The sequence below is a fragment of the Ambystoma mexicanum genome, chromosome 10 (genome assembly GCF_040938575.1).
Source record: "Ambystoma mexicanum isolate Mex_15411 chromosome 10, UKY_AmexF1_1, whole genome shotgun sequence".
Classification (NCBI taxonomy): domain Eukaryota; kingdom Metazoa; phylum Chordata; class Amphibia; order Caudata; family Ambystomatidae; genus Ambystoma; species Ambystoma mexicanum.
Genome location: NC_090932.1, coordinates 1464253954 through 1465378295, shown reverse-complemented (window position 1 = coordinate 1465378295; position 1124342 = coordinate 1464253954). Strand labels below are relative to the sequence as shown.

Genomic DNA, 1124342 nt, shown 5'->3' with positions numbered 1-1124342 from the left:
GTGCCGGCGGCGGCTTGCTTTCCAAAGCCACCGCCGACGGCAGCACCAAATTCATTTTACTAACGTTGCAATTTATGTGCCGCCGGCGGCTTGCAGTGTTAAGCTGCCGCCGGCACATAAATTGCAACGTTAGTAAAATGAATTCGGTGCCGACGGCAGCACCATTCATTTTACTAACGGGGGTATGGTGAACTGTCACAGGGGAGGTGGTGGGGCAGAGACAGCTTTATGGGAGAGCAAAATGGGCTCCTGGCCCACACCTTGGGGAGGCACATGCGGGGCAGATGAAAATATTTCTTTGCCCATTTCTTTTAAAAGCATAAAAGGCACGTCTGCAAATGTTATAGTACTGCTGCTGAGGCTTGACATCTTCTGCCTGGCTATTATTGACAAGTACATTCCATTCAGACCAATTTATCAAGTAATGCTTCCTGTGCTCATTCCAGGTTAAGGGATCATATTGTGGTTGGCCAACTCTGCCTGTTCTGTAAATTTATTTTTAAATGTTGGTGAGTTTGTGAATGGTGTATCCGGTATACAAAACAGGATATGTATTAGCTCATGAACGTCAACATACACAAATATGAGCACCTTGCTATAGGACAAGAACTGGAAAACAGTTTGGTCAAGTGCAGAAATGACATGCTGTGCTCAAGTCCAAGCTTCACCTCTTAACTTAAGTGTGTGATCCTGGGCATCTCATTTAACCTGTCACAATTGCAAGTCCAAAAATATTTCTACATTGTCAATCCCTAAGAGTGATGTAGTTCAAGGAGTACAATCATGGTTTGATTGGCTATTGTGTTGCTTCACGTATAATAATAGTGACCATTGATATACTGGACACGATAAAGTAATGCGTTGCATAGCTCAGTAACAGCAACACCACTTGAAAACCATGACGCTCTTCTAATCTTTGTCCAAGTCCCAAAGTGTGCACCTGCCTGGCAGCTTGTAACCTGTATTCACTATCAATTCTAAGGTCTCTGCGCCTTTCTCGTTGCTTCTGATTTGTCTCCTGTATCCATGCTTGAGGACCTGCACATTCTTTGAGGCTGCTAATCCGAGTTCTGCATATATGCTGGGTTATAGGTATGATATATGATATGATATGATGTGACATTTATAACGCGCTTGTACACAAGTGTTTCTAGGCGTGACAAGACGAGGAGGGGGGGACAAAAAAATGATCTTACTAGGCCTTGTGTCATTCAGATTGCGCAAGTGCAGGGAAGAGGAGAAGTGCCATGGGTCCGGTCCTCTGGTTTCCGGTCACCTAAGCAACAACCTGCCTTCGAGTAAGAATCTTCACCTCACATGCCATTGAAACAGCAGCACCGGTACGTCTATCAAGCCACTGTTCTGCTCAATATGGTAAGAAACTACATTTTAAGTCTTATGATCAGAGTGAAGGAAGAGCAACTGTTGGGCATTATCTCAAAATCTGTATAATAGTACTAATTGTTGGAATGTGTACCATTGTGGAGAGGTGCGGGGTGTGGAGGACAATGAACATGTAGGAACAGAAACCTAGGCATATAAAGAGTGTTGGTGAGTGTGGGAGGAATGCAAAATGCAGCCAGGATTTTTTCCCCCATAAAATATGGGGACAGGACTGATGAGGCTTTGGGTACTGAAGTTTGTATCACTCAGTAATGCACTGTATGCCTTGAACACATTTTGAACGAATCTTTTGGCAGCCAAAATAACACAAGAAGAAGAATCATTAAAAACTGAGGATTCCATACATGTTTGCTGTTGAAATATTCTCCCTCTCCCCTTTTATCCTGGCTTTCCCCTATCCCTGTCCCCCCAGAATGTGATTTCGCTCTGTAGTCCTGTTGAAATAACAGGGCAGATCCACATCAAGAGGGGATTGGGGTTCATACACTTCACGTGGCAACATGGACCTTGACACTGCTACTTATGATGATCCATTCTTGTATGAAATGTCACAATACACTGATATGATAACCATTGTTTTCTTAGTGCACTGAGGGATAATGCTTTATGAGGCCATGTCATGGTGGGGGCGTGGTCAAATGACATCACTTCCTGTGGGGGTGTGGTCTAATGACATCACTTCCCGTGAGGTGTGGTCTAATGACATCACTTCCTGTGGGGGTGTGGCCAGATGACATCACTTCCTGTGGTGTCACTCTTGGGGGTGTGGCACTGTGATGTCACTTCCGCTACCCCTGGCATTTTGGTGAAATGACGTCCCTGGCACAGGGTCCTTATTCGCCTTTGGAAAGAGAAACAATTTGGTCCCTTCCATCCTTGGGGTAATCGTACCCTGTGTTCTGAAAGTGTTGAACAGTGCAGTTAATTTGGGGATCAATATTGTCCTGTACATTTTTAGAAGATTGCGGAATAGTCATCTGGGCCTGGGGCCTTACCCAGGGTAGTGATTGTATTGCTTGGGCCACTTCCTCTGTGGTAATCTCGGTGTCTAGACCCTCTTTTTCCAAAGGTGTGATTTTCATCAGGCAAATTGTTTATAAGTACATGGAATACTCCTAGTCAGGGGAATGAGTCCGAGGTATATAGTGTCGAGTAAAATGACGCAAACTGTCCCAGAATCGCCTCTGACGTGGTCACCTTCCTACGTTGTTGGTTCTTAATCTTGAGAATGGTGCAGGACACTATTTTATGCTGTAATTGTCTAGCTAGGAGATGATCTGTTTTATTTATTTTAACATGGTACCGTTGCTTTAGGATCAATAGTGCTTTTTGAGCTTTTTTGATATGAAAGAGTTCTAGTTGGCCCTGCACGCTTCTATATTATTTCCACACTGCGTGTCACAACGCGACCCTGGACACTGTGGAAAAGATGGAGGCTTACTTAGGCACCTTGCGTTCCTTACCGTTCTAGTCTTTTAGGTCCTTTTCCTTTAAAAGGTAGCCATGCCCACAACGCTGTGCGTTGCAACTCGCATTGTCAGCCTTTTGCTAACTTCGCCTGCAGTGCCGTTCCTTGAGCTTGGTCCTTTGATACTTTTCTACCTAGTACTCAGCCCGCTTCGGCTTTCCCTGTTTCTCGGCTCTTTCCTTTTGTACGGGGTACCGTACTGTAAAGCTATCCTTCGCGCCCCTTTGCTATTTCTCTCCGGCTTGCTCTCTCTCTCTCTCCCTGGCGCTTGATTCCTTACTCTTGTTCTACCGCTTTCGCTCCCGCTTGCTCGCTCTCTCGCTTTCGCTAGATTCTTTACTCTAGTTCACCCGCTTTTGCTCCCGCTCGCTCCCCCTTACTATTCCTCTCTCTCTCCCCTCCTTGCTCGCTCCCGCTTCTGTTCGCCCTCTCATTCTCCACTCTCTCTCGCTCTCCTGTACCAGCTCTCTCTCTCCCTCTCTCACTCTTACCTGCATTATAGCCTTACTTTCCCTTCTGACTGCTCGTGTGCAGCTTCCGCTTTTGCCTTCCTTGGATCGCAGTGGACACTCTTCCAATCCTTTTCGACATCAGCCTACCTTGTCCGGTAATACCTGGATTCAAGTACTGTTACTGTATACCATTCACCGGCCTCCTCCACTTCCGACACACTCCCTGCCAGCAAGGACTCGCCATCTAACAGGGTTTTTTCTGCCGTAACTGGCTTTTTCCCTGACGTTACGGACTGGCTCCCCTGGGTCCACCTGACGGCTTGTTCCTACCACTGTCAGGGTGGCCTCAAGCGGAGCTCGTCCCTATCTCTACGAGCGCAAGAAGGACAAAAAGGGAAGGAAGAGCACCAAGACGGATGAAGACCCGCAGGAGATCAAGAAGGAGGGGAGAAGAAGACCAAAGACATCTACCCAGGAGGATTCCTCTAAGGAGTCAGGTGAGGAGCTTTCGGGGGTGGTAGTTTCCGATTCTGACACTGCGGTACTTGTATCCGATACCATCTAGTGCATAGCTTTTTGTAATTACTCTTCTAAATCCCTTTCCGCCCGCTACAATTGCTTATCCCTACCAGCCTTGACCACTATTATATGCCCCCTAAGAACTGCCTTGAACACTTCCCAAACCGACCCTATTGCAACCTTTGCGGTTTCATTGACCCCATAATAATTTCTGATTGTGTCCCCTAACCCCCCACCCCCCTTGCACCTCAACACATGGTCATCGAGGAGATCCCCTGGGAATGCCCACCTCCATAGTTCACCTTTGTGGGAGCCCAATGGCAGAGACTGGGCTAAGCGTGCGTGATCCGACAGGTGAATGGTGCCCAACTCGAGTTCCTCTTCTCCACTAATGTTGCTGAGGCCCAGATGTGGTCTATTCTGGATAAGGACCTATGAACTAGGGAACTGTATGTATAACCTTTCGCCTCGCCCTGGGTCAGTCTCCAGGTGTCTTGTACCGTCAGCCGTGCCATCCTACCTTTTAGAGCCATTGATGGCACTACTTGGCCTTGGAATATCCCCTTGCTATGATAGAGTTACGGATCCCATTCCATATTTAAGTCTCCAATCAATATGATCTAACTGATCTAAGGAAGCCATACTGGCCCCCTTTAGGGGCAAAGACCAAGGCCGCCGTGATCGTTTGCACCTGAATTCAGAATGTAACAGATCTCTCTCCCCCATCCGATCTTGAGGTCACTATATGCATGTTTGGATTTTGTCGAAACGCTAACAGAACCCCGCAAGTCCTCCCTCCACATTAGCCTGATATATATTCGCCTCCTCAATCTCAATTTATATTTGTCTGCCTTTCATATATGTGTTTCTTTAAGTGCAACGACATCAGGTTGTTCCCTACATAAGAACTGTTCTATCTTTCTTCTTTTTTGTTGGAGAGTTTAGCCCCCGCACATTATACGTCAGGAAATTGAATTGACACCATTCCCGGACTCGCTATATTAAACCGCTTATAAAACTTTAGTAAATTGGCAAATCCCCTCTGCCCACAGGCCTTTAGTAGGGCCAACGCTGCCACACCCTTTCCCCGTACACCCCCATCCAATCTTCCCCACTGGTTTGAACAACACCCTCTCCCAGCCGTCCCTAAAACCCTGACTAAACATTTTCTGGGGCGGATCAAGTTCCTAAAGAGCCCAGGGATTGCCTACCCCTAGTGTTGACCCACTTAAAACACCCAGAATGAATTTATGGGGAGGTCCTAATCCCCTCTTGTGGATTCCTGCTGGTGACCCGTCTCCGCAGAAGCTCACAGTCATGTACCCACACGTCCCTTGATGATCAGTTCGGAATTACGACTGCCCACCTCTAGAGTTTCAGAGTCGACTTCTTGGAGAAAAAACAGACAAAAGCATGTTGGAAAGAAAAAGAAAAGACTGCTATGTCGGGCCACGGGAGGGTAAATATAGGTGGGAAACCGGGATGACCATTCTTAGATGAAGTAGATCCTCGGGTGGTGTCCGCTCCATTAGATGGGGGCATTGCTTCCCCTCCCCATCTCTGCCCCCCCCAAACTCCCCGGGTTCTAGCCTCGATCCAGCCTTCCCGGAAGGTGTTCCCTCTTTCCCTGTTTCTCCCCACTTTCAACCACTCCCATGCCTTCTTCGTGGGGGTTTAGGGGGTTCCACTCCAGATCCTCTGGTAAGTTGAGACTCTTTGTCTAGTTGTAGGATGCCGCCCTTCCTCAAAGGTTGAGATGCAATGTTTCTGCCCTTCCCAAGCAAAGACCAGGCTGAAGGGGAAAGTCCATATGTGTTTGACTTGTTTCTGAGACAACTGGACAACCAGTTCCATTGTCCTCCTTTTGATGAGTCTCGATTGCGCGAAGTCTTGAAACAAGTGGACCACTTCACATTTCACTTTCACTGGTCCTCCTTTGCATGTCGCCTCCAGAACCCTTTCCTTTTGGCAGTATTTTGTAAGAGCCGGACGCCCCTGAGCTGAGCACCCGGTTCCCCTCTTTTCTGACCCACACAGTGAATACGGTCAGAGGGGATCTCAGAGTCTTGCTCCACACTTAATAGGGATCCGGACATGTGTTACACCGTATCTTTAAGATCTTTGTCCTCGATGTTTTCAGCGAGATTCTTAATCCTAATATTTGATTTCCTCTACCTATTCTGCACGTCCTCGCATTGCAGTCCCAGATTCTGGACCACGCACCAGTGTTTCATCGCTCTTCCTGATGTCTTCTGTGAGTTCCTGGAGAGCATTCGCCGTGATATCCATCCATCTTTCTAGGGAGGCAATATCGCTTTAGATTTCCTGAAGGGTAATTTTCAAGTCCTCCTTGATATTAGCATATTGTGCCTGAAAAGATTTAGTCGGTGTATCCTGGAACTCACAGAAACATTGCATTAGATCTTCTTTACTCATCGCCATAGCAGCGTGGTCCAGTGTGGAAGAGACAGACTCCCGATGTGCAGGAGAACCCGGTCTATTATCCGTTCGTGTGTCCAGACCCCAGCACTTCTGTATGGTGCTTCCTTGTGCGTTTCTAGGTGATTTTGCCACTGGGATCTCATCTTTAATCTTTGGCTTGGGTATTGGACCCAGGAGTGAGGCTATGCGACGTACCCTTAGGTGTATTGCAGAAGACCTCTCTTGGACATATAGTCACCTTATGGGGTGGACTCCTGTAGTAGACCCTTTGTCGTGCTGAACGCTGCACCAAACAATTGCTGACCAAGGAACCCTCCTCAAGTATGAGGCAGATTGTATTGCCCCTCATATTTGCTGGCACCAAAGGGGAGAAAGTCCTCCTAAAGGAAGATGCCACACAGCCAGCCACACAGTGTTTGGCCCGTTATGTTGGCTTGGGCCTCTGCCACAGTGAGCCATGGGCCGCCTCATTCTCTGCCAGCTTACAAGCTGTGATCCCGACACGATCAGAAAAACCCTTGGGTGGGTGCAGGTTCACTGGCGTCCTCCCTTTTTGGCTCCACAGGAGGCCCCTGGGCCAGGTACAGTGTTACTTCTAAATACGGGGAGCACTACAGAGACTCCACTCACCGCCACCAGCCAGCCAGGGTCCCTCACCGCTTCCCGTCCCTGCGCGAGGCCACTACTACCAGCAGAGCGGCTTGGCCTATCACGATCTGGAGCATGGGGGATCTTCCAGTGCTGCACCTACTACACCCAGGACTCCTCTAATGCTGTTTTAATGCCCTTCGGCACACCCATCTTCCTGCCAGCAGTGGTTAGCCTCTCCAGGGGTTCCATGTGCATGTGTTAGTCCTTTCTGTGACTGGGTGTGAGGAGCTCACGCACCTCAACCTGACTTGTTGCAGTGGGCATCGTGGAATCCAGTGCCCTACTTTCTTGCATGCTGAGCAGTTGTGTCTCTGGCAGGACACTTTTTTCATTTGCTTTGTGGTCTCTTTCTCCACATCAGTGGTACTTGAAATATCTGTTGACAACTCTACGTGGTTCTTTGACTGAATGCGTTCTGCTATTCTCATTGATTTTACCTTTTGTTTTTTTTCTGCCCATGGTGTCAACCTCCATTGCATTGCTGCATCTTCATTTTCTTTTCTGCGTGCAAAAGCTTTTTCAACCGTTCGTGCATTACTGAGCTCTTCTTGCAACATGTAGTTATTACCCCTAGCATCTTCTCTCATAAATTCAGATTGAGGCATCTAACTACAAACAATACACGTATCAGGGTAGTGGTAGATTGGCCTAAAAGAAGTAGCGGTCTGTGCAAGTTTGCCCAATCATAAAATCATTCATTGGTTCAAGGCTTGTTCAGTTTTCATAGAATGTGAGTCTTTACATCATGACTGTGTTGCTAGCTAGCTCCAATCTTTTATCAATCCTTCTCATGGCTTCAGTGAACACATTTTGGTTGTCAGTGTCTCCTTGGGCTAAGACCTGGGGCAGGCTCCGGAACATTCTGTGACCTTCTACTCCAAGGTTATTGAGTCATATGTTGTCTGCTCGTTCTGCTGAAAATGCTGCATCATCTATGGCATCAATGTATGTCGTGAACATCTTTTTCCAATGTCTCCATATTGTGTGGTTTGCCTAGAAAGTACTGGAAAGGTGGCAGAGCTGTCACAGGCTCTTAAGGTAATTAAAGCATTTGAAGTGCAGTGTCTAGGCGATTAGCACTTGCCATGTCAGGGATGTCTGTTTTTCTGTTTTTCTTGAGACAAAGGCAAGGCGCAACCCTGATCCCATCTCTTGTCGCTAGTGTGCTTTCCTTGACAAGAAATACTCTTTTATATAGATGTTGTGAGCTAAGTGTTGGGAGAGCAATCTCCAAAGCAGTGCTATGCCGCCCTTTTCTGTCCCTAGATCGGCACAAAGTCCCTTTCCTCTCACGCCACTCCAATGCGCAAGCACATTAAAGGAAAGAACCTCCGGTCATGGGGAACTGCAAAGGAAAAATAGGATGGGACATGACATATAATGCCTTACTTTTTTCTTCAGCTTATGTGATAGCTGGAAATGTTTGTTTGGCATGAGAAGGCGCGTGTGTGCGGCAATATATGTTTCTGAGCTTGTGAATTTGCTTAGATTCACATGCTTTGCATAGGCTCCATTGTGGTGCATTACATATGGTTGTATTTTTAAATTCGAAAAAGGGGCCTCGACATAGGTGTTCCTGTCACATTATCCCCATTTTAAGTGTTCAGGTACCCATGATCCTTCACATGTCGACGTCCTTGGTTTGTCTTTTTACAGGCATTGGGTTAGATGCATATGTACACAGTTTAATTCCATCAAGCCTTTTTTTCTTTTGATTTTCACTGAAAAACTAGACATTCAACAACTTCGGCATCGAGCAAGGCAGCCGGGCCGAAGTGATTCGACAACACCACACCGAAAGGCACACAGGTAGATTTGGGGATACGTTCTTACATGTAGGCTTTATAGAATGCTTCTTTTTTCCCTTAGCTATTCGTACACTAGCTCACGTGTACTCCTTGGCTCTGTAAGGAACTCATGGTAGCAAAAGTAAAGACAGACGCAAGTGATCACGGTTCAAGTGTGCCTATTGAAGTTTATAATGGGTGAGATAAATGCTTAATCTAAACCTAAATCTAAGATGACAGCAAGCTACAACCATCAAATAATAAGCAGGCAGTCCCCAAATGGCGTCTTTCCAAATAAAAAGGGTCTATACTAAAAAATAAATTAAAAATAAATTTCCAAACCTTACTTCTAAATTACAAAAATAGTGTGGGATATTGTCAGGATGGTATGACTGGGTCGACCTTCACCACGTTTGAAGCGCAGGACAAGGCAGGACTCTCGAGCACAGAACACTCCTTGGCCTCGTCAGCATGAGGTTCGCAGTTCTGAAAGATCAAAATCAAGGCTTACTACCACATAATAGAAATACACCAGTCACAAGGTCAAAGTTACAATTGCATTTATTAACAAGTAGCTACTCTGTTCTCAACACCCCACAATGTGTGCAAGCAGACACAGTGAGACAAGAGAGAGCGTACATTTCACAAGTAAATACATTTATATGGTTTCTTCACAGCCCCGGACACATCGTCCAACTCCCTCTATGTAATGTAAAGGCTAGGGTTCATGACCTTCTTACGTGACTGATTTATACTAAAATATCATTATTGCATACTTTGCTGTTTTACATCAGTCAATGTACGGTCTGGGAGTGGGGTAAACTCTTATGCAGAGCTGGCATATCATGTTTTCTTAGTACAAAGTGCAAGGTAACATTCGTTGTTTTACTTGCTTTATGTTATCTACTGTTGTTCCTTGGGTCTAAGGTCAGTTCGTTCTAAAGCAACGAAAATTTGGTTTTCTGCGGAGGAGCACGTACAGCTGCTCATTATCCCTTTTTATTGTTTGCATGGGGAAGGCACTGTTGGGACAGGATGGTACCTACATTACTGATTAGCAGAGCTCTTGCTTAGCTTCAAGGCCCTTCAGTGTAGTCAGTGTAGTATAAACAATCCACTTTAGCAGCTTCAACATTCCTTTCCTGTCTATGTCAGCACCATAAAGCAGTTTAAAGTTCACACAGCACCCTCTTGCCGTGTTAAAGCCGAAAACACATGATCTGAGCATGGAACAGAAAGCAGAAAATGATTAAGATGGTGGACGAAACAAAATGGCAACGTAGTCCAGCTTATTTCAGGTTCATTCATGGTGATATTATAGTGTGATGCGAATGTGCTTAGGCCAACATTTACTATTGGGTGGCATTATGGCAAATATGTTTTCACAGTTCAGTTGAATGATATCAAAATCTTCAGAGGCTAAGTCTCCTTCTTGCCAAAAGTCTCTTGCCTAAGAAGGCGTACTGATTCAAAGTAGCAAACAAACAAAACTTCTCACAGTGATCTTGTACCTTGAGCGATTGTTCTTCGCCCCTAGGATCTCCCTCCGTCGGGCTTGAATCCTGCTCGTCAAAATGGGCCACCCTCCGTCGGGTTCACTTCGGCCTTCTTTAACACAGTTCATGTCATTTTAACACAGTTCATGTTTTACTCATTTTCATCAGAAAGCAGGGTTTTCCTTCTAGCTTTCTTTCGGCATCCCTCTGTCGGATTCACACTTGCCTTTTTCCACAGTTCACAATCTTACCGGAAAGCGGGGTTCCCTTCTGCTAGCTGTCCTCTGGCAATGGGTCAGAGACTTTCGATTGTACAAGGGATTTGACGTAACCCTTGTAGGACCACGCTGGCGCCTCACACCAACCTTTCCTAGGGCCTTCTGGTACTTGCAGTTTCAAAAACAGGTCCCAGTCAGAGTCTTTCGAATGAGCACCCACGTGGTGCCAGACCCCTCTGCACCTGGACCTTACTTAACTGTGAACTTTCTTTAAAGTTCACAAACACACAAGTTCTTTGTTCATCAGTTCCTTGCCTTCATACTATGTTGGCGATTGCAACCTTGGGCTCAGCACAGTTGGATTCGCTATCAGCTCTTTCTGACTCACCGGCTGTGCGGAAACCGCTGGCTTGTCTTGCCTCTGGAGTCAAGGACGGTATCACAGTAGCCAGTGTGCCTAGCTGCCTGGATTAACAATGCGGGAGGCCCCCGTGCACCATTGACATCTGCTACTCCATACGCCAGCTGTATATCCCAGTCTTATGTTTTCTCATTTGGAGGCTTTGCGGGTCTGGGTTGAAAAGGACAAGGGCATTTCCCTCTTTGTCGTCCTTTAAGGTTTCTTTGCTTTGCGTCTCCGTTTAAACTGCCGTCCTGGATTAGCTGCTTCCTTGTGCGGTTGTCCTTGGGTGAAGTGTGCTTTCGTGCTCCACCATTTATCCCTGTGGGGAAGGTAAAGGGCCATCAGGTGTGCGTGGTTGTCAATTGCCTGACTCTGCCTGACCCGCATGTTGGGACATGTCAGGTAGACGGCTCTGGTGTTAGTCCGTTGTCTGTTACAGTGTAAGAAAGTGTTCATGTGGGAAAAGGGGGCGGTGGGTAGAGATTCCAAATATCCAAAAGGTGTTACAGGGAAGAGGATACTGTGTCTCAACCCTTCCACTCCCCCGCCCAGGTGATACTCCCCCCCTTTGGTCCACCCCAGGAACTGGATCCAATAGCAATGGCCGTGTCCTGGCCACCTGGATGACAGATCTCCGGGGACTAGCTGGTTAGACACCTTAAGGTTTCTCAGAGCTCCCGGGGGAATACTCCATTTAAAAGTTGCTCTTGTTGTAATACCCAGTTCCCTTGGAAGGAAACTCACTGTGTATGCAGTAGCTGCCTTCCAAGGGACCACAATGATGTTCAGGGCAGTGTGTGTCAGCAATTCAAACCAACAATTGTCAAAGAACACCACACAAAGTGACCCCATATGCAATCCAGGCCAAAAGATGTCAGAATGTGGCTAGTGCTACTGCGGAAGGCCTCAATGTCGAGGAGACTAGTGTCAACTTCAAGAGTAATCCCAACAATCTAGAGGAATCCACTAGTATTTCTTCACAGCTGGCCTTTTACTCTGAAGGGCACAAGCCAGGCCGTGCTGTGGAGACAACCCCTGGCGTCCACAATGCTGCTCCTCAAAAGATAAAGCCAAAAAAAAAAGAATTATAAATTCCCAATCGAGGCCGAACTTTTGCTGTCTGGTCTGAAAATCTCAGAGCATGGCAGGCAGAACATATCGACCTAAGCCAAAGAGTAAAAACGAAAGGAACATGGTTTGAGGGTGCAGAAGTAAGACTCTGACACAGAGGGATCATGGTGGTTGTTACAGACTCTTATTCAAGTGGTGCAAAAATTAAAAGAAAACCCTATCTTGCCCCAATTCTAAGAAGGGTTTCCCTGTGTCAACCAAAAATACTAATGTCTCAGTCAGGATGTCAAATAAGAGCCCACCGTCCTGTGTGAATCCTACCTCTTTCCCTCACACTTTACGCTAAACTAAATCAAAAGGATATCTTCCTGGTCCACATGAATGACTACCTTCCCCTGGACAAAGGCTTTTCTTAGTTTGAAAGTTCTCAAAGTTCAGTTTCAACTGTTGGGGGATTGTCTCTCTTCCCCAGCTTTTCCCAGGCTTCTTCTCTGTCTCTGTGGGTCCCAGACCCAGATCGACAGACCTGGTTCCCTTCTGCTCCCAGGTACGAAGAAGAGTGGTTTGGATGTTCCTTCAAACTGTGGTGGGTCTCTAACCCAAGTTGACAGACCTGGTTCCCTTTTCTGTTCGGTCGCTTGGTCTCAAACACCGACTTGGTTTATTCGCCTGCTAAGTTCTCGGTTCATATGTGTTACTCACACTTCTCTTCACTGTCAATTAATCTCTTATGCAGACATGGTTTACTCTCCTGCCAAGTACTGCATTCACAGGAGTTATTCTCACAGTTCTTTTCACCTTCTCTTCTGATATTTGACAACCCTGGATCGCCTGCCCTCCAAGTACTGTCACGAAGAAGATTAGGTATTCTGGTTACGTGATATGCCCTTCTCCTGTAAGGGTCCCGGACCCCATTCTCGTGTTTTAGGATCTTGATAAAGTTTCACTTAATGTCCCATAGGTCTGAGAGGTCATTGTCTTCTTCGAAGCATGGTGTTTCTTTGAAGCATAAGCCAGGCGAGGAGTCTCGCAGAGAAGAGGCAAGATCTTCATCTAGGCCCTCGTCAGCGATCCACGGACAAGGGTCCCTGATGGCGAAACAGTCGTCTACCGCCACGTCCATGGCAAAGTAGTCATCAATGCCTACTCCATCGATGGCTGCCCTGTGATCGGTGAGAACGCCCACGACAGTCCCGTCGACGGATATTGCAGCTACCACGTCTTTGTCCACAACCTAGTCGATGGCAAGATAGTCAGTGAGAATTGTCCTTACTACTCAGGTGATGTCTACCTCTCCGTCCACGACTATGCAGTCAGTGAAGACCCCAATTTCGTTGTTTCCTCCAAGGGAACATGAAATGAGAAGGGAGGATCAGGTCGGGAGATCTACAGTTTGGAGGAGGAGGAAGTGCAGGGAGGATGCCATCTCCAGGGTTCAGCCCTTGAGGGAGTGTTATAGCGCTCTAAGGCCAACAGATGATGCTGTTCTGTCCACACCTGCTGTCATGATCTCTGCTTCCAAAAGATCAGGACTTGCCCGACTCCCTTGGAAGCAGACTCATAACCCCGGTTCCGAGTGCCAGCCAGTCCCAATTGGGACCTTTTGGACCCTGTCCTGGCGCCAGTGGCACCAGGCTCAAAAAGATGCCCAGTCCCAGCGCTGGAAGCGCCGGGCTCATAATGCTTGGGTGGACTTACCTGCAGCAGACCATGCTGCTTACTTACCTGCCAGTTGAACCCCTGATCCTCTTCTGTTTGGGACTACTTTTCCTGTTGGGTGGGGCAGGAGCCACTCCCTAGGTTCAGAACACTGGAACTCTTCTGGAAAGCAGGAACTCTTTTCTTACCTAGGCGTGGCTGTGGAAGGAGACACCTAAGCACTACAGGAGGCTATTTAAACCACACCCGATGGATGAATCTTGCTTTGCGTTATTCTGCATTCTCTGCAGCAGAACGCTCATTGTGTCTTCTGCTTCTGATCCTGGGCCTAAGGGAACAAAGGCTTACCATCCTGGAATCCAGTCTTCAGCAGCACCTGTAAAGACAAAGAAAGAACAGGTTAGCACTACGGTCTTCAGTGGCAGCGCATCTCTTACCTGGTCCATCGGCTGTCACCAACGCCTCGCGCTGCATTCCGGCATCTGAAAGACAAAGGCTTACCTACTCTTCGCATGCTCCGGAGGTCTTCACACTGCATTCCGGCATCTGAAAGACAAAAGCTTTCCAGCTCTTCGCACGCTCCGGAGGCCTTCGGCGCTGCATCCCGCATCTGAAAGACAAAAGAAAGTGCGTTTAAAGACATTGGGCAACTTTATTACTCACGTGCCATTACTCCTTCCCAAGCCGAATCCAGTGGGTATTCCAGCACCCTTCAGCTTCTCTAAAGCTCCGAACTTGTACCTGCAAGATAAAAGGGACAGTTAGTGCGCATCGTGAAGCAGGCTACAAGCGCTTACTTACGTGCTTCCAGGCGCTTCTATTCCTCACGCGGGTTCGATCCTCAACTCTCATCAGCCCGCCATCCGCCATCGCCGGAACCCTGCAAAACAAGAGATAGCATTACAAAAGACTTTTAAGACATTTGAAGTGCCCAGAACTTACCGTTCGTGCAGTTAACGACGGACAGCAGCCCTCTGAGGTCAAGAGGCCTGCACCCTTATCCAGTGAAGAAACTGGTTACGGCACCCTGCCCCGAGGCAGATGGAGAGCTCGGCGTTCACTTACCTAAGGTGAGGGCGTTAACCTTTGGGGTTCTACAGGAGAAGAGAAAGGGAAGAGGAGAGAGGCACCCAATAACCCCAGTTCATTAATCCCATATTTTCTATCTGCAGACATCTTACTCTTCGAGTCAGACATACAGTGCACAGAGGTCCAGCCCAAAGAGCCAACCGTGTGTTACACATCACCTTTGAAGGTACGGCATTCACCCAGTCAAGACCGGCGCCTCTGCGGGAATCAGGTGAGCGTTACACCTGCACCCACTGGTTCCAGAGATTTGTCCCAGGACATCCTTGCTACTCTGCAAACACTTGTGTTAGAGATACAGCAACGCTTGCCTCCAAAGGCAAGTGGAACCCACCCCAGCGCTCACCCACCAGGCAACGCCACCCCTGGTGGAGGACCCGCACCTAATGGATACAGCGGCAGAGGATACATGTTCTACGAACATGGATGAGTTTGACGACTTCAGAGCAGCCAATGACCAACTGCTGGATACAGATGACACCCCCATGTCGTCGCCTCCAGATGAAGTGGGTTCCTTTCACTGCATGTTGTCGAGGGCATCAACCTTGTTCAATTTGGTACCCGATGAAAAGAAAAAGGAGGGATTCTTGTATGAGAGACGAGCCTCATCCATAAGGACAGTAACCTCAATTCCACTCCTGGACGACGTGTGGGAAGAAGGCTGCTGGTCCAATCATAAGCTCATCATTTTCTCTATTATAATATCTGGAAAGATCAGTGAGATGGAGGGTATCAGCTCACTAGACTCTTATACAGCCCAACTGGAAATATCTTAAATTGTGCATTTGACACATTAGCACCCCTTAAAATGTACCAAGGAAACAAAAGATAGACTCCATGGTAAACCAATGGTTCTCTTCTGACGTTTTAGCAACCAGACAGCTCAAACGAGCAGCTGAATGATGTGGGGAGCATCTGCCAGCCTCTAACTCCTTGGCCCTCTATAAAGAGGCAGCCAAGTATTATAAAGCTACTATCATTGCAGCAAAAAAAGAAAAACTTGAACGCATCCTGGGAGCTAAATCCAGCACTAGAGAACGGTTTCATATTCTCTGAGAACTGAAGGGTAAAACGCAAGAACCGCAGCTAGTTGTAAATAATGTTTGGTGTCAGGAAATCCACAACAGCTTTATACAAAAGGTTAAACAGCATCAAGGGACTATTCTGGTAAACCCCCCCTGGAGGCCGCTGTAGTAGCCAGGACGGCTAGAAGCAAGGTGGAGAGCGGTGATGAGGCTTTTTCATTCAGGCAGGTGACAACTGAGGAAATATCAACAGTTGTTGAAAATCTTAAGCCTACCTCATATAGGGGCAAATTATTCCTGCGTCCTTGTTTAAAAAATACTTTACCTAGCTGCCCCCGTCATGACATTTATAAACCGCTACCTTCAAAAAGGGTTACTTCCAGAGTGTATCAAAGAAGCCTGGATCTCCCCTTACTGAAAAAAGAAGGGATTGATCCACAGGAACCTCTGAACTATCACCCTATTACTAACGTTCCCTTTCTCCTCAAGATTATTAATAAAGTCGATTGCACATAGTATGATAGATGTGTGGAGGAGAAGGGCCTGCTATCTGGCAGACAATCGGGATTTAGGAAACGCCACGGCACAGAAACAGTGCTGGTAGGTGTCAAATCCATGTTAACTAGAATTGTTGACCAGGAGAAAGTGGCAATGCTGTTGTTGTTAGACATGTCCGCCGCATTCATCTTGTTAATCATGAAAGGCTGGCGGACAGGCTAATTGAGGTAGGCAAATTTTCTAACTCAGCTTCAAACTGGTTTAGACCTTTCTTGGGGTCCCAGGAGAGCGAAGGTCGTCCACAGGGATGTTAAGTCAGAGGAGGTGGCTCTTAGTTGTGGTGTTTCTCAGGGCTCCAGCGTGTCCCCACTGCTCTACAATATCTATTCCAAACTCTGTTTTGATGTATTGTACGGTCTGGGTGTCTAATTTGCAAATTATGCGGATGACACCCAGATCGTCCTGGAACTAACGGGCTCTTACGAGGCACACTCCATGCTAGTCACCAGAGTCTTTGATGCTATAAAGACCTGGATGCAAGATAACTTCAAAAAGACAGGGTTCCTGATTGTGGGCAGTACGGCCAAACTTAAGACCATCGGATCTCAATATGAAACCTTTTTAGTTGGAGGAGCCACTATTCAGGTCTCCAGTTCAGTCAAGACACTTGGCGTGGTCTTTGACAGCAACTTTTGAAAAGCAGGTTGCTAGTTTACGCACTAGCTGCACTTACAATACACATTTGTTGCGACAGATCCGTCCTTACATTTCAGAAGGCAACAGAGCCCTAATAGCGACAGCAACTATTAATTTGAAGATCGACTACTGCAACGGCCTACTAGTTGGCACTACAGCAGCCAACATAAAAAAAGCTTCAGACAATCGAAAATGGCGCTGTGCGAGCAGTGTGTGGCCTAGGACGCAGACACCATGGGCCTCACTATGACCCTGCCGATCCGGATAGAATGGTGGCGGTAAAACCGCTGCCACCGTTGTTTCCGGACCAGCTGATTCAGAGTCCTGCAGGCGGGAGGTGTCACTCCCGCCCGGTCTGACCTGGTGGGTTTAACACCACCCGCCTGCAGGCAGACATGGAAACATCGGCTCGGTCATAGATGGAACCAGTGTTTCCATGGTCCCCTTGGAGTCCTATTGGACTCCATGGGAATGGGGATTTACAGAATTCCACCTCCAGAATTACCGGGTCATCAGGGATGTTATGCCTCGGTGATTCCGACAATCACGGAGGCGGAATGGTAATACGGGTCTGGGCGGCAGCCTGCCGGTTTTTCCGGCACGGCTACTGCCTGACTCGTAATGAGGCCCCATGTATCCTATGTCCAGAGGAAGCTACATAGGCTACCCGTTCATGACAAGTCCAGTTTAAAGCATCCTATTTAGTCTATAAGTGCCTTGCAGGCACTGCTCGAAGGTCCTTCCAGTCACGCATCAAGAGACTGCCATTTAGATGTACTTTGCGTTCTAATGATAGGGATCTTCTTTCTCAACCCTGTTTTAAACTAAAGACATATTCAAAATCCTGCTACCTGACCCTTTCTGTAACTTGACACACCTACTGTATAACTGTATTGTATAACCATGTAACTGTTTGTTATAACTATGTATATCAAATTGTATAACCAACAACTAAGTTTCTCGAACTGAACCATATTCTTAAGCTCAATCGCCCAGATGCCTGAGGGTTAGGCGCGCTATATAAATATTATAAATAAATATGGAGATCTGAGCTTTGACGCCTGGGGACGAAGAGTTTGGAACAGCCTCCCCCTTCTCATCAGACAACTGCCATCGTCTGCTCAATTTAGGAAAGCAATTAAAACCTTGCTGTTCGACGGAGGCAGCATTTAGGTTTTTGCCGCACTGATCCCACACTGATCTTTAATCTGACCCTGACTGGACCGTTATTTTTTCTGTAATCATCTGTTTGCTGCTATTGTCTGTATAGTCTGTTGAGCATTCTGAGGCCTGCGGGCAAGCTGGCGCTTTATAAAAATATAATAGAATAGAAGGCCTAGCCTTTATGAAGGCCCCAAATTCAGCCCCACCCAGACGGGATAGGCTGGAAAAGAAGTACAGACTTCTGGACTTGGCACCCAAGTGCCTCGGATCCCAGCCATCTACAGACTCTGTAGTCTCGGACGCAGCAAGTAAGCGGTTTGCGAACCTGTGCTGTAAGTCCCTGGTTCCCGGATCCGGAGGGGAAGAAGTTGGATGCCATGGGCAAGCCCATTATCTATACGGCTGCCTCCACAATTAAGGCTGCAAATGCCCTGGCGATACTAGCTCTCTGCGATAGGGAACTATGGTATTAACGGGGCCGAATCCTAGATTTCCTTCCTGAGGACAAGAAGACAGAGGCCCTAGCCCTATTTCAAGAAGAAGTGGCTTCCAATCACAGCATTACGGTGGCCCTAGATGTGGCAGAATCTGGCTTCCGCCAGTTGGGTAATGGAGTGACACTAAGGAAGCAAGCAAATCAGGACTGATGTACAGTCAAAGGTTGTGGATATGCCCTTTGACGGGGACACAGACAGCTAGGTCCCTAGGGACCCTGCAGCAACTCGAACATCATCCTTTCGGTCACCCAGAGGGAAATTCAGATCCTCTAGAGGCTACGCAGCCCTCCCAATTCTCTTCACAAGAGTCATACAGAGGCCGGTCGCAGGCTTTTGGCGCAGGAGGGCAAAGCAAAGGCGCAAATGCCCAAGCAAGCCTGACCAGGCGCACGGCCCGTACCCCCACTTTTGTACCCCAGTGGGGAGCCGCTTAACACCATTTGTGAGGGAGTGGGAGAACATCACCACCACCAAGTGGGTGCTGGACAAAGTACGCCAAGGACGCACCCTGGAGTTCGAACACAATTGTCTGCACATTCCTCCAGTGGCAAGAAAGGCGCTGCACATGGACCAGCTGCTATGGGAGGTAGAAGCAAAGTTAAAGAAGGGGCGATAGAACTCGTCCCCCCGCACTGCTGAGGCTCGGGTCTACTCCAGATACTTTCTGTTTCGAAAGAAGTCAGGAGGATGGCCTCCAATCCTAGACCTGTGACTCCTCAACAAGTCAAAAACAAAGAGGTGATGGCTGGAAGGTTTAGACTGAATCTTGACCACTGGCATTGCTCGGGGCAACCCTCCAGACCATCGTTCTTCGCCTGCCAAGCCATTACAGAAGGGGAAAGACCAAATGCAAATCAGGCTTGGCCCCACCCCAAAAGGGGAAGTCCAGCCCGAACTGCTAGGTCACATCCCTTCTGCACGAGACCACAAGCATCCCCAAACATGTTTCACCCTTGTTGGGGATCATCAATGAGGAGTAGCTTGGGTCTCTAGGCCCAGCAGGCACGGGACCCACGTCTGGGCATACCCGTCCCACTCGGGGTGACAAAGCAAAAACAAAGAGGTGATGGCTGGAAGGTTTAGACTGAATCTTGACCACTGGCATTGCTCGGGGCAACCCTCCAGACCATCGTTCTTCGCCTGCCAAGCCATTACAGAAGGGGAAAGACCATATGCAAATCAGGCTTGGCCCCACCCCAAAAGGGGAAGTCCAGCCCGAACTGCTAGGTCACATCCCTTCTGCACGAGACCACAAGCATCCCCAAACATGTTTCACCCTTGTTGGGGATCATCAGTGAGGAGTAGCTTGGGTCTCTAGGCCCAGCAGGCACGGGACCCACATCTGGGCATACCCGTCCCACTCGGGGTGACAAAGCAAAAACAAAGAGGTGATGGCTGGAAGGTTTAGACTGAATCTTGACCACTGGCATTGCTCGGGGCAACCCTCCAGACCATCGTTCTTCGCCTGCCAAGCCATTACAGAAGGGGAAAGACCATATGCAAATCAGGCTTGGCCCCACCCCAAAAGGGGAAGTCCAGCCCGAACTGCTAGGTCACATCCCTTCTGCACGAGACCACAAGCATCCCCAAACATGTTTCACCCTTGTTGGGGATCATCAGTGAGGAGTAGCTTGGGTCTCTAGGCCCAGCAGGCACGGGACCCACGTCTGGGCATACCCGTCCCACTCGGGGTGACAAAGCAAAAACAAAGAGGTGATGGCTGGAAGGTTTAGACTGAATCTTGACCACTGGCATTGCTCGGGGCCACCCTCCAGACCATCGTTCTTCGCCTGCCAAGCCATTACAGAAGGGGAAAGACCATATGCAAATCAGGCTTGGCCCCACCCCAAAAGGGGAAGTCCAGCCCGAACTGCTAGGTCACATCCCTTCTGCACGAGACCACAAGCATCCCCAAACATGTTTCACCCTTGTTGGGGATCATCAGTGAGGAGTAGCTTGGGTCTCTAGGCCCAGCAGGCACGGGACCCATGTCTGTGCATACCCGTCCCACTCGGGGTGACAAAGCAAAAACAAAGAGGTGATGGCTGGAAGGTTTAGACTGAATCTTGACCACTGGCATTGCTCGGGGCAACCCTCCAGACCATCGTTCTTCGCCTGCCAAGCCATTACAGAAGGGGAAAGACCATATGCAAATCAGGCTTGGCCCCACCCCAAAAGGGGAAGTCCAGCCCGAACTGCTAGGTCACATCCCTTCTGCATGAGACCACAAGCATCCCCAAACATGTTTCACCCTTGTTGGGGATCATCAGTGAGGAGTAGCTTGGGTCTCTAGGCCCAGAAGGCACGGGACCCACGTCTGGGCATACCCGTCCCACTCGGGGTGACAAAGCAAAAACAAAGAGGTGATGGCTGGAAGGTTTAGACTGAATCTTGACCACTGGCATTGCTCGGGGCAACCCTCCAGACCATCGTTCTTCGCCTGCCAAGCCATTACAGAAGGGGAAAGACCATATGCAAATCAGGCTTGGCCCCACCCCAAAAGGGGAAGTCCAGCCCGAACTGCTAGGTCACATCCCTTCTGCACGAGACCACAAGCATCCCCAAACATGTTTCACCCTTGTTGGGGATCATCAGTGAGGAGTAGCTTGGGTCTCTAGGCCCAGCAGGCACGGGACCCACGTCTGGGCATACCCGTCCCACTCGGGGTGACAAAGCAAAAACAAAGAGGTGATGGCTGGAAGGTTTAGACTGAATCTTGACCACTGGCATTGCTCGGGGCAACCCTCCAGACCATCGTTCTTCGCCTGCCAACCCATTACAGAAGGGGAAAGACCATATGCAAATCAGGCTTGGCCCCACCCCAAAAGGGGAAGTCCAGCCCGAACTGCTAGGTCACATCCCTTCTGCACGAGACCACAAGCATCCCCAAACATGTTTCACCCTTGTTGGGGATCATCAGTGAGGAGTAGCTTGGGTCTCTAGGCCCAGCAGGCACGGGACCCACGTCTGGGCATACCCGTCCCACTCGTACCTGAAGTCTCTGAAGTTCAAGATGGTCACGTTACACAGGTGCTCGACCAGCTGGAGGAAAGGGATTTCATGGCAACACCAGACCTAGAGGATGCCTATTTTCACGTCCCCATACATCAAAACACAGGAAGTTCCTGCGCTTTGTGGTCCTAGGACGTCATTACCAATTCAAGGCACTTCCCTTTGGAATAAAGTCAGCACTGGGAGAGTTCACAAAGTGTCTGGCACCAGTGGCAGCCCACCTGCGCCTCCAAAACACTCATGTCTACCCATAACCTAGATGACTGGCTCGTCCGGTCCCCTACTCAACAGCTAGCACTACAACACACCGAGGAGACAATTCACCTTCTAACGGCACTCAGATTGTTCATCATTTATCCGAAATCCTGCATGGTGCCATCTCAGAACGCGCTGTTTCTGGGTGTCTGTCTCAACATGATGGAATTACTGGCGATCCCCTCGGAGAGTGGCAACCATTTTAGGTAAGGTCTTTTGGTTGAAGGCGATAAGGGTCATGGAAGTCCGCAGCATCAAGTCGCTTTTAGGAATGATGTCCTGTATTTCCCTGATTCCGTTCTGCAGGCTACAGATGAGATTGTTGCAGGAGTTCTTGAACGCCAGGTGGCTCCAGGTCACTGGCAAGTGGACGGACAAGATTGTCCTTAACAAGGAGTTCAGGAAAGCCATTTGTTGGTGGAGCATACGAAAGCACCTCACACAAGGTGCTCTATTTCAAACACCTCTGTTTCAGGCAACGGTTACCACGGATGCCTCTCTGGACGGATGGGGGGCCCATACCACACAGTCTCATGCTGGAGGCCTCTGGCTTCTAGAGGAGAAGGCCTGCACATCAACATCCTGGCTCTACGGGCCATGTTCTGGGCCCTGTAGTCGTTCTTACCAGTGGTGGGTAGTGAGGATTTCCACAGACAATACAACCACAGTGTTCTATATCTGGAAGCACGGCGAAACCCGCTCTCCTGCACTCTCCATGGAGGCACAAGCCCTGTGGCAATGGACCATTCTTCAGAGTATGTTTCTCATACCATTACACCTAGCTGTCATCAAAAACACCTTTGCGGACTCTTAGCAGGGAGCTGCAATCCTGCCACGAATGGGAACTGCAGCAAATGCAGACATTGCATGTTTTCAGCATTTGGGGCCGGCCCCATATCAACTTGTTTGCAACAGCAGCAAACTCATAACTCCAGAGGTTTGCCAGCAGATTTCACCAACCAGGGAGCATGGGAGACGCTTGCGACTGCCTCTTCCTTTACGCATCCCCCCCCCCCCAATACTGCTTTTACGTGTGATCAACACACTGAAACACTGTTGCAGCAAGATGATCCTCATCGACCCGGCATGGCCATCAAGGTACATCTGGCTGCCATTTCCCATTACACACGGTCGCCTGGATGGTCGTTGTTATGGTCGCAGAGGCTGTTCAAGGCATTCATAAAGAGCCTCCTCAGGCCTTTTCTGCTGGACAAGGCTCCTGTCCCTGTGTGAAAGCTCAATGTAGAGCTTACTAAGCTCATGGGACCTCCATTCAAACCTCTACATCAAGCTTATTTGAAGTTTCTTTCATGGAAGACCACTTTCTTAGTGGCCATCACCTCGGTCAGGCGGATCGGAGAGATACAGGTTCTTTCCTGCAACGCCCATATTTATCCTTCCATGCTACGATGGTGGTGCTGAGAACGCATCCATCCTTCACGCCAAAGGTTCCCCCTGAATTCCAACTTAACGAGCCTTCGGTACTTCCAGTCTTCTTCCTGGATCCTTTTTCTCCTGCTGAAAGGTCGCTGCATGCACTGGACGTTGCTCGTGCCCTGAAGTTCTATGTGGCATGCACAAAGGATTTCAGGAAGATATCGCCGCTCTTTGTGAATTTTGGTCCTATGAATCAAGGGAAGGCCCCATCTAAGGCTTCCATATACAGGTGGCTCTCCGGCTGCATCATGTCATGATGTCATGTCATGTCATCGTCTGGTCAACAGACCCCTTCCAGGTCAGTCCAGGGCCCGTTCCACCAGAGCCATCGCTGCAACAACAGCATTCCTCTATGGTGTTCCCCTGCTGGACATTTGCAGGGCTTCTATGTGGAGGTCTACACAGACCTTCCTGAAATTCTACTGTGTCAACAGAGATTCCAGGGAGGAGTGCCGGGTTCGCCAAGCACTGCTACGCAACCTGTTTGTCTGAGGTGAGTGCATTGCAGGGGTAAGTGAGTATACCTCTGTTGAGCCTTGCCACCGCCCTTTGTTGTGTATATGTACTGCTGTGTAATCGTGTTCATGTGGAGAACAACAGTTACATGTAAGTAACTTGTTCCTTCTCCAGCATGGGGTCTGGCATGGATTCACATGCGAACCCTCCCTCCTTCCCTGCTGTGGCTCTTCTGGGTTCGTACTGGCACCTCATGTGCTATGAACCTTGGCCGCCAGGCAGGGTACTTGGGGGATGATCGTCATTGATTTGTGCAGTATGACCCATTCTACAGTGATTGGTTAATACAAGAAAGGCCGTTTTTTTAGGCTTAAAGCAAGGATGCTTTCTTCTTTTTACTGAGCATTCCCAGTCTCATGACTGGGAATATTCATGAGCATGTGAATCCATGCCAGGCCCATGCTGGAGAACAACAGTTACAGGTAAGTAACTTGTTCCTTCTTCCTCGTCTCAGTCCTTTCTATTTATTGTGTTTTATAGAGTTACATGGGACAGGAGAGAAGTGATGGAGAGAGTGGGGGTGAAGGAGAGGTGTAGGTGTTACGCGGATACTGCGTTCTCCCATAATAGTCGTCACTGGTCTCACATGGGGTTTCCCCTCCCATGAGATCCACCTGCTTGGTACCACCCCGAGGGGGACTTTCGGGTAGCGGCCTCACCTCACTGGCCTCATGGGAAGGGCTCTCCCTATGGAAGCAGTGACGACATCCTGGGATTCGTCACTGTGCACAACAAATATCAAACACAACACAGAGATCCCATAAGGGCAACTTCCCAAGCTCAGGGCAAACAATGCAAAAAAGGGGGGAAATGGTTTCTTTCGTGGAGCACTATAAACGGAAGGCCAGGAGAAGCAGACACGAGTATTCAGAAAAAGGTTAACAGCCTACAAAGTCAAAAACACAATTTGATCAAAGTTCTGGGGACCTTGATTATATAGATCAGGAAGACAACTTCTCTGGGGAGGAGGTTATTTTAGATGACAGAAGATATTGATTTGGAGGAGTATCCATTACCCTGTCAAGATGAAGAGCTACCCAAACATCATCTCCTACTGAAGGTCAATTTTTATATACAGATCTTCTCAAGTGTGGCAAGCTGTTTTGGTTAGTAACTCAGAGTAAGACAAAAACACAAATGTTAGTGAGGTTATACTTTTAGTGTTTCCCTCACATTATATTTATCAAAATGGAGGTTACCTCCTCCTTTGTGAATCAGGTCCTTTTATCAAAAAGCATATGAACCTACGCAAGTGACCCAATATGCATCAGGGATCAGCTGGCTCCAGATTCCCTATTTGTCACAACTGCAATAAGGTGTGGTTCTCTCTCCCTTATATACATACCAATGAATGCCCTTCTGAAAAGGAGAGTAAAAGATGTACGTTCTTGGAAGGAAAATGCCCATCACAGCGGCATACGAAGTATGTCTCTGCCAATGCCACAGACTTGATGTCGAGGTAACTGAGCACAATGGGAAGAAATAGATGAGTTAATAAAAGAGGTACCAGAACTTAGCTAACATAGTCATTTAAAACTTGCAAGACGCACTGGAAACCGCTGGGCATCGAGTGGCAGCAGACATAGTAGTAAAGAGACAGACATGGCTTATAATCTGGAGTTTTAAACCTGAAACACATGCAAACCTGTTGGACAAGCCAGTAGAGGAATCTGGCTTGTTATTGCAAGCGGTTGACTATAGCGGTTGTATGAATTGGTTTTCCTTTGAATTTGATTGAATGTGTTTTTTAGCCAAAAATGATCAATGAAGACTGCATGAAGTATTTCATGGAGATTCTGCAAGGCTGCATTTGCATATTTAAGAAAACATGTGTTGTTTGATTGTGAAACCCCATGGCTTTTCAAATAAATAATTGATGGGTGTGCCCTCATGTACATTGGACACTGCTTGGCCCATAATGCCAGTAGTGATACTAGAAAAAATACCATGTCAACACTGGCTCTCCAACATATACCATTATTCTTACCCAAGAACATATTCCTGTTGGATTTGCTCTTATAGCCAGGAAACCATGCCAAGCCAAAGTAAGAAAACAAGCATGTCTTTGCTGGTTGCTCAAATGGCTCACCCACTATGTGTAAGAACACTATATAACACCAGTATAAAAAGCCGTGCCACAGTAAGAAAACATGTCTTTGGTAGCTGCAAAACAGCACCCCGATGTAAGAACACTGACACCATGCCGGCATTGCCTTTTACGCTGGTATAAAATGCCATGCATTAGTAATAAAACATGGCTTTGGTGGCTACACAAATGCACCCCCCTATGTAAGAACGGTTCCATGTAATAATGTCTCCTCAAAAATATTGCCATGCAATAAAATCGCTGAAAAATTGCAGTTTTTTGTGGGGACATTATTACATGGAACAACCCCGCTGCCCCTATCCTTATGTATATGGTCACCTATATAATGTTGCCACAAACTTTTCCCGGCGACATTATATACGGCGACCATATATATAGGGATATTATTACCTGATACCGTAAAAACACTCTGCATGTTGGCTTTGTCCTGAATGCCAGTAGAAAATGCCATGCCATAGCAACAAAACATGTATTTTCTGGCTACCATATGTCCCCCAAATGTAAAAACGTTCATGTTGGCTTTCCCCTTTATGCCAATATAAGATGCCATGCCATAGCAAGAAAGCATGTCTTTGCTGGCTACTAAATATCCTCTGGGTTCATCATGTTAGCTTTGCATTGCAATTTAAAACGCCACGCCATATTAAGAAATGTCTTTGCTGCAACGGAAAATTGGAGGGAATACACAGGTGGATGGCATCCACCCACTTTTTTTCTGAGGGAGGACGTCGTCCCCCCTGTGTGTTTTCAAGTAACTGTTAGGCACAAGACCACACACACACACTTCTCAGGTTGAAGTTGTAAAGTCTTTTATATAGTGTTAGGGTGTGGTAGGAGGAGATCAACACACAGGTGGTATAATTGTTCTCCAGCATGTGGTCTGGCATGGATTCACATGCTCATGAATATTCCCCGTTGTCAGGCTGGGAATCCTCGGTAAAGAAAAAATCATTTTCAGTTTTGTTTCTGAACTGTCTTTCTCCTAATAACCAATCACTGGTCTCTACCTAAACCCCTCCTCTGGCAGCCATCTTCAGATTTGTACCGCACGTTCAAGTGATGGGAGTCCTCGTGCTATAGCTCTCGAGCTTTTACTGCGTTTTGCGATTTTTCAAAGAGTTTCATCAAATTTTTTCGGTCAATCGAGCCTCTAGCTCCACCGTTTCTACTTCCGATCAACGGGGACCCGTTTCAGAATTTTCTACGCCCCTCAAGGGCGAAGTTCTCGTCCAGTTCCGCTTCTCGGAGGATTCCAGAAGATCTTTGAGGCCTACCCCACGTGGACATGGCCCAGGACAAAGGGAGCATGATGCCCGGATCCAAGCTGTTCAGGAGCTGCCCTGGATGCGGATTGCAGAATGTCTTCAAGGAGGACGAGCATTCCAGATGCCTCTACTGCCTTCACGAAGACAAAACGCACGTGGAGACGGACTGTGCGTTTTGCCAGAACATGTCGGAGCAGACCATGAAGGATCGGCGTATCCGCCGCACCAACTGGCTGGAGGGTAAGAGCCCAGCAGCAGGTGAGAAGAAGAGGTCCGAGCGGTCTTCTAAGACCTTTGAGGGCGCTCCGGCGACGGGGGCCCAACAAAAGGCAAAGCACAGCGAGTCTGCGGGCACCGGAAGTGGCGAACGGTTGGGCTCCTCGCTGCCAGGCAGGCCACACTTTCACCGACGCCATCAACTACGCGCCAACGCTCTGGCTCGGGGAAAAGAAAGTCAGAGAACCCGGGTAAACTTAGGGATAAGTCCCAGTCGAACCCGACGGAGACAGCCGAGGGGGAGCGAGTCGGCGACCCTCCCCCCAAGGTGAAGGCCTCATGCGCGTCTAAGGTTGTGAAGGCCTCGATTCACCCGGCTAAGGCCTCTATCGAGGGAGTCGTGGCGGCCCTCACGAAGCCTGCGGAGGCTACACCAGTGGAGACTACCTCGGGGTCCAGAGTTTCCCTGCTACCGCGGAGGGAATCCTCTTTTCAACCCATCGAGAAGACCCCTGTGAGAACCCTGGTGGTAAAAGAGGCGGGGGGCCGGTGGCCATCACGAACACAGATACAGCCTCTGAAGAGGAGCTGGCTGAAGTCATGAAGATCCTGGACAAGAGGTTCGAGGAAGTCCGGTCCCACTGGAGGGATCCCGACGAGGCAGACGAAGAAAGTACTGTAGGTGCCGACAAGGCTCCCGTGGAGGCGGAGGATTCCACTCCCCAGCCGTCACGCCTGTCGCAACCGGTACCTGGACCACAGGACAACTCGGGAGCAATCCTGATGGCAATTCAGGCCTTGTGTACGGAGATAAGGACAAGGTTGCCCTTACCCCCAACGGACGACCCAGCGGAGCCTGGACCGGCGGGAAGCCCTCCAAGCAAGCGGAGGAGAACTCATCCCCCACCGCCCTTCCAGCCGGCGCGGCCCTCACAGCCTTCTTCTCCTTCCCCGATCCGGAGGGATGACACGGGGACAGAGACGGCCACGCCGGAGACGGATGACGACTGTGGTGACAACGGGATGGGCCTCCCATCACCACCTCCTCGGGCCTCTCCGCCCGACGAAATTGGCTCCTTCCACGCCATGATCGCCAGGGCATCCGAGCTCTGCCCCGTAGAACAGAAGAAGGAAGGTTTCCTATATCAACGGTGTGAGGCCAAGAGGAAGACAGTCCTCTCAGTCCAGTTACTTGATGACATCTGGGACGAGGGGCTGGAGCTCCTGAAGAACCTGTCCATGACCCCTGCCAAGAGAGACCGCTACGAGAAGTAGTACCGGGTCCCCGATTCCGCCCCCATGTGCCTGGCCAAGAAGAAAGCGGCGGGGGCAACGGCTTCAACTTCGACCTCACCGCCGGATGGCGAAGTGAAGAAATTGGACGCCATGGGACAACGGGTCATCTCGTCGGCGACGACGATTAAAGCATCCAACGCCCTCGCGATTGTGGCCCGCTACGACAGGGAGCTGTGGTTTAAGATCGCTCCTCTGCTGGACTTCCTCCCGGACGACAAGAGGGCTGAGGCCCTGGAGATCCTGCAGGAAGGCAAGGTGGCGTCGGACCACGCTATAACGGTGGCCACTGACATTGCTGACACCGGCTTCCGCCAGATGGGCAACAGTGTTTGCCTTCGCTGGCGTGGTTGGCTCAAGGCAACCGATTTCCACCAGGACGTGCAGACCAGAGTCTTGGACATGCCTTTCGACGGAAACAACCTGTTTGGCAAGACAGTGGACGAGTCACTGCAGGCCATCAAGGCCGACACAGAGACAGCACGGGCGTTGGGAGTTTTACAGCAGCGACGGCCGCCCTTTCGGAACTCCGGAGGCAAGCAAGGTGCCTCCAAAGGATTCGGCGGTGGCTCTTCGACGGACCGCCAGGCGGCCCGCTCCTCGTCGCATGATGCCTACAGAAGATGCGGCAAATAAGGAGGATCTCGTCGTCGTCGTCAAGGAGGCCAAGGCGTCAAGGCCACTGCCAAGCAGGACTGAACTGGCCATGGCATCGGGCCCCCACCTGAGCACCCCGGTAGGAGGCCGGCTGGCGAAGTTCGTCAGCGTGTGGGAGTCCATCTCCACCGACCATTGGGTGTTGGATGCTCTGGCCCGCGGGCACACTCTCGAGTTTCTAAAGAAGTGCCCCCGTATTCCTCCCGTGGCCAGGAAGGAAAACCACGTCCCTCAACTGCTGCTGGAAGTAAGGGCGATGCTGAAGAAAGGGGCCATCGAGCTCGTCCCAAGGAGGCTCCAGGGCTCCGTTTACTCTTGGTACTTCCTCGTAAGAAAGAAGACCGGCGGCTGGCGGCCCATCCTGGACCTTCGGCATTTAAACAAGTACATCAAGTCCCAGAAGTTCTGGATGGTCACTCTGCAGCACGTGCTGGGACAGCTGGAGGAGGGTGACTTCCTATCGTCGCTGGACTTGGAGGATGCCTACTTCCACATCCCCATTCTAAAAGGATATTGAAAGTTTCTCAGATTCGTAGTCCAAGGACGGCACTACCAGTTCAAGGCCCTTCCCTTCGGATTGAAGTCAGCGCCCAGGGTATTCACCAAGTGCCTAGCACCAGTGGTGGCGTGGCTGCGCCTGCAGGGGATCCACGTCTACCCCTACCTGGACTATTGGCTCATCCGGGCAAGGACAAGAGAACTCGCCGTCGAGCACACAGCAAAGACCGTCCAGCTGCTCACGGATCTGGGATTCTCCATCAATTTCGCGAAATCCCACCTGGTCCCGTCGCAAGTCGCACTGTTCCTGGGAGCCAGGCTCCACACAGTGGCACGGTTGGCCTCGCCGTCGGAGGAAAGGACGAAGGCCATCCTGGGCAAGGTGCAGCGGCTGTCAACCATGGACGTGGCCAGGGTGAGGTCCATCAAGTCTCTTCTCGGCATGATGTCCTTGTGCATCTACCTCGTACCCCTGTGCAGGCTGCAGATGCGTCCACTGCAAGAGTTCCTCGACGCCTGTTGGATGCAAGCAGTGGGCAGCTTCGAAGACAGGATCTCGCTCAACGAGACCTTCCGCCAAGCAATCCGGTGGTGGGGCACCCGCGTGCATCTCGCGGCGGGTATGGACTTCCAGACCCCGGCACACCAGGAAACTGTGACGACGGATGCCTTCCTGGAGGGATGGGGAGAGCATACCGGAGATCTCCACGCAAGAGGCCTTTGACTCCCGGAGGAGAGGTCACTACACATCAACGACCTGGAGCTCTGAGCCGTGTTCTTGGCCCTCAGGTCGTTCCTCCCGTCCCTCAAGGGCAAGGTGGTGAGGATCTTCACTGACAACGCCACCACGATGTTCTACATCCGGAAGCAAGGAGGCACCAGATCCCCAGCCCTATCCAAGGAGGCCCAGGATCTGTGGCACTGGGCCGTCGCTCAAGGGATGTTTCTGGTACCCTTCCACCTGGCAGGAATAAAGAACACCATCGCCGACTCACTCAGCAGGGAGCTGCGCTCGTGCCACGAGTGGGAGCTGCGACAGGATCAAGTGGACCTGCTATTCCAACGATGGGGGAATCCCCAGATCGATTTATTCGCGACGGCGACGAACGCCAAGTGCCGGAGGTTTGCCAGCAGGTGTCCCCAGCCGGGGAGCATGGGCGATGCCTTCCCATTCCCGTGGGACGGCCTGTTCCTCTATGCGTTCCCACCGTTGCCATTGCTGCTGCGACTCATCAACCAACTCAGACAGTCCCGGTGCAGGATGATCCTCGTCACACCGGCGTGGCCGGGACAGATCTGGTTCCCGGATCTTCTGGACATGTCAGCGTGCCCCCCAGTCAAACTGCCGATAGACGTGGACCTCCTCTCCAGAGAAGGAGGTGCCATCCTCCACCATGACCCGTGGTCGCTGAACTTGCAAGCCTGGCTCCTGAGGCACTAGAGTTTGGAGGGTACGATATCCCGGCGGACTGCAAGGAAGTGCTTGCAAAGGCCATGGCGTCTTCAACTCTCAAGTGCTACGGACATAAATGGAAGAGGTTTTCTGTCTGGTGCAGAGCACAGAAGATTAACCCTCTGCGGATTACGGCCCCTCAAGTGCTGCCGTACTTGCTATCGTTGGCTATGGTGGGACTGGCCCATGCCTCCATCAAGATCCATCTGGCGGCTATCTCCCGCTACACCAGAACTCTGGGACGCTCATCCCTGTGGTCCCATCGGCTGGTGAAGGAGTTCATGAAGGGACTGTTCCGATCTTTTCCGCCCCCGGCGTGGGAGCTCAACGGGGTGCTGACCAAGCTCATGGGCCCGCCATTCGAGCCTCTGCATTCGGCACCGTTGAAGTTCCTGTCGTGGAAAACAGCGTTTCTTCTGGCCATCACCTCCGCACAACGAGTGGGAGAGATCCAGGCCCTTTCCTGAAAGCCTCCATACCTGACTTTCCACGAGTCAAGGGTGGTGCTGAGGACGCACCCCTCCTTCATGCCCAAGGTGCCGTCGGACTTCCATCTCAACGAGCCCTTGGTGTTACCTGTTTTCTTCCCGTCGCCTTTGTCGCCGGCCGAGAGGACTTTGCACTCGCTGGATGTAGCTAGAGCGCTGAAGTTCTACGTGGACCGCACAAAGAGTTTTTGGAAGACAACACAGCTGTTTGTGAACTTTGGACCTGTAAACCAGGGGAAGGCCCTCTCGAAGGCTTTCATTTCCAGATGGCTCTCCGGCTGCATCATGCACTGTCATCGGTTGGCAAACCGACCGTTGCCCGGCCTTCCGAGAGCCCATTCGACCAGAGCGATCGCTGCTACCACGGCGTTCCTATCTGGTGTGCCCCTGCTGGACATCTGCAGGGCTGCTACGTGGAGGTCGACACACACCTTCACGAGATTCTACTGCGTCGACCGGGATTCCAGGGAGGAGTCCAAAGTCGGCCAGGCAGTGCTGCGCACCCTGTTCGCCTGAAGGTGGGCCTGGTGAGGAGGTAAGAGATGCTTAATGTTGAGTTGATGAAATGCTTAATGTTGAGCCTTGCCACCTCCCGTGGTTGTGCATGTGTGTACTGCTATGTAGTCTTATATTCATGAGCATGTGAATCCATGCCAGACCCCATGCTGGAGAAGGAACAAGTTACTTACCTGTAACTGTTGTTCTCCAGCATGGGTCTGGCATGGATTCACATACGAACCCTCCCTCCTACCCCTCTGCGGCTCTTCACTGGGTCCTACTGCCACTTTACGTGCTACCAAATCCAAAGATGGCTACCAGAGGAGGGGCTTAGGTAGAGGGCAGTATGACCCAGAGACCAGTGATTGGTTATTAGGAGAAAGACAGTTCAGAAACGAAACTGAAACTGATTTTTTCTTTATCAAGGATTCCCAGCCTGACAACGGGGAATATTCATGAGCATGTGAATCCATGCCAGACCCATGCTGGAGAACAACAGTTACAGGTAAGTAACTTGTCCCTTCACATTTGTATTCAACAAATAAGGGTTGGAGAAATACCTTCCTGACCCTAATACTAAGAGGGGTTTCCCTGCCTTGGAATAATAGTGTAAGGAGTCTGTCAGGATGGTCCAAAAGAAGCAAATCCAGTGTTTTGTCAAATTTCCTATTTCCATCCCTCACACAAAGAACGTAAACTAATGTGCAAAATGGATCTTCTTTAGTATCAGAGTTCTATTCCAACGCGCAAAATAAGTTCCAAATTGGTGCGACAAACTCCAAAGGAAGGACAACCTTGCTCCCAGATTGTCATGCGCTCTGGATGTTCAATGAGGGTCTTTCCCTCTTTCCTTCTCCTTGGTTTCACAGCCAACCTGGTAAACTATCCTGCCCGGTACTGTGACTATGAAGAGTGATTTAGCACCCTCTTCATGTGGGTGAGTCCTAGGGTTTGCCTTCTCTATACTTCCCAACTGTGCGTTTTTGATTGCTCGACTACTACTACTTTTCTGGTCACAGCCAAATTGGTATACTCTCCTGTCAGGTGCTGTGCTTAAAAAGATTGCTTTGGCTCTCTCTTCTACTACTACTACTGCTTCATTGGTCACAGCTAACCTGTTATATTCTCCTGGAAGTATGTGAGGTTATTTCTTGTGCAGTGTAAGGGAGGCTGGGGTGCAGGGGAATTATACTGTATATCTTCAAAGGTGTCATTCCTCTTCCCAGAGGGGGCTTCCCTCCCCATGAGATCCACCTGCTGAGCACCACCTCCAGGAGACTATCGGGTCTCACCTCCCTAGCCTCATGGGAAGGGTCTCTCTCCCCCCCCCCATAGAAACAGTGATGACATCCTGGGATTCGTCACTATAGATATTCGGCTATACAGGACATTTGTTAATCATTGTTAGACATAAAAGGTGCTCACCTTTTATACTTAGCCAGCACTGTTTTCAGAAAATCTAATCTGTTCTCTTGGTAAATCCTTATTTGTCATGTGACTTTCTTCAGTTGGGAAAGAAAAACTGAAAGAAATGTGCATATTCCACTTTAGGATATGTTCACATTTGGAATGTCGCTTCCCTTTGCGTACGTCACAGGCCCCCACTTTATTTTTCGGACTTGAGCTCTGCTTTGCTGGCTGCTTGCACCAATGTCCCCCCACACCCCAGGCTTGTATGCACGCACAAGCAGTCACACACCAATACAGCTCCTCACATGCACGCATACATACATCTCCCTATTCACATCATTCATTAAGTTGCACATTCAGCAATCATCTGCATTAAATCGCTCACACATTGATTAGCATCTTTACTAATTCATTTGCACATTCAAAAGCATTCATTCCCTTTCACATCCACCAGGCCCACCTCACTCGACCCACATACACCTTCACGCACATGCATACAGCACTCGCAAACACACAATCAATCACATGCACCCATACACACTTTATTATTTTTTTAAATAAATAAAATGATGGCCTGTTTGTCGAATCGGCTCGCGCGTACTCCTCAGCTGCACCAGAAGTCCTGCTCAGCACACCCAATCCCCCAGCCTTGCTGGGCTCATTTGCCATGTGCAACTATATTACTTCATCCCAGGAAGAAACCTTGTTTCGTCTCATCACGGCTGACCCAGGAGTGCTGCCTCGGTAGAGAACTATGATAACTGGGTTTAAATCTAAAGCTGATTATACCTGCATCTGAAAATTCCACCTTCAATAACTAAATAAGATGAAAACAGAAATCACTGTAGGAGCAGCGTTTGCACTCGTCAGGGGAATATCCCAAACGCAAATAATCAAATCTTCCATTTGTTAAGAAAAACAAAGTTCAATATTCTAAATATAGAATAGTTCTAATGATGTGTATATCAACATTAGTATGAAATGATATTCTTTCAGTACGTTTGAATATAAATCCAAAACTTATTTTGAATTCCAAAACGAATTATTGTAAATTCCCAAAGCAACTCTTTCGTTTACAGAATGTAAAAATCCAGTTATAAACCTGATCAATCAACAGAACAGAAAAAACGTTTCTGAAATTCAATCATTTTTCACATCTTGGTGATCGTTAAGCTTCTAAACAAAAAATCTCTCACCTTAAAATAGTTATCCTCTTTTTAAGGAACAGAGATTGGTGTCTTGCTGTCATTGGACGTGTTTCAGGGGGAAACCATTCATTAGGAATGGAGACGCCACTTTTCTGAAAGGTCTACAAAAAATAGATGGCTGTCATTTTCAAAGAGCTTAATAAATTAATATCAAATATATGGTAAAATATAAGATCTAACCTTCAATCCAGCTAAAATCCATGGGCAGAATTGCATCCCTTCTCTCAGAGCGGTAGATATGTTTTCAATCTTATTAACGTTGACCATCTACATGATTGTACAAAATAATCCTCCTCCTGGACACGTTGAAACACAATTTCCTATAGATTGCATAGAGTACAGTATCCCCGACATGAGAAGTACCATGAAGCAAGGCTAATATGAGGACTATAATACATTTAGGTGACGGGCCTAGAGGATGTAATAGCTAGTTGGTTAAAGTTAGGGTTAGAATAAGTCTAAAAGTTAGGATTTGCGTTAGGGTTGGGATAAATGATCCCATATACAATGGACCATCAGCCTAGGCCCAGGGCAGGACATATTAAACAAAAGGAACACTAAATAATGCAGGGTGTTACCAAAAAAAATATGGTTGCCTGCAAACTGATTCAGAAGTACATTAATATGAGAAACTGTATAAAGTTTTCATTTAAAGAGTCAGTCCTTTGTACTTCACAATGGAGCCTCTTACTAATGGGTCCTATTGCACAACCGTGTTGGTAGGGGCATGCAGGAAGGGGTGGATTGGGATTGAAAGCCTGAGATCCAAATATTCGAGAGAGAAAAGACTGGAGATAATTTTTCCGAAATAACCTTCAGTCTTTTCTCCCCTGAACATTTCTGACTTTGCCACCGCCCCACGCCCCCACCCACACATCCCACCACACACCACCCCCTTACTTACCTAATGGCCGCTGATTCGCATTGTCCCTCCGACACCTGTTCCCTGCAGGGTCCTTTCCTTTTTTTGGCGTGTGGCTTTTTGGAATGGCTGTGGGGGGACACCCCTGCTTATAATATAGTGAGCAAGGGTGTTAGGGAGAATTCTCAGAAATGTGCTAATTCCCTTCACCTTAGAGACCCCCAGCAACTTTGCTGGATTTTGAGGACTTGATTTTTTTACCTGGAAAGAGTGTGAGCCTTTTTTCCTACTCTTTCATGTATTTTAATGTGTGTTTTACATTTGTGTTCTCTGATTATGGAGTTTTAGATAACTCCATATCCATCATCTTTTCATGTGTGTTACACAGCACCCTCAGTGCACTGACACATGGATGTCTTTTAGACTTCCCAAAGGTTTAAATACCTTATCTGGGATAAACTACTGTTTCCCAGAGAATGGAAAGTGAAATTGACTTTACTAGTCTCTTCCAAATTCATAGACCCAGCAGACACCATTTTACAATGGAGTGCTGGAGGGATTACATAGTATCCCCAGTGTCTAAATACTCATGTAGCAGTCAAATGCTACCTTTTCCTATTGAAAAGGCTGGTGGCAGTGGTTTTACAATGAACCTCCATGATTTTTCCCGACCGCGAACACCAGTAGCTAAAAATCACGGGAGACATGTTTTTCAAGATGGCACCTTAAGCCCCTTTGTTTAAACGGGTCACGGTCTTCTTTTTTTCGCCATTTCTTCTTGGAAAGGTCCTTCTAGTGTTTGTCTCTGTGCGCCAAACCAGGTTTGGTCCCTTTGTTTGTGTGCCTTTGGCGGGCTTCAGGACTGAAGTCCGCCTCTGGCGTCTGAGTGTCTGGGGTGGGCAGGAAGTGAGGGAGGTGCCTGAAACTCCCTGTGCTTAGTCTCCTAGGAGACCCAAATGCACTCTGGCGTGATTGGCTGACTTACTGTCCGCCAAGGAGACCTACCCTGCTGGGTGAGTGACAGCTAGACTGGAAAACTGTTTAAAAGGCGAGTCTCGTGGACTGGAAGGCAGAGTCGACCACTGGAACGAGAACCGAAGACGAGCTGGAAGAGGACAGCTGCTGCAACTACTGGACTGTTGGTTTGCCCAGTGAAGCCCTGCTGCAGGTCCAAATTACCAAACTCCATTCGACAGACAAGCTCCTTTAAGGACGGCTTCTTCCTTTTGAGTTGATGGGACCACTCAACTCCTAATACACCTGGATACCATTCTCAAGGCTGGTTAGGTTTAACCAGGGAGAGGGACACCAGTTTGTGCTCTTGAATCTACAGCTACTGAAACTGAAATGACTCTATTTTGTTTGCTTTCTTCAACGATCCCGTGCCTTGCAGGGGTCCCCCGACGCCCTCCCTCTTGTCCCCACGACTGAGGCCCAGGAACAGCGAGACCTGCAGGAACTGCCAGGAACCACGACTTCAGCAACATTTGTTTTCTTCATACAAAGGTACTGTGCCAACCCGAATGAGAGAACGCCACTCTCTGATTCTTTTTCGCCTAAACTACTTCTGAGAACTTTTGCAAAGACTTTACCGTTTGATACCCGAACTGCTCTTTCCTATCCAGCACACTAGCCCATTGATTTTGGCCTTGCCTATTGACTTGAATTGAACTATTCTGGTGAACTGAAACTATTTGCACTGCCTAGAAAGTATATATAATATATTCTACTTACTTTTGTCCTTTTTGCTCACTGCTAAGTAACTCAACTGCCATTTGGCTCCTTTTTCAGGGGAGCTCAAACTGTCTCAAAAACGTTTTGTATTGAAGCGTATTGGTCTATAATATTAAGTTGTCTTCTTCTAGTGAAATGTTTTATAAATGATTGTGTAAATAAATTAATAAGTGTTTTACCAAGAAACCTTGAATATAAGTGTCGACTTGAACCACTGTTATGTTATGTTACTTTGCATTTATATAGCGCCTTATGTGATTGAAAGTCCTCTGTGTAACTACTTGTACTGCTCACATTCACTCTTGATGAGCCTGGTTGCTCAGCTCGCTACCAACAAACTGTATGGTACAGACTTATACCAAAGGTTGGTCCTGCTTACACCTGTAGTCCTAATTGTGTGTGGTGGTCCCAGAGGGTACTGCATGCAATCCTGCCTAACAAAGGGTGCGGAGGGCACCCCTGCAGCCCTTTTTTGGGGGCTTTATGGGATGGAGGTGGGGATCACCCTGCAACTACCATTCGCCCTATAGCCCCCAGCACCGAATGCGTGATTTGGTCAGACTTTTCGGCTGCTCGGAATTTTCGAACGGCCGAAATTAGGCCATATCACGTATTCAGGCTTTTTAGCTTGGTCAATTTGGACGTTTCCGGAAGGGGCCACAGGCAGCTGCCTATTGGCGAAATATACACTTATCAAAATAGATAAGCAGGCCATTCATGGCCCCTCGGTACAAGCGCTGGTTGACACAGCCCTATGGTAGGGGCCTTCAGTTTCTGCCTGGTTAAAGAACTTTCTCGACCATTAGGGCGTGCACTGGTACAGTTAATCCATGGATCTTGGGAGGAGCCCCCTGTATGGTGGAAAGACTTTGCTGATGGATGTATCCAAGAAAAGAATACCCTTGGTGATCCACTATGGAAAACAAGGGAGTATTGACCTTGTTCATTCCAATCTTCCTCCTGCTGGACTCCTTCAAATGATCTGGAAGAAAATGTCCCTCCATTGAAAAGTTCTTGAGAGCCCTCTTTGTAGGTTCATCAGCAGTGGCCTAAGCGTCCCATCAGTGGTTGGGCCTCAGCAGGGCAGTTCCTAGCCAATGTGGTGCCCAGGGCGAAAGCACTAGAATGCGCCCTTAAACCCCTCTGCAATTTCAATAAATCATTGCTATACAAATGAAGCTGGTTTCATTACATTGTAATTCAAGTACTTTACAGAAGAATTCTAATGTGAAAACATAGCTGTTGCTGTCCAAGTAAATCGTTCTTCTGTCACCTGCTCTTAGGGAAGGCCTTACCTGAATGCAGTTTAAAACTGTTCATACTGGCACACTTTAGTGTACCAAGTCTGCCCGGGTCTGATGTCCCACTGACCCTGTGTTGCTGGCATTATGTTTGTATCACCTCACTTGTATTTCGCAAGTGGCAATACTAGACTAACCATATGAATTGTTTTCTGATAGAAGGTTATCATTCCAAGATGGACTGCCTGGTGCACTCATTTTGTACGTGGGAAAGGGGACAAATAGCACCAATTAGTGTTACTGTCTGCTTTTATCATTTTAGGATTATAACAGTGATCTCTATATTTGATAAATAAGTCAGTGATAAAAAGGTTGTATGTGTGAATCTCTAAATACATAACAGACACATGGCTTGGTGTTCACATCACTGGTCACAACACACACCCTAAGTTGAAATGTTTGTAACCATGAAACATACAAAATCATTCAGACAGCTTACTTTTTGGATGAGAGTATAAAATGGCTGCAACATCAGCCACTCAAATAGGGTACAGGGATGCTTTTGCTTCTCGTTTCTGGAGGATTTTAGATGAGGAGGTGCTGGGTCTCAGTGTGAGAATGCCCAGCCCCCAATACAGAAACTTCTTTAGGGAATTATATCTATAGACAGTCAAGGATACCCTACAAGAGACACCCAATAAACAATGCACAGAAAGCCTGACTAATGTAAAGGCCCACTCCCCGTCTTACACATGCATATTCATAAAATATAATACACACCCCAGTGAGGAATGAGAATAGGAGGACAGGTTGCAAGATTGAGTAGGTTTATGTAAAATTGTCATCCCGAGAATTCTGCTGCTGCGAGAGCACTCTGGCAAACATTACGATTACAGAACGTTATAAAGAAAAACATCGTCATAGATGACGCAACTAACATAGAGTACTACACTAATGCGGGATTGGCTGGACAGCATGGATACATATATGAAGAAAGGCGCTACTTCTCCTGGATTGGTTCCCCAGATGGCGGGAGGGTGAGCGTCACGGCGTCCAGCTGCATGTGTCCAGGGAGAGTGAGGTTGAGGTCGTGGCGAGATAGAGTTGACACTAACTATGCCGTGCGCGGTGCTGCAGAGGGGAGTGAAGCCTTTTACTATCAAAGTGAGGCCTAGTCCAAAGATGGAGTCGAGGGCACACAAAATGGACGCGGAGTGTGTCCCACAATAGCCGCACCTATGCTAATGTTAGTATAAGTGCAATGGAGGCGTCCCCCAATATTGTGTGAGCAAGTGGTCCACAATGTGCAAAATGCGTGAGGGGGCCCAAACGACCCCTCAATCCCACACACTAATAAAGAGCTAATGAAGCATTTTAAACAAAACCGGCTTTCAATGCATTGTAAAGGTTCGACAGTAGCTCAGCTACTACATTGCAAGGCTCATGCGTTTATATCTGCAAAAAGAGCAGACCCATGCCTATCTAACAGAGCTGGCATTAGCATCTCTTATTAGTACTGGCATGCAGCTAGTGAAAATCATGGCGTGGCAGTTTAGAAAGGGCGTTTGGTTTAGTGGATGTACAACTTGAGGCAACTTCTTTGATTGCTTTGTGTTTGAGTGTGCGCACATTATGGCAAATCCATCAGCGCCACATACACAAAATGTTCCAGTGGGCTATTGTATGGGCATGGGACACATACAAAAAGACACATGTACTGTTATATAGAGGAGCACCACATAGACACCATTAACCAACAGGCGGGTGACTTGTGCAGCGCACAAATCATTGCTGCACATATCACAGCATTGATTTGCCATGGACTACTGTGATTATGGTGACACATAATGAACCCTGCTTTCCCGATCAAGGTGCCAAGTCACATCGAAGTGCATCTGGTGTTCGGCCTGGCACGAAAATGAAAAGACCCTTGATGTTGAGTGGATGCATTTAGTCTGTGCAAAGCAGCCACTAGAATAACCAAAAAGTAATATACAAAAAAGAGGTTTTGGTGTGTCAAATAAAGACATGAAAATAAAGAACATAGTTAAAAACTTTTTCTGTGTAGGATGTTAATTCTCTTGGTAGAATGTGTAGGTTTGGTCAGCTGATGCTTTGTGCTGATCTTCAGAATAAAATGCCCCATGAAAATGTGCCCCATGCTTAACACTGAAATGTTAAGCACATACTGTGTAAAAACAAATGTCTTCTAAATGAGCCTTCACTTATAAATTACCCCCACTTTAAAGGCTCTGCCAACGCAAAGGGCAAGGGGCACAGGGCGTGTGTTTGCAGTGCATCTGGGAGGCTGCACAATAGGCATTCCTAGGCATCTAACTAAGGAATGCTTAACTGTTTCTCTGGGGGGGTCAGAGGCTGCAATCTGGGTAGGCCCCTTCCTGTGAAATCCTCCCATCCCCATTTAGATTCAGCCGATAATATATGGTGCCGGATGGCTCCTACATCGTTCAGTTTAATGCGTCATGCTTGTGCGAGTTGCCTGTCAGATAACGATCACATCATTGGTTAGATTCATGTTTTGCCTGCAGCAGATGTCCGAGCAGTACATCTTAAAGGCCCTGAAATTAGATTAAGGCCCCTACAGTTGCGATGGCTACATTTGAGGCCGGCTAGCCTTAGAACTTCCTCATTGTTCTTGCTAATTCTTCTGAGGCAATGGACATCCACCAAGGCCATTTACCTACTGAAATAGTGAGGATCCAATTGACAACTCAAGATATAAGAAACGGTTCAACACCTTTATTTTCCTAGTGGGATGGTTTGGAGATTTGCTATAGGAGCTACAGGGAAGAAACTGAAAACCCTTTGAGGGTGGGGGCAGGGGAGGGGTTGGATTGAGGGCTCTATGGTAATAGTGTCAGAATAGAGGAGAAACAAAACCTTGCGCAAGGCTCCATTTCAAAAAGACCAGTTTCCTAGTCCCAGTTGACAGTTGCTCCAGAAGAGGGGGGCTGTGCCATGGTCACAGCACATTCCTACTGGGACACCCCTTGCCTTCTGCTGCTCTCTCTGTTAACACACAAGCTCTCTGGAAGATCCTTCTAACTCCCTCACTGATGGACGCCTTCTGCTTTCCTTTATATTGTTTTACTAGCCAAGTACTCCAATAACGTCAGTGATTGGTTGGGCCCTTTCCTCCTTCACTCTGCTCTGTGGGCCCATCACGTCTCCTCGTTTCCCCTCTCTTTTCTTCTCTACTGAGGCAATGCATCTTTCCTATTGGTCTGTGCTCTACCAAGCGTTGCATGATGGAATCTCTGCAGGCTAATATAAAACTGACGCCATCTTTGAATCAGGCAAGACTGTTATGGTGGCCAGGTACCCTCACAGTATTGCTCATTGTGGTGGCAATAATTATGTTTCTTCTCTAATATCTCCCACACTCTGCTCACAGGAAATCATTTTGTTTTCACAGGTTCACAAGCAGCCACTTTTCCTTGGTCTCTCCAATCTGCACTCCATTCCCTATCTTCTCTGACTTTGGAACACACAACAAAGAAGGCTCCCTCTCTCCACCTTCCCTATCTTCTCTGACTTTGGAACACAACAAAGAAGGCTCCCACTCTCCACAGAGGCTTGTCATCCAGATGCAAGGAGGGCAGCATGTTGCCAGATGGGTTTCGTCCAAAATGACAGAAAGAAATACCAAATGTGTGATATGGCCAAATTTCAGCCACTCGAAAAATCTGACGGCCGAAAAGTTCGACCAAATCACGCATTCAGTGCTGGGGGCTGCAGGGGTTTCTCCGCACCCTTGCTCACTATATTTTGAGTGGGGATTACAGGGGTGTCCCCCGCAGTCACCCCCCCCCCAAAAAAGGGCTGCAGTGGACACCCCCGAGCTGACCTGAGGGAAAAAAAGGGAAGAACCCTGCGGCGCCGCTTCCCGATCACGTCAGTGAAAGGGAACCAGCGTTGCAGCGACCAGCAAGCCTGAGGCAAGGTAAGTAGGGGGCTAGGGGTGTGGCAGGGGTATGTTGGGGGTGTGGGTGGGGGTGTGGGCAGGGGTTTGGCCAAGTCACAAATGTTCAGAGGAGAAAAGGCCAAAGGTTATTTCGAAAAAATGATCTTCTGTCTTTTCTCCCTCGAACATTTGTCACTCGGTCGTTCAACTCCAAACCGCCCAATGTATTGTAGTTCTAATAAATCTCTCTTTATGGCAATGTTTTATTTCGTTTGCTTCCTTGCCGCTCTTTAGAAAGCTCCGTCACTGTTTTACTCTGGGAGGAGAGATACATGGAGATATCAGAACAGAATTCCTTCTACCACTGAAAAGAAAGATCATTTTTGAAATGCAGGAAATTTGATGCCCGGGCCCCATCATACCAACGGTTTACACAGATCCCAAGACACTAATGCTGTGCACTTTGTACAGCAAAGAACACAGGTCTGCTACTTTCCTTCGCACACATCCTTGCGGACCTGCTCTGCTGGCATTCAGAATTCCGACACAAATGAGAGACTTCTTTGCAGAGCCAGTTAGCAGCAACCGCATCAGTACACAATACAAATCCAAGATGGCAGGCCCACTGAAATAACCACGACTAAAGGAAAGTTGCTCTGGATCCTTAGCAAACTAATATCAGCTGACATTTTTGTACTTTTATCACATGCGAAACCAGCCACCATGCACCAGCACAGTGTTTACCCATGGAGAACTCAAGCAAATAGGTTCTACATGGGACTTCCCGCTTCAGTACACAAGGGGGAAAGTTGGACATTGTTGGAGCTCGGAGATGGGAAGAGTAAGGTGAAGGTCAGTGCATGATGGAGCAGCGAGAAGGTGTAGAGATAGTGGTGCAGGGGTTAAACAGGAGCATTAAAAGGAGGGGAATTCTATCAAGAAGAAGCAGTGAAGATAAGAACTAAGCAGGGGCCACGGAGGAAATCAAGAAGGCAGAAAAGAGTGAGGAAGAGGAGGATGGACGCAATTTGAGGTTTGAGGAGCATGAGTGTTGAGGATGGAGGAGGGTATCTAGTGTTTCCATCGAAACCTTTTCCTTCGAAACATATCCATCGAAAATATATGCATCAAATGCATATATGTGTAGGGTAAAGGGTTACGTTTTGTTGGGGTGGTTTTAAAGGTAAAAAACGGAGTGTTGGAGGGTGACCCCCCCTCCCTCAAAAACAAAAAATACAAAAAAATGCATTTGATTCAAATATTTTCGATGGATAGGTTTCAATGCAAAAAACATTTGTTGGAAAGTGTTTGTTGGGAAGACCATAAACCATGGAGGAGAGAGCGAGAGTGTTAAGACCTATGAAGAAGGAGTTGAGGGCCATTTGCAAAGGAGGATGGGAAAGGGAGATAATGGAAGCCTGCAGAGAAGTAGAAACATTTAAATTCAAAGGGGGGGAGAGACAAGACTAAGAGATATCAAAAAGGAGCAGTTGACAGCATAGGAAAACATGGAAGAGGAGCGAAAGAGAGAAGCATGAGGGGAAGAGGAGCTGAAGGCCACAAAGGAGGTAGGGAGACATGACACGGAGGTGGTGCCCAGTTGGATGGTCAGGAGGATATGGGTCTGATCTGGACTTGAGCTCTTGGAAAGGCACCTTGGTTGGTGAAAGAGAAGTACCATTAGGGGTCCAGACGCCCTACAAAGTGCTTAAGCATGATGACCCTAGGGCCCAATACAATCTTGAAAGATCTCAGAGCAAAACCCTTTAAAGCTGCAACAAACGTACACACATGCTGTAGAAAGTCCTGCCCATGCATGCACTGGAAAGTCCCCAGCTCCAGTTTCACATCCTCCAGTTTGCCTCCAGTCCTTTTCCCATCAACCCAGAGAAAACCTGATGGCTATGTAATTTGGAGGAAACAGGACCATGGACTAGGAGTACAGAACTCACTATGGTAACTGTTTCATACCCCTATGTTCAGTACCATTTGCTCCATATTGATGGGAGATTGAACAGGATGTATATACCAGCTTGTCCATAATGGTCCTCAGCCTGGAACTCACATCCATACAATAGTGTGAGCAAAGAGCCTTTGATGTCCAAATGACGGCTTTACTGATTACATCAATTGGCACATGCCTTTGAATGGCTACACATGCTGCCTTGGTTATCACTGCATGATTAGTTTGAAAGCCGTCTGGATCTAATGCGAAAATGAAGAATGTGTGCAAAGCAACACACCAGAGCTCACCCTAAATTCAGTTTTCAAATGGAGTGAAGTCTTTTCCGATATCTCTTTACCACTGGACTGTTGTCTCAGAAAGACACATCTTTTTAATTTAGATGAGCTCTAAGCACAGCTACATAAGTGTTACGAGTATCAACCCGAAGATGTAGCCATGTCAGATAATAAAGACAAGACAGTTTAGGGTGGTTTACGGGGTGGGGTTAAGACACATACAAAGACTCCAGTGGGAATATCAAAGTCACTATGGTATTGGTTCCTGACTAATTGAATGCTAGACATTGTTCTAGGTATGACCCAAAGGACCCTTGGTTAACTGCTTGGGTACTATCCTGCCAAGCTCATTGACTGAGGGCAAGGGCACAGTAGGATTCCTCCCTGTTGACGGAGTAGAACTAGCCGATATGTGGAAGAATCTGATGATGAGAATAGAGGTTCATCAAATCCAAAGACCAGAACCTGGCTGACCAATGGGAAGCTATGATGATCCAATAGCAGCTCCTGTTTCTGAGAAATCTCTTTATCACCTTGCGTATTACAGGAATTGAAAAGAAGGCATAAGCACCTAGATTGTCACAGGTGAGGGCTAGTGACTCCCCCCGTGATTGAGTACTTTGACCCATCCATGAGGTATACTACAGACATTTCATGATGAGATGCGTGGAAAACCAGTCTAGGTGAGGAAAACTCAACTCTTGGAAGATGCGCATCACCTTCCAGATGATGTTTCTATTCTGGTTTGAGACGTGTCAAGTGGCTGAGTAAACCAGCCTCTTTATTGCGCTCCCTCACCATGTGAGAAAAAGTGAGAAATATGTTCTGCTGAATGGCCCAAAACTGAATCCGCAAGACTACAAATGTCAGCAACACCATTGATATTTTTATCAAGAGTCCTGGCATACGCAACAATCCTCCACGTGCTATGTTTTATTTATTTATTTATTGAAAAACTACAGTTTGAATTCAAGAAACAAACTTTTGTTTCGAAGGAAAAAACAAGTCATCAAAGCAAAGAAACAGCCAAAAAGAAAAATGAAAAGAAGAGAACAAATCGTTCTCCACAAGCCCTCCAAAGCAACAGCCAGCCAATATAAATATTTAAACATCTGCTTTCAGAATCAGATCAAAGAAATTCACAGTTGCACATACAAGTTTTATATTGCATCCGGAAGTAATCCTGGCCCACCACCCCTCCATATCATCATCTAGAGGTGCAAGATTTCCGAGATGCAATGATCGCTGAGTAACAATCTGAGTACATTCAATTAGCAGATGTTTGTCTGTTTGAATCGCCTGTCTACAGAAATGGCAGAGATTATCTTTTGGGGATTTGTCCTTTCGTTGCCAAAGGATTTATTTGGTTTTTAGAGTATTAGCTCGAAACCTTAGAAATTGGTCTCGATGATGACGAGATGGACAGTGCAGTAAATACCATGCTGGTTCGTTTAGTTTCCTATGATCACCACCCATCAGTTTTGTTGATTTCAGCTTTAGTCTTAATTCATTGTTGACAATCCAGGCCCAGTTGTCAAATTTCTTTTTTGCATGCTGTGGGCGAGTTAGAAGCTCATAATTGCTTATGTTTGCTGCCGATAGAAAGGCCAATAGTTTGCAAAACCATGTGCTGAGAAGGTCTTGATTGTTTGGAATCTGGTTATTGGCAACGATTTTGTATGCCGGAGCTAGTGATATTAGGGCCATTTTACACATTGTTGCAATTGACTTCCAAACCACTCTCATGTGCAATGGGTTAGTAGCTAGTTCATGTCGCAATGTAGTTATCGGCGTTGCTTGTAGCAGCCTTAGAACTTTCCGCCGAAAGCGACCTTCTAAGGCATGCCAAGTTTGCTCGCTTATGTTCCAACCAGCCTCAGCCCCAAAGATTATTATTGGGACCACTTTTTGTTGGTAAAATTTGAGGACGGGTACCAATGAGAATTTTCCAAAATTCCTGTTGATTTTTATACCTTGCAGAGCTAGCTTCATCATTTTAGAAGTTAATTCTACAACCCATTGCTGTTCACAGATGGAATTGTTGAATTGGGTTCCCAAGTATCTTATCGAGTCAACAGATGCTATGTTGATTCCAGCAATTTTTCCACCTAAATGCTTTGTCTTTTTTGCTTCTGATGCTTCCAATAGACATAATCTTTGTTTTTGAGATGTTTATTGACAATTCATTTAGATCCATATACGTTTGCAAGCCCGATAGGAGACGCTGGAGCCCAATCTGGGTTCTATCCATCAGAACCAAGTCGTCCGCGTAGACTATGCATTTAATCGGAGTTTGATTTATCTTGGGTGAAAAGCATGGAACTTTATTGAGATAGATAGGTAGATCAGCCAGAAATAATTTAAATAGCTCCGCAGCTAAAGGGCATCCTTGTTTGACACCTTTATGCGTCAAAATGGCTTTAGATAGCACACCGCTGTTATTTAGCCGGACTTTAATTGATGTGTGTTTGTGAAGAGCGATGATTGGCTCTAAAATAGATGCCGGACAGCGCCATTTTAATAATTTTGCCCATAATAAACTGCGATTCATACCATCGAACGCCTGTTTCATGTCGATGAATGCAAAATGTATCTTTCCATTCTTCTTAAGGTTTCCAATTTTAGGATTGTCAAGATAAGCAGATTTACATCCACTCCAACACCCTTTGTGAATCCAGTTTGCCATATATCGTTGATCTGTGACATTTCAGCCCATTTTGCAAGTTTAATGCGCAAGTTTGAGCCAAAGAGTTTTCCAATCGTGTCCAGCACGGCAATTGGGCGATAGTTATTCGGATCGTCCCAACTGCCCCGCTTGTGAATTGGCACCACGATCACAGTCATCCAAGATTCAGGCAATTTTTTGGCCAGACTGATTTTCGTGAATAGCTTTCCGATGAAATCAGCCCACTCATATGGATGTTTTTTTAGATCAATATTTGAAATCCGGTCTGGTCCGGCATCACGTGAGATCTTTAGGGCGTTGATTGCATGAACAATTTCATCATACTCCATCTGCACATCCCACTGGTTGTCAGCAGTGCTGCTTGATAACAAGACTTCAAATTCAGGTTTTTTGAAGACCAAGGAAAAATGCGTGTCCCATACGTCGCCTGAAATGGTGTTTATTAAGTTTGGAGTACATTTAGAAAGATCCATATTCATATATCGCTGTATTTCATTTTCTTTATTTGTAGATCGACTAACCTTGGGCTCAAGGTTACTCGAGATCCATATGTAGTCGAGAATGCTATGTGTTGAATCTCGATTCCAAGTTGGCTTGGCAGGAACATCACCTTTTGTTGTTCCATTCAGCATGGATAGATCGCGCACATCCATGGCAGTCTGCCATCTTTGCCCTCTTTCCTCGACAACTTCGATCAGCAACAACTGGTAATTTTTCGAGGATTGGTCAAACTGGAACCACGTACAATTCATATCCCCACAGCAGATAACTGACAAATTGTTGTAAAGTAACATTGCGTCGTCAATTAGCTGTGAGATTGTAGATATGAGCACATCTGTACCGATCTTTATTGGGTTCCAGTAAATGTTTATAATCAATAAATGCTTCTTCGTTGTGAGATTTTTTTCCATTGTATGCATGATGGTACCTTGCACATATGGATTTGGATTTATTGATAAAGGAGTTGACCAAGATTCAGTTATCCTCACCATTGTTATAAGGCCTGAGCTTGGACGACCTTTGGCATTTTTAACTGCAGCATTTAGTAAGATGCTGAATCCATCACAGATGGGCGGTGTGCAAAGCCATGTTTCTTGCAAACATATAATAAAAACGTTTTCCAAGGATATTCCAAAATCATTGAATAGGTGTTTGTATCCACGTGTATTTCAAGAAATAAGTAAGGTTGGGTTTCCACTTTTGGTTAGTCATGGCTAGTGCTGATTCCTAGACTGATTTTGATTGGATTTTTTAAATGAAGCATTTTTTGCAACAATTGACCCGGGCTTGAAATCATGGTGACACTCATTGACTGCCTTAATGCAGCCGAGTCAACAGGTTTCATTATTGGCTTGTTTCCTTCTTTTGATCTTTCTTTCCGAATGGATTCATCTTGATCTGGTTTGGGCAAGATTTCAAAGCCAAAGAACAGCAGCTCGTCACTGGCCTTTAAAAGTGTGCTGCGTACGCTTGCTGAGTTGATGTGAAGTAGTACCTGATCTGAGGTTTTTTCAGTGGCATACTCAACAATTCATATGTCATCAGAAACGATTGTGCATAGCGAGGGCACACATTTGAATAGTTTCATGATGTTTGCTCGATTAAGGTTTACTTCAGCATCATCACTTTGGATATTTTGCAGGCGTAGTTTGCGGCAGCCAAGTGGGTCTTTGATGGATTTATTCTCATGAACTCTACTTTTAAAATGAACACGTTGAGTTCTTTGATTTGGATGTAAATTTCGGATTCCACTGCGGTTCAACTACATGAGCCTGAGAAGACTTTGCAGAGCTCGCAGTGCTCGTTTGCTGACACTGCACCACTGATTTCATTACTTTTACAGGCCAAATGTTTGGATTCTCTGCAGGAGTCTGACTTGGTGCCACGAGTTTACGAGTTAAACTGCTTTCAACGTCTTGATCATCCTGAATCGAGTATGTGGACAGATCACATTTCTGTTGAAATAGATGCAGTTGTAATGGAACTTGTCTCGGAATCAGAAATAATGTTTCTTCGTTTCATGGTTGGTTTGTGATTCTCTTGAATAGGATGAATACAGGTAGCCTTATTTAGGGCAGATTCAGGCTTGGTCTTGTTGCGGCCGTCGTTAGGTTTAAATAGGCTCAATCTTGGTGGTGTGGATAGGTTCCTTATAAACGTTTTAGTCTTGGAGGAACCTTCAGGTTTAGAATGCTTTGATGATTTTGTTGTTTTTCCACTTGCTTTTTTTCCGCATGCTTTGGTTGCATCTATAGTTGGAGTAATTGAAGTTGTTTTTGCTGGGCCAGTAAAGATGCCGAAAGAGGAAAAATGACTTCCAGGTAGAGCAGCTTGTAAGTGAATTTCATCCTGGTGAGGCTCAATACTGACAACTTTTGTTCTTTTGTCATTCAGTTGGCTTCCTTGAACACCGGTGCAATTAGCCTTTTCAATAATAGATAAGACGTCCAAACAAATGTGCTGAGGCTTTTTTCCTTCTAGCATAATTGAGTTGTTGGTATTATGTTGACAGTCCACTACGTCACTTAGTGTCTCACGGACAGTAGCTGTTGCAGCTGGAATATGTTTTGTTGTACTTCCAGCAGATTGTATATTGGAAGTTTTCATGCCAGGATGCCTGGTGGATGCACCATCATCATCGCGCGTTGCATGGCATTGACATTTTTGCATTGATTTCAAAGTTTCAATCAGGCTATCGACTAGTTTCTCCTGTTGGCAACTATTTTGGAGAGACAGGTCGTATTGTCTTCATTGCCACGCTGCTGTTCGTTCAGCCTCTGCCTGGATTTTGTCTTTTAGATACATGTTAGACTTTTCAGTTTCTTCCATTTTCTGGATTAAATTCGATAGAAGTGCACCTTGGTCCTGAATCCGTTCGCTTAAAGCTTCACAGAGTTTAACGAAGGGAATCATCGCCAAGGAAGATGCCGCTAGAACGTTGTTGTGAATTTGCATCGCCGCGGCCGATGATATACTGGCTTTTGCTGGTGTTTGCCCGATGTGCTCTGCACCACTTGTCGAAAGGCACAATGAGTCTTTGGTTTGGACATTGGTTTCAGTTGTCAAATCGATTTTTCGTGCCGAATCAAGACCTTTAGTACTTTTGCTTTTCCTTGTTGGGGCCATCAGGGTGCTCGTAGTTGGCTTGGCGGGCTCGAGCATTGAGGCCGGCATGACCCCCTTCGAGGGTTTCCTTATTGCCATATTCATGTTTTTAACATTTCCTATTTCCAGGCATGGCGACGTAAATGAACCCTGTAGTATCGGCACTGTGTTTTGCAGCATGGAGTTTTGATGATTGTCCTGCACCGAGGGTGTGGGCAGTCCATGGATAAGATCACAGACTTGAGAATTACCATCCACACGCAAGGTAAAGTCGGCTAAAGGCGGCGATGTAGTGCTTGCAACTGGCAGCATGCAGCCCTGGAAGTTTTTTTCCTGTGGAATGTCGACAGGCTTGCAGCACGTAGTTAATTCATTTGTTTCATTTGTGGGCAGTAAAGATAAGGTAGAGATTTGATTTGCGGCTTTGTCAAGACGCTTTTCGTTGGGCATTGGATGATAACGTATCACCTTTCCTCCAGTAGGTGCCAACCCCGCATTGGTTGCATGAAATTGGAACCAATGCAGATTTTTCATTATAGCATTTGCAGAATCACGGGACAGGTCTTGTAAGCTTCCCGCCCGTCCAATTGTCGCCTCACTCGCCTCTAAGTTGCTGTTGTTAACAGTCTGGCTGCCTAAATGATTTGCGTTTTCTAGGGCGACAGTATGACAAACATTTTGATCACCAGCTGGGAGTTGGTCTGGTTCAGAAGGCTCATGCTCAATATGCTGAATGCTATTTAAGCGTTCCTTGCTTTCTTGGTTTGTTGGATTTTCCAGATTTGCTTTTCCACAGTCGTTGGAGACAGATACAACATGTGAAGCCGCCATCAGGTCGGCATCTGTAATCTCGAATGGAGAGTAGAACATCTCCGGAAATACAAGGCTGAAGATTTTCTCACGTGACTTACATAACGAATGTGAAATGAGTTCTAAATTATTTAGTGTTAACAAGACAATTTGTGAAGGTGCGGTCACAGGTGCGGTCTCAGGTCACAACTCCGGCTGGACCGCATCAGGAACAGTAAGTTCTTTGCTACAATTTATACGAGGTGGGGAAGTATTGTTATTAGTATTGCAACTAATGTATGGTCCCCCCAGACATTTTTAGTAAGCATGAGGGGGAACAAACAGGCATTTTGAGGGGTACTTCTTCTCGTTATTGCCATTTCTGCTTTCAACATTTATTAACCAAAATAGTTTATCTAGTGCTTATAAAGATGCTTCACAGCACTGGTGTTAGTATGCATTATTACCAAGCTGGAAGATAAACTGATTTGGCCCTGGGCTTGAACATGTTATCCATAGTGTGAGAACAAAATCATCCCCAAACCCCCAGCAGCAACAACCGAACACAGAGCTAGCTGTCCTGTAGGTGAAAAAGAGCTGTGCAGATATGGCTGACAAGTAATGACTACATGAGGAAGCTTTGCCTTTCTCCAGCATGGGGTCTGGCATGGATTCACATGCTCATGAATATTCCCCGTCGTCAGGCTGGGAATCCTCGGTAAAGAAAAAATCAGTTTCAGTTTCGTTTCTGAACTGTCTTTCTCTTAATAACCAATCACTGGTCTCTGGGTCATACTGCCCCCAGCCAATGACTGTCCTCTACCTAAGCCCCTCCTCTGGCAGCCATCTTCAGATTATTACCGCACGTTCAAGTGTTGGGAGTCCTCATGCTATAGCTCTCGAGCTTTTACTGCATTTTGTGATTTTTCAAAGAGTTTAATATCATTTTTTCGGTCAATCGAGCCTCAAGCTCCACCGTTTCTACTTCAGATCAACGGGGACCCGTTTCAGATTTTTCTACGCCCCTCAAGGGCGAAGTTCACGTCGAGTTTCGCTTCTTGGAGGATTCCGGAAGATCTTTGAGGCCTGCCCCGCGTGGACATGGCCCAGGATAAAGGAAACATGACGCCCGGATCCAAGCCGTTCAGGAGCTGCCCTGGATGCGGATTGCAGAATGTCTTCAAGGAGGATGAGCATTCCAGATGCCTCTACTGCCTTCACGAAGACAAAACACACGTGAAGAAGGACTGTGCATTTTGCAAGAACATGTCGGAACGGACTATGAAGGATCGATGTATCCGCCTCATCAACTGGCTTGAAGGGAAGATCCCAGCGGTAGGTGAGAAGAAGTCTGAGCGGTCTTCTAAGACCTTTGAGGGCGCTCCGGTGACGGGGGCCCAACAAAAGGCAAAGCACCGTGAGTCTGCGGGCACCGGGAGCGCCGATCGGTCGGGCTCCTCGGCTGCCAGGCAGGGCAGACTTTCACCAATGCCATCAACCATGAGCCAACGCTGTGGCTCGGGGAAGAGGAAATCGGAGAACCCGGGTAAGCTTCGGGAGAAGCCACGGTCGATCCCGACAGCGACAGCTGAGGGGGAGGGAGGCGGTGACCCTCCCCCCCCAAGGTGAAGCCCTTAAGCGTGCCCAAAGTCATGAAGGCCCTGATTCACCCGGCTTAGGCCTCTATTGAGGGAGTCATGGTGGCCCTGGCGTAGCCTGTGGAGGCTGCCCCAGTGGAGGCGACCTCGGGGCCTAGAGTTTCCCTGCCACCGCAGAGGGAATCCTCTTTTCAACCCATTAATAAGACCCCCGTGAAAACCCTGGTGGAAAAAGAGGGGGGGCCCCAGTGGCCATCACAGACACAGATACAGCCTCTGAAGAGGAGCTGGCTGGAGTCGCGAAGATCCTGAACAAGAAGTTCGAGGAGGTCTGGTCCCACAGGAAGGATCCCGACGAGGCGGACGAAGAAAGCGACAGTGGTGCCAATGAGGAACCCGTGGAGGCAGAGGATTCCACTCCCCAGCCGTCGCGCCCTTTGCAGCCGATACCTGGGCCACAGGACAACTCGGGAGCAATCTTGATGGCGATCCGGGCCTTGTGTACGGAGATAAGGACAAGATTGCCCTTACCCCCAATGGACGATCCAGCGCAGCCTGGACCGTTGGGAAGCCCTCCAAGCAAGCGGAGGAGAATTCATCGCCCCCGCCCTTCCAGCCTTCACGGCCTTCACAGCCTTCATCTCCTTCTCCTGATCTGAGGGATGACATGGGAACGGAGACAGCCACGACAGGACGGATGACGGTGGTGACGACGGGATGGGTCTTCCATCACCACCTCCTCAGGCCTCCCCGCCCGACGAAATTGGCTCGTTCCACACCATGATCGCCAGGGCGTCCGAGCTCTACCAGCTCTGCCCTGAGGAACAGAAGAAGGAAGGTTTCCTCTATCAACGGCGTGAGGCCAAGAGGAAGACGGTCCTCTCGGTTCCTTTACTTGACGACATCTGGGAGGAGGGCCTGTCGCTCCTGAAGAACCCATCCACGACTATTGCCAAGAGAGACTGGTATGAGAAGAAGTACCGGGTCCCGGATTCCACCCCCATGTGCTTTAGGGCACAGCCGACCCCGGATTCAGTCGTCTCCGCGGCGGCCAAGAAGAAAGCGGCGGGGGTGACGGCTTCAACTTTGACCTTATTGCCGGACGTCGAGGGGAAGAAACTGGACGCCATGGGACGGCGGGTCATCTCGTCGGCAGCAACGACTATTAAAGCGGCCCACACCCTTGAAATTGTGGCCAGCTACGACAGGGAGCTGTGGTTTAAAATCGCTCCCCTGCTGGACTTCCTCCCGGACGACAAGAGGGCTGAGGCCCTGGAGATCCTACAGGAAGGCGAGGTGGCGTCAGACCACACCATAACGGTGGCCACGGCAATTGCTGACACTGGTTTTTGCCAGATGGGCAACGGTTTTTGCCTTCGCCGGCGTGGTTGGCTCAAGGCAACCGATTTCCGCCAAGACGTGCAGACCAGAGTTCTGGACATTCCTTTCGACGGGAACAACCTGTTTGGCAAGACAGTGGACGAGTCACTGCAGGCCATCAAGGCCGACACAGGGATGACTCAGGCCTTGGGGGTTTTGCAACAACGACGGCCGCCCTTTCGGAACCCCGGAGGCAAGCAAGATGCCTCCAAAGGATTTGGCGGCAGCTCCTCGACATACCGCCAGGCAGCCCGCTCCTCGTCGCAGGAGGCCTACAGAGGCTGGCGAAGTTCGTCAGCGTGTGGGTGTCCATCTCCACCGACTGATGGGCACACTCTTGAGTTTCTAAGGAAGTGCCCCCGCATTCCACCCGTGGCCAGGAAGGAAAAACCACGTCCCTCAACTGCTCCTGGAAGTAAGGGCGATGCTGAAGAAAGGAGCCAGTGGCGGTATGGTTGCGCCTGCAGGGGATCCACGTCTACCCCTACCTGGACGATTGGCTCTTCCGAGCAAAGACAAGAGAACTCGCCGGCGTGCACACAGCGAACACCATCCAACTGCTCACAGATCTGGGATTCTCGATCAACTTCGCAAATTCCCATTTGGTGCTGTCGCAAGTCGCCCTGTTCCTGAGAGCCATGCTCGACACAGTGGCGCGATTGGCTTCTCCGTCGGAAGAAAGGATGAAGGCCATCCTGGGCAAGGTACAATGGCTGTCGACCATGGACGTGGCCAAGGTGAGGTCCATCAAGACCCTGCTCGGCATGATGTCCTCGTGCATCTACCTCGTGTGCCTGTGCAGGTTGCAGATGCGTCCACTGCAAGAGTTCCTCGAGGACCGTTGGTTGCAGGCGGCGGGAAGCATTGAAGACAGGATCTCGCTCAACAAGACCTTCCGCCAAGCAATCCGGTTGTGGGGCACCCGCGTGCATCTGGCGGCGGGTATGGACTTCCAGACCCCGGCACATCAGGAGACGGTGATGACGGACACCTCCCTGGAGGGATGGGCAGCGCACACCGGAGATCTCCATGCAAGAGGTCTTTGGCTCCCGGATGAGAGGTCACTACACATCAATGTCCTGGACCCCGAGCCGTGTTCTGGGCCCTCAGGTCGTTCCTCCCGTCCCTCAAGGGCAAGGTGGTAAGGAGCTTCACTGACAACACCACCACAATGTTCTACATCCGGAAGCAGGGAGGCACCAGATCCCCAGCCCTATCCAAGGAAGCCCAGGATCTGTGGCACTGGGCCGTCGCCCAAGGGATGTTTCTGGTACCCTTCCAACTGGCAGGAATAAAGAACACCATTGCAGACTCGCTCAGCAGGGAGCTGCGCTCGTGCCACTAGTGGGAACTGCATCAGGATCAAGTGGATCTACCTTTCCAACAATGGGGCAATCCCCAGATCGACCTATTCGCAACGGTGACGAACACCAAGTGCCGAAAATTCGCCAGCAGGTTTCCCAAGCTGGGGAGCATGGGTGATGCCTTCTCATTCCCCTGGGACGGCCCGTTCCTGTATGCATTCCCACCGTTCCCATTACTGCTGCGACTCATCAATCAACTCAGACGGTCCTGGTGCAGGATGATCCTCGTCGCACCAGCGTGGCTGAGGCAGATCTGGTTCCCGGACCTTCTGGACATGTCAGCATCCCCCCCATCAAACTGCCAACGGACGCGGACCTTCTCGCCAGAGAAGGAGGCACCATCCTTCACCACGACCCGGGGTCGCTGAACTTGCAGGCCTGGCTCCTGCAGCACTAGAGTTTGGAAGGTACGATATGCCGGCGGACTGCAAGGAGGTGCTTGCAAAGGCCAGGGCGTCCTCGACTCTCAAGTGCTATGGACACAAATGGAAGAGGTTCTCTGTCTGGTGCCGTGCACAGAAGATTAACCCTCTGCGGATTACGGCCCCTCAAGTGCTGCCGTACCTACTGTCGCTGGCCAAGGTGGGGCTAGCTCATGCCGCCATCAAGATCCACCTAGTGGCGATTTCCCGCTACACCAGAACTCCGGGGCGATCATCTCTGTGGTCCCATCGCCTGCTGAAGGAGTTCATGAAAGGACTGTTCCGGTCATTCCCGCCGGTGAAGGCTCCGGCCCCGGCGTGGGAGCTCAACGTGGTGCTGAGGAGGCTCATGGGGCCGCCATTCGAACCTCTGCATTCGGCACCGTTGAAGTTCCTATCATGGAAGACAGTGTTTTTTATGGCCATCACCTCCGCACGACGAGTGGGAGAGATCCAGGCCCTTTCCTGTAAACCTCCATACCTGACATTTCACGAGACAAGGGTATGATATGATATATTTTATTTGGATCGCATTCGTACACAAGTGTTTCAGAGCGCGAATAAGCAAGGGAGGGGAACAGGGGAGAACACAACACAACGACGATCTTACTAGGCCCAGTGACATTGAGAACGCGCAAGTAGATGGGAAAGGGAAAAAGTGCATGGAAGGGGAGAGTGGAAAGTGCAGAGCAGAGGAGAGCAGAATAAATAATGATAAATAGAACATTGAGGCAATAAACAGTGGTAGTGCAGCCAGCAAGTGGCAAGTGCTGTGTTTAAGGCAGCAGACTGGGTAGTCTGATAAGTTCAGAAAAAGAAGAAAACATGGGGGCGGGGCTGTATGAGTACAGATACAGTCCCCAGTGCAAGGGGTGACCAGGCGGCAGTGCAGGAGGGTGGCAGAGTGAGCAGGTACCTGGGCCCAGGGGACAGAGGGTGGCCAGGTGCACAGTGCCAAGAGAGAGCAGATCAGCAGGGGAGAGGGGGAGCGAAGGCAGAAGCAAAGAGGAAGGTCTTGAGGTGCTTCCGGAACCGGAGATGGTTCTCCTCAGGTTTTAGAGTGGCAGGGAGGCTGTTCCAGAGGAAGGCCCCAGCCGAAGATAGAGATCTACCCCCAGCACGTTTCTTTGAAAAACAATTGACCCGGATGGAGTTCGAGGTAGAGGAGCCAAGAGCTCGAGAGGGGAGGTATTTGCGGAGGGATAGCTGAAGGTATTTCGGACCCAGGCCCCAGAAAGCCTTGTGGACGATGCAGAGGGTTTTGAATTTAATCCTTGCATCCACTGGGAGCCAATAGAGTGATTTCAGAGCTGGAGAGATACGATCCCAGTGCTTGAGGCCAAGGACAAGTCTCGCAGTCCTGTTCTGGATAAGTTGTAGAGGGCAGAGAGTAGAGGCCGGCAGATTTAGAAAGAGGCTGTTACAATAGTCCAATTTAGAGAGAACCAGGGCTTGGCAGACAGTGAGCTTCTGTGGGAAGGAGAGGAAAGGCAGAGTACCTCTGAGGAGGTGCAGTAGGAAGTTTGACTTTTTAGAGACCTCAGAGGTATGGGCGGATAAGGAAAGTGTGGAGTCGAGGATGACCCCGAAGTTCTTAGCCTCACAGGTAGGGGTAGGAGGAGGGCCAAGGGAGGTTGGCCAGAGAGTGAGGGAAAAGGATGGAGATGGTGTGCCGATGAGGAGGATCTCAGTCTTGCCTGCATTCAGACAAAGGTCATTTGCGGCACACCAATCTTGAATGGCAGTTAGGCAGTCAGAGATGAGAGAGGGTGAGGAGGTGGCCGTGGGCAGTCGGAAAATGAGTTGCGTCATCAGTGTAGCACTGGAAATTTGAGCAGAAAAAGGAAATGCAGTGGTCGAGAGTTGTCAGGTATTGGTTGAAGAGCCACGGTGTGAGGTTAGACCCCTGGGGAACCCCACAGGTAGAGAGGAAGATAGATGATAGGAAGGACCCCAGTTGGACCTGGGAGGGCCGATCAGAGAGGAAAGAGGTCACCCAGGCCAGAGCCTGATCAGTGATACCCAGGTTATCACCGAGACGGTCGAGCAGGATGGTGTGGTTCACTGTGTTGAAGGCAGAAGAGAGATCAAGAAGGATGAGGACAGAGGGAATGTTAGAGTCCAGGTTGGAGAGCAGATCTTCACGAATGTAGTTTCCGTGCTTCTGGCCGCTCTGAAGCCAGGCTGGTGGTCATGAAGGCAGCCAACAGAATCTGAGTGAAGGTTAAGCTGAGAGAGATGGCCAACTTTTCCAGGAGTTTGCCCAGAAAGGGGGTAATGGAAATTGGGCGGTAATTAGTTGGACAGGAAGAATCAGCTGTGGGTTTGTTGCGAAGAGGATGCACAAGGGAGTGCTTCAGAGGGGAGGGGAAGGATCCTGAGGCAAAGGAGTAGTTGCAAAAAGCAGCAAGGGCTGGGGCGAGGGTGTCAATGTGGTCCTTGATGGTTTTAGAGGAGCAGGGACGAACCTGTTTTGACGAGGCTTTCATAGATCGGACTTATCTAGCGACCTCGTCAGGGGAGAAAATAGGAAAGGAAGAGAAGGACGGTGCTCAAGGGGGGGTCTGCAAGCACAGACTGAGAGGGAATGGGAGGGGCAGGGGAGGAGAGGGTGGACAGGATGTCCTGGGTTTTTTAGACAAAGTGTGAGGCAAGGGCATTGCAGAGAGCCTGGGAGGCAAGAGGAGGGGTGGAGACTGCTGCAGGGTTGGCAAGCTCCTTGCAGATTTTAAAGCGTTAGGGCGAGTTGTTAGATGCCGCAGAGACACAGGCTTGAATATGGGCTCTCTTATTAGTGCGGACAGAGAGTCGGTATTGCCTTTGTAGCAGGCGACAGGCCAGTTTGTCAGCGGATGAGCAAGAAGCCCTCCATGTCCTCTCAGCCGCCCTACACTTACTTTTAAGTGTAGTTAGGTCAGAGTCATACCAGGAATTACACTTGGCTTTTGACTTCAAGCGGATCCTCATGACAGACGCACCCCTCCTTCATGCCCAAGGTGCCGTCGGACTTCCATCTCAACAAGCCCTTGGTGTTACCTGTTTTCTTCCCGTCGCCTTCTTCGCCAGCCGAGAGGACTTTGCACTCGCTGGATGTGGCTAGAGCGCTGAAGTTCTCTGTGGAACGCACGAAGACCCTTCGGAAGACATCACAGCTATTTGTGAACTTTGGACCTGTGAACCAAGGGAAAGCCCTCTCGAAGGCTTCCATTTCCAGATGGCTCTCCAGCTGCATCATGCACTGTCACCAGTTGGCAAACTGACCGTTGGCCGGCCGTCTGAGAGCCCATTCAACCAGAGCGATCGCTGCTACCACAGCATTCTTGTCTGGTGTGCCCCTGCTGGACATCTGCAGGGCTGCTACGTGGAGGTCGACGCACACCTTCACGAGATTCTACTGTGTCGACTGGGATTCCAGGGAGGAGTCCAGAGTCGGCCAGGCAGTGCTGCGCAAACTGTTCGCCTGAAGGTGGGCCTGATGAGGAGGTAAGAGATGCTTAATGTTGAGCCTTGCCACCTCCCGTGGTCGTGCATGTGGGTACTGCTATGTATTCTTGTATTCATGAGCATGTGAATCCTTGCCAGACCCCATGCTGGAGAAGGAATAAGTTACTTACCTGTAACTGTTGTTCTCCAGCATGGGTCTGGCATAGATTCACATGCAAACCCTTCCTCCTACCCCTCTGCGGCTCTTCTCTTGGTCCTACTGCCACTTTACGTGCTACCAAATCTGAAGATGGCTGCCAGAGGAGGGGCTTAGGTAGAGGGCAGTCATTGGATGGGGGCAGTATGACCCAGAGACCAGTGATTGGTTATTAGGAGAAAGACAGTTCAGAAACAAAACTGAAATTGATTTTTTCTTTACCGAGGATTCCCAGCTTGACGACGGGGAATATTCATGAGCATGTGAATCCATGCCAGACCCATGCTGGAGAACAACAGTTACAGGTAAGTAACTTGTTCCTTGGATCTTAGAAGAGGATGCAACCCTCCAACACTTTGCACTTATCAAAATTGCAATGTGGGCAGACTGGGAGACCACTAGCAGCATAGGACACCTTCACATTTAAAAAAACGAAAAGAAAATCCTTTGCATCCTCCAATTGCAACACCTCTGCATTCAGAAGTACTGCCACAAAAGACTTCAATACCCACCGTCAACATTGCTATGTCATCAGGCAATTAATTAATGTTCTCTTTCCTACTTTGCTCTGAAGCACCATACAAAGGTGGTGTGCACAGGCCATGGATACAAAATATAACTGATATAGTTTGTTTTCTATGCTGCTTATTAGCATGCTTTAAAACACTGGTGTTGGTACAATCGTGTACTAAACCCAGAAGGAGAACTGAGTTGTTACTGGGCTTGACTATTTCATCCACAGTGTGAGCAGAGACACTCCCTGGCATCCCAGCAGCATGCACACGACACAGCAAGCAAGTTGTGCCACATGTGAACAAGAGCTGTGTAGACTGCAAGCCTGAGCGGGAAGGGGTGATTATGAGGCTCTGTGTTTGGGCCTTCCAACTCTTGCAATTGACCTGGACCCCACACATTGGGGGGCCCTCTATGACTTGGCCAAATACATTAAGTGGTCATTTTGTTTTTGACCACTGGCTTCTTTTCCTTGCTCTGTCGTTCAGGGGACAATTAAACTGTTTGGTGATACTCTGCAGCTATTAACCCCCTCTCTCCATTGATTTATCTAGAACAGATTTTTGCCACAGAGTGAAGTCCTAAGGTGGGGCTGGTGGTATGCACATATTCTCTAAAGAGGCTTCAGTGTTCACAAACAAATGGCTGTCACTTTAAACGTGTGTTTGCTGTCCAAAGGCAGACCTCTCCAGAAGGTATCAAATAATCACAAACACCTTTTCCCCTTCTTTCAGCTCTTTGGGGTGGAAGATCCAGTATAGTTGGAGATTGGTTATTTTGGGATTGTATGCGTGTGATTGTGCAGAGTTTTGCGCGTGTTTGCTTAGTTAGCTGGCTCCATGTTCCTTGACACTTGTGTAGAGTACTATGCGATTTGAACATAAAAACATCTTTCCCACCCCTAGGTCAATGATGAAGATCACTGTATTTATTTAGGATTTGCAAATGTACAAAAGGTTCCACCAGAGTGAACTTAAATCTCACAAAAATATGCAGATCCTTTGGCACAGTTTCAAAAATACTATTACATTTCAAAAATTGGTAAAAATGAATCAATTTGTTAAGAATTCTATACACATTGATTAGTAAAAGTGTTATCCGACATCTAGCACTTTGACTTGGCCATACACTGTGGCACTCAGTAGAGAGCTATATTAATTTACATCCATCGCCTCCCTCCCACCTTCTGTGATGCTCAAATAGCATGGCAGCACTGTGCAACACAGCCTGAGCTCCTCTCCCCACCCTCAACCCACCAGTTCCAGCCGCAAGCTTACCTTGGGAGCTGAAGTCTGGTGACGATGGGCAGGTGGGGGCAGGCAAGGCCTGTCAAGGCAATGAGTAGATGGGGAAAGCGGGGCAGATAGGGAAAGCATGGCAGGGGTCAAGGCAGGCCACGGGTGCAAGGCGAGACTTGTGAGGGTCTTCCGTTCCATCAACAGTAAGTCAACAAGAGCCTGTTTACTCAATCCGAGCAGTGGTTTTAGCATTGCTGGTCCTCTACTAAGCACACATACTACGTGAATCATTATACATCCGCCATGTAGAGCATACGCTGTGGCAATAGAGGACATTTTTAAAACGCAAGCATACACAGGCATACACATATGCAATTTAATGTGCCTTCTACCCGGGTCCTGATGTTTCCTCCCAGCGCTCCAACTCCCACGAAACACGAACTGGAACCAAGAAGCAAAGATCACTTCCTGGTTCGTGCACATGCGCACAAGAGCCGGAGCGTTGATGACAAAGTGCCCAGCTCTGTTTGTATGTGCGATTCCCCAACCAGCATCCGCAATGGGACATCCAAGGTTGAGGAAGCAAAACGCCATAGCTTTGCATGGCTCATTGGATACGCGAGGCTGAGGAACAGAACAGTCAACGGGAAACCATGTTTCCCTTTGACAGTTCAAGCTAGCCGAGGAGCACTCCCTCAGCCGCATAAAGCAGCCGAGTGAGTGCTCAGTGTTTACATTGGGCTGGCTCCTCCATTATGGGCGAGGGTGCTTGTGGGTTCATTGGAACCTTGCCCATTATGGAAAAGCTGCCACTGGTACACCGTCAATGAATGTATGAAGAGGGTCAGTGTGGCTGGAGATGAAATACTGTTGACTTTGTCATGTACACAAACTGCACTGTTGGTAATGCAGTCATTTTGAACCCATTAAGGGACACATAGACATGCCCAACCGTAGAAGGCTACCAGGGCAGCTCAGCAGGCTTAGTGACTGTTCCTCAGATATTTTACATTTAAAACTGACTGCAAACCTTATAACTTTGCAATTCCTTATAAACAAGTGCCATAAGATCTGTTCGGCCAGGGGATTTATATTTAGGGAGAGGGTGGGGGAATTTCTGCCCCCATTGTGAAAATCAAAAGTTGCCACCCATGAATCCACAAACTGCCCTGGTGGTAATGCAGTCATGTTTACCACATTATGGGACACATAGACATGCCAAACCGTAGAAGCTACCAGGGTAGCTCAGCAGGCTTAGTGACTGTTGATCAGATGTTTTACATTTCAAACTGGCTGCAAACGTATGACTTTTTGCAATTCCTTATAAGCAAGGGCTATAAAATGTGTTCGGCTAGGGGATGGGTTGGGCTGGTAGCTTGCTTATATTCAGGGCGAGGGTGGGGGAATTTCTGCCCCATTGTGAAAATCAAAAGTTGGCATCCATGAACCCACAGTTTAATTTCATAATAACTGCTGTCACCAATATCCTGTGAAAAAACAAAAAGGAAGGGACACCAAAACCACATGGCATTTGTGTGGCAGTCCAAAAAAAAACACATTTTAAAGAAAACTAGTGAATGCAAGTTTAAGAAGCATGTTTCAGTTTGGAAATTTCTTGTTTTATTCTAGAAGAGTGTAAGTGGCACATTTGGAAAACATTAGTATCCCCACCATTTAGGTAGACTGCTTTTAACAGTGATGGCCCCGCCCAAGTGATGTTCATGGCCCATTAATTCCTGTGGTGTCCCTTTCAGGCCAGAAGGAAGAACACATGCTGAGCAAATATTGCCTGCAAACGCACAAATGACGGCTGGGCGAAGGAGCACCTTTAAGGCTCCTGGAAAGAGTTCATTGCCACAAGGAGAGGGGGGGCATTAATTAGGGGGCACAAAGCAGCCAATGGAGGGGCAATTACCACCCCATCTATGGATGCCAGCAATGCACTTGGCTGGAAAGGCTTTCCTAATGAAGCCCACTTCAAGCAACGGAAAACAAAGTGGGCCACACTCTATTATGAATGTCCTACCCACAGGGGGCCACAAAGCACAACATTGCAGGCGGCATACGCCCCGCGGGCCTTATGTTGTGCACCTCATACCTAGTACATTGCCACCTATCCCTGCCTACTACTAAACTTAAATGCATTCCTCATCATCCTGCTATTCTTTCCTTGTGCTGTCTCCAATCATGCCACATCCCCCACCTTTCCTATCTCCATCATAAAACTCACAACTCTCACTACATCATCTCCATACCACCCCCCTTCTAACAACGGCAGCCAACCACCCGCTCCACTTCTATAACCTAAGCACTACGGCTCTTCTACTCTGAAATTAAACTCCTCTACTCCTCCCTGCAACATCAACTGAGCATTGCATTCTGGAACACTCTGTTTGCAAAAAGACTTCCTTCATCTCTGACTACTTTCGCTCTAGCTCTCCTCCCATTGATTGCCTTGCAATCAGTAAAACCTGGATCTCTCCCTCTGGCATTTCTACCTTGACAGCCCCTCACGACTCCAAACCTTCCTACCTCCTTTGAATTTACACTCTCAACTATTGCTCTTCCTCACTCTTCTCACTTTGTTTCTATCTATCGTCCCACTGGACCATTCTTCGAAGAAATTGGGCAGCTCATTCATTCTTTCTCCCTGTCACATCACCTCATCCTCTTAGGTGACTTTAACCTTCCTTTTCCTAACACACTGCAAAACTCAGACATTCAATCTTTTCTCAATGAACACTCAATCCACTCTATTCATAACCTACCTACTCACTCTTCGGGCAACTTTCTTGACCTCCTGTTCATCACCAAATCTCTCTCAACAACTAACACTACTGTCACACCATCTCTTTCAGGCCACTCCCTTGTACCTACCACTGTTATCTTTCCTCCCTCCCTCCCCATCTACCACTCCCATTTCTGAGAGATTGAAACCCTCTTCTTTTCCTCCTCGTATATAACGTTCAACTCTCACTCTCCTCCTTCTCTCCAGATCATTCCTCCACTGACACTTCTTTCTCCATCTTCCAATCCCTACCTTCATGACTCCTCTTCTCCCTTCCCACAGCTAACTTTCACCCCTAAATTCCAGCATCCTCAACCACGGATCTCCCCATTCATTCATGGTCTCCAACCAAACATGGGATCACTCCTGAGCAGATGGTGGCCCTCCCACTGTCATGAGGACCTGCAACTATACCTCTCTGACCTGGACTCTCTCAAGTCTTCTCTTGATAGTGCTAAAAGGGATTTTTATTTTTTTATTGTTTAAGGGGTCAAACAGCAGAACAATTTCAGCTTTTTAACACAACACATAAAAATTCAGCCCATGCTCAAAAAAAGGAAATCTTTCAGTATCACAATGACATCATAACCATAGCATCATCATAACCATCCCACTGACCTGTACCTTTGCCCCACACATTATCTCCCCCTCCCACACCTTGTTGTTCCAAGCCTCCTGGCGCTTTCAAGAGCAGTGCTATCTTCCTCCACATAACTGTGAAGGATATAATGCAAGGCTTCTCATTCCCGTTCAGCAAACTTACCTATAAACCTCCCTCTCCCAGACCATCGCAATTTAGCCGATCTCGCAGCACTCATAACTGACATAGCTTTGCACTCTGTCAGTAAGTGCTTCACCATTTCCAGCTCCCGTTTTCCACAAAGACGGCAGGTTATTTCACTACGTGGGATGTTGGTCCATGACCCAGTGATTTCAAGTGTGTTAAGTGCGTTTGTTTTTAGTTTTAGATAATCCCAGAACAGCTGGTTTCCCACAAATTGCTGGATATAGACTGGTGCCCCCGGGCTATTCGCAATATATTCAGCAAAGTGAAGGCTGTTACTCCTAGTTCAGAGTTTGCTTTTATGAAGCTCTTGGTGAAAGGAGACGACCTTAGATTTCATTCCCTGCTGTACTCGTGCCGTGCACGTAACCAGCCCTAACTCCAGATAAACCACCTCAACCGGGTTACGGGCTGGAAGGTGAAACAATTTCTTGAGAAAGGTTCCTTCTAGCCTGGCCAGGTCATTTATGTTTTTATTTGCCCAACACTCGCCCCATTCACGAGGATCAGAAGGAGTTTTGCAGAGTACAGTTGCGCTATTATGCCCAGCGAGTAGCCTCCACCCTTAAATTCTAGGTTTTTTAAGCATCCTGTGACGTGGGCATGCTTCAATTTCAAGGCTTCTATATGGCTGTGACCGGATAATTGTTGGTCAAAGAGAATGCTGAGGTATTTAAAAGGGATTTCTATCTTTGTCTCACTGACACGCGCGCCAACCATCCTTGCTGACTCCAAGGCACCCTAAACTCACTCCTTACTCCTGAACCCACAACTATTAACTTTGCTCTTACAGCTACTGCCATTGTTGAATACTTTGCTTCCAAAATCAAGGAATCTCTCCTCACCCTCCTTAATCCCTCCTACTTTCTTCACTCCACCTATGGTACTATCTTTCACTGCCTCAATCTCACACTTCAGTCACATCAATACTGAGGAAGTCTTTGCATTGCTGATGAAGGGTCACCCCTGCTGTGCCCCATCAGGTTCTCTTGCACCTCAGCTAGTCAAACCTATTCCCCCCTCTAGTGGATTCTCGCCTCGCTAATCTCTTCAACCTGTCCTTCAATTCTACCTGCTTTCCCTCCACTTTCAAAATGGCTATGGTCATTCCTCATGGAAAAGCAAGGTACTGATCCAAACCTGCTAACCAATATTCAAACTGTCACTCCTTCTTCACTACTGTAAGGTGTTGAAAAGAGTTATACTCAATCACCTTACTAACTTGACACGCATAACCTTTGTGACCCCGATCAAGCTGGTTTCCGCTCCTGCCACTCCATTGAAACTTCTCTCATCAATGTATCCAACTTTTTTGCCTCAGCTAAACATTCCAACCTATCTATCCTAATCTTCATTGACTTCTCTGCTACCTTTTGATCACTCTGATCTCCTAAATACTCTATCTCCTCTTGAGGTTCATGTTCAAGTACTTGCTTGGATTGAGTCCTATCTGGCACCTCATCAATTCTCTTTCCTGGAACAAAAACACCTCTCAACTCACTCTTCTCACTGTTAGTGTTCTGCAAGGCTCTGCCCTGGGCCCTTTCCTATTTACACTGTACACTTCTCTCTGTGCACTGATCTCCTCCTTTGGGTTCTCATAACTACTCATTGCAGACAACACCCAATCTCTTTCTGCTTTCCTGAACTCTCCACTGACCTATCTACCAAATTCTCTGACTGTCTCTCTGCTATTAAATACTGGATGGTCTCACACTCTTATGTTGAACTCCTCCAAAACAAAGGTGCTTTTCTTTCCTGCCAAATCCTTGCTTTCTTCTCCTCTCCTGCCTATCCAGTTCCCAGCTGACACTCTTCCCTTCTCCTCTTCAGCTAGAAACATTAGGGGTCACCTACAACCCTTCACACTCATTCTCTACCTTCATCTCTAAAACTGCAATTGCGGCTCGCTTCAACCTCCTAAATATCACTAAGATCTGGAACCTCCTTTCCTTCAGAATCGCCAAACATTTCCTAACCATTCTTTTCTTCTCTAAACTGGACTACTGTACCAGTATCCTTTTTGGTCTTCCAAACTATGTATTCTGTCCCCTTGGCAAGATCATTATCTTTGCTACCAGGACTGTCTTTGTCCCTCGCTTCACCTTCACTTCTTCCTATTGCCAGCTGGCTGCTGGTGAACTATGCAATACAGAGCCAAATTAAAATGTCTCCCGCTAGTGCATAAATCCATCCAAGGTAAGGCACGACTGGATCTTTCCTCTTCTATCGACCACTTAAAACCCTGTAGCAGCTTTTGCTCTGCCTCCTCCACCACCCTTGTGGCACCTCACCCACCCTGTACTTCCTCTTGCTTCCGCTCTTTCACTCTTCTTACTCTGCTTACTTGGAACTCCCTCCCCTCTGCCATTCGAAACACAGTACCTATTAATGTATTCAAAAGCAAATTGAAAGCCCACCTCCTCGCTGCCGAGCTATCCTCTTGACTCGGCTCTCCACTCTTACTACTTATTCCTTCCCTCACTGCCAACCAGACTCTTCACTCTCCTTTTCCCACCACATTAACACTTAATAGTTTGAGATCCCAGCTGATTCTTCTTAGCTGGCTAGACTGACTACTTACTTGTCCTAAGTTTGTCCACTGTATTGTTCTCAGTATCTGTCAAATATAAACCTTCTCAAACCGTCATAATGCCGCTCGAACTCTCCCCACTGTAAGAGGCTCACTGACTCTTTTATCTGCTCTTTTATCTGCTATATTACCTTTTTACACGCTCCTTGTTACACTCACCTGGATTCCGCAGGGGCGTCGAATGAAGCTGGACTGCTGCGGTGTCCACCAGTGTGACTCATAGCGAAGTGATGATCGACTGCACTTGCCCACTCAATTTCGTCTGCCTGGCCCGCATGAATATTTTCCTAAAAGCAGTAAAGGGGATTAGCCACCCGTGGTAGAGAGGTTACACTAACACTATTTTCCCTGAAAACTTACAGTATTCCTCTTCATAAAGTCTCACCTTATTGTTTGGAAGGATGAACTCTCCATCCTGCGTGGAGTGCAGGGGCGCATAGAAGTTCAGAAGGTATTTGGCAGAGTTCCAGACAACAATGACTCTGAGGTAAGTAGTTTGTAAACCGAATGTATAGTTCTTTTAGAGTTCAAATGTCTGTTAATTCACTCTTGCTCCTTTCATACCTTTTCCCTTGCAGCGTGATCCAAGGAGTGAGTTTGCCTCGATGGATGAAGGTAGCGCTTAGGTAAGAGTCAGTTTGTACCAAGCACTGTCTAGCTAGTAATATTGTTCCAAATGTAATTAACCAATGGTTCTCTATCTTCTTTGCAGGTGCGGCGCCTTGCCGAAAATGTCTCACGTAGGATGGTGACCAGCGCTGCCTCGAGCGGTAAAATTCCGAGTAAGTATCTTGCGGTAAGTAAAAGAATGTCTTTTGCGGAACCCCGCTCACCTTTTGTTTGTTCTTGTCTTTTCAGATGCTGATGTTTTGGGCAGAGATTCAACGGATGCTGCGCCGGGTCATGAAGATGCTCCGAATACAGGTGAGTATGGTGCAGCGCTACAGTTGGCAATGCGATGCGGTTTATTTTAATGTATTTTTCCTTTATCCACAGGTGCGGCTGCTCCAGGAAAAAATGATGACCGAATGGAAATCTCCTTGTTCTAACCTTCTCTTCTTCTTTCCTTTTCTCTAGGATAGGCTCCGGACACAAGACTGGTGTGGCTGTAGACTGGATGCTGGACTGCAGACACATTGAGGGTTACGCTGCTAAGATGCAGAATAACGCGAAGCGTGCGCTGCTCTTCGGGCGTGGTTTAAATAGCATCAAAAAAGTAGTTCCCAGGTAAGAAGTTCCAGTACCACACCCAAGCAGAAAAATATTTCCTAAAGGAAAGTAGTCCCTTCATGGCCTCATGATGGCCTGTACATGAGTTCTTTGGAGGATGACCTGCATAGTTTAAAGTTGGCAATATGAGCCTGGCGCCTACGGCGCCAGGACTGAACCCATATAGCCCCTAGGCGGGGTTTAGGGAATTCCTGTGTCTTCTTGGGTGCCTGGTCCCTGGACAGATGGACCTGTTCCGGATGTCTGGGGGCAGGCATCGTGACACTCCTTTGTGACCAAAAGAGCTTGTTTCCCTGTATGTATGCAAATACAAATAATGTTAAAAGACTTGTGAAAGGGTGTGTAGGTTATAGATTAGTAATTTAAATGCAGTTTGACTCCCTGCATGCTTTAAAATATGTTAATCAAAGAACGTACTGCATGGGGCCTTCCAGGTCCGATTTCGTTTCCCTCTAAAAGTAGATATCCTATGTCTACAGATCAACCTCTCCTTTCTATGGTCTGGGACCAGAAGGCTGCAATGGCTGCTTAAATGGAGATTCCCCAGCAGCTCCCAGCTTCAGTACAGACCATCAATCTAGCCACGTGGATATCATTTTAGAAGTGACAGTTGGATGCATGCACACATCTGTCTGTGATTCCCTGGACTGAAAGTGGTCACAATCAATGGCATTTGATAATGACTCCACTGTCCAGATTAAAATGGTAGGACACCCAACAGAAAGCACATTAAAAACCTATGCTGTGTTAATATACTTCACAGTCTTGCAGATCCTACAAAATGTTTCACCAGCATCATCTTTAATAGAATAAATATTGAATATATCCAGGGTCCTGCAATAACAATTCCCACTTTTGTGACTATGCCAACACATTTAGCAAAAACGTATCTTGTGCATATAATATAGCAATCAACCCTTTGTCCAGGGCTGGTAACGGCCCGCCAGCTTGAGCCTAATTGCCAGAGTGAAGCAAAGTCCTCAGAGAGGGCTCAGGGTCTTTAACTGCCCTGTATGCCCCCACACAAGGGGGTTATAGCTATTTGCACCCTGGGAGGATTCCCAGGTTGCAAATGGTGACAACATTTTTTTGGGATGTGAAAAGGGTCCTGTCAAAAAGAAAAAACAAGATGGACCCTGTTATAGTTAATAGAAAAGTCCCTTTTATGTTTCCATAGAGCGGCCCAGTGTGGAAAGGGAAAGAGCGCATAAGTCTATGCCCCAGGCCAGCAGATAAGTCAGCAGAGGGGATGGGTTTGAAGTTGAGGGTGTGTGGGGGAGGGAGGGACCAGAGGCAGGGATCCTGAAAGACATGAAATGGTGGCACCATGGAAGGAGTGCGGGTGGTTGGTGGAACACTGGTGGCCACTGGCAGTTTCTGCCCACTTTTCAACCGCCTGACTGGCTGGGCGCCCTACCCCAGGATCAAACACTAATATAATAAGGAATATCACAAAGCAAAACACAACCTGTTGACTGGCGTAAAGACTAGTGTAAATCCTGATGGCACACGAATTTCTAACCGGTGAGCAAACTGCAAAATTGCAGGTTAAGAAAAAGAGAGGCAAGAAAGTGGGAATCATTTAGGCAACCGATTTTAAGGACCCAATTGATAAAATACAAGCCTGCTGATTTACCTGGGGACCATGATGCGGAAACGTGCATTACTAAAGATGCTTGGGTTGAGCACTTTAGCAAGTTATATGCAGTTAGTTCATCTAATGAAGTTGATCTGAAGGAGAGATTTCAGATTATTGTCCATCTTTATTAATAACAGAGGCTCAGGAGAAAGATACATCGAGGACACACAAAAAAGGTCAAAGCACCAGGAGTGAATACACTCCCAATTGATCTCTTCAAAGAAGAGCCACTGGCATGGGTACGATTTTTGACAGTCTTTTTTTAACATGTTGAACACGGGCAGATATGGTATGTTCCTGCATGTTGTAGGCAGGCAGAATGAGTGTCTATGTGTAAGAAGGGGGATCTGCTTCTGCCGTGTAACTATAGACCAATATCACTGTTCAATAGTATATCATAAGTCTATGGTAAAGTCCTATTACATGGGTCAGCAACCTTTGTCTCTCCAGATGTTTGGATTACAACTACCATCAGCCCTGGCAAGCACAGTCAATGAGAAAGGATCATGGGATTCATAGCCTCAAATATCTCGAGAACTGCAGGCTGCTGACCCCTGCCCTATTAGATCACTTACAAGAATTGGCTTGTAGGGAAAAATAACCTCAAATGGCCAAGCTGGTTTTAGAAAGGGTACAGGGACAATAAATCAGGTTTGTAGTCAGTCATAAATAAGTGTGCAATCTTGATGAAAGAGGCACTCTATGTTTAGCTTATAGATTTCAGAATCGCATTTGACAATGTTGAACGCTCCCTGCTGTGGACTATTTTATCTCAGATGGGCTGTCCACTGGATATTTTCTTGGCTATTAGGAGGCTTCATAAGAAGAACCTTGCTTTTGCGTGATGCTGGAAAGGGGGTGAAATGAATAACTCACTCCTTATTAGATCAACCATTCATCAGAGATGTGTTTTGGCCCCCTTATGTGTTGTTTTATACATTAATGACATTGCTTTTAGGATACTAATCTCGATACAGACTCAAGGTAATCAAAGAAAGATGAGCATATTCTTATATGCCGATAACGCGGATATGATCTCTAGATCGCCAATCAGGCTTACAAAGCCACTGCAGCTCATTTCAAACTTCTAGGAGGAGTTGAAACTAAAAATAAACCTGCCACCCTGGGGTATCCTGGCGCTTATGAGGAAAAACCAACTGGACAAAGGACATGCAAAAATGGAAGCTACCCAGGGAAGAGAAAGGTCTTCAGAAGTTTTCAGAACTGACTATGGTCTTCCATTCCTGTCAATGCAGGAGGGAGAGTATTCCAAAGCAGTGGGGTGGCAACTGAAAATGCTCTCCCGCCAACGGACTCTTCTCGAAACGGGGTACAACTAAGCAGCCAACATTCACAAAGCAAAGATTTCTGATAGGGAGATAAGAAATTATTTTCGCTTGAACGAAACAATCACCCTGTTTGTGGAGGGCTCGATGGGTCAGGCATAAGGTCTTAAATGTAATCCTCATATCTACAGGGAGCCAATGAAGCTAGGCCAAAGTAGGTGATATGTGGGCGTATTTTGGTAGACTGACAACCAAAACGAGCTGCAGCATTCTAAAGTGTTTGCAGTCTCTTGATAAAATATTTGGGCTGAGCCAGAAGGGCAGCATTACAATAGTCGAGAGTGCCCGATATTGCAAAGGTGACAACATAGCCACAAAGTGACTCTGGAAGAAAAGGTATACATTTTTTTTTAGATTTCTTAGTTCAAAGAAGCAAGCCTTGCACGTAGCATTGACACACGGCTCAGTGACAAAGATGCTGCAATTTTGATTCCAAGATGTTTCACTGATTCCACTGGTGTAGGCACAACCTAATTTAAGCCAATTGGCATTCATCCAATCCCCTATGGCTGCCGAACACGTTTTCAGGCATCCAGCTGTCTCTTGAGAATGTTGGTCTACTCTAAGGATAAGTTGGGTGTGGTCCGCGTATGAGTAAAAACAGCCGCCATAGCAATGGATCGGCCTAGCAAGGAGGCAAACATAAGTATTGAAAAGCAGCAGGGGAGGGAGGGACTCCAACGTGAAGTTGGCTTCGAGCTAAAAGGTGGTAAAGAAAGTGACTGGGAACAGTCTAGCTAAAAAGATGCAAACAAAGAGCTGTGCCTGAGATACTGGGTTAGTCGTTGACACAATACAGAGTGGTCAATAGTGTCAATCATGGCCGAGAGGTATAATAATATCAAGAGGCCCACTCTACCCTGGTCCCTAACCATAGTGAGGTCATTGATTAAGATGACTGATTCACTCCCCATCAGGGGGTCGGAATCCAGCTTGATAAGGATCTTAAACTGAGTCATAACTATAGCCTCAAGGACCTTCATTAGGAATATAAAAAGTGATATTGGGCAAAAATGTGCCGGCAGTGGGGGGACCAAGGTTAGGCTTCTCAAGAAAGGGAATGACTGACGCATGCCTGAGAGCGGTAGGAACAACCCCTTGGGTTAAAGAGTCGTTTTATGGCAGGAGTCATAGCTGGAAGAAGATCAGAGCTGATAGCCTTAAGCACATGCAAAGGGATCAGGTCCAAAGGGGAACAAGATTGAGCCTTGATACCAAAGAGCAGAACGTGTATGTGTTTTTAGTGGCGCAACCATATCTGCTACATCGGAAAGTACGTCCTGGAACGCTGTGAGGGGGATCAGCGGTCATAGATGATTGAGAGGGAGAGTTAAGATGTTGACGGACGTGAGAAGATAATGTAGACCAGTCAACTTGTTTCCAATCACGACGAGAATACGTTTCTGAGCTTGATGTTTTAGAAGGTTTCAAACCACTTAGGGTGAAAAACCTAAATGGTCTGACCAAAGCAGCGGGAGAACGGAGTGAGCCTTAACAGTGCCATTAGCAGCAAAATCAGATCTAACCTATGGCCCTTCATATGCGTGGGGCTCTTAGACAACTGGGCACATGGTGGTCACCTAAGAAGGACACCAGATTGGAGGCCTGGGGTCAGAGGGAACATCCACCCAGACATTAAAATCACCCAGGATTACTAAAAAAGTGTACTTCAATATGAGGTCTGCAGCAAAGCCACCAAACAGTTCCACAAAAAAAGGATCGCCTCCAGGGGGGCGCTATACAATCAAAAAATAAGAAGTGGAATCAGTGACAAGGACAAGCGGACAAAAAGATGTTCCATTTTATTACTCTGTGGAAGAGAAACCGTAGAACATGCCAGTGCTGCTTATATATACAGGCTACACCGCCACCATGATGAGGAGCCATGCGGTCAGCGTGTAGACCAGCATAAGAGGGTGGGATAGCTTGAATCACGTCAGGGATGGAAGAATCAGTAATCCAAGTTTCAGAAACGGCCATAAAATCGGACTCCTGTGTAACTAATGCAACAAACACGTCGTACTGATGTCTGACTAAAGACCGAGCATTACAAAGAAGACCAAAAAGTGGTAAATCAACACACGGATATATAGTTTATATATTTTTACTTTTTTGGGGTATGACATGATTTGTCATATTATAATTTATTGTATAAAGGTTTATATAAAACCATATATACACATTTTAAAAAAAAAACATTCTTTTGGGCATACTGTTAAAACAGGTTGAGTGCTTTGGTCATTTGGAGGGGAGGGGTCAACTTGGCAATGGGGCTTTGATGACAGTTCCTGATGAGTACCAACTTTAAGCTACTCCTGCAGCCCCTCATGGCAGTGACAGTTGGGGCGCCCAGACAAAATGGTAGTTGAGTGTAAGTTGTAAAGCAATTTTCTAGGCTTCCACTAGTACCCCAACTAGTCCATTGTATTTTGGATTAGGCTTTGTTATCAATTTGGATGCTAATCTACTGGCTATGATTGCATAAATCAGCGTAGGCAAAATCTTACAAAGAGACCATGAGGAATATTGGTAATTCCCAAGCATGGTAATGGTACAAACCTCTTGGAGTTTTAATTGCATAACCAAAAATTGTAATGGCTAGAACGTTTTTAATTGATCTCAACCACTGGCATAGCTCGGGGCAACGTCTCAGACCACTTTTTTCTAACCCGTCTGCACTGTTGCAGTAAGGGAGCAGCCATATGCAATCGGTAATGGAGCTGCCACCAATGGGAGTAGGCCAGGTCCTCTGTGCACGAAAACACAAGCAACCCCAGAAATGTTTTGGCCTTGTTGGGCATCAGTGAGGTGAAGCATAGTTTCCCATGGAGTAGCGAGTAAGGGTCCAATATCTTGGAGCTCCCACTTATCGAGGAAAACTATAACCAAAAATGTGACATGGGAAGGTTTTGAATTCATTTTAACCACTTGCATAGCTCTTGGCAACCTTCCACACCACTGTTATTTAGTGGTGTGGAAGGTTGCCCAGGGCAGTGCCAGTGGTATGGATCAATTCAAAACCTTCCACCCATCACTTTTTCGGTTATGGTACATCTGCCTATGTGTGGGAGGGCATGGCTAGACATGGGCCCCTTGCTTGCTGCTCCATACTGAACTGAGCGGCATCTCAAACAAGGCCGAAACATGTCTGGGTTGGATGTGTTTCCGTGCAGAGAGGACATGGCCATAGCGATTCCGACTGGATTGCTCCCATGGATGGCTGTATCAGATTGATTTACAAATGCCTTGTCCTCTTTCTCAATGGCGCAGACTGGTTAAAAAACAATGGTGTGAAAGATTGCCTATATCAGTGCCAAAGGTTTAGATTAATTCAAAACATTCCACCAATTACCTTGTGTCGGAATATTTTATGATTATGGATTAAATAGGAGGTGTTGTTAAATCAGTGTCAGAACTCTGGCACTTTTAAATAAAGATTGCCCTATGTCAGATCAGATAGGATTTATTGGTTACCTGATCTATAAGGACTCCATATTTGAAGTGTATTCACTCTACAGAAATGAGAGCTTTATTTCTTAAATTTTGGTTAGCATCTTCCCAATATTCAAATTAATTCCTATGTGGGCTGCAGGTCATGCAAATATCTGCCCAATTTGTCCTACCCAAGTTGAAACGATTTTACATTTTTAGTTTTGGCCTAATGTACTAGGACATTAGAAGGAAATTGTTGGCCCCGACCCTTACACGTTTAGCATCAGGACGGTTAGGAAAGCTCCCGCTTGGAACACATAGCAATATTTTAACTCCACTGCAGCTGCGTTAAACCTATTCGCCCAACTTATGACATATAGATTGAACCTTAAGCATTGGCTCAGAATCGATGGAAGATCTATGCCAATTTAAGTTTAAGCTGAGAGCTCATGAAGTTACCTGCCCTGAAGAAGGCCGTGTTAAGTTTGGAGGGGAGATGTATTGCATGGTGTAAACGTCTATAACAAAGCGTATAAAGAGATGTATTATTTTTTTCCACAACATGCATACACCAATATGTTACAAGAAATAAACTACAATAGTCAATATGCTGGGGTAGATATGTAAGGCTTCCATTTACCGTTTGAGCATGTGGGTCACGTCAAGAAGATAGAAGACTAATTGGGAGAGTAACAGATGGTGGGCCTAACATGGTGCCATTGGTTGCGTCCCCATCCAGGATCACACATCAAAAAGACATCTGCAAAGACAATTACCAGAATGATCACTGTAAACATTGGGGTCAAAGCCCATGTGATCAGCTGGGTACATAAAAATACATTTCTTACCCGGTATTCCTCAATAGACATGGGCGCTGGGTTGATTTTGGAAAGTAAAGAGCAAATCTGCATTTGAAATAAAACATAGGTATAATCATACCGTTCGTCAGGCTCCTATGTCGGAAGAAGCTTCTATTGGAGCAAGAGTGAGCGGTTGGGACTCCTGCCCTCTTGTTATGATTCAAGTGCCCTTTTGGGGCTATGGACTACAACTTCCGAATACCGTTGCTTTGGAGATGTCACATAGGCGCTTTACTGGTGCATGTGGCGTACTTACGTACATAAAACACTAAAAAGTGGATGACTTTGTTGTGTCACTGTTGCCCGGGTAACAACGTCCAGTAACGAGCCATTGCGAAGTCACGTCTCCACGTAGGTACAGGTCTAGGAAGTGACCGGTACTAATGGAAGGCTGCAGGGGAATTAGGACGAAATAGTAATACAGTCCACTCCCAAGTAATCTGAATGATGTGGATGTATGTAATTTCTTTGTTCTGAATGAGTCTCCAGTATTTATATATCGATAATAATCGGTGAGAGTTGAGACATACTTAGTTTGAAGATATGGCCATGATCTGACATTGATTTTATATGCGTGTGTATGTACCAAGCACGGTATGCTTGAACTTAGTATAGGCATACTATAGATGCAAACTGACACTGACTCCACTTGGAGTTAGAGCTATGAACTGAGAATGAGTGCACCATTTCTTGTAGGGAGCCCTACAAGCAACAGTGATGAACCAGCCACGTACCTCACGAGTGGGAAGTCACCCATAAAAATATTCTTGACGAGTAAGTAAGTGTCATTTAATTAAGGACTATGTAGTAATTGTATGCACGTTCCCATTTTGTAGATTTATTCACGCACGAGTCGTGCTTTTATGCTTGTGTCTCCCTCTACAGAAAAATAGAGAAATCGACTATCAAGACAGGACGACCTAGGATAGATGAGTGCACATTGCTGTTCCATGATAACTGGGAGTACAAATTAATTGGTAACCCCTAATGCTGGAGTTGTATCGAGCGTACAGTACATCTTGCAGTGGTATTGCATACACAGTACAAATGGTAATATACTCTTAGAGATAATTATTCATATTTTCATGGCCCTCAAACCAGAGACTGTAGTTTGGATGGGTATCTATGGTCCTGATGAAGGCATCATAAAATGCTGTAATAGCGCCGAAACCGGTCGACCATATTTAGTGGGATGGCATAAGGGTAAATATGCCACCCTGATTGACCATATTAAGCTAATTTTCATATCCGAGCCTTTACATTTAGGGCCTTTAGTTCTCTCTAGGGCACAAATGTACAAAGTCAATAAAGATTATCACATTGATGGCTGTTTCCATTTGTAATCTTGTTGACGTCTCTTCATTAATTTGTATGTAGCACTATTGGTTTTTATTAAGTCTTTGTTGTGTTCTTTGTAAAAAGAAAAACTCTAGATGAGGGTGCCTGCACATTTTGGTGTTTTCAACCAAGTATCATCTAGCTAGGATCTCACCTAGCACATTATAGGCAGATAGGGAATCGCAAGTGGTTTTCCCTCTTCTTCGTTTTTCTGTCCACTTTTAGATAGGCGGCTCACCACCACGTTAGGATGAGGGGAACCCCTGTGAGGGACAGTTAGTTGTATCTCTGTCTCCTGAAAAGTGGGCACCAAGGAGAATGTAAAGTCTGCATACACATTAATTAATACATACTAAGGTTTCCTGCTCATCCCCATCTTGATATCCTTGTTACATTTTCTGCGCAGGTCCTTCCAAGTAATTGTTCCTGGCCCCTTTGCGTGCAAGTGATCTTCTTTAAATGTACAGTTCCTTCAGATATGCAAGAACTGCGTGGAAGGTAGGTTGTCCCTAAGGGACTTGGGATGTTGATCTGTGTATTATCTTATACTGCAGCTCCTGATGCTGAACACTCTTGTGTTGCTCTCCCCCATTCTTCCTCTATACATGTTCTACCTGTGTCTCTTTCTCATGTATCTCTGGTTCCTTCCTGAGCTTCGTCCTCTGTATTCAACAGTATTTTGTTAATGGCTGACATCAGGGCTCGATTTGTGTTATGGGAGCCAATGAGAGATTCCCACGTGGTTAGTGTTCTCATGGCTCCCTCTTAAATGGCTTGCTTTGTTGCCCAGTGTCTTATTTGTTGATACGCATATAAGTCTGAATTTTGGAACCCAAGGCCTTGGCAACATTTTTCAAAATATTTGATATTTTGTTCCTCAAATAGATCTCCAAGTTTCACTGCTACTTCTCTATCCACCTTCTAAATATGTTATGTGCCATTCCCGGGGGGACAGGGCGGAGGCTGGGTTCCTAAAGACCATGGATGGGTCGAAGTGGCACTCTTTATTGATTGTGCCCCAAATGTTGAATTTGCATTTTGTGATTTTTCTTTTCCCCTAGTGATCCGGTTCTATCTTCTCTTCTTGTGCATGGCTGCTTCCAAATGTACCCCCCCCCCCCATTGCTTGTTCCATTTGCACCGGGAGCTTCTCCCTATGTGTCTTGCCCCATTCTGCCAGCATCCTCAGCTGCAGTGCTTGAAAATATTTCAAAATATGTGGATAGCCTAGTCCCACTCTCCCGCTCCCCTCCAATCTGCTTGGAGGCATTTAGTGAGTGGCTCTATTTATCCAAGGTCTCTTACCCTTCCTCACAAACTGCATGAGGTCTGCCTGGAGGCCGTTTGCACTAGTCTTGGGTACTAGTACAAACTGGTTTTATTTGATGAATAACGAAGCTGTCCATCCTGAATTTTGTAAACCACAGTATTTTGTTAGTAAATGGCATATAAAGTTGCATCAGCATTTCATGTTCCAACATGGTCAATTCCATTAACTGCTGCTATTGTATACATATTATAAATTGTTATATTTTCATATATAATGCTTTTATGGAAAAATGCTGAAAGAAAGCTTGAAGTAACTTAGTTTGATTTAGACAGACAACACTCCCTCATCCAACATACAATTTTATTACACAGCCTTTTTAACCTGGTCAATTTTCCCATCCTGCCAAAAACAATACCTCCAATGTAACATGGTTATCCACTAAGAGGGCTGTAATATTGGAATGCATTACATTCTAACAGGATCCCTATTTGCTCTTGGACATACGAGGCTGTTGGGAAGCTGTCCCGATGAGATCGAGCAGAGTAGAAATTGACTGACACCCACACAGAACATTATATGGGGTGTGTGAATTAAGTTATTTAGCATTATTGTTCTGCATTGGTGAGGACATTACAATATGCTGTATAGCTTTGCTTGCGGCATGGGGACAAGCTGAAAGTTGTTTGTGTTTCTTCTCCAGCACTATTGAATTGGTAGATAGAGACGTAGTAAAAACGTGATCCAAGAAAAGGACAGAGAATGTTTTTACGCTGAACTATGACATGGGAGTCAGCGGGTTGATTCAATACGTGACTAAGTAAGTTGATTGTTTACTGGATACCATAAAACTATGTTGCTGTGTGGATAAACATGATGAAGACGATGAGAGTACAGTGTTAATGTTGAGAACACTCTCTCAGTATGTATTTCAGGCTCCTGTGAGTGTGACAACAGAAGTCAGAAGAATTAGTTCCGCCGTTGACACTACCCCCAACACATAAGGTTGGAGGTGAGTGTCGACTAGTACCATCATCTTTGATGGATACACACAAGATTGCTGTGTCGTTAGAAAGTTAGAAGCTAGAGAGTAATGGATTATTAGTGTTTGTTTGATTTTAGAGACGTGTTCCAGAGGACACCACTCACCTTGTGCTATTAGGTTATACCATCAGTTGGGCTGACCTTGATCCTGAGGAAGGTCGGAGAACATCTGGCCTAGTGGGCCACAATACGACCGAAACATATGTAGATATTGTGGAAAAGCTAGTTGTGCTATTCTATGAAAAACACATTATACAGTGTCTTAGGTGGAACAATACTGTATATTGAGGGGATTGTTTTTTTTACAGACGTGATTACCAGTTTTTTCACAGTTTCTTTGTGTATGAAGTAACTATTGAGAGTGTTTAAATGAGAAGGAGTATGGATAGTGAGATAGAAGAGAAAGATGTCTGATAATTGTTGTGTATGATCTATCATGAACAAACAGTATTAAAATGTTTTTTTGAAATGATCACAATATTTTGATACAAATATATAAAACTTTTGTTACATACGTGATCTCTCTAGCTTCATTTGCCCAGGTCCATTGTTGTTTGTTTGTGCATGTATAACTTACCTGGAGGAACTACAGTGTTTACAGGTACCCTTGAATTGAACCTGTGACCACTTACCTCCTCATCTGTTGAGGGGCAAAATAATGACATGCATCCAATGGCAAGTCCAGCATAGTATACTGCATATTTGAAGAACATTTTGAAGCACTCATTGAGGTTTACATTTTCATGTCGGATCCCATGGACATATTCCGTGCAGCTGTGACTATGTGGTGGAGCGACAAGTCCATTATATCACATGCCTTTTGTTTTGCTTTAGTCAAACCAGCGTGAACAAGCTCCTTTTTTCAAATCTCATATGTCTCTCCAAAGCCTTTGTTTGCAGATGCCCAACAGTGCAACTGTGCTAACCTAGGGTCTTAGGCAGAGTTTTAGTACATCCTGTATCCAGATGATCCAGTATGTTGTCCTCTTTGTTTAACACAGGATACAACGATGAAAATGATGGTGCCTGTGGTTGTGATGCAAGATATATTTTCTCTGGGCGAACCGAGTGATGACTGTGACGTTGGCTCACACCCCTGTCATGGAAGGGAAAGCAAGGACCCTCCTCTACCTGGGGCAAAAGGCTCCGAGTTAACCTTGCCCCAGATATGCGAAGTTGGGGGTCCACCATCCCCGAAACATTCCCCCCCCCCTGTATCGCACATATCAACAATGGTACCACTCTTTTTCTCTCAATGCCTCACAATACAATTTCTGGCCAGAGTTCTCGTTCATTTATTTCAGATCTGCAACTCTCAGAATCCCCCTTGAAATAGCCACAAAAACCTGAACCAGAATCCACCAATGGGGAAAGAGAAACACAACAGCCCTAACGACCCAGGAGCCTTCGCCCAAGTGACCAGCAGCACAGGAAACCGGAGAAGTCACTACAACAACAGAAAAAAACGAACTTTTAAACTCACAGCATGTCCGGAAATACCCTAGAGACAGTCGTGAAAACTGTTCTGGAAAAGGGGGAGGGGATTAGATTTTTTTTAAAGCCTCCCGACTGGCTCCTGGGGGAAAGACGGCGACCTGTTGATGCAAGGTGTCGGGTGAGTGCTGGCGCCAATTGGTAGGGGAGAAAGGCTTTGAAGCACCAGTCTCGAAGTGTAAAAAGCATAGAGCAGGGGAGGCAGAGTGTGGGTTATTTGGGTAAGGTCACAGGAGGAGCTGAAGGTGGGCGAGTGACCGGGCGTAGGAGCAGAGTGTTATGGAGTTGGTGGGAAACCTTAGCTAAAGTAAGGTATTTGTGAGAGTGTGATACCAGTTGTATTAGTGTAGTGTGCGGGAATGGGGGGGGGTTATAGAAGGTATGTGAGAGAGATAGAGCTACTGTGGGAGATAGAAGTAGGGGAGTGGGCTAGTAGTAGTTAGTGTGAGGCTAGTAGAGAGGGGTGACAAAAATGGAGTGCGAGGAGAAGGTTACAGGAAAGGAGTGAGTGTAGTGGAAGGGTGAGCAGGGCACCATATCCATGAATTTATTGGGGAAAAGGAGGTGGTAGTAGTAGTGCAAAGGAGAAGGTAATAGAGAGAAGAAAAGTAGGAGTAGTAAGATCTAACAGACGGCACACTACTCATCCCACTAGTGGTATCCATTGCTAGTGTAGGGTCAGGTAGAAAGTCCCTCAGGGAGTTCGAAAGCCATAGTACATGCAAACATCTGAAACCAGCTACTAGACAGTAGGGTCTACTGATCCGGGGTTATGGATGCCTGGGCTAGGGCGGGAATCATACAGGAGGTGAGAGGGATCTAAGTGATTTCACTGCATTGCGAAATTTCGAATTCGAAAAAGCAGAATTCAAAATCCATGCTGTGGTGAAATCGTGTATGATTTCAGGCGCATTTGCCTACGCCACCCCCCTCTACTTACCTTTTGGTGGCACACACCGTTGTGTGCTGCTGACTCCCCAGCAACTCTGGTTCCCTTCACTTACGTGGTTGGCGACCAGCGCTGAATGGTCCTTTTTTAAAAATATTTTTTTACAGCTTTATGTACACAAAGTGGGGGACACCCCTGCAACCATTGTAGTGAACAAGGGTGCGGGGGACAACCCCGCAACCCCTGCTGCCCTTGTTTACTACAATGGTACCGTATGGTGGATTTGATCAGAATTTTCGTACAGCCAAAATGCAATGAAATCTACCATACGTTGTTTTTTTTCTCGAGAATTTGGGGTAGTGAGAGAGAGGGATTCCTCCAGAACCGGAGCCTCAAGCAAAGGAACTCCCAAAAACCTCATATCTCACTCTATATGGTATGAAAAGTGCATGTGAATAGTGGACCAACTTCCTCCTGCTCTACCTTTGCTGAAGCTATTACCCACTTCCTGTCTTCCAGTTGAGTCTGAGTCACTGGTGGAGCCACTGGCACCGTAAGACCTCCCTGAAGAGCTGACCACAGTGGAAGGAGCACTGGGAGAGGCGTCAGTGGTAGCAGTGGCACACTGCATGCTGCGCCTGCTAGAGAGACAAAAGGGGCTAATGAGGTTGCCTGGGTAAGGTCCTGGAAGTAGGTTCTCACTACTGGGGGCCATCATTCAGCGTTTGTACTTAACAAAAAGTGATCTTCTCCCGATTGTTGTGAGGGCAGAGATCCCACCCTATTCCAGAGCTGATGTGCGAGCAAAGCTGTGGCCTTTCCGCAGACTGCCACCCACCTGCATAAAACAGTGGAGTTTGTGAGGTCAGAAAAAGTGGAAGCCCATCCAGCCCATAGTAGAGGTACCTATTCCACATGAGAATCAACTATATTGTTGGGTGGCATCTCGGACACAGGATCTAGAATGACTAACCCTGGATCAGTCCTGGATCTAAAGGTTCTTGTTGCAGTCTTAAACTTCAACTGAGCACGTGATCTGAACGGATTCTGCTGGCTCGCATGCCTCAGTGGCTTCAGCACAGCCCCCCCATCTTTCGTAAAAGATGGCTGTGCAGCCCTCATTCCTTGGAGAGCTTCACATTTTTGTGTGGTTTTACCAAAGACTTTAAAGGTTCTGCAGAACCCTCGGGATTAATGTTGGTGGCCAGCAGAGTCTCCACAAAGGCTCAGTCATTAGGCCCTCTCGCGAAGGTTCACCTGGTGTCATCTTAGGTTCTGGTCGTAGCGCATTGTTAAAATCCCTCGGGGAAACCCTTGGTAAAATGCTTCCAATTGCTTTTATAGCAGGCGAGTGTAGAAGAGGCGCAGGTTCGTGCTCGGTTGTCAATGCAGTCTTGCAGGAGTGGAATGGAGCTAAATTCTAAGAGCACAGGAGCAAGGCCATCAAGTTGAGAGAGACTGGTTCATAATGTAGAATGTTCCCCTTGTCCCTGGACAGCAGATCGTGCCGAGGATGGAGTCTCATTGAGGTTGCGGAGGAGAGGGTGGGTCAGAGTACCATAACTGTTTGGGCCAAGCAGGGGCCACTAAGACCATTCTGCACTGATGCTGTCCATAGACATTTGCACACAGCGGCAGCTTGTATAAGTAACCTTGGAGCCTTTGGGCAATTTTACTTTTAATGTGGCTTCTCTCCATTGGCGTCGCCAGGAATCACATTTTGGAGGGGCACAGGGCGGGGCAAAGATAAAAGTACGGGGGCACAGTCAAAAGTAGGGGGGAGAACATGGTCACTGCTCGTCTTAGGTGGGGGGGCACAAGGGGGGGCACAGGGTTTCACAGGGAGGCCCCAGCCCCCCCCCCAATTCCCACCTAGCGACGCCACTGCTTCTCTCCATGCGTGTTGTGTTTGAATCCATGTTGTTTTCCCCTCCTTTGTCAACCCCTCCCCATCCACTCCTACTTTCTCTCCCCGTATGTCGTCCTGTGTTCCTATTGGCCCCGCTCCCCTGCCCACATGACAGGAACTACACTCTTTAGTGGAGGGCTACAGCAAAGGGCAGCTCCCTGAAATAGCTCCCATTCCCTGTTTGCCCCTTTTGGCCAAAGGAGCCCCAGCCAGATCAATGAATGCCGAGTAAATGAGGTATGCCGTAAATCTCCATCTCTCATTTGCCTTTCGTTACACCTGCATCCTACCTCATGCTTTCTCCCTGATCGACTCCCTCTTTGCCCTGAATACCGCAGCTATACTCTCATTCTTGTAGTTTTGCTACGTTACTGATTAGACACAAAACCCCACCTGCAATAGCTTTGAATCTAGGTGTGGTTTCATTACTGCAAAAGTTTAGAAACTAGGTGCATTTGTATTATTGTGATACTTTTGAACCTAGCTATATTTTAATCACTACAATAGATTGGAATGTAGGTGAATTTTAATCACTGCAAAGGTTTTGAATCTAGATGGTTTTTCATTACTGCAACAGTGTAGAAAATAGGTGCTTTTTTATTATTACGATACTCTTGGATCTAGGTGCACTTTAATCACTGCAATAGTTTTGAATATATTTGCATTTTAATCATTGCAATATGTGAGCGGTCAGAAATGAGAGCTGGACACACGGTTGTCATATTTTTGTCAGAGATATTTATTAAATGAAAATGAGTTGGGGAAATTCCTCTGTGATCCTATGCTAAAGAGGAGTTTCCCTACCCATAAACCAAAACGAAGAAGTAACTGAAAAGCCTGCCTTGTGGCCAAAACATCATATCCTGACCCTCAAGCTACAAACAAACACAATAAAAAAAAATGTATGTAAATATCCTCAACTTGATACTGGCAAAAAGTGTTCACAACTGAAGAAAGAATAGTTCCAACAAACATGTTTCCAAGGTGGAAGCTTCTTGGATCCAGATGGTGGACCCCTTCCACTGGATTCTTATGTAGGATGGCAGTAGTCTATTTTACCAACAGTTCCTTTGTTTCTTGCCTTGATTCAAAGTACCTGTTTAGGCAACACATTCTCTAGCAGTCTTTCTTCATCACCAATCTCTCCTTGGTTTAGAAAACACTGTGCCTCATTACGAGTCTGGCGGTAGCCATGCCGGTAAAACCGGCAGGCTGCCGCCGGACTCGTGGGGATTTACTGGCTCCGGACTTGCCAGAATCACTGGGGTATTACAGCCCCGGCGGTCCGGTAATTCCAGAGCGGCATTCCGTTATTCCCCATTCCCGTGGAGTCCCATAGGACTCTATGGGAATGGGGGCAATGGAAACACTGGCACCATGCGGTAATGGTGCTGGTGTTTCCACGTCCATGTGCGGCCGGTGGCGTTATGTCCGCAAGGTCAGACCTGGTGGGTGTAACACCACACGGCTATATAACTCGGAGTTAGCCGGCCCGGAAAACGGTGCTGGTGCGGTTTTACCGGCACCGTTAAATATGGACCGGCTAACTCATAATGAGGCACACTGTCTTTCTTTATCATTCCTGGAAGCTTTGCAAATTGCCTGGTATACTCCCATTCCAGGTTTCTTTATGCAATGCCAACTGCCTGGTGTACTCTCTTGCCAGTTCTTCACTTGTGGTTCTCACTTGCCTAGTATACCTGCCCTTCCAGGACTTATTATGTGTTTCAATTGCCTAGTGTTTTGCTTTGCCAGGACTTCTCATGTGTTTCACAGTTTCTCTTTATCACCGATACTGCTCTTGGCTTGGTATATAGGTTTGCGGTAAGGTTTGTTCAAGATTTGTCCCACACCTACACTTCATATACCCATAGCTCATTGGGGATTGTACTTTGCCTTTTCTGCATTCAAACCATCTTCTTGCTGTATTAACAATGGTATTACGCTCAAATTATTGTTGGCGCGATTGTTGGTACGCCCCACTGGCTTCGGGTAGACTCACCAGCTTTCTCCAGCATCTCTGATCCAGTTTGTGCTTCTTGCGGCATGCTGCTTTCACCCACTTTTTACACTGGAGTGTGCAGATGTTCTTCCGGCTTCTTTCGCGCCTGCTCCCCTTCAGGTCCCGGAATGGAGAACGCTGCATTCTCGACATGCCGAGCACCCATGACCTCTCTCACAGCTCCCAGCATCTCCACAGCACTACGGTCTCCGGCACAGCATCTCTCCCTCTGACGTGGCGGCCTTCCTTGCTCTGCTACACTGGTACATGATCTCTGCGTTCATGAGCATTGGGACAGGAGCCTACATCTTCTTCTGCACTGTCTCTGTGTTCCCAGCTCAAACTGAGAGTTAGTATTTCTGCTCTATGGTTCTTGCTGTTTTTAAACTTCCCGGTTCCAATTGGGTTGACCCAAACACTAGAGTGCATAGCTGGGTTCTTTGGTTGGGAAATCTGTAGTGTTGGCTTCTTCCACGTCCCAGTACTGTTGGTTGATTCTGGGGAAGGAGAAAAGGGGTTTTCATTGTTACTTATGCATCGGAGTCTGTTTAATTTTATAATGTGTTATAGTACTGTGGAAATGTTGGGGAGCTAGGACTTTCAGAAAGACATTCAACCCTTACATTACCACAGACTATAGAGGAGAGAGATGTTGGTACTGGGTTGTTTTTATTTCCTGGGGGGAGAGGGGGGTCTGGATTGTAGGGATTTAATGAGGAACACTTTAGATCTTTATTAAAGGTAATATGGGGTGGTTCCTTTTTACACTACCATAGACAGTGGATTCTTGGGGAGTTGGGTCTTGGTTATTAACCTGGGATTGGTAAGGGGAATACCAGGTTTTATCTGGCAAGTCACCCTAACCTTCATGAGGGTCACCCCCCCCAAACCCGTGATCCTCCCTCAAGTAGCCACCCCTGGGGTTCGGATCAGGAAGTGTCTGCCTCATCCCCCCCTCGTGAGGGGAGGCCTCCCCCCAGTTTTGATTCTAGGTGCATTTTAATCACTGCAAAGGTTTTGAATCTAGGTGCGTTTTCATTACTGCAAAAGTTTAGAAACTGTACATTTTCATTATTGCGACTTTTGAATCTTGGTGCATTTTAATCACTGCAATAGTTTTAACTCTAGGTGCATTTTAATCGCTGCAAACGTTTAGAATCTAGGTGCTTTTTCATTACTGCAAAAGTTTAAAAACTAGGTGCACTTTTACTATTGCAATACTTTGAATCTAGGTGCATTTTAATCACTGAAATAGTTTTGGATCTAGGTGCATTTTAATCACTGAAAAAGTTTAGAATCAAGGTGCTTTTTCATTACCGCAAAAGTTTAGAAACTAGGTGCATTTTTATTATTGTAATACGTTTATTATGTGCATTTTAATCACTGCAGTAGTTTTGAATCTAGGTGCATTTTCATTACTGCAAAAGTTTAGAAACTAGTTGCGTTTATATTACTGTGATACTTTTGAATCTAGGTGCATTTCAATCACTGCAATAGCTATAAATATAGGTGCATTTCAATCTCTGCAAAAGCATTCTTATTACTGCTATAGTTTATTATTTATTTTATTTAGTGTTACAGTTCATTAAAAATCTTTCAATTACATTTCATTACATTACAATTTGCATTTTTCAATTTTACAATTTCATACAAATACTTCATTAATAAAACATGAATAAAACCAGAAATACCTAAAACATTTAATTAAAACGTTGTTAAAAAGAGAGAAAAAAAGATAAAGAAGAAAAAAGAAAAAGAATGAATGAAACATTGTCGATGGTACAAATCCAGTCACTTTCCCACAACTCATGCTTCGCCTTAACCGGGGAGTCTAATAATAACTTTACTCACATCATTTAAATGCATATGGCCAATACATTCATCATACCATCTGTTCATTGGGGGGTGTACTCTGCTTTCCGTGACATTTTTTAGGAGCCACCAAATCGTGCCCATTTTGGCACAGAGCAGCCCAAGCTCGTATCTTATAGCCGGCACAGGCATTCCCGGGTTATGGATCTAAAAAAAACCTTCAAAAATTTTCCAACTACCAAATAACAATGTTTCCTCCCCATGAGTGATCACTGGGACTACCTTTTTACAATAGAATTCCCTAACTGGGACACAGAAGAGTAGCCATATTTCTTGTTCACCTGGGCTTCCTGGGCCACCAGCACCTGCAGCCGTTGCTTTTTGTGCCTGGACAATTCTTCCACATTGTTATTCCTGAACAAATTAAAATCTAAATACATAAAATGTTCAACTTGTTCAATGGGATTATTGTTCAGCATCCATCTAAACGTTGTTTGAGACGGCTGTTTAGGCGATCTAAAAACGAGTACTTTCGTTTTTACAACGTTTATCAGTAGGATGTTCTTCTTTGTGTAAGACTCTAAGGCTACCAATTAGGTTTGCCACCCTATTAGGGTGCAATCCATTAAAGACAAGTTATCTGCATACAGTAAATAATTAACATGTCTTGTCCACCTTTGGCCTCGCCTATATCCGAAATAAAATGTTTAAAAAGGAGTGGGGCCAATATGCAGCCAAGTTTTAACCCCCTATCTGTTTTTACTGCTGCAGACAGGTATCCTTGCCTGTCTAGTCTTACACATAAGGATGTATTAGAATGCCAACCAACCAGGATGGCCAATAAGACTGGTGGACAGCCCCAAGCACATAACTTAGCCCATGACTGGTTTCTGGGAACGTTATCAAAGGCCATGGATAGATCGATAAAGGCAAAGTAGAGTGGGTTCAATCGTTCCAATGCCTGCTTTTTTAGGAGACCAAAAATGAACCCATTGGCCTCCGTTCCTACACCTTTGCAGAAGCCAGTTTCATTAACATCTAACCTCTTACTTTTCTTAGCCCAGTTACCCATCTCCCTTAACACAATGCCTGCAAATTTCTTTGAGGGGATGTCCAATAAAAGGTATTGGGCTATAGTTTCCAGGCACAGTACGTAATCCCTTCTAAATTGGAACTATTATTGAGGTTAACCAAGAGGGTGGGAATTGTCGTTCTCTAACCACTTTGTGAAAGATTTTGTCAAGGAACTGCGCCCAAATAAGACTATTCCCTTTTGGTACAATATTGGCGATGGCAGCATATTCTTCTGAGTCTGCTGTTCTTTTCATGTCATCCCAGATGTAGACAACAGAGGATTTGGTTCAATGGAGGGGTCTGAATCCAGATTGGGCAGTATCAAGGAGGCCGTGGGATTCTGTGAAGAGGCAGAGTTGGGCGTATGCCATGAGATCTAGGAGTTTGGCAATAATGCGGTTGTTGGAGATTGGGTGGTAGTTTGATGGGAGCAGGGGGTCTGTGGCAGGATCTCGAGTTTTTACTGTTCATAAATGGTACACTAGATCATCGATGTGCCACTCTGAAGACCAGCTGACCTCGCCAATCTTTTCCAACACAGAGGACACCTAATTCTGTGTACTTCAACTTAAAGTGGTCTAACCACCACTCTTCTGTAATCAGATTGATTTGTAGGCTAGACTGCACACTTACATTAGATTTCACAATATTCCAAAAAGCCTTAGTGTTTTACCCAGCCTATATTACGAGTATGTTTTGGGCGTCTGCCAAGAGTAAAATGTGCTTATGATGAACTAACCAGTTTTATATGCTTTCTTGGCACAACGTCTCAACAACCCATCTTCGGGTTTAAGGGATCTTACAGCCCTATGCAGCTCCCTTTTCTTTTGCACTGTTTCCTTATAAACATTGCTGTGTATAACTCTTGACTTAAAACCCCTGGGTAATTTTTCATAAATGTCATCTAACATTAATTGGTAATCACCATGGTGTGGTTTACCTCCTATTGCACACTCGACAAGAATATTAAATTAAATGAGCATATATTAAGCTCATTCCATACAACCCTGTTTGCACCGTAGTTTACCTCCAAAGGAACCCAATATCCCTTTTGACCGAGTTTCTTACTTTCAACTCACTCTTAAGGGGAAGTGGTCACTAACAGTTGTAGTTTCAACAATCATCTCTTGAGCTTCCATAAATAGACTGAGTCTAAGATACTTTTTTGCCACACCCTGGCCGCACATAATGTGCACACTCATCCCCCTGTATGTTGCCGTTCAGAGTAAGCACAAACCCCAGGTCTCCATAAGTGATGACCATTTCTTCCCACTGTTCAGTGCAGCTTTGTCAACAGGCATAGTTTTTGTATCTGTCCACCCTGTTCTGCATCTACAGTTTAAGTCACCACAAACCAGTGGTTGAAGTGGGCGGGAGCGGTCGGGAGCGGTGCTCCTCTACTTCTTTCATTAAGTTTTACCGTTCCTATACTTTTATTTTAATAAGAAACCCTTCCGGAACGGTTTCTTTTTAAAATAAAAGTGAAGGAAGAAGTTGAAACTTGCACTTTCAGTGCACTGCACAGGACGTTTCCTTAAAGAGCAGGCACATGTGTTTTTTTTTTTATTTTGCATGGGAGGGGGCGCAGCGATGGGGTCTGTGGGGAGCGGTGCAGGCCAGTAGGAAACATAGTTCCACTACTTCTTTTCGTACACTTCGACCTCTGCCACAAACTAGTTATTTATTTATTTATGTATTACCTTTATAAAGCACACAAAGTGTCCCTGGGGCATCGTGGTGAGGGTACAGCGATGTTTACTTAGTTACATGAGAAACAACAGGAACGCCTGTCTGTGGTTCGTGGTAACCTGATACAAGACAAATGATGGTTACATTGACATTGACAAAGTGGACAAGTTACAAGCTCAGTGGTTCCAAGGTAGACAGAGGGACCAGAGGTATCTAAAGACCTTTGTGGGATGGCTGTACGTGTGGGCAGCATGTGATAGAGTGAGCTAACTGAAGAGCTTAGTATTGGGTGTTTTGTAGAATGCTAGCTGAGAGGTCTTATTCGTAAGGGTTGTGGGGAGAGCATTCCAGTGTTTGGGAGCTAGGAATATGAAGCTGGTGCCTGCAGCCTTGGCTCTTTTGAATGACCCTAACCACGAGCTTGCCAGCTAAACAGGATATCCTACATTGATTCTAAAAAAGCATCTTGGGTGATCTTCAATGTGTTCCAATATAAATTTAACAATGAAACATTGTTATCCGTGAATAAAGTTGGGTTCCAATGGAGTTCTATGGCTTGAACAAACAAATTAGGTTGTGAAAGTACCAATGATTTACTCCAAGTTACGCTGGAAACCCCTAGCAATAGCCCTGCTGAAGGTCGTCCTGACTCACCCCTATAAGCCGGCAGCAAGTGCACAGTATAGCCGTCCACCAGTGGCGCAGTGCTAAGCCATGTTTCTTGAAGGTTCCATGTGTTACTATCCCTGCAAAAATATCGGCATACAAGAATGGCACTTTTTTTTGCTGCAATATTAACCCCTGGAACCTGCTGTGGACACCACCCCCCTCAACCCCCATATTTTTTTTAAAGGGAGCGGGCGACACCCCCTTGACCCGCACTCCCATTTAAACCTAATATTAACCCCATCAATAATATTGAAAATGCCGTTTCCTGACTATATATATGGCCATATTATTGGTAGGGATAATGTTAGGTGATACTTTATCAAAGGCAGAACAAGTCCACCTTTAACAACCTTACTCTATGATTCTGGAATAAGTGTGCAAAACCCCTACTATTCCATGAAAGCAAACACACTTCTCTCTCTTCGCTTGAACTAGTGCCCACCATATGGTTATGTGGAGCAGCGCAACACTTAGTCCTAGTGGACAGGCCTCGAATTCAAAGTGGCCGCCAACCAATTCCAATTGTTCTCTTCCCCCGCCCAGGGCTGGACTGCCCCACCGGGACATCCCCCGGTAGGCCTCTGGCCCATAGGGCCTCTTTGGAGCGCACACACATTGCCAGCGCAGGTCAGCAGGGCAGGCTGCAGCAGCCAGCCGGGCCGGGATCAATTTGGACTGGAAGATAAGCAAACAGACACTTGATTAAACAAAGAGATACGAAGGAACTTTTCATTTGAACTGTGTGTGTCACTCACTGATCGTAGCTATAAAAGGACTGGACCACCAGCTGTCACCATATGAACGCTGCTGTTCAAGCATTCGGCCTCTCTGGCTATACACAGCATGTGTGTATGTTACACAGCGCTGTTAACCCCTTAGTGCCCTTGTCGACCCTCTTTTAATCAATTGACCCGCCCAACATCTCTGAATGGCATGCTGTTTTATTCACACGGTGAGACCAGCCTCTAATAGCCTTCTGTGTATACACCCAACGAGGTGCCGCCACCATGAATGAAATAAATTCTGCAAAATGGGCCTTGGGAAAGGAACCCTCACAGACCTTACTCTCCGCATTTCATCATTCATCCAATCATCCCAAGCAAGCATACATGACATCTCACATACAACCTCTCGCTGGCCAGCAACACCACCAGCTGTCAACCTTTGGGCATGGAACCCTGACAGACCTCACAAACGCACCAGATATTCTGCATTCCACATTCCAAGGCGCATGCAAACATCCAAGAAAGTATGCATGACATGTCACCACACATCTTCTCTGCAACGAAAACAGTACACCCCAACACAGGAACATGGCATATCACAACAGGCTGTGTAGTGAGCAATGTGACCATGGCTTACTAGGCATCATGAAAGTTTTTCACCAAGTCTGCTGTGTCAGTCAATCAGCAAGCTCAGATTGCTGGCTTTTTCGACTTATAGAAACCCTGATTTTTGCCCGCAACCATGCATGCCCCCATTTCCCACCCACTCCTCTGTTTAAAAGAAAAGAAACGTGCCTACTGCCACTTTCCTCTTGGTCCTGCCTAGGCCGGCACCTCTTTAAGATGAAACTAGAAAGAGGACCTTATGCATTTTGAAGGAGCTCTCTTCACTTATTTCAATGGTGCCTTTGGTTCCCTTTTTTGAAGAACCCTTTCTGCCCCGTTTGTCTGCTCGGAGCACAAATAACCTTTGGAGAAATGGGGCACCCCGTCGCTATTAGCAACCCAAACGTTTGAGCAAGGGGCGGACTGTATACCAAAAGAGGCCCTGGATATCATTTTCAAAGTGGTCCTATATTACACCTTTTCAGCGAGCCCAATCCTTTTCCTAATGAAATAAAATAGGTAAAAACACAAAAACAGCTCAGGGTGCAGAGGCCTACCAGGAAATCTCTAGAGATCCCTATAGGCCAGTCCACCACTGGCCAGGGTGCAGAGGCCTACCAGGAAATCTCTAGGGATCCCTATAGGCCAGTCCACCCTGCCCCTGGTGCAGAGGCCTATCAGGACATTGCCAGAGTTCTGTATTCCGTATAGGCCAGTCCACCCATGCGCAGGGTGCAGAGGCCTGAAGTGGCTCTACGTTGACATGTATGTATGCCACCAAAACCGAGTACGAAATTAATTATTCAAAGAAGCCCCTTTTCTTTAGTCTTTGTGCCATTAGAGATACATGAGGACAGTAACTGCCTCCCTCGAGCTAGATGGGTGGTGTTTCTGATATTTCTAGTTTTTTGCAATCATTTAACTGAATAGTGGTCTTTGGAGTCCAAGGATCACAGTCATCAGATATTACTTAAATCAACCGCAATGAAAGTCAGCCCTTTACAGGATTCTATGGGTATTTAAAGCGGAGCTACGTCATGCCCCCATCCTCACATAATGGCAGTTTACTCATACATGATGCAATCCCCAATCCAAAATGTGCCTTCTATGACATTCCTAGTGTATGCAGCTCGATTCCAGCTGCTGGAAAATCGAGTGCGATAGGTACTGGTTTCTCTTCTGAGTTACGACGTGAAATCGTATATTTTTGGACAATGGGCACCCCCTTCACATGATTGTTCGCCAGGCAATTTCTCAAGGTCTTGCTCTGAAGAAACCAACTTTCCTGGGGCGAAGGCATGAGCAATATATTTTTACCTGGGGCTTTTATTTGGCATTTATCCTTTCTTAAGCCTTTGACTTAAGAGTTGTTACCTCAAGGGTTGAACGTACATTTAACCAGAGTCTTGCCAAAATAAACAATTACTGACAATGCCAACAGGTTGGGCTTTTGTATAGGCATGGGAAAGGCATTTACCTGGGCATCTAAAAGCAGTGCCTGTCAAAAGCTTAATACTTATATACACAAGCTGAAACTGTTGGCTTTACCAATGCTTGTTTTTAACAGGACTTCAGTGGAGGATAGTGCTTATAAATCGAGTGGCTAAAGGCAGACCTTGGTAAGACACCAGTATTACACTAGTAGTGAGTTTACATGTCTAATTAAGTAATTAACTCTCAGAACTGCTTTGAAAAAACACTGGCAGGGACTTCAAATGCAAAGTTTGATGGTAAGGCTTGTTTAAAGCAAGCTCGAGGAGTTCCTGTGAGGAGATGTTTTGGGCTGGGAGAGGCAGAAACTGGGTTGGACAGGCCATGCAGATCAGCATGGCCACGGGCAGTCAATGGGTGGGCACATAACCAAACAACACCTACAGGCTGTGAGTTCCTCCCCTTATACCATGTCTCTATATCTGTACTCCTATGCAATAGTTTCAGCTTATAGGTGGTGCAAGTACACAGGGTGTTTCCCTTCTGGTCCAAAAGCTGAATGTGCTGACTTTGTGTGGGATACGAATGTTACCATGTGTGATCATGATCTGTGTCTGTATCGGAGAGCAAGGGCTGCCGTGTGTAGAACCTGATATGACCATTTTCACAGTGTGAATACAACAAAACATTTGTAGCACAAGTATGTATTATTTATATATGGAGCAGGGTAGGAAAAGCTCCTTCAGGGCTATGGGGAAACTCCCTAAAACATTAAGGGGCGGAGGCCCTATAGTAACAGTATCAGGATGGAGAAATCTGGTGCAAGAGTCTAATCTAAGTGGACCTAATGTCATAGTCAAGTATCCATTGCCTATTGTAAGCAATAAGGGAGCCTCATTTTCAAAGTCCCAATAAATGTACAGATGGGGCATTTATGCTTGATGCGCAAACAGGTCCCCTCTGTGCACTTTAGTCATTTGCAATACAAAGTGCAAAACAAAGTTGTAAATGTGTGAGTAATCGACTGTGCACCTTTTTTTTTTTTGCACATCACAGTGCAAATAAGCACTGCCTGTTGTTTACGCATGGCAGGCAGCATCTAAAATGGATTCAAAAGGAATCTGCCTGCTTTTTGCTGGTTTAAAAACCATTCAGATTGTATGGGAATCTACATCCTTTACACCAGCATGAATATGTCATGCCGGCGTACATGCTGTGGCATATGGATGGCAGAGAGAATGGGGAGACGGAATCCGATATTAGGTTCCATGACCCCTTTCTGCCATATGCATGAAAGAAAATCAGGCATGACATCAAATGGATGTGTACAATTTTACACGTACATTGTACGCATGCACTGTATGCTACAAACTGCTCAACATGAGTCCAAAGTTGCCTGGCCCTTAATGTTTTCTTCAGTGCACTCACTATCTCAGGGGTTTAAAGCACCCAGGAGTGGAGTGGCTAATAGTGAACTCTGGAGATTTCCTGGTAGGCCTGTGCACCCTGGGCCCCTTTTGTGTGGTATTTACACATTTTCCCATAAGAAAATGTCTGGGCTAGCTAAAAATGTCCAATAAAGGGCCTCTTTGAAAATTATTTCCAGGGCCTCTTTTCGTTCCCAGTCCACCCCTGCCCCCGCCCCATGTAACCTGTAGCATCCACTGTTACTTGTCTTTTCGTGTTTTCACCCTTAAAACACTGAATTCAAAATAACAGTGCCATGCCACCTGACTTTTCTTGTTGTGCTACTTTTGACTCAGGTTTGTATATGTCAAAGCCCCAGGACCTAATTTCATCAGCTTCTGCCATGAGCCGATTGCCAACCATGTTAGATTTAAAATGCACTGTTACTTTATCCAGATTATAGTCATTAGTTTAGTTTATTTATTTCTATAGCGCGCCCCACCCAAGGTTATCTGGGCACTTAAACTTAGGTACATGTTATGTTACAATCACAGTTACAGAGCGAAGTCTTGTATGCGATAAAAAATAAATTCGGCAGGTTACAGAGCACCTAGTAGCTGTGAGCATCATATTACAAGGAATAAACGTCAGTTAGGCAATCCTATTTACAAAGACCAGAACCTTTTTACATTACAAGAATATTATATACAGGGTACAAGCGGTTACCAACAAATATAGCACTTGGGTAAATTGAGCAACAGAATATTTACATGTGCAAACTCCATGCCTCGCGAATGGTTAGGTCCCTAAACAGAGTGACGGGGGACGAGGGGGGGGTTCATGTTGGTTAGACTATTGAGCAAGGAGCCAATCCTTGGTCTTGGCTCTGAAGGGCCAAAATGAGGTCTCTGCTCTGAGATCTGGGGGGAGGGAATTCCAGCATTTGGCAGCTAACACTGGGAAGCTGGAGCCACCTGCTGATTTGAGGTTATAGTTAGGGATCGAAAGTTGGTTAAGGTAATTGGATCTGGTGGGTCTGTTGGGCTGATGTCTCGAGAATTTAACTGACAGGTATTTGGGTGCCGTGTTCGCCAGAAACTTGTGGGTAATGACAAGTGACCTAAGTGTGATTCTGTACCGGATGGGAAGCCAGCAGGTTTCTTTTCTGAAGGAGATAAAATGACTGGAGCGAGGGATGTCTAAGGCTGATCTTAGGGCATTGTTCTGAAGAACTTGCAGTTTGTTTAGGTTCCGAGTGGATGATCCCAGGAATAGGGTGTTACAATAGTCCAGCTTCGAAAGGATCAAAGCTCTGGCTAGAATGATGCGACTATTGGTCGAAAGGAAGGGCTTTCAATCATCAATAAGTTTGTTAGTGTATGCCATAGAGTAGGCTAGGGAGTTGACTTATTTTTTGAGCGCTAAAGTGGAGTCTAAATAGATCCCGAGTGTTTTGACTTCGTTGGAGACTTTGATGGTGTTCCCATCGATGTTGAAAGCCGCGTAACATTTGTCTAGTTTGTTTAACCGAGCTTGGGAAACGATGATCAGTAGTTCAGTTTTATCATCGTTTAACCAAAAACTGAGTGGCCATCCAAGCTTGGATTTCTAGGTAGATGTCATTAATCAGTTTGGTGTCTGTGGTGTAGCATCCAGTGAGAGTGATGAGAATCTGAGTATCTTCAGCATAATTGGTGTAAGTGACACCCAGATTGTCGTGACGGTCAAAAAGAAGTTTTGTAAAAATATTATAGAGTGTGGGCGAGACGCAAGAGCCTTGAGGAACTCCACAGTAAATGGAGACTGGGAGCGCAGACACAGAGGGTACAAAGACCCTAGTTGTTCTGTTGGAGAGGAAGGATTGGATACAATTAGCTCCGCTAGGGACAAAAGCGGCTTCTGAAGTGAGGTGTTGAGTCAAGATTTTGTGGTCGACCAGGTCGAAGGCTGCTGATAGATCTAGGAGAAGGAGGATGGCCAACTTGCCTTTATCTTTAAGTTCGTCCATCTGTATCTTTAGATCTAACAGCACTGTCTTAGTACTTTGTTTAGGTCTGAACCCTGACTGACAGAGGCCTAGTAGATTGTTGTCCTTGAGATGTTTCTGAATTTGAATATATGCTGCACGGTCCAACATTTTCAGAAGGAACGGGACCGTTGTGATGGGCCTATAGTTCGTGGGAATATTTGGCTCTAAATTTGGCTTTTTCAGAAGTGGCATGAGCCAGGCTTCTTTGAGGTTATCAGGGACTAGGCAGTTTTTGAAGAAAGAGTTTATCAGGGTCGTGATGAAGGGGGCTAATTCTCTAGTTCCATCCTTAATGACAGCCGCTGGGCAGATGTCCCCCTGACAGTTGGAGGATTTTATCCCAAGGAGAATATTTTCCTCTTCTTTGATGGTGACTGTGGAAAATTGAAAGGGTTCGCAATGTGGTACTTGATGGATCGTAGGTTCATTTATGTTGGAGTTAGGAGATAATTGTTTTTTTTTTGTTTCTATTTTTGTTTGAAGAAGTGCAATTTTATCTGAAAGGGCCTTCTGAATATTGGCACACCATGCCGCGTCTTTCGTGCATGCTTCAGTGAAGGGAGCTGGGGACTCTAGTTCCCTGAGAATTGTAAACAGTTCCTTGGTACTTGATTTGGCGTTTAGAATTCTTTCATTATAGGTTTCTTTTTACGTTCTGATGATAGCCGATTTGTAAAGGCCGGCAGCAGTGGTGAACTTATCCTTGTTAAAGGAAGAGGGTGTTTTCCTCCAGGCAGTTTCAGCTAATCTTTTCTTATTGCAGAGTAGTTTAAGGTCAGCGGTAAACAATTTATCTAGGTGGAGGCTGGGTTTCGCTTTTCGTAGTTCTAGGGGGACAATATGGTTAATAGCTTTCTCCATCATGGTGTTATAGCGGTCAACTTGAAAAGCAGGGTCTTTTGTCTGAGTTCAGTGAAATGTTGGCTAGCGGCTGTAACAAGGGTAGTAGGAGGTCTGATGTTAGGTTGCGCTTGTTTCTGGCTAGGGTGGGGGGTGCAGAAATTGCGTTAGTCATAGGGAGCGCTTTTTCCTGAATGGAGAAGGTGATGCAGTGGTGGTCGGACCATGCACAAGGTTCATTATTCAATATCGTAATAGAGCAATTGTGGTCAGCCAAGCAATACAAAGTTCTACCTTTGTTATGGGTAAGTTCATGGATGCGTAACTTAAAGCCTAGTTGAGATATGGTGTTCTCGAGAGCAGAGGCGTTAATGTCTTTAGGATCGTGGAGGCCTAGATCCAGGTCCCCTAGTAGGATGATCTGGGATGCAGCTTTAGTATTTTGAGTAGGAAGGTCATTCCAAAATTCTATGCATTCTATATCTTGTAATGACAAATTTACCAGAGTAGAAACTCTTCTTAGAATGCCCATGACCAAAGCTCTATTTAGAATGACTGTCTCGATTTAAAGTCAGCTTTTGTAAAATTATAAAGGCCCCAGAGATTCCATCATTTACCTCAATCTCCTCTCTCCCAACACTCCATGTTCTCTACATACAACCTTGCTCTTTTCTTCTAGGGTCATGAATACATCCACCAGAGGGTTCAATACACCAGCCACTTGACTAGATTGATTTACCTGATCGTTCCGTCGAATGACAATAGGGTCCCTATGGATCCCCTGCTCATTTCCCCCAGACACACCTGTGCTCAGACCGACTTTCTCTCCAGCCTTCCCCCTCCTACTACTCTCATCCATAATACACTCACTCTCTTCATTTTCAATTAACCTCTCTTCTACATCTAAAAGGTGCTGAACCTCCTCAAATTCCTTTTCAATATCCATCAGTTCCCCTCCCCCTTTGCATCTGGTTCCTCCATTTTTTTTTGTTGCTCCACCCAATACCCTCCCTCTGTTGACCTCGCACAGGTGAGTTTGGAGGCAGAGGAGTGGACAGGTTGCTCAAAAAGTTCCTAGATCCTTTCGAAGAACTTTTCCTAAGTGCCTTTCTATTTTTTTTGTTTTTTAACAAAACAGTTTACGGCCATGAAACCCCCTGTTTTCTTATCTTTATTTTGATGGAAATCCACTACCCTACCTGTCTCATCCACAACCTGTTCCACCACACTGGCCTCAACCTCGACTATTATTTTGTTATCACTCAGCTCTTGATTTTCATTCAAGAGGTCCTCGGTGACAAGAATGATGCTAGGGGACAGAGGAGACGGGCACATTTTCCTCCTGGAACACCTTTTCCGCCAGCAGCCTATCTGTGTGCGATGCCCCAACCGCAGAACTTAGTACTTCCACCTCTGCAGTTTCTGCACCTTCCAACACTCCAACTCCGGGGACGTGAATATTTGCATTGCCCAACAACCTCTGGCTAATACCCTCATTTTGCCGACAAATAAAGCCTTCAATAAAGTTTAGTTTTGTTTCCATGGTTGTTAAGGCTCGTCCTTTATATTTTAATTCCACCCTAACATTATTATGGGTATTCGATCGAATCAACAAAGCAAGCACTAAAGATCTTGAAATGTTATTCAAATTCAACATAAGAGCATCGAAGTCCCTATCTTCCAATGAAGACTCGCAACCAACCCTCTTGTTGTTAGAAGGATGGAGGCTGTCAGTCTCCGTTGCCCTGTCACACACCATAACCGTGTCCTCTGCCCAATTCACCACTTGCACTCCCACATGAAAGACCTTTTCCGCAAGCTTTGGCCCAGCAGCCGAGTGCCATTGCCTTTTGCCCCAATCATCACCGTCCCTACACATCGTACGGCGATTCACCAAGGGGATCTTGTTAAGAAACACATACTCTTTGTGACCTTGATCGGTAACTGGGGAAAATGGAAAGCGGACCAATTTCACCAGTGGCTCAAGTAGGTAAACCTGCCCCCTCCTGGCTTTCCATAACCACCCGTTCCGAGGCCCTACCATTCAATACTTAATTTACCAGAAAAAGTGGGGAGACCCTTTCAGACAGGGTGTTTCTGACAACACTGTCCCTTCCTTCCTCCTTTCCACTGATGCCACACATTTAGATAATTGTAGTGTCGAACAAGTGCCCGTCCCCTTCTTCCCACTACCCATAGCCCCCGGTCCCTTTGCCTCGCAACCCCTGAGGTCACTTTGTCGCTAGGCTCCCGTAGCACCAACAGTTCAATATCCGTTATTTCCCTCAATAAGTCCTTACTTGCAGAAAGGAGGGCATGAAACAAATTGATATGGTCACCAAATTCATTGTGTGCTCCTTGTTGCACCTCCACATTCAAACCCTCTGAGCAAGGCCCACAAGTCCGTCTCTGGGTACTTCTCTCCAAACTCTGTGTATACCCCAAGTCTTCATCTACTCCCATTGGCACTGGTGTCAATAACATAGGCTGCTTAAACTTTCAAGGAATTGGTGTGGACACTTGTGTAGCAATCCGCGTCCCATCTTCACCCTTGTTACACACTGAAAAAGATGTGTGTTTTTTCTGCATATTCTCCACAAAGAGCCTTTGAGGCCTGCAATGATCCTCCCCCGCCCTTATGCATATGGACTTGTGCTACAGTTAACACAGAGCCTTGTGCAGCATTACATGCGTTTTTCATAGTTAGAGGACAATGTATGTCAGTTTCCCAGTTTATTTCCAAGCTATCACAAGCGACACATGCCTACACTTTCCCCAACATGCTGGATTATTTAGATCCTCATGCACATTGGTAAAGTTGCTTGTGCAACAGCTGACTTTAGCGCATTCTTACATGGAATGTCTTGGCCGTTCAATGCAGTGCAGTGTTTTTGGAGTCAGCTTAATCATACGATAAAGTTCACTACAATGGGGAAATTTCAATAACCACTTACACGCATTGAGCCGCACACTGTCCAGACCGGAGGAACATGTTATATCCCGACGGGAGTCAGGTGCAGCAATAAAACAATGAAGCTGAGTAAATAAAACAAATACAATGATACGCGGGAGCCGGTCAAGTGGCTTCTTATCTCTTTAATCATCGGCGCGAAACTGGCGCCTGAGGCTGTGACCCCGCCTCTTCCTGCATACAGTGGGGCGCAGCCCACAACAAAAGAACAACAATAGAAATGGGACTTGGCTCCCGTTCAAACAGGGTTACTAACATGGATAACGGACACAACATCTCCCCCTTACTTAAGAGAGAACTTTAGTTAATTTCTTCTACCCACCTGGTTGGTCTGTGTACAGTCCGTTTCGAGGGGCTTCGCCTCGGTGTCACTGTTCTGGCCATCTGGGTGTCGCTGTTATCGGCATCCCGATGTTCCACTCTGTGTTCAGATTCTGGATCAGAGGTCTCATATGTGACTGTGGTGGTTGTGTTGTCAAGCCCCGAGTCTCCTTCGAAGACTTTGAAGAATGATGAGTTTCTCGTGACAGTTCTATGAGGGTTTGCCGCCGTTATCATGGACCTGTTGGTGTGGGTCACTGTCAGGGGTTCATGTCTGAATGCAGGGGTGCCCTTGGTGTTTTGGTCCTGTCGTAACAATACCATGTCACCTACTTGAATCTGGCATGGTTTGGCTTGTCTCCTCTGGTCGAAATAGGTTTTAATTTTCTCCTTGCTCACCTTGTCCCTGGCTCGTGCATCTTCGACGATGGTGGTGGGAGGACGGACATGAGGATTATGCAGAAGTCTTGTCCGTATGATTCGGCCAAACATTAGGGTGGACAGACATTCACCGGTGGCGCTGTGTGGAGTGTTACGATATTCTCTTAGTAGCGTGCAAATTGCTTGCATAAATTATCCATTGGTGATGGAACAGACTTGTAGAGTCCTCTTGAGATTGCTCATAAATTTCTCAGCCATTCCATTGGCTTGTGGATGTAAGGGTGTTCTCTTTCTGTGTTGGAATCCCAGATATTCTGCGAACATTGCAAAATCATGGCCACTGAAGGGTGGCCCATTGTCCGATTTTACGGTCGTGGGGATTCCATAGTCTGCAAATGTCTTATCCAGGGCAGGGATGATGGCCTGGGCGCTGGTTGAGTGTACAAGGTGTACTTCTGGGAAACGTGACATTTCGTCCACAATGACTAGCACATATTTTCCGTTTACTAGGGGTCCAAACATGTCGACGGCCACCTCATCCCATACCTGTAGAGGCATGTCAGATGGCCTTAATGGTGCGGGGAATGTTCTCGGAGCCACCGCTTGACATGCAATGCACTTGCTCAAAAGGCTTTCCACCTTCTCATCCATTTTTGGAAACCAAACTTTTGTCCGGAGCTGTCTTTTCGCGGATACCACTCCACGGTGCTATGTCTAGAACTTGGTTTTGCGATCTGGATGGTATCACCAATCTGTTTTCTTTGAGAATTAGTCCCTCCGGGGACTGGGACTGGGTATGGTGTACGAGTTTGAATGTGCGCAATTGTGATTCCTTCTGGGCGGATAGACCCACCTTGTCCCGATCTTTTACATGCCATCGGCCTGATTGTATGCACTCCTTTACAAATTGCAGGAGTTTGTCTTTGCTCGTGGCTTCCACTTGTTGGGCTGTGGAAATGTGTTTCGGGAGTGCGTTGTTGACGAGATAGTTGACGTATTGATTTGCTTTGACGGATTGTCGTTCCTCTTGAGCGGGCAGAGGGTATCTGGACAGGAAATCCGCTGGATTGTTGTCTTTGCCTGGTCTATGAACGATTGTAAATGAATATTCCTGTAGTTGTAATCCCCATCGGGCTATGCGAGGTGGCATTTTAGCCGTGGGTTTGCCGTAGATCGTGGTGAGTGCCTGGTGGTCCGTGACAACGGTGAAGGGGCGTCCATACAGAAAGAGATGGTAATGCTCACACGACTGCCAGGCTTTCTTTTTCAGGTCGAGAATAGGCACACTCAGCGGGTGACAGACTTCGGCTTGCGTAAGCCACTATGCGTTTTGGTGAAGTTGGTGAAGCTCCGGGTCTGGACTGGGCCAGGATGGCTCCAAGGCCGACCGGGCTAGCGTCCACGGTAAGTTCAGTGTTGTACGCGGGATCATAGTAAGCCATGCACGAGGCTGATGCGATGCAACGCTTGATCTCTTGAAATGCTTCTTCGCACTCTGGTGTCCACTGGTAGTCTCGATCTTTTCCTGTGAGGAGCCTTAATGGTGTGCTCACCGATGTGAAATCTTGGATGTACCGGGTACAGTAACTGGCCATCCCTGGGAACGAGCGTATGGCTGATGGCGATGTGGGAGTAGGGGCGTCCACCAGTGCTTGCACCTTTTCGGGATCTGGGCGCACGCCTTGATTCGAAAATATGTGTCCAAAGAATTTCAGTGTTTTGCTGATTTCGCATTTTTCAGGATTTAGAGTGAGGTGGGCGTTTTCTAGTGCCATGCAGACTCTTCTCAAAGTGTCATCGTGACTTTCTTGTGATGCACCGAAATAGAGAATATCGTCGCTATAATTTAGACATTGGGGAATATGCTTGTTTATTTGATGAATCTCGTTCTGGAAGATTTCAGCGGCCGAAGATACTCCAAAGCTTAATCTTTTATACCTGAATAGTCCTAAGTGTGTTGAGAAAGTTGTGATATATCTTGATGAGGGATGGAGTTCAAGTTGGTGGTAACCTTTGTTGAGATCACGGTTGCCCCATGTAATAGATGCATCATATCAGCCATGCGTGGGGCTAGGTGTCGTTCCCTTTCAATGGCCACATTTGGGGCACGCATGTCCACACAGATGCATATGTTTGATTTGCTGTCTCTTTTGGGTACCGGTACTATCGGCGAGACCCACGGTGTTGGACCGGATGCTGGCTCTATAATGTCCTGTTGTAACAATGACTGTATTTCATCCTCAACCTGTAGCTGAATGTTGAGTGGAATGCCCCTATAGTGTTGAGCAATCGGTGGTACATGCGGGTTGATGTGTAGCTTGATTTGTCTGTCTTTTAGACGTCCTAGGCCTTTGAAGAGAGACGGGAACATCTTTTGAATCATGTCTTTTGCGCTGGAGGTGTAGGCGGACATAATTTGGTACATGATGCTGATTAGCCCCATTTGTATGGCTGTTCGGAAGCTTAGTATGCTTCCACCTGGGACTTCCCCTTTGATCACGTAGATTTGTACCTTTTGACTTTGATCTTTGTATTGGCACTTTGCTGTGAACATGCCTTTGCAATCTAGCGGTTTGTTGGAGCCATACGGATATATCAATGTGTCAGCTTTCCGTAGCTCTTTCTTCACTTCAAGTGCTTTGTATACTAGTTCGCTTATGACATTGACAGGGGCCCCCGTATCAATTAAGAATTCTAAATTTTGTCCATTGAGTTGCAGCAGCAGTGTTGGGCTATACTCAGCAGTAAAGTGTTTTTCCTATGGCATGTACGTATGAACGTTTCCTCTCTCCACTGGAAGATGACGACCTGGCTGTTCCTCTTTCTTGCGGCGATTCATCCAGGTACCTAATTCTTTGCCTTGGCTGGCGGTGCTGAGAGTGGTGTCTACTTTTGCGATGACTGGATATGTTTCTTCTTTCTTCTTGCCACCGAGTGGATGGCACGTGCTCCCTTGACGAGCTGGGTGAGCGCCGCCTGCTGGGTGCAGGCGACTGACTTGCGTGTTTGCGCGGGCTTTCTCGCCTTGACCTTCGGCCATCTTGTTTCCAGGACTCTCTGTTGGGCTCAACACTCTGATAGAATTGTATGTTTTTGCATACCGACTGAAAATGGTTCTCACCCCCACATTTGTCGCATTGGTGTCCTATTGCAGGACATGGTCCTGTGTGAGGAAACCGAAAACCGCATCTGTAGCATTTTTTTTGTTCTGAGGAGTCGGCAGGAGTGCGAATGGGATATACTTGCGCTGCATTGGCCGTTTGCGTGATCGTGATGTTTCCTAGCGACTCAGTTTGCAGTGTTAATGCAGCGTCAGCTCTTGCTATTTGCAGAATTTCTTCTAGTGTCCTACTTTTCTGCAGTAGTTTTTTGCGAAATTCGGGGGATCCACACCCGGCAATGGCTTGTGATTTGAGGGCTTTGTCTGTGAAATATCTGTCAAAGTCACAATATTTGGCTCTTTTTCTCAATCTCATGACAAAATTATCCATGCTTTCGTTTTTATCTTGTATGGTCGTATGAAATACATGTCTCTCGTAATCACCATTTCTTAATGGTGCAAAGTATGTATTCAATGAGTCAATGATGCCTTGGAATGAGTCAGTGCTAGAATCAGGCATTTCAAATACTATGTCACGGACCGTGGGGCCCAATGAATGCAGCAAAATGCCTCTTAGGCGGCGTTCCTCCCTCACTCCGGAGGCGTCAATGTAGATATGCAATTCTTTTAACCATCTGGCCCATCTGGGGGCTAAGCTGTTCATGTCAGACATGTCAAAGTGTGGCATTGCTTGTAATTGAAGGGACTCAGAGTTTCCTTCCTCTTTGTTGCTGGCAGGCCTGGGGGTGGAACTGGCCTGGGGGCTTTGGATGCCACTATCTGAGGCACCTTCCGACATGGTTGCAGCCACGTGTGATTATCTGTGTCTTGGCACTCTCTGCGACAGGCTTCTCTCTGTAGATCAGCGCGGTCTGTGATGCCTGTGGGAAGTTGAAATGTTGTGGAGACCACATGGTTTTACAGGCAGCGTTCGCGTGGCAATGAGTGTTTTCTCCGTGACAGTGAAATCCTTGAAGTTCAGTGTGCGCGCAGGCGTGTGGACGTGATTTTCCTTACAACACGTCAATGCAGCCACCTGAGCGCGAAATGTCAATGGATTAATGAGGCGACAGTGGAGCAGCAGTGTGGCTGCGGATGCGGCCTTCGCACCTCGCTGTAGCACGGTCGAGCGGGTTAGGCTGAGCGTGACAACTCAGTTGAAGATCCTCGTTGCCATTGTTATATCCCGACGGGAGTCGGGTGCAGCAATAAAACAATGAAGCTGAGTAAATGAAACAAATACAATGATACGCGGGAGCCGGTCAAGTGGCTTCTTATCTCATAATCATTGGCGCGAAAAAACTGGCGCCTGAGGCGGTGACCCCGCCTCTTCCTGCATACCGTGGGGCGCAGCCCACAACAAAAGAACAACAATAGAAATGGGACTTGGCTCCCGTTCAAACAGGGTTACTAACATGGATAACGGACACAACAGAACAGAAAATGTAACCCCCTTTCTCTGGCCACCGCACACGCCGAACACACCAAACGCACTGCGCGGCACACCGCACACCCACCATGAGCGAAGTAGGTTATGAGAAGCAAGACTCCGCCTTCATAGAAGAGGCAAAAGAAAGACTGAGATTCCAGTAATAGAACAGGACTTCTGCTCCAACACCAAACACACTGCGCGGCATACCTATACTGCTATAGTTTTGATTCCAGGCTTTTCTTTAATACTACTAGTGATTTGACTCAAGTACTTTCTTTTTCCACTGTAATTTGTGCTGAATCTATATCCCTCGCATTATGCCTGCGCATATAGTTTGAACCTCCTACATCACACTTATAACACTCTCTCCATTCCCTGCTACTATCCAAACTCAGCAGCATCGTCACCACTGCTGCACCTTAACTTTAAACTCCTCGCCTTCCTCAACTCTCCCACCCAGTTGAAACCTACAACACAGACCTCTCTCCCTTCATGCCTAGCCACAGCTCCAATGCTTTCTGGTGCTCCAGAAACCCTTCCACCTCCCCCTCTCTGCTCCAACTTCACAACCATGCCCTGCCCAGACCCCTCTACCTTGCCATCCCCTCATACTCCTTCGCAGCAACCCTGTCCCCAACCCAGCCTTCCTGGCCCTAAGGCAAGCGCAGCCCTTGCAAAAACTCTCCACTCATCAACCCTGGCCACCCTCACACCACCCAAATCCCAAATACCACACTCACATCCTTGCATTCCTCCCCAAACACATCCTGCCTCACTCGCCTATACCCCATCAACCCCTCCCATTCCCAAACCCATTGACACACTCATCCCCTCCCCTGCAAAACTCTCCTAGGTCTGTCCCCCACCCCCTCTGAACTTGCAAGTCTCCCCCTACCTTCTCATGCACTTTCCCTCCCAGTCCCAATTCCCCCTCCATCTTCCTCTAGCACCACCTTCAACTCTTACCCCTGCCATCACCTCTTCCCCTGCTATCACCTCTTCCTACCACTGACCTCCCCCCCTTCCAGTGCACACCGGACCCTCCACTGTACTCCCTCTTCTATTCCTCCTTACAATCTTGCCTTCCCTCCACACTCCCTCCTCCACGCCTAGTCACACCTCCCGCCATCCCCCACGCTGCCGCTCACCACACCCTCTCTCATGCATAATCAACGCCAGATCTGTCACCAAAAACAAACACATCATTATCTCCTCAGAAAACCCTGACATCCTCTTCATTACTGAAAGTTGGCTCTCTGATGACATTCTCCCCAATGCACACAAAGCCTTCTCCTCTGGATACAACCTGGTCGTAAACAATAGATCCAGTAAAGCAGGGGGGGGTTAGCCATCCACCACAAACTATAACTCACAGTCATACAAACTGATAATCAACCATGCAACCCGGACTGCGATCTCTGTTAGTTAAATTCCAACTCTTTCCCCACCTACGCCCACAGCTTCCTTCTCCTTTACAGACCCTGCGGCTATAACAGAAGCTTTGCAGACTCCCTTTGTAACTCCCTAGCAGCCATCCTCATCGCTCACCCTTCACTTACCCTGCTAGGAGCCCTCAACATCTAGTTTGCCATCCCCAACAATCCCATGACCCGGCCACTCATCGACAACATAGAAGCTCTGAATTTGTATCAGGACCCACCCACATAGCAAGGCACACCCTGGACACAGTTTTCAGTTCACTGATTCAATCTCCCTTCCTTTCACCCGCCCCCCCTAGTATGGACAGACCATTCCGCCATCTTCTTCTCTCTTATGACCCCTCAGCTCTCTATCCCAATCCCTTCTCCCTGCATGTCCCTTTGGAACAAGGTCCATTGTTTCTCCACACCTGGCCAACTCTCCAAAGTGGTTCACCCCCTCCCTCAAATACCTCAACCACTGTCTGGAATGTAAATTGCAGGCTGACCCTTCCCCCCCACAACAAGGCCAACCTTACCCCGCAGATCAGAGACTACATGGGTGAAGTAAGGAAAGTGAAAAGCTCTTTCTATGGTTCCCAAATCTCCAACTGCCTCAATCCCAGCAGGAAACTACACAAAATCATTGCTGAATTCAAGCCCCCCCCCACCCTCATTCCCAACCACTATGTGATGCCCTGTTGGATAACTTTTATAACATTACAATTGAAAGGACCCTCACCATCAGCACCAGATAAGCAACTATACCCCTCACCGTCTCCCTTCCCCACCCCACCTGTCTCCGCCTCCCTCTCCAAGTCTTCCACTCATTTTCCTCCATCTTCCATCCAGAGTTCCTGAAACTACTCTCCAACAGTCGCCCCTCGGGATCCCCTGGAGACCCATGCCCTCCCTCCTAAAAAGATAATCTCCTCCACCTGGCAGGCAACATCAATAATTAACCATTCACTAACACGCGTTTTCCCAGCAGCATTCAAAACCTCCCACGTCGAACCTCTACTTAAAAAACCCTCCCTCGACCCTCTCCTCCCATCAAACTACCACCCAATTTCCAACAATCACTTCATCGTCAAACTCCTAGATCTCACAGCATATGCCCAACTCTGCCTCTTCCCAGAATCCCACGGCCTCCTTGATCCAGCCCAATCTGGATTCAGACCCCTAAATGGATCTGAATCATCTGTTGTCTCCATCTGGGATGACATGAAAAGAACAGCTGACTCAGAAGAATGTGCTGCCCTCATACTCCTTGACCTCTCAGCAGCAATTGACCACACCACTCTCACAGACAGACTCCACTCTTTAGGCATCATGAACGCTGCCCTAAAATGGATCTCCTCCTTCCTCTTGCCCTGTCTCTCACAGGGTCCCACAGGGTGCCTGCGTCTATCCCCTCCTCTTTAACCCCTCCCTAAGCCCCCTCCCAATACTCATCCACCCCCACAACCTTACACTCTAAAACTATGACAGCGACCATCAGATAATTTTCAAGATCTCAAATTCCTCAGCCTCTTCCCCTCCCAGACCTTGTCTCCTGCCTCACGGACTGGATGGCAGCCAATCACCTCTTCCTCGATCCTGGCAAAACCGAAATCACCCACCCCCTGACCATCCTCCCTTTCCCCCTTCCTGCAGCATCCACCTCAGTAAAGAACCTGGGAAGCACCCTTAGCTCGGACCTTACACTCTCTCGCCACAAGGCTGTCTCCAAATCATGCTACTTTCACCTCCGCATTCTCAGGTGAATCTTCCCCCATCTCTTCTACTCCCACAGAATCTCTGCAATCCTGGCCATCACACACTCTCGCCTTGCTTACGCTAACTCCCTCTACTTAGGTACTTCTTCCTTTCATCTAAGAAAGCTCCAGTGGATCCAAAACTCTGCAGCAAGGTTTCTCCTGGCACTCTCACCAAGAGCACACATATCCCCGGCATTCAGGGTACTCCACTGACTCCCAATTAGCCATCAAACCACTTTCAAAACCATGTGTATCACCCACTGTGCCCTCCACAAGAAAGGCTCTGAATTCCTCCAAAACAAACTCTCTCGCTACATACCCAACAGAAACCTGAGATCTGGCTCTGCATGCCTTCTGGTGGTCCCCCATTTCAATTTCACCAGATTAGGAGGAACCTCCTTCTGTGTCCAAGCTCCCACAATCTGAAACCCTCGATCTCTACCTCCTCGAGGACCATCTCGCCTTCAGAAAGGCCCTCAAAACCTGGTCCCCCCCACAACCTGATTTTCCCCCTCCAAATTCTACGCCTTTTCTTAGATGCCCAGACCAGGACACCTTGCACTTCCGCCCTGGTCTCGACCTGATTTGAGACTTGAGTGCTCTAGCTTTTGGTGGCTTGCACAAGACAGCCTCCCTGAGCAGACAGCTTGGTGCATAGTGTAAAGGGGAGCTCGCTATGGAAGCAGTTTCCCTGGTTTTCACCCATTAATGTCTGACGATACAACCGACAATAACAATCAGGCGAGGTGGTATGGGCTGGGAGCACAGCCATCACTGTGATCTGGTAAAATCCTACCTCACCTAATTCACTACCACCTGTTCTGAACCCAGGGTTGATTTGCACAGCGCCCTCTAGTTTACCATGGTACTGCCAATACACTGCACCTGGAGAAATTGCTAGGGTGACCGAATTGTTGAACTTGGGGAAACTGTGAGGTTGGGTAATGGTCGCACTTAGCGTTAGTGTTGCATTGAATCTAGGCATTTTCACACATCCAGGGTTTTGAGTCTAGGAGCATCTAGCACACTCTGAACTTAAATCTAGGTGTGTTATCACACAGTGAATATTCTTGAATCGAGGGGCCTTCAGCACATAGCGATAGTTTTGAAACCAGGGACTTCAGCGTGCATAGTGTAAAGGGCAGCTCGCTATGGAAGCAGTTTTCCCTGGTTTTCACCCATTAATGCCTGACGATACAACCTACAATGACAATCAGGCGAGGTGGTATGGGCTGGGAGCACAGCCATCACTGTGATCTGGTAAAATCCTACCTCTCCTAATTCACTACCACCTGCTCTCAACCCAGGTTTGATTTGCACAGCGCTCTCTAGTTTACCATGGTACTGCCAATACACTGCACCTGGAGAAATTGCTAGGGTGGCCGAATTGTTGAACTTGGGGAAACTGTGAGGTTGGGTAATGGTTGCACTTAGCGTTAGTGTTGCATTGAATCTAGACATTTTCACACACCCAGGGTTTTGAGTCTAGGAGCATCTAGCACACTCTGAACTTAATTCTAGGTGTGTTATCACACAGCGAATATTCTTGAATCGAGGGGCCTTCAGCACATAGCGATAGTTTTGAAACCAGGGACTTCAGCGCACAGCGATGGTCTGAATCTAGAGACCTCTAGCACAAGACAAGTGTTCTGAACCTAGGAGCTGCTAGCTCACAGGGAGTGATCTGAATCTAGGGGGCTTAAGCACACACAACGAATTGCTTGATTCCAGGTGCTTCGCCCCCCCACAGCAAGTTTGAATCCACGAGGCCCCAGCATGCAGCGAATGTTTCGAATAGAGGTGCATTTGCACATTACAACCGTTTGAACTGGGGTGCATTTATCACAATGAATGCTTGAATGTAGGCCTTTTTCAAACAGAGAATGTCCTGTGCACTTACCTCACATTTTGTATTTTGAATCCTCACAGTGAATGTTTTGCATATAGTTGCATTTATCACACAGCGAATGTTTAGAATCCAAGGCTTTAGCACACACCAATTTGTTTAATCTGGGGGATTAACTCTTAGTGAGAGTCTCTGATCCAAGCGCTTTTAGCATACAGCAAATGTTACGATTCTGTTGTTAAACTCCGGGTGAACTTCGACTCAGTAATTATCCACTTTCTAAATACATCTAATACTCAATGAATGGACTTACACCCAGCAATTGTTTGAATCCTGGTGCATCTAATACCCAGCGAATTTCAATCCAGGTGGTCATACACACAGTAAATTGCACAGCTAGAACCTTCTGTAGTCATTAAGAGAATGAAGAATGCAGCCTCTGTCTGAATCCCAGTCGAATATAGACTCTAGCTTCGATAAGGATTCCAGGGGAACTAAAAACTTAGCCACTGCTTTGATTCTAAGAGAATGGAGCCAGCTAAGGAATCTAGAATTATTTCTGCTTTGTAACCCAGCTTTAATCCAAGCGCCTGTAGTATTTAGCCACTGATTAAACCTAAGTGACTTGGAGTGTAGCCAATGTGCCTAATCCAGGTAACTGTTAGAATTAGCCAGGGCATGAACTTTGTCGCACTACATGCATATGGAAATGTAGCCAAAGGCACAACCAACGTCCTGCACGCATCTGCCATCATACACCACTCGAAGAGTCTTTGCACAACACCAGTGCCATAAGAATGCAGCTTCTGTTTATGAAAGAAATATGATAGCTGCACACATGACTATCCCACTCTGACCACCCATCCACATGCTTGTTCGACATGGGTGGCTAGCAGGTACTTGGCCACCCCTCTATCTTCGTATTGGCCAATATGCACACACGCATATTAGAACCGCCTCGCACTTCCCATACCTGGACTCTGGTCACCAAGGGCGTTCAACCTAAAGCGTGTTGTGACCATAGTAATGGTGAAAGGCGCTATACAAATGACACACTACTACTACTACTACTACTCCTCCTCCTCCTGTTGCCAGCGGAATCGGGGGGAAAAGCATAGAGGAACTTACTTCCCCTCACCATGGTAACGTGAAGGGATCGCCCATATTCTCCAGATGTGGGAACCTGCTGAAGAAAAATCTGCACCTATAGGTGGCAAAAATGTCTATTTCTGGCATACCCCAACATCAGTAAATCTGGCAGAGTTGGACATCTTACATCTCCCATTTGTGACAGCAGTGGAGTTCCCCGCAGAGGGAATCTGCCATGGTGTTCTGAATCTCTGGAAGGTGAAGCGGAATGAGGAACATTTGGCGTTACAGTGCCCTGTGCTACAGGACTTGTGCTTTTGCCGGCAGGGAGGGAGATGTCTTTCCTCTCTGCTTGTGCATATAGAATGTTGTGGTGGTGGCGTCTGTAAAGATTCGCACCACCTGACCGGTGAACTGTCAGTGGAACGATTTGAGTGCCCAAAAGAACACATGCAGCACTAAGAGATTGATATACTGAGCTTTCTCCTCCTGTGAATAGAGGACCCTGGCATGCAGGTCCCTGCATCCAACGTGCATCGAGGAACTCTTGCAGGTGTTGCATGCAAAGCCTGCAGTGTTGTAGCAGTGGTATGCAAGAGGACATCATGTCTAGCAGGGATTTGTATTTGCAGACATAGACCGCTGCACCTTGGTGAGGGGGGCACAAACACTCTCTTCGATGCGGTCGCTGTGCAAGAGAGCATGTTGAGGCAGGCTCCGAGGTAAAGAGATTGAGCTGGAATGAGTCAAAACTTTGGATAGTTGATAGAGAAACCGAAGGATTGCAAGCACTGAATCGCTTGTACCGTGTTGTACTCCACCAGCCAGTTGTTCAGGTACGGGTAGACATGAGTGCCCGCTCGGCGTAAATGTGGCACCAATGGGGCTAGGCACCTGGTGAATTCTTGCAGAGCTGACCGTAGGCCGAAGGGTAGGGTTTGAACTGATAATGGCAGCCTGCCACACCAACACGTAGGTGGTGTTTTTGGTCTAGTCAATAGGGATGTGAAAGTAGGCGTCCTACAAGTCTAGAGACGCCAGGAAATCCCCTTGCTGTAGTTGTGCTGGAACCTGCTGCATCATAACCAACCTAAACGTCTGTGCCTTTAGAAACATGTTCAGTATATGAAAATCTACAATGGGTCGCCAACCCCCTGATTTCTTTACCAGGAAGTATCTGGAGTAGACGCCATCTCCACGTTGTGCAACTGGTACCCTTTCTATGGCTCCCTTTGACCGTAACGACTGGACCTCCTATTGAAGCAGACAATTGAATTTTTCTGCCTTTTTCACCAGAGGAATGGTGGGTGGTTGTTTGATGAACTCCAGTGCAGGTTTAGAAATTGTGATTTGTTGACCATGAGCAAAAATCAGCTCCTGGGTATCAGTAATCACCTGTTAGGCAGGACCTACCTTTGGGGAACCAGGAGCTAGTACATAGACAAAATGGTACAGTTTGCATCATGCACACAAGCTATCTTTTGCTGCATGCTATTATATATGATCCAATTTGATTTAAATGACCTTTGGACACACCCATTACTCATTTTTAATGCACAGTGCCATACCTACACAGTCAATATCACATAGCTATGTTGTTATGGTGCCACTTACCTGCAGAGTCAAAAGTAGCTCCTGGTAGCTGTTGGTTGTAAGCTCACCAGGCTCACCTTGGCTATAACCAGGAGCTGATTAGCTCCCAGCTCTTGGCAATTTCGAACTCTGGCAGCATATGTCCCTGCTGGATGAATGATAGCACCCATTTGTCAGTGCTGATGTTCTCCCACTCCTGGACAGAATGTGAATGTCTTCATCCAATTGGGGTGCAAAAGTGGGAGGGCATGGCCAGGGTTGGGTCAGGGCAGTTTAACCAATTGGCCTCTGACCTCCGAGGAGCCGCACTGGCGTTGGTTACTCCTTTATGCTTAGGACTTGTTCCTGTAGGGGACAGCGCTGGGATACAAAGGGGTCTTGTAGGCGGGCGACTGAGAGAAGGGTTGGTAGTCTTGTGCCTTTCTTGCAAAGCGAGAATTCCATGAACGTAAAGGACTGGCACCTTTTTTGTAATGTGCACAGGGAGTGGGCCGTATCCATGTCAATGTTGATGGACTGTAGCGTCTCGTCAACCTTCTTGCTGAAAAGATCAATGCCGTTCAAAGGCATGTCGATCACCTTAGCTTGGACCTCTGGAAGGAAGAAGGTAGCTTTAAGCCAACCTTATCTACGGAGAACAGCACCATTACCCAGCTGCCAAAAACCAGTGCCTGCAATGTCTACAGAAACATGTATTGCGTGGTCAGAACCTGCTTCTCCTTTGCATATGAGCATAAATGCCTCCTGCTTCTTATTCTCTAGGAGGGACTTGAGGATGGGACCCATCTTAAACCACTGTTACCGGTCATATCTCGATAGGATAGCCATGGCATTAGCTGCTTCGATGGTCGTGGCAACTGTTGTAATAGCCCTCTTACCAAAGGCATCTAGGTGTTTACCTTCCTTATCAGGTGGAACTGAGCAGGATGACAATGGATTGGTGGAACAATTGGGTGCTGCAGCTGGTACCACAGAGTCTAGAGTTGGTTGTGTTCTTAGGCAACTGGGTGCTAAGTCTGGGACTCTGTACTTTTTATCGAATCTCCCCTTTTTGGGAGATGTAGACAAGGGCTTTTTCATAGTTATAACACCTTCCTCCCAGATGTCCTCCAGCAGGTATGGCTAAGACCGATTCTTCTATGTTGCTATCCTCTCTGGTATAGTAAACTATCTTTTATTTCCTTTGCTCTTCCGGTACCAAGTCAAACAGTTTTGTGGCCCTAGCCATCAAGGTATGAAACAAACCAATTTCATCCTGGCGGAATCCCTGGTCGGGACCTCCTCAGGTTCACTGCATCAAATTTGTCTGATGGGTTTGTCGTGTGGACAGAAACCTGGTAATCCAGGGCTTCCTCTCTAGGGTCAGTGAACTGCATAGGCCTTTGAAGACGATGATCACTCGTTGGGTGAGGGGGAACTGCTTTTTCACTTATGCCTGGTTGGGGCTCTTGAGGTGGATGTGGTGTCGAAGGGTCTGGCAACTAGTGGTGGAGTTCCATCACCAGAGCCTTCAATGTGGCTAAAATGAAGGGTAGTTGTCTTAGTAGTTGTCAACGGGGTTGTAGCTAATGACTTCAACAATGTCCTTGACATCTGCATTGACAGAGACGTAGCCGGCTCCTTATTTTTGGATGACGAGGACGACCTGACCTGTGTGGAAGACATGGAAGGTTTTGAGGATCTTTCCATCGTCTTCGATGTGTTAGTCTGAAAACAAATCTACCTTTGGCCTAGCCCCACATGGGCGGCCACTTGTTAGTTTTCAAAACTACCCCAGGGGGGTATGGACCACTATAGTCCCCCTGCTAATGTATCTCAGGGCGATTGTGCACTGTGTTACTCCTACGTAACTATGCTATGGACACACAAACATACCCTCTAATCCTAAGAATAGACACAAGATACAACATGCACGATAAACCAAATCGAACAGTAAGAAATGACACGAGAAATAAGATAACCATGGACACAAATGAAAACACACAAGTTAGTCTCAATTATAACAATGGAATACATGTATTCATGCACAGCAAGGCATGATAAGCACTTCTAGCAAAACATACTGGCTTCTATGCAAGAAATCTAATATCAATTATCCAGCCCTGCTGGATCTATAATGCGTGTAGCAAAATAAATATGGCAAGTGTCAGCATTCAGCATTCCTCTCCAATCCACACCACACTTTCTCTCTAAGACAATCCCTGTCTGATTTCCCCTTCTATCAAACCAAAAGCCCTGTGTGAGTGTCTGTCCTAATTCCCCATTGGCATGTGCCTTATTCAGATCAATCAGCAATACTCCCATGTGCATGTGCAAGCTTCCCAATCTCGAATGTGTCCCATCTCTCTCCTCTCCAGCTCCCTTGCAGCCAGCCACTCGAACTGCCTCATGCCTCTGCCAGGGCCCATCTGATCTCCTGCCAGCTGCTCCAACATCTCCATCTGCCCTCAATCTCTCCCAAGCTGGTCTGTGCATGCCAATCTCATCCCAAGCTGCATCTGAAACGCTTCTCAAAGTACATCTCCAAAAGCTTCCCAAACGCCACTCTCTCTCATACCCTCTACTGCTCATTTCAGGCTCCCAGTTATAGTGTCAATTCCTGTCACTCTTTCTCCATGGTTACATGTCTGTAAGCTAAGACTCACTCTCTTTCTGTCAAACAGGCATTTCTCTAGCCAAGCGCCTGAAAGTCTGTGTATGCATTTCTTGTTCTGTTCTATTCCGGTGTGTTTCTGTCATCGTGACATTGTACATCATATCTTGTCTGTTATGGCCTTCTCCTGTCTGTGTTACTGTATTACAAAACACCAGCCTCCCATCTCCCTCATTTACTGTAAGCTCTTAGCTAGCTAAAAATCCCTTTTTCTCTCTGTGCATGTCTCTGTGCAAAGCACTCACTCCCTGTGTGTCCCCCACCTTTCCTGTCTGTGAGCAACCCAGGGCCTGCTGATAAAGCCTCCTTCTCCATTCTCTACTCAGGCAAGTGTCACTGTCTTATCACTGCCTGCCAAGAAACTGTTTACTCTTCACAGAACCGTGGCGCTGCTCTTCTGTGCGTCTCTTCAGAATGGCTTACGAGCCAGAGGCCTCATGCATTCTAGCGTTTACTCCTCTTCTCGCAAACCAAAGCATTATACCATGGCTCAATGCATACTCCTAAGTGCACACTCGTGTGTCTCTACAATGCATACATAATACATAATAACATATGTCTAAACATGTCTCTACAAGGCACTTAATATAACAGGCCTCATTCTCTAGCAAACTAAATGGCTGAATAATATATGGATAGTGGATAACTAATGTATAACTAATCAGAATGAAATGATGGATAAATGAATCCCTAAATGAGTAATGAATTTCTAATGATAACATATCAGGCCTCTTCATGTAATATCTGGTTTTACAGATGGAGCATTCGTCGTTCAGAAGAAAAACCCTTAGAAGGTGTTAAATGTCCCGGTGGTTTGCTGGATTGTACTGACCTGCCAGAGTGAGGTATGACCTCGTATTGAAGCCAGGTCAGAGGCCTCCACAGCGTTGTGTCATCCCGCCACGCCACCAGCTGTCGGTGTCGGTCTCTCAACACTTTATTTGGAAATTACTGGCAGATTTCACATTCTTGTATTACATGATGTGGATGGAGGCACTAGTCGTGGCGATCTCCAACAAATACGTTCTTACGGCCACATCTGGTGCAGGCCTTGAACAGACCCTTCTTTCTGGCTTCAGTCATGGATGTAAGCCCCAACATCAAAGAGTAGTAATGACGGGAATCTGTTGGCGTGAAAAGAACAGCTGAAAGGACCTGATCGACGAGTCTGGGTTTGAGGGTGCTTGATCCGTCATCAAAGATTGAATTATTTGTATTTTCATTCGTAGAAAAAAAATAGTTGTAGAGATTTTCTGTGGACTCCCAACACGAAACGTGCAGTAAAAAATCTGAAGATGGCCTCCAGGGGTGGAGCTAAGGGAGACCTTCCTATTGGCTGTCGGCAGTATGACCCAAAATGACTATCGAAAAGCACTAAAGTGTTTTCAGTTTAAGTTTAAACTGCTCAATGTTACTGAGGATTCCCAGCCCAATGACAGGGAATATTCTCAGCATGTGAATCTATGAAAGATCCAATGTTGGAGAACAACAAAAAAAAAAACTACTACTTGTGTTTCAGAAAAATTACACTGCTAAGTGAAGCTGTAGGCTTTTGAATGACAGTACTGAGTTCTTCAATGTTTTGAGGCATTTCGCTGTGCAAAAAAACTTCCCTGTCGGACTGATATGGAGGAAAGGGAACGGGATGTAGAAGTATGGGGAGTGGGTCGAAACGATCATTGGCTAGCTTAAGTGCACTTTGACGATTTTAAACATACAAGTGAAGCATTCTCACTTAATGCACAAAGTTCCCATCAGGGTAAACCCATCCTTCCCCAAATAAACCTCAAATGGGCTGAAAACTGCCTTAAACCGAGCTGGCCCATCCAAGGTTATCAGATGGAGAGGTTCTCCTCTTCATCTATTCCCCTTGTGCCAACACTAAGCCAAGGATTGCCTCAAACTATCAGATTCCCTGAGGGAGGCATCCCCCTAGTGTCATAGTATGGCTGCCACTGTTAATGGCAACCATAGGACATCACTAATGGTTCAGAGGAGAAAGAGAGGAAAATGCTATTCCAACACACAACAGAGATATGACTGGGGAGAGAGGAGGGTTTAGCTGGTAGAGAGACTGTAAATACACAGGAAACCTTTTTCCCACCATAACTAAACCCAGACTTACTGACCATAAAGAGGCATTGAGTAGGATGTGAGAGCCAGGTTTTCCATAAGGAATACTGCCCCTATATCTGTCTGAAAATAGGTCCAATGTGTAAGAGTAAGAAGGATGCAAGTTAGACTTCTCCTGGTTGATGCGGAACATGTGGCACTGAAATACCCTGCACACGTCTTAAATGAAGAATTAACCAACCGATTTATGAGTTATTCATTTCTGAATAGTTCCATCCAGGAGGGCCATAACCTTTGTCAACCCAACTGAAGTCAATTTGAACATAAAAAGACCTTATTCAGAAATGGAAATTAAAGTTGTGACGCGCAAACAAGAGGAATGTTTGTGAACACTGAAATGCCTACAGATGCATGTAGGTATTCTGTATGCTAAACAGTCTTCACATCACTCTAAATTGTGTCTGATTGTGGACGAGTTAACTGTTGAGTTTCACCTAATGACACTGCTCAGAGTTGTTCTAAATCTGTTCTACTGTGTTATGTGACAGAGATTCTTCATCTCTATAATCTTTCCTTTGAAACCTGTACTGTCCCATAGCTTGGAAAGAGGCAGTTAGCCACACTTTGTCTAAAAAACCCAATTTGGATCCTTGTGATTTGAACATCTTTAGACCTATTTCATAGATTCCCTTCCTAGCTAAACTTGAAAGAACGGCTAGTGGTAGCACCAAGTTCAACCTATGGTACTGAATGCCCAAATTCTTGATCCATCTCAAATAGGTGTTAGATCCCACTTCAGCATGGTGAATATTGCCCACAACAATGCATGACTAACTGAAAGAACTTGAACAAGGCGGCTTGGAACATTGATCCTTCTGGACCTGTCTGGAATTTGATATTTATTGGACATTTGTTTGGCAACTATACGCAGGTGTTTCCAGGCACCACAAGACAAGGTGGGGTTGGGGGGGTACATGGGAAATCATAAAAAAGCAACAAGGAGCGGTTATATTGGCCTTGTGGCAATCCTACCGTGCAAGTGCATGACAAGGTGATAAGTGCAAGGGGGTTGGGGGTAGAGGGAGAAGGGCAGGAGTGAGGTACCTCCACGGGTGGGGGCAGGCAAGTGCTGGTTGGGCCAAGGCGGCAAGTGCCAGGGGAAAGAGGGAGTGAGGGGAGGATGAGTGCAGTGGACAGGGAGGACTAAGCCTGGGAAGGGAGCCCTCGGGCAAGTGCTGGCAAAGGATGCTGGTGGGCACTGATAGAGGGGTGGTCTGGCCTCTGTATGACTGAAGGGACCAGGCCCCAGTCGCAGCAGCAGATGGAGAGTTTAGCACTGGAGGGGGAGAGGGAAGGAAGAGGAGCAAAGGAAGGCCTTGAGAAGTTTCCGGAACTTTAGAAGATCTGGCTCAAGTGTGAGGGAGGAGTCAGGATGTTCCAGAGGGAGGTGCCAGCCGAGGAAAGGGATCTACCTGCCACTCTCTACTTGTAGAAACGTTTGATTTGAAGAGAGTTGGAGCCAGAAGACCGAAGGACTCTGGCCAGGAGGTATTTCTGGAGAGAAAGCTGGATGTAGAGAGGTACCAGGTCTCAGAGAGCCTTGTGGATGATGCAAAGGATCTTGAATTTGATCCTTGCAGTCACTGGGAGCTAGTGGAACGATTTTAGGGCTGGAGATATGCAGTCCCTGGGCTTGGGGCCAAGGATAAGTCTTGCAGACCTATTCTGGATTAGTTGGCAGGGCGAAGGGAGGAAAGAGGCAGGTTGAAGAAAAGGTTATTGCAGTAGTGAAGCCAAGAGAGAACCAGTGCTCTGGAGAGCCTCTGGGGGAAGGTGAACAAAGGTAGAATGCCCCTGAGGAGATGAGGCGGAACATTGGACTTATTGGCAAGGTCTGTGATGTGTGGAGTTAATGAGAGAGAAGAGTCAAAGATGATCCCAAGGTTTTTTGCCTCACAAGTGGGTGAGGGGAGGGGAGGGGACCCGACCCAAGGAGTCTGGCCAAAGTGTGGGGGGGGGAAAGGAGCAGGCATCCCAATCAGAAGGATCTCTGTCTTACTGAAATAAGGCAGATATCATTGGCAGAGCATTATGCCTGAATAGCAGTCAGGCATGAGGGAGGAAGAGGAGGTGGTAGGGGAAGGCAGCCTGAAAGAGAGTCGTCTGCGTAGCACTGAAAATGAGGATATGAAAGTGGCGATCAGGTGGGCCAGATAGATGTTGAAAAGCCATGGTGATAGGATAGAGCCCTGAGGAACACCACAGGTAGAGAGAGGTGGAGGAGAGAAAATGACCCATTTGCACTTGGGAGGCTCTGTTTGAGAGGAAGGAGGTCAGCCATGCCAGTGCCCTGTCTGTGATGCCTAGGGCATCATCGAGACGGTTTATTAGGATGGAGTGGTTTACTGTGTCAAAAGCAGAAGAAAGATTGAGAAGGATCAGAACAGAGGGAGTGTTAGAGTCCAAGTTAGAGAGTTGGTATTCACAGGTGTTCAGGAGAGCAGTTTCCATGCCTCTGGCTGCCCAGAAACCGGACTGGTGGTCATGGAGTCAGCCAGCCATTTCAGTGTGGATGGTTAGTTGGGGGATGACTAGCTTCTTCATGAGTTTGCCGAAAAAAGGGGTGATAGAGATAGGGCGATAGTTAACAGGGCAAGAAGGGTCAGCGGGCGGCTTTTTTAGGAGGGTGCACAAGAGAGTGCTTAAGGGGTTTAGGGAAGGAGCCTGTGGCAAATGAGTGGTTGCAGAGGTCAGCCAAGGCAGGGGCGAGAGTTGCAATGTTGTCCTTGATGGTTCTGGAGGGGACTTTCATAGAGCGGACAGCTCTAGAAAACTCATCTGGTGCAGTGAGAGCGAGGGAGGAGCGTATGGGGGTGAGAGGTGGGCCAAAAGAGGCGCAAGAAGGTGGGGGGAGTAGATGACAGAGAATACAAGATGTCAAGAGTTTTGAAGGAAATGTGGGTGGTCAGTGCAGAGCATAGGGCCTGGGAGGGAGGAGAAGAGGAGACTGCAGTAGGATTGGCAAGTTCCTTGCAGATTTTAAAGAGTTCAGCCGTGTTATTGGTGGCTCCAGAGATGCAGGCTTGGGCATGAGCCATCTTCTTGAAGCAGATGGAGAGATGGTATTGACTTTGGAGTAGGCGGCAGGCCAAATTGTCTGGGGCTGAGCTAGGTATCTGCCACTTCCGTTCTGTCGCTTTTCACTTTTGTTTCGAAGCAGCTAAGTCGCAGTCATACCAAGAGTTGCATTTGGAGGAAGGCATCATGCAGATCCTCAACTCAGGGGCAAGGATGTCCAGGGTGTTAGAGATAGAGAGATGGAGGTTAGCTAGAACAGAGTCAGAAGGAGAGTCCAATGAAGGGGGCAGAGGAGGGATGAAGGAGGATGCAAAAGCAGTGACTGCCACACGCTTCATCGGTCGAATAGCGGAGAAGGAGAATTGCAGTGTGGGGGGAGGAGTCTGGGGACAGAGAGGTCAAGGACGGAAGAAAGGAGAGAGTGGTCAGACTAGGAGAGCCATTGTGGACCATCATACCCTACTTATCCACATCGAATAACAGGGTATCAGAAGCTCAAGCCTTGGAATGGATTTGTTCCTTTCTAGACCATCGCAAACAAATGGTTAACATGGGAAACCTTACCTCTGTAAAAAAAAAAAAAAGCTCTCTCATGGGGTGTCCCACGCGGATCTGCTCTCTCCCGCCTGCTTTTTAATCTTCATTTAAATCATTTGATTAATATCATACGACACCATGATTTATTTTTCTTAAAATTTGCTGCTGATACTCAGTTGTTCATCAAATTGTCCAGGGATAGAAATACACCCTTCTCGACTTTTAAGAATAGGAGCTATCAAAAACTTGATGGACATGGATAATCCTAAAATCTATCTTTTTCGAAAATTGAAACTCTTGCTTTCAATGCGATCACCTACCCTTGGGATAGAATTGTGTGGCTAAATTCCTTTGTTAAGTGTATGATTCCATCTCCTCAGCTTAAAATCCTAGGTTCTAAGGCTAAATCTGTCATTAGGTCCTGGTCCTACTTTTTTCAATTCAGAACACTCTGGAAGAAAATGTATTATCTTCCTATGAAATATAAGTGACCACCCTTAATGCATTTGTATCCCCACGCTTGGATTTTGCAAACAGACTATTGAAGGCAAGCGTCCCCAGATAGCACGATCCTCCCCGCAATGAGAGACAATAATGGACTCTCCCAGGATGGGAATAAGGCCAGGACAAAGTGCGGGTGAGCTTAAATGGGAGTTTATCAATCAAAATAGGGCATGCAAAGAACTCTGCAAACTCCGAGAGCGCTCTGTCCGACAATAGCAAAGACAGGCGTATATATTTACAAAAAGCGTCATAAGAACCTACATACTATAGGGGGCACAAGTTTGTGGGGATTGGATGGCGACGACTAGCTATAGGTGCTGCTGCGATGTGGATTGCCGCGGCTGGAGGACGTCACTGGTTACCCTCGTGGGTTGGGCTGGGCCTGGCAGGTCAGCTGGGCTCATCCGGACGGTGTTGTCGTGCCAACTGTGACTAGTGTCAGAGATGAATGTCTTTCCTGACTTTTCGCCCTAGGGCCACGCACACCGCAGTCATTCAACATTGCAATATCATCTTCCCTGGTAAATCTTCCAATAGGTTATTCTACAGGTTAATGCAACACAGGAGGAATGCACCTGGAGTGGGGTCTGTTGGCGATTCGTCAATACATGGTTACCACCATCCTGTTGACCGGGTATCAGAGGTCGTGGGGTTGGGTCTCGGGGCATGGGACAGGCGGTCTGCGTGATCATGTCTTGTTAGAAGTCATTATGGATGTGTTCTTGTAATGTTGCCATAATATTGGGTGTCCTAACTTTACAGGGGCCATTAACCTAAGGTGAGCCGGCGGGTCGTGGAGTCTAAGAAAAGCCGCCTTTGGATCTGTGTTTTAAGGCCGGGGTTTACTGCAGGGTTGTAAATAATTCAGGTGGCAGGCCGTGGCCTTGGGTGCTGCGGGGAAATGCGAATGCTTGAAGCGGCTCCAGCCGAATTGGGGGAGGTGGAGCAGCGCGGCACAGGCCTCTGCTTTTTCGTCTGGCAGGCTTCACTGGGAGGAAGGGGGAATGGCCTTGCATGTGCTCACAAAGGTATTTTCCTCGTGTGTTGCAGACTTTAGGAGGAAGAGACATAAACATTCATATAATATACAGTACTCATTAAGTCTTTTCAAAGCTCACGTTTTTGACATTGCTAGTGCCATCCATATGGCCAATTCGAGCACATTACTTGTACCCTACGTTTTTAACAACTACAACATTTTGTTATATGTTTATACATGCGCGGTAAGTGAGGTAGTAGTAAGGTTGGTGGAGCACGCAGGAACAACCCGCCAATGAGACTGACGGCAGTGGCACATAGTGGGCTTGGACACACATATGGTGCATTTTCGTGCACCCCTTACATGAGCCCTCAATATGGTTGCATGTGTCTTCCTTTACACTTTAGCAGCATTAGTTCAGTATTGACGCGGGACCGTGGGGTGCAGTCTTCTCGATAACACACATAACACGAAAAAAAACCCGGTACGCTTGTACCATTTGCGTCTAGCTACAGGGATGTGGGTGCTTCATCCCTAATGTCATATGAGCACCCATTCTGTCATTTTCATATATTTTACTGGTTTTTTAGTCAGAGGGGTCGTGGAGAGAACGCTTTCATCACAGGTGGTTTGCTCATTAGTTAGTATTCGGGGATTTTGTTTTTGTCAGGGGACCATTGTACAGTTCTTTTCCACCCAGGCCCTGCTGGCCGGGTCATGCTGGAAACAGCGATACACTGCGGAAGGTGAAATGTTACAGTGTTGGTATCTAACACTAGCTCATGTCCGTTTGCTCGTGGGAACGGGCTCCTAGCGGATCTGCCAGGGAGCTGTGGCCACAGGGATAAGTGACACTCTCCAAGGGTGGGGGCCGTGCTGCGGTGCCCAGGGCTCAAGCCATTTTTATTAGACAAAATGGTTTCCAGGGCCTAGCTAAATTGAGCAGGTTTGGTCAATGTCTTCAGCCAGTGCCCCACCCACCACCTGGGCCCTGGTGGCAGGAAGGACACCTGATGAGCCATGAACCTCACCGGGGGAGGAGAGGCATGGGAGGGGGGTCTCCTGGACCAGTCCTCCCATACATTTCCCCCCTTTCGTTACTTAAGTAACGAATACTTCAAATCCTCCAACCTCCTGCACTCTTCCTCGTCAGCTATAGCGTCATCCCATGCAGGGGTGCCTTTTATGGGCATCCATGCCCTGCATACCCCTCGCAGGCTTTCACCTCTCCTAGCATATTCATCTGGGGTACAGGTCAGGTATATACAACCGCTATCCCCTTCTAGGTCCACCCACACTTCCTCATACCATTGGAGTACCCGGGGCTCTTTAATTGTAGTGTGCCATAGCTTATCTACTATATCCTTGTCGTGGTACATGGGCACCATCTGGAATCTTGACGTGTAATCTGTACCCGTTTGTACCTGTGCTTCCTGCATAGTTTGTATTGTACCGCGGGCGTTGCCCATTGTCACCATCATCATTGCACCATTCGGTACTGCGTTGGCACAACATCGAAGACCCACCTGGCATAGGCAGAAAATGAAAAGGAGGAACACTACAGCCGGCATCAAAAACTTGACAGTCATTCCCAGCCATGATGGGACCCAGGAGAAGATATTGTCGAACCATGTACTTTCTTCTGCTCCACCTTCCATTCTCATTCTTTCTCCTAGGCCATGTACTGCTTCGATCACATGGGACAGGGAGCCGTTATCTGCGTCTTCAGAAGGTACGAAAGTGCAGCAGGCACTTCCAATTTTTCGGCAAACACCTCCGTCCATTGCTGTCAACAGGTCCAAGACATACCTGTTCTGCATGGTCATTAGCCGCAGTGCTCGTAGTTCTACTTTTATTACGTTAAACCCTTCTTCAGTATCATTTGCCAATTGGATCAGTTCCCAACGTGTGATTTGGAGCCACTTTGCGTTTGCTCGCGCCTGGATGCTTGGGATGAGTGAGGCAAGGAACGTTTCTGCAGAGCTGAATAATCGATATCTATCCGGGATCTGTGCCAGCAGTTCTGATGATGCTTTTGATATGTAGTTCGATGACCGTCTGTTTCGGGACAGCGCCCCTTCCTTGTTTCCGGAGGACAGGACATATACTTGTGATTCTGCAGTTGGTGGGGCCCCACTCTGTTGAGATTTTCCTCGCGTCTCCTTGCCCCCATCAATGTGGCTTTCCGGTATTACCATTAGCGCGGAGTGCAGGGTGGCCAATGAACAGCTGCCACCCCAGGATTGTGGGAGGTGCAGGTATGCTTGGTTGCCACATACCCAATAGGTATCCATTAGGGCCGCTGTCCCTTTTCTCATATCTGGGATGGTGAGGGTCTTGTTACAGTTCTTGTTTGCCCCCATGGTGGTTCTCCCGTCCCCCTTGAAACACAGTTCATAGTTTATTTCTTTCTGCAGCTTGAAGGGTTTTTCGATGGCTGTTACCCAAGTCAATTTTGAGATGTGTTCCTTCAATATGGGTGTGCATGTCTTTTCTATCCATTGCAGTTTCTCTGGTGCCACACTTCACAGTGCTTCAGCCTTGCACATTATTTCTTCGTCCTTCCACCTGTTGTCCGAAAAAAGTGTCCCTTGTATTATAAAGAATGCCTCTTCCAAACATACCACTCTTACTGCCTTTGGGTAACATGTCTTTTCATTCTGCAGCATCCTAAAAGTTACCTCATGTGCCTGGAAGGTGTTCTTAATTCTGCACAACGTGAGATGAAGGAGACACTGGGCATCGACAATAGGCAACTCTTTTGGTAACAATACTTTGGGTGTACCTGAAGCATGGGGAATGAGGGAGCAGCCATAACAGCTCTCATTTGTTGTTTGCTTAGCCGTTGCACTCATGTCCGCATACCATTTATTTGTCTGGTGGGGGTGTCGTGGGTCTTCCATTTTGTCTAATCCAATATTCATCATATTTCCTCCTCCCCGCCTCCCTTCTCCGTCTGTTATTCCTTTTTCTAAGGTATTTCCCGGCCTCATGGGCGATGGACAGTGTGGGCCCCCCTTTCTCCCTCTCCCCCCCTTTACCCAATTATCATATAATATTTCATATCTCGCTGTCATTTCTTCATTCCCCTTCTTTATGCTATCTGGCAGTGTGTTTTTGGTTACGGGAGTGGGCCTGCTGGTGGGGGTGTTATATAACCAGGATATAGCAGAGGGGTTACGATCATTTAGACTGCGGGCATTGTAATTAGATACCTTTGGCGGGGAAATTGTGCTGTTTTGCATTTTTCCCTGCAGACCTTCATTATGCGAGATAGCAACATTGAATGGTGTCGTGTAATATCCCCATGCTAGTTTAGTTCCATCCCATACCAAATAATCACCTTCTTTAGTATTTACAATTGCTGTTTCATTTGTCACATTAGTTCCGTTAATCCCTCCCCCCTCGTTCATCTCGATAGAGATGAACGCTATGAACCAATACGTAACCAGGCCAAACATCATTGTAAAAAATAATGTAATGCATATCGACAATCCACACTCATACGAATATCTACATCTCTCAGCTAATAATTCTCTATATCTAATAAATCTATCCGTTGCAGGCTGCCCGTTAGTTGCCATGGTATTTCCTGTTTGAGATATAAAAGTGCATTAAGTGCATGCATGTAAACATTTTGTTGGCACTACCAGTGCCAAGATATCATGGAAGGGGGATAGGATTGGGCAGGGGAGGGGGGTTGGGATGTACAGAGAAGGGAGCATACGACATACGTAATCTTCACATTATTATTATTTTACACATAAACCCATTATTATTATTATTATTATTTTTTTTTGGAATCCTTCATTATTATAGATAACCTGTAATGTAATGTTTCTTCGTTAACAATTTTCTCTGGCATGTATACTTCATCCACACACATTTTTGTATTCACTCATCATTTTCATTAGCACTGTTTTCTGTTGTCTGTGCCTCCTCGTCCACCTCTTCCTGCACACTATTATATGCTTTTCGTACATCTGTCAAATGTATCCAGTACTTGAGGCCCTTCACTTTTACAGCCGTAGGGGTGCAAAATACCACTTCATATGGCCCGTGGAACCGTGGTGCATTCCACCGGCGCACAAAGCTCCGGACATAAATGAACTCTCCCGGCATCAGTTGTACCGGTGTTTCAGGTTCCGTAAGGGACTCCGTTGTGTTCCCTTCTTCCCTTGTGAATGGTGGTGAGAGCTGCTTTGATATTGCGCGCGCTGCCCTAGTTAGCTTTTTCAGGTATTCTGTGAACTCATCTCCCAATATCTGTCATGATCTCTGCTTCTAAAAGGTCAGGGTTTTCCCAACTCCCTTGGAAGCAGATCCATAACCCAGGTTCCGAGTGCCAACCAGTCCCAATTGGGACCTTTTGGACCCAGTCCTGGCGCCAGTGGCACCAGGCTCATAAATATGCCCAGTCCCAGCGCTGGAAGCGCCGGGCTCATAATGCTTGGGTGGACTTACCTGCAGCAGACCATGCTGCTTACTTGCCTGCCAGTTGAGCCTCTGATCCTCTTCTGTTTGGAACTACTTTTCCTGTTGGGTGGGGCAGGAGCCACTCCCTAGATTCAGAACACTGGAACTCTTCTGGAAAGCAGGAACTCTTTTCTTACCTAGGCGTGGCTGTGGAAGGAGACACCTAAGCACTACAGGAGGCTATTTAAACCACACCCGATGGATGAATCTTGCTTTGCGTTATTCTGCTTCCTCTGCAGCAGAACGCTCATCGTGTCTTCTGCATCTGATCCTGGGCCTAAGGAAAAAGGCTTACCATCCTGAATCCAGTCTTCAGCAACACCTATAAAGACAAGAAAGAACAGGTTAGCATTACGGTCTTCAGTGACAGCTCTTCACTTACCTGGTCCATCGGCTGTCACCAACGCCTCGCGCTGCATTCCGGCATCTGAAAGACAAAGGCTTACCTACTCTTCGTGCGCTCCGGAGGTCTTCACACTGCATTCCGGCATCTGAAAGACAAAAGCTTACCAACTCTTCGCACGCTCCGGAGGCCTTCGGCGCTGCATCCCGCATCTGAAAGACAAAACAAGGTGCGTTTAAAGACATTGGGGAACTTTAATACTCACGTGCCATTACTCCTTTCCACATCTAACCCAGTGGGTATTCCGGCACCCTGCAGCCGCTCCGAACTTGTACCTGCAAAATAAAAAGACAGTTAGAGCGCATCGTGAAGCAGGCAAAAAGCGCTTACTTACGTGCTTCCAGGCACTTCTATTCATCCCACGGGCTCCATCTTCAACTCACTTCAGCCCGTCATCCGCCATCGCCGGAACCCTTCAAAACAAGAGACATCATTACTAAAGACTTTAAAGACATTAGAATTACTCGAAACTTACCGTTCGTGCAGTAAACGACGGACAGCAGTCCTCTGAAGTCAAGAGGCCTGCTCCCCTTATCCAGTGAAGAAACTGGTTACAGCACCCTGCCCCGAGGCAGATGGAGAGCACAGCGTTCACTTACCTAAGGTGAGAGCGTTAACCTTTGGGGTTCTACAGGAGAAGAGAAAGGGAAGAAGAGAGAGACATTCAATAACCCAGTTCCTTAATCCCATATTTTCTATGTGCAGACATCTTACCCTTCGAGTCAGACATACAGTGCACAGAGGTCCAGCCCAAAGAGCCAGCCGTGTGTTACACATCACCTTTGAAGATACGGTATACGCCCAGTCAAGACCGGCGCCTCTACGGGAATCAGGTGAGCGTTACAATATCGCAGCGCTTCTGTGCGCGTCTGAGTGTTGGCGCAGTGGGGAGTGTGCTGTGTGCATTCGTCTCTGCGTCACGATTTCGTGCGGCGACAATGGTGGTCCTTGCTTGGCTGATACCTCAGCTCAAACAGCGCAAGGGGCAAACAGTAAATCCAGTTTTTCTTTAATGAGAAACACAATTTGGACAATCTCCCTTTTAGCAGTCCGTTCATCTTTTAATGTCATCACTTCTTTGAAGAGCTCATTCACGAAGTGAGTGCCGTTGTCTGAGCGAATTACGTCGCAAATTCCCCAGCGCGGGAATACTTCCCTTACTAGGAACTTTGCAGCGCTTTTAGCATCAGGTCGTGCACATGGGCCTGCTTCCACCCACCTCGAGAATGGGCATACAACCACAATCATGTAGCGTGCCCCATTACACCTTTCTCCCATATCTGCGTAGTCAATATGCAACTCCCTGAAGGGTCCTACTGGTTTTGGAATTGTTCCCCTGAGTGCACGTAACGTCATTCCAGAATTGTATATCTGGCACGTTGTGCACTCCATTGTCAATCTTGATATGTGCTCCTGGAGGCAGGGCACGAACCAGTCCTCTTGTATTTCTGCTGCAATGTGTTGTTTGGTGTTGTGTGCTGAAAAGTGTAATTTTTGAAACGCTATTTCTAATAGCTTAACCGGCATCACCACTTTTCCTGAGTTATTTTGTCGCCATAGTAAGTCTGTTGCTGATTGGCTGCACCCTCGTTTTACCCACATCATCTTTTCATCGCCACTTGCTCCTTCCTGTAGCTCTAGTATTTGTGATATGGGCATCGCATTGTATCCTTCTGGGAGCTCTTCGTTTGTCTTGTGCTGCAGCATGTACTCACCTGTTTCATGTCTTTCAAAGTATGAAGCTTCCTTGGCAGCAGCGTCCGCTGCCGCGTTCCCCAGAGACACAACGTCTGTGTTGGACGTATGTGCTTGGCACTTCACTATTGCTACCACTGTTGGATCTCGTAGGGCCTCAATTAACTCCTTCAGCAATTCTGCATGTTGCACTGGAGTCCCATCTGCTCTTCGAAACCCCCTCCGCCCCCATCTTGCCAGACCCCCATGCACTGTTGTCGTCATGTAAGCTGAATCTGTGTATATTGTTACTGCACACCCTTTAGCTGCATGTAGTGCTTCTATTAATGCAATGAGTTCCGCTGCCTGTGCTGAGAAATGGGATGGAAGGCGATACTGCACTAGTGTCTCATACTCACCTTCTTCTAACCTCACCACCGCCATCCCCACATGTTTCTCTCCCGTGTCCATGTCAATTGATGCTGACCCATCCACAAAGTACACCTCCCCCTCGCTCAGGGCATTCTCGCACACCACCGTGTCCTCCCCTGTTTCCCCTGTGTAAGTTGCACAGTTGTGTTCCTGCAGGTCCTCCAGTGTGCATGCTTCTGTAATGAATGTTGCTGGATTCACTGTCCTGCATCGTACCACATTGATATTGGCACTCGACAATATTATCTCATAGGCAGTTGCTCGCTGTGTGGTCAGTGTACTTTTTGATCTCTCAAGTATTGCAAATAATGAGTGTTCCACAAACAATGTGACAGGGCATCCCATTACTATTGTGGCACTTTTCTCAATGGCGAACGCGGCGGCGGCAAGAGATTGCTCGCACGCGAAGTGTCCTTGCATCACCGCATCCAAGGTGCCACTATAGTAAGCCAATGGTTTGTGTCCTAGAGAAGTCTTTTGTGTCAGTACAGCGGTCATGAGTGTTCCCTTACAATGTGAAAATAGGAAAAACTTGCGTTCATAATCAGGGTTGGCGAGTACTGGAGCACTCGAAATCAATTCTTTTAGTGACTTGAATGAGTCACTCATCTCTTCTGACCATTCTATTTTCCTGTTCTCGTGTTGTGCCTCCTTGAGTGCTTGCAGTAATGGTCTCGTGTAGACTGCATAATCTAATATCCATGCTCTGCAATAATTGCACATTCCCAAGAATTTCTGCATCTCCTTCACTGTTGTGGGTTCTCTTACTGATCTTATTGCTTCTACCCTGTCAGGGATTATTCTCTTTCCGTCTTTCGATATCAGCTGCCCTAAGTATAAGACCTCTTCCTGACAGTATTGTAGCTTTTCCTTGTCCACTTTGTACCCCTTGTTTGCCAGCAGTGACAGGAGTGTTACCGAGTCTTTCCTGCATGTTTCTGCATTCTGTGCGCAGACGAGCAGATCGTCTACATACTGAATGATGGTGCTTTCAACTGATAAATTACCGAGGTCTTCGTGTAGAATGCGGTTGAAGATGCTTGGGCTCTCACAGTACCCATGTGGTAGTCTGCAATGTTCGTATCTCTTTCCCCCTAATGTGAATGCTGTCAGGTATCTGCTCTCTTCTGCCAAGGGGATGGAAAAGAATGTGTTTTTCAAATCGACCACTGTGAAATGTGATGCCGTTTTTGGGATACTGCATAATATTGAAGCAGGGTTCGGGACCAAAGGGAACTCTTTCTGTATGACGTCATTTAAGGGGCGTAAATCCTGGATCATCCTCCAAGCCCCTCCCTTTGCTTTTTTGATCGGGTAGATGCAGGTGTTGCATGGTGAGTTTGAGGGCACTATTACTCCCTAAGCTAATAATGCGTTTATTGTCTCTTTTATTCCTTCCTCTGCCTCACGGGACAATGGATATTGCTTTACTCGGGGCAGGATTACCCCTTGTTTGAGTTTTATAACCACTGGCATTACTCCATGCAACAACCCCACATCATGGGGGCCCGTGGTCCACAAATTGTTTGGCACCAGTCGCATGTCATCATCAAAAAATGACGGTGGTGTTCCCACTACTGCCATCAACTGAACGGGAATTTGCCTAGCCTCAATCAAAATGTCACAGGGCATTGCTATTTCCATTATTATTTCACCATCATTATCTGAATCAGAGAAAAGATCCTCATCAGATAAGTCTCGTAGGGCAATATTGGCGTTGATGCATAGTACAGTGCGCCATTCACATCCATCTAGGTCCATCCCAATTACTGCAATCCTTTTTGCTGATACCTGTACAGCATGCAAGTCTAATGATACCACTGACCCTAGTGCTAGGTCTGGGCGCACTATTGTGCGGAAGATGAATTCGGCGGGTATTCTCCAGTCCAGCTTTTTTAGCTCAGGAACTGCTTGGGCCAGTGTTTTCAAACCTTCAATGAACATTCTTTCGTCCACTGGTAGGCCACGTATTTCCGGGGCAGTTGTTTGAGCCTGTACTACCAACATCACACGTAATGGGCATATTCCTGGTGTTGAACACACTATTCCCCTTTCTGTGAATGATATTGTCATGTTAAGCTTGCTAAGAAGGTCCCTCCCTAGCAAGTTTATTGGCGATTGTTCGTAATACAGTAAGGGTGTTTTTACAGTTTTACCCCCTACTGTCACCTCCAACTCTTCTGTGTAAGGAACTTCAATTACAGCCCCAGAGAACCCCTGCGTCTCTAACTTCCGGTTAGATAACGGAAACCGGCCCTCCCTAATACATGATTTCTCCGCTCCCGAATCCACCATGAATATGAACTGCTTGTCTCCTATCTGCGCCCCTACCAATGGTTCCTCTGCTGCATCGTAGGTGGTAGATAAGACAGGACACGCAAGTGTTCTCTGTGGGCTGACCTATGCGGGGTGTCTCATAGCCCGTCCCTGGTTGAACACACTCCCTGAAACTACTGATACACCGCTATAGGGGGCTGGTGCTGGGGCTCCATTTGCTGTTGTCGCGAAAGGGTTGCCTGGGGTGTAGTGCATAGTGTCATTGTTTTACAGGTGATTCTGTGTTCTGTATTGGTGTCCCTGCCGTTGTTCAGGGTACCCCTGCCCTGGGTCCCTTTGTTGTTGTCCCATTGGGAGACCATATGGGCTCCCCGGATGAGGATGGCCATAGTGTTCTACCTCTGGAAACCCGTTGTTTAAACTACTCCTGAACTCTCTGGAAAAGTGTCCCCACCTTCCGCAGTTCCAACAACTTCCTTGCGCACCCCTGGGACCCTGCCATCCACTTCCTCCCATTCCCCCGTACCCTTGACCGCCCCCCCCCTTCGGCCCCTGTACCCACCTCGTCCCTCTCGAGGGGCCCAATCTTGCCACTGCGGACCTCCACTGTGCTCCTGTTCGTTCCACTGCCGTGATCCTACTCCTGCCCAATTCGTTGCCATCCTCCCCTGTATTGCTACCAGCCCCTCCTCCTCTTCATCTCCCTCCCTACTGTGTGGGAGCGCGGCTACTGCTGCGGCGACCTTCACCAGCTTTGTTTGTACTAGTTTCGCTTCGTCTGCCAATCTTCTCTGTGCCACCTCCTTTTCCCTTTCTTTGATTCGTTTGCAGTGGTGAACTATTATGCTCTGAATTTCGGGCCAACCTTTTGCTTCAATACCTGTATTTTGTCAAGTGCTTTTTGCACCTCTTTTGGGAGCCCCCTCTTTATTATAAAATAGAATAATGATGTTGACTGATACCAGGGTGTGCCCGTTTCGGTTCTCCACATCTCTTGGACTCGAAAAATGTAATCCATAGCATCTTCCCCGTCATTCATTGTACATTGCATTACCGACTGTAAATCTGGGGTATCTGGGAACGTTTCCCGCAAGGCATCCCACACCCTGGCACGTACTGTATTGAAAGAGGCACCATCATGGTGATCGCAGTCTAACGTTACTCCCGGGAAGCCAGCTTTTACCCATACTCTGTCAGCTTGATCCCCGACTGCTGATACTAGCAAACTCTTTACATCGCCTATTGCTAGAGGTACCCCGGCTGTGTGTTTCTCAAAGGCATATATCCACTTGCTTGCCCCTCCTGATAACGGGGGCAATAATTTTAACAAATTGGCCTTGTCCATCTGAGCCCAGGGTATGTAATTCGGCCTCCCTCCTCCTCTATGTATCAATGGGAGATGTAGCTTCCCCTTTGTCGTTGTATCTGCACTCATCTTTACTCCTGATTTTCCTAATGGCGCCATTTTTCCCAATATGTTCCTTAGTCGCCCTGTCCACTCCTCGTCCATCGTTCTCATTGAGCATGCGCCATCCAACTCCTCGCTTCCCCCTCCCATTGCCACACTTAGCCTTTCACCTACTTCTAAGTCATCCCCTATATCACACAATAGCTCCTCTCTGCCTCCTGTGGTCCTTACCTCATCACCAGTACACCCCTCTCTTCCCTCTAGTTCAATTATCCGTGTTGGTTGTTCTTCTATCCTAAACAGTATCTCTCCTTTTTTCCATCCTTCTCCAAATGTCCTATTCTCACTCTGCGCTCCTGATGCAGGCTCTGATCTAGCGGTGCTGATTGCAGTCCGCTCACATATACTTTTAATTCTCGAGAGCTCATCTTTGGCTATAGAGAGTCTGGATTCTAGATCCCCTGTCAATTTCTCTATATCCACCCTTGGTGTACTTACCTGCTCTCGTTCCCTATGACTCTCATATGGTGGTGGTGCAGTTGGCCCTTGAGTGGTAGTGGTTGTCGTTGGGGGTACATAAATTGGGTCGCTATATCCTTCTGCGGGCACTGGCTTATTTAGCATTGGGTACAACCTAGTTACCTCAATCGGTGGCTTCTCTTCTGAAAGTACCTTATCATCTTTTGGTATCAGCAATGGGTTGTCAGTAGTAGATGGTAGGTCAGTATCTGATTCCCTTTTCTTAGGAGGGGGTATTTCTTCAAACAGTCTCCATAGGTCTAATATTTCCCTCCTATTGTGTAATTGCTTCCCCTTATATTTCAAACGAATGCATGTGGCTACCATATCTAAGACGCTTTTGTCAAATGATCCCCCTTCTGGCCATATCTGAGGTAACCCTTCTCCCTTTAACTCTGTGATCCACTGGTCATGATACTTCTTAATCCGTTCTGCGTACCCAGGTAGGCTCTTACAAATATGTGATAAGGGTGTTTCTGCCCCCATACTTCGTACTTACTGGATGCTAGTGTACCTCTCTATGTATGTCTGTCTCTTACTATGGACGTGTCACCATATGAACTCTCGTACTTATGTCTTATTGAGCATGGGCGTGTTTTCCCGCCACCTGTGCAGTATGAGGATGGCTGCACACAGCCTCTACTCTATACTCTTTAGGGGGCACGTACAAGAGCAAACCATCAATAACTGTGACAATTGAACCCAGCAGAGCAAGGAAATAAACACTCACTTTACCACATTACACTCTTCTTTCCGACATTTCTCCTAGTCACACTTACCGGGACCATACCACAATTATGTATTTCTGACCACCTTTACACACTTATTATATCACATATGACCTGACATATACGATGCATACACATTCACAAGCAGCACTCTATTCACAGCCCAGTTTGTCCTCCCTTTCCTCCCTTGCCAACTGTCCCTGACCGTCTTAATCTGATATATATATATATATTTGTCTTCTAGTTTTGATGTAAAATCATTTTTCTACTTACATTATATCTTTGTTTGTACTAACCCGCTTTTATTTACCCGTAAACCCAGAGAGAAAAATAGAAATAGTAGCAGTCACTAATGTGTTTTCCGTGTCTTCCTTTACCAGACACCTTTATCTCATATTCCACTTCTTCATATATTCCCAGTACTAGTCAAGATAGCACTATGCGGCGCCGCCTTCCACCCCCTTGCGGAGCTAGGTTGCCGTCTCTTTATCTCTGTTCGCCTCTTAATCCTAATGGCCATATGCAAAGAAAAAGCAAAGAAAGTTTAGGATGGTCCTTAGTAGACCCAAAGTGCCCCCCTTTCAACCAGCCTCGTTCCCCGTCCTATATTTCCTCCCCTGCTCCCTTTAAGGTCCCTCGCACTCAATACTCACGTGCCCGTCTTGAACCGAGAGTCTCCGAAACTGGGTCCGTCCAGGCAGTATTGCCGTTTGCTCAACGGTCAGCCCGGCGAGCGGTACTCAAAGGGGATTTTTCAACCGGGATCCCGTACCCTCTCTCTGGTGAGTGCGCACTTCTGAGCGTACTGGTCGCCGTTGGCCGGCAGCCTCCCGGAGCCGGCGCACCGTGCGTATCCCTTTTCGACTGGAGATTTTCGTGCCAAAGGGGACGGTAGGGATATATATATTAGGAGAGAAGTTAATATCACGCTTTCGGGGTCACCACTGAAGGCAAGCGTCCCCAGATAGCACGATCCTCCCCGCAATGAGAGACAATAATGGACTCTCCCAGGATGGGAATAAGGCCAGGACAAAGTGTGGGTGAGCTTAAATGGGAGTTTATCAATCAAAATAGGGCATGCAAAGAACTCTGCAAACTCCGAGAGCGCTCTGTCCGACAATAGCAAAGACAGGCGTACATATTTACAAAAAGCGTCATAAGAACCTACATACTATAGGGGGCACAAGTTCGTGGATATTGGGTGGCGACGACTAGCTATATGTGCTGCTGCGATGTGGTTTTCCGCGGCTGGAGGACGTCACTGGTTACCCTCGTGGGTTGGGTTGGGTTGGGCTGGGCCTGGCAGGTCAGCTGGGCTTATCCGGACGGTGTTGTCGTGCCAACTGTGACTAGTGTCAGAGATGAATGTCTTTCCTGACTTTTTGCCCTAGGGCCACGCACACTGCAGTCATTCAACATTGCAATATCATCTTCCCTGGTAAATCTTCCAATAGGTTATTCTACAGGTTAATGCAACACAGGAGGAATGCACCTGGAGTGGGGTCTGTTGGCGATTCGTCAATACATGGTTACCACCATCCTGTTGACCGGGTATCAGAGGTTGTGGGGTTGGGTCTCGGGGCATGGGACAGGCGGTCTGCGTGATCATGTCTTGTTAGAAGTCATTATGGATGTGTTCTTGTAATGTTGCCATAATATTGGGTGTCCTAACTTTACAGGGGCCATTAACCTAAGGTGAGCCGGCGGGTCGTGGAGTCTAAGAAAAGGCGCCTTTGGATCTGTGTTTTAAGGCCGGGGTTTACTGCAGGGTTGTAAATAATTCAGGTGGCAGGCCGTGGCCTTGGGTGCTGCGGGGAAATGCGAATGCTTGAAGCGGCTCCAGCCGAATTGGGGGAGGTGGAGCAGCGCGGCACAGACCTCTGCTTTTTCGTCTGGCAGGCTTCACTGGGAGGAAGGGGGAATGGCCTTGCATGTGCTCACAAAGGTATTTTCCTCGTGTGTTGCAGACTTTAGGAGGAAGAGACATAAACATTCATATAATATACAGTACTCATTAAGTCTTTTCAAAGCTCACGTTTTTGACATTGCTAGTGCCATCCATATGGCCAATTCGAGCACATTACTTGTACCCTACGTTTTTAACAACTACAACATTTTGTTATATGTTTATACATGCACGGTAAGTGAGGTAGTAGTAAGGTTGGTGGAGCACGCAGGAACAACCCGCCAATGAGACTGACGGCAGTGGCACATAGTGGGCTTGGACACACATATGGTGCATTTTCGTGCACCCCTTACATGAGCCCTCAATATGGTTGCATTTGTCTTCCTTTACACTTTAGCAGCATTAGTTCAGTTTTGACGCGGGACCGTGGGGTGCAGTCTTCTCGATAACACACATAACACGAAGAAAAAACCGGTACGCTTGTACCATTTGCGCCTAGCTACAGGGATGTGGGTGCTTCATCCCTAATGTCATATGAGCACCCATTCTGTCATTTTCATATATTTTACAGGTTTTTTAGTCAGAGGGGTTGTAGAGAGAACGCTTTCATCACAGGTGGTTTGCTCATTGGTTAGTATTCGGGGATTTTGTTTTTGTCAGGGGACCATTGTACAGTTCTTTTCCACCCAGGCCCTGCTGGCCGGGTCATGCTGGAAACAGCGATACACTGCGGAAGGTGAAATGTTACAGTGTTGGTATCTAACACTAGCTCATGTCCGTCTGCTCGTGGGAACGGGCTCTTAGCGGATCTGCCAGGGAGCTGTGGCCACAGGGATAAGTGACACTCTCCAAGGGTGGGGGCCGTGCTGCGGTGCCCAGGGCTCAAGCCATTTTTATTAGACGAAATGCTTTCCAGGGCCTAGCTAAATTGAGCAGGTTTGGTCAATGTCTTCAGCCAGTGCCCCACCCACCACCTGGGCCCTGGTGGCAGGAAGGACACCCGATGAGCCATGAACCTCACCGGGGGAGAAGAGGCATGGGAGGGGGGTCTCCTGGACCAGTCCTCCCATACACTATCTAAAAATGAGAGTGTCCAGAACTGAGCCACCAGGACGTTTAGGGTTAAAAAATGTGATCATATCTCTGCCTGTGTGCGGACCCCACACTGGCTGCCCGGCATGCAGAGAATTATTTTTTAATAGCATGTTCCTGGTTCATAAAGCTAATCATGTAAGCCCTTCATCAGTAATATTATGTGGTATTCTTTCCTGCAGGTCTCTCTGACTACAAGTCTTTGGTTGTGCTACCGCCAAAGTAAAAAATCCAGACGCGTTGGACAAACCTTTGTACCAAAGTTCTACCAGCTCTGGGACAATCTTCCTTCTAACCTCAGGAAATTCGACAACCTGCTATCTTTCAGGAAACTACTAAAATAGTTTCTTTTTTCTGTACAGCTGAAAATTAGCTTTTTAGATATTCTTCAGTCATATCTCATTCTAGCAGCACCTATTCCTCTCCAGCACCATGATGCATCACTGTGAAAGTGTGCGTCATACAAACCCCCCACACATTAAATAAACAAAATAACAATGCGATGAAGTACTACAAGAGAAAAGGTAAAAATACTCACAGTAGTGACTACTGTGCTTATAGGCCACAGATCGCTTTCCTTCATACTTATGGGGTGTTCCCTTGGGAATGGGGTGGCACCAGAGATTGTTACAGAACAGCAAAGAATTTAATTTAAAAAAAATAATGTGGGGTGCAAGCACACATCGTGCAGGGCTTTACTTGCACGTGCTTCCTGCCCCATCCGCCAGACCTTTTATTGGAGTGTGGTCCTTTACTCTCATTAACGAAGACAGTGGAAGGGGCTGCTACATCCCATCCCCTTTCCTCCATACTTGGAGATTTCGAAGTATTCTATAAACATGCAGTTGGCAGGGTGGAAGAGGGGTGGGGGGCAGGACATTGGGAGAGTTTTCCCTGAATAGCGGTTTAAGCAAACAAGTTCAGGAGGATGCACGCTCCAAAACGATTGTTGGCCCAAGAACATAAATCCAGGGTGAAATACTTAGCAAAGGCATGTGGAGCAGTCCAAGTGGCCACCTTGCAGATGTCCTCCATGTGAATAAGCCTTTGATAGACGACAGAAGCTGCCTTGTCCCGCTCAAGATGGGCATGCATTCCCTTTGGTAGAGGGAGTTTGCTAACCTTCTAAGCTTCTTACATCTAGATAAAGAAGCGTCCACTCCACCTCTTACTGAGGGCCAGAGAATAATGTAAGGAGAGAGATCTCTTGAATGATGTGAAACTCTAATAGTATCTTGTGGGCAGAGGATGTGTACGCTGAAGCACCACCTTATCCTTGTGGAAGACCATCAAGGGCTCTGAGACGCACATTGCTTGCAATTTACTGAATCGGTGCACTGAAGTAACCGATTTCAGGAAAGCTGCCTCCTATACTACTACCTTAATGTCCACAGTGGCTATTGGTTCAAAACGTTTATGAGCCACCACCAACAGTACTATGTTGAGATCCTATACAGTTTGCCGAGTTCTCACTGGAGGGCACAGTTTAAGTGGACCATTGAAATGTCTTGACACCTACTGTTATATAGGTAGAAATAGCAAATAGGTAAGTCCTGCAACCTCGAATATTGATTCCAATCAAGGCCACATGGGCAATGAAGGGTAGGACACCATAGAAAGAGGATGTATGTGGATCGGCAGTCTTTGAAATGCACCAATAGAAGAACCAGTTCCATTTACTTGTGGATTCTGACCTACTGGAATTTTTGCCAGGCTGCTTTGATTAAAACTAAATTCTCTTGTTTGATCCCTAGGCCCCCAAAGACTATGAATTCAGGTTCCAGCATGTCAAGCATGGAGACTAAGGGGAAGGGTGAAGGACCTACCCCCTCAACTGAGAACATTTTTCAGATGTAGGAAGTGAGCAACATGGTACCTGAAAGAGGTGAAGTAAGTCTGAAAATGAAGGCCTATTTGACCATTGAGAAGTAATGAGAATCAACTAATAGTTTAAAATTCTGCAAAGTTTATGAATCACTTTTAGTGGAAAAACATCTCCCAGTGTGTCCTGGCTTTCCCCCTTGCGCAGCAAATAGGGGACACTTATCGTTGGCTCTTGTGATAAACAGATCCAATTCTGGGAAACACATGATTAAGCAAAACAAAATCAGTGACAGGATGTCCTCTGCCAGCTCCCATTCACGTGAAGCCTGTGATCTCTGCTAAGCTTGTCCCACCAGATGAGCTGCTATTGGAACATTGCTTTCATTCCAAGTCTGTATCACAAGATGACAGGAATGGGGATCGTGTGCTCCCCTTCTTGTTCACTGGTGTGAGGATCAACACCCAGCTGTGATAAATGATGGAGAGGCGCTCCTTCACCACTATAGCCTTGAACTCTACAACGTTTGGGCTGATTGGTCCTATCCGAAGGATTGTGCACCCAAAGGACACAGAGGGTTGTCCCCCACCCCAACAGGGAGGAATCCTCTATCACGTATGAAGGTTCTGGAGTGCAAAAAGAGACTCCTCTTGATATATTGGCAGTGTCCACCCACCATAGGAAATCTTGTTTTACTGTGTGGGACTCTGGGATCATTGATGTTTGCGGATAGGTTTCCTGGAACCCTTATGCAGCCAAGAACAGCTGAGTCTCCCTCATGGGCAACCTGGCTAATGGCATTACTGCACATGAGGCCATAAAACCTAGCGACCCATAGAAGAGTATCACCTGGAAACCAGAGGTGTTGTCCACCACTGAGCAAGCATGAAGCAGATACTGAACTCTCTGGTGCATGGAAAACAGCTTTCCTGCGTTAGTATCCCGAATAAAACCTATGTGTAAGCACAAGATAAGATTTTGTTTAATTCACGGACAGGCCAAGTTGTAGACACTAAGTGCCCAATTCCGAGCTCAGGGGAAAAGTAGTATGGAAAGCCTATATTCTCCCCTCCAGTTTCCAGCACCAATCTTCTGAGGTGGGTGAAAAGGATGGGTGGGGAGTTATTGTGCTGTCCAGCTGTAAAAGCTGCTAAAATCTATTGCTGTGGTGGCAGAGTGTGCATCAATATAGCTGCAAGCATTTTTTAAACGTCTGCAACCCTCCTGACCTTCAGTAAACCAGAAAAGAGATGCTGCCTTACCGAACTGCCTAACTTATATAAATGGAGGCCATTTAGGGATGTGCATGGCTCTCATCCCTTTGTGTCGTCGAGGCAGATGAAAACACAAGAATTATTTTTTGGCAGGTGAGAACCCATTTAAGTGAATGGGCGTATAGGGAGATTGGTGGGTGAGTCAGCTGATTGCAAGGCGAGTGACACCCACCAAAAGCATGCGAGTTGAGAGCTATGGATGTGCAAGTAGGCAGCCTGAAGGACCAATGCCCACATCCATTCCCCCTGAGGACTCCCCCTGAGGACGTCTCACCAGAATCTGAGCTGTGGTCACAATCCTGAACCTCTCTAAGGGCTGAAAACGGATACAGTCTGAGATATAGAATTGTTCTCAGCACACCCATGTTTTTCTTTGGAATTGCAAAAAAGCAATAGTAGAAACCCAACATAATCTCCATTCGTGGAATCCTCGCTTTAGCTCTCATAGCAAGAAGTTGACCCCTTTGTCTTGTAAATTCGATAAACGGTTTGGGGGGCAGGGGGATCAAGGAGGATTGAAGGGATGCCTGTAGCAAGCACGAACATCCAGGATTTAAGTAATTGGGAAATTCTGCCCGCTACTGGGGAGAAGAAGCATTCGGTCAGGAGGTTAACAATTTTTAGGCTTTTAGGTGGAGGAATTGGGGGTGTTGAAGAAAACCCTTTGCTCTGCCCCTATCCTTGGTAGGGCCCCAGAGGATTCCCCCTTACTGTCCCCTGACTGACTCTGATTTGAAGACCCTGAAACTCTGTGCTTGCTTGCTTCAGTTCCCTTTTCAGAGAACAATATTATCATGCCTCTTTCAATTCCAGTTCACCTCTACTCTGGACCAGATTCCTTCTCCTCTTGCTGTTGTAACTAAGCTAATCTTCTTTACCCCTCCCTCTCTTCCTCCCCACCAGTTTCACTTGTCTTCTGGAATGTCCGTTCCGCCAGTAACAAATCCCATTTTATTCTCACTCTTTTTCGCTTCAACTTAAAATGTCTTTGTCTGCTTGAGACTTGGATCTCCTCATGCAACACCATCATCCCCTGCTTCCTTTCTCTTCCCCATCACTAACATTTTATCACATCACTTGCCTTTGTGGCAAAAGCTGCAGAGTAGGTATCCTGTTTCACTCTTCCTGGTACGTGCATCTTCTCCCTTTAATCTTCCTGTCTTTGCATCTTTCAAATACCATTTCTTTACTTCCTCTCAAACTGTTCCTTTCTTCTATTATTCGGCATCGCTCTCCTGGACTTCTCCTAACCTTCCTCTACAACCTTGATTCTCTCCTCTTTTCTTCTTCCTCTCTTTTCCCCATTCAACCTCCCCAGTGACTTCAATCTCCATCTTGCTACAATCCACTTCTCTCTCTCTCTTTCTTTTCCATTATCAACTCATCTCACTCATCTTCCTACGCCACCCCACGCCTCAGGATCCCCTCTCCATCCAATGTTCTCTTAATTGCCCTCAGACATTCCTATAACGTCCTGTCTCAGCTATTCACCTCGTTCTTCTTTCTTGTCTTCGCTTTCTTCTCCTTCCTCAGTCTCTTTTCTTCAATTGGATCTTCGTTCTTTTGACTAATTTTCCTTTCTTCCTTCTGCTCTTCCCTAGCACCCATCAATTTTTACTCCATGTTTGTCAAAGCTACCCCCTCACATTCCTTCTTCTCTACTGTTGAGCAACTAAATACCGTTCGACCCTTGTTTCCTTCAAAGAATCCTCCTCAACCCTGGCTTCTGATTGTCTTATATCTATTTTTTTTTTATGTGAACAAATAAGCATCACTGGAAGAAATCACATACATCCAACAACCTTACGCTATCTGCACTCCATTCATCGATGACTTGCTACTAAAAAACAGTATTTCTGCTTCCTCACTGTCTCTCTCACTACCCACGTCGCTTAATTCAGTTGCTTAACAGTATTCATTCGCTTTGTCCACCTGACCCCTCCCTTACATCACCTCTTTCACTGACTTTGTCAATGTCCACTACTAAATTCTCTGCCCTACACTTTTCTGTTCCTTCCACAAATTTTCCTAACTTAGTCCCATCCCCAGCTCACCCTCCCACCTCTTTTTCTCTTATTAACAACTTTGACACTTCTCAGTTCCTATGCCATACCCATCCTACTGCCTCCCCTCTTGACCCTAGCACTTCTTCTTTCATTTCTTTGGTTTACCCATATCATCTTGTCAATGTAATTCCTGTACTGAAAACCTGCTCTGGACTCATCTCCCGCCTCCAACTTCCAACTCCATCTCTTTACTTCCTTCCCTATCTAAACTTGTCAAAAGGATTGCCTACTCTCAAGTATCCTCTTTTCAACACATTCACGCACCTGCTCTCATTCCATGCCACTAAGCTGGTCTTCTATTTAATCTTTTCTGGTCTTTACTATTGCTCTGCCCTATTACTTGGCCTCCCTTCTCTCTGTCTTCAATTCTGCTATGTGTCTTCTCTTTCATATCCCCTCAGTCTATTTCTCCTTCTCTTTGCTTCCCTTGGATCTCCATCTTCTCTTTCACTTTCCTGGACTTGTTTTCAACTGTCTACAATGACTTGTTACATCTTATTGTTCTACTCAAATCTTTGTATTCCTATACCTGCTCTCAATCCCATTACTGTCCCTCTGTCCCTAACCCTCCTTGTGCCGCCTCTCAATTCCACTCTTTGGCTTTGCTGGCTCACAAACACTGGAACTATTTACCCAAACCCATTTAAAAGATCATCTCTTGTCTTTCCTTCCTAATTAAAAAAAAAAGTCTGCCTTTGTTCATGGTTTGCAACCTATTCCACTATATTTGGTACCATTGTTTCCTTAGCCTGTAAAGAGCTTTGGCAAAAGAACTCTATACAAATAAATAAAATAAATGCAAATATGAGAGGGACTTCGCTGTGATGGTGTTCGCCGTCTCCTTCAAAAGGTCCCTGTTTGGTCATAGGATAGAACAAACTGAAGACTCCAATCCTTATCCTGTACTTCTGGGATTAGTTATGTGCCTTAAGAGGAGCCTTTCTCCTAATATATAATCCAATGTATATTCCTCTGCCTGTTGCATCAATGTTTTTAGCCGCTGCCTCTAACATAGCATGTGCCAGCATTGTAGACTCGGGGAGAACCACCAAGAATGGCTCCTTCCTGTCCCCCAAAAGTCCATTGACAAACGTCCCCATTTACTTTTTTTGTGAAAATAGTATTTTATTAAAGCAAAGGAATAGGTTTGCGGTTACATCATCTTTGTTAAGGAAACATCAAAATAACCATCAAGATACAGGTAAAAACAATTCAAAAGAGTTGGGGCTTGCAATGAGGACTCACTTTATTTCTACTTGATAGTCAAACCATACACTCTGCAGAAAAGTCCCTGTGTTTGTTCTCAACTCGCCTAACCCATCTTTACTTATTCCCCCCCTTTTTCCAATAACCTCCATTGATGGGACGAGAGAATTCAGCACGAAGTGGGCACGTGTCCGGCGTTTGGATCACAGCGTTTGAGTCTTCTGCGATATGTGCGGCTAATACGGCTGCCTCCGGTCTAGCTGATGTGTGCCGGAATGTGTGCATTGGTGGGCGGGGTACTGAGGATGTTACATGTTTCTTTCATATAACTCCTGGAAGGGAAGCCACATTGCGTCTATATGCAAAGGCATTTTCAGGAGGGCCACCGTGAGGCTATTTATTTTGCTTTGCGTAACCATTTCTTTTTGGTTGGCAGTGAGCTTTCCTTCCATTGTATGGTGAGGCACGCACAAGCTGCCAAAAGTAGGTTCCTGGGCATATACGCCAACAATGTGTGCTGGTCGTCTATTATCTTGATGCCAAATAGGACCAAGGGCAGGGTCGCTTCCCTTTGAATGCCTTCTATGTCATGGATCCAGCCCAGGATTTCTTTCCAATAAGTTTGGACTTTGGGACATTCCCACCATTGGTGCCAGTGGGTCCCCACAGCAGAGCAGCCCCGCCAGCAATAAGGACTTATCCCTAAATACACCTTGGCTAGTCTCTGGGGTGTGAGATGCCACTGCATGAGCAATTTGGAATTGTGCATTTTGTATTGAACTGCGATTTTGATCTATAGACTGCTGCCCATCCTTCTAAATTGTTTACCCATCCCAGGTCTTTCTTCCATCGAGCCTGTGTGTGTGGTGCTGTTAAATGACCCCTTGTTAGCACAGCACTGTATAGTTTTGCTATCAGTCCTCTAGATCCCTAATGAGTGTTTAGAACATTTTCAAACAGAGTTAGTTGTTGCAGGGGTTGTTTCTTCCATCGTGGGTGCGTTAATGCACTTTTAAATTTGATGTAGAATACCAGGTGAATTGACAGGCACCGCTGTGCTGATTTCAGCTCAGCTTTGGTCAGGAAGACCCCGTATTTTCACAATTGCCCTACCCTTACCAGCCCTTGCTCATTTTGCTGTTGAAACTGTATGGGGCCAACTATGACGTCCCTAACAGGGGGCGCCCAAATGCAATTTAAGGGGGATGGCCATGTGGGACCATAAAACTGTAAGGATTGGGTGATCACATACTCTTTTCAGTAGTTTTTGAGGGTCCCACAACCATTCCCCTAACGTTACCGGCGAGAGGTGTCAATTTTCCAAGTTAACCCATTGCTTCTCCCCAGATTCCCTCAGGTGGTCTAATAACACCCACAGCTGTGTTGCCCTATAATACTCATAAATACATGGGAATCCCATGCCCCCTTTATCTTTTGGGAGGATCATCGTTTTGTAGGCAATATAGGGCTTTTTCCCCTCCCATAGAAAGGCCAGAAGGTATGAGTCTGGGAGTGCTACTAGCAGTGATTGAAACAGGAAAAGAAACCTTGGGAGAACTTTCATTTTTATCGTAGTCAACCGTCCAGCCCAGGAAAGTTTCAATTTTGCCAATTTTTGGATGTTTTTGTAACTGTGGCCCATAATGGGGTGAAATTGGCTTGGTATCGATCTCTTAACTGTTTCGTGATAGTCAGCCCCAAATATCGGATGCCCTTATGTTTGTGCCTTATGCCCAGCTATTTAATGGGCTATCAGAGGGAGGTGCCTCGTCTTGCAGAGGTAGACCATCTGTTTTATTTAGGTTGATGCGAAAGCCTGAGTGGGACCCATATTCAGTGATTGATTGATATTTTATTTTATTTCTATCGCACTCGTACACAAGTGTTTCAGAGCGCGGCAAGGGAGGGGAAAAGGGGAGAACAAAACAGCGATCTTACTAGGCCCAGTGACAATGAGAACGCGCAAGATTGTTGTGCCTGACCCACCCAACCCGGTACATCCTGGCTCTCCGTACTACAAAGATGTCGTCTGCGAATAAAGCCAATTTCTATTCCTTTCCAAACTTAGTGAGTTGCTAATTGCAGCATTCCCTCTGAACTTTTGGCCCAGTGGTTCCATGACCAATGCAAATATTAGGGCCGACAGTGGACTAAGGGTGAGACGCTATACGGTTGACCAAAACCTTTGCTTTTGTGTTTTGGTACAAGGCATGTGCGCCTCTTACCCAGCACGCACCCAGGCTTGCCTTTTGTAACACTGCCACCATAAATGGCCTCTCAACCCCGTAAAATGCCTTTTCAGCGTCGATCGAGACCAGGGTGGGATCTTTGTCTTGAGTGGTTAGCGACACTATTTGGTCTAATCTTTTATGAATATTGTCTGACCCTTGCCGCGCTTTCACGTAGCCTACTTGGTCGCTATGTATGATTCTAGGAAGCGCTGTGCTTAACCTATCAGCCAAAACATTTGCATAGATCTTTGCATCGACATTTATCAGGGAGATCAGCCTGTAGGAGCCGCACTCTTGCTTGTCCCTCACTTCTTTTGGCAAGACAATTATGCACGCCTCTGTAAAGGATTCGGGGGCTGACCCAGTTTCCATGATGTCATTAAAGTGTTGGGTCAGAAAGGGCGATATGGCTCGACTATAGGACTTGTAAAAAACTGTGGTAAATATATCCTGCCCTGGTGCTGAGCCCGGCTTTGATTTTCAGGTAGCAGCACTCACTTTCTCATGTTTTATGGGAGGACCTTGCTGATAAGCGTCTTTGCTGCGCAGAGTCTCAAGTGGCACATCCCTGAAGTACTCTTTTACATTCTCACTGTCAGCTTCATTGTCTGAAGTGTATAACTGCTCATAGAACTGTGCAATCTGAGCTGTGATCTCAGCGGGTACATTTAACAAATCCCCTCTCTAAGTTCTGAATTTTGTGTACGGCCCTCTCAGCTCTTTGCCCTCTTAATATGGCCACTAGTAGTAGTTTTTCAAAAAAACAACGGTTTCGTATATTGGAGCGAAGTCAGAGCTTTCCCCTTCCATAGTTCTTTTAGCTCTTGTCTTAGTTCTCCTATGTCTGTTAATGGTCCCGCCTGGTCTCCCTCCCCTTTGGTTAGGTCTTCCTCTTTGTTTCTGATTTCTTCCCTAAGGGCTAATTCTCATTGCACTCACATCCTTTTCTTGAAGGTTCCCTGCGCTATCAGTAACCCCCTGATTGTAGCTTTCGCTGCTTCCCATACCGTTGTTTTAGGGTGGTCGCCTGTATCATTTTGTGTGAAGAAATCTCTGATCTGTATATTGAGTGTGTTTCTGAAGACTTGATCTTAATATAGGGTGTCATTACAAATCCACCTTCGATCTGTTGCCGTGCCTGGCCCTAGATCTAATTCTGCTGTTCCCATATCATGGTCTGACCATCCCACTAAATCAATGCCCATTTTTACTATGTTATGCTCTAGTGCCGCTTCTATGAAGATATAATCTATTGGGTTAAACGTGCATTGCGGGGGGGGTAGAGGGGAATAAAACATGCATGCCCTAGTGTGTGAGTTCTCCAGGTGTCTATTAAAAAGTGTTCCTGTAGGAGGGCTTGAAAAAACATTTTCCCTGGTGGTGGTGTCGCTCCCTCTCTATATGAAATACAATCCACCTTGGGATCCAGCACTATGTTAGAGTCCCCACCACAGATTAACGCCCACGTTTTCCACCCATCCAAAAAAGCAGAGAGATCTCTGCTGAAGGGGATCTGTTGACTTTTGGTGCATAAACTGAGCACAGTTTTACCGCCTTTGACCTAATGACACAGTTGATCGCTAGGTATCTCCCATCAGCATTCCTATGGACTTGTATGATTTGCAGGCCCAGCGATGCCCGATATAGCACACCCACTCCCCCTTTCTTTTTTGGTCCCGATGCCCACACTGCTCCCCCCAGTTTCCTTCCCTTGATGTTTAACCCCTCTCCCTTATGGAATTTTGTCTTTTGTATGAACATGACGTCCAAGCCTGATAGGTTGAATGCCCTGGCTAGCATGGATCGTTTCCGGGGTGAATTCAGGCCTTTCACATCTAAGGACCCAAACCGAAGGAAATCAGTCACCATTATTTTGACCATCACATATTCCAATGCTTTCCCACCTCCCGGACTCTGATAACTGCATTACAACCTCTTAGGCCGCTACCTGTTGCCAGTTTTCCGTCTATTATTTTGTGTCGTCTGTCAGAAGAACCCTTGTTGTATGCAGGTGCATGCAATGCTGGAGTGCGCCTCGCCTTATCCCTCTCGCCCATTTTTAAATGTTCCCCCGGTTCCCATCCCTCTCCCCCACCCTCCCTAAACTGAGAAAGGAGAAACTGTAAGGTTCCTCCTGTAGAAGGAGACACCTTAAAAAAAAAATATAGGACCACACGATGGGAGACTTCTTGGAACCCGAACCCACAACAGGATTAACTACTGAATAACAAACCGTTTGCTGGCGCTTACTACTTACTATCCACTATCGAGTGCTCAGAATGCAAGATGTGGGCTTTCTGCCCTCTGAAGATGGAGTGCCCTGGCCCAGGGCACTCAAACATATCTCAAAATACTGGGCCGCTGTGTGTTTCTCGATGCTCATCAGAGGCTAGGTCACCTGCTTGCCGTGTCCGACAGTCCATTCTTCCTTGATCAAGGTGTACTTAGCCGCTTGAACTGTCTGGTGCCTTTGACGTTCCTTCTTCTAGACCAGGGGCCCTCTGGTTTCCTGGAAGACTTAGAGGAGGACGGGAGTTCCTCAATCTCTGTGCCATTTGCTCCAGAGATCAGGCCCTGCAGCACGCTGTTGGCCTCCTTGGAGGAGACTATTCAATATTCCTCATTGCCACGTTCGACAGACAGCACAAAGGGGAAGCCCCATCTGTAGTGGATTCTCTGTTACTGCAGCCACGTGGTCAATGGGCGACAGTCTTTCCTTTTGTCTAATTTGGCCGCTGAAAAGTCTTGAAAGATTCTAACGCGAGAGCCCTCAAAATCAATGTGATCGCTTTCTTTTGCACGATCTCCATTTTATGTCTATACTGATGGCACTTTGCCAAGACTGATCTTGTGCCATTAGGGGGTCCACCTGCCCGATGCACTATCAAACTCCAGATCCGCTGTTAGGGGTGTGTTGCACAGGGAGCCCACCAGAGATTTCACCTGTCTCTCTAAACTCAGTGGTGTTTCGTTTGGCATGTCCTTCAAGCCCTTTATGCGAATATTGGACCTCCTCTGAGGGTTTTTCAGATCGTCCACTTTAGCTGCTCGGTCCAGGTTTCTTTGCTTCAGATCTTGGAAGGGTCCTACCCTCATCTCAAGCAAGTCGGTTGATTGCTGATAATTTTCCAATGCCTCCACCTTGTCCTCCATTTTGATCTGCAGGGCTGTCAATGTTGTCGCCACACTGCTCTTTATCGATCTTATTTCCTCTAGGAGCAGGCGAATGTCTGCCTTTGTGGCTGCACCTTATCTACCCCCAGTATACTTGGCAGGGACTCCATTTCTGGGTTTGTGCGACAGAACCCCTGCAGCTGAAGTGCAACCGCTGGGGCCAGATTGGTTGGCATCCAGGCCCAGTGCTTGTTGGATCTGAATCTGCTCCAATGTCTGGATCTATGTGCCCAGGTGTTTTATGCAGTAGGTGGGGGTAGCAGTGCGGTTGTGCTGTGATCAGGCCTTTAGTGTAGTCCCTGGGTCCGTCACATTGGGTGTCTGGAAAGTTTTGGCGGGATCCCTCTTCACTGAGCTCCCTGCTTGTCTCCTTCCCCCCCAACCGCGGCCTGTAGGGAGTTCTTGGCGCCCTGTTGGTACGGCCAAGCGGGTTGTTACATGGGCCCCGGATGCCCCACTGTGTGTTTGCTTTACTGGCCTTGCGTGACTTCTTGCGCGCATGTGGCGTTTGCCCACGAACTAAAGGAGCGTTGTAGCACACTGACCTGTGGTGGGGCGTTCGCCTTATTGCATGGGTGGGTTGCAGCATGTATCTCTGCTCCGGATGTACGCCAAAGAAGGCCAATTCCCACTGTAAGATTGTGACTGTTGACTTATTTCCTGTCATTGCGGGGGGGGGGTCGTGAGCGGTTTTGCAGGGAAGCAGAAGCTGTTAAACTGCCTTGAAAGTTCTGGCAGTCCCTCAACGTGCAGCACACCTCGCACTGAGCAGGGCCGTCTGCTCTTTCTGCACTTCGCTTATGCTGCTCTGTCCTGGCGGCATTCGCCGGTTTCTCCTTGCCGGTTTCACTTGGGGCTTGGCTGAAACGGGTGGACGGCCGCTCCTTCCTTGTTTTCCTGCACTTTACAGTTGAGTTAAGCTGGGTTAACGCTTGGGCGCCCCCATTCCCGTGTGGATTCCAAGGACGACAGCCATGTTGTCTGCACCCCCTGGCAGTGTCCCAATTTCTTTTAAAGTTTTGGATTACATCCAGCCATAACGGGATCAGCATTGTCTTGCCTCAGAGGAAGCAAACTGCTCAGGTAAACATTTTTTTACCCCAACTGCCCAATGCCTTCTCTTTCCACTCTGAAAGGGTAAGAGGAGACTGAATCGAGGGATGCCTTCGTTGTGGGGGTGCCACCAATACTACAGCTGAGTACAGTAGAGGCTCACAGTACAAACACAGCTTTTGTTCAGGCACCAGGTTCCCATATTCTGTGTGTCTGAGGACATCAGCATAGTAGGAATACCCAATTTGTCCTGCCTAGAAGACACCCCTAATTCCACCAGAGAAGCCAATGGTACCTTGGGTTCCAAGAAATCTGTTAGCAACAGCATCCTTTCATTGAAAAGATCTGGAAGAGGATTGATGATAGTCATCTCAATCCCCTTGGGCATCAGTAAATACCAAACTGTATCCTCATTATAGGAGTGCAACTCACGGCAGGTGGAGAAGCACCTGCCTGTGGTCCCAATAAGGCAACTGTACATGGTGAACCTACCAGAAGAGGAGGGGAGGGGAGAGAGAGGCGGTGATGGTAGCAGAACCATTGGCGGCGCCTCCGGAGATTGAGTTGGCGCCTCCCAAATGTTTCCACTGAAGAAATCACTCAGTTGTGAAGATGCCATGAAAGTTCGACTTCTGGCTACTAATGCAGCCCCCTCCCAAGGCGGGTTGGCCTAGGGACTAGACTACCCTAACAACTGCTATAGAAGGTGGGCTATAGGAAGTCTGAAAAAAGGTTGGGAGGTAAGGGTCTCAAAAGGCGGGGGTGGAGGGACTACCGCCCCTCCAGTAGAGATGCCAGTACTGTCAAAGTCTTTGTGACAAGCCAATGGTGAGGGCTGCTCTCCCAGTGTTTGGAGGCAGACAGGGGAGTTTCCTATCAGAGATCTTGCTCTCTTGAGTCAAAAACACCCCCAACCTGCGAGTCTTGAGAGTTAAGTGCCTTGCCAAAGGCTTGTCTATCTGTTCTCCTGCATAGTACTACTCTTGGTTACCCTCACCAGTTATGATCTTGGCTGAGGCGTTGCCTCCTATCATGTTCAGAAGAATTGAGCACAGTCTTTTTCCGATGAGGACAATGACCTAGCATGTTACTTCGTGGGTTGGCAAGGTTTCTCCTCCATCGTGACCAAAAGTCACTTATGCCCTCCAATCCTTTGCGAGGATGGTATGCACAGGAAAGGAAAGGCTTTGAATAAACCTCTGAATCCTTTGAAGACCCAGGTGCTCCAGGGAAAACCTAATCGCTACGGGTAAAGTTCCATAGGGGACTGCTCCGAGTGATGGAAAATACCTCTCCAGTCAGGCATCAGATATATACCCAAAGGGCACCTCAGAAAGAGTCCAGATGTTCAAAGAAATCAGAAAATCTCCCCCTCCCCCCGAACGTGCAGCACACAGAAAATGTGTCACCTAGATGGGGGAAAATAAAAGTTTAGACCGCTTGGATTTTTTAAAATTGTTTTTTATTATTTGTATACAAAACATTTGAACAACTGCACAGTGTACCATATGGTCAGGAAATGGCACCGCATAACCCTTCTTTCTACTTATGAATACACATTTCCTTCAAACAAAATCTTCCCGCTCCCTTCCCCACACGTTGACTAATCGCAAGGAGTATATCTATCGCTTTGTATTGTTCCCAGGTTTTCACTCTAGCATCTCGCTTTGCTATCCGGGCAGCTATGTGTCATACCTGGGGGGCGTTTGGGGGGGAGGTGGCTGTCCTCTCCAACATTATGTCATTCTCCCCTCCCTGATCCTCTGTGGACCCTGCATTGTAATGGCTAGACATGACTGCGGCTTCACGCCTATCTAAATAACTTGTCAGAGGGACTCAGATATCATTTGGCCTACTCCTTGCAGGTAGTGTCGCGGCATATTGGGACTCATATAATGCGCAGTTGGACAGGATGCTTAGCCAGTGTCTGCATGTTGGCGGTGGGCAATCAGTGATCGGGCAACCACTGATGCCATGGCCAAAAGTCTATTAGTGGATCTACTCTTGCCCTTGAAAATCGCCAATAACCAGTTCAGGGCGGCATCTCGAAAACGACCGCTCCACCAGATCTGTCATTAAAAATAAATAATGGATTTTGCATTCATTCAACAAGGAAGGAAATAGTACATAAAAGAAAAAAAATACAGTAAAAAAAAAAAAAATCCACTGCAAGAACAAGTAGCAGTGTGCTACATTAAAGGAAGGGGGGGTTGGTTAACTCCTCTTAGACATCATACAATCTCAAAGATTAATTATTTCTCAGTGTTCTTGCACCCATCACACCTGCAGATTCATGATGCATGCGTCTGATGCCCACCCTCATGCCTTTTGTTCCTGTTAGCACACAGTTAAACCGTGCTCTGGGCCCAACCTATAAACCGAATTAACCAAAACAGCGTAAGCTATATCGCCCCACCATCCCTCCCCCCCCCCCCCCCCCAACAACCTTCTTGTACCCTCCAGCCCCATTGTAGCTCCTCATTCTTCTATACTCAATGCACTACTCCTCTCTACTGCAGTAGCTTCACAGTGGCATGCCAGGCGCAAGTATCATTTGGACTAATGCACCCCATGCTGTGACATCATTGCTAGCCTCTCTTTGTCCCGTGTGCCACACCACTGTTTCGGCCTCCACCCATCTCCTCAGGTCTCCCCTCCCCGCCTCAATGCGGGGACTATCCTGAGCTTGGCTAGAATGCAAATGAGGTCCTTCATCTTTGTTATATGTGGCTCCGCACACCACCTGGGGAACAGCCCCAGCAAGCACGCCTCTGGTGGTCAGTCTTGCATTTTTATACCTCCTGCCAGAAGCCCCGGACTATCTGGCATGCCCAGAACATATGATGAAATGGCAAGTGGGGTGATGTATGCTCTGTGTATAACTTGCAACTGTATCCTTGAATCTAGCATTTTTGGACACTGTTCGTGTGTATAGCATCACTCTGGCCCATTCCCCATCCGTGAAGGCACGGTCCATATCGTCCTCCCACATATCCTGCACGTTGAGTACTGATGTGCTGAGTGAGCCCAGTATTATGTCATAGAGCCTGGAGACCACATGGCCCCCCTCCAGCGTAACGTCCCCCGTAGTTCCCGTCTTCATGTCCGGCCCTCTGGTCAAAGCCTTTTTAGTCACTCTATGGTATGTCAGGAACTTTCCCTGCGGTATATCATGGCTCTGAGTGAGCGTAGGGAAGCATACCAATACCCTGTCCCAGCACAGGTCCCCGAAGGCAATTACCCCATTTGGTTCCCAGTAGTGTCTAATGTTGCAGACCACCTCCCGATCCGCCCCTGCTCATTGCACACACGGGTATGTTGTCAGAGTACGAGTCTTGTCTTGCCCACCATCTTCCATAGTCTTTTCCACAATTTTTGTCCCAGTGCCACCAGAGTGGACGTCCCCGCCGTGCAGGTTTCACCTACCCAGAGCACCTCCTGCAGATAAAAGAAATGGGATGACATTGTTCTGCAACAGGCCGGTGTCAAAGGAGGCTTCATCCGCTAGCAAGTTCATTATGGTCTGCAGCTCACCAGCAAGGTAATAAGCTTTGAAGTGTGGCAGCCTAATTCCCCCCCTCCTTGTAGTCCCTGCTCCGTGCACTCAGCGAGATGCGGCACCTCACCCCCCCCCCCCCCCAGATAAATCCTCTGACCACCGAATCAAGTTTACGAAAGCACAGCCTTGGGATTTCATAGGGTATTTTAATCAAATGATACACCATGCGCAGCAGCAGCACCACCATTTTAAGTATTGCCTATAATTGAAAATCGGCGCTTTTGCCAAAACTCTATTTCCCCACCCCACGGAGCACCGTTAGTGTTTTCGCCTCATGCTCCTTCGCAGGATCATGGTAGATATCTACTCCCAGGTACTGGAAGGTGTCCAGATTCGGTAGATGCCGCTGTTCCAGTGCTGCCAGGCCAGCGAGCAGGAACAACGGCGACTTTTCTTTGCTTATACCAGATAGCCCAGCAAAGCCGTCCAGTACTTCCAGTGTGTGAGGCAAGTTGTACTCTGGATTCTGGATGTAGAGCAGCAGTTTAGGCACCTTGCATACCAAGACATCCTTGTTTTTCTGTGGGGGAAGAGTGAAAAATGACCTCCCACCTTTTTATGGGGCACCGGAACAAATGGAAAGTGCGTCATAAAAAGGTATAGGTCACAATCACGATCCAATTACAGCAATCAAAGAGTTCATACACCCTGCAGAAAAATGCCTTCCGTAGACCTCTCACGCCTTAAACCCTGTACCTAGACCCCCGACCGGTAGGTCCCAAAAGAAAAAAAAGAATGATTCTGTGCCATTTTGCTGAAACAGAAAAAGCTTCTACCCTGTCCATGCAGACAAACAGACTGACAGTTGAGGCGGGAAGCATGCATAAGGGAGGTCCCAAGCATGCTGTGTATGCCTTCACATATGCACCCACATTTTCCTTTTCTACCTCTACATGCTGCTCTGCATAGAGCTCTGGTCCCCATCCCTTGCCAGGGGCGATATCCCATAGGTATGGGGGAAGAGGATGGGACCTAGGAGTAAGAGTGCATGTCCGCATAAAAAACTTATGCCACTGGACCAGCACTCTAACACCTTTACCCCCAGGCATAGCCCACGCAAACCACCCCCCCACCCCAAAAGGAAAATGATGCTATGCCAGAAAAAAAAATGACACAGTGCTTCACTAAAAAGCTGCCATACCGGGAGCACGCCGCACGGAGAAAAGGACTGGCGGTAGAGGCAGGTATCATGGACAAGAGAGCTCTCGGTCGTGCCATGTATACCAATGCACATGCGTCCAGAATTCTTCTTTATTGAATTACTTGCTGCTCTACAAAAAACTCCAGTCTCCTTCGTTATGAACAACCCATAAGTATGGACGAAAGGAGTTTTGTAGGTGTAGCTGCTCGAGGCAAATCCTCTGAAGAGGACAGTCTTGACATAGCGGCAAGCCCCCTAAAAATCAATTGTCAACCTAGACACTGATAAAAAGATGTAGAAAAATCCTTACCCTCTGAAAGAGGAAACAGCTCAATGTCCCCCATCTGAATCCACCCACCGGCATCCTGCTGTAGACCTGCGTCTTCATAGTATTTTTCTTGGATCATGTGGTGGTTCTAAAGTCGTTTTTCACTATTGTGAACCCTATGCTGTATCCAGTCATGACACTCAATTGGATAATTAGACAGAGAAGGATGTTGGCCAGAGTAGACCACAGTGGAGCACATACACATTGACTCAACATGGCGTTGCGAAGAGCAGCCTGGCATTTTCTTGATAATGTCCCAGCCTCTGGAGCCCTGGGACAGAACTCAAAAGATCCAGCATGTCCTCCTCTTTAATGACATTGGCAAGTGGATGATGCGTCTTCAGAATGGACGGTAATCGGAGTAGCAACAACATATTTTGGACCACGAAATGGCAAGGAATGCTTCCTGTGTTTGAATATTCTGCAGCAAACAGGTCAATTGCTCCTGAAACCGTCTGCGACATAAAAAGGCATCTTTACTTTAAAAAATAAAAACAACGTATTCTACTGGTTTAGCCTTCCAATGCCTATGCAGGTGGTCTATCGCCTAAGACTGTAGAAGAATAACAAAGGATGTAAACCTTATTCCTAACGAAGGATGCATTTTAAATAAATTTCACCCATTGCACCATCGCAAACAGCATGTTGGAACACTCTGATGACTCTCCTGTGTAGCTCCAAAAAGATGATCAAAGTCATATAGTAAAGACTGCTTTTAATGCTTTCGCCATATGGCTGTCAACAGTACCTTGTCTAGATGCTTTTTCGGAAGCAACTTGAGTAGTTTGATTTTGAAGAATTTTTAAAGCGCTCCAGACGGAGTAAACCATATTCGGGCGCAGATGACAAATAAAATTTAGCATTGAACAGCCGGAGGGACGAATTAACGTTGCAGTTCTAACAATCACTTTCCTCCTTTAATTAAATAGGAACGTTTTCAATTTCTTCCTAAATAAATCAAGGGATTCACACATTCTAATTTCCAAAGGGAGTTTATTCCAAACTCTGGGGCCAGATGCTCCGAAGCTTCTATCTCCTCTTGATACAAACTTTGTTTGTGGACTACAGATGAGACATTTATCCTCTGATCGTAGATTCTTTTTGGGGTGATATGGTATAATCTTATAAGCCAAGTACCGGGCGCAAGCCCCTTCAAACATTTGAAAACCAAACATGCTATCTTGAATTTGACTCTGTCCTCCACCCCCAGCCAATGTATGGATCTCAGCATTGATGAAACGTGATCCCGTTTCCTAAGGTTCCCAATTACTGTGATTGCTGCATTCTGTGCTCTCTGCAGTCTGTCCATTTGTTTTTTTGGGATGCCTGCTAACAAGCTATTACAATAATCCAAGTCGGGGTTGGTCATTGCCCCCACCACAGCCGCCCTATCTTCTATTGGAATGTAGGGTAATATACTCCGTAGTGAGCGCAGTGTGAAGTAAATTGTTTTTCCTTCGCTCCCACCTGACTCTCACTCCCTAGATTATCCTGCCACCAACAGCCTAGATTCTTTACTTTTTTGGCGTACTGCAATTGTTCACCTAGAATCAGTGGTGGCAGATTTTGTCTTTCCTGTGACTTTTTACTTTTTGGATCAAACAGTATGATTTCTGTTTTTGCCGCATTTAACTGTAACTGATTGACAGTCATCCACTCCTTAAGTTCTTCCATACATAGATTTATACGTTCGAAGGCATCCTGACTATCCTGGAGTTCTATACATATCTCTGTGTGTCATCAGCGTATGAATGAAACAGCAGGCCATACTTTTTGAATATTCTAAAAACTGGACGAAAGTACAGGTTGGAGATGAGAGGGGATAAGGAGGAGCCCTGAGGCACCCCACATTCCAGCTCCACCGTCTGGGAAGTAAATCCATCTAGTATAACTCTTTGTGGTCTGTCTTGGAGAAATGATTCAAACCATCTCACCACTTCCTTAGATGCTTTTCCCACTTCCCCTATACGTTGAGCCATTGTCTGGTGGTTCACGGTATCAAAAGCCGCGTAGGTCGAGCATTAACAAAACTGTTGATCCCCCCCCTCGTCCACTGCTTTGAGTAGGTCATCATGTACAGCTAACAGAGCTGACTGTGCCATGTTTAGGGCGAAATCCTGACTAAAGATTATCTAACAGTTCCTCCTTAGCTACATATGCTTGGAACTGGGAACAAACCACTTTTTCCAAGATTTTAGTTGGCCACATCAAATTTGCCACTGGCCGATAATTCTTCATTATTTCCGGATCTAAATTGGCATTCTTTAGCAGGGGTTTTATTAACGCATTTTTTAGGGCTTTAGGCACCTGAGAGTCTTGTGAAGACTTATTCACAAAGGTTTTTATAAATGGTGTGAGCTCTTTTGCTAGCCGTTTAACGGCGTATGCTGGTATCCACCATTTGAAACTGAAAGGCTGTCTCTCCCTGTATTGTGTTCTCCTGTTCTTTTTCCTCCTCCATCTCTTTCTCACGTCTTGGGGGCCTTCCTTGTTCTATGTTTTCTAAAACCATAATTATCTTTTCTTTAAAAAAAAGTATTGAATTTATCTGCTTGTTCCTGTGATGCGGTTGTATTCACATATAAACAAGATGGTTTACTAAATCTTGTGACCGCTTCAAAAATAGCCTTCAATTGATTACCAGCTTGTTTAATTTCTTTATGTAAGAAATCACGTTTAGCTAAAAATAACGTGGTTTTGTATATTTTCAAAGTTGCCTTTACTCTATCAGCATCATCATCAGACTTTGAATATCTCCAGGTTTCATTAGCTTTGCAAAGTTGTTTACGCAACAATGCAAGTTCTGGACCAAACCAGGACTTAGATTTCTTAGTTTTTTTCTGTTTCAGGGGTGCATATTTGTTGCAAATTTCCTCCAATATCTCCATACCTTTGTCAAAAAATTCCTCACAAGTCAATGTAGAATCCATTCCCTTCAATTTGTTCTGCACTTCTCCCCCTGGAATTCTATCCAGATCGGCAACAGCACGTTTCCGCATTGGTGGCATTTCTCTCCCTCTCCCTTTTTGTGGCTCCTTACTCACCTCAGTCAACTAATTTGAATAATGTGAAGGGTTGCATTTGCATCTTCTAGGGCCGTGATCTGTAACTTGCATCTCTTCAAATGTTTTGGACTACAAATCACATGATCCCTCACTTTGGACTATACTGCCTAGGGCTGTTGGGATACTTGGTCCAATACATCTGGAGAGCCAACGGTTGCAGAGCCCTGTTCTAAGGCAAACATATGCTTCATAAAATGAGTCTTTCTGATATGACAGGCAAGCAACACTCATTGGTGCTAATGGCTTCACTGAAGAGGATATGAGAAGTTCTTTAAAAAATGTTAATGTTTTAAAACCTTGCCCATAATAACAAAAGAAATTCATATTTAATTTTTAAAGGTTCCTATGTAAAATGAGCAGCAAATCTACTATAAAGTTCTGATCCTGGACATCTTGGAGGCATCCATTTTGTAAAAAGAAACAGTGTCATTCTGTTTCTTTAATTCAATGCTGCTCTTGTTACCGCCTTAGAGCAGAGAATTGAAACACACGTTCATAGGAAATGAAACTAACCTTTTTAAAAAAATGTTTTGGGTGAAAAGCGTTTGTTTTCTGTATTAGGATGGCATTTGTAGGACTGCCTGCCCTATGAACAAGGCACACGTCCGGTTTATTTAACAGTGTGTGTTTGCCTTGCTCTTTCAAAAGGACTCGTGTTGGTCCAGTGGTGAAGTGTTAGTTCATTCAGTCATGCAATTTGAGTTCTGGTGCATCGCATTTTGTTTTTAAAACAATACTCGACAAGCCGCATGGCTGAAGCGGCTAACCCTTTACTTCTGGACCACATTAGTCACTTTCAAAGGGTTATCTAATGGTTTAGCTGTGAAAAGGCATACACAGCACTGTGAATGCCATTACACAGCTCACGAACTGGACCACACAAGTCACTTTCAAAGGGACCCATGTGGTTTAGTTCCTTTCACAGGGCAGTTTGCCGTATTGTGCAGCAATACAGCAAACAAAACATGTGTTTTCCAGGGACTTGTTATGACGTTTTTTTTTAACACATAACATCAACTGAGTGCACATAAAGAATCAACCCTTTCCTTTACCCGTCTCTCTCCAGCCCAACAAACCTCCGACCACACTTCATCCATGAAAAGTACAAGGCGTGTGCAGGTTAGTCCTTCCAATATCCACCCACCTAGCCCATATCCCTCTACATATTAAGAGGCCACTGCCTCATCCTCACAAGGGTTTCTCAACCGAGGGGTACAGTAACCCATTCAACAGTGTTGCCCATTCTGACCTATTCGTCGTTGCACTTCGATGCACATCCTTTCAATCCGAATTAGTGCCGCGAGCTCTGTCGTCGTCCACTTAGCCCGGTCCCTTGCCCAATCTGTTAACCTAGGGCCCTTAGGGCTATACCACTCCATGGCTATCTGCCGTTTCGCTAGCAGAAGGGCCAAGTTAACCGTTTTGTTAAATTGTGTCATCGATTTTTTTCTGGGGAACTGCCCCAGGAGACATATCAAAGTGGAGTCCGCTATCAGGAAGCCCCCATTTCCCATGAGCTTGTCTATCAGCCCTCTCCTTAATGCATGAAGCTCTGAGAATAGCCAAATCATCTGTATAAACTTGGCCTCATCCACCCCATATTGAGGACATTGAGCTGATCTCGCCGGATTCATCCTGTGAATGCGGTTCAGTGTCAAATAAGTTCTATGTATGACATTACATTTCAGAAGTCTGAAAGGAACATTCTGAGACACACCTTGTTCCTCAAAAGTAATCCCCTGGTCCCTTTCCGATTCAGCTTTTACCTTCAGCTCCTTTCCATCTTGGACCCTATGTTCGAGTAGGATAGCATACATTGTGAATATTGGTCTACCCCCATCGCCCAGCACGTACAGCCTTTCCAGTAAAGGGCACGTCAGGGGTTCCTCCGGCAGCATCCCCTCCCCCTTTCTGGCTCTGTCGGTGATTCCAGCCGGAAAATAGGAAATGTCCTTTCATCAACCCCATTGTCTCACATAAATCCAGAAATGGCCTGAGGCGCCCATCCTCAAACATGTCTCGCAGACCACCAAGCCCATTGTATCCCATACATCCAATCTCACCCTTCCAATAGCACCCAGAAGCTCTGTGTCCATACATAATGGGAAATGTGGAGAATAAGGTCTCATGCAGCCCATCCAGTGGTTCACCCTTTTCCATACCCTTGAACCCAATTGTACGAGCTACAGTCCCCCCCCCCCTCAGAAAGCCACAGCATCTCCTTAACATTATAGGGGGTCACCGATCCAGAAAACAATCTCCATTCTGCGGTTTCCTGACCCAACAACCACTGTGCCACAAATTCCAATTCTGCTGCCAAATAATAAGCTTCTAGATTCGGTACCTGGAGACACCCCCCTACCGCAAGCTAGAGGGTCCCTACAAAGTCTTCAAGGCAACCCTTTTTCATCCCGTCACCCACAATGCACCTCTCATCATTCCATCCACTCTGTGGAAAGTGCTTTTCGGTATTTCATACCGTACATTAGTAAAATAGTATAACTGTCTGGGAAGTACTACCATCTTCACCAATGCCAGTTTGCTCTGAAATTGCATCCACTTCTCTATCCCTGCAATGGCGCGTAGAGTATAATCTGAATGTGTCTCACTAAAATCGTTATGTATTTTAATACCCAGATACGTGAATGTTTCATGTGCCCATCTCAGCGATAAAGCAGGTAGGTCTGTGGGAGGGAGAAATGCCATAGAACCCAACAAGAATATACATGATTTAATCGTGTTAATCTTTATCCAATGTTGTCCAACACTTCAAGCAATAGGGGTACATTCGTCCATGGGTTTTATACATACATAAGCATGTCGTCCGCATACATAGACACGACATCTGTTGCGACATCAAAATACTCGCCTCAGCCATGTCCCAGTGCAAACAAGATTGGGGACCGGGGGTGTACCTCTCATTCCCTTACCTACTCGCCAACTATCTGAGACCACTTTACCTGTCCGCACTCTTGCCGCGACTGAAGAATAGAGCAGCTCAATCCATCTTAAAACGGTGGGGCCAAATTGGAACTTTGGTAACACCAACCACATCCATTCCCAGCGCACAGTTGAAAGCCTTTAGTGCACTGAGGATTTTCACATATGTATTCAACATCGATTAACATCGACAATGGGCGATATGAACGCATTTCCCTAGTATCCTTTCCCTGTTTGTGGACCGGCACCACCAGCACCTCCCGCATCAACGTGGGTAAGGTGCCAGTCTCAAAGGCGTACTGGAAGACCCCCAATCCTTTACCCACAAGCATCGCTCGCCTTGAATGGAAGGCCATCCAAGACCAGAGTGTATGACACTCAATTTCCATCACAATGATGGGTCCATCCAGCTCCTCGACCTGTGTCCTACTGAGGCTTGGCATATCAATCGGGCTAAGCATGTCTTCGACCTCCTGCCCCCAGCTCGTGAGCTCTCTGTGTACAAGGCCCCATACAAATCTGCAAAAGCCTCATCTATCTCCAGTTGCATGTACACTTCAACCCTCATCCAAGGTTCCTAACAACATAATCGTGGTCGCTCACGTTGAATAAGCCTCACCAACAGTCTACCAGACCAGACTCTATGCTGATTTTCCACATAGGTACGAAAATCATGTTTCCCCAATGCTTCCCATTCGTCCGTTCACTGCACTTGAGTGCACCCAGCACCTTCTATTGCCCGTCGAGACTCCCACCCCTCCTTCAATAAACTGTATGCCTTCCTCTATTTTCTCAAAATACTTTCCTGGATCTCATCCCACAGATGGCGGATAGGCAATACCCTGTGTATTACCACCTCTAACGCCTCCCACTCCTCTCCCACATTACCGGCTGTTTTGTGGCTAATTTCAAAATAATTATCTATCTCCACCTCCGACATGTCTTCAACGCCCGTCCCGCAGACCTGCCCTAAATCTCCACATTGATACGGTAGTCCTAGTGCTCTATATTCTTAATAACATCAGTACCAGTGAGGGGTTCAACATCGTTCTCCCCAAACAAGAGACACACTAGTAAATCCCCATTATTCACAAAGAAGTGGTCAATCCGAGCGTACACCCCATGAGAGCAGGCATAAAATGAGTAACACTATTCCATCCAGTGCGTCACCCTCCAGATATCCACCACACCAAAGGCCTGCATACTGTCTTAGGTCTACCCAGGCAGGTGCTCAATCAAGGGCTGTACAATCCCTATCTAACATTAAGTCCAATATGCAGTTAGAATCGCTCCCCCATAGCCATACTGCCTTTCTGTATTCACTGCATCTACACAACAATCGAGAAAAAAAAGGTCTGTGGCTTTTGTATTGGGGACATAGGAGCTGATGAGACACACATCCCTTCCCTCAATGGAACCTTGTACAACCACATATCTTCCCTCTGTGTCGCAGAGCACCCACTGTTCACAAAGAGACAATACTCACAATTTAAATCAACACCCACTAGCATATGCAGAGTATGTTGATCCAAACCACTGTCCACAGCACTTTCTGATTAATGCGCAGTTTATTTGGTTGGAGATGTGTTTCCTGAGGGAACGCTATGTCTACCTTTGATCTCCTAAGGTAGTCTTGGACCATACATCCTTTAATGAAGGCATTCAATCCTCGTACATTCCATTACATCACCTAAGCCTTCCCTCCATTACAAATTCTCTGACCCCCAAACCCCTCAGTGACACAATAGTATCCAGGATGTACCAGACCCCACAACCTAAGTAAGGACAACCCCCACATTCCTCACATTCTCTAAAACATAGATGCATACAAGTGGTCATCAACACCCTTCCCACATCCCATCCCTCCACCCGACGTATCCCTCAACCAACCCCCCACACAACCGTAACTAAACAACCAAACTCCCAACTGCAAAAAACCATTAGAGAAGGCCCGGGTCAGACAGTGCCCAGAAGTGTGCCAAATACAGCACAGAAGGTCCTGTTAACCAGGACGCCTTTCCATTTGGTGGGTGTGCTCCACACAGTGGGCGTGGTGTATACCACCAACCAAGAACCTCCACTGAGCCAACTGCAGGTCCTCCACTATGTGCACTATTCAAATCCAATTGCCTCTGCTTTCCCAATATTGTCCTTGCTGGTGACTGGACGCCATATATTCAAGATCATCAGTGCTCCCTTAAAGAACACAGGGTATAATCCTCATTCCACATGGGTCTCCCTCCATAGCATCCACCTCAGACAGGGCATTAAGAACATCATCCAGACCACTAGGGCTGCTGCAGTGTGTCCGGTCAGGCGTTGCCAGGTCCCCCAGCTCCCTCTTCACCTTTCCATCTTTGTATTTCTTACTCCTTTTTCGTTTCGAACCATCTGAGCTTCTTCACTAGTCTCTGGGGATCTTTCGATCGCCTCTGCACCATGACCTTGAGGGTCCAGCCCCTGTTGTTGCAGCCATCCCAACATTGAAGAACAGGGACTGTCCCTTATGAAGTACCTTAGGGTTGGCAGGGAATAGGAGCATGTAACGGATCTTCATTTTCTGCAGGGCATATTTAGCCTCCTCGAATGCCCTACGATTCGCCTGAACCTGCCGTGTGTAGTCAGGGATGACCGCCAAAGATCTATTAGCTCCACAGATCTTGCCACCCTCACAAGTGTGCCTAAGTATCAGCTCCCTGTCCTTAAAATAAAATTCAGGGTCCTGGCGATAATAAAGTGAGGGGTAGCTCCTGGAGGAGGCTTTCTGCTTAGAGCACAATGGGCCCGTTCCACTATGAAGGCATGACACCGTTTGTGAGGTTCCCCCGACTGCAGAAAGAATTTCCACATACTCCATAACATTCTCCCCTTCTTCACATTCTAGCAGCCCTACAATGCAGACATTATTCCTCTTAGCCCTGCCCTCTGCGTCCTCAACCCTGCTTTCCAGAAGTCTTGTATGATGTTGTATTTCCAGTCTCTGCAGCGTTGCCATATTCTTCATTACTCCTGTCATGATCACTTAGCTTGTCAGACAGGGTACGCAGGTCCTGGTGCAGGAGTGAGATGACCATCCTCACCTCTCCCACATTTATTTCTTTATATGTTTATAGCGCACCAAAGCCCACAACCATCAGGGCACTTACAAAAACACAAGGACCAATGAAAGACAGGACAAAAACATTAAATAACACATTGTATTGTATTTGTTATTTATATAGCACTATTTCCCCATTTGTATGGCCTCAATGCGCTTTGTGATTGGAGCGCCCTCGGTGACCGCAGTTAATGTGGTGGAAGGTTCTAAGAGTTTAGATTAAGAGATGCGTTTGTACATTTTCACTGGTTTAGGAGTTAGGTGGCTGACTAGGCTCCACTAAGCCGCCCAAAGGTCAGGCACATGGGTGGGCACTGTTGGGGTTTTGGATAGAGTGCTATTGCTGAAGATTCGATGCCTGCCCAGTTATACCGAATTTCTTTCATTGATAGATGCTGTATGCTAGTGTCAGAGATGTTGAGGTACGTCAGGGGTTTCAGTGTGGACGGCTATGTGCCTTCCTAGACCGGAATGGCATAGCCATAGCTGCATTCTATGGTGCATGGATGTATGGCCGTTCCTGTGGCCTGTCTCAACTTACATGGTGCAAGTTATACATACCGTATGCTTTAATGTAGTTCAGCTGCAGTATTCTTTCTTTGTCCAATGTGGACGGCATGGTCTCATTGTTCGTGGTCTCTGTGGAGCGAAAGTCTGAGCAGTGAGGGCGAGTGAATTTATTGCAGTGTGCCTCAGCAAATGCTGCTGGCTTCCCTGCAGTATTTATTGTGTCAAAGTGTCGTGTATGGGGGCAGCGATAGTCTGTCAAGGTGATCCGCTGCAAATGCTGCCGGCATCTGTGTTGTAATTAGTGTATAGGAATGTTGGGTTCAGCAATGTAGTTTAGAGAGGTGTAGCGGTTCAAGAGGATGTTGGGAAAAGCCTGGTTTTTGGGGCCTTTCTGAATTTCAGGCGATTTTCAGTATTGTGAATGTGTAGGGGTAGGGAGTTTCAGATAATCAGCACTTGGACAGAAAACGAGAATCCACCCAGCCTGGAGGAGTTGTGAAGTGGGACCAGATATGCTGTGCGCGATCTGAGACTCCTTGAGGGCTGGTAGCACAGGATTTTGTCTTGAAGGAATTATGGACTGGTTTTCTGGATGGCACAGTGGGTGATGCACAGGGCTTTAAAAGGTAGTGCGTCGGCCAACCGGGAGCCAATAGAGGACTTTTAGTGTAGGGCTGATGTGTTCTCTGGGAGGGAAGGAGGTTGATGAGTAGATGCGCAGCTGCAGTTTGGATTCTTTGGAGTTTCCTTTGTTGAACCGATGGATCGCCTAGTCTAGGTGGGACAGGATGATGAATTTGTTGTTTCCGAAACACCAGATAAAGTGCTTCCAAGCATAGGTCTGGGGGCAGTCGGTTGCAAGCATGCACTGCAAGGACAGGAAAGGATTGCCCTGAGCCTAAAGCGCTTTTGCATCTTGGGACACTTAGATGAACAAGTTACTTCTTACCTTGTAACGTTCTTTCGACGGGATGTTCCTCCGACATATTCCTCATCTTAGATATATCCTTCCAGCTCTGCTGGCCTCGGAAAATTTTTTCTCCAGAGGGCGCTGCGCGTCGACGTCCCTCGAGTCGATGTCCTTCGACAGCCGCCGTATCGACGCTCAACGTCATCCTGCCTATAAAGGCCGCGCGCAGCGTCCGTTGCTCAGTTCCGTTTTGTAGCCCACAGTATTACTGTCTGGACTAGACTAATCACCCTGAAGGAGCGTAAGCTGCAACAACAAGGGAAGTAGAACTGCGGGGATGGATGGGAGGGTCGATGAGGAATACGTCGGAGGAACATCCCGTCGAAAGAACGTTACAAGGTAAGAAGTAACTTGTTCTTCGAAGGGATTGTGTCCTCCGACGTATTCCTCATCTTAGATAGGCTCCCATAGCAGTATTCTATATTCGGAGGAGGGAGTACTGACTTCACGCTGTCTTCTATTGATGAATAGAATGCAGTACAGCCCTTCCAAACCTAGTCTCTTGACTAGAGGAGGAATCCAGATTGTAAAAACGTGTAAAGGTATGGACAGACGACCATGTAGCGGCCGCACATATATCTTTAATCGGCACGCCTCTTTTGAGGGCCGATGAAGCTGCAATACCTCTGGTCGAATGAGCCCTAAGGTTTTGAGGGGGCTCTTTCCCTGCCAGTTTATAACATTCAAGAATGGCTAGAATGATCCATCTGGAAATGGTCTGCTTAGTTATTGGTAACCCCAGCTTGTGACCTGCGTAACCTACAAACAGCTGGTCTGCCTGTCTTATCCTGGCTAGTCTACTAATGTAAAAACTTAAAACCCTCCTAGGGTCTAGTCTGTGTAACCTCTCTTCCTCTTTCCCCGGGTGAGGAGGAGGATAGAAAGATGGTAGGGTAATCTTGTGAGAGATATGGAATTCAGAAACTACCTTTGGGAGGAAATTAGGCTTCACTTGCAGGACAACTTTGTCTTTGTGAAAGATTGTATGAGGGGGTTTACAAGAAAGAGCTTGTAATTCGCGCACCCTTCTAGCAGATGTAAGTGCTATTAATAAAACAGTCTTAAGGGTAAGGAATCTTAACGAACAAGAATGGAGAGGTTCGAAAGGTGTACCCATCAGGAAAGTTAGTACTAAGTTTAAATCCCATAGGGGAACTTGGAATGGTCTTGGGGGATAAACATTGGTTAACCCCTTTAGAAACTGTATTACCAAGGGTAATTTGAAATAGGATGGTTCCTCCGCAGTACGCTTAAAGATAGATAGCGCTGCAAGATAGCCCTTAATGGTGCCAACTTGAAGGCCTGAATTTGCCAAATATAGTAGGAAGGACAAAACCATTGGTGTACCACATAAAAATGGGTCGATATTCTGTTCTCTACACCAGCTGCAAAATCTGTTCCAACGGCAGCGGTATAAAGACTTTGTTGCTGGCCTCTTTGCCGAAAGCAACACCTCCATAACGTCATCAGGGAGGTCCCAATCCTTGTACCTCAGCCGTTCAGAAGCCAAGCGTGAAGGTTGAGGGTTTTTATGTCTGGATGGAGAACCTGACCTCCCTTCTGTGAGAGTAGGTTCTCTCTGAGCGGAAGTCGAATTGGAGGGCAGATGGACAAGTCTAGAAGGTCCGGGTACCACGTTCTCCTGGCCCAATCCGGGGCAATTAGGATCATGGTTCGCCGGAATCTTCTCAACCTCCTGATCATTTGAGGAATGACAGGGACCGGTGGGAACGCGTACAGAAGCGGAAACTCCCAGTCCACTATGAACGCGTCTCCCAGAGCTCCTCTCGGAGGAAATTCCCTTGAGCAGAACAGGTCGCATTTCCTGTTTAGGTTGGTGGCGAACAGATCTACCTGAGGGGTTCCCCAAAGGGCGAAGATCTCTTGAAGGACTTCCTGAGCTAGCTCCCACTCGTGGGAGACTGTGTTCTGCCTGCTCAGAGCGTCCACTGTCAAGTTCTTCTCTCCGGCTAGGTGAACTGCCGATAGAGAGATTCCTTCTTGGATTGCCCAAAACCAGAGCTGCATCGCCTCTCTGCACAGGGGTAGTGATCCTACGCCTCCTCTTTTGTTGAGGTAGTGCATGGCCACCGTGTTGTCCGTCATTATCAGGACGTTCTTCCCTTGTACAGCTGGCAGAAAAGCCTTCAACGCAAGTCTGATGGCTCTCAGCTCTAACAGGTTGATGTGTAGTCTGGACTCCGATGGAGACCAACGACCGCTGATGGTCAAGTCGTTGGCGTGGGCTCCCCACCCCGTGAGTGAGGCATCCGTGACTACTGTTATCTCCGGCCAGGGTTGCCAAAACTGTTCTCCTTTCAGAATGTTCTCCTGACAGGCCCACCACTGAAGGTCTCGAGCCACCCTGCCGGGAACCTGAAGAAGATCTGTCATTCTCCCTGAGAATTGTGACCACTGAGTCCTCAGTGCCCACTGGAGGGATCTCATTCTCAGGCGAGCCTCTGGCACAAGGAAAATGCAGGATGCCATGAGGCCTAGCAACCTCAAAAAGTCGAAAGCTGGGAGACGTTGGGCATGTTGGAACTTGGTAACCATCTGTAGAATATCTTGAGCCCTCACCTCTGGTGGCGAGGCTTTTCCCAGGGAAGTATCCAGGATCGCTCCTATGAACTGGAGTCTCTGCGATGGTATCATTTGAGACTTCTTTAAATTGAGGGAGAAGCCCAGTTTGTGAAGGGAGTAGCACACGTGATTTAGCTGGATCTGAGCTTGCTCCGGAGAAACAGCCCTGATCAGCCAATCGTCCAGCTAGGGGTAGACGTGAATCCCTTCCCTCCTTAGACTTGCAGCCACTACCGACATTAACTTGGTGAAGACCCTCGGGGCGGAGGTCAGCCCAAATGGCAGTACTCGAAATTGATAGTGAGAGATGCCAATTGCGAACCTCAGGTATTTCCTGTGTTTGAGATGGATAGGCACATGGAAATAAGCGTCCTGAAGGTCCAGAGATACCAACCAGTCCTGAAACTGAAGGGCCTGGAGGATCTGAGAAAGAGTGACCATCTTGAATTTGTCTTTCCTGAGGAATTTGTTCAATTCTCGCAAGTCCAAGATGGGTCTCAGTCCTCCGTCTTTCTTCGGAATGAGAAAGTAAGGGGAATACCAGCCCTTGTTCCTCTCCGCTACAGGTACCGGTTCTATGGCACCTTTCTCTAGCAGGTCCAAAATTTCCTGCAAGAGAAGCGGATCTGGAGCTTTCTGAGAGCTGATCCCCGGTGGATGACTCTGAGGTATACGTAGGAAAGGCAGGCAGTAACCTTGGGCGACTGTTTCCAATGCCCAAGCATCTGCCGTGATAGCCTGCCATACCGTCAGATGTTGAGTCAACCTGCCTCCTACAGGTGTCCTGTGAGGGGAGTCCTCAGAGTGGTTTTGGGGCGGCTGATGCAGATGCCGATGGTAAAGAGGCACCTGCTGTTGCTGCGGCTTTAGAATATCTACCCCGTCCACCTCGGGTAGTTCTTCTTTGACCCCTTTGAGCCGGTCGTCCTCTACCTCTTCCGAATGCGGAGTAGAAGCGAAAGGACTTGCCCCTCGCAGAGGTTCCCGTGGGACGAAAAAGAGTCTGACGGATTGCAGCTCTTAGGGATTTCGCTGCTGCTTTTGAAGTTTGCAGTTTCTCTAAACTGTCATCCGCCTTTTTCCCGAACAAAGAAGAGCCATCAAATGGCATGTTCAAGAGCCTAGCTTGCACATCTGGGGCAAAACCCGACTTTCTCAACCAAGCGAACCTCCTGGTTGATGTACTTGCCGCCATTGCTCTGCTGATACTGTCAGCCGAATCAATGCCCGTCTGGAGGGATTCGCACATAGCGTCTTTACCGTCCTGTATAATATTCAGGAACGCATCCCTTTCTTCTCCCTCCGGGATGCAGTCAGCCGCTGTAGAAGCACACTCCCAAAGTGTATGGCTGAACCTAGCAAGGGTGCAAGCAGCATTAACAGACTTTAACGCCATGCTACATGCTGAAAAGACTTTCTTTGCCATAGCATCATATTTTTTATCGTCCCTGTCCTGTGGGACTGTAGGATAAGCCGTCTTGACATCGGTAGAGGATGCTGCTTGTACCACCAGACTTTCTGGGGATGGATGTTTAGACAAGAACTTTGGGTCTGTGGAAGATACCCTGTACTTTGCAGACAGTTTTTTATTTACTGCTGGTATTACATCTGGGGTTTCCCAGTTTGTCATGATCTTTCTCTGAAGAGCTTTATGAAAGGGCACCACTGGATCCTCTTGTGGGCCTTTGTCAAGAATATCCGTGAGGTCATCTTGCTGGAAAGATTGTGAAGGTGTAGACCACCCCATGAACTCTGTAATCCTGGCCATTAAGGCTCTGTAGGGGGTTTCAGCATGCTCCCCCGGGTCTGGCTTAGCAAAATCCACCTCAGGGGAAGTGTCTAACCCACTTGCCTCATGTAAAGAATCATGAAGATCCTTTAATCTGCGCTCTTCAGACGAAAATTCCTCTCTAACTGGGGTTACAGGTCCCTGTAACTCAAATGTGTCTTGTTCAGACAAATCACCCTCTTCTAAAACTGAGGATATAGTTCTCAATTGTTCTGAACTCATAAAGCGAGTAAATCCCATTTCCAAGGCAGAGGGTGCCGAACTTGTCATTATTGGCCTCGAGAACGTCGATGTCGTCGACGCCGACGTCGAAGGCTTCGAGCGTGGCGTCGAAAACAGAGGTGGAGGCCTCGAGGACCTCGACAGAATTGGAATTCTACTCGACAATATCGACGCCATCGACGTCGAGGGCCTGGGGATCGTCACTGGATGTGTGGTCACCGTGACTTTTCTCGGCGTCAACGCCGGTGTCGAGGCCGGCGTCGAGTCGACAGACCCGTGTGTCGAAGGTCCCTTCGACAACGGCGTCGAAGACATCGACCTCGACGTCGACGGAACCTTCGTCGACGGCGTCGACGGAACCTTCGAGGAAGGTTTGGAGGTCATAGTCCTACTCGAGGGTTCGAGACGCACTCGAGAGGTTTCTTTCGCCGGGTACTGCGACTCGCGGCGTTTTTGACCGTCGGGTCTTTCGACCAGAGCATCGCTCTCGGCAGTCTTCGAGGGGGTCGAGGCCGCTTTCTCGAAGACGCTCATCATATTTTTCCTGAATTCCTCCCATTCAGCCCGGGAACTATGTTTCGTGGGGCAAGGGATTCTTTTTGGCGAAACAGAGGAAGAGGAAGACGGAGAAGGGGATCTTCGACGTCTCCTCTTCGAGTGCTTCGATCTCGAGGAGTGATGAGACCCACTCCGAGACCTGGAGCGTGAATGGTGACGAGGAGACGAATGTCTCGACTTCGTCGACGAAGAAGAAGCTTTAAAAGTCTTACCTTTCTCCAGCTTCCCCCTACGCTCCTTCAGGGCCTTAGCTGTCATGGACATACAGTCCTCGCACTCCGAACAATGGTGTTCGGCTCCCAAGCACCACAGACAATTTCTGTGAGGATCGGTCAACGACATCTTTTTCCCACAATCTCGACATTTTTTGAAGCCGGATCGAGGAGTTGTCGGTTCCGACGAGGAAGCCATCGAGTACGGATCGAATAACTCGAGGTAAATAGGTATTATCTGACTAAGAACTGAGCAACGGTATTCCGAGGCACTGAGTGGCGAGGAAAAACGGAACTGAGCAACGGACGCTGCGCGCGGCCTTTATAGGCAGGATGACGTCGAGCGTCGATACGGCGGCTGTCGAAGGACATCGACTCGAGGGACGTCGACGCGCAGCGCCCTCTGGAGAAAATTTTTTCCGAGGCCAGCAGAGCTGGAAGGATATATCTAAGATGAGGAATACGTCGGAGGACACAATCCCTTCGAAATCCAGTTACTCGAGCAGAGTGATCTTGAGGGGGCGTAAAGGATTGCTTGTTCCTTAAGATAGATAGGTGCGCCGCTAGTGATACATTTGTGGATCAGAGAAAGAGCCTTAAAACGTATTCTTGCTGATACATTCAGCCAATGAAGATTCCTTCTAGCATGGGAGATATGATCCATCCTTGGGATGTCACAGATTCAGATAGCTTCATTTAGAAAAATTTGGAGTCCGTTTATGGAGTTTTTGCTAGCCCCAAACAAAAGGGCATTACAATAATCCAAGCGTGGCAAGACGATGGCTCTGACCAGAGTATGATGATTTTTAAAGGACAAGGGTGGTTTGGCCCGTCTCAACACCTTGAGATGGTACCCTGTGCCACTGACCACTCTGTCAACATATGTGTCGGAGCCAAGAGAGGCTTCGGCATACACCCCCGAAGTCTTAACATAATCCACGATGTCTATGCAGTTTCCTTCAATGTACCTGTGGGTGTACTCCGGACCCAACTTGGCTATGGCTTTCATAGATCCAAAGATCATCAGATCCATCTTGGCACTGTTCAAACACATCCAGTTACTGGCCATTCAGCTTTTTATCAAGCCATAGGTGTAAACTAGTCTGATTGAATCAGCATTGTAGTCCCCACTCAACTCCATCAGGATCAGGAGTTGAGTATTGTCCGCATAGTTTGTGAGATGGAGACGCTGAGTAAATAAAATATTGAGAGGGGCTTTAAACAAGCCCCCAGCATACCCGTAGGTTCCTGTCACTCAAGAAGGAGCTGATCCAGTTTCTGGCCCCTACCGAGTACTCACTGATAGACAGAGTGTGTAGTCAGCGCCTGTGGTCGAGCAGGTCGAAGGCGGTCGACAGATCTAAAAGAATCAGCAGCCCAGACCTGCTCTCTTCCAACACCCAAAGCATGCACGTCTGGATGTTTAATAAGGAAGTTTCAGTTCTGTGGTTTGCTTGGAAGGCAGATTGTTTGGGATGGAAGATACCAGAATATTCAATATGTTGCTGAAGCTGGGAGGTTGCTACCTTGTCTCTCATTTTCAATAGAAAAAGAGTGTTTGTGATGGGTCGCAGATTATTGGGATCATTTCGGTTCAGACCGGGCTTTTTAGCCAAGGGTGTAAAATTACCTGCTTGATGGTATCGGGGACGAACCATATCTAAAAAAGGTGTTAAGAAAAGGAGCTTAGAAAGGATCGACGAGTCCAGAATGATGGAAGATACCTTTGGCAGGCATGATTCTCACCAGGGTAAGAGGTAGACTGCATGGAGTTAAGGAAACCGCCTATCTCTACCTTGGTTACTGAAATGTCTTTATTCCCTGGTAGCTGGGTTTCCTGTCAGATGTCAGTAATCAGGGAATTGGATTTTCTGTTACATGCGGTTGTGATTTTATTGGCAAAAGCATGTTGCACCCTGCATTGGATGGAATAGAGAGGACCTGAGAAGGGAAATTAGTTTCTAGAGACTTCTCTATATCTCAAATAGTTTCTTGGTGTCATTACCTGCCGACACAATTTCCTTATTCTAAAAGTTATTTTTGGCCTGGTCAGTGAGTTTCATTATAGGTTTTTTTGTAAGGTTTTCCAGATTTTAGATCAAACAGGGCTGGAGTAAACAAAGACGGTTTACATTATTTCTGACTGTCTTCGATTTTAAAGGAGCCACTCTGTCTATGAGGTGATTAAATTGAGTGTTATATGTGGTCACTAGTGTCTTAGGAGGGTCCCCATCTGATGTATTGTCCACAATAGGTTTCAGACACAATTCCAGCTCCTCTGGAGTAATCCTTTTCAGGTTCCTGCTAACAATTGTTTTGGGTAAATTGTGAACTTTAAGAGGTTTGCTAGGAAGCGAAATAAGGCATTCCATGAAAAGGTGGTCACACCAGGTACAAGCCTTGGTATTTACAATCTTTAGACGACAGTTCTAGAGGCATCCCAGTCTGTTTCCACCAGAGTGGGTCGGCTCGATGTTATGGATAGTAAAATCCAGGGTTTTCACAAGTCTTTCCAGGTCTGAGGCTTCCTTATCTACAGGATTCTTCAGCCAATGATTGAAATCTCCAAGTAGAATGGTAGAACAATTGGTTTTATCGCGAGGGGTGTAAGAGAAGTGTCAAGTCTTTATTGAAATCGGGCACATTCGCAAGAGGACGATAAATCATAATGAAATGTATGCAGCAATTGTCATTAGGGAGGAGTTTTAAGTGTATAATCTCACAGCCAGCACATTCAATGGCTGATTTGAAGAAGCACATGTTGGTCTTTACTAGAAAAGCTGCCCCTCCTACATTCCCATGAACATAGTCCTTCCCACAGAAGCTAAAGCCTGGAGGAGTGGCCAAGCTTATTTTAGGATCGCATGAGTCCTTAAGCCACATTTCGGAAATTCACATCACACCCAGGTCTTCATCCTGAATGTAGTCGTGTACAGTGTACGTCTATAGCGTGACTACATAATGAGCGGGTGTTTAGAAGTGACAGCTTCAGAACAGGGGAGTTTAGGGCCGTCCACTCATTCTTGGGTAAATCGATATTAATGGAGTTGCTGGCAGTGGTGTTGAAGACACGTGACTGACCTACTGAAATCAGCGAGTTCAGTGTATCTGTCGCTAAACGCTCTAGGGACTGGTCCACAGAGATAAATGAGTTTTTAATTTGTATTTCTTTGAGGAGACAGTAAGGAAGCCTCGTGGTATTCTGGTCGATCGGACAGTTAGCAGCAGTCACGGGGACAGGCGTGAGAAAGTTAAGTACATCATCCTCAACCCACCTCGAAGCAATAATGGTTTTCGGCAGGGCTTGGAGTTCCGGAGTGTCAGCGCAGTGTAACTGACAAGTATTCTTTTAGAATTCTCTCGTGCCCCAATTTCTTGGCTGCGAGGAGGAGTTCAAGTTCCGAGTGGCGGCCCATGTTTAATGGAGGTCGGAACACGCAAAAAGATAAAAGTGGGAAAATAAAGGAACTTACCAAGGTATAAGTGTCTGCGAGATGGCGCATAGCAGCAAGCGGCACGTCCATCGAAGATCGGGCTTGACTCAGGTGTGCCAGCGCTGGTTATGCCAAGAAACGTCATCATAATGAGGTTTTCAGGCACACAGTTCTAGTAGTACAATCAGGCAAAAGGTGTTGATTAACTTTCAGAAACTTTCCACAAAATGAGTTGTTCTCAAGCGATGTATTGAGTGTCGCAATTGCCTCCAATATCGCCCCGTCTTGGCCCACCTGTTTACTCGCGTCCCTGTCAGTCAGCTCCAGATGCCAGGATAGCGTGGGTGAGCCGAGTGTCTTGTGGGTCTTCTGCATGAATTTATCCATCTTCACCTGTCTATTCTGCAAGCTTGCCTTCACACTAGGCATGGCTAGATCCTCCAACGAATGAGGCCTGCTCTCCTGGGCCCCCCACACCGTACTCTCCAGGCTGCTGTCAGCTCAAACAATCGTGCCATTAGAGTTCTGCAGCTCACCATGCAAGACTCACCCAGTGTGTACCGCACTGTATCCCCCAAACCCACTATAGGACCCTCTATTCACGTGGCTGTTGCAACAGGATTCCAGGTATCAGTGTTCCATATGGCAGTTCCATGCACCACCCCTTCTGTGCCCAGGCACCCCCGCAGCTCTTCTCCTTTTCACCTTCGTTCCATGCCAGTTACAATGCTGCCTGCGACACCCTTAGGGGCCTTGTAGTCTGGGATGACCGCCAATTATCTATTACCACCACAGGTCTTGCCACTCATGAGTCTGCCCAAGTATCAGCTCCTTGTCCTTAAAATTCAGGATCCTAGCAATAACGCGAGGGGGAGCCCCTGGAGGAGGCTTTCTGCTTAGAGCACAATGAGCCCATTCCACTACGAAGCCATGCAGCAGTTTACCAGGTCCCACCGACTGCAGAAAGATTTTTCACATACTCAGTAACATTCTCCCCTTCTTTGCGTTCCAGCAGCCCTACAATGCAGACAGTATTTCTCCTTGTCCTCCTGTCCTTCATGTCCTCAACCCTGCTTTCCAGGAGTCTGGTATGATCTTGTAGTTCTCTGACCTGTCTCTGTGACTTCCACAATACTACTGCCTTGTCAGACAGGGTACTCAGGTCATGGTGCAGGAATGGGATGTCCATCCTCACCTCCGCCAGACTCACCCAGTGTGTAACACACTACCCCCCCCCCCCCACCTCCCGATAGGACCCTGCATTCACATGGCTGTCGCCTCAGGACTCCAGGTATCAGTGTTCCACATGATAGGCCCATCAACCTCCCCTTCTGTGCCCAGTTGCCCCGCAGCTCTTCTCCGCCTCACCTTCTTTCCATGCCGATTTCAATGCTGCATGCGACATCCTTGGGGCTCACCTACGTTACAGACCTCAGGCCCAACTTTGCAGCTATCTTGTATTTTGCTCTGTCGTCTGGCTTCAGGAGAGGGAGGCTGCTGCTTCCAGCTGGCGGCTCATCCTGCTGCAATTGTCAGAGCGGCTCTTAACCTCGATCAACGGGGCACCAGAGGTTCGCACAGCTTCTTATCTGGAAATCATGAAAAATGTCAGTCACCAGTGCCAGATCGGAGGTTAGGATCCATGGAGAAGCGGAGAGCCAATCTGACTCACATCCCTTTTGTTCGGCTGCCAAGCCACACCCGTCCTTTGGTGAAGTATTAGACCCTTCAGCCACACATCTTGGCTTCACCACTGAGTCCCTTTGAAAGACAAGGCAAATACACCCTGTTAAATAAACAGGATGTGTTGCCTCATTCACAGGAATAGGTAGTCCTACAAATGCAAGCCTAACACAGCAAACAAATGCTTTTCAGCAAATAATTTTGCTGAAAAGTGTTTGTTTGCTGTAATAGGATGGCATTCATAGGACGGCTTCTCCTATGGATTCTATGTCATTTCATCACAGCTATTTTTTAGAAAATGTGTCGCCGAAAAAACCCATCGAAAAGTGTGTATTTTTATTTTTGGGGGTTTCCTGTGTTCCCAGCACGTCCGCTCCCGATGGCCGCCATGGAAAGGGAAAACGGACTCCGTTTTCCCTTTGCATGGCGGCCATTTTCTTAGTCGTTTATTTTTTTTATTTTTTTTCCTGTCCCGAAACGCCGCAGCGTTTCGGGACAGAAAAAAATGCTTTTAGTGCCCCGGTCACGCACATAATGCGGCCCGGGGTACTAAAAGCTATATGACCCTCGCGGCGGGGGCATTACCGACTCAGGTAATGCCCCGGGGCCTTCGTTAAGGCCCTCGCTTCGCTCAGGCCTATAACCTATGGGCCTCGGGGCATTACCTGAGTCGGTAATGCCCCCGCCGCTCGGGTCATATTGCTTATTTAGTATTCGTAACCCTCCTAAAGCCTTTAAATGACCTCCTATATTTTATAGCTGTTGATAAAAGGACATTGTACCATCCAGTGTACATGCGTTTGAACTCTTTGCTATAAGGCAGTAAGAATCACAAGCTCCCAGTAGGGGGGCTTGTGCTCGATTACTGTGGCAAGAGCATCAAATTAAAGAAAAAGATTACACTATTACTGTATACAAAATGGATGCCTCCAAGTTGCTTAAAATCAGGACTTTAATGCAGATTTGCTGCTTTTGGCGACGATTTTCTATATTCTGGCCTGATGAACAGATGTATAGAAGGCCAACCTATATTGTGACTGGGACAACTCTGGGAGCTGTAGCCAAACCAGCTCAAGGTAGCAGTGACAAGAGGTGTAGGCTAAGTCACAAGAGGTGGTGAGCTTGTAAAGTTTCCACAATGACTACACACAATGGGAGTCACAAATTACACTAAGTATGTATGGGATACATTACTCACCGTAATCGTATTTCTGATGCTTGTATCTGCTTAGATTCACATGCTGTGCATAGGCCGACATCTAGTGGAAGCTGCGGAGTATTACAGTTTGTTTTTCGAAAGTCGAAAATGGGCGTCGACACAGGCGTGCCAGTAATACTATCCCTAGTGTGACGTCCACTGTACCCAAGATCCCTCACGCGTGTAGGATCCTCAGATTGTATTTTTTCTGACATGAGGAAGCATGAGGAGTAGCGTGAGTACAGATAATCCAAGCAGATAGACAGAAAGGTAAGACTACAAGCAATCATGCGCCTTCTCTCGGAGGGGAGGAAGGGTGGGTCGCATGTGAATCTAAGCAGATACAAGCATCAGAAATACGATTACGGTGAGTAATGTATCCCTTCTGAGGCTTGTGGAATCTGCCTAGATCACATGCTGTGCATAGATTAGCGAGCAGTACCAGAAGAAGGAGGTGGGATGTGAGAAGGGTCATGAGCAAACAGGTGTCTTAGAACCGCTTGTCCCACTTGTGTATCTGTCTTGGAATGAGTGTCAATGCAGTAATGCTGAGTAAAAGTGTGAATAGAGCTCCAAGTAGCCGCTTTGCAAATGGTGTCGAGGGGAACATTTGCAATGAAAGCCAGAGTGGCACCAATGCCTCTAGTAGAGTGGGCCCTTGGCGTAAAAGGCAGAGTCTTTTCAGAAAGAGAGTAACACAGCTGTATACAGTTGATAATCCACTTCGAGATAGCGCCCTTAGAGACGCGATCCCCCTCTCTGCCTGTAGCTACGGAGACAAACAGTTGATCTGTTTTCCTTAGCGGTCTGGTTTTATTTACATAGTATAGGACCGCCCTACGCACATCTAGGGTGTGTAGTTTCACCTCAGCCGAGCTTTGCGGGTTCTGGAAGAAAGTCGGAAGCTCGATGGACTGGTTTACATGGAACTTGGATATGAATTTAGGAGAGAACCTAGGGTGTGTGCGTAAAACCAGTTTGTCCTTGTGGATAGTAAAGAAAGGATCCTGCACTGACAGAGCCTGAATTTCACTGACCCTTCTTATGGAGGTAATGGCTACTAAGAAGGCCGTTTTATAAGTCAGGTGTTTGAGACTACTTTTATGCATGGGTTCGAATGGGGGTCCCATGAGCTTAGCTAGCACCACGTTGAGGTCCCATCCTGGCGGTGGGTTCGAAATAGGAGGGTGAAGTCTCTTTACTCCTTCCATGAAGGCTTTAACCACTGGTACTCTCCACCACGAGACCTTGTTATGGGATGTGGTGTAAGCCGAGAGGGCTGCCAGGTGTACTTTCAGCGAGTTAAAAACCAACCCTGCATCCAGCAGGTGGAGCATGTATGTCACAACGTTGGAAGGAGTGCAATCAACCGGGTTGATTTGTTTATTCTGGCACCAGATAACGAATCTTTTCCACTTATCAAAGTAACAGTGCCTTGTATTTGGTTTCCTGGACTCCTTTAGAATGTCCATACACCTCTGTGGTAATTTGAGATGTCCAAACTCTATGACTTCAGGAGCCATGCTGCTAGGTTCATAGAGTTGGGTTCCTGATGCACTGTTTGACCCTGTTGCTGGGACAGTAGGTTGTACCAGGCTGGGAGTCTGATGGGTTCGCACACCGCCATCCTGCGTAGGTGTGGAAACCATGGTTGTCTCGCCCACATGGGAGCAACTAGGATGAGCGTCATCGATTCCTTGTTCATCTTGTACACCACCTTCCTGATGAGAGGAGTTGGTGGAAAAGCGTATGCAAACATCCCCGACCAGTTCATCCACAGGGCATTCCCTTGGGAGTCCGGCTGGGGGAACCTGGATGCAAATCCTGGGCATTGTTTGTTTTCGCTTGTGGCGAATAGGTCTATAGTGGGGAAACCCCACTGAGAGAAGAGATCTTCTACTACGTCTCTGTGAAGGACCCATTCGTGTTCTTCTGGGAGGGAGTCTCTGCTTAGAGCATCCGCTAGGGAATTGAGCTCCCCTGGAACATGTTGCGATGACAGGAAGATGTTCCGTCTGAGTGCCCATATCCATATTTTCTGGGCAAGCTTGGACAGATTTGGCGAACGAGTCCCCCCTTGCTTGTTCAGATAGAACATGGCTGTCGTGCTGTCCGTCCTGATCTGCACCGACAAGTTCAGTAGATGGGGCTCGAACGCCCTTAGCGCTCGGAATACTGCCAGAAGCTCTAGCATATTGATGTGGTTCTTGGCTACTGAGTGAGACCAGAGACCCTGAGCTGTGTGGTGGAGATGGTGAGCTCCCCACCCAGTCAGGCATGCATCTGTAGTCACCACGGCTTGTACTTCGGGATCGTAGAAGGGTTTCCCCTTTGCGAGATTCTCTCTTGTCCACCAGTGTAGGCTTTGTACGAGTGTTGGCGAAACGACCACTAGATCGTCCCAATGACCACTTGCCTGAGACCACTGTTTCGCCAACCATTCCTGCATGGGACGCATGCGCAGACGCGCGTGGGGGACCAGGTAAATGCATGACGCCATCATGCCCAGTAACCGCATAGCTTTGCGTACTGTTATCTGTTGACCTGACTGATAATGCGGAATTTGCAGAAGTATATTCCGAATTCTCTCTTCCGAAGGGAAGGTCAATCCTTTCTGAGTATCTAGGATAGCTCCTAGAAACTGTTTTGAGGTGCTTGGCACCAGACTTGACTTTTTCTCGTTGATGGAGAAGCCTAATTCGTGGAGGAGGTCGATAGTCCTCTGAATGTTTGACCTGCAAATTCCTGGGGTTTCCCCCGTTATGAGCCAGTCGTCCAGATAAGGGTACACCGGGATTGCTTCCCTGCGTAGGTGTGCAGCCGCCACCGCCAGTACCTTGGTGAATACCCTTGGTGCTGAAGCTATCCCGAAGGGCAGTACCTTGAATTGGTAGTGGCGACTGTCCACCTTGAAGCGCAAGTACTTTCTGTGCGCTGGGAGCATGGAAATATGAAAATAAGCATCTTTCATATCCAAGGTTGCCATGTAATCCCCCTTTTTTAGGAGGGGGATTACCTCTTGTAGCGTGGTCATACGGAATTTTTGGGGCTTGACATACTTGTTGGCAGGCCGTAAGTCCAATACTGGGCGCATTGTCAAATCTTTCTTTGGCACAAGGAAGTAAGTTGAATAGATACCCTTGTTTACCTGGTGTCCTGGGACGAGTTCTATCGCGTCCTTTTCTAGCAGAATGGCGATCTCCTCGAGAAGGATCTTTTGATGCTCTAGGGAGTGCACTCTTTGTCGTGGAGGATGATTCCGGGGACGCTGCAGTAGTTCTATACAATATCCTGCGGATACTGTTGACAGCACCCATCTGTCTGAGGTGATCCCTTCCCAAGCCTGGGTGAAGGTGGAAATGCGTCCCCCTACTGGGGTTGCGTGGCAAGGGACCCTGAACTGAGCGTCACTGTTTTGGTGGAGGCGTGCCACCTCCCTTGTTGGGGCTGCCTCTGCCTCTTCCACGACCTCTCTTGTTACCCCTGCCGTAACTTTGGGTAGACTGCTGGTTGTTATTCCATTGTGTACCCTGTCCCTGGGCATAGTTGCCTCTTTGTGAATTTTGGCCGCGTGGGCGACGAAAATTATTGTTCCCCCTCTGGTTAGGGGGTTTGTTGGTAAGCTGGCCAAGGGATTTGAGAGTCTCATATTCATCTTTGGCATTTTTAAGTGCGTCTTCGACCGCTTTCCCAAACAATAGGTCGGGTTCCACTGGCTTGTCTATTAAAGAAGCCTGGGTTTCTGTCTTGAATCCCGACTGCCGTAACCACGCATGTCTCTTGATAACAGTACCTTCTGCTATCAATCTCCCTGCGTTGTCAGCGGCGTCGAAAGTTGCTTTTAAAATGCAACCAGACACGGCTCTCCCCTCTGCTGAGATCCGAGCCAGCTGGCCCTTTAACGGTTCTGGAGCAGAGGCAATGAGCGCCGCGACTTCTTCCCATTGATGGCAATTGTAACTAGCCAACAGGGTGGTGGAATTCGCAATCCTTGCTTGGTAGGCGGACGTTGAGGCTACCTTTCTGCCAAACCCGTAAAGTTTTTTGCTCTCCTTATCGGGAGGGGCTTCTGATGAAGATAAGGGCGTGCCAGCCCTTTTTCTAGTGTTGGTTACCACTAGGGAATCTGGTTTAAGATGTCCCCTTATATACAGAGGGTCAGACTGGGCTGCCCGGAAAATCTTTTCAATTCTGGGGTTGACAGCTCTGGTGAGGTTAGGATTCACCAGGGAAGGATCTATTCTTCGTTGGATGGATTTGAGGATAGGGATGGTCTGAGCGACCGGTCTTCTCTCTCCTACAAACTCCTCCGCGAAGTCCCTTTCCTCCTGTACACCGTGGGTGTCGATGTGGAAGTGTTCCGCTGCTCGAGCGAGAACCTCATTGAGGAGGGGCTGGTTATCAACTGGAGAGTCAGTAACTGGGGCTTCGCTTTGTACTGGGGAATCTACTCTGTAAATTTCCTGCTCATCTTCTCCCTCCTCCAGGTCCTCATCCTCTGCATAGTAATCTGTCCCGGTTTGTTCTTCCATAATTTCAAACTCCTGGTCCTCTTCAGGGAAAACTTGTCCCTGGTAACTGGGGAGTGGAGTAGAATATGGAGTGGAGTAAGGCTGAACCTCGAAGGGTTCAGGTCTTTCGACCCGGGGCTTTTTACTTAGCGGGATAGGATCGGAGGAGCCTGAGGGTGTGGCCCCTTGAGGGTTATATGAAAGAAAGTGTTCTGGGTTCTTATCATAAAAATCAGCCAAGGAAGACATCCTAGACATAACCCTGTCTATGTCTTCACTGGACCATTCCCTGGAACAGGGTATTACTTTAGCAGGTGATGATTTATGGGACTTTTCAAGGGTAGACTTGTGTTTACTTGTCTGCCTAGGGTGAGAGGATGGCTTTACAGGGGTGGAAGGCTGTGCTTTCCGCTGTTTCCCCCCCTCCCCGTGCGTGGAAAAGTGTTTTCCCTGTCCCTTGGAGGCCCCAGAGACTTTCGACGCCTGGCGCCGAGGGTCTGGAGAGGTATCTGTGTGCTTCGGGCGTGGGGCCTCACTGGTGTTAACCGCGGTCTCGGCGCGGCCTGGGGGTGGAAGTCGTCTTCGTCTCCCGACGATCGAACTTCCGTTAATGTGTGTAGCGAGGCACTCTTGGCAAGAGTGGATGATTGCCTTGCGTCGTGAGGTGATCTCGATCGAGAGCGCCCAGAGGACACCGAGTCGGACCGTTCTTTTTGTGCCTCTTTCCGGGAAGTCGACTTCGTCGAGGTCCGGTTGGTCTTAGTGTGTTTAGTGTGTGTTAGGTGTGTAGCGCTTGCGTCGCCGGGGGTCTTCCCCATAGCCGCCCTGCCGGACGACCTTCCGAGGTCGGGGACCTGCGCTCGCCGGCTGTCTTTCGACGCCATAATGCCCTCGCCGTCCGAAAGTACGGCGTCGCTGCCATCGCTGAAGGCGCCCTCCGCTGACATGGCCTCCTGCCTGGCGTGGTGGGCCCAACGCTTTGTCGAACGGTCCTTAAGTGTCTTAGGTTTAAACCTACTACACGCTCTGCAGTTCGCTTCGGGGTGATCCCTCGGCAAGCAGAGATTGCACGTGGCGTGCCTGTCGACCCAAGGGTATTTGCGATTGCACTTGGGGCAGAATTGAAAAGGGGTACCCTCCATACGCACCTTAAGGCAGCGGGCTGCTAAGTGTAGGAATATATAAAATGTAACTATATATCAAGAGTGAAGAGTATGTACCACCCCCCACTCTCCCTACTTGTAAGGGCCGAGACCAGCGGCCTACTAGGCCCGGGCCGAGGCCAGCGGCCTTCCGAGGCCCAGATCCGTCGTGCAGCAGTCGACGGTCGATGACTTCTCCAGCCGTCGTCGAGGTTGAGGGTCGACGTTGGGGTGGGGAAGGGAATGAATAAGAATTATAATTATAATAACAGCAAAAGTATGGCAGTAGAAGTATCACACTAATAATAGAATACATATATACAGTCACTAGAGTAGGGCATAATACAAATAAAACCCCTGCAAAAGAAAGTACAGATGAGTGTATGCACTACATGTCCACAGAGAATAAACCCTAACTTCTAAAGTCCTTCCTTAAGTTTTCTGGGGCCTTTTGCCCAAAAGTTCAGACATTTTTTAACACTGGTAAACATGAAGACAGGGTCTCTGGGGTCCAGTGAACAATTCCAAGGGTTAAAGGACGAGTTATTCTGACCAAAGTGTGCCAAACCTTTGGAAGGCTTGCGCGAGCAAGCACTGGCAAAGCCAAAGTATTGTAAAAGTTTTAGAAAAGTTAGCAACACTTTTAAAGAGAGTTTAGGGGCAGGTAAGAACCACTGTAACTCTGCCCCCTCCCACCCTCCCCCCGTACTCCAATTCTCCACAGGATTTGGCAGGTCACTGGAAGAAGGTCTGAGGTCGCTTTCCCCGCCGGCAGCCTCAGTCCTCGATTCGTTGGGGTTGCAGGTTTGAGCAGCTCTCCGGTCGGTGTCTTTAGCTGGTGCAATGACTCTCGGATGAAGAATGCAGAAAATCACAATGCGGGAGCTCTCTCAGAACTGAACTCAGCTACGCAGTTTCAGATGGTGGTCACCGCAGCATAGCGACACAAAGGTTAGACTTTCCCTCCTATCTAGGGTTCTTTTTTATTTATTTACTTATTGATCGCTTGTTAGGCGCTTATACAGCAAGTACATTCTGTTTCAACGCATCCACAGAGCAACAGCGAGGGGACATGGGAATGAGACACATTAAAATACATAAAAATAGAAAATACAGTGTAGGGGAAAAGAAGAACAAATCTATGATGCCTTGTGAGTATTCAGAATGTGCAAGTGCAGAAGGGAGGGGGCAGTGGGGTTAGGTGCTGGGGTGTCCGTGCTTATGGGTGAGCAACAGATTAAGTGCAAGGTATGGTAAGTGCGAGTCTCCAGGATGGAGGCTGTGCCAAGGCAAGTGCTGAGGATAGACAGAAGCTGGGGGCGATTAGGTGTGGAGCTCAGGGACCCGAAGATGCATAAGGGCCCTGGACACCAATCAAGCAACTGTGAGATTAGCAGAGGAGGAGGAGGAGGAGGTAAAAAAGGATAAGTCTTGAGGAGCTTCCGAAATTTAAGTAAGTCCTGCTCATGACGCAGAGGGAGGGGGAGACTGTTCCATAGTAGGGAGACAGCTGAGGAAAGCGACCAACGTCCTGCCCTCCGTTTAGCTAAACACTTTACACACAAAGAGTTTGTACCAGAAGAGGAATGCAGAGGTTTAGAGGGAGAATATTTAGTAAGAGAGAGTTGCCGATAGGGTGGTCCTCGGCGCCAGACAGCATTGTGGATGATACAGAAGCATTTGAATTTTATCTGTGAAGCAACCAGGAGCCAGTATAGACTTTTTAGGGCAGGAGAGATGCGGCGCTTGGGCTTTCGACCAAGGTTAAGTCTTGCTGCCCTATTCAGGATTAGCTGGAGGGGTCGCAGAGTGGAAGAAGGTAGATTCAGGAGCAGGGTAACATTGAGCTTCTTTGAGGTGAGAAAAGGTAGAATTCATTTGAGAAGGAAGTGCTGGAAATGGGACTTTTTGGCTATGTCCTAAGTGTGAGGGCGGAAGGAGAGGGAGGAGTTGAAGATGACTCCAAAGTGTCTTGCTTCAGAAGACAGAACAGGGGAAGAGCCCATGGAGGAAGGCAGGAGCATGGGTCCCAATGGGAACGATCTGAGTTTTGGTGGCAATGAGGCAGAGATCATTGGAAGTACACCAGGCCTGGATGGTAGATAGGCAGTCAGGGGTGATGAAAGGTGCAAGAGGGTCAACAGGAAGTTTGAAAAAGAGTTGTGTGGAAGTTGGGGGAGGAGAAGAGCCTTCTGAGTAAGGTAGATGTTAAAAAGCCAAGGGGAGACGATAGAACCCTGGGGGACACCACAGGTGGAGAAGGAAGTAGGAGAGGAGAAGGTGCCCAGGATGACTTGGGCAGAGCAGTCAGTTAGGAAGGAGGTCAGCAAGACCAGTTCCCGATCCGCGATACCAAGGGTATTGTGGAGTCTTTGTATGAGGATGGAGTGGTTGAGCATGTTAAAGGCAGAGGAGAGATCAATTAGGATGATTACAGCTGGTGAGTTGGAATCAAGGGATGCAAGCAATTCTTCAAGGGTGTTCAGAAGAGCAGTTTCCGTGCCTCTGGATGCTCGAATCCAGATTGATGGTCATGGAGGCCACCAACAAGTTCAGTGGGAGTTGGGGGTAAGGCCAACTTTTCCAGCAGTTTCCCCAGGAAGGGGGTGATGCTAGGACTCAGAAATTCCACTGATGTAAGTCTTGTAGGACAAGCCGAGGATCCCCCAAATTCCAGGCCTCAACGCGGAATGGTGACGTTGGCAGCACGGTAGCCCCAACTCAGAGCTGGTCAGTCACAGGGCAGTCCCGGGCACTTCCGAAGGCTCTTCTTCGCAGGGTACTAAGCAGACGTCAGGAATGGATGTTCCCTCCACTGCACAAGTCGCAGCTCCCTCGCAGGACTTCTGAAGATCAATAGCAAGACGGGGCTCTTCCAGGACAGCAGCAGAAGTTGGTCACCATGCCTCCTTCAGACAGGTCTCCGGTCTCCGCACGGGTCTCAGAGCTTGACAGGAGTCTTGACGCCTTCAGGTTACCCCAGGATCTCTCTAGAGTGGGTGCAGGGGGTCCTCTTCTTATCCCAAAAGCCAGATAAGAGCCGAACCGCCAATAGCAGAATTAACCCCACACACACCCTACAGTGGTCCAATCGGTACCACTGGTGGGAACACTCAGACACACAAACCAGTTTGTGGATTGGGACCAGACAGTCCCAGCCCACATCCTGCCAGCAAACACACATATCCCTCCAGTAGCCCCACCAAAAGCCTCTGCTTTCCTGGGCACTGGAGGTCCATATACCGATTTTCCTGGCCAAAGGACAAGCGAAAAACCTCCTGGCATGGCCATGTTTGGTCACTAACCACAGTTAGTAGCCAAACATGGTAAACGCGGTAAGGCTAAAACGAAAAGCACCAAATATTGATAATAAATCACTACTGCCGCCAGCTTGTCCATTAAGCACACCTAGAGTAACCGGAAAAATCCATCGAGTGTTAGTCTAGGGAAAAAAAAAGTGTACCCCATTGTAAAATGCATTGTACAATGAGTGATAAAATAGCAACTAAGTAACTAGACTAAGAGAAACAATATTTACCTGTACTGACATCCTGGAGGACATGTATGTTTCCCAATAACAGACGAGCAAAAGACATCATAGTGTAAAACGTACAGGTCAGGATCAAAAATAAAAGCTAAAAGTTTGGGGGTCCATTAAAAAGAAATCTTTCCTAACACTCTCCCCACCCCTCCACTCCCTCCAGACTAGGGACAGGGGGATCTAATCCACCCCTGGATGGTCACTCTGTTCCAGTCGGTTATCCCAGTTGGACAGCCCATCAGAATTGCTAAATTTGGGATCTGCCCTGGGCCCAATAGTGAAGTTCAAGGCCTGCATACTCTTGAACCACCTGAGATACTTTGGATTCGATTCCTCAATATCCGCCAACCACTTCAAAGGCTTAGGGTGAGCATACACAGTGAAGTGAGTCCCATGGAGGTAGGACCTCAACTTCCTACCTAAGACACCATATGATGGAAAAACATTTTCTCCACAGGGGCCACCTGAGCACTCCACAACTTAACTTGTAGTTGATGTGACAGAGGTTGTTTCTTACCTTTGTCATCAAGCTATGAACGTTTTCCAACTATTCCAGTGTCATAGGCATCTGTCTGCACTAGGAAAGGTCTCTTCCAATCAGGTGCCCTTAAATCAGGGGCCTGACCTAAGGATTCTTTCAGGCCAGTGAAGGCCTTCTCACACTGAAGGGTCTATAAGAATTCTTGATGACCCCTTGCAGCAGTGAGGGCAGTCAGAGGGGTAGCTATATTACTATAGCCTGCCACCTCACCCCTGTGCTTTCCAGTGAGGCCCAGGAAAGTCCTCACTTGGGCTTGGGTAGTGGTGGTGTTGGTTGCCCAGTTCTGTACACAAAGTACTTCACTGACGAGAGGTTGCTTCTTGTCCCCACATACACCAACTTTATGCTCAAGGAAGGCCAATGGCACCTGTTCAGTTTGACACTTGGTTGTTTCCCTGAACAAGTTGGCCTGATGAAGGACCCGACACCCAGTCTCTCGAGTTATTCCCAGTTCCTTCCAAGTGGAGGTTGAATATGCCATGTCATCCAGACATGTTCTAAATGTGAAAATGGATCTCAGCAAAACAAGGGCTAATCTCATTTGACAGGTGTCAGTTGCAGCCACCAATCCTTAAATTCCTACATTAAAGTAAGGATCTAAAAAGGCCGAAACTGCCATCTCCTCCTAAGCATAGACAGCAAAGGGATATATTTCCTTACCCTGCAGAGAGATTAAAAAGACAACTGTACTTTTCAGTACAGAGCTGATCCACCAAGTTGTTACATCTTAGTGGAGAGTGTGTATCTGTATTGTGGACAGAATACAGAGCTCTAGTGTCCATATAGAATCCCAAAACTGGCTTTACCTGTATGCTCCTCAGAACTGCATTCTAGACAACTAGAGTGCTCAAACACTCCTTGTTCCAACACACGGTGGATCTCACACCAACTGTCGGAACTTCTTGTTTGGTCTGAACCACCACAACACCCAAACGTGGTGGGTTCACCAACTTCCAAAATAATGTTTGGTTTACACCAATCTGTTATAGAGGGGTTCGGTGACAACACGGGGGAGATTGTCTCAGCAAACTCTCCAGCTCACCTTGCTGATGTGGGGTCAGGTGAGGGGACACTAGGTCATCCTCACTGAAGCCATTAGAAGGGCTGCTTTGGCATAAGGCAGGGAGACACACAGATGTATCTGGCTCCTCTCTGTAGCCATACGCAGAGCTCCAATTCTATCTATCACGATAGGATACTCCATACTATCCATAGAAAACTTTATGGCATCCTGGACAGGTCCACCAAAACCTTTTGAATAGTTTCTCTTGCCAAGCTGTGAAATATGGCAAGGCCCAAACCACTCAGGTATTCAGGGATTTACTAAATACGTTTGACAGGAGAGGGTCCCACCTCACAGAGCTGAAATCAAACTTAGGAGAGATATGACAGCTCTCTCTCTCAGACCATTTTCCTGTGGGTGATAGCTAAGTGACACTCGACTCTCCCTCCACTGGGTCTGGCCACTAATGAGTACAGCAGAGGAGCTATCTCTGACACTGTCATTCAGTGGGGCATCCATGACTGACTTGGCAGTCATTCTCTGTGGGTAAGCATTAAGGCATAAGGTGGTGTGATCAGCCACCACCAATTGCAACTTACTGAATGAGGTCTCCAGATTAAAAGGGCTAAACAAAGAAGCCTGGTCTCTGGCACAAATGAATCCACTGTCAAAAGTGAACTCGAGTATCTGAATACATTTCTCACTTCTGCCAACTTGGTGACAGAGGGGGAGACTCCTGCAGTGGGCTTCTTCTGGGACCCCCATCATGGGCCAGCAAGAAAGACAGTTTGGTGGTATCCTGATACTAGGATGAACCCCTAGGAGAATGTCACACCCCAACTGTGGGAGGAAGGCCTCATCCTCTGAGCAATCCCCAACATCAAGGTTTTCTCTGGTGGGCTTACTTTCTAGTAACCCTCCTTCGTGTTGTATCCTTTGCTTCACTAGAAGGGAACCCTCCCACTGGAAGCAGGCCTTTCCCCACCGGCCTAGGTAAGATAGTTTCCTTCTTTGCTGGCACATACTAATCTCTCCCCTAGGGATCTCCTCTACCAGCATGCTAGGTAGCTCAGGAGCCCTATAGGATCCAAGATCTTCTGGGAGTCCTTCTTCCAAAACAGGAGTGGGGGCTCTACCAACTACCTCAACAGATGTTGTAGGTAGAACAGGGGGAACATTCTATTTTCCTCTGCCTCTTCTTCTGACTCCTCTGGCCATGGGTTTCCCCTTAGTCCTAGGCTTTCTCTTACACGTGGCTAATGCAGCCTGATTCTGAGACCAAGTGCTGGAAGGATCAGGTGAGTGCCTATCAGGACCGAAGTCTTGAAGACTAATCTCACCCAGAACCCTTCTATGAACAGCTCTCCTAACATTGATAGATGTTCTGACCAGTTCACTACTCACAGCTCTACTGACAGATGCTACTGGAACATTGAGAGAGGGCCTATCAGTCAACTGAGTATCCCCCACAGGACTTATGGCAAGGCCCGGTGGGTTTACAATTGAGGCAGCTACTTTAGTAAGACTGGGCCCAGTGATTCTAACAGTAGAGGTACTTACACCTACTACCGGAACACCAGCCGCAGAGAACACATGACTAAGGGGCGGGTCTGGGATGGGAGCAGAAGCTCCAGCACTACTATAGTCCAAAGAAACTAGTCTATATTCATACTCTTCACCTGTGGTGAAGTAATCTAAAGGAGCTCACTGCTCAGTTGCTGCAGTCTTTGGCAGTCTGGAGCAAGAAGCAAGCAGCGGCGACTTTGCAGTGGGCGAGAACTTTACATTCAATCTTTCAAAGTTTGGGGGGGTTCTGACCATTGAATTACAACAGTAAAAGTCAGGCTTATTAACCCACAATCTCCTTCTGGATTTGGCACCACAGATGACGCTTCAGCGCCTCCTCCTCCCCCCACCCCCAACCCACCAAACTGGTCTTTCTGTTCCGTTGTCCAAACTACGGAGTTGGAAAATCCTAATCACTGAAAAAGGTTGATTGGCTCTTAAAGGTCATGAGGAGTGAGAGGGGTGGAGCAGCGAAACCATGGTTAGCACACAAATGATAGTGAACAACAACACAGTGATCTGGACATGGAAGCTGCCACTGTGGCTCGTGATGGGACTCTGCTGGGGAAGGAATCAATAAATGGAAGTGTGCTAAACAATTGTGGGTTCAATAAAGAGTCACCCCCCTCTACTCGGAAGTAGTGGGAAACATCCCCACCCAACAGATAACATTGGAAAATCTTTCCCATGCTGTGCAAGAAAATGCACAAAATACCACAAACGGTGCTTTTGACAAAATGCATGTCACTTTTGCTAAACATCTCATGTCAGTTACGGCCACAGAGGCAAAGTGAGCATGTAAACACACCCCTGGAGGCCACAGAAGCTAATTGCGAGAACATAAATGTCCCCCCAGAGGGCGCTAATAATGTGGGTAAGGACCGGCAAGGATTGGTGAGCCTAGCGACTCTGAACAGTAATAACATTAGTATGTTGGATCACTCCTTTGAATAATTGTGCAATAGCATGGATGGTATCATAGAGCGCAGCCAGCGCACAGGCTAGGAAAAAGACCAAGGGTCTACCACAGAAGCAGTGACTGAAGGCCTTGCCCTGACTTATGGACTGAGCTCCCTCCACAGTTTAGTTCTTGACCAAACTCAGACTGCGAGGTCTTGCCCAATTTTGAAACATCTACCAAGTGATAATTACTTCACGCCAAAAAACATTTCTCTAAGCGGGATTCAAACATGCCGCAGATGGAATCACTGGGACCAGCTTCAATTTCAGCTCTTCACCTTGTTCTAGAATCCTTGCTAAGACTCTATAACAACATCAACATTACATGCACTGGATGCTATTAAGGAGGTGGTTCATGAGAACACCCAGAAGTTTTTTAGCGCTGTCTCAGTACGGGCAGAGGGGAGGGGCCAAACTGAGGACGAATTTAAAGAGATGACAACACATATGGCACAAAAGCGTGGAGGAACTAAGAAGTCCACCAAAAACAAGAAGCAATCGACAATAACTACTTTTCTCAAAACCTCTATCAACAACACCACTGAGGTTGTGCCCCTTCCAACAACCACAAAGAACCTCTAACTGCGAATGAGGACGAGCAGAGCAGCACTCAGGTGCTACAGCCGAATGTTGGGACAATTGTGCTGGCCAAACTGGATTGGAATGACAGACCCAAAATTCATCAGCGTGAAACACCCAAAACGAACATTTAAAAGAAATTACATCACAAACGATTTGTGACACCTTCCAAGGGACAATAATGGGCTGGTCAATAAAACCGGAAATATGTGGACAACGGCACATGAACAGGAACCAAATGATAAAGGGGTCCAAGCAATAACTGCACTGCATGCGCTGCCTTCGGATGATATTCAAAGGGTAGCCTTCCCAAAAAAAAAGGTGCTGAGAGCTCAGTGTGTTACTTTGCTACCAATCTGATAGCGCAAACTGTGTGGAACAACCAGAAAACCCTGAAATCTTTGGGGTATGACTTGGTGGAGCTACAAAACCCAAGAAATGACTGAGTTGTTTCTGCTTCCACCACTAAGTATTTGTATTTATTAAATGTTTATATAGTGCTTTAAGCCAAAGCGCTTTACAAGAGGACCAAAAGAATACAATAAGCATTTTAGAACAACATGTGAATCAAGTAACAGAGGATTACATGCAACAGTTTACAGCAGTTTACTTGAATGCAGAGGTGTAACATGAGTGATGTAAGACTGTAGTGGGAGAGGCAACAAGGAGGAGTTAGGATGGGTGGTAGGATCAAAAGAGAGGTAGTAGAATATGTCAGGGTGAGGATTGGAGGAAATGTGATTTTAGAGAAGATCGTAAAGAGGAGTAGGGGGAGATAGAGTGGATAAGGAGAGGGAGATGGTTCCAATGGTAAGGAGCAAGAAGTTGGAAGGAACGGAAGCGGGATGGGGCGCAGGGTGATGGAAGAGGAGCGAGTAGGAAAAGATCGTCAGAGCGGAGGGGGCGAGAAGGGGTGTAGAAAGTGAGGAGATAGGAAAGGTAGGGTGGAGCAAGACCATAGAGGGATTTGAAAACGAGACAGAGGCCAAGTGTCACACCTATGAACAAGAACACCTCAGGCAACAAAGAAGACCATGGGATCACTGGTGGTGGTACGGAGCACTGGTCCTGGTTGGAGGCAGCAATCGAGATGTTTAAGAAATCCAAATCCAACCAGACCAGTCTTTCGGGAAAATGTGTTGAGTGTGGCTTCATGGAATGAGTGTGGCTTCCAGAGGCTAATTAGATCTAACGCTGAGAGTTTAAAATCAGTAGGTGTGATCTTGTTTCAAGAAACCATGTCCCTAGAGGCTTTTGTATTGGAGGGGTACCACACTTACTGCAGGAATGCGACAAGCGGCATTAAAGGTTGGCCGAAAGGAGGGCTTGCTATTGCAGTAGATTTAAATTACAACTGTACCCATTTCGAGGTTGAGTAAAGTCTCCGAACTTGATGGGCATTCATGTATACCTACCATGTCAAAAAGAAAATGTACTTCTTGTAAATGTATACTGGAATCACGCTACTAAAACATTAGCGCATTTATACACTGAGCTGAACACATTGTTTCTGTCATGGCTGGGGGAACCCCACAACCAACTTGTTCTGGGAGGAGACTTAAATGCAGCATGCATGGACATGCAAGACTTGAGAGGGCGATCTTATTGTGACATGGCTGGTTCAAGTAGTGAGCTTTCTGGTCTCTGTTGGGATCAGTTCCTCACTAGTTGGGATATGCAGGTTTGCACTCCAGAGGAGGCGCAGGTTACAAATAGGTTCTTTATGTGGTCCAGGGGCCTGAATAGATCTTGGATTGACCACTTATTTGTCTCCTCTTGTTTGGCCAAACTGTGTGAACCCCTGGTTAAAAGTGATCCATTTGGCAGTGATCATACACTGGTAATTCTTAACATGCACCTCCAGATGATCATGCAACCAGATTACTACTGTTTTCATTATAGCGAACAGGGGTGGCCTAGCGGTGAAGTGGAATGCAAAGGCATGTAGCACCTTCATGAGGGAGTGGGGACAAACAATGTTGCAGATGGGCCACTTGGGGGCGTCCTAAAAGTAGAAAGTTACAACTTGACTTTGCAGTTATGCATAAAAAACCTCAGTAATAGGAGTAAAATACATGGGGGGGATGGTAAAGCCCATCAGCACACTTTTTATCCAAGGGTGAGAGAGGCAACGCTGGTCAAGAGGAAGGCATTGAAGGCTCTGCTGCTCAACATCAAAGGGACGGCTGGATACAACATGGCAAGAAACTGGATTTTGACTACCTTTAAAGGCACCTTGAAGACAATTAGAAGGGAATCCCAAATTAGAACAAACCAAGAGCTCATGAGACTGTCATTGATGGAGATTCCTCTAACTTTTCGTCACTTCTGGTCGGTAAAACCAAGGGGCTGGAGCAGGGTAGGATATGTCACATCATTGTATCTATGGATCAGCTACTTAGAGGAAAAATATCCTTTACCCAAAAATGAAGTTACATCATACTTAAACACCAAACTAAGAGGGGACCCTACTAGATAGGACATTGCTTGCGCCATTGGGAAAGCTAAGGCCTCGAGGGCGCCAGGTCCTGATAACATTCCCCCAATATTGATCAAAAGCAATAGGAGTGTTTGGCTTCGACCGTTGAAGGAATTATTCAACAACGTTTATCTCACAGGTAGGGTTCCAGAGACATGGAGACAGTCTCTCATTATCCCCAATTACAAACAAGGCTGACACACAAATGTACAGGCCAATTGCTCTTTTGAATTCATCAAGTAAAATCTTTGCGACTTTGTTGCTGAAGGAATTCAGAGCACAAACGGCTGCACTGCACTTGTTGTCTCCCTACCAAGTAGGTTTTCGCTCAGTTATGGGGTCGTTGCTAAATGCTTTCACCATGTCCCACCTACTGGCAGCTACAAAAAGAGGGTGGCTAGGAACTGTCTATATGGCCTCTATAGACATGACAAACACGTTCAACACTAAGTAGAGGTAGGCTGTGGACCAAACTCCTTGCATGGAACATCTCTGTGCATCCGGTCCAGCTCCTGGCACTTCTCCACACAAACACGACATTGAGGGTAAGGCTGAATGGGGAGGGTGTCCCGACAGACCATTTCCACCTTTGTGGGTTTGCGACAAGTGTGTGTGGTTTCGCCAACCTTTTTTAACCTTTATGTGGTTGACATGCACAAAATCTGGGAGGCAGGCACACCTAACCCTGTAAAACTGGGTACGGTAACGCTCGATTGGATTGCCTTTTCAGACAACATAGTACTATTCGACCTTACGCCCATGGGTCTCCAAAACGCAGCCTATTCTTTAATTATGCGTTCGGGAACCATCTTAAAATCAATGGACAGAAGTCCAAAGTAATGGTCTTCATGACAAAAAAAGAGCCCAAAAACCTTTAATTGGAGAGTTGGGGAAAACCCCTTGATGAGAGTTGAAACGTTGAGATATTTGGGTTATGAGGTTTCCAATAAAAGCTCTGAAGAGGGTTGGAAACTCTCCCTAAAAAATAAATTTGCCCCGCTGCTAATTAAAACAAAGGGAATTTATTTGCAGCTGTGTCGCTTTTCCCCCGAGACCCCCACCTTTCATTCTACTTGCTCAAGGTGGAGCCAACCTTGCTATAGGGCCTGGACATTTCACGGATTGATCTGTACCCCTCCATGCAGCTTTTGTTCTGGAAAAGAACCCTTGGGTAGGAAAACTAATTTCCAAATGCCATCATAAGACATGAGTTTGTCCTGATTTCCCTAGCAGTGAGAGCCCTGTGGAGGAACATGGCTGTGTTTGCCAAGCTTCTGAAGCCGCAGCCAGACTCATTGTTTCAAGAGTTGGGGGACAAATCAAACACGGGATTCAGGCTTTACCATTACCAGGTTTAAACAGCAGATGTTGAACATTCTGCAACTTATTGGCTCCTCTACGGAAGAAGTCACAATTAATACATCTCTAACCAAAAGAAAGCTCTTTAGGTATGATTGGGCTGAAACTACGGACAAATTGGGCTTATATACACTCTATGGTGAATACGCAAAATTGAACACCAAAAGGGAAGAAATCTCTATGTACATCTCGATGTTTCCATGCCCAGAATTACAATATGTATATGCGTTTCCGCCTTAACCAGCTACCAACGCTGGAACGTATAAGTAAATGGGATCATACACGGGGAGACTGTAGTTGTAGATTTTGTGGGAATTGCAGAGAAGATGAAAGCTTAAAACATCTGGTGATGGTTTGTTCAGAACCTGAACTGTGTATTGCTGCACAGTAAGCCCAAATGCACTCCTAATAGAACCTAAGTTCCAATGTTTATTCGTTGTCACATAAGTAAGCTTTGGCCCCTATGGGCTTGTATTTGCACAGGCAAATTCCTAAATTTTGTTTCTAAATTAAAGTGATTATTTCATACAATTTTCAGCAAAACATTAAATGAACAATATGTGTTTCGATAGATCCAGTATACAAATCAATCTTTGACTTATTTAGAGAATCAGTTAATTTTAATTCTCCAACCTTGAACAACATCAAACTTCCAAAAAGATTAATATATTCCACAGGTATAGTATCACATATCTATTTACAACACACAAACAACGTAAAGTGAACATGTCAGTGAATACACAATTATTTTGGTGTTTACATGACTTATTGGAGACATCCGTCTCATGGAGTCGTCAACTCCCTCCGGGAAAGCCCTTTGTGTGTTTTACAAATGACCAACGCGTTTCGGATCATAGATCCATCTTCAGGGTAGGGGCTTCACTGTCCCTATACAAGGTGAGCTATTTAGTAGGACATTTCCTTAATTCTGTTCCTGTGGGAAATTCAAATAGACATTTGTTTTAGTCATAGCTTTTAGTGTAAAAAAGCTGAATGGCGGAGAAAAACGCAAAAAAGAGGCAAATGCCACTAGCCTCTCCCAAGGGACTGGTGAGCTCCAAATTTTGACCTATCAAGGATAAAGTAGAAAAGGTAAGAACCTTCTAATCCATGTACAAGCTACTCGGTAGCGCAATTAAAGTGAGACCCATAAACTCACCCAGTCTTCTGATCGTGATCTCTGGAGACTGGGAAGCGGCAAAGCATGGTCGACCAAACCCTAGAAAGAGTAAGTATACTAAATATATTGTTTGAAGTAATCCCCAGGGTGATACCCCTAAGTTAGTCAATTCACCCATTCCTACATAATGGGCTAATCACTGACCACGAGGCAAGGGACTGTTGTCCAGTCCATGCCCTGGTCGTCAGCGAGAGATCAATGGAGTTGCATCAAAACGATACTGTGAGTTTGTCTCCCCGTAGTGTGTAGCGCACATTCAGTGACTCCATATAACCCGTTGAGTAACTCACTCCTAGTCACAATCGGGACGCTTACCTGATAACAGAGCTTCTCATATCGCACCGACCACTGCAATGAGCGCGGCGGGACTGAGGTTGGCATTCTATGTTGTTCTGGCAACCCCGCGCATGCACACAGGGCGGCGGCCATCTTGGTATGGGCGCTCAACTGAAGCACCGTTGTCATAGAGATCAAAAATGGCTATCCCATGTAAACAAGCATAACGCTTGTATTGTATGCATCACGTTTGGCAACTGTAGGGCTGCAAGATCCCTGTGACGGTATGAGTTTCAAAGGTATCGTGTGTGAGTGCACAATGGAGAAATAGGTTGTGGGCGATGCGCATGGGGGAACAACCGCGGTTCAACAGAATCCGCGGGGTGCCCCATGGCGCACCAATCTTTGGCATTAGTCAATATAGGGCTTAAAGTTTTGATTCTTTGGATGAGGACAACACAGCAAAGGAACCGCACACATTTCTTGAGCCCAGTCCCAAAAGCACCTTTAATCCTCCGATACAGAACCATATTCTATCTACTTTCGAGAAGACGGTCTTGCAGGGCTTTAAAAGGATACAATTTAAAACTGACACTCAAGGCAATTTCTCCACAAGAGAGCGGCAGACACTGAAAAATCTCTTAGATAATCAGGATGTCATTTTTAAACCAGCAGACAAGGGAGGAGTCCTCGTACTAATGAATAAACAGGATTATCTTGAGGAAATCGAGCGACAACTGAGAGATGAAGAAACATACCTCAAAGTTCCAATGAATCCCACAGAAACAGTACAAGCCCTTATCAAAGGAGTTCTCGATGAGGCTGAAGAGAATGATGTAATCTCAGAAAAAACACGACGCTTCCTCGAGAATAAATATCCTATCATGCCGGCAATGTATATATTACCCAAAATACATAAGAGGTTGATAAAACCTCCGGGACACCCCATTATAGCAGCGACAGACAGTATCCTCGAACCCCTTGCTCAATATCTGGACAAAATCCTTCAACCTCTGATCCAGGAAACGTCAACATATGTCAAAGACACGATGCACTTTCTGCAAAAACTTAACAACGTGCAATTTGTGCGAGAAAGAGACCTACTGTTCACCATGGACATCACGTCATTATACACAAACATAGCCCACGAAGCCAGATTCGAAGCAATCGAATGGCTCATATTTAGATCAGACAAGTGCCAAGGAGACGAGACTTTTTGTCCTCACCCTCTTGAAATTGGTACTTAGAAACAATTTCTTTAAATTCCAGGACCAGTTTTTCATTCAAACATCAGGCACCAGCATGGGTGCGGCTATGGCACCATGCTACGCAAATGCGTTCATGTACTACCTAGAGTATGAACACGTCCTAACGTCAGCAAGATGGATGAGACACCTATCACTATACGTCAGGTACATTGATGATGTCTTTGGGATATGGACAGGCCCCCATGACGAATTGGAAAACTTCTTTGAGATGATGAACGAGATGAACCCCCGGATTAAATTTACAACGGAGACAAGCAGGACAACTATTCACTTTTTAGATGTGGAGGTATATGCAGCTGAGACTAGACTTGAAACCAGGATCTATACTAAACAGACCGACAGAAACAGCTTACTACTGGCCACGAGCTTTCACCCAAAACGAACTGTCGACAGTGTACCACTTAGCCAATTCCTACGCTATAGAAGGAACATTTCAGAGAACACCGAGTATGAACGTCAATCCTCCACATTGGAAACCAAATTTACAGCAAGAGGCTATGACCCCACATTCATTACCAATGTTGCGGGAAAAGTCAGAAATATAAACCGAGAAACTGTTGGTACCCAAACCAGTGAAATCTGGAGAACCATTAGTGTATGTCACCACATACTCGATGCAGAGCATGAGAATCAAGAGAGCCATAAAAAAGAATTGGCCCATGTTGCAAATGGATCCACAGCTACAACATCTGTTTACGGACCTCCCGACGTTCGCATACAGAAACAGTAAATCACTACGAAAGAGCCTGGTGAAAGCCGAGATTCAATCTCCTGGTACTTTGATTCAATTCAAGGGCACAATCCTGTGCCACAACTGCCAGCACTGCAGCAACATTATCAAAGTCAACTACGTTACACACCCCCACTCTGGGAAACCCATAATGTTAAGACACTCTTGCACCTGTGATGCCCAGAACGTAATATATGCACTAAAATGTCCATGTGGACTCTACTATGTAGGAATGACGACTATGAAGGCAAAAACAAGATGGACTGAACACAAGTCCAACATTCGCGCCAAGAGTCAGAAATCACCAGTTGCAGTCCACTTTGTAGAAACAAGCCATACTGTTGCGCAGCTAAAATGTGTAATCCTAGAGCAAGTAACATCAGGTAGCAGAGGGGGTGATGTGCAACGTAAATTGTCACAACGGGAAATCCTATGGATTGAACTTTTGGACTCATTGAGCCCCCGAGGCATGAACCCAGAGTTTGATCTAATGTGTTTTGTGTGAAATTTCACCGTATGACCATGGTGCTGTGTATTTTGCAAATTGTATTAATGCCGCTTTGTGCATTGTTTTCAATTGTGACTTACTTAATCACGGTTCACTTGATTTTATGCCCAAATATTTGGCTAGATTGTTTGCTTGACTCTTCTCTGTACCTGAATTTAGTTTCACTGCTCAGCTGAAATTGTCTTTAGGCCCTGTGGCACAAATAATGTGGACAATGGACATGTAGGTTGAAGGTATATGTATGCTGTATTGCTGTAGTGCTACTGCGAAATATCTAATTTTTTGCACTGTGGGATCTAAAATGCCAGACTACCAGTTCTCATAGTGGCGGCTAACGCACAACCCCCCCAGAAGCCCTATATTGACTAATGCCAAAGATTGGTGCGCCATGGGGTCACCCCGCGGATTCTGTTGAACCGCAGTTGTGCCCCCATGCGCATCACCCACAACCTATTTCTCAATTGTGCAATCACACACAATACCTTTGAACTCATACCGTCATGGGGATCTTGCAGCCCTACAGTTGCCAAACGTGATGCATACAATACAAGCGTTATGCTTGTTTACATGGGATAGCCATTTTTGATCTCTATGACAACGGTGCTTCAGTTGAGTGCCCACACCAAGATGGCCACCGCCCGGCCGCCCTGTGCGCATGCGCGGTGTTGCTGGGACAACATAGAATGCCAACCTCAGTCGCGCCGCTCTCATTGCAGCGGTCAGTGCGATATGAGAAGCTGTGTTATCAGGTAAGCATCCCGATTGTGACTAGGAGTGAGTTACACAACGGGTTATATGGAGTCGCTGAATGTGCCCTACGCACTACGGGGAGACAAACTCACAGTATCGTTTTGATGCAACTCCATTGATCTCTCGCCGACGACCAGGGCATGAACTGGACAACAGTCCCTTGCCTCGTGGTCAGTGATTAGTCAATACACCCATTCCTACATAATGTGCTAACTTAGGGGTATCCCCCTGGGGATTACTTCAAACAATATATTTAGTATACCTACTCTTTCTAGGGTTTGGTCGACTGTGCTTTGCCACTTCCCAGTCTCCAGAGATCACGATCAGAAGACTGGGTGAGTTTATGGGTCTCACTTTAATTACGCTACTGAGTAGCTTGTACATAGATTAGAAGGTTCTTACCTTTTCTACTTTCTCCTTTATCCTTGATAGGTCAAAATTTGGACCTCACCAGTCCCTTGGGAGAGGTTAGTGGCATTTGCCTCTTTTTTGCCTTTTTCTCCACCATTCAGCTTTTTTACACTAAAAGCTATGACTAAAACAAATGTCCATTTCAATTTCCCACAGGAACAGAATTAAGGAAATGTTCTACTAAATAGCTCACCTTGTATAGGAACAGTGAAGCCCCTACCCTGAAGATGGATCTATGATCCGAAACGCATTGGTCATTTGTAAAACACACAAAGGGCTTCCCTGGAGGGAGTTGACCACTCCATGAGACAGATGTCTCCAATACGTCATGTAAACACCGAAATAATTGTGTATTCGCAGACATGTTCACTTTACGTTGTTTGTGTGTTGTAAATAGATATGTGATACTATACCTGTGGAATATATTAATCTTTTTGGAAGTTTGATGTTGTTCAAGGTTGGAGAATTAAAATGAACTGATTTTCTAAATAAGTCAAAGATTGGTTTGTATACTGGATCTATCGAAACACATTGTTCATTTAATGTTTTGCTGAAAATTGTATGAAATAATCACTTTAATTTAGAAACAAAATTTAGGAATTTGCCTGTGCGAATAAAAGCCCATAGGGGCCAAAGCTTACTTGTGTGACAACAAATGAACATTGGAACTTAGGTTCTATTAGGAGTGCATTTGGGCTTACTGTGCAGCAATACACAGTTCAGGTTTTGTTCAATTTTTTGTGTGGCCTTGTGACGTCAGCCCGTCTGCACCTGACACACTAAATACATATTAATTGAACTTTGTAAAACAGATATCCTGTAGTTAGATTAGTCCGAAATAATACAAACTACCTTAGTAATAAAGAGCTGTGCACCCCTACACCCCAAAGACGGTTTGTTCAGCCCTGGGTGAGGATAGAACTCGCTCATTGGGCACTGCCGTGTTGACAGAACTCCAGTGGATATGATTAATGTGGGGCACACAGCAAAGCTTCATTATATCTCTTTTTGCAAATCGTTTTGAAGAAAACGGAAAGCTTCAACAATTGTCTGCTTTGATGCTTGACACGTTTTTTACATACGTTTCCTTCATTCTATATTTTTATGCATGAACTTAATTTAAGTATAATGTATATGTGAAAAGTTTTTACTTTTGTATTAACTATACCACAATAAAATAAAAAGGGAAGGACACCCCTGCAATCTCTTCTTCCTCATTCTGAGAGAAGGCCAGACTTGCAGAGTAGACCCCCCCAAGGTTTTACCCTTATAACTGGGGGACCCCTTTTTGTGGTCACTGGCTCCATAAGTGTAACACGTCCCACTGGATCTGGACACATAGGGAGGTTTAGAGAAACCACTCATGCCTGGGAGGATTAGTCCCACTACCCTGACCGGACTTTGGTGACTTCCCCTTATTAAACTTTTTGTGGACCTTCTTGGATATAAGTTTATCACAGTGAGGGTACAGATAAACCCAAGGGTCCCCTCCCCCCAAGTAGATCTCAAGAATCCCTTATCCAGGTGGCCAGGACACGGCCATCGCTATTGGATCCAGTTCCTGGGGTGGTCCAGTGGGGGAGGATCACCTGGGTAGGGGAACCCGGGGTTATGCTCAGGGGAATACCCCAGGTGAGACACAGTGAAGATGATGAGGCGGACGCAGTCCATGAAACTTTTATAGGCTATTTCCACTCATCATTCCTTTCACCAAACGAATCTCCCTTACCTAAAGGTAAACCCAGCAATCCCTCTACATGTACCAAATCTATTAGGGCAAGGATAAGACAAACACCAGAAAGAACACCTCGGGAGTAGAAGCGGGGAAACGAAGATGCATTCCTTCACCACAACATACCTGTCCCCTATATCCTGACAAGGATTTGTACAATTTTCCTTCTATACCAAACTACAACTCCCATAATCCCTGTTTCCATTATAGAAATCAACCTGTGTTCAATTATTTTGCAATCCCACCTTCTAACAGATTTTGTACCCTGAACCAGGAAACTACCTTTCCCAAAATCCACACCACTTAACCCCAACCCCGGTGGCACTGGAAAACTACATCTACCAGGATCGGTGTCTAGTCAAATGGTCGACAGAAATCCAAATTATTGTAAAAGTTTTAGAAATGTTAGCATAACTTTTAATGGGAGTTTAGGGGCAGGTAAGAACCACTGTGACTCATCCCCCATACTCTATTCTTCACAGGACTTGGCAGGTCAATGGAAGAGGGTCCAAGGTCACTTTTTCCACCATCAGCCTCAGTACTTGATTCGCAGGGGTTGCAGGTGCGAGCAGCTCTCCGGTCGGTGTCTTTAGCTGGTGCAAGTACTCTCGGATGAAGAATACAGAAAAACACGATGCAGGACCCCTTTCAGGACTGGACTCGACTCCGGTAAGCTGTTTCGGACGGTGGTCACCGCAGCACGGCGACACAAAGGGACTCACTTGTTGTGGTCAGACATTCCCTCCTATTTCAGGTCCCCTTGACGCAAGGACTCTGAAATTCCGCTGAGGTAAGTCTTGTAGGACAAGCTGCGGATCCCCCACGTTCCAAGCCTCAATGTGGAACGGTGATGTCGGCAGCACGGTAGCCCAAACTCAGAGCTGGCCAGCCACAGGGCAGTCCCGGGCACTTCCGAAGGCTCTTCTTCGCAGGGTACCGAGTAGGCTTCAGGAATGGATGTTCCCTCCACTGCACGGGTCGCAGCTCCCTCGCAGGACTGCTGAATATCAATAGCAAGACAGAGCTCTTCCAGGACAGCAGCAGAAGTCGGTCACCAGGCCTTCTACAGATGGGTCTCCGGTCTCCTCATTGGTCTCACGGCTGGGTCTCACAGCTGGACAGGAGTATTGGCTCCTTCTGGTTACCCCAGGATCTCTCTAGAGTGGGTGCAGGGGTCCTCTTCTTAACCCAAAAGCCAGATAAGAGCCAAAACCCCCACTAGCCAATAGCAGAACTAGCCCCACACATACACCCCAGCAGTAGTCCAATCAAGACCATTGGCGGGAACACTCATGCATAACACCACAACACTCAACCAGTTTGTGGATTGTGACCAGACAGTCCTAGACCACATCCTGCCAGCAAACAAACATAGCCCTCCAGTAGCCTGCCAAAAGACTCTGCTTACCTGGGCATTGGGGATTTTCCTGGCTTGACAGGCCAAAAAAAGGCTAAAAAAACAAGATGGCCAAATGACAAGCGAAAAACCTGGTTGGTCATTAGCCACAGTTAGTAGCCAAACGCAGTAAACGCTGTAAGGCTAACAAGAAAAGCACCAACAAATGGTAAAAAGTCACTGTTGCCACCAGTGTGTCCATTTAGCACACCTAGATTAACCGAAAATCCTTTGAGTGTTAGTCTAGGGCAAAAACAAACGTTTACCCTATTGTACTGCATTGTACAATGATAAAACGTTACCACAAGTAATAACAAGTTACTAAAAGTAGCAACTAAGTAACTAGACTAAGGGAAACAATGTTTCCCAGTACTGGCAGCCTGAAGGACAGGTCAGTTTCCCCATAACAGATGAGCAAAGACAGTGTAGTGAAGCTTAAAGCTTCACTGCAAAAAGTAAAGGTCAGGATCAAAAATAAAAGCAAAACGTTTGGGGTCCATTAAAATGGAAGGAAAGGTGCAGTAAAGACAAATATGTCCTAACACTGCTCATTTTACATAGGATTATTTTTTTGTTTAAATGTGAATAATTTTTTATTATGGGCAATATTTTAAAACAACATTTTTGAGAGAATGTCTCCTTTAAGATCCTTGAACTTCTTTAGGCAACATATACTGACAATTCCACCCAATCATAGCCAATTACTTCTTAATAGCATCCTAGTGCAGGTATATGCTCTTATCGTTTTGATCATTAGCATAAGGCTCCTCAAAGAGAACAAAGAAATGAGGTGGTAGATGGGAGGATGGCATTGAAGAAGTGAAGACGCCTATCTTTTCTGTTTTGGCTTTGCATTATTTTGGCTGGTCTGACCCAACATCAGTGCTTATAACAATGCAATCTGGATAGCGGACCATGGCCCTCATCTGCAAAACGCACCCTCTGATATCCAGATGAGTACGCTTGGAGGGGGAGAGAGAAACTAAGATGATCACATATCTATATATGTTTTAACTTAGTTGTTTCTCTTGGTCTGGATCAGCAGTAAAATTGCAATGTCATGTTCCAGAGAAAGCCACTAACACCATCCTGAGTATCATAAACCTCCATACCTTTGGGGAAGAGAAGAACTACTAACCTTGAATGTAGATGGGAGGGGTGTCACAAACGTTCACTTGTGCCTCACAGCCAATCAGGAAACGAAGAAAAACTTCAAAGTGCGTTGCAGATTCATGGCCAGCACCCAAGCTAAGGGAATAAATCAAGTAAACTGTTTCCAAGACAGACAAAAACCAGAAAGTAGTCGGAATGAGATAATGTCTCTTTGGGTTTCTGGAGATTTGCTGGAGATTCTCACTGAAGATAGGACTGCTGATATGAAGAACAGGGTAATACATATTAATGGAGAGTGGTAGTACAATAAATATAATTCATGACAGGTGGGCAAGCAGGCAGCAATTTTCAGTACAAAAAACAAAAATGAAAAACATTTGTCAGCAGTTACATTGCAGGCAATACACTGACGGAGGGCAATAATTAGGCAATATGACCTGACCGGTAATGGTCCCCCCTCCGAGGGTCATATTGCCATTAGTACCCCGGCACATTGTACCGGATGACTAACTGCAATTTTTCCCCGAGTCGAGAAACACTGCTGCAACCTTTTCTCGACACATGAAAAAAAAACAAACTAAAATGGCCTCCGGGGATCGGGAGAAGGGACTTACAAGTAGTCCCTTCTCCCTTTCCTTAGCGGCCAGTCGCAGAAGGTACCATAGAGCCGTGGCGGTGAGGAAGACTTGTCGGCTGGGTAATGCCCTGGCAAGGGCCAATGAGCTTGCTTGTAACAAAGCTCACTGATCCTTTCCAGGCACTAATGGCCAGAATAAATCCTTTGTCTCAACATTACAATGTTTCATCTTTGTTTCTCCTGGTTTTAAACAGAACATTTTACCTTCATTGAGTGAAATGTTCCCATAGCAAAAATGACCCTTCTTTGGTCCATGACCAGGTAAGTAACGTCCCTTTGCCCTGAAACGCCCTCACTTCACTCTGGCCTTTCACTTTGGCTGAGGAGAGTTACCACCTGTAATACCCTAGGACTGCAGCATTCTTGCTAATAAGGTGCTATCATCACAAATATTTTAAACTAATACTGTGGAAGAAGGTATTTCAGTTACACACCCAGTTTAGTACTTTGTATGTTTGTCAAACCACAAGAGACCTTCATGCAGAAGGTGGAGGCCCAGAGCTGGATATCACAATACAACCTGATGCTGCCTGGAGCTATGTGCATCTTATATTTATAAGCAGTTCCACTTTACCTTAAGAGATATCTGAATAGGTTACAATTTGTTGTGCTTTATACAATGTAACTATGTCAAATGCCTACATATTGATACATCTGTTCATGTTTTACTATTTAGATAATTGAAGGTCTTCATTTTATTTTTCTACGCCAGTGCTATTTAGACCAATATTCCCTTGAAGACTTGGCAGTCTTTCTAGGACTTGTAAATATATCAATAACCAAGACCAATATTTTCTATAAATACAGGAGCAGGTAAATGATGGTCACATCAGAGGCACTCTCATTTGCAAAGATTTAAACGAGTCTACAGTCATGTTTTATGGGACAAGTGGTAGGGACACAACCAACGACTCAATGACAAGGAGTAGGATCTTTCCATTGACAACAGGTACCCTTTTACATTTAACATTTTGTCTCACAAACCCCACTAACAGTCACACTATTTCGAACATTCCTTATATCCCAAAAAATAGCACTTATTTGCACATGAGGTAAAAAGATCTGGATTTGTTTTACTATATTAAAAAAAAAAACTAGCCAGCTTGTTTTTTCCTATAGCAGACACTATTTAATGCAGTTACAATTCTGCAGCTTCACGAGTTCATCACAAAATTGTAATATTTTAATTCATAAAACTTTCAAGAAACCTTAGAAACACAATCAGGAGGTTTAGCCAAACTACAATCCATTTAGGGCTTGGACAAAAACATGTTGCCTGAATTCATTTTATCACAGCTGTGTTTTTGAAACGGGGGGAAATATTTGACACAAAGTATTAGGCTACAAAAAGCATTTTTCTACAATATGTATGAGTGCATAAAAAGTTCTCAAACTAAGGATCGGTGGAATTTGACTCCAAAAGGCACACCTGTAAATTATGTTGCTGTAGGGGGTTCATATAATCAGCATATGAGCGAGAATACATTTGCAGTGGTGCAAGTTATATTTATGATCCTTGAGAAATGAATGGGAGTGAAGTGCTGCAAATCGGGTGTATATCACATTAAACTGAGGCTTCCATCTTCAGCTCTTTGGCGGCATGATTTTATGTTGTTCTAATAGGTTTTGAAGTCTATGAATCTCTTCTTCCTGTAAAAATAAAAAATTATTAAGTTTAAAATGTTCTTCCACCAACCAAAAGACAAATACATTTAATCTTCGAAAAATGCAGTGCCACAAAGAGACAGTAAATTTGTCATCTGTGCAAAAATGCATTTCTAACAAGTGTATCCCTTTTTACATTGTGCAGTTATAGAGAAGAGAAAGGTACTTGTCTGTAACAACACTTTCCCCATACATGAACATTCAAGAGTCCATATGCTGTGAGCATTCTCTCTGGCTTCAGAGGAGATCTCAACAGACTTTAAAAACATGAGAAGCATCAACAGTCTTTATGAAGTCAGACCAACCCGACATGTCCCTACTCCTTTTTAGAGGATGAAGTGAGAGATTGCTTGTTGGGATACAATATGGGAAGATGTGCTTACATATTGTATCCATGAAAACCAGAATCACTGGAAAAACATTGTTACAATCTTCCTTTTTCAAAAAATGTTCTTCCATAGATTCTGAGTAGTAGGCGTCCAATATGTCTAATCTCTTTCCAGTTAGGACTCAGAATTAGCACTTCTAAATGGTTATCAACAGTGAACAACTATTGCTCAGGTTTAACAGGGTTGCTTGCCCCACCAGAGCATCTAACCGGACCTTATCTTTATAATAATGCTTGCCAAAAATAGGCACTTGCATTCAGATAGAATCCTTGCAAAGCTCTACCAGAGGATAAGCCATATCTCATCTAAGCAAATCTCTATTAGGGTTGGAGTATTGGAACTTGATGCATAGCACACCATGCTGGTAAATGGCTTTTATTTTGGAGGCAAATAAAATAAACTAGCAACTAGCTGTCAGAAGAGTCTGTATTACTTCATCCCATCAATATAGTATGTACAGTATTGTATAGCTCTTGAACACATCACTCCATCAAATGAGCTGTTGGCCTTCAGAACAAAAGTAGTAGAGTTGTGGTATGGATTCAATGGTAAACTGAAACTTTATATGAAAGATAAATGGGCCATAAAACGATTACGCTCTTCTGAATAACTGTTAAACCTGAATCAAACCATTCTGCCTGACAACTGCGCATGAGCTCACAATGCGTCCTGCATTAGCTATGCAAAAACAATATTCAGCTCCCAAGAAGGAACAGCCTTTGTAGACCTTCAAGAATAGTTTTGGTCAATGGAACTGAAGACAGTGACCTGCCCCAGGTTGCAACAAATACATTAAGTGCCAGCAATGTTTCATATTAAAAGCACCGGACACTAATGTTAGGAGGCACTGTCCGAAACTGAACAACCCTATCTGGACCACTATATCAGCTACCCCTCTTTCACTGAATACTAGAACAAGCCCTTATTGACAATGCTCAAGAATCATTTAAAAGCTGTCTTTTTCTGTATATTACGCTTATCAAAATAAAAATAGAACATAAAAACTAAATGCTGATCACATTCTAACATCTCCCCCGAGTCAAGGAGCTAAGTGCAGGGACATCAAATTGTTCTATAGCTCTTCAGTATGACTCTGCAGTAGGACATTCTTGTGATGTGATGTTTGAAATATGGCTTCATCAATCTGTAAATCCATAAGCAAATGTTAATCAATTTCCAGAACCATATCTGTCTGGGGCAGACATATTGGATATCAATCAACTTGGCCTTGGCAGTCCTGATTGTTAATTTGTAGTTGTCATTTTGTGTTTGTTAGGGAGAGGGAGTACTCCTAACAAATACTGTACAATTGTCAGCAAAGCAGCACGTTTTGTGAGGTTCCGTCAAGGAGGGGCAGAGTTTTAGAGGAATTGAGAACGTGCTTTTCCCATGCAATATTTTATAGGGCAACATTAACTCTCACCTATAGCACAAACTGCCAGGAACAGGCACCTGGCCCGGAAGTGTGAATTTTCTTCTTTAGCACAAATCCCTCCAGTGATCGTTTTAACTCAGGCCAAAAGAGCCAAAACCTGTTGGTGACATCTGGGTTTGGCTAATATATAACCGCTGATCTGGTCAGAGTCCTTGGCTATAGTAAGGGGAAACCAGATTGGCTAGTCCAAAGACAGTCAATCGGATTGGATGGGTGGTAAACATTTTCTGGAGGGGCGATCTTCTGGCCCTCAGATTTTCGCTACGTGTTGTAAGGGTGCAGAAGTAAGGCTCGGACACAATGGTGGCATGTTTTTGGGTAAAGACTTTTATTAAATAAAACTAAGAGGGGTTACCCTACCTCAAAGGAAACTAGTGAAATTGTCAGGAAGTCCGAAACTAAAAAGCCTGTCACTGTCGTATCCCAAAAAACAAAATCTGTCCCCAACACTAGTAACCTAAAACAACTGTGCAAGGATTCACTCTTCTCAAAGTAAATAAGGTTCTTGGTGTTTTCAATCAACAGAAAAGTTCCCAGTCTCTCGGGTAGTAAAGTGATGCAAAATATTGTTACAAAATACAGATTTACAATGCTAGGGTTAGGCTCCTCCTCTCTAGACTTTTTCTGGTCTTCCGTTCATTCCTTTTTGCCTCTTGGGCCCCTTTTCTTTTAGATAAAATTTCACGGTGCAACTCGCAACGTAATGCATCTCGAGTTTTGTATGGATTTTTATCCTACCCACTTGCTAACAAGCGTAGTATTTCTTTTGTCAGTGCCAGGGTTCTTCACCCTCTTGCTTTCAACCTCTCATATGGGTGCGATTCCCAGACACGCAATTGTGCATTGTATCTGCTTGTTTCACTCTACTGCCAAACATTTAACTTTTACAGCTTTTCCTTACTTGTATTCAGGGTCCCAGACCATCTTACTCTCGATCTCTCGTTTGGGTGCGGGTCCTGCACACGCTTGGGTCACTCGCCTGCCACGTGTTCAAGTCTCTCAGGGTCCCAGATCCTCTGTTTATTGTTCTCTTATTTGGGTGCAGGTCCCAGACTTGCACTTCTTCATTGTTCACGCTTGGTTCATTCTCCTGCCAAGTGTACAAGTCTCTCAGGGTCCCAGACCCTCTTGTTCCAGCTTAATATAACTTCCCCAAAACTTTTACACCTCTTGGACACCCCACATACCAGTTTCCTTCCTTCTGACAGGTGTTTCCGGGCAGCTGTGTCCTTCTGCGAGGTTACACCAGCGTTTGGAGTCCCAGCAGGGTCTGCGGCATCTCTGGAGTCTCACGGCGTCTCCTGGCAGCGTGTTCTTCTCCTGCACTTTGACGGCACTTGGGACACCTGGAGGATTCTCTTCCCATGCTCTTGATCCAGTCGCTCTTACTGCTTGTGAATGCTGTTTTCCTGCACTGCTCCCACTGTTTCTACTGCATGGACCGCTCTCTATTGTTGGCTCCCCAGCTGACCTGTTGTCGAACTCCTGTATAGAATAGTTGTACTGCATTGAGTCAATCACCTGTGGTAAGAAGCTAGATCACACACTGCTTCTCCAGGGTGATCCTCAGCCTTGCAGTGATCATATTCTACACAGTGCCAGTTTCCACATTATGTGTGAAACACTTTGTATCTTTTAGTTTCTCAGTCTTGTGAGGTTTGTTGGTTTGACTGATTTGGCAACAAAATACATTAACCCCATCTAGAGAGGGAGGAGGATGATTTAGGGTTGAGTGTACTAAGGGGGGAGGAAGGGGTCATACAGCATTCTCTGATAATGGTCATCCCCAAACCCATAGAGGGATTCCTTCCCCATGTGATCATCCCTTGGTATACCAAGACTATAGTACTGGGTATGCACCTCCCTGGTCCCATGAGAAAGGTCTGACCCCATGTGTTCACCATCCCCTTTGAGAATGTGCCAAAAGGGGGCCCATCATAGCCCTTTGGGGATGCACCCACCCTAAAGAGGGTGAGAGCAAGTGGGCACCAGATGGGTTAAATATGGCCGGCAAAATAAAATTAAAAAAAGACTATAAACCACACTTTAAGTTTTAGGGCCCACAGACTACTGGTAGCCCCCCAGACAAGGCCTGCAGGCCACAAGCTGGATCGAATCTGGATTTGAGGCCGTGCAACAGGCTCACCATTGGTAGGCCATACCTAACAGCTACTATGGTCATGATGGTGTAGATCATTAAAAAACAAATTCAGTGTAGAACACATAGTTAAGGGACTATTTGTTTTTAAATGCAAAGCAACAAAACTGTACATGTATGTCAGTTATGGATCCTAAAACAGCTTAACTTGGTAAACATCATCATAAAACAATACCTCAGCCACTGTCATTCTCTGCTCAAAGAATGGGGGAGCTGCCACTTGGTTTCAGTTTTCTGCTAAATGTGGCTTGCCTTACAGATATCATACATAGTTCGGAAAAGGGAACAACCAATATGCAGGATGTTATTAGTCCAAAGACCCTTTGAAAAGCAGGGCTGGAACCCGTTGCGTCCTGACAAACAGAGAAAATTAAAATAATATGCACTTGTTCCAAGGGATGGACACTTCCTCTCTCCGTGTTCCACAGTAAGAATGTACTGAAGCGGTTGTGTGGTATCAAGGAAGAATACGAGTGAATTACCCGCGGCTGAAAGTGCAGCGGGCAAATCGTTCGCATGAGAAAGGTGTGAACTACCAAAAGTTTCTCACACACACACACACACACAACACACCCACAACACCCCCACAACACCCCCACACCACACCCCCACACCACACCCCCACCCACAACAAACAAACCCCACTTACCTTCATCTTCACGCTGGTTCCCTGCAGCACCAGTTCCCTTTCACTTCCGTGATCGGGAACCGGCGTTGCAGGGTCCTTTTCTTTTCTTTTTTTTTTTTAAACGGTAGGCTGCGGGGTTGTCACCTGCAAACCCTGCTCATTATACCATGAAGTACAGTGAGCGGGGCGATACGGCGGACACCCCAGCAGCCCCCTGTTTTTTTTTCAATGCTACCACCAAAGGTTCGAACTTTTGGTGTTCGAACCTTTGGTGGTAGCATTTTTAGAACTTTTGGTCAATGCGACCATTTTTTTTAGGTAATTTCGACCTAAACCTCAAGGAATACCTCCAGACATTGATTAACTTGGGGAAACCAGCAAATGCTGCCTCACAGTGCTGCGGAAGCAGATTCCCATTTTAAGCCCAGAAGAGCCAGTAATCCAGAGAAGGGTATAGATGCATTCCACTCTTGCGAAAATAGGCTGCAACCATAATCCTTAACTTCCGTTGTGGAACTCAGGACAAAGGGCATCCCTTTGAACTGGAAGAACCGATTGTAGCGCCAATATAGGTGTAGATGAGAAATCTTACATACCCGTTATCGCATTTCTGATGCTTGTATCTGCTTTGAGTCACATGCTTTGCTAGTGGTTGGTGTAGAGAATTACAGGATAGAGTTTTCGAATTTGAAAAGGGACATCGACTGGGTGTGACTATAATACTTTCCCTGCTGTGATGTGTGCTGTACCCATAACCCCTCACACATTCCGATCCTCAGATTGTTATCCCCCCTCGACGTGAGGTTTCGAGGGTACATTGTGAAGTGAGAATATGAAGAATTGTATAGTTTGTCTATGGTACCTCTACTCCCAATGCGGGGAGGCTGGGCGGGCGCATGTGAATCTAAGAAGATACAAGTATCAGAAAGAAGATTACAGGTATGTAATATTTGTCTTCCCAGGCTTGAGGATCGACTTAGAATCACATGCTTTGTATATAATAGCAAGTAGTACCAGGAGAAATTGGTGGTGGGTTGATAAAAGGAACCGAGACAAACAAATGTTTTAACACCGCTTGTCCCACCAGTGAGTCATCCCTGGCCTGCATATCAACACAAAAACGTTGTGAGAGTGTGTTCTGAACTCCATGTGGCCACTTTGCAAATAGCTTCTAGTGGGACATTAGCAATGAATGCCAACGTGGCCGCTGTGCCACAAGTAGGGTGAGCTCTAGGTATAAATGGTAGCATCTTGTTTGCTAATGTGCAACAGTGTTGGATGCACTTTACAGTCCATTTAGAAATAGCAGCCTTTGAGACAGGGTCCCTGCTCTGTGGGCCACACACAGGTGCCCAAAAACATACACTAGGGGCACAGGGTTGTACCCCCCACCCATGGGTGCCATAAGGGTATCCCATAGGTCTGTTCACCAAAACTGGACAAGATGGAGGAGAGACTTCAGGAGGTGGAACACAACCAGTCCTCCCTTGAAACCATGAAAATGCAAATGGACGTCAGTCTAGGTGAAATAGAACGGCGAGAAGCAAAGATGGTCCTAAAGATGGATGACTTTGAAAACTGAGAAAGGAGGAACAACCTCCGCTTCTTCGGAATCCCAGAGAAAGAGGGGGAGACGGAGGGAAGACAAGAGTGTAATTCATCAGATTCTACAACATCTTTTTGAGGACGACTCGATCGACGCCACAAAGATCGAAAGGCTCAATAGAGCTGGAGGACCTATCATCTCTCAATCTCGCAAAGAGACATCTATGCCAGCCCCTAACCATATGGCTTGAGGATAAAAGGAGTAAGGTATAGATGGGGATTCCCCTTTTCAATCACCTTTGAGCTAAACGACAGAAACACAAACTCATAACAGAACCTCAGATTAAAGACACCATTCAGGAGCTACTCGGTTAAGAAGTTTGCGCCCCAGGAAACGGGAAGGGAGGTGACGCAGGATGGAAGGTGAAAGGACCCAAGAGAAGAAGGATTTGAGGTTCGAGGAAATTCATCAAACTCAATACATCCTCATCAAACGCTGCATGAAGTGTCATTTGGGGGCTCAGTAAGTTAAGGCGGATTTAGCAGAGTTAAAACATTTTTCAAATGTTAGAGTTATGCAATAAAGAGTAAAGTTAGGGGAAATGGGCGGCACTCATCAATGTGGTGTTCAGAGCAGGGGTCTGGATAAAGGACCTAGCTAGTGGCTCAGACTCACCTAATGACGTTAACTGGGAGCCCCAAAGGGAGGTAGGTATGGGGAGGGAAAAGGAGGGGAGAGGTGGGGCACGATGGGGAGTGGGAGGGCTTCATGGGAAAACTCAACAAAAAAGCCCAAAAAACGACTGCTACCTCTTTTGAACACACGAAAATTGAGGGACATCGGCAGCACGATTACGAGAACAATGGGCTTATAGGTGGGTGATTGAGGTGGAGGGAGCGGATGGTAAAAACACAAGCACAGCAGAGGGAATTCTGGAAGCGTTCGCTTAATTCTATGAAGCTCTATATAGTAGTGAAGGCACAGCACCCGCAGGAGCCATTGACCGTTACCTAATGGAATCCCACCTCCCCTCCTTGTCCAAAGCAGAGGCAGAGGCCTTGGAAACCCTGATCACAGGAGAGGAAATGCAGAAAGCTATTGGGCACCTTAAGCTGGGGAAAGCTTTGGGTGACGATGGCTTCACCACAGGTTTCTATAAAACATTTTCAACGTTTCTGGCCCCCCTTTCTAACAACACACTTTAATGACATCATGGAGACAGGGGTGCGGGGGGCACCCAACTCCTTTGCCCAGGCTCTTCTCACAGTGATTTGTAATGGGACACCAAGGGGCGGACACCATGAGGAAAACTCTCCACTTAATAAATGAAGCCCGAGGAATGCAGGGGGACCCCACCCTTCTCTCTATAGACGCCGGAAAAGCATTCGACAGGGTGGCATGGGATTTCCTAGATGGGGTCCTGTCAAAGATAGGACTGGGGCCGAGAATCCAACGGGGCATTAGAGCGATCTATTCCTCTATAAAAGCCCTCGGTAGCAGTTAATGGGGGCCTGTCTAGATGGTTTAACTTGGGGAGATGGACCAGGCAGGTCTGTACACTGTCTGCGTTACTCTTTGTTATCTCATTAGAACCACTCACCCAAAGGCTAAGACGGGATCAGAGGGTGGAGGGAATTGCGGTAGGAGAAAAGATATATAAACTGGGGCTCTACGATGACGACTTATTACTTCATGTAATAAACCCACTAACATCTATCCCAGCAGCGATTGTAGTAATAGAAACATATGGTCAGCTCGCAGGGCTCAAGATTAACACTAGAAAGTCGGTCCTCTTCCCAATAAAGAAAAATAGAGATGTAGAAGCCGAGCGTTTCGCTCCCCTGGGCATGAAAATCAGCTTCAATATACTACGATACCTGGGCATCAATGTCACTAGAGACCTTGGTGGACTATAGGAGGCTAACCCCACCCTGATGACGTCATAGAAAAGTTGCCTTGAACGGTGGAACCGGCTCACAATTTCATGGATGGACGACTCAACGCTATTAAAATGGTGATACTACCCAAGATCTTATATCTCTTCCAAATGTTCCCCATACAAATACCTGATGACTACTTCAGGCGAACCAAGGGTTCCCCGACACGCTTCCTGTGAGAGGGCAAAAAACCAAGGGTCTCCAATAGGCTACTGCACCTACACAAAGACAATGTAGGGGAAGGGATGCCGGATGTATACACATACTATAAAGCCTTGGGCTACTAGAAGACTTACAATGGGTGGGTCTCGATAACCACCATCTCTGTCCTGCAACAGTAAGGGAATGGTTATGGGTCCCCAGACTGAAACTACTTAAGAGGATACGAGTTCACCCCATACTGGGAATCCTGTGGAATATTTGGTGACAGGGAATAGGGATGAAGGGTGTCACAACCTGGCCCTCCCTGCTGGGTCACCTGGGGGTTCCAGGAATCTTAGACGCCATCCCGGATCCAATGAGGTACCAAGCTTGGTACGAGGCCAGTCTAGAAGGGGCAGGACGGCTCTGGAAAGCGGGATCCTTTCTTACCATACAGGAACTCAAAGAAGCGCTGTGGCTACTTCCAGTATTCTTATAATTACACCTAAAGGGGGTCATGACCAGAGAAATCTGGAAAGACAAATTACAAAGAGAGCTCACACCCTTTGAGAGAGTACTGGACACCGGTACCGAGACGAGAGGTTTAATAGGCACACTATATAGATCCCTAAAAGGAACAGAAAGATCCCCATCCGATAAATTAAGGGAGAAATGGGAAGGTGCCCTAGGGAGGGACCTATCCCTGGACACATGGCTTCAGATGTATAGAAGAACCTCACAAACTTTGATCGCCTGCCAATACAAACTTCACGGTAAAAAAACTCCTCCATAGATGGCAATATGACCCGGTTTGACTAGCAAAGATGTATCAAGGAGCGAGTCCCTTTTGTTGGCATGATTGTGGGATGAAAGCCGATTACTGGCACATGTGGTGGGGGTGCACTGGGGCCCAGCCACACTGGGACAAGGTCCTAAATTAGATCAAAGATCTAGATGAAGTGAGGAGGGAGAAAGTACCAATGTGAATATTGTTTGGACTAGAGGAGCAGGAAGACAAACTCACCAAAAAACTGAGAATGGCACATAGCCTACTCCTGGCCGCCAGGGCATGCCTACCATGTTCTGGAAAAGAGCACTATTCCAGAGGAAAGCTGAATGGATCGATGTAGCTCGAAACGTATATCGGATGGACCGTCTAACTGCAGTCATCCACAGTGACCAGAGCTCCATTGAAACAGAATGGGCTGACTTTTGTGCACAATATGACCAGTGAAACAAGGCATGCAAAATCAGTTAATCACGATGCAACCTCAGTGAGCTGTAAATCACCTACAATTATACATATGCCGAAGAACAAGTGTCCGTCCGTGTACATAGTAAAGGTTCCCCACACAATGTCAATAATAACTTTGGCAAATGTATGAGCCTGAGGAGAAACAGGGAGGGAGGAAGGGAAGGAGAGGGTGGAAAGGGAAAAGGATAGAAGCAAAGATGCACTTGCATAACTGGTTCATTTAATTTCTCATTAGGTTGTTGTTGACCTATACGGTAGACCACTTGTTGCATGTGTATAATGTGATTCTAGAAACTCAATCAAAACCAAATAAAAAAATGACTGCCATTAAAGGCTTTGAAGTACTACAAATCTTTGACGACCAAAACTATTGACAGTTTGAAGAAGGGAAGAAAATATTTTAGATGTAATCTTGCTTCTCTCACCTCCAATAAACATGTATGTAGCTTTGATTTCTGAAGAGACCAGTGTCCCCCTTCATAAGAATATCCCTAAGGGGGCTTCCCAGCCTCTCTACTCTGTTCCGAGTCCGTGTCTTTGGATACTGGTTTTTTCAAACCACATTCTCATTCTTTGTTCTCCATTGTAATGACTTTATATTTACCATGTACAGAATTCTCAGTTTCTCATGCTTACCACACTCCCACCCTTTGGTGTGAGTGGTTGCCAGAGCATTCTGCAGTCAAACATAATGAATTCCAAAAGGCCCATCAGACTTCTCATTGATAAAATGCTCAGACTGAGATGTTGACCCATTTTTTTCTTCCAAGGCCAAATACCTATCCTGCAATGGAATATACAGGCTGTGTCAAGCTCTGCCCCTATAAGACGCGACAAGCCCAAATGATGCAGTAGGTAAACTGTGTTACTATAAATCTCTACTTTTGTTCCCTTCGGTTTGCTATGATCGGTGTGTGATGATGAGCTGTGAGTGCTGCTAGGCACTTAATACTTCCCTAACGAATGAGGGCTCAAAAGCAAAAACTGGGAACTGACCATGTCTTCTGTTACTATCCCTACTAATTAGCCGTGCACGCTAATATGATTTGGAAATCAATTGAGGCCATAAAAATCCCCCCCTTGTGAATTTTTTTTAAGGTGGCCAGCTTAAAACTGAATGTCTTCAATAAACTGTTTAGCTTTCTTATATGTAAAATTTGGCTTCAAAATTGGCAGTAATAGGACCAACCTCCTGGAGTGCTTTGAGCCCTGGGTATCTCCTCTACTGCATTTCGGTCCATAAGAAACTGAACATCGCATATCAACAGTCCATGATGCAATATCAATAACTGATGCCTTCAGTTTAATAGTGTGGAAACCCATTACCCTCAAGTAATATTTGTTGACAGAGAGCAGAAGATTTAAAGTCCCCGGCTCCCCTACACAACCTCTTACCACTTTCCCCACTTCTTCCTCAACCACTGGAGTGTTGCACACCAGAGAGAAGACGTTTGAAGCAAGTATTTTTTGCTTGCACAAGGCTGCTAGAATATGGGCTCTCTAAACAGGAGCATGTGAAAATTCTCCTAATATCGAACCTGGCTCTACGCCCACTGCAGAACCATGGATGCAAGCCCTTTGTATGCAGCATGAGTGCCCTGAAGACAGTGCTAAATATCCACAGGATGTTGATTGGAGGTGAAAAAAAAGCATAAAAGAACTTCCCAGCAGTCCCTTCATGCCAAGCAAATTCAGCCGAAAGAAGAGCAATGATATAGTGAAATATGCTTTCAAGGCAGGTTCATGATGTTTGGTGGAAACAACAAATGTATGTAAATAGTACACTTGCCTCTAGCCTTTTATCAGTTGCAGTGAGATAAACATCTCACCAAGTATTATCATGTCCCCAAAGAGCTCCCAGAAGAGGCACCACAATGGATCCATGAAGAGCAATAAGGAGTAGGAGGTTTCCTATGTAACGGAGGGATGGTGACTTTATAGAAAAATTTAAAAAGCTGAAAATACTTTCAAAAGACACTCCATAGGAGTCTGGGGTGACATACCTTAAACAAATCATACACTTTTCTGTTGGGTGCCAGACTGTCTCCATTTGCTCTTTAACCCCCACATTGAGCTTACTATTATGAAGGCTGAATCATATATATTGCTGTACACGGAAACAGGAGCCAAAGCAAACATTTACATCAGGTGCTTACACCCCCAAATAAACATTACAAAAAAAACTTTTTTAGAGAAAATAAAAAGCTCTGCATGAAACAAGCAAACGACTATTGAAAAACCTGAGCTCTGGCTTAAAAAAAGGCTATCAAACATGGTGAAAGTAAAAGCATGTGGCTCGGAGATCCTCTCAGCTGAGGACATGAATGCACTGCATCTTGGGAGGGCCAGACTCACTAGAGCTCTCTGGCTGCTCTAGAAGGAGCAGGACCTTGTTAAGGATTCCGAGTGAACGTGAACCTGTGTGTTTGAATGCTCAGAAGTAGGCGAAGGACCAAGCCATGGAGTAGACGGAACCAAGGCATACCAATTGTGCAAAGGCAAGAGTAATTCAATTGGGAAAGGAAGACAAGCTGCGGATGGTGTACTGTGCACTTGACCCTACGTAAATTAAAAAACAATCTTAAAATCATATTGCTAATCTGTCAAGGAAAAGAAGATAGATGTTATCCCAATGTTTTAGTCAATATTTTATAGATAAAGAAACGCACATGCAACTGAAAAAATGCATACTAACACTTCTTAGTTTAAGTTTGCAGATGCGATTTTCTGAAAGTTGTTTGCTCAGTGCATCAACCCTTACATGTTGCACCCCTAATGAGTGAATTGCTATTAAGTATGTACTTTTCCCTTTGACACATTCCCAGCACAACTCCACTTTGAAAAGTGGACAAGACCACACACACACACACACACACACACACACACACACACACACACACACACACACACACACACACACACACACACACACACACACACACACACACACACACACACACACACACACACACACACACACACACACACACACACACACACACACACACACACACACACACACACACACACACACACACACACACACACACACACACACACACACACACACACACACACACACACACACACACACACACACACACACACACACACACACACACACACACACACACACACACACACACACACACACACACACCCCCCCCCCCCCCCCCCCCCCCCCCCACCCACCAGTAGACATCCGTGATGGCTCAAGAGTTGCCATGAGAGGGTTGTGTCCTTACCTGCTCAGCAGTCTGCTGTTTCAGCTGAGTAACCTGTTCTACGAGTTGTTTCTTCTCTACCTTTAACTTGTTTATTTTTTCTTCATGGCGGGACTGAATCGATATTATTATTCCTGAAAAAAGTGTCAAATGTACAAGATTAGTTACATTCTTATGTTTGTTAAAATAACGGCGGGGCAGATGAGCAGTGCTGTGCAGCTCCATGAGTGGGGGTGGCTGCATACACCTCTATAGTTTGAGAGCATGAAAAAAGAAATGTCGAACATTCATGTATGCCTGCGCTCTTACTACACATTTACAACCCAAGTTTTAATGTGTGTGAGTGTTTTTTTATTTTTACACATGCGTTAAATACATAGGGGTTCATGTGGCCCAATAACAGGGAGTTGTTAGATGTAGATTTGCACGTTGTCAACTTTTGGTCATTTGCACAGCAGAGTGCAAATGTGCAGGGAAAAAAGCCTTTAACCCTACACATTTGCACTCCGCTATGCAAGTGAGTAAATGCTGCCTACTATGCTTGCATGGCAGGCAGAGTTTACAATTACAATTGAACGATGCCTGCCACGCAAGCATGGTAGGCAGTGTGCACAATGGATCCCTATGGAGTCCGCCTGCTTTATGCATAAAGTTGGCGGGCTCCAGAGGGACCCCCAGCATTTGTGACGGCAATGTATTCTGGTGCAAATGATGGGGCATTTGTATTGCGTGAAGGAAGGAGTTTCAACTCTTGAGGGTTTTAATGTGAAAACTCAACACCTGTAACTAAGAACATTCTTATGTAGTGCACACACACCCGGAGGCCTCGTAACATTTATATGCTAAGTATTTATTATTCCATGTATGATTTGCATGTGCAAGCGATTCAGTAAATCAACAAAATACAACAGACAGTAAGGTTAGACAAGCAGAAATATGGACAACCCATTCTTTAAAAACAAAATAAAACAGTAAACATATTACAAATATATAGTCCAGAAGTGTGGCATGCACAAAATGCAACAGCCAAGATTTTAAGTGGCAGTAAGGGTAGTTTAATCTCCATTCCATGGAGTTCCATAGGACTCCATGGGGTGACTGCCATATTACCGGCACTGTAATACCGGCTGTTTTTTGCCGGTGAGGTGCCTGACTTATCTTCAGCTCTTGGCTGGCAGTAAATCAGGCCACTTGTCGGTCCGAAAACGTGCCGGTAAATGTTATTACCGGCATGTTAATTCCAGACCTGCAAACATGTCATGACCCCCTGTGTATCCGTCACTGAAGTCCTTTTAAAACGAGCACTGGCAAAGCCAACAGTTTTGGCTTGTGTGATGTTGAAGTATTAGGCATTTGACAGACTGCTAGACGGCCAGGTATTTGCATCATTTTGCACCTGCAACCATTGATGGCCAGTTAATATCACTACGGCAGTGCCTGTACCATGCCTATACAAAAGCCCAAATTGTTGGCAGTGCCAATGCTTGTTTAATACAGCAATGTAGCAGCCTCTTATTCCTTCCCAATACCTAGAAATGAAGTGTTCTAATCCCGAAATGTGAAAATGCTAATTCTGCATTTGCACACATATTGTATCCCATTCTTCCTCAATCTTCCTCAATCAGACCTACATCCAGTAGAATATTGAATTCCCATTGACTAAATAGTTGCTGATGTGAAAGCAGTGCCCGGCCATCATATTCCCCTTCTCCCTTCCCCCCTTCCCTTCCCCCTTCTCCCCCTCTACCTGCAGGACTGACTTCTCCCCTGTCTCCCCTTCTGACGTTTCCATCCTCCTCTCCAAAGCCCACCCCTCGTCTGCTCCAACTGACCCTTTCCCCTCCCTCCTTATACCTAAGATCTACCCTCTTCTTATTCCCTACTTAACTTCCTTCTTCAACACCTGCCTTTCCTCAGCTATCTTCCCCCCTGCTTTCAAACATGCCACTATCATTCCTATTCTAAAGAATCCGTCTGCTGATCCCCTACTCACCTCCAACTTCCGTCCTATCTCACTTCTCCCATTCCTCTCTAAGCTTCTCGAGCGCCTTGCCTACTCGCAGCTCTCAACCTTTGTCACCAATCTCTCTCTCCTTCCTCCCTCTCAATCTGGCTTGCGTCCTAAACACTCTCCTGAAACTACCCTCACTTACATCCTTAACTCCCTCCTCTCCGCTCCGCTCAACACTCTAAGCAATCCTCTGTCCTTATTTTTCTAGACCTCTCTGCTGACTTTCACACTGTCGATCACCCCCTTCTTCTCAACACTCTTTCTTCCTTTGGATTCAAAGGCTATGTTCTTAACTGGCTTTCCTCTTACCTTTCCTCCCGCTCTTTTACTGTTTCCTGGGGAGGCCGCTCCTCTCCTACCCAGCCTCCGGTATAAGGAGTACCCCAAGGTTCGGTGCTTGGCCCTTTCCTTTACTCTCTCTACACCTCCCTCCTTGCCCCTGTTATCTCCTCATTTGGCATTTCTCACCATTTCTATGCCGACGATACTCAGCTCTTCCTTTCCTTCTCTTCCTTCTCTACTGACCTCCACCTTAAACTCTCTTCCTGCAATTAAAAACTGGATGTCTTCTCGCTTCCTTTCCCTTAACACTGATAAAACTGAAGTAGTTTTCTTCCCCTCCAACTCTCTCCCCCCCGCCTCCTTTCATTCATTCATTTTCCTCTTTCTAATCTCCCCATCTCTGACCACGCTCGCAATTTAGGCATACACTTTGACTCCTCCCTCACCTTTTCCCATCATATCTCCCTCACCTCTCGTACCTGTCGCTTCCACCTCTTTAATATTCGCAAAGTCCGCCCCTCTCTCACTTGCCATGCTACTAAACATTTAATCTCCTCCCTTATCTTCTCTCGTCTCTTCTACTGCTCCTCCTTACTCTTTGGACTTCATCTAGCCCCCCCTTAAATCCATCTACCACTCTGCCGTCCGTACCCTCTGTCTCCTCTCCTCCCGTGACTCCATCTCTGCTTCCCTTTCCGCCCTTGGCTGGCTTCCTTTTCACTCCCAACTTAAATTTCATTTTCTCTGCCTAGTCTTTAAATCTCTCCACGGTCTTGCTCCCCCTTATCTCTTCTCCCTCCTCTCTTTCTACACTCCCTACCGCTTCCTTGTCACTGTTCCTCCATTCCTTGTGCCACATCACGTTTCCGCTCCTTCCAACTCCTAGCCCCCCTGCACTGGAACTCCTTACCTCTCTCACTCTGCTCTATTACTACCTTTTCCTCATTCCGCACATCTGTTAAATCTCTCCTTCTCCATTCCCCGCCATGAAACTCCTCCCCCCTTCTTGCCCCCCTCCCCCTTTGTCTCATCACCTTGATCATCTCCCTCCCCTACCCCATGCCCCCATGTTCACCCTTTACCCCATCCGTTTCCCTCCTCCTCCTCCTCCTCCTCCTCTTCCCCACCCCTCCCACTCAGTTCTACTGCACTACTCTCCTCTTCCCTTCAGTTTAATTGCTCTACTTACTGTTTTGTTGGTCTGATTCACAATTGTAAATTGCTTCTACTGTTACTGTTATAATGTTAATTGTAATGTATCCTGTTGTTAAAATGTGCAGCGCTTTGGAGTAAAGCGCTATATAAACTAAATAATTACAAATATTGAGCGACTGACAACACACTATATATTATTTGTACCTATTTTTGTATCATGCACAAAAGTCTAATCAAGTGATTATGTTAAGTTTCAAGCAAATAGGAAGGTGCAAACTCAAAGGATATACTTTGGTGTGGTGTGCTGAAATTCAGATAGGTACAACAATGAGGCCTTTGGGGTTCAGGATTCTTTCAGCTCCCCATCTACAAGACCTATACAGCCTAGAAAGGATCCCTAAAGTACTTACAGAGTGCTCAACTCGAGTCACTGCCTCTCTCTAAACAGAATATCTCTACTGACTCTTCGTGATGCCACTATCCGTAGGCAATGGTGGTGTGCCGGCCATCTAGGAAAGGGGACACTAGGAGAGACTCACCCCAACTTCTACTTCTTGTTCAAGACTTGAGCACCATACTGATTTTGTTCAACATTTAAAGGGTTAAAAATTAGTATCTAGGGTGAGTCCCCAAACTTTATTCTGACCCAACTCAGTACAATCCTTAAAAAAGCAACCAGCTTTTTGCAAATTTCCAAAGTGAGCCTTAAGTATTACTTAAAATAAAAAATCCCTCATGGGTGCTAGTCTTATTTGTTGGGCGGCACAATCGCCTAGCACTGCTGAAACCAGTCGACTTCTGAAGGGGACTAAACCCAATATCTCTTACCCCAACAAATGTGACTAGCACCCATCATGGCTTTTTTGTGTTGAATAAGTATCATTCTGATACGCAAGGCTCACCTTGGAAATTTGCAAAAAGGTGGTTTCTTTTTTTAAGGATTGTACCCAGTTGGGTCCGAATAAAGTTTGGGGACTTACCTTAGATACCAATTTTGAACCCAGCATATGTTGAACAAAATCAATATGGTGCTGCAGGGATCGCTGCCTCACCTTGGAAAGATATATGTGGCTGCATTTTTTGTTCACTGGAGAGAAGGAGCAGAGCATTATCTTCGAGCTCCATTGGTCTCCCTTGGAAGTCTAGTGGCTCGGCTTGCTAAATTGTATCCTGTGGACAGTTAAAAAACAGCACTCGGCGTGTCAGCGCAAGCGTCTGAAGTGCTTTGCAAGCGTGTTGCAAACTGCAGTCCGCAGGGAGTGAGGAGGAGGTGAAAAGCTTTGCCCAGATTTATGGCGAGCACTGGGAAGCAAACAAGTGTTGCTAGTATTTAAATCAGATCTGCTGAAACTATGTTGCAATTAGCCGAAAGCTCATTTCTGCCTCTCATCCTCTCTACCAGAATACTGACTCGTAGCAAGCTTGAAACAAAATATAATCTACAATCTAATCCTAAAGCAGCAAAGTTAAACTGCACACAGCTTGATAAACCTGATACAGCAAACCCCCAAAACAGCCGATACAAGAAAAAAGCAGCACAGTGGAGAAACCTCACTGTGGAAAAATCACAGACTACTATGTGGCCGAGGCACCTGTGTAGGTACCTATAACAATAGCGGATGAGGATTCTATTGATATTATAGCACATCACTCGGCCACTATTGATAATATTTACACGCTATTAGCACTTTCCTATTCTCTGCTAAATTACAGCAATTGCATTGAGTACACAGTGGTGCCATAATCGACCCTTGAACCCAGTGGTGGACAAAATAGATGAAAAGTGCAGAGTAAGGTGCCCGAGACAGTTAATGCTCACCTTTCGGCCTCTCCTGCTCTTTTTGCAGAGACGTCTGCTTTAAACTGCACCATGGCGGATGCCTGTTTGGGCTCTTCCCATGAAAATGTGTATCTGGGTACATTGCAGTATGCAATAAAGATATTGCTAAAGCTGGGTGGCAGAATTTACGAGGAAGGTGTAGCCCACAGGTCTCTGCTAAAAGGTTTGGAAGCAATGCGGACCAAGCACTCCTTGGGACAAGCAGCCAATGCTAATCCAGTGTCAGAAAGGCAAAGTGGCATGACAAACTAAATGGGCTTCTTAGAAACTGTAATGAACGGTATTGAAGCTGCCGCTGAATTAATTGTGAACGATGGGCAAGAGAAAGTAGCAGATATCCTGCTGACAAGGAAAAAACATAAGCAAAAAAGGATAGCAATCTTAAAAGCAAAATCTGACCGCAGGGAAACAAATCCTCAACCAGCATGTTGTGAAAACTGTGTTTCGCATGAACCTGTGGTAAATGAGGCCACTAAATCCAAAAGAGAGAGGAAAAAAGCTAAGAGGAAATTTAAAAGAACAGAAGAAAGTTTTGAAACCTTGACTAGTTGGTTTATACCTGCTTCACCGGTAGGAAGAAAGGATGCTGCTGTAGGAGTGGACCATCTGAATACTAGCAAAGGCAATTCAACAGGTGTGACCTCTGAGGATACAGGTTCAGTTGTCATGGAACATTTTTCGACTGATGCTAATGAAGAAACCTGAGGGGAGCTTGGTCTAGCTCCCCCAACAGCATCAAGGCAAAATAGGGCACTGATAAAATACAAGACAGAAACTGAAAATGTTTTATAATGAGCATCCTTTTCACTTCAGAGGAGAGAAAATGGCTTAAAAGAAGTGGAATATTGCAAGTTCTACATATTATTCCCCAGGTTGGGGTGTTAATATCGAGCGATTTTGACTATGTGGACCAGGATGGCTGTGGAGAATTGGCCTCCGCTGTGGTCCACTGTTATTCTAGTGCAACTTTAGACCTTATCTTATTGTATCACCATTGCCTCCCTCGTATCGGATGTGATACTGAAGAGATAAAATCTCAGAGTGGGCCAAATGAGCAATATCTAGGCCCGGAAAAGACAAGCCAGGTCTCTGCCTCACCAGCGGTCACGAGTAAAAGTGTTATTGCAAAAAGTGGGGGCAACTTGATACAGTTGATGAAGAGTAAGGCACTCTGCCCTAACGAAGAGCTGGACTGGGGATGGCTTACTAAAATTTTACCTTGGAATACTAAGATGAGGCTGTGATTGTTAACTTTGCTGACATGGGACACCTGTGGCTTTCGCCACTTCATAAATGAGAAAGGGTTCATCATTTACCGCATGAAAATGACATTTTGTTCCTGCAAGACCATTGGCTAACTCATCCCGTCCTGATCGATGGATGCACAATCCATGGCCTCTAAGGGCACAATGGGGGAGGCATAAGGGTGGTATGGTAATTGGAGTTATCAATGAGCTTGTGGTGAGCATAAAAGAAATCAGTGTAAACATACTAACAGTTGAGATAAAAGTCCCTACTGTTGATGGTCTGCATTCACTGTTAAACGTTTTAATGTCTACGATGCCCCGGGTGGAGGAACCACATGTAGCATACAAGAGCTGCTCTTTCAGATCACAGCAAATTAGTACCAATTAAATGGGGGGAGGTCAATTATCAAATTGGCTGTGATTCCAATGCACACTGCGTAGATAAACAGAGTATAGGGAACGCTACGTGTGTATTGGCACAGAGCACTATGATGCAGAGCCACTCAAATAGAGCTGGTCTGAGGTGGATGCGGCTGTTGAAAAGCTGTGGTTTTATTATGCTCAATGGGCAGGTGATGGGAGATGTCCCCGGTAGCTACACCTGGAAGGTAGCAGACAAGAAAGCTCTCTTGATTACTTTTTTTTAATAAATCCCTCAGATATAGTGTTGTGTCTTTGGTAACACGACACACTGCGTACAGTGACCACTCTCTGGAAAATTTGACTGTTAACTTGGACAGAGTGGCTCTATCTCCATTGCATAGGTGAGACAGAAATCGGGTCCGCTGGTCGGAAAAAGATCTGGAGGCCATGAGGGAGATAGTTATGGAAAAGTGGGAGGATATAGTGTACTGTAGGCCTCCCAGCTGACATTATCAGATGACTTTCCCACTGTGCTTTTAAAATTGCAGTAGCAAAACATACACATGTCTTCTATCTCTCCCTCTCTACTTGTGGTGTTACCCAGGGGTCTAACCTCTCACCCTGGCTGTTCAACCAATACCTGGCGCCTCTTGCCCACTGCATCGCTACTTTCTGCCCCAATTTCCACGGTTATGCGTATGACGCCCAGCTCTCTTTCAAGCTCCCCTCTGCCACCTCTGCTCCTTCTCTCATAACAGACTGTCTGGCCTCAATTCAGGAATGGTGTGCCACCAATGATCTCTGCCTTAATGTCAGTAAGACTGAGATCCTCCAAATTGGAACACCTGCTCCCTCCTTTCCTCTCACTCTCTGGCCACCCACTCTGGGTCCTCTTCCTGCTCCTATCTGTGAGGCTAAGAACCTTGGTGTCATCTTTGACTCCACCTTCTCTTTCTTCACATTTCTGACATCTCTAAGAAGTCAACTATCAGCTGCACCTCCTCAGAGTTATTCTTCCTTTTCTCACTTTTCGCCAGAAGCTCACTGTCTCCAGAGCTCTGGTCCTCTCTAGGCTGGACTACTGCAACAGCCTCTTTCTAAATTTGCCTTCCTATATTCTTTGACCTTTACAATTTATCCAGAACAGGACTGCGAGACTTGTCCTTGGCCTCAAGCCTAGGGATTGTATCTCTCCAGCACTGAAATCGCTGCACTGGCTCCCCGTGGCTGCAAGGATCAAATGAAAGACCCTCTGCATCGTCCACAAGACTTTCTGGGGACTGGGACCGCTCTACGTCGAATTTCTCTTTCTAAACACCTTCCTTTGCAAGCTCTCTGCTCATCCACCTCCAACTCTCTGAGGGTCAGACGCTTCTCCAAGCAGAGAGTTGAGGGCAGTTCTCTCTCCTCTGATGGGGCCTCCCTCTGGAACAGCCTCCCTGCCTCTCTCAAACCTAAGCAGAACCACCTCTGTTTACGGAAGCAACTCAAGAACTTCCTCTTCTCTTCCGCTTTCTCTCTTCCTTTCCCCTGCTGATGTATCGGACTGCTATGTGCGCTGGTCTCCTGGATACCCCCTGAGCTCGGGCCCATGCTCCCGCAGGTCCAGTTTCCCTCAGACTGCCTCCGGGCTCCCCCTGCTCTTAAAGCTCTATTCCTGCAACCCTGCAGTTCCTTCTCTCTGCACTTATGAGCCACCTGCTGGCTGCACTTATTGATTTACCTGTACTTCTCCCTTCCCCTCCGACCCCTACCCTCTCCCCCACACTTGCGTGATCTGAATGACACAAGACCTAGTAAGATCGTTGTTTTGTACTCCCTTTGTTTTCCCCTCCTTGTCTTGTCGCACCTAGAAACACTTGTGTACAGGAGTGTTATAAATGCCATATCAAATCGCAATTCGAGCTGAAATAAAACATAATGGGGTCTACAATCTCACTATCCGTGAGGCAAAAAACAGGCTCAGGCACAGTATAAGAGTGATAAGAATTACCCCAGGGATCAGATGTCAGTTGTGTTGGCTACTATTCGTGGGGAGAAAAATAGCTATCGCAATTGGCTAAAAAGATTGCACCTCTCTATAAAAAAACGCTCAGTGGTAGCATATGTTGCATATCATCAAAAAAGGCATCTCAAGGCGGCTATGGAGAACGTATACTGAAATGAAAAGACCTAAACGCCTTGTTGTTGTAAAGCCCATATTGGAAAAAACATGGATACAACATGCAAGGCGTACATATGGGATTAGAAGCACCAAGGTCACTAACACTCGACTAAGCCGCCACATGAGCTTTGGGATCAGTTTTGATGGTGATGAGATACTTGATCCGATTGGAAGACTCAATAAGTCTCGAGCCCCTGGGCCCGACGGCTCCGCTAGCGTAGTAATCTTGTATGAGCCGTTTGCCTGTGTTTGTAGGGCAGGAGTCATTCCTGAGACTTGGAGACAGGCGATCTGGATACCCATCCACAAAAATAAAGATTGTAACAAACTAGTGAACTACTGTTTATTCTCAATGCTAGATGTGCCTGGAAAAATCTTCGCCTCCCTGATCCTGCGATTTAAAAAGGTGGGTAAATATGAAACAGATCTTATGCCCCCTCCAGATAGGATTTAGAGCAAGTTACTCCACTAACTATAATATACTCCTGCTGAGTTCTTCGATCACGGAGACTAGCACGAAAGGAACCCCCCCCCCTCTCTATTTGGTTCATGCTGACTTTTCTTTTTATATTCAGCTTTATAAAATATTTCAAGCATTATAGATTACAATAGGGCCAAAAAGAAAACATGAGAACAACATTAAAAGAATCACTTGGGAATGGCTCCCAAACTCCCCCCCCCGTGCTTGTACCCCCCCTCCTAACTCCCGCGATACAGATTAACACCATCCTCTAACCCGGGTCAAACCAGAAATATTAAGGTCTGTCTCATTGACATCACTTTAGGTCCTGTTTTTCTTTCGCCTCTCCATATCGTAGATGGTCTCCCCTCTCAATTCACCATGAAGTACAGCCCTGAATCCCCTTCTCCTCCTCCTCCTCCTCCTCCGTCCCCATTCAGGCCCTCAGTCCCCAACCTCACGTCTCCGTAGGCATGTACCTGGTTCGAAATTTAGCCCACTCCAAATCAAGGTTTGCTTCTTTCTCATGTATTACTGCTCTGATCCTTTCCATCACATATGTTCCTCCCCACATTTACCCATTCCTTCCAGCATGGGAGCCGTGGTCTTTTCCAATGCATCGCCAAACATTCCCTTCCCGCTAACAGGGAATGAGGCAAGTGTGAGAGACTGATGTAGTCCCCCTCAATACTTTCCAGGCCAAACAGTACCAGTAAGGACGACTTTGCTCTGGAGACCCTGTCCTGTCATTTAATACACCCAAGCACCTCATCCCAGTAGACTTGAACACTCTCACATCCCCACCACATGTGCCAGTAATCAGCCCGCTCCCTGCATTCATGCCAGCAGAGGGGGCTCACCTCCGGGAACATCGCACTGGGTCATGCTGCCATCTGTGAAGCAATTTGACTAAGTACGCTTTCGATTAAGTGGACAGAGATCACATGGACCACAGAGACTACCCTTGAGATGCTACAACAGCTTCACAAGGAAACAAGTGTGCAAGTGAGATTGAGTAGCATGGGCGCCAGCACTAAAGAAGTTCCCAATACAAGACCCAGACGATGTTAGTCAGTGCCTCTCAGGGCTTGTCTAGGAGAACAGATCTAAATCTGACTGGCCTGGAGAGAGTCTCTGTATATAAATACCTTGGTCTATGGACGAGATCTGATGGTAAATATGTAGAGATCATTGATGACCAGGTAAATACCGCTGTGGCCCATACTGCCACTATCAAGGCTTTTGCTGGCAACACTGCGGCCTACAGTTTGGAGGGTATAATACAGATCTAAAAGCAGAGTATAGTATACAGCTATTGTATACGAGTTGGAAGCTACCCTTATGCTTGATATTGGGCAGCTAAACAGAGTAGAGGGGAACATTTGCAGGGGAGTACTTGGTCTACCGCAGTGTGTCCCAATGGCGGCACTAAGAGTGGAGTTGGCTCTTATGTCATTGGCTGGTCTTCTCCATATGTGCAGGGGCCTATATTACATCAAAGCTCGGAAGTTGCCCGAGTCGCCTTTATTGACTATTGTGTGTCCCCATATGAAAAAATGGAAAATAAGCCCTGCAAGAGTTTGCACGATTAAAGGAATTTACTTTAGGGATGAAGCATGTAAGCTTGAAGTGCTGTACCCGTACGCTTATGGCTGAAGCATGTAAGCTTCGTAGTGTTGAGGTGGCATGCATTCAGCAAATTCTGTGGGAAATTAAGTTCCTGTAATTATCATGAAAGATTCGCCACAATGTGACAGACAATGTCATTAGGGACACTATTGAAGAGACATGGACCTTTTCCTGTCACCCGCATGACTTCAAAAGTGCCACTAATGTCAGCTAGAATGCTGATAGTGTGGAAAGTTTAGGGACAATGAACTGTGGAAGTTATCATGAGCTGCTGAACTGTAGTAACAATGAACGCAGAACTACAGCACACACAGATATGGCAGGAGAAAGTATTGCAGACCGCATTTATTTTTTAAAAACATTTTATACTTTTTACCTTGTCTACACCACGGAAACTACCCACGTGCCAAATCTTTTGGAAGTATGCTGAACATTTCGAACACACACACATTTTCACTTTTATATAAACAGAGATGTACTTGAAGGAATTCTCACATGATGTTGGTGAAATAAGATCAAATTCCTTCTAGGCCATCAGTCTATTGGCTGGAAATAGCCACAGGAATATGGCACTCTTTAAGATGTGACAAAATATTAATAGGCAGCTTGAGAGGGCACGGTTTAAACTATAATGGAAAACGTTCTTACTTTTCTTTTTAGGATTATGTTCTGAATGAAATGTAATTTTATGATGGATTTTTATAATTGTATTGTGTTATTATAATGGTATTGTCATTTGTTTGTTAAAGACACCTGAAAAGTTATTTTGAACTACAGCAGATTAAAAAGACATTACAAAATATAAATAAGTCAGAGTGAGTCTCTCCTGGTAGATAGGTGGCATATCACCATTGCCTAGGGATAGTGGCATCAGTCGAGACTTTCTGTTTAGGGAGAGGTAGTGAATCAAGTACAACATTGCAAGTACTTTAGTGATCCTTGCTAGGCTGTATAGGTATTTAAATACAGATAGAGCCTTTTATGTTAATACATTTCAGGTCAGTGGATCCTGGTAACTACAATCTTTATTCTTTTTTTTTTAAACTTTTATTTATTCAGCTTGGTAACACAGGTACAGGTGAGTTACAATCAGAGCACGTACAAACAAAGCAAAATATAGACAGTACAGATAATTAGAGCGAATGAAAAGATCAGTCAATACACATGGGGGACACACACAGGGTGGTCACAGGGCTGAAGTGTAGGCAATTCAGGAGATTGTAGGGGAGTGGCAAGGGGAGAGGGCTGGGGACGCAGGGTCTGAGTCCGTGTCAGCAGGGGGCATGAATGAGTGACATTTTGACCAGATATCTCTAGGTCTGGAGTGAGCCGGCTGTTGTATGGCCCAGGATTCCTCAGTGTCCGAAGCCCACGTGACCGCCCTGAGCCACTGTGCATGAGTAGGTGTAGTAGGGCGGAGCCAGCAGATTAGGATAGAGCGCACTGCAAGCAGCATACAGAGGCCAGCCAGTTTCCTAGAGTTGCGGTGTAGTTCTGGGAAGGGGTGAAAGAGACACCTCATTGGAGAAGGGGTAATAGGGTGGTCGAGGATAGTTGAAATTGTGTTGCATACTGTGTGTCACAATTGAGTGAGTCGAGGGCAGGACCAGATCATATGAATATAGCCAGCGTCATCACATCCGCACCTGGGGCATCTCGGGGAGAGCTCATTGGAGATGCGGTGGAGTCTGATCGGGGTGTAATGGTACCTGTGGAGTCATTTGAATTGGATCATTTTAAAGCAGGAATTAAAGCAGACCCCATGGGTGCGTGCGCACATTTGGGCCCATCGTTCGTCGGTCATTTCCAGTCCGAGGTCAATCTCCCAACTGTTTTTTAATTTGGAAAATAGGGGGGGTGATCTGGTCTGCACCAATGTGTAGAGTCTGGAGATTTTGCCCCTCATAGGAGAGGGTGAGGACAGTTTCGTGATTGCGGGCTCATCTGGTGGTAACGTAGGGAAGGTCGGGTATTTGTGCTTAAGGATTTTCCGGAGGGCCGAGTATTGGAGCCAAACAGAAGGTTTCTGCCTCAGAGACGGCGGAAGGTCCGGCCATTCTATAAAAATGCCCTGTTCGAAAATGTCCCAGAGCAATTCGTAGCCAGCTTCTGCCCACCGGCGAACGACGGAGGGAGGAACTTGTGGGACCTCTGGTAGGAAATTCCAGAGTGGTAAGTTACCATGAAAGGGATGGGTGACACCCAGCAATTACCACGTTTTTGATAAAGCCAGTGATGTACAGGTCGCTGGGTCAAGTGAGTTTAGCATCTTTGGCATGGGCGCGATCACCAGGGAACGGATGTCGCGGTCGCTCACTGATAACTTTTCGAGCCTGACGTGGGGCGGAGGATCTGAGGTGTTAAACCAGTATGCGGTATGTTGAAGTTGAGCCACCAGCCAGAACACGAGGAAATCAGGAGCTCCGAAGCCACCAGCCTCCATCAGGGTAGTTAGGGTTTTAAGTTTTAGTCGGGCCGCGCCCGAATGCCAGAGGAAAGCGTTGAGGGTGCGTGTCAAGCCCTGAAAGAACTCACTACCCGCCCACTGTGGGTTATTGGCGAATCTGTATAGGAGCTGGGGTAGTACTACCATCTTCAATATTCCTATTCTGCCAGCCAGTAAGAGGGGGAGTTTGCTCCAACCCTGTGTCCTTACTGTAAGATTTGTGAGGTATTTTTGGTAATTCTCATCGAAGATCTGTTCAGTTTGGCGTGAGACTACAATACCTAAGTAGGTGAAAGCAGATGGGGCCCACGTGAATCCCAGGGTGTCTGAAGGGGGGAGTGTGCTGGCTGTGAGCGGGAACATGGTAGATTTAGAACAATTCACTTTGAGACCAGAGATACGACCAAAAAAGACGACATCTTCCAGAATCGGGGCCAGATTAGTTTCAGGGGAACGGATGAAAAGAAGGGCATCATCCGCATTTAAGGAAACTATGTCCGAGGAACCTGAAGTACGTAGACCCCTATGCGTGTGACATTGGCGTAGCATGTCCGCAAATGGCTCAATTGCCAGAGCAACGATTAGAGGGGAAAAGGGGCAGCCCTGTCTCGTGCCCCTGGCTATTTGAAAAAGGGGGGGGGGGGGGAGTACCGGTCTTCAGTGCGAACTCTGGCCTCCTCTTTAACTCCCCCCTTCTTCTGGATTAGAAATCTGGACCCAGACTTACCTTTAAATCTACTCTTCTTACCCAGAATCCTACCTGATAAGACTACAGACAACATTCCCAAAGGCGTGATCCTTCAGCTGTCGTTACAGGAATCCACGCTCTCCAGCAGTACATCACAGGGTTTTTTCCCTTCGGGGTTTCCCCTGGAGATCCCACTTCAACCTAGCCTTTTGGCTGTGTTTAAGAGGGGTTTTCAGGTAATTCCCTCTAGCTTCTGTCCCGAGAGGGCTTATTGAAGAGAAGGTAGGTGTCATTCACAATTGCCAAAAGATAATCTGCTTTCAAGTGCTTTTTTTTTATAAGGTTATTACACAGGGTTGGAGTAGAGTAACCTGATCCAGGAGAGAAAGGTGGGGCCGAATTTAAATTTATCAAGCACATGCCAAAGATACTTCCACGAGACGGAGTCAAAAGCCTTTTGCATATCAAGTGTCGTGGCTACCGCATGGACATCTGGGCTCACCCTGCTTATGATGTTGAAGAGGCGCCTCAGATTCAAGGAGGTTGAGCGCCTCGGGATAAATCCCGCTTGATCAGGGTGAACAATGTGTGGCATATAGGGCGCTAGGCGTAAGGCGAGTAGTTTGGCAAAGATCTTGACATCACAATTGATAAGTGAGAGTGGGCGGTAGGAGCCACATTGAGTAGGGGGTTTGCCCGGTTTTAGCAAGACTATAATTATTGCTTCTCGGAGCGAGAGGGGGAGGGGGAGCTGACCTATTTCCACTGACTCTTCCCAAAGGGCCATCAAGCGAGGAAGTAGGAGCGATTTAAAGTGCTTGTAAAATTCGACTGGCATTCCATCTGATCCAGGGGATTTTCCTGAAGAGAGCGAGTCTATAGCTTCCGATAGCTCCTCAGGGGTGAATGGATTCTCAAGGGAGCCAATGGTTTCGGGGGAAAGGAATGAGAGGGGAAGACTATCCAAATAGGCATCCATTACAGATGTTGTGGCGCTGTCTGTTTGAGCATATAGAGATTCATAAAAGGGGAAGAACTCGGAATTAATATCTTGGGGTGAAGTGGCCAGGGTACCACCAGGCCTCTCTATCCCGGGGATGGGTGGGGCTCCAAACTCTCGGCAGAGAAGTCTAGCCAGGAGGCGGCTTGGGCGCTCGCCCTCGCCATATTTCCTCGCAAGGCCTGCGTTATCTAAAAACCTTAGTTCACGATTCGCCAGAGTGGAAGGTGTCCAGTTCTGTACCGATTATCGCGAGGGTTTCAGGGGTTTGGTGAAGCGTGTATTGGGCCTCAAGAGCAGACAGTGTTGCCTCGCTCTCTGCAATTCCCCTTCGGATGGTTTTGAGGATGCCGTTTTCCTTGGAAAGGGCAACACCCCTAATATAGGCCTTGAAGGACTCCCAAAGGGTGGCCTGCAAGGATACCATGTTAATGTTGATCTTGAAGAACTCCTCGATTGCCGACTCCAGCTCAGAGCTGAAAACCGGGTCGAGGAGGGACTGCAGCTTCATTCTCCAGTATCTGGTCCGACCGTGGTCGGGGCCCCAACCTAGGGTAATAGTGACCAGCGAATGGTCAGAGAGGGTTCTGGGTAGGATTGTTAGGGAAGAATATATTCCTTATAAGTACATCAGACACTAGCCATCTATCGATTCGGGAATAGGAGTCATGAACCGAGGAGTAGAAGGAGTAAGAGCGTGAATCGGGATAGAGAAGTCTCCATGCGTCAACAAGGGCCAGGCGGGGGAGAGATGAAAGCGTGGTATAAACAGCCTTAGTGAGTTGACGGGGTCTAGAGCCAGATCTGTCAAGGTCTACATCGAATATAGTGTTGAAGTCCCCTCCCCATAGGATTGGTAAGAGTGGGAAGCTATCGAGGAGGGCAGTGAGGTCTGTATAGAATTCGAGATCGTCAATGTTGGGACCGTAAATGTTTAGCAGGACTACCTCTTTGTTCTGCAGAATACCATAGACTAGCACATATCTGCCCTGGGGGTCAATCGATGTAGTTATGGGGTTAAACTTAAGGCTTCTGTGAATCAGGGTCATGACCCCCGGCTCTGAGTAGAGTAGGTAGTATAATACCTCTGAGGACCCCATGCCCTAGCAAACCTTTCACAGTACTCGGTGCGGGCATGTGTTTCCTGCAGGAACGGGATTTTAACCCCTTGACGTTCGGCCTGGAGCTGTAGTAGCCACATTTTCTTATGGTTTCCCAGACCCCGAACATTCCAGCTCATGAATGTCAGGGTGTCCTCACCCAACAGCCCAGGGGCATTCATCAGGGATTGCAGGTGAATGGCGTAGTGCCCCCCATGATCTGTATATAGCACAGATGGATCTGCAGTACCATTGGCTCCACAGCACCCTGCACTCTACCTCCTCCGTTGATACCAAGCCTTTTTTAACATAGAACCCAATTCCCCCCACCCCCTCTCACATCCCTCCCCCAAACAGAGGAATGATAACCCCATAACTAAACAACCAAATCCAAACCAATGGCATCAGCGCCTGGGGGGCCTGTGAACCAGCCTGGCAGTAACGCTCCAAATTGGGAGGCAATATTAGGATAAACTTGGTGCCCAGGACTGTTGTCAAGTGGCACCCGGGGAGAGTCCCCCGGGCTAGCCCAGGCACTGTCGCGCGATCAAGAAACAGATCGCTCAAGACTGGGTTCATAGTTTCTTAGACAGTCAGATCTTGACAGTATGTGAGTTCAGCTACACATATGGAGGAGGTGTTATAATAGTAGACGTAGAGAACGGTCTCCACCTACATCCTCACAGCCGGAAGTCTATACTGCAGTAGATCAGTGTCTCACCACATGGACAACATAATCAAGGAGCTAAACATTAACTATATTTGTTACGGATGCAGCGTTGCCGTGATAAGACAAGAACCCAATCATGAGCAACCAGTTAGGAACATAGTGAGAACATCATACATTGCAAAGAGGCTTCAGCCAGGGAAGCGTTCATCGAGGAATCTGGAGGTCTCCTCTGGGATTGTAAAGAAATACACCCGGTTAGAGTGTTCGATCCTCAGTTTAGCAGGGTATAACATGGCATATTTGACCTGTAGATCTCGAAGCCTCCTCTTCACCGCCATGAAGGTTTTGCGTTCTCGCTGGACCGCCACCGAGAGGTCCGGGTAGAGGTGGACCCTTGCTGCGCCCAAAAGAAGTTCACCCTTGACTCTTGCCGCCCTGAGGAGGGTGTCACGATCACGGAAATTTAGAACACGAGCTATGATGTGGCGTGGCGGTGCACCCGGTCTAGGTTTTGCCGTGAGGGCTCGATGTGCACGCTCGATTGCAAACTGAGGAGCGAGCTTTGGAGAGTCCAGTAGTTGCAATAGCATGTGTTCGATGTAGTCCTCCATAGGCTCCTGTATGCCGTCCTCGGGTACTCCGATAATGCAGAGGTTGTTGCGCCTCGAGCGGGATTCAAGGTCCTCATTTTTCTTCTCAACCTCGGTGACCCGGCCAGAGAGAGCCGAGACCTCAGCCCTGAGGGAGCTCAAGCTATCCTCGGCAGTGCTCACTCGTGTCTCAACCTCGGTGACCCGGCCGTCACACTTTTCTATATGGGCCTTAATGGAGGATATAGTGCCGTTCATCTCGTCCAGCTTGCTATGAAGTGTGGTGAAACCCTCCCAGATGTACTCAATTATCTTTTGGGACTTGGCCGGGTCTTTATGCCAACGTGTTGGGTGATTCCTGGTCAGGTGCCTCCCCCGCAGGGCCCGCCGAGGACTTTGTAAACATGTTGATTGAAGATTGCTTTTTTCCGGCTCCCTTGGTCATGATGCCAGTAGGACAGTAGGATCAGTGACCCAGGGGGGCAATGGGGGTATTGGGAGAGGTAGATGATGCAGGAGAGACCGACAGGCGTTCAGTGTGTTCTGGGCGATGAGGGGTCCTCGCAGATAGGATAGAATGCCGCGTTGCAACCGGGTGCGGGGGCTATGCTTGCCATCGCCCGCAGGGCAGAGACTCCGGAGGGTTGCAGGGTGGTCGGCGGAAGATACCACCGGGCTGGATCACGCTGGGGTCCCTGGGCAAGAGCTGAAAGTAGAGGAGCAACACAATGCAGCAGTAGATGAGGGAGCCGTAGCCGGGGGCTCCTGGGGTAAAAACAGATTGGAGAGTGCGCTCCCCTGATCAGGTGGCCAGGTGGACAGGGACCCTGCGTATTGAGTATGGGCCGCCAAGGGCCGGTAGGGGCGTCCGGGGCCCGGTAATGCCGAAGAGGGCAGTGCGGAGGATCACAATTTGTCAGAGCGCACAGTTAATGTTGGCAGGACAGTAGGCCTTCGACACAGGGGAGATCCATTGCGGCACAGGAGCTCAGGTGGTCATGGTGGGCAACTGGGCCAGAGGTGCAGCAGCTCCCATGAGGATCCCAGACTGATGTACAAGTTGCAGGGGGCAGCGACTGATGGGGTCCACACCGAGGGCGAAAGTTGGGCGTTGTGTGCCAGTGTTGAGGATCGGAGGGGCCCAGTACCTGCCGTGGGTCTCCAGCAGTCAGAGTGATCCACCGAGCGCGGGACTCCACCTGACGCCACGGGTGCCGAAGATCTGAGGGGCAGAATCCGTTCACACCCCAAGGGAGGAGGCGATGCGGGGTGGCACTAGAGCCTCCACCAGGAGGGGGGCAGGATGCCCCGCAGGTCTATGTGACTCACCAATGTCCAGTGTAAGTAGGTGTTCCGCGAGTCGGCCTCCCGCCGATGTGCCTCCAGAGAAGTAGAAAGCAGCACGCCACCCGAGGAGGGGCAGCGGAGCAGCCGCTCTAGATGCAGAAGCGGTCCCCGGGTCCAAACAAGGGGCTGGTGCTCCGGGCCGTCACAGGAGCATGGAAGGCGGGGAGAGCGGTCGCATCGGAGCACAGAACGCCCCTCCCCCACGGCAGGCCTCAAAAAGCCGTAGCGCGGCCGTCACACCCTCCGGAACTGGGAGGCGGGGAGGAGCGGCACCGTATCTCAGCTGTCAGGCTGTCCTGGAGGGCGCCGTTCGGGGAGCACACTCCCAAGACTTGGGTGCAGTGGGTCCAGCAACAGATTCTCGGTTGAGTTGGGCACCTCTGTGATATTTTATATAAGGAGGGTGCCTTGCGACACGGAGCACGCGATCAGGCGGCCATCTTGTTCGAGCGCAACAGCGCCCCCCCCGTAACTACAATCTTGAGTTCATTCCCCATCTTGCTCCAGAATGTGTTAAAAAAGCTTGAAATCTGTTTGATCAATCGTCACATAAGAGAACTATCATTGACAAAACCAACAGTTTGGCCTTTTGTTTAGTATAAATGTCCTCTGTGGGTGCCAGTCAGACAAAGATAGAGACACACAAAAATACATACACGTATGTACGCAGACTAATCAAGGTATACAATCTGCAAGATCTTGTGTTTTTCAACAACTTGTTAGCCAAAGCAAAGATGTGGCAAGCCTTGGTCAAGTATTTATGCGCGGTGTGTGATATAAAATGGCTCTGAGCGATTGCATGATGATTTCTTTGCAAAAACCTTGTAACATGTATTTTTTATTTGTAACATGCACAGGTCAAACTGAACTACTTCTAGGTGCCGGGAAGATTTGGACAAGAAAACCAAGCACCTAATGGGGTGGAAAGTAAGAAGGAAAAAAGAACAAGATGAGAGCAGAGCAAGAGAGGAGGTTGAAGTTTAAAGTGGCAATGAAAGAAGGAAGGCAAACAGATAGGTTAGAAGTGGAAGGTTTTGATGCAGCCTTGACATGCATATTGGAGTCATTGGCTGAAAAGGCAGGGAGTTATAAAGGTGAGGGCCGAAAACCGAGAAGTGTATGTCGCCTTTTGTCCTGCTTCCTGATGAGGGCACTTTGGGGTGGTTGTGGGTTCCGATCAGGCGAGAACTCAAGATGGTTGGTAAATGCAGATTTTGTTTTGCAAGTACTGGGTGACGAGCTTTGAATGCTCAAAGGTGAGGACTAGCCTCTTGAACTTCATCCTGACCACCACTGGGTAACAGCAAAGTCTTTGGTATGTTGAGACTGAACGATGCTTCATTATGCCGATGATCAAGATTATATTGCCATAGTCAGTGATCACCAAACAAACTTAAATGCCTGTGACCAACTGTTTTTCTTTAATGGCTGCTTTTAAAGTCAGATTAGATTCCCTTCAAAAATAAACAATGAGGAGTAATGGACATGCATAAAACCATATCCACATTAGATTCAAGACCTAAAGTTGAAAGATTATTTTTGAGTGGGAGGGGTTCGGGAGATGCACATTCCTGAATGAAAAACATATAATGTTAACGTTGTGCTGATGTATGTACACAATATGCACATAGTGTGGGGGCTCGCATTGGGTCTGTGGGCAAGATATGGAAGAGTTATTACATTGGGTGTTTTTTTCAATCAACTATGCAGGGATATTGGAGAACGACAGTATAACCAGCAGCAATACACTAGTTTGAACTGTTGTACTACATCTTGGTTCAGAATTCAGATATGCAGCAACAACCAATTATAAGTAGTGCTTACAGGAATCTACAAGGATCTCTGTGTCGGCTAAGTAGGTCACAAAGAACATAATATCATCCAACGTAGGCAACAGAGTGTTAACCTTCCAGCCAAAAGCCCAAAAGAAAAAGGTGAACCCACTTGCTAGACCTACTACAATTTGCTAGCCCCGCTCAAGTAAGGCACCAAAGATTCTCATATCAACTAACATAAGTCAGTCAATCTCATCCATCTTCAAGTTGCCAAGCAGATATGGATCTTGGAGGATCGAGATTCCCTTTTTTCCCCCCTCCCTCTTCCTAATTCGTGTTCCCAGCATTCACTTTTACATGTCCAACACTTGGTTATGGCACTTCTGCCAGGCAGCTTGCCAACACCAAAGTAACCACCTTGATTACATGAAAGTATATTAAAATATTAAACTAACTGGTGAAGAGGCCTCCACCATTTAAGGGACATGCTTGAGCAAAACTGCAGTCCATCACACAATCATGTGCTGACTTATTTTAATACCCCAAAATTACTTTACTATGTACTGCCCTAAAATAATTGCTAGGTGTCATGGGGGTGTTTCACTCCCTTACTTTCCTATCAACATTCCTTTCATCCACTACCAATGGTTTCACACTCACCTACTAACGCAAGTATACTCCCTCCACCTCAACCTTTGCATGTGTCATTTCTATCCTACGGCTGCTTCTTAAACCCCCTTCCCTTTCCTCTCCATTTCCTTTCCACCACAGATCATGTTGTGGTCCACCCGAAATGGAGCATAATGCACCAATATAAAGAGAAGCTTCAATGCTGTAAGCCCACCACAGGATGATGGTGGCAGTATAAAAATGTTTAAACTAGTTTTTGTAACCTTTTTTGATGGATTCTTTAACCGCTTGTACACATAACAAGCAGGTTCCCACGTGGAATTTTTTAGTGTCGTTAAGCTTGTCATGTACCAAGTTCAAGGATGGTAGGGAGGGGTGGATAATGCATCCTTTCTGCTGAGCAAGGAGATTGGGCCCCTGAGGCAATTGCATAAACCTGCATTATAGGTGCTGGAGGAGATCTGAAAACCCCATTTGTGGAAGCAAGGTTGGAACTATCAGAATCAGAGTGGCATTCATCGAAGGCCTAAACATCCATAAAGCAGCAGATTGAGGCTGAGGGTTAGATGGGGCACATTTTGGTGACAATGAGACACACACATCAATGGAAGGCCCAAATCAAACTACCAGAGCACAAGAGCACACTCTGAGCAAGGCCGAATGCACATGGAAACAGCTATCCCAGGAGGGGGCGTGGCTTGGAAGCCATGTGAAAAGACGCGTCTGTACGGGGGCTCCCGCAGATCCGTACATTATCTGACTGAAAACCGTGCAAGGACCGATGTGATTCGGATGAGAAGGTGCTGACTGCGTACATGAAGTTCGGCTGCACGCGTGGACACATTTTTATCCGGGTCCGCACTGCGGAAGTGTGATTAGAGGACGGGTGAAGAATTGGAGGTGAAACCTCGACGGATGAGAAAATGGCCGCCGCCGCCTGACGAGGGGACAAAGGAGTGGGGGATCGGGACCCCAGTAGCGGTTTCCACAACGCACGTGCGCCCTTGGGGCGTTACGAAGGGTGCAGCGCAACCCGGCCCACCCTGGGACAGTGGTGGACAACAACAGTCGCGAAGATGGTCGGGTGAGCCGGAGAACAAAGGATCCCCAAGACGGAATTGGGGTGAGTGGGCACAGTGCCTCCCTGCCTTGGACCTGAGCGTGGCCCATCTGACGGGAGACATGTCGAACAAGCTCCTGAGAGCAAAGAACAAACAGCCCACGCTCGACGAAAAGGGCCAAGACGCCGCCTGGCCCAGACGGAGCCAGGAGCAAGGAGAAGGCTCAGGCCAAGGAGATGGCCGCCGGGGGTGCGAACCAAGAGGTCCTGGCTGCGATCGCGGACCTGAAAGCGACGTGGGAGACCAAGCTCCAGCTCGCAGTGGCTGAACTGAAAACCGCGATGGAACTACAGGTTGGGGCGGTGCAGGAGGACGTGAACCTCCTAAGGCACGACGTGCGAGCCCTGGCAGAGCGCACAGAGACCTTGGAGAAGGAGATGGGCCCTACCGCGGCGGACTGCGCCGCGCACAAGCGTGAGCTCCATGCCTTGGTGCAACGTGTGGGTAACTTGGAGAGTAGGGCTGAGGAGGCGGAAGGACGCGCCCGGAGAAACAACGTCCGCATTGTGGGCCTGCCGGAGGGGGCTGAGGGCCAAAGTCCCACAGAGTTTATCGAAAACTTGTTGCTGCAGGAGATCACGGGGGGCACCCTGTCGCAGGGGTTTGCGGTGGAGAGAGCGCACAGGGCCTTGACTAGGAGGCCACCGCCGGGAAATCCGCCCAGGCCTGTGATCGCCAAGATCCTCAATTACCGGGACCGGGAAAGGATCCTTGAATACTTTCGCAAGGGGGGCACTATACGACGAGGAGAGGCGACCATAACTGCTTACCCTGCAGGTACAGCGCAGTCGCATGAACTTTGGAGCAGTTAAGAGGCGATTGCTGGAGGCAGGGTATAAATACATGTTACTCTACCCGGCCAAACTGAAGGTTCTCTTTAAGGGCAGGATGCTGTTTTTTGTCACTCCGGAGGATGCCATGGAGTGGCTGGACGCGCAAAACTGCCCTCAGGAGCCAGATGTTCGGACGGCTGTTGGAACGGGACGAGATAAGTGACGCTGCGGGCCCGGTTGGGCTATGAACATTGGGACTGGAATATAGTCTGTGACTTGTGTGAGAACGGGTACGAGTTAGGTGTTGGTAACGTGGTCCGCGTGCACGGATACGAATGCGAGGGAGTGGAGCCTCTAGGGGCCGTTCTTTGTACCCCAGTTTGAGTTTAGGTTAGTCGCTGCTAGTGGGGTAACACCCCGTCGGGTTCTCTGCTTGGGTTTCCAGAGAGAACCGAACACGGGGATGCCTGAGATTCATGGATGGAGCTGGGCAGTTGGTTGGGTTAGGGGTGTGAGGTGTGTTAGTTTTTATATGAGCCTGGGGGTGGAACTGGGAATGGGTGTCTGCGAGGTGGGGGGGAGGCGAGAATCCCTGGAAGGGAGGTGGGAGCTACTGATAGACCATGGGGGACCTTAGGATGCTAAGTGGAACGTTAGAGGGCTTAACAGCTACCTAAAGCGAAACAAGGTCATGTTGTACCTAAAGAGGCAAAAGATAGATGTGGCCTTGTTACAGGAGACGCATCTGACACGGGAAAAATTGGAACTAGTGGGAAGGAAGTGGAAGGGGACAGTAGTGGGATCTACATATTCTGCCTATGCTAGAGGTGTGGTGGTTTGGGTGGCACCACATGTCCCGTTTAAGCTGCTTGGGGAGGTTGTGGAGTCTGATGGGAGGCTGGTCATGGTAAGGGGGCTTGTGGAGAACAAAGTAGTGTGTATAATAAACACTTATGCTCCCAACCAGGACACAGCGACATACTTTAGGACGCTGTGGACGAGACTTAGCGATGGGATGGGGGGGTACGGTGATTTGGGGCGGGGACTTCAATTGTGTTCTGAACCCCAGGGAGGATAGGTCGGACGACAAGATAGCCAAGCCCAGCCCGGCGGCTAGAGTATTGCAGACGTTGCTGGCGGACTTTGGCCTGGTAGATGTTTGGAGGGCGAGTCACCCTGGCGTGAGGCAATACTCGCATTATTCGGCCCCGCATCAACTGCACACGAGGCTGGATTACTTCTTCGTCACCCCGGACGTTGTCGCGGAGTGCAACCAGATAGACTACAGGGCGAGAGTCCTCTCGGACCACTCGCCCCTGGTCTTGAGATGGCAGCTTTACCCCCCACGAGCGCGCATTCCAACATGGCGCCTTAGCGATGAAGTGCTCAAGGATCCAGTCTTCCGAGAGGGCATGAGGGAGGAGATAACTGCTTACTTTGAGGTGAATACGGGGAGTGTTAAGTCGGCGGGTACTTTATGGGAGGCCTTCAAGGTAGTGATGCGGGGGGGTCGCCATTGCGAAGTCCAAGGGGTTGATGGGGGGAGTCCTGGCCGATCTGCATATGGCCGAGATTGAGTTGGAAGGGGGTGGAATCGATACAGAGGCGGTCTCTACCCTGCAGCAGAGGTGTGCGGAACATTGGGACAGGCTCTGTAATCTAAACTACAGAAAGTATATTGAGAGACTACATGCGGGGGGGGACAAAACGGGCAGGCTTCTAGCTTGGCTTTATAAGAGCGAGACCCCGAGGTCCCCGATCCGATCGGTGATCACTGAAAAGGGTGAAGAGGTGGATACCCAAGAAGGTGTAAATGGAGCATTCGCGGAATATTATCAGGCATTATACGAGGATCGTGAGGGGGGAGCCGGGAGGAGATAGATGAAGTACTCGAAGACATAGGTCTGCCCAGGATAAGTGATGAAGAGCGAGAGGAGTTGGATGCTCCGATCACTCTGGAAGAGTTGAAAGAGATTGTGAGGCAGTTACCCACTTGCAAGGCCCCGGGGTGGATGGGTTCCCCAGTGAATTTTATAAAGCGTATGGAGAGGAGGTGCTCCCGCCCATGCTGGAGATGCTTAATGAAGCGTTCGAGGTGGGGCGGCTGCCTGAATCGCTCAGGGAGGCGATTATAATACCGCTCCCCAAACCCAATACGCCGGGACACGGTTGCGGCTCCTATCGGCCCATGTCGATGCTGAACCAAGACAGTAAGATCCTAACAGCTGTCCTGGCGGCCAGAATGCGGAGGGTGATTGGCAAGTTGATTCATCCTGACCAAACGGGCTATGTCCCGAACAGGAACATCACTCACAATCATAGACGCCTTCACAGGGTGGTTGAGGGGGGATGTAGTGACGAGAGCGAAATGGCGATAGTGGCGTTGGACGCGGTTAAAGCGTTCGACTCTGTTCGATGGCCGTGGTTGCTGGCGGCTTTGGGACGGTTTGGACTGGGACCAGGCTACATTAGGTGGGCCGAGATGTTATATAGTGCACCTCTGGCCAGGGTCCGCACGGGCGCAGTGGTGTCAGACAGATGGCAGTTGGGCAGAGGCACTAGGCAGGGGTGTCCTTGGTCCCCAATGTTGTATATATTGGCCCTCGAACCCTTAGCAATTTACCTTCGGCAGCAGTATGACCCGGTGGGTATTGAGGTGGGAGGGGAGTGTCACCTTATATCCCTGTATGCAGACGATATACTGCTATACCTGAAATACCCGGAAGAGAATTTGCAGTATGTCTTGGAGGTAATGGAGAGGTACGCCTGGCTGTCCGGCATAGCAGTAAACCCCCAGAAATCCATACTATTTCCGCTGGGCGGTTATGTGGGGACACCCGTGGAGAGGTTGCCGGTGCTGCAGATCCCGTGGGCAACGCGCTCCTTCCGGTACTTGGGTATTGACGTGTATCATACGACCGAGGAGGAACATAAGCATAATACCGAATTAGCTGTGGGGAAGATTGAGAAGTGCATGAGTTTCTGGGAAAGATTGCCTTTAGCGATGATGGGCCGGGGAGCTATGCTCAAGATTGTGGTGCTGCCCAGGCTTTTGCACTACTTTAATAACATCCCTTATATGATACCCAAGAAGTTTTTTGTGAGGTTACATAGTGTATGTAGGGATTTCCTATGGCACGGAACACGCAATGGAGTTGCACTGTGGAAACTGCAGAATTTTTACGAGAAAGGTGGCGTGAAGCTGCCGAACTTCGAGGCCTATTATGTGGCTGCGCAATTGCAATATGTTGCCAGGTGGCTCTCGGATGACGAGACCCCTGAACACAGGCTGCTGGGGAAGGACTGTTCCCCTTTTTATTTGCGGGAGGTGATCTGGGTGGCCAATGCCTGTATGAGGGAACGTCCTAAGATGCTGGCCTTGGGTAGGAACATGTGGCGACGAGCCTGCCGGATGATGGGCGACCCCTCACCGTGTGTGCCGCAGTTACCACTGGTCGCACTGGCGAAGGGAGACGGGCAGCTAAGAGCAATCCTTCGGACGTACTGGGAATCAGTGGGGTTGGTCACCATGGGAGACATCTGGCAGGACGGGGCCCTAAGGGAATTTCAGGAACTAGAGGCGGTGTCGGGACTGCACAGGGGTCAATACGTAACATATCTTAGGGTGGTGCGGGAGATCCGGAGTATGTGGCCTGAAGCTACCTTGGCCGATGAACCGGATGCTACGTTGGAGATAATATACGACACATCGGAGGGTGGGCATGAGGTCTCCAGGTTGTATGAGATGTTAATGAAGAAGGTTGGGAAGGATTTGGGGTACTTGCGACTGGAATGGGAAGCAGAGATGGGGGCCCCGATGGCGGATGGGTTGTGGGAGCGCGCCTTGGGGTACCACAAAATGGTGTCGAGGAACGCCAGGTTTAAGCAGATACAGCTCTATATTACGCACAGGGCATATATGACCCCCCTGAGAATATCCAGATTTCGGGATGCTGGGCGCCAGGCGTGCCCCAAGTGCAACGAAGAGAATGCGGACATGATACGTGCCCAGTGATCGCAAGCTATTGGGGTGAAGTGGCGCAGAGGCTGGCGGGAAAGGGTATTACACTCGAAGTGGATTCAGCCTGGGCCTGTCTGCTGGGGGGGTATCCCAGAGCGCGTAAGCTCCGACATGTTGAGAAACTTAAAGATCTGGTTTATGTGCTTGCCAAACGTAGGATTGCCATGGGATGGAAGGGATGTCATAAGCCACTAGTTGAGGTCTGGTGGCAAGATCTCCAAAAATGGGCAGATGCTGAGACAGCGGAGTGGCGGGATGCCAGTATGGCAGGGGAGGAGGAAGAAATGGGCTCCCTCACGGCATGGAAGTTATTGATAGCCGAGCTGTTTGGGACAGGGTCGGCCCAGGCTGGATCCGAGGGCGATGAGGCCCCACCGTTCGGAGCGGATACCGATGGCGGACACCACACAGGCTCATAGGGGGGAGGGTTGGGGATTGCATTTTTGTTGTTGTTTGGTGTGTTTTATTTATGTTCTATTGTATTGTTGTTTGGTTTACTTAAAATAAAAATATTTTAAAAAAAATAAAATAAAATAAAGTATTATGTAAAAAAAAACAAAAAAAAAAACAGCTATCCCAGGACGTCAGTTCATACGGAGGAAACAGGCAACGAGACCTGAAAGGACGTCACAGAGGGAGTTGCCCCTGCCCTTTTCAACCCAGACCTGTGAAACCTCCGATTCATGAAACAAAAGACCGGGAATCACAGCTGGCGAATGGTGTGATGGATGTCAGCGGTGCATGGCATCCTCCTGCACTGATAGCCGGGCGGGGAGACGTGGTTGCCATCGTGGTACCATTCTGGACTCCAGCGGCAAATGAACCGACAACAAGCTCAGCACAGCCAGTGAGTCGGAAGAACCAGCCTGTGTTAGGCTCAAGGTTGTAGTGCCAACATTAAGAAGATAAATAGACAAGAGGTCGTTTGTGAACAAACCTGGTTCCAGAGATAGAGTGCTCCAGCACCACGTGGGCACTCAGTCGAATGTCTCTGGCGGGTACCCCTCTCCTGAACAAAGAGACTGTGTTGAGCATTGTGAGTAAAGAAGAACAAGTTACTTACCAACTGGTAACTTTCTTTCGATTGGATGTTCCTCCAAAAAAGAATATTACAGTACATAATATTATCCCCCTGATCCTTCCTACCTTAAATGCACTGCCAGACAACCTCGACCCTAGTGCATTGGTCAATGAATTCAACAACATCATGTGCACCACTATGGACAAAGTCGCCCCTCTCAAAATGCGAACAAGCAAACCCAAGGCACACTTAAACAAGTGGTTCACGCCAGAACTTAAGGCCTTGCGCCTAAACAAAAGAAAATGCGAATCCGACTGGAATCTATGTCCAACCAAAGAGAATAAAGCTAATTTAACTAATATCTCTCGGCATTATAAAAATGAAATATGTCTAGCGAAACGCAATTCTTACAATGCTCGCATTGCCAATGCCAACTCAAGTATGAAGGAACTCTTCTCCATCTTGAAAGAACTTGAGTCCCATATTGCTACACCAGATACCTGCATTAAAGATCAGACCTGGTGCACAGATATCCTAACAGTCTTAGCAAATAAAATCACCACACTGCAAAACAAAATCCAACTAAAAAAGATTCCCTAAACCTCACAAACAAGCTGCCACTCAACAACACCATCAACGACCCAACCAACAAATTCTCCTTCACTAAAACTACCATCTTAGAGGTAGAGAAAATCATCCTCTCCCTCAAACCGTCGAACTGCAAAGGTGACATCTGCCCAGCACAACTAATAAAAGACGCTGCCAGAGACCTTTCACCGTTCATTTCAAAATTGATCAACTCCTCCTTCGCCACAGGTAATATCCCGGCGAACCTAAAACAATCATGGGTGCTCCCACTTCTCAAGAAGCAGACCCTTGACCCCCTCATCCCCACCAATTATCGGCCTATCACTACCGTACCTTTCCTTCTGAAGATACTAGACAAGGTCGCCTATACACAAATTCAAAGACACCTTGAATCTAATAATCTACTGGGAGCCAGACAATCTGGTTTCCGCCCACTCCATGGTACTGAAACTGCACTCATTGATCTAAAGACCCAAATAGACGAACTGAGAGACCAAGGTAAGACGGCACTCCTCCTCTTACTTGATCTCTCAGCTGCTTTCGATCTGGTGGATCATAGGGTCCTCTGCAAACACTTGGACAGTGCTGCACACTTCTCTACGCATGCCACCAAATGGATTGAATCCTTTCTGAGTGAGAGAACAATGAGAGTCTTCTCCCCCTAGGCAGCAGCCGACCCTCTTCCAATCACGTGCGGTGTCCCTCAAGGTTCCTGTGTTTCACCAACCCAGTACAACATATTCACTAAACCCCTTTTCGATGATATGGACCTTCTAGGTATCACCTACACTAACTATGCAGATGATACACAGATTCTCCTCCCGCTTTCTGGGGATCACAGCAAGGACATGGAGTTGGTGAATAGGGTGTACCTCATCATTCAGGCATGGATGGCATCACATGGCCTCTGCCTGAATGATAAGACTGAGCTGATCATTCTGGGCACGGAGGCCAATATCAACAAACTAGGCAAGGACTACTCCACGTTTAACATAGATGGCAATTGCATTAAGGTCTTGAGTGTAGTAAAAACTCTAGGTTTCTATCTCGACTCCACCATGTCTCTTGCCAAACAAGTTAATTCCTTAGCTTCCACGACAGCCTATACCTGCAAATTAATAAGAGCAGGTAAACCTTTCTTATCCAATAACAGTTGCATGATCTTAGCGAGAGCCTTAATACTATCACAACTCGATTATTGCAATGCCCTTTACAGTGGCGCCAACAAAACTATCACCAAAAGGCTACAAATCCTCCAAAATAACACCCTTAGAGCCGCCTTAGGCATAAACAAAAGGGAACATATCTCCTCCACTAGACAACAATACAAATGGCTCTCCACCGACAATAAAATTCACCTAAAAATGCTCTCCCTGACGCACAAAGCCGTCAATAACCCTGCCCCCATTTATCTGATGGACAAAATAAAAAGAAAAACCTCTAGCAGACCTACAAGAACGCCCAACTCCAACTGTCTGGAAATTCCAAGATTTAAACTTGCCCAAATTGGCGCCACAAGCTTCCCTGTGCTAGCCGCTAAATGGTGGAATGCCCTGCCACACAACCTTAGATCAGACCAACCTTTCCCCCACTTTAGAACGAACCTCATCAAACACCTCACTGACAACAACATGTAAGGTTTGAAATACTGTATTTGTGTTATGTTACTCATCTGTATGTATATACCTTCAAAGATTCATCACTATTGTAAATTTTAATTATGTAACATTGTAATTTGCTGTAACATTGTAATTTCTATGCAACTTTGAAAGCTTCGTATATTCTGCTCACTGCGCCCGGTTACCCTTGGGTCTGGCGCGCAATACAAATAAATAAACAAACAAACAAACGTATTCCTCATCTTAGATGTATTCCATCCAGCTTTGCTGCTCTTCGGAATTTTATTTAGCAGAGGGCGCCATGCGTCAATGTCATCGAGTCGATGGTCCCTCGAAGGGTGACGTCATTGGGTGTATAAGGAGCACGCGCGGCGCCCGTTGGCCTCAGTTCTGTTTTTCCTCTCTTTTTTATCTGTGATCTTGTACTGTGTAGATTGTGCCGGCAGACAGGTATCAGCCTTGCGAGATTTGAGATGGCAATAACCCTGAAAAAATCTACAGAGGGGTAGGCTGGGAGGGCAATGAGGAATACGTTGGAGGAACATCCAATCGAAAGAAGGTTACCAGTTGGTAAGTAACTTGTTGTTCGAGTGGATTGTGTCCTCCAACGTATTCCTCATCTTAGATAGACTCCCAAAGCAGTATTTTGCATACTTTCTCTGGAGGAGGGGTCAGATTTTCTCCCCACCAATGCCCTTAGATGGCGGAATAAAGCACTGCTTTTCCAAAAGTCAGCTCCCTAGACTAGGAAGCATCCAGGCTATATAATTTTGAGAAGGTGTGAAGTGAAGACCAAGTTGCTGCTTCGCAAATGGACCTTATTGGGACACCTCTTTGAAGGGCCGTGGAAGAGGCGATGCCTCTGGTGGAATGAGCCCTTAACCCTTCTGGTGGGTCTTTTTGTGCTAGTCTGTAGCATTCTGAAATGCAAAGCACGATCCAGCGTGAAATTGTCTCTTTTGTTACCAATTGACCCAGTTTCCTTCCTTTGTAGCCTATAAACAACTGGTTGTCTACCCTAAGCCTAGAAAATCTAGTGAATGTAAAAGCTTAAAGCTCTTTTTGGATCCAGTCTGTGTAATCTTTCTTCTAACTTATAATGATGAGGTGGAGGATAGAATGAGGGTAAAACAATTTTCTGACTTAAATGAAAATCAGATATTACCTTTGGTAAAAATGATGGTTTAACCCTCAATACAACTCTGTCCTTATGGAACACAGTGTTCGCTCACTCTTCTTGCTGATGTTAGAGCCACTAAAAAGGCCGTTTTCCATGTTAGTAATTTTAATGGACACGTGTGCATAGGATCCAAAGGGGCACACATTAAGAATTTTAGGACTAAATTTAGATCCCAAATCGGTACTTGAAATGGGTGAGGAGGAAACACATTAGTGAGACCTTTTAAGAATTGTGTTATCAAAGGAATTTTGAAGTAGGAGCATTCTTCCGATGAGCGCTTGAAAATGGAAAGCTCTGCAAGGTAACCTTTTATTGTTCCGATATTCAGACCTCTATGTGCTAGGGTCAGAAGGAAAGATAGTACTTCCTGAATAGAACATAGAAAAGGATCGACATTCTTTTCTGTGCACCAGTTGCAAAACTTTTTCCAACGGCAACGGTATAGAGACTTTGTTGCTGGCCTTCTTGCCGAAAGCAACACCTCCATAACATCATCTGGAAGGTTCCAATCCCTGTATCTCAGCCTTTCAGATACCAAGCATGAAGGCTGAGTGTTCTGACCTCTGGGTGGAGAACCTGACCTTCCATTTGAGAGAGAAGGTTCTCTCTCTGAGGAAGACGTACTGGAGGACAGATGGACATATCTTGAAGGTCCGGATACCACGTTCTCCTGGCCCAATCCGGAGCAATTAGGATCATGCGGTTCCCGAAGCGTCTCAGCCTCCTGATGACCTGAGGAATGACAGGAATCGGAGGGAACGTGTACAATAGTGGGAAATTCCAATCCACCACGAACGCGTCCCCCAGGGCTCCTCTCGGGGGAAATTCACTTGAGCAATACCTTTCGCATTTTCGGTTGGTACTGGTTGCAAATAGGTCTACCTGAGAGGTTCCCCAAAGGGCAAAGATCTCTTGAATGACTTCCTGAGCCAGTTTCCATTCGTGCTCAGAGCATCTGCCGTCATATTCTCTTCCCCGGCTAGATGAATTGCTGTTAAAGAGATTCCCTCCTGAATCACCCAATACCAGAGCTGCATTGCCTCTCTGCACAGGGGTAGTGACCCCACACCTCTTTTGTTTAGGTAGTGCATGGCCACTGTGTTGTCCGTCATTATCAGGACATTCTTTCCCCTGACAGATGGCAGGAAGGCCTTCAGCGCTAGTCTGATTGCCCTCAGCTCTAAAAGGTTGATATGTAGTTTGGACTCCGATGGAGACCAACGACCGTTGATTGTCAAATCGTTGGCATGTGCTCCCCACCCCAGGAGTGAGGCGTCTGTCACTACTGTGATCTCCGGCCATGGTTGCCAAAAAGGTTCTCCTTTTAGGATGTTCTCCGTACAGGTCCACCATAGAAGGTCTTGTCTGACCTTGTTCGGAATCTGAAGAAGATCCGTCATTTGACACGAGAACTGGGACCACTGAGTCTTTAGGGCCCATTGAAGGGATCTCATCCTCAAGCGTGCCTCTGGCACCAGAAAGATGCAGGATGCCATAAGGCCGAGCAACCTTAAAAAGTCGTAAACTTGGAGATTTTGGGCATTTTGGAATTTGAAAACCATCTGAAGAATGTCTTGAGCCCTCATCTTGGGAGGCAAGTTCTTTCCCAAGGATGTGTCTAGTAGAGCTCCTATGTACTGAAGCTGTTGGGTGTCATTTGAGACTTCTTTAAATTGAGGGAGAAGCCCAGTTTGTGGAGGAAGTGGCAGGGGACTTTCAGATGATCCAGTGCTTGCTCGGCAGAGCGCGCTCTGATCAACCAATCGTCCAGGTAGGGGTAGACATGAATCCCCCCTCTCCTGAGATGCGCTGCCACCACTACCATTAACTTGGTGAAGACCCTCGGGCGGAGGTCAACCCGAATGGCAGGACTCGAAACTGATAGTGTGAGTCGCCAACTATGAACCTCAGGTATTTTCTGTGTTTGAGATGAATCGGCACATGAAAATAAGCATCCTGGCGGTCCAGTCCTGGAGTTGAAGGGCCTGAAGGATCTGAGAAAGGGTAGCCATCTTGAATTTGTCTTTCCTGAGGAACTTGTTCAAGTTTCTGAAGTCCAAGATGGGTCTCAGTCCTCCGTCCTTTTTGGGGATAAAAAAAATACAGGGAGTACCAACCCTTGTTCCTCTCCGCTGCAGGTACTGGTTCTATAGCACCTTTCTCCAGCAGGGTTAGAACTTCCTGCTCTAGGAGCGGGTTTGAAAACTTCAACGGGTGTCTCCCTGGTGGATTGCTTTGAGGTTGCTTTAGAAAAGGAAGGCAGTATCCTTGGGCTATTATTTCTAGAGCCCAAACATCTGAAGTAATGGCTCGCCATTCTTGCAGATGCTGCGACAGCCTGCCTCCTACAGGTGTTTTGTGGTGCAAGTCCTCAAAGTGGTTTTGTGGCAGATGTTGCAGCTGCTAATGGCAAAGAGGCTGCAGCTGGAGCTGACTTAGCACGTTTTCCTTGTCCACCACGAGTGGCCTTTCTTTGGCCCCTTTGACTGGCCATTCCTCTCGTCTTTCCATATGAGGTGTAATAACGATAGGATCGTCCCCTCCATGATTGCCCTTGCGCACGAAAAGGCTGAGTTTGCCTAATAGCAGCTCCTAAAGATTTGGCTGCTGCTTTTGAGGTCTGCAACCTCTCAAGGCTCTCGTCAGCCTTGTTGCCAAAAAGGGGAGACCCGTCAAAAGGCATGTTCAGAAGAAGGTTCTGAACGTCTGGTGCAAAACCCGACTTCCATAACCACGCAAACCTGTGCATTACCGTGCTAGTGCCCATGGACCTGCTTACACTATCCGCAGTGTCCAATCCACATTGAAGGGATTCCTGCATGGCCTCCTTTCCATCTCTAACGATGGCTAGGAAACCTTCCCTTTCTTCCCCTTCTGGTATGTGCTCCGCCGCCATTGCGATGCACTCCCACAGTGTGTACGAAAATTTCGCCAAGGCACATGTGGAGTTGGCAGATTTTAATGCCATGCTCCCGGCTGAAAATACCTTCTGTGCCCAACCATCCACACGCTTATCGTCCCTGTCTGGAGGGATAGACGGGTACGCATGTTTGTTGGAAGCTGTGGCTGCCTGTATGACCAGACTCTCAGGAGTTGGATGTTTTGACAGATAGCCGGGGTCGCTACTGGCTGGGCGGTATTTTGATGCAAGGGACTTATTTACCGGAGGAATATAATCCAGAGTTTCCCAATTCTTGGCCACCCTGTTTTGTAAGGCTACATGAAAAGGTAGTACTGGGTCTTCAGTGGGACCATGGTCCAATATGTCTGTTAAATCGTCTTGGACGAAATGGGCTGGTGGTCTAGCCCATCCCAAGTAATCTACCACCTTGGTCATTAACTGACGGTAAGATGGACTGGCATGCTCTCCTGGATCTGGTCTACCAAAGTCATTCTCAGGAGAAGTGTCAATGCCACTTGCATTATGTAAAGACGCCACCAAATCCCTCATTCTGCTTTCCTCTGAGATCAAGCATTCTGGGACATTTGGGGTGCCATATTCCAGTCCAAAAGGTACATTTTCCTCCTCGGATCTCTCCTGTTCCTCAAAAATTTAGGTTAAGGATTTGAAAAACTCCTTTCTAGGGAGAGGCTTGAAAACCTTCTCTGGGAGAGGAGGAGGAAGAGGTGTAGTACCAGGTTCTGAAGAAAATACATGTTTTGTAACTTTCTCCACTTTTTCTGGCTGCTCTGGCTTGGTTGGAGCCTTTGGCGCCGAAGGTTTCGGCGTCGATAAAGGCGTCGACGACATAGTGGTCGTCGACAGGGTCTGCTTCGAGGGCGTCGAGGCAGTCTTCGATGATTTTCCCTTCGAGGTGTGACAGATCTCAGACGGTGTCGGTGACCTCGAGCGGTCGACTCAACTCGAGCGTTTATCGCTCGGCGTCCTGGAAGGTTCCCTATCCTTCCTTTTACAATCACCCGGGCTCGAGGGCGCGCGAGTATCGGAGTGATGACGCTCTCGGCCGGCTTCCGAAGAAGGCGCAGACCGAGGCTTCGCCTTCTCAAACACCTCCATCATTTTGACCCTGAATGCTTCCCACTCTTCAGAAGACTAATGTTTCGTGGGGCATTTCATTTTTTTCGGAGACTCGTCTGACGACGAGGTGGAGGGAGACCTATGGCATCGTTTCTTCGACTTTTTTGATGAAGATGACGAGCGATGAGAACCGCTTCGGGATCTAGATCGATGCCTTCGCGTCGAGAAGATTTTTCCTCATGGGGTCTCTACTCAACGCTAGAGGCTTTTCGATCCTTCTGACCTACCTGTAGCTTTCCTCTCCTTTCTCGCAAGGCCTTCCCCGTCATCGCCTGACACTTCGAACAGGCATCCATGTCGTGGCCTTCTCCGAGGCACCACAAACACTCGCAGTGCGGGTCCGTGATCAACATTTTTGAGCCGCACGACTTGCATTTCTTAAAACCCGATCTCGGGGTCGTGGTTGGCGTCGATGACGAGGACATAATTCTTGTTATATTATATTTCTTCATAGAACTCGAGGCACGCTGAATGTCCGAAGCAACGTAACTGCGGAAAAACAGAACTGGGGCCAACGGGTGCCGCGCGTGCTATTTATACACCCGATGACGTCACCCTCGACGGAGGCCTTCAAGGGACCATCGACTCGACATTGACGCACGGCGCCCTCTGCCGAAAAAATTTCTGAAGAGCAGCAAAGCTGGATGGAATACATCTAAGATGAGGAATACGTTGGAGGACACAATCCACTCGAAACTACAAGTACCAAGAGGCCATAGGGAAGGTCGTTATAAGGGGTTCATACAAGGGTCAAGCCAAATCCATTGTACATTCCGAGGTCCTTGACCCAGCGAGACGAGATCGCCCTTCAGAAGTCTCAGTTTAAGATTAGCAAGTGCTTTGGAAGGTCTGAGCCCAGATGAGGAGGACTTCAATAAACCGAGGGGGTTGTTTAAAAAGACATTGAGAATTTTAAATATTACAAATAAGTAGATTGTGATTGAAAGGCGATATTAAACCCAACTGAGGGATGTCAAGAGTAAAATTGTGAAGAGCCTAAGTGAGCAACATTGTAATGACAAGTATGGACTCGACAGACGCAGGTCCACAGTGAGTGGTTGGTCTGAACCCGACTGAGGGAGGCTGACGACTGAGAAGGATCGGAGCCCAGCTGAGGGGGATCCAAGAGTGAAAGGGTAATCACCCGACGTAAAGGTTAACAGAAGGAACCTTTGGTTTTGGCATACCAGGCCCCGATATTGAGGAAAAATAACTTTAAAATCGTGCTGGAGAAGCCCAGGAGTGTGATGTGCTCGAGAGTCCCGCCTTGTCCCGTGTTAAAAAACGTGAGTAAGAGACCCCGGCCATAATATCCTGACTTATTTTGTGAACACTTCTTTCTTTCTTATGAACATTATCACACACTATTTTGTAACATAGTGGTAAGGATTGGCAATAGGTTTCTTAGTATAGGTCCTGGATGTCCAGTAGTTACCTGAAGCTCAACCCCCTCCAAGACTGAATTCCTACTGCTGACCAACAACACTGAACACCATGACATCCAGACCTGGCTCTCCGCTATGAACCACGAGGAATGCATACCCCAGATGGCCCCCTGTGCCATGTCCCTTGGGTTGAACATCGACAGACACCACACGTTCAAACAGCACATAGCAAGGAAGACACAAATGGCCTGGTACCAACTTTCTCTCCTGCCGAAACTCAAGCCCTTCATTCCAGAAAACAACTTCAGATCGGCTGCCCAAGCCTTGGTTCTCTCCCACCTTGATGGTGGCAATGCCCTTTTGGGGCCTTTTCGGCGACTACCATGGCACTCCTCAAATGTGTCCTGCATGCTGCAGCAATACTCATTAAAGGACTCTGCATATTCGACCACATCACCCCGACCCTCATCGAACTGCACTGGTGCCCACTGCAAACCCATGTCATCTTCAAATCCTGCTGCATAATCTACCAGGCTGTCATACTGAAGTACCCAACCTAACCTACTGAGAAACCAAGGCCTGCAATCCACCAGAAGTAAGGAAATGTGTAGACTTGAATTACGACGGTGCAGGAAGGAAAGAATCAGAAGAAGGACCTTCTCTCTCTATGCTCCAAAACTCTGCAACCCCCTCCCAGTTAAGAGCAGACTTGCCCATCACTTCTACAGTTCAGAAAATAGCTCACAACCTTCCTCTTCAGGAGATGGCTCCTCAACATCTAGTTCCACACACCCTGCTCTCCCCACGCTACCGGAGACTCAGTGATCTGCTCCCCGCGGTCTCCGTCCGGTTGCTCATAGATCCTTTGCTGCCAGTTGACCAAACTCACCTGTTAGCTTCAACCTCCATCTTTCTCTGCTTTTCTCACCGTGTTCTTCACCCTAGGATTGTAAAGCGCTCCATTGCTTCGAGTAGCTAGGTCCGCCCTCAATAAATACCCTAATAATAATAACATTCTAACAATAGCCATAAGGGTACTCTAAGGAAAGACATGCAAAATGGACCTTCAATCTTAGTTAAATGGGAGTCTAGGCACAAAGACCAGCATTTAATTTGGGCGGATAAACATTTGTTGATACATTGTAATCATTGGCATCAATGAGTACTCTCCATATTTGCGGTCTATCCCCATCAATATAGCCCTCAAGCAATCTGCTTTCTTCCATCTAATTAGGAAAATAGTTCTATACAGGCAGCTCTTCTTAACCTGGTCCCCCGTGATGTTCTGTCATGCCCACTCTTCTCGCATACAGGAGTTGCCGGTTTTGCTCGATTCTTCTACCCTGCTCCCTTCCCCTCCAACTCTCTTCCCCCTTCCCCCTACGTCCTACCTCTGCAGGAGTCGGTCCTAATACATTCTTGTTTCACCATCAACGCCTTTTGCCATTGCTTGGATTTGACTTTTATAGACTTCATTGACTCACGGTGCATCACCCTCTCTCAACTCTCATGCTGGACTTCCCCTGCATCTTGTACTCATGGTGGCCCTGAATCAAGCAGTTCACATTTTCATCTTGAATGCTGGCTTGTATTTGCTGTTCACTCACAACATTATGTGTTACTACTGACTTCTGCAATTGTATTCGCTCTCCCCTCTTGCTTCTCCACTTTTTCACTGCTCACTCTCTGTTCTCTCCTCCGCTCCCTTTCTCCCTTTTCCTATCTCCTACCCTTACTTTCTTCTATGCACTTCTCTATCAGAATTGTTCTTGACCTAGTATGATAGCAACCTTGCTTGTCTCCTCCCCTCCCCTACTTGTTTTACCCCCCCCAGCACTATCTGAAATGTCATCAGGCCTAGTATGTTAGTCGCTTGTTTTGTTCCTCCCCTCCCTTTCTGCACCCCTCTCCCTCACCTTTTGTTAATCTCCGGCTCTACCAGAAATGTCGTCAGGCCTAGTACATTAGTCACCTGTCTGTTTCCATTTCCTTCCCACTCTCCCCCTCCCTACCTTCCTTATCTATGTCTTAGCTCTTGCACCATCTGAAATGTCGCCAGGCCGAGTACGATAGTTAATTTCACATTCTTATTGTTCATGGCCTGTAAGAATGTCATTGTATTTTCTCTTGTTCCCTCCCTTGCCTTGAAGCGCTTTGAAACACATTGTGTATAGGTGCTATATAAAACTATCATATCATATCAGAACTTCAAACCCCAAGTATTTAAGCTCATACACAATTTGCAATGTTTCACCATCTACAAATCATTTAAATTTTCTTTTAATTTTTTTCTGGAGAAAGTCCTTTTTTTACATTTTTCTTCATCGATTATTAAATGGTTTTTGTTATTGAAAGTGACCAGAGAACAGAAGGATCTTTGGAGGCCCACTTCAGTGTCATCCGAAAGTACAATGTCATCTGCTTTGGACCACATTTTAGGAGGCACTGCTCTACTGCGTTTGGCAAGTCTTGCTATTCTGCCATATAGAGGTTAAATTAAAATTGTGTTTATACACACTCTTGCTTCACACCTTTGTCCGACATGATTTTATTGGAAAATATCACATTGTTCTCTAATCTGACATGCACAGAGGTGTCATGGTCTAAGTTGTAGATGCACCTTAGATGGAGCTTAGCCAAATTGGGGGAAGGTCCCATTTATTCAGGTTGCACCATAAGCAGTTTTGACACAGTATTGAATGTTCGTGAGAAATCAGTGAAACCATAAATAGCGGTGGTTGATTTTTTCTAAGACCCGAGATAGCGAATACATTCAAAAGAAACAGATTAAGTCCCCGTTCCAAGGGCTGTAACGGGGGTTAACAAATTCTTGACCTTCAAGAAAAAACTAAAAACTTTACTATTCACTTAATAATCTAGACCTACAACTAGATACCGCTCCACCAGTCCCGTTCTACATATCTGTCCTCGTCTTTATGTTCACGCCCTGATGCCTGCGGGCTCCGGCGCTCTAAAAATAAAATAAAATAAATAATAAATAAATCTGTAGCTTAATTTTCATCACCTGCAAGCATTTACCTCCACCTCTGAGGTGCTCCACAAACGTCTGAACCACCTCAACCTGGGAAAACACATGAGCCTTCCCGAAATTCATGTCAGGCTCGCAGGATAGAACATAGACGCCTTTGCCAACATCCTCAAAAGTTCCCTCTTGACCAACTGCAATTGCTGCCGACTTGCATCTGTTGGTCAGGGAATTAATCAGGGAAGCTGAACACCAAAAGGTCCCTAAAGATGACCTCTCTCTTCTTGGCTATCGCCTCTAGCATCACTTCGCTATGCTCTAGGAATCCAATTTCTGCTATTAACACACCCTCCAATGATTGTTTACCTTCCGCCTCTCTGATAAACAGACGAAAAACATACCTGCTCAGATTCAATGTGGGGTTTTCAAAAGAGGAATGCTAGATCCGTACTGAGGGTGCTAACAACTGAGTAACGGTGGGGGGCCCAAACAAAAGACCAAGAGGGTAAAACCCTTCGGGTAGGAAATCCCTGCGGATGCAATATGTGCCAGTCTTGCGACAGGACAAACGAAGCAGAAGCATAAGGAGCTGGATGGAAGCAATACTGGACTTGGTTAATCCCAGATGGAAGTAAAGAGGAAGGCAGGTAAAGAAGTGAGAAGGTAAACAATGGGCTGAAGAGGATTAGGAATACGAGGAAGAACTTGGGAGTATTACATAGAAGGAACATCCGCTACAAAGGAAATTGCACCTCAGCATTACAGCGCACGGGTCGCGGTTCTCCTGGATTTAAGATGGCATACCGTAATGTGCTAAAAGCGGAATGGCCTGCTGATGGTCCAAGTGGTGGTGGCCATTTTGGAAGGAGCCTCAAAGTCTGATGGAAGCAGCCCTCTTGGAAAGTTCACGCGCCTGATGCATGAGGCCCCGTTCAGCTACAAAGGAGGGTTCACTGTTCCGCCAACACCACCAGTGTGACCAAAATCATCCTGTCGTGACAGTTCCTGGACTTTTACGCCCCTTGCACTTGTCAGATGACTAGTTCAGATACGTGCCATCCACGTGCCTTCCACAATGAGCATCTCTGTGATAGGGCTGCCTGATATGATGGCAGTATACACGATAAAAATGCTTTCATTACAAGCTACAAAGAAACTTTGGATTGCAAAAAAGATGCCTATTTTTTAAATGAATAACACTTTTTTTACTAGCCAAAAAATATGCCAGTTAGCATTGAGAACTGCGTTTTTATCCCCTAAAACATCCTTAATTACCAACTTCTCAAACGAGGCAGTAAATTATCCTTAGATCAAATTCTCATCTGGAGCTTAGACTGAAACATGTTCTTTGGGACGTCTCCTTCAGGAATGGCAAGTCCAGACTCCTTAAAGGCATGGTCTAGTAAAAATGTTTATTGTCCCAACGGGTCGGCCATGTTTTTTTAAGCCTAAGTGGCTCGATTGTAGAAAACTTTCCTATGGACCTTACCGGAGTTTTCGTCCATTAAACGCACGCGAAAACAAGCACCAGGGAGCCGCCATTTTCTGATAATCCTATCTTTTCCCGATCGCCCTGGCGGACCTGCTTTTGCGGCACTAAATCAATTCCCCCGCCCCTGAGTCTGTCATCAGCAGACTCGTACCGCCCATTTCCCAATGCCAAAGCACGTCTCGTGTCAACATTCGCTGCGCTTCAGCTAATGACGTGTCGCCATGGAAATGGCAGGACGCCTCTCTCCTCAATAAGTATAAACAGACCGTTTCACAACACACAGCAGCCGATTTTCGATTCCATTCCTCTCTCTGTGCTACTTTGAGTATTCTGTGACTCGTTTCAGTGCTCTGGTCAGCTACCTTCGCCACTTGTAGCCAGTGTGAACAGATATCAGTACCACCGCTATAAATTATTTTAGTTTGTTTAACACACAATGGCTACAATAATGCCCTACATGTACGAGCCCGAGTATACCGAGGAGGAACTACTGGAAAGGGAAGCACGCGAAAACGATGGGGATTCGGACGGCAGTTGGCAGGACGAATCAACAGATGAAGAGCCTGGGCCTAGTCGAATGGACGGCGTCTCCACCTGGTGCACATGCAATCGGTGTGAGCTAATGCCAACTGAGGACGAGAACTGCTGCTGCCGAGAAAACTCGGGATGCCTGGCCTACATTTCGGAAGGCGAGCCACGACCGCAATGCATCACCGAGCTGCCAGACTTCAGGGCAGCCTGCCTCACACGGGCCGTGTTGAGAATAATGATGGTGCTTATGCACGAACTTCGCGCAACTGTTCGTCCTCGTAATCCGAGTAACGAGTAAGTATACTCTGCTTGTCATGCCACTCCTATTTCATGTTCTTCTACTATATCCAAAATTACATCTACATATCATTGTAACGCATGTAAGTCATTCAATAGTGTGCATTGTCTAGATAGCATTTGTCCGTGTAAAATGCCATTAGTTACAAGAATTGTCATCGACAACAAACGTTTATTAAACCTATCTGGGTCATTTAAAAACAGTTTGTTTAATTCCTTTTCACAGGTGGTACAGGCTGGTGGCCTATCGTTCCTTTACATGGTGGCTTCACGGGAGGCTTGGACACCGCGTTCGAAGAGTGATACCCGCCTGTGCCGTTCGTGCCATTAGAGAAACGTTCCCGAGTGACAGCGGTCAGTACAGGGGATTTTCTCTCGCTGTGCTGCAACCTGACCTGTATAATCTTTAAAGTCTTCTATTTTTGTGTCATGAAAATAAGATACAAAATAAAAACCACATATATTTTAACAACGTTTGTCTCGATTTTTTAAATGAATCAAGTGTGTCTCCATTCAAGGATGGACGTCAGACACCTGTGCAGGGTGGTCACTATCTATCTAAGCTAACATAACATATTCTCGATAATGCATGCACTAAATAACACTTGTTCAAAGTCTTTCAGTAGGTTATGTCTCTATAAAAGTCACACATATATCTATACTAACAATTACCATTGCATTATACAGGCCCTAGGGTCTTGGCCACTCTAATACACAGGTTGAAGTGTGGGTCTGTGCTCACAAGAATCTCCGGTATGTGGCATTTGTTATTGATAAGCAACGATATACTATCATTGATATAAAGGCGATATACTGTATATTGATATAAAGGCGGTTCGCGCCGGTGGATGCGCGCTGGCATGGGGGGCTGTCCGGGGCGCGAAAGGCCAAGGTGCCAAACTGCATGTACACTTCAAAAGGTGTCCCACGCCAAGGGGCCATCGGTCACATGGCCTCCTCAGACCCCGTGTCTCCAGGCAGGCCTCCCCTGAGGCAGGCCGCCCCCCTGCAATCCACATAAGTGTGTCTCCATTCAGCAGTCTTCCTGTGCCTTATCTGCACGCCCCAGGGCCATCCATCCCACCCCCCTCTATCAAAGGCGGTTCACACCCGGGGATGAGCGCTGGCAATGGGGGCTGTCCGGGGCGCGAAAGGCCAAGGTGCCAAACTGCATGTACACTTCAAAAGGTGTCCCACGCCAAGGGGCCATCGGTCACATGGCCTCCTCAGACCCCGTGTCTCCAGGCAGGCCTCCCCTGAGGCAGGCCGCCCCCCTAATACCACGACATACATACGGCATTCATTCACAAACACACCCCAGTTTCTAATACTTTAAAAACCACTCGATATGTCTCATGAGAACATCTTTGTGCTTTGCAAGTCAACTCTTGAACGTGCTACCTGGGAACCACTGAGATCTATGCTAATCTGCTTGTCGGCGTGCTATCCGTGAACTCTGTGACCGACCGCTTCGAGCATACCAATCAGTGCGCTACCTGTGGCCATCCACCTATTCTCCCGCAACATACTGCTCTGCTTGCTGAACCCAACTGTTTGTTGGTCAAGGTAAGGCCATGTATCCTGGTTATATTTCGCAGATTTTTAAATTTATATCTGTTTTCCAGTAGAGTACAAAATAGTGCTATCTTCATTGGCCTCATTGGTATTGACTTGCTATGCTATCAATAGATCTATTTATTTTCATCTGTGACTATTGTGATTGAATTGCATCCTTCGGGGGTCCAGTCAATAATGTTAGCATGTTTCCTTCTCGTGCAAGACAGAACATCCAAGGGACGAGTCACATGTTCAGATTTCAGTCACATCAATTATACATTTCTGCAACTTATGCAAATACTAAGCAGCACATAATGAACTAGTTCCTGCGACCAAAACAAACCTTACATTGATCATTGTATGATTCATTTACTTTTGTATCAAATCTTGAAGATTGTATAATAATGTCGATATTTACTTTTCAGATTCTTCAACAATGCCTGCCTGTTCGATTAGCGGTTGCCCTTCGAAGACCCATGCGAAATCTGAAGGAACTACAATGCATGTATTCCCGAAAACTGTTGATCGAATAAGAGAATGGGTCAGACATTGCGGATATCCACTGGATGAGCTGGAAAGTAGAGTCCAACAAGTCTTAGAGGACAAGAGGGGTGATCGATACCGCATCTGCAGCTGGCACTTTTCCTTGGACATGTACACAACTTCTTGGGTAACAAAGAAGAATAAACTGCGAACGACACGGAAATTGCGTGAAAACGCTATTCCCACTCTATTGGTCCACATTCCGCCACCGGTGAGTCAAGTGTCCGGATTTAGCTTTAGGCCTTGCGGTAGTGTGTAGCAAATGGATTAATAGATATTGTAGGTGTTCGATCCCTTGTAATAATTTCGATATTGATATGAGTGTATACTTTTTTGAATAATGGCATTTATCAAAATATTCTTTTTCCATTTCATAACCCACAAACGCAATGTTTATATATATGGGGAGAGGGAACTGTGCTGTATTGAGCATTTTTCAAGTATTCTGTCGGCTTACATGGCTATTTTTAATATTGGCATTTCATTATCAATCATTAATTGACCTTTACAACTTCTTGACTATCCCTTGAATCTGAAGCAAGAACATTCTACATCCTTGACGTGGTCGCAGTTATCAACCACTTCTAGCGCGTATCAGGTAATCTTACTAGGCTAATCCGCTACAGACTTGTTTTATGCATGTCAAGTAATAGTTTTATTCTATTGTGTAATTATTTTACAGAATGTTTGGTTACTGCTTTCAAATTAATATACACCTTAGTTATCGTCCACTGGTGTTTGTTTTCAGTTATAATTAGTGTTATCCATACTAATGCAAGTACTGTCTTTCAGGGAGATGCTGAAGCGTCCGCCACATCTAAAACGTTTCTAGATGTTCCTCAACAGCAGGAGGTATGGATACTGACAGCTCCATCGAGCGTCATCATCATAGCTGGAATTCTTGTCGTTTGATTGTTCTACACAATGTTTCATTCGTGGTTAGCCGTTGATATATACCTGTGCTGTCGACCCCAGGTGTATTTTATGTTTACCAATTGTAATCCTCACTAATGCAAGTACTATGTTTCAGGCAGTTGATGGAGCGTCAACCCCTGCACTTGATGCAGAGCCTGACATTCAAGTATACAAATCGGCGCAACAGCTTTCGGAAGTGCACACTACATTTGCAACATCCATAGATATTCTTCAGCAGCACGAGGTATGGATAATGACAGCTCCATCATGCGTGATCGTATAATGTGATTCCATTTGCTATACTTTCTTCCCTATTAACGCAAGTGCTGTGTTTCAGGGAGACGACGGAGCTTCCACAACAATCAAAACATCTCATTTAGATGATGCAGATGTAAAGGAATCGTTGAAATAAGTTGATGAAATGTGATCATATTTGGATTTTCCTTGATTCTTTTGGACAATGCATCTTTCGCGGTTATCTCCTTATATGTACCTGTGCGTTCGACCACAAGTGTGTGTTATGTTTCCAATATTGAAAACCATACTAATGCAAGTACTGTGTTTCAGGGAGATGCGGATGCCTCCTCTCCAATACAACCATTCATGGCAGTCCATGCAGAGCCAGAGGTATGGATACTGACAGTTCCATCGAAATAAATCATCACTGGTCGAACACTTGTCCTTTGATTGTTGCACACAATGTTTAAATCGTATTTGGCTATTAAGATGTACCTGTGTGTTCGTCCTCACGTGTGTTTTATGCTAACAATATTTTGATACATAGTAATGAAAGTACTATGTTTCAGGGAGACGATGGAGCCTCATTCCGTGCTGTCTATGTGGATACAGAAAATATAGTCCTTGCAGCGCAAGAGGAAGGGAGGACATGCGGAAACGAATCAGAGCTACAGCGTGCAGATGTTGAAGGTCGAGTCAAAAAAGTTGCAAAGAAAAAAAACAAAAAAAGGTTAGTTACAAACAGTTAATAACTTAAAACATTTTTTTGTGGTGGGGACTATTTTATGTTTTTTTCCAGTCAATTCTACTACACTCCATCTTGTGTTTAAACTGAACATCCCTTTACCAATCTCTCCTCCAGTTACCCGTGGGCGTCAGAACTATACACACACAGACAGTGAAGCGAATGAGAGATGTGGCTTGCCAGACCATGTACACTATGGAACTATTAATTGAGGCGAGGCGTGTTCAGGCTCGAGATGTTCATGTCCAATGGCCAGAACATGAATTAACTGTGTTTGGAGACTACAGCAAAGTTGCATTGGACCATAGCTACAGTGCGACCGGACCACCACAAGAAGATGTTATTGAATGTATTGAAGATAGCTCTGAAGTAGTTGCAGATCAATTTACACAATCTACACCCGCCAAAAATTTGCCACCAAAAAACATGTCGACATTGTTGTGTTCTCCCATCAATGTTGAAGTAGCAGATGTTGAAATGAGAGAGAATGAACCAGCCGCAGCATCCATAGACGCATCAGAACTTGATAGCAGCGATATTACTTTCCAATGTGTTGAAATCTCCACAACGTCACAGGCCGAAACAACGTTGACGCAGGATGACAGTCTAATGAAAGAGAGCAAATACATTGTATTCGACAGTTGTTTGATGGAAATTATAAGTATGCTGAAATGTGTGCGTTCCATTAGAGGGAATGTATGTGGGAAGCCATTGATTAATGTGACTCGTCAAATAAAAGGCAGTAACGTCAAAATAAATGCCGCCTGTAGATTAAATCATAGGTTCTCATGGTCTGCACAACCAATGCTGGGGAAAATGCCAGCAGGCAATCTACTGTGTGCAGCTGCATCACTTTTTAGTGGCTCCAGTTTTAGAAAGTTAGAGGCTTTCTTTCAGTTTGTGGGACTCCATTTCATTTCTAAAGGGCTGTACTACACATACCAACGTGATTATCTGTTTCCGGCCATTAGTGATGCTTGGAAAATTGAACAATTGTCTCTAGCAAGTACATTCGAAGGCAAACGATTCAGGCTAGCCGGCGATGGACAGTGCGATAGCCCTGGATTTTCTGCCAAGTACTGCACCTACCACTTTCAGGACATGGATAGTAAGAAAATTGTGAGTTCGGAGGTCGTGCAGGTAACAGAATGTACATCCTCAGTGGCCATGGAGGAACTAGGATTTATAAAATCAGTGGAACATCTACAATCGAGGGGGATGCACATCGACCTCATAGCCACGGATAGACACGTTTCAATTGCCAAGACAATGAGAGAGCAGTTCCCACATATTAAACATCAATTTGACGTATGGCATCTTGCTAAATCTATCAATAAGAAAATCTCGGCTGCAGGAAAAAAAAAAGGTTTTGAAAGTATTTTGCAGTGGTCACATTCTATCACCAACCATCTTTGGTGGAGCTCAAAAACTTGTGAGGGGTCAGTGGAAATACTATTTGAAAAATGGCGGTCACTGATGCACCACTGTACCAACGTTCACCGCTGGTCAGAAAACCTACATTTCCACCAATGTGAACATGACCCTTTGTCCCCAGAGGAGGCACGGAAGAAGAAGTGGTTGATTCCATCTTCACCGACACACAAAGCCATTGAGAAGATTGTTTTCGACAAAACTATCAAGAGATTTGAAAGGACTGACAGAATTCTGTCACACAGGAGATTTGGAGGTGTTCCACAATATGTGCCTAAAGTACAGGCCAAAGCGCTTGCATTTTAGCTTTCGGGGCATGAAACATCGCACTCTACTAGCGGTCTTGGCCCATAACAGCAATGTCGGACGTGAACAATCTAGGACTAGGGGTAAAGTAAGGATGCCTCGCTACACTAAGGTGTTTTCAAAACGAAGTAAGCAATGGGTGATCAAACCAGTCTATGATGAAATGCAGTTCAACTTTGTGAAAGGCCTTATTGTTGCTGTGTTAGAGAAGCACAGATATGGAATTTTGGACGTTTCTGTACAGAGCAGTGATCCATTGCCACCAAAAATTGCGACTGTGCCATGCCCACCCGATGCACAGATGATTGCGAAGTACAAATCCCGGTTTAAATAATTGCAAAATTGTCTTTTTGTAAATAAATGTTATTGTACAGTGTACCTGTAAACCTAACCCCTAACTTCACCATCATGGGTGGCGAACAAGCTGGGTGTCATCTTTGAATTCTCTCTATTCACCTCACATATGTGTATGTATATATTTTTCTCATGTCTCATCTCATGTAAATGTAAATGCTGCGCACTGTTAACGGAGGGGAGGCTTGCGTATTGCAAATAATAAAACAAACAATAAATCTCACTTTTAACTCAACTCCTGTGGTGCTTTATACTTTCCCTGACCTTCCGCCAATAATTAAATGTCTCAATTTGGGCTGCAAAGCTCGCAGACAACGGCGACAAAATTGGGGCACTTAGAACGCGCCATCCAAGCGGGCCGTGGCATTTGCGAGAGAAGCCAGTTCCCATTTGCACATTGAGGCGCTCTACATAGACGGATTCTAAACTTCAAGTTCTCATAGATGCCTATACTACGTGATGTTGCAAATAAAGAATGCGAAGGACAGCGGCCAGATGAGGCCCACAAGTCGCACTGGAAGTATAAGGGTCTATTGTTTTTTGACCTTGAGACAGGGACCATGCCGAAAGAACTACATTTGAAGGGAGTGCGCAATAACGTAAGAGACGATAAGGCAGAAAATTCAGAAACTAGAGTTTCAGTTTAGTTCAGTATACGAAAAATCGGTCAAGAGCCCGGTCCGTTTTACAGACTGCATTACGAAGAGACACAATGGAAATTTCAAATATAATGTGAGTAAATCTTTACACGCTTTTATACCGGGATGAAGATTTAATGAATGGATGCATGAATAAATGAATGAAGAGCTAGGAAAAGCAAGTAAAACGCGTTCGTAGTGGGCACATGGGCATGCAGGTCCACTGGTCTCACCGATCTCGGTCCTTGGCCCAGCCACTTTTTCCTGCACTGCCTACCTGCACTACGGGACTCTCTCTGTATCCTTCAGCCCCTTCTCCCGGCATTTACCTTGCACTTGCCACCAGCTGGCACTATTATTTAATTTGTATTCAACTAACCATGTACAGCCCTTCCCCATGCGCGATCAGAAAGACACCTGACCTAGTAGGAACGTTGTCTGTCTGCCCTTGTTCCCCACCTGCCTCGTCATGCCTAGAAACACGAGTATAGGCGCGTTACAAATGCCATATCATATATCATACCATTCCTCACGCATGTAGACTAACTGTTGTTTATCATTGTCGGTTTGCCTCGATTTATCTCGTTACTTTTCGCATTGATTTTATAGACAAACATACTCCATTGAACTATCCTTGCAAGCAAATAGTTTCTGATCGGCCGTAATAAATAAAATGAGTAATATTAATGAAGTTCGGCTAGCGAGACTAATTATCATTTTTTTGTTTTCATAACAGGTATTTGATCCCTTTCTGCCACTGCCATCTGTTTGAGACACCGGCGGATGGATTCTTCAGCAGACACCTGCAGCTTCGTGTCAACAACTGGAGCACGATCACCATATTATGGGACGATCGCCAAGGGCCCACATGCCCTTACGCTGTACTAGTGGCTAGAAGCAACATAACAACCTTTAGGCTGGACTAGTGCCTATTTGATGGAACAGCCTTGCGGTTCACCGTGCTTCCAAAGTGATTCTTTTTACGAAAATGAACACCCTGTGTACCATAAAGGAACACCGCGTGACTCAAGATGAAACGGGACAGTTATTTATTGCGGATACAGATAAAAGAAAATAAATGGCTTCCGGAGTTCATATGGCAATTGCTAAATATTCTCTAAACATTTAATGTCAAATAAATGTACTTTACCAAATGTACCGTGTTGCTGTTTCATTGTAAAGTACAGTTTCATATTCCGAATTGTGGCGTGCTGTGTTGTGAGTTGATCTGTGTTGGTTTCTGGGTTCTGTGTGGAGTCGCGTAGAAGACGACTGGGCGCGTTTGCCTACGCAGCACAGTAACGTCACGGGGAGAGGTGGGGAATATGTATGTTTTGATAATGTCAGGCTCAGGGGCGGGGGAATTGATTTAGTGCCGCAAAAGCAGGTCCGCCAGGGCGATCGGGGAAAAGATAGGATTATCAGAAAATGGCGGCTCCCTGGTGCTTGTTTTCGCGTGCGTTTAATGGACGAAAACTCGGGTAAGGTCCATAGGAAAGTTTTCTACAATCGAGCCACTTAGGCTTAAAAAAACATGGCCGACCCGTTGGGACAATAACATTTTTTACTAGACCATGCCTTTAAATTTGAAGAATGAGTTCTGCTCTTAAACCGCTCAGACTGCCAATTGATAAAGGGGAGTCTGAGCACTAACACATTTCCGGTAATCTGAGAGAGCCACCTCAATTCCCACTACTCTGGTTTCATGTCCAACTTTTTTCAGCATTGCCTGGATTTCCTTTTCTGATGTTACCAGTGAAGAGATTGCAGTCTCCTACATGTCCACAAGCCCTAATACCTTGGCATCAATATTGTGAAAGTACTTCTCCAACTCCTTAACAGCCTCCATCAATAAAGTTTCACTCCTTGCTATATTGGAACCTATACATGTCTTCATGCTATTCTTCCCCAACTGCAGAGACATTTGTTACAGCAGAGGTATGTGGAACGAAGTTGTTTTCCTTCCTGGGTCTCACCTTACTCTCCGTCATGTTCTATTCTGCCAGATTGGTTGGAAGGTCAGGAGAGCGAGCCCCTCAGTGGCACCCATGAGTGTGGCCTGGATGCTTAAAATGTCCTGCAGCAAGAAAAGTACTCTTCTGCCGAGACTCCTGATAATCTCCAGTTTAGAAACTCCATCCTTCTCCCCAGACAAATCTGCTAGGCGGGTGATTGTGCAGGAGCTGTGTCAGATTATTAATAGATCTTTTGTATCTGGCATAGTTCTGCCCGGTTACCAGACATTTGGTCGACCAATTTTTTTCGACCAGACAAATGGTCGAACCAATTTGGTCGAAAACCAAATGGTCGAATTTTTTTTAAAAACGAAAACCCCAAAAATAAATATATAAATAAAAAAAATTCGACCATTTGGTTTTCGACCAAATTGCGTCGACCAAATGTCATTCGACCAGTTTTCAGTCGACCAAATGACTGGACACCGTTCTGCCCTCTCTTAAGAGGTCAGCAGTGATCCCTCTTTTGAAGAAACCTACGCTCGACCCGCCTGCTGCTCGGACAATCAGCCTATTTCATTACTCCCTTTTGTAGGCAAATTAATGGAATCTCTAGCGACGGAGCAATTGCAGACCCACACTGAATGCAGTGGTTAGACGCCTCCCAGGTGGGTTTTAGACCTGGCTGTAGCACAGAGTCAGTGGTTGTGGCCGCAGTGGACAATTTGGGATGGGCAGTCGACCATTGATTTCTCTGCAACCTTTGATACGGTCGATCATGCCATTCTTCTATCCCGGCTTAGCGGTTACGGGGTGCTAGACAGAGCATTGGAATGGCTCGCCTCCTTTCTTCCTTTCTATCAGATAGATCCCATTCAGTGGTGTGAACACCTTTTCAATCAACTTTGACACTAGTGTTTTGTGGTGTCCGTCAGGGTTCTCCCCAGAGTCCCCTCTTGCTCAATATCTAAATGAGATCATTAGCACAGCTCATAGATCTGCAGGTCTGAGGTTTTACATTTATGTGGATGAGGAGGCTGACCTCTTGGATGGCAGTGTGAAAACATGTCTGAACAGGTCAGCGCTTGATGTTCCCTAAAACCCTAAACCCTAAAACAGCTCTTTGACTTCTTTGCTTTTTTTCTGCAAAATCCAGATAGTCAACGCCTTCATCTCAAGCAGAATGCCTTTTTGCAATGCACTTTCTCCTGGCCTGCAGAAAGTGGTGTTAGGCAGACTTCAAAGAATCGAGAATGCTGCAGCAAGGATGCTTCTGAAATCAGGACGGAGAGAGCATATCACCCCGGTGCTGCAAGCATTACCATAGCTTCTGAGGGATAAGTGGATCAGATTAAATTTAAGGAACCCTGTATTGTGCATCAAGCTCTGCAATGTCGAATGCCTGACTTTATCAGTGCTAAATTCTGCCACATGTTCCAGGGAGATGTGTGTACCGACACCTATTCGCGCTAAGCCCAAAAATTATTGGTGAAGTTCAAATATAGTACACAATTGTATTTACAAATCTATTGATAACACAGTTCATGATGTTCTTCATCCATAAATGTATTCTTTATAAATTCAATACTAGTTCAACAGCCAACGCATGTTTGGACTAGATAGTCTTTCTCAAACCTAGGCTTTCCATTCAACACGACCGTATAATTGTGGGATAGTAAAACTCCTCCTAAAATAGTTGTGTAGCTTCTGGTCAATTGCCCCAATAATGCCGAGTTTCTGGACCAAAATATATCTGGCTCTGCTGCCCGTGTGCTGCCCGTGTGGTATCCTGTGTGGATTCACCTAAGCAGTCTGCATGCTTTTCGCAAATATACGATTGCATTGAATGCAAAGCATAGCCTTGAGAATGTCGATCTAGTCGAAACATGTGTTGGCTGTTCAACTAGGATTGGATTTATAGAGAATAAATGTATGCATGAAGAACATCATTAACTGTGTTATCAATAGATTTGGAAATACAATCATGTACTATAATTGAAACTCACCAATAATTTTTGGGCTTAGCGCGAAGAGCTTGCGATACACACACATCTTACTCGTTCTATGGTTTAGGGTTTACCAGAGGCCACTAGCCACGCAAATGCCCCTTCAATCTCAAAAGTAAGGTCCCAGCGCAATTGGACACCATTTAAACCTGCTCATCATCTTATACACTTTGTTCCAGGGAGCTGTCTGTGCTCTGCCTCGGCTAATACATTGACGCTGCCCAAGTTTAGACCGGTGAATTGGGGGGTGTGGGGGTCTTTTTCAGTTCAAACTGCACAGTTATGAAACTCTCTCCCCGGGATCCTGTGGGGAAATGAAAATCATTTGGACTTTAGACGCAACTTGAAGACCCTTCTGTTTCCTCCTTGAATCGTGACTTTCCCGATGGCCTGGGATGCGGGTGGGGGTGTGAGGGGGCTCTGTCCCTTCTGTAAATTGCCCTGGCGTGGGTCACCTGTACCCACTGTTTCAGCGCCTTGATACCTCTTTGCGAGGTAAATGTCTGCGCTTAACAAGTGCTGTACTATACCATACCATAACAGAACTCCAGCTGGCAGTCAGAGAACTTTGTTTTCCCCTGGTGTTGGTATACCCTGGACCTCTAGCATTACCAAGTGCCTCCGAGACCTAAACCCACTTTTCCTGGGCCAACATAGAGGCCTTGACCATCACATATCTCTCCTGAGTGGTTACAGTGTGAAACTGTGGCGCCATCTTGCCTTCCTCATGAAGCTGCATCTAAAGCTGCAAGACCTAGCCCCTCACCATGTAGATGTTCTCCTCCGTGCAAGCTGAGCAGGGCTATGGATGTGCTTTAACTACACGTGCCCTTTCCATGCAACATTTCACTAAACCCGTGTTCCCCAGAATTGTAGTGTGTGAAAAAGCAGCTCACACCACAGTTGAAAATAAAAGCAGACTTCAAGAAGCCCGGATAAATATTCAAAATATGATGCTCCACCTCTAGGAGCATCCAATGATTAAATGTGTAGCATACAGTGGTCTTACATAATGCACCTCTGCCATTTGTGGGAGTCTTTGGCATGTTGTTCTGCAAAAAGGGGGTGGAATAAAGGTAAGATGGCAAAGAGAAGAGGCAAGTGCGAAGGTTGTTGAATTGATGAGTGCAGACCAGAAGTAAACATGTTCTGAGTGCCTGTATGGTTCTCTGTGGATTGTAGTGATGAGACCTCAACATGTGCCATATTTGGAGAGAAAATACAATATCTATTCGATGACAGGGCTGGGTCACCAGGAAAGCAGTTGGTCTAGGAAGGTGTGTGTGCATTACAACTAAGGAGTAGTAAAACGCAATAAGCCCAGAGAGGTTCTGCCAAGGTTCTAGGGAAGTTTTACATTTGCTTTTGTACGAGATAATTAAAGCTTTCTGTATTTCATTATTTTGGTCACGTTTCAACCCAAACTAAATACTATAGGGACTACTTGTCGAATGCCCTTTTACACAGAGTGCTTTTTCTCAGCTGCATTTGCAAAGCATAACCTCAACATCGCAGTGCCTTTTAAAACATTTTTTTAAATCAAACCCTCGTTCGTGTATTTTGTGACGAGAAAATGCTTTATAAACCACATTCTCTTGGTTTAAGAAAAGTCGACACTGTGAACGTTTGTAGACTGTTGGCCGGAGTGAAATTTAACCATACATGTGTGAGGTTGTCTTATAAACTGAGGTTCTATATGTGGAGGGTGTAGTATTTGGGGGAATGTCGCATATCTCATTTGATACAAGTGCATGTGATAAACTTAAAGACTACATCCCAGAATGGACTCTGCCATCCTACCCCTGAAACACATGTAATATAGCAAGCTATATTGTTATTGGCTCAAACGAGGAACGAGAAAATATGTGCGTATGGAGGAGAAAAAGAGTAGCAGCATCTGAGAAAAATAATGGCCCTGCCCACAAGGTCTGGTACAAAATGTGGGCAAAGCTTTTGCTTGTCAACACGACCCATTCTGCTCCTGGACATGATTAGCGCATCCAACTAATTAGGGTTATGTTTAGGTTGCAAGGTAATTTAAAAACATATTTTAGAAAAATAAGATTGGTATATAAATGCAGGGGTAATTTTGATTTAACTTTTTAGAGGGAATAAAAATATTTCCCAGCAAATAAATTCAATTAAATGGCAAATTCTTAATGTAATTTGCAAAGGAATGCAAATTCAATGAAAGGAGCTGGGTTGAAATCAGTTTCCCTTTAAAGAAAAGTGCACATGAAAAGGCTAGATCGGACCTTGGCCTCCATTGTTCATTTGAATACAGGATTTTCAACTTTTCTTCCATAACACACCACTTTAAAATCCAACCTCTTTTAAACTTTGTTCCCTTCTACATACTTCATGGATAATAAAGCTCCCATACTCTTAGTCAGTCCCTTCCAACTCATCTTGCAGCACGCACATGGCCCCCCACACCCAGCACAGTTTTATTCCTGTTAGCATTACCCACAACACATTAATCTTGGCAGAGCCTCTCAGGGCTTATTGCGTTTTACTACTCCTTAGTTCTAATGCATACACACCTCCCTAGACCAGACTTGGATACATAATAAGGAAACTTTTCAACCTACTCTGGCTAGGGGAGTCAACCAGATACATCACACATTGTGAAGAAGTAGAATTCACCAAGATATTTGCTCCGGAGGAAAGGCACAGCCCGAAACGCATAAAGCTCATTATTTTAATATGTTTTGATTAAAAATGTATGTATATACAGTACCCGATGTCTTGTTTCTGTAATACAAAATGTTGATGAAGTAGAAGCTTTGGAATCAACTGATGTCTAACATCATTCATATGTACTCCTAAGAATGTGTTCTCAAATAGATTTTCCATTGATTGACTAGTTCAGCTAAAAAAGGTGTGCAGGGAACAGGAGTGTCCACTACATTAGGACACTTAAAATACAAGTATTACAGTAGCATCTTTCAGTGTCAGAGCTATGTTTTTCTCCCCCGCACCCAAAGATCCATTACAAATATTTGTTGGAGTTACATTGATATCGCTTAAATTTGGCATTTTTCTACCCTATTAATTAGTAGCAAGTTACAGCCCCAAGAAAGGAAATGCCATTGTGAATGGAATGCTTGGCCATCCCCTATCCTTGCTCCGTCCTACTGTGTCGTCCCTCTGTGTCGTCCCTCTGCCCGCCCCCTTCCCTGATTGGGCACTAGGGCCAATTTCACCCTTGCACTCAGGGCAGCCGCACAGCCTGTTTCAGTCCCCTGTGGCTAAGAGCCCCAAGGCGAAGGCCAGGACCAATTGAAGCAGCTTGATGATGTCTGACGGTATGTGCTGTGGAAGCATGAAGCCTGCAGCCGTCAACCTGCTGCAACTGACCAGGTAGGTGCGGTCTGTGGGGCAGCATTCATGGCACCCCTTAAACTGACCCACCTCATTCCTACATTTTTTACTGCACAGCACGTATGCATCTCAGCAAATCATATTGTTAGCCTTCCCTCACTTCTCCCCTGGAAAGTCACTTTCTTTCCTTTGCTGTTGTGTTTAAAAACGAGGGCCTTCCCCTCTTTTTGATTGCATTGTGGTAACTGTGGTACTGTTAACCTGTGCCATTAGGCTCTCTCTCACTCTCTACGGCCTCTCCCAGCTGGGAGTACCTTTGTACTGTTGTGTGTACCTGTCTGCCCCTTGTGTGTTCCCGGGGGTGTGACACCCCCCTGCGCATACTGTGCTGTGTGCAGCGCAGGGCTGTGCACCTTTCACTTTTTCGCCCCTTCCTCTCCCTACTTCCCCCTCAGATCCTCTATGGTGCACTACGTCTCCCCCATCTTCTCTAATTGCTACTCTATCTCCTATGGAAATGGCCCACATAGATCCTCTCCTATCCTATCCCTCTCAGTCAGAAAGGAAGACGTTCAAGAGGGGCATCCTGGTCTCCAACCCAGGACTCCCTATCACAGATAACTACATCAGTGCTTCCTCCAGACACTCACCACCTCCTCTTTGTTGTTCCCTCGCCAGACATATGGACCCAGATCTCGGTCCCCTCTCCTTTCTCCTCCTCTCCCATTAATGGTGGCACTTGGTGGGAGGTTCTCCTGGCCTCCTTCCACTCCTCCAAGACCATCATTAATGTCTATCTGGATGGTAAAGTCTTGATGCAGGGCCCTCAGCCCAATCTCCACCTTTTTGATAGGTGTCTCTCATGTCTTATCAACTGCCTTCCTTCTCCTGCTACTCCCAATAGCACCTTTCCGGCTCCTCCGCCACCTCTTCCTTCCGCCGCCTTTCTGGCACCTCCCGCCTCCACTCTGGCTACTAGGCCACCTCCCGCTACACCTCCACCCAGTGTGGGGCCCCTTTACCACTTCCTCAGGGCGTATCTCAAGCCTGTACCTCACCAAGTAAGTCTTTTAAATTGGGCAACCTGCTCCACGTCTCTAACCTAAGCTCTCGTTCTGCTGTCAAACACTCCTGACATCTGCAACTTCCTTTAAGATCTTGACCTGGATGTCCTCGCCCTCATCAAGACATGGTTCACGTTCAACAACATTACACACACACACACTTCTCCTATTGAGCATTTCATAGACTCACGGAACAACCATTTATAGCACTGTACACACACCACCCCAGCACTACACACACACACACCACCCCAGCACTACACACACACACACACACACACACACACACACCACACACACACAACCGTGCTCATACTAGCCCTTAGCACTTCCTTAAGCACACACACCCAGCCCCTAGCACTGCACTATACACAGACACGAACACCCCTCATGCACTCCAGGCACTGCACACATGCACCACCAGGTCTTTAAATCGGCCTGTGCTAACAAAGGCATAGCCCCCGCAGTCTTCAAAAACTGCCCCTGGGCCAGGGCGATGCCCCATGATCAAGCACCCTAGGAATGGATCGAGTGATTAACATGCTGTTAACGAAATATTGTAGGGAAGCGGTCTGCCGCTAAAGTGGCACAGCCAACAACTGACTCCCAGAGGAGGAGTCTGTACAAATGAGTTAACAACTCATTGTTTACAAACAATTTTTCTATTAGGGTATTATCATAAATGAGATAAGCAAGCAGGCTAGTGAGCAATATAGGCGCAGAAGGATCGCAAGCTTGAATTACTGTCACAGAAGTGTCCTATATAAAATGTGTGTTCATTCTTAGGTTTCCAAAATGCTCTTATATTTAATGCAAAGCAATAAGTAGCTTACATTGCTTCTATTTTTCCTCCTCCCCTTTCCCATGTAAAACTTCAGGGCCGGCTGAAGATGTGCAAGGGTACAGTGGTAACCTATTCCAAAATGAAGTCTGGTGGCTCTCTTACTCTCCATTCTTAGGCAGTTTTGTGGTGCGCAGATTATAATAGAGATGTTTCATAATGTAAAACCAATGGGCGTTTTCCCTGGGTTCATCTTGGAGGGTGCATAAAATGAGCCCCTCCTTGAACTTCATTATTCCGTAAGCATATTCCCTGCCCCAAACCAAAGAGCTGAACGCTGGGTAAAACATGTAAGTAATAAGTTCACACTTTTTACAGTGCTTTGTTTATGGCCAACACTAGCAAACTTAAAGGTGTACAATCTTTAGTTTGAGAAGACTGATGCCTTCCCAGGGATATGTGCATACCATCAAACCTTCCTTGCAGAACTATTTTGCTGCAAAATCCTAAAGTGAAGGCAGCAAATGAGCAAGAAAGAAAAGCTATTATGCATGCTGGCCATGAGTTATTTATTTACACAATTAAAGCAATGTACCCATTGATTGAATTACTCATGTGCTTAGTGAGAAACTGATTTATTTACAGACAGCAAACTATTTAGAAAGTGAACTAGAGGGAAGAACAAGTTATTTACCCCAGGTAACCTCCTTACGACTGGATGTTCCTCCCACGTATTCCTCATCTATGATAATTCCAATATCCAGCTTCAGCTGCTATGGAATACATTTTCGTCATTAATGTGGTCTAGCCCATAGTAGACTCTAAAGCAGCGTAAACTGCAATAACATGGACATTCTACTGCAGGGAAGGATAGGGAGGGGCGATGAGGAATACATGGGAAGAACATCCAGTTGATAAAACATTACCAGGAGTAGCTAACTTGTTGTTCGAATGGATTGTGTCCTCCCTCGCATTCCTCATCTATGATAGACTGCCAAAGCGGTATTCGTTTTGGCTGACGGAGTACGAATTTTGTTATAGACTGCCAAAGCGGTATTCGTTTTGGCTGACGGAGTACGAATTTTGTTATCAAGAATTTTATGAAACAAATGGCTTTCCAAAAGCTTCCATCCGGATTTAAGGTGGAATCAAGACAGTAATGCTTTGTAAAAGTGTGAATGGTAGACCAAGGGGCAGCCTTACAAATATTTTTTTATAGGAACACCTCTTTCCAGAGCGGAATAAGTAGCCATGGCCCTAGTGGAATGGGCTCTCAAGCCTTCTGGGGGATTTTTCCCGGCCAGTCTATAGCATCCTTAGTTACAGCCTGTCCCAGTCTATGACCAGTGTATCCTATAAACAGTTGGTCATCTAGACATCCCTGAAATGTAGAAATTCAAAGCCCTTCTTGGGTCAAGTCCGTGTAAACTTTCCTCTTCCTCTCCAGGATGATGTGGAGGGTAAAAACTAGGCAATACTATCTTTTTGTCCCAAATTAAAATCTGATATATTCTTAGGTAGGAATGAAGGTTGGACCTGAAGGACAACCTTGTCCTTATAAAAGACTGTAAAAGGTGGTTTAGAAGATAGTGCCTGCAACTCACTCACCCTACAGGCTGATGTTAACGCTACTAACGAGATGGTTTTGAATGTTAGTAGTCTTAAGGGACATGAATGGAGTGGTTCAAATGGTGCACATATGAGCAATTTCAAAACAAGAATAAGGTCCCAAACAGGAGCCTGAATAGGAGATGAGGGAACACATTAGTGAGTATCTTTTGAGGAGTCCCTTTAGAAATTGTATCACCAAAAGGTATTTTAAAATATGGTGTTTCGTCAGATGAGTGCTTGAAGATGGAAAGCGCCGCTAGATTGGCCAAATGCAGCAGAAAAGGTAACACCTTCAGTATTTTGCATAGAAAAGGATCCACATTCTATTCCCTTGCACCAGCTGCCGAATCTGTTCCGACGGCAGCGGTACAAAGACTTCATTGCTGGCCTTCTGGCCGAAAGCAAAATCTCCATTACGTCATCCGGAAAGTCCCAATCCTTGTGCTTCAGCCTCTGAGACACCATGCGTGAAGGCTGAGTGTCTTGACCTCTGGATGGAGAACCCTACCCTTCTCTCATGAGAGAAGGTCCACTCATTGTGGAAGACATATTGGAGGGCATATGGACATGTCCAGAAGGTCCGGGTATCACGTCCTCCTGGCCCAATCCGGGGCAATTAAGATAATGGATTTCCTGAACTTTCTCAACCTCCGGATTACGTGAGAAATGTTGGGGACTAGAGGAAAAGCATACAGGAGTGGAAACTCCCAATCCACCATGAACGCGTCTCCTAGAACTCCTCTTGGGGGACATTCCCTGGAGCAGAACAGCGCGTACTTCCGGTTAACACTGGTCGAGAACAGATCCACTTGAGGGGCTCCCCAAAGGGTGAAGATCTCTTGAAGGACTTCCTGAGCTAGTTCCCACTTGTGGGAGAGTGTGCTTTGCCTGCTCAGAGCGCCAGTCGCTGTGTTCTACGCTAGGTGAACTGCTGATAGATTCCTTCTTGTATTGCCCAGAACCAGAGCTGCATTGCCTCTCTGCACAGTGGAAGTGACCCTACACCACCTCTCTTATTGAAGTAATACATGGCCACTATGTTGTCTGTCATTATCACGACATTCTTTCCCCGTACAGAGGGCAGAAAAGCATTCAGCGCAAATTTGATTGCTCTCAGCTCCAAAAGATTGATGTGTAGTTTGGGCTCTGATGGAGACCTATGACTGCTGAGATTGTTGGCATGGGCTCCCCACCCAGAGTGAGGCGTCCGTCACTACTGTTATCTCCGGCCACGGTTGACAAAAAGGTTCTACCTTCATAATGTTGTCCTTGCAGGCCCACCACAGGAGATCCTGTGCGACACTGTTTGGCACCTGAAGTAGGTCTGACATGTCACCTGAGAATTTAGACCACTGTGTCCTGAGAGCCCATTGGAGGGATCTCATTCTCAGGCGAGACTCTGGCACCAGGAAAATGCAGGATGCCATGAAGCCGAGCAACCTCAAAGAAATCGAAGGCCAGGAGACGCTGGGCACTATGACATTTGGTTACCATCTGCAGAATGTGTTGAGCCCTCACCTTGGTGTCGCATGGTCTTTCCCAAGGATGTATCCAGTACAGCCCCAATGAACTGCAGCTTTTGAGATGGTAACATGTGGGACTTCTTGTAATTGAGGGAGAATCCCAGTCTGTGGAGAGCGTGGGGGGTCACGCTGAGATGATCCAGGAGTTGCTGGTGAGACCCTGCCATGATCAGCAAATCGTCCAGGAAGTGGTAGATGTGAATCCCACCCCACACCCCCTCTCCTGGGACTCGCTGCCACCACCAACATCCGTTTGGTGAATACCCTCGTGCGGAGGTCAGCCTGAATGGCTGAACTCGAAACTGATCATGAAAAACGCCAACGGTGAACCTCAGGTACTTTCTGTGCTTGAGATGGATTGGCACATGAAAATAAGCATCCTGAAGGTCCAATGACACCATCCAATTCTGGAGCTGGAGGGCCTGAAGGATCTGAGAAAGTGTGACCATCTTGAACTTGTCCTTACTGAGGAACTTGTTCAAGTGCCTCAAGTCCAAGATGGGTCTCAGTCCTCTGTCCTTCTTGGGGATTAGGCAACATGGAGAGTACCATCCTTTGTTCCTCTTTGCTACAGGTACCGGCTCTATAGCACCTTTCTCTAGCAGGTTCAAAATTTCCTGCAAAAGGAACGGATCTGGAACCTTTAACAAATGACTTCCCGGTGGATGATTATGAGGTCTCTGAATGAAGGGGAGGCAGTAACCCTGTGCTATGGTTTCTAATGCCCAAGCATCTGCAGTAATACTCTGCCATTCTTTCAGATGCTGAACTAGTCTGCCTTCCACCAGGGTGTCGTGAGTCAAGATCTCAGAGCGGTTTTGAGGCAACTGACGCAGCGGCTGATGGCAAAGATACTGCTGCTTGTGTGGGCTTTGCACCTCTCCCTCGTCCACCACGAAGGAATCTTCTTTGGCCTCTATGACCAGCCATTCCTCTAGCGCTTCCCAGTGAGGAGTAGTAGTGAAAGAATCTACCCCTCCAAGAAGGTCCACTGGGGTGAAAGGGCAGAGGATGCTTAATATCAGCACCTAGAGACTTGGCTGCCGCCTTTGAGGTTTGCAGCTTCTCAAGGCTTTCGTCAGCCTTGCTACCAAAGAACAAATTACTTTCTTACCTGGTAACGTTCTTTCGATGAGATGTTCCTCCGACATCTTCCACATCTTTGACATTGATTACCGCAGCACAGCTGTGGTAATCAATGTCGAAGAAGTGGAATACGTCGGAGGACACAATCCCCTCGAAAAGATGAGACCTGTCAAAAGGCATATTAAGGAGTCTAGACTGCACATCCGGTGCAAATCCAGACTTCATTAACCACGCAAACCTGCGTCTTACGGTGCTTGCTGCCGTGGCTCTGCTGATACTGTCAGCACAATTCAAATCCGACTGTATAGATTCACACATGGCCTCTTTGCCATCTTTTACAATGGCTAAGAAGCAGTCTCTTTCTTCTTCTCCGGGAATATGTTCAGCCACCATGGATGCACAGTCCCATAGGGTGAAGGTACATTTTGCAAGGGCACATGTAGAGTTGGCTGACCTGGGAGCCATGCTCCCGGCAGAAAAGACTTTCCTAGACCAGGCGTCTATGTGCTTTTCATCCCGATCTGTTGGGATGGTCGGATAGGCAGCTTGCTTGGAGGTAGCGGTTGCTGCTTGCACCACCAGGCTTTTTGGGGTAGGATGTTTAGACAAGTAGCTGGGGTCACTACTTGATGGCCTATATTTTTTGGTCAAATTTGTATTGACTGCCGGACTCGATTTAGGTGCCTCCCAGTTTGCATTTACTCTCTTTTGTAGTGCGACATGAAAAGGTAGGATTGGACACCTTTGTCTAGGATATCTGTGAGATCATCCTGCTCGAAAAGGAAGGGCAAGCCTGCTCCATCCCATAAAATCAGTGACCCTGGTCATTAAATGCCTGCAAGATGCATCTACGTGTTCATCTGGTTCTGGCTTGCCAAAATCCAACTCTGGTGAGGTTTCCACCCCAATGGCTGTTTGTAAATTCTCATGCAGGTCCTGCAACCTAGATTGCTCCATTATAAAACAATCAGGAACATTAGGAGTGCCATATTGGGACATCAAGTCGACTGCATTAACGCACCACACCCTCTGCCGTAAAAAATTCAAAAGCAGCTGAAGCTGGATATTGGAGATATCATGGAGGAGGAATACATGGGAGGACACAATCCATTCAAATGTATTTACGGTATGTAGCCAAGACCACCTGAGACAATGCTGAGCGACCACAAATAAATATTTACATGGCCTCATGATTTAGTGTTTAGGGCAGACAGCCTTTGTCTAAGCCACTAGCACCACATTTAAGCCGATCCCCAGCACACTTTGGTCATTCCCCCTTTCCAGAGCCCCCCCCTGATTTTTTATCCTACTAAATGCACTGTGCACTAGCCAGCATTATAACAGATGCACACGCCCCCCCCCCCCCCCAGCAATGCATTCTGCCGCATACACAAACACTGCCCCCAGCACACACTTACATCCCTTGCCTTATTCTGGTGTTGCACTATTAACTGTGCATACTGGAATCTGGGATTACTGTGCTTGCTGATGGGCATAAGAGTATTTGGCTTTACTGTACTGGAATGTAGCTTTACTGTGCTAACTGGGCATAATGGAATCAAGCATTTCTCTGCTAAATGGGCATAACCGTATCTGTCATTACTGTAGTAAGTGAGCATAATGGAGCATGTCCTTGCCGTCCAACCGGGGCTAATAGAATACTGCACCGCTATGTTGACTGAACATACCTGGGTCTGGCAATTCTTTGCAAACTGGACATAATGGAATCTTGCACCAATTTGCCAACTGGGCTTATTGGACCTACTGTACTAATTTGGCATGCATAGTGCGACCTGATACTATGCTAACTGTGCATATCTTTGACAGCGATAGTAACTGGGGTTCAGAAGGCACTATCTAGCAAGGGTGTGAATAGCTTGGATTTTTATGGCATTATCTGTTTGTTACAGTACATGATAAGAATAACTTGGAAATTAAGTGATACTTCACACCAATCTATAACAAATGATGTTATTTCCAGTGTGCGTAATGGCAAAAGCTGGCAAGTGGGGGGCGGAGTACCAGGGGCTATCTTGCCAATGCAATGAAATGAGCATCAATTAGCAAAACAATGCTTGCTGAGAAGGATACCAATAATGTGAATAGAATGCTTTTCGTTTGGTTAATAAGGATGAAAGGAGTCCTTCTGTTTTTGAAGGCATTTGAAACATATTCAACACAAATGTAAAGCTGCAAAGAAATAATTAACTTACCATTTATAATTCTGGCCACTCGCCAAAGCCTGAGCAGAATCAATAATCCCACAGCATTAAACACATCTTCTCGGGAAATATAGACCACATCAAGAACGAACGATACCACAATAACAACTGCATCCATGACCTCAAATTTGTGGTGAAAGAATTCCGCTCGGAAGGCATAGACTTTAAAGAAGAGTTCAATCAAAAAAAACGACAAGATGCTCATGCTTAAGTAGTGGAAAACCTGAAAAACAAAGAAGTTGTAATTAGATCCGTTTCTGGGATAAATTGATGTGCATTTTTTCCTCAGTTGATTGGCTGCATCAGTCTTTACAATGATCTAACCACACATTCGGTTAAAAACCTACAAAGCCTAGGAGAAACATACATATATTCAGTAAACAATAAAATGCTCGAAATTGCACATCCATATCACTAAACCTATCAGTGCTTCACAAGTATAACTAATGTGTTAATGGACTGGCAAATTATTCCCTTTTGCTAGCGTCTACTTTTCAACTAATGTATCCATAAATGGTGTGCTGTACATACACAAATTCAGATAATTTGACATGGGCATGTGCCATTGACACCCAAACCTCAGTAGTGTGAATTTATCAAAACTAAGGGGATTAACTCTCCTTAAATTACTAGGTCACAAGAAAAAAAGAGAAACACTACCTTGACCTTTCCCACAAGCCCAGGGCAAAATGAAGGGCATACCCTTGGATATGATTTTCACAGAAGGAGCCCAATAGTCAGGATAGTGAAGGAATTACATACATGGAGACTCTTCTGTTAATAATTGTAATCTCAAAGTATCACACGATGCAGGTTATGAACGTGTAAAATTGATCCACTAGGTATGTACAGGCAACAATGGTTCCGGATTAATTGCTACTTTTATGGCCAAATTAATTACCAATGCTGGTGGCATCATAGTCCCATGCCTACTGTTGCCTTGCTGTGGACAATGGCCTGGTGCAGATCATCAATTATGAGTGTACCAGGAATGTATGTGCATGCAGGATCAGAGCAGGAATCAGGGACTTGTTCACATGCAGAAGCAGAGTGAATGACAAAGTCTGCAGCAGCATCCCCACCAGTAGATGCAACCGATGCAAGGAGCTACACACAGCATCTAGAAACTATAGGCAGGTATGTTTACTGGAGTAACATGTTTGGGGATGTCCGGAGAGAAACCAGTACAGCAAGAGAAACAACACCCTCTGCACCCAGCTGATGAAGTGTTTGAGAAGCTCAAGGATCAGAAAAGGTTTAAAGAAAGTCCAGCATTGTACTGAGCAATATTGAAAACATGTAAAGGACAAAAACAGACTATGGAAATAGAATAATCCAACTCAATCAACACAGCATAAAGAGGCAAAAAGAAGTCTGTAGTGAGTTCTAGCTGGGAAAATGTTTCAACAAAATACACCCTATATCAACTACCAGCGAGGAGACCCAAGTAAAGATAGAAGACACAGAAGAAAGGATACACAGATGCAAAACTGAGGAAACAAAAAATACACTTGGGAAACGTGACAGTGATTTAGCCGGAAATGTTCCTAGAAGGGGACTACTGAGGAGGATAATCATATAAGTTAGATCGGCTAACTGAAGACGCCATCTGGAAGCATGTTGCGAGTTAAAATAAAGTTTTAACATAACAGAAGAGAACCACTGTGCCCCATTATAATGAAGCTGCAACCACAGAAGATGAACACTCACAAGTGTATTGGATAGCAAAGACACTATCAGGGCAGATACCAACGGACATGGAACAGTTGGGTGATAGAGTCGAAGTTGCGCGAGAAGAGACAGCGAGTTGATGGAGGAGAGAAGACAAGAGAGGAAAGGGAAAGGAAGGAGGGAACTTGAACGATAATGAATGAATCAAGCAGGGTGTGTGTAAGGCGATGGTTGCCTAGAGCAGCAACAAATGGTTAGGGCAGGGAAAGGTAGGAAGTCCCTGATGGAGGTGAGTGAGATAAGGCCAAAGGCCTTTAGATCAACCTCTCAGTCTATTTAGCAACTAAGCGCAAGTTAGGAAGTGCTTTGAGACCAGAGAGAGGGGCAGCCATAGGGCCCCTTGTTATTTCAATAAAAACCTTTTAACCGCCTCAGAGATTTTGAGTGATTTTTGTGCCATCTTTAACACAAGGGACTTGCTTGCAAGCCCTGTCCCGTCAACAGTGGCCATATTTAATTGGGCCACTGATGACGGGACAGGGCTTGGAAGGAAGGGAACTTCTTCCCTTTAAAAAAAATGTAATAAATGCTCCTGGGCACAACACTGCGGTGCTAGTAGAGTTCATACATAGTGGGCCTTTAATGGGCATTACCAAACAAGAATGTGAATATTCATGCTAAATTGGGGCTCTTTTTTCCTTGCGCATTCATACACAGGGTCCCTTTGTGCTGCATCTATGACATTTGTTGTTAATGGCGGTGCACTCTTTGGTATTACCAGTGTGTCCATATAGTTAAAATGGTGACATAATATGATTTATATTTCGTTTATTTTACTTTGCTTGAAGCACCTTGAGTGCATTTGTTCCTCATTTCTGTTTGTCCCAAACAGCATCCAATATATTAGCGCTAGTCAGTATGCCCTCTTATATAGCTAAATTTGTTGAAAATGTTACACATTTACTCAATAGTTTAACAGTTCTAACCAGACTCTTGTGGTTTCAGGGCCTTTGCTAGCGAGGTCTGTCTTGGAATTCTGTGTTAGATGATTTCGTCATTGGTTAATCATGCAGATATTCCTCTTGTACTCCCGTAAATGTACAATCCCAAACACTAACATGTCATTATGAAAAGTGTCGCCCTTCATTTGTCCTCTCAAGGAGGATGTTGGATTTGTGGCCAAATCGTGGCTGCGATTTTTGCAGAGCTTTGCCATACTTTTGTCACATTCCCATTGTCAAACACTGCACACTAAAACACCTGCATCTGGGAGAGGCTTGAATAGACTCGGACACTCAGTACTTAGGAAGTGTTATCAATGTTCTGATCATCATTACAATTTTCACCACCAGCTGCTCCTTAACATATAGATGTGATCTAGCATTGCTCTGACAACGCTGGTTTACTCACAAATGGCAAAAATGCAGGATGGTAAGAAGAGTTCTGCATGATTAACTAAAACAATGTCAGAGGTTTATCCCTTCAATGCCAAGAATGCAGGGATCAAAACTGCTGGGAGCCAATTAGCTTTTGCAGGCAACCTGAGGAAGTAACCAGGATAGCTTGCCACAAACCGCTACACGCTGCTACTTTGGGATCCCCGGAAAAACTGGTGTCATAGGAAAAAACCTACAGGGCACCTGCATGCTATCAACTGTTAGGAAATGTGTATAAAGGAGCAGACATTTAAAAGATAAACTGTCACATATAATGAAAAGAGTTCTAGTTTGCTTCTTATGTAGAAAACAAATTTGCGGTATGCTATGGACTAGCCACTCATTCCCCAGAGGTAGCCCCTGCTTACTGGGCGATTTCAGATACAAAGTAGCTGATTTTAGCTTCAGATCATAAAACTTAATTTCGATCCGTTTCAATCCGTGTTTATGGAAGACTAACATGTGACAATCCATGTTCTTTTCCAGCACTTATTGTTGACATTGGCGGATGGTATCAGATGATGTCTGGGGCTTGCAAACAGTATTGGGTTTCAAACTGGAGTTTGTGGTCCATCCTTCTCAGGTGAGGGTCCCTTCTCCTGTCCCTGCAGGAGAGGATAGGGAAGTGGTGGTGTGCTTGTGGTAAAGACTGCAGCGGTAGAGACATTTGAGCACTAAAGATAGTTCTTGAGAAATCAGTTTCTTATCCACAGCAAAAGGAAAACTAGGCTATTTAAGAAATCTGAACACAAGGCCAAAGTATCAGGACTTCAAGAGGAAGGGAATCCACCTCCTCAGATATTTTGCAAGAGTGGCATTAGGTGGCATGTCTCAATTTAACGTGCATTTTTGCAGTTTCTATAGGGATTTCAATATTGTGCTTGGGGGTTCACATGTCTGCTCTCCAGTCTTTCCTTTAACCCCCATATAAGTGCTCTGGCTTAACTTTACTATTTCTTTTTATTTGTGTTGGTTTTACAAAACATTTTCAAAATGACATAAAAGTTACAACATAAAAATTACAAACTATAAACATTAAACAATTATACTATACTGTAGCACCAGCAATATAGCGATTTCTGTAATGATTTTGCTATAATCACATTTCTAAAAAAACATTCATAACGTGATGTTTCTGGTTGCTAGTTGTGCTGTCTTTCGGTTCTTTACTCAAAAAGTCGTATTTTTATGAGTCAATGTTCAGAATCGGGGTTAAAGTTCTAATGAATAAATCTACATTGTTTTAACAGTTCAACTATGGAAACTGTCAGAAGGGTTTCGTGACTGGAAATAATTCTATTCCAGAAATCTTCAGAAACCAACCCTTCTTCGCTCCTTACATATTTTCTGAATAGAAACAATCTCAACCTCCAGGTTCCTTCACAGGATTTGATTTGAGGGAGTCTCACATATTTTACACAGTTTGTGTGAATCTTCCTCTTGCCTTCGCTGTACAAGCACTTCCCAGAGAGGTAGTAGGTTCAATTGTATCCTTAAGAAATGATTTCTTACCTCACTGTCCGGATATTTTATCAAGTATTTCGCTAGAGACCCCAGCTTTTTATCCACAGATTGGAAGGCGTTAGGCAGGATCGCATTTCTAACCTTTGCGATTGTTTCAATCCAATCTCCTATCTCACCAACAGTTTTAGCTTGCTGGGTGTTATTAATCGATGTCTCGAGGTTTAGATCGTGTTTTAACTAGAAGTTCTTGACTTTTATTTCCAGGTAGCTTAGGTGCTCTGATCTCGAGCATTCCAGAAGAGCTTTAACATCCCCATACAGAGTTGCATTCTGCTGTAACTATCTGCCGATAGAGAGATGTTAACTTCCAGCTAGCTAAGGAGTCTAGGGAATTCAAGCCTAGTTCGAACCTCAAGTTCCAAAATGGTGTACTCATCGGCAGACACAAAACTTTTTTCCAGACAAGTGATTCCAACTTATCCCAGTTTGTATTCCAAAGTAGAGGCTTAGCCTCTAAACCATAAAGGATGGTTGGTATCACCTTCACTCTAAAGAACCCGATTACGGTGAGAATTGAAAACCTATAATATTTGGTGTATATCTTCTTCATCTGTGGAATAAGTTGTAAAGGCTTCCTCTCCACGTCTGCCTTCACCTTGTAAATTGCTGTGGAAGCATATATTCTATATCTTGGATAGACCAGGTCTTCTACCTGTGGAATTGTGTCAGTTTCCAGGACCCAGTTGGAATATTGTACCATTTTCTGTACATGTTTGAAGACTACGATTTTAGATTTCAATGAATTAATAAACAGTCCATTTTCTCTGACATATTCTCCCAGCCCCGTTAACAGCCGCTTCAAAGCTATTGCAGTCCTGTCCAACAGGACTACATCGTCTGCGTAGGCCAGCCAGTGGATCTTCCTTCCATTGATCATAGGGCTGACCAACGCAGACGATTCCAGGGAGTCACTCGTGTCCGCTAGAAACAAGTTGAAAAAAAGGGGTGCACCCAGACACCCCTGCCGGGCTCCTCACTGCACTCTGATTGGGTCTGAGAGGTGCCCTTGTTCGTCCAAGCGCACTCTCAATGAGGTGTCCCCGTGGAACTCAATCAGCATTGCCAAGAGCGACTCTGGTATTCCCCCATCTCTTCAGTTTTCTCCACAGATGTGCTCTGTCGACCTGGTCGAAAGCTTTCGACAAATCTACCCAGAAGCCATATAGTGGGGGTTCACTCACCAGATTTAGAATAAGGCCATTCAGTGTAGTAGAAATACCATGTCTTAAGCCTTTCTGATGACAGGATAGGATCTGTGCAGTATCTACCCAGTTTGTGAGTTCCCTCAATAACAATTTCATAAAAATGTTGCCGTCTAGACCAAGGAGGGCGATGGGGCGATAACTCGCTGGATCTAGTCTATCGCCCCCCCCCCCTTTGAAGAATGTTGTTTATTGCGGTCTTCCATGAGGGAGGGAATGGATGCTGCCTGAGTATTTCTTTAAAAAGATGGTACCTGATACGTCAGTCCACTCGGGCATGCCGCTCTAGAAACGGAGGACTTGGCTATGATGTCCATAATGTCCTCTTCCTTGAACGATAAATGCCAGGGCGCATTTGACTGGATGCTATCGGCCACTGGTCCAGGGTTCTTAAATATTTTGGATAAATGATCCACCAATTTGGGTTTGGGGACTAAATTACAGAGAGTACTGCTGCAGTTGGTCTCCAAACCAACCGCAGCATTAGTTCCCCGTCTTGTTGTATCCGAATCATTCTTTTGTTTTTAGACTAATTTTTATAGGCTTGACGTGCTTTTTAAGGACTAGCACGTAACGTTGTCTCTGCAAATTGTATCTGGAAAATCAACATCCAATCATCCCGGTACTATACATTTTACCAAAGATCCATAAGAGGCTAGATAAACCTCCTGGGAGACCAATCATAGCTGCCACCAATAGTATCCTGGAACCTCTAGCGAGATACCTTAATCGAGTTCTGCAACCACTGATACAGACCACAGAAACCTACATACGTGATACCATGCACTTTCTGAATAGATTGAAAAACATCAAGTTCATGGAAGGGAGGGACATTCTATTCACGATGGATGTCGCATCCCTCTACACAAACCTTGTGCATGAAGCAGGCCTCGAAGCAGTAGAGTGGCTTTTACTACGGTCACAGAGCTGTCTAGGTGACAGACTATTCATCCTTACTCTCCTGAAACTTGTTCCAATGAATAACTTCTTCAAATTTGGAGATCAATTTTACCTTCAGCTACCAGGTACAAGCATAGGAGCAGCAATGGCACCCACTTATGCCAATGCATTTATGTATTACCTCGAATATGAGAATGTCCTTAGCACACCGAGATGGGCGCAACACCTTTTACTGTATGTCCGATATATTGATGACATCTTCGGGATCTTGTCTGGTCCAGGTGAGGAGCTTACCGACTTCCTCAATATGATGAACCATATGCATCCCCGTATTAAATTCACAACCTGCACAAGCAAAACAAGTGTACATTTTCTTGACGTCGAGATCTACAATAAGAACAATTCCCTGGAAACCAAAGTCTATATCAAGACCACCGACCGCAACAGCCTCCTGATGGCCACAAGTTTCCATCACAAACGCACCATCCAAAGTTTGCCATTAAGCCAAGTCCTTCGTTATAGAAGAAATATCTCACAGAATGAAGAATACAGGCAACAATCAGAAACCCTGAAGTTGAAGTTCAAGAAACAGGGATAAAGCCCCACTCTTATCTCAGACATTGCATCAAGAGTCGACACTATCGAGAGAGACACTCTCCTTACCCCCCAAACCATCCAAACAAGGAGAAGCACTGGTGTATGTTACGCCACACTCCACACAAAGTCAAAAGATCAAAGGGATCATCAGAAAAAACTGGCCAATGCTGCAGATGGACCCGACACTACAAGCTTTATTCAGGGAGCCACCAACATTTGCATATCGCAACAATAAGTCTCTGCGGAACAGCCTGATTAAGGCAGAAGTACACGCATCAAAACCCAATAGGAGGGCATTTAAAGGCACACAACCTTGCTTTAACTGCCAACATTGTGGCAACATAATCACGGACAATACCATCATGCATCCTCATTCTGGGAAACCCATCACACTGAGACACTCATCAACATGTGACTCTAAAAATGTGATTTATGCACTGAAACGTCCCTGCGGTTTTTACTATGTCGGTATGACCACAAGGGAGGCAAAAACTCGATGGACAGAACATAAGTCCAACATAAGGACCAGAAACTCGAAATCACCAGTGACCATGCACTTTATGGAAGCCTGCCACACCATTGCACAACTGAAATGTGTAATCTTAGAACAAGTTACACTAGGCAGCAGGGGTGGAGATCTGATTAGGAAGCTTCTACAAAGAAGTACTCTGGATAGACCTACTCGACTGTATATACCCCAGAGGAATGAACTGCGAATCTGATCTCATGTGTTTTGTCTGATATGCCTCTTCTCTTTACAGTAAGCTCTGGGGAGGGTTTCATACTCCATATGCTTTGGGGACAAACAGCAATGCAGATACACCCCATTGACTAAGCATCAATAGACCCCCTAGACCTACAGAACCAATGGACACCGTAGACTTTTATTCCGTGTTGGTCTACAACTGCTTGATGTACTTTATGGAACTATCTTGATGTTATGTTATTTTGCACTTATATAGCGCCTTATATACCATTGGTATGGTCTGAAGGCGCTGGTAGGTTGAACGCCCTTGGGAACCGCAGTTCAGATCAGTAGAGAGAGTAGGGAGAGTCAAAAGGTGCGTGTGAGCACCGGATATGTGTGCAGCTCGTGCGGTACTTGTGTAATAGCTGCTTCTTATCGGTAGGTGTGGTGGTTGAGAGATCAGGAGAATGTGTTCGTTCTGGCAGGATTTATCCGGAACGGATGTGGCTGCGTTAGGCCTGAGGAAAACGCCTGGCTGGGGGTGTGAGACCAGCAGTGTTTACATAGAATGATGTGTAGTAAGCGGCGGATGTTCGTATGAGAACAGTTATACCGAATGGTGTCATAGTATCTCTGTGTTCTAGTTGAGTGGTGATGTAAAGGAGAGAGTAAGCGTGGTGGTGTGATATGATGGGTTATATGCTTTTTCAATGTGCAAACTTCTAAATGCAACTTTCCCAGAGAGGCTACTGGGCGAAACTTCTAGGTACAATTTTCCACACAGAAGCAATTGGGTACACTTCTGAATTCAATTTATCAGAGAGGCTATTTGGCACACTTCTAAATGTAACTCTCACAGAGGCTATTGGGTATACTTCTAAATGCAATGTTCACAGAGCATCTACTGGGCACACTTCTAAATTCAAGTTTTCAGAGAGGCTATTGGTCAAACTTCTAAATGCCACTTTCCAGAATGTCTATTGGATACACTTCTATAATCAACTTTCACAGATGCTATTGGTAGCACTTCTAAATACAAATTTCAAAGCGTGGCTATTGGGCATACTTTCTAAATGCAGCTTTCACAGAGGATATTGGGCCCATATCTAAATTCAATTTTCCAGCGAGGCTATTGGGAACATTTCTAAATTCAGTTTACCAGAGGGGCTATTGGGCACACTTCTAAATATAACTCTCACAGAGGTTATTGGGTAATTGGGTACACTTCTAAATTTCACAGAGGGGGTATTGGGCGCCCTTCTAAGTGCAACTTTCACAGAGTGGTTATTGTGGACACTACTAAATTCACAGCGAGCTTATTGGGCGCACTTCAAAATTCAACTTTCGAGATTGTCTATTGGGCACATTTCTAAATGCAACTTTCCAGAGTGTCTATTGGGCACACTTCTAAATGCAACTTTCACAGAGGATCTGGGGCACACTTCTAAATTCTATTTACCAGAGAGGCTATTGGGCACATTTCTAAAATTCAAGGAGAGGCTATAGGGCACACTTTCGAAATGCAACTTTCACATGCTAACATTCACAATTCCATCTAGATGCGGCGCAGGCCAATATTCACAATTCCATCTAGGAGTGGACATGCTAACATTCACAATTCCATCTAAGAGCGGACATGCTAACATTCACAATTCCATCTAAGAGTGGACATGCTAATATTTCACATTTCTGTCTAGGTGTGGACATGCTAACAATTCCATCTAAGAGTGGGCATGCTAACTTTCTCAATTCCATCTAAGAGTGGGCATGCTAACTTTCTCAATTCCATCTAAGAGTGGACATGCTAACATTCACAATTCCATCTAAGAGTGGACATGCTAACATTCTCAATTCCGTCTAGGTGCGGACATGCTAACATTCACAATTCCATCTAAGAGTGGACATGCTAACATTCTCACTTCCGTCTAGGTGCGGACATGCTAACATTCACAATTCCATCTAAGAGTGGACATGCTAACATTCTCAATTCCGTCTAGGTGCGGACATGCTAACATTCACAATTCCATCTAAGAGTGGACATGCTAACATTCTCACTTCCGTCTAGGTGCGGACATGCTAACATTCACAATTCCATCTAAGAGTGGACATGCTAATATTTCACATTTCTGTCTAGGTGCGGACATGCTAGTATTATGGCAGTCTATGTTATTTGGGGGTAAGATAGAGTGGCATGGGCTTTCTGGAGTGGAGTGATTGCTCTACTCCCCACCCATCCCACACTCACGGTTTTGGTGGTGTCTGTTAGCTGCTGGCTTCCTTGGCGTCCCCTGCGGACACCTGCAGACACATCTTGGAGCCGCCAATAATGGAGTCGTCCTTTGCCTCGGGTCCTTAGCCGATGGGTTGCTGGGCAGATGGCTGCCCTGGACGGAGCAGTGATGAAGGGAGGGATGGGCGGGTTGGGGGCGGGAGCTGGACTAGGGAGGGGTGGTGGGGCGGGCTGGGAGGCGGGCGGGCGAAAGGATTCCCGAAGGGAGAGGCAGGGAACCACGGGTCAACGCGGGGACGGGGGGGGGGGAGAAATACAAAAAGAAAACACGCGGAATGGGGTCGCGGATGGGGGCGCACTCACCTGCTCCTCAGATGGAAAGAGGAGTAGGTGCAGTGGCACGGGTCGCTAGACCCAGCAAGGCCAAACTTGGTGACCAATCAGGGGTGGGGGGCGGGCGAAGGATTCCCGAAGGGAGAGGCAGGGAACCACGGGTCAACGCGGGGCCGGGGGGGAGAAATACAAAAGAAAACACGCGGAATGGGGTCGCGGATGGGGGCGCACTCACCTGCTCCTCAGATGGAAAGAGGAGTAGGTGCAGTGGCACGGGTCGCTAGACCCAGCAAGGCCAAACTTGGTGACCAATCAGGGGTGGGGGGCGGGCTGGGAGGCGGGCGGGCGAAGGATTCCCGAAGGGAGAGGCAGGGAACCACGGGTCAACGCGGGGCCGGGGGGGAGAAATACAAAAGAAAACACGCGGAATGGGGTCGCGGATGGGGGCGCACTCACCTGCTCCTCAGATGGAAAGAGGAGTAGGTGCAGTGGCACGGGTCGCTAGACCCAGCAAGGCCAAACTTGGTGACCAATCAGGGGTGGGGGGCGGGCTGGGAGGCGGGCGGGCGAAGGATTCCCGAAGGGAGAGGCAGGGAACCACGGGTCAACGCGGGGCCGGGGGGGGAGAAATACAAAAAGAAAACACGCGGAATGGGGTCGCGGATGGGGGCGCACTCACCTGCTCCTCAGATGGAAAGAGGAGTAGGTGCAGTGGCACGGGTCGCTAGACCAAGCAAGGCCAAACTTGGTGACCAATCAGGGGTGGGGGGCGGGCTGGGAGGCGGGCGGGCGAAGGATTCCCGAAGGGAGAGACAGGGAACCACGGGTCAACGCGGGGCCGGGGGGGGAGAAATACAAAAAGAAAACACGCGGAATGGGGTCGCGGATGGGGGCGCACTCACCTGCTCCTCAGATGGAAAGAGGAGTAGGTGCAGTGGCACGGGTCGCTAGACCCAGCAAGGCCAAACTTGGTGACCAATCAGGGGTGGGGGGCGGGCGGGCGAAGGATTCCCGAAGGGAGAGGCAGGGAACCACGGGTCAACGCGGAGCCGGGGGGGGAGAAATACAAAAAGAAAACACGCGGAATGGGGTCGCGGATGGGGGCGCACTCACCTGCTCCTCAGATGGAAAGAGGAGTAGGTGCAGTGGCACGGGTCGCTAGACCCAGCAAGGCCAAACTTGGTGACCAATCAGGGGTGGGGGGCGGGCTGGGAGGCGGGCGGGCGAAGGATTCCCGAAGGGAGAGGCAGGGAACCACGGGTCAACGCGGGGCCGGGGGGGGGGAGAAATACAAAAAGAAAACATGCGGAATGGGGTCGCGGATGGGGGCGCACTCACCTGCTCCTCAGATGGAAAGAGGAGTAGGTGCAGTGGCACGGGTCGCTAGACCCAGCAAGGCCAAACTTGGTGACCAATCAGGGGTGGGGGGCGGGCGAAGGATTCCCGAAGGGAGAGGCAGGGAACCACGGGTCAACGCGGGGCTGGGGGGGGGAGAAATACAAAAAGAAAACACGCGGAATGGGGTCGCGGATGGGGGCGCACTCACCTGCTCCTCAGATGATCTGACTTATGTATTTATATTAAATTGAAACTTTAGTATAGCCCATAACTGCTTGATGCTCCTTTTGATGTTTCTAATTAGACAATATCTAGTGACTAGACCAATGCACAGATGTTTCTGTCTGGATCATGTATGTCTCAACACTATCCATTCCACATCATTTCCACACTTGATGCACCTTCAATATTATTGTCTCTATACCACCTGCCGTGGATTCAAAAGCTTCATTTGTACTGTGTTTCAGCATCACTGACAGTGTTAAGTTCTATATTTCAACATGTCTTGGAAAAAGTGTTAAGTCTTTGATCTTTAATATGTCTAGTGGGTTGTGGAGGACACTGCTCTGCTTTAACAAATAACACTTGAGGATCTGACTGGGGGTGTCTGTTAATTCTTGATGTCACGCAAAAAAGCAAGGTTTTGTACGGTGTTAGGTTTTATACGCAACCGTGAACACTCGGTCTTCAAAAATAATGCTCTCTAAATGTAAAGTAATTTAACATCTCATGCCTTTTTCCGCCCCAGTGTGTCATGTTAGCATTGACATATAGACCACTCTATAGACGAATGTATGACCATGCGGAAATTAGGGACAGAGCCCATTTTGTCATGGCCCGATGATGCGCTGCTCAGGGGCACAACAAACATATCTCTGAACTAGACACGGTTAGGGGCGACCAACCGACATTGTTCGGTTGCGAGCCCCACCCCCTGCCACCAGTTACGGAATCTATACTCATACGTACCACATGTAGGTGCGGTCCCGCAGGACATCTGATTAATAATGTACACACCAGGATCTGCAATGCCGGAATGGCAGCGTGGGACGTTGTCATAGCAACGGTCCCACACTAAGATGGATGCTTTGCGACAAACCGCGCATGTGCGGGCGTCACTCGGCAACCCAAAGATATCCAATCTCAGCTGCCAACGCGAGTCAGTTTCACAACTGCGGACGAGCGGTGTGAGCAGCCAGCAGGTAAGCGATGTCCCGTGAATGAGAATAGGATTTTGGACATTGGTGCCCTCTAGATCAGGCACACATTGGTAACATGGGGCTCCCTTAGTACGGTGGGGCCCCAACTGCATAGTAGCGGTAAACGTTAAGAATTAGCTAAGGCTCTGGAGTAATTACACATCTACGATCCCACACAGGGCACTGTGTATGCGGTTGAACCCCATAGAGCAATTTAGCAACTACGCCATGCTAAACCCTCTCTAACACGACCTACTTTACTTTTAGGCGATTGTCGGAACGATTACGATCACTCCTTCTCTCGCCCTACTGCCGCATGCTGTGTACAGTCACTCCATAAAGACCCGATAGCTAGCCACCTTTTGCAACTCATACCAGCGATTTTGGAATGGTATACACGTACTGGCCAAGACCCCAGGTCAGAAATATTTTAAGATAAACACTTAGCAGTATATTAAGATAAACAGTTACAAGTGAGATACTAAGAGACCCTTTAACCATTGTTCTCAGGTTTTAAAGATTGACAGCACCGAAACCAGAATTGAATCTTGCAAGGAATAATAGGTACCTAGCCCTCAAGATGGATTCTATCCGAAACGCGTCGGCAACCACACAACACCTTGAGAGCCTATTAGGATCAGATTTTAGATTTTGATTGTTGATTGGAATATGGATTACATCTCTGTGTGACATTAACACAATTGTGTACCTCACCACTGCGTTTTAAGTGGATTGTGTATACATTTTGAACTGAGAAGTCGTTTTGTCAATGGTGTATTATAATTGACGTTCCTCTTTCATTTATAATTATTTTTGAACACTAAAAAATGAATACGAAATGCAACTAGTGTGGTGTCCATTTTGTCATTAGACACTTTTACACCCGTACAGTTCACTGGAAACAACTGTTTGAAATTCATTGTCTATTGAACAGGTTTGTTGAATGTGATTACTCTGTTTATGTAACTCGAACACTGGACTTGTGGGTATTTATTCCCAGAATACTGACGTGATAATTAATATGGGATTTTTATCCCTATTGGAATGCGATAGTGGATCTCCCGTTAGTAATTAACAGGTTCTGTTTTCCGTGCTTTTTTAACTTCCAACCTGTATTGACAGAGAATGGGTTGCAATGTCTTTAGGCTTCTGATTTTAAGTTTAAGAGCCCTTTTCCTTTCCCGAGTCAAAACAATGTACATGACTATGCTGTTCGGCTGTCCCGGGTTCACTTGGAGGGAGGACTGACCATATCGATTTAACAAATTTAGCCGGAAGGCAGTAGTCTAACAGGGTGGAATCTGATATATCTTTTAATCCATTTAGTTTTTTTCCTTCCTGCCTATATTTGACCAGACATATTTTACCTGTATCATTGCCTATTATTTTTTGTGGGTGAAGTTCTGTAGCTGACACTGACTAATCGGGAAAAAGTAATTCTTAACAAGAATGATCGCTTCCATCATCCTGTTTATAACCAAGGAGTAGCGCCGGGAGAAAAGAACGGGAGAGACAAAGATGTAATATAATATAGATGAGGACTAACCACGATGCCATGTGGCATTGACATCTAGCTCTCCCCCGGTTGATATGTTTACCATTTCAAGCCCCCAGGAGTCCAGGAAATCAAGCCAGGTTCGTCCCTTGTTAGATAGCCTTTTCGGGGGTAGTTTATCCTTCCCCCTAATTGTGTAAATACATTCAGTGTTAAAATCTCCTGCGAGAATTATGTTGGCTCCACCATAGTTTATCTTGATTTTCTCTAGTAATGATACCAATATTGGCAAAAAGGCCTGGAGTTACGAACAGGCAGGGTTCCAATAGATGTAGATAGTAATTAGAACAGGGTGTTGCATGACATTTTAAATGGACTTTGCATGCCTGGATTCCTATTGCCTTTTAAAAAATAGGTACTATAGCTTTAATTGTAAGATTTTTAAAAGCCATCAACAAGCCCCCTGATGGTCTGCCCATCGCTTTTTGTGATGCATATAGGCAGTGGGATATATATCCCTCAATTTCCACAGGATTAACCACCCATGTTTCCTAAAGCAAAATAATATTTTGCACAAACAAATTCTCTCTCATAGTTCTAGATTTAAAGATGCTAGAGCCCCACATGTTCCAGCTTACTACTCTAATGGCCTCATGACAAAAGGGACTGAACTCCCACCCCCAGAACTTGGGATAGTAGTTCTGGAAGTAGTGTCAAGACAGTTTCCTGAGCAGATTCTCCATTAGCTAACTTCCTGGCGTCTAGGCCAGTTCTCTCCGGGCCCAATCTTCCACGTGAGCAGGGTGCTTTCGACACCCCCCAATTTTGATACTTGTTTTGCTTGCTCTCTGCTGGAATCTCAGCAAAGACTTTCAGTCCATATTTCTCGAAGTCTCTTGATGCATTCACGGTGGTCATCTTTGCTTTCCTCCATGTAAGACAAACTTCTGCCAGGAAGTAGTTACCAGACTGTGAGAATGTCACGACCTCTATATCTTTTGAGGCTAAAAGATAAAGACTTGACACTTTTTTTTTTAACTGTGTCAAGATCACGCCTCGACTGTAAGCCAATAATTGCAGCCGTACTTTCGGAATCGCAAAATCCAAAATGTCTTCCTCAGCATTCACTTCGGGACTCAGGTCCCGCCACAGGCAAGGTCGCCAATACTGTTTTTCTCAAGTACTTCGTTTAATTCCATTGTTTTCCCAACTCCATTCCATATTTTCAGGCTATCGGGGGGTTTCCCATGAATTAAGTCAGGCACCGCCGATGTCCTAATGGAGGCTGGCTCTTCATGTAGTGGCAGGGGTGTTTAAGGTAGTTTTAAGAATATGGGTGCCAATTTTAGGTCCTTTTTCACAGTAGCACATCGAAGTCTATCCTCAGGGATGTTCATCTTTTGTGCAGACAGATTTTCCTGTAAAAATATTGGAGCCCATGCAATGCTCCCTGTTGCCGTTCCTTTTTGGATCTTTGCTTTTGCACCACCTTGTTGTACCATATCAGACACTTTTGAAGATACCTAGATCATTTAGCGATTGCACCAAAAAGGTCTGTCTGGAGGCCCACACTTACGTTTATAATCTCCAAGGCTTCTTCTGATGGTTCTTTCTGTTTTTTTAGATTTTTTTATTTTTATTTTCTTATTTGGATGGATTCAGCAGTTGTTCAGGACCGAACCAGACTCAAGTCTGCGACTGTCCCTTCTCCTCTGGTTTCTTGCACCTTCTCTAACGTGTCGTTACTTCTGGGGAGTGAAATGTTCTAAATAGATTTATCCCCGAGTTCAATACTCTCAGATATTTCTGATTGTTTTTTGTTTTTTTTGGTTTCTCTAGTTGTAGAGGAAGTGTTTTTTCTCTTTTTTCCCTTCTTTCTCTTTTTTTGTTTTTCTTCTTCCTCTATAAATTTTGGTGACTAGCGAGAGTCCATTCCTTTTTTGTCTCTGTGGTTTTTGCCAACTCCCTAGTTTGAATCAAGGAGGGTTCATTATTTGTCTTCACTGTACCTTCCATAACATTAGCCAGGCGCCTGAACTCTTCTAGTGTGGATTCAGGGTCTAAAGCAGTGCCCCCTCACTACAGCCACAGTTTCCTGGGGGTTGCGTAACTATGCACTGCACTGCTCACCACCGGACGTACCTCTCGTCCCCGAAACAGGTTTCGAGAAATGCAATGCTTTTGCCACCATGCAAGTTTTCTGAGTCGGTACACTTGATGCCCCCGGCAGCTACGGCTTCGGGCGCTTCTAAACTCAGGGCAACACTAGGGTAGCACTAAGCCACACAGGATAACACAAGGATGTCCTTACCCATGGGCCACCTCCGGCCCCTCTCCTGGTCAAGCAGTGACAGAACCCACACCGTCCTCAGCGTTTCGTGTCGCCAGCTACACCTGGGCTGTTGAATCTCTCTTTCAGACCTGAGAGGTTTGAGGAAAGGACCTCAGAATGCAGGGTTACAGAGTCAAGTCGCGCCTCTCGCACAACCAGGAACTACTGAATGAGGCCGCCTCAGAGCTCTGGCTTAACTATCGAGTAACCTTTGACCAAGTATTAATATTGGCCTCTGTGTCTTGCCATACAATGCACATTTCCTGAACTGTAAAGTAAGCGAGAGGATGTTATGATTACATTAAAGCCACAGAAAAGAGTATTATCCTACCCTTCTGGATTGTGGCAGGAAAGCGTATAGCCAATACGATGGTTGTGTCTTATGTACATTTTTGGTCCCCTAAATATTTATTTTATCTTCATTTCCTGAAGTGAGTAGCAAGGATAGTACTTGCTTCTGCAGCATCAGCAGCAGAGGTTTCAGTTGCAACACCTGGATGCTGGTGGACTTTATTGAACTACATTTTATTTGTGTAGTGCACCTTTGTCGAGAGTTCAGATCATTTGCGTCAGGGTTCGTCAATTGTTTTCACAATGAGCTCTTTCTTCTGGAATGTTATATTGTTTGTTTTGCGGTTGGGTCGTGATTCAATGGTGTTAGGGGACTTGAACAAGCAGGAGCTGTAGAGAGGATGGGACATCATGGACATGGAGTGATGGAGCTTGGACTCATTAAGAAGTGATTTTTCAAGAACTACAATTTTCCTCCCCAATGGTTCTGGGAAACGTAGCTGTTTGAATGTTGAAATTGTTTTTTTTGCTACTTTGATTGAAGTAAAGAAAGAAAGCAAAATACATGCCTGAGATTCGAATAGAATCAGAACGCACATTAATCTACTCAATTAAGAAACCACATTACATCACAAAGCAGAACAGAAAAAATAAGGATTCTAGATATCAAAAGTAGATAGTTGGGGAATTAATAAATAGACAACCATCTCCTAGAATAGCCAGTTAGCAAATTGTACAATCACTCTGCGCCAGTCACTGTAAGGTTTGCTGCATAGATGCAGAAATATTTATTCTTTCAAAGGTCAGCCTTTCAAAGAATAAATATTCTAGATTGGCGCAGAGTGATTGTACAATTTGCTAATTAGTTTGCTCTGTGGTGTATTGGGCAAAATACCCACACCTTACAATTACCTGCTGCCATCTAGCCAATATTCAATGCGTATGCAAGCGCTAGGGTTCCTTTGTCTTCTTGCTACTGAATTGTCTTTGAATCCTAGAATAACTAGTTCACAAAGCAGGGGGAAGTCAATAATTATGAAGAACCCAACTGAAAATGGACATCTCTAAACAAAATCCTGCTTTGAAGGTATGGCCAGGATCAGAGCAGATACTTCGGAAACATGACTCAAATAAGCAATGTGGGCTAGGATGGATTCGAAATGTAAACATTACTCAATGAAGTGGCTAAAGAAAATCAAGACTTTTGAACATTGCATTTTAGTTGCCTGCAGCCCAGTACTTCTCAATGTGTACCTGAACACTGTATTTTTGGTTGCCATGACCAAGAGGCTGTATTCATCATGGCAAGGCTCTATGGAACACTTCTGGTTGCTGTGAGCCCATAAATAGAATCAGCTATAGCTGTTTCAGTCACTGTGCATCCTAGGCCAACACCCATCACCATTCATCACAGCTCCAATCAATCACTCTACTCCCCTTTCCTCACCATGCCCTGAGTTGGCGTACCTCTTTCCTATTTGCCCTTTCCATGCCTCACTTCCAGGGTCTCTCCATTCCTCTATGCTATCTGCCACCTGTAATTCAAGTCTAGCTCCCCATCACTTCTCATCCCCATTTTCTCTTCAAACGTCCCCTATGCCACTAACACCCTCACCACATTCCCATGTCAGACTAATGTTTTCTTTGTGCCTTATTGCTAACCCCTCCTACTACTTCACCACCTCCTCCACCAAGTCCACTCTGGGCCGATGGAATGCCCAATTACTCTGCAACAAGACTTGTTTCCTTACTGCCCATTTCAACGCTCATCACCCCCAATCCCTCTGTATTTGCCATTATTGAGGCCAGGATCTTCCCTTAAGACACAGGAACCTCAGTTGCTAACCATACTATGTCACCTGTTCCCATCTACCATGCCCTATTAAGAAAGGCGGTGAAGTTGGCCTTCCTAACTGCAAAAACACCCCATCAGATCTTCATACCCCCCCTTAGACTTTATGTTCTCCTTGTTAAAATATATCTGTCAAACTCCTCGACTCCGCCCTTCCTCCTCCTCCATTGGGTACCTGGCACCCCAACCACTTTTTTTTAATTCTAAATGCGTGAAACCATCCCAGATGATATCACCTCAGCCTTATTGGGTCACCTTGGGACCAAGTTTGATTTGCATATGGTATTTCCCCTTTCTGTAATGGGTTGGTAGGCGAAGAACAATGGTCTGGATGATCGGCCAGTGCAGTTGCCAGAGGCTTAAGATTCATTTGAAAACTTCTAGCCATCATTGCTTTGTTTTGTCACCCTGAGTGGGATGGGTATGCCCAGACGTGGGTTCCGAGCCTGCTAGGTCTAGAGACCCAAGCTGCTACTCACAGAGAAAGAGAATTATTTTATTCGGATATAGAATCCATTGACAAACAATCAAAAACAACATTAAGAATTCCCAACCACACCTATTCACAACAACAGAAAAAAATACAACCTAAAATACAATTAAAAGCATTAAAATATCGGGTAGATAGCTTATTTCACCAGCGACCTATTTTTGTAAACAGCACCTAAATCTTCCTTGATCAAATGATCTGTATCAGTTAGAACTGTCTCGTCTTCACTGTGCATTAAAAGAAATATACTGTTCCCGCGTGTCCATAATTGGTTCTTGTTAAGGTTAGGCCTTAGCCACTGTTTTCTTAATTCAATCAAGAATGTACAGTCCGTTAAGAAATGCAGGTAATAATCTACACGAGCAGGCCTTTTCTAAACCCAAATATAGTGCCCTTATTCTAAGTAGAGGCACATTTAAGCTGGCCATTAAGCTATAGGTGGTGTGCAGCTGTGTGTTCAGTGTTACTGAGGCCGGAGGCAGAGCACTGGAGTGCTTTCTTGCTATTCTGTCCGAGAGGAGATGTGTCCATTACAGCATCGAGAGACGGCACAAGTCCTTAAATCCATGCTGCCCACGTAGAGTGCATGTAGTGTGCAGCTGTGTGTTTGGTGCTCTGTGTTCTACGTTCCAAGTATAGTTCTACAGCTTGGCTCTTGAAACTACTGCTGAGTAAGTGTATTTGGACCTCTTAATTGTGTAGGTGGAACCTACATCTACCCTCTACTTCTGTGCAGGTGTGTTTGGTGTTTCAGTGACTGAAGTTCAGAGCTGGGAGCTCTGAGCCTGAAATCTGCCGGTGAGTGGGACCACTAACAAGTGTGGAAAAGGGGCGTCTCCCGGTTATACACCTGCAGGGTTCAAAATTGAGGGAGAGCTCTGAGCTATTTAGATCCTGCTTCTAGCCTAGGAGAGCCTGGTTAGCTTGAACGCAACAGCTACCAGGAGCTGCTTTTGGCTCCACAGGCGATTTATGCCCCGCAAACATCCATTCGTGATATTAACTTTTGGTCTCTGAGAATGCTATTATAGAAGAATTAGGACACATTTAAACACAATGAATCAAACATTATCTGCAAAAAGTTAACAGGTTCATCTAACGTGGAAGTAGAGTCATGGTGAGCTGGCTACTCACTCCTCGTTCCCCAGCTACAGCTCCTGCCTCTTTGGTGATGCCTGACTCCCAGAAGCTGGTTTTAGCTCCTGCTCATCGAATCTCAATTTCGTACCTTGGACCAGCCATAAACCATTTATTTTATTTATTTATTGGGTATTTATAATGCGCCTACATAACAAAATGGTATTTCAAGGCGCATCAAGGGAGAGGCGGTACAGGGAAGAAAAAACAAAACGTTCCTACTAGGTCTTGAGACATTCAGATCGTGCAACTGCAGTAACAAGAATGCAGGGTATGGGGGAGGGAAAAGTAAGTAGGGGAGTAACAGGGAAGAAGACAACAATAACATTCCTACTAGGTCATGAGACAATTCAGAGCGTGCAAGTGCAGTAACAGGAAGGAGGGGATAGGGGGAGGAGGGGACATGGAGAATGGGGATGAACAGGGAAAAAACAGCCAGTAACGTTCCTACTAGGTCTTGAGACAATTCAGACCATGCAAGTGCAGTAACAGAATGAGGGGGAGGGGGAGCAGGGGTACAATAAGTGCAAGTGAACAGGTTCAACACAGCACAAGGCTGGAATGAAGACGCAGCATTGAAAAGGGTGCACAATTTGGGAATGCCTCACGCTATGGGGCAGAGGGCTACATCAAGTATGCAAGTACAGTAGGTAAAATGCAAACAATGAAAAGCCTCACCCTATGGTGCAGGGAGCTACATCACGTATGCAGGTAAGGTGCAACATTGGACTGCCTCACCACATATGCGGGGTGCTACATCAAATAATGCAGGAACAGTTAATCAAATGCAAAATTGGACTTCCTCACGACAAGGGGTGGGGGCTACATCAAATTATGCAGGAACAAATAGGTAAAATGCAGAATTTGACTGCCTTGCCTCATGGTGAGGGAATCTACATCAATATGCAGGTAATAAATGGGTAACGGATAGGTGGCAACAGGTAGGTAAGGCTGAATAGGTCAAATGCAACATGAGGATTAGTACACAATTTGGGAAAGCCTCACCACATGGCAATGGGGGCTAGATCAAATAGGCAGGTAAAAAGGGTAGTACAGTGCAGGGCTGAGAGTGCCAAACCGGTGGAACAGGTACAGAAAGCAGCAGGTAAAGAGAGTTAAGCAGCAGTGTCATTGTGAGTGCACAGAAAGGAAAAGGCCTTGCCACGTGGTGTGTGGGGCTGGTATGCAGGTGAAATAGGTGAAAGAGTGCAGATTAAGTGGCTTCACAGACCTGCACAGCATTAATTTGTGATGCAGGGAGGCTGCATTGGTAACTCAGGCCTGTGCGCAAAGTTAGAAGAAAGAACATGGTGTAATGTGTCCACCGGAATGCAAGCAGCGCAGGACTGCCGGGTAGGGATCTGAAGCAACTTTCATGATGTTGTAGGCAAAGACAGTGTACAATGCGTTACCCAGAAAGGTGTGAAGCAGGAATATGTGTGGCAAGGGGGGCATCAGCCTAGGTCACGAGGGCCATAGCACCGGCAGGTGTTGGTTTAGTCACCAAGACAGGTATGGAGAACAAAGAGGGTGCAACGGCAGTCTTACCCTGAGTAGCAGATCTTGTGAGGCAGAGCAGGGCGGCAATGATGCAAATGAATATGGTTAGGACCGCTCAATCCAGACCAGGAGATAGGCAGGCAGATGAGGGATCCAAAGAACGGCAGCAAGGCCCGGACAGGGCCAGACAGGAATGAAGAGGAAGGCCTTGAACGAGGCCGGCCTGGCCTGCCAGCTCCGAGGAGGAAGTGAAGGAAAAGATAGTGCTGGCCAATCGGAGGGCCCCAGAGGTGGGTCCATGGAGAGACTGCAGGCCTCAGTGATGGTCTGCATGAATCCGAAGGCCATGTTTCAGGGCAAAAAGATATTTTAAATGGTAAGCCCAAGAGGACTTAACTGAGGCAACAGGAAACATGAGGACACTTCTGGGGTAATCCAATGCCACATAGATGGTGGAAGCTAGCAGGGACAGACAGGAATCCATGCAATGCAGATTATAAGGTTTGGAATGACAACCCTCCAACAGTTACACTTTTGAGGTGGGAACATTAAAACAAACACTTATGTCTGGCTTCAAAAGCTGATCGGAGCAGATTTCAGTACAGAGAGCCTGCTTTAGTTAAACTATCAGTTGAATGCTGAGAGAAAAAGCCTTGTGTGTGGGGTAAGAGAGACATAAAGGAAGCATTGTAGACCTCATGGGGTCTGTGTATTGCACAAGGCACTTGGCAGCCTGCGGGTTAACCGGCATTATGTTGGGGGTACTTCCACCATACGGGACCCATGTCTGACGCTTCTCTACTGAAAATTGTTTGGTCAACGAAAGTATTCCTCACAAAGCTGCCACTGCCACAATCATACACCCTAAGAAGTCCTGTAACCTCTTGTACTGGTCATGGAATATAAATAAATATGGGGGAAATCACAAAGAAGTAGACTTGTAAAGAAAAAGGCCCCACCACCACAGGAAGTGGGCCTGCCTGTACAGACAAAAATGATTAGCTATTATGCCACCAGGGCTGCTCCGTCGACTTTAGCAGGGGAAGGGTCTACTGAGCCGGCCAGCCTGACCGCAAGATCACCAACTATATCTGTGGGCTTTGACAACAATCACTCGCTGCTGTGCCTATGCCTGAATTTGCAATGAGATGTAGTGGTACGATACATGCACCCATATTAACGCTGTACTAACCTCTCAGCATCACCTGACTTGACTGGGTTAATACCTGGTTCATCAGAGAGGCAGGCAGAGAACCTCGATTGCATGAGCCCGTCATCGGCTTCACTATACTGAACTTATGAGGAACCTACATTTAATCACACCTTGAACACAATAGCAGTCACTATTGATGCAGTTTTCCACAATGGAGTAAGAACAAAAATATGAAAAAACTTTGGCACGGTTAGTGGACATTACACTTAGAAATAGCAACTGCCTACCGACTGGGAAAATGGACTCTTGACACAGGTTATGAGAACTTATCCTCACAGATCTCAGAGTAAAGTGATATGGAAAATGATCAGCCCCCTGGGCAGGTTATTAAACCAAATGTGAATATGATAGTATGTATATTCCTCTCAACTTAAAAATATTCTTTTTGGGGGTAGCTTGCCTCCTTTACAATGGCAGAGAGAAGAACAAGTTACTTTCTTACCTCGTAACGTTCTTTCGATGGGGTGGTCCGACGACGTATTCCATATCTATGACATGTAATCACCACAGCTGTGCTGCTTCGGAAACTTTTTTCGGCGTCTGCGTCCTGCGTCGATGACGTCGATGCGCCGTCGTCAAGGACCTCCTCCGACGTCCGACGTCATCCGATGTGATAAGTAGGACGCACAACGCCCGTAGCCTCAGTTGTAGTTTTTTCCCCCAGAACGTGTGACATTAGTCAACTGCCAGTCAGACACAAAGCCTTGCGGAACGTAAGCTGCAATCGCAAAAGAAATTCTGCAGCGGGGAAGGCAGGGCGGGAGCGATATGGAATACGTTGTCGGACCATCCCATCGAAAGAACGTTACCAGGTAAGAAAGTAACGTTCTTCGAGGGGATTGGGTCCTCCGACGTATTCCATATCTATGACAGACTCCCAAAGCAGTACCAGAGCAAGGAGGAGGGAAAGAATTTAGAATCAAAATTTAGAATAGCCAATCAAATAGCAGAGCAAAGGACCGCCTTGCCAAAGGCCAGATCCTGTACTCGGATGGAATCGAGGGAATAGTGACGTACAAATGTATGTACTGAAGCCCAGGTGGCTGCATCACAGATGTTGCGAATAGGAACACCCCTCTGCAGGGCAGTAGATGCAGCCACACCCCTGGTAGAATGGGCCCGCAAGCCAGCCGGTGGGTCCTTACCCGCCAAGCGGTAACACTCAGATGGCTAAAATAATCCAGCGAGACAAAGTCTGTTTCGTCACAGCTTGCCCCAAACGCTTTCCAGCGAAACCAATAAAGAGTTGATCGTCCACTCTGACCCGGGACATGCGTGAAACATAAAAGCTTAAAGCTCTCCTAGGATCAAACCTATGGAGCCTCTCCTCTTCCTTACTAGGATGCGGAGAGGATAGAATGCCGGAAGAACAACCGTCTGGGCCAAATGAAATTCCGTCACTACCTTCGGAAGAAAAGAAGGACGAACTCTAAGGACAACCCTGTCCTTGTGAAATACAGTGAAGGGTGGCTTAACTGAAAGTGCCTGTAACTCTCCCACTCTGCGAGCGGAAGTAACCGCAACTAAAAACACAGTTTTCAGAGTTAAGAGCCTCAAAGGGCAAGAATGTAAAGGCTCAAACGGAGCACACATAAGAAACTTAAGAACAAGGTTTAAATCCCAACCGGGCACCAGGAAAGATGACGGAGGGAACACATTAGTGAGCCCTTTCAGAAACTGTGAAATTAAAGGGATTTTAAAGTAAGAACACTCTTCAGACGAGCGCTTAAAGATGGACAGCGCCGCCAGGTAACCTTTAATGGTACCCACTTGCAAGCCCCTGTGGGCCAAAGAAAGTAAAAAGGACAGAACCATGGGGATGTCACATGCAAAATGATCCACATTCTGAACTCTGCACCAGTCGCAGAACTTACGCCAACGGTACAGAGACTTTGTTGCTGGCCTTCGGGCTGAAAGCAACACCTCCATCACGTCTTCAGGGAGGTCCCAATCCTTATACCTCAACCTTTCAGAAGCCAAGCGTGAAGGTTGAGGGATCTGACCTCTGGATGGAGAACCTGACCCCCCTCCCGTGAGAGCAGATCGTCTCGGTAGGGAAGACGACGTGGAGGGCAGATGGACAAGTCAAGAAGGTCCGGGTCCCACGTCCTCCGAGCCCACGCCGGAGCAATGAGGATCATCCGGGAACCGAACTTCCGTAACCTCCGCAGCACTTGCGGGATGACGGGGACTGGAGGAAAAGCGTACAGCAGCGGGAATGACCACTCCACCACAAACGCGTCTCCTAAGGCTCCTTTTGGAGGAAATTCCCGCAAGCAAAACCTTTCGCACTTCCGGTTGACACTGGAGGCGAAGAGATCCACTTGAGGGGTCCCCCAAAGGGCGAAGATCTCCAGGAGAATCTCCTGAGCCAACTCCCACTCGTGAGAGATCACGCTCTGCCTGCTCAGAGCGTCCGCCGTCACGTTTTCGTCTCCGGCCAGATGAACTGCCGAGATCGAAACTTCCTGCTGGATGGCCCAGAACTCGAGCTGCATCGCCTCCCTGCACAGTGGAAGTGACCCTGCCCCCCCCCCCCCTTTTTGTTGAGATAGTGCATGGCCACTGTGTTGTCCGTCAGGATCAGGACACTCTTTCCTCGCACAGTCGGCAGAAAAGCCTTCAGGGCTAGCCTGACGGCCCTCAGCTCCAACAGATTGATATGGAGTCTGGACTCCGACGGAGACCAACGACCGCTGACTGTCAGCCCGTTGGCATGAGCTCCCCATCCCGTGAGGGATGCATCCGTCACGATCGTCACCTCCGGCCAGGGAAGCCAAAATGGAGCCCCCTTCATCAAGTTGCCTTCGACGGCCCACCACAGAAGGTCCCGGGCGACCGAGGGCGGCACCTGAACCGGGTCTGACATTCTGCCGGAGGACTGCGACCATTGCGTCTTGAGTGCCCACTGCAAAGATCTTATCCGCAGGCGAGCCTCTGGCACCAGAAGAATGCAGGATGCCATGAGGCCGAGCAACCTCAAGAACTCGAACACTGGGAGCGTCTGGGCATGCTGAAACTTGTGCACCATCTGCTGAATGTGAAGAGCCCTCACCTGGGGAGGAAAACACTGCCCCAGGGAAGTGTCGAGCACTGCTCCGATGTACTGGAGCCGCTGTGTTGGCGTCAAATGGGACTTCTTTAAATTGAGGGAGAAGCCCAGCCTGTGAAGGGAGTGGCAGGTGACGGACAGATGATCCAGGACTTGCTCGGGAGAGCTCCCCCTGATCATCCAATCGTCCAGGTAGGGGTAGACGTGAATGCCCCCTAGCCTGAGATGCGCTGCCACCACCACCATGAGCTTGGTGAAAACCCTCGGGGCGGAGGTCAATCCGAACGGCAGGACCCAAAACTGCGAGTCGCCAACCGCGAACCTCAGGCACTTCTTGTGTCTGGATGGATCGGCACATGGAAGTAAGCATCCTTGAGGGCGAGTGACACCAACCAGTCCTGAAGCTGAAGGGCCTGGAGGACTTGAGAGAGAGTAACCATCTTGAACTTGTCCTTCCTGAGGAGTTTGTTCAAACCGCGCAAGTCCATGATGGGTCTCAATCCCCCGTCTTTCTTCGAAATCAAAAAATAAGGGGAATACCAGCCCTTGTTCCTCTCCGCTACAGGCACCAGTTCTATGGCGCCTTTCTCCAGCAGGGCTTGAATTTCCTGCACAAGGAGCGGATCCGGACTCTGCAAAGAGAGGTTCCCCGGTGGATTGTCGCGAGGTCTGTTCCGAAAGGGAAGACAGTAGCCGTGGGTTATGATTTCCAGAACCCACACATCTGAAGTAATGGCTTGCCACTCTACAAGATGCTGCGCCAGCCTTCCCCCAACCGGCGAACCATGGGACATGGCCTCATGACTGAGTGGGAGCGGCTGCGGCGTTACCTGAGGGCAAAGAGGCAACTGCCCGAGCGGCCTTGGCACCACGGGTACCCTGTCGTCCACCTCTGGTACCCCTGCGTTGGCCTCTTTGACTGCCAGCTCCTCTCGCTTTACTGAAAGACGAGTAATATCGAAAGGAACCACCCCTCCACTGCTGTCCCCTAGGACGAAAAGGCGGAGGTTGGCGAACTGCAGCGCCCAACGACTTCGCTGCAGCTTTTGAGGTCTGCAACCTCTCAAGGCTCTCGTCAGCCTTGCTGCCAAAAAGGTGTTCACCGTCAAAGGGCATGTTAAGGAGCCGGGACTCCACATCAGGAGCAAACCCCGACTTCCGCAACCACGCAAACCTGCGTATCATGGTGCTCGCCGCCATGGACCTACTGACGCATTCAGCTAAGTCCAAACCCGACTGAACGGACTCACACATGGCATCCTTACCATCCTGGACCATAGCAAGGAAACCATCCCGTTCGTCCCCTTCGGGAATATGTTCAGCCGCTAACGCAACACAGTTCCACAGAGAGTGTGTGAAACGAGACAAGGCACAAATGGAGTTGGCCGCCTGAAGCGCCATACCACCAGAAGAAAACACTTTCTTCGCCCAGCCATCAAAACGTTTGTCGTCCCTATCAGGAGGGATGGTAGGGTACGACGCCTGCTTTGCCGGGGCCATGGCCGCCTGCACCACCAAACTCTCCGGAGTGGGGTGCCTGGTCAAGTAGCAGGGGTCGCTACTGGCTGGACGGTATTTTCGCGACTAGGATCTGCCCACCGCCGGGAGACTCTCCGGAGCAGTCCAAGCCGCCGCCACCCTTCTCTGTAAAGCCATATGGAACGGCAGTACCGGGTCAGTTGGGGGACCAACATCAAAGATGTCCGTCAGATCATCCTGCACAAACTCCCCTGGGGGAGCAGACCATCCCAAGTACTCAGAAACCCTAGCCATAAGGCGCCGGTACGAGGAATCGGCATGAGAGCCAGGCTCAGGCCTACAAAACTCCACCTCCGGAGAGGTGTCCAGTCCATTGGCATCATGCAGTGACTGCCTCAAATCGTCAAACTGACTATGGCCCGAGACAATTTCATCTGGAACCTGACTAGGAACCAGGCCATCAGAATCCTCATCCGCCTCTGAAATATATTCCAGGTGGCGAAAAGAAGGCACCCAATAGTGCTTGCTCTTAACCAGAGCCTTCCTAGGGGGTTCCCTCGTGCCACGGGGTACCTCCGACACGAAAGGCGTCGAGCGAATCGGTGCCGGCGTCGAGAGAACAGGCATCGGCGCCGAGAGGATCGGCGTCGACGAAATCGTCAGATGCAGCGCCGCCAGCATCGGCGGCGTCGACACAGCCCTCGAAGCCGGAGCCCCGAGCGTGTCCCTCGACGACCTGAGCGTCGACGGCTTCGACGACGTCCTTGGAGCCGGAGCCTCGAGAAAGCCTGTCGACGCCCTCGACGCCTCAGACGTCGAGGTCTTCCTCGAAGACCTCACAGGTGCACACGGTCTCGAACGCGTCGAGGAACAGGACCTGGAACGGGTACGTCGAGAACGAGTCTCCTTGTCCGAACGGGACCTCTCCCGTGACTCGTGCCGACCACTCTTGCGAGCGGTGTCTCTCGACCTCTCACGACCGACCCCACTCGGGGGCGCGGACGGCTTAGTACCCTGCGACTCAAGAATCGCCTGCATTTTCTTCCCGAAGGAAGCCCATTCCTCCGGCGTCGCACGGCTGGTGGGGTAAGCGACGTGCCGGGCAGAGTCCTCCGAAGAGGACCTGGAAGACGACCGGTGTCGGCGCTTCCGAGAATGCCTCGAAGAGGCTGAGGAGTGGTGAGACCGACTCCTAGAAGGAGACCCACGAGACTTCCGACGATGACGCGGAGAGTCACCCCTCGAATCATCCGTCGAAAGCCCCGCAGACTTCGACTTCCGGGGCTTGGACACCCGACCTACCGACAACTTCTTCTTACGTTCGCGTAAGGCTTTGGACGTTTGGAACTGGCAGTCGATACAGTCATCCGTGTCGTGGGCCTCCCCGAGGCACCAGAGGCAGGCGTTGTGCGAGTCCGTCACCGACATCTTGGACCCACACTCCCCGCACTTCTTGAAACCTGGACGCGGGGTCGAAGACGAAGCAGAAGACATCTTCACACAAAGGATTTTCACAAAACGAACAGGTTCGAAGAACCGAGAAGAACAGAACTCCAAAGAGTCGAGGCGTTAACCGAGATTCACGAAGCAAGACGTTCGCGGAAAAAACGGAACTGAGGCTACGGGCGTCGTGCGTCCTACTTATCACATCGGATGACGTCGGAGGAGGTCCTCGACGACGGCGCATCGACGTCATCGACGCAGAAAAAAGTTTCCGAAGCAGCACAGCTGTGGTGATTACATGTCATAGATATGGAATACGTCGGAGGACCCAATCCCCTCGAAACTAAAACACGACAGCTGCAGTAAAAAAAGAGACCACGTATGAAAAGAAATAAGAAAAGATCTCGCACAGAGGCTTCCCTCTAACAACTGGTAAATTCGAAAGACAAGAGGTGGGAGGAGCACCAGCAGACGAAGAAGAATGGCAGCAATGGGGAAAGGCCTATAAATAAGGCTGTCAAAGAGGACACAGCACAGTTACTGCAAACAAGATCCTCAATGGGGTCTTTGGAAAAATGGCAGTATATCCCCAAGTCTAATCCACAAGTGGCCTGTTTGAGTGAAGCGGTACTTGGGCCCATACAAACTTGTGACAAACGAGAGATTGGGTGTGAGTAGTATGGATTCCCGGAGTACTAACACCATGCCCACTAAAAGCAACGATAACAGCAGGATTGGCTCTGTTGCACTTCAACAACAAACAAGCTTGAGGCAAAGAAGGAAGATAGGCAGCCATCCTTAGCTACCTAGTTGGCACCAACTGCAGCCCAATATCCAAAGGACACAGGAAAGCTGCAGATTGCATCACCCTAACACCGATTCGCTGGCCGCAGACACGCTCCTGTTTTTCAGAATTGCATTGTGAAAGTGTTTAAAACTGCGCTGTGAAACCTAGGCCTTTTTCCCCTCTATTCAGAACTTTCAAACTTAGGTGTGATAGTGTTTAAAATTGCACTGTGAAAGTGTTTTAAATCTGAGCGTCTGTCGTCTTGTTCAACTTTCTCGCCTCTCTGTCTCGTCTGCTTGCACCCTGCCCTGTGTCATCCCCCAGTGTTCCTCCCTTCCCTCTCCCTACCTACTCTGTGGTGCTCTCTGTCTCTCCTATTTTCTCTAACTGCTTCTCTATCAACTATCCTGCTCTCCTCACTGAAACTGGTAGGAAGAAGTTTAAAAAGGACATCTTGGTCTCCAACCCAGGCCTCCCTATCGCTGACACCTATACTAGTGCCTCCTCCCGGCAAACTTTCACAGAAATCCTTCTTTGACGTTCCCTCACCAGACCTATGGACCCTACATATGGTCTCTGTGCTCTCTCCCTTCTCCTCCTGTCCCATTAATGGTGGCACCCAGTGGGATGCCCTCTTGTCATCCTTCCACTCCTCTAAGGTCATCATTAATGTCTATGTGAATGGTACCATCATGGTCCAAGGCCAACCTTCTCTTCCGATAGACGCTTCCCGCGCCTCATCAATTTCCTTTCTTCTCCTGCTGTCCCAACTCCCCCCTCCACGACTCCCCCGTCTCCCACTGCTGCCTCCTCCTTGGCTACCTTGCCCTCTCCTCCTTCCCTTTCTGACCCCCCTAGCCCCCTGGGCTTCTTTTACACCTCTGCAAGGTGTACTTCTGATTTGTACCCCTCCCCGGAAGTATTTCAAGGATGGCAACCTTCTCCATATTGCCACTCTTAACTCTTGCTCAGCTGTCAAACACTCCTCTGACATCTGCCACCTCCTGGAGGATCTTGGCCTCGATGTCCTCGGTCTCACCGAGACATGGTTGACAGCCAGCTCTGTCACGAGCTTTGACACTCTCCTCCCTGATGGCTACAAGATCCTCTCTGCACCCAGGTCCAACAGTTCCGGGGGGGGTGTAGCCCTGATCTTCCCCGAGTGGATGCCTGCCTCTGTCATTCCTATACAGGCCTACTCCTCTTTCGAATGCCTCCTCTGTAGGCTCTCTCTCCTAGCCATTTACTTACTGTGGCTACCATCCATCGGCCACCTGGTCAGATCTCCACCTTCCTCTCTGCGTTGGTGGACCTCTCCTCTTCACTCCTGGTCTCGACCACTCAACTGCTCCTTCTTGGAGACTTCAGCATCCATCTGGATGCCTCCTGTCCTTCCTCTGGACTCTTTTGCGACCTTTGCGACTCACTCTCTATTCTCCCTTCTGGCCCAACACACTCTGCAGGGCACACCCTGGATGTTCTGATCTCCTCAGACCTCCCCCTTTCTGTCCCTCTCACCACTCCTCTCTCCTAGAGTGATCACTTTTTCCTTTCCTCCCAGCTCACCCTCTCTAACCCTCAGGCCAAGCCAACTCCATCACTGCCACCCACCTTCTCGGTCATCCGACCCATGAAGCGCGTGTCAGTTGAGGCTTTCGCCGCAGCTTTCTCACCCCCCCCACCCCCTTTGGCTGACTTTCACCCTGACACAGCCCTTCCCATGCTCCACTCTGCTATATCTGATGATCTTGATTTTCTTGCCCCCCGTCATGAGGATCCGCCCGAAGCCCAAAGCCAAGTGCAACACCTGGTATGACTCAGACCTCGTCACCCTTAAACGCAAGTGCAGAGTGGTTGAGAAGAAATGGCGTGCTTCATGTACATCCTCTGACAAACTGGCTTGCCGCCTGCTCCAAAGGCAATACCGGCTCTCTGTCAGCACCAAGAAGAGAGCCCACATCCAAGCCTGCGTCTCTGCAGCATCTAACAACTCAGTCAAACTTTTTAAAATCTGCAAGGAGCTGGCCAATCCTTCTGCAGTCTCTACCTCTCCTGTCCCCTCCCAGGCCCTCTGTACAGCCCTGGCTTCTCACTTCATCTCTAAAACTCAGTACATCCTGTCCCTTCTCTCTTCCTCTCCCCCTCCTCCCTCTACTCCCTGCTCTTCCTCTGACCCCTCTGTGACCAACTCTCCTCCCTCCTTCTCAGCCTTTCCCCTGTTCTCCTCAGACGAGGTTTCTAGACAAGTCCGATCTATGAAAGTCTCGTCAAAACAGGTTCACCCCGTTCCTCCAAAACCATCAAGGACCACATCGGCTCCCTGGCTCCTGCCCTGGCTAACCTCTGAAACTACTCCTTCACCACTGGAGTCTTCCCTTCCCCCCTGAAGCACTCCCTTGTGCACCCTCTTCTCAAGAAATCCTCTGCTGACCCGTCCTGCCCGGCTAACTTTCGCCCATCTCCATCACTCCTTTCCTGGGCAAACTCCTGGAAAAGCTGGCTATCTCCCAGCTCAATCTTCACACTGAATTTGTTGGTTGTCTCCATGATCATCAGTCTGGCTTCAGAGCTGCCAGATACATGGAAACTGCTCTCCTGAACATCCGTGAAGACCTGCTCTCTAACCTTGATTTCAACACCTCCTGTGTCCTCATCTTACTTGATCTCTCCTCTGCCTTTGACGCAGTCAACCATGCCATCCTGCTCAACCGTCTCCGTGAAAACCTGGGGGATCACCGGTCAGGCCCTGGCGTGGCTGACTTCTTTCCTTTCTGACTGACCCTCCCAGGTTCAACTTGAGTCTTTCCTCTCCTCTATCTCCACCTGTGGTGTTCTCCAGGGATCTAACCTCTCTCCCTGGCTGTTCAACCAATATCTGGCACTTCTTGACCACTGCATTGTCACTCTCTGCTCAAACTTCCAGTGCTATGCGGATGATACTCAGCTCATTTTCAGGCTACCCTCAGCCACCTCTTCTCCCCCTCTAATATCTGACTGATATCCAGGAGGGGTGTGCCACCAATGATCTCTGCCTTAATGCCAGTAAGACTGCGATTCTCCTCATCGGCAAACCTGCTCCCTCTTTTCGTGTCACTCTTTGGCTGGCCTCTCTGGGCCCTCCTCTTGCTCCCACCTGTGAGGCTAAGAACCCCTGGGTCATCTTCGACTCCACACTCTCCTTCTGTCCTCACATCTCTGACGTCACAATACCAGCTGCACCACCTCGGAGGTATTCTTTCTTTCCTCTCCTTCCCCCAGAAGATCACTGTCTCCAGAGCGCTGGTTCTCTCTAGGCTGGACTATTGCAACAGCCTCTTTCTGATCGTATCTCTCCAGGACTGAAATCTCTGCACTGGCTCCCAGTGGCTGCAAGGATTACATTCAAAACCCTCTGCATTGTCCACAAGGCCTTCTGGGGCCTGGGGCCTCAATACCTTCAACTCTCTCTTCCTAAATATCTTCCTTCTCGAGCTCTTCGCTCATCCGCCTCCAACTCCCTCAGGGTGAGTCGCTTCTCAAAGCAACAAGTTGGTGGTAGATCTCTTTCTTCGGCTGGAGCCTCCCTCTGGAACAGCCTCCCTGCCACTTGAGGAGAATAATCTCTGGTTCGGGAAGCACCTCCAAACCTTTCTCTTTGCCTCTGCTTTTTCTCCTCGTCTCCCCTGCTGACCTCCTGGCTGAAAACTGAAACTGCACTGGTTACCTGGTCACCCTCTGGCCCAGGTCCCTCCCCTGCCACTCGCACATACCTGCACTGCCTTCCTGGCAACCCCCCCATTACAAATGCCATATCATGTCACTTAAAGATCATGGACTCCCAGCCCTTGGAAAGAAGCGCCTTTGTAAATTGTCTCAAGACTATTGGAAATATTTAATAACATTCCCGAATTAAGGATTTTAACCTCAAACGATATTGAATGTCTGGAATTGCCTGCATATTACAGCAAAACAAATTGGGCACTGGCAACTTTTGTTTCCTCGTTCTTTGTGGAACATATATGTATGTTTTCTATGGCCTTGTACAAAGTGGGTTTTGATGTATTCATTTCCCAACCAAAATCTAAAAAGGTCAAAACCTTTGTCCCCTTACATTCGATGGAAGGGGAACAGGAGGATGAGAGGCATTGGGGAGTGCTAATGTTAGAAGGGGGCTGCCATCCCTGTGGCTGCAGCCAAGCTCAGAACATAGCGCAACAGGCAGTGAGTATGAGTGGAAACTGGCTTTCGCCCATGGTATCTTCACCTTTACCAGTGAGCTCCAGCCATGAGTCGCTTTTTACTGTCCTCTCGTGGAATACTCAGGGCCACCACTCGTTATTGCAGCCTCCAAGGGGCAGAGACGTGTTACAGAAAGCAGACCTATTCCTTCTACAAGAAACTTGGCTAACATCTCCATTTGACATAGATGGGTTTTCATTGGTGTTTTGTTTGGCTTCAACGCGCCTTCAGGGGGCACCCGAAGGGTGGCCTATGAATTGGGGGGAAATCGGCCTGGTCTCTAAGACCATACTCTGGAACCAAAACTTTCTATGTGCGACGCTCACACATTTCGCTCCTGTTCAACCTCTATGTTGCAGTATTTAGATCTGGTGTTGAAGGATGCCCATAATTTCCCACCAACGTTTGGAGGGGAGAGTATAGTATGGCTCTCCTATGCGGATTACACTGTTGTCCTTGATTGGACAGCAGTGGGTCTTTAGCCCTCTTTAGACGCATTACATTTTTATGCCAAACAAAATGGTCTCAGGATTAATCTGAGGAAAACAAAAATAACGCCAATTGGGCAAAGGGCATACGGAGGATTATTGTATTCTTGGGCCATGGGCGGGACACAATTGGAGCAGATGAAAGAATATAAATATTTAGGACTGCCTAGAAAGGTCTCATGTTCGCTGGTACACTACTCTGAGGCTTTTCCACCAAAGGCACCAAATGTACAGCGGAAATGGTTGGCCGTTAAAGGTTTAATTGATAGATGTTGGGGGTCACTCCACTGAGGCCAAGCTTGCGGCCTACACGGTCTCCATTATACAAGAAATACTGTACACACTGGAAGTACTCCCTGAGAAAGCAGTGCAGTGGCTGCACAAAATAGAAGCTAAAATATTGTGCTCCCTGTTGGGCCTTTTGGGGGTCAGTCCTGGTGGAAGTAATAGGACTAGAATTATGCCTGAAGTCCCGAATGTGCCTTTGGTGAATGGGTAAATGCAATTTCTCGTTAAAAATCAATTTGTTGTGCGATGCGAAAAGATCTCCATTGGGCCCCACTATTGAGCATGCAAAGCTGAAATCTAGTAGAATAATGCCCAAGGCATTGTTGCTCACAGTTAAGGCTCATTTTGATGCGAGTGATTTGACCCTACCGTCTGAACAGGAGTTTGCACTGTTCCCTAAAAAGCTAAGAGTAAAAACTGTTGAGTGGGATTGTGCCCAGTCTATCTCTAGACTACCAAAAATGAGAAGATACAATCTATACACTCATCATGGCTAGTTTACAGAAAGCCCTCGTAGTTATTTGACGAAATTGCACAGTCCGGCTTAAATTCGTTTTATCATGTATCTGCGCATAGCCATTTTGCCGGTACGAGAATATGTGGGTGCATGGAGGGGCACACCACTGGAGGAGAAGACCCTATGCCAGCTGTGTAAATGCCACAGAAAGGGACTCATTATAAGTCAGGCGGTAAGGGGTTAACAGTGCCGGGGGGTAAAGGTGCCGGCGCCGTCAACCCTGTACCGCCTGATTACGAGGTCCCCTCGCGGAACCTGCTCTGCACGTCTGGTTTTACTCGTAAACGGCCCGTTGTTTGCTCCCTCTCCCATTCCCATTCAGCCCTATGGGGGCTGAAATGGGAATGGGGAAGGTCTGGGCCTGGGTTCCTGAAGGGAGGAATTACCAGGCCCTCCCTACTCGGAATGGCCTGGTAATTCCCCATTCTGGGGACCTGGACCCGATTTTGGCGACAGCCATGCCGCCAATGATGGCATGGCTACCGCCAAAGTCATAATGACGGCCTAAACTCCAAGACATATACTTTTGGTTTGTCCCACAATTAAATTTGAATATGTGAAAGGATATGAAAAATATGTGAGAACTATATGACTGACAAGTTGTGGGTGTCCATTTTTGGACGCAGAATCTTTGGTAACGACTGCTGCATCACATATAGGGCTCAGGGCAAAGAAAATACTTGATTTGTCTCCTGTCTGGTTTAGAGTAGATATTAGCAAAGTGGTTAAGATGAAAGTAGTTTGTTGACTTTTTGATTTCATTAATATATTGTATTTTAAACTTGTAAACCTCAATTTTATTTGTTTCCCTTGATTATGTGATATGTTCCAAATGTGTTTTATGATTATTTAATGTAGTGCATGGGTGCACAACATACGGCCTGCGAGCCAGTTGCGGCCCGCCATGCTGTTTTGTCCGGCCCGCGAGGCACAAACACTTTCCTAATGGAGGGCGGCCCGCAAGCAGCATTGGCCGCCCTCCATTAGGAAAGTCTTTGTTGTCTTCCGGGCCGGACAAAACACTGGCCGTCATTGGCTCAGCACACACGCACCACGTCGCTCCTACGAGCCACGTAGTGAGTGTGTGCTGCACCAATGGAGGGCCAGCACTACGGCTGGCGTGGCCAGTAAGGCTTGATGCCGAAAGGCATTTCAGCCTTGCTGGCCACGCCAGCCGTAGTACCACTCACCTCGCCAGCGTTCCAGCTTACCTGCCTTCCAGCACGTCCGGTAAGTGGTCTGTGTTTGTGTGTCAGGTCTGTTCTGCTGTATGTTTGTGTTGTGTATGTTGAGATGGGAGGGTTGGGGGGGGGTGTCGGATGTGTATGAATGTTTGTTTTGAGTGTTTGTGTTGTGTATGTTGAGATGAGGGGGTGGGGGGGTGTCGGATGTGTATGAATGTTTGTTTTTGAGTGTTTGTGTTGTGTATGTTGAGGTGGGGGGTTTGGGTCTGTATGGGTGCATGCTTGAGTGTGTGGGTGCTGAGTTGGGGGTGGGGGGTTTGGGTCTGTATGGGTGTATGCTTGAGAGTGTGTGTGCTGAGTTGGGGGGTGGGGGGTTTGGGTCTGTATGGGTGCATGCTTGAGAGTGTGTGTGCTGAGTTGGGGGGTTCGGGTCTGTATGGGTGCATGCTTGAGAGTGTGTGTGCTGAGTTGGGGGGTGGGGGGTTTGGGTCTGTATGGGTGCATGCTTGAGTGTGTGTTTGGGGCATAGTGTTTTGTTGGGGGTGGGATCCATGGGGCATAGTGTTTGGTTGGTTGTGAGGTACATGGGCATAGTGTTTGGTTGGGGGTGAGGGAAATGGGGCATAGTGTTTGGTTGGGGGTGAGGGGGCCATGGGGCACAGTGTTTGGTTGGGGTCGGGGGGGGGGCATGGGGCATAGATTTTGGTTGGGGGTGAGGGGGCCATGGGGCATAGTGTTTGGTTGGGGGTGGGGGACATGGGCATGGGGCATAGTGTTTGGTTGGGGGTGAGGGACATGGGGCATAGTGTTTGGTTGGGGGTCAGGGGGGCCATGGGGCATAGTGTTTGGTTGGGGGTGAGGGGCCCATGGGGCATAGTGTTTGGTTGGGGGTGAGGGGGCCATGGGGTATAGTGTTTGGTTGGGGGTGGGAGCCATGGGGCATAGTGTTTGGTTGGGGGTGAGGGGGCCATGGGGCATAGTGTTTGGTTGGGGGTGGGAGCCATGGGGCATAGTGTTTGGTTGGGGGTGAGGGGGCCATGGGGCATAGTGTTTGGTTGGGTGTGGGAGCCATGGGGCATAGTGTTGCACTCCAAGAGTGAACCCAATAATAAAGTTAAAACAGGCACAGTTAGGAGATGTACATCCTTTGCTTTTTTGAGGAAACCTGACTCAACGAAGGCCATACTCTTCTTGGGCAACCCAAACAACGAACTATAGCAGTCCAACATAACGTTATGTCCAATCATAGGTGAATAAAATATATATAATTTAATTAAACAGACAATATACAATAACTAAATCGAAATAAATTATAACAATGGAAAATGTGTAGTACAAAATGTAAGTTTGAAATGCAATAAAAATCGTTACCCCTCAAAAACATTCTTTTTCCATGTGTTTAATACAAATTGGGGGTTGAAAAAGCCTCCTGCCACGCCTACATTGACTTTTCGGCCCACTATAGCCCTCATGTAAGGTACTTTCGGCCCTCTGTCAAAATTAGTTGTGCACCCCTGATGTAGTGTGAAAGACTTGTATTACTAGCCACAAGCACTTCAGAGAAGAATATATATATATATATATATATATATATATATATATATATATATATATATATATATATATATATATATATATATATATATATATATATATATATATATATATATATAGCAGTCTTAATCTTAGTTATAACAGAAACAGGACCAGCACGTTTGGGTATTGGGGTAATTTATGCTTCTCACCTTGAGAGCATCAAATTCCAGTTCTGCAGCTCTCTCTTTAAGGAGAGACCTGAGCTGGCTACGAGTTAAATCACCCATCGTTGTTACATCCCCTAACTTCCATTCTTTCAGTAGGCGGATTTCGTTATACCAACACTTAGGAACTTTACCAACATTAGACATAGAATCTTTCAATGCTATCGTAACATTGGGTTAAAAGGGGTTGATTGGATATTCAAGAACAATTGTATAAAAACGTTGATGAGCTTGCAGGGATAAACTAACGAGCCCCAATTCATATCTTAAAGCATCCCCGGAGCTCTTGAAGGAAAATCCATAATCCTCAAGGAGCTGCCCCCAAGATCTCTGCTCCATTGAGGACTGCTGCATTAATTTTTGACCATTAAATCTGCAGCCATTTATCCAAATGTTTCCCACTGAAATGAAAACACAAACGGAGAAGCCCCCTTAATCTCACAGCCGCCCGCTTAGCCACTGCATTTATGTGACATCACCAACCTCTGCGTTTAGAGAACGCCAAGCCCAGGTATTTATACTCATCCACCACCTCAATGGGTAAAATGTTCAAAACACTGTAAAGAGAGGAACCTTTTATCTATGTTTAAACCTGAGAACCTAAGTACATGGCCCTGTGAAGACTCTAAATGTCCTTTAATGCAAGTGTGCTGCCCCTAGAATAAGAGCTAGCCGTATCTGCGCTACCTGGTTACTGAAAACCAGTAATTCGGGTAACAGTCTAAAAAGTATGGTTTAGAACTGGTCATAAACTATTTTATTCTTGACTTTACCATCATGTGCAAAGGGAATCTTTAAAACGATCTACTTTATACGGGCATGGGAAAGGACTGCTATACATATTTTCCTATTCCCCTATGTCTGTGCTTTGTTGTTCTTGGTATTCTTTTTCAGATTCACTGAATGGGTTTGCAAAAGAAAACAATTGGGACAAGACCTAAACTTGAAATTATTCTGCACCAGTCATTTGCCTAGGTGTGTGTTTTTTTGCCTTACACAGCCACTAATATCAACCAGTTTCAGCGGGATACAAATAATTAATATCACCTTTGTCAGGACGCTAGGTTCAGTCTGTAATCGTGAACTTCCTTACGTTTCTATTCAGTTGCCACAACAATAGTTCGACAGCATGGTATCGTCGTGCTGTGGAGGATGCACGCTCTCTGAGAAATACAATGATACTCTATTAGAAAAAAAATAACTGTGATGGCACAAAGATTTGATGCATTTAAAGTCGCATCATGACAGAGTAAAAGGAGAGGGTAGCTTCTATTGCCAGTATATTTTTCAAACTCACCAGAGTGTTTCTTTCTGGGACATCATCTGTAACATTGTATTTGTCGTGCATAGGGGCATCCCCATTCTATTTGACTATTTCTGGGTCCCCTTCTCCCATGTCCAGTGTAGGAAGTGACTGCACACAGTTACATGGTGATGAAGTAGACTCTCCAAGTAAGGCGCATGCTTGTAGCCACACCGTGGCATGGCTTTCTATTTGTGCATGGACCTAAACTGGTGCAGCATGCTGGTAAGGCATCGTTGAGCGAAAAACTTAGATCTGGTATAGTCTTACCATACGAGCGAATTATGTGTAGCTCTACGCGTTGTGGCTCTTCAGTAATTGTCTGAGCCGTTCTGCTGGCGCTCATATGAACCATGGCTACTAGCGATCATGTGATCCTGCGAGTGCCAAGAAATCTCAGATGCTTGGTGGGAGCCATCTTTAACTGGTGTTATGTTTCATGGCGCTCAGTATCATTCGCCATGGATTATGTTATCCCAAATTTGTACCATGATGAATTCTTTTCGCATTTACAAGGATTGCACTACTCAAAGCGCAACCAGAAAAAAATGAAAAGGCGATAACCCTCTGTGTATCATTTAAATTACTCAACGATTGGTCATGATTTTGAAGTGCTCATATTTTACATTTTAAAATGTCAACAAAAAAGAAAGTTGACCGAGCACACCCGGACCATCCATGCTCAGGATCGCATGGGTGCCGCTCATGTGTTTAGTGCCTGATGTGCACCATTCTTAGATGGTACTATGTTTCAAAGAACTTGCTATTAATTAGCATGTTCTATGCTGTATATGATTCATTCCATGCCTTATTCTTGGGATTTACACAGATTGCAAATCACTGAATCTCTGCGTGTTATTGGACTTGATTAAGAGATGCTGCTTTCTGAGGCCATCTCTATTTCGATTTTTCTGCTGTTCACCATGATGTGGTAACTGCAAGGCTAAAAGTGCTAGACCTATTTCTTTTTAACTGACACTTGAAACGTCTGTACATGGATGGATGGACAATACAGCATGGAGGACACGCTTAGACTATGTCCTGGTCCCTGGTCAGTCTATGTAATGGGTCTATTCAGATGCCCAAATGTTATCCCATGTGTTACTATGTTTCTGACCTTGCATGTACAGGATCACCCCTCTATTCGGGGCATGTACCTAAGTTCTAGGGTTTAAAAATAGATAGACCTTTCCGCTCTTTACAGTGTTTACATAGTATGTTTTGGGCGATGGAGAATAAATACGGTTTTGCCCAACAGGCCAATTGGTTTGTTTTTGTCTAAAATGTTAAAAAGCCATTTAAATGATCCTTTCCGTTAACCAAAAATGAGTATCTTGGTTTTAAGGAGATTCAATTTGAGCCCATGATCCAAAAGGTAATCATAAGAGTACTCTACCCTGCGCTTTTTAACCCACCTGGTGTTATATCTAAAAGCACTGTATTATCAGCGTATAATAAAGTGCTGAATATAACCTCGTTTAAAAGAGGGGGAAACAAACCTTGATAGGCCGCATGATGGTTAAATCAAGGAAATAAGGAAAATAAAAGTGGGGCAAGAGGACAACCCTGTTTTAACCCAACATTAGTTATAAAATCTCTTGAATATTTATAGTTAACACCACATCTAACCCTAGATGAGCTATCCTCATGAAGCAGAGTGATTAATTGGAGGAGCCTCGGTGGGACCCGAATCCTTCTTTACTTTACTTTATTTAATTTATATAGCGTTGCCACTGACCCAGGGGCTTAAGGGCGCTACAACACAAAGATAGACGAACAAGAGATCCTAAAATACAGGGGAGAACCATTTTAATTGATTATTCTGATAAGGCAAGACATTAGTTAAAAAGGAAAGTTTTCAAACTTCATAAAGACCGTAATGACTCGAACTGCATTATTTTGCACAAATTGCAGTCTGTTGACCTCCTTTTTTGGCAAACCAATCAAAAGGCTGCTGCAATAATCTATTCTTGATCCCATCAGGGTTCTTGCTAGTGTTTCCCGACTCACTCTAAAGAGAAACGGACGAGCATGGACCAGTAACTTGATATAATAGGAGGCAGCAGAGACCAGGCTACCTACTTACTTCTGAGCTTTGCCCACAAGAGATTACGATTTACCGAGTCGAAAGTCATTGTCAGGTCCAGGAAAGCAACAAAAAGACTATTCTTCCTCCTTTTAGTATATTTTTCCACAATCCAATTTAATACAAAACAGTGATCGATTGTGGAGAAGCCCCTACGGAAGCCTGCTTGCCGATCCAGGAGGATAACATCATCAAATGCCCACTCTTCCAAAAGCAATGCCAGACAACCAGCAAAGATCTTGTTGGAAGCGTCCAGAAGAGCAATTGGACGATAACATGAGGGTCCAAGGTAATACCTTTTTTAAACAGTGGGGTGCTAACACACAAGTGTTAGCAATCAAGTTGAGAACCTGAAGGAGGACGGGAACCCACCAGTATACCGAAGCACTAAAAACATCTGGTTTCAAACTGTCCTGGCCAGCTGCTTTTCCCTTCTTAAAGGCTTCTAACTTGTGCCTCGATTTCTTCCCTATTAAGAAATGCCTCGCCATAAACCTCCCTTCCACTTGCGGTGCTAACTTGCACCTGTGCATAAAGAATCTCTTTAAAATTTGAGATTCAGCAGTGAGAAGAGATTTGTCCCCTCCCCCAAATCCCCCCCCCCCCAACCTCCAACACCTTCAAAACCTTTTTCATCCATCTTCCAGAATCTTTTTGGATGATTTTCACCAGCAGTCCTATCCAAAAGATCCCTGTGCATTTCAATAAATTAGCTCTTTTTTTTATTTCAAAAGCCTTCAAAAGCCTTCTATAGGCTTTCTTAAGCAGACAGAGCTGATCAGACATAGTGCGCACTCCGAGAAACGCCAGGTAGAGAGCACTTTTAGCCTGTCTGCAATCGGCATGGAACCAGGGTCCATTACCTCTAATAGCACCTGTATCAATGCCGGTATCATATGAGACACAGGGGGAAACATTATGAATATGAGACTATAAAAACATAAAAAGGTTCATCACTTCAAAGTGAGACTGGAGCCCTAAAAGGTTGCTGTAGAAAGCGAGGGATTCCCTGTCTTGAAGCAGGGCTATAATGTTAAAATTCTCAATTTTCCGCATTGGGTGAAGCTTGGTCAAATTTTCGGACATGCAACACTCGGGGGAAGGGGACACTCCCACTGACACTTCAACAGAAGCGGGTTGTGATCACTTTCCGGGCCATCTAACATTTCAAACCCCTTCGCCTTGTGGAAAGAAAAAGAGTTGACCAAACAATAGTCTGTTAAAGATCTCCATTGGACAGCTTTAAGTGAGAGGTTTGGAGGAATATCCCCCACATAGCTACCATTCAGTTCCACAAAGAGGTATTTAGCTATGAATGAGTCAATTAAACGGCCCATCGCCAATTGGCCGCCGGTAATACCTCTCCTTGGAATTCCACATAATTCATCCACCCTTAATATATCTTGTGAGGTTCCTTATTCTGACCTAACTTGGCATTAAAATCTCCAATCAGTATTAAATCATCTTCAACATTTAGCCAGCCCTTGTGAATAAAATATGCCACCTTAAGCATACCAATTTGCTTACATTTGGGAGGGACGTAGATATTTATAACAATATCTGTAACCAAAGGGGGGCATTTTTGGGAAGTGTCACCGCTAGAGAGACTGGGTTATCTGGACACCTTCTGGCAACCAGAGCAGAATATTGCTTCCTCAACGACAACGCTTATTGAGGCCCAAACATGTCTGGGGATGCTAGTGGTCTAGTGCAGAAGGGATGTGACGTGGCAGTTTGGGTTGGACTGGCCTTTTGGGGGTGAGGCCAAGCCTCATTTCAACATGGTCTTTCCCCTTTCTGTAATGGCTTGGCAAGTGAAGAACGATGGTCTGGAGGGTTGCTCCGAGCAATGCCAGAGGTTTACGATTAATTCTAAACCTTCCAGCCATCACCACTTTGTGTTTGTTTTTTTAATTTGGTGACCTCAATATAGAAAACACCACCCAAGGCCCCACAATTTCAATTGGAGTCCACCTTATCTGACCACTCCCTGGTCAGTATACACAACCTTTCTACCCACACCAGGGGTAATCCTCTGGGTCTCATTTTTTCTTTGACGCTCCACTCCTCTGCTTAATCCACTGAACCCTCCTCCCTCCAACCATTTACTTATCCCCTCCATTAAAAGCATCACCCCACCAAAACCCTCCCTCCATTTCCCTCTCATATGGAATTAGTTCTAGGTCTTCCTGCTGCCTGACCGCCACTGCCCACAAATTAGCCTTCCCACCTAACAGCACTCCCTATATGCTGCTTTTTAATGCAGGAATTATTCTTCAATGCTTTGTCCCTAAATCCCGAAGATACTGTGTCCTCACCTCTCCCGACCCCGTTCAAAATCTAACCTTTTCTGCTCCGATCAGCATTTCCTCTGCCCCGCAGGTGGCCTTTTCACATTAAATGCTTTGTCTGTTTCCTCTCTCTGCCTTCTTTACCCAACCAGACAAGTGTTGCAAGAAATCTACATGCAGCTATATGGCCCTCTGCCTACGTGCCCTTAGGCACAGAGTGCATGGTCTTCTGTCACATGAATCGTTGGAGCAGTGTTTCCAATACGGCCTTCGTTGAGGTGTCATTAAGTGGGTGGTTTCCTTACTTGAAATAATGGAATCGGGAGCCATCTCCTTAGTCAACACAATAGTTCGAGCTGCCGTTTGTGGCATGTTGTACTGATAAAACTGGCATGAACACATCAACAGAGCAATAGAAGTGGAGTATTGGCCTGATTTTGAGGGAGTACAATGGGCAGGCACTCCCTTGCCTGTATAACTCTGACATATATGCAATAGGGCCACTTCACTAAAGACCAAACTGACAAAGAGAAATTCCAGGAAGTAAAATGGTTTTGATGGCATCAAGTTAAGTTCAAATTGAAACATAAGGGTGCTAGAACGGACTTTTACTTAGCACTGTGATTTCAAAATATAATAGTTTCATAATTAAAATGACATTTTGTAAGGAACCAAATAGAAGCAACCATTAAAATAAAATATGTCAGTGCCTTACCCGGGGTGCGATGTGCTGTGGATCCGGGTGTATGATGTTCAAGTCTAGCAGCAGCTCCACGAGCACAAACAATGCATCAACGATTACAAGGACCACAATAGCAATCTGTGGGGTCAAGAGCACTCCGTCAGGAATCAGGATTTGCACAAATGCATGCAAGTGTCGCACATGGACTCGTACGTTATGGTTCATTTCAAACTATTCAAGAGACAGTAGCCCAATATTTAACAGACACCAAGGTAAGTAAGTGATGGCGAGATAAAGCACTGGGGCAGTCAGCATTAGAATACAATAGAAGGAAGACACGAACCTTTACCTTCATTAAAGTATCTCCTGGGCTACTTACTACACGCGAATTATATCATATGATTACATCATTTCCTTAAACTTCACATGGCTGCACTGGAAAATGCATATCTGTGGCACCCAAAGGTTTGTAAAATATACTTTGTTCTGTTCAGGGATCACCAGATTTAAATGTAAATGATGTCCCTGTGGAATTAATAGGCTACACTAGAGAAGGCATGCAAGAACAGAGTAAAGAGGTTCACAAATAAGGTGTGATGGCTCACCGTCACACATAAATCAACTGCAAATGAATTGCCCAATTAACGAAAACCTAGTATGCAACATTGGGTGCTAAATGACTTCATTGGTGGCGGATGTTCATCGCAATGACCCCAATGTACCTGGAATTTGTGGCTGGCCATGAGCCATTTGAGGGCTTGCCTGAAGGAGTACGCGGCGGTGAACGGATGAGGGGTCGTGACGGGTTCTTTGGGCTCTTCATGGTGGGCTTCGGGCTCGTGCTGGGCTTCGTGATGCTTTTTTTTCCACCACTTCTTCCGGTGGTCATCGCCCACCGCGGTGAAATGAGCAAGCGTCGTCGACATGATCGTTTATGTTAAGTACACATTAAACTGGAAACCGCATTGCTGAAAAATCAAATTGGTAAATGTGCCAATTAATACCCGTTCCCAAGCATCCCGTCAATTTCAAGGGCGCAATGTTAAGCCTGAAACAGTTAATACATTGGTGGAAGCCATTACAGTGGACACTTTCGAGTGTTGCTTTGTTTTCAGCAAGATACCCTTCTCCCTCACTCAAGAGCCACAGTAGTCCTTGTATGTTTGCACCCATCTATTTTTCACGTCATTACATTACCGAATGCGTCTCTCTGGCACATTTCAGTCATCTTAATGTTGGTTTAAACTCTCCGCTCTTAGTTCTGCATGTTGAATGGCATTCGTCCCTCTTACCTTGCCGCAGGCGACAGCCTCCGCTATCTCGAGTGTCCTGACTGGACTGCCGCAGCTACTGTAATGTCATCTTAGCCAGGCGTGGCTTGCCAGGCCTTCACTCCTTCATTGTTTTGTGGTAAACAAAAGGCCCATTCCCCCTCATGCATTTGCACCATGCCTAGAATTGCTCCACTCTGAGCTCCTTACAAAACATGTTGTTACAAAACAGCCAGTTAAGACACACACGGTTTGCACTGGATGGTGTCAGTCGTTAAATGGAAACAACCGTCACCATGAAGCGTAGCAAGGACTTCCTCATTGCTATGGTCTTCATCAGATTGCCAAACTCTGCTGGGCAGGGTGAGAGAGACAGCCTTGCAAGCATACACAACATAGGTGGGGACAGGGACGTCATGTAGGGGTCGCCAGTGGTCACAACTCCGACCTCTGAGGTCTCCCTAGCGACGTCCATCTTAAAAAAAAAACATTCTTTTTTTTTGGTAATGCAAACTCTTGGGCTGCGGCCAGCACCATGTGGCTCTTTACTTCTGGAGTGGCTGGCTTTCTTGTTCAGGCCCCTTTTAAAAAAAAGAAGAACATTAAGAACAGGAGTGCCACAAGTCTAACACTTTCAGCACTGACCCTATATAAGAAAGAATAGGAATACCAAATAATGTGTCTTTCTGGAATTCTATACAATAATTGCTAGACTCATTAAAGGTTTATTTCAGGCACAATTCAGGGGGTGAGTCACTGACTTAGTCTGTTCTTAAATGCCTCAACTCAGTCTTTCATCCTTCCGAGGACGATAAATGAGTACCAACACAGGTTGGGTGATATTGGGTGTATATTTTTTTCTATATAAAGCGCTTAAGCATAAGTGCTATATAATAACACATCTATCATTTGGTCATGGACGTCTGCTTGCATTCACAGTAATTTAGTAATATTGGCTATATACACTGATCTTAACAATGCATATGGCGATCCATTCTTGTATGAATGTACATCACATTATAATGATATGTAACTATATTTTTCGTAGTGTACAATGATATGTGATGCCACTTCTTGTTTTGTCAATGGGTGAAAGGTCGTGTTCCATCACTTCCAGCGATATCACTTCAGGGTGGGGTCAACTGACATCACTTCCTGTGATGTCGTCATCAGGGTGTCAAGGGTCGTGTGATGTCACTTCCGCTACCCCTGGCATTTTGGTGAAATGACGTCCCTGGGTGGGGAGGGCGCGTCAGCTTCTGTATCCTTGGTCAAGCTGAATGCTCTTGTGCGCGAGTTGGTTGCAGAGATCACGTGCCAAGTCATACGTACACATTTACCTGGCTCCATCCTCAGCCGGCTTCAGTTCTAGTCATCTGATCTGTTCATTTGGTAAAAGTGTTGTGCAAGGCCAATGCTTACTGACACAAACTGCATGAATAATCAAGACTATGCATTTTTGTTCAAGCGTCTTTATTGTCAATACTTAACAATGGGTTACTTGAAATTCCTGAGTTACCACACTAGTTTTAAACACATGTTACAGAGTAAAAAAGTTTTCAAGTGAAATATTTGCAACATATTTGACCCCAAACACTACCTTTGATAGACCTCAGTATATTCTGGATAGTAATGAATTGTATTGTGTGATTTTGGCCCAATTTTTAATTGGTGCTTGGACGAATTTTATGCCCCCGTCCACGCTGCCCTAGACTGTAGGTGGACTTGGCTAGGGGGCGTTTCTGGCTGGTTTCTTAAGCTTCTGTGGGCTCCCTCCACTCTAACCCAGAATTCACTAACCCCCACCAAGGTTAGCGTGAATTCTATAGCTTAGTAACACTTGCTGTCTAAACTAGTCTCCCTGTGTTCGAAGGTCCAAAGGCCAAGGCCTTCCCTGAATCCCTCCAAGGCACCCTAAAAAGGTAACCTAACCAACCCACAAATATGGTCTTATTAGGATTCTAAGTATTTCTTATATATTCTCAGACATTCAGTCTTTTTCTCGCTCACACCTTTGGCTCTTTTCCTTGATCTAGCCTCCCTACTCGGGACTCTCCCTTTACTCTGACACTACACCAATTCTCTGTGTCTCCTCGAGCAACACCACCTCTCAACTCACTCCTCTAACTGTTGGTGTTCCATAATGCTCCTACTTTGGGTTCTCGTAGCAACTCTTTGCAGACGACACCCAAATCTTCTCTTTTCCTAAACTCTCCTCTGATCTCTAGCAACATTTCTAACTGTGTCTCTGCCATTAAATATTGGATTGTCTTGCACTCTGATATTAAACTCTACCAGAACAGAGGTGCACATCTTCCCTGCCAAATACTCCCTTCTCATCTCTTCCCCTGCCTGTCCAGTTCCCACGAGACACACTCCCCTACTTTTCTTCAGCTAGAAACCTCTGCGTCATCTATGACCCTTCTCACACCACCTCTACCTTCATCTACAAAACTTCAATGGCAGCTCACTTCAACCTCCTAAATATTGAGCATTCTCTCTCACCATCTTCTACTCTTCTCTCCTTGTTCTACATGCAGCCTTTTTACTCCCTTCCCCTTTCTCTCTCATGTCTCCTCTTTTTCTTGCTCTCCTCCCACATTTTTCCTCTTCCATTCCTCTGGTCTTGTCACACACCCCTTGTTATCACTTCCCTCCTCCAACAACTACTTCATGCTGCCTTCAACCTCCCCCTGTACAACTCCCCATTTCTCTCTCCTCTGTCTCTTTCACACTCATTCTCTCTTCCCGCACCATTACTATCTCCTTCACCATCTATACTTACACTACCCCTCTACATCGTACCCTGCTACCACTCACTCGCACAATCACAAACACTATTTCTAATGGGAACTACTCTCTCTCACGCACACAATACCTCACTTGAACCTTCCTCCAACTCCTTCACAGAGTTCCTCATTCCTTATTCAGGTCTCTCAGTCCACCTCCACACCTTCTAAAACTCGCCTGAACACCATCCACTCTTCTCTCAATCCTCTGCGTCTTTTATGCCTGGGATACCCTTCTTTTGGCCTAACACCCTGCAATCCTCGATTGGTTCCATGTCTCAGCTGACACTATGGGCCAATCTATGTCTGCACTTTTTCCCTGGGTTGAATCTGTACACGGGAAGCCACATTTTCAAGTGTCAGAGTTGGGCAGAAGACTGTGGAAGAAACATGATCCCTTGGAAGGGGTTGAGTGGATGAATGGAGAGCAAGGGGTTGGGTGCATGGGGAGGGTTCTACACATTGGTGGGTAGCTGGTAGGTCTTGGTGGCCAACCACAGTTGTCTGGAGTAAACTTCCGAACACGCAATGGATCATTTTTGAATCCGTGAAGCTCAAAAATTGATGTTAAAACCAGGCTTAGTAGTGATCTCCCTCACCAAACAGCACTTCTTTAGCTCTGTGAAATGTTGGTAGTTGTGGAAATTGGGCACAGAAAAGGAGTAAGACTTCTGTCTGCCGTTCCCACTCCACCTGTCAAATTCAAATTGCTTTCTGCCCGTAAATCTTTTATCATGGGGGTGAAAAACCATTGGATTTCTAGGGTGTACACCTTCCTTTGGCTCTTGCTAAAAGCAGGCATATTTCATACGAAACCATGGTAAATGCCTACCGCATTCGTATATTGGAATATTTCAGACTTTCCGCAGAACAAAGTGCAAAAAAATCTAAGTGGGCCTCGATTTGCCAGGTTTCACATGCATTTTCTGCACTTCTTAGTGCAACACACAAAAACTGCATGGAAGAGACTGCAGTGTGCACACTTAGCTGGTCCTCCATGCAATTTAGACTGTAAAATGATCCCTTCAGTGTGCTTCGGTGAGCATGAGCAAGGATATGATATGGCATTTATAACACGCCTATACACAAGTGTTTCAAGGCGCGAGAGGAGAAAATGTTACTTGTAATCCTAGTTCTTTATCATGTGCATCTTCATTGAATTCATGAACTCGAAATAGCTCCATAAACAGTGATATCTCAGTGCACTTTTCAAAATTAAACTATGAACATATTTTACATTTGTACCCATCAAAAGTATACATCATGTTCCCCAAATTGCTTTTAGCCTTCATGAAAAGCCTCTATAAAAAGCATATTTATGCTTTCATACTGGACCCATTTTGACTGTATCCATAGGAAATGTTAAACAAGGAAACGGGAAGGCAGACAAGCTGCTCTGGTAGCCCCAACATGTTGTGTAGGGGCAGTCGAGCTTCAGGCAATTGTTTCCACACTAGGAGTGAGTTCTGTGCATTGTGCAGCCTCTCCATCTGTCCGCGTTTCTTCGACCTCTGTGGCGTTCCTCATCACCCCCATCTATTCTAACTGTTACTCTATCACCTATACTTTCTCTCTCACGAAGACTGGAAGAAAAACGTTTAAAAAAGATCTCAGCCTCTAATCCTGGCCGACCTACTACTGACTACCTATGTCAGTGCTACTTACAGACAGACTATCACTGCTATCCTCTTCTCTGTCCCTTCTCCATATCTATGGACCTCCCATTGGATCTCTACCCTCCCCCCTTTTTCCTCTTCACCCATTAATGGCGGCACTAGATGGGAAGTACTTTTGGCGCACTTCCCATCCTCTAGGTGCATCATTAACCACTACCACAATGGCACCGTCATGGTGCAGGGTCCTCAAACCAATCTTTTTCTCTTTGACTGGCACCTGCCGGCCCTCATCAACTTCCTACCCACTCCTGCAACTCCTCTTTCCTCACTCTCTCTGCACCCCGTCACCGCCTCCATCGGCTGTACCACCTACCTGTATCCCTCTGTGGAAAACCTTCAAAGGTGGTGACTGGCTGCACTTTGCCACTCTAAACACTTGCTCTGTCAAACATTCTGCTGACATCTGCCTCCTTCTAGAAGACTTTGATCTTGATGTCCTCACTCTCACCAAGACGTGGTTCAATGTCAGCTCAGTCACTGCTTTTGACTCCCTTCTCCCCAACTGCTACAAGATCCTCTCCAAGCCTCGGCCCAACCGACCTGGTGGTGGAGTAACCCTGACTTCCGTGAGTGGGTCCTTACCTCTCTCATACCCACCCAGCTCTATTCCTCCTTTGAAAGCCTTGCCTACAAGCTTGGCATCTCCCCGACTCTCTCACCAATGTCACTATCTACAGGCCTCCTGGCCAGTCTCTGTATACCTCATGGAATGGGCTGACTTCACCTCCTCTGTTCTGACCTCTACCTCTAAATTACTCCTCCTTGGAGACTTCAACATCACCTTGACTCTGTTGCTCCAGCCTCTTTACTCGTCTGGGATCTCTGCACCTCTCTCCCCCTTACTATTGTCCCCTCCGGCCGTACCCATTCTGCTGGACACACTCTTGATGCCTTCATCCCACCGATCTCCAGCTCTCCAAACTTCTCACTACTACTCTCTCCTGGTCTGACCACCCTCTCCTATCTTCTCATCTCGGACCTCTTGGCCACCTCACTGAGCCTCCACGCAGTCATCCCACCGATGAAGCAAGTGTCAGCTGTTGCGTTTGCCTCCACCTTCATCCCTCCCCCCTCTTGACTCTCCCACTGACTCTGTCCTTGCCAATCTTCATCTTGCTATCACCAATACTCTTGACATTCTTGCCCCTGTCATGAGGATCCGCCTGAAATCTTCCTCCAAGTGTAACAGCTGTTACGACAGCGATCTAGCTCTGAAACGCAAGTGCAGAGTTGCTGAACGGAAGTGGCAGACATCAGGCTCATCCTCTGACAAACTGGCCTGCCGCCTATTCCAAAGGCAATACCGTACCTCCATCCACTGAAGGAAGAGGGCCCACATCTCAGGAGCCTCTAACAACACAGCTGCAAGGAATTAGCCAATCCCTCTGCAGTCTCCACCTCGCATTTTCCCTCTTGGGCCCTCTGTACTGCGTTGGCCTCCCATTTCACCTCTAAAACTGAGGACATTTTGACTTCTCTCTCACCTTCTCCCATTCCTCACCCTGTCCCCCTGCCTCAGTTGGTCTCTCTTCCACCCCCACCCACTCTCTCCTCCTTCTCACCTGTCACGTAGGATGAGATCTCTTCAGGAGTGCGCTCTATGAAAGTCTCATCCAAACAGGTTTCCCCCTGTTCCTCTAGAACCTTGAAGGACAACATCTCCTCCCTTGCGAACTTCTGCAACCACTCCTTAATATCTGGCTCTTTCCTTTATTCTCTCAAGCACTCCCTTGTGCACCCACCCCAAAAAAAGCCCTCAGCTGACCCCTCGAGTCTGGCCAACTACCGCCCTATCTCTACTACAACCTTCCTTAGGAAACTTCTGGAGAAGTTGTTCTTCCCCTAACTGACCCAACACACTAAAATCGTTGGTTGTCTATACGACCAATCTGGATTCCGAGCATCCAGAGGCACAGAAACTGCTCTCCTGAACACCTGTGAAGAACTGCTTGCAAAATTTGACTAACTCTCTTGCTGTTCTCATTCTCCTTGACCTCTCTTCCACCTTTGACAGTGAACCATTCCAACGTCATAACGCGATTCTGAGATACTCTTGGTATCTCAGACCGGTCACTGGACTGGTTGACCTCCTTCCTCACTGACTGCCCCTCCCAGGTTCTACTGGGTTACTTCTCCACCACCACTCTCTCTCTACATGTGGTGTTCCCCAGAGCTCTATCCTCTCGCCCTGGCTCTTCAATATCTACCTTGCACCTCTTGCTCACCTAATCTCCACCTTCTTGCGTCATTTCCAGTGTTTTGCAGACGACACACAGCTCTTCTTCAAGATCCCCTCCCCTTCCTCTTTCTCTCCCTACCCCATCATCATCCCGGACTGCCTGTCTGGTATCCAGTCCCTCTGCACCTCCAACAATCTCTGTCTTTATGCCAGTAAGACTGAGATTCTTCCTATCGGGACTCCTACTCAGTTTCCCTCCTGCACTCTGGCCACCCTCTATGGGCTCCCCACTTCTCCTTCAGGTGCATCCAGAAACGTTGTTGTCATCTTAGATTCCTCTCTCTTTCACTCCTCACATTCCGGACCTTGCCAAGAAGGCCCACTTTCAACTTCACCACCTTCAAGGCACTCTCCTTTTGCTCACCTTACCCCAGAAACTCAATATCACTATTCTCTCCAGGCTGGATTATTGCAACAGCCTCTTTCTCAACCCATCTCTTTCTTCACTCTGGCCTTTTCAACTAATCCAGAATTGGGCTGCAAGACTTATACTTGGCCTCAAGCCTAGGGATTGTATCTTTCCAGCCCTACAATTGCTCCATTGGCTCCTGGGGGCTGCAAGGATCGAATTCAAGAGCCTTTGTACCATCCATAAGGCTGTCTGGGGCCTGGGACCATGCTATCTGCAACTCTCTTTCACTAAATACTCTCCCTCCAGACCCCTTCAATCTTCTTGCTCCAATTCTCTGCTGGTCAAATGCTTTTCCAAGCAGAAAGCTGGGGTCAGATCTATCTCATCGACTGGGTTATAGGTCAACGGATTGAAAACATAGGATCGAATGCCAAAAGGGTCGAATCAAAAGGACCTAAAACCAAAAGGGTCGAAATTTTTCATTTTTTTTTTTTTGTAAAGTTTTTTTTTTGGGGCGTACCCCCCCAAACTCCCGTTTTTTTGGTAAAAACCACATTTTTTTAAAAACGAAAACCCCAAAAAATATATAAAAAAAAAAAAAATTGACACTTTGGTTTTAGGTCAAATTGCGTCGAGCCTTTGGCATTCGATCCTTTGGTATTCGATCCTTTAACTGGACACCCATCGGGTGGCTACCGCCTCTGGAACAGTCTCCCTTTTCTTCTCTGTCATGAACCAGATCACCTCAAGTTCCGCAAGCAACTCAATAACTTTCGCTTCTCCACCTCTCTGTCCCTCCCGTGCTAACCATCCCCACAGATTGGCAGACCGGTACCTCAAGAGCCCAATATGGCCCTGGCCTTTGCTCATTCACCACCAGCTTCCACCCCCACCCTCGCCCTGAACTACCCTGTGGCCTACACCTGCCAGGTGGATTTCTCAGCCCTACAATCCCTTGATGGGTGTTGACTCCCCCTCAGCTTGCAATGCATGGAAAGCCCCTGCCCATGCTCTTACCTGGTGCCTCCCCAACAGGCATCTCTGGCAATCTGGCAGCCATTTAGAACTTACTTCCCCCAACCCCTTCTGGTGACCTCTAGCACTTACCCCGCCTCCCACCCCTTTCCTTTGCACTTGCACGTTCTGAATGTCACAAGGCCTAGTAGGACCGCTGTGGTCTGTTTTTTCTTATTTATTCATTGTCATTTCCTTCCATTGTTTATTTTCTGCCTTGTCCCCTGCCCTTTGCCTTGTGGCGCTCTGAAACACTGTCTTGTTGTTTAAGCGCCATATAAATAACCCATACATAAAGAAAGAAAGGGTCTACAAGCACACCTCGTGCTTTTTGTTTGACTGAAAACGAGATGTATATTTTTTTTAAGTGAACTTTACTAGATGTCGCTTGTGTGCTGCTGCACGTTAAGATTATTTTTTAAAAGCAGAACAATCCTTTCCTCCTATTTTTCTCCTCAGTATTGGTGTCCTTCATTCTTCCTTCGGTGGGAATGCTCTCATTGTTTGACAACGTGCCACCCGTTGATGGAAAAAACCTCCAAAAGAGATTACCATGCTGTCTGCATGATTTGTTTCTCGGGTTGAAATAGCACAGATGAGTGACCCATTCGTAAATGAAATACTACCTCTGAATGACAGGAACGTCCGACCTAGCCTAGGATTATCAATCCCACCTGCCTACGGGATTTTGTTTCTAAGGTGCACGGGTATTCATGGAGGTTCTTTGTAAACAGCAACCTTGACCCTTGGACATATCCTCAAACACGGAGGGACATTTTTGAAGGCGCCGATTAGCCATTTATTGTCAGTGGTCCGAGGCTTGGTCTGTACATTTTAAAAATGAGCAACTTGCTTGTCTTGTCAACAGACGCCATTCTGATTAGTTTGAGGTACGTGATTATTTTACCAAGCTACTGCCAAGGTGGCCTGTGGATTTGTTTCAGGGTCCAGTGGTCCCTGCGCTGAAAACATATGACAAGGGCATAGGACAGGTCACCAGGGCTGCACAATACACTAGGCAGGGGCAGAGGTGTCACAGAGGGTTGCAATATTACCCCCTAAAACCATATAAAGCCTCCGCACCCCTCTGGGCCTGTGACTACCTGAAAAGAGAAACACTTGTTTCGTTTGTGCAACCATATTGCACCCACCCCATGACCTTGCATAGGGTTTGTATGAGCCCAATTGGGCTGCACTGCTTCTGCAGCAGTGTCCAGCTTTGGCACGGGCAAAATGCCTTCTGCGCATGGCCAAATGTTAGGGTTTTAAAGTGTGAGTATTTATGCCCTATTTGTCGAAGTTGTCCACACATGCCCAGTGCATTTATATTTATTTATTTATTTGCATTTGTATATAGCGTACTTACAGCCCAGAGGCATCGAGGCGCCGTTACATGAGATTTGTAGGAATTTTGAATTAGTGGTGACATGTGACCAAAGTGGTCTCTTAGGTACAGGTACATTGATAGTGGGCAACTTCATTGGTGACAGGTGAAGTACGCAGTTAAAAATATCATTAGATTGCACATAGCAGAACTGGTATTATATTATGCATAGCAGTCCTTATTACAACAATAATAGCGGACTCATACAATTTAAACAAAGAGCTTAGTTTTGATTGCTTTCAGAATGCTTGGTGGGACTCTATCGTTCTTAGGTGAGTGGGAAGGGCATTCCAGTGGTAGGCGGCCATCGTGGGAAAGCTAGAGCCACCGGCGCAGACTTTCCTTGTCTTGGGGGTGCGAATCATGTTAGAGTAACATTTTCTCAGAGGTCTGGTGGAAGTGTGTTTAGTGATTCTTTGAGCTAGGTATGGGGGGTGCAAGATCATGGAGGCATTTATGTGTGAGGGCGAGAGTTTTAAAAACAATTCTCTCTTTGACAAGAAGCCAATGGGCCTGACTTCTCACTTCCGAAATGTGGTCTTTCCTTGATGTTCCTGTGGCGGGCCTAAGGGTGTTGTTCTGGACTATTTGGAGCTTAGTCAGGTTATTACAAGAGGTCCCCACGAGGAGGGCATTGCAATAGTCCAGCCTAGATCCAATTATTGTCCTGGCGGTAGTAAGGCAGTTCTGGTGAGATAAGCAAGGTCTAGCAGCGTTAAGAACCTGAGGAGGCAATGGCGTTAACCTGCCTGTTCATGGTCAGATCAGAGTCTAGGTAAACTCCAAGTGTCTTGACATTGTATGAAACCTTGATGGGAATATTGTCGATAGGGAAGGAGAAGTACTGCTGGTCGAGATTGCCCAACGTAGTGGGTGAGCTGAGTAATAGGAGTTCAGTTTTCTCACTATTAAGGCATAGCCAATTATCAGCCATCCAAGATTGAATAGTAGAGTATATGTTGGTGAGAGTAATCATATCTTCCTGGTAGTTGCCAGTGAGTGGGATCAGCACCTTTGTGTCATCCGCATAGTTGGCATACGAGATGCCCAGGGAGTCGAGGATGCTGAATAGAGGCCTTGTGAAGAGGTTGTAGAGAGTGGGTGCAATGCAGGAGCCTTGTGGGACTCCACATCTGATGTGGCTAGGGGTGGCACAGGCTGCGTCAGAAAATACTTTGATGGCCCTTTCTTGAAGGAAGGATGTGATCCAAGCACATGCTTTGGAGGAGAAGTTTGCCGCTGAAGCAAGATGGCTGCAGAGAGTGTTATGGTCAACCAAATCGAAGGCTGCGGATAAATCAAAGAGCAAGAAGAGCGCAGGTCTGCCTGAGTCTCCGAGATCGTCCATTTGATTTTTTAGGTATAGGAGGGCTGTTTCGGTGCCAAGTCGTGGGCGGAAGCCAGACTGAGGCAGGCCAAGGAGACTGTTTTCTTCCTGGAATTTCCGGACCTGCAGGTAGGGTGCGTTGTCTAGAATCTTTAGTAGGAAGGGGACGGTGGTGATGGGCCTATAGTTCCCTGGAACGGTTGGGATGAGAGAGGGTTTTTTAAGAAGCGGGCGTACCCAGGCTTCCTTAAGTCCAGTAGGGACGTGGCCAGATTGGAAGGAGGAGTTAATGAAAGCAGTTAAGAAAAGGGCGAGGATGGTAGCTGAGTCTTTGATCAGTTGGGCCAGGCAGGCATCACCCTTACAATTGGAAGGTTTGATGGATTTGAGCAGCGTTATAACTTCTGTTTCAGTCATGTCTTTAAAGTCAAATGGTGCGGCAGGGTTGGATTTGGTTTCAGAGGGCACATTGCAGCGCATGTTGGTTATGAGGAGGCTGAGGGCTTTCTGATGTCCCCAGATTTTAGTTTGCAGAGTATTCAGTTTGTCTAGCATAGCGGACTGAATGCGATTACACCAGCTTTCATCCTTAAGGAGAGTGTGGGGGGTTTCTCCAGCTCTCTGAAAATGGTGAAGATTTCTTTGGACCCTGATTTGGCATCATTGATACTTGCGTTGAATGATAAGGCTTTGGCCTGGACTATGTTAGCTTTATACGTTTTGGAGATGGCTTTGAAGGCACTTCTAGTGACTTCAGATGGGTTAGCTTTCCAGGCAGAGGGTGCTAGCCTTTTTTTGGAGCGTAGGTCAAGCAGCTCCTTAGAGAACCATGCGTTGGAATGTTTGACATTTTTGGCTTTCTTTAGGGAAAGGGGGGCAACAGCGTCCACAGCTTAGGTGACAATGTGTTTGAAAGTACTAGCCAGGATTTCGGGGTTGTTGGAGAAGGGAGCCTGCAGGGTGGGCACCGTTCGGAAAGGGTGCAATATTTTTATGCTGTCAATTGACGTGAACGTCTCGCTAGAGCCTCAGGACAAGGGGTAGCTGCTTAGAGGGCCCTTTTTTGGTAATGAGGTTAAATTGAATGTAGTGGTGGTCAGACCAAGGGATAGGAGTGTTGGCGGTTATTTGGATAGTGCAATTATGCTGACTGATCCAGTCCAGAGTGCACCCTTTGATGTGGGTCGGTTCATGAATAGTTTGAGAGAATCCCAGTGTGCAGAGGGCTTTATTCAAGGTATAGGCATGGGAGTCCTTAGGGTCATTGAGGCCTAGATTCATGTCGCCCAAGAGCAGGACTTGTATCTGTTTTTTCATAAAGCACATACCTAGCAGCGAGGCCATAGGGCGGTGAAAACCTTTAGTGTTCAGATGGGTGGTTGCTTGGCTATTTTGATGTAACTTTCATATAAACACATGGGCACTGAAAATAAGGCACACACCGTTCTCGCATACATACATGCATATTTAGCCGTTTCTATGATATACACACTGTTATTCCCCACGTCTCAGTATGATCTGTTCAAGAATATGATTGATTAACTGGTGCTCTACATCCAAGAGCCCCAGTCTAGCTAAGCCATTGATTCCACTGTGAATTCCCTGCACGGTTGTCAATAGCATTTTTGTACACCAATTGAATTTTTTTATTTATTTTATTCAGATTTGTAGAGCGCACATCAGCCCGGGGGCATCGTGGCGCTTGTTACAGACAATATCTTAGTTACATAGGATACAGTAATACATACAAGTACAGTATTTACAGTGGACATGAATACATTAGCAATGCAGTATATTTACATGGATTTCTGAGAGTTTCTTATTTATTATACTAGGAAGGAGGTTTTCAGTTTCCTGCGAAAAATAGGGAGTGAGTTTTCCGCTCTAATGTCAGCAGGAAGAGTGTTCCAGGTCTTGGCTGCAATGTAGGGGAAGCTTAGGACTCCGGCTTTGGCTTTTTTGATGCGTGGGATGCAGATTAGATTGGAGTAATGCGATCTAGTGGGACGGGAGGAGGATGGTTTGAAGATGGTTTCTGATAGATAGGACGGGGCAGAGAGAGACAGGCATTTGTGAGTGAGGGTGAGGATTTTGAGAGTGATCTGCTCTTTGACCGGGAGCCATTGGGCTGAGACCCTGGCCTGGGTGATATGCTCTCTTCTTGGGATACTAAGAGCGGCCCGGAGAGCATTGTTCTGAGTGACTTGAAGTCTGTTTAGGTTTTTGGCTGATATGCCTGCTAGGAGTGCGTTGCAATAGTCCAGTTTGGCTCCAATGGTTGCCCTCGCTATAGAGAGGCAATTGGGTTTAGAGAGGTAGGGCTTGATGGCGTTTATGAGTTTGGTGGTGTGTGCAGATGCGGAAGTGATTGCTCTGACTTGTCTGGTCATCGATAGTGACGAGTCAAGGTATACTCCCAGGGTCTTTACAGCTGTGGATACGGGGATGATGGAGTTGTCAATGGAGAAGTTAGCGTACAGTTTGTCAAGTTTGTCTAGGATGTTCTGTTGACCTAATATCATGATTTCCGTCTTGTCTCCATTGAGGCAGAGGCCATTAAATGCCATCCATGCCTTGATGACGGAGTAGATTGTGTGGAGTGCCTTGGCGTCTTCGTTGTATGATCCTGAAAGGGGTAGAAGTACTTGTGTGTCGTCCGCGTAGTTCGTGTATGTGATACCGTATGAGTCAAGTTTGGCTTGGTGAACAGGTTATAGAGTGTGGGTGCAGTGCATGATCCTTGAGGCACCCCACAGTGGATTGTCATGGGAGTGGCGTTGGCGATGTCCGAGAAGACTTTCATGGCTCTTCCCTCTGGGAAGGAGGTGATCCAGAGGGCTGCTTCTTTAGAGAAGTTGGCTGAGTGTGTGAGGTGTGAGGTGAGAGTCTTATGTTCAACCAGATCAAAAGCGGCTGAGAGATCTAAAAGGAGCAAAAGAGCGGGCTTGCCTTTGTCCATGATTTGAGTGATCTGATTCTTGAGATCTACCAGAGCTGTTTCAGTGCCATGTCCTTTCCGGAAGCCTGATTGCCTAGTCCCGAGGATGGAGTGTGTTTCCAGAAGGTGGTGGATTTGGCAGTGTGCAGCTTTGTCCAGTAATTTCAGCAGGAATGGCACCGTGGTTATAGGTCTGTAGTTGTTTGGTTGTAAGGGGTCGAGAGTAGGTTTTTTTTAGGAGAGGCCGGACCCAGGCCTCTTTGAGGTTAGCTGGGATGATGCCTGTTTTAAAGGACGCATTGATGAAAGCTGTGAAGAGCGGCGCAAAGCAGTCTGCGCAGTCCTTGACTAGTTTTGGTGGGCAAATATCGCCTTTACAGGGGGAGGGTTTGAGATTTTTTAGTAGGTTGATAACTTCTGATTCAGTGACGTTTCTGAAAGAGAAGTCAGGTATGGTGGGCTTGGACGAGGTGGGTGGGGTGTTGGTAGGTTTAGTTCCTGTCTCATGAGGAAGGGTTTTGCAGTGGTCTTTGATTTTCTTTTGGAGAAGGTCAATTTTGTGTAGCATGGCAGCTTGAATGCTGGTACACTAAGCTTCATCTTTGATAATTTCATCCGGTGTATTGGGGGGGGGGGTGATCTCATTAAAAATGGCAAAGATCTCTTTGGAGTATGATTTGGCATTGGGGATTCGAGTGTTGAAAGCGTTGGCTTTGGCATCGTTGATAGCTGTCTTGTATTGGTGGGAGATTAAACTGAATTTGTTTTTGGTACTGGTGGAGGGGCCAGTTTTTTAGTGCTGCTCTTTTGTGGGATCGCATGGAGTGCAGTTCCTCAGTAAACCATGAGTTGGTGTGTAGGGATTTCTTCTCTTTTTTCCATTCGAGTGGTGCTATTTCATTGATAGCTTTGGTGATGACGTCTTTGTAGATGTCTGCTAGGATATTTGGGTCATTAGCGAATGGGGGAGCCAACTCGGGCGTATTGAGGTATGGGCGCAGGTTCTCCTCTGAGTTTTTTAGAGCTTCTGACTTGTGCAGTGCTAGCAGGGGTCAGAGTTTTGTGGTGTTTGGTTGTAGGAATGAAGAACTCGATGCAGTTGTGGTCAGTCCAGGGCAGTGAGAAGTTGGAGGTGAAAGTGGAAAGGCAATTATGGTCTGCAATCCAGTCAAGAATGCGGCCTTTGGTGTGAGTAGGGCTTACTACTTTTTGGGTGAAGCCCAAGTCATTGAGTTCCTTGGTGAGAGTGGCTGCATGTTTGTCCTTAGTGTCGTTGAACCCGAGATTGAGGTCTCCTAATAGAAGGGTTTTGGTGGAGCTTTTGATATCATTGCTGAGGATGTGAATGATGTTATCCTGGGAGTCTGGGGTATTGCCTGGGGGGCGGTATAGTAGGTGAATGTTGATGGTGCAGTTGGGTGACAGTGCGAGTTTGGCTGATAAAAGGTCAGAGTTGTTGGTCGAGGGGTGACTGAAACCATGTTTCAGTGATGGCTAGTAGGTCAATGTTATTGTTGGTTATGAGGTCATGAATATCAGGTGCATGAGCTGGGAGAGATCGGACATTGAGGAGGGCACATTTGATGTGAGGTGTGTTTGGTTTGTTTGTGGAAGTGCGCGTGGTGGTCGTATCTGATATGTTATGTGATGTGGTATTGTGGGATGAGGCGAGGTGAGTGTGTGGTGGGCTGTGGGAGAGTGGGTGTTCCATGCGGAGGCAGCGTTTGGAGGTGGTACGGGTACTCAGTCGATAGTTTCTGTGGGGAGGGGTAGTGTGCTAAGTTCTGTGATCTGTGTGCGAGCTCCAAGTCTTTCTAGTCTATGCCTAATTACGACACAGGATGTGCGATGTGGCATGGTTAGTGTGGTGTCCGGGGTAGCGAGAAGTTTGTGGAAGGGAAGTGGTGTGGGTATGAGGGGATGGATGGGAGTATAGAGTTTGAGAGCAGTGAGTGTTACGAGGAGAGCGAGCAGCATGGTGGTGGCAGCGGTAGGCTTGCAGGACGCTGTGGGCATGATTGTATGCTGGGCGGGGCTGTGTGTGGAGGAGGATACAGTCAGGTAGGCTGGACCTGGCTTAAGGTGGCAGGAGTGGATAGGTTCAGAGTGGGTTGAAAGGCTTCCTGGGGTACTGGGGGTATCAGTGTGGCTAGGCTCTTCAAGAGGTACTGGTCGGATCGCAGATGAGCGACTATAAGGCACAACACAATTCGAGTATGGTCTGTGAGCGACCAAAAATTTATTAGCACATGATGAATTTTTATATTTAAGATGCAGATTTGGAATTAATTTGATCTGACATTAAGTTTACTATATTTATTACTCTTTAGACTCTCTAATCTGCACCTGATGAAGGGAATTCTGAATCCAGAAACGCGTTGTGCTTTTCACTTTCAACCATAAAAGAACTGGACAAAAGATATTTTTTTCTGTACATTGTTATTTGTATGCGCAACACTAATGTATTAAAATGTATTTAACATTATATCGGCTTTTCTTCAGCACAAAGGTTTGCAGGGGACGGGAGCGTCCGATACTCTTCGAAGACCATTTTGTTTTTCCAAGCTTCTTATTAACACAAGTGCCTCTGCTAATAGATGTGTAGGATACAAAATTAAGCTGAAACCTGGTAAAAAACCACTAGACAACATAGCACCATTGCTACACTCAGATGGCACGGATATATGGCCTTACACAGTGTCCCCCCACCTACCATTTTCCTACTAGAAGCTGGGGAGCCGTCACTACTCTGGAAAAGATGGCTAAAAGGTTTCGAACATTATGCCAATGCATCATGTGGCACAAACTATGGCGTAGACCGGAAGAAATCTCTGTTCTTATGTTGCCTGGGACTAGCGGGGCAGGAAAAATTTGAAGACTTACCAGATCTAAGGACGGATGAAGGTCAAGACTTGAATGAATATGAGAAAGCCATAAAGAAAATTTGCAAACACTATGAAAGAAAAATGAGCACAATCCTAGAACGGTACACGTTTGGCAAACGAACACAAGAAGTAGAGAGTGTTGAACAGTATATTACCGCATTACGCAAACTGGCAAGAAAATGCAGATTTAATCAACAATTGGATGAGAGACAGAGATCAATTTATGTTGGAATGTATTAATAGTAAATTAGGAGAAAGACTGTGGGCAGAGGATGAACCATCATTGAGGGTGGCAAAAGAAGTTCAACATACAGAAAAGTGTGTAAAGACCTTGGAGGACAGAATAAAGGAAATTTCAGTTAAGCCTACACCAGTAGCTATTCCAGAGCCAGGGAATTAATCCATAGAGGTGATAAGTACTCAAAGTGAAAGTGAGGTGAGAAGATGGAGTAATGATAGATGAGACTCCGGTCAGAATAGTGAAAACAGAGATACAAGGAGTAGGCGTTCATGGAGAACATGGCGGGACATGTCGAAGCATTAAGAGGACGGAGAATGATCAGAACATGCTAGAGGTGTGACAGTCCCTCCCACCTAGGCAACAGTTTAACATGCCCAGCACTAAAAGATAATGTGCAAGGGCAGGGGACATATAGCAAAATGCTGTAGGAACAAACAGTCCACCAATTGGATTGGAGAGGAAGAAAGTGATGATGGAGAAGAGTGTATATCTGCCGTCGGCACTGAAGAGATGACAGGTAGCCCAATGACAAATTGTCCAAGTTAACAGATCTCCGAATACTATGATGCTTGACTCCGTTGCTAAATACACTTTGAGGGGGTATGGAAAATAATAATTGGTCCCAAATATTTGCATGAGGTAGACATAAACCCCAGAGCATATGGAGAGGCAGAGATTCATCTGATTGGCTTGTTCAAAGCGATGTTGGATTTTAACGATAGACATGCTGAAGGGGCACGTTTATGTATCAAAGAAGGGTGCATCCTCCCTCTTAAATTGGATGCATCAAAGACTTCTGAAGGTGCGACTAGATCCGAATGCCGATGAAGCAGTGTTCGCAATAAAGGATGTGAAACACCTCAAGTGTGAGAGGCATTTAGACACGTTCAGAGAAAGAATTGGATGCCTAAAAGGGTTTACAAATCGCATTTTGTTAAAAGAAGGATGCAAACCTGTTGTACAAAATCTACGTGGCAAACCACTATCCATGAGGGGAGAAGTAAAAAATGAACCAAGAAAATTAGAGAAGGAAGGTGTTATAGAGAGTATCGATACCTCTGGTGGTGGACCGGACACCATCAGGAAAGGTCAGAGTGTGTGTGCATCTCTGCCAATTAAACAAACATGTCATACCCGGAGAGGCACCCACTCCGCAACATTCAGGAGTTAATCGCCACAATGGGTTCTGCAGAAATAAATTTGACACTCTCCCTTACCTCGCCGTACCACCGGATTACACTGCACAAAGAATCACGTCATCTTACAGCGTTTATCAGGCCGGAAGGGTTATTTCAATATCGCAGGATGCCCCTTGATCTCGTTTCAGCCTCCTCAGTTTTTCAAAATGTTATGTACAGAATATTTGATTGAGAAGAGGGCGTAATCTTCTTCCAGGATGATGTCCTAATTTATGCTAATGACAAAGAAGAGCATGATAGAAGACTAGAGAAGGTTCTCGGTAAACTGGGCAGAGTGGGATTGACACTCAGCAAGGGGAAATTGAAAATTAACAGGAAGGAAATTGAATATTTGGGTCATGTGATTTCCAAAGATGGCGTTTCACCAAAGAGGGAGTTAGTCAATGCAATAGAACAAAAGACAACACCCATCTGTAAAGAGCTATCAAGAACATGTTTAGGAATGGCCAAATATTATGCCAAATTCATCAAGAGCTTTGCTGATCACACATGCTACGATCAAAAGAGCAATTTTCATGGAATGCAAATCGTGAGGAAGAGTTCCAATTTGTGAAACAAGCTATAGCATCGGTACCAGCATTGCAGAATTATAGAAGAGGATAACAGATTGTGATTTCCACGGATTCCAGTAATATCGTATTGGGCGGTGTGCTCTTGCAAGTTGAGGGCAAGAAGGAGTATGTGATAGCATTTGCGTTTCGCCTATTGAAGGGGCCGGAGAAAGCTTATGAAACTATTGAAAAAGAGGCTCTGGTAGTGAAGTGGGCCACTGACACTTTTAGGACTTTGATTTGGGGCACCAAATTTGAACTACACACTGACAAACCATTGGTCAAGGTTATTTCGATTAAAGGACAGGATAAAGTATCAGGCAGGTTAAGAAGGCGGGTGTCCAGGCGACAGGAGTTTGACTTCACAATTCTATATATTCCAGGAGTAAAGAATTATGCTGCGGACTGCCTGTCACATGACAAACTGACAAACAGCGTGGAAGCGGGAAATGTCAATGAGGAGTAGGAAGAAATTTGAGTAGTGTGCAAATCCGCTATTTCGAAACCTGAGTGCTATAGTGAAATGGAGACAGATTCCAAATTGCAAACTGTAATTATAGATTTGTTGGAAGGGAAAATGAGTAAAGCCGCTGTGAAGGAAGTGGGTGTTGAAGGCTAGGGAACCTGAGAAAAGAACTACGTGTGTGATGTGTGAGAAACCAGAAGGTGTCTCACCCGCTAGTCCTCGGGGATCTGTCATACAGGTGGCCAGGACACAGCCATCGCTTTTGGATCTAGTTACTGGGTGTGGACCAGTGCAGGAGGATCACCTGGATGGGGTCTTCGGGGAGTGGGACACCGGATGGCGAGACACGGTATCCCCTTCCCTGTAACACCTTTACCCCATTCTACCAGATAGGATACTTAGGAAACACACCCCCATTTCCAACACAAACACTTTCTCACAAATAGCTTGCTATGAGAGAAAACAAACTAACACCTGAGCCGTATACCTGACATGGCCCGATACAATGGACATGGTCGGTCAGGCAATTACTGACAATTACACACATGACTTCCATTACACTTCCCCACATGGATAAAAGGCGGACCACAAGAGCACACTCTGAGCGAGGCAAAGCACACGAGGAAGCAGCAGTTCCAAGATGGTAGTTTAATACAAGGCGAAAGACAGTAAAACAGAAGGGGATCGCAAGGAGGGAAGTGCCATTGACCTCATCGACAAGGAACTGTTACTTTCATGAATCTTCGAGAATAGAAAGCGTAAGACCGGGAAGCAAGGTTGAAGAATCCTGCATTGTGGGTCAGAGGTACCCAGGGCTCTCCCGCGTTGATGGTCAATGCGGGGAGAATTGCTTGCCACCATGGTACTGTCCTTGGCTCCTGCAACAAATCAGCGCCACTGAAGTCAGCACAGCCGGTGAGTTGGGGAACCTGATACCAGACCAGTCTGTGTTGAAGCCAAGGTTGCAAGCAGTAACATTGTTAAGTGAAAGCTGAAGCGAACATTGTATGAAGCATGGAACAGGTTACTTACCTGTAACTGTTGTTCTCCAGCATGGGTCTGGCATGGATTCACATGCTCATGAATATTCCCTGTCGTCAGGCTGGGAATCCCCGGTGAAGAAAAAAATCTGTTTCAGTTTCGTACTGTTTTTCTACTAATAACTAATCACTGGTCTCTGGGACATACTGCCCACAGCCAATGACTGCCCTCTATCTAAGCCCCTCCTCTGGCAGCCATCATCAGATTTGGTAGCATGTAAAGTGGCAGTAGGACCAAGAGAAGATCCGCAGAGGGGTTGGAGGGAGGGTTCGCATGTAAATCCATGCCACACCCATGCTGGAGAACAACAGTTACACGTAAGTAACTTGTTCCTTCTCCAGCATGTGGTCTGGCATGGATTCACATGCTCATGAATACAATAATGCATAGCAGTACACACATGCACAACCACGGGAGGTGGCAAGGCTCAACATTAAGCATTTCAACAACTCGACATTAAGCATCTCTTACCTCCTCACCAGGCTCACCTTCAAGCGAACAGGTTGCGCAGCAGTGTCTGGCCAACTCCGGACTCCTCCCTGGAATCCCGGTCGACGCAGTAGAATCTTGTGAAGGTGTGCGTCAACCTCCACGTAGCAGCCCTGCAGATGTCCAGCAGGGGCACACCAGACAAGAACACCGTGGTAGCAGTTATCGCTCTGGTTGAATGGGCTCTCGGACGGCCGGGCAACGGTCAGTTTGCCAACCGGTGACAGTGCATGATGCAGCCGGAGAGCCACCTGGAAATGGAGGCCTTCGAGAGAGCCTTCCCGTGGTTCACAGGACCAAAGTTTCAAACAGCTGTAATGTCTTCCGAAGACTCTTTGTGCGGTACTCTCTAGCAACATCCAGCGAGTGCAAAGTCCTCTCAGCCGGCGACGGGAAGAAAACAGATAACACCAAGGGCTTGTTGAGATGGAAGTCTGACAGCACCTTCGGCATGAAGGAGGGGTGCGTCCTCAGCACTACCCTCGTCTCGTGGAATGTCAGGTATGTAGGTTTACAGGAGAGGGCCTGGATCTTTCTCACTCGTCGTGCGGAGGTGATAGCCACAAGAAACGCTGTCTTCCACGGCAGGAACTTCAACGGTGCCGAATGCAGAGGCTCGAATGGAGGCTCCATGAGCCTGGTCAGCACCACGTTGAGCTCCCATGCCGGGGCCGGAGCCTTCACCGGCGGGAACGATCAGAACAGTCCTTTCATGAACTCCTTCACCAGGCGATGAGACCACAGAGATGACCGCCCCGGAGTTCTGGTGTAGCGGGAGATAGCCGCCAGATGGATCTTGATGGAGGCATGTGCCGGCCCCGCCTTGGCCAGCGATAGCAAGTACAGCAGCACTTGAGGGGCTGTAATCCGCAGAGGGTTATTCTTCTGTGCATGGCACCGGTCAGAGAACCTCTTCCATTTGTGTCCATAGCACTTGAGAGTCGAGGACGCCCTGGCCTTTGCAAGCACCTCCTTGCAGTACGCCAGGATATCGTACCCTCCGAACTCTAGTGCTGCAGGAGTCAGGCCTGCAGGTTCAGCGATCCTGGGTCGTGATGGAGGATGGCGCCTCCCTCCCTGGCGAGAAGATCCGCGTCCGTCAGTAGTTTGACCGCAGGGGACACTGACATGCAGGAACCAGATCTGCCTCGGCCACGCCGGTGCAACGAGGATCATCCTGCCCCGGGACCGTCTGAGTTGACCGATGAGTCGCAACAGCAACAGCAACAGGGGGGGGGGGGGGAACGCATACAGGAACAGGCCGTCCCAGGGGAATGAGAAGGCATCACCCATGCTGCCCGGCTGGGGAAATCTAGTGGCGAACCTCCAGCACTTGGCGTTCGTCACCGTCACAAATAGGTTGATCTGGGGATTGCCCCATCGTCGTAATAGGAGATCCACTTGATCCTGCCGAAGTTCCCACTCGTGGCACGAGCGCAACTCCCTGCTGAGCGAGTCGGCGATGGTTTATTCCTGCCAGATGGAAGGGTACCAGGAACATCCCTTGGGCAACGGCCCAGTGCCACAGATCCTGCGCTTCCTTGGATAGGGCTGGGGATCTGGTGACCCCCTGCTTCCAGATGTAGAACATCGTGGTGGTGTTGTAGGTGAAGACCTTTCCCACCTTGCCCTTGAGGGAGGTAAGGAACGACCTGAGGGCCCAGAACACGGCTCAGAGCTCCAGGACGTTGATGTGTAGTGACATCTCCTCCGGAAGCCAAAGGCCTCTTGCGTGGAGATGGAACAAGTTACTTACCTGTAACTGTTGTTCTCCAGCATGGGTCTGGCATGGATTCACATGCTCAAGAATATTCCCCGTTGTCAGGCCGGGAATCCTCGGTATAGAAAAAAAATCAGTATCAGTTTCGTTTCTGTGTCTTTCTCAGTAGTAACCAATCACTGGTCTCTGGGTCATACTGCCCCCAGCCAATGACTGCCCTCTCCCTAAGCCCCGCCTCCTGGCAGCCATCCTCAGATTTGGTAGCACGTGAAGTGGCAGTATGACCAAGTGAAGAGCCGCAGAGGGGTAGGCGGGAGGGTTCGCATGTGAATCCATGCCAGACCCATGCTGGAGAACAACAGTTACAGGTAAGTAACTTGTTCCTTCTGCAGCATGGGGTCTGGCATGGATTCACATGCTCATGAATAAAGGAATACGTAGCAGTACACACATGCACAACCACGGGAGGTGGCAAAAGGCTCAACATCAAGCAATACAACAACTCAACATTAAGCAACTCTTACCTCCTCACCAGGCTCACCTTAGGCGAACAGGTTGCGCAGCACTGCCTGGCCGACTCTGGACTCCTCCCTGGAATCCCAGTCGACGCAGTATAATCTTGTGAAGGTGTGCTTCGACCTCCACGTAGCAGCCCTGCAGATGTCGAGCAGGGGCACACCAGACAGGAACGCCGTAGTAGCAGCGATCCCTCTGGTCGAATGGGCCCTCGGACGGCCTGGCAACGGTCGGTTTGCCAACCGGTGACAGTGCATGATGCAGCCGGAGAGCCATCTGGAAATGGAAGTCTTCGAGAGAGCCTTCCCTTGATTCACAGGTCCAAAGTTCACAAACAGCTGTGATGTCTTCCGAAAACTCTTCGTGCGGTCCACGTAGAACTTCAGCGCTCTAGCTACATCCAGCGAGTGCAGGGTCCTCTCAGCCGGCGACGAAGGCGACGGGAAGAAAACTGGCAACACCAAGGGCTTGTTGAGGTGGAAGTCCGACGGCACCTTGGGCATGAGGGAGGGGTGCGTCCTCAGCACCACCCTCGTGTCGTGAAAAGTCAAGTATGGAGGCTTGCAAGACAGGGTCTGGATCTCTCCCACTCGTCGTGCAGAGGTGATGGCCACGAGGAATGCTGTCTTCCACGACAGAAACTTCAACGGCACTGAATGCATAGGCTCGAATGGGGCCCCCATGAGCCTAGTTAGCACCACGTTGAGCTCCCACGCCGGGGCAGGGGCCTTCACCGACGGGAATGATTGGAACAGTCCTTTCATAAATTCCTTCACCAGTCGATGAGACCACAAGGACGCCCGTCCTGTAGTTCTGGTGTAACGTGAGACGGCAGCCAGATGTACCTTGACGGAAGCGTGAGATAGGCCAGCCTTGGCCAAAGACAATAGGTACGGCAATACTTGAGGGGCCGTAATCCGCAGAGGGTTAATCTTCTGTGCACGGCACCAGACAACAAACCTCTTCCATTTGTGTCCGTAGCACTTGAGAGTTGAGGATGCCCTGGCCTTCGCAAGAACCTCTCTGCAGTCGGCCGGGATGTCGTATCCTCCAAACTCTAGTGCTGCAGGAGCCAGGCCTGCAAGTTCAGCGACTCTGGTTCGTGATGAAGCATGGCGCCTCCTTCTCTGGAAATAAGATCTGCGTCCGTCGGCTGCTTGACTGGTGTGGACGCTGACAAGTCCAGAAGGTCCGGGAACCAGATCTGCCTCGGCCACACCGGTGCGACGAGGATCATCCTGCACCGGGACCTCTTGAGCTGGTTGACGAGCCGGAGTAGCAACGGCAACGGCGGGAACGCATAAAGGAACAGGCCGTCCCAGCGGAGCGAGAAAGCATCGCCCATGCTCCTCGGTTGGGGAAACCTGCTGGCGAACCTCCGGCACTTGGAGTTCGCCGCCGTCGTGAAGAGATCGATCTGGGGTTCGCCCCATCGTCGGAAGAGTCGGTCCACTTGATCCTGGCGCAGTTCCCACTCGTGGCACTAGCGCAGCTCTCTGCTGAGTGAGTCGGCGATGGTGTTTTTTTTTATCCCTGCCAGATGAAAGGGTACCAGAAACATCCCTTGGGCCACGGCCCAATGCCACAGATCCTGGGCTTCCTTGGATAGGGCAGGGGATCTGGTTCCGCCCTGCTTCCGAATGTAAAACATCATGGTGGTGTTGTCGGTGAAGATCCTCACCACCTTGCCCTTGAGGGACGGAAGGAAGGACCTGAGGGCGCAGAACACTGCACGGAGATCCAAGATGTTGATGTGGAGTGTCTTCTCCTCCGGGAGCCAAAGGCCTCTCGCACGGAGACCCCCGGTGTGCGCTCCCCAACCTTACAGGGAGGCATACGTCGTCACCGTCACCTGGTGGGCCGGGGCTAGGAAACCTGTTCCCGCCGTCAGATGAGAGCGGATACCCCACCTTCGTATCGCCTGACGGAACGCTTCGTCGAGTGGGATCCTGTCCTCGAAGCTGCCCGTCTGCTGGATCTAGTGGGCGTTGAGGAATTCTTGCAAGGGCCGCATCCGAAGTCTGCAGTGGCGCACCAGATAAATGCAGGAGGACATCATTCCGAGGAGGGACTTGATAGACCTCACTCTGGCCACGTCCGTGGCCAGCAGACGTTGCACCTTTCCCAGGATGGTCCTTATCATTTCCTCCGACGGTGAGGCCCGCCGCGCCACTGTGTCGAGTTGAGCTCCCAGAAACAGGGCGACTTGCGAAGGGACCAGGTGGGATTTTGGAAAGTTGATGGAGAACCCCAGGTTCGTGAGCAGCTGGACGGTCTTCGCAGTGTGTTCCACGGCGAGCTGCCTTGTCCTTGCCCGTATGAGCCAGTCGTCCAGGTAGGGGTAGACGTGGATCCCCTGCAGGCGCAGCCGCGTCGCCACCGGTGCTAGGCGCTTGGTGAACACCCTGGGCGCCGATTTTAATACGAACGGGAGGGCCTTGAACTGGTAGTGCCGCCCTTTGACCACGAACCTGAGGAACGTTCGGTGTCTCTTTAGAATAGGGATGTGGAAGTATGCATCCTCCAAGTCCAACGACGACAGGAAATCGCCCTCCAGCTGTCCCAGCACGTGCTGGAGGGTGACCATCCGGAACTTCTGTGCCTTGATGGATTTGTTCAGTCGTCGCAGGTCCAGGATGGCACGCCATCCTCCTGTCTTCTTTACGAGGAAGTATCGTGAGTAAACTCCGGAGCTCCGAAGCCTCTTTGGAACGAGCTCGATGGCACCTTTCCTGAGCATCGCCCCTTCCAACAGCAGTTGAGGGACGTGATTTTCCTTCCTGGCCACGGGAGGAATGCGGGGGCACTTCTTCTGGAACTCGAGGGCGTGCCCCAGGGCCAGGGCGTCCAGCGCCCAACGGTCGGTGGAGATGGACTCCCACAGGCCGACGAACCCTGTCAGCCGGCCTCACACCGGGGTGCTTCGGCAGGGGCCCGACCCAACGGTCGGTTCAATCTTGCTTGGAGGCCGCTTTGCCTCCTTGACCATCTTGGATACGACGGCGGGATCCACCTGACTTGCCGCGTCCCCTGTAGGCCTCCAGCGACGAAGATCTTGCCGCTTGACGGTACGTAGAGGAGCTGCTGCCGGCTCCCTTGGTGGCACCCTGTCTGCCTCCGGAGCTCCGAAAAGACGGCCGTCGCAGTTGGAGCACACCCAGTGCACGGGCCGTCTCCGTGTCCGTCTTGATCGCCTGAAGGGACTCATCAACCGCCTTGCCAAAAAGGTTGTTCCCATCGAAGGGCATGTCCTGGCGGGAATCCGTCGCCTTGAGCCATCCTCGTCGTCTCAGGCAAACGCTGTTGCCCAACTGACGGAAAACCGGTGTCGGCGATGTCAGTATCCACCGTAATGGCGTGGTCCGAGGCAATCTCACCTTCCTGTAAGATTTCCAGGGCCTCAGCCCTCTTGGCGTCCGGAAGGAAGTCCAACAGAGGGGCGATCTTGAACCACAACTCCCTGTCGTAGCGGGCTACGATGGCCAGGGCGTTGGCCGCCTTGATGGTCGTCGCTGCAGATGAGATGACCCGTCGTCCCATCGTATCCAGCTTCCTACCCTCGCCGTCCGGCGGGGAGGTTGAAGTCGAGGCCGATGCCCCCCCGCTTTCTTCTTGGCCGCCGCCGAGACGACCGAATCCGGGGTAGGTTGCGCCCTAAGGCACAAGGGGGCAGCGTCGGGGACCCGGTACTTCTTCTCGTACCGGTCCCTCTTCGCAGGAGCCGTGGCAGGGTTCTTGAGGAGGGCGAGCCCCTCATCCCAGATGTCATCAAGAAGCGGTACGGCGAGGACCGTCTTCCTTTTAGCCTCGCGCCGTTGGTAAAGGAACCCTTCCTTCTTTTCTTCGGGGCAGAGCTGGAAGAGCTCGGATGCCCTGGAAATCATAGCATGGAAGGATCCAATCTCGTCCAGCGGGGACGCCCGGGCGGGGGGCGACGGGGGATACGTCCCGTCGTCGCCTCCGTCGTCATCCGTACCTGTCGTAGTTGTGTCCATGCCTGTATCATCCCCGTGGGTAGTGGACCGGGGGGAAGGCAGAGAAGGCCGCAGAGGCGGGAGAGGAGGCCTAGGATGCGGCCTCCTCCTCCTCTTAAGTGGTGGGCTCTCCGAAGGTCCTGGCTCCGGTTCCCCCGTCGGGTCTGGCTCAGGTACCTCCGTCAGGGGAAGGAGCAACCTAGTCCTTATCTCCGAACATAAGGACTGGATGGCTGACAAAATGGCTGCCGAGGTGTCCTGCGGCGCCGGAAACGACGGGAGCGAGGGCTCTTGAGGAGCCTCATCTGCGACACCGTCGCTCTCGTCGTCGCCCTCGTCGTCGCCCTCGTCGGGATCCCTCCCGATGGGCTGGGCCTCTTCCACGACTTGGATGAGCTCCGCTTCAGAGGTCGTGTCTGTATCCACGATGGCCACCAGCCCCTCCCCCACCCTTTTCAACGAGGACTTCGTGGGGGGTCTTCTCGATGGGCCTGAAAGACGACTCCCTCCGCGGTGGCAGGGAGATTCTGGTACCTGAGGGCGCCTCCACTGGTGTAGCCTCCACAGGCTGAGCCAGGGCCGCGGCGACATCCTCAATCGAGGTCTTAGCAGGGTGAATTAAGGCCAACGTCACCTTCTGTACGCCTGGGGCCTTCACCTTGGGGGGAGGGTCCGAGCCTCGCTCCCCCTCTGCCGGAATCTTCGAGATCGACCGGGGCCTCTCCAGAAGCTTCGCCGGGTTCTCGGACTTCCTCTTACCCGAGCCAGAGCGTTGGCCCGTGGTTGATGGCGCCGGGGAGGATGCGCCCGGCCTGGCAGCCAAGGAGCCCGACCGTTCGGCGTTCCCGGTGCCCGCGGACTCGCGGTGCTTAGCCTTTTGTTGGGCCCCCGTCGCCGGGGCGCCCTCACAGGACTTAGAAGACCGCTCAGACTTCTTTTTCCTCTTCGCCTGACGGGCTCTTCCCTTCCAGCCAGTTAAGTTAGCGAGACGGAGGTGGCGATCCTTCATGGTCCGCTCCGACATGTTCCCACAAAACGCGCAGTCCTTTTCCTTGTGCGTCTTGTCCTCATGGAGACAGTAGAGGCATAACGAATGCTCGTCCTCCTTGAAAACGTTCTGAAGCTGGCATCCAGGGCAGGTCCTGAACAGCTTCCTGGGCGTCGAGCTTCCTTTCTCCTGGGCCATGACCGGGGTACGCCTCGGAATTTCTGGAATCCTCCAAAAGCGTAACTCGACGAAATCTTCACCCTTGAGGGGCGTAGAAACTCCGAAACGGATCCCCGTTGATCAGATGTAGACACGGTGGAGCTTGAGGCTCTATTTAACCGAAAAAATGAGAAAATCTCCTGAAAAAAGTGTGAAAACGCAGCAAAAGCTCGAGAGCTACAGCACGAGGACTCCCAACACTTGAACGTGCGGTACAAATCTGAGGATGGCTGCCTTGGGCGGGGCTAAGGGAGAGGGCAGTCATTGGCTGGGGGCAGTATGACCCAGAGACCAGTGATTGGTTACTACTGAGAAAGACAGATCAGAAACGAAACTGATACTGATTTTTTTTCTATACCGAGGATTCCCGGCCTGACGACGGGGAATATTCATGAGCATGTGAATCCATGCCAGACCCCATGCTGGAGAACGCCGGTGTGCGCTCCCCATCCTTCCAGGGAGGCGTCCGTCGTCACCATTTCCTGATGTGCCGGGGTCTGGAAGGCCATGCCTGCCTCTAGATGCGTGCGGGTGCCCCACCACCGGATCGCTTGGTGGAAAGTCTCGTTGAGTGAGATCCTGTCTTCGAAGCTGCCCGCCACTTGCATCCAACGGGCGTCGAGGAACTCCTGCAGTGGTTGCATCCGCAACCTGCATAGGCGCACGAGGTAGATGCACGAGGACATCATGCTGAGTAGTGACTTGATGGACCTCACCCTGGCCACGTCCATGGTCATCAGCTGTTGTACCTTGCCCAGGATGGCCTTCGTCCTTTCCTCCGACGGCAAAGCCAATTGCACCACTGTGTCGAGTCTGGCTCCTAGGAACAGGGTGTCTTGCGACGGTACCAAGTGGGATTTCGCGAAGTTGATCGAGAATCCCAGATCCGTGAGCAGTTGGAAGGTCTTCGCTGTGTGATCGACGACGAGTTCCCTTGACTTTGCTCAGATGAGCCAATCGTCCAGGTAGGGGTAAACGTGGATCCCCTGTAGGCCCTGAGGCACTTGGTGGAGACCCTGGATGCTGATTTCAATCCGAAGGGAAGGGCCTTGAACTGATAGTGTTGCCCTTGGACCACGAATCGTAGGAACGTTCGATGTCCTTTGAGAATGGGGATGTGGAAAGAGGCATCCTCCAAGTCCAGCGACGATAGGAAGTCGCCTTACTCTAGCTGTCCCAGCATGTGCTGGAGGGTGACCATCTGGAATTTCTGGGACTTGATGCATTTGTTTAGATGACGAAGGTACAGGATGGGTCGCCAACCGCCGGTCTTCTTTCGGACGAGAAAGTACTGCGAGCACACTCTGGAGCCCCAGAGCCTCTTCGGGACGAGTTCTATCGCGCCCTTTTTCAGCATTGCATGTACCTCCAGAAGTAGCTGTGGGATGTGGTTTTCCTTCCGGGCCACAGGTGGTAGACGGGGACACTTTCTTTGGAATTCCAGAGTGTGCCTGTGGGCCAGCACGTCCAGCACCCAACCATCGGTGGAGATGGACTCCCACACACTGACTAATTTCGCCAGCCGGCCTCCCACCGGGGTGCTTCGGTGGGGGCCCCGACACCATGGCCGGTTCAATCCTGCTTCGCCGAGGCCATGGCGACTTGGCCTCCTTGGCGAAGACGACGTCCTCAGGCCTTGCTGCGGTCTCTGTAGGCCTCTAGCGACGATGAACGGGCCACTTGGTGGTACGAGGAACCGCCACCAAATCCTTTGGAGGCACCTTGAGATTTGCCTCCAGAGGTCCGAAAGGGCGGCCGTCATTGATGGAGAGAACCCAAGGCCTGGGCAGCCTCGGTGTCCGCCTTGATGGCCCTGCAGTGACTCGTCCACTGCCTTGCCTAACATGTTGTTCCCGTCGAAGGGCATGTCCAGTACCCTGGTCTGCACTTCCTGATGGAAATCGGTGGCCTTAAGCCAACCGCGCCGGCAAACGCCGTTGCCCATCTGGCAAAAGGCGGTGTCGGCGAGGTCCGTGGCCACCGTGATCGCGTGGTCCGAAGCCACCTTGCCTTTCTGTAGGATTTCAAGGGCTTCCGCCCTCTTGTCGTCCGAGCGGAAGTCCAAGAGGGGAGCGATCTTGAACCACAGCTCCCTGTCGGAGCGCGTCGCGATGGCCGCTTTGATGGTGGTGGCCGCCGACGAGATGACTAGTCACCCCATGGAGTCCAGCTTCTTCCCCTCGCCATCTGGTGGGGAAGTGAAAGTTGATCCCCGTCGCCCCTGCCGATTTTTCTTCTTGGCCGCTGTGGAGACCACCGAATCCGTGACGGCTGAGCTCTGAGGCACATCGGGGTGGAATCTGGGACCCGGTACTACTTCTCATACTGGTCCCTCTTCGCAGGAGCCGTGGACGGGTTCTTGAGTAGCGACAGTACTTCGTCCCAGATACAGTCTCACAACAGTACTGAGAGGACGGTCTTCGTCTTGGCCTCCCGTCGCTGGTAGAGGAAACCCTCCTTCTATTCTTCGGGACAAAGTTGGAAGAGCTCCGAAGCCCTGGCGATCATGGCGTGGAAAGAGCCAATTTTTTCGGGAGGGGAGGCCCGGGCAGGAGGTGATGGGAGATCCATCCCGTCGTCACCACCGTCGTCGTCCGTCCCCGTCGTCGCTGTCTCCGTTCCCGTCACATCCTTCGGTGGAGGGGAAGGAGGTAAAGGCTGGAAAGGAGGGGGAGGATGGATTTGCCTCCGCTTGTTTGGTGGGCTTCCCGATGGTCCAGGCGCCGCTGGATCGTCCGCTGGGGTGAAGGGCAACCTTGTCCTTATCTCCGTACACAGGGCCTGGATCGCCATCAGGATTGCTCCTGAGTTGTCCTGTGGCATAGGCACCAGTTGCGACAGGAGCGACGGCTGGGGCACAGGGTCCTCTGTCTCCTCTTTGTCGGCTCCACCGTCGCTTTCTACGTCCGCCTTGTCGGGATCCCTCTCGTAGGAATGGACTTCCTCGAACTTCTTGTCCAGGATCTTTGTGGCGCCAGCCAGCTCGTCTTCAGAGGTGGTATCTGTGTCCGTTATGGCTACCGTGCCCCCCCCCTCTTTCTCCACCGGGGGTTTCATGGGGGTCTTATCAATAGGCTGAAAAGAGGATTCTCTCCGGGGTGGCAGGGAAACTCTGGGCCCTGAAGTCGTCTCCACTGGGGTAGCCTCGACAGGCTTCGCCAGGGCCGCCATGACTCCTTCAATCGAGGCCTCAGCTGGGTGAATCAGGGCCTTCGCGACTTTGTGCACGCCTGAGGCCTTCACCTTGGGGGGAGGGTCACTGCCTTGCTCCCCCTCAGCTGCTGCCGTTGAGATCGACCAGGGCTTCTCCCAAAGCTTACCAGGGTTCTCCGACTTCCTCTTCAACGAGCCAGATCGTTGGCTTGTGGTTGATGGCGTCGGTGACATCGCTCGCTGCCTGGCAACCAAGGAGCCCGAACCATCAGCGCTCCCGGTGCCCGCGGACTAGCAGTGCTTTGCCTTTTGTTGGGCCCCCGTCGCCATAGCGCCCTCAAAAGTCTTAGAAGACCGCTCGGACTTCCTTTTCTCACCTGCTGCTGGGCTTTTCCCTTCCAGTCAGTTGGCGAGTCGGGTACGACGATCCCTCATTGTCCGCTCAGACATGTTCTTACAAAAATCACAGTCCTTCTCCACATGAGATTTGTCGTTGTGAAGGCAGTAGAGGCACAGAGAGTGCTCATCTTCCTTGAATACATTCTGTAATCTGCATCCAGGGCAGCTCCTGAACAGCTTGGATCCAGGCGTCGTTTTTCCTTTATCCTGGGCCATGTCCACGCGGGGTAGGCCTCTAAGATCTTCCAGAATCTTCCAAGAAGTGAAAACTCGAAGAAAATTCACCCTTGAGGGGCGTAGAAAATTCCGAAACGGGTCCCCGTTGATTGGAAGTTGAATCGGTGGAACGTGAGGCTCGATTGACCGAAAAAATAAGAGTAAACACTTCGAAAAATCACAAAACGCAGTAAAAGCTCGAGAGCTATTGCACGAGGACTCCCAACACTTGAACGTGCAGTAAAAATCTGAAGATGGCTGCCAGAGGAGGGGCTTAGGTAGAGGGCAGTCATTGGCTGGGGGCATTATGACCCAGAGAATAGTGATTGGTTATTAGTAGAAAGACAATTCAGAAACGAAACTGAAACTGATTTTTTTCTTTACCGAGGATTCCGAGCCTGACGACGGGGAATATTTTTTTTTTTTAATTTCATTTAGTTTGTACAAAACATTTTGAAAAGAGATTTCCCATGACCCGCCCACAGTGTGGGGAGAAGTTCCGTGGTGTCAGCAAGCGACGAAGAGCAGCTGGTCTTTGGGGCTAATTCGCCTCCCAACTTCTCCGGTACACCATCGTCTTGGGGCCCACTGTTTGTTGTCTTTCTTATCCAACTTTGAGTAGTATTTCTAGTTTTTGTAGAAAGTTTGTTAACCCAAAGATTTCTTTTTCTCTTGGATTGTGGAATTTGCGCCATAAGTCCTCTCCACATAGTGTGTCATACTGTATTACCAGGCTTCCTAAGTGAACAGATCCAAGATCTTTTAGACTTTCACAATACAGTGTGAGGTGTTTGAGAGTCTCATTTTGTTTATCGCAAAAGCGACATTTAAGCATTGCTGTTGCTTTTCGTGTTCTTGTCGCTTGACTCACTCTTGTGTTGAATAAGTTTAAACGAAATTTCATGTAGGTCATTCTGTGTCGAGCGTTGGGTGTCTTTATCAAGTATTGCAGCAACTGTTTACGGTCTTTGGCTTCAGTGGGTGCATCAGCAAAAAGTTTATGACGATTTCGCGCGTCCACTGTTAGACACCAGTCCTGTTCCCATAGTTTTTTCTTAACATGGGTTGGGTTGTTTTGCAGTGTGAGTTGGTCCGTGCCAAGTTGCGTTAGCTGATTTTTACAGCCAGCTGCCCATCTGCACAGCACGGTTTCAGAGTTGCCTTTGAGCGCTTCCTGTAAGATCTTAAACTGCGGAGTACAGTCTTCTATGATTATTTTCCGGTAGATGGATAGCATGTTCCATAACACTCGTGCCTGCAGCGAGATAAGGTTTAATTCATATCTGACGCACGCACTCGAGATTCCTTTCTGTATTTGCAGGACTCGTCTCCAGTATTGATTTTCCAGCTGTGGCCACAGGGTAGCAGGGGCTCCTAGGGTGCTTTCCGCGCCATATATGAGCGTTGGAGTGGCTTTTTGGTTATAGTGAGCTAACACTGGGAGTAGGGAAAATTTTCCGAACCTTTTGTTTATGATGACCTCTTGGCATGCTAGTTGTTCGCATTTTTGTATGATGTTCTCCGTCCAGGGGGCATCATTTATGTTGCTGTTAAACCAGACTCCTAAGTATTTGGCCTTTTTCACACATCTCAGGTTGTCGTTACACAGCCTGCATTTCGGTGTAGTTTTGGGGTTCCGTTTGTTGTTTCTTGTAAGATCTTGGAGGATTATTATTTCCGACTTTGCAGGATTAATTTTCAATTTGTTTTCTTTTACGTAACCTTCTAGTGCAGCAAGCTTCCTAGATAGCCCAATTGGGGTTTGGTACAGTATAGCAATATCATCTGCATATAACAACCAGCTTACAGGCATACCATTAATTTTTGGGGGAAATGATGTGACAGCTTCAAAGCTTTCGCCAATGTCGGACAGGAATAGGCCAAACAGTGTGGCTGCCAACGGGCAGCCTTGTTTCACACCTTGGTTTGTTTTTATGGGCTGACTCAGTGTTCCCCGAGAGTCCAGCCTTACTTTGAATTCTGTGTTGGAGTGCAATTCTTTTATTGGTTGTAGTAGGTTTTCCGGGCAAAGCCATTTTTTCAACTTTGTCCATAACAACTCTCGATCAATCGTGTCGAACGCGCTAGACAGATCAATGAATGCAACATATATCTTCCTGTTTTGGCGAATAGCTTCCATCTTCAGGAAGTTCAGGATGGTCAAGTTCAGCCCGCAACCGACTCCTTTTACGAATCCTGTTTGACGGGGGTCGTATCTTTTGGAGTCTTTAATCCATTTGAGTAGTTGGATTTGAAGCTGTGTTGCAAAGATTTTCCCAATAACGTCAAGCAGGGCTATCGGCCTATAGTTCTTGGGGTCTTTTCGGTCGCCCTTTTTGAAGATCGGCACCACTATGGCACTCCTCCAAGACGCAGGTATAGTTCGCGACTGTAGTATTGATCTGAACAGGGAGTGACAAAATTCTGCCCATAAGTCTGGATATTGTTTCAAGTGTTGATTGGTTAGGCCGTCTGGGCCAGGTGCTCCTGAGGTACTCAGTCGGGCAATGTTGTTGTATATGTCATCTTTCTTTATTACAACTGACCATTCCTGCTCTTGACATGGGGCTGTTATGGTCTTTATTGAGTTGTTATTGAAGGCCCCTGCATAGTGCCTTACCCATGTATCTTCTGGGATCATGGATTTTGTGATTGCACCCTGAGGGGCTGAGATATTATTCAAGTAGCTCCAGAAGTCGCTTGTGTTCCTGTTTGCGAGCGCTTTCATCATGTGTTCGGCATCTCTTTGCACCATTATGTGTTTATGACTGATTAGCCAATTCTTGTAAGTCTGTTTCAGTTGTTTTGCCTTGTCTAGGTTGCTGCTGACTCTGTTATTTTTGAGCAGTCTTAAGGATTTTCGGAGATTTTCTTTCCTTAGATTAAGCTCTGCATCCCATGCATGTACCTGTTTGAAGTCTGCTTTAGCATTGCCGGAGCACTTTTCTCTATAGGTCTCTAGTAGAGTTGTGTATTCAATTTGTTCTTTCTCTGTATTTTCTCCCAGTGCTTTGCACAGTGAGCTCACTTTGTTCGCATTGAGTCTCAGACGATTACGACCCGGTCCAACTTCAAGAGGATATTCTGACAAGGCGGTTTCACGTCCGCTTTTGTATGACTTCAAATATAGCTTTAGTATGCAGTGGTCACTGAACTCCATTTCGGTGATGGTTAGATGGGATACTTCACGTCTCAGTAAATCGTCAGCAAACATATAGTCAATTATCGAGCTAGAGTGGGTTCTTCGCCAAGTTGGTTGGGCGGGAATGTCTCCTTTTGTTTGCCCATTCAGCATGTGGAGGTTCCACGCCTTCATTTCCGACAGCCAGCGCGTAGCGGCTAGTTGGACATTTGTTTCTTTCTTGTCATGCGCAGTATCGATTTTGTCAATCATACAGTTTATGTTAAGATCTCCACATATAATGATGTGTGTATCTTTATCATTTCTTTTGCTGTTACAAATGAGTTCTGAGACGGTTTCTAGAAATTGATCAAGGTCTATAGCTAAGTGTTGCCAGTATATGTTTATCAACATAAGTAGATTTGCTTTCTTCGTTGGTCTCACAGGCAATTGTATTTTGCATACCTGTAGGTACGCAGACACATTGGTTGCAGACAGTATGCGAACTCCACTTTCAATTTGAGCAAAAATTGCCATTCCTGACATGGGGCGTCCTTTGGTTCCTTTAATGGCTGTGTTGAAGGCGATCTCAAAGCCATCTGCAATGGGCGGTTCCGTTAGCCAAGTCTCCTGAAGACACAGTAAATCTATGTCTTTCAGGGCGTTTGGGATTTCTTCGAACAAATGCGTATGCCCACGTGTGTTCCATGACGCTATACATAATTTGCCATACGCATTTGACTTTTGGCGTTAACTGTTTTTGGGATTGTTTATGGTTCTGGCGACCCAAGACCAGTCAAGATCTTCATGTCCTGAAGTGGGTTTCCTCCTGCTTGTAGAGTTGAGAGGCCCCATTATTGTTGCAATTGATTCGTCCGGTGTCTTTAGGGTAGCGTCATCAGGTAGTTTCCTTAGGATGACATGTTTAATCTCTGTACATGGGTCTTCTGCTAGTAATGCGGGATTACTGCTTGATGTGGTTTTGCCTCTTAATGGCAGTTGTTTGTCCAGCAGATGTTCCGACTCTTTGTGAGTCTGAATCTCGTTTATGTCGAACCCCATCAGATTCATTGTGGTACCGGTATTCAGAAGTAAGTCGCAAATGATTTTAGACGCTATGTGTAGAATCACGCAGTCGTTATTTTTTTCATCTTCAAATTCCACAATTTGAATGTCGTCGGACGTGATGGTTCGCAGTTGCGGAATGTGATGTAATAATCTCATCACATTTTTCCTGTTTAGGAGGAGACCATCTTGTTCTCTCACAATTCTTTCCAATCGCAGCATGTATTTCCCCATTTCCTTATTACTTCGCAATTGGTTACCATGATCTGTCCCACCAGCGACATTAGGTCTTGCAATGGACCGTGTGTTTTCAGTCGCGAGTGAGCACTTATCATTGAAGCTCTTTTTGGGTGGTGATGGGTCTATCAACATTCGTTGGACTAAGAGATTGTTGTTTTTCCGGATTTCAGTTCCGGGTTTACTCCTGGTAGATAGGGAGATTTCAGAGATATCAGTATCCATTACGGACATTTTAGCCTCCAGGGCTATGAGGTTAGGGCTCGTATTTTGGGAGATCCATGTTGCGAGAGGTGCGAGGCATGTCAAGCGATTCACGTTTCTTTAGGGCTATAATTGAGGCTCTTCTTGCTTCTAGCGTGATGCACTCTGGGACACTGTTTTCTGGATAAGTTGGCCTGCTTCCAGCTTGACTCAGCATGTCCATTGTGACGCATCTAGGTTGGTTTGTTGATTTCTTCACAATTATGTGGCAGGATATTGGGGCTGATTTGCTTATAAGATGATCAGGCTGATAGTGTTTCGAGGATAGCAATTTCTCTTTATTCGGTATTGAACTGAGGTCTATGTTTATAGCGGCACTTGGTGGTGCGTAGTCTTTATTTCGAGCCGCTTCGGACACAGCGTTCTCGACTTCTAGATCATCCTCGCTGTCTTCGTACGTTGAGAGGTCAAGGAGATCCTCTAAGGAACTCTGAATTTCAGTGGACGGGGATCCGGCTGGGTCCTTTGTGGTTCCCAACCCTTCAATTTGTTGAGCTTTGGTTACTTCCTGGCTGTTTAGTTTATCACTTGTTGAGGGGGTCTTCACGTTGCCAGAGATGGACTTTATTGGGACGCCGACGTTTTGTTTGTCAGGTATTGTTGTGCAAAAGCCTTTTATGTTCCTTAGAAAGGAGCGCACGCTTGATCTTGTTTGGGTTTTTCTTTTCTTCATGTTTTTCGATTTTTTACCCATTGTGGGCTCCCTCGCTTTAGTAGCTGCATTGGAGTCTAATGATTTTGAAAAGATGGAAAACATTTCTTTGGCGATGACGGCCACATTGTTAATTTGTTCACTTCCAGAGCCGTTCTCATCCTTCTCATTTGGTGGATTCACTCAATTTTGGTTCTGGGCGGCCATACTAAGATCCTCTTGGGAGGCAGGTGTGTCAGGATTATCGCCAGAGAATATGGAGGGCTCAGGTGTGAGGTGGATGGCAAGCCCATGATGTTCATCATGCAGTTGAGATGGATTCATTTCCGTGTCACCTTCCGGGTTTCGAGAAGCACAGTCTAATGAGGCATTTCTCTCATTCAGTGGCTCTTCGCCGCTTTTCCTTGTAGCTTTGTCTTTCAGGGAGGTGACATCGTTGGGTCGATTTAGTTTTTGTTTACATTTCATATGTACATTTTCTTCGCCACTCTCTTCACTCCTTGACTCTTTCATATTACTATGTCCGATATTCTCTGAGTCTAGAGATGTGTAGCAAGTGTCTGGATTGGGTGCGTTAACAACTTGTGTCACCTCCTCAATCGCTACACAGGGGTCTTTATTCTCTTTTGGGACTAGCCACTTGCAGGAAGTGTGTGACTTCTGAAGTTTTAGTAGTCCAATGGCTTCACGAGCTACTTCTGCGAATAGTCGTTTGTCGGACGCACTGTTCTTAGTGTACTCCGTTATTATCCTTACATTTGCTTCCGTTCTTAAGTGTTCATCTAGCTTCGCTTGTTTCATTAAATTTAGTTCTTGTTCCACGTTTATCATTTTCGAGTTTAGCATAGCCAGGAGCGTGGATTGGTCCTTGATGTTCTCGTTCAGTTGTTCATATAGTTTTATATATGGCAGCATCGATGTAGTGTGTGCGGCCATTATCAGAGTATTTAACTCTCTTGTGATTTCTCTCGATAGGCACTCCGCCAAATACAGTGTTGAAGCACTAGCCTTTTCTCGAGTGCTTACTTTTAGTATATCCGCTTTGTGTTTCCTTCTGTGTAGTTTGCATTTCTTTGAGCGCGAAACAACAGGGGGGGAACCAGCTAGGAATAAAGAAGAGGTACCATCATGTGTGGCTATGATTTGGCGAGCTGAGTCGCTTACATCCGCATGTCTTTTTTGTGAGACTGGCAGCTGATCGCTGTCATCGTCGTTCATAGAGTCGGTTCTTTTCCTTTTCGTCAGTGTGTTCGCCCACAGGTTGCTCTTTTGATTTTTTCCTCGTATGGTGGTGGGGAGGGAGACAACGTTCACCTTCACGGGATCAGGTGCACAGCTCTCCTGTTCGTGTAGTTTTGAGGGCTCATAAATTTCAGACAATGGAGGTTTAGCTGTGTTCTCAGAGCTCTGTTGGCTTCCCAATCTGATGTTAATTTCAATAAGGTCTTTTAGGACTTTGTCCGCAACGGCGATCGAGCTCCGCCGGTTAGAGCTTGTCCCAGGGCTAGAGACTTGATCCAAAAAGTTTGCCGCGCTGGACCGGTCCGTTCTATTTGCGGTGCTGGATTCTACTTGCAAGTACCTTAATGGGTTCGCACTGTCGAGCCCGGTTCCACATTGAGGATTCAACAGTGCTTTAGTTTCAATATGGTCGTGCGCGATTGTGTCATTTTCGTTGGCGTCCGCGGGGCTCGCCGTGGAACTGAGCCGGGCGGGGGACCATACTTGCGCTCCCGCGGAGTAGATCACACGCCCCTCCACTGTGTTGTGGCCCCCCGCTAGACCGCTCTTGTTATTTGCCACTGCTAGACCTGCCAGGACTTGTAGGGGTTTAACACATGGGGGCTCGCCTACGCCCTCGCTCTCTCGACTGTGAGTTGTGTATGTTTGTAGCACGTTGTTGTGCAATCGTCTGCCAACTTCAACATCAGTCTCGCCTTCTGAAAAGCCATCTGGCACTATGTGCCTATAGTGATCACCCGCCGGGATCAGACCATAAGCTGCGTGCCTTAGCATGAGTGAGGGTACATTCATTACAGTTTTTGAGGAGTTTGTTGGGCAGCAGTCAAGGAGGGGTTCAGTACTTATTGGGGATAAGGGAGGAGTGGAGGCGCTTACCCTTTTGCGACGTTTGCCGTTGCTTGCCATAGGGGGCGCCCGTGGCTCAGTGGTCCCTCCTCCACCGGCTGCCAGGATGCGCCTCTGTTGTCTCGTGAGCGGGTGTGCTACGTCACCTCCTCCTTGAAGGATCGAAACTTCTCCCAAAGTCAGCCCAGAAGGGCCGGGCTCCAGCGTGGTCATAAAGGTTTCCAGTTCCAACTGCACTGAGGGGGTGCCCGTGCACCCCTGGCAACACTGCCAACACTCTGCTTCACTCCGTGTCGCTCCGCGACCGGAGCAGAGGCTTTGAAGCAAGAAAAGGACTTCCTTGCAGAACGAGGTAGATAGGATCCAAAAGCAGCGTTTTCCAACACTGCCAACACTCTGCTTCACTCCGCGGGGATATTCATGAGCATGTGAATCCATGCCAGACCCCATGCTGGAGAAATGTGATAATCAGCCCAAGTAAAACTGAACAACAGATGAGTGATTGAACTTTGAAGTCAAGATACAATACCTTGGGTAGAGTGGTGCTCATTTGAACGTCTCTGTAAGGTATCGAACTGAAAGTGTGACTAAAAATTGTGAATCAAAGTGGTCCTGCAACGGGCCAAGCAAAATCCTGTGCACAATCGAAAGTCTTTGATGTTAATAGCATAAAGAAAGTTGATGACAAAGTAGATTAAGTTGGTCCGAGCCCGGCGCAGGGAGATCAGCGGAGAACTTTTGGTTGAAGTAAGTTTCTGTTAAAGTGAAATTGGTCCAAGTCCGATGGAGGGAGACTAATTGAACATTGTGTTAAAGAGGATCTGAGCCTGGCTGAGGGGGATCCAAGGTGAATAGGGCATCACCTGAGAAACTGAGTGCAGGTAAAGTCCAAAGAGGAAAAGAATGTATTGTTTGTTTGTCGCATCAGGCCCTCTGAAAGAAGAGACTTGGAAAGGCAAAGAGATTTCAGCACAGAATACCTTGATGCTAATGATTGAACTGTATCCTTGTGCTAAAGAAGCCAGAGACTGTGCTAAGCTTGAGTGTACCGACTTGTCCCGTGCTGAAAACGTGGGGAAGGGAGGCCAACAGCTTGATCATCCTGACATATCATTTCTTGAACACTTCTTGAAGCAATTAAATCGCTGGCCACTAGCAAAACTCCTGGTACTGATGGATTACCCCCGGAGTTCTACAAAACATATGCTTTGGTTGTGACTCTAGTGATGCATGAGGTATTCAGGGAGGCATGCGCTAAAGGGGTGGTCCTGGAAAGTATGAGGGAAACCCTAGTGATCCCGATCCCCAAGCCAGTGAAAGCCATTGACAAATGTGACTCATATCGGCCACAGGCAATGTTAAATTATGACGCAAAGATACTAAAGACAATACTAGCAGGGCGGCTCTGCAGGGTGATGGGAGGACTGATACATGGGGACCAAAACTGTTTTATACCAGGTCGCAGCACAGCCATGAACATACGCTCACTGCAGCACGTCATAGCCCAAACCACTGACTCACAGGAGCAATATGCAATAATCTCGCTTGACACGATAAAAGCTTTTGATTCAGTGTATTGGGAGTGGCTGCTAGCAGTATTGCAGGAGTTTGGGTTCGGCGAGCAGTTTATTAAATGGATAAGGATATTATACACATCACCTGTGGCAAGGGTTAAATCAGGAAGAACAGTATCTTCGGCCTGGGATATACAAAAAGGCACTAGGCAGGGATGCCCACCGTCACCCATGCTGTATGGGTTGGCACTAGAGCCAATAGTGATTTATCTCTGCAAGCAGTTCCTGGAAGCGGGTATATGGGTGGATGGAGTTGGGCATATGGTTTTGCTCTACAAGGATGATGTATTACTATACCTGAGGGTTCCACATCACAATGCAACAGTGATACTGGAGGTACTAGACAACTATGCGAGGGTCTCTGGAATTTGCTTCAGCAGGGAGAAGTCCTGTATATTCCTGCTGACAGGCCTTAGGGGAAAGAGTGTGCATGATTTACCGATAGTGGGGCTAACATGGCAGCTTGATTCCTTTCGATATTTGGGGATAAATATAATGCACACACATGAAAGAATGCAGAAGTGTAATACAGCAAATGTGGTGAAGAATTTGAGAAAATCAATGTCATTCTGGACCAAATTACCGTTATGTTTGATGGGCAGGATTGCTATAACCAAAATGGTAATCTTGCCCAGATTCCTGTATTCTTTCAACAATATCCATTACTATATCAAGGCCCCCTTCTTTGGCTTACTAGAGGTGCTGTTATAGGAATTCCTAAGGGGTACGGCTCGACATAAATTTACACTAGCAACACTTTGCCTACCCGACAAGAAGGGGGGGGGGGGAGACACAGTTGTCAGATCTGGAAAAATACTATTTGGCAGCACCATTTAGTGATGCAACTAGGTGGCTTTCAGATGAGGCTACCTCAGAGTCAGTGCTGCTACAGCGATTGGTAGCCCCGGCACGGTTGAAGGACATACTATGGTTGCCTTTGGGTTGTCTGGGTGGTACGCCCATGATCGTGTTACTGGGGCGTCGGGTGTGGTACAGGACCCTGTCGCTGCTGAGGCTAGTGCGCCCTTACCTCACCTGAGACTCCGATAGCAGCAGACGTTTGCAGGAACAGAGAAGATCTGGCGATAGTGAAACACAGGGAAAGATGGGGTGTATATAACTTGGGTAACATGTTTGCGGAAGGAGTGTTGAGGGAATTTGGGTCTTTGCTTGAGCAGGAATTAGCTAAATTCAACAGCAACACACAACCAAAGTGCCCCTGGTGTGGCACCACAGGAGCGGATCTAATACACATATTTTGGGGATGTGTGCACATACAAGGGTTCTGGGTGCAAATAGAACAGGCCTGTAGAAAAGTGGGGATTGCACAATATGACTGGAATCTGAAAGTATGTTTGCTGAGGACATACCCTAGCGATAGCAAGTCCAAAAACGTGGTGAAATTCATGGACATGGCATGCATCCTAGCCAAAAAATGCATAGCAATGGCTTGGAAATCGACTAAGGGCCCACAATACATACACTGGCATAGAGGCTTTGAACACTGGGCTGAAGCAGAGACCAGAGTGTGGGGAGGGTGGTTGCAAGACTGGAAGCAAATGCAAGTGTAATCGATGAAGTTTGGAAAACGCTGTTTGGGGATATGTTCCACCCCTCGGATGACAAACCCCCGTGAATGGTAAAATGCCACTAGTAGATCAGCAGAAACCTAATGCTAAAAAATGTCAACATGCCAATGGCACAGTTTGCGGCACAGAGCCCTGATAAAAAAACAATGGGTATCTCACATGACACGTCTGACCATCTGCAGTGAACAAAGTGATGCTATGCTACTTATTTGCCTACTAAGTGAAGACAGTTTGTGTTCATTACTGTTTTAAGTTGTTAAAAGACATGCAATTTTTACATGTATGCGCATAAAATGTACTAATGAAAAGGAAGCAACTGCTATATGCATAACTGTTCATCTACAAATTCCAATAAAAACATTTTGAAATAAATTCATCCTCCAATCCGCTAGCTAAATTAAAATCAGACATCCCTTCATGCACTCTCACACTCTCACTATGGGACTCGTGTTCAGGACTCCTCCCAAATACTATCCCGTTCTATGTCAATATCACATAACGTACCTCGCGTACTTTTGGCCTTCGTTTCCAAAGCACCTGCAAATTCAGGATTGAGGGGAGGAGGCAGCAGGGCCAAGGATTGAAAAGACATGCACTGTGTGTCACGCCTCGCAAGCACAACACAAACCCCATCTTCCTCCTAGATTCTCTGGCATACCTTAGAACGCTGACATCCAGGGTAGCGCGCATCACCATCAAAAAAATGAAAACAGGATAGATTTGCAAAAGCATGCTTTCAGGTCCTTGCTGATGCACCTCGCGCAAGTTTGCTGCAATCCCGTCCAGCACTTCGGGCTGCAGCTGCAAGCAGAATTTGCTTCCTCAGTTAAACCTAGGGCTTCAGCCATGCTGCATGCCCTAGTAAGTAAATCAGGGTAGGCATTCGTCCTTGCCGAGGGCTAGGCCCAATGTCCATGCACCAAAGTTACATCACTATTTCTTTTACTTACATGTTGACACTTTGGAAAAATTAAAACAAGACAGATTTGCAAAAGCCTGCTTTCATGTCCTTGCTGATGCTCCTCGCACAGGATTGTTTTAGTCCAGTCCAGCCCTTCAGGCTGTACCCACAAGTAGACATTTTTTTTCCATTCAAACCTAGGGCTTTGGCCATGCTGCACGCCCCAATAAGCAAATCAGAGTACACATTTGTCCTTGCTCAGGGCCAGGGCCATTGCCCAGGCACAAACTTACATCACAATTTGTTGTACTATATCTATAACTTAGCCCCCACTAGACAAAATCCATGCAGACTTTGCACACACATTCAAGTTTGGGTCTATAATCGTTCTGAAAATCTTTGTGTAGATTTGTCCAACAGCAACAAAGTTAAAAGCCATCTAAAAATGTTGAGGACCCCCCCTCTAATTTTGCCTCCTCTTGACAAAATCCCACCAAACTTTGCAAAAACAGTCAAATCTGGGTCTAAAATCTTTTTGCAACCTTTTTACAGATTCATCAAAATGCACCAAATTTATAAGCGTTTCAAATACTTTAGGACCTCCCTCTAATTTGCCCCCTCTTGGCGAAACAGCACCAAACCTTACAGAACCATGCAGGGTCAGGTCTAAAATGATATTGAAAAATGTCATGCAGATTCATTGAGTGGCTCCAAAGTTATACGCCAACCAGAAACTACTTTTCACCGGCCCTGTAATGCAGAAATATGCATGGCTGGCCTTGAACATCTGAGATGTTCATGGACTTCGTAGAAGAAACCCCCCTGATTTTTGGCATTTTATGGTCATATCTCATCCCCTACTTATCACCCCTCACCTCCCCACAGTGTTTTCATTAGTGCAATGCTTTGTTTCTGAATAGGTTTTCACTGCGATGTCCGCACCTCAGGTTTTTAATTGACCAATCAGCAGGCACATATGATGTCCGTGAATGTCACGCTGCTCTCTGATTGATCCAGAGGTGTCCCCGGACTCTGAATCCGGAAGGAGTCCGCAGACTGGACCCAGATAACAGCAATTTGTTTTGTACCTCCTTTTTGCTTTTTGGCAATTTTTTTTTTAAAAAGTACTGGATGGATTTACACCAGATTTGCCAAAGCATGCTTTCGGGACTAGGGGTGTCACGGTATTAGTTTTATGACGGTACAATAACCTTCTTGCCAAATGACGGTATATCATGGTTATCGCGGTATAGCAGGTGGAGTTAACTAATCTTAACCAATATTTTCTAAAAGGTCATACATTGTCAGATTTATCATCACAAACAAAACCAGGCACCCAGGGCCTGAATTGGGCTTTCCAATATACTTTCCACTGAAATGCCACCCCTTGCTTCCACCAAACTCAATGTGTGGAGAGGAGGAGGGGCGGGGGGAGCCCTGCTGCGACTGGCAAAGCAAACTAAATGGCTTTTCTTAAGTGGTCATTTAGGCTTTTAGCCCCCCGACTGGCTACTGGTGAACATGTTGCCATTTTGATAACCTGCATGCCACAGATCAATGGAGTCTGATGGTAGTATACGCTTGTGCGCATACACACGAACACGCACTCTCACTTTACGTTACAGCCTTTAGTTTACTTGCGGGCCAATTGGTGTTCAGTAATCACGGACATGTTACACCTTGGTATGGCAGCAGGGAATACCCACAGAGTTGAGTAAATTTCGCAGTGTGACTTATTATATGTAAATTCAATGATGGAACCAGGGAAATCCCCCATTGTCATATGTTTAGAAAACTTTATCCATTATAAATATATAAACCTCAAAGCCGCCAACCCAAAATAAACCCTTTTCCTTCTTGGCACTGTATTTATTCTTCCTATTGCTAACCTATTGATTTTGTGTCAGGCACGTGTGGTTTATGGAATGGCATTTAAAAATTGCTCCAACTGAAACTACTTGGCAGACGGCACATCCAACACTGCAAGACCAAGACTGCAAGACACCAAGACTGCACAGCACTTGCTTACTGCAGCCTTTCCAAATCAGATTGAAAAGCACACTTAACGGTATGAACGGTATACCGGTATAAACAATGTGACGGTTATTATTGTTCAATTAATTGGTTCACGGTATCTTTAACGGTATACCGTAATACCGTTACATCCCTATTCGGGACCAAGCCGCCACTCCTCGCACCCATTTGGTACAAATTTGTCCAGCGGTTTGGGCTGTAGGCGCAAGCAAATAATTTTTTCCATTGTGTCTATGAGGATTTCCGAAATTTTGGGTACCCCTGTATAACTTTGCCCCCCCCCCGCCCTCTGGAAGAAACCGCACCAAATTTTGCACAATCATTCCGAGGTGGCCATATACATTTTTTTGCAAAGTTTGGTGAGGATTCAAACAGCGCTAAAGTTATAAGCCGTCCAAAAAGTGCTCTATGAGTTGAGCAACTTAAACACAACTACAGGGCCGCAGCCAAAAACGGGGCACGGGCTGACAAGTGCAGCAGCACTCAAGCAAAGTTAAAAAATTATGAAAACAAATTGCCAGGCGGTTTTGCTGTGCTGGAAAAGTACTTTATTTAAACATTATAAGTGGACATGAGGGCGGCAGCACATGCAGACAGGAACAATGTGTTTCACCCTAGTCAGGCTTTGTCAGGTTAAATGTGAAAGATAGAGGACTAGTAATTTATAGCAGGGAATTAGTCCTTCTTTACTGTTGGTCGCTATGATTGCCAATAGGTAACTACTGGTCTCCAAAAGTGCCACCATCTTGGAACGTATTATTTTAGTATACACAAATAAGTGTCATCATGGATAACAGATACAATAAAGCCAGAACACATCACTGTCAAAAAGGCCAATATGTCACCTAAATGCGCTAAAGTCATATAATAAGGTCAGCCCTAATGGGCGCATATCCGATGTATTTGTATCATTACTAGGTGCCTGTAATAAACAAGTTGGCGTACCGTTTGCTGTTGTAAAGTGCAATGTGCTCATTAATAAGTGGGCAAACAAAACCCTTTGCTCAAGAAGTACTATCGTTCCCAAATAGATCGTCGGCGTTTGAGAATGGAAATACAATAAGGTGGCGAAGGGTTTCCGTGTTTAGTTGAACACCAACACGAATGTCTACTAGCAGCTTAATCAGTCCCGATTGGGGAGAATTAACAGGACAGTGTGCAAAAAGGCAATTCTAAAAACCTCTTAACCAAGTGTTAATACCGTTTAGGTATGTAAAGTGCGGAGTGCAAGATATTAGCCTGAGGAAAAGAAAAAAATATTATACATCTTGAACATGGAAACACGGCTAACTGGCAGTTAACCCTTGTGGGTGCCAGTCGTCTCATATTGTTTAATCAGTACTCCCAAGTGGGTTATTTGTCCTAATAGGGACAAACTTCATCATGTTCATTTAAATAATGCCCTGGATTCTAATGTCATAATGAAAAAGTAAAACGTGCTGGATTAGAGGTGGTAAGATCTCACAGCTATGGAGCAACGACTAACTGGCAGTTAACCCTTGTGGGTGCCAGTTCCTTGAGAATAGTTGACAAAGGAATTCCCAAAGGGTTCCTTATTCTTCCCAACCCTGGAGGTACCAAGAAACCACAACTGTCACTATAAGACAACAGTTCACTGGCAGTTAACCCTTGCGGGTGCCAGTTCTTTGCTAATAGTTGTCAAGGGAATCCGCAGTGGGTTCCTTGTCTTTCTAAGAGCCTTGTGTATTTAATACGTTAAAAAAATCGAACATTGGCACTGTTCCCTTGCGGGTGCCTGTGTCCCATATATTATATAAACTACAGTATATTGTATGACCAGATAAAAATGCTTTCAGTTGGACTCGCTATCTGTAAAATATATAAAGTGCACTGTGCTAATATACAGCCACCTCATACCTAGCATATAATGTTGTCTAGTCAAAGGATTGAATCTAAAGGGTCGACAGGTCAAAGGATCGACACCAAAGGGTCGACAGGTCAAAGGATTGAATTTTTTTTTAAATTATATATATTTTCTAGGTTTTCGTTTAGGGAAAAAAAAAGTGGGTTTTTAGCAAAAAAGAGGGTTGGGGGGGGGCCCAAGAAACAAAAATGTGGGAAAAAAAGAAATTCGATCCTTTGTTCTGTCGACCCTTTAGATTCGATCCTTTGACTGGCAACCACATATAATGGCATAGAAAACCTGGAAGGCACTAGTGTTGTCCATGTTAGAGAAAGTTCTATGTGCTGAATAAACTAATATTACAAAGTCAAAAGATCAGAAAACCCTAACACATGGAGATTTAGTGATGTTGTTGAACTTAGCAAATGTATTGGTCTCCTGCTAATAAATTTAACATAGTTTCTCTGATAGTTAAAAAGTGTATGTGGGCATACATTGAATTGGAAAAAGTGTGAAGTTTCACATTGTATGAAGATCTTGGAGACATGTTAAAACAGGGAACTCCAAAATCTGTATATGATACTGGTCAACAATGCACAATAAAGTTAGAAAAAATTGCTATGAACACAGACGACTTAATCAAACGTCCACAAATGGTGAAGTTGAAATTACATCACTATGATTGGGCAGTTACAGCTGACACAATTGGATCCTATACATTGTATAGGGAATATGCAAAATTTCAGCATAGCCAAAAACCAATACTGGAATATATCAAGCACGTGCCCGATCAAAAGATCCGTGTTATATATATGCGTTTTAGATTCAACCTTTTCAGAACAGCAGATCGGATCAAAAATTGGCAGCATAGCCTATTAATAGGTGTAGTAGGTTGCAGATTTTGTAAATCAACAACAAATGAAATTCTTGTAAATTAGTAATGAAAGTAATAAGAATACTGGTTTTATGCTGTTTTTATATTAATTTTATAAAATTTTGTTTGTTGTAAAGATATATTATCGAAAAACAACAATAAAATAAAACAAAATTGCTTGTAAAAAAAGTGTGAAGTTAAAAAGTAGAACAGCTATCCAGTCAGATTGCAGACACACAAAAATACAAAATACAGAATGTTATACAAAAAAACACATATTGCAAAAATAAAAATAGCAAATATAGAATATACCAAACAATCCCAAGATTATGGTTTCTCAGATATGACCACTCGTGCATTATAGTTGGCTCAGTTAATCACCCAAAAAGATGTAAAGTTCCTCGGTTGTGGCCTGTTGGAAATGTGGTGTTATAATCCACTATATAGCTGGATTCCAATTTTCAGAGTCTCCTAAGTCTATCACCACCTCTAGAATGTGGGTCAACAGTGTCAATTACAAAATATTTGAAAGACGAGACATTTCCTTGATGTTTGTCCTCAAAGTGCTTGACAAGGGGGTAGGTCATGTCCCGGTTCTTGATTGCTCACAGGTGTTGTAGGATGCGTAATCTTACCTCCAGTTTAGTACTGCCGATATACCACAAATTACATTGACATGTGATAACAAATTGGAAATTGAGTAAAACATTTGATTTCTTTCTTAATTGTCAGTTCTTTTCCTGTCCGTGGATGTGTCAACCCGAAGCGACATGCTTTACATTTTGCACAGGTAAAGAAACCAGGTGACCTAGCAGGGAACTAGCCACCTATTGTGGGTGCATGATCAAGTTGCAACATACATGGAGACAATCTTGTTTGGAGGGAAGCAGGTTTTCTATATGTTACTGTTGCATTTGCTTGAAGAAGATGGCTGATATCCTTATCTCTCTTGAGAATATACCAGTGTTTGCCTAGAATTGTGTTTCTTTTGCACCTGAATTGTATGTGGTGATGAATCTGATAATCTTTGTACCTGTGTCTTGCAAATTTCTATGGCAAATTGATTTCTTGGTCAGTATTTCTTCTCTTGTTTTAATACAGCTGCGATCATATGCTTTGATGGTGCATTTACAATATCCCCTTGCTAGAAATCCTGCTGCAGTTCTCTTGGCATTGCTTTCCCAGATTTCATTTTCACTGCAATTTCTCTTAATTCTGAGGAGCTCACCATAGGGAATACTATTCTTGAGGCAGGTGGGATGTGTGCTTGTGGCATGTAAAACAGCATTTGTGCTTGTACTCTTCCTATATAGTTCCGTAGTAATAACATCATTGACTATTTTGACTTTAATATCCAAGTAGACTACTTCGGAGCTATGATGGTATTCAGTGACCTTCAAGTTAATTTGTTCTTGATTTGGCATGTTGAAAAACACCATCCATTCTGCCTCTGTACCATTCCATATTATAAAGAGGTTGTCAATATACCTTTGCCATAATATGACCTTGTCGGTATGCCTATTTTTGTCTTTATTTCCAATTAACTTTGTTCCCATGCCCCCATGCATAAGTTGGCATATGTGGGGCTACTGCCATACTCATGGCAGTTCCACAGACTTTATTAGAGAAGACCCAGTTAAACATGAATGTATTGTGGGTCAGGATGAAAGACAACATTTCCAAGAGCATCTGCAAGAGGTTGCGATAACAGAGATATTGTTGACAGATATCTTTTTGCTGCTGTAATGCCTTGATGGTGTGAGATACATGCATACAATTACTGCATCTAGAGTCTCTAATAGAAAGTCATGATGCCAGGGAATGTCGGAATGTGGGCAATCTGATTAAGGAAGGCCGTGGTATCTTTGGTATATGCTGGAAGTGTCTCAACAAGTGGGAACAGAAACATGTCCACAAATTTCTATGTATTTTTCAGAAGGGAGTCAATTGACGCAACTATAGGTCGTCCTGGTGGTATGGACATATTTTTGGGGATAAAGTGGATTATCGGGATAATTGGATGATCTTTAGATTTATAAGACCTTGCTCGTACCAAGATGATAACTGGTCATCATACTCTGCCTTGTACTGGGGGTATGGATCATATGGTAATTTGACATAACTATTGATGTTTCTCAGTTGCCTCAAAGCTTCATTTTGGTAGTGTGCAGTGTTTAAGACTTCAATGATATTTGCGATGTCATCTTTGATGTCCTGGATGTTAGACTTAGCAGTGCACGGTGGTATCGCGAGTTATGGTTGCTTAGCTTACCATAACTGGCAGATTTCTGGGGGTTTTCGATTTTACTTGTAACCATAACATCCTTTTAACATCGTTTTTTTCTGAATTTCAGAAGTTTTTAGTAGTGCAACTTAACCATAACGTCCCTTTAACAAAGTTTATTCATTGAATTTCTTAGGTTTATATTAGTCCAACTTAACCATAATGTCCCTTTAACAACGTTTTTTCAGTGAATTTCATGTGTTTTTACCAGAGTATGCAATTTTCCTACAACTTACTAATATCATACTTACCAAATATAACAATATTTGTGTCCAATTTACAAAGTGTCACCTTAAAACTCTGCCATTTCCTACCTTCTAGAATCTTTTTTAACACTTCTATACACTTTTTGTAACTATTTCAACTAGTTTTGCATCCGTAGACCTCTACGAACATCTGACTTCATTGCGGACCTTCCGGACAGCGCCACACCAAATCCAATGACCGCAATGCTCTCAGAAAGGTTCTTCCTTTCTCAGGAAGTATTAAGCTGTCTTCCTCCACCTCATCTTCCTCAACAAATACTGATGTCTGCGGACCCCGCAAAAAATCGAAAATTTTCTGGCCAATCAGGGGCCAGTCTGCAGACGGTACAGCCAATCACAGGCCAGTCCACGGACTGAACAGGGAAGTGAGTCCGCGGAGCGGACATAGATATCACTCATCTTTTTGCCTCACGTTTTGGTCATTTAAAAAAAAAAAAAACTACTGGGCAGATTTTCACCAAATGAACATAAGCACACTTTCGGGACAAAGACGCCGGTCCTGCCGCAAATTTGGTGAAAATCCGTCCAGCGGTTTCGGCTGTAGGCGTGAGCAAAGTTTTTTCCCATTATGTCTATGGGGAAAAAAGGTATTGTGTGACCCCCCCTAATAACCTTGCCCCCCCTAGACCAAATCTCACCAAACTTTGCAAATAAAATTCAAAGTGGGCCACATACTTTTTTTGGTTTTGGTGAGGATTCGTCCTGGGGGAGCAAAGTTATAAGCCGTCCAAAAAGTGCTTTTCCTATGAGATGAGCAACTTAACCATAACTACATGGCCGCTACTGCAGGCCATTCCCAAACATTGAAACCGACTCCAGCTGGAGGCTGCAAATAATGTCCTTTATTCGAAAACCATAGTGGACAATGTGGACAACATACCTATATATATATATACATATTTCAGTTATGAACACCACACTAAGACGCCGTTCCATCGAGCAGCATTCCTCATATATCAGTTCCAAACACCTAATCGCAGACAAAAATCAACTGAAAAACTGCGCAGGTTGTATAAAGTTAGCAACCTTTATTTCATATTTAGCAGTTAAAAAAAAAAAAGAAAATCAAAGTATCCCAGTCATGTTGTTTGCCAGACGGCAGCCTGACGCGTTTCGCCACAACCTAGTGGCTTGTTCACAGTAACTCCTCATGAGGAAGTTAATCTTAAAAAAGACACCAAAGTGATAAACATAGTAAAGGTGACTTACACAGCCCACACCATATCTGGTAGCCATGTTGGTTTGGGCTTACAAATGTGGTTACCAATACATGAAATTGCATATCATCTGATGCCAGTTGTTTTATGGGTATATATAAATATATATATATATATATATATATATATATATATATAGAAATACCATATATTTATATACACCCTCATCGTTAACATAGAGGAAGAGAATTTTTTTAAAAACAAAACAATTTTTAGTGTTTATAATGGAAGGTACGCATTCGTATAATTAAAACCATAATGTTTGGCTATGGCCTGCGTACACAATTAATTGACACATTCACCATACAGTATGATATCAATATTTCACATTTCTACAATTGAACAATGGTAAATGTTCTTGAGGGTTAAAGTACATAGTGCATTCCGAAAGGTCATACCTAAGGTGCATAGTGCATGTCAAAGGATTCCTAGGCTGTAATGCGGCCTCAACAGTCTAAAAGTATATATATATATGCTTGCGCTTCATTGTTTTGACTGGAAAGATATATATATATATATATTCAAAACAAAAGGAAAAGATAATTCCACTTTTCCAACGAGGACGGCACTCAAAGCGGTCAGGATGTCAAACGAATCTTCAAAATAAATCCACCATTCGCCAACAAGGTTACTTATGCCATATCCAGTTTTATTAAGGGCATAACAGAGCTGACGCGTTTCGCAACGATCCCGTTGCTTGATCACATATAAAATGAGTGATTTGCACAGCATTTAAATACGATCAGAGAAGAAAGTTTCAAACTCTATGGTTTTTACCCACTAAAATTAGTCCCTTTTCTCTTTTGACTTTTTCCCAAATCCGCATAGATTCTCTCCTGTGGAACTGCAGGCGGCCATTTTGAAGTGTATTTCAAGTCATTCTCGTTATGTTGGATGTAAATACCAGATAACAATTTTTTCGGTAAGCCGGCAGTATTTGTTAATGGTGTTAACACAAATATTGTGACACTAGTGGTCAAAGCAAGAAATACTGCTTATTCGGTATCAATATACCTTATTAATTCGCTTATTGGCAAACCAACATTTCCCCATCTTAATGAACAATAAAATTAATAAACTGCTGTTTCAAATTCAATTGGAGATCTCCTTTTTCTTTAAGCATATTGTCCCGTAGATATAAGAAAACAGAGAGGAAACATGATGATTAAAAGTGCATAGTGCTGTAAACATTGGTTCTAAATAAAACCAGAAATTTATAAAGTGCATAGTGCCATCATTATTCCTCATATACGGGCAATAGCTTAGTTGTAAATAAACTCATTAATTGTACAAGCAGAAGATATTCTCAATAAAGTGCATAGTGCTGTAAACATCCATTGCCACTGTGAATCAGTGTGCAATATAGGTTATAATAAAACCAGAATTTGGGGAAATACATGCCGGATTTTAAACAAAAGGGGAAGTATAGAGAGAGAAGGGATAAAAAAAGCTGTGCAGTTTTCACTAAAAAGGTCAATACACATACAAAATGGTTTATACAAATTACAAAATATTAGAAAATGTTAAAATGAGCTCAGGTATCAAAAATATTATTAAGCAAGGTATTGCCATTAGTGGTGAGCTACAAAAAACTTGTCAGAGTTCAAAGGGGAAAGGTGCACTATGTCCCAAGGAAAGTATACAGTTATTCATCCAGGTTGTGTCCTCCTGGTGTTTTGGTTTGAAAGTCTAAAATACAGCGTGTTTCCATCTGTCGCAGTGCTAGCTCCCGGTTACCACCACATGGATTGAGTTTAATGTGGTGCACACCAAAAAATCTGAAACTGTCCAACTTGCTCTGATGGTGATCTCTAAAATCTACATTCTTTATGGCACGCATGTGCTGCAAGATCCTTAATTTCAACTTGCCAATGGTGCTGCTACATACCAAAGATTGCATGAGCATACTAAAACATATACCACAAATTCGGTGTTGCATGTGATTTTAGTTTTAATTTCAACATCATGTCTCAGTATCGGATGTGTATAACTGGTTTTGTTAAGGGCAAATTGGCAGGCTTTACATTTGGTGCATTTCAGAAAACCAGTATTTCTCTTGCTCAGCCATGTGAGTTCGGCTTGCATTGCATTTTTCTGTGCCATAAAGCTTGTTACTAATGTATCTTTGATGGAGATTGACTTTCAGTAGGTTATATTGGCACGTTGCCCCACGAAAGGAGATCGAGCTTCATCGGTGTTCAGGACATGCCAGTGTTTTTGTAGTATTTGCCTTATTATTTTAGCGTGTGAACCATAGGCGAGTATCAGTCTTACATCATCAGTTTCAGATGGTTGTTCAGGAATTCGATTAGTGGAGAGCAATACTGCTCAATCTAAATTTCGAGCTTTGATGTAAGCTCTTTCAATAACAGCCTTAGGATATCTTTGTTTTCTGAAATTCCGGGCTGTAATTTTACACTCTCTATCAAAGCAATCCAGTTTACTACAATTGCGTTGAATTCTAATGAACTCACCATATGGTATACTCCATTTGAGCGGAGTCGGATGATTGCTTGTCGCAAATAACGGCATGTCCGAACTTGACGGTTTACGGTGAAGTTCAGTGCTGATCTCTTTTTTTGTCCGTTTTTACCACGACATCCAAGAAAATTAATGATTCTTGGCTGTGGGTCTCAGTAAATTTAAGATTTAAGTTGTTAAAATTCAATATAGACACAAATCTAGCCAGTCTTGTTCTTCACCATTCCATAGGACAAACAGATCGTCAATATACCGTAACGAGAGGTCACCTTGGTCTGTGTATTTACTATTGACATCAGTCCAGACAATTAATTTTTCCCACCATCCCATGGTAAGGTTTGCATATGATGGCGCAAAGCTTGGGCCCATTGCCGTACCACGTAATTGATTGTAGTAAACGTTGTCAAAGAGAAATACGTTGTTGGTCAAGCATAAATCTACCATTTCCATAACCATTTCTCCATGGCTCAAATAGTTTAGCGATCTGCTATCCAAAAAATATTTACATGCTTTTTTGCCATCGTTATGTTGGATTGACGTATACAATGATACTACGTCTAGTGTGGCAAACATAAAATTTCTTTCCCAGGTGATACCTTCAATTCTACTGAGGAAGTCTTTCGTGTCACGTAGGTAAGAAGGTAACGTTAAAACTAACGGTAGTAATGTTTGATCAACGTACTTAGACATATTTTCTAATGAAGCACCGTTTAGGGTGACAATGGGTCTTCCAGGGGGGGGCAAATAGGGTTTTTATGTATCTTTGGCAAGAAGTAAATTGTTGGAATAATGGGGGTTTTATTGAAAAGATATTTCCAGTCGTCATCATCAAGGATATTCAATTCCTGCCATTTGTGCAGAACACACTCAACTTTCGTTTTAATGGATTCCAATGGATTATCTTCAAGCTTTTCACAGCAAAGTTCGTCGCCAAGTTGGCGTTGTGCTTCCTTCACATAGTCTTCTCGGTCGAGAATTACAATGTTACTTCCTTTGTCTGAGGCTTTTATGATTACATGGTCGATTTCCTGCAGTTCTTTGAGAATTTTTCTTTCTTTCAATGAGAAATTTGGCTTCATGTTGTTTTTATGTGACCTAGCTTTCTTCAGGTCGTGAATTACCAGGTCCTGAAATGCTTCAATTTTGCCACCTGGCTGAAACATGGGATTAAATTTTGATTTGGCTTTTAGAGTGCTCTCAATAGGCCAATCAGTCTCAATGTTTAGCATTTCTGGGGTGATGTCAATGCCTACGTCGGTTGACGAATCCGTAAATTCCAATTCCGCCAGAGCAGTTAATGCGTCAAAGTCCTCAATTGCTACTGCTGTACGACCAAATGAATTTGATTTGGGTTTCATTTTAGGTGGATTCAAAATGAAACATTTCTTCAAACAAATTTTTCTCATGTATTTGAAGAAATCTATTCTGGTTTCCATGTAGTCATAACCTGCTGTAGGACAAACATTAAATCCATATTGAAGAACTTTTATATATATGTGCATGTATTTAATTATTCTGTGTGTTATACTGGAATCACTAAGTCAGAGCACAATGCTTCAATACTGTCACTTAGTGTTTCAAAACAAGGGGTCTTAAACAATTGGCTCACATTATATAAGATTTCACATTTCTGAAGCAGCAATTGCATATTATAAAGTGCATCGTGCATTCCTATGATAGACAAGCCTCATATAACCTTGAAAACACATAATACAAAGTGCAAAGTGCATCCTATGATGGATATACCCCATATAACCTAAGAAGAACATGATCTGAAATGCCATGCGCAAGGTGCAATAAGGGATTAATACCCAAGCACTTCAGACTCTAAAATAAAATAGATCTTTCATAGTTATGAATGTTGTTCGTATAGAAACGTAAGTATAATAATTAAGCTACTAAGATATACTGTTAGTGTTACTTCCATCAAGCTTATACAACCATGTATGCAAACAGATCTAGAATAGATATGAGTGTGATGGAGTGATGTTGTAAGTCACAATAACAAAATGAAGAGAATTCAAAATACATGAACCAAAAAGAAGGAAAAAATAAACCCTTATAAACAACCATGCATCGAGGATTACAATTTAAGGTCCTTTGAGTTGATGATAATCTCTTTCTTAATTCACTTTTATGGTATAGTGGGGTAATTATGTCCCCAAGAAAGTGTATAGTTCATCAACATTGTGGCCAACAGGGGTCTTACTCTCAAAGTCAAGAATTAATTTTGTCTCTTCCTGTCGGAATACTTTCTCATTGCCTCCTCCCTTAAGGCCTACAATGACCTCATGTATACCAAAGAATCTTAGATTGGCCGGGCCTCCATTATGAAATTCAGAAAAGTGCTTGGCCATTGGATATGTACAGTCTTTGTTGATGATGGCTCTAACGTGTTGTAGGATACATACCTTTAGCTTGCATTTGGTACTTCCAAAGTACCACTTGAGACAAGGGCATATCAAAACAAACCACCAACTCAGATTCCCATGTAATTCTACTTTTTATGTGGACCAGATGGATATAACTGACAGTTTTTTTGCATATATGAAAATTTTACATCTGGTATACTTCGTGAAGCCTCCGCCTACTGTGGAAAGCCAATTAGTACTTACATCATTCTTTTCCACAGTCATGTAACTGTTCACCACTAGGTCTTTAATAGAGGTGCTCTTTCGAAAAGTGATGTCAGGATAGACATTTAATAGACTACCTATATCTTTGTCAGCTTTCAGTACTTTCCAGTATCTGTTTATTATCCGTTTAATAACTGGGGAATGGCTTCCAAATGGCAAGATGAGTCTGGTGGTATTTTCTTCTTCCTTTCGTAGGTCCGTCTTTGATGTTATTACCATTTTGTGTCTGTTCATTTCTCGGACCTTTAGATATGCCCTTTCAATGATCTTCTTATGGTACTGCTGTTGCAAGGAATTTTGAGCAGTAACTTTGCTGGCTAGATCAAAATCCACGATGTTCCTACAGTTCCGATGATACGAATGACTTAACCATGTGGGATGCTCCATAGTAAGGTTTTAGGATGTGCACTATTTGCGTGCAGTGGAATGTTGGCGCCTGTGACTTTTCTGTGTAATTTAGACTACATTTTTTGTGCCACTATCTTAACTTGCTCATCCAGGAACACAATTGATTGTCGGCTATAGTGTTCAGTAAACTTAAGATTGAGATTGTTGATATTAAGTAGTTTAACAAACTCACACCACAGCTCGGCTGTGCCATCCCAAATGATGAATAAATCATCAATGTAGCGAAGCCACAGTATGATTTTTTCAGTATATTTTTCATTGGCTTCAGCCCACACTCTGGTTTTCTCCCAATGCCCCATCATCAGATTTGCATATGATGGCGCAAAGATCGTACCCATTGCAGTTCCCTGTGTTTGGCGAAAAGTTGCATTATTAAAAATGAAGATGTTTTCCAAGCACATTTTGATCATTTCGAGGATCATCTGTGAGGGTTGTAGATGTTTTAGAGATCGAGAATGGAGAAAGTTTTGACAGGTGAATATCCCATCGCTGTGCTTTATAGATGTGTATAAGGACATCACATCCATGGTTGCCAACAAATAAGTGGGTTCCCATGTAAGATTGTCAATTTTTTGTAAGAAATCGCTGGTGTCCCTCACATGTGAGGGTAATTTAGATACAAATATGGAAAGGACTTCCCCCCACAAATTTGGACATTTTTCAATAGGGACCCACTCAGGGTCAATATAGGTCTCCCCTGGGGGTTTGAGTGGATTCTTATGAACCTTGGGGAGGAAATAGATAGTAGGAATGGCGGAATTCTTAGAAAATAGAAATTTCACCATTTCTTCCTCTAAGATATCTGCTTGTTGCCACTTGGTCAGGAGGGTCCATACTTCTCTTTCCAATTGTTTGATGGGATTATTGCTTAGTCTTTCATAACAACTCACATCATTTAGTTGTTTATAGGCTTCGGCAATGTAGTCACATTTGTTCATTATGACTATATTGCAACCCTTGCCTGCTGGCTTTATTATATATTTATCCAGTTTTGCAATATCTGCTAGCACATTTTGATGCTTTTTAGACAGATTGCTTTTTGGTTGCCTCGGAGTTCTTCTTCTTTCGTCTTTTAAGTCATCAATCACTACATTGGCGAAGGCTTCTATGTGGCAATTCTGTGCATTTTGCGGTTTAAATTTGGATTTGCACTTTAATTTACTGGTCGAAGGCCAGTCTGTGCTGATGCCAAGTCTTTCCAAATTGGTAGCATATTCATTGCTCTCCGTATGACTTTCTTGTTCTAAGTCATCAAGAATTATCAAGGTGTCCATTTCCGCAATTGTAATTTCTGTTTGTTCTCCCAAAGTCTCTTATGGCTTCTTCTTATGTGTCGAGGTTGCAAAGAATGTCTTAAGTCGCAATTTTCAAATAAACCTGTCCAGATCTATCCTTGTTTGTACATAATCGAAACTGGCCAGTGGACAGAAATTCAGGCCCAATTTCAATATTTTGGTCTCTTCTAGAGTAAGGGTATGATCGGATAGATTGATAATCTGCTGTTTATTCATGGCTTCTGTAACATAGTCAGTTATTTCCCAGAGCGCAATGATCTTTGTGACAGATTGCTGTTTAAATTTGTTGCCCCAATGCCCCCGCCTCGTTTTTTTTTCTCCCCCCTCTCCCTCGTCCTCTTGTGCTGAAAACTCCCCCTCGTTTTATTTGTTGTATGTTTGCCCGTCTTGGCACAATAGTCCCATTTCCTCTAAAGAATTAAGACGTATGGTCGGTTCTTCTTCTTCACCTTCGGTAATGTCAGACTCAGAGGTAGAGGCTATTGACTCCTAATGATTTTCATTCTGGACTACAGGGGGAGCTTGCATTTCCTTGTCTTTTTATCTCATATGATAAAATCGGTGCGCAAAGGTATACACGCGACCTTGTTCATAATCACCCTTATCTCTTAGAAATTTTCGCTGCTTTCTCAATTTGATTTCTTCCTCATATATTTGTAGTCCTGATTCAATACTAGCTTGGAGTTTCTTTCCTTCCTCCGTCTCTTTTACAACTTTTATTTTTTCTTCCAAGTTCTCTATTTGTTGTAGGATTTTCTTGCGATCATTTCCAGCATACTTCACTAGTAACTGCAAAAATATTTTGGAACAGTGGTCAGTTGCGTCACCCCACTCTCTTAGCATTAGGGGATCTTGCTCCTGAAATGATGGTATTGTGAGAATCCGTAGCTCACGCTGTATCCTTCCCAAGGCTAGGTAATTTTGCAAGGAATGTTCCTCCCACTAATTGTTGATCACTTTTTTTTTTAGCCTTTTCATGTTCTTTTAACAATGATATTTCATTATTGTCCTTTGATTTATCTACTCTTGGTATATCCTTCTCCCTGGTAGTTGGTAGGGTTTCATTAAACAGGGAAATTGCCTGTTCCTTTCTTGCTGCCTCTCTGCTGGCCCGGGAAGCCATAATGGAAACACTAGAGATGAACTTGTTGTAAAAGTCTGCACATTTTTAAATTGTTTCTTGGTTTGGAACGTTTATAACCTTTAAATAGGGTTGGTGGTCGCACAGTAGCACTCTTCAATCCATGTGCTGCGACTCGATTCCTTTTATGGGGGAGTCTCGCATTTTCAACATTCACTAAGGAAGCATTTCCAACAAATTAGCAAGTCAGCAGGGGAACTTACCAGAGCAGCATTCACTTCTCGCGCCCTCCGACACATTCAGTTCGTGCTGCATACGTTCCTTCTCCAACTGCTATTTAAGGTGAACGTTGTAAGCAGTCCTTTAGCGTGTTCCCAGCAGCTTTGGAGAGCATTTAAATCAAAAAAGATGCCACGTCCAAAATGCCTCCAAGCGCTATTATCCAGTGTTGAAGCACTGGTGCTGCTTCGCACTGCAACATGGTCAGTATTTCAGTTATGAACAGCATACTAAGACGCCGTTCCATCGAGCAGCACTCCTCACCTATCAGTTCCAAACACCTCATCGCGGACAAAAATCAACTGAAAAACTGTGCGGGTTGTGTTAATTTAACCTTTATTTCATATTTAGCAGTTTTTAAAAAAAGAAAATCAAAGTATCCCAGTCTGGTTGTTTGCCAGACGGCAGCCTGACGTGTTTCGCCACAACCTACTGGTTTGTTCACAGTAACTCCTCCTCATAAGCAAGTTCATTTTAAAAAAAGACACCCAAGTGATCAACATAGTAAAGGTGACTTACACAACCCACACCATATCTGATAGCTATGTTGGTTTGGGCTTACAAATGTGATTAGCAATATATGAAAGTGCATATCATCTGAGCCTATCCAGTTTCTTTATTGGTATAAATATAGAAATACCATATATTTATATACACCCTCATCGTTAACATAGAGGAAGAGAATTTTTTAAAAACAAAACAATTTTTAGTGTTTATAATGGAACATACGCATTCGTATTATTAAAACCATAATGTTTGGCTATGGCCTTCATACACAATTAATTGACACATTCACTATACAGTAGGATATCGATGTTTCACATTTCTACAATTAAACAATGGTAAATGTTCTTGAGGGTTGTGCATAGTGCCTTCCGAAAGGTCGTACCTAAGGTGCATAGTGCATTTCAAAGGATTCCTAGGCTGTATGCGGCTTTCAAAAGTGCACAGTGCCTCAACAGTCAAAAAGTATATATATGCTCGCGCTTCATTGTTATGACTGGAATGATATATTTATATGCGTGTGCGTGTATTTAATTATTCTGTGTGTTATATTGAAATCACCAAGTCGGAGCACAGTGCTTCAATACTGTCACTTAGTGTTTCAAAACAACAAGGGGTCTTAAACAATTATATATATATATATATATATATATATATATATACACACACACAGAACATACACACGATTCATGGGGTCTTGTTACATCGCCTCAGAGAAGAGCCCTTCCCTGTGAGGCTGGGTAGGTGAGCCCGATGCACAACAACCCCCCTACGGGTGGTGGAATGTAGGACCGCACAGGGAGCAACTCCCCTCATGGGGGCAAGGACTTGCGTTCAGTGAGGGAACTCCCTAACCCGCTTGCCTTTGACACCAAGAAATCCTTGAGGTCTTCCAAAAACCAACTGGAAAGCAATGTTTTTTATTGCAATGCTCCCTCCTTTTCTCACTTATGTCTTTAATTTGTTTATTAGTATTTATAAATCATGTTAATACATACATTGATCAATCTCATGAGTGGTAAACAACCTTTAGCAAGAAATAGCACAAAAGAAATACATGTGAAATTAATTACAATTATAACTATTATGAATGTATGTTAAAATTGGTAAAGTGGACAAACAGGGGAGACAGGGAATACGAGGAAGGGAAGGCAATTACATAATGAACAACAGAATAATGCAACACTCAATTAGTCAGAATGATTGAGCTATTGAACAAATATATCTCATTTAGTATTAAACTTATGAAGACAATTATTAGAATAAGTATAGCATTTTTCAACACGGTGGATAGAACAAATGTGATTCCACCAAGCATTATAAGATAGTTTGCTGGAGTCTTTCCAATTGGAGGCGATTATATGAAAAGCAATGCTAATAAGATGAAATAAGCCAGGAGATTCAATTATTTTCATGTATGGATTAACGATGGGACCAATCATTAAATTACATAATTAAAGTGGTTCTTGGAAATGAAAAATTGTTTGAAGACATACCCAGATTTCGGACCAAAAAGTGTGGAAACATTTACAATCAGATTAAATGGGAGAAATCGGCCCTGGGAATGTGACATGACCAGTGGCTATCAGAAGCACTACAGGTTAATTTAGCCATTCTTGAGGGTGTTAAAACTTGATGCAGAAGAAATGGGTCTGGGTTAGGTCAGCATAGACCGAAGTGGATTAATACAGTTTCCAAATATTGGTCCACATATCCAGCGAGGGTTGACCGTCCCAGTTTCCAAATATTAGTCCACATATCCAGGGAGGGTTCAAAATCCCAAACAAATTCCCTTTGTCCAGTGGTAACGGCATTGGATAGGGTCTTTTTTCGAGTTTCATCTAAAAAGGAGTAAAATGTGGCAACTTTGGTGGAGGAATTATTAAGCATTAAGATTAGTGGAGGTGAAGTGGATTTTTGAGTTAAAGCAGGTAAAGATTTGGATAGGGAATCAACAAGGGAGCAGTAAAACTGGAGTCAGAATCAATAATATATTAAAGACAATTGTGCAAAAATTGATTTCAACAAACTTAATGAATTAATGTCCTATTTGTTTTATAAAATAAAACCTGTCCCATTTGTTTAATGCCTGAAGATTACCATCTATTAAAGATAGCGGAATTTGGTTTATTAGAAAAAGATCTATTAAACCCGAAAAAAAGATATTACTTAACTCAGTTTGAGAAAAACAGATTTGACAAAAATGCAAAGAGGCGTACAAAGAAATATTTGGCAAAGCAGAGGTGAGAAGAAAATGATTAAGAGTGGGTGGAGCAATAAAATTAGCATCAACATTGATCCATTTGGGAGAATTTAATAAGTGGTTCTTGTAATGGAAAAAAGAGGTCACTTGCTTTAGAGCGAAAGCTTTGTGATACACAACGAAGTCAGGGAATCTCACACCACAAGCAGGTTTGGAGAGCTTAAATTTGTTAATGGCAATTCTAAGTGTTTTTGATTCCATAAAAACTTGGAAAGTGCAGCATCAAGTTTTCTGAAAAAACTAAAGGTATAGACACAGGTATCATTGATAAGAAAGTAATGTACTATAGGGCCGAGCATCATTTTAATGGAATTAAGGCATCCCCACTGTCGGTCTAGAAAAATGGACACCTCTCACGATTGATGGCAAACATATTTTGGTGGCCGAAGACCAACCATCTCATGTACATAACGATAGAAATACAGATTTCCGAGTTTGACCAATGAGCGGCCATTTTGATGCAACAAGGATCGCCATTTTGTTTTCTAACGATTGCTCATTGCTTTCTGTTCAAACTGCTTCGCAGCAAATTTTTTTGCTTACTCTGCTCGACTGTTAACATTGTTGTCTGAATGTGAAAGGACAAGGCCGCAAGGCCGCGAGGCTAATAAGGAGTTCGTTGAAACACAACGTAGGCAGCTCCAGAGAGGAATGCCCAGCTCCCTCCCGAATATAGCCTTGAAGGAGAGCCACAGGGCATTTAATCATTTCACAGCTGCCAGCCAGTCTCGTTATATTGTACAAAATGTTAGAATAAAGCAGCTAAAGGCTTGAATTATGCTCTTCTTATGGCCCCCCCTTTCCCGAGGCCTGTAGAGTGTGTCGGCTCCCAGGTCACAAATAGCACCTCAAAGATAGCAAGGTCTGGAATGTGACTCTTCTCTCATATGTAGCTCGCTTACAAGAACAGAAGCACTGTGTTCTGTTCAACAAAGAAAAGATGTCTCTACACTTGCAAGGTTGCATATTGTTGTTAGAATAGATATTTGAAGGTGTCATATTCGTCGAAATTGTCCATCATCAAACAGAGTTCAAAGAAACCCAATAAAGGGTGTTGTTAAACATTCCACAGCTGATTGTATGATATGCATTTTGTATATATGTAACTGATGTACGTAATTCGCTCTCTTGCGTCCCTCGAGGTCTAGAGATACACGTCGCGGGGCGCGAGACGGAGTTGGCCAACTGAGACCATATGCTTTGCAATAAACGCTAGCTTTGGGAATACAACCTCGTGTCTGGCGTATCTATCGTGTGTGGTGATTTGCCTTGTTTCCATAACGCGAGGGACCCCTAAGGGCCCCTTTCAAGATGGCACCCGAATAGGGACCCTCCCCCACTTGTTCCATTGTGTACGTTGTAATAGAGTAAAGGCGGAGAACGACAAGGGCGGGACGATCGAGCCGGGATCAAGAGGTGTTCGGGACGCCCTGTAGAAGTGATGAGAGATTCCTTTGCAGATCTGCACACATCTGATCGTCGTATCTGGCCAGAGAACAAGGAGGCGAGGGTCCCGAAACGAGGCAGAAGCCAAGAAATGCAGACACGTCGTCATTGGTTGCATCAGTATACAGACGAATTGTGCCCTGGAGGACAATTTGATTTATCAGGTGAGTCATACCCCGATTCAAAATAGCCCATTATATTGGTTGAGAGTTGACTTTGCAAAATCAAACGCCCAGGGTAAGGTTGATTAACCAAGGGGGGGTTGAAACATGCCTGGGGTATTGTCCACCCTAGCAGGGTTATTCCGCTGCGGTAGACAATCTTTGGAGAATGGCCAAGTTGCACCGCCTGGGGGAACGCCGGCGTATGAGATGTATGCAAAGTATGGTGTGGGAGCGATAATATTCTTATGAGACTTGGCATTGGCAAACCACAAAGCAACAAGACCATCAGTGGCCAATAAATGGTAGTTTTGAGATAGTGAGAATAGATAACCTGGAAAGAGTGTTGATAAGAAAGAAAGCGCGTCCCGCAGCACTTGATATCGTTAAGGACTGGAGAAGAGAAACAATGCTCCGATTTAGAAGTAGAGCGAAGCATGCGCGCAGGCATAAATCAAAAGATGAAGTAGCGGAAGAAAAGGAGGAGGAGTGGACGGAGAGTCTAAGGAGGTCAGGTAGACGGGACCAGTTGAACATAGAAAAAATATACCCACAACGGGAATTGCACATAGCAGATGAAGTGATGGAAAACATATTGATCCATACAAAACAAGGCCCAAGATCAGAAGCGAGGCCAAACACACCAGCAACTACTGCTCAAGCCCCTCCCGTAGCTCAAGCCCTCCCACAGCCACAGACAGTGCATGTAGCACTTCCTATTAGCCAGCCAGGACCACTGCAGACACTCCCTGTTCATATTGTCCCATCTGCACCTCCCGCCCTAGATACAGACTCGGTACCGTCCGTCCCTCCAGGGGTGGAAGTTGAAACTACAGGGGCGAGAGGCGGGACTGAACAAAGTTGATGCACAAGGGTAACTCGCAGTGCGAACAGCAAAGAAAGGCAGGTGGAATTGCAGCAACAGGCAGAGATGTATGTAGAATGGAATGATGGGACGGCAGCATTGGCTTCGATGCATGGCTTCCGAAGAAGCAACGAAAGACAGGAAGTGTTGGAATGCATGGGTGAATATTTGGTGGAGAGATGGAAACAGTTAATTGGGAAATTACCACCGCAGCGATTGTTAGATCTGAATGCATTAGCACGCTGTAGAGAAAGAGATGAAGAAGTAAGGGAACATGTATATGGACTTTTTGAGCTTAAAAATGAATTGGATAATGATTATGCTGAAATGTTTATTGCACCTGGGTACAGGGGTAAGGATATCAGGAGAGATAGGAGGAAAGTCCTAGGGCCACATAATCGACAGCAACATTTACCATCGCCGGGGCGAAAGGCGATGGTGGATGAATTATTGTTGTTAAAACAGGTGGGGGAAGACTTGAAAGCATGTATATTGAAAACAAGGGTGTTACTGCAGCAAGTAGCAGGACACAATAAAGGAAGAGGGAACGCACAAGGGAGGAGTAATTCGAATATGCATGGGGGGCCATTGGGACCAAATCAGTGTGCATACTGTAAGGAGGAAGGACACTGGCGAGCGCAATGTCCATATTTACAGAATAGAAATGGATCTGGCCAGAGAAGACAGCACAGAGGGCACCAAGGAGCGAATGGACCAAATAGGAATAGTATGCAGCAGCACCACAATAATGAAGGTAATCAAAACCAAGCCCAAAACCAAAGTGCTCCTAACCAGAGTCAGGGCCAGCAAAACCAACAGTATGGGAATCGGAGTGGGGGAAATAGAGGAAAGAATGGGAACATTTTCAATACACAGCCAAATACGTATTACAGTAATAGTAGTGACTACACATCGGATGATGTATTATTTCCCCAACAGGACAGCCCAGGACAGGGGTCGGAACCAGTGTCTATTTCTGTGAATCAGAGAAGACCCTACGTAGAAATGAGAGTCGGGAATGAGGAGCCCCGCTTCCTTGTAGATACAGGAGCGAAAAAATATGTTCAATAGACCATCACTTGGTTCCGGATATACCACTGTCAGGCCAAAAGAATATTTCCGTAGGGTTTGCAGGTACACCAGTCATAAACCCAGTGTCCCAAACAGTCCCAGTTAACATAGGACCATTCACCGAACATTGTCCCTTTCTCCTAACAGAGAATTGTGGGGAGAACCTGTTGGGATTAAGCTTGTTGAAAAAGCTAGGTGCGATTATACATTGCACGTCAGACAGGGTGTTTCTGACGATTTGGCACACAAGATGCCCCTGTGTCAGAATTCATGTCTGAAACTTTGCCAGGAGAGTTAAGAAAAGTGCCAACCTGTATATGGGCGATGCATGATAACGATGTAGGATGCTTGAAGATAGAGCCAGTGAGGATCATTTTGAAAGAAGGAGTTAAACTCCCGCGAATTCCCCAGTGTAAAATTTCGGCTAATGGAGAGAGAGAGGCTTGAAAAGTAGTGTTTCAGATTTGGTGGAATTAGGGGTAATTGAAGAAATTACAGGCAGTACATGTAACAGCCCGATTCTTCAGGTGTATAAGAAAGGAGGCAATTAAGTACCATATCATTTCATAATTGATTTGCGCGCGCTAAACAAAGTAGTAGATCCACAATTTCCCTTGGTCCCAGACGTCACTATAATATTGACAATGATACCTGCCTGAGCAGAATACTTTAGTGTAATTGATCTAAAAAATGCTTTCTTTAGCATTCCGGTGGACAAGAACAGTAGATATTTGTTCGCGTTCACATTAGGGGGACGATCATTTACATTCACGCGCATTCCACAAGGATATACGGAAAGTCCGAGTATTTACAGTAGAGCGTTAAAAGAGCAGCTAGACATGCTAGAATTACCAGTGGGGTGTGTACTATTGCAATAGATAGATGATCTGTTGATCGTTGCTGATACAGAAGAGATTTGTAAAAAGAGCACCGTATTACTATTGTCACACCTAGCGGCACATGGCCATGAAGCTAGTTTAAAGAAGTTTCAATATAATCGAAAGGAGGTGGCTTATTGGGGCTACCTACTTTCTAAAGAAGGGAGAAGGCTAATGCCAGAACGCATAGAAAGTATTTCTTGTATGCCTATTCCAAAGACACAAAAAGGAGTCAGAGCCATAAAAGGCATGGCTTCTTATTGCCGGCAGTGGATCGATAATTTTGCGCTGATTGTGAAGCCAATGGTGCTATTAACTAAGAAGGATGCGGAGATGCCTTTGCAGTGGAATGAAGAATGTCATATTGCATTTGATCAATTGAAAACTGCATTACGTTCTGCTCCAGTTTTGGGCACACCGAATTATGAAAAAGTTTTTAGATTGTTTGTATGCGAGAATGAAGGATGTGCATTGGCGGTTTTGACACAGGAACAAGGTGGAAGAAATAGGCCGTGCGGCTATTTTTCTTCTGCGCTGGACCCTGTAGCGCGCGCACTACCACGATGTTTGCGATCTGTCGCGGCGGCTGCTGCGTCGGTGAAACAAACAGAAGGGATGGTATTGGGGCATACTTTATTTCTGATGGTGCCACATGCCATAGATGTCCTATTAAATAGGACACAGACGCAACACCTCACCTCTGCTAGACTGACAAGATATGAAATTATCTTATTCGCGCCCCATATCCAAATTATGAGGTGTAGCGCTTTGAATCCTGCAGAATTAATGCCACTGCGCACAGAAGAAATTGGTGACAACGAATCACCACCCCATGATTGCTTAATGGTCACTGAGGAAGAAACGAAGGGGAGAGTTGATTTAAGTGACATCCCACAAAAGGAGCCAGATGGAGAGTTATTTTGTGACGGCTCTTGTTTTAAACTACCTGATGGCACGTCAACTACCGCCTACGCTATCAAAACCCTAGAGAGCGTTGTAGAAAGCAAAAGAATCCCCTACAACTCGGCACAAGCCGCAGAAATAATAGCATTGACCAGAGCCTGTGAGATTTCTGAAAATTTGAACGTAAATATATATACTGATAGTCAGTATGCTTTTGGGGTGGTTCATAACTTTGGTCGACTCTGGGCTGAGAGGGGTTTCTTGACATTGCATGGGGCCAGAATTCAACATGGCCCTCTGATTGTACGATTGCTGTCTGCACTCACGTTTCGAAAGCGCCTAGCAATAGTGAAATGCGAGGCACATAAAAAGGTAACATGCAAAGTGGGAGAGGGAAACACATTTGCAGACAGAATTGCGAAACAAACTGCCACTGATTTGAATAATAAAATGATGACAGTCCAGACTGAGGATGTACCCTGTATGATAGAAGATGGAATTGCCACTGTCAAAGAAATGCAGGCCGAAGCCACGGCCGATGAGATACAAGGGTGGGCAGAGGGCTCTGCTGAGTTAGATTTAGAGGGTTGTTGGGTGGACAAGGGAACTAAAAACTGGAGGTTTCCAAATTCCTATGTAACTGCAATGGTCACAATGGCTCACAGCCCTACCCACATCTGTGCCAAGAAAATAATCCAGCACCTACCTACGGTATGGAAGAATGTAAATATAAAGAATGATGCAGAGAGGTTGGTGCAGAACTGCATTACGTGTTTACAACACAATGTAGAGAAGGGAACAGCGACTCCAACAGGCAGTTTAGGCCCGCCCTCTATGCCTTTTGAGGCAATACATTTTGATTTCATAGAGATGGAGAGGTGCCAAAACTTGAACTATGTCTTAGTGGTGATCTGTGCATTCAGCAAGTGGGTGGAGGCATATCCCTTAAAAGACTGCACAGCAATGAATACGGCAAAAGTAATGCTTAAAGAACACTTTTCCTGTTTTGGCTTGCCCCGTGTCATATGGTCAGATAACGGTCCACATTTTGTGGGCGTAGTGGTATTACAGATATGTGCAGATTGATAAGAGATTTCATAGTTCGAGGCATCTGAGTTCGGCCGGTCTTAATGAGAGGCACAACGGAATCCTCAAGTCAAAAATTAGCAAGATATGTGCAGGGAGCAAGTTGAGTTGGGTGGATGCATTACCGATAGCGCTATTGTGCATCCATACGTCTGTACAGGCTAAAACTGGGCTCTCCCCGTATGAGATTGTGATGGGGAGGCCGGCGAATGTTTGGTGCGCACATCAGCCAAAGCGACTGAGTGAAGTAGAGCATCCTGTACTTAGCACTTATTGTGGCCTTTTAATGCAGAAATTGCGTTTGATTCGCGGCCCCCATCAAGTGCTTCTGGCAATGCATACGGCGATAGGGGTGGATGGGAGGAAGGCGTGGATCCATGCCACCCATGCCAAAAATATCCCATCTTCACTGAAAGACTTGCCGAATCCGGGCGACCGGAAAGAGACAGCGGTCCCAGAAACGAAAGAAACTGCTGCCAATCCACTGCTGCTAAATCTGTGCGAGCGAGAAGTGAAACTCGAAAAAAAGCCTGAAAAGATTACCAAAAAGGGGGAAGGGCAAAGAGTGCTCCAACATTGCCCAGCAGAACCGACATCACTGTTGGCCGATACGAAATCTGCATTGCAAATAACGGCAGACACTAAACGTGTACCCCTTTGGCACCCACCAGCACTTGCCAGAGCCAAAGACCGAATCCGCATCACTGTCGCGGCGCACACCAGCACCTGCCATTGCGCCACAGGCTGACTCTGAGCCTGGATCTGGAAGTGCACCGGCACTGTTCACGGATAACACAATACCAGGAGTGAGGCGATATGATTTGCGGCCTCGAAAGACAGAGTGATCCACAGTTCTTTGGTGTTTATGCTAACCTCTGGTTCCGCTCATGGACGGAGAAGGAACTAGAGGTGTAGAGGAGAGAAGCGTGAGAGTTGTGCAAGTCAGACAATTCAAGACTCGCGGCTCCTCGGTGCAATTATAAAAAGTACATGTGTCCTGAAGCAGAGCGGACAAGCTGGGCGCACATGGTACAAAGGCAATAGAGAACTGTTCAGAAGTCCTCTGAGCAGTGCGAGGAAGGACAAGTGATCTTGCCTAGAACGAATTAGCAACCCAGGCTGCAAAGGGCTGGCAGACTAAACTGTTGACAATTCCTTTGAATTTATTGACATCCGGACAAGTGCAACCAAGAGAGATATCCACAACAAACTTTGTCAGGAAGAAGGACGGTGAGAAAAATGTCGGGACCGGTTTCAGCCTCCTCCTGCACCACTGCTGAGAATGAGTTTGTTATAAAGAATGTAAACTTAGGGAAAACGCATGGTAAAAAAAATGGTATGCTGATCTTGACAATTATCATGTGCTTCATGAGTGTGGTAGCACCAATAACGACAGCCTTTGTGTTATGATATATGGAGTCTATACACCCATTGGGAATGTTCTTACCAATAGTTAATATATCCACTACTGAAAGCCCGGTTCAGGTGATTACTTATACCTTGTCCCCAATGGAAGAGAGACACAGAGAAGGGTATGGAAACAATACATTAATACTCATCATGAACATGACGCATGCAATTCTAAAGAAAAATAATTGCTGGGTATGCGCCCATTTACCGCAGCATGCGCGGAAAGGAATAGGCTGTTATGTACAACCATTACCATTAAGTTCTGCATGCAGTCCATCTTTAAGTGCAATGTTTTATGGGATGTGGAATAAGAGTAGTATGGGTCAATTAGATAGAACAAACATGAATGAGTTTGAGGAAATAATTATAAGGCCTGTGGGTTGTTCCATATTCCATAAAGCGAGAGTGATGATCCCAGAACCTACGCCTAAAAGTACGCGAAAAATAACAACAAAATAGACAAGATAGATTGTCCCCGCCAGTTAAAACATCTGTGATGATGTTTCGTCTAAGGACAGACGGGAACAAAGATGCAATCCCCCCTTCCTACACGGTGAATTACAACCAGAGAACTGTCCCTTTTTGTCTAAAAAAGAAAGGCTCCTATTCAGTAGGAACATTTACTGGATTCATGAATACAGCGGTACTAAAATGGGAAATAGAACCAATATATGTGGGAGATCCTGTCCATTTTATATGTGAGGAAAAAGCATATCCTTGGTTGCCCAGAAACTGGGGAGGTACATGTTACCTAGGTCTACTGTTCCCGGGAGTGTTCCTCTTAGAAACAGCAGACATAGCTAGGCTATCCAGATCTAGAAACCGACGGAGTAGCAAAGGCATTTTGATAGCAAAGGACGTAGCAAAATCATTCATACCATTCTTGTCCCAGATAGTGAACTCCTATAACATAAGGCAGCTGTCCAGAATACTAAAGGATACGATATACACAACGACAGATATACTATTTAACATGACGTTGGAAGAAAAGGGAATTAGGTTAATGACGCTGCAAAATAGAATGGCTCTAGATGTAATCCTGGTTGATCGTGGGAGAATTTGCAAAATTGTGGGATCAGCATGCTGCGTATTCGTAGATGACTACACCACTATGATTTGTGAAGCAATAAAGAAAATGCATGTCCTAAGCTCCGAACTCCCTACTGGAGAGGAGGGCTGGGAAGTAGGGTCCTGGTTCTGGGGAATACTGCATTCTTGGGGATGGAAGTTGATTGCAATATTAGTAGTAGTGTTTGGAATATTAATAACGTGCTGTTGTTGCATACACTGCCTACCAATAGTTTGCACTGAGATAACTGAGGGATGTACTAAGGGATGTATGCATATGATAACAAAAAGAAAACAAACTTCTGACCGGGATGACAGAGACACGAATGAAATGAAAACAGTGAAAGAATTAATGGCTATAGATGTTAATGACGATAATGATGCTTATAATAACATGCAAAATTCAGACATAGGTACTTCAGACTCATCATCATCAGCGGAGGATACAATGAATGAATGAGACGCTTGGCATACGGCCAAAAGGAGGGTTTGTCAGTCTAGAAAAATGGAAACCTCTCACGATTGACGGCAAACGTATTTTGGTGGCCGAAGACCAACCGTCTCCTGTAGATAACGAAAGAAATACAGATTTCCGAGTTTGATCAATGAGCGGCCATTTTGATGTAACGTAAAGTAGGATATCATCCGCGTAAGCAGATACTCCGACTTAAACATTGCCAAAAAAATTCCCATAATAGCCTGTTTGGATCTAATATTTTGCTATAGCGTTTCAAGGGCAAAGATGAAAAGTAGCGGTGAAAGAGGGCAGCTTTGGCAAGTGCCTCTAGTTATACAAAAATAATGGGAGAGGAGCAAATTACTAATAAGGATTCAGGTGGAAGGCATTGAGTAAAGGATGTGGATAAGAATAATGAATTAAGGAGAAAAACCATGTCATTTTAAGGACTCGAACATAAAAATCCAGGAACCTCGATCAAATGCTATTTCAGCATCTAAAGTAACAAGGGCGAAGGAATCCTGTGATTTCTGAGAGTGGGAAATAATAATAAAGAGCAATCTAGTGTTGGAGGATGCAAAACCATCTCTAATAAATCCGGACTGGACTGAGTGGATGAGTTTAGGAAGGAAGATTTCCAATCTTTTGGCTAGAATTAAATAGGGAGCTAGGTCTATAGTTTTTAACAGATGAGGGGGGTCTTTATTAGTCTTGGGAAAGAAGTGCTTCACCAAAAGAGCCACAACTACTACTACTACTACTGTCTGAAGTATTTAAAACGTTCTCAAAGTTTGGGAGAAATAAGGTAAATCAACGATTGAATAACCATCAGGGCCTGGCGCTTTGCCAGATTTGAGATCAGACTAGGCCCGTTTAATTTATTTCAAATAAAGTAATGGGACTGTTGAACGTAGAAAGATCAATAGGGTTAACAGAGTTTTACTTAATTTTGTCAAAGAAGGTGTGCATTTCGGGTAGTTTATAGAAGGGTCAGCAGAGTATAAATTAGAAGTCCGAAAATTACTAATATTGAGCCTCATTATAAGTTTACCGGTCCAGTAACAACGGTACCGGTAAGCTTGCCCGGTATTTCCCCTTGCAGGGAACCCGGACCTTCCCCATTCCCATTCGAGCACCCATAGGGCTCAATGGGAATGGGGAGAGAGCCAACAACGGGCCTGTTAATGACGGGCCCGTTGTTAGCTCGCTGGTCCCCTCGCAGGACCCGCTATGGACATCTGGCACAAACATTTAAAAATCTTTTGCGAGATTTAGAATTGCCAAAGTTGGCAGTAGATTTCAGGTCTAAAGTAAAATCATATTTGGTCCAGAGAAGGGGTCATGACTCTTCCCTGGCCTATGCTCAATGGTGAAGTCTAGCTCTTGCAGGCTAATGGACCACATGAGAACTTTGGGGTTTTCACTCTTCATCTGTATAAGCCACTTTAAGGGCTTATGGTCAGTTTGGACCTTAAAGGCAGACCTGTAAGGTCTAAAACGCTTAAGTACCCAAATTATGCTAAAACAACCCTCTTCAACAGTGGCCCACCTACGTTCCCTACCCTTGAGTTGCCTACTGATGAAAATGATGTGGTGTTTTCTCCCTTTGTCGTCTAACTGAGACACAAGGCAACTCCAATTCCAGTGTCACAGGCATCAGCTTGCACAATAAAGAGTTTGCTGTAGTCAGGGGCACACAAGACAGGTGCCCTGCGCAGACTTTCCTTCAAGCCATCAAAGGCACTTTTGACAGTCTTCACTCCAATGAACCTTTTTAGGCTGCTTGGGTGTTGTCATAGGGGCAGCTATGGTGCCATAGTCTGCCATAAGGTTTCTGTAGTACCAAGTGAGGCCCAAAAAAGCTCTCACCTAGGTTTGAGTAGAGGGAGTCTCCCAGTACTGTACAGATTGTACTTCACAAGGGAGAGGTTGGATTTGACCTCCTCCTACCTCATGACCAAGGTAGGTAACCTTACCCTGTGCTATCCGGCACTTGCCACGACAGTGAGATTGGCCCTTTCATAGCCTTAAACACCCTCCCCAAGTTTGTCAAATGTTCTTCCCAGGTGGAACAGTAGACTTCAATGTTGTCCAGGTAGGACACACAAAAGGCCTCCAGCCCACTGGCAGCATGATTGACTAACCTTTGGAAGGTGGCAGGGGCTATTTGCCAGCCTGATGTGAGGTTGAAGGTGCTCACAAACTTGGCAACACCTATCTTGTCCACAAGCTCATCAGCCCTGGGGAATGGGTCTGCCTCCATTTTGGTGACTGCATGGACTCCTCTGTAGTCCACACATAACCTCCAATCCTTGGTACCTGCCTGGGAACTTGTCTTGGGGACAAGGACCACTGAGCTGAACCATGGGCTGGTTGAGGGTTCAATAACTCCCAGGTTCAACATCTTGGCAACCTCTGCCTGGATGTGGTTCTTAACAGTGTCTGTCATCCTGCAGCATCTGCTTTTGACAGGTACACTGTCACCAGTGGCAATATCATGCCTACATCGTGGGGTGAGGGCTGGTGTCAGTGCGAACAAATGGTCATACTGCTGGAGCAAAGCCCTGCAGGTCCTCTGCTGCCCTGGTGTCAAATCTGGTGTCAACTTCCCACCACTGAGCCATCCGGAGGGTTGCTATGCAGTAAATCAGTAAGGGGTTCACTATCATCCTCTTCTTGCTCTGAAACTAGCAAGAGGCATGAGACATCTCCTCTCCTATAGAAAGGCGTGAGCCTGTTGATATGGATGAACTGAGGGGCTACCCCAAGAACACCCATGTCAACCAGCTAGTTGACGTCAACCATCTATGAGATTTTTCTGAAGGGTCCAGTCCACTTATCTGCCAAAGCTCGTACCCTGGTAGGCTCGATCACAAGGACCTCCTGACCAGGAGTCCAATCCACTTGTGAGGCCTTAAGGTTATGCCACTACTTGATCATTTCCTGGCTTGCCTTTAGATATGCTGTTGCCTGGCCCATCATCTGTGCCATCCTCCTTCTGAGGCATAACACACAGTCCCCCACTTGCTTGGCAGAACCTGAGGGGCGGCTTCCAAACCTTCTTGCACTAAGGCTAGGGCCCCCCCCTCACTGGAAGTCTAAAGAGGAGCACAAAGGGGCTGAAACCAAAACTCTTGAGGCACATCTCTGTAAGCAAACAGCAAGCATGGTAGGAGGAGATCCAATTTCCTGCTTGAGGTCTCACCCAAAATGCCCTTGAGAGTATTGTTAATGTTCTCAACCAGACCATTGGTTGGAGGATGGTAGGAGGTGGAGAACCAATATGTTACACCACATTCCTTACACATAGCTTCTTGTCAGGATTATGCTTACCCTCCCAAGCCTCCTCCTCACCTGGTCCTTCAGATGAACTGTCCTTGGTGTTTGATGTGGTCTTCTTACAGGGTTTTCGGGTGTCATGTGTCTGCTTTTCCTTTGATCTTCTATCCTTCCTGTCGTGCAAGTAGGGTCTGGCTCCCTCGAGGCCACCTTGGCAGGGATTAGTACCTGCCTTTGGGGAAACCCGAGGAGCCAAACCCCAAAAACCAGGGAAAAGGCCGATTGGCAACAAAAAACCCTGGTGTCCAATTGTCCTTGCAGATGGTTTGAGTCCGTGGATAAGTAAGGAAGGCAGTAGGCTAATTGAAGGACCTTAACTCAACAGATAGCAGACAAACATCTTAGGAATAGAGTCTGTAGTAACAAAACGGTGGTTGTTCGTGGAGTCGATGAGTAGAAATGGACACTGGAGATCGAGAACGCTGCAGGTAGGTTCCTCGTGTAATTAGGAGTCAGAGTTGCAGTAAGCAAAAGAACAGCAGAGACAGTAGGCTCTGGCCCAGGAAGTAAGAATATCAGAAATAAGAATAGAGTAACAGAAGAGATAGTAAGTATCGGTGCAGCAAGATAAAAGAATAGAAAGAATGTACTAAATAGAGACAGAACGCAAAGAATACCAAAGGAGGAATTGCGGTAGAACAGCGAAGAGAAGCTCGAATCGTCAGAGCGAAACAGGCACGCAAGAGCGCCTGAGAGGAGCCGACAGGACTAGAAATCAAGGTTGAAGGAGAAACGGCGGGACGCTGTCAGAAGAGATGGCAGAACTAAAAGGGGGATCAGCAGAATAATGTCAACTGAGGAGAAGAGAAAGATAGGGATGAAGAAAGTTATTACTCAGAGTCGAAGAGACAGATAAAACACGCTGAGCCGTGGGCGGGGCTTGAATTTATATGTTGAATGAGGACTAGACCGGGAAACGGTGTTCTAATAAAAGGGACTAGTGTTTCCAATAATGCCATACTGTAATGGCAGATTCTGACACTTCCACGTAACTAGACATGAAGTTGGTTCCTCTGTCAGAGATCAGTAGGAAACCCAACTCTGCCCAGTAGAGCCCTGGCAACCACCTTGGCTGTTATGGTCCGAAGGAGTATAGCCTCAGGGTACCTGGTGGCATGATCTACCAGTACCGGGATGAACCCGTGTCCACCTGATGTTGGAGGGTCAAGGGGACCAACAATGTTGATGCCCACCCTCTTAAATTGGGTGCCAAACACTGGCAAAGGTTGCAGTGGGGAAATGACACTGCCTCCAGTCTTGCCAGACAACTGACAAATGGGGCAGGTCCTGCAGTGAGCTTCCACGTGTACCCCCATTCTGGGCCAATAAAAGTGGGCTGAGAGCCTTTGCTTGATCTTCTTGGTGAACAAGAAGAAAAAATGTTCAAAAACAGGAGGTGAGACAATTCAACAGAAGACTTGGCTTTGTAACCATCAATCCATCCCATCATATTCATATGTGCAACACTCACCTAATCAACCCAAGACATTATGAGACCGGCGGTAGCTGTGCCAGTAAAACCGGCACGGCTGCTGCCGGAATACATTTTTTTCTGGTGCCCGGGAATGGGCAATTACCGGGGCATTACGGCCCCGCCAGACCCAGTAATTGCCCATTACCAGGTGCCGAAACAAATGAGTCCCCATTCCCATTTGAGCCACATAGGGCTCAATGGGAAAGGGGAGGCCGGATGCCTCGTGAATGGTGCCGGTGCAGCCGACATGGTCTACTCGCAGGGACCGGTCTGCCTGCCAGGTCAGACCTGGGAGGTGAAAAGGCACCCGCGAGCAGACCTTGTAGTATGCCGGTCCGGTAACAACGGTACCAGCAAGCTTACCGGTACCGTTGTTACTTTACCGGCAAACTCATAATGAGGCCCAGTCGCTCTTCTTATAATCCCTGAACCTTTTAAAAGGTACTGGGCAGGTGTCTTACCAAACGTGGCAATCAAAGCAGCTTTCACACACTCATAGTGGCCCCTTTCTTCCGCACACAGTTTCAGAATACAGTCATAGCCAGTGTGAGGTACTCTACTTAACAAACACATAGCCCAATCTCTATGGTCAACACCACGGACACCGCAAGCCATCTCAAATGCTTCTATCTGTTGGAGGATATCAGAACCCTCCAGATACACACCAACCAAACCTTACATAAACTTGGTTGCAAGATATGCGACACTCAATTGGTTTGGCTGAAGCTTCCACCTTAGCTTTCTCTAGCCGGAGTCTTTGACATTCAGTGTGTCTGTTTTTGAGTTCAAGATCCCCATCTTTGAGGTCAAGATCTCTTTCTTTGGGAATAACATGTCGTGCCAACTCCTCCTTCAACTGAGCTTCAGTCTCACTTTTTGTATTTAAAGGCTAGTTTTCATCCTCAATAACTCAAGTTCCAGGGCACCTCCCTGAGAAGCAATGCTTGGTTTTGGAATAGAGGTGACGGGAGAGGTGGCAATCCCAGTGGCAACATCTGTGACTTCACATGGGTTAAGGACCCCATCGGAGCTGCCCCAGTTTTCATCATGAGTATCACAATTTCTCTGGAAATCCAGAAGGGCAGCTATAATCTCTGCCCTAGACCTATCTTCAAAATCTATTTCTCTGACTTCACAAGCACTCTGGAGAGCCCCTTAGCTCATCCTGGTAAATGTATCATTTGCAATTGTTTCCATTGTTTGTAGTGCAGTTATCAGTATACACTAATAGAACTCTAAATTAATAGAGAAGTTCAGATTTTTTATAGTTGCTAGGTTAAACACTGGTGTAACACTGTAGGAGGGTATCTGTACTCTGCCCTCTATATGGTAGGGTAAAGGCACAGAACACACCAGCCGGGGCTCTCAATTTGGTAGCAATGGACGAGCAGCCAGGCTTAAGCTTTCAGGAGTTGATGCAGGCAGGTTCATAAATACAGTGAGTCACCAAGCTCCCACAAAGGAATGTCCACACACTATTTTATGTGATAACACAGCTTCTTTATATAAAATAAGATTCAGGAATATATATACATTTAAATACGAACATTTTATACTTGGAAATACTTATTCAAAGAATAGCAAACATATACACTCTATGGGGTACCACACAATACTTAAATTCAGTAAAAGATGCACTAACTGCAGAAAGATTTAAACAGGCATGTGAATTCTTAAGTGAAGTGTATGAGCATATAATAGAAAAGAAGAACAAGTTAATTACACCTGGTAACGTTCTTTTCGACTGGATTTTCCTCCCACATATTTCTCATGTTTGATATCCGATATCCAACTTCAGCTGCTTCGGAAAAAGAATTTCGGCAGAGGCCCTGTGCGTCGATGTAGTCAAATCAATGTCCCTCGAGGCCCTCTGTCTCGAGAATGATGTAATCAAAGGTACATATAGCATGCGCAGGGCCCATTGGCTTCAGTTCTGTTTTTCATACAGTAGAAACTACCCGCATAAGCATGGGTTTGACCGTACTAAGCTTTGAAGGAGCGAAAGCTGGAATAGCATGGGAAATTCTACTGTGGGGTAGGCTGGGAGGGCAATGAGGAATACGTGGGAGGAACATTCAGTCGAAAGAAAGTTAACAGGGGTAAGTAACTTGTTCCTCGAATGGATTGTGTCCTTCCACGTATTCCTCATCTTTGATAGACTCCCCAAACAGTGTTCGTTTTGGTGGTGGGAGTAAGTATTTAGTTATTAACCCTTTAAGTGCCAAGGGCGAGGTATCTCGTCTTTGACAGTGCACATGCAGTGCCAAGGACGAGATAGCTCGTCCTTTTCGGCACCTTGTTTTGAGCGATCCCTGCAAAGAGGTCCCCCCTCACTGCCAGGTGGCTGGATTAGCTTCAGTTTCACGTCGGCGTGCGTAACGCACGTCGGCGTGAAACTGAAAGTAAATCCACCGCAGCAGCCATTTTCGGCTGCTGCGGTGGATAAAGAAGTCGAGTTCCCTTCTTTGTCAGCCTCAATCTCCGGCTGTATTTCAAGCCGGAGATCGAGGCAGGTATCGTTGGAAAGGGGAGATTCTCCCCTTTCCAACGATACCAATTGTGTGGCATTGCTGCCCGCAGATCGGGCGCAGGGCGCCTCGATCCGCGGGCAGCAACTTCACGGATCAAATGAAGATCCGTTTGTGACGCGGGGCGAGTGGGGGCTGCTTACTAGGTAAGCGGCCCCCTTCCCCCATGGCCCCAAAGCATGGGGCCACAGCGCCAGGGACCCCTGGGGGCAGATGATCACTGCCCCCAGGGGTGAAATTAAAAAAAAAAAAAATCGAGGGAGGTGGGAGGGGTTTTGGGGCCCTAGGGCCCACTGGACCACCAGGGATGGAACAAAAGTGGTGTCCCTGGAAAGGGGACTTTCTCCCCTTTCCAAGGACACCACATATGAGGCATTGCTGCCCGCGGATCGGGCGCAGGGCGCGCGATCCGCGGGCAGCAATGCCAGTGGATCAATGCAGATCCATTTGTGACGCAGGGGGAGGGGGGGCTGCTTACTAGGTAAGCGGCCCCCCTCCCTCAGTGGCCCCAAGGCATGGGGCCACAGCGCCAGAGACCCCTGGGGGCAGATAATCACTGCCCCCAGGGGTGAAAATAAAAAAAAAAACAACAAAAAATCGAGGGGAGGTAGGAGGTGGTTTGGGGCCCTGGGGCCCACTGGACCACCAGGGATGGATCAAAAAGTGGTGTCCCTGGAAAGGGGACTTTCTCCCCTTTCCAAGGACACCACATATGAGGCATTGCTGGTCACGGATCGGGCGCAGGGCGCGCGATCCTAGGAAGGGGCATCTGACCCCAGGGAGGGATCCAAGAGGTGGGGCCCCCCTATCTGCCGCCAGGAAGGGGGGGCCCCCAGGGAGGGTTGCATGAGGTGGGGCCCTCCATTTGGGGTGGGGGGGCTGAGGGCCACCCTCCGTTGCAGTACATCATTCGCTGCCAATTTAGGGTGCCCCTCAGCCCCTCCTAAAAAGCAGCCTATGAATTTGTATTTTTTTTGTTTACCCAACTTCGCTTGGTGCAGATGGCCACATTAGTGTGGCAATCTGCCCCCAGGGTGCCCAAACTCTACTGCCCCATCTATTGGGGGTCCTGCCCCACCTTTTGGGGTGGCCCTCTCCCCCTCACACCAAATGGAGGTGGGGTGTACCTCACGCAGCTGTTTGTAGAAGGCCCGGGGAGGCCTACATGAGGTGCCCCCGCCAGCCATTTGGGGTGAGGGGGGAGAGGGCCCCCAAAAATGGTGAGACAGGCCCCCCCAGTGGGTGGGGCAGTAAGGTTTGGGCACCCTGGCGCCAGATTGGCACACCAATGTGACCCTCTGCACCAAGGGGAGTTGGGTTACCAAAGGAAAAAAATGAAAATGGTGGAACGCTTTTAAGGGGGGGGGGGGCGGTGGGGCACCCCAAAGGGTCAGGGAATTTTCTACTGGGATGGGGCGTTGACCCCCTCCCCCCCACCCTCAATGGAGTGGGTGCCAAGTCATGCAGCCCTCCCTGGGACCAGATATCTGCTTCTAGGAACGGACGCCTGAGCCCATGGAGGAGTGCAGGACAGCCCCCCCCCTTATCTGCCCCCGGGGAGGGCTACATTTTGCTGGTGTGACCGTAGGTAACACATGTTCTTTGCTTTGTTTACAGCTTTTTCTACCCGAGCAGCTGCAACGTTATGTGAGTACTGTTTTTTATTATTCTATGGTTAGGGCCCACTGTCAGTGGGGTGGGTGAGACTGGGGCTGGATTGTTGGTGGTGTGGGTGGGAATGGCCCGTCTGGGCAGATCACCTCCAACTGTCCTGGAGTTGCGGCTGGGCTGAATTACAGCTTTTCCCTTCGGGGAGGTATTGGCACACTGCCGAGACTCCTTGGTGGGGAGAAGCTGTAACGCAGGGCAGCCAGGGCTCCAGCAAAGTCGGCGGTTATATCCCTGGCCTTGGGCACCCTTCTCCCATGTGGGTCTTTGCTGGTGGTTCTGGGTATTACATTCTGGGCCGATTTGCGTAAGTCAGACCTTTTTTTGGGAAATGCATGGGGTTCCCTGTTTTCCTTGCTGGCTTCGACACCCTAGGCCCAAATCTGTAGGTTGCCCACATGAACAAAATGGGCAGTGGCGAAAGGCTTGGGGTTCCCAGTGGGTTACCCTTTTCCTTTTGCGCCCCCGGTAGGTGCAACCACACCTGTGAGGTACCGTTTTCATCGAGACACATGTGGGGACGCGGGAAGGTAAGCCACGTGTTGTTGGCGGTGTGTTTCGGTGGGTGGCCAGAGCGAAATGTCTGAGAATTGTCTTCATTTCCGGCCAATTTCAGAGACATTTCCCTGTGTCCACTCACCGAAACACGTCGCCAACAGCAGATGTCATACCTTCTCGTGTTCCCACAGGTGTCCCGACGGAAAAGGTACCTCGCATGTGTGGGTGCACCTACCTGGATGGCAAGGGGCAAGCCGAAAACGCAAGCAACCCCCAGTCTGTTTGCAGAGGGGAATCTCAGCCATTCTGCCGACCGGCACAACATACAGATATGGGCCTCGGGTGTCCAAGCCACCGAGGAAAACAGGGAACCCCATGCATTTCCGAAAAGAGGACACCCGTGGGAATCCGCAGAGGTATGATTTGCGCACATCGCCCCAGAATTTATTACCCAGACACCCCTGCAAAGTCCGAAATGTGCCCCGGACTTTGCGGGGGTGTCTGGGTAATAAATTCTGGTGCGATGTGCACAAATCATACCTCTGCGGATTCCCACGGGTGTCCTCTTTTCGGAAATGCATGGGGTTTCCGGTTTTCCTCGGTGGCTTGGACACCCGAGGCCCATATCTGTACGTTGTGCCGGTCGGCATAATGTCTGAGATTTCCCTCTGAAAACAGACTTGGGGTTACTTGTGTTTTAGGCTTTCCCCTTGGCGGCCAGGTAGGTGCACCCATACATGTGAGGTACCGTTTTCATCGGGACACCTGTGGGAACACGTGACGGTAGGCCATGTGTTGTTGGGGGTGTGTTTCCATGGGTGCGTCGAGCGAAATGTGTGGAAAAAGCGTTTTTTTCCCCACATTTCGGACTTTGCAGGGCTGTCTGAGTAATAAATTCTGGGGCGATGTGCGCAAATCATACCTCTCCGTATTCCCACGGGTGTCCTCTTTTCGGAAATGCATGGGGTTCTCTGTTTTCCTCGGTGGCTTGGACACCCAAGGCCCATATCTGTACATTGTGCCAGTCGGCAGAATGTCCGAGATTTCGCTCTGAAAACAGACTTCGGGTTACTTGTGTTTTAGGCTTTCCCCTTGGCGGCCAGGTAGGTGCACCCACACATGTGGGGTACCGTTTTCATAGGGACACCTGTGGGAACGCGTGACGGTAGGCCATGTGTTGTGTTTGTGTGGTTTTCATAACGTTTTGACCCATTTGCTGGTGCCCTTTGTCTCACAACCCTTTCTTTTCCCAAATGTGACCTACATTTAGTCGCTGCTTTAGCCACCATACACTTTTGTAACCTGCACAAGTCACCTACCCTTGAAAAGGTCGGCCTGTGCTCTTTCAAAAAATGTATGGCTGCCGTTCCTCACCACATTGGTTTTCCCAATTTACACATGCTAAGTGCGTCTGGTCAGGCCGTGAGCGTAAAACTCCTGTGTACCATGGCTCAGTGTTTGGCTTGTGGTATTGCTTGTTTTGTAAAAACACTACAAAAATGGTATGCTCTCCTAACTGCAAGAGTCGGGGGAATGTAGCGGAGCATTGCTTTTCTCAAAATTCATAGAAGCCATTGCCGTACCAAGCCAACCATGTCCAACACATACCTTTTTTTTCAGTCATATTCCCGCTTTTCCCCCATTCGATGGCAGTTTCCCCTACCTAGTTGTTGCCTGACCTATGCAAATCACCCCTTCCTAAACTTGGAATTTTGTCTAGTTTTCAGAAATATATGCCTTTCTGTCCTCCAATTTGGCTTTCCTGCCCTTTTCTTCCATTCCGTCCATGCATGTCCAATTGGCAAAAATGGCAAAAATCGCCTACCTCTCACAAAACGGTTGATAACCACATCAAAATAATTTTTTTCCATTTCCACTCAACCTGTTCCTGAAAGCCACGGAATTGGGGAACTCAGCACAGCAAACCATTTGTTCCTAGCTCTTACAAGGAAAAAACCACAGGCTTCTTTGTACATCATTTTATTGGCATTTTTTGAAAAAACCCAAAATTTTCGCACTTTTTCCTTATTTTCTCTCACCCCCCTACAGCAACCTGGGATTCCTGGGTGGCGTTACGACCGCCTACATGTGGGAAAAAAAGGAGCCAAATTTGGCCGAGATATCTCATGTAACAAAAAAGTTACAAGCCATTGAATGGCCACATACCAAAATCACCAAAAAAGGCCCCGGCACTGGGGAGAAATACCCATGGCACTTAAAGGGTTAATAGTTTCTATGAACCAAATGGAGGACAGCTTTTCCAAAGCGTCCATCTTGACCGAGGGAAGACTCAAGGCAGTAGTGTTTTGTGAACTTGTGTCTAGTAGACAACGTAGCTGCCTCACAAATGTTTTTGATCAGGACACCACTTTGCAGAGCTGTAGAGGTAGTCATGCCCCTGGTGGAATGGGCCCTTAAATCTTCTGGAGGATCCTTGCCCGGCAGCTTGTAGCATTCTGAAATTGCCAGAATGATCCATCTGGATAAGGTCTGCTTAGTCACAGCCTGACCCAGTTTGTGACCTGTATAGCCTATAAAAAGCTGATCATCAATACAAAGTTTGGCTAATCTAACTATGCAGAAGCTTAGAGCTCTACATGGATCCAATCTGTGTAATCTTTCCTCCTCTTTGCCAGGGTGATGTGGAGGATAGAAAGTGGGCAATACTATTTTCTGTCCTACATGAAAACCTGAAATGATCTTAGGTAAAAATGAAGGCTTCACCCTCAGGACCACCTTATCCTTGGGGAAAATGGTAAAGGGTGGCTTGGATGATAGTTCCTGCAAATCACTCACTCTACGGGCTGAAGTTAATGGCAGCAAGGGGATAGTTTTAAATGTTAGCAATCTTAATAGACATTAATGTAGGGGTTCAAAAGGTGCACACAATACATTTTAATACCAGATTAAGATCCAAAATTGGAACCTGGAAAGGGAATGGGGGTTGGGGGGAGAGACAGTGAACACATTGGTGAGTCCCTTTAGAAATGTTGTCACCAGTGGGATCTTGAAATATTAAGATTTCTCTGACGCGTGCTTCAATATGGATAGCACTGCCAAATAGTCCTTAATCGTTCCAACCTGGAGCCCCAGATTGGCTAGGTATAGCAGAAATGATAACACGTCTAGTGTCTTACATAGTAAAGGGTCTACATGCTTGTCCTTGCACCAGCTGCAGAATTTGTTCCAACGGCAATGGTACAAGGACTTTGTTGCTGGCCTTTCTGGCAGAAAGCAAAATAGCCATTACGTCATCTGGGAGGTCCCAATGCTTGTAGCTCAGCCTCTCAGAAACCATGCGTGAAGGCTGTGTCTCTTGACCTCAGGATGGAGTACCCGACCCTCCTCTCGTGAGAGAAGGTCCTCTCTTTGTGGAAGATGTATTGGAGGGCAGATGGACATGTCCAGAAAGTCCGGGTACCACGTCCTCCTGTCCCAATCGGGTGCAATTCGGATCATGTGTTTCCCAAACTTTCTCAACCTCCTGATCACGGGAGGAACGACGGGGACTGGAGGAAACGTATACAGGAGGGGAAATTCCCAGTCCACCACGAACACGTCTCCTAGAGCTCCTCTTGGAGGAAATTCCCTGGAGCAGCACAGTTTGCACTTCCGGTTGACACTGGTCGCAAACAGATCCACTTGTGGGGTTCCCCAAAGGGTGAAGATCTCCTGAAGGACTTCCTGAGCTAGCTCCCACTCGTGGGAAACTGTGCTCTGCCTGCTCAGAGCGTTCGCCGATGTGTTCTTCTCTCCGGCTAGGTGAACTGCCGATAAAGATATTCCTTCTTGATTGCCCAGTACCAGAGCTGCATTGCCTCTCTGCACAGTGGTAGTGACCCTACACCTCCTCTCTTGTTTAGATAGTACATGGCCACTGTGTTGTCCGCCATTATCAGGACATTCTTTCACTGTACAGAGGGCAGAAAGGCCAAGTGTAATTGCCCTCAGCTCCAAAAGAATGATGTGTAGTTTGGACTACAGACTACGATCGAGACCAACGACCGCTGATTGTCAGATCATTGATGTGGGCTCCCCACCCTGTGAGTGAGGCGTTCGTCACTACTGTCATCTCAGACCATATTTGCCAAAAAGGTTCTCCCTTCAGAATGTTGTCCTCGCAGGCCCACCACAGAAGATCCTGTGCGACCATGCTTGGAACCTGAAGTAGGTCTGACATATTGACCGAGAATTGAGACCATTGTGTCCTGAGAGCCCATAGAAGGGATCTCATGCTCAGGCGAGCCTCCGGCACCAGAAAAATGCAAGATGCCATGGGGCCAAGCAACCTCAAAAAAAATCGAAGGCCGGGAGATGCTGAGCACTTTGAAATGTGGAGACCATCTGCAGAATGCCTTGAGCCCTCACCTCGGATGGCAAGCTTTTTCCCCAAGGATGTATCCAGTACAGCCCCTATGAACTGGAGCTTTTGAGAAGGTGTCATATGGGACTTCTTGTAATTGTGGGAGAAGCCCAGTCTGTGAAGAGAGTAGCAAGTGACGTTGAGATGATCCAGGACCTGTTCAGGAGAATGCGCCCTGATCAGCCAATCGTCCATGTAGGGGTAAATGTGAATCCCCCCTCTCCCGAGACTTGCTGTCACCACTGCCATCAGTTTGGTGAAAACCTTCGGGTGGAGGTCAGCCCGAACGGTGGAACTCGAAACTGATCATCAGAACCGGCAATGGCGAACCTCAGGTACTTTCCGTGCTTGAAATGGACTGGCACATGAAATTAAGCATCCTTAAGGTCCAATGACACCATCCAATCCTGGAGTTGGAGGGACTGAAGGATCGGAGAAAGTGTGACCATCCATCTTGAATTTGGCCTTCATGAGAACTTGTTCAAGTATCTCACGTCCATGATGGGCCTCAGTCATCCGTCCTTCTTGGGGATTAGGAAATATGGAGAATACCATCCCTTGTTACTCTCCGCTACAGGCACCGGTTCTCTAGCGCCCTCGTCTAGCAGGGTCAAAATTTCCAGCACACAGAGCAGATCGGGAACTCTCAAAGAGTGGCTCCCGGGTGGATGGTTCTGAGGTCTTTGAATGAAGGGAAGACAATAACCTTGGGCTATGGTTTCCAATGCCCAAGCCTCCGAAGTAATGTCTCGCCATTCTTTCAGATGCTGAGACAGCCTGCCTCCCACTGGTGTTTTGTGACTCAAGAGCTCAGAAAGGTTTTGAGGTGGCTGTTGTAGTGGCAGTTGGTAAGGATGCCCCTGCTTGAGCGGGTTTAGCACCTTTCCCTCGTCAACCACAAGGGAATCTTCTTTGGCCTCTTTGACCAGCCATTCCTCTCACTCTTCCAACCGAGGAGTAGTAGTGAAAAAGATCTACACCTCCAAGGCTGTCCACTGGGGCGAAAGGGCAGAGACTACCTAATAGCGGCACCTAAACATGTGGCTGCCCCCTTCGAGGTCTGCAACTTCTCAAGGCTTTTGTCAGCCTTGTTGCCAAAAAGGCATGTTAAGGAGTCTGGCCTGCACATCTGGTGCAAATCCCGACTTCCTCAACCACGCAAATCTGTGTATTATGGTGCTAGTTGCCATGGCTCTGCTGATGCCGTCAGCAGAATCCAGACCCGACTGAAGAGACTGGCACATGGATTCTTTGCTGTCTATAACAATATCCAAGAATCCGTCTCTTTCCTCCCCCTCGGGGATGTGCTCCGCCACCATGGAAATACATTCCCATAGAGTGAAGGAGAATTTTGCTAAGGCACATGTGGAGTTGGCCGATTTAAGAGCCATGCTCCCTGCAGACAATACTTTCCTTGCCCATGCATCTACTCTCTTGTCATCCCTATCTAGAGGGATGGTAGGATAAGCAGCATGCTTTGAGGTTGCCGTAGCTGCCTGCACCACCAGACTTTCTGGAGTGGGGTGTTTTGATAGGTAGTTGGGGTCACTACTAGATGGGCAGTACTTTCTAGTCAGGCTTTTGTTTATTGCCGGATTAGACTCTGGCGTTTCACAATTTGCTGCCACCCTTTATTGGAGAGCATTGTGAAATGGTAAAATGGGATCCATTTGTGGACCCTTATCAAGGATGTCCGTCAGATCATCCTGCTTGAAGGGGAGAGTGGGCCTACTCCACCCCAAGTAGTCTACAACCTTAGGCATCGACTGTCTTTACGAAGCATCTGCATGCTCACGAGCATCACACATAACAAATTCAAGCCATGGTGAAGTGCCTACCCCACTGGCTGTTTGCAGGTTGTCAGAGAACTTTTAATCTAGATTCTTCTGAAATAAAACTCTCAGGCACATTAGGTGTACCATATTGAAGCCCAAAAGGCGCATCAGTATCTGATGGATTATTTACCTCATAAATTGAGGTTAGAGATTTGAACAAATCTTTCTTTGGCAAAGGAATATATGTCTTATCCGGTAGAGGCATTACAGGTTTCAGAAATTTAGAACTCTACTCTTGAGGAATCGTCGATATTTTTACTGAAGTCGACTTCGACAGCTTCAATGGCGTCGAAGGTGCCATAGGTGTAGAAGGCATGGCTGGCGTCGATGGCGCAGCCGGCGTCTATGGCGAAGCTGGCGTCGAAGGCGTCAATGGTGTCAATGCCCTCGATCTCGACTTATGCTTCGACCTACGGCTCGAAGGATCCTTAGATGATTTCTCATCTCAACGAGGCCTCGACGGCTCTCGATGAGGATCTGGCCTTCGTCCCGGGCTCGACGGCACGCTGGTTTTGGCTCGAGCCCTTTCCTTATTGGCTTCTTTGGACGGAGTGGTAGGAGCATGGCTTGCCGAAGGTTTTTGCTGCTCAAATATTTTCAGCATTTCTGACCTAAATGCTTCCCATTCGGCTGGTGTGCAGGCTTTGGTGGGACAAGATACCCTCTAAGGGGATGTGTCCGATGACTAAATCTAAGAAGGCGACCTGTGGTGCCTCTTTTTTCGATGAGGAATGGTGGAATCCATTCCTCGATCTGGATCTTTTAACCTTCTTCCTTTGAGGAGAGTCACCTCTCAGATCATTCAAAGGTTTTTTCAACGGGGTAGTCAATGGGGATTTTTAGGGGGTTTTACCTACCACCAATTCCCTCTCTCACTCCCTTAGAGCATCTACAGTCATAGACTGGCATTTGGAGCAGGCCAGGGTTTTGTGCTCCACACCGAGACACCAAAGACATACTCGATGTGGGTCGGTTATTGACATTTTTGAGTGACCGTCTCAATACTTCTTGAACCCAGTATTCGGGGTAGTAGGTGTCAATGAAGGAGACATTCTTGCGATTAGAACTAAAGAAGTGTGCTACATTTCTAAAACCTTAGGCATACTTGGAAAAACACAGAACTAAAGCCAACGGGCGCTGCATGTGCTATATATACCTTTGATGACATCATTCTCGAGACGGAGGCCCTCGAGGGACATCGAGTCAACTGCATCGACGCACAGCGCCCTTTGCCTAAATTTCTTGATTAAGCTGAATATCGACTATCAAAGATGAGGAATATGTGGAAGCACACAATCCAATGGAAAGGCAGGTTAGCTGTGAACAGTGGCAGAATGCTTTCTTTAGACTAGATGAACAAGTTATTTCTTACTTGGTAACGTTCTTTCGATGGGATGTTCCTCCGACGTATTCCTCATCTTTGATAATTCGTCCCCAGCTTGCTGGCCTCGGAAATTTTTTCTCAGTAGAGGGCGCTGCGCGTCGACGTCCGCCGAGTCGATGTCCCTCGACAGCCACCATATCGGCACCGACGTCACCATGCCCATAAATAGCCACACGCGGCGTCCGTTGCTCAGTTCCGTTTTGTAGTATAAGATAAGCCATGCCTGAATTGGTTATTGACCTTAATGGAGCGTAAGCTGCAACCACAAGGGAAGTATTACTGCGGGGATGGATGGGAGGGGCGATAAGGAATACGTCGGAGGAACATCCCATCGAAAGAACATTACCAGGTAAGAAGTAACTTATTCTTCGAAGGGATTGTGTCCTCTGACGTATTCCTCCATCTTTGATAGACTCCCATAGCAGTGGCATGTAATTGGAGATGGGAGTAATAATGTCATGTATCCCTTTTAGGAATGAACCGCATGTAATACGGCTTTTCCAAATCTAGTCTCTTGACTAGCGGAGGAATCCAGGTTGTGAATGTATGTGCGGACGACCATGTGGCAGCCGCACATATGTCTCGGACTGGTACCCCTCTTTGGAGGGCCGAAGAGGCTGCGATACCCTTGGTTGAATGAGCCCTAAGATTTTGGGGTGGCTCTTTCCCTGCCAGTTTGTAACATTCCAGAATGGCCAAAATAATCCACCTGGAAATGGTCTGTTTTGTCATAGGTAGTCCCAACTTGTGACCTGAGTATCCTACAAACAGTTGGTCTACTTGCCTAATCCTAGCCAGTCTGCTGATGTAAAAGCTCAGAGCTCGCCTCGAGTTGAGCCTATGTAGCCTTTCTTCCTCTTTCCCCGGATGGGGAGGAGGGTAGAACAAAGGTAAGGTAATTTTCTGAGTAATATGAAATTCAGAAACCACCTTTGGGAGGAAATTAGGCTTCACCTGTAGGACAACTTTGTCCTTATGGAAAATTGTATGGGGGGGTTTACAAGAGAGCTTGTAGCTCGCTCACCCTCCTAGCAGATGTTAGTGCTACCAATAGGACAGTTTTAAGCGTGAGAAATCTTAGCGAACAAGAGTGGAGTGGTTCGAATGGAGTACCCATTAGGAAGTTTAAGACTAAATTTAAGTCCCATAAGGGAACTTGGAATGGTCTTGGAGGATAGACAATAGTTAATCCCTTGAGAAATTGTATTACTAGAGGTAGTTTGAAATACGATGGTTCCTCCGCAGTGCGCTTGAAGATTGAAAGCGCTGCGAGATAGCCTTTTACAGTGCCAACTTGAAGGCCTGAGTTTGCCAAGTAGAGTAGAAACGATAACACCGTTGGTGTACCACATGAAAAAGGGTCGATATTCCCTTCTCTACACCAGCTGCAAAATTTGTTCCAACGGCAGCGGTATAAAGACTTTGTTGCTGGCCTTCTGGCCGAAAGCAACACCTCCATGACGTCATCAGGGAGGTCCCAATCCTTGTACCTTACCCTTTCAGAAGCCAAGCGTGAAGGTTGAGGGTTCTGATGTCTGGGTGGAGAACCTGACCTCCCTTCTGCGAGAGAAGATTCTCTTTGAGTGGAAGACGGATTGGAGGGCAGATGGAAATATCTAGAAGGTCCAGGTACCACGTTCTCCTGGCCCAATCTGGGGCAATTAGGATCATGGTTTTCCGGAATCTTCTCAACCTCCTGATCATTTGAGGAATAACAGGGACTGGTGGAAACGCGTAAAGGAGTGGGAACTCCCAGTCCAGTACGAACGCGTCTCCTAGAGCTCCTCTCGGGGGAAATTCCCTTCAACAGAACAGATCGCACTTCCTGTTGGTGCTTGTGGCGAACAGATCCACCTGAGGGGTTCCCAAAAGGGCGAAGATCTCTTGAAGGACTTCCTGAGCTAGCTCCCACTCGTGGGAGACTGTGCTTTGCCTGCTCAGAGGGTCCGCTGTCAAGTTCTTCTCTCCGGCTAGGTGGACTGCCGATGGAAAGATGTCATGATGCCTGCCTCCAAGGAGCCAAACCAGGCCCGGCACCCTCAGAGACAGATACCATGCATTCAAGGGAAGTCCCAGCAGCCCCAGATGGGGGCCCTTTGGACTCAGTCCTGGCGCTGTTGGCGTCAGGCTCATAGGGGACATCAGTCCTGGCGCCATCGGCGCCAGGCTCATACAGAAGTAGGTTGGGAGTAGTGCTTGGTGTAAACTTACCTGTGCAGACCATGCTGCAACTTCCAAGACTGGAAAGAACTATTTTTCTAGGGACTACTTGATCTCTAGGGTGTGACCGGTGGAGGAATACATATTTCTGGGGGAAGAATACATACCTGGAACTACTTGAAAGGCTATTTAAGCCACACCCAAGCAGCAGACCACGCTTCGTGTTGTTCTGCACTTAGCAGCTGGACGCTCACCGTGCCTGCTCCTGCCTTGGTCCTCCATCACGCCTGCCAGCATCCTGGAAACACCTAAAGAAGAAAAGGGAAGAGAACAGGTGAAAACAAGAACCTTACCTGATACATCTGCACTCCGGATTCTGCACGCCGACGATCCTGCAAAGAAGGCAAACATTTTAAACGTGCATCGCGTCGCGCGCAGCAGGCTGCATTTCACTCACCTGCACGTGGCGTTTTCGAGTCCTGCGACGTCCATCCGGAGCTTCCACCGCCATCCAGCACCTATTGGAAGGAAGGAGAAAGAGAGGTGAGAAGGGAAACACGAATCTAAGTAGAACTTACCTGTGGTTCAATTCCCTCTCCGCCTTCGGGTTTGTGCCATACCTTCGGCATCTCAGCACCCCGGCCCCTAAGGGGAAAAGAAACAGACATTGTATTAGTGAGAGCATGTGAGAATATTAGCAATACGCTCACTCAAGACTTACCCATTTGCAAGAGAGACACAGCAGCTCTTTTCGGGTCGGCGCCTTACCTGCGGCATTGCCGTACCCCGGCCCCTATGGGGAAAAAGACATTGGACATTAAAGGAGATACTTAAAACTGCAAAGGAATCTCTCATCGGAATTCTTACCAGAATTTGGCTTCATCCAAATCGCCTGCAGCCCGGAATCTTCTCCAGCACCTGCGAAAGAAAAGAACAGATGAGTGAATATAAACCCAAACTTGCCATAAACATTTGCGGTACGACGGGAATGGACAAACTAGTTTAAACTCATCAATCCAGTGAAGTAACTGGAATCACAACGCGCCCCTGCATCAGAAGCAGGATGGAGAGCTCGTCATTTTGGTCCCTAAGGTGAGTCTTCGCAGGGAATCCCAAAAGGGTTTCACGGAGGGAGAGAAGGGAAGTGGGAGGTCGGAACATCACCCGCAGACTATTAACCCTTCCTTTTCACACACAGTGGGATATTCCTCCGAGCCAGAAAAGCCAGGTTGGGGAATCCAGTCCAGTCCATCTTCCGGGTCTTACGCATCTCTGCAGAAGAGGTCACAGCAGTCCCAGCCACGCCCGCGCCTCCGTGGGAGCCAGTTGAGCGTTACAGAGATTCCTTCCTGAATTGCCCAAAACCAGAGCTGCATTGCCTCTCTGCACAGTGGCAGTGACCCTACGCCTCCTCTTTTGTTGAGGTAGTGCATGGGCACCGTGTTGTCCGTCATTATCAGGAAATTTCTCCCCTGTACTGATGGCAGGAAAGCTTTCAGCACTAGTCTGATCGCTCTCAGCTCTAATAGGTTGATGTGTAGTCTGGACTCTGATGGAGACCAACGACCGCTGATGGTCAAGTCGTTGGCATGGGCTCCCCACCCCGGGAGTGAGGCGTCTGTGACTACTGTTATATCCGGCCATGGTTGCCAAAACAGTTCTCCTTTCAAGATGTTCTCTGGATAGGCCCACCATTGAAGGTCGTGGGCTACCTTGTCCGGAATCCGGAGGAAATCTGTTATTCTCCCTGAGAATTGCGACCACTGAGTTCTCAGTGCCCAATGAAGAGATCTCATTCTCAGGCGAGCCTCTGGCACAAGGAAGATGCAGGATGCCATGAGGCCTAGCAACCTCAAAAAGTCAAAGGCTGGGAGACGTTGGGCATTTTTGAACTTGTTGACCATCTGCAGAATATCTTGAGCCCTCACCTATGGTGGCGAGGCTTTTCCCAGGGAAGTGTCCAGGACCGCTCCAATGAACTGGAGTCTCTGTGATGGTATCATCTGTGACTTCTTTAAATTGAGGGAGAAGCCCAGTTTGTGAAGGAAGTGGCAGACATAATCTAGCTGGATCTATGCTTGTTCCGAAGATACAGCCCTGATCAGCCAATCGTCCAGGTAGGGGTAGATGTGGATCCCTTCCCTCCTTAGACTCGCAGCCACTACCGACATTAGCTTGGTGAAGACCCTCGGGGCGGAGGTCAGCCCAAATGGCAGAACTCGAAATTGATAATAAGAATCGCCAATTGCGAACCTCGCGTATTTCCTGTGTTTGAGATGGATTGGCACATGGAAATAAGCATCCTGGAGGCCCAGAGATACCAGCCAGTCCTGGAGCTGGAGGGCCTGAAGGATCTGAGAGAGAGTTACCATCTTGAATTTGTCCTTCCTGAGGAACTTGTTCAATTCTCGTAAGTCCAGGATGGGTCTCAGTCCTCCGTCCTTCTTTGGTATGAGAAAGTAGGGGGAGTACCAGCCCTTGTTCCTGTCCGCTACAGGTACCAGTTCTATGGCGCCTTTCTCTAGCTGGTCTATAATTTCCTGCAAGAGGAGTGAATCTGGAACTTTTAGAGAGCTGTGCCCCGGTGGATGACTCTGAGGGATGTGTAGAAAGGGTAGGCAGTTACCCTGGGCAACTGTCTCCAATGCCCAAGCATCTGACGTCATAGCCTGCCATTCTGTCAGATGGTGAGTTAACCTGCCCCCTATAGGTGCTTTGTGTGGAAAGACCTCAGAGTGGTTTGGGGGCGGCTGATGCAGATGCCGAGGGGAAAGAGGCACCTGCTGCTGCTGCGGCTTTAGTAGTTTTGACCCGTCCACCTCGGGTGGATCTCCTTTGGCCTCTTTGAGCCGGCTGTCCTCTGCCTTTCCCGAATGCGGAATAATAGCGAAAGGACTTTCCTCTTCCAGAGGTTCCTGAGGGGCAAAAAGGAGTTTGGCGGATTGCAGCTCCTAACGATTTTGCCGCTGCTTTAGATGTCAGCAACTTTTCCAGACTGTCATCAGCCTTTTTACCGAATAAAGAAGAGCCGTCAAAGGGCATATTCAAAAGTCTGGCCTGTACATCTGGAGCAAAGCCAGACTTACGCAACCATGCATGCCTGCGGATTGTCGTACTTGCCGCCATGGCCCTGCTGATACTCTCAGCGGAATCAATACCAGTTTGAAGTGACGCGCACATGGCATCTTTGCCATCTTTAATAATGTTAAGGAAGGCTTCTCTTTCCTCTCCTTCGGGTATGCCGTCAGCCGCTGATTACTACTTTAGATACCAGTGCGCATATTACATTCAAGCGTCAGGAACATGGATTGGGTCAGCAATGGCCCCAGTGTATGCCAATATCTTCATGTATACATTTGAGAAGTTCTTCATCCCAGACCAGCCTGAGTGGGCTAGCAAAATCCTCTTATGGAAGAGGTATATTGACAACATTTTTGGGATCTGGCATGTGTCTCAGCAGGATTGGGCATCCTTTTTTGAATATCTTAACTCGGTCCACACACGCATCAAATTTACTCTGGAAATTGGATCACCCACATTGCCTTTCCTGGATGTGAGCTTGACAATTAAGGAAGGTCAAATTGCTACAACAATGTAGCACACACCGACAGATGTCTTCTTCATTTCTCAAGCTTTCGCACCCCAAGTCAATGATACAGAGTCTCCCCTACTGCCAAATATTGAGACTAAAAAGAATTGTTTAAGATCGAGATGGACTAGACACTGAATGTACTGAGTTGGGTGAAAAGTTTAAGAAGAGGGGTTATCCTGATAAAGTATTGGAAGAAGCCAAGTCCAGAGCTAATGAAGTCACACAAGAGCAATTACCTACTCCCAAAGAACAAACTTGAGATACTCCACTTTAGTTTGTTTCTAAATTTTCAAAGCAAAGTTTCCAAATTAGTAAAACCATTAAACAAAATTGGAGTATGCTTCAACATGACCCTTTATTGCATAGACTCTTCCCAAAACCACCCATGATGGTCTTTAAAAGGGGTACAAATTTCAAGGATACACTTGTTAGAGCAGAAAGACCTCAGAAGGACAAATGTTTTTAAGCACACGCAAGAAAGGGACTTTACCTTGTCTTGCTTGCAGTCACTGCAATAACATCTTGAAAGGCAAAACTGTTTCTCATCCACACATAGGGAAAAAATTGCCCTTACGGATTATGCCACTTGCCGTACATCAGGTGTCATTTATGCTATCAAATGTCCATGCAGATAGCTCTATATATGCCAGACATCAAGACCAGTTAAAGAAAGAGGAGGTGGTCTGAGCATAAATCAAATGTTAGGTGTAATAATTTAAAATCACAAGTGGCCAGACATTTTAAAGAACACCAATACACGATTGAACAAGTGAATTTTTGGTACTCTAAGTGGTCAAGGGTCCGGCGGGGTGTGCGGGGGGGGATTTAGAACTCCCATTTCCTACAGAGGTACATATTTTGGACACGGTACACCCAAGAGGTCTTCATTAAGAGTTTTGCTTAAATTGTTTTGTATGAATTATCTACAACATGATGTCTGTACAGTTTCAGAACACTGCACATTACGAATGTATGTATATCAATGTATGCATTTTGACCATTGTTATGGCCATGTCTGGATGCACATGGGTATATAAGATTGGGGTTTTCTTACAAATGGTACATTAAAACATGATTCTTTGTAGCCCAACAAGTTGAGTAGGTAATCCTTATGGAAGAGCGATCTAGCAATTGGTGTACATAGTGGCTGACTCATTAGAACGACAGTTACGCAGGACATTTGGTCTTTCATCTCTTGTTATAAATTGGAGCAGAATGAGAGTACCAATCAAAAGATTGCACAATGCATCATCTGCTATTTCATTATTTGTGGGTTGTGTATAGCAATCTCAATGTTGTCATACTTGGTTAACTTGTGCTTAGCTAAAATTGTGTATGAGACGGAAAGGGATGTAGGACTACAAATCAGTATACGTGACATGTGCCTTCTTGCAGGCTATAATACAATTTTTTTACCATTGTACAACCTTGTTAGGTTAGTGGTTATAAGGAGCCATCCGGATGGGGACCCTATTTTAACTTGTATACCCTCCATTCTCTTTTAGGGCATTGAGGGTGCGTTTGATATTAGCTCACTATGCCATGACGGTCAACCCGTTTTGAAGTCTATGTTATAATATACTTGTAGCAAATGCGTTAACCAGAGTCCCTTCAGGACATCCGAGTGCATTTGTGAACCCATTGTCAGCACCACTTGTTTGAGTCATTAAAGAGCCGGATTGCTCTCTTTATGAGATTATATTAACTGATTGTAGTTTTTGGTATTCTATTTCTTTCTATATGCCTGTTTAGCTTTTACATGGCTTACACGCTTTTTGGTCAGTCAGTTTTTTATTTTCACAGTAGATGTCTTTATTCTAAGTGTGTTCCTCCGGGCATGCACAGTACTTCCGGGTTCATCGGTGCGAGTTCAGCAAGCGTTGCGTTCTTGCGGCTAAAGTAGAAGCCGTTATCTTGCTCCACGAGCGTAAGTTGTGTTAGATATTTAGTTCGGGTAGAAGACTCTATTTAGTGTTAATTCCCCCCCGCTTTTAGTGCGAGGCTAACACGTTTTACATACTTCTTTATAGCACATCCTAGGAGCATATAGGTGCTGAGATGGACTTTTGCTAGTCAGCTACTATGGCAGGCAATGCATATTTTGAAGACTCTGTGAGTGGAGTGACTGATCTATTTTTTAAAGACCAGGTCAGTAGGGCACCTTAATTGCTGGACGTGTTGGTTTGACAATGTTTTCTTTTTTCATTAACAATAACTCATGACCTTGTTTTCACACATTGCCTACAGATGGGTGGTCTTGTATCACGTGTACTTTAGTCGTCTGAATATTCTGGTTACTTTGAGGCCAGGTATGTTTATGCAATTTTTTGCTCTTATTCCCACAATGAGGGATTCACTCCAAACTTGTTTGTAGCAAGCCACACCAAGGCTATGAGGGGTATGGACACTTGGGTATTCCCTTTCTTTCCACATTTGAAACACATACACACATCCGGCTGGCTCTTTGGACTACATCTTGGATGATTGGAAGTCCCTAATTCTATCTGATATATGAACTAAATATATTCTTGGCATGTAGAATGCATGACTAAATATGGGCATGTAATGAAGTATTTGAGCTCTTGATTGATTTGTATTTATCCACAGAATCTGAAAGTTTGTTTTGGTATTTCCAGCAGTTTGATTTGCTCTTGAAGAAGGGGTTTTGACCCCGAAACGCGTCGATCCAGAGTCAGTTTGCCTGACCTTCAGAAGATATGGAAGTCAATACATGATCTTATCTTTTATACTGCTTTGTTACATATCGTTTGTCTAAACATTGTGATTAGTTATTTGACTTTTGTCATAAAGATTTGGTTGTTTTTCAGCTTTTACAGTGTACAGGGGACGGGAGAGTCCATAGATTGGACACTCTTTCTCTATGTTGTGACCTTGTGTCAGGGTCACATTTCCTCCCCCTCATCTGAAGTTCCATTGAGATTTATTAACCTATCTAAATTCCTGTTTTGAACACAACCCTATCTACATCTTTTAAAACACAAACTTTCTTTCCTGCTCACTAGCCATGGCCTTCGGCCATGACCATTCGCCACGTTCTTCGGCCATGGCCACTGTACATGTTCCGTAAATATGTTTTTTTTAAGAGCCCACTAGCCATGGCATTTGGCCGTGGCCACTGTTCATGTTCCACTTATAGGTTTCCTTCTGGCCCACTATTCATGGCCTTTGGACCTGGCCAGTGAGACCGTCTCTGGCCTTACGCACTCTATCTTTGAGCACACTACCTTTCTGTGAACAATTCTTCCTTTTTTTTTATTCCTGCAATTATTCTGTGGTTATCATGCAGCAATAACCACGATTACGTTAGAAAATGAAAAATCTTCTCCATCATCTCAGGTGCTGCCGATGTTCCTCTTTCCCATTCCCGAGGTCCCCCCCCCACCTTTCCCAGACGTTTTAGCTGCCTGCCCCCCTCTCCCTTTACCTTCTTTCTGTTTTTGTTTCAAGCGACACATTTTCATTTCCGAGCGCATCTTCCGTTGTTACTGCAGCTATCTTGCAAGATGACGGTGGGATTCCCTCGATAAGCCATAGATCTTTTTTCTGTAACTTCATCCCAAGACGCCGCCGCCCCAACTCTCTCCAACTTCATAAGGTGTTCTCTCCCCACCTCTAGCCTAATGTTTTCTCATCCTTTTCCCCCCCTCTAAATAGCTTTTTCAATGCTTTTCCTTTTTTGGCTATCCCGGATTTAACCGCTGTTATCACACACATAAAAAAATAATAAATAAATACATTTAAAAAATCCGGTTTTCATTTCTGAAAAGCCTCTCTGCTGCAATGCACTGTGGGAAATAAAGCTTTAATTTTGCGAGAAGAGAGCACACCCCTCCCCGTCAAATATTTTAAACACTACTGGACGGAATAACCCCAGAACCTTCCCGGAAATCGGGTCAACGCTTATTGCCCTGTACAGAAATTTAGCTTTTTCTCTATTGGAAAGTGAATAGGAGTAGGCTGAAAACAGCGTTTTGCTTACTTTTTCATTTTTTAACAAATCTTTGCCAACATTTCCAGTCTGGGGGGTTGGTGGGGAGACAAACCTTTTCTGCGCAACATATCAGCCAAATCCGTCCTGCAAGCCAAAAGTTATTAACAATTCAATATTCGGGTTTCCTATGGAACTTGGTGCCCACTTTAACTAAAACCTACGACAGGATGGCCCCCGGGCGAAGTGGGATAAAGGCTATATACCTGAGCCAGTTTATGTCTGTCTGATAGGAGGTGAACCAGTCAGTTACTATCCTTGTGGCCAGATGGGTAAGTAATCTTGCGAAGTCTACAGTGTCAAATGTCAAAGGCGGTGAAGGAGCTACAAAATTCATAGGAAAACATGAGCTACAGCCAAGCCAGAGGACTGGCTAGGCCCTAAAAGCCAAACATGAGCAGAGCCAACAAAAGACCCATAACTGCCTTCCTACATCTCCACCACTACAGTATAAGAACCATACTTGGCATCCTGCCTCCCCAGCACCACAACAAAAGCCACATATTTGGCATCCTATCTCCGCCTCTCACACACACTGCGACTGTCATCACTTGAACTCCCTCCTTGATCATGGAAGTACTCTCAAAGTCTCCAACTACAAGCTTGACTGCCAGTATTGTAACACACACATATGCACCTAAATACACATTGTAATTCCCGCCCTGCAAACATCAAGGCATAAATGACTTTTAAAGAATTGATAAGCTGAGTTTGCAAATTCAAATGTTCTTGATTAGCAAACAAACATTTGATAAGCAATTGTGTACTAATATTTGTAATGCTACCAGAAGTTATTTGTACCTAATGCATAAAATGAGCAACAAAACAGCAGATTGTGCACTGCTGAAGTAAGCCATTAGTGAGATGAGTGTAAAATGTAAAGGTTAGCTGCATGGATGGACTTAAATAGATATGATTAACAAAAGGCTCTGAAAACAGTTTTCAGTCTAAGGCATTGTGCTCACACATCATTTGCTCTGCAAGGAGAAGTTAAGAAGTTTCATAAATCCAAGTATGTAGTTTGGTGTTGCGGCATGCAGGGCAATTGTCAGCTGTCAATTGTCAGCTTCAGGTGGTCAAGATTACCCTTACCTGTCATTGATATCAACTGTTTTCAATATAGCAGTACATACCACTTTTGGGGGAGGGCACGGTGGATAATGGTACTCAAACCTGAGCCAGACAGGCCTAAGCGCATCATTTCAGCCCTGCACCCCCAGGAAATCAGTATTTATCGCTTTATGTACTCAGATCTGCCATCTGGGATGCTGATACTTTGTTTTTTAAATGAACTAGGCTTTGCGCAATTCCTGCTTCCTTTTAAAAGAAATTACACGTATGTCTGCATTCGGAAATAACCATTTCCTGGACTTGGAGGTGAGCAGGTGAGTAGGCAGGTTGGCACGGTGTGACACACCAGTGGAGACTCGGCCTGGGCCACTGCCTCAGAGGACAGGGTGAAAGGTTTGGCAGAGGAGCACCGGTCCGGGCATGACATGCAGGAGGCTACTTGCAGATTCTGCTTGTGTTCCTGGCCTCCGGATTGGCCAGCTCTCTCCCACAGGTCGCAATATTTAATGCAATCATATTCAAAGAGTAAAGCGAACTCTGGAGGCTAACTATAGTGTATGTATTGCCATAAGTCGGTAGATATACAGACTGGAGGGAACTATTGATCCCTACTTTGTGCAAACATTTAGTTAGCTTTGTGAATTCATTACGTAAGAGTAAAGAAAGTAAGATAGACTAAGCAGAGTGGATTGTGTAGCAGGCAGAGAATTGGGCAAACTAGTTTGAATATTGCAATTTGCATCCATCTCACATTCAGGGTAGCTGGTATAAAGCAACAAGGCAATAAAATGGCATATTTTGAGAAATCTAGAAGCAATTGTCTGCCTTACATTACTGACCACTCACAGGACTCAATAAGAAGAGAATCCAGCATGAAGCAGGTCAACCTCTGGAGATTCAAACCTGGGAACGAGGAAGTGAATAGATGAAGCTGACCCACGGTCGAGAGGACATCCTGGAACGGTCTGCAGAGCGCTCAGTAGGCAGACGGAGGTGGACCGGGCGCTGAAGCGACGAGAGAGACGCAAAGACTGTTACACCAGAGAGCACTAGACAACACCGAGGGGAAGAACTGGTGACGTGCCTCTGTAATTTGCACCCATCTCACGTTTAGGGTAGCTGGTATAAAGCAACATGGTGATAAGACAGAATGTCAAGGAGTTTGGGATCAGCACCAGTTGAGTATGCAACCAGAAGGTCACAGAAGTAGGTTCGACGTCAAAAGCATGTGGCTGTGCGATCATGTACATTTTCAAAAGTGTTCACTTGCCAATATGTTTCACCTTCCCTAACAAAATGAAATGTAGTTCGCACTATGAGATTTAGATGACACTAACCTAAACTTTACTAAAAAACATGGAAAGAATGCAGTGCTTTACAGTAGTAATACAGCAATTATGCAACAACCTACATTTTTAAGAATGTAATTGTAGGACTGACTTTCAAAAAAACGAATTTAACACATAATAGTCTTCATCAAACAGGATATAGTTAGCTTAATAAAAGTATCATCCCGATGACTTCTGATTTGCAATTATTTCAAAAGAAATAACCTTTGTTGCCTGGCACTCCCACACAGGCTTTTGGCATTTTTAAGACTGGACAAGATGATTACTGCTGCACTTTCTCTCCATTAGCCCTTTTAAACTTTCAGTGAACCGAAAAAAGAAGGCAGAGAGCGCTCAGAGGGCACGAGAGGAATGCAGGGTGATGGGACTGGGTAATATGTCGAGTTTTGGAGATATAGCAATATATTTTCAATATCTATATAGGATGAGAATATCGTTAACATCGATTATATATATATATATATATATATATATATATATATATATATATATTACACAGCCACGGCAGTGGCTGTGCAGTTATGGTTAAGTTGCTGTTTCCATAGGAAGAGCAAGTTTTGTGCGGCTTATAGCTTCGCCCCCCCCCCCCCGACAAATCCTTACCAAACTTTGCAAAAAAAGTAATTGTCCCACTCCAAATTCTTGTGCAAAGTTTGGTGAGCTTTGGTCTGGGGTGGGGGGGGGGTGGGGGGGATTAGGTGGAGTTATAGGGGAGTTTCCCCATAGACTGAATGGGGAAAAAACTTTGCGCACGCCTACAGCCCAAATCGCTGGACGGATTTTCACCAAATCTGCGGCAGGAGCAGGGGCTTGGTCCCGAAAGCGTGCTTTTGTAAATTTGGTGAAAATCCGTCCAGTAGTTTTCTTTAAAACGATTAAAAAGTAGGTCTAAAAAAATTAGTGATATCTATGTCCGCTCCGCGGAGACACTTCCCTGTTCGCTCCACGGGCAGGACACCGATTGGCTAATTGGCTCGCGTCATGTCCGCGGACATGCAACGTGTCCGCCGATTGGCTGGAGTGAGGCGTGATGTTCCGATGCGCCCGCCATCTTGGATCCGCCGACAGCACGGCAGCGAACAGAGGCAAAATGCAGTTTTGGGGAGTGTTTTGGTGTGCAAGAGTGCTTGGGGAGGTGTAGGGAGTAAGAGATGTGTGAAATACTGTATTTGTTTAGGTGGCAGGTGCTACTGATGTATTCACCATGCCCGCGCTGTTTGGGATGTGCGTGGTGTCAGCGGACATTAAAATTGAGTATATGCCGCAGTTAAAATGTTGGAATCTATGGGTGTGATACCGAGTTATAAGCCACCATGGGTGTGATATGCTGTAGTGCTTGTGTTATGCTGCGGTGGTGGTGGCAGCAGGACCTAGAGTCTTGGGTGCATGGGCAAAGACTGTAGGCCGTAGGCTATACACCCAAGACTCTAGGCCCTGGCCACGACCACCGCAGCATAACAGACACATAGATCACACCCATAGAATTAAATATCTATCAGGTGATTGTGGGCAGGGCCTAGAGTCTTGGGTCCATGGGCGAAGGACATGCACCCAAGACTGAAGTTATGAGTACTGAAGATATAAGCCAGCATGGGTGTCATATGGTGTGGTGGTTGTGGGTGTGATATGCTGCGGTGGTTGTGGCCAGGGCGCAGAGTCTTGGGTGCATGGGCAAAGGCCATGCACCCAAGACTGAAGTTATATGCATTGAAGTTCTAAGTCTCCATGGCTGCCTTAGAACTTTGCTCTCCCTGGATGAATTCTCACCAAACTTTGAAAAAAGTGTGATATGGGTGAGCCCATATAGACAGTTCAAATGTTTGATTCTATGGGTGTGATATGCTGTGGTGGTTGTGGCCAGGGCGTAGAGTCTTGGGTGCATGGCCGCAGGCCGTAGGCTATACACCCAAGACTCTAGGCCCTGGCCACAACCATCACAGCATATCACAGCCATAGATCACACCCATAGAATCGAATATCTATCAAATGTTTGAAATTATACTTACTGTTTGATTTGTTGAGATTCGATATATTTTTTACATGAGTTTGGTAACTGGAGGAAATATTCTTTTTCAATTTCTGTGATAAAATAAAAGAGCATGTTAGTGTATGTATTTTATAAAGACTTATTACACTGCATAATAGACATTTCAGCTTTTTCCGACCCTCATATTTATTTTACAAACCAGTGTACTGTGCATTTTGCTCAGTTTCTGTGTTTGTTTTTTAAATCATTGGGTCTGTGGGGAAAAAAAATCCATGTCAGATTAAAAAAAAAACTTTTTTTGTTATGCTACAGTCCGTTTGTTTTCAGTGTTCACTTGTTGTTTGTGGCTAATGTTGTAAATATTGGCTTGTTGCAGATTTTTGAAGCAGTTAGATACCTGTTGGCGGATTCTGTCTATTCTTTGTTATAATTTAGTGGTATCCATTTGTCTGTTTGGTTGTTCTAGAATTTTGGGTCAGTTAGATACCTGTTGGCGTATTCCAACTGTTCATAGTTGTTTTAATTGAATTTTTGTTAATGATGAAGTACAGATTAGTTATTAAATTTTGGTTTTAAGAAGATTAAATAAGCGTTTGTAAGATTTGCTGGCAATCTCTGCTTTAGAGTAATGGTACTATCATTATATTCGAACCATCCACATTTCTTTTTTATATATGCAGTGTAGTGCCCTGCATTGGTTGTGGCTCCTGCGTGGTAGATTATACCTATTGTTGTGAAGGTTTTTTTTACCAAGTGATACTTGACCGTGTGTGAATCCAGTCAGCTTGCAGTTGTTTTTGGTACCATCTGCATTGTAACGTAGAAGCATTAGTATTACGTAGTTATTACGTGTTTGTATTAGTAAGGTGGAGCGATTATCTGAATTGCAGATAGTACATAATCTACCATAGTTTGCATTTTGTACAAGTTGCTGAAATAGAATGGATTCACAATTAGGTATGGATACATATACGAAGCGCTCATTAGGGATTTGTTCCTGTGTCACATTATTGCAGAGAGTGCATGTATGTTTCCACATGTATAAAATGTGGAAGATTTCATTTATAGGCATGTTTCTGTTTTCCAGTACTTGTAGTAACTACATTAGAAATTCTTGTGGATCTTCTTGTGAGTTTATAGTGAATTTCACCATTCCAGCAAAGTAGTCCAATTCTTGTCTTATTCTGGAAAGACTTACGTGTTGTCAGGATTATTTGTTGCGTTTCTATGAAGGACTAACATTTGCTAACACAATTGGTCTGTACTGTGTAAGTAAATGTTGTCAACAATATATGGCAATTGAAATAGAATATTCATTGCTACATTTGCATAGCAATTTACACCAGTTATATTTGAAAATTTGAATGGACCAGATAGTTCTGTGTCCAAGTATTTTTTTCGGAGTTGTTGCTTCTTTGAAGAAGTACCTGAGTTACTTTGATTAATAGGTTCGATTTGTTTTTAGATGGGGGGGGTGTATAGTGAACGTAGTCTATTGTATTCTAAAATGCAAGGAATATCAGCGTTTACTTTACTTGCATCAAAGTTGATTAGAAATAGACCCTCAAGTATACGTAAGCGTGATAGTGCTATGTAGCTCATGCCTTCTTTAAAAACTGTGTTACCAATATCTATCAATGCTTTGTCTAGGGTAATACCTTAGGATTTATGAATGGTGACTGCATATGCTAGAGTTAGAGAAAATTGTTCTCGGAGCACATACATGTCTTTGAAGAGAAGGAATCAAGCTGCTGAGCGCCCTATCCTTTTTACTTCTGAAAGTTTGTCAAAGAGAAGACTGACAAACTGAATGTTGTTGTCACGTGGGTATGTTTGAAAGCCAACAACTGTATCCAGTGCTCCATTTACTAGTCCTTGCTCCACGTCAAGGTTACGTTTAAGCATTACTCTACAGTTTAAGGATAATTTTAATATTTTCTCAAACCAGCTGTGTTGGAGATAGAATTTTCTAACGTATTTAGTCTTGTTGTGGCTTGTTGACACATGGGTAGTGTCATACCATGTACGTCCAGTTTGTCTGTGGAGCAAATTTCAATTATTGGTTGTATTTCTTTTTTCAACATTGTTTCATTGAATTTGGAACAGCTTGCAAGAGTTGGCATTAAGGACATACAATTGATATTTTTGTGCGCTAATTGTTCCATAACATCAGTAGCACATGAGTTATCGCCATAAAGTGCATGGATGTGCCGGGTTTTTAATATTGCTTGTGCTTCTTGAGATAGTACACCAACTCTAATACTTTTTAAAATGTTGGCATAAGTGACGTTTACAGATTGGCGCATGTTTTCTGTTAATTTGCTGTATTGGAAATGTTGCCAAAGGTTGACATTTCCTATGCTGCCAACAGTTTTACAGCAGAATTTGTGTCCTAAGGTTTTAAAAATAGGTTCACCTTTCCCTGGTGTCAATTGAAGAAGAGCTCTGAAAACAATAATGTGTTTTCCTCCAAAGAGTTCTTCGTAGTTTCTTTTAAGTACTTCTTGCAATCTGAGGTGAATCAAAGCCAACATTAGGTTGGAGACCATGCTCACTTCATCCATTAGTAGCATTTTCATTTGTGTTAACACTCTGCGTAGTTCCATTGCAGCTTCTGTAGAAAGTTTGTAATAGTCTAATTTGTTTTGGTGTTCTACTGGAAGGAGTAGCAATCGGTGTAAAGTGACGCCGCCTATGTTGTAGGCAGCTAAACCTGTGGGGGCAGTTACAACAGCTGACAGTTTGTTGTTTGTCAATTGTTGAAGGAACTTGCTGATGTTTTTGATTAAGAATGTTTTGCCTGAACCAGCTTCACCACTGACTTATAGTAGTATAGGTTTGTAATTTTGGCAGGTACATTCTTTATTTTCGTGTTGTATACCATGTGCAATTTCTTTTGTTACTTCTTCAAAAATGGTGCGCTGGTCTTTGTTAAGTTTTGATTGTAGTGCAGTTAAGTCTTCTGTATCTTCTTCACAGTGGCACATGGTGTTTTCTACTTCTGTCAAAGCTAATTCTGCCTCATTTGCTATTAGTGGCTGTCCCATTGGTTCTTGGCTTCCTGTTACAGAAAGTTGACTACTGTCGGAAGTGTCCTTATATAGTTGGGCCTGGAGTTCTTCTTCGTGTTGCTGTTCGTTGTGCAACATTGTTTTGTACTGCGTAAAGTTTACATCAGTGATAGTGCTTTCATTTGCTTTGAAAGTTCTTCATAGGAGTCATAGTTATCTAGTATCTCTTCTTCTTTTCTCCATGGTTTAAAAAGTTGCAGCAGGGACATGTAATATAGTTCTTTCTGTTGAGGAGTTTTTAATGCTAATTTGATAGGATTAATTAAGCTTTGTTTGGTAAATTTCACTAAGCTGCCTTCACAATCTGTCACTCTATATCTACCTTTTTTTTCATCCGGTTTTATATTATTTTTGTATGCAAAGTTTTGGGCTATGTGGTATAGACACATGGTTTCCAAAGTGGTATTCCTGTTCGGATAGTATGTGTCTAGTAAATTGTTTTTCAAAATGTCTTGGCTGTTGGGATCATTATTGGCTATTGTTTCTATGTCCTCATATGATTTGAGAACTCTTTCTAGATTTAGCAGGATCAAGACTTAGCCATACTATATTTTCAGATGTTCCTTACAAAGCAGTACCAGTTAAACGATCTGCAGCTTCATAGGAGCCACATTCTCTATGAGAGAGCATTTTTATGCCTAAGCTGTACAATTTCTGAGATAGTGTTTTGTCTGATGATAGGTCATTCCAGAGGTCTTGAAGCGCTGTTTTTTCTACTTTTGTTAAGTAGGCTGTAACATATCGTGCAACTGCAGTGGAATTGTCTGCAATGTACTGCACATCTATGTTTACATTCCATAAGAGGGCAATGATTGCATTGTAATCATTCATATATTTTGATTCTTCTGTTCTTTTTCTGTAATACGTGTTCATTTTTGGATGAACTGCAAAACAGTGGCATCACTGTCCTGACCAAATTTAGGAGCATCTTTAATCCATAAAAGCATGTGGATATGTGGTGCTCCTCTGGCTTGGTATTCTTTTCTCCAAGAGAAGTGTTGCACTTCTCCCAGGGGAGGAACAGTTTTATTACAAATAAAGTGTAGCATAGCAATGAAACGATGGTGGAAATATCTTGAAACATTAACAGGATCTAGAGAGCAAAGTATGTTTGTTTTTGTTTGATATGCTAGGAAATCATGTAAATCTTCCCATGCATATTCTGCACAACTTAATGTAACACACCAAGTGGGTGGTCCAAGGTTTCTGATCATACAACGTACATCTCCATGACGTCGGAACCAGTATTCTTTCGTACCACGCATGTTTGCAAACAGACTTGTAATGCTCGATTGTAAAACCTCATCTTTTTCTTGCACTTTTTGTATTAATTGCGTAGCTGACATATTTTATGTCGGTCAAGTGGCACAGCGAGTAGAGCGCTCGCTTTGACATCCGTGCAGAGCCTGCTAACGCAGGTTCGAATCCCGGCGGGTCCAAACTCAGCCTTTCATCCTTCTGAGGTCGATAAATGAGAACCACACACCGTGGGTAATAAAAAGCAGCGCTCAGATACCCGAGGGTTCGTAGCGCTATATAAATGCCAAATTATTATTATTATTTTGAAAGTGGCTTCCTGATTTCAATATGTGTGCAACTCCGTAACAGAGTTGCTAGTTCACTTTCAAAGAGTAGGTGGAATATGTATTCCACATTTTGTCTAAATCTGGGATCTTCAGAATATATTCGTAATGAGCGGTATTCTGATGCGGTTATCTGAGTCGGTCTATCATCGTACCTTCCTCCTTTGCCAGTAGTAAATAGTAGAGGAAAAGCACGTTCTTCTATACTTTATTTCCATATGCTCATTGGTGATCCTTTGGTTTGTTGCATTTGGTACGTTTCTAGTGCATCATCTATGGTGTCAGAGTGTAATGGATGAATTGTATAATGGTCTAAAATATTGGATAAGGCAGCAGGATCTAGAAGTTCAAATTGACCAGTTTCTGGTGACTTCAATTATTTCAGTTGTTTCCCTTAAGTTTTCTTCAATATTTATTTCTTTGTAGCATTCATTATTGTCTTTTAGATATTGCAAGGCTTGTCTAACTTTATGTAAATCCACAAGTTGTTGCCAACATTTTTTGTCTTTTGTTGGTACACCATTTACTAAGACAATTAAAGATTGCTCTATTGGATGTTGCACTCCTAGAGTGTTCACATTTTCTGTCAGATCTAATGGTAAATAAACTACTTTGCCACAAATGCCTTTCACCACTTCGGAGGGAGGTAATTTTGCTGTTTTTGGTTGAAGGCGTATTATTGCTTGAAATAGGTGCACTGTTTGAATTATGATTCTCTTATATTAATTGAGCTGTTGCAAGGGTTTTGGTAGTGGGAATAATTCCAAGTTATTTGTGATAGCACGTAAAGGAGTTGGGTTGTTGTCAAGTTTTGTAGTGCAGTAACTGCAAAGTATTAAGGGGTCAGTTATTTCGGATTTGTTTTCTGCTAAAAGGTAGAGAGTTAATTCAAACCATTTGGAATCTTCATTGTCTTCTATTTTGTATGTTACGTCTATAGTTTTTGTGTTACTTTTGTAAAATTTTCTGCGGCAACACACACACACACATGGTTTGGTACTTCAGCGGATGTACTTTTAAATGTTAGTATTTCTTTTTTGTATGTGTGTGTGTAGTAGAAGGTTGCCATGTGCAGAATTGTTGCTAGTGTGTTGTAAAGCTATTGCATTTTGTAAGTGGCTTTCACTTCCAAAATATTTTCTCTGGGTACGGTCGATTTCTTCTTGTAGGTCTTTGGGTGTACCATGTAGAAGAGTGTTATTTAAATTGGCTAGTTCTAAAGCAGGAGTTTTAGCATAGTACAGTTTATAGACTATGGGCCTCATTACAGGGATTGCGGTAAGGATTTACTGGTACCGGTAAAATACCGGTACCGGTAAATCCTTACCGCCTTACTACGAGGTCCCTTTGCGGGTTGGGGGATTTAACGCCTGCTTTTTGCAGGCGTTAAAAACCAACCCGCAAAGGGACCCAGGGAGCTAATTACGGTACCGCAATTTGCGGTACCGTAATTAGCACCTTCCCCATTCCCATTGAGCCCTATGGGGCAAAAATGGGAATGGGGAAGGGCAATGGTGGAAGGGGGAATTACCGCCCCGCCAACCTTGGAATAGGGCGGTAATTCCCCTTTCCGCCAAGGCGGTGCCGGTATTTTACCGGCATGAACCATGGCGCTAATAGCGCCATGGTTCTCTGCCATCCGTGTAATGAGGCCCTATATTTCATATATCATGGAAGGTGCTTTTGCAAATGGTCTTGAAATGCAGGCTAATGAATGTCCTTGTAGTCCTGTGTATTTGCGCACTGGACAGCTATCCATATTTTGCAGCACTTTCATTTTGATTTTGTCTTTACCTTTCACATACTGATGGAGGAACTGGCGTAAAGATTTGTTGGGAATGTTACACATTAACGTGCACGGCCATTTGTACACTGGACGTTCTGGTTCAGTCGAATGAAGAGGTAATTGTGAGTTTTCTGGGCATATTTTTGTAAGCAGTGTTTCTTGTTCCATTATGGTATTATACATTTTTTCAGAACCTCGTCCACTGCTATGGTTGGCAATTGTGTTTGTTTGGTTTTGTTTGTATGCTTCTTCATTAAAATATGGTTCTGTGGTCGTGGTGTGACACCATTCACCTCCACAGATATTTAAGAAGTTATTTTTGTTGACATTCCGTTTATTGAGAAGTTTATTTTGTATTTTAGTTCTTAGTTTTGTTAGTGGTTTCATCCTGTTTCAAACTAAAATAAATAACCTCCTTTTGAGAAGGATTGCACTGTCTACGAGAGCTTCTAGGATTACTTTTCTATGGTAGGTTTTAAGGGTTGTGCATGATTTCGCTCCTGTTATTATAAGATTCTGAAGGACTCTGTGGCGGAACATTTTTGCTAAAATACTTTTTTTGGTATGGTTACTTGCTAGTATATCAAGATTTTGTAGGAGCAGTTTTAGCAGTAGTGGTAGCCGAATTCTTGTTAAGCATTTTTTGTTTCGTTTTACATTTTGATAGAGGAGGCAAAGTTTCTGTACTAGAAGCTTGTTTTGTTTTGCTAAATGACTGCATTAGCTGTTTTGTTTGAACGTTTTGTACAAACTTTGGTAGAGATGGATGCTTATTTTGGAGACTTATTTTCATTTGCTCTATTTCTGCATTGATTTCTACAGAGTTGCTTTTTGGTAGGTATTGTTTGGGGTCTGTTGAAAAACAAAAGAAGGTATAGTTTGGTCTGTTTTGCAATGTATGTGTGCTGTGTGCATGAGTGTATGAGTTTGATGGGAAAGATGTATGTGGTGGTGTGTGATTGTGCTTTGGGCAGTTACAATGAGTTGGGAAGGCTATTCTTCTGTTTGTGTTTTGCTACACTGCGGTTCGGATAAGAGTAGAAAGTGAGCTAGTGGTGAGGAGAAGCATTAATAGTAAACGTAATGGTATAAAATTAAAACAGTTCTTTGTTTTGTAGTACTAACATTCTAAGGGTTGAGTATGTTATTTATGTTCCAAAAAAACAGGGATGTGTGTGCCATTCTGCCTGCTAATCTCTGTTTAATAAATGGGGATTTGTGGGCAGAATAGTTCAGAATTAGATGTTTTTTTGGGTGCGCAAATTACATGAATGAACCACACAGTGTCTTTGAGGAACAGTAAGAATATAAAAGGTAGTATTGTACTTACTCTTTTTTTGGGGAATGAGCAGGTTTCTTCAGATATGTTTTTTTTAGTTTAGATGCTGCTGATTTTCAGGAGAGTGGTCTTCACTGCAATTGTAAAAGAAAGATGTTAGTAATTTTGTGTGTTTATAGCACTGATGTTAATGTACACGTTGATTTTTATGTTTTTGTGGTAGTAGTATGGTTTGATATCTGAACATAGTGTATGCATGTATTTCAGTTGACTATGTGCAACCTTTATATTTTATTTACAGTATGTTAGTTCAACATGCTTTGTATATTGAGTAGAATTTTAAGTTCATGAAATTCACTTGTTTTTTTACAGCTGTGTTGTACATAGCAGACAGGTTTGGAAGTGATAGTTGATTATAGTAGATGGGAAAAATTTGAATAATTTAATCTTATAGCTAGACATGCCAACAATTGGGAGCACCTGAGAGGGAGATTTCACCACAGCAATCGGGAACATTTATTTTTCTCATAGGATTGCATTGTGATTAGCATTAATTGAGGCGGGAGACCGTAAAAAAATAGTGCGATTTTTCAATGAAAAATCGGGAGTCTCGCGCTTAAATCGGAAGCGTTGGCATGTATGTACAGGCTATGCAGATTTAGTGGCATTACTCTGTTTATATGGATTCATAAGAGTTGTACATGTACTCTGAATAACATATGCATACCTGTAGTTTGTAATCATGCATGTGGATATGCATGGAGCTGTAAGTAGAAATCTTCGAGACTTGTACAGTAGTTTTTGTAGTAGGTGCTTTCCAATGATATGAGACTTGTATTCAGAGTGATCAACACTACATTTGAAGTGCGGAACTCTGATGATGGAGTTAGATGTAGAGGTGTTAGATGTGATTGGTGGATGGTTGTGTGACTGCTAAGCTGTATCCAATGAGGGAATGGAACCGAGAGTGATGTCGAAAGTGTAGAAGGGCTGGCTAAGAGTTACGTGCCGCACGGACAGCCCGGCTGTCCGTGGGTAGGGCGTGCCACATACAGGGTTTTCAAGCAAATCCAGCATGGAAAGGGGACTGTAAGGATCAGCCAATCAGATGTTGACGTTGTGGACTTGTGTAGAAAGAGTGTGTGTAGTGAAGATAGGAGAGGTGGAGAAAGTCAGTGTGTTGGTGCTCGGAGATAGGTTTGTCCATGGTTTACAGCAGTATTCTCAATGCAGGCATGTGGCAAACAATTTCGATGTTAGAAGTGGAGGTGGTGTGGAGCGCTGTGCCCGATTGCAATGTAGAGGCAATTCTCCAAAGTTTGTGAAGATATGCATAGGATGAACAGTCCCCATCTGGTAGTTTTGCAGTATGGTGCTTTCCATTTGGGCTACGTGAGTTCCCCTACATTGTTGGCAGATTTGGAACAGTTGGTTCAAGCAGTAATCAACATCCTTCCAAATGTGAAAGTATTTTTTCTGGATTACTACGCAAGGCAATATGGGACAATAGTTCTGTTTTTTTGTCCTCAGCAAAACATTGCTAGGTGTGCAATCAATCGAGGCATGCGTGCTTTCATGCTTAGAGCTGTTGTGTTTTTCTGTAACAACGAGAATATTGTTTCGAGCAATGCTGCTTATTTTGGAGCAGATGGTGTTTCTTTACCTTTTTTGGGAAATGCCATGCTGTTTTGGAATGTAAGGGTTGCTTTGGAGAAGGATATGTGAAGATTTTAATTGTAAAATAAGAAGAAAACCCCCCCAAAAAAATACAAAACAACAGGTCTCTGTCAGGCATCTGCAAAAAAACCAAAAAAAAAACAGCTCTTTTCTGAGCCCACCTCAAAGGGGAAATGGGGCACACTATTTAAATGTACATTCACCACGCTCAGATCTTCTATATGTCCGCGGACATGGCGGTAGTCTGCGGACAGCGCGTATTACATACGGGGATTCTGGGGTGGAGAGGCATGCAAATGAGAATGAGCGGAGCTAGGGATTGGTCAGTAAAGTTTAGTGGGTGTGTTGCGTAAAGAGATTTTGTGAGAACGTCTTTTTCCTGAGAGAAGAACAGATAGCTATGGCTGTGTGTTTTCGAAAACAGATTATCTGGATTTTGGGCGACTCATGGATACATTGGTTGGAGGTGCATGCAGAACGTTGTGGTGTATCTGCAGATCTTGGATTCCCTCATGTATAAGTGTACTGGCATGGAGTGCGTGGAATGAAGTGGCTGGACTTGGTACCTCTCTGTGCTAGTTTACAGAGCATCATCCAGACATAATTATAATTCATTGTGGAGGGAACAGTTTAGGACATGTGTCTGGAATTTCTTTGCAATTTGCAATGAAAGAAGGACTTGAGAAGGTCATGGACATGTTTCCAAATTCCCAAGTCATTTTTTCTCGTATTGCGCAAAGACAAATGTAGCTGCGTTCTTCTTCATTTGGTCCACAAATGGAGAAAGCGAGGCGCAATGTCAATAAGGCTGTTTGTGACTTTCTAAGAGATTTTGGTATGTTCTCTTTTCACAATGAAAATATTACGTTTCGTAGCACATTCATTTTTCGCAGAGATGGAGTCCATCTTACATATGCTGGCAATCTGATTTTTCTTAGAAATGTACAAAATGCATTGCAACCTTTTTTGGAATTACAGTCATCTATTTTGTATTAGATGTTGATGAATCCAAGTTTTTCAAACACACAAACACACCACCAAAAGGCTTTTTTCAGAGCCACCACTTACTCCCAGAGAAAAGTCCATTGGTTTTGCTAGGGCAGCACCCCAAAATGTTATCTGTCCCAGGTCTGTTTGCGGACTTTTAAAAAGGAGGGTAAGGAAGGGACACCAACCACAGGGATAAGAAAGGGCAGGTGGAGAGAGGAAGATGTAGGGTGAGCCCTATTTAGGTAGGTAGCAGGTCTTCTGGTGTTCCGTGACCGTAGTCTCGAAAGCACTTGGAAAACTCTCCCCCCTGCAGAGTACTGCGTCGCAGTACATACACAATATTGTGACCCTAGAAAGGTAAGGGTCAACAGCATCGCAAATGGCCTGTGAAGCAGCTGGAGGGATGTGCTCTCCCACAGGAGTGTCTCTTGTGGTGAGAGGAGCGGAAACGGAGGATGCTGTAGAGGAACTCAACCTACTACGTTCATCACAAGGTACAACCTTGCGAATGTGCGCAACGTGGACACTTCATGGATGTCGTACCAAAGAGGTACGAACCACGTCTCCCATGACTCAGCACCAATTTGCACTGGTTACAGGTGACCTTGTTCCCACATGCTTTTGGTACGTTAGCATAAACGGTCAACAACCGCCACACCCAAGACTCCCGGCGAGTGCTGGTAGTAGGGAGTTCCTCGACCTCATTCTCTTCATCCTGGTTCTCTACATCCTCATGCTTGTTCCTCTCTGCAGGCCCTTGGTCTGGTGGTGGTGGTGGAGGGTTTGGGGGTGGTGCTGAGGCAGATGTAGCAACAGCAGCCATGGATACCATTAGGGTTGATGAGGTAATCTCAGCCAGAGCAGCAAAGGGAGCAAAAGTCAATCTGCAATAGCCAGAAGTACAATGAAGATCAGCTCTGGGGTGTGGCCTTTTATAGGGGTGGAGGGGTGTGCTTCGAGAACATACCGAACACTGTAAAGCGTTCAAAATATTACAAAAAATGTGGCAAGCCAGGGCAATTGTCTGGGACATGTGAAATGGTGATTTTTTTACTGTAAAATAATTTGGATTGTCTGAATAAGTTATTTTAAAATGTTGGGCAACAGGACAGAGTCTGCAAATTAGGACACACGCTCAGCGTGGGTGCGGTCACATGACGACGTCGGGAACATGTCTGCGAAGGGAATGGGTGTCCGCATGACAGCATACGCACAGGAACGATTGTGCGCATGTGCGCGGGTGTTCTACGGACAGTGTTCGGGTCCTGAAACTAATTAAAATGCGACACAAGTGAGACGGACAGTTGCGGACAGGCGCGCTGTTCGCAGGACTTACGGATGTGGTGTGCATGTGCGTAGATGTTCTGCAGACTGTACGGCTAGGTATAGTGTCCTTAAGGCACCTCCATTTTGTTTGACTACGGACATCCCGGACACCGCACCTGTTCTACGGACAGTTTCATCTTGGTTGCGAACGGTGCAGAGAGGTATAGTGTCCTTAGGACACCCCCATTTTGTTGATTTACGGACATCCCGGACAGCTGGTGTGTTCTAAGAACAGTTCCATCTTGGTTGCGAATGGTACGGATAGGTGTAGTGTCCTTAGGACATCCAGATTTTGTTAATTACGGACAGGCCGGACAGGCGCGCTGTCCGCGGACATTTTAACTGCTTTTTAAAAACAAAAAAAAGACACAAAGAATTTCATTAAACGAAACATAACATTTTTTTATTGTATACATATACACACATTATGAAAGAGATGGGGAAGCAGAAACTGATACAAAAACAGGGGAATTAGGGGTTAGGAGAGGATGGGTGGCAGGGGATGAAAGTCTCATCAAAACTTATCTTGTTGATGAGGGATTGGGGATAGTTCACTGGGACATGGAAAGGGGGCACAGGTACAGGTGGGACAATGGTAGTTAATTTTTTCTTTCATGTGGTCCTCCACTAACTGTTTCAAACTATTGAAATTGTCATTAAGCACGTCTACTTTCTGTTCAATGTGTTCCAGTCTTTTCCAATGTGTCTTTTGGAGTAACATTTTCAATGTTTGTATGGTCTGTAAAAAAAAAAATATATATATATATATATGTTAAGTACACATAAGGTCATGATTATTAATTTGCTTGTATAGACAAGTGTCTACCATTATTATCACTGTCTTCAGACATTTCCTCATGTGGAACATTTTCTTCCAGCCACTCCAAAGTACTGCACATTTCTGTGTGAAAAACAAAAATATATTAATTATACTGTACATCATACAAAAAGTAGAGCAATATTTAAAAAAAATGAAGTTTACTTACTAGTTTCTGGTAAGTTGCATTCGTTGTGTTGTGTAGGTCTACTGTTGCTTCTAGCTCTGCAGTTTCTGTGAGGTAATTATGTTGGAGGTATATCTTATTTGTTATAGTATAATCCATTTTATTACATATCGTACTTCAATGGATGGTTGATGTGTTAAATAGATGTTATGGTTAAGTTGCGCTACTAAAAACCTATGAAATTCAGTCAAAAACTTTGTTAAAAGGACGTTATGGTTCCAAGTAAAACCGAAAACCCCCTGAAATTCGCCAGTTATGGTAAGCTAAGCAACCATAACTCGCACCACCATTGTGCATTGCTAAGACTAACACCCAGGACATCGAAGATGACATCACAAATGTCACTGATGACATCACTGATGACATCACATGTCTGGCTCACTATTTTTTCCTTTACTGATATATATAGTCCAGTAACAGGCAGGAACTAAAAAATCACTATACTATAGTACAAGGTACTATATTTGTAGACTTATACTTCAAATATGTTCTTACAGTAATTCACTTAGGGTCCACCCAAAGCAACATATACAAATGGGAAAACACAGACTTGGAGGACAGCAATGCTTTCTATGTATGAAGATGATTAGTAAGGTTATCAACACTGTCTTATAGTTCTGTTTTTTAACAAAGTTTGTTTACTGAAAAAAATATATATATACCTATATATATATATATATATATATATATATATATATATATATATATATATATATATATATATATATATATATACACACACACACCTATATATATATATATATATATACCTATATATAGATATATATATAGATACATATGGGATACATTACTCACCGTAATCTTATTTCTGATGCTTGTATCTGCTTAGATTCACATGCTGTGCATAGGCCGACATCTAGTGGAAGCTGCGGAGTATTACAGTTTGTTTTTCGAAACTCGAAAATGGGCGTCGACACAGGGCGTGCCAGTAATACTATCCCTAGTGTGACGTCCACTGTACCCAAGATCCCTCACGCGTGTAGGATCCTCAGATTGTATTTTTTCTGACTTGAGGTAGCATGAGGAGTAGCGTGAGTACAGGTAATCCAAGCAGATAGACAGAAAGGTAAGACTACAAGGAATCATGCGCCTTCTCTCGGAGGGGAGGAAGGGTGGGTCGCATGTGAATCTAAGCAGATACAAGCATCAGAAATACGATTACGGTGAGTAATGTATCCCTTCTGAGGATTGTGGAATCTGCTTAGATCACATGCTGTGCATAGATTAGCGAGCAGTACCTGAAGAAGGAGAAGGGATGTGAGAAGGGTCATGAGAAAATAAGTGTTTTAGAACCGCTTGTCCCACTTGTGTATCTGCCTTGGATTGGGTGTCAATGCAGTAATGCTGAGTAAAAGTGTGAATAGAGCTCCAAGTAGCTGCTTTGCAAATGGTGTCAAGGGGTACATTTGCAATGAAAGCCAGAGTGGCACCAATACCTCTAGTAGAGTGGGCTCTTCGCGTGAAAGGCAGAGTTCTTTCAGAGAGTGAGTAACACAGCTGGATACAGTTAATAATCCACTTCGAGATGGCGCCTTTAGAGACACGATCCCCCTCTCTGCCTGTAGCTACGGAGACAAACAGTTGATCTGTTTTTCTTAGCGGTCTGGTTTTATTTACATAGTAGAGGACCGCCCTACGCACATCTAGTGTGTGTAGTTTCACCTCAGCCGAGCTTTGCGGGTCCTGGAAGAAAGCCGGAAGCTCGATGGACTGGTTTACATGGAATTTAGATATAAATTTAGGTGAGAACCTAGGGTGTGTGCGTAAAACCAGTTTGTCTTTATGGACAGTAAAGAAGGGATCCTGCACTGACAGAGCCTGAATTTGACTGACCCTTCTTATAGAAGTAATAGCTACTAAGAAGGCCGTTTTATAAGTCAGGTGTTTGAGACTGCTTTTATGCACGGGTTTAGAAAGGGGGGCCCATGAGCTTGGCTAGCACCACATTAAGGTCCCACCGTGGTGGTGGGTTTGAAATAGGAGGGTGAAGTCTCTTTACTCCTTCCATGAAGGCTTTAACTACTGGTACTTTCCACCACGAAACCTTGCTATGGGAAGTGGTGTAAGCCGACAGGGCTGCCAGGTGTACTTTTAGTGAGTTAAAAACCAATCCTGCATCCAGCAGGTGGAGCATGTATGTAACAATAGTGGAAGGAGTGCAATCAACCGGGTTGATTTGTCTACTCTGGCACCAGATAACGAACCTCTTCCACTTGTCAAAGTAACAGTGCCTTGTGTTTGGTTTCCTAGATTCCTTTAGGATGTCCATACACCTCTGTGGCAAATTGAGATGTCCACATTCTATGACCTCAGGAGCCATGCTGCCAGGTTCATTGAGTTGGGTTGCTGGTGCACTGTTTGACCTTGGTGCTGGGACAGTAGGTTGTACCAGGATGGAAGTTTGATGGGCTCACACACCGCCATCCTGCGTAGGTGTGGGAACCACGGTTGTCTTGCCCACATGGGAGCAACTAGGACAAGCGTCATCGACTCTCTGTTCATCTTGTTCACCACTTTCCTGATGAGAGGAGTTGGTGGAAAAGCGTACGCAAACATCCCTGACCAGTTCATCCACAGGGCGTTCCCCTGGGAGTCTGGTTGGGGGAACCTGGATGCAAATCCTGGGCATTGTCTGTTTTCGCTTGTGGCAAATAAGGCTATAGTGGGGAAACCCCACTGAGAGAAGAGATCTTCTACGACCTCTCTGTGAAGAACCCATTCGTGTTCCTCTGGGAGGGAGTCTCTGCTCAGAGCATCCGCTAGGGAATTGAGCTCCCCTGGAACATCATGTGATGACAGATAGATGTTCCGTCTGAGTGCCCATATCCAGATTTTCTGGGCAAGCTTGGACAGATTTGGCGAGCGAGTCCCTCCTTGCTTGTTCAGGTAGAACATGGCTGTAGTGCTGTCCGTCCGGATTTGCACTGACAGGTTCAGTAGGTGGGGCTCGAACGCCTGAAGCACTCTGAATACTGCCAAAAGCTCTAGCAGGTTGATGTGGTTCTTGGCCACTGAGTGAGACCAGAGACCCTGAGCTGTGTGGTGGAGATGGTGAGCTCCCCACCCCGTCAGACATGCATCTGTAGTGACTACTGCCTGTACCTCGGGATCGTAAAAGGGTTTCCCCTGTGCGAGATTCTCTCTTGTCCACCAGTGAAGGCTTTGTACCAGTGTTGGCGAAACGACCACTAGATCGTCCCACTGACCACTTGCCTGAGACCACTGTTTCGCCAACCATTCCTGCATGGGACGCATGCGCAGGCGCGCGTGGGGGACCAGGTAAATACATGACGCCATCATGCCCAGTAAACGCATTGCTTTGCATACCGTTATTTGTTGACCAGACTGATAATGCGGAATTTGCAGTAGTATATTCCGAATTCTTTCATCTGAAGGAAAGGTCAACCCCTCTTGGGTATCTAGGATAGCTCCTAGGAACTGTTTTGAGGTGCTTGGCACCAGGCTTGACTTTTTCTCGTTGATTGAGAAGCCTAACTCGTGGAGGAGGTCGATAGTCCTTTGAATGTTTGTCCTGCAAATTCCTGGGGTTTCCCCCATTATGAGCCAGTCGTCCAGATAAGGGTACACTGGGATTGCCTCCCTGCGTAGGTGTGCAGCCGCCACCGCCAATACCTTGGTGAATACCCTTGGTGCTGAAGCTATCCCGAAGGGCAGTACCTTGAATTGGCAGTGTCGACTGTCCACCTTGAATCGCAAGTACTTTCTGTGCGGTGGGAACATGGAAATATGAAAATAAGCATCTTTCATATCCAAGGTTGCCATGTAATCCCCCTTTTTTAGGAGATGATTACCTCTTGTAGCGTGGTCATACGACATTTTTGGGGCTTGACATACTTGTTGGCAAGTCCAATACTGGGCGCATTGTCAAATCTTTCTTTGGCACAAGGAAGTAAGTTGAATAAATACCCTTGTTTACCTGGTGTCCCGGGACGAGTTCTATCGCGTCCTTTTCTAGCAGAATGGCGATCTCCTCGAGGAGAATCTTCTGATGTTCTAAAGAGTGTACTCTTTGTCTTGGAGGATGGTTCCGGGGACGCTGCAGTAGCTCTATACAATATCCTGTGGATACTGTTGACAGCACCCATCTGTCTGATGTGATCCCTTCCCAAGCCTGGCTGAAGTTGGAAATGCGTCCCCCTACTGGGGTTGCTTGAGAAGGGACCCTGAACTGAGCGTCACTGCTTTGGTGGAGGCGTGCCGCCTCCCTTGCTGCGGCTGCCTCTGCCTTTACCACAACCTCTCCTATTACCTCTGCCGTAACCCTGGGTAGACTGTTGGTTGTTGTTCCACTGTGTACCCTGCCCCTGGGAATAGTTAGATCCTCTCTGGGAATTTTGGCCGCGTGGGCGACGAAAATTACTATTCCCTCTCTGGTTAGGGGGTTTATTGGTTAACTGGCCAAGGGACTTCAGTGTCTCGTATTCGTCCTTGGCATTTTTCAGTGCGTCCTCGACCGCTTTACCAAACAACAGCTTGGTTTCCACCGGTTTGTCCAACAATGATGCCTGGGTTTCTGCCTTAAAACCAGACTGCCGTAACCACGCATGTCTTTTGATAACAGTGCCCTCCGCTATCAATCTGCCTGCGTTGTCCGCGGCGTCGAAGGTTGCTTTCAAAATGCAACCAGACACGGCTCTACCCTCTGCGGAAATCCGAGCTAACTGGCCCTTTAAAGGTTCAGGAGCAGAGGCTATGAGTGCTGCGACTTCTTCCCACTGATGGCAGTTGTAGCTGGCCAACAGGGTGGTGGAGTTAGCAATCCTTGCTTGATAGGCGGACGTTGAGGTTACTTTCCTGCCGAAACCGTATAGTTTTTTGCTCTCCTTGTCGGGAGGAGCTTCGGACGATGACAAAAGTGTGAATAGAGCTCCAAGTAGCTGCTTTGCAAATGGTGTCAAGGGGTACATTTGCAATGAAAGCCAGAGTGGCACCAATACCTCTAGTAGAGTGGGCTCTTCGCGTGAAAGGCAGAGTTCTTTCAGAGAGTGAGTAACACAGCTGGATACAGTTAATAATCCACTTCGAGATGGCGCCTTTAGAGACGCGATCCCCCTCTCTGCCTGTAGCTACGGAGACAAACAGTTGATCTGTTTTTCTTAGCGGTCTGGTTTTATTTACATAGTAGAGGACCGCCCTACGCACATCTAGTGTGTGTAGTTTCACCTCAGCCGAGCTTTGCGGGTCCTGGAAGAAAGCCGGAAGCTCGATGGACTGGTTTACATGGAATTTAGATATAAATTTAGGTGAGAACCTAGGGTGTGTGCGTAAAACCAGTTTGTCTTTATGGACAGTAAAGAAGGGATCCTGCACTGACAGAGCCTGAATTTGACTGACCCTTCTTATAGAAGTAATAGCTACTAAGAAGGCCGTTTTATAAGTCAGGTGTTTGAGACTGCTTTTATGCACGGGTTTAGAAAGGGGGGCCCATGAGCTTGGCTAGCACCACATTAAGGTCCCACCGTGGTGGTGGGTTTGAAATAGGAGGGTGAAGTCTCTTTACTCCTTCCATGAAGGCTTTAACTACTGGTACTTTCCACCACGAAACCTTGCTATGGGAAGTGGTGTAAGCCGACAGGGCTGCCAGGTGTACTTTTAGTGAGTTAAAAACCAATCCTGCATCCAGCAGGTGGAGCATGTATGTAACAATAGTGGAAGGAGTGCAATCAACCGGGTTGATTTGTCTACTCTGGCACCAGATAACGAACCTCTTCCACTTGTCAAAGTAACAGTGCCTTGTGTTTGGTTTCCTAGATTCCTTTAGGATGTCCATACACCTCTGTGGCAAATTGAGATGTCCACATTCTATGACCTCAGGAGCCATGCTGCCAGGTTCATTGAGTTGGGTTGCTGGTGCACTGTTTGACCTTGGTGCTGGGACAGTAGGTTGTACCAGGATGGAAGTTTGATGGGCTCACACACCGCCATCCTGCGTAGGTGTGGGAACCACGGTTGTCTTGCCCACATGGGAGCAACTAGGACAAGCGTCATCGACTCTCTGTTCATCTTGTTCACCACTTTCCTGATGAGAGGAGTTGGTGGAAAAGCGTACGCAAACATCCCTGACCAGTTCATCCACAGGGAGTTCCCCTGGGAGTCTGGTTGGGGGAACCTGGATGCAAATCCTGGGCATTGTCTGTTTTCGCTTGTGGCAAATAAGGCTATAGTGGGGAAACCCCACTGAGAGAAGAGATCTTCTACGACCTCTCTGTGAAGAACCCATTCGTGTTCCTCTGGGAGGGAGTCTCTGCTCAGAGCATCCGCTAGGGAATTGAGCTCCCCTGGAACATCATGTGATGACAGATAGATGTTCCGTCTGAGTGCCCATATCCAGATTTTCTGGGCAAGCTTGGACAGATTTGGCGAGCGAGTCCCTCCTTGCTTGTTCAGGTAGAACATGGCTGTAGTGCTGTCCGTCCGGATTTGCACTGACAGGTTCAGTAGGTGGGGCTCGAACGCCTGAAGCACTCTGAATACTGCCAAAAGCTCTAGCAGATTGATGTGGTTCTTGGCCACTGAGTGAGACCAGAGACCCTGAGCTGTGTGGTGGAGATGGTGAGCTCCCCACCCCGTCAGACATGCATCTGTAGTGACTACTGCCTGTACCTCGGGATCGTAAAAGGGTTTCCCCTGTGCGAGATTCTCTCTTGTCCACCAGTGAAGGCTTTGTACCAGTGTTGGCGAAACGACCACTAGATCGTCCCACTGACCACTTGCCTGAGACCACTGTTTCGCCAACCATTCCTGCATGGGACGCATGCGCAGGCGCGCGTGGGGGACCAGGTAAATACATGACGCCATCATGCCCAGTAAACGCATTGCTTTGCATACCGTTATTTGTTGACCAGACTGATAATGCGGAATTTGCAGTAGTATATTCCGAATTCTTTCATCTGAAGGAAAGGTCAACCCCTCTTGGGTATCTAGGATAGCTCCTAGGAACTGTTTTGAGGTGCTTGGCACCAGGCTTGACTTTTTCTCGTTGATTGAGAAGCCTAACTCGTGGAGGAGGTCGATAGTCCTTTGAATGTTTGTCCTGCAAATTCCTGGGGTTTCCCCCATTATGAGCCAGTCGTCCAGATAAGGGTACACTGGGATTGCCTCCCTGCGTAGGTGTGCAGCCGCCACCGCCAATACCTTGGTGAATACCCTTGGTGCTGAAGCTATCCCGAAGGGCAGTACCTTGAATTGGCAGTGTCGACTGTCCACCTTGAATCGCAAGTACTTTCTGTGCGGTGGGAACATGGAAATATGAAAATAAGCATCTTTCATATCCAAGGTTGCCATGTAATCCCCCTTTTTTAGGAGATGATTACCTCTTGTAGCGTGGTCATACGACATTTTTGGGGCTTGACATACTTGTTGGCAAGTCCAATACTGGGCGCATTGTCAAATCTTTCTTTGGCACAAGGAAGTAAGTTGAATAAATACCCTTGTTTACCTGGTGTCCCGGGACGAGTTCTATCGCGTCCTTTTCTAGCAGAATGGCGATCTCCTCGAGGAGAATCTTCTGATGTTCTAAAGAGTGTACTCTTTGTCTTGGAGGATGGTTCCGGGGACGCTGCAGTAGCTCTATACAATATCCTGTGGATACTGTTGACAGCACCCATCTGTCTGATGTGATCCCTTCCCAAGCCTGGCTGAAGTTGGAAATGCGTCCCCCTACTGGGGTTGCTTGAGAAGGGACCCTGAACTGAGCGTCACTGCTTTGGTGGAGGCGTGCCGCCTCCCTTGCTGCGGCTGCCTCTGCCTTTACCACAACCTCTCCTATTACCTCTGCCGTAACCCTGGGTAGACTGTTGGTTGTTGTTCCACTGTGTACCCTGCCCCTGGGAATAGTTAGATCCTCTCTGGGAATTTTGGCCGCGTGGGCGACGAAAATTACTATTCCCTCTCTGGTTAGGGGGTTTATTGGTTAACTGGCCAAGGGACTTCAGTGTCTCGTATTCGTCCTTGGCATTTTTCAGTGCGTCCTCGACCGCTTTACCAAACAACAGCTTGGTTTCCACCGGTTTGTCCAACAATGATGCCTGGGTTTCTGCCTTAAAACCAGACTGCCGTAACCACGCATGTCTTTTGATAACAGTGCCTTCCGCTATCAATCTGCCTGCGTTGTCCGCGGCGTCGAAGGTTGCTTTCAAAATGCAACCAGACACGGCTCTACCCTCTGCGGAAATCCGAGCTAACTGGCCCTTTAAAGGTTCAGGAGCAGAGGCTATGAGTGCTGCGACTTCTTCCCGCTGATGGCAGTTGTAGCTGGCCAACAGGGTGGTGGAGTTAGCAATCCTTGCTTGATAGGCGGACGTTGAGGTTACTTTCCTGCCGAAACCGTATAGTTTTTTGCTCTCCTTGTCGGGAGGAGCTTCGGACGATGACAAGGGTGTTCCAGCCCTCTTACGAGTGTTGGTGACAACTAGGGAGTCTGGCTTCAGATGTCCTCTTATATAGAGAGGGTCAGACTGGCCCGCCCTGAAAAGTTTTTCAACCCTGGGATTGACTGCTCTGGTGAGGTTCGGGTTCACCAGGGACGGGTCTATTCTCCGCTGAATGGACTTAAGGATAGGGATGGTCTCGGCAACAGGCCTCCTTCCTCCCACTAACTCTTCTGCGAAGTCCCTTTCCTCCTGGACACCGTGGGTGTCAATGTGGAAATGTTCTGCTGCGGGGAGTCGGTAACCGGGGCTTTGTTCTCTACCGGGGAATCTACCCTGTATGTTTCCGGGTCCTCCTCTTCCTGGTCATCATCCCCATAGTAGCCTGTCCCGGTTTGCTCTTCTATCATGCTAAATTCTTGGTCCTCACCAAAGGAAGCTTCTCCTTGATACCGTGAGTAAGGTCTTGCGTAAGGTTGTACCTCAAAGGGTTCGGACCTCATCGGAGTTTCAAACCGGGGCTTTTTACTCGGGGGGATAGGATCAGTAGAGCCTAAGGGAGTGGCCCCTTGTGGATCATACAAGAGGAAATGTTCTGGATTTTTATCATAAAAATCAGCCAAAGATGACATTCTTGACATAACCCTATCTATGTCTTCACTGGACCATCTCTTGGAACTGGGAATGACTCTCTCAGCAAGTCTATGGGATTTATCTTGAGTAGCTTTGCTGGTTGCAGACCTATCAGCAGACCTGGTCTTGTCTGTCTGTTTCGGGGGAGTGGAGTGTTTCACAGGTGTGGAAGGATGCACAGGTAGTTTCTTCTGCTGTTTCCCCCCTCCCCGTGCGTGGAAAAATGTTTTCCCTGTCCTTTAGTGGCTCCGGAGTTTTTCGGCGCCTGGCGTCGAGGATCGGGGGTGGTGTCCCTGTCCTTCGAGCGTGGGGCCTCGCTGGCTTTAACTGCGGGCTCTGACTCCTGGAGTGCGGCCTGGGGGTGTAAGTCGTCTTCGTCTCCCGACGATCGAACTTCTGTTAGCCTAGGGAGCGAGGCACTCTTGGCAAGAGTGGATGATTGCCTGGAGTCATGCGGCGATCTTGATCGAGAGCGCCCAGAGGACACCGAATCAGACCGTTCTGTTTGTGCCTCTTTCCGAGAACTCGACGACGTTGAGTCTCGGTTGGACTTAGTGTGTTTAGTGTGTGTAGTATGTGAAGCGCTTGTGTCGCCGGGGGTCTTCCCCATAGCCGCCCTGCCGGACGACCTTCCGAGGTCGTGGACCTGCGCTCGGCTGTCTTTCGACGCCGTAATGCCCTCGCCGTCCGAAAGTACGGCGTAGCTGCCGTCGCTGAAGGCGCCCTCCGCTGCCATGGCCGCCTGCCTGGCGTGGTGGGCCCAACGCTTCGTCGAACGGTCCTTAAGTGTCTTAGGTTTAAACCTACTACACGCTCTGCAGTTCGCTTCGGGGTGGTCCCTCGGCAAGCAGAGATTGCACGTGGCGTGCCTGTCGACCCAAGGGTATTTGCGATTGCACTTGGGGCAGAATTGAAAAGGGGTACCCTCCATACGCACCTTGAGGCAGCGGGCTGTTAAGTGTAGGAAATGTATAAGGTGTACCTATATACCAAGAGTGTAGAGTATGTACCACCCCCCACTCTCCCTACTTGCAGGGCCGAGGCCAGCGGCCTTCCAGGCCCGGGCCGAGGCCAGCGGCCTTCCGAGGCCCAAATCCGTCGTGCAGCAGCAGACGGTCGATTTCTTCTCCAGCCGGCGTCGAGTGTCGAAGTTCGACGTTGGGGTGGGGAAGGATGTCAATAGATTAATATTTTAAATTTTAGCAAAAGTATGGCTAAGGCCAGGGGACTCCGCGAAATGCTTCCGACCAGTATGGCAGAAAAAAACAATCTGAGGATCCTACACGCGTGAGGGATCTTGGGTACAGTGGACGTCACACAATGGATAGTATTACTGGCACGCCCTGTGTCGACGCCCATTTTCGAGTTTTGAAAAACAAACTGTAATACTCCGCAGCTTCCACTAGATGTCGGCCTATGCACAGCATGTGATCTAAGCAGATTCCACAAGCCTCAGAAATATATATGTATACATACACACACATTACATAAACTACAATTTTTTATTTACATTTTGATATTTACACAGCTGTGTGTATTCTCAAACAGGAAACAGAATCATGTATTTGCACTTTATTTTTTAAAGCTCTGTTTATTAATTTTCTGCAAATCGTATAGAGCTCAAAACCAAATCCATACAAACTTGCAAAACCTTACCAGTTACCCCCCTGTCCCCAGCCCCTCGTTGCACCCTTTCTGGAAGAAACACTGGAGCGATAGAGCAAGCTGCTTAAAACAAGTTTAGTCATTTCCGGCTTTGACGACACCATTGGGCTCTGAAGACTTCCCAGAGGGACAGCAGGGTCTGGCCCCAGTCTGTGGCGAAGCATGCTAGGTTATTGTTCATTGCATACGTTGCCCACTCCAGGGCCACAAACAACCACATTTTTTGTAGCCTGTCTTGCATTGTGGAAATGTCAACCCCCTTCCAGCGCTGCGCAATTAGGAGCATTGCCGCCAGGGTAAGCACTGTTCTGGTCTTCCTCTGTCCTCTGTGTTCCTCACTACTGCACTGAAGATTCCCTCCTGGGCCTCCTGCATCTCCCTTCAGAATGGCTCAATCTTGCAATCTTGGGACATCTCTGCCATATATGGGACGAGGAGCAGTCACAACCCTGCCGCACCTCCAGCGCACCTTTGATGCCTCAGGATATATTCTGTGGAGACGGGGCAGCGTTAAGTGCCATCAGAAGATCAGTTTATACCAACACTACTGTAGCTGAGATGCCTTAACTGTCTTGGGAACCAGTGCCCACAACCTTCCCAGTCACTCCTATCCAGCTCCCTCCCAATCGTCTTCTCTGACTGCCCCATATAGGAACACATCGCACAGGGGGGTGGTTGCTGCTATAACTCTATAAAGCCTCGAAATATGGCCCCTTTTCCTATTGTATGCCGTTAAGTATTTTTCAAACTGGGTGAATGGGCGACTTGCTGCCTTTCTTATATCTGGGTTGGCCAGCCAATGCCTCCGTTTCTCCTACACCAAAACTTTGCTTACACTCTTGGAAGGGACGTACAGTGGGGCACTGGAACATATACCAAATCACATCACATCCCCCCTTTTGCCAAGGTGTAAATGTCCCTGGTTCCATCCCTGGGCAAAAATCTGGGTTTTTGTACAGAAGAGTAAACCGGGACGGGAATGTTGTTAGCCCATGCTTTGTAACTGAGTTCTCCCAAGTGATGGCCACCAGCTTTGTTATGGCCCTGAGGTATAAGTGACGCGGCCTGTGTGGGCGCAGGAGCCACAAGACTTCTGGTAAATCCCTTCTTGCCACCGCCCGGTCCATTGCCACCCACAGTTTCTCCTCACTTCTCAAAAGCCATTCTCTAACGATGTGTATCTGAGATGACTCGTAATACTGCTGGAAATTAGGCAGAGTCATACCCCCTCTCCCTTAGGGGATTTTTGTTGGCTTTGGTTAAGCCTTGGGCACTTGCCTTCCCAAATGAACTGTCCTATGATCGTCCTCATATTAGGCACCGCCAGAAGCAGGACCTGAAAGAGGAAATGCATACGAGGAAGAGTGACCATCTTAACTGCTGCAATTCTTCTAACCAAGAAATACTCAAGTTTTTCCATTTACCAAGGTACACTTAAGAGGCCAACATGGACGGGTAGTTAGCCAAATACCACCCCTGGAGTCTAGATGTTATGCAAATTCCCAGGTATCAAATCATCCCTGTGCTCCAAATGAAAGGTGAAGTAGCCTTCACGTCCTCTGCCTCTCTCCCCTTTGCTGTGGGATTAAGCAGTTTGGCTTCAACACATTGATCTTCAGCCCCGATACCTCCCCAAACTCTGTTAAGCGCCCTCCTACATGCCCCCAACAACTCCCCAGGGTTCCATTTGATAATATCCCGACAAAAATGTTGCCATACAAGAATAGCACTGTTTTCTTGCAGCAATATTACCCCATGGAACCTGCGGGGGACACCTCTGCAACCGCGGCTCCCATTTACCCCATAAATTATCCCCATAAATAATGTCACCTATGCCGTTTGCCAGCAACTATATGTATGGCGACAATTATTTATGGGGATAATATCACCCGATACCCTCCCCAGGCTAGGTGAGCATGAGAAGCATGTTGTCAGCAAAAGCTGTGGTTTTATGTTGGACTCCTCTGAAGGGTATTCCCTGAACCTCATCCGACTCCCACAGGTACTGCAGCAAAGGCTCCAAGTATATAGCGTAAAGCAGGGGGAAGCCCTTTTTGGTCCCTCTGCTCAAATCGAAACACCTGGCAAGGAAACCATTGATAAACAGACGGGCCATTGGGTTGTTATAGTTAGTCCAAACCATCCGGATATGATCTGTACTCGGCCCCATCTTCTCCATCACTGTGAACAGAAATGCCCACTCCACACAGTCGAAGGCCTTCCCGGCATCGAGGGAAAGGAAAACCGCTGGGAGCGCTGTCTTGTGGGCCTTCTCCAGCAGGTGTGCTATTCTCCTAATGTTATCAAATGTTTTTCGCCACCTCACAAATCCTGACTGATCTGGGTGAATCAAATATGGGAGGTGCCCCTCCAACACGTTGGTTAAGATTTTGGTATAGATTTTGGCATCAAGATTAATTAATGCTATTGGTCTATAGGAGCTACACCTGGTGGGATCCTTGTCTGGTTTCGGGAACAAGGATGATTTTCACCTCTTCCATCGACGCCGAGATACTGCCCGTTTCACGAAAGTGATTAAACAATCTTGTGAGATGGGGTATGAGAAGTCACCCAAATGCTTTACAAAAGGCTGCGGTGTACCCATCTGCCCATCTGGCCAAGGCAATTTATTGGGGGAGGGGGAGCTGTCTGGATGACCTTCCTAACTTCCTCTTCAATTTCTCCCGGCTCATATCTGTCATGAACCATTGGACTCGTCTCTTCTGGACTTCCTGGTCCCTGACCCATAGAGGCTTACACTCCGCAGTACATCCAACATGACCACAGACCGCGGAACGCTGCGCACCAGTTTCCGTATCACACGCATCACGTTCTATAAAGCGGCCACACCTGCGCAGCTCAGCGCGTCTCAACGCTACTGTTTACTGTGGTTGACATGTGCTGCCGAAGTTCGCCCTCGTTAACTTCTTGTTCCTGGCTCCATTGAACCCTCCACCTACCTCCTTTCCCTTGCCCTCCTTTTCATCCCAGATCTCCGCATACACTCTGCCGAGTGTAAGCTTCGCTGTTTCCAGGAATTCCTGGACATTCTGAACAATCCAGGACTCGAATCGCGGAACGCACGCTGGAAGCCGAGGACATTTGCGCTGGCTTATATAAGGCCTGTACCATACGCAGGAAGACTCCATCAAAGAAAGAACACAAACAGATGAGAAGGGGAGAAACCTTTGACAATGACTTCCTTGCATTCAGCTCGCTATTTGGGCAAGTGGACCCCCTGAGATACTGCTCATGTAGTGACTCTGGAGGGTTTAGGGTCCGATATAGGTCCCCGTAGGACTGGGCAAAGACCTCCTGAATCTCCACTGTGAGTGAAAATTTCCCTGATCATCATTAATTTCTGTTATCGCGTTGCGGGACGACACCCCCCCGCCCTCAACAGACGTGCTAACAGCCTGTCTGCCTTATTGGCGTTGGCATAGAATCGCTGATGGACAAAGAACAGGGACATCTCCTTCTTGTTTCTAAGAACATTAAGCTGACCCACTGCCGGACGGTAATCCCTCATGGTCTGTCTAGTTGGCGCTCCCGAGATGGCGGTCTTAATTGCCTCCACCTCTAGCTGAGCCTCTAATGCACTCAATTCCAGCCTTTGCCACAATAAACATCCCCCTGAGCGCCGCCTTGAAAGCATCCCAACGGGTGTTCTCCCCCATGGCCTCAGCCGTGTTGCGGTCAATAAAATCCCTAATCTACAGAGATTCCCTTATTAATGGGTCCCTCGGCAGTTACCCTGGTACCGACCATCGCCACAGCACCACCTTGCGCCCGGTGAGGGCGAGAGTCATTGAGACCACTGCATGGTCCACTATGGCTAGGAGGCCCACCTCTGTGTCTGTCACCTGACCCAATAGGGAAGACGAGAACCAAATATAGTCGATGCGAGATTGTGAATCATGCAACGTAGAGAAGAAGGTAAACCTCTCCATGTCTCTGTACATACCTCTCCATACATCCCTGAGACCCACAGCATTGAATCTGTCCCTCAGCGGCGTGGATGCCACCCCTCCCTTCTGAGTCGAACCATTTGTGTCCCTATCCAGGTCCCCAGACCAGGCAACATTAAAGTCCCCCATCAGCACTATGTGGCCTGTCACAAACCCCTAAAGTGTATCCAGGGATTCCCTAAGGAACCCTTCCTGCCGTGTGTTAGCGGCACACGTAGATGCTATTGGGATCTCCCATGCCTCCCCCATCACCAATATATTTATGATGTCATTTAATACCCGCCTATACACAAGTGTTTCAAGGCGCGACACGACCAGGGAGGGAAGACGGAGGGAGGACAAGACAAACTATCTTACTAGACCTTGTGACATTCAAATTGTGCAAATGCGACAATGCAAAGTGCAGGGGAAGGAAAGAGGGAGAAGTGCAAGGGAAGGAGGGGCGGGGGGAATGCCGTCAGGGCAGCATTGCCCTGAGAAAGTGCAGCCAGGGCTGCGCGGCTCAGGGTAAGTGCAAGTAGGCAAAGGACTGTAGAGGTTACAGTTACAGCCCCTAAGTGTGTGGTACGCCAGGAGGCAGTGCAGTTTACTGATCGGGGGTGGGGGGGCTGGTACCCAGTGAGCCTCTCAGGGTAGCAAACAACCAGTTGGCGCAGCAAGCCGGTCGATCAGCAGGGGAGGGAGAGAGAGAAAGCGGAGGAGAAAAGGAAAGTGTTGAGCTGCTTCCGGAACTTTAGGTGTGTGGGGTACATCTACCAGCCAAGCAGAACTCTCCCCACATCACCAAACTGCATTTCAGCAATACCAGCAGAATGGCTGTGCTGGCTCTGCTGAGCACTATTCCCTTGCATTAAAACTGCGTTTTGCAGTTACAAAAACAATGGCTGCGCTGTCTTTGCCAAGCACATACGGGGCGAGATGGAACATGGAACACCCAGAGAATGGCTGCCAGTGTTTTCTTCATGTGCACCAAAGAAAGGAATTCAAAGGCAGCGCTGCTATGCTGCCAGCTCAAAACTTCCCACTGAAAAAGAAAATGTTATGCATTTAAAATGACTGCGCACTGATGCCCTTTCCATCTTTTCAACATTACAGTTTGGTTCCAGTAAGACACATCCATGTTCATCCATATTCAGGGTGTACACCAGCAAATGGGGGCATTCCTCACTGAATGGCATGTTGTGTCAGGCAAAATCTGTGAAAGAGCAGAGAACTTAACTCCAGGCTGTATGGCGAGCATTTTACTTTTTGCAACAAAATAACACAGGCAAACTCTTCACAAGATGCCCTCTCTCTCTTGTAAAATTGTGCTTTTGCCAAACAAATGCCTTTTAAAAAGTGAAATGTTAACCTAAGGCTTTGTGCTTGAATAGAAATGTGATGGGGGTTTGCTTTGAAATATATATAGGATATTTATTTCCAAAAGACTTGCTTTCGGGTTAAACAAAGAAAAATAAATAAATAAATACAATTACTGTGAGGCCAGCAGAACAGGTTTGGCAGGCCCTGGCTTCAAAGAGCCCTGCCTTTCCCGGGAACAGAATCACCTTCCCCAGGTGGACCAGCCCCCTGGAAACTAGGAATGGCTCAAGGGGGAGAATCTAGCACCCTCGTCTGACGAAGCGGCACTGCTCCAGTCTGAGACAATGACTGCCAGGGCACATAGGTGTGAGTTCCTGGTGACACCTCCCCTCAACTTAAACTGAAGGACTTCAAAGGCGAATCCATGGCAACACTGGGCTAAACTGACCAGAGCCTGACATTTGGCTGTGGGCTGGAAAGGAATGCCCATATTTGGAAAAAGGCCAGCCCAGTCGATTTCAGAGACTATTCAGTTTATGACATTTATTTCAGTAATCAAAAGACATATTAATGTGCACGGTACACTCCAGACCAGGACTGAAAACCTCTGAAATTGAACGAAATACCACTTGGAATTACTAAATAATTATTTTACATGTGCGGTTGAATTAATGAGGTAGAAATGAGTAAGGCTGTATCAAAGAAGTAAGAACACTAGCAAGCTACAAGGCAATTTACTAACAGCGGGCATATAGTTCAGAAAATCATCTGTGGAAGGAAAAACACAGTGCAGCAAAATCACACGTGGATAACTTGCATTTTCTCAGTTTCACAGGTTTAAAATGACAGCTTGGAAAATGGGTTAAACAGACAAAATTGGAAATCGGTTTTGATGCTAAGGTACAGACACCTCACAGGTAGGATATGAAAGTGAAAGGGTAACTCTGAATGGATGACAGGATGGGATTCTTAAAGGCGATGGAAAAATCGTTTTTTTAAATGAAAGCAGTTGCACAGGGAAAATCGGTTTGAAATGTTTTACTGAGACTATATTTTAGTGGCTAGAACTAGAGACAACCAACAGATTCAGTTTGGAGAGTAAACTGGGAGATGGCAAGCATTTCCAGGAGTTTGGCTAGGAAAGGGGCGATAGAGATCGGGCAATAGTTTACTAGACAGGTAGGATCGGCAGACAGCTTCTTGAGGAGGGGGTGCATAAGGGAGTGCTTAAGGAGGGAAGGGAAAAGTTTCAGTGACGAATGACAAAGTTACTCACTGTAGTGACTACCTTACTCCTAGTCCACAGTCTCCTTTCCCCCATACATGTGGGACATTCCGTCCATCGGGACGAGACCGGAGAACCTTTTAAGCATCAAAAAATATCATCGCTGCATCGCCCTTCGGTCCTTTTCTATTGCCAGGTCCAGGACCATTTAGCAAAATAGAGGATACTTATTAGAGGGGACGGCGGGCGGGCGTATGGAGGAAAGGGGGCTATGGATTAGGAGTAAGATAGTCATTACGGTGAGTAACTTTGTCATATTCTTACGTCCCATCCCGTTACCTCCATACTTTCGGGAGATTCCCAAGCACTGAGCAAAGAAAACGGCATGATGGAAATTTCCCTTATTAGAACAAGTTCCTGGAGCTCAGGTCAAGACAATAATGCCTGCAAAAAGCCAAAGGGGAAGACCACGTAGCTGCCTTGGCTATGGACTCCCAAGGGACATATTTCTGGAAGGCAACAACAGCTGCATTGCCACGGACCAAATGTGCATGAATGCCCTTTTGGGGGCTGAAGGCCTTGAATTTTGTAGGCCTCTGAGCTACATGAAGCTTCCCAACATGAGAAGGAAGTTTTCGAAGGAGGTTTCCCTTTTGAGTCACCAAACATAATAAAGAGTTGGGAAGAACTTCTACGTTCGCTTGTTCTGTCGAGGTAAAACTTCAGAGCTCGTCTGACATCTAGGTTGTGTAAAACCCTCTCGGCATCGGAGAGCGGGTTCGGAAAGAAAACCAGTAAGGATATTGACTGGTTTAAGTGGAACTCAGAGACAATTTTGGGAAGTAACAAAGGATGAGTAAGAAGTACAACATTATCCTTGTGAAATGTTAGGAACGGATGTTCGATAGAGAGCTTGAAGCTCACTTATTCTTCTCACAGATATTACCGTAATCAAGAAGGCCACTTTCTAAGAAAGGTCCTTGATCTTGGTAGTGGCCATAGGTTCAAAAGGCTTATGACACAAAGCGGTGAGGACTACATTCAGATCCCATTTTGGATGAGGCGGCCTAACCGGAGGAAAAGGATGAAGAAGACCTGCAAAATGTCTCTTGATGGCTGGTTTTGCCAGTGAAAACGAGCAAGTGTCTGTAGACAGATCAGCTACAATGGCGGATAGGTATGTCCTGCATGATGAGACATGGATGCCACAGGCTGCAAGGTCTGATAAAGACAAGAGACAGTCAATAGAAGCTGTTTAGCTAGACACCAATGACAAAAACGAAGCCATTTGCTCTTGTACTGAGCCCTTGTAGAAGGCGTACGTGCTGCACGAATTATGCACATGTTATCCTCTCAAAGGTTAAACTGCGCTAAGGACCGTAACTCAGGTACCAGGCCGCCAAGCTGAAGGATTGCAGGGAGGGGTGCCACAACTTGTGATTGCTCTTGCGAAGAAGGTCGAGAATCTGCTGCAACCTGATCGGGTTGCACACCGACAGGTGCTGCAGCTTTGAAAACCAGAACCTGGCTGGCCACCAAGGAGGTATGAAGAGGAGAGTGCAGTTGTAAGCACTCCTGAGTTTCCAGAGCGACCGATTAATCAGCGGCAAAGGCAGGAAGACGTAAGCTTTCATGTTGTCCAAAGGGATCTCGAGAGTGTCCCCCAAGGAAGACACTCCGAGACCGTCCCTGGAATCATAAAGAGGACGTTTCTTGTTTGCCGCAATATTGATGTGACCCGGAATGTGCACAGCCTGAAGCCAGACAATGTGCTGGATCGCCCAATTCCAAATGTGGATAGCTAGATCCACCAGAGGCGGAGACCTGGTGCCCCCCTGCTTGTTGATGTAGAATATCGCTACAGAATTGTCTGTGCGAATTCGAACCACACTGTTGATGATAAGAGGGTTGTAAAGCTTTGAGCGCTAGAAAAACTGCCAGAAGCTCTAGGTAATTGACATGGGACCAGCTGTCTTGGGGTGTCCACAGATTGTATACCTCGAGGTGATAGTGTCACCCCCACCCTAGAAGGGAGGAGTCTGTGGTAACCGTGACTTGTGGGCAGGACTCCTGGAAGGAGGTTCCCACCGAAAGGTTGCTGGCGGTTGACCACCATTGAAGATCCGCCGTCATAGAGGATGGAACTGGAATCCTCTTGGAGTCCAGGTCCATAGCCTCAGACAGCAGCTCCGAAGAGCAAGCTGAGTGCACCTCATTTTCAGTCTTGCAAGAGGTAGAGCAAACACGAAAGAGGCCATAAGGCCCAGGAGCCTCTGGAACCACCAGGCCGACATATGGGAGGACTGGAGGAAAGGCTGGCGCGTGGTTGATGGGTCCGCAATTCTGTCCTCCATCAGGAACACTGGCACGACTGTATCCCAACGGAAACCTAGAAAAATCAGGTCTTGAGCAACCGCCAGACGATTTCCGCCAGTTCCAGATGGAACAGGAACTGGAGGAGTGACTGAAGATTGGCCGTTGCAGCTTGTGGGCAAGGACTGCGCAGAAGCCATCGTCCAAATACGGATATACATGAATTCCCTGCAGTCTGAGGAATGCTGCGATGACCGCCATCTTCGTAAAGACAAGTTGTGCCAAGCAGAGACCAAACGGTAGCACTCGATACTGAAAGTGTCCCATTCCCACGGAGAACCGCAGGTATTTTCAATGAGGGCCCCAGATGAGGATATGCATGTAGGCATCCTGAAGATCTACCAAACTGAGCCAATTGCCCTTCGGGAGAGAGGACCTTATCTGGCTGGGCGCAATCATCTTGAATTTCTCCTGGGGTAGGAAGAGATTGAAATTGGAGAGGTCGAGGACAGTGCACAGGCCAGCTGGTTGGGTTCGGGCACTGTAAACAGACGGCAGTAATAGCTTCTGTAAGGGAACAGGCTCCACTGGCCCGAGGTCTAGAAGTTTCTGTATGTCGGCTCTGAGGGAGGGCAACCCAGTCTGCTGAAGAGGAGGGTGAGAGGGTGGGGTATGAGGGAGGGGCAAGCGGAAGCCCACCCGGGCGACAGACAAAACCCATTGGTCTTCTGCGATGGTCTGCCATGCCTCCAGATGAGACGATATTCGTCCTCCCACAGGAATCTCGTGAGACCGATGGAAAACATCATTTAGGTGGGTTATAGTCGGTGAGATCACCAGTTGGCAAAGAGGAGGCCGTTTACTGAGAGAAAAAACAGCCACCCTGCCTTTGCTGCTTGCGGCAAGGCCCACCAGCGGCAGCTTTTGCCCAGCGTGCACAGAGGTCATGGAATCATCTAAAACCAGAGAAGGACCTCGTTTGAGACACCGACCTCTGATTAGAAGCTGCTATAGTTGGAGTTTTGGCAAGGACCGACAAATATTTAGCCCTTTGCGTGCTTGCCTTCGTTTTGGTGAGTTCCTCATCAGTGGAGGGATGAAACAGTTCCTTACCTTCGAAGGGAAGATCAAGTACTTTGTCCTGAACTTCCTTCAATAACTTTGTAGCATGCAGCCACGCTTGCCGGGAGATATCTACTCAGACCATAAGGCCCAGAGCGGAAGTGTCGACATGAAGGGCGGTGGCCTCCAGCAGGTCCTGAGCCAGAACTCTGGCCTCAGATATGCCGCCTTTAAAATCTTCGAGCCTGTCAGGCGGAATTCATTCCTGAAACTCAGCAAGCTCCTTCCACAGCTTGAGATTGGCAGCCGCCCCACAGTGTGAGCTGTGCTCTCATTGAACTGGGTCATTTAAATAGCTAGCTTTGCTACACAAGTGTCAATTCAATTAGCAAACCTACAGAATCGGATAGCAAATTGCTATGCGACATTGCTTATTTTATGTCTTGAAACACACCCACTCCCTATACTTAAACACTGTTTTCCCTGACAGAAAGATGTCTGGCTTAAATGATTTGGACATCCAATGTGGCTACTGTGACACAAATTCCAATTTCTAATGCCATGAAGTGGTTTTATCAATGCCTACTGCAGTCTGAGTTTTTTTTCCCTGTACGTTTTTAGATGTTTTTATTAGAGATATGTGGTTAAATATCTGTAAACCTACACACCGGAAGAAGAATAACATTTCTATCAGCGATTTAGTACAGCAACCCTCTCACCAGAGATCTTCACAGGGCCCAACATACACCCAACTAGCACTTTCACCGAGCCCTCAGAATAGGCACGTTCCCACCTACATTTCAAAGTGTCTTCACAAAAGAGCACCTCCAAGACATCCCTGTAGCTTTGTCAAATTTGTCTATGTACTTCTAATCACCTTCTATTGCAAAACATTTGGTGCCACATACCCGTGAGGAGCTGACTGAAGTAAAAACAACTGAATATTGCACTGACCATTCCAAATGCAAATGGATAATCTATATATCCACAGGATATCAGCAACTGAGAATCATGCTCCCTACATTAAATCTGGGTATGTGTTCAATTCTGCAGGTTGATGAAATCCTTTCTTCTTCCTCAGTGTGCACACGGGTGTGGAAAGTATGTATGCGAGTGTGTAAGAATTCCACATGGCTACTAAAAATTGCTTTTTTGCCATGGCAGTTGAAAGCACACAGCATTCATCGCAGTGCCGCGTTTGAGAGCATGGGAGGCTCCGATTGTTCATAGACATTCTCTGGGGGAATCTTCCCCCGTCTCTGCTCTCTACATACATAAGCCTCAGCTGACAGCACAAAAGGCAGGACAAGTACACGCCTCCCCTATGATTTTCACTACCCCCGTGCCCCAACCAACAGCGTTTTGAAGAGCTGGACACCACACGCTTCTAGCTTGGCACGTATTTTGACTCACAGGCAAGGAGGTAGGTTTGAGTACATGTTTTGCCCGTCAGTGGCTCGAAACTAGAGTCAAGCTCCAGCCAGCCAGTAGGCTCCAGCCATTCCAGCCCAGTCTGGCTCACCAACCTTTACCGCAGGGAGCAAAAGTAGTACCAGGAAACATGCATCCCTTTTGTCAATGAGTTGTAATGCATTGCTCTTTAAATTGTGCACCATGCTAAAAACGCAGAAAGAAAATCCCACAGCAACTTGTGTTGGCCTATTTGTTAAGTTGTAGGGACAGAGTCTTCTCAATGATCTTCACTAGGAAGGGTGGGTTTGTGAGTGGGTGGTAATATTTAAGGTGGGTCAACAGCCTCTGCACTAGTTGATATTTATAGAGCATGGGGCGGACCCAGATTCTACCATAGCCAATGTTAGCACAATTTTCATATTGTGCACAAGTATATCTTTATTACTTCTGAGTGTTTAGTATTGTGAGGCTATTCAGCTATAGACAGTGAAGTGTTTTTGTCAATGACAGCAGCCAGAGTATCTATATAGACATTCAAGATTAAGAAGGCAGAGCTTTAGGGTACTCCACAGTCCATGGCGTGGCATGATGAGAGAAAAGGACAAAACCTGATTTGTTGGAGAGACGTTGACAAGGAAGAACTTTAGCTAAAGAGAAGCAGATCGGGTGATTCCACGCTCTAAAATACAAGTATCATATTGTGATCAGTAGTATCATACAGTGCTGAAAGTTCAAGATGACTCAGAGCTGTGGGTTGATGGCCACAAGGTTCTTCCAACAGACCAGGTCTGAAGTTGGGGGGAGCAGTAAATATGATGTTTTGAGAGGGCTTGAAGCCTGGTTGGTGACTGATGAGTAGGGGGATGTGTCTGTCAAGTTCGGAGTCTCCAATACAAGTAGCATTTCCATGATTTTCCTAATGATGGGCTGGTTGGCTATTGGGTATAAGTTACTAGGGTCTTTAACTGTGTGCAAAGGTGTAAAGGTTTTTGACAATCCACCTCAAGATGGAATATTTCTTAATTTTCCCTTCATCTGCCCCTTAAATGCCACTAAGAGTTCATCTATGTTCCTGAATGGAGTTACATGGCCTACATGAAGGTACTTGCAATAAAGTTAGTATATACCAGTTACTGGACTCTTGGTGCTGAAAAACATGATACTCAAATGCCCTAATGATTGTTTCAAAAGCTTACATAAGCCCACAGGATGGGCTTCTCTGGCAGTCCCGAAATTGTCTACATCCGACCTATCTGGCAGATACCAGGACATCCAGCTGGGCTCCCTCACATCCGAAGGTTAGCCCATCGCCTGTGGAGTCCCTCAGGACTTTCCCTCTCCTCAGTCATCTTTAATCTGTCAGAAGTGCGCCCTTGGACGCTATGGTGACGTTAGCATCCCCGCAGTCAATCCACAATGTTCCACTGTAAACCGATTCTACATCTGCATTCTAGTTGTTATTCAAAACGGCGCCTGATGTTACGGGCCGCAGTGCGTCCTCTGACACAGCGCGATTCTTCACGTCCTGGGAATGTGAGGAAGCAACACCCTCTCATCCTGGCGTATCAGAACAGGAAATTCTACCTGATCTGACGCGCCTCACTATCCGATCGCTTAGCTGATGTAGCTGCCCTTTCGCTGTGTTCCATTTCCTTGTTGCTTCCTTTCTTCTGCCTACCTTGATGTTGAGATATCTATTTTTTCCACCTCCTCCTTCAACTACCTTTTTGTTGTTTTCTCCCCACCTCCTTCATTTGTGCTCGCTCTGGTCAGACCCTTTTACCTGTCCTGGATTGTGAGCAGAACATAGCAAGTCTTCTGGAAACATCCGTTTCTTGGACTACTCTGCTATTTTTCATCTACAAGAAGTCCAGCAGCCCCTCCAAGGGTTTTCTGGCATCGCCTTTTCACTGCGGGTCTTCCGCCCAGACTCTCTCGTTTCCATATATTTATATTGGAAACATAGGGTGAGATTCAGTCTCGCATTACTCCCAATCTTCAGTATTGAAGCAGAACTGTGCATCTCCAGGCGGGAAGTGGGCTGTTCTTGACATTTATCTTAAATCTGACAATCTCTAAATGAAACTCACTCCTAGATGACCCCAACATTGTGATTTTTGGGCCTCTTATGTTCCATGTAGTTGAATTTTACTTTTGTTACTATGACGAGATTAATACGAGGCCTGATATTAAATTTTGGTCCTTACTAACCCTTCCAGCTTTGAGAAGCACATGCTTTCGTAAATCCTGCACGTAAGCATTTCTCTTACTCCGCACTGACGTAATATTTTCCTCTGCTGCCTAGTTGCATCTCGTGGACCCTGTATACATAGCCGATATGCCATGTGTTTTTTTTTATTTTAGGGACCGGACGGAATTATGCAGCCCCAATGCCGGAAAGAGAATTAATTCACGAAGGCGTGAATTACACAGAATTAGTTTAATTATTTAAAAATTATAGTTACTGAACTGATCACTCTGATTAACAGCACTAATTTGGCTGCTTTTTCGGATATTACATTGCAGGCGGCCACACAAGGCAATGACACAGAGAAGAACATTTGAATGTATATATGTGTCAATGATTCTATGAAACACTTTGTCTCTGATCTGTTTAAGGATAATGTGTGCTTAGGACAATGTGTGTTGAGCATTACTAAAACATGTAGCTAACATACTTTTACTTCCCCCAAAGAAGTTCCTATAATGTAGAAAAGAGATACACAGGAACAAAACATATTGGGCATTTTTAGGCTGCAATGAGTAGCCGTACACCAAGGGATTTTTACCCCAGTGCAGTCAATTTCCGATTTGTAAATTCAATTCCGTATATATTGACAAGTTAACATTATATCCTTGTTGTTGATGACGATAGCAAGATAAGGTTGATTTGATAAATTCATGCATTACCAATCGAAAGAATGTTTTGTTAGAATTGAAAGCTTTTATGATGCACTTGTCACTTTAAATGTGTTTTTCATGATTTTCATCACAAATTCTTACTAATCGTTTAGTTTATTTACTTATATAGCGCACCAAACCCGGGGGTATCTATGCGCTTTAGCTTACATGTACAACATTTGTTACATCATGGATGTATTGTGGATGTATTTTGGTTTTGTGTATGGTTTCATGAATAAAATGTACAGATATACTGTAATAGATAAGAACCTTGCTGTGTCTTTCTGTGCCGCCACCTGCAGCAATAATGCAAGGATTCTTGTTGTTATATATTGGTTGACTATGGATGCAACAGAATCCAATGCAGATCAATATGAGGTAAAAAAAGGTCCCATTCCCAATGGGAAACCTAGTGTTGCAAATAAGTAACCACTGTTGATATAAATGTGGACATACAGTGAAATCTAGTTTGTAACTAAGAGAAACAGTGTGTGAAGAGAGTAAAAGAAAGCCTGTATTTGGGATAGTCACCCAAGTAGGTGTGGTATGCCCAGATATGGGCACAGACACTGCTGCAGACAAGCTAAACCTCACTGATGACACCTCATGAGGTTATAACATGTCTGCTGTTGCTTATGGTCCTGTGACTTACAAGTTCAGGCTGGTCAGTCCCCTTTGAGGTGGGACCAAGCCTAATTTGCCTATTGTCTTTCCCCTACTGTAATGTCATGGTAGGCTGAACAAGTACATAGGTTTCTCAGAAAAATTTACAGTCGTTTTTGATGAATTCAAAACCTACCAGTCATCACCCTTCAGTGTTGCAGTACGTCGATCCTCAGTAAGGGATCGAAACTGATTCATAATTTTAACAATTAGGTTCATCAGTATGCTTGAATCAAAGTCAAAACTTGTTGCCTTTAAAACTTGTTGCGTCAAATTTAGGGACCACACAAGGATTCCCCAAAAAGTGTTAACACATTTTTAAATCCTTCTGTAACGTCCTTGTTGTGAGAGCAAAGCCTAGGATATCGTTAAGCCTTGTCCCTGTATTTTGAAATGGCACATCATTTAACTTGCCTAGCCAGGAAAATGCAATATTTTGCAATTAACTTTTGCCCCTTACTACCCGGTTTAAGTAGATACAAAACGAGCTCCACTGTTGGAAGTAGGTTATCCCAGGAAAGGGGCCTTGAACTGCACTGATATTGCACCTGTTAGCCTATAATGAAGCATCAACCTAATGCACTCGGAATAGAGATGCCAGAGTAAGGGATCATTTAAGAACTAGAACTGATCAGCCCATAAAACAGCAGGGTTACTCTGGCCCTGGAATATTTGCGGAGTCGGACCTGAGTCTTAGAGAGTCTTCAGAGTTGAGTGTGGAGCAATGACTTTTCCATTTTCACTGTGCCAGGAAGTGGAGGTGGAGCCTTTCAAGGTCCTCCGTGGAGCGGACCGGAGTCGGACATGAGTCTTAAAGAGTTATGGGAGCAGGTGGCTGCAGATCGGAAAAGGAGATGCAGAATCAAGCCTGCCTACGGGCAGCATCGGAACCGGCAGTGAAAAAAGCTATAAAAGCTACACAGCCCATAACGCGTCACCAACTGCAAATGCAACTGTGGCGGGACACAGAAGTGCTGAGTTCTGAAACCTAAGTAAGTGCAAATTGCAAATGGCATATGTACATTAAACAAATCTCCTAAAATCTCAAGTGATATGCACGTCATTCAAATGGCACAAGTTGTGACCTGCGTCCCCGCACCTGCCCCCGAACTTCTATCTCAAGCCCTCGAACCTTGCACTCAACAAGACTCAAATGCCCTAAACAAACATCTACTTCTTGTTACATCCGAAGAACTCGAGACTCAAGAGCGTTATCCCTTGCCCTCTTGCAGCTCTGTCGCCATAGATCAAACAAACTCACAGTGTGACGCGATGGGGCCGGTAGCGAGTCAGGATTGGTTCAGTCTCTGCGGGCCCTCACGTGGCGGGCTTGTGCTGGGCTTCGTCCGGATGGAGTGGGATCCGCTGGATCGGGGTGCGCGTGGGGTCCTCCTAGCTGGCTACTTGCGCACCTGACCCCAATGGCAGGTGTGGGTCCTGTGGCACCTTTGCGACAATGCACGCTTGCCTCCCCATGTGGGCGGTGTCATAAGGTGAGTGGAGACTGCTCCGACGTCGGCGAGTGTCGGCCCGGGGGGGGGGCGGGACAGAGTGTCAATGATGGACATTGGCATAGGGGAGCGAGAGCTGGAAACTCATGCCTTACTGATAATCATTGTAAAAACGCCAGTGATCATGCGGATGTGGGGTGCACTGTTGCCAGTAGTGTGAACACCGCTGACAGGCAGCTTAACACTTCGCTTGAACTAAACGGAAACACAAGGAAACAGACCTCAATTGAGACCATTAGAAGTCAAGGGGCTCTGATCATGGACAAAAATAACCAAAGACTGAGTTCTGTTTTCTATGACTCATTTGACACGATCCCTTCAAACACTTTGCAACTAAATACTGCCCGTCACTCGACTCTGCCTCTGACAGAGACGCTGAAAATCACATCTTTAGAACAAACATCAGGCCTGAATGGACAATCTAGCGGTGCAATCACTGAACGAACGAAGTCTCTAGATGTGGTGAATAAACTACTGATGGACCTTACCCAGTTAAACTCTGCGATTAACACAAAGAACTTAACCAAAAACATGAGTATTGCATAGAATGATAATCTTATACCGGGCAAAGCTCAGTTGCCTGGTAATAACACATCACCGATAAGTCCTCCACTGGTGAATAAATGGGCAAGTGGGGCCCTTAAACTGAGGAGAATCGAGGTGAGCTGTTCGCCTCTGCTAAACTGTTCCCAAATAAGAAACATAAATCAACGATTGAACACACAAGGTCGAGGCACCCCCACGCTCAACCAGCTGTCAACTAACAGGCCTAACACTTCATCTCATCCTCTGTGTGTCAACAGTCCTGAAACCACATCAAATTAGTCCTCCTCTGACCCTTCTCTAGTGGAACGTGCCTTTCCAAAAGTATGGCAGTCGTATTCTGCTGCCTATTGTCGAAACAAGGTGGGAAAAAAGGACAGAAGCGGTGGGTGATGTGGTTTTGAAAGAGCTGCAACCGATTTTAATGTCGGCCATTACCATTACCCTAGCACCCTTCTTGAAGATGTATGAGCATCTGAACGAAAATCTAAAAGACTTAAGTACCTTGAATGCTCCGATGAATGCCGAAATGTGTAAAATGGAAAATGATAACAGTTCTCTAGTATTAAGAATCCTGGAAGCACACAGCAACATGGAATGTTCCTTGAAAGTGTAAGCAGATCAAAAACGGAACAATAGCGAAGACAAAAAACTCCTTGCAGTAGTCGCCCGAGAAGCAATAAGTCTACTAAAACAAAAGCAAGCTTTACCGTCTGAACAACCTGATCCTACGCAGCAAGGTTTTTGTAGCCGTCATCCTAACAACAGCAGCTCAGCACCTACAATAGGACATTAAAGTCGAGCTTGGTGTAACCACAAGATACTTCCTCTGTCGTCAGAAGCAGAGATTATATCTGCACACTCAACTGATGCACAACCTGTGGCAGAGACAAACCGGGTGTTAATCCAGGGACCGGATGAACTGAATGACCAGAATGGTCCTGATACCAACAGAGCTATCCCACAAACAGACTGCCTGGCAACTGACAACTCAGCCACTCAGCTTACTTGAAAGAACGTAGAAGGGGCCGGGCTCGATAACCCACCAATACCTTCTACATCAAAGAATGGAGACGGGGTAGCTGGGCCCCATCTCTCACAGTTGGAACGTATTGATCTGACTAAAGGAACAACAGATGCCGTTTTCCCATCTTTTGTGCTGGGAATCAGACGACAGAAAAGAAAAAAGTGACACTGCCACAAACCAAGAAGACAAAAAATCCAAGCAAAAAAGAAAAACTGTGGAAATAACATCTCAAGAAAGTTTCTCCGAAAAATATCAAATTGGTGAACTTAAATGTTAACACCGGATGTACCGACCGTGCTGAGAAAACTAACGTGCCCAAGCAAACAATAACCTCCTTAATTGAAGCACACACTGATGAAGTGTTAAATGAAATAATGAATATGTTCCTATACGAAGAAATGAACGACATAGAGGGACAGACACATGCTGCTAATGACATTTGCACAATCTCCGTAATCGCTTCAACAAGTTGTAACATCATAGAGGCAATAGACCGGACGCCAAAATCAAATGGCAGACAATTGGTGATGGTTAATTTTCTTCAATTACCATCTGCTGAGCTAAAACTATTGCAGCCAAATGAAAATCGAAACAACCCAACACTTGAGGATCGCTGGGGTGTACTGAACAGACTCACTGAAAAACCTGATTCAGCCTCCCAAAACCTGGAACCAGCAAAGGTAACCAGGCATGTAAATGCTACCCTAGTTATGTTGGAGGAAAAATGGGGACGCTGCCTTAGCTTAGAGGCACCTGTTGTCAATGAATGCGCCGATATACTCCTACAATATATAACGAGAAGGATTATCGCACATCGGAGATTGGATTTGTGAACCCCCCGGCAATCGGTTTGTTCCAATTATCAGACTCTAGAAGAGCCTCATATGGGAACAACTGAGGCCTTAACTCAACCGAAACAAAGGATCCCAGGACACTGCAGTCCCGAAGCAATTAACCAAATATCTTATGGTATTAGAACGGATCCTTGGAACAAAGGAAGAACTAAACTTGAACAGAACAAACGTTCTGCGGTTATTCCATCACGTGCCTACCCTGAGGTCGATTGAGTCCAGTGACATCCAAACTGTTGAGTTTTTTAAAGACCAGCCGAAGGACAGAATAAAACTCCATATTGACTCTAAAATAATCTGCAACATGCTACTAGATGCAGTTCCTGGTCTACTATCTTTGGGCTTTGACATCAGTGAAATGATAAAAGAAGACTTACAACCAAAACTTGCCCATAAAACACACTTGGGGAACACACAAACTGGACTGTTCAAACATATACCATCTCAGAAGTATGAAACTACAGTATCAGTAAGGAACAAGTTACTTACCTGTAACTGTTGTTCTCCAGCATGGGTCTGGCATGGATTCACATGCTCATGAATATTCCCCGTCGTCAGGCTGGGAATCCTCGGTAAAGAAAAAACCAGTATCAGTTTCGTTTCTGATCTGTCTTTCGTAGTAATAACCAATCACTGATCTCTGCGTCATACTGACCACAGCCAATGACTGCCCTCTACCTAAGCCCCGCCTCTGACAGCCATCTTCAGATTTGGTAGCACGTGAAGAGGCAGTATGACCAAGTGAAGAGCCGCAGAGGGGTAGGTGGGAGGGTTCGTATGTGAATCCATGCCAGACCCATGCTGGAGAACAACAGTTACAGGTAAGTAACTTGTTCCTTCTCCAGCATGGGGTCTGGCATGGATTCACATGCTCATGAATATAAGAATATGGAACAAGTTACTTACCTGTAACTGTTGTTCTCCAGCATGGGTCTGGCATGGATTCACATGCTCATGAATATAAGAATATGGAACAAGTTACTTACCTGTAACTGTTGTTCTCCAGCATGGGTCTGGCATGGATTCACATGCTCATGAATATTCCCCGTCGTCAGGCTGGGAATCCTCGGTAAAGAAAAAAACAGTATCAGTTTCGTTTCTGATCTGTCTTTCGTAGTAATAACCAATCACTGATCTCTGCGTCATACTGACCACAGCCAATGACTGCCATCATCAGATTTGGAAGCACGTGAAGTGGCAGTATGACCAAGTGAAGAGCCGCAGAGGGGTAGGCGGGAGGGTTCGCATGTGAATCCATGCCAGACCCATGCTGGAGAACAACAGTTACAGGTAAGTAACTTGTTCCTTCTCCAGCATGGGGTCTGGCATGGATTCACATGCTCATGAATAAAGAATACATAGCAGTACCCACATGCACAACCACAGGAGGTGGCAAAGGCTCAACATTAAGCATCACATCAAACTCAACATTAAGCAATCTTACCTCCTCACCAGGCTCACCTCAGGCGAACAGGTTGCGCAGCACTGCTTGGCCGACCCTCGACTCCTCCCTGGAATCCCGATCGACGCAGTAGAATTTCGTGAAGGTGTGCGTCGACCTCCACGTAGCAGCCCTGCATATGTCCAGCAGGGGCACACCAGATGGGAACGCCGTGGTAGCTGCGATCGCTCTGGTGGAATGGGCTCTCGGACGGCCAGGCAGCGGTCGGTTTGCCAACCGATGACAGTACATGATACAGCCGGAGAGCCATCTGGAAATGGAAGCCTTCGAGAGAGCCTTCCCCTGATTGACAGGTCCAAAGTTCACAAAGAGTTGTGACGTCTTCCGAAAACACTTCGTGCGGTCCACGTAGAACTTCAGCGCTCTAGCCACATCCAGCGAGTGCAAAGTCCTCTCAGCCGGCGACAAAGGGGACGGGAAAAACACAGGCAACACCAAGGGTTCGTTGAGGTGGAAGTCCGACGGCACCTTGGGCATGAAGGAGGGGTGCGTCCTGAGCACCACCCTCGTGTCGTGAAAAGTCAAGTACGAGGCCTTGCAGGAAAGGGCCTGGATCTCTCCCACCTGTCGTGCGGAGGTGATGGCCACAAGAAACGCTGTTTTCCACGACAGGAACTTCAACGGGGCCGAGTGCAGAGGCTCGAACGGAGGTCCCATGAGCTTGGTCAGCACCACATTGAGCTCCCACGCCGGGGCTGGAGCCTTCACCGGCGGGAATGATCTGAACAGTCCCTTCATGAACTCTTTCACCAGACGATGAGACCACAAGGACGTCCGCCCCGTGGTTCTGGTGTATCGGGAGATCGCAGCAAGATGAATCTTGATGGACGCGTGTGCCAGTCCAGCTTTGGCCAGTGTCAACAGGTACGGCAGTACTTGGGGAGCCGTAATCCTTAGAGGGTTAATCTTCTGTGCGTGGCACCAGACAGAGAACCTCTTCCATTTGTGTCCGTAGCATTTAAGAGTCGAGGACGCCCTGGCCTTTGCAAGAACCTCTCTGCAGTCGGCCGGTATGTCGTATCCTCCAAACTCTAGCGTTGCAGGAGCCAGGCCTGCAAGCTCAGCGACTTCGGGTCGTGGTGGAGGATGGCGCCTCCTTCCCTGGAGAGCAGATCCGCGTCCACTGGCAGCTTGATTGACGGGGACGCTGACAAGTCCAGAAGGTCCGGGAACCATATCTGCCTCGGCCATGCAGGTGCGACGAGGATCATCCTGCACCGTGACCTCTTGAGCTGGTTGATGAGCCGGATCAGCAGTGGCAATGGAGGGAATGCGTATAGGAACAGGCCCTCCCAGGGGAACGAGAAAGCATCGCCCATGCTCCTCGGCTGGGGAAACCTGCTGGCGAACCTCCGGCACTTGGAGTTCGTCGCCGTCGCGAACAGGTCGATCTGGGGTGTGCCCCACCGTCGGAAGAGGCGATCCACTAGATCCTGCCGTAGTTCCCACTTGTGGTACGAGCGCAGCTCCCTGCCGAGTGAGTCGGCGATGGTGTTTTTTATCCCTGCCAGATGAAACAGCACCAGAAACATCCTTTGGGCGACGGCCCAATGCCACAGGTCCTGCGCCTCCTTGGAGAGTGCTGGGGACCTGGTTCCGCCCTGTTTCCTGATGTAAAACATGGTGGTGGTGTTGTCGGTGAAGATCCTCACCACCTTGCCCTTGAGGGACGGAAGGAAGGACCTGAGGGCGCAGAACACTGCACGGAGCTCCAAGATGTTGATGTGGAGTGTCTTCTCCTCTGGGAGCCAAAGGCCTCTCGCGCGGAGACCCCCGGTGTGCCCTCCCCAACCTTCCAGGGAGGCATACGTCGTCACCGTCACCTGGTGGGCCGGGGCTAGGAAACCTGTTCCCGCCGTCAGATGAGAGCGGATACCCCACCTTCGTATCGCCTGACAGAACGCTTCGTCGAGTAGGATCCAAAACACTGCACGGAGCTCCAGGACGTTGATATGGAGGGACTTCTCCGTCGGGAGCCAAAGGCCTCTCGCGTGCAGATTTTCGGTGTGCGCTCCCCACCCTTCCAGGGAGGCATCTGTGGTCACTGTCTCCTGGTGGCCTGGGGTCTGGAAGTCCATGCCCACCATCAGATGCGCGCGGGTGCCCCACCACCGGATCGCTCGTCGGAAACTCTCGTCGAGTGTGATCCTCTCCTCGAAGCTGCCCGTCGTTTGGATCCAGCGCGCGTCCAGGAACTCCTGCAACGGGCGCATCCGGAGCCTGCACATGGGAATGAGGTAGATGCAAGAAGACATCATTCTGAGGAGGGACTTGATGGACCTCACCTTGGCCGCATCGGCAACCAACATCCGCTGTACCTTGCCCAGGATGGCCCTGGTCCTTTCCTCCGACGGGGAGGCCAGAAGGGACACTGTCGAGCTTTGCTCCCAGAAACAGTGCGTCTTGCGCGGGTACCAGGTGGGACTTGGCGTAGTTCACGGAGAATCCCAGGTCCGTGAGAAGTTGGACGGTCCTTGCCGTGTGCTCCACGGCGAGCTCCCTCGTCTTGGCTCGGATGAGCCAGTCGTCCAGGTAGGGGTAGACGTGGATCCCCTCTCGGCGCAGCTGCGCCGCCACTGGTGCAAGGCACTTGGTGAATACCCTGGGTGCCGACCGTAGACCGAAGGGAAGGGCTCTGAACTGATAGTGACGCCCTTGGACCACGAACCTGAGAAATTTTCGGTGCACCTTTAGGATGGGAATATGGAAGTAGGCATCCTCCAAATCCAACGACGACAGGAAGTCGCCCTCCTCCAGCTGACCCAGGACGTGCTGGAGGGTGACCATCCGGAACTTCTGTGCCTTGATGAACTTGTTCAGCCGTCGTAGGTCTAGGATGGGGCGCCATCCTCCCGTCTTCTTCTTCACGAGGAAGTATCTTGAGTAAACTCCGGAGCCCCGAAGCCTCTTTGGGACGAGTTCGATGGTGCCCTTCCTGAGCATCGCCTTTACCTCCCGGAGAAGCTGAGGGACGTGAAGCTCTTTCCTGGCCACAGGGGGGACGCGCGGGCACCTTCTTTGAAACTCGAGCGCGTGGCCCTGGGCTAGGGCGTCCAGCACCCAACGGTCGGTGGAGATGGACTCCCAGACGCTGACGAAGCTCGCCAGCCGGCCTCCCACCGGGGTGCTTCGGTGGGGGCCTGACCCCACGGCTGGTTCAATCCTGCTTAGACTAGGCTTTGCTGCCTTGACCTCCTTGGCGACGACGGTGGGGTCCGCCTGACTTGCCTCGTCCCCTGTAAGCTTCCTGAGACGACAAACGGGCCGCTTGACGGTAGGTGGAAAATCCGCCGCCGGAACCTTTGGAGGTGCCCTTGCCTCCGCCGCTCCGAAAGGGCGGCCGCCGTTGCTGGAGAACCCCGAGAGCCCGGGCCGTCCCCGTGTCCGCTTTAATGGCTTGAAGGGAATCGTCCACTGTTTTCCCAAACAGGTTGTTCCCATCGAACGGCATGTCCAGGACTCTGGTCTGTACGTCTTGACGGAAGTCAGTAGCCTTGAGCCATCCACGCCGCCTAAGGCACACGCCGTTGCCCAACTGGCGAAAACCAGTGTCGGCGATGTCCGTCGCAATCGTGATGGCGTGGTCCGACGCCACCTCACCTTCCTGCAAGATCTCCAGGGCATCCGCCCTCTTGTCGTCCGGTAGGAAGTCCAGCAGGGGAGCCAGTTTGTACCACAGCTCCCTGACGTAGCGGGCTACGATAGCCAAGGCGTTGGCCGCCTTAATCGTCGTCGCTGCAGACGAGATGACCCTGCGCCCCATCGTGTCCAATTTCTTTCCCTCGCCGTCCGGCGGGGAAGTCGACGTGGAGGCCGCACCCCCCCCCGCTTTCATCCTGGCCGCCGCGGAGACGACGGAGTCCGGGGTAGGCTGTGCCCGGAGGCACAAGGGGGCCGCGTCCGGGACCCGGTACTTCTTCTCGTACCGGTCTCTTCTAGCCGGCGTCGTGGATGGGTTCTTGAGGAGGGCGAGGCCCTCATCCCAAATATCATCCAGTAGAGGTACCGCGAGGACCGTCTTCCTCTTGGCCTCACGCCGCTGATAAAGGAAACCTTCCTTCTTCTCCTCCTCCTCAGGGCAGAGCTGGAAGAGCTCGGATGCCCTGGCGATCATGGAGTGAAAAGATCCAATGTCGTCGGGCGGGGAAGCCCGGGTGGGAGGTGACGACGGCAGATCCTCGTCGTACACCTCGTCGTCCGTACCCGTCGCGGCCGTGTCAGTCCCCGTGTCATCCCCTCGAGTCGTGGACGGGGAGGAGGGCTGAACGGGGTGCGACGGTTGAAAAGGAGGTGGAGGGTGAATCCTTCTTTTCTTAGGAGGGGGGCTGCCAGAAGGGCCTGGTTCCGGGTCCCCCGACGGGAGTGGTTCCTCCACTGGTAACGGCAGTCTCGTCCTTATCTCTGAGCATAAGGACTGTATAGCCAACAAAATGGCCGCCGAGTTGTCTTGCGGCGCTGGCAGAGGGGAGTCCGACGGGCGGTCAGGGGCCCCGTCGGTACCCTCAACGTTGTCGTCGTCTCCTGCGTCGGGATCCCTCCCGACGGGCGGGTCTTCTTCCACGCCAACGCCGTGGCTTAAGACCTCGATCAGTTCTTCCTCAGAGGTTGAGGCCGAATCCACAACGACCTCCTGCCCCCCCTTTTTCTTCTCCGTCGGAGGTTTCACAGGGGTTCTGTCGATGGGCATAAAAGAGGACTCCCTCCGCGGTGGCGGGAGACTCTGAGCCCCGAGGTCGCCACCACTGGTGTAGCCTCCACAGGCTGAGCCAGGGCCGCCGCGACTGTCTCGATAGAGGCCTTGGCCAGATGGATTAAGGCTTTCACCACCTTAGGTGCGCTCACCGGCTTCTCCTTGAGGGGGGGGACACTGCCTCGCTCTCCCTCCGATGGGGCCTTTCGAGCTCGACCGGGGCCTCTCCAGGAGCTTCGCCGGGTGCTCGGCCTTCCTCTTACCCGACCCAGAGCGTTGGCTCGTGGTTGATGGAGCCGGGGAGTGTGCGCCCTGCCTGGCGCCCGTAGAGCCCGACCGTTCGGCGCTCCCGGTGCCAGCGGACTCGCGGTGCTTGGCCTTGTGTTGGACCCCTGTCGCCGGGGCGTCCACAAAGGTCTTAGAAGACAGCTCGGATTTATTCCTCTTCTTCTCGCCGGACGGGCTCTTCCCTTCCAGCCAGTTGGCGAGACGTTGATGGCGGTTCTTCATGGTCCGCTCCGACATGTTGTCGCAAAACGCACAGTCCTTCTCCACGTGCGTCTTGTCCTCATGTAGGCAGTAAAGACAAAAGGAGTGTTCGTCTTCCTTAAAGACATTCTGCAGCTGGCATCCAGGGCAGACCCTGAACAGCTTTCCGGGCGTCGAGCTTCCCTTCTCCTGGGCCATGACCGAGATGGGCCTGAGAAACTTCTGGAGTCCTCCAAAAGCGTAGCTCGACGAAATCTTCACCCTTGAGGTGCGTAGACGAATCCGACACGGGTCCCCGTTGATCGGATGGAGAGTCGGTGGAGCTTGAGGCTCTTTTAACTGAAAAAACGAAGTTTTTGAGAAAAAACGTGAAAAAAATAGCACTAACGCTCGAGAGCAATAGCACGAGGATCCCAACACATGAACGTGCGGTAAAAATCTGAAGATGGCTGCCAGAGGCGGGGCTTAGGTAGAGGGCAGTCATTGGCTGTGGTCAGTATGACGCAGAGATCAGTGATTGGTTATTACTACGAAAGACAGATCAGAAACGAAACTGATACTGGTTTTTTCTTTACCGAGGATTCCCAGCCTGACGACGGGGAATATTCATGAGCATGTGAATCCATGCCAGACCCCATGCTGGAGAAATAGCAGTACACACATGCACAACCACGGGAGGTGGCAAAAGGCTCAACATTAAGCAATACAAAAAACTCAACATTAAGCATCTCTTACCTCCTCACCAGGCTCACCTTAGGTGAACAGGTTGCGCAGCACTGCTTGGCCGACCCTGGACTCCTCTCTGGAATCCCGATCGACGCAGTAGAATCTCGTGAAGGTGTGCGCCGACCTCCACGTAGCAGCCCTGCAGATGTCCAGCAGGGGCACACCAGATAGGAACGCCGTAGTAGCAGCGATCGCTCTGGTCGAATGGGCTCTCGGACGGCCTGGCAGCGGTCGGTTAGCCAACCGGTGGCAGTGCATGATGCAGCCGGAGAGCCATCTGGAAATAGAAGACTTCGAGAGAGCCTTCCCTCGATTCACAGGTCCAAAGTTCACGAACAGCTGTGATGTCCTCCGGAAGCTCTTCGTGCGGTCCACGTAGAACTTCAGCGCTCTAGCCACATCCAGCGAGTGCAAAGTCCTCTCGGCCGGCGACGAAGGAGACGGGAAGAAAACAGGTAACACCAAGGGCTCGTTAAGATGGAAGTCCGACGGCACCCTGGGCATAAAGGAGGGGTGCGTCCTAAGCACCACCCTCGAGGCATGGAAAGTCAAGTACGGTGCTTTGCAGGATAGGGCCTGGATCTCTCCCACTCGTCGTGCGGAGGTAATGGCCACCAGGAATGCAGTCTTCCACGACACAAACTTCATTGGTGCGGAGTGCATCGGCTCGAATGGGGGCCCCATGAGCCTGGTCAGCACCACGTTAAGTTCCCACGCCGGGGCCGGGGCCTTCACCGGCGGGAACGACCGGAACAGTCCTTTCATAAACTCTTTTACCAGTCGATGGGACCACAGGGACGTCCGTCCTGTGGTTCTGGTATATCTGGAGATCGCCGCCAGATGAATCTTAATGGAGGCATGGGCTAGCCCAGCCTTTGCCAGCGAAAGCAGGTACGTCGCTGGGGCGCCCGCACAGGACTTAGAAGCATGCTCGGACCCTTTCTTCTTCTCACCCGTTGAGCCCTTCTCCAACCAGCTGGCGAGACGGGATCGACGGTCCCTCATGGTCCGCTCCGACAAGTTCTTGCAGAACTGGCAGTCCTTCTCTACATGAGTCTTGCCCCCATGAAGACAGAGGCATCGCGAATGTTCGTCTTCCTTAAACACATTCTGCAGCCCGCATCCAGGGCAGCTGCGAAACAGCTTGGGTCCGGGCGACGAACTCGCATCCTGGGCCATCTCGAAGTAGGCCGCGAATCTTCTGGAATCCTCCAAGAAGTTGATTCGATGAAATCTTCACCCTTGAGGGGCGTAGGAAAATCCCGCAACGGGTAGCCGTTAACGGGAGTAGAAACGGTGGAGCTTGAGGCTCGATTAACCGAAAAAATGTGAAAATTCACCTGAAAAAGCACGAAACACGCAGTAAAAGCTCGAGAGCTAAGCACGAGGACTTCCAACACTTGAACGTGCGGTAAAAATCTGAAGATGGCTGCCAGAGGCGGGGCTTAGGTAGAGGGCAGTCATTGGCTGCGGTCAGTATGACGCAGAGATCAGTGATTGGTTACTACTACGAAAGACAGATCAGAAACGAAACTGATACTGATTTTTTCTTTACCGAGGATTCCCAGCCTGACGACGGGGAATATTCATGAGCATGTGAATCCATGCCAGACCCCATGCTGGAGAAATGAGGATACAAAAAAGAAATGTGTAGTTGGAAACTCAAAGGCTTTGCTTTCTGGGACAGTTGCTCCCATGGGCTCGCGGGTCACAATAACAGTGGATGGCAATGAAGAACTAACTCGAGCAATCCTGAAACAAACAAAAGATGGGTATCCCCAAAGTGAAGCAAGTGACTGGAACTGGTTGGCTGCAGCCTTGGCCGGAAGTAGCTCCAGTTAATGACGGGAATCCCCACAAAGCTCAAGATTAAATCTGGGCAACTGTAACACCAGCGGTTTTGTTCATCTGTTTACTACGGCCTTACCTGGATTGATTAATTTGATGTACTTTGCCTCCAAGAAACATGGTTAGATGTATGTCCCTTGGTAGATCATTTCGAATCAATCCTGCCATTAAAGAAAATAAGGGAAATAAGGCAAGACCGATGGCAGGACTTCTGACCATGATAAGGAAAGAATCTGAGTTCCGTATAATCGAATCCTGGAACAAGTCTCCATACATCCAAATAAACTAATGCGGCTGGGAGACAATAAACGGGACGTAAACCAAATCTACTTAATAAACGTCAATTGTCAACATCAGGCGACGGACCCCTGGATATTTATAGATGACATAACCCAGATCATAGACGATGTGAATGAGAACTCTGATATACCCAACATCGTGGCGACTTGATCAACTGCATTGACTGGGGGCATCGCACGGTTGGAAAAGAAATTATCGCAGGGAACAAGTAACTGTCAGATAGTGTGAAGAGATGGAAGTCAGAGAATTTCACCTGATGAATGGGATCATCATGGGTGATACACCCGCACAACCCACTTGGAAAAGAGACCATCACCAATCTGTCCTAAATTTGGCTAAACGTGCTCTGAAGATGCAAATTAAGGACACACCTCAAAGCGATCACAATCTTGTCATGTTAAAGTTAGTGGGCTCAGGAAACACGCAAACCACCACAGGAGGACCTGAAATTGTGGTTGACTCCAGTAGAATTCGCCTGATGCTAAAAGAACCAGGAGTAAACTCTCTAATCGACACGTACAGGACTCAAGCCAACAACGTGGAGTACTCATTCACGCTAAAACAATTCACTGAGTGTAAACAAGGACTGCAAAATATTGCATTCAAATCAAAACATGTCTATGATGCTGCACTCGCACAAAGGAAAAGAGCTCTCCGACAAGAACTTAGACAAGGTGCACACTTGGAGGCTATTAAAAGACGCACACATGCATGAGCCGCAAAACAAAAATACAAGAACTGGCTGATAGCTCATAAATCTCAGCTAGAACAGCAAGATGCTGAGTCCATGCTAAAGAGGCTTGATAAGAAAGACTTTAGAGAATTTTGGAGGTTAATAAAAGATGAATCCTGACCCGAATCTGCGTTACAGGTCAACATGGTAACCGCAAATGCTTGGGAACAACATTACACCGAGCTATATACAAAGAAGAGTGACCCTGATGACCTATGTAAACTAACAGCTGCCGAATGGGACCTAAAATTCGACGAAAACGAAATCCTAAGCATCATTAATCGAGCCAGCTCTTCCAGAGCACCTGGCCCTGATGGTCTTACAAACTTTACCCTCAAACAACATCCAGAAAAATTGGCCGAACTCTGTACACTGATATTTGCAAGGATTGCAAGAGAACAAAAATCTCCAACTTCATGGAAGTCTGCAATTATCGTGCCTATATTCAAAAAGGGCAACAGGTCAAATCCCAAAGACTACAGACCGATTGCACTCTTGGATGTTATGGGAAAGGTCTACGCTAGAACAGAAATTGTTGGAATGGATTAATACTACCCAACAGTTTGACGTTCGACAAACCTGCTTTGTGAAAGGGGTAGGATGTGGCCTTAACTTACTCATCCTGAACATCGTGAAGATGGAAGCAATAAGGGCTGGAAAACGCGTCTATCTCGCATTTATTACCTCTCGCACGCATTTGACAGTATCAATCGCGAGATATTATGGGAGAAAATGCAGAAGTGGAATTGCCCGAGTAGCTTACTATCAGCAAATAATGAGCTCCACACGATATCACCATAGAAATCCGATTGGATCGAAGTGGCACCCTGTCTAACCCAATTAACACATATTGTGGGGTAAAACAAGGATGCCCACTGGCTGCTATTGTGTTCAATCTTTTTATACCAGACATAGGGGACGACTTTGACAACATTGCTGCATTCAATCCGAAAATTGGCGACAAAGAAATAAGTTGGATCCTCTACGCCGATGATTTGGTTCTGCTAGACTCCACTCTAATAGGGTTACAGCGGAAACTAAACCTAATTGAACAATATGTAGTCAAGAACTGGCCAAGCATTAACATCAAGAAATCGGAAATCTTGTCCTTGCAAGATCTGTCTAAACATAAATCTCTTGTCAAAAAGAAATTTAAATGGTATTTGGGCAAGAAACAGGTGAAGTCTGTCATAAATACTAGAAACTTAGATATGTTAATCAGCTCTAACAGAAACAGCATGATCTGGGTCACAAGCATCAAAGCCTAATGTCGCCAACAAGCAGTACAGGCAGCAGTCTTGAAAAAGAATATGGAAAATTCTCATTGATGCCAGCCATACGGTTCTATAAAATAAAAGGCAGTGCCAGCCTTGCCGCACGGTGCGGACTGTGCCTTGGGGTGCCCTGACACAATCTGGAACACACTGGAAAACATATTTTGGTCGAAGGTGTTGTGGTTACCAAAGGGGATACCAACAGTGTGTATAAGACATGAAATAAACTTGACATCTTAAAAGTTCCAGAGTCGCTTGGAATATGCTAGAGCTTTACCGTAAGATAACCATCAAGCCGGCATTTCCTCAATTTGAGATCTTACAACATCGGTGGTCCAAACAAGACCAACGTGTTGGCACAGTGGTCGTTACGCTGTGAGCAAGTGATGGAGCATTATTACTTCAATTTTGAAATACTCCATTCAATCCCAAACAAAGCTATGAAAAAACTCTGGCAAAGAGACTGGAATGAAACCGGGGAGTTGAGACGCAAACAAAAACTGATGCTTTTGGCCCCCCGGAAGCAAAAAAACTCAATGAGGTACTTGGAAAAATTTCCGAATAAACGTCAGAGGGACCTATTCCTGAAATTCCGCTTGAATGCTTTTAAAACCAGAGAAGTACTATCATGGGATAAGAGTACAACCAAAGACAACAAATGTCGTTTATGCAACACACAAGTGGAATCCCTAAAACACTTGATTCTATTTTGTACTACATTGCGAGAAGAAAGAACTAAACAACTAGGTAAAATACTAGCTTAACATCAAACACAGAGCAGACGAGTTCTGAGGACTCAAAAAGAAAACTAACAATTGTACTAACATTTCTTTTGGAAGACAAAATTAAGAGGTTTAGTGAAAAATCGATTGTCATTTAGACATTTTAAACTATGTTGTAAGAATCTATGATTAATGAAAGCTGACTTGAAATGCATTTTTGATGTAACCATTGTGAAAATATTTTAAAGGTTTGAACAAACCATAAAAAATAAAAAAAGAATATTTGCTTATTCTGACAATTCTCTTTGGGATGCAGGGGTCAACGATACATCAGAGTCTGCTCCCACTTCCAACTCATTCAACAGCATGCCGTTTTGTACTAAATTCTGCGTGATTGCCAGACTAGAGAATAATTGTGGAAATGTAGCTCGCCACAATTACACAAAAAATACAGAGACATGTAAATAATGTCCCTTCTTACAACATTTATGAAGTGGAGTGCTATTCTTCGTGACCGTTCTTCCCCAAATCGCAGTAAGACAAAGTAAGCCCACAACTACTATAAAAAGGTGCTCACAACCAACTCAGGTCATGGAAATTTGCAAACAACAGCAGTGAACATTCAAAATTGAAAACATTCTTGTTGTGGTATCAGGTGTGGTACTAACCTTGGTGTAAGCACGGTTCTGGGCAACCAGCACTTCAAAAGAAGACTGTAGCAAAGGTGCCAGGTCTGATAGAGTAACACCTCCAGAGGGCACACTACTGCTCAGAATGTGAAACCAGGTAGACACTAGGGAGCAACCCAAGGGAAATGCTTGTGGGTAATACAACTCTTGATGAAGAGGTGAAGGGAAGGACGCGGACTGGAGCAATAAGAAACAAATTTCCAGGAAGGCAACAACACAACAAGAAGAGGAGAGGACTGGAGGCTGAAAAAAGTGCCCATGGAATAAGGAGGAACAGGCAGGAGGACGGAGAATTCTAGGAAGAGAAAAGCAGGAGAAGAGACAAGGCACTAGAATGGATAGCACCAGGGGCTCACCAGAGCAAAGTGATGGGTCCTCCTGTAGCCAGTCCGCTGCTTAAATGTGGTTGTGAGCAGCCGGCACTCCGTGACATGATCGTCATGGCTGCAGCCATCTTGGGCACATAACCCCGAGTGTGACATCACGTAGATGTCCCGAGAACAGCGCCACAGCCCAGGGGGAAGCTAGAAAGATAGATTGCCGAAGAAAACAGGTGCTCTAGGGAACCAATGGGGTAAAGAAGATATGGAAGACAAAAGCAGTGAGTTCTATAACAGCCCCACAAGAATCATACAAGGTGGTGGCTGTTCAGGTGAGGTCAGGTGGAGTGGAGGTGGACCGAGAGACCAGGTGGAAAAAGGACAATGGAGCAGAGCAATTCAGAGATTGTGGTGGAGGGTGTTACAGGTGAGGTGTTCGTTGTGAGAATGGTATGCAAGTGTTTACAGAAGCATGCGGTGGGTCTTGGGTGTAGTGTAGCAGGCTAAGTGAGTGGGAGCAAGAAGCATGATTGAGGGAGTGAAATAAGTGAAGTATAGTGGGAAGGAGAAAAGAGGAGTAAGGGGGAGAGGAGGGTAGAGTAGAGAAGAAGAATGAGTATACATGTGACAGGGGAGAAAAGAGCAGGAGAGTAGAGTGAACGAGAGAGGCAAGTAGGGTGCTGAGGCGACTAGATTAGAGAGGGGAGAGGGCAGTAGGCTGTGGACAGGAGAGAGAGAAGAGGAGGATGATGAATGAAGAACAGAGATAGACATTGTGAACATCAGAGGGACAGAAGAGTAGCAGGAAGACGACAAGGGGGAGCAAGGCAGGACGAGACAGAGTATAATAGAGAGAGTAAAATAGAAGGTTTAATATGGAAATCATCATTGGGCCTCTCTCCCAAAGTGCCCACCTATCCAGATACTGAGAAGTTTATTGGGACTTTCGTCACTGCAAGCCTGTGGATAGTGAAGGGTGCAACTATTGCAAAATATTTTGGCGCCTATGCCAAACTCGCTCATCGTTTGAAGTGTCAAAAGATGCGTACTCTGTGAATCCAGTGACTGAGGTAGTCCGCTTTGTTGAGGAAGGTCTATAGTTTATGTGTAAAAAAATTGGATCGAGAGTAATGGAACTTGTTGAGGAGCCTTGTAGTAAGGAAAAAAGTTGATCAATTATGATTAGCTACCGACTAGAGAATTAATTAATATATGTCTTTTGAAGACATTAAGAATATACACAAGAAATTAGAGCGTTTAGCTCCATTCATTATAAAATTCCCCTCAAAGCCTGGTTTGGTTCTCCTTTGATTTCATTTAAATCTGATGGCAACTAAGCATGTGGTGGGGCCAAGATTTAGGTTGTCTAAGGATACAAGGCTATTCTGTTTTTGACGGGAAACGAGGATCAAATCTATCAAGCGTTTACGACTATATTGTGTAGATAGTAGAGATTTGAGATTTAAATATTTCAAGAACATTTGAATAGGTGACAAATTTCGAGCAATTTTTCTGGAATAGGATTGCAACAACTGATCAACCGTCATCATTTTTAGAGCTGGGCAACACCCTCCAAGAATTAAACCAACTATTATTGCAAGCGATTATAAACAGCAGTAGATGTCTTAATTAATGAAATGCCTTTAGTAAGTAATTTAGGATTCATTTTATTTTGCAATGTACGTTATGCAAATTTTAAATGATCTGTAGGTTAACCTTGGATATACTGCTTTTGCGATAACCATGGTATTATTATACGGATTGTATTGTTATGAAATATTACATTTATATGGTTTGTTTTTATATAAATAAATGGTGAAACATTACTATAAACCAAAAACACCCAGTTGAAAAAACAAATAGAGGGAGTAAGAACACCAGGGAAAGGAACAAGATTGAGTGACCAAGGCGATAGGAACTGAGCAATTGGAACCGCAGCAGAACATTAAAGAAAACTACCCACATTATTCCCGGGGAAAGACCAGGAAAGGATATCACCTCGGAAAACACCAGAGGGAGAACTATAGAAAAGGCTAAAGCCTCTAGAAAGTCTTTTTAGCCAGGATAGTGCTACCTGTCGTTAGTATTCCACCTGGAAATTAGAGACAAGAGAGCAACAGCCTTTTAGTGTGCCACATTTCAACCTCTGCCATTAAATGATCCTATTGCTTTCAGAATTTGAAATAAAAAAAAACTTTAACCTATCTCTGTAGTTTGGATATTCTTAAGGACATCTGTGACATAACATAATTTAGCAAAAGCGTGCGTTTCTGTTTAGTAATGCTTCCTAATGCCAAAGGGAGTGACTTTTCATTAGAAAAGGTGGTAATACTGTGGTAACAGAGTTACAACTGCATTACCGCCACATTACTGCACCGTCAAACTACAGGTTTGGAGGTAAGGTAGAGGAAAAAAACCTTCCGCTGAATTCTATAGGTAATTCCTGCGTCTTACTGCCAAAAACAGCCAAATCGACTTACCCCCAGTGGTAATTCCACTGAAATCCCCATTGAGCCCTATGGACTCCAATAAATGGCGACTAACATCGCCTACCACCACTTGTAATCCGGCGGTAATTTTGCCAGACCAAGTGGCGATTACAGTAAACCCGTTTGATGGTATTTCTGCAGATTTACCACTGAAATGCCACCAAACTTGTAATGAGGCACATTGTCTATTATCTGCAGCTCCTCACTAAATGTTCTGGACTAGCACACCAATCAGCCCTTCCCAGGAAATTCAATGTGTTCAGTAAGGTTTAATAATATCAATTGACATGATGTTATACCACTTCCTTGCAGGTCAATCCCTACCCCAGTTCATCAACATGCACAGACATTAAACGTTTGTTTTTGTGTTGTGTTATTTACAGATATGGATTCCAAAATATTTCGCAGATATTGCTTCATAAATAAAGGAATACAGTCAACAGAATGAGTTACTCACCGTAGTAACCAAAGTCTTCCTATTCCAGAGTCCCCTTTCCTACATTCTTATGCGGCATTCCGTCCATCGGGACAGGAGCACTTTTATTTAGCAAAAAAAACCTCCCTTTTTTTCACACACCAGCCAGTGCATGTGGGGGTTTAGCCCATACTTCCGCTCTCCCTCCCGCGTCTCACTCTGCAGTCCTTTTTGTTTGCCAAGGTCGCTAACCAGTTAGCAACTAAAGGATTTTTTTTTTTTTAGGTGAAGGCAGGCGGGCATTTGGAGGAAAGGGAACTCTGGACTAGGAGTAAGTTAGTCACTATAGTGAGTAACTTTTTCTTTACTCCACACTTATGGGATATTTTCAAGCATTAAACTGTTACTAATGGGTAGACGGACTACTCTCACTTTATTTTAAGAGATTCTTGAGAACTGCTTGACCAAACTAAGCATCAGCCCTCAAACTAAGGTCAAGCCAATAATGTTTACAGAAGGCTGATGGGAGGCCCCAAGTGGCTGCCTTAGCTATGGCCTCCCAGGGAACATATCTGTGGAAGGCTGCTGAAGTTGCCTTCACTCAAACCAAATGGGCATGAAAACCTTGGGTGAAGGTAAGCTCTGAACTGAATGAGCTTCTGCAATGCAGGAGACGTTCCATCTTGAGATGGCAGCTTAGATGCCTGGGCTCCTTTCTTTGAGCTCCCAAAAGATAACAATTAGACTGGAAGACACCCCTAAGTTTTTTGTCCTGTCTAGACAGAACTTCAGCATCCTCCTCAAATCCAGGTTATCGAAGACCCTTGTTGCGCCCAAAGATGTATTGGGAAAAAATACAGGTAAAGCAATGGTTTGGTTGATATGAAACTCTGTCGCCACTTTTGGCAAAAGAGAGGGGTGAGTCTGAAGGATTAGGATGTGAAAGGTTCTTCAACCCAAAGGGTCTGTAATTCGCTAACATTTCTTGCTGAAGTGATGTCAACCAAAAAGGCCACTTTCCAGGAAAGTAATTTAAATGTCAATGGTGGCCATTGGCTCAAAACACAATGACATAATGCATTAAACACCACAAATAAGGTCCACTTAGCATGAGGAGTCTTAATTGGCGGATTAAGATCGAGTAGACCATCTAAATGGCTTTTTCACCACCAGATTCAATAGGGAAAAATAACAGGATTCTGAACTTAAATATGCTCCAATTGGAAGTCCTACAGAAGTATATTTAGATCCCTGTGGGTGCAAGTTCTGAGATGAACGAAAGAACATGAATTAAAAAAGATGAAAGGGTGTTGATACCCTTTCCCAAACACCAGCAACAAAAGCAGACATTTGCTTTTATACTGGGCTCCCGTCGATGGTTTGCACGCCACTTGTTTGATGCAAAAAGAGTCTAATCGGAAAGTATAAGGTGAGCTAATGATCTGGCTCAGGAGGCATGTCGCCAAGTTCATTGATTGTGGTCAAGGGTGCCACACACGACCGTTGTTCCGCTAGATGGCCTGGAGGGCCGACCGAAGGTCTGAGCACCAGAACCTTGCTGGCCACCATAGGTCTATAAGCACCACAACCTAGTTCCTCAAATCCCTCAATTACAAAAGAGCACAATGGATCAGCAGCAGTGTAAACACGAACAGCGTCATATTGTCCCAGCATATTTCCAGAGCGTCTTCCAGAAAGTCTGGACCAAATCCTTCTATTGAGGAATACAAGGGAAATTTCTTGTTGCTATTTGCTGCAAACAGGACGACCAGGGGATTCTCCCATGCATGAAAAGTCGGATTGAGGACTTTGTTTGGTTCCCAATCGTGGTACACAGTCGCACAGAGACTGAGGGAACCTGTTGCTGAATTTGCAGACCCCTCTGGATTGCCCACTCATACATCTCTACCGCCCACAGAATTAGGGGCTAAGATCAGGTTCTTCTCCTCGCTTGTTTACGTAAATTATTGATACGGCATTGTCTGTTCGTCTAAAAGGCTTCTAAGGCCAGAAAAATCACTTCAACTAAAACAAATGTATATGTTCTCTCCTCTCCATCGGAGACCAGAGGTCAAACACCTCCAGATACATTGTTGGTCCCCAGCAAAGAGGAATCCATTGTAATGGTCACTTGAGGGACTGGTAACAAAAAAAAAGGGTTTCCATTCATTAGATTGTTCTGATTCGACAACCAAATTAGGTCGTCCTTTATCTCCAACGTCAATGGGGCCGAGTTCGACTGAGGGTCTGATGCTTAAGACCAAGCTTGCCTCAAAGCCAATTGTGTGGAGCTCATCTTGAGGCTCACTAATGGAACGGTCAGAACACAGGAAGTCATGTGGGTTGATTTCAGGGTACAAATTTGATAGAGGTTCCTCCATAACAAAAACGCTTGCTACTGTTGTATTGCAGCGAAAACCAAGGAATATCAGTTGCTGGGAAACTGTCAGAGGATTTCTTCCAGTTCGCACACAAGCCAAGACGGCACATTAGGTGTAGTAGGGACCTAGATGTAAAATCCTTCTCTGTGAACAATGGGATTGGAGAAGCCAATTCTCCATATATGGATATATGTGGACTCCTTGTAGTCTGAGGAATGCTACTATTGCTGGCATCATTTTGGTGAAAAGTCTTGGAGCTGAGTTCAGCCCAAAAGCCCGAACTCGATACTGGAATGATTGTCCCCTGTAGACAAACAAAGACATTTCTGGTTCTGGGGCTATATCGGAATATGGAGGTAGGCATCCTTCAGATCCACTAAACAGAGCCAAGCTCCCTGTTCAAGAGTATATTGGATCTATTCTAGGGTGATCATCTTGAACCACTCTTAGGGATGATGAAGGTTAGAATTCGACAGGTCTGGTTGGATTCCAAGATGGCCGTCGGCGGTGGAGGTCGCGTTTAGATTGCGCTCCCGCCGGGCCCACAACAAAGAAGCACTTCATCAGCGCAGCTCCGAGCGGTTAATACATCGGATGCTCCGCAGCAACCCCCAAAGGTGCGGAAGCTGAAACCGAGCGGAATTTGACCCGGCAAGATCCCCCATCTGGGGAACCAGCACGCTGAGTGGGACGCCACCCCTTCCTCTCCGAGGAAGACCCGCTGGGCCTGGTGGGGGAGACAGCACGGAGCGCAGCCGCAGGATCGAGCACTCAGAGTATAGGGGGTAGCTCTGTCCCCCGCCGCCACAGCAGGACAAGAAAGCCGCACCGGCGCACAGGGGAACGCAGTGCCATTCCAGGTGCCGCGTTGGAAGAAGAGCGGCGGCGGGAGCACCGGAGCACAAACTGGGACGACGTTCCGGCCTCCCCAACAGCCGGGCCGGCGGGCATTTTCATTCCTCCCGCCCGCGGCCGGCAACGCAGCGGGGAAAAGCAGGAAGACAGCAGCAACAAGACGTGCAGGGCCCCGGGGGTGAGGAGGAGGCGCCACCGCTCCCCAGCTGGAGACTTGAGTGGAGGGCACCGGTGGCGGAGGACGGCGGAAACAGAGGTAAGAGCGCTTTTGGGGCGCCCCTCCCCGACTGTCCCCCACCCCCCCCCCCCGAGCGTACGGGGCCCGGGACTGCAGGACTTAAATAAGGGAGGCGCAGCCCCCGGATTCACAGAGGGCTTCCCCACCCCTCCATCTTCATATCATAATATTGGGGGAAGAGGCGGAGGGGGGCTGTGGGCTCACGGGAGCATCCTGCATCATCACCACTTTTTTGGGCAATCCGAATCAGGCGGGACCACAAGACGCATCTCATCCATATACGCAACAGACCAGCGCACAATATAGGGGCACGTAGCCCCCGGCTGAATCAGCACAATAAGAAGGAACCGCACAGGTCGTGTTGAGGGGGACCGCATTGCGGTCCCACCACTACTTCCTGCGAGGCACGCAGGAGCGGCTCAAGGCCCTAGCACGCAAGAAGGATGTCACAGGCAAAGGGGGCACCTCACAACCTACGCCGCAAACCCACAAACAGGACACAAATCTACTCCAAATGTGGTCCTCGGACGCATCGGCGAGCCCAAAAGAAAGGGGAGGGGAAGGCCCTACAACAGACATAAATCCCCCAAATCAAAGCATTCTCCCGCGGTCAAAGGAGGATATGCGGGCCTGGTTCACGGAGCTCCAGGACACGTTCATGTCCACAGCCAGGACCAATTCGCCTCAATGAAGAATGCGATGAAGCAGGTGGTACAGGAGTTGAAGTTAGATGTGGCCAAGCTGGAGGAGAGGACTGACACTGTTGAGAGGATAGTACAAAACCTAGAAGAGGAGGCGAAACAGAATAGCGAAACCCAAGAACACCTGGTGAGACTCACCCACAGCCTAGAAATACAGTATGAGGATCTGGAGAATCGTTCCCGCAGATCCAACATCCGTATCAAGTTTGTGCCAGAATCGGTGACGGACAAAGACCTCAAGAACGCAATACAGGGGGTATTCAGAGATATTATAGAGGCACAAGAATCAGAGGACATTGGGATAGATAGAATCCACAGAGTTGGCCCAAAGAGATCTGGCGCACCAGGATAGAGACCAAGGGATGTTTTAGCGGCACTTCCATCCTACCCACAAAAGGAACTGATCCTAAGGAAGGCGAGGCAGTTAGATCACATAAGGATGAACGGAGTGGATATTCAATTGTACCAGGATCTGGCCTCGGCGACACTCTTGAAAAGAAGGGAGATGGCCCCTCTGGTGAGGGAATTGGTGAAGAAAGAAATTAGATATAAATGGACATTCCCGTTTGGTCTACTATTTGAGTGGGAGGGCAAGCAGAGAAGAGTGACCACTTATGAGGAAGGCCTCCATATAATGGACTTGAGTACAGATGAAGTGGAAGCGAGAGCGGTCAGGACGAAAGGGGACCCGCACAAAAGGCCAAGAGGATGGGAAGAAGTACGCCATAAGAAGAAACCGAATGGGAGGGGGATGGTGGGGTCGCACTCGGGGGATCACCAGAGAGATGTATGATGGGGAAACGGCGCATCTTACTAAGGGGGTGTCGGAGGAGGGAGTATCAGACGACCTCGGAACACCAAATAACTTGAGGCCCGGCAGGGGAATGGGGGAGAACACCCCTGAGGCGTGAGGATGGAGCGGGGTTTAGGAACCCCCGCACAGTTAATCCTGAGCTATGAGAGGGCAGGGAGCGATAGGCGGAATGCCCAAGCATCCTTAGGGACCCGGGCCCTCCTCGGGATAGAAGTTAAATATTGTTTCCAGTTAAGTGGGAGTTGGGTTGTTGGGGGGAGGGAGATGGGTGGGGAGAACTCCGGAAGAGGGAAGGGATCATACCAGGCGGGAACGATGGTAGAAGCAGTAGATCGGATAAATTGGGGAGGCTAAGAATATATTCACAAAATGTAAGGGGGCTGAATTCAACGGTGAAACGGAGCAGACATTCTGCTTCTCCAGGAGATGCATATTAAGGCCCTAGATAAAAAGAAAGTCCGCCTCAGGGGATATTCGATCTGGGCGCAGGCAAATGCAAGGGAAAAAAGAGCAGGAGTGATGATCGCCGCAAAGGAGGGCTTGGGGTCAAACCTCGTAGATACTCTAGTGGACAGGGAAGGGCGATTCACATTTGCCAATATATCTATTGAAGTTCGCAAGTTCACCCTAGCAGCAATTTACTCGCCGAACACGGGGCAGGATGTATTCCTTAGACACACCCTGGGGAAGCTGGAGGAATTTGCAAAGGGGGAGATAATATTGGGAGGAGATTTGAACTTGGCCTGACATCCCAGTCTGGACAGGAGTGCGGGGGGGAACGCTGGTGCATGGGTCCCCATCCAAACAACTTAGAGGATGGAACAGATGGCACTACAGGATGCATGGAGAGAATTGAAGGAACAAGACAGCGGATTCACGTACTACTTGCACGTGCATAACATGATGTCGAGGATAGACTATATATGGGTCTCAGTGGGACTGGTTGGGAGAATCTTAGGTGTAGAAAAGGGATCGATAGCATTATCGGATCACGCCCCACTATGGCTTGATCTACAAATCCCCGGAAGGGGGGGGTGGCCTCTGGCGATGGAGACTGCCGTCCGATATTTTAACGGACCAAGCGTTGGGGGAGGAACTAAGGGATAAAATCAAAGAATTCTTTGAACTGAATGACAATGGAGAAGTCCCACTGGGGTCAGTATGGGAAGCCTTAAGGTGGTAACTAGGGGTAATATAATTGTGCTAAAAGCAGCTAAAGACAAACAGCATCGGGAATGGGAAAGAACGCTTGAGAAGAAGTTAACGGAAATCCAAGGGGAGCTAACAACTCATCCCACAAAAAGCATCAAAAAAGCACTGAAACACGTACAGGGACAACTAGAGATGCTCCGCGACAAAAAAGCTGAGAAATCCCTCCTCTACCTTAAACAGCGATACTATATCAGGGCCAATAAGGCGGACAAATACTTAGCGAGACTGCGAAGAGTTAAACAGAAATCAATGACGATATTGAACATCAAAGACGCACAAGGGAACCCTCACACAAATACAAAGGATATATGGGATGCCTTTAATGTTTACTACCAAAAACTGTATGCAACAGAGCACCCAGATGAAGAGACAAGATAGATTCCTACGATCTATCCCCATTCCGAGTATAGCAGAAGAGGATAAGCAGACTCTGGAAGCGAGGATCACTGAAGAAGAGGTCAGAGGGGCAATAAAGGGCCTTCCAATCTCGAAGGCACCAGGCCCGGACGGCTTTATAGCCCCGTTCTATAAAAAATATGCAAATATACTAGTTCCGGTCCTAACAAGGTTATTCAACACCTTCTAAGACAGTGGAAACGTAACTCCATCTATGAATGAGGCAAAAGTCCTTGTGTTCCACAAAACAGGTAAAGACCCCTCCCTCCCGAGCTCTTATCGCCCGATAGCCCTAATAAATTTAGACGCAAAAATATACACAAAGGTGCTGGCGGCCAGATTGTCACCCCTCCTCCCAACCATAATCGACACAGACCAATCAGGCTTTATCCCCGGTAGGCAAACACACGACAACTTAAGAAGAGTAACCCATCTGATAGAAAAAATAGGCATTACCCACACACACCTGCAGTATTACTCTCATTGGACGCCGAAAAGGCTTTTGACCATTCTTTTCAAGACACTGAAGCACATGGGATTCGGGGAGCAATTTATAAACATGGTAAAAGCCAATTACAACTCCCCAGCGATCAGAATAGCAATCAATGGAGAGGTCACGGAAAGGGTGGAGATTTATAGGGGTACGAAGCAGGGCTGCCCCCTCTCACCCTTCTTATACGCTATTTTTTTTGGAGACCCTCCTAATTAAGATAAGGGAATCAGAGGGGGAAAGGGGGATTGAGATGGCCGGCAGGCAACACAAAGTTATAGCATACGTGGATGACATGCTTCTAGCCTTGGAGGACCCAGGGAAATCCTTGCCGAGAACCATAGAAATACTCAAGAATTTGGGGGGATTTCAGGCCTGAAGATCAACAGGGGAAAATCTGAGATTATGCTCCTTGCAGGGAACAAAGAGGCACTAGAAACAGTGGCCGGCAAGCTAAATATAAAAACAGTGGAGGAGGGCATCAAATACTTAGGGGTGACACTCACACACAGGGTAGACAAGATTTATAACGGTAACTACACATACCTCAGGGGTAGAGTCAAGAAGGATCTAGAAAGGTGGTGCCCCCTTATGATCTCGTGGTGGGGAAGGATACAATCAGTAAAAATTAACATACTCCCAAGGGTCCTATACTATTTCCATGCCCTGCAAGTAACAGTCCCTGACTCCTTCTTTAGAGCTCTCTCCAAGGCCATATCGCAATATGTTTGGAACGAAAGACCCCCCGAGGGTCGCCAGAGCCCTCCTCATGGCTCCAATAAAGGCGGACGGAATGTCCCTACCCTACTTCAAGAAATACTATCAGGCAGCCCAACTCTGGGTCTTGAAGGAATGGCTGGGGGAGGACCAACAGACGACCTGGGTAACACAGGACAGGGCGGTCGCACGGACCCCCCTGGAGGATCTACTGTGGAAACAAACACAGACATGTGAACCTCCGAATTAGTGAGGTCATGGGGACAACCTTGAAAGCGTGGGACGACCAAACCAGAAGAGGGAATATGACCACCCCACTGGCCCCCTTCACACCTATTTGCAGGAACCCACAATTCCCACCAGGGCTAGAATCTGGCGGTTTTGAGAGGTAAGAAGCAGCCGGTTGCAGGAAGATCGGAGAAATGATCCAGGACAAAGAAATACAATCTTTTGCGGAATGTAAAAGTATGTCGAAGCTAACAGATTTAAATATGAGCAGTTAAAACACTGGCTGAGTACTCAGGAGGTCTTTCAGACGGCCACGAGGGACCTCACACCATTTGAGAAGTATATTATAACAAATCCAGGGGACAAAAAACTGGTGTCGACACTGTACAACTACATTAACACACAAGAAGAAGAAGTTAAATGGACGTACATGAGGAGATGGGAGGACACGCTAGGTGACGAAATCACCAGGCAGCGATGGGAGGAAATGTGGGTCGGCATCCCCAGACTAACTAGGGCCGTCCAAACCAGAGAAATGTGGTGGAAAGTTATCACTCAATGGCACTATACCCCAGAGAGGCTTAAGTCAATGTACCCGGACATGTCAGATCTCTGTTGGAGGGGGTGCATGGATGTGGGTACCTGGAGACATATCTGGTGGGATTGTCAGGTAGTGAGGGTCTTCTGGAGAGAAGTGCAAACGGAACTAATATATTTCCAGTGGCTGGTCAGATGGGAGAGAGGGTGGGGATGTGCGGATTTAAAGACTCACAGGCCAAAACACTTCACAAATCAGAGTGGAAGAGTTTTATGAGCCTGGTCATTGCAGCTTGGGCAACTATAGCTCAAAGCTGGAAGAAACGAGACCTACAACTGGTATTCACATGGCTGCGAAAGGTCTGGTTTCAAATGACTATGGAAAAGATTACGTACCATGTCCAGGACCAGAGCAATACCTTCACGAAGGAATGGGAATCAGTGCTGGAATACCTGAACTCAGACTATATGGAACAGTGGTGCCCACACAATATCAAAATATCAGACATAATCAGCACGTAAAGTTCCCAAACAGACTGACACAGAGGACCCAAATTCTTCTGGGGGGGGGAGGGGGAGGTTGGGGAGATACATTCTTTTCTTTGTTACTTTGTGAAAATAATAAGAACACGTTTAAAAAAAAAAAAAAAAAAAAATCGACAGGTCTAAAATTGTGCACAGGCTAGCCTGGTGGGGATTGGGCACTGTGAAAAGTCGAGACTAAAAACCCTAACAATTCTCCATCGGTGGAACTATCTCTATTGTCTTCATAGAGAGGAGTTTCTAAATCTCTGCCAGGAGAGATGGGGATCCACTCTGGGTAACTGGGTAAGAGGGGTGCAGGATGGATTGATAGGGAGAGCGGAAGGTGGAACCCTTTGCAAGCCACCAAAATGACCCATGCGTCTGCCATGATTGCAGATGGGGAGAAATACGCCCTCTTACTAGAGTTCTATGGGACAATTCCTGGCCATCACTTAGAGGTTTTGTTAATGGTGGTAGAGGATTCGCCTGAGGAAGATGAAGCGGAGGGGGGGGGGGGGGGTGGGGAAGAAATCTCAGCCGGCTGTCCACTGCTGCTTTCGGCATAGAATGCTGGGACAGCGGTCTAGATTTCTAGTCTTGGAAACCGCAAAACACAAAGGACCTAGAGCGAAAGTCAGATATTTGCTAATAGGTGGACTTTTAGGCAGTAGGTTTGGTAATGGACAAAGAGTGAATTTGCTGTTAGGGTACTTTTTCTCCTCTTTGCAAACCCCTCATCATTTGAACTCTGAAAAAGGTGCACAAGGGTACCACAAGAAAGTATCAAGAAATGTGAGGTTGCAACAAATTCAGCTATATTTAACCCACAGAGCATACCTAACCCCAGATAAAACAGCTCAGTTTAACCTTGCGGGAACGTAAAAGTATGTCGAAGACATGTCCAAGTGCAGGGTGGTGAATGTGGGGTTAGAGCATATGTTCTGGTCTTGTGCAGAGATTGGTCGATTTTGGGAAGTGGCGGCTCATATCAAGACTAAGGCGGAGATTATATTAGACGCGAGTTCCCCTTGGGTATGCCTTTTAGGGGGCTTCCCGAGACCTCATAGCATGTGAGTGAGCTAAAGGACCTAGCGTATATACTGGCTAAAAGAAGAATTGCAATGGGTTGGAAAGCACGGATGAGACCGTCGGCACAAGTATGGTGGTGAGACATATTGAAATGGCTGAATGTGGAAACAGTTGTGTGGCAAAAGGCTAGGGGGAGGAATGCAGATTCAGAGGACGGGGGCTTGATGACTGGAGACAACTGGTGGCTGCTCTGTGTCGGACCAAGCTGGTCGGGACATAAGTTAGTCTAGAGGTAGAGTGATACTGAGGTATAGCCAAGGAAATAGGAAGCAGAGTAATGCAGTGCAATGCAGGCCAGGTTTGGGGCTTGGGGGGGATAGTTATGGGAGGAGGTTGAAAAGAAATAAAACAAAAGCATATAACTGTATGTGTAACGTTGTGGGGAATAAAGGTCTGTAAAAATGTATGGTTAAATACTGAATAAAACATTTAAAAAAGGAAGGTCCTGCACTTTCTCCTGAATGTCCTTTGCAAATCTGATTGCATGGAACCATGCCTGACCACAAGCATCCATTCGTAGGACTATACATCTCTACTAGACAAGTCTATGAAGTGGGCTGTGGATTCTAATACATCTTGTGCCAGAATTCGAGCATCCAACAAACCAGTTTTGAAATCTTCAAGCTTTTGCCTGAACTCTGAAAGCTCTTTCCAAAACTCCAGATTGGCAGCAGCTAGAACTGCGTCCGTGTTAGCGTAAGATTGCGTGTTGAATTTGAAAATATTTTCTTTCCCACTCCTTCAAGGATTTTATACTCCTTTGTGTGGAGGTGGAAGCAGAGAACTTAAGAGTACATTGTAGCAGCCGCTACAACTGTGGAGGATTGCTACGGATAAGTTGTTAATGGTATCCCCTCAGAAGACAGAAGCCTATATATTTTATTGTTGATGTGTGGTCCAGAGCTTTGCTTTTCCCACACCTTTTTTTGCCTCTGCTTGGACATCCTTTTGTAGGAAAAGTCCAGAGCAGTGGGATGTTTTCAGAGATGGGGCTCCCGCTAAAACACCTACTTCATTTCAGACAGGGGAGATTCTGGCCCCAGGAATGTGTAAATAAGACTTAAGGTCCAGAACTCTGTCATGGAAGGCCTAGATGGAAGGTGACGATTCCTGCTCTTCTTCCAGTTTGTCGGCATCTCCCTTATCAGTAGAAGGTCCTATTGGGTCTGCGGATCGTGGAGTCTGAAGGAGGGGGTACAGGCTCTTTTGGTTCTGGTGTGCGGGGAGGGTGGTGGGGGAGGAGACATTTCCAATGGCTTAGGCACCTCCTGTGACTGTGTGAAAAATTCCCTCAAGAAATCCTTAAAATACTTCATGGGATCGGAGTGCATAAAATATTGAAATTGATGGAATAGGGCATATTCAGAGGACTGTCTCGGTTGAGGAGTTGGTATGGTCTACTGAAAGGTTTTCAGGACTCGACTGAGACTGGCTGCAACCAGTCACAGGTCCACATCTGGTGTGTAGAGTCCATTCAACTGTAGGGGCAAATGGATCCCTTTCCAGAGATGCACTAGGCAATGATCTAGGTCGTGTGTGAGTTAGTATGGGAGCGGTTGATGTTGACAAAATGGCTGACCTGTAGTCTTTTTAGCCCCTTTTAGGGGATCCTCAGGTTTTACTCTGGTACTTTTAGCCCCATATTGGGGATCCTCGACCTTCCAGTATTTGTTTTATCCTCTGTACGGGCGTTACTCACCGAACCGGAAGGAAGTACTTGATTCCGACCTGGATCGAGATGTGAGGCGAGCCGTGGAAGTCTTCAGAAAACCCAGATACCCTGATTTCAAAAGAATCAGGCTTCCTCTTAGAGAGGGGCTCTTTTTCACGACGTACCACTCTGCTATTATGTAAAACAAGACAGAGTAGTCTATAATGCAAAAGATCAGAATTGAGCGCACCACCAAGCAATGCTGCAAAAAATACAAAAGCTGTTTTGAGTATAACGCCAACCTGGTGTGATGGGTATATACAATTATTGAACACAATAGAATCGCTGGTACCTGCGATAGTGGAAATGAAGGCCTTGAGAGGAAGTCCCGTATCAGTTCAGTAAAGTGTTCAGAGTTCCAAAATGAGGGATGAAAACGAAAGGATAAAATAATAATAATAATAATAATAATAATAATTAGGCTTTTATATAGCGCTACAAACCCTCAGGTATCTGAGCGCTGCTTATTATTACCCACGGTGTGTGGTGCTCATTTATCGACCTCGGAAGGATGAAAGGCTGAGTTTGGCCCCGCCGGGATTCGAACCTGCGTTAACAGGCTCTGCACGGGTGTCAAAGCGGGCGCTCTACTCGCTGTGCCACTTGACCGGCTAAAATAACAAAATGGGAAGGTTAGTATAGGTAGGACAACCCGAACGGCACGAGGGACGCACTAGGACCGGGTTGGTGCAAATCTGGAAAGCGTTCGTACTGCACTTTAGTGGAAAATACACATAATCTTCACAGGATGTTACACAGTCCAAATAGGTGAGGTAGAAGTAAATCCTTAATTAGACAAGGCTGGAAATAGGACTAAACTGATAGAAGACTGAATTCCGCTGGAAGCAAGGGCGCTTGCTGTTAGAAGAAAACTGAAGACTGGAATTCCGTTCTCAGCAGGGAATGGCGTGCTGAAAATCCGGCAGAAGGACAGGCTGAGCGGGGAGCTCAACAGGAGCTCGGCAGTGTAAAAGAGATTGCGAGCAGATTCAAAACCAAGGCAACTGATATCGAAGGACAAATCCAGGAAGCAAAACAGGAGACAGAAGCCAAGGTCTGGTAACGGTAGATCAAATACAAAGCAGGATACACGGAGGGTAATCCGAATGGAAGAAACCTTAGGAAGGCTACGAAAAGGAACACCGAAGCTCCCGCGGCTAACCGCTTTTAAGGAACAAGCAGGCGTGGCTTCCGTGAAAGCGAGGCACGTCTGATCAGCTGACTAGCAGATCTACGTGACCCAAACAGTTTCCAAGGCAACTTGTAACGCTGCCAGAGCGAATTCCCTGATTGCAAGATACTCCATGGGAACAATCTTTTCGGTAATGTCCTTTGTTGCTGCCGTAGCGTCACAACGGGGGAACCTCTTAGATGTTACAAGTACTTTTAACCGCTAAAAGTGGAACCTCAGGGGAGCCACCCGTCTCGTTTAGTCCCCTTAAAGGATTCCGCCTGGCAAGCACTGATAGTGCTAAAACCAACGTGACCCCCTCCATGATCCAGAAAGTTACTCACCAGAAGACACTTTTCTTTTATAGAGTCCCTTAGATGGTCCAAGGAATGCAGTGAAAAACATCCTATCACCACCTGAGAAAGTTCCCGAACCCGAAAGCAAGTCGCATTAGAAACAGGAACTCCACCGGGGTTCTAGACCTAGAGAGTGGAGGCAAAGGTTTTGGGGATCCGCATAATGAGGTTCAAAGACACACAACGCGAATCCTTGATGCTTCGGCATAGGCGGAGGAAAAAGAACTATCGCACATGCACTGGCTCGAGCGTGATAAATTAAGGACAACATTTAAACAAAGTGCTCCGGACCCATCCATGATGGACGTACTTTCGCATAAGTATGGAGAGAAGGGGACCGGATGTACGAGTAAAAGGCATACATTCTGAAAAAAAGTGTATTCTTTTTGTGGGGTAGCGGGACATTCTCTCTGTAAGGAGGGGTAGGTTGTATCTTGTCTGGGAGAGCCATTTGGTGGCGTGAGGTAGATGTGAGAGTTTCCTGATTAAAGAGTGAGGTGTGGGAGTAATAGGTGAGTGAAGACAAAGGCTGTTAAGGATGTTAGTGGAGCATTCACATGAATTAGTTATTTTGTTCTCAATTTGCTGGGTGTGATCCCCCATAGGGCATGCATGCACACAAGCCAGCATGGCGGTTCTAAGTCTGGTGGTCCTTAGCCTAAGAGACAGTGATACTTTGTTGTCCGACCTATTACAATTGATTCCTGGATTCGTTTCAAAGCAGACCCTCTGTTTGAATAGTATGCATACCATCTCACCTGGGGGATGTCCTCAGATGCCCACAATGATCTTCTCTCAACCCTTGCGGTAATGGATTGTAATGGTTGGTCAGGCATGGGTGCATTAGCACTCTTCTTCCTTGGAAACATGGGTGGGCTGATGATGGAACTGTGTTGCCACAGGGGGCAACCTCTCCTTGGGAGGATAACACGGGGGCAACACGCTCGCCTTGGAAGCAAGACGATACAGAGCACCAAAGGTTAGATCCCCAGGTCCGCGCTTAGAAACCTCTGGGTATTAAGTGCATTATAAATAACAAATTATAACCGTGGCAAGGGGATGGTGTTGGAGTGAAATGGGTTGAGAGGCTGGCCATGAGAGATGACTGGGGGGGTTACAAGTCCAGTCAGGTGAGCCAGGTACTGATTATATAACGGGGTTATTGCGATGATTGGCAAGGAGTGAAGGGGGCTAGTCCCAAGATAGCCAGCAGTGCAATTTGAGGGAGTTGGGCTGCACAGGTGCAAGTCATGGACTGGATGATCATTGCCACACCCACATGCCTCTTTTGCACTGTCCTCCTTGCTTTTGCACTGTTCTGTAAGAGGCACAAATTCCGCTTCTGGGTGCACAACTCAGAGTAAATGGTTTGTACCCAGGAGAGCAGACTTTTTATCACCTGACGTCCTTTGTGATGCGACTTCCATGCTAGACTTGACGAACATCAGCCTCATCATTATGAGCCACTCCTTGCATCTCTACTCCCAGCTGCTCCACTTACACAATGGTGCCATCCATTGGCTTCTTTTGTATGCAATGCATCTCAACCCTGTTGCTTTGATTGTAGACAGGTTCTGAAACAATCCAGCTTTTCCCAGTCCACAGTGTCGTAGGCAGGTTGGATTGACTCCTGACTGCTGTCCCACTCAGTGGTGTTGTTGTCTATGCCATATCCAAGAATTCTTCCCGCATTGGCAGAGGTGTTGGCACTAAAAAAAGAAACATGGAGACCACCAAGGGGCGTGGACAAAGATGGCTGCATAGTTCACAGGTCCCGCTTCCCTATACCAAGCACAGTGGGATATCATTGCACCTCTGCCTGAATCTGAGAGGTAGAGACTGAGGAGTACCCAGGTCCCTGGGAAAAAGCAGCGTGAAGGGCCGTGACCACGAGCAGAGGAGCTGGTGCAGTGATGAAGGCAGTTAGGCCGTAGTTGAGATCGGCCCTGCCATGCTGAAGGCAAGGTATATAAAAAGACCTGCTATGAACGTAGGGTGGATGGAGGCCACCGCTCTAGGTCCATCCGCCATCCCTTCCTAAGTACATGGCAGACGCCCAGTGCAGTAAACCCCTCCCGCAGGCCGTGAGAGAGGTGCCACAGAGTAGATGCTGTAGAGAGGGAGACTTCAGTCGGTAATACGTGCCAGCCTTAGGACCTTTCGGCAGGGCACCCGCTGTTGGATTGTGCTGGTGGGGGGGGCAGAGAGAAGAGACAACGGGCCAACCGCCAGGGACAAGGGAAGGCAGAGGCAATAAGGGCAGCCCCAGCTGGGCAGAGCCCCCTGCTCCAGAGTGTGGGACAACCAGCACCCATGATACAGGGCTGATAGGTGAGACAGCCAGTGGTGGTGGAGGCACAGCAGCTGTGTGAGGACATCAGCTTGGTGACCCATGCCACCGTGAGGCATAAGGAGGGGGGATTTGGTTTGGAGGGGACTGGTGGATTGTGGAGGGCCCTGAATTTGGGTTTGCATTCAGGCGTAGCACTGGATATTGAGGTCCAAGGACTGGCAGTTTAAGACTCTCAGGATTGCAGTCTGAATACAAGAAAGACATGCACCTGGAGTTCATTTGGGCCAGATGGTAATTTAACAGGTGCAGAGGGGTGCTTAGTCTCCATCACATTGTGCCTGTGACTCCTTGAATGGTGGAGTGGATCACTGGCCTGGGCCCGACATGTGACATTTAACCAGTAAGGCTGCGGCCTGGGCTTCCATAGTAAACCCTGGGTTGTGCGCATTTGGCACTGGAGGCCGTGTGTGCAGGGAGACCGGGACAGGGACTTTGGGCCCTGCAGCGGTTCCATCAAGGGAGTGATATCGCTTTGGTGGTGCATCAGTCCCATCTTGAAGGGTCAGACCGTGAGGACAGCGACCTTGCAATAAAGGATGATATAGTGGGGATTCTGCTGCAACTTAAAGCAGTGCAGGGAGACATTCAGGACTTGCTACGGACCTTAAGGGTATAGATCATGTGACAGAGTGGACTTTGAAGGGCATGGAGAATAACCAGTTCAACACAGACTTACTTGAGATAAGGCTGGACACCCGCATGTTGGAAATCAAATACGAGGAGATCCGACTGTAGTTGGAGGATATTGAAAACAGAGAAAGGCGGAATAACATTTGGGCCTGAAAGAAACAATGGGGGTCGAGAGTGTCCTAACGATGTGGGGGCGAAAGTGCAGAGTTTCGTACATACCCTGTTTGGGGATGAGGTGGTGAAAATTGAGACAGCCCAGAGAGGAGGTCAGAGCTCCAAACAAGGTGCCAAGGCCAGTTGTGGTGAGGTTTCACAATTATGGAGATAAAGTCGAAGTGCTGACCAGGGCCAGGCATAGGAAGGAAATCCTCATTGAAAGAGAAGACCACGACATACCAGTCCCACGCTTGCGAGGAGAAGAAACTCATCAATTCACACAGTGGCTCACCTCGAAGGGTAATAAGTACCGTTGGTCCTTATCTTTTGCATTGATCTTTGAGTTTGGTAACGAAGAATATAGTATGACGACTGAGGCAGAGGTGACAGTAGTGTTGAAATGCATCTCTACTTGCAATGAGGATGGGGCAAGTTCCCCACGGACCTCCAGAAGTAGGAGTGTCCGCAGATGCCCTGGGAGCCCAATGGGGAGTAAGAAGGGCACTGGTGCCGGGAGGTTAAGAGGTTGGGTACCCAGTCTGCAGTAAAGTGAGGAGACTCGACCCGGGTGGAATGGAGACCTTAAGCTCTGCGGATAATTTGAGTTTGTGTATCGGGGAGGGTTTATAGATGTGTTTGAGAGATTTCTGACTTTGAATAAGAATGTGTGAAGTAGAATTTGGTGGAGGGGGGAAGTTACCCAATGGCCCATTTCTGTTAATGGGCATCTCAGAGTGTTGTTTGGGAATGTTTGGGGATCAGAAGGGCACGTGATGGGGAAGAGATGCAGGGTAAGAGTGGGGGAAAGAAATTTGGTAGGGGATTGATTAAAAGGACTAGGTTGGTTCAAACACAGATGCGAACTGGGTCACTGATGAGAGCCTGGGTATGGGTGAGAAGATGGTGGATCATGTGAGTGTAATTGCACAAGGCGGTGGGCGTCTGAAGGTAGGGACGATGAATGTCAAGGGGTTGAATTCCCCTATGAAAAGAGCTCGGGTGGCCAGGAGTTCAAAACGGAGGGGGGGGGGAGTCGACATTGGCCACTGTGTGTGGGCCTCAGGAGCGGTGAAGAATGGAGGGATAGTGATATTGTTGCACAAAAAATTATTGTTTAGAGTTCAAGAGATCACCAGAGCATAGATGGGTAGGCTGGTGGTGGCACAAGGAATCTGGTGGGGGGGCAGAGGGGGTTGAAAAAGCCAGTGGTCTCGGTATATGGCCTGAACCAAGGTGCAGTCTTTTTGCAACCAAGCACTGGACTTGGTGATGGGGATAAATGCTGATCTGCTGATTCTGGGAGGGGATCTGAATATAGACGCAGATCCAGGAATTGACAGGCTGGCGCTTGGGAAGGGGAAGAATCCAGCCTCCAGCCAGGAGGGGGATGAGTCTCAGTGTTATTTTGGAATCAAAGGGCTTGAAGGATGTATGGAGACAGCTGTATCCCCAGGGGAAGGTCTCTACCTGTTTCTCCCTCCCTCACAACACAAGTAGACTACCTTTTGCTGGAAAAAGGGGGATGGAGCGGGTGCAGAGTTGTGAGATCCGACCACCCAATCAGTTGTATCACAATATGGTGGTGATGAGCTTATACACGGATGATCTAGTGAATCGTGACTCTAAATTGAGGTGTAATTATTTTCTCCGGAGGGACAGGGTATTTGCGGAGGAGTTGGAAAAGGATATAGTGGAGTAACCTAGGGTGAATGATACCATGGAGGTTGGGTTTGGTACGGTGTGGGATGTGTGAGAAACCAGAAGGTGTCTCACCCGCTAGTCCCCGGGGATCTTTCATCTAGGTGGTCAGGACACAGACAATCGCTTTTGGATCCACTTCCTGAGGGTGGACCAGTGCTGGAGGATCACCTGGATGGGGGGACTTCGGGGAGTGGGACACCGGATGGTAAGACGCGGTATACCATTCCCTGTCACACCTTTACCCTTAGGATACTTAGGAACTCAACACCCCCCCACCTTCTTGATACACTCTCTCATGGACAAACGATGAACACGGAATTATGAAGATCACTAGAGCACAGAAGCCCACTCCGCACTCCAGTTGTTGGAAAGAGTGGCACCAGGGCAGGAGCATTAAATATCCAACAGCTGAAGAGGCAAGAGAGAAACTGGCAGGAGCAGGCGGCTCCCAATGGATGGAGAAACGGCTCAGAGAGAGCCAAGTTGCTTGCAAGACCTGCAGAGGAGAGAGGAGAAGACCGAGAGCTGTGCAACAAGGAAGTTCTGCCGGTCCCGCCGAGAAGGAGGAGGAGGAGAACTGGTGCCTGTGCAGTTTCAGTAGAACACTGCCTCCAGACCACGGAAGTCAAATGGTGGAGAAGGGACGAGAAGCTCTCCATACTGCCAGAGTGCTGCAGCAACCATGGAAGCCTGTGAAGGACGCTGGAGGGGCCGCACATAACTGGTGAGCCCAGCTGGGAAAGGTGGGACTACGGGGCACTACACAGCAAGTACCAAACACCCTGGGAAAGGGCTGAAGATATTGTAAACATGATTAAGAAAGGGTCACTGACTAAATGGATATCAGAAGCATGGCAAAGGCTCAAGCCTGCAATTAAATATAAGTCTAAGACACACAATTGTGAATCAAGTGAACTGTGTAAGAAAGTCCTGGCAGGGGAGTATACCAGGCAAAGCCAATTGTGCGACACAAACCTTAAGGATGGAAGACCCAAACCCTTGGGAATGTGAATTGAATAAACTGTATAAAAAAGGTACTGGCAGGGGAGCATACCAGGCAAAGTCAACTTCGTGAAACAAATCTTAAGGAAGACCCTTAGCCTTGGGATTGTGCAAGTCTGTGAAGTGAAATGCAAGTCTCAGTAAGAGGAAGTCAGCTTCTTGAGTTATAAAGAATTTGATTACATTTTGGAACTTTTGTTTTGCTAAAAAGAAACCTGGGGAAGGGAGACATTCCCAGGACTTGTGCACACCATCTAAGCGGAAGCCTTTTTTGTTTGAATCTTATATTTTGTTGAACTTGAACATTTGTGCACTTTTCAAGTCAAAGACATTACCCTTAGCACCTTAGAGTTACTTTTAGTATCTGAGGGCCAGAATGGGATTTCGGACAGAGGACATTTTGATTTGGATATCTTGACATCAGACAGACCCTTGGTTGAGGTAGGGAAATAACTCTTACAGCAGGGACAGCAAGGAATTTTCCAACCATCTTATTATTTAAATAACAGTCTATAACAATCAACATGACTCTGTGTCTACGTCTCATTCCAGGTTAATCACATATGTTGCCAGGAGTGGGATCAGGCTCGGTTGACACAAGATGGGGAACCCTCAGATTGGAAAAACATAGTAACCGAAAATCCAATCCATCCATTGTTAATACCTACTGACCTATTCTTGATACCCCCACCAGACACTTACATTACGTTAGCCTCTACGACGGGTCTGGCTTGGGGTATAACCTAGGTGTGCTAGCGGACGTCATAGAACCCGACTATAGAGGGGAAGTAAAGATCTTAACCCAGAACAGTGGGAAAGGCTTTTCAAATAAAGGTGGGGGAGAAAATAGCTCAGGGAATCCTGGAGAGCTTTATTTCCCAAAATGGAGGAAGTCAGGACAGCTGACAAAACCCAGAGAGGAAAGAAAGGCTTTGGGGAGGCAGATAAAGAGCCTCCATGACATCTGAGGAAATACAGTCACAAACCCCGGGCGAGGAAACTGCAATTATTCTGGACCTAGCATTTGCCCAGAGGAATGATCCCTTGCTAGCTAAGGATTTTCGACATGCAATATCTGACGAAGAAGGAGATTAAAAGGCGGACCATTCTTTCTTACGCATGGGCTACTTTACATGGGATATTGATCAATTGATGTGTTATTCATTATGCACCTATACACAAGTGTTTCAAGGCGCAGCAAGGCAAGGGAAGGGGAACAAAGGGAGGACAAGACAGCGATTTTACTAGGTCTCGTGCCATTGAGATCGTGCAAGGGCGCAACAAGAAGTGCAGGAGGGAGGGTACAGGGAGCAGTGCACCCAGAGCAGCAGGGCCACGAGTTAAATGCAAGGAAGGCTGGGACTACAGGGTGCAATCCCAGCCCGGTAGTGCAAGGTTAGCCAGGCAGCAGTGCAAGTTGGGCCAGGCGGCTAGTGCAGGGGGGCTGGTACGCTGTAAGACTCAGAGGCCACCGGGCAGCCTGTCAGCAGACGGAGCAGGAGCAATGGAAGGTTAGCAGGGGAGAGGGAGCGAGAAAGAAGAGAAAAGGGAGGTCTTAAGGAGCTTCCGGAACTTAAGGAGATCTGGCTCAAGGCAGAGATAGGCCATTCCAGAGGGAGGCACTTGCAGAGGAGAGAGATCTACCCCCCATTCTCTACTTGGAGAAGTGACTCACCCGCAGAGATTTAGAAGTAGATGAGCAAAGAGGAGGAAGTTACCTAGGAAGAGAGAGTTGAAGTTAGTGAGGGTCACAGCCCCAGAAAGCCTTGGGGATGATGCAAAGGGTCTTAAACTTGATCCTTTCACCACCGGGAGCCAGTGGAGGGATTTCAGAGCCGGAGAGATGCGGTCCCTGGGCTGGAGGCCAAGGATAAATCTTACGGTCCTGTTCTGGATGAGTTGAAGAGGGCGAAGAGTAGAGATAGGCAGATTGAGAAGGAGGCTGTTGCAGTAGTGCAGCCTAAAGAGAACCAGGGCTATAGAGACAGTGAGCTTCTGAGGGGAAAGTGAGAAAAGGTAGAATACCTCTGAGGAGGTGCAGCTGGAAGTGGGTCTTCTTGGCAAGGTCCGTGATGTGAGGAGAGAGTGGAGTCAAAGATGACATTAAGGTTTTTTGCCTCACAGGAAGATTAGGGAAGAGGGCCCAGGGAGGGCTGCCAGAGTGAGAGGGGGAAATTGGAGCAGGTGTCCCAATGAGAAAGATTTCCGTCTTACTGACATTACAGCAGAGATCGTTGGAGGCGCACCAATCCTGACTCACGGATAGATGGGAATGAGTGAGGAAGGAGAGGAGGCAGAGGGAAGCCTGAAAGAGAGCTGCGTGTCATGCACATAACACTGAAAGTTAAAGGAAAAGGTAGAGATCAGAAGGGCCAAATGGGCCGGATAGACATTGAAGAGTCAGGTGGAGAGGATAGAGCCCTGGGGAACACCACTTGTGGAGAGAAAGGTGGTGGAAAGAAAGGGCACAAGCTGAATCTGGGAAGGTCAGTCCAGGAGGGAGGAGGTCAGCCATGCCTTAGCCTGATTTGTGATACCAAGGGGCTCTCAGAGACGAGTAATCAGGATGTTGTGGATGACCATGTCAAATGCAGAGGAGAGGTCGAGGAGAATGAGGACAGAGGGAGAGCTACAGTCAAGAATAGAGAGCAGATCTTCACGGGTGTTCAGGAGTGCAGTTTCCATACCTCTGGCTGCTTTGAACCCAGACTGACATTCATTGAGACAGCCAACTGATCAGTGTGCAGGGATAGCTGGGAGATAGCCGACTTCTCCAGGAGTTTGCCCAAGAAAAGGAGAGATCAGGCAACAATGGAGCGGTCGGCAGAAGGCTTTTCTAGAAGCGGTTGCACAAGGGAGTGCTTGAGAAGAGACAGGAAAGATCCAGTGGCGAAGGAGTGATTACAGAAATCAGCCAAGGCTGGAGCAAGAGAACCAATGTTGTCCTTAATGGTTCTGGAGGAGCAGCGGGTCACCTGTATGGATGAGACTTTCATAGACCGGACTAGTCTGGAAACATCTTCACGTGTTACAGGAGAGAGGGAGGAGAGAAGGAGAGGAGGGGGCGGCCAAGGAGGACCTGCGAGGTGGGAGGGGGAGAGAAAAGCAGAGAGTGCGGACAGGATGTCCTGGGTTTTAGTGGTGAAATGAGAAGCCAGAGCTGAGCAGAGTGCCTGGGTAGCTGTAGAAGAGGTAGATACTGGAGTAGGATTGGCCAGCCCCTTGCAGATTTTGAAATGTTCGGCCGTGTTGTCCACATTGAAATGGAAGTAAGTGCGTGGTAGGGCAGATTAGTAGGACGCAGTGATGGCTGCGTCCCCCGCCCACACCCTTCTTACATTGTGGTCGCTGATGGTCGATGGCTATGCTACATGCTCGCACTCTGCGTTCCGACCCCTTCATCGGCCAACACATGCATCGCACAACACTGCAGCCTTGTCCTGCAAGGGCTTTGCCGTAAAGGGTCCGAACCACGTTTCTTAAAGGTTTGGATGCGTGGATGTAGCGCAACATGCTATGTATCGACGGGCAGCATCTCCTGCGGTCCTGAGTCGCAGGAACACTGTGGCCTTGTCCTGCGACGGCTTTGCCGCAGAGGGTCTGATCCTCGGTTCTTAAAAGTTTGGATGTGTGGATGTAGCACAACGATCTTAACCCCAATGGTCCTCCTCGATTGCAGATCTTAGTGCCTAAAGGCCACAAGAAGATGGTACTTGAAATTACCCACTCCCAATACACAGGTGGCCACTTGGGAAGAGCTAAAACACAGGCGCAGATGAAGAGTTGCTTCTATTGGCCGGGAATCTATGCTGATGTGAAAAACATTGTGCTTACTTGTACCTTATGCCAAAAGACTAGTTCCCAAATACCTCCTGCAGCTCCACTGCAACCTTTACCAATTATTGATGTGCCCTTTTCCTGCATAGGCATTGACATAGTTGGGCCCCTGGAACTATCTAAACTGGGAAATCGCTACATATTGGTTAATTGTCGATTATGCTACGCGATACGCAGAGGCCTTCCCATTATGAAAAAAATACATCCTAGCAAATATTGAAGCACCTGAAACCATTTTTTTTTCCACGGGTTGATTTCCCAAAGGAGATCTTAATTGATCAAGGAACCACATTCATGAGTTGGTTAATGGCAGAGGTAAAGGAGATCCTACACATTAAAATTCTTAGGACCTCTGTCTACCACCCACAAACCGACCGATCAGTGGAATGTTTCAATAAAACCCTTAAGAATGTTATTCGAAAAATAGTTGAGGCTGACAACAACAAATGGGACATTATGATACCAAGGGCCCTTTTTGCCACCCCTAAAACACCACAATCCTCAACAGGGTTTTCACCATTTGTGTCACTGTACGGTAAGGTGCCACGGGATGTCCTTGACATGCAACGTGAGACCTCGGAGGAAAGGCAGACCACCTCTTTACCATTCTCACAAACGGCCCATCGGCGAAATAACATATGGCTATTGTGAGATCGATAGCTCAGGCCCCCATGGATGAAACCCGAGAAAACCAAAGAAACTCTCATGGTAAAAAGGTTTCATTGAGACCTTTTTCTATACGACAAAAGGTGCTTGTCCTCTTGCCAACATCTGAGAACAAGATGTTGTCCAAATGGCATGGATCTTATGAGGTAAGTGAACAAACTGGGCCGTACAACTATCGAGTCTCCCAACCCGATAGGCAAATTAAGACCCATTTATATCATATAAATCTCCTTAAGGAGTGGAGAGAGGATCCAGTTGAGGCCAAAACAGTAGTACTGACCCCTTCATCGGCCAACACATGCATCGCACAACACTGCAGCCTTGTCCTGCAAGGGCTTTGCCGCAAAGGGTCCGAACCACGTTTCTTAAAGGTTTGGATGCGTGGATGTAGCGCAACATGCTATGTATCGACGGGCAGCATCTCCTGCGGTCCTGAGTCGCACAACACTGTGGCCTTGTCCTGCGACGGCTTTGCCGCAGAGGGTCTGATCCTCGGTTCTTAAAAGTTTGGATGTGTGGATGTAGCACAACGATCTTAACCCCAATGGTCCTCCTCGATTGCAGATCTTAGTGCCTAAAGGCCACAAGAAGATGGTACTTGAAATTACCCACTCCCAATACACAGGTGGCCACTTGGGAAGAGCTAAAACACAGGCGCAGATGAAGAGTTGCTTCTATTGGCCGGGAATCTATGCTGATGTGAAAAACATTGTGCTTACTTGTACCTTATGCCAAAAGACTAGTTCCCAAATACCTCCTGCAGCTCCACTGCAACCTTTACCAATTATTGATGTGCCCTTTTCCTGCATAGGCATTGACATAGTTGGGCCCCTGGAACTATCTAAACTGGGAAATCGCTACATATTGGTTAATTGTCGATTATGCTACGCGATACGCAGAGGCCTTCCCATTATGAAAAAAATACATCCTAGCAAATATTGAAGCACCTGAAACCATTTTTTTTCCACGGGTTGATTTCCCAAAGGAGATCTTAATTGATCAAGGAACCACATTCATGAGTTGGTTAATGGCAGAGGTAAAGGAGATCCTACACATTAAAACTCTTAGGACCTCTGTCTACCACCCACAAACCGACCGATCAGTGGAATGTTTCAATAAAACCCTTAAGAATGTTATTCGAAAAATAGTTGAGGCTGACAACAACAAATGGGACATTATGATACCAAGGGCCCTTTTTGCCACCCCTAAAACACCACAATCCTCAACAGGGTTTTCACCATTTGTGTCACTGTACGGTAAGGTGCCACGGGATGTCCTTGACATGTAACGTGAGACCTCGGAGGAAAGGCAGACCACCTCTTTACCATTCTCACAAACGGCCCATCGGCGAAATAACATATGGCTATTGTGAGATCGATAGCTCAGGCCCCCATGGATGAAACCCGAGAAAACCAAAGAAACTCTCATGGTAAAAAGGTTTCATTGAGACCTTTTTCTATACGACAAAAGGTGCTTGTCCTCTTGCCAACATCTGAGAACAAGATGTTGTCCAAATGGCATGGATCTTATGAGGTAAGTGAACAAACTGGGCCGTACAACTATCGAGTCTCCCAACCCGATAGGCAAATTAAGACCCATTTATATCATATAAATCTCCTTAAGGAGTGGAGAGAGGATCCAGTTGAGGCCAAAACAGTAGTACTGACCAGTCTCCTAACAAAGGAGTCAGAAATAAACACCTTGATTCCTTCCCACCTGCCACAAACCCCAAAACAAGACTTACAAGACGTATAGAAACAATTTCTAGAAGTCTTTAAAAATGAACCAGGGAGAATAAAAGGGGTTTTTCATTACCTCCGTAAAGCCCCAGAAAAGGTTGTCCATTTAAAACCATATTGAATCCCTGAAGTAAGAAAAGGAAAAGTCATAGAGGAAGTGGAGATATGTTACACTCCGATATTGAACCATTCCAGAGTCCTTGGTCCTCTCCGATAGCATTTGTTGCCAAGCTAGATCAATCGTGGAGGTTCTGTATTGATTTCAGAAAGGTGAATGCGGTATCCCAATTCAACAGTTATCCCATGACAAGGATAGATTACCTAATTGATCGATTGGGCTCTGCGTTTCCTCTCCATGATCGATCTGACAAATGGATACTGGCAAGTACCCGTTAATTCAGAGGACAAGGAGAAAAGAATCTTCTCCACCCCTATTAGACTATTTCAGTTCAAGGCATTACCCTTTGGACTTCACGGGGCACACATCACCTTCCAACGATTAATGGACTAAGTCCTTTGGCTTTACTCTTCTTTCTTTGGTGCTTATATCGATGACAATCATTCAGAGTAGAACATGGGAAGTACACATGCAACATCTTTATTTAGTCATCAGAGCTTTGAGAAAGGCTGGCCTTTCTGCAAACTCCCAAATATTTCAAATGGCACAATCAACAATCAAGTATCTTAGATATTCTGTGGCAAATGGGCTGGTACAACCCCAAAGTGAAAAGGCAAAAGCTGTTAAAGAAACTCTGGTACCCAAAACTAAGAATGATCCGAGAGTCTTTTTAGGGTTAGTGGGGTATTATAGACGATTCATCCCCAGTTATTCTTCTATCACTTCTTGTCTCACGGATAAGCTAAAGAAGGCAGAAGCACAAAAGATCAAGCAGAGCCGGAAAACAAAAACTGTTTTGATAAACTTAAGCATATTTTATGCAGTGAAAAAGTGTTAAAGGTGGCCTACTTTAACAGAGCTAATTGTACAAACAGATGCTGCACATATTGGGCTAGGGACTGTTCTTTCCCAAGATTACAATGGCATCGAACATCCGATTCTTTATGTCATTCTTAAGTTGTATCCCATGGCAAGGAACTATGCCACGATTGAATTTGAGGCCCTAGCCATAAAGTGGGCAGTCTCATACCTAAAATACTACCTTACCGGCAGAAAGTTTAGGCTGGTCACTGATCATTCTCCACTAACATGGATGCGCGTCCGTAAAGACGGCAATGTGCGAGTCATGCGCTGCTTCCTAGATATGCAGCCCTATTGTTTTAAAGTAGAACTCCGAAAAGAAAGATCAGGAAACAAAGACTTTCCCATTTACCAATATAGTCTGAAAAAACCAGAAGCATTAGGGGAAGGGTATGTGGGATGGGTATGTGATGAATCTGATGTCATCACTCCTTTCCCAGAGGCAGTCTCTCCTCATGTGGCCAAGGGACGGCAGCCGCTACCTGATCCTGTCCCTGGGGGCTGCTATTTGAGGGAGGACCACATGAGGGCAGGTGACCCTCATGGGGGGAGGTTGGCATTATCAGATGAGATATGGTATCCCCCTTTCCCCATCAAAGACACTCCATTTATGTATTTATTGGATATTTGCAAGGCGCCTAGGCCTTGTGCCATTCAGATCGTGCAATTGCAATAAGAAGTGAGAGGGAGAGTGCAGTTCGCGCAAAATGCAATGTGCTAGGATGGGAAGGGGAGTGCAGGGCAAGAGGGGGGAGTGCAGAGCAAGAGGAGAGAGTGCAAGTGAAAGGGTTGGTTTGAAAGAGGGGGGAAAGGGCCACAGGGCTAGGCAGGTGCTAAGTGGAGGCCAGGTGGGCAAGTGCCAGGGATTGCATGGGGCGAGGGTCCACATGTTAAGTGTGAGGAAGGGGGTGGACTGGACGGGGGGCGACCTGGTTGCCTATAGAACTCAGAGGGAGACTAGGCAGCCAGTGACTGTGACAGACGGGGTTTTAAAAGGGTAGGGGATAGGCAGAAGGAAGGACGAGAAAAGGAGGGTCTTGAGGAGCTTCTGGAACTTAAAGAGATCCGTCTCAAGCCTGAGGGGCAGGGAGACCATTCCAGAGGGAAGATCCTGCAGAGGAGAGAGATGTACCTCCCGCTCTCTGCTTAGAGAACCCTCTGATCTGCAGAGAGTTGGAGCTAGAAGACCAAAGGGCTCTAGCAGGGAGGTATTTAGGGAGAGAGAGCTAGATGTAGCGTGGTCCCAGGACCCAAGAAAGCCTTGTGGATGATGCAGTGGGCCTTGAACTTGATCCTAGCAGAAAAGGGGAGCCAGAGGAGATATTTTAGGGCTGGAGAGATGCGGTCCATGGGCTTGAGGCCAAGGATACGTCTTGCAGTCCACTTCTGGATTAGACGAAGGTGGCTAAGGGAGGATAGAGAAAGTTTGAGGAAGAGGCTGTTGCAGTAGTCAAGCCTTGAGGACCAGAGCTCTGGAGACATGGCGTTTCTGGGGGAAGGTGGAGAAATGGAGGATGTCTCTGAGGACGTGCAGCTGATAGGGCCTTCTCAGCAGGAGCCGCAATGAAGAAGGAGAGAGGGGAGTCAAAGATGACTACAAGGTTTTCTGTCTCACAAGAGGGTCTGGGGAGGCTACCAATAGAGGGTGGCCAGAGGGTAGGAGGGAACAGGAGTCCCAATGAGAAGGATTTCAGTTTTACTGGCATTAAGGCAGAGATCATTGGCAGCACACCATGCCTGAATAGCAGTCAGGCAGGCCGGGATGAGAGAGGAGGAAGAGAAGGCAGTGGAGGGAAGCTTGAAGCAGAGCTGTGCGTTGTCTGCATAACACTGAAAATGAGGAGAGAAGGAGGAGATCAGGTGGGCCAGAGGGGCAAGGTACACGTTGAAGGGCTATGGCAAGAGGATAGAGCCTTGAGGGACGCCGCAGGTGGGGAATGTGATAGGGAAGGGAAAAGGGCCCATCCATTCCTCATGCCTTAAAGGCATATTGTGGTACCCCCACCCAAAACATCCTACAAGACTTTTTGATGACCTCCAACCATATCCTGTAATGACAAAGACTGACTATGTAGGAGTCCTTTAAAAATACTGGAACAAGGAGGATTGGAGTTCTGAAGATCAATAGAGCACAGAAGCTCACTCCTTGCTCTAGTTATTGGAAGGAGTGGCACCGGGGCAGGACCTTTAAATCTCCAACAGCTGATGAGGCTGAGAGAGAAGCTGACCGAAACGGGCAGCTCCCACTGAATGGAGAAACGGCTTGGCGAGAGCCCAACTGCTTGCAAGACCAGCAGAGAGGAGCAGACCGAAATCTGTGCAACGTGGAAGGTCTCCCGTCCCGTCAAGACGAAGCAGCAGGTGATCCGCATCCCTTGACTTGCCCGTGCAGTTACAGCAAAACTCTGCCTCTGGACTATGGAAGTCAAACGAAGAGCAGAGAAGGAACAAGTGTTATGCTCACCTGACTCCCACGGAGGCGCTGGCCTGGTTCGCGCTGCTGTGACCTCTTCTAAGGTGATGCGCAGGGTTCGGAAGACGGACTGGACCGGGCCCCCAAATCTGGCTCGCAGAAGTATCCTTCTTAGGGTCTGGAAGGACGAGCTCTCCATCCTGCTTCTGATGCAGGGGCGCGTTGGTATCCAGTTACTTCACTGGATTTTCGGATTGGTGAGAACCAAACTTGCTTGGCTTCCAGGTAAGTTTTTTTGATAAGAGGTTCCCCTTGTGTCCATGCATTAATGTACTAATGCTAGTGTCTTTTTTCCCATAGGGGCCAGGGTACGGAATGCCGGGGAACAGGCACCGACCCGAGATGAGAGGTGAAATCCTTGTAGAAATCAGGTAAGTCTTTAATGAGCGTTTTTGGTAATGTCTTTTCATTCGCTCATTAACGCTGATGTCTCTTTTTCCCCTTAGGGGCCGGGGTCCGGAAATGCCAGGATGCGGCGCGGACCCGAAATGAAGAGGGAATGAATCAACAGGTAAGTCTTAACATGGAGATTTAGCTTTCCTTATTCCCTTCTCTCTCTCACCTTTTGTTCTGGTCTTTTTCTCCCTAGGCGCTGGGGCGTGACTGCGAATCCGGATGATCGCAGCTGAACATGGAGGCGCCCTGTAAAGGTGAGTGGAATGCGGCGCTGCAGCGATCGACGCGATGAGCTTTTAAATTAAAGTCTTCCTTTTCAGGATTGTCGGCGAGATGCCTCCGGGATGCGGATTTAGCAGGTTAGGACTTTTCCTTCTTCTGTTCTCTTCTTCTCTTCCTTTGAAGGTGATCCAGGATGCTGGCAGGCGTGGCAGAAGTCAGGATGCAGGAGCAGACACGGTGAGCGTCCAGCTGCTAGATGCAGAACAACGTGAAGCACATGTGGCTGTTCGGGTGGGGTTTAAATAGCCTTGGAAGAAGTTCCTGGTATGTATCCTTCCTCCAATCAGGTATGTATCCTTCCCCGACCACGCCCGGATGGTAAATTAGTCCCACAGGTAAAGTAGTTCCTTTCAGGCCTCAAGGAGGCCGGGATCCTGCAGCATGGTCTGCATCAGGTAAGTGCACCCAAGCACTCCCATTATGAGCCTGGCACCTATGGCGCCAGGACTGATGTCTTTTATGAGCCTGGCGCCATAGGCGCCAGGACACTGTCCAAAGGGCCCCTATATGGGGTTGCTGGGTCCCTCCTTGGGGACTGAATGTCCGCTTTCGGGGACGCAGGGCTTGAACCGGCTCCCCGGGAGCAGGCATCATGACAACAAGATGCTCTCCATAACTACCAGAGTGCTGCAGCAACCATGGAAGCCTGCGAAGGATGGCAAAGCAGGTTTATATATTTTGAAAAGTTTGTTTTTGCTGGAACGAAACCTGGGGAAGGGAGACTTTCCCTGGACTCGTGAACACCATCTAACTGGAAGCCTTTTTGTTTGAATCTTATATCATGTTGACCTTGAACATTTGTGCACTTTTCAAGTCAAAGACATTACCCTTAGCAACTTAGAGTTACTTTCAGTATGAGAGGGCCAGAATAGGATTTCAGACACGGGACATTTTGCTTTCAACATCTTGACATCAGAGAGACCCTTAGTTTTGGTTGAGGTAGGTAAATACCTCTTAGCGCAAGGGCAGCAAGGCATTTTAATATTTGAATAGAAGGCTATAACAATCAACATGATTTCTCTGTGTCCGCTTCTTATTCCTGGTTCACCACACAAGTCTACAGCAATGTTTATAGTATGCTACTTTTCCCTCGCGCAAGATGTCCATAACTTCTTTGCATTTGTCATCCAGGAAATGTTCCAACAGTGGTGCCATTCTTTTCCACATTTCTCAATCATACCTTCCTATGATTGCCAAAGATTTCTCTGCCTTGACCGTAGTGGCCCCGGTAGCTAGGATCTTTTTTCCAAAAGCATTGTTTCTCCTGCTCTCATTGTCAGGAGGGATGGAGCATTTCAACGCCTGCATGTTGGACTTTGTCATGCAGCGGCCTACACCACTGACTCGGGAGTGGGCGGAGATATAAGGCACTTAGGGGCCACTTCCGGTGCTTTAAACTTTGTTTCTAATCTCCCTTTGAGAGATGACTCAGAGAACGGCTTCTTCATTAGCAACAAGCCTTCCCAAACGTGGTCAGACATAGGTATTGACATGACTGGCTTTCGTTGCTTGTGCATCAGATAAACAAGGAAGTAATCCTTTTTCTGCTCTGATGATACCAGGCCGAAGTCTTCACACGCCTTTGCCATTATAAACTACAGGTAGCAGCTCAGGCTGCCATGCTTTGTTTATTTTAATGAAGCACTTGTGTTGATTCTGTTTTTATTCTCCCTTTCCCCAAAACATCCCGACTTTTTACTGTGCAGGGTGGCTACACTAAGATTGCGGGATAGCCTATGCTTTGGCAGGAGTCTTTTCTCCATTGCTTCTCGCGGTCACATGATTTCCGAGCAGGCATTTATGTGCCTGCTTCCAAGACAGCGCAGCGGGCATGCCTTTTACGCGAAGGCACGCAAAAAGCTAGCCCCGTCTGTGCAAACGACGGGCCAGATGGCCTCCGGCCTCTCCTAATCTCTTGTGATGCTATTCTTAAACGTGCATCAGCAGGTACAGCTTTTCCTGTTAACTTTAAGACGGTTTGTCCTGCTCCCATGACTTCCATGACTTCTAATATTGGTACTAATTCCAACTTTTCATTGGCTCTTTTGCTCTTTTCAGCTCCTTGCCCCCTTACACTGGAACTCCCTACCTTTTTCTATCCGCTCCTCCCTTACCTATTCCTCCTTCCGCTCATCATTGAAATCTCTCCTTCATTCCCCTCCCTGACTTTCTTCCCCCTTCACGCTTCTCTCCATCCCTCTAGTACCCTTCCTTTAGTTCTCTTTATCTTTTCCCTTTTGTTCTAAATTCTTCTACTCTTCATTTTACGCACTACTTTCACTCGCTCTTCCCTCCATTCCCCATTTCTTGTGTAAATTGTTCTGCATGCCGATTTTCTGCTTTGATTCATGTTTACTGTTATTGCTTCTACTGTTCCATGTTTAATGTGTTCTTCTTGTTAACTGTAAAGCGCCTGGGATTAAGGCGCTATATAAAACAATAAATACAAATACAAACTTCAATGCTTATTTGCTAAATACTCGTTCCTTGGTTGCTCATGCCGCTTACAAACTTGATTTTTTACACAAAACACTTGCCTGATCTCCTCTGCTACTTCTGCACCTATGTTTTAACAGGTGCTTACTGATGATTTTACTATTATTCACCTTAATAGGGTGGCCCCTGATCATGGTGGGGGTCTAGCTATGATTTTTCAAAAATCTCTCAAGTTTTTATTGATTCCCCTAGTCCATCAGTTGGCAATGGAAGTAATGTTAGACCGGCTTATTTTGTCAGCTTCTTATTTTATACATTTTCTCCTGGTCTATGGCCTTCCAGGATCGTATTCTGACTATCTTAACCCCTTCTTGGAATTTGTGTCGTCTCTTCAAATTAAGTACTGTAACCTGGTTGTACTTGGGGATTTTAACCGTAGGTACAATACACCCCAAGCTCTAGTAGTTGCCAGTTTTTTTTGATTCACTATTACACCTTGGTCTTAGTCAATTGGTATTTGAGCTTGCTCACTCGTTAGGTGGCATTTTAGATCTCATTTTTTTCTGAAGAATCGAATGTCTTAGTTTAATCTGCCATACCAGTCCTCTGGTCCGACCAGTTTTTAATACTGTTCTCAATACAAAGCAGGGTGCCCCTAATCCCTCCTCGTCAAGGAGCCATCTTCAAACGCAGCTGGTACAGCGTGGATATGAATCAGATGCTGGCTTTGATTAATGCTAAATGCTCAAATACTTCTGTGATGGACTTATCTTGTCCATCACAGATACTATGCGATGTTGCAGACCAGGTGGCCCCCTGGAAACATATCCACCACCATAAACGCTCCTCCCAAATTTGGTTTTCTGTGGAGCTCAAGGGTGCATGATTCAAATTAAGACAGGTTGTTCATAAATGGTGTTTATCTTATGGCCTAACTGAGAAATTGGTCTTTTGTAAACTTTCCAGGAGCTATCATAGTACTATTAGTCTTGTCAAACAGGGATTCTTCACCCAGAAGTTTGAGGTAGCTTTAAATCAGTCTAGGGAACTATTTGCTGTGGTTAAATCTTTTTCCTCCACTGTACGCTTTTCACCCACAGTGACCCCCACTCAATCTCTATGTGATTCATTGGCTAATTTATTCTCAACAAAGATTGTAGATATAAGTAAACAGATTTAATTGAGCACTCAAATCATCAATAACCCTATTACGGCTGAAGAACTTTTAGTAGCTTCTTCGTTATGGTCCCTTTTCCATGTGTTTTTGCTGAGGCAGTTGCTAAGCCAGTTTACCAGCTTAAGTCTAGAGCACCATCGGACCCTGTCCCACTATGTGTCATCAAGGATATCATGCCTGGCATGATTCATATGGTCACTAATGCTATCAATGTTTCCTGCCAGTCAGGCTGTTTCCTGAGGGAACTTAAGCAGGCCATTGTTCTTCCTCTGTTGAAGAAGCCATCGCTGGATGTCTCTGTTCCATCTAATTTCCGCCCAATCTCTTTGTTGCCTTTTCGTATGAAATTATTGGAAGCTTGGTAGTCCCTCTTCTTTCATCGTTTCTGGAATCCTCTTCTTGGCTTGACCCCTTTCAGTCCGGGTTCCTGCCGGGGCGTGGAACAGAGTATCCTGGTATCCGTTATGGACGACCTGGTCGGGTTGGTTGATCAGGATGGAGTGGGTGCTCTGATACTGTAGATCTTTCAGCCGTTTGATACGGTCGACCACTCCATCCTGCTCACTCGGCAGGCTTCTCTGGTCCGGTCCTGGCCTGGTTTGGTCCTTTCTGACTGATAGGGGCCAATCACTGTCACTTCCACCTTTCTTATCTTCTTCTCACCAGCTTTCCTGTGGTGTTCCCCAAGGCTCTGCCTTGTCCCCTATGTTGTTTAACATCTATGTTCAGCAGTTAGTTGCTCTCATCCACTCCCGCGGCTTCAGGTGTTATTCATATGCCAGCAACGCCCAGATTCTGGTTCATTTAGAGCTTGATCGTGTTGAGGTGTCGTCTCACTTTTGTGATTGGCTGGTGGCAGTGAGGGACGGGATGAACAACAACTGGCTTAAACTAAATGGGTACAAGACTAAGGCTCTGCAGGTGGGTTCCCCTTCTGATTCAGGTTCTTGGGCTTCTTCCTTCTGGCCACCTGCGCTGGGGGCTTTTCCTACTCCGGTCACAAGGCTTAAGAATCTGGGAGTCTATCTTTCCTCTTCCTTGTTGGTGGCTCCTCAGGCGTGTGCCGTTTGTAAAACAGGCTATTTTCTGCTTAAAGTTCTCTGTACGTTTTTGCCTTTTCTACCTGGATTGCTGCAATGCCCCATTTCTAGCCCAGCCGCTTGACCTTATACATCAGCTGCAGAACCTGGCTACCATGGTGGCCACTTCTACCCCTTATCACTCACACATCAGTCCTGTACTTTGCTCCATTCACTGGCCCCTAGTGGCTAAAAGGATTAAGTTTAAGTCCCTCTGTTTGGTCTACCGGGCATACTATCGTCAGGGTGCAACTTTTCTGCAAAACAAGTTTGTGCCTTATAGTCCTGGGTGGTCGCTCTGCTCTGGGCATGCCTGTCTGGTGGTGATCCCCAAATTTCGCTTTTGTAGGGTGAGGGGATCGGGCTTTCTCTGTTGCTGCGGGTAAATTGTGGAATGATATCATTACGAGAATCATTTGCAATTCCGACGTCTGTTGAAAACTTTGCTATTCTAACCTATTGGCGGTTGTGCTTGTTGCCTTAGTCCTAGCGCCAAGATGCCTTTTTGTTGTACGTGCGCGGTACAATCGTGATTAAATAAAAATAAATTAAATCATGGTATGGAATGCGCCCACTTCATCAGGAGGCGGCTGTTTGGTGGATTCCTCCAAATGTGTCCATATCTGCATCGCCTTCATCACAGTCATTCTGGGGCTGGGTTTGGGTCGTTGTAGAGGCTGTTTCTGGGTTGTCTTCATCTGTATCTGATTGGCTGCCTATCGCAAACAAGAAAGAATTGCAGTCTCTGCAGCAATTTTCCTGGGAAACCTTGTGGCTCGCTTAATGGGCTCCTTCATGCAGCCCTGTACGGAGATCTACCCCTCAATGGAGAATTTGCCCCCTTGTGTTCCGGTTCTTGTCTTTGCGACACCTTTTCACTCCCATGATAGGGAATCTAGTGACTCCCTGATGGACCTTGAAGATCCTTGTATGAGTTATTCTGACCTCTTTGCTCCTGCATGGAAGGTAGTCTCTTATCTAGTTGTTCCACTAGCGACTGCACTGAGGCTAAGACCTGAAGGGTCAGAAATGACTGCAGATGGATAGTGAGTGGCTGTGGAAGTGTTGGTAGGGCCAGCAGGGTCGGCAAGTATGGTGCTGGGATCATCGGTGAGTGTACTGGCTTCTTTTGTGGTGATGGAAGGTTGGTGTCCGAATCAATATGTTCCACGAATTAGGGCGAATAACCCTGTTACAACTCAGAGTGTATGTGGTGCTCAGGGATTTGTTCCAGTAGCACTGATGAAACTGGTGAAATGGAAGGTGATGTCCTGCCGACTGAGTTTTTATCCCGACAATGCTCTTGTCCCTTGGTAGGTTGTTGTTCCCCGACAGGCTGATGTTCATTGACATACTGATGTTCCCTGACTTGCTGTTGCTTCTTGACAGGCTGTTGCCCCTCGACAGGCTCTTGTAAAGCTGTTAGAGGGAAATCTATGACTATGGTTTTCTAAGGAGAGGTATCCCTACTTTGTACTCGGCGTTACTGCATTTTGTCCTGCCTTTCAGAAGATGCTTAGTAGTTGGCTGTTTCTTGGAAATTTTATGTGAGTTTTTTATGGACTGTTGATGGTTTCATCGACAGGGGGGCAGACCGCCTTTTCCATGTCATCAACATTCATCTTGCTTTTGTCTGTGGTGGACGAGGTTGTTGTCAACGAGGTTGTTGTTGTGACCCCCTTCTCAGTCACCTTTTCCCCATCGTCGTCAACAAGGTTGTTGTGGGCGGTACTACCTGCTTTGGCGCGGCTCCCGTCGCTGATGGGCCAGACGACGGTGCTGCGGTCGATGTTGTAACAGACTTTGATGGAGGTTTTGCCTCTTTTTGTTTTATGTTATCCGTAGACAGTGTTTTCTTCGTGGAAGAGCCCATCTGTGATACCGTCAACGACCGTCAGAAAGATTTTATGGCGAGGCTTGATTTTTTTTCCCCCCTTTTTCTTCTTAGAGAGATGGTAGTCTCTCCTCAGTCCTGGCCGTTTTAAGGGCTTGGGGTTTTATCAATCTTGGCAACCAACACACTTCGTAAAGACTTAGCCTCCAAAGGGGTTATTAACCCTCATTCAACCAACACAGTAGGCGCCAATGTCCATCTTGAAGTGTTGGTGCTAAATGTAGCACAAATGTCAATCTTTCTGTATGTGGCTAGGGTACAGGCAAATAAATGCACTGTGCGCTTATCCCCCTCAAACGTTTTTTTGATGCCACATGACTGCCATGTTTTAAAAAGTGATTTATTTGCCCTTTCATCCATAATTAATTGACACGCCACTTATCTGTGTAGGAGAAGAAGCTTGATTGAAGACATTTCTATAGAATGTGGTCTTCACCAAAAGAAAAATTCTCACAGGACAAATGGTTCAGAGGACTCCTCAGCACAACATGCAGTTAGACTCTGAAGATGGCCTCTTGGATGGGGCTAGATACTCAACATCCCATTGGCTGGGGGACAATACAACCAAATGAACAGAGATGGGCTACTAAATTGAGACTAACATTTTAATTATATAGTGTAATACTGAAGTTAGTTAGAAGTTGTTGTGAGGTAATTTGCGCACAGCCAATAAGTCCAATAATGTTGTCTTAATATACTTTGGTAATCATTAAAGTATATTGACAGAGTTCATTCAAAGTTTTGCGAATTGGTTTATTCTTATTTTCAGCTGACACGGGTTTTCGACACTAGGTCGTTCCCAAGACTGGACAATTGTAAGTGAATTCCATTTGTGGAATTATCGGCATATATTACAAATAAGTATACAACTTATGTAACAATAAAAGAAACACAACATGACGACATAGATTTTGTCCACATGATTAGGTAAACAGAAGGAAAAATAAAACATTTGAAAAATAAAATAATTTATTGGTTGATTACAAAAGGAAAAGGTAACATACCACGATGGGCCATCGATGGGGCATGAAAGAGAATTGCACAGGTAGACCAAAGTCAGTATAAATGATGGGCATAATGAGAATTATTCCAAATTCTCCATAAGAGAAGAACAAGTTACTCTCTTACCTTGTAACGGTCTTTCGATGGGATGGTCCGACGACGTATTCCATATCTATGACAGTAATCGCCGTAGCACAGCTGCGGCGATTACTGTCATAGATATGGAATATGTCGGAGGACCCAATCCCCTCGAAATTCTATACTCATAATGGCGCAGTTCTCCAAATCTGAACATTGGCACATGTGACAACAGTGAAGCTTGAATTACCAAATCGGGAGCAGTAGTGTGTGGCACCCTATAGCTCCTGCCCAGTGCTTTGATCGTTGTAGGATGGATGGAGAGTGTTGACATCGTAATATCGATATGTGATTGCATGCATTTACATGGAGTTGTAAAGTACAAGGGTTTGCTTACCAATTATCTATGTTGCAGTACCTGTTGACAAATTATAAATTTCACCATGAGATGCTGCAGGTCTGTATGAGACGCAGCTAACAATGATTCCCGTAAATGGACAGTTACCCAGATTGTGAGGTATATTCAAGCCCTTGCCGGGTAGCCCTTTGATGGGTCTTGTTGTAATGTTCGTTTCATGGATAGTTATCCTGTAAGAGTACAGTGCATGTTGTGACTCGCTTTAATCTAAAATGCTGCGGTAGCTGCATCATTCATTTTTCAGTCAACATTCCGCTAGGCTTGTAAATGACCGAGCCAGTATCCTGACTTCCCCATCTCACTTACCAGATATTGTCAGATAGTCCCTGGGTTGGAACCCTGGTGCCCTGCTTAATGTTGCACGTCGGCGCCATGCCCAGCTTATGTTTATATTCATTTCACTTTCGCTTGCTCGTTTGACAGTAACGTCAGTGCATGTAACATCACATTGTCATGATACAATATAATGTGCCGTAAAAGTAATGACGTTTACACTTGTTGTATTTAGGAATAGAGATAACAGATAGATCTGCGGACACGTTATTCCTCTTAACCAGTATTACTTGCATAATTGCAATAATGTCTGCCAGATCACTTAACTAGTATGAGGTACGGATCATAGTGCATGGCTGATACTGACTGGTTGTTTGTATATAGGTCTGTGCCTGTGAGCTAATAGTTTGCCCACTGCAGTACCAGTTTGTCTGCCTTTCATTGGCATGTATTCCCAGTTAGAGTCTATATACGCAAGTTCAATATAATGATAATATCCACAATATGTTCCCTTGCTCATATTGACTAACGTCAATGAGCGTGGCGTCACAGTGTCATGATGTAGTTCGTACATTGTGTTGTAGAGGGAAAGACATCTTCCCTTATGATATATGGCATAGAAGATAGCAGCTAAATCTGCGGACATAATGTTCCCTTCAAGCCCGTATTGTCTTGCATAATTACATAATTGTCTGCCATATCACTTATCTGATATGAGGTACAAAGGATAGTATGTGTCCATACGTAGCCAGTTGGTTGTGCATGTGTCTGCGCCCATGTGATAAGGGCTGGCCCGCTGCTATGCCGGTGTGTTTGCCCTTCATTGGGGCGACTAGTGGTCATAAGAATGTAATATCAGTGAGATTTTGGTTAGGCATGTTTAACGATTTAGTTGTCCTGAATGTTGCACTGGTGCATTTCCATATGGTCAACTAACACTTGTGCTCCCTTGCCTAATATACAGCTGAAAATGTTACCATCATGAGTCTATTTTACAAAAGAACATTCACCTCGTGTTCACCATTAATTCCATGTTTAACAAATATTTGATGACATGCATTCTGCTTCCATTCTTCTCAGTTTGAGTGTAAGATCACACCCTCTTCTGCATGAGACCTATGAATCTTAAGTCATTCTTGTTGGCCATTTGGTGGCATACCTGCCAGTGTGCGGCCAAAGGTAACCTTTTATCCGGGCTATTTAAATAGGCCATGTGTTCCTTAATTCTCAACCGTAACTGTCTGATCATGCTGCCCACATAAATTCTCTCACAAACACAAATGATAGCATACATAACAAAGGTGGTTTTACAATTGTTGAAATCCTGTCTCGGAATTCCTGGCAGTCTTTGTGCATATTTGCATATACTGCATGTGCCACATTTGTGGAATCCTTTTGTTTTAGTGAGCCAATCGCTGCCCCTGGGTTGTTCTATCGCAAGAGTGGACCCAGGTCTTGATCCATAAGTAAAATGTTCCAATGTCGCTGGATAATTCGAAAAACTGTATCACAGTCATTCGATTACTGCGTTATGATATCTATCTTTTCCGATGCAATATGTTTGGTATGTACTTGTAACATGGAAGCCCTTTCTTTGGATAGAATTTTGTGGTAAGATTTTTCAACTACCTCTGTCGAGTATCCTCTCTTTGAATCATAGTCAATAACCAGCATTCTTCCAAGAAGCAAGTTTCATTGCTGCAATTGCAGTGCGCTCGATAAAATTCTCCTGCTGGTATGTTGTTGATGGTGGACCTACGGTGGCAGCTCTCAGGAAACAGTGTGGAATTTACTTCTATTGCTTTGCGAAACGTTCTGATTTCTATTTTCCCTTCAGCAATGTAAATGAAGATCTAAAAAATCTATGCAAGAGTTACTGCAATGTCCTGTCAGTTGAATTCCAAACAAATGGTTGTTCAAATGTTGTGTGTATTGTTCAAAATGTTCTTGAGACCCATACCATATGATCAAGAAGTCGTCTATGTAATGCCTCCACATAATGATGTTGTCCAGAAATAGGATGTTACTTAGGGCATGTGTCTGTTCAAATTCTGCCATAAATAAATTGGCTAGTGAGGGGCATCTTTGGCTCCCATGGCTACTCCTTGAATTTGGGAATAGTAATTGTCTGTGAATAGAAACACATTGTTAAGTGTACATTTCAGAAAACGCTTTAGCATTTCAACATGTAATCTGTATGAGGTGGTATAAGTGTAGTCTATTGTTTTAATTGCTAGGTCATGGATGATGGAAGTATACATGACCTAGCAATTAGTGCCGTGAATCCATGGTGGCAAGGTAGTACCCTTCCTGCCACTGGATCTCAGACAATAGTTGTAACACTTGTGTGCTATCTCTAAAGAAAGATGGACGCGAAAGAACATGTTCTTTGATGGCATTGTCGATGTGCTTGGACAAACCCTCTGTAGCCCAGCCTATCCCACTCATAATAGGCCTGACCTCTGGCAATGTGACATATGTCTTCTGAATCTTTGGCAAGAAATACATTGTGGGCATGGTCGGATTGTTTATAGTTATTTGTGAGCAATCCCTTTGTGTCCCATTTTTGCATTTGTGAAAAAAGATGCTTAACGATTGCTGATGTTGGATTTGTTGTTAATTTTCTGTAACACCCTGGTGTGCTCAGGTGTGATAATCCCATGGCCATGTAATCACATGTGTTCATGACAACCAGGTTCCTGCCCTTGTCAGCCTCTTTGATGACTATATCTTGGTTTTTAGCGAGATTTGATAATGACATTCTATCACATTTGATAAGATTGCTCTTGATTGGTTTGTATTTTTTCATCTTGCTATCTAAATACGAGTGTGTCACTGGTAACAGCTTGGTGGAATGTTTCAATGAAGCTTTCATTTGGCAAATTGGGTGTACATTTCAACATGGGTTTGAGTGCTTGCATTTTCAGATTGTGTGCATGCATGTCCAAATCTGTACATATCTCTTGATGCGAGACCTGTCTTGAGACATAAGTAGGTTAGTGTTCTCTGTGCCAGCTAAAAATAGCGAGCTCAGAGGGTCTGGTATTGTTGTAGATGCATAGGCTTTAACCTGTGATGCAAAGAATTTTTTTTTAATTTCAATTTCCTAGTAAATTTGAAAATATCAATCTGAAAATTGGATAGTCGGTCCCAATGCTGGCAGCGAAAGATAACCCTTTATTGAGAACCATTTCTTCTGTCTCTGTGAAATGATAATCTGATAAGATTTACCACTAAATTGTTGTTGGTCATTTTCCTGAGTGCTTCTTGGAACCTGGCCTGGTCAGGATTCCTGCGGTCCCATGTCTTTGTCCAATTTGCCTCCTGCGCCTCCTCCGGCTGCCCCCCACTTCCCGTTGAGTGGCATTCCATGTTGGAGTATTTGTTGTAAGAGGATCTTGAAACCTTACTTGTTTGGTGTTGCGTTGTGTGCCTTTTCTGGATCGTTGGATATGGACTAAAAAAGTCTCTCCTGTGTGTTATCGTTTGCATTGCTGTTAGCAGTGTCCCCCGTACTGGTGATGTTCTCTCCATCTGATTCTATGTAAGAGCCTGTAAACGTATTGGGTATGTTGTCCCTTGATTTTCTATGTGCATCATCAAATTTGGTTTGAAAAGTCTACACACTGTCCTCACGATAATCCTGTTTGTCACGAAAATACTTCCTGAATTATCTTAATCTGACCTTGTCCTGGTATCGACCCAAGATTTCATACATCTTAGTGTAATTCTTCTCCTTGGTGGCTTCTAGATTTTTCATGCCTGTTCTCCTGCCTGACAGTTGCTATTTGTTCCTGTACGTAACTTGTTCCCTGTTAGCATGCTCCACTAAAAGTTCTAGCATTATCCTAGAGCTCTGGTTGAGGTTTCCCTCCCATTTCTCTGCTAAATCTTGGTCCTCTTTTTTTTCAAAATTGGGGAAAATCAGTATTCTTACACCTCTTGGTATTTTATCATTCTCTAAGTAGTTGGTTAATGGTGCTTGCTCCCAATATTTATTGATTTCGTTTTTGGAAAGACGTTCTAATCAAATGCATTTTTGTCTGAGAGACTCAACTGTGCTGTAGTTATTTTTTTAAAAGTTTTGCGAATTGGTTTATTGTTATGTTCAGCTGACACATGTTTCGACGCGAGATCGTTCAAGGATGGACAATTGTAAGTGAATTCCATTCATGGAATTATCAGCATATATAACAAATATGCACAAGTATACAGATTATGTAATAATAAAAGAGAAACACAACATGATGTTTAACTAATACTTAGGTTACAGAGAATATTCCCAGCCTGATGACAGGGAATATTCAAAGCATGTGAATGCATGAAAGATCCAATGCTGGAGAAAACCTTGTTCTTCACTAGAGGCACTGCGATTCTTTTCTTGGCCTTTGGAGGACACATTTTCCTTGGCTTTCCAATGTCTCTTCCATTTTGGCAGGCTCCAAACGTCCCAAATTTGGTCTATGGAAAAATAGCATTTAACATGGCATGCCACCTCATGTTGTAGAACTTGCTCACACCCAAATACAGATTGGTGCAGTAGGATTGGATCAGGTGTTGGCAAATACTGTATTCAGAAGTGAATCAGCAGTAAATGTGCACTTGGCAATCTTTCCCTCGGTTTTAATCTTTGCATGGACTGTTGTCACTAAAGCAGAAGGTCAATCATGGAAATGCCTTACTTTTTTTAATGAAGTGCTGTCATGCTATGCCAGCGAGTCACCTTTTGGGTGTCGATTCACATGCCAAAGAAAAGGCTTTGCAGTGCTGTGGCTCAAGGTTCCCTTAATAGCCCGAATGGGCTGCAAACTATTAGCCCCTATATCCAGCACTCTTGTAGGATGGAAATTAGTGGAGGGGGTGTGTGGGGAAAGGCAGCTTTCATTGAATATCACTTTTGAAGAAGCTAATGCTGTGGGGCAGGAGAGACTCATCGATAAGTGCTGATTTTTTTACATCAACAGTATGGCGGGCTTTCCAAAGCACATTTTAGCTCACTGTACCTTTCATAGAGGAGAAGAACAAGTTACTTTCTTACCTGGTAACGTTCTTTCGATGGGATGGTCCGACGACGTATTCCATATCTATGACATGTAATCACCACAGCTGTGCTGCTTCGGAAACTTTTTTCTGCGTCTGCGTCCTGCGTCGATGCGCCGTCGTCGAGGACCTCCTCCGACGTCATCCGATGTGATAAGTAGGACGCACGACGCCCGTAGCCTCAGTTGTAGTTTTTTCCCCCAGAACGTGTGACATTAGTCAACTGCCAGTCAGACACAAAGCCTTGCGGAACGTAAGCTGCAATCGCAAAAGAAATTCTGCAGCGGGGAAGGCAGGGAGGGAGCGATATGGAATACGTCATCGGACCATCCCATCGAAAGAACGTTACCAGGTAAGAAAGTAACTTGTTCTTCGAGGGGATTGTGTCCTCCGACGTATTCCATATCTATGACAGACTCCCAAAGCAGTACCAGAGCAAGGAGGATGGAAGGAATTTAGAATCAAAATTTAGAATTGCCAATCAAATAGCAGAGCAAAGGACCGCCTTGCCAAAGGCCAGATCCTGTCCTCGGATGGAATCGAGGGAATAGTGACGTACAAACGTATGTACTGAAGCCCAGGTGGCTGCATCACAGATGTTGCGACTAGGAACACCCCTCTGCAGGGCAGTAGATGCAGCCATACCCCTGGTAGAATGGGCCCGCAAGCCAGCCGGTGGGTCCTTACCCGCCAAGCGGTAACACTCCGAGATGGCCAAAATAATCCAGCGAGACAAAGTCTGTTTCGTCACAGCTTGCCCCAAACGCTTTCCAGCGTAACCAATAAAGAGTTGATCGTCCACTCTGACCCGGGACATGCGTGAAACATAAAAGCTGAAAGCTCTCCTAGGATCAAGCCTATGGAGCCTCTCCTCTTCCTTACCAGGATGCGGAGGAGGATAGAATGCCGGAAGAACAACCTTATGGGCCAAATGAAATTCCGTCACTACCTTCGGGAGAAAAGAAGGACGAACTCTAAGGACAACCCTGTCCTTGTGAAATACAGTGAAGGGTGGCTTAACTGAAAGTGCCTGTAACTCACTCACTCTGCGAGCGGAAGTAACCGCAACTAAAAACACAGTTTTCAGAGTTAACAGCCTCAAAGGGCAAGAATGTAAAGGCTCAAACAGAGCACCCATAAGAAACTTAAGAACAAGGTTTAAATCCCAACCGGGCACCAGGAAAGGAGACGGAGGGAACACATTAGTGAGCCCTTTCAGAAACTGTGAAATTAAAGGGATTTTAAAGTAAGAACACTCCTCAGACGAGCGCTTAAAGATGGACAGCGCCGCCAGGTAACCTTTAATGGTACCCACTTGCAAGCCCCTGTGGGCCAAAGAAAGTAAAAAGGACAGAACCATGGGGATGTCACATGCAAAAGGACCCACATTCTGAACTCTGCACCAGTCGCAGAACATACGCCAAAGGCAACAGTACAGAGACTTTGTTGCTGGCCTTCGGGCCGAAAGCAACACCTCCATCACGTCTTCAGGGAGGTCCCAATCCTTATACCTCAACCTTTCAGAAGCCAAGCGTGAAGGTTGAGGGATCTGACCTCTGGATGGAGAACCTGACCCCCCTCCCATGAGAGCAGATCGTCTCGGTAGGGAAGACGACGTGGAGGGCAGATGGACAAGTCGAGAAGGTCCGGGTACCACGTCCTCCGAGCCCACGCCAGAGCAATGAGGATCATCCGGGAACCGAACTTCCGTAACCTCCGCAGCACTTGCGGGATGACGGGGACTGGAGGAAACGCGTACAGCAGCGGGAATGACCACTCCACCACGAACGCGTCTCCTAAGGCTCCTTTTGGAGGAAATTCCCGCAAGCCAAACCTTTCGCACTTCCGGTTGACACTGGAGGCGAAGAGATCCACTTGAGGGGTCCCCCAAAGGGCAAAGATCTCCAGGAGAATCTCCTGAGCCAACTCCCACTCTTGAGAGATCGTGCTCTGCCTGCTCAGAGCGTCCGCCGTCACGTTTTCGTCTCCGGCCAGATGAACTGCCGAGATCGAAACTTCCTGCTGGATGGCCCAGAACTTGAGCTGCATCGCCTCCCTGCACAGAGGAAGTGACCCTGCCCCCCCTTTTTGTTGAGGTAGTGTATGGCCACTGTGTTGTCCATCAGGATCAGGACACTCTTTCCTCGCACAGTCGGCAGAAAAGCCTTGAGGGCTAACCTGACGGCCCTCAGCTCCAACAGATTGATATGGAGTCTGGACTCCGACGGAGACCAACGACCGCTGACTGTCAGCCCGTTGGCATGAGCTCCCCATCCCGTGAGGGATGCATCCGTCACGATAGTCACCTCCGGCCAGGGAAGCCAAAATGGAGCCCCCTTCATCAAGTTGCCTTCGACGGCCCACCACAGAAGGTCCTGGGCGACCGAGGGCGGCACCTGAACCGGGTCCGACATCCTGCCGGAGGACTGCGACCATTGCATCTTGAGTGCCCACTGCAAAGATCTCATCCGCAGGCGAGCCTCTGGCACCAGAAGAATGCAGGATGCCATGAGGCCGAGCAACCTCAAGAACTCGAACGCTGGGAGCGTCTGGGCAAGTTGAAACTTGTGCACCATCTGCTGAATGTGTAGAGCCCTCACCTGGGGAGGAAAACACTGCCCCGGGGAAGTGTCGAGCACTGCTCCGATGTACTGGAGCCGCTGTGTTGGCGTCAAATGGGACTTCTTTAAATTGAGGGAGAAGCCCAGCCTGTGAAGGGAATGGCAGGTGACGGACAGATGATCCAGGACTTGCTCGGGAGAGCTCCCCCTGATCAACCAATCGTCCAGGTAGGGGTAGACGTGAATCCCCCCTTGCCTGAGATGCGCTGCCACCACCACCATGAGCTTGGTGAAAACCCTTGGGGCCGAGGTCAATCCGAACGGCAGGACCCGAAACTGAAAGTGCGAGTCGCCAACCGCGAACCTCAGGTACTTCTTGTGCTTGGGATGGATTGGCACATGGAAGTAAGCATCCTTGAGGTCGAGAGACACCAACCAGTCCTGAAGCTGAAGGGCTTGGAGGACTTAAGAGAGAGTAACCATCTTGAACTTGTCCTTCCTTAGGAGTTTGTTCAAACCGCGCAAGTCCATGATGGGTCTCAATCCCCCGTCTTTCTTCGAAATCAAAAAATAAGGGGAATACCATCCCTTGTTCCTCTCCGCTACAGGCCCCAGTTCTATGGTGCCTTTCTCCAGCAGGGCTTGAATTTCCTGCGCAAGGAGCGGATCCGGACTCTGCAAAGAGAGGTTCCCCGGTGGATTGTCGCGAGGCCTGTGCCGAAAGGGAAGACAGTAGCCGTGGGTTATGAACTCCAGAACCCACACATCTGAAGTAATGGCACGCCACTCTACAAGATGCTCCGCCAGCCTTTCCCCAACCGGCGAACCATGGGGCATGGCCTCATGACTGAGTAGTAGCGGCGTTACCTGAGGGCAAAGAGACAACTGCCCGAGCAGCCTTGGCACCACGGGTACCCTGTCATCCACCTCTGGTACCCCTGCGTTGGCCTCTTTGACTGCCAGCTCCTTTCGCTTTACTGAAGGATGAGTAATAGCGAAAGGAACCACCCCTCCATTGCTGTCCCCTTGGACGAAAAGGCGGAGGTTGGCGAACTGCAGCGCCCAACGACTTCGCTGCAGCTTTTGAGGTCTGCAACCTCTCAAGGCTCTCGTCAGCCTTGCTGCCAAAAAGGTGTTCACCGTCAAAGGGCATGTTGAGGAGCCAGGACTGCACATCAGGAGCAAACCCCGACTTCCGCAACCACGCAAACCTGTGTATCACGGTGCTCGCCGCCATGGACCTGCTGATGCATTCAGCCAAGTCCAAACCCGACTGAACAGACTCACACATGGCATCCTTACCATCCTGGACCATAGCAAGGAAACCATCCCGTTCGTCTCCTTCGGGAATATGTTCAGCCGCTAACACAACACAGTTCCACAGAGTGTGTGTGAAACGAGACAAGGCACAAATGGAGTTGGCCGCCTGAAGCGCCATACTACCAGAAGAAAACACTTTCTTCGCCCAGCCATCAAAACGTTTGTCGTCCCTATCAGGAGGGATGGTAGGGTACGACGCCTGCTTTGCTGGGGCCGTGGCCGCCTGCACCACCAAACTCTCCGGAGTGGGGTGCCTGGTCAAGTAGCAGGGGTCGCTACCGGCTGGACGGTATTTTCGCGACAAGGACCTGCCCACCGCCGGGAGACTCTCCGGAGCAGTCCAAGCCGCCGCCACCCTTCTCTGTAAAGCCATATGGAATGGCAGTACCGAGTCAGTTGGGGGACCAACATCAAGGATGTCTGTGAGATCATCCTGCACAAACTCCCCTGGGGGAGCAGACCATCCCAAGTACTCAGAAACCCTAGCCATAAGGCGTTGGTACGAGGAATCGGCATGAGAGCCAGGCTCAGGCCTACAAAACTCCACCTCCGGAGAGGTGTCCAGTCCACTGGCATCATACAGTGACTGCCTCAAATCGTCAAACTGACTATGGCCCGAGACAATTTCATCTGGAACCTGACTAGGAACCAGGCCATCAGAATCCTCATCCGCCTCTGAAATATATTCCAGGTGGCGAAAAGAAGTCAGCCGAGAGTGCTTGCTCTTAACCAGAGCCTTCCTAGGGAGTTCCCCCGTGCCACGGGGTACCTCCGACACCCCGGCGTCGAGGGCGTCGAGCGAATCGGCGCCGGCGTCGAGAGAACAGGCATCGGCGCCGAGAGGATTGTCGTCGAGTAAATCGGCGTCGACGTCAGATGCAGCGCCGCCAGCATCGGCGGCGTCGACACAGTCCTCTAAGCCGGAGCTCTGAGCGTGTCCTTCGACGACCCGAGCGTCGACGGCTTCGACGACTTCCCCGGAGCCTCGAGAAAGCCTGTCGACGCCTCAGACGTCGACGTCTTCTTCGAAGACATCACAGGTGCACACGGTCTCGAATGCGTCGAGGACCGGAACCTGGAACGGGTACGTCGAGAACGAGTTCCCTTGTCCGAACGGGACCTCTCCCGTGACTCGTGCCGACCACTCTTGCGAGTGGTGTCTCTCGACCTCTCACGACCGACCCCATTCGGGGCGCGGACGGCTTAGTACCCTGCGACTCAAGAATCGCCAGCATTTTCTTCCCGAAGGAAGTCCATTCCTCCGGCGTCGCACGGCTGGTGGGGTAAGCGTCGTGCCGGGCAGAGTCCTCCGAAGAGGACCTGGAAGACCGGTGTCGGCGCTTCCGAGAATGCCTCGAAGAGGCTTAGGAGTGGCGAGACCGACTCCTAGAAGGAAACCCACGAGACTTCCGACGATGACGCGGAGAGACTCCTCTCGAATCATCCGTCGAAAGCCCCACAGACTTCGACTTCCGGGGCTTGGACACCCGACCTACCGACAACTTCTGCTTACGTTCACGTAAGGCTTTGGACGCGAGCGACTGGCAGTCGATACAGACATCCGTGTCGTGGGCCTCCCCGAGGCACCAGAGGCAGGCGTCGTGCGATTCGTCACGGACATCTTGGACCCACACTCCCCGCACTTCTTGAAGCCCGGACGCGGGGTCGAAGACGAAGTAGAAGACATCTTCACACGAAGGATTTTCACAAAAACGAACAGGTTCGAAGAACAGAACTCCAAAGAGTCGAGGCGTTAACCGAGATTCACGAAGCAACACGTTCGCAGAAAAAACGGAACTGAGCCTATGGGCGTCGTGCGTCCTACTTATCACATCGGATGACGTCGGACGAGGTCCTCGACGACGGCGCATCGACGTCATCGACGCAGGACGCAGACGCCGAAAAAAGTTTCCGAAGCAGCACAGCTGTGGTGATTACATGTCATAGATATGGAATACGTCGGAGGACCCAATCCCCTCGAACTAACCATTTTCATAACAATCTGGTTCCATCCACAAGACAATCCAGCACCAAAATGTTAGGCAATTCTCTTCTGAACAAGAAGACCACCAGCAACCCCAGACACACCCTGCATCATCGTGAGGTGAACTTGAGCCTCCCTAAGCACAGTGAATAAGGGGTTCACGTCTGTAATACCCGTAGTAACGCAGGGTTAAACCCCAAGTTTCATAATGTTTTCCAAAACGTGGGAGCGCCTCTACTGAGAACTAACATAGCATAAGTAACCTATTATATGGCACGTTTCCAAATCAGGAGGGTCTACAACCACATTTTAGCTCACTATACCTCTCACAAAGGAGAAAAATCCATTTGCATATCAATCTAGACCCACCCATGGAAAATATGAAATGCAGCTGTGAGTATCTACTGCTGCAATTCTGAAGACCAATGATGGCGACCTCCAGGCTGCCATGTTCCTCACACTGGCAGCATGATTCTCAAGCAAGCAGGTACAGTAGATCAAGATTACATAGATTCTACAACAGGTATTTCACCCGGGGAGATGGTTTACTAGGATGAGGAACCTGTCCCTGTAAATTACATATAAATCTCTGCAAGCTTATCCAGCTGAGCGTACTGAAACTTCTGTGCACTCCCTCCTATCACTTGTACTTGGTGCTTTAAAGGTCTCTATCCTGGCCAGTGGCAAACAACCAGTAAGATCTTTTCTCTCTTATTCTGCCATGATCCATGCATGCTTCAACACCATCAACTCTATTCAGTCTATAACTCTATTTGTGCTCTTGCATCATGACCATATTGTTAAGTCGCAACTACAACAGATATTTATGTTGCACGAGTAACTAAATCCACCCTGGTATTATTCTTTTCATTCTTGTACTTGCAGCAATGTCGTTTCAAATACAAAATAAAACTCAAACTCCCAGAATAGAAGAAGTATGTTGTGTACCTTCAACTCCTGTTCTCCGGCATTGGTATTTTTCATGGATTCACATGCTTTGAATATTTCCAGTCAAGCTGGGAATCCTCAGTAGGAAAAAGTAAAATTCGGTTAACTTTTGTGAACCATTACTGTCCTTTTCGGTGTATTCGTCTCAGCCAATGGGACGTTGAGCATCTAGATCCAAACTAAAGGCCATCTTCATATTCTAACCCCAGAGAGCTACCTATGTCGTAGCTTTACTCTCCTTGGGGTGGATGGGGGGTGCATGTGAATACATGAAAGATACCAATGCTGGAGAACAGGAGTTACACGTAAGCAACATACACTTTCTCCAGCATTGGATCTTTCATGGATTCACATGCTTTGTATAGAATAGATAGCATTAGACATTAGACAAGGTACAGTGGTGAAAGGTGAGAAATGACTACCTCATTGAAAGAAGCGCTGCAATACTGCTCTCCCAACTCTTGCTTCCAACTCGTTCTGCCCTTCCATGCAGTAGTGCTTCCCGAAGGTGTGCGGCACTGCACAGGTAACTGCTTTGCAGATATCGGCAAGCGGGAACTCCAGTCCACCACGCTGCTGATAAATCCATCACTGTTGTGGAATGCAGTGCCATTGGCCCTAGTAGAAGTCTGTTTGCTTTTGTATGGCATTTTTTGGGCTACTACATTGACCCACTCAGCAGAATTTCCATTCATAACCAAGCTGCGCTTTTGCAGTCAACAGTAAAATGGCTGTGCTGGCTCCCTGGAGCACCATTGCATCAAAACTGCAACTGTTTTGCAGCGACAAAAAGATGGCTGTACCATCTTGCCAAACCCCTATTGGGCGAGTTGGAACAGGGGGCACACCAAGAAAGGTGCTAGTGTGTTCTTGGGTGCACCCAAAAGAAGCTAATGAAAGCCGCGCTGCTCAGCTGCTTGCAAAAAGTTCCCATTGAAAAGGGAATATTTTACACTGAAAAGGATGCTACCCTGACGCCATTTTCAACTATTCCACATCACATTGTTTTTATCAAAAATACCCTGCCATGCCCATCCATATCCACCTTGTGCTTCAGCAGAAGAAACCATGATCCCTGAATGACAGACTGTGCCAGCCAAATCTGGAGAAAAAATAAAATCAAAAGAAACTTCATTTTCAGCCGCAGAAAACGCTTTATATTTGAGTCACAAAATGTCAAAATGATCAATGCTTCAAAAAAAAAACAGCTCTATGGGCTTATGTCAATTTCAGTGCATCCGGGTTTCAAACTAATTTCTGCATACAAAAAACTAAGCATGGCTACAGACCAGATGGAAGAGAAAAACCAAATTTGAAAGGAAAATGCCAGCAGTCACCACATGTTAAAATGTACTTTTGCAAATAAGAAAAATACCTGTTTAAAAGTGTATGTTGGATAAGGCCATACCCATATCTAGCAATGTAAAGGGGTTTGTGCTGTGAAACATATATGGGAGGTTTTATTCAACAGGTTTTCTTCTGATACAGAACAACAATAAATAAAATAAGGATTTAAATTGCATTGGCTACATGGGGGAAAGTAGCAATAAACATTCAATCAAACTGGGAAACCCCATCCCCACCCTGAGCTGAAATGACAGTTGGTGGTAGCTGAGAAAAAAATTGACCAAGTGAAGGACAAAGGCCCGCCCCATTTGTTTCCAAAGACTATGTTATTAATAATAATAATTTTATCTTTGCAACAGAACTTCGCAAAATGTAAAAAGTTAACAGTGTAAATGTAATTTTGTGGTAGCTTTCACTGCCATGTTGGGAACAAAAATGGCAGAGAAGTGGACATTCTGAGGAAAGTGTACATGATGCCATTGTGAAATTCAATACTGATATGCCTAATAATAATCTATACACATGTATAGAGTTATAGCATTTTAGGCTGAATATTTCTCACTGAAAAGGACGAAAATTGTTAAATGGACGAAAAGAGGTCCTACAACTGTGAGAATTGGACTGCCATGCTCTACATAAAATATGTAATCTGCCCAAGATGCCACAACTGTAAAAATGTGCCATTTATGTCAAAACTGGGTTGTGGAAAAATTAACTGTAGGAGGTTCTGTACATAGTAAACCCACATCATAAAGCTGATGTCATGTCTCTAAGAGTCCAATCAGTTAACAAGAAGGCGGTAACAATCACCCCTGACCAATCCAATTGTTTAGGGGCGTACTCAGCTAAGCCTGCCCTACCATATAATTCTGTGATGTCACCATGCTTTATATAAAGGGTGGCTGACAGGACTCTAGACGTATTCTCGTCTTAATTTCCAGCGCCGGTGTTCCTGATCTTCTACATCCATCTTGCCAGATTCCAGATTCCACTGCCAGGCCAAAGCATAGCTGACCCATCCCAGCAATGCCTTGATCTAGAAATCCCACTAAAATCCCATTATTCAGGGGAAAAGCTGTGGTGCCTTTAGCATCCTGTGGCCAGGCCGGCTTGCTGCACACTAACCGCATCCAGCTGTACTTGTGCCATCCAGTAACCAGAATTGCCCAGCTGTTTGCTGTAAGGGGTACCTGCCGTGCGGTGACCAGACCTGGTTGACTGTTCCGAAATCCCAAAACTCAAGCATGGACTGTGAGTATTTCCCATCCTATAGAAACACATAGCCTACCCATTCTGACCCTTTTTATCTTTATTCCACTCTCTAAGCCATCCAATCCATGCCTTGGTAATTTGTCCTACTGTCAGAATTCTTTGTGCATCTTGTCTGTGATTTCCTAGTGTTAGCGCCATTCTTTCATTCACCCCCATCTTGTAACTCCCATATAGATCTGAACGCAGGGTGAAAGGGTTAAGTTGCAAAATTACTTTGGATCCTACTGTGTCTTTCTTTAACAATATAGTCGTCATAATCTAGTTTAAGTAAAATCTGTCTTTCTTTCCCAGATGATTCTCTTTCACTGCTTCATTTTGCCAAAATCGAACCTCCTTTGATCTTGCAAATCTCATCCAAATCTTCAGCTACAACCATCCTTTCACTCTTATATTGTCCCTGTGATATACATCTATTCCCCAGCCCAAAGACTGCTTTCCAAATCGAGTATTTCACCCGTTTTTCATAAAAAACGTTTGTGACATTTAAAAATGCATCTGTGTAAAATGCAACCTTCCAACCTGTGATTTGGCTGCATCGTGTTCTTACTTTCAACTTGTTATTGAACTGTATGCCTTTTGTCGAGAACGTGCCTTGTGATTGCTAGTGTTTAGCCATTCCTGCTATCGTGAGAAATCATATTTGCCTCAGATTTAACCGCACATTCTTTATTTGTCAATTTCCAAGTGTCATTTTGTACCATTGCAAATGGCTTTAAAATCGTTTTTTTGCCTCTTAATTTAGGATGGATCCTGTTTGCTGCACAATATCCCCAACTCCCTGCTGCTTTCCGTCCACTCCAAATTGTATTCCCAGGGGTTTGGGAGAGCATTGCAGGGGCAAATCTTAACTCAGGTGATATCTACCCAAAGAGAAAAAGTGTTCCTATTCATTTTTGCTTTGGATATGTTCTTGTAGAAGGTTAACCAAGTGTATTGTTTCAGTTTCCATTGTAATTATCATCCCAATAAATGAATATTGCATTCACACCAACTGGCCTAGTTCCTGGTCCATTGTGACCCGAGGTATTTAAAAAAGGGGGTGTGAGACGGGTTGTGTGCCATCTCAAATTGAATTATTCGTAGAATATAAAGAGAAAGCATTCCAATTGTGCGCTACATACTAGGCTAAGACCAAGGTGTGTCGCCCAATTAAAATCCTTAACAAACTTGGGGGCTCGTAGCCGGGGTTTGGGTTTTGGTTGCCACCCGTGGCAGCTTAAAACAGCAGACTAACCTGCAAGGTAGTGATACTTTGTGTAGTTGGAATACTGGGTTACACTGTAGAAGCGCCTCCCCAAAAAAAACATCCTAAGTACCAGGCCTGTGTATAAAATTAAAACTAAATCAATCCCAAAATAGACAAAAAGCAATAGAATACAGATTACCCTTACATAAATAAATTAATAAAGAAAGAACATTTCCAAAATTACCACAGTAGAGATCAATATGGCCAGGGAGCATCTTCTGCACAAGTTATTTGTCAGAGGGGAATGGCCAGAGCAATATGAAAAAGTCTGGCTAGAGGAAATGATACAACAGGTCAACGCCATAAACATGGACACGTGGCAGGACGGTGGCCTATTGCATCAAGCTTTGAGCAAGTTGAACAAGTTACTTCTTACCTTGTAACGTTCTTTCGACGGGATGTTCCTCCGACGTATTCCTCATCTAAGATATCTCCTTCCAGCTCTGCTGGCCTCGGAAAAATTTTTCTCTCTAGAGGGCGCTGCGCGTCGACGTCCCTCGACAGCCGCCGTATCGACGTCGACGTCATCCTGCCTATAAAGGCCGCTCGCATCGTCCGTTGCTCAGTTCCGTTTTGTAGCCCACAATAATACTTTCTGGACTAGACTAATCACCCTGAAGGAGCGTAAGCTGCAACAACACGGGAAGTAGAACTGCGGGGATGGATGGGAGGGCCGATGAGGAATACGTCAGAGGAACATCCCGTCGAAAGAACGTTACAAGGTAAGAAGTAACTTGTTCTTCGAAGGGATTGTGTCCTCTGACGTATTCCTCATCTTAGAGAGGCTCCCATAGCAGTATTCCATTATTGGAGGAGGGAGTACTGACTTCACGCTGTCTTCTATTGATGAATAGAATGCAGTACAGCCCTTCCAAACCTAGTCTCTTGACTGGAGGAGGAATCCAAATTGTAAAATCGTGTAAAGGTATGGACAGACGACCATGTAGCGGCCGCACAGATGTCTTTAACCGGCACGCCTCTTTTGAGGGCCGATGAAGCTGCAATACCGCTGGTCGAATGAGCCCTAAGGTTTTGAGGGGGCTCTTTCCCTGCCAGTTTATAACATTCCAGAATGGCTAGAATGATCCATCTGGAAATGGTCTGCTTAGTTATTGGTAACCCCAGCTTGTGACCTGCGTAACCTACAAACAGCTGGTCTGCCTGTCTTATCCTGGCTAGTCTACTGATGTAAAAACTTAAAGCCCTTCTAGGGTCTAGCCTGTGTAACCTCTCTTCCTCTTTCCCCGGGTGAGGAGGAGGATAGAAAGATGGTAGGGTAATCTTCTGAGTGATATGGAATTCAGAAACCACCTTTGGGAGGAAATTAGGCTTTACTTGCAGGACAACTTTGTCTTTGTGAAATATTGTGTGAGGGGGTTTACAAGAAAGAGTTTGTAATTCGCTCACCCTTCTAGCAGATGTAAGTGCTATTAATAAAACAGTTTTAAGGGTAAGGAATCTTAACGAACAAGAATGGAGTGGTTCGAAAGGTGTGCCCATCAGGAAAGTTAGTACTAAGTTTAAATCCCATAGGGGAACTTGGAATGGTCTTGGGGGATAAACATTGGTTAACCCCTTTAGAAACTGTATTACCATGGGTAATTTGAAATAGGATGGTTCTTCCGCAGTGCGCTTAAAGATTGAAAGCGCTGCGAGATAGCCTTTCACAGTGCCAACTTGAAGGCCTGAATTTGCCAAATATAGTAGGAAGGACAACACCATTGGTGTACCACATGAAAAAGGGACGATATTCTGTTCTCTACACCAGCTGCAAAATCTGTTCCAACGGCAGCGGTATAAAGACTTAGTTGCTGGCCTCCTTGCCGAAAGCAACACCTCCATAACATCATCAGGGAGGTCCCAATCCTTGTACCTCAGCCTTTCAGAAGCCAAGCGTGAAGGTTGAGGGTTTTGCTGTCTGGATGGAGAACCTGACCTCCCTTCTGTGAGAGTAGGTTCTCTCTGAGTGGAAGTCGAATTGGAGGGCAGATGGACAAGTCTAGAAGGTCCGGGTACCACGTTCTCCTGGCCCAATACGGGGCAATTAGGATCATGGTTCTCCGGAATCTTCTCAACCTCCTGATCATTTGAGGAATGACAGGGACCGGTGGGAACACGTACAGAAGCAGAAACTCCCAGTCCACTATGAACGCGTCTCCCAGAGCTCCTCTCGGGGGAAATTCCCTTGAGCAGAACAGGTCGCATTTCCTGTTTAGGCTGGTGGTGAACAGATTTACCTGAGGGGTTCCCCAAAGGGCGAAGATCTCTTGAAGGACTTCCTGAGCTAGCTCCCCCTCGTGGGAGACTGTGCTCTGCCTGCTCAGAGCGTCCGCTGTCAAGTACTTCTCTCCGGCTAGGTGAACTGCCGATAGAGAGATTCCTTCTTGGATTGCCCAAAACCAGAGCTGCATCGCCTCTCTGCACAGGGGTAGTGATCCTACGCCTCCTCTTTTGTTGAGGTAATGCATGGCCACCGTGTTGTCCGTCATTATCAGGACGTTCTTCCCTTGTACAGCTGGCAGGAACGCCTTCAGCGCAAGTCTGATGGCTCTCAGCTCTAACAGGTCGATATGTAGTCTGGACTCCGATGGAGACCAACGACCGCTGATGGTCAAGTCGTTGGCGTGGGCTCCCCACCCCGTGAGTGAGGCATCCGTGACTACTGTTATCTCCGGCCAGGGTTGCCAAAACTGTTCTCCTTTCAGAATGTTCTCCTGACAGGCCCACCACTGAAGGTCTCGAGCTACTCTGTCGGGAACCTGAAGAAGATCTGTCATTCTCCCTGAGAATTGTGACCACTGAGTCCTCAGTGCCCACTGGAGGGATCTCAATCTCAGGCGAGCCTCTGGCACTAGGAAAATGCAGGATGCCATGAGGCCTAGCAACCTCAAAAAGTCGAAGGCTGGGAGACGTTGGGCATGTTGGAACTTGGTAACCATCTGTAGAATATCTTGAGCCCTCACCTCTGGTGGCGAGGTTTTTCCCAGGGAAGTGTCCAGGATCGCTCCTATGAACTGGAGTCTCTGCAATGGTATCATTTGTGACTTCTTTAAATTGAGGGAGAAGCCCAGTCTGTGAAGGGAGTGGCACATGTGATTTAGCTGGATCTGAGCTTGTTCCGAAGAAACAGCCCTGATCAACCAATCGTCCAGGTAGGGGTAGACGTGAATCCCTTCCCTCCTTAGACTTGCCGCCACTACCGACATTAACTTGGTGAAGACCCTCGGGGCGGAGGTCAGCCCAAATGGCAGCACTCGAAATTGATAGTGAGAGCTGCCAATTGCGAACCTCAGGTATTTCCTGTGTTTGAGATGGATAGGCACATGGAAATAAGCGTCCTGAAGGTCCAGAGATACCAACCAGTCCTGGAACTGAAGGGCCTGGAGGATCTGAGAAAGAGTGACCATCTTGAATTTGTCTTTTCTGAGGAATTTGTTCAATTCTCGCAAGTCCAAGATGGGTCTCAGTCCTCAGTCTTTCTTTGGAATGAGAAAGTAAGGGGAGTACCAGCCCTTGTTCCTCTCCGCTACAGGTACCGGTTCTATGGCACCTTTCTCTAGCAGGTCCAAAATTTCCTGCAAGAGGAGCGGATCTGGAGCTTTCTGAGAGCTGATCCCCGGTGGATGACTCTGAGGTATGCGTAGGAGAGGCAGGCAGTAACCTTGGGCAACTGTTTCCAATGCCCAAGCATCTGACGTGATAGCCTGCCATTCCGCCAGATGTTGAGTCAACCTGCCTCCTACAGGTGTCCTGTGAGGGAAGTCCTCAGAGTGGTTTTGGGGCGGCTGATGCAGATGCCGATGGTAAAGAGGCACCTGCTGTTGCTGCGGCCTTTGAATATCTACCCCGTCCACCTCGGGTAGTTCTTCTTTGTCCCCTTTGAGCCGGTCGTCCTCTACCTCTTCCGAATGCGGAGTAGAAGCGAAAGGACTTGCCTCTCGCAGAGGTTCCTGTGGGACGAAAAGGTGTCTGACGGATTGCAGCGCCTAGGGATTTTGCTGCTGCTTTTGAAGTTTGCAGTTTTTCTAAACTGTCATCCGCCTTTTTCCCAAACAAAGAAGAGCCATCAAATGGCATGTTCAAGAGCCTGGCTTGCACATCTGGGGCAAAACCAGACTTTCTCAACCAAGCAAATCTCCTGGTTGTTGTACTTGCCGCCATTGCTCTGCTGATACTGTCAGCCGAATCAATGCCCGTCTGGAGGGATTCGCACATAGCGTCTTTACCGTCCTGTATGATATTCAGGAACGCCTCCCTTTCTTCTCCCTCCGGGATGCAGTCAGCCGCTGTAGACGCACACTCCCAAAGTGTATGGCTGAATCTAGCAAGGGTGCAAGTAGCATTCACAGATTTTAACGCCATGCTACATGCCGAAAAAACTTTCTTTGCCATAGCATCATATTTTTTATCGTCCCTGTCCTGTGGGACGGTAGGATAAGCCGTCTTGACATCGGTAGAAGATGCTGCCTGTACCACCAGACTTTCTGGGGATGGGTGTTTTGACAAAAACTCCGGGTCTGTAGAGGATACCCTTTTTTTTTATAGACAGTTTTTTATTTACTGCCGGGACGACATCTGGGGTTTCCCAGTTCGTCATAATCTTCCTCTGAAGAGCTTTATGGAAAGGCACCACAGGATCCTCCTGTGGGCCTTTATCAATAATATCCGTGAGGTCATCTTGTTGGAAAGATTGTGAAGGTGCAGACCACCCCATAAACTCTGTGATCCTGGCCATTAAGGCTCTATAGGGGGTTTCAGCATGCTCCCCCGGGTCTGGCCTAGCAAACTCCACCTCAGGGGAAGTGTCTAACCCACTTGCCTCATATGTAAGGAATCATGAAGATCCTTTAACCTGCGTTCTTCAGAGGAAAATTCCTCTCTAATTAGGGTTACAGGTCCCTGCAACTCAAATGTGTCTTCCTGTTCAGACAATTCACCCTCTTCCAAAATTGAGGACATAGTTCTCAATTGTTCTGAACTCATAAAGGGAGTAAATCCCATTTCCAAGGCAGAGGGTGCCGAATTTGTCATTATCGGCCTCGAAAACGTCGATGTCGTCAACGCCGACGTCGAAGGCTTCGAGCGTGGCGTCGAAAACAAAGGCGGAGGCCTCGATGACCTCGACAGAATTGGGATTCTACTCGACAATCTCGAAGCCATCGACATCGAGGACCTGGGGATAGTCACTGGGTGTGTCGTGACCGTGACTTTTCTTGGCGTCAACGCCGGTGTCGAAGCTGGCTTCGAGTCGACAGACCCGTGTGTCGAAGGTCCCTTCGACAACGGCGTCGAAGACACCGACTTCGGCGTCGACGGAACCTTCGAGGAAGGTTTGGAGGTCATAGTCCTACTCGAGGGTTCGAGACGCGCTCGAGAGGTTTCTTTCGCCGGGTACTGCGACTCGCGGCGTTTTTGACCTCCGGGTCTTTCGACCAGAGCATCGCTCTCGGCAGTCTTCGAGGAGGTCGAGGCCGCTTTCTCGAAGACGCTCATCATATTTTTGCGGAATTCCTCCCATTCAGCCCGTGAACTATGTTTCGTGGGGCAAGGGATTCTTTTTGGCGAAACAGAGGAAGAGGAAGACGGAGAAGGGGATCTTCGACGTCTCCTCTTCGAGTGCTTCGATCTCGAGGAGTGATGGGACCCACTCCGAGACCTGGAGCGCGAATGGTGACAAGGAGACGAGTGTCTCGACTTCGTCGACGAAAAAGAAGCTTTAAAAGTCTTACCTTTCTCCAGCTTCCCCCTACGCTCTTTGAGGGCCTTAGCTGTCATGGACATACAGTCCTCGCACTCCGAACAATGGTGTTCAGCTCCCAAACACCACAGACAAACTCTGTGAGGGTCGGTCAGTGACATCTTTTTTCCACAATCTCGGCATTTTTTGAAGCCGGATCGAGGAGTTGTCGGTTCCGACGAGGAAGCCATCGAGTACAGATCGAATAACTCGAGGTAAATAGGTTTAATCTGACAAGAACTGAGCAACGGTATTCCGAGGCACTGAGTAAGCGCGGAAAAACGGAACTGAGCAACAGACGCTGCGCGCGGCCTTTATAGGCAGGATGACGTCGACGTCGATACGGCGGCTGTCGAGGGACATCGACTCGGAGGACGTCGACGCGCAGCGCCCTCTAGAGAGAAAAATTTTTCCGAGGCCAGCAGAGCTGGAAGGAGATATCTTAGATGAGGAATACGTCGGAGGACACAATCCCTTCGAAATACATGACTCCGAAACTTAAAGAGGAGCAGATTAAAATTGTAAGAATCGCGGCATACATGTATCTCCATATGGGAGTGATGCGGGAAAAGCATGAAGAAAATACAACTCTTGCGCAAAATCAATCTGAACTCTTAACTAAAATCCAGACTGAACTAAAATTAGCGGAACACAACTTGCAAAAGAACCAAGATTCTGAGGCAGAATCTGGGAATTATATAAAAAAAAATAGAGGACTTGGCTCTCCAACAGCAGAATAATGTAGACCAAGAGGCCCAATTAAATGCCTTAAGAATGCAGTGTCAAGAAAAGGTTGACTCTTTGGAAGAGATGCAACTGAAATTAAAACAAGCGAGATACAATAATATCACTTTACAGGACAAGATAAAAAATTGGAAGAGGAGAGGAAGGAATTAATAGAGAGCTACACTTCGACTGACTTTGATCAAGAATGCCAAAATCTAAATGCCATCAAGCAACAAAGGGATGACCTGGCGGAACAGAGAGGCACCCTAAATCAGGAAAAAGATGCCCTATGTTAGGAAGTAAGCAATTTAAAAACAGATTTACAAGAAAGTTAGTTGGGCCTCCAAAAATTAAAGGAACTCAAAACAGAACATTGAAAGTTACTGGAGCATGCCAGACAGGTAGAAGGTGCTCTGGAAGAGAACACTCAAACTAAAAATCCACACACTCAGGAGGTGAGTCTCCTGCAACAAAAATTGGCTCAGTGTTCCCAAACTATACAGACAGCACAAAGAGATAATGAGGCCCTCAGTGAGGAGAAAGATGGGCTCCACAAGCAAGTGGCTGCTCAAGAGCGGGTCAGAGAGGCCAGTAAAGCTCTGATAGCTGAGCAAAAGGCTCAGATCTTTGCCTATTATCAAGAGATAGGGGCTGAGAAGGAAAAACTAGCGAGGTTGGAGAAAGAGTATCCTTGAACTAATACAAACTGGTGGGACCCGAACAGGTAGAGAGGGACAGGGCAACCCCTGATCATAGTATGATGACCTCTGTATTAAGGGACTCAAACCCATTTAACCCTTTGTGCACTGCTGACTTCATGGCTACCGGTTCACATGAGCCAGAAACCATGAGGCCATCAGAATTAAACAGGCCTAGCATGATGGAGCTGACAGGTCAGCGGCCCCCAGAAATTGATGGACAGGCATCCCTGTATAGATATCAAAACATTAAGGCTGATGTTTCTGACAAGGAAGTCTCTTATGAGGGGAAAGTCAGGGAATTAGTTCCGCAGAAATACTACCTTCCAAGGGACCAGTTGGTTAAATTTGTAGAAAAAACAAATTAAATGAGGCCCAAAAAGAGCATTTTGAAGACTTCCACCCAATCAGGGCAGTGGGGGGATCCTCCACCAACCCTGGAAGCAGGGAGGAGTCAGAAGGCTACTGTGCGCCACAGGGGAGTAGAAACTAGGCACCACCGTTCTGCGAGCCCCTCCCAAGCTCAAAGAATCAGGGAGCACCTAGAAGATCAGGAGGGGTCCTCCAACAGTAGCGCCTCTGAGTTTGAGGGGTGTGTGGACTCGGGTGACAAGGCCCAAGAAGGCAAATTAACTAAAGAGAGTTATGGCGAAAGAACCCATTAGGCAAATTAAGGCCATTAGGAAGTTTATAACCCCATACCACAAAAACACAAAATATTCTGTCTGGGAACATTTGGAACTCTATGAGCAAATGATGGACACTTTCCACCTTAAAGACAGAACTACATAGAGTATACTAAGTGGACGTTCTCTCCAGAGTTCTCCAGCTTCTTTGCTGGACTGGAGGACCAGAACCATTCAAGATGGTCCACCTACAGGGCAGCCATCTTGAAACACTTTTCTGCCCACAGAAACCCCCAAGAGGCTCGCAAAGCGGCCTACAATTTGCAGTGCCGAGAAGATCAGGCCCCATGAGAATTTGTGCAGGAGCTAAAACGCGCCTTTGCACAAACCACTAGGAGGGTGCGCACAGATAGCAGGGAGTTTATAACTACCTTCTTTCATGCGCTCCCAAAGTATATCATGACCTAGCTGGTGAAGGATTTCCATGATAAAAGATCTCTGGACTGGGTTATAGAGCAGGCTACCCGCATTTATGAAGTCCAAAAACCTGCAGAAAATAAAAACCAGGCAAAAACCCCAAACCAGCCAACACCCCTGCTTGCTGCTAAGGTGGCAGAGGTGAAGGTTTCCCCGATTTGGACCTAGAAATGGGGGAGCCTAAAAATGCATCAATCCCACAACAGCAAAATCGGAGACTCAGAAGGCCTTCAGGACAATCACAAACAAGAGGCAATCCCACCAATGGGACCCCCAACTCTCCTGATTATATAAGTCCCAGATACAAGGACAACCGACCTATCTTGGGGTATGAATGGACTCCCCCAGCCCAAGGGGGAGGGGGGGACCTAATCAGGTAAGTACTACCCTGGGAAACTTCCCTCCTAACGTTCCCCAGGAGGACAGTAATCCCCCAAATGCTGGGTTAAGTTTCTTTCCCTGGTATCCACAAAACCCAACCTGCAGGACAACCCTCCTTTCTTTCTCCGCTTTCAGTAGCCCAGACTCCCCAATTCGGGAGAGGGGAGGCCAAGGGTGGAGGGTTACCAAAATCCACAATATCCAGGGTACTCCAGGAGAAGGGATAGTGACCCTTCCCGTGAACCACCTAGATTTGAACAGAGACCCAGCACCAGCCGGAAGGGGTTTTCTAACTGGAGCGCCAGGACCAGAACCTCACCTAGGATCTTGGTCGCATGTTGAGGGCTCAAAATAACCCTCAGATGAACATGGCGGCTCAGAACCCCTCAAACGAAGGGTCGCCCCGACAACTCACTGGTTCCAGAGGAGGCGGCATAGGAGGGAGAGGGGGTGTAAAGTCCTAGAGGAAGCTTCTTTCTTCACACGTGAAAAGGCCCTGGAGACCCCGGAACCGGAACAAAAATCTCTTGCCCCCGAAAATCAGCAACCCAGAGAACAGAGGGTGGGTAGGAGAAATAAAGCCAGTAAAAAGACCCATTTTGTGGAGGAAGTTAGTGTCCTCCAATTTGAAGGGGAAGGCTTCCTCAGAGGATTCTGGGGAAAAAATCTTCTCCTTCAGGGACGGGAGAACTCCTCCCAAAGAAAAATGGGTCCCAAGAGATCTAAATGAAGACTGGATGGCGACACAAAGTGAAACACCCGGTCATAGTTGTGACTCCAGACGGAACACCCTGTCTTCCCTAACAGACTGTTAACAAGGTCCTCTGGACTCAGACTAACAGGCCAATAAAATTGAAACAGAGTGTCAACCATGTTAGTTTAAATGGCACATGCCACATGGTTGAACAAAAACCTGATCATGTTGAGTTTAATTTCCGGAACAATCAAATACCTGACGTGACAGTAATTGCTGTAGGACAACAAACTGGTGATGGGAACTCCTCTCCATTCCTGAAAATCAACCTGCCTTCCAGTTTTAAGTGGCATTCCACACTGGAAGTAAATACTTAGAAATGTTATACTGATTCACAATCTGAAAATCCCAATTCTATAGCCAAAAGTGATAAGAAACCAACTCAAAGTTTAGCTGATATTCAAGTTTTTTATTGATATACTTATAGCCAATATTGGCTTTGTAGAACACAAACACAATACATCAAATTTCCATCAAATTACAAATTTTAAAATACATATTCAACACATTGTTAAAACACCTTGAATGAAATATTGCGTTATGCGAGACATTTAAAAATCTCAGTAATTTTCAAATAAAATTAGACTATAAAATATATCAAATTGATATTGTTGCCTATAAGAAAGGTCTCCCATACACCTACTAGGATTTCATATATTTAAAACAAAGATATATTAGACTTTCACATGTTATAATCAAGTGTTGTAGTGATTCCGTCACATTAATACCACACAATCAACAACAGCGTTGCTCATGGCTAAAACCCATCCATGCACCTTTAGTCTCCAATGCTTCAGAGACATTAAATTTCATTACTAAGTATGTACGAAAGGTTTGCAAGCTGGGGTATGCCTTATAAGAACCACTGTATTTCTTATCCATTAGAGCATTCAAATTCCTCTCATAGCCATAGCTTTACAAGTTCGCTTTTAGCTTGGATTTCAAACTTATCTTAGATAGTTGATTAGTATATGCCGCTGTACATTGCATAAAGACAATGCAAATTACAAGTTAGCCGATGAGGTTGTCTTCCCTCCAAACCCATTAGCACTTGTGCAAAGGGTGCAAGAATCAGCTCAGTCTGGAGAAAACATAGATCATAGAATAGCATTACCGATTGGAATATATAACCCTCACTGACCCCAAATAGTTCTAGTTCTAAATAGATATATCCAATTGAGACACACTGTGGGAGTCTCAATAATTTACTTAAAAATTTGGCCTCAAAGGCAACTAAACGTTTACCATACTTATGGCCGCAAATTGCAATGGCATACATTAGAATTGCTCGTACTTTTGTCATATACAACATCAATATTGCCTTAACCGAATAGCCTATGTTTCATCCAATATATATACTCAATGCATTGTTTGCTAGTGTACAGCGATCTTTCACATTCAGCCACTGTTCTTCCCAGTTCAATCTCTCATCTATAATGATACCTAGGTATGTATATGTTGCTACTTGTTCTAACCTGGTATTATTTATTTCCCAAATGTACTGTTTTGGAGTTTTATTTACAGGGAAGACCATTATTTTACTTTTAGTTATATTTATACCAAGCCCATTTTCTCTTGCATAATTGGCCAGGGTATCTAGCATATTTTGCAGGCCTTTTGGTGTATAATCCAAAATTAACAGGTCTTCGGCATATGCCAACCAACCCATAACCACTGCGTTTATTTTGATGGGATTAGCTATATTCAGAAAATTAGAGAACAGTTGTTCATCCCTATTCAGTTAAATGAGGGGAAGGAGTCTGTTCTCGTCCGAGTGTGCGTGAACAGCGGAAAGAGCTTCATCAGCGAAGCCATGTTCCGAAAGCTCCCAAAAGATCCAGCCATTCCCACATTTAAATTGACCGAAAAGTGGGAAATGGGCCTGTAAACTCCCAATTCCAAACATTGCCTGCCTAGCAGGTGTATGCTCAACATTTCTATAGGAAACAAAAGCATAGAACATAATTGTTGGGTGGTGCGAGATGTCCCTGCTGCATTCTATTTAGGCAGTGACATTCTCAATCGATTTGCCATTAATTTGGACCTGAAACATTACAAAGCCTGGTCCCGACTAGGGGGCAATCCCATGGACTTTGATGATTTAGAAAAAGCATTTCGGTCAGCCCAATTGCTGCCATATGCAGTTGATGTTCAAATTGGAGAGGAGGTCACCATCCCAGGACAGACCCGACAATTCCCACTTGGATTAAAATTAAAAGAGGACAGAAACTGCTAAATGCTGACGCATATGTACACCTTAATGCCCATCTCCAACAGCAGGGGTTGGGGTTAAACCCAACACCATTAGTCAATGTAGAACACACCACCATTCCAATAGTGGTGGATAACAGCGACCTCAGGAGTATCACTCTGGGCGTATGCACCATCATTGGAATGGCGGTTGATGACCAACATTTTTCCATGGATGTAAGAAATGAACTGAAAGGACCAATCCCCAATGACTTATGACAATGACGGTGACAATGACTTACCACCAGACAGGATCTTCACCCGGCAAGGGAGGAATTTCGTGGTGTACACTTCCTGCCCTTACTGTGAGGAAGAGGTGACCTGTGACATCAGGCAGGATGAGGTGATATTCAAAGGTCCACAATGACTGCCTCTCCTTCCTGAAACCCTCTGTCCAGGTCAATACTCTAACCGAGACCTCTCCACCCAGCTGGAGGAGGCCGCTGAGATAGGAAAACCGGAAGTCTTTCCAGGCAAATGGTTGAAGAGCGAGTTAACGCTGATGCCTTTGAGACTCCGGAGCAAAAGTTGAAACAGGTGTTCTTAGATTTTCAAGATCTCTTTGCTGTGGATTCGTACGACTGTGGTTGCACCGAGATCCATACTACAACAATTCCCACGGACCCTGGAATGACTCCAGTGTTTGTGAAGCAATATCGCTTGCCTCTCGCATCCATGCAGTCCCCGACTGAAATAAATAAAATCCTTGAGTCCCGTGGGATAAGTCGTCCAGTCCACAGCACCTTTAATAATCCGGTGCTGGGGATTCTAAAACCAAATGGCCAGTGGACACTCTGTGCTGACCTTAGGGAGCTAAATAAATGGGTCCACATGCCCTGATGGCCTCTCACGTACACTGATCCCTGGATCTGGGCCAGTCCTTGGTCAAAGATATACACTGCCATTGACCTGACCAATGGTTACTGGACCATGCCCGTCAGTAGGGAGGACCAATACAAGCTGGCCTTTACCTTCAGGGGTCAGCAGTACACGTGGACCCGGACTCCCTTCGTATACATAAACTCCGGTAACAAATTCAACATCTTCTTACATAAGACCATGCCCGACTTGGGTGAGTAAGCCTGTTATTGATGAGTATTTCTCATAGGCTAGGGTCTCTCGTAGACTAGTCCATCGTTGACGAGCTTTCTCGTAGACAAGCCTTTCTCGTAGACAAAGCTCTCATGTAGGTGAGACCATCATTGACTAATAATTCTCGTTGACAAGCCGAGGCATTCTCGGAGACGAGTCTTTCTCAAAGACAAGGCTCTCCTGTAGACAAGGCTCTCCCATAGACTAGGCTGTCAAGCTTGTGCTCGACTAGTATTTCTCGTTGATGAGCTTCTCTCATAGACTAGGCTCTCTCGAAAATGAGGCTGTCCTGTAGATGAGGCTCTCACATAGCCGTGCCCGTCATTGACGAGTATTTGTTGTTCCCGAGCTTTTAAGTAGACAATGATCTGTCGTACACAAACTTGTCATCGGCAAGGCTCATAGACGAGGTACTCTCGCGGATGACGTCCTGTCGCAGACTAGGTCCTCTTGTAGAGGAGTCTTTCTCATGGCGTGAGGTTTTTTCGTGGGCGAGGCCCTCTCATAGACCGGGCTCTCCCGTAGACTAGGCCCTCCCATAGACAAGCTCTTCTCGTGGACAAGGCCCTCTTGTAGACGAGCCTGAGGTTTTCTGGTGGATGGAGCCCTCTCGTGCCTGGAGATCTTCCTTTTAGCGAATTTCCTTGAAAATATTAGTAGATACAACTTTTCTCAGCACGACGTGCGGTTAGAATTTGAAGATGGCCCCTCGGGTGGAACTAGATACTCAACGTCTGTTTGGCTGCGGCAGAATCCACCCCAAAAAAAGTGATAGATAACAAAAGTGAACAAAATGTTCTTTAATATAATTATAATCATTTGTATTTATATAGCGCTATGAACTCTCAGACATCTAAGTGCTGATTATTATTACCCACTGTGTGTGGTGCTCATTTATCGACCTTGGAAGGATGAAAGGCTGAGTTCTGCCCTGGCGGGATTTGACCCTGCGTCGGCAGGCTCTGCACGGATGTCAAAGCAAGTGCTTTACTCGTTGTGCTATCTGACCGCCACATACATATAATGTAATCTGCGGTTACAGAGGATTCCCAGCCGGACGACGGGGAATATTCAAAGCATATGAATCCATGAAAGATCCAATGCTGGAGAAATGAATGAACATGACTAGAGAAGATTCACACACGTGAGAAAAGAGAGCTCAGTATGGTAGTTACTGGTGACAGCTATGGACCCTCACTGCCCACATCTACAGAGAATTTCCCACCCTCCTGCAACACAATACAATCTGTATAGCAACCAGCTCGGACCTCACTTTAATGTAAGGACTTGGAGAACGAAGAAATTAAACTTCTCCCAAAATAGGGTACAGGCATAGTGCACACTACGGCCAAGTAGGAACGAACCATACCTGGGCACCTCTGAGTGTCATGACCTACATAACCCACCCCTTTTGGACTTCCTGGTCCTTGTCTCAACGGGGCTTGTACTCCCTGGTACTCTCAACATGGCTATCCAGCGTGAAACACCTTCCTCGCTCTACACGTTGGACTTCTATTAATAGACCACGCCCCCCACGGCTCTGCGCGTCTCAATGCTATTGTGAAGTAGCAACCAGGTGTGTGCTCCGTAGCTCGCGGTATTGCTTCCCTGATTCTGTCCCTACTAACTCCATTCCTAGTCCCTCTCCTTTCTTTCTTACTTCCTGGACTCGTGTGCGGAGTAGTGCACTTTCTTAATTTCCCAGATTCCTGGATCGTTGCATCCCGGAACTTTGAACGCACGCTGGAGTCAGAAGAGACTCGTGCAGCCTTATTCAAGACCCGATCCGTCCGCAAGAAGGCATCAACCAAGAAATCCAGCAAAGATTGGACTCGGGTGAGAAGGGGGGGGGGGGAGAGACTCCTTGACAGTTTGAGACACCACCCGACCGAACTCGATATGGACATGGAAGCGGCCGTTCAGGACCTGATGCGTGGCATGCAAGAACTAACAACCGAGGTACAGAATCTAAAGGCGGAAAACGCCACTCTCAAACAATGAGTTCTATCCTGTGATTCTGCCACAAAAGAAAGTGTGTTGCTGGGCGGCATAGTTGACAAATACGATGGGTCAGCAAAAACCCTTTGAGGATTCCTGGATTCATGTTTGGTCCACTTTACTTTTAAGCCCTACTACTTTTCGACTCCCAGGGCTAAGGTGGGTTTCATAATTTATCACCTTTCAGGAAATGCCTTAACCTGGGCTACGCCCCTCGTTAATTCCGGCGATGCTCTCCTAGATGACTATGATGGGTTCATACAGGCCCTTAAAACCATGTTTGACCGCCCAGAGCAGGTCTATAGTGCCCAGGAACGCCTGTTAGACTTTCAGCAGGGATCCCAGGATATGCTCACCTTTGTAACCCGATTCAAGCAATTAGCCAAGGAAACCGATTGGTCCCCTGAGGCGAGTTTTACCCTTTTCAGGAGAGGACTGAATGAGGAGATTAAGGGTGAGTTGGCCAGAGTGGCTTGCCCAAACTCATTCCAGGCACTAATGGACCTTGCCATGCAAATAGACTTTCGTATCCAGGAAAGGGAGACAGAGAAGAAGAAATCGAGAGGTAATCCTCCAAAAGTGTCCTTTGAGAGCACCACCAAGACGGACACAAACCCAGGCTCAGTCACTGAACCAGCACCCATGCAGATAGGAGCCTTCCGTGGACCTATATCCCCGCAAGAAAGGATGAGAAGGATTCATACAGGGTTGTGCATGTATTGTGCCTCAGATAAACACTTGGTTAGGGAATGTCCTCTAGCCCCTCCTCGGCTTTCGGGAAACGCCAGCTCCCGATCCTAGATGGAGCAGAGCTTCGGGAGAGAGATGTTTGCTCCACATCAATTCCATCCTTGAACTCTCCTGGACAAAACATTTGGTGATGCTGCAGGCCTTCCTATCGCCCTCCAAGAATAAGACCTATTCCATTTTGGCCTTGGTAGAATGCGGAGCTATGGGAATATTCATTGATCAAGACACCCCCTAAAGAACCACCAAGAGACCAGCAAAAACCACTCATGGTTTCCAATATCATACAAGTCCCTGAGAACTATCAGGGTTATGCTGATGTATTTTCAACTGGCATAGTCCAGGCCTTACCCCCTCACAGACCTGAAGACTGTACCATAGATACAGATCCCTCAGCAGTGATTCCCTTCGGCAGAATGTTCATCCTTTCGGAACCTGAGAAAAAGGCCCTCCGAGAATACCTGGATACCAACCTTGAAAATGGCACCATCATTCCAAGATGGCGGCCGAGCCGGGGAGACGTGCGTGAGCGTAGCTCCGTCCCCCAGCTCGGGCCGCGACAATAAAGAAAACGAAATAAAGCAGACACTGAGCCCTCCAAGACTCGCCTACCTCCCACGGAAGGAGAAGAAGGGGAGAAGTACCATCGGAACAATCAGCTCGGAGGTGATAGGGTTAACTCTTGATCCGGCCCGGCACAGCCTTACCGCCGGTGCCGAATCTCCGACGGAGCAGAGACCCAGAGCCCACCAGCGGCGTGCGGTGCTTTCCGGACAGTATCAGGACCTCCTTGGGAGTGAAACCCCGCGGAGAGACGAGAGACCAGGTAGAGGACCCCGCCTCGACGTGACGATGTCGAAGCGAAGCAGGCGGGAACCGAAGACATCACAGCCCCGGTAAGAAGAGGACCAGACAAGGGAGAAGCCACCCGGGAGAAGGAGACGGCCAGGCGAAAGGAGCCGCACGCCCGACCCGCCCAGAAGCGAAGATTCCAGAAGGGGTAAGCGGGGAACAGTCGATCAAGCCCAGAGGAGCCCGCCAGCCCATCCGGAGCTACCAAAAACAGGTACGAGGCGGGGAAGAGATCCGGGGTCAAGCAGGGAGGGCGCCGCCCCCCAGGCACGGACAGCGACGCCGCCCCAGTACACCGGGGGTGGAGTCGAGGGGCGCTCCCCCCCCCCGGAACTATAAGGGACCGGAATCAGGAGCCCGGTACTCCCCCTCAGAAGCAACAGAGACTCTGTCTCCCCCCCACGACGGCCCCCCAAAGGCACGGAAACAGGGGGGGGGGAGACCCTCTCTTCTACCACGCATCGAACAAGGAGGGGAGATTATCAGCCCCTCGAGGGACAGACCCCCCCAGGCACACATCTTAGAATCTCAACAAAGAGACCCAAGGCGGGGAGGAACCCATACGGGCCCCAAGGAACGGGTCATATATCAATCTAGCAGTCAAGAAGCGGAGGGGCCCAATCCTTAGCTGAGGGGAAAACGAAGCGATATAATGCCAAGAAGCGCCCCGGCAAAAACCCACACACATGTCCAAAGCTAGAACGAGGGTGGGGTCACAGGCTATGGCGACAAATAAAAGCAGAGCCAAACAGGTCCAAGATCTGACCCATATCTGGGGAATTGGAAACACAGCACCAAAGCAAATGAATAAACAGAAAAATAAAGGGGGAGTCCCTAAAGAGCGAAAAGAGGATATAGATATGGCCTCAAGAGAGGACATGAAAACCTGGTTTAAGGAATTTCAAGACCAATTCATGGCCTCAACACAGGCGCAATTTGATAACATGAAGGGATAACTGAAACAGGAAGTCCAGGAACTAAAGAAGGACATTGAATCCCTAGAGGAGAGGAGAGGACAGACAACCTGGAAAAGACGGTCCAGAATATGGACGAGGAGTCGCTCCATCAAGCAGAAGCTCAAGACCGCCTTGCACGCCTGGCGATAGAACTGGAAGCACAATGCGAAGATTTGGAAAACAGATCTAGGAGATCAAACATACGCATCAAAAATATGCCCGAAACAGTAGAGGAAAAAGACCTTTGCACAGCAGTACAACAAGCGTTTCTAGACATACTGAAGGACGGCCCCAGGGAAGATATTCACATTGATAGAATACACAGAGTAGGCCCTCGGAGAGCAGGGGACCCCAGATCCCGCCCTAGAGATGTTCTGGTGGCCATGACACACTACACACAAAAGGAACAAATCCTGATAAAGGCCAGGACAATAGAACAAATTAGAATGAACGGCAAGGACATTCTGCTGTTTCAGGACTTAGCACAATCCACGCTCAGAAAGAGAAGAGAAATGAATCAGCTAACCAAAATCCTACCCGAAAAACAAATCCGATATAAATGGACATTCCCCTTCGGCCTCCTATTCACGTGGGAAGAAAGACAACATCGAATCACAACATGCGAAGAGGGCCTCTCAAGATCATGGGATACCAGGAACAGGAGTCAGAGCCCACAAAAACGAGGGAACCCCAAAAACAACGTAGACAGCCGAGGGGATGGCAAACGGGGAAAAGAAGAACAAGGCTCCAATCACGCAATCCTGAGTAAAACTAGCTATCCCAAGAAAAGAAACTCTTATGCAACATAGGAAGGAGAGGCAACATTGGCACAGACATTCTAGCTAGGGCAGGTGCCTATTGGTAAGCGCGGCAGAGCACTGGGACTGCCGTGGAATCTGTACAACAAGCCGGGTTTAGGAGCCCCTGCGAACAGTTACCCTGAGAAGTTAGAGGGCATGGAGCAAAGGCGCAACGCCAGAGCAACCATAGGGCCCAGGGCCCTCTTCAGGGACAAAGTTGGGGGGGTGGGGGGGAGGGTGGAGGAAGGAGAGGGAGTTCAAGGGAAAGTTGGGAGGGGAAAAGACTCAAACACCGGTTCTAATGCACACCACAGCGACCCACAGGATAGACCCAGTAAGAAACAACAGACACATATGAAAGAATGGGGCTGAAAATATTAACATTCAACATCAGAGGGCTGAACACGTCCGTGAAGAGGAAAAAAACCGAACACTTTTTACACAGAGAGAAGTTCGACATAATCTCACTCCAAGAAACACACATACAGAAGAAAAGGAAGAGTCTATTCCAGCTAAGAGGCTACAAACAAATTATTCAATCCAACGATGAGGAGAAAAAAAAAGGAGCACTCATAGCCTTCGCAAACCATCTACAGGTCCAAATCATAGCAACATTAACAGATAAAAATGGCCGCTTCGTATTTTCAAAGACCCAGATAGATAATCGCAAATTAACCTTTGCAACTCTATAAGCCCCAAATACGGGCCAGGAAGGATTTATCAAAGAAACGATCAACAAGTTAGAAAAATTCGCAGAAGGAGAAGTGATAGGCGACTTCAACCTGGCATGGAACCTAACAGAAGACCGATCGAATCCCAAAAACTCCCAACAGGGGACCCCATCACCAGCGCTCAAACAGGCAATGCAGAACTTGGCACTAGAAGACGTATGGAGAAGACTCAGAGGCACAACCAAAGGATATACATACCACTCACACGTACACAATTCAAGCTCCAGGATCGACTACATATGGGCTACAGGAGCCCTAGTCGGAGAAATACAGGACATCGTAAAAAAAGGCATAATATCACTATCAGACCGCGCACCACTATGGATCACCCTTCCCAAACTATGGAAACCATCGGGGCTATGGCGCTGGACGCTACCAAGAGAAATTATACAAGATAATCAGAGAAAATATAGAGGAATACTTTGAGCACAACGATACCCCGGACGTCTCCCCAAGCACTACATGGGAAGCCTTCAAAGCAGTGATAAGGGGTCGAATAATAGCGTTGAAAGCACAAAAAGATAAAACTCTCGTACAAATGGGAAGACAAACTGGGGAAAAAATTGGAAGAAATAAGAGAAGAAATGACCAAGAACACCTCCAGGAAAATAAAGAGAGCATATCGACACATCCAGAGCCAGCTAGACCTGATAAGGACCAAAAGAGCCGAAACGCAACTACTGCATACAAAACACTGGTATGTGATGAAATCAAATAAAGCAGATAAATTACTAGCACGACAACTAAAAGGCAGACGGCAAGATCAAACCGTGAAAACCCTGATAGACAGACAAGCAGCAAAGTAAACACAGACTGAAGACATCAAAGAAATATTCAGAGATTTCTACCAAAATCTGTACACCTCTCAGCGCTCGAACAAGGAGGCACAGGAGGCATTCGTGACGGAAATAACTCTCCCAACAGTATCACAATCAGAAAAAGAATCTCTCGACGAACCGATCACGTCCGAGGAGGTGGCAAAGGCGATACAGGACCATCCGAAGAATAACGCTCCGGGGCCAGATGGCTTCACCACCGTTTTCTATAAAACATGTGCGGAAATATTAACTCCCTATCTAACTACCCTATTCAACACCTTCAAGACAACGAACAATATTGCTGCGTCCATGAACGAAGCAAAGATACTAGTCTTCCACAAAAAGGGTAAGGATCCAGAAAACCCGGGCTCATACCGCTCAATTGCCCTAATCAATGTCGATGCAAACTCTATACAAAGGTCCTCGCCAACAGACTAGCACCCCTGCTCCCCAAACTAATCCACCAAGAACAATCTGGATTCATCCCAAACAGGAAAACCCACGACAATATAAGACGAATTGTACACCTCATAGAGAAGACAGGAATCATGGAAATCCCATTGGCAAGAATTTCGTCAGATGCTGAAAAAGCATTCGACCGGGTAGAATGGACAATGCTATTTGCAACACTATGGAAAATGGGCATGGGAAATGACTTCATAAACATGATTCGGGCAAATTACAATTCACTGATGGCCAGGATCGCAGTCAACGGGGAACTCAGAGCCCATCAAAATAGGTAGGGGCACAAATCAGGGATGCCCCCTGTCACCCCTACTTTACGCAATCTTCCTAGAACCCCTCCTAGCAAAGCTCAGAGCGGCCCCTGACGCAAGAGGCATAGAAATGGGAGGACATATGCACAAGACAGCTGCCTACGCAGACGATATGTTGATGACCTTAGCAGACCCAAGCAACACGCTCCCCCTCCTCATCCAGCAGATAGACGCTTAAGGAAAGATCTCGGGGCTGAAACTAAATAAGCAGAAATTTTCGGTAATGGCCCTGGCAGGAGACAAAGTTGGAATATACAAGACGACTAAAGACCTTCAACTACAAACGGCCGAAGGAGTGAGATACCTGGGAGTAACATTAACTCCACAGATCAAAAACCTCTACAAAGGGAGCTACCCCGAACTCCTAGAAGACGTAAAAAGCGATCTAAACAGATGGAACCTGCTGAAAATCTCATGGTGGGGCAGGATAACAGTCATCAAGATGACGATCTTATCCAGACTATTGTACTATTTCCAAGCCCTTCCCATCCGAATTCCGCCGACATTCTTTAAGACACTTTCCAAAATAATCACCAAATACGCATGGCAAAATAAAACACAGAGATTGTCACAACAGGCGCTCACAGCACATAAACTAGAGGGAGGAATGGCGCTCCCCCACTTCAATAAGTACTACGAGGCGGCACAACTCTGGGTCATATACGAATGGATCACAGACACTTCAGAAAAATGGTGGGAGGCACAGGATAGAGCAGTCGCAAGATCAAATCTGCGCCACCTCCTATGGAGAAAACCCGAACACAGACATCAAAACATCAAACTAAGCGAAGTCATGAGTGCCACCATGGAAGTATGGAACAGAGCGACCAAGAAGGAAATCCTCGCGATAGATCCCGCCCTTTTTATACCAATTCTCGATAACCCAGACTTCCCCCCAGGAATGGTAAAAGGATCTTTTCAGAAATGGCGCGAAGCGGACTGTACGAAAGTGGGAGATATGGTGGAGGGACATCAGATCAGAACCTTCACAGAATGCCAGAAACTGCTGGGCCTCACGGAAAGGGACAGATACCAGTACGAACAGCTCCACCATTGGCTCACAACGCCAAGAATAACAAAGGCACTGACAAGGGACCTCACCCCATTTGAGATATATATAATGACCCAAACAGGCGAAAAGAAATTTGTCTCCTCTCTTTACAAGTTCCTAAACGCCGAAGACGAAAACATCACCTGGCAGTACATGAAAAAGTGGGAAACAACTCTAGGGAAACAAATAACGAGGGATCAATGGACTTACCTCTGGCAAATAATCCCGAAATGGACACGGGCGATACAAACGAGGGAAGCCTGGACCAAAGTGATGATTCAATGGCACTATACGCCGGAGAGCATCCACAAAATGTTCCCAACACCACAAGGGAAATGCTGGAGGGGATGCGACTCCATGGGAAGTTGGAGACACATATGGTGGGACTGTAAGGAACTACAACAATTCAGGGGGGAAGTGAAAACTCAGATGCAAGAAATCTTCAAGGGCGCAGCCAAACTAGGAGAGGAAATATGGATGTGTGGCTTATGGGCCCCCAGAGACAAGCCCTTCGCAAAGGCACAAAAACTGAACTTTATGGGCTTCCTTATTGCAGCGTGGCTAGCCATAGCACAAAAATGGAAACAAAAGCCCCCCCCCAACCACACAGGAGTGGCTTCAGAGGATTTGGACCTATGTAGCAATGGAGAGAATCACATTTAATCTTCAAGGTGACAGACAGAAGTTTGCCACAGATTGGGGAGACGCCATGGACTTCCTGCAAAGCGACTACATGCTGCAATGGTGCCCCCACAATATCCGTATCCAGGTTAAGATAAATGCATCAAAGGGTCGCAGGGACAAAGCAAAGACGTTAAACCCGGTGGGAGAGAGGAGGGTGGGGAGGGGGGGTTGGTGGGACAATGTTGAGTACCGATGGTCATGTTTAAAGAAATGCAAATAAAAATAACTTTAAAAAAAAAAGAAAATGGCACCATAAGACCTTCAAAATCTCCAGCGGGTGCTTCGTTGTTCTTTGTTCCCAAGAAGGACACCAAGGAACTCAGACCTTGCCTCGACTATCGTGGCTTAAATCAATGCACCCTCAAAGACCGGTACCCATTGCCCTTGATCTCGGATATCCTGGAAGCTGTGAGAGGCGCCGTAATATTCACAAAGTTTGATCTCCGGGGTGCCTACCATTTGATTCGTGTCCGGGAAGGAGACAAATGGAAAACAGCCTTTAGAACACTGTTTGGTCACTATGAATATCTAGTCATGCCCTTTGGACTAGCTAATGCCCCTGCAGTTTTTCAATGTTTCATGGATGGGGTGTTCTCTGACATGTTATTCCTCTTCGTTATGGTCTATCTGTACGACATATTTATCTTTTCCAAGGACCTTCTAAAGCATAAAGAACATGTAAAGGCAGTATTACAACGACTCCGTGAACACAAACCAAACTTTTAGCCAAACCCGAAAAATGCTTGTTTCACGTTACTTCTGTTCACTACCTAGGATTCATCCTTAGCCCAGAAGGAATTGGTATGCACCCTTCAAAGGTAAAGGCCATACTGGCATGGCCCGCTCCCACGTCCGTGAAACAAGTTCAATCCTTCCTGGGGCTTGCCATCTTCTACCGGAAGTTCATATCCACCTTTTCCGAGATCGTTCAGCCGATCGTTGCTCTCTTGAAGAAAGACACCCCCTTTATCTGGTCTACACCGCAAGATTAGGCATTCCAAAGTTTAAAGGCAGAGTTCACGCAAGCCCCCATCTTAGCCCAACCCGACATAAATCGACCATTCCTAGTGGAAACGAATGCCTCTAACTACGCCATAGGAGCGGTGTTGAAGCAGGAATTTGAGGATAAACTGGAACACCCCATTGCTTACCTTTCACGAACCCTGACTCCCAGTGAGACACACTACTCCGTCCTGGAAAAGGAACTGTTAGCCATCCGCCAAGCCTTCACTGAATGGCGACATCTACTTCTGGGTGCTAGACATCCAGTTCAGGTCCGCACGGATGAGAAGGGGGGGGGACTCCTTGACACTGAGTATATACCTAAAATATGAGTGCACCCAAAAACCTTTATACATTTTATGTTACATTCTATTTCTATATTTTGGTGGGTGTGCTCTTTCATGTAGCCAACATCCGAGTTGCCCTATGATCCTTCCTTTGTCTCACAATGGCTACGCAAGAACACAGTTGATTTTTGTGATTTATGTTATGTCTTTGGATACTAATAACTTCCTGTAGCACTGAAAATAACTAACCAAAATTGCTCATCACTAAAAATATGAGCAGAATCTGCTCATTTTTTTCTTTTTTTTCTTTTTTACTCATGAATTCCCGATCTGCGTATATCATTGCTATACCGGACAAACAAGGCTAGACCTGGTCATAGACTGCCAGCATATGGTGGCTGTATTTGGCTGCCCCATGTGGTAAAAAGCTACACTGGTCATAAATGATGGCAGCATCTTAACATATAAAACTGCACCTAGCATTGAGCACTGGGTTGCAGTCCGTGGGGAGGCTGTAGCTGGACATATGAGGTTGCAAGTGACATTAAACAAAGCCAAACCTATTGGCTCAGTCAATGCTTACGTTTGTTACTAGTTTTTATTAAGAGGAAACAAACTGCATAACTATGTAGGATATTTCTGACTGCTGCAGGTTTTAAAAGTTATATAGAGTCTTCCAGTTCACGGCGTGTAGATGAGGAGGAAGTGTAACATGTGTTGGATCATCCATCACAGAGTCTACTGAGCACTCATTACAATTTCTTTTGAAAAACAAACGTTTAACATTTAATCTTTCACAATTTGCCATCACCCTACAATTCAGCATCCTTGAAGCAAATTAACACATTTAAAACAGCAAACTTGATTTGTACCAACCACTACAGTTATGCAAACTATCCCCTAGCACTAGGATCCTCTTTCCAGTTTCACTTCCTAAATTAATGCTGTTTCACAAACTAAAAGCATTACATTTCCAGGATCACTTTCCTCAAGTGTGGTGCTACAAACGTTATTTGACATCAACCAATATAATTTGGAGACAAAAGGTCTGTGTATGAGTGCATCCATGTCAACGGCTTGCTATGTCAATTCCTGCAATCTCATTTTCCGGCACCGTAATCCCTCACCCTTTCTCTTCCTTTCTCCTTCTAAGGCCCCCATCGTTCTTCCTTCCTTCCTTTCCACTTCCGATCTCATGCAGTCTCCCATCTTGGGTTCCTTATTGTTCCATCTCTAGTCATATGCACTCTTCCCTTAAATCCTGTGCACACTTCTACCCTCCAATTACGATACGTCATACTGCTCTTTCTACCACTCTGCACTTCTGAGCTCTTTCCTTAGCTACCCATTCCTGCACTCAATCTCTCTTATTTTCTCTCTATTTTACACTTTCATTGCCCCACACACTTCTGACCTGAGTAATGACAACTGTTGAATCTTTAAAGTTGTGGGAATAAATGGTTTCCCTGAGCGGTATCAAAGGAGCAAGCAAATCCAGCATGCCCAAATTATGGCGATGCAAGGATCCACGCCATGAAAGAAAACTTGAAATTAACAGATTGGCATGATCCTCTGTAAGGCACAGATTTCAGAAGAATTGGCTAAAAAGTCAGAATTTCCTTCAGCACACAGGTACATTTCTCAACTCCTTTCTATGCTGTGCACAAAGAAAACAAGCTGCTGTCTTCAACAATAGATGCCAGTGCTACCACTGTATAACACATTTTCATGATGCTAGAAAACCATGAGGCGTTTCTCGAGAATATATGCCAGCTCTACCCTCCCTTTCATGCTGGCTGTGCCCAAATAAAATCATGAGGCCTACCTCAAGAATATATGCCAGCGTTGCTCCCCTTCCATGCTGAACGTCCTCAAAGAAAATCATGAGTCTCGTCTCAACAATATATGCATACAATGGATGATGTGACTACTGAACTTCTTTTACGTAGGAGTGTTTTCCATGAGCTCCTGAGCTCAGTTAGACCAGTTTCTCTTGCAAGGCAACTATATGGCATTGCAGAGACCACCAGCTGTCTGGAGGTGATAAAACTATGGGTCCACGATGGGCCCTAAATGAAATATTTTGACAATTTTCTGCGACAGGTGTGCCCCCAAGATGTCGGTTTTGGAGGAGTGGAGCTGCGGGTCGCTCAGGTGCAGTGGAAGGTAACAAAGTCTTGAAAGTCTTGATGTACATTGTGGCAAAGTCACATCCCTGGGGCCAGTGAATGGAGTGATTGGACCCTGGGGTTGAGAAAGGCCACTCGCTCTCGAATGTATACACTGGATGAGGTATACAGCAGATTTCCCCATGATCACTCCGCCATTCCCAACCTCTGAATCCATGCCGCCAACACAACACTGCCCCATGCCGCCAACACACTGAATCCACAGTTCTGAGAAGTGTTTAGTCCGTGACGGTCTTCCCTCGTGAGCCTCAGAAAGGAACAGGCAAATGAACACTTATAATGCTGCGCTGGCCAATGCCAATCTCTTATCTTCAGTCGCATTTCTTATGTTCCAGGAGCTGCAGCGTGGAAGCAACCAGTACGACTATGCACTTAGTAACCCAAAACGTATATACAATAAAGACGAGATCGCCATGCACGCAAGCACAGTCCAGGAAGCAGGCTGAGATTGGATCTCACCAGACAATCACAGTTGCAGAGATGGCTGCATAAGATGTGAACATCCACAATGAGGAAACTGTGGGATGCTGGTGACACCGACAGACTGAAGGTGACTAAGGCAGAACCAGGAGAGCACCAGGACAGTGACCCCTGATTTCAAAATGGACTGCCAGCGTCTAAGCCCTTAGAGCTTACATGGTGGCAGCCCATCTCTGGTGGTCTGTTCCCGCCCCAGGCTGTACACATTTGCTTGAAGATCCACACAAGCTACAGATACATGATTTGGTGCCCCCAGGGAAAGAAGCTCCCAGAGGCCTGTTTGTACAACATCCTTTTGCAGATTTGACCCACCAGTGATGAGCCTGGATAAGTTTTGCTATGCATGTAGGTTTCTGGAGTGAGCCCCGACCTTGGTGAAACTAATAAATATACAGATGATGCTAAACAACTGGATAACCTGTAAAATATGCTAACTCTGCCTTTATCTCTATAGCACTAGGGGCATGACCAAAGGCAACCAACTGGGGGAATTCATGTCTACTAATATTCGATGTACTCACCCTGAGCTGTGGAGCGTCTGCTCAAACTGATTCAGACAAAAAAGCCCTCTATGTGCAGGACAGGGGCAGTGGAAACCGTTGTCTGAGCCCTTCACTTGGCTAGTGAGCTGACAAGAGTCCTTGAGTCTAAAGTCTTAGAATCTTGCGCACTGCCAACCCACTTGGGCTTCACAGCATTTAAAAAAGCATCCATACTTCTCAGGGATAGCCCAAGACAACCATGATAAAGAGGGGCTCCTATGACCCTATTTGATCTCCATGCTCCTTTTCTGAGACCCCACTGATAAAGCCTACCTTGTCACAATCCAAGGGAAAGGACCACTAAACTTCTTACAAGGACACTGGGGAAAAGTTACAGCCGCAAGAGGCATGGAAGAAGGAAAAGGGTGGAACTGCCCAACAAGATGAAGCGGGACACAGGAGAACTAATCCTGAACTCACTCCTGCGACCAAGGCCAACATTTGAGAGCTTCCCCTGGTGGCAAAGTCCGACATTACAAGGGATTCATTGAACTCCCCTGAAAAGAGCATCAATGATGTGTCCTTGTGCAACAAAGTTTATTATTGAGTCATGACCCATATCCAGGCTATGGTAATGACCTGCTTGGAAGTAAAGCCAAGCTAGGAGGACTAAAAGTAGCAATTAGAAAAATACTCTCTGCATCACAGGTGTCCAATTGCTGTCAGGAAACAGGCGCGTTCATTGTACAATCAGGATCTCTTTACAGAAATGTCACAAGTAACGGATGATGACAGACTAATATTGGACAGAACACACAGGTTATTGAACATGCCGAAAAAGAAAGAAATCTACTCCCTGAGGTCATCAGAACAATCATTTTTTCTTGATCAAGGAAGACATTGTGGGTAAGGTCAGGTCGAGTGGACATGCATCCCTTTGTGCTAGGAAACTACACATTTTTCAAGACCTAGCGTAGTCCACATTGACCAAGAGAAGGGACATGAAACAGATTACCAGTTTCCCATTTCACTTGACTTTCAGGCATGAGAGAGCAATATTCCATGTAACACAGATGGAAGAAGCAGCTCAGAACTTTGGCCTTTTGCTGCAGGATATCCTAACTACTAAGGCTCCCAATTTGTCATGACTGCATAGTGGAACAAAGCTAATAAAATAAAAAAGATCTACACATAAACAAGTACACAAGATTAATGATCACCTCAAGTTGGAAGAGGAAAGGTTGGGTGAAATGAACACAGCTCAATTTATGGGAACATATTTGGTCCCCTAGGAGGTGTGGCACCTTTGGGGCCCTGCAGGATATTCGGGTGACTCCAGTCAATCTAAGGGTTGCCTTGAGGAATGTGATGACAAAGATTGTGACATGTTGGGGAAATGCTTCTGGCCCTCATAATGAGCGTAACTTGTCCTACTGAGAAATCTACCACCTAAATACCAGGAAAGAGGACAGAATTTTGGGTGTTGGCACCTTAAATGTTAACAGAAGAAAAACACAACTCCCATGAACTTGGTGGGTGAAGTATTGGATCAGGAAACAAGTGTGATTGCCTGCCAGACCCTGGCATTGCAGTCCTAGAGAGGGACAGATACAAAAGGAAAAGCGAGCATACCACAGCGAAAAATATTTCAAGTACAACATTCTAGTCTTGGGAACAAGACAATGCCATACTTCATGAATTTGATATCCCAGTTGAGCGGACTCTGCCCCTCATTCTCCCAAGGTCAACATATTGAGCACAAGGAGTTAATAATGGGGACATCGACTATAACAGGCTGAGCCAGTTAAAAACACTTTAAAAAGGTTTCTCACTTTCTTTGCACACTTTCCTATTACTGGGATGAATATGAAGGGTCCAGTAATGATCCTCACTTGGTTCCCACTATGTACTTTTACTGGGACGAATATGATTCTTCAAGTAACTATTCTCACTGAACTTCCACTCTTCACTGACAAGAGTATGATTATGCCACTAACGATTCTCACTTAACTTCTTCTCTTCACAATCACTGGGAAGAGTATGATACATATACTCGGTATGTGTGTTGTCCCTCACGGGTCTCCCGCTGTTTGTGTTACCTTTTTTCCTTGGGGTTAGTATCACTGAGCCTGTCTGCAGCATGGGAGATTTCTCTCACAATCAGGATGGCTTCTGTCTTCTTCTTGCTTTGCTCTCGCCCTCCGCATCCGTTCTGCAATTTCAGAGGCTCTGTGGCCCTAGCGTCCTTCGAGGATTATAGTCCCTTTTCTCTTACGTTGGGGAGTGTTCTGTATCATTCGATCATTCTTCTTCACAGTATCTGATGCTGAGTGTTTGTATTCTTTGAGCACTCTTCTTCACAGTATTAGCAGTTTCTTCATATTGAACCACTGGTTTTATAACACAGTAACAGACAGTAGCTTGATCCTCTTGGTCTTTCTGAATCTTGATTGTTACTGGTGGCTTGTGATTGAGTAACTCAGAGTTCCTCTGCAGAACGGGAGTCCTTGTTCCCAAGAGGGGAGTCTCTCCCGGTCAGGTCCCGCTTGCCTCTACCCCTAGGGAGGGTATTGCATAGCAGGCTCACCTCCCTAGCCTCACAGAGAAAGGCCCTCCCCGCCGGGGAGAAGTGAGTGAATCCTGTGATTCATCACACCACGTAACGCAGTGGAAAAACCCAAGGTGAAAGGCAGATGGTACATGAAGTGGAAAAAGCCCTAGAAAACTACAAAAAATTGAAACCTCACGGAAACAAATTGAAATTATTTCAATTGGGGTTCAAAGAATACCAGAGTATTGTGGCAGGCAAAATTATCAAGAAAAAATCAAAAAAGACAATACACAATTCATACAACTTTAACAATGTGTGCAAATTACATAAATTGGCGTACTATGCAAAGAAGCAATATAGTTCGTGCAAATCTGCAAAATGTAATGTGCACATGGGTTGGGGTGTTGCCCTGATCTTCCCTGAGCAGATTCCTGCCTCTAACTCCTACGCAGGCCTAATCCTCTTTTGAATGCCTCGTCTGCAGGCTCTCTCCCCTAGCCATTCCCTTACTATAGCTACTATCTATCGGCCACCTGGTCATATCTCCTCCTTCCTGAGTGGGCGGACCTCTCCTCCTCACTCCTGGCTTCAACCACTCAACTCCTCCTTCTTGGAGACTTTAACATCCACCTGGATGCCTCCTGTCCCTCCTTTGTACTCTTTCGCGACCTCTGCGACTCTCTCTCTCACTCACTATTCTCCCCTCTGGCCCGACTCACTCTGCAGGGCACACTCTGGATGTTATGATCTCCTCAGAACTTCCCATCTCTGTTTCTCTCTCCACTCCTCTCTCCTGGAGTGATCACTCTCTCCTCTCTTCCCACCTCACCCTCCCTACCCCTCAGGGTAAGCCACTTCCATCACTGCCACGCACCTTCTCGGTCATCCGACCCATGAAGCGTGTGTCAGCTGAGGCCTTCGCCGCCACCTCCTCACCCCACTCCCCCTTTGGCTGACTCTCACCCTGACACAGCCTTCTCCACGCTCCACTCTGCTATATCCGATACTCTTGATATACTTGCCCCGGTCATGAGAATCCGCCTGAAGCCTAAAGCCAAGTGCAACTCCTGGTACAACTCAGACCTCGTCACCCTAAAACGCAAGTGCAGGGTGGCTGAGAGGAAATGGCGTGCTTCATGTACATCCTCTGACAAACTGGCATGTCGCCTGCTCCAAAGGCAATATGGTCTCTCGGTCTTAACCAAGAAGAGAGCACAAATCCAAGCCTGCGACTCTGCGGCATCTAACAACTCGGCCAAACTCTTTAAAATCTGCAAGAAACTGGCCAATCCTGCCGCAGTCTCTACCTCTCCTGTCCCTTCCCAGGCCCTCTGCACAGCACTGGCTTCTCACTTCATCTCTAAAGCTCAGGACATCCTGGCCTCACTCTCCTCCTATCCCCTCCTTCACCCTACTCTTCCTCTGGCCCTTCTGCAGCCACCTCTCCTCCCCACTTCTCTGCCTTTCCCCTGTTCTCCGCTGATGAGGTTTCTAGACAAGTCCGATTTATGAAGGTTTCATCGAAACAGGTTCACCCCGGTTCCTCCAAAACCATCAAGGACCACATCGACTCCCTGGGTCCTGCCCTGGCTGATTTCTGCAATCACTCCTTCGCCACTGGAGTCTTCCCATCCCTGCTGAAGCACTCCCTTGTGCATCCTCTTCTTAAGAAAACCTCTGCCGACCCCTCCTGTCCGGCTAACTATCGCCCAATCTCCATCACTCCCTTCCTGGACAAGCTCCTGGAGAAACTGGCCATCTCCCAGTTTAATCTCCACACTGAATCTGTTGGTTGCCTTCATGACCATCAGTCTGGCTTCAGAGCTGCCAGAAGCACTGAAACTGCTCTCCTGAACATCTGTGAAGACCTGCTCTCCAACCTTGACTCTAACACCCCTTGTGTCCTCATCTCTCTTCTGCCTTTGACACTGTCAACCATGCCATGCTGCTCAACTGTCTCTGTGATAACCTGGGTATCACTGGTCAGGCTCTGGCGTGGCTGACTTCTTACCTCTCCGACCAACCCCCTCCAGGTCCAAATGGGGTCCTTTCTCTCTGCTATCTTTTTCTCTACCTGTGGTGTCCACCAGGGATCTAACCTCTCTCCCTGGCTGTTCAACCAATACCTGGCACTCCTTGCCCACTGCATCGCCGCTCTCTGCCCCAATTTTCAGTGCTATGCGGATGACACCCAGCTCATTTTCAGGCTACCCTTGGCCTCCTCCTCTCCTTCCCTCATCTCTGACTGGCTGCTATCCAGGAGTGGTGTGCCGCCAATGACCTCTGCCTTAATGCCAGTAAGACTGAGATTCTACTCATCTGCACACACACTCCCTCCTTCCCTGTAGCTCTCTGGCCAGCCTCTCCTGGCCCTCTTCCTGCTCCCACCTGCAAGGCTAAAAACCTTAAGGTCATCTTCGACTCCACACTCTCCTTCTCGCCTCACATCTCTGACGTTTCTAAGAAGTATTCTTCCTCTCCTTCCCTTCCCCCAGAAGCTCACCGTCTCCAGAGCCCTGGTTCTCTCTAGGCTGGACTATTGTAACAGCCTCTATCTAAATCTGCCTGCTTCTACTCTCCGCCCTCTGCAACTTATCAAGAACAGGACTGCAAGACTTGTCCTTGGCCTCAAGCCCAGGGATCGTATATCTCCAGGACTGAAATCTCTGCACTGGCTCCCAGTGGCTGCGAGGATTAAGTTCAAAACTCTCTGCATCGTTCACAAGGCCTTCTGGGGCCTCAATACCTTCAACTCTCTCTTCCCAAATATCTTCCTACTCGAGCTCTTCGCTCATCCGCCTCCAACTCCCTCAGGGTCAGTCGCTTCTCCAAGCAACAAGTTGGTGGTAGATCTCTTTCTTCGGCTGGCACCCCCCTCTGGAACAGCCTCCCAGCCGCTCTTAAACTTGAGGCGAACCATCTTCGGTTCCGGAAGCACCTCAAAACCTTTCTCTTTGCTTTTGTTTTTTCTCCTCCTCTCCTCTGCTGACCTCGTGGCTGTTACCGGAACTGCACCGGCTTCCTGAACACCCTCCGATTCTCGGGCCCAGGTCCTTTCCCCGCCAGCGTCACACACCTGCACTGCCCACCTGGCAACCCCTGCACTTGGCGACTGTTTCTGTATCCCTACAGTCCCCCTACCAGCCCTTGACTCCTGATGCCCGCACTTACCCATGCACTTGCCACATGCTGGCCGTTTACTTATTTATTGTTATCTTTCCCATGTACTGCACTGTCCCTGCCCGCTTCCCATGCACTTGCGCGATCTGAATGACACCTGGCCTAGTAGGATCGTTGTCCGTCCTCCCCGTTTCCCTCCCTTGCCTCATCGCGCCTTGAAACACTTGTGTATGGGCGCGTTATAAATGCCATATCATATCACATCCGAAAATCACATATCCCACCAGTCTTCAAAGTTATAAACTTCTCTTTCTCTTAATTTTAACAGAAACACATCTAGTTCACTTTTCAAGCTGATGTCCATCTTCCACAGGACGTGAATGTAGCATAGGAAGATTCCTTACATATTTCTAATGCTTTCCCATCAGCCTGTATAATCTGTACAATTTCTAAAAAAACAAACATGTATAGACCAGTTAAAATCAGTATTGCCTTTCCACAAGCCAATTTATTGTCCAGTTACTCCCTTAGTTTATAATACAGAGCATTTACATTGAGCTCATTCCTAATTTTCTAGCGGGGAAAAAAACCTCTGTCCTCAATCAGTGAAGAGTAGGGGACCATTGTGCAGTAACCTTACACAAAAACTGAGTATTACCCTCTAAGTCGCTAAAGTGGTGCTTAGAAACTAGCATGTATTCGTGAGTAGGGAACATCAAGAGCACTTACCTCAACCGCAATTATCCTTCATTCAGCTGTGAGGCATGTTCAATGCTTTCCAATTAATCCAAGTTGTCCTGTCATGTTGCTACAGCTTTCTATATAGGTAAGAAAGATCTATAAAGGTTCAATATGAGTTATGAGTCATTCCATGTCTCACCTCACTGCATATGTTAAATATCAAAGTTTAAAAACATATCCAGTGAAGTAAAGAACACTTTACCTTTCTTCTGAGTCTTCTGACTCTAACCGTCCATTGCAGAGTATCGGTTCCTCATTGAAACGAAAAACGCTAGTATTAATTGGAAAGCATTGAACATGCCCCACCGTTGAATGAAGGATAATTGCGGTTGAGGTAGGTATTCAGATACCAAATAAGTGGCCTAACCGGCCGAAAGCCAGAGCCAGCCCTGTTGTAGAGGCAGAGAAATGGACTGGGGAGCCCAGTCACTGAAACCCCTGACGTGCCCTGTATGTCAATACGGGTACCACCATTTGTCACACAATGCCTCCCAGTAATTGTTCTGGCCAGAGTTCGCCTTTGTCTTTTTTAGGACAGCAACTGCCAGAAGGCACATGGGCGCAACCAAGAACATTTGTACAGGAACCATGGGAATTAATTTGATAATAGAAACGGAATGGACAGGGATTTATTTTGCTAAACAGAGATAAAACACCCAGCACAGCCACCCGAGACGGACCCTAGACGAATAGAGGGGCAACACAAAATGAACTGTGAGAAGAGACTGCAAAGGAGAAGGCGAGACACAAAAATCCCCCCAAATCGAATTGGAAGCAAAACTCACCAGCACATGAAGAAAGCCACAAGGAAAACAAGCAGCTTGAGCAGTTTGCTACTAAACTGCAAATGCAGACTGAAAAGGGGGCGGACTACAAGGGTTTTTAAAGTGTTGCACCTGTGTAACCCAGATCCTCAGGAAATAGCCACAGATTTATCCACAGTCAGGTGAGCACTGGAGTCAATTGGGTGGGGGTGATAGAAACATGAAGGGACTAGTATAAAATGAGAGTGAACGAGAGCCAGATTGTGGATTTTAGGGATGAGGCCAGAAGGTATGGAGGTGGGCCAAGAGACCAGGCCACAGACGGATAGTGGAGTGAAGTACTGAAGAGGCGGTGGCAGAATGGTGCAGAGTGTAGGTGAGGTATTAGTTGTGAGAGAGTGGCACCAGTTGAGTATAGTGCAGTGAGGGGATGTAAAAGATGAGTGAGAAAGTCAGAAATAAGTGAATGAGGAATTATAGAGAGAGTGAAAGTGATAGACAGTGTGTATGGGCTCCTCCCCTTCTTCCATCACTACCTGTGGCGTCCCCTAGGGCTCCATTCTTTCGCCCTGGCTCTTTAACATATACCTTTCTGTGCTGGTATGAATCACTTCCTCCTTCTTCCCAAACTTCCTGTGCTACGCTGACAATAGACAACCTTTCTTCTAACTTCCCTCAGACGCCCTTGAACCCCCCCCATCCTCCCCGACTGCCTCTATGCCATCCATGCCTGATGCACTGCCAATCACCTCTGCCTCAATGCCAGCAAAACAGAGATTCTCTCCTGCACCATACTTCTTCCCTGTGCTCTGGCCTTCCTCCATGCCCCCCTCCACTGTAGCTAGGAATCTCAGAGTCATCTTCGACGACTCCTTTTCTTTCATTCCTCATATTCAGAACATTGTCAAGAAGTCCCACTTTCAGCCCTTCCTTTTCTCTACCCTTCCTCACCTTCCCGCAAAGACTCAATGTTACCCGTGCTCTGGTTCTCTCCAGGCTAGACTACTGCAATAGCCTCCTCAATCTTCCTTCCTCCACCCTGCGACCCCTCCAGCTAACCCAGAATAGGGCAGCAAGACATATCCTTGGCCTCAAGCCCAGGGACCGCATCTCTCCTGCCCTACAAAGCCTTCACTGGCTCCCGGTCTCAGCATGGATTAAATTTGAATCCCGGTGTATCATACACAAGGCTATCAGGGGCAGGGGACCACTCTAGCTTCAACGTTTCCTGACCAAATACTCTCCTTCTAGACTCCTCCGCTCCTCTGGCACCAACTACCTGCGTGTTAAGCGCTTTTCTAAACAGAGAGCCGGTGGGCAATCACATTCCTCTCCATCTGCGTCTTGAGCAAGACCTCCTTAAGTTCAAAAAAAGCCTCAAGACCTTTCTCTTTACCTCTTCCTTCTCTTCCTCTCTTCCCTGCTAATCATACAGCAGCGTGACTGATGTGCAGGGCCCTTATGTGTCCACAGGGCCTTGCCCCGCGACATCTCTCTTCCCAGCCGCTGTCTTTCTGCTGCACTAACTTGGGCTCACCCTACACATGGGTGGTTTGCACTTACATTCTTCTCCTCTTAGAACTTACCCTGAGTACTTCTCCATGAGCATCAGAGCACCTTATCCCTCCGTCCCTCACCCTCTGCACTTGCACGTTCTAAACATTCATAAGGCTTAGTAGGTTTGTCTCCCCTTCCCTTTATTCTCATTATTTGTTTGTAGTATTAATGCAATTATTTATCCTTGCTGTGATTCATTGTCTACCTTCTCCTGTCCCCCATTTTGCCCTGTGGACGCTTTGAAACTGTTTTGTTAATTGGATAAGCGCCTAATAAGTGACTAATATATGGTAGGTGGGTGTGGAGAGTGCCATACAGCAATGGGAGTAATGCTGAGGGCAGATTAAAGTAGAAGGGGAAGTGTATTTGGAAGAGACAGGTGGAGAGGGTGGTAAAATTTGTGGACAGGGTGTAGAAAGGCGATTGTGTGCAGTAGAGTGGTGAGAAGCGGATGTGGAAAAAGGTGAGAAGGGGGAGAAGAGAGGTAAAGAGTGACTGTGTGAGGAGAGGGTACAGACATCAGAGGGACAGAATGGGAGAGAAAGAGGAGAGGAAAAAGACTACGGGGTGGGTGGGAGTGGAAGTAGAGAGTGATACCAAAGTAGTGAGATCCCGGAAAGGAGATAGAGGGAGTGCGTGCATGTGCGTGCATGAGAGAACGGATCCAGGAGTTCGTTAATGGCACAAATAAATTGTTGCTCCTATTCAGAAAAACATTTGTAGCATTGGGTTAGGGATCCCCAAAGAAGAACCACAGAGGGAGCTAGACAGATAAGGCTCACACCTCTAACTAGCTTTTAGATAACAGGGATTACTATCACTAGTTTCCATACCTGGGGTTAGGGAACCCTGGGTTATGGACATCGAAATAGGAAAACTCTTACAGCCATTTTTCAAAGTTTGAAATAAAAACCCTGGAACCACACTTCTGAATCTGAGTTATTGAAGCCATCTGTGCTAGACGCTCAGTGAGATTTCAGTTTCAGACCTCCTCCCGCCTTTGCATTCAGCCCTGGACCAACCAGGTCTGCTCCAACCACCCTCGTCTATTGTTAGCTAGTTGGGTCACGTATTTTCCTCCCGCCTACTTGGGTATAGTCAAGATATCTCCCCCAACAGCTATTCTTTTGCCCTCCTCCCCAGCTAGCATATTTTCTCCTTCCACTTCCTCCGTACTTTTTCTTTAACCACTCAAATGTCATCACTTCCTCCTCAATCTTCTCTCCCTACAACCGCCAAATCGCTTCTCCATATGTTTCAAACTCCTACTCTAAACACCAATTATCTACTCCAGGCTTTACCAACTCTACCCACAACCTCACACTCCCTCCAGATGAAACTAATTCCTCCAACTTCATAGCTCCTCTCCCTCCAACCTCCAAATCTCTCCCGCAGAACTCCAACCAATATACACCTCTAGCTTGGCAACATCCTCCAACTACATTCCTCCATCTCCTTCACAAACGCCCCACATTGCCAGACTGAAATGTTTTTTTTTTTATTTAAGGGGAACACTTCACCCCTTGGGTGGTGTTTAGGAGTATTGGTTGCACCTTGGCTGTGCAGGCTGGGTGCTCAGGTTGGGTGCTTTTCTGATTGGGTAATGTGTTCAAAGGCATGTTGGCTTCACAGGGCTGGGACAAGTTTCGCCAAGCCATCATTTCTGTTTTTTAGAATTGGCAATAGGTATCCAAGACAACTCCTACCTTCACTCCAGGATTCTGTCTACATTGCGAGATTTTCTTTGTGCCCTCTCCTGTTTACGATGCCTGTGAATTATGAGTTGGAAAACCCTCTGTTAGCCTGTGAAGTGGTGTGGCACATTTATACGTTTTTTTGTGGGAAAGTTGCCACATTGTAACTTCTGCCACGTTCACCAGAATGAGCTTTTACTCCCTTCTTGACGTACAACAGTCAATTTACCTTTGTTCATGTCCAAGTACAAATCTGCGGGGCCTCAGCGTGAGTATAACACATTATGGGAAATGGCTCCCTCAGCACTCATCCAATCTATGCCTTCGAAAGGATTGGTGCTATATAAAAATCTGCTGTTCCCCGTTTCCCCCAATAGAGTCTCAAAATAAGGAAATAACACAGGTTGACCTCACCGAGGCATCTTCTGAACGGATTGACAAGGAGAAAGACCCCAACTACCATCACAGGTAGCGAGGAGGAAGTCACCACCACTGCGGTCGAATCTGAATAGAATCTGAGTGCACCACAGGACAGTGGATATTGAGGGAGCCTAAACCTGTCTTTGACAGTTGCCTGTTTTAGATTTGACAGTTGCCTGTTTTAGAGGTTAAAAAACAATTAAACAAATTTACTTTTGGGAATGTGGAAGGACTTGTGGGGAGCCATTAGTTAATTTTACTCGGGAAGTAGTTGGAACCAACCTGAAGATCAAGTTGCGCTGTGTGCGAACATTCAGACTTTTCATGGTCTTCTCAACCCGTTATTTGGAAATTACCTGCACGAAATGTGATTAATTATTGTGCTCTATTATTCAGTGGATCAACAAGATCCCAAGTTTTTGTAACATTTTTAGGGCTTGAGTTCATAGCTAAAACTGCATACTACAAATATCAGGGGCATTGCTTGTTCCTCTCTATCATGCCTGGAATCTCGAACAGGTAGCAATTGACAATGCAGACTCAGGCTTGCTGGTGATGGACAGTGCAACAGTCCTGGATTTTTTGCCAAGTACTGCGCTTACCACTCCCATGACATGAACACCCTAAAAATAGTGAGCTCTGTCGTAGTGCAAGTGTCAGAATGTACATCCTCTGTTGACATTGAGAAATATGTATATTTTAAAAAAAAAGGTGTCATTAATTTTCCACAAACATATAACTTACACTCCCGATATTCACAGTTACATGTGTATCACAATATGCATTACATGTTTGTCTCTATAATGTCTTCCCCCCCCTCACTCCCCCATAAACTCTAGCACTACCCTTGTACCACCGGTTTCTGTTGCTCAGGGTCAGTCCTCCTCATGGTTCTCGAGCAGGTCCTCGTCACTGGGGTCACTTGGGGTGCACACATGCAGCGAGGCTATCATTTGTCTCCATTCCATCAGTGGTCCCACTTCTTCACCCTCCCGTTTGCCAGCCGCCTCGTGCCATGCCATTGTCTCTGCGTCTGCCCACATAAGAAGGTCCTCCCACCACCTCTTCACTCTAGGTCTGTAAGCGGCTTTCCAGCTCATGGCGATTCTCCTCTTGCCCAGGATGCATGCTAAGTCTGAGTTTGCATACATGTTTCAAATTACGTTGCCTGGTAAATCCCCCTAGCATGCATGCCCATACGGATTCTGTGTCTAATTTAATCCCCTTCTCGGACAGCTTGAGTTTAACTTCCCGCCAAAACATCCCGACCTCCGGGCATGCCCAGAACATGTGGATCATCCCCGCTCTCTCCTCTCCACACTTAGGGCATTTTTGTACCTCTGTATTTCCAAATTTCGCTATCATATGGGGGGTCATATATGCTCTATGAGTGACATATAGTTGGATTTGTTGTAAGTTGGCATTTCTAGACACCACCTTGTGGTATCTTTGGGCCCTCTTCCATTGCCCGTCTTGCATGGCTTCTCCTGCCTCCTCCTCCCAAATCCGCCTTAGTTCGAGCAGCTCTTTTCCCACTCGACATAGCTAGTTCATATATCCTGGATATTTCGTGCCCCACCCCCCGAGATGTCATACATTGATTCGATAGCCATATCCGCTAGCTCCGACAGCACAATTTCAGACCATGTTTCGTTCACTTTGACTATTCTGTTATATGTGATGTGCTGTCCTAGCTGTACCCCGGTTCCGTCTACTATTGTTTGGAAATCTATGGCCTCCACTTCCTGCCAGATGTCCCTCAGGGTGGCTAGGCCCACTGGCTCCCAATATTTCCAGATCATTCTTCTGAGTTGGATCTTCTCCGCATAGCGCCACGAGTGGCACCTGCGAGGAGCACGGGGCCGGACCACCCATGGACCGGCACGCTTTGTGCCAGACCTCCCAGCCCAGTGTCAGCAATCCTCATCTCCCCCTCACCTCTGATTTGGGTAGCCATATTAGTTCTCGTAAAAAATAAGGGGCGCTCTCCTCCTTCAGCAGCCTGGATTCTGCCGTCTCTTCATATTGTAGTTGCGCCGCTAAGTGGTATATCTCGAAGTTTGGTAACTTAATTCCCTCTCTATCATATGCGTTCTATAGTTTCCACAGGGCCACTCTGTTTCTTGTGTTATGCCACAGGAAGCCCCTACACAGGCTGTGCAGTTTAGTAAAGAAGCGCCTGGGCACCATGTATGGGATGTTTGTAAAGAAGTGCAGTAGTCTGAGCAGGACCACCATCTACAGCAGGGCCGCCCTCCCTACCATAGCCAGGGGTAGTTTGGCCCAGAATACCATGCTATTTTTAACGTCTTCCACAGCTTTCCCTGTGTTGTGTTTGTCCTCAGCTGCTGCCGTATGATAGATGTTAATCTCCAGGTATCTAAACGTTTCGGTCTGCCAAGCTATCTGCAGAGTGGGCAGGTTTGTAAGTGGAATGCCTTTGTATTGTATCTGCCCAAGGGAAACATGGTTGATTTATTGGGGTTGACCATTATCCCGGAGAAGGCTGCATAGCGTTCCATCACTTCTAAGATGTATTGCAGGTTCTCCTGCGGGTAGCGCAGGTATATAAGCATATCATCTGCATCTAGCGATAGTAGGTGCGGTCCCCCTTTGGTGCGCACCCCGATCTCGCCGTACTGTTGTCTGAGGTAGATAGCCACGGGCTCGAGTGCTAGTATATAACACATTGGTGACCCTGGACAGCCCTGCCTCGTACCTCTGCTTAATTGCCAACTCTCCGATATGATCTTCCCCGTTCTTACTCTGGCCGTGGGGTAACTATAAAGCATCTTCACCCACCGCAAGTACCAAGGTCCCATCCCGAATCCCTTTAGACGCGCCATCAGCCATGGCCATCGGACCGGTTCAAATGCCTTGACTGCATCCAATGAGACTACTGCTATTTCGTCTGGGTCACCTTCTGTCTGCTCTATAATATGATGGAGCCTCCTATGGTTGTCGGATATGCTCCTACCCGGAACATAGCCTGTTTGGTCTGGGTGTTTTAGTTTATCATTGGCTTAAGTCTATTTGCGAGTACTGTCGTAAGGATCTTACTGTCTTGGTTCAGCATGGACAGTGGTCTGTACGACCCGCAGTCCGCGCTGGGCTTGCCTGGCTTAAGGAGGGGGATGATCATCGCGTCTCTCAGGGATTCCGGCAGTCTTCCAATCTCATATGCCCAGTTCAACATGGCTAGAAGCGGGGGAAGGATCTCTTATCTGTATGTTTTATAAAACTCGCTGGAGAGCCCGTCCATGCCTGGGGCTTTGTACGTGGGTAGATGTGTCACCACTGCCTCCAATTCCTCCAGCGTAACTGGGGCTTTTAAGTTCTCTCTGTCTTCTGTGCTTAGTTGGGGCAATCCTACATCTTAGAGGACCTCATGAGTTTCGCTTTCCAAGTCCTCCCCCACGTCTGCATAGAGGTGTTTGTAAAATTCGAGGAATCTCTCATTCACGGTTTCCTGGGTACTGCAGACCTGTCCCACCTCCCCCACTATCTACCTAATTGCAGGCCTATGTTCCTCGTTTTTATATAGCCACGCTAGCAGCCTCCCTGGTTTGTCCCCATCGGCATGTTGCTGTTCAATATGTTCCTTATAATTCAGGTTACTGAGCCTGTCCCATAGCTCTCCACCTGCCAATTGCAGCTGGCTCACCCCTTCCGCTTGTTCCTGCAAGGTCCCCTCTTACCTCCATTATTATTTCCAATCTCTTTTCAATATCCTGCAACTCCCGCTCTATATCTCTCTGGAGCCCTTTAGATCTGGAAATGGCCGCCCCCTGATTACCACCTTGAAGGCCTCCCACAGGGTCCCTTCCGATTCCACGCTCCCTGTGTTAAGTTCAAAATAGCTAATCATCTCCTCCCGAAGGTCCTCTCGGAATGAAGCGTCTCTCAGGGCCTCTGCTCTGAGTCTCTATGTGGGGACTTTGGCACTTGGGGGCTGATGCCTCCACTCCAGGACTATGGGGGAGTGGTCCGACAGTATTCTGGCTTTGTATTCTGAGCCCACCAACTCGCTAGTTATTCCGGGTGTGGTGAACATATAATCCAACCTCGTGTATAGATTATGTGGGGCCGCGTAGTGAGAGTAGTGTCTTGCTGTTGGGTGCTGCTGTCTCCATGTGTCTTCAAGCCCAAACTCCCCCAGGAGGGCCCGTAGAGCTCTCGCTGCAGGTGTGGGTTTATCAAATTTTGTGTCAGATCTATCTAGTTTAGGGTCTAACGTACAGTTAAACTCCCCCCCCCCCCCCAAATGACCAACTCGTTTGCGAGGGGGCTAATCTTCCCATATAGCATTTTGTAGTAAGTCACAGTATCTTGATTAGGGGCGTATGTATTTATGATGCTTATTTCCCTGTTTTCCATGAGTCCCCGAAGCACCACCACCCTCCCATCTGGCCCCACCACTGTCTGTAGTATCTGCAGAGGCACCTGAGGTGCAACCCATTTAATCACCCCCCTGGCATATCCTGAGTAGGTGGCACCACAGTAGTGCCCTTCCATTTTTTTAAATTACCTCCCGTTTCTCCTTCGTGAGATGGGTCTCTTGCAACAGGGCTATATCTATTTTTTGCCTCCTCAGGTACATCATCACTTTATTTCTCTTCAGATAGGTATTGAGCCTCCTGACGTTCCAGGTTATGATTCTAAGGTCACCCATCCCCTTTTTCGTCTCTCCTCCTTTCCCTCCCTCCAGTGTTCCCAGCCTGAGAATGCTTGGATTACGCGCAGGTACATGCTCGTTCCCTAACCACTACCACTACAAACTAACAACAGCATCATCGATGGGAACACTATTCCCATTGTTAAAAGTGTGAAAACCCTCTGCTTTTATCTTGATGCCAACACTAACCTTTCCAAACAAATTAATATGACTGCATCTGCCACTGCCTACACTGGTAAACTGATTAGGGCCTGTAGACCTTTCTTGTCCTCTAATAGCTGCCTTACGCTGGCCAGTGCTCTTGTACAGTCCAAACTGGACTACTGTAACAGCTTATACCCCCCCCCGTGAGCAAACGCTGCCCTACGGGGGGAGGGGGGTTACTCCCGGGCCCTGCACAACGCCTCCAGCCGGAGCCCAGGGTGCCGTGTTGCATCGGCGGTCCCCAGCCCACCCTTGGCAGGGTGGGCTGCTGGCGCTGCCCTGCGCCCTTCCTCCTCACAGCCTCCGGTGTCCACTATCCTTACCGGACATGGCAAAAGGTCTCCGAAGTGCTCTGCTCACTGGTTCGGGGACCCGTGCAATGAGCTGGCGGTTCCTAGCAATATCCTCAGTCTGCACGTCCCCTTTCAGGCTGCAGGGGACAGACCGCCTCAGTCGCCCCAACCAAAGGCACCGCCTGTCACCATCACCCCCTCTCACATCGGGGTCCTTCTGGGCTTGGAAGTGTCCCAGGCGCAGGCTCTTTGCCCGGCGTGCGCGTCTCTGCTGTAGTACGGTGCAGTCCCCGTGCGGGAGTTTCTCGCCGTTGGGTCCGTGGTATGCTGCCGCAGGGCACCTCTGCACCTCACCGCCAAGCCCCACTTCCGAGTCCTTTGTTCAGGGGCACCGCAGGTATTTTGGGCAGCGCTCCTCGGATCCGTGAAAAATGAAGACCTCAATTAAATTCTTGTGCAGTATGCGGTTTTCGTTTCTGTTGCACCTGCACAATCCTATATTCTGGGCAAGGATTTTGCAGCAGGTAAGGCAGGTATCAGCCGGATGTGAGTCGGATCGTCAGGAGCTCCGGAGTCTCCCAGCCTCCTACATGGCCAGATAGCCACGCCCCCATGAGAAATATGGTTTCAACAAATCCATAACACTTCTTTCTACTTTCAAGGGGATTGCAAATAGAATTGATAGTCAGGGGCAGGAGTGTGGGCATTGCAGCGGTGATGAGAGAGCAGTTTCCAGCCATAAAGCATCAATTTGATGTATGACTCACGTCCAAATCAATACCCAAGAAAGTTAATGCTGCTGGTAAAAAAAGGGATGTGAATTAATTATAAAATGGCCACAGTCCATCTGTAACCATCTTGGTGGGGTGCCAAAACACATGAGGGTTCAGTTGAGGTTTTAGTGAAAATGCCGGCAGTCACTGCTGTAACATTCTTCAAACACACACTCCTGGGAACATAACAAGCATAATCACGCATGCCAACATGGACCTTTGAGTTATGAGTGTGAGCTTAAGAACAAATGGTTGGTGCCTGGCTCCGCTGCTCACATTTCCCCTTAAAAGATAGTGTGCAACAAAGTGCGGACAAAAGATTGGAAGGGCCTCACAGATTTTTGACACACTTGAGATTTGGAGGTTTTCCATAATATGTGTCTACAGTATAGACGGTATGGAGGCCTGTACAAGGCTGGCCGAACTTGCTCACAATGAGAACGCTGGTATGGAACAAGCGAGAACTGCTGGTGCTTTTGGTATGCTGTTACAACATGGCATTTACCAAAAGAAAAAAGGGAATGAGTGGCTAAGCCAGTTTTAGATCCGATGCACTTTAACTTCGTGAAGTTCTGATTTTTACCAACTTTTCAATGTAAACGCACAGACTGACAGCTGGATATGTTTCCAGGACACTGTCTATGTCGAAGAACATTGCCCTATCAACAAGATACAAGTGAAGTGGTGTGGTTGATGAAAGTTCTTCTTCCAATTGTACAAATGTTTATTTATTTATGATTGTTTCACTTTGTCTAAATGCTACATCCAATACATTTATTAATTTTGTCTACAATATTCAAAAGACATAAAATAAATAATATCTTTGTCTCACTTGTTTTCTGTCTATATATTTTTATTTATTTTTGCAAAATAATGTTTTCTCTAATTAGATTTATAGTTCTGTCATGTCGCTTATTTTCATTAAATCTATATATTTTTTCTAATGCCTGAACCTCATTTCTATTTCTCAAATTAAAACTCGAAACTGAAGTCTGTTATTCAATGTATCTCTCTTCTTTCTCTACCTCACTTGCTCATTATATATTTGCATGTGTACATATGTCTCTATTCAATTGGGTCTCTATTCTCATTTTATTTACTGTAATACCCTTCTGCCAATCTTTGAAAATATTAAACAAATTACTGTGTGTAAATTTCTCTCCATACCTGTTGCCTTCTCTGACTTAAAAAAAAAAAATGTTATGTCTTCTCTCTAGCTATCACTTTGCCTGAAGATTATTTTTTTTGTCAATGTTTCTTTAAATATCTCTGTCTGTTTGTCCAAGAATATATTTCTGTTTCTATGTTTCATTATTTCAACATATATATTGTTCACAATTTCACCCGCAATAAATGAAACTCGCAATGTCTTTCTCTATTATTGTAATCTTTTTCAAAGTACATGTGAAAATATTTTCTGTCTATCCCTGTTTCTCTCCCCCTCAGTCTGTCTGAAGAGATGTGTCTGATAGCATGTCTCTCTGTTACAATTTACTGCAATCAGAACTCAAGGGTTATAGAGCCACATGCATGTTGCCCAATGGTGCTGGTCCTACTAAACTGTTGGGCCTATCTCTCTTACTGACCCACTACCTATCCCAATCTCGCTAACTCTCGCACTCACTATCCCTCCTCTTTCCCTCCCTCACTCTGCACTTCTCCCTGTACCCAGTGATGCGTCTGAATACATGTGTCTGCATTGGTAACAATGTACCTCCATCAGTGTATAACAGATGGTTGTGTAACCACATTTCTGCTACCTAAATGTGCATGTCTTACTGTACGGTTTGGAATAGTTCTAGCCTTGCCTATCCCCACCGCCTTCCCTCATACTCAATAACCACCCCTCCCCCCCATCACTCTCCATGTCCTAAGGGATGCTAATAACAATTGTTTTAATAGTTCACCCCATCACTTCATATTTAAATACATCACACTTTATTAATAGATTTGGATTTCCCCAAAAATTAATTTCTCAATGCTAGTAGGTTAAGATGTCTGTGTTTTGCTTTTAATAATATTGAGTGTACGAAGAGAAAAGGATTAAAAAAATAAGAATTTTTCACTATAGTTACAAGCAAATGAATATAACTAGTAATGTTAAAATATGATTCAAACTTGTGAAATTGGATTAGAATTTGTATTATAATTAATATGTTTTTTTATAACATTTGAATTTCATCTACGTTGCTTTGGCAAGCACATTTTGAAAAGGTTGTAAACTGAGAAACAAAAGCAATTTTAACCTTGGTCAGTGGCTTTATCAAAGTGTGTTCACGTTGTATTACGACCATGGATTTTTAGGGAGTAAACACTCTGATAACTTATTATTCTAGAAGTGAGCAAACAATGGACAATGTGTTACTAAAATACCATGTAAACTGAAACAGAATTATCATTTCACACTTGCTATTGAAATCAAAACAACGTCATTGATGATCCTCAATGGACGCATTGAGTTTTATGTAAGTAAGATGGTATTTAATATAAACATTTAATTTTGAGCTTGACGTTAAATGCAAGCAATGAATAATGGTTTGATGGTGTGCATGTATTAGCAAACAATTGCATTTAAAGACAGTTATTTTGTATGAACAGTGTTGCATGGTAAAAGATATTTAATATCGACCAAAAATAGCAAAACACCCTGAACTAAATAAAAACACTTTTAGAACATGCATGGTGCACGATTATCAGAAGATTTATAATTGTTGAAAAAAAAACTGTGAATCAGGCACATGATATCCATCTGCAGAATCAAAATAATGTATAGTTTCAATGTAGGTAATATTGTTACATTTTCCGACAAGGTTAACAAACTACTCCTGGGTGCAAAGGGGTGGTGTCGGCACTATATAACATACTTCTGGTGGATACACCCCAGGAACCCATGAACTGTAGGAGGAACTAGGGGGGAGGACTCAGGAGTATACATCACAGACAGGCAATGGGCAGTTTTGTGCGGCACCACACATAAGGGTGCCTTTAATTCACGTTTGCAGCAGATCCAACTTAAGACACTGCATAGAACATACATCTCCCCAGCTCGCACGCACCAATATGACACCTCAAGATCCGCCGACTGCCCGAGATGTAACGTGAGTCCGGCAGACTAGGTACAGATGCTATGGTCCTGTACTATGGTGCGTCCCTTCTGGGAGGGTGTTTCCGGAATTATGTTGGGGCTGTTGGCCCACAAGGTACCCAGTGATCTGTTATGCTGCATGTTTGGGTGGCTCCCTGGGCTAGCTAAACAATACCGCAAGCTACTCTCCAACTGCATGATCGTGGCAAGGTGTGTTCTGTTGAAATGGATGAGCACACCCCCATCCCTGGGGTGAACGCCTGGCTGAAGGACATAACAAGGCTAAGTTACACTGACATAGAATATGCTAGTCTGTGCGGGAGGCAAAATCGGCCCAAAAACATTTGGTGTCTTTTCACTGCATATGTACTGACCCGGGAAGGGCCCCCGGACTAACCCAATTGCTGTGCGACCCCTACATGTATCACCAGTTTAGGCAGAAAATCCTTAACTGCATGCAATATGTATTCATGTTTTCTATGGTCCTGGCCGACGATCTCTCGGTGGGATAAGTAAATGTTGTTGAAACAAGGCTCAAGTGGCAATTACAGCTCAAATGTATGTTGACTATGTTTGATCACTGTAAATGTGATGCGAACCATATAATAAAGACATTTTTTAAAAAAAAGGTTAAACTAAAATCCTTTTTGTTTTGATCCATAGTTTTTTTTTTTAAACAATTTTTCTTTATTTTCATTTAACACCAAACAAAAAACAAATGAACAACTACTCACATCTGCTCTGGCACTTTTGGGTTTAGATCCATATTTTTCATCATCAGTGCAGGTCACGGCTAGGCAGTGCTTTAAGTGGGGTAAGAAATTGAGGGGGGCCCTCGTTTGGGGGCGTGGCTTTCATTGTGGGTGTGGCCTAAAAGTGCACAAATCATAGTAAGGTGCGCAAACAAATATATAAATGTATGTGAGCATTTATATGTTTGTATGCGTACTACTATGGTGTGTGTACTTTTCAAACCATATTTTATAAACATAGCAATGTTACATATTTCTATGTTTATAAAAGGTGGCTTGAAAAGTGCACAAACCATAGTATTTTACGCACACTTGTGTGCTTACCTTACTATGGTTTGTGTACTTTTCAAGCCACCTTTTATAAACATAGATATTTGTAACATGTTTCTATGTTTCTAAAACATGGCTTGACACGTAAACAATTCAAGGCATCTTTTATAAAACGTCGATGACGGACAAAACAAACCGCAAGGTTGGCTTTGTCCATCGACAAAGCTTTATAAAAGATGCCTTGAATTGTGAACGTTTCAAGCCGTCTTTTATAAACATAGAAATATTTCTACCTTTATAAAAGATGGCTTGAAACGTACACAGTTCAAGGCATCTTTTATAAAGCTTTGCCGATGGAGAAAGGCACCTCAGGCTCTGTGATCTATCTGCTCAGAGCACATAGATCACTGAGCCCGAGGCGTCTTTCACCCTCTGCGAACCCGCGGGCTCCGTGATCTAATCTGCATATTAGATCACAGAGCCCGCGGGAGTCACTGACCTGGGGAGGGAAAACAAAGGGACAGTAACTTCCTCTGATGACCCTGATGAGGGGTCATCAAAGGGAGTTACACTAACTGACAGAAGTGCCGCCAGCCTCAGCGTCACTGTGGCTGGCTGGCACTTCTGTCAGCTTGGCCGACATAATGACGGGCGCATCTCCTGTCGCAGCTGCGGCCGTGGCGGGATAATGCATCCCGCCAATGTTGTGTGGGACGGGGGCCCCGGCTGGGCACCGGCTCAGCCCCACTTTCTGGAGACTGCCGGGGCCCGGCCCCAGCAGGCCCCGGCCCACTTTAAGCACTGCGGCTAGGCACCTTCCTCCTCCATCGTGATGTCCTCATGTCGGTCTGTGTGCTGCGCACAGGTGCGGATGGGTCAGTTCTCCTCTCCCGCCTGGTCGCTCGAATCACTTGTGCTATTTTCATCGTCGTTTCTGAATAGATCTTGTACGAGAGTGTTCCACGCCAGTATTTTGGCCCCACTGTTATTTCCTCCCCTTTGCGAGGCCCTGGTCCAGACTGCTGTTTCCGCTACTGCCCATTTTTGTAGGTCCGCCCACCAGCCATCTATCGAGGGTCTCGCGCTTGCTTTCCATGCCATTGCGATACAGCGCTTCACCAGTATTGTCATCAGGTCTTTCATCTTTGCCATGTGCACCCTCTGCTTATCGCCCCTCGGGAACAGGCCGAGTATGTAGGACGCTGGCGACCAGGCCTGCATGTAGATTCCTGCCTTCGACGCTCTTTCCTTTATCGTATTCCAGAAGACTGTTACTCTCGGGCATGTCCAGTACATGTGAACCATGTCTGCCTGTTCTTCCTGGCAGCGTGGGCAGCTCCGTATTTGTCTGTCCCCATGTTCGACATTCTTTTAGGTGTTAAGTATGCCCTGTGCACTATGTAGAGTTGCATCTGCCTGAACCTGGCGTTTCTGGAAACTTTCTTCGCATATTGGAGGGCTCTGTTCCATTCCTCGTCCTTGAAGGTTTGCTGGAGCTCCTCCTCCCATTTTGTTCGAGTGTTCAGTGTCCTGGAGTTGATGGTGCCCAACAGTTGTTCATAGAGCCTGGACACAGTGTGTCCCCCCTCGGATGCGTCGTACCAAGCGTCCAGCGGCCCTCCCATGTCTTCGTCTTCCGGTAGGGTCTCCCACCTCTTCCTTATTACTTGAACCATGCTATTGTACAGTATGACTTGGCCACTGCGTATGTCTTGCTCCTCCACCAGGGTCTGGAAGTCTACCCAGTGTCCTCCTTGCCACAGGTCACCTATTTGGGCCACTCCTTTGTCCTCCCATTGTGTTCTGAACGTTGCCAGGCTTGCGATACGAGAGTCCACCAGTCCCGCCAGGGGGATTTGCCTTGAACAGGGATCTCTCATGTCCTGCCCTTTCCACGCTCTTTTCCACAGTGCTCGGCCTAATTGGGCTATGCTGGGAAGGGTTTTGGCCTGGGTCGCATTTATCCACAGGAGTTCTCTCAAGTAGTATCGCTGGAGCGATGGTCGAAGTAGTATTGCATCTATAGAGGTGTCCTCTCTCAGCCACCGAACCACGAATTGAAGTTGTGCTGCCAAAAAATATCGGTCCAAGTCAGGGAGCTTTATCCCTCCCCATTCATAGCCCCTTTGTAATGTGCTCAGTGCTACCCTGTTTCTCCCTCCCCCCCACAGGAAGACCCTTGTCATGGAGTGTAGTCGTTTAAAAGAAGGACCTAGGGATGTTGGTGAAATAGCATAGGAGTCAGGGTAAAACTATCATCTTCAACAAGGCCGCCCGGCCTATCATCCCCAGCGGTAGTGTTTTCCAGAACTAAATGACGTTCTCTATTTTGTCCAGGGCTGCCTGCATGTTAGCCATGTGCGTCTCCGTAGTGTCGTGGTAAATGTCCACTCCCAGGTATCTGAAGGTGATTGGGATGATTGGGGTCCATGTGAGGCCCAAGTGTGGCAGCTGGTCTGGTGCCGCTGTCCTCAGGCGCGCCAAGAGGAACAGTGAGGATTTCCCCTTGTTGATGTGGATTCCCGATAACCTGCCAAACGCTCCCAGTGCCTCTAGTAGGTCCGGCAGGTGGGTATGTGGGTCTTGGACATAGAGCAGTATGTCATCTGCGTAGATCGAGATCTGGTGTGTTTCCCCGTCTATCACTATGCCGGCGTCCCTGTATTCCGCCCTTAGGAAGAAAGCGAATGGTTCCAGGGCCAAAATATATATATCGAGGATAGCGGGCACCCTTGCTTCGTACCCCGCCCTATGTTCCACTACCCTGAAACATGCCTACCCGTCTTTACCCTAGCCCTCGGGTCCTTTTAGAGCAACGTAGGAACCCCCTACCTATCCCGAAGTGGGCGAATGCCCCCAAGAGCCAGTCCCGGTACACCGAATCGAACGCTTTGATTGCGTCCAATGACGCCACTGCATATTCCCCCTCTTCTTGGTCCGTCTTATCAATGACGTGATGGAGTCTCTGGAGACTCCATGCTGTGTTCTGTTCTGGTACATACCCCGTCTGGTCTGGGTGCACCAGCGTGGGTATCACACTTTTTAGCCGGTTGGCTAATGCCGCTGTCCGGATCTTGGAATCTTGATTTATCAGAGAGATCGGTCTGTAAGACCCACAATCAAGGGGCGGCTTCCCTGCTTTATCAGAACTATTACAGATTCTGACATGCTACTCGGGAGTCTCCCACTCTCATATGCCTCCTCCAGCGTCTCTAGTATTCTCGGGGCCAAGCTATCTTTGTATCTTTTATAGAATTCCCCTGGTAACCCGTCGGGCCCCGGGGACCTCCATGTCGGTAACTGGGTGGTAACTTTCGCCAGCTCCTCCACAGTAAGGGTGGCATCCAGCATTTGGGCATGCTCCTCTGTCAGTCGTGGGAGTCTGATTTCTGCAAATGCATCCTCAAGGTCTCCCTTTTCCGCCTCCTGAACTTTGGTGTATAGTTTCTCAAAGAATTGCGAGAACACCGTATTTATACCCTCCTGGGACCTTTCCACCTCCCCCTGACTGTTCCGAATTGCGTTTATCGGTTCCCGCTTGGTCTCCTGTTTGGTTAGCCAGGCAAGAAGTCTACTAGGCTTGTCTCCTTCTGCATGCAACCTCTGTATGTACGTCCCATAATCTAACCGCCCTAGTCTCTCCCAGGCCGCCATGCACTGTTGTCTCAGAGTGGTGAGGTCGTCCAGTTCTCCTCCCTCCTCACCTGCCCGTGCTTCAGCCCTCTCTATGTTCCTTTCTGTCTCATCCAGTTCGGCCAGGGGTTCCCTTGTAAGGCCTCCTGTTTTCCCAATCGCGGCCCCCCTGACCACCACCTTAAAGGCCTCCCAAGTCGTTCCCGTGCTGTCCACGCTACCCGTGTTATGCTCGAAATAGTCATCTATTGTGGTTTGGATATGATCTTGGAATTCCCCGTCTAGCAGTGCTTCCGCCCTTAGTCTCCACGTGGGTATGGGGCTCTCCTGTATGTGTGTGCCCATGTTGCTCCCAGTGGGGCGTGGTTGGACAGGGTTCGTGCGTGAATGTGTGCCCCAGTGAATTCATCTAATGTTTCTTTACCCGTAAATAAATAGTCAATTCAGTTGAATGTCCCGTGTAGGGCGCTGTAGTGCGTGTATCCCCTTTCGCCCCCATGTACCTTTCTCCAGATATCTTCTAGCTCGAGCTGGTCCAGTATCTTCTGTAGCACCCGCGCTGGTGGTGCGGCTCTTTTGTGTTCGTCATCCGACCGGTCCAGCCTGGGGGTCTAATGTGCAATTAAGATCACCGGCCCAGATGGTCATTGCGTTCCTGTACGGGGCCAGCTGGGGTGTGAGTGATTTAAAGAAATCGGTCACGTCGTGGCTTGGGGTGTAGGTGTTCACCAGACACCTCCCGGTTCTCCAGCATTCCGTGAACGATCAGGACCCTGCCCTCAGCGTCTCTTTCCTGTTTGATGAGCTGAAACGGGTGGCCCGGGGCAATCCATGTCGCTACCCCCCTTGCATAATTAGAGTATGTTGAGCTATACATCTGGCCGCCCCACTTCTTGGCCACTTTGGCTTGTTTTTCAGCCGTCAGATCAGTCTCCTGCAGCATTGCAATGTGGACATTTGCTTTGTTTAGTCAAGCTTAGACCCTCAGTCTCTTGACGTAGGCATTTAGCCCTCTGACGTTCCATGTCACCACATTTAGTTCATCCCAGTTCCTGTGTTTGGCAGATTCCAGTGGCCCGCTCGTTCCCATCGGCCTGTTTGGTTTTTCCTTCCCTGGTATGCTGAATTGGGGGGCCTGTCCATTGCCTTTTCTCTGTCATTTTCTTGGTAGTTTGCGGATCCTCTCTCTCTCTCGTCCCCGTCCCCCGACCCGGCAGAACGCCCCGCTGCCAATGTCCATTTTTTGCTGGTTCTTCTCCTTAGTGCTCCTCGCCGGCTTCCCGCATTTGCGTACGGCCTCACTTGTACTCTTTCGTGGCCTTTGCGTGTCCCCGTCGCTCAATATGTCTGCCTCCTCTTTTGCCCACTCTTAACAAACTTAACCACACAACTACTATAAACCAACGCCCAGCTTCCCACCCCCTGCTCGGGCCCCGCCGCATTCCAGGTGCCGCCCTCCATTCCGCGGGCGCACTCGTCGCGGCGTAGTGCCTTAGAACGGACACTGCTAACTTTGTCGCTACTTGGGGTCCCCTCTACGGGTCTTGGCGGTCCGGTTCCGGAGGCCTCGAGCTCCCAGGTGAAACCGCTGATTTAGGCCTTTGGTTCTCATTCTGCTGATTGTCCTGCTATATCGTGTTTCAGCAGAATGTCCTTAGGGTCTTGTTCCAGCGAGGTATTGTGGCATCCGGAGGCCCGCTGGAGTGTCTTTTGGGCCCCTGTTCGCCCAGCCGTTAGTTTGTGTCTCTGGGGTATGCATTTAGTCCTCGCTCTCATTCCCTTTTGCACACCGGGTCATCTACGCTTCCCCAGGAGGCTCCATTTTAGTAATGGAACCCTGGTGCTTCAGTATCGAGGCACGGCATTGATTGCTTGTAAACTACAGCTCAGGGCCTGCACGGGTGGAGGGCTCCGCCCCCACTCACGCGAAGCACCCCAGCATCTCGGTGCCGCATTCCTTTGGCTGTGACCAATCAGGCTCTGCCACGCGGCACGCTGTGATCGGCCAGCCCGCCCACACACACACCCTTTAGCATGTTGACCGCCGAGGCCACAGCCAACCCGGCTCCGCCACGCAGCATGCGCTTATTGGCTCACGAACCCACACACCCTCCTCAGTGAGACGTGTCTTGGTTACAGCCGACGCTGACCATCAGACACTCACTGCAGTACAGCGAACGCACGCTGCACAGACAGACTCATCCACTCTGACAGTGCCTCCATAACCACACTACAGGTAACACGTTTTTTCGAATTTCCAGCGTTTCTTTACGCATTCGCTCATTTTTTTGGAGTCTAGATCATTGGGAATTCACTTGTTCCTTTTTACAAATATTCGTTTGTTTCTGACATTAGGATGCTCGTAATTCCTGCACTTTATTGCTAGAACCACGCTATGGCCATCCTCATCACGTGGCTCCAGTCCGACGCACCTTACGACCGGCACCCATCACCCAGGAGCCTTCTACCCTTCAGCCCAGGTACCCATAGGGATCCTCTTGATTAGAGATATATATACGTATATTCTCCATACTGCGGCACAGCAGGAGGCTGCTTAAATGTCATCAAGTTTGAGTCCCTACGCGAAACTGAAAGGCCCCTAAACAGTTTACGGATGCCATTCTAGTTTATTTTTACCTCAATTGTTTTGCTCTATACACACAGTGTTAGCTCACCTAGCCTTGACTGCCCCCTGTTTGCCTCCATTTTCAGAACAATCATTCCCTCTGGTGACTCAAGTTCAAAGACTGGCTCCAGGCTCCAGCCTTTTCACAATATGTGACACAGCAGTGCTGTTTACCTGGTCTCACCTGAACTGGGAGCCCGCCCCACAAGCGAGATTCATGACAAGGTTCCAGTGGTGAGTTAGGCAAAAAGTAAATTTTTTTCCCCACCTCTACCTAAAAACCTCATCAGTACGTGTTGCTCTTCCTTGTTATTGCATATTATGTGCCCCCTTATTTTAATGTTTCCAACGGAACCACACACATGGTTGTCTATGACGAAATTTAGTCTTGGATACTACCAAATCCAGTTATGTCCAGAAAGAACTGAGGTAGTAATACACAAGAATATTCTATTCACTACGGTTTTCTTGTGTTTTGCTTTTTATAACAGGGGCCTCCTATTTGCCCTGATGAAGGCGGCTCACTAAGAGTAACATTCATCAGGCTGATGTATTTGGAGTTGGACACTTCCTCCCCCGAAACGTGCACCATATGCAAGGGGGTGATTTGCATTGTCAAAGATGTCTTGGGGTCTATGGACTATTTACTGACAGACCCATACTCAATACCAAGCAGTCTGACCAAGGTCCCCCTGCCACGTTGGCACCTGAAATATCATTTGAAAAATTAGATGCTTTACTGAATAAGGCACCTATAATACCATCTGAAAAATGCAGATGTTTGTACTGAATACGGTGTATGGGTAGCACCCTACACCCACCATTGCACTATAGCATAGCCTTTATGATCTCACCAGTGATATATGCCATGTTACATGATCAAGGACTTTGCACTGATTGATGTACTGAAGCAAAACTGTGATTTCCAGGTTTTTCTTTTCATTTATGTCTAAGAGTATTTGAATTTTCACACACAAAGTATTTGTAAATGTTTTCGTGTTTATGTTTGAATGATCTTTATCTCAATACAAACCACGTTTTATTCATCACCATGGTTGTATGTGATTCTCTTTGTTTAAACCTTATCTTCTTTCTGGACATCCTCATGGAGTTGAACCTTAGAAGGTTTTTTTCCTAGTAGTACCACTAATATCAGGATTCCCGTCCACTAGGATATAATTGTTTCATTCATTGATAACATATGGGAACATACCTGGTCAGTAGCAGTACTCATTTTTCTTGGTTCATCTCATTCCCTGCCTCGCCAGGGTGCCTCTCGGTTCCTCCCATCCCACTCTCTTGGTTGCGGGATCCCCGGTTGGTCCATCCACTCCTGGGCGTCTGCCGTGGTCTCGAAGATCTGTGTCCTCCCGTTATGCGAGATTTTGAGCTTGGACGGGTACAGTAGCATGAATTTCACCCCCGCCGCCCGAAGGCTCTCTTTGGTCGGCCAGAACAGGGCTCGCTGTCTTTGCACAAGTGCCGTATAGTCTGGGTAGATGGTTATCCTGGCTCCATTGCGCGTTATCACCCCGCCCTCTCTTGAGAATGTCAGGATTTTCTCCCTGTCTTTAAAGTTCAGGATCTTTGCAATCATGGGTCTCGGTGGCACGCCCGGGCGGTTTTTCTTGGTTAGTGCTCTGTGTGCTCTCTCCACTACGAAGCCCTGGGACAGGGTCCCTGCGCCTACTTCCTGAAGCAATAAGTTCTCTATGTAGGCTGTGGGGTCTCTGCCTTCCTCCCCCTCCGGCAGCCCCACAATGCGCACATTGTTGCGTCTGGCCCGGCCTTCCGCATCTTCGGCTCTGTGTTCTAGTGTTCTGATCCGTTCCAGCGCCTCTGACATTTGTAACTGGGAGGTGGTCACTTTCGCTGTGTTACTCTGCACTTGTTGTTCCACCGTTGTCACTCTCTCTGCCAGGTTTCGTGTGTCCTGCCTGAGGAGCCCCACGTCCACAATCACTGCATCCAGCTTGCCCTCTATTGAGGCCTCTATGGCCTCCAGGATACTGCCTTCCACCTATCTGATCTCCCCTTGCGTGGCGTTCGATGTAGCCGTGTCTGCCGCAGTTGCCCTGTGTTGTGGGTCTTCGTTCTTACGGGCAAATGTCTCCATGCTTGTTTGCCCCCCTCTGCTACTTTTCTGTTTGTCGGGCATGCTGATGTCTGTGGCCTTGTGGCTCTGTGCTTGGATAAGGGCGGTGTGCCTCCGGGTGGCCTTCTCTTTGTGGTGGGCGCTTTCTCCTTCTTACGGGCTATCTCACACTCGGACCCGCTACTCTCGAGCTTCAGTCGACCCCGCCGCTCCTAAGCGCTTCCTTGGGGCCTGTTTTGCGGGGTCCGTGCCCTCTCTTGAAGGTGTGGGCTTACTGGCTCCCGTTGGGCTGAGGTCTCCGTGATACGGCCCGTGTGCTGCCTGCTCGTGGGTGGTCTTCTCCACCTCTCCCTCCCTCGCTCGCTGCTGCCTGACCGTTATGCCCGCTCTGTTCGGCTGTTTGTCAGCAACCACACCGGGGAGACGTTACTGTCTACTGTCTCCGCCGTGGAGTGGGGCCGCGCCTGGCTGTTTGGTCTGCCACGGCGTATTGGAAGAAGTCTGGCAGGTCGAGGGGCCTCTCACCACCTGGTGTGGCAGCTGTATCGTGTGGGTCGGGGGTCGTGGGCTTCTGTTCGCTTGTGGCTTCTCCCTTGTTTGTCTTCCTCCCTTTCGAGAGTATGTCTGTCGCCCAAGTGCAGTTTCGGGTGGGCTGTGTCCTCCCACGTATGCCCCGTGGCTCTTGGGTTAGCCGCTGGGCCCGGGGACGGACGCTCCTGTTGTTCCCCGGCTCCACGGGGTCTGCCGCCCCAGTCTTGCGGGGTACCTTTTCGGGTTCGCCGGCTGCGCCTCTGCGTGCTGCTGCACCGCCTCGACCCTGGGCCGGTGGCCGCCCGCGTGCCTCTCGCTGTCAGGGGCCTCGGGCTGCGGGCTGTCGCCTTCTTGTTTCTTGGCCTCCCGCTCACCTTGGCTGCCTGCTCCTCCGCCCGTCTTCGCCCGGCACAGTAGTGCGCGCCTCGCTCTTCGCCCTCGATGGAGTGGGCGGGCGGGCTCGACACCACTCTCGGTCCTCCTTTGGGTGGTGTACAGGTGTCCGCTGGGCCTCCCTGCTTTGTCGGCGGTCCGTGCTCCTGAGTCTGGCTGTCTCACGTCCTCGGCTTCCTCTGCCCCTCGGAGCGCGAGCGATCACTTAGTGGGTCGCGTCCGCCATTTTGTATGCGCCTCCTGCCTGCTTCGTTCTGGCCTTTCCAACCTCCGATTTTGTTCGGGCTTTCGCCCGTGCGCGCCCTGGATCCTCCGGGTGCCGTCCCCTCGATTTGTTCATGTTCTCCTGCTGATTTTCGGCTGTTTTCAAGGATCATGCGGCGGATCATCCGGGAGCTCTCAGTGACTCGCTTACTCTTGCATGGCCGCCAAGCCCCGCCCCACCTTTTGTTATGTCCCGAAAATGTGTGTCACAGAACCCATGCTTCCATGGATTGAGTATTCACAGCACTGAAGCATCACCATTACCAACGGATCAATAATCCCAATATTATGGAATGATTGTGCGGCTCCAATTTGCGGTACCCGTCATAAGAACCAACATGCTAGTTATTAACTTGTGAATAGAACTGGCAATACAGAATTGTCATTGGGTGTTGAACAAAATACACTTAATAAAACATTGTGGCCCTGATTCATGGATTATTTGCGCCGAAAAAAACGGGATTTGTGCGCCATTCTGCCCACAAATCCCCATTTGTTAAACAGGGATTTGCGGGCAGAATGGCGCACAAATCCCGTTTTTTTCGGCGCAAATAATCCATGAATCTGGGCCTGTGTATTCGTGTGTTCATGGTGGTTTGTAATGAAATTATAGCAACACTCAATGGAGTAAAAAAATTCAATTTACTCGCTCTTTATACAAAATATATATTCAGTTCATTGTTACAAAAAACACAGACACAATCTTAAAATAGCTCATTACTTATACTTCACAAGTATTAAAGTGCACCCCAAAAGTGACTAGTGTTGGCTAAAGCATTTCCAAATTTGTCATTTATAAATATTAAAACACACAGGTATAAACAACAGGAGATATTTCTCTGATCCGATTGTCTGCTATATTATTCTTGAAGACGACAACTGACTCTTAAGATGACCATAAATTGAACATCCTTTAAAATAAGGATGTAGATGTTAACCCAACATGTTCCATTCCTTCTTAGGTTTTGGTAACTACTATTAGGAACTTCTTCAGGGGATTTCGTCTTTGCGGTTATCTTCTTTTCCACAGAAATAGTGGGATAATATATAGTTCAATCACTAAATACAGTGTTATTTAATCTATAAACTTCTCTTGTGTCTATTTTCAGTTTATAACGTAATTCTTTGTCTATAACATTGCTACCTCATTTACTTTATAATTATGTAAATGTGGTAGATGGAGAAGAGTAATTTCTTCTTATTCAATTCATTCTACTGCTTGTCCTTAAGTTTTAACTTTTTGTTGGTCTTCATTTATAAGGGCCATAGTTTGGATTATCTTATTTGTGTTACCTGAAGTGTTCTTTCTGATATGGACCAGCTGGTTCTTTATTCAGAATGCGCAATTTCTTAACCAACACAGCGTGTCACTATTGCAATTGTAGGCTGTACATGCCAGTGTGTTTTCTACCAACAAACGCTCACGCGCATGCAGAATGCGAGCAAGAGTAAATAGTATTGTAACAATAAACTGAATATATATTTTGTATATAGAGTAAACTGAATTCTTTTACTCACTCAAATGATGGTATAATCTGCATTACAAACAACCATGAACACACGAAAACACAAGGTTTTATAATGTGCATTTTGTATTGATATACCAGATTCAACCTTGTGCACTATCCTGGTGTCCAATGTTCCCTCTAAGCTGTGCGCATGTGCGCTTGCCCAGCTTCCCTCTGGGTGCCGCTCAGAAGATTTTTAGCAGCGCACACAGACAATTCTCACCTATTCATAAAGATTTAATAAGGCACAAGCCACAGCAATTGGCAAATAAGCAACTAATCTTGACATTCTGCTCATTTGCATTACACTACTATGCACCTAAAATCCCTAACAGCAAAATACAACACAAGACGTTAAAAACGAATATGAAAAAAAGGCTCCATGAATAACCAGGTTACTCACCGTACTGACCACCTTACTCCTAGTCCATAGTCCCCTTTCCTCCATACTTATGGGTCTTATAGGACATCTCTCTCCGTCCTGTGGGACAGGACCGGAGCACTTTGTAAAAAGCATCCAAAAATGTTTCCAAAAATGTGTCCTTCCTCTCTTTCTTGCGCGGGGCCCGACACGCGGCCGTATTCCCGGCCACCTTGGTTCCGCCCCGCGCATCGCCCATCAGTCCTTTTCTATTGGCAGGTCAGAGACCTATAGCAATAACAGAGGAACCTTATTAGAGGGGACGGCGGGCGGGCGTATGGAGGAAAGGGGACTATGGACTAGGAGTAAGGTGGTCACTACGGTGAGTAACCTGGTTATACTCCTACGTCCTGTCCCCTTTCCTCCATACTTATGGGAGATTCCCAAGCACTCCTAACAGGAACTACGGGTGGATGGAAATACCCCCTACAGAAAAAGGTTCTTCAGCACAGCCTGACCAAACTGAGCATCAGCTCTTGAGCTCATATCAAGACAATAATGCTTACAAAAAGCAGTTGGGGAGGCCCAAGTAGCTGCCCTAGCGATGGACTCCCAGGGGACATATTTCTGAAAAGCAACCGCAGCTGCCTTGCCCCGCACCAGGTGTGCATGAATACCCTTAGGAGGTTTCAGCCCTTGGACAGTGAGAGACTCCGTGAAGCAGGCGGCGATCCACCGAGAAATATTCGCCTTAGACGCTTGCTTACCCTGAGGGTTACCGAAGGTCACAAAAAGTTGACAAGAACTCCTAAGCTTGGAAGTCCTGTCAAGGTAGAACTTAAGAGCCCATCTGACATCAAGACAGTGCAGAACCCTTTCAGCATCTGAGGCAGGGTTCGGAAAAAAGACTGATAGGGAGATCGACTGATTCAGAAGGAATTCAGTTACCACCTTCGGTAGAAAGGCCAGGTTTGTACGTAGGACTACCTTGTCCTTGTGAAAGACCAAGAAAGGATGCTCCACTGACTATGCCTGGAGCTCACTCACTCTCCTCGCTGACGCAACGGCGACCAGAAAGGACACTTTCCATGATAGGTACTTGAGGTCCACCGTGGCCATTGGTTCAAAAGGTTTATGGCACAGCGCCGTCAGGACTACATTTAGGTCCCATGGCGGGTGCAGACTACGAACCGGAGGGTAGAGGCGTGTCAAGCCTGCAAAATGCCTTTTAACCACTGGGTTACTCAGAGAATAAGAGCATTGTTCTTTAGAAAGATAAGCGGAAAATGCTGAAAGGTATGTTCTGCATGACAGAACGTGAACACCCGACTCTGCTAGGGAGGACACGAAGGACAGCACCGTGTCAATCATAGCCACCCTTGGATCCAACTGCTTTTCCAAACACCAATGACAGAACCTGAGCCATTTACTCCTGTATTGGGATCTGGTCGAGGGTTTTCTGGCTGCCTGGATAATACGCATGTTATCCGTAGACAAGTTAAGATGCTCCAAAGACTTGAACTCAGGCACCATGCCGCCAAGCTGAGTGATTGTGGGGAAGGTTGCCACAACTGCTGTTCCCCTTGATGAAGAAGATCGGGGGTCACTGGTAACCTGACCGGCGGATACACCGACAGGTGGTGAAGTTCTGAGAACCAAAACCTGGCCGGCCACCACGGGGCTATGAGTAGAAGGGAACAGTTTACCGAGTTCTTCAGCTTCCAAATTACTCGAACTAGAGGCAGAGGCGAGAAGGCGTAAGCTCTCATGTTGTGCCATGGAATCTCGAGAGCATCCCCCAGAGAGGAGGCTCCCAGCCCCCCTCTGGAGGCATACTGAGGAAGCTTCTTGTTTACCGCCGTAGCAAAGTGGTCCACCTCCGGTGTGCCCCAGCGCAAGAAAATCCATGAGAGGACCTCCGCTTTCAACTCCTACTTGTAGCTGACCACTATCCGCCGGCTGAGGGCATCCGCTGTGACATTCAGCTGGCCCGGGATGTGTACTGGAAGCAGCGAGACCATGTAGCACGGCCCACTCCCATATCTGGATGGACAGGTCCACGAGGGGGGTGCGGGGGACTTCGTTCCCCCTTGCTTGTTGATGTAATACATTTACACCACATTGTCCGTGCGTATGCTGACCACCTTGTTGGCAATGAGCGGTCCGAACGCCCCGAGCGCTAGGAAGATCGCCAGAAGCTCCAAATGATTTATGTGCAGGAGCTTGTCCTGAGGCGACCAGAGCTCCAAGACCTGAAGAAGATCTAACGTCGCACCCCAGCCCAGAAGGGAGGAGTCCGTTGTGATCGTCACCGTGGGGGCTTGGTCCTAAAACCCCGCACCCACCGACTAGTTGCTGAGAGATGACCACCAATCCAGGTCCACTCTAATGGAAACAGGAATCATTATCAGCTTGGAATCCGGGTCCACAGCCTGACGCCAGAAACTCTGAAGAGCCATCTGGGTCCGTCTCATCTTGAGACGAGCAAGAGGAAGAGCCAGCACGCACGAGGCCATGAGGCACAGAAGCCTCTGGAACCACCAGGCCGACATGCTCTCCGACTGCGCAAACATCTGACACGTGGCTAACAGATCCGCCATTCTGTCCCCGGTCAGGTACACTCTGCAGTCGATCGTGTTCCAACGAAAACCCAGGAAAATCAGGTCCTGCGAGACAGTCATGGAAGATTTCCGCCAGTTCACCGACAGCCCAAGATGGAACAGGAGCTGAAGGAGAGACTGGAGATTGCCCGCTGCTGCCAGAGGACAATGGCTGCGTTTGAGCCAGTCGTCCAAATATGAATACACCTGGATACCCTGGAGACGGAGATAGGCCGCAATCACCAACATCATCTTCGTGAAGACATGCGGCGCCGAGCTGAGGCCAAAAGGAAGCACTCGAAAGTGCTCCTCTCCCAAAGAGAAGCGGAAATATCTCCTGTGTGGGTTCCAAATCAGGATATGCATGTACGCATCCTGAAGATCCACAACGCTGAGCCAATCGCACATCTGCAAGGGGGACCGTATCTGGCCAGGCTTGATCATCTTGAATTTCTCTTGGGGTAGGAAAAGATTGAACTGGGAAAGGTCTAGGATGGTGCGCAGGCCAGACTGGTTGGGTTTGGGCACCGTAAACAGCCAGAAGTATAAGCCCTCCCCTCGCTCCCCAAGGGGAACGGGTTCCACAGCTCTGAGGTCCAGAAGTTTCTGAACCTCTGCTTTGAGGGAGGGCAAGCCCGACAGCTGAAAAGGAGGGTGTAGGGGTGTGGTAGGAGGTAGAGGTAAGCGGAAGCCCGCTCGATCGACTGACAAGACCCATCTGTCTTATGTGATGGCCTGCGACGCCTCCAAATGAGACGCAATGCGTCCTCCCACCAGGGTCTCGTGCGAGCGCGGAAAACCCTCATTTAGTAGGTTTATCGGTGGCAGTGCCACCTGAACCTGAGGAGGCGGCTGAGGAACGGGAGAAAAACTGCGTCCGTTGTTGCCTATGGCGGTTATTCCCCGCAGGGGTATCCACTCTGCGAGACTTGCGGTCGATGAAGCCCCTAAAGCCAGAGGAAGGTTGACTGCGACAACGGTCTCTGGGTTTTGAAAGGAGCCTTAACCAGGACAGACAAGGACTTAGCTGTCTGAGTGCTATCCTTCGTCTTGATGAGCTCTACATCTGTTGTAGCATGAAAGAGCTCCTTCCCATCGAACGGAAGGTCCAGCAGCTTGTCCTGCACTTCTTTTGAGAATTTAGTTGCATGCAGCCACGCCTGCCGCGAGGTATCAACCCCCAGCATAAGTCCCCGAGCCGAGGGGTCTACGTGATGAGCCGCAGACTCCAGGAGATCCTGTGCCAAGACCCTGGCGTCGGAAAGGCCTCCTCTAAAGTCTTCCAGCTTCTCGACCGGGAAAAACTCATCAAAATCCGACAGACCTTTCCACATCCGCATGTTAGCTCCCGCTAATATCAATTCAGTGTTGGCCTGCCTGAGCTGCAAGGCGAAGATTTTCCTCCCGAGGGAGTCGAGGAGCTTGTCCTCCTTTCCCAGAACCTGAGTAGCCATCGTGGAAGAGGATGCTGCAGGCCTGGACTGCAAAGTGGCCGCAGCCACCACTGTGGAGGAGGGGGGAGGACAAGAGGACAGGGCCACCTCTTCCGAAGAATGCAGCCTGTATCTAGCATCAATTTTCTTATTGACAAAAAGTCCAGAGTGTGGCTTTTCCCAGACTCTGCGGACCTCGGCCAGAACGTCCTTCTGCAAGAACAGGCCGGTACGCTCCAAGGGAGACAGGGTGAACGCCCCAGAAAGCACACCCTCCTGCGGAGCGGGTGCCTCGGGCACTGGAACATCTAATAAGTTCATCATGTCCAGTACTCGGTCATGAAAAGCTCTGATAGAGCGGGGAAGGTCCTCGCTGTCCTGATCGCCTTGTGCTTCATCCAACAGATCAGGATCTTGCTGAACCGTGTCGGCGCTGCCTTGTACACAGGGGACTATGGGGGCAAAGGCGGAAGAGTCGGGGGAGGCACCGTAGGCAAGGGAGGTGCCGGCGGAACCACCGGAGGAACAGGTGGAGCCGGAGGCGCGGGAGGACATATCTCCCTAAAAAGCCCTTTGAAGTACTCCCTCATGGGGTCGGTACACATAAGCGTTTGAAATTTACCAAAAAAAGCTTCCTCCGGGACTGCTTCGGAACCTGAGGAAGCCTCTCATGAGGTGGACAAATCCAGGGACGTAACGGGCACGGGTTCCACATAAGCCCCTCCACCGACGTATCCACATAAATCAACGGTGCCGACCCTGCAGGAAGCAAAACGTTGTGCGGAAGAGGCATCCGAGTCTTAAACTAGCCGATAAGGATGCGCACAAGGGACTCTATGTTCACCCAAGGGGCCAAGCCCTACACCCGAGGCCGATGGCGTAGTTGTAGGGGTAGCTCCCAAAATGGCTGCCGCGGTCGTGGCGGGAATGGGCGCCATTTTGTCATCATCTGAGGGGAACTGCGGCACGTGAGGAAGTGAGGCAGAGGTCCCCGTCGATGGATCAGGGGTCTTAACCTTAGCCTTAACATAAGGGACCTCGGCAGAGCCGGTACTGTGTGGCCTGGAATGTTTTTGTGACATACCAACCGGCAAATTAGCCTTCGAAGGAAAGACCTCGGCACTGTCGGTAAAAGAAGAACCTTGCTTCTTTGCCCCCTCAACAGGTCTGGTGTCACCGCAAGAGCGGGAACAGTGAGAAACAGCTTTCACCGACAAGGCCTTGTCAGGCCTCTCAGAACTGTTGGTAGCTTTAGGCTCTGAACGAGGGACCTCGGACCCAGGTCTGGTAACAGCCTTATCTGCGCCGGCCTCGAACATCTGTCTTATTTTTGAGGGAAGCCGACAGAACGGCCTCAGAGCGAGCTCCGGTACCCCACGACTCAGTAGAACTGGGTCTACAAACAGCCCCCACAGGAGGGGCCTCGGAGCGCATTCCGGTATCTACAGGCCCCTCACGGAGACCCTCGCAGAAAACTCTGGTACAATTATTAGGCCCAACGGGCACCTCAGGGCGAACCCCGGCGGCAGAGCGAACAACACCCCTCCCGGCCCGAGAGGAACCCGGAAAGGTATCCCCCGGCCGGGGTGCTCTGAAAAGTAAAGAACTTACCGGGCGTTTCTTCTTCTCGTCGATGAACGCCTGAAAATGCGAAGGAGGAGTTCGTCGGAACACCTCCTCCCACCGCTCCAACCGACGTTGAAGTTGCCGGGTCGAAAGGGAGTTGCAGTAAAAACAGGAGTCCCAACGGTGATCCGGACCCAAGCACTCTAAACAAAGAGGATGGGGATCCGCCCTCGCGAAACGACGCTGGCATGATGAACAATCTGGAAAGTCTAGTTTGAACGACATAAAAAGACCAGCACACGATCGCTAGCGAGAGCCAGAGAGGAAAAAAGGGAAGAAAATCTTCGGAGGATGCAAGTGCGTCCAATTCCGAACGAGTGGAGAAAAGGACTGATGGTTACGTCCGTGTGCCGAGCCCCGCGCAAGAAAGAGGAAGGACAACTTTTTTGAACATTTTTGGATGCTTTTTACAAAGTGCTCCGGTCCCGTCCCACAGGACGGAGAGATGTCCTATAAGACCCATAAGTATGGAGGAAAGGGGACGGGACGTAGGAGTACTGAAGAATCTAACCACGATATAAATGAATGCACACATTAATCAAACATTTTCCCTCCCGCCCATGACTCCTAAACCTGACTGTACCACACTTTTACCATAGAACTATAACTTCTGCCCCAGAGCACATTAAGATAATACCAGACAACCTTGACTCTTCCTCTCTTGGCTCTGCGAAAGGTTAGCAGACGTGTACCTACATCCATTTGTTTTATGTTTTTTGTAACATGAATAACTTTCACGCGCAAGAATTTTGGTTACTAATTGTGCCTTACCAAGAGCGTCACCCACACTATATAATCGAACTACCAGCTCAAATATCGGATACTGACTGTAAGTAAGCAGGCTACTTGGATGTGTAACCAAATCCCATACTTCCTCTTCTTTGTACACATGTCACACTAGTAATTTGAAGCAGCCCCTTGTAAGTTAATGCATTATAAAACTCAAATATTAATTTGCCCTCTAAAGATTTTGAAAAGAAATGTAATGCTCAGTGTCTCCTACTTTAGCATTACTAACATTACCCTATAAGTAGAGAGCAACATTGCAATATCATTTACTTAGCCTAAAAGGGATAATGGGTATGGACTATGCCTGGGATTACTGGTCCATAGTATCAGGGCACGGGTTATACAGACAGGAGAATGCTTTTCACACAATCTGCATTGTTTCCACTGTTCAGAGTTCCTTTGGGCATAGACCTTCACACATTATATGGTAACTCGCTTCTATACAAAAACAGCATCACTGAGCACTTGTGTAATCCTACCCAATGATATAAAGTGGGGTATGTTGCAAACAATCTTCTATGCACTGCAAAAGAATTGTGTACATGCAGAGTCATGACATTCTTAAAATGCACATCATATGTTGAGGCATTTAAATATGCCATGCTTGCAAAGAATTGTGCGTCTGCAAATATCCCAGTGAGTGTTTACTGCTACAATCCCTCACTTTTTACAGTGCTTTATCAACTAGTATTGGAGGCAAGCACAGGGGCCGGGGAAGGGCATGGAGGAGAAGCATCACTCCTTGCGGGTGATGAACAAAGCAGCAAATTTCAAAGACCAAGTCAGATGTTTTAGTAGTACACTGAAGGAAATATGTTGTGGGTTTGCTAAAGGATAGGAAATTCTAGTACCCATCTAGACAACAGCACCTTCTTTTCTTTCTGTGAGGGCTTTTCATTACAACCATTTGTTCTTTGTGTGCAGTCTCTAGCAGAAGAGGGATCCATAGTTACAGAAGAAGGCACATCAGTTGTATTTCTGATGAATCGATGCAATTAACTTAAAAGGCTAATCAGATTTTGCAGGAGTCAAATGGTTTTTCAGGGAGTGAAAAAGTAATTAGTTTTGCCAATAGGGATACTTTCTGCTTGTTAAAAGATGTTCTTTCCCCATAAAATTCCTTTTGAGATGGAACATTAATATTATTAGAGGTCCTTCCTTCCTATGCCACTGCTCTACTGGTCACTAATTCAAAGAAATATCAGTGGAGCTTTGTGGGTTAAAGCAATATGTTCATTGTTTCTCATTTTTGTTAGGCACATTTTCTTTTTTTAGGGAGTAAAAATGCATGGTGCATATGTCTCTTAGCTCTAAGGCTGGTTTTATCCCTGCCCAGAGGAGAACATAATGTGCATAGTAAGCAGAGGCACAGGAATTTTCGATCATCATATTCTAAGGTGCAATTATTCTGATGCAATTATCATCCTTACGCAAATTCTTAGAAGCATGTTCTCCTGGCCCTTGAATTACTTCATTAAAGTGGAACTTGAACTCCTTTCAGCAGTTTGACAGCCACCTAAGTTATGACAAGAGATATTTGTGTTTTGTAAATACAAATGAGTGATTTTCCAGTGGCATAAAACATGTGGGCCTCATTATGACTTGGGGCTGTATCCTGGCACAAATCTGCCAGAATACTAGCCAAACGAATTACTGTTACCGCCACATGGTCCGGAGGAATTTCCGCCGGATTACAACTGGTGGTGGAGGTGTAATTCCCCCTTCATATTGAGTCCACTGGACTCAATGTGGCTTTTTTAGCGGAATTACCGCAGCGGAAACTCTGACGATTTTGGCGTTGAGCTGGAGGATATACCTCCAGGTTTTTCCTGGAGGCAAATCCTCCCGTCCAGGCCCAAAATCGTAATTTGGCATAGTGGTAAAGTTGGTGGTAATGGAGTTAACGCCAACTTTACCACTTACTGCCAAACTCGTAATGAGGCCAACATTTTTCTCTACGCAGAAGTACGTTTGTAAGGTACTGTGGCAGATTTTGACGTCTTGGACTGGTTGATGAGTTTTCTGTATAATCACATAGGACATATTTTATTTTAGCTTATGTGTTTGAAAAAAGCGCTGTAAGATTTTTTAAGAAATGCAGTGGCAGGGAAGAGGAAATTCCTTTCCAAACTCTCTTCTGCGACGGTAGCTCACAAAGTGGCTTGCGTCATTAGTCAGTTGCGCCCTGGAAAATAATGTGCACACAACAGCCAACTGGTTCCGCACATAGAGAAACATTGCTGGTGTCCCGTTTTTGTTTAAGAAATTGGGTACTGAACAAACTTTTTTTTCCTACACAAGGGAACGCCATGTGGCTGAACCCTTGGTGTTGAGCAGAGAGTGATCCCGGAGTCTGTGGGTACCAGGAGACCGGCGTTTGACTGCACCCCTGCCGGAGGCGGGAGACGGCCTTTCCCGCTGGGGATCCGCGCTATGGCTGGCTGGCGGTGGGGGAGGGGCGGTGGCCTACCCTGCGAGCTGGCTGCCCGGAGTGTGCTGCTCGTGAGGCGCCAGTGGTCTGGACTGCGGTACCCGGGCAGGGGCTGCTGGTGTCGGAGTCAGCCCCCGTGGAGATCCATTGCGGCGAGCTCTGGTGTGTGGTGACGGACCGGCGGGAGAGCGCCAGGGCGGTCGGCGTCCCCCTGCAGGCGGCTTGTAGGTGGGCCAAAATTGTGGAGCAGCTGAGAGGGGTGTGGGCGAGCGGCCTGAGGGGCACCCCGCACCCCCGTACTGGACTGTAGAGGGCCTTCCGTGAGGAGGAGGGGAGAAGTGAAGGAGATCTTATCCCGGTCCTTCCTTGTTGGTGGACGAGTTGCGGGCGGACAGCTTGCCACCAACGCCTGCTCAGTGACTTTGTTGGCCGCCGCTCGCTGGGACTCCGGGAGCTGGTGAGCGGTGGGGGCGGACCGCATGCGGGTCCTCAGCCCCAGGGTGCTTATTGGACCTGGCTGGCGGGGTGGTCGCCCCCGGAGCCTTAACTGCCCCTCAGACGGCGCTCCAGCCTGAGACCAGGGAGGAGGGGTGGACCACCGGTGGGCCCCCCCCCCCCTAGAAAGTGCTCATCAGCGGGCCTTAGGTTTGGGACTTGCCTGGGCATTTGTTGCGGTACACATGGAGGGGGCAATCTAAATTGCGCAATCCCTTGCTCCAGGGACTAAGAGAGGGGGCAGTCCTGGCAATGAATGGTTGCGTGGCCTGCCGGGGGTGTGGGTCCCAGCCTTGGAGCTTTGAGGGAGCGAAGGGAGGCGTGAGTGACATAGGGAGGCCCAGATCCGGCTGTCCCAGCGGGTCTCCTGTTCGTCTGTGAGGGTCTAATTGCTCCTCCCTGGATGGACTGGGCGCAGGCCTTGCAAAGGTTTCGCCAAGAACCGGAAGGGCCGTGGAGGAGGACTTCATGCAGGTTGCGGCCAAGTGGAGGCGATGGAGGCCCAATCGTTGAGCTGTAGTATGGCAGTCCTGTTGGAGGAGATCCGAGGCTTCAGGGCGGACATTAGCAAGCAGCTGGACTCCCTGGATAAGAAGGTGGATGCAGTAGAGGACCGGGTCCAGGCCCTAGAGGCCAGTCAAACTTCAGCGCACCTCTTCGAGATGCAGTTTGACATGAGACTGGCTGAGCTGGAGAGGCGAGAGGAGAAGGTCACCCTTAAACTGGATGACCTAGAAAATAGGGAGCGGCGCTCCAACCTGAGGTTTTTCGGTATGCCAGAGCAGGAAGGGGAGACGCAGTCAGACATTGCAAGAGGGGTCAAGGCAATTATAAGTAAACAGTTTGATGGCGAAAACACCAGCGAGCCTACAATTGATAGAGTGCATAGAGCAAGGGGGGTGTGCCGATGGGCCTAGATGGGTCCTTGTGAAATTGCAACATTATGCTGAGAAAACCAAGATTCTGGAGCTGGCACGTCAGAAAGGCCCTATTGACTGGAAGGGTGCTAAAATAATGATTTACCAAGATCTCTCGACGCTCACCCTTTCTCGCCGGAGACTTTGCGGGCCCTTCACGAGGTGGCTACAGTCCAAGGGAGTTAGTTATAAGTGGGGCCACCTGTTCTCACTAGCCTTTGAGGTAGACGGCTACAAGTATTGCCTTACCTCAGAGTCCGATATTCAACGAGTGACTAGTGAACTATTGGGGGACTCCTCCTCGAAGGATGCGAAAGGGAGTGGGAAGGGGGAAGACGGAGGCCACCGGGAATCCTCGGAATTTGTAGGAAGACATCGCATCCGAGGGCATAGGAAAACTCTGGGTCTTATGCATGAGGTGTCGAGACGGGAGTAGGAGGCTTACACCCCCTCTCCTTGGATTCGGAAAAGGCCTTCGACTGTGTCGAATGGCCTTACATGGGACGGGTACTCCTGAAAATGGGCTTTGGGGACAAATTCTGCAGGTGGATCTCAGCCCTGTATAATGGTCCCTCAGCTAAGGTATTGGTTAACAGTTGTACTTCTGCGGGTTTTACGCTCTCTCGAGGTACTCGTCAGGGGTGTCCCCTGGTGTCCAGTCATAATATCGAATACAAAATTTCGAATGGCAAAAAAGTCGAATCAAAAATGTCGAAAAAAAAAATGTCGAATTATTTTTTTTTTTTCAATATTTTTTTTGGGCTCTAGTTTATATAAAAAAAAATAGGTAAAAACAAAAAAAAAAAAGAAAAAACGGGGGTTGGGGGGTAACCCCCCCATTTCGAAAAAAAAAGTAAAAAAATAAATTCGACATTTTTGTTTTCGACATTTTTTTTTCGACTTTTTGACTTTCGACATATTTGTATTCGAGATTATGACTATAAACCGTGTCCCCTCTCTCCCCTTTTGTATGTGCTAGCGATGGAGCCCTTTGCCATTGCGGTCGGGGCTGATAAGGGAGTTTCAGGGGTGCTTTGCGGGGGCTTTGAATTCAAACTATCTTTGTTTGCAGACGATACTTTGGCGTACCTGACCAATCTTCGCGAATCCCTCCCGCAGTTGCTGGGCTTGATTCGTCGCTTTGGGTTTTTATCTGGGCTTAAGGTCAATGTATCCAAATCATTCATTATGCCGATGGGGGGGTTGGATCACGAAATCAGGGGGAGAGCAGAAGTGCAGGGTATGCGAGTGGAGCGGGAGTCCTCCAGGTATTTGGGCACCAATATCCCCAGAGATCTAGGTAAAGTGTTAGAGCTAGACTTCCTCCGTTTTCAGGTTAAGATCCAGGGTGATCTGTTAAGATGGGCCCCCCTCACCCTTTCATGGTTTGGGCGAATGGCTTAAAATGAACGGTTAAAATGAACATTCTTCTGCAGCTTGTCTATCTCTTTGCGTCCCTCCCCTGCATAGTCCCCTACTGCTTTTTTTTTTTTTTTTAAGTATTGCAATCCCTTCTCCTTCATTTCATTTAGAATGGCAAGAGAGCTAGAGTGAAATATTCCACCCTGAACCTTCCTAAGTCTTGTGGGGGTTTTGGTCTCCCAGATTTTAGACTGTATTATAAAGCAGCCCAGTTACGGGTGATGTTAGAACACCTGAGAGACGATCTGAGGACATATTGGACTTTTGTGGAAGATGTTCAGGTCCACCCAAGAAAAGTCAGGGACTTCCTATGGGCTCCCCCAAGATCCATCCCAGGGCCAATTAGATTGCATCCAATTTTAGCTGTCTTGTGGGCGTCTTGGAAGCCTGATAAGGATAATAGGCTTCTCTCTTCCTGGCCGTCCCCCCTTTCTTCTTTATGGGGCCCCCATGATTGATCTTGGAGCTAGAGGGTTCCGGGAGACGCAGTCTTGATCTGATCAGGGGTTGGAAACTGCTGCCCAACTCTTTTGCCAGGGGGTCTTTATTGAATATGGTCAGTTGTTGGAGGTGCTTAGGGATAAGCCGCTTTCGGTCTTTGAGTACCTGCGGCTCAAGGGAATCCTCACTCAAGCGGGGTGGTTGGCTGATTTGTCGCATCCTTTGACTCCTTCTGAAAGGATTTTTGCAGAAGCCAAGTCTAGGAAGGGGTACCTTTCTAAGATTTATAACGTGCTAGTCACTGCTAATCTAACTGGCAGACAGTCATTCAAGCATACCTGGGAGGAATGGCTAGGCCTCACCCTTGATGATCAGTCATGGAAGTCAGTTTTCAAGTCAGTTTTTTCGGGGAGGTTGTATACGGCAGCCATGGAACATAATTTTAAGATTCTTCATTCCTGGCATCGCCCTCCTGTCTCTCTATCCAAGATGTTTGCTAAGGTGTCTCCAATGTGTCCTAGATTGTGCTCGAGCCGGGGTACCTGGTTTCACATGTGGTGGGAGTGTCCAGTCATCCAGGTATTCTGGTCGGAATTGCTCAGCTGGATTAAGGACATTCTCTGAACGTGTCCCACTCTTAACCCGTTTGAGGTCCTCTTGGGCACACCCTTGCATGAAAATGAGTTGTCTTCCTTCACAGAGGTGGCGGGGCTATGTTGAGAGCAGGAAGACTGGCTCTGGCCCAAAAATGGAAGGGTTGCTTAGCCCCCACCAAGACAGAATGGCTTAATAAGTTAGTAGCTATCTTCACGTATGAGAAACTATCGGCCATCGCCAATGATACTATGTCATCTTTTCTGCCGGATTGGACAGTGGTTCTGTTAAGCGTGGACTGTGAAGCCTTGAAGCTGTGAACTGCTTGGGGGTCAAATAAGCTTTGTACTCTGGGAGGGGTTGGCGGTAGCCTGCTCTGTTGCCACGTTCTGAATTGCCATCGGAGACCTCACTACTAGCATGGCCTAAATGTATATATTTTATATGTGTCTAGTTCTTACTCTTTGTCTCTTGCACCTTTTTATCTCAGAGGCCTGGAACGCTTGTGGTTCGGGGAGGGGGTGGGAGGAGGGGAGTAGGGGTGGGGCGGGGAAATGGGAGTGTTTGAACATTTGCTGTGTTTCTTTGCTGGTTATTGCCATATGTTGGCTGGCGGAATTGTCATTTGTTGCAAAGCTCAATAAAAACAAAGTGGGAAAACAAAAAAAACACAGATGTTTTCCCAAGTATGGATTTGGGATGTAAGTCAATGGAATATTTTATTTTCCATCAAAATAAATGGGAATAAAACATGAAACAATAAACTGTGCTAGAAACCTTTTTCTTTTCAAAAGAATCACAAATGAAAGTGGATAAGTGTAAAAATGATTGTATCATAAAAATCGGAATGAGATTGTTTCTTATAACATGAATCCAATTGCTTGGACTACCAAAAATCCTATTGAGGGATGGTATGTCTTTTCAATGGCTACGTATATCAACAGTTTGAATGGCTCAGATATATGTGAATTATTTTGTTGCAATACAAAATAGAACTATGTATTGCATTCTTGACTCCAGGAAATTATTGAACATTTTAAAAAGGTTATCCTCTTTCTGTGAGAAGCAACTAAACAAACCTAGCATATGTGTAAATGTAATGAGTCTCTGTGCTTTGCGTTTGGAAACGTGATTGCGTAGATGTTTCAGCAGATATTTGGCTATGCTGTGCACGAATGTCATGTTACAAATGGACCCTCAGACACAACTACTATTTCAACAACTGCCAATTTTCGCTTACAGAAATAGCAATGCCCTAAGAAACAGTCTAGATTGAGCAGATTTAGCCTTGCCTCAAAGGACACCCACAAGATACAAGGGGACACAAGCCTGTCATAACTGCCAGCATTGTGGTAACATCCTTCCAGGAAACCCAATCTCACACCCACACACAGGGAAGCCGATTACACTCAATCATTTGTGTACTTGTGACTCCACAATGTCGAGTATGCCTTCAAATGCCCCTGTGGTTTTTACTATGTCGGGATCACCATGAGAAAGGCGAAACAGCATTGGACTGAGCAGAAGTCCAACATTAGGACAAAAAGGTTCAGATAGGTGCACTTTTTGGAAGCAAGGCATTCTATTGCCCAACTAAAATGTGATTTTGGTACAAGTGAAGGTGGGCCCAAGAGGGGGGGGGGTGTCCATAAGAGACTACTCCAGAGGGAGATTGCTTGGATCGCTTGGATCGATCTATTGGATTGCCTAAGCCTAAGAGGAATGAATGGTGAATTCAACCTGATGGTTTTTTTATAGTGTTACTTGTAGTGTTTTGTTGCAGTGCTTTTAATAGTGCACCTCATAGTACCCATCAGAGCATGCTTGAGGTCAGATCTTGAGCAAGTGTTGCTGTTAAAATTAAGTTGAACATATGTTTGCCATTACATTATGTCATTGTAACCTGCCTAAACATGACCTAGGTGTCATGCTCAACTGTGGTATTCCAGATTGTGAACGGCTTTGGCACCGGGAGGTCCCATTATGGTTTTGAAAAAATCTTTCAAGTCTGGAAAGAAGTATCTGCTAAACCTACCAATTGATCAGAATGTGAACGGCTTTATTTACACTAGGTAGATGTTTTTTTACACTAAGCCACTTATGTTGGTGAGCCTCAAGGAGAGGGGGGAGTTGCCAATCGATGACCCCTCTCTCGCCAGATGGTTACCTTAATTACAGCGGGAGGTAGGGGCACCGTGCAGTACGAATACTGCTGCGGTGCCCCTCCTCCCGCCTTTAATCTTCTTCAAGTATCACAACAATCCTACTCATCAGTTATTTCCATTACTAGTGTTCTATACATCTGGCTATCCACCTTGGCCAGATTTCCATAATTGTCAGCGGGAGGCAGGGGCACCGCACAGTATATTACTGCTTTGAGGCCCCTCCTCCCGCCTCTTAATCTTCCTTAAGTACCACTACCATCATCTCCATTACTTGTGTTGAACACAGTTATTCACTTGCCTCGACTGTTATGAGCCAGGATTCACTAAGACCACCTTCCATCTCTCTTCATCACTCTTAATTGGTTCGATTTACACTGTCTCTTTCCCCCTCTGAAGATTACGCGATGAGTGAGCAGCGCCCCACAGGACGCTGCATCAATAATATTTCTGCTATACACCATCATGCAAATTTTAGGACATGCGTACGCCGTTATGCGCGTCACTATCATGTTAACCTTAGCCCCCCTCCACAGGGGGGGGGGGGTTCATAATACCTTTAGGCACCTGGTCCTCATGGAACCTGTGCCTTCGTGGGGCGAAGGCCCAGCGAGTAAGTGTTATTATTGACATCTATGTCATGCAAATATGAAGTTGCAGACGAAATGTCCCATACAAAGATGGTGCCGGGTGCCAGGACGCGAGTGCGCGCCGTCTCCATGGCAACCATTTGTACAAGCCAGAAACTAGCAACGTGTCCTAGCGATGGGCTACTCGTTCTCTTCTGTCTGATGTGGTTCTTGAAGGTAAGCGCCTATAGCGAGACACACTGAGCCCTGACTTCACCGCTCTCATATGGATGGCAATATATTGTAGAAGCGCATGTGTTCTTCAGAAGACGAGCGAACACTCGTCTAGGGGAGCAATGCATAATGAAGCAATTTAGCGTCATATCACTGACTGTATATGCTATTATGGAGTTCCGCTCTTAGCACACACAAATATAGTTACCTTAGTTTACACCTATCTGGTTCCTGTCAGAGCCCAATTTAGTTATAGATTTTACTGATTTATAGATCTATATAGAAGCTATGGTGTATATTACCTAGACATGACCTTCCAAATCTCTCCTTGCCTTTAGCCACCTACACTGGAAACCACAGCCTGCCATCTTCACATTACCCGGGAAGAGGATTTTATCTTCCTACCGGGTAAGTAGATTAGACAACATATGCATCACTCTAGAGTGAGACTCTTGCCTTATAATGGACTTTTACAATTTGTGTTGTTTTGCATTTACCACGCAGGTAGCTGCCAGCATTCCCTACTTACACAGTAATTAAGGTTAGTGTACTTCCACTTATATGAGAGCTACTTGATGAATCTCACTGTTGCCCCAGAGGTCTAATTAGTTTATCTTTATCCGTTTTAGGAATTGAAATTGAACACTGTTGAAACTAAAACACGCCTTGCCCTGAAGATGGATTTTGATTAATCCGAAACGCGTTGGCATACATGATTTTATAGGAGTGTCTTTAGGAAGCTCTGAGCAGAGTGAATAATACTGCCCAGAAGGATTAACACGCTAATGTGATTTCTTAGCTACAAATGAATCCTTTCCTTGATTGCTTATACTAATGAGTTGTTTTTTGTATAAGCTTCATTATTCTTTATACTTCACGTTTTTTGTGAGTGCTGCTTTCAGCTCAACTGTATTATGGTCATTGTTTTTGAATTGTATGACTACATAATTTTGTTGAAATAATATCCCACACTATATGTTAATAGCGTGGTGTTAATTGATTCTTTTTATCAATATAAAAATACTACATTATCTGGCTAACGCCTGTTTTGTCTCGGCCTTGTGGTTACTGACTGAGACAAGCAGACTGACAGAGGTCAATATACATTGCTTGTCAAGTGAATACCATCCAATTGATGTGAAATGTATTATGTTGAAACAAATTTACTGAAGCAACCATCGTAAGTCCTAATACTTCCCACTGGGAGTTGTATTGGACTCACGAGGTTGAAGTTACATTGGGGACTAGGTCCCACTAGGAGTGCAGCTTAGGGCTACCAGCTGGCAACGGCTGGTGTGTGTCTTATGATAATGAGTGTCTCACAGCGGTCTGACACAGAGCTGTCACCTAGACAGGCATGGGATATGATTTATTGCAGACCTGTACGGTTTGCATGTGCAAATGTCTGGAAATCCAGGTAAGATGCATTGAAAGAAAAAACATAATTGATAGATCTATGCTCAAAAATGCATTCCTTGTCGATTGATCAAATACAACTCCTGAGAGAACCTCTCCTTTAACACCACACACTTTTGAAGATTTTTAGAAGTGGAAGATAGCTTGTTCTAGTGCATAGTAAAACTAAGATAACAATGTTGAAGGCACCATTACCATCTTACCAGTAATCTTGCCTTTAGAAAGAAGTCTAAATATGAAATAAGGTGAATGCTCTGCTTCTGCACACATTCGGTAACAACTGGTAAGCATTTGCTAAAGAACCTTGGGTACATCCTCATTTTACACATGGTACTAGACAGAACTGTTAATGCTAGTTCCATATCACAAATGACAGCAATTTTATGAGATGCATTAACTATTCAGCATCTCGGTGGCCACGTCAACAAAGATATCTTTGGAAAGCAAAGGTCAAAACTATTTTTAAAGTCATCATCTTGCATGTTTCGAGCTTTAATTTGTTGAGGCTTCTGATCTAGCATTGGGCCTACAGCTTTGCCAGTCCTTCATTATTTCCCAGTAAGTACCTCAAATTCACTGAGATTATGTTGTTCTAAGGAACCTCTAGCTCTACTCCTTTAACTTGCAACAATATTCCACATCATGTTCAAATTGTGGCTAATGGGAACTTGACAGGACCTGATATTTTAGCAGTAAATTTAGGATCAAGTAAATTGTGGGTTGCACTTTGTATGAATTGAGTCTAACGCTCAATTCGCCAAAGTGATTTCTTTCTATTCACAGACAAACCCTTGAACAACCCTGACAGCGGTGAGGAGCAGGTTTGTTGGAGTTGCTCTTCGGCTCCAATTTATGAACCTGATGCCATTCTCTCCATTGGCTTCTAGAGGGATGTTGTTTCTTCTTTGGGGCCTAAATCTGATGAAAAATTATATTTATAAAAAAGAACTGTAAAGCTACCTTCTACCAGATGTCTTATGTCAGACTCCCCAATATCACAGACTTCCTCCATTTTGTCATGTTTTACATCTTCTCATCCACCAGTGAATCAATCAGATTAATGCCTGAAAGTGGAAGGAACATGAAGCTCAAGTCCACTTCAGCTACGGCCCATAGGCCAGACACAAAACACATTCACAAGCTTAGGAGTGAAATTCCTCTTACATTCTGCTACTGCATCTTCTCTGCAAAAGTGCCCTGATTCATGAAGGGGTCTGTGGGAGATAATTCTGCTTACTTTGTTTGTGCACATCATTGTTACAAACAATGCACCTTTCACAGAGACTTTCGAGTGGGCTACTTCCTTTCGCCGGACCACTCTGTTACTCAGTATCGTTGATTCCACTGTTGTTTTTACTTCAAAGTTCATTCACAGGTCTGCATTTCCTCATGTCTCAACCACATATGGGGGACACCTTCACTTGCGATATAGTGTTGCCACTTCAAACTTTAAAACACACCAGTCTCGGGTTGTTTGTCAACTCACTGTCAGTGTGTGTTTCTTTCTTGGTTTTACGATTTCCAAGTCACGTTCAGAGTTGCTATCTCCTCGGGTCCCAAACAGACAATATAGAGGTCGCGGATGGATTTTCTTTCCACTCCTTTATGAAATGTATGTGGTAGAGGTGGGTCTTTTGCTTTTTATCAGGTTGGGCTATTCTAGAGGTACAGGTTCCTCTTTGCTCTAGCACCTCATAGGGTCCATGCCACTTTGAGACAAGTTTATTTTCAAAGGTAGGTAAGAGGACTAATACCTTCTGTCCTACTTAAAAAGATCATACAATTCACCTTCGTGTCATAGGTGGACTTCTGTTGGGCTTGAGTTTTCTCCATGTGAGTATGGACTAGACTCTGGAAGAAGTTCATGTGCTCTCGCATTCGGGTAGCTGTCTGTGAGAGGGGAACGAGTGCCTTCTCTCTCTGTTCCCAGGTCTCCGAGAGCATGTCCAAGACATCACTTGGTTCTCTACCGTAGAGAAACTTAAAAAGGGGAGAATCCTGTGGATGCCTCAGGGGTCTTTCTTACTGCAAATAGGGTGCATGGGATCATGAGATCCCAGTACTTTCCATTATCATCTACCAATTTTCTCAAAATCATTTTAAGGCTTTTGTTAAATCTCTCCATCAATCCATCCGTTTGTGGGTGGTAAACTGAGGTTCTTAAGGTGGCAATGTGTAGTAATTCCTTGACTTCACCCATAGGCTTACTCATGAAATTGGATCCACCAGACCTAGAAAAGAATGGTTGTAGGTGTTATAAAATGTGTCGTGTTGTTCCGCGTGACAAAGGCTTCTGGTTACTGGGTAGCGTAATCAATGATTACGAGCACATATTTATTACCCAGCCTGGAAGTTTCCAATGGTCCAATGATATCCATCCCAATTCAGGGTGAAAGGGACTTCTATTATCGGTAATGGGTTTAGAGAAGCAGGTAAGGGAATATGTGAGCTGGCTTTCTGGCATATTTCACATGCCTGAATGAAGTTCTTTATTGTCAGTATGGATAGCTGGCGAGTAGAATTTCCCACTGATGTGAGCTTGGGTTTTAGACTGTCCTTAATGACCCCCCCCCCCCTGTTAAATGAGGGTGTGCAATCTGTAGCACGATCTTGCGATGGGTTTTGGGTATTACTGAGTTTTACTTAGGTCTTCTATGGAGGTTTCCCTTCTATAAAGCAATCCCTATTTCAGAAAGAAGGGAATCACCTTTTCATTTCATTCTCCCTCAGGACTCACTCGTAAGAAAGCCTCTGTGAGTGTTGGATCATTTCGCTGGGCGAAGGCTAGATCGGGAAGGATGGTAGGTTCCTCTTCCCTTTTTGCCTCAGGGACACGTGCATCATCGGCCTCGCCAAAGCTTAAGCTAATTCTCTCAGTTTCCTCTGGTTCACTTTCTTCCTAAAAACAGGGAAATAGAGCCTTCTCAAGAATTCCCTGTGCAATTTTGTCCCGACTGTGTACTTAAAAAGGGGTTTTGTCATGGTTCTGTAAGAGAACCTTTATGTCTCCCCGAAAGTCTGGATCTAGAACGACCGCTAGGACATCTAGGCCAAACTTCCAGGCCAGGCCAGATTTTGGAGCCAATCTCATATAACAACCCGCAGGAGGTATTAAGACTAAGTCTGTGGGAATCTTCCCTATTTTCCCAGGAGGGATTGTGGCTTCTCGGCTGCTACAAATATCAAAGCCTATGGATTCACTTGTGGCGGAAGAGGGGTCTGAGGCTCTGACTACGTTGCTGGAATTTCAGGGTCCCCCAATGTGTCTTAATTGAGTCGTATCCCACTTCTGACAACATATGTAGGAGAGGCATGGTATCACAGTATGACACGCACACAACAGGTACAATTTGTAAAACCTTTCTCTGCCCTATAACTAAGATGGGAGTAGTGTCAACTATCAAACGATAAAACAGTCCTAGTAGAGTCTGTCAAATCGAAAAATTGCCTATGCTAATAAAACCTAGCGCCTGGCCCATCTCTTGTCCAAAAAGTGGATAAAGGGGAAATGCATGCAAAGAAAAAAATCAGTGTTCAAATTAATAAAAAGGTAGCTGAATCAGCTCTCCTCCCACGTTAGACCCCACAGAGTAAGGCGGTCTTTGTAGGCAGGATGACACACTGGCTCGGGTTCTCGGTACAATAAAACATTCCAAACCATGGATCAAGGCAAAGTCTCTCTTTCAAACCTCCAAATGATATTTCAACACAAAGTTCACATAGGTTCCTGTCTGTCAGGCTCAGACCTCTTCAGCACAAAGTTCAACAAAACTTGCAAAGGGGCTCCCTTCAGCAAGCTTATTACACTTCGGGTCTCCCTCAGCCGGGCTCAGACCACTTTCGGGTGTTGAAGACTTTAAAATGTGTGTGGCTTTCGTTACATACCTCTGCAGGATCACTTTGACTAAAAGTTCAAGATTCAACTTCAACTCTCTCCTTCTCTATGAGGTAATTCTGCTTACTTTGTTTGGGCACTTAATTTGCTTTATCATTACAAATAATGCACCTGTCACAGAGACTTTGGAGTGGGCTGCATCCTTTCGGCAGACCACTGCGTTACTCAGTATCGCCGATTCCACAGCTGTTTTTACTTCAAAGTTCATTCACAGGTCTGCCGTCCCTCGCGTCTCATCCACACGCCTGCAGCCTTCATTTATATAATGTTTACACTTAACATTTTCTTTAACACACACCAGTTTCTCAGGTCGCTTGCCAACTGTGAGAAACCAGAGGGTGTCTCACCTGCTAGTCTCTAGGGATCTAGGTGGCCAGGGCATGGCCATCGCCTTAAGATCCAGACCCTGGGGGTGGACCAGTGCGGGAGGATCACCTGGGTGAGGAGTCTTCAGGGAGAGGGGGTGAGTCAGCCGATGGTGCGATGTGATATTCCCTCCTTTTTTTTTTTTTTTACATCCAAACCCCTCCTAACTCCCCTGATTTCTGCACAAACACTAGGCCGAGGAAGAGGGGGGCTGAGAGTAACAAAACAAACTCTTATACATCATACTGGACATATCCCGCTAATCAGGTCAGGCAAAGTCAGGCACTTGACTTTAAGTGCATACACCTGATGCCAATTAGCTCTCCTCACACGGATAAAAGGCGGACCCTAGAAACACACTCTGAGCAAGGTGGAACATGAGAACAAGCAGAACATCTTTGCGAAGGCGAAACTACTGGAGCAGAGCGACGGACCAAGGGACGAGAGCAGCGTGTCAAAAACCCCAAGTGTTCCCTACAGGAGGTTGTTGCCTCCATAAGGCCATAAAAGACACATGGAGAATGCCAGATCCCAATATGCATTGTGTTTCAAGGATGCCAGCAACCCTCAAGGGTGAATGGCAGAGTTGGGGAGGCGAGGCCAAGCCTGTGGTACTAACGTTCACTCATGGATTGGAAATAGAAAAAGCCGGAAAGAACTGCAAACAGCTGGTGAGCTGGCAAGCGACCCGAGAGATTGGTGTGTGCTAAGTAAAAGAAAGATTGAGCTTTGCATCAATATATCACAAGTGAAGGCTGCACACGTGTGGGTGAGATATGTGGAAAGGCAGATCCGTGAATGAACTTTAAGAAAAAGACAGCAGTGGAATCAGTGATACTGAGTAACAGAATGGTTCAGCAAAAAGGAGTAGCCCACTCGAATGTCTCTGTGAAAGGCTCATTATTTGAGGCGATAAAAGTGAATGAACTGTAGAAGCGAAAGTGAACGAAGTTGACCCCGAGAGAAGAGGAGAGGAAAAGCTGAACATTAAATTCTGAGTTGAAGTGGTCCTTCAGTGATCTTTAAAGGAAGCCTGCACAATCGAAAGTCTTCGACATCCGAAAAGTGGTCTGAGCACGACTGGGTGAGACCCGAAGTGTACAAAGCTTGGGGAATGGAGGCCCAGCAAGTGTTGTTGAATTGTGAAAGCTCTGAGCCCAGCGTTGAACTTTTGTCGTTTGTGAACAGGTCTGAGCCTGACAGAGCGGGACCGGTGTGAACTTTTTGTTTTGTTATTTGGGGGAAGACTGGAACAAGAGCCTTTAATGTGGAAGGCTAGACGGGCCTTGATCAATGTTCTAAACTGTTTCAGTGTTGAAACCCGAGCCAGAGTGTCGTCCTGCCTACAGGGACTGCCTTATTCCAGGCTGTCTAATCGTGGCGAGGAGAGCCGATTCAGCCACATTTATTCTTTGTTGAACACAGATTTTCCTTTTATGTACATACCTCCTTTGCACACTTTTTTGTACAGGATGTAGGGCAGGCATTATATTTTATTATCATAGGCCATTTTGATTTGGCAGACATGACTAAAACCGTTTTCTTTTTTATTTGATGGTCAAGATGACTCCCATCCTAGTTATAGGTTTTACAAATTGTATCCTTGTGTCAGTGTCAAACTTGTGATACCATGCCCCCCCTACACAATTTATCGGCTGTGTGCATTTCTTTCTTGGTTTTACGATTTCCAATTCACGAGTCAAGGTTAGTACCACAGGCTTAGCCTCGCCTCCCCAACTCTACCGCTCACCCGGGAGGGTCGCTGGCGTCCTTGCAACACAATGCAGTCTTCATTGGCAGGATCTAGCCTTCTTCACATGTCTTTTGCGGCTTGTCGGAGGCAACAACCTCCAGTAGGGAACTCTTGGGGTTTTCAACCCACTGCTCTCACCCCTTGGTCCGTCGCTCCAGTGGGCCTGCCTTTGCCCGGGAAGTCCTGCGCGTACTCGTGTTCCGCATTGCACAGAGTGGGTCTTTCGGTTCTGCCTTTTACCTGTGTGAGGAGAGCGAATTGGTATCAATGACATTGTCTGACCCGATTAACGGAATAGGTCCAGTACGATGTATGAGAGTTAGCCTTGTTATTCTCAGTCACCCTCTTCCTCGGCCCATTGTTTGTGTAAAAAGGGGGTTGGGGGAGTTGGGACCACAGAGTAGCCTACATAATAGGATGGAGTAGATTAACAAAAAAGGGAGGGGATACTGCATCTCACCATCGGCTGCCTCACCCCCACTTCCCGAAGACCCCTCACCCAGGTGATCCTCCCGCAGTGGTCCACCCTCAGGGTCTGGATCCGAAGTCAATGGCCGTGCCCTGGCCACCTGAGCGAGAGATCCCTGGGGACTAGTGGGTGAGAATCCCTCTGGTTTCTCACAGATGCCATGCCTGTCAATGACCCTTGCAAGAATTCAATGTCTCCGGTGCCCCCTCGGCTTTAGGCCCCAGGTGGGCTGCCTGGGTGAAGCACCCGGAGCTGTTTCTGGTGGCATCAGGGGAGGATGGTGAAGATACAAAAACGTCAGTGATGCTTTACTTGGCTGGCCCTGGAGTCAGCAACATTCGAGACTCTACGACCAGCTGACCTGTCATTCAATGCGGCCAAGACTGCCCCTACAAGAACACTTTGCGCCAATGGCGAGTCTTGACTATGAGAGGTCCCTCATGAGGAATTCTCTGCAGAAAGAGAGGTAATCCCTTGACGCCCATCACTGCAGGCTACAGCAGATAGCCACGACCTGCGCTTGACCAGACGAAGAACACGAGATGCATCAACAGATCATTCAGGGGTGTTCCTCTGTCAACCCGAGACGACAGATACTGCGTGAACCAGGCTTTACTCTGGTACGTATTCTAGAACTTCGATGCTACCATGAACTGGCGGATCAACCAGATGTGTGTCGCCATGAAGTCAACCAAGCTGTAAGACTTTCGCTGTGAGTCGTCAACAATTCTGGAGGATGGACAAACGCCCTCCATGGAACAAGGAGGGGCAATGCACAGGGATAACAGTCCCAACTGTGGATACAATCTACCTCACTCCAGTGACTTCCCGGAAAAAGGGCACACATGTGGGAGATATGGTGTGGCCAACCATTTTGCATGAGTATGCCGTGTGCCTGCACCTTCTACCCACCTGTGGGGACAAGTAGGCCCAAGAAAACAATATCAAAGACAGTCGCGGAAGGTTGTGCTGGTTGAACAGTCACCTCCTGAGAATTCCTTTGAGGAAGTACAGGCGACAGAAGAGGAAACCGATGTAGAAGATGTATTCCTCATTTTGAGCATGACTGAATTGAAGGCCTCGAAACTGCACCAACCCAAATGTAGAGTCAACATTTGCAACACCAAAGTTTCAGTGATGATCGATACTGTGGCGTCCGTAAGCGTCATGGCTGTCGATCGTGGACTGACAGGTGCTCTGCCTTTGAAGGAGACGCAAGTACGAATTTACACATTCGGGGCAAAAGTCCCACTGCCACCGGAGGGTGACTTCGTCGCTGCGGTTTGTTTCGAGGACATCACCATAAGAGCAAAATTCTTTGTCACCAAAGTGATCAAGGTTACCCTGCTGGGGTGTGCTGCGGCGGAGGCCGTGCACATCGTGAATTTTGCGTTTGGAGTGTACATACAAGATGTTTGATCCTTATTGACTAAATATGCAAATGTGTTCACAAGGATAGGGAAGTTGACAGTTGAGCCAGTCCGCCCACGCATTGGCCCGACGGTACAGTCGACAGCACTAAAGCACAGGTGGGTGCCATTTCAGCTGAGGGCAATGGTTGAGAAGCAACTCGAAAGTCTAGTGTGCATGGACATTATTGAAGAGGTGGAGGTTCCCACCCCATCGGTTTCTCAGATTGTGATCGCCAACAAACCAAAACAACCAGACTCAATCCGAATTTGTGTGGACATGCAGCTCCCGAATAGAGCTATCAGAAGGGAAAGGCATATCACCCCGACACTTGATGACATCCTGGCGGCTATTCAAGGGGTGAAGTTTTTCGCGAAGCTGGACCCCAATTCCTGATACATTACATTTACTACCCATCAGGGGTTGTATCGGTACAAGCATGTCAACTTCGGTATCTCTTCTGCCGCTGAAGTGTTTAAAAACCTGATCCGCGGTGCACTGGCTGGACTGAAATCGCTATCAACATCAGCGATTATATCATTGTCTACTCCAGCTCAGAACGGGAACACCTGGACAGCCGAGGGCACCTCCTTGCGTGCATTCAGCAGCTGGGACCCACGCTGCACAAATGCGCATTTATGCAAAGGAAAATGTATTCTTTGGTGTTGTGTTCCAAGAAGACGGGATCTCCCCAGACCTTGAAAAAGTAAGGGACATCCAAAGCACTGGAAGGGGGACCTGCCACCTGAAAGTACAGAGTTTTCTTGGTATGGTCACATACTGCGAAGGTTCATACGCAACCTGGCCACGTTATCAGAGCCAATCTGCAATCTTGCAAAAAAGGACTACGCCTAGAAGTGGACCGCCCTCGAGCAAAGCGCATTTGAAGAGATTCAAAACGCACTTACAGCTCAAGACACAATGGCGTCCTTTGACCACAATAAGAAGTCGGAGATGATTCTACACCCCAGTCTGTTTGGCATGGGGGTGTTACTGACTCAAAGGGATAACCAAGGGAATGCCCGTCCGGTGGCATTTGTAAACAGAGCCCTGTCGGTTACGGAACAGAGGTACTCGTAAATAGAATGTGAAGCCGTGCTCTGGGGATGTAAAAATGTTCACTTATACGTGCACAGCAAATCTGTGACGATGGTCACTGACCACAAGCCACCTCTCCCGATCATGGTGGGATCATCCTCCAAACCCCCGGCTTGGATCGAGAGGCGTTTGATTGCCCTGCAGTAGTATGACCTGGAGCTGGTGTACTGCCCGGGGAACGTCAACGCTGCCGATTTCCTTCCCCGACACCCAGCGGAAGCAAAAGAAGCAGGGAATGACTGCGAGGAAAGGGAGATGAAAGAGTTCCTACTTACCCTACTGTCAGTGGCTCGTCCTGTATCGATGTCTCTTGAGGAAATACAAGAGAGGTCAGTGAACGAGGACTGTTTCCAGCTGCTCAGTCAGCAGGGACGCAAGGGGAGTGGAAACGTGTCCTGGAGAAGCTAAATAAGCACACTTGTGACGCAAGGAGAACCCTGGAACAAACGTGGTCTGTGCGATCGGAACTGACATTCATGGACAGTGGGACGATCCACAGGGGATCGAAAATACTCATCCCCTCCAGCCTGGTGCCGCGGGTGCTGGAATTGGCTCACAAAGGACATCAGGGTGTGGCCAAGACCAAAGCCCGGCTCCGGGTGAAAGTCTTGTTTCCAGGCCTTGAAGAAAAAGTGGAAGAGATTTTCCGAGCCTGTGTGTAGTGTCAGGCAGCGTTGCCATGCCAAAGGGAGCCTCACATCAAAACCATGGACCGGAGCGACTTCCTCCACCCCACAACAGTGCGCACGTTTGCAGTCGTTCACAGTCTTAAATCCACATTTCCATTTGTTTACGTGGAGAAGATGGTGCTGTGGCATACATGCACTCCCTGCCTGCAAATGGCATAAGATTATAGACAGATGTGAATACAATATCAAAGGAAACACAAAATTTAAAAGACTGCAGGGATCAAAACTGCTGAAGCTTTTGGTCCCTGCTTGTAGATTAGCCATGCCAAAAAGGCATGGCGTGATACCAACAGCTACCAGGGGCTACAATTGACCCCCCACAAAGTGCTGTCATACAAACAGATGTAAGTAGCATTAACTATGTGTTTTTGGCAATGTGTATAAGGAAATCCTAAGATGCACTTAAAAAAGATTTAAATCATAATGGAGCACCTATATAATACAATACACAAAAAGGTTGCAGATTGGCGCCACACTTTGTACTAGTTCTTCGTTCACCAGCTAGAACTTCTGCTTACTGGGTAATGCTGATGGAAGGAAAAGCTCTTGCTCCTCCTTGTAAATCCCACACAGTGCCTAAAGGTACCTACCAATCAGCATGTGCTAAGATCACACTACTGTGCTCTGACACTGTGGCCCATACCACACTACTGTGCGTCCAAACCAAACTCTTGCCACCATCACAATGGCACCATCTGCAGCTGCCTGAAACCTGCCTGGGACACTGCTCTGCCCTGGATTGCTGCACTTGTGTCAGGTCCCAGGTTAGGTAGGTGTACTTTGTAAATGAAATTAGATTATAGATTTAAATAATTTATTGTTTTAATCTGATTTTGGGTTGTTGATCTTAACTTCTGTTCATCAGAGTGCTAACTCCCCAAACCAACATGGTGGCAGTAGTGCCAGTTCCTGATTGGAAGTTTCATGAACCTCTGACCTTCCATACAATTCTAAACTGCCTTTCATTGTTCACCTTCAAGAAGGAAGGTCCTGTTTTGATTAAGTTCCTGCTTCAAGGCCTTTTGATGAGATTCTGGTGAAGTTTACAGAGATAAATATTGTTTCCTGAGAAGCTGGTCAACGTGGGACAAGCTCAGCTGATAATTTGGTGGGAGCGTCGCTTTTTCTCAAGCTGGAGAAAAGTTGCTTTATTTTTATCACTTTATTCATGTTAGGTATTTATTTAGTTTAGGTATTTATATTCGTTTCATTTTACTTCAAGAATCTGCTTGGCTTTTTATGACTCAGTGTAATTGACACGGTTTTGAAGTTCTGACGTTGTACTGAAGGAAGAAGCGTTTGGAATTTTAACTGCGCAGTTTTCTTTGATCAGTGCTTCAGAGCATTCATTTTTGTTTCACGCATGCGCGAAGGAGAAGTGTCCGTGTTTTACTGCCGTGTCTCGTATCTGATCTGATTTCAAGTCTGTCAGTTTCAGTACGGTCGCGTGAGTGAAGATTGCTTAAGGAAAAACCTGAGTCTAAGTTTTTGATGTTATTTAACTTGAGTTCATAAGGCTTTTAATTACGCTTGCGCGCCATGATATAAGGTGACATCTAAATTAATTCACTGTGCGCATGTGGAAAGTAAAGACACATTGATTTCATGAGCATAGCACATGTTTTCTGAAGGATAAGGCAGCACCTGAACTTATCTACTGTGCGCATGTCAAAGGCAAAAGCAGTTGTTTTCATTAGCATTGCGCATGTGCTCAAAAGGTAAACAGCATCTGAACTCATTTACAGTGCTTAAGTCAAAAGCAAAGCATCGGATTCCATTAGCATTGCGCATGTGCTTCAAAGGTTAAACAGGATCTGAATTCATTCTTATTGTTCATGTAAAAAGTTTTAAAATATCATCTGAACTCTTAATTGCGCATTTGTTTACTAAAGTTGAAGAAACATCTGAACAGGAATACAATGTGCTTGAGAAAGGATGAAATGCATTTGAATGAATGAACACTCTAAAGTGAATTCCTGCTTAATTTAAGAAGATTTCATATTATTGAACTCATTATTTTGAGCAATATTGTTAAGGAACAAAATGTATTCTTAAATTCACATTGCCCTTCTGAAATTGAACATTGACTGTGCAAGATAAAAATCTCAATGGGTCTTTGTGAAAAAGAAGTTAATTAATCTCCAAGGTTATTTCGGAGATTGGACAGGTATGGGTTTAGATATTAAATTATTTGATATTTAGAGATTGAGTTAATTTAATGCATGTCTTAATTATTTAATAAACATTAATGTCTCCTTCTACAGATTGCAGCCCACCAGAAGTAGGCGTCTGTCGTTTGTTATTTTCTCCACTTCCCCTTTTCCCTTGGGAGTGTTAGTTCTTCAACTGGGTTAAAGACAGTTGTTGATCAAACGTTCTTGAGAGATCTGTGGGGCTCAGCATCTCCTGCAGACGCAGACGCCAGGACCGGACAGATGAAAGGCCAAAAAATAGTCTGCCTGCGTTGTTGAGTCTCACAGATTTCATCATGGAACAGTTGGGAGAAGTAATCCAAGAATTGAGAGAAGAATTAAGAGTTTCTCATTTAGAGAATTCAAAATTACATAAAAAGGTGGAGGAGTTGGGAGTTAAGATGACTCGGATTCAAGAATCCATTGGGGAATCTAGAACACAGAGAGTAGGGTATTCTGGTGAAGGATTGTCTTCGGAGTTGGGAGCCACAGGGAACAGTGAACAACAACCCCCAGTTCTGGAAAGAGCAGATGGGAGAGATGAAGATAGAGTAGGAAAACACATTTTGAGTCAGACATCAGTTCCTTTAGCGTCCCCAGAACGTTTTAGTGGAGATGTTAAAACATTTTCAACTTTTGTTACACAGTGTGAGTTACATTTCTTGTGTCGTCCTGAGAGTTTTAGAACCGACATGGCTAAAGTTGCATTTATGTTATCTTATTTAACTGGGGATGCATCATCTTGGGCAGTTCTTTTGGTTGCTCAAGAGAATCCAATTTTGAAAGATGTTGTTCTATTTAAAGAAGAGTTTCGAAAGATGTTTGGAAGAAGAATGATTTCACAAGAGTTAGATGGGGAACTGTTAGATTTAAAACAAGGAAATAAGGACTTAGTGAGTTATGTAACAGCTTTTAGAGCTCTAGTTTTGGAGACAGGGTGGCCAGAGGACAAGAGATCGTCCTTATTTTACAGAGGTTTAAGGGACGAATTTAAAGACGCTTTATCAACCATGGTTGATCGTCCCACTTCTTGTGATGCCTTAATTGACTTAGTTATGCGAATAGATTTTCGATTGGGAGAAAGAAGAAATGAACGTAGAAAGGGTTTTGGAGAGGTCAAGGTGGTTCAGCGTTTTGAAAAACCTAGAATGGAAGAAAGGAGTAAAGTCAGTGAACAGTCAGGCAAAATAAGAGGACCATTATCTAAAGAGGAGAAGGATAGGAGAAGAGCTAATCACTTGTGTTTATATTGTGGGCGTAGTGGTCATTTTCTAGGGAATTGTCCTTACACTCCCAAAAGAGGGCAGTCAAATGTTTCTCGATCTCAACAGGTGGCGAATACCCTTCAAGCTGCTGTACCTCATGTAACAATTAACGTATCCTTATTCTTGGATGATGTTTTAAAAGGATCAGGACCAGCCATGATTGATTCAGGGGCAACTGGTAATTTTATGGATTGGGGATTGGCTCGGTCTATGAAAATTCCATTAGTTGAAAAAATAGCAGTAGAGCAAGTAAGAGCAGTAGATGGTTCTCAGTTAACCTCGGGACCCATCACTCATGAAACTGTTCCTTTGTTTATGACACTGGTTAAAGATCATTCTGAGTATATTGTCTTTGAACTTATTGATGCTCCTCAGCTACAAATCATTTAGGAATGCCTTGGTTGACTAATCATAATCCCACAATTGACTGGGGAAGAAGAATATTAGATTTTCCATCAGAAATTTGTAAGGAACATTGTTTCAATTGTAAGTATGAGATCAGAGATGAGAGTATTGAAAGTGGAAGAGTAGTGGCTTTAGCTCAAAATGGATTTGAAGAACATTCTATTGGAGCTGTGATGGGTTTTCTGCCCGAGTGTTATAAAGAGTTTACTTGTGTGTTTGATGAGGTTGAAGCAGGGGAGTTACCTCCACATCGATCATATGATTGCAAAATTGATTTAGAGGATGGAGCAATCTTACCTAGTAGTAGGGTGTATGCCTTGACCGAGAAGGAAAATGATTATTTGAAGGAATACATTGAGGAAAATCTCAATAAAGGGTTTATTAGACACTCACAATCTCCTGCAGCTTCACCATTGTTTTTTGTACCCAAGAAGGAAGGGAAGCTCAGAGCTTGCATTGATTATAGATCGTTGAATAAAGTCACTGTTAAGAATCGCTATCCTTTGCCATTGATTCAAGAAATGTTAAATCAAATTCAAGGAGCAACCATTTTTACTAAATTGGATTTGAGAGGAGCTTACCATTTGGTTAGGGTTAGGGAGGGAGACGAGTGGAAGACTGCTTTCAAAACACGTTTTGGTTTGTTTGAATACCTTGTGATGCCATTCGGATTATGTAATGCCCCAGCGGCTTTTCAATTCTTTATTAATGATGTTTTGAAAGAATTTCTAGATCTTTTTGTCGTAGTTTATATTGATGACATTTTGATTTTTTCACATAATTTGGAGCAACATTATCAACATGTAAGACAAGTTTTGAAGAAGTTACACGATCATCATCTTTTTGCTAGTCTTGATAAGAGTCAATTTCATACTGAAGTGGTGGAGTTTCTGGGTTTCGTGATTTCTCCTCAAGGTTTGGAAATGGATCCAAAAAAAAGTCAGAGCAGTGAAAGATTGGCCGACTCCCACTAAGATCAAGGAAGTGCAAAGTTTTTTAGGTTTTGCTAATTTTTATAGGAGATTTATCAAAGATTTTTCATCCATTATTCCTCCTATCACTAGACTTTTAAAAAAAGGTGTACCTTTTCTTTGGAATCAAGAAACGGAAGAGGCTTTTAACACCTTGAAGAATAGATTTATTTCTGGTCCTATTCTTTTACACCCAGATCCAACACAACCATTCTTTGTAGAAGCAGACGCTTCTAATTTTGCAGTTGGAGCTATTTTATCTCAAAGACATAAAGAAACTGGTCAGCTTCATCCAATAGCATTCTTCTCAAAGAAATTTTCTGCAGCAGAAAGTAACTATTCAATAATGGATAAAGAATTACTCGCAATAAAAGCTGCATTTCAAGAATGGCGACATTTTTTGATGGGTGCCAGAAATCCTGTCACGGTGCTTACTGATCATCGAAATTTACTTTTTCTTAAGTCAGCTAAGACTCTTACTCCCAGACAGTTACGTTGGTCATTATTTTTTGCGGATTTTGACTTTGTAGTGACATACAGACCTGGGAAATTAAATGGTAAAGCGGATGCTTTATCCAGACAATTTCCTGGTTGTGAAAAAGAATTGGAGTTAAGACCTGAACCTGTAATTCCTGAAGAACATTTTGTTTCAGCTAACTCTTCTAAAAAAGAAGATTTGCAGGAGTTAATTAAAATAAATCTGAATTTTCAGAAGATGAAAGAATGGGCACAGTTGGATGTTAAAAGAACTATTAAAAATGGTTTACCTTATTTTGAGGATAAGTTGTATCTCCCGAGTGAGGACCTTAGAGAGAAAATTTTACAAGATTGTCATGATTCAGTTTTAGCTGGACATCCGGGTTTTCATAAGACTTTGGATTTAGTTCTACGACATTTCTGGTGGGAAAGTATTAAGAAAGATGTCTTAAATTATGTAAAGACTTGTGAAGTCTGTGCTAAGTCAAAACATGAGACTGGAAAACCTGCTGGACTTCTTGAACCCTTGCCTATTCCTCCTCGGCCTTGGCATACAATTTGTTTAGATTTTATTGTAGATTTACCTAAAGATAGAGGATTCTCCACAATTCTGGTAGTGGTAGATTGTTTCTCTAAAGAGAGTCATTTTATTCCCATGAAAGGAGGAGTTACAGCTTCAAGTCTAGCTAAAAAATTCATTCAAGAAATTGTACGATTGCATGGAGTTCCCAGTCAAGTTATTTCAGATAGGGGGTCTCAATTTGTGTCGAGATTTTGGAAGGAATTTTGTAGGAGATTGGGTTTGAAGTTAAAATTAACATCAGGATATCACCCAGAGGCTAATGGTCAAGTAGAAAGAATCAATCAGGAATTAGAAAAATATTTAAGATGTTTTGTCGAAGGAGAGTTTGAGCGGGTGGATTTGTTGTGGACAGCGGAATTTGCATATAATAATTCTACTAAAACCTCTACTTCCATGTCACCTTTTTTTTGTGGAAGAGGTTATAATCCTCGATTTCTATGTGAGAATGATGGAGTAAATGAGACATGTCCAGCTGTGAAAGATATAACTGAAATAATTCAGAAAAGTTGGACTAAAGCAAAAGAAATGTTACAGAAAAGTAAGTCTGAGTATAAAAGATTTGCAGATTTCAAAAGAAAGAAAAGTCCAAGTTATGCTAAAGGTGATTTAGTCTGGTTATCAGCAAAAAATATTAAATTGAAAGGAAAAAATAAATTTTGTCCTAAGTTTTTGGGTCCTTTTGAGATTGAGGAAGTGATAGGACCAGTATCAGTCAAACTTAAACTGACTACAAATTTGAAAATTCATCCAGTATTTCATGTAAGTTTATTAAAACCAGTGTCAAAAGGAATCAGAATGAGACCAGTTCCTAAACCAATTGTTTTGGAAACTAATTCAGAAGAATTTGAGGTTAAAAGAATACTTGATTCTAGAAAAGTAAGGGGGAAGATTCAATATCTTATTGATTGGAAGGGGTTTGGTCCTGAGGAAAGAAGTTGGGAGTCAGAATCTGATATTCATGCGAAAAGATTAGTATCTAAGTTTCACAGAAGAAATCCAAATAAACCTGGCCCTGAGGTCAGGGCTTAAGGAGGGGGTACTGTCAGGTCCCAGGTTAGGTAGGTGTACTTTGTAAATGAAATTAGATTATAGATTTAAATAATTTATTGTTTTAATCTGATTTTGGGTTGTTGATCTTAACTTCTGTTCATCAGAGTGCTAACTCCCCAAACCAACATGGTGGCAGTAGTGCCAGTTCCTGATTGGAAGTTTCATGAACCTCTGACCTTCCATACAATTCTAAACTGCCTTTCATTGTTCACCTTCAAGAAGGAAGGTCCTGTTTTGATTAAGTTCCTGCTTCAAGGCCTTTTGATGAGATTCTGGTGAAGTTTACAGAGATAAATATTGTTTCCTGAGAAGCTGGTCAACGTGGGACAAGCTCAGCTGATAATTTGGTGGGAGCGTCGCTTTTTCTCAAGCTGGAGAAAAGTTGCTTTATTTTTATCACTTTATTCATGTTAGGTATTTATTTAGTTTAGGTATTTATATTCGTTTCATTTTACTTCAAGAATCTGCTTGGCTTTTTATGACTCAGTGTAATTGACACGGTTTTGAAGTTCTGACGTTGTACTGAAGGAAGAAGCGTTTGGAATTTTAACTGCGCAGTTTTCTTTGATCAGTGCTTCAGAGCATTCATTTTTATTTCACGCATGCGCGAAGGAGAAGTGTCCGTGTTTTACTGCCGTGTCTCGTATCTGATCTGATTTCAAGTCTGTCAGTTTCAGTACGGTCGCGTGAGTGAAGATTGCTTAAGGAAAAACCTGAGTCTAAGTTTTGGATGTTATTTAACTTGAGTTCATAAGGCTTTTAATTACGCTTGCGCGCCATGATATAAGGTGACATCTAAATTAATTCACTGTGCGCATGTGGAAAGTAAAGACACATTGATTTCATGAGCATAGCACATGTTTTCTGAAGGATAAGGCAGCACCTGAACTTATCTACTGTGCGCATGTCAAAGGCAAAAGCAGTTGTTTTCATTAGCATTGCGCATGTGCTCAAAAGGTAAACAGCATCTGAACTCATTTACAGTGCTTAAGTCAAAAGCAAAGCATCGGATTCCATTAGCATTGCGCATGTGCTTCAAAGGTTAAACAGGATCTGAATTCATTCTTATTGTTCATGTAAAAAGTTTTAAAATATCATCTGAACTCTTAATTGCGCATTTGTTTACTAAAGTTGAAGAAACATCTGAACAGGAATACAATGTGCTTGAGAAAGGATGAAATGCATTTGAATGAATGAACACTCTAAAGTGAATTCCTGCTTAATTTAAGAAGATTTCATATTATTGAACTCATTATTTTGAGCAATATTGTTAAGGAACAAAATGTATTCTTAAATTCACATTGCCCTTCTGAAATTGAACATTGACTGTGCAAGATAAAAATCTCAATGGGTCTTTGTGAAAAAGAAGTTAATTAATCTCCAAGGTTATTTCGGAGATTGGACAGGTATGGGTTTAGATATTAAATTATTTGATATTTAGAGATTGAGTTAATTTAATGCATGTCTTAATTATTTAATAAACATTAATGTCTCCTTCTACAGATTGCAGCCCACCAGAAGTAGGCGTCTGTCGTTTGTTATTTTCTCCACTTCCCCTTTTCCCTTGGGAGTGTTAGTTCTTCAACTGGGTTAAAGACAGTTGTTGATCAAACGTTCTTGAGAGATCTGTGGGGCTCAGCATCTCCTGCAGACGCAGACGCCAGGACCGGACAACTTGCACATAGTCCTGATATCTGCTACCTCTATCTGCCTGGACACCCCACCGATGCTGACTCGCCCCAATTTCTGTTGCTGACTTCTGGACCACTTATTTGCCACTTACCACATTCCCCATACCATCATGAATGTACCCATGTCTGAAACAGAAAAGACAAAAAGACAAAGTTCTAGGACAATGAAAAGACCATCCTGGTGGTTGTAAGGATGGTGTGTTCCTTTAGGTGTTTGATGATTAATACCGCACTGTGCATCAGGGCCAAGATCTGGAAGGCCATGTGCACCCGGTCAACTTCATGGATGTGCACCTGCACCAGCATGGATAACTGAAGCATCAATGGAATGGACTGAAGAGGGGTCTGCCGTAAAGTATTTAAAAATGGTGAAATTTCTCTTGCCAAAGGAGATGGCTCACCAACCCGTCTGAAACTGGGGCTGAAGGTGCTCACCAATATTGTCCTCAAGAGATTCAGAGGCCTTAGGTAAGTGCATAGGGTGAAGGACAATGCACATAAGCAGAACAGAGGCATGTAAACCAATTTCTGCACATTGAATGACCAACACAAGTCAAGTATCACACACTGCTTCCTCTTACAGGTTCAAGTCACCGAAGCAGTGGGTGGCTAAGAGGATGGCAGTGACAAAGAGGAACAATCCGGCCCTACTGCTAAACTATCTGAGAACAGGGAACTGGCTTTATGAGACCCCCACCACCACCACAACTCCTAACCCGCAATGCTAGCCCACTATCCCCCTTGCACTTACATCTTTACTGTTGAAGAGCATGTACAGCAGTCGCTGAAGTCAAGGCCATGTTCTGCTGGTTTTGTCAAAGAGGACACATATATGCCATCCGAGAAGGCTAGCCTTGAAGAGCCAGAATTCCTCCAAGGAATGCTGGAGACATCCGGGGGAAGACCAGGTATCATTTACAGCTCAGACACCTCGCTGGCTAAATATTGGCCAGATAATTGCAAGTGTTAAAGCCATGGAAGCTGTCCAAATCAGTTGGGTATTTGTCAGGTATTCAATCAGAAGCAGCAAAGCTTCGAAGCATACAAAGTGTTGGGTGAACATTGTGGCGGAAACTCGACAGACGTATGAGAGGCAGTTGTGTCTAAGAAGGGTGCTGAAAATGCTAGGACGAAGGGGCATGTGGTGCAGCCCAAGGTGCATGCAGTGCATTTGGCTGAACCAGATGGATGCCAGATTAGCCTTCAGTCAGAAAGCATCTCTTGGCACAACCACATGGTCAAAGCTAATCGCCAACAAATGCTGCAAAACCTCTAGCCTTTTGCCCTGCAGGCAAATGTTTCAAGAAAATGTTGAACATACCTTGTTAAATGCTACCATGATCGGTGTCTGGAATGAGCGGAGCCATCCTTTTCCCAGGTCTATGTACTGTGGGTGTGACTAAACAAGCACTACTGCTGGCTATGCCGTCATCAGTCCCTCCCCAAAAGCAGGGCAAAGGGAGCAGCAGGCTAAGATATAATGGATAATGAATGGGGGATTGATGGGGTTGACTTAGGATACCTCAGATCTGAGGTAAGAAAAGACCTGCTTCCTTCCAATCTCCTGTTAGTCCAGAAAAGGTTGTGGGATTGGAGAGAGAGGAACAGTGCCTCTTCAAAAACCTTGTGTTTCTTGTCTTTGCGGTTCAACACCATTGAGCCAGGCTTCTAGGCGCTTTATTGCAGTCAAGCCAGAGTTAAGACATGCTTTCCCAATGGCAAGTCAGCATTGAGTCAGTTCGAGGCGCGGGCTCAGGATGGATCGAGTCAATGTCTTCCACTTTTCAAGTCATGGTCAAATCAGCGACAAGATTATGCTTTTGGTGGGCTGAGCTAGCTTTTTGAAATGGGCTAGTTGATGGCTTTGAGCAGGTGAAGCCATCGTTTGAGCCGGTTGCTTCCACCGAATCGAAACAAAAGAGGTGATGGCTGGAAGGATTCAAATTAATCTTAACCTCTGGCATTGCTCTGGGTACCCCTCCAGACCATCGTTCTTCACCTGCCAACCCATTACAAAAGGGGAAAGACCATAAGCAAATCAGGCTTGGTCCCACCCCAAAAGTGGCAGTCCAGCCCAAACTGCTTTGTCACATCCCTTCTGCACGAGCCCACAAGCATCCCCAGACATGTTTCAGCCTTGTTGGGCCTCATCAGTGAGGAGTAGCTTCAGTCTCTAGGCCCAGCAGGCACGGGACCCACATCTGGGCATACCTGTCCCACTCGGGGTGACTAAGCATATCTTGGTTAACAGCAGCCTTGATGTCCCATCAACACTAATGTCCCATGTTCTGCTCATACCCTGCCCGCTCCTTCTGTTGATGGAGAACTGCAACAAGAACTATAGGGAAACGCCAGAGGCCTCGCTAACAGGCTCTTGCTTTCTACATGATTATCATTATTATTATGGTATTCATTGAGCGCGGACCTAGCTTCGGGAAGCGATGGAGCACTTTACAATCATAGGGTGAAGAACAGAGGGAGGGAAGCAGAGAAAAAGGAGCGTTGAGCTAACAGGGAAGGGTGGGCAATTGGCAGCATGGGGGAAACAGTAGAGAGCAGATCACTGAGTCTTAGGTAGGGTGGGAAGTGCAGGGTGTGTGGACATAGGTATTAAAGAGGAGCCATTCCTTGAAGAGGAAGGTCTTCAGCTATTTGCTGATCTGTAGAAGTGATGGGGGAAAGTTTGAGGTTTCTAAATAAGCAGTGTTCACACCACAGATAGGAAACCACAGATCTACGACTTGAGCCAGGTTGGCCAATCAAATAATCTAATTCAGAATAACTTTATTATCATTTCAAAAATGTTAAAAGTCCAACCTGAGTTGGTTTTGCAAACAACACACAAAATACATTCATTAAAAAAAATTCACAAATCAAGAAAAAAGTGTGTTGTTAGAACAAACATTTACTTAGTACATTCAGCGTACTTCCACCAAATAGGAGTACTTTCCAGCAATAGCATTAATATGTTGCTTACCACCTGTCAGGAATCCTAGCACTCATAAGCCCAGGGTCCTACATAAACGCCCCATGCAGGCTTCATGTAATGGGAAAGATCTGCTGGGTAATGCTCCTGTACCTCGTCCCTCTGTTAAGCTTTGCGCTCGTACCCAGCCGTGGAGGTTGTAGCTATACGTGTGGCATCCAATGAGAAGACCGGCTCCCGCGGTCCCATGATACAGAACGTTACGTGAGTCAGGAAATAAGTAGCACCTTCACCACCTACACAGCGTTTCTGATTAGAGTTTGTTACGTGACTCTGCGTTCTTTTTTTCTGCTGGATACCTTGTTACTGATCCGATTTGCTGTTTCCGGACACTCCTCGGCCTAATCCTTGTACCTGTTTGACCCTGGTGTTTCCTCGACTCGGATTTGCATTATGGACTGGACTGCCTTGTGATACTTGCCATGTCTCACGCCGCCTGATCAACGCTGACTCTGCTTCGTCCCCGGATTGCCTTTGCCTTCCATTTTTGTCCTTCATCTGCCTCCACATTGCTAACCTGCTTCGGTCTCCCGATTCCACACTACTACTGACCAATCGTGACTCTGCATTAGAGACGCTTTGCTGAACTTGTGTCCCCATGGGATATCGGGATTTGTTACCTGTTTTCGCTGGGGTTTTACTGTGCACGGACTAAAGACACTTGTTGTATTGCACCGACCCGTTCGCGTAGGCGTCCTCGTGCCTTCGGAATAGCTCCCATTAACCATCCCCTTCCCAGCATACGTCCTGACCTGGATTGAATACTGGAGTGCTACTTTTCATCTCTTCACGTCTGTTCATACATGGTAAGACCTCATTCTCTGTACATCTAATCTCTGCCTATCATTCTTACCATGTTCTTTCCTTAACAAAAGTCCTGTATTTCCAGACATCCTCTGGTTGGATTAGGGAACAAACGGAACCCTACTACCTCACCCAGCACGCACAACTGGCTCGAGCCGGCACACCCATAGTTACCATAGAGGTCAGCTCATTTCTACCTTCTCTGATGATTGGAAGGGGTGTGTGGAAAGAGTGATCTGTGTTATTAACTATGCTGCATTTCTGTGTTACAGCCGGTGGTTATCGTATGGCGCTTTCCTGTATCTTCCAATTGATTGGTGTCTCTTATTGTATATTTATAACAACAGTGGGGCACACCTCTACTTGCGAAGTACGTCCATCCTACCTCCAACATCCGGAGGCTTACAGAGTACACAGGGTACTGAAGACCACTAGGCAGTGGGAGTCACACCACCACCTTCTCCACTTGTTTCGGTGCTTAGAAGTTAACTATACAGAACCTTCCTCAAGAGAACGAACTTAAAGCAATAATGCATTGTGAACTTCATACTTTATAAAAAAAAATAATCAAAACCAAAGAGTGAAATACACCGCACACAACATTTTAAAAATATGTATGCATCGTTTCCTTTTCTTTTTCAACAAATCTTCAAGTCGCTCAATTCTACATATCACGCGTTCTCTTGGTTGTGTACTCTCTTGTTTTTAATACCCAGAACTGTGCCAGAATGCTGCACATTGGGAGCGCTAAGACGTGCGTATTGATACAGTATACAAGAATTCTCACAGGATGGAGCCACAAGGTCTGGCAACTAGATGGTGCACTTTTGTTTTTTATATTATTTTTTTACCATACATTTTTATTAACTTTTCCAATAAATGCATCTCAGAATTTCAACAGAAACAAATGAAACAACCCCCGTCCTCCCGAACTAGCCCTCCTCCTACCCCCCCCACCCCTCCCGGTCCAACAGGTCCCCTATTTTCCACTCTTGATATATATGAACTGCACACATAGTTCTATCCCCTCTAAAGTCTTTCGGCCAGAGTACCAGGGCTTCTCCATGAATCAGGTTCAAAAGCAGACTTCCTCTTGGATTATCAGTGGATAGGTGACCCAACTCTACCCAGATCCGATTCGTCCTGGGGGCTGATAATGCCCAGTAGTTCCATAGCTTTGGGACACCATGCCCGTCGGGCCCCCGCTTTTAGGTAAGTCAGCAAATTGGCCCAGTCTGACGAAAATTGCATGTGTTGGCCCTGAATAGAATAAGTGAGCCATTCAACCGCCACCAGAGACCACAACTTAGCAACCCATTCGTGTTCCTGAGGGGGATCCCTCGATTTCCACCTCCAGGCGATTACTAGCGCCGCCGCCATCACCATTTGTACATAGAGTTTGCAATCCCCTCTTGAGGAAGGGGATGTAAGCAAGTCGTTCCGGCCCAGTAAGGCCAGGCCTCTGTTTTGGCTCGGCTGAATTATCAGCACCTGGGCGACGGCTTGATGGACCCGAGTCCAGAAGGAGTCAATTTTGGGACATTCCCACCAAACATGAGCCCAAGAACCCTCTGAGCCGCATTCCCTCCAACACAACCTCGAGACATTGGGGTATACTTTATTTAACCTGGTTGGGGTTAAATGCCACCTCGTCATCAGCTTCAGCCATATCTCCCGGATTTGAATCGATCTGGCGAGTTTCGGGATCTGAGATCACAGTTTTACCCATTCCTGCTCCTCAACAGCCACCCCCACATTCTCCTCCCATAGGACCATAAACTTCCTCGCTGGCAGCGTTTCCTGGCCTTTAATCAGTTTATAGAGGACGATACCACCCCCCTATCCCCGGAATCTGTGTCTAAGTATTTTTCGAAGTAGGTGAGAGAGCGCGAACCCACCTGTTTAAGCTCTCGCTGAGAGACCCAGTGCCTGATCTGAAGGTAAGAATACCTTTGCTTTTCCCCTATGCCGAAATCCTTCTTACATTGCTCAAATCTTTTCACCTCTCCCCCCTCCAATACATCACGGACCATCCGACAGCCGCCTTGAAACCAAGGAAGAAAAGCCAGCTGATCGATAAGAGCTGGAGTGAATTGTGGATATGTGCAAGGGCGTATACGGAGAAGGGAAGGTAGTGATGTGTGCTCTGCTGATGGCTTGATCCGATGCTTCACCTGTGGTTGAAGTTATAGCACTGCAGTACATACGCGAAGGCCTATTCTCCCTCGGGACCCACAAAACCCCCTCCAAATCCTTCCCCACGACAGCTCGATCCATCCGCCTCCACACCTTCCCCCTATCGTCTCTCTGCCCATCCCTAATGACTTATCTGCGCCGCCAGATAATAAACCTTAAAGTCCGGCTCTCCCAGCCCACCCCTGCCGGGGGAAGCTTTCATAAGAGCGGCCGCTACTCTCGGGCGCTTTGGACTCTAAACGAACCTAGTGAGTATTCTTTGTAGGGTCTTAAAGAAGGACGACGGAAGTCGCACGGGGAGAGCCGCGAAATGATAAAGGAGAAGGGGCAGGATTGTCATTTTTAAGGCGTTGATTCTCCCCAACCACGAAATTTCCAGGGGTCCCCAGTCCACCAACTTCGATTTCACCTTCTGAAGGAGTGGAGGGAAATTCGCTTTGTAAAGATCGCCCACGGACCGTGTCAGGGAAACTCCCAGATACTTTAATGAGGAGCCAACCCACCTGTATGGATAAGCCTTCCTGAGGTCCTGGACCTCACTTGGTGACAGAGTGAGGGATAACGCTTCAGACTTGTGGGCGTTAATTTTTAGGCCTGCCACTTGGCCGAACATGTTTAACTCCCTAGCCACCGCTAGCAGTGAGGTAATCGGCTTGGTCAGTACAAATATCATGGCGTCTGCAAAAGCCGCTATTTTATGAACCTCTCCACCAAACGGGAGCCCCTCGATGTCCTCAGAGGACCGTACTGTCTGCAGGAAGGGTTCCAAGTGTAGGGCATAGAGTAGTGGTGACAGCGGGCAACCTTGCTTGGTTCCCCTTCCCACCCTAACTGGGGCAGATATGTGTCCATTTATTGCTAGACGAATAACAGGGTTACGGTAGTTAGCCCTTACCCTGGTAATGAAACCCGGACCAAACCCCTTTTTGGCCATGGCCGCAAACAGGAACCCCCACTCAACCCGGTCAAATGCCTTCTCTGCGTTCATCGCCAAAAGAAGGGCCGGGACGTTCTTTTTCTGAGCCTTTTCAATCAGGTGGGCCAATCTTCTAACATTATCTGAAGTCTGCCTCCCTTTAATAAAACCAGACTGGTCACTATGTATTTATTTGGGGAGAACTGTTTCCAAGCGGTTGGCCAATACCTTGGTTTGAATTTTAGCATCTACATTTATCAATGCTATTGGGCGGTAGGAAGCACAGTCGGTCTTTACCCTTCTTATGTATTAAGATGACTTTGGCTTCATTCATCGAGTTGGGGAGAACACCCGTTGACCCTACACAGTTGAAGAGTTTGGTGAGGATAGGGATCAAAGTTTCTTTGTGCGTCTTATAGAATTCAGATACGAACCCGTCTGGGCCTGGGGCTTTACCAGACGGTAAGTTATTGATCACCCTCCTAACCTCGTCTGTTGTGATCTGCCGATCGAGCTCCTCCCTCTCATCCTGAGAAAGCCTACTGCAGCCCCCCGAGAGAGATAAAACTCTTGTTCCACAGTCACAGGGTCTCCTGATCTGTAAAGGTCCGAATAAAATTTGCAAAATTCCCCTTCGATGTCCAAATTATTTGTAAGGAGGACCCCTGACTGCCCCTTCATTTTCAAGATCGTCCTGTCTCCCGTCTCTTTCCTTAACTTCCTGGCCAGCAACCTGTCGGCCTTATTGCCTCCAATGTAGAACCTTTGTCGCATAGCCAGGAGGTTACGCTCTGCTGCCCTTGTCTGTATAAAGTTTAGCTGACCTCTCACCGCCCTATTTTCCCTTTTAGTGGCTGCTGTCATCCTGCTACCCATACGAGACATGATCTCTTTAAGTCTGGTTTCCAATTTTAACTCCTCGAGTCTCAGCTCCCATTCCCTTCTAGCTTTGGTTGCTATGATCCTTCCCCTTACAGTGGCTTTGAGGGCGTCCCACCAATTTTGGGGGTTCGTGTCATCCCAGTTATTATGGTTAGTGAAATCTATAATTCCCTCTTCTATCTCTTTGACCAGGACTGGATCCCTAAACAGCGAGGTTGGGTATCTCCACTTCCAAATGCCTGAGGTCCCCCTTGGCCTGCATATGGAGATGGTAAATCGGGCCTGGTCTCCCAAAGCAATTGCCCCTAAGTCCAGAGCTACGGTTCTACCCAACAACGGCTTTGAAATCCAGGCATAGTCTATTCGTGAATGTGACCTATGGGTGTGAGTAGAATGGGTACCCGGAGCATCACCGTATAGCTCTCGCCAGGCATTGACCAAGGCCAGATCGTCCATTTTCTTCACCAAGTCCCCTCTGTGTTCCCCAGGTGGCGGATGTCCTGTCTCTGGCGGGGTCCCAGGCTAAATTAAAATCTCCTAGCAAGAGGATATTTGCCTTTGTAAATTTCCCTAGGCGGGTTACTATATTTTATATATAGGGGTCCTGGGCTTGATTTGGTGCATATAGCGCTGCTACCGTGATGACTTCCCCCTGTCCCTGAAGAATCACCGCTAGGTATCTGCCTTGGATGTCCTTATTTGTGTTCAATTGTCCGGTCCAATCCATCCCTCAAGGCTATTAGAACTCCCGCTTTCTTGCTGGTTTGAGTCGCCTGTACTACCCGTGAGTACCCGCAGAATCTTATCCTGTGGGTGTCCCTAGTGTGCACATGTGTCTCCTGCATAGCCACAACATGAGGATGTTCCCGCCCAAGAAACCTTGCCACCTTCTTCCTCTTTACCGGGGAATTAAGGCCGTTCACATTTAATGAAGGCACCCTAAGTACCTCGGAGTTAGCCATAAGGAAAGATGACGTGTTGCCTGATTGACCCCTTTATGCCTGCTGATCCCCACGCTGAACCCCCCTCAGTGTGTGCAGTCCACTCGCAGACCACTACGAGCCCCATCCCAACTAAGACCTTGGATCTCTCCCCACCCCCTGTCTAGGCGAATCCGACTGGCACCAAGCCCCCCTCGCGACAGCATTACGAGAGCCGGACACAATAAACCTAGAACACGCCCCTCTGAAAATGCAGGAACTCCCCTTCCCATTCCAAGATAACAGGACCCTCCCCCTCCTTCCCAATGCATCCCATAGATGTGTAGGCATTTGCCTATTAAAGTTTTAATACGCACGATAAACTTAGATCTAGGTGTGCCCTCCCCAGGGTTGGTACAGAGCTTATGAACGTGCAAGTTGTTTCCCTTGTGAACCCCTCTCCCCAGTATGGACCTCTCGGTCTGGAGTCTGGGTCAGAGAGCTGGACAGAAATTGCTTACGCTCCCTCCTTGATTTCTTAGGGCCCACTTCCGACCATTCCCAAGGTTTCCGTGATAGTACCCTCCCGGACTGGGAGGCTCCTGTCATAGGTGGGGCGTCCTCGAGGCCTAGTAGAGCCAATCCTTGGTCGCAGGTTGTGATTGTAACGCTCACCTGATTCCCGTAGAGGCGCCGGTCTTGACTGGGCGTATACCGTATCTTCAAAGGTGATGTGTAACACACGGCTGGCTCTTTGGGCTGGACCTCTGTGCACTGTATGTCTGACTCGAAGGGTAAGATGTCTGCAGATAGAAAATATGGGATTAAGGAACTGGGTTATTGAATGTCTCTCTCTTCTTCCCTTTCTCTTCTCCTGTAGAACCCCAAAGGTTAACGCTCTCACCTTAGGTAAGTGAACGCCGTGCTCTCCATCTGCCTCGGGGCAGGGTGCTGTAACCAGTTTCTTCACTGGATAAGGGGAGCAGGCCTCTTGACTTCAGAGGACTGCTGTCCGTCGTTTACTGCACGAACGGTAAGTTTCGAGTAATTCTAATGTCTTTAAAGTCTTTAGTAATGATGTTTCTTGTTTTGCAGGGTTCCGGCGATGGCGGATGACGGGCTGAAGTGAGTTGAAGATGGAGCCCGTGTGATGAATAGAAGCGCCTGGAAGCACGTAAGTAAGCGCTTGTTGCCTGCTTCACGATGCGCTCTAACTGTCTTTTTATTTTGCAGTTACAAGTTCGGAGCGGCTGCAGGGTGCCGGAATACCCACTGGGTTAGATGTGGAAAGGAGTAATGGCACGTGAGTATTAAAGTTCCCCAATGTCTTTAAACGCACCTTGTTTTGTCTTTCAGATGCGGGATGCAGCGCCGAAGGCCTCCGGAGCGTGCAAAGAGTTGGTAAGCTTTTGTCTTTCAGATGCCGGAATGCAGTGTGAAGACCTCCGGAGCGCACGAAGAGTAGGTAAGCCTTTGTCTTTCAGATGCCGGAATGCAGCGCGAGGCGTTGGTGACAGCCGATGGACCAGGTAAGTGAAGAGCTGTCACTGAAGACCGTAATGCTAACCTGTTCTTTCTTGTCTTTATAGGTGTTGCTGAAGACTGGATTCAGGATGGTAAGCCTTTTTCCTTAGGCCCAGGATCAGATGCAGAAGACACGATGAGCGTTCTGCTGCAGAGGATGCAGAATAACGCAAAGCAAGATTCATCCATCGGGTGTGGTTTAAATAGCCTCCTGTAGTGCTTAGGTGTCTCCTTCCACAGCCACGCCTAGGTAAGAAAAGAGTTCCTGCTTTCCAGAAGAGTTCCAGTGTTCTGAATCTAGGGAGTGGCTCCTGCCCCACCCAACAGGAAAAGTAGTTCCAAACAGAAGAGGATCAGAGGCTCAACTGGCAGGCAAGTAAGCAGCATGGTCTGCTGCAGGTAAGTCCACCGAAGCATTATGAGCCCGGCGCTTCCAGCGCTGGGACTGGGCATATTTATGAGCCTGGTGCCACTGGCGCCAGGACTGGGTCCAAAAGGTCCCAATTGGGACTGGTTGGCACTCGGAACCTAGGTTATGGATCTGCTTCCAAGGGAGTTGGGAAAACCCTGACCTTTTGGAAGCAGAGATCATGACAGTGATTCTCTGTTGCTTCCCCTGCCACTGGACGCTAAGAGCAAATGGGTGGAGCCATCTGTAGTGCACTTGCTTTTCTCTAAGATGAGCCAAGATTGGGGCCATGCGCCGTCTCCTATTCAGGGTAGCTTGTGATAGATCCTGGTAGAGCTGGATTTCTGAACCGTTGTTCGTTATCTGACCCGGCTGCCTGAAGAATGCTCTCTTTCTGGGTATAACTATGGGACGCCACCAGTACATCCCGCGGTCGCGCTCCCGTCTCCTGACGCCTCCGTCCCACACGATGACCCTGTCGAGCTTAATATTGTCGCTTTGATCGGCTTTCATGAGGACTCGAAATATTGATTTCATAGTTTCGGCCAGATCTAGGACAGATTCTGGCAGGGATTTAACCCGTATATTAGACCTCCTGGATCTATTCTCGAGGTCTTCTGCGTGCAATTCGAGGTTGTGAGTTGCTGTCGAGAAGGGTCTCCAAGAGGGAGTCCGCCTTTCGTGAGTCCTCCGCCAACTCCTGTAGGGCCCTCTCATTCGTGTCCACCCTCTCTTCGATTTTGTTGAGGTCCCTTTTTATTTCTTTTAGGCCCTCTGCCAGGTCCTCCCTTAACGCATCCATCTGCTTCTGCCCTGCATCTGTGATTTTTTCCACGATTTCCCCAAGCAGGGAGCGAAGTTGGGCTTGAGTGACAGGCAGGTCCTGTGGATCCCGAGTGGAGGCCGAGGCGGCCGGGAAGGACCCGTCTCCAGGCTCCTGAGGTCTCTGCTCACCGAGCTCTCTGGCCCAAATCTGGGCCAGAGAACCCTCCTGATGCTTCTTCGCCATCCTAGCAGAGGCGGGGGTGTCTTTGGATTTGCTTCTCGACATACCGCCTGGGTAGGGGTCCCCCGAGTGGGCTGAGCACTCTGCTAATTTTCCTAATAGGGCTGGTCGCCAATCTATCCACCACTGGGCCCAAGGCCCCCCCCGAATATCTGGGCGGGCTGGTCCGCCGTGCCAATCAACAATGTAAAATCAGTCTGGGGGCCTGCCTGATTCTCCTGAGGCCGCTCCCCCGTCGGGGTCCCGCTCCTGGGGGGCAAGACTTGCGGATAATGGTGATAGGGGGGCGGGGCCCGGTCTCCAAGGCTCCCGACGGGTCACAATCACAACTCGGACAGGTCACAACTCCCCCGGGGGGGGGCCCCCAAGGATTATCCCAACCACAGGGCCCTGCAGACCCAACTGTCTCAAGACCGTTAGGGGGGGTGTGCAGGGGGGGCCCTCTCTTCAGTATAACTCAACTTCCTCGGCCCCCCGCCACAACCCCCACTTACTTGGCTGGTCAGCCCAGAGAATGTGTGCTCCTCTCCCTGGCCGTGCTTCGGGCCCGCTATGCCCGGCGCCTGACCCAACACGCCGCGGGCACCACTCCACTGCGGGTCTTCTTTGTTAGAGCGCGTCCGCAGAAGGCCGATGGCGCTCTCTCCCTGGCGTCACCCAGCTGGGCCTCCTCAGTGGGTCCAGCACTCCGGGTCCCAGCCCCCTCTTCCATGAATGCAGGGGGCATCGTCCACCTACGCTCAGTACCCGCGCCTCGGGTCTGGCTCCCCGCTGTCTCGGCGCCCGGGGTGAGCGAGCTCAGGGGTCCTCCAGGGGACTACAGTGTCACCACTGCCCCCTCGGGCCGGGTCACACCACCCGGCGCCGTGCTCGCCTCTCCCGGCGCAGGCGGCCAAGCCCGGGGCTCTCCCTTGTGACAATAAACTAATTGGCCGCAGCCGAGGTTCTGCGGCGGCCCCCGCAGCCTTATACCGGCTTGTCTTGCTCCTTGCGGTCCAGCCGGAGCTTCCCCCACACCGGCCGATTCGAGGGGAGGGCACCTGCAGCTTCAACGCAGCTTCTTAGTGCAAGTGGATCAAAGCTGTGCGGGAGCTGTGGGTAGCGCAACCTCACAGCTCCGTCGCCATCTTGGAATCCTGGTGCACGTTCGTTTTGACAGATGTTCAGAAATGCAGGAAAATGTAACGTTGTGTACTGAAGACAAAAAAACAAATACCCTATTAAATTGTAACGAAGCACAAGATATGAATTTGAATCAAGATTTTCGTTGATTGGGTGCATATAAGTCTTGTATTCAAAACAAGCGACGTACAAAAAAAGAAGGTCTGAAACAAGAATTGAGCAACCTGAAGGTTTGAAAAAGAAAAAAAGAATTTATATATATTTTTTAAAGATCTGGTGTGGAGGTGTATTTCACTCTGAATGTCTTTGGTTTTAATTATTTTTTAAAAGGATGAAGTTCACAATGGGTGATTGCTGTAAGTTGGTTTTCCTGAGGAAGGTTCAGTATAGTTAACATCTAAGAACCGAAAAATCATGTTGAGAAGGTGGTACGCAACATATTAATTCTGCTGCTGGAAATTACTCATATTTGGTGGAAGCTGAATGCACTAAAGAATTTCTTGTTCAGACAATACACTTTTTTCTTGATTTGGTCAAAAAAATGTTTAATGAATGTATTTTGTGTATTATATGCAAAGCCAACTCAGGTTGGATTTCTTAACATTTTTGAAAAGATAAAAAAATTATTCTGAATTATATTATTTGATTGGTCAACTTGGCTCAAGTCTTAGTAGATCTGCAAATTCCTATATTATGGTCTGAACACTGGTTATTTAGATGTATCGGTCCTTCCCGGGACTTCACACCACAGTACAATAATCCCTGGGATGCTCAGTTTGTATTTTACGGAAGTCTGATGTTGACGAGAAGGGGGTTCCAGAGACTTGGAGCGTAGACAGAGAAGGCCTGTCTTCTGGTTCTTTCCTCCCTGCACTGTTGTAATTCATGTCTGCACATTTTCTTACTTCTGGTGGATAGCAGGCCTCCGGAGATTGAGATTCTCAGTGACGTAGCTTGGGGACTTCCGGATTACAGCCTTTTAGATAACGCAACAGGATTTGAAGATGATACAGGCTTGTAGTGGGAGCCAGTGCAGTTCGATGAGGGTCATGGTGATGTGGATGAATTTGCAGAATCCTTTAATGAGTCTTGCTGCAGCATGCAGGACACATTTAAGGGGTGCTTGTGTAGTCACTGGAAGGCCTTCAAATAGTGCACTGCCACCATCCAGGTGGGAGAGGACCAAGGCTTGGACAGTGGATCTGAAGTTGTTTTCTGGGATGAGCTTGATTTTCTGCAGGAGAGAAAGTTGCTACCAGGCCGTTTGTGCCTTCCTTGCTATGTGCCGTTTGAGCTTGAAGCGTCTATCGATGTTGAACCCAAGGGACTTGGCACAGGTGTGAATACCTTGAGGTTCATAGCAGAGAGCCAGGTCTGGATGTCAGGGTGTTCGTTGTTGTTGGTCAGCAGTAGGAATTCAGTCTTGGTGGGGGTTGAGCTTCAGGTAATCACTGCACATCCAGAACTCGATCAATGCAATATAGGCCTTGGGCCTGTGGATGCCTTCAATGGAGGATATCTTGAGGTAGATCCATGGGTCATCTGCGTATTGGTGAATGAGGATGTTGTGTGGCGAGAGGAGGGTTCAAGTGGTTCCATGGAAAGATTGAAGATCATGGGTGGACAGGATGGATCCTTGTGGGACTCGATAGGTGATGGGTATAGTTGATGATCTGGAAGAATCAATTTGTAGTAACTGTTGGTGGTTTTCAAGGTAGGATTTGACCTAACTGAGGACGATCTCGCTGATCCCCATGCTGTGATGTAGATTGTTGGTGAGTGTCTGGTGGTCTACTGTGTCAAATGCTGCTAAGTGGTCAAGGAGAAGTAGTAAGCAAGGATGGACATCATCTAGGATAATAAGGGCATTGATCAATCACCTTGAAGGTAGCAGTTTCTGTGCTGCAACTGGGTCTGAAGCCGGATTGGTAGGACTGAAGGAGGTTATCGGCTTCAATGTGTGGAGGAGTTGTGTGGCTACTGATTGCTCAATGATCTTACCTATATAGGGATGATTGGTAATGGAGCAGTAGTTGCAGAGATTGTCAGGACCCAGTGTTGCTTTCTTAAGATGCTGGAGGATTTTCCCAGTCTTGAGGTTTGAGGGAAAGGTGCCATGAGTTAGGGAGTTGTTTATTATGGATAGGTAAGTAAGGAGTGCTTCAGTCGGAAGGGTCTTGAGTAAGGAGGTAGAGACGATGTCATCCACATACAATGCAGCCTTGATGGATGCGAAGGGGGCAGTGAGGTCTTCTGTAGTTGGTGTCTTTAAAGTTCTTCAGGTAGTTGTGGTTTTGTGAGATGGGATGTGTAGTGTGCTGTCAGTTGTGGCGTTGGTGTCCATTTCTTGGCAGATCATGTTGATCTTATTGATGAAGAAAGAGTTGATGGTGGCGATTCATTTGATTGTGTGTGCTATGGATGGCTCGGGAAGAGGGTTGATGCAGTGCTTGATGGCTTTGAAGAGGGCTCTGCTTTCATTGTAGGCCTTGGCTATGGTGTTCTGGTAGCAAGTGACCCTAGCAGTGTTGATCAATCACCTGCATGTAGCACAGAGTTCCTTGAGCAGGGGGAGGGTCGGATGTGCTGCAGGATTTTCACCTATTTTCTTGTTTTCTGATGGTGTGTTTGTCGAGGTTGAGTTCTTGAGTGTACCAAGGTGCTGAAGGTTTAGGCTTGACTCTGCGCTATTTCACTGGGGCATGGAATTTATGTTGTTTGTGAGAGTGGTGTTGAGTTGTTGGAGAAGTGAGTTGGAGTCCTGGTTCGTCAGAGGTAAATCAGCCCATGTGAGGTGGAGTTGGCAGAGGTCTTCTGTGAGAGCCTCCACTGGGAAGTTCTTGAAGGATCTAAGGCTTGACTTCCAATGGTTTTGTTTGAGGGGTGTGGTGTGACAAATCTTGACAGAGATTGCCAGATGGTCCGACCAGGCGTGCAGAATAGGAGACGTGTAAGTAGGGGTGGGCAGTTTGGTGATGGGTCGAGCATATTACCTTTCCTGTGAGTTGATTCTTTCGTGTTCTGTGTGAGGTTCATTGCATCGAGTAGGCAATGGAGCTCTTTCTTCATTGATTTGGTTGTTGGGTTGCCAGGGATGTTGAAGTTGCAGAGGAAGATGTTGTTGGCATGCGTTAAAGACATGGTGGTGACCAAGTCCGTGAAGTCTTCCATGAGGGAGGTGTTGGGCTTCTGTGGTATGTAGATGAGATGAAAAGTGACTGTATCCGCTAGGGAGAGTGGGAAGTGGCAGGATAGATTTTCGAAAGAGCCAACAGTGGCGTAGTCCTGTTGGGTGATGAGGTCGGCGATGCCAGCTGCATAGTTGATTTCTCTTTGGAGATTGGCGATCATCAATATTAGTGTAATGGTGGTGATGGGGTGTATGAGACATGGTTGAGGTTGCTGCGATGCAGTGCCCATGATGATGTTGGTGAGCGACATGGTTTGCGATGAGTGGTTATGGTAGGAATGGGCTGTTGGGAGACGGGAGTGAAACACATTTAAGGGAGCTTACCTGATGTTACCTTCATGTCTCAGGGCGCAATCGTTTTGCAGGAATGCATTCCTTTTATTGGGCACATAAGTGATTGCTACCTACTTTTAAGAGGTGAAAGTATTTTTAGGTATTTGCCCAAGATTACTATGTTTTCTGCCAATTACAATGTGGCAATTCAAAAACAAAACAAACAAAAAAGTCCTGCTTTTTGGTGAAAATTAAGCAAGGCTTAATTGGCTTGGTTGGAACTTGAACCTTGAACCCATATTTGCACAGAAAGTAGTTGTGACCTGCTAGAATCTTTAAATCCATGTAAATTGCACCTGCATCACAAAAAGGCGAAAGCATGTCCAAAATGGGCTACGTATGACATGGAGTAATCACCATATATCTGGAATACATTGAAATTTAAGAGCGATAGAAAATAGCTTGGTTATAAGATTTTCCTTCACCCCTTTACATAATCGAATTTAACTCTCATTTAACTGCCATCCAAACCCTGCCTGTAGAACACCTAGATGTAGCTGGCGTGTTCACAAAAGTCTAAAAAGTTGTAAATGTGGCGAATACAGGTGAAGCTGCGCTTCCACACTCAAACACCCCATTGTCACACTCAACCCCCCAGACAAGTTCCTGGGATCGCCAACTTTTGCTGGCCCTCGCACGCGATTGTTTTTTGTGTGAATCGGGTACAGATCATTTTGTGAAGTAATTCTAATTTACACATTCATAAGCTATTATCTTTTCCAGTAGTATGCCTTTTGAATCGGGCCCAGTGCGTCACAGTTTTACACTGAATATGCAATATTTAGGCATGTGAACTGTGTTCTATGCAGCTAGTCAGTAGACCCACAGTGCATACAAGTAGCGATAACATGGTCAGACTGTGGCGATCCAGTACGTTGCCAGGCATGTTATTTTCCCAGAAATTGACAGAATCCGCGACGATGGAAGTTGGAGTGCATGAGGGAAAAATAGAAAGACTGCCAAACTGCAAAGAATTGGGCCGATTTTGCATAGCCAACTCTTTTGTCCAAAATCAGTTTCCAGATTTAAAAATGGTTTAAACTAGATTGCCGGCCAGAGTAGCCAATGTTTATATACAATCAACATGTTCACTGAACACAAGCATGGAGTGTACAGGGCCAGTCACAAGGTACACTCTGACATGCTTTGTTCCAAGACAGCTTGTGAGATAAGGAGTCGATGCTCAAACAATTCCAGGTTCAGGAAAAGAGCTAAAGTGATAGCAGGGCACAGGGTGAATAACACAAGGTCACTGTAAACATTGATGAACTGTCTGTATCTAAGGAACAACACTGACGTTGTTTACCAAACAGTGTGCCCTTTTTTTTCTTGATAAATGCAGGACCGCAAATAGGTACTAAAGGGCAAGGATTGGAAAAAAATAGGAAGATGACAAATCCAGTCATTCTTGGAGAAAAAGTAGTCTGAATCCGTGTACCAGGTCCGCACTTCTTTTTAGTTGTTATAAACGACTGTGGGTATTGTATACATGTTAAAATAAAGCGGGCAAAAAATCGGTGGGTCTCAACCATTTGAACATGTACAGCATCAATGCAGGGTTATGAAATGAGGGATGTGGCCTACATCCCGTTGGGGGATATCTCCAAAGTGTGCAACACACCCGCTTTGAAAAGTGCTTATACGTTTCTACAAGTGTTTAAGTCTGTGGGGATAAGAAGTGAAGTGTGTATTTGCTCCTGACAGCCACATAAACCTTCGGTAACCGACCCAAATCTGTGCCTTCTTGCAACACAGTGTCACACAAAAAGTTGAAAACGGTCTCTTATTTGTCAGTAAGTGTTAACTCAGCGGGTTGAGCTCTCACCACTGCGATCTATGTGAGATACTTGTAGGTAGCAGGATCAAATCCCGGCAAGGGCAACTCAGCCTTTCATCTTTCTGAGGTCCATAAACGAGTACCAACTTCGGTTGGGATGACGGTGTATGTAAATATGTTTCATGTACAAGGCTATATGAATAAAAAAATCATTATTTCCACGATAAGTGCTCATTTGACACACTCAAAAAAAACATGTTGTGTGCACTTCACTTTGTACAATAAGCAGAATGAGCATGCATGAAACAATCAACAGACACGGGCCTGCTTGTCTTAGAGACACGATTAAAGATAGTCAGTGTTAAAAGTGCATTTGCAAAAACCACACTGCATGTTTTACTGTCTTATTACCTTGCCTTCGGTTATTTTTGTCTTCCATTCAAGAAGGGGAAAATTAAGTTACAGTCGCACTCTTTTTTGCTGAACATATATATCTACAAGTATTCATCAGGTCGTTTTATTAACATTTGTGCGCTTGAATTCATTTCTATAAAAAAAACATTTTAAAGCCAAACAGTAAACCATATTTTTACCACCCAGACAGATATGGTCTAAAATGCCAGCTTCACCAGTCAAAATATATCAAAGCAATACCATCCTTCCCCCGATACAGGATAAACTATTTGGAAGGTGACAAGCACGGGCGCTTCCTGCATTCTGTTGCTAGCTGGACTGGGTGGTTGACTAGCAGAGGTGCAGGCGCTGTTGGCCCGAGCTTAAAAAATAAATTAATCCTGTAGAATGTTAGTGAGTGATGGGCATTTGGGATTTCTAATGGTGCTGATCTGGGTCTGTTCAAAGGAGTCCATGCCTGAGGTTATATATATATTTTTAAGAGCAGCTAAGAGCTTTAAGTGGGCTGGGGCTAGATGGGGCCGAGCCAAAGCAGTCTCCCTAAAAGTGCACCTGAGCCAGGGCTCCTCTGGTTTCCCTTCAGTAGTCCTAATAAGCCAACCCTTTCACTCAACAAAGCCACACGGTGAAGGGTCTGCCTGCAGGGGATGGCACTTCTGATTAAGAAAAAAAGTAGGATAGCAGTGCAGCTGCCTCTCCTTTTGATCTTAATCAGAGGCGCAGACCCCCACAGGCAGTCCTTTCAGTGTGCAGGTCTGTTGAGTGAAAGGGTTGTCTGAGGGGTTTGGAGTCTTCGATTAAGAAACCAAAAGAGACAAGCGCACTGCTATAATACCTTTTGGTGCATGTGCCTCTCCTTTTGTTACTTAATGACAGGCTCGAAGCCTTGCAGAAGCCCAACCCTTAGGTTGCTTGAGGTGGTCGTAGCCCTTGAGTGCAAGAGCAAAATGAGAGGAGGTGTTGCAAAAGGTATCATTGCAATGCTCTGTCTCTCCTGGTCTTCTACCAGTAGAAGCAAAGCACTTTCTTTTTTTCTTTATAACTTTTTATTGATTAATAGAACAAAACCAAAAGAAAACTACAGAATCACACGATATTGCAAATTCAAAAAGTAGTACTTCTCCAGTTGCGCTAGGCACGTTTATTGAGATATGTCCTTAGGTTTACACGTGTTTCGGCCTTGGGTCTTTTTCAAAACCAGACAAAGATTAACTCATTCTCTATATATTAATGATGTGCTCATTGTGGACAGAAAAATAGCAGTTGGCGAAAGGTAGGAGTCAATGGTTGACAGAGAGCAAAACAAATATTTCATAGTCATTTGAAAGTTGTTTACCAAGTTCCTCATTGAATTGATAAATCCAACAGTCACATTGTACATATTGGTTCTACTCCAGTTCCTCTCACATCAGATTGATGTTTTTTAAATGAGCCTTCCCAACCCCGTGTTAATCCCTTGTTTCTACAATACAAACATCATGTATTAGGGTTACAGACATGTTCCCTACCGATTAATCATAGTCTCCCCCTTAACTTTGGGCTCTTATCCTCCTCCATTTAATACATTCTATTTTTTTTAAATGTTCCCCCTCTATGCCTGTGTATTGATTTCACTGTCTCTATAGAAACATAAGTCACAGCTCCACCTGTTCCTAAAGGTTATGAGGTTTATGTCATCACAGTGACCCACAATATCAGGTTAATTACTGTGCATATCAAATTGCATTCAATATTTTCTCTATGCCCGTTTATTGATTTCCCTGTCCATATAAATACATAAGTCACACCCGCATTGGGTGGGGGAGTGCTTGGGAAGTGCCGTTTGCTGGCCGGAAGCTCTCAGTGTACCTGCTTTGAAGAAAAGGTGAACCGCCTTCAAGCTTCTGTGGACTTTTATCCATATGAACTAGACCTTGCCTTGCTTAATTTATTTACACGGTCTTCTCTTTCTTTCACTTTGCACACAAGAAATAAGCTAGATATTAGCTGTGAATTACCTGAGGTAGAATGTATGGGTGCCGGAATGAATTCCTCCTGTCCTCCCAGTATCGATGTCCACTCCTTGTTTGCTCCCCTGCCCAGTGTTGATCTGTGACTTTACAGGGCTCAATTTTTAATCTTGATACAAGTTTGGCTGCGCCCGTTCCCCCTACTATGGGTGTAGCAATCGATACACCCTTTTCCTGACCAATTAGGAGTAGATCTCCACCCCTGCCATGACTCCCTGCCCCCCGTTCGCCCAGGTGAAGACAGCCCACTCCTAGGGGGTGGAACCACTACCAACATGGCAGTACCTCGTCTTGATAGCTTTGTCAATCTGAATGATCAAAATGCACACATGTACATTCAAGAAATGGCTACTACTGATATAAATGACACTAGAAATACTAGTATGACATCTAATGAGATGTTCATAGCATTTGAATGTCTTCAGACCTCGTTGTTTGAAAAATGAGAGAGGCTGGAAAAGAAGCTTGATGTCCAGTCTCTCCGTCTGCACAAGAGAATAAATCGTGGCAGGAAACCATTGAAGGGCCAGAGTTCAAACACTGGCACAAGCGGTATTGATATGATCGATCATGTCGCAAACAGTGTGGCATCTCTCACAGTAGAACCCGTCACAGCTATCTGCGTTCCTCTCTCTGAAGGCAGAGTGAAGAGTAGCATTAACTTTAAAAGTGTTCCTGCTAAACGTAAAAGAAAACGACATCCCAAGCTTTCATGTATGCAAAGAGATCAAAAATGTGTAAAGAATGCATATATCATCCCGAGAATAGCACAAGTGGGAAGTTATTAATTCTAAAATGACTGAGTCTTCTGATAACACCCTGCCTATGTCTCTTGCTACAAATATCTATTCTCCCAGTGTTGGACTGCCGGGCTCTGCCTTGTAGTGACAATGCGGTAGCTGCCCCACTGCAAATTCCATGCTTGCAACCTCCTGTAAGTTCCAGCATAAGTGTTGCGTCGTTCCCTAGGGTCCCCATTCCAGCATCTAGCTCTTCTACTCAAGTTGGGCCACTTGGTCAAGCAAAATTGACAGACATATGGGCTATGCCCTCTGGCAAACAACTACAGTGGCTCCTGTAAACCAACAGCCCACTGATGTTAACATAGTAGGTCCTCAATACAAAGCCCTTCAATTACAGTATGTATCCACAGAGGTTTTTCTTCCACCTCTCAATCGTGAGGCCGTTTTAGGCATTTTCCACTCGGTAACGCCTTTAAGAGTTATTCAATCTAAATACATTCACATTGTAGACCAGGTGGAACATATAGCTACTAGTATATCTAATATCTGGTTTAAATCTGAGACTTTCCTTGATTATATCCTTAATCATGAGAAAGTTATATAGACTTGGCTATACCTATAAAATTGTGATATTGCCCACTAAAATGAGACCTAGTTTGGTTGCCAATCTTTCTGAAAAGACTAAGCAAATTTGTGTTACAAGGTAACCACAGGAAAAATATTGCCCGCAGTGTCCAAACACACCTCATGCCACAATCGCCCAAATACAGATGTAAGCGCGTCTGTTAGATCCTGTTAGATCCTCATCCAATTAATTGTTGCTGCGAACCCCGTGAGAGAGTTCCCGCTAGTGTAGCTAATGGCTCTGATGATGGTTATTGGCAATGGTTTCCTTCGGTTTTCAAAACCCACTTTTCCTCACTGTCTCGATGACACTAACATCTTGATTTCATGGAATACACGTGGTTCATCGCATCTTTTTCGTAATGCTGGTCTCCTGTCCTACATGGATCTGTTCTCTATCATAGTATTACAGGAGACCTGGCTCACAAAGTTAATCCATCTCGATAAGCGTTCAACTTTACAGAGATTGGCCTATAAAGGCCCTATTGGTTAGCCGAAGGGTGGACTGTTGATCTCGGTAGGACAACCATGGTGCATTAGTGAGATAGTGGGGTCTACCTCTATGGTTTGTGTAGTAAAACTCCAGCACAGGCAGCAGACCATTATTCTCATTAATATATATGACCCCCAAACCAACTAGGAACAACTAGTAATAACAAAGTTACTCACAGTAGTGACTACTTTACTCCTAGTCCATAGTCCCCATTCCTCCATACTTGTGGGACATTCCGTCCTTTGGGCCGGGACCGGAGCACTTTTTTCCAAAAAGCATCAAAAAATGAAAATGTTTGTCCTCTTTTTACACGAGGTACCACACGCGGCCTTAACCCTGCCCTCCCGAGCTCTGCCCCCTGCATCGCCCTTCAGTACTTTACGATCGCCAGGTCTGTGACCAATTAAGCAATAATAGAGGATACTTATTACAGGGGACGGCGGGCGAGCGTATGGAGGAAAGGGGACTATGGACTAGGATTAAGGTAGTCACTATGGTGAGTAACTTTGTTATACTCCTACGTCCTGTCCCCTTTCCTCCATACTTGTGGAAGATTCCAAAGCACTCCTCACAGGAATACGGGTGGGTGGAAACTCATTACTGAAAAAGATTTTTAAGGACAGCATGAACGAATTGAGCATCGGCCCTGGAGCTCAGGTCCAAGCAGTAATGCTTACAAAAGGCTGATGGGGAGGCCCACGTAGCCGCCTTGGCAATGGTCTCCCAGGGAGCATACTTTTGGAAGGCAACAGCAGCCGCTTTGGCACATACAAGATGGGCATTAATGCCCTTCGGAGGTTGAAGGCCTTGAATGGTATAGGCCTCAGTTACAGGAGGCAATCCATCGGTAGATAGTCCCTTTTGAAGCGGGTTTCCCTTTCGGGTCTCTGAACGCAACAAAGAGTTGGGAGGAGCCCGTGAGTTCAGCTGTTCTGTCCAGATAGAACTTAAGAGCTCGTCTGACATCTAGATTGTGTAATACTCTCTCAACGTGTGAGGCCAGGTTCGGGGAAAACAACAGGTAATGATATACACTGATTCAAATGGAAATCTATCACCACTTTAGGAAGGAAAGAAGGATGAGTGCGCAGCACAACCTTATCCTTATGAAAGGTAAGGAATGGATGTTACAGGGACAAGGCTTGCATCTCGCTTGCAAGCCTTGCCGAAGTCACTGCAATCAAAAAGGCAACCTTCCAAAGAAGGGACTTCAGATCCGTCGTGGCCATAGGCTCAAATGGCTTATGGCTTAAGGCGGTCAAAACCACATTTAAATCCCCCTGTGTGTGAGGATTGTGTACAAGTGGAAACAGATGTAATAAACCTGCGAAATGCCTTTTAATGACTGGATTCGTCAAAGAAAAGGAACAGGCATCAATGTAGGCGGCAATAGCCGACAAGTAAGTCCTACAGGATAGGACATGGATACCCGAAGCAGCCAGATGAGAAATGAACGAAAGGTCAGTGTCAATCGTAGCATGTCTGGGGTCTAATTGTTTATTTATTTTATTTTATACATTTATATAGCGCACAGACAGCCCAAAGCCATTGTGGCGCTGTTACTTGCAGTAGACTTGGTTCCATTGCGCATACGTTAGTGCATTGGAGAGCAGAGATGTAATACATGTTATGCATAAAAACGTACACAGTTCATAGTATCCCGGTTTAGCTAGACACCAGTGACAAAACCGGAGCCACTTGCTCCTATACTGAGACCTCGTAGGCGGCTTCCTGGCCGCTTGGATAATGCGCATATTGTTTTCAGACAGGTTAAACTGCGCTAGGGATTTGAACTCGGGCACCAGGCCGCCAAGCTGAAGGATTGTGGGCAGGGGTGCGACATCTGCTGATTGCACTGGTGAAGCAGGTTGGGAATCAGCCGCAGTCTGATCGGAGGACATGACAGATGCTGAAGTTCCCAAAACCAGAATCTGTCTGGCCACCAAGGAGCTATGAACAGGAAAGTGCAACTCAAAGCATTCCTGAGCTTGCAGAGTGACCAGTGAATCAGAGGAAGAGGAGGAAAGGCCTATGCCTTCATGTTGTGCCACGGGATCCCGAGAGCATCCCCTAGAGAAGAGGCCCCCCGAGACCTTTCCTGGATGCATAAAGAGGATGTTTCCTGTTTGTGGCAGTCACAAAACGGTCCACTTCTGCAGTGCCCCATTGGCGAAAAATGTTGGAGAGAACTTCCAACTTCAGTTCCCACTCGTAGCTGGCCGCTGTCTGCCAGCTGAGTGAGTCTGCCGTCACTTTGAGGTGCCCCGGAATGTGCACCGCCAGCAGCCAAATGCCGTGCTGGAAGGCCCATTCCCACATCTGAATGGCAAGATCAACAAGGGGTGGTGACTTGGTACCACCCTGCTTGTTGATGTAAAACATGGTTACAGAGTTGTCCATGCAGACACGGACCACCTGGTTCGTGGTGGATGGTTGGAACGCTTTCAGTGCCAGAAAAACAGCCAGGAGTTCCAAATAATTTATATGAAACTGACTGTCCTGCAGTGTCCATAGATCGAAAACCTGGAGATGATCCAGAGTTGCTCCCCACCCTAGGAGGGAGGAGTCTGTGGTAATCATCACTTGTGGGCAGGGCTCCTGAAAAAGAGGCCCCCACCATTAGATTGCTGGTCGAGGACCACCAGAGAAGGTCCGCCATCATGCAGGAAGGAACTGGGATCATCTTGTAATCCGAGACCGAAGCCTGAGACCAAGAGACCAAGAGACCAAGAGCTCCGAAGAGCCAGCTGAATACGCCTCATTTTGAGACACGGAGGAGGAAGAGCAAGTACGCACAAAGCCATGAGGCCCAGAAGTCTCTGGAACCACCAAGCTGACTGAATGAAGAGCTGACACGTGGCGAATAGATTTGCAATCCTATCTGCCGTCAAATACAACCTGGAGTCGATTGTGTTCCAACGAAAACCCAGGAAGATCTGGTCTTGGGAGACCGTCATGGAAGATTTTCGCCAGTTCAACAAAATCCTGAGGCGGAACAAGAGCTGAAGGAGAGACTGGAGATTGCTCAATACCGCCTGTGGACAAGGGCTGCGTAGGAGCCAATCGTCCAAATAAGGATATACATGAACGCCCTGTAGCCGAAGGTAAGCTGCAATGACCGTCATCTTCGTAAAGACACACTGCGCCGAGCTGAGACCAAAAGGAAGCACCCGGAACTGGAAATGCTCCACTCCCAGGGAGAACCGCAGGTACTTTCGATGCAGCCCCCATATCAGGATGCCCATGTACGCATCCTAAAGGTCCACAACACTGAGCCAGTCGCCCTTCCGAAGAGAGGACTTTATTTGGCAGGGTGTGATCATCTTGAATTTCTCTTGGGGGAGAACAAGATTTAACTGGGCAATGTCGAGGATGGTGCGCAGGCCAGCCTGGTTGGGTTTGGGCACCGTGAACAGTCAGAGTAAAAGCTCTCCCCTTGCGCCCCGAGGGGAACAGGTTCCACCGCCCTGAGGTCTAGAAGCTTCTGAACCTCGGCTCTGAGGGAGGATGTCCCCATCTGCTGAAAGGGAGGATTGAAGGGTGGGGTAAGGGGCAGGGGCAAGCGAAAGCCTGCCAGAGTGATGGACAAAACTCACTGATCGTCGGTGATGGTCTGCCACACCTCCAGATGAGATGAGATTCGTCCTCCCACCGGAGTCTCGTGCGACTGACAAAAAATATCATTTTGCAGATTTGTCGGCCGGGAGACTACCTGATCCTGAAGAGGAGGCTGAAGGCTGAGAGAAAAACCGACCACGTTGTTGTTTTTGACGGGTGCCACCAACCGGAGGGTCAGTTCTGCGTGCCTGGCGGTCCTGAAACCCTTTGAAGCCAGAAAAAGATCGAGAATGAAACCCGGACTCTGGGTATAAGGGGCCTTAGCTGGGACCTTTGCCAGGACTGACAAGGATTTGGTGGTTTGGGTACTCGCCTTGGTCTTAGTGAGTTCGTCATCCGTAGAAAAATGAAGCAACTCCTTTCCGTCGAAGGGAAGGTCCAGATCTTGCACCTCCTTCAAAAACTTTGTCGCATGGAGCCACGCCTGGCGGGAGGTGTCAATTCCCATCATCAGGCCTCGAGCGGAAGTATCCACATGGTGTGCCGCAGCTTCCAGGAGTTCCTGTGCCAACACCCTAGCATCTGACAAACCGGCCGTGATGTCGTCTAGCCTATCCGAAGGAATGCACTCCTGGAAATCAGCCAACTCTCTCCACAGCTTCATATTAGCTGCCACCAGGATCAGCTCGGTATTTGCTTGGCGAAGTTGCAGTGCTGAATTAGAAAAGACTTTCTTGCCCAGGGAGTATAGAATTTTGTCTTCGCTGGCGAGAATCTAAGCCACAGCTGTAGAGGTTGCAGAGACCGGCTTGGAATGAAGCGTTGAGGAAGGGAGCGGACAAGACGCCAAGGCTATCTCCTCAGAGATGTGAAGCCTGTAACAGGTGTCGATTTTCGTATTAATATGCAGCCCGGTGTGGGGTTTATCCCAGACCTTACGGGCCTCAGCCAAAATGACCTTCTGTAGGAACAGGCAGGTGCGCTCTTGTGGTGACAAGGTGAACACTCCCGAAAGCACCCCTTCCTGCGGAACGGGAGCCTCAGGTACTGGAATATCGAGGAGGGCCATCATAACCAGAATCCGGTCATGGAATGCTTTCTCTGCAGGAGACAACGGGGGCAGGGGAGGAAGAACCGGTGGCAGACTGATGGGGAGAGGTGGTACAACCGGTGGAGCTGCTGGAGCCACTGGACTGGAAGGAGGCGCCAGAGGTTCAGGGTATATTTCCTTGAAAAGACCCTTAAATTACTCTTTCATAGGGTCAGAATTCATGAGACTGAAATTTCCTGAAAAAAACATCCTCTGAGGAAGGCTTAGGTGCTGGGGTAGGCAGAGGCCTCTCATAAGGGGCGTACCCCCACAAACACAATGAGGATGGCTGCCAGGAAGGCTCACCACCAATCGGGCCCGTGTAGATCAGCAGAGCAGAAGTAGGAGGAAGCGAGGCGGTAAGTGGCACCGCCATCCGAGCACGCCAGTCATAAGAAGGGTGGAACGGATTTCTACATTCCACCAATGTGAAAAAGGCTGCTCAGCCCCAAAACTAAGATTCCCAGCACCCACCGTTGAGAACGTAGGTGTGAGGGAAGGATCCAAAATGGCCGCTGTGGACCATGAGGGGTGGGTCGCCATTTTGTCGATGCCTGAGGAGAATTGCGTCACATGTACAGCTGAGGCAATTGTCTCCACAGGCTGGTCAGGGGACTCAAGTAACAATTTAGCCTTGACACAAGGATCCTCGGCCGAGCCGGTACTGGGGGGTCTCTGATGTTTGCTTGACATCTTAGAGGTGACCCCAACATTAGCCTCTAAGGGAGGAACCTCGGCAGAGCCGGCAACAGAGGAGCTACGGTGCATGACTGCCCTCTTTGCCCCCTCGACAGAACCGGTATCACCACGATGAGCGTGGGAAAACTGAGGCATGATCCGTACAGACAAGACCTTAGGAGCAGGTCTCTCGGTTTTGTCGGTACAGACCTTAGCCTCAAGTAGAGGAACCTTGGGGTTCGTCCGGGTATGTGTAGCACCCTCATGAGGGGCCTCAAGCCGTGGCTTGGTACAGAAAGCTCCAGAAACAGACCTCGGAGCGAACCCCGAGTCCAAAGCCTCAGATGAACTGGGCCTACGTTTAGCACCCGACAGGTGAACCTCGGAACGTGTTCCGGTCTTGGCAGGCTCCTCGTGGGAAACCTCAGAGAAAACTCTGTTACGCCTATAAGGCCTGTGAGGCACCTCAGGAGACATCCTGGTGGTAGAGCTAGTAGAGCCCCTCCCGGACCGAGAAAATCCCAGAAAGGAGTGCCCCGGCCGGGGCGCCCTAAAAAGTAAGGAACTTACTGGGCGTCTCTTTTCATCCATGAAAAGCTGAAGATGAGGCGGAGGAACGCGCTGAAAAACGTCCTCCCACCGAAGAAGACCGCGCTGGAGTGCCCGGACGGAGAGGGAATCGCAGTAGAAGCACGAATCCCAGCAGGGGTCCGGCCCGAGACACTCCAAGCAGAGAGAATGGGGATCCGCCCCCTAGCAAAGCGACGTTCGCATGAAGAACAGGACACAAATCCCAGATGCTCTGGCATAGACGGAGGACTACGCGACCACCGAACTGGAGGAGGACAAACGGGAACAAAAATTCCTGAAGATGCAAGTGCGTCCAGTTCCAACCGCGCGGAGAAAAGGAGTGAAGGGCGATGAGCAGGGCGGGGTTACGGCCGCGTGCGGTACCCTGCGTAAAAAGAGAAGGACAAACATTTTCAATTTTTTATGCTTTTTGGAGGAATGTGTTAACGGTGAAACAAATACTCAATGTTTATGACCATGATCTACCGATATGGATTTCGGGCGATTTTAACGCCTGCATTGAATTACCCACCAATGACCACTCACAGAAACATGAGTCTGGGCCGTTTAGGATTACTGCGCACACCAAGCGTTCAAGAAAAGCTTGAGTGTAGATGTTTGAGGACTATGGTTTTACACGTCTAAATGGTTTATGCTCTGGGAATGCACAGATGGCCTATACTGGTGTTGTGGTAAGAGTGCCTCCACTATTGATTATGTCATCGTGAACCAGCAGGGAATGTCTTTGGTGGAGGACACGGCTATCTTTCCACGTGAAGAAAGTGATAATTTACCCTTTAAGCATCTTAATGCCACTATATTGACAAGCTTGTACAACCTAAACAGTGATATATTTGTCAATCTCACAAGCCACCGTATTCAGTGGAATGCCCCAAATGTAACCAAAGCAGAAAATGCCTCAGAGAGCCTACTTGTATGATTCTAGGCTTTCTGCTTCTCCCATTGTCACTTCCTTTTCTGGACTGATTGCTAATATCAAAGAAATTACTAACAAGCGTAGGAACTACAAAACCGCATTTGAGCGCTGTAATAAGGTGTATAACAAACACGCTAACTTTGTAAAGATTGTGGCAGCTAAGAAGAAACTGCATGCTGAAATATCTGACGCTCTATATCCATGTCTGTGCATCTATACTTCTAGTGAGATCAACCACCACATCAAACTAGCCAAACTAAGATATCTGAGATGGCTAAAAGAACACAAATTAAGATGCAAAATAAACAAATGGCAAGAAATAGCCAGTTTGGCAATCTTAAAAAACAAGACTGCAATATGGAATGTAATTGGAGGTGCTGAATAACGCTATCTAACTATAAAATGTTTCCGTAATTGCATGGGTCGCTCATATTGTGACTACTCTGGGAGCCATCCCTCCAGTAGTTACAAATATTGTACCCTCTGATGCCACATGGGCATGTAAGGCATCGATTCTTGACATCGTCATTATAATGGAGCATTTGAACAACTCCCATGCAGCTGGCCCAAACGGCATATGCAACTGTCTCTGTAAATTGTCCCCAGGCATGTAGGCTCACGCCTTGCATCTCCTCTTTGCTTACATTGGAACCTTTGGTATCTTACCGGACACATGGAGGGAAAGTCACATATTGCCAGTATATAAAAAGGGTCAGTGGAATGTGCCTGCCAACTATTGGATGTTGGCAATGTTGGACGTACCGGCTAAGATCTTTGCCAAAGTGTTATTCGTGGAACTTAATCAATGGATTATCGGAAAGGAGATGTGTGTGTGTGTGTGTATATATATATATATATATATATATATATATATATATATATATATATATATATATATATACACACACACACACACACACACACACATATATATTATTTTTTGATTCAATTAATTTACAATTTTTACAAAACAAAGAAAAAGTTCAATTTAATCTTCCAATGAGACAATTTTTACTTTTCCCTTTCCATATGGTCAATTTACTTTGTCTTTTCCATTCTCGGTTGTCTTTTAGGATCTTTTGTTTACCTGGTATCATCAAATGGTTTATTTCCCCTTCATCATCCATCGTTTTTTGGCTTTCATTCATGGCATACTGTTCAGTATAGATTCTACATCTTTGTTTATTTAACCCCCTTTTTTTCCTTTCTGATTATTCAATCTGTTGACACCACAGCTATCACCAAAGATGTCTTAACATCTACCAGTCTTCGTTGTATGACCGGAATTTTGAGAAATGTTGGCTCAAAAAGGGTTTTCTCTCCTTGGTTAGTGCTGCGCAATAGAGTAATAGATTTTTCAGGGTTTCGACCTGATCCAACTATTTACAGTAGGAACATTTGTTTTGATCAGATTTTTCCCCCCATTGCAATGATCTCCTTAGTAGGTAAAAGGTTCAAGCATAACCTCAGAAAGTTGTCCCGATATGCCCTGTTGGGAAATGTTATCAAGTAGCCTGCTGGCGTGTCTTGCCTACTGCAATTCATCAGTAGATTGGCTCTTAGTTTATAGGTAGAGGCGAGTGCCAGAGTGCAGATCCAGTCATGGTCGTCAAGCTTCCTTTTTACCCTTGTGGGCTAAAATTTCAGATCTGCTTCTGTACAGCCAATTTCCTCTAGCTTGGCTTTGTTTTTACTAGCCCAATTGTTCAGCAGTTTACTTGTTCCACCTAACAATTCATCGTTGATGATCTGAAAATGTTTTGGGTAATTTAGAAGGCTGATCTTTCTGAATAGCGCTAAACTATTCCATTCTATTGTAGCTTGAAGAGAAAGGAGGCTCAATTCTCTACATATGACTGTAACTGGGGTTGAGTTTGGGAGGCCCAAGACTCACCGCCAGAACAGTCCATCGAGTCTAGGCCAGATTTTTGTTGGTATTCTAGGCATTGCCTCCGCTCCACAAGTTACTGAAGGGAGAACTTTAACCTAGTACTAGTTCATTGCTTGTAACAAAGAAAAGCGACAGAATTTCTTGTCCAAAGCCTTAGCTTGTCCAACTAAAGTCTTAGCTTTTTCTAACAAGAAGTCTTGCATCGGGGTCTGCGCTGTAGTATTACTTAACATAACTCCCAAGTATCAAAATTGTTTTACTCGCTCGATATGAGAGTCCTCCAAAAACCATTTAAGTTTTTCGTTTCGTTTAGATGTTTTTTCCAAACACAAGATTTTAGTTTTCTCTTTGTTGATCTCCAATTGTTGTTGTCCTTGATGTATTTCTGGAGACTGTCCAGTTGTCGCTGGAGACCCAATGCTGTCTGATCTATTAAGATCAGACTGTCGGCTTACAAAAGACGAGTCACACAAGCTCCTCCTATTGTTGGAGGGAAAGATCTAAATAATTGCTCGAAGTATTGGAGGTCCGAGAGGTAAAAGTTGAATAAGACTGGTGCCAGGGGACAGCCTTGTTTGACTCCTCTGGCTGTGGGAATTGCCGATGATAATGTGCCAGAGCGATCTAGGCGGACCCTCATGGATGTATTTGAGTGTAGGGCTATTATAGGTTCTAATATTGTCTCCGATGGACTCTCTCCATCAGCGTACTACACAAGATTTCTCGGTTGACCTGGTTAAAGGCCTGGACCATGTCAGCAAACGCCATGAAGATCCTCGATCTCCCCCCCTGCACCATACCCTTCATGGTACTCAAAGGCAGATTATTTGCTGTAGTTCTGATGGTTTTTACAAATCCAGTTTGGAAACGGTAGTTACTGCCTGCGGTTTTTATCCAGTTCTGCTGGAAGCAGTCCAGTAGAAGCAAACCGAAAACCTTGCCAATCACATCTAAGAGTGCGACTGATCGATAATTTCGTAGGTTTTCTTTCCTCCCCTTTTTTGAAAATGGGGACCACTGTTGATATTTTCCATGAGCTAGGAATCGATCTAGTTTGTGTAGATGGATCTAGAACTTTGCTGATAATTGTACTCGATTTTGTTATTCCATCCATGCCGGGCTCCCGTGAGGCGTTCAATTTACACAATTTCCCCAGAATTGTTTCTACATCATGTGGGATGTCCCATGATTTGGTCAAACTTACTGGTTTTAGGTAGCGAGGTGCTTTTATTCCTTGAAAAAGAGTTGAAAAGTAATCCACACATTTTCTTGCTGACGTTATGTTGGAAATCTCCAGTGTTGGCAGCAGAAGTCTCTTGTTTTTTCCGACTAATTATCTGTAACTTTTGCTCCGAATCGTTTTGTTACAGTTTGATTCTGTACCTGGATATCCAGTTCTTATAGGCTTTAATTGCGATTTTAGCTTTCTCTCTATATTTGAGATTCGTCTTTGCTGCAAGCGGTTTCGCTCTTCTCAATATTCTTCTTTTTTCCACAAGCTTGAGGTCATAAGTGTGGGTTTTCATTAATAGATCTTTAGTTTTATCTGATTCTTTCAAGTAGCATTCAAGGAGAGGCTTATAGTCAACTTTAGGGCTTCTCCGCCCAATTGATTCTGTCTCCCAATTAAAGTACTGCTTAAGACACACCCATTTGTTAGAACTCCCCTCGATTCCTCAACCCATTTTTGCCCTGATGCAACATAACATTAAAGTGGAAGAGGTGTGGGAGTGGAGAGGCATGCAGCGTTACTAGGTGCAGTCACATTTGTTTTTTTTACAGGACTACAAGGGACATAGTTCCCCCATGCTTCTTGGCTTCAGGTACATTATGCAGGCTCCAGGGTGGAGATGAAGGCAGCACTGTTAGAAACTTCACGCCAGGCGCTTTTATTTTTACATCATTGAGTTGAGCGGGAAGGGGGCTGGGCCGGCGGCCTTAGCGAGATCGAATTAGGGTCTACGATGGTAGTCGACACTTTGGAAAACTTGCTATCTAAGCAGGAGGGGGGGACATCTGGAGAACCATACTGGCACTTACCCAGCCCTTGGGCTGGTGCTGCGGATCTCATTGTTGCATCTGCTCACCATCACTTTGCTAAGGAAAGGACATTGAGGTAAATATTTCCTCAGCCTTAAAGAGACTTATGGGAAAGGGCAAAGGCTGTTCCCATCCGTTTCTTTAAGGCAGATAAGAGGCGTCCTGCCCAGCCAATGACAGGACTGAGGGGCAGGATAGGAACTCCGGCAGGGATGTGACCAGGAGTGCAGATGGACCTGCCCTGTGAAGGGGGTGGCTGGCGTGTGGTACAGGGGCTTACTCTTCAAATGGTGGGGTAGGTGTCAAGACTGTGGGCAAGCACAAACTTACTTGCAGGCCCCCCCCCCCTAATGTTCTCCGCTATTGAATGTGTGCAGGAACTAGTATCAAATTAACAGAAAATAGTGCATTTTAAAATCTCACTTGACCATTGGTATTGTCCAAAACATGATAGGATTTGAAGATAAAATGCACATTTGTATTGGTACAGGCCAGCATGGTAATGCTGTGGTTGCATTTATTGTATTGGTTTATTACAAACCATATACAAATGTATTTAACGATCTAAAATGATCCAATTACATTGAAGCTAAAAAACATAAAACGGAGAGTGGAAAAAAAAATCCACTTTAGCTTAAAACACATTGGGGGTCATTACGAGTTTGGAGGTAGCCATGGTGCCATTAGCACCATGGCTGCCTCCAAAGTCGGGTCCGGGTTCTCTGAATGGGGACTTACCGGGTCATTCCAACCTTGGAGGACCCGGTAAGTCCCCATTCCCATTCCAGCCCACATAGGGCTCAATGGGAATGGGGAGGGAGCTAATAACGGCCCGTAAATTACGGGCCCGTTATTAGCTCCCTGGTCCCTTAGCGGCTCCCGCTAAGGACAGCTGGTTTTACCAGCCGGCCTTAGTGGGACCCGCTAAGGGACCTCGGAATGCGGCAGTAAGGGGTTAACGGCACCACCATCCTCACCGGTGCCGTTAAATCCTTACGCCACACTCGTAATGACCTCCATTGTCTGTGAACGTTATTATCATAAAAATAAATATTTCCTACGAGTTCCTATGCTGTGCACCATATGAGGTGGGGCAGAAGCGATGCAAGGATACACACCAACATCTATGAGCACTGGCAGCAACACGGATACTGGCAGACCCACCACAGTCGCTTACACTGTCTCCACGCACTCCATGGGTGCAACTCACCACATGCTTTCGACTGAAGATCACGGGCACCCGCCAGGGAGGATGGATCCACGCAGTGCTCACATGTGTAGGTGTACACGAGCGGCGGAGAGAAGCACGCTGCCTATGCTAACAGGTACCTAGTTAAGAACCCAGTCTGGTCGCAGGTGACTCACATGTGGCCATAAGGCGACGCTTGACAGGGGGCTGGGGGTGCCATACCAGCCACGTGCTCCTATTCCAAAACCTGCCGCAGGAGAATGCCTGTGCATTATCACAATGCGTCTGTTAAAATTCGAACATAAACTGGCGAACCTGAAGGCGTATCGCGCAGTGGGGACAGTGCGTGTGGACACTCCGATATATGGATCTTCACTGACTACTCATTCGAAGTCACTCTGCACAGGAAGGGCTTCAACCCACTGTTTGAGGCGCAGAAAGGTATGGAGTATAAATATTACCTCAAATTTCCAGCAATGTGGTGTATACAACTATCCGCAATGGCACACATTTGAGGATCCTGAAGAGGCCTGGCGATTTTTTAAGAATACGTGTCCTAGTAATCACTGACTTTGCCCAGACGAAGATGAGGTTGCGCAGGCGGGCCGTTTACCACTGCAACCACAGCACCAATCCAGGATGAGAGAGAGATAGAAAAAAGTGCTTAGAAGACCTCGAGCCCCGTAACGCAGACAAGAAGGGGCTGTGAACTGATGGCAGAGGGGACATGTATTTGGGATTCTATCTCTTCTTTGTCTGAGCAGGCTTGGACAGCTACTGGCCCAGGAATCTCTTCTGCCTACTCTCCCCTACAAAGGACAATCGGCCCAGTAACAATATAAGAATAGCTCCTGACACACTTGCTGTGTCCTGCTGTTACTGGTTACTTTGTGTACGGACGCTGGATTCTCATAGCACACACCAACAGGTATGAGACGCAATGCATCACTCGTCACCCATGGTGTCTTGGGCACGGGAATCAAACTGGTTCCAATATAGGACCCTACAGTCAGGGATCACTACACACACTTCTAGGCAGTCCCACCAGACCGGACTCTCCGCATGTGAGATTGAACTGGAACAAGACAGCGTCTTTCCTGCGCCAGCACATTTTTTAATTAATGTACATCATCCCCAAAAACATGGGTAGGAATAATACATTAGCTGCCATGTGGTCTAGTGACTTAGGGCTCACGCTAGATTATGGAGACATGCATAAATATTTCACTGAAGACCTGTGGTTTTTTTCAACATCAAAAATAGGGAAATACAGTTTTAAATACTTTTCTACTAAACCCCTACCAAGATTTACAATATGGGACTAACACAATCACTGACATGCTGGCGACAATGTGGGGGGCTGAGCGCCATGGGACATATACTGTGGTCTTGCCCACGGATTGCACCATATTGGCACAGGGTGCATCAGCAGGGTTCACGCATACGCAGCGCTAAGATCACAATGGCCCCGGGTCCCATGGTATTTGAGGCAGTTAGTGATGATTGGCATACTGACCCATTGAAATGCAAGCTTATCCATATTATGCTTTTCGTGGTTCGCAAACTCATAGTTTTACACTGAAAGGCAGACACCCCACTGACGAAAACCACTTGGTCAGCCGGGTTAGCTAAACTATGTACACTGGAGCAAACAAGTGTCTATAAACGACTATCTAGCTCCACACAGGCGGATCACTTTGGGAAGTCGTAGACCCTGATATCCAACAGTGGCCGGACGGTGGGACACTTACACTGTTGCTGGGTTCCAGCAGGGCCTAGGACGTATAAGCCTGGACTGTGTTCGGATAACGGCACAAGACAAATGCGTATGTTGGTATGTACTAGGGGTGATGTGTATACTCATGAAGGGGAGTGACACAGGTTTGCTTGACCTTGCCTTTCATGGCGATGTGCCTTTCTTTTTTTTTTCTTTTTTTTTTAAAATATTTATTTAAAAATATCACATCATAACATATGAACAAAAACACAAACAAAATACAAACATCATACAATCACAGCAAATCAACATTAACTATATACATCGGAAACACCCCCCTCTCCCCCTGGAGTCACAATACAAGCAATAAAACAAATCTAATACAGTAACAGAAATTTGCCCCAGATCTTATTAAATAATGCATTTTCTTTTCTCTCCGATACAGCACTCTCTCCATATCTGCTAAAGAATGCATCTCAGCAATCCGTGAATGGGCAATGAACATTTCAGGAGTAACAGGACCCTGACCCGATGTAAAACCATGGTCCAAACACCCTATCGTCGCTAAACATGTCATCTAACTGCTATGCTATGCAATGTAATCTGACACAGTATGTACAGGGGGAATTGAGGGGGGTAGGGGGGATGCAGGGTTGGTCACCTTGACTAGCACTAGGGGTTCTAACCCGAGTCGCTACAACACGTTGAATATTTGTATGGTGGAATCCTTTATCAATAATGATGCTGTATCATGACGACTGCCTTGTGTTTGGTTTAATGTTTGAAAATAAAAAACAGATTAAAGTAAAAAAAAAAAAGATCATTTAAAAATCCTTTCAAAAGGATACAGCCCCAATTAATAATGAAGTTGGCTGCCCCCTTAGGATGCTGTACCAAAATAAGAGCCTAAACAAATATAACACAACATGAACGTAATCTCTAAAAAAAAAGTCTATATACTTCCCTACAAGAGCTAAACAGAATATAAATACATGCTTCAGTGCTTCAGGCTCCCCGAACAGAATCTACATAGATTATTTGCACTTAATCCCCTAATGCACAGAATGTCATTAGTGTGAATAAGGTTGTCTTATCCATAGGAAAGTCCTTATCCCATCTGGGCAATGTGTCAAATAGTTGGGTAATGTGCCTCTTTTTTGTTTACCACGCAAAGATCCTTAATCAGCTTATAGCAGCTTCTTTTCTTCCAGGTATCCAGTCCATATCAAAATATTTCCTCTTAGTTGTGTCATAATTCATATAGAAATTGTCCGTCAGTATATACTGTTTACTTGTCAAAAATGTCATGAAATTAAAATTAGTCATACAGCCTAAATTTATCTCATCAGTTGCTTAAACATTAAATGATACAGTACCTGGGGACCTGCTTGCATACGTTTTTTTATACATTTATATAATTTTCTATTGGACCAGGAAAACCAGAGAAGCAAGACCCAGCTCGTATCTTACAATAACTGTTGGGACACAGAAAGATTCAACACATACCGCCAGAGGGCGCCCTCCAATTTTTCTAAATCCATTTTTTCTGAGAATAGTGAAAGTTCCATTCCATGTTAAGGGCCAGGATAATCTTCAAGTTATAAAAATCAACCAAAGGTCATAGATTGAAACGACAATACCTTTTTTGGATAAACCTCATCTGTGGCCCTAGATCAGTTCCATTTTCAAATTTCGGTTTGCCCCACTCAGATTGGTTTGAACTTCTGTTCAATAAATATCCCAGATATTTCAGAGTTTTTTCTACAATTACATTTTCGAGCAGAATTTCCGACTACTGTTCTTGGAGCCCCTGAAGCACATAACATTACTCTTACAAGGGCTGGCCCTGAGACTATTCAATACTGTGTATTCTGAGAACCTTTCCATTGGCCACTGTAAACCAATCTGGGTTTTGTCCAACAATAAAATGTCATTTTAGCTTAGCCAAAAACACTTTTCCATATTCATTTGTGACGGCAAAAAACATCCAGATGCTAGAAACTCTCCCAAATCTGAAATCTAAAGATTAAACTGACGGGGGCAAGCACGCACCCCTGTCTAAGTCCTCTTGCTGTTGGAATTGAACCAGTTATCATGCCTTGCATATTTAATCTCACTTGTATTCCTGTGTTGGTGTGTACGTGGACCAGAATATCAAGGAGGGACTCAGTCAAGTTCCACCTACGACGTCTTGTCCACAACAGGGCTCTATCAACCGTGTTGAATGCCTGGCTTAAATCAACTGAGGCGACATACAGGGGATCAGTGCCTCTTGCATTTTCAATTAGAGAATGCATAAGGAGGAGTCTGGTCATGGAGGCCCTGAATGTTAAAGGGCTGAACTCTCCCACAAAGAGGTCCTTAGAAGCCCGCGAATTCTGGTATGCTGCCCTAGATGTTCCTGCAGGAAACCAGGTTGGTGGAAGGGGAGGAAAGGTGGCTACAGGGTGCAGGGTTTGGGCAAGTCTATTGGGCCTCAGGGCAAGCAAAGCAGGGCTCAGTGGGAATAATATTGCATAAGCAGAAGTGGCTGCAGGAATGCATGGTATGAGACTGATGGATGGACGACTGCTTATAGTGCAGGTTACTATGGAAGGGCTGAGGGTGGTATTGGCTGCGCTCTATGCCCCTAACCAAGGACAAGCAGCATTTATCCAGGGAGCCCTAGATGTGATAATGGCCACTGCGGGAGACGTATTCATCATAGGCAGGGACTTTAAAGCATGTGCCGATGAACTGCTAGAAAGGAAATCTGCTAAGGACCCGACCCCCCGCACCAACTGAGGAAGAGCCGAGAGAGGGACACCTGTGCCGCGCCATTCCATTGAGGGGGTTGATAGATGTGTGGAGAGTGATACACCTGGGGAGAAGGGCTACGCCTTTTTCTCCACCCGCACACACCACCAATACCAGAATTGACCATCTGCTTCTGAATGGGGACCAGGGGTGGGGGGTGATTAGCAGTGCTATTCGACCGGTGGGGTGGTCTGACCACAATATGGTTGTAATGCAACAAGGACTTAGCAGGGCGGACTGTATATGGAGATGTAATGACTCCTAATGGTGCTGACAAGTTCTCAGAAGATATTAGGGCATATTTTTAGATTAACGGCACCAATGGGATGGATGTTAATGTGGTCTGGAAAGCGGGGAAGGCCACCTACAGGGGGATACTTATACAGGAGGGAGCTTGTAAAAGAGGGAATGAGACTGTGGGAGAAGGTGCTTAGAGCAGACATTTTGGAAGGGGAATCGCAGATGCTTGCAGAAGGGTAGTACGATGAGTAGAGGTAAGAGCACATTCGGAAGAAAAGGGCTGAACTGAAGATGCTCCGGTTGGGGTATACCCTATGTAAGCTAAAGTACCTTAGGCAGGGATTTTACGAAAAGGGGACAAGGCAGATGCGTTGCCAGCCACGAGGCCTAGAGCACAGAGGGCCGAGATGTGGGTCGTAGAGCTAAAGGATAAAAGGGGGTTTGAAGTGGACACATCCGATGAGACTGCAGAAAGATTTGCGTTATATTATGAAGGCTTATATGCACAGAGTGCCCGGGGTCATGTAATGCCTTGGCGACAAATCGCTGGTGTGTGGAAATGGAGAGACTCACTGGCCCAGAAGTCAAGCTCTTAGTCCTAGAACTGTAGAGGAAGGGAAGGCAGCGATCCAGTGGCTCCGCAACGGGAATACCCCAGGCGAGAATGGATACACAATGGGTTTCTATAAATGGTTTATGGGGGGGAGGGGTTCCTTCTGAAGCACATGACAAAGGTCTACAACAACATACTTGAGACAGGGCTCGCTCCGGCATCTGTTAGTAATTCACTCATAACGGTGATACCCAAGGAAGGGAGGGATCCGACCCACTGCTTCTTCATATCATCCTATATCGTTACTCAATGTCGACGAAAATAAATGTACATGCATATTGGCCTCCCAGCTGGAGGGCATGATGCCTCGGCGGATATACTCGGATCAGGTGGGCATCATTGAGGGGTGACAAGGTACGATGTTATAAGGAAAATGTTAGATCTCATGAATCATGTCTCTGCAGACTTGGAAGGTTACGCATTACCCAGCCTTGATACTGGAAAGGTATTAAATCGCGTTGAGTGGGAGTTTTTATTTGCAGTGCTTAGCAAGATAGGGTTTGGGTGGGGAACGAATGCAGCGCATGATAGGCGCAATTTATGCCACGCCAAATGCACAGACGGTGGTTAATGGGAAGACATCCTGAGCCTTTCGTCTCAGTAGGAATAGGAGGCAGGGGTGCCCGCTATTCCCATGCTCTTTGCTCTCTACATAGAACCGCTCAGTAGAACGTTGAGACAAGATGAGCAGATATCTGGCATTATGGTAGGAGCAGAAGAGTATAGGCTCAGTCTTTATGCAGATGACATCCTCCTCCATCTTTCCAACGTAGCCACATCGGTCCGGGGGATGCTCCGGTTGTTAACTGATTACAAGCAGGTATCAGGGTTCAAAGTAAATATGGGTAAATTAGTCATTTTTCGCATAGGCCAGGAGACGCAGGAAAAGGGTGAAGATTGAAGTGCCCTCTGTATCCCGATGGAGCAGAATAGTATAAAGTTCCTGGGAATAAAGATACCGAAAGACCTACGTGATCTGTATTCGATCAACTACCCCCCGTTGTTGAGTATGCTCTTTGATGGCTTGGAGAGGTGGTCTAGGCTCAATCTGTCGTGGATGGGCCGATTGAATGAGTCAGAATGACATTCCTGGCCAATGTGTTATACTTTTACCAGACCCTACCCATTGCGATGCCAGACGTACACTTTATGAAGATAAAGCACCAGCTTGATACATTTATATGACAGGGACAGAAACAAAGGGTGCCAATTCAACCAAGAGGAGAGGGGGCTTCCGGACATGTGCTTGTATTATAGGGCTGCACAATTTAGGGCGCTGGTCCCGCACTTTCAAGTAGACATGCAGAAACAGTGGGTGCAGGTAGAGAACCATTTTCTCAGGCCAGTTATGGTGGGAGAATGGCTATGGGCACCCCAGAAAGCGATTCCACTGACAGTGTATAGGCATCGTATTCTGGGCCCACTGTGGAGGACTCAAAGAGACCTGGCAGGAGCTATGACATGGCTGTCCCCACTGAGCCATATATGGGCACCCCCGATCTGCAACAGTATCCGGATCCTGCCCGGTTTCAAGATTGGTTTGAGGAGGGCTGGAAAGAGTGGGGCAGGTAGGGTTTGGATGGGTTTTTGGGCCTGCCCGAGCTGGAGGTGGGCCTCGGTATGGGGATGCTACAGGTGTTTAAATACCTCCAACTCAAAGGTGCATTGATGTCGGAATGGAAGGATGCTTTGCAGTGGGAGTCGACGGCCACTGAGGTGGCATATGTGGTGGGGCTGTGCAGAAGTGCAAGGTTTCTGGAAGGAGGTCCTGGGGTGGATAAAGTCCCTGGACGGAATAGAGAGACATCTCGACCCCTAGGTGGTGCTGTTCGGAGTAGAAGTGTTTGAGGAGGAGTGGAGGCGGCTGCCCATATGGTCCACATCCTCCCGCTTGCTGCAAGCGCCTGCCTGGCCAGGGTGGTGGAAAAGGGCAATTCCCCAGTGAGAGACAATGGGCTTTGAAAGTTCGGGACATTTACGAGATGGAGTTGCTTATCCGGCTGGTACATGATTAGAGACCTATCCATGAATTGGAGTGGGTGGCCTTCCTTAGCAAGTATGGCTCAATCATGTTTAGCCTAGGACTGTATGATGAATGAGGAGGAGGTGCAAGTGGTGGGGAAATGGTACATGACATGCACTGAATGTTTGTAAGGGCCAAGTGATACCCTCGAAAAGGACTCCTGCCCGAGCAGTGAAGCGTAATCCCCCATTGCCTGGGGAAAAGATATAATGCTGTGGTGTAAAATGTATAGACTCACTGCAGACTCTTTCACACTTTGCTACCTTAGGTGTGAGAGGGGAGGGGGGTTATGGTGAGGGGTTGGGTCAGTATTTTCTAGTAGGTGGTGAAAAGTAAAGTAAAAAACTGTCAAGTTGTTGGAATGTGAGGATATATGATTTTGTCATGTTTATTTGTTTCATTTTTTGTTGCTTTATTTAAGTGCATACAGTTGATAACAATTTTTTACACTAGCATTAAAACACAATACTGTTAGTGTTATGTAACAACTGCCAATAAAAAAGGGGAAACAAATCTGTGTCTGCATTTGTTATTAGGTGGTCTGCTAGGCATGGTCTGGCAACAATAACCAGCTCTAAAACACACAACTTATCTCCGATTCAGCACAGGTAAACACGATAGAACGTACACCACTCCAAAATACGTGTTTGCACTAACTGTCCCCAACACCACACTAACCCTACACAGATACACCAACAGATCTCCACCTTCTGCCTCACGCCACACAACCACACAGCTGAAGCAAGAATGAACACTCCTCCAGACAACTTGCAAAATATCTAAAATAGACACCACGCAGTCTCTTACCTCGTCAGATCCGCAGGCATCAATATTGCAACAAAGCGACCTTGCTCTGCTCCTGCTACTCGTTTGTCTTTTAGTGCTTCAGGATCTGCAAGAGGTAGGAGACCATGAATACGACGGAAGCTGTGCTGTACAGCAGCCAATAAAATAACAAGACACAGCAAGTGTTTTACTAATTTTCATGTGGGGCCCGGATCTGCAGGGCCCAAGCAAATCCAGTGAGCAGAAGGGGAGGAAATGAATGCTACTTCTGCTGCAGCCAGTCCACTATACTAGAATCTCTGGGGCCCCGGACTGGCTGGTGAGGATATAGATCATCCAGTCAAATCAAGTGGAATGGGACTGCAGCATGGCCATTTGCTAAAATAATGCAATATGGGCGACAGCCCTGGGTGCCCCGGCAGAGGGCCATGAAGGTACACCATTGTATCCCTACAAACATTGTTTCTGCCCCGATGTAAAGGAAGTTTTTCTTTGAACAGCTTAAACTGAATCACGTCTAGTCGCTGCCATTGTTTGCAGATAAAACATGGGGAAATTAAAACATTGGTCCGGGATCACACACTTTTGTAAAGCAGTGGATCCAGTATTTTGACCCACTCTCCATTTAAGGCACTTGAATAAATACCTTCTGAGCCCCATATCCAAGAGCTCTCCTTCAAGAACCGCTACCATCTTACAAAGAATACTTGCAAAATACAAATAAAACAGAGTAACACAACCTGGCGATATATAAATCCTTACAGAAATAAGTATATTGTAGCTTTACTTTCCACATCCTGATTGGAAGACTGCAAGTCCCAGAATGCTAAGTAAGGGAATCCTGACATACCTTCTCTGAAGAGCGCTCAGGTGCAAGCTTTCCGTTGGAAATGTTCCATCACAGTAACAATCGCCTCATTAAAGCATAATAAAAAGGTGCTGCTTACAGGTGTTTTAAAGCGATAGCTACACACTTGTTAAGGAACTAGTTGCGCAGTGTGTTCCGAACAATCTTTCTGTTGTTGCTTGGCTTGCACTACTTCCGACAGCTCAAAAGGCGCCACAATAACAGCTGTAGTGCCCAAATAAAAGGAGCAGCATGCGTTGCAGGTGCTGTAACTGGAGAACTGCCAGTGCCAATAGATATTCTTAACCACAGAGAAAAGTCAAATCATGCAAAATGCACAGGTCTGATAGTTCCGGGAATTTCCATCTTTCACAGCAAATCTTTTGGTGCTACAAAATGTAGAAGCAATGGATATATAGTCGGTAAGAACTCTGGAAGGTAAGCGTCCGCCTCGGAAATCTGTGCTATCGACAGTCACATATTCGAATCTCGGCAGAGCCAATGAAGCTCTTCATCCTTCTAAGATCAACAAACCAGGTATCAAACTGGATAGTAAGAACAACAATTAGTATTCCAGCATGAGTGTCTATATAAAAGGTGGGGCCACTATGACATTGTAATCAACTGCTGTTTTATTTTCCCACGAAGTACCACTGTTAAGTATAATAAGGATACGCCTGGGTGTGGTGTCTCGTGACCTCACACAAGGAAACTCTTAAGGGAGGGCAACCTGCACTGGGCAGAATACAATCCTTCAAACACAAGCCTAAAACGTGTTTCATTATCCCGAAGAGGCCAGTGTGCTCCTTCACCTCTCATGATGCATCGTTTTGCTTGCTGCGTCATTTTAAGGCTAACTTGCACGTGAGGGTGAAGCTTTAAACGACATCGTATTATCTTGAAACTACAGCACCTTTGTAACAGTGGAAGAGCTCTTTTACAACCGGGTTTGCACAAGCATTCCCCTGAACAGATCACAAACCAGTTTTGCAAGGCGGTTTCGACATCTTTTCCAGGCTATTGGGCTATGTGGTCAGCTTTGCAGACCAACTGTGACGAGGCACATTCTCTCTTGGCAACCTTCAATAAGACATGCTATGTTCTTACTTCTGAAGACTTTATTAGGATTCGAAGATATGTGCTGCTTTTCTAGCTCAATTTCTGATCAACAAATTAACTGAATGCAAATCCACATAGGGTAAACTACAGCCGCTATAAATAAGCCCAGGGCAATCTTCACGTGTCTTGCCAGGTATATAATACTCAAAGGTCCTGGCATCAAGTATCCGAGTAGAGCCTCATATATCCAGGTATGGCCTTATGACAGTTTTAGCCTCATGTCTCCAGGGTGTTGTCCTTCTAAACCAGGTGCGACCTCATATGCTTAAACCTCTGTTGCCAGTGTCAACCAACTCTTTCCAGATGGAGGATTCAATGGCCAGGTACAGCCCAACATGCCAAGGTTCCCACGTCAACGTAACATATTCTGGCAATATCCGTAACATACCTAGGTTCAACAATCTTAGGACATGCATCAGGCAAGTTATCACTATATGGCCATGTAAAGTCATTGTATGTCAGGTGCAGCCCCAGATAGTGCCATCTAATGGCAGGTTGAGCCTCATATGATCAGGCACTACCATGCTAAAGGAGGTTGAGGCTCATATCTATAAAACACTGTTGGATTTATAAGTGCTGTAATACTATTGATTGTTGCCTAATTTCATTGTATTCAATTAGTAAATCTGCTAAGGATCATGGGCTAAGCCAGTCCTGCCATTATTCATAACCTGTCATTGAAGTTTATTAAAGGCAGCACGGACCTCGCTGAGCTACCTTAACATCCAGGGTATCTTCCTGTTTCAACCATCATTTTGGCCAGGTAAATCCACCAGATGCCCCGGTACAGTCGCACAGGTACGGAGGTGATTTCATTTCACGGCAGGTGCAATTGCATAGGTCTATCAACCTCATGTGGCAAGCTGTGCCATCCTTTTCCTTTTTCAAGTAAATCCAACATATGACAGGTTCTCCCGTATATGCAAGATATGAGCACACACAACCAGGTCCTAAGCCAAGTAATCCTCTTGTGGCATGAAAAACATCACACTCCAGGCGCAGGATCATATGGCCAGGTACTTCAATAACATGACCCCAAATGGCAAAGTACGTTCATCATACTTGCAGACACAGCCTTACATGGCCATATGCAGGGATCATATACTGGGGTGGCATGGTCATTTACCCATAAAGAGCCATCACTTGCATCTACTTCCTTACTTGGCCAGCTACAGCCAACATATGCTCTGGTATTTATTTGTGATTTGTTACATTGTACACACAACAACATATTATATATAGCACAGAGTATAAAAAGGGTGGGGAATGATGAACAGGGAGTAAGTAGCCTTGATAGAAGGTAAGTAGCATGGGAAACAGGTTGGTCAAATAAAGTCACATAAGATAATTCAGTATGGTCTGGAAGGCAATTCAGGACATGAATGTTTCAATTAAGAGGCATGCAACGCTTGCCTGGACAATTCCTTCTTTTTAGTGTATTCTGAAAGTTAAGTCTTTTTAAAGTCTCAAGTCCAGGAGAGGAGATGTTTTTAGAGAGCAGAGGTTCCTGGGTTGCGGCATCTTAAACCATGTGTTTTCCTCATCAGTGGTCAATCAGTGCTTGCTTCCTGCTGTCAATCTGATGACCTTTAGGGGTTGTATTAGCTATTTAATAAGCATTGGGGTTCCTTACACAAGAATATTCGGAGTGACTTACAAAATGTTAAAATTAATAATTTGTTTGAAGGTGATTCAGTGTAGTGTTGTAAGACTGCCTGGATAAAAATACCTTCAAATGGGAACAAACAGCACTTCACAGCCCTTTCCAAAAAGTACAAACAGGCTATTCTGAAAACTAAAAGTGACACGTACAGCAGGAGAATTGAAGAGGCAAGCTTGGGCACAAGAGAGCTCTTCGCCTTCTTATGTGAGCTTGAAACACCAGCTCTCCCACCGGATAATTCCACCAAAGATCTCAGCTGGTTCAAGAATATCCAAAACGCTCTCTGTGCTTACATGTCCCTACTCCGAACTAAAATCAATGCAAAAAAGAAATATAAACTCCTGACAACTGACCAGCCCCTAGACAGCGACCTCCACCCCCTATACCTCTTTCCACTCCAAGATTCGAATTCACCCCGGTCACGACCACTGAAACTACCAAGATTATTAATCAACTGAAACCATCAAAATGCAAAGGAGACATTTGTCCGGTTATGTCAAAGGATTGCGCTGAAGAGCTTGCTGTCATGGTCATAAAGTCAGGCGCACAGGCGGCATGCAGGGGTCGCATGCACAGGAGACCTGGGTGGACACTGTCTTGGCACCTTTGGCAACAGGCTCATGAACAAAAGTAAACAAGAACATCCATTTAACACCAAAAAGCTTTTATTATGGACATAGCACTTCAGATGCATTAACCTTGAACATTCCATCCATTAAGCAGGATGCATTAACCTTGAACATTCCATCCATTAAGCAGCCCCAAGTGTATTCTTGGGTGTGGCTGCTAATGGATTGCCTCCGCACGTGCTCACTCTCTAGGAGTGGCAGAGTGTGGCTGGTAAACCGGCCCTAACGGGCGTGCCCATGATCTCAGCTATATAAGCTGCCCCGATCCTCAAGACAGACGCTTCGCGTTATTCAGCACTTGCAAGCAGCGTAACGCTCACGGTCGCCTGAGATAAGACTTGCCTTTGAAGATTCTGCTTCCTGGACATCCTGCTTCCTGCCAGCATACTTACCAACTGGGGGAAGCTGTTCTTACCTAGCTGTTCTTACCTGTACATCTAAGTGAGAGACCCCCAAAATGCAGTTAAATCTCCCAATGGAGTCAATAAAAACGCATCCCAGGAGGGAATGAGACCAAGACCAAGTGCTGGTGGTATCTTGGCTTTATCTAAAATAGGGCAAGCAGAATCTACTCTGCTCACGCCGAGAGCGCTCTGCAGAAAACATGTTACAATTTACTTTTATACATGAATATCATCATCAGGTTGTGGGAAGGCCTAGGGGGCACATGAATACTTGGGTACTTGGGATTAGCGACTCAGAGTGGGCACCTATAGGCGCTATAGGGTCAGAGGCACTTGGTTGGTTGAGGGCACGTAGTGAGCTGACGTCGTGTCCTGGGTCAATCGGTCAGCTGGGCTCATCGGGTTGGTATGTAGGCTTGACACTTGTGCTGTTTTTTTCTCATTTAACATTTGCCCTTGTGGCCACACACCCCCATTCTTTCAATATCATGATCTGTTTGTCCAGTGAACTCAAGGCCTGTATCATCTTAACCACTTGCAAAAACATAGTTCAAAGGCAGGTTATTTATTACTGACCATAGAGTAAGTTTCACCCATAAAAGTACTGTGCTAAACCGGTTTAGACAATTCTGAATATACTGCATAAGGGGTAGAGCTCATGGGGTCATTGTATGGTCTGGTGTGTTCGTTTGATAACGACAAGAGGGTTCTAAATATATTGCTGAAATGACTAGGTCACAAAAGCCACATATCATTATGGGTATACATTTAATTGTGGGGGTTTAGTGATCAAATGTCCAATCATTATTAACTCTCTCCTGACCTATCTTGACACTGATGGGCAGGAGGGGATCGAGGCCTCTTTGCGATATGGTTTCTCGTTGCACAACGGAACAGGGCCTTTAAAACACAATTTTACATGCAAGCTTTTTACACGTGGTTTGCTGTGTTACACTCAAGTCATACTGATTTAACGCATACTATATTTTTCATTCGGCTGGGCATTCTCATCATGACAAAAGGGACATAAAAGAAGTCATCAAGAAATAAGACATGTTCTTGACTCAATGTTCATTGTTTATAAAACGGCAGTTTATAGCTTGGGGTCTGTGTGTGCATCCTGAGCTGGGAGTGTGGTTTGTCGAGAATGATTAGCTGCTGTGTTATGTTTACACAACATTATACATGTATTTACATTCGAAATTAGGAAAAATGAGGTCGCTCGGTGCTGGTGTGCATAGTTTTACACTGGTTAGGCATTATGTTGTTGCAATCTATTACTAGGAGCATTTCTATATCATAGGTTAACATACATCATACTTTCACCATAAAGGTTTAACATGGAAACTTCTAGGCACACACATATGTTTGTATTGTTCACTCATACACACATTGGCCCATCATTAGGTTTATATGATCCCGCATAGAAAAGGCACGTTGGCTCTGTCCACATTAGAGCGTGAATGATGAAACAGACTCCGGGGTCATTTTTAACTGTTGACTCTGCCCTAAGCGGCATGGGATTATGTTCTTTATGGCCAGGGTCTGTGGGTTGTGGGGCAGGTTTATAGAGACCGATAGCTTTTGCTCTGACCCCTGCCCTGGCCTGTATCTGGGTCGATGAAGTGCGGCAGAAGATACAGTGTGGATTTTGTTGCATTCTCGCAGCCAGTCTTCTCATGGGAACCGAACACTGCAAAGACAGCAAGGGGGAGCAGGTGGGGGAAGGAAATTGCTCGCTGTGCGTGCCTGTCTGGGAGAGCTGCAGGCTTGTGTTGAAACCTCACGGCTGTTTTAACATTACAAAATGGAGTTGGTGATTTACAAAATGGAGTCATATTCACCTCTAGCCTTATTCTGTTATGAGGGGTGTTACAAGGGGGGGTCACAGTTCCTAGGGGTATTCCTGTGTGAGTGCTCTGGAGCCAGGGCCCTGAACCCAAAGCAACCGCGACTGGGCCTACACAGGAAGTGCAGGAATAAGGAGGGGGTTTCAAAATGCCCCCTCCTTCCACTCACATCTCTTCGGCGAACCAAGTATTCATCTTTACACTTTCCGGAACGCTGAAATCTTCATCTTGGCACCGCAGCGCGACACGCTCCATCGTTGACAGCAGTGCCTGCAAGGAAAAACAGAAGACAAGGTTAGACATCGAAAAAACAGTCAGTTTAAGGTTGCGCTTCGCCATACTTCGCGCTATTCCTTAAACCATCACTTACCTGCTGTCGAACATTGCTGTAGCATCCATCTTCCATCCGGCCGCGTCTCGCGTCTCACAGCTGCATTGAGGTCGCATTTCCATCTAACGGAAGAAAACAGAAGAGAGACATTATTGCGGGCATAAATAGGAGAAACATATAAAGACATTAAACAGAATAAACAGCATCACAAGAGCTCAAGAAAGACTTACCAATTATAAGGAGAAGCATCGTCGCAGCTGGACTGGACTAATCCTTATCAGGGATCAGTGAAGGAACTAGATCCCATTTGACGCGCCCCTGCCAGAAGTAGCAGGACAGAGAGCTTATCTTCGATAATTCACAGGTGAGCTTTATGGGCCGGCATATGCTCACAGAAACCGTACTTTTGGGTAAAAGGGTTTGAGAGGTACAACAATCACAGATTGGCGCACTCACACACTTATCTCCACGCAGGAGCAGTATCACCACATACCACCGCTCACAGCTTTTCTACTGAGGAGAGAGGTCTGAAGGGGGCGATTCAAGTTCAGGGAGGGCTGCAACCGTGCCCCTACGCCTCCGCAGAGACCAGGTGAGCGTAACACTTGCCCCTTTCATCACAGCGCTAATCAATAACTCCTTCTCAACTGGCAATGTCGCAGAGAATATAAAAGAAGCCTGGATGCTCCCCGTCCTCAAGAAGCCTCACTAGACGCCAACATTCTAACCAAGTACTGCCCAGTCACAACTGTACCCTTCCTACTCAAAATACTCAAGAGAGCAGCCTATCTGCAAATCCCAAACTATCTGGAAACCCACAATCGCCTTGGCCTACACCAATCAAGCTTTGGCCTGCCCGCGGTTCTGACTCCGCCCTCCTGTACTTAAAAATCCAAACTGATGAAATCAAAGACAAAGGCAACATGGCGATGCTCCTCCTACTTGACCTCTCTGCAGCATTTGATTTGGTCAATCACAAATCCCCTGCCAACACCTCTCCTCAGTTTCCCATTTCTCAGCCAAAGCCATAGCCTGGATGGAGTCCTTCCTATCCAACCGAACAATGAGAGTGTTCTCCGCCTCTGCGGCAGACCCCCTGCACCAGTCACCTTTGGATTGCCTCAAGACTGTCTCACTGACCCTGTATAATATCTTCATCAAATCCCTCTTTGACCGCCTCGATATCAAAGGTGTCACCTACACTATCTACGCAGATGACCACTAAATCCACCTAGCAATCTCCGGCAACTATTACATTGACTACAATGCACTAAGCAAATTATCCCAAATCATCCAGGCCTGGATGGCACAACACAAACTATGCCTAAACGTTGAGAAAACCAAACTACTCCTTATTGGCACACATTCTCGGCTAAACCCACTCAATCCCTCCTACAAATCCTTCTCCATCGACAGGAATATAATCACGTTTGCCAAAGAGGTAAAGACCTTGGGAGCATACCTAGACTCCACATTATCGCTAACTAGACAGGTAAACGATATCGTATCAGCAACAGCATACACTGTGAAACTGCTGAATGCCTGCAGGCCATTCCTATCCACCGACAGCTGCACACATTCGCTAGAGACTTCACATTATCCAGGATTGACTACTGCAACTCCCTCTTTGCAGGCACCAATGCCCGCAATACACAAAAACTTTAGGTCATTCAGAATAATGTTGTAAGAGCAGCTCTAAACATCTCTAAAAAAAGACCACATCTCCACAGCCAAACGGAACATCCACTGGCTCCGGGGCCAAGAACGCATCATGTTCAAAACGCTAGCATTGACCCACAAATGTATCTCAAACACTGCCCCTACCTACCTGTCCAGAAACATTTCCAAGGACCAATCCTCCAGACCTACCCGGGGTGCCTACTCACACGTACTTGACTTTCCCAGATACATGCGCCAGAAAGCAGGTGGAAGCAGATTCCCAGTGATCGCTGCCAAACTCTGGAATGCCCTCCCTCTAGCTCCAAGATCCGCTGAATCCTACCTGTCCTTCCACACAGGGCCTCAAAACCTGGCTCTTTTCACAAGACCCCCAAATTTAACTTAACCTGCCCAACCCGACAATTATTGGCACTGCCACCTCCACGTTGCTCAGAAACCTAGTTCTAGATAACATGTTCGTATCACTTATTATAACTGTATTCCTTCTTATAACCATTGTAACCATTACCTGCAACTAATGTACTACCTATGTGTGTAACCTGGCTGTAACCTGTAACCAATGTACCACCTACGTCTGTAAACTTGCTGTAACCAAGTGCAACCACTGCCCTCATGTAAGCCAGTGCCCAGATTCCCCCGGGTTCAGTGCGCTCTAAAAATGCCAAAATAAAATAAATAAAATATAGTGCTGGAGGGTTGTTGTCTACTTTTATAACCAACTGTCAGCCTTGCCGCCTCAGAACCATTGCAGTTAATGTATGGTTTTCATTAGTCATTTCCAATAGTCCAAGTGAGAAGACTAGTGCTCTGCCCAATTTTTTATTTTATAACCTTGTGATGAAATGACGTCTGCTTTGCTGGAGTAAAAGGACGAGTAGTCACTAAAACAAATACTCAGCCCTACACTTCTACAAACCAACAGTGATCCCAATCATAAAAGGCACAACAGGCACAGCTAAGAGGCACAGCTAAGAGATGTATCCCCTTCCCCTTATGTGGTAATGTGGGCCGACTGAAGGCCAACAGACCAAAATAAAAGAAATGCTCAGTCACGATTCTATAACAATATATATGTACAACTATTAAAAACATGATAAAAAAAAACTCACCCCTGCAGAAAAAGCAAGAAATGCAAAATGCAATAGATGCAAGCACTCTGGCTATTCAGTCTCTAGGCCCAAAGATGGAATGGGGCAGGTAGGAGTCAATACCTTGCTGCTGTTTTTGGGAGTTCGATAGCGGCGAAGTAGGCTTCTTCTCGCTGTGCAAGCAGATCGAACCAGATTCGGGCGTGGCAGGTCACATAGATCCATTTGTCTAGCGGGTGTCAAGTCTGTTAGAAGTGGCTCCGAGCAGTTTGAGTACGACAATCGAGTGATGCAGTTCAGAGGGCTCACCAGGTGTGATGTTACAGCGAGAGTCAAGGTCATGTGGTACTTCGAAACTGTGAGCTGGATGATCTGATGGGCAGTTCGAAGAGGCGGCTATTCGATGTCGAGCCAGTTCGAGCCATTGGTACACACTCCTTCAGGACGATTTGTGACGACATGCTTCCAGTGTTCCCAGACTAGGTCCAGCAATAAGCAGTTGATTCGAGCCAAACATGTGACAAGCTGTCACATGCAAACACACAAACACCCACACCTACTCGAAACTCTCCCCAGGTTTGAAGTCTGATCTGCTAGTTTGACAAACACACCAGACAAATGTAAAATATTATTGGGGGGAATTAAGGGAATCTTTCTGGGTGCTCTGGCTAAAGTGGAAAGTCAGGTCGGTGGACAAAAATCACCTAAGTGGATATGTTGTGAGTTTTCCATTACTGATGTAAAGTGTGATGATAGATACTGAGCTGTCAGACCATTTAGTATGTCATGATCTATCGTGCTGAAGGGAGCCAACAAATCCAAAAAGCAAAGGGTCTGCAAGAAGACCTCCATTTTTTGGTAACAGTAGTTCTCAGACTTCAAACAATACTGTGTCCGGCATGGTGTCTTTCTCAAGGAAATCCTACATTACCTCGCTGACTAGAAGAACTTTCATGACCTTTGTTGTGATAGGAGGTAAGAAAATGAGTGCATAGTTTGAACACACACATTTTCCCTGCTTTCTTACAATAGCATGCAATGCCATTCAGAGAGAAACTCTAAAAAAGCTGTACAAGAAATACAGAAAATACATATACAAAACTAAAGACTGAATAAATAAAGCACAACCTGAAACGAGTCAATGTTTTGGGCGAGGAAAGGCCCAATTCATAATCTGCTCACAGAAGTTAAAAATCACAGCCCAACACAAGGGCCCTCATTCCGAGTTAGGACTACACCATGGAGTAAACAGCTCCATGGTTGGCAACCATGGAGCTATTTACTCCATGAAATACCGGCATGGTGAATGGAGTAATTTCCGGTCCATTCCAAGGTTGGATGGACCGGTAATTCCCCATTCACCATAGCCCTTCCCCATCCCCATTTCTGCCCCCATAGGGCTCAATGGGAATGGGGAAGGAGGTAATTACGGCACCGTAAATTACGGTGCCGTAATTTACTCCAAGGTCACTTTGCGGGTCCCTTAATTTACTCCTGCTAAAAGCAGGAGGTAAAGAGGGACCCGCAAAGGGAACTCGGAATACGGAGGTAAGGGATTACCGCCATCGGTGCCCTTACAGGCGCCGATAATCCCTTACCTCCAACCTCGGAATGACCCCCAAGGTCTTTTAAATGACCGTGGTGCGCATTCTAATGTTTTGACATAACACATTTGCCCCCTCCTCCATTTTCATAGAAGATGCAATTGTCAAGGGACTGAATCCATGATAAAACTTGAATTGGGAGATTCCATAATCCTGAAGCCAATATGCCTAGTCACAGTTTTTTTAAAATCTGCAACAGCTAAAGAACAATAGAGAAATGACCGCTGTGTACTCTTGAGCGTATATCCTCTGTGCAATCTAGGCAAAATTATGTCACTTACAAATCATAGCATTGCACAGTCAGAGAGCGGTAGAAGTAGTAAAAGATGGACCATTGGCCATATGTCCTCTTTATAGTTCTTCCAGGACTCTCAAGGAAACCAATGCAAACTAAGATATTGAAAACATTATATACTCTCGACTGGTCTGGCCTGCCATTTCTGTTTCCCCAATCTGTGCTCTGTTACTGGAGAGATTTTCTGCTCTAGTGCATACATTTACATGGGCTATTGAAACAGCCAAGGGATAACCAGACCAGAAAACAGTTCTGCGTTTTCTTGTATATTTTATCATAACAGGAGGTTGGTTTGATGATTAAAATGAACAACTTGTTTACCTGTGGGAAACACGTTAAAGAGGGTTGCCTATGCAAACAGTGGCTAGTATTGGGATAAACCACCAATTGGCAGTCTCTAATAGATTCTCCACCTCTTTTCGGACAATACCCCTGAGAGTATGCCCTCTTTCTAACTTAAGGTGTTGCCATGTGTTGCTCAAATAGTCATCCACAATCTCTGGTATGTATTAGTGCCTCAAATCACTTTTTGGTCCTTTTGGTCTTTTGCCACATTTATCCTCCAAGACTCTCTACTAATATGTGCCACCATCCCAGAACACTCAGGTCCTCCAAGAAAAGGCTTCAATTTCTTAAGGAAAAGTCAGACCCTGCTGTACTTTCACAATCCCCTCTACTTTCCGTCCTAATCGTATGGCTGTGCTACAGTTTGATTGAACTAGTCTGTTTGTACCACCAGTTGGCCCTCTGACGGCCACCTTGTCCACCAACTTTGGAGTACCCTTTTGGCTAGTGCGCCCACCACACGCCAATCTCCTCCACTCTCCTGGTAGTCGCCATCCTCCTCTCCTCCCTCTAACACCCTTCTTTCCCATTCAGCGATTTCCGCTCCTCCTCTCCACTGTCTTTGACTTTCATAACTGTCCTTTCCCTCTCTCTGCCTCTTCTTCATTTCTCTTCCTCCTCCCTCTCGATGTTGCTGCTCCCCCTCATCTGACTCTCTCTTTATATTTCTCCACCTCCTCTCTCTGAGTGTTTCTCCTCCTCCTTCCCCATCTCTCTTGGCGGTCCTTATCTTACTCCTCTCTCTTGATGGTCCTCCTACTCCTCCCTCTCTCCACGCCTCCCACACAACATTCTGTTCTCTATATATTTGCCAACCCACTCTTTACTCCCATGCCACCATACTGATCAGGCTACGTGTAGGTCTCACCATGGGTGGAAATACTGAAATTGGGGCTTTTAGGGGGAAATGTGAGAGCTGTGTGTGTCAATCAGCAGGTGACCCTCCAATTGGCAGGAACTTGAATGAAATACAAGTTCAGTTGGAACTATGTGGGACCTCGGCACAATGAGCTCTAAAGAGTGGTCCACAATCTTGGAGCCAGGCGGTCCCATTTCATGGCAACTCGAATTCATGATGGCTCGCTAGTGTGTACCATTGCTGGGCTTCATTGGTTGTTCCCTTGGTCAACTGTCAGACCGCAAGCACTGCTGTACCAGAGCAACGATGCCTCCTGGTATATTCAGCAAACTACATTTGCTTGCATCATTTGTTGGTATTGAGCTGCTCTTTGATATAATATGTGGCTTGCAGACTTCTGCGAGCAACAGCTCAGCAGCCACAATTCTTAACTCAGATTTCATTATCTTCTAAATATATACTACCTCGTATACTTGGGGATCATGGAGGAGGTTCCCTACTGTTATGTGGGGTGTGATGCAGAAGGCTAGAGATGGGGTTGTGGCCCTGTGGAAACCGCACATTTTGCCTCCGGGTCGGGAATCCCAGCCTCTCGAGTGACTCTGTCACAGCTTGCATCGTTGCTTGTAATATGGAACACATCAATGAAATTGTCTAATACTTGTGATACTTAGCAGTATTTGTTTTTCCTCTGAATAATTGCCATGCAAGTTTGCTTCAAAATTGTGTTCCTAGGTTTCCAAATCCTACTTTACCCCCGGAATGTAAGTGCATTCTAGAAGAATAAAGTTCACATCACCAGCTTTGTAACTGGGTGTCATTTTTATTGCTGATGCCTTCTAAAACGTCAGCAGGCAATGGCCAGATTATTTGAGGTTTTTGTATACATTCCTTGAAGTTTATTTTGTTTATTACATCATTTGTAGCTGCTTCTGAGCTGATTCAATTGCTGGTGAACAGGTTGTAAAGTCCATAGCCGCAGGGACCAGTACCCCCAGCCATTTAGTGCATCTTCCAGCAGTAAGAAGAAGTAAATAGTTATGTTTTCACCTTATGTGGACTCTCAGAGATTTGGAGAAAGGAGCTTAGCGATTGTAGAGGTCTCTCCTCAGGCTGCTTGAATGGCTAATCCATCTATGGAGGATTAACATAGGTGTCTGGTCAGCTTGTAGTCAGGATGATTTGGGAAGTGCAGTTCTGGGCACTTTGGTAGTTAGCAATAGTGTTATGCAAAAAAAATTTGTAGTAGCCAAGGCAAGATGTTTCAAAAATAAAGGTAAAGGGATTATGATGTGAGGAAGTGTCATAACTTTAGTAGTTAGTGTTAGGAAAGATTTCGCTTTTGGCAACTTTCCCTATATAGTTCTATGGACCTCCAAACATTTTGTTTTTGAACCTGTCCTGACTTTTTACTGGGAAGTGATGCCTTCGCTTCACTCCCATGTCCTTACACTCATTTTGATATGGGGAAAAGGATCAGTCCTTTATCCTATCAGTAATGGGAAAGTATGTTTTCCTTGAGTCTTTTTACCTTTTAGGTAACGTTTTAACAGTGTACACATCATCGTACAATACAGTGGGGACACTTTTGTATTAGCCTACCCTTTTACACTTGGGATTTTTGGATACTTCTGTATGTGCCTAAAGAAAAGCTGGTGGCAGCAATTCTATTTTACGCGCGCTCTGTGTAACTGGCTCTGCAAGTGGCTGTTGGGCTTCCCAGACCTGCGTTTCTGTGAACTCAAAACTGAATTTCCAACACGGACATTATAAGAGAAGACTTTCTCTACTTCTGTCTTGCCGCTCTATAATTGCCTTAGAGGATAACCCTGCACAGACCCCGTAATGCCCAGTCTGACAAGAGCTCCCCAATCGCCCAAAACATACAATCTACGTAGCAATGTGATGACTGAAGATCCGCAAACCGCTGAATTAGATAATGGGGTGTGGGTCGATACCTTCCATTCCTCTCCTCATTCGATTTCGCTGACAGGATTAGACTCTCTAAATCAAGTCACATCCGTGCCTGTTCAGGAAGTCACAATGCCTTGTGGTAGCCCTCCATCGAGTGATACTTTGGATGTTGTTTCTCCTCGTTGAAGCTCCCTACAGGCACATTCCCTGTGGGTGAATGGTCTAGACTTCACTGTTACAACAAAAAATAACTCCTCACTGACTGTCAAACTGATGACGTGAATGCCAACACGAAACCTTTTCCAGAAGCGTCTTTAACTGTGTTAAGCTCTGTCCTAAACCTCATTAGTCAACGTCTTTGAACTGCTTAAACAGAAGTCCAAGTTATCTCCGGTTCCCTCATGGAGCTCACAAAAGACATGGGAAGCTGCGAATCTCCTTGGTTGGATTGTGTCCAGTCCTAAATAATAATAATAATCACGATACAAATATTGAAAATTCAGTAATGCGGATGGAAGCTTTCTTGAACACCAACCTTCTGCCTACGACATCCAACTAAGAGGTTATTAATCATGCTGAAGCGGTAATGAGTTCTCCTATTCTTCATAGGTCGAGTGATAACTTTGATACACCACTCTCTGAATCAGTTCTTGAATAATTTAGAAGGCTTTCGAACATGGAAGATCTCTTTGCTGAAAAAGAAGTCGTGACAATAGATCGGACAGAAACACATTCAATATCACAGGCTGATATAACTTCTGCTCCTCAATTGACCCGTAACGGTTAAAAGAAGTATACAAAGAAAGGAAAACCTGTGAATACCGAGGTTTGCCTAAACAATATCAAACCTATAAGGTTAATAAAAGCAAAAAAAAAAAAAAAAAAGACACTCCAATTGCAAATCAGATTACCTCTGTAAAGACTCAACTTGACACTACAAGAGTCAAGACCAGCTCTCAGTCTGTATACGTCTCTACTACAGTTCAGACAGTTGAATGTCTACTACGTCCTCTCAAACCTCACACCCTTCAGTACCGGTGAACTATGAACCAATATTTTACAAGTGTAACAATGGTAGAGAAGGAAAAAAAATCATCAATCATGTGACCACAAACTCACAATTCAATGTTAACACATTATCTGAAACCCGACTTTTAGACAGTCCAGTCATTTTAACAAACCCAATCTGTTTGATCCTGCAGTGGGCGGCAAGCACAAAAATGCTCCTGTTCCTAAAACTATTCTTACACCAGCACTTTCTAATTCAACTTTTGCACACCTACAGAATAGTGTCCATACATTTACAACATCTTCCAATACCGCAACGGAAGGGTTATGTGCAAATTGTCCGCTCATCGCATCTCAAAGTCTTACCAAATCGGCAGTTAAACATTATTCTAATGTGAATGTCGTTTGCCATTCCTAGAATTTGGCTGCATCAGTTCAAAAGAGCAAAAGGCTTCAAATCTCTCAACAGAGGGGCAATATTGAAAATCTTCAAAAAGATCCCGGATTTTTACTTTGTCTCTTCAAACATTGCATTTATTTGTTTTCCTAATCAAAAATGCACATACATCGCCAAACTAGGTTTGAAAACCAGATTAAGCGCTCAAGCTATGCTCCATACAAAGACAGACCTAAACAAATTGGGTGTTGACATCTCAACCCAAGCGATAAAGAATCAAGACAACACAACAATTGGCGATGAGAAAAGGGATCATGTTAATTGTCCGACCTCCAGAGCCCCAGGGTCAACTAATGTCTGGCAGAGGGACTCCCAGGACCCCCCTTGTTAATTTGCATATTTACGTAACTTTGGGTCTCACCCTAAGTTACTAGGGGAATCCAGACGTGGACCCTTTGCTCACTATTCTTAGAGAGGCACAGATCCACCCTACTGATGAGGTCCAACCAGACCGAAACACGTGTCTGGGGTTTCTGTTGGTACTCTTGTTCAGAGGAGAATTGCTTAGCATTTCAGTGCTGGACTGCCCCAGGGCAGGACAAAGACTGATATGTTTGGGATATTTCTTCTCTGTGAAAGATAGTGAGCTAAAGACTCTGGGTAAGTCTCTCGTAACCAGGACTAATGTCTGGCAGAGGGACTCCCAGGACCCCCCTTGTTAATTTGCTCATTAAGAATGCACCAATTATGCAAAGGAATTGAAGGAAATGTTCATCAATGCCTGTTACATCTACAATATGGGAACTTCTACAGAGATTACTGGACAAGTCTGTGATAAAAATTAAAGGAGACACGTCGTCTCTCTAGCACAATTAATTTGAAATGTTGGGGTTGGAATACCTGAGGTTCCGAATCTTTCAAAATTAAATTAATGAAGGATGAAATCTTTACGAACTATGGTTTGTGTTGCAAGAAACTTGGTTATTGGAAAGCTTGAAGTTAGACGGTTTCTTAACTCTAGATCAACCAGCAACCACAGGAGAACAAGGCCGACCGGCCGGTGGTCTCTTGATCTCAGTACGCGCATCTTGAATTAATATCAAATACAACTCAAGGTTTGCTGGCTGCTCCGATCACTCTCATTGGTCTTAATGAACTCCAATCTATAATAGTGATCAACATTTACTGGAACCCCGCGTCTCTTCTAACCCAACTGATTTCTTAGAGACCACATCCACTACTAAGTATACCACAGCTGGAATATTATTGTCTGGGTAACTTAATTCACAATGTATCCCGCTATTGACCGATTGTTGCTCTTCATTAGTTAACCAAGTATCTGTAAAGGGTGACAAATGGTCAAGTTTCCTGCAAAGGTGGAACCTGAAAATGCTCAAATGGAAAGTTAGAGGAGATATCCCTGCCACCTCCACATGGTCCCGGGGTTCCTCATAATCCATTTTAGATTATATCTATCTTTCTGATGATCTATTTCTGTGCTGCAAATCTTTCCAGGTACTATCTCAAGGTCTAAGCGATTAGAATAGAATCCGAGCCAAAATATCCACTATTTGCTGTCCAACCATTAGCTCAGAGATGTCTAATATCTATGTTAACGATGGTACGAATCGTCTACTTAAATTAAAAAAGAATGTAACCATTTTAAACACTAAATTGCAAAATATGATAAAGAACATAGAGGATGAATTGGATGTACAATTTAACCCTGAAAATGATATAACCTTCCTATGGGATTTAAATCATCCATCTCACAGTATTCTCGCTACAATGAAAATCCATCTCCATTCCTTTGATAAGGAAACCTGGTTAAGAAAGAAGCAGCTAAGAAAAGACATCAGAACATTTTAATTGAAAAGATTAAATCACCCTGAATACATTTTGGAATTAAAAACATTACGTGGTTATTACCGCAATTGGTCTCGCAAACATATCTATCTGACATCAAAGAAACAGGGAAGCCATGTTAAAAGTATTGACAACCAAAAATTCTTGCAACTTCTGTAAACTAATTAACAACCAAAATATCTCTCGGATTCAGTTGCAAAGCAATGTGATTTCTACCACTGTTTGGTGCCAATACTTTGAAGCTATTTATAGCTCCCACTCTGACTCTAATCCAATTCATCAGGTCTGATGTAGAATGGTATATGTCGATTGATGAAGAGAGGACAACAAATCTGACATGCAAATCATCATCCAGAGCAGCAAGTCGCAATGGCCTTTCAAATGCAATATTAAAATCAAATGCCACTCTCTGGGCTTCCTTTTTGAAAGTGGTATTCACCAGAGTACTCAAATCTCATCAGCGCCCAGCCCACTGTGGAGTAAAATGCCTTCATATTCAGTGGGAAGACGACATTGTATCAACAAAAGGAAGGTCTCTAGATCATATAAGGACTATGTGTCAGATCGCAAACGTAATACATGTAGCAGCTAGCAGGGTATTTTATCAAACATCCATATAATTAAAACATCAAACACATTTTATTATACAATACAATCACCTTTTAATTTCATAGACATGCCTTTTTTTATTTTACTTTTACATCAATGTTCCACAAGATGGTACAAAACATAGTCAAGTCAATCCAAAAATGAAGTCACCATCACCCGATTACGCATAGTATAGGTCCTCTGAACCTAAATTACAAGCTATGATAATCTTACGCTGCTACATGTATTACTTTTGAGATCCGATACACAGTCCTTATATGTTCTAGAGACTTTCTTTTTGTTGATACAAATTTACCAGAGTACTAAAATCTTCGATGCTTCCGCCATCCTGGATGTCGGCCACTGTGATTCCCATCTACAAAAACCGTTGATCGAGCTGATCCTACCAACTATCACCCGATCGCCCTCTTAGATGCAGATGGTAAGCTCTTCGCTGCAATAGCATTAAAACATCTAGAAGAATGGATAACCAGGGAAAATAGTCTATCCAAACTACAGACAGGCTTTAGAAAAAGGTCTCTACTTCTTTACATGGTTTCATTATGTCAATACTTGCACAATCAGCAGCCATAAAAGATGGCTGAATACTTTACAGTACTTGGCTGGACCGCTCCAGAGCTTTGGACACCGTTAAGAGAGCGCGCCTCTGGAGCGGCCACCAGGGGGCGCCGGATGAGGACCTAACTCCGCGTCGCTCCGCCAGGGCTGCCTAAATCCTTAAAAATCCTGCCGCTTCCTCGGTCCTTCTGCCGACTTGCACTGCATACTACTGCAGGGGAATATACCAGCATCCCCTCCGAAAAATCCCGGCGAAAATCGGGCCCGCCTGAGCCTCCTACACCGTGTGAAAGTCCCGCCGGTGACAGAGTCGGCGGGAAGGAAGCGCCGTCATCGGCAGCGCCCATCGGAGCCCCGCCGGAACTACGCCGCGCTCGCCAATCGATCCCCCGAGGCTTCCGAGACAGCTGCCGCAGAACCGGTGTCGCCGCCCAGCGGGCTGAGAGGTGAGGACTTGCCCTACCCCCCCCCCCCCGGGCCTCCACTCCAGCCGCTGCCGCCACCGCCTGATCCAGATCTCGGAGGGGCGCCCGACTGGACCCGGGGCCGCCTCCTCCTTGCTCCCCCCCCCCCTGTGCTCTCCCTCCCCTCGCCTGGGTTGGGGGCCGGCTGTGGAGAAGAAACATCGAGGGAGGTACTCGCGGCGGCTGGAAGAGGGGGCGGCCGGCGATGAAGACTGAACACCAGCGGGTCGGAACGGACCCGTTGGGGGACTGCTCCTGACTCCTGGCACCGTAACTAGGGGTTCCCTCCTAAGAGGAAGTGCAGCATAACTGGAAGAGTGGAGGGGCCCACCCCAAATACCAGGGGGAAAAAGCACCTGCCACGCACTGGGTGAGAGGCCAAGGACTCGCCTCCGGACGCCTGGACCCAAACTTGCCACCTCGGCCGGAGTAAGCACGCCGACACATCCGGCTGGTGCCACCCTCACCGCCTGCATAATCACCCCTGAACTACACGATAAAACAAACCCAGGGGTGGGTCATATTGGACATAAGGCCAGACCGCGCAGGCCAAGGCCCGATACGGGGCAAAGCAACACGCTGGGAACCAGGGATAAGGCCACTAGTCGACCATCCACCGGAGGCCACAAAACCGGATCGAAGGCCTAAGGACCCCCCAGGTGGGAACCTCCGATCCAACGGGACCGCATCCAGTGCCACCCCCATAGGATCAGAATGGGGAAGGATCAGCCCCGTAGGGGAGCGACCCAAAACAGAATAGATAAATACACGACGAACACCCCGGCGGCCCTCCAGGACCCACCTAGTAGGGCGGATAACGAGTCTACGAAGGGGGACGCGGCCCAAACGCTGTCTCTCACCGACATCATGGCAGCAATCAACGACTCCAGAGCCTCGGTAGAGACCAAAATAGATGGCTTGGCCTCCGAGGTGTCCTTTGTGAGGCAAGACTTAAGGAACCTAACCACTAGGGTCGGGGAAGCAGAACAACGAATATCCGACACCGAAGACACAGTTAAAAACCTGGGAGACCGCCTCGAACAAATGGAACGGAAAATTACCACGCTAGAAAATAGAGCTGAAGACAGCGAAGGCAGGTCCCGCCGGAATAATCTCCGCATACTCGGCCTTCCCGAGAAAGAGGAGGGGCCCTCTATGGAGCTCTTTCTGGAAGACTGGCTGGCAGACTTGATGGCCCCCAAGCAACTCTCTAAATTTTTCTCAATAGAAAGAGCACACAGAGTTCCGACGGGCAGACCAGTCCCGGGGGCCCCCCCACGAACGATAATCGCAAAACTCATGAACTACAGGGACCGAGACACACTGCTGCACATGGCAAGGGCGACCGGCCCCATCACTTACAATGGTAACCGAATCGGGTTCTTCCCCGACTACACGAGAGAGGTCCAGAAGTCGCGACAATCCTACGACTCCGTCAAAAAGAAACTGTCACCCCTGGGCATTAAATACGCACTCTTCTTTCCGGCAACATTCAAGGTATACCACAACGGCAAGGTTCATGTGTTCTGCACCCCCCGTGAGGCCTGGGAGTGGTTAGAAACACAGGTCCTCTCCACACCAAGCCCGAATAGACCGGGTGGAGGCACACCCCGCAGGCACGACGGTGACAACGACCACCCCGCTGGACAGATCACCCCACCACATGAAGTAGCCGGAAAACCCGGATCTCCGATCAACATGGGACACACCTGAAATTGTGCAACTACTCACTGGCAGGACTAAGGAAGCGGAATGAGAGCCCCACAGCCGGCGGCCCTGGAAGGGCTGTGGGGGAAGTGGACAACTAACACCTCTACGCCCCCCGCGGGGGACTCTTCACTGTTAGTTCTACGTTACGTTCAGTGGTCACCTGGAACCACACGAGTTGCGGGGTAGGGTCCTTCTGACCCCTCCCCCCGCCGCCGAGTTGGGGCCCTTGCCCCCTTAGCAGTTTGAATGGTTAGGGGAACAGGTACTTCTGGTTGGGGGGAAGTGCAGGGTGGGGGGAGTTTGGGGGTTTTCTTGGTGAAGGAAGGGAAAGGCCTCTTGTCACAAATACCAGCAGTAATGGTCAGCAAAACAGAAACTCAGAGAAATCCTTGCATAAGATATGAGAGGGACCGAAACGTCCCCCCCACTGACCAGCATACACCCATCTACACGGACATGGCCTACGATTCACTGGTTAGGGTTTCAGAATTTGCACATGTAGTACACAAAATTGATCATCAAATGAGAACGGAAGGAGGGCTCGGATGTCAGTCATGCCTCAAAACGGCCGACAAAATAGAAACACAGGAAACTCACTGCATCCTTCCATATAACCCCGAACCAAGACCCACGCCGATATAACACATAAGAGACAAATATCTCTGTTGACCTGGAACGTGAACGGCTTGGGGTCGGGCATAAAGCGTAGACTGGTACTTCAATACCTTAACCGCCATTCCCCAGACATTGCATTCATAACAGAAACCCACCTGATCGGTACCAACAGTGGGCTCTTTAGAAAAACAAACTACCCACACACATACCTCGCCGGGTTTTCCAGAGGTTCTAGGGGAGTCATGATCCTCATACATAAAAGATTCCCGTTTATCACAAAGAAAGTCAAAGCAGACCCTCGGGGCAGGTTTGTGATGGTACTGGGGGAACTACGGGGGGAGACGTGGGGCCTCGTGGCAGTGTATGCACCTCCCACGCTTACAGCGGAACTCCTTGCTGAGCTCCAAGATATGATACTAGAAGAGCGGGCGGACTCATGGGCAATAGGGGGAGATTTCAATGAGGTCATGGAGACAGCCTGGGACAGAACACACGTGGGCAGCAGAGCAGTAGAAACCCCGACCAAACTCCGCACCTTTGCAGAAGCTATGGGGCTATCTGACACATGGAGGGCAGCCCACCCCACGGATCGGGGCTACTCGTTCTATTCCAACGCACACCGGTCCCTATCCAGACTCGATTATATCCTCACCCCCATGAACATGGCCCACCGACTATTATCTGCAGAACTCCTGGCGAGAGGGATCTCTGACCATTCTCCTCTGTTGGTGAAGCTCAAGGGCCTGACAACAAAACAGGAACCCACCTGGCGCCTGAACACCTACTATTTAGGGATACCCGAAATACTAGAGGGGCTTGCAAATAAAACATCGGAATACTTCGACCTGAATGAGGAGGCGGTGGACTGCCCAATAATAAGGTGGGAAGCATACAAGACCGTCCTAAGGGGGGAAGCAATTTCCTTGGTGGCAGCTCACCGCAAACAGCACACTGAGGCAATCTCCGAAGCGGAGGCCCAGGTAACTAGGCGAGAGGAGCAACTCCTCGAAGAGGGAACCCAGGAGGCACATGAGGCGTTGGTGACAGCCCAAACAATCCTGAAGGACAGGGCCTTAGACAACGCCCGAACCGCCCACTGGTCGGTCCGGAGCCAGATATACGAGAGGGGAGACAAAGCCACCAAAACATTAGCCTGGCTGGAGCGTAGAGAGCAGAGTAAAGGTCAAGTACGGGCCATCCAAACCCCGGACGGGGACTTACTAATGGGGGACGCGGAGATTGCCGGGGAATTTGCAAACTACTACAGAGAACTATACTCCCCGCAAATACGAGAACCCCCATTAAACATCCCAAACTTTCTGGACGCGATCACGATCCCCCGCCTCTCTGAATCCCAGATAGAACAGTTAGACACAGCCATCACCGAAGACGAGGTAGGGGAAGCCCTCTCTCAACTACAAACCGGGAAGACCCCCGGCCCCAACGGGTTCCCGGTAGAACTGTGGAAAAAGCTGAGTGTAACCACAACGAAACATATGCACACCATGTTCCTCCAGAGTAGAGAACAGGGCACCCTCCCCCCCGACCTCCGAAAAACGACAATAGTGGTGATCCCCAAAGCAGGAAAACCTCCGGAGCACTGCGCCTCCTACAGGCCTATCTCTTTAATAAATGGGGAGGCCAAAATACTAGCCAGAGTCCTCGCCGGCAGACTGCTGGGGGTGATGGGGTCTCTAATCCACCCGGACCAGTGTGGATTTATGCCCGGTAAGTCCACACGAATGAATCTCCGCAGGGTCCAGATTGCTCTTGATCGGGCGGACGAGATCCCGTCCCCACTGGCCCTCCTGGCGGTGGACTTTGAGAAGGCTTTCGACACGGTAGGATGGGAAGCCCTATGGGCCATAATGGAACGCATGGGCTTTGGACAATACTTTATGTCCTGGGTTAAGCTCCTTTACTCCCTTCCCGAGGCCTCTTTAAGAGTCAATGGGAAATCATCCGCCACATTCCCGCTGAGTAGGGGGACCAGGCAGGGATGCCCCTTCTCCCCCCTGCTGTTTATCCTCGCCATTGAGCCTTTGGCAATCCGGCTGAGAAACGATACACATTGGACAGGGTTCGCCTGGCCACGGGGCGGGGAGGAACGGGTCTCGCTATATGCGGATGACCTTTTGATATATTTGAGTAACCCAATAATCTCCTGCCCGATAGTGACCAGAACCCTGGAGGAATACCAGCACTTCATGGGGCTCCGGGTCAACACACAGAAAACAATCTACTTCCCGGTACAGGGAGGAGAGGACGCGATCCCAGATCCCTGTCCTTACTCCGTTTCCATTCTGGGCTTCACCTACCTAGGCATAAGAATTAGTAGGACACAGGAGGACTTCCCCAAACTGAACCTGCACCCGATAATGGAAAAACTAGAGAACGATGTCGCCCACTGGCACTCCCTCCCACTTTCATTACTCGGGAGGGCAGCACTTTTCAAGATGCTGGCACTCCCGAGATTTCTGTACATCCTCCAAAACGCTCCGCTCCCCATCCCGGCCACAATATTCGCAGGTATCAACCGGACCCTCCGCACACTTCTCTGGGGAGGGAAACAGCCACGCATTGCCCTAAAAACGCTCTACCGCTCTGTGTGGGAAGGGGGTATAGGACTGCCCAACATCCGCACATACTACTGGGCGGCACAAGCGGGGGTGGCGAATGAATGGCTACACGGAGACCCGCTGCTACCACACATCCGATTAGAGACACGAGACACCGGCCCTCCCTCCCCTCTGCATATCCTATACGATAGCCCTAGGAACCTAAAAGAGGCACCGACCGGGTCCCGTCACATAAAGCGAGTCTGGAGGGAGATACATAGATACTTAGGCTGGGAAGACAGACCAACCCTGATCCAACCCCTCTGGCGTAATGCACATCTCCCCGAAATACAAAAAATGGGCCATTTTGAATCCTGGGAGAGGAAAGGAATTTCCACACTGGCGGATATTGTCCAGGAGGGGCGACTGATCGACTTTGAAACCCTACAGACGAGACACGGGCTGTTACCCATGGACCGCTTTAGATACCTCCAACTTACGCACGCCATAAATACCCAATTCCCGAACCTGGCCGATATACCTGCCTGCTCTCCCTTGGAAACAAACATACTCCCACAAAGCATCCCACACAAGGTAACCTCTACCCTCTATCAGGCAATTAACTCCTTTGGATCCGGGGAGCTCGTCAACCTCAGGGATAAATGGGAACAGGACCTAGGGCGACTGGAGACAGAAGAGTGGGTGGAAGCCCTGATGTCCCCACGGGAAATTGGGATCGACGCCAAACTCCGGCTGATTCAGCTCCGAATACTACACAGGTCTTACTATTCCAGAACGCAAATGGCCACTTGGGGGAGGGACGACAACGCAGAATGTACCCGATGCAAAAGAACAGAGGGTACCTTCTACCACATGTTGTGGGAATGCGGGGTGCTACAGGAGTTCTGGACCACGTGTTTACTCCGCCTCTCCGGAATACTGGGCACCACAATCCCGAGAGACCCTAAACTTATCCTGCTAGGTATAGGAGGCGAAACGGACCTCAATAAACACGAAAGAATATTTCTAGGAGTGGCACTTGGTGCGGGAAAGAGACTCACGGCAGCCACATGGGGCTCGGGGGACAGGATAACCATTGACAGATGGTCCAATGAAATGGACAGATGCGCCTCCCTGGAGAGGCGAATTTACAATGCAAGGGGTTCCCCCCGTAAATTTCAGAAAATATGGGGAAAATGGGGAACATAAAAGTTAAGGCCATAACAAGGGCCAGCGGCGACGCCTCACGTGGCCACTGGGCGGGCGGTGCAGATTCTCGACCCCCACCCCACCCTCCCTGCGGTACCACACAGAGTGGTGACTAGAGTTATGTTATGCACTGCTATCTACTATGACCTCAATGTTGGATCTCCTAATGTCTTTTGTGTACTCACGTTGAATGTGCTACCGTCTCTTTTTTCTCTTGTTCTTTGTTCAATAAACCAATAAAAAAAGATTTATCAAAAAAAAAAGAGAGCGCGCCTCTGGGTAAAACTTCAACAATGGGGCATAATGAGCAGCCTCTTAGCCATTCTGAGAGGCCTTCACTCAAATACCACTCTGAGTCAGACTAAATACCCAGGGCGATTTGTCTGTTGAGGTACCAACGGAAAGAGGCGTAAGAGAGGGATTTATCCTGGCTGCATGCCTCTTTAATCTTTATTTAGCTGACTTAAATAATGCATTAGAGCATCAAGCATTGGAAAGTCCAAGAATCGGGAAATAATCATTGTACTGGATTGCTTATGCCGATGATGTGGTATTGCTCGACTATTCTCAGAGAGGAGTCCAAAGCATTCTTTCTGCCTTTGGCTCATATGCAATAATAAACTATCTAACGGTGAACCGATCTAAAATAAGGATTCTGTGATTTAGAAGACCCCATAAGATCCCAAGTAAGTTTAAGTGGTCACTCAATGATCAGATTTTTCCTGTGACCACCAAATTTATCTATTAGGGAATACAACATTGTTCACTCCATAAATAAAAATCATTGGAACAAGATCTTGCGCTCAAAATAAAACCACTCGTTGCCCAAATGAAAACAAATGTATAGCTCTTTTTGTGCATTTTCCATAGTCACCTTAATGAAATTTTACAAGACCAAAGTAATTCCATCTCTTCTCTATGGCCTTGATACAATTCATTTCTGTCACACGTTAAATTGTGAGAGAAGGCAAAATTTGGAAAACAATTGTTCACGTCCCATTAAGATATCCTATTGTATCCTTAAGATATTAATTTGGACTTAATTCCTTAAAATCACATTTAACATGGAAAATACTAACATTATGTAGGCTTGTGTGATCTCCTAATGAACAGTCTTTTTATATAGATCTAGCAGCTGCGCTTCAATCTAAGACCTCCCAATTCTTACAAGACCCATTTAATAAAGCGAACCAACTGTTAGTGCAATGTGATCGATCAATAGACAATTAACCCTACTGGTGCCAAACGTGCCATGTTAAAAGGTGACTGTATATCGACAATAGATCAGGTGCGTGATTTATCGACATTCCGCTCATTGTCTACCTTTAATAAGCCGCGTGGCTATATACAAAACTCTCTCACCCAAATTCTTTAGAGTTCCTCTTAATCCAATTAAAACCGGCGAGATTCAATCGATCTATGACCACAAAACTTCCTAATCTACAAACTGCCTTCTATGCAATCGTAATGAAAATCTGTGAAGGAACACAAGACGTTTGAGAGTAATTCTTTAGTAGCTTTGTTGATGACAGTGGGTCATGAAAGATATTTAAGTATTGCTGTATTAAGAATCTTAGAAAAATTGAGTTTTATTGAACCAAAATAATGTATTCTACCTTTTATTTTGGGGTAATGCTCTTACTTCTGAAAGTCCTCAAGAGCTCTGAACGCTAAATTCCATCAAAGGCAGTTTTCAGGCCAACAAATAAAAAGAAAAGCATTAACGTATTTATCACAAAAAAAAGTTGTACATTCAACTAAACAAATTAAAAAAAAAATGTAAAAAATTATCAATCAGGATTTCTAATCTGAATGCCTGATCTACAGTGCTAATGCCCCTTCTAAAACCTGCTTGTTGATCGATAATTCAGTTTGTTCCATAAGTGCACTTTTCCAGCCTGTTCCGGATCAGTTTGACCAATATTTTGACTGTGGCATCTAATAAAGATATCGAGCGGTAATTGCATGGGAGATTCCGTCCCCCTTTCTTGCAAATGGGAACGATCACAGCTTGGGTCCAATAATCTGGAACTTTACCTAGCTTGTAGAAAAGGTTAATTATGACTTTGAAATGCTTTATACAGGTCCACGGGAATCCGAGTGTTAGGACCTCAATACAACATCGGTCTCACTTATAGTAAATTCTAAATAAGCTCCATTGGGCACATCGAACGTAGATGATCCAAATTGCTAGGTCACCCAGTCTTCCCTAAACAGGTCTGTAAAATACAACAGCTGATTCTCTGTAATTGGCATCTCAAAGGATTAATTCTCTTATTAATTGCCAGTATAAGCAATTCACCAAAAGGCTTTCGGGACCTTTTGCCTTACTGCTTCATGTCATTTCTCCAAGTTTTCCAATGCAGCACCCTCCTCCTTCCTTTTAATCAAATGTGTGTACTCTTTCCTGATTCTCGGTGTGGCCGTGTGTAAATGAGATGCAAAGCATTTGACCCCCACCCCCAATCTTCTAGGAATAACCAGAGGTATTCTTCCATTCCACTGCGTTTTGATCTTTGTGTCTAAAAGCAATTGTACCTGAAAGATAGAAATACATTTTTACCTACCAGTGACTGTTATATATCTGCTCTGGAACATTCACCAACACAAGTACTTTACCTACATCAGATACTTTCTTGGAGAAGCATTGTTATCTTTGGGCACAAGGCCCCACTCTTTCATAGGCATTGTACTTCTGAAGCTAGGACATATTTCTTGTGACTTAGTTCCATCTTACTGCGTAACACACTTTTGTTCGTTAATTAAGTTATTGAATTAATATCCAAGAACCTATGGTGACTGTATATAATAATAATAATAATTTAGCATTAATATAGCGCTACGAACCCTCAGGTATCGGAGCGCTGATTATTACCAACGGTTTGTGGTGCCCATTTATCGACCTCGGAAGGATGAAAGGCTGAGTTTGGCCCTGCCGAGATTCGAACCTGCGTCCGCAGGCTCTGCACAGATGTCAAAGCGAGCGCTCTAGTCGCTGTGCTACCGGACCGGCTATAATTGAGTGTTGGGTGATATCACCAGAGTTGTCCGCTCCATGAAGGTCCTTCCAAACAGTTTCCCCTTGCTCTTCCAGAACCATCAAGTACAACACTGGTTTTCTTGCCCCCGCACTTGCTGATCTCTGCAAACACTCCTTTGCCATTGGATCTTTCCCCGCCTCCCTCAAGCACCCCCTCGTGCATCCCCTCCTTAAAAAACTGTTAGTAGACCCTTCCTGGCCAGCCAACTACTGCGCTATTTCCATCACCACTTTCCTGGGGAAACATCTGGAAAAGTTGGCTTTGCCTCAACTAACTCTCACCTGAACTTGTTGGTTGTCTACACAACCATCAATCTGGATTCCGAGCATCCAGAGGCACGGAAACTTCTCTTCTGAACACCTGTGAAGAACTGCTTGCATCTCTGGATTCCAACTCCCCAGCTGTCCTCATCCTACCTGATCTCTCCTCTGCCTTTGACAGTCAACCGCTCCATCCTCATACAAAGGCTCCACGACACCCTTCGTATCTCGGAAAGGGCACTGGACTGGTTGACCTCTTTCTTAACGGACTGCTCCACCAGAGTCATTATGGGCACCTTCTCCTCTCCTACTTTCCTCTCCACCTGTGATGTCCCCCAGGGTTCTATCCTCTCCCCTTGGCTCTTTTATATCTACCTTACTTAGCTGACACTCCTCATCTCCTCCTTCTTCCCCAACTTCCCGTTTTATGCAGATGACAGACACCTTTTTTTCATACTTCCTGCTGACCCTCTTGCACCTTGCATCATCCCCGACTGCCTTTCTGCCATCCAGGCCTGGTGCACTACCAATGATCTCTGCCTCAATGCCAGCAAAACTGAGATCCTTCCCATTGGGACCCCTGCTCCCGCCTTCTCTCCTACACTCTGGCCCTACTCCATGGGCTCTCCCCTGGCTCTTTCTGAAGCCAGAAACCCTGGAGTTATCTCCGACTCCTCTCTCTCCTTCCTCCCTCACACTCAGGACATTGCCAAGAAGTCCCACTTTCAGCTCTTCCTTCTCAAAGTAATTCTACCTTTTCACACTTTCCCCGAGAAGCTCAATGTTACACGAGCCTTGGTTCTCTCTAGGCTTGACTATTGCAACAGCCTCCTCCAGAATCTACCTTCTTCCACTCTGCGACCGCTCCAGCTAATCCAGCATAGGGCAGCAATACATATCTTTGACCTCAAGCCCTGGAACCGCATTTCTCCTGCCCTGAAAAGTCTTCCCTGGCTCCTGGTTGCTTCACGGATTAAATTCAAATCCCTCTATATCGTCCACAAGGCTTTCTGGGGCCTGGGACCATACTATCTCTTACTAAATATTCTCCCTCTAGACCTCTATGTTCCTCCGGCACCAACTCTTTGTGCGTAAAGCGTTTCAATAAACAGAAGGCAGGAGGTCGATCGCTTTCCGCAGCTGGCTCCCTTCTATGGAACAACCTCCCCCTCCTTCTACGTCTTGACCAGGACTTTCTCAAATTCTGTAAGCTCCTCAAGACATTCCTCTTTACCTCCTCCCCCCCCCTTCTCTCCTATGCTGATCTCACAGTTGCTTTGACTGGGTACCAAGGCCCTTATGCATCCTCTGGCCCTGACCTCCACACTCAATCGCCCCCAGCTTCTGTCTATCCTCAGCACTTGCCTTGGCACACCCTCCATCCTGGAGGCTCACACTTACACTCACCTTACCATGCACTTCATCTGCTGCTCACCCACGTGCATGGGCACTCCAGCACCTACCCTCACTCCCCCCCTCCCTCTGCACTTGCACCTTCTAAATACTCACAAGGCATAGTAGGTTTGTCCTCTTCCGCTCCATTGTATTTTAATGTGTCTCATTCCCATGTCCCCTCCCAGATGCCCTGTGGGTGATTTGAAACAGAATTTACTTGCCTTATAAGCACCTAACAAGCAAACAATAAATAAATAAAATGTCCTAGTGTGTGTTTTGGGCCTAGAATAAATATAGGCTATTTGTGCTTACTTGTCTAAATTGAATTTTTGTATGCTTCACTGTGTGGCGTCATTGTGGACCAAGTACCCCAATCACACTCAGAATAGCATTGACTGCTCTACATTGCTACCTTGATTGGGGTTTGGCTAACCTCTCATCCCCTGTTCACTATAACTAGGGTGGCCTCCTAAAATCTGTCCACAGGGCCAGATTCTAGAAATTAATCTTAACAGTTTCAAATGGTGAAAGACACTTTTGGTGATTGAATTACCTTGCCGGAAAAAATATTCAGGCTTACCAAACTGTGGTCTTACACCTTAATGCTGTTGTTCACAATATGCGCCTAAGCCGTCTAGAGGAGTGTACATGGGTCTGTGTTGAGGGTCATTCCCGGCGCAGAAAGATCAGAGTGGTTGGTTATTGGAGAGATAGGAGGGTAGCAACTTGTCAATTTCTTTGGGGGAAAGCTGTTCCTGAAGGAAAAGGGGGCTGCACAATTATATACTATCTTCACAGTGGAGAGGGCTAACACAGATCTCCAGACACTCTGATCTCCGTAAGACCAGCCGTTCGTCGTTTAAGATTATAAAGGGCTGCAACCCAATACCGCAAAAGAGTGATGCTATTCGGTGGTGCACCACTCTGAAACCAAAAGAACCGGGGCCAAGCACAAAACAGTAAGTCACTTCGTGCACCTGGGACTTAAACCACAATGGTGAGCAAGCAAGATGACGAGGATGAGTGACGACCTTTAAAATAAATGAAGATTAGACAAACATCTATAAGTATTGGGGGGGTGGAGTTCAGACCCTAAGTGAGGGCATGAGCCATGGGCAAAATGCCAAGTGTAATAGAGACATTCTATGATCATCACCCTTGAAGACACATGAACGGCACATGATGATCTGGTGTTAAGTATATCTCTTGTTCTTTTTATTCACAAATGTTGGGACACTTCACAGTGACCAGTAACAATATTGTTAATCGGCAGGGGACATGGGCCCAAACATCCTCCTTGCAGATTCAGAGTAGGTATGTAAGGATGTTTCACAGTTGCTAGTAGATGTGGCAGAGCGCCCTTGCAGGTGTGCCTAGTGTACTGACTGTTCAGTTTGGTTTATTACTGGGCACTAACACAATGTTCATGGACTAAACAATTGAATGATACGGTTTAGGGTTGGGACCTTCCCGTTTACACATTGGGTACAACTAGCAATTTTACAGTAAAATCATCTGACTGAGGAAGACCTTCACAAGCAGGCCAAAAAGTGGTATTCATTAGCCAACATATGAGGTGCTGATTTGGGTTGCTTGTGGGGTAACAGAAAATAACACATTGAACCCACAATTTGCTCTGTAATCATGCTCCATGTTAAACGAAAAATACCTAAAGAATCCCCTGAACAGTAACTCTAAGTCACACTATATTAACGAATATTCCTCTGTGATTTTAGATTTGTGAAACGCAAACATAGATGTGCAATTATAGCTGCTAATTCAATTATGTTAAGTCAATACATCACTTCGTCCATACCTAAAGCAGAAAAATGTCAATTGCAAAATCTATGGGAAGAAATTGTTAGGGGAAATAAACCCTCCACAAGATTTAGGACTAACCCACTAAGATTGTGGCACTTAAATGGTCAAGTCTAGGATGCCCTGAAAATAGGAAGTGAATACTAAAAGCGTATTATGGAAAAGAAATTTTAGCCCAACCAGTGAACACAATCAAAATAATAAACAGTCTCCAGGTCCATCTGACAAGATACAGGGGCCAGCAACATTTGGCTTGCCAGATGTTTTGGGATACAACTCCTATGCCCCCTCAATATAGACTTTGCTGACCATGGCTATTGGGAGTCCACAATAATCTAAGAAGCCGAAGGTTGCAGACCCCAAAATAGAACGTGTGTGTTTATATGGAATCTTTAACACTTCACATACAGAACATACAACATAACATATAGAGCATGGACAATGCAAAAGAAAAAAAAAACAATGGTTGTCTTGTCTGACAGGGTAAACCTTTTGTGATAAATCATCAAAAATCAATCTGCAATACTAGTGATAAAAAGGAACTCTTATCACTTACTTTTACTAAGATTTGTATCATAAGGGACATATACCATCTCTCTAGAAACATGTAATAATAAAATACACCATACATCTAATACATATACTTGGAAAACTACTTAGAAATGCTCAAAGATGAAATGGAGCAACAACAAAAAAAACACATATGAAATACATCTGCAAAAAGAAACTAACAACCTACATCAAATCCAATGTCCAATTAAATGCTTCCAAACAGCCATACAATGGCAATTGAGCAAACCCACGATGCAACGCTAGAAGATCCTTAAATAAATGCTGAAAGAAATGCAGTTATTCAGTAAATCTGTTAAGAAACTCGATCTAGATCATGAAATCTAGTAGAATCTCAAAACGTGCGAGTGCACAGATAATAAACCAAAATTCCCATACATCAGTGAACAAGCAGGTACAGGCAAAAGCAACTTATTAAAAGTAATCTCAGCTTTCATAAGGGAAGCATTTAATTACCCAGCAGCCTGCGTAGTAACTGCACCAACAGCTTTTAACATAGACAACATTGCACTATGCCAACTATTTGGGGTGCAGTAACAAGACGAAAGATAATCTCCCAACCTGCAACAGGGAACCGATCAAATTAAATATTTTACTTGTGAAAGAGAAACCATTATTCAAAACACACAATTCCATTCTAGCATTTACTACATAGTCCAATCTATTGGGAATTCCAGGCCAGACATTTTGGCATTTAAACAAATATAGACATCATGCAAGTCAGGTGAAATTCTACACTCTATAAGTGATTAACTCATTGAGCAGGGAGAGAATTCCTCAACTAGGTAGGCACAATGAGAAAAATAGTGGTTTGTTTATTTTTTGTTTTTTTTAATTACTTGATTGAAGCGCGTTAGCGATTTGTACAAGGTAGGCCTCAAAAAAGTTTTAAAGTAGGTGAAGCGGAGTAGTACAGTGCATTTTGTTTGGTTTTCTGAACGCAACCTATATGTCCTCATCTGCCTTCCCAAACCGAAAAAAGAAAGGCTGCTTTCTTATCCTGTACTTTGTTTTCTCCACTTGCTTTTTTAATAAAATCTGTGCCATAATTTTTGCCGTTGCTGTAACCCATGAGGTCTTTTCGCCACCAATCAGACGGGCCCACCAAAAATCCTCCTAAAAAATGTATGATGAGGCAAGAAGGTTTTTTTTAAGGACCGGTCCTCTGATTTTTTTGCGTTCCAGGGCCTAGAAGCAAAAGATGGCGTATTGTTTCAATCTGTTCCGTGTTCTCACAAAATCTGCACTTGTTTGAATTTGAGAGAGCTCCTATCCCCAGAATTTCATTTGTCGCCAAGAGATTTAGTCTTGCTTTTCTGAAACGCGTTGGAGTGCTCTACTCAGGTATTTTTTCATAAATTCTTGTATTTAATTTCGTTTCCTCACCTGCTGTGGCAGATGTAATGTCGTTTTGTATTTCAGTGCTAGGTCTAAGGTGTGGATCCAATCTAGGTCTTCCATTTTTTTCTTAACCTTTAACAGGTTTTGGATCAGTTCCTCTTCCGAGCTCTGGATGTCTGCCAATTTCCCTTCAAGATCTTTTGCCCATGCGTTAAGCATTTTGCAATGGCCGCCTGCTAATTCTGCATTAATCATGGTGAATATCTGAGGGCAGATTTCTAATAAGATTTTTCTATAGAACATCATACTGTTCCTCTCGATAATTGCCAGCAACGCTAGTTGGTTGAGTTTGCGTCTGATCAGGACCATTGGCGTCGACTTTGGAAGGTTCAAGACGGATCTCCAAAAGTGACTTTCCAAGAGCTACCAGATTTTCTTCGGAATGTAGGGCATTGCTTCAGCTCCATAGGATATGGTCGGTATGACCTTCACTCTGTAAAAGTTGATGACTGCGTAGTGAGAATCAACCGAACTTTTTAATCTACTGCTTTGGCTTGTGTTGTCAGTTTTTTCAATTTCTCGTGTAGGACCCGCTGCATAGATGTTTCTGATTTTGAGATGTCCAACATAACTCTGATTTTTAAATGCAGTCACTTTCTCTTTGTTGGAGCCTTCCAAGTACTAGCTTAATTTTTCTGCTTTCTTGTGTGATGTTTCTACAACAATATTTTGGTCTTCCCTTTGTTGATCTCCAAATTATTGGAGTCAATGAATTTTAGAAGGTTGTCACACTGGCTCTGAAGACCAATTGCAGTGTAGTCAGGCAGGATCATATCGTCGGCATACAATAATAAACAAGATGTTTTTACTTGGCCAATGGTAGGAGGAAATGCTCTAACCTCTCCCTCTGTGTTTTTAAAGTCTCCCAGATACACAAGAAAGAGAACAGGGGTTAGTGGACAGCCCTGCTTTACCCCTTTTGTTGTAGATATCGCGTCAGACAGTTTGCCCTGCTGGCTTAGATGCACTTGCATTCTGGTATCTGCGTGCCAGGCCATTATAGGGCCTAAGATTTCACCAGGGCATTTCCATGTTGACGGTTTCTTCCACAGTTTCCCTCTATTGACCCGATCGAAAGCTTGAGTTAGGTCAATAAAGGCAAGGAAAACCCGAGGTCCCCCTTCCAGGCTCTTGTTCTTTAGAATACTTAATAGCATGATGTTTGCGCAGGTCCCAATGTATTTTTTTTTTTTAAACCTGTCTGAAACGGATCTGCGTACGGGGCTTGGTTTGCCCATGGCTGGAAACGATTTAGTAGGAGGGAGCCAAAGACCTTCCCAATTACGTCTAGTAATACAATTGGTCGAAAATTGTTTGGGTCGTCTGTGCTACCCTTTTTGAAGATCGGACTACAATCGATGGGGTCCAGGATGATGGTATAGCCTTGGTTTCTGTGCATCTTTTAAAAACTGCACTGATGAAAGTTGCCCATTCTTCTAGGTGTTTTTTTTTCTTTTACAACTTTATTTAACATTGCACACAGGTTAAGCACATACATTTGCGACATTCAATTCCAGTAAACATACAACATATACAGGTTAGTTTTGCGTTGTATTCGAGTCATCAAGGGCAGATAAATCCGCCAAATATTGCCTGTACCGTGCCCATACATTTCTGGGTTTAGAGGGGGCCATCACTGCATCTATGTACAGTTCTTCGGTATCGTTAAACCACATCATGTCTCTGTTCCAGTCCTCTATTATTGGCGGTTGTGCATTCTTCCACCTCATTAATATGACCCTTTTTGCTCAGACCAATATTGTCTCAGTTCCACACAGTCCCACAACATATGGTATTTATTTGCATTTTCAGAGTTACATCTTGGGCAGGTGCCAGAGAGAACAAGGTATAGTCGCTTGAGTTTCACCGGCGTGTAGTGCGTTCTATGAATAATTTTATAGTGGATCAGCTTGAATCTAGAGTTGCATGATATCAACTTGGTCAGTGCACAAATCTGGGACCAATCTTGGTCTTCTATGGGTTGGCCCAGATCCCGCTCCCACCCGGTCTTAGCCGTGCGAGGTACCATCGGGCGTGTTTGCATTATGGTTTTGTAGAGAGCGGAGGCCGTGACTTTGAGTCCCCCCCTGTGAATATGTAACCTAGTCCCATGTTTATTTCGGGTTCATTCGGGAATGATGGGTAAATCCGTTGTGTAATAGCTACGAACCTATCGAACTGCTGTTTATGTGTATTTGTGTTTCCCACAGTGTCTTTAATCTCCTCCCACTTAAGAAACCATTTATCCCGGAACAACTGTCCCCATTGTGTAATGCCTCTGGCACTCCAATGCAACGCCACTGCACCGTCTATGGGGAAGGCTGTGTGAGGGTCGCCCCATATTGGCATGCTCGGGTGGTATAGCTTACTGGCTCCAAATAGATCAGCGATTTTGGCCCATGCTGTGATTGTGACATTGGATGGGTTTATAGTGTTGTATTGTTTAGGGGTGGGCCTAGTGATTCTTTGTAGAGCCAGTGTCGCCTCCCACTCTCTCGAAGAGGGGCGTGGGGGGCCAGGATTGAGGAAGCATGTAGCCCAGCCTGCCGCATATTGCGCCTGCGCTGCCAGGTAATACAATTCCATGTCGGGAGCCATCAGGCCGCCCCTAAGATACGTGTCAGTTAGTACCATCCTGCTCAGTCTAGATTGGCCGCCCCATACGAACGCTATGCATGCACTGTTGATTTTGGAGAACAGTGCGCGACCCGGCCACACTGGCACTGTACTAAAAAGATAGAAAAGCTTAGTCAAATTATCATTTTGATTAATGCTATCCTCCCCATCATTGATATGGGCAGGGCTTTCTAGCGCTTCATCTTGGTACAAAGTGCATCTGCCAGTGAACTATAGTTCAATGTTCGGGATAACTGAGCAGTTCTGGCAACAGCAGCGCCTAGGTAAACAATGTGTACTGGGCTCCATATAAGACCGTGTAGGTTTTGGGGCTCCGTGGTGCCGTCCGTGAGCGGGAATATCTCAGACTTATTGGGGTTAAGACGCAGACCTGAATATTCACCGAACTTTTTCACTTCAGTCAGCACCTTGCCCAATGTGCGGTCTGGGTTCTTCAGATATAATAGAATATCATCCGCATATAGCGTTATAATATGTGGTTTGCCCTCGAGCCATATCCCGAATGTGCTATAACGTGATCTGAGAATGTCCGCAAGGGGTTCTATAACTAGAGCGAAGAGTAGCGGGGAGAGTGGGCAGCCCTGTCTGGTACCACCCAGTAGTTCTAGTATGTCTGTGAAGGACCCATTAATTCTAATCTTCGCATGAGGTCGTGTGTATAGTATTTGGATCCACTTTATGAAGTTTGGGCCAAACCCATAGTTCCGTAGCACCCCGAATAGGAAAGGCCAAGAGACAGTGTCAAATGCTTTCCGCATGTCTAGGGAGACTGCTATTCCTTGGGTCTCTGGGGGTATTGTGGAAATGATTTGGTGACATCGCCTTATATTTGTTGCCGTAGACCTGCCCAATATAAACCCAGCTTGGTCTTCATGTACCTATATATGGCATCAGTGGTGTGAGCCTGGTTGCTATTATCTTCGCTAGGATCTTGGCATCAGTGTTTATTAAGGATAGAGGCCGGTACGACCCACATTCCCCCGGAGGCTTTCCTGATTTCAGCAGGAGTGTAATTATTGCTTCCCTGGTGGTTTTGGGGAGTTCACCTGTGTCTAGTGCTTCCATCCAGACAGCGTATAGCCTGTTCACTACTGAACTCCTTATTGAACTCAGCCCCCAGCCCGTCCGCGCCTGGCGCTTTCCCGTTGGGGAGTGCTTTTATTGCTTCAAGTATTTCAGGCTCGGTGATTGGTCCCTCCAATGATTCCCTAGTGGCATCTGCTAAAAGGGTTGTAGGTATCTGGGCGAGGTAGCTTTCTATCTCAGCATCTGTGACAGCGCACTGCGGGGAGTATAGGTCTTTATAGTAAGCATAGAAGGTTCCCTTCAGCTTGTCCTGATCTGTCGACATCGTGCCGTCTGGCATCTGAATGCAGGGTATAGTTGTGGGGCCGTTCTCTCCTCGTACCGCTCTCGGCAATAACTTCCCCGGGCGTTCCCCTTCCCCATATCTACAAGCTGCAGCAGGTCGATCAAAGTATCTGACCTCTTGATCCACTGTCTGCGTATATTCGTCTACTTTGGCCTTTATTTCTGAGCTGAGCAGGGGTGACTGGGAGGATGCATACTGGGATTGCAAAGACGTTATTTGTGTTTCTAGTCTAGTTAACCTATTTCTAATGTCTTTGAGGATTCCACCCTCTACGGATATTGACTGACCTCTGACGCAGACTTTAAATGCTTGCCATAGTATAGACTGGCTAGAGACTGAGTGTTCATTGACATCGAAGTACTCTTGTATGGGATACATTACTCACCGTAATCGCATTTCTGATGCTTGTATCTGCTTAGATTCATATGCTGTGCATAGGCCGACATCTAGTGGAAGCTGCGGAGTAATACAGTTTGTTTTTCGAAACTCGAAAATGGGCGTCGACACAGTGTGACGTCCACTGTACCCATGATCCCTCACACGTGTAGGACCCTCAGATTGTATTTTTTCTGACATGAGGTAGCATGAGGAGAAGCGCGAGTACAGATGATCCAAGCAGATATAAAGAAAGGTAAGACTACAAGAATCCAATGCGCCTTCTCTCAGAGGGGAGGAAGGGTGGGTCGCATGTGAATCTAAGCAGATACAAGCATCAGAAATACGATTACGGTAAGTAATGTATCCCTTCTGAGGCTTGTGGAATCTGTTTAGATCACATGCTATGCATAGATTAGCGAGCAGTACCTGAAGGAGGTGAGATGTGAGAAGGGTCATGAGCAAATAAATGTCTTAGAACCGCTTGTCCCACTTGGGTATCTGTCTTGGAATGGGTGTCAATGCAGTAGTGCTGAGTAAAAGTGTGAATAGAACTCCAAGTAGCTGCTTTGCAAATGGTGTCAAGGGGGACATTTGCAATGAAAGCCAGAGTGGCCCCAATGCCTCTTGTAGAGTGGGCTCTTGGCGTGAAAGGCAGAGTCTTTCCAGAAAGGGAGTAACAGAGCTGGATACAGTTAATAATCCACTTAGAGATGGCACCTTTAGAGACGCGATCCCCCTCTCTGCCTGTAGCTACGGAGACAAACAGTTGGTCTGTTTTCCTTAGCGGTCTGGTCTTGTTTACATATTAGAGGACCGCCCTACGCACATCTGGGGTGTGTAGTTTCACCTCAGCCGAGCTCTGTGGGTCTTGGAAGAAAGCCGGAAGCTCGATGGACTGGTTCACGTGGAATTTAGAAATAAACTTAGGTGAGAACCTTGGGTGTGTGCGTAAAACCAGTTTATCTTTATGGACAGTAAAGAAAGGATCTAGCACTGACAGAGCCTGAATTTCACGGACCCTTCTTATAGATGTAATAGCTACTAAGAAGGCCGTTTTATAAGTCAGGTGTTTGAGACTGCTTTTATGCATGGGCTCGAATGGGGGGCCCATGAGTTTAGATAGCACCACGTTAAGGTCCCATCCTGGTGGTGGGTTAGAAATAGGAGGGTGAAGTCTCTTTACTCCTTCCATGAAGGCTTTAACTACTGGTACTTTCCACCACAATACTTTGTTATGGGAAGTGGTGTATGCCGACGGAGCTGCCAGGTGTACCTTCAGTGAGTTAAAAACCAGTCCTGCATCACGCAGGTGGAGCATGTATGTAACAATAGTGGAAGGAGTGCAATCAACTGGGTTGATTTGTTTATTCTGGCACCAGATAACAAATCTCTTCCATTTGTCAAAGTAGCAGTGCCTCGTGTTTGGCTTCCTAGATTCCTTTAGGATGTCCATACACCTCTGCGGTAAATTGAGATGTCCAAACTCTATGACCCCAGGAGCCATGCTGCCAGGTTCATTGAGTTGGGTTGAGGATGCACTGTTTGACCTTGGTGCTGGGACAGTAGGTTGTACCAGGCCGGAAGTTTGATCGGTTCGCACACCGCTAATCTGCCTAAGTGTGGGAACCACGGTTGTCTCGCCCACATGGGAGCAACCAGGACGAGCGTCATCGACTCTCGGTTCATCTTGTTGACCACCTTCCTGATGAGGGGAGTTGGTGGAAAAGCATACGCAAACATTCCTGACCAGTTCATCCACAGGGCGTTCCCCTGGGAGTCTGGTTGGGGGAACCTGGATGCAAATCCTGGGCATTGTCTGTTTTCGCTTGTGGCGAATAGGTCTACAGTGGGGAAACCCCACTGAGAGAAGATATCTTCTACGACTTCTCTGTGTAGACACCATTCGTGTTCTTCTGGGAGGGGGTCTCTGCTTAGAGCATCCGCTAGAGAATTGAGATCCCCTGGAACATGTTGCGATGGCAGGAAGATGTTCCGTCTGAGTGCCCATATCCAAATTTTCTGGGCAAGCTTGGACAGATTTGGCAAACGAGTCCCTCCTTGCTTGTTCAGGTAAAACATGGCTGTAGTGATGTCCGTCCGGATTTGCACTGACAGATTTAGCAGGTAGGGCTCGAACGCTTGAAGCGCTCTGAATACTGCCAGAAGCTCTAGCAGGTTGATGTGATTCTTGGCCACTGAGTAAGACCAGAGACCCTGAGCTGTGTGGTGGAGATGGTGAGCTCCCCACCCTGTTAGGCATGCATCGGTTGTGACTACTGCCTGTATCTCGGGATCGTAAAAGGGTTTCCCCTTGGACAGATTCTCTCTTGTCCACCAGTTTAGGCTTTGTACAAGTGTTGGCGAAACAACCACTAGATCGTCCCACTGACCACTTGCCTGAGACCACTCTTTCGCCAACCATTCCTGCATGGGACGCATGCGCAGGCGCGTGGGAGACCAGGTAAATACATGACGCCATCATGCCCAGCAACCGCATTGCTTTGCGTACCGTTATCTGGCGACCGGACAGATATTGCGGAATTTGCAGCAGTATATTCCAAATTCTTTCCTCGGAAGGAAAGGTCAACCCCTCTTGAGTGTCTAGGATAGCTCCTAGGAACTGTTTGGAGGTGCTAGGCACCAGACTTGACTTTTTCCCGTTTCTTGAGAAGCCTAATTTGAAGAGGAGGTCGATTGTCTTTGAATGTTTGTTCTGCAAATTACTGGGGTCTCCCCGTGATGAGCCAGTCGTCCAGGTAAGGGTACACCGGGATTGCCTCCCTGCGTAGGTGTGCTGCCTATACCGCCAGTACCTTGGTGAATACCCTTGGAGCCGAGGCTACCCCAAAGGGCAGTACCTTGAACTGGTAGTGCCGACTGTCCACCTTGAAGCGCAAGTACTTTCTGTGCGCTGGGAACATGGAAATATGAAAATAGGCATCTTTCATGTCCAATGTTGCCATGTAATCCCCCTTTTTTAGGAGGGGGATTACCTCTTGTAAAGTAGTCATGCGAAATTTTTGGGGCTTGACATACTTGTTTGCAGGCCGTAAGTCCAATACTGGGCGCATTGTCAAATCTTTTTTGGCACAAGGAAGTAAGTTGAATAAATACCCCTGTTTACCTGGTGTCCCGGGACGAGTTCTATCGCGTCCTTTGCTACCTGATTGACGATCGCCTCGAGGAGGATCTTCTGGTGTTCCAAAGAATGTATTCTTTGTCGTGGAGGATGGTTCCGGGGACGCTCTAACAGTTCTATGCAGTACCCTGCCGATACTATGGACAGCACCCACCTGTCTGATGTGATCCCTTCCCAAACCTGGGTGAAGTTGGAAATGCGTCCCCCTACTGGGGTTGCGTGAGAAGGGACCCTGAACGGAGCGTCACTGTTTGGGTGGAGGCCTGCCGCCTCCTTTACTGGGACTGCCTCTACCTTTACCAAGTCCTCTTTTATTATCCCCACCGTAACCCTGGGTAGACTGTTGATTATTATTGTTCCACGGTGTACCCTGCCCCTGGGAATAGTTGGATCCTCTCTGGGAATTTTGGCCATGTGGGCGACGAAAATTCCCGTTCCCTCTCTGATTAGGGGGTTTATTGGTTAGTTGGCCCAGGGATTTGAGTGTCTCATACTCGTCCTTGGCATTTTTGAGCGTGTCCTCGACTGCCTTACCAAACAACAGATCCGGCTCCACCGGTTTATCTAACAATGATGCTTGGGTTTCAGCTTTGAATCCAGACTGCCGTAACCAAGCGTGTCTCTTGATAACAGTTCCTTCTGCTATCAATCTGCCAGCGTTATCCGCGGCATCAAAGGTTGCTTTTAAAATGCAACCGGACACGGCTCTTCCCTCCGCCGCAACTCGTGCCAACTGGCTCTTTAAGGGTTCTGGGGCGGAGTCTATGAGTGCTGCAACTTCTTCCCACTGATGGCAGTTGTAGCTGGCCAAAAGGGTGGTGGAGTTGGCAATCCTTGCCTGGTAGGCGGAAGTGGAGGCTACTTTCCTGCCCAAACCATACAGTTTCTTGCTCTCCTTGTCGGGAGGAGCTTCGGACGATGACAAAGGTGTTCCAGCCCTCTTATGGGTGTTTGTAACAACCAGGGAGTCCGGTTTCAGATGCCCCCTTAAATACAGTGGGCCTGATTGGGCTGCCCTGAAAAGTTTCTCAATCCTGGGGTTCACCGCCCTGGTGAGGTTAGGATTTAAAAGTGAAGGGTCTATTCTTCTCTGAATAGACTTAAGGATAGGGATGGCCTGAGCAACAGGCCTCCTTTCTCCCACTAACTCTTCGGCAAAGTCCCTCTCCTCATGAGCACCCTGGATGTCAATGTGGAAATGTTCTGCCGCTCGGGACAGAACTTCATTCAGGAGAGGTTGATTGTCGACAGGGGAGTCAGTAATCGGGGGTTCTTTCTCTACCGGGGAATCTACTCTGTAGGTCTACGGGTCTTCCTCTTCCTCTTCTTGGTCCTCATCATCCCCATAGTAGCCCGTACCAGTTTGCTCTTCCAACATGCCCAAATTTGGATCCTCACAAAAGGATGTCTCTCCTTGATATTGAGAGTAGGGCTATGTATAGAAGGGGTCCGAAGACCGTGTTGGGGCTTCAAACCGGGACTTCTTACTTGGAGGTATTGGACCCTTAGAGCCTGAGGGTGCTGACCCGTTGGGAGTATAGGAGAGAAAGTGTTCAGGGTTTTTTTTGTTAACATCTGCCATTGAAGACATCCTTGACATAACCCTGTCTATGTCATTACTAGACCATTCTCTAGAACTGGGAATGATCCTTTCTGGGGCTTTCTCCGCCTTATCTTGACTAGACTTACTGGTTTTAGCAGGGGTCCTTGGGATAACAGAGGACTGGGACTTGTCTGTCTATGTGGAGTGGGAAGTTTTTGAGGTGTGTGAGGAGGCTGAGACTGCTTCCTCTGTTGTTTTCCCCCCTCCCCGTGGGCGGAAGAGTATTTTCCCTGCTTTTTCGCCCCTTCAGAGCCTTCCGACGCCTGGCGACAGGGTTCGGGGGTAATGTCCCTATCTTTAGAACGTGGAGGTAGGGACTCGGAGCCGCCGTTACGCGGTCTGCAGGCGCCGACTCCTGGAGTGCGGTCTGGGGATGGAAGTCGGCTTCGTCTTCAGACGATCGAACTTCCGTTACCTTGGGGAGCGAGGCACTCTTGGCAACAGTGGATGATTGCCTGGAGTCATGCGGCGATCTAGATCGAGAACGCCCAGAGGACACCGATTCGGACCGTTCTCTATGTACCTCTTTCCGAGAACTCGCCGTGCGCGTCGAGTCTCGGTAGGACTTCATGTGTTTGGTGGAAGTGCTGTGGGTAGCGCTTGTGTCGCTGGGGGTCTTCCCCATAGCCGCCCTGCCGGACGACCTTCCGAGGTCGGGGACTTGCGCTCGGCTGTCTCTTGACGCCATGTTGCCCTCGCCGCCTGAAAGCACGGTGTCGCTGCCATCGCTGAAGGCGCCCTCCGCAGCCATGGCCTCCTGACGCCTGGCGTGGTGGGTCCAACGCTTGGTCGAACGGTCCTTAAGTGTTTTCGGTTTAAACCTACTACACACTCTGCAGTTCGCCTCGGGGTGGTCCCTCGGCAAGCAGAGATTGCACGTGGCGTGTGTCAACCCAAGGGTACTTGCGGTTGCACTTGGGGCAGAATTGGAAAGGGGTACCCTCCATACGCACCTTGTGGCAGCGGGCTGTTAAGTGTAGGAATATATAAGAATGTACCTATATACCAAAAGAGTGTAGAGTATGTCCACCCCCCAATCTCCCTACTTGCAGGGCCGAGGCCAGAGGCCTTCCGAGGCCCAAATCCGTCGTGCAGCTGTCGACGGTAGATTTCTTCTCCGGGACGGCGTGGAGTGTGAAGTTCGGTGACTCGACGTTGGGGTGGAGAATGGGGAAATATAACGATATTTTGCAAAAGTAAGGCTAAGGCAAGGGAACTCCGCGAAATGCTTCCGACCAGTATGGCGGAAAAAAACAATCTGAGGGTCCTACACGCATGAAGGATCATGGGTACAGTGGACGTCACACTAGGGATAGTATTACTGGCACGCCCTGTGTCGACGCCCATTTTCGAGTTTCAAAAAACAAACTGTAATACTCTGCAGCTTCCACTAGATGTCGGCCTATGCACAGCATGTGATCTAAGCAGATTCCACAAGCCTCAGAAATATTGTTTCATCGAGTTAGTATAAACCAGGTCCTTCAAGGCCACAGGTTTAAATCTCAAAGGTGGCCTGCTGTTGATCCTATCATGGATACGTAGTGTCAGTTGTATCGGTGAGTGGTCCGAGTATGTTCTTGGATGTATATGGGAGTAGGTGACCCATGCCATGCTGTCTCCATCTATTAGCCATAAATCTATTCTGGAGTGCATGTCATGGACCGTGGAGTAGTAAGCGTATTCTCTCCTGGTGGGATTCAACGTTCTCCAGGCGTCTTTCAGATGTAGATCTGCCATATGTAGGTGTATTGCCTGTGCTGCTTTGGTCAGTGTTCTAGTTTGTGTTGATGTGCGGCGTAGAAGTCTGGTTGGTCAATATTCGGTCCATATAAGTTAAGAAAGACAAATTCTTTATCATAGAGATTGCCATGAAGCAAAACATATCTCCCCTCTGGGTCACACTCAGCATTAATACATTCAAAAGACAACGTTTTGTGTATCAGTATTGCAATCCCTCTTGCCCGGCTGGAGTATGTCATAAAATACTGATGTGAGCCCCAGCTGGGCATCAATTGGTCACCTTGTCGAGGTCCGGAATGGGTTTCCTCCAAGAAGATTATCTTGGCAGCTTGCCTATTGAGATAGGCCAGAATCTTCCTTTTCTTGATCCTGGATCCTAGACCCCTTACATTCCAGCTAAGCACATTAATATTGTCTTTGCCTAATTTAGCCATTGTCAGTGGGGCGACTGCTGCCATGTAAACCCTGATAATCTGCCGTTGCGTGCTGAAGTGTCTTCGTACCCGATACCTGTGTGCTTTTTGCTTTACCAACCATCTTCTGATAACAAAACCCCAGAACTCCCAAGTTAGACCCTCCCTCCTCCCTCACAGTTCCCCTAACTTTAACTGTGTCGTTAGATATCTATCCCTTCCCTCCCAACAACATCTCGAGCACCTGCTACAGGGGGGGCTGCGGCGTCTCCAGTGCCCAAGCCAACTTTAATTAGAAGTATCATGTCCGGTTCACGCATGTTGCTCTCACACATCCTAAAGTGTTTGGGACGATGTTTTCATTGCAGCTTGAAACATGTACATTCTTTTTTAACATCCCAGATGTGGGCCTCCAGAAGGGAAGCCTCTGACGTTGCTGTTCCTTCTTACTTCGAGAACGTGGTGGCAATGTTTAGGCCTCAGAATTGTTTAGATCGCCCTCACTTTAGGTTTGTCCATTATTAGGGGGAATATGCGTTTCTATAAAGTTCGCCGCTTCTTCAGGGAATGTGAAGAAATATGGCTTGTTTTGATGTTGGATTTTGAGCCTGGCGGGGTAGAGCATTGCATATTGCACATGACGTTCGCGCAGCATTTTTTTGACTCCTGTGAATAGTTTCCTTTCCTGTTGGACCGCCAGGGTGAAATCTGGAAAGATGCAAATAACATTTGCCTCCCCTTTTAGCTCCTGTTTCTCTCCAGCAGTTTTTAGGATCAGGTCTCTGTCCCTGTAGTTTATCATGCGTGCTATGATGGGCCTGGGATATGCCCCAGGTTTTGGCTTCGGGGCCAGTGATCTGTGTGCCCTCTCAACTATGAACATCGGCGACCATCCAGGATCACCCAATAGTGTTCGTAAAAGGTCCTCTACCGCCTTCTCCATTGATCCCCTTATGGCCCCTTCCGGAACACCAATTATGCGGATATTGTTTCTCCGGGATCTTTCTTCCAAATCTTCACATTTGGATTTCACTGTGCCAAGTTCGATAGCCATTGTGGATGCCGTGTTCTTCCGTGAGTGTTGCAAAGCCCTGTTGCATCACCTGAAAAACAGCCTGGGGGTCCATCATGGTAGCCGGGGGGGGATCTGCTTCTCATGTACAGGCATTTCCCCGTCCCTCTCGGGTTCCGTTTCTCTCGGCATCGCGGTTGTGTATTTATCGATGGTTCCTCTGCCTTTCTTCGAGCTAAAGGTCTTGGGCATCGTTCCTGGTCTGGCAGATGTATCAGATGTGAGTGGTTCAGACCTTCTCCCCCCCCCCCCAATTATCTTGTGCTCGTGATTAACCCCAGAGCCGGGTAGAGGAGCATGACGGATCGGCAGCCCAATATCTGGTCTGTATTAAATCCTGCAGTGTAGTTTTTGCCCTGGTATCATCCCACGTGGTGACCACAAAGAGACAATGTTGGGGGCAGATCTGCCCGGTTGCTAGCTTAAATGACTTGATCAGGATGCACTCTACATCCCGTGGTGGGTTGGATGAACGTGTCTCGGTTTGTGGGCACTTATCCTAGTGCTGAGGGGGAGGGCTATGATAGTTCTACCACATTTTACTCTACGCTCTATCGTCTCGTCGTCCCGGCACCAAAAGTTCCAGGGGTTGAGGTTTAAATGTGAGTTGCTTGGGTGGTACTGGGAGGCCTTCCCCCGCTCCCGCCGAGAAGCGGAGCACATGGCTCTCACTGAGCTGGGGAGTCAATGGCGCCCGACTACGAGGAAGAAGCAGATAAAAAAAGTCTTTTTTATCGGGGCAGCCGCCTGTCCCTCAGCCTCTGAGCTCGCAGGGGGCTTGCGGTGTAGTTCGCTGGGCGCGCGGAGGGCGAGGATTTGCATGCAGGGAGCGGGAAGGGCCTACCTCTGCAGCCGCGGTCTGATCCGGGAGCGGCCGCCTCTCGCACGAGTGTCTGGAGTGATGAAGGCGGGGGGGGGGGGCCAGCAGGCGCTCTACGATACTCGGAGCGCCCGCGACTCTCCCCCGCTGGATGGATGAATCGAGCGGTCCACTGCCACCGCACCCGCCACCACGGGGCAGGGCTCCTCTCCCCTCTCACCGATCACCGAGTCACGGGCTGTTACGCCGACCATCAGGGTTCTTATCTCTGGAATCACTGCACCGATCAGTCCAAAATTTCATGTGGGTAATCTGATGATATTGTTACCCGTTCTCTGCCAAATTCGCGTAGAACCGGAGCCGGAAAATTATCTTTTCTGGCTTTGCGGCCCTGGATCCAGCCGGAGCTCACACGAGAGCTGCCATTTCCTTGTGTGCGCAACAGCGCCCCCCCTTCTAGGTGGCTTTTTAAGTTGATGTTAGAAATCCCGTCAGGGCCGGGCGCTCTTGAGTTTTTCAACTTGCGGATAACATCTGTGATGGACTCTTTGTCCTGTAAATCAGCCCAATTAGTATTGGTGTCAGTCTATACTGGGAAAGTGACAAATGTTTGAGAGTGAAATAGATTTTTGAAGTGTCTCATCCACGTTGCTTCTCCGATGCAATTCGAGAGTGCTACATCAGTCGATTGTTCTGTAGATCTTATCAAGGGCCAAAATTCATGCGGTTTATGGCCGCCCACTTGTCTTAGCATTTCCTCTGAATCCTGCTGATAGAGGGAGAGTTGGTATCCTTTCAACCAGGACTTCTATTTCTTTGATTCTTTTAGCAACGTTGCTCTGTTTGCTAAGGTTTTGTGGCTGAGTACCCTTCTCTAGATTTTTCGAAGGGCTCTTCTTTTTTCCACCAACATTTTATCAAATGTGTGCTTTCTTGGTTTTAGTGGGAGCTCCAGATTCCTCCTGTTTGACCCATATGCCACAAAGCAGGGGCTGATAATCAATTTGCAGGGGTTTCTGGTTAGAAGATCTTGCCCCCTCTGTGGCATTATAGGCTTTTGTGAAGTCTTTGATGTTTTTAGCACTTAACACTGTTTCCCTGGGTGTTAGCCTCCAAGTGGGTAAATGTTTGCAGTTGGTTTATGCCAGTCGTCCTCCATAAGGTAGTCAGTAGATTGTGATCACTTGATTCTGTTTTTATGACCTTGAAAGTGGTCCTCACTGGGAGCATTGAGCGTGATGCAAAGGTGTAGTCGATGGTTGCGGGAGAATCTCCTCTCTCCCAAGTTGGGATTCGATCTGGGCGACTGGATAAGATGTCTAGGTCAAAAAGGTGTCTTGAAGTCATTAGATTTTCCCAGGCTATGCCTCTTTCTACTGCTTGGGAGTTATGGGTTAACGCTAGATTTGTGATGTCTTGTTTCGGAAATATTGCGTTTAGGTCGCCACAGATTTATAGGTGCAATACTTGCTGTTCGATGTATGCGTCATCAATTGCATTTTCCATCATCGAGAGCAAGCTGTTGGAGATGGACTGTGGGTTGCAATATGTGTTCATAATTACAACAGGAGTGCAGAGTTTTTTCCCTGTAGGCCAGTGTAATGTTCACAATTTACCAATATCGCCAGTAGAAATAGATTTGTTATCAAGACTTTTTCCAGGTGAATACTGCTGCCAGAGCGAATTGCCACAAGTAGGCTGGAAGAGGGATGCCCTTTTGTCCCTTTTTTCGCTCGTGAGAATGCTAAAGTAAAGCCATCCAAACTTGGTTTGTCCACCAACCAGGTTTCCTGCAAGCAAAGTATGTTGAAGGATCCCAGGTCCACGTCTCCAGGAACCGTTAGATGTTGAAAACTGTGTGTATTCCAAAAGCCCACTCTCAGATCTGCAGCTGTTGGTTTCAAGTGAGGTGAGGTGTCTGGCTTTGATTCTTCACACCTCAAGGTTACGGATTGCTATTGACGTAGCCGAGACAAAAGTGCCTTCAGGATCCATGTCCATAGTTGTTGCAAGGGGGCGTTTTTTTCTTTTCCCTTTGTTGTTTGGGATACTGGGAGAGGATCTTGAATAATTGTCCTGTTGAAATTTATCATTGGACCATGTGGAGTTCTTCCAATCTCCAAGGGGTCCTTAAAGATTTTCTCTGGGCAGAAACCATGAGTTTCAGGAGTATTTGTAGATCTTAGTTTCCGGTCTATTCCCTTGGTGGTAATTATTGAATGCTGATTATTCCTGTCTGGAATGGAATTTTCCCAGGTCCTATCTCCCGACCTACGCTTTTCTCGTAGGTCTTCTGTTTTTTCTTATGGCCGTGTTTTCGTTAAGTGGGCTGGAAGGTTTGGTAGGACCTCTGTGTTTGTCTGAAGAGGCAGGAACAGTAGATTTATCAGTTACATCAACTAAGTCGTAGCCCAGTCTTAACATTTTTTCAGCGGAATCTCAAATCATGTTTTCCACCACTGGCGAAGCTGTGTAGAGAGAAGTTGTAGCTTTTTTGCCCTCATGGCCTGGTTCTACTATCTTCAGATCATCTGATGTAAGTGGAACGCAGTGGAATAGGGTTAGGACAGATCTTCTATTCAAGACGATATAGTCTGTTATTCCAAAGTTTCTCCAATTTAAAGGTTCACTTATATATGTTTCACTGCCCTCATTCCCATTCTTCTGGTTTTCGTTTCTCATGTTTTGCTTCTCTGTTGACTGTGGTTTGGGAAAGGCTCGAGGTGTGGAGGGGTTAAGAGGATTCTTTGATGTCTCCTTTAATCCATTTGTCTGAGTAGATTCACTCTCAATTGTTCCTTTCTGTGTGTCTCTTCCGAGAGAGAGGTCTCTCACCAGAGTGTGGTAATGCTTCTCGTTAAATTTCTCATCCATTCTTCGCTCGGGGCATGATTCCAATTGAGAGCCCCAATATTTTCTGGTGGTTAGTTTTTTGCAACGGTCTTGCAAGGTAAGAAAGTCGGGGATCCGTCCATTTCTATAGTGCATGTGTGGGAGATATTCTCGGACTTAGAACTAGGTACCTGAATGGGGAAGGTTTTTTTTTTAAACCAGAGATGGTTCTTCTCGCTCAGTTGCTGAATACACACTTAGATTAATCAGATCTTTGTCTGCCATAAAGTCTTCCACTGTCTTTGAAGAGGTGGACTTTGTGTTTTATCGGTCCGATTTTCTTCCTGACTAAGGTTCGCCCCCTCTTTGCATTTGGGCACATAAGTGCCGTGCCTTGTTCTGGGAGCCGGCGTTGGCTGTCCGGTTTTCTGACCGCCTGTCACTTCTGCACTTGCACCATCTGAAGTGTGTAGACAAAGCGTAAGCTGTTTGTTTTTCAAAAGTTCCTTCTGATTATGTTTTGAAGAGTCGAAAATGACAAAATCTCTGTTAGGAGCATCTTTTCGGTAAGTGGGCAGAAGTTTGATTGCCTGCTGACTCCACTGAGAGTAAGATCACATCCTCTTCATTACAAAGTTATTCGGTGCAGTGCTTTTTTTTGCGTTCTGCTAGTGAGCCATGTGCTTTCGAATTCGCTGCAATTGTAGGCAGTTTGCATGTTACCTTCTCCTTGTTTTGCAGGTTGGTGTTCTGCAAGGTATTCTCTTACTTGGCTTCAAATAGGCGTTATCACAAACTGTTTTCACTTGGTCTTTTAATCTTTGTTCCATAGCAGCATAATTTAGTGTGCATCATAGCTGAAATCATGCTGTGATCTTTTAGTGTCTCATTAATCGACTCGTAAAGTTTGGAAAAGGGGGCAAGGGCTATTGTTACTGCTGACATTACAGCAAGGATGTCAGGTTTCTTCGACGGAGTGTCATTTGACAACGGCCGTGGAAGTTCACTTTTTCTTCTGTAGGAGAAAGAGGTAGCACCGGATGTGAGTTTCTACCTGGGGGCAAAATTTCCTGAGGAGATGGGATCTGTTATAAGAAAATAATCTTGCATTTCAGTTTGAATATCTAGATCTCTCTTCGGCCATCCCACTTTAGGCTCGTTAGCGTTTCCCGAAGTGACTTCTCCCGGCTTAACTGTCGGTGATTTTCCCAAGGTTACTCCCCGAGAGAAGGAGTATAGTTCGCTGATGGACAAGTGATCGCCGACCCGGGGACTTTTATGATTTTCTGAACTTGAGGGGTGTACAGTTTTTTCGGAAGTGTCATCCAATGGGCCTACATTTTAAATTACTCAAGAAGGTCAGAGTCCCACTGCCATTGTGCAGAGTTCCCGCAGCCTTGTTCTGAACAGTCTTCCGAAATTTTGTGGATGATTGGGAATCCTGAACGGCTTCCAGCATTTCTGCATCAGAAAACTCGGCTATCTTATCAAATTTACTTTTGCATTGTTTATTAAAGAAGTCCCTTAGAGCATTTGCGGACAAGGAGCTTCTGGAAGCAGTTTTTGTAAAACCTTTGCCTTTTCCCATGTTTCTTTTCATGAGTGTGCTAATTTGTTTGGAGCTTTTAATGGTAGCAGCAAGAGTGTCCGTTTTTATTAAGGGACACTTTCTTTGTAGGTGGAAGGAATCAGGTTGTTTCCTCTATCGCTTTTGCCGAGGGGCTTTTGACTGAGGTTTTTTGAGAGGCCCCTTAAAAGTGCTTTTCAGAATTCTAAGGGGAGATCGATCGGAACAGCTACTGGAAACTTCGGATTCTTCATAGTAGATGTTTCTTGAGTTTGTAGGTGAAATAAATTGACTCTCACTCGGGATTAATTAAGGATTTACACCGACAGGCTCAGCATGCACTTGAATTTGAACATCGAGAACATCGAGCAAAACGTTGTCGGGGAAACTCCTCAAATGGCTACTTTTCCATAATAAGGGGGCGTTTTGGTAACCCAACCTTTTTCTGTTGACACTATTTGTGGGCTTTCAATGTTATTCAACTTGCTCCCAACTCCCCCCGACCCCAAAGCCGCCACTGGCAGCGCTTCAATATTTTCAATGCTGTCCAAGCCCGGCAAAAGTTCGGGGGCGGGTGAACGTGTCCAGTCCAGAGTCTGCGCCGGCAGAATCTCCAAGGCTACAAGAGACACCGGAAGAGAGGTAAGATGTTACCTCACCTGATTTCTTGTTCCGACAGCCATGGGACCCTTCATATTTTCAATCTTTATATTCTGTGTGGGTCATGCTCGGAGCCAGTCGCCTCCACGTTGTTGTGCTTGTACCGGTGTGCTGTGATGTTATGCTGGTTCTTCAGCTGATGGTATAGGGACTCACACCCTCGCAACCACCCCAAACAACGATCAACACCACTTGTCTGCCACTTTTGCGGTAGGAAGTGGCTTTTACGTGGTGTCTTGGTGAGCAGCAGCAGTGGGTCTGCCTCCAGGCGGGTTAAAGTAACAGCAGGCAGCAGAGCAAAAGGATGTCCGAACACAGATCAACACCACTTGTCTGCCACTTTATTTATTAATATAGAGCTCAAACCCGAAGGTATCTGAGCGCCTTACAAGTTGCTTAGAATACATGTTACAGGTCATAAAGACAGGACAGGATGAACAATTGCAAGATAATTATTTTCAACAGAATTTAGTAATATTCTACAGAGGAAGATACATCACAAGTTACACGTCTGTCCAGAAAATATATTAAATTAGGTCAAGATAATGACAGACTAAGCGTTATGGATCTCGTTTGAAGAGCCAGTTTTTTGCTTTGCTTCTAAAACTGTAGAAAGAAGGGTCAGCCCTTAGGGTAGGGGGAAGGGAGTTCCACAGCTGAGCTGCCATGACAGGAAAACTGCTACCTCCTACTTTTTAAAGATTAAATCTAAGGACTTTCAGACAGAACAAGTGCAAAGTCCTGGTAGGGCATGTCAATGTATTTTTTGCCAAATGTATCCATAAGTTATTTAGAGGCTGCGTTGGTTAGGCATTTATAGTTAAGAGTTGCCACTTTGAACTGAATCCTATCCTTAACTGGAAGCCATTTACTGTTACGCCTGGCCTCCGAGATATGTTGTCTTCTTGGAATACTTAATGCTGTTCTTAAAGCATTGTTCTGTAGTATTTGAAGTTTATTCATATTTTGTTTACTTGAGCCCAGATAGAGTGTTTTGCAATAATCTAGTTTCGAGAGAATTAACACTGTAGCTAAGGTAATGCATCTAGCTGTGGATAAGAATGATTTGCAAGCATGGATTAATTTGCAAATATATGCTGTTGCCGAAGCTGTGGCATTAACTTGCCTGTGTAAGTTCAAGGCAGAGTCGAGGTAGAAACCTAACTTTTTTACCTCCTTTGCAACTTTGATATCTAATCCGTCAATGTTAAATGATTGAAACTGATTATTTAGTTTGTTTAGTCTAGCTGGTGCTCCCAGGAGCAACAGCATTCAGACAGAGACCATGAGAGGGCATCCATGTCTGAATGATGAGATACATTTTGTTCACCAAGGCTACGTCAGTGTCATAATCACCAGACATCGGTATGAGGATCTGGGTGTCATCTGCATAGTTAGTGTAGATGACGCCCTGATTTTCTAAGTCATCGAACAGTGGCTTCATGAAAATATTGTACATAGTGACCCCCAGGCGCACCAGGGCACAGTGCGGGAGCTCCAGAGTAGACTGGTAAGCAAAGCAGGTAACACCTCCCCACCCCCATAGCCGCCTCAAAGCGGGATATAGAAGCTTATCAAGAATTACAGGATAAACTCTTGGCGACTTTCCAAACACAATTTGCGACATTCATGGGGGAGGTGAAGCAATCATAGCCCTGGAGGAAAGAATGGACACCACGAAAATGGCCCTCCAGGAGATCGTGGAGGACACCTGCAAAATCCACATTGCCCTGGAAGACCTCCCAAGGGTCTCCCATAACATGGAACTTCAATGCAAGGATCTCAAAAACAGGTCTCGCAGATCGAACATATGCATCAGGAACTTACCGGAGGCAATCGCAGAGATGAACTTCAAAGCCACGGCCCTCCAGATGTTCTCAGATCTCTTAGGGGGTTGAGGACACAGGGGACATTCTGTTTGACAGGATCCACAGGACAGGCCCCAAACAACAGGAGACAGATGCATCATGTGAGGCAGACATGGTATCACAAGAAGGACGAGGACACAAAAGATACAAATCACCAGTTTTACTTAATCAAAAGGGTGTTGAAGACCTCCTCTCTTGCCCTAACATTAAAGATGGGAGCACACTCTACCATCTAAATAAAAGGAAAACAGTCCTAGTATGTCATTAGTCCAAAAGAATAACAATTAAACTAGAAAACCTATTGCCTGCTCTCACTCTAATACCATACAAGTGAATTAGGGAAAAGTAATGCAAACAGAAAACCAGTGGGAAACAAAAGGATGACAGAATGGCATCAAAAGATTCTTGCCCACCTTGTATAAGACGCAAGTTGTGGTGGAGCACTTGACATATGGGCACACTCTGCTATGCGAGTACACCTGGGGTAGCTGGCTCGACCCTCCAGAGTCTGCTTGGCATTCACAAACTCTGTCTCAAAGTTCGGGGTTTTGACCTCTTGGGTTTTCCTATTCCCCAAGTCCAGGTCAATCCCCTGTGTTTTGCAGCACCAACACAAAAGTTCCAAGCTCTTCAGCACAAACACAAAAAGTTCCAAAGGAAAAGGTATTTTAAGTCTCTATAGGCCCCCTCAACCGAGCCCAGCCTCTCTCACTTTCAATCTCTTTTCTTGGTTCCCCTCTTTTGGGCTCAAACCGTTTCACTTTAGTTTCTCGGGGTCCCTTTACCTAGTTTTATTCTTTAGCGTTTGCTATGCCTTATGGTACTTGTAGGTTTTTACACAGGTCAAATATTTGACAAGATTAATCAGTTCGCACAATCTTCTTCAGCCTTGGCTTTAACAAAAGAATGTCTCTTTAAATACAATTTCTGGTTCTCCCTCATTCGGGTTCGGACCCCTTTAAAGTGCACAGAGTGTATCAAATGGGCGTACTTTTGTTTTCCGCCGGACCACTCTGTTACTTTATTTTACAGCTCAATTTCACTTCATTTCAAAAAGAACTTCAAGTCCCATAATGCCTTTCATGGGCCTTATTTCCTGCTTTCTTTCTCAAATTCCATGCTCAGGTTCCCGCTCCAGCCACACACGCGCTCACTGGGATTGCTTCTCTTGCCATGAGACTCACCCGGTTAGCGCAGCTCTGGCGAGCAACTTCTCTGGAGCTCTCTGGGTCGAGGTCAGGGTCTTCCCACCTGCGCCTCAGGTACATGGGCTTCCCTTCATATGCCCAGGGGAAACAAGTACTTCTATGGACAGAGTCAGCAGGATATGACCTGCCCCCCCTGGCTTTTGGAAGGCACAGCTCATCAGCCCTGCTGCAGCCCTTCAACAACACAGGATCAGTGTCTTGGCCCTCAGCTCCATTCCACTCTCTCCAAGGTTCTTTCAACAGTCTCCTCAGCTCTTCAGCTCCTCTGGTCCACACTGCATCCACAGCTCACGCAAAGTGTGTCTCAGTGCTCTACCTTTTATACTGACATGGAGTGTTAATTGGAGTCAGGTATGGGTGGTTGAAAAAAGGGAGGCCTGACCCTGCCTGTCCTCGTTAATGGGACAAGATAGAGTCTGCCCATAGGAATCCATGGTGCATTGGTTCGTATGGGAAATCTTTATAGCTAAAATCCTCTTCTTCTTTATCCCAGTGATTTGGAAAGAAAGTTATGGGGAGGAATTATGGGAGTTGTAGTTGTCCCTAATGATGGAGGAAAACTTCTGTAAGTGTTTGTCAGGGTGAAGGGGGAAGATGTGTGGTTGTAGGGGAATGTCCCATAGTGACTGTGGGGATGTCAGATAGGGATATAACCCCTTTAATGTTATTACCTGTTGGAATTGGGGAGGGGGTAATGGGACAAGATTCATAACAACCTATTAAAGGTAAAGGTAGTGTTGGGTAGGGGTTTATCAGAAAGGAGGAAATACAGCGTTTCTCCCGATGGCATTGCTCCAGCTGATCCCAAGAACCCTCTGCCCAGGTGATCCTCCCGCACTGGTCCACCCCTAGCGTCTGGTTCCAAAGGCGATGGCCGTGTCCCGGCCACCTGAGCAAATAATCCCTGGGTCCATAAGTGAAAAAGCCCTCAGGTTCCTCACAGCATCCAAATGATGTGCTGGTAGCGTTAGCAAGATATTCCCAAAAAGAGGGTTGGCTGGGGGATCTAAACTCAAACCATGCGCCGACACCTTGCTGAATCTAGGCTCATATCAGAAGTAAGAGCAGAATCTTGCGTAAAGGTCAAATTGTAGATGCTTTGATTAGTCCTTTGTGCCGACATGTGTTTCGACCCAACAAGGGTCTTTTTCAAGGCAGGTATTGTTTGGCGAAGAATTTATGGTGAGCTCATGAGTCAAGGCTCGGCAGTATAACCTATTTGTCCAGGGCGGCCACTAGAGCAAGATGGGCAGTCACAGTGATCAAAAGATCAACACAGGATCACCTTGAGGGAAAAAGGGATACAGCTCCTGCACATCGAGGAAGAGGGCGCCCATCCAAATGCAAGGGAATCCTCTAGACCCAGGCCTTGGGAATTGATGCCAGCAAAGAAGAGCCGCAGGCGGCCCCTGCCGCAGGGCCCCCAATTTCAGGAATGCCAGGAGGAGGATTCCAAAGTAGCAACAGGCAAACTTCGTGAACAGTGGACGAAAGGCACCTTCCGGGCAGGTCGCAGCACGCTCAAACTTCGAGTCCTCATGGACGGAGGCCACGGCCAGACTGCCGATTTGGAATCAAGATGGGGAATTTAGGATGCCCCACAAGTTGGCCCTGGCACGTTTTGCGAATCCGACCCCTGGACCCACGACCCAGGGAATACATAGGTAGGGCGATTTGCACCATGGTGGGCAAGGGGAGGGGGAGGAGTTGGGGGATTGACGGTGGGGGGAGGGCTTGTAGAAGCGGGTTGGCTGAAGGGATGTTCAGGGGGAAAAGAGGGGTTCAAGTTGGGGTGGGACCTCCAAAACAGAACGATCCGTAGTAAAGCATTCAAGGCATCTGGGTAGTAGAAGTAACAAAGGTGAAGTTTCTCACACTACATCGGCACTTACAAGGGCGGGCGGACCAGTGGGTGATTACCATCTCAATTCAGACTATAGTTGCAATTCAAGGGGTTAAACACTTAATATTCGGGGGCTCAACACCCCGGTAAAGAGGAATAAATTGGAACAGCTCCTCTCAAGCTACCAGCCAGACCTTATAGCCTTGCAGGAAACTCACATTAGGAAACGGGTCAGACCAAAATTCAAGCTGAGACATTATCTGCAAATATTCAAGGTAAATGCCAAAGGGAAAGTAGCGGGGGTCATTATGGCTTTCCGGAAGGGGTTTGAGGCACAGATACAGACCACACGGGCAGACAAGGAAAAGGGGTACCTGTTTGTAACCTTTAAGGTGGGGGACATCACATTCACAGTGGCGTCTATCTACGCCCCAAACAATGGTCAAGATGGTTTCCTTAGAACCATTCTCATGGAGCTGGAGTCTTTCACCGAACGGGAGTGCCTGGGAATGAGGGACCTCAACATGGCTTGCGACCCCGAGAGAGATAGGAGCTCAAAGACAACCTATAGTCAACCTCCTCCCTCACCAGCACTTAAAGAAAGAATTTGACTTTTGGCCACGACAGATGTATGGGTGACATTAGAGCGGGACGAAACAGGCTACACGTTTTATTCACATGTACACAACTCTTCTAGGATCGACTATATTTGGGCATCGGCTACGCCAACAGGGAAAATCACACATTTAGAACTTCACACCTTAACAATTTCGGATCACGCCCCCTCACGATAACAATAGGTGTTAGGCAAAAAACAACAGGGCTATGGAAATGGAGCTTCCCCAATGGATACTGACGGACCAGGTGATACGGGAAGAGCTGGAAAAAATTTGAGATAATTCTTTACTCTAAACATCTCTACTGGGGTGGGGGAAGCCACAGTGTGGGATGCCCTTAAAGCGACATGCATGGGGGACCTGATTTCAATGGCAGCCCATCAACGCAAGCAAAGGAGGGCTTTAGAGCCAGAAATGAAACAAGAGCTGCAGACAGTATTTACAAAAATGGAGAGCAATTCAGGGGTGAATCTCTGTAAACGATATAGGAGTGCCAAGGAAAAACTTGAACATCTCCATTTGAAAAGGGCAGAAAAAAGCCTGATTTGGACGCAGCAACGGTATTACATAAAAACGAATAAAGCAGACCACCTCCTAGCAAGGCAACTTAAACAAAAGGTAGCATCACAAATGATCCATGCAATCAGGTACCCCAAAGGCGCTCGGGTAACTACCACCCCTGACATAACAGCGCAGTTCACCACCTTTTACTCCTCGCTTTATCGGTCGGGCACCCGGCTCCGGGCCCCCACAAAAGATGTATTTGCAATCGGAAGAGCGGCAAGCCATGGAGACTGACATAACGGTTGTGGAAGTGAGACACGTAATCAGGAATCTCCCTCAAAATAAATCCCTATACACGGACGGTTTCCCAGCAATATTTTATAGGGCATTCCAGTCGGTACTGACCCCCATTTGACCAAACTACACAACTCCTTTTGCAAGATAGGACGCATCACCCCAACAATGGAGGAGGCAAAATGTATCCTCTTCCCTAATCCGGGGAAAGATCTAACGTATTGCGGGTCCTACTGCTCGATCACTCTCAAACATTGACGCAAAAATCTTCACAACATTTTTTGCGAATGGGCTGGAGACCATCCTGCCGAAGCCAATATATCCGGACCAGGCAGAGTTTATTCTGTTACGGCAGACACATTATGACATAAGGAGGGCATGTCACCTCATATAAAAAGCTGCTCTGAAAAATTTCCTGGCGGTTCTCTCTTTAGACCCAGAAAAAGCGACTATGGGGAAGATGGGGTTCGGACCTGTGTTGCTGAGCAAAGTCCAGGCGAATTACAAAACTCTGTGGTTAAGACTGTCCATTAATAGCCATCTGTCACAACTGGTCCCGTTGAGCAGAGGAACTAAGCAGGGATGTTCCCTATCGCCATTGCTACGTGCCATTCACCTGGAACCCTTCCGGGGTAAAATAAGATCGGCAGTCTCCATCCAAGGCATTCCCTTCAGGGGGTGGGGGGCGGTTGACCATAAAATAATGGCATATGTGGATGACATGCTCCTATCCCTGACAGACCATGAGGATTCCCTCCTAGCGGTAATCTGGGAACTGGATGTGTTTGGGGCAGTAGAGGGGCTAAACATGTACATCAATAAATCCGAAATCCTAAACTTGTCATTAGAGGGAAAAGGCCTGAGGCGAGCTAAAGCAGCCACAAGCTTTAGATGGGTCCAAAGTGGCATCAAATTGCTAGGGATTACTCTAACACGGAACCTGACGGATCTCTATAGCACCAATTATACATCACTTCTAGGGACAATTAACAATAACTCAGTACGTGGGGTCCGCTTTCATCTCGTGGTTGGGCCGGATCAATTAAGATGGTTACATTATCAAAATTCCTTCAATACTTTCCGGCACTTCCAATCACGGTCCCGCAATCCTTTTTTTCCAACTTGTTTTAATTAAATTATCATGACAGTTCCAAAACCAAACAACATCATTTAACATACCCTTACCCCCCCACCCGCAACCTCCCCCGGGCTGAAGCATTTCTCGTGTCTCATTACTTTATTCCAAGAATTCAAACTTTATGGGGGCAATATGGATGTAGAAAGTCCATTACCGCCTCCCAATCTGCCAAGAACTTGGTTTGATTCCCTTTCCGGAAGTATGTGACCCATTCTAGGGATACGAAGTTCCAGACCTTGGCTAGCCAGTCTTGTTCCATTGGGGGGGTGGGGGGTATTTATTATTCCATTTCTGCACTATGACCAACATGGTGGCCATGTATAGTATTACATAGGCCTTTCCTTTTGTGTTGTACCCAGGAGTTGTAGTCCTGATTACAGTAGACTTTCTTTTGGGCCGCTGTGTCCCTGTTCACCAAATATCTAATTCATGTTCTTATTGATAGTTTTCCAGAAATCCCCCAGTCTCGGACATCTCCAACATATGTGTAGCCAGTCCCCTGTCCGACCACATCCTCTCCAGCATTGTTGGGTTCTTGTTGGATAGACTTGTCGCAGGCGCTGTGGGGGTGAGATGCCACTGCGTCATTAATTTGTATCAAAACTCCTATATTTGTACAGCTTGGATTCGTTTGGAGATGTCTTTCTGGAGTTGTTCCTATTCCGTTTCCGAAATTGGTTCCCCCACTGCGTCTGCCCATCGGGTCTTATAATTTGGGATTACCTTCTGTTCTGCTTCAAGCCCCAGTTTATATATACTCGAGATTAGGTGCTTGTCCCCTGGTGTTGTGGTTAGGGATTTCTCAAACGGAGTGAGGTGGCGAGTTGCCGCTTCCCATATGGTGGGGTTCATTAGCCAGTGTTGTAATTGGAGGTAGGGCATCCTGTCCCTGTCCGTAAGTCTTAGTTCCGTCTTACATTGGGTGAATGGTTTGATGTTAGTGCCCTGAAACAGGTCTCTGATCTTGGTGCAACGCTATTTTCCTGCATGTAAAGTCTCCTTTTTCTAACCCAGCGGTGAATTGGGGATTGCTAAATATCAGAGTGAATGGGGACGGGAAAGTGGTTATTTGGCTATGCATTGCTAGAGTATCCCATGTGGCTTCTACCAATTTTGTAATTTCTGAAATATGCATGTTCCGAGGGTGGTCTGTTTTGTGTAGCCAAAGGACTTCGCCTAGGGCGGGCGCCCACCACTGCCTTATCCATTTCGGTCCACCGTTTCTCTGAGTCTCTCGTAAACCAGTCCTTCACTACCCGTATTTGTGTTGCCCAGTAGTACATGCAGAAGTTCGATAGGCCTAGCCCATCTTTGTTAACTGGGAGCATCATCGTTTTCAGCTCTATGTATGAGGAAATTAGTTTGTGCAATGCGTGAAAGAAAGATTCCGGGACAGGGATCGGTAGGGCCTGGAAGAAATGGAGGAGCTTGGGGAGCACCACTATTTTAACAGCGTTCATCTGGCCCAGTCAGGAGACCGAAAGGGGGCCCCATTGATGTAGTTGTTTAAGGAGTGCTAGTAGGGGTATGTAGTTTGCCTGATATAGCCCTTGAAGTGTTTGTGTGATGGTGACCCCTAGGAGCATAATGCCTCCTTGTACCCACCGGAATTGGGATACTTTTCTAACCTGCTGGAGCTTCTCTCCTCCTGAGAAGTTTAGTATTTCATATTTTGTTATATTTACTTTCAGTCCGGCCACTGCTCCAAACGTCCCCATTTCTCTCACCACTTCTTGGAGGGATGTCTCTGGGTCTGTAAGGGTGAGGAGCATATTGTCTGCGTATGCCATGGCAGTGTGTTTCTCCCACCCAAATGGGATCCCTCGTATTGATTGGTTAGCCCATATGGCAGTTAGGAATGGCTCTAAGTGGATAGCGTATAAGAGCGGTGAGAGGGGACATCCCAGTTTGGTCCCTCTCTCTAGCTTTATTGGTTGGGATAGGTCTCTTAATTAAGAGCCAGGCTTTTGGCTTCCTGTAATTAGCTTGAATTTTCTTAATGTAGGATGTGCCAAAGCCCATCTTCTCCATGGTGTTGAATAGAAAGGACCATTCCACCCTATCGAACGCCTTCTCAGCGTCTAGTGAGAAGAATGGCGGGTCTTGTTTGCGTTGGATTTTTCCTAAAATGTGACAGACCCTTTGAGTATTGTCATGCGTCTGCCTGCTACGAATGAATCCGGATTGGTCCGGGTGGATAAGTTGTGGGAGGAGGGTTTCTAGCCTATTCGCCTGAATTTTGGTGTTGAGTTTTGCTTCCACATTTATTAGGGTTATGGGCCGGTATGACCTGCATTGTGCGGGGTCTTTGGCTGGTTTAGGGAATAGTATGATTTTGGCTTCTTCCATTGATTGGGTTATGCGACCAGAGTAGCCAAAGTTGTTGAATAATGAGGCTAGCTTAGGCGTCAGTGCTTGTTGGTATGTTTTATAGAATGCCGCTGGGTACCCATCTGGCCCTGGAGCTTTGTTGAGAGGTAGGTTCCTAATTGCTTGTTCACTTCCTCTATCGAGAGCTCGGCTTCTAATGTTGCTCGGTCTTCTCTTGTGATTTTGGGGAGATGAAGTGCGTTTAGGTATGCTTTCTGTTGGGCATCAGTGTGTCTGTCTGACCTATATAGTGTGGAGTAAACAAATTGCTTGGTTAGGTCTGGGTGGTGTTTACTTTGATACCTTGTGGGTAGACTATGACCTGGATGGTTTGGGATGCCGCCTTTTGCCTCAATTGTCTGGCAAGTAACCCGTCTGCTTTATTAGCGTGTAAATAAAATTTGTTTCAATCCTAGAAGGTTCCTTTCTGCCTGCTTCGTTTTCAGTAGGTGCAGCTTTCCTTTTGTGTTTTGATAAGCCTTCTGGAGTTTCCTACTGGGGTCCTGGGCCATTTTGCCCATGGTGTCCCGAAGCTCATCTTCTAGTTCTTTTTCTAGAGTTCTTAGCTGCTTGCGCCGCCTTGCCTGAAGAGTGATCAGTCGCCCCCCCCCCCCACCGAGCGTGGCTTTGCAAGCGTCCCACACTGTTGGCTCGGGGACCCCTGTGGCAGCGTTGTGTTACAAATATTCATTTATTTCCCCATCTACTTCTTGCCTCAGGACTAGGTCTGATATTATTTCCTTGGGTAAGCAGCTGCTCCAAAGCCTGTGTTTGTGCTGTCGAAGATTGAGAGTCATGGAGATGGGGACATGGTCTGAGAGTGCGATGGTGTGGAGATTGAGTTGTGTAACTTTGCCTAGGAGCGCAATGGATGCCCATATGTAATCTATTCGGGAGAAGGAAAGGTGCACGTGGAAGTAGAAGGTGAAGCCTGATTCGGTCCCCTTCAAAGACGTCCATGCGTCCTGAAGCATTAGGTTTATATTTTTTGTTTTAGCGCGGATCATGGTGGGGTTTGGTTGGATAAATGCCTTGCGCTCTTATCCCTTCTTGGGTCCCAAGGCCACGTTGGAATCCCCATCATCAGGATCTCCCCTTGACTAAATTATTCCAAGTCTGTTAGGACAGTCCGTAGAAAGCAGACTTGCCCCGAGTTTGGTGCATATATCATCGTCAGTGTCAATATTGCTTCTTCTATTTAAAATTGTGATGAATAGGTACCGCCACTCTTTATCTGTCTTTGTGGCAATAATTTGCTCTGCAAGCCCCTTTGTTTTTAAGACCCCAGCCACTTCACCCTAAGCATTTGCCTGGATTATCTGTGGGTATCGTCTTATTTTCAGGCGGTGTCTGTCAGTGCATTTTATGTGGGTTTCTTGGAGTGCTACGATATCTGGGGCGTGGTGTGTTAGGAGCTTTTAGAGTGTTTTCCTTTTCACTGGTGTATTCAGCCCCCTTGTGTGAGGAATTTGACCATTTTATATGCTATTTCTTGTGTGCGTCAATACTACCACCCTATGGGGGGCGCGGGGAAGACCATGAACCTAAACCAAACTGAACCAAACCAGCAGTCCTACCCCAAATTGGGCCCCCTAAACCTTCCCCAACATGACCCGCCGCCACCCCCCCTCAGCGACCCCTCCTACCCCCTGTATCCGTCCCTCCGCCCTGGTGCGAGTCACAGTGCCTACATGACTCTGTTGTTCAAAGCTTGGAAGTAGTACTCGCGAGTCATTTTATTTATTTTATTTATTTGCATTTATCAAGCGCGCTTGCAGCCCATGAGGCATCGAGGCGCTGTTACAGATGATAAGCAGACTTAAGTTACAGGCGGGTGCACAATGGGCTCATGGTTACACAGTAGCAAACAAATATGCAGGAAATTGCTACAACCACTTTGTGATAGATATTCTGTTTAGACAAAGAGTCTAGTTTTGATAGCCTTACGGAAGGCTAGGTGTGATTCATGCCTGGGCTGTCTAGTGGGGAGCCCTAATGCCCCTGCCATGATTCCAAGTTCCCGCGGCCGGCGGTGACTGCCGTCCCCGGATTTGCTTCTTGGGTTTCTTATTTTCATTAGTAAGAGTTATTGGTTTCCCGAAGTCAGTTCTCATAAGCTTTAGCGGCTTCCATGTCTGCTTGTGGGTCTGGGTTGCGTGGGGCCCGTAACAAGCCGGGAGAAGAAGGCCGCAGAAAAGGCCAGCGCTCCTCTTAGCAGCTCCGCTGCAAGCGCATCTACAATTGGAAGCCCTAACAGCGGATCTCCTTTCCTTTGGATCAGCTGCTACATCTGAATTGCTGCTTCCCGCGAGGTACGCGGCTCCTAAGATGGCTGCCGCCATCCCCATGATGACCGGAGCGTCCAGAGCGCCCCTGCACCCCGTGACCATCAACACCGCAGGCCCGGATCCTGATTTGCTCCCCCGACCTGCCTGTCCCTCCCCTCCTGCTTTAAATGGAGGTGGAGGGTGCCGTGAGGCGAAGCCGGGAGAAGAAGGCAGCAGAAAAAGGCCAGCGCTCCTCTTAGCAGCTCTTCGCTGTTCGCAGTCTGTCAATCGCTGTGGAACTCTGCCGGAACTACAAGGTAAGGAGTCCCGCACTCCTGAGCAGCACAAAACACTTGCCTCTAGACTTCAGCGTTTGCGTGCCCGCGCCCTCACATGTGCACTGCTCTCAAAACCCATGCCCACAAACGTACGCAACGCTTGCCTGCAATCCAGATCCCTGAAACCATCCATTAGCCTAAACGCTTCATCCTCAGCTGTCCATAAACCCCATAGGCTGCGCCACACTATGGTCCTGAGCCTACACAGTACGCACTGCCCTGACTACAATGCAACTGCAACAATGGCTAAGACTCCTGAAAATGTGCCACCCACAGGTCTGAATGTAATTACCGCAATGTGCAATTCTTCTACCACAGCCATGCTATCCACTGATGTAAATGCTACTTTACCTATGTCTATGACCCCAGAAAACGTGCCCCACCCAGGCCTGCCCGGTGGAACGGGACGAGGAACATCCCATGTCCAATCTGAAGATGGCTGCCAGAGGCGGGGTTTAGGGAAGAGGACTGTTATTGGATGGGGGCACTATGACCCAGAGGACAGTAGTTGGTTTAGAGGAGAAGAACAAGTTAGTTACCAACTGGTAACGTTCTTTCGATTGTAGATTTTTGCAGGTTATTGCCACTTCAACTCTCGCAAGGCTGAAAACTGATTACCGGAACAATCTATACAGTAGAACAAGAGTGAGGTGGAAAAACAGAACAACGGGTGCCGCGCGTGCTACTTGTAAACCCGATGACGTCACCCTCGACGGAGGCCTTCGAGGGACCATCGACTCGACGACATCGACGCACGGTGCTCTCTGCCGAATTTTATTCCGTAGCAGCTAAAGCTGGGTGGAATTCAACTAAGATGAGGAATACGTTGGAGGACACAATCCACTCGAAATACAGTTTTAAAGGGAAAGTGAAACCATGTTTTAATTTACTGAGGATTTCCAGCCTGACAACGGGTAATATTCAGGAGCATGTGAAACCATGCCCGACCCCATGCTGGAGAAATGGAAATCGCCAGATGCCCTCCAGGAACACGACTGGCTTTCCAAGGTATGGAATGTTGGCACTTTGGAGGGGGTCACATATCGGATACAAGGAAATAAAAAAGAATTCACGATGGAGTGGGAGTCAGTATTGACTTTTCTACACAATGACTGTAGAGTACCCTACTGTCTGCAGAAACTATGCATTTTGGAGATTAACTGAACAATACAGACACAATTCTGGTACCCCGGTAGGCTCAGAGGATAGGGTGGGACCGCGGGGAGGTTGGTAGGAGGGGTCAGCGGAAGGGGTATGTTTTTTAGTTTGTTTCCTGTTTTATCAAAATACCAATAAAGAGATGTTTTTTTAAAACCTATATGTAATAGACCTACATATATCTCTTCTGTATTTAATTATATAGCTCTGAAAAGAGTAGTTTCACTTAAATGCACATAAAAACTATCATGCAAGATGAAACATTGCACTATATTATATATGTGTGCATATACACATACATATAAACACATTTGCAGCACACACACAGATTTTAGGAATGTAGAACCAAAAAGGTATGCATGTCAAATCTTTGCACACCATAGTAGAAGTTCCCATTTTGAAGCTTTTGAATTGGTTTTAGATTCACATCCTATGCATAGTTTTACAAAGCTAAATGGTGGCATTCCAGGCACAGATCAAAGTATATAGAAAACATATAGCTTTATTGTTACATATGTACAGTCTCCTGCCACCTGTTTATTGTCAGTCACGACAGCTTGGGCCCCAACTGAAAGCCACAGAACATGCATGCATCCTCACTCATCCAATCTTCCCTGAGTGGTCAATCCTTCACAGACACCAACAATCTACCAGCATGCATGTAGGACCAGCAGGACAAAGACGATAGACAACGGTCATCCATGTATTCACCCAACCACAGGATACACACACCTCCCTCATTTTCAAACTACAAATGGGAAGTCACACACAACAAACAGCCATAAACAAATGAAAAAGTATACACTAGCACAACCATATCCCAATCACATTCACCATAAGCAATGTGGAAGGAAAATACCATCAACCACAATATAATGCGGAGAAGAATTCCAGAGGCAGATACAATCAGTGCCCCCAAGTAAAAGGCTCCCCATCAGCAACATGAGCCCTATCCTTCACCTGCTCACTTAAATCAATCAAAGAAATGGGAGAAGCAACACAAAAATGGGATCACGCCACAACCCACATGTTGCTAGCTGAAAACGAAAACAACAAGTTGACCACCCTATGCTTCTCTCTCGTGGATGGTACGAACTTGTGCTGTTCACAGTTGTTTAATTCCCATCTTCCTAACTAGTTTATTTCCTGGGCTGGAATAACATCAGATACCTTTCCGCTAGAGTATGGTATTCCACAAGGCTGTGTCCTCGGTAGTCTTCTTTTCTCACTTTACACTTCAACTCTTGCTGTCATGATCAACTCGAACGGTCTTTCCTGTCATTTATATGCAAAGGGCTCTCAGATCTTTGTTTCCTTTTGGTCTTTCTCTAACTCTCACACTACAAAAACAGCCTGCCTTTTATCAGACCAAACTTGGATGCATTCCAGCTTTCTCTATCTCAAGCCATCCAAAACTGAAATTCTGTTTTCCCCTCTTTTTTAGTCTCTGCCTCTCCTTCGCTTTCTGCTGGCCCCAGCACCCATCCCTCATCTATCCGCTAGTAATGAAGATTCCCCCTGCTAATAGAGCAGGGAGCTCTTGATTCTGTTAAAGACAAGGAGGCGAGCATTAAGCTTCATCTTCTCTTTTATTCTACTCTCGAGCAGTTTCAACAAAATTACGCAAATGTTAAATTTCTTCTTTTAAAATAACAATATATATATATTTTTTAACAAAACTTCAAATCCATTCATTCCTTGTAGTCCCAGTGTCTTAACTATGTGACCTAGTACTTCCTCTTCCTCTGTTCCTCCTCTTCTTTGGCTGCTTCAAACTGCAATCTTCTCCAAAACTGAATTGCCAACCAGGCTAACTTAGACTCTGAACTTCCTGCTTTATGCCGAATCGGTCTCTCGCATTTCCACTTGCCGACTCGTTCCGTGCGACTCGCTCTTCTCTCGAACGATTTCAGCCGTTCTTTTGCTCAGCTAGTGTCAGAAATAACAATAGTACATGTTAGGGCGGGGGATACACACCCTATTTGGGAAGAAATGTTCATGTCAGTCATTTGCAACACATCACTTCATTCAACTAATTATTGCTCAAAATCTCCCATGTATTTGGGTCGGGAATTTAATGCTCGCCTCCTTGTCTTTAATAGAATCAAGAGCTTCCTGCGCTATTAGCAGACAGGAATCTTCATTCTATGTCAAGACGGAGGCGAGCATTAAGCTTGGTCAAAGCTTCTTACTACTGCTTCAGCTATCTTGTTAATTGGTCAAAAATAAAACGTTCTAAACGTAGTATCGCTAGCCCAATCTGCTGCTTTCATAATATCTTGCAAAGCTGCGCCTTGCCATAGCGCTTTTGAGGCCATTGCTCCTCTAACAAAATGCGCTCCAAATTTTGTCATGTCTATGCCTGCTAGACTCATGATATCTCGGACCCATCGCGCTATAGTGGCTGTTGCTACTCCTTTGTGTGGTTTGCTGCAGCAATTGGGTTGTCCCTACCGGTTTTAGCTCTGCTGTTCTACTCTCGTACTCTTTTATGCACGTGGCTACGCACCACTTCGGATGATCTTGCATGTAGGGGTACGTGATCGTGGAAGAATCTGTTTTCGTTCTTCTGGCCAGATTGAACGTTACTCCTTCTGGACCATATGTCTTTCTATTTGCTTCTAGTGCTTTGATGTCCGCCAATCTCCTGCATAACACCATGCATAGTAGCATAGCTAGTTTCCCTGAAAGCTTTCCTAGCGACAGATATCTGTTACTGGGCCAGTCTGCTAGTAGTTTCAGCACTACTGATACGTCCCATAAAACTTTGTACCTCGGCTGTGGTGGCTTCCTAAATCTTATTCCTTTTAGAAGTCGTATCACTGCTACGTTCTCTCCTACCGGCATTCTTTCCACGGGCAGGTGGCCTGCTGATATTGCGGATCTATACACTCCTATTGTTCTATATGCTTTCCCATCTTGTAGGAGCTCTGCTAAAAAATTCAGTATTTCGATTAGAGGGGCAGAAACAGGATGAATACTTCTCCTTTTGCACCATGTCGACCATCTGTTCCAAGCTGCGTCGTAGCTCCTTCTAGTCGAAGGAGCCCATAACTCTGCGATGAGGCTTTCAGCCCGTGCCGAAATCCCAGTGAGATTCCAGCATCTCCTGCACGCCATCAATGGCAGCATCCCCTTCACTCTCAGAGGGTGATATAAACCAACTTGGTCCGTGAGAAGGTTCTCTCGAGGTAGCACTCTCGGGTAGTCCGCTACTAGCTCCATGAGCGCTGGAAACCATACTTGGGATTTCCATATCGGAACTACTATCACATTCGCTGCTTCCCTGCGTACTTGTGTCAGTACCCTGCTCATCATTATAAACGGTGGAAAGGCGTAGAGTGTCTGCTCTCTCCAGTCCTGCAGGAAGGCATCCACTCCGGCTGCTGCTGGGTCCAATCTCCAGCTGAAAAACCTCTCCTTCTGTGCGGTCAGTCTTGACGCAAACAGATGTGTGTACTGGGCCCCAACGTTCTTCCAGCTGTCAAAATATCTCTCTGTCCAGCATCCAGTCGCTGAAGTCTGAAAGGTGCCTGGAGTTCCAGTCCGCTATTACATTCAACGAGCCTGGCAGGTATTCGGCCACTACTGAGATCCCCGATTCTAGGCAGGAATGCCAAAAATCCTTGGCTTTTTCCGCTAATAACTTGGATCTCGTCCCTCCTAAGTGATTGATGTACTTGACTGCTGAAATTTTGTCCATTTTCAGCAGAATACATGAATTCACTTTTCCTTTGGTAAAAGCCTTGATCGCAAAGGATCCGGCTAACAGTTCCAGACAGTTGATGTGTAACCGGAGTTCTTCCGCGCACCACATTCCTCCTGTCTGGAGGTCTCTGCACCGAGCTCCCCAACCTGCTCTGCTGGCGTCCGATTCTATTATTAAGTCTGGACGGTTGCCGAAGATGGCTCTCCCGTTCCATGCTTCCATGTTTGCCAACCACCACTCCAGATCTGTTCTGGATTCCTGATCTATGTGTTCTAGTTGGTGGTAATGTAGACCTTGCTGAAGATGTCTTATCTTCAGTCTTTGCAGGGCTCTGTAGTGTTGTGGCCCTGGAAAAATCACCTATATCGATGCTGCTACTAAGCCTACTACTCGCGCTATTGTTTGAAGCGAGATCACTGTTTTGCTGAGGCATGTTCTTATTTCCCTTTTTATGTCTCTTATCTTTCTCCTCGGGAGTTCTAAGGTTGATGTCCTGGTGTCTATAATAAACCCTAGGAATTCTATCCTCCTCGTTGGTTTCATCTCTGACTTCTCCCGATTCACTAGAAAGCAAAGGGAGGTCAAGAGCTTCACCACCCAGTCGGTCTGGTAGAGGAGTGTCTCTCTGCTGTTGGCCATCAGCAGGATATCGTCCAGATATATAATCATTTGTATCCGTTTCTCCTTGATCGCTGCTGCCACTAGCTTCATGAGCTTCGTGAATACCCATGGCGCTGATGCCAGTCCAAATGGCATCGTCGCAAATTGCCATAATTGCCCGCCCCAGTCGAATACTAGAAATGGACGGAAATCTTTTTGCACTGGTATCGTCAGGTAGGCATCTTTCAGATCTATCCTTGCTAACCAGTCGCTCTGAGTGTGTCCCTGAGCTGATGGGTCCCCTCAATTTTGAAATGGTTGTAGACCACGCAGCTGTTCATGTTTTTCAGATTTATCACTGGCCTGACTTTGTCCTTTCGGTGGACCGGAAACATATTGCTCACATATTTTGGATGCGCTTTGCACGGTTCGATCGCCTGTTTTTCCGCTAGGCTCTGCAGCTCTGCGTATAATAAATCTTTCTCTGTCTGTGCTGAGGCTAGAGGGCGGGGCGCCTGATATTGGGAAGGGGGTCTCTGTAAACTCTATGCGCATGCCTTTTGCCGTCTGCAGAACCCAAGGGTCGCTGGAAAGCAAATGCCAATTCTCCCAGAATACCGCTGTCCTCCCCCCCTACTGGTGGGTATGTAAAAACTCTCACCTGTGGTGAAGTTCTGTCCTCTACTTCGCCTTCCTCTAGGGAAACGGCCTCTTGGCAGGAAGGAGGAGTCTGGCAGTCTGTTCTCCCAGTATTGGGTTCTATTGCCTTGAGGCCTTCTGAATGCCAGGTAGCGACCGGTCGCTCGACCTCTGTACCGACCGGTCCCGCCAAAAACTCTTCCGGGGAAGATTTTCTTCATGGAGGCTTATGCCTTCTCTAGGGATGTGTAGGTTCCTACGACTCTCCCCAATTCCCTGCCGAAAGTCTCGCCAAACAATAGTCCCTGAGCTGCTTCGCCTGCTTCATATGATGCTACATCTCCCAGTTTGTGATCGATCTTGAGCAAGACCCCTCTCCTGCGTTCGGACGATATTGCACAATTGGTATTTCCTAGGAGACACATGGCTCTCTGAGCCTAGTTCGCTAGGACTCCTGGGTACCTCCTCTCCTGTGTCTTTAGCTTGCTCGGCTAGGTCCATAATTTTAGCAAGAGGGCCAGCTATGTCGAGGACTTTTTCCTGACAGCTTCTCCATGAGTGATCTATATATTCCTGGGGTCTCTGTTGGACTTGGAAACAAAAGATAACATATTTGGGTCTAGTTCTGGGGCTTCTGCTACTTTGCCCGGTAGTTCCGGTCTTGGACACTCTGCTCTCATTCTATGTCAAGACAGAGGCGAGCATTAAGCTTTCTCTTCTCTTTAATTTACTCTCCAGCAGTTTCAACAAATCATATTTCGTGAAAACAATTTTTTTTAAAAAAAAAACTTCAAGTCCTATCATTCCCTGTAGTTTCAGTCTCTAGTCTCTGTGCCTTAGTCCTTCCTGTTCCTGTGTTCCTCCTCTTCTTTTCCTGCTCTCCAGATAAGTACACGTTATTTCAGAGCTCTGTGAATAGTATGCTTATAGAGTAGGATTGTAACGCATTTAATGATTATGACGGGGTTCTAATGGTATGGGGTTCATTGTGTGGCCCAGCGAGAGCGCAGCGTGCGGTGGAGAAGTAATTCGTTTCACTGAGAAGAATCGGCGGCCCTCGGTGATGGCACCCATTCCGAAGATTTTGGATTCCGGATAGCCTCTGGATGCAACATGTCTGAGGTTTCTTCCTCCTCTAAATTATTAAGCTTTCTCAGCCTTTTCTTTGGCGGAGGTTGGCTTCCCTCATCCCCTTCGTTATCAGCAGCCTCCAGTGTGGACGTAGGGGATTCTGGTGGTTCCTCTTCTGGGAAACCTTCTTCTGTATCGCCCATATTATGGTCCCCTGGGTAGCAGGTTTCGAGGCTCGGCACCTGTGATTCTTTCATGAACGCTTCTCTCAATCTATTGAAAGCGTCTGAAGCCTCCGGGACCATTACACCCGCCCCTTCCGTTTGGCCCGGGGAGGTCAGAAGAGTATTTGCTCTTCTGGGCCTTATTACACCCCTTGGGGTCCTTTGGTGTGACCCTTGTGGACGTGCTTTCTTTCAGCCTGGTGCCCTTATCTTTCTGGCTCAGATACAACTCTATTGTCTGTATTCTGTCCTGTAGGGGTCTGACCCCTCGAGCCACTGCCTCTGTGAGTGAATCCCCCAGCACTTCCTTGAAACTATAGGCTAAATCTTCTGGGTAGACTGCCTCTTGTTCTTCTTCACTCCATTCAATGTTTGCCATGCTTAGTGCTGTTAGGTGCCTTGACAATACCTTTTCAGGTGTAGTGGCACATCCACTGATTCACTTCTGCTTGTGAGGCTGCACCTTGTCTGCACTGTGGATCTAGTTGTGCAGGTCTGTCCAGGGACAGTTCTTGTATCCCACGTGTAAAAATACACAGTTTATATGAGCTGTGATTCCGCTTGCAAGCGTAAAGAGCTTATAATAATGCTCCGTAGCGTTGCGTGATAACTTTAGCTCCTTATTATGAAGCTTTCTGTAGCGTTTATGCTCTGGCTCCGCCCCCTGAGGGTGGGGGCTCCGAGCTACGAGCTCTGAGCTCTGTAATAGGGTTTGCCTGCTATAGGCGGCCCTGCCCTCGCAAGGGTGGGGGTCGCTCTCCTGGCTCTGACGGGAGCTTTAAATTGCTCGCGTCGCTTACTCCGCCCCACAAGGATGGGCGCTGCCAGCTCTGCGGCGCACGTCCTCGCGAGGGCGGGCCGCTCTCCTGACGCTGTCGGGAGATTGAATTCCCGCTCGTGCCGCCCCCACAAGGGTGGGGGCTGCCCGCTCTTCGGCGCGAATGAAGGCGCCGCGAATGAAGGCGTATGAGGTGATCGGCGAGCCCCTGAGGTGCCGAGTAGTGCGGCACGGGGCCGCCGATCCCTCTTATTATTGTTTGGTCATATCTAACGCTACAACGCTGCGCTTCTAAGAGGGCCTACAGATAATCCCCATACATTCAATTAACATGTAACTTAGCTTGTATCCACGTTTAATCTTACAATAAACATTATATTGCACAGCTCATGTAGTTATTTTGTTGAAATGGCTGGAGAGTAGAATAAAAGAGAAGATGAAGCTTAATGCTCGCCTCCGTCTTGACATAGAATCCTGGTGTCATCTTCAACTACTTTTTTTCCTTTTCTACACATTTAGCCAACACTGTTCAGCCCTTTCATCTACAGCTTTATATCATTAGGAAAACCTGTCCTTTTTGTTCTTTTCAAGCGTCTACTCATCTCCGCTCTTCTTTTACGACTGGATTATGACTCTGCCCTTCTGCTACACCTTCCTGCCTTTCAACGTGCTCTCCAACGTCCTATTTTCAACAGAGCTAATCAAACTCTTCATTATCTGGTTGCACGTCTATTTTTCAGTCTATTTCCTGGCTCCTCTGAGTCTCATCTACTCTCACTTGCTTTGTGTAGTCTTCAAATGTTTACATGGTCAGGCTCCTCCATCATCGCTCTCTATGCCTCTGCTCGTTCTTTATGCTGCATTTCCCTATTGCTGATGACTTTTCTCATGCCCCATAGTGCCCTGTCAACAGATGGAGAACAAAAGAGGTCCGAGATACTGATTCAGCATACTCAAAAAACCCAACTGGCAACACAGAAACCGTTAAGTTTGTATCATAACAAGCAACACATTAAGGCACGCACACCTCGCATTCACATGTTCTAGTAAACGCATACATGCATATACATTTAAGCAAACCGGAATTAAAGCTTTGTACATTTTGTCATGGAATATGCGTGACTTTTTGCAACTGTAGATGAGCAACACAAACCCTGTAAATTGCGCAGTTTAGGAGTGCCTTGTTAAAAGGTTTTTTCATAATCCCCTAGCACTGAACCATCTAAAAGTGATTTGTCAAATTACAGTCTATCAAATTAAAACGATTAGTAGTAGCAACTGTACTATGGGAACGAAAGGAGTAAGCAACAACACAAACACTCATAGAAAAACCGTGACAACCTAAACATAGGACACAGGGACTCCTTATCCACAAACAGAAGGTTAAGCAACAATGAAGGAAACGTTTGGTACAGGACAATAACCTCGCTTAAGTCTGCACAGGGATCTCAAAGCATACTTGACATACACACAGTCAAAGTTCCAACGGGCCACCCTTGCATCATTTTGCGGAATCTCGGTTCAGGAAAACAGCGTACCAGTGCCTTCAGTTTACATTCCTAAATATTAACACACCTTGACCAACAAAGGAATGGCTCACACAGTACATCACGGAAGGGTAGTGATGTCAAGGATCACACACCATTGGGCATGCATTCCACCACTACAGTTCTGCCAGGTCTTCAAGAAAGACACCAAAGAGATAAAGTTCAGTTGCTGCAACACGCACAGCGGATGGCCTATGAAAAACACCAATACATTGTGTCATCACTACAGTGAAGACACTGAAGAGAGCAGAGCTCCCATCCTCACGGGCAATGTTATAAAGCCGAATGGTGACACTCATGTACAGGTCTAAGCATGTACAAAATGAGTAGCTTTATTCTTACATATATACACATTCCAGTTAATTGTAATATTTTCACATCCACCAGTCCATCCTCAATTACCACAGCTCCAGCCCCAACAGACATCCACAAAACACAGACATCATCACCCACCCAACATCTCCTGAGCTGTCACTCGCTCACAGATCTCAACATTCCACCAGTATGCATGGAGGACCAGCAGGACCAAGAAAAAAGATAACTCATCCATGCATTGACCCAAACACAGGATACGACACAAATTACTAAGCAGTAGTTCCTCCTGATGGAAGGGGTGTAATTGGCATATCACTGAATACATGTCTTAGAACGGCGCATCCAGCATGTCAATATTCTCTGGTTTGTGCATCACGTAGTGATTCATGAAGGCATGTATTCAACTCTGTGTTGCAGCCTTGCAAGTGGTATAGAGTGGCATTTTTGTTAGAAAGGCTAAATGTAGCTCCTACCGACTTTGTGGGATGAAAATTTGGTTTGTTAAGTAGTTGCTTCTTAGACGCCTTATAGCATTCTTAAGGACACTGAATTATACATGGTGATAGCCCTGCAGTGCTGATGTGATTGCCTCTTTGGACCATACTAACATGGGTGTAATGATAGAGGAATACAGGGGGGTTTGTAGCCCCCCGCCCCCAACTTCGGTGGCATGCCTTTTTATCCCCCCCCCCATCTTTTGGAGGAAGGGCAGGGGCAGCAATCATCAATTATTTAATTGGACACTGCAAGCCTGGCTGGTTGCCCAGCAAGGTTTGCACTGTCCATTACATAATGCGGTGATGCCTGGCAGCCGCGCTGCAACACATTCAGGGCCGGGATTTACTGCGTGGCTCAGTCTCTCACCCTGGCTGGCCTGACTCAGCCAGGGTGCTGAACTGGGCCTGGCACCTGTGCTGCCATGCAAGCAGCAGCACTTCCAGGGGCCGCGGCGCAGAGAATCGCTTTCCGGCTTTGTGTTTGTGCAACACACAGACAGGAACTAGGAACTAGGTAGCTCATTCAGCTTGCTGGTTTCTGTCTGGAGGTGTGTGAGTGCGAAGAGGTTAGGTTGGTGTAACATGAGACGGGGCCCGGGTGGCATTTGAAAGCAGAGCAGAGGTGATTTTTTTTTTTATCATTTTTAATTGTGTCTGTGTATGTTTGTTGGGGGGCTGGGCCGCGGGCTGACCCTAGTGAGGGCGCGTGTCACGCTTGGACAATGTGAGCACAGCTCACAGTACACATTAAGGCCCCAGGAATGAAGACACACTAACAATAACAAATGGTGCATTGCCTGTGACAAGCCACAGATCTACAACGCCTCTAAAATGAGTCTTGCCACTTTTCAGATGCTACTAAAGCACCCCCATCCTAATTTCAAAATGAAGTTGACGGAAAGTGCGCCCTCCCCAAGTAGAGTGGAAGGAGTCAAGCTGAGAAAACCTGTGACCCAAAACTGTTGTACTCTGCAAATTCTGTGAAATAAATGTGAGTGCTATACGCCTTCCAAACATGGTCAATTTTTGTCAAGTAGATTCTGCTCTAGGTGCGCAGAAGGAACCGTATGGGATTTTGTAATAAAAGCACACTTTTAGGAGCCCTGTATAACCTTTCACCCTGCCGCCAAAAATAATCTTCACCAAACTGGCAAAAGGTATTTCGAGTTTTGCAGGCACTTTTTCAGGACGGTTTGGTGCAAATTAGTAAATGGGTGTCACGGTTCAAGTTACAGGCCACCAAAAACTGCTTCACTTGCCAAACTAAGCAGGGGAGTATCCAGCATTGGAAGAGTGTTAGGGTGCGGGGGGAGAGTTGAGCCACAAAATGCAGTGTGTGGAATTCCACATGGTCTCATTGGCGCCCCCAAACCACCCACCCCTGCCTCAATCTACTTTTTTGGTAATATTAGTGGAAGATGGCATTTTAACACACAACAAACAAAAAAAACTGCAGGATCATTCCAGATGCAGGAAACTTGTCTATTAGAGCTCTGTCCAAGCCCTCTGAGGCATAATACATGCAAACTTCCAAATTATTATATGGATTGCACCAACAGAAGTGACTTCACATAAAAGGACATTGCAAAGCACATCATCAGTCTTTGATACTTGGAAGCACCATGGAAGTGACTTTAGAATAAGTTGCCATAAATAAGCCAAGTGACAAATAGATTTGTGGTGCAAAATACCTAAATTGCACTATTGTTATATGTGGAGCAACTCTATAGTCATTAGGCTTTTCCATTTATTTTTATTTATGGCATTTGTGATATGCCCAAACCCTTAGGTATCATGGCGTAGGTTACAGAAGGCTTCACATTTCTGGTTACAGTAGAGGTAATGTTTCAGTGTTAGAGGCAACAAGCATAAGTCTGAGTTTACAATCTAGTTACAATAAGAGCAGAGATACATTGGATAATAGCTAACGCATTGATCTCAAAGGACAGTTCTTAATAAAGGCATGCAGACGGAGTTAGTTACACAGGATTGTCAGGAGCATTGGTTACTGGTATGAGTAGTGGTTCTAGCCCTAATCCCGGTTAAAGAGCCAAGACTTTAATTATTTTTTGAAGCTGGGGCGCCCAAGTTCTCCTCTTAGGGACACCGGGAGGGAGTTCCAAGTTTTGGGTGCTAGGACCTGGAAACTAGTTCCTCCTGCTCTTGATAGTTTGTATCGTGGGACTTGGAGTTGGGAGCTGAAGTTAGATCTTAGTGTTCTTATCGAGGTCTTGGTCATCACTGTGTTCGTGAGGTAAGTAGGTGCAGTCTTTGCCAGGCATTTGTGTGTGATACACAGCGCTTTGAAAAGGATTCTTGACTTCATGGGTAGCCAGTGAGAGTCATTTCTGATCTTAGATATGTGGTCATATTTTTTTATGCCAAGGGCTGCTCTGAGCGCTTTATTTTGTACAAGTTGTAATTTGTCAAGATTGGCATTCGACACGCCTACGAGTAGCACATTACAATAATCTAATTTGGATAAAATGAGTTCACTGGCGAAGGTGATGCAGTTTTGTGGTGTCAAAAATTGCCTACCGAGTGAAATTAGCTTGGCTGTGTATGCAGTTGCTGAGGAGAGTGAACTGATGTGCTTAGTCATGGTTAGGTTTGAGTCAAGGTACACACCCAGAGTTTTGGTCTGGTTAAGGATGGGGGTGCCATCAATGGTGATCGTTGAGTAGTCCGTGTGGAGCGCCTTGATTTTAGAGGGAGCACCAACAATGAGGATCTCAGTCTTTTCATCATTGAGGCAAGGACTGTTGACTGCCATCCAGTTCTGTATTATGGCATAGATTTTGTTTATTAGGATGGTGTCTTGCTCGAAGTTCCCCGAGATAGGTATCAGGATCTGTGTGTCATCTGCAAAGTTTGTGTAAATGACACCCATAGCATACAGGGCAGAGAAGAGGAGCTTAGTAGAAGCGTTGTATAGGGTAGATGACAAGCACGAGCCTTGAGGTACTCCGATGGGTACTGGAAAAGGATCTGCTGAAACATTGCCTAATGTAACTCTGGAAGTTATATCTGCTAAAAACGATTTCACCCACGACGTAGCATCTTGGGAGAGATGAAAGTTTTCAGCTAGTGTAGTACATAGCTTATCGTTGTCAACCAAGTCAAAGCCGGCCGATTAAGTCTAGTAGGAGTAGAATGCATAGGTTGCCTGAATCTCTAATGGAATCCATTTGGATTTTAAGATCCAGTAGAGCCCTTTCTGTACTGTTATTCGGCCGGAAACCAGATTGTCTGGTTTAAGTTAGTTATTGGCTTCAAGATGTGCTTGGATTTGGGAATATGCGATTTTATCTATTATTTCAACAGGAAGGGGACTGTAGTAATAGGACGCTCATTTAGTGGGTAGAGATGGATCTAGTGCAGGTTTTTTTTTTCTTTTTCAAAGAGGCGTGGCCCAAGTTTCCTTAATGCTGGTGGGAACCGCGTTTTTTCTGAAGGAAGCGTTAACAAAGTTAGTGATAATGGGGGAGAGTGGGCGAGCGTACTGTTTGATAAGTTTAGCTGGAAAGCAGTCTCCTTTACAATTTGAAGGTTTGAGCCCTGCTATGACCTTCTGGACTTGTGCTTGGTTAACTTGTGCAAAGTTAAATTGAAGATTAGGTTTGGCTGTCTTAGAGTCCTGAGGTAGTTTTGTGGAGCTATTATTAGCTGGAATGTTTCGTTTGGCTAGGATTTCATCTTGTAACTTGGATATCTTGGCAGCGAGTGCCTTCTAAATGGTTTCACACCGGTCTTTGGTGGCTGGCATAGTATTAGTGGTGGGAATATGATTTTCCAATTCTCGTAGTATCGAATAGAGTTCTTTCGAGTTGGAGGCTGCATTGTTGATGCGCGAATTCAGGTCCTTGGCTTTATGTTCTATGACAGTTTTTTTGTATTTTATCATTTTCTGGAGTGTATTAGCCGAGTCAATGCTGGGCGATTTTTTATGAGCATGTTCCAGTGCTCTTTTTTGCCGTCTGAAAGCGATCAGTTCTTGGTTGAACCAGAAGTTGGTGCGTTTGGTTAAGCGAGGTATTTTGGTTGTGAGAGGGGCTACGAGATCAATGGTAGTTTTTAGACCGTGGTGGTAGGCCTTAGCGATGCTGCTGGGCTCAGCTGTAGGGTCTGTGAGTATCCTGTCGGAGAGGGCTTCTGCCAGTGCTGGTGCGAGGCTCTCAGCTGTGAGATTCCGTGTGTTTCTGGTTTCTATAGGATTGGGTGGGTTCATGAGTGATGCAGGTTTCTCTAGTGTGGATAGAGAAAAGCAAAAAAGATGGTGGTCTGACCAGTTGTCTGTGATGGAGTCGATGGATAGGTTAGCATTCAGGGTCAAGATCCAATCCAGGATTCTCCCCTTGGCATGGGTGGGTTTCATAACCTGTTGGGTGAAGTTCATGTCAAGCATTGCTGTGCAAAATGCACTTGCATTGTGATCTTGGGGGTCATTTAACCCTAAATTAACGTCCCCTAGGATGATGAACTTGGTATTGGGTTTGAGAAAAGGTGTGATGATTAGCGGAATATCCGATTCAGGGTGGTTAGGTTTTTTGGGGGCTCGATAGATAACAAGGATATTAAACGTTGTTTTAGGATCCGTTAAGATTTTTAGGTGCAGCAATTCTTAGCCCTCAATGTAATCCATGGGGCATGTTCTCCGATTTAAGCTATATTTTGCAATAATAGCGACACCACCTCCTTGAGCGTTGATGCGGTCTGCTCTAAGTATTGTATATTCTGGGGGGATAGCCAGCGCTAATAGAGGTCCAGATGCTTGGTGGAGCTGTAGGAAGTTCAGCTTAAGGTATATGATGAGGTTGTGAGTCTCAAGGGCGTGAGCTACTAGGGAACGCACATGGATCAGTGCGCCTTTAAGCATATGCATATTTTTTACTGGCGAATGTGAAAGTGGGTGTTCAGTAGGTTTAGGTAGAGAAAGGGGTGAGGGAGCGGGGGTATTAGCTGTACTTCTAGGACGGGAGCTGTACTGTGTAGCACATCTTTGTATCTGAACTTTATAGTGCTGTTTGGGTGAGCTGCTGTTGGTGTGGGCATTAGTCAGTCTAGAGGCAAGTATATGTGGTCTGGCTTCGCCTAGGATAGGTTGTGGTGTGGTGTGGTGTGGTTGCGGGCGGTCTTGGTAATCTCGATCTGAGCCTTGAAGTGCAGGAAGAGCCTGCGATCGGGGTGACGATAGTGGGTCATGTAGCTGTGCGGGTCATGGGCGACTGGGAACTCCTTAAGTTTAGGTGTGGATGATGCTAATATTATCCCACTTGATTTCTTATTCGGTTGTTTGGTGGGGAAGGGCAGGGTGTTGGGGAGAAAAGGATTAGAACAGGGAAGGGGGTGGTGGCGGTAGAATCCTAGTCTAGCTAAGCCATTGTGCAGTGGGATGAAGGCACACCCTGAACAGCTAGCTGTAATCTGTAAAAAAGGTGAAGCAGGCATACTGTCTATCGTGTGACGCTCTGGTAGGTAAAAATGGGTGTGGGGGTAGGTGCGCTGCGCGAGTACACTGATCATCAGTCGAAACTATGTGCTGCCATCGTGATAGTGCCTAAGAATGTCTAAGCACATGGGTCAGTGGGGTAGAACAACGATGACTAGGGCTAACAAAAAGCGATTGCGAGCTGGTAGTGCATTACATCCATTTTAGTCATAGTAGATGCAATTACTAGAAAGCAATGCTGTGAGCTAGCACAGGGCAATGGAGAAATTCTATACTGTACATATTCAGGCTGAGGCGAGTACACAATGTAAGTTAGTACAGTATTACTGAATAGGGCAACACACAGCAATGTAAGACAGAAACAACATACAGTAATGCAGGTCAGGACATCTAGCGCAAACGTTGGTGAGGCAGTGCAATGTAGTTTAGGTCGAGCATGAACATTATTAGCTTATTGGAAGAGCACAGGAGGAGCACGATATTGGTAATCACACAATGAGCACTAAGTTATTGTAGCGTAAATCAATACTGTAAATTACATGCAGGTTCATAGGGCATTACTTAAAAAGCGTAATGACAAAAATTCAAAGCGATAGATGCATTCCAAAAGCCGAACGATAGTAGCAAGGTGCATAGATAAAGTCTAGCATTGACTGTGCGGCTTGCACGCGATTCGCATAGTTTGGGTTGCTCGATGGGTGGCTAACACTGTGTCAAGTGGCGGGAGCGAGCCTGGCTGGCACAACGAAAAAGTAACAGCAAACGGGCCTGAAGGGGGCTAGTAACAGACGTGGCGGAGGCAGTATTTCTTACGAGGTGAGCCGCAATGAGAGGAAGTTAATGTGGGTCGGCGACCGAAGCACTGTATTAGGGGCCGGTCAGGGGGTGGTGTGTTGCCAGGTAGTGAGTCGCTAGAATGAACAGTGTTTCATGCGCTTCTGGGGGTGCAATACGTTGCTCCACTGAAGGAGTTACCTTAGTAGTGTGGCAATTATTGCTCCTTACAGCTCCGGGCAGGCTCGGGACAGGAGTTTGCCTTTCTTCCTGTGCCTTCCTTCGTGGGCCGGCTTCGCCTGCCGGCAGAGCATGATATGCTGAAGTATGCTGCTTCAACCAATCCGCTCCTGCTTGTTCTCTGGGCAGGTGGGTGAGGGATTCTCAAAATAATGTAGCGGCCATTTTAGGCGGGATAGACCCTTGTGGGTCTCAATGGCGAATATCACAAAATGCACTCAAATCAGATTCTGCATGGAATCTTGGCAGTCTTCTGGCCACAGTGTACGTTGCTGGGGGATATTCCGTCATGTAGCAGATTTCAATCGTGGCGATCCGTAGTGCGCAACTGATAGCACCAAATACTTCTAGTGCCCTGCTTTTTACCTTCTGAGATGAGGTAATAGGCGGTGGGGGAGAATGCACTGCTCCAGCAGCGCAGTGTGAGCTCCTGCTCCGACGCGGGCCGACGCGGGCTCAATGGCCCATTATATTACCATGATACATTAACATAAGCTTTGAAGTGATGCAGAGTCACTTGCAGAGCTGCAGATAAGGCACAATGTGATTAAATGATTTGCTCAGGATCACACACTTGGTTAAATGGTGAGACTGGGATGTGGACAATTTAAGCGGCCGCGCACATCTTTCCAGGTTTAGTTGATATAGATATTTATTAGGGTTTTGCTTTACATTTCATGTGCTTAGTTATTTATAGCAATGCCTTTTAAGCAAACCACATTACATAATAAACTAGCCTTTCATAGTAAACTAACCATACATTATATACATTGTCATAGAAATATGTTGAGCAATGGGAGTATGGCTTTAGTTTTATTCTCCCCATTCTGCATACATAGTCACAGTAGTATCATGTAAATTAATGTGAGCCTAACAAATCCCCCTTGGGTTTTAAAGCCATAGTTATTATTTCATAAAGCAGGCAACATTATGCACCCTTCTCACTTCTGATCACTCGCTCCCATTCACATTTCTAAAGAGACAAAAGTCCCTGCTAATAGTACCCCCCCTCCCATCCATGGGTGTAATTTTAGGGGGGGCACAGGGGTGTTTGTCCCCTCCAACTTCATGGCACACCATTTTGTCCCCATTCATTTGGCTGGGCACCGTTTCTTCAGATGTCATGTCCCCACTTCTGCCCCCCCCAACATTTTCGGGAAAGTTACTCCACTGCTCCCATCAGTGCCTAATGGCTCACATTGTAATGCTCTATTGATACAGAGTAACGCTGAGGACCCTCTGCTGCCCGGAGCTCCTTGGAACATTGTCCTGGCAGCGGGACACCTCTACCATTTGGAAGTGGTAAGTTGTCCTGCTGCCAGGAAAATGAGTGTGCTGAGCAGGAATTGCTCAGCACGCATTGTCCTGCCAGCGGGACACCTTTGCCATTGGGCGCCCTTCTGATGTGCCAAAAATTGATAAAAGTATAATTGCTCACCCAGTGTACTGCATTAACCGATGGCTTCTGCCTTTGAATGAAAGGAAAAATCAAGGGAATTGCTGACATTCCAGTGAATCTGTTCCTTTCGGCCATGGCTTTATAGTTCAGCTAGGTCAAGTCAATTTAGCCCAAAATTTCAGGGGTCAGGGGGTGATAAAGTTTGGTTGGCTCAAGTACGTTGCACCACTGTTTCCATGTGTCATTGTATATGTACATATAAATGTTGTGTGCACACAGTGTATGTCAATGGAGGTGCTGGGTGCATTTGTGTGTGCGTGAGACTGTATGCAAGCATATGTGTGTTGACTTTTGTGTCTGAATGAATGATAAATAATGCATTGTTTGTATGTTCTATTGGAATTAAGCTTGTGAATGTTATGTTGTGTCACTAGGTGCATGGCAGGCTGGCTGAAGATGTGTGGGGCCCAATTAAATTTTAAAGATACACCACCAGCACCAGCCTTATTAAAGTTATAACAGAGTGTCAGCAATGGACTCTTGTGGTTTAGTAGTCTAGTGTTATCCCCCCGGATTTAGGTTGTTTGACCGAGATACAAAATCACAGCAGAATTGACCGTAGTCATTTTCGCAGCGAATATGTTTTTACCTCAGTACAAAAACCAAACCCATCTCCCACCAAACCGCCAGTATACCCATAAACCTCCCTTACTTACCTTTTCTCGATCCGCTGCATCTCTTGTATCCTGCAGCGTCAGATCCGACTCGCGTTAGCTGGATGGATCCGACGCTGCAGGGTCCCTTTTTCTTGGGGGTGACCGAATTCAGTCAAACCATTCGACCACATTCTTTCGATCAATTTGGCCGAAATGATCCCTAAGAGCCACCATCTGACCTCCCTCCACCCTACCCCTGTGCCCCCAACATTTTCAGCAAAGTTACTCCACTATATACTAAAAGCCACAAAGGATTTCCCACATTAGACTGTAATTCTCTGAAGAATACGGTTAATTCATTTCACAGGAGATTAAGAGAAGGGGGTAGCACTTCATTGAGCCATCTACCACTTTTTTTGAAAACCTCAACTCTGGCATATCTAAACCTTATTATTCTAATGGGTTAGTCAGCATGGGTCATATGCAGTGGCACAAGCCCAAGGTCACTCAATTAGACAAGTAATCTGAATAACGACAGCTTGCAACACAACCCTTCTTTTTACAATGTTTCGCCTTTAGAAAGAAAATATATAATTTCAACCATAATTTCAACCAAAATGTAAATGAATACTCCAATACATTTTCAGTGTCGGTTTTCATTACTGGTTTGCAGACACGTGTTTTGACCTTTTAACTAAGGTCTTCAGGGCGTTCGGTTCCCTAGAGTTGGTCAAACATGACTGTTAAAGGTTCTTAATTGACTCAAACCCCTCAGACTTGTATCCAAGAAGGACTTCAAAAGTTCACAACCAACTGCGAATATTGTATTGTTCACTCCACCATCACAGGCTCACTCGCAACTCTAATATCCCTTGTGCTTGTGTAGTAAGAAGGGACGTTAAATGTAATTGCAGCTGTATTTGTTCTATACTTTAGAATTTAAATGGTTAGTAGCCAAATATTTCATTAATACGGAGTTGATTATGCCCAGCCACATTGTTAGGCCAAAGAAATGTGGCGTTCTGCGTGGCGTGATCAGGGTTGCATCACAAGTGGTCGTTAGTCAGATTATATACAATTCCTATCCCAGCCTGGGCAGCAACGGCTAACTCAAGCCAAGTTATCAGGATCAAAGGGTTTCTATAAGACATAAAACAGAGACTAGGGTTAACTGAAATAAATGAATGAGAATTTGAAAGAACAAAACCATTGAGGCTTCTCCTTAGGAAAGTGGTCCTCAGTCCTTCATTCTGTGACTCCTTATCCTGGCAAAAAAACAAGATGTCGTTTAGTCTCTATGGTTTTAAAGGGCCCACACTTCTTTCTTGGCCTTTGCAAAAACTTGTTGGTCCTTTTTAATTGTTCTTTTCACTTGCCTCTCCCAAATACCCCTTCTATCTGACTGGGTTTGCTCAACGTTCTGCAATGCTCACTTCTTTCCTGCACCATCCATTTTTTCTGTTCCTCTCCTCCTGACTTGTAGTCTGCAGTACCTTTCTTCCCTCGTGGATGCCCCTCCATTTTATCTTATCGCCACCTCTGCTTCTCTTCTTTCATGTTGCTTACTAAATCCCCCATCTTACAGGCCCTCCTTACCTCTGCCAGCTCCTTTCCTCCTTGTCCTGACTGCTCCTTGTTATTTATGATACCCCCTGCTTCTCCTCTATTTGATGCGCTGTGTGCTGCCTGTCTGCTCAACTGTCGTGCCCTTTCTAACTCACTGAACTGGTCATCTCCCCTGCTCTCCTCTGCCACATTTTGCTTCCTTTCCCCTTTGGTCATCCCTCCTCCAGACTGCTCATCTTCACCTCCTTCCAAATGCTCCTTTATTTCTCGGAACTGTTCCTCTCTTTCAAACTGCTGCTCTCTACCTCCTCCAAACTGCTCCTCTCGCGCACCTCCTCCAAATTGCTTTCCTCCCCCATCTCAAGTTGCTCCTCTCCACCTCCTTCACTAACCATGCCTTGCTAATACTGCTGCTTCCTCCTTCTTGCCGGTTAGACACAGTTTTCCTGCTCTTCCTTCCAACTCCCGATTTCCCACATCCTGCCTTGTACCCACCATTTAACAGCAATAACCACAAGCGAGTTCCCATGTATGAGTGGGTGGCATTTTTGGACTTTGCCTTGGGAAACTACAAACCATGCATGTTTTACTCATTTGCAAGCAGGGACCCACAATGGTGCCCTTGCAAAAGTTAAATCAGGTCCAGGTGGCATCTTAAGCTCAGTTTGTTGGCGTTTGGGTTTGCCAGCACACAGCAAGGGAGTAGTTTCCTACCTGTAACTCCATTTCTCCAGCATCTCCATGGATTCACATGCTGTGAATATTCCCCATCGTCAGTCTGGGAACCTCTGTGTTCCCAGCCTGACGGGGAATATTCACAGCATGTGAATCCATGAAAGATCCAATGCTGGAGAACGGGAGTAAACCCCCTGGCCTCTTTCGGCCACTGGAACCAATTCTATAGCCCCTTTCTGTAGCATAAGTACAACCTCCTGCTGTAAGATTTGAAGACGAGGTTGCACGGTATACACGGGAGGAATGGGAACCGGTGAGCCCTTGAATTCCAGAGAGTGGCCCAACCGCACTGTGTCTAATACCCAGCGGTCTGATGTAATCTTGCCCCAGTCATCGACGTGTAGCACTACTCTGCCCCCCAGCACATTTCTCCGAAGACAGTCATTGTTACGACTTAGTTTGTCTTCCTTTGGCGGAAGAGGCCCGTCCCCCTCTCCGTCTGTATGCCTGAAAGTCTCTGCTCTTTCGCATCGATTGTACTGCCCGTCTATACCCCTGTGAGGAGTATCCAGACCAGCCGTAACCCCGGTCTCTGGAGGAAGCAAATCAGGCGTTTCCTGACGCTCCATGGAAGGAGCGAAAGGGGCAAAACGAACATCCACTATGCAAAGCTCCCAACAATTTTGCTGTGCAGGAGTTCCCCTTCATGCCCTTCAGGGCTTCATCGATTTTCTCCCCAAACAACTGTTCACCCTCACAGGGCATGTACAAAACTTTGTAATTTACCTCTGGCCGAAAGTCTGTGCACTTCAGCCAGGCTTGTCGACGTAGTACTACACCATTATTAATCTTTTTGAAACCAAATTCTGCTAAATCTACAGCGATGTTAATACTGTGATTCGACGCCTCCTCACCTTCACGTACCAACAGCATGGCAACTTTTCGGTGTTCCTCAGGTAAGTGTTCCAACAGAGGGGCCAGCCGATGCCACATCTCCATGATCGCCAACGAGTTGGCCGCCTTTACCGTTGTCGCCCCCACAGTCAAAACATTCTTTCCAAAGGCATCCTGTCTTCTGGCGTCACTGTCAGGAGATGTAGTACACTTGTGCAGGGTCCTGGCTTTTCGGCTACCTGCCGCCAACACCACTGATTATGGGGTGGGTTGTGAAACCAAGCACTTAGGCGTAGAGTACAGGGCCTTAAATTTCTTCCCCAGCCTCCCTTTGACTGCTGGTTCTGAGAAGGGACGGCGCATTGTGCGTAGGCCCTCCTGCCAGACATGGTCCAGGATTGGAACGGAGAACACCGCCTTTCGTCTCTTGCCCATGTGGTCAAATAGGAAACATTCTTTCCGTTCCTCCTCCGGAGTCAGACCAAATTCAATACAGGCTTTTGCCATCATGGCATGGAACACCCCCACATCATTAGGAGGAGACAGTTGTGCTTGACTACGAGGCGTTTCTATTTCCACATCCGACTCCCATGTCGGGTCTCTCAACGGCGACAAAGAGACATTTGAGATAGTGTCCCTAGGCCCACAGTCCGAATCAGAGTCCAGCAGCTCTCCCTCTTGCGAATGGGAATGACGACGTTCTTCACTCATCGGCCGAGGCATTGGCAACTCAGCTGCAGATGTTGAACGCTAAGAGACACCTGCCGCGTCGACGATGGGGGGCCACCGGGGCCACATTCAGAGGAGGCAATCTTGAATCTAGTGGACTCAACAGGGACTGTAGTGTAGACAGGACTTAAAGCGACAGCATCGACTGCAGGTTCACCAGAGGGTAAGTGGATGGACCAGACCCACCTCACATCGACTTCGAAGGGCCAACACACTGTAAGCAGAGGCCCGTTGGGTTCACTTCTGGCTCCCATTCATCCTCCCCCGACGACACTGAAAGGGCCGCCTCATGCTGTAGAAGAGTGTCAGGCAGGAGGGCGTCAAAAGCCGAAAGCTGCCAGGCTCCCCCCCCCCCCACCGGTGGCAGCAAGTTGTCCGTCGATGTCAAAAAACTCTGGCCTTCTTCGGCCATAGCCGAAGACACACTCGTGGGGGCCGACACCGTAGCTGGCAGTGAAACCGTCAACGACGGGACTCCCGTCGACGATGACATAGCTGAAACCGCCACTTGTGGTGGTGTTTTTTCAGGCAATCCCGCCCGTTTGGTCCCACTGGATCGATGCTTCGATGACTCTCTACTAGAGGATGACCTAAAACGTTCTCCTGAAGAGGACTCGAAGAGTCCTTTTTGTCCTTCACTGATGAAGATGTTTTTTCGGGCGTTCCCTCCGACCCACGGGACTGGAATACGAAGGAGCCCCTTTCGGCAGGTGTTTGCCCGAAGAGGAGCAACCACTTTTCTCTGTACCCGAAGGCCGAGACTTCTTAGCCGGTGGTTCAACCAACACCGACCGTCGAGGAACTGTTTGAGCAGGTCTCTCAGACGCCAAGCTACAAACCGACCCCACCTCAGATGAAGGGTAGGTACCCTCATTTAGCCAACACACCAACTGCCGAATATGGTCCTTAAGCGTTTTCTGAGAGAATCCTTTACAGATGTCACAGGAATCGACAGAGCGATGAGGGTAGAGGCAATAAAGGCAATCCATGTGCCCATCCCCTTCATACACATTCTTCAGCCCGCAAGTCGTGCAGGGCCGAAACAAAGCTTTTCCCGAAGACATTGAGAAAAACAACCACAACACATCACACGTGTAGAATCAGAACGAGCACGAGGTGATCTCAACACTTTGGAGACGGTTGAAATCTGAAAGGAAGCCGCAAAGCGGGCCTATTTATACCCTACGTCTTATTGGGTGGTGGCTAAGCACCCAAAAAGATGTTGATAGGACGCTAAAGTGTCAAAGTTTTCCAGGGGGAAAACGCTATTTTAAAAATGACCGAGGTTCGCAGCCTGACGGGGAATATTCACAGCATGTGAATCCATGAAAGATCCAATGCTGGAGAATGTCCTGTTACTTGTTCCTTCTTAATTCATTCAGTAAGCCTGCCTGGTAAGCATGGGGTTCTGCAAGCTTTCTTAGGTCATTCACACAAGCTGGCGCACAAATCACATTTGTTCATTTCTAGCATTGCATGATCCATGCTTTTGCTTGGACATGCAGTGTTCGGTAGCCAGTCCGTGTTCTGACAAATCCAACAGACCAATTCCTTGTTGAGGATCTGCACACAATTAAAACTGTATTTTTCCTTATCCCAAAGTCTGTGGCATCTTGTATTATCAATAGACAACAGAGTTATTCATAATTCTCACAAGGGCACCCCTTACAAATCAGTGAGGCATGCTGCTAAGCCACAGAAGGTATTTGCTCAGGTAGGATCACTATGATGAGCAGGGTTTACTGGGCTTTGTTCACAACTTCAAGGATAGTTAAGAGAAATAACCTAGGGTCTTGATGCCAAGGAATGAAGATTTGTGATTGGAACTATTTCATTTGGTACTTCAACCGAGTATAGTCTAAGATCACCAAGGCTGCCTTAAACATGGGGTGAGAGGATTACTTGTTAATGGGGTGTTTGATGGTGGTGCCACACATAAATAACTCATCTTTATATGGTCTCGAACAAGCAATTATTCAGCCGATTGCTCCTGCTCTCTAGCATGCAACACCTTTTTAAAGTTGCACTTATTCCTTGTGAATTTAATTGGGATTCTAGTGGAATTATGCCAGTTGCTGCTCTCCCTGCAATTTTTAGGCCCATCACTCCAGCGATGAGCCAGAAGCTAAATACACCTTTATGGGACGTTGTACATCATTCAGCAGATTCACTAATGACATTTCTATAACACTGCGCATAATCTACTACCACACCAGCAGAAGTGCTACCCAGAGAAGAGAATTATGAAGCATTTGGACGAGCGAGTATTGCTGTGCAATGGGGAGAACAGCAGTTCTGCATACAGTATGTGCATGGATGAGCAATCTGTGCAAGATATGCAACCACAGTGAGTGTTGTGCTATTGACAAAGAACCTGTGTAATTTTGTATATTTGTACAGTACTGTACTTGACTTTGAAGCCCTTGCCCATAGGTTGTTACCTTTGTACAATAAGATCACATGTTTTTCGTCTTGTCCCTGGTCCACTACAGTAGTAATGGTCAGTTTTGTTCATAATATTACATTAATCAAAGCCTGACAGGACTTGTTCTTCGTCAACATGATTTGCCCGATAATCTGTGACATCAACAAACAAAAGCGGGTTCCGACATTACATGAATGCCTTGATGGAGACCAGGGATGACTTGGAGGACTTCCTTTTCACAGTTAAGACTACTGTTGCCTTCAAAAGGTTTAACCACATGGTATTCAGGATGAAATTACATTACGCCAGTAAGACAAATGCAATCACCCCATGAAGATACATGTTTGGGGCAGTATTTCCAAGAAGGGGCCAACTCAAGAGGGCCCTGACACTTATCCATAGGTCCATCTGTCCAGAACTGATCGACAGGATCACTACGTTTTATTTCAAGGTACTGGCACCAGGCACCTCTCTCTAAGTCATAGACCACATCAAAAAGGTGCTCTGTCATGCTGGAGGACAATGGTGAAACCTGCAAATGGAGTAGTGTGTTTGGTTTATGGACCCTTTGGTGTGAATATAGAGTACTGTGCATGTACCTGTACTGGCACCTCATTAAAAAGTGTGCAATCCAACAAAGAAAGAGACAATGGTACTTTATTTGCATATTTTCCAAATTGTATTGCGCAGAACATACAGTAGATCAGTGATACGCGAACAGGAAATCAGGAGTGCCCAAATGAGTCGTGGAGGGAGAGATGGGACTTTTAGATGTTTGTGGTGTGCAGGAAGGGAAGGTGCAAGGCTGATACTGTGGTCAAGGGACTGATGGAGGGACAGGTGAGGGGCTAAGAGTGAAGACAGGAAGGACAGGGATGGTGGTAAGTAACTGCTAGGGTCAATGGGGAGAAGCCGTAGCCGTGGGATCTGCCAGCTGTGACGGGGCCGGGGGAGGCAGGTTCGGGGAAGGGGGGGCGGGCATCGAATTTCGCCCTTAGATACGTGAAAATGTGTCCATTCGAATCTTAAACAGCTGCAAATGATCACCTTTGAAACTTGCATGTTTAAAGGCGAGGATAGTTGCTTTCTGAAGAAGCATCAAGACAGACTTGTTACCAGTGTCACTGATTTTGACCCAGTTGTACCACTGCCAATACTGCTCAAAAGTCACCAGATTTTTTAGCAGTATCTGCGCCATATCACCTGGGCAGTGGTTGCACTCATCAATTACCTGCTCATCCGAAATGTTTTTTTGCGTAAAGTCCGGCAACACAGGACGAATACTTTTCTTCCATTCCAGTCATGCATCAGGGCCGGTGGAGTAGAGGGCCTTTAAGGTACGGTCATGATATAGGGGTTCAAAACAAGAGTCCCAAAGGAGGCATGGTAGAGAGCAATCTCAATGTGGGGGAATCGGTGAGGAACACGTGGTGGTCAGTCTGTCGAGAAGGAAGGAGGAAGTCCTCAAAGGGGATTCAGAGTTCTAGTCAATGTTACGCCCATGTTCCTCCCACCATCGCATGCAGCAATTTGGTTACAGCCTCTCTCTGCTCTCCACCAACATATCTCAGCTGTCTGTACTGTGCACACTTGACATCTGAATTCCGAACATCTTCCTGAACTATGCCAACTCTAAAGCCAACTGCCACACATGTGTCAGCGGCAGACAAGTGGGCAGCGAAGGTGAGGTTTCGGTCCGTTCAAATGTTCTGAAAGAAACCAAAGATAAGGCGAACACAAGCATAATGTGCAGTACAAGAAGACATTTCAGAGAAACTGCACACTGTAAATACAGTAGCTATACTTTATTTATCACAACCTTTTCTACAAAAAAATACATAACTCACATCTTGTCCCATAACAAAGTAGCCAAACTGTCGAGGTTATGGGCAGTGGTGAGTTAACATTTTTCCAGTTACAACTAAATCCCCTATTCACAAAATCACTAACTCTTTGGCCATTTCCAATTATGTCACTGTCATTAAACTCCCTGGATACAGTGCAGCTCAATTTATTTTCATTTAAAACGTACACTGCCCGTAGGGGACTGCTTAAGTTTGTATGTACGTGCATACAGGACCCCTCCAGGCAATCTTCGTCATTTGCACTGCGGAATGTAAACAAGAAGTGTAAAGAGATACAGAAGCCAATTTACACTTGTCTGCATTCCACACTGCAAATAGAGTAAACAGTACCTGACATGCACGCATGGCAAGCGGCATTTACAATGTGTTTTCCACGGGAAATCATTGGTTTCACACCAGCAATAAACTCTCGTGTCGTGCTGGCGTGAGGCCAAGTTGTTTTTGAAGCCAGAGGGCAAATCGGAGGCGGAAACATAACTCCTTTTACGCGCCGGCAAAAACTGAGCTTGAATGGGGGTGTCTATCCCCTCCCATTTACACTCAATCGGCTTTAAAATGAGCTGCAGTATGCCTTCTTCTGCTGTCGGTTACTCTATGCTCCACTGTGTGAGCAGAACAATCCATTCTCACGATACCTTTTACCATCACATACAGAAGCTGTTACCGACTTTCACCACTTTATTTGGCCGCAGAAAAACTGCTTTGAAGTGCCCAGCAGTGGTCATCAGACACACCAGGCTCAAGAGATCGGCCCCAGTCTTCATTCAGCATCTGAGGGGGACGGGACAGAAAAAGGTAAAGATGGCGAGATATTGTACCCATAAAGTAAACATTCAACGTAGTTATAGGCCAAGAACCTTGTCCTGGCGGGCACTCTTGGGCTGTCTCACAGACTACGATGACTGTTGCTTCTGAGCTGTTGCCCATATGCACTTCAGTGGGATTCACCGACAGTGTGAGTTGCCAAACCCTTATTTCCTTCAGATATTATGGGTGTACCTGCCATAGACCGTGGGGGCAGGGGGGGCATTTTCCAGCAACCGTATGCAAGCAAATGCGGCATGGTACACAAGGGCCATTTGCATGCTAATTAGGAGACGCAGATGAACAATGACGTAACAAAGTTTTCAGAGACTATGCAAACTCTGCCCTATTCTCTCCTGAATGCCATAATTTGGAGCAAAAGTAATAAATGCAGTGCGACAATTTTGCAAGCATCTTACATTAGTGGGGGATGGGGGGGGGGGGCTGGTGGGGGGGAGGCGTGAGCCCAGCAGTGTAATTATCTGTATACAGTATGTGTAGGAAAGCAGTTACAGAATCAACAGGTGGGTGGAAGCTGGAAGCAGTCCTCAAAATGTGCACTCGCCATTGGCTAGTGATAATCGACTCTTGACGAGTAAGAAATGGTGTGCTGTGTATGCGGAGAACTGAGGGGATAAGCGACTTTTATGCCAGGTTAGTAGCAAGCAACTTGAAAACGTAACCCTGGTGGTAGGACTGCAGTGCAGTATACAGTAAACAGATCAAGAAAAACCGTATTCACTCGGAGCTCTTCTATTCTGTACAAATGCATTACCTGTCAGATTAAAGGGTGCAACGACCTTTTGCCCACAGTTTTTTCGATGGATTTTTGGCTGACAAAAATCCATTGAAAAAAAACGAATCGAAATACATATGGCGTGGGTAAGGGTATAAAAGCCATGGGGAGGGGTGGGGTTAACAACATAGGCAAACAAGGGGTTTGTGGGGGAAAACCCCAAATAAAAAAAGAATACTGCAATTCGTTTTTTCGATGGTTTTTTTGGCAGTAAAGAATCCACAAAAAAATGGAACAGAACCCATTAAAGATATTTTTATACTGTCTACTATATTGTAACAGGGTCACGGTTTTGACCCCGTCGAGGAGGAAAAGGGGCCGTCCCAACAATGGTAGGCGGCCTACCAGAGCCAGAGCCGATCCTACCTCAGAGGTGGGGTGAGGAAGTTTGGTGTGGAAGAGCAGTTGATAATCCCCCCGAGCATGTATTATGCTGTAAGAATGTTATTGCGGTCATTTCCACCATATGTGTCAGCCTGGCCAGAGTTGTTTTACAATTTTTACAGGACCACAAGAACCAGCAACCTCCATGCCAAGTCCATTATGAGCCTAGACATTTGTGGCGAGTATCAACTTTCCAGCAACGGGCAGGCCACCTACTAGTCAACCGGGTGGAGTAAAGCCATGTCAAAATGACGACTTGGGGCAGGCGTCATCAAATGAAAAGTGGGCAGGGCATAGCACAGACTTTAAACCTTTTGCAGCTGTAACCCAACCCAACCAGGACAAGCGTAGGGGAATACTGGCCAGAGTGGACAGATGGTACCAGGAACCAATGAGAAGGGGGAGGTGGTGAACACTAGGATCAGCTGGGTTATAAACACCCCGTCCTCGGACAAATGGATGAGGGGTGTTCGGGTGAGGTCCGAGAGGGAGTTAGTTGCTGAACCAAGAGACCAGGCGACAGCAGAATGTGGCGCAGTGTACTGTGGCAATTATGGGCGTTGGATGACAGTGCAAGTAAGGTATTGTGTGAGTGAGAGTGTGGTAGCAATCTTCAGAGTGACATGAGTAGTTTGTGTGAGTAGGGAAGGGAGCGAGAGAGGGGTGGTTGGGTGTGGGCAGTTATGGTTTTGTGTTCCAACCATAAGGTGCCTTTAAGAAAGTGCTTTTACTGATAAGATATCAAAAACCTAAGTTATAAAAAAAATAAAAATGCCCAACCCTAAATCACTTCGTGGACATAAAAAGAGCATAATCAAGGAAAGACCATAGCATTCCCATTTGCCTTTATTAGTAACAAGCATTTTGTCACAGATTCGAAATGTTGTATTTATTCCACCTTAGGACAATTATATTATTATTCACGGATTCACATTTTTAAATAGCTAGCCTGTATATATACGATCATGTATATATAACATGGTGAATGTCTATGTGCAACTGTGCGACACATGCTGCATGAAATTCATTCACGAATGGCAGCGAGTGACATTGATAACAGGCTCACAGCTTACAACTTGAAACTACGTACTCTGAACAGAGATAAGCTTATCAATTGAGTGAGGTTAAAAGGGGTTAATACAGCAAAGAGTTTGAGTGGGGGGAGATTTCCATAGCGTTACCCACTACAGAGCACTTAGAAAAACAAATGTCAAGTTGCAAGCTACTGGCCAAACATGGTTACTTGCCCCCTTAGCTCTCCACATGCACGATTTCTTACTCGCCGCAAATCAATCATCACTCGCCAATGGGCACGTTTTGAGGCCTGCCTGCAAAAACTTAACGCAATGTGAGCTTTTAATTTCAGTTGGATATTGGGAGACAGATCTAAGGCACAGCTGGGTTTGATGGTTTCGAGCTGCTGAAAGAAGTCAAAGGGGACATCCCAAAATGACGTATCCAAGCCCGTTATGTGTTGTGGGTACGTGTTCTAGAAGAAAGAGGATGATGCTGGTTATGCAGATTTCAAATCGATACTTTGTTTAGTATAGAGCTTTGGACTAGCGGCCTGTTGCACTCTCAACCTCAAGCTGCCAGCATCGGTTCAGCCGCAGAACATCAAGCTGGGTGCTGGCTGGTGGGGGTGTTAGGTTAGGCAGCACGCTTCTTCAGCTTGAGTGTTCACTGGAACTGTGGTGAAGTCAGCTGGTCTGTCCTTTAGGGCTTTCTTTTCACCCAAGGCTTGAGGTGGGACTAGGGTTATACAACCTCCCCAGCTCACTGTCCTCCAGGCGAGGTGCCTCCAATTCCTTCATTCTACAAATAGAGCAAACTTCCTGCACTTGTAGATGGCTTCCAGGTTTGATTTTTGTTTACTAGTGATCTGTCTCTTTCAAAAGGCATGACGGTTAATCACTCACGTGGGATTCTTTGCAAGGCAGATTTTAAAAATATTTAATTGCATATGAGGGAAGAAGTCAGCAACAGGCATGCTGGCTTGTCCTTGGATACAATAGGTTTCTTTTCTCTTCGCTTAAGGGCTCCCTAGCCAATAGTGTGCTTTTAATTCCCAGGACAGTTTTAACCAGGTTATTTCTTTAGTTCAATTCTTAATCCCTCTTAGAGAAGGGTGTCATTGACAATCAATATGTAGTATAGCTACATTGGCTGGTTTGAGGGTCCTCTCGGACCTCAGAAATGCATCGAGAAGCGTGTCCACTGCTCCGGCGGACCAGTGTCCCTACTTCGCATTTTGGTGGCTATCCCTTCCTTGATGGTTGTGCCATCTGGATGTCTATCATTCTGCTGCAGGTCACCAGGCTGCAACAAACACCATTCAATGTTCATTCACCCGATGTTCTCTGGCATTTACAGGTGTCCGTGGCGGCTCCCAGCGTTTTTTGCAACAGCTGTTCTGTCACTCTGAAGCTGGAGTCTATGGGGTCTCAGTAATACTGTGTAACCAAGTTCCCTTTGGAAAAGATGGTGGAACCTATGTCCTGCCCAACACCCATCTCTGCAATCTTTTCCCCTGCCACAATAACACAGAATTTTTTTCAGGTGTGAAAATGCAAAGCATTCCCGTTTGAGGTCTATTTCAGAGGATCTGCAAGACCCAAAGGGTGAGTTTCATGTGTGGGTTGATCAAGACATTCCCATGCTTTATGAATGGAAAGAGAACAAAATGCGCACTGTGAAGAGCGTGTGTAGATATGCCCTAAAAGTAATCAAATCTCTTCCATTCACATAACCTAACCTTATGATTGAATCCATTATGGAGACTCTGGAAGGTTTTTCCACAGCACTGACCACTCTTCAGAGATGTTAGACAAGTTCAGCACTCCACCTGAGACGGGGAGAAATCTTATTCTACATCACCCACATAGAGCAATATCAGGGAAGCAATTGCAGCTAGTGAAATTAATTTGCGCCAAAAGCAGCAGATTCTGAGAAGAGCCAAATCTGCTCGAACGGTGACCAAGAGTAGACCAATACTCATTCAAGGAACTGAAGAGGAGCCTGGAAGGAGAAATGGAAGAGGATCAAGCAGGCGATGCGATGATTCAAGTCAGATGGGAACCTTGCATTCTGCCAAGTTACTACTGAAGCAGGTTATAGAATGGGTCTCCTCCCCTCCACAGCCTCTGCCCACCCTTGCTAGCGTTTGAATGGCCAAGCGCCTTGGGCAGCCTCAGCAAGGTACCCTAGCAAACCTCATCAATATCGCCCTTGCCCCCATCCAACAACCACAGACAACTCATGCTGATCAATGCTCGATCCCAAACCTCGATGAAAAGTAAATGATGCAAATGCGGGAGGGGGTGGGTGTGGACATTGGATTGGAGGGCCACTTTCCTGCCCATTCAGTCTTATAAATGTGGCCTTTTTGGTATACAGCCTTCAACGAGTGGTATTTAGACAAAAAACTGGCAATTCACAGCACCAAGAGAATGTTAATTGCGTGGACAGAAACTGTTTTTATCCAGAATGTTTCAAGCAGACTGGGCCCATGAGTCACAGCATCCTGTTCCATTGCCAATTCAAGACAGGCAATTCTTAAAGTCAAAACAGCAAATATCTACATATAACTAGACAGAGTCTACTATCTTGCAAAACTAATGATGAGTATTTTCATATATTTCTGCTTTCACAAAGCAGAATGACAAAGCATAATGTCCATCCAACTGGTTCCCTGTCCAGCTGAGAACGGTTCTTGGATTGGAGGGAGGACATTACACACTGTGTGCATCTTCAAGCCCAACAAGTATCTTAGAAGGGGCAGACCACGAGCAAACTTGGGAGTTAAGTCCCTTTCTACTTATGGGTTTGGCTCAGGGTCACAGTGGATCCTGGAAGTGGGGCAATGCCTGCAAGCAGATAGGAAACTGGGTGCCTAGAAAGGAATTAGGGCTGGACCCTGGTTGGTGTGTGGAGGGGCATGAGGCTCCTCATGTCTCAAGTTGGTTCTCTCATCCAACAGGCAGGCTCTGCCATCTTCGTACAAAGTCTTGTGCCTCTGCATGGAAGCACTAGCAATCAGATGCGCATTTGTGATCTTTTTGGGAGAATCAATCAGTTCATGCTTTATTCCATATGCAGATCGATTAAGGGACCCACATCTGGATATACCCCACCCAAAATATGTCTGCAGTTGCTTGCTGGATCCACTCCGAAATTGCTTGTCTGCCCATGTAGATGGAATGTAGTCTGCCACTTTGGGAGATATGACTAGCCTTCTTCTGTAATGGCGCAGACGTACTAAGGTGATAGCAGAGAAAACGTCTCAGTAGAATTCCCTGTGATTATAATTTGATGGAATGTTTTCCATTCCACACTTTTTGGTCTGTAGAACACAAGTCTCTACATGGGTGAACGAGCACAGTCATTCAATGCACTTGCTGCCGAACTCAAGTAACCATGGCTCATATATTCGACTACGTAGTAGAAAGATAGCTTAATAGTCTTTGTGTACCCTACAGATCAGAGCCCAGTTTTCTACCATGGATGAGATGAACTGTGTGTTATGACAAAAGCGCGGTGCCTCCACTTAGCCAAATAGCATGATACAGGGTAACTCATTCTATCTCAACATGTCTGCTCCCTTATATCCAAGAGTTGGAAGAGCCTTTACAAAAAAGAACATATGTTTGCAGTAAGGGTATCAAACTCAAGAGGACCCTCAACACGCTAGGCTGGTCGAGGCCCATTGCTTTCCCCACTCTCGGACATGATCTAGTGGGCAAGTTGTCAGTTTTCCCCACTTGACTAAACGTTGTGACTTTGGTCAATCCCTACCTTCCACTAGAGCAAAATAGGGATAACCCATAGTAGCAGTGGTGGTAGAGGTAACGTATAGCTATCAACTATGAAATGTTCCCCGCTGTGTATAATTATACATAATCGGTTAATGAAGAAATGTATTTGTAACGGTAGCATGTACCAACAAGGATATCACACTGGGTAGCACCAAGACAAGAGGACTTTGAACATATATTCAAAAGAGAACAATAAACAAACTAATCAAAAAGGAAACAGAACATGTATTCTCAAGTGGTTTGAGTGGTTTGTAAAAGTGAAAACAAAGACTGTGCTAGAACATACATGTTATACAATTAATGAAAAAATATATATTCAAAAAAGTTGTGCAACAAAAAAGTTAAAGATCTTGTTTAGAAATGTGCGTAAATATACATGCAAAATACAATTAAGTTTTGTACATTATAAAAAACAAATATTTGATTGTTTCAAAATTGTAAACGATGTTATTGGCAACAAGCTTGATAATCTAATTCATCAGGCAAAATTGATTAATGTAGTTCGCTCATCCAAAATTATGTATGAGGATTCAGAAGACTTGTATCCATTTATACATTGTCAAGTTCAGAACACAGAGGTTAGTGTTTCACCCCTGTGTGGGTATACAATTTTTGATCAGGGTATCCACTCTTAGGTCTGCAAAGTTCTTTTTTATGAGTTTGAGCAGATCTTCACTACCACTGGAGTGAGTGACTGTTTGGTTTGTACCGGTTGGGTCATTTACCGATTATGAATAATTATACACAGTGGTGAACAATCTCTACCTTCCAGCTTTGCCTCTTCACCAAATTGCATACATTTTGGGACATCATGTTAAGTTGGAAGTGATTGGTTACCAGCTAAAGGCTTCTAAAGGTAAAGTGATTTTGCTGGACACATTACCCAAAATACAGATACCAAGCGTGATGCCCATTTTTCTGAGCCTTATAAAGTATACAAGGCATAAATTCATGTTCCGCCGACAAACACACTTCTATAAAAGCAAGAGATTGGATTTGCTTTTGCTTGCTTTTGGTAGCGTCTTGCTGCAGTTCGACTGTCTGGCAATGATCATGCAAATTTACTTTCTAATAGAATCCAGATTCAGTATCTAACCCACCACTGCTACGCATTTTGATAATAATAAGATTGATATAAAAAGGACACTGGTGACATTATCTTATGATGTATTCTTATCACTGCTCAAAGATTCTACTTTCTGCAAGATGATGAATTAACTAGAACAATGACATTGGCGATGTGAATGGTGCAAGTAGTATCAGGATCGTTGAAACAAAGAATCCCATGCTGTAGTGATGTTTTAAAAAAGTGCGCCAGCTGCTGCCACTTTAAGTTAAAGGAAGGAACAAGTTACTTACCTGTAACTGTTGTTCTCCAGCATGGGTCTGGCATGGATTCACATGCTCATGAATATTCCCCGTCGTCAGGCCGGGAATCCTCGGTATAGAAAAAAATCAGTATCAGTTTCGTTTCTGATCTGTCTTTCTTAGTAGTAACCAATCACTGGTCTCTGGGTCATACTGCCCCCAGCCAATGACTGCCCTCTCCCTAAGCCCCGCCTCCGGCAGCCATCCTCAGATTTGGTAGCAAGTAAAGTGGCAGTATGACCAAGTGAAGAGCCGCAGAGGGGTAGGCGGGAGGGTTCACATGTGAATCCATGCCAGACCCATGCTGGAGAACAACAGTTACAGGTAAGTAACTTGTTCCTTCTCCAGCATGGGGTCTGGCATGGATTCACATGCTCATGAATAAGAGAATACATAGCAGTACACACATGCACAACCACGGGAGGTGGCAACAGGCTCAACATTAAGCAACACAACAGCTCAACATTAAGCAATTCTTACCTCCTCACCAGGCTCACCTTAGGCGAACAGGTTGCGCAGCACTGCTTGGCCGACCCTGGACTCCTCCCTGGAGTCCCGATCGACGCAGTAGAATCTTGTGAAGGTGTGCGTCGACCTCCATGTCACAGCCCTGCAGATGTCCCGCAGGGGGACACCACACAGGAACGCCGTGGTAGCAGCGATCGCTCTGGTCGAATGGGCTCTCGGACGGCCGGACAGCTGTCGGTTTGCCAATCGGCGACAGTGCATGATGCAGCCGGAGAGCCATCTGGAAATGGAAGTCTTCGAGAGAGCCTTCCCTTGATTCACAGTCCCAAAGTTCACAAACAGTTGTGACGTCTTCCGAAAACTCTTCGTGCGGTCCACGTAGAACTTCAGCACTCTAGCTACATCCAGCGAGTGCAAAGTCCTCTCAGCCGGCAACAAAGGCGACGGGAAGAAAACTGGCAACACCAAGGGCTTGTTGAGGTGGAAGTCCGACGGCACCTTGGGCATAAAGGATGGGTGTGTCCTCAGCACCCCCCCTCGTGTCATGAAAAGTCAAGTATGGAGGCTTGCAAGATAGGGCCTGGATCTCTCCCACTCGTCGCGCGGAGGTGATGGCCACGAGGAAAGCCGTCTTCCACGACAGGAACTTCAAAGGCGCCGAATGCATAGGCTCGAATGGGGCCCCCATGAGCTTGGTCAGCACCACATTAAGCTCCCACGCCGGGGCAGGAGCCTTCACCAGCGGGAATGATCGGAATAGTCCCTTCATGAATTCTTTCACCAGGCGATGAGACCACAAGGGCGCCCGTCCTGTCGTCCTGGTATATAGGGAGATTGCAGCCAGATGTATTTTTATGGAGGCGTGAGCCAGTCCAGCTTTGGCCAGCAACAGTAGGTACGGCAGTACTTGAGGGGCCGTAATCTGCAGAGGATTAATCTTCTGTGCACGGCACCAGACAGAGAACCTCTTCCATTTATATCCGTATCACTTGAGAGTTGAGGACGCCCTGGCCTTTGCAAGAACCTCTCTGCAGTGGGCCGGGATGTCGTATCCTCCACACTCTAGTGCTGCAGGAGCCAGACCTGCAAGTTCAGCGACTCCGGGTTGTGGTGAAGAATGGCGCCTCCTTCTCTGGAGAGAAGGTCTGCGTCCGCTGGCAGCTTGACTGGTGGGGACGTTGACAAGTCCAGAAGGTCCAGGAACCAGATCTGCCTCGGCCACGCCGGTGCGACGAGGATCATCCTGCTCCGGGACCTCTTGAGCTGGTTGATGAGCCAGAGCAGCAACGGCAGCAGAGGGAACGCATAAAGAAATAGGCCGTCCCAGGGGAACGAGAAAGCATCGCCCATGCTCCTCGGCTGGGGGAACCTGCTGGCGAACCTCCGACACTTGGAATTCGTCGCCGTCGCAAATAGATCGATTTGGGGTTCGCCCCATCGTCGGAAGAGTCGATCCACTTGATCCTTGCGTAGTTCCCACTCGTGGCACGAGCGCAGCTCCCTGCTGAGTGAGTCGGCGATCGTGTTTTTTATTCCTGCCAGATGAAGAGGCACCAGAAACATCCCTTGGGTGACGGCCCAATGCCACAGATCCTGGGCTTCCTTGGATAGGGTCAGGGACCTGGTTCCGCCCTGCTTCCGGATGTAGAACATCGTGGTGGTGTTGTCGGTGAAGATCCTCACCACCTTGCCCTTGAGGGACGGAAGAAAGGACCTGAGGGCCCAGAACACAGCGCGGAGCTCCAAGATGTTGATGTGGAGAGACTTCTCCTCCGGGAGCCAAAGGCCTCTCGTGTGAAGATCTCCAGAGTGTGCTCCCCAACCTTCCAGGGAGGCGTCCGTCGTCACCGTCACCTGGTGAGCTGGGGTCTGAAAGTCCGTGCCCGCCGACAGATGGGCGCGGGTACTCCACCACCGGATCGCCTGACGGAACGTCTCATTGAGAGGGATCCTGTCCTTGAAGCTGCCCGTCAACTGGATCCAGCGGGCATCGAGGAACTCCTGTAAGGGTCTCATCCGAAGCCTGCAAAGGCGCACCAGATAAATGCAGGAGGACATCATCCCGAGGAGGGACTTGATAGATCTTACCCTGGCCATGTCCGTGGCCAGCAGCCGCTGCACCTTGCCCAGAATGGTCCTGGTCCTTTCCTCCGACTGCGAGGCCAGCCGTGCCGCTGTGTCAAGCTTGGCTCCCAGAAATAGGGCGACTTGCGACGGAACCAGGTGGGATTTTGGAAAGTTGATGGAGAATCCCAGGTCTGTGAGCATCTGGACGGTCTTCGCAGTGTGCTCCACGGCGAGCTCCCTTGTCCTTGCCTTGATGAGCCAGTCGTCCAGGTAGAGGTAGACGTGGATCCCCTGTAGGCGCAGCCGCGCCGCCACCGGTGCGAGGCACTTGGTGAACACCCTGGGTGCCGACTTGAATCCGAACGGGAGGGCCTTGAACTGGTAGTGCCGCCCTTGGACCACGAACCTGAGGAACTTTCGGTGTCCCTTTAGGATGGGAATGTGTAAGTACGCACCCTCCAAGTCCAACGACGACAGGAAATCGCCCTCCTCCAGCTGTCCCAGCACATGCTGGAGGGTGACCATACGAAACTCTTGTGCCTTGATGTACTTGTTCAGTCGTCGTAGGTCCAGGATGGGGCGCCATCCTCCTGTCTTCTTTTTTACGAGTAAGTACCTTGAGTAAACTCCGGAGCCCCGAAGCCTCTTTCGGACGAGCTCGATGGCACCCTTCTTGAGCATCGCCCTTACTTCCAGCAGTAGTTGAGGGACGTGATTTTCCTTCCTGGCCACGGGTGGAACGCGAGGGCACTTCTTCTGAAACTCGAGGGCGTGCCCTTGGACCAGGGCGTCCAGCACCCAACTGTCGGTGGAGATGGACTCCCACACGCTGACGAACCTCGCCAGCTGGCCTCCCACTGGGGTGCTTCGGCGGGGGCCCGACCCCACGGTCGGTTCAATCTTGTTTGGAGGCCGCCTTGCCTCCTTGACCTCCTTGTTGACGACGACGGGCACCACCTGACTTTCCGAGTCCCCTGTAGGCTTCCTGGGACGAAGATCTTGCCGCTTGGCGGTAAGTGGAGGAGCCACTGCCGGATCCCTTGGAGGTACCTTGTCTGCCTCCGGAGCTCCAAAAGGACGGCCGTCGTCGTTGGAGCACACCCATTGCCCGGGCAGTCTCTGTGTCTGTCTTGATGGCCTGAAGGGACTCATCAACCGCCTTCCCAAACAGGTTGTTCCCGTCGAAGGGCATGTCCAAAACCTTGGTTTGTACGTCCTGGCGGAAATCCGTGGCCTTGAACCATCCTCGTCGTCTCAAGCAAACGCCGTTGCCCAACTGACGGAAACCGGTGTCAGTGATGTCCGTTGCCACCGTGATGGCGTGGTCCGAAGCAATCTCCCCCTCCTGTAGGATTTCAAGGGCCTCAGCCCTTTTGGCGTCCGGAAGGAAGTCTAACAGTGGGGCGATTTTGAACCACAACTCCCTGTCGTAGCGGGCTACGATAGCCAGGGCGTTGGCCGCCTTAATAGTCGTCGCTGCGGATGAGATGACCCGTCGCCCCATCGTGTCTAACTTCCTGCCCTCGCCGTCCGGCGGGGAAGTTGATGTCGAGGCCGATGCCCCCCCCAGCTTTCTTCTTTGCCGCCGCCGAGACGACCGAATCCGGGGTAGGTTGTGCCCGAAGGCACAAGGGGGCAGCGTCGGGGACCCGGTACTTCTTCTCGTACCGGTCCCTCTTTGCTGGCGCCATGGCAGGGTTCTTGAGGAGGGCGAGCCCCTCATCCCAGATGTCATTAAGAAGCGGTACGGCGAGGACCGTCTTCCTTTTAGCCTTGCGCCGCTGGTATAGGAACCCCTCTTCTTTTCTTCTGGGCAGAGCTGGAAAATCTCGGATGCCCTGGAGATCATGGCATGAAAGGATCCAATATCGTCGGGCGGGGACGCCCGAGCAGGGGGTAACGGGGGACACGTCCCATCGTCGCCTCCGTCGTCATCTGTACCTGTCGTAGCCATGTCTGTGCCTGTATCATCCCCGTGGGTAGTAGACCGGGGGGAAGGCAGAGCAGGCCACAGAGGTGGGAGAGGTGGCGTAGGATGCGTCCTCCTCTTATGCGGTGGCCTCTCCGAAGGTCCTGGCTCCGTTTCCCCCGTCAGGTCTGGCTCAGGTACCTCCGTCGGGGGAAGGGGCAACCTTGTCCTCATCTCCGAGCATAAGGACTGAATCGCTGACAAAATGGCCGTGAGGTGTCCTGCGGCGGCGGAAACGACGGGCGCGAGGGCTCTTGAGGAGCCTTGTCGGCGACACCGTCGCTCTTGTCGTCGCCCTCGTCGGGGATCCCTCCCGATGGTCTGGGCCTCTTCCACGACTTTGATGAGCTCTTCTTCAGAGGTCGTGTCCGTATCCACGATGGCCAGCAGCCCCTCCCCCACCTTTTCCAACGAGGACTTCGTGGGGGTCTTCTCAATGGGCCTGAAAGACGACTCCCTCCGCGGCGGCAGGGAGACTCTGGGTCCTGAGGGCGCCTCCACTGGTGTAGCCTCCACAGGCTGAGCCAGGGCCGCGGCGACATCCTCAATCTAGGTCTTAGCAGGGTGAATTAAGGCCATCGTCACCTTCTGGACGCCTGGGGCCTTCACCTTGGGGGGAGGGACCGAGCCTCGCTCCCCCTCTGCCGGAATCTTCGAGATCGACCGGGGCCTCTCCAGAAGCTCCTCCTTGAAAACATTCTGAAGCTGGCATCCAGGGCAGGTCCTGAACAGCTTCCCGGACGTCGAGCTTCCTTTCTCCTGGGCCATGTCCGGGGTAGGCCTCGGAACTTCTGGAATCCTCCAAAAGCGTAACTCGACGAAATCCTAACCCTTGAGGGGTGTAGAACACTCTGAAACAGATCCCCGTTGATCGGATGTAGAAACGGTGGAGCTTGAGGCTGTATTTAACCAAAAAATGAGAAAAATCTCCGGAAAAAGCACGAAAACGCAGCAAAAGCTCAAGAGCTACAGCACGAGGACTCCCAACACTTGAACGTGCGGTAAAAATCTGAGGATGGCTGATACTGATTTTTTTCTATACCGTGGATTCCCGGCCTGACGACGGGGAATATTCATGAGCATGTGAATCCATGCCAGACCCCATGCTGGAGAATGGGCATGCCTCTCACTGTATCTCGGCCAATCGTCGGTACAGATCACAGCATATAGCGATGCACTGTAACCGTGTTTTCGATTGGAGCATCAATTACATTTGCATGACTAACACTGCGTCCCACCCTGGTTTCACATGGCCATCTTGTTGTAATGGCCAGTCAGAGCTGGGCGAGTTTACTTAGAAATCTCTAGCGGCAAAAACGGTAGCACCCCCCCCCCACTCCCGCTATGGACTCGTGCGTCCATGGGGGAACACTTTTCTCTCAATGCATTTACAAGGCAGTGGCAGCAAAGATGACATTCCTGTACCTCAACCCAGGAATATGGATGACATTTGGAGACAATGTCGGGTGTGTGAAACACTGCCCACACATTACAGAGAAATGCCCGTTTTCAGGAGAAAATTGGCTGGGTCATGCGTTCCTCACTAAACAAGATCCCATGCAACAAATTGGACTTGGGCAGCAGGTCTTACGTGTTACGTTTTTTATATGCTGATAACATTGATTCATGGGCTACGGGGAACTGTTCGTCTGTATGTGCCCACTAATTACATTATTTGAAATATTATTCCAGCATTACTGAATCCTCACTAGCCCCACTGCCAGTCTTCTATTCAATGGAACAATGTTTTACATCACTAACCAATACCCTCCTACATGTGTCACACTTCCATCCACCACTCACCCAAAGTATGGATGCATCGTACTTTAGATGTATGGATTTAAATTACTCTTGATTAAGAATAGTTATTTGGCGTATCACTGGTGCTTCAACTTTGGGATTTAAATCTGGCCAGTCTCTAGAGCCCTGGTTCTCTCGAAGCTTGACTACTGTAAGAGCCTCTATCTAAATCTGCCCGCCTTTACTCTCCGCCCTTTGCAACTCATCCAGAACAGCACTGCGAGACTTGTCCTTGGCCTCAAGCCCAGGGACCGTATCTCTCCAGGACTGAAATCACTGCACTGGCTCCCAGTGACTGCGAGGATCAAGTTCAAAACCCTCTGCATGGTCCACAAGGCCGTCTGGGGCCTTGGGCCAAAATACCTTCAACTCTCTCTTCCTAAATATGTTCCTTCTCGAGCTCTTCGCTCATCCGCCTCCAACTCCCTCAGGGTCAGCCGCTTCTCCAAACAACGAGTTGGGGGCAGATCTCTCTCCGCTGCAGGGGCCTCCCTCTTGAACAGCCTTCCTGCCTCCCTGAAACCTGAGGAGAACCATCTCCGGTTCCGGAAGCACCTCAAAACCTTCCTCTTTGCCTCCGCTTTCTCTCCCCCTCTCCACTGCTAATACTACTGAAACTGCACTGAATCTGCAACTGGGCCACTCGCCGTTCTCGGTACTTGGCCCAGCCACTCTCCCATGCACTGCCTCCATGGCAACCCCTGCACTACGGGACTGTGTCTGTATCCCTACAGCCCCCCTTCCCAGCACTTGTCTGCACTTACTTCGCACTTGCCACCAGCTGGCCCTTGTTATTTATCCTGTTTGCTGTATGCTATTAACCCTGTACTGCACTTTCCCCTCTGCCTTTCCCCCTTGCACCTTTCCCTGTCCCTCTACCCTTTGCACTTGCGCGATCTGAATGACACCTGGCCTAGTAGGATCGTTGTCTGCCTCCCCTTGTTACCCCCCCTGCCTTGTCGTGTCTTGAAACACTTGTGTATAGGCGCGTTACAAATGCCATATCATATCATATACCATTGAAATAGTGGCTCCAACCTGCAAATGTTAAAGAATTCCTTTTAGAAGCCACTATTTTAGTCGTGCCCAGGGTCGATTTTCTGGTAAAAATTCCTCCAAAGTGTGCATTTTTAATAATACTAGTTCAGTGCGCGGGTCAAATGTTGTAGCTGAAGTGTGAAGTAACTCATCAAAATGGCAAATTGATGAAAAAAAACGGATTCACGTAGGCCTTGCACTTTGTGCATTGTTCTATTGCCCTAGAGCTCTGCCCGAGTGTGATGTCACGTGGTGGTTGGCAGTCAGGCTACATGGGATGTCTGACATGGCTAATAACAGAACCCAGAGCTAATACTTTCCAACATTTGCCATTAGTTCATCCATTTTATAGATCTTATTTTATATCCTCTCAACAGATGGTACCATCTTGTGGCATACCTCCTTTATTCTTGGTAGATTCCCAGCAGACTTGTAAAGAAAGTGTGTCATGTGATCCCCGAGTATTTTGTTAGTTCCAGCCGCAAAGAGCTACGTAGTTCTTTGGATTTCTTCTGCACTTAAAATGACAGTCCCAAACAGCATGGACTATATACCAATACTTTATGGAAAGATCCAAATTATCCAGTGTTTTTAATAAGTGAAGGGTAATGTCTAACATCCGTCGAACCTGCTAGCTGCAATGTGCCATGACATATACCATTGTCCCACAATATCCCCCCAAAAAATGTATCCCCTCTAACAAGATGTTCCAGCATGTTCGGTGCTGCCGCAACCTGCCGGAACATCTTACACGAGTGGGAAACCTTTTTGGCGATATCGTGGGACAATGGTATGTGTCAACACCTGTATGTTCGGGTGCTCAGCAGGTCACGGTTTGAAGACCAATCCTTACTTGGTTGATAAATTATGGACCAGTTTCTATGGGGTTCAGTCACGTTTCAAAAGCAGTGTTTGCACTCTGCAGCAGTTCCTGGCCCACACAGACCTGCTACTGGGTTTGGCCAAGCTCTGCAGTGCTGAAAGGGCATGGCTGTGTACAGCAACCGATTCGAATTGTTGAGCAACTGCTGCAGAGTCCCAACACTGCTAAAGCGGTGTTTCTAGGCACCCAGAACGAAAGAGATAAACCAGTTGGCAGTGGATGACAGCACAACAGCCACATATCCCCCCCTCCTTCGGACATTGATAAAATGAGGTGATGTTTGAACAGGGTGATCGTGATCTTGCCTGGTATTTATTAGGATGAAACATGGATGGTTGTAGGACGGAATGTTTTTGATTACAACATTTTATGATTTTATGATATTAACAACATGCATAGCTTCCATAGACTTAGTGCAAGCTTTTGATCAGGTAAATAGAAAAAGACTGTGGAAGAAACTAGAAAGATCAAAATGCCCCCCTGCCATAATAGCACCGATCAGAGCCCTATACAGTGAAACTTCAGTGAGAGTGCGCCTAAATGGGGCCGGCCTGCTGTCAAAAGCAATAAAGACAACAAGCGGGTTCAAGCAGGGTTGCCCTTTGGCCCCAGCATTGTACAAAGCCTATATGGCCAACATTGTGGATTCAGAAAACGACACTCGTTCTTTCCCTCCCACAATAGGTGAATCCAAGGTTACAAGGCTCCTCTACGCCGACAACATAATCTTGTTGGACCAAACTGTCATCGGTCTACAACGCCAATTAGAAAGCCTCTCAGCTTACCTAAAAAAGAACAAGTTACTTCTTACCTGGTAACGTTCTTTCGATGGGATGTTCCTCCGACGTATTCCTTATCTTGATAGATCATCTCCAGCTCGCTGGCCTCAGAATTTTTTTTTTTTCAGTAGAGGGCGCTGCGCGTCGACGTCCCTCGAGCCGATGTCCCTCGACAGCCTCCGTATCGGCGCCGACGTCATCATGCGTATAAATAGACTCACGCAGCGTCCGTTGCTCAGTTCCGTTTTGACGTTAACAGTTGTTTTACATGAATTGGTTATTGACCCTGAAGGAGCGTAAGCTGTAACCACAAGGGAAGTTTTACTGAGGGGATGGATGGGAGGGGCGATAAGGAATACGTCGGAGGAACATCCCATCGAAAGAACGTTACCAGGTAAGAAGTAACTTGTTCTTCGAAGGGATTGTGTCCTCCGACGTATTCCTTATCTTGATAGACTCCCATAGCAGTGGTGTGTAACTGGAGGTGGGAGTAAAATTGCCATGTTTCCCTTCAAGAATGAACAGAGTGCAACACAGCTCTGCCAAATCTAGTCTCTTGGCTAGAGGAGGAATCCAGGTTGTAAAATCTTGTGAAGGTATGTGCAGACGACCATGTGGCAGCCGCACATATGTCTCCAATCGGTACCCCTTGGAGGGCCGAAGAGGCTGCGATAGCCCTGGTTGAATGAGCCCTAAGATTTTGACCTGCCAGTTTGTAACATTCCAGAATGGCCAAAATAATCCATCTGGAAATGGTCCGTTTTGTTATCGGTAATCCCAATTTGTGCCCCGAGTAACCTACGAACAGTTGGTCTGCTTGCCTAATCCTAGCAAGTCTGCTGATGTAAAAGCTCAAAGCCTGCCTTGGGTCCAGCCTATGTAGCCTTTCTTCCTCTTTCCCCGAATGGGGAGGGGGGATAGAATGAAGGTAAGGTAATCTTCTGAGTGATGTGGAATTCAGAAACCACCTTTGGGAGGAAATTAGGCTTCACTTGTAGGACAACTTTGTCTTTATGAAGGATTGTATGAGGGGGTTTACAAGATAGAGCTTGTAATTCGCTCACCCTCCTAGCAGATGTCAATGCCACTAATAAGACAGTTTTAAGGGTGAGAAACCTTAGCGAACAAGAGTGGAGTGGTTCAAAAGGAGTACCCATCAGGAAATTTAAGACTAAATTTAAGTCCCATAAAGGAACTTGGAATGGTCTTGGAGGGTAGACATTGGTTAATCCCTTCAGAAATTGTATTACTAAGGGTAACTTGAAATACGATGGTTCCTCTGCAGTGCGCTTGAAGATCGATAGCGCTGCGAGATAGCCCTTGATAGTGCCAACCTCAAGGCCCGAATTTGCCAAATAGAGTAGAAAAGATAACACCGTTGGTGTACCACATGAAAAAGGCTCGATATTCTTTTCTCTACACCAGCTGCAAAATGTGTTCCAACGGCAGCGGTATAAAGTCTTTGTTGCTGGCCTTCTTGCCGAAAGCAACACCTCCATGACGTCATCTGGGAGGTCCCAATCCTTGTATCTCAACCTTTCAGACACCAAGCGTGAAGGTTAAGGGTTCTGATGTCTGGATGGAGAACATGACCTCCGTTCTGCTAGAGAAGATTCTCCTTGAGTGGAAGACGAGTTGGAGGGCAGATGGACATGTCCAGAAGGTCCGGGTACCACGTTCTCCTGGCCCAGTCCGGGGCAATTAGGATCATGGCTTTCCGGAACCTTCTCAACCTCCTGATCATTTGAGGAATGACAGGGACAGGAGGAAACGCGTACAGAAGTGGAAACTCCCAGTCCACTACGAATGTGTCCCCTGGAGCTCCTCTCGGGGGGAAATTCCCTTGAACAAAACTGATCGCACTTCCTGTTGATGCTGGTGGCGAACAGATTCACTTGAGGGGTTCCCCAAAGGGTGAAGATCTGTTGAAGGACTTCCTGAGCTACTTCCCACCCGTGGGAGACTGTACTCTGCCTGCTCAGAGCGTCCGCAGTGAAGTTTTTCTCTCCGGCTAAGTGAACTGCCGATAGAGAGATTCCTTCTTGGATTGCCCAGAACCAGAGCTGCATCGCCTCTCTGCACAGAGGCAGTGATCCTACGCCGCCTCTTTTGTTGAGGTAGTGCATGGCCACTGTGTTGTCCGTCATTATCAGGACATTTTTCCCCTGTACAGATGGCAGAAAAGCCTTCAGCGCTAGTCTGATTGCTCTCAGCTCTAACAGGTTGATATGTAGTCTGGACTCCGATGGAGACCAACGACCGCTGATGGTCAAGTCGTTGGCATGTGCTCCCCACCCCATGAGTGAGGCATCTGTGACTACTGTTATCTCTGGCCATGGTTGCCAAAACAGAGCCACCTTGTCCGGAAACTGAAGGAGATCTGTCATTCTCCCTGAGAATTGTGACCACTGAGTTCTTAGTGCCCACTGAAGAGATCTCATTCTAAGGCGAGCCTCTGGCACAAGGAAGATGCAGGATGCCATGAGGACTAGCAACCTCAAAAAGTCGAAGGCTGGGAGACGTTGGGCATTTTGAAACTTGGTGACCATCTGCAGAATATCTTGAGCCCTCACCTCTGGTGGCGAGGCTTTTCCCAGGGAAGTGTCCAGGACCGCTCCAATGAACTGCAGTCTCTGTGATGGTATCATCTGTGACTTCTTTAAATTGAGGGAGAAGCCCAGTTTGTGAAGGATGTGGCAGACATAATCTAGCTGGATCTGAGCTTGTTCCGGAGATACAGCTCTGATCAGCCAATCGTCCAGGTAGGGATAGACGTGAATCCCTTCCCTCCTTAGACTTGCAGCCACTACCGACATTAGCTTGGTGCAGACCCTCGGGGCGGAGATCAGCCCAAATAGCAGAACTCAAAATTGATAATGAGAGCCGCCAATTGCGAACCTCAGGTATTTCCTGTGTTTGAGATGGATTGGCACATGGAAATAAGCATCCTGAAGGACCAGAGATACCAGCCAGTCCTGGAGCTGGAGGGCCTGAAGGATCTGAGAGAGCGTTACCATCTTGAACTTGTCCTTCCTGAGGAACTTGTTCAATTCTCTTAAGTCCAAGATAGGTCTCAGTCCTCTGTCCTTCTTCGGTATTAGGAAGTAGGGGGGAGTACCAGCCCTTGTTCCTCTCCGCTACAGGTACCGGTTCTATGGCACCTTTCTCCAGCAGGTCTACAATTTCCTGCAAGAGGAGCAGATCTGGAACTTTCTGAGAGCTGTTCCCCGGTGGATGACTGAGGAATGCGTAGAAAAGGCAGGCAGTAACCTTGGGCAACTGTCTCCAATGCCCAAGCATCTGACGTAATAGTCTGCCATTCCGTCAGATGTTGTTAGCCTGCCCCCTACTGGTGTCTTGTGAGGAGAGTCCTCAGTGATTTAGAGGTGGCTGATGCAGGTGCCGAGAGTAAAGAGGCACCTGCTGCGGCTTTTGTATTTTTACCCCGTCCACCTCGGGTGAATGTTTTTTGACCTCTTCGAACAGACTGTCCTCTGCCTTTTCCGAATGCGGAATAAAAGCGAAAGGACTTACCTCTCCAAGAGGTTCCTGAGGGGCGATATGGCGTTTGACGGATTGCAGCTCCCAGGGAGCTGCTGCTTTGGATGTCTAACTTTTCTAGGCTGTCATCCGCCTTCTCACCAAACAAAGAAGAGCCGTCAAAGGGCATATTTAAAAGTCTGGCTTGTACATCTGAAGCAAACCCAGACTTTCGCAACCACGCAAAACTGCGGGTTGCAGTACTTGCCGCCATGGCCCTACTGATGTCAGCAGAATCAATGCCAGTTTGAAGGGATTCGCACATTGCGTCTTTACCATCCTTAATGATGTTTAGAAACTCTTCCCTTTCTTCTCCCTCTGGGAGGCAGTCAGCTGCTGATGAAGCACACTCCCAAAGTGTATGGCTGAACCTTGCGAGCGTACAATTAGCGTTAATAGATTTCAACGCCATGCTACATGTAGAAAAGACTTTCTTAGCCATAGAGTCGTATCTTTTGTCATCCCTGTCCTGTGGAACAGTAGGGTATGCCGATCTACTGCCTGATGCAGTTGCTGCTTGAACAACTAGACTCTCTGGAGTTGGATGTTTAGACAAAATTTCAGGGTTCGTAGCAGATACTCTATATTTGGATGATAACTTCTTGTTAACCGCCGGGATAACCTCAGGAGTTTCCCAGTTGGCCAATATTTTTTTTTGTAATGCAGTGTGAAATGGAACCACAGGATCCTCCTGTGGGCCTTCAACTAAAATGTCTGTACGGTCATCCTGTTGGAATGCAGGTGAAGGTGTAGACCAACCCATGAATTCTATAATTCTTGCCATTAAAATTCTGTAAGGGATCTTGGCATGTTCCCCTGGGTCTGGTTTGGCAAATTCTATTTCTGGGGAAGTATCTCACCCACTTGCCTCATGTAAGGATTCTCAAAGATCCTTTAACCTATTTTCCTCAGAGGTAAATTCCTCTGGTTCAGGTGTTGCAGATCTCTGCAACCCAAAGGGTCTTTCTTGATCTGAATCCTCCCCTTCCTCATAAATGGAAGACAAAGGTCTGAAATGATCAGACCTTGGAAATGGCTTAAATCCCATTTCCAGAGCAGAAGGGGCTAAATTTGTCATAATTGGTTGAGAAAACGTCGACGACGACGTCGTCGACGCAGACGTTAAAGGCTTCGAAAACACCGAAAAAGGCGTCGAGAAGATTGGAAGAGGCCTCGAAGAACTCGAGAGGATCGGAATCCTACTTGAGGTTGTCAATGACATTCTCAAAGTCGTGTTAGAGGCCCTGGGTATGACCACTGGCTGTGAGGTAGTGACGGCCGTGGGTTTGCTCTTTTTCGGCGTCGAAGATGGCGTAGATTTGATCGACCTATGCGTCGATGAGCCCTTCGATAATGGAGTCGATGATGCAGATTTATGCGTCGAAGGGACTTTCGACGATGGCTTTCGATGGCACAGTGCCTTTGCTCGAGGGTTCTTGACGCTCTCAAGTAGTTTCTTTTGCCGGGTGCAACGACTCACGGCGTTTCTATTTTTTCTTTCACCCAGGGTATCGAGGCTGCTTTCTCGAAGACGCTAAGCATCCTTTTACGGAATTCCTCCCACTCAGCCTGAGAACTATGTTTTGTGGGGCAGGTGACTCTTTCCGGAGAAACAGAAGAAGACGATGAGGAAGGGGATCTTTGACGTCTCTTACTTCAATGCTTGGATCTCGAAGAGTTGTGGGAACTGCTCCGAGACCTAGAACGAAAATGTTTCCTGTGTCGGCGAGGAGAAGAATGTCTCGACTCTTACCGAGGAAACTTTCGAAGGAGTTTTAACTGTCTTACATCTCTCATGCTTCCCCTTACGCTCCTTCAAGGCTTTCGCCGTCATGGACATGCAGTCCTCGCACTCCTAACATTGGTACTCCGATCCCAGGCACCACAAACAGATCCGGTGAGGATCTGTCAACAACATTTTCTTTCCACAGTCTCGACATTTTTTGAAGCCAGACCGTGGAGTCGTCGGTTCGGATGATGAAGCCATCGAGTAAGAGTTGGTATTCTCGAGGAATAATGAAGAATATTCTGACTAACGAACTGAGCAAAGCGATTCCGAGGCCCACGAAGTGCGGAAAAACAGAACTAAGCAACGGACGCTGCGCGAGTCTATTTATACGCATGACGACGTCAGTGCCGATACGGAGGCTGTCGAGGGACATCGGCTCGAGGGACGTCGACGTGCAGCGCACTCTACTGAAAAAAAGTTTGAGGCCAGCAAGCTGGAGATGATCTATCAAGATAAGGAAAACGTCGGAGGACACAATCCCTTCGAAAAAACGGTTTGGATATCAACACAAACAAAACGAAGATTATGATCATCGGATAGCCAAAAACATCAACAAAAAAACATCATTGGTTTGTAAATTCAGAGAAATTGGAAACAGTAGAAAGCTTCACATACCTGGGAGTCAAAATCTGCCGCATCAAAATTGAAATTTCTATGCAAGAATACCTTTTTGCAAGGGCAAAAACTCTTGCAGCCCAAGCTCTGACTCTGGACAGAAAATACAGCAAATGTTCACTTCTTCCAGTGATAAACATTTTCAAAACAAAAGCCACGTCGGCGATAACATACGGAGCCGAGGCGATGCTACAACTTCCTGCCACACTGTGGGACAGACTTGAGGGCCTATTTTGGCGTAAAGTACTGAAGCTGCCTAATTCGACACCAATAGCAGTAATCAGACGAGAGCTAAGTCTGTCATCAATGAAATATGTGATCGAAAGAAACAGTCTCTTATTCTTGGGAAAAATACTGAGAACACCTTGCCTGCAAAAATCTACAGACAAATGGCAAGTGAAAAGACCCAGATGGTGACCGCCTGGTACAAAAAACAACTCGACCTGGCAGAAAAAAAAAAAAAATAAAAAAAAAAAAATTCAAAAAAAAAAATAAAATCAGGTGTTCGGAATGGGACATTGAAAGAATCCCTGGAAAAATCAAGGACAGACTGAAAACTCAAGATTGGATCGAAACACTCAATAAAGCAAGCGGATAGACATCCTCGTCACACCTGGCATTCAACACTTAAAAAATAGACGAGGTGAGAACTTACCTAAAGAAATCCCTGAATAAACATCTGCGAACAATCTTTTTAAGAGCACGCCTGAACGTCCTAAAGACGAACAAAGTCTTATATTTCCGAAAGCAATCCGAAAACAACATATGTCGTTACTGCTCAGTCACACAAAACACTGAGACAGTGCGACACCAACTTCTTCTCTGTCCAGGAACAGACAAATTAAGAACAATCTATCTTCGACCACATAGACTCAAACATCAGACGACAACTGACGAAGTTTGGTGGAACCAGATGATGAGCGGTGATTCTACATCGCTGACACTAGCAACAGCTACATTTTTGCATTATTTGGACTTAGATGGAAAGGCCGCAGATCAAAACCTGTACAAAGAGGACACAGCAGATTGAGGACACATTTTTAGCAAGGAAAGGAAATGTTAAAACAAAAGAAAACATGCACCAAGTTTGGAAAAATTGTTAATCACGATTAAACACAAATAAAAAAAAAATAATAATAAAAGAAGTGTGTACACGGAACAGGCCATAGCTGGTTTAGGTGCACTGGGTCAACAAGGTAGTGGCGAATAGCGGGGGCGTGGCTTGGCGGCCATGCAAGCGTGAGCTAACTCTGAGAGGCTCCCACTCGATCCGGCCAATGATCCTGAAAAACGGCGGAAATACACACCAGAAGACCGAACGAACGCAAGGAAAAGGCATCGGAAGGCTCAGGGCACATACGGGAGAAGACCCGAGAAAAATCAGAAGTCGGAACGAGCGTAAACGGAGAGGGAGAGATGCGCGGCGCCACCAACAAAATGGCGTGCGCGCAACACTGAGACCACGACCCGCGTCCTGTGACACGAAGGAGGACATGAAGAAGGACCGGAGGTGAAGGGAGAGACCGAAGGTGAAGGGAGAGACAGCCGACCAACACCCAGCTCAGGCAAAACCGGAATACTTCCCGAGCGGCGTAGGCGCGAAGCACCAACTGCAGCAGGCGGGAGAAGGAGCCTGCGACGGCACTGCAAGCAGTCGTGCTGCATGGAACTGGAGCGGGCAGAGTTGCCGCGAGAAATGAGAGGCGGCCCACGGATCGGACCGAAGAAGAGCCCTCCCCTGCCGACGCGGAGGTGAGCAACGGAGACCCGGTAGAGGAGAGAGGCGCGGCAGCGACCGGGACGTCAAAGCCCGGACCCGGATCGAGGACTGAGTGGAGCCTGTGAGGGGAGCTGCGGCCGAACTGGGATGGCGCAGGAACGAAAGGCGGCCATGAGCATAACGCAAAGGGGATACACACGGATGCAGACCCCGGCCCAACCGGCTGCCTCAGGACAATAAGTAAGAGAGGGAAATAACCCACGAGGCGGCACCTCAAAAGAAGCTACGAGCTACGAATTCAGCTGGTGAGACTGGCCACCGGCCATAATGCCAGGACAGGGGCAGTGACCAGGGGAAGAACCGCCCCACGGAAAATAGACCGCAAGCACCCACGGGTGTGCGAGAAGACAATACCGCAGAGAGACACGGTGGAAGGGCAAATAAAGAGAGACAGAGGGAAGAAGTTCTTTAGAGGCCAACACACGCAGGAAGTGCGTGAGTGAGGGCGAAGACTGCGCAGAAACCCACTGAGGCGCAGACCCCGACCAAGCAGGACCCACTGCAGGCCGAGACGAGCAGGTACCAACATGCCAGACAAGCCAAAGAGCGGCAGAGGGAGACAGACAGTCATGGAGACATTCGCCCGCAAGAGCGATGACCAGCAGCCCGAGGCGGAAGAGAAAGACACGCCAGAGCCGTATGTCACGCAAGGAGAGATCAGGCAAGTGGAAAGCAGCATATTGGAAGCCATAGGGGCGCTAAAGACGTCAATAGAAGGCAAGCTGGATGCAGTGATGGTGGATGTGGGACTCCTCAGACAAGACACGAGGAACCTGGCGGAGAGGATGACAACAGTAGAACAACAGGTGCACAGCAATTCAGCGGAAGCAACCACCTCGCGTACACAAATGTCAGAAGCAATAGAGAGAATCAATATTTTAGAACGCAGAGCTGAAGACGCAGAAAGCAGGGCCCGGCGTAACAATGTACGCATAGTAGGGCTGCCGGAGGGGGAGGAAGGCGGAGACCCCACGAATTACATAGAGAACCTCCTGATCCAAGAACTAGGAGCTGGGACCCTGTCCCAGGGCTTTGCAGTGGAGAGGGCACATCGGGCGCTAACCAGGAAACCGCGCCCAGGAGCACCACCGAGACCAATGATTGCAAAGATCATGAACTTTAAGGACAGGGAAAAAATCCTGACTTTCTCAAGAGAAGGAGGGAACATAACAAGAAATGGGGCCAAGATAACGATGTATCCAGACTACACGGTTCTTGTGCAAAGACAGAGAGCCCAGTTCTGGCAGACCAAAGCGCGCCTTCGAGCGGCAGGGGTGAAATTCATGCTGCTGTACCCAGCTAAACTTAAAGTACCGCATAACGGAAAGACACAGATCTTCGAGACAACGGCCGACGCCCAGGAGTGGATGGACCAACAAGGGATTCCGCAGTTGGCAGAGGGAGGCGAGCGAAACAGAAACTCCCCCCGGCGAAACAGAGAGTGAAACCGAGCGCGATATGCGTATCCAACGCCACAGCAACAGGACAGTAGAGACACCCTGCCGTGAAATATCGGAATAGGGTGACCGACAGCCTCCAAGTTGAAAAGCCTACAGTAAAAGAGAATTGCAAGGGGAGCAAAAAACTCAGGGAAGCGGAACCGCCAAGACCCACAGCGGAACCCCAGTTAGGACAATGTTCATAGTGTCAGTTTCGAGACACTACGCCGCGACAGGCAGGCCCGAGGAGAGGAAGACGGCACCTGGAGAGCGGTGGGGCCCGAGCAGGGGGAGGGAGGCTGGGCGTTTGTTGATGTTCCTTTGGTTAATAGTTATAGCAGTTGGAGAGTTAAGGCTAAGCCCGCAAGGAAAAGAGAAAAGCAGAAGGAGAAATAACAGTTGTCATACACAAAGAATCAGTATGGAAGACAAACACAGGGAGCAGCACCCACAAGCAGAGAGCTGGCGGAAAGCACGAAGAGAGACTGTCAATAACGGAATACAGCGAACAGTAGGAGAACCGACCCGAGATGGCAGACGCATAGACCATGTAAAATTCAACAGGCAGAAGAAGGGGAACAAATCCCTGGCAGGAGCGAATCGAGAGAATAAGACACTGAACAGGCCCATGGGAAAAAATAGGCCACTAGCGCGAGTCTCCACAAGGACCGAGATGACCTGAGGATTGTCACATGGAACGTCAGAGGGATGAACGCATATGTCAAGAGGCTGAGGATATATACCTGGTTGAACAAAACAAGGACCCACATTGCAATGCTACAGGAGACACACCTGACGGCCGCAAAACAAGCCAAGATAGAGGAAAAATGGGGAGGTCAGATATATAGCGCAACATACTCCAATTACGCAAGGGGAGTAATGACCTGGGTCGCTCCTGGAATCCCATTCCAGCTCATCAGCCAAGAAAAAGACGCGGAAGGCAGGGTCCTGATGGTCCACGGGATGCTGGAAAACCGGGAGATATGCCTGGTGAACACCTATGCCCCCAACCATGACGCGACGGCCTTCTTCAGGACACTCCCGCCCCGGCTGGCCCCGTACAGGAATGCTACGATGATCTGGGCGGGCGATCACAATTGCACATTGGACCCCCGGCTAGACAGGTCGGACAATAAGCACAAGAGAGCGGTGCCACCAGCGAGAGTACTACGACAGATGCTAGACCAACTCGAGCTCGAAGACATCTGGAGGAAGGTACATGGGGAAGAGAGGGGATACACGCATTACAGTGCCCCACATGGGACATTTACACGGATAGACTACCTTTTCACGGGCAAGGAGACACTAGGGGAATTTACTGAGGCCCATATACACGCGTGAACCCTATCTGACCACGCCCCCCTGAGAATCACATGGGAGCACACACAGGAGAGCCCCTATACCCAAGTGGAGATTAAGGGCAGAAACATTATTAGACGGAGGTTTCCAAGAATACATCCAAAACGTAATAGACGATTATTTCAAGCATAACGCGGGTAGTGTGGAAAGCACGGGTACGGTATGGGAGGCCTTTAAGGTGGTGGTCAGAGGTGAGGCGATGGGGAAGACGGGAGGTCTTAGGCGAGAAACCCTAGCGCAACTAGATGAGCTGGAAGGGGAAATCGAGAAGGCCGAAGAGCAGGCGGGGGAGAGGGGAGTGGAACAGGGGGACCTCACCACCCTGCGACAACAGTGTGTAGAGACCTGGGAAAGACTGGGGCGCCTCAACTATGGGAAATATATACAGAAATTACACGCCGAAGGGGACAAGCCTAGCAGACTCCTGGCCTGGCTAACCAAACAGGAAACTAAGCGGGAACCGATCAATGCAATCCAAAATAGACAGGGGGAGGTGATAAGATCCCAGGACTGTATAAATGAGGTGTTCTCGCAATTTTACGAGGATTTATACTCCAGGGTCCAGGAAGCGGAAGAGGGGGACCTGGAGGAAGCCCTCGCGGAAATCAGCCTCCCACAATTGACGGAGGAACAGGCCCAAATGTTAGATGCCCCTCTCACGGTAGAGGAACTAATAGAAGTGATCACCCAGCTACCGACAGGGAAATCTCCGGGGCCAGACGGGTTGCCAGGCGAATTTTATAAACAATACAAAAACAACATGGCCCCGAGACTGCTGGAAACATTAGAGGAAGCATATGAGAAAGGAAGACTCCCGAGTAGCATGTCAGAATCGATAATAGTCCCCATCCTTAAACCGGGGAAGCCACCTCTCGAATGCGGCTCCTACAGACCGATCTCCCTGATAAACCAGGACTCCAAGATCCTGACGGCGACATTGGCTAACCGCCTTAAAAGAGTGCTACCCACCCTGATCCACACAGATCAGACAGGGTATGTACCGGAACGAAACACGTCCTGGAATCTAAGCAGACTCCATTATGTCATAGAAAGGACAAACCAAGAGGGAGGGGAGAGGGCTGTAGCTTCACTGGATGCAATCAAAGCATTCGATTCGGTGGGGTGGGACTGGCTCCTGGGAACGCTCGCCCACTACGGGATTGGACAAGGGTTCATACGATGGATAGAACTATTATACAAAGATCCGAGAGCGAGGGTGAAGACAGGTAGACAAGTTTCTAAGGAATGGGGCATAGAGCGAGGCACAAAACAGGGATGCCCCCTGTCTCCAATGTTATATATTCTGGCCCTGGAGCCGTTCGCAGTATTCCTAAGAACGGATTACAAGGACACGGGCATAGAGATAGATGGAGGAACACACCAGATATCCATATACGCGGACGATATACTCCTCTACATACAGAACCCACGCACCCACCTGCAGGACTTGCTGGAGGCGCTGAGCGCGTTCAGTAGGTTATCTGGAATAGTGGTCAACAAAGAAAAATCCTCACTATTTCCCCTAGCTGGCCTACGCGCAATACAGACAGATCAATTGCCACACCTAGGTATCGCATGGACCCCGAACACCTTCAAATACCTGGGAGTAGACATTTACCACGACACCACGGAAACACATGCAGGTAATACACAAGCAGCCCTAAACAAAATCGAAAACGCCATGAAATTCTGGCAGACCTTACCGTTGGGCATGATAGGCCGAGCGGCGCTGCTAAAGATGACGGTCCTGCCCCGACTTTTATATTACTTCACAAACATCCCATATAACATACCAAGGTCCTTCTTTAAACGCTTACATACCATGGCGAGAACCTTCCTGTGGGGAGAGGGGAGAAACAGGGTGGCACTAAATACACTACAAAGGAGCTACGAGTGGGGGGGCATCAAACTCCCAGATTTTGAGTATTACTACTTGGCAGCACAACTCCAATTTGTGGTGCGATGGCTAGGGGAAGAGATCTCTATAGACGCAATACTTTTTGGGCCAACACTCCGGAGATACTACCTGAGAGAACTCTTATGGATAAAGGCCGCCCAAGCCAAAGACCTTCCCAACATAGTCCAGCTAGGCCGAACACTATGGAAAAGAGCCTGGAAATCACAAGGCACACGAGACCCCTGCTCAAGACATATTCCACTAGCGGGGCTAGTGGACACCCGAGTGGCCAGTTTGGCCACGTACAGAACACAATGGGAAGACAAAGGAGTAGCCCAAATAGGGGACCTGTGGCGAGAAGGACAATGGGTCGAATTCCAAACCCTGGTGGACGAACAGGGCATGCACAGGGGCCAATTCATCCTGCATAATAGCCTAGTTTGCGCAATAAAGAAAAGGTGGAACACCATGCCAGAGCCCGAGGACACTGAAGGAGCATTGGACGCATGGTATGATGTTTCCGAAGGGGGACACACCGTATCCAGACTCTATGAGCAATTGCTGGGAATCACCAACAAAAAGACACTAAGAGCACGTAGGAAATGGGAAGAGGAACTTCAACAACCCTTTGAAGAAGAGGAATGGAACAAAGTCCTCTGGTACACGAAAAGGGTCTCCAGGAACGCCAGGTTCAGGCAGCTGCCACTCTACATAGTGCATAGAGCATATCTGACTCCCAAGAGAATGTCGAGGATGGGTGATGGACAGGCCCGGTGCTGCCCGCGTTGCGGAGTCAAACAAGCCGACATGGTGCACATGTTCTGGTCGTGCCCGCAGATAACAGACTACTGGAACACGGTGAAAGAGAAGGCGCTGACAGCAGACATACACATGCCAGCGGGATCGCCAGCATCATACTTATTGGGCCTGTTCCCAAGGGGGCACCGGCAGATGTCACATGTGGCAAAAATGAAAGACTTAATGACAATATTGGCGAAGCGCCGCATAGCGATGGCATGGAACAAGAGCGAAGGCCCCTCGAAGGAGGGCTGGTGGGCCGACCTACAAAAATGGACAATTGCAGAGACGGCAGTCTGGGCGAGAGCCACTCAAAGGGGGGAGAGTAACAGTGGGGCCAGACAATTGGCATGGAACTCTCTGGTACAAGACCTGCTAGGTAACAAAAGCGGGGATGACACGAGCGACCCGGGCAACTCAGGAAATGAGGAAACTGGCCCGCCCACGCCGGAAGGCACCACATGATTCAGAGACAGGAAAGTACTGGGTGGAAAGAGGCCTGGCCGTGGCCTGCGCAGACACTGAACAGTGTAAATCCTACTTGGAAAGGCCAACATATACACGCATAGACGAGAGCAGGGGGACACTCCCAGTGAAAGGAGGGAGGCTGCTGAGAGATCGGTCCCTCCGCTATAAACGCGACAACTGTTAGAGCCAAGCCCGAGGAGGCGACGGACTACGAACATACCGCGGCAGCCTTTGGGAGAGGGAGGGGGGAGGAGGGAAAAAAAAAAAAAGGGGGAAAAAAAAAGGGGGAAATGGGGAATGCGTTCTTTTTTGGTTTGTTCTTTTCCTTTATGTTGTAAAACAATAAAAAGAAGTTAAAAAAAAGGTCGTGGCGAATAGCGGCATGGATTAGCCTTCGCATAAAGATCGAAACAGTGCGTTTCCAAGCCCATTTTTGAAAAAATGAATTCTGAATTCATAGTCAACATCTTGTGTGCTGTTCTTTAGATTATGCTTTTGGAAATGCTCACAATTAAAGCTAGGGCTGGGCGATATATCGAGTTCTGGAGAAATATCGATATATTTTCAAAATCTATATAGGATGAATATCGTTAATATCGATATATACATGTGTATATATGTGCACACACACTATTACATACACTAAACACATGTATTTACATTTTGATATTTACACAGCTGTGTGTATTCTCAAACAGCAAGCGTAATCCTGTATTTGTAATTTATTTTGTTCAATGTCTTATAAATAAAAGGTTTTTGAGACATCTCGTGTAGTTGGTGGCTTACAACTGAGCATTTAACCCACATTAACAATATCGAGATATATATCGTATATCGCAATTCAGCCCAAAAATATTGAGATTTGACTTTTGGTCTACATCGCCCTGCACTAATTAACGCACAATCTGATAAACTAATCATCTTTTTGTTAATGTTGGCAGCATAGGAACGAACAAGTTAAGTGGACATTTGAAGGCAGTATAAAAAGTTACATTCCTTTTGATTTTTTTTAAATGTACAATGTCAGCAGAGAAAATACAAAATAAGCAACCAACCAATTACTACAAACTAATTATGAACTAAACATAACATCATAACATGTCGGAAAACTATTTGATGAACATTTATACAATCATATACATGTTTGACACCCCCACACCCCAACAGTTGAAAACTTAAAAAGAACAAAGACATTAGTATAAATCTGTAAATTTCCCCCAAATCTTGTCATGCGAAATCAATTCGTCATTTCTCCTGTAAATCACCAATTCAACCTTTGCAAGTTTGTTCATCTCATCTATCCATTCTTCAATTTGCAGGGCAACTTTTGGTTTCCACTCCCTTAGTATTAGCCTTTTGCCGACGATAGCACCTCTGAATAGCCATTTTTTCTGGGACACAGTCAATTCACTTAATTCATCATCACCCAAGATCATTGTTTTGAAATCTAAGTCTATGCACTCATCTTATACATCGACACAGATCTTGCATACTTTCGTTCAAAAACTTCCAACTCTACCACAGCTCCATAACATATGTTCAAGTGAACCAACCTCCTGGACACAACCCCAACATTCATCTGAATCTGAAATACCACGTTTCTTCAATCGTTACGGGCACCAATAAACTCTATTCAAGATCTTAATTTGCCTAGACCTCTCCCCAAGTTTTAGTGAGAAGAACATTACATTCCGGCACATATTCTGTCAAGCTTCCTGAGTAATATCGAAGTTAATACACCTGCTCCATTCTTCACAGAGGTCATCATTATTCTTGTAGTTCGCAACAGTCAACTTATATAATTTATTAGCCAGCCCTCCTTCCCCCGGGTTTGGTTTGGCCAGAAAATAAATGTTCAAATCCAATTTATTTAACCAGTCAATTTCACCAATACAACTCTTCAGACACCTCTAAGCAGCATTCGAAAAACCTGAAATGTTCCATTTATCCTGCACTTCTCCAGCCGACATCCACATCCCTTCTCTCTCAAGATCTCCAATCAATTCCACTCCACCCAAGAACCATTCCGGCCAAAACAGCATTCTTCCATTATGCCATATCTTGGGATTTAACCAAATCGAAGCATGCAGTGATTTCAGAACGTCAACACCCAACAGTTCCAGCAGCTTTCGCCAAGCTTCCCTTAGAAATTCAGTGGTAGATAACTTCCCCCAGCCTGACTTCGATTGAGTAGTTAAGAGATCTCGGGGGCAGCTGACCCGAAAAACCAGACTTCGCAATAGACCAAACATCTCGATCACCATCCAAAAATGGAATAAATGATTGGGCCGAAAACGCCAAGTGGTAGGCTCGTAATTTGGAACTAACCCACGACAATCCACTGGCAGCTGAAGTTTCCAAAATTTAAGCCTGGGCGGCTTGCGATCCCAAATAAACTCCTGCATTGAACGCTCCAACTCCATCCAATGGTGCGGTCTGACCTTCAGGGGCAACATGCTAAGATCATAATTTACTATAGGGGCTGAAATCATCTTGAGAGCATTCACCTTACCCCATAGAAACAAATTCAATAATGACCATCTCCCCACATCCATCTTAAAGCCTTTACAAACCTCCTTCAAATTCACATCTACTATATCCTCCACCTGCGGTGTCAACCAGACACCCAAGTAACACATTTTCGTCTCACACCACATGAAACCCATGGACAAGACCAAAGTCTTATCGCATGTAAATGTGAGAGGCATTACTTCGGATTTTATCCAGTTAATTTTGTAACCGGAGGTTTCAAAGAAGATTGTCAAAAATTGCATTAAAGCGGGAAGTGAATTACTCAAATCTTGTAAGACAAGCAAAAGATAGTCTGCATAAAACCACACCTTCTGCATAACACCCCAACAATTCACACCACATAACTCCACATCGCGCCTAAGCGCAATTGCCAGCGGCTCAATGGAGATGATAAATAAAAGTGGTGAAAGCGGACACACTTGCCTGGTAACACTTTCTAAATGAAAAGGTTCAGAAATCAAACCGTTAGTTTTCACAACCGCTGTGGGCTTTGCATACAATTACTTAATCCAAGAGATATAGTCCGTATTTATAATCATCTCCTGTAAAACCGAATATAAATACTCCCAATTTATTCGATCAAAAGCCTTTTCGGCATTGAGAGAAAGGACAGCAATATCTTTATCTGAATTCAAAGCCTAATCCATAGTCAGTAGCAATTTGCGGATGTTGCTAGAGTTACGCCTGTTCTTGATAAAACCAAATTGATCCTCATGGATTAAAGCTGGCAGAAATTTCTCAATCCTCAAGGCAAGGACCTTGGATAGGATCTTATTATCCGTATTAATAAGACTGATGGGCCGGTAACTAGATGTAGATTTTCCTCCTTCCCTTTCTTAAGAAACACCGAAATCGATGCATGTCTAGTACTCTTCGGTAACATGCGGTCTCCTCTAGATGCCAAATACACATCCTTCAACAGTTCAAGTGCGGAATCTGGAAATATTCTGTAGAATTCAACTGGATGCCCGTCTGGCCCCGGAGATTTACAAGAGTTCAGTTTCTGAATTGCGACTCTCAGTTCTTCTACTGTCATTTCTTCACCAAGGGTCAAGCTATCTGCTTCTGAAAGCCTTGGGATGTGATTGTGAGAAAAAAATCCCTCCCTCTACCCGAGATGTCTGACTCATTACGATATATAAGTCCAAATAGTACTGTCTAAATGTCTCATTAATCCATCTCAGATTAAATGTGATTTTACATTCAGTACCGAAGATAGAACTAATTGCTGCATCTGAATTTTGTTTTCTTAATCTATATGCCAGCCATCTATCAATCACATTTCTCACCCCGTTCAAAATATGTACACTTTGAATAATATAAGGTACACTCCACCTTTTCGGAGAGGATTTTATCCATCTTTCTTTTCAGTTTCCGTAATTCTGTTATCTTTGCAGAATCCGTCTGATTGATCATCAAATCTCTAGATACATTTCTTATTCTAAAATCCAGATCCAACCTAGAATCCTCATCTTTTTTCCTTTTCCCGCACGACAGGTCCAATAGCACCCCCGCACTGTGCATTTAAACGCCTCCCACACATTCTGCAAACTTATCTCATCTGAACGATTCTCAATTACAAAATGATTCTTTTAAGTATATCTCCATCAGACAATATTGAGGTGTTCATTTTCCAAGCAAATGACCTACACTTCTCAAACTTTGTTTTTAGATGCATTGTGATCGGTGCATGATCGGCCAATAAAATATTTCCGATATCACTAGAAAGATGATTCTCCGTCAACACCCCACCAGTGAATATCTTATCCAGCGTGACTATGTACCATGTGCCCCAGAAAAGAAACTATATTCACGTGCGTTTGGGTTCTCCAATCTCCAGATATCGTTTAGATTGTGTTCTTCAATAAGGGCTTTTAGAGCAAGACGATGAAGATCAATGTTCTCACCCCCATCTGAATTAACTCTTATCCATATTGGGGTCCAAAACTGTATTAAAATCCTCCTCTCCTCCGCTACAAAGCCCCCCATCCCCCAAGTAGAATATTTGTTGACTCTAGGTTCTGAATCAACTGTGAAACATGTCTAAAAAAATAAACATCATCCACAGTGGGGGCATATAGATTGCAAAGAACTACACGTTCCCCCTGAATCTCCACCAACATAGCAGCCAACCGTCCTTCCTTATTCGAACATTCCTTCAATATGTTCAATGGTATCTTTTTGCGAATAAGTATTGCAACCCCCCTGGATCTGGATGTAAAAGACGACCCAAAAGCATGTCCAATCCATTCCTTCTCTAGACTTTTAATCTCTTCACCCAATATATGGGTCTCTAGTAAAAAGCAAATATCGGCCTTCATGTCTTCTAAACATTTTTTTTCTTTTAATCCGATTGTTTATCCTATTTACATTCCAAGATACCACACTCAAGTCCCCACTAAGATTCCTAATCGCCTTCCCCGTCATTTACTCACCGTCACATCAGAATACTAATCTCAACAATATACAAAATAGAAAAAAGTACCACGCCCTTATGAAAAAGCTGTGGTCATAAAGCCTAAGCAAACCAACAGAACAAGAAAAAAAATCCAACAAAACCCATCTCCCAGGACCCTCAACTCAAATAAACATTGTCAACAGAATTAAAAAAACAAACCAAAAAAGTTCCTGACTCCCCCCAACCAATGTTTAACTGGTCTTAATCCTCATCTTTCGACAAAACATTTCCAAAAGCACCCAATATTCACAAATTGACTATGAACACCATCACACATATCATAGCCCAGCATCCGCCATAAATAGATCTGGACCCCCCTGGATCAACAACCTCAGCTCATGCTCAAGTCTAATCAGCCAGAAGTCAACATTTTAAGAACCCCTTAAGTCAAAGACCAGCAGAAAGTACAAAAATAAATCCCTCACATTCATATTAATGAATCAGCACTACGCATGTGCTCAAGTGTCCATACAACCTAAAAGACCTTATTCAACATTCTAGAGTCAAATCTAACCCTCGGGGTACGTAAAAATGACTCCCCAGGATTAACTAGCACCAGCCCCATTCTAAACCATAAGGATACATGTCTATCAGGCTAAATTTAAGGAACCTCAACAGCCCATTACGCCAAGGACATTAGTAGACTCAAATGCATGCCCCAAACATTCGGATTGAATGATCAGGGGCAAATAATGCCCAACAAGCGCTCATAGAATCCCAAAATCTCACTCAACATCCTCAATTCAAACCCGCTCACTGATGGTATGTACTAGTGCACAGGCGTGATCCATTTGCCGTGCGACTTTCTTAGACATAACCAATTAAAATAATGTACACGCCTTAAAATGATGAGCATTCAATTTAAAACCTTCATTGGCGCAAACAACTGGATGGTCAAAGAGCTAGAGCATTGTTGACAAATACCATGACAGAACAGAACTCACCGAGGTATTTCATTAATCAGTCGCGATAAACTTAAAAATACATATTGTATATCGTCAAAGCAATAATCATCACATTAATAACAATAAAAATCACCAGAATTGCAAGTACAGGCACGGATTGACAGGAAAAACATAATGTCAAAGCAAGTTCCTAATCTTCATGTGTGGTCAGTGCTCAAATATGTTCAGGAAATAACCACAACCACAGAGAATAGTAAACAAGTGCAATGTAGTATGTTTATTTTCCTCCAAGAACCACAAATGAAAGCACATGTAATGGCATATATGACGGCATGTCAAAGTTTGTGCGCATCAAGAACATTAGCGCGTTATATAACTTATTGAAATCTGAAACATATGAATCTTATCAAAGTAACCCGATATGAGCAGACATGACAGTAAGAGTACATCCATCGTAGTATTGAAGAGCAAAACACAATCTAGCACCGAAACATTAACTTGGAAGCTTTTAAGGTCCTGCCAAAATTGAAGTTACGCAGGTAAGTGCCTTAACAGAAGAGGAAAGTGTCCTAGGCTAATGGACAATCCCGCTATCACTAGTTTAAATGTGAACATTTAAATTAAGGCAATATTGGTTTGTATAACAGCCCACATTGACAATTGGTGGTCGGGGTCTTTTCCGCCCTCCCTTTATGTTTTCTGATCTAGTCAGAGAAAAATCTCAACAAGCTGGCCTGTGGTGATACACATTTCAGTTAGGCATACCATTCAAAGAGTCTGGACCCCATTCACAGGCACTAAATGTCATCCAGTATAGAGCATCATTATTTCTTTGTCATTCCGGGGGGTTCAAAAAGGAACAAGTTACTTACCTGTAACTGTTGTTCTCCAGCATGGGACTGGCATGGATTCACATGCTCATGAATATTCCCTGTCGTCAGGCTCGGAATCCTAGGTAAAGAAAAAATCAGTATCAGTTTCGTTTCTGATCTGTCTTTCGTAGTAGTAACCAATCACTGATCTCTGCGTCATACTGACCACAGCCAATGACTGCCCTCTACCTAAGCCCCGCCTCTGGCAGCCATCTTCAGATTTGGTAGCACGTGAAGTGGCAGTATGACCAAGTGAAGAGCCACAGAGGGGTAGGCGGGAGGGTTCACATGTGAATCCATGCCAGACCCATGCTGGAGAACAACAGTTACAGGTAAGTAACTTGCTCCTTCTCCAGCATGGGGTCTGGCCTGGATTCACATGCTCATGAATAAAGAATACATAGCAGTACACACTATATACATAGCAGTGCACAACCACGGGAGGTGGCAAAGGCTCAACATTAAGCATTACATCAAACTCAACATTAAGCAATTCTTACCTCCTCACCAGGCTCACCTTAGGCGAACAGATTGCGCAGCACTGCTTGGCCGACCCTGGAATCCCGATCGACGCAGTAGAATTTCGTGAAGGTGTGCGTCGACCTCCACGTAGCAGCCCTGCAGATGTCCAGCAAGGGCACACCAGATAGGAACGCTCTGGTGGAATGGGCTCTCGGACGGCCAGGCAGCGGTCGGTTTGCCAACCGATGACAGTACATGATACAGCCGGAGAGCCATCTGGAAATGGAGGCCTTTGAGAGAGCCTTCCCCTGATTGACAGGTCCAAAGTTCACAAAAAGTTGTGACGTCTTCCGAAAACACTTCATACGGTCCACGTAAAACTTCAGCGCTCTAGCCACATCCAGCGAGTGCAAAGTCCTTTCGGCCGGCGACAAAGGCGACGGGAAGAAAACAGGCAACACCAAGGGTTCGTTGAGGTGGAAGTCCGACGGTACCTTGGGCATGAAGGAGGGGTGCGTCCTGAGCACTACCCTCGTGTCGTGAAAAGTCAAGTACGGGGGCTTGCAGGAAAGGGCCTGGATCTCTCCCAATCTTCGTGCGGAGATGATGGCCTCAAGAAACGCTGTTTTCCACGACAAGAACTTCAACAGAGCCGAGTGCAGAGGCTCGAACGGAGGTCCCATGAGCTTGGTCAGCACCACGTTGAGCTCCCACGCCGGGGCCGGAGCCTTCACCGGCGAGAACGATCTGAACAGTCCCTTCATGAATTCTTTCACCAGACGATGAGACCACAAAGACGTCCGCCCCGTGGTTCTGGTGTATCGGGAGATCGCAGCAAGATGAATCTTGATGGACGCGTGCGCCAGTCCAGCCTTGGCCAGCGTCAGAAGGTACGGCAGTACCTGGGGAGCCGTAATCCGTAGAGGGTTAATCTTCTGTGCGTGGCACCAGACAGAGAACCTCTTCCTTTTGTGTCCATAGCATTTAAGAGTTGAGGACGCCCTGGCCTTTGCAAGAACCTCTCTGCAGTCGGCCGGTATGTCGTAACCTCCAAACTCTAACGCTGCAGGAGCCAGGCCTGCAAGTTCAGCGACTTCGGGTCGTGATGGAGGATGGCGCCTCCTTCCCTGGAGAGAAGATCCGCGTCCACTGGCAGCTTGATTGACGGGGACGCTGACAAGTCCAGAAGGTCCGGGAACCATATCTGCCTCAGCCACGCAGGTGCAACGAGGATCATCCTGCACCGTGACCTCTTGAGCTGGTTGATGAGCCGGATCAGCAATGGCAATGGAGGGAACGCGTATAGAAACAGGCCCTCCCAGGGGAACGAGAAAGCATCGCCCATGCTCCTCGGCTGGGGAAACCTGCTGGCGAACCTCCGGCACTTGGGGTTCGTCGCCGTCGCGAACAGATCGATCTGGGGTGTGCCCCACCGTCGGAAGAGGCGGTCCACTAGATCCTGTCGTAGTTCCCACTCGTGGCACGAGCGCAGCTCTCTGCTGAGCAAGTCGGCGATGGTGTTTTTTATCCCTGCCAGATGAAACGGCACCAGAAACATCCCTTGGGCGACGGCCCAATGCCACAGATCCTGCACCTCCTTGGACAGGGCTGGGGACCTGGTTCCGCCCTGCTTCCTGAAGTAGAACATGGTGGTGGTGTTGTCGGTGAAGATCCTCACCACCTTGCCCTTGAGGGACGGAAGAAAGGACCTGAGGGCCCAAAACACTGCACGGAGCTCCAGGACGTTGATATGGAGGGACTTCTCCGTCGGGAGCCAAAGGCCTCTCGCGTGCAAATTTTCGGTGTGCGCTCCCCACCCTTCCAGGGAGGCATCCGTGGTCACCGTCTCCTGGTGGCCGGGGGTCTGAAAGTCCATGCCCGCCGTCAGATGCGCGTGGGTGCCCCACCACCGGATCGCTCGTCGGAAACTCTCGTCGAGTGTGATCCTCTCCTCGAAGCTGCCCGTCGTCTGGATCCAGCGCGCGTCCAGGAACTCCTGCAACGGGCGCATCCGGAGCCTGCACAGGCGGATGAGATAAATGCAAGAAGACATCATTCCGAGGAGGGACTTGATGGACCTCACCCTGGCCGCGTCCGCAACCAGCATCCGCTGCACCTTGCCCAAGGTGGCCCTCGTCCTTTCCTCCGACGGAGAGGCCAGAAGCGACACTGTGTCGAGCTTCGCTCCCAGAAACAGTGCGTCTTGCGCGGGCACCAGGTGGGACTTGGCGTAGTTTATGGAGAATCCCAGGTCCGTGAGTAGTTGGACGGTCCTTGCCGTGTGCTCCACGGCGAGCTCATTCGTCTTTGCTCGGATGAGCCAGTCGTCCAGGTAGGGGTAGACGTGGATCCCCTCTCGGCGCAGCTGCGCCGCCACCGGTGCGAGGCACTTGGTGAACACCCTGGGTGCCGACCTGAATCCGAAGGGAAGGGCTCTGAACTGGTAGTGACGCCCTTGGACCACGAACCTGAGAAACTTTCGGTGTCCCTTTAGGATGGGAATATGGAAGTAGGCATCCTCCAAATCCAACGACGACAGGAAATCACCCTCCTCCAGTTGACCCAGGACGTGTTGGAGGGTGACCATCTGGAACTTCTGGCCTTGATGAATTTGTTCAGTCGTCGTAGGTCCAGGATGGGACGCCATCCTCCCGTCTTCTTCACGAGGAAGTATCTTGAGTAAACTCCGGAGCCCCGAAGCCTCTTTGAGACGATCTCGATGGCGCCCTTCTTGAGCATCGCCTTTACCTCCAAGAGAAGTTGAGGGACGTGATGTTCTTTCCTGGCCACAGGGGGGACGCGCGGGCACCTCTTTAGAAACTCGAGCGCGTGACCCTGAGCTAGTGCGTCCAGCACCCAACGATCGGTGGAGATGGACTCCCACACGCTGACAAAGCTCGCCAGCCGGCCTCCCACCGGGGTGCTTTGGTGGGGGCCCGACCCCATGGCCGGTTCAGTCCTGCTTCGACGAGGCTTTGCCGCCTTGTCCTCCTTGGCGACGACGGCAGGGTCCGCCTGACTTGCCTCGTCCCCTGTAAGCTTCCTGTGACGACGAACGGGCCGCTTGACGGTAGGTGGAAAATCCGCCGCTGGAACCTTTGGAGGCACCCTGTTTGCCTCCGCCGCTCCGAAAGGGCGGCCGCCGTTGCTGGAGAACCCCAGGAGCCCGGGCCGTCTCTGTGTCCGCCTTGATGGCTTGAAGGGAATCGTCCACTGTTTTCCCAAACAGGTTGTTTCCGTCGAACGGCATGTCCAAGACTCTGGTCTGCACGTCCTGACGGAAGTCAGTAGCCTTGAGCCATCCACGCCGCCTAAGGCACACGCCGTTGCCCAACTGGCGAAATCCAGTGTCAGCGATGTCCATCGCAATCGTAATGGCGTGGTCCGACGCCACCTCTCCTTCCTGCAAGATCTCTAGGGCTTCCGCCCTCTTGTCGTCTGGTAGGAAGTCCAGCAGGGGGGCCAGTTTGTACCACAACTCCCTGTCGTAGCGAGCTACGATAGCCAAGGCGTTGGCCGCCTTAATCGTCGTCGCTGCCGACGAGGTGACTCTGCGTCCCATCGTGTCTAATTTATTTCCCTCGCCGTCTGGCGGGGAGGTCGACGTAGAGGCCGCGCCCCCCCGCTTTCTTCCTGGCCGCCGCGGAGACGACCGAGTCCGGGGTCGGCTGTGCCCGAAGGCACAAGGGGGCCGCGTCCGGGACCCGGTACTTCTTCTCGTACCGATCCCTTCTAGCCGGCGTCGTGGATGGGTTCTTGAGGAGGGCGAGGCCCTCATCCCAAATATCGTCCAGTAGAGGTACAGCGAGGACAGTCTTCCTCTTGGCCTCGCGCCGTTGATAAAGGAAACCTTCCTTCTTCTTCTCTTCCGGGCAGAGCTGGAAAAGCTCGGATGCCCTGGCGATCATGGAGTGAAACGATCCAATCTCGTCGGGCGGGGAAGCCCGGGTGGGAGGTGACGACGGGAGATCCTCGTCGTAAACCTCGTCGTCTGTACCCGTCGCGGGCGTGTCAGTCCCCGTATCATCCCCACGTGTGGTGGACGGGGAGGAGGGCTGAACAGGGCGCGACGGCTGAAAAGGAGGTGGAGGATGAATCCTTCTTCTCTTAGGGAGAGTGCTCCCAGAAGGGCCTGGCTCCGGGTCCCCCGTCGGGAGCGGTTCTTCCGTTGGTGGAAACGGCAGTCTCGTCCTTATCTCCGAGCATAAGGACTGTATAGCCAACAAAATGGCCGCCGAGTTGTCTTGCGGCACTGGTTGAGGGGAGTCCGACGGGCGGTCAGGAGCCCCGTCGGCACCCTCGACGTTCTCGTCGTCTCCTACGTCGGGTCCCTCCCGACGGGCTGGTCTTCTTCCACGCCAACGCCGTGGCTTAAGACTTCGATCAGTTCTTCCTCAGAGGTTGAGGCCGAATCCAGGACGACCTCCTGCCCCCCCCTTTTTCTTCTACGTCGGAGGTTTCACGGGGGTCCTGTCGATGGGCATGAAAGAGGACTCCCTCCGCGGCGGCAGGGAGACTCTGGGCCCCGAGGTCGCCACCACTGGTGTAGCCTCCACAGGCTGAGCCAGGGCCGCCGCGACTGTCTCGATAGAGGCCTTGGCCGGATGGATTAAGGCTTTCACCACCTTAGGTGCACTCACCGCCTTCTCCTTGGGGGGAGGGTCACCGCCTCGCTCCCCCTCCGATGGGGCCTTCGAGCTCGACCGGGGTCTCTCCAGGAGCTTCGCCGGGTGCTCGGCCTTCCTCTTACCCTAGCCAGAGCGTTGGCTCGTGGTTGATGGCGCCGGGGAGGATGCGCCATGCCTGGCGCCCGTAGAGCCCGACCGTTCGGCGCTCCCGGTGCCAGCGGACTCGCGGTGCTTGGCCTTCTGTTGGACCCCCGTCGCCGGGGCGCCCTCAAAGGTCTTAGAAGACCGCTCGGACTACTACTTCTTCTCGCCTGACGGGCTCTTTCCTTCCAGCCAGTTGGCGAGACGTTGATGGCGGTCCTTCATGGTCCGCTCCGACATATTGCCGCAAAACGCACAGTCCTTCTCCACGTGCGTCTTGTCCTCATGTAGGCAGTAAAGGCAAAGGGAGTGTTCGTCCTCCTTAAAGACATTCTGAAGCTGGCATCCAGGGCAGACCCTGAACAGCTTTCCGGGCGTCGAGCTTCCCTTCTCCTGGGCCATGTCCGAGATGGGCCTGAGAAACTTCTGGAGTCCTCCAAAAGCGTGGCTCGACAAAATCTTCACCCTTGAGGGGCGTAGACGAATCCGACACGGGTCCCCGTTGATCGGATGAAGAAACGGTGGAGCTTGAGGCTCTTTTGACCGAAAAAAGAGAAATTTTTTGAGAAAAAACTTGAAAAATAGCACTAACGCTCGAGAGCAATAGCACGAGGATCCCAACACTTGAACGTGCAGTAAAGATCTGAAGATGGCTGCCAGAGGCGGGGCTTAGGTAGAGGGCAGTCATTGGCTGTGGTCAGTATGACGCAGAGATCAGTGATTGGTTACTACTACGAAAGACAGATCAGAAACAAAACTGATACTGATTTTTTCTTTACCGAGGATTCCCAGCCTGACGACGGGGAATATTCATGAGCATGTGAATCCATGCCAGACCCCATGCTGGAGAACAAACATTCCGTCCTCATCCAACAGGTAAACGATCTAAAACCCCCTTACGCATGTTCCCCTACATTCCGTACCCATCACTTGCACCCGTGACTAAGCCTGCCAGCAGCAAGCTTCACCTTTAAACAACATCATATCAACTGATTCGAGAAGATCGAACTAGCTAGAAGACTTCAGTTGGAAGTAAAACCCATAAAGTAAACACTTTTTATTTCATTCAAATATCATTTGCATTTTGTCAAGGACAAAAAATTGTAACATCCGCAAATATGTCAATTCCCAGAGTCCCACCAACAAGCCTTTAATTTTTTTAGAGCTGGAATTCAACTAAATTAACGAAGCTACATCCTGAGAGCTAATGTGAGGTTGAGTAGAAAAGGCACCAGCAGTCACATGAAGACATATAAATAGTGCATACTGAATCCAAAGCGGAAACCTTCATACCCGCCCAGTTTTGTATTGTAGGAGCAACGAATGCTGAGGCTCAGTGAATTCGTTGCCAGTCAGACCTCACTTATCATTAGACTTGGTGAGGGTGCGGTGCATAGAAACAAGGTTAAAACCACTACACGCCGACGTCTGGAAAGCAAGTGAAAGGATGCATAACAGCGAGCTTGTAGAAGGCATCCGAACTCACGTCAAGGCAAAACAGAACACGTTGATATTAGGCGCGGCAACCACCAGCGAGTCTCTATATGCCCTGATGAATCGACATCAACAAGGCACACATACGAACGTCAAATGCACATAGGGTCAGCTGATTGAAGCGAAGTCCGGGTTCTTTACTCAAAATTCACCAATAAGCAGAGGAAGAAAACAATGGAGTGTCCGACATGTGGAGCAGGCGCCATTTTCTCCAATGAGATCAAACCAAGGATGTAAAATATTAAATAAAACAAAAATAAAATAGTATCAGCCAGGAAACAGCTGATTAAGAAGAGGCAGCACTCCCATTACACTTTTCCAACCATTGTAATTCTTGAGCAGGGTCAGAAGTGTTTTTTTCTCCATTCGGCAGTTCCAGGGTCATCAAATTATTCCCGTTTAAAAATACTTTCATATTAATCTGTTTGGCTGGATCCTTGGCACCCTTGAAGAATCTTCTCAACAACAAAATCTCTTTAAAACACTGGGTTACCTTTGTAGCTGGTACTCCCCTTGAGCCTGGCAGCATTCATCAAACCTTCTTTTGTTTTAAGGCTCATGAAGGTAACCAGAATATGTCTTGTCCTGGGACCTTGGTGTTTCCCAATCCTGAAAGCATGGTCAATGTCACTCACAGAAATGGAACTGTAGTTTAAGCTTTCTTTAAACACCTGAATCACTAAAGGGATCAGATCTTCATTCACTGATCCAGCAAGGTCTTCAATACCAACCATTCTTAGGTTTTTTTCCCCCTCAGTTTCAGTTCCAGGTGCTTTTCTTTCTCCTTTTGTAGATCGTATTTCAGGTTGTTATAAGCCCGAAAGCAGCCTTCTCAGTGCCCATAGTGATAGATGTTTTCTCCAAATCCAAGACTCTGACATCCAGCAGGGACACTTTCATTTTGAGCTCTGCCATGGACACCTTGACTTCATCGACATCCTGAGCGACCTGTAACAGGACCTTGTAGCCATCTTGAATGTTAGGGGTGTCCCCCATCTCCAGGAGCTGCTTGGGATTTTTGGAAACTGGGTGGTCTGCCTCTTCTATCTTCTTTTTTGAGTTCATAATCTATCATAAACATCTTCAGGGAGAGGTCCCAGGAGCTGCAGGACTAGGCTGCTGCTTCAACACCCAACATTCCGGAATCGATAAACTAATCATCTAATGCCTTCTCTGTAAACTATGAAAAATAAGTTTGTGCTTTCCCCAAAATAAACTTGTGTAGTGTTTTCAAATATCATTGTGTAGTATATCGATGACAAGCTACAACAAGGATTTTAATGCATATTACTAATACGTGAGCGCAATGAGGTTTCAGAAGATCGATCAAAGGGTGAATCACTTTCTGAGGTGATCGGTGTTCATGTGCCAGTCTAGTGGTGGGCCAGCAACATATAGAGTTGTAGCCTGTGGAAAGAGCCCCGTAAAATGAAATTAGAAACAAATATTTTCATTATCAGAGGTAGAGCCAGCCTCAAACGTAAGAGGTTGGAGGATAGATTTAAGGTTTAAAAGGTGGGGCCAAGGATGATCACACAATACACAATAACCGTCCAAGAGCTTGGATATTTACGGTCACTTGTGCCTTTGCTTTGTCTCAGTAGCCCTCAGCATAAATAAGCCTTCTCTCTGCTCCGAATTGATGCGAGAAAAACTAAGGGAAAAAAGAGAAGCATAGAGACAAGTATTGGTAAGTCACTTATGCTTAGAATCAAACAGGACACTTTCTCAAAGTGAAGTGAAGCGAGGTGAGGGGATTACAGATCCCAGCACAGCAAGCAAAAAGGTACCAGTATCTCAAAAGGAAATGGATGTGTGGCCTGTAGGTTAAACACAGATTGATCGCTGCAGTAGGTGTATTAAGCATTTCTGCTCTATTAACAGGTGTCAAACTTGGGACTTGGAAATTATACAAACATACTATTCCACTACGACTACGATGCAAAATATGCTTCGAACCACATGAACAATACACAGCAACAGCCTACAATACATTCCACTCCCCTCCATTATGTAAAGGTGAAGGTTTGGCCATGGAAAAGAGGGAGGGTTGTGTTACTCATGATGCCGCCAGTCTAAACCACTGATGCCTGAGAACAGTTACAAATCTTGGCAGGGCAGATTCAGCCTTTCAACTGTCTGTAGCTGAAACAGTTGAGTATATGACCACTGTGATCTTAAAAAAACACTTAGGCGAATGTGCTTTAAGCAGGAGCCTCACTATTGTTTTGGCAAAGGGGCGCTTTGGGGAGCATGTGGCATATGGGCCTATTGAAGAACACAGGCAATGGGCTCTCTGTGGAGTTGGCAAGGCTAATGGCGTACCTGGCTCACCCAGAAAGGAATGTCGACCAGGGTTTGATCCTGGTTTGCATGCAACTCAGCAACTGGGCTAACACAGAATGAATTCAGTATACACCACAACCGATCTGGGTCCCACCAGGATTCTTTACAACCTATGTCACTATTATTTTCAGATAGATGTATGTTAATTGAACACCGGTTGCACTGTACAATTTGTGCTTTTCATCTGCTAAAAGTAAATTGCCTGAACTCGCAAGGTCTTGACATTTATGATTTTGTTAACGATATTTTGATGGGAAGAAAAGGGAGTCTAGTCTTGCGATTCGATCCTACCCACAATCATAAAACAAAGGTCCAAAGGAGGGTAGTAACATTTGAAATTACACATCAAACAACTTCTGTTAACATTCATTATTTATGGGTTTTTGTCTTCACAAGAATGAAAGATAAGAAAAACTATAATGTGCTCAATTTGTTAAAGCATTCAGTGGGGTCAATCCAGACACGGAAATGGAGACTGGATCCATAATGTAAGGAAGAAAAGTATTGCATAGCAGGGAGGTTGCTGGTTGCATCACCGGACATTTCGTTTGCGAAAAAGCATTCCTTGTGGTGGCACTCAGAAGGCAAGGCAAGAGTATAGTTGGTTATGTTATTAGAATTTATGACAGGGGCTCACATGTATATAAAAGGGAAAGTGAGGAGTTGGGGAAATGGTTAGAGAGGCGCATGAAAAGACAAAAAGATAAGGAGTTGTGCTCGACTGTTGGTGTGTGTAGAACCAGAAGCATCCGTTGACTCTGTGGGTGTGTTTTCTAGGTGGATAGTGTTTTGTTTCCTGATGGGAGACCTCAAATGTCTAACTTGTTAGGATGGTTTGGCTGGTAGGGGTGAGGTTTCCAAGTTGATTTGAGAGATGTGGCATTTTGACTGTCGAAAATATGGGATTCAATGTTGTTTTTGATGTATGGGGAGATGTCAGATCTTGTATGGGGGTGGGGCAAAGTGTATTTTATGGTGTATTTATTTAATGTATTGAAAATGTTTACCGCGACTACTGCAAAACAGTTATATTGTGTCATGTATTTATGCATATTTGTTCTGTGATGCAAGTTGTGTCAAACACTTCTAAAGCTCTTTGAACTTATTAATAAGCTTACTTTAAGATTTAAGTTTAATATTGTGATTATTTAAAAACATTTGTACTGTCTTTGAAAGGTACCGTCAGCAAGCATGTTTGCGTCATGGTGTGCCTTTACCAAACAATGCTTTCTTCAGACACCCATAGGTAATAGTCTTTCTGTATGAGCAAAAACTGTTCATGATGATGCTCAACCCACAAATGCTAGTTTGTCCATCCACCCGTTCACCCAGTGACTTTGAGCAATATCATCCAAACCCAACTGTGAACACACAGGCAAAAATAACTCAACATCGGAAGATAAATTGTGTAATACATCCCACCCTGCTATAGCAAATCATGGTGTGTGGACTAACATTATTTTCTTGTGCTACTGTTTTGCAGAGAGCACAAGTTTTGGCTCATGCCTCATTGACATGAACTATAGCACGAAGATAAAACGGTTTAGCCATGTGAACTGTGATGGACTCATTCTCACCCATTCTGACCACCACACCAAGGACTTTTTTTCCTTACACTTCAACAGAGCAGTCCAAAAAGCCACTACACAATTCATCTTCATTTGAACATAGTCAACCAACCGTGGACAATGACAACAATGGTAGATCATGTACCATTGGTTTTTACCTGTGCAGTGATAACCTTTGTTATTGATATTCAACGCTGCCAATTTATTAACGGTGGCCATTCTCTAGAATGTCATATTAATACAAACACTTAAATTATTGTGTTAACCGATTTCTTTATTTGTCTGAGAAAGGACAGCTTTGCAATTAAGATTATGAGGAAATGTGAAAGGCTGTGTTGATATGCACTACAGTCTAGAGTGTATACTGCCTTTCCAAAGCAACACGCGACTCCTGTGATGAATCACGTGATCCAGTCAATTCTCCCCAGGATGGAGCCTTCTTTCCTTGTGAGTCTAGGGAGGTGAGCCCGCTAGGTGATGGCCTCCCTAGGGGTACAGGCAAGCGGGACCTCACTGGGTCAGACCCTCTCCCCCTACCCTATGGGACAAGGACACCAGTTTCAAAGAGGAACTCCCCAAGTTACTCACCCCCACCCCACCTCTAACAACTTACATCCAAAGAAGTAATGAAGGACCAATTCATGTACGTTACTGTGTGCAGAAACATTAAATCCATGGAAAATTAGTACAATACTGTAAAGAAGAAGATTGTCCGTGTCATGCAGAGTACTCAGGCAACAGAAAGAAGGGACTTAGATGCTCTGCCGGGGAAAGACTAGCTATGAGTCATGAAAGGGGGAGGAGAAATCCTGTCAGAGTAAGAAGCCTGAGAGATTAGAATCAGCTGTTTGTGGAATGCTGAACCAGATCGGGATGTGCAGCTTGCAAAGAGGAAACAAGCTGGCAAGTGAAGAGGATGTGAGAAAAGTGTGAAGGAAGAAGAACTGAGGGAAGGAAACCTCAGACGGCTTACCAAGTTGTAAGTGGTGGTGACCGAGTCTCGGTGGACTGTTAAAAAGGGATAGTGCGCTCAAAAATGTTATTGTCCCGATCGTTCGGGCATGTGTTTTTCAGCATACTCTGATCGATTGTATAACACTTTCCTATGCATCTTACCTTATTTTTCCTCACTTTTACACATGCGAAAACTGCAGTTTGGGGACGGCCATCTAGTGCTAATCTTATCAGTTGCTGCATCGCTCCAAAGTCGAGTGTCCCTGCGGCACTAAATCATGTCCCCCGCCCCTGAAGCAGTCATCACTATTCCAAATGATAGGCTTCACCTATTTTCATGAAGTTAGTGGGCAGCGTAGTCAAACGGGGCCCATCATCACCCACGTAATAACATCAGTTAAGGCAGAACCCGTAAGACCAACACACACATCCTCTCGCCGCACGTCCCAAATCAAATTTGCTACCAATAATTTTAAAGAAAAAAACATTAATCTGCAATTTCGCAAGTGCTTTTATTTATCAAAGAACGCTCCAAAAACCACATTATCGAGATCCACTGATCAATAGTTGTGTGCCCTTAGGCCCGAGTGGCAAAAGTTTAAAATGACGCACATGGTGTTCCTTTCGGGGAAAAATGTGGATTGGACGCATCAGATTCTTGCCACACCGTAAGCGATGACAGATTGTCGCTGATACCGCCAAAGGGCATATCGGTCCCGGTCGTTCGTCCCACATGAAGGTGATGTTGAACGATGCGGTTAGGTGCATCTGCCATTGTTGGTTGAAAAAGCCATTCCACGGCAGCTGGAAACTATGGCATTCGCAGAACGGTACAATATATCTGTGTAGATAACAGAATAAAAATATATTTTAGTATCCATTCTTTATTCTAATTTATGTTGTAATTCTGCACCAGATGAAACAGAAGAACAAACAGAAACCACACACAATGAAAACACACAGACAACGTGGGGGACTATTTTAGACTATGATGTGCATGAAAGGAGAACGCTGAGAAGTCGGTATAGCTCCCAAAGGTATGGCTAAAGTGACTCAGAAATGGGACAACAGACATATGGCATTGTAACGGAACGGGGGATATTATCTATTAAAAAGCGAACCAGGTACCCTTGGAAAATGTTCTGCCCTTTCAATAATGTTACTTTGATTGCACACCTTGATATTTCATGGGACGAAGTGGCTTACATATCACTAGCCTGCCTGCAGGTTGTGGTTTTGGGTCATCCATGAGTAATCGTCACAATATGCTCCAACGAACAACCCCTAACAATGCCAATAATCGATACCGGTCAAAAATCCAAACCTTTACTCATTCCTACTTAAACTAAACACAAATAACAATTATTAGACTAATAAATGAACCGCAAGATGTGCACTCGGTTTTTTAAATATGGAATAGTATACGGAACAACGTATTCTGTCCACTATTTACGTCAAATGGAATATTTTGCATGCTGCTTAAGTCTCCCATATGCAAACAGAACAATTTCCCCCTTTTTCATCGCAAAAATATTACGTATAGTTCAACTTACATTATGTTCGGTAGTTCCATTCTCTTAGCGTAACGCGCAATGTCCACTCTGAACAACGGTTTGCATAAATTGAAACTAAATGTTCCAATGTCCACTTTAACAGTAAATGTTATCATTTTTGCGGGTATTCCACAGCTTCTGTCCTTCTAGCCTGGCGATTGCTCCCTTTAGTCCAAGGTCACATACCAATTTAAGCTGGTTTTCAGCATCTATGTTTGGTAGGTTTTGTTTTTGTGAATGAATGCCACAATATTAAAACATACCAGACAAGATGCTGCAGTGTGAACTGATTAATTTCTTCTATCCCCACAAGCATCATCTCACGAAGTGACCTTCACTCCATGGAGCAATGAGCACAGCTGACCCACATGGCATTCGAAAAACCCAAGAAAAATAAACATATTGTTAGCTGGTATCCAACAATGCCGCGCAATCTTAAATACTGTCTCAACCATCACTAGTGCGGGTTATGAACCTATATGTGATGTCATTCACGATGCTGTGGCCTTTCCATAGGCAATAGCATTACATCTGGAGTCTAAATATTCATGTAAAGCAGCTATCTTTGATGATTCATTTTTAATTTCGGAATAAAGTTAACTTTGTAAAACCCTGCAACCTATCTCTTTGCTTCTTTCATGAGAGGTTTGTATTCATTATGTTTTGAGCGTAACAGGGGGACAGCCATTCACACCATCTATCCCACTTGAGGCAGCTCTAAGTTGAAGCGAGACAGGTCACATTGCTTCCCCATACTAGGTTAGTTGTATTCATGATCCGACTAGCCCTTGTCTCAATTGGCGTGTGCATAGGGTAAGCACGGATGAGCGTTAGCCAATTTTTCGGATTCATTCCCTGATTTTCAAATGTGAACCTGAGAAGTCTGTAGCCTTGTGCTCAACATTGCAGTAGTGCGCGAAGTCACGCAATCGCGACGGTCAAACAAAATGCATATCTTCTTGGGAAGGCCATAGCAAGTCAGGAAGGGGCCTGAGGTGATGAAGAATTGGTTCCCACTATTCCAGTAGGGTGTGCCCTTCGCGGCAGATCAGTTTTTGAAATCTGAGCGCAGGCCAAGCCAGCCAATATAGAATTGTAGAGCTAACCAATAAAGTGGATTGGAACAGAATTGTCCCAGAGATCAACAGCGCAGGCCCAGCTACTGGGCCTATATGGTGGCTCAACCTCCTCTACTGCCTCGAAGACGCTTCCAACAAGACCTGAGATGATAGGTCACCTCCTCTGCGAAGAATCAACCTAATCTTTCTCTGATCCTTGCACCTCCTTTGGACTTGGGGATAGGGGCGGGGAGGGTGGGGGGGGGGGGGGAAGAGTTCCAGGCGGATAATATTCCTCCAGTATCTCTGTATCCATCTATTTCGGCAGGCATAAGAGACTTGGTGGGCCGGCATCATAAACCATCTTCCAGGCCCCTGCAACTTGATCCCCCCCAATTTACAAGGTGAAAGCTCACAAGGTCCACAAAGTCAACTTATGGACACCCTACAGGGACAACAACACAATAATACTTCCAAAAAGAAACTGCTGAACTTTTCAGAATTAAGAGTCGGTTGGAGATAGAAGTACCAATTTGCCTAAATAGATGCAATGTCCAGACCATATTCACAGAAATACCTGCGCTTTCTCCAATTTCTTCTAAGGACATTGCCAGGGTGGCCTTACCAGACCGAGAGTGTCGAGAGATTAGCTTGTTTCCTCTCTCCTCTCCTCTAGTAAAGGAATTTATCCTTACTCAAATTGGGCCCTGAGGGACCTGGGCTTTGAGGTAGAACCCAGACTGTCTTGGGAAACAGAGTCTCAGGTGCATGCTACTGCCCAGTTGAATTCTCAACCCTCTGCGAATCATCTGCTTGCCTTTCAAGAAAAGACCGATGCATAGAATTCACCAAAACAGCAGGATTTAGAGGTTGACTGGGCTACCATCATCTTGACCCTGTGGCAAAAACTTGTGCCCTAGTCAGCCTATTTCCGGGACTGATCCAATTGGTGCCTTGGACTTACACCTCAAGTCATGGACCTCTAGAGGTGATCTTCATTTATTCACAAATATGGACTGCCTGTTGCTGTTGAGATGCTAACACATTGTTTGTTAAGAGACCTGGATGACCTAGAGCCCTTACCTAGATGGCTACCAAATTTTTGACCAGCTTGCCAGAGTGAACTCGGGGGAGGGGGGGCTTAGGGGGGACTTAAACCTTGAATGTGCATTTGAGAAACCCCCATGGGAAATCTGTGAGATGAATATGGTGAACCTATGCTGCTCAAAGAAAAAACAAGCGGGCTTTGCATGGTATGCTGCGTTGGGAAACGTTGGCTTACAACCCCTGGTGGGCTACTTAAAATCTCAAACGGACGACTCCACCTGGCACACCTGACGAGGTGGAGATTCTACCTCTATGCTTGATGATATCTTTGTGGATGATTATTTATCCAAAAGATGTTTGTTGTTTGAAATCCACATGAATAATTGGAGTGATCATGGTATTTCAACAGCCACCATTAAGATAAACTATCTTAATGGGACCCTGCAGACTCAGTTACAGGTTATACCTAATTCATCTGGCACTGCTGTTCGTTGGATACCAACACATATTAATACCCTTAACCTTAATCTAAGGGCAAAGCTCAATCAAACCTGATTGGAAAATGGCCACCTTTAATACAGTGGCTGTCATGTCCCTTGTAAGGGCAGCGGTAGATTAGGGGAAACGGTCTGCTAGTACCATGAATAAAGACTTTAGGAGACTCAGATTATCTAATCTTGATGTGACTACACAATCTGGTTTTATGAGAAAGACCAAGCAAGTGTATAAAAATCTATGCAAATCAGTTAAGCATCAGCTTTTACAACAGGATGCCGAACTAATGCTTCAGGTCCTCATTAAGTCGAATGTGGGCACATTTTGGTCCATCGTCAATGGACAAAACATTCACCCGGCCACTGCCCTAATAAATCCGATCTTGGAACAAGTCTGGCTGGACTTTTATACCAATATATTTGCCCTTAAACCAGCTCAGGGGAATAACTTCATAGACTGTATACCAAAATGCCCCACCCTTAAATCGGAGCCCTCCATTGAGATTGATATTGTTTTGGACCTATTTAAAAAATTTAAAAGATCTAGAGCACCAGGCCCTAATGGGCTAACCAATAACACATTCAAGTCTGGCCCAAATCTATGCGCCAACCTCTTGTGCCTTGAATTTAGAGACATTCTTCAATCTGGAGTCTGCCAAAATTCATGGTCATTACCAAACGTCATACCGACCTTTAAATGTGGTAGTAGGTCCGATCCAAAAAAATATCGGCCAATTGCGTTAATAGACGCAGATTGTAAAATCTTTTCTGCCTTACTTCTTTCTCATTTTAAGGATTGGAAAAAAAATTGTCATCCTTTGAGCCCTTTTCAAACTGGTTTTCGCAAATCCCATTCCACTAGCATCAAAGGAATTGTGGTCAAATGCATTTAGGATGCTGCCTGGAGTAGGAACAGGGGCCCTACTTTTGTGGCCTCTGTGGACCTCTCGACAGCCTCCGATTGCGTTGACCATGAAAGGCTATCGGGCAAGCTAACATTTTGGGGCCTACCAAGGGACCTACTAAGATTTTTGGAGGGGATTTACAATAACTCTGGTGTTAGAATACGCTTAAAAAGGGCGACATGTCAGCTGTTGTTCGTACTTACTGTGGGGTTAGACAGGGGTGTGTCTTCTTCAATCAGTATGTTTCTGATACAGCTGAACATTTTCGTAAGGAGGGCTTATTAGCTCCAAGATTGGGCTCCGCTAAGATTGTATGGTTGGCTTATGCGGATGACTTCTTGCTATTTGACTCAACTAAGGTGGGGTTCCAGCACCTTTTGGATGTCTTTGCCAACTGTGCCAAGATAAATGGCTTGACCATCAATCCCTCCAAAACTAAAATCCTTGCACTATCTAAAGGATTTCATAGGAACATAAGATATTCTTGGAACCTGGAGGGGGCTAGGGTGCCCACTTCTAACAGCTTTATCTATTTGGGCTACTATGTTGGTACAAGTAGGGGCTCGAGAAGGCAGTTGGATGTGCTTCTTAACAAAGCTAAGGCACTGGAAAATCAGATCTTTAAAATTGACACAAATAAGGTAGATTTTCTATTAAACCAGCCCTCCTCTTCTTTGAAGGGAAAATAGCCCCCAAATTGACATACAGCTTGGAGTTATGCACAGTGCTAACTGTCTCTAAACTTGATGTGATCGAAGGTGCCATTTGGAGACACGTCCTTTCCTTACCGAATGCAGCCCTTTGGCTGCAATTCGGTATGAGTTAAGCGTTCTCCCTAAAGTCTTGTGTTCATTGGAAGATGCTTATGCTTTATGCAAAACTTAAAGTCCCACTACCTAACACCTTATACGAACTTTTTGGAAAGAATATTGAACACTCTGGTTTCTTAACCAATTTCTGCAATTCGTGTGAAACAATGCCCCATAACGTTGACTCCGATCTAGAACAACTAACCACCAACCCTATGAAAACTAAAAAGAAATTGCTGGACTATGATTGGTGCCTCACCATTGATTGTTTACATTCATATAATTCTATGAACCATCTATCACATGAACATAAGAAAAGAGGGTCTCTTTCTCAGAAACTCACCATTTTCCCAAATAGAATCCATCAATACTCACTGTTAAGATTGCGCTGTAACATCCTTCCTACTTTGGACATTAAGCTGCGTAGAAAACAATTCAAGGTGGAAGATGGCCTTTGAAGATTTTGCCAGTCAGTCCCTGAAACGGCAAAACATCTTGTGCTATTTTGTACACAACTTAACATTCTAAGAGAGTATTATCCGAGTGCACTGAAGGTTTTGTACTTGGGTCTACCTGTTGATCTGGTATTGCAACGCCGTTTGTGTATCCAAAATACGCGAGAACGATTGGCATTGTCCGGCTTCATCTGTAATCTTCAATTGGATTGCTCTAGATAAACTGTATGGTCATAAATATATATAGGTCACTTCTGCCATCTACTGTTTGATCTGTTTTCTTTTCTGATTCACTTCTTTGTTAAAATAGTTATTGTTTTATTTTCACATGATGACTGCTATACAGCTGATATTTATTTTGCTTTGTTGATTAATTTTACTGTGTAGGAACTATGTGTATGAACTATGTGTATGTACTGTAATTTTTTCTTTCATTTTTGTAAAGGTTTAATAAAACCATATACAATAAAAAATAAAAAATTACTCCAACGCGGAATCCAAGCCTCCCATAAAGCCATCATGTAAATGAACGGTAGGCCACCAGCCTGTACCACCTGTGAAAGAGAAGAACAAGTTACTTATCTTACCTGGTAACGTTCTTTCGATGGGATGTTCCTCCGATGTATTCCACATCTTTGACAGTAATTACCACAGCTGTGCTGCTTTGGAAAACTTTCTCGGCGTAGGCGTCCTGCCTCTATGACGTCGATACGCTGTCCCTCGAGGGCCTCCGTCGATGGTCGAGGTCACTGGATGTTATATCTAGGACGCACGACGCCCGTAGCCTCAGTTGTAGTTTTTTCCCCAGAACGTGTGGCACCAATCGCCTGCCAGTATGACTACAGAAAGCCTTGCGGAAATGTAAGCTGCAATCGCTTAAGAAATTCTGTAGAGGGGCAGGTAGGGAGGGTACGATGTGGAATACATCGGAGGAACATCCCATCGGAAGAACGTTACCAGAGGATTCCAAGATGGCCGCCGTGGAGACAAGTCGCGTCTAAGCCGCGCTCGTTCCGAGCCGCCTAAATAAGCACAATTCGCAGCATAATTGGAGTGGCTATCGAGAGGATCTCACCCCCAGCGTCGCCCTCGGGCCCAAGACACCGGGTGCTCTACGGTGGGGCGCCAAGATAGCAGAGGACGAGTGCTCCGAGGCGACCCCTCCTCCCCCATCGGGCGATTCCTGCCGCCGGCCCGGCGGCTTTACCAGTGCGGAGCGGGAGGGCGGACTTCCACCGAAGCGGAGATACTCGGCGACGGAGCGGTGGGGGCGAACACCCTCTCCCCCCCACGGGTGCCAAGCTGAGACAGCGCGACCCCCGAAGGGATCGGGTCGCATACAGCAGCGACCGGGGATGACGGAGTGGTCATTCCGGCCCCTCCCCCGACTACATCGAGGACACACGGTGCCAGATTCCCCGGCCGCGGAGCTCCAGACGCGGCGCGGGGCGGCGGCAGTCGCGGGAGCCCCAAGGATCATGGGGGCAGCCGAGGACGCTCCTACCAAGGGGGAGCGCATCATAACTGCCGTCCTGTACGCCGGGGGCACCAAGGACAGAAGAGAGAACGCTGCAGGCTCCGGGCCGGACTAGACAAGGCACTGCGGAAGAGAGCGGAGTGGTGAGGCGGAGTAAAGCGGGGCCCAAGCCCCAAACAAAGTAAGTGATCACCCCCGGTGTCCCCACATATAACAGCTAATTAACACACTCCCCAAGGGAAGGGGGGCAGTGACTGTACAAGGTGGTGGAGCAGAGGGATACAAACTCACAGGCGGCAATATAGATGCCCAACGGGGCTCAATAGGAGGGGGAACGGATACGGATACAGAGAGAAGGGAGACTCCAACAGAAAGACGGAACCAGTGGGTGCCCCCCCCCCCGGAGACCAAGATAAGAAACCCTACTGGGAAAGGGAACTCATCCTCACAAGAAGGTTACACCAAGCCAACCCCAACAGGGACCCAGGAGGACAGCCCCACGAGCGCCAGGGGGGCATAGCACAGACTCAAGGGGGAAACACAGCGGCCCTTGCATATTCCAGGACACATTCATACCATGTCAAGGGCAAAAAGCAAAAACTCCGCTGCCCAACAGACCCAACAACCCACGAGGCAAGACGCAAGCATCCTTCAACTGTGGTCCACGGACGCCGCGCACCAAACCAAAGGGAAGCCGCAGGACAACCAACAAGACGAAGGAATGGCACAGGTGATCCCCCATCACTCACCCTCTAGGGAAGACATGCAAACATGGTTCAACGAACTCCAGGAAAAATTCATGTCTTCCGTACAGGAACAATTCACGGCGATGAAAAACGACATGAAACAGGCGGTCCAAGACCTGAGGATTGATGTGGCGAAACTGGAGGAGAGAACGGACACATTGGAAAGAACAGTCCAGGGGATAGAGGAGGAAACGCAACAGGCAAGCGAAACCCAGGAACATTTGGTGAGACTCACCCATAACCTTGAGTTACAGTGTGAGGATTTGGAGAATCGCTCCAGACGCTCTAACATTCGCATCAAAAACATGGCGGAAACAGTACTGGACAGAGATCTTATGTCGGCAGTGAAGGAGGTGTTCAGTGATATCCTGGATGCTGCAGAGCCGGATACTATCGGAGTCGACAGAGTCCACAGGGTCGGCCCAAAAAGATTGGGAGCACCGGGGGAGAGGCCTCGGGACGTTCTGGTGGCGCTTTCCTCCTATCCGCAAAAAGAACAAATTCTGAGGAAGGCCAGAGAAATGGATCACATTAGAATGAATGGACAGGAAATCCAACTGTACCAAGATTTGGCACTGATAACACTGCAAAAGAGAAGAGCGATGGCCCCACTAGTCAAGGCCCTGCTAGCGAAAGAAATTCGATACAAATGGACATTCCCATTCGGCTGACGTTTACATGGGAAGGGAAACAGAGGAGAGCAACCACTTGGGAAGAAGGCCTCAGCATAATGGGCCTACAGGGCGATACGGAGGATGGAGATCAAGCAACAGCCAGTGGGGAGCAAAGGAGAAGACCTAAAGGATGAGAAACGATCAAGCAAAAAAGGCCAGCCACGGGAAGAGAAGGCCGTAGGAAGCTGCCATGATAGGAGAAGTCGCAGAGAGAGCCGAGGTCACCCATGCGACTCTGCACTAAACTCCGGTGAGGGGGAGGGAGAGAACAAGAGCAGCTGCACAAGAGCTGGAGAAGGCGGTCCGGGATGGACCCACTGGCTTGGAATCGGGTAAGATAAGACAGTAATGTGGGGTTTAGGATCCCCACACACATATTCCCCTAGAGGAAGGAGGGCAGGGAGCTACGGGCGCAATGACCCAGCATCACTAGGAACCCTCGCCCTACTCGGGGGCAACAAGTTTGGTTTTTTGTTACCAGTTGTGGTGGGGGGGTGGGGGGGAGTTCAGGGGGATGGGAATTGGGGACGGGGACAACAGACAGAGAGCAGCACGAAGGAAGGGATTTCACGTACTCTGAACTTGTGCCTTATTAAATGGGGAAGATCCGCATTGTGACTTATAACATAAGGGGGATGAATCACCCAACAAAAAGGGTGAAACTGGAGAAGTTACTCAAAAGGGAAGGGGCGGACCTGCTGCTCCTCAAAGAAACGCATATTAGAGCTAAAGACAAACTAAAAACACGGGTTAGGGGATATACAATCTGGGCTCAGGCGAATGCCACTGGAAAAAGGGCAGGGGTCCTCATAGCAGGGAGGACCGGAAGGGACTCCATAATGGAGGACTCCATCACAGATAAGGAGGGAAGGTATGCGTTTGCTAATGTGGTGCTGGAGGGGCAGAGGATCACCCTTGCGTCAGTATACGCGCCCAATGTGGGACAGGACGGCTTTCTAAGAGACACCCTGAACATACTAGAGTCCTTCGCAAAGGGGGAGGTGATCTTGGGAGGAGATCTGAATATGGCTTGGGACCCACATAGGGACAGAAGCACTGGAGGGGCACATAGCCATGGGGCACCATCAAAACATCTCAAGCAACAAATGGACCAGCTGGCCCTGAATGATGTATGGAGGGAACTCAAAGGGGACCAAAGTGGGTTCACATACTTCTCACATGTGCACAACTCTATGTCACAAATTGACTATTTATGGGCATCAGTGGGGCTCATGGGCAAAATCCTGGAGGTGGAAAAGGGGGCAATTGCACTCTCGGATCATGCACCCCTGTGGCTCGATATGAAACTTCAGGGGAATCTAGAGGTCTGTGGAGGTGGAGATTGCCGGAGGACATAATCCAGGACCCGGTCACGGGGGAAACCATAAGGGAAATGATAGAAGAATACTTCACTGAAAATGACACAGGGGGAAGTATCAATCTCCACAGTCTGGGAGGCATTTAAAGCGGTGATCCGAGGGAAACTAATGGCACTGAAAATTACGAGGGAGAAACAGAGGTTTGGGTGGGAAAAAGAACTGGAAAGGTCAATAACTGAGTTGCAAGGGAAAATTCTGACACAACCCACCAGGGAACTTAAGAGGACACTCAGACACACCCAAGGCCAACTAGAGCTGCTACGCTCAAAGGGTGCGGAAAGGAGCCTACTGTACTTAAGACAAAGGTACTACATAAAAGCAAATAAAGCAGATAGGTTGCTGGCGAGACAACTCCGTGCCAAACAGAAAGAGATAACAATCAAAAGCATCATAGACACGAAAGGGGAACATCTCACACACACACAAGACATAGGGGAAGTGTTCAGAGAATACTATCAGAAACTGTATTCCACTGATCACCCGTAGTCAGACGCACAGGACATATATCTGAAATCCCTCACATTCCCGCAAATCTCAATGGCAGACAGGCAGGCCTTAGAGAACCCCATAATGGAAGAAGAAGTTAGAAAAGCAATAAGCGACCTCCCAAAGAATAAAGCCCCAGGCCCGGATGGCTATATGGCCCCATTTTATAAAAAATATGCAGATCAGCTGATCCCGGTTCTAACCAGACTATTGAACTCCTTTAAAGAATGTGGCAATGTGACCCCCACCATGAATGAAGCAAAGGTTCTGGTGTTTCACAAACCAGGGAAGGACCCAACATGCCCGGCTTCATATAGACAAATCTCACCGATTAGTATAGATGCCAAAATATATACTAAGATATTAGCAGCTAGGCTTTCCCCGCTTCTCCCTAAATTAATTAATTTAGACCAATCGGGCTTTATTCCAGGAAGACAAACACACGACAACCTTAGAAGGATCATCCATTTGGTGGAAAAGATAGGTGTAAAGCAAACCCCAGCAATTCTCCTGGCACTAGATGCAGAAAAAGCATTCGACCGAGTTGAATGGTCCATGTTATTCAAGACACTGCAACTTATGGGATTTGGGGAGCACTTTATTGCCAGAATCAGAGCGAACTACAACGCCCATACATGCAGAGTGGCCATCAATGGGGAGGTAACTGAAATGGTATACATATCACGAGGAACAAAACAGGGGTGCCCACTCTCTCCTCTATTATACGCTATTTTTCTTGAGCCCCTACTGATGAAAATAAGGGAAGTCACGCAAATTAAGGGGATAGAGATGGCAGGCATGCAACATAAGGTAACCGCATATGCGGACGATTTGCTGTTAGCATTAGAGGAGCCGAGCCGAACGTTGGCTGCAGCAGTGGGAGAGCTAGAAGTCTTCGGGGCCATCTCGGGGCTAAAAATCAATAGGAACAAGTCAGAAATACTAATACTGGCAGGAGACGGGGATGGGATAGAGAGAGAAGCAAAGGCACTCAATCTCAAGATAGCAGCAGAGGGTATTAAATACCTAGGAATTACACTTACACACAAGGTGGAACTTCTATACAGTAAAAACTATCTGCAGCTACTGACTAGCATCCGAAGAGATTTAGGAAGATGGAACCCCTTGCTGATCTCTTGGTGGGGTAGGATTCAGGCGGTAAAGATGTCTATTCTCCCAAGGCTTCTATACTATTTCCAAGCCCTTCCGGTAGGGATTCCCGGCTCATTCATAGGATCACTCCTGAGGGTAATCTCAACCTTTGTGTGGAATGGGAAAACTCCAAGACTGTCCAGGGCGGTCTTAACCTCGTCAACTAGGGAGGGAGGGATGGCGCTTCCCCATTTTCAAAAATACTACCAAGCCGCCCAACTAAAGGTGCTTCGGGAGTGGCTGGGTGTAGACCCACAATCAATATGGGCAGCACAAGATAGGGCAGTGGCTAGAACCCCACTAGTGGAATTACTCTGGAAACAGAAACAGCATAGACACCCCAACATAGGGATCAGCGAAATATTGAGCACGACTATGGAGGCGTGGGACACCCAAACACAAAAGGGCGTAATGACCACCACACTAGGCCCATTCACCCCCATATGTAGGAACCCGCAGTTTCCGCCAGGGATGGAGCAGGGTACATTTGACAACTGGGAGGAGGCGGGTATAACGAAAATTGGGGAAATGTTTGTCAACAATGAAATTAGACCATACGAATCATGCCTCACACTCCCAACAAGAACCACACGGGATAGATATAAATATGAACAAATTAGGCACTGGCTAAAAACCCCTAAAATCGCAAAGGCGGCAACGAGAACCCTAACCCCATTTGAGAAATACATTACAACCAACTCGGGGGCAAAGAAATGGATTTCGACTTTATACTCATTTATAAACACACAAGATGAAGAGATTAAATGGCCATACATGAGCAAATGGGACAGAACGCTGGGAGCGGAACTAACGAGAAAGCAGTGGAAGGACATATGGGCTCTGATCCCCAAAATGACAAGATCTGCGCAAATGAGAGAAATGTGGGTTAAAATAGTGACTCGGTGGCACTATACGCCTGAGAGACTACATACTATATTCCCAGAAACATCTAACCTCTGCTGGAGGGAATGTGGAGAGGTGGGGACGTGGAAACACATCTGGTGGGCCTGCAAGGGAATAGTGCCGTTCTGGGAAGAAGTTAAGGGAGAAATGGGCATGATGTTCCCGGATGTGGGGCAACTAGGTGAGGGCGTATGGATGTGCGGAATGAGAGATGACACGACAAGAAGATACACGAAAGCACAATGGAGAAGCTTTGTGGGACTCCTCATCGCGGCTTGAACAACAATAGCCCAGAATTGGAAAAAGAAAGACACACCGCTGATATTTACGTGGCTTCAAAAAGTCTGGGCGCAGCTAGCAATGGAAAAAGTCACACACTCAATCCAAGGCACAAAGGACAAATTCGCCAAAGAATGGGGCGGTGTCTTGTAACAACTCCAGTCAGACTTTATGGAACAATGGTGCCCCCACAATATTAAGGTCGCTGACATTTTTAATGCATAGATTAATCCCCGAATCAAATCTCATGTGTCCCCGGGGGGGGTGGCGGGAGGGGGAAGTTGGGGTGAAATGTTGGTACAAAGTTGATGTACGTTGAACACTGAAAATAATAAAGACAAGTTTAAAAAAAAAAAAAAAGAACAAACGTTACCAGGTAAGATAAGTAACTTGTTCTTCGAAGGGATTGTGTCCTCCGACGTATTCCACATCTTTGACAGACTCCCAAAGCAGTACCCACGTATGGAGGTGGAAAAAGAATTTACAATTGCATCAATTTAGAATGCCCAATCAAATTGCAGAATATAGGACTGCCTTACCAAAGGCAAAATCCTGCCCATGGATAGAGTCCAAGGAATAATGTTTCACAAAAGTCTGGACAGGGGCCCATATGGCTGCTTTGCAAATATTGCAAATCGGAACACCCCTCTGTAGGGCAGTGGGGGCAGCCATACCCATAGTAGAATGAGCCCGTAAGCCTACTGGAGGGTCCTTTCCTGCCAACCTGTAACACTCGGAGATCGTCAAAATGATCCATCTAGATAAGGTCTGCTTGGAAACAGCCTGACCTAAACACCTTCCAGCATAACCAATAAAGAGCTGATCGTCTACTCTGACCCGGGACATCCGTGAGAGATAGAAGCTCAAAGCTCTCCTAGGGTCCAACCTATGGAGCCTCTCCTCTTCCGTACCAGGATGTGGAGAAGGATAGAACGCCGGAAGAATTACCTTCTGGCTCAGATGGAATTCCGACACAACCTTCGCAAGAAAGGAAGGCCGCACCCTAAGGACAACCATATCCTTATGGAACACAGTGAAGGTTGGTTTGGCGGAAAGTGTCTGCAACTGACTCACTCTGCGTGCGGAAGTAACCGCAACTAAAAATACAGTTTTAAAGGACAACAGTCACAACGGACAAGAATGTAAGGGCTCAAACGGAGCTCCCATTAGGAACTTTAAAACCAAATTCAAATCCTATCCCGGCACCTGGAAAGGCGACGGTGGAAACATTAGTTAGCCCTTTTAGAAACAGAGAGATTAAAGGGATCTTAAAATAAGAACATTCCTCAGACAAGCGCTTAAATATGGACAGCGCCACCAGGTAACCCTTAATGGTACCCACTCGCAGGCCCTTGTGGGCCAAGGAAAGCAAAAAAAACAAAACCAAAGGAATGGAACATTGAAAACGATCCACATTCTCTGTACCCTGCACCAGTCGCAGAACTTTCTCCAACGGCAACGGTACAGAGTCTTTGTTGCAGGCCTTCTGGCTGAAAGCAACACCTCCATCACGTCTTCGGGGAGGTCCCAATCCTTATACCTCAACCTTTCAGATTTCAAGCGTGAAGGCTGAGGGACTTGACCTCTGGATGGAGAACCCAACCCCCCTCCCACGACAGCAGATCGTCTCGGTAGGTAAGACGTCGTGGAGGACAGATGGACATGTCGAGAAAGGTCAGGGTACCACGCTCTCCTGGCCCATGCCGCAGCAATGAGGATCATCCGGGAACCAAACCTCCGCAACACCTGCGGAATGACGGGGACTGGAGGAAACGCGTACAGCAGTGGTAAAGACCACTCCACTACAAACACGTCCCCAAGGCTCCTCCTGGAGGAAATTCCTGTGAGCAGAATCTTTCTCACTTCCACTTGACACTGGTGGCGAAGAGATCCACTTGCGGGGTTCCCCAAAGGGCAAAGATCTCTAAAAGAACTTCCTGAGCCAGCTCCCACTCGTGAGAGCCCGTGCTCTGCCTGCTCAGAGCGTGCCGCTGCATTTTCGTATCCAGCCAGAAGAACTGCTGAGATCGAAATGTCCTGATGAATGGCCCAGAACTAGAGATGCATCGCCTCCCTGCACAACAGGAGTGACCCTGCCCCCCCTTTTTGTTGAGGTAGTTCATGGCCACTGTATTGTCCGTCATAATCAGGACATTCTTCCCCTTCACAGACGGCAGAAAAGCCTTCAGGCCTAGCCTGACAGCCTGCAGCTCTAATAGATTGATGTGAAGTCTGGACTACGACAACGACCAATGGCCTCTGTCCGTCAACTCGTTGGCATGAGCTCCCCAACCCGTGAGGGATGCGTCTGTCACTATCGTCATCTCCGGCCACGGTTGCCAAAATGGAGCACCCTTCATCAGATTGCCTTCGACGGCCCACCACAGAAGATCCTGGGCGACCGAGGGTGGAATCTGAGCAGGATCCGACGTCCTGCCGGAGAACTGTGACCACTGCATCTTGAGAGCCCACTGCAGAGATCTCATCCGCAGCCTGGTCTCTGGCACCAGGAAAATGCAGGATGCCATGAGGGCAAGCAACCTCAAGAACTCGAACAGCGGGAGACTGGGCACATTGAAATTTGTCCACCATCTGCAGAATGTGATGAGCCCTCACCTGAGGAGACGAACACTTCCTCAGGGATGTGTCGAGCACTGCTCCGATGTACTGGAGCCGCTGGGTAGGTGTCAAATGGGACTTCTTTAAATTGAGGGAGAAGCCCAGCTTGTGAAGGGAGTGGCAGGTGACAGACAGATGATCTAGGGCTTGCTCGGGAGAGGGCGCCCTGATCAACCAATCGTCCAGGTAGGGGTAGACTTGAATCCCCCCTTTCCTGAGATACGCTGCCACCACCACCATTACCTTGGTGAAGACCCTCGGGACGAAGGTCAATCCGAACGGCAGGACCCGAAACTGAAAATGCGAGTCTCCAACTGCGAACCTCAGGTACTTCCTGTGCTTTGGATGAATTGGCACATGAAAGTAAGCATCCTTGAGGTCTAAAGACACCAACCAATCTTGCAGTTGAAGGGCCTGGAAGACTTTAGAAAGAGTTACCATCTTGAACTTGTCCTTCCTGAGGAGCTTGTTCAGCCCACACAAGTCCATGATGGGTCTCAATCCTCTGTCTTTTTTCGAGATCAAAAAATGAGGGGAATACCATCCCCTGGTTCCTCTCCGCTACAGGCACCAGTTCAATGGCGCCTTTCTCGAGCAGGGATAGGATTTCCTGCGCAAGGAGCGAATCCGGACGCTTCAGAGAGAGCTTCCCGGTGGATTGTCATGAGGCCTCTGCTGAAAGGGGAGACAGTAGCCGTGGGTTATGATCTCCAGAACCCAAACGTCTGAAGTAATGGCACGCCATTCTCCAAGATGCTGCGCCAGTCTTCCCCCAACCGCGAACCATGGGACATGGCCTCATGACTGTGCGGAAGCAGCTGCGGCAGTGCCTGATGGCAAAGAGGCAACTGCCCGAGCGGCTTTGGCACCTCGAGTACCTTGCTTTCCACCTCTGGTAATCCTACAGTGGCCCCTTTGACTGGCAGCTCCTCTCGATCTACCAATAGAAAAGTAGTACCGAAAGGAACCTCCCCTCCATTGCTGTCCCCTAGGACGAAAAGGCGGAGGTTGTCGTACTGCAGCACTCAAAGAGTTTGCTGCAGCTTTGGAGGTCTGCAACCTCTCAAGGCTCTCGTCAGCCTTGCTGCCAAAAAGATGGACACCCTCAAAGGGCATGTTGAGAAGCTGGGATAGCAGATCCGGAGCAAACCCCGACTTCTGCAACCACGCAAACCTGCGTATCACGGTGCTCGCAGCCATGGACCGGCTGACACAGTCTGCCACGTTCAGACCCGACTGAACGGATTCCCACATGGAATCCTTGGCGTCTTACGCGAGGGCTAGAAAACCATCCCGTTCCTCCCCTTCGGGAATATGCTCAACTGCCAACGATACACAATTCCACAGAGCGCGAGTGAAACTTGCCAGGGCACAAACTGAGTTGGCTGCCTTTAAAGCCATACCCCCAGAAGAAAATACCTTTTTCGCCCAACCATCAAAGCACTTGTCGTCCCTATCCGGAGGCATATTAGGGTACGCAGCCTGCTTTACTGGGGCCGTAGTCGCCTGCACCACCAAACTCTCCGGAGTAGGGTGTGTTGACAAGTAGCAGGGGTCACCACTGGCTGGGCAGTATTTTTTCAGAAACAACTTATTCACTGCCGCAAGACTCTCCGGAGCAGTCCAAGCCGCCGCCGCCACCACCACCCTTCTTTGCAACGCCATATGAAATGGCAACACCAGGTCAATGGGTGGACCTTGATCCAGGATGTCGGTCAGATCATCCTGAAGAAAATCAGCAGATGGAGAAGCCACCCCAACTACTCAGTCACCCTCGAAATGAGGCACCTATACGAGGAGTCAGCATGTGTACCAGGCTCAGGCCTGCCAAACTCGACCTCCGGAGAGGTATCAAGACCACTGGCGTCATGTAAGGATTGACGAAGGTCTTCCAGTTGGCTATGACCAGACAACAGGTCATCAGGAACCTCAGGAGGCACAACCCACGCCTCATCAGACTCTTCCTCAACCTCTGAAATATACTCCAAGGGTTGGAATAAATCCACCCTGGGAGGAGGAACAGAGTAGGGCTCATAAACAGGCCTCACAGACTTGCTGAGAGCTTTTCTCGGAGCTTCCACAGCCCTCCGGGGCACCTCTGGTAAATTCTCCTCACAAGGCATCGAGGGCGCCGATGGAATCAGCATCAACGTCGACCGAGGCGCCGACGACTTCGACAACGGCTTCGAGGCCGGAGCCCCGAGCATCGACTTCTTCGAAGCTGGAGACTCGAGGGAGTCCCTCGATGGACATGGCGCCGACGGTGTCGATGCCTTCTTAGAAGGCCTCACAGGCTCCGACGGTCTCAACGGCGTCGAGGACCGGGACCTGGCACGGCTATGGTGATCACCCTTGTCCGATCGGGACCTTGACGGCTCCAGATGATCGCACCAACTGCCCGAGCCCAAAGGCGTGCGAGTGGTGGCTCTAGCTCGTTCCTTGCCGTCTTCTCTCGAAGGCGCGGATGGAACTGTGCCTTGCGATTCAAAAATCGGCATCATCTGCTGGCGGAATGAATCCCATTCAGCCGGCAACAAGTGTTTAGTGGGACAAGTTACCCGCTGTCTGGCGGAGTCCTCAGACAAGGACGGGGAAGGGGACCGGTGACGGCGCTTCCCGGAATGCCTGGAAGAGGCAGAGGAATGGCGGGACCCACTCCGAGACCGAGACCCCCTGGACTTACGCTGGCGCGGAGAGTCGCCCCTCGAATCGTCGGTCGAAAGACCAGTAGATTTCGACTTACGGGTTTTAGAAACCCTACCTACCGACGACAACTTCTTCCGCTCCCGCAAGGCCATCGAAGTCAGGGACTGGCAGTCATCGCAATCGTCGGTGGCATGGCTTTCACCGAGGCACCAGAGGCAAACGTTGTCCGGGTCCGTAATGGACATTTTGGAACCGCAGTCCTGACACTTTTTGAAGCCCGACTTCGGGGTAGAAGACTATGAAGACATTGTGAAAGAAGATAGAAGAACCGAGGCGTGCCGAGATTCCGAAGCGAACACGTTCGCGGAAAAAACAGAACTGAGGCTACGGGCGTCGTGCGTCCTAGATATAACATCCGGTGACGTGGACCATCGATGGAGGCCCTTGAGGGACAGCGTATCGACGTCATTGATGCAGGACGCCTATGCCGAAAATGTTTTCCGAAGCAGCACAGCTGTGGTAATTACTGTCAAAGATGTGGAATACGTCGAAGGACACAATCCCTTCGAAACATACATACTGTAATTGAATTAACCATATAAGTGTTCGACGATTACTTGAAAATTCATCCTAAATTCTATGCCATAGATGCCCTCACAAATGTTACTTCATTGATAAATGAACTTGGTGCTTTGGAGTCTAGACACATTATAAAAGTGAACACCCATAACGGTTTGGGCAACAGAGAAATATTGTTTCTAAGTTGAAAGTGAAACACACGCAAGCGATGAACACTCCGTTTTGCAAAAAGCGATAGAACTATATCCAGTTACTAAATTCATTCATCAGTGATCGATCAAAGCTACGACAATGTAGGAGACAAACACGAAATATTAATCGCCTCAGTGGTCAAAATGACATCACACCTAGAGTAAACGTACTCGTTACTTGAAATGCGAGGGCGAACTGTGGCGCGAAGTTCATGCATAAGCAACATCATAATCCTCAACACAGACCTTGTGAGGGAGGCAGCCCTCAAGTCATGCAGCCCAGAACCGCATAGCGCAGGTGTCTTCTTCTGATATGTAGGCCAAGCATCCAGAGTTTTCTTTGCAGCAGCAGCAGCTCTCCACCTCAGTTGGCGGCATGCCTTCGCAGCAATTGCAGGTACACCAGGTGGAAACGTCTTCCATGTGACTAGGTTCAGGCTCATGGTCCGGTGATTGATCTTCCCAACTATTGTTTGATTCCCCTTTGTTCCTGCATCTTTCTCTTTCAATTACTTCCTCCTCAGAATACTAAGGGTCGTACTTGTACGGCTGTATTGCTGCCATTATTGGACACATTTTTTTAAATAAAACACAAGTAACGATTTAAATCAATAATAATGCTAGCGTAAGTATCGGTTCGCATGGGCTTTGTGCTAAGAAAGTAGCTGAACAGAGCAGTAACGAGTCACAGGCAATCAACAACAAAGAAAAGACAGTGAAACGATTGAAAAAGCAACTCTGATGTTGTCTGATGAGAAGGCGTCTGTTTATACTTATTGAGGAAAGAGGTGTCCAGCCATTTCCATGGAGACACGTCAATAGCTTGCGCACAGAGAACCTTGACACGAGACGTGCATTGGCTTTGTGAAAAGGGGCGTAAGCGTCTAGTGACGTCAGCTTCAGGGGCGGGGGATATGATCTACTGCCACAAGGGCACTTGAAATTAGGGCAACGCAACAACGGATAGGATTAGCACAAGATGGGCGCGCCCAACCCATTGTTTTCGCATGTGTAAAAGTTAGGAAAAATAAGGTAAGATGCATAGAAAAGTATGCTGGAAAACACATGCCTGAACGATCAGGACAGTAACATTTTTGAGCGCACTATCCCTTTAAGCAGGATTTTGAGCCTGGCCTTTAGGAGGGGCGTGTGAACCTTTTCTTTATCTGGGGTTAATCCTGAAAAATGACTATCCTTACAGCGGTCTACATTTTTGGGTGAAATGGCCCAGAAAGGAGGTTAACGCTGGGTGTTACATATCTTGCAACCAAAAAAGTCACTATCTTCTACACAATGTCTCAACCTTATTCCTGGAAAGGGTTGCATCAAAATAATTGCCAGAAGGCAAGGCATTTCTCAGCTAAAGATGGCAGCTTGAGCCAAGAGCTTACTAGTAAAATTGTAGTTTTATTTCTCCCTTTAATGTGTAAGTGGTCTGCAGTGGCATAAATCTGGTCGTCTAAAGCCATTATGTTACTTAACATGACCCTTCTGGGTTGATCTCAATTTCAGGCGCCGCTTCTGGGTGATTTGATCTTCTAAAGCACCAACTCAAATTGCTGCAAGCAAAGAATAGCCTGGTGAGCCACCAGAAGATATTTTGACTCTCCAGGCTAACAAATGCCATGCAAACATATTGATGTGAATAACTGTTTGACATGGATAATGATCTTCAAGTTCTTTTATTATTAATCAAGTGCCAACAATTTTGCTTCCTAGTCTGGTCACCTTCCCAGAAACTTGGAAGGCTGTCATTTACAGAATGCTATGCTTCTTATATATGATCTTTCCATTAACAAAAGAACAAGGGTAAACACTTCAAGTTGCAAGCTACCAGACAGGCATAAAATGTCACTCTCCCTCCATTATCCATATGCACACAAAACACCATTTCTTACTTCCCAATGGTTAGTGGAGAGCGCACATTTTTAGTTCTGAAAATAAACAATTTCCTCCACTCTTCCTGAGAAGTGCCATGAACTACAACCCATTTACTCTCTATCGTGGGGCTTCCACGCTTCTCCTTAAGTCTTACTCAAGCTGTTACACTTCCTTCCTTAAATGACTAACCTTCGTTTTGCCCTAACAGGGTTTGGGTCCTTGTAGTGTACTGCCACTCTACCCACATGTTCATTCTCAGTCTTACAGACTGCAGTCCTTACTCTAACAGGTTTTGCAAATATAGACACTCTCTTGCATACAGTTTAGGGTAGTCTGATTTGAACCAAGTCGCACACTTCAAATCTGCTCTGCTTGCCAACCCTTCGCATGTTCACAAACGGCACTGCGTACAGTACGAGAGTATGTGCAAGATTCGTAAGAATAAACCAGATCCTGAATGCCATGGACAATCGATCCAACAGAATTAATTATGAGTTGTATGCTCTCCTTTGCTACTCCATCGTTATCCCTGGGACATAAAAGCCTGTTGTGCTATGTTCTATACCCATATCCTTGATGAAACATTCAATTTTAGCCAACAACTAAGTGCATCCCATTGTCCATCACCAGGACACTGGGGAGGGCCTCTACAAAATATTTCCCTTTAAAATGTGTATTGCACATACCTATGTGACATTTACTTTGTGTGTTTGGGAATGGGCCTAAAGAAGAATTTGGAAACATCGAAAAGACATTCAGAGATTAATGGTCCATAGGCAATGCACACAAAGTTATAGATTGCATCACATGCGGAAGTTCGATTTTCAAGCTCCTCATTCCCCTCATGTACCATCATCTTTCTTGGCACTAACCAATAACAATGAGCAACTTTTAGCTAATACTCATTAAATCTGCATTTTGATCCCAGCTGAAGAGTCAATTTCTTTTTAACCATAGTCTTCCCCGTATAGCTTCTCCATCATACCAGCTGAGGTCTCCTTCCTGTTCTCTTCCCCATCACGTTGGGATCTAGCATTTGTAGTCCAGAAGGTTCTAGGGACATTATTTTAGTTTTGCTGACAGTGTATCTTATTGGATGAAATAAAAGTCATACATGCGAGGCCCCCTAGTATGTGATCACGCTATCCAGGTTTATCAACGTAGGGCCTCTGAAATGGAATAAAAGCCAAATGGGAGCCATGATCCTGAGAATGGCACCGGTTATTCTCTTGCACCAACACTTAAAAACGCCTGCTATTCCTGCTTAGGTTTGGGCAGAAACTGAGGCAGTGACCTCCAGGAAAGGTATGCAGTAATAAAATCGCGGCAAAAATGTCGCCTTTACAAAAATCGCAGCAAAAATGCTGTGGTTTGACCCGGTACAGGTGTACCCCATTATACCATTTAAGGGGCGCAGGTGTTGTGGGGTTTCCCCCACATCCTTTACATGGATTTTGGCAGAAAAACCACAGCCTTTTTGCAGCACTATTTTTGTGTAAACGGCCATTTTTGCAGCTATTTTAACACATGGAACCATAAGAAAGCCTACTTTGACAACTTCCGGTGCGGAGGGCAAACATTTCTTGGGGTAGTGGAGCTGCATGGATTTCGTAAGAACTGCACAGATAGCTGCAGAGGTCCTGTGGGACCACCAATGATGAAATTACATTCTTAGTGGGTAAGATAGTGGTGCGAATCATGTGCTCACATAGGAGTCTGTGTTCAGCCAAGGATGAGAAAGTCAGTCGCAATTCTAAAATGGATAAATTGGGTACCCTTAAACTGAGTAAGAACACATTTTATCAAAGGGCATTAAGGAACTGAAGGAATCCTGCATGAAGCGAGTTAGGAATATGTGAAATTATTAATCAATGGAGAGGACAGTCGACGCATGTTCTTGCTGGAATTCTGCATTACATTGACGAGGGAGCATTTAGAGATGGAAACCTGTTCTACCATCCCAAAAGAGATGAGCAGGCCTGCACACAGCATTCCTCGCACAGCTCTACATTGCAGGAGTCAAGGGCGCAGGGTGTTGGCTTCCCACTGAGGACCTTCCTGAGGATCTCTTCCTGAGCCGCTGTTCCACCATTGGCCCCTGCTGCCTGCTCCTTCAAGAACCTCGCAGCTTCCCTAAAGTGTGAAGCCCGCGGGAGTGAATCAAGGGCATGGGGTGTTGGTGTCCTGCTGAGGGTGCTGGCGTACCCGCGGGGGGCTGTGTGTCTCCCCCTGATGCCTCATCATCTATGTGCGTGCACAGAGGTCCTGTCTGCAAAACACTAGGAGCAGTGTACCACTGAGACCTGCTCCTCATTCTCTCACCCCGTAGAGCGGTTCTCAAGTGCATCAACGGTTTTGAGAGGGACTACAAACAACAAGGAAGGTAACGCTGAGGTTGGAAATGCTTTTGTTCTGGACCATTGGGAGTTAACTGTCGCACTACCTGCTGTTACTCTGCTGCTTCGACCCATTAAGCCCTAACATTGCAGTAGTGTGGTTAGGGGACCCCTGCCCATTTGACTCTGTATTTTCCCTACATTCGCAATGCCTGGAGTTCCAGTTGTACAGGACACTGCACAGGAGTCCACCTCCCTCCCCGTGTATTGGCCCAGGCTCGATTTGGATTTAGGGTTGCCCTGGGGCAAAACGGAAAATCTTAACTTTAAAAAGGAACAAGGCAATGTTGAATCTACTTTGATACCCCAGGTTGAGAATAATCCATCAGCCCCCAGCATCCCCGATGTTGCTGTCTTTTTGGGAAATGCCTACCTACTAATCAATGAGATCTACCCGTTCTCGAGTACACCAGGTATATCTGGCACACCCAGGGCCCTAAACACTGTGTCCCGTGGGGGAGGGGGAAGCAACATTGACCCCGGGACAGATGCCGCCGCTACAGACCCTGCCCCACCTTTTAAAAAATCTGACACTCCACCTGGTCTGTTGATTGCGGACCTAGGTTCGGAATCTACAGAGGGAGCAAATCCAGTCTTACAAGTCTCATTGTAGCACTCTTGGTACGGCCACCCCAACTCCAACTTCTGCCCCCAGTAACTATGGCTTAATAATCGGAACTGAGAATTGTTTAGTATCACTGCTCCTGTTGCAGCTACATCGGAAAAGAGAATGTGAGTCCAGGGGCACCGTCTGTAACATTGTGCTGTCTGAAATTGGCATCTGTAAAAAAAAATCTGCTACTGGAAATGGCTGGAAAGAGTAGAAAAAGCTAAACTGCCGGTCAACTGGGGGGAAGTGAGTAGGTCCCCGACCAAGTCCAATGACCAAAAAATAGCAGCACCTGCAGTACAAATGACCCATAGTGAATCTAGTGACCTCGAGACGGGAGATGGTGGGCAGTATAGAGGGACCAGAATGAAACCATTGAAGGCAGGGTTCCTTAATGGCCAAGGGATAATCCAAGGAATGCTGCCAGGTGGACCCTCTGGAGGAACCAGGACGCTGGTGCAGTCAGTGAGTGAGCTGCCTCATGGATTGCCCAAACCATCCTACAAACGCATGGAGCCCCCTTCCCCCAGACAATATTTCTCCATGGAGTACCCAAACCATGATCTAATCGATACGAACCCAGGAAAGCCCTCTGGAATAAATGCCACCACTGGCTTAGCTTTGTGAGGGGGTGTTACTTTGGATCCAGGAAGCACATTATGGATTGTAGTAGAGTAGACACATTGGGGAATGATGTGCTTGACTCTATTGTGATAAAGGTTTGTGACATTTGTCAAAGTGGCCAGACACATACTGACTAGTAGGCCAGGTACCATATCGACAAATAGTGCAATTGTTCTGAGCGCATTCCCCTGTGGGAAAATGCCATGGGGGCTAGTCCTGACAGGAGAGCACGCAGCGCCATTGGGGGTAAGGCCAGTGGGGCCCGCTTTGCCCATTGGCATAAATGGCCGATGCGGCACAACGTAGATGTAACTCATCTATTTTCTGCACTGCTCCTAGCCAACTCGGATTTTCTGGATGTTTTGTTTTATAATATTTCTTAGATTAATGTTTGTCCTGGAATTGTCATGTGATGCCTAAAATGCGTTATTGTTCATTGTTGTGAAACTTTTATGGCGCTCAGCCGAAATAAACTTATAAAGCATAGAAAAAAATTTAAAAACAGCTTTCATGTGGCATTTCCTAATCGTCTTTACTTTGAACTATTTGCATAACATGAATGTCATGATAACGAAAATGCTCCAACCAATACAGTGAAATAATGTACAATTTCAAGGGCAATAATAATTTAGTTGAACCATAATTATGCTCATTGGGTGTGCCACCTGAAGCACGTAGGTCTTGTTTGTAACCCACACCGCCAAATATTAACCCTCCAAAACGTGTTACTGCCGTTTAACGACTCTGCGATCAAGCACAGTTCTGCAGCTCCTCGTCAAGCACGTGCTTCCTTTATCTCATCCGCACGACCGAGCTACTAAGTGAGTGCTGTCTAGTGCGCCACAGGTGGACATTGCACGCACAAACCAGAGCCCTGCAAGCCAACACAGCCGCCCGACGCGAGTGTGCCAACTGCGGTTTAATATTGTGACATTTCAAACGTCTCACGGTCGCAAGTGTACAGCGAGTGGATGTTTGATAGATTTACGTGGCTGCATTTTTAAAATACTGTATAATTAGATTGAACCTTGCTCTCTGGGTAGAGTTTGGTTTAATATTTGTCCACAAAGAACAATACAGAGAGATTCTGGAAAATCCAGTAACTCTTTCTAAATAGAGACATGTTCTAGGTTTTTATGTGCACTACACAAATTTACTCAAGACATTACATAGTTTTAATATTCGGTTAAAAAGGTAAAGACGGGACTAGGCAAACAATAGAGGAAGGAATACGTATTTATTTTCGCGTTATTGCAAGTGCCAGGGCGGTTGGAAAGGGTGAAGAGGAGGGGAAGCACAGTGATTGCAAAGACGGGGCACCCAACCGAAATCTTAAGTTAAAGAATGTTGTACATGTGAATTTTTCAAAGCTTTTGATACTGCAAGAATAGCTTCATTCCACTGTGCCAAGGGGGGACGACTTTGGTCAAATCAATCTCTTATGCTTTACAATAATAGATAAACGGGCATCGTATCCGGTTTTATTAAAATAACACGTGGAATCCAATAATGTACTTTGTGTTCGCGCAAAATAAAAACGACTTCTAAAATAGAACATATTTTAAACAGCACGCGGCGGCCATTAGAGCAGAGGAAAATTGCTCCACCGTGTCACAAAAAACGCAATGTGCCGAAGCAGAAAAGTGACTTGAGTCCACTCCTAACATATTTAGGAGTGGACTGGGAACCAAAAGAGGCCCTGGAAATAATGTTCAAAGTGGCCCCATATTTCACATTTTCAGCAAGTCCAACCCCTTTCCTATGAGAACATTTGGAAATAAAATAGCTTACCACACAACATAGGCCCAGGCTGGAGAGGCCTACTGGGGAATCTCCAGAGTTCCCTAAATGCCAGTCCACCCCCGAACATATTCATTAAACAAATGCATTTTTGTGTGGACCAAGGCACATCTCTGTTCTCACATTGGTATTAAGGACACCCGATCAATACAATAACAGGAGACATAGAATAAGTTAAGCAGTCCATTGAAGAAATATTATCTTAACAACCGGGGGCAGGTGGAGAGAAGATTCCTAAAGATGGTGCAGGAGGAACCGCTTTGTGAAATCAGTTAAGTGGAACGAGTGTCCTCATCTGCAGGCTCTCTCTCCTAGCCATTCCCTTACTGTGGCTACTATCCATCAGCCACCTGGTCAGATTTCCTCCTTCCTCTCTGAGTGGGCGGACCTCTCCTACTCACGCCTGGCCTCGACCACCCAACTCCTCCTTCTTGGAGACTTCAACATCCACCTGGATGCCTCCTGTCCACCCTGCGACTCTCACTATTCTCCCCTCTGGCCCGACTCACTCTGCAGGGCACAATCTGGATGTTCTGATCTCCTCAGACCTTCCCCTTTCTGTCCCTCTCACCACTCCTCTCTCCTGGAGTGATCACTTTCTCCTCTCCTCTCCTCTCCTCCCATCCCATCTCACCCTCTCTACCCCACAGGCCAAGCCACTTCCATCACTGCCACCCACCTTCTCAGTCATCCGACCCATGAAGCGTGTATCAGTTGAGGCTTTTGCTGCCACTTTCTCACCTCCCCCTTTGGCTGACGCTCACCCCGACACACTCCACTCTGCTATATCTGATACTCTTGATATCCTTGCCCCCGTCATGAGAATCCGCCTGAAGCCCAAAGCCAAGTGCAACTCGTGGTACGACTGAGACCTGGTTACCCTTAAACGCAGTGCAGGGTGGCCGAGAGGAAATGGTGTGCTTCTTGTACATCCTCTGACAAACTGGCCTGCCGGCTGCTCCAAAGACAATACCGGCTCTCTGTCCTCACCAAGAAGAGCTCTTATCCAAGCCCGCATTTCGGCAGTATCTAACAACTCGGCCAAAACTCTTTAAAATCTGCAAGGAACTGGCCAATCCTACCACAGTCTCTACCTCTCCTGTCCCTTCCCAGGCCCTCTCCACGGCACTGGCTTCTCACTTCATCTCTAAAACTCAGGACATCCTGTCCTCACTTTCTGCCTTCCCCCTCCCTCCCTGCTCTTCTTCTGGCCCTTCTGCAGCCACCTCTCCCCCTTCCTTCTTTGCCTTTCCCCTGTTCTCTGCTGACAAGGTTTCTAGACAAGTCCGATCTAAGAAAGTCTCATCAAAACTGTCCGCCCCTGTTCCTCCAAAACCATCAAGGACCACATTGACACCCTGGCCCCTGCCCTGGCTGACACCTGCAACCATACCTTCGACACTGGAGTCTTCCCATCCCCCCTGAAGCACTCCCTTGTGCACCCGCTTCTTAAGAAACCCTCTGCCGAGCCCTCCTGCCCAGCTAACTATCGCCCAATCTCCATCACTTCCTTCCTGGGCAAGCTCCTGGAGAAACTGGCCATCTCCCAGCTTAATCTCCACACTGAATCTGTTGGTTGTCTTCATGACCATCAGTCTGGCTTCAGAGCTGCCAGAAGCATGGAAACTGCTCTCCTGAACATCCGTGAAGACTTGCTCTCTAACCCTGTGTCCTCATCTTACTTGATCTCTCTTCTGCCGTTGACACTGTCAATCATGCCATCCTGCTAAATTGGCTCCATGATAATCTGGGCATCACCGGTCAGGCCCTGGCATGGCTGACTTCCTTCCTCTCTGACCGACCCTCCCAGGTCCAACTTGGTTCCTTCCTCTCTGCTATCTTTTTCTCTACCTGTGGTGTCCCCCAGTGGTCCAACCTCTCTCCCTGGCTGTTCAACCAATACCTGGCACTCCTTGCCCACCGCATTGCCGCTCTCTGCCCCAACTTTCAGTGCTATGCGGATGACACTCAGCTCAGTTTCAGCCTACCTTCAGCCACCTCCTCTCCATCCCTCATCTCTGACTGTCTGTCTGCTATCCAGGAATGGTGTGCCGCCAATGACCTCTGCCTTAATGCCAGTAAGACTGAGATTCTTCTCATCGGCTCACCCACTCCCTCCTTTCCTGTAGCTCACTGGCCAGACTCTCTTGGCCCTCTTCCTGCTCCCACCTGCAAGGCTAAAAACCTTGGGGTCATCTTCGACTCCACACACTCCTTCTCTCCTCACATCTCTGACGCCTCTAAGAAGTCACACTACCAGCTGCACCTCCTCAGAGTTATTATTCCTTTCCTCTCCTTCCCCCAGAAGTTCACTGTCTCCAGAGCGCTGGTTCTCTCTAGGCTGGACTATTGCAACAGCCTCTTTCTAAATCTGCCTGCTTCTACCCTCCAAGCTCTGCAACTCATCCAGAACAGGACTGCAAGACTTGTCCTTCGCCTGAAGCCCAGGGATCGTATCTCTCCAGGACTGAAATCTCTGCACTGGCTCCCAGTTGCTGCGAGGATTAAGTTCAATACCCTCTGCATCGTCCGCAAGGCCTTCTGGGGCCTCAATACCTTCAACTCTCTCTTCCTAAATATCTTCCATCTCGAGCTCTTCGCTCATCCGCCTCCAACTCCCTCAGGTTCAGTCGCTTCTCCAAGCAACGAGTTGGTGGTAGATCTCCCTCTTTGGCTGGGGCCTCCCTCTGGAACAGCCTCCCTGAAACCTGAGGAGAACAATCTTCGGTTCCGGAAGCACCTTAAAACCTTCCTCTTTGCTTCTGCTTTCCATCTCCCTCTCCTCTGCTGAATTCCTGGCTGATCCTATACTGCACTGGCTACCTGGCCACCCTTCTGTTCTCAGGCCCAGCCCTGCCTGTTGCACACCTGCACTGCCTCCCTGGCAACCCCTGCACCCAGAGACTGTTTTCTGTATCCCTACAGCCCCCCCCCCACCAGCACTTATGTCTGCACTCACCCTGCACTTGCCAACAGCTGAACGTTTTATTATTTATCTCGTTATTTTATTATCCCCATGTACTGCACTTTCGCCACCCCCCCCCCTGCACTTTTCCCTTCTCCCCTTCCCTTGCACGATCTGAATGACACCTGGCCTAGTAAGATCGCTGTCCGTCTTCCCTCTGTTCCCCCTCCCTTGCCTCGTTGCGCCTTGAAACACTTGTGTATAGGCGCGTTATAAATGCCATATCATATCGCAAATAGAGAGGGTCAACAAATTCCTCAAATCACACAAGAATGGCTACAACCCCACCTAATCAAATCATCAATGGTCTTAAAATTCTTAAAGCCTCTTACCATTTCTCAACAATTGGTGAACAGGCCGTGTTTAATTTCCGGTTCTATGTTGCTTTATGGAAGTGAAACACTTTGTGGAACTTCACTTCGACAAAGCAACTTTGAGGGGGGGGTTCAGTTTTCTTCTTTTTTTTTTTTTTTTTTTTTTTTAAATGGGGCGTTTCCTGGATACACCTGATTTCACTCTAACGCCCCCGCCGCCTACCCCTTTTTACATATGTGTATTTACATCCCCACACAATTATTTTGTTAAAGTGAAGTACCACAAAGTATTTCATTTCCATAAAACAAAAATGTATAACTTATTTCACCTTATAGCCAAATAATATAAAACACCATTGAGTAGCAGTGAAGAAAACAGGCTAAATGTGAAAGCTGCAACACAAACAGGAAATCTCTTCTGCCGTATTAAATTGAGCTCGCTTAAATGTCGATGAAGACAAGTCCACATTAAATTACACAAATATTTGTTAATTTCCTGTGCTACATGTCAAAAGACAAACATCAAATAGCAATATCAAATATGACTACCATATATAAATAGTGTTTTAGAATTTCATAACATCATTTCAAAGTGCATACGCTCTCATTCACACTCATACATTCAATCAGTCTAACATCAAAACACATTGGGGCCGATTCATGGAACAAACGTGCGCCGAAAATGTTCGCGCAAGCAGGCGCAAGCGCAAAAAAACAGGCGCACGCGTGCGATTCATGGAAGTCCCTGCGCGTGTTCTCCTCGGGATGTGCGCCAAACCCGTGCATGGCGCACACGTCACTGCAACATCCCGAAAGACATGCGCGACGCGCACAGTGAAAGCGCACAACCTCGGCGCATACACTAGAAAGTGGGCGGAACACGGGGCGTAACGCGCGGAATGGGGAACAACTCGCGAAAACAAGGGCGTAACTGGGGATGTGCTGCAGGGAAGCAGACGGAACGCCCACACGCACCCGAACCACACGTATTCATGGAATCGAATAGGGCAAAGCCACGCACAGCGAAAGACACGCACAAGCCGAAACACGTCCGCCACACGAAGGCAGGCGGTAGCGTCCCTGCGCATTACAAAAGTGGCAACATACAGCAATTGTGCCTGTGCGAGCGGGGCACGTGTATTTCGGGGTTGCGCGGGAAGTCACACACGCGATTGAGCGGGCTACGTGTATTTCAGGGGTAAACTTCACGCGATCGGGCCTGGGGGAGCGGACTACGTGTACATCAGGGGTTCGCGTGAACTTTTTCACACGATCGGGCCTGGGGGAGCGGGCTACGTGTACATCAGGGGTTCGCGTGAAGTTTCTCACGCGATCGGGCCTGGGGGAGCGGGCTACGTGTACATCAGGGGTTCGCGTGAACGTTTTCACGCGATCGGGCCTGGGGGAGCGGGCTACGTGTACTTCAGGGGTTCGCGTGAACTTTTTCACGCGATCGGGCCTGGGGGAGCGGGCTACGTGTACTTCAGGGGTTCGCGTGAACTTTTTCACGCGATCGGGCCTGGGGGAGCGGGCTACGTGTACTTCAGGGGTTCGCGTGAACTTATTCACGCGATCGGGCCTGGGGGAGCGGGCTACGTGTATTTCAGGGGTTCGCGTGAAGTTTTTCACGCGGTCGGGCCTGGGGGAGCGGGCTACGTGTATTTCAGGGGTTCGCGTGACGTTTTTCACGCGATCGGGCCTGGGGGAGCGGGCTACGTGTATTTCAGCCTGGGGGAGTGGGGTACCACTCACCGTCTGCCTTGTGTGTAGAAGAACCCGTAGCCAACACCCGCTGTGAAGTAATAGCGTGTGAACCCCAACGGATGGAAAACACACGCACCGCACGAAAAGCACGTACAGAACATAAAGGCACGCAGGATCTCCAAGCCCTGCCAGGGCAACGCCCGTGCGCAAAACGTCACAGACGCGCTTACGCTGTAAGGGCCTTTGGTCCAATGAAATCGCGTATGCGTGCTTACGCGCTAAGGGCCTTTCCTCGATTTTCACGCTGACGTGCAGGATTTTCACATGCCAAATCACTCCGTATCAAGCTGGCCACGCGAAAACACACGGAAGACCACGCTCCTGCCCAGAAGGCCGAATTACTGCCCCCCCAGTGCCCCGAGCAGCCTCCCACGGCCATCTGCTGCTGTCTGCCTGCCTGCTGCCACCGTGCCCTGCCATTTGGTGCCTGCACATCAGCCATCTGCAGGGGTCCAGTTGCTGTGTCCACCCCTGCTGGAACAGAAGACTCCCGACTCAGATAACATCGCTCCACAGCCCAGCCCCAGGACCCAGTTGCCCACCCACTCCTGCCCCTGGGGTTGCCATGTCGGGCACATCCACATCTGGCACCAGTGGCAACCCCCGGCCAGAGGGGCAGAGGGGCACCAGCTTCACTGCCACCGAAGTTGGTGTCCTGGTGGAGCAAGTCCTGGGGCAGTATGATGCCCTCTTCTGATCGTCCCGCGCCAACAAGGAAGGACGGGAGAGGATCTGGGCCGACTGTGTGGTTGCCATCTACGTGGAGGGGGTGGCAACCCGCACCATCCAGAAGGTCAAGAAGCGCTGGGAAGACTTGAGGTCCAAGACCCTCATAAAGGCCCGGCGCCTCGTGGAGGGGGGCCGGGGCCGCATGAGTTCCATCCAGATGAGGGTCCTGGAACGCGTACACCCAGCGCTGCACGCCCAGGTCCTTGAGAGGGAGACCCGTGTGGAGTTGAGCGGTAAGTGGCCAAGCATTGCTGTGTGAGACAGGGCATGTTGCAGTGTGCTGGTTGTCTGATACTTGCCTGTATGTGTGACATAGGCCATGTACGCATGTATGTGTGCAGGGACATCATGGTAATGCATGTGCGACCAGTAATGTGTGAACCGCACGGTCGTTGCATGTGTTTAAATGCGACATGGGGAGCCCTATGCAGATTGTACACATGAGAGCATGGCAGTCTCTGTTCCTGGACATGGGTGGGGGTGAGGGATGGGTGCTGATACCAGGTACATATATGGTATCCATGTCTGTGTGCCTGACCTGCGTGTCTGTGACTTGTGAATGCCATGGATGCATGACACATGTCTGTGACAATGTACAGATTCACTGATGCAGCCTAGTCATCCTTGTATCCACTGTGATTGGGGTGTACGGGGCCAGATGGATGTGACTGAGGTGAAGTGTGTGCATGTGATAGGCATGACCCATGATGCATGTGAGTACCATTACATTGTATGTTTTGAGAGTCCATTGGACATGTATGGAAATGTCCATGGCATGCACCATGACTGTCACTGTGTGTGTTTTGCCTGGACTGACATGTGTTGTGGAGGGACATGATGGAAGTGTACTTTGACACTGGCACTCATCTGCTATTCCTTCCTTCCTGTCTAGGGGACCATTGTACAGTACCCTGATGCTTGTGTTCTATGTCTCCCTCTACGCAGCGGCTAGTGAAGAAGAGGGCGGAGACGGCGCTGTGGAGCAAGGCGGCGGGGATGCCCCCACGGCTGCAGCGGAAGGGGTGGGTGAGCCCCCACAGGGCCTGCTACGGCGGAAGACGGTGAGGAGACATCCAGGTTGGTGGTTTCCACAGAGGAGGAGGAGGCCGCCACTGAGGCGCACATGGGGCCTGGTGGGGGCATCCCTGCTGGTGCAAGTGGTGCAGTCCAGGGGCAGAAGGCAGCACAGGTCACCGTGGAGGGGCCTGTGCGTGTCGCTGTCCCTGACCCTGTGGGTGCACCACCATGCACCAGCAGGGATGCCCCGTCCCAGGCCCGTCCGCAGGTAGAGGGGATGTCCATGTCATCTGACTCCCCTCCACCTGCAGACGAGGGGACCCCTGGCCGTATGGAGAAGGTCCTGATTGGGGTCGCGATGCGCACGGCTGTGATTCGTGATGCCGTGCGTGCTTCCCAGGAGGAGCATGCACGTCATCACGAAGAGCACCGTGCCGACGTGGCCCAATTGGGATCGTCCATGTTCAGGGGTTTCCTGCATGAGTCGGCCAATCTGGCGGCCCTCTCCTCCTCTGTGGAGACTATACGCCAGTCGTTCTCCTTGCCGTCTTCCGGCCCAGATGCCACCAGGGCCCCCTGTGGACCTGCCCTGACCAATGCAGCCAGCTCGGTGGGGATCCCATCCCTGCCACAGTCGGGAGCCAGAGGTCCAGCAGGGGTGGACACACCAGCAACTGAACCCCAGCAGATGGAGGATGTGACGGCATCATCGGGCAGGGCACGTGCACGACGGCGTCAGTGGTTTCCATCAGCCAGGATGCCGTTGTGCTGGCACAGGCAGTTGCGTCGGAGGCAGCAGCAGGCTCAACGTGGGAGGCATCATGGCTCGGGGCCATCAACATCAGGGGTGCAGGCATCGGCCGGAGGGCAGGAGAACCCTGGAATGGGAGTGGCTTCCGTGTGGGAGCGGTTGTGCCAGCAGATAGGTGCGGAGTGGCAGCGGGCAGAGGAGGAACGGCTCACAATGGTCAGGGCGGAGGACTCCATGCGGAGGGCACTGAGGCGGGCTGAGTGCCTCGAGGGTCTTCGCAGGGAGTTGGAGCTGAATACTGCATTATCCCTGCGGGACCTCGGGGCCAGGGAACATGCCCGCCTCCAAGCCATTGAACGGGAGTTCGCTGATGCCCTGGCCCATGACAACAACCAGTGAGCCGTCGGACTAGCCCGCTGCCTTTGTATATAGTTATATAGTTAGTGGTAGGTTTCCTTTAATTTTTTTTTTTTTTATTTGGTTGCGATTGGACAATGCGCCACATTTTTGTATATAGTTCAGTTTTTAGTTAGTAGTCATAGTTAGGTTTCATTTGGTTGGGCTCATGGACTCGGGATTATCTTGTAGATAGTTCTTCAATGGATTTTTTTATTTTTTCTATTTTTTTCATGGACATTCATCTTTTTGTTGTTTTGCTTTGTGGTTTTTCTCATTTCATTTCCATTCAAGTTGATTTTCAATACATTTTTATTTTCATCCTTCAATGTGTCGTATCATCTCATTACTTTCATGCATGTCATGTTGGGTGTTTTAACATTCACTTGCAGCCATTGTGTCTGACAGACATGTGTTCATTTGCATTATTTACATTGGGTGTGTAACATGTAATTGCCTTTGATATGTGGGTGGATGTGATAGTTGGTTGGGCCTTTTGGCAGGGGAGGATGGCCATTACGGACATGATTGGGGATTGTTGGGACCCAGGTGCAGGGGGGCATGGATGGGACATGGGCGAGGGCCTGGTGGAGGGGGCCCCTGCACTGCTGGGGGGTAGGGGGGTGGGGAACATGAGTTAGACATGGGTGGGGGCCTGCTGGCAGGTGCCCCACAGTGCTGGGGGGTGGGGGTGGGGGGGGGGGTGGGGAACATGAGTTGGACATGGGTGGGGGCCTGCTGGCAGGTGCCCCACAGTGCTGGGGGCTGGGGGGGTGGGGAACATGAGTTGGACATGGGTGGGGGCCTGCTGGCAGGTGCCCCACAGTGCTGGGGGGTGGGGGTGCTGGGAGACATGGGTGGGGGCCTGCTGGCAGGTGCCCCACAGTGCTGGGGGGTGGGGTGCTGGGAGGCATGGGTGGGGGCCTGCTGGCAGGTGCCCCACAGTGCTGGGGGGGGTGGGAGACATGAGTGGGGGCCTGGTGGAGGCTGCCCCTGGTGGGTGGTGGTGGTGGGAGACATGGGTGGGGGCCTGGTGGTGGGTGCCCCTGCAATGCTGGGGGGTGGGGGTGCTGGGAGACATGGGTGGGGGCCTGTGGAGGGTGCCCCTGGTGGCTGGGGGTGCAGGGGGACATGCGTTGGTGGGCAGTAGTGCAAGTTGACATGTGGGTTGGCTGGGGGGCATGGCCATGGTGGATGGGGTGCCTGCAGGACATGTGCAGGGTAGGCCCCTGTGGTGTGAGCCACCTGCAGGGGCCGTGGAGGGTGTAGTGGGAACACCTGGGAGGACCCACACGTGCAATTCACGTGTGGTGCTCCCCGCGCACCCCTGAAATACGCGTACCCTGCTCGCACGGGCCCCATCGCGTGTGGAAATTCCCGCGCACCCATGAAATACACGTACCCTGCTGATATCGCGTGTGGAACTTCACGCACACCCCGAAATACACGTACCCTGATGGAATCGCGTGTGGAACTTCACGCGCACCCCTGAAATACACGTACACTGCTGTAATCGCGTGTGTAACTTCCCCTGCACCCTGAAATACACGTACCCTGCTGATTTCGCGTGTGAGACTTCCCCCGCACCCCGTAATTCATGTACCCTGATGGAATCGCGTGTGGAACTTCCCGCGCACCCCTGAGATACGCGTACCCTGCTCGCACGGGCCCAATCGCGTGTAGAACTTCACGCGCACCCCTGAAATACACGTACCCTGCGGAAATCGCGTGTGGAACTTCCCGCGCACCCCTGAAATACACGCGTCCAAGCCAATCGCGTGTAGAACTTCACGCGCACCCCTGAAATACACGTACCCTGCGGAAATCGCGTGTGGAACTTCCCGCGCACCCCTGAAATACACGCACCCAGACCAATCGCGTGTAGAACTTCACGCGCACCCCTGAAATACACGTACCCTGCGGAAATCGCGTGTGGAACTTCCCGCGCACCCCTGAAATACACGCGCCCAGGCCAATTGCGTGTAGAACTTCACGCGCACCCCTGAAATACACGTACCCTGCGGAAATCGCGTGTGGAACTTCACGCGCACCCCTAATATACACGTACCCTGCGGAAATCGCGTGTAGAACTTCCCGCGCACCCCTGAAATACACGCGCCCAGGCCAATCGCGTGTAGAACTTCACGCGCACCCCTGAAATACACGTACCCTGCGGAAATCGCGTGTGGAACTTCCCGCGCACCCCTGAAATACACGCGCCCAGGCCAATCGCGTGTAGAACTTCACACGCACCCCTGAAATACACGCGCCCAGGCCAATCACGTGTAGGACTTCACGCGCACCCCTGAAATACACGTACCCTGATGGAATCGCCTGAGGTACTTCCCGCGCACCCCAGTGATACGCGTAGCCCGCTTGCTGTGCTGGTACAGGGTTAGCGCAGCCCTTTGCGCTGGATTGGGTATATTGATGGCTTTTCCCTGCGCGAGAGGCGTTCTTGGGGGCGTAACTGGCGCTGCTGCAGGGTCGCTGCGCCACTGTGCGCCACGGCTGGCTTTGGTGGCTGGAATCCATAAATACGCTGTGCGCGGAAATGGATTTTAGCACACGCGGCTGGCGCAGGGATTCGCACGCGCACACTGTGCGCCAGCCGCGTGCGCCACTTGTGCGCTGAATTCTATGAATTACCCCCATTATGTGCACAGAGGCACGCACGGCTATCTGCATCACAATAACGGAAACCCATTACAAATGATAGTCATTGCAAAAGAACAATCGAAACACAGAAAATATAAACAATAATGGAGAACTGCAATCCACTGGCAGTATATAATTTGCCTGTCTTAGAAAAGGTGCCTAGTCATTTCAGAAGCCTATTCAGCAGCCTCGTTCTGGCTAGAAATTAATGCTGGATCTTCTTATAGCAATTCCTGATTGTAGAGGGGCCTATGTGAAAGATGTGCCATGCCAATAAAACATTTCAAACTATAAAAGGGTCAATTAAATGAGGGGAAAAGATCGATAACCCACTAACCTTGCAAATAATAGAAATTGTTACTAAAAGTGTAGCTCGAAAAAGAATGAAAATTGTATATTTATATACAGTTTATTTAAACTTTAAAAACAGCTCAATATATTTCATATGTAACGAACAATACAGTAGCTGCAAGCGAATCGTAGCAGTTAGGGTTACTCTCTATGAAGTGCTCTTTTCTGCAACGCAAGCCTCCAACTATCCACCTTTCCAGACCCATTCCTAAACTCCCTTGTCTCCCCTAATAAAAACTCTACCTCATTTAAAAAAGAAAAAAAAAAGACCAAGATATGGATGATCTGTATATTTTTCTGATCTATGCACTTTTGCATTCTAATGAATTTGTCAGACGGATTCTTTGTTCTAGAGCCTCATGGCGGGTTATTATAGGGACAGTCGCAGCCTAGTTTTAATAGTTTATTTTATGGTTTCCAAAGGGCACCTGCAGACTAGGTATCAGATGTTTACTTTTTCTGACTTCCAGTTCCTGGATATGAAATCTCACTTATTTCATTGGAAAGTATACTTGACTGTGCTGAGAAATTATTCTGCTGGGTAAGCAGGGTGATGAAGGGGCAGTATGGTGTTCAGTGCATGTATGTCAGGGCACGATGCATTCCTAGCGGGTAAAGGAGTGACAGTTGATAGGAACAATGACAGGATTGGACAGTTGGGAATGGATACATCAATGAGGAGAAGGTAACTGAAGTATGAGGTGAGCAAATTGGTTTCAGATAAGGGAGGATCGAAAACATGTCCCAGGGATAGGCCCTTGACCACTGTGAATGTTCTTGGGGCTAGCTCCACCCAGATAGGGAGAGCGACCATCAAAATACAATGACCTACTAGCTGAAGAGTGGCTCAATTTTCTGAAGCCACCTAAGAGGGAGAATGCCTTTGGGGTAGTCTAGGTAGAGCCACTGGTGGGATTCTGCTGCCAGTTAGCCGAGTGTTAAGACTTGACACTGTGACTGGTAAGAGGACAGATGAAGAGATACGTAAACTTAGACAAAAGAGGGTGAGGGTTGACATGCCCACATAGCACTCCTACTGTTACTGGTTAAAAGAGGGTAATGATCTACAAGCCCCAAAGCACTCAATGATTTATGTTGAAAAAAAGGTCGATAGTGTATCGGACCCTGCAATTCCTAAAATGTTCTGAAGAAGTCCAACAAGTGCCTTTCTTAGGGTGGTTATTTAAATACAGTGTGACGAATCCTTAGATGTCACTTCTCCCAAAGGGGGAGCCCCTTCCCATGAGGCCAGGGAGATGAGGCCACTACCCGATAGTTCGCCTGAGTGTGGCATAATGCGGGAGGATCTCATGGGGACGGACTCCCCTGTTCAGGGGTGAGTTCTACCATCTACGGTGCAGCCCTTGCAATATTAACACAACCCAACCCCTCCTTCCTTGAAGAACCTCTTTGAGAGAGTAAACCTATGTACTAATATCAGGTAGCGAGCTATAGGGAACCAGGACAAAATGTGATGAAGAAGAAGCATAATTACATGACGATCCAGAACCAAGAGCAACAGTCTAGTCCCCCATGCAGAAAGGAACACTTTAACTCTTAAAAAACCAAAAGGACAACAGAGAAAGAGCCTGGCTGGTAAGCCATACAGAGCCGTGACGCTGTGAGACATGGGAAGTTGGAATCCTGAGACCAGAGGACGCTGGCTCGAAAAATAAACAAAAGCCCTGTCTGATGCCAGTGGAGAAGGACCGCCCAGAGGAACGGTAGGTAACACTGCCCGAGAAGTAAGACCGGCGAGTCCCTTGCAAGTGTTGAGACTATACAGAATTGAAAAGTGGCTGAGCACACCAGATTTTACGGTTAAAATTCTACTATTTCAAACACTTAGAGCTATTCCGTAGCTCAATGATGATTCCTTTATGTTAAGGGTGCAAGTGAGAAATAATGGACTCTGCTACCAAAAGTTAGTAATATAAATAAGAAACAAAGTGTCCACGTTTCATGGGCACTCCCGTCCCCTGCACACCTCAGTCAATATTTTAGAAAATAATTCTTGTATCTTGTAATGCAATTTTACATTAAAGGTAAGTAATAAGGTAATATTTAAGAGTGTATCTAACTTACCAGATCAGGCAATTTATTCAAAATGTCTAGTATTCAAACATATCTTTTTAAATTCTTGAACTGTATCCCACATACTGGTGGATCCATTCAAACATGAGTTGTTACATCGTTTTGTATTACATTCATTACAAAAAAATTATTTACAGATAAATTGCATATTTTCTTAGCAACGACTATTTACAAAAGTCAACTAAAAAGACACAGTCTCCGTATCTGTTAACTGTGTCAAATATCTTAATGACAGTGAAGTAGGTCCCGCTAAAGAGGACACTATGACACTATGAATACTTTTCTTTAATACATTATCACATTAGAATTTGGATGACACACAGACATATTGGAATGATGTGAAGCTGTAAGAAATCAGGATTATATGAAATGGATCAATGAGTTCACCTACATCTTTTTAAAATATAGGCTACATGCGCATATATGTAATCGTGGGATACCATATTGTACTAGATTGTAGTAAACAACAATTATATTTAATGATCATCGGAACCAACATACTGTAAATATAGTGTGACAGCTAGCAGAAAATGGCCTACATGTGAATGAAATCAATGGAATCGTTGTCACATCTCAAACATTAGGTTACCAACTGTTTGTGATAATATGGACTATAAGTGTTAAGCAATGACAAAACTAAACCGTATTGCTGTTGAACATAAATTGAATTTTATGACTATCTGTACAAACGTATCGCAAACGTACTGCAATAGTCACCAGAATATGTATCACGTATGCACAAAATCAACCGTACCCTTGTGAAATCAAGGAGACTTCAGTGAATAGGTGAATGATGTACTGTTTTAGCAAAGCACTGTGTAACTAGAGCATGCCTCTCATGAGTAAATCTCAATTTAAAAAGAGATATTATTTTCACAACTGTTTACTTTTTTGATAACCAAACAGCCTACACTTCAATTCCCAGAAAACCGAGCAAATAGAATGTGGTAACGTTCAGACGCATGGCACGCAGAGTAGAAAAAGGAGAACGTTGCTTAGCAACGTCTCAACACAAAGAACGACCGTGGCAAATGCGTTTGGGTTGTGAGACGGGAAACTATGACAATCTCAAACAGCAATTAGGTAAGCAGAGCAAAACAGACTGTGCAGACATTGCATGGCATAAATAATTAGATCTCAAACGAGATATCCAGAATATATGAGCTGATGAGGTCCAAGGTGGAGAAGGAAGTGGCAGAACTGAGACGGGACTGGGAAGAGGAAGTGGGAGCCCCAATGAGTGATGGAATGTGGGAACGAGCCCAAGGGTACCACAAAAAAGTGTTGAGGAATGCAAGACTGCAACAGATACAACTGTACATAACCCAGAGGGTGTATATGACGCCCCAGAGAATAGCCACATTCAAAAATGTAGGAATACAAGCATGCCCCAAATGTGATGAGGAAAATGCCAGAATGGTGCATATGTTTTGGTCATGCCCAGTCATTGAGCGTTTTTGGGGTGAGGTGGCGCACAGGTTGGCTGAAAAAGGAATCAAAATTGTGGTAGATATGGTGTGGGCCTGTTTGATGGGAGGGTTTCCGAGACCGTGTAAACTCAAGCATGTGAGTAAACTAAAGGACTTAGCGTATGCACTTGCAAAGAGGAGAATTGCTATGGGGTGGAAGGCATACCAGAGACCACGAATAGAGGTATGGTGGAAAGATCTACAGAAATGGGCCGAAGCGGAAACTGCGGTATGGCATGATGCAAGTAATGTCAGGAGGGGGGGGCGAGGCTGAGACCCCAATAGCCTGGAAACAATTAATAGCGGAGTTATTTGGGTAACCACGAGACCCAACGGAAAACATGGAGGATGAATCCTTATCACAAGATGCAGAAACAGAACATGGAAAGGAATAGGCTTGTAAGGGGGGGGGGAGAAGCAGTGGACATGTTGAAACGATGTATGTTTATAATGTTATTGTGTGCCTGCAAGTTTGGTTTGTTTTGTTTGTTGAAATAAAATTAATAAAATTATTTAAAAAGCAAAAAAAAAATGTGATCAAGTCTTTTATTAACTAAAGTATGGACGCTTGCCCCTAAGGACACGCGCAGCTCTGGCTGATAGCAAGCAGCCAAAAAAAACAGCACTTGAATCGACAGACATTTAAGAGTCTCACCGAAACTAGCATGGGTAAGTCCAGATTCCTATGACATTGAAAATGTATATGTATATCTAAAATGTACACTTATGTACGTTTAAGGGAGAGAAATAAACTATGAATAACCTGCACAATGAGAACTATGAAAAGGCAACAGAGATGAACATCACGCATTCGTAATTCGTTATGTGTGCATTTTGCCTACAAGTATGAATCCATTTGAATAAGAGAAATCAAGAGGGAGATCTTGGAACGAGGCCATACGGACAACGTTCTCAATGGCATTTCATCAGTACATGTCGGTAAGTATTACACCTAAATGCGAGAATTTTATCTAAGCCAGAGCAGCAGCTGATAAGCAGCGTTAAACTGATATACCTTTATTTTTATGTAACCATATGTACCATTCAAAATTGAAAGAAGCAGAGTTAATACGTAATCAAAGTGGATTGCACATCGAAAATTAAAGGCATCTCTAATAGCAGTGAAGGAATTGTGTAAGGTAATTTGACATTCCTACATTAACTTACTTGCCTAACTCCATAGTACGGAATAGTATAAATAAAACACGTGAAATGTGTATTTCACAGGTCAATCTAAAGTTTACGTGACTGTGCCAGAGACTCCCAAAGAACAAGCATTTAAGGTGAAGTACCCATCAATACACGCTAGCAAGAGCGGTTTAATTACTCATCATTTAGAGTCCAAACTAATATGTGAATTGTTGTAACTTGTTTTATAGAAAAGAATCTAATATGAAAATTGAAGATTCAAGATAAAAAAAATGTGCTCCTAAAGAAGAGAGAATTCTCTCAAAAGGCGTCAAGCTTTTTCTTTTTAGTTGACTATTGTAAATGGTTGTTGCTAAGAAAGAACAAGTTACTTACCAACTGTAACATTCTTTTGATTGGATGTTCCTCCCACGTATTCCTTATCTTATATATATTCTTACCTTCAGCTTGCTGCTTCGGAAAAAATGTTCTTCTCTCCACCAGAGGGCGCTCCTCTCGAGGCCCTTGGCGGCATCCGTCGAACACCGACGTCATCCACTGTATAAGAGCCTCGAGCGCGCCTGTTGGCTTCAGTTCTGTTTTTTCGTATATTGTAGCCCATGGATTTTAATTAATTAATGGCGTGCCTCTATTGACCCAAGCCTTAAAAGAATTTAGAGTGTAATTCACGTAAACTGTACTGTGGGGTTGGATGGGAGGGTCGATGAGGAATACATGGGAGGAACATCCAATCAAAAGACCGTTACAGTTGGTAAGTAACTTGTTCTTCGAATGGATTGTGTCCTCCCACGTATTCCTCATCTTAGACTCCCAAAGCAGTTTTGTTTCGGAGGTGGGAGTACAGAATTTTTCTAATCGTGTACAGAGTGGAGTACAGATTTAGCAAACAGACTTCCTTGAGAAGAAGCCAAGTCCAGATCATAATGTTTTACAAAGATATGCAGGGATGACCATGTGGCTGCTGCACAAATATCTTGTACAGGGACACCCCTTTTTAGTGCTGTTGAAGTTGCCATGCCCCTGGTTGAATGAGCTCTCAGTCCATCAGGTGGTTCTTTTCCAGCCAATCTATAGCATTCTGTTATGGCCAAAAGTATCCATCTAGATAATGTTTGTTTAGTTACCGCAAGTCCCAGTTTACGGCCAGTGTGCCCCACAAAAAGTTGATCACACTGACGCACTTTCGCCTATCTTGAAATGTAGAAATAAGAGCTCTTCTGGGATCTAGTCTATGTAGCCACTCCTCTTCTTTGCTTGCATGAGGAGGAGGGTAGAAAGTAGGTAAAGTTATTTTCTGTGACAGATGAAAATCCGAAAGAATATTTGGCAAAAAAGATGGTTTAACTCTAAGAACTACTTTATCCTTTTAAAAGATAGTGTGAGGAGGACCGCTAGAAAGCGCTGCAACTCACTTACCCTGCGGGCTGATGTCAATGCTACAAGAAGTATTGTTTTCAAAGTAAGGAGCCTTAACGGATAAGAGTGTAAAGGCTCAAATGGAATGCATGTGAGGAATTTCAGAACTAAGTTCAAATCCCACACTGGAACCTGAAAAGGTATTGGTGGAAATACGTTATTTAAACCTTTCAAGAATTGAATTATTAAAAGATATCTTGAAATAAGATTCTTCCTCTGAAGAGCGATTAAAAATGGATAGCGCTGCTAAGTATCCCTTTATCGTACCAACCCGGAGCCCCAGATTAGCTAAGTGTAACTGAAAAGATAAAATTGTGGGGATATTACATTGAAATGGGTGCACATTCTTTTCTCTGCACCAGTTACTGAACTTGTTCCAACGACACCGGTACAGAGATTTGGTTGCTGGCCTCCTGGCCGAAAGCTTTCCATCACGTCATCCGGAAGATCCCAATCCTTGTATTTCAACCTCTCAGAAGCCATGCGTGAAGGCTGAGTGTGTTGACCTCCGGATGGAGAACATGACCTTCCTCTCGCGAGAGAAGATCCTCTCTTCTTGGAAGACGTATTGGAGGGCAGATGGACATATCCAGAAGGACCGGGTACCACGTTCTCCTGGCCCCATCCGGGGCAATTAGGATCATGGTTTTCCTGAACAACCTCCTGATTACTTGAGGGATCAAAGGGACTGGAGGGAATGCATATAGGAGCGGAAACTCCCAGTCCACCACAAACGCGTCCCCTAGAGCTCCTCTCGGGGGAAATTTGCTTGGGCAGTACAGCTCGCACTTCCGGTTGGTACCGGTCGCAAACAGATCCACTTGAGGGGTTCCCCAAAGGGCGAAGTTCTCTTGAATGACTTCCTGAGCCATCTCCCACTCGTGGGAGACTGTGCTCTGCCTGCTCAGAGCGTCCGCTGCTGTGTTTTGATCTCCGGCTAGATGAATTGCTGAGAGAGATCCCTTCTTGTATTGCCCAGAACCAGAGTTGCATCGCTTCTCTGCACAGTGGCCGTGACCCCACTCCTCCTCTCTTGTTGAGGTAGCACATGCCCATTGTGTTGTCCGTCATTATCAGGACATTCTTTACCCGTACAGAGGGCAGGAAGGCCGTCAGCGCTAGTCTGATTGCCCTCAACTCCAAAAGGTTGATGTGTAGTTTGGACTCCGATGGAGACCAGCGACCACTGATTGTCAGATTGTTGGTATGGGCTCCCCACCCCGTGAGTGAGGCATCCATTACTACTGTTATCTCCGGCCATGGTTGCCAAAAAGATTCGCCTGTGAGGATATGATGTCTGCAAGCCCACCATTGTAGATCCTGTGCTACTTTGGCCAGAACCTGCACCAGATGTGACATTTCCCCTGAGAACTGGGACCATTGAGTTCTGAGAACCCATTGAAGGGATCTCATTCTCAATCTGGCTTCTGGCACGAGGAAAATGCAGGATGCCATCAGGCCCGAGCAACCTGAGAAAATCGAAGGCCGGAAGATACTGGGCATTTTGAAATTTTGTTACCATCTGCAGAATGTGGTAAGCTCTCTCTTGGGGAGGCGAGGCTTTGCCCGAGCAAATAACCAGGACTGCTCCAATAAACTGGAGTTTTTGTGATGGTATCATGTTTGACTTCTTTAAATTCAGAGAAAACCCTAGTTTGTGAAGGAAGTGACAAGTCTTGGACAGATGATCCTGGGCTTATTCTGGAGAACGTGCCCTTATCATCCAATCGTCCAGATAGGGGTAGACGTGAATCCCCCCTCTCCTGAGACTCGCGCCCACCACCGCCATCAACTTGGTGAAAACTCGAGGTGGAGGTCAGCCCAAATGGCAGAACTCGAAACTGATAGTGAGAATTACCAATCGTGAACCTCCAGGTACTTTCTGTGCTTGAGATGGATTGGCACAAGAAAGTAAGCATCCTGAAGGTCCAATGATACCAACCAATCCTGGAGTTGGAGAGCCTGAAGGATCTGAGAAAGTGTGACCATTTTGAACTTGTCCTTCCTTAGGATCTTGTTCAAGTTTCTCAAGTTCAAGATGGGTCTCAGTCCTCAGTCTTTCTTTGGGATGAGGAAATATGGGGAATACCAACCCTTGTTCCTCTCCACTACAGGTACATGTTCTATTGCACCTTTCTGTAGCATGGTTAAGACTTCCTGCAACAGGAGCGGATCCAGATGTTTGGCAGAGTTGTATTCCGGGGGTGATTCTGGAGGTTTCTTTAGAAAAGGAAGGCAGTAACCTTGGGATACTATTTCCAGTGCCCAAGCATCTGAAGTAATGCTCCGCCATACTTCTAGATGCTGTGAGATCCTGCCTCCCACTAGGGTCTTGTGGGTCAAAACCTAGGAGTGGTTTTGTGGCAGCTGCAGCAGCGGCTGAAGGGACAGATGCCGTTGCTGGGGCAGATCTAGCACCTTTTCCTCACCCGCGAGGACAATTTCTTTGACCTCTTCGACTGGCCTGTCCCCTTCCTTTTCCAATTGAGGAATAATAACGATAAGGACGACCCCTCCAGGAAGATGAGCCTGTGCAGGGGCGTTGTTGAGGTTGTCTTATAGCGGCACTGAGAGATTTAGCCGCCACTTTGGAGGTCTGCAGCTTCTCCAAACTTTCATCCGCCTTGCTACCAAACAACCTCAAGCCATCAAAAAGGCACATTAAGAAGCCTGGATTGCACATCCAGTGCAAAACCCTACTTTCTTAGCCACGCAAATCTACGTAGCACCGTGCTAGTTGCCATGGACCTGCTGATACTGTCAGCTGTGTCCAAACCTGATTGAAGGCATTCTCCCGAAGCCTCCTTTCCATCCCTTATTATGGCTAGAAAGCCATCACGCTCTTCACCTTCTGGGATGTGTTCAACTGCCGCTGACATGCAGTCCCACAGGGTATATGTGAACCTTTCCAAGGTACAAGTTATATTAGTAGACTTCAAAGCCATACTCCCTGATGTAAAAATCTTCCTAGACCATGCATCCACCTTTTTATCATCCCTATCTGGAGGGATTGTAGGGTATGCAGCATTTCTTGTGGAAGTGGCTGCTTGTACTAATAGACTTTCTGGAGTTGGGCATTTGCTCAGGTATTCTGGATCAGAATTGCAGGGTCTATATTTAGACACAAATTTTTTATTTACTGCCGGGATGGCTTCAGGGTGTTCCCATCCAGAATTAACCCTTCTTTGCAAGGCAATGTGAAATGGAAGAATGGGGTCTTGCTGAGGTGTTCCTGATAGAATATCAGTCATGTCATCATCCTCACAGACTGGTGAATTTCTACCTCACCCCATGAATTCTGTAACTCTATTCTTAAGTTTTCTGTAACCCGCATCAGCCTGCTCTGATGGGTCTGGCTGATCAAAGTCATACTCTGGAGAAGTGACCAGACCACTTGCTGTTTGCAGACATTCTTGTAAATCTTGAATTTTTGACTGAGGATTAATTAATTCCTCTGGAACAGATCTTGTGCCAAATTTAACACCAGCACAGGTGACTACTTCCTCTTCTGATGATTCTCCCTCATAGATAGATGACATGGTCCTAAAAAAATCATGTCTACTCTCAGGTTGAAAAACCTTTTCTGGTAATGTAGGTTTTTCCCTTATTAAAGGCTTGGGCGTCGACGAAAACGTTGAAGGCGTCGATGCCGTTACCACAGCCTTCGATGTCGTTGAGGGAACCTTCGATGACCTCGATGTAATCGTCAAGGGAGTTGTGGAAACTGTCGAAGGAGCTTTCGAAGTTATCGATCGTGAACTCGACGTAACTTCCTTCGAAAGAGTTGTCGACTCAAGAGCCTTCGAAGTCTTCGATGGCGACTTCGATGGCATATGATGTTACAACGCCATTTTGTTTCCCTCTACCTTCGATTTATGCACCGGAAGGTCTTTTTCACGAGGTGATTGGGAAGAGTCCCTAGATGACACCCTCAACCATTTCTTGTCAACTTTTCTTGTTTTGGACCTTCCTCCGTCATGTTTTTCATGAGCAGGGGCATGGTCTTATTTAGCCTTTTTTGAGGGGGTCTGAGCCGCATTCTCAAAAATCTTAAGCATGGAAACTCGAAAGGCTTCCCATTTACTCGGGGAGTCATGCTTTGATGGGCATGCTATCGCCTCCTCCGAAGACGTTGAGGAAGAAGAGGGAGATCGATGTCGTCTTTTCTTTGTCTTCTTGGATGACGAAGAAGACTTTCTCAACCTACTCCTCGACTTATGTTTTTTACGATATTTTTTCGAAGACTCGGCCGAGTCTTTCCCCTTCGCAGTAGACTTTGATGAACCCCTCCCCCATCGCCAGTTTACCTCTGCGTTCTTTTAAGGCCTTATGGGTCATCGACTGGCACGAACCACAGTCTTCAATTCGGTGGTCGGAACCGAGGCACCAAAGACCATTCTTGTGTGGATCGGTCAAAGACATTTTCTTTCCACATTTTAGACATTTTTTAAATCCCGTCTTCGGTGTGTAAGGGTTCGATGAAGACGACATTGCTTTTCTTTTCACGAAAGACTGAAGCGCCGTTTGAAACGATCCGAAGCGAAGCTAACGCAAAAACGGAACTGAAGCCAACGGGCGCGCTCAAGGCTCTTATGCAGTGGATGACGTCGGTGCTCGACAGATGCTGCTGAGGGACATCGACGCCGCGGCCTCGAGAGGAGCGCCCTCTGGTGGAGAGAAGAAAATGTTTTCCGAAGCAGCAAGCTGAAGGTAAGGATATATCTAAGATAAGGAATACGTGGTAGGACACAATCCATTCAAAATATGCAATTTCTCTGTAAAGAATTTTTTGTTTTTTGTAATGAATGTTACACAAAACAATGTAACAAATCATGTATGAATGGATCCATCAGTATATGGGATACAGTTCAAGAATTTAAAAAGATATGTCTGTATACTAGACATTTTGAATAAATTGCCCGATATGGTAAATTAGATACACTCTGAAAGATTGCCTTCTTACTTAACTTGAATGTAAAATTGCATTACAAGATACAATAATTCTTTTCCAAAATATTGACTGAAATTTTATTTCAGTAAACTGAGGTGTGCAGGGGACGGGAGTGCCCATGAAACATGGACACTTTGGGCCTCATTACGAGTCCGGCGTTAGCCGTGCCGGTAAAACCGGCAGGCTGCCGCCAGACTCGTGGGGATTTACTGGCTCCAGACTTGCTGGAATCACCAGGGCATTACAGCCCCGGTGGTCCGGTAATTCCAGACTGGCATTCCGTTAGGACTCCACGGGAATGGGGACAGTGGAAACACCAGCTCCATGCGGTAATGGTGCCAGTGTTTCCACATCTGTGTGCGGCTGGTGGCATTACGCCCGCCAGGTCAGACCTGGCGGGTGCAACACCACACGGCCACATAATTAGGAGTTAGCCAGTCTGGAAAACGGTGCCGGTATGGTTTTACCAGCACCGTTAAATCCAGACTAGCTAACTCATAATGAGGCCCTTTGTTTCTTAAGTGTTGAGACTATAGTAAGCAGGAAGACGCTGAGCAGCCGGAAGAATGCAAAAAGAACAGCAAAGCCAACAAGACACTACTAACCAGTCCCAGCGAGGTTCAGAGACGTGCTGCAAATCCCTACAAGGTAACGGGAGGCACGGATTTGTCTGCGAGGACACGAGAGTGGTGAAAGAGTCTCTGTGTGGTGCCTGGTGTAATCCCTATGACATGAACATTGGGGGGGAAGGATCACGGACCCGAGAGGCAGTAGGGCTATTTGTGCATCAGAGGAAATATTCCTTGTTTCAGTGGAAGGAACAGAAGCACTGACAACCAGAGAAACCCAATTCCAAACAGAGAAATGATTCATCTTCCTTGTGGCAGTTCTTGGCAGGTTAGTGAGCATGGTCTGCCGCCTCAAAGAAGAAGCAGCTGGGTCTAGGACCCAAGCACAATTGGAACTTTTATAATATTACCCAGAGGAGACACTGGAGTATCCAGGGGAAGGGAGTCATTCCTCCTGGAGTGAACTAATCAAAGGCCAGGAGAAGGGAGCCATTATCCTGGGCAAACACACACTCTTGCCTTATCTGCTTTAGTTAGAAGTGTGAGGGGCAGAACTAGGGATTTTGACACAGGATGGTGGTGTTACGCTCACCTTGTCTCCGCGGGGGCGTCGAACCCGAGCAAAGTCGAGTGGTCCATTGTCCAGTGGGATTGAGCTCCACGCTCTAGCTGGTTTGCACTGGTGCCCCTTGTCTCTGCTTGAACCGGCCTGGGGTCGGCTTCCTGATGGGGAAAACAGAATAAATATGAGAGACTGGCGTCTTCCCTTATGTCTTCAGATTGGAGTCTTTCTGGTTGCTCAGCGCGGTGTTTGCTCACCTTATAGATGTGCTCTCCTTCCTGCTCGTCTCGGCAGGGGTGCAAGTTGCTCTAGTTGCACTGATCCCGGTGCAGGAGTCTTATGGATAGAGTTGCTTCACTGATCCATTACGTGGGCACTTGGATCGAGTTGCTCCACTGATCCGATGCAGGCAAGTCTTTCTGTTTAGGTATGCTATAGAACGCTGTTCGTTTATTCACTTGCCAATGTTCTCTAATGTCTCTTCTCTCAACAGGTTCCGAACGCCGAAACAGGAGTGACTAGCAGAAGCACAGATGAAGCTGTCACGTGAAGCGCTGGACGCTGCTGGACGCTGCTGAAGGTATGTAGGCTGCGGTCGCAAGAGAAAACTATGCTCGCAAGCTTTTCCTCTGAACTAACCTTTTCTCTTCTTTCTTGTAGATGCCGCACGCCGGTATGCAGAAGTTGGAGCGGAGCGTGGGAGAAGTTCCGGAGGCTGAATCAGCTGCCGTGCGGGAGGACGTAGGTTGCGGATGGTCCCCAGATAAGCATCTGGTAAGATGGAATCTTCACGCACGTGCAGAATTCTGGAATACTTTCGGATGTCAGCGGAGAGCGTTCTGCTGCCATGGGCAGTTCAACACGAAGCATCTGACAAGTGCTGGGCGGGGTTTATATAGGCAGGCCCGGCCACACGCAAGATCTTGGAGTACGTTATGCTGACCACGCCCATACTTGCCACACCCATTCCAGAAGAATGTTCAGACCTACAGAGAGTCTGTGCCAGTTGTTGAGCAGACTTCATAAAATGAGCCTGGCGCCAAGGGCACCAAGACAGGGTTCAGGGGGTCCTTCCTTGTTCTTTCCAGATTTTAATCCAGACCGGGTGTTCTTTAGGCCCCAAAGTCCCGAGGGCAGGATTGCTTTGACCCCCGGAGGTGGTGGTCATGACAGGTGGACATTCAAGTTAAACCGACATTCTGACAGATCCTTTTTTAGTCTTTAGTTGAGGCATGAAAACCCCTCCTACAAGTAGGGTATTTGGGTCTATATATTGGGTCTGAATGGGCGTACATTTCCTCTGCCATCCTGGTCTGAACCACTCAACTCCTCCTTGGAGACTAGCATCCACCTGGATGCTTCCTGTCCTTCCTCTGGAGTCTTTCGTGACCTCTGCGACTCGCTCTCACTCTCTATTGTCCCCACTGGCCCGACTCACTCTGCAGGGCACACTCTGGATGTTTTGATCTCCTCTGACCTTCCACTTTCTATCCCTCTCACCACTCCTCTCTCCTGGAGTGATCACTTTCTCCTTTCCTCCCAGCTCACCCTCTCTTGCCCCCAGGCTAAGCCAATTCCAGCACTGCCACCCACCTTCTCAGTTATCCGACCCATGAAGCGTGTGTCAGTTGAGGCTTTGGCCGCCACTTTCTCACCCCCCCGCCATCCTCCTTTGGCTGACTCGCACCCTGACACAGCCCTCTCCATGCGCCACTCTGCTATATCCAATACTCTCGATGTTCTTGTCCCTGTCATGAAGAGCCGCTTGAAGCCCAAAGCCAAGTGTAATTCCTGGTACGATTCAGACCTCGTCACCCTCAAACGCAAGTGCAGGGTGGCTGAGCGGAAATGGCATGCTTCTGGTACATACTCTGACAAACTGGCCTGCCGCCTGCTCCAAAGGCAATATCGGCTCTCAGTCCGCACCAAAGAAAGCTCACATCCAAGCCCGCGTCTCTGCGGCATCTAACAACGAGGCCAAACTCTTTAAAATCCGCAAGCAACTGGCCAATCCTGCTGCAGTCTCTACCTCTCCTGTCCCTTCCCAGGTCCTCTGCACGGCTCTGGCGTCTCACTTCATCTCTAAAACTCTGAATATTCTGTCCTCTCTCTTTTCTTCTCCCACCACCACCCCTCTTCTACCTGCTCTTCCTCTGGCCCTTCTTTGGCCACCTCTCCTCCCTCCTCTGCCTTTCCCCCGTTTTCCCCAGACAAAGGTCTAGACACGTCCGATCTATGAAAGTCTCTCATCAAAACAGGTTCATCCTTGTTCCTCCAAAACCATCAAGGACCACATTGACTACCAGGCTCCTGCTCTGGCCGACTTCTGCAACCACTCCTTCGCCATGGGAGTCTTACCATCCCTCCTGAAGCACTCCCTTGTGCACCCTCTTCTCAAGAAACCCTCTGCCGTCCCGTCCTGCCCGGCTAACTATCACCGAATCTCCATCACTCCCTTCTTGGGCAAACTCCTGGAAAAGCTGGCCTTCTACCAGCTTAATCTTCACACTGAATCTGTCGGTTGTCTTCATGACCATCAGACTGGCTTCAGAGCTGCTAGAAGCGCATAAAGTGCTCTCCTGAACATCCGTGAAGACCTGCTCTCAAACCTCAACTCCAACACCCCCTGTGTCCTTATCATACTTGATCTCTCTTCAGCCTTTGACACAGTCAACCACGCCATCTTACTCAACCGTCTCCGTGATAACCTGTGTATCACCGGTCAGGCCCTGGTGTGGATGACTTCTTTCCTCTCTGATCGACCCTGCCAGGTTCAACTTGGGTCCTTCCTCTCCTCTATCTCTATCTCCACCTGTGGTGTCCCCCCAGGGGTCTAACCTCTCTCCCTGGCTGTTCAACCAATACCTGGCACTTCTTGCCAACCACATTGCTGCTCTCTGCCCTAACTTTCAGTGCTATGCGGATGACACTTAGCTCATTTTCAGGCTCCCTTCGGCCACCTCCTCTACGTCTCTCATCTCTGACTGTCTGCCTGCTATCCAGGAGTGGCGTGCCGCCAATGATCTCTGCCTTAATGCCAGCAAGACAGATTCTCCTCATCGGCACACCTGCTCCCTCCTTTCCTGTCACTCTCTGGCCAACCGCTCTTGGCCCTCTTCCTGCTCCCACCTGCGAGGCTAAAAACCTCTGGGTCATCGACTTCACACTCTCCTTCTCACCTCATATCTCTGATGTCTCTAAGAAGTCACACTACCAGTTGCACCTCCTCAGAGGTATTGTTATGCACCAACCCTGGAAGATATGGTATTGATGGAAATACACCTAACATGGATGCCATTATTTGTGCTACAGTCTAGTCTTCTACCAAGATGGCGCCCAAAACGTATATGCATCACACGCACCGTAACTACGGTGCGTTGTATCATCGTTTACTCAGAACTTTGGTCGCTGCTTTGTTGCTCGTATATTGCTGTTTAACTTAAGTCTTATCTTCTACCTTGCCCTTCGCTTTTTCTTTCTGCAGTCACTCGCGGTGCTGTATTCTTACAGGTTTTTTTCTTTTTGTTTAGCGGTGTCTATCTGGTAAGATCACAGAGGTTTTCTACTTACTCCTCCTTCGGTACCTCTCCATCTTTTTTCTGTTCCAACTAGTGTCCTTTCCCTGTCTTTCGAGTTTACGCCTTTCATTCTTCTTCTCGTATCTAATTTCTGACTGACCTACTCCTTCTCTATCATTTTCACATTTTTTTCTCTATCTTCCGTTTCTCGGGAGCACTTACCTTCTGTCAGGCTCTCCGACCAGTATTTCTTCTGGTTGTCTCCTGCCGAACCTTCGGTACCGAATTCCTTCGGTGCCACCAGCCTTACAGTGTCGCAGAATCCGCATCCGGTGCATGCTGGATCCTGCAGTCCCACCAATACCATTTACACTCTTCTTCCTTCTGGTTCTCATCCTGCCGAGCCTTCGGTATCGACTTCCTTCGGTGCCGTCAGCCTTACGGTGTCACAGAACCTGGATCCTGCAGTTCCACCAAGACTACTAAGACTGTTCTAGTCTTCACATCCCCATCGTACCTTCCCAGCTGAACTACAAGCTCCCAGATTCCTTTTCATCTCAAGCTGGAACTATTCATTCACAAACGGAGCTACATTATTAGACTGATTCCTACTGGTACTTACTCTCAAGGTACCATTTGGCTAAATCAAGATACACAGGGTTTTTTCAGCCTACAGCTCTTTCCCTGGAGTTTGGGACTGGCTCCTGGGAGATCCCCGGATTTGGTACCCATCCGGTCACAGTGGACTCCAAGGAGCCACGTCCTTATTTACGTCAAAAGAAGTCCAAAAAGAAGAAGGAAACAAAGAAATACAGAAGGAGACAAGATTGGGCGACTTCTACAAGCTCAGCAGGAGATTTAGGTGAGGAGGAGTTGGGTGAAGTTAAAGGGGAAGTTGTGAGTTTTGACAGGTATTCTTCCTTTCCTCTCCTTCCCTCAGAAGCTCAGTGTCTCCGGAGCCCTGGTTCTCTCTAGGCTGGAATATTGCAACAGCCTCTTTGTAAATCTGCCTGCTTCTACTCTCCGCCCTCTACAACTCATCCAGAAGAGGACTGCAACACTTGTCCTTGGCCTCAACCCAGGGATTGCATCTCTCCAGGACTGAAATCTCTTCACTGGCTCCCAGTGGCTGCGAGGATTAAGTTCAAAACCCTCTGCATTGTCCACAGGGCCTTCTGGGGCCTGGGGCCTCAATACATTCAACTCTCTTTTCCTAAATATCTTCCTTCTCGAGCTCTTCGCTCATCTGCCTCCAACTCCCTCGGGGTCAGTCGCTTCTCCAAGCAACGAGTTGGTGGTAGATCTCTTTCCTCGGCTGGGGCCTCCCTCTGGAACAGCCTCCCTGAAACTTGAGGAGAACCATCTCCAGTTCCGGAAGCACCTCAAAACCTTTGTCTTTGCTTCTGCTTTCTCTCCTCCTCTCCCCTGCTGAATTCCTGGCTGAACTGCACTGGTTACCTGGTCACCATCTGATCTCGGGCCCAGGTCCCTTCCCCCACCAGTTACACATCTGCACTGGGTCCCTGGCAACCTTGGGAACTGTTTTGTTTCCATACATTCCCCCACCAGCACTGGACACCCGATGTCTGCACTTAACCTTGCACTTGCCACCAGCTGGCCATACTTCTCATATTGTTTAATACATCCCCCCCCCATGTACTGCACTGTCCCCACCCCCCTCCCACTCCGTGCTTTTCCTCTTCCCGCTTTCCCAGCACTTGCGTGATCTGAATGACACTGGGCCTAGTAGGATCATTGTCTCGGTCTTTCCTCTGTTCCACCTCCCTTGCTGCGTCGCGCCTTGAAACACTTGTGTATAGGCGCGTTAAATGCCTCATCATATCATATCATACCATTTGGTTCCGACACCCATTACACACCCACCTCCCTGTCGCTGTAAAATTCCTCTTTTTTTGTCTTAATCTTTTTTTGAAAAACTTTTTTCCGATAGCCGCAGTTATCACTGTACTACAGAAAACCATAGTCATCCGTGAACGCACAAAAATAACTATGGTTATCGGAAAAAACACACGAAACATCCACAAGTCTCCCCTGCCCTTCCAGACACTCACCAAGTCTCCCCCTTGCCATGCCCCCCGCTCACCTAAGGACCTTTTTTCCTCCCTCTCCCATTCCCTCTAAATGCTTGTTTCGTGTGACGCACTTTAATTCCTGATCGCAACTATTATAACTGCGGTTATACCACCGGATAACCCCGGTTATGCAAAAACATTCAAGCTCTGAACTTGGTCTCCAGGTTCCCTCCACAAACTACCCAATTTCACATGGCGTCCTCTTTTCCCCTCCCCACCTCCAGCCTGATGCAATTTCCTCCTTTTTCCTCCTCCAAATGGCATTTTTTTTTTAGAAGTTAGCGACTGCAGCACTATAATATATATGTGTACGGTAGGTTTTAGCTCTTCTGAGGGGTGGCAGGTGGAGGGGGTTAGTCAGAGAGGGAGCTTGGGGAGGGGGTGCGGAGGGGAGAACCCCACAGAACATGAAAAAAAGGGAGGTTGGCCAAAAAAAAAAGTGTTGAACAAATTTACGACAACCAAACAGATTGTTCTAAATACATAGATTAATTACTAAGATTAACTCCCAGTACAAACCTGACCGTCATCAACTGGTCAGGCAGCAGTAATGCTAAGCATTGTGCCTTCCGAATAATTGAGGAGCTTGAATGTCACACCTGGACCCATTGTTCATAGTTTGACATTTAAGGTAAAATAATTTGAAGGCCTTCCAAATATAATAATTGTGTGTCAGACACATACTAGGTGTTGGGGTGTTATTATGGAACACAGGTGGCCTATGCCATATTCCCTCCTGTAACCGACAGGCAGAATTGAATTTCCCCTCAGATCTGTGGGATCTGCATACATAAAGGGAAATTCAAATGTATTTAAAGCTGTGTATCCAGTGTTGCTTTTAATTTAGAAGTGCATTTCACACTAAAATACCTGCAAAGCAGGTCTTTGGGAGTGTGCCTACTAGGAGTTAATTCACATAATAGAAGTTAACATCTGGGACTCAGCACATCAGAATCCAGGGTTCATTATTAATCTTACTTTACTGTACTAGTCAACAGGACAAGCAGAACGAATACACGAGTTTGCAACACTATGGATAAAAGTACATCTCAGACAGCAAAATAAACACAAAATGACATTGAATTACAATTAACGATAGTTGTGCCTGTGAGATAAAACATTTGAAAAAAAAGAAAACTAACAACTCTCCAGTGTGTGACCGACCGTTTCTACATGATGGTTGTGTCGAACAAGGGTTGGTGACAGTGTTTGTTGGGGGTATAGAAATGTTAGTGATGCTCCATAAAAAAAACAAAGTAATAAGAGGAGTTGTGGTGTGAGAAAATATTGTGGGCATGATTTCCTTCTACAGCTAACCAGGATATACACTTACAAAGACGTTTTAAAAAAATGAATTAACTTTGGGATTTAGCATGTACATTTGTGTCCAAGGTAGAAGTAAAATACAGGAACTACTGCAGGAACGCAAGCTGTCCACATCAGGGGCAAAGAAAATATAGGGGCAGAAAAGCTCAGCAGGGTGTTTCCGTCGTCAGACTGGGAACTGAGGGAAGAGCTCTTTCGGATGATCTACAGTGTCTTAGGGTCCCAACCCCGAATACGAAAGTCCCCAGGTTTTGCTCACGGTTCCACTCAAGGGGAAGTCAGTAAAAATGATATTTAAATAGCTATCCTAAACTTGTAATGATATTCTTAGCATGCAGGTTTGCCAGTTTGAAGATCTGGATCCTCAACTGTCCAGACTCAATGCCACCTTGCTCTTATGGTCACCAAAATGACATACAGTAACATCTGCGCACGTCACCAAGCCATTCGCCACTACACCAATGCGTGAGGGATGCCATACAGCCACGGCTTGGATGCTCATACTGATGTACCCTCTGCTCAGCATATAACTGATGGAAAACCTGCGACTGGTCATATCCGACCTAATTTCTTCGCTCGAGTGGGAAAGTGCATTTGGAATCACCCTCCATCTCACAACAAATCACACCAGTGTTGTCTTGTGCACGCAATATCAGAAAAGATCAGTGGGTTGTTTCTAGTAGGGTATCTGCTTTTCAGAGCCGCTGCCTTTAGACACATCAGGCTGCCAGGCACTGGGATTCAATTAGAAGAAATGAGTCAGGCAGTGTAAACTTTTTCTGGTCATGCAACAAGATGACTACTCTGACTCTGATGCCAAGTGACTCTTCATCAATCTCACTGTTGGAGGATTTGCTGTCCAGATTCCTGCAAGATCGAATAAGGGCATTATGGAACGTCTACAAGAATGCAGAGACTCTTAAAGGAATCTAGATTATGGATCATACATTTACCGTGGCATTCCAGCTGCTTGATGAATTTCGTTGACACACTATGACTTTCACGAGTTCAACAACGAAATTCATCTATGCATCATGGAGGGATGCTCCTCTGTGAACCTGTGAAATGCCTGTGAAACGAGCCAGTTCCCCTGGATAACCCCTGGATAACATGCATGGAAGCACAGAGCTGGTCCATCTAATTTCAGGATGGAGACACACTAAAGACAGCAAACAAGGACCAGAGCAAGCCCACTGAAAAGCCACAGAACAAATGGGAGGCATGCTACTAGTGTGGGTAACCGCTGCTGCATGAAGGCCAATGTCTAGCAGAAAATCATCATATGCAGAAAATGTGGCAATGTGGATCCCTTCTCCAAAGAAAGCAGATCAGTGACGAAAATGCAACAAGCTGTGGGGAGGACATGCCCCAAGAATTTGGGAAGTAAAAAAAGATGAGCCACCAGTGTCTGGCTCAGACAGCAACTCTGAAGAATAGAACTAAAGGATGTCAGCACAAGAATATACAAAGGAGACACTGACCCCTTTGTGGGAGGAGATCAGGCCAAATTTATGATGCATACTAGCACATTGCTCAACGTTTGTATGACGAAATATTATAGAATGGACAGCAAACCTCACCTGACACCCTCTGTCGTAAAGGTATTCACCTGGGTTGCAAAACATGTCACAGATAACTGCAGAAAATGTGTATCTATATGACACAAGGAAAAAACATGTGTGAACAGTTGGAGTACCCGCAAGAACCTTCCAGGACTCATTACTGATGGGATTAGCCACCATTAACTTCTTCATACCCACAGTAAACCAAGTGGCTCTCTATATCCTGAACTCTTCTGCCTATATTGCCGTTTGCTAAGGCCCTAGATGAAGAATATCCTTCAGACGCAGAGCACAGTAACATCAGAGTGCCCATTCATATTGTACCTCAGGTTACTGAAGAAATAGTGTACCTGTTCCTTTAAGAGATCACTGAGCCTGTACAGGGACCAACACCAAGGGTTTCTCCATGTAGTGTCCATACCTATCCGCACTCAAACTGCCAAACAAGAATATATGTGTTGTCGCGCCTAGAAACACTTGTGTACAGGCGCGTTATAAATGCCACATCATATCATACCATGCAACAATCTCATACTACCATATGAAGAGAACAGCATCCAAGACCCCACATCAATAACATAATTAGCTCCTAGAACACAATGAAGATATTTTCAAGGCTTCACCAGGCATTCAGATCTCTAGCGCTACAAGTAGTCCAGCTTTGGCATATCCTCAGCAGCTGACATTTTTCAAGAGGTAATATGGACGATGGTCAGACAAGCTTCAACTTCAGTGATGACATTTCAGTCTTTGGCAATACTCAAGAACACCACCAGCACCCACTGGGGAATGTGTGTATGGTCCTGCAATAGGCAGTTGCAACTCTCAACAAAGCCAAGTGCGAGTTCAGCAAGAGCGATTTTACATTTTTGTCCACTTCTTTTTAAGCAAAGGAACACATAGACCCTGAAAAACAAGAAGCTACCGTCCTTGCACCAATGCTTTCTGACAACACTAATCGCCATTCATTCCTGAGGATGGCCAATTATTGGGTGGGATACCTAAAGACTTGGCCGCCATAAGCACTCCGCTGAGAGAACTGGCCAAGCATGACCGACATTTTATATGTAGGACAGATTGCGCAGATGCATTCCAGACCATAAAAAGACATAGAATCAGTGGACCACATAGCATATTTGGACTAATCTCTCCAAACCAAAGTCACAGGTGGGACCGGGAGTCGCACTGGCTCTGCACAGGCCAGGACAAGACTCAACTAGTTTGATTGCTTCCTACTATGACACACTATTGAATGTTGCGAGAGAAAGAGTGCCTAGCTGTGATGTGGATGTGTGAACATTTCCATATGCCTGAGAGATAAGTGACCACCAAAAAAGTATTGTGTGTGTTTGTCATCAGTGGACTATTATCTCATCCCTGAGGATATCCAAAGAAGGGACGCATTATTGCCAAGAGTGCTACAAAAATCGAGGCAAATAAATTATAATTTCAGAAAGCATTTTAAGTGAAATGGGGATGTTATGTTACCCGAGACAAATACGAAACGGCCTTCGAGGTGGGAATACTGAAGTTGGCACGAGGGCAGCGTGAACATACCAACTCACAGGTGAACACATTCTGCCACTGGATTTCACCGAAAAAAAGGATGCCTTTCCATAATCTGGGAAGATATAACAGCTACACGTCTTCCAGACCAAAATAATCATCATTATGATATTATTACACTTGTATTGGCAGATCAACATCTATTCGGGGTCCATTAGCCATTGAATTCAGATCTTTACCCCTGCCCCAAACCAGTTCATCTATTCAGTTATGTGCTTTATCATTTTGTGAAAACAAAAGGATGACTGCTCTTATAACATCAAGGATGCACGTTTTCCCACTATTGGCACACTAACGACTTACCATGAAGACAATACAGGAAGGGTGGATGGATGATTTAATAATCCCCAACTGATGTTTTTGACCCTCCACAAACATCCTAGTCTCAACACCAAGTAAACCTAGCTTCAGCTCCGGAATTACCAGGGGGAAGTTGTTCCCTAAAGTAATGGTGCAAAGCTGTAATGATAGCAAACTTAAACTGCCACAAATGTATTGAGAACCATCATATCTTTTTCCGAGAGACTTGGTCAATGAACACATTACATAAACAAGGAATACGTGATGTTTCATGTTTCAGCAATTACAGGAGCTCAAGTAGCTCACGTTGTGAGTTATTCTCTGGTTAGATCATTCTGTTAGGTGAACCTCATAGTTGCTGACATGGAGTCTAGAGAAATGCTAGTTTTAAGATCAAGATAAAGTGATTTAAGTTGCTTGGCAATCCTCAACGTATACCTCAGATCTGACCTGGATCCTATTAATAACCCAAAGAGGGCCCTGGGTATATACAGAGAGAATGACGCTAGTGATGGGAATTGTCACTGTATCTTGACTAGGGACCTGAATTTCAAGACTGAACTCCTTGAAGCAATTAAATATCCAGGAGGAAGTACATGAGGATTGGGGGGGACACCATCTGCCGAAGTGTCTAAAGCTGCATGTAACTTTCAAAACGCTAGAAGCTCAGCTGCTTGTTTAAATGACAAAGGCTTTAATGTCCAAAATGACTGTTTTTTGGGGGATTGATTCCCAGCTTGTCCAACCTTCTGTACTTCCAATGGTAGCAACAACGATATTAAATATATTTTTGTAAAGAATGAAGATTGGTGCATCATTGATGATTTTAAGGTCACTATCAAGCTGGAACGTATCCCTGCCCGCCCACCACCAATCTCTCGTTTGCCATATTTCACAAAACGTTCCATACTATCGTAGAGTATAGTTCTGTCATATACATAGCAAATAACAAGACCCGATTTGCTGTTCCAAGCTTAACTTTGAGCTATATAGGCCAGTCTTCTAGAATGAGCTATTCACACTTATTTATGACCATCTTGAATATGCACAATATTTACTCTCAAGTTCCTACATATGATGATATGGTAAACAACACATCTCTATATAAAACCATGCCAGGAACATCTTGCACAAAGTTAACATGAAAATGTACAACCCGAAATGTAAGAGTAAAATGGAAATTTGCTTGATGCTTTAAAAAAAAAATAAGAAGGACACTGATAGAGATTTTGATTGTTTACACAGTCTAGGAAGTGACAAGTGACTGGTCGAATGCAAGAAGGAACAGGAAGAAATAGATGAAACCCCTAAATGGCAGTACGCCAACAAGGAATTCAAGCCTGTTGGCAAATAGTGACCATGGCGAACGGTATGGATTTTGTAGCTCTATTGTGAATATCTTTGGGGAGGTTTTGCTAGATCATTTTAGAGGTTTGTATTTATAAAGATATATGGCAGCCACCGATGCAATGCAAAAATAAACCAAACCTGGTCAATGTTTTTAGTTATGACCTTTTGGCGGTACAAAATCTATAGAAGGACAACCATGCCACATTTAGATATGGTACAGGATATGAACAAACAATATCTTTCCCTGTCACCTAAGGAGTTTAACAGGGGTGTGTTCTTTCCCCACAGTTGTTTTCCATGTGCAATAATATCCTTGCAGCTCAGATCCAGAGATGTGAGGTGGATGCTAGCGCACTCGGTGGAGAGTCAACAGAAGTGTTGCTCTTTGCCTAGGAAACTGCCTTCTTACATTATACCTCTTGGTCAATGTCCTAAACATGTTGGGAAAGCGTGAAACAATGTGTTGACACAAGACACATAAAATAAACTATCTAGGTGTGCTTAGGTCTTATGTAAAATGTTGAATAAGTCTATATGTAGCTTAGCAATGAGTGTTTTTTAAATAATTGCACTTTAGGCGGGTATGAATGAGGTGGGTGTGGCGATAAAGGGCACTGTGTGTTTTGGCAATTTTTAATGATATGATATGGCATTTATAGCGCGCCTATACACAAGTGTTTCTAGGAGCGATGTGGCAAATGAGGGGGAACAGAGAGAAGAACAGACACAACGATCCTACTAGGCCAAGTGTCATTTAGATGACGCAAGTGCAGGGGAAGGGAAAAAGTGCGGAGTGGGAGGGGGGCGGGGACAGTGCAGTACCTGGGATAAAGAATAAATAAAAAAAATAAGAGAAGTAGGGCCAGCTGGTGGCAAGTGCATGGGTAAGTGCAGACGTCAGGTGTCAAGTGCTGGTGGGGGACTGTAGGGGTACAGATACCATCCCCAGGTGCAGGGGATGCCAGGGAGGCAGTGCAGGCGTGTAACTGGCGGGGGAGGGGACCTCAGGCCGTAGTTCAGAGGGTGGCCAGGTAACCAGTGCAGTTTCAGCAAGGAATTCAACAGGGGATAGGAGAAGTGAAAGCAGAAGCAAAGAGGAAGGTTTTGAGGTGCTTCGGGAACCAGAGGTGGATCTCCTCAAGTTTCAGGGATGTAGGGAGGCTGTTTCAGAGGGAGGCCCCAACCGAACAAAGAGATCTACCATCAACTCGTTGCTTGGAGAAGCGACTGACCCTGAGGTAGTTGGAGGCGGATGAGCGAAGAGCTCAAGAAGGAAGATACTCAGGAAGAGAGAGTTGAAGGTATTGAGGGCCCAGGCCCAAGAAGGCCTAGTGGACAATGCAGAGGGTTTTGTGTTTAATCCTTGCAGCCACTGGGGGCCAGTGCAGAGATTTCAGTCCTGCAGAGATACGATCCCTGGGCTTGAGGCCTAGGACAAGTCTCACAGTCCTGTTCTGGATGAGTTGCACAGGGCGGAGAGTAGAGGCAGGCAGATTTAGAAAGAGGTTGTTGCAATAGTCCAGCCTGGAGAGAATCAGAGCTCTGGAGACAGTGAGCTTCTGGGGGAAGGAGAGGAAGGTAAGAATACCTCAGAGGAGGTGCAGCTGGTAGTGTGACTTCTTAGAGACATCAGAGATATGAGGAGAGAAGGAGAGTGTGGAGTCGAAGAGGACCCAGAGGTTTTTAGCCTCGCAGGTGGGAGCAGGAAGAGAGCCAAGAGAGGCCGGCCAGAGAGCGACAGGAAAGGAGGGAGCGGATGTGCAGATGAGGAGAATCTCAGTCTTACTTGCAATAAGGCAGAGATCATTGGCGGCACACCACTCCTGGATAGCAGACAGACAGATGAGAGGGGGAGAAGAGGTGGCCGAAGGTAGCCTAAAAATGAGCTGAGTGTCATCCGCATAGCACTGAAAGTTGGGGCAGAGAGCAGCAATGCGGTGGGCAAGAAGTGCCAGGTATTGGTTGAACAGCCAGGGAGAGAGGTTAGACCTCTGTGGAACACCACAGGTAGAGATAGAGATAGAAGAAAGGAAGGACCCAAGTTGGACCTGGGAGGGTCGGTCAGAGAGGAAAGAAGTCAGCCACGCCAGGGCCTGACCGGTGATTCCCAGGTTATCACAGAGACGGTTGAGCAGGATGGCATGGTTGAATGTGTCAAAGGCAGAAGAGAGATCAAGTAGGATGAGGACAAGGGGGTGTTGGTTTCAAGGTTGGAGAGCAGGTCTTCACAGATGTTCAGGTGAGCAGTTCCGTGCTTCTGGCAGCTCTGACGCCAGACTGATGGTCATGAAGACAACCAACAGATTCCGTGTGGAGATTAAGCTGGGAGATGGCCAGCTTTTACAGGAGTTTGCCCAGGAAGGGAGTGATGGAGATTGGGCGACAGTAAGCCGGGCAGAAAGGGTTTCTCAAGAAGAGGGTGCACACAGGAGTGCTTAAGGGGGGATGGGAAGACTCCAGTGGCGAAGGAATGATTGCAGAAGTCGGCCAGAGCAGGAGCCAGGGAGTCATTGTGGTCCTTGATGGTTTTGGAGGAGCAGGGATGAACCTCTTTTGATGAGACTTTCATAGATCTGACTTGTCCAGAAACCTCGACAAGGGAAGAACAGGGGAGAGACAGAGAAGGAGGAAGGAGAGGTGGTCCAAGAAGGGCCCTAGGAAAAGCAGGGAGTAGAAGGGGCCAGGGGGAGAGGAAGAGAGAGAGGATCCTCATGACAGGGGCAAGAACATCGAGAGTACCAGAAATAGCAGAGTGGAGCATGGAAAGGGCTGTGTAAGGGTGTGAGTCAGCCAAAGGGGCAGGGGGGAGGGGGAGAGTGAGAAAGTGGCAGCAAAAGCCTCAACTGACACGCTTCATGGCTCGGATAACTGAGAAGGTGGGTGGCAGTGCTGTAGTTGGCTTAGCCTGGGGGGAGCTGGGAGGAAAGGAGAAAGTGATCACTCCAGGAGAGAAGTGGTGAGAGGGGTCCAAAGGGGAAGGTCTGAGGAGATCAGAACATTCAGAGTGTGCCCTGCAGAGTGACTCGCGCCAGAGGGGAGAATGGAGAGTGAGAGAGAGCGAGTCGCAAAGGTCACGAAAGAGTCCAGAGGAAGGACAGGAAGCATCAAGGTGGATGTTGAAGTCTCCAAGAAGGTGGAGTTCAGTGGTTGAGACAAGGAGGGAAGAGGAGAGGTCCGCCCACTCAGAGAGGAAGGAGGAGATCTGACTAGGTGGCCGATAGATAGTAGCCACATTAAGGGAGTGGCTAGGAAGAGAGAGCCTACAGACGAGGCATTCAAAAGAGGAGTAGGCCTGCGTAGGAATGACAGAGGCAGGAATCCACTCGGGGAAGATCAGAACTACACCCCCTGTTGAACGGTTGGATCTGGGCACAGAGAGGATCGTGTCAAAGTTCGTGACAAAGCTGGCCGTTACCCAGGTCTCGGTGAGACCAAGGACATCGAGGTCAAGTTCCTCCAAAAGGTGGCAGATGTCAGAGGAGTGTGACAGCTGAGCGAGAGTTTAGAGTGGCAATATGGAGAAGGTTGCCGTCCTTGAAAGGCTTCCGGGGAGGGGTACAAATCAGAAGTACGCCCTGCGGAGGTGTAGGAGAAGCCTGAGGGGGAGCAGAAAAGGAAGGAGGAGAGGGCAGGGTAGCCAAGGAGGAGGCAGCAGGGGGAGGCAAGGAAGCTGTGGAGGGGGGAGAGGGGACAGCAGGAGAAGAAAGGAAATTGATGAGGCGAGGGAAGTGTCTATCGAAGAGGAGAAGGTTGGCTTGAGGGCCTTGGATCAAGACAGTACCATTCACATAAACATTAATGATGACCTTAGAGGAGTGGAAGGAGGCCAGGAGGGCCTCCTGCCGGGTGCCACCCGTAATGGGAGAGGTAGAGAAGGGAGAGAGCACAGAGACCATATGTAGGGTCCATAGGTCTGGTGATAGAACGACAAATAGGATGTCGGTGAAAGTTTGGCTGGAGGAGGCACTGGTATAGGTCTCAGCAATAGGCCTGGGTTGGAGACCAGGATTTCCTTTTTAAAGTTCTTCCTTCCAGATTTAGTGAGGAGAGCAGGATAGTCGATAGAGAAGCAGTTAGAGAAGATAGGAGAGACAGACCACAATAGAGTAGGAAGGGAGAGGAGAGAGGAGGAAGGGAGAGGTAAGGGGAGAACACTAGGAAAGGACACAGGGCAGGGTGCAAGCGGACGAGAGAGGCGAGACAAGTTGACAATTGGACAAGACACTCAGATTTTAAGACTATAACAATGCAATTTTTAAAATGGGAGAAAACATACCCAAGTTTGAGAATCCTGAATAGAGGGAAAAAGGCCTAGGTTTCACAAAGCAATTTTAAAGGACTGTCACAATGCACATTTTTAAAACAGGAGAAAAAAACCCCAAGTTTAAGAGTCTGCTATGTGGACAGGGGTATGCAGGGTAGCGTGCGGGTCTGGACCAGGTTGATGGCTGGCAACTGGCTTCTCCTGCGGACACCTGCAGACACAAACAGGAGCCGCCCTTTGCATAGGGGCCCTTAGCCGTGGGGGCTGCCCTGGAAAGGTCAGTAATAAAGGGTGGTGGGCAGGCTGGAAGGCGGGGCTAACACACATGGAAGCATGGAGGGGAGAAGGGAACGAGGGGCCAGGGGACACAAAGGAACAGCAGCTACAAATCAATAAAGGCCCACGGAGGGTCTCACCAGTACAATCAGGTAGGCTGCAGTGACCCGCTCAGCCCGCTAAGTAGAATGGCAAGCGTGTTGTGCTGCGGGAGTCTAACACAACCTGGAATCACTGCGGCCAATCAGGGTGGTGGGCGGGCTAGAATGTGGGAGGGAGGGGAACAAACACACAAGGAAACAGAGAGGAGAAGGGAACGAGGGGTCCAAGGGACTCAAAGGAACAAAAGCTACAAATCATTAAAGGCCCATGGACGGTCTCACCAGTGCAATCAGGTAGCCTGCAGTCACCCGCTCAGAAGAATGGTATTGGTAGTCCATATTGATGTGTTCAGGACATTGCCTATGTATTGAGATATATACTCAGGATGTTATACATGTTTAATGTAAAAACAGATTTAAACCGAATTTTAGACCTTGGTGGCGTATTGAATAAAGGAATATGTTTGTACTGTATATACATGGTCCATATGGGTTTATTGGTCTGTTTAGTCTGTTATGAGTTCAGGATTAACCCATTGGCCCTTAATTTATCCTGAAGTTTTTGAGGGTTCTTTGCCAAGGATGCAGTTTTAATTTCCAAAACTGTGAGCACTGAGCCAAAACAACCTGATCTTTTTCATAACCCTGCTTTGGCAAATGGCTTGGAGATAAATACCTCGAAGACTAAAGCAATGGCCAGCCACCAATGTTCGATATTCAAATTAAAACTAAAATTGATGGGAACAGAGTTAGATCATGTAAAATGTATTTGATTATTTTTCATAATAACATTGAAACACTTGTGTATAGGCGCATTATAAATGCCATATCATATCATATCCTACATTTCCATCAAAAAGTGACTTGGTCCTACCAGATTCAAACATATGGCCTGATCTTATTCCGCCAAGAGGGTGCAATCCAGAAATTTGCTAAGAGCTTTTGGACAGAGCTATTATGCCATACGTAAATGTAACCAAATTCAAGCACTTTTGGCAGCCATTTTATGTAGCCGTGCTCTGGGGTGTGGCTAACATTACGTTATTAAAACCGAGAGAAATTGTGGTGTTCAAATCCATACTCGCTGTGCCTCATAGTAGTGCGTCTATTCCACCATGCCTGGAACTCTGAACATTGGGGATAATATGTGCTGCTAAAGTGAGGTCCTTATTATACTGGGTTAAGATTTTACATTTACCTCTCAGACACCTTTGGTGGATATTCATCATCAATCTGACGACTTCAAGGGTTCAGATTTATCTAACAGATGACATGTAATTTGGATCAGCATAATTTCTGGGATCAACTCCCCACTCCTGTCCCCATCACCACACTGCACAATGGCTAGGCCCCAACAGCAGAAATTAAATGTGCAATGCCCCTGAAATAGACTGCAGGCCACACAATGCCGGAATGGCGAATAAATAACATGCTGTATAAATATATACTAATCAAGTGTGCCTTTGAATAGGAATATAATGTAGACAACCTCGAACTTGATGCTGCACAATCGCATTTGAAAACGCAGTTGGAGATTCTACTCTTAGCCACTGTTGCAGCATGTTGGAAGAACTATACTGAAATCTTCTGTTGGCACTGTGAGACATGAAGGGAGCATCGGGCACTCTTCCTGCTAATTTACCCTCTAAACCATTGTTTGAGGAGAACATGACAGACTGCTCTTTCTGTTTCATGGAGTCCAATCTATTCAGGATGCTCTCCTATTTTGTAGCATTAGTGTGCAAAATGGTGTGGTCTATGGAGAAGCTTACCTTTTATATAGAGCCTGGTGTACAAAATTGAGAAATGTACTGACTTGAGTGTTACTATATAGTAAGAAAGGTGGTATATTTTGTAAATTCTATTAGTCTAGAAGTGAGAATTATTTTAACCATGATTTTATTGTTTTAAAACTTTATATGTGAATTGCTATTTGTCGATTTAATAGGAATCTTTAAAATGTGCAATTGATTTTGTTCTACCTTACCTGTATTTTTATGAATGTATTGTTGGGTTGATTGTATTCAAATAAACGTGCTTTTAGTGGATTAATTGATAGTGACAAGTTAGAAGGGGACAATTCATTTTCTAACAGAAGATATCCCAAGAGGGTTTTACAAAACCCCAAGTGACCCAATGAAGAAGCATAACCCTAAGTTTCCATGTTACTGTTCCTTGCCCTCTTTTACTCCTCTTCTCTTGACTAAGGGATATTGTGGAATCCTTCCCACCAGGACAAGTTTTCCTGCTGGACAATAAGGAGGGTAACACTTTGTCAGTGCAAAATGGGGGAACGGGGAGCCGAACTGCTACGCGATTGCGGTGTGTGAGGAAGAGGACAGGTAAATAAAATACTGATTCAAAGAATGTTAATATGAACAAATAAATGCTGGAAAATTACGTATCGGAGGGCGCATGTGTCATCACTTTTGACACAAATCTTGAAATCAGATCAGACATTGCACCCACTTCAATGTACATTTTGGAAAGCACGTTGGCAAAGCCACTACATACGAAATAAAAGAATAGAACAGAACAGAGGTTGGCTGAGGCGTATGATACAACACTAACAACATTTTAATCAGCACATTAATGAGGAAGCTGAAGATTATTCTGCATAGTAATGAATGGGTAAGAAATCCCATTCAGGAGTTCTACTCACATTCCTTTGACACCAATGTCCTCTTACTTCAGGTACATTGCTACCTGTAGAAGCACCAGCTCAGCTCAGCTCAGCTCAAACGTCAAGTCTGTTTCAGGAAAGGTCTCAGACTTGTGCAGTGGCAAAGTATTCTGGTAGGCTACGTGTCATTTCATCGCCTGCCTGTTCATCCCCAGGCTTTTTAACGTGCACATTCCATCGAATGTGCTCATGGTATATTTTTTATATTTTTTGGGGTGGCACCACCCCCCCAATCTCCCCTCCCACACTTATTTTTTGCTATTGCCCACCGGCCCAAACCCTTATCTGCCCTTCCCCACCCCCCTAAAAAATTCGATGAGCACATTCGATGGAATGTGCACGTTAAAAAGCCTGGGGATGAAAAGGCAGACGATGAGAGGATGTCGTACCTTCTGGTAGTATCAGAATGCATTGGCATAGGTTTCATCTTGCACTCGATTCACAGAGCGTTTTCCAATGGGAGTGTGCCATTATAAACCACTCCTGTGAATCAGGCTTTTAGTCTCACATGGGTAGAGTTTTCAATAGCAACAGTTGTATTAGACCATAGCTCTAAACCTTGCTAAGGTGTAATATGGGGGCCTCTGAAAATTAAATAGTGATCTTACTTGAGCCTTGCATTGCAAGTCATCAAAATGGCAGAGTATTCCAGTGAAACATGGCAAGTAAGCACGCTCGAACCGTGGCCATCTTCAAGATTGTCTTTAATAACCACCTACTCTGCCCGTAGAGTCCCCAAGTTTTTAAAATTAATTACAATATATATCATAACTTGCTTCGAATATTCTTGGAGTCTTCAAGTAGGCGTGAAGAGCACATCTTTCACTTGATAAGCCATTAAGGTAGGTGTGGGTGTGTTATTTGGTTTTTGAATGTAGAGTTGTGGTCACCGATTGTGGGCTTTCACGTCTTGGAAGGGATACTGTGGCGTTCCACCTTGGGTTTATCGGATGGTGTTGAGGAGGCTTGGTCTGTATATTGACATTAGAATAGCCCCTGAAATACACTATTCTCACTCTTTCATTTATTAGAATTATAATTGTTCTTTACCAACGAGTGGTTTCCGGGACCTGGATTCGAACCTGTGCTGCGTTGTCCCCGAGGTATCCTTCCTCCCCTTCCTTCATGATACCATTAGAGGTTTGAGGGCAATTGAAGATGTGTTTGTTCGCAGAGCCTCGTATTAAAAGGAAGTGAAAAAAATGCTTTGCTACATGACTGACAAAGCATTTGGAAACTGGAACACTTGAATCTGAATATAAAAGGGTACTCCCATCTTTTATGTGTCATCAAATGTATATTGCAAAATTTCCCGACAGAAATAAGCAACACCAATATGCGTGGTTTCCAGTTAACAGCGGGGGCGTAGGAGATACTAATAATGGGGGGGGGGGGGTGGAGTTTGACGATTTCTTCTTCTAGCAGAGGAACGTGCATCTTTTTCCTGGAAATTGTAGCAGCGTAGGAGCAAGCGCAGCAAGTGTACCCGAGCCAGTTGCTGGGGAGGGTGTTAGCAGATGGGGTTCCCAGGGAGACTTTTTAAGTGATTGGTTGGAATGTTGCATTTATAGCACACATTTAAAAAAAAACATTGGGCAAAAAAGCAATACAATTTACAAATGGTTCTGTAAGGGAACACCTAATAAACTCTAACAGACCCAGGACATCAAACCAACAGTACACAGCGCCATTTCATTAACACCTTTCATGCTAGCTGTGTTTATAAAAAATTACTAACAATGCCCGGTAAACACATTGTTATCCTGTCCGTGCCCAACATACTATCCCCGTACTGTGCCTACAAGAACATATTTTGAGGTTGGCTGTGACCAATAATTCCAGCATGCTACTGTCAGAACACTGCTTGCTGGCTGTGCCCAATAAATGCTAGCATGTCAGTATAATTAAACGTAATGCTAGCTGTGCCCAATGTATGTCAGCATACCACTATAAGGACACATTCCTGGGTCTAAAATATACAGCATGTCACTAAGAATACATTAAAGCTGGATGTGTCCAAAATATGCCAGCATTCCCCTACAAGTAGATATAGTTAAGCTGATTGTGCCCAATATATGCCAGCATGTCACTTTAAGAACACATTTTCACATTGAATGTACCCACAATAGATGCCAGCATGGCCAAGGTAAAAAATTGTAATGTTGCCTCACTCACCTGCCCCCCACAAAATATGCCAGCATTGTCTTATAATCATGATAAATGCCCACTCCACTCAAAAACCCACACACAGACTTGCACACACACCTACACTCACACAAACGTGCACATCTACTCTTTTAAACTCATATCCTCTGGTGTACTTTTTGTGCTTCACCTTCTAACCAGTCAGTCATTCATATTATCGCCCCCAACGCTTGCACTTTTCTCTCTCACCCATCATCACCAAATGGAAATTCAAGCTCAACTCCATGGCCCTCTACTCTGACCAAGTTACAACCTCTTACCAAACCTTCCCTCTATTACTCCATCAAATTTCTCTTTGTCAAATTAAGCACTGCTTTAGCTGCTCACTTTAATACTTACTATCGACTGCTCTTTCACTCACTATCACTCCCACCCATAACTGTGAACCTCCTCAATGTGACGCCCATGTCTTCTTGTCACCTTATTAAACACATGACAAATTCCTTATGACAAATGTTAACAGTAAAAACGTGCTATTTTAGTGAATATAAGTTGAGTTGACGTGTGGGGGAGAGAAAAGCAGACAAATAGCCAAGTGGGACAATGTGTCACTGAAGCACTTTACTACTTTCCAGTCCTGCTACTCCTAATGTGTATAGATGGTACTTGAGAAAATGACTCGAGAGGTTGGCTCGGGTTGCAGCTTTATTCTGGACCTGGGGCACATGCTATGGCAGTAGTGAATACCACTTACTTTGTAAATTGGACTGCCTTTAATGGTTTAAGCAAAGGTCAACAAAATGTACGTTCTCCAGCCTCTTGCAGTCTACTCTTCACCTTCAGTGCTTGGAGACTGGCTGATAGCAAAGTAAAGTGCTAGACGTTCTGCAAGGTTTCCACAGTAGGAAATCTGAGAGTTGTCCAGTAGCCAGACTCTGCACCATCCAAGACCACTTTACATTATAGTAAATATTCCATTTTCATATCGAGCCCACACAAAAATTGATAGTTTCTTGATACTTGGATAATAGGTGCAACTACAACATAACTTGTGCTCATTGTATCAACCCTATAAGAAAGAAACCGGAACAAAATGTCTGTTGGGATTTGAACGTACGAACAGACTCGCGCCCACAGACTCTAGGTGAGGAACATTACAGCACACACCAATTGGCCTGTGTATTACAAGCTGATCTCTGTCGTAGGGGCTCAAACAACTGAGCCATTTTATTTTCCTGTTAGAAAACGGCATAGGCTAGCAAACATGGCTTAAATACAGGTAGAGTTCCCTTTGCCAAGCACGGGCAGGAGCCTGAAGTGACCGGCACAGTTTCTGCACTGATTCCTTGAGTGGGATGGCCCTGTCAGCTGGGTAGTTCACTAAGCCTTTGTCTGTGCGGAAGACAGCACCAATAAACTGCAGTCTCTGCATGGGAATCAACTGCTACTTCTTGTGCTTGATGACCAAACCATGCCTGTTAGCATCTCGTAGGTCCTGTTCACACACTTCACCTCCCAAGAAGACCCTGGCACCAGTCAATCATCCATGTAAGAATAGGCCAAGATGCCTCACCAATGGAGCCAAACCCTTGCTAAAAACCCTCGAGACTGAGCCAAAGCCGAAGGCCAACAATCTAAAATGGAATTGGTCCAATCCCACTGCAAACCTTGTAAATGACAAGGAGGAAGGAGGCACTGGGAGAAACGTGTTGCGGCTGTACGGAGATGCCAACCAGTGTCCTTGGGAAACTATGGGAATGTTCCTCTGCAAGGTGTCCATCGTGATAGAGATCCTTCGGATGAAGTGATTCACCATATTGCCCCAACGGCTGTGGGCACTAAAATTATGATGGAATAGCAAAGGCCCTCCTCACCAGGAGGAACCTTCATTATGGTGTTCTTGATCAACAGTGCCTTAATCTCTGCCTTAAGGGTCTTCTTTACTGCATTCCTTGGGGTTGGTTTCACAAGAAATTCTTTTTCCAAAGGAAGCTCAGCAAATTATTGGCTGTCTCCCTGCCTTACTGTCTCCAGAACTCATGGGTCTCAGATCCCAGATTCACAATTCTGTTGAACCAGTCGAAGCCTTGTTTACACTTGGTGTCCCCGCATAGCCAGGAACGCTAGGATTTAGAAAGGGATGCCTCTATTGTCACCTGGGAAAGACAATCAGCTTGTATCCCTGTGCTAGCTCTTTATTCTGGGCGGAAGGGCACCTCCTGTGGATGGGGGTTCATTGTATGCTGTATAGTACCTACATACTATCTTGCTTATGCACACAGTCTACTTTGCCCTTAAGCTCATCCAAAAACAGTTTCAACTCCTGGAAGAGCAGATTCAGGGTTGTCAAATTCTGCCCATTGTCAGTTTTCCAATCGTGGATGTGAAAATGCACTCTGACCACCACAGAGGTTCCCATAGTCAAGGTGGCTGCCCTGACCCCATCATAGGCCAGGCCAGAAAGCAACTCAGCCTGTAAGGGCATCTCCTTGATAAGGCTAGTGCAATCTGCTCCCTCCTTCCTCTTGTCAAAATGGGCTTGAAGTCCTCTGGTAAGGATTTCACTGAAAAAGATGAGCAAGTCCCAGTTCGCACTGAAAAGATTTTTCCCGAGAGTGGCATCTACTTTTCTATCGGTTGGGTCTTATACAGCATCCTCCTCTGCGGACATTAAAGGCCTCCTTGTAAGGCTGGACAAGAGCGAGTCCAACTACACTGAAGTTGGCACCTTGGCATCTTCTGATAATAGATGAACAAGTTACTCTCTTACCTGGTAACGTTCTTTCGATGGGATGGTCCGACGACGTATTCCATATCTTTGACAGTAATCACCACAGCTGTGCGGTTTATAGTCATTTTTTCGAATACAAAAATGTCGAAAGTAATTTTTTCCGAAAAAATATCGAATTTTTTTTATTACGTTTTTTATTTGAAATGGGGGGTTCCTCCCCCACCCCCCCCTTTTTTTACCCATTTATTTTTATTCCCGGACCCCAAAATAAATATATAATTTTTAAAAACAAGAATGACTTTTTTTTTTTTCCGAAATTATGACCGGACACCCAGCTGTGCTGCTTTGGAAAATTTCCTGCGTCCTGCGTCGGTGACGTCGATGCGCCATCCCCGAGGACCTCCTCCGACGGCCGACGTCACCCGATGTGATAAGTAGGACGCACGACGCCCGTAGCCTCAGTTGTAGTTTTTTCCCCCAGAACGTGTGACACCAGTCTTCTGCCAGTCAGACACACAAGGCCTTGCGGAAACGTAAGCTGCAATCGCATAAGAAATTCTGCAGTGGGGAAGGTAGGGAGGGAGCGATATGGAATACGTCGTCGGACAATCCCATCGAAAGAACGTTACCAGGTAAGAGAGTAACTTGTTCTTCGAGGGGATTGGGTCTTCTGACGTATTCCATATCTTTGACAGACTCCCAAAGCAGTACCAAAGCAAGGCGGTGGGAAAAGAATTTAGAACACAAATTTAGCATGCCCAATCAAATTGCGGAATAAAGGACTGCCTTGCCAAAGGCCAGATCCTGTCCTCGGATGGAATCGAGGGAGTTGTGATGTACAAAAGTATGTACTGAAGCACAGGTGGCTGCTTCACAGATGTTACGAATAGGAACACCTCTCTGTAGGGCAGTAGAGGCAGCCATACACCTGGTAGAATGGGCCCGCAAGCCAGCCGGTGGGTCCTTACCTGCCAAGCGGTAACAATCAAAGATAGCCAAAATAATCCAACGAGACACAGTCTGTTTCGTCATAACTTGTCCCAAACACTTTCCAGCGTAACCAATGAAGAGTTGATCGTCCACTCTGACCGGGGACATGCGTGAAATATAAAAGCTCAACACTCTCCTAGGATCAAGCCTATGCAGCCTCTCCTCTTCCTTACCAGGATGCGGAGGAGGATAGAATGCCGGAAGAACAACCTTCTGGCTCAAATGAAATTCCAAAACCACCTTCGGTAGAAAGGAAGGACGAACTCGAAGGACAACCCTGTCCTTATGAAACACAGTTTTAAGAGTTAACACTCTCAAAGGGCAGAATGCAAAGGCTCAAACGGAGCACCCATAAGAAACTTAAGAACAAGGTTCGAATCCTAACTGGGCACCAGAAAAGGTGACGGAGGGAACACATTAGTGAGCCCTTTCAAAAATTGAGAAATTAAAAGGAATCTTAAAATAGGAACATTCTTCAGACGAGCGCTTAAATATGGACAGCGCCGCCAGGTAACCTTTAATGGTACCCACTTGCAAGCACCTGTGGGCCAAGGAAAGCAAAAAAAAGACAGAACCATGGGAATGTCACATTCAAAAGGATCCACATTCTTAACTCTGCACCAGTCGCAGAAATTACGCCAACGGCACAGAGACTTTGTTGCCGGCCGTCTGGCCGAGAGCAACACCTCCAACACGTCTTCAGGGAGGTCCCAATCCTTATACCTCAACCTTTCAGAAACCAAGCGTGAAGGATGAGGGATCTGACCTCTGGATGGAGAACCTGACCCCCCCCTCCCGTGAGAGCAGATAGTCTCGGTAGGGAAGACGACGTGGAGGGCAGATGGACAAGTCGAGATGGTCCGGGTACCATGTCCTCCGGGCCCACGCCGGAGCAATGAGGATCATCCGGGAACCGAACCAACGTAACCTCCGCAGTAGTTGCGGGATGACGGGGACTGGAGGAAACGCGTACAGCAGTGGGAATAACCACTCCACCACGAACGCATCTCCTAAGGCTCCTTTTGGAGGAAATTCCCACGAGCAGAACCTTTCGCACTTCCGGTTGACACTGGAGGCAAACCGATCCATTTGAGGGGTCCCCCAAAGGGCGAAGATCTCCAGGAGAATCTCCTGAGCCAGCACCCACTCATGAGAGATCGTGTTCTGTCTGCTCAGAGCGTCCGCCGTCTCGTTGTCGTCTCCGGCCAGATGAACAGCCGAGATCGAAACTTCCTGCTGGATGGCCCAGAACTCGAGCTGCATCGCCTCCCTGCACAGAGGAAGTGACCCTGCCCCCCCCTTTTTGTTGAGGTAGTGCATGGCAACCGTGTTGTCCGTTAGAATCAGGACACTGTTTCCGCGCACAGTCGGCAGAAAAGCCTTCAGGGCTAACCTGACGGCCCTCAGCTCAACAGATTGATATGGAGTCCGGGCTCCGACGGAGACCAACGACCGCTGACTGTCAACTTGTTGGCATGAGCTCCCCATCCCGTGAGGGATGCGTCCGTCACGATCGTCACCTCTGGCCAGGGTAGCCAAAATGGGGCCCCCTTCATCAGATTGCCTTCGACGGCCCACCACAGAAGGTCCTGGGCGACCCAGGGCGGCACCTGAACAGGGTCCGACATCCTGCCGGAAGAGTGCGACCACTGCATCTTGAGTGCCCACTGCAAAGATCTCATCCGCAGACGAGCCTCTGGCACCAGACGAAGAATGCAGGATGCCATGAGGCCGAGCAACCTCAAGAACTCGAACGCCGGGAGCGTCTGCGCAAGTTGAAACTTGTGCACCATCTGCTGAATGTGAAGAGCCCTCACCTGGGGAGGAAAACACAGCCCCAGGGATGTGTCGAGCACTGCTCCGATGTACTGGAGCCGCTGTGTTGACGTCAAATGGGACTTCTTTAAATTGAGGGAGAAGCCCAGCTTGTGAAGGGAGTGGCAGGTGACAGACAGATGATCCAGGACTTGCTCGGGAGAGCTCCCCCTGATCAACCAATCGTCCAGGTAGGGGTAGACGTGAATCCACCCTTTCCTGAGATGCGCTGCCACCACCACCATGAGCTTAGTGAAAACCCTTGGGGCGGAGGTCAATCCGAATGGCAGGACCCGAAACTGCAAGTCGCCAACCGCGAACCTCAGGTACTTCTTGTGCTTGGGATGGATCGGCACATGGAAGTAAGCGTCCTTGAGGTCGAGAGACACCAACCAGTCCTGAAGTTGAAGGGCCTGGAGGACTTGAGAGAAAGTAACCATCTTGAACTTGTCCTTCTGGAGGAGTTTGTTCAAACCGCGCAAGTCTATGATGGGTCTCAATCCCCGGTCTTTCTTCAAAATCAAAAAATAAGGGGGATACCATCCCTTGTTCCTCTCTGCTACAGGCACCAGTTCTATGGCGCCTTTCTCCAGCAGGGCTTGAATTTCCTGCGCAAGGAGCGGATCCAGACTCTTCAAAGAGAGGTTCCCAGGCGGATTGTCGCGAGGCCTCTGCCGAAAGGGAAGACAGTAGCCGTGGGTTATGATCTCCAGAACCCACACATCTGAAGTAATGGCACGCCACTCTACAAGATGCTGTGCCAGCCTTCCCCCAACCGGCGAACCATGGGACCTGGCCTCATGACTGAGTGGTAGTGGCTGCGGCGTTGCCTGAGGGCAAAGAGGCAACTGCCCGAGCAGCCTTGGCACCTCGAGTACCCGGTTTTCCACCTCTGGCACTCTTCCGGTGGCCTCTTTGACTGACAGCTCCTCTCGCTTTACTGAAGGACGAGTAATAGTGAAAGGCCCCTCCCCTCCATTGTTGTCCCCTAGGACGAAAAGGCAGAGGTTGTCGAACTGCAGCGCCCAACGACTTCGCTGCAGCCTTGGAGGTCTGCAACCTCTCAAGGCTCGCATCAGCCTTGCTGCCAAAAAGATGTTCACTGTCAAAGGGCACGTTGAGGAGCCGGGACTGCACATCAGGAGCAAACCCAGACTTCCGCAACCACGCAAACCTGCGTATTACAGTGCTCGCCGCCATGGACCGGCTCACACAATCTGCCATGTCCAAAGCCGACTGAACGGCCTCACACATGGCATCCTTGCCATCCTGAACCACAGCAAGGAAACCATCCCGTTCGTCCCCTTCGGGAATATGTTAAGCCGCTAATTCAACACAGTTCCACAGAGTGTGTGTGAAACGAGACAAGGCACATACGGAGTTGGCCGCCTGAAGCGCCATACCCCCTGAAGAAAACACTTTCTTCGCCCAGCCATCAAAACGTTTGTCGTCCCTATCCGGAGGGATGGTAGGCTACGACACCTGCTTTGCCGGGGCCGTAGCCACCTGCACCAGCAAACTCTCCGGAGTGGGGTGCCTGGACAAGTAGCAGGGGTCGCTACTGGCTGTACGGTATTTTCGCGACAAAGACTTGCCCACTGCCGGGAGACTCTCCGGAGCAGTCCAAGCCGCCGCCACCCTTCTCTGCAGAGCCATATGAAACGGCAGTACCGAGTCAGTGGGGGGACCAAGATCGAGGATGTCCGTGAGATCATCCTGAACAAACTCTCCTGGGGGAGCCGACCATCCCAAGTACTCAGTGACCCGAGACATAAGGCGCCGGTACTAAGAATCGGCATGAGTGCCAGACTCAGGCCTACAAAACTCCACCTCCTGAGAGGAGTTCCGTCCACTGGCATCATGCAGTGACTGCCTTAGGTCATCAAATTGGCTATGGCCCGAGAGAAGCTCATCTGGCACCGGAACCGGAACCGGAACCAAGCCCTCATCAGAGCCCTCATCACCCTCTGAAATGTACTCCAGGCGGTGAGAGGAAGACACCTGGGGACCAAAGCTATGCCTGACCTTAGCCAGAGCCTTTCTAGGGGCTACCCCGTGCCACGGGGCCCCTCTGACAGCACCGCCTCGAAAGGCATCGAGGGCGCCGAACGATCCGGCGCCGAGAGAATCGGCGTCGACGTCAGCCGCAGTGCAGCCAACATAGGTGGCGTTGGCACAGGCCTCGAAGCCAGAGCTCCGAGCGTGTCCGTCGACGACCTAGGCGCCGACCGTGTCGACGATCCCCTCGGAGGCGGAGCCTCGAGAGAGGTCATTGACGACCTCGGCGCCACAGGCGTCGACGTCTTCCTCGAAGACTGCACAGGATCAGCGCGTCGAGGACCGGGACCTGGAACAGGCATGGCGAGAACGGTTACCCTTGTCCGAGCGGGACCTCTCCCACGAACCGTGCCGACCACCCGAGCCTGAAGGCGTGCGAGCGGTGTCTCTCGACTGATCACGACCGACCCCACTCAGAGGCGCGGACGGACCGGTGCCCTGCGATTCGAGAATCGCTACCATCGTCTTCCCGAAGGAAGCCCATTCCTCCGGCGTCGCTTGCATGGTGGGATAAGTGACCCGCCGACGGGCGGAGTCCTCGGAAGAGGACGGGGAAGGCGACCGATGCCGGCGCTTCCGGGAATGCCTCGAAGAGGCAGAGGAGTGGCGAGACCGACTCCTGGAAGGAGACCCACTGGACCTCTGACGATGACGCGGAGAGTCGCCTCTCGAATCATCCGTCGAAAGCCCCGCAGACCTCGACTTCCGGGGCTTAGACACCATACCTACCGACAACTTCTTCTTGCGCTCCCGCAAGGCCTTGGCCGTGAGCGACTGACAGTCGACACAGTCGTCCGTGTCGTCGGCCTCCCTGAGGCACCAGAGGCAGGCGTCGTGCGAGTCCGTTACCAACATCTTGGACCCACAGTCCCTGCATTTCTTGAAGCCCGGACGCGGGGATGAAGACGAGGTAGACATCGTCACGAACAGGCTTTTCACAAAAAACGAACAGGTTCAAAAAACCGAGAAGAATACAACAGAAACTCCAAAGAGTCGAGGCATACCGCGATTCACGAAGAGAACATGTTCGCGGAAAAAATGGAACAGAGGCTACGAGCGTCGTGCGTCCTACTTATCACATCGGGTTACGTCGGCCGTCGGAGGAGGTCCTCGGGGACAGCGCATCGACGTCATCGAGGCAAGACGCAGACACCGAAAATTTTCCGAAGCAGCACAGCTGTGGTGATTACTGTCAAATTTATGGAATACGTCGGAGGACCCAATCCCCTCGAAACACTTTATTAATGAAATGATTAACAGAGAGCCTCTCCAGGTCAGTAAATTGCCTCAGAGCTTTTCTTGATATCAGGGATAAGAGCGAGACCTGACTTAGCGTCCTCCTCAGACTGCTAGACAGCAGGTCTCCATCCTCCACCAGGGGTAAAATATCCTTGAACGTCAAAATTCAGTAACAAGTTTGATCATCTCCCGCATGGCTTTTAGGTCGAGCAGATTCGAACTGGGCTTGCCTTCTTCACCCGAAGACTGAGCGAAGTAAGTAGGGAAAGCTCATTTCTGCTTATGCCCTTAATGCTTTGTCCTATGTGCCACCACCTCGTGCAAGGCCTCTTTTGTAAGTCACTTGTTGTGCTCATTGGACCTGAAGTGACCAGTCACAGCCATTTTCCTGGCAGCGGAATCCTCTGTCTCTGGTGGAATAGGAAACCTTCAGATGCCTTTTCTTCACATTGCGTTTCTCCTTCTCTCTTGCACAGAATAGTACCTTTACAAACGCCAGCAGTCACACAACACAACAGACCCTCGTAATCCAGCAGCTAATATCAAAGACAGAACCAGGGATTTTGAGATGAGGCCAGCCCTGCCCTGCACGACCCAAATGCCGAACATCACTCTCCCGGCTCACCCCCATTACTGCAACATCAACAGTAGATGGTGCTGATCCAGCTTCTTATTGCGAGTCTCCCCATGCACCAGTCAGGCCCACAGACACAACTCATACCCGTTCGGATAAAGGTGGAATGGTGAAACAATAATGCGCAGTGGGCTTACCTGCCATTTTTAATGAGCCCCACTTGGTGCTGCAATGCCCAGTAGATGCGGCCCCAGCAACAATACATGGGGCTGGAAGCGACACCCAGCAACTGCAACCACCACGCCAGCGGGCCCCAGACATCGCCATAACCACCGGCCCAGCCTGGAATACTAGTGGAAGGTCCACTTATTTATATAGCGCTAGACAAGAGGTCCAGAGGCATAATACTGGTGTACAGGTGCATTATAAATGCCATATCACAGAACAGGCAACAACAAAAAATAACTACAGTTCGACCATTACCAAAAATCAGGCGTTCCGGGTATAACAATGTAACCAGTCAGTAATCAAAATGGCCAAAATGTTCGAATACATCTCAAACAATTCAAACATTGAGAAAAGACTATTGGCCCTCCTTCAATCAACTACCAATCATAAGGATGAGGCTTCCCTTTGGCCATGATTGGCACACACTCAAAACTCAGGGCAGATTACTAGACCTGCATCCGACAAGCACACAATCCCTATTCTTCTGGGAACACGACACCAGTCGTCTAGCTCCACCCTACGTAAGACCTTCAAATCTGAACTTTTGATAATCCCTGGCCCTGTTTTCTGTTGAGGCCACGCCAATACTTTGTTACGAAGGGCCTCTCTGGGTTCTTTCTCTGATGGTTTCTCCAAGTTAGTAATGATGACATTTTTTTGATCCATGAAGAATTCTCTTAAGGCATTGTCCCTTATTACCAGCACCTGGTATTTACCCCGCCTCAAACTCTGGGCAGTATTGGACTGGTTTTACCGTTAGCCATTCGGGGTTGATGCAAGGTCTGCACAGGTTTATAATAAAACAGAGGGGGAGGTTGCGGTCAAAGTCTGTGTACGGACTGCTAATGATGAGGATAGTTACCACATGTGGATCCCAAAGGATCTTCGACCCAGGCAGCCCATTCTCATCTGCGATATTTGCAAAGAACGATCCATTCTCTTCGGTTTTTGGTTTGACAAAAATGATCCTTTTTCTCCAGATAGAATTATAAGGTACACTTATCCAGCGAATCAACCCATGTACAAAAATCAGCCCATATACAAAAAGAATTAGAGAAATTATTCCTTCTGAGATGTAGACTCATCAGGAGTTTCCCCAGACTCTGACAGGGGCAGGTGAACAGCATGTGTCGCAGAATCTTGTAAACCCTTTTCCATCCTTTGCTCAAGGGGGTGTACAGCTACGGAAGGGGACAGCATTGGACCATTGGTACTTCCTGACAGAATTTTAATGGTAGTGGCGCCTGACACTTCGTCAGTCTTTACCTGACAAGCAGAGCCTATTGTTTCTGTTTCAAAACTTGCTTTATAAGTGCAAAAACCCAGTCTGTGGTCTTCATCATCATCATCTGAAGATAAATCCATTTTCCTATCCTGTAACCTCAGTTTCCTACAAACACTGAGTGCCCGGACCTCTGCCAGACGATTCTCGTTTGGTGTCTGAGACATGGTCAGACTGCCCTTTCCTACACATACAGGAGCAGGTGTCTCATATTGGGCCACCTACGTCAGGTTATTTTGTTTGTCTCAAACCAGAACTAGCGGAGCAGGAGGATTTAGGTGTAAGACTAACTGCCAATGGTCTATAACGGGCATTATGCACCATAAATATCAGACTTTCCTAGAAATCAGAACGTTCCCATAGAATAAGGTGTCAGTCAAGTTTCCCCATCAACATGCATCCATCCTACACAATGTAAATACATGCACTATTCTGATGAGGTGGGGCCCGGAGGAACCAAACCCCTAACAAGTTGCCTGGACCTCTAGCCCATGGTTCAAAAGAGAGTGGACTTAAAAAATGACTGTGGCTTATCTGGCCCGCTTGTAACGATGGCGCTCTGCCTGCAAATGAGATGGGACACTGGGGGAAGGAAATGCCTATAGCCCCCAATACCCACAGGTAAGTAACTAGAAAACAGGCTACAACGGCCCCAAGCACAACTCACCAAATCAAAGTGTGCAGAGGCACAGTCAGCAAACACGAGCCGGGAGACTGAAACCAAACAAAATGCCACAGCAAGATGCCACGGCTCCACCTCCAAGGTACCGCCAGAACAATCAGCCTGCAGAAGCTGAAAACGCTGAGGAACGCCGGGTGCTCCAGCACTGCAGACCCTCGGACAGAACGGTGAGGAGCAGAGGCGCTAGAGGAAAGGACCCATTAACTGTCCTAGAACATCAAGCCCGCGCTGTCAACCACAGGGCTGCAGCTGCTTTCGCCGTCAGGTTGAACATCTTGTCCCCAATGGCCTCGACTTACGGGAAGCGCGTCAATCCTCCCTGCAAACATTAGTGTCCGGAGAACAGAAACAGAACCAGAAGGATCTTGCATAATTGCCCTCCGCTTTGGGGGTTGGGGAAGGGCAAGGCAAATGTTCAGAGTTAGTTGGAATTGCTATTGGTCTTGTGTGCAGGGACTGGAACAAGGAAGGGGAATGTGGGAGTAATTCAAGAATATGCAAACTATGTAATCATTTTCAGCATGTGCAGATGTTTGAAGATTTGATTATAGATTGTGTCGAAATTGTTAAATTTACCCCAGAATGCATTGGATACATTTGCTAATGAAAACGTTTTTCAAAAACACATGTGATAAGAAAGAGGACTAGCAAACAGGCGTCTTTGAATTAACTGAAGTCTCATTTTGGCACAGGATTTTATATTTACTCAAATCTGCCAGTTAAGATGACTTTCTTTTGGACTGTAGACGATGTTATTTTAGTTTTGGTTATTTGATGTATGACCCAATAAAGTGTTTTATTAGAATAGTGCTGTTTTCGATTAGATGTCAAGAACGGATCTTTTTAGTATGCATTATCTTCGTTATCTAGTCATCCAGCAGCAAAGAAAAAAATACTTTAAAAAAACTAAAATAAAACTATGTGTAGCAATAATAGTTTTAAGAGAAACAAGAAAGGAACCACTGTAGTCCTGACCCCTGAACAGCCAACCACCAAATGCTCCAGCACATAAAACCTGTGCATTCAGTTTCTCATCCTCTTCAAGGCTGGCAAAATCCACTGGCCTAGTCGCATTGGCGAGGGCATTTTATGAAAAGTATCATCGACATTGCTGGTGGGTATGGGAATTTGACATTTACTATTTATTTGCAGTAAACAGTTAATAAAAGTTTCACTGTGCATGGCTGGCCTTTGGGTAGCAGAGTGGCACCAAATATGAAGTGTGCTTAAGGTGACATGCAAAATTTTACAGAAAGTACTGGTAAATATTGTGTCACCCGTCACCATGAAGCGAGTGTAATGAAGCGAGTGTATTGCTCCTAGGTCCAGTATGTAAACTAAGAAATTCGCCATGCAGGTCTAGTAGGATTTTTAAGAATTTGCAAGGCCACCTCTTCTTTGCTACTCATCACAGCATTGAAGAACTTCGTATTTTTCCTTCAAAAAATCATTAGTTGAAGCATAATAAATGGCTTTTCAACGTAACTACACCATGTGTTTATCATAGTTTTATTTACCCGTTTTCCCTGGCACCTTTTGAGTTGTGTTTTGTGTACTTTTAATCATCTTCAGTCAACAGAAAAGAGCTGTGGCTCAGTGATTGGGTCCCTGGCTTTGAATCTTGGCATTCAAGGTTCGAGTCCAGCATGGGGAGCATGAGTGCTCAGTGGCTCACAGTGTCCCTTGTCCACTGTGGCACACATGCATTTTCACTGGCTCAGTATTAGTAAATGCACTCCCGCCGTCAGCCAAACACAGCATGCAGAGCGGGGGCTGCTCCTACAGTGACCCATGTGCACTGTGGAGCTCTCTTTTCTTTGGCCAGTGCACGCGCATACTTCATGAGCGCGGAGGCCTCCCTCAGGGCCCACCGCATGCGCTGCGGTACTCATTTCCACTGGCTTGGCTGCCCACTTATTACAGGAGCCCTGCCTCCTGTGTGAATGCAGCAGCACCCACAACTCTCAATATTCCATGCTGGTGTCCTCCTACTGTAGGTCTTGCATCAAACACTGAATTAGCACAGTGCAGGACCCACTTATCTCAGCAGGTGGCCCCAATAATCAGCACAACATTCTCAATGACAATGCCTTTCCTGGCTTAACATTCTTTTTCCTGCCTGCTCAGGAGAGCTTGTAAGACTCCCTTTTTTGGGGAATAATGAACTCTTTTCACTTGCGGCCGTCAAGCAACATTATTCAGATGGGACAGTCCATAATATGGTCTAAGGGGCAATCCGTTTTCCAAACTGGGCCCAGGGCCAGACCTCGGCAAGAGCGCATTTTTCTCTCGGAATGAATATAAAAACTATGACGGCCCCGTTGAACACAGGTTCTGGGTGAATCATAGGTAAATGGATTCAAAAGAGTGTTGATGAATTTTCCTTTCCTAGCCCTGTAATGCACTTGAAGTTCTAGCCTCTCCCATGCTATCCTATTGCCAAGCCTTGTCACTTTTATTTTCAAGTACCATTGACCCCTCAATTGGATTACATTATTAGTTTCTGTTAGAGTCTTAACTATTCCGATTGTTGACTGCGCTGGAAGCCCATAGGCTAAGGAACTGCTTGCTCTACATGGGCACAGGAATGTGTCTCCCCTTAACTACCATTACCATATATGCTACAACACTTTTAGACCTATGCCCTAAGAAAGTGGCCATGATAACAAGTGTTTTAACTATTGTGGGTCAAGGGGAGGGGGGAGTGTGGCCTAACCGAATGAAGGGGATGTCTCCATGAGAGGCTCTGCATGTTCGGGGGAATCTTCAGCTTAAACGTCCCTCCATGTAAGGCGTGTAATATTTATATGATTCGGACCGCAAGGGGCTCATGATTGTTCCTGTAGGATTCTTGTGGCGACAGCAGTAGCTGGTGCAAACAGCTGAAGCACAGGCACTTGTTCCCAATTAAAATGGCGCCCGTTGCTCAGGCTTGATCTACCGGATGGTGCAGCAGCAATTGCAATGTGGAGTGGAAGATTTCCTGGATCACTGTGATTGGTCCTGTCCCCCCGGCAGACCCTTCGTTATAACAGGAGACCACACATGATAGCTGGGCCAACTAACCTGGGCTTCTCATGATACCACGAAGCTGCAGATGGGACAGCTGTAACTCTATGTCGGCGAGTGCTGTTTTTTTGTTTTGTCGCATGCAGGGATTTCTACGATACTGAAGCAGTGACTTTACTGCTCTACTTTGTTGCGTCTGTTTGGCAACCAGTGTTGGCGAGAAAGGTGACCCCCTACATTTCGTTATGCTATATTACTGTGACATGTGGGGTGTCTAAGGGTGCAGAAGTACGAGTGTGACACAGTGGTGGTATGCTTGTGGGCAAAGAACTTTATTATACAACTAAGAAAAGGAGAAAAACCTATCTTGCTCTATTTCTATGAGGGGGCTACCCTACCCCAACAAAACAATAAGTACTCTCATCAGGTCTTGTAATGTATAATGTCCACTGTTCTGTGGACAAAACTATTTCTGTCCCTTACACTACTAAGGAAAAACTGGGCATCTTCTTAATCCAGAAGAAGGCTTCTCTCGTTCTGGATGCAGACATGTTCAGTTCATTAAGTGAAAATACGAGTGGCTCTCCAAAACAGTTTTCAATTATCAAAAGGAGAGGGCTGAGCCTCTTCCCCTTACTCTTGTCTTCAATTTCCAAACATAGTGTTAAGTCTGGTTTACTATCCTGCCATACCCATCGGTAGACTTTTGTAGCACAAAACATACTTTCCTTGTCAAAGATAGACCCTGCCCCTGGGATCTTCTGCCAATTCAAAACTCAAGTGTCTTTTCGTTTAGTAATGGGTCCACAGCCCTTTGTTTCTACCCATTACGTTTACACCCCTCTGGGCTATCTCGGACTTGCTTTGGGCCTCAGCCCCTTGATTATTTGATCCTTCCCTCTTTGTGGGTTCCTGACCATTGTGGTTTGCTTTTGTGGGACTTGCCTAATTTCATATGGGTTCCAGACCCTGCTATGTTGCTTGTGTGGCTTCTCCACCCCAATGTTGCTCAATGTCCAACAGAACAGTCTGGATATACTCCCCTGCCAGGTATGTTCCACATAGAATACTTTAAATAATTAATTTCACTTTCCCTCTCCTTGGGTTTTCTCAGGGTCCCAGACCCATTTACTTTGGCTTTGCCTCTGTGGTTCACTTGGGTCCCAGACTCCTTGGTATTGGCTCTCCAGGACACTTGCTTTATTCTACTGCCAGGTTTCTACTGATTCGACATATGTCAGGTGTCCTTTTATTTCTCTCAGGGTCCTTGACCCGTGTATTTACTGATGCAGTATATGCTTGTGTCCTTATGTTTCTTTTAGGGTCCTCGACCTGTGCATCATCAGCTTTACTTCTTATTTGGACCCTGACCTTGCTTGGGCTCCCTCTATTTGGTCCCTAGCCCCTCTCAAGGACCCAGGCAGCACCCATACCTTGCTTTTGGGTTCCCCGCTGCGGGGCGTCCTGCACAGGCTTCTCTACCTCTTGTGGCAAGCCACCAATCCTCCCCTCTGCTCCCATTACGGTCCACGTCCCAGCTCCAGCCAGACGGGCTGCACGGCTTTGCTCCTGTCCCACGTTGTCTGCTTGCTTGGTTTCACCTTGGTTTCCCCATGCGCTGCCGGTTCTTAGCAGAAGCTTTAGAGATGGCAGCTTTCCTCCAACGGTGTTCCGTTCTTCAGCTTCTCCCTGCATCTCTCCCTCTGCAGCACTTACTTTGCTCTCCGTTCCTCGGGGGCAAGCTCAGCCAATGTCCAAGTCCTTCCTCTGATTTGTACTCTGTATAGCCAGTAGGCAGTCTCCAACAACTGAACTGCGCAGACTGGTTCTGTTTCCTCATTAGTCCACCCTTCCTCCTCGTCATAACACTGAACTGATGATCACCATGGAGTTCAGTACCACTCTTCTTCGTCTTAGTATTTTCCTGAGACTTAAGTTTCCTTAACTCTACACAGGTAGATATAAGTGTGTGGAACTAGGAGTACTGAGTGGGGTGTAAGGAAGGTGATAGAACTGAAGGCGGGGAATACCGTGTTGTCCCAAGGGGATCGTCACTGATCCCATGGAACATCTGTTGGCTGATAAAAACTGCGCATGCTATACTCAAGACTAGTAAATATTGTTATGTTATTGGGAACAAAGCTAATGGATTGCTGGTGTGGACACTCATGAAGATACACACTTCATTATATATAGGGGGCATGAAAGATATTAAGGGGTATTGCATTGAGCAGATGACACTAAAGGGGAGGTGGTGCAATACATGTTTGGGATCTTGATGACTGTGGAATGGCTTTGCTCACAGGAACAGCATGAGTATTTACGTTGGGCTGACCTACCGCATGTTTCGGAATCAGATTGAGCTTTCCTAGATGGCCCAATCACATTGAAGGAAGTTGAAGAGGTGATTGCCTCCATGAAACACAAGACTCTGGGACCCAATGGTTTTACTGTACTATTTTATAAAATATATAAACTCACTCGTCATATAGCGTCTACCTTCAACTTTTTCTTTTGTATTTTATTTAGTTTTTTTTTTTAACTTTGGGGGTGGACACACCTATTGTGGCTGAAACTGCATCCATCTTATTGTTAAAACCAGGCAAAGACCCTAGCGAATGTGAATCATATAAACCGATAACCTTAATGCAGGTTGACTCTAACGTGTATTCAAAGGTATTTGCCTCTAGTTTATCTAAGGTAATTTCGGCATTGGTGGATTTGGATCCAACAGGGTTTATTACGTGCAGAAACACGTTTGACAATATTAGGCGAATAGTGATCTCAGTGCTCCAGATAAGATTTGGACTTTTTTTAAAGTTGGGAGTAAAATCCTTTTTTAGCAAGTAAACATGTAAGTCCATTTCACTAACAGGCATATTTTAGAAGCAAGTAAAATTATGTTGCAACTGGAAAACAGATTATTTTGTTGTAATCATTATTTCTTTGCACCTAGTTATTCATGCACATTAAAAGATACAGGTTTACTTCTTACAATCAGGCATTAATAATAGTTTCTTCCTGTGGTACTATGTGCATAACTAGTCCAAACATATCCATGGAGCTGTTTGGGTGAGAGCAGGGGCACAAGGTTCTATTTGTCGGTTTCCTGTTTGGAGTATTTTGACTCCCCTTTTTTTTTTGTTGAAGTATTTGCCTTATTTTTAGGGATTAATAGTAGACGATACACCATGGATGTTTTGACCCTAGACACCACAGGCAGATCCTGTGCAGGTCAGTCATGGACATTTTAGCACCGCAGTCGCTGCACTTTTTAAATCCAGACCAAGGAGTCAACGGAGCCAATGAGGAAACCATCTCGTCGAAAAAACTCAAAGAATTTTCTCAGGAAACTGAGAAAATCAAAGAATCACACGGAACCAAGCGTTACATTACCGAAGCTGTGAAGTGCAGAAAAACGGAACTCAGCAACGGGCGCTGCACAAACTACTTATACCTGTGATGACGTCAACATCGACTCGGCCAGGCATCAATGCACAGCGCCCTCTACTGAAAAAATATTTCAGAGGCAGCAAGCTGGATAATGGCCAATATCAAAGATAAGGAATACGTGGTAGGACACAATCCATTTGAAGAGTCTGGTTAACTTAAAACTTGGCAAATGCTCTGCCAGCACGTTCCTCAGAGTACATTTGCATCCGTTTCAACAACAGTACCCTTTGGATTGGAAACATGGGGCCTGATGTGCACTTAATGTGCAGTACTTCCTGGCAGGGGGCTAACGATTGGTAGGGAGAGGCAGGGACTGTCAGGCACCCATCCAATTACAGCGGAAGCCTCAACCAATGCCTCCAACCCAGGCAATCTCTATTGGTTGAGAAAGCCCTGCGGGAGGACTTGTGGGTGTGGTTAAGGCTTGCAGAAGACACAAGCAGCGTTTTCTGCATTTAGAACAACGTGCTGTTTCGGTCACCCAGCTCCCACACCAACAGTAAAGAGAACTCATTTTCAAACATGCCTCGATCTCCCCAAGTCCATGCACACCCTCCTCCCCTGCTTAAAGTGCATGTAAGCCAAGCAACATCGACATGTAAATTCCCTTTTCCATGCCCCACAGCTAGAGTAAAGCAAGGTTGATCCGCACCCCTCATGTCCGTCTCTCAAAGTCTGTGTGCGACTCCTCAGTCCCATAACGAGGTTAAAGCAGGAACCACCCACCTCAAATCATATTTGTACCAAACCCCTAATTGGTCTGAAACAAAGGTTAATCTGGTTAATCTGAGTGCTCCCCGTACACTCCACAGCCCCGATCTGTGAACCATAACAGGGAGTATTAATGCCATCAGAGCTTTAAATATTCCCAGCCTCCCTCCTCTACCCCACATGCAGCCCTTCTCCTCAGCCCCCACTGCAAACCTAGTTAGCATGGAATTCCTACCCCTCCAGCCCACACACTGCTTCCAACAGAGATGAGAGGGTAGAGACTCTTCCACCATAACAGAACAAAAGTAATCCACCCCCTTTCGTACTTGCATGCACCCCGTGCACCCCGTACAATCCATCCCCCGCCGCCCAAATGTGCAGCACTTCCCCCTTAGCTATTTAGGCACGGACTCCCCACCCGTGTCCTTTCCATTTTCCTGTACTTGCATGCAGGTCTACATATCTTGAGCCCTCCAGTGGACCTGCAATATAGAATAGGGGAGGGAACACTATATATTGATCAACGATGAGTGAAGATAAGGTACAGTAAGATAATCATGTGCCCGATATCTCATAATTGAATCCACTGCAAAGCACATCAGCCTGGGCTTTTTGGCTCATCAGTTTAATAACTGATTTCAGCAGTAGGCTGGCACTCACAGCTTTAGTCTTGACCAACAGCACTCTCTGCACGCTTGTTTTACGAGAGCTTTCAATGTTCAGTAAAGTCACTTACAAAGCGCACACAACACCTGGGGTTAATAACCGTCAAACATCTGAATGGGATTAGATACAGGATATGCCAAACAAGTATGGGTCCCTCTAAAAGAGGGAAGAAGTACAACTCGAGATGTCCATTGCACAGCCTATTTCTTCCCTCTTTTCACTATGTCTTCTTTGTCCATTGCACGTCGTCTTCTCTTTCCTGTCTCTTAGCTTCTATAGTTTCCCCTCTTGCTCACTCATACACATACTTTTTATCCCCATCTTTAAACATGTTTCCTTCACTTTCTCCATTCTCGCCCCATCTTTTCTATCTCTTCTCCATCTTCATACTTTCCCACTTCACCACCTTGTAACTCCTGCTCGGATCTTTTCCGCTTCTCCTTACCTTTCCCCCCTCTATTTTTCTCATCCTTATTTGCACCTTTCACTTCCTGTCTGACCTCTGCCTCTTCCTGCCTTTTTCCCCTAATTCTCCATCCCTCTCATTTTCCTCTCTCCCCTCTTATACCTCCCTGCATCTTTCTTCCCCCTCTCTTGCTTTGCGGATATTATTTACAGATTGAAGCCAGATTATGTGCTTACTCAGTCCCTTGGGATACATATAAAAGCAGAAGAGCAGGCCAGCCAAAGCCTGCGGTAAAATACTGAATTTCTAGACAAAATACGTGTGGGTGCCAACCATAAGCACAATAGAGAGCAAAGTAAAGACTTGGTTACATATCATGTAAACATAAGTCCTTTGCATGATCAGTACAATGCATTTGAATGGAAATGTAAAATCATGGAAGTCAATTTTAATGTACATATATATATATATATATATAGATTTCAAGATGGTCGCTGAGCAGTAAGGAGACAGCAGATTGAGCTCGGTTCCCCACATGAAGCTTGGAACTGTGGAATGAACCGTGGGCATATATACAGAGCTCCTACATCTGGTGTATGCAGTACACATTTAGGAAAGTTGAATCTCGAAAGGATAAACAGAAAAGGAGGAGCGGTTTTGCCCAAGGAATATATGGAATCCTCCGTCCAGCTCTGCTGAGGGATTCCATGCCCACTGAGGGATACCACACGGAGAGCACAGTGCGAACATACGGGGCCAAATGAACAGTGACACAGTGGATTTCTCCCTTGCCTGAGGCTCTGTAGGGGGAATCTTGAATGAGCTATGCAGAAGTCTGTGGGTCAGAGCTATCGCGGGTCAATAGCGCACTACTCAAGTTGACCTACCACCTAAGCTGTCATCCGGAGGCACAGAACTTGCAACAAGCATTGCTGGCCATGCTAGACCCGACTGAGATCCTGTGCCGTTAAACAGTGAGTGACCTCCCCACGCCGCCCGAAACCGCCGCCCAACACAGCATGAAGCTCCCAATGCACATAATAAGCATACAAACGCGGAGAGGGGCTCTTCCTCCCGGAGAGAGCATATAGAAGGTGGCTCCTCTTTACTATCTCAGTGAGACCCACTAGGAACATGCAAAGTGGGAATAGGAGGAAACGGACCTCGCATGAGCACCGTTTCGCGCAACTGACGCTCCTCCAGGTACCGAATATACAAATAGCAGTATATTGGCAAAGGGCGCAAGGCAGTGGAAGGCAGTTAGGACTGTGGAAGAAGCAGCAAAAACTATACACACTGCACCAGTAGTTTAACCTGGATGCCAACTGAGCGCATTAGGGGAGAAATAGCATAACCAGCACCCACAGGAAGTATTGGGTCTGAAGAGATTCGCCCCTGGAAAGGAGTGGGAGAATAGACGGCGGCTGTAATCTACCAACTTGAACCAATGAATCTCAGAGAAAACGTATGACATGTTGTTAGGCTTTTATGCTTAAAAGGATACACTGTCAAGTTGAAAGGTAATCTTCAGTTGCTTTATTCACATCTTCAGATGCAGTCAGGTTTATCAGGAGATTAGGAAGTACACATGACAGGAACCCACTGGCTCCCACCACCCAGGCTCACATAACTCAACTGCCTGGGGTGGAACTCATTCATACCCAAACAATCCAAGCTTACAGCAAACACTCCACAAGTGACATCACTCCATACATACCTCATCCAGGCAGGATGAATACACAGGAAGAAAGGCCAATCACAATAAAAGCCCTGCAAACTATTACTACTAATCTCACTACACGTACAGGTGAAAAGCACTTGTGCTAACATAGTTGGGGGAAAAGGAGAAACATACCCTTGTCAGGCGACTAGGTTGTGAAGGATAGAGAAATCCCCCACAATTCGACAGAGGTGATCTATGTGCCACATTACCTATAAAACGACATCTATCCGAAGACCTAAAGCCCTAGGTAGAAGTGAGAATACAGAGGGACATTTAACCACAACATATTAGTAGGAACCGTCCTAGAGGAGCACTTGATAAGTGCCAGGTACCAGGGGGAAAAGAAGTGAGCGTACTTCCTTGCATCCAGCCACTCTGAAAGAAAATCCAATCAGAAGCTGCTGGCTTAGGTCTAGTGTGGCTCAAACATATCCAGATCAGAGTAGCGAGCTGGTAGCAGAGGTACAGAGGGACACTAAGAACACCGACATGACAGCCTCCAAGGAAGATGTAGAAAGGTGCTTCCAAGATTTTCAGGACAAGCTTTCCGCCTTCTTGCACCTTCAATTTGATACCTTTACCGCAGAATTTAAATCCACCCTATCAGACATTCGAAAACACATTGGGCCTCGTTACAAGTCCGGCGGTAACCTTGCTGGTGCTACCTGCAGGTTGCCACCGGACTTTCAAGATTTACCGGCACCTGGCTTGCCAGTAACACCGGGGTTCCAACAGGACTCAAATGGGAAACAGGGACCACGGAAGCGACAGCACCATTAATAACGGCGCCAGTGCTTCCGTGAAACTCTGCGGGCGGTTGCCATTCCGCCCGCCAGGTCTGAACCTGTGCCGGTCCGCTAACAATGGTGCCGGTAAGCCTACCAGCACTGTTGTTACCGGAGTGGCACAGTCAGAATGAGGCCCATTGCCTCTCTTGAGGAAAGAACAGATACCAACAAGGAGGCACTACAGGATCTGGCTCAAGACACCTCAAAGTCGGAAGAAGTTCTCGAACAGTTGGCAAGGACAACACAAAATCTGCAGTTGCAAAGTGAGGATCTGGAGAAGGTCCAACATTCGGGTACGAAACATTCAAAAATCAATCAATGATTCAGCTTTGAGAGGTGAAGTCACAGGAGTATTTAGAGACTTATGGAATAAGGTAGCGGAGGTAACAATTCCAATAGACAGAATACATAGGGTTGGTCCAAAACGTCAGGATCTGGACACCCGACCCATAGACACCCTGGTTGCAATGAGATGTAACCGCCAGAAGGAACATATCTTAAGGGAAGCCTGACGAGCAACACAGATTACACTTAATGGAAATGAAATCCAACTGTACCAAGACCGTTGATGCTACAAAAAAAGAAGAGATATGCGGGAAATCCTACAATATCTGCAAACGCACAAGATATTGTATAGATGGACTTTCCCATTTGGCCTCTTATTTACTTGGGAAGGTAAACAGTATTGAGTCACAACAAAGGAGTAGGCAGCCCGAATCCTGCGCTTGGATCTTTAAGACCAGGGAGATCCCAATTCCAGGTTACGTGCACATGCTCCCCGAGGCCCACGATATTGGGAATGGACAACACGGCAATGCACCCGGATAAGAAATCAAAAAGGCCCTCCCTCCACAGAAAAGCCTCCAGAACTCTGAAGGAATTGGGATTCAACATGCCAAGAAGCAGATCATTTGAGAAATAAGGTACACTTTCACAGATCCCGAATGACACTTTTGTTGGGGATGTGTAGAGACTTCTCTTGGAACCCATTAAAGACAAAGAGGTTTTTAGTATACCCTGCATTTATCCCTGGGCTAGGGGGTAGGTCAACTCCGAGGACGAGTCAGAGGAAAGAATAGCAAGGATGGTCTACACCAGGGAGGGGCGAACGTTGTTGGGATTGTGCTGGGGGAGGGAGGGGGAAGGGTACAGTTGGGAGTTGAGGGGGAAACTAATGGGGGGGATGGGTAGTACACGTAAATGGAACCCGCGGGTTAGAGATATGTCCTGGGAGGTGTATCCCCAATGTAGTGGCTTTGCAAAACTGCTTTACCTTCCGTTGTTTGACACTTAATATTAGAAGGCTTAACACCCCTATTAAGAGGAGGAAGTTGGAACAACTATTACATACACATCAACCTGATCTTATCGCTTTACAAGAAACACACATTAAATATCCGGATCGATATAAGTTAAAGCCTTACTCAATAATTAGGGAGGCTAATGCAAAAGAGAAAAGAGCGAAGGTACTGATTGCGTTAAAGACGGGGACACAGGTCTCTATTATGAAGGTACAAGCTGATAAGGAGGGACGTTTCCTCGGTCTCTTAGTAGAGATGGGTTCGATAACTATAACATTGGTTTCTGTATATGCCCCAAATACAGAACAAGAGGTGTTTTTGAAGACAGTATTATCCAACCTGGAACAATTTGGGCAGGGTGAAATGATTCTGATGGGCGATTTAAACATTGTATGGGGACCCTGTACAAGATAGGAGCTCTAATACCAGACTTGCTCGCCTCCACCCTCCTTAGCCAATAGACAGAGATTTGAGCAGTTGACACTTAAAGATCTGTGGCTAACTCTGAAAGGAGAGCAGAGAACATATACTTATTGCTCTCATGTGCACAAATCCTTCTTAAGGATAGATTATTTTTGGGCCTCTGTTCAACCGATAGGTCGAGTAACACGAATCGACACCCACTCTATCACCATTTCAATCATGTCCCTTTGACTATTGAAATCAACCTCCCTAAAGTCATTCCCAGACTCTGGAGCTGGAAGTTCCGAAAGGAATATTGTCAGATCAAGGTCTCTGTGATGAACTAGACGATAAGATACAGAGTTTTTCAATTCTAAAGTGAGCGGGGAACTGAGCCTAGACTTGTTTATTTATTTATTTATTATTGCATTTGTTACATACGCAGACCCTTGGGTATCACGGAGAGGTAATTAGTAAACTAGATATAGTTTGGGAGGCGTTCAAGGCAATCATTAAAGGGGAGATCATCGCTATACAAGCGTACAGGGTGAAACATAGGCGTAAAATGGAAATAGACCTAAAGGGGGAGGTAAAGGATACGTTAAAACAGATGGAGGATCTTCGGAAAGGCCACCAAGGGGCGCGCTGATGGAGACACCAACTGCGTAGTCCTCCCGCTTCAGGCCCATCCAAAGTGGAAATAGCCCCACTTAAAAGCCCCTGCACTTCCAACAAATCTCACCCCCAGGTCGATAAGGTTAAGGGGCAGCTGGGGGCAAAAACTCAAGTATAACCGCTGCTCCGTGGCAGAGTTATATTGGAGACTGCAGCTGCCGGGAAACGAGGATTACACACGCCGCGACTGTGTACCAGCTGGCGTGACGGGCACGAAAGGACGTACCTGGCTTTGGAGGGACCGGGTAGCACAGCAGCCCTGAGGCTGGATTCACACGTGCACCAGCGCGTTTTGAGCCGGTCGGTGGAAGTCTCAACCGGGAGAACTCAACCGCGGGCCGCAGCGGAGGTAAGCAGGCCCCCCCCCCTCCCAATTGTCATTGGGCGGCCAGAGTTTTCCAGTGTGCCGGCCCACCTGAGGGAGGGGGAACCCCAACGGGGCCGCAAAACTGAAGCAGGTCCCATTCCAAAACACACAGGACAGACACACCACGGAAAAGCAGCAGAGGGAGACGCGAAGCGTAAAGCGGTGTGCCGACCACCCTATTCCTTTGAGGCCCCCCCTGTGACGGCCTCACTATAGGAGCGGGAGGCCCGCCAACAGTGGTGGGCATAAGGGGAGGGACACATGAGGGGGTGAATAAGAGCTGGACATTATATAAGAGGGCCATTTCCCCCCCCAGACCCGCCCTAACCACCCCAAGGGAGCCTTCAGTGAACAGGCCACTGGAGCAGCCCATTGAGCTGGCTGCCAGGAAGGCAGTGCTGAGTTGGGCAGAAGATAGCCAGCAGGTCCAGGCGTGCCCCCCCAGAGGAGGAGCATACAGGGGTCAACTTGAGAGGATACTGCCCCGGGGCTGGTCGCGCAGGTTGTCCCAAGCCCCCAGAGAGGACAAGCGAACCAAGGGGGGTGACGGTGATTATCAGCTGGTGCCTCCCCTAGGCAGTGAGGGAGACACACTTGCCTCCTCCAGACAATATCACAGAGAAAGGCAGAGGAGGGGAAGGAAGAGGAGCAGAGGGTACCCATTCAAGTCCAGGTAAAGTGCTGCAGCCAGGATCAGAAGGAGGGAATTGACAGAGCCCACCCCACCCAGGGCGGCAGAGGTGTGGGCACCCAGTCTTGCATTGGGGCATGTGCCCACCTAAACAAAGACTTTCAGCTCGACCACAGCTAACCGAGAAACAGCCTCAACGTGGGGTCGTGAGGAAGCGGCCACTGCGAGGAAAGAGACTGGAGACTGGTCATCCCCCCGACCCCCCCCCCCCCCGACACCTCTGGAGGGGCTGGTGTGAGACCAATCAGACCTGGTCAGGGTGAGGGCCCCCAGGACTTGTCCTGGGGTGTGTGCCCACCCTGTCAGGGACACCTCAGCTGGGAACCCCACGGAAAGGCATTCGAGTGAATATTACACGCTCACTTGGGGAACTATACTCTGCTAACTTCCGCCCACTTTTGGCGGAGATTCAGAAGCTAGTTCAGTCTTGGAACCCCCTGATGGTTTCATGGCTCGGTCGGATTAATTCGGTCAAAATGGTGATCTAACCCAAGGTGTTGTATTTATTTCAGGGCCTTCCGATCCGAATCCCGGCCTCCCCTTTTCCGTTTATTACATAAAATAATCTCAAATTTCCTATGAAAAAATAAAACCGTACCACATTGCGTTGAAAACATTAATGCTTCCTCCTAATAGGGGACAGGTGGGCCTTCCTAATTTCAGAGAATATTATTGAGCTGCGCAGCTACGAGTAATAAAAGAATGGTTCCGGGAAGGCACAAACAGGAGATGGAGACAGATAGAAAGAGCCATAGTGGGAACCTAGAATGGGAAAGAAACTACGGCTGCCTAGAACCGATAGACCTCGGAACATACATCATATCGAGATACAGGATTGGTGGAGGAAATATGGGACCAGGGTATCCAACAGTACCAATTTACCTCATTTCCCTCCCCCTTTATACCCTTATTTGCAAATCCACAGTTCACTCCAGGTATAGCTGCCAACTCCTTGGGGCGTGGCCAGCACGCATGCCGTAAAGTCAGACCTCCACGGAGCTCCGTCCGCGATCCTGAGACAAATGCTCAACTTTCGCTGAATCCAGGTCCACAACACGAGTTGAGGCCAGAATATTGTGGGGGAACCGATTGCCAGCACTCGGCAGCAATACTGGGTGGAATCGGAGTGCGGACGACGGAAAACGGGAAGCCCGAAGCCGAGCCCCCTGGGACTCCAAGATGGCGGCGCCCGCCGTGGAGTAGGACTGAGCCATCCTCGGCCCCCCGGGTCATCCTACGGACCGCTGCAGCTGGGGCGACCGCTGCGGAGGAGCCTGTCACCTGCTCCGCCGGCGGACACTTGAGAGCGGGAGGCCGGCGCCGATGACTGCTGCGGCTGCGGAGGTCGGAGGAACCGCTGCGTGGGCGCGGCCAGGAGGAGGTCGTATCCGCCGCGGATGCTGGAACAGGGAACACTGAGCAGTTCCAGCGGCACGAAGGTGAGACCGACCGCGCTCACAGCTCACAGCTGAGCGGAGACACGGGGAACAGAACGGAAGGCGGCGGGCCCCTCATTAACGCTGAAAGCGGGACCGGGTCCCCTTCACAACACTCCCTAACGGGATCACCTCCCAGCAGCCTGAGGGAGCGAAGCACGGCCGGCCCTGGGGCCCAACACTGACTCCTGCGAGGAGGACTGGCCTAGATCTGTGGGGCCCCTGTCGCCCTAGAGGCTGCCTGATACGCAGGAAGATCCATGGGTGGAAGACCCCAGCAGAAAGAACCCACTCACAGCACTAAGGCCCGGGGGGGAGAAGGGCGAACAATATAGTGACTGAGAGCCCCAGGGAGTCCGACCCACAGGCGGTGGGACGACACCTGCCTGCCGGTAGCCCATTGGAGACGCAGGCAGGAACCAGAAATAAACTGAATGCAGCCTGAAGCCCGGGACTTACTTGCACCACAACGACTCCTAGAACAAGGCTCTCCATACAACCTGAGCCCACAGCCACTGGTCAAGATTTTGAAATCTAATCTTGTAAACACTAGCTGCTAGAAACAATTGAAAAGCTAGGGTTGGATCCCTGGAACCAAAGTTCCCTTGAAGCCCACACGAAAATTTAGATACAGGGGTCGTCGACAGACCTGCACTCTGCAGGGGGTAGCACTTATAGACCTCAAACCAGGAGATGTCTCCCCCCAGGACCAAGCCGAAACTAGTCACGATGGACTCCTTCACGACAGTCAGACCCCAACGGCAGTCATCACAACAAGACCGAGAATCCCCCGAAGACTTGCCTCAACAAGAGGAAGACCTTAAACACACGCAAGTCCTCCAAGCAATAGCTGCCCTCCGCACATCACTCGAGGGACGGCTTGAAGAGGTGAAGTCAGACATGCAACTCATGCGGCAGGACGCCCGCAACCTAACGGAAAGAGTCACGGTGACAGAGACCGCCCTGCAGGAAAATGTTGAGAACACCCGAGATCTAAAGATGACGGTCAGGGACCTGGAACAAAAGGTGGCAAGGCTAGAGGCCCGCTCTGAGGACGCAGAAGGTCGGGCGCGCCGTAATAACATTCGTATACTGGGGGTCCCTGAAGATCTAGAAGGCCCAGACCCGACGACCTTCATTGAAACGCTCCTACAGCAAGAAATAGGGGCGGCAAACCTCTCCCAGGGGTTCTCTGTCGAAAGGGCCCACAGGTCCCTTCAGAAACGTCCCCCACCTGGATCTCATCCACGACCAATCATAGCAAAGATTATAAATTTCAGAGACCGCGAAACCATACTACGGTTCTCTAGAGAAGGTGGGGAGATAAAAAGGAATGACTCAATAATAGTTATATGCCCGGACTACACCCCTGCAGTACAACGAGCCAGAAACTCTTACATTCCAATAAAAGCCCGGCTGAGAAAGCTCAACTTGAAATACATGCTCTTATACCCGTCACGTCTCAAGATTCTATATAAAGGGAAAGCAACGTTTCTAGAGACCCCAGCCGCAGCTAACATGTGGCTTGAGCATAACAACCTAGCGGACGACAAGGAAGAATCACTGAACTTAGACCGAGGATCACCACCCACCCCCCGGTGAATGCAAGCAATGGGCAGTCCCTGCAGAAAACAAAAGGTAATGAACACGAACCGTAGACGAACGAATCACTATGAAAGTCCTACTACAAATCTCGCAACATCGGACGCGAGATCGGAGGAGCATGCAAGCGGCGGACAAACAACCCACCCCACCAGAAAAGGTGTAAGCAGTTTGCTCACACACAACCTTATCCGGAAGGCCAGGAGTGGCCTGGAAGGCTCAGGAACCCCTGAGCGCTGCAAGTTAAAAGCAACTGCTAGGGTCAGTTTGGAAAGTTTTGTTTAGTTTTTCCCCCATTCAACACAATGGGATTTACACAAGTTCAAATATCTCCAACCAGCGAAGGACTTGGGGCCGGAACGAGAGGACAGGTGGGGAGAAGACCAGGACAGGATAGAAGGACAAACGAAGTCAACAGGGGTCGGACAACTGCGAGTGTTACTCAATTACCCTGTAATGGCGGCTAAAATAAATATAAAGATATTGACCTGGAATGTGAGGGGTCTGGGTTCATACCTACGCCGGAATAGAATCAAGTCCTATTTGAACAGAAAGAGAGTGCAGATAGCGTTACTGCAAGAGACACACTGCACGGCTGAATCCCTAGCGAGGCTAAGCGAACACTGGGGAGGCCAGGGGGTCGGAACTTCGTACTCTAAGTATGCAAGAGGGGTATATACTTGGATTCACCCACAACTCCCTTTCCAAGTAATTAAGTCTGAGTCAGACCCAGAGGGAAGATTTGTAATACTATGGGGCAGGCTAGAACAAATAGATATTTGCATAGTGAACTCTTACCTCCCCAACACTAACATCCCATCGCACCTAAACTCCATGTACGCCAAGATTGCGCCATATAGGCATGAAATCCTTTTTGGGGGGGGGGGGAGACTTCAACTGTGTCCATGATTCGATACTTGACTGGTCCTTCCCGCATCCAAAAGGGCCCTCAGCGGCTACAACAGCCCTCTCCCTATTAACCGATAGGTTACACTTGGCAGATACCTGGAGAGAGTGTCACCCTGATGCTCGAGGTTACTCATATTTCTCCTCTCCGCACGGTCTCCACACCAGACTGGATTATGTTTTCATAAGCAACGAACATCTGCCACAAATAGAAGAAGCCCAATATCTGGGCAGAACCATTTCCGACCACTCGCCACTTCTGGTGGGTTGGAATCACACTGGCCCCAGACCTCCTATTCCAATGTGGAGAATGCCGATAGATGCCCTGGGAGATCCGATATTTAGGGAAGACCTACACGAATTCATAGAAAGCTTCATTGAAAGAAACACCGGAAGCGTGGACCGCTTAAGCACAATGTGGGACGCCCTAAAAGTAGTAACGAGAGGGGAAATCATAGCAAAGGCAGGGGGCGTTAAGAAACAACTTAGGGGCGAGCTGATCCACTTGGAGCAGCAGATAGAACAATTGGAAGCAGCCCCGGTTGCCACGGAACAAAGGGAGGATAACCTCAAAGTACTTAGAACTAACTCTACCTTAGCATGGAATAGGCTCGCCAAATTTGATTATGCCACCAAAACTAATAGAATACATACGGAGGCAGACAAACCAGGCAGAATGCTAGCCTGGCTCTGCAAGAAAGAACACCCCAGGCACAATCACTGGGGTACAAACTGAAGAGGGGGGGTAGCACAGACACAGCAAGCCATAAATGATACCTTTAAGGGCTTCTATGAACGCCTTTACTCTCATAATGACCAGATCCCCCTAGAGAAAATCATGGACACCCTTGAAGAGATAGGACTCCCCAGGATGCCCCCAGAACAATCTGAGGTCCTAGATGCAGATATCACAACTGAGGACATCACAGAAGCTATTAGATCACTAGCCACTTGCAAGACGCCTGGGAGCGATGGTCTGCCCACTGAGTTTTATAAGGCGTATGAGTCCACCCTAACGCCCCTGCTACACGAGGTCTTTCAGGAAGCACACGAGACAGGGATACTACCCGATAGCATGAGAGAGACCCTCCTGATCCCGATTATTAAGCCTAATAAACCCCCTGATAGATGCGACTCTTACCGTCCGATAGCAATGCTTAACTACGATGCGAAAATCCTGACAACAGTGTTAGCAAATAGACTGGCCAGAATTATAGGGGAAATAGTACATGAAGACCAATGCGGCTTTATACCAGCCCGAAACACAACCATGAATTTGCGCAGAGTGCAGCATGTTATCGCCCAAACTGAAGCTTGCACAGAAGCATACGCACTGCTGTCCCTGGACGCCATCAAGGCGTTCGATTCGATCTTTTGGGAATGGCTATTGGCGGTTCTGGAGGGGTTTGGCTTCGGCCCGAGGTTCATTAGGTGGATCAAGATACTATACACGAAACCTAGAGCCAGAGTAAAAACTGGGAAGCATATATCGGAGGCCTGGAACATATGCAGAGGAACCAGACAGGGTTGTCCCCTCTCTCCCATGCTCTACGTACTAGGCCTAGAACCCATTGCTATCTATTTTCGAAAGCAATTTTTTGATGCTGGGATCCGGCTGGGAGACACTGACCACATTATCTCTCTCTATGCGGACGATGTCCTATTATTTGTTAGGGACCCATACTACAATGTGCCCACGATGCTGGAAGTCCTAGACAATTTCGCGAAGGTTTCTGGAATAAAATTCAGCAGGGCAAAATCCTGCCTCTTCCCCCTGGCAAATCTTAAGGGAAAGGAAACATCGGAGCTTCCTTCGGTGGGAATACAGTGGGAACACACCTCGTTCAAATACTTAGGCATACACATAACGCATTACCCGGAACAAATGCACAAGCGCAACACTGAGTCTGCTCTCCCGACCTTGAGGAAATCTATGGCCTTCTGGGCGAAACTTCCCCTATCCATGATGGGCAGGGCCTCCATAATTAAAATGATTGTCCTTCCCAGATTCTTGTATGGATTTCAGAATGTACACTTCTACATCAAAGCGCCCTTCTTTCACCTACTGGAAAGTATGCTGAGAGACTTGTCATTACCGTATACTCAGGGGGGAATCCAACTCCCAAACTTTGAAAAATACTATCTGGCAGCACAGCTTAGCTTTGTCACCAAGTGGCTAGCAGACGATGCCACATCGGAGACGCCACTCCTGCAGCCACTGGTCTCCCCGTTGTATATGAAAGAACTTTCCTGGGCCCCCACCCACCTGATAAGAAATGCCCCCCTAATGGTCACCCTTGGACGCAAAATCTGGCATAGGACCGAATCCCTCGCCCATGTCAAACACCAATACTCCCCGAACATACCGCTGGTCTCGGACCTATGCAGATCCCCCGGGGACCTGCAACACCTCAGGCACTGGGAACAGAAAGGGATATACTCATGGGGGGACTTGTATACGGGGGGGAGAGTTCAAAGAATTTGTAACGCTTCAAGAAGAAAATGATGTTCACACAGGCCAGTTTCTGTGGTATCAAAACTTAAGATCCACGGCACGTGCCAGATGGTCGACATGGCCAGAGGAACCAGACACAAACCCCCTGATTACGCTACTGTATGAACTGGGAGAAGGAGGGAGACCAGTGTCTCAGATCTATAGCCACCTAAATGACACCCCCAACCCACGCAGTGCTGGACTGAAATCCAAATGGGAAGCAGACATAGGCCGAGAATTAACAGTTGGGGAATGGGAAAGGGCTCTGACATTTCCTAAAACAGTATCCAGGAATCATAGATTTAGACAAATACAATTGAATCTTCTGCATCGGACATACCTAACCCCATCCAGGCTGGCCAAACTCCATAAAACTCAGAGCTCCAAATGCACTTGGTGCGAAATGGACAATGCGGACCTGCTCCACGCATTCTGGCGGTGTGCCAGGACACAATCCCTGTGGTCTTTAATACAGCAGACAAGTGAAAATCTGGGGCTGACCAGATATGAATGGACTCCTGCGGAGTGCCTACTCTGCACATACCCCAGACCAGCAAAGCTAAAGCACCTTGTTAGATTAATGGACATTATGTGTATCCTGGCTAAGAGGACAATTGCAATGTCCTGGAAGAAACCATCGGGACCACAACAGAAAATTTGGCACAGAGAACTGAAACGATGGGTGCTGGCGGAAACGAAAGCCTGGGAAGAAAGTGTGGCCAGATCCACAGATGCCTCGAGTGTGACCTTAGACGCCTGGAAAGGACTCACAGACCCCTTGTTCTACCCCTCCGACGATAAGCCACCTTGAGCCAGCACAAACCCACAGTAGAAAAACCTACGGACAGAATTGGAGTCCTCGAGGCAGCCCAATCATAACTTCATGCGATCCCTGCTAAGGGAAGTTCCCCTCCCCTGAAAGTCCTAATCCCCCCCTGTGCCCCCACTCGGCACCGGCTTCTCAAGAAACAAAATACTTGGAGATAGTTAAAGTTTCAATGTTAAGTTGTAAATGTTAATAATCCGAGATGCAATGTGATTTATTATTTGATGGCAGTCATGGTAATTATCCTGTGCTTGTAACAAATAACAAATGCCAATAAACAAATTTGAAAATAAATAGCTGCCAACTCCTTCATTGAGAGGAAAAAACAGGCATGTACGAAGTTCCGTGGTATTTGGGGCAGGACCTTAAGTGGTTTGCCTTATTTAAAGAGGAGCTGATCCTCCTCGAGAGTCAGCGCTTCCAATATTTTCAAGTCCGCTGTTGGTTGATGGCTCCATCCAATAAATCAGCAGCTTTAAGAACATTAACTCAATTTGAGCAATTCTTGACTTCTAGTTCAGGAAATAAAAACTTGATTTCCAGACTTTATAAACTTCTAACTGACCAACCTCTGACAAGGCCTCGTTTATGGTCAGACATATTCAAAATGACTAGGTCCATACAGATTAGGGAATTTTGTCTTAAATTAATGTTCCAATGGCACTGTACTCCTGAACGCTTACACAAAGTTGCCCCAGGGGTTCCGGACTCTTATTGAAGGGAATGTGGGGGGAAGGAGACTGGCTATATGTTTGGTGGTCGTGTCCCAAATTGTCCCATTTCTGGAAAGGAAGTCCAGGAAAATATGAGAATAATGTTCGCTTTCAAGATGGAGAGGTCCCTGGGGGAATGCATTTTAGGACTGGCACAACAGGACAATATAATCTGTCCCAAGTACATGAGGAATGCAATTCTTTACTCTTAAAATGGCGGCCTTATTGGTGGTGGCTCAGAAACGGAAATCCCCAGAACCCCCACATATAAAAAAGACTGGTTCCAGAAACTGTGGAATTTTCTATCACTGGAATGGGTCACCTATACGATTCAAGGGGCGCAGGCTAACTTGTAACCGGAATGGGTGCTGATGCTGAACTTTTTGCATGGGGATTATATGGAACAACACTGTCTGCATAAAGCATGAATATTGGACATACTTTAAATGTAACGATGGACTAGCATCCGGTGTACAAGGGGGAGGATGGGAGTTCAGGAGGGTTTGGGAAAGGGGATCTTCGGGTAATATTGGGGAGAAATGTTACATTTATTTTGTTTTATTCTTTGTATGTATGAAGACCCAATATAAAAAATTGATAATGTATATATAATTAATCAAATTGACAGCTATCATTCATGCATAATCTACTGTAGGCTTTGACAACATTTTAACTGCCAGGAGCTCTCATGGCATAATTATATAGTATAGCACCCTACGCCATCGGTTTAAACTGGCTCATCATGTACAAAACCTTTACTGTGTGGCTCAGAGCGCATGCCGTGTGCAACTAAAGCAGAAAAACATGGTACATACAAAACTGGTCATAAATGAGTACTTAGTTCCTTTGTATGAATAAGATCTAGAGCTATAAGGGTCAAGTATGGATCATGGAATTCAATATATAGCTCATTTTCAAAATTAGATTTTGATATGTACTGGTCATGGTTAGTGCTAGGACTACGCATCCGTTAAGGTTTTTATGTGTGCTCGCATTTCATCCACTGTCCTTTCACAAACGAGGGTGAGTGACTTGTGTGTGGCTAGTGGCTTACAACTCGAAATGTTGCACCCTGTATGTGAATTTAACTCTGTGCGCTTGGGACAACCTATAATTAAACATTACGACATATCTATGTGACATTTATAGCATAAGGGGTCATAAATAATAGATACAATTACATGTGTGCATGTTATGTTGAAGTTAGATTTGCATAACGCCATGTACTAGCTCCTTGTTCTTCAGTGGTAGCTCCTTGTGACCGATTGCTGCTGCATACCCAGAAGCTGCTTGTAAATCCTGCTTATCCAATCTGAATTTCGAGCCCTTTATTATAAGATGGCACTATATGCTGATGATTTATCACTTGTACTAAAAAGGACATATGCAGATCCCTCCGCACTTTGGCGCAAGAACTTTGGTGTTTTTATCCGAAATGGTAGGTTTCGATATGGGTATACCACATGCTGTGAAGGAGCACCTTCAGGATGTGACCAAGGTTCAGTTCAAAATAGGCCTGATTACATATTTGGGTATTAGGATCCCCCGCTCCACCCATGATTTATATAAAGTAAACTTTTCTTTGCTTTTTCAGAGCTTTGAGGATGACTTAAACCAGAGGGATAAACAGGAAATCTCTCAGCTGGGTAGGGTCAAAGCAGTTAAAATGAAATGGATTCCCAGATTGCTCTACGTGTGTCAAGCTGTCCCTGGTAAAATCCCAATCCCACAGCAATGCAAACTTCAACGAAAGATCTTCACTTTCAATGGGTGACTATTTCCACATGCAGTGCATATGCCCAAAGATACGTGTCTATTGGTTGGAAATACTTGATTTGCTGAAGACAATAACTGGGTTGAGTCTTCCAATTGATCCTTTAGTAGTGTTGCTCGGGGGCGGGGGACTGACTATTGAATCAGCGTACCCTCGTACTGGTAGCACGGCTCAGCGGCTAAGATCACAGTGGCAAAATGTTGGAAATCCAAGGAAGGGCCATTTGTCCTGATGTGGTGCGTTAAAGTCTGGGAGGTACTAGTAGCTGAGAAAATAATGGCTACGGCTGAGGAATTATTGCAGGGGTACCTTAAGACCTGGTTTCCTCTCATTGAATGCTGCAATGGCAGGGCTTGCAAAATCTACTAGCCCACTAGCATTGGCTAGTAGTTTTTATTGAGGGCGAGTACCATTTGCATGATCCTCGACCTTGCTGGCGAGTATGGCGATGATTTCAATTTACTGCAAACACACTTTGTTTGCAGTATATGGCAAATGTACGTTTCACTGTGAATGCTTGGCAGCATTGCACCTAATATGAAGTGTGCTTATGGTGACATGAACCATTTTACAAAAAGCACTGATAAATATTTTGTCACCTGTTCCCCCTGCGGTGTGTGCATTTCTCTTGGGTCGAGTATGTAAACTAAGGAACTCGCCCTACAGGTCTAGTGGAATTGTTTACAATTTGCAAGGCCTGAATGATAATCAGTTGACGGGTATAAGCAGATATTATTGCGAAACCTTGATCTTACTTGAAGGGAACAATTTATGTTTGTATATTCTTATATATTTTTATGCCTACCTGTTAACGGGAATGAGAGGGTCAGATTAGGGGGCAAGTTGAAGAGGGGATTGTCCCGCACTATATGCTATTATGTTTCCTAAGGTTCTTTTTCTCTCTTCTTTTTGATTACGCTTTGATAAAGCTATTGTAGATCGTGACCACACTTGTTTAAAAATAAAAAAACTTTAAAGAAAAAAGAAATGTGTCAAGGGTTTATCAGAACCTTCTGAGTTTCAGTCCTAACTAGTATCATTGAATACTTTCCATCACACTGATCCCCCATCAGACTGAATGGGTTGAGTAGTTAGTAATTAGTCTAACCAAACACTGCACCACTTGGAGGATATTGGGAAATCTAGCATGAAGTTCTGCATGAATGCCCTGATCACATAATATTGTATAATGAGCATGATTATTATCATCATCCATGTTTTTCTTCCTAGTAGGATATGAGTGGCAGACTCAACTTTTTTTTCATTTGGGACGAGTTTGTTTGTTTGTTTGTTTATTATTTATAGCGCGCACCAAACCTGAGGGTAACCGGGCGCGTTGTTCAAGAATACTTTAAACTTTACAGGTTACGCATGCTTACAAGTGGTACATCGTAGAAATTACATAATGCAGGACAGTAGGGAGAATATACATTGAGTATAGTATAAGCATATAACATAATATATACAGGAAATATGCAGTAGGAGATGGAGAGTATATAATTATGTGCATAGTACGTCGGTAGAACAGTAGTTGTGTTGGTGTAGGGCAGGACTATTGGTCATTTTCTTTGATCCAGTTAATACAGTTAGATCTGAAGAGAGCGTAGGATTGGGTAGATCTCAGGCCGGGCGGGAGGGAGTTCCAAAGCTGGGCAGCTTTGACCGGGAAGCTGTTTCCTCCGGCCGTACTTAGTTTAAATGGGGGTATCACTAGCTGGTTGGAATATGCTTCTCTGGTGGGTCTAGTGGAGATTTTTCTGTTGAATCTAGCAGCTAGGTATTTGGGTGCTAGATGGTTGATACTTTTGAAGGTAAGAGAAGCTGTCTTGAGTTTGATTTTGTCCGCTGTGGAGAGCCAATTGGATTGTCTTCTAGCCTCTGAAATATGCTCCCTTCTTGGAATTCCTAAGGCAGCTCTAAGAGCATTGTTCTGTAGTGTTTGAATCTTTTGCAACGTATGTTTATTGGCCCCTAAGTATAGTGCGTTGCAGTAGTCCAATTTCGACAGCACTAATGCTCGAGCAAGGGTTAGGCAGTTGGCAGTGGATAGGTATGGTTTTGCGGCTCTAATCAGCTTGCAGGTATATGCGGTGCTGGATGCCATTGCGCTCACCTGTTTGGTTAGGGAGAGGTGGGAATCAAGGTAAAACCCTAATGTTTTTACCTCTTTTGCCACCTTGATAGTGTTGCCGTCTATGACGAAGGAGGAGTATTCTTCTTTTAATCTATTAATGTTTTGTGTGTTCCCCAGTATGATAAGTTCCGTTTTGTCATCATTCAGGCATAGCCCGTGGGTGGCCATCCATGCCTGAATGACGAGATAAATCTTGTTCACCAAGGCCAAATCTTGTTCATAATCCCCTGAAAGTGGTATGAGAATCTGAGTGTCATCCGCATAGTTAGTGTAGGTAACACCCAGATTATCTAGATCATCGAACAAGGGCTTCGTGAAGATGTTGTACATAGTGGGGGAGACACAAGAACCTTGTGGGACTCCACATGTAATGGATACAGGGTCAGCGGCAGCAGAAGTAGAGAAGACTCTCATAGTTCTACCGGTTAGGAATGATTTGATCCATGCGATGGCATGTGTGGAGAAATGGGCAGCTGTTTCTAGGTGGGTGCAGAGCACATCATGATCCACCAGGTCGAAGGCTGCAGAGAGGTCCAGTAAGAGGAGTAGGGCCATCTTTCCAGAGTCTCTCAGCTCATCAACCTGAGTTTTAAGATCGATGAGCGCGGTTTCAGTTCCGTGCTGGGGTCTGAAGCCTGATTGTCTTGTGCCTAAAAGGTGGTGCAGCTCCAGATGTTTTTGGATCTGCAGGTAGGCTACCCTGTCTAGGATTTTTAACAGTAAGGGTACCGTTGTGATAGGCCTGTAGTTAGTCGGGATGGATGGGTCCAGTGTTTGTTTTTTTAGGAGGGGGAGGACCCAAGATTGCTTGAGGTTATCTGGTATAGTGCCTGAAGCAAAGGAGGCATTAATAAGCTTAGCAATGAATGGGGAGAGGTCTCTGGCCGCGTCTTTAATTAGTTGGGCTGGGCATAGGTCGCCTCGGCAATTGGATGGCTTGAGTGAAAGTATTATCTTTTCGGTTTCAAGTATAGTTACTTTCGAGAAGTTAAATTTATGGTCTAGATTAGTGCTGATTGGTGGTTTGCCTCTTGGGTTAGTTGAGGGTGGAATATTCTGTTTCTTTATCTCAATTTTTGTTTGGAGTGTGGCAATTTTGTCATTTAGTGCTTTTTGGATGTTCGAGCACCATGTTTTATTTTTGTCACAGTTATCCTGGACAGGAATAGGGTTTTCTAGTTCCTTTAGTATAAGGAATAGTTCTTTCGTTCCAGATTTGGCCTGCAGTATTCTGTTGTTGAAATTGTCTCTTTTTGCTTTCTTTATTTCATTTTTGTAAATCTTGGAGGCATTGATGAGTGTAATTTTATTTGTCTCTGTTGGGGTTAGTCGCCAAGCAGATTCGCATTTACGTTTTTCAAGTCTTAGAGATTTGAGTTAACAGAGCGTATCCATTTGCTCACTTACTACCAAATACAGTTTCCCTTTCGCTTTACCCATGTGTTGCAAATGTTCTGCTCAATAAGCAAATAAGTGTCTGGAGGATGTTTTATGGATGTTTTTCATGTTTTTGTGAGCTTCCCTCGCTTCTTCCTTTCTCACACTGGTACCCCTGATCTCGTCCAAAAGAACGTGAAGGTGATCACTTGACAAAGTCTCACCCGGGTGAGCAGGAACGCATGACATCTCAGTCATTATATGAAATAGTAGTACTGAATATTGTCTGCAGACTCTTAAACAGGCTTCTTCTAGTGTTTCGGAGGATGCAAGATTGTATTTGTGTTTTAAACTTGCCTAGTAGGAAGCCTCCGTCTTGACTTAGAATGGCTAATCCCCACTCACTGTTGTGAGTGGGGGTTAATTTCTATTAAAGAGATTATGGGGTCTGTCCTGATGCAGAACTCTTGTCACAGAGTGCGTGCATATGGCCCTCATCCAAGTTCAAGTTGCTTCATAATTCACATAGCTCAGTACAGTGGGGGTTTTATGCCTTGACCTCCCCCGCTCAAAAACATGTGTTTTTCTGGTTCCAGTCACATACGGTCTGTAGAATTGGAAGACATTTCTTTTCAAATTTTCAGCTGTCAAAGGGACATCCATTTATTGCTCTTTTTTTCTCCCTCTGCATTTTCATATGCTTCACTCAGCCACAAACACCATTCCTTAGATTCTGGCTTTTCAGTGTTTGCAAAGACACTGATTGCTTTTCTCAAATTGTTTTCTGCTCGGATGATATCAAAACATCATGTCTCTAGAAGGTATTGTGGGTGAAGTGAAAGTATAAGCTTATACATCTGGAGTATGTCCACCAGTTAGCTAATAAGTAATCAGTAGGTATGATCGAGAAGATAAAAAACAGGAATGAGTTTGTAAATTGGTGTTCACGGGGTTGGGGGCGTTCAGTTGATTAGAGTAAGATAACACATTTAGAATTGTTTTTACACGATTATGGTTTTGTCGTACACTGAAAAGTGCCATCTATTTGTGCAGGTGTTGTGATGTTTTATGCTTATCTCATGCCGTTCTGTAACCTCCTGAGGTTCAGGATCGACACAAGAGGGGGTCGTTGTGAGAGAAACGGCATGAACTAAACTACATTTGCATTGCTTACCTGTCTGCCTCATGTGTGAACCCCCACGACAACTAGCGACGAGGATGGGATGCTGAAGACAAAAGGCCCCCGATGTCAGACTGCTGCGGTAGTGTTGTAAGGGGAGTGCACACGGAGCACCAGCTGTTGGGGGAACTGCACGGAAGCGCCACCGACCTTGCCCAGGTGAGCGCTGTTACCGTGAACAGTGGCTCAAATTTGGGCACATTAAGCCCCTAACCTCATCAGTGCAGAGTGTGCGAGCCCCGGTGTGTGCATCGGCTCCTGCGTGAGCCACCCTTCCAGCAAAACACTGCAGAGCCCAGCATTAGAGGAAAAGGGGTCGGTAACGAGCTTGTACGTGCAGCCATATTGTTTGGAAACAAGCCGCAGTTTTCCTGAAGCTCATGCAACAGTTGTTTGGGGGATTAGAAGGGGTGTATTTTTTTCCAAGACGACATCTTCATAGCGGCATCCACAGAAAAAGAACATGATGCAAAACCTCACTGGGTTTTGCAGGTAATAAGGGAGAGGTCATAAGGGCCTCATCCGCAAAATAGAAAAGTGTAAGGTAAAAGTACAAGAAGTTACTTACCTAGGACGTTATCATTGGTGAAGGAATCAAACCAAAGAACTGGGGGAGACAATAACGAGTATGCCTACTCCCACTAACAAGGACCAGCTTAAGTCCTTTCTAGGATTAGCAGAATACTACTCTAAATTTGTCCAAGGCTTCACAGAGAAAGCCCAGCACATGAGGACGCTCATGAAGAACGACGTAAAATTTGAGTGGTCCGAATCATGCCAGGAGAAGCGTAAGACCATAAGAGCAGATGTCAGTGGAGCACCAACCCTCACAATGTTTAATACCGCTGCCACCAGTATAATCAAGTTCAGGGCCGGTCTTTGCATCAGGCAGCCCAGGCGGCTGCCTGACGTCAGTCAGCCTCTAGGGGGCGCTGCACCGGCAGTCCACAGTGCTAGAATACACGTGCCTGTTCATTTTTATAATGTTAGGAAACGAACGTGTTACACATGTATTCTACCACTGGCACTGATGCACTGATGCAAGATACAGCCTCGGCCCTCAGACAGGGCAGTGCTAGAATACACGTGTAACACGTTAATTTCCTAACATTATAAAAGTGAATGTGCCTGTTCATTTTTATAACGTTAGGAAACAAACATGTTACACGTGTATTCTACCACTGGCACTGCTGCAGGCTGTGGCCTCGGCCAGGGCAGTTTCTAGTCCATTTAGTGCCCAGGGCGAAACACTAGGAATGCGCCCCCCCGCACCCCATCCCATGCGCCAATCCTACCGCACCCCATGCTCCACTCCCGCCGCACCCCGCGCACCACTCCGCTCGCACCCCGCGCACCACTCCGTCCGCACCCTGCGTGCCATTCCCAAACTACCCCGTTAAGGAACTCCTACCCAAAGTCAAACAGTCTGTCACACAAGGAATGAATTGCTATTTGCAACGGTGGGCCACTTTTTCACTGGTGCCCAAGACAATTTTATGCCCCAGTCCCACTTAGGCTGCAGATAATGAGGACTGGGCACACCAACCAAGAAACCATGAATATGGCACAGGATGCAGTATATACAACCAACAAAGAACACAAGATGCTGAAGGGGGTTTGGAGGCCTAAGCCAAAAGGGCAATGACAGGGAGACACCTGAACCCAATAAACAATCACTTTAACATTCATGGGAATCAAGGGTTATGCTTTGATACAGTAAAGTCTTGACTGTTGTAAGGATACATGGACCAGGATTATTTATTTATTCATGCAATGTTTGTCGGGTACCTGCATATTTATTTATTTATGCAATGTGTGTCGGATACAGGTATCCGACAAACATTGCATAAATAAATAATCCGTCTCCATGTACCCGACAAACATTGCATGAATAAATAAGTAAACCGGTTCGTAGCTTAAAGAATATTTACTCAGCAACACTGGTCAAAACTATTATCCGCATAGTGAAGTAACTCATCACCAGTGCCACGGAAGTGGTTTAAAGTGTAATTGATATATAGTTTGGAAAAGAAGCAGCATGAAAGAAATAGCACTGCTTTAAACTATTTTTTGGGCCATTTTCTGGGCTTGCAGGGATGCACCATGGGCCCAAACGGGTCGGTGCCCACGGTGCGTCCCTGCAAGGCACGCACACTCCCAACAGCCCACTGCACCTCCCCTCCCATCTCAATGCCAGCACGAAACCATTTAGTGACTAATGGGCCACCATTAGCAGTTTCCTGCCGGCATTGTGATGGAAGGGGCTGGTCTTAGCTGCAGGAGGACCTAAAGTGTTTTTATTGGTGTGCTTATGCCCCCACCCCAAGTGGCGCAAAAGTGGTCAGAGGGAGCCTCTGACTTCTGTAATGTCACGTAGTACTTTTGTACTACGTGACATTACAGTCGGAAGGGGCAGCGCCAGCACCTGACCTGCGGAACTTTCCCCACGTCAATGAGCCGCCCCACAAACTAGGAAATTCCATCCCCTCCAAAGGCTCCAGGGACCGGGGCTATTGCGCCCCGGGCAGTTGCCCGCCTCGTCCGGGCCAAGAAATAGGCCTGGCCTCGGCCCTCAGGCAGGGCAATTGACAAATAAATTAGCAACATTTGTTGCTTTATTACCTTCCCCCGGCCCTGGGGGGTGCTGGCCTTGCTGGCGCCAGCCAGGCCCATGGGCGCACATGCCGTGTGCCCTCCTCTAGGCTATGGGCACGCACTGACACTGAAGAGTGGATCGATTGGGGCTGGCGGGTGTTGTCGGCCCTGGCCATTACAGAAAAGAGGAGCGAGTGGGTCACTAAATCCTGAAGTTGTTCCCATCACAAGCACACACTGCCAAGCAGCAGCAGAATCAGCAAATACAAACAGTTTCTGCATCCTGCCCTCACTGATTGGCCTTGTTTCAGGAAACCCGGCAGTAACTACAGCCTGCCGAGGCAAGCACACTTCTTTCCTCGTGCTCCCGTCCTCGCAGGCGAGCCTATTGCTGCATAGGTGTTTTATTTATTTTAAAATGGTATTGCGGAGATGACTGGGCCATCCAAGAACAGCCTCTGGAGGCCACAAAGCTAGACACTTTTGTCAAGGCTCACGTAGTCATGAAAAAGAAAGCGAGCACTGGTGTTGGACTCTCCTCAGGAGATCAAAAGGCCGGTTCTGGGCAGAGTGTCACCGTCAGCAGATCTTAGACAGTTGCACGTTCCAGCAGGGTTGGATTGGTCGGTCCGTTGGCCGGGCCAAAATCACTTCGAGGTTGAGGCCCTGGGGGCCGCTACCATGCTTGGGCCGGTTTGGGGGTTACTACGCCCCCCTAGTTCCCGCTCCCGAGCATATTGTTTGTCGTTCTCTCTTTCCTGGGCATGCAGTGCTGACTTTATTTTAGTGCAAGAGTTTCATACATTTCACTGTTCGCTCAGACTTGTCTTATACTCTTCTTTGTCGTTGTGCTTCTTTTGTTTGGAATAGCAATCACGCTAGTCTAACAAGATAAACAAACACCTACACGAACGCGCCTTGTGAATTATGGTGTGAAGGATGGATGCAGGCGCTGGACCAAAAGCCGAGCAAAGTCTGCACAGCAGCTGGCTTGGGAAAGCCACTCAGCAACTACACCAGAAACCGTCTCCGTGGACGGTTGGCCCGTCTTCCGTATAATGCAAATACCCGGACTTGTAGGATGCATGCTTCACTTTCTTTGTTCCATTGGGGGGCGACATGCTGTAGCATCAATTCATGGCCTTTAAAATACCCTGCACGGTGCAGCTTCCGATCGCCTTTAACACAAACGCTGGGATATGGCCATGACTAGCTAACGCCACATTAATCAAAGCCAGGTCTCTAAAGAATGGTTCAAGTGTTGGGGAATCACCTGCTCACACTTTCTGTCATGTGACCAACCAGTGCGCAAAAGATGTTTCAGAGCGTGGGGCTCTTGATGCCACCCATTTCTGCATTTGATACACCAGCAACTAAACACACCCTGGGGAGGCAGCTCCTTCCGCATAGTCCATTTCTCTCCCAAGCTCGCAACAATGTTCTTTACGGTGGGGGTAAAGGGCAAAGCGCACTACGCTTGGGGTACACTGGAGATGCTTCCCCTGATACCCGCAGTACTCAGAGTCCCTTAAAATGAAATTTGTCTATACACTGCACAATGTGCAAGGGCCACTGGTATTCAAGCAGCACGCGACTAGTAATTTGCAAAAAGTAAACTTAACGAGTCCCAAGAAAAGGTCATCTTCCACCCTTTAAGAATTTGATTGTTTTTGTTTTTATGTTGGGATGGTAGCCATCGTTTTTCTTTGCGATCTTACAGTTTCATGGTGCCGTCGGGAGCTAAAATGAGTGATCACGAAGGAAACATTTAAGAATTTGGAGAGTTCACAAGCATGAGCGAAACAAACCCCAATACTCGAACTGCCATTTCTCTTCCGCGGTAATGCACTGCAGTGTGTTTCAATGTAAAGTCCACATTGTAATGTCATAATTTTAAAACGCCACCTCTCCAACATTAACATTGGGAGCTATGTTGAATTCTACATGCATGTTAACCCTCTGCATATGTTTAAAGTAGACTTTACCACTCACATGGAGTAGTGATATGGTTTACGTGTGTCCCTCCTAAATATTTTTAACTTCACGTGAAATATTTGATGCAATACATATTGCACAAATGCATGTATTTTAATGCTGAGATAGACGGGCTTGTACAGCTATCGGTGGGTATGTTGCTGGTGCTTGTTCTTGGAGGTTTGAGTAACACTGTTCAAGACCAGTTCATCACCTTTTAAGAGTGGCTAAATGTTTGACGTCATACGAATGACATTAGTGTAGATCTGAAATTGACGATTCTCTGACCTGAGTCACAGCAGCAAACTGGTCATTGTTACTAAAAATGAAGAGCAAAAGCAGACTACCATAACCAGGCCTGTTCAGGTTTGACCCTCATATTGCTGATTTCTGAGATTCATGAAATTCAGCAGATGCCAGCATTGACAATTTTGTTAACTCATAGTCCCCACTCCCGCTGCTCAGCCCATGACACATGCATGAGATCACAGGTTGGGGGGGCGCCAACGATGCTTCCCGCCTGGGGTGCAATCTGTTGTAAGACCGGCCCTGATCAAGTTGATGGAAACAATGTGGTTTGGGTGGCTGGGGGGGGAAAGAGTGCTCACACAGATCCAAGAAAGTTGAGAGGTAACCATTGCTTTTGCCTCTCATGTGTTGAAAGGTGCAGAACAAAAACTACTCCACCATCGAGAAGGAAGCTTTCGGTGTGAAATGGGTGTTGGAGCATTTTAGAACACTTATTTGGGAGTTGTCCCTTGTAATCAAGACAGATCACAAACCCCTCAACCACATAATGAATTTTAAAAGCCCACATCTGGTGTCCCCAAGAATCCGCAGGTGGATGCTGGAAATCATGCACTACAATACCAAAGTTGTGTATACTCGGGTAAGGGAAATGTTATTGCAGATTGTTTCTCCAGATTACATTGGGCTGATGGATCAGAGCAAGAGATAGAAATATGCAGGGAGAACATAATTGCCCAAGTTCAGCCGGGATTAGCAAAGGAAGATTGGATACGAGAATCAGCGGAAGACCCTGAATAGTGCTTGCTCAGACAAGCTCTTCATCAAGGTTGGAAGAGTGCGGGGAATGCTCTTCCGGACTTTGACCAGATTTGTGACGGGATTGCGGAAAGCACTGAGCGTGTGGTGAGAGTGGATCGTATAATCCCACCAAAGTCCTTGAGGGGGAAGACTATCGACTTGGCACATGAGGGCCACTTGGGAACGAACCTCACCAAGTGAAGAGGGAGGGAGATTACTGGTGGCCGGGAATGCTGAGTGAAGTCGGGAACTTAGTGAAGTTATGCCAGACATGTGCTGTTACCGACACCTCCAAAAAGACAAAGGTAGCACCTCTTCAGCCACTGTAAGTGCATGAACCTGTATGGAAGAAGCTGGCGATGGATATTGCAGGACCCGTTGAAGGTTTGGAGCCATGCAAGGTGTACATAGTGTTCCTCATGAAATATACGTCCAAGAGGGTGGAGTGGTGTGTCATGGAAGAAAGACAGCCACAATAATTGTGAAGTTCCCTTTAGTAGAGGGGGACCCAGAGGAGTTGGTCATGGATAATGGGGTGCAGTTTCTATTGGAGAGCATGCAGAGGTTTTTGAAGAATCGTGGGATCACACACATACTTACATCCTTATATCATCCCATGACTAGGTCTGATGGAGCACATGAATGGTTTCATGAAGGGGAAGATTCAGTTGGCTTTAGTGTACTCATTACCCTGAAGGAGACTCAAACACTGAATGCATATAGGATGACGCCACATTCTGTGACTGAAATTGAACCTTTTGTCATGATGAGAGGGAGGGTGCAGTGTAGTAAGCAGAGTCCCTTGTGGTTGAAAGAAATGTCAAGAAGGTGGACATGGATGAGATCCTTGGGAAAGTGAGGGAGAAACAGGAAAAATATAAAGACTATTATGACCGTGTTAAGGCTACTCCTGAAGTTGAGTTCAAGGAGGGAGACTGGATCAGAGTTCGTGATCATCGAAAAGGGATGAAAGGAATGTCTAAATTCAGGAAAGCACAGAGGATTGAGAGCGTAGGAAGAAAAACTGTGGTGCTGGAAGATGGCAAAGTTTGGTCGTTTGACGATTGTCCATACTGCCGAGAATGTATTTGAGACTGTACCCGACTCAGATGTCTAATGATGGGGACAGACCACGATGATCAGTTTCGTAGAGCAGAGATCCAAGCTGACGGTTCGCAAGACACATTTTTTCGGAGGGATGAGGTGCAAGCTCGTAGTTCTTCGTCATCCGTCCGGAAAATGAAGATCGAGCCCAATTTACAAAATTATTTTGTGTATTATTGAACCGTATCCTTTGTTCTAATTTCCCCTGCCTTCCTTCCTCTCCTTCCTCCCCCGTCCCCTCCGTATTCCTTGCCCCTGCATCATTTGGGAGGCAGGGGGAGATGTTGTGATGTTTTATGCTCATCTCATGCCATTCTGGAACCTCCTGAGGTTAGGGAACGACATGAGAGAGCCGTTGTGAGAGAAACAGCGTGAAGTGTACTGAGTGACTTGCCGGTGCCCGGGGGGTCTCTTTCTGCCCATTGAACTAGATTTGCACTGCTTTCCTGTCTGCCTTATGTGTGAACCCCCACGACAGCAGGCAAAAGGATTTTTTTTTTGCCTTTCCTTTAACATTTCAGGTTCGCAAATTACCTTTGCGCCATGTGACTTTGCGTCAAGGAAGGTGGCAGCTTTGAGTGCACAGCTCCCGCTCCATTCAACTTTAACATAAGGATTATGCAATCAAGATTGGAGGAAGGTGCAATGAAAATACAAATTTGAAGGTCGAATTCAGCAGGCAGCATTAGCTGAAAAAAGAGATGGAGGTTTGGGGCCAAGAACTAATCTGTGTCTTAAATCCTGTGGTCACACCAAAACAAAATGGTGACACTGAGCGAACGATTAGCAGCAGAGGACGGTCGACTGGGCAATTAGCAGCGGCAGCTTTTAAAAAAATGTGGCCTTCCGCAAACAAGAAGGAAGGAGCAGATTGGTGCCTACCGAATAGCAGGTCAGTTCAGAAGGGGGACTGCAGGTGCTCCAGTGCTTCCCTCATCCCCAGACACAGCACAGCACAGTCCTGCCTGGTAGCACCCAGAAGGTGACTCCGCTCCCCCTGGTGAGGTGCCGCTTTTGGAGCATGGAAGTGTACACCGCTCTTCGCTCCTCTGTTAACCCACTAAACATGTACATGTGAGTGACACAGCCCCTTTCCCCCATACGGTACAAGAAAAATCGGAAAAGGCCCCGATTGGGACAGGTCAGCCCTAGCGTGTCAGAAAACTGAGGTAGAGCGGAGAATCACACAAGCCACTTACATACCGAAGGCAAGGGAGCAAAGGGGGAGCACATTTCAAACAGAAGGTGCAGAGCTTGAAGAAGAAAAAAAAGAGATAAAAAAATCCTGCGATTAGGGAAGCTGTGCCAGCGAACTGCCCGGCCCCCCACACCAAGTGTACTATAATAAACAAAGTCGTGCATAGCCACAATTTGCCGACAGAGCATTCAAGGAATTCGAGTGATCTGAAATGGATGCAGGATCAAAGGAAACCCCACCCACCGGTAGTGAGAGCTCAAATGCTGCAAACATGCACCCCCACCCTTCTTTACCTCAAGAGCAGCAGCAGACCAAACAAGCATACAGAAAGGAATTGATCAACCCAAACATGAAGAGACCCAAAACAGACCCTATCCCTCCGCACAAATCACCTGGATATGGTTCTGGATACCATCCTAGCCAAAGCGAAAGGCATTAAACCCTTCCTAGAGGCAACCACGGCCAAACTGCACACACCTGAAGACAATTGGAATAGGATTTGACGGAAGGACCTTGAAACAGAAGAGAATCTGTAAACGCCCAGAGTGAAAATAATGGAAGTATAAATCCAAAACATCAACAAAAAGGTACGAAGACAGCGAGAACCAGGACAATAGAAACAAGATACGCTTATTCAGGCATCTGGAAGGTGCTGAAAAGGACGATCCGAGAGGACACCTGCAGTCACGCTTACCAAGATTACTGGACTTGGATCCCAAAACCAGTCTGAACATCCAGCGTGTTCACCAAATGGGTAAAAATAATACGGACTAATTCGGCCAACCCAAGAACCAGGGGTATGATTATGTACTTCCTAGAAAACACCCAAGCTATCCCAATCTTATAAGCGGCAAGGAGAAAAAGATATCATGGATGTCACATAATGTATACATAATCACACAATGGGTTGAAGGTAACAGCACTGAGAAACAAGCAATTCCTTGACATGAGACCTACAATGTAACAGCTGGGAATTTGTTATGGAAACCCATACCCTGGGAAATGCAAAGTCACTCAGAACGACAGAACCATGACCTTTGAAAACCCCAGCTCATTGGTACACTTCTTGAACGAACTCAACTCAGAAAACATGGAGATCCAGCTGAAAACAGCAGATGCTAGCCAGGACCAATGCTGATCCTATAAAATCCTCGCATTCTATATGCCCTAAATGCCAAACTGATGCCTGCATCCTTACAATTGCAACAATTATCAGTGTTTGTATGTTCCAAAGTAATATTTTACTAACCTCAAAGATAACAGCACACAGAAGGGCACTGGCGTACCATCAAACATATGTATGTGCTCTACTGTGCTCTGCTATGGACCTTTACATGAGGGGGAAAAGAGCTTGGTCTCCGGGAGGAAATAGACGGGAGACAGGAGAATGTTGAATGTATTTGATTCCCGATTTGTCATATGCTACCAGGTCTAGGGTTGCTTACCAATCTAAATAACACTTACACTACTTGCCTGCTGCACCAACTCCCTTCACTTACTCCACAGCCTCCCTTCCCAAGACATACCACATACATTCTCATCCAACCAAAGATACTCTATGTCACTAATTAGCTACACTCAACCACAATCTAGAAGTGAGACACAAGACACTAATATTGCTCTATAAGTACCCTACTGGGGTAAAACACTAGTCTGCAGAGAAAACTTACAATCTCCGACTTGTGCATTGTGCACTATATCAGCTCACATAGGCATCGAACATCAAACCACACAGATTATAGAGGTTGTTGTAGAAGGGTCGATGTGTAAACTGCGTATTTAACTATTATAGGGTAAATGCCAAATGAGAATACTAAAATGTGTCAATAGCTAACTAGGCAGCATTTTACTATGCCTCCTAATGTACAAGAAACTCATGCTGGATGGAGCAATCCTCTTTAGCCGCTAGAAGATGAGGTTGAGCCACTCAAATCAAGGCTCCATCTTCTGACCTTTAATGCCCCCTGAATATAACTTTCTCATAGCCAAACATGCTATCAGCGAGTCTGATTCTTTAGACACTAGATGTTATTTCCTTTTCCATCCGAGCACTTCCTCTCTCTCAAATCTTCAACAATATCCATGCTTAAGTCTATCCCCTTCTCATCACTGTCCCCTAGGAGAGCATCATCAAGGAAGTACAGATGTGCCATGGAGCAGTCCAGAATCCAGTACTACAACTCATGTAAATTCACACACAGGCACCCGATTTTGTGCATTTTAGCAATAGCCATTATTAGTGGACATCCTAAGATAACCAAAACTGGGACAAGAGTCCGGGTGGTTCTCATTATGAAGCAATGCACACAGTGCTCCAGATAAGATTTTGAAGTGGGATATTTTACAACTTTGAGAGTAAATGTGATTTTAAGGGAATAAAAATGAGTTCTCTCCTTCATAAGAGAGTAAAAACATATGTGACATCCAGCCAGATGGTGCAAAAAGTTAACTGTAAAGGACATCCTCATGTGGTGACAGAAAAGAAGATTTATTTCAAAATTAACAGACGAAGTACAGTGTACAGTATCACAAACACCCTCTCACAAATGGAACAGACAGGCACCAACACTGTGAGCTTCACCTGCATGCAATGAATAGGTAGAACGGCAGCATAGGCTGCTTAATGCTTCCCAGACACAGAACAGGTCAGCTTGAGCAGGAGCCATTCAGGCTTCCCTCACACAAACCGAGAAGGCAAATCAGGACAACAGCAATGCAACCTTTAATCATGTAGAACAGGTAGAACAAATCCATGCAAGGCAAAGCAAGGGTTGAAGATAGCCACAAAGAACAGATAAGTAATGGGTCTCTGCTGTAGAAGGTCCCCTCACATACAACAGGTGCAACATATTCTTCAGGAGTACACACTCCCTTCCTAATATGCAAAGGGTATGCCATGGGCCTCGGTACATCTTTTTGTCCTCACATGGAACAGGAATGTCATGGGTCTTAACCATACAAGATTATCACAATTATGCTCAAGCAGTAGAGGTTCCACTCGCATAGAGATGAAGCTCCATGGGATGGAGCTGTGTAAGCACCACCACACTGAACAGGTAAAGAAAGTGCCCCAAATGCATGCTAAACTTGCATAAAACGGGAACAGCATAGGCCTTGGCAGTCCAAATTTCTCATAAAGAACTTGCCCAGTAGAGGCCAAGTGATCCAGATCCAAGCTCCCCTCACACAGAACGGGAACAGTTAGTTGCCTCTGCAGTGAAAGCTCCTCACTGATAGAAAACAAATATAGCATTGATATCGACTAGTTCAAATAAGAAGGGTAACTGCTTTCAGAATCAGAAAAACTTCACATAGTAGGAAGTTAGTAAAGCATAATTAGAAGAAATTCAGCCTTGGAACAACACATGATTTGTGTACCAATTCCCAGCCACTATGCAGCTGGTTCACTTCCTAAAGCATGTTGCAGAAGGGAATGTTAATACTACAGGAGGATACGACAGTCAATACGACTCATTTTACCTGCACATTCGATCTCTTCTGTATACATTTCAATTTTTAAGACGGAGGCAAAGCTGGTCAATTACACAGTAAAGCAAACATGACTTGTATTCTGTGTTTAATGATAGAATTGTCTCATTAATGAAAGTCTGCATTTACTGGAACTAGTTCTACTTACCGGTATGCCAGCGTTGTGAAACGATGGTGCAGAGAGGCAAGTGCCCAATGCTAAATAACAAATATAATCTTATGGTCAAATGTTGGTTGGCCAGAGGCTACTAACCTTTTGACTGAGGTAATAATACATCTCATTGCTTAGAAGTTGAAGGAACCCTGCATGAAGCGCTACATACTAAGGTTAAATATCTATCGGGATTAAAACTAAAGTTAGTGAGGATCTATTTCAATTACAAATGTAAGCATTTCATTTGTTTTGTAACAGAGCTTGTGCTGACTGGAGAGTCGGGTTTTTAATGTTTTAAGTGTAGTTTTGAAGGTTTGAAAGAGGCTGCGACCACTATGATTGCTGTAATGACAATCACTCGCCCTTGAGCAAGGGCCTTTATGCCGCAGACCATTTAAAGTACCATTTACAAAATGGATTGCATGTTAGGGTTTTAATAGACGTTTAAACCGGATATTACAAACTCATCCATGCCCCATATAAGGTTTTGAGTGGAGAGTAATTTACACACTGTTTTAATTGAGTGTAAATTAAATTGTAAGATTACAAATAATTTGCCTTAGCAAGAATGTAAATAATATGTGAAAGGCAACCAGAACATTACTAACCTTGAAACGAATAGAACACAACTAAAATAGTTGTGTAGCAAAGATGTCTGGCTTCAAACAAGTAATTACATTTGTGAAAAACCTTCTCCCACACATCAATATGTATGAAAACACCACATAGATGCATCTTGCACTGGTAAGATATCTTAGCGGGTTGGGCGTTTGCTGCAATCTGAGTGATCTTCTTCAGGTCGCAGCCCGTCATCCTTCAGAGGTTGATAAATTAGTAACTTATTAGGTTGGGTATGAATTGTATGCAAATATGTTCTATGTACAGCGCTTTGGCGAAAGCCCTCTATAAATAACACATCATTAACATTATCATCGATAATAAATATACACAAAATAGCAACGCTGAAAAATATGTTGGTGCAATGCAAGCAAGCATTCACTAAAAAGCATAATTTGTTTGTTAAAAGAATACTCCCCAATTGTATTATGTTTTCCATCATATTACTGTTATGATCATAAAATGCTAGGAAAATAAATATGCAGGCATTATAACATTTCCATGGGCATCTACAGACACAAAACACAGCATAGATTGAACAGAAAGAAACCATTCCTACTCCCACTGTGTGCCGTTTCACACAGGCTCACTGAGTGCAGCACAGAGAAAAATGTCTTAACTGCTCCTTCATGGCCTTCAATTTCATCCATGCAGATAAGAAATCAAAAAAACGTATTCTCAGTGTTGAAAGTGAGCGGGAACTGCTGGGAGCGGTGGTCCACTACTATTATTTTTTTCTGTTAACCGCTCCACTGCCTTTTGCAACCCTTTTCACTATTCCGAAACTGTTCTTTATGAGATTAAAAAGCACACTTCTCCACTTTACCAACGGATATCAGTTACAGCTAAACTGAAATCTATTTCAACTCAATTGGCTGTCATCCAGCATTAATGCAACCCTTGAAAAAATGTGTTGCACATTGCTTCTTTCCTTCCTACTCTGTCCCCCGCCGGTTATCTGGAGGCCTGAATACACATCATCAGGGAGAGGGATGGGGGCGGTGAGAAATCGGGTAATCCCAGCCACTCTAAGTCATCAGTGTTATTTAATATAGTTTCATGGAACGTCAGGGGACTAAACAAACCACATCAAGGGACAAAAATATTATCCCATGTCAAGAAACTCGAGGCAGACGTTGTCCTCCTCCAAGAAACCCATCTATACGAGACAGAAGCTATCAAACTTAAAGGAATCCCTATGAACACTGCCTTTTCTCCCAGTTATAATACTCAAAGCAGAAATTAAGACACACAGGATATACTGAAACTGACTCAGAAGGGAGGTGGGTGTATTGCTCGCTTTCAACAGCAATAAATATCACAAAATTAACATCTACACACACCAACGTGCAGCGAGACATGGTTTTGGAAGTTAATAAGCACAAAGACTATCAGGACTATTCACTGGCTCAAATCTCTCGACTCATAAGGACCTTCCGATGCCCAGATGCGCCACTACCATGTGGCTCCTTACCTCATTGAATGTAAATATGTATATAGTACTGCCTATAGTGTTTATGTTCTACCCTTCCTATTTGGCGTGATACGTCCGGCACTGTAACCGCAGCCGGACCTCACCCTACTGTATGTAACTAAGTTTTGCAACCCTCTTGCTGCCTTTGCGCCTGGCTACCCCTGGGTTTGGTGCGCATTATAAATAAAATAAATACAAAAATACAAATACAAAGACTGAGCCCTATATCGAGAGTAATCTAAATATTGGAGGGGATTGTAACCCCCCCCATTGGACCTAATCCTAGAAAGAAAAATCGAAAGTAAGGTTCTCTTGAGGAAAGGCCCATAAATCACTTATCACTATGATCAACAAGAGTCACTTGACTGACATATGGAACCTCTGGAACCCGGAAGAACTGGACTATACATTCTATTCTAACACCAACCATTATCACTTGAGAATGGATTATTTTCTAACCGGAAGCCCCCTATAAACAACATTATTGGTGCTAAAGGTAGGAGAATTGGGCCTATCTGACCACACACAAATCAATATATAAGAAAGAAATGGAGGCTTTAGACATCATTGCTCAAAGACACAGCATCTAGTAATGAAATAGGGATTTCTCTGGAGTTATTCTCCATTAATATCCGGCGCAAGTAAGTGTAACAAATGTACCAATTGGGGCGTTTGTGAGCCTTACCAGATGGTAAGGCCGTACATGCTATTGCGCGTTCCTTGCGCCGGTGTCCTTTCTGGCAACCATGGAAAGGGAGAAGGGACTACCCTTTCCATGGCGGCCATTTTCTTTGTTTACTAAGGCTGCCATAGAAATAGAAAACGGACTACATTTTCCAATCTGCAGCAGCCATTTTTCTAACTTTTGTTTCCCAGCTTTGAAACGCAACACGTCTTGCAGCCTTAAAAGAACCATTAGTACCCTGGTCTAACAGGCCGTGGTACTAATGGCAATAAGCCCCTTGCTGATGGACCATTACCGCATAAGGTAAAGGCCCCCGGGGTCTTCGTTAAGGCCCTCACTACAATTGGGCCTGTAACTATGGGCTCTGGGGGCATTACCTTATGTGGTAATGGCCCGCAGGCTCTGGGCTTCTTGCCTGATTCATCAAAATGAGCATATCAGCACGGAAATGATCTGGGGCGCTTTCACAGCAACACTTAGAGGTGAAATAATGAACGTTTCATCAGGGAAAAAGAAAGTTGAAATGGAACTCCAAGACAGCCTCACAAAAAAATATAGGCCATAGCTGCAAATATAGCAATAGTAAATACTAAGACAAGATACCATGGAGGGTCAGATAAGGAATGTAAACTTCTAGCAAGATACTTAAAAGACAAAAGAGAAAAATCAAAAATAGAATCAATCAAAAGTGAGAAGGGAGAAACCCTCAATAAAGTAATTGAGTTAGCACAGGTTTTTGCAGACTTTTACCATAAACTATACTCTTCCAACACTTCAGACTCTACGAAAATACAGGCAGCTTTGTTAGGTTTCTGGATAGTATTCCAATAAATAGGACAAGCAAATGGACTTCAATTTCATGAATACCTCGGGGGCGTGGCTTGAGGCACCGACAATGCGGATGCCTCTCTAAGAGCTCTGTGGGACACCTGGCTTTCTGCCATAAAATGCCCAGTTTTTAGCCTTAACCGGCATGGAGACAGCCAGCTCTGCAGCAGAACGCCTCGGGAGCCTGTAGCCCAATTTTGCGGGAAAATCAGAGCTGGGAAGCCCCAGTTCTCTCAACCGTTGAGGCTTTCCCTTGACCCGGGCCTAGCGCCCAAAGTGGCGGCGATGTGAGGGACGCAGAGCCGGGGAGCCGAAAACTGCCTCAGAGACGTTTTCCTGCTCCGACTCTCCAGCGACTCCCTGGCCCGCCGTCTGGGACCGCAGCTGAGTACCCGCGGCCTCGAGGATGTCTGGGGGTGGCCGCAGCCCCTCCCCGACAGAGCCCTGTGTCCTGCAGCCTGAGGGTCCCGCGAGGACCGCGGCCAATGAGAGAGTACCCTGGCGGGCTGTGGGGCCCCACTCCCCTTCTGCCCAACACTTGCCTGAACGGATCTATGCGGGTGCCGCCGGGGCCGCAAACAACGAGGAGGAGCCCCGGTGAGCTGCGGGAGTCCGGCTCTGCCTCACCCAGCACCTGCCAGAGCGGCTCTCCCCTGGTTCTGCCGAGACCTGGACCCTCTTGGGGGAGCGAGCGCGGACCTTCGGTGGTGGCTGGGGGCCCCACCGCTCCACCAGCTTCTGGGCTGAGGCCCCATCGCTGCCTCCCCATCACCAACGAGCGGCCCTACTTGGGCTGCAGGTGGCGTGGAGGGGCCCCGGAGGGCCACGGGTACCCGCGTGGGTGCCCTGCTTCCCCCCTACCCAGCGCTCCTGTCGTGGTGCCGCTGGAGCCGCACACAACGAGGGGGAGCCCCGGAGAACCACGGGTGCCCGGCCCCTCCTCACTCAGCACTTGCCAGAGTGTCTCTCCTGGAGCCACAGGGACCTGATCTTGCCTTGGGAAAGCATCCATGGGCCGGCGGTGACTGCTGGGGGCCCTCTCTTTTTCCACTAGCTTCCACGATGATCACCCCATCACCCCATCACCCCACCATCAACAAGCAGCCCAACGGGGGCCGCGGGCGGTGTGGGGGAGCCCTGGAGGGCTGCGGAGACCCTGTGCCCGGGGGGGGGACCCGCGTGGGTGCCCTGCACCTCCTAACCCAGCGCTGCAGCAGAAGCCCCCCTCTCCTCCAGCTTACCAAACAGAGGGCCCCATTGCCCCACTAACCACTCGGCCGCGACCAGGGCAAAACAGCAGGGGACCTGACCACAACTGAGACCAGGAGGTCTCCGAGGCCCTGGGATGCTGGGGAGCCGGCCTGCGACCAGGAGAAGCAACCGGGGGTTGCGGGGATCCCGCACTGACTCTCTGCCTTGACCACTTGAGCTGATCTCCGGGGCCCCACTGCGTCACGGAGGACCCTCACCCTCCCCCTGCCTGCAACCGCAAACCCAACACCAGTCAAGGCTGCACCCTCTCCCAACCCCCCCCAACCTCCCCCAACCTACGCACCGCCAGCAACGCCAAGAGGACCTAAGGCAACTCTGGGGCGAGGAGCCCCCACCCGAATCGCCGGCCCCCCTTTAGACCACATTCACCAGATCTGAGGTACACTTGAGGTGTCACTCCCTCCATTACACCCAACCACTACCAACCGAAGTGAGGCCCCAGGTCCTGGCATACCCTCCCAAACGAAACCAGCCTAGCCCACGCCACTGTCTGGGCCCTCGCCACCCCCCACTTTGAACATACCACTCAAGCGGCAAGCGGCCTGGTCAGCATTCCATCCACGGTAAGAGGATCCAAATCACATGACCAGCCTGCTACTCAAACGCTGAAATGTCCAAGCAGAAGGCCCAAAAATCAGCAGACATAGCCAATCTGCTGCAGCTGAAGGACAAATCTAAACAATCTCACCCCTCTCCGACTCGACCCTCATCCCCCAGGAGACCCCATGGGCAATGGGCCACAAAAGACGATATCCAGGCCCTCTTTGCGGATAGCAAAACGGAGTTCCGCAACTGTATGACAGAAGTCACAACCAAGATATAGGGCCTGGACGGCCGAGTGGAGGAGGTGGAACACAGGGTGGGGGACACAGAAGACCAAGGTATGGAGCACTCTGCCCAGATCACGGAACTGCAACAGAAACTCCAATCCCTGGAGGACAATGCCGAAAGCATTCACCGCAAACAGGAAGACTTGGAAAACAGGGCCTGCAGGAATAATATCCGCATCAGGGGGGGTCCCGGCTGCAATAATGGACTATGCTCTCCCTGCCTATATCGGGGACCTCTTCCAAACCCTCCTCCTAGACTGTGATAAATCACTGCTCCTCCTAGATCGCACCCACAGAACACCCCGTCTGCCGCTGCCCCCGAGGTAATCACCAGAGTTCACTTCTTCAGCACGAAGCAAGAAATCATGATGGCCAGCCGCTCACAGGGGGACCTCACATACCAGGGGGCCACTATACAACTTTACCAAGACTTAGCTGCCTCAACCGTCCAACGTCGGCGAGCCCTACGACCACCAACAGCCTTCTTGCAGGAGCGGAAGATCAAATATCGTTGGCGCTACCCAGCCTCGCTCCAGTTCACATTCGAGGGTCAGGCAAGGGTGATCCAGGCTCTCGAGGAAGCCTGTGGCATCATGGGGGGTGAGCCCTTGACCCCTGAAGAAGACCTGACCACCTCCCCGACGGACAAACCACGCAGCTCAACCAAGGTCTCAGCGCAACCGATGGAGGAAAGTCCCGAAGTCCGGGAAGCTGCCTGCCGCACACGACTAGTAATCAACAGCCGTTCTCCATGACGGAAGCTATACTCTCGGCTACCGGGCGTCCCACGCAATGCCCCAGCCGAGTGGATGGACAGTCACTCTGGCACGAGGCCCCTAGGGCCCATTTTGGTTGATTTTGTATTTTTATTTTTTTGTTGGGCTGGGCTCCCTCCCGGCCCACATGGTTATTGGGCCACGTTTGGCCCTGGTTGGGTTAATGTTAAAACCCGGTTGCCGCTGACTCACATCTCCCACCCTCCACTGGAGCTCCCACCAGCTATCAATCAACCCCTTCCCACTGCGCGCCTAACCACTGAAGGTGACCGGCAAACCTCTCCCCCTCCACACACCAAGCTACACTACGTCTTGCTGAATGTATGGGGCCTGAACTCATCCGCAAAACGCAAGTCCACCCTCTGCCGCTTACAAGACCTCCAGGCATCGGTAGCGTTCCTCCAGGAAACACATCTTCTAGCGGAAGATTTCTCCAGGCTCCGGTGCCGGGCTTTCCCGACCCAGTACCTGGCCTCGGGAGCTAGCAAAAAAGGAGGCACAGCGATCTTGCTGGCGAAAGGCACACTCTTTAAGGAGAAAGGGACCCTGCGGAGTCCAGACAGCAGATTTGTGGCAGTTAAAGGGGACCTGTACTTCCAACTCCATACACACCAAACGACGGTCAAGAGTCCTCCTTTACCAAGCTGGAGTCGGCTCTCCTTCCCTTTCTCGAGGGCCAAGTGATCCTGGGCGGGGATTTCAATGTGGTCCCCAACCCCTTGCTGGACAGAACAGGCCCGCCATCACCCAGGGACTTCAAGATTGCGCTGAGCCTTTGCCACCTGTTCAGAACCCTGGGGGTGGTGGACACCTGGAGGGTCCTCCACCCTGACACAGCAGACTACTCATTCTTCTCCCATGTCCACCGCTCCTCATCCCGAATCGACATGATCCTAGCTAGCCCACAGCTCCTGCAGTTCACAGATGAAGTTGAAATCGGCACAAGGGCTCTATCTGACCACTCCCCGTTCCTCCTCACCGCAAGGATCATCGACCCAGACCCCCCCTGTAAGACGCTGATGGGCCTTATATGAACCAATGTTACATGACATGGTGGTCCGTGACGCTATATCCAAAGCAATTAAGAACTACTTTAAGGAAAACCCCCTGACCTCACCTCAACAGCTATGAGATTGGAGGCCATGAAAGCCGTAATCAGAGGGGAACAAATAGCCCAAGCCACTGCATACAGGAGGAGGCGAGCACTGTGGAGAGGTCAGCTGGAGGAGGAAATGGCTGAGGCAGACTCGATCCTGAAGAAGAAATGGTCACTTAAGGCAGCCAAGCGGGTGAGATTAGCCCGCTCAAAACTGGAGGCCCACTATGCGGAGGACACAGCGCAGTCCCTGATCAGGACAAAGCAGAGCTATTATGTAAACGGCAATAAGGCCAACAGATACCTGGTGAGCAAACTAGCCAGAACCCACAGACGAAACCACATCATCGCCCTCAAGGACCCGGAGGGAGAACCCGGTATGGGGAAGAAGCTAAACTACAAATAGTGGCTGCTTATCTAGCTAACACCCTGACCTCAGCCCCCCGCCCGTAGGCTCTCCAGGAACAATTCATAGCGGGTGCCTGCTACCGCAGCTCTCGGAAGCAGACAGAACCGCCTTAGAGGCCCCAATCCCCACCGACGAGGTGGAGGAAACACTCAAGGCCTTGAAAACCAGGGCTCCGGGCCCAGGCGGCTTCCCGCCCAAGTTCTTCAAACTCTTTCGCCCCCTGCTTCTGAACCCGCTGACAGAGCTTTTCAACTCAATCCGAGACACAGGATCTATAACCCCATCTATGCAGGAGTCCACGACAATCATGCTCCTGAAGCCAGGCAAGGACCCAAAAGAATGCTCATCGTACAGACCGATATTGATTCTTAATGTGGACGCAAACGTTTACTCAAAAGTATTGGCGAACAGGCTGGCCCGCGTCTTACCATCCATCATAGACCAAGACCAGGCAGGATTTATCAAAGGCATAAGCACTGTGGACAACATCCGCCGAGCACTTAACCTCATCGAAGTGGCGTCCCGAAACCAACGAGACCTGGCAGTCCTGACCCTAGACGCCACCAAAGCCTTCGACAGGGTAGACTGGAACTTCATGTGGCTCACCTTAAAGGCATTCCGGTTTGGCCCCGCATTCTAAAGGATGGTGTTGGCCAATTACATAGCCCCGAAAACATCACTGAGACTCAACCAAAAGACCTCCACCTCGATCCCGCTCTCATGCGGAACAAAGCAGGGCTGCCCGCTCTCACCACTGATCTTTGCCCTGGTCATGGAACCATTCGCCCAAAGGACACGATCCAACGACGAAATCACTGGGCTGAAGATAAACGGGGAACAGTTCAAGATCTCCCTGTATGCAGATGACGTAATGATCTCCATCACCAACTGTCAGACCTCATTACCCACCGTCCTAAAAGAACTAAAGGCATTTGAACAAGTAGCAGGATTCCAGGTGAACTACTCCAAATCGGAGGCACTGACCATCAACCTAGATGCCCCCCTCATAACCACTCTTCAAGTACTCTGCCCATTGACATGGAGCTCCGACTCAACAGCATACTTCGGGATATGCCTCACAGCGGACCCGAAAAATCTATTTGCAGCCAATTCCCCCCCCCCCTTATTCAAGGAATTGGAAAACGACCTGCAATGCTGGGACAGCCAAGAAATCTCCCTTCTGGGACGGGTCACAGCATGCAAGATGAACATCCTCCCTAGATTGCTTTACCTATGCTCCGCTCTACCAGTCTCTCCCCCGAAAAAAGCCCTGAAGCAACTACAAAAGAAGCTCCCTACTGCACACCCCAAGGGCCCTTCGGAGCTGCGGACCACAGATACTAACATCTGCCAGAGCAACCCTGGAAGCATGGGCATGGGCCCGGCGGAGGAAAAAGCTGCCCAAGGGCCTCTACAAGGGCAATTCCCCGCTTAACTTCGAACAATGCAAGGACAGCCTCCATGTAACGGAGCAGGAGAGGTTCACATACTCTCAACTACCCCATTGGATCTCACAACCGGCAGTCCGTCAGGGTGCAACCCGTGACCTGCACCCACTGGAAAACGCACTGGAGGAAGACACACACCAAGGGTGGATCACTAAGCTATATCGCCTCCTCCAGGAGGATATATTGCAGGTCAGGCCCCCATACATGGCTGGATGGGAGACGGATCTGGGATATCCCATTGAAGACCAGACGTGGGTGAAAATATGGACAAGGATCAACTCAACCTCCAGATGCGTTACGAACAAAAAATGCGCCCTCAAACTCCTCCATCGCTGGTACCTCTCCCCGGTACGCCTACACCACTGCAACGCATCTCTTGACCCAAGCTGTTGGAGACTCTGTGGCGAGCGAGGGACCTTCTTCCATATGTGGTGGGGCTGCCCAGCGGTACAGGCCTTCTGGAGGGTGATGGTACAAATCATCGAGAACATTACCCAACGCAGACTGCCGTTGACCCCAGAGGTGATCCTCCTAGGAGTAGCAAGCCCGGACTGCTACCCGAAAACAGGACGCTCTACTAAATTGCTGACGCAACTATTATTAGCAGCCAATATCACAGTGGCCCGCAAGAGGGCCCCATACTGCCACTCTGGTGGTTAAAAGTCTGGGAAAAACTAGTGGCTGAGAAAGTCACAGCAGTGGAAGAGGGGACCGTCCGCCGCTTCACTGACTGCTGGGTGCCAGTGTTGGACTACCACAGCAGATTCCCAGCGTTGACATTTCAACCGCGCCTGGTAACAAACTTTCTAGGGCCACAGAGCCCAGACGGTCCCTCAGATCACCAGAACTCCACGGACATAGGGGAAATCGCAATGGGGCCCATCGAGAGGCGGGGGGGAAATGAACAAACTGCATGCATGTCGCTAATGTTGGGAGTTGCTCCACCGTAGTTAATTTACCTGTGATGCTGTAATCGACATAAATAAAGTTGTTAAAAATAATCCCGACTACCCCCATCACAACTACTGAAATTAAGAACGCAATCTCCACCATGAAACTAGGGAAAGCTCCAGGATGAGATGGTTATCCAATAGAATTCTACCAAGCCTTCCTAGCCGCTCTTTCTCCTGTACTACTAAAACTATACAAACATTTTAGCAATAATGCCTCCCCAAATTCCAAGAAGCCAATATTATTGTTATACCCTAAAACAACAGTTCACAAATTATCATCGACTGCAAGATGTATGCCAACATTCTCACAAACAAAGTCCTACCATACCTGATCAAAAACAACCAACCAGGTTTTACAAAAGGGAAGCAAGCCAATGCAAACACTAGAATCTTAGCCGACATATTAGCACTCCCTAACCCTCACCTAGAACCTAGACAGATTGCGGCGTCAGACGCTGAGGAGGCATTTAACCACCTAGAATGGAACTTCTTCTTCCAGGCGCTGAGGAGACACAGCATTGGTGAGCGCTTTATTAAATTGGTTAAATGTCTTTATCACATCCCAAGGGCTTCAATTTCTGTCAACAATACACTCTTCCCTGTTCCCACTGTGCACATGCACCAGAAAAGGGTGCTTGTTGTCCCAACTTCTCCATGTCCTGTCCCTGAACCTTTGATGGAATCCATTTTTAACCATCTGGGCATCAAGGGCATCCAAATCCAGGACCATCATTTTGAAATAGCTGCATATGCAGATGACGTCATTCTTTTTGTCACTAACCCTGACTCTTCTGTGCGACGTGCAATTTTAGTCATAGACAATTACAGGAAAGTCTCAGGTTATAAACTGTACACAGCAAGGGAAAAATCACCCCCTACTGAACAAAAAGTTGGAGAAAACTATATTTGGAGAAAAGTATAACATGCATAATAAAAAAAACAATGAAAAAACCTTTACATAAACTGCAGAGCACCATATACACACACATCATTGGGCATAGATTTAATCACATACAAACTGTACACATGGACGTGGTTAATCAATTTCATGACACATAGATCTATGCTATGTGTGTACTAATGAAGAAACAAACGAAACGAACGTGAACCAAAAATGGCCAAACAATAGAAGTGACTTAGTTCCCAATTTTGACATACACAGAGCTATGAGAAAGGTATTATATCGAAATATTGAACGGTACCCAACAGGTCAAAACTAGCACATATGTAAACACCTGGACATATACACTCATGCTAGAGTGTCCAATTTACATACAGGAAGTGCATTGCAACAAACACTAAAGTAAATAACCACTCAGAAATGGCTGGACGCCATAAAACAATCAACAAAGACAAAAAGAAGAAAGGGACGTCGACTCATGAGTTTCGGCATCAAGGATCCTAATTCTCGTAAGAGTTTGGCCCAGCCTCTTCAGGACTGAGGATTGCTTGTAGGCAGTAGAATGAAGATTAACTTTTTCAGTGAATAAGTATATTCTATGCACCTGTAAACAGTATTGTACCTTAAATTAATAAATTCTGGTTCCAATGTATTAAAAGTAAATAAGTACCTGATACAACGGTCTTATGATATGTCTAGAACGGCGTCCAGTCATACTTTCGAATGAATACTTTCGACATGCAAAAGTTCTGAATACAAAGCATCGAGAAAAAAAAGTTTCGAATACAGTTCTTTAAGTGACCTTAAGCTGTGGTTCACCCGCATTTTCCCATCCCGGGAATCCAAGCTTCAGCAATATTGCCATATGTAAATTAGCCTAAGAAAATGATCCCCGAGTCTGATTATGCCACCAATCTGTCTAAACCTATAAATGTCTGTTACAATTTAGCATTTTGCCCAGAATCATCAGAATCACGTTTGGACCAGAACGTTAATACAGCAGATTGTTGGTGAACAGCTTACGCTGCGAGCTGGCGATTTCTGAATACCCGTAGACAGACTCGGATCTTGTTTCTAACACAGAAACATACAAGGTAAGGTAAAAAAGAAAAAAACTGGTAGATCTTCTGGCAGAATTGAAAGGAGCACAGTACCTATTTGATCGTTGCATGATGCATTAAGGTGCCGGACGCTTGACTGCCTTTCTCTCAACGTTCTGTGTTACTGTCGGCAGGCTGTAGACATTTTCCTGTTTGCCGCAAGGGTGTCTGAAGAACTAGAGAACTTAAAGCAATAAAACAGGCCATGTCGTGCCCTGTGGCAATGTTGAAGAAGTAAAGAGAATAGAAAATATCCCATTTAGAGAGGTGTAATCCCCTGTTGTCACCCATTTCATGAAACTCGCAATGTCACAAGAGGTTTCACGTGAGTCCACCAGATAGATTAGGTTAATAGAAAAATATCTGCATAAATGGCAATTGGCAATGTACAGTACAGCTGCTAGCAAGTCAAAAGCAGGTAATTAAAAATGCGTGTATACAATGATCTCAGGATTAAGGGGAGCATGGTGGCTACAGTTGGAGTGTTATCTTGGCAAACAGTTTAGTAGTTTGTTAAGAACAACACTGTGTGTCTTCAACCTACAAATCCAATGTTGTTCTAATTTGTAGACTCTAGTGGAAACCATATAGTTACTGATGTCGGGACAAAGAGTTTCAATGATGAACCACTCAAGATCATTCTCAGTGTGAGCCGATTCTAAAAAGTGTTTAACAGGTTATAAACTAATAAAGAAAAAATAGAACTCCTACCAATATCAATTACATGCATAAAAGACGACATTGATAACCACACTGTACGAACAAAAGTTCGAGATTGGAAAAGGGGCAGACAGAATCAGCGCCCTGGAAGCTAGGTTCATGGCGTTAGAAGTCAAGCAAGAAGACGCTGAAAATCGATCCAGGCGCAACAACATTCGCCTGCGGGGTATTCCAATGTCCATCCCGGATAGGGACTTGGGCTCCTACGTAAATGACCTATTTCGAGTCATTTTAATGCTCCCAGACGACTCGCCGTTAGAACTTGATCGAGTCCACAGAGCGAGACCCAGACGGAGCTCTGCCACCACAGCAGACGTTTTGGCCAGAGTCCACTTTTACAGGCTTAAAGAGGAGATTATACGTGAAGCCAGAACGACCCAGAGGATCCACTTCCGAGATGCCACAAAGATTTCAGGATTTATCTACTTCTACACTAGCCAAAAGAAAGGCCCTCAGGCCCATGACTGACTGGCTCCTAGAGCTTAAAATCACCTATCGATGGAACTTCTGCACGGCCCTCACCTCTACGTGGGAAGGCAAGCCTCGACAAATCTCTCTGAAAGAAGCTGAAACCTTCATGAATCCTGAGGCGGAAGAGGACCCCTCGGATAAGCCGGCCATGGACCCAGAGAAGAGAGAGGGAGCCACTATGCAACTGGACTAGGGTCGAGAAGCGTCGCAGGGTGCGGGGCCCAATCTCTAAAGGGAAAAAGAAGAATAACCAATGATCCCCTCCCTGGAGTAATCTGGCGGCTCCCGAAGGGTCTATTCATAGCAACTATGCTGCCGGAACCATCCGATCCCGGTTCCTTCCTGACCCTAAGTGGGTCTATACTGGTATTCAATATGAACTCTGCTGCCCCAGTGACACAGACCCCACTGAGAAGCCCGATATCCCGAGGGTCTCTAGCCTAGACACCAAATCTGATCCGTATAGGGTCCACTACTACGCTAGCCTCAACATCAGCAAACTCACCGACCCAAATTGAGGTCCTAGGACCTCCTACTGAACTTGCAGCATTGGCCCAGCCGAGTACCCCGTTGGTAGAAGGCTGGTCCGCAATACCTGTTTCAGTTTTTGTTCCTGTTGTTTTTGTTCCTTTTTTTCTGTTTTGTATGATGAGGGGTGCGGGGAACAGTGCGGGGGGGGGGGGGGGAGCGCAGCTGCGATTACGAGATACACCACAGGAGAAGGCAATCCTCGAGATAAAGGGATTGCATCAGGAGAAACCTTTCCACCAGGAAAGGGGGAAGCCAGTGACTTGCGGTTCTAGGGGGGGGGGGGAATTCCAGCCAATCACTCTCATCTCAGCACACATGACCTGCCCTAATAATTAACTCTCGGTGGTCACCTGGAATGTGCAGGGTCTTAATGGCCCACGTAAAAGGAAGACCGTAGAACACAGGCTCTCCCAGATGGGGGCGGATATCGTCTTCCTGCAGGAGACGCACATCCTGGCATCAGAATAAAAACGGATCTCTTTCCAATGCTACCCTAGATGCTACTTTGCCTCGGCAGGACAGAAGAAAATAGGGGTGGCCATACTGCTAAGTAGAGACCTTCCGCTAACCCAAATCTCAACCAAAATAGACCCGGAGGGGCGTTACATCCTACTGAAAGGCCTTCTAATTGAAGAACCTATCACTCTGGTAGCAATCTATTGCCCGAACACCGCCCAGGCCGCCTTCCTCCGCAACATCTTACCGATAATCACCACTTTTGCTGAGGGCCACCTAATCACGGGAGGAGATTTCAACCTGACCCCAGACCCAAACCTAGACAAGACCCTCCCCCCAACAAAGGAGGACTTCGCCAAGCCGCTCGCTATGGCCGAATTTCTGAGAGAGACCGAAACCATAGATGTATGGAGGCTATTGAACTCAAGAGCGAAAGACTACACGCACTTCTCACAAGTCCACCTTGGGCACTCGAGGATTGATCTACTGCTGTTCTCTGGTGTCCTCATTCCCTGTGTAGAAAGTATCCAAATAGGACACTGGGTACTATCGGACCATGCCCCGGTCACAATGAAGCTAAGTGTGCAGGGCCTACCAGAACCGACTCAACGTCAATGGAGACTACAAGATCAAATCCTAGCAGACCCAAGCATTAGAACCGAAATGGCAGAAGCTCTCAAGAACTACTTCCGAGAGAATACTACCACGGAGACCCTGCTACCGATCATTTGGGATGCAATGAAACCGGTCATTCGGGGAGTGGCCGGGCACTGTACGGCGTGGCTCAGACAGCTGAACAAATTATAACAAGACAAACTCGAGGCACAGATCACCACGGCAGAACATAACCTCAAGAGAGGGTACACCAAGAAGGCCAGCTGGGAACTTAAGAAAGCGAAGAGAACCCGTGAAATGCACTTAGCGGACAGAGCAGCTAGAGCCTTAACCTACACAAAACAATTCTACTACGTAAACAGCAACAAAGCAAATAGGCTATTAGTCCACAAACTCAAGAAGCTGCAGTCGATAAACTACATTCAATCCCTATCTGATAGCCAAGGTAACCCTCACTTCACTACCAAAGACAAGCTGATAATCATGACAGAACCCCACAAGAGCATCATGTCTGGGCCTCCTACAGATAAATCTGCACAGTGCTGATACTTATCGGGGGCTCAACCTGCCCCTCCAAACCCTCTAATGGAAGCCCTAGAAGACCCAATCTCCACCGAAGAAGTTAGTGATACCATCCGAACACTGAAAAACACAACTCCAGGCCCAGATGGGCTTACGGCACAATTTTACAAGAAATTCGCCCACATCCTTGCCCCTCACATGGCTTCTCTGATTAACTCGTTCCTCCTGTCGGGATGTACCACGCCTTCCATGGAGGAATCATTAACAGTCCTCATCCTGAAACCTGGAAGGGACATACAACAATGCGCCTCTTATAGACCAATCACCCTATTAAACAATGACGCCAAAATATTCACGAAAATCCTATCGAACAGACTGGTACGTCTACTCCCAGAGATCATCCACCCGGACCAAACCGGATCTATGCCGGGCTGGAACGCCCACGACAACATTAGAAGAACCATAAATGTCACTGACTCGGCCAAAAGGACGGGCCTCCAAATGATGGCCCTATCGCTCGATGCGCACAAGGCCTTTGACATGTTAGACTGGGGCTATATCCATGAAACCCTAAGGCACTACGGATTTGGCCCAAATTTCATAAAATGGACACTAGCCAACTACCAGCACCAATCTACCAGACTCAGAATGAACGCCGCTAGGTCGGACATCATAAGGATTAGTAGAGGCACCAGACAAGGGTGTCCCCTCTCACATTTGCCCTCTCAATGGAGCCATTCGCCAATAGAATACGCCAGAACCCAAATATTCACGGACTAAACCTCAACAAGCAATCGTATAAAGCGGCCCTCTACGCTGACAATGTCCTGTTAACACTTTCCCAACCTAAGGAGTCCATGAGAGCATTATGGACATAACTGGAGGAATTCAAGGAGGCATCGGGATTCCATGTAAACCTCTCCAAGTCTACTGCATTGAGTATCAATCTGCCTCCGGAAAGGGTCAGAGGACTGGAAAGAGACTACCCTATACCCTGGGCGAAAGGTCACCTGCATTACCTAGGTGTCCAACTCCCAGACAAGCCCAACAAGATATATAAAGCAAACTTCCCTCTTCTACTCAAAGAACTCAAAAATGACCCGATACGCTGGAGGAAGCAAGAGATCTTAAAAATTAATTTAATCCCTAGACTGCTCTATCACTGTACAACTCTGCCAGTGGCTATCCCAAAGAAAGCAGCGCAGGAGTTGCAGAATAAAGTCATGCACTACATATGGGAAGGGAAGAAAGCGCGAATCCCGAGAAGAATTATGTTACGGGCGAGCGGAGGGGGGCCTGGGGGCTCCTGACATAGCGAGATATATCCTGGCAGCTCAGCTCTCGCATGCGTTCTCATGGAACTCCATCTTCCAGAAACCACGATGGTTGGAGCTTGAGGAAGCCTGGAGCCGGATCCCGATCAGCTCCGTGCCACATATGAAGAGACCAACGGACCCAGCAGCACGGAATCTCCTGTTAGCACCTGAAAACACGCTCCTGTGCTGGAGAAAAGCGGCTCGTCTTTGGAAATGTGGCAGCACGATAAGCCCACTCACCCCCATCTGGAAAAAGCCTGACTTTACCACAGGGGCTGATCCAAACAGCTTTCTCAGCTGGAAAGAAGGAGGGCTGGATAGGGTCCAGGACTTCTTTGAGAACTGGAACCCCCTACACTTTGAAGCCCGCAAAGCAAAATTCAAGGTTCCTGAGATGGAGAGATTCATGTACGCGCAACTTAGGCACTGGCTATCAAGCAACCCTATGAAAAACTACGGCAGCAGAGATCCCACAGCCTGAGAGCGCACCCTGACAGCTACGCCCCCAAAGGGGAAAATATCAACCCTCTACAGGCTGTTGGACAGAACTGACCCAGACCATAAGGAGCCTTACATGCTCAAATGGGAAAAAGATTTGGGTAGAGTCATCGATCCCGAGGAATGGGGCCACATCTGGGATAGAGCACATAGAAGCTCCAAATGTACAACCAATAAGGAAGGGGCACTCAAGGTTTGTTATCATTGGTACCTGACCCCAGAAACGCTCAACACATGAAATCCCCTCGATCCCTTTGCAGTGCTGGAGAGGACGCCCGGACAAAAGCTCTCTATTTCACCTACTATGGTCTTGCCCTAAGGCCTCTCATTTCTGGACCTCGGTACTGGATCAGATCAGAGCTATCATAGGCCTTACGGTTCCATGGGACCCTGGAGTGGTCTTGTTGGGAGCTGGAGGTGGAGGCCAATTTCCCCGAACAGGCCATAGAGCAGACCTATGCTCCAATCTACTAACAGCCGCTAAAATCTTGATAGTGAGGCACTGGAAAAATCCAGAAGGACCATCAACGCAGATATGGTGTGTGAAGTGTTGGGACATAATGGCTGCGGAGAAAATAACTGCCCTCAGGTTGGGGAACAGGGACAAATTCCACCGAATTTGGGCTCCATTCATAGACTATACGCAACAATTCCCTGGGCTGGCCAGACAACCGCCCACTCTCCGATGGATGGAGAATCAGGACTAGTAAGGAGGCCGGAGGAACGAAAGATAACCCAGCTCCACATGAACCCTAGGGGACACGTTCAAAAATTCGGCTGGGGACTATTGGCTTCGTACCTCGGCCCTCGGCATGCAGGGTACCTCAGAACCCACCATCAGGGCTCCAGAATCGCAGAACCATGGTGTCCTCCTACTCCTCGGGTGAAACATAAAGGATAATCTTACGCTCGAGGTTCCCCCGCATCCACGGGCCACTCTGGCTACCCCTCCGGTCCCTATAAAGACTTAATAAACGTGTTATGTTTTTTTTTATTCTCTTGTTGGTTTATTGTCTGACTGTTCCTTTTCCTTTCACCTTTGTTTATGGCCAAACGGTCATGTGTTTAAGATGATGTATGCAAGATAATACCATGCTATAAACACTGTTTGTACAAAATAATAAAAACAAGTTTGAAAATAAATAATAGTAGAAAGACGACATGGATGATATGGGACTATGTTGTCAAAGTAACCACATTAAATATCTGGGAACTAATTTCACCCCAAACAGAGAATCAACCATAGCCAGAGTCCAAACCTCCACAATTCAAAAAGTAGAGAGATGTTCCCCTCTGTTTCCATCATGGTGGGGCAGACCAGACACAATCAAAATAATGAGAACGCTGAAAATACTGTACCCTCTTGCAATGATCTCCATCCATTTTAATAACTTCTATAAAGAAGCAGATTCCCTTCTTGTAACATTACTGTGGAAGTGGAAGCCCCCAAGAATCTCCATTAGAAAACTCCAGATGGGCAAAAACCAGCGTGGGGTCCAATCCCCTAACTTCCTTACATTAAAATTGTAATTGGTTATTAACGCCCTTAACACCGTTGCTCGGCGTCGTCTTGCTTCCAAGGCAATTGCATTGCCCCAGAGCTATCCTCCCGAGGCTAGTAAAGCCTTCATACTAGCTCAATCAATCAAATATCACCATCCAATAGATGGGGAGAGAATCTAGGATGGGTTGAAATGGAAGATGCCCCATCACATGCATTCCCACTGCAGTCTCATAATGAGTTCAAAGATCCACAAAGACCATTCCATGCTGGCAGCTTCCTCCAAAGTCTTTGTCCAGTTCACCAAAACTCCTGGTACACATTTTTAAAAAGTAGCATTCTTCCATTATGGCATAACCCCAGGCTACCGATCAATACAAAAACATTATTTTGGGCCCCATGGATCGAAAAGAATATATTCTACGCTCATCAAATTACTGAAAAATAAAACATTCACCTTTCCTGAACTTCAACTTAAATACGGTTTACCCACCCAAGAGTTCGGAAACCATCTCAAACTAATTAAGTATAATAAACAAACTTAGGGCAAAAAAGGAGGAGTCCTCAAAACAACAATGCCACAGCAAACTGTTGTCTGAAAAGCAAATATTACAAGGCCAGCACATTCTATAAAAAAAATAGAGCCCTCATGCAGCAAAATTCAGCTCTACTAATAATAAGGGAAACAAATTTAGCTGTCAATCTAGGCCCCAGCTAATGGGAACAGATTCATAAAATACAGCGTTGACAGGCACCAGCAAATCCCAAACCCTATTCTTTGCACTACACACTCTATGGTCACCAGATAGATTGCACAAGGCAAAATCACCACCAGCCCAACGTGGTGGAGATGTAAAGTTCAACAGGAAGTAGGCTCACTTGAGCATATGCTCTTTTTCTGCCCATGCTTGTCCAGTTTTTGGTAGAAAAGTCTATCATCGACATGCTGCAGCTGAACCCAAATAATACCCAACAGGAACTTTGCATTAGCACCCTAAATAAAGACAGCTCACTGAACCGCAAGAACACACAGCTTCTAGACATATTATTAGCAACAGCCACCCAATGTATTAACCTCCCACTTGAAAAACCAAGAACCACTGTCCCCAACTTTGGCGGAACTCCATGTGCCCACAGACTAGAGAAAGCACCGTCGGGATCCTAGATCACTCATGAACTTTACACAAATGTGATACCCCTACAAAACTACCTAAACCACATCCCACCTAGTGACTCAAAAAAATTAAAACTAGAAGTCCGTAAATCCCTATACTACAATATCCTCAACACCCTTTCCCTTGAACGTCCCATGGGCAGACAAACTGTTTGTGATTCAGCGCCCATATGCCCCCAAATCAGCGAACGCATACACATTACTCTAAGACATTTGTAGCTCCCAACTGGAACACATTAATCACAACTACAACTAATGACGTTGGGGTATTTAGAGTAAATATACACACCCTCAATACAGATCACACCATACCCCTGGATGAACCAATATTGCCCCAGCTGTCTATACAAAAATACAGACATGACATCATCCTTAGCTCATGACCCCGCTTCCTCCAATGCTCTACCCTACAACCTCCCTCTCGCTCTTTTCCTAACTAACTAACAGATTAAAAAGGGAGAGCCACTGTTATTAAATTGGAAATTAACCTCTACTGAGATAAATGTAATAGAGAACTATTTTGATCGCTCTCTGGTTCATAATGTTTGCTCAGCTAGGAGGCATTTGAATTTCACTCTGAAATTATTCCACCCCTTATATACCAGCCAACTCTGTCCCAGTTCACCTGTTTATACATCTATTCCTGTTCTATTCTAAGAGCAACAGCGCTTTTCATGAAATGTTGTTTGTTGTTCCTTGCAAAATACTTTCAGACTAAAAAAGAAAAAAAAAGTAAATCTTTTTCAAGAAAGATAAAGATCAAGCACAGCTTACCAAAAGTTTGACTTGTACACTTCTTCAGAAACGTAACATCTCCTAACAATGGTTGCCTAACTGCCTGAAAGTTTCCTTAGACGCTAGGTAATGCAAATATCCCATTGAGGCCATAAGGTTGCCCTTGGTTTTCATTTTAGGAGGTTGTTCTCTGAAATCATTTATTTCTGTTCAGGACATATTTTACCACCATAGCCTGGTGAACATCCAGGTCAACAATGTGTCCAGTAAACTCTTCCCTTTCTGTACTCCCACGTATATCCTGAGGCAACTAGGTAAATTAACAAGGGTCTCTGCCTTCATCCTCAGGGAACAGTCAGCCTTCTAATGTTTAATTTAGTTTGCCTAATTACACCGTCCATGCCACTCTGACTAAACACGCAGAACACTGCGATGAGAATCCACTAAGGGGCAGTGGACCTAAACAGCCCAGTTTATTGCATTACAGAAGAACTCACTGCTTTGATGGTACCAGTACCATCCATCTACTTTGCAAAATAACTACCAAGAAAATTGAATTTTAGGACTAACCGTGCAGTACATTCCCTGAGCAAGACCTTTTAAGGTCGAAACACGTGTAGGCTGTTGAATTAAATATTGTGTGTCTCATCAGTAATATTAGTCCTGTGATCAATGGATCCAATTGAAGACATATTAGGTGTGGCGCAGGTGGAAAGTTGTGTAATCATACAATGTACCTTACTGTTAGACTTCGGGTTTGAGTCTTACACCAACATAAGCCTCTGCTTGCTACCACTATCTACATAAATTCGAATAAGATGCAAGTAGAAATATTAATGTATAATTAAGGTGTGGAAGAGCTCAATGTGGTATCAGCTATTTCTCTAGGAAATGTATCCAACAATGGTTGCCTAAATACCTGAAAGTTTCCTTAGACACAAGGTAATGCAAATATTCCGTTGAGGTCCTAATTGACATTAATAAGGTTGTTCTTAGTTTTCATTTTAGGAGGTTTGCCTCTGAAATCATTAATTTCCGCTCAGGACCTATTTGATGGTCTAGTGAACATCCAGGTCAACAATTTGTCAGCTAAACTCTTCCCCTTCAGGTACTCTCATGTATATCCTCATGCAACTAGATAAATTAACAAGTAACCGTCAGCCTTCCAATGTTTGCTTTGGTTTGCCTAATTACACCATCCATGCCACTAACTAAAGACGTCCCACGCCCTAATACCGTATGGTCCGTTCAAACACAGACCAGCGGGACATTCTAGTCCACCACTTTTAGCAGATTAAGGATGTTTCTCTAGATCTCGATGAAGAGGATAATGGGTTCCCTGTAGTTTAGGATGTCCTGGGTACCAACAATGATTAAGAAATACGGGAGGAAGTAGATTGCCCCCCTTTTTGTAGATTTAGGAGGGATGTTCCAGAGTTTGCTCTACCTACTGGAAGTTGGGATGTACCGACTTTCGGCTCTTGATCCGCTAAGAAGTTTTAAAAAGTTGTTTCTGAACGCTAGTGAAGAGAAAGAGAGACACATTGCACAGGCTTTTATCTGCTGCTGCCTTTAGGGATGGATGTTCTCGGGTCTTTGAAATATATTATTGCTACAAGTAAAAGTTGTTTTTACAAGGATTTTCTTTGCCGCCAGATGAGTAGGTAAAGAAGATAATGCACAATACTCAACACCTTATACTGAATAGAATCTAAACCCACACTCTGGATGAGGATTAGAAATCGTTATGCACTTGTCTGTAACCTCCCTAGTTAAAGAGTAAACTGAAAAAGAATCGATGCGGATGGTTTCATCTATGTAAACAGTGTCGCACATTAGCCAACATAAAAATGTGTTGAAGTTTACGTTCTCTCTCTTCTTCTTGTCTCTTCAGGTAGTAATCCCACCAGTTTCAATATCACGTCCGAAAATAAACATTAAAAGCAATATTACAACCAATTTACCCGGGGGAGGGGGTGTGAATCGACGTTCTGATGTTAAACCTCCAACGAGGTTTTAACGTGTGCAGCAGGGCTGAATATTTTGGAGCACATCTCATCTGTTGAGTAAACACGAGTGTAACACTACTGAGAACATGCTTCTATACTTGGGGGGCTATTTAACTCTCCCGTTTTGTCGATATAGGTGCCATGTGGAATATAATTAAAACCTGCCCACTGCTACAATATGGGGCAGCATGATCTGTACAATTACTCAATCGCCACCCCTTGCCAAACCAAGAGTCTTTGGGAACACGTTGGCACTGGGAAGAATACAATCACGATATAACGTCAACACGTAGATTTCTAACACCGCGGTTACAAGAAAAGCAGTTTCCCTCGTCAGAGGTCCTGCGGCACGCACACGGGTATCGGTTAAACGCCCCCAGCACAAACCCGCGCGCGACCGCCCCCACAGTACGTAATCTGTCCAGATGGGCACAACTCACCTACCAACTCGTGACAGGGGTCAGGACACCGTTCCCCCCGCACTGCTCAGTTTCGAAGGACTGCAGTCGAATCACAGTGCCTCTTTTCTCCTGGCACGGGCTCCGCGGCTCTCTGTGGCTGTGATGGGCCGCGGTGCTTCACTGCCCCCTTCGGTCAGCCTCCCGCCTCTTGCCTTAGGCTGCTGGGCGGGCTCCGAGGAGCCCACTTGCTTCGGATGCGAATTCTCCTCAGGGAGGAACGCCGGACTTGCTTTCCGTTTCCTGGATCATGCAAAGCAGCTGACTGTCTGCATTCTAACTATCCCAAATTATCAAAACATCCTGCGCCACACAGCATTGACCTAATCTTGAAAATAATGTTAACTTGTTGATTAGGTGTTATCGTTTCCGTTTTAAAAAAACCAAAACAAAACGAACTCGATTTTGCACTCCTGTGTATTTTCAGAGTAGTGCCGTTATAAATGTGAGTGCATGAATGCCTCGCGAACTCTACAAAACTTTGAATGTAAACTATTGCAAATTATCATAAACTGAATGATGTTATGTTATGTTCATTTACACACCACTATTATTTTCATGGCCTCCAGGCGCTCACGTGGCTCTGCAAGAAAGTGGGTGGGGTCGGTTAGGATAGAGTTTGGACTCTAATTCTGTTGGTGCTTGCAGAACCAGTAGAAACTGGTGTCTGTGTGTGGGCTTTCTGAGTTTGCCCTGAGTGTGGTTACTGGGGTTATTGAGTCCGGAGGGGCAACGTCCAGTGTCTGGGTTGTTTATTTGTGGCAGTTTGTTCTTGTGGCGGATATGTGGCTTGTGTAGTAGGCTTGCCCATACGGGCGTGTGGTGTGTAGGAGGTATGCTAGAGAGGAGCAGGGGTGGTTAGTAGTTAGCAGTGTGTGGTTGGTTCAAATGTGTTAAAGCCATAGCTCTCAACTCACATGCTTTTGGCGGGTGTCACCCGCCTCGTAAACAGCATGCTCACCCGCTGAAGTCTTAGCATATGGGCCAGGGATCTGAGGGAGGTGCAGATTTCAGCCAGAAGGAGCTTCCTGCCCAGTTGAGGCAAGCCATTGCCCCCGAGGTGGATGATGAGATACTCTGGGGGAGGGGGCAGGCCCCCCGTAGACTGGTCAATTTGTCGTGTAGGTCTCCCCAGCGCATGCCCGGCTTGCCCCACCAGTAGGTGATGGTGTCCTGGAAATGCATGCCAACCTGGGTTTCCTCCAGCCATCTGCTGGCCCTGGTGATGGAGTGGCCCACGATCCAAGCCGTCCGAGACGGGGGGCTGCCTGTGGTCAGAAAAGGGGGGGGAAGAGAAGGAAACTATTAGATCAAGTCTTTCCTGATGTATCTTTTGTAAGACCCCGATTTCCAGCCCCTGATCCCCTTTATGGCTTTCTCTTGCAACCCCCACATCCAGGCTGAAGTGGCTGCTCCTATCCTGAAGGAGTGGGATCCAAACTCAGTAGGATTCCAACCTATAGCTATTATATTCTTCTTGAGGACAGACCTCACCTGGAATCTATTGAGGGCAGACCCATTTTTGTGTGTGAACAATTGCCCCCCTCCCCCGGACGGGGCGCTTGTTCAGGAAGGCCCTGGTGGTGCAGATGGGGCAGTATTCTGTTTCCTCAATGCAGTAAAGGTTGATGATCCTCCCTTTTCCTAGTTGGTCAGTTTTGGATCTACACAGTTTCACTGCCATGGAGTCCTTCCCCAGGTGGATGTCGCCTACATCCAGCCCTTCCTCTGATCCTGTGTTTTTGGAGGCTATCTCGCTGATCCTGAAAGCCCCCAAAGTAGTTGAGTGTGAAGGCAGCTCTAAATAGTAAGGTCTCGTAGGCATTGTTGCATACTGCAGGGAGGGTGTCTGGCAGAATTTTTAATTTAGCAAAATTGAGGGGGCACCTGGTGTCTGTCTTGACCCCTTCCGTTTTGGACCAACCCTTGAGAGCATATCTGGTTAGCACACCGTGGGTGGGGTCGGGTGCCCCCGCTAATCTAGAGTAATATGAGACTGCTGCCAGATGGGATGAAGCCCATGCCTTCTTTTTGCTTTGTTTGAAATCCCACTCCATAAAGTCACTGACATGGCTCTCCTATATATCCCTGATGTTGGTGACTTTTGTGATGTTTCTAAAATCAGTCAAGCACTTATTGTACATTTTGGCAGTTTTCTGTGCCAGTGCCTTTTTGGCCAATTCCCCCTAGGACACCTTTTGGCTCACCTGTTGGAGTGTCGTGCCGGGAAAGGCAACCCCCTTGACCGGGCCCGCAGGGGCGGGGGTTAGAGCTGGGAGAGGGCTTCTCATGGGAGAGCTGTGACTGGCTGGCGGGGGCTGACCTGGTTATTTCCATGATGGCCCAAACCTCTTCTGGAACTGCTATCGTCCTGGCTTCTGCCTGTGGGTTTAGTGCCCTGAAAGTGGAGAACTGAAAACGGGACAGAGCGTCAGTGGCCTTGTTATCTTTGCCTGCAATGTGCCGCCCAATTATTACAATGTTATTTTTCAGGGTGACTTTTGTAAGTTCTCTCAACACTTTTAGCACCAGAGGGCAGGAGGCAGCACCCTTGTTTAAAATGTGTACAACAGCCATGTTGTCTGACCATGTGACCAGTTCTGTATTGGCCAACAAGTCCCCCCCCATAAGTAGAGTGCCAGCCATATGGGGAATATCTCTAGCAGTGTGATGTTCCTGGTCCAGCCCCTCTTCTGCCAGCGGGGCGGCCAGTGGCCAGCGCACCACTTGTTACCAAAACATACCCCAAAGCCTCTGCTGCCAGCCGCATCTGTGAACAGGGACCTTTTGTCTGCCCCATTCATGGGTTTCCGCCATATCACCTGGCCATTAAAATTGTTAAGAAATGATTCCCACATGGCCAGGTCTTGTGTTATTTCCTTGCCCAATCTGATGTGGTGGTGTGGCTTTGTAACCCCTCTCATTTTTAGTTCCAGGCTCCTGTGAAAGACCCGGCCTTGGGGCATGATTCTGGCAGCAAGATTGAGCTTCCCAGCAAGGGACTGTATTTCCCGCAGTGTCGCCTTGTCCCTGCCTGTCATCAACCTTATTGTCTTTAGAAGGTCTTCTATTTTGTCTCTGGGTAGGCGGCATTCCCCCATGGAAGAGTCCATCTCTATTCCAAGGAATGACAGGGTGGTGGTGGGTCCTACTGTCTTCTCAGGTGCCAGTGGAACCCCTAATGCCTGCATGGTTTCACTGTATATTTTTATGGATGTGCTGCATAGGGGAGACCCTGCTGGGCCAGTGAAGAAGAAATCATCCAGATAGTGTACCATTCTAGCTCTGGGCATGGCTTGTTGTAATGCCCATTGTAGGAAAGAACTGAACTGTTCAAAATAGGCACACGCGATGGCGCAGCCCATGTGGAGGCATTTATCAAATTAGAATTTATTGTCAAAATGGAAGCACAGCCACTGGTAAGTGCTCTTGTGCACGAGCAGCAGCCTGAAAGCTGACTTAATGTCGGCTTTTGCCATGAGAGCGTGTCTACCTGACAGTTTTACTAGGTCAACAGTGTCTTGCACGCAGCTGTAAGAGAAAGCAGCCTCCGTGGCGGGGATGCCATCATTGAAAGAGCTACCGGGTGGGTGTGATAAATGGTGGATCATCCTGAACTCCCCCAGCTCTTTTTTGGGCACAATGCCCAGGGGGGAGCATAACAACTCAGTGAAGGGGGGGTGTTGGAAGGGACCCTCAATCCTCCCTAGTTTTAGCTCTTTATCAATTTGTTCACTTGTTATGCTGGCTAGGGATGAGGCAGATTTTAGGTTCTTGGGTATGGTGGGAAAACCCTGCCCCTTGAACGGGATCTGAAAGCCATCTTTGAAGCCCTGACCCAAGAATTTTCTAGCTGCTGGGTCAGGGTAGCTCTCTAACATTTTTAGTAGTTGGTCAATTTTTATTGGTGAGGCCCCCATCTTATAACTAGTGCATGTTTTTGCCCTCTGTGACTTTTGGGCTGGGCCTGGAGGGAGAGGCTTTTGTGCAGTTGTTGCTGCTGTGGCCACCATTGCATGTGCTGCATTGGTGCTTGAATCTGCACTCAGTGCCCTTGTTGCATGACCCTCTGTGGAAGTACCAGCAGGTCCCCGGGATGCTTCCTTTGCCCCCCCGGTGCTGCGGTTGCCAGACTGCCCTTGATTTTGCCCTGCTTTTTGCCCCCCTGGGGGCGGACTTCGAAAGGGGGGTTGTTTTTCTTAGTATTTGCACTGTCTTGTTGAGGCCTGCGCTGGTTATACTGCCTGTTTCTACCCCTTCTGTTATACTGATGCTCTTGGTCTTAGCTGCTCTGAGCGCTCCTAGCTGAGTTTTCTTTTAATACATGGAAAAGATGCAGTTTAGGGTCTTCCTCCTCCCAGCCCATATCGGGGAATCTCTGCATCAACTTCCTGAGCTCTCTATCATAGTTCAGCCATGACTCCTTCCCCCCCAAAGGTATTGTGAATCTCCAAAATTCTGTGGTGGTAAGCAATCAGTGCAGTGCCCTCTTCTGGGAATTTTTCTAGAATGATTGTTGACAGGATTTGAAAAGAGGCTTCCCAGTTCTGAATATTCTTCTCCAGTGTGGGCTTCTTTGCTCTGTCTTTTTCTTCCTCTTTCTTATCCCTTTTTGAAATGCCAAAACCTAATTCTTCATATTCCAATAGGCAAAAAATATCAATGAATTGCTTTTTCCAAATCTCTCTCTTAATTTTTCGCTCTATGTGCCATGCAATAGTCTTTTTTTAGGCTTCTATTTACACTTTTGCTGGCTGTGCGCCTCCCATATTTAGTCATATGTGGGCTTGGAGACAGTACATCATTGTTAGGCCCAACCCATGCTTTAAGGTGGCCCTGGTCATCCTTGCTCCCAGATTCCGACTCTGTGTCCGTGCTGTCACTCTCGCTGCTGGAGCTGCTCGAGTCATCCCTGTGCCTCTTCTTTTTCCCAGCACCCGCACCCTTGTGCCATTTTAAAAATTGTTCTAGCATAGGCCCCAAATCATTGCTTTTCACAGTACCTGATTTTGCTTTTCTTTTGGTGCCTGGGTGGGTGTCTGAAGAGGCGGGCATGCTGCAGACGTCAAGGCGCTGCTTCTTCCTGGCCGGTTGCTCCCTTTCTGCTGGCTCATCATCGCCATCGACCTCCTCTTCCAGGGCGTCTGCGTCATCCTCGTAGAGGCTGGTGGATGCGAGCTCCGCCATTCTTTCCTGCACCACATCCATGCCATGGACTGCTTCCGCTGCTTTGGCCCATTCCAGGAGTAGTGTTTCTTTTAGGGATAAAGCGTTGGCCATCACTTTCCTCTTTTGGCCTCTGTGTGCTGGTTTATGAATGCTGCCAGGGGTATAGCACTACCATATGATGTAAGGCGCCTTCCTTCTTCTTTACGGCACCAGTTATAAGTTACAATTATTGCTCCGTGTCCTCCTGCTTCCAAAATTGTTTTGCGCTTTTAGCCGAGTTAAGCACTGTCTTCGTCCTCTTCAGATGCTTGTCGGTGCTGTGTTTTGAAAAGGAGATGGTCTGTCAACACCACCGTGGCCCTGCTCAGTGGTGGCTTGGCCTGGGTACAGGGATATATGTCCTTTTTCTTTTTCCCAGTTCGGCTTGTCCTTATCACAGCATTCGGCTCCCCCCAGAGTGTAAAGAGCACACTTTCTCCCGTGCTCCCTTCCACAATGCGCTGATGTGATAATGCGGAATAGTTCAGTATTATGTGTACAAAGCTTTCCTCGTGCTGTCCGACGTTTACCTCCTTCAAGGTTGCTCTGTGTCGACCTGCTTCCAAGATTGGGGTTCTTTAGCCCTTACCGCTTTAGGCGCGGGCTGTTTGCTTCCTTATGTTTATGCAGCCTTGCTGCGGTATCCCCAGAGCAGCTGTCGCGCTCGCAGCTGTGTCGGAGGGGACTGGGATTTAAACCGTCCTTCCCGGTGCCTCTGAGTAGGGTTAAAAGGTCGCCGGTCTAATGCTTTTCCTGACCGGAGATCGCGCCTTGGAGAACACGAAAAGACCTGCTGTGCATCAGAGCATTTGCAGATAAAAATTCTCCTCTTTTCTGCTTCTACTCCTGAATGCGATTATTGGTCCAGTTTTGTGCCTCCTGTTGCTTGTCTTAGTTTCCTTGGCTGTCAGTTAGCTTCCGACTGCTTGTTTATTTTTCACGCAGCGTCGATGTCCACAGGGCTGGTGTAGCTGACGTACAGCAGTGTTCCGGTGAAGACAGATGGAAGAAAACAGTAAGGAATCCAAAGAATTCTTCGCAGGCTCGAAGCGTCTCTTTGACCTGCAGCCGTCCGGCTGCTGTCCGTGGATGGTGGGGAGAAAGAATGAGATGGGCCACCTTGCCCCCGCCAGATAAAGGCAAAATTATGCCTTGAACTTCAAAGGTCCCTGCTCCGCATCCGCCAGGATGGGAAGGGGGGACCTTTGAAGTTGGTGAGCAAGGTGACCTCGCTCTCCTGCGCAGGAGACTCGCGGTCTGGGTCCCCTTTTGTCTCAGCCCCCACCATGTTCATGATAAGTGGGGCAGCACCAAAAGGTGCTGCCCCACCGGACTTCGCACAAACCCCCCACCTCCCAGTTTACGGCCCCGGGCCTCCCATCCGGGGGGGGCCCGGGTGTACTCTCTGTGGCTGTGATGGCCAGCGGTGCTTCACTGCCCCCTTCAGTCACCCTCCCGCCTCTTCCCCTAGGCTGGTGGGCGGGCTCCGAGGAGCCCACTAGCTTCGGATGCAGATTCTCCTCGGGGAGGGACGCCGGATTTGCTTTCCGTTTCCTGGATGCAAAGCAGCTGACTGTCTGCATTCTAACCATCCCAAATTATCAAAACATCCTGCGCCACACATCATTAACCTAATCTTGAAAATAATGTTAACTTGTTGTTTAGGTGTTATCGTTTCCGTTTAAAAAAAAAAAAAACAAGACAAACTCGATTTTGCACTCCTGTGTGTTTTCAGAGTTGTGCCATTATAAATGTGAGTGCATGCATGCCTCACGAACTCTACAAAACTTTGAATGTAAACCATTGCAAATGATCTTAAATTGAATGATGTTATGTTCATTTACGCAAAACTATTATTTTCATGGCCTACAGGCGCTCACGTGGCTCTGCAAGAAAGTGGGTGGGGTCGGTTAGGATAGAGTTTGAACTCTAAATCTGTTGGTGCTTGTAGAACCAGTAGAAACTGGTGTCTGTGTGTTGGCTTTCTGAGTGTGGTTACTGGGGCTATTGAGTCCAGAGGGGCAACGTCCAGTGTCTGGGTTGTTTATTTGTGGCAGTTTGTTCTTGTGGCGGATATGTGGCTTGTGTAGTAGGCTTGCACATACGGGTGTGTGTGGTGTGTAGGAGATATGCTGGAGAGTAGCAGGGGTGGTTGGTAGTTAGCAGTGTGTGGTTGGTTCAAATGTGTTAAAGCCATAGCTCTCAACCCACACGCTTTTAGCAGGTGTCACCCCGCCTTGTAAACAGCTGACTCACCCCCCAAGCCTCCTGCAGACCCATTCATTTCAATGGGCCGCTCACACGCCAAAAATCAAATCATGTTTTTTCACCCACCTTTATGACACAAATGGTTGAGAGCTATGTAGAGCTCGATGCTGCTCTTGGTCCCTGTATGACAGATGGCGTTTGATACGCCATCCACAACATGGTGCGTCTTACCTCACGCCATCCAAACGGACCCTTTTGCCAACCAGAACTTGGCGCCACGCATAGCACGCAACATTACGTTCCAAAGGGAGAGGAGCAGGGGTGGTTAGTAGTTAGCAGTGTGTGGTTGGTTCCAGTGTGTTAGAGCTCAATGCTGCTCTTGGTCCCTGTATGACAGATGGCATTCGATACGCCATCCACAACATGGTGCATATTACCTCACGCCATCCAAAGTGACGTCTTTGCCAACCAGAACATGGTGCCACACATAGCACGCAACGTTACGCTCCAAAAGGCGGAATGTCGACATTCACAGACAAGAAAAGCCCCCGAAAGAGACAACACTTCGCGTTGCAACTTTCTGTTGCCGGTAACGCTCCCTTTTCCGTCCTTGTCCTACTTGGCGCACCCTTGTTTCAACCCCCCTGTTCCTCTCCTGCCTTCTATCCTTGTTCCTTACCATTCTCTTGCATACGCCCATGCCTTTCCCACGTCTCTGTTCTTCCTTCAGTGTGCCTTCAAACTTGATCTCTTCGAGTCGGGTTCGATATTCCTTTTTACGCGTACTCTGCGGGGAGCTTCTCATCCATTGTCTGCTGTGGAGCGATCAAGTTGCTGTCTGTACCTGGAGTAACATCTACTACGGATCTTCGATCTACACCAAGGTTTTTTCACTCGGGGGGCGTGGCTACGAGGCCATGTGAGAGGACGCGTCTGCTGAGGGGCTCCCTTCGATCCGAAATGATCCTTGCTTAAACAGTTCAAAAATGGAGTGTTGAGACCCAGAAACGACAGGTCTAAGGCATGAAATGCGGGCGCACGCACAGGAACGATCTGAGGGCTGGAGATGCTGGAGAAACTATGTTGCGAGCGAACGTATTCGAAGTATCCAGGCCGAATAGAAAACCAAAATGGCCGGCGGCACAGAACAAAGGGACTGGTGCAACTGACGAGGACGAGAGCTCTTGAAGCGCAGCTGGGAGGGCGCGGGCACCTGATCGACATGGAGATGTTTGCATGAGGCGGCGCTGTGCGGCGGAGCTCCGACGTGGTGCCGTGGTGGACACGTTGTATCCAGGTAGTGCGGCAATCGTGAACAAGACGGGCGGCGGACCGAGGCTGGTAAGTGTGCCTGTGCCCCCAGGAGGGGGAGGGAGAAGAGCACACAGAGCTGGCAGATGCGCAGTGGACCGGCGGAGCCCTTGCTGGGAAGCTGCATATCTTGTGGCATGAGCGTCGGTGTGTGGGTCTGACCCTGCGACGCTGTACAGAGGAGCGGGGAGAAGCAGAGGGACACCGGTTCCACGAACATGGGACCCGTGGCTCCCGAGCCTGAGACTGAGTTCGGGATCGCGCTGGGTCCCACAGCATGCCCATACGGAGCGAGGCGAAGCCTGCAACGGGATACGAACGCCGCCAAGGTTGAAAGAGGAGGGAGGTGTATGGAAAGGGACGGTGGGTCCCACAAATAGCGCCTGCACACGAGACTGTCTAGCTGTTCAGTTAATGAGAACCTTGTGGCCTGTAACACGCAATTGGGAGAGCTTGTGGATGGGCACCTTGGTGGACATACACTAGGAAGAGTCGGGCAGATACAAGACAAGCGCCAGTACCCTCCTGTGTGGACATACAACAGGAAGCAACCCAGGGGCCCTTTATCCACGTGTTGAGGGAAGTTGGGGACAGCCATTGCAGCGTCGCACCTTCAGGTGCAGTCACAAGCGTGCCCAGTGATACGGATGTGCTGGCCGTTGTGCGTGCCTAGGGGTGCCCAAGCAGCAGAGGAATGACAATAATGGCCAGTCTGACATGGCCTGAGGAAACCCTCCTGGGGGTGCACAACTGCACGCACTGAATGACGGCGAACTGGTCGCTCCGCGCTGAACCTTGATGATATTCTGCCCAGCCTATGTGCCCCGGCACAGCCTAGACAATAGGACAGGAGGGAGTGAATGGACTTGCTGGTCACTGCTGACCGGCTGAGCCAGCCACGGAAGAGGCTGGCAAGCTTTCAGGGTCCAGAGGCCCCCATGCTTGGGTGAGGCCTTGGACGTTGGAACGGGGTGTGTGCCTCCCTCCCCCTACTTGTGGAGTATTAAGGGTGGGCTGACCCACTACATAAGGTTGCTACAGTATGGCTAGCAAACCTCCAAGACAAAAAGTGAAACAACCTACGCTAGACGAATTTGCCAGAACACCGGCGGGCCCGGACAGTGCCAGGAGCAAAGACAAGCCCCCTGCAGGTGGCATGGCCGCCGCGGGCTCAAATCATGAGGTTCTGGCCGCAATTGCGGAGCTGAAGGCAGACTTGAAAGCGGCCTGGGAGGCCAAGCTCGAAATTGTTGTGGCTGATTTGAAAACAGTGTTGGACCTTAAGGTCGGCGAAGTGCAGGAGGAGGTGAATCTACTCCGACAGGATGTAAGGTCTTTGTCGGAGCGGACTGAGAGTCTGGAAAAAGAAGGGAGTTTGAACACAGCGGACTGCACCTCACACAAGTCAGAACTGCATGCCCTGGTACAGAGAGTGGGCAACCTGGAGAGTAGAGCGGAGGAAGCGGAAGGACGCGCCCGAAGGAATAACATCCGGATTGTGGGCATACCGGAGGGAACAGAGGGTCACAACCCCACAGAGTTTGTAGAGAACATGCTGCTGCAGGAGATAACCGGAGGGGTCCTGTCGCAAGGATTTGCAGGGAACGAGCACACAGGGCCCTGACGAGGAGGCCGCCGCCAGGCAATCCGCCTAGGCCAGTTATCGCCAAGATCCTTAACTATCGGGATCGGGAGAGAATTCTGGAACACTTTCGCAAAGGTGGAACAATCAGGCGTGGGGAGGCAAACATGACGGCCTACCCGGACTAGATAGATCGGACCAGAAGTTGGTAACACCAGCCCCAGCGGCACGGGTGTTGCGAGCGCTACTCAATGATTTTGATCTGACTGATGTATGGAGAGAGAAGCACCCCCATGAGAGACAGTACTCTCATTACTCGGCCCCACAACAGCTGTCCACCAGACTAGACTATGTCTTTGTTACGTCAGGCATAATAATGGAAATGGGGCGGGCGGAATATAGAGCGAGAGTTCTGTCGGACCACTCGCCCTTGATCGTTAGCTGGCAGCACTGTCCTCCAAGAGCAAGGATCCCGACATGGCGTCTCCGAGCAGAGGCGCTTAAGGATCCCGTGTTCAAAGAAGAGGTGAGGGAGGAGATCATAAATTACTTTGAGGAGAATACGGGTAGCGTAGATTTGGCGTGCACGTTGTGGGAGGCCTTCAAATTAGTGTTGAGAGGCGTGGCCATACCGAAATCCAAAAGTCTGCAGGGCGGTATCCTGGCTGATCTGCAAGGGGCTGAGAAGGATTTGGAGCAGGCACAAAGGGAGGATGGTGATACTGGGTCGAATGCGGAGCGGATACTTCACCTTCAACAGAAGTGTGGAGAGCATTGGGATAGGTTGTGTAAGTTGAATTATAAGAAATACATAGAGAGGCAGCACGCGGGTGGTGACAAGACAGGACGGCTTCTGGCGTGGTTATACAAAAGTGAAACCCCCAGACCCACCATCAGGGCGATAACAAGGGATGACGGTAGTGTAGCAGACACCCAGGAGGAAGTTAATCAGGAATTTGCCACGTATTACAGAGAACTGTATGGGGACGTTGAGGATAACCTAGGGAGGATAAAAGAAACACTTGAAGATATTGGTCTGCCCAAGATAAGTGCTGAAGAGAGGGAAGAGCACGATGCACCAATCACTTTAGAAGAGTTGGAAGCGGTGCTGAGACAATTGCCTACTAGTAAAACCCCGGGGGCGGATGGGTTTCCGAGCGAGTTTTATAAAGCATACATGGCAGAGGTGCTCCCTCCGATGCTGGATATGCTGAATGAAGCCTTTGAGACGGGACAGCTGCCGGAGTCGCTAAGGGAAGCAATTATAATTTCACTCCCTAAACCGAATAAACCTGGGCACAGTTGTGGCTCCTACAGGCCACTATCGATGCTGAATCAGGACAGCAAGATCTTAACAGCTGTTTTGGCGAGCAGACTGCGAAGAGTCATAGACAAACTCATACACCCGGATCAGACGGGTTATGTTCCAAACAGGAACATAACTCATAAACACAGGTGACTCCACTGAGTCATTGAATGGACGGGGGGGAATGAGGGTGACATGGCAATAGTGTCCTTGGATGCGGTAAAGGCTTTTGATTCTGTTCGGTGGCCATGGTTGCTGTCGACTCTGGCGGAATATGGGATGGGGCCCGGATATTTACGATGGGCAAAGATGTTATACAGTGCACCGCTCGCTAGAGTTAGGACGGGAGCTGTTATTTCAGAGAGATGGCGGTTAGGCAGAGGTACTAGACAAGGATGCCCGTGGTCCCCTATGTTATACATATTGGCATTGGAGCCTTTGGCTATATACCTCAGACAGCAGTATGACACCATAGGCATCGAAGTGGGTGGGGAGCGACACTTGATCTCTTTATATGCAGACGACATGTTACTGTATCTGCAGTACCCGGAGGAGAATCTCCAGTATATCTTGGAGGTTATGGATCGGTATGCGGGGCTGTCTGGAATAGCTGTGAATCCCCAGAAGTCTGTGATTTTCCCGTTGAGTAACTATAGGGGACTCCCCGTAGAACAGCTGCTGGTATTGCAAGTCCCTTGGGCGATTGATACCTTTCGGTACCTTGGGGTAGACGTGTATCATACGGTTGAACAAGAACATAAACATAACACGGAGGTAGCCGTGGGGAAGATAGAGAAAAGTATGCAATTTTGGGGGAAGCTGCCGCTAGCTATGATGGGGCGTAGTGCAATGCTTAAGATGGTAGTTCTGCCCAGACTCTTGCATTATTTCAGGAACATTCCATACCTCATACCTGGGAAGTTTTTTGCCAAGCTTAATAGTATATGCAGGGACTTTTTGTGGCAGGGAACGAGATGCAGGATGGCATTGTGGAAACTGCAAAACTCTTACGACAAAGGGGGGATACGGCTCCCCAACTATGTGGCCTACTATGTAGCGGGCCAACTGCAATACGTCGCTAAATGGCTCTCGGATGAAAGTACCCCCGAATCCAGATTGTTTAGTGCAGACTGTGCCCCATTTTACCTAAAAGAAATGATCTGGTTATCCGAAACAGAAATACAGGGGCGCCCCAAATTGATGCTGCTTGGGTGGAGGATCTGGCGCCGCGCGTGTAGGTTGATGGAAATCCCGGCTCCGTGCTCTCCGCAAATACCGCTGGTGGCACTGGCTAAAGGAGATATGCAACTGCGGAGAAGGATTAGAAACCACTGGGAAACGGTGGGGTTGGCAACGGTGGGAGATGTGTGGCGGGAGGGAGCCATCATAAGTTTTGAAGAGTTGGGAGAGGAAACAGGTCTACACGTAGGTCAATATATTACATATCATAGATTGGTGCGAGAAATTAAGAAGGCTTGGCCCGAAACTATTCTCGAGGCAGAGCCGGATGGTATTGTAGACACTATATATGACATTACAGAGGGTGGACATGAAATATCGAGATTGTATGACATGCTGATGCTTAGGATTGGTAAAGAACCAACGCAACTTCGATTAGATTGGGAAGCTGAGGTGGGAGCCCCAATGGAAGATGGGATGTGGGAGCGGGCCTTGATATCAAGGTTTAAAAAACGGAGGCAGACAAGCATGTCCCAAGTGTGATGAGGAACAGGCTGACATGACACACATGTTTTGGAACCCGCCCTGTGGTTGGGCGCTTCTGGAGCGAGATAGCAGCGAAACTGGCGGGTAAAGGAGTCACAATGGTTGTAGAGTCAGCCTGGGCCTGCCTATTGGGGGGGTTCCCTAGATCACAGAAGCTGGAGCATGTTAACAAATTGAGGGATTTGGCATATGTGCTGGCTAAGAGGAGGATTGCCATGGCGTGGAAAGCTTGTCATAAACCGCAGGTGGAGATATGGTGGAAGGAATTGCAGAGGTGGGCGGAAGCAGAGACTATGGTGTGGCAGGAGTCCAGTATGATGGGAGGGAAGGAAGAGATGGGAACCCTGTTGGCTTGGAAATTATTGATAGCGAAATTGTTCGGAACAATGCCGGATTTGGCGGATTCCGATGGAGAACAGACCCCACCGCGTGGTGTGAACACAGAGTGAATATACTGGATGGGCTCGTAGGGGGGTTGGGGTTTTGGGGAGCAGAGATCAAATTGTATGATGTATACATTCGAAACTGTATTATGGTATCTTGTACTGTATATTTGGTCTGTATTGTTTTTGTTGGTTGGAAATTAATTAAAAAAAAAATAGGTTTTTTCACTCCATCCAGAGTTGTTCCTTGGGGTTGTTGCTTCCCGCTGCCAGGCCAGTCTTGTTTATCAGACTGCCCTTGCATCAGCTGAGGAGAGGACCTTTCTTCACCACAGAAGAACCACTATCAAAGACTCGGGTAAGCCGAAGACTAAAAGCTTGCAACGGCTGGTTACTGAGCCTTACATGGCACAGCACCAGGATTTAGTGACGGCAGTGTAGAACCTCTCTGTAGAGGTACAGACATTAAAAAATCAAAATCTCGTACTGAAACAAGCCCTCCAGTTAAGGGACGCAGTCCCACCTGCCTCAGCTTCCGTAACTACCGTGGACAAGTTCTAAGGAGACCCAAATATGCTAAAGGAATTCCTGGCCACTTGTACGGTCCAGTTCACCTTATGTCAAGCATCCTTTTAAACAGACAGGGAGAAAGTAGGATTTCTGGTGACTCATCTTACAGGCAGTTGTTTGGCCTGGGCTACCAATTTGGTTGTAAACAACAATCCTTACTTACCTCCCTTGACTTTGTTTAAGCACTCAAAACCATGTTTGACAGGCCGGACCTCGCGTATATAGTACAAGTAGACCTACTAGATTTTCACCAAGGAACCATGGATTTACTGACCTACAATACCAAATTTAGACACTTGGCTCATCAAGCTACCTGGTCTAATGAGGACTGTATGACCCTTTATCGGCGTGGTCTTTCTTAAGAACTAAAAGATGAGGTATCCAGAGTTACGCAACCTCCAACCCTTGAAGCTCCAAACCAGCTGTTCATACAGATGGATTACCGCAGAAAAGAGAAAGACCAGTACCGGAACTCCTCGATCTCTTCAAACTCGGAGACAGAACTCATGCAAATAGGTGCAGCTAGAGGACCTTAGGCTTGTGTATGTATTGCAGCTCGTCTTCTCATCTATTATGTAATTGTCCTTTGGCCCCACCACAAAAGAAGGAAAACACCAACTCCCAGTCTTAGTTGGGAAACAGATCCGGGAGCAATCGACAAGCAATCGACAAGTCTCATGTACCATGACTTCACCTCCATTCGTTCAACAACAACAGATCAAAACGTATTAGTTCTTAAGTATCCCTGCAACTGTCAGAAGACTTTTTTGTTCCTGCTATGTTGGATTCAGGGGCAGCAACTTTGTTTATGGAAGCTAGCTGGGCCGCGCGGAATATCGTACCTTTATCTGCTAAAGTGATGCCTATGCCTGTGGAATGCATGGATGGCAGGGAGTTGGTAAGTGGTCCCATTGACCATAACACCTGTCCAGTTTTTATGTGGATTCATCCACATTCAGAAACCATTGTTCTTGATATCATACAAGCTGCACATTACCCGGTCATTCTTGGAGTTACTAGGCTGGTTCTACATAATCCTTTCATCGACTGTAAGGTTCAAAAGAAACCGGTATCCGTTATTGTCCTACCTATTACCCTACCAAAAAAAGAAACCCTGAAAGACCTTGTTTAGTCTTTACCTCCTAATCGTGTTGAAGATTGCGCCATAACTTGCTTCCCAACACTTCAGTTCCATTCAACAGAATGTTTTGTTTAACACCTTTGGGAAAAGAAATATTTAAGGAATATTTTGTCAAAATCTTGCTAATGGTCTTATCAGGCTATCCATTTCTCCTGCAGGTTCATCTCTTTTTTTTAATTCCCAAAAGAAATACGACAGAATTAAGACCTTGCCTGGACTGACTACCAATGACTCAATGCATTAACAGTGAAGGACAAGTACCCACTAATACCAGAATGTAGAATTAGGAGGCAGCGTCCACAGTGAGTCTCAGAGAGGTAATTTCAATGTGCGATTGCCGATACTCGTGAGATGAAATTACTAAGAAATAACTTCTGTTGTTGTAAAAACGTGAGAGAATATTGATTCTCTAAAGGCAGATCCAGGAGAGTCACGCACTAAATATATAATGTGCAACGGGTAGGAAATGTGCAGGACCTTTGGTATATAAGGGAGAGGGATTTTATACCTACGAGGGCTGTGGAAAGAAACCATAATGGGGAGTTATATGAACCTGAGCAACACAGCAGTGTTAATGCTGTATTCACCCAAACAAATATATTAGGAATGATTAAATCAGAATTTTGAATTTCGACAAGAAATATCAGGCTTTTCTTGTCCTTTATTTTGACAGTGCATTTGGTGTGCGAGACAGTGATGTGCCCAGAATGTGGTACAAGCAAAGCCAACTGAAAAGAAATTTGATAGAAAAGGGCTTGGTGGATTTTGACAACGAGACACTCTCCTATATAAGTAAGAATTGTGATTGAATCGGTAAGTATATAATCCTGCAGGTTTTGTAGATAAATATGTAAAAAAGCAGATTATGGTTCAGGTCATCAGAACTAAAGACAATACATTTGTATGATAGGTGAGGAGAGAGAACCTACACCAAATCGTGGGAGAGTTTTTCTGATTACAAACAGAACAGAGTGGGAGAAAAGAGCCTGTAATAAACATAGGTCCCTGGCAATTATGAGAGTGAGTATAAAATCTGCTTACCCTTACATATATTGTGCAGTCGAGATTGAGACCTTTTTAAACTGGAAACATTGGGTATAAACTAAACCTGTTTCCTCCATCTGCAGGCCAAGTCATACAAAGTGGACTGCTTTGAGAGCTTGCTGAGGATTAGTCCATTATATCTGTAACTCCTCCATGAACGAAATGTGGGGGTGAGTCACATATGCATAACTACTGGGAGAGGTATTAGATGACACAATGATAGTGATATGTGAATAAGTGAGGAGGGCAAAGTAAACTTTTGACAATGGGTTTTATTATGTGTTTTTTAGATGGTGTGGCTCACCCCAGTATGTATGAAGCAAGACACAATTGGTATTGCGGTTTTGTCCTGATGTAGGATGCATCAACGAAACAACACTATTTGTGATGTTCTGCTTTGACAACCGAAACACGTGTCAAACTAAATATGTTGAAATGTTGAATTACAGATAGAATCACCTGTACTAAAGGAAGGGAACAATACTGTGTGTGAAAAATCAATGTAAATAGTGATAGATGTTACATTATCATGTTGTAAAATCAAGATAGGTTGTTATGCGGGGAGTATGATTATGAGTGAGTGATGGAATAATGTAATGTGAGCAGAAAATTGTAAAACATTTGGAACAGGTAACACATGTCTTTTTATGATTTTTGCAATAAAATAATATTTTGTATAATTCAGAAAGCACGCAAGAGTACATTGTCATTCTCTGTCTACTGGTCTATTGTATTATATGTATTTTGGCCTGAGGGACCAGAGACATTATTCAGGCACCCCTTATTTTTGAAACCCACTAATACCAGACATTATAGACTCAGTACAATCGGCAAAGATATTCGCCAAGCTTGACCTCAGAGGAGCATATCATTTTATTCGCATAAAAAGCAGAGACAAATGGAAGAACGCCTTTATGGCCCCCTATGGTAATTTTGAGTATGCAGTGATGCCATTTGGATTGGCAAAAGCACCGCCCATCTTCCAACGTTACATGGACCATCTTTTTGCTGACCTTCTCTTCGATACTGTGATCGTCTACTTGGGCGACATTTTGGTGTTTTCTCAGACACCTAAAGAACGTGTGTCCCATGTAAGAACGGTCCTACAGCGTCTCCAGGACAATCAACTCCAGGTAAAACCGGAGAAGTGTATATTCGAATCCACTACTGTACCCTATTTAGACTATATACTGTCCCATGAGGACATATCTATGGATCCACACAAAGTGTCTGCGATTCTTCACTGGAAAAGTCCTTGGGATTTGAAGGAAATACAAAGGTTCCTAGGACTAGTGAACTTTTATAGGAAATTCAACCCTTCATTTTCTCAGATGGTCCTCCCCATAACGTCTCTTCTAAAGAAACACTCCCTTTCATTGGAACCAAGATGCAGAGGCTTTTCAACAACTAAAGAAGGAATTTACTTCAGCCCCGGTACCATTACCTCCAAATCCTCACAGAAGGTTTATAGTTGAAGCAGACGCCTCAGACGGAGCGATTGGAAGTGTACTGAAACAAGAAACATCAGATGGCGAAGAACGTCCCGTGGCTTATTTCTCGAAGGCCTTGACCTCCTCGGAAAGAAACTACTCTGTTCTCGAGAAATAATTCTCAATTTCCGTTTCAGCTTACTGTTAACCCGGGATCAGATAACATCATAGCAGATGCCCTGTCACATATGGAAACACCCTTTCACAAAGGCAGTGAACCCTTTGACAAAATGTTTCCCGACACCACCTTCATCGGTGTAGTGTTAACTTTCATGGATGAGGTTCGTCAAGCTTAGTCAGCTAATGAGCCCCTTATGTCTACATTAGAAAACTACGACAGATTGTGTTTTTTTGCTACAGCCTTGTGTATACCTACCGAGCCTTTAAGAATGAACATCTTACAAATGTTTCACAGTTCTAAACTCGGAGGACACAGAGGTATTGCTTCGATATTAAACTTGATCCAAAGACATTTTTGGTGGCCACATTTACGTAAGCAAATGCACCAATTTTGTAGGTCCTGCCTAATATGTGCACATGTCAAGACACTGCGACAAAGATCTCCAGGCAAACTTCTTCAGCTGAAAATATACTCCCTCACAACCTTGGAAAAAGATCGCCACTGACTTAATTGTGGATTTACCAGAAACTGTACAGTGATAATGGTAACAACGGATACCTTTACGAAAATGGCCCATTTCACCCCTTGCTCCAAGATCCCTAAAGCGGTTGAGATGAGCAATTTGTTCTTCAAAGAAATCTTCAGACTACATAGGTTACCCGATACAATCATTTCAGACCGTGGGACTCAGTATACCGAAGAAGCACTACAAGCACTGTTTGCTGGGGGAAAGCTCTCCGCAGTGGTTTGCCGTATCCCAAAGCTTTTTTCCTTCTGGCCCTTTTTGGAATTGTCTGCCGACTTGCTTGTGTTGCTGTGCTGCGCCTGTGAGAGGCAGAGGACGTCTACTCAGGTTGCACCGCCGTGCCTGGACCTGAAACAAACAAAGGACTATCCTTGTGTGCCTACCCCACCCCCTCTGGGCGTGTCCATTATTTTGGAGGAGGATAAAGCCCCTAGCACCTGCGCGCCGCGCACCGAAGAAGCACTACAAGCACTGTTTGCTGGGGGAAAGTTCTCCGCAGTGGTTTGCCGTATCCCAAAGCTTTTTTCCTTCTGGCCCTTTTTGGAATTGTCTGCCGACTTGCTCGTGTTGCTGTGCTGCGCCTGTGAGAGGCAGAGGACGTCTACTCAGGTTGCACCGCCGTGCCTGGACCTGAAACAAACAAAGGTGACTGTTGTACACGTTTGTGCACTAGTATAAGAACTGTGCACGTTGTTTAAGTATTGTGCACGTTGTACATGTTGTGCCGTGCCTGGACGCTTACTCATTTTGCCGAGCATTTACCTGACAGCCCCCTTTTCTTTTTTTTCTCTCTCTTTTTTTTATTTTTTCTTTCTCTAAAAGGACTATCCTTGTGTGCCTACCCCTCCCTCTCTGGGCGTGTCCATTATTTTGGAGGAGGATAAAGCCCCTAGCACCTGCGCACCGCGCCACGCACCGAGGAAGCACTACAAGCACTGTTTGCTGTTTGCGGTGCGCGACGCGGGGCGTGCTGTTACCTGCAAGTTGCTCCCTTACACCCCTCTGAGGTAATCTATTGACGGAGAACGAACGCAGCCTCGGATTGCTCCTTTTTCTATATTGGTCCCATACTGTGAATTTTTGTGTGAATAATTTCATAGTCTTGATTTTTATTTTGCCCGTGGGGTGGTGGAAAGCTGAGCTCAACAAAGAATGTTAAGGGTACCTGTGCATCCGCAAGGGAGGATGGTTGTACAGACGTATACAATTTATTAAAACCGTTTCCCTCGGGCTTCTGAATTTGGACACAGAAGGCTTCCCCTTCCCGCTTAATTTGTAAAAAGTTAGGTTTAAGACTCTTAGAGTGTAAGTCTTCGGACAGCTATAAGGGCAGTAAAGGTTTACTTTTTTAGCTTCATAAACCATTTAGTATTAGGCAAGATACGAAGGCTCATTTTCACTGTCCTCATTTTCACCCGCCTGAGCCCAGGATACTTTATTTCTCAGGGATGTCCAGGAGACGAAATAGCGTTGAGTATGTTTACTCTCATGGGGCTGCATCTGGCCCCTCCACGAGGAGCTCTACCGTACAGGGAACGAGATTGTATGAGGACATCTTGTCAGCCCCTCTAATATTTACTCCTGTGAAAAATACTTTGAGAATGGCCATGAATATGCCGCTACCGCTGTCCCCCCCTGAACCAAGCGACTCAACGCTTTTGGACGTGGATGCAATGGTACATTCTTCTATCTATTCCATAAAGGGCCCCACTAAGGCCCCTCATACAAATATTAAAGTTCTCCCACTGATTGATACGAAAACCAGGGAGGAGGTTGTGACGGTGCCAGAATCCTCTTTCCTTGATACCCCCCCTGATTTCTTTTCAGCTGATGCCGATCTGAGAGATCTTACTCAGCACATACTTGAATCCTCTAATCCCTTCAATGAATTGAATCAGGGTAATACCTCAGAGACCGGTGCACTTCTCCGGGACATATTGCATGAACTCAAAGTCCACTCTACTGGATTTATGGAAAACCGCATACTAATAGGCAGACAAATCGCTCAGACGAATAGATTTATTGAAGCTCTAGAACTTCTGCCCACAAAAATCATTACTAAAATGATGGCTACGGGACTGCTTCCCAGTAGGGATGTGCCGGAAAACCCTGCCCTAAAAAACACGCTTGTCCCTGTATTGAATTCCGGTGCATTCAAAACCTCTGCTGCACTGTCTATACCCTTGAACAAAAATTCTATAGTGATAGAAGAGGGGTGTGGACAAAAAAAATCAATCAACAAAAATAAAAATCACCAGACTAACAAAAATAACAGGAAGAAGGGACATGCTTCCTTTAATGAAAGAAGTAAAATCGCTAGAAACTCTTGGAAAAATTTAATAACAGAAGACCCGGCCGGGACGTCCGACCAAGAGGCTGAAGGGGAGGAACAGGAAGGAGAGTATAGTCACGCGAAGAATTCTCTTACGGATGAAATGACACATAAGAATCTAACTTCAAAAATTGTAAGGGGACCTAGTAAGCTGACTGAAGATGAAAGAACTAAAACTAAAGTTACTAAACCCCAAAAAGAGACTTATGAACTCTTCACGAAGCCTAAAACTCAAAAAACAGATGATTCTATTACAGTTTTGAACCCGTTAGTGAACGAGTTCTCCACAAATAAAACACCGCAGGGGGCTCAAATTTTTGAGCCAGGCAATCTAGAAATCCCTGTTCTTCCTACTCTTGAAAATAGTATTGAGGGTCCGCTTAAGCAGATTGCCACCGGTACCAGTAATCAAGAGATTCCTGCCCTGAGTGGTACTGAGATAAAATCTCTTATTAATGCAGCAGTATTAGAAGCTTTGAAGGAGAGACACACTCAGGAGCCTCTGCCAACGAACCTCTTTTCTGGTGTTCCCAAGCCATTGACTTTGGAGCCCAAAATTACTCTGGACTCATTGCCTCCCCAAATTCAAAAGTTGACGAAAGATACTGAAGTTAGGAATCCATCTTTGGCTCCTTCCCTGACTGAAAAGGAGGTCAAATTGCTTATAAGTACTGCAATCGCTGATGCAGTGAAGGAAAACTCTGTACATGAAGGACAGGTTCCGAATGTTTGGCCCGGTACTGTTAAATCACCTCAGTCTAAAAAGCAGCATGTGATTAGGGAAGAGTCTTCCATCTTGAAGGATACAGAACCTATCTCCTACATCCCTCTGGAATCATTCCCTCCACCTCCAGAGCTGCCGCCTTATATCCCTTCCAGAATATCTCAAACACAAAGGGAGGCGGCTGAAGGGAGGGAGCCTAAACATTACATGGATACAGAACTCAAACATATACCATGGAGAACCCCATGTTTTTTAGATTCCCCAAGCATTCTACTTTTCCCTCTCTTTGAGTGTGGTTTTCAGCCTTCTATGAACAGAAGTCGAACTCTGCAGCTTCTTAATGATATTCCCAAATTAGCAAATCTTACTTCTGCAGATATTAAGAGGATCGATTTTATACATCCATCTTGTTATGATCATGTTAGAATTATATTCTACTCTAAATTGGTATATCAGAATGTCCTCTTGGAATTTGACGAATTTAACAAGAGGGGATTCGATCTTCTAAATTTCGGAGATGGTAGCCTGCAACCGGAATTACCTAAATCCACCCATGCTCAAAGATCTGGAGACTTAGATGATACGGAGCAAAAAAAAAAAAAAATAGTCAGAGATCCTCCAGGAGCACGACTCAAGCTGGAGATGGTTAGCCTTGAGCTTGAGGGACTCCATTGCCCGTCTGCAAAATCTAAAACAATAACACCAGCAGTAAGCAATTATGTCTCTATCCTCTCCTGGAACTCATGAGGGAGCTCTCATCTGTCATCCTGTGAGGAATTATGCAAATTTTTGAGAACAAAAAATATTATTTGCATACAAGAAACATGGATGACTTTGCCTGCTCAGATAGACGGGTTTGAATGTCACCATCTTTTAGCCTCACGAGGAAGACTAGACCGCCCCAAGGGGGGACCTTTATTGGCAATAAAGCTGGGCCTGGGTATCACCATTGTAGAAACTTTCACTATTCCCCCTGTGGGATTGGGTGTGATCCTAAAGCTTGAAAATTTTACCTACATCCTAATGTGGAACCTATACTGGTCACCAGGAATAAACATCTTTGAAATAATTTCTAAAATGGAAGACATAATGGAGAAACATCTCTATACCTATCCAGGTATCCAATTTGTAGTAATGGGGGATTTGAATACCAACTTATTATCAGAGAGAAATCAAATAGTCCCCAATCTGAATCAAATCCCCTCGCTCACATTAGGGGATCAAGGGAAAACTCCGGATCTTCATTTGAAATACTCCACGTACAAAAAAGGAGATGTATTGGGTTGGCTAACATTCTTTAAAAATTGGGGTCTGAAATCGGCTCACTTAATCCTGAACTCGGATGTTCCATATATAACATGGACATCAGGGATAAAGTCTTCACCTATTGACTACATATACGTTTCCACAGAGGTTTTTAGTTTGATTGAAAGCTTTGGATTAACCCATTCCCTTAAAAGTGACCATAAAATGCTCGAACTGAAGCTACGCATCTCTACACGACACCCAATATATCAGGAGAGATTGCAGGATTTGCTTATAAACAATGGGAGCAATAGGATCTGTTGGCACCCGGGAAATGTTTCTAAATGCAATAACCTTTTTTGCAAAGATTATACAGACTCCACTTATGAGGAAAAAAAGGCGAGGTTCACACATGATCACTTTGGTTCATATATAAAAACATTGATTGAGAACTCCACAAAAAAGATAGGAACCCATCGTATCAAACAGCATCTACATAAATATGATTCTACTGTTTATTTAGCAAAAATTGCGCTGCGCCACGCTCTTCGACAAGTGCATCAATTGAATCTAGAGGATGAGACCCAAAAAAGAGGGATTAAAGGTATTAAACAAGTTTATAAGAACTGGACAAAATCACACAAACATAAAATACTCCAAGAAGACAATGAGGAAATGCTGAGTTCATTGAAAAACAATTCTACCAAGCATTTTTGGCAACTCATTAATAAATCCTCTAAACCCTCTCGAATCATTAATCTGAAACCAATAAATGAGCATATATGGAAAAATCACTTTGAGCACCTATATGGTGGTACACAGGATGCTGGTCCCCTGAGTCAAAACTATAAGACAACACCTTGGCCTGGTAACTTCTCTATTAGCAGGATACAAGAGAGGATAACAAGATCTAGTTCGTCCCGAGCTGCCGGCCCCAACGGATTATCAAATATCTTGTTCAAGGGAAATCCAGATATCTGGTCTAAATCGCTTTTTTTACTCTTTAATGATATAATTCGCACAAGATGCATTCCATTGTCATGGAACATGTGTTATATAATACCGGTCTACAAAAAGGGAGATAGATCCATGCCATCCAATTACCGTCCAATAGCCCTCCTTGATTCAGACGCCAACATTTTTGCAAGTCTCCTTTTACAAAGAATTGAAGCTTGGGCTACTACAGAAAAGATTTACTCTTTTGCACAATTTGGTTTCAGAAAGGGGATTGGAACTTTAGCAGGCGGACTAATAATCTCTCTCCTGCAAGAATTGGGCTGGCAAAAAGGGGCGAGTCCGGTATACCTGGCAAGTATGGATTTATCTCTTGCGTTTGACCTGGTTAACAGAACAACCTTATGGATGAAGTTGTCACGCATGCAGATACCATGTGAACTATTAGCCATGTTGATTCATCTTCATGAAGGATCAAGCATACAGATTAGGCTAAACAACGAAGGCCTCTTGTCAATGCCTATTAAGACCTCAAATGGCCTCCGTCAAGGGTGTATTTTTGCTCCAACCTTGTATAATCTATACACCTCAGATATTGGTCAGGCGCTTTGCCCAGCGGCATTTCTTCAACCAATGCTGGAAGGAAAGAAAATGTGCTGGTGTTCGTATGCGGATGACTTCCTTTTATTTGATAGGTCCCCGATTGGACTTCAGCGCCTCTTAACAGCATTTGGTAAATATATGGAAATTAATACTTTAGTAGTGAATCCCACAAAATCATTAATCCTGTGCCTTACAGGAAAAAGAATTCCACCATTGAAAAATTGGACCTTGGGAGTGAATAAGCTCCCTATCAGAAGCTCAATGATATATCTGGGCGTTCTGGTTAATGCAAAAGGCAATAATCTATCTATTGCTACACATTTTCTAACTAAGGCCAAAACATGCGCTATTCAATTGCGGGTGGTGGATCTAAAATTCGGAAGTTTCTCGTTTAATCCATGTTTGAGATTCTACAAGTGTAAAGCCACCCCAAAGATCTTGTATGACAGCGAAATTCCATTTGTAATGGGCCGACTTGATATAAACAGACTCGAATCAGTTATCCTAAGGAAAATGATGGTCTGTCTACCCAACTGTGTTCCTATACATGCAATTCGGTATGAATTGAGTCTCCAGTCATTAAAGAGTCTAGTCCAATGGAAATGCATGTCTTTGTTTCGCTGCCTCTTAACCGAAACCCAAAATAACCTGTATCTTGAGTTGTCTAGTAAATTGAAACAAGGGAATCCCAAGTCTATTTTTTTGACCAACTTAATGGATCTATCGCTAACGTTATTAAGCAGTGCTGGAGCCTCAATTTCAACGTTAGTAACCAATCCTAGGAAAGTAAAACAACTCTTACAAAATGCAGATTGGGCAGCAACTATTAGTAATCTATCTACATATAGATTGTATGAATATATGATTTCTTACTACAAAGACCTAGGAAATATGGAACCCTACTTATACATATTCCCAAACAAAGGTTACCGAAACATCTACATGAGATTCAGATTTAATGTTCTCCTCACTGGGGAAATTATCTCAGCAAGAACTAAAGGGCCAGCTGCATTGATTTTGTGCAGGTACTGCAATACTCAAGATGTAAAAGAAACCCTAAGACATCTATTATTGGATTGTCCTAGGAAAAAGACTACTACATTTTGCAACTCTTGTAACAGATGAATCTAAAGTAATTCCAAATCAAGTGTGGAAACACATGTTATTTGACAAAAAAGTTCCCTTGCAGCTAGCAATTGTAAGGTTTTTGAAACTGGAATGTGGTCTGTTATGAAGCATGTAAATATTGAAGGAAAAATACATCTCAGAATCTTCATTTAAGAAATCTCTTCTTAGAAACTTCATTTCAGAAACCGTTTCTTAATATTGAATATGCATTGTACTGTGCGTTCTGTTTCAAAATGGAGTTAAGTAAGCATGTCCTTTGTTTATTTTAAAAAAAGCGCCTTTGTTGTTTTATCTTCTTTTAATTGCTTTATTTATTTTAAATGTGTTTTTGTAAAGGTTTTGTTTAAAAAAAAAAAGAAAAAAAATACAAATAAAGATTTATTATAATGTTGCATGCAAAAGATAAGTCGCTTCAGATGGCGGTAGTTAGATTTTTAGAAAATGTTTGTAAACTGAGGAAACAACTTGAAATAAGTGGAATAGGTGTGGAATGAATAGCATCATCGAAACATGTAGAGTTCTTAAATCTTTGTGGTTTTAAGTTCTTATGTCTTCTTATGTCTTCTTTCTGTTTACTTTTAATTAGCCTCAATGCTGTACATGTTTTTTCATGCTTCTAATGTTTTAAATTGATTTTGATGTATATACGTTTGTTTCTTGCAATTAATTGTATTGTATTATGAACTTCAATTTTGTAAAGGTTATTTGTAACCAGAAACAAATAAATAAATATATATATGTATACTTCTAGGTTCTGGAAATCTTTATGTAAAAACTTGGATATCCAGACCTGTATGTCCTCTGGCTACCACCCACAATCTAACGGGATAACCAAACGTACAAATCAGACGTTGGAACAGTATCTTCAGTGTTTCATTTCTGCAGCCCAACAAAACTGGGTTGACTTGCAACCTTTCGCTGAATTCTCTTACAATAATTCTTTACGTTCTTCTATATGTATGACTCCTTTTTTTGCAATTGCGGGTATCACCCCACTTGGAGTCCATCATTACCCAAACATAGTACTGTTGTTCCTGCAGTTGAAGACTCCTTAAACCTCTTAACACACAGAAACAAGCAAGATCCACCCTTACCTCTGCTCAGAAAAACACTAAACACTATGCTGATCTGCTCCGCACTCCTGATCCCCTGTATCAAGTAGGAGATCAAGTCTGGTTATCCAGTAAACATTGTTTCGCAGACAATCTCCACTTTCATCTGTCTAATTCGTTTCAGCAGTGAACTTGTTCCTCCAAGTTCCATCCACTTCGGGAATTAACTCTGCAAAGGATTTTGCCGTCGCAACCCGCAGTGTACAAGCCTTTAGTCTCCCTTCCGAAATACCGAGTAGTTCATTGGGGCTAGAACAGATGCTTCCTTGCTTGTTTGGGCTCTACCTTTGCTTATTGCACTCTTTCATCTCTCATCACAGAAAGTCCAGAATTCTTCACGGAATCACTCGGACACATCTCTTCAAGCATTCTTAAACAGGTATATCCTCTTCTAAACTCTAGGAGTCATACACCATTCTATATACTCACTTCTCCTGTTATCTCTAGCAGACTCCTTGAGGCAAGCTTTACCTGAAGGTATCCAGTCCTGTATTCTGCAGTCCGGTCCAGCATTCCAGAATCTGAAGACCAACCGTAGCTCTATGCTCTCAAATCCAGCACAGGGTTTTATTCCACAGAGGGTTTCCCTGGGGATTCTGCATTTCTCTATTTCCTGTTACTCAGGTGGAGAGCTGTAGGATTCTCAGGGAGGTTTTCGTGACTTTAAGGAACTGCCATCGGATCCAGGTTAGTGTCCTTCTGCATGTTTACTCTTTTTCATGACAGTCATTCAGTTTACAATTACCTCCCACATCGTACCGCATTCATCCAGTGTTCAATTCCGCCGTGCTCAAACCTGTACACCCAGATACATCTGGTTATGGGTATCATCAGATACTTCAACCACCTCCTGCCATGCGGAACCAACATCAAGAATATGAAATAGAATAAATCTGTGATTCATGCTTTCATCATGGAGTATTAAAATATCTTATCCACTGGATAGGCTACTTACCGTCAGAAAGAACCTGGGAACCGGCCCATAATGTCCCTGCTCCTAATTTAGTTCATCGGTTTCATCGCCTACATCCATGGAAACCGGGTATGTCTCGGTTTGGCAGGGGCATGATGTCAGAGCTCGATGATGCTTTTGGTCCCTGTATGATAAGCCATCCACAACATGTTGCGTCTTACATCACCCCATCCAAACGGACCTTTTTGTCAACCAGAAGATGGCGCCACATATAGCACACAGACAAGAAAAAAAACCAAAAGAGACAATGCTTCGCGTTGCAACTTTTCGTTGCCAGTAACGCTCCCATTGCCGTCCTTGGTCTACTTAGTGTACCCTTGTTTCAACCCCCCAGTTCGTCTCCTGCCTTCTGTCCCTGTTCCCTGCCATTATCTTGCTTAAGCCTGTGCCTTTCTGCTGGCTCTGTTTTTACCTCAGTGCGCCTTCAAACTTTACCTCTTCGAGTCGGGTTTGGAATTCCTTTTACCCGTACTCTGTGGGGTGCTTCTCGTCCATTGTCTGCTGTGGAGCAATAAAGTTGCTGTATGTACCTGGAATAACATCTACTCCGGATCTTCGATCTACACCAAGGTTTTTTCTCTCCATTCAGAGTTTTTCCTTGAGGTTTTTCTTTCCCGTTTCCAGGCCGGTCTTGTTTATCAGATAGCCCTGGCACCGGGTGAGGAGAGGCCCTTTCTTCATCACAGAAGAACCACTATCAAAGACTCAGGTAAACCTAAGACTAAAACAGTGTCCGTACTGTCCTGAGATTGCCTTTCACCTGGGCTATGAGTTGTGCAAGGTGTCTTTTTTTATGCTTGTCTCAGTTAATGGAATAGGCAGGATTTTAGTCGTTTTTTGCAGGTTAGGTGATCTTCTGTCGTTCTTATTTTCTTCAGTGTCAAATTACATAGTTTGGCTATCAAACGGGAGAATGCTGCTCCTCCAAATTCTTGTAGTGTTTAAAACAACCAATGTCTTAAAAGAGCATGCTTAATTGCTTTGTTCTGTAAAATATGAATGTGCTGAGGTAAACAGACCCCTTTGTATATAAACAAAGAATATACCTCAGGGACGCAACTAGAACGTTCGGGTTGGGGAGAAGCACTAAATATGGTGAAAGAGGGGCCATCTGTCTTTCAAAAACATTGTAGGGCTGCAGCTAATTTACTTGAATGATTGGGGCCCCTTTCTATTTGTAATGTCGGGGTTTGGACACGTGCATGCTGTCCTCCTCATAATGTCAAGGGAGCAATCGTGTTTGGGCCGATTTGGGTTGTTTAACCAAAGTACCATGATTTGCAGTGGAATTGACTGTAGTCAATTTCACCGAAAATCGCTTTTTACTTCGGCCAAACAAAGCACATTTTACCTTCCAACAACCCTACACCTATTTACTTGTTTGCTCCCCGCCGCTTCTCCTACACCCCTGCAGCATCATATCTGTCCCTCTAACGTGGGTCGGATCTGACACAACAGGGTCCCTTTATCTTTTGTTTGTTTTTGGGTCCCCCGCTTCAATTGGCAAGGAAGCGGGGGACACTCACACACCCCACAAAGCCCAAAAATACCAAACATGTGGAGCGGGGGACACCCCCGCTCCACATGTTTGGTATTTGGCCTAAATCGGTCAAATGTACCATTCGGTGGATTTTTATCGATCACATTGGGTAATTCGGTTTGGGCCACATGTAAAGGAAAGGACGTCATAGGGAGGGGGACGTCAGAGAAATAAAGCTAGGAGTTGGAAACAGTCCTCTGTTGTGGTCAGTGCCTTATTGCATGATACGCTAGGGTCCGTAAACGCAGGCCATTACATTGGTGACGAGAAGGAGACAGCCCACGTTGGGGACGTTGTTTTTCCTATGCTGATGAGGCGATGTCTCGGAGGGCTGCGTTTTCACGCTGGTGCCGCTGCCCGTGTCCACAGAGACACGGTAGAAGAGATCACTGCAGTGATCCTCTGAGCCAGAGTGACTCTCTTCAGAGTAGATATGCAAATTTGCCCCAAACAGCCGAGCAGTTGCAGAGAAGTAGAACAGACGCGCGCTGGTACAGAATCAGCGACATGAGTCAAGTCTTGCCCAGGGCCATGCCCTGCACTGTGTGTGGTGCATGGATTCCACCCAGGAAGGCCACTAGAGGACTAACCCAAGCTGGTGTGCACAGGGTGTGTGAATCCACCCCAGGAAGACCACGAGATTCCCCACTCACCCAGAATCATGCCCTGGTGAGTGGAAGGGAAAATAAGGAGCTGCTGTTGGGGTAAAAAAAGGTGTGTTTTCACAGACACCACTGCTTTGATGCCTGTGCGCCCTTTGAAGGAGGCTCCTCAACATAAGAGCACAAGATGAGACCGCATTCACATTCTAATACCAACAGTAAGCGATGTCGGAGGACATTCCGCCCAGAGTCACAACATCCTCATCTGAAATGTTTCCTCAAGCAACGGGTGAGTCATAATCACTCCAGGTACCAGCGGCACTTGATTTAACTGATGCCAGCAACCTGGGTGTGCTGGATTATGGACTTCAACATATACGAGATGTCCTAAACCCATGGGATGATCAAAGGAAAAAGAGTCTGCTTACCCTTGCAGCAGGAACTGCGGTCCGATACATAATATATGTACTACCTGACAATAACATTGCTTCTTTTGATGACTTAAAAGCGGCATGTGATGAATCTGGACTATTCATCCCTACCCATTTTGTGGATACGGAGGTGGGCCTGCTCAGCAAGACCCTCCCTATGGGTCTGGGCAAGTGGGACCTCATTGGGATTGACTCCCCTGTTGGGGACCAGGACTCCCATTCCAGCAAGGAACTCCCTGTCCGGAACACATTATCTGCCTACATGGGAATCAGAATGACTATTGTTTACCCTGTTTTGGATTCACTGAATAGTGACATTTCTTTAATCTCTTTGCTTTAGGTAATGCTGGATCCCGCCTGAGCGCCACGGCCAAAGAAGAATGACACCCCCTTTTTGTTTGTGATGACGTACATAGAAACCACGAGGCACCTTGAATGGAGATAAAATCCTATGCAGAGGGGTGCCTCTTACAGGAAGACGTCCTGGAGGGGCACAGACACACTAGACCATGGAGCCAACGGCGGTTACCAGTCAAATGGTTGAAAACATTTGGTCGACAGACAATTTGGTCGACACCATTTGGTCGAATGCCAAATGGTCGAATTTTTTTTTTTTTTTTTTACCCATTTTTTGGTTTTTTTTGGGGGGGCCCCCCCCCCCAACCCCCTTTTTTTTCTTTTTTATTTTTTTTCCCCACACGAAAACCCACAAAACACATATATATATATAAAAAAAAAAAAATTCGACCATTTGGCATTCGACCAAATGGTGTCGACCAAATTGCAGTCGACCAGTTTGTTGTCGACCAGTTGACTGGACACCGCCAACGGCAACGCGGAGAGCGAACAAATCATTCCCATGATGCCGGAAGGCTGGTGTCCTCACCGGCCAAGAGCGAGAAAGATGCAGACGGTAAAGTTACGGCCTCACCTGGTGGCGCAACCACACAGAAGCCATGGTGGGCCTGCGGCCCGTTAACCGACGCCGAGATCAGACTGCAGCAAATAGCTCGGAACCCTGAGTTCTGTATTAGAAGTGCATTTGCGGCCGAGCAGCGCAAGGGAAGCAAATGCTCCTGAAGAGGTAATGCTGTTGAGAGGTGTGCACAGTGCCATTCAAGACTGGGAAAGGCACAAGGGTTATGGGAGTCTGATAAACCCGAGCGAGCAGACGCCCTACCTAAGTCTAGCTGAAGCAAGCCTATTAGAATGGCAGAGGGCTTCAGAGAGCCCTGAGAAACCGAGAAACTTTAACATTTGAGGCCCGGAAAGCAACAAGGGTTACGGGAGCCAAGAAAGACCAAGATAAAGTAAGCATGTCCGGGGGCCAGAGGACTTTGGGAAGCCTAATAACCACAAAATATAACTAACAGAACCGGAGAGAGAGAGAACCTGGAGGGCTCCAGTCCTTAAATATAAAAAAAGAACATTGTCACGCGCCAAGTCGGAAATGCTGGAATTGTATTAGGAAAACCTTTTCTTCCTGGAGAGAGAGAATCATATAGAAAATTGGCATACAGAGCCTGCAGAGAGGTTGTGAACTGTGTTGTGAGACAGTAGGCCTCATTACGAGTGTGGCGGTCCGGAAACAAGGGTGCCAGTAAGCTTGCCGGCACCCTTATTTCCAGGCCGCCACACTACGAGATTGCGCAGCAGCCCCGGTAGGCAGAATTTTCATGGAAGCACCGGCAGCGGTAACAATGGTGCCGGTGCTTCCGTCTCCCCACTCCCATAGAGTCCTATCCCACTCTATGGAAATGGGGAGTTACAAAATCCGGACCGACTTCCCACGCCACCGGGACTTATAATGTGCCTGTGGTGCCGGGAAGTCAGGAGCCGGATTCGGCGTAACGGGGTTGGCGACAACCCACCGGTCGTCCCGGCAGGTTACTGCCAACCTCGTAATGAAGCCCATTGACGCATTTTTAAATCCTTTTGAAAAGAGATCCAAGTGATTGGGCCGGCAGAAGCTAAGGACAGAGCGTATTACTCCGGCCTCCTATTTTGCTCTTTTTTCCTGAGTGGTAGGGCCAGTTAGCTAATAGAATTTGGACTAAGGACTATTTATTTTGTACTTGGACGAGCACCCTTACTTTTAGTTGTCTAGGCAGGGAACGTCCCTCATAGCAATAGGGCTAGATAGGTGTTTTCTTTTTATTAAAATAAATGGTTACATGTGATTATAACAAAGATAAAAACAGAGAGGTTTTTAATAATGAAACTTTTACAACGAAAAAAATACTGATTTAAAAAAATATATATTTTTAATTTGGGGAGAGTCCCCTATGTATGCAATCCCAACCCCACCCGTTTTAACCCCTTACCCCACCCCATATGTATATTTAATAAAGATGAAGTATTTTTTAATTGTAAAAGATTTTGTTTTTAAATACCTCTCTGTTTTTTATTCAATATAATCAATGGATACCAAATAAACATCCAATTAACATGCTACATCTTAGTCCAAGTCCTTATTCAGGTTCGCCACAGGCTCTATCCCAATAATTTGCGCCCCATACCAACATTGATTATGAAAGATGAAAGACACATCTTTCACACCACTGACCAGGGAAAAGGTGAAGCTATGGATATTTTAGTTATGCCTTTGAGACACAGACACAAATACTGCAAGTTTCAAAGTTGCTCCAACAACAAGGCATTGCGGTCGCAAATCATAGTGCTGCAAGTCATTCCTGTTTGGAAAATAAATGTTTCAAAAACCTCACATGCTGGAGTAAATCCTGGCAATGGCTTGTACAGGGTCTGCAATTGAATTACGAGTGGAGCCAGTAAACAAACTATAGCTACAATCCAATCGGGAAGAACATGCCGTCATAAACAAGATCTCTCCTGCGTCCGCCAAGGCATCCACGAACAACCGCATGGACAAATTCTGCTTCCGGTCCGGATATGTAAAGACTGAAGTGGGCTGTCTGTGGCATTACCCACTATATGGTTGGGGTAGAGGCACAGAGGCACCCCAGCCAAGGCTCTCAAATGGTAGTAGTGGACGAGCAACCAAGGCTAAGACAAGCTGGTTATTTTATTTTATTGTATTAACATATTTATTAAGCATATAAACAATACAAAAATTTGACATTTTACATTTAAAATAAAAAAGAAACACGGATAGTGCCCCCCTCACAGTAATGGTAAACAAACAATAACATCACTTTAGCCATTTCACCAAATTTTATTCTTAAATATTACAAAGGTACAATGGAAGCATAGATTACAACTCCAGGAATCTTTCCCAGATTTGATTATAAAGGTTGAATTTCTTATTCCTATACAAGATCACCCTCTCCATTGCAGACATTTGCTGTAAATCCTTTACCCAAGTAGAGGCAGAAGGCACCTGTTCACTCTTCCAAACCTGCAGTATAATTTTCTTTGCAGATAACGATGCCCTGAAGAACCAACATTGCTGCGGGAAAGACAGATTTGCTACAAATTCCTCCTCCCCCAAGACAATGCTTGCAAAATCATAAACTACATCAAGCATCAGTACTTTGTCTATAGTCATTGTGACTTCTTGCCAGAATTACCTTAAACTGCTACACTCCCACATCATATGTTCAAATGATCCCACTCTGTGTTTGCATTTCCAACATGCCTCTGACTCTAGCAAACCCATTTCATAGAGTTTCTGCGGTGTCCAGTACACTCTGTTCCAAATTCTGATCTGTCTCGCCCTTTCTCCCAAGTTTAATGTCAAGGTCACATGCAGGCTGGTTCTTAGGTACAGTGAATCCCCAAGCTCCCACAAAGCAATGTCTAAACTCTATATACGGTGCTACCCACGTTCCTTTATTCACTAACATAAGGTTTAGATGAATATATAAACATGAATAAGACTAACTTTGTACTCAGAAAACTCTGTTTCAACAGTTAGCACACATAATATATACAGCACTATGTGGTACCACATTTATTCCTAGCTTTAGCAATAATGCACCAAATGGTAATGTCATAAAAAGCACTAAATTACTAGACACTGTTTAACTTTAAAACCACTGTTTTATTTATTTATTTCATTTGTTGATAGTGCCCAAACCCAGAAGTATCACGGTGCTAGAATAGATTACAGTACAGTCGTTATTTAGGCATTTTTGTTAAACAGTACAGTTTTAACTTTCTTATACGAAATATCAGATAGGAGGGCTCTTCTTGGATACAAGGTGGGAGTGCATTCCAGAGAGTGGGAGCAATGACGATGAAACTTGCTCCTCCTACTCTTTGTTGAATCTCAGGGTCGTTAGTGAGGTGGATGGGGAGGATTGCAAGCTCATAGTGCTTTTTTTAAATGCGCTCGGTGAGGTAGGTGGGAGCACAGTTGTGAATGCAGCGGTGTGTGATTGAGAGGATTTTAAACTCAATAAGTGCCTTCATTGGCAGCCAGTGAGCTTCGCGTCTCACTAGAGAGATTTGGTCAGATCGTTGCAGGTCCCACGCAGCCCGAAGGATGTTGTTTTGGATCAGTTGAAATTCATTTAGGTTTTTGATAGAGGATCCTGCAAGGATGGGACTGAAGTAATCCAGTTTACTGCAGATGATGGCTTTGGCCAATGTGAGGCAGTTGTCTAGGGAAAAGAATATTTTTCACAAATTAATGAGTTTGGTGGAGTAAGCTGTAGATGATGCAACGGCTTTAACATGTTTATGCATGTTGTAAGGAACTCATTGTGGCAACAGTAAAGACAGACACAAGTGATCACAATTCAAGGGTGTTTATTAAACTGCATGAATGGTTGAGAAAAATGGCTAATCTAAACCTAAATCTAGAATGGAAGCAAGCTACAACCACCAAACAATAATAGTATTAGGATGGTATTGCTGAGGTCTCCCTCCCCAACGTTTTTAGCATGGGACAAGGCAGGACCCCTGAGCACCGCACACTCCTGGGCCTCTCCAGCACGTGGTTCACAGTTCCATTCAACGATACCAGGACCTTCAGGGGCCAAGTCTCTTTTCTACAAAGTCTCTTGCCTTAGAAGGCCTGCTGGACCAAAAACAACAAACAAATGTTCCTTCTGTGATTTTGAACATTGGTCGATTGCTCTTCGCCCCTTGGATCTCCCCTAGCCGGTCTCTGATCCTACTTGCAACGTGGGCCTCCCTCCATCTGGTTCACAACGGCCTTTCACTCTTAATATCAACACAATGTTCCTGGGTGTATCATGCTTCACCCCGATTCGCAGGCATCCCTCAACGGGTTCACATGTGCCAAATTCACAGTTCACTTTGCTTTATCACAATGCAGCATTTACTTCTCTTAGCTTTTCCCTTTGCATCCCTCCTTCGGGTTCACACTTGCCTTATTTCACAATGTTCACTACTTCATCATAAAGCGGGAGGGTCCCCTTCTCCTAGCTTTCGCTCAGAAACAGGTCAGAGACTTTTGATTGTACAAGGGATTTGACGTGACCCTTGTAGGACCACTCAGACAACTTAAGACAGCCACTCCTAGGGCCTCCTGGTACTTGCAGTTTCAACAAAGTGGTCAGCCAGAGTCCTTTGAATGAACACTCCCTCAGCGCCTGACCACTCTGCAACTGGCCCTTCACTGGGCTTTCGAAAAAGTTCTAACACACACGTTAGTTGTTCACAAGTCTCTTGCATTCATATAATGTTGCCGATTGCAACCTTCGGCTCAACACTGTCTGGCTTACTATCAGTTCCCGCCGACTCACCAGCTGTGTTAAACCTGCTGTATTTTCTAGTCTCAGGAGTCAAGGATGACACCACGGTAGCCAGCGCTTCTCCCCGCTTTGGCTATCAGCGCAGGAGGGCGCTGAGTGCCATTGACACCTGTCACACCACACGCCAGCTGAACTTCACAGTCTTGTGATTCCCTTTTCGGAGGCTTGGCGGGTCTGAGTTGAAAAGGACAAGGGCAATTCCCTCCTCATCGTCCTTTCAGGTCTCGTCGCTTTTCTCCTCTGCTTGAACTGCCGATCTGGAATAGCTGCTTCCTCGTGCATTCAGCCTTGCTCGTATTGTGCACTCGTGCTCCGCCTTTTATTCCTGTGGAGAAGGTAAAGGGCCGTCAGGTGTGCATGGTTACTGTCAATTGCCTGACTCTGCCTGAACCTAGTATTGGGACATGTCAGGTAAACGTCTCTGGTGTTTGTCTGTTGTTTTTCACGGTGTAAGAAAGTGCGGATGACAGATCTCACATACCCTTCCCCTATGTGAGGTGGATATGGCTGTTCTTTGCCTAGGTTTCCCATTGTTAAGACCTGGAAGAGAACAGGGACGAGAGATGTCCAGGAACTCTCGCATATTCCACTGATTGGTTTTGGCCGGTGTAGCTAGAGGTGGAGTGGTTTTACTGTTTTCTCTACAATAACCTATAAATTGGGTTTTAAGGGCTATTTTGGGTTTCATAGGTTCAGAGTTTTCCAGTCCCATATTGGAGAGTTTTGGGAGTAGTAGTTCGCCTGCCAAGAACTCTGGGGTAGAACATCTCCATATGGAGGTGGAGTTTCCTGTAAAAGAGTAGAGAATATGGGAAAATCCTGCCCCAGAATAACTTTTTGTCGTAAATCTCCCCCCGTCTCACCTGTGATCGGGATCTCCCTTGTTCGGCCGAAGGACTCTTCCTGTGGATGGCTCGGGTCTTGAATAGGCTCGCCCGAGCCTCGTCAGGTTGCAGGACGCGTTCAGAGTTCCGGGAAGTTCGTGGTTCCAGGGTATCCAGGATAGCGATGAACGAGTAAGAAGGGGGGGAAATCCAGGAACAGGATAAAAGGCAAGGAAGGAAGTAAGAGGATCAAAGGAAACCAATGTAGAGAGTAAACACACGTCGGGTCACTACCTAAGATAGCGTTGAGACGCGCGGACCCGCAGGGGCGTGACCAATTTATAGTACGTGCCACGACGTGAAAGCTAGTGCGTAGCACGGAGCTTGGTACGGCCATGTTGTGAGGAACAAGGAGTACAAGCCCTTCGTGACAATGACCATGAGGTCCAGAAGGGCAATTTCGCCGGGTCCTGACAGCATGCCCCCTCCGAAGACTGGTTCCTCCAGGCTTGCCTGGGTGAATAAGATGGAATCTTCTGAGCAAACAAGGGGTCTTTAAATTAGAAACTGGTTCCCATGTTCTCTCGCTAGGGGGGTAGCCTTTCCACTCGACCAGATATTGTAGTCGACCCCTCCTATACCTGGAATCACATATCCTGGACACCTCATATTCCAACTGGTCGTCCACAACAACAGGTGTGGGTTTGAAGGGTTTTCGAGTAGAACTAACGTAGGGTTTCAACAGGGAAGTATGGAAGACTGGATGTATCTTCTTCCAGGAATCCGGGAGCTTAAGTCGGAAGGAGACAGGATTGATGATCTCCTTTATAGAAAATGGACCATAATAGCGAGGAGCTAATTTGTTTGGTCGTAGATGTCGAGGTAACAGTTTGGAGGCTAGCCAGACTTGATCGCCAACTGAATAGGAAGGTGATGGTCTTCTCTTAGAGTCCGCATATCTTTTGGTTCGAGTCTGGGCCTGTTCTAACTGATCCTTGGCCTCTCTTTGTAAGTCGATCAGCGTCTGAATCCAAGAGTCAAGGGTAGGTACCGGAATAGATTCAGGAAGAACTGATGGTAAAACAGACGGGTGATAACCTTGACTGCAATAGAAAGGGCTAATCTTGAGAGCTGAATGATCTAAGTTATTGTAGGAGAATTCGGCTAAAGGTATAAGGAGAGACCAATCGTCTTGAACCTTGGTGGCAAAACAACGCAGATATTGTTCCAGGGTTTGATTTACTCGTTCCGTTGCCCCATTGGTTTGTGGATGATAGCCTGAAGAAAGGGCACGTTGGATTCCTAGAACACGACATAGATGTTTCCAGAATTGTGAAATATACTGAGGACCCCGATCCGAAATAATCTTGGAAGGAAGGCCATGAAGACGAAAAATATGTTCCAGGAAAATTCCAGCAAGTTCTGAGGAAGATGGTAGTTTATACAATGGTGTAAAATGAGCTAGATGAGTGAACAAGTCAATGGTTACCATGATGGTTGTATATCCTCGGGAAGGTGGTAATTCAACAATGAAGTCAGTGGCAATAACTTCCCAGGGTCTGGTTGGCAACGTAGGTTGTAGAAGCAGACCCGCCGGCCTCTGATTATCGTATTTGTTCTGACTACAAATAGCACAGGTCTTGATGTATTGAACTACACAGGACTTCATCCCTGGCCACCAGAACTGTCTTTGTATAAGACGGAAGGTGTTGGTTACTCCTCGATGGCCGGAGTGAAGAGTATCATGGCATAGATCCATTACCTTCTGTTGAAGTTCTTTTGTCGGAATGACCACTGAATTGTTCTTGAATAAATATCCTTCCTTGATTGTTAGACGCCAGGGATTTTTCTTCGATATGTCCTTCCAGAGTTCAGATAATTGAGTCTGTGCTCTGATTTCTTCCAGGAGATTGATCGCTTGAACTACAAAGATTGTGGGTGGAAACATTTTAGGATAGATCTTATCCTCCAAGGGAACGTAGTCGGGACGCCGAGAAAGGGCATTGGCAATCAAGTTTTGCGATCCAGGATCATGTGAAATTTGAAATTGATATTGAGCAAAGAAGTAGGCCCATCGAGCTTGTCTACTGTTCCTGCACACCATGGATTGTAGGACCTGAAGATTTCGATGATCAGTACGGACTTGAACTGGATATTTAGCACCCAGGAGTAGATGTCTCCATTCAGTGAAGGCATGACGAATAGTCAATAACTCCTTCTCCAGAACTGAGTAGTGAGTCTCGCTGGTGGTCAGGGTCCGTGAGAGATAAGCAATGGGATGTTCCAACTTATCATCGGATTCCTGTTTTAAAACTGCTCCTATGTTGTAATTGGAGGCATCAGTTTCCACTAGAAAAGGACGATTTATGTCAGGTTGGGCCAGGATGGGGGCCTGAGTGAATTCTTCTTTCAAGCGTTGGAATGCCTTGTCTTGTGGTATAGACCAGTTAAATGGAACGTCTTTCTTCAGGAGATTAACAATGGGTTGAACAATCTCGGAAAAGGTGGGAATGAATTTCCGGTAGAAGTTGGCAAGCCCCAGGAAGGATTGTATTTGCTTAACAGATGTTAGGGCGGGCCAAGCCAGTATGGCCTTCACCTTTGAAGGGTCCATACTATTTCCTTCTGAACTAAGGACAAATCCCAGATAGTGAACTGATGTAACATGAAACAAACATTTTTCTGGTTTGGCTAAGAGTTGATTTTCACGGAGACGTTGAAGTACTGCTTTTACATGTTCTTCATGTTTCAAGGAGTCCTTGGAGAAGATCAATATGTCATCCAAGTAGACGATAACATTGAGAAATAACATGTCAGAGAACACCCTATCCATAAAACGCTTGAAGACTGCGGGAGCATTAGTCAGACCAAAGGGCATGACTAGGTATTCAAAGTGACCAAAGGGTGTTCTAAAGGCTGTTTTCCATTCGTCTCCTTCCCGGATACGGATCAAATGGTAAGCACCTCGGAGATCCAGTTTCGAGAATATCACTGCACTTCTCACAGCTTCAAGGATATCCGAGATCAGGGGTAGTGGGTATCTGTCTTTCATGGTGTATTGATTTAGGCCCCGATAGTCCAGGCAAGGTCTAAGCTCTTTGGTATCCTTTTTTGGAACGAAGAACAATGAAGCACCAGCTGGTGATTTTGAAGGTCTTATGGTGCTGTTCTCAAGATTAGTGTCTAGGTATTCCCGGAGGGCTCTCTTTTCAGGTTCTGAAAGGATAAACATCCTGCCAAAGGGAATCACTGCTGAGGGTTCAGTATCTATGGCACAGTCTTCGGGTCTATGTGAAGGTAAGGATTGAACAATGGCAGTAGAGAATACATCAGCATACCCTTGATAGATCTCTGGAACTTGTACAATATTGGAAACCATGAGTGGTGTCTCTGGACACCTTGGTAGACTTATAGGAGCTGTGACTGAGGTATCCAGGTTTAAACAATGGTTCATTCAGAACTCCGAGCCCAGGAATAAGGATCCGGCCATCCAGTTAATATATGGATTGTGCCTTTGTAACCAGGGCATGCCCAGAACCAAGGGGTAATGGGCTGATTTTATAATGTCAAACACAATTCTTTCTTGATGATGATTTATGGAAAGATGGATCTCCCTTGTTTGCAGACTTATGGGTCCTGAGGAAAGAGGTCTTCCGTCAATTGCTTCCACTGGCTGTGAAAAACTTCTTGCTTCATATGGAATGTTATGACTTCTGACCCAATCTTGATCAATGAAGACTCCCATTGCTCCGCAATCCACCAAGGCCAGTATGGGGTAGACCTTGTCCTTGGATGGCGATAAAAAGGCCTGTAATATCACCAATTTGTTTTGTCCAGGAGAGTTCAAGGATGGAATTGATGTGGAGCAAACATCGCTCTCCCGAAACCTTGCTCCATTTAGGATCGGGAGCTGGCGTTTCCCGAGCGTCGGGGAGGAGCCAGAGGACACTCTTTAACTAGATGTTTATCTGAGGCACAATACATGCATAAGCCTGTGTGTATCCTTCTTAACCTTTCCTGCGGGGAAATTGGTCCACGAAAGGCTCCAAGTTGCATAGGTTCAGAATCAGTGCTCGAATTCTTGGCAGATTCTGTCCTTGTAGTATTCTCTGGGGAGTTTCTTTGAATTGAGACTTTATTCTTCTTCTTTTCGGCCTTTCTTTCTTGGATTCTGAAGTCTATTTGCATAGACAAGTCCAGGAGGGCCTGGAATGAACTAGGACGTGCCACCCTGGCTAACTCGTCCTTGATCTCTTCATTTAGACCTCTGCGAAACAAGGTAAAACTGTCTTCCAGGGGCCAGTCCGCCTCTTTGGCTAGCTGTTTGAATCTGGTAACATAGGTCAACATGTCTTGGGATCCTTGTTGGAAGTCAAGTAACTTCTCTTGAGCACCGTGGACCAGCTCTGGTCGTTCGAACATGGTCTTGAGTTCCGTGATGAACCCTTCATAATCATCCAGGAGAGCATCCCCTGAATTGAGTAAAGGAGTGGCCCATGTAAGGGCATTACCGGAAAGATGCGATATTATGAAGCCCACCTTAGCCCTAGGAGTTGAGAAATAGTAGGGCTTGAAGGTAAAATGTACCAAACAAGAATCCAGGAATCCACGTAAGCTCTTTGTGGTACCATCGTATTTATCAACCACTCCTCCCAATAATACGCTGTCTTGTTCGCGGGGTCACGTGACAAGACAAGCTGTCTTAGCGCCGCATTCTCGGCTTTTAAATTCTGAATCTCTGTGGAAAGTTCTTGCATTCCGCGCATCAGGTCCTGAATAGCATTCTCCATGGTAGAATCCGTATTGATCGTTTGGCGTCTCAAACTGTCGTAAATCTCCCCCCGTCTCACCTGTGATCGGGATCTCCCTTGTTCGGCCGCAGGACTCTTCCTGTGGATGGTTCGGGTCTTGAATAGGCTCGCCCGAGCCTCGTCAGGTTGCAGGACGGGTTCAGAGTTCCGGGAAGTTCGTGGTTCCAGGGTATCCAGGATAGCAATGAATGAGTAAGAAGGGGGGGAAATCCAGGAACAGGATAAAAGGCAAGGAAGGAAGTAAGAGGATCAAAGGAAACCAATGTAGAGAGTAAACACACGTCAGGTCACTACCGAAGATAGCGTTGAGATGCGCGGACCCGCAGGGGCGTGACCAATTTATAGTACGTGCCACGACGTGAAAACTAGTGCGTAGCACGGAGCTTAGTACGGCCATGTTGGGAGGAACAAGGAGTACAAGCCCTTCGTGACAATGACCATGAGGTCCAGAAGGGGCAATTTCGCCGGGTCATGACACTTTTTGGGGAGCCAAGCAATTATGGCTGACGATATTTCACAGGATTCGTCCCAGATTTCAAAGTGTACAGGTATTTTGGGGTACAGTTAATTGTCTCCACGACCACAAGTAACTCTAACCAGGGCCGTGTTATCTAGATCTTATGTTGATACTAAATCGGCCCATATAGCAGTTTGCTTACTTCCTGAGTCAATTAAAGCCCTTACTTGTCTCCCGTTTACTCAAGCCTTTTCGTAGGTAAAGTCAGAAGGAGTTTGACATACACAGATGCATAAGGTCTCTAGCTCTTCCTCTGGTTCTTCCCACTCTTTGCCCTTTAAAAAACCTATTTCCATAGGTTCATCCTTTATAGTCTTTGGACAGTGTCTAGCTAAATGTCCTGTTGCTCTGCAGGAAAAACAGACCAGAGGGGATGGTCTGCTCCCTTTTACTTCCTCCCTTCTACTTTCATCTTTGGCCTTCGGGTCAGTCTAACTGATTTCCACTCTCTCGTGGCAACCCTTCTTTACTTTGGTATGACCCCCCTGGTTTATCTATTCCCTGAGGTTGAGGTTGGTGGATAGCTTTATGATTCTTCTGTTCTTCCCAACGATAGACCGAGTGGAAATGTTTAGCTGCATCTGAATGGTTTTGTGCAGTTTTAATGGCTATGGCTAGGGTAGCTCGATTTAACTGCAGAACGGCTTTCTGCAAAAAAGGGGACAAGGAATTAGTGAATGTTCTAGGGTGATCATCTCTGTCAGTTCTTCTAATGTCACTGATCCACAGGGGCACAGTGTTTTTGACATGTTCACCCATTTCTAAGGGGGTTTGTCCTGGGTTCAATCTAATGGCCCTCAACATCTGCCAATACAAATTGCAGGTTTGCCCCACTCTTTTTAACAGCCCTTCTTTAATGGATCTAAAGGTGGCTCCCTGTGCAAGATTAAGTAGCTGTTAGGAGGTTTGATTGTTCACCTTTCAGTAAAGGGGCTAATTAACATATTTTAAGGTTCTCTCCCCATCCTAGTTTTTCAGCTAGCAGTTTGAAGTTTAACAAAATAATTCCTACATTTTCGCCTTCAAGATATGGTTGAAGTACACCCTGTGGTAGTAAGGGTCTCACTTGCAGTTCAATTAGCTTTGCAAAATGTTCTTGGAGTCTAATCTCGGCCTGCATCTGAAGGGTTTCTAACTGGGCCATGACATTGGCTAGGTCGGCCATTTCTTCCAGGGGTGTAAGGGCCCCTTCTGTAGATGGTTCTGAATCAGGAAGGAAGCAACTCTCGACTCTGTTGGATAAGGTCTGGAAATCATCAGATTCTTCTGACTCTGAGTGTGTCGAAGTAATGGCTGCGGTATATTAATCTCTAAGTCCGATGGCCCGCAACAGATAATTACTGGGTACCATGGGAAAAAAAGGTACGGAAGGAGGGGGATTCAGAGCACTAGGTCTGAGAAAGGAAAAGATAGGTAGTATTTTTAGGATTATCCGGTTCCACGGTTGTATGTTGTAATGGGAGAGAGTAAGGGTATCTAGCAATGCTTGAATTTTAAAGAACAGATCCTGTTGACCAGGTGGGACATGCAATTGAGAGAACAAAACCAGCGTGGATACTCGGTCAGAATCAAAGAGATCAAGGGCCTCATTACACGGTAGGCGGTAAGGGAATACCGTTACCGGACAACGAAATACCGGTAACGGTATTTTCCCAAGCCGATCACGACCCGGACCCACCGCTATTAGTGGACCCGTAAAGTACGGCGCCACCAATAGCGGCGTGGCTGCTTGCGCGCGACCCCCACACCGTAAACAGCGCCATGGCGCAAATAGCACGCAATCACAACCCATGCGTACACGGCAATACCGGCATCCCAAAGACCCAAAAAGCATGTACCGGCATGGCGCTAATAACAGCATCAAAAACCACATGTTAAGAGTCCTGAGCAGTGTTCCCATCTGCCCATCTGCCCCAGGTGGACACAACCAGCACAGGTGGAGTCAATGGAGACAGCCAGCACTAAAGAGCACACCACACCCCTTCCCACACCCCTTCCCACAGCAAGATGGTCCCAACACCAGCAACATGACATAGGCCTGCGTACATGACTGCAGTGCAGCACCAACAACAACAGGCAGCACCGAAGAGACGTAGGAGTAGGAGGAGGAGGCCGAGACCTGCGCAGCAAGCACCACCGGGGCACCCAGAAACACCACAAGGGCAGCCAACAAACCCCCGGAATCAAGGCGAAGATGACCATGGTATGTGTAAGGCACAACTAAATGTGCATCTGATAGAATGTGCCCATGGCACCATGCAAACACCAGATGAGCATGATGTGGATGTGGATGAGTATTGTCGAAATGCCCAGCCCGGACATGCAAGAGGCGATGGCATGGCGGGACAGGATCCGCGTCAGCATCGGAATCAGGAATAGCATCAGGAACAAAGGTGGAATATCATGCATGGAGAGACGTGCATTGTTGCCCTTGTGGCCGTCTTGAGGCCCACAAAGGGCCCTCTCCCAAAGAAAATCACACATACACAATGATGGAGACCATGCCTGTTTTTCAACTGCAGAAGAGTGTATTTTGAACATAACGTGTACAGAAAGTGCATAACCCCAACTGTGCAAACACCCTCCCTCCCTCCCCCCACAACACCCCCAAATACACCCTCCCCCCCTCCCCCCACAACACCCCCGAATACACCCTCCCCCCCCCCCCCCACAACACTCCCACGTGAGTTCCAAGGCGTGAACATGTCCTTCCCCAAATGTGGCCGATATTCCTTGTTGGCCCTATTTGTTCGCTCCTTCTTCGGGCGTTTGCGATGGTGTGCGCCTGAGGTTGCGCATAGAGCGGCGTAGGGGGCTTGTCTGCCGCAAACTCCCAGAGGAGGCTGGGCCTGTTTCCTCCTGGGTAGGGAGTGGACATCTGCCCTCAATCGCCTCCGCAATGCGGATCATGGCCTGCCTGAGTTGCCCCATCTCATTGCATATGCGGTTGGTGCATGCCTCCATGGCCTCCCTCGTCTGGCGTGCGAATGCACCAATGTCCTCCCTCAGGTGCCCTGTCTCTGCCACATGTTGACCTACCAGACCAGCCATTTCGGTCTGCCTCTGGTAGATGGCTGATAGGTCAAGTTCCTCGTTGTCTGCCAGTGGAATGGCTGATGCGCCTGGATCAATAGCACTGGCATCAGGCGTAGGTTCCAGGGGGCTCCATGACACATCATGTGTGTGGGCGGGCGATCCGCCTTGGCTTAACGGACCTGGTGAAAACATTGGGGATGCGAGTAAGTGGCGTGTGGGGATGGGGCTCTGACTCAGATCCTCATTCACCGGTGCTTCCTCCGCATCGGAAAGTGGCCCAGTGGCTGCTGCCTCACCCGTAGAGCTGGTGGCAGCAGAGTGCACTCCCTCCATGCTGCCTTCAATTGATGGGAGACACACTCCCGTGGTTACCACAACAGCGGCAGGCATGGCCTCTGGCTGCGTGGCACTGCTGCTCCTGCTGCCTTTGTCCCGGTCACTACTCTTGGGTCCCCTAGAGGATGTTGCGTGGTCCCCGGTGGCATCCCTCCTGGCTTTTTTCATGGGTGTGGGAGTGGGTGCTGACGTGCGTGGCTCCTCATTTTCCGTGGGTGATCCTGCAGGGGTGATAAGAAGGGTAAATCATCATCTATGGGTCTACCTGCATTATGGCAGATGTATACGTCATGCAGTTTGATGCATTTTGGGGTCATCATTGTGGAGGCATGGAATGGGGATGTTGGCTGGCTCATGCATGATTGGCCCTGTGTTGGTGGGTATGTGATGATGCATGCATGTCTGTTTGTGGCTGGATCCACGGCATTCATATGGACACATGATTGTGGGACCCCTCACCCTTCACTGCGCATTTTTGGGTGCATACACTCACCTCCATCCGATGAAACGGCCACGCCATGCTCCATATCGCCGACCCCCTCTATCGACTCGACTCCTATTGTGGAGGCACATATCTCCTCCCACTCCTTCATCTTCAAGGGGGACTCTGCGCCACCTCCTGTGGCCATTGCCATGTTGCGGTTCACAGATAAAATGTTGCGCACACGCACCCGGAGGTCGTCCCACCTTTTGCGGCATTCCCTGACACTCCGGGTGGTGGTGCCCACCGCACTGACTTTTAGCGCGACTTCGGCCCAGATGGCCTTCTTCTTAAGGAGGGCCTCCCGCCGCATATCGTTAACAAATACTACTCCTGCATTTGCAGCAAGTGTGGTGGTCAGCATCATTAGTTCCTCATTAGTGAACTTTTCTTTGCGCTGGCGATCAGCAGTTTTTTTAAGCGCCTTCGGCATCCTCGAGCTACCCGGTATGGTTCCTGGTCGGAGTTGCCTGGATATATGTCCTGGATGCAGAGGATGGCAATGGATTGTGTTTTTGAAGATGGCCGCTGTGCTCTTTCCCGTTCCTGTGCGATGACGTAATTTCCGGTTCCGCTTTTTAACGGTGTGCGGTAATGGCGGTGTCCGCTATTTACGGGTAGCGGGAGGGCGGAGGCGCTATCGGCGGTTTTGCGGGCGCCGGTAAGGGGCTTTTTGGGGTATTTAGCGGCAGGGCGGAACGGTCATTTACGGCATGGCGCTATGCTCGTGTCCGCGTACTCGTGATGGGACGCTATTAGCGGCCTCTTGCGAGGGCGGACGCGCTAATGGCGCCATGCCGTAAAATTCAGATTTTTTCCGCCTACCGTGTAATGAGGCCCCAACTATTTTATTTTCTCCTTCTGGTGGTACTACAATTATTAGCATGGGTTTCAATTTTTATCAGTTGAATCATATCCCATTCTGACACCGTATGTAAGGAACTCATGGTGGCAACAGTAAAGACAGACACAAGTGATCACAGTTCAAGGGTGTTTATTAAACTGCATGAATGGGTGAGGAAAACACCTAATCTAAACCTAAATCTAGGATGGGAGCAAGTTACAACCATCAAACAATAATAACACAGTCCAAGTGGAGTCTCATCAAATCGAAAGAGCCTATACTAAAAAAAAAAATTGCCAATCTTTACCTCTATGATACAAAAATAGGGTGAGATAATGTTCACAAGAAAAGGAAGAAGTGTTCATGAAATGATAAGACAAGATGGTATTTCTGGGGTCACCCTTCCCCATGTTTTTAGCATGGGACAAGGCGTGACTCCTGAGCACAGCACACTCCTGGGCCTCTCCAGCACAAAGTTCACAGCTCCATTCACCGATAGCAGGCCCTTCAGGGGCCAAGTCTCTTTTCTACCAAAAGTCTCTTGTCTTAGAAGGCCTGCTGGACCAAAAACAACAAACAAAAGTTCCTTCTCTGATCTTGTACATTGGGCGATTGCTCTTCGTCCCTTGGATCTCCCTCTGCTGGGCTCTGATCCTTCTTGCAACGTGGGCATCCCTCTGTTGGGTTCACTATGGCTTTTCACTCTTAATATCAACACATTGTTCCCAGGTGTATCATGCTTCACCCCGATTCGCAGTTATCCCTCAGCTAGGTTCACATTTGCCAATTTCACAGTTCACTTTGCTTTTAATACAATGCATAATTTACTTCTCTTAGCTTTTCCCTTGGCATCCCTCTATCGGGTTCACACTTGCCTTATTTCACAATGTTCACTACTTCATCAGAAAGCAGGTGGGTTCCCTTTCCCTAGCTTTCTCTCGGCAACGGGTCAGAGACATTCAACTGTACAAGGGATTTGACGTGACCCTTGTAGGACAACTCTGAAACCTCACGCCGGCATCTCCTATGGCCTCCTGGTACTTTCAGTTTCAACAAAGGGGTCAGCCAGAGTCCTTCAAATGAGCACTTCCTTGGAGCCTGACTACTCAGCAGCTGGCCCGTAACTGGGCTTTCGAAAAAGTTCAAACACACACAAGTTCTTTGTTCACAAGTCTCTTGCATGCATATAATGTCGCCGATTGCAACCTTCGGCTCAACACAGTCCGGCTTACTATCAGTTCCCTCCGATTAACCGGCTGTGTTGAACTTGCTGTATTTTCTTGTCTCGAGAGTCAAGGACGACACCACAGTAGCCAGCGCTTCTCCTCGCTTTGGCTATCAGCACGGGATGGCCCTGTATGCCGTTGACACCTGTCACATCACACGCAAGCTGAACTTCCCGGTCTTGTGATTCCCTTTTCGGAGGCTTTGCGGGTCTGAGTTAAAAAGAACAAGGGTAATTTCCTCCTCCTCATCCTTTTAGGTCTCGCTGCTTTTCTCCTTCACTTGAGCCGCTGGTCCTGAATAGCTGCTTCCTTGTGTGTTCGGCCTTGCTCATAGTGTGCTCTCATGCTCTGCCTTTTATCCCTGTGCGGAAGGTAAAGGGCCATCAGGTGTGCGTGGTTACTGTCAATTGCCTGACTCTACCTGACCCTTGTATTGGGACATGTCAGGTAAACGGCTCAAGTGTTAGTCCGTTGTTTGTCAAGGTGTAAGAAAGTGTTCATTTGCAAAAAGGGGTTGGGGTAGAGCTTCTACATATCCTATGGGGTAGGATGGGGAAAGGTATCAATATGAAGGGGATATTGGGTCTCACCCTTCAGCGTCCCACTTCCATTCACCAAAAACCCCTCATTCAGGTGATCCTCCCCCACTGGTCCACTGCCAGGAACTAGATCCAATAGCGATGGCTGTGTCCTGGCCACCTGAATGACAGATCCCCGAGGACTAGTAAGTGAGACACCTTCAGGTTTCTCACAGTGTTTACTTCAGAATCAAGATAGACTCACAGGGCTTTTACGTGGCTTAATACGGGGGTGATGTTCCCATTGATGCCGAATGACTCGAAGACTGGGCCTAGGTGTTTGAGCCAGTGCAGGGATCTTACGATGAGGAGCTCAGTCTTCTCATCATTCATGCAAAGATGGTGGTTAGCTATCCAGGCCTGAATTATCCTATAAATCCGGTTGATATTAGTGGAATCAAGGCAGTGATTTCCAGTGAGTTTTAGGAGTGCCTGCGTGTTATCGGAAAGGTTTGTGTAGTGAATATCCAGGGTGTCTAGAAGATCAAAGAGTGGCTTGGTATACATATTGTACAGAGTGGGCGAGAGGCAGAACCCTTGTGGGACCCCATAAGAGACGGGGGATGGGGTCAGCACCCGCAAATGTTTGTTTGTTTTGTTTGTTTGTTTGTTTGTTTGTGCATTTATATAGCGCTACGAACCCTCAGGTATCTGAGCGCTGCTTATTTCCCACAGTGTGTGGTGCTCATTTATCGACCTCGGAAGGATGAAAGGCTGAGTTTGGCCCTGCCGGGATTCGAACCTGCATCAGCAGGTTCTGCACAGATGTCAAAGCGAGCACTCTATTCGCCGTGCTAACTGACCAGCCAAATACCATGGAGGATAGCTCATTCAAGAAGGAATTGATCCAGTGGGCTGCTTAATTAGAGAGGTTGAACGTGGCAGTGAGGTGGTGACATAGGATATCGTGATCCATGAGATTGAATGCCATGGAGAGGTCAAGTAAAAGGAGGATGGTGGGACCCCCTTTGTCACAAATGTTGTCGAGTTGAATCTTAAGGTCAAAGAGTGCTGGCTCTGTATATGTCTAGATCTGAATGCGGTTTGGAGCGTGCCAAGAAGATTATGGGCTTCCAGGAGTGTTTGAAGTTGGGTGTAGACGGTGCTGTCAAGGATTTTCAGGAGGTAGGGTACCCTCGTGATGGGGTGGTAGTTGGTGGGGATGGTGGGGCCAAGAGAGGCTTTTTAAGGAGCAGTGTGACTCAGGCTTCTTTAATGAAATTTAGCACTGTACAAGAGTTGAAGGCGGCATTGATAGATTTAGCAATGATAGGTGCAAGGGTGCCAATGTTGATCTTTATAAGGTGAGCCGGGCAGACGTCACCTTTGGAGTTGGACTGTTTGAGGCGCTGGATGGTGGTGAGCACCTCTGCAGGAGAGAAGGGGAGAGAAGTGTAGAAATACAGGCAAATTACTTTAGAACACTGGCAGAATACTTTTCAGGATAAAATGCAATTTGGTGTGAAGATCCCCCCCCCACCCGGTCCTCACCCGGGCAACCTACAATAAAAGGTAAGTAATCCTTAGCTTTTATATTAAAACACAGTCCTTAAATGTTCATTAATTGTCTGCTTTTCACTTTACAGATCCCACCACCCCAAAGTAACTGGGAAGCAACAGCGGAACGGGCCCAAGATGAATCTGAGACCTCTGGATGGACCCTGAGGGAGAAAGCCTGTCTTTCTCATCCCAGTACCTTGGCTGCCTTGGAAGGCAAAGTGATGGAGTCTTTCTGCTTTACTTGATGATGCCCCACAAGGGTGGACCCCTCTCTGGAAGAAGAAGTCACTGGTTTGTTGCTGTCGATCAGGAGAAGGGAATCAAGCAGTGTCGGACAGGCCACAGTGATGGTCTGTCACAGTGGTCTCCTTGGTCGGGGTGCTACATTGGCTGTGCATGTCCCACGAAGCTGAAACTGACTGTGGAACTCGACAAGGCTTGGAAGGTGAGGATGAATCCTTTGGTTTCCATCAATGACCTTCAGACCTTCAGTGGCAACAGGTGCAGTGATAGAAGTAGATGTAGGGTTTTCGGTATTTCGCTGTTGGACGCCGTTCGGTTCTTTGGTGCTACAGCCACATCACAGATGACAGGATGGCTTCTGGTGATTGGACTAGAGCACTGGACTTCTCTGCAGTCCACCATCAGGTTTGGACCCTCAGGACTCGTTCTTCGGTTCGGAATTGCAGGAAACCCACCAGCGGGCACTTCTCTGAAGGTGGCAACACTGGACTTCCTCAGCCGTGGCACAGTGGACAGATGTCATGTCTGCAATGCCACTTGTTGATTTCTTCAGTTGGTTGGAATTTGGCAAGCTCCAGGTGTTGATTAAAAACTATGCCAGGGTACCCCCTTTTCTGGGCAATACACAGCAGTCTGGCTTTCCAACGGTCACAAACGGCCTATGAACCCTGGTGACGCTGGTGGACGTCTTGGCCACAAGATGTTTGGACACTCTCTTTCTGGACCCACAAAGATACCTCTGCAGGATGGCAGGCACTCCCGACTGGCTTCCTGGAGACTGCGGGTGGAGAACAGCAGTTGCACAATGTCCCCCTCATAGCTAGGGGAAGAGGTTGCCTGTCCAGGTACTCCCTTGATCAGGCCTTGAATCAGCACAGCAGCTTTTGGATTCGATGAAGAGTTGCAGCAGCAGACTTGTTCCTCCAGCTGGATTCTGACACAGAGGTAAGTAAGGGGTATTCTGTTATACACAAATCCCCCATTCACTCAGGCTGAGCTAGGCTCACTCAGCCAATCACACACTAGTGCATTCTTCATGCAGCACCCAATCAGGCTCACAGGCATTCGGGACAATCACCCAAAACAAGAAACCCAAAACTGTGGATGTGTATTGGGGGAAACTCCCAGCCTTTCAGAGTACACACTGCATTAATTCTCAGACGGGCCTAGTTCAGGCAGGACCAAAGGCATTGTGACCCGCAACACAGAATGTGAGTTGATTTAGGGTGTGTACTCAAAACAAGCAGTCTTAGCAGGGGCAACCTCAGAGCCATATATGGTCCTTCCACCCAACATCCAACCAGGGGGAAGGGGACACAGAGCCAGGGTTTCTCAGGACGTTGAGAAGCAAGAGGGAAATGCAGAAAGGCATGTGGCTTACAATGGCCATCTTGTCATTGTCCAGGAATCCATTGATTTCTATGGCAGGGCCTGGGTGTCCCAAAATGGAGGCGATCCAGAGCCACTGTCAAGACAGCATGCAGCTGCCACCAGCCAATACCCTGCTCTCTGGGGCAACACACAGGTGCCCAGAAACACACGCTAGATGTACCAAGGTGTATCCCTACACATGGGTGCCATAGGTGTAACCCATGGGTATTGTTTGCCAACAATAAAAATGAAGAGCTGCACTGTCAGAGGTCCAGACTGGACTCCTGTGGCAGAACACATACCAAAAAACACATACAGGGAAGTAGTGGGACAAGGACGAGGAGGTCCCTCCAAAGCATTTCCAGCATCACAGGATACAAATTCCCACATGAGAGTGTTTGCTCTGTGATGAGACAAGTGTGTGCTGCTTCTGAGGGAGAAAATCACTTCAAGGCAGTTTGTCAAAATGCCCCATAGATTGTGAACTGTGTTGTGAGACATTGACACACTTATAAAACCTTTTGAAAAGAGGTGCAAGTGATTGGGCCAGGCAGAAGCCAAGGACAGAGGCTATTCCTGCAGCCTCCTGTTTTGTTATTTTCTCTTCAGTGTTAGGGGAAGTTAGCTAATAGTTATTTGGTCTAAGGACTATTTATTTTGGACTTTGGACAGGCACTATCCCAATACTTTGCACCCCCTTCGATTCCAGATATTAGAAAGAATCCCTCTGGATTCTATAAGGAAATTGAATCTGTTTTGCATTAATCAGTGTTTACATTGGGCGATATTGATTTGTTATTTCCTGTGATTTTGCCTGCTGACAGATGGAAACAGATCAGGTCTGTGGATGACGCGCCAGGATTAGGCGACACATGGGTTAACATGACACAAGCAGACAGAGATAGGAAGGCTGGTGAGTGACCGCCGCAGATCATCTTAACATTGCCTATGAACATTGACTAAATTGAAAACGATTGTCCCAGAGAAAAGGATTGTTTGGGACAAACTCACTTCTTGCATGCAAAACAAGTTGAAAGGTGCTACAGAATATTTTAATAGGTTTGAGGAAGTGTTTTCGGATTTTAGTGGACAAGATCTGAGTACGGAACCAGGTAAAAGATTGTTTGCCGACAAGTTTGTGCAAGGTTTGTTGCCCGAAATACAAACACTGATTATGACGTCTGAAAGCGCATGGCAAGCGAAGTCACAATCTGAGGTTCTACACATGGCTCATTATTGTGAAAATAGAGAGAATGCAGGGAAGGATAAGATGGAGAAAAAGAAAGGTGAATTGAAAACAAGGGTTTTGCTTCAGCAAATGGCAAGGGGAGCTAGAGCTGGTGCACACAGTTTAGAGGACAGTACGCACCACAGGGCCAGGCCCGATTAGGTACCCCATCCATTAACCAATGTGCATACTGTAGACAAGAAAGCCATTGGTGCGCACAATGCCCAATTCTCCAGCAGAGAATGAATGGCACCCTATCTAGGCGATCAAGGGGACGTCCAGGCCTTTATGCAAATAATTCACAATCACAGCCACAGACGCAACCCCAAGAAGACCAAGGAAACCAACAATAGAATAACAGGTGGCAGGAACATATTCGATAATTCCTCCAATGCATATTACACTGAAGACTTTACATCTGATGATATACTTTTCCCATAGGACAACCCAAAACAGGGTCTGGAACCAGTACCTATTCCCATTGATCAAAAAGGGCCCTACGTAGAGATGAGAATTGGGAATAGAGAGCATGTATTCTTAGTAGACAGAGGCGGGCAGAAATGCTCAATTGACCATCAGCGGGTTCCAGATATATCACTGTCAGGTCAAAGCAATGTTTCCGTAGGGTTCTCAGGTACACCAGTAATCTGCCCGGTTTCAAAGCCGATGCCCATTACATTGGTTCCTTTCACTGAGCAGTGTCCATTCCTTTTGACCAAGAATTGTGGTGAGAATTTGTTGGGGTTACATTTTTTGAGGAAATTGAATGCTGTGATTTACTGTTCTCCGGATGGAGTGTATTTGACGATCTCACCGCAACAAAATCCTGTTTTGCAGTTTGTATCCATGCGATTGCCAACTGAATTAAGTACAGTCCCAGTATGTCTATGGGGCGTGAATGATAATGATGCCTGTGTCTTACAAGTAGAGCCAGTCCACATTACCTTGAAGCCAGGTGTTTCCTTGCCACGTATCCCGCAGTATAAAATCTCGGTTGAAGGTGAGCAGGCCTTGAAAAGCATTGTCTCTGATTTGGTGCATAGAGGAGTTATTGAAGAAATTGCAGGGAGTGTGTGCAATAGTCTGATTCTTCCGGTGTACAAGAAAGGGGATGATGCAATACCGTTCCGTTTTATTATTGATTTGCGTGCGATTAACAAGATTGTTGCTCCGCAGTTTCCGATTGTCCCAAATGTTACTACAATTCTAACTATGATCCCGGCTACCGCCACTCATTTAAGCGTGATTGATGTGAAAAATGCTTTCTTTAGCATTCCAGTGCATGCTGATAGCAGATATTTGTTCGCTTTCACATTAGGTGGACGCTCCTTCACCTTTACATGAGTACCACTAGGCTATACAGAAAGTCCGAGCATCTACAGCAGGGCCCTGAAAGAACAGTTGGACACATTAGAATTACCCCCACATGCATATTATTATAGTACATTGATGACTTGCTGATAGCCGCAGATTCAGAGGACGCTTGCAAGGAGGGCACTGTATTGTTACTGACACACTTAGCAGAACACGGCCATAAAGCATCACTTAAGAAATTCCAATATTGTTGCCAGGAGGTGGCCTATTTAGGATACCTCCTGTCGAAAGAGGGCAGACGCTTGACACCAGAATTAATTCGGAGCAAATCTGATATGTCTGTCCCAAATACACAGAAAGAGGTCAGAGCTTTAATTGGCATGGCCTCATATTGTAGACAGTGGGGCCCGAACTTTAGTTTGATGATTAAGCCTATGTTGGCATTGACTAAGAAGGATATTGTTCGCCCTTGCCATGGAACATGGACTGTCAGACAACATTCGATTCGCTCAAAGCTGCATTGTGTTCAGCTCCAGTTTTGGGCACACCGAATTATGAAAAATGTTTTGTCCTGTATGTGCATGAAAGAGATGGATGCGCTTTGGCTGTATTGACACAGGACCATGGGGGGAAGAATAGACCATTCGGTTATTTTTCCTCTACACTGGATCCTGTTGCATGCGCTTTGCTGCGTTGTCTGAGAGCTGCTGCTGCCGCTGCGTCAGTGAAACAAAGTGAAGGGATGGTTCTGGGTCACTCTTTATCCGTCATGGTACCTCAACTCAGTAGATGTTCTGCTGAATAGAACGCAGACACAACATCTCACGTCGGCTCGGCTAACAAGGTACGAACTGATTCTCTTTGCTCCGCATATCCAAATTAAGCGATGCTATTCCTTGAATCCGGCTGAATTGCTACCTTCTCCACAGGAGACAGAAATCTGTGACATTGTATCACATGATTGCCTTTTTGTAACTGAACAAGATACTAAGGGAAGGGTTGACTTCACTGACACACCCTTGAGGGAACCAGATGGAGAGCTATTTTGTGATGGCTCATGTTTCAAATTACCAGGCGGCACATCCACTACTGCCTATGCTATCACGACTTTGACTACTGTTGTAGAAAGTAAACAAATCCCACATAACTCGGCCCAAGCCACAGAAATAATTGCCTTGACTAGAGCCTGTGAAATATCTGAAGGTCTTAGTGTAAGCATATTTACCGATAACCAATATGCATTTTGGGGTAGTTCATAACTTTGGACGTCTGTGGGCTGAGAGGGGCATGCATGGCACTTTGATAGTGAGGTTGTTGTCGGCACTAACACCCCCAACCAAACTAGCAATAATGAAATGCGCCGCACATCAAAAAGTGACGGATGATGTGGGAACAGGAAATGCTTTTGCCGACAGAATTGACAGCAAACTGCAAATGACGTGCACTCCACAATGTACATTCTAGATTCAGCAAAATGGGTCACTGACACTTGCGAAATGCGTAAAGGAAATTCAGACAGAAGCTACTCCTGAAAAAACCAAAAAATGGACAGAGGGTCCCGCGGGACTAGACAATGAGGGTTGTTGGGTTGAGCATACCAAACAAAGACGGATGTTACCCAACGCATATGTTACCGCCATAGTCACCATGGCACACGGTCCGACACATATATGTGCGAAAAAGATCTGTCAGCTTTTAGACCCTGTCTGGTATAATGAGAACATCCCAAAGGTTGCTGAACGACTTGTTCAGAACTATATGGTCTGTCTCATTTCCAGTTCATAACACTGGAAAGGGAACACTGACACCAAAAGGCAGTTTTGGGCCTCCCTCCATACCATTTGAAGTGATACAGTTTGACTTCATTGAGATGGAGCATTGCCAGAACTACCAATATGTCCTGGTGATAATTTGTGCTTTTGGTAAATGGGTTGAGGCCTACCCACTGAAAGATTGTACAGCTATGACTACAGCCAAATCCATGCTGAAGGAGTACTTCCCCAGGTTTGGGTTGCCAAGAGTAATTTGGTCTGACAATTGCCCGCATTTTGTTGCAGCAGTAATACTGCAAATATGCGCAGGGCTGCAAATTGACAAATGTTTTCACTCAGCGAGGCATGCTCAGAGTCACAACGGTATTCTGAAGAATAAACTTGCAAAAATATGCACCCAAAGCAAATTGAAATTGCCAGATGCCTTGCCCTAAGCCTTACTCTCAATGCGGACAACCGCTCAATCAAGAACAGGTCTCTCCCCCTATGAAATCATCATGGGGAGGCCAGCGAACATATGGAATGTACCTAGGCCCTAGAAGCTGAGTGACATAGAATACCCTTTGTTGGCCGATTACTGTTATCAGTTGACTCATAACTTGCGTTTGCTTCATATGCAGGTGCGAGAGACTCTTCCTGCCAAATACGAAGGGCCAGGTCATCACCTGCGGCCCGGGGACTGGGTCCTAACGAAAAACCTTGATCGAAGAAACTACCTTGATCCTCGATGGAAGGGCCCCTTCCAGGTCCTCCTGGCCACGCAGACTGCAGTACGTGTCGAAGGCCGAAAGCACTGGATCCATGCCACACACGTTAAACGGATCCCGCTTCCTCTGCCCTACGACAAGTGGGACGACAAAGACATTGATGACTCTATCTCCCAGAATGCATCAGCACTGATCGACTCGCAGAATGTCAAGCCCGAGTTGAATCTACTTCCTGAGCCTGAAGGGCCTGGGGAGCTTGCAGCGCAATCTTTGACGCCTTCCTTATTGTCTGCATCGTCCTCCACCAACGCTGTCGCTGCATCTGCACATGTTCCTGGAGACAACAGCGTTTTGTTTTCTGATCACTCCCTGCCTGGTGCAACCAGGTACAATCTGCGACCACGTGACAAGAAGAACGCTACAACTTTTCAGTAGCCTTTATCTTCGGCCCTGCCACTTGAAGGGCTGGGAAAAGGGGCTAAAGAAAAGGAGCGTGTGAGCCAGAAGGAGGCACTGACACATGCTTTCCCAGTGCTTTTTGAAGGTGTACGGTCTTTGGTCCTTGTGGGGACAAGCAAGGTCATTGTTCCAACACCTCTGTGATCTACTTGTGTTCTGTTTGAACCAACGAATTGAAGGATACCTGAATCACGCCAGCCCCCTCATCAACCCTCTGCTGGAAGTTTGAAACAGGGCAAGGGGTTGGCAAGGACAGACAAGCTGCCTACAGACAAGACTATGATAAGAGTGGATTTGCTACCATAGACTGCGCACACAAACACAATTGTTAAGGCTCATTTGAGCGTTATTTAATACAAATCAAAAACAGCTGACACATGTTTCGAGCAGCAACGCTCTTCTTCCAAGGCTATTGCAGGATCCGCTCGACACTATGTTACCAACTATGAGCACGATCACAATGGTTACCCTACACGTCCTTTCTCATACTCTCCGTCCTCGGGACGTTAAACATAGAGGGGGTTATGACAACAACACCCTCTTGCTGATAATGAACGTCACACATGCCATCCTGAACAAAACAAACTGCTGGGTGTGCTCACATCTACCACAGCAAGGGGAAAGAGGGCTGGGTTGGTACCTACATCCTCTCCCACTGACTACTGCCTGTTATGTCTCTATTAGGGTGCTATTTTTCAGAAGACGGAATGATAGTGCTACAGGGAACTTTGATGGTACTAACATTAATGATTTTGAGAGACCTGTATTGACACCATTGGGTTGTTCGATATTTTCAGACAAAAGCAAACCAAACATTGCATCCACCAGACCTGTCGATAGCTTTCCAGACCCTATCAATCTATGATCACTTTCAAGATGGATCCCGTGGGCAACAGGGATGCCATACCACCCTCCTACACAATAAACCATAGCCCACACTCTGTTCCGTTTTGTATGCAGAAAAATGGCACTCGCCAAATGGGCAACTTTGATCGGTGCGCAAATACTGCTGTCTTAGGGCATGAAGACAGACCATTGTACATGGGGGACCCGTTTATTTTGTATGCGGGGATGAGGCATACCAATGGTTACCCAGGGATTGGGGAGGTACCTGCTACTTGGGGATACTCTTGCCAGGAGTATATCTTGCAACTACTTCTGAAATTTCCAAAGCACGCCCCAGACGGTGATACAGCCTGGGAAATTTCTGGGGATGTGGCAAAATCTTTTGTACCCTTCTGGGAACAGGTAATCAACTCGTACAACATTAGGAGATTAGCCAGAGTCCTGGAGAAGACAATCAATGAAACAACATACATAATGTATAATATGACATTAGAGCAAAAGGCAATCAGGCTGGTGGCCCTTCAAAATAGGATGGTGCTTGACGTCATCCGGGCGGATTGTGGTGGTGTATGCAAATTAGTCGGGTCTGCATGCTGTGTATTCATACCTGGCTCCTCCCCCACAATATTTAAAGCAATAAAAAGGTTGCATCTAATACGTACAGACATTCATGTCTCCAAGGGTGATTGGAACATAGATGAATGGTTCTGGGACATGCTAAGATCATGGGGTTTGAAGATATTTTCATGTTTGGCCATAATTGTCACACCCTCCCTTGGACACACACCTGTTAATACTGCCACTCCTGCCATTGCCCAGAACTCTGGAATTACTATAGCTCGCCCCGCTCCCTCTGTCCCATCTTATTCCCCCTTCACAATCCGGCACTCACGTGGGCCTCCAGATGACTCGCGTGCACATGCAGGCTTCACCCGCAACAGAACGCTCTCCAGGTTGCGTCCTTTTTTGCATTGGCAGCTTCCTTGGCGCTTAGGTTATCGGCGGAACGCTACTATGCTTCCGCGTCGCGTGACCAGTGCTGTGTGCTCACGTGACCAGGGGATCCGCTCACGTGATGCGGCAGCACGTCATGTGACGTGAAGTAATGCCAGAAGCGTGAGTATTTAAACACGGCTCTCCCTGTACTCGCTGCTTCACAGCTGTTCTTTGCAACATGTTTGGCGCTACATGTTCCTTTGGATTTCTTCACTCTTTTTGGATTTTTGACCTCGGTTTGCTTACTTGGACTTCGCTTGGATTACCTTACTGGCTTTGTTACATTGGATTTGCCTGTGCTTTGAACTCGGACTGCTCTTTGGACTGCAACACGGATTTCCCTTTTGCATCTGGTTTTCTTTGGAACTTCTTGCTTTCAAGCTCCACAGCTACCAAACCACGTTCTTGTCATCAGGTGGTTCTCACGTCATTATTGGAACTACAGTCTACCTGCCCACGTGAGTCTCGCACCCTTACCTCATAGGTTCATTGCCTTTCTCCTGACCCCTCTGGTAAGACCTTTTTCATGTTATTTTGGCACTGTCATTTACTGTAATTTGCTTGGTACTTAATCAGTATTTTCTTGCAGCGGATTGGGGTCCCAGAGGTTCGCGGTTCCGGAGTTGACCATCTCCACCTGTGGCCTCAACGGTCGCATAGGGAGTGACTTTGAGTTCTCTCTGTGTGGCATTTGGGGACAGAGGACTCTTCTGCCTACACAACATTCAAGTCTCAACAATAATACTCAGTATCGTACTATTCTGTTGCTGCTGCGCGCAATGTCTACCCGCCATTTGCACCATGATAGGGGGTAGCTGTGCGCAGGCTGTCACAAAGATCAAGCTGAAACCCGAACTGTCCCAAATCACCAACAATGCAATAGTAGCACAAGATGCCACGATTAAAGAATTCATATCCATTGACATTTTTGATGAAAATGATTCAGGTTGTTCCGATGACGACAGCTCAGACACTTGGTCTGAGGAAGATGCAGTTTTTGGGTGATTCTCTTGGTCTAGGCCAAAAGGAGGCTTTGTAGAAATATAAATGCAACTATGCCATCTGATTATATGTTGGCCTAAGCCACTCGTATCACTTTTCGCATCATGAAACAATGTCACAACATGTGAACCTGAAAATCATCGCTTGAGAGGCCATTTTGTGCAAGGAGTCCATTTTGAGTTTCTGTTCTGCTCTCTGCTCATTGCATATATATATTCTGGTTTTCCGCTTGAGCACAGTAACCAACCGCTGCTTGTACCTTGAGTTGCTTACATAGTTAGGAATGCCAGGCTGCCACATGATTTGTTTTGTCTTATAATGAGAGAACCTTGAAGATATACATACGCATGAATAATCTGCAAACCCAGGTGCCGTTCTGTCTAGTTAGGCCATTGTGGCAGGCAGCTAGAAAGAATTATACATGGCTGCATGTGCTCCCCCTGTTGGAGTTGTTATTAATTTCTGCTTGAGAACTGTCTGTCCTTAGCACAGCGAGATAACATTGGATGGCAAGACAAGGAATGCCACCTCATTATCGGGAACATGATATGTTTTCCTCCATCCAGATGCACCCAGTTCTCAGACAGTAAATTGTCTTGGCACTGGCAGCAAGAGTGTAGAATGTTTTGGTATAATGAATTACGCAGTAACCCTTTGAACCTTAGCCTGATGATGTCTGGACAAAGGGGGCCGGGCAATGCCTCCTAATGCTGTAAAGTCTGTTATATATGTGCCTGTGATACTTGTGCTCTCTCTCTCTCTCTCCTCACGGTGTCCTTTACACATTGTGCGGCGTTGAGATCCATTTGATCAAATGCTAATCAAGCAATATGACTCGAGCGGCGGGGGCATTACCAACTCAGGTAATGCTGCGGGGCTCATGGTTATAGGCCCGAGCGAAGCGAGGACCTTATCGAAGGCCCCGGGCATTACCTGAGTCGGTAATGCCCCCGCCGTGAGGGTCATATTGCTATTAGTACCCCGGCCCGCAATATATGCGTGACCGGGGCAATAAAAGCATTTTTTTCTGTCCCGAAAAGCCACAGCGTTTCGGGACATAAAAAAAAAAACAACCAAGAAAATGGCTGCCGGGAAAGGAAAAACAGGAGTCTGTTTTCTCTTTCCATGGCAGCCTTCTAGAGCCGCCTCGCCGGGAACACAAGTGTTCCCAGCGGATCTGCTCCCGAAAAGAAAAGAAGCAGAAGGTAAGTGGGGTTGGGAGGGTGGGAGTGGAAGGGGGTAGAGAAAAAAAAAAAAAAACAAACATACCTGTGTCCCCAGCATTGGACGATGGAAGTCTCCAGCTGTGTGGAGGCGTGGAGTCTCCACATTGCTGGAGGCTGCCATCGTCCCCCACCAGGGACGTAAGAGTAAGAAGGTAAGTGGGGTGGGGTGGGGTAGGGGGGAGCGAGGAGGGAGGGAAGGAAAAAAAAAAGCGCTTACCTGAGTCCCCAGCAGGGGGCGAAGGCAGCCTCTCAGCCGTGGGGAGGCTCGGAGCAGGGAGGGCCCCGCTTCGAGCCTCCTCATTGGCTGAGGGGCTGCCACACCCCCCCCACTGAGGACAAGGCCGCTGGAATCCCAGCCGAGAATCGAAGGACTCTCGCCGGGTACTAATATTGAATAAATATATTTGACTTTGGATCCTTTGACTGGCGTGTCATTAGTATACGGTTGGATGCCTTAATTCCGGTCTTTTGATCCCTCACCTCCTAGCATCCTCTTTGCTTAGAGATAACCCTGTTCTCCTTGCAATATTTTTGTGTTCACCCCTTTGGCCTAAGTCCTCTTGAAGTGTCTCTGTAAGGTTCCCTTTCCTCAAAACTTTAAAGGAATCTAGATGTCTCTTCCCTTGATCTTGACTTTTTATATTCCTTTGCTTCCTTATTTCCCCCCCAAACATCATGCTTTACACAAATCTTCCTTTGGTCTTTAGAAATGCTGACTGTGTCACTGGGATAAGTAGGCTCAGTCCCGTAGTTAGTCTCACACTTATAAACACTTCTTGTGTCATTGGGCTGAGTAGGCTGAGTCCTGTAGTTAGTCTCACACTCATAAACGCTTCTATTGTCTCTGGGACGAATAGGCCGAGTCCTGTAGTTAGTCTAATGCTTATCAACACTTCTTGTTTCACTGGGACGAGTAGGCTGAGTGTGTCCCTGCTCCCTGTATACCTCTCTGGGTCTCCCACCTCTCCCGTTACCTTTTTTGCTTATGGGCTAGCTTCACCGGATCTCTCTTGGGGATCAGAACTCTCAGCATCAGAACTACCTTGGAGGTCCTGCTGCCTCTTCATAGTTCTTTGGTGTGGCTCTATGTAATCACAGCTGCAGCACTATCAGCACTAATTCTGGACTGAACAGTCCACCTTTTGCAGGTCATGGCACCACTGCTCACTTGATCCTCATTTCATCAGGATTCTCTACCCCTGGATAACACGGAACTCTGGTTTCTCCGTGTCTCGTCGATACGTTCACTACCCCGGTCCTCACAACAAGGGCTCTCCCAGTCCTCAGCAGCTCCCAGCTCTACCCAGGTGCGAACTTCCCAGGCTTCACTTTCCATCTTCAGTCCTCCTTCTATTTTAATATCTAAGTGCTGGGTCCTCCCCAGCGTAACATCAAAGTATTTTTTCTTTCTTTGATGAGTAATCTCTCTTACACATCTGGGCTCCTTTGTCGCAGTTGGATTAAATGTAGAGCACAAAGTAATCTATATTAATCCCCCAGCTCTCTTCTTTGTCTCAGTTGTTTTGTGAGACACTTCTTCAAAATGAATGTTGGGACTGCCATTACAATAACAAACAGTAGTTTGCTCTGATGATCTTCTCTGAAGCATGGATGTTATTGATGGTGCAACAGAGAGGGTTTTAGGGAGTTTCCTTAATGGAATGGGAGTCCTTATCCCCAGAAAGGAAGTCGCTCCCTGTGAGGTCCTGCTGACCACCACACCTAGGGAGAATGTTGCATAGTGGGCTCACCTCCCTGGCCCCAAAAGAAAAGACTCCCCACTGGGGAGAAGTGACAAAACCATACGATTTTTCACATCCCCTTTGCCTTATGAGACTGGCTTCCCCTACTTGACAAACTGATAGGACTTGTCTTACCTTTTCTTGGGCTTTAGCGATAAAACTGTGGTGTGTTGGGAGCACCCTCTTTATTCCCCAAACCGATACCGGTTTTTCCAGACCACAAAAATATCTTTCCCATGTATTTAAGTGTGAATACTTATTAGGAGAGATATCAGAATTTCCCAACACGTTGTTAAAATTTGGGAAATCAGTACCAATAATAACTTCTTCGGGAAGTCCTGGTACCACTGGAGATTTAATATGTACCGACTGACCTCTTTCTTTTAGGATGATGGGTATCTTGGTATATGTTTCCTTGTCCCCATGTACACAAGTGATTTTTGTCGTCTTTCCTGCCTATAGATCTTGTGCATAGACTAATTTGGAACGGACCTCAGTCTATTTACTCCCAGAGTCAACTAAGGCAAGGGCATTTACCCCATCCACAGATACTGTTTTGTGTTTTGTAAAAGGACTAGTGGTACACAAAAAAACTCTCTGTAACTTCTACATCTTCCTCTTGTTCTGTGTATTCTTCCTGCCAGGGTTCAGCTGAAACATCCAACTGATTTCTTAGGTTCCTTTTTTTTTGGGACTGTGTCCCTTTTCCCTTCACGAGAAACAGAATAGGAACAAAGGGAGGGAAGAACAAGTTACTTTCTTACCTGGTAAGGTTCTTTCGATGGGATGGTCCGACGACGTATTCCATATCTATGACATGTAATCACCACAGCTGTGCTGCTTCGGAAACTTTTTTTGGCGTCTGCGTCCTGCGTCGATGACGTCGATGCGCCGTCGTCGAGGACCTCCTCCGACGTCCGACGTCATCCGATGTGATAAGTAGGACGCACGACGCCCGTAGCCTCAGTTGTAGTTTTTTCCCCCAGAACGTGTGACATTAGTCAACTGCCAGTCAGACACAAAGCCTTGCGGAACGTAAGCTGCAATCGCAAAAGAAATTCTGCAGCGGGGAAGGCAGGGCGGGAGCGATATGGAATACGTCGTCGGACCATCCCATCGAAAGAACGTTACCAGGTAAGAAAGTAACTTGTTCTTCGAGGGGATTGGGTCCTCCGACGTATTCCATATCTATGACAGACTCCCAAAGCAGTACCAGAGCAAGGAGGAGGGAAAGAATTTAGAATCAAAATTTAGAATAGCCAATCAAATAGCAGAGCAAAGGACCGCCTTGCCAAAGGCCAGATCCTGTCCTCGGATGGAATCGAGGGAATAATGACGTACAAATGTATGTACTGAAGCCCAGACAGATGTTGCTAATAGGAACACCCCTCTGCAGGACAGTAGATGCAGCTATACCCCTGGTAGAATGGGCCCGCAAGCCAGCCGGTGGGTCCTTACCCGCCAAGCGGTAACACTCCGAGATGGCCAAAATAATCCAGCGAGACAAAGTCTGTTTCGTCACAGCTTGCCCCAAACGCTTTCCAGCGTAACCAATAAAGAGTTGATCGTCCACTCTGACCTGGGACATGCGTGAAACATAAAAGCTTAAAGCTCTCCTAGGATCAAGCCTATGGAGCCTCTCCTCTTCCTTACCAGGATGCGGAGGAGGATAGAATGCCGGAAGAACAACCTTCTGGGCCAAATGAAATTCCATCACTACCTTCAGAAGAAAAGAAGGACGAACTCTAAGGACAACCCTGTCCTTGTGAAATACAGTGAAGGCTAGCCTGACGGCCCTCAGCTCCAACAGATTGATATGGAGTCTGGACTCCGACGGAGACCAACGACCGCTGACTGTCAGCCCGTTGGCATGAGCTCCCCATCCCGTGAGGGATGTATCCGTCACGATCGTCACCTCCGGCCAGGGAAGCCAAAATGGAGCCCCCTTCATCAAGTTGCCTTCGACGGCCCACCACAGAAGGTCCCGGGCGACCGAGGGCGGCACCTGAACCGGGTCCGACATCCTGCCGGAGGACTGCGACCATTGCGTCTTGAGTGCCCACTGCAAAGATCTCATCCGCAGGCAAGCCTCTGGCACCAGAAGAATGCAGGATGCCATGAGGCCGAGCAACCTCAAGAACTCGAACGCTGGGAGCGTCTGGGCATGCTGAAACTTGTGCACCATCTGCTGAATGTGAAGAGCCCTCACCTGGGGAGGAAAACACTGCCCCAGGGAAGTGTCGAGCACTGCTCCGATGTACTGGAGCCGCTGTGTTGGCGTCAAATGGGACTTCTTTAAATTGAGGGAGAAGCCCAGCCTGTGAAGGGAGTGGCAGGTGACGGACAGATGATCCAGGACTTGCTCGGGAGAGCTCCCCCTGATCAACCAATCGTCCAGGTAGGGTTAGACGTGAATCCCCCCTTGCCTGAGATGCGCTGCCACCACCACCATGAGCTTGGTGAAAACCCTCGGGCGGAGGGCAATCCGAACGGCAGGACCCAAAACTGAAAGTGCGAGTCGCCAACCGCGAACCTCAGGTACTTCTTGTGCTTGGGATGGATCGGCACATGGAAGTAAGCATCCTTGAGGTCGAGTGACACCAACCAGTCCTGAAGCTGAAGGGCCTGGAGGACTTGAGAGAGAGTAACCATCTTGAACTTGTCCTTCCTGAGGAGTTTGTTCAAACCGCGCAAGTCCATGATGGGCCTCAATCCCCCGTCTTTCTTCGAAATCAAAAAATAAGGGGAATACCATCCCTTGTTCCTCTCCGCTACAGGCACCAGTTCTATGGCGCCTTTCTCCAGCAGGGCTTGAATTTCCTGCGCAAGGAGCGGATCCGGACTCTGCAAAGAGAGGCTCCCCGGTGGATTGTCGCGAGGCCTGTGCCGAAAGGGAAGACAGTAGCCGTGGGTTAGGATCTCCAGAACCCACACATCTGAAGTAATGGCTTGCCACTCTACAAGATGCTGCGCCAGCCTTCCCCCAACCGGCGAACCATGGGACATGGCCTCATGACTGAGTGGGAGCGGCTGCGGCGTTACCTGAGGGCAAAGAGGCAACAGCCCGAGCGGCCTTGGCACCACGGGTACCCTGTCGTCCACCTCTGGTACCCCTGCGTTGGCCTCTTTGACTGCCAGCTCCTCTCGCTGTAATAGTAATAGCGAAAGGAACCACCCCTCCACTGCTGTCCCCTAGGACGAAAAGGCGGAGGTTGGCGAACTGCAGCGCCCAACGACTTCGCTGCAGCTTTTGAGGTCTGCAACCTCTCAAGGCTCTCGTCAGCCTTGCTGCCAAAAAGGTGTTCACCGTCAAAGGGCATGTTGAGGAGCCGGGACTGCACAGCAGATCAGGAGCAAACCCCGACTTCCGCAACCACGCAAACCTGCGTATCACGGTGCTCGCCGCCATGGACCTACTGACGCATTCAGCTAAGTCCAAACCCGACTGAGCGGACTCACACATGGCATCCTTACCATCCTGGACCATAGCAAGGAAACCATCCCGTTCGTCCCCTTCGGGAATAAGTTCAGCCGCTAACGCAACACAGTTCCACAGAGTGTGTGTGAAACGAGACAAGGCACAAATGGAGTTGGCCGCCTGAAGCGCCATACCACCAGAAGAAAACACTTTCTTCGCCCAGCCATCAAAACATTTGTCGTCCCTATCAGGAGGGATGGTAGGGTAGGACGCCTGCTTTGCCGGGGCCGTGGCCGCCTGCACCACCAAACTCTCCGGAGTGGGGTGCCTGGTCAAGTAGCAGGGGTCGCTACTGGCTGGACGGTATTTTCGCGACACGGATCTGCCCACCGCCGGGAGACTCTCTGGAGCAGTCCAAGCCGCCGCCACCCTTCTCTGTAAAGCCATATGGAACGGCAGTACCGGGTCAGTTGGGGGACCAACATCAAGGATGTCCGTTAGATCATCCTGCACACACTCCCCTGGGGGAGCAGACCATCCCAAGTACTCAGAAACCCTAGCCATAAGGCGCCGGTACGAGGAATCGGCATCAGAGCCAGGCTCAGGCATACAAAACTCCACCTCCGGAGAGGTGTCCAGTCCACTGGCATCATGCAGTGACTGCCTCAAATCGTCAAACTGACTATGGCCGAGACAATTTCATCTGGAACCTGACTAGGAACCAGGCCATCAGAATCCTCATCCGCCTCTGAAATATATTCCAGATGGTGAAAAGAAGGCACCCGAGAGTGCTTGCTCTTAACCAGAGCCTTCCTAGGGGGTTCCCCCGTGCCACGGGGTACCTCCGACACGAAAGGCGACGATGGCGTTGAGCGAATCGGCGCCGGCATCGAGAGAACAGGCATTGGCGCCGAGAGGATCGGCGTCGACGTCGAGGAAATCGGCGTCGACGTCAGATGCAGCGCCGCCAGCATCGGCAGCGTCGACACAGCCGCCGGAGCCCCGAGCGTGTCCTTCGACGACCTGAGCGTCGACGGCTTCGACGACTTCCTCGGAGCCGGAGCCTCGAGAAAGCCTGTCGACGCCCTCGACGCCTCAGACGTCGATGTCTTCCTCGAAGACCTCACAGGTGCACATGGTCTCGAACGCGTCGAGGACCAGGACCCAGAACGGGTACGTCGAGAACGAGTCTCCTGGTCCGAACGGGACCTCTCCCGTGACTTGTGCCGACCACTCTTGCGAGCGGTGTCTCTCGACCTCTCACGACCGACCCCACTCGGGAGCGCGGACGGCTTAGTACCCTGCGACTCAAGAATCGTCGCACGGCTGGTGGGGTAAGCGACGTGCCGGGCAGAGTCCTCCGAAGAGGACCTGGAAGACGACCGGTGTCGGCGCTTCCGAGAATGCCTCGAAGAGGCTGAGGAGTGGCGAGACCGACTCCTAGAAGGAGACCCACGAGACTTCCGACGATGACGCGGAGAGTCACCCCTCGAATTATCCGTCGAAAGCCCTGCAGACCTCGACTTCAGGGGCTTGGACACCCGACCTACCGACAACTTCTTCTTACGTTCGCATAAGGCTTTGGACGTGAGCGACTGGCAGTCGATACAGTCATCCGTGTCGTGGGCCTCCCCGAGGCACCAGAGGCAGGCGTCGTGCGAGTCCGTCACCGACATCTTGGACCCACACTCCCCGCACTTCTTGAAGCCCGGACGCGGGGTCGAAGACGAAGTAGAAGACATCTTCACACAAAGGATTTTCACAAAACTAACAGGTTCGAAGAACCGAGAAGAACAGAACTCCAAAGAGTCGAGGCGTTAACCGAGATTCACGAAGCAACACGTTCGCGGAAAAAACGGAACTGATGCTACGGGCGTCGTGCGTCCTACTTATCACATCGGATGACGTCAGACGTCGGAGGAGGTCCTCGACGACGGCGCATCGACGTCATCGATGCAGGACGCAGACGCCGAAAAAAGTTTCCGAAGCAGCACAGCTGTGGTGATTACATGTCATAGATATGGAATACGTCGGAGGACCCAATCCCCTCGAAATGTTTTTACTTTTCCATCTCTTCTATAACTATGGGGCTTCCCTTCTGAAGAAAAGCTTTTCTGGCCTCTTCTTTTCACCCCAGATCCTCAAGAAATGGTCTTTCTTCTCTGATGGATTTCTCTGAGTCAGTGTTCTTATTAAGAGGTTTATTCTCTTTTCTTACATCACTAGCTTTATACAAAAACCTTAGGTGTCTTGCAGTTTCGGCGTGGGCTTGGGTTATTGGGATGGCAGTGTTAAATGTAGGGTTACATTGTTCTAACACGGCTCTTTGTAGAGAGTGTGGTAAAGCATCAGTAAACTGCTCTAGGGCTTTTGTCTGTAAAAATTCCTGGTTTGTCCTACTCTCTCTAAAATACCTATTTCATCTCATCAAAGAGGTGTTCCTGCGGATTGACAGTTGTCATGCATGCTGGACGCTACGCTCGTAGGACAGTGAGACCGTTCTACTCCAAATGGAGGCTATTCGATACGTTACCGGGAAAACGACGTTTACACTTTTCACGTCGCTAACTTCACGTGACTTTTGCTTCGTCACGTGAACTACGGTATTACGTATTTAAGCAGCGTAGAAACTTCACTCGCTGCTTCTGATCGTCTCTATTGGCGTTGTGTAGCTGAACCTCTGATCTACATCCTGGCATAATCCTACAGCTACTTTTGGGCCTTCGATAGCGTGTGTTCCGCCACACGCTGATTCCTGGAACTATCCCTTCGCGTGATAATGCACACGCGTTCTCTGTCTTCAATTGCGGCTGGCCAAGGCTGCGTGAATCCGGCCCGCGTGTAAAATCCACACGCGCTCTTTGTCTTCACACGCGGCTGGCCAAGGCTGCGTGAATCCTGCTCGCGTGTAAAATCCACACGCGCTCTTTTGTCTTCAAGTGCGGCTGGCCACGGCTGCGTGAATCCTGCCCGCGTGTAGAATCCACACGCGCTCTTCGTCTTCAAGTGCGGCTGGCCAAGGCTGCGCAAATCCTGCCCGCGTGTAAATCCACACGCGCACGTTGTCTACACACGCGGCTGGCCCAGGCTGCGCGAATCCTGCCCGCGTGTAAAATCCACACGCGCTCTTCGTCTTCAAGTGCGGCTGGCCAAGGCTGCGCGAATCCTACCCGCGTGTAAATCCACACGCGTACGTTGTCTTCACACGCGGCTGGCCAAGGCTGCGTGAATCCTGCCCGCGTGTAGAATCCACACGCGCTCTTCGTCTTCAAGTGCGGCTGGCCAAGGCTGCGCGAATCCTGCCCGCGTGTAGAATCCACACGCGCTCTTCGTCTTCAAGTGCGGCTGGCCAAGGCTGCGCGAATCCTGCCCGCGTGTAAATCCACACGCTCACGTTGTCTTCAAACGCTATTTTCTTCTAACTCCTGCATCTGTGGAATTAACAGAAGGATTGATCCCTAAAGTGGGAAGGAAGCCTTTCAAGGATCATTGGAAGTGACTTTGAACTGAACTTTGGACGCTATCCTGTGGTGAATTCAACCCGTATCTAGCGTGAGCCTCGTTCCGTTCGGGATAAGTCTCCCTTACTAATTTTCCCTTCCCTGTCGTTTTGTTCTTCATTTCAAATCCATCAAGAGACTTCTGGATTGTTCTACCCAGAGATACAGGTCAGTGTGATCATTCCTGTCATTATCTAATTCATCATACTCAGATTGGAGCAGTTATTCATGATACTTTAATTTGTCCTAGGCTGGATTACTATACCTTACCCACGCCCTTTCCAGTGATCCATCGCTCTGCCTGTTTTATCAGCCAGAGGGTTGTATCATTTGGAAGGTCTTTGTTGACTTCACGACTATCAAGTCGGGTGAACAGGGATCCGGAAGACCCTACCTCCTGTATCCTTTTGAGTATTGTATCCTTTTCAGTTGATACTTTGGTACATTTCTGACAACAGTTTGATAAGAGGCATGTAGCTCTCCTCTTAGCAAGGGGGCTAGATAACAGGTCCTACAGTCTTCATTCCAATTAAACTTGTTAATCAGTCATTCAAAGTTTAGAAAAAAGGCTCCAAGGTTGTCACCCTCTTTGTAAGCTTGCAATATACTGTGTGGTAATATAGGGCTTTGTTGGCTGGATCTTAACTGTTCTAACCCTTCTTGGAATCGGTGTTCCCCTTGTATTTGATGATCTACCAAGCATCCTAACAGGGTCTTGAGGGGATTCACTTCTAAATTGGTTAGGTTCTCTGATCTAACTTCCCGGTACTCATCTATCTTTACCTCTGCTGAGTCATCGGATGTGTGTGATAAACCATTAGGTGTCTCACCCGCTAGTCCCCGGGGATCTGTCATCCAGGTGGACAGAACACAGCCGTTGCTTTTGGATCCAGTTCCTGGGGGGGGGACCAGTGCGGGAGGATCACCTAGATGAAGGGTCTTCGAGGAGTGGGATGCTGGATGGTGAGATGCAGTATCCCCTTTCCTGTAATACCCTTTCCCCATCCTACAAGGTAGGATACTAGGATACCTAGGAACACAAGCCCCCTCCCCCTTTCTCGACACAAACACTTTCTCACAGATAGTTCACTGTGAGAGAAAACTGACTAAAACCCGAATTGTATACCTGACATGTCCCAACACAAGGGTCAGGCAGAGTCAGACAATTACTGATGATTACACACACCTGACTTTCATCACACTTCCCCACATGGATAAAAGGCAGAGCATGAAAGCACACTGTGAGCAAGGCAAAACACACGAGGAAGCAGCATATCTGAGATGTCAGTTTAGTACAAGGAGAAAGACGGCAAGACAAGAAGGGATTGCAAGGAGGGAATTGCCCTTGGCCTTTTCCGAGGAAAACCGCTACTTTCACAAGCCCTCAAGAAGAAGAAACATAAGACCCAAAATGACAGCTGAAAAAAGGTGCATAGTGTGTTGGAGGTAGCCGGGGCTCTCTTGCATTGATAGCCAAGGCGGGGAGGAGCGATTGCCGCTGTGGTACTGTCCTTGGCTCCTACAACAAAGCAGCGCCACTAAAGTCAGCACAGCCGGTGAGTCTGGGAGAGTGATACCACACCGGTCTGTGTTAGAACCAAGGTTGCAAGCAACAACTTTGTATGAAGCAATCTGAAGAAACGGTATCAGGTAATATTTTCGCCAGCAAAAATATCACTGTACATATGGTAATCGGGAACGGCCATAGGCGATATTTTTGGTGGTGAAAATATTAGGTGCGGGGGTTGCGGGGGTGTCCCCCGCACATAAAAAAATGATGCAGGGGTTACAGGGGTGTCCCCCGCAGGGTCCATGTGTTATTTTCGCCGCAAAAATATGCCGATATTTTTCCATCGCGATATTTTTGCGGCGAAAATATCACATGGAACCGAAGAAACAGTGTGTGAAGCGTATGGGATGAGTGACGCAAATATAATTAAACATGTAAGGAGTGACTGAACCTTTGAAACTAAGATAGATAGCATATACAGAGTGGTCCAGTATAACTTGGGTGCCCATTCGAAGGTCTCTGTTAGGTATCCAACTGAGAGATGAAATGTGAACTGTGAAATCGAAGTGGTCCTGCAACGGGTCAGGCTAAATCCTGTGAACATTTGATAGCTGATATGAACTGCAATTGGTGCGATCCGGGATGAGGGAGACTGGTTGTGTAAGAGGAAGTATCTGAGCCTGACTGAGGAAGATCCACAGTGTGAACCGTGAGTCCTCCATAAAGGATATTCTCTGAACATTGGAGAAGGGGATCTGAGCCCGGCTGAGGGAGATCCAGGGTGAAGAGTCAATCATCGAACTTGAGTGCTCGTAAGAGAAAAGCAACTTTCTAATTTGTTTTGGTACATCAATCCCTCTGCATCAAGAGACTTTGATAATTTAAGAGACTTGGGCACAGAAGGCGATGATGCTGGTAATGGAACTGGGTCCTCGAGCCGAAGAAGCCTGAGAGTGTGCTATGCTTGAGTGAACCGCCTTGTCCCTTTCTGAAAACGTGGAGAAGGGAGGCCAACACCCTGAACATCCTGACATATCATTTTTGTGAACACTTCTTTCTTTTTATCATGAACACTACCCTACACTATTTGTATTTAGCGGTAAGGATTGGGAATCATTTTTCTTTTCTCATATAGGCCCTTTTATTTTGAAGAGACTCCACGAGACTCCAATAGGACTGCATTATTATTATTTGATGGTTGTTGCTTGCTCCCATCTGTAGATTTAGGGTTAGTTAGGCATTTATCACACCCTTGTTAAAGTTCAATAAACACACTTGAACTGTGGTTATTTGTGTCTGTCTTACTATTGATACCATGCCGTCCTTACATATGGTGATAGGAGTGGCATGTGAGTCAATTGAAACAAATTGGGGAACCCCACAATTAAAAAAGCATAGTCATCGAGCCTCAAACCTCTCTGTTGCCACAAAAGAGTCAATAGGCTTTGTAGAAGCAGAGAGGCTACTATCCCTCCTAGGAAAAGGGAAATGATTCCCACAGACTTAGGGCCTCATCACGAGTTGGGCGGTAGCCCTTAAATCCGGCAGTAACAGTATTAGCGCCGCCAATACCGCTCCCCCAGATCACGACTGCAATCTAGCCAGCGCAATTTCAGTCGCCCGCTATTACAGCCAGCTGTAATAGCATCGGCTGTAATTGCGCCAACAACCAAACACGCTATTCCAGACGTATCACAAGTACAGCATCAGCGCTCCCAGGGCCGGATAACAGGCACAAATAGCGCTGAAAATACCCCCGGTCAAATGCTGAAGGTAAAAGAACACAAGTGCCAGTAACAAAGCCCCAGGTGGAAACAATCCACACAAGAGGCCCACAAAAGACCCACCCTGGCCCCACACACCCTTCCCAACACCATGTTGCCATTAGGAGCAGGGAGAAGACAGCAATTAAGCCACAGGTGCAAAGAATGCACACAGACCCACCCTGGCCCCACCCACCCTTCCCAACACCATGTTGACATTAGGAGCAGGGAGGAGACAGCAATGAAGCCACAGGTGCAAACAATGCACACAATAGGCCTAAAAAAGACCCAACCGGGCCCCAAACACCCTTCCCAACACCATGTTGCCATTTGGAGCAGGGAGCCTTGATGTGGACCTCTACATTCTGTGCCAGGAGCTACAGAGGCCTGACAACTAGCCCAGGGCACAGGGAGGAGGAGGAGACCAGCCCCAGCAAGGCGGCCAGCCATCCCGAGGGTCAGGCCAACACCCTGGGCCCTGACTGATGGACAGTTGGTATCAGAGTACAGGCTGGCTACCATCACCCAGTTGCTAGACACAATCCAAGGTGACATAAGTAGCAGGATTGCCATCAGCACCGCTGTGCCCCCACTTGTGAAGCTTGTGTCAGTCCGACAATACCTTGGAATGGTAGCTTCCAGCACACAGTGGCCATGATGCATGGTATGGCCAAGTCCACATTCAGTGCCGCCCTGGGCCAGGTGCTGGATGCACTGCTCCGACATGTGAATGAGCGTATTGACATTGCCTACCAGGCACAGGTGAATGAACTCAAGGCACAGTTCTTTGCCATTGCCCAAGTCCTGAAAGTGATTACAGCCCTAGACGGCACACATGTTGCACTGGTAGCACCCCGGGACCATAAGGCTGCCTACAGGAATCAAAAGCATTTCCATTCCCTGAACATTCAGATGACCTGTAGCCCAGACCTGACCATCAGCCACTGCTGCGCTTGTTACCCAGGATCCACCCACGACTCCATGGTGCTGCGCAACAGCACACTGCCAGCCTACATGGAGAGGCACAGAGCCCAATGCAAATGGATAGTGGGTGAGTACAAATCCTGCCTGAAATGCATGCCAAAGTATACCAAATGTAGGGGGGTCAGACACACAGGAAGCCCTGCATGCCTCCGCAAGCCACAGACAGCACCATCACAGAACCAGTTCCATATACGTGTGGCAAACAAGGACACATACACACGGCCAAATAGTGATGGGCACACGCTTGTCCAAACACCATAACACATGTGACCACAACAACTACAATGCACATTGTCTGTGTTGCAGTGCAGCTTCACACCCTGACACACAGGAGCAACCTCATCCAGGGTACCACACTGGAATGCAAAGTGAGACGAATGCAATACCCATCTACGGAACCACTGCCGAAGATCTGGGCATAACCCGAACATGAACATCCCTGAGAGAGTGACCCATGAATGTACATTTACATGCATGCTTAAAAAAAGGAAAGCTGGTGCCATGTAGCTAAAGCCCCACCATTCACTGAGACATCCACAACCAAATACAAATGAACACTGGCCATGAACAGACAGTCTGATCCTGACGTCATGGATGCATCACTGTGGAAAATCAAACCCATGGGGCAGTGCATGCAGAAAGTGGGCTACAAGGGACATGTCGCAATTGCATAGTAAACCCATGGCACATGAATACACCATAATCCAAGGAGAAGTGGTAACATGACGGTACTTGTTAAGCATGAGTGTCCCACACAGTTTCCTACCCATAGGTCACCATCCACTGCTGCGAGTCCAGGGATCCCAAGTCTGTGGAAATGTAACCTGCCACAGAACAGCCCACTCAATCACACAGGGTGCATGTCAGATGATGCATGTCCTGAAAGATGATGGCTGTATACCAATCAGCCAATCACATTGCATGTCCCCGTTGCACACAAAGGTGACCACAGTGCATACTGCATTGATGCTTATTACTTACACACCCAGTGAAGCAACCTAGGCCTTATGCACACATTTCATCCCATGCAGGTGATTCAGGATACCCACAGCTCACATGACTGATGACCCCTGTGCAGAATCCACAAACTCTGGCAGAGCTGGCATATAACAATGCCCACAGTCGTACACGCATATGTGTGGAAAGACATTTGGTTTATTGAAGGCACGGTTCCGGTGCTTGGACCGCACTGGAGGGGCACAGATGTATGCGCCAGATAAAGTTGGAAAAATTGTACTCGCCTGTGCCATGCTGCACAACATCTGCTGCCGTAGGAATGTACCACTATCCCCTGATGCTGATGTGCAACACCCAGGGGATGGGAGTGACGATGACGATGACCATGTGCCCGTTGCCGGGGCTAGTGCACACAGGGATGGGGTGGGCGAGGGGAGGTTGGCCAGACAGGCATTGATTGAGATTTTTTTCTGATTTGGTGGATGGGCACATGTCACGAAGAGCACTTGTAAAATAAATTGCATTTGTATCATGAATGTCCTTGCTTTTGGTCATGTTTGAACATGCTTTAATTGAAGTGGAACTAACCCCCTCCCCCACCAACTCCCCAGCACACACACCCTCCTCCCCCCACCAACTCCCCAGCACACATACCTCCCTCCCCCACCAACTCCCCAGCACACATAGCCCCCTGCCCCCACTAACTCTCCAGCACACATACTAACCTCCCCCAACACAGTGCATATGGGTCCATGTGCCCGGTCCTCAAGCCAACATTGTCCATCTAACAGGGACGTTGTCGCTTCCTATGTGCTCCGCCTTCAGGTGAGCGCCGCTGTGAATGACACATTGACCTATGCCTGGGTGACCTGTGTAGGGATCCCTCTGTGGGGGTGGTTGAGGTGGATGGTACTCATGCGGCCAACTGCAGCTGCTGTCTGTGGAGGTTATTTGCCTCACGCATCTGTTCGGCATGCGCTGATTGCACCTCAAATAATTTGCATACTCGCTGGCCAAACCTCGTAAGTGCCGCAGTGCATCCCTCTACAACCTTCTCTGTGTGGGCATTGTCGCACGCCAAGGTTTTTCCAGCCCCCATAATTGCACTGTTAATGGCCTTGATGTGGCGGTTGTGTTCACTGGCTAGGACTTCTTTCCCCATCTGTCGTGCCTCCATCACATCTAGGCGGGCCATGACTGCATTGGCCCGACCTGTTCCTGTATCCCCTGCTGGGCTGCTGTGCCTGGCAGGTTTCCGCGGGGTGGTGGGGCTGCTCTGCCTGGCAGGTCTCTGCAGGGTGGTAGGACTGCTGTTGCTCGTGGTGCTGGGCTGTCTGGTGCGGCTGCCGTGGAAGGAGGGGCTGCCAGCAGATGGCCCATATGAGGGTGTGTCCTCCTCTGCCACTGGTGTGTGGGCGCGGCGGCAGCGTGCACAGACATGTGGCCTGTGGCTGGGGGTCTCCAAATGCTCAGGGGTCCCTCCAAGTGAGCCCATTTGCTGCACTGGACTGTGTATTGGCATGATCAGAGGTGCAGCATGCTGCTTTTCAAAGGAAGAGGCACCCTGATATGGGGTAGCTGCACGTGGCTTGGGATGGGCTTGGTGAGGCAGCCCTCATGGCTTGTGGGCGCTGAGGTGGGGAGCCCCTTCTGGCTTGTGGGCGCAGAGGTGGTGAGCCACTGCTGGACTGCGGGCACTGGGGTGTGAGCCCCTTTTGGCTTGTGGGCGCTGAGGTGGTGAGGCGCTGGTGCGGTGGGGCGGATCCTCTGCCTTGGAGTATCCTGCCGGGCCATTTGCGTGGTGGTGGTGGTGGTTGAGGCGTGTCTGCGCAGATGTTGGGATGCTTCCTGCGTGATAGTTTGTCTGTTTTCACCTCGCCATATTTCTGTTTTTTTTTTGTGACCACTTGCTTTTAGGAAGAATATTTAGAACTCAGTAACTATTAGTTATTTTTAAATTCACAAGTGAACCGCTCTGCAATTTACGTTAGTCTAGCATCCTCTCATAGTACTTTGCTTGACTTTGTTTATCGTATTTGTAACACTAGCCTTCTAGGCTGCATCCTCCGTGTATGAACTGACTGGGGAAGTAAACTACACTTCCCAGCAATCTCATAGTTCTTTGTGTCCATTTCCTTCAAAACCCGGCGCGAACGAGACAAGCTGGTCTGTGCCGGTCCGTGGCCGGGCATGTCAGCGTTTCGCTTGGCGCAAGATCTCGCTTGTATTGGCTATGGAAATCCTCCCCCATCTACCAATGCCACTGCCACTAATACACCATGCTCCCACAATAGTTCTCAGTGTGTTACGGTCCCTTGTGCGCCGCCGCTGAAACCGCCAGTCGTATCCCCCATAAATCAGCACCCAGCAGCTCTCAGCACTCTGTCACAGCCTGTTATTCACGTCAACAGCACTAAAGGAGAGGATCATACCATCACACATCACGTTGGCTCCTTGAATTGCATGCTGCTCAACACCAGATCTCTGGTCAAGCATGCCCATGAAGTTCCAACCTACATTGAGGATAACAATTTTGATGTCTGTGCTGTAACTGAAACATGGGGCTCCGCCTCATCGGTACCCTCACTACAGTTTGCCATCCCGGATGGGTACTGTATGATAAGACAGGATAGAGAGACGGGGAGGGGAGGTGGGATAGCCTGTATTTTAAGAAAATCTCTACTAGCCTGGAAAATCAAGGGACATTCTATGGAAGGAACAGATCTCCTTCATATCAAAATAGGGATGAACTCTAAAACTACAGTGAATCTTGTTCTTATCTATCGGCCCCCGTCATGCTTAGGCAAATTTGGTACTGATCTCGCAAGTTATCTCTTGCCGTTACTGAAACCAAACTCTCGCTTTATAGTGCTTGGTGATTTGAACTATTGGCTGGGTCACCCTGAGGACCAGACTGCATTGGAACTAGCACAATCTTTTTCAGATCTAGGCTTCACTCAAATAGTTCAAGCCCCCACTCACATTCTGGGACACACCCTGGATTGGGTAGCAGTCATTAATATCCCGCACCATGACGTTTTGGTATCTCCCTCCCCTTGGTCGGATCACAATGCTGTGCATTTCTCGATCCTGGTACCCTGTTCCACTAAAGTCCAGCCTATTCACTCAGAAGCGATCTCATATCGCAATACCAAATCCCTTACCCTGGATAAAATAGAAGCACTTACCACTCAAACTCTACATATTCTAGAGACAGACGAAATTGACATGCTTTCTAAGAAAATTTGCTCTAATCTTAAATTGGTAGCAGACTCTCTCGCACCTATGAAAGCCAAAAAAATATCATCTGAAAGGAAACTCTCCAATCCATGGTTCTCCTCTGAACTTCAATCCCTGAAAGCTGCCTCCCATAAGTTATTTTACGGTGTCCAGTCAACTGGTCGACTGCAATTTGGTCGACTGCAATTTGGTCGACGCAATTTGGTCGAATGCCAAATGGTCGAATTTTTTTTTTTTATATATATATATGTGTTTTGTGGGTTTTCGTGTGGGGAAAAAAAATAAAAAAGAAAAAAAAGGGGGTTGGGGGGGGGGACCCCCCCAAAAAAAACCAAAAAATGGGTAAAACAAAAAAAAAAAAAAAATTCGACCATTTGGCATTCGACCAAATGGTGTCGACCAAATTGTCTGTCGACCAAATGTTTTCGACCATTTGACTGGAAACCTTATTTTACATCTGGAAAACTAATCAATCCCCTATTGCACTCTCTAACTACAAAGTAGCCGCCCATAATTACAAAAGAGCTATTACGAAAGCCAAGAAATCTTATCTGGATTCCAGAATCCTACAGGCTACCTCAAATTCTAAGGAATTATTTAAAATTCTGAAAGAACAAGAGACTGTTCCAGAACCTGCAGTCCCGATGATCATAAAAAATGACGATTGGTGCCTGGATATTCAGAATGCCATGGCCAATAAACTGAATGGTATCCGAGAATCCATAGCTACCAAAAAAAGTGCGTTTGACACACAGGGTACCCATATAGTCAATAACACTTTTACCAGGGATCCAGACATCCCTATCTTTGACTTTGTACCCATAATTGAAGAGGAGCTGGCCTCTATTATTAACAAACTCAAAGCAAATAATTGCACAGGGGATCCTTGTGCATCTACTATCATTAAAACATGCCCCCCTACTATGGTACAGGCCATATGTAAATTTGTTAATGCCTCTCTTCAGAATTGCACGGTTCCAGATGACCTGAAACAAGCTTGGGTTACCCCATTATTGAAAAAACACAATTTAGATCAGAATGTACCCACCAATTATAGGCCAATAATCAACACCCCTTTCCTACTAAAGATACTAGATCGGGTTGCTTATATTCAATTGGCTCAACATCTTAACTCCAACCCTACCCTTAACCCCTTCCAGTCAGGGTTTAGACAAAGCTTTGGCACCGAGACCTCGTTATTGGATCTCAAGTCACAATTGCTCCAAAGAATGGACAACCAGAAGGTCTCACTCCTTATCTCTTTGGACCAATCGGCAGCGTTCGACCTCGTCGACCATGTCATATTGGCAGAAAGGCTTATGTCAGTAGCCAACTGCTCGCGGGCCGCCACTAACTGGCTACTCTTCTTCCTATCTAACAGATCTAGTAGAGTATGCGCCCATAATGCTAAAGCCCCGGCAATTCAGATACATTTAGGTATACCTCAAGGAGCCAGCTTGTCACCTTACATATACAACATCTTCATGACTCCCTTTTTTGCCCACCTTGCCCAGGAGGGCATTCTATTCTCTAACTACGTAGATGACACCCAATGTGTCATCCCTCTCACCGGAAAGCATGACCAGAATGAAAGAGAGCTTAACCGCATTTTCACCATCATTGAACTTTGGATGATGTAGAATAATCTCGCTCTTAACCGTGGTAAAACGGAGCTCATGGTCGTGGGCTCTGACAGCATCTTGGCTAAATTAGACCCAGCCTATAAACACTTTCAGCCTGGAGATGCTTTAATCCCCACTCTTCTCAAAGTAAAGATTATGGGGGTGGTTCTGGACCAATCACTCACCATGAATTCCTATGTGGCCAGCACTGTCTTCCGCTACCTATTATATTAAATTTCTATCCCACTTACGACCACTTATCTCTCAACCTAATGCAGAGTCCATCGCTCGCGCTATTATAGGTTCAAAACTGGATTATTGCTGCAGCCTATTAGCAGGTGCCAGCAAAAAGACCATTAGCCGCCTTCAGGTGGTTCAGAATGGAGCAGTCAGAGCTATCTCTGGTCTTGCCCATAGAGCACATGTATCTGAGGCACGTTGCGCCTTGCACTGGCTGCCTGTGGAGGCGCGTATTACCTTTAGACTCATGGTCATCACCTTTAAATGCCTTAAGGGCACCATGCCCACCTACCTACAAAGGTACATAGGAATAAAACCCAATCTCAGAAATCTGCACTCCAATACTCAGAACATGCTTCACCAACCCAAATTCAAAACCAAAAAAGCACAATGGGGTGCTTTCGCCTTTGCGGCACCGGCTACTTGGAACAGCCTACCAGGTCAGCTGAGAAACTTCAAGAAGGACCTAAAAACCTTCCTCTTCAAGTAGTAGTATACGATCCTCAGTCTATCTACTCGGTTCCCGGTTCTTAAGGTCTCTTCTTTCTGTTTTTGTTTTGTCTGCACCCTCACACCTACGGGTTTGTGGCTGCGCAATATAAATGCACAAAAAAAAAAAGGGGCTGCCTCCTCTATTTTCATGCATTTAAACGCTTATAAGGGGGGTTATACAGGATAGTTTCTATCATGCTTGGCTCTGACCTGTTTAGTACTCATGATGTTGGTATTACTGGGGCATATTTCGTGGTGGGGACACAGTTCGGAATTGTTGGGAGAGCCTTTTTCACGCATATGATGCAACTGCATGCCTCAGTGAGGGTGGGTTGGTACTACACTCGCCTATCTGATGTTGCTGTGCCCCCGCCATGGATGTGTGTGCCATGGTGCTTGCATGTGTCCACTGACTGCCCTACTTACAACTCTGGATCTCTGGGGTCTTCTAGATGCACTGGTACAAGGGTGCTGTCGTGGGAGGCTGTGGTAGATCACATGCACTGCACCCACTCACTGTGCCCGGCTGTCAGACATTCACACTGGGGACTGAGTGATGGCCTATTTACAATGCAATTTGCAAGGGGGGGGGGGTGGCTCACCTCCAGCCACCTAGGTGCCGGTGCCTGCTTCCGCTTCTCCCACTCCCTCAATGGATGCTATATCGATGAGGGTGGTGCACTGCTTCTCCAATGGTGCAAGCTCCGGTGGTGGTGGTGGCCCTCCACCGGTCGTCATGCTCTCATTCCTGTGCTGTGCCAGGAGGCCCCAGACACATACACGCAGGTCGTTGAAGTGCTTGCAGCAGTCCTCTCCATCCCTGGGGACATGGCCCACCGCAGTGACCTTCTGGCTGATGTCTTCCCAGATGTGGGTGTGCCGCTGTAAGCCTGTCTTTTTCTGTTGTGGGTCATAGAGTTTGTCCTCGTGGGAAATTACCTCCTCCACCAGTATAATGAGTTCTGTGTCCGAGAACTTCGGTTTGCACGCCCTGTTCAAGGCAGACTTGCCCCTCACAGGCTCCTGAGACATATTTTATTGTTTTTGGAATGGATAGCTACCAGGTGCTCCGATTTTGGGTGGATTGTGATTTCCAAAATGGCTGCCGCTTTGTTTCCCGTTCCGGCGGTGACGCATTTCCTGCTGCGCTAATAGCGTGAGAGACCGGTGGTAACGCAATGTTCACTGATTTTTCCCACTATTACCACCAAATGCTATTTGTGTTACCATCCGGGCTGTGTGTGCATGCCCACCAACTCCAGATGGGACATTGTTTGCGCCACAACTCACGGCATTAACGCAAATACTACTCTGTGGTATATGCACCCAGATACCGCCAAATTTGTGATGAGGCCCTTAGTTTTGATACCCCCTCCTGGGTGTTATATAAGATTGGCCCCTCTGGGCTGCCTGGAAGTTCAGTATAGACGTTCTAGCAGGCGTCATCGATCCAGACCTCCGGGGAGACATAAAGGTTCTCTTACAGAACCATGGTGAAATCCCATTTGAAGTACATCGTGGAGACCAAATTGCACAAGGAATTAAAGCTCTATTTCCTCATTTTAAAGAGAGTAAACCAGACGAAACAGAGAGAGGTACCTTAGGCTTTGGGGAAGCTGATGAACCATCTACCACTGAAGAGAAAGGGGAAGAAGAGCTTACCATCTTTCCCGACCTGGCCTTCGTCCAGCCAAATGATCCAGACCTCGCTGAGGCTTTCTTCCAAGAAAGTCCTGAAGGAGAGAGAGTAGAGAAGGGATGTCCTTTTTTCTTCTTAAAGCAAGGATTGCTATATAGAAAAGAAACATCTACAGAAGGCCTAAGTAAAACTCAGTAATCTTCAAAACCCACCAGAAGATCGTACTAGAGGTATCCATGCTGATATAAAAACCTTTATTCAAACATGTGAAATATGTCAGAAAACCAGTACTCACATCCCATTGCCTGCCCCTCTGAATCATTTACCTATAATAGAAGTCCCTTTCTCAAGAATTGGAATGGACATCATTGGACCTTTAGAAATGCCTAGACTGGGTAACAAATATGTCCTCGTCATTGTCGACTATGCGTCCAGATACCCCGAGGCATTCCGTATGCGGAAAGTACCACCCAGCAGATTATAAAGTACCTGCTACCATATTTTTCCAGAGTTGGCTTTCCTAAGGAAATCCTAACGGATCAAGGATCCAACTTCATGAGCAAGCTCATGGGTGAAGTCAAGGAGCTGCTCCATATTACCACCTTACAAACTTCACTTTACCATTCTAAACAGACAGATTGGTAGAAAGGTTCAACAAAACACTCAAAATGATGTTAAGAAAGTTGGTAGGTAAGGACGGGAAGGACTGGGAGCGTATGGTACCATGGGCACTATTTGCAGCAAGGAAAAGCCTTCAGGCATCCCCTTGATTCTATCCGTTTGAACTCCTTTATGGTAGGGAGCCTAGAGATGTCCTAAACATGCTCCGGGAGACCTGGGAAGAAAGAGAAGAGGCACCCATTCCTTTTTTCGCAAACTGCTCCCATGTTACGAGAGCATATGAGACTTGTTCGCGATCTAGTCCATACTCATATGGAAAAGGCCCAAATCCAACAAAAATCCACCTATGACAAAAAGGTAAATTTAAGATAGTTTTCCATAGGAGAAAAATTATTGGTTCTATTGCCTACCTCGGAAAACAAACTCATCTCTAAGTGGCATGGGCCATATGAGATACTTGAATGAACAGGAACCTGTACCTATAAAATGGCTCAACCTGACTGGAAACAAAAGATCCATCGATATCACGTAAATATCTTAAAAGAGTGGAAGGAAAACCTGTCTGCCACCAATGCCATGATACTATCCTGTTTGGTGCTAGAAGAAATAGATAACTTTGAATTAATTCCTCAAGAGCTATCTAATCAACAACAGGAAGATTTTAAGGATTTTTTTATGGTATAGTCAAAATTTGAATTTTCACAAATTACAAAACTCATATAACAATACCTTAAATTATACTAAGAATTTTCATTACATCCATATAAAATAAAATATATAAAAGAAGAAACCAAAATACATTTCACAATCAATCAGTCTCTTCAACTTAAAATGATCTCATATAAAATCTTACTCAATCTCTTAAGATATACTGACCATTAGCTTATTCGCAACCCAATCTAACACATAAAGCCAAAACGTATTCAGTTATTGATCAATATTTCAATCTCTTTAAAAAATCTCAAGACTTCTAGCGATAAAAACATCTCCTTCCCTTCACAAAGACGTGCCCAGAATTCATCAGATGACAACCAAGTAGTATTGTAGACAAATTGAGAAAAAAACGTAATTCTAATGTTGCTGGTGCCCAAGCAAATCAATAGCATATGTTTGTTTAACACTTTGTTTTAAGCCCAGATCACAGTGATTACAGATCTCATCTGATTCTGGTCGCTTATTTAGAATCCTCAGCAACTCTTTAGTCACCTTTAGTTCAATCTAAATCTCAGGAAATGTGTCCGCCAATGATGGTTGTGGAATCTTACCAAATAGGCTGGCAGATGATCCAGAGGTTTATCAGATGGTAACATACAATAAACATTTTTTTTTATCAACAAACGAGGCCCTAGTGACAACCCAGTCATACTCTGCCAATTCTTTCTTTACTTTAACTGGATTATAAATCAATTCCCTTTCTTAAGAGTTACAGCTTGTTAATAATATCAGAACCTCATCCTTTAAATCATTAAGAAAATAATTATTGTCTGATTGCATCTCTCTCTTTACCTCTTCATATAGAGATTTTTTGTTTGGATCCAGGATAAGCCTATATAATGCAACTCTTTTCCATTCCGCCTGAGAGCATATGGATAAAATTCCCAATTCATAACTCAGCCACGACATCGGCAAAGAGGGTGGGAGGTTAAGAAAGTTTTTTCCACAATCCACCCTTGAGTCCAATTGATTTTATACATCAGAGATTCCAGTTCTATTCCATACATTAAGACTGGAACCACTTTGCCACGAAAATGTACCATATTTATGCATTATTATTTTTAATTGGCTTACCAGTTGTCTAATTCTCCCAGATAAATAAGTCTCAAATGTTGCTATTGATGTTTTAGCTCTGATTTGGAATCCCAGATATTTTGTTTCCTGCACTATCGGGAGTTTGATGTCATCACATTTCCAATGGACACTAGTCAAGCTGCCTTTCTTGGCTGATTTTAATGCCATCGCCACAGTTTTAGTGGGATTGATCAATAGATCGTTTTCTTTAGCATAATTAGAAAATGCATCAATCAGTCTCTGTAGGCCGACCGCCATACAGTCTAGCAATGCAACATCATCCGCATATCTCAAGGCACAAATCCTTTGATCACCCATCAATGGAGCAACAAATGATTTACTCATTAAATAATTCCACAAATCACCTATAAACATGTTAAACAGACAAGGCGCTACTCTACACCCCTGTCTTGACAAGCCCTGAAGACCCTCACGCTTGTAAGCAAGGCACAATCACCATACACAAACTGATACGCCAGACACGAGGTTCAATTCCCAAAATCTAGGGTATATTGCAAAGCAAATAGTCTCAGTCGGCCGACTGGATCTCACGTCTCCTGTTACCCAGACCTCGTGAGATGCAAGAGAGCGAGCATTCTACAACAGTGACATATATACAAAAAGACTATCATATTATCAGCTTGTGACACATCAAAACCGCCCATAACGTATCTTCCTGAGCAAGGGTTTGGTAATTGACAATTATGACGAGTATGACACCTTCTAAGACATTCATTTAGCAACAGTTGCAATCTGCGAAGGCGCAGACACTATTCTTTGTTACAGAGAACATAATGCTCTTGTTCAGTGAGCAAACTGTATTCGTAGGAGAGACACATTCCAAGACATGCTATCTTCTAGTTTCTATTCGTGAGAGGTCAGCTCGATCTAACGGGGCCCGGCAAGGGGGACCGTGAAAGAGAGTATAATTCATGCCTCTAACGGTCTATTTCTACAGTTTCTGCAGTTTCAGAAAGACCAGCTGGCACCTGGATTGGTGATTAAATGCCTCTCTGTTCGCCTTCAAGGACTTGTGAGGGAGGAAAACAATGTATTTCTGTCTGGGCTTGTCTCTCACTTGTAACTTGTGGCCCCGCTTTGTGCAAGAGCAGAACAAAATTAAATTAATGTTTTTTGCAAAGCGTTTGAACAGAAAAGCAAGAGAAAGCAAAATGGCTGATTCTGCGGTTACAAAATGGACGCTCTATGGTTATGCTGATGATTCTGTACCGGTGATGCTGGGCATATGATGAGGTTGGTTTTCGGCCAACATAATATACCATCTATGCTATGGTATGGTATTTTCTAGACTAACAAACCCTCCTCTTGGCCGTAAGCCAAACGCATCAATCATACATCGCATCTTCCTCTGACCATGTATCTTATTCTGAACTATGCATACCACTGTAATCGTCATCATCAATATCAATGGACATGTACTCTTTCATAGTTTGCGTTTCGTTATTTGCATTCGTATCCACTTTAGGAGTTCTTTTCTCTTATCATGTGTATGCATTCATCACTTATTTCAGAGCAAATAATTGACAGGCAGTGTATGCAACAACAACATGTCAGGAAGATTCTGAGTACCGTTGCTAAAATTGCAACTAGTTTTCATCCCTGTGAGCGTAGTAACTCCCAAAACCAGGAACTTATATTCAATTCCCAACCACCTGTCGGGGATGTAGGTCAGAACTCAGAATGTGTAACTTCTTTATTGCCTGAAAAATCATAGGTGTGGAGTCACTTACAAATACGCAACACGCTGACCCCACGATTTTACAAACACCTCCACGGTCAGCCAAAACTATATCAAGAGCCATTCTCTTCTGAAGTGTCATTAATCTAATTGCCTTCTCTTCTAGGGTCATATTATACAATATATCAGTTGTTCCATTTATCATTTTTTTCTAAAATTCTTGACAATCTTCTTATATTACAGGAGTTTATTGCTTGGCCCCAATATGGTATAAATGATTTTGCTATGTCTCCCGCAATATAACCAGCTTCATCATCCCGCTGAGGCCTTGATCTAGATAATTTCGATATAGCTGATGTTCGGGAAAGGCATACCCCAGGGAAGAGGATCCCTAAGTAACATGTTCCACCCCAATTTCTAGGTAACCAGGGATAAGCTTTTTCTCCACATACAAAATAAACGGGGTCACCTACATATATCGGCTCTTCTCTCTCAAGTACTGCAATATTCATGCATCTATCGAATGTCCCCACTGAATAGGAACCTTTCTTTCATAAGCAAAATGGAACAGTGCGAGGATTGTAATTTATTGTATACGAGGGGGGCACTACATCTTTGTTCCCTACTGGGTTCATGTGAAACGTGATTACAGTTGACTTATAAGGCACATACAGTCTGTCTACTGGCGTTACTACTTGTTTTATTAATCTTGCTTTGTTAAATATGGTACAACCTACGGGTTTCATACCACTTTTTCAAACTCTTCTATGTTTGTCTTGTCTAATTGACCTGTGTCATTCTTATTCCACTTTCCATGAAAGAGTGCACTTAGTGATGTATAGCATGCTGTATTAAGGGGTAATGGCTGTACATACCAACCTATTCCTTTTCCGCCATGCTGGGGTAAATGCGTGCAGACCCAGCAGTTAGTCTTGTTCAAGCCTGAGTGAGTCATATTCATAATTAAAAGCAATGTGTTATTACCATAACCTTCCCTGTGTCTTTCTTCAATTGGAGAGAGAGTATAAGAGAGTACATGGACTGGACTGTCTGTGACAGGTGCTTTTGTGGCAGGCAAAAGAGAACTCAATGGATGCACACTCTCCAAATACCATAATGCTGGGATAATGGTACACAGAATACACAGAAGTGTTATAATCAGCATTCATTTCTTACAGCAACTCTTTTTTTTACAGTCTCTATATCTATTACATCATCAGCGTTGGTGTACAAGGGGGCAGGAGAAAGTATGGGCATCATGCGTGATTCTTGTTTTCCAACAATGTTCGTTGTGAATACTTCTTACCGCAGGGCGCGTTGAAACACCAAAATGTTCGAAGACATTAACAAAGTGTTTTAGGCCAGTTCCCGACAGCCTGGATAGCTAAACGTGTGGCAAGATTATCGTGCTTTTTGCACATTGCTCAAAAGCCTCCAGAGCAAATATCAATTGCCTTTGTACCATAAGTGCCCTGCTTGTTCGCACGGGGTGATCAACAAATGGATTTTTATTTTCAAAGATAGCACCAGTAAGCCGCGTTCCAGAGCTCCCAGATTAGTACAGCCCCCACGCTCCACTTCCGGAGGGCTCTGATTCCCAATTCATCCATGATGGGAATAGAGGCAACAACAAAAACGCAAAGAACAGATCACTTTCGATTTTGAGAACGTAGGTTGTACCTTATCGCTCCAGGTACTGTGTGATCAATGAACAGTGCAGATGCACTTTCAGATGCAGGCTCAGTGTCAGCCTGTGGTGCAGCAAGTGATGATGCAGGCTTTATGTCAGCCTGTTACGATGCAGATTCAGCTGGGCAAGGCTGGGGCACATTTAGCCCTTTCTCCTTTTTAGCAATCTTGTCAGGCTTTTTCTCAGGCTCAGGCAGAATTTGTGGCAGATAACTGGCAATGGTGTCTTTCGAGTCGGAGGCAGCTGTTTCTTTCTGGTCCTCGGTGTCAGGCAGTTATTTCAATGGAGATGGAATTCTTTTCGTGTGGGTGGTGTGGATCCACGCCTTACGACCATCCACACGGACTGCAGTCTGTGTTGCCAGGAGTATCTGGTAAGGGACCTGCGACCTCGGTGTAAGTGATGATTTCTGTTCGAAATTTTTCACCAGGATCCACTCGCCTGGCTGCAGGCCTGTATATCTGACAGGAAGAGCCACCTGCACCTGCTGATGAATCAAACTGAGCTTCTGCGTTAAAATGTCACAGTATGTACTAAGCACAGGGTATTCCACTTCACTCAGACGCCTAGGCTGCGGTGCACACCAAACATTAGCAGGTCTCCCCATGACAATTTCATATGGGGAGAGTCCAGTCCTTGCTTGCACAGATGTGCGCATGCACAACAAAGCTAAAGGCAACGCATCTGTCCATTTTAATTTACTCCCTGAACAGATCTTCCTTATTTTATTCTTTAAAATGCCGTTTTGACGCTCAACAATTCCAGCACTCATCGGGTGCCTGGTGGAATGGAATCGTTTATCAATCTGAAGGCCTGCACAAATCTGTAATATCACGGTGGCAACAAAGTGCGGGCCTTTATCTGACCATATGACCCGTGGCAGGCCAAATCTGGAGAAATACTCTTAGCATTACTTTTGCTGTGCTTATTGCTGTGCAGTCCTTTAGTGGGTATGCTTCCACCCATTTACTGAATGCGCAGACCACCACCAAGATGTATTTAAGATTCTGACATGTTTTCATTTCTATCAAATCAAAATGGATTACTTCAAAAGGCATAGGGGGGCAAAACTGCCTGTTGACGTGGCTGTTTCTTTCCCAATATTATGTTGTAGACAGGTCATACAATTCTGAACTAGTCTCTCAGCATTTTTTCTAATGTGTGGGTTCTGCCATACCGTAGCCAGATGCTGAATCATTTCTTTTGCACATATGTGTGTGGGGCAGTGGGCCAGGGTGACTATTGCAGTTACGTAGGAGTTGGGCAGCATCCATTTTCTACTCTCTTTGTCCTCCCAGCAACCTTCTACGTCTAATTCTGCGGAACCCTCAGCACACCCTTTTATTTCATCAGCAGTTGCTTCCACCTGCATCTCTTTGACGGTGGCAATCCCATTTTCTATCATGCAGGGCACTTCTTCTGACTGTACTATCAACATTTTCGTGTGCAAATCAGTGGCAGTTTGTTTCGCAATTTTGTCTGCAAATGCGTTTCCTTTTCCAACGTTACATGTTATTTTCTTATGCGCCTCGCATTTCATTATTGCCAGTCGCTCTGGACACGTGAGTGCAGACAACAATCGCGCTATCAAAGGGCCATGTTGAATTTTAGTTCCATGTGATGTTAGAAAACCCCTCTCAGCCCAGAGTCGGCCAAAATTGTGCACCACCCCAAATGCATACTGACTGTCAGTATATATGTTTACATTTAGATTTTCAGAAATTTCACATGCTCTGGTTAACGCTATTATCTCTGCGGCCTGCGCTGAATTGTATGGAATTCTTTTGCTCTCTACAATACTCTTTAGTGTCGTGATGGCGTAGGCAGCAGTTGACGTGCCATCGGGTAATTTAAAACAGGACCGTCACAAAACAGTTCTCCGTCTGGCTCTTTCTGTGGGGTGTCTGTTAGATCAATTCTCCCTTACGTTTCTTGTTCAGTAACCATTAAACAATCATGGGGTGGTGATTCATTCTCACCCGTACCTTCATTGGGAGGGGGCATTAACACTGCAGGATTCAAAGCGCAACATCTCCGAATTTGAATATGTGGTGCAAACAGGACAATTTCATATCTAGTCAATCTAGCTGATGTGAGATGTTGGATCTGCGTTCTGTTTAAAAGAACGTCTACTGTGTGGGGCACCATCAAAGTTAAGGCGTGACCCAAAACCATTCCCTCCGTTTGCTTTACTGATGCGGCAGCCGCGGCGACAGCTCGTAAACAACGCGGCAAAGCGCATGCTACAGGGTCCAGCACAGAAGAAAAATAACCGCATGGTCTATTTCTTCCGCCTTGTTCCTGGGTCAATACAGCCAGCGCGCAACCATCATTCTCATGTACAAATAATTTTTAACTCCTTTTCATAATATGGTGTGCCCAGAACTGGAGCTGAGCACAGAGCAGTTTTGAGCAGATGAAACGCATTCTGACATTCCTCACTCCATGGCAAAGGCAAGGCAACATCCTTTTTTGTCAATGCTACCATTGGTTTCACAATCATGGTGAAATTCGCTATCCACTGCCGGCAATATGAAGCCATGCCTATTATGGCTCTGACCCCTTTCTGTGTTTTTAGAATAGGCATACCAGAGATGGTCTCTATCCTTTTTGGTGTCAGTCTTCTTCCCTCTTTCAAAAGTAGGTAGCCCAAATAGGCCACCTCCTTTCGACAATATTGGAATTTTTTTCAATGAAGCTTTATGTCCATGTATTGCTAAATGTGTTAATAACATGGCAGTACCCTCTTTGAAAATGTCTTCTGAGTCTGCAGCAATTAACAGGTCATCAATGTACTGCAGTAGTACACAACCCGCTGGTAGTCCTAACATGTCTAGTTGTTCTTTCAATGCTCTGCTATAAATACTTGGGCTCTCTGTGTAACCTTGTGGAATTTGTGTGAATGGGAAAGAACGTCCTCCTAGCGTGAAGGCAAATAGATATCTGCTATCGGGATGTAATGGGATGCTAAAAAATGCATTTTTAAGATCAACAACACTAAAATGTGTTACAGAGGCTGGAATCATTGTCAAAATGGTGGTGACATCTGGGACCAACGGAAATTGGGGATTAACTACTTTATTCAATCAATTGTGAAACAATATGGTATCTCATTACCTCCTTTGTTATAAACTGGGAGAATCAGACTGTTGCACGTGCTACCAGTAATCTCTTCAATCACGTTTCTTTTAACCAAATCTGAAACAATGCATTTCAATGGTTTCTCACCTTCCACCGAAATTTTATACCGGGCGATACGCGGCAATGTTACTTCCTCTTTCAAAACAACTTTCAGCGGCTCTATTTTCAAACAGAACATCGTTATCATTCATCGCCCATATGCAAGTCGGTACCTTACTTAACTCTGTTGGCAGGGGTTTGGACACGAATTGGGACACTGGCATTTTCTGTGGCGAGATCGTCAAAAACACTCCATCAGGAGAACAATGAATAACCACACTTATTTTTTTCAACAAATTTAAACCCAACAGATTCTTGCCACAATTTTGTGTCAAAAGGAACGGGCAAGACTCAGTGAATGGACCTAGTTTTATAGGCACTGACTGTGACACAAGACTAATTACTGGGGTGCCTGCGAACCCTACTGAAACATTCTTCTGCCCTGACAGTGGTATCTTTGGAACCAAGTGATGGTCTATTGAGCACTTCTGTGCACCTGTGTCCACTAGACAAACTAGCTCTTTATTCCCAACTTTTAATTCTACGCAGGGTCCTTTCTGATCAATGGGAATAGGCACTGGTTCCGACCCCTGTCTTGGGCTGTCCTAGCGGAACAATACATCATCTGATGTAAAGTAACCAGAATAGTATGTATTTGATTGAGCATCAAAAATATTTCCATCTCCTGCTCCATTCTGCTGATTTTGATTTTGGCTCTGATTCTGGTTGTTATTTCCTTGTTTATTCTGATTTTGTGGCATTCCAGTGTTTCTATTTTGCCCCTGTGTTCCCAGGCGACCTCTGTTCTGTCTTCTCGCGGCATTCCCATTTCTATTCTGCAAATGTGGGCACTGTGCTCGCCAATGTCCCTCTTCTTTACAATACGCACATTGATTTTGTCCAATTGGACCTCCGTGCATGTTAGAGTAATTCCGCCTCCCTTGTGCATTTCCTCTACCCCTATTATTACTCGCTACCTGCTGTAGTAACACTCTCATTTTTAAATTCACTCTATCCCTCACCTCTTTCTCTGAATTGACTCTATTCTCATAGTATTGTGCCATGTGTAATACTTCATTCTGTGATTTTGCTTGCCACGCGCTTTCAGATGTCATTATCAAATTTTGGATTTTCGGTAACAACCCTCTCACATATTTGTCAACAAACAGTCTTTTCCCAGGTTCAATGCTTAAGTCTTGACCGCTGAAATCTGCAAATACTTCTTCAAATCTATTAAAATAGTCAGTAGCCAACTCATCTTTGCCTTGCACGCATGCAGTTAGTTTGTCCCATATAATTCTCCTTTCAGGTACAATGACCTTTCATTTCTGTACTATTCGTGCCGGTAATGCTAACATATTTGACAATGGTTTTTCACCTGCTGATCTGTCTGTATCTTCTTTGATTAAATTTTCCCAAGTCGCACCCAAACTTTCATGATCATCTACATTCCTAATTTGCTTCCATATGTCTGCTGGGAGAATTACAGGGAATAATAGGTCAATATCGCTCATATTAAAAATGGACGATTTCAAATATGATTCAATTTCTTTATAGAATCCCGCCGGATTCATTCTTATATCAGGGATTGTTTGTTTTATATTATTCACCTCTTGTCTAGAAAAAGGGACATGTACATACAGTGCTGTGTAATGTGCCTCTGTTACTTGTGCTGGAGCTCCATCAACACCAGGGATTTCTGTTTTCGGCACAAAAGTGGGGGGGACTTCTCTCATCAGAAATATCGCACTGGCCCTCTCTCCTTTCTCTCTTTTATTAAGCACTATAGCTAGACCAAGGGATAAGCAGTCTTTCCAGTTTCGGATAAACACGCTTTCTTATATACTGTCATTAATTCAGAGGGACAGCAGTCATTTCTCTCAACATATTTATCTTGCAAATATTCAACCATTACTTGCAATACTTTCCTTTGCATCTCTGTTGTATACAGTTCAAACGTATCATACACCTCCATTATAGGAATACTAGCATCCATAATCCATCTAAGCGCTTCTCGCGTACATATTTTCATTTCTTCACTAACAGGTTTTGATGCGGTAAAAATCGCTGTTGTACATATGTTGCTGACCCTTGTCTCCCTCTTTTTACCTCTTTGTACCAAAACCTGGGAGCAGAAAACATATCTGAATATAATTCATCAAGTTCATCTTTAAACTCAAATAACCTGTCCACATGCTCCTTCATTTCTGAATCACTTTCCCTTAATCGTGAGAAGCATTCAAATCACACAACTTCTGCAGCGGCACTATACCAGTTAATTGCTTCCACCTCTCCATAAGATACTCTCCCATGCATTCCAACAGTATCTGTTTTTTGCGGAGCTTCTTATAATCATACATTGAACCCAGCATCCATCCCTCGTCATTGCCTTCAATGTACATTTCTGCCTGTTCTTTCAGTTCTCTCTTCCTCTGCCTACTAACCATACTACAGGTTATTCTAGTGCTCCCCCTCTGGGCAGGCCCTGCCTCTCCAGCGCTGCCTTCTCTGATGGCAGCTGATTCAAGCTCGGTAGGTGGAGGGGGAATGGGCGCTGATGCGATTGTGTCAATTTTACTTTTAGGGCGTTCTTGCCTTTTTTCATTTAAAATCTTATTGATTAGTTCATCTGATGCATGCAACTCTTGTTGAGGATATATTTTTTCTATGCCTAATTGAAGACTCCTATCTGCCCTTCTGGTATCTGATATCCTCATCCCATTGTTTTTCTTCCTGTTCTAGCGCTCTGTCTGCATTATATTTGTGCCTATGTGCATGTTTCTCTCTACTTCTTAAACTGAGGTTAGCTTCCTTCCTCCAGTCTCTAATGATGTCAAACGTCGCAGGGCGTGCTTTCTTACGCAGCAATACTGATTCCAAATGCTCTATTCGCGGCATCTCAAAACTACCATCCTTTGGCCATTGCAAATCTTCTACATGTCTGGTTTGCCTATGCCAAATTCCACAAAACATTATTTCCCCTATTCCATACTTCACATACATCTGAAACGCTGGCGTTCCTACGGGTGGCGCAGCCTGGCCAGTTTCCAAAGATTGTCTACTGCTGTGGAAAAATCCCACTAGACAGGAAGACAATTTCCCAGCCATGTTTGATCTTATTCGTACCTTACCCTGAGCGTTTGATCTTGCAAGAGCAACTCTTAACCAATATCTGGGATGTTTAAGAATCGGGGCACGACTCACCTGATCAATCAGTTCATCTCTCAAGACGCAATTCAACCGTATACAGACGCAACCAAGGATCATCGTGACTGCGTATCTGGCTCAATCTGCCTCATTTCGGGACCCTCGCCTTCTTGCTCTCTGGGCGGGCGCGTCGATCAGGGACCGGTTGTGTACAGATCTGCAAAGGAGTCTCTCATCACTTTTACAGGGGCGCCCCGAACACCTCTCGATCCTGGCTCGACGGCCTCCTCCTCGATTCATTTTTCAGCCTTCTTCAAATTCCAACATACACAATGGAGCAAAGGGGGGAGGGTCCCTATTTGGGTGCCATTTTTTGACAGGCCCTGAAGACCCTCACGCATGGAAACAAGGCACAATCACCATACACAAACTGATACGCCAGACACAAGGTTCAATTCCCAAAATCTAGGGTTTATTGCAAAGCAAATAGTCTCAGGCGGCCGACTGGATCTCACGTCTCGCAACGTGTGTTACCCAGACCTTGTGAGACGCAAGAGAGCGAGCATTCTACAGCAGTGACATATATACGAAAAGACCATTATATTATCAGCTTGTGACACATCAAAACTGCCTATACTGTATCTTCCTGATCAAGGGTTCGGTGATTGACAATTATGACGAGTATGACACCTTCTAAGTCATTCATTTAGCAACAGTTGCAATCTGCGAAGGAGCAGACACTATTCTTTGTTACAGAGAACATAATGCTCTTGTTCAGTGAGCGAACTGTGTTTGTAGGAGAGACACATTCCAAGACATGCTATCTTCTAGTTTCTATTCGTGATCTAGAGGTCAGCTCAATCTAAAGGGGCCCACCAAGGGGGGCCGTGAAAGAGAGTATAATTCATGCGTCTAACGGTCTATTTCTACAGTTTCTGCAGTTTCAGCGAGACCAGCTGGACCCTGGATTGGTGATTAATTGCCTCTGCTCACCTTCAAGGACTTGTGAGGGAGGAAAACAATGTATTTCTGTCTGGGCTTGTCTCTCACATATAACTTGTGGCCTCGCTTTGTGCAAGAGCAGAACGAAATTAAATTCATTTTTTTTGCAAAGCGTTTGAACAGAAAAGCAAGAGAAAGTAAAATGGCAGATTCTGTGGGTACAAAATGGATGCTCTATGGTTATGCTGATGATTCTGTACCGGCAATGCTGGGCATATGATGCGGTTGGTTTTCGGTCAACATAATATACCATCTATGCTATGGTAGGGTATTTTCTAGACTAACAGTCTCGCACCCTTTTTGTTGGAATTTTTACAGATAGATCTCCCTCCAAGTTCAACAACAACTTGAATTGAGGTCTCTTCATGAAGGTGAATGATTATAGCTAGTAATCCAGGTGGTAAACCCCAATACCTTAATTTGCACCATAACGTACCCCTATTGATTGTGTCAAATGCACAAGAGAGATCCATCCACGCCACAAATAGACAGTTATGTTTTAAATTGTTGGCCGTCAAGATCTTCAATATTATGCCATTTAAGGAGGTGGAAAGACACTTGTGGAAGCCCGTTTGGTATTTTGGTATTATATTGGCTTGTTCCGCCCAGCCCTCCAGTTCTTTCAGGACTATACTAGTAAATATTATACTTTCCACATCCATCAACGCTATAGTCTAAAGTTGGGTGGACAGGTTCTCTCGCCCTTTTAGAAAATGCAGATTATAAGTGCTGTCCTCCAGGATAGTGCAGTTTGACGTGTGCCTATGATGTTATTAAAGAGTGCAAACAAGATTGAGGCCCATAGACTCGCTGATTTACGTAGGATTCAATTTGTCCGACCCTTAGGCCCAGATGCTCTTGATTTAGATGAGGTACGAATGAAATCCTCAATCACCTTTTCGTTTATTGTTAATTCCCACTTCTGACTATAAACCAACAGGCAACTGATAGGATTTAGTTCTTCAAATTTAGTTTTAAAGTGCTTGATCCAGACTGATTCATTAATACAATTGGACTGAGAAATGGAAATTGTTTGTGTTGGCATGTTAATTAGATTCCAGAAATTCATGGAATTAGATTTGATGACACTCTTCAACATAGTTTTACCATCAGAATCTAATCTCTCTGCCCTTCGAAGTCTAGACCAATTTCAATACTTGTTTCGAAGAGATTTTATTTCTTTGACCTTCACCTCATATTGCCCCTATTCTCTTATTGTAATTTGCGTATAACTAGCTTTCATTTTTTTCTATCAGCTGTTTCTTTATCATAACTATGCTGATGTTTAGATGGTTTCTGGTCCTGCTATTAATAGGTTTCTCTATTTCCCAAAGAGATTCCACAAATGTGGTCGGAATCATTAGTGATTTGGTCAAACGATTCTCTGAATTTTTTATCTTCATAACCAATTTGTTATTTAAATGGACTCCTTCTTGCCTGGACCTGAGAACCTAATTTCCACTTTGATTTACCTGGATTAAAGCATCATATGTAGACCTTGAACTTGATATTTTCCCAACATTAAAAGATATTGAGAGCGGAATATGATCGCTCGTCCTTCTATCTACTACTTTACACTCTTTGCAGTTAGCATACAGATTTTCCGAAATAACAATATAATCAATAGTGGAAGATCTCCCCCACTCCACCAGGTTTTGGCGGTTGGGATGTCTCCCTCTATTGACCCATTTGCTATATAAAGATTCCAATCATCCAAAAAGTTTAATCACTGGCGACCATTTCGAACCAACAAACTCCTCTGTATTTCACCTGCACTCATACTCACACAGTCTGCATTTAAGTCACCTGCCATCAAAACATTATCTTCAGGATAATTTATAGAGACATATGACAAAACATCAGACAGATCTTCCAAAAAATATATCAAGTTGGAATGGTTGGGGCTCCAGTATAGGTTTACTAACACCCAAAGGGTCTTAAGAAAGGAATTTAATTCAGATAAGAAAGTCACCATTGCTGCGAGAATCCCCTGCCTACTAGTTGGCAATTGTTCTATCACAGTTAAGCAGGAGCTCCTTATCATTATCAACAAACCTCCTGATGGCCTTCCCAAGGCTAACCTTTGTGCCCCCTGGTAAATTGATGTAAAGCCATCTAATTGAAGAGGTTCACAGAGCCACGTCTCTTGTAATAGAATTACATCATGGTCCCCAAAGATGTAAGACTTCATATTTTTTTCTCTAAAAGAACTTGACCCCCACGTATTCCAACTAATGACTTTCAAAGAATGTTTTACTATAGGAAGTCATCAGCCACCGATAACTTCTGAAACACTTCTGTAATAATGCCTGGAAAAGCTCCCAGATCCTTTTTTTCAAAATGTATCCTCTGATCCGTTACTCCCCCACTTCCAATGACAGTTTTCCCGCCACTCTGGGAGACTTCCGATTGAGTATGGCCACCCACTCTAGTTGAAGTTGTAACTTGAGATGATGACAGGTTACTGTAATTTTTTGGCGTTTTAGAGCATACTTCCACACCCGCTTTCAAGAAGTCCCTTGCTGGGTTAATTAGGGCTCTAGCCCCCAATTGGGTCATCATAACCACTTCCATCACTCCTGTAACCTGTTTACAAGGAAAGGTGATTCCATCTATTTCCTGCGTGGAGAGAAGATAAAGATCAAGGATTTCTTTAGTTAATGACAAAATCGTTCCTCTGTTTTGGCTCTTCTGCCCCTTGCTATGGTTAATTCTTTTAAACCATAATCTTGGAATTGCAAAACAGTTCACCATTTCTTCCACTGAGTCATGATCTTTTTGTGAAGATGGAGATCCTACCTTTATTGTTCCTGTTGGAATTGAGTAGTTATTTAGTGTATCTACTTGAAGTTGAGTTGCCACTTGCTTACACTTAGTGGCCGAAATATCCCCATCCTGATTCAGTATGGTTACGGCCACTTCATTTTGTACCCCTCCGTGAGTGACCTTGTCACCTATTACATACAGCCTCATCCTGTTTGGTCCAATCTTTCTAAAATATCGGAGCTACCCTAAGGGGTTTCTTGATCCCAACTTTATTGTCTTCTGTTTGAAGGCCCACACTCACTTTTACAATCCGTTGATTATTCTTAGGTATTTCCATAGCTGGTCTTTCAATATCAATGTCTTCATCATATTCGTTTCCTGAAGGCTTAACTTTTGCTTTTGCCTGGTTCGGATTTCTGTTCTCTATTGTTGCATTATCTGCGATTCAATGCCTTGAAAAATGTTCTTTTTCCAGCTGTCTGTTCTTTGTTTTCTGTGGCTGCGTCATCAGAGTTACTTAATTCAATTCTTGAGCATTTTTTTGCAATGCCTTTTTTGCTTTTTCATATTTTTTCTGCTGGTTCCTCATATTATTATTCTTGGCCTGCTGCTCCTTTGAGGCTATAGGATGAGGAATTGAATTGTCTAGAAGTACTCCCTTATCAATAGATGCATGCGACTCATCTCCTATTTGGATATCTTTGATGTTTTGTAAGTCGATTTCCTCGATAGAGTTCGCCCTCACCTCCTTCCTCTGATTTATCTTTTGTGGAGATTTAGGAAGAGCTGCTTCACCCAATTGCGCCAATCTTATACATTCTTCCAGCATAGATTGTGAAAGAGGGGTATCACCTAATGGAATAGAATCAATCAACTGATACCTCTTAGGTTCTTTCAATTCCTTCAAGGCAGCCCCCATACAATTGACTTCGGACTTAAATAAATCCAAGTCCAGATTGAATTTGACTTCCTGTTCTTTAATTTCCCTTCCTTGCAACATATGAAGCTTACTCTCCTCCGTCAGAAGGAGTTTGTTTTTTAGGATAGAGGCATTTATAAGGCCATTTAGGCCAATCATTGCTGACTCACAAGCCCCCACCTCCTTTGTCAGTTCCAATAACATCCCTGAATGGGATTGTACCTCAGATTTGAGGAGTTCAGACACACTAAGAGTTTAAGACAAAACTCAATGCCGTAAGTGTGGATTCCGATGAGGTAAGAGACTTTTCCGGAGAGCTTTGATTATAATTTATTTTGTTTTTCATTTGACTCTCCCTTCTTGTTCAATTTACTTCTTGGGGAAATGTGTACCTGCAGGGATGATGGATTGCCCAAGGCACCTGTAGTGTCACTTACGTTCCTCGAATCCAATAGATGTTCCGTTATGTCCATATCCGCTGCTCCACTGCGATAGTCAGTGGAGCAGCCGATATGGACATAACGGAACATCTATTGGATTCGAGGAACGTAAGTGACACTACACTAATAAGCCCCTCCCCCAGTCCATCACAAGTAGCACTGTCACTCAGTGCTCTTTTCGTAACTACACCCTTCAAGATTGTCTTTTTAATAGAAGAGGTTGATAGGGTACAATCCAAGTTGTTCTGCAGAGTGTTGGCCATTAGTTTTAACGATGGACTAGGGATAGATGTTACCATCTCCCCAAAATTATTTATATCCGGATCTACTGGCCCTTCATTCTGTGCATGATGGATTTGAGGGTAACATGCAGATGAGGTCGGGTCCTGAACCCCTTGACTTTGCATTTTATCAGTTTCCGGTGCTCTCAAGTCGTCCTTCCAGGTGGTATTCTGTCCGCCACTACCACTGCTTAGGTTGTAACTCATTTACAACCAGCTGTAGCATACACTTGTTAGCAAGCTCGTATTCGCACACTAAGTGTACTCTGTGGCTCTGCAGCTTTATCCAGTCACTGATACTTAGCTGTTAATATATGCTGTACCTACTTCAGTCAGATTACAATCCTCTAATACAGTGCAATCAAATGCACAATTTTCAAAAGTAGGGATTAGAAATTATACGGTACCAACACTGTCACTAAGGCAATGGAGCAATGAAGCGTTAAGAAGCACGACCAAACTTCTCAGCACGTGTCAAAATGTTTGTCGGTGTGCTTGAATTTCACTTAAATAAATAAAGTTTCCACTAGCTTGTTTTGCTTAATGTCCCTCTTTGTTCCTGAAGTGTCTCTGGTCTCACAGTCTCACAGGACCAACAGGAACACAGTAACACACTTGTCCGCACTCGCTTCGCTCTCGTTTGGTAGCTGGAGGTTGTTGGAAGTTTTGGGTCTGCCTCTCAATAGGCAGTAAAGACAGACTGCTGTGCAGGTATGTGTCCACGTTCACTGCAACACACTTGTCCACACTCGCTTTAGGATTTAGTTATATCATTTCCTGATGTATTCTCTGAGAAACCGGGAAGAGTGAAAGACACTCATCACTACATTAGAACACCCAAGGGAAAGGTGGTTCATCTGAAACCTTAAAGACTCCCAGAAGCCCCTAAACAGATACTGGTTGAGGAAGTGAGTAAAATGTTGAGAGCACATTTTATCGAACCCTCTTCAAGCCCATGGTCCTCCCCTATCATATTGGTCACCAAACCAGATCACTGCTGGAGGTTTTGCATAGACTTCCGCCAAGTCAATGCCAGTTCGGATTTCGATGCCTATCCCATGCCATGCATCGACGACCTAATTGATAAACTCAGACATGCCACTTTTCTATCAACCGTAGACTTAACAAAAGGATACTGGCAGGTCCCAGTGTATGGACCTAATAGGCAAAAGACAGCTTTCTCGATGCCGCTGGGACTGTTCCAGTTCAGAGTCCTCCCTTTTGGCTTACACAGGGCTCAAGCCACTTTCCAATGACTTATGGACAAAATATTACAGCCCTACTCTGATTTCTGTGGAGCTTATATTGACGATATCGTAATTTATAGTAAAACCTGGAAATATCATCTTTTCCATCTCTTTACTATTATGAGAGCCCTCAGAGAAGCTCGCATAACTGCCAATCCATCCAAATGAAGACTAGCCCAATCAGCTGTGAAATACCTCAGCTTCTTTGTAGGAAATGGCAGTGTACAACCTCAACGCGAGAAAGTGAACGCCGTCCTAGATACCCCTACACCTAAAACTAAAAGAGATCTCAGAGCATTCCAAGGATTAATCGGTCATTACCGAAGGTTTTCCCCAAACCTGTCAGACAAAACTGAACGCGGAACACCAGGAAATTCATTGGACTGATGAGGATGATATATGTTATAACAACCTAAAACAAACCCTGTGCCAGAACCTGATCCTAAAGGTAGTAGATTTCTCCAAATAATTATTGCGTGCTGGAACTAGAGGCCCTTGCCATCAAGTGGGCCATTATGCACCTTAGAAACTACCTCCTTGGAAGAATGTTCACACTCCTCATAGATCATTCTCCACTAGTTTGGATTAGTCAGCGAATAGACTCTAACCCTCAAGTCATGCAATGGTTCTTAAACCTACAACCCTACTGTTTCACTGTGGAGCACCAAAAGGGCAAACACCAAGGAAACACTGATTTTCTCTCTCTCGCTTCCCCTGTGAAACAGATGCAGCTACACTGCATTGGGGAAGGGTATGTGACAAACCAGAAGGTGTCTCACACGCTAGCCCCCGGGGATCTGTCATCCAGGTACCCAGGACACGGCCATCACTTTTGGATCTTGTTTGTAGGGGTGGACCAGTGCGTGAGGATCACCTGGATGGGGAGTCTTCAGGGAGTGGGACAACAGATTGTGAGACGCGGTATCCTCTTCCCTTTAACACCTTTTGCCCATCCTACCAGGTAGGATACCTAGGAACACAAAACCCCCTTTCCCGACACAAACACTTTCTCACGGACAGCTCACTGTGAGAGAAAAAGGACTAACCCCCGAACCGTATACCTGACATGTCCCAATGCAAGGGTCAGGCAGAGTCAGGTACTTACTGATCATTTTTATTTTTATTCTTTATTTTTCAATCATGTTCGCTACTTCCAGTCAGTTTACCATCTTTCTTGTAGTCACAGTTGACATCACATGTTATACAGGTATCACATCCAGTAGTGTGTTAATCAAGTTTAGCAAACTTGAAGTTTTATATATTACTAATAAACCCCACAACCATCTCCCCCTTTCTCCCTGCTCCCTATCCCCAACTTGTATGGTATATTTCCATTGTTCCGGGTTTCATTCCAGTGTCCCTCCTTACCAAGAGGGTTGGGTAGCGTTCTGTTGTGGTCAGATCACATGTATATTCTTTAGTAACTTTGGTTTGTGGAATTGGGCTTCCCTGTCCTTTACTTATTCGTGGAAAGGGTTCCATATTGCCAGGAATTTATTGTACTTCCCTGCTTTTAGTGCACCTACTTCCTCCATCGCTAAGACCCCCCATATCTTCACCCACTACCAACCAAGCTATGATGGGTCCTTCTACCGTTTTGCATCCTTGGGCTAAGGTCATGCGTGCGGCTATCAGGAGATGTGTGATAAGGGCAGCTCTGTTGCCAGTTGCTGCATATACCCCTTCTACTTCTGCCCCCAGGAGAATTACTGTGGATGAGTATGGCAATTGTGCCCCTGTGATTTGTTTTATGTGCCCCAGGACCTCTTTCCAGTATGTTATAGCTTTGGGGCATGTCCATCACATATGTTGTAAGTCCCCTATTTCCCCGCATAATCTCCAACACTGGGGGTTAGTGTGTGTTATCCCATGTAACCGGTAGGGTGTCAAGTACCATCTAAAGCAAAGTTTGTATGCCGTTTCTTTGATCAATGTGCTTTTGGACATTTTATGTGACCTCCTCGAAATTTGTTCCCATACCTCTCCTGAGATTTGACCTCCAAAATCTTTTTCCCACCTGTTCATATATGGGAGTTGTTCTCCCAGCTTTTCCTGATGTAGCAGTTTGTATAATCTTGCTAATCCTTTGGTTGTCGAGCCCTCCTGGAGGGTTAGCTCCAGTACTATCAGGGCTCTTGTGCCAGCTTTTGCAAACTCTTTCTGCGAGACCCAGTGTCTGATTTGAATGTATTTGAACCGTCCCCCCTCGCCTATATCAAATTTCTGCTTACATTCTTCAAACTGTAGGGGCTTCTCATTCTGATAGAACTCCTTTAATACTAGGGGTTTCTCTCCCTTCCAGGCTTTCCAGAATGTCTTTGTCTGACCTGGGGCAAAGTCATTATTATGAGCCATTGGGGTGTAGGGACCCAGTTCTGTGGGTACTTTCCCCCTTCTGAGGGCTTGGTCCCATCTGCGTAGCAATAGTTTTGTAGCTTCTAGTAGCCGTCTGCATGCTCCATGGGAAGTGGTTTTCATGGTGTGTAGGGCTTTCAAGGGGATGGGGGTGACCCCTTGTTCAATCTCGCACCAACTCTTATGTGTCTCTTCTGGTGCCCATTTCAGCATGGGTGCTACTTGTACCACAAGAATGTATCTCTCTATCTCTGGGATTCCCAATCCCCCCAAGAGTGGTGGATGTGTCAAGACTCTCTGTTGTACTCTGGGTTTCTTTCCCTGTCATATAAAGTATACGATTTCGGACTGCAATGTCTTACTCATGCGGGGTGGAATCTCTACCGGGAGTGAGCTTACTATGTACAGTAGGCGGGGCATAAGTGTCATTTTTACAGCTGCTATTCGTGCGAACCATGAGAGTTCCTGGGAATCCCATCTGTGTAGGTCGTCTTTCAGGTGTTTCCAAAGTGGGGTTATATTTGCCCCATATAGTCCCTTGTATTCTCTTGTTAATTTTATCCCCAGATAGTCTATGGTGTCCTCCTCCCATATCAAGTGGTCGTTTTTGCTTATTCTGTTTATTTCCTGTCGGTCTTCAAATATGTTCAGGGCTTTGGATTTTGTATAATTTATAGTGAACCCTGAGATTACTGCAAATTCTTGCAGCCTCTCCATCACTCCGGGCAGAGATCTGGTTGTGTTCTTTAGAAATAAGAGTATGTCATCTGCGTACAGGGCTATTTTATGTGCCTCTTTACCACTTGTTATCCACTGAATTGTCTGAACTTGTCTGATTGCCACTGCAAGTGGTTCCATAGCCATGGCAAATACCAAGGGAGACAGAGAGCACCCCTAGCGTGTGCCACGCCGTATTTTAACCTGTGCCGAGGCTTGACTGTTGACTAGAAAGGTTGCTGAAGGTATTTGGAAGTCCGCCAAGATCATCTTGGTGAATTCCGGACCACAACCAAACGCTGCGAGAACCAATTGTAGATACCCCCAGTCCAGGCTATCAAATGCCTGCCACGCATCTAACGCGGCTATGGAGAATAATTGATCGGTTCTTGTGCCTTAATCTATTATATCTATGGCTCTTCTGACATTGTCCTGAATATGTCTTCCTACTATGAAGCTCGCCTGGTCTTCCTGAATTATGCCCGGGAGGACTTTCATTAATCTGGCAGCTAAAATTTTGCCATATATCTTAGAGTCGCTATTTAGTAGGGCAACGGGTGCTAACTCGCGCATTCTGTAGGATCCTTCCCCGGTTTTAGGATGAGAACTGTGTTAGATTTCCCCATATCTTCGGTGACTACCCAGTGTTCTCTTACATGATTAAAGAGTCTAGTCAGTGGTGCAAGTAGTTGGGCCCTAAAGGTTTTATAAAAGCCGTTCCCCAAGCCATCGGGGCCCAGTGTTTTGTTGTAAGGTAGAGTGGTTATTGCGTCGCTAACTTCTTGTGTCTTAATGGGTGCTTCCAAGGTTTTGCTATCTTCTCTTGGTATTTGGGGTAGGTGTAGCGTTTCCATATACCTTGTCTGTAGTGTCGGGTCTAATCCTTCGTGTTTCCGCAGTGCAGCGTGGAACTGCTCCATAATCATAAACTTATTTGCATCTGCTGAATATAGTCTACCTCCCTCATCGTGTAGTTGAGTGATGTAATTCTGGGCTTTCTGCTGTCTAAGTTTTGCTGCGAGGTGTCGGTTGGCTTTCTCTCCCTGCATGTAGTAAGTCTGCTTGGTGTTTATTAACATTGCTGCAGTGCGGTCTGCTATGTGAGCTTCCAGTTGTGCTCTAATTTTCCTTAATGTCCTTAGGGATTTTTTTGTCTGCCAGGTTTTATGTTGGGCTTCCACTTCCTTAACCTCCCCCTACAGTTTTCTCCTGATCGCTTCGCTATCTTTAGCATTTATTATGGATTGGGATATGAATTCCCCCCACACCACTGCTTTACATGCATTCCAGACTATTCTCCAATAAGTTTCCCCATTCTCATTTTCTTTTAAATAATTACTAATCACTCCCTCCATGTGTGCTCTCAATGCTATGTCTCCAAGAATCAGCTAATTTGGTCTCCAGTGTTTGCGTCTTTTGGAGTTTACTTTGGGCTTTTCAACTTGTATTATTATTATTATTTTTTTAATTGTAATATTTAGTTTTATTTACAAAACTTTTATTACATCCAATTAAATTAAACATCATTTGACGTCTCATACATTAACCAAAGAAGAAGAAAAGGGAAAGAATAAATAAAAGAGAAGGCAAAAAAGAAGAAAACATCATTCAAACCAGTGTATAACTATACAGGGATTGTCAAAGTCCAGTCAGTGACAAATGAAAAAATAGAAGATAAAAGATCACTTTCTACCATGTGTCAATTCAAATTAAATCCATGATACTGATTTTCAAGGGCTATTATTGTTCAAGTTTTGATCTTCTTACTTCACTTTTATGTTCGATGCCAACTCTTATTATGCTGTTAATTCAAGGATTTTGTCGATGTAGTCAACCATGCACATGTAAATTTGATGTTATTGCCTGTTAACAAATACGACCACCACTCTTCCATAGTATAGTTTTTTGGAGCAAACCGTCCCAATAGTTTAGATCTTACTGTTGCGGTTGCCGCACATTCAATCAACAAGTGTTTTGTTGATTCCAGATGATGCTTACAGTGACAACAACAGTCATCTTTTGTGTTTTTGTCGCGTCTTAGCCATGGGCGTAGGACATGGGGGGTTAGGGGGGACAAATCCCCCCCACAATTCTAAGTGGGGGGGGTGTAATGTCATTTATCCCCCCCAGAATATCGTGCAGGGATCTGTTTTTGCAGTGGGGCTGGGCTGCTTACTATGTAAGCTGCCCTCTCCCTCCTGGCCCCCAAAGCATGGGGGCAATACCCTGGGGCAGATGGGTGATCATCTGCCCCCAGGGAAGGGGGGCAAACAAAAATAAAAGATGTTTTAAAAAAAAAATGGAGTTTTGGGTGGGGTGGGTGCAGGTGGGACCACTAGCCACCAGGGATTTTCGCAAAAGGGGTGGCCCTCTCCCCCCCCACCCTAAGTGGATGGGGGGCACCTTATGTAGCCCTGCCTGGGGGCAGTTTCTGCCCGTAGGAAGAGGTACATGAGATGGCCTCCATCCATTTGGGGTGGGGGGGAGAGGCTACTGCAAATATTGGCAGAGCCACCCCTCCCAAGCCTGGGGCAGTACATTTTGACCCCCCCCCCTGGTGGCGATGGCCACACACATGTGCCCATCTGCCCCTAGGGAAGGGCAAAACAAAAAGATATATATTATAACTTGTTTTGGGTGGGGTCGGGGGGCCCACTAGACCACCAGATTTTTTGTGTTTAAAAGGGGGTGGCCCTCCCCCCACCCTAAGTGGATGAGGGGGCACCTTATGAAGCCCTTCCTGGCGGCAGGTTTCTGCCCCTAGGAAGGGGTACATGAGATGCCCCCATCCATTTGGGGTGAGGGGAGAGACCACTGCAAATATTGGCAGAGCCACCCCTCCCAAGCCTGGGGCAGTACGTTTTGCCACCCCCCTTGGGGCAGATGGTCACACACATGTACTATCTGCCCCTAGGGAAGGGCAAAACAAAAATATATATATATATTATAACTTGTTTTGGGTGGGGGTGGGGAGCCTACTAGACCACATGGATTGTTTGTGTTTGAAAGGGGGGGTGGCCCTCTCCCCCCACCCTAAGTGGATGGGGGCACCTTATGTAGCCTTCCCTGGGGGCAGATTTCTGCTCCTAGGAAGGGATACATGAGATGCCCCCATCCATTTGGGGTGGGAGGAGGCCACTGCAAATATTGGCAGAGCCACCCCCCAAGCCTGGGGCAGTACGTTTTGCCCCCCCGGGGGGCAGATGGCCACACCCATGTGCCCATCCGCCCCTAGGAAAGGGGCAAAACAAAAATAAAACAAATTATAACTTGCTTTGGGTGGGTGTGGGGGGGCCACTGAACCACCATGGATGGTTTTAGTGGAAAGGGGGGTGGCCCTCTCCCCCCACCTCAAATGGATGGGGGCCTCTCATGTAGCCCTCCCTGGGGCAGATTGCTAGCACAATCTGCCCCTAGGAAAGAGGCAAAACAAAAAACCAAAAAAAAATGATAACTTGTTTTGGGTGTCACTAAACCACCATGGATGTTTTTAATGAAAAGGGGGGTGCTCACGGGTGTCTTCTTTTCGGAAATGCATGGGGTTTTCTGTTTTCCTTGGTCGCTTCGACATCCTAGGCCCAAATCTGTAGGTTGTCCACATGAGCAAAATCTGCTTTGCCGAAAGGCTTGGTGTTATCAGTGGGTTAGCCTTTTCCCTTTGCGCCGAGGTAGGTGCATCCACACATGTGAGGTACTGTTTTCATCGGGACACCTGTGGGAATGCGGGAAGGTAGGACATCTGTTGTTGGCGGCGTGTTTCGGTGGGTGGGCAGAGGGAAATGTCTCTGAAATTTGGTGGAAAAACCACAGTTTTCAGACATTTCCATAGCACTGTATTGTACAGTGGATTTATTGCGACTTCGAGTCGTAACAATGTTATTGAAACATATTGAGGCAGTCTCAGGACCTTTCGCCAGAAGTTGCCTTCAAGTACCGTCCATATCTTCTGGTCAAGTTTCTACCCTGCCTTTGCACCGAATGTTACTGTGGGTATTACTTTTTGTAAGTAAAAAGTCAGTAATGGTTGAATCGAGAATTTTCCATAGTCTCTATGTAGTTTTGCGCCTTGGAGAGCCAATGTTGTCATACGATCTGTCAAGTTTTGGTGCCATGGCTGTTCGCAGATCGAGGTGTTAAAAAACACTCCTAAGTATCTAATTGCCGGTGTCCTGCAGGTGGTTTCGGCTGCTACATACCATCAGAACTTTCTGGTTTTTGAGCCCGCTTATGAGCCAATTGTCATTATTTCTGTTTTTGATGTGTTTATTTCAAGGTCGGTTTGTTTTAGGTAATCATGCAACTTGTTTAGCAGTCGCTGGAGACCTATCTGAGTACAATCCAATAGTACCAGGTCATCGGCATAGGTTATGCAGCTCACAGGTTGGTTATTTATTTGTGGAGGAAAACACTGGGCTTGGTCCAGAGCTGCAGGTAGGTCGGCTATAAATAATTGAAAAAGCTGTGCTGCCAATGGGCACCCCTGCTTTACACCTTTTCCAGTTCTTATCTCATTTAATAGTTCTCCTTCCTTGTTCACACAAACACGAATAGAGGTGTCTGTATGTAGGGCACGCACGGGGGCCAACAAGTCGTCAGGACAGTCTCATTGAGAGAGCTTCTGCCACAGCAAATCCCGATTAATACTATCAAACGCTTGTCTGATATCGACAAATACCTGGAATAGTTTATTTCCCTTCATTGCTTCTAATTTGAGTATGTTTTATATCAAGAGGTTCACCTTGGTCCTCACTCCATTTGTGAACCCTGTTTGCCGGACGTCACAGATTTTTGCAGTAACTGCCCAATGTGCCAGCTTCTGTTGTAAAAACGATTCAAAGACCTTTCGAATCGTGTCCAGAAGGGCAATCGGGTGGTAGTTGGGCGGCTCCGCCCGACTGCCCTTCTTGAAGATCGGGACAATTACAGCCTTCAACCAGGAACTCGGGACAGCCTTAAGGGCGGTGATCTTTTTGAACAAAGCTTCGATGAACACTGTCCAGCTCTCCTTATTCTGTTTTAACATCATATTAGTGACGCCATCCGGACCAGGAGCCCGCACGTTTTTCAAGTGCTTGATGGCGTCATAGATGTCCTCTGCAGATTCTTGTACATTCCAAGACTTGTTACAAATGGTTGGATCGGCAGATTCCAGTCTATTTGGTTTTTTATATACTACCCCAAAGTAGGATTCCCATTCGACAGCTGAAATTTGATTTGCAATGCTGGAATTACATTTTCAATTTGCCTTGTTCAATATTGCCCAGACTTCTCTTGACTTGTGTTTCACAATGAGTTCCAGCATATGTTCGCCTCTTTCTTGGTCTCGAATTATGGCATTTGATTTTTGCCAGTTTCGAAATTGTTGGCGACAATTTTTTATTGCTTTTTCCACTTCGTCTTTTGGGCTGTTTTTTTTTTTTTATGTCTGGTGCAGTTTGCTAAAAGAAAACTTCGTAAGGACATCACTGTACTGTAGATGTGTTTATGCCTATGTCCTTCAACTCCTGATCGTCTCATGTTCACCATATATTGTAGTAGCAGAGAAGCATAATTGTTGTCGTCATTTTTTTGTTCGTCAAAGAGTTTATAATTTAGTTCTTGTATTTGATAATCTTGAATTCGTAATCTGTTGCCTCCGGAATTTACTGTGACCGGCTCCTCATAGAGCTGAACTTTGACAGTTTTCCTCATAAGCCAAGAGAGTCGCAGCACATTATGATCGTTTTTGTTCTCATAAAGCACCTGAAGCTCTACTATTTTTTTGGATAGATTATTTGAGGACCAGATATAATCCAAGATTTTTCGATTTTGTTCTTTGGTCCAATGGAAGTTTTGTGGAACATCGCCTTTGACATTACCATTTAGCATTGAGCCGTCTCGGCATTGCAGGGCAGAATTCCATCTTTGTCCTCGAAGGGGAAGATCATTCCACGTCATTGGGATGTTGATTTTCAGCTTCTTGTTTTTCCTGAACCAAGAACAGTTCAAGTCTCCACACACTATTATCAATCAATTTGTATACATTTCTGTATATGTGTCGATCATGGTAGTGACTAATTTGATAAACTCTTCTGCGACAATTATTATAGGGTTCCAGTAGCAGTTCAGCAGCAACAAATGGAAGCACTCGTCAGAGTGGGTTCCCTTGACTCCAATATGGTTCCCTGCAGAAACAAGTTAGGGTTTTTTGACTCAAGGACTGTCCACCAGTTGTTCATTTTTATCATCGTTAGTAACACTGAATATGGCCGACCCAAATGATTTTTTCTTGCAGGGTTTAAATACATGGTATAACTATCTTTCGTTGGCGTCTCCCTGAGCCATGTCTCTTGTAGACCGATTGCAAAGTTATTTTCTAGACTCACTGCGAAGTCATTAAATAAATGCTGAAAGCCCCTTGTGTTCCATGAGATTAACACACAGGGTTCCTTGGCTGCCGTATTTCATGGTTATTGTCTATGATGACCATAGTCATCTCCAGTTTTTCTGTCCCGGGCATTTGATCCTTGAGTTTTTCTTGGATTTGAGAGTTGACAAGTTATCATACTTCTAGGAGATTCCCGCCTTTCTTCGTTAGTTACTGGCTCTGCTCAACTTGTATTATCAGTGGGGCATGATCGGATAGATATTTGACCACAATTTCTATCTTTAGCACGTGAGGGATCAGTGTTGTGGAGACCAAGAACATATCTATTCTTGACTACCCTTTGTGTACTGCTGAGTAATGTGTGTAGTCTCTCTCCTGATCATGGAAAAATCTCGATGCCTCTATTACCCCCAGGTCTCCGAATAGTTTCCCCAATGCTTGCCTGTTCAAGCCATCTGCGGATGATGGCGGGAGTGTTTTGTCTGGGACGGGGTTCATTACGCAGTTAAAGTCTCCACCCACGATCACCTGCCCTTCACACCAGCTGCCTATTTGTTGGAGCGTTTTGACCAGAAAAATTAACTGCTTTTCATTCGGCCTGTATATTGCCAGCAGTGGGTATATCTGCCCTTCTAACATGCCCTCTAGTACTAGGAACCTTCCCTCTGGGTCTCTATGTAAAAATTGTTTTGTGAATGACAGGTTGACTACTATCAGGATCGCCACTACTCTCTGTCCCACTGGAGGCATAGTATTGTCTGGGGAAGGCTTTGTGTGACACTCTTTTCTCGTCTTTAGGGAGTAAATGTGTTTCTTGAAGAAACGCTATGGATGTTTGAAGGTCTAGAAGCCTCCTCAATATGGAGTGGGGTTTTGTCGGTTGATTCAGGCCTTGGACATTCAGAGTTATAATGTTCATTTCAGCCATAACCGGAGAAGACATTAGCAGGGTAATTCATAGAATTTCGCAGAAAAGTGTCGCAAGCGGCTGGCGCAGAGTGTCCGCGTGCGATTGTCTGCGCCAGGCACGTGCGCTAAAACCGATTTCCGCGCACAGCGTATTCATGGATTTTAGGCTCCCAAACCAGCCGTGGCGCAGAGTATCGCAGCGACCCTGCAGCAGCGCCAGTAACGCCCCCAAGAACGCCCTCGCGCAAGGAAAAGCCATCAAAATCGCTAAATCATCGCAAAGGGCTGCGCTAACCCTGGACCAGTTTACAGGGCTGCCAAACAAGGAACGCAAAGCGGGTAACGTGCATATCAGGGGTACGCGTGAAGTTGTACACGCGATTAGCCAGGGTACGTGTATTACAGGGGTACGCGTGAAGTGTTACACGCGATTAGCCAGGGCACGTGTATCACAGGGGTACGCGGGAATTATCACACGCGATTTGGCTGGGTACGTGTATTACAGGGGTACACGGGAAGTTTTACACGCGATTCGGCTGGGTACGTGTATTACAGGGGTGCGTGGGAAGTTACACACGCGATTAGGCTGGGTGGGTCCTCACAGGTGTTCCCTGTACACCCTCCACGGCCCCTGCAGGCAGCCCACAAAACAGGGGACTACCCTGCACACCTGCTCATGTCCCCCTGCACCCCCACCCCCCAGCAGTGCAGGGGCAGCCTCCACCAGGCCCCCACCCATGTCTCCCACCACCCCCACCCCCCAGCAGTGCAGGGGCACCCTCCACCAGGCCCCCACTCATGTCTCCCACCACCCCCACCCCCCAGCATCCAGGGGCACCCTCCACCAGGCCCCCACTCATGTCTCCCACCACCCCCACCCCCAGCCACCAGGGGCACCCTCCACCAGGCCCCCACTCATGTCTCCCACCACCCCCACCCCCCAGCAGTGCAGGGGCAGCCTCCACCAGGCCCCCACTCATGTCTACCACCACCCCCACCCCCCAGCCACCAGGGGCACCCTCCACCAGGCCCCCACTCATGTCTCCCACCACCCCCACCCCCCAGCCACCAGGGGCACCCTCCACCAGGCCCCCACCCATGTCTCCCACCACCCCCACCCCCCAGCCACCAGGGGCACCCTCCACCAGGCCCCCAATCATGTCTACCACCACCCCCACCCCCCAGCAGTGCAGGGGCACACTCCACCAGGCCCCCACCCATGTCTCCCACCACCCCCACCCCCCAGCAGTGCAGGGGCAGCCTCCACCAGGCCCCCACTCATGTCTCCCACCACCCCCACCCCCAGCAGTGCAGGGGCAGCCTCCACCAGGCCCCCACCCATGTCTCCCACCACCCCCACCCCCCAGCAGTGCAGGGGCACCCTCCACCAGGCCCCCACTCATGTCTACCACCACCCCCCCCCCCCCAGCATCCAGGGGCAGCCTCCACCAGGCCCCCACTCATGTCTACCACCACCCCCACCCCCCAGCAGTGCAGGGGCACCCTCCACCAGGCCCCCACTCATGTCTCCCACCACCCCTACCCCCCAGCAGTGCAGGGGCAGCCTCCACCAGGCCCCCACTCATGTCTACCACCACCCCCACCCCCCAGCCACCAGGGGCACCCTCCACCAGGCCCCCACTCATGTCTCCCACCACCCCCACCCCCCAGCCACCAGGGGCACCCTCCACCAGGCCCCCACCCATGTCTCCCACCACCCCCACCACCCCCACCCCCCAGCCACCAGGGGCAGCCTCCACCAGGCCCCCACTCATGTCTACCACCACCCCCACCCCCCAGCAGTGCAGGGGCAGCCTCCACCAGGCCCCCACCCATGTCTCCCACCACCCCCACCCCCCAGCAGTGCAGGGGCACCCTCCACCAGGCCCCCACTCATGTCTCCCACCACCCCCACCCCCCAGCATCCAGGGGCACCCTCCACCAGGCCCCCACTCATGTCTCCCACCACCCCCACCCCCCAGCCACCAGGGGCACCCTCCACCAGGCCCCCACTCATGTCTCCCACCACCCCCACCCCCCAGCAGTGCAGGGGCAGCCTCCACCAGGCCCCCACTCATGTCTACCACCACCCCCACCCCCCAGCCACCAGGGGCACCCTCCACCAGGCCCCCACTCATGTCTCCCACCACCCCCACCCCCCAGCCACCAGGGGCACCCTCCACCAGGCCCCCACCCATGTCTCCCACCACCCCCACCCCCCAGCCACCAGGGGCACCCTCCACCAGGCCCCCACTCATGTCTACCACCACCCCCACCCCCCAGCAGTGCAGGGGCACCCTCCACCAGGCCCCCACCCATGTCTCCCACCACCCCCACCCCCCAGCAGTGCAGGGGCAGCCTCCACCAGGCCCCCACTCATGTCTCCCACCACCCCCACCCCCCAGCAGTGCAGGGGCAGCCTCCACCAGGCCCCCACCCATGTCTCCCACCACCCCCACCCCCCAGCAGTGCAGGGGCACCCTCCACCAGGCCCCCACTCATGTCTACCACCACCCCCACCCCCCAGCATCCAGGGGCAGCCTCCACCAGGCCCCCACTCATGTCTACCACCACCCCCACCCCCCAGCAGTGCAGGGGCACCCTCCACCAGGCCCCCACTCATGTCTCCCACCACCCCCACCCCCCAGCATCCAGGGGCACCCTCCACCAGGCCCCCACTCAGGTCTCCCACCACCCCCACCCCCCAGCATCCAGGGGCACCCTCCACCAGGCCCCCACTCATGTCTCCCACCACCCCCACCCCCCAGCCACCAGGGGCACCCTCCACCAGGCCCCCACTCATGTCTCCCACCACCCCCACCCCCCAGCAGTGCAGGGGCAGCCTCCACCAGGCCCCCACTCATGTCTACCACCACCCCCACCCCCCAGCCACCAGTGGCACCCTCCACCAGGCCCCCACTCATGTCTCCCACCACCCCCACCCCCCAGCCACCAGGGGCACCCTCCACCAGGCCCCCACCCATGTCTCCCACCACCCCCACCCCCCAGCCACCAGCGGCAGCCTCCACCAGGCCCCCACCCATGTCTCCCACCACCCCCACCCCCCAGCAGTGCAGGGGCAGCCTCCACCAGGCCCCCACTCATGTCTCCCACCACCCCCACCCCCCAGCAGTGCAGGGGCAGACTCCACCAGGCCCCCACCCATGTCTCCCACCACCCCCACCCCCCAGCAGTGCAGGGGCACCCTCTACCAGGCCCCCAGTCATGTCTCCCACCACCCCCACCCCCCAGCATCCAGGGGCACCCTCCACCAGGCCCCACTCATGTCTCCCACCACCCCCCAGCCAACAGGGGCACCCTCCACCAGGCCCACACTCATGTCTCCCACCACCCCCACCCCCCAGCAGTGCAGGGGCAGCCTCCACCAGGCCCCCACTCATGTCTACCACCACCCCCACCCCCCAGCCACCAGGGGCACCCTCCACCAGGCCCCCACCCATGTCTCCCACCCCCCCACCCCCCAGCGACCAGGGGCACCCTCCACCAGGCCCCCACCCATGTCTCCCACCACCCCCACCCCCCAGCAGTGCAGGTGCACCCTCCACCAAGCCCCCACTCATGTCTCCCGCCACCCCCACCCCCCAGCAGTGCAGGGGCACCCTCCACCAGGCCCCCACTCATGTCTCCCACCACCCCCACCCCCCAGCCACCAGGGGCACCCTCCACCAGGCCCCCACCCATGTCTCCCACCACCCCCACCCCCCAGCAGTGCAGGGGCAGTCTCCACCAGGTCCCCACTCATGTCCCCTATCACCCCCACCCCCCCGCCACCAGGGGCACCCTCCACCAGGCCCCCATCCATGCCTCCCACCACCCCCACCCCCCAGCAGTGCAGGGGCCCGCCTCCACCAGGCCCCCACCCATGTCTCCCACCACCCCCACCCCCCAGCCACCAGGGGCAGCCTCCACCAGGCCCCCACTCATGTCTCCCACCACCCCCAGCAAATGGCAGGGCACGTGGACAGCAGGCAGTCAGGCAGCAGCAGATGGCAGGTGGGAGCGTGCTCAGGGCTCTGGGGGGCAGTAATTTGGCCTTCTGGGCAGGAGCGTGGTCTTCCGTGTGTGAACGCGTGGCCAGTTTGATACGGAGTGATTTGGCACGTGAAAATCCAACACGTCTGCGTGTAATTCGAGGAAAGGCCCTTAGCGCGTAAACGCGTCGCCAGCGTATACGCGTCTATGAAGTCACGTGCACGTTGAATTGGGCACACGTTGGAAAATGTTGCGTGTGAAAAAAATGAAAGACACGTCCGAGTGTCAAAGCGTGTAATTGGTGGGAATGGGCCTAGCGCATACACGCGGCAGTGACAAAGCGTGTAATTGGTGAAAATGGCCCTACACGCAGAAGTGACAAAGCGTGTAATTGGTGGAAATGGCCCTACACGCAGAAGTGACAAAGCGTGTAATTGGTGGAAATGGCCCTAGCGCGTACACGCCGCGTAAGTGACGCTGGACGTGTGGGCCTGCATAAAAGGTACGTGTAGAACACCATTTCCTTGTACGTGCTTTTCGTGGAGAGCGAGTGGGTGAATTCTGTACTTCTTGTCGTTTCACACGCGATTTACTTCACGGCGTTTCAAGTTCGTACTCCCTGTTACCTCTGACAGCTTTTTCTCTTTTTTCTCTTTTACTGGTTTACCTGGGCCTGTTCCCTCAAACAGTGTTCCCTTCTACTGTTGTCCTGTCTCCTCAGACAGCGTACAAATCTTCTTTTGGCGGGGGTGTTGCCAACCAAACGCGCTCCTTTTTCACGCTCTTTTACCTGGCAGACGGTGAGTCACGCACGTATCTAACATCTGTGCTTGCCCCGTGTGTAGCCTACCCCTTCAGAGGTCATTCTAGGCTGCGTGTGACACGCATACGTTCATTCTTGTGTTACTGGGTGCCACAGCGTAGTGCAGGTTTTTCTTTCTGCACACGTGGTCTAGGAGGGGTTGCGCGCACGTCATCTCCCTTTTTTGGGCCTCCTGTGCGTAGCGTGACCCGTCATCTTTCCCCAGGGGTTACATTCAGCCTTGCTAGAGCACTAGGGTACAATTACCATCTGGTACCCAACCCCTTTGACCCCCAATTGCCCAGGACAATAGTTTACAGCCACTCCCATACGCACATTAACATCAGTGCCATGGCTGGGAGGCGAGGATTCCGTAAGGGTGGCAAAGGTGGAAGAGCCACAAGTGGTGGCCGTGGTGGATCCGGTAGGGGACGTGGTCGTTACTTGCAGGGTGAGCCTGTCCCCCCATGTGTGGAGGACCAGTCAAGGGCACCCATAATCCCCCCCTCCCGTTGAGGCTGATGTGGCTGACACCATCCATGCTCAGCCCTTGTTGGACCAGCCCATTGTGGCACCAGACCTGGCTGACTCCATGGCTGACTTCCAGGTCAGCAGGCCTATGACACGTGCGCTGGTGCACGTTGATGTCATCATGCCACGTGCATCTGGGGCAGCAAGGTCATCTGCTGCCCCAAGTAGGCAGGGCGGAGAGGCTGCAGGGGCAGCTGCGGCTCCATCCACCCCAGCTCTCACACACCCAGCCAGGACAGTGTCGGTCCTAGTCCATCCTGCTGACATTCCCCCTGACACCATTACACTTGAGCCAATGCCTGCACCAACTCCCATGCTGAGTGTGCAATCCCACACTCCTGATACAGAGTCCACCAAGGCTCCTGCCCCTAGTGTCCAGAGCGGCGCAGGACACTCAGGATCACCACCACCTTCCAAGCGGAAGAGGAAGAGTGCTCGTCCGGCACAGGCTGATGCCCAGACACGGCTACACAGTCCGGCCCGTCGAGGAAGCCCAGCTTCACGGATGACGAACTGAATGCACTTGTCGAGTATGTGTCCGGACATGATAACGAGATGGTCATTGTTGCAGGATCCAAGACCACACCTGCACAACGCCAGGCACACTGGCAGACCGTTGCGGACATCGTAAGTGCCCTTGGAATCGTGAGGCGCACAGCCAATGATTGCTATAAGCGCTGGAATGACCTAAAGCGCAGGGCAAAGAATAAGCTGGCCTCAAGTCATGCCGCAACTCTAGTGACTGGAGGTGGGTCTCCAGTAGTAGACATGGAACTCACTCCACATGAGTCAGTCGCTGGGACCTACATCACGGAGGAACAGATCCAAGGCGTGGGAGATCTGCCTGATTACGAGGCATTGTCCGGTGAGTGCACATGCATGTGTGTGTCATCCATGTGCATGGTGTGTGTGTGAGGGCTTCTGTTTGTGTGCCAGGTGAGAGTGTGTGCACCTGAGTCGTATGGGTCAGCCATGTGCTTCATGCAATACATCCTGCGCAGCTGCATTTGGCCATAGCAGTATCCCTTCTGCCAACAGTAGACATCTAGCCCAACAGCACGCCAGTTGCCCTTGAAGTGTCACCTTGCCACAACATTGTTGCTTATTTTTCTCTGTTCATTCAGGCAGATTGTTTGCATTCCACCACTTTTACTAGGCATTTCTCAGTCCTCTAATCACATGTCTGACATGGCTATGGTAAAGTGGAGTGACTTTGTTACCTGGATATCATTTGTTCACACATGTCCCTGTGCAATTGGACCATTTTGGACTGGCAGCTCCAGGTGAAAAATCTGACCTGTTTGAATTAGAAAAGCTATTACATGCGGGAACTGGACTGAATGAATAGGTGCTGCCCTCCTCGCCATCTTCACTCAATAGCAATGGTACATGCCATCTGTGTGATGGCATGTGTGTTTCACCTGGCAATCACAGGCCAATGTGTGATGCCACTGCCAGGCAGCATGCAGAAAATGTGTTCATCTTCCATCTTGGTGTTATCAGTGTGTGCCATTTGCCTGCCCTTCATATGCAGTGAGGGTGCATGCATGGGAGGGTTTTAGTCATGTGGGACATGTGTCAATCAAGTACTGGTTCTCTTGCTTCTCAGCCCTCATTGTGTGCCATGGTGCTAATGCCTGTTTCCATTTCTTTGTTTTTATGTCTTTGCAGGGGAAGACGCACCTGATACTGCTGGGGTTGTGGAGATGGTGCAGACCCAGGAGGGGTCCGAGGGCCGACCAACCACCAGTGAGGGACGTGGTGTGGTGGTGGGTGAGAACCCACAAGTGCTGCAGGTCGTGCTCTCAAGGGGTGTCTCTGGCTGCACCTCCCCCGAGCTGTACTCAGGTGTTGATTCGGATGATGAGACCTACGTGCCGTCGCAGGTGAGTGTTCCAGGGAGGGATTCTGTTCTGTCCCACCCACCTGCACCAGGGTCAGAACCCTCAATGGGGATGTCAGTGTTGGCAGCTACGCCTTTGGTGGTTACGGATGCAGGGTCACACTCCGCGACATCTGATCCTGTTCCTGGGCCAGCAGATCAGAGGGGGAATGCAGTCCTGCAGCCTCAGGCAGTGCCGGCACAGCAAGGCGCAGTTCGCCTTGCCCCAGACAGGTGTGGTGCCCGCCGACGTGGTGGCCGTACGCCACCTGGCAATACCGCATGGGAGCAATCCATTTACGGTATGGCAACCCAACAGGCAGCATCATCCGAGATGATGGCTCAGGCCATGGATAGGGTGGCCACTTCCATTGTCCCCCCTGAAAGGCTGATGGAGCGACTACAGCAGGCAACCGACTCCATCTGCCAGTCACACAGGGAGGACATGTTGGCGTCCAACAGGGACAGGCGGGCGGCACTGGCGACTCTGCAGGAGGCCATCTCCATAGAGTCCCAGGGCCACAGGGAAGCCCTGAGGCAGGAGCTCCTTCACCTCAGGACGACTCTTGTTGAGCTTGAGGCTTCAACACACCAAAGGACAGAACAGCAGCTGGAGCGTCTCACCCGTACGCTCTCAGCTGAGATGCAGGCAACGAGGGCGGAGGTCCGGGCATCCCGTGAGTTGTTGCATGGGGACCTCCGCACACTCATCCTCCAGAACGAGACCTACCACACCCGCATGCTTGCAGCCATGGAGGAGCAGACTAGGGCCTTGCGTGGGCTGCCTCCCCTAGTGCAACCACCTCCGGATGCAGCTGCACAGGGTGATAATAGCGACAGCAGTGATACTCCCACAATAGGGTAGCCGTGCGGGCCATGAGCCCATGGAGGTGTTTTTTTTTCCCAGGATCCACACAGGTGGGTTTTGGTGTGCACCCTGTCCTCGGTCCTCCTGGGTGGCCTCCCCAACCCCCCCGTGCCCATCAATGGCCATTTTTTATTTTTTTTTATTTTTATTTTTATTTTTCCCAATTTTTTTGGGACAATTTGTTGCCTTCCGTGGGCTGCCTCCCCTGTGGGCATACGCTGCATTGTGGCTGGGCACATGCAGGCTTGTCATGTATTTGGTTCAGATGCTTGGGTTTGAGTCACACACACCCCTCCTGCTTCCCGTTTCCATGGGCTTGCAAAGGGTGTGCCCAAGTGACATTGACGTACATGGTGACATTGGACTCCCACTACATGTGTGGGTAGTCTAGTCAATACTGTGTATACATTCCTAGTGCATATTGCTGTTGTGTTGTACACTGCATGTTGCATTGATGTGTAACTCATCATCTGTGTCTACCTCCCAATTTGCAGGTCCCTTCCTCATGTCTACACAAGGCCCTCTAGTTTGGAGATGGGGTCCATGTTGGCAGCAGTGCACCTACAACTCTACATGGCGCCAACACTGTACAGTTGGAAGTGGTGGGAGTGCAGGCATTTCCAGGTGGTGAGACTACTAATTTATTACATTTGTGATGTCATGTTAATGGTAGTACCTGCTCAAGTTTGTTGTTGGTCCTGCATTACTGTGAGCATTTCAGGTGTTGCAAGTTTCAATTAGGGACACTGTACATTGTGACACTTGTGTCATGTTGTGGGGATTAATTTGTTAACCTGCAAATAGCATGACATGGCACGGTGTGTCGTGTGGCGGTGCTGGGGATGTGTTGGCTGACATGGCACTGTCCTCTTGTTGCATTTTGCAAGTGGGTATTCATTTTAGCTGCTTGAATGTGTTTCTTCACAAAACTGCATTGGTGGTGTCTGTGTGGGTAGGGATGCACACATTGTAACACTTCCAGGTGAACAATCTTAGGCTGATATGGTTTTCACGGTTGATTCTCCAGACATTCAGGATCAGTGTCAGGTTGAGTCATCATTGATTGTCAGATGGAATGTGCCAGGGCAGTGAGCACTCCACAGGGGTGTGATTTCTATGTGAAGTAATTAGCCACTAGCTGTGTACGGGCTGCCTCCCCCCGTGCCCTTTCCCCTCCCATGCGCAGCGGCTGTGCATGTGGTTGGGGATGTGGGGCCACCACCATGTCCACAGCCAGGCCCCGGCGTGTTGCAACGTTGTGCAGGACACATGCTGCCACTATGATCCTGCACACTACTGGGGGAGCGTATAACAGCTGCCCGCCAGAACGGTCAAGGGAGCGAAAGCGTGACTTTAGCACTCCGAATGTGCGCTCCACTATGCCCCGGGTTGTAATGTGGGCTGTGTTATATCTTACCTCGGGTGGCGTGGTGGGGTTCCGAATTGGCGTCATCATGTGGGGGCTGAGAGGGTAGGCACTATCCCCATTGGAGGTGGTGATGGGTATCATTGGTGGGGTTGTGACCTTGCTCAGTATCTGACATGCATGCATGTGCAGTGGCATTCATACTCACCAAGCAGCCATGTATCGCCATGCCGCCCAGCTTCTAGGTCCCGGCTTAGGGTGGACATTCGGTAAATTAAGCTGTCGTGGTTGGACCCGGGATAGTTTGCATATACTGAGGTGATGATTCCCTTGGCATTACATACTACCTGCACGTTGATGGAATGCCAGTGCTTGCGGTTCCTATAGATGTGCAATGATGCCCTGGGGGGACGTAGAGCCACATGGGTGCAGTCGATGGCACCTAGCACTTTGGGGAATCGTGCCACACCGTAAAAATCCAGGGCGGCAGCATGCCTTTCTGCAGGTGTTCTGGGCAGATATATGTGCCTGCGGACTGATGGGCGTGCAGTGATGATGTTCAAGACCTGGTGTAGGCAGCGTGACTGGGTGGCCTGTGATACCCCACCCACTATGGCACTTGTCCGCTGAAATGATCCAGTGGCTAAGAAGTGCAGTACATTGAGGACCTTCTCCAGGGGGCTGAGTGCTTGGGAGCACAGGGTGGGTGATGTGAGGTCATCCTCCCACTCACTCACCAGGTCCAGTATTATGGGTGGTGGAAACCTGTACCTCCCATACACCTGGTCATCAGGCATCCCGAAAAGGCTGGTTCTGGGTGTGAATATTCTGGCCCTGACTATCCTCCTCCTCCTCCTTTGGTAGCCCACGGCCACTGCTGCTAGGAACGGTATGTTCATCCTGGGTCTGAGCTTGTTATTTTGTTAGCGCGCAAATGTATGCGTTGCGCGTGTTGTAGGCGAGCGTGTGACCCGCGCACCCCTGAAATCCAGTACCCAGTCCAATAGCGTGTGGAAATTCCCGCGCACCCCGGGATACAGGTGCGCTGACGTACTTGCGTGTGTAAGTGCCCGCGCACCCCTCAAATACACGTACATAGGCCAATCGCGTGTACGCGCACTTTTGTCCAATTACACGCGATGACACTCTGACGTGCTGTCCAATTACACGCGATGACACTCTGACGTGCAGTCTTTCCACGTGTGCTCCGTCATCACGTGCTGTGTGGGAAACACCCATGCGGGTCACGTCACAGACGCGCTTACGCGCTGAGGGCCTTTGGTCCAATAGAATCGCGTATGCGTGCTTACGCGCTAAGGGCCTTTCCTCGAATTTCACGCTGACGTGCAGGATTTTCACGTGCCAAATCACTCCGTATCAAGCTGGCCACGCGAAAACACACGGAAGACCACGCTCCTGCCCAGAAGGCCGAATTACTGCCCCCCAGTGCCCCGAGCAGCCTCCCACGTGCCATCTGCTGCTGCCTGCCTGCTGCCACCGTGCCCTGCCATTTGGTGCCTGCACATCAGCCATCTGCAGGGGTCCAGTTGCTGTGTCCACCCCTGCTGGAACTGAAGACTCCCGACTGGGATTACATCGCTCCACAGCCCAGCCCCAGGACCCAGTTGCCCACCCACACCTGCCTCTGGGGTTGCCATGTCGGGCACTTCCACATCTGGCACCAGTGGCAACCCCAGGCCAGAGGGGCAGAGGGGCACCAGCTTCACTGCCACCGAAGTTGGTGTCCTGGTGGAGCATGTCCTGGGGCAGTATGATGCCCTCTTTGGACCGTCCCGCGCCAGCAAGGAAGGACGGGAGAGGATCTGGGCCGACTGTGTGGTTGCCATCAACGCGGAGGGGGTGGCAACCCGCGACGTCCAGAAGATCAAGAAGCGCTGGGAGGACTTGAGGTCCAGGACCCTCGTGAAGGCCCGGCGCCTCGTGGAGGGGGGCCGGAGCCGCATGAGTTCCATCCAGATGAGGGTCCTGGAACGCGTACGCCCAGCGCTCCACGCCCAGATCCTTGAGAGGGAGACCCGTCTGGAGTTGAGCGGTAAGTGTCCAAGCATTGCTGTGTGAGACAGGGCATGTTGCGGTGTGCTGGTTCTCTGATACTTGCCTGTATGTGTGACATAGGCCATGTATGCATGTATGTGTGCAGGGACATCATGGTAATGCATGTGCGACCAGTGATGTGTGAACCACATGGTTGTTGCATGTGTTTAAATACCACATGGGGAGCCCTATGCAGATTTTAAACATGAGAGCATGCCAGTCTCTGTTCCTGGACATGGGTGGGGGTGAGGGATGGGTGCTGATGCCAGGTACATATATGGTAGCCATGTCTGTGTGCCTGACCTGCGTGTCTGTGACTTGTGCATGCCATGGATGCATGACACATGTGTGTGACAATGCACAGATTCACTGATGCAGCCTAGTTACCCTTGTATCCGCTGTGTTTGGGGTGTATGGGGCCAGATGGATGTGACTGAGGTGAAGTGTGTGCATGTGATAGGCATGACCCATGATGCATGTGAGTTCCATGTCATTGTATGTTTCAAGAGTCCATTGGACATGTATGGAAATGTCCATGGCATGCACCATGCCTGTTACTGTGTGTGTTTTGCCTGGACTGACCCATGTGTTGTGGAGGGACATGATGGAAGTGTACTTTGACAGTGGTACTCATCTGCTATTGCTTCCTGTCTAGGGGACCATTGTACAGTACCCTGATACTTGTGTTCTTTGTCTCCCTCTACGCAGCGGCTAGTGAAGAAGAGGGCGGAGACGGCGCTGTGGAGCAAGGCGGCGGGGATGCCCCCATGGCTGCAGCGGAAGGGGTGGGTGAGCCCCCACAGGGGCCTGCTACGGTGGAAGACGGTGAGGAGCCATCCAGGTTGGTGGTTTCCACAGAGGAGGAGGAGGCCGCCACAGGGGCACACATGGGGCCTGGTGGGGGCATCCCTGCTGGTGCAAGTGGTGCAGCCAGGGCCAGGGGCAGGAGGCAGCACAGGTCACCGTGGAGGGGCCTGTGCATGTCGCTGTCCCTGACCCTGTGAGTGCACCACCATGCACCAGCAGGGATGCCCCGTCCCAGGCCCGTCCGCAGGTAGAGGGGATGTCCATGTCACCTGACTCCCCTCCACCTGCGGACGAGGGGACCCGTGTCCGTATGGAGAAGGTCCTGATTGGGGTTGCGATGCGCGCGGGTGCAATTCGTGATGACGTGCGTGCTTCCCGGGAGGAGCACGCACATCATCACGAAGAGCACCGTGCCGACGTGGCCCAATTGGGATCTTTCATGTTCGGGGGTTTCCTGCATGTGTCGGCCAATCTGGCGGCCCTCTCCTCCTCTGTGGAGGCTATACGCCGGTCGTTCTCCTTGCCGTCTTCCGGCCCAGATGCCACCAGGGCCCCCTGTGGACCAGCCCTGACCTTTGCAGTCAGCTCGGTGGGGATCCCATCCCTGCCACAGTCGGGAGTCGGAGGTCAAGCAGGGGTGGACACCACAGCAACTGTACCCCAGCAGATGGAGGATGTGCCGGCATCATCAGGCAGGACACGTGCACGAGGGCGTCGGTGGATTCCATCAGCCTGGATGCCGTCGTGCTGGCAGAGGCAGTTGCGTCGGAGGCAGCAGCAGAGTCAACGTGGGAGGCATCATGGCTCGGGGCCATCAACATCGGAGGGGCAGGCATCGGCCGGAGGGCAGGAGGACCCAGGACAGGAAGTGTCTTCCGTGTGGCTGCGGTTGGGCCAGCAGATAGGTGCGGAGCGGCGGCGGGCGGAAGAGGAGCGGCTCACGATGGTCAGGGCGGAGAACTCCATGCGGAGGGACCTGAGGCGGGCCGAGTGCCTCGAGGCAATCCGCAGGGGGTTGGAGGAGCAGATGGCGTCGTCCCTGCGGACCCTCGGGGCCATGGAACAGGACCGCCTCTGGGACATAGACGAGGAGTTTGATGATGCCCTGGCCCGGAACACTACGGAGTGAGCCGCTGGACTTGCCCGCCGCCTTTGTATATAGTTCTTTAGTTTTAGGTTTCATTTGTTTATTCTTATGATTTGGAGTCGACGGACACAGCTCCACTTTTTGTATATAGTTGCATTTTTGTTAGGGTTTTTTGGAGTTTCCTTTGTTCAGTTGGGCTCATGGACCCTTGGATATTTTGTACATAGTTCTTCATTGGATTGTTTTATTTTTTAATTTTTTATTTCTTCTCCATGGAGCAATGGTGTTTGGATTTTTTTTTTTCTGTCGGATTGATTTCATTTTTAATGTGACTTTGAAGTACATTTTTTTTGGATTTGGTGTTTTTAATTTTTTTGGACGGACATGCACCTTTTCTTTTTTTCATTGGCATTGTAGTTTGTTTCATTTCATTTGCATTCATATTTTTTTAATACAATTTTGTTTTCATACTTCACTGTGTGGTATCATCTCATTGGTTTCATGCATGTCATGTTGGGTGTTTTCCAATTCATTTGCAACCATTTTGTGTGACAGACATGGGTTCATTTGCTTTATGTACGTTGGGGGTGTAACATGTAATTTCCATTTCCATGTGGGTGAATGGGTTACTTGGTAGGGCCTTTTGGCTGTGGAGGCTGACCATTACGCACATGGTTGGTGATTGTGAGGACCTGGGTGCAGGGGGACATGGGTGGGGGCCTGGTGGAGGGTGCCCCTGGTGGCTGGGGGGTGGGGGTGGTGGGAGACATGGGTGGGGGCCTGGTGGAGGCTGCCCCTGCACTGCTGGGGGGTGGGGGTGATAGGGGACATGGGTGGGGGCCTGGTGGAGGGTGCCCCTGCACTGCGGGGGGGTGGGGGTGGTGGGAGACATGAGTGGGGGCCTGGTGGAGGCTTCCCCTGGTGGCTGGGGGGTGGGGGTGGTGGGAGACATGAGTGGGGGCCTGGTGGAGGGTGCCCCTGGATGCTGGGGGGTGGGGGTGGTGGGAGACATGAGTGGGGGCCTGGTGGAGGGTGCCCCTGGTGGCTGGGGGGTGGGGGTGGTGGGAGACATGAGTGGGGGCCTGGTGGAGGGTGCCCCTGCACTGCTGGGGGGTGGGGGTGGTGGGAGACATGGGTGGGGGCCTGGTGGAGGGTGCCCCTGGATGCTGGGGGGTGGGGGTGGTGGGAGACATGGGTGGGGGCCTGGTGGAGGCTGCCCCTGCACTGCTGGGGGGTGGGGGTGGTGGGAGACATGGATGGGGGCCTGGTGGAGGGTGCCCCTGGTGGCTGGGGGGTGGGGGTGATAGGGGACATGGGTGGGGGCCTGGTGGAGGGTGCCCCTGCACTGCTGGGGGGTGGGGGTGGTGGGAGACATGGGTGGGGGCCTGGTGGAGGGTGCCCCTGCACTGCTGGGGGGTGGGGGTGGTGGGAGACATGGGTGGGGGCCTGGTGGAGGCTGCCCCTGCACTGCTGGGGGGTGGGGGTGATAGGGGACATGGGTGGGGGCCTGGTGGAGGGTGCCCCTGCACTGCTGGGGGGTGGGGTGGTGGTAGACATGAGTGGGGGCCTGGTGGAGGCTGCCCCTGGTGGCTGGGGGGTGGGGGTGGTGGGAGACATGGGTGGGGGCCTGGTGGAGGGTGCCCCTGGTGGCTGGGGGGTGGGAGACATGAGTGGGGGCCTGGTGGAGGCTGCCCCTGGTGGCTGGGGGGTGGGGTGGTGGGAGACATGAGTGGGGGCCTGGTGGAGGGTGCCCCTGGTGGCTGGGGGGTGGGGGTGATAAGGGACATGGGTGGGGGCCTGGTGGAGGCTGCCCCTGCACTGCTGGGGGGTGGGGGTGGTGGGAGACATGAGTGGGGGCCTGGTGGAGGCTGCCCCTGGTGGCTGGGGGGTGGGGGTGGTGGGAGACATGGGTGGGGGCCTGGTGGAGGGTGCCCCTGCACTGCTGGGGGGTGGGGGTGGTGGGAGACATGAGTGGGGGCCTGGTGGAGGCTGCCCCTGGTGGCTGGGGGGTGGGGGTGGTGGGAGACATGGGTGGGGGCCTGGTGGAGGGTGCCCCTGCACTGCTGGGGGGTGGGGGTGGTGGTAGACATGAGTGGGGGCCTGGTGGAGGCTGCCCCTGGTGGCTGGGGGGTGGGGGTGATGGGAGACATGGGTGGGGGCCTGGTGGAGGGTGCCCCTGGTGGCTGGGGGGTGGGGGTGGTAGGAGACATGAGTGGGGGCCTGGTGGAGGCTGCCCCTGGTGGCTGGGGGGTAGGGTTGGTGGGAGACATGAGTGGGGGCCTGGTGGAGGGTGCCCCTGGTGGCTGGGGGGTGGGGGTGATAGGGGACATGGGTGGGGGCCTGGTGGAGGGTGCCCCTGCACTGCTGGGGGGTGGGGGTGGTGGGAGACATGAGTGGGGGCCTGGTGGAGGCTGCCCCTGGTGGCTGGGGGGTGGGGGTGGTGGGAGACATGGGGACATGGGTGGGGGCCTGGTGGAGGGTGCCCCTGCACTGCTGGGGGGTGGGGGTGGTGGGAGACATGAGTGGGGGCCTGGTGGAGGGTGCCCCTGCTGGCTGGGGGGTGGGGGTGGTGGGAGACATGAGTGGGGGCCTGGTGGAGGGTGCCCCTGGTGGCTGGGGGGTGGGGGTTATAGGGGACATGGGTGGGGGCCTGGTGGAGGGTGCCCCTGCACTGCTGGGGGGTGGGGGTGGTGGGAGACATGAGTGGGGGCCTGGTGGAGGCTGCCCCTGGTGGCTGGGGGGTGGGGGTGGTGGGAGACATGGGTGGGGGCCTGGTGGAGGGTGCCCCTGGTGGCTGGGGGGTGGGGGTAGTGGGAGACATGAGTGGGGGCCTGGTGGAGGCTGCCCCTGGTGGCTGGGGGGTGGTGGGAGACATGAGTGGGGGCCTGGTGGAGGGTGCCCCTGGTGGCTGGGGGTGGTGGGAGACATGAGTGGGGGCCTGGTGGAAGGTGCCCCTGCACTGCTGGGGGGTGGGGGTGGTGGGAGACATGGGTGGGGGCCTGGTGGAGGGTGCCCCTGGATGCTGGGGGGTGGGGGTGGTGGGAGACATGGGTGGGGGCCTGGTGGAGGCTGCCCCTGCACTGCTGGGGGGTGGGGGTGGTGGGAGACATGGGTGGGGGCCTGGTGGAGGCTGCCCCTGCACTGCTGGGGGGTGGGGGTGATAGGGGACATGGGTGGGGGCCTGGTGGAGGGTGCCCCTGCACTGCTGGGGGGTGGGGGTGGGGGTGTTGGGAGACATGAGTGGGGGCCTGGTGGAGACTGCCCCTGGTGGCTGGGGGGTGGGGGTGGTGGGAGACATGAGTGGGGGCCTGGTGGAGGGTGCCCCTGGATGCTGGGGGGTGGGGGTGGTGGGAGACATGAGTGGGGGCCTGGTGGAGGGTGCCCCTGGTGGCTGGGGGGGTGGGGGTGGTGGGAGACATGAGTGGGGGCCTGGTGGAGGGTGCCCCTGCACTGCTGGGGGGTGGGGGTGGTGGGAGACATGGGTGGGGGCCTGGTGGAGGGTGCCCCTGGATGCTGGGGGGTGGGGGTGGTGGAAGACATGGGTGGGGGCCTGGTGGAGGCTGCCCCTGCACTGCTGGGGGGTGGGGGTGGTGGGAGACATGGATGGGGGCCTGGTGGAGGGTGCCCCTGGTGGCTGGGGGGTGGGGGTGATAGGGGACATGGGTGGGGGCCTGGTGGAGGGTGCACCTGCACTGCTGGGGGGTAGGGGTGGTGGGAGACATGAGTGGGGGCCTGGTGGAGGGTGCCCCTGCACTGCTGGGGGGTGGGGGTGGTGGGAGACATGAGTGGGGGCCTGGTGGAGGGTGCCCCTGCACTGCCGGGGGGTGGGGGTGTTGGGAGACATGAGTGGGGGCCTGGTGGAGGCTGCCCCTGGTGGCTGGGGGGTGGGGGTGGTGGGAGACATGGGTGGGGGCCTGGTGGAGGGTGCCCCTGCACTGCTGGGCGGTGGGGGTGGTGGGAGACATGAGTGGGGATCTGGTGGAGGGTGCCCCTGGTGGCTGGGGGGTGGGGGTGGTGGGAGACATGAGTGGGGGCCTGGTGGAGGGTGCCCCTGCACTGCTGGGATGTGGGGGTGGTGGGAGACATGGGTGGGGGCCAGGTGGAGGGTGCCCCTGGATGCTGGGGGGTGGGAGACATGGGTGGGGGCCTGGTGGAGGCTGCCCCTGCACTGCTGGGGGGTGGGGGTGGTGGGAGACATGAGTGGGGGCCTGGTGGAGGCTGCCCCTGGTGGCTGGGGGGTGGTGGGAGACATGAGTGGAGGCCTGGTGGAGGATGCCCCTGGTGGCTGGGGGGTGGGGGTGGTGGGAGACATGGGTGGGGGCCTGGTGGAGGCTGCCCCTGCACTGCTGGGGGGTGGGGGTGATAGGGGACATGGGTGGGGGCCTGGTGGAGGGTGCCCCTGCACTGCTGGGGGATGGAGGTGGTGGGAGACATGAGTGGGGGCCTGGTGGAGGGTGCCCCTGCACTGCTGGGGGGTGGGGGTGGTGGGAGACATGAGTGGGGGCCTGGTGGAGGGTGCCCCTGCACTGCTGGGGGGTGGGGGTGGTGGGAGACATGGGTGGGGGCCTGGTGGAGGGTGCCCCTGGATGCTGGGGGGTGGTGGGAGACATGGGTGGGGGCCTGGTGGAGGGTTCCCCTACACTGCTGGGGGGTGGGGGTGGTGGGAGACATGGGTGGGGGCCTGGTGGAGGCTGCCCCTGCACTGCTGGGGGGTGGGGGTGATAGGGGACATGGGTGGGGGCCTGGTGGAGGGTGCCCCTGCACTGCTGGGGGGTGGGGGTGGTGGTAGACATGAGTGGGGGCCTGGTGGAGGCTGCCCCTGGTGGCTGGGGGGTGGGGGTGGTGGGAGACATGGGTGGGGGCCTGGTGGAGGGTGCCCCTGGTGGCTGGGGGGTGGGGGTGGTGGGAGACATGAGTGGGGGCCTGGTGGAGGCTGCCCCTGGTGGCTGGGGGGTGGGGGTGGTGGGAGACATGAGTGGGGGCCTGGTGGAGGGTGCCCCTGGTGGCTTGGGGGTGGGGGTGATAGGGGACATGGGTGGGGGCCTGGTGGAGGGTGCCCCTGCACTGCTGTGGGGTGGGGGTGGTGGGAGACATGAGTGGGGGCCTGGTGGAGGCTGCCCCTGGTGGCTGGGGGGTGGGGGTGGTGGACGACATGGGTGGGGGCCTGGTGGAGGGTGCCCCTGCACTGCTGGGGGGTGGGGGTAGTGGGAGACATGAGTGGGGGCCAGGTGGAGGCTGCCCCTGGTGGCTAGGGGGTGGGTGGTGGGAGACATGGGTGGGGGCCTGGTGGAGGGTGCCCCTGCACTGCTGGGGGTGGGGGTGGTGGTAGACATGAGTGGGGGCCTGGTGGAGGCTGCCCCTGGTAGCTGGGGGGTGGGGGTGGTGGGAGACATGGGTGGGGGTCTGGTGGAGGGTGCCCCTGGTGGCTGGGGGATGGGCGTGGTGGGAGACATGAGTGGGGGCCTGGTGGAGGGTGCCCCTGGTGGCTGGGGGGTGGGGGTGATAGGGGACATGGGTGGGGGCCTGGTGGAGGGTGCCCCTGCACTGCTGGGGGGTGGGGGTGGTGGGAGACATGAGTGGGGGCCTGGTGGAGGCTGCCCCTGGTGGCTGGGGGGTGGGGGTGGTGGGAGACATGGGTGGGGGCCTGGTGGAGGGTGCCCCGGCACTGCTGGGGGGTGGGGGTGGTGGGAGACATGAGTGGGGGCCTGGTGGAGGGTGCCCCTGGTGGCTGGGGGTGGTGGGAGACATGAGTGGGGGCCTGGTGGAGGGTGCCCCTGGTGGCTGGGGGGTGGGGGTGATAGGGGACATGGGTGGGGGCCTGGTGGAGGGTGCCCCTGCACTGATGGGGGGTGGGAGACATGAGTGGGGGCCTGGTGGAGGCTGCCCCTGGTGGCTGGGGGGTGGGGGTGGTGGGAGACATGGGTGGGGGCCTGGTGGAGGGTGCCCCTGGTGGCTGGGGGGTGGGGGTGGTGGGAGACATGAGTGGGGGCCTGGTGGAGGCTGCCCCTGGTGGCTGGGGGGTGGGGGTGGTGGGAGACATGAGTGGGGGCCTGGTGGAGGGTGCCCCTGGTGGCTGGGGGGTGGGGGTGGTGGGAGACATGAGTGGGGGCCTGGTGGAGGGTGCCCTGTGGTGGGAGACATGGGTGGGGGCCTGGTGGAGGGTGCCCCTGGATGCTGGGGGGTGGGGTGGTGGGAGACATGGGTGGGGGCCTGGTGGAGGCTGCCCCTGCACTGCTGGGGGGTGGGGGTGGTGGGAGACATGGGTGGGGCCTTGTGGAGGCTGCCCCTGCACTGCTGGGGGGTGGGGTGATAGGGGACATGGGTGGGGGCCTGGTGGAGGGTGCCCCTGCACTGCTGGGGGGTGGGGGTGGTGGGAGACATGAGTGGGGGCCTGGTGGAGGCTGCCCCTGGTGGCTGGGGGGTGGGGGTGGTGGGAGACATGAGTGGGGGCCTGGTGGAGGGTGCCCCTGGATGCTGGGGGGTGGGGGTGGTGGGAGACATGAGTGGGGGCCTGGTGGAGGGTGAGCCTGGTGGCTGGGGGGTGGGGGTGGTGTTTGACATGAGTGGGGGCCTGGTGGAGGGTGCCCCTGGATGCTGGGGGGTGGGGGTGGTGGGAGACATGGGTGGGGGCCTGGTGGAGGCTGCCCCTGCACTGCTGGGGGGTGGGGGTGGTGGGAGACATGGATGGGGGCCTGGTGGAGGGTGCCCCTGGTGGCTGGGGGGTGGGGGTGATAGGGGACATGGTTGGGGGCCTGGTGGAGGGTGCCCCTGCACTGCTGGGGGGTGGGGGTGGTGGGAGACATGAGTGGGGGCCTGGTGGAGGGTGCCCCTGGTGGCTGGGGGTGGTGGGAGACATGAGTGGGGGCCTGGTGGAGGGTGCCCCTGCACTGCTGGGGGGTGGGGGTGGTGGGAGACATGGGTGGGGGCCTGGTGGAGGGTGCCCCTGGATTCTGGGGGGTGGGGGTGGTGGGAGACATGGGTGGGGGCCTGGTGGAGGCTGCCCCTGCACTGCTGGGGGGTGGGGGTGGTGGGAGACATGGGTGGGGGCCTGGTGGAGGCTGCCCCTGCACTGCTGGGGGGGTGGGGGTGATAGGGGACATGGGTGGGGGCCTGGTGGAGGGTGCCCCTGCACTGCTGGGGGGTGGGGGTGGTGGGAGACATGAGTGGGGGCCTTGTGGAGGCTGCCCCTGGTGGCTGGGGGGTGGGGTGGTGGGAGACATGGGTGGGGGCCTGGTGGAGGGTGCCCCTGGTGGCTGGGGGGTGGGGGTGGTGGGAGACATGAGTGGGGGCCTGGTGGAGGCTGCACCTGGTGGCTGGGGGGTGGGAGACATGAGTGGGGGCCTGGTGGAGGGTGCCCCTGGATGCTGGGGGGTGGGGGTGGTGGGAGACATGAGTGGGGGCCTGGTGGAGGGTGCCCCTGCACTGCTGGGGGGTGGGGGTGATAGGGGACATGGATGGGGGCCTGGTGGAGGGTGCCCCTGCACTGCTGGGGGGTGGGGGTGGTGGTAGACATGAGTGGGGGCCTGGTGGAGGCTGCCCCTGGTGGCTGGGGGGTGGGGGTGGTGGGAGACATGGGTGGGGGCCTGGTGGAGGGTGCCCCTGCACTGCTGGGGGGTGGGGGTGGTGGGAGACATGAGTGGGGGCCTGGTGGAGGGTGCCCCTGGATGCTGGGGGGTGGGGGTGCTGGGTGACATGAGCAGGTGTGCAGGGTAGTCCCCTGTGGTGTGTGCTGCCTGCAGGGGCCGTGGCGGGTGTACAGGGAATACCTGGGAGCACACAGCCAAATCGCGTGTAGAATTTCCCGCGTACCCCTGTCATACACGTGCCCAGCCAAATCGCGTGTGGAACTTCCCGCGCACCCCTGAAATCCACGTACCCTGACAAATCGCGTGTGGAACTTCTCACGCACCCCTGAAATCCACGTACCCGGCCAAATCGCGTGTGGAACTTCCCGCGCACCCCTGAAATCCACGTACACGGCCAAATCGCGTGTGGAACTTCCCGCGCACCCCTGAAATCCACGTACCCTGACAAATCGCGTGTGGAACTTCCCGCGCACCCCTGAAATCCACGTACCCGGCCAAATCGCGTGTGGAACTTCCCCCGCACCCCTGAAATCCACGTACACGGCCAAATCGCGTGTGGAACTTCCCGCGCACCCCTGAAATCCACGTACCCTGACAAATCGCGTGTGGAACTTCCCGCGCACCCCTGAAATCCACGTACCCGGCCAAATCGCGTGTGGAACTTCCCGCGCACCCCTGAAATCCACGTACACGGCCAAATCGCGTGTGAAACTTCCCGCGCACCCCTGAAATCCACGTACCCCGACAAATCGCGTGTGAAACTTCCCGCGCACCCCTGAAATCCACGTACCCGGCCAAATCGCGTGTGGAACTTCCCGCGCACCCCTGAAATCCACGTACACGGCCAAATCGTGTGTGGAACTTCCCGCGCACCCCTGAAATCCACGTACCCTGACAAATCGCGTGTGGAACTTCCCACGTACCCCTGCAATCCACGTACCCTGACAAATCGCTTGTGGTACTTCCCGCGCACCCCTGAAATCCACATACACGGCCAATTCGCGTGTGGAACTTCCCGCGCACCCCTGAAATCCACGTACCCTGACAAATCGCGTGTGGAACTTCCCGCGCACCCCTGCAATCCACGTACCCTGACAAATCACGTGTGGAACTTCCCGCGCACCCCTGTAATCCACGTACCCTGACAAATCGCGTGTGGAACTTCCCGCAAACCCCTGGAATTCACATGCCCTGCCAATTTGCATGTGAGACTTCCCGCGCACCCCGGTATACACGCACACGTATTTTTTGTCAGCGGGTGTCCGTGTTTGTGGGTACCCCTTTGCACGTCATTTGTCCTGGAGGGCCACAGTATAGGACATTCATCATGGCTGTATATAGGTGCTATTTGTTGGCGCACCTTTTGGCGCACATTTCTTACAGGCGCAGAGACGCTACCGCCTGCTTTCTTGTGGCGGTCGTGTTTGTGCCTGTGCGCTGGTTTGAGCGTGCGCTTTTTTGCCCTATTCTATTCCATGAATACGTGTTGTAGGCGAGCGTGTGGGCGTTCCGCGCACTTGTACCCTGTACTTCCCCCGTGCCGCCCACATTTTGGCAAGTTGTTCCCCATTCCGAGTGTTACGCCCCGTGTTCCGCCTACTTTTGTTGCTTGCGCCGCGCTATGTGCGATTTTCGCTGTGACCTGGCGCACGCAGTTAGATGGCCTGTGCGCCAACGTGCGCAGCGCACTTTTTTATCGCACATCCAATGGTTTTCTCGCGCACGGCCTTCCATGAATCGATGTGCGCTGCTTTTCGTGCGATTTTCGCACTTGCACTGCGATTTTCGCTATTCCACTGCGATTCGCACGTTTTTGGCCACTTGCGCCGCGCTAATTATTCCATGAATCGGCCTATTGATGCTGCCCCTGCTTCCCCGCGTTTTGAAACCCACGTAGGATTTGTACCATACAGTTAACCATTCCCCAAATTTCAAAACTTTAACACCAACTTTCCCCATTTCTCCCACCCCCTCCCCTTCCCTTCCCATCCCCATTCCTACCACCCCCTCCCCTTCCATTCCCATCCCCCATTCCTTTACCTCTTCATGGCCTGGGGATTTGCAAACCACCCCAGGTGGAACTCTAGGGCGTTGGGCCTTGTACAGCCCTGGGATGAGGTATAACCTGAATAGTCAGGGTCTTGCGTCCGACTCCATGATAGTCCAGAGTCTACCCCTTCGTCCGGGGCCATTCCCTTTTTTCTTAGCAAATATGTCTATGTTTTTGTCCCACATCTTGTGATATCTATCAGCCTTCAGCCTCTTTTTCCATTTGTTGGGTGATTTGGTTTGCAGGCCTGTCAGTTTCGCTCCTCTCTCACGTCTCTTGTTACCAACTGGCATCCATTCCTATGGTCTGTAATCACCTCGTATGGGGGTCTGGGTTGGCGGTTGCTCCGATTGATCATCCTCGTGTTTGATTTGCATCAGTGTCAGGCCCTCTTTGCATGTGGTGATCCGCTGCTGCTTTCCTTCCAATGAAAATAGCAATCCGAAGGGAAAGGTCCATTTGTAGGTGATGTTTTTTGCTACAAGTATTTTCGTGATTGGTTGCATCGCTCTTCTCTTTTGTAACGTGGAGAGGGCCATGTCTTGGTAGAGTTGGACCTGAGAACCATTTATTGATAAGTGTTGGTGTGGTCGTGCCTCCCTAAGTATCTCCTCTTTCATAGCATATGAAGTCAGAGCTCCTAGGACATCTCAGGGTTTCCCGCCTGGATCTCTCTTCTTGAGGCCCACCCTATGCACTCTGTCGATCCTTATGTCCTCGGGCTGTGATCCTGTCAAGAGACTGCTAAGGCATTGCTGTATGGTCTCCTTCAAGTCTTGATCCAGGACTGATACCACCAGTCCCTTGACCCTGACGTTGGATCATCTAGAGCGGTTCTCAAGGTCCTCTGCTTGGATCTCTAAGTTATGGGTGGAACGGGCCACTTGTTCCAATAGTATGCTGTTTTGCTTGAGTTCTTCTGTCACTTCATTTAAGCCTTCCTCTGTGACGTCTACTCTGATCCCCAGTTTGTTTACCTCTTTTCTCACCTCTTGTAGTGAGGACTTGAGTTCCTCCTTCAAGTTCCCGAATTGGTTCTGGAGTGATTTCATCATTCTTGTTTCCATTCCCCCCAGGCAATCCTGTAGCTCTTCCTTACTTAGCGCCATCTTAGGGCTCTCAGTGTTCTTTTCCTTGGGTTGTTGCTCCAGTGCCAAGATTTGGCTGTTCGCTTGTTGTTGTCTCCAACAGTGCTCCAGTTGGCCACCTTGTGGGGTTAGTGACCCTTTGGTTCTTGCTGGGGTACTCATAAGTTTTGCTCTTGTCATCTGAGATCCTTTCTCTATGCTTCTGGTCTCCCCTGGCTATATGACTCTGGTCCTCCCACACTTTGCGCGATGTTCCCCTGTTTTCTTGTCAATGGGTGGGAGGGCGCAGTATTTACTAGTTCCCGGTCAGGGGGTTTTGTACAGGGCTAAGGGGTTCAGTGGCGCTGTGAGTTATGTTCCGGTGCTTGTGGGTAGTTGAGGTTCACAGTAGCCTTAGGTAGTTCCTCTTTAAAGGAATAGTGCACTCAAAAATATTATTGTCCCGAGGGTTCGGGCATGTGTTTTTAGGCATACGTTGATCGATCGTACAAACATTTCCTATGCACCTTACCGTAGTTTTCCTCACTTTTACACATGTGAAATCAGGCAGCAGGGCGTGGCCATCTTGTGCTAATCTTATCCATTGCCGCATCGCCCTACGGTGAACTGCCCTGGCGGCACTAAATCATATCTCCCGCCCCTGAGGGTGACATCACTAGACGTGTACGGCCCATTTCACAATGCCAATGCACGTCTTGTGTCAAAACTCTCTGCGCTTCAGCGAATTACGTGTCTCCATGGAAATGGCAGAATGCCTCTTTCCTCAATAAGTATAAACAAACCGCTTCTCAACAGACAACATCAGATTTGCTTTTCCAATCATTTCACTGTCTTTTTTTGTGTATCCTGTGGCTCGTTTCGACTCTGTTCAGCTATCTTCGTTGCTCATAGCCCGTCCGAACAGATACTAGTACTATCATTACTATCTATTTTTATTTTGTTGCAAAATTGCAACAATACAGCCCTACCAGTATGAGCGAGAGTATTCCGAGGCAGAATTACTCAAAAAAAAAGAAAGTTGCGGAAACAATGGGGCTTCGGAGGACAGTTGGGAGGACGAATCACCAGATCAAGAGCCTGAGCCTAGTCGCATGGATGACCTCTCCACCTGGTGTACCTGCAATCGGTAATGCCAACCGAGGAGGAGAACTGCTGCTGCCGAGAAAACTCTGGATGCTTGTCCTACATATCGGAAGACAAGACACGGCCGCAATGCGTTACCGAGCTGCATGACTTCAGGGCAGCCTGCCTCACATGGTCCGTGTTGAGGATTATGATGGTGCTTATACACGAACTTCGCGCAACAGTTCGCCCTCACAATCCAAGTAACGAGTAAGTGTACTCTAGATGTGATGTCACTTAAGCCACTAACATTTCATGTTTGTCTCCTATATTGTCGTAACTTTGATCTATCACTGCCAAATGAATGTAGTCTTGCAATTCTCTACATCACTCGTGATTTGGGGAAATCATAGTGGTCATCTTATGTTTCTTTCCCGTACAACCAAGAAACAATATTTCTCTGTGTCCCAAATGTAATGGAATGCATAGTTGTTCACTTTTGTAATGTGTCTACACTTTAAAGCCCAAGTTGATTGATCTGTGAAGTAACATTTGTACTGGCATCAATGCCATAGGATACAAGAATGGATTTTCAACTAAGGTTTGATACACTTATCTTGTTCATTTAAATACAGTTTGTATCTTTTTCTTCCACAGGTGGTACAGGCTGGTGGCCTATCGTGGATTTACATGGGGGCTTCATGAGAGGCTTGGACACTGTGTTCGACGAGTAATACCCGCCTGTGTCGTTGATGCCATTAGAGAAACATTCCCCAGTGACAGCGGTCAGTACAGGGGATTTTCCCACACTGTGCTGCAACCTGAAGTATATAATGTGTAGTACATTTGTGCCATCAACATCAGCAACAAAATAAAATACAACTGAACTTTTATGAATGGTTGTTTCAATTTTTCAGTGAATCAAGGACAGTTCACTTGTCCTGCCAGGACTGGCTGGGTGGGAACGGACGAGCTACCTAACACCATGTACACTTCAAAGGTGTCTTATGCGCAGCGGCCATTGTACACATGGCCTAGCCAGACCCAGTGTCTCTCTGCAGGATCCCCTGAATCAGGCCGCGCCCCTGCAATCCACATAAGTGTGTCTCCATTCAACAGTTTTCCAGCTGTTTTCTGCATGCCTCTTGGCCGTCCGTCCGTCCGCCCCCCCCGTGCCCTATCAATAGCAGTTCACACCTGTGTCTGTGCACTCTCAAGGGGACTGGCAGGGTGGGAACGGCCAAGGTGCCAAACACCATGTACACTTCAAAGGTATCTTATGCACAGGGGCCATTGTTCACATGCCCTCCCCAGACCCAGTGTCTCCAGGCTGGCTCCCCTAAAGCAGGCCACGCCCCTGAAATCCACATAAGTGTGTCTCCAATCAGCAGTGTTCAGGCCCTTTCCTGCATGACTCTTGGCCGTCCGTCCCCCCTACCCTGGTTCACACCTGTGTCCGTGCACTCCCAAGGGGGCTGGCAGGATGGGAACGGCCAATGTGCCAAACACCATGTACACTTTAAAGGTATCTTCTGCACGGTGGACATTGTACACATGGCCTAGCCAGATCCAGTGTCTCCAAGCATGCTCCCCTTGAAGCAGGCCGCGCCCATGCTATCCACGGAAGACCACGCAATATACACGTCACTCATTCACATACAAACCCACTTTTCTAATTCTTTATAAACCCCTTGATATTTATCATGAGAACTGAAAATCAACTCGTCATCGTGCTACCTGTGAACATCTCTGAGCAGTGGAAGTCAAATTGTGATAGCGCTACCTGTTCTCCTGCTACTAACTACCCTGCTTGCTGAATTTAACTGTTTGTTGGTCAAGGTAAGGGCAGGTCACCTAATCATCTCTTCCTGATCTCTAAATTTCTATCTATTTCGAACAAATGTACCCAGTAGTGTAATGTTCATTCGTCTCATTGCCATTACCATTGACTTCTGTTTAATTTCTTCTGTTCTCGATATACAGCAATTGTCATTAGTGTCAATTGGGATAGAATTGTATCCTTCGCGGACCATGTCTATAAGCATGTTTCCTTTTGATACATGATAGTACATTCAACCGACGAGTAACACGTTACGATTTACATCACATTAATCAATTGTGTATGAAAGTTATCCTAGTGTATATTCGACTACGCTACACAGGTTTTGCCTCTGTGACCAAAAGAAACATTGCATAGAAAAATGTATGATATAATTCCATCTTTCTCACGCATTCATGCAACATAATTTTTGAACGATGTGGACTTTTTTTAACAGATTTTTCAACAATGCCTGCTTGTATGGTTTACGGTTGCCGTTCTAAGACCCATAACAAACCTAAGGGCATAATAATGCATATATTCCCAAGGAACACAGATCTAATAAGAGAATGGGTCAGATATTGCGGATTTGCACCAGACAAGCTTGAAAGTCAAGCTCAGGAAGTCTTGGGGGATTTGAGAGGGGATCGATTCTGCATCTGCAGCCTGCACTTTACCACAAATATGTATGACAAATCGCAGTACACAAAGAAGCATCGACTCAGAACGTCTCGTAAATTGCTTCCAAATGCAATTCCAACTCTATTAATGCACACGCTGCCTCAGGTGAGTCAAGGTTAATGAATTAGCTGTAGGGCTTGGGGTACTGAACATGTAACTACATGGACGGATTGGTGTTTTTGGTTTAAATGTTTCTTACAAAACTTTGCATATTTACCAGATTGTATTGCTTTATAACTACACCCCATTTTGCTATACATCTGTCCCTGGTTTTAGGAGCATCATAGAAAACTATTTATGGACACAGAAAACTATGCTATAGTGCCCTTAGAAATAAGCATAATCTTTTCATAATTGGTTGCTTTACGTGTCAATTATTTTAGGTTAGCATATTGACTGAAGCACAGACTATCGGTAGTGACGACATCACCGACACATCCAGTATACTAATGGTGAGCCAAACAGACTTGCTGAAGTTCATATTCTGCAGAGTTGGATCTTCCCACATTTCTAATTCAAATCTAATTTTCCATTTACAACTCCGTGACAAGGCACTGAAATTGAAGGAGCAAGATTCTGCATCCATTTCTTTCCCGGAGTCCACAACAACTTCGAGCACCTATCAGGTAGTTTTATTTCACTATTCGATTCCAGAAAACTATTATTCATGGAATTTTAGATAATATGAAATAGTTTAAGTATCCTGTTGTATGTTTACATAATATTTAATTTATGGGTTTTTATTCATATGTAGCATTGTAGGCATCCCATTGTGTCTGTTCAATTTCACTTTTTTCATCCATACTAAAACAAGTACTGTGTTACAAAGTGATACTGGTACTTCGACTACAATTACATCATTCTTTGGAGCTGGTCCAGAGCATGAGGTATGCGTACTGACAGTTCCCTCGAATGAAAAAGTATATCCTACATCTGATAATATTAGACAGTGACATTATTATAAACAAGCATCTTTTCAAACTTTTACCATTTCAGTTCTAACGTTACAATTTCTACCCTAATGCCGAATACAATGCAAAATGCTTGAGTGCAACATTACAATCAGTGGGTTTCGCACAGTGATCTCTGATCGAGTACACTACCCATCAATCAGGTGAAATTCGAAATGTATATTTTAACTAAATGACGTACACAGTGTACAAGGGTATCTATGTAAGCCATGTGTGCAAGGAAAGAATTTGATTTCAAATACGATTTACTTTTTTTGCTGGTGCAGTCATTACAGTGAAGAACACAGTTTCACAGAAAATCAAGAAAGCGAGGGTAAAAAGTGCTATATACTGTATGCTGTATTAACATTGAACATGTTTTTACAACCCATCTCCTAGAGGCCCAGAAGAAAACGAAGTATGAAGACACAGACAACAAATGAAACCAGAGATGCTGCTTGCCAAACAGATTTCACCATGGAGCAACTATTATTTGAGGCGCTGCGTAGTCCAATCAATAAGCAGACTTGAGATGCTTATGCCCAAAGGCCAGAAAATGAATTGAATGTGACCGGCGAAGCAAGCAAAGTATTTTTGGACCATTGCTACAATGTGAGAACTAGACAAGATGAAGAAGAAAACACTGAATACAAGGACTATGCTTTTGAAGTACTCAGTGACCACTTCACACAATCTACACCCGTGAAAAAAGGGCCAGCCAACAAACAATTGACATTGATGGTTTCTCCAATTCGTGTTCAAATAACACAAGCTGAAATAACAGAGACTGAAGCCTCAATGCAATTGACCAAGGAACTAGCCAAAGATATCGACTTCAGCGTGTCCTGTTCGGCCGATATGTCCACCACAGTTGAGTCACAAACCACATTCATGCAGGACGATAGTCTAATAAAGGAGCCCAAATACATTGTATTCGACAACTGCCTGGTAGAGATTATACTGATGCTGAAATGTGTCCATCCAGTGAGGGGGGCGGAAGTATGTGGGAAGCCATTGTTGAATGTGACTCCTGTATCACAAGGCACTAACTTGAAAATACAAGCCACCTGTGATCTGCTCCATGCTAAATTTTAATGGTCCGCTCAACCGATGCTGGGTAAAGTGCCAGCTGGAAATCTACTGTGTGCAGCAGCTTTACTTGTCAGTGGCTCTACTTTTAGTAAGTTGTCCAGTTTCTGTCAATTCGTGGAACTCCAGTTCCTTTCTAAAATGCAGTACTACAAATATCAACAAGAATATTTATTCCCTGTTATTAGTGAAGCTTGGAAAATTGAACAAATGTCAATTGAAAGGACATTCTCCGACAAACGGTTCAGGCTAGCTGGCGATGGACAGTGTGACAGCCCTGGATTTTCAGCAAAGTACTGCACATACCACTTTCAGGGCATGGAAACTAAAAAAAATGTGAGTTTGGTGGTCATGCAGGTGTCTGAATGTAAATCCTCAGTGGCCATGCAGAAACATGGTTTTATCAAATCCCTGGAAGATCTCCAATCGAGGGGAATACAAATAGACCTCATAGCCAAGACCATAAGAGACCAGTTTCCAAATATTCACCATCAATTTGATGTATGGCACGTTGCCAAATCAATCAATAAAAAAATCACAGCTGCTGGAAAAAAAAAGGTTCTGAAAATATTTTACAGTGGTCCCAGTCTTTCAGCATCCATCTTTGGTGGAGCTCCAAAACTTGTGGTGGGTCTGTGGAAATTCTACTTGAAAAATGGCACTCACTAATGCACCACTGTTCCAACACAGAAAAGCTACATTTTCACCAATGTGCACATGGACCTTTATCGGAGGAGCAGGAACGCAAGAAGAAGTGGTTGGTTCCATCTTCACCTCACACACAAAGCTCTTGAGAAGATTGTGTTTGATAAAACTCTATCAAGAGACCTGAAAGGACTCACAGAATTCTGCCACACGGGAGATTTGGAGGTGTTTCACAATATGTGCCTGACGTACAGGCCCAAGAGATTGCATTTCGGCATAGACGGGATGCAATATAGGACATTACTAGCAGTCTTAGTGCATAACAAGAACATAGGGAGAGAACATTTGAGGACTGCGGGAAACTTTGGGATGCTTTGTTACACAATGGCCTTTACGAAAAGAAGCAAAAAACTGGTGGTCAAGCCAATATACCAGGAAAGGGAATTTGATTTTGTGAAAGATCTAATTTTGACTGTGTTGGACATACATATTCATGGAATCGCTCATGATTTTGTTCCGAGGACACATACATTGCCACAAAACATTGCAAACGTGCCCTGTCCACCCGAAAGCAGACCTTGTGGAACAGTTCACTTTCCGGTACAAATGATTAGCAGCTATTTATTTGTTCAACAATGTTTATATAAAGTGTCCAAATAAAGCGTCCAAATTGTCTTTTGAAATGTATCCTCTTTGTCAATTTCTTTTGCAAGAAGTGCCTTTTGGAGGATGCAATCGAGTGCAACGCTGTGCTTTCACACTTCCTGCTTTCATCGAGCTCTTGTGGGTCCTTCACTGATCGGGGGAGGGTCAGGTGGATATCAGCATGAAAGCAACTTTGGGGTTCTGCAGTTGCCTTACCACACACTTGTTCGAATAACTGAAGAAATATGCATCCCACAAAAAGAATGAGACCTAGGCTAGATAAGATACTTGGCACGCAAGAACTACTGACAGCTCATCAAAGGGGGTTGTTGGTGAGAAATAGGTGCATTCTGACCTATATTTTTATGGGTCATGTGTTAGGGGTCATTGCTATCGGATGCCTTTTCACAGGGGTCGATCTTTGATTTGCGGCCCTCACAGTCTTATGATTTCAAACGCAGTGGGGGTAGGTCTCAGTGTTACCTGAATATTTGACCAATTCTGATTAGGTATATGGGAGGTGAAGTTGGTGTGGTGCGGGGTTAGGGTCTGGTGACCAGATGCGTTCAAAGGGAATAGGGGTCATGGGTTCAGGGGACCGCGGCCTAGCAGGAGGGAGTTGCAGCAGGGCTTGCTCTGACATTCTCATACGAGCACATTTTGTCAGGGCTCGAGAGTTGCTACTTACGAAAAATGTTTACATGATTTGCCGTGTGAACAGGAGATGGGCTGAGCTGACCGGTGGTGTGTGCTGGCTGTGCGAATCACAGGGAGAGTGTGAAGTTCTCCAGAGGGACATTATATATAAGGCATTTGGAAGTAAACTAACTAACTGTTTTCATTAAAAAAAGTCAATCACTAGAAATTTTGCGTGCCATTGGTGGATGGCAACAAACAATTAATTTGTTTTTCAAAAATATTTCAAATGCCACTATGGTCTGAAGGGCTATTCGCTCCCATTGGGAGTGAAGGTAAGCGCCTTTGAATTTTGCTTGTGAGCTGAGCACACCCATGCATCGTACACAGTATAAGGTTCGATTGTTTTTCGTCCTTGGAAGAAAGGGAGGATTCCAAATGGAATAAATGAAGGGAGGTGTGTAATACCGTCAAATATGATAAGGCTTACCATACCAAACCACATGCGCAGTCCAACGTCAAAGTGCATGTAGTCCACATTTGGGTTTCCCCAGGTTCCACCAACGCCAAATTCTATGCTAATATTTCGTTAAAATGCTGTCTATGTGTTCTTCGAATTCTAGTGGCAGCTTCCGCATCCCATTGCGAGCTAAACATACTCCATTGCACTAACCTCTCAAGCAAATTGTAGACTACTTTCCACAATGTTTTCTCTGTGTTTCCATTGTTTAACGTTTGTGTTCATCATTAGTTTTCACAGGGTGCAGAATGAATGGGTAAATTAATCAATTATAATAAAGAATGGCTACTGAGACACATTTCTGTTATGTTTTCCATAAAGCTACTTCCTGCTTTTCTGCGAATGTCATTGTTTCCAGATACTAATTGATGACATCTTTAGCCGGCAGCTGCAGATACACTTAAATGGCTGGATAACTCTGATTCTGTTTTGGGACAATCGCCCCAGGCAGATATGCCCTTTCACAGTACTAGCGATAAGGAACAACCTGACATCATTTATGGTGGCCTGGTACCAAGCTGATGCCGAAGCCTTATGACTCACAGTGCATCCAATGCGCTTCTTATACCAAAAAGGAACACCGTGTGACTCACGATAAACATTTGTGGATCGAGAACAAAGAGAGAAATTACCAATGTGATTGAATATGGCAATCGCCGGATGTTCTCGGAGCATTTATTTTGAAATAAAGGTACATTATAAATTGCAGAGTATTGCCATTTCCTTTAAAAATCTAGTTTTGTATTTAAAATTGGGATATGCTGTGTTGTGAGAGGATGTGTGTTGATATTCCGGGTTCTGCGTCAACTGACGTCAACATGTAGGTGATGACTGGGCACGTTTGGCTACGCTGCCCAGTAACATCATGGAGATAGGTGGAGAATATCGCTAGGTTTGGTGATGTCAGCCACAGGGACGGGGGATATGATTTAGTACCGCCAGGGCAGTTCACCTTAGGGCGATGAGGCAACGGATAAGATTAGCACAAGATGGCCACGCCCTGCTGCCTGATTTCGCTTGTGTAAAAGTGAGGAAAACTATGGTAAGGTGCATAGGAAATGTTTGTACAATCGATCAACGTATGCTTAAAAACGCATGCCCGAACCCTTGGCACAATAATATTTTTGAGTGCTCTATTCCTTTAATGGAGACTGGGAAATGTAGTTATAGTGTAAGCCACTCCCAGTTCCTCCCCTTCTTTGTACCCCCCGCCCCGGCTGGGTTTCGTGTTTTCCTGTGCCTGTTTTGGGGTGGTGAACCGATTTCCAGTCTGCTATGGCTCCATATGTTATTGATCCAAAAATCCCTTAATCCCCGCCGCAACGCAGCACCTCCTTGCTGTGTGCCAAGTGTTCTTCCACGCAGGTCATCTTATGGTGGCTGCGCCCTTCTCCCTGTGCTTTCTGTTGCTCTGTGTTTGGGGGGTGCGGCCTCTATAGGCCTCAGTCCGTGTGTTATGGGGTGTTCCCTTAGAAGCACCACTAGGTGTTGTCCCTGCTTATCACTCGGCTCCGCTCTGTGTTGCTTTTCCGCTCCCCCCCACCGTGGGGTCCGTTTCTCTAAGATAGAATAGAGTGGCTGCCCCCTCCCGCTGACCTTCTAGTTCGCTGTCTTATACAGCGGCTGGGGACCTCTCTTCGAATTGGTTCCTCCTCCTGGCTGCCGCGTCGCATTGTTTGCCCTTTTGGTTCACTCTATCCGACGGTGGTCAGGCACCTCGCTTCTTCCCTGCAGCGCTCTCCCGGGTCCTGGCTGTTGCGGTTTTCTTCCCGGCTGCTGCAGAGTGTTGGTTGTGTATGCAACAATGCGGTGGACCTCTCTTCTTCTCCTACTCAGCCCTCTCCCGAGGCGAAGCGGTTCCTCCTCCTGGCTGCTGCATCGCATTGGTTGCCCTTCTGGTCCGCTGTCTCTCCCGGTGGTCTGGCACCTCGCTTCTTCCCTGAAGTGCTCTCCTGGGTACCAGCTGTTGCAGTTCTCCCTCCCGGCTGCCGCAGAGGGTTGGTTGCGTATGCAACAACTCAGGAGTACTTCGGAACTCTCCGCAGGAGCGCTGTTGTCACCTTTTGGTCCCTAAGGGCTTTTCTGCCTCTTTTTGCCGAACTGGGCGGTGTGTAGCTGTTATGTCTCCCGTCCCAACGGGGGGCCTTGTGGTGTTGCTGTCCTTTCCTTCCCCCTGAAGCAGATCTCGGCTCTGTGCTGATTTGTGTTCTCGTCACTGCAGGGAGGGGGGGAGTATGTGATCAGAACACTCTAGCTCCGATCGTTGTTGAAAATAATTCTTGAAAGCTGCTTATTTTTGCTGCTGATTCCCCCTTATGTCAGAGCCCAGGACAGAGCTCCAGGACAAACACCCTCAAAGTCCGGCAGCCCTCTTGGGAGTTACCACTTACTGATAATTACACACACCCGACTTCCATCACACTTCCCCACACTGATAAAAGGTGGAGCATGAAAGCACACTCTCAGCAAGGCAAAATACACGAGGAAGCAGCAGTTCCGAGATGGCAGTTTAATACAAGGAGAAAGATGGCAAGACTAGAAAGGGTTGCAAGGAGGGAATTGCCCTTGGCCTTTTCAGAGGAAAACCGCTACATTCAGGAGCCCTCGAGAAGAAGAAACATAAGACCCGGAATTAAAGCTGAAGAAAGATACATTGTGTGTTGGAGGTACCGGGGGCTCTCCTGCATCGAGAGCCAAGGTGGGGAGGAGTGCTTGCTGCTGTGGTCCTGTCCTGGGCTCCTGCAACAAAGCAGCGCCAGTAAAGTCCACACAGCCAGTGAGTTGGGGAGACTGATAGCAAACCAGTCTGTGTTAGAACCAAGGTTGGAAGCAGCAACTTTGTATGAAATAATCCGAAGAATCAGTGTGTGAAGCGTATGTGATGAGCGATGCAAATATAATTGAATATACAAGGACTGACTGAACATTTGAAGCTAAGACAGATACCATACACATAGTGGTACGATACCAAGTGGGTGCCCATTCGAAGGTCTCTGTTAGGTATCCAACTGAGAGATGAAATGTGAATTGTGAAACCGAAGTGGTCCTGCAACGGGTCAAGCTAAATCCTGTGCACATTCGAAAGTCTTTGATAGCTGATACAAACTGCAATTGGTCCGAGCCCAGCTGAGGGAGACTGGTTGTGTAACAGGAAGGATCTGAGGCCTGCTTACAGGGATCCGGGATGAACTGTGAGTCAACTGAGAAAGGATATTCTCTGAACATTGGAGAAGGGGTTCTGAGCCCGGAAGAGGGGGATCCAAAGTAACGATTGTGGTAAAAATGGGATCTGAGCCTGGCTGAGGGCGATCCAGGGTGAAGAGTAAATCACCTAACGTGAATGCTTGTAAGAGAAAAGGAACTTTTTCATTTGTTTTGGTACATCACGCCCTCCTCATCAAGAGACTTTGATAACCTAAGAGACATGGACATAGAAGGGCCTGATGCTGGTAATGGACCTGTGTCCTCGTGCCGAAGAAGCCTGAGAGTGTGCTACGCTCAAGTGAACCGCTTTGTCCCGTGCTGTACATGTGAGGAAGGGAGGCCAAAGGCCTGAACATGCTGACATATCAGTTTTGTGCACGCTTCTTTCTTTTTCATGAACACTAACCTACACTATTTGTTTTTAGCGGTAAGGCTTGGAAATCGTTTTTTTTTTTATAGGTCCTTTTATTTTGATGAGACTCCACTAGGATTGCATTATTATTATTTGATGGTCATAGATTGCTCCCATCTGTAGATTTAGGATTAGATATGTGTTTAGCACACCCCTGTAAAAGTTAAATAAACACCATTGAACTGTGGTCACTTCTGTCTCTCTTACTATTGAAGCCATGCCTTCCTTACATGTGTTACCATTGTCTGAACCATCTGGTTAGCAGGAGGGTAATTTATGATACAGTTTGGCCCTGTATCCAACCCATGCCTCAGGTCAGGGCGTCTATAATACATTGCTTGTGGTGGAGTTTGAATTAATCCGGTAGGAACCAGGAAACATCTATAGTTACTTTGCCACTGTTATGTAAATCAAAGACTATTGATTCAGAAGTGGCTACTGTAGGGGTCGAGGCATTTGGATTTAACATGCTAAATTTCAGAGTGTCCCAAATTGTTTCAATTGGGCATGATCCAACTCCTGTCACCATTTGTGGTAGAAGGAGGCAGACTAGTTTTTGTCAGATGCAGCAAGTGGTTTATTGAAATAATTAGAAAGTGACTTGTCTATCCCTATTCTATGGGGATTCCTACCTACCAAACTAACTAGTGTGTGTGTCGTCAGTAGTGAAGTCCAAATAGTAAACAGTCTGTCTTCCATCTCAAAACTAATCTATTCTGGCTCCACCACTAAGGAAATAAACTTCAAAGGTCCAGGAGAATGACTCCCCTCCCCTTGATAGGCTGTTCAGCCCTGACAGATGATTATCAAATAGTTCTTGGCTATCTCTTGGATTAATTTTAAGTTATTCTCTGGGTCTCTTTCACCCTCCTGACGTCTCCTTTCCTTTTAGAGATGACCCTGTTTTCCTTGACATATTTGCGTGTTCACCCCTTTGAGCAACATTCTCTCAACGTGTCTCTATAAGTTTGCCTTTCCCCAACACTTCAAAGGAACCCAAATGTCTCTTCTCTTGATCTTCAGTTTCTATATTCCTTTGCTTCTTTATTTTCCCCAAAACAATGTGCTTTACAAAAATCGTCTATTGGCCTTTACAAATGCTTATTGTGTCACTGGGATGAGTTGGATGAGTCCCGTAGTTAGTCTCATTTTTATAAACACTTCTTGCTTCACTGGAATGAATAGGCTGAGTCCCGTAGTTAGTCTCACACTCATAACAACTTCTGGTGTCTCTGGAAGGAATAGGCTGAGTACTGTAGTTATTCTAACACTTATAAACACTTCTTGTGTCACTGGGACGAATAGGATGAGCCCCGTAGTTAATCTCACACTCATAAACATGTATTGTGTCACTGGGACGAGCAGGCTGAGTGTATCCCTGCTTCCTGTATCCCTCACCTGGTCTCCCCCCTCTCCCGTTACCTTTATGCTAAGGGTATAACGTCACCGGATCTCTCTTCAGGATCGGAACAATTCTCTGCGTTGGAACAACCTTAGAGGTCATGCTGCCTCTTCTTGGTTCTTCGGTGTGGTTCTGCATAGTCACGGCTGCCACAGTCTCAGCACCATTTCTGGACTCAACAGTCCACCTTTCCCAGGTCACGGCACTGCTCACTTGGTTCTCCTTTCCTCTGGATTCTCTTCCCCTGCAAAACATGGATCTCTGGTTTCCCCTTGCCTCGTCGATATGACCACTGTCCTGTGTGAGGGGTCAGAAATGTGAAACGGACAATTTTGTAAAGATTTTTGTTAAAGATGCAATATCATTAACTCAAAAGGTTGGATAAACGCCTCACTATCCCTACCCTGACAGGGATATCCCTGCCTGAAATAAAGTAAATGAAACACTCTAAAAAAAGGTTTCTGTCCATCACACTCGTACATACAACAACTCAACAAGGTAATATATGGCAGTTCAAATATAACACATACAACAGTTAAGTTCAAAGTGTGAGAAACCAAAGAGTGTCTCACTTACTAGTCCCCGCAGATCTCTCCCTCAGGTGGCTGGGGCATGGCCATTACCTTTGGATCCAGACCCTGGGGGTGGACCAGTGCGGGAGGATCACTTGGGTCAAGGGTCTTCAGGGATTGGGGGTGAGGCAACCGATGGTGAGACACACACATACCCCATCCTATTTTATTGGATTCTCCCACGTTTCAATTCCCCCCCTTTCTACACAAACACTGGGCCGAGGAAGAGGACGACTGAGTGTAAAGAGGCTAACACTAGCATATCTCATTGGACATGTCCCGTTACTCAGGTCAGGCAAAGTCAGGCACTTGACCTTAATCACATACATCTGATACCCATTAGCTCCCACAACACCTTACAACAAGAGACTAGTGGAGTGGTTTACGACATCTGGATTCTACTCCAACCAAAGCATTATAGACAATATAAAACCACGGAATCCAATCGTCCCTCTCCTATACCATCTGTCTCCTTCCCAAGATCCTCGGTCCATGGACCAAATAGGTACTGAGTTGTGAGTAATGAAAAAAATAATATTATTTATTAACACATCACAATATTTAAATCACAATTGTTACATATATATCAAAACCATACATCAAGATAAAAATGTGTAAATCCTAATGCACATTTCTAAAACCAATGGTACAAAACATATTAAAACAACTTTCCATGATGTACCTTACACACCCCAAAGAAAACACCCTGCCTATACAAATCTACAAAGTTACATTTGTGACAAGCAAGACAATACCAATGTGCAAAGCAACGCAATGGTTCATAGCATCTCAGAATCCTCACTTCAGGAATTGTTCCAAGATCATCATAAGTAATTCTACCTGCGTAATGTCTAACCTCATATCTGCTACATGGGCGACTACAACAACTCAATGGGCCTCATTCCGAGTACGGCGCTAACCAATGGCGCTATTAACGCCTTGGTTGACGCCGTACCCGGACCGGCAGCGCCTTGGTGGATGGCGGAATTACCGCCCCATTCCAAGGTTGGCGGGGCGGTAATTCCCCATTCACCAAGGCTCTTCCCCATTCCCAAATGAGCCCCCATAGGGCTCAATGGGAATGGGGAAGATGCAAATAACGGTGACCGTTCATTACGGTCACCGTTATTGGCTTGGAGGCCCCTTTGCACCCTCGACTTTAACACCTGCTCAAAGCAGGTGTTAAGGCCGAGGGCGCAAAGGGAACTCGGAGTATGGCGGTAAGGGATCACCGCCACCGGTCTCGTTACCGGTGGCCGCTATCCCTTACCGCCATACTCGGAATGAGGCCCAATATGTTATTAACCGGTACCAATATTATTTTTGGCGCCTATCAATACCCAACATGTTTCGTTCATAAATGTCTTTGCATTTATTGCATGAACTTCATCAGGGGACCATAGGTGCCCTGTCCACACATATAAGACTACAATGGTTTTCAACCATCCTGCACCTGTAGTTGTGAAGCCCATCTGAAGCTGATTCCAAATTCGAACTTCCAAACCATAAGTAACAAGAGTACTAAGTTAGTCTTGATTCTGGTAACTGGGGAACGTCTGATCAGTAGACGATCATTACACTTCACTCCAAGAACATGTTCAGCTCCGGACCCCACAGCTCATATCTGTTTAGGAGCTAGGTGAGAGGATGAGGGCACTCATAGGGCTGCTGACATGACACAGGCTCCTTACACTGCTCGGCCTCCTCAGAAGACGTTACCTGGGCTGGAGACACTTACATCCCGCGGGTCAGATCCAAAGGCAGCAGAGGAAGCTCACTGGGCTGGAGCTATGCCCATTAGCTCCCCCCACATGGATAAAAGGCGGAACATAGAGACACACTCTCAGCAAGGTGAGACACAAGAAGGAGCAGATCTTCTAGGGCCAAAGCGAACCCACTGGAGCAGGACGACTGATCGAGGGACCTGAGTGAAGGGTAGGGAAACCCAGAAAATCCATGCAGGAGGTTGTTGCCTCCGAGAAACCATGACGGATAAGTGGAGAAAGCCAAACCCCAGACCAGAAGAAACATGCATTGTGTTTCAAGGACACCAGCGACCCTCCCGAGTGAACAACAGAGTTTGGGAGGCGAGGCCAAGCCTGTGGTATCAACCTTGACTCGTGAATCAAAGCCGCAGAGACAAGAAAGGAATGCACACAACCAGTGAGTTACCGAAAGACATGAAAGGCCGGTTTGTGTCAAGGAAAGATTGAAGCCGCAACAGTGTATCCCACAATTGAAGGATGCAGGCACGCTGATGAGACCAGTGATACAGAGTAGCATAGTGATCCGGCGAAAGGAAATGGCCCACTCGAAAGTCTCCCCGAAATGTATGATGTCTTGTTATAAAACGGCAAAGAGAACAAACTCTGAAATGCGCAGTGGTCGAGATTAAGCCTGATGAAAGGGGAAGTTAAAAGGTGATTGCTTAAAGAGGAAGATGTCTTTGAACTTTTCTGATTGTGGTATGGCACTACCAAGAGACACTGGGACAAATAACATAAGGGAGAGCTGAAGTGAAACTCAAAGTGGTCTTGCTCAGGTCTATGGTAAAATCCTTGCACATTCAAAAGTCTTTGACATCAGTGAAAAGTCCGAGCCCGATTGAGGGAGACCGGAAACATGAAATAAGTTAGGGGAAGGGAACCCCTAAAGAATGTGAATAAAGCTTGAAACAGGGAACCCCTGCAAGTGCTGTGATTGCGAGGTCCGAGCCCGGCTGAGGGAGATCTACGTTGAATCAGGTACTTTTTGTTGAAAGGTCAGAGCTCGACAGAGGAATAAGTGACTTTAGCGTGGTAGGCCAAGCGGGCCTCCACCCACGTTTTGAACTGGCTTTTTTTTATAAGCTGAGCCAGAATGTGTCATCCAATTTACGGGGGCTGCTTTACCCTGTGCTGTCCAACGTGGAGAGGAGAGCTGGCTCAGCCACCTTTATCCTTTATGTCATAAGACTGACTTCCCTTTGCATACACATTCCCTATTACACA

General features: G+C 47.1%; 1 protein-coding gene across 5 annotated transcripts; it reads right to left on the bottom strand.

Moving 5' to 3' along the window:
- Nucleotides 1-208034: 208034 nt before the first annotated feature.
- Nucleotides 208035-972423, bottom strand: HVCN1 (hydrogen voltage gated channel 1). 5 transcript variants are annotated; one of them, XM_069619541.1, is made up of 8 exons: nt 972070-972423; nt 738751-738837; nt 684605-684689; nt 331786-332031; nt 331097-331201; nt 286049-286280; nt 221331-221443; nt 208035-208581 (listed from the first exon to the last, which is right to left on the bottom strand). In XM_069619541.1, the coding sequence occupies exons 4-8, from the start codon at nt 331987-331989 to the stop codon at nt 208516-208518; spliced, it is 720 nt and encodes a 239-aa protein (XP_069475642.1). In that variant the 5' UTR covers nt 331990-332031; nt 684605-684689; nt 738751-738837; nt 972070-972423; the 3' UTR covers nt 208035-208515. The 5 variants fall into 5 exon arrangements, with proteins under 5 accessions (XP_069475642.1, XP_069475640.1, XP_069475641.1 ...); XM_069619539.1 differs by lacking the exon at nt 738751-738837 and having other exon boundaries at nt 972070-972392; XM_069619540.1 differs by lacking the exon at nt 738751-738837 and having other exon boundaries at nt 972074-972213.
- Nucleotides 972424-1124342: the final 151919 nt, after the last annotated feature.

Coding starts and splice junctions, on each gene's coding strand:
- HVCN1 (XM_069619541.1), bottom strand. CDS start 331,989: ATGTCGACGACGCTTGCTCATTTCACCGCGGTGGGCGATGACCACCGG. Junction 221,444..286,048: donor AGTGGCCAGAATTATAAATG/GTAAGTTAATTA, acceptor CACTTTTTTCAG/GAATAATAATATCGATTCAG. Junction 208,582..221,330: donor AACAGCAGACTGCTGAGCAG/GTAAGGACACAA, acceptor TTATTTTTACAG/GAAGAAGAGATTCATAGACT.